At 33.9% G+C, this 975,175-nt stretch overlaps 25 protein-coding genes and 3 long non-coding RNA genes across 58 annotated transcripts; 13 read left to right on the top strand and 15 right to left on the bottom strand.

The window, feature by feature from the left end:
- Positions 1–1,268: 1,268 nt before the first annotated feature.
- On the top strand, positions 1,269–17,626 carry LOC141449339 (retinol-binding protein pinta-like). Of its 4 annotated transcripts, none has more exons than XM_074118656.1 (8): positions 1,269–1,443; positions 4,299–4,459; positions 6,003–6,162; positions 12,394–12,646; positions 13,299–13,412; positions 13,799–13,904; positions 15,866–16,062; positions 16,195–17,626. In XM_074118656.1, the coding sequence occupies exons 2-7, from the start codon at positions 4,309–4,311 to the stop codon at positions 16,015–16,017; spliced, it is 936 nt and encodes a 311-aa protein (XP_073974757.1). In that variant the 5' UTR covers positions 1,269–1,443; positions 4,299–4,308; the 3' UTR covers positions 16,018–16,062; positions 16,195–17,626. The 4 variants fall into 4 exon arrangements, with proteins under 4 accessions (XP_073974757.1, XP_073974758.1, XP_073974755.1 ...); XM_074118657.1 differs by lacking the exon at positions 1,269–1,443 and adding an exon at positions 3,399–3,519; XM_074118654.1 differs by lacking the exon at positions 1,269–1,443 and adding an exon at positions 4,002–4,140 and having other exon boundaries at positions 16,148–17,626.
- A 12,249-nt stretch (positions 17,627–29,875) lies between these two features.
- LOC141449336 (uncharacterized) lies at positions 29,876–438,751 on the top strand. Of its 3 annotated transcripts, XM_074118643.1 has the most exons (10): positions 29,877–30,032; positions 48,037–48,135; positions 334,335–334,458; positions 342,997–343,082; positions 361,564–361,659; positions 364,162–364,224; positions 415,924–416,010; positions 417,513–417,765; positions 435,273–435,442; positions 438,394–438,751. In XM_074118643.1, the coding sequence occupies exons 2-10, from the start codon at positions 48,061–48,063 to the stop codon at positions 438,481–438,483; spliced, it is 1,044 nt and encodes a 347-aa protein (XP_073974744.1). In that variant the 5' UTR covers positions 29,877–30,032; positions 48,037–48,060; the 3' UTR covers positions 438,484–438,751. The 3 variants fall into 3 exon arrangements, with proteins under 3 accessions (XP_073974746.1, XP_073974745.1, XP_073974744.1); XM_074118645.1 differs by lacking the exons at positions 435,273–435,442; positions 438,394–438,751 and adding an exon at positions 422,341–424,162 and having other exon boundaries at positions 29,876–30,032; XM_074118644.1 differs by lacking the exons at positions 435,273–435,442; positions 438,394–438,751 and adding an exon at positions 422,338–424,162 and having other exon boundaries at positions 29,876–30,032.
- On the bottom strand, positions 345,023–348,978 carry LOC141449335 (uncharacterized). The gene is made up of 2 exons (XM_074118642.1): positions 348,708–348,978; positions 345,023–346,274 (listed from the first exon to the last, which is right to left on the bottom strand). The coding sequence occupies exons 1-2, from the start codon at positions 348,740–348,742 to the stop codon at positions 345,194–345,196; spliced, it is 1,116 nt and encodes a 371-aa protein (XP_073974743.1). The 5' UTR covers positions 348,743–348,978; the 3' UTR covers positions 345,023–345,193.
- Positions 438,752–443,176: 4,425 nt separating the features above from the next.
- LOC141449337 (abasic site processing protein HMCES) lies at positions 443,177–449,742 on the bottom strand. Of its 2 annotated transcripts, none has more exons than XM_074118647.1 (7): positions 449,557–449,742; positions 449,178–449,409; positions 448,195–448,386; positions 447,307–447,423; positions 446,633–446,740; positions 444,430–444,575; positions 443,177–444,002 (listed from the first exon to the last, which is right to left on the bottom strand). In XM_074118647.1, exons 1-7 carry the CDS (start codon positions 449,574–449,576, stop codon positions 443,888–443,890), a joined length of 930 nt encoding a protein of 309 aa, XP_073974748.1. In that variant the 5' UTR covers positions 449,577–449,742; the 3' UTR covers positions 443,177–443,887. The 2 variants fall into 2 exon arrangements, with proteins under 2 accessions (XP_073974748.1, XP_073974749.1); XM_074118648.1 differs by having other exon boundaries at positions 449,178–449,254; positions 449,557–449,739.
- Positions 449,743–451,177: 1,435 nt separating this feature from the next.
- Positions 451,178–461,019, top strand: LOC141449334 (senecionine N-oxygenase-like). The gene is made up of 10 exons (XM_074118641.1): positions 451,178–451,259; positions 452,365–452,500; positions 454,277–454,404; positions 455,217–455,355; positions 455,960–456,078; positions 457,436–457,613; positions 457,693–457,843; positions 458,256–458,419; positions 459,246–459,340; positions 460,752–461,019. The coding sequence occupies exons 2-10, from the start codon at positions 452,426–452,428 to the stop codon at positions 460,975–460,977; spliced, it is 1,275 nt and encodes a 424-aa protein (XP_073974742.1). The 5' UTR covers positions 451,178–451,259; positions 452,365–452,425; the 3' UTR covers positions 460,978–461,019.
- A 1,923-nt stretch (positions 461,020–462,942) lies between these two features.
- On the bottom strand, positions 462,943–472,119 carry LOC141449327 (vitellogenin-like). The gene is made up of 20 exons (XM_074118624.1): positions 471,988–472,119; positions 470,470–470,493; positions 470,238–470,383; positions 469,997–470,134; positions 469,748–469,915; positions 469,425–469,661; positions 468,511–469,349; positions 468,267–468,435; positions 467,872–468,184; positions 467,379–467,676; positions 466,852–467,068; positions 466,518–466,776; positions 466,188–466,440; positions 465,818–466,112; positions 465,344–465,740; positions 465,042–465,211; positions 464,771–464,914; positions 464,217–464,685; positions 463,939–464,129; positions 462,943–463,851 (listed from the first exon to the last, which is right to left on the bottom strand). Exons 1-20 carry the CDS (start codon positions 472,016–472,018, stop codon positions 463,030–463,032), a joined length of 5,580 nt encoding a protein of 1,859 aa, XP_073974725.1. The 5' UTR covers positions 472,019–472,119; the 3' UTR covers positions 462,943–463,029.
- Positions 472,120–478,208: 6,089 nt separating this feature from the next.
- Positions 478,209–486,003, bottom strand: LOC141449328 (vitellogenin-like). Its single transcript, XM_074118625.1, has 20 exons — positions 485,872–486,003; positions 485,343–485,366; positions 485,108–485,253; positions 484,864–485,001; positions 484,599–484,766; positions 484,300–484,527; positions 483,376–484,205; positions 483,133–483,301; positions 482,740–483,052; positions 482,307–482,604; positions 482,011–482,227; positions 481,618–481,876; positions 481,287–481,536; positions 480,907–481,201; positions 480,480–480,822; positions 480,224–480,393; positions 480,004–480,147; positions 479,458–479,926; positions 479,203–479,378; positions 478,209–479,112 (listed from the first exon to the last, which is right to left on the bottom strand). The coding sequence occupies exons 1-20, from the start codon at positions 485,900–485,902 to the stop codon at positions 478,288–478,290; spliced, it is 5,493 nt and encodes a 1,830-aa protein (XP_073974726.1). The 5' UTR covers positions 485,903–486,003; the 3' UTR covers positions 478,209–478,287.
- A 7,478-nt stretch (positions 486,004–493,481) lies between these two features.
- On the top strand, positions 493,482–499,198 carry LOC141449331 (putative RNA polymerase II subunit B1 CTD phosphatase RPAP2). Its single transcript, XM_074118639.1, has 8 exons — positions 493,482–493,727; positions 493,793–493,907; positions 494,091–494,255; positions 494,801–494,928; positions 495,289–495,997; positions 496,588–496,775; positions 497,324–497,473; positions 498,399–499,198. The coding sequence occupies exons 1-8, from the start codon at positions 493,648–493,650 to the stop codon at positions 498,568–498,570; spliced, it is 1,707 nt and encodes a 568-aa protein (XP_073974740.1). The 5' UTR covers positions 493,482–493,647; the 3' UTR covers positions 498,571–499,198.
- Positions 499,199–501,410: 2,212 nt separating this feature from the next.
- Positions 501,411–509,889, top strand: LOC141449332 (uncharacterized). Its single transcript, XM_074118640.1, has 8 exons — positions 501,411–501,925; positions 502,001–502,127; positions 502,728–502,936; positions 503,089–503,235; positions 504,810–505,048; positions 506,351–506,542; positions 508,737–508,899; positions 509,642–509,889. Exons 1-8 carry the CDS (start codon positions 501,776–501,778, stop codon positions 509,747–509,749), a joined length of 1,335 nt encoding a protein of 444 aa, XP_073974741.1. The 5' UTR covers positions 501,411–501,775; the 3' UTR covers positions 509,750–509,889.
- Positions 509,890–511,062: 1,173 nt separating this feature from the next.
- Positions 511,063–539,588, bottom strand: LOC141449329 (osmotic avoidance abnormal protein 3-like). Of its 11 annotated transcripts, none has more exons than XM_074118629.1 (17): positions 539,449–539,588; positions 535,602–535,722; positions 531,304–531,459; positions 530,937–531,222; positions 529,687–529,926; positions 528,809–528,948; positions 527,977–528,202; positions 526,713–526,888; positions 526,553–526,644; positions 526,279–526,329; positions 525,268–525,490; positions 524,984–525,144; positions 518,849–518,949; positions 518,188–518,234; positions 515,343–515,448; positions 511,905–512,048; positions 511,063–511,405 (listed from the first exon to the last, which is right to left on the bottom strand). In XM_074118629.1, exons 2-17 carry the CDS (start codon positions 535,671–535,673, stop codon positions 511,305–511,307), a joined length of 2,322 nt encoding a protein of 773 aa, XP_073974730.1. In that variant the 5' UTR covers positions 535,674–535,722; positions 539,449–539,588; the 3' UTR covers positions 511,063–511,304. The 11 variants fall into 11 exon arrangements, with proteins under 11 accessions (XP_073974730.1, XP_073974733.1, XP_073974727.1 ...); XM_074118632.1 differs by having other exon boundaries at positions 511,905–512,012; XM_074118626.1 differs by lacking the exon at positions 518,188–518,234 and adding an exon at positions 517,738–517,793.
- Positions 538,838–540,069, top strand: LOC141449333 (uncharacterized). Its single transcript, XR_012455459.1, has 3 exons — positions 538,838–538,937; positions 539,239–539,719; positions 539,802–540,069. It is a non-coding gene; the product is annotated as an uncharacterized lncRNA (long non-coding RNA).
- A 3,183-nt stretch (positions 540,070–543,252) lies between these two features.
- On the bottom strand, positions 543,253–549,268 carry LOC141449324 (uncharacterized). 4 transcript variants are annotated; one of them, XM_074118620.1, is made up of 4 exons: positions 548,628–549,263; positions 548,448–548,528; positions 545,179–545,797; positions 543,253–543,717 (listed from the first exon to the last, which is right to left on the bottom strand). In XM_074118620.1, exons 2-4 carry the CDS (start codon positions 548,526–548,528, stop codon positions 543,653–543,655), a joined length of 765 nt encoding a protein of 254 aa, XP_073974721.1. In that variant the 5' UTR covers positions 548,628–549,263; the 3' UTR covers positions 543,253–543,652. The 4 variants fall into 4 exon arrangements, with proteins under 4 accessions (XP_073974721.1, XP_073974722.1, XP_073974719.1 ...); XM_074118621.1 differs by lacking the exon at positions 543,253–543,717 and adding an exon at positions 543,850–544,256 and having other exon boundaries at positions 548,628–549,262; XM_074118618.1 differs by lacking the exon at positions 543,253–543,717 and having other exon boundaries at positions 543,850–545,797; positions 548,448–548,545; positions 548,628–549,268.
- Positions 549,269–549,436: 168 nt separating this feature from the next.
- On the top strand, positions 549,437–576,257 carry LOC141449321 (pickpocket protein 28-like). 4 transcript variants are annotated; one of them, XM_074118612.1, is made up of 11 exons: positions 549,437–549,908; positions 551,320–551,486; positions 552,495–552,728; positions 554,642–554,750; positions 555,199–555,371; positions 565,427–565,649; positions 571,123–571,393; positions 571,527–571,586; positions 574,156–574,282; positions 575,003–575,094; positions 576,039–576,257. In XM_074118612.1, exons 2-11 carry the CDS (start codon positions 551,413–551,415, stop codon positions 576,146–576,148), a joined length of 1,473 nt encoding a protein of 490 aa, XP_073974713.1. In that variant the 5' UTR covers positions 549,437–549,908; positions 551,320–551,412; the 3' UTR covers positions 576,149–576,257. The 4 variants fall into 4 exon arrangements, with proteins under 4 accessions (XP_073974713.1, XP_073974714.1, XP_073974715.1 ...); XM_074118611.1 differs by lacking the exon at positions 549,437–549,908 and adding an exon at positions 550,985–551,193; XM_074118613.1 differs by lacking the exons at positions 549,437–549,908; positions 574,156–574,282; positions 575,003–575,094; positions 576,039–576,257 and adding exons at positions 550,973–551,193; positions 573,413–573,683.
- On the bottom strand, positions 555,671–563,808 carry LOC141449320 (uncharacterized). The gene is made up of 6 exons (XM_074118610.1): positions 563,539–563,808; positions 561,301–561,385; positions 560,937–561,139; positions 560,507–560,656; positions 559,464–559,652; positions 555,671–557,768 (listed from the first exon to the last, which is right to left on the bottom strand). The coding sequence occupies exons 1-6, from the start codon at positions 563,665–563,667 to the stop codon at positions 556,188–556,190; spliced, it is 2,337 nt and encodes a 778-aa protein (XP_073974711.1). The 5' UTR covers positions 563,668–563,808; the 3' UTR covers positions 555,671–556,187.
- Polr1C (RNA polymerase I and III subunit C) lies at positions 567,459–568,979 on the bottom strand. The gene has a single exon (XM_074118622.1). It carries the CDS (start codon positions 568,846–568,848, stop codon positions 567,850–567,852), a length of 999 nt encoding a protein of 332 aa, XP_073974723.1. The 5' UTR covers positions 568,849–568,979; the 3' UTR covers positions 567,459–567,849.
- A 1,212-nt stretch (positions 576,258–577,469) lies between the features above and the next one.
- Positions 577,470–578,790, top strand: Manf (mesencephalic astrocyte-derived neurotrophic factor). The gene is made up of 4 exons (XM_074118623.1): positions 577,470–577,739; positions 577,907–578,052; positions 578,165–578,306; positions 578,393–578,790. The coding sequence occupies exons 1-4, from the start codon at positions 577,646–577,648 to the stop codon at positions 578,557–578,559; spliced, it is 549 nt and encodes a 182-aa protein (XP_073974724.1). The 5' UTR covers positions 577,470–577,645; the 3' UTR covers positions 578,560–578,790.
- On the bottom strand, positions 578,744–589,848 carry LOC141449323 (actin nucleation-promoting factor WASL-like). Of its 2 annotated transcripts, XM_074118615.1 has the most exons (10): positions 589,607–589,845; positions 589,304–589,403; positions 588,790–589,017; positions 588,475–588,574; positions 585,785–586,581; positions 583,044–583,261; positions 580,699–582,216; positions 580,201–580,560; positions 578,943–579,020; positions 578,744–578,864 (listed from the first exon to the last, which is right to left on the bottom strand). In XM_074118615.1, exons 2-6 carry the CDS (start codon positions 589,400–589,402, stop codon positions 583,103–583,105), a joined length of 1,383 nt encoding a protein of 460 aa, XP_073974716.1. In that variant the 5' UTR covers position 589,403; positions 589,607–589,845; the 3' UTR covers positions 578,744–578,864; positions 578,943–579,020; positions 580,201–580,560; positions 580,699–582,216; positions 583,044–583,102. The 2 variants fall into 2 exon arrangements, with proteins under 2 accessions (XP_073974716.1, XP_073974717.1); XM_074118616.1 differs by lacking the exon at positions 580,699–582,216 and having other exon boundaries at positions 589,607–589,848.
- Positions 589,849–766,535: 176,687 nt separating this feature from the next.
- LOC141448615 (uncharacterized) lies at positions 766,536–768,945 on the top strand. The gene is made up of 3 exons (XR_012455169.1): positions 766,536–766,784; positions 767,432–767,542; positions 768,257–768,945. It is a non-coding gene; the product is annotated as an uncharacterized lncRNA (long non-coding RNA).
- Positions 768,946–796,496: 27,551 nt separating this feature from the next.
- LOC141449319 (uncharacterized) lies at positions 796,497–799,376 on the bottom strand. Its single transcript, XM_074118609.1, has 2 exons — positions 799,232–799,376; positions 796,497–799,012 (listed from the first exon to the last, which is right to left on the bottom strand). The coding sequence occupies exon 2, from the start codon at positions 798,769–798,771 to the stop codon at positions 796,654–796,656; it is 2,118 nt and encodes a 705-aa protein (XP_073974710.1). The 5' UTR covers positions 798,772–799,012; positions 799,232–799,376; the 3' UTR covers positions 796,497–796,653.
- Positions 799,377–799,616: 240 nt separating this feature from the next.
- Positions 799,617–801,271, top strand: Alg3 (Alg3, alpha-1,3- mannosyltransferase). The gene has a single exon (XM_074118604.1). The coding sequence runs from the start codon at positions 799,805–799,807 to the stop codon at positions 801,122–801,124; it is 1,320 nt and encodes a 439-aa protein (XP_073974705.1). The 5' UTR covers positions 799,617–799,804; the 3' UTR covers positions 801,125–801,271.
- Positions 801,272–801,327: 56 nt separating this feature from the next.
- LOC141449316 (tRNA pseudouridine(38/39) synthase) lies at positions 801,328–809,278 on the bottom strand. 3 transcript variants are annotated; one of them, XM_074118607.1, is made up of 9 exons: positions 809,081–809,276; positions 808,350–808,483; positions 808,076–808,277; positions 806,291–806,485; positions 804,750–804,900; positions 803,392–803,539; positions 803,175–803,318; positions 801,667–801,797; positions 801,328–801,438 (listed from the first exon to the last, which is right to left on the bottom strand). In XM_074118607.1, the coding sequence occupies exons 1-9, from the start codon at positions 809,162–809,164 to the stop codon at positions 801,368–801,370; spliced, it is 1,260 nt and encodes a 419-aa protein (XP_073974708.1). In that variant the 5' UTR covers positions 809,165–809,276; the 3' UTR covers positions 801,328–801,367. The 3 variants fall into 3 exon arrangements, with proteins under 3 accessions (XP_073974708.1, XP_073974706.1, XP_073974707.1); XM_074118605.1 differs by having other exon boundaries at positions 801,328–801,797; positions 809,081–809,278; XM_074118606.1 differs by having other exon boundaries at positions 801,328–801,797; positions 808,350–808,471; positions 809,081–809,275.
- Positions 809,279–809,469: 191 nt separating this feature from the next.
- On the top strand, positions 809,470–812,381 carry LOC141449318 (uncharacterized). The gene is made up of 3 exons (XM_074118608.1): positions 809,470–809,765; positions 810,717–810,839; positions 811,969–812,381. The coding sequence occupies exons 1-3, from the start codon at positions 809,622–809,624 to the stop codon at positions 811,999–812,001; spliced, it is 300 nt and encodes a 99-aa protein (XP_073974709.1). The 5' UTR covers positions 809,470–809,621; the 3' UTR covers positions 812,002–812,381.
- Positions 812,382–814,767: 2,386 nt separating this feature from the next.
- sip1 (septin interacting protein 1) lies at positions 814,768–823,291 on the bottom strand. The gene is made up of 14 exons (XM_074118603.1): positions 823,050–823,291; positions 822,401–822,617; positions 822,005–822,182; positions 821,579–821,672; positions 821,222–821,417; positions 820,957–821,146; positions 820,567–820,782; positions 819,411–819,682; positions 818,709–818,905; positions 817,558–817,779; positions 817,060–817,266; positions 815,462–815,571; positions 815,272–815,381; positions 814,768–815,127 (listed from the first exon to the last, which is right to left on the bottom strand). Exons 1-14 carry the CDS (start codon positions 823,153–823,155, stop codon positions 814,980–814,982), a joined length of 2,463 nt encoding a protein of 820 aa, XP_073974704.1. The 5' UTR covers positions 823,156–823,291; the 3' UTR covers positions 814,768–814,979.
- An 11,037-nt stretch (positions 823,292–834,328) lies between these two features.
- On the top strand, positions 834,329–879,435 carry LOC141449312 (senecionine N-oxygenase-like). Of its 5 annotated transcripts, XM_074118598.1 has the most exons (9): positions 834,361–834,486; positions 836,379–836,474; positions 870,771–871,028; positions 872,405–872,543; positions 872,865–872,983; positions 873,210–873,387; positions 875,321–875,471; positions 875,669–875,829; positions 876,573–879,435. In XM_074118598.1, exons 2-9 carry the CDS (start codon positions 836,452–836,454, stop codon positions 877,386–877,388), a joined length of 1,845 nt encoding a protein of 614 aa, XP_073974699.1. In that variant the 5' UTR covers positions 834,361–834,486; positions 836,379–836,451; the 3' UTR covers positions 877,389–879,435. The 5 variants fall into 5 exon arrangements, with proteins under 5 accessions (XP_073974698.1, XP_073974699.1, XP_073974700.1 ...); XM_074118597.1 differs by lacking the exon at positions 836,379–836,474 and having other exon boundaries at positions 834,329–834,486; XM_074118599.1 differs by lacking the exons at positions 834,361–834,486; positions 836,379–836,474; positions 870,771–871,028 and adding an exon at positions 871,806–871,934.
- Positions 879,436–882,343: 2,908 nt separating this feature from the next.
- Positions 882,344–893,944, bottom strand: LOC141449313 (senecionine N-oxygenase-like). The gene is made up of 8 exons (XM_074118602.1): positions 893,483–893,944; positions 889,922–890,123; positions 888,771–888,912; positions 888,228–888,346; positions 886,286–886,463; positions 885,438–885,591; positions 884,473–884,636; positions 882,344–884,325 (listed from the first exon to the last, which is right to left on the bottom strand). Exons 1-8 carry the CDS (start codon positions 893,493–893,495, stop codon positions 883,945–883,947), a joined length of 1,353 nt encoding a protein of 450 aa, XP_073974703.1. The 5' UTR covers positions 893,496–893,944; the 3' UTR covers positions 882,344–883,944.
- Positions 893,945–897,582: 3,638 nt separating this feature from the next.
- On the bottom strand, positions 897,583–915,658 carry LOC141449309 (senecionine N-oxygenase-like). Its single transcript, XM_074118594.1, has 8 exons — positions 915,494–915,658; positions 905,597–905,798; positions 904,862–905,003; positions 904,329–904,447; positions 902,237–902,414; positions 901,448–901,601; positions 898,883–899,046; positions 897,583–898,777 (listed from the first exon to the last, which is right to left on the bottom strand). The coding sequence occupies exons 1-8, from the start codon at positions 915,504–915,506 to the stop codon at positions 898,397–898,399; spliced, it is 1,353 nt and encodes a 450-aa protein (XP_073974695.1). The 5' UTR covers positions 915,507–915,658; the 3' UTR covers positions 897,583–898,396.
- Positions 915,659–927,633: 11,975 nt separating this feature from the next.
- LOC141449310 (uncharacterized) lies at positions 927,634–942,883 on the top strand. 2 transcript variants are annotated; one of them, XM_074118596.1, is made up of 6 exons: positions 927,634–927,915; positions 936,660–936,875; positions 938,277–938,543; positions 938,756–938,959; positions 939,978–940,195; positions 942,758–942,883. In XM_074118596.1, exons 1-6 carry the CDS (start codon positions 927,794–927,796, stop codon positions 942,760–942,762), a joined length of 1,032 nt encoding a protein of 343 aa, XP_073974697.1. In that variant the 5' UTR covers positions 927,634–927,793; the 3' UTR covers positions 942,763–942,883. The 2 variants fall into 2 exon arrangements, with proteins under 2 accessions (XP_073974697.1, XP_073974696.1); XM_074118595.1 differs by lacking the exon at positions 942,758–942,883 and adding an exon at positions 942,050–942,325 and having other exon boundaries at positions 927,635–927,915.
- On the bottom strand, positions 928,615–929,421 carry LOC141449311 (uncharacterized). The gene is made up of 2 exons (XR_012455455.1): positions 929,157–929,421; positions 928,615–929,083 (listed from the first exon to the last, which is right to left on the bottom strand). It is a non-coding gene; the product is annotated as an uncharacterized lncRNA (long non-coding RNA).
- Positions 942,884–975,175: the final 32,292 nt, after the last annotated feature.

Below are 975,175 nucleotides of genomic sequence, written 5' to 3'. Positions count from 1 at the left end.
AAAATACATAGTCATTTTGTTTAATTCTGCAATAAAACATAACAAAAATGTTGAACCTTTAATCTTCAAGTAGATAAACTGGTCGAGAAAGACTATTCACTCAGATTAGAAAAAAGTTATTTTAACTGTTGGCCTCACGCCACCGCAACGGAGATAGAGAATCAGTTTCAGAACCCACTAGATTGAGCACCTATTCAAATCTGTTGAATTAAACTAAGGAGTATGATGAAGCGCCCAAGACAATAGATTTTCGAGGTCCCACGTTTCAGTGTCCCAAACATAATTTGGACATAAGATAAAACATAATTCGATTAGTTTTAAATTTAGATTTGTTTGATAATAAATAATAAGTACAAAAACCAATTGCCATGGCTGGCCCAAATGCTCAATTTTTGTACTTAATAAATTCACCACAAGACAACACTACTTCTGGTTCGTCACATTTGAGTTTTACACAATTGAATGGGCCGTATTCTGCAAAGAAATATTATTATGCTACTAACTGTGAATGCTAAAAATGATGATAAAAAAAAAAAAAAAAAATTAATAAACTACATGTTGCAACAAGGCCGCAGTAAATCTTCATTCATCATGCTGCTGTGATCTATTGGCCAATTTTTGAACTTATATCATTCCCACAATAATCCAAAATATTTATTTTCTTTTAATTATATTTCTTCAAGAGTTACCATATTTCTACAAGCCCACCATACATTATCTAAAATATAAAGTATAAATCCATCCAAACAGAAACCAAAATTTAGAACTCTCATTCCAGAACCATCTTTTAGTAAGAAATTAGGCTGCTGATTCTAATAATCAAATCCTAATTAAATATTTCTACGCTACACCTAAATAAAAAATGATGACCGCTTATTTTGTCAAAAATACTGTCCTATTTAGTTATAAGTGTACATAATGAACCGTTATATATTTATATTTTTATTTTAATTATTGTCTATCTTATGTTATTACTTGCAGTAATGAAAAGGCAAAAATTGACGAATGGGCGAAACCTAATATGTATACAGTAAGACCTTTCAAGTACTAATGACAAATAATTGACTTTTTGTAACAATAATTGATTTTTTCTCTGGTAAAAACAGCCACACATAAAAAACTTTAATATTTTATATTTTAAATCACAACATGGCAATATTTTTTTTTTATCCAGCGTTCTCCGCTACATTATAGTTCTTACCGCCTCCACCAGTTGTCAAATTACAACATGGCAAGTTTTGTATTCTATCTCACCTACAGTCCCCACTCTGAGTAGTTCATATGCCACCACCAGTGGTTTTTACCAATCCTTTTTTTATTTATTTTCTTTCGCTTTTTTCCTCCATTTATTTTTTTAAAATTTAATCCTGTTCTAAAGTCTACTCCATGAATCTGGCTTGCTTCAGTACCCCTTTGCGGCAGCTAAGTGGATGCTGATCACTGGTATGTTATCTCTGAATTATGATGACCCTCAAATCTTATTAACTTTCAAACGAGCAATGAAATCTAACTCTTTAAAAATGATTAAAACATTTCATTTTAGAATAAACCCGAAGTTTATTTTGTTTAATAAGTCTATTTTATAAAGTTTACAAATTTGAAACACAATCTAGTGTGATTGATTTTTTTGTCGAATTTCAAACTAAAATTTGAATTTTTATTTTGATTATTGGGATTTTAATTTCCTAATTTTCAATTTAAAATATATTTTAAATTTTTAATCCAGTTTAGAAAGAAATTTTTACTTCTTTGACTAGGTAAGTATGCGCAATGCCATTGTTAAATGGATTCATGATCCTCAGTTCTGTGAGCACTACATGCAATTCAGCCAGAATTAGAACAGATGATTTAAATGTTGAATACTGCTAAATTGAAAATTTATTAAATTCTGCCTTTAACCTGATGTGAAAATATTGCGAATTTTCATTTAGAATGCGGCTACCACTATTGTGGGGTTACAACTTAATAAAAAAAAAACTAAGTTCAAGAAAAATGAATTTATATCCAAGATTTTCCTAAAGGTGCTATGCAGTTCATAAAACAAAATTATTAAAAGCAATAAAAATGAATGCCATGAATGCGTTGTATTTATACGCGCTCCAGGGGAGTTTTTTTTAGTGGTTCCTCCCCGAAATTATACAAATAATAAAAGTTTTTAATATTTAGCTAAAATAAAAAAAGTTATTATAATGTAGACATTTTAAAGAAATTTCAGATTTAAGTCAAGATTATATGGCTTAACTTTCTCCATCTATCTATTTTTAACAGGAATCTATCTTTTGTCTTCATGCTAAACATGTTTCTTTGATCTAAAACCTAGACAAAAGTTTAGATAGTTAAATTTCCTTGGAGTTGGCTTTTCTAATCTAGTCAGCAAAACTATTCTAATCAAGGATTTGTTGTGTCTGTTTGATTAAACCTAAGAGTTTGGAGAGGGATTTTCAAGTAAAACTTGAAGGCAAGACCCGAATTCTCAGCCATTCACTCTCTTCAAAACTGATAGGAAATATACTATACGTATAGGGCCATTTCTTCTTCCTCTTAACAAAACTATGTAAGGCTACGATAGCCGAGTGATTTGAGACGAGGTCCACAAAGCTAAGAAGTATTGTGGAACTAGGTTCGAATCCCGGTATAGGTCTTGAATTTTGTTTAAAGTTTATTATGAGATATTTATGGTAAATTATTTTGTCAATCGCCTCCGACTATAACACCTAATTTGGTAGAAGGACTTAAAGCCTGCCAGAAATACTAGCCATTACTTTATTTTTATTTTACCTAAGGCTCTCGGTTTAAGACCCTTGCGGTGCATGTGTTTTCTAGTCTGTTCAATTGGTTCCCAGAACTTATTGAAGTAATAATGCAGGAAATTTTAGGTTAATAATAAAATTTGTTGAATCTGTTTTTTTCACCCACCATCTTTTTTAGCTTTTCTTCTAAACAGTAAATAGTGGCAATTCCAATTTACAGCTCTGGCCCTTTAATAAGTTGCACAGACGTGTTCGTAAGCCAATTTTTCAAGTTTAAACAAGTACATTCAATTATACTTTCTCTTTCAGCATAGCAGAAGGTTGAGGTCAGATTGAAACCAATTAATTATAGATTAGTTTAATTACCAATCTTCAGAAATTAAATATAGGTTTTTAAACAGTTTAGAATATGTCTCTTCTTTTTAAATTTACTTTTCCTTAACATCAAAATTGTAATTTCATAGCTAAATTACTTCAGTAGATTCAAAGGTCAAGTAACTATTACTAAACCATTTTTTCCTGGAATAAATTATAAACTAATTATGTACATCTGACAATGCGTTACTAGTAGTACCAAATTGACGACTATAAAATAGAATTACAGATGTTTATTCTTCCTTCTTTAAGACTAGAGACCTTGCAAGAATTGGGTCGCTGACATGAAGTGTTTTATATAGCCATATTCAATTAAAATTCGGAGCTCTAAAAGTAGATGCAAAATGTAGTTATGTTTGTTTTTGATTCGGACTACTATCAGAAAAATTAGATGGTTATTTAATTATAATACTTCGAGCCTAAGTCTTAACATTTCTCTTTCATAGTTGGATACACGTCCATCCAGCGAGCTGTTTTTTATTTTTATTATTAATGATACATTTATTATTTTGTTTTGTCTTATTGAATAATTACTTCTTTGTTTTACTGTAATACGTATAGATCATTATTATTTTAATGTATACGTAATTTAATATGTTTTAATGCAATGCAATAAGCAGTTGCGAATTAATTAATGAAGGGGGGGGAAAAAAAAGAGAAAAATGTAATTAACACACAGTTTTCCTGAGTCGCGAGAGACAGGGTGCCACCTATCCATGAAATCTAACACTTTCATCCAATATTTAGATTAAAGGATTAGGTTTAAAATTCAGATTACAGATGAATTCAATAATTTATATATGCTATATTAAAACTGCGCTGAATCTGGGGACATTTGGGCTTGGTCGCAACTTACAGACGAATAATAAGTACAGAACTTGTATCGTTATGCCAACATGTTTAACAGCCCCTTTGAGGAAGTATTAACCGATTTTATCCAAATTATTCAAAATTATTATTAGTAGCACTTTACTCAAGCCTTATAACTACCACCAATATGAACATATCTAGAAATGTAACTAATTAATTTGCGAATCTAAATTCACTGAAAGAATATCCTTTTAAATATAATCCTTTCTAATCTGATACGTTGTATATTTGTTATGTATTTACAACATTTATTAATTTAAACAGTGTAAATCTATTTAACACTGATTTTTTTTTTTTACTTAGGATTTTCGCAATGAAGGAATTAATTGAGCCATTAACTTCTGTAGAAGAAGAAAAAATTCTTACAGAAACCAGATATTCCAGAGAGCAACTTAAAAAGGACCTGGAACACTTAAAGGACTGGTTGCAGAAGCAAACCCATTTACCTCCTTCAAGATTAACAGGTGGGAATAGTTTTGACTTTGTTTTCGCCAAACAATGGTAATTAGAAAAAAGTACTATATTATTGGTGTTATATAAAGTAAAAGTAAAGTAATCGCCTATTTTTTCAGGCGGGGCTTAACGTCCAACTACCAATTAGGTGTCGTGGACGGAGGCGTCTAGCAAACATACTTTACTATTTCTCATTTTTAAACATTAAATAAAATCCAAGGCCTATGACCGGGAATCGAACCCAGTACCACAATACATTTTAGCTTCGCAGGTCTCGCCTCTAACCGCTCGGCTACCGTGGCGCCTATTGGTGTTATATATAGCATATGATTCTGTTGCAAATCTTTGCAAGATACAAGGAAGGAATATTACCCAAAATATTTCTAATGTTTGCAAAATGTTATTATTGGGAAATTACTGCGAGAAAGATATTCATTTGTTTTGAAAATTATAGTTTACACTATATTTCGGTGTTTGTCAAATCAAATTGGCTGCAATCTTAGAAGATATCTTTATTTATTTATTTTTGTATAATTATTTTTGTTTTTTAAATAAATGTACAAAATAATAAATGTATGAGGTGTGGATATTAAATAACGAGACTATTGCTGTAAAACATTTTATTTTAAATTTATACATATTTAGTTATTATCACCTTCAATAGACACTCCTCCCCTATCCCTACTACGCTCCATGCGAATTTACCATTGTTCGAAACAGTGCTGGAAGTCTTTTTCTGCATGACGCGTGCCGCTTTTTCTTTCACAGCTTCAACGGTCTGAAATCGTGTCATTTTTAATGCAGATTTGACTTTGGGGAACAGATAAAAGTCACACGGGGCCAGGTCAGGCGAATAAGGCGGATGGCCTAAAAACTGGAATGTTGTACTTGGCTAGAAACGTCTTGACCAGACAATGCAGTGTGAGCCGGCGCGTTGTCTTGATGGAGAACCCATGACTTGTTCTTCCACAAATCGGGTCGTTTTTTCCTTACTCTTTCACGGTGTTGAGCAAGCACCTTCTTAGTAATATTGATCAATTATAATCGATATTTTCATCCATTTTGGACATGGAAGGGCGACCTGGACGGTCATCGTCTCCGACGTCTTCTCGGCCGTCTTGGAAACGCTTGAACCACTCAAAAACTCGCGCACGTGATTAACATTCATCACTATAAACTTCTTTTAATAAAAGATAAGTTTCAGCAAGCGGTTTTATCAAGTTTTGATGTGAAATTTCATGACAATTCGTACATGTGTAGTATCATGTTTTCGGCAAAACGAAACTAACACCTCTTACACAAACGACGGTTCCGGTCAGACAGATTTCTCTACAAACACTTGAGACACTGCAATCGAAAGAGAAGGCTTTATTTACGCTGCACAGCTGTCGGTCGTTAGGATTTGGCGCATGCATAGTTTTTCTGTAGCAGCATCAGTTTCGGTATTTAATAGCCACACCTCGTATTTTACTATTTTAACTTTGGAGTTTTGAGAACAAGGAGCAACATTAACCAAACTCAATGCGAAAAAAAAAATAATATATCTTGTTGCAGAAGGAGATAAATTTCTTCAAATGTTTTTGACTGGAAGTAAAGGTAGTTTGGAGACGGCAAAAAGGAAGCTGGATAATTATTACACCTACAGAACTCACAGCGAACTTCTTGAAAATCGTGACCCCTTAATAAAAGGTTATTCAGATGTTTTAGATATTGGGTGAGTAAGTTTATTATTTATATATTTTTTTTATTTATCGAGAATTATTCAGTAAAACTTGTAGCGTTGTTGTTTAAGTAGTTATGGTAACGATCTTGTAGCCATTAAAGTGCATCTTAATATAGTCAACGTTATGTATGTTCGTGTATGTGCTTGAGATAATCACATTAATGGTGTTTATTTTAAATTCTTACGGTATAATTCAGTTTTCATTAATAACATTAATAATTCATACCATTTTAATTTTTAAATGAAGTCAAAGCAGGGCTGCATTAATCTGTCACTTGAATGACATCGTTTGGTTTTCCCAGATTTTTTTATTAAACTTTCCTGGTTATTTCCCACGTCAGAAATAGCCCAGAAGCTCACGATAGTTGATGAGCTTCAGAAATACTAAATACTATGTTTTCCTTCTTGACTAAATCAGTTAGATAATTTAATTGGCAGAGAGAGATAAACCGATAAATAATGTCAGATGGTCAGGGTCACGCATACGCACCCTTCCACTTTAATGAAGGCAAATTATTAGTGAATTGCTTTGATGGAAGGAAACAAAAATTAATAACAAAGAACCATTATTCTGTTCTAATGTGACCAATTTTAATTCTTTTTTTTCTGAAAAATTAAGTGTGAACACTCATACTACTATTTATTCCCAAAATTCTAACACAGTTTTTGAGTATTCGAACATTTAAGTTATTTTTAATTCTTGCCAACACAATACACTTTGAAACCGTTCATAAAACCGACATATAACCTTGAAGGGAAGTCTAACCCAACTCCTCCTCCCCAATAACTCCATAAAATGAATTAAAAAAAAAAAAAATTATTAAAGTAATTATAAATGTGGTTAGCTCCACGGAATAATGTCGTTGAATTTCTCCGTCGAAGAACGCATTTTAATTGTAACCTTGAGCAGTTTTGGACATCCATCAATTATCATACCATCCTTCTTCCATAAACTTGTAGTGCAAGTTTGAAAGATGAGTGAAGTCGAAATCTCTATAACAAACCGATTTCCTTTGGGAAGGTTCGAAACTGGTGAGGGGTTACAATAAACATGCGTGCTACGTCAGCTGAAATCAACTAAAAAATTACAAAACAATGTGTTTGTATTGTTTATACAAAATTTACAGTCTAAATATCCTGTTGGCACTAATTAAAAAAAAGTAAAAAATAAGCTAAAGGGAGAAAAAGAAGAGATTTACTTTCCTTATAATACAATTAACAAATAACTTGAACAGGCACCTGGGTTTACAGTTAAGTCTCCGTATCAGTAGAATAAAAACAATGCGCTCAAAGTGTAAGATGATAACATAGAAGGAAAAGGTAAGGTAATTTGAAGAAGGCGAGATTATACTTTACTTAGAGCAGTAGTAAAAATAGAATGTATCATGTTGGTCCCGCGTGACTAGTTCAGGGTTAACACCTTCGTTATACATATATAAGGAAGAACCCGTACATTATACTGAATCAGTACTTAAGGGAGTAAGTATAAAAGGTAAAAGTAAGTGCGGTGTTCCTGCCAAAATGTTCGAACAACATTTGTAAACCAACATCAGTACGAACTGTGTACAAAATTTGTTGGAAACGTTCTCGGTAAAGACTAAAAAATAATAATAACAATCAATTCAAATCAAATAACTAAAGTAATACTTTTGCGAAGAATTATGATTAGCTAATTTATTTGTGATTATTATTTTCTTAACACATTTTGTTAAATTTTCTAAAAATGAATTAGTTGTGCTCAGGGGAACTCAAAACGGATATTTTTAGTGAAAATTTGAATCGAAAATGTGGTATGATCGGCAATACACTTTTCTTTCAATTACTTTTCTACCGAAATAGTTTCCGAGAAAAATATGTAATTAATTGTATAATAATAATATCTTTTATTATAATGAATTTAAATTACACAAAATACATAGAATACAAATTAATAAGAGACAATATTCTCTGGAGTTAAACACCATCAGAGGAGTTGAATAAATAAACAATAAAACGAAATAGAAAAATATAAATGAATAAAAATAAAAAGGAGTCTTTGCACTAAAAAACAATATAAATGCACAATAAAAACAGTATAAAATTAAAAATTAAATGATATCTGTATGGCCAAGCCAATTTACAATATTGAATTAATAAATAAAAATTAGCGCCATTTAAGAACTTTATAAGCTGTTCTTTAGAAAGGCTGGTTTGTTTAAAAAATTTGAACCTTATTTCACTGAGGATAGGACAGATCGCCAGAAAGTGAAGTATACCCTCCTGCTCGTATCTATTACATAATGAACAAATTGCAGAACCGCTGGAACAGCGTTTGTAATTTAAATTTAGCAGCTCTTCCCTAGCCCTTAAAATCCAACTTATATCTGTTATTTTAAACTTTTTATCTAAGTAATTTATATCTTAATTCAAGTTTTTATAAATCACAGAAGTGTTAAAAGTAGTAGCAGAGAGTATAAATTTCTCCCTAAATTTTGCCTGTAAAGCATTTCTTAGGTTTTTAAAAGTATTTTCTAAATTTGCATTTTTACATCAATTTCTAATCCATGACTTTTACACAATTCTCTCTGTTTCATTAAACCAGAATATTTCACTTTTAACCACTTCATTCACAAGAATTTTAGGGTACCTACAATTGGGCGTATTCAAGACTTTAAATATATATAATTCTGACGTAATTTTAAAGTGTAAAGGAAGATAGGAAACAATTTAGTCTCGTGGTACAAAACATAATTTGGTGAATTTACCGGAAGCTTAAAGACTTTTTTAATAAAAAATAATAACAGTTTCTCAACCTCATTATATCTTGTAACCACTCCATACTTGTGCTCCATAACAGATAGATACTTGCCCGAGTTACTGAATTAAATATTTTTACTTTAGTTTGAAAACCTATATCAATGTTTGATATAAATCTGCTCTTTGTAAACTCAAGGAGGGAAATTTATTGTATATTTATCGATCCTTTAATGGTTTTTGATTGTTTTTTATTCATTTATTGAAATTCGAAATTTTATATACAATGTAATAATCAAAAAGTTTTATGTATAATTACATTTAGTTTTGAAAGGGGCAATGTTCACTCCATGATAGCCATACAAATGCCTGTGATAAACAGTTTTTTTTGTTAGCCAACAGTATACGATATAAAATGGATATCTAATCATAGAATCGGATGAGTATTTAATTAGCATATTAATTCAACGCTATAATGTTCCAAGCGAGACCTGTTGTTGTTAGCTTTTAAATTCATATCTGTTGATTTAGCAAAAATATGTAAGTACCAAGCTCACAAACACAAAATCATTCATTCGACCAACACAGAAATAGAATTCTTTCATACTTCATACTCTATTCATTCGCATTATCTTAGTCTCATTTGAATTCTTGATCTAATTTACTTATTTCTTAATCAGTTAAACATGATTACCCCTCCAAAGAAACATTGATTAATGCAAAACATTTCCTGGTTATGTAAAATAGTTTAAATAAGAATACATTCTACTCTGTGCTTTACTAGCTATTGGTAGGGAATTCCGTTTTTATTAAACTATACATTCTTCCTCATTCATTTGGTTTTGGATGGCCATGATGGTTCTCGTTTAGCCTGACCCTGGTATTTAATCTGTTACACCAAGGATTTTATCCGTCTTCATTCATTCTGGCTAGTCAGGAATTTACATCCATCTTAGAGAGTGGTGCATCAGATTCTCAACAGAATGCGCCTTCTAGTCGTTATCTCACTCAGGGCCATGTGTGGGTGGGTGGACAGGGTTTTTGCTCTTGATTATGAGTGGACTAGATTAAAATATAGACAATTAACATAGCCTTACATATCTTATTCCAAATATTAATTATATTTATATTAATATTCGTTACGAATAGTGTCCAGGTCGCTGTGGGTTGTTTACTCCTATATTATAAAATAATCTATATTATGAACAACTAACTGCGAACAGTGCTGATAATGAATACCGTGTAGATAAATTTCTTCTTAGCAACCTCTTTAGACACGTTGATAGTTTGACTTTAATATTTTAATATCCAAATAGTCACAACCACAAATACAATCAATAGTGAATCTTTGTGGTATACACAAACCAGCTACCAAGTAAAAAAAAATGAAAAAGTACAGTATAATTTACATAATTAAACCCAATGAGCAATGTTAATCAGTATAAGCCCTGAAGATGACCTAAACCATATGTCGAAAAAAACTAAAGTTTGTAATAATTTTTCCCCTTTTTGATAAGAAATATTTTTTTGGTGTTTTGAAAAACTTAATTTATTTGATAATGTATGAAAAACAACAGATTTACATTTTTTTCCAAATGCTTCTTTTTTTTTTTTTTTTTTAAGTAAGGTTTTTTGAGCCTTACAGAACACTACAGAACAAACGACGACTCTATACAGCTCTTCTCACACCAATATGGACTTACGGACTCGGAACTTTACGGAACAGCTAAAAAATCAAACATCAATACACTGCAAACACTCCAATCCAAAATTCTCCCCCGCATAGTAGACGCTCCATTCTATGTTAGCAACCACACAATACATACAGATCTCCAAATTCCACTCATCTCCGAACTTGCCAAAATCCGATAGAAAAATTTTCATCAAAAACTCTCACTTCATCCCAACCCTTTAGCTGCAAACTTGTCTTCAACTACGCTACCCTCCAATCTTCGAAGACGGCTGAGGCGCCGTTGGCCGTGACCAACTGGGTGACTAATGGCGGCCATCACTGGATGACCGTCATTCACGTCTGCCACGTTATTTATTTATACACTTATCTCGTTTACTTATTGTACCCTGTAGGTACAGGTGTAAATTTTAATAAAAGGATAAATAAAAAAAATAATAATAATAAAAAGTAAGGTAATGTGAAATTCTTGGGCAGGTTTGCGATTTCATTTTTTTTTTTAATTTTTATAAACGGTTTTCTGATATTAATGAAGGCTCTTTTAAATCAGATTCCAAAAACTTTATGATATGAGTGTAGAATGTGTGCTTCGATCTGGATGGCTTCTATCCAGTTTAAGATTAAGATCCATCCTTTTTGAAATTTATTTTCATCCATTAGTAGAGTTTTTCTAGTTTATGCTGGTAGGTATTCCCGGAACATAACAAACCTGCCAGATTGTGAAACGTTAGATAGAAACAAAAGTTCCAAATTATTGTGGAGAATAAATGTTGGTCGCTTAGAGGTGTGTACAAGTATGTAAAATGTTACTCTTCGTATTAAGAGTCCAACATTCGACTACAAGACTACGTAAGGGTTTATTTTTATTTTTATTTAGCAGCGTTTCTCCTATACAGGGTGACCAGAGTTATATGCTCCACCCACTTTTTTTTTAAACAGCGGGAAATTTTGAAAAAGTAGAAAACAATATTTAATCATTTTTAGTCTAGTTTATTTTCAGTAATTGAACCCCTGTATCTCGAGATACAGCATCCAACTTTGTTTTTTCTAATGGAACGTTATATTTTTTTGTGAATATTTTTATAGTATTTGAGCTCCTAAAAAAACAAAAAAATTGCGTATCCGTTGGTTGTGCCCAGTTTGAATAGATTCTTTAAAAAAAATAACGTAATTTTGACAATAAACTGAAATTTGTTTTTCATATTTTAAATTACCATAACTTTTGAAAAACCTAACCGATTTCAAAAAACTTTTTTTTGTTTTTTTAGGAGTTCAAATACTATAAAAATATGCAACAAAAATATAATGTTCCATTTGAAAAAACGAAGTTGGATGCTGTATCTCGAGATACAGGGGTTAAAAAAATTACTGAAAATAAACTAGACTAAAAATGATTAAATACGTGTTTTTTATTTTTCCAAAATTTCCCGCTGTTTTTAAAAAAAAAAGTGGGTGGAGCTCTGGAGAACTCTGGTCACCCTGTATATTATTGATTTGACAAAAATGTTTATATTATTTAATTTTTAATTTTGATTTGTTTTTAAATACGCACATTTTAAATGTATACCTTTCTCCAATGAAGTATATTTCAAACTTCACGAAACTTCAAAGAGTCTCCAGTAATTAATAAATCAATTGCTTTTAATATTGAAAGGGACACCTCTGAAATATGAACCTCTAAAGCATCAATAAGCCTATTTGAATATATTTCCAATTCAAGAAACACTTTTAGAAACCAGCACATCAAAGAGAGCAAGCATAACTGATTTTTACCAACTTAATGCTATTGAACGTTTCAGATATGTTTGTTTGACACCTCAAACTGGTAAACAGGCTGAACGTCTTGTTTATGTCGGCTTGACGAATCCTGATCCAGAGAAATACGATATTGTACTCCAACTGAGGAGGTTTCTCGATGTGATGGATATTAAACTAAGATTAGAAGAACTAAGCACCAGCCACTTTGTTGTGCTGGACAATAGGAATGGAGTAACCGGGCATCTGCTGCGGGTAAAACCAACAATAATTAGAGAGCTCTTACAATTAGTACAGGTAACTTAATTTATTTCTTCTATTTAGAATTCCCTGACTTCTTATTGCTCACATTTGTATACAACTGTTTTTATAAATTAGAACTCTTAAGGAAAATGCCTACTGTAGCTTTAGTTTCTATAATATTTTTATGGCCTGCTATTAATATCGTCCATCAATATTTTATTAATGTGTAATAAATCAAACTTTATTTAAATTTATTTACTAAACAGAATCTGGATACTCGTAATTTTATATTAACCTCTGAATATAATGATAAGAAACCGACAAAATAATAAAGTAGATTGTAAAAATATTTAAGTGTACCTAAGTAGAATAGAACTCCGCATTATTTTACAAATTCTGTCGCACATTTGTTGAGATCTACTGGTTGTTTCTCCTAGAATCTACGCGCAAGATATCAAGATGAGCTTACAAGAATCGAAAGTTTTGATATAATTAATCAGAAAGTTAAAAATCTAAACGCATTACACTTTTTTTCTGATTTCTTTGGGTTACAAATCATTCAATTCTGATAAAAAACATAATTTTGTAAATTTGAAACTTTTTCATCAAGACTTTTTTAAAAGCAGTGCGCAAAAGTAAAAATGAGTTAGATGCAGGAAAAAGCATTAATTTTAATTACTATTTACTTATTTTAATTATTTTCCAGGATGTTTATCCATTTAGAATCAGTGGTGTGCTTATCATAAATACACCTCCTTTTATAGATGCTATATTAAATAAAATGGTGATACCATTCTTAAAAAAGAAGTTAAGAGAGAGGGTAAGTAAATACCATTTTATATCTACAATTTATTTTGTTTTACTGTTAAGAAAAAAACCAATAGCGTTTATTAAAGTAGATACTAAATAATTTTCGTACAAATAATGTTTAATGATTATTATCTTACTTTGTTTTCTTATCTGTTTAATATAAAAATCACTAGAATACAATAAAGTATCATATCATATGTGTGCAATTTCAAAATGATGGGAAAGAAAGCCTATTTTGCACCCACATCCCTGTATCTTGCACAAGATATTTTTATATGCTTCACTAATATATTTACTACAATATTTAACTGTCATGATAAGTTTTGGTCAAACCTAGAACCTTTAAATAACAAAACTAATAAAGGGAATTGACTTTATTTTATTTCAATTTTTTAGATACATGTTACTTCAAAAGGTCACGAAATTGTGAACAAATATGTGGATAAGAGACTAATTCCTAAAGACTATGGAGGTGACAATCTCTCCATAAAAGAGCTCACTGGTAATTATCAAATATTTGTTTGTTTAAACTATCTAAACAACTTCTGTTGAACATTAAAACTAATCTATAAATATAATAAATACTTTATATGTTGTCTATATTTATAGAATAAATCTCGTAATCTATTTATAAATCTAAGACCTTTCATTAGTGTTTTATGAGAGTCACAAAGTATCTTATGAGATTAGATTTTTAGTTTCTCACAAAGAAGTAAGTGAAAATATTTAGAGAATTGCAAAGAACTGTTTTCAAAATATAGTCCTGACGTTTGAGATACTCTAAAATACATCTGCCCTGAAAAATTTGTGTATACAATCACAATTTACAGTTAATCCTACACGGTAGAGAGAATTTTTAACCTTTTCAAAAATGCTTACTTTACTGTGTTATTCTTTTTAACTTCGAAAAAATGTCTTTTTAATATCTGTGATGATCTTTTATCCACCAGATTTGAGCTTTGGATACTTTTTTTAAGGAACTACAAATATTTCAGCCTGACAATACAAATAAATAAAAATTTTAACTATTGACACCTCTCAAATATACTTCAACGAGTCCTGTAGAGGTGGTTGATGAGTCGATGGATAGATTTAGTGAAACCACTGGCACAATTGTACAACCACTAACTTCATTTCAAATAAATACCCATTAACTCGTTTACTCACTGTACACATCACATTAGACTTTTGAAGGAATACAGACTATGTTAGTAAAGAAACATTAATTTTTTTTAAGCCACGGACTTTTGGGTTTTGTAGCACTTCTTTACTAATTTAATTCTACGGCTTGACTGAAAGTTTCTTCTAAAATTTTATTTTGAAAGTATCAAAATAATCCTAAATCCATAGCTATTCTTTTAGACACCTCATTAACCGAATAGTTCCGAATTTCTACTCCAATTTTAGTATATTTTAATTCATAAATTTTATTATATTTATCTGCCAATAATTTTCTAAACTAATTTACCAACTAATTTGGAACTAACTAAGATTCTATATTTTTCCTCTGAGATATTATCAAGAAGATTTGTGATTTTTAAAGAGTCCACTTTGGTTGGAAAGAAACATTTGCTTACTAAACATAGGAGACATTGGAATTAATTATAACAGTTCCTAAATTCTCAATAAAAGGCAAAGTCTAGTGAGACAGATTTTATGTTAATCAGTGGAGAAGGCTTAATTTCATTTAAAGGATTTTGTTTTAGATGCATTAAAATACATTTTTTTTCTTTAGCAAACAGGAATAGTATGTTACAATTAGCAATGGAAGTTTAAAAGGGAAAAAAAACAAAGAAAAATTGCGCAACTTGGTTTATTCAAGGATGTTTTTTTAAAAAAAAAAAACTACAAGAATTGAAATAATTAATTGAAACTAATAAATTGAAAGGTCTATAATTAAATTAATTACTGTTTAATAACTATGATCCTACACTGAATCTAATCTGTAGTATCCTACAAAATAGGAGATAGTTCACTAGTGCTGCGATCTAGTGACAGACATGATAACTTTAACAATTTTCAGAACTGTTTTGTTCAAAGATTTTGTGTTTTGAGGAAACAAAGACTCTGGATTCATGAGATGCATTTTTTTTTTAGAAAAAGAATTACAAGATATATTTTAAATTAATTGAAAGCTCTATCATTAAAGTAATTAATTGTGTGATACCCTGGCTCGGTTCTCCAACTATGTTTTACCAGCTTTGTTGAGAATTTGCCTTCTTTGGACTAATGCTTTTTCTCTTGGTCATCAACACATTTTGTGGGGCAAAATAATACGCCAACAAAACTAAAGTGAGCTGTCTGTTTAAAGTGTTTTTTATCATCGGCAATGAAGATACTTTTGGATTTAAATTAGTTGTTTGACAATTCTTTAAGAGACCGTGTAAAATCTGCTTGGCTTTGAGCACAAGTCTCATTATTGAACTGTACTGTTATCGTCCATTAATCATTGATTTTTTTTAGATGCATGGGATAAGAAAATACTTGAAAAACGAGAGTGGTTTATAAACGAACTCTCTGAACGCACAGATGAATCTAAAAGAGTTGACTTAACCGGGCGAGAGGATGGTTATTTTGGAGTCCATGGTTCTCTTAAGAAATTAGTTATTGATTAAAGAAAAAAATTTGGAAGATGGCGCTACATTAATAATGCTTTCAAGGTTCGTAGAGGCTGATTTCGTAAATTTGTTCATTTAGAAAGATATGCTATTTAACTTACATTTAATAATATCTTTTTATTATCAGTAATAATAACAAAATACCTAATACCTAATGAGCTGCTATGCTTGTAGAGGCTATAAGAAGAAAGAAACCTCAAAATCACCAGAAAAACTTAATTCTGCATTCGATAATCGTAGAGGAACAATTACATTAAAATGATTCATTTCTGTAAATAATTTTACTACATACAAATTTCCAAATAATAATTGTGTAAAAAGTTGTGCACGTTAATTTTGTTGATTTAGTTTGTTTAATGATGATACATACAATAAAGCTAATCAACTTAGCTTAAGGAAAATAAGAAAGTTACGATTCTAAATCATACTTGTAAAGAATTGGCTATTTTATTGTGTACTTGTTTGGAAATTACGGCATCTGAACCAATTAGAAGTAAGAGTAGCTAACCTTTTTGTAAACGTCTTTTTCTTCTTCTTTGATCCAAATGATCTAATTAGGCTAAAAATAGGACTGGGACTTGGACATCTAGTTTTTTATTATTTGAGTAAAAGTTATTAATTTTGATGACCAAAGCTACTTAAAGCTCTGCTTCAAAAGGCTACTAGAAATGTGTCCAACTAACATTAAGTATAATAAATTATATTCTCCACTGCAGCTTTGATTAAAGACAGTTAATTTGGATGATCTAGGCTCTCTATAAAATTATTTCAAAGTTAAAGGTTATATAAAAATTATTCTAGAAAGATAAGAAGAGTACTTATTTATTGCTGAAATAGATAGCAATACCAACCGACAATTTTATAATTTTAGCTTAACTTCATCTTTTTAATGCGGCATCTGTCAACAATATTTAATTGTAATGATTTCTTTTAATTTAATTTTAACTTACACTCAAATAAAGACTTTCTGAACCATATGTAATCAAATTTAATTTAGATAATGCATCTCGTATAATAAGCCAAAAAAGAATTGGTTTCTTTGCACTCTAATTTTGTTGTAAATAGAAACTTTGACGTCCAGTCAGTTGTAGTTTGAACTTCAAACAGTCAACATCGCTAAAAAGTGTCTACGTACTTGTGCTCCTATTCTTACTATTCTAAATTCTTTTTTCTTATTCTAAATTATTTTATTTTAATTCTAAATTTTCCTTTTTCTTCCGCTCTTTTTTCCCCCTGTGCTGTTTCCTCTTTCTCTGATTTTCTTTTCTATTCATACACTAGTACTCTCTCTTTTCTTTCTTATTTTCTTCTAAATTTTTTTTGTTTTCCTTAAATTTTTTTTTTTTTATTTTTTTTATTTTTTTTTTTTATTTAATAAGTGGTGAAAATCTGAGTCGATGAATATGTCAGCGGACAGCGGGGGTCCTGGGCCCCCGGCGTCGGACCTAAGTTCAGATAAGTTGTGTGATGGCAATGGTAAAAGTGTCGATGTACCAAACACTAATTTAATTAACACTAAGGTGAATGATATAAATAACATCTATGTAAATGTATCCAAAAATACTGTTGTAACTAATGATGAAAATATAAGTAATATGGAAGTGGATCGATCTGTGTCCGATTCTTCTACTAATATTAACCCAATTCAATTCTTACCCAATGAAACTGGTACAAGAGCCAATAAAAGATCAGGTGAGATAATTTCGAGTGGTACCACTAAAGTGCATGTTCAGGAGATTAATGAAATCTCAAACAGAAACCAATCAATGTTTAAACTTGATTACATTAATAAAGCGAGTAAAAATCGTTATCGTCCCAATGATAAAGGTCCATATGTTATTAACCTAGAGGGTAACAAAGGTAACCTAGGAAAAGTACATAGGATGGCATTGGGCAAGTGGTTGTTTAAATCAGCAAATGCGTACACGAAGGAGATAATTGATATTTCTGTTACCGGTCAGAACAGAATGAAAATCACAACCAATACACCACAGGCAGCTAACAACTTATTATCTTTAGGCATTCTTAAAGAACGTGAAATTGTAGCATATATCCCTAACTTCCGAGTACAATGCACAGGTGTGATTAGGGATATTGATGTGGAATTGGATGATAATGAAATAATACAAGAGCTTATCTCACCTTTCCCACCTCTCGAAGTCAGACGTCTTACACGTAAAAAATATATTAACGATAAACAACTTATCGAGAAATTACCTATTTGTTTTATTACGTTTGATAGCCAGACATTGCCACAATATGTATCCCTATATGGGGCAAGATGTGAGGTAGATCCTTATATTCCTTCCATTAGACAATGCAAGAACTGTTTGAGATTTAGACATTCAGAGGAACAGTGCAGAAGCAGAACTAGGTGTGATCATTGTGGAGAAAACCACAGAACCATTGAGTGTGCTGTATCTGAGGCTGTTCTGCCGACATGTGTTCATTGTAAAGGCGAGCATAGATCTACTTCTAGGGACTGCCCAGTTAAATTAACAAAAAACCATGAAATCAAAAATAAAATACTTAATAAAAATACATTTGCCACTGTCACAAGGAATAAATTTGATATTTTAAGCGAGGAGGAATTTCCTAATATAGCTGCAAATCGTTCTACAATACCAAATATAAGTAAAGATACCGAAAAACTCAATAAACCAGAATCAGCTGGTACCGAAAAGTTTTCTAAAGAATACCGGGACTCCGTTAAATCAAATAAGTTTAAAAACAACGATGTGGAGCCTATAATTCGCAAAACCAATAGTCATACTAGCATGGAAATAGAGAATAAAGGAAAACTATACAGCCATTCTGCAACACATCATACACGAACAGACAGACAAATTATTAACCCATCACAAGTAAACCCACAAACTGACAGACACACGGAAGAATCACAAGATAGTAATGTGGAATATGTTTTTCAGTTAATTAATAGAATAAAAAATTATCATTCTAATAAAAATGAAATATTTAAATTTATTGCATATAACTTGGAAGAAATTATTTCTAAAAATAGCGATAGTTCAAAGTCAGGCAATGCAAGCACAAAACAACAACCACAATCGAATAATACAGTAGTAACAGATACCAGCATACACACTCATTCACAGCGCACATCATAATACTAACTTTATTTAATAACATTATTATCTCTACGTTCATTCTTCCACTTACATACGCACAAACAAATATTTATTACAAATCTTAATTCATCAATTTCATAAAATAAAATAAAAAAATGTTCAAAATTTTACAATTAAATGTAAGATCTCTACAAAGCAATAGAAATTACTTAGAAACTTTTCTGAAAATAAATAATATAGATATAGTATTGCTATCAGAAACCTGGTGCAAACGATCGCAAATAATTAATATTTCTAATTATAAATTTATCAGAGCCGACAGAAATGATGGATATGGCGGGTCAGGAATCTTAATAAAAAATAAAATTTACTTTAAAACAATTCAATTTCAACCTAAATTCAATAACAATAAAATTCAAACCTGTGGCATTAGCTTTAAGATTTCAAATTCATATATCACTATAATATCGATTTATTGTGCACCTGGGCACAAATTTCAGAGTAATTTCTGGTCCACATTATTTAGTTCCTTGAGTTCGCCAGCCTTGATCTGTGGGGACTTCAATGCATACCATAGAAGTTTTGGTTGTGCATTCAATAATGCTGAAGGTAGGGACCTACTCGACGCCGTAAATGACGAGAACTTGTGTTTATTAAATGACGGAACAGCCACACTTTTACAAAGACCTGACAGACGTCCTTCCGCCGTTGATCTCTCCATTTGTTCCCCTCTCTAGTACCTAGGCTGGAATGGAAGGTTTTAGATGAACCTTTTGGTTCGGATCACTTAGGCATACACATTTCTTTGGACAAAAACATCCCCACTTTACACAACCAAAGTCCTTGCCATAGAAAATGGAATCTGAAACTAGCTGACTGGGAACGTTATACCCGCTTATCAGATAAACTGCTAACCCAACTGAGCCTCTCAAGCGATCCGTGTACTAATTATGTGAGCTTTGTCAAAATTATTAATAGCGCAGCGGAAGCTGCTATCCCTCAAACAAGACCTTACCTTGGGCGTAGGCCCAGATTCCTTCCGAAACCGTGGTGGGATGAGGAATGCGACCGGGCCAGAAAGCAGAACATAGATTCATTTAAAATGTATAAACTGACACCCAGTCGGTCCAACTACATCAATTGCAAAAGAGCCTCTGCATTTAGTAGGAAAGTATATAAAACTAAGAAGATGGCAAAATGGGCGGAGTTTTGTAATTCTATTAATAGAAACTCTCCGATTAAGGAAATCTGGAATAGTATAAGAGCTCTCCGACACGGATACCCTAGACGCACAACTTCCTCTGATGACTGGATTCCTGAATTCCTGTGCTCCCTTACACCCGAGATAGTTCCGAATCAAGTCAAGACACCCGACGTATTACCTTCCTTTGCCGATCAATTGAATAATCCCTTCTCCTTCGACGAATTAAGTCTTTCTCTTAAAACCAATACAAATACCTCTCCGGGAATTGATAATATCCACTACCCCATGTTGGTCAAACTGTCGGATTCAGGTAAGAGGATTCTCCTGGGGATCATCAATGATGTCTGGACACAAGAGAAGCGTATAGATGATTGGAGTATGCAAATAGTGGTTCCGTTACTGAAGCCGAACAAAGATCCTTCCCTACCCGACTCCTACCGACCTATTGCATTATCCTCCTGTGTTGGAAAGACATTCGAACGCCTGATTAAAACTAGACTAGAGTGGTGGGCAGAAGCGAATAAAAAAGTCCCACATTATCAGCATGGCTTCAGAAAGAAACATTGCACTCTAGACGCATTATCCACCTTCGTTTCAGATATACACAAGTGTTTCTCTGAAAATAAGTACATGATGGTGGCGAATGTCGACCTAACCAACGCGTACAACAACGTTGACATCTCAATCCTAATCGACAAAATGAATACAATAGGCGTTCCATCCAGAATTATCAAACACATCCACCACCTCCTTTCATCCCGCTCCATCACAGTCCGCCACAACGGCAGATTTAACGGGCCACGCATGGCACACTTAGGATTGCCACAAGGTGCTGTCCTCAGTCCATTACTTTTCAACATCTATACAGCAGATCTCCAGGCCTCCATAGGTGAGGATGCTTGTGTATCTCAGTATGCGGATGATATCATTCTGTTCAGCCAAGAGCGTACGTTAGAAGAAGCTAAAAGTAAATTAGATGCAGCAATGTTGTCATTCAACAAATGGTGTTCAGAAATGGGTCTCTCATTATCTGAAAGTAAAAGCACCGTCACTGACTTCACTAGACACAGAAAGTGGAACCTGCCTCCGTCTCTAACTCTAGGTGGATATCACCTCCGAGTGGAGCGGGTCATTAAGACGTTGGGTATGGTGATTGACAACAAGCTTTTATGGAGACAACACGTTGAGCAATTGGCTGAAAAGTGTGAACAGTCTTTAAACATACTGAGGTGCACCAATCGTCTGAACTATGGAGCTGACGTGAGAACATCACTGATGATCTATAGACAGCTGACCCTCTCCAGGATCGATTATGGGTGTTTCCTATATGGGGATGCCTCAAACACCCATCTGGATAAAGTCAGCCGGATACAGTTCAAAGCTCTGAGGTCCTGCCTGGGAGCTCTTAAATCCATTCCAACGAACGCCCTTTTAGTAGAGGCTCGCGATTTTCCTTTGGATATAAGAAGGAAGTTATTGGCTTCCCGATTTGTGGTGGACAGATTGTGTGTAAGTAATCACCCTGTTACAAAGAGAATTAGTTCCCTGGCAGCCAGGGTATTCACTGAGAGGTACTGGTACAAAAAGAAAACTCCAATTTTGGTGAAGGTTTTCTGCGACTTGTCCCATTTCTCGTCCTCCCTAAACCGTGCAGATGTCTTACCCCGATTTTATTTTGACTACCTTGACCTCCTTAAAAATCCCTTCATTATAGACAGCCTCTACCATTATGATTCCGATGCTCCAAACATAATAAATAACTGTAACTTTCTGTCAAAATTGGAGGACAAGTTCGCTGATTACGACCACTTTTACACGGACGGATCTAAGAGTGCGGATGGCGTGGGATGCTCAATCTATCACCTACAGTCGGACTCAATGTTGCAATACAAACTTAACCATACTGCCTCCATATTTACAGCTGAACTGATAGCTATAAACAAATGTTTATATAATATTCGGTCCACCGACATTAAACACTCTCTCATCATGAGCGATAGTAAAAGCGTTCTTCAGAACTTGAGGCATCCTGGTAATGACCCTTCCTTCCTGGTCCTGGATACGATAAATATGATAAAGAAGTTAATTGCCAATGGCGGATCAGTCTGGTTGATTTGGGTGAAGGGTCATTGTGGGCTATTGGGAAATGAAAAAGCTGACTCAGGAGCAAAAAAGGCCACTCTATTACATTCTCCATATATAAATACATTGTCTCCATCCGATATTAAAAACTACTTTAAAAAGTTATGCTATCAAAACTGGGAGGAAATTTATACAAGATCTTCAGCTCTAAAAGGTAAATTCTACCGATCCATAGAAACTGGTATACCGCGAAAACCTTGGTACAATAATTACTCTGAAAATAGAAAATTCTACACCACAATAATCAGGCTCAGATTTAATCATAACTATTCTCCACACCACCTAGCCCGCATAGGGATCTCCATAGACACAACCTGCTCCTGCGATCAGGAATCCATAGCCGACTCCAACCATTTAATATTGGCCTGCAAGAAATACACTCGTGGCAGAGATCAGCTGTGGAGGGCGCTAGTACGGACTGACTGCCCCACTACCACCAAACTTACACACCATCTTGATACACAACAATGACGACATATACTTGGACTTGTACACATACATAAAGACGAACAACATCACACTATAATAGTCAACAACACACACACGCATGCACACATACACAAACACACACCCACACACACAACAGTTTTCTTTGACGTCTTTGTTTATAACTTGCCCGCAATGAGCCTTTCAGAAATCAATTCCTCATCAATAAAACTGTTGATTTAAACATTGAATTCAACAGCATAGTCCTTAATACAGACAAATATTTACATTATAATTTTTTTAACAAAATTAGAACAAGATGTTTTTTTACCTAATGAAAAAGTCTTTTATATTTTTCACTTTTATAATTCAAGCAGCAGGCGTATTTTAATTTCTTTTTCTTTTTTTTTTTAATGTCGACTTGTCTTGAATTAATTAGAACTAAACTTCTTCGTAACAGATTCATGCAAGGGCATCCTCTGGTTCCGGCCAAATCTATATACTTATTTATAAATTTGTTTTGTTAGACCAAAGAGAGTAATTAATCTACCTACAACATTTCTTAATCACTTTTCAGGTTCACGTGGACACAGTTTCATCAAATCTTCTTTATCTCAAGTTTTGTATTAGTAATAAGTACCTTAACATAAGTATTGGTTGGTAATCCTTTTTATATCTTGAAAATAACAGAAAAGAAGGAAAAATTACCCAGGAAATTGCACTTTCAGACCATTCATTTTCTTTCAACTCAGAATTTCGGCAGCAAATTGAATTTTTTATGTGAGGAAGTCGAATTATGTATTGAAATGCGATTTGGAGGAAAGCTTTACCAACCACTTTCCCAGAATAATTTCCTCTCCTTCTTTCCATTTCCTCCTTACAAATAAGGGTCGGTTAAGTTGGCAGTACAACAGGTGAATTTGCGGCAAGCGGCAAAAGTGGCCTAGATAAGAGCAAAAAAATCTTTTTAAACATTAGATAACTTATTGACTTTAAGCCCTCTGATGATCTGATTTTAAGTGAACTGCAATATTAATTAGATTTTTTTAAAAAAAACCTCTTCCACTATAGGCAAGAAAACCCACCCTATCATTAAAAATAGATTAGAGTAAACTTTGAAATTTTGACGATATTAAATTTTTGGAGAAAAGGCTAGAGGTTGTGTGATTCCTTGGGCTTTCTCTTCTCCCTTAGGGACATCTCTAAAATAATTTTTGCCGAAAATTATGTCTTTCAAATTCAACTTATAACTAATATTAATCTCATTATTCAACGCTACCTCAGCAAATTGGTAACGTTTTATCTATTGAGATCTTTCCAGAAGCTAAACATCATGTACATCAATATATATTTCATATCTTGACTTATCTACACCTGACAGCTCCACTCGCAAAACTTCGTCTTGAAAAAAATACTTGAAAGCTTAGGTATAAAGGTAGGTATAAAGAATATTGATACTTTTCTTGGACTGCCAGCAAACTCGTCGACAGTCATGTTTTATGATCCCAGAAGATTTCGTGGTTTAGGCTTACATGAGTGGCACCACTCCATCACTCCAACACTTGTTCACCGCTAAATGATTGCTCAGTTTCCAAGATAATCGAAAGTGATCAGTTTTCGGTATCGCAGGTAAGGTAATTCGATGTGCTAAAAGAAGAAAAGATGCAAACCCTGTGTACCAAACAAATGTCAGGGAACTAAGTGTGAGCTAAGCCATGGTTCATTTGAGATTAAACTCGTTCTTTGTGGCAGCAGTTTAGGGTTCAGCATTTTAAGGATGCTCCTAAAATGATTAAGTTTCTCTTTGATAATCAAGTAATTACAAATCGAAATTGGTAAACGTTATTAAGGTGAACACTGAAGGCTTTTCTGATGCCAGTGGTCTAATAGGAGAAGAAGTTAGGGCTTTCTATCGTAGTGGTGACAGCTGACGGAAACTCCATTTGCTAGGAAAATGTCCACAAAACTCTCTCATGATCACTCGATACCATCACATCGGCAAACCCGAAATAACCCGCCTTCTGAAGGAGAAACGATAAACTTCCTTTTAAGGTTTCTGTTGTTCTCTTGGAACAACTCCAAAATGTCCACAATGTCGTTCCAAGGTAACTCGTTAATGCCAACAAAGGATGCAAATTTAAGTCGGTTGGCATAATAGTTCAAGTTCATGCAGAAGACCACCTCCAAGAAATAAGCAGGCCCTAGTTTTAATGAATAAACTGCGTTCAATTTTTCAAACATATTTATTCGTCTTGCTTCCATCTACAAAAATCAAATATTTACATTATAAAGACGGCCACTAAACATAAATCTATAATATGCCCTAACTCTACATTTTATATATGAGGCAATCATTTGTGTACCATCTTTAGCATTTTTTATCTTTTTGTTCGCCACTATAAGGGCGTATATACAGTAAAGGTGGAGCCTTATTTATTTTTAACTTATTACACGATGCTCCAAAAGTATTAGAATCATTTAACAAATCCGGAGCATCAATGGTATTAGCCTTAGGATTCCATTTAAGCCTAATCTGTTACGAGGCGTACTTAATAGTTCTCTTCTTATATACATTAGTAGCCGAATAGCCCACGTCCACTGTTTTCAGTATAGTAAACGCTGTTTGTGTAATATCATTTTTAGTATAACCATTATTATAAAAGTACTCAAATACTTTTTGTCCAGTTCCAGGTAGATCATTAATAGTAATATCTTTAGGAAAATGATAAGTTTCAACTTGTAAATTTTCTTCATTGTATTTAGTGTTATAATAACCGCCTAAATTATCAAACTCGTTCTAGATTGTCCTTTGTTAAAATGTCGTACATGATGAATATCGAAACAATCAATCATCCAAAGCACGCTCAAAAGTTTAGCCTTCCCATAAATTTTACACAAATAAGCTTTTATACTTTCCGTATCATTGTCGCAATCATACATCATATAATTCATCCATTTGAAATTACGAGTATGATGGTCCTGAACACAACCACTAATAGTAGCAACACTCCTGCTGGAACTATAAAAACTAGTATGTAATTTTGAACCTCGACTCATTTTATAAAAACGATGCCAATAATACCGGGGACGACAAAATCACCGAACTATACGGCGACGACGATACATAATAGGCATCCCTAACAGAAGTAGTAATAAGGTCTTCTTCTGAAACCTGAAAGCAGGAATGTTCTGCATAAACTACTATTACACGGTTAAGAAATTCAAGAGAATCAAGTGGCCGGTAATTATGCAGATATAGATGCGTTTCCTGATTGCAATAGCTCACCTCTGATTCTTGGTCCAACAGTAAGATATGCAATGACTCCAACTAAATAGAGAAAGTGGACGAAGAAAAAAAAGATCCATTAGTAGAAGTGTACCATTTTCTGAGTGAAAATTTTTAAGATTTCAGCGGCCAAGAGTTTACGAGAGTGAGGCTTATGGTTTGGAGCTTGAGTTCTCATCCCAAAACTCTCTCTGTTTTCTCCGGGAGTTAAGGGATTGACTCGATGCATTGTTGCCAATTCCAGACATTTTTTTTTATTTTTTGCAAAGCTTTCCTTGCACCAAGGTACTCGCTTATGCTTATGCTTTTCAGGGCTTACGCTAGATGAAAATTATTATATTTTTTACTTTATTAACATGTATAAAAATCCAAGAATTGTTTGATAGAGAAATAAATTATTGGACAATCTGATTCTCTGAGTTCCCTTCTCGTGACGTAGTCAAACAAAATGGTTTATTGAGGCATGCCAGCACTACAGATTGGTGACTTGCCAAACTGAGTTGGATCTCTACCCTTTAATTTTTTTTTTTTTTATTCGCTTTCCCTTTCCCATTATTGGTGATTTGATTTGTAACTTTGGTGGTGGCAAGCGTTCTGCTTGATTAGACTTGAAAAGGAAGGAAAAAGTTAACTTCTTTTGTTATTTTGTTCGGGTTAAGTATGAAAAATTTTTTTACATCTTGGCTGGAAAACTCAATCCCTAAAATCAAAAGTTTTCTCATGTAGATTTGAAATGGTCATTTAGAAGATCGATGCTTCATAGGAGGGCGCTCAGAAGTGAGGTGTGAGCAGAAAAAATATCGCGTAGTAAAACAATTCACAGAAGAAAGAGTAAGAATTAATTTAGAGTGTAGTGTTATTTGTCAATCCAAGTTAACTTCCAAAAAGAGTAATAGATAGGTCTAAGAAAACGGTAAAGCAGAAATCTGTAAGAAATACCTCATTATATTCTCTACATTCACGTTTTTCAATGATCTAACGAGTTATTTCATAGGAATGGAACCTCATTTTGCAGATACAGATGGCAAGCGTTTGAAATCTTTGAAGGGCAAATCGCTAGCAATCAGATACTCCAATTGCCAGACTGGAATCTCCTACTTGAGCTGTGCTCGAACCCATCTCACTTTGGGTAAGGAGCTACTTTTTTTTTCCAATTAACTTGGTCATCAAATGCCGAAGAAGCAGCAATTAAGATTGATTCTTTCATTCACCAAGAGGAAATTCAAACAGTGGGGTAAGAAGACTTTTCTAAGTGGAGGAGTTTTCTTTTGGTGTCAATTGGTGTGTTTGAAAGCAGTTTTATCACAGGATAGAGAAGATATTAGCTTGTTCTGGACTATTTGCACAAGATCACAGTTATTGCCCCTGAATAAAATGATCAAAATCGTTTACAAAGATAGCAAATAGAAGAGTGGAAAGTGAATCTCAAGGAAGATGGAATTTCATCAGTAAATTGTTGAGAAACTCTAAATTTCGAGGTACTGATCTTGCAGAAATAGCCAGAGTATTTATCTAATGCCTACTTTGACAGTAATCGCATTATTTCTGCCACAAGATTCAGTGGTCGACTGTATCGAACGCTTTTTTGAAGTCTATAAAACTAGCATAGTCCTTCCCTTTTTCTTACATTATTTGACTATAAGGAAAGTACCAAAAAAAAGTATCCATGAATCTTAGAAATTTTCTAAATCCATTTTTGATATTTTGCCATTAAAGGATTGCCGTACTCTAGCCAATCAGAAAGTCTGTTTAGCGAGTAACTGGGTCAATATTTTTGTAATCTCATTCACGAAAGTTTTCTGGTTTTAGAGGATCCCTTTTTTTTCCAGATTAAAAACATTTCTGACTTCCTCCTGATCAGGTCTCCCTTCAGAACGCAATTTTCAATTTATCTTTTGGTTATCATTTTGTTGTAGTATAGGCTTTGAGCGCATCGTTCTAGTTCTATTGATCTAGGCAATTGCCTAGTTAGTTAGTTAACTGTGACCCCAGACGTCTGTTCAACTTTCCGGTTTATTGTATTATTCGGAAGCGAATAGCTTTTCTTTTTGTTGAATTTCTTGATTTTTCATCTTTTAATTAGTTTATATTCACATGTAATATAATTTAATTATTTTATAATAATACGTAGTAAAAGTTTAAACTTTTGATAATTTTAGAAAATCCGCTTTTAAGAAAAAGCTGGGACAAGATGGCTTTAAAAAGTCAGAAATTGCAACCAGCATCTTCCATGCAGCCACTAATCATCGCTCACCTCTATTCTGGGTAAATCTCGGGTCACCTGAAGATCAAAGACAAAGTAAAAAGTAAAGTAAAGTTATCACTTATTACTTCAGGCGGGGCTTAACGTCCAACTACCGATTAGGTGTCGTGGACGGAGGTTATTAGCAAACATACTTTACTGTAAATTTCTTTTATTACTCAATAAATAAAATCCAAGGCCTAAGACCGGGAATCGAACCCAGTACCACAATACATATTAGCTTCGCAGGTCTCGCCTCTAACCGTTCCCAAGAAGTACAAATGAATACCAGAGTTTCAAGTTTCCGTCCATTTAGGACATCAATATCAAAGACAAAGTATTTTCCATCAATGACTTATATACTATGTATCCTAGAATTGGAGTGAAAATCCGCATAAAAGGAAGAACATCGCTCAGTGCAAAAAGTTGCCATTCTCCATTCCACAGCCTTCAAAGATACCTTCGTCTGACCATTTTCGTCTGACATTGTATTCCTTCTCACCTCCTTTATCAACATCTTTAAATTTCCTATAAACCCACTTATTACTGTTTACAAAGTGGCTGTTAAGGAACTATTTCCTAAAAGATGGCGATGAACTTTCTCCTTCATTATCTGGGTTCCCACACGCTGAACTCACATCACTCTTACTCGACAAGCAACTGAAACTATCGTAACAGCGGAAATCTGGAGCTCAATAATTTAAATCTACTAATTACTAGGCTGAAACATCATAAAGATCTACTGACGAAGTAAAAGGTGCAAATTGTCCCGTGGAACAATGGGTACACTACTGGCTCTTTCCTTACACAGCGAAATTCCACTTCTAACTTGAATTCTTCTTCTTCTTCTACTTTGATGACCTTACAGCCCAGTAAAGTTCATCATTACTTTCTCATTTACAACCCTTGCAAACACCTGCCACATCTTTTCTTAACAACTCGATAATATTGTGGAGAGTTGCCAGTGGACATTCGCTGCACTCTTATTTACGTTTGATAGATTTACTTGATTCTCGTGGATATAGTTGTAAATATCTCCATAAATAGGGTTTTAAAAAAAGATACAATATTTATTGTAAAATATATAAACTTAAACTAATTAACGTTATTAAATAATTAAAACTTTAATTTATTTCTTCAAAAAATGTAACTTTTATTTTTGGATTCCATTGGCCCCACGCGACCGTGTTGTTGAACTTAATAGTTTCTTAATACTTAAGAAGTATTAAAACGTTTTATTATTACTTATGAGATCAAGATGCCTTATTTGGTTCTTGAAAAATTCAGTTTGATTGGACAACAGTTATTAAAAGAATTAAAATAAAATAACTTGCACAAAATAACAGAAGTAAGCACAAAAATCTAAAATATTTTTTCACAGCAAATTATCTCGCAACATTGTAAATTTCAACAGAGCTGTGTCAAAGTTAGTACTGACCAGTACAACAGTCGAGAGATGGTGCTGGTCACGCGTGCGCTGCCATCAGCCGGGGGGCGGCAATTCCTTCTATTTGAGAGAGGTAGTACAACTACGGTCGAGTCCGAAGGCGGACACTAGCGGCTGATCTTCGTAAGTAATAACGCTCGTCGGTGCCGCCTCACGTAGGCGCGCGCGCCTAATACGTAAGTATTTCTTTACCTATAAATTAATGAACAATAAAATAAAATCTAAAGCGCTCTTAAACATCTTTAGATTTATTAAAAATATTACTATTTCAATCGCATTTCGAAATAAAAGATATTATATTTTAATAAAACTCTAGCTTAATAAATAAGAAACTTCCTGCAAGCGACAGATTCTTGTAGTTTAAATTATTCAAACGTTTAAAAGCGACTAGGAAATGATGTTAAAATTAAAAATTTATCAAAATAGACGTAGCGAAAAATCATTCCATCTCAAATTAGTTTGAATATTTTTTATATTTAATATATATTTTCCTCACTGATTCTTTTTAAAAATCTATTTAAAATAAAGGGAAGTTTTATGTTTCCTAGATATCAGTATCTCTTCTTTTTTTTTTCTTTTTTTTAAAAAAAAAAAACCTTAATTTTTTAATTATGTTTTCGACAAAGATAATTTATTCACGCAATTAAGCTAGAGATTAAATATTCACATTTAATTTTCAAAAGTCTTTTTCTCATAATATAACTTGGATACCCAGTAAAGGTGAATTTAAAGAGGATGTATATTATGAACCTGACCTAAATACCAAGAGATAAACAGGAACTAATAAATATTTTTCACGTGCTGGAAAATATTCTTTACTGAGAAAGAAATGTCAGGAAAATGGAAAAAGTTATTTAACAAAGAAGAACACTGCTCTGTAATATTTAGCGAATTTTTGTTATGCCTCATTTTTTTCTCATTAGCGCATATAATTAACAGTTTTTCATAATTAACATTTTGAATTTATACTAAAGGTTTGTTAAACTTTGCTCTGAAAATAAACAAAGGTAGTGGAATCCACATGTTGACTTTAAGTCTAACATTTTATACACACGTGTCTACATAATTTGAGAAGCGCTTTATTCAGCCTTCTAACATATTTAACTTGTTACCACTTGTAGTTCTATTAAAAAACAGATATTTTCGTGTAATATGTTTATTATAATGGTGATTATTTTAAGTTTTAATTAGATTTATTAATTGTATAGAAATTCTTTGGAGCTGAATTCCAGAAAATTCCTTTTTTGAGACAGTTTTTGAGAAAGATTTGAACTCTTTCAGCTAACAGTTTTCGTTAATGCTTAGAATGCACTTTCATAGTACTTAAGGGAAGATAGCAGTTCCCATCAATGTTTCTGGTTAAATTCTTCAAATTAAAAGTAATGATGGACTTTTGTAAATAATTATTCTGAAAAATTGGATAATAATCAAAGTGGAAAACATTAATTTGTTCGCAATTTTGTTTGTCTGAATCTCCCCTTTCGAAACAGCAATGTTCAATTTTGAACACAAACACAAAACAAACAATTTTAATTGAGTTCTATTTTTTGGGACTCTCTCATAAATCGCCAAAGCTCCTTTTGCACTAAACGTAGACAGTGTAAACAAAAAAAAAGTCCGTCTAGAGAGGTAATAATGACCAAATTTCTAGTTTGGTTAAGTTGAAATAGTGCATGTTTTTACAATTTTACTGTTTTTATAAAAACCTTTAACTCTCCCGATCGTAGGAGATCATTTATAATGCTTGCTTTAAAGTTGTTTTTTTGTTTTCAACCAAGAAGATTCTGTAAACAACTCCATATTTATTCATGTGGTTTTTATAACATCGACTATTGTAAAACTTTTTCGCTTATGTGAATGCCTATAGCTTGGTTTTTACTCTTTCATTTTAAATTTTTATATTTTTTTATCTCTACTGCGTTAAATAAATAATATTTGGAATTTAGAAGAATAAAGTTCAAAGTAATGGGGTCATTTATTAATTTGCTCTTCGCTTACCACTACACCAAAAACAAATAAACTGCGATTAAACTCTGACTTAGTTTTTATAAATATTATTTTTCTTTTCAATGTGAACTTGTTTGCCAAAAAATATACATATATACATTACATTAAATTTCACTTAATTAATTTTTCCATAACTTGAAAATGTTTAAATAATAATAAATTACCATTATCTTTCGTTTGATGTACACTATGAATTAATCAACGTCATATAAAAGTCAGATTCAGGTTACAGAAATGAAGTACTTATGCCGCGTGGATGTTCTGAAAGGAAAAGGACGAGAAATGGGGCCCTCTGAGCCAGACTAGGCATTAAGCTACTAGAACACAGGAGAGGCTTACTTATTGGAGTAAATGAGGGTTATATAGTAAAAGTAATTGAAGATAAATGATTCTATTTATTTACAAATAGTCAATTCTTAGGAGCCGCTTACAGTTCGGTGATGGCCCACTATTGACTGAAACGGAAAAACATTCTCTGCAGTGCCATGAAAAGTGCTCCCAGATGTTGATGCATTTTAAAGTAAAAAGTCTATTGAAAAAATTTAATTCACGTTATTAAATTTTATTTGAAATATAGACTGGTCTCAAGAGATAGTTGACTTCTTCATTTTAAATGTTCAATTCAATAAACCACGAGAAGGAAATGTCATAGAACCCCAAGAACCGTACTACATTCTATGAGAAAAATTTCAATACTAAGTAATACTCTCATCACATGATATATCCACGTTTCAGTAAATCTCTCTGCCAACTGCCAGGAAAATTACAGAATACTTGGAAAAAATCTTTCTGTAACTTTATATTTTTAGAGGTAGTGAGGCTGTACATTAACCCTGAAATGCCACATTATTAGGAAATCACCTCAAATGTATGGAAAATATGAATTTTCTAGCGAAAAAATGTTTAAAATAAATGTTATAGATTTACGTGTACGCAATTCGTTTAAAGGGAAATTGAAGCAACCATTTTTGGAAAAACCTAAAAATAAATAACAAAACTGAAAAAGTTACAGTGAGAGTTTTATTTATTTATTTATTTTAAATTTATGGTTTTTCAGTGCATTCTCCGGATAGTGTTGTCTCGCAACAGACAGTGAGCTGTAAGAAGCTCCTAGATATTTAATCAGCTGGATTCGAATCCTGGGATCTCCGCGTAGGAGTCCAATGTACGCTAACTACTGAGGTAATCCCCTCCATAGAAAGAGAGAGATGCTGAACAATCTACTCGTTAGAGCGACATTTCTAGTCGGCCATTTTTATCCAAACGCTTGTCAGGTCCGATACTGGAATATACACGTGACAGAGACACGTACTTAATAATTTGTAAAAACGATCTCTTTTTTTTTTTGGATTTAGGAGACATAGAAACGGCCATTACCAGGGAAAACTTAATTTTGCTTGACCAATGATAGTAAATAATAATATAAACACAAATATGAATAAAATAATCAATTCAAATAAATGAATAACAAAATTCGGTTCAGCGATCATTTTAAATTCAAAATTAATTATACATTTAAATCTCCTCCTCGTAGAACTCAATTGAGCCGTAAAGCTGGCTTGACTACCTGCCGCCATTAACTGTAAACAACTGAAAATTAACACGATTACAACTAATTAAGCAGTTAGTCCAATATTATGGCAGAATTATTTTTTTTCTTCTTGAAGAGCAGTTCAATCACATTCAAACTTCTTGTCATGACCAGCTCTTAGAATAAATAGAAGTTTTAAGAGAAAGTTATTTGCACAAGCTGTTCAAAGTTAGCGAAGCTAGGTAGGTTGGAGTGCTCTAAAGGGTTCTAGAACATTCTTACCTTCTAATGAAAACCGTATCACGCGATTCTACACCTTCCAGCCTTTATATTCACTTCTTAATTGGGGAAGATCTTCTAGTTTTCCACCTTGCTTCTAACTAGTTTTGGAGAAATGGCTGACCTATTTCTTTGACACGGTTCTTGAAGTTGTTAATAGTACCTTCGCCAAAGTTTTCTAAACAAAGGGAGTCCAGTTGAAAGAGAGGCCTCTAAGAAGTGACTTCTTAAATGAGTCCCGAACAGAGCAAAGATACAGTGAATTCAAGCACCCGGACTTCCTGGGAGGAAACGAATCGAAAAAATATGAGCTTACAGAAAAGGAGTAATTCAACAAACGATAGTTAAACTTGAATAAATAATTTACTTTCTGATGTAAGTTATATTTTTATTAAATTTGCTTCATCAGAATTTGACTCTCTATTCTAAAGTCACCTAGTCCACAGACTAACTATCTTATAAATTGGTAAAATCATGGATATATGAACTGAGGATGAGTTACGATGTTTTGGATGCCCTAATTTTAGTTAGCTTGAATCCAAACCTTATCTACCTAATCAAACTTACATTCTTGTGGTTTGTTCAACTGATTTCCAAGTTACTATAACAGATTCTCGTAATTATCTAGTTTATTGCTAGTTATTTAACAAACATTGTCAGGCTTTAGACTCTAGGTCAGTGGTTCCCAACGTGGGGCCTACGCCCTGCAGAAGGGCAATTCGATTGTTAAGGGAAACAATTCGAAAATTGGCTGCTAAAAAAAAAGTTAACCAAATTGAAACCTGACATAAAATCTCTTAGCAGCAAGTATCAAGCGCAAAGATCTCACTAAATTTTTGTTATAATATAATAAACTAATAATTTAAATCTTTCATTAAATTATTTTGTACTTGAATTTCAGTTTTCTTCTCTTTATTTAAAACTCTTGAAATGTAGAAAAAAAATGCGTATTTATTTTGCCGATTTAAACAGTTACGATGCGTGCTTTAGAGTTATTGCCTCCATGTGAACTGGAACAGACATGCGAATCATAATTAAACCGTTGTAACCAGGACATTGAAACCAGAAGAGTTTGTTTTGCAACAATAATCAAACTAAAAAAATCATTTCTTGTCGCTAATATTTTTTTCCAGACCCAGTCTTAAGATTTCTTACTTTGGGTATTTCAATTTTCTGAGATTTTCATTTTTTGTAGTTATGCCGACCACACTCTTACAAATTCGGAGCAATATTTCGGACTCAGAGAATATTAAGTCAGATATATCCGGTAAAACTCAAAATCGATAATTTAGCCAGTTTCAATACTATTATTTACCTTGAAAATTCAATTTGAAATTTCTTTTCATAGTACTTTCTTTAACTGTTAAAAAAAAAATAATAAAATCTTATAGGGAAGATTTTTAGATCAATTTAGAAAGAAGGTTTCAATGTAAAAATCTAAGGTTATTCATCTTTAAATAGAATAGTCCGGAGAGAATTCTAAAGTGATCTGTTGAAATGCAAGGAAAGACTGGCGTACAGTACTCCATTCAAGAAGTCCTGTTGGAAGCTAGTTGGTAAAAGCCCCTGATGCATCCCTACATCGTCTTAATGAACAGGAACATCAGCTTCGTTGTCGGTGCTCTTCTACTCTCTGGGGACCGTCTGACATTCATCTGCTTGCTTATTTCTTCTTAATGTGATGCATTGTCAGGATTTTCTGTCAAATAGCCATTTTATTTTCTCATTTCTACGAAGAAGAAAATAATCTTTCGAATTTCCTCTTACTACTTATACTCGAGGTAATGACTCATATATTCCCTTTAAACTCCTAACATTTGTGTCACTATTAATTCTTACCATCAGTTACAGATTGTAACCATCAATTACTCTTAAAGTTAATCGAACTAGGAAGTATTCCCTAATTTCTCCCCGTAAACTCTAGGTGATTGATTAAAGAAAAATTTTAAATCTAAGAGTTTGTCCTGTACGTACGGAGTAACTAAAAATTCTAGGAATCATTTTCGAGAAATTAAATAAACTATTGTAAAAAAAGTTTCCTATTAGCCTTGAGTTGTCACTGCTAATATCAAAGGCGGAAGACACATCACATAATATGCCGACTATTAACTGATTATGGTGATTGGATAATAATGCTGTTTTCAATAACAACAAGCTACGATAGCCGAGCGGTTAGTGGCGAGCATCGCAAAACCAAGTTTGATTGTTATAGTTTGCATTTTTGGTCTACTTTGGATTTTATTTAATGGTAAATATGAGAAATTTATTGTAAAAAATACGTTTGTTAGTTGACTCCTTCCACGACGCCTGATCTTTTGTTGGATTTTAAGCCTCACATGAAAAAATGGATTATTACTTTACTTTACTAGATAGTAGCATTCCCTTTAAGTTGTTTAATTTGATAGACTGTAGCTCAGTACTGGCTACAATATCAGCCGATAGTCTTGCAATAGACACAGTCGCAATATTGTCATTTTTAAATTTAACTAATCCTTATTAGATGACGTGATTAAGTCACCCTTCAATTTTGTTCAAATTTTTACTGGTTATTCTAGATCGAGAATAAGTTAACACGTTTTCAGCCATTTGTCAGAAATGGGCCTCTAAAAAAATGACTAAAAATTTGCATTCCTAAAACAGCTATTGCTTTTAGTCCATGAATTGATCTTAATTTAGGGATGTTTTTTACATAAAACAATATGAGATCGAGTTTTTAAAACTTAGACCCTTTCATTTCTAACTAAAAAAGTCAAACATAGGTGACACTCAAGTTGTTTTTTTTTACGAAGAATTTACTTCAAATAGAAAAATTGAATTGTTGTCACATTTTTAAGCATTCATACTGTTATTAACTACGGATCTATACCCTTATTTTTAATTTAAATATTTGTGTTATTCTTTTTTTACAAATCATCAGTGTTAACACTTCCTTCGACTTGATAAAGGTACCGGAAAAGATGAGAACCGCGGCCTTCGAAGATTACATTTCTTCCCATTATCCGGGCTCATATCGTTTATTTACAGATGGGTCCAAAATCAATAATAAAGTCGGAAGTGCTGTGTATGATCCGGTTCGGAACTATTTTACGACAATTAAATTAGAAGATGAGGCGTCCATCTATACAGCGGAGCTAATTGCTATTTTAACGGCTTTAAAATATATTTATTCGTTGTCGGAGAAAAAATATACCATTATTAGTGACAGCCAGAGTGCGTTGTGTAAATTATCACATATACACAACCAGTCTGCAGGAATGAATCACATTATCGCAGAGATTGTAGAAACTATTGCCATTTTTAAAGAGAAGGGAGTCTGCATTAATTTTTTGTGGGTAAGGGGTCATTGTGGTATAAAAGAGAATGAAATTGTTGATACACTTGCAAAGGAAGCCACCAATAGTGGGGAAATGGCTAATTATAAATTACCACACACCGATATCAAGGGTATAATTGCAAAAGCAGCACTACAAAAATGGCAGACAGATTACAATAATGGTGATAAAGGTAGATCTATAAAACTATGGCAGATCAGTTACCTAGACAACCATGGTTTAAGGGAACTGTCACTAATAAATGGGTTGTTACGACAATAAGCAGGCTGAGAGCGAACCACGCGGTGTGCGGATCGTATCTACACGGGATCAACAAAAGGTCCTCTCCTCTTTGCGTAGATTGCAATGAGGAGGAGGATTTCAAACATGTAATAATGATATGTCCACGTTATGTGGTAGAAAGGAAACGAATGTTTGACGATATATACAGGTATTTAGATGCACCATTTCGCTAAGAAGACATTATATTCTCCACTAACATTTATGTGCTTAAGTCGATAGCAGAGCTAGCAATGAAATATGAATGTATTTAAAAGCTATAGCCGAATTAGAATGAATGGAAGAAAATGCTTAGAGTAGGATTACGTGATTTTAATTTTGGTTAAGCTATAAGGATGGAGGAGCACAGAGTGCTGCTCCATCCATTAGCAGTAGTTTATGTAAATAGCGGTATATAGTAGAATGATGAATGTGTGAAGCGAATGTATTTGTAGGTAAGAATGGAGAGTGAGTGATATTCTAGTGATAAGCACCTAGACGATGCTGGCTGTATGGCGGAAGCCAATGCCAAAAAGAAAAAGAAAAAAAAAAAATCATCAGTGCTTATGTAGCAGAAATCATGGCACTATTAAAACAGATTTTGAGTTCATAAAAGGATTAACTCAATTCATTCCTATTTTGATTAGTTTGCGTTAATGTTGGTGAGAAGAGTAAAATACATAATTCTGATAGCACGACAGTCAGTCTTGTAAATATATTTTTACGGTTTAAGTACTCTAGATTATTTAAGGAACCGCTTATAATTAGTTTCCGTGGCAGGGTAATAAGGTTACTTTCGTGATGTTGGTGGGGCGATGACATTTTTGATAAGGTTCCTGCGAAATTCTGGTTTAGTTAGTAGCCCACCTGATAATGTTTGATCAGAACTAATTGGGTATAAATTAGTTGAAGGTGTGATGTGGATATAATTAAAAATTATTCATTCGAAGATAATGTAAATGTTTATGTTAAAAATAAGGCTTTAAATGTATAGTTGATAATTCAAAATGCGAATAGGATTACATTTGTCTCTTACAAACACTGACACTTTGCACTTTACAAACACTAAGCAATTTGTTTAAAAATGTGGGAAACCCGACTTGACGTTAGCCTAATGTTCGATATTGTATTCTGGACTTTCAGGGGCTAATTTCTACTTATCTCCAGAACATGGCTCACATTTTTACTTGAAGAAACACCCTAAAAATTTCATTAACCTCTGTTCAGGGGCGTAAGAGCAGAAACTGTTTTGTGAAGGCTTTTTAGTCATTTTTCTACCCAAAAAAAAACAAACTTTTTTTGAGGTTTTTGAGGCTCACTCAATCAAACGGCCGAATGCGAGTCCACTTATTTTCGATCTGTAAAAAGTAGTAAAAAACTGCAGGGGAACTAACCGCATCCTACTTTTGTAAGATCCCATTGGTTCATTGGTCGTCAGTTAAATCCAACATTTTATACAGTTTTATCCGTTTGGTCTAATTGATAGTTTTGATACTGATATTTCTTAGCATTTATTTTGAAATCAAAAGTAATCTTCCAAAAATGAAAGTAAAAGTGATGGGGTCCAACTCAAGCAATAATAAATACCTGCAGCTAGTTCAATGAATGAACCAGTCTGTAGTCTCAGAAACTTCAAGAAAAATATGAAGTATTCTCGAGGATACCGCTATCGGGTTAAGTTTTTGATTCCAGAAATTAAAAAAAAAAAAGAAAGATACTTGACACGTCATTAACTAAGTAGTACAGTTATAATTTTCAAGTTTACTGACCACTGAAACCCAGTAAATTCATGCATCGCTTAGGGTCTGTCAACAAAAAGCCTGAGAACGGTTTTCGGAAAGAAGAAGAAACGTTCTCTGCAACTATTTGGTATTTTCTATCAATGTGAAGAACTAAAGATTTCTGACACTTTGGAAAAAAGAATCCGGAAGTCTCTGACAGGACAGGACTAGAGTCTAATCAAACAGAAGAGTACTCCACTTGGTGGTTCCACCATAGTCTTCTGGATCGCGTATGCGAAGACTGATTGGCTAACCCTAGTTAATCTAATTTAAACTTACATCTCATTTTCAGATTAGAGTAAAATGTTTAGAATGGTGAGTACAGATAGATTCAGTTTCAATTTAGATTTAGATGTTTTATGCCATTTAACTTTATATTAGAGCTGAAATTTGGTAAATAATAAACAATGATCTAGTTATGTTTACTTTTTATAAAGTGTGTTATTGGAACAACTTATATTTTTTCAAGTATTTTCGGGTAGTTTCAATCCCTAAATCCACAATGGTCTGTGATATGTTTAGATAAAACTAACCATTTTTTTTTTACCATAACAACCCACCTGTGTACAAAGTAAGTAACCATTGTTAATAAAAACAGTGTTGGACCTGCTGCTATTATCAACAATTCTGTTGCAATGTTGATCATGCTGTACTGCTGTTGTTGACATGTCTACTAGCGCTTCATTCATTATGCTTTATCAGTGCATTTACGTCATCGTTCTGATAATATGAACGTTATAAATTATTTTTTAATTATTATTAGCTATGAAAATGAAACCAAAACACTTTTGTGTAATAAAAGTGAGAAATTTATTATTTTATACATAGATCAATCATTCATTGCATAGATTGCTCTCTCTTAGAATGTTGTTTTCAATCTTAAAACAAAGATTAGATCCATTTGGTTAGTGATGCCAGCAAAAGAATATTTTATTTATAGGTTTAAACTGTTTGTTGTTTTATTTGCTACGTAGCAGCATTTAAGATTGTTGGATGTCGCCAACTTCCTAGTTAGAGCGGCAGCAAAAACTTTTACGGAACTTACAGGAAAGAAAGCAGACAGAATAAAGACGAACTATTTGAACCGCAAGGACATAATAAATAATAATTAATAAAAAAGTTCTTAGGTTCAAGGAATATTTAGGTATTTCCTTTGTTTGAAACACAATTTTTAATATTCACATTTATCAACCAGTCCATTTAATCAATCCTCTATCATAGAGTTTCCAAGTATGTTGTTAACTTTCGCAGACTGCTGAAAGAGCGTTCTGCTTTACCAGCGATTCATGACTTGTTCATCACCAGAAAAAAAAAACGTTCAGTCTCTCTTAACACTTGGCAGACGACTACTTCATTACTTCTTCTTTCAGTTTTGGACCGAAGTTCCAACTCTTCTTTTAGGCTTTCCAAAAAGTAAAAACTATAGAACGAAGATGCCTTTTCTTTTAATTAACCTATAGGCACGAATAACTTCTGCGAAGGATGTTTATAAAACTGCATCATTCAGAAGGAGTAAAAATTACAGGCCTTAAACATTCAACTTTCTGACACTAATTTCTGTAGTAAAAAAGAAATATGGAAAAATTGAAATAGTTGTAGATATCTATCGCATTCAATCCCTTAAGTCCAAAATCCTTCGTACCCTAGTCAATGCTCCTTTCTACGTTTCTAACCACACTATCAACAATGGCCTTGAAATTCCCTTCATCTCTGTCCTCGCCAAATCCCGTTACCTCAAATTCCATTCCCAACTATCCTCTCTCATGAATCCTTCTCAACCTCCGCCCTCCCAACTAATCCTCCACGACGGTTAAGGCGTTGGTGGCCTCGCGACCATCTGCAAATGTAGCGTCAGCTATCTAGTGTGACAGTGGCGAATCTCCTGCTATAATGGCATATTACGACTGCTATTGCTGGATGGCCCTCACGCCAGTGTATGCTTGGCGTAGTCTATTAGCACTTTCTATGATCGACTATCTGTTTTACTTATTGCGTTGATTTCTGAGCAGTTGTAAAAATCTAAATAAAGGTTTAAAAAAAAATATATTATTACATTTTTTGAGGTTTTGGCAATCGGAACTTTTTTTTTTTTTCGTTACTGACTTCACTGTCCATGTCCAGACACGTAGAGCTGTAGGAAGAGAAAATCCAAGCGCCAACAGCTAGATTCGAACCCGTGATCTCCGGTTGGAATCCAGTATTCACTAACTACTCAGCTAATCCCTTCCCAATAATTTACATTTAGGCTCAAATAGCAAATCTACTCTACAGTACTTAAATTTGATTTGCCTCTCTCTTACAAACTTAAAACCTTATACAGGGTGACCAAAGTTATATGCTCCACCCACTTTTTTTTTTAACGGCGGGAAATTTCGAAAAAATAAAAAACACGTAATTAATCATTTTTAGTCTAGTTTATTTTCAGTGATTGACCCATTTTTTTAAACCCTTGTATCTCGAGATACAGCATCCAACTGTTGTTTTTCAAATGGAACGTTATATTTTTTGTTGCATATTTTTGTAGTATTTGATCTCCTAAAAACAACAAAAAAAAGTTTTTTGAAATCGGTTAGGTTTTTCAAAAGTTATGGGTATTTAAAATATGAAAAACAAATTTCAGTTTACTGTCAAAATTACGTTATTTTTTTTAAAGAATCTATTCAAACTGGGCTCAACCAACGGATAGGTAAGCCAAAACTCTGGACTCCCACGCTTTGCTTGTAGCAGCACTTATGGTAGCGAAGTCAAGATCTAGGCAGGATAGAAGTATTCGACGTTCAGGTTGCTTTTTCTACAAACATTTAGGTGGAGTTATAGGAAATCAACTAATCGGCCCATACTTCTACAGAGAGAACTTAACTGGTGAAAGGTATCCAACTTTTATTTCAGAGACATTTTGCCAGTTCCGCTTGAAGATGTTCATCTACAACGTCGGATAGATATGTATTTTCAACAAGATGGTTGCCCGGCGAGAGTGGTTCGAGGTTAGCTGGGCAGAAATTTCCATTAAAAGTGCGTAAGGACACATTGTCCCATCCAATGGCCACCTCGATCTCCGGACTTGACCCAAATGGACTATAGTGGGGATACCTAAAAAAATAAAGTGTAAAGTATCCTTAATCCCGTGGCTTCAGTCGATGATCTGTAACGTCGAATTACTCTAGCCTGCCTAGATCTTGACTTCGCTACCATAAGTGCTGCTACAAGCAAAGCGTGGGAGTCCAGAGTTTTGGCTTACCTATCCGTTGATTGTGCCCAGTTTGAATAGATTCTTTAAAAAAATAACGTAATTTTGACATTAAACGGAAATTTGTTTTTCATATTTTAAATACCCAGAACTTTTGAAAAACCTAACCGATTTCAAAAAAATTTGTTTTGTTATTTTTAGGAGATCAAATACTACAAAAATATGCAACAAAAAATATAACGTTCCATTTGAAAAACAACAGTTGGATGCTGTATCTCGAAATACAAGGGTTTAAAAAAATGGGTCAATCACTGAAAATAAACTAGACTAAAAATGATTAAATACGTGTTTTTTATTTTTTCGAAATTTCCCGCCGTTAAAAAAAAAAGTGGGTGGAGCATATAACTCTGGTCACCCCGTATATCCTAAAGAACATTAAATATATGTTTTTGAATATGAGATCAGGAAATTCTGATGTTTCATTATTTTGCTCTCAATTCATAATTTTAAATTGAATTTTAAATAATTTAAAATATTCATAAGCTATAATTTAGAAAAAGAACGATTAGTTTAAATACAGTACAAAGTCAAACAAGAGAGTTGTGATGGTTGATCTGCAATGTTCTTGGATACCAGAGAAACTTTTGTAGAGAAGAAAAGAAAATGGTGTTTCCTTCAGAGGGAAAGGAGAATCACATCGCCTGGAGAGTAGAGCTGCACTTTTTGCACAGTGAAAGTAGAGAAATGGCACAATCTTCTGTGAGAGGAATAATTTGACAGCGTACAGAACTTTTCTACAAACTTTAACTAATACTTGTACTCTTCTAAATCATTCTATAGGTGTTTAAAAAAACATTAACAAAGTAAATTTTCTGTTTGAGTATGATGTTTATTACGAGAAGTTTAGTATTATAGTACGAGGTGTGGCAATTAAATAAAGAGACTGATGCTGCTACAGAAGAACTATGCATTCGCCAAATCCTGACGACCGACAGCTGTGCAGCGTAAAGCCTTCTCTTTCGATTGCAGTGTCTCACGTGTTTGTAGAGAAATCTGGCTGACCGGAACCGTCGTTTGTGTAAGAGGTGCTAGTTTCGTTTTGCCGAAAACATGATACTACACATGTAGTAGAGCAACGAATTGTCGTGAAATTTCACATGTAACTGGGTAAAACCGCTACTGAAACTTATCTTTTACTAAAAGAAGTTTATGGTGATGATTGTTAATTACGTGCGCGAGTTTTTGAGTGGTTCAAGCGTTTCCAAGATGGCCGAGAAGACGTCAGAGATGATGACCGCCCGGGTCGCCCTTCCACGTCCAAAACGAATGAAAATATCGATTATAATTAATCAACATAACTACCTTGAGGTGCTTGCTCAACTTCGTGAAAAAATTAAGAAAAAAACGACCCGATTTGTGGCAGAACAAGTCATGGGTTCTCCATCAAGACAACGCGCCGGCTCACACTGCATTGTCCAAACGCCTTATTCGCCTGACCTGGCCCCATGTGACTTTTATCTGTTCCCCAAAGTCAAATCTGCATTAAAAGGAACACGATTTCAGTCCGTTGAAGCTGTGAAAGAAAAAGCGGCACGCGTCATGGAGGAGCTCACAGAAAAAGACTTCCAGCACTGTTTCGAACAATGGTAAATTCGCATGGAGCGTTGTAGGGATAGGGGAGGGGTGTATATTGAAGGTGATAATAACTAAATATATATAAATTTAAAATAAAATGTTTTATAGCAATGGTCTCGTTATTTAATAGCCATACCTCGTATAGGGAGATAAGATTCAACGACATCCAACTGTAAGCGTGTGGATTTGTCCTAGACATGATAATAATTGGTTTTTACTACGTTTCAATTAACTGAACACAATGTAGGAGGTAATATCTAAAACTATGTTTTATTATCTAATCGTTGACAAATATTGAACAAACAGCCATATACTACGGATCCATACATGTACTGAATGAAATACCAATCAATATCAACAAAAAATGAACTTCAATTCTTGATTAACCAGCAGTGCCCTGTCTGAACCAGCTGGTTAAACATAATGAAGAGTGATGTTAATAAAATGATGAAAAGAATTGGTGTTATTCTGTGTTGTGGGGTACAATCAATCATAAAGTTCCCTGCAACGTCAAAAGTGGTTGTTTTCCATACATTTTTAGAGGAATTTAAGTAGTGAGTTTGTTTCACAAAACTGTATAATGAGATTTCTTTCCAATTTTGGCTTGCAATTTTTGTCCATCAACTGGATATCCAGCATTCATTATAAGTCAGGGCAATTATCCTGTTTGCCTCCATCTCCTGGGATGGCCTAAGGATCCAAGTAAATATCTTTATAACTGCCATTATATATAATATTGTTAAGTTTTTGTCCTTTTACTAAAAAAAAACTTTACTTACACAACTAGTGACTGCCACTAGTTAATTTAATAAGTGTGGGTTCGATAAATAATAAAACTCGCTAAACTTATAAGGAGTAATTCGATTTATTAACACATTAACATTGTTAACATTAACATTTACTAGCAACTAACGCTATTCATTACAGTTACCATTTACAACAGTCTCAACAGATTACTGTTACTTACTCACTACGTAACGCCACAAAACTGTTCCACGACTGACCACTGGTCCGCACTGCACTGAATTGCACTAGACTCAACTGCACTAACAAAGCTCTACTCACTAACTGACTAACTGCCCAACTGGCTAACTCCCGCAACACTGACTCTCTCAAAAACTGTCACTTCCAAAGTGTCTCTCCAAACTGACTGACTACAGCTGTGTCTGCCTCCCTTTAACTGCGACTGCCCCACTCCAACTCCGCCTGTCTCACTCTTAACTCCATCTGTCTCACTCCCATCTGCCACTCACTGTTGGGGAAAACACATACTGCCACCACCCCAATTGGGGCCGCTACCTTAGCTAGAATTTACACAGCGGTGGGCCGTTATAGGCTACGGTCACTAAACTCCTTGAATAATCTAGCCCCTTTCTTTTCCAGCTCAGGTAAAGCCTTGCCTTTTGTTTACACAGTGGTGGCCCGTCTTTGGTCGCTCAACCCCCAGAACAATCTAGGCCTTACTTCTCTCCTCAGGACAACTTCGTTACAATATTTTAATAATTCATAATCGATAAGGGCTCCGTTCTTACCAAATCATCCAAACTACCCTAATTTACCCTATACTTACAGTTGTAAGTTAGCTCCTTTCCTATGCTTAGTGTACACAGCTGATATCCCCAAACATCCTAACACCACCATTTATACTTCTCCAACAATACTGCAATCTTGTCCTCACATAATGATCCCGTAATAAATTATTTTTCCCTCCAAACCAATCGCCTACCACTTGAATTCTGGCTAATAAAATCCAGAATTAACATCAATTCCCACGCGATAGATCCCTGGTTCGAGTCCAGATGCTGGATCCAGTAATGGACAGTGTTGTCTGTAACTAGAGAAAAGTCTGTCCGGAGGCCGGCAGATCACTGAAAAAAGCTCCGGGAGCCAATAATCTCAGATGTGGACGCGTCTTAAATCATTAATAATAAAAAAAAAATCAATCCCTACAAATTCCATTACAATATACTATTTACCCCGTCCACGACACCTAGTAAATGGTAGTTGGACGTTAAGCCTCGCCTGAAAAAATAGGCGATTACTTTACTTTATACTATTTACCTTAAACAAAAATATCATCCCTCTTATTTACCTATTTTCCCATCCTAGGGCCTACTCATTCGTTACCTAGGCATGTTCCTGTACGAAAAACTTACCCGCACACTAAAGCAAAACGCTTTATCTTCAACAAGTGCTTCAGATTGCCAGCCAAATAACCGCTCCAACCTTACCTTACTCGACTAATCGAGCCTAAGCTCTTTCTGGCAGTTGTGTACTGGTCACTATTCGGTTCTCGACACTTGTCTTAAACACCAACGAAAAGCTAGCTTAGCATTGCTATTAAGTAAGATGTTGATCAATCTTAAAGTTAATGTAGGTAATTATAAATAAGAAAACTAATAATTAATACGTTCTGAATGTTTTGAAAATATCGGACTTAAAAGAAAACAGCTTACTCAACTATTGTCTCTTTTTGAAATAAATGGATTTTCTTTTCAAAATAACTTAAGAAAAATAGGGATGTAACGATGACTGTCGTAACGATGACTGGTGATGTAATGATGATAAGCATACTGAAAATATCAAATGAGCTGATGAAAAAGATGTGTCTGTCATAAATAACTTTGATAATAGAAAGCTCTTTGTATCTCAGGTTATTATTGGTGCTGCCACCTGTGGCGCATACAGTAAGTTCTATCTACCAGCTTTTACTTACTCTTGAAATTGAATTCATTATTGAAAGTAAATTTCTGAAAGAAAGACAAAAAAGATAAGAAAAAGATTGTCAGGATATCTTATAGTACTTGATGCAAGTGCTGATCTCAAAATACCACTTACTTGTATTGATCTGTATTTAGTAAAATAGCATCCTCGCTTTTTAAAAAATTAAAATAGCTTAGTTTTTTTAAAAATTAAATACAGTGAAAACTAGCTTTACTTGGCTAACATTCGGTAATTTCAATACCTAAAAAATAGACGGCGATAATAAATCCAAGAGGATTGGGTAAAATTATTTTAGTCGAAGTTTTTCTATGGGAACAGATTGGTAACAATCGTTCGTTTACTTCTAAAAAGTTTGAGCTGCTTTCAAGGATAACAGTAAGTTTTAAACCATATTAATATGCAATTCAGAAGTTTGTGGGATGAAGTGGAATTGGAAATTCAGGAGTGGCAATGTGCGGATGCTTTCAGATGAGAAAAGATATTTTTCCAAAAATAACTCTATCTTTAAAGCACTAAAGGCACCCATTCCACTTTTACTTGAAACTTTTCCCCCCCAAAATCGATTTTTGTTGGGTCTCGAGGATTAGGTTTCTAAAAATGCTGGATAATCTTTTCAAATTTATTATACTATTACACCTAACTGCAACAGGCATACAAAGCAATCACTTTTATTTAAGTAACAATCATTTTTATGATGAGACATTTGAATACGATTTTTTTTTATTTTTTTAGTCTTTAGAGGAATCTCAAATTACGATTTAAGTTAGTGAGTTTACAAGTCAAATAAAGAGAGACTAGATCCAATCCATAGACCGCAGATACAGCCTATACACTTTTTATTTGTTGCATTTTTTTCAGCTAAACTTTATGGAATTTTAAATTAGATATGTAACAGAAAAAAAAATGGGTGTTTGTTTTGGCAGAAATTGATGCGGTCAACAGCGAGATAACTGTTTGAATACAAATCTAATTTTCCTTAATTCTCTTGGTTTTATTAATTAAAGTTTTCCTTTTTAAAATGCAAGCCGAAATATTCTTTTCACTTTATTTTAATAGAAGTGTAATAATAATTTTAAAGAACTCTTGTTTTTGTACAATTTTGAATGACAATTGGCTTTAAGTCCTTGTCTCTGAATCTGCCCTGCACAAAGGTCACATTCGTGCAGTAGAAAAAGAAAGAATAATTTTGAAATTATAACTAGTATTGGTTACTTATTATATAAACACAATCAGCGAACATTACTAAGTAAGGAAGCACATTTAGAACAGTCTCAACCAATGAAACTATGAAGTTTTGTTAATACGTTATTGAAACAACATAAGAAGTACACATTTAAACCAAAGTTGGAGGAATGTCAGAGAATGAGTGCGAATGACTTCCTCTTCATTATCATAATTGCATTGAACACTTTTTTTTACTGACGTGCACTTTTTGTTTTGTTTTAGTAATGTAACCCCACTCAGAATACAATGGCTATTCTTCAGTCTTGTTGCTGCTGGAGATCACTAAGGAAGGGCAGTTACGCCAGCGCAACTTATACTCTTGTAAGTGAAGAGGTTTTATTCTGTACTTTAATGTCATTTTAGGTTATTTATAATTATTACTACTATTTAATTATTCATATATATTATTGATTGTAAATATTGTAGACTGTTTCTTGGAAGTTGGGCTGCTAAGAATAAAGTCTTACAGGAAAAATGTATTTGTTATGTTTCTATAACAGTTTCTTTTACATATTATTTTCAAAATATAAGTTCTCTTTACAATTTTTTGTTTTAAAATGAGCGAAGTCTACCTCAGCAAAACATTGAATACATTGTAACTGGTTAATAAACTGAAAGTATTAATAAATAGATTTAAATAGAATTGTGGAAATTTTCGATGTTACAACGAAGAAGTATCGTGCAGGATCTGATAATGTTATGCACGGATAATATAGTCGGATTTTTCACTCAGAATTGTTTTGCTTAAGCAATAGCAAAAATAGAAGTGTAGAAACGGTAGCGAAGTACCACTGTCAAGCACGAGAAAGTGAAAGATACTAGTGAGAAATTAAGTAAGTAATAAATAAGTAACAAAAATAAAAGAAACAAAAGTAAGTTAACAAAAAAAAAAATACAAAATTAGCAATAAAATTAGCCATAATTTATGTTGCGGAGACAGGAGTAGTTAATGAACATTACATTAATCTAATTGCAAGGGCGGTTACAGTTAAATTTATTTTATCTCATAATACTTCTTTACTGAGCAAAAACATGATTAAGAAACAAAAATAATTGTTTCAGCTAATCTCCAACGAATGCTCTAAACGCAAATGAACATAATTATTTGTAAAAGCCAGCGGATAATGTAGCTCCATGACTACTTATCTCACTAACTACTCACTGTCCATATTGGCTGCCTTTTCAAGGTTGAAATGATCGGAAAATGTCCGACGAGCAGAGAGAGGGCGCTCTGAAGCCGAGCATTTCCATTCTCACTCAAAGAATAAATAAAAATAAACTTAAAATTTAATAAACATCCGGAATGAGCACTGTCCAGCATTTTCTTACACTCGAGGTTGTAACTCACTAATTTCCTTTAAGTAATTAAACTATTGTATTAAACAATTCTTATATTTAATTCTTACCAACGATATAAAGTTTGTAAAACGTTACACTGAAATATCACAAGGAATCCGTCCGACAGAGTAAACTTATAGGATGTATCTGTAAATGCATGTAACGCATATACGAAGTTTGCATAAAATCCTAAGAGCAAAATCTCCAAAAGTGAACAATCCATGGAGTAAAGACTTACCTCAGATTGAGGAATTTTTAAAATAAAAATAAACCTTTTTGGTCAGTATACACGAGGAACCAAAAATGACTCTTCAGAGAGAATCTATTCATTCTCTCCGAGAAGTTACGCCTAATCACATTTTCCGGGTGCAAAGATTTTAAAAAAAGTTAACTAAGAAAAAAAAAATGCTGGGGCCGTTTTTGAGAAAATCTCAAAATACTGAAAAATCTATTGAGTAAAGTGGGCACTTCTTTTGCGGTCAACCGATTTCTCTAAGTTTGGAATTGAGTACTTATTAACATTGTGTAAGGTGAAAACGCAGTACAATGAACACTAATCGCACTTTAGAGGGATGACCTGGCCAACCCTCTCTCTCAGAAGTGTCCTTAACACTGCATTGCCAATCCAAAGTCAATTTGACTCCAAAAAAATAGGAATCATCTCATAGCTATCCCGAAATGCTCTTAGATATGCTATCCCCACTCCCTCACCATTTGATAGACTCCAGCTGAAGGCTGGAATTCTTACTTTCTTTTTGCTGATTAGTTTACTTGAACCATAGGAGTCATTTTGATTCCAGATTGGCATTACACGTAAATATATCGGAGATATTTCGACTCCTGATTGGTAATATAAGTAGATTTTCTGAGTTTAACTTGAATCCAGATTATTGCCTAAATGCTTATTTGATAAATTGACATAATTTTCATAGAAAGTATCAAGGCACAAAAAAAAAGCCTTTTTCTAGAATTGATTTTCTGTCCGAATTGCAGCAAAAACTTGCAGCGAATTGGGTAATTTCCAATCCGTGTCAACAGCGCACAGTAATTGAAAAAATAGTGAATGTAATTAAAAAAATGAAAAAGCCCCTGAACAGAAGGCAGCCAATCAGGGTCATAGAAAATACTGATATTACTGCGATCCTAAGTTGAAGTTAATTCCTTCTGCGTGAAATGTTACATCCGATTTGTGGGCAAAATTTGTTTTTTCGTTCTTAATTCCTATTCTTTCTCATCCTTTAATGCTAATTTTATTATTAAAATTGAAATCAATATAAAAAAAGATAAAAATAAATTATGGAGTCAATATGACTCCACATTGGTAATCTCTTTAACAAAAACTTACAGTTTAAAATGTTAAGTATAAGGGTTGATTAAACGCCAAAAGGTACACAAATCAGCTAGTACCCAACATTTCATTCATGCTTAGCTGATATAATTTAAGTAATTTTGCTGCATTAACTTTTTCTTCACATTTTTTTTAGAAATTATTAGATGTCACAGACCCTTATGCTGGCCATTTTCATCTACAAAATATTTGTTCAAGTAGCACTGTAGATTGACTGTAATATCTAGTTATTTATAATAATCAAACTATTAATTACAGGTGAAAAAGAAAATCGTTATAAAAAATAAAAAAAAATTATGAGGCTAAAAAATTCAAAACCTTTTTTTAAAAAATGCTTATATCAACATACATCAATGATTTTGTTTATTTTATTTTATTTATTTTTTTAAATCGTCGGTTTAAGTTCATTCTTCGATTAAAGTAATTGTTATTTTATGTAGTAGTCAAACGTTTATAATAATAGGTAATAATTACCTGGCTTTATCGCAAATAATATAGTTTTCTTCAATTACACTCTCAATGTAGCTGTTCTTCTCACAATGTTGAATATATGTAATATAAAATAAATAAGATATGCATATTTTTAGGGCAGCTAATTATTCCAGTATTTTACTATAAGTAAAATTAGGGAGACTAAATTAAATTACAATTTATTGAGAAATGAATAATTGTTGAATAATCTACTTGTTATTAACTGTGTGTTATTTGTCCTCACGAATATTTCGGTAAGACGAATTCAAGACTGAAATATTCTGTTAAATCCGTGATTCAAATTTAAACAGTAGCCGACTCTAACTTTGTTTTTCTCTACTTTAACATGAATGTATATGTGACTACTAAAAATAAAGGGCATATTAAAGATAAATCCAAAGAATAATTTGAAATGGAGTTAAAATAAAGTACCTATTTAAAAACGAAGATATAATATACATTTTATCATAATTATAACAAAATAATATTATGAATGATCTAGCCAGCATAAGGGTCTGTGACATCTAATAATTTCTAAAAAAAATGTGAAGAAAAAGTTAATGCAGCAAAATTACTTAAATTATATCAGCTAAGCATGAATGAAATGTTGGGTACTAGCTGATTTGTGTACCTTTTGGCGTTTAATCAACCCTTATACTTAACATTTTAAACTGTAAGTTTTTGTTAAAGAGATTTTTGTACCTTTTGGATAGATTTTCATTTTTGTCTATTTTACAAAGTTACTTATCTGTTTCACAGATTTTTTTTAAAATTTAGAATAAGCAATTCTATCATTATAACCTGATAAGGTGTTAAGTCGGAACTGTAACTACCATTGGAGAGATCTTTTTAAAGAATGATTATAGATGCCATCCTCAATAACAATTTTTTTGAGAAAGCGTTTTGAATAAAATAGGAAGGTATTTGTACGTAAAAAGCAAAATTAAACTGCGATTTCAGTACTTCCTCTTAAGAGGAGTAAGAAAAATAAACTGCGATTACAGTACTTCTCCCTAAAAGGCAAAGATTTACAATTCATTAATGTAAATAGGTTCACCCATTGATAATTTTAACGATTGCAGTACTTCCTCTTAGTAGGTGCAAGAGCTTGATGGCCCTTCACAGCCAAGTAGAGGAGCTTTAACAACTTATTCGAGCTGAATTTTATCAAAATCGGACTAAGCGTTATAGAAATATTGGTAATAATAGTTTTAGAAAGGGCCTTACTTGGGTGGGGCAAACTCCCCTCCTTATGAGGCACAGCGTTCAGACTTTTAAAGTGCAAATCTGTACAAAATTTCGATTCGAATGACACTTCATTCATGAAAATCGGTTCACGTTTCGATAATTTGAAACAATTGCTATACTTCCCCTTAACAAGTGTAAGAGCAGATCGTCGTTTTAATGTTACGTAGGGGAGCCCTAACCCTGTCATCCTACCAAATTTTATCAAAATCGGGCTAAGATTTACAGAGTAATTAATGATAATAATTTTGGAGGGGGCCTTACATAAAAGGGGCTAACTCCTCTCCCATTCCGTGTACAGCGTCGAGACCCCCAAAAGGCACATCTACATAAAATTGTGAATCGAATGACACCTCATTCATGAAAATCGGTTCACGCGTTTAGGCGCTACGCAGTTTACAAAAAAGGTAACAACAACAACAACAACAACAACAACAACAACAACAACAACAACAACAACAACAACAACAACAACAACAACAACAACAACAACAACAACAACAACAACAACAACAACAACAACAACAACAACAACAACAACAACAACAACAACAACAACAACAACAACAACAACAACAACAACAACAACAACAACAACAACAACAACAACAACAACAACAACAACAACAACAACAACAACAACAACAACAACAACAACAACAACAACAACAACAACAACAACAACAACAACAACAACAACAACAACAACAACAACAACAACAACAACAACAACAACAACAACAACAACAACAACAACAACAACAACAACAACAACAACAACAACAACAACAACAACAACAACAACAACAACAACAACAACAACAACAACAACAACAACAACAACAACAACAACAACAACAAGAACAACAACAATTTCTGAAATTGCAGTTTTTGCTCATTTTCGGCAACTTTTTTCTCAAAACCTATTAGATCTGGGTTGTTGCAAAAAAATTACAGCTATAAAGGAGGGTTTGCCCTATATTTTAAAGAAAATTTGGGAATTTTATCTTTTATAGAAAAAGAGAAAAAAATTGTCAAAGTTGGGTGTTTTTCAACGTTACGCTTTTTCGTGCAGTTTTTGACGATCAACCCTTATACAACTGTCCTACCGGACAGTTTTAATAACTAAGTTCGAGCATTGGCAATGCAATGTTAATCGAATTTGCCTTGAAAATTTTTAAAATAAATGCTACATATCTACATGCTATATCCGTCTCTGCTAGCTGAGCGTCCAGCGACCTCTCATACGTCCTGGCCCCAGTCGGTTTGCCATTTTCTAAAGGTACTTTCCGGTTCTCCAGGAGCTAGCGTTCTTATACACTACTTTCCTTTCTGTTGCAAATCCTAGCTGTTGAGGTCAAATATTAAATAGAATACATTTTTGGCTCAATAGTCAAAATACGACAAAATAAATAATCCAGGGAAGTACATATCTTTTTCCTTAATAATATGTTTTTCTTAAGACATTTCCCTGAGACTTGGAAACATGCCAAAGTAATTAATGATAGTAAATCTGGAAAAGATAAAACCAAGCTCGAAATATTACAGGCCTATAAGTTTGTTAAATTCACTTATCCAAGATCTTACGAGAATTAGCTACGTGTCAGAATAAATGATATCCTAGACAGAGAAAGTATCCTGCAAATGGAGTAGTTTGGCTCTGGTTCAGCCCAGCTAAGAAGAGTCGTCGGCCATATCTTAGCGTACTATAATTCAAGGAAACATATGGAAATGCTATTTGTTGATGCAGAGGAAGCTTTATAAACGGTTTGGCACTAAGGCTTGCTGCTTAAAGTTATAAAGTACAAAACCACTGTGAATTTCAAGTAAAATTAAAATTATATCTTATTTGACAAACCATCTCAGCGCAAATGGAGTTCTGCTGCTCGAATTGTTTATGTCGAAGCTCTTCAAGGTCCTTTGCTGGCAACACATGTTCATTCTCTACATTAATCATACAACAAAAGTTAAAGACAATAAATTAACGCTGGTTTGCTGATAATGCAGAGCTTACAGCAATCTTCTGGAGAACATACAGAAGGCCGTTACATAACAAAGTATGTGAGACTCTGGTTTATCTGCTGAAAATAAATTACAAATTGACAAAGTTGCTATCAGGCCATTTCTAAGTTGTGCCTATTAATTATAGTGCTTGACTTCAAGTACAAATTTCATTTAATTACAAATGCTTCTAAATATTTTAAGGTTCATGCTGCATACATCGAATTGTATAAAAGTAGATTTGCTGCTTGATGAACTGGATCTAATAAAAGCAATTGGTTTATTGTCAGTAAGAATTAGATGTTCTTGGTGAAGCCAGCAGAACTGTAGTGAAATCAAATGTTAATGAAGATAAAAACTTACCAACTAATCTTAAAATTAGATTAATTAAATCAGCGGGTTTATTGATTAAGGTTTTCTTTGTGTTTACCTACAAATAATTACGATATCTAAATTGTAATTGGTAAGGTTAAAGTTGACTGTATAAAATTACTTTAACCATTGTTTTTATCGGAATAATTTAGTTATTTAAATGCTAAAGATGGGAAACAATAAACTCCCTTCTCTAGCCAACTGTTCTTCCTTTACCATGGATCGGTGGGGTAACAGCTGAAAAGCAGATGATTTCAAAAAGATGGTCTTAAGAACTTTCAACTTCGTTTTCCTCATCGCTAGCCCCATCAATTTAAACATTTAAATAATTGACAATTATTTTAGTGAATCCTAAATCCAAAAAAAGTTAAAAAATGCAAAATTTGACCCAAAACTTATATTTTATTTACTTGCACTGCTCAAGAACGACTGAATTTGATGATCGATTGTTGTTGAGGATGAAAGGGGATAATTCAGAGAAGGGGAGATGTTTCAGAGAAAATGCTACACAAAAGAAAAACGCGCGGGTCAAATTTGACCCGACGATACCAGTTGAGGGTTAATATTTATAAATTCGATCTTTAGGTCAACCAAAAAAATTTTTTTTTGTTTGTAAGTATGTCAATGACCCGGAGATTGACATTAAATTTTCGGGGGTACCCTGGGTTGGGACCGTGATTGACAACATAATTTTAATCCTCAATGCTTCTTATAATTAAAAAAAATAACTACATAAATGAAATCTACAAGTAATAGTAATTATGGCAGTATATTGATAACCACACGAACATATGAACAAATAAACGAAAAATAAGAAAAAATTGAATTTGCCTTCTTGTCAGCCCAGCTTAGGAGCAGCTGGCTTCTTCCTTGATCTTGAACTTGAGGCTTCTCAGTTACTAAATTGAAAGAATCACCACTCAATCAGCTCATATCCTTTATAATTCCCTTTTATTGCTGAAATGTCAATTACTGGTGCCAAGTCAATTACTGGTTCCTTCACCCTATGTACTAAGACTTTTTTTTTAACCATGCTACCTAGGATCAATCTCTACTGTATTTCAAGCCCTATTACTCTAAGCTCTCTTCCTTTGTCTAGGACGATTTTGTTCTCTTTGGCCAAAAAAAATGATTTGATTGATGAGTGAGAAATTTTAAGCAATTAAATGGAGAAAGAAGCCCCATCCACTGTTATTTTCTAAAAATCTATTTATATTCATTACGTAATCAAAAGTGGCATAAAATTGAATTAGAAGCAATGAACATTGAACAGTTATTTACAGATTTTTAAAATAAACAGAGTTTTGTTTTTCTCACGAATAGCTCACAATCTGATGGTTCCCATCAAACAAACTTGCACTTTATATTTTAGAATGCAGTTTTGTAAAAGAAGCATACTTTTCCTCTTAAAGATTTGCAATCGCGCCAAATTTATGAAATTGGTATTGTATTTAACTCTGTCACATTTTAAGTAACTTATACACCAATTAATGTGTTAACGGTAAATATCTATCGACTCACATCACAAGACTTGCACTTATTGGCATCATAATGGTGGGTGGCCTCACTTGTTTGGGAAAAACATGGTGGAAACACTCACACAACTGCAGTTTACTGTAATGAAATTTTGTAGTAACTTTAGTGCGGAAAAATCACCAAAAAACGTAAACTTAATTCTGTAAAGTAGCTCAATTGGAGAATTTACAGCCACCATTGGGGCGACATTTATGTTTAAGATTTTCTTGTCCATTTTTTCCAGAATTTTCCGTATTATTTTTTCTTGACACTTTCTCACCTCTGACTTTTTAGCTTTTCTATCCAGATTTGAATATATAATTTTGGTATAAGTCAGTTCTCAATTTTTTCCAAAAAAAATAATTTTAAAATATTTCTAAATGTATTTTCCATTCATTACATACTCTTTCTAATATGCATATTGCATATGCATTCAATTGCAATTCATATGCACTGTTTCTGGACATATTTTTATAACTGTGACCGAGCGCCGGTAAGGGCGATCAGGGCACGGGGAATTTCGCTCGCTCAGCAGGGGGTACAAATAACTCGTCAGGCTATGAATACCTAATTTAATTTTCGCCCCCAATACACCAATTAGACAATCACATACAAAGAGTTGAGCTCATTATTACAACATAACTAATACTTCCAAAAACAGAATAAGTAAAAAGAAACTTTCATTAAGTAGTTAGTAATAGAAATATAAAGGAAACTGAACAAACTATAAGACAACATAAAATTAAGATTAAATAGGCAAATTACAATTTAAATCAATAAAGTTGGGCCCTTATTCTCAGACATTATTATTATTATTATTATTATTAATATTATTATTATTATTATTAATACTATCGTTTCTCTTTTGTTAATCTACACTATAGCAAATGTACTCCTCCATCACTACGGCAACAGTTAGCCCCGGCCGGAAGCAATGCGTAAAAATTTATGTTCAATACAGCAAAACAATCCCATCAAACGCATAACACTTGTTTCCTCTCACACGCTCTAACTAACTCTGCCGGTGTCTATACACTATACACCACGCGCTCGCTATTCTCTCTCTCTCTCTCTCTCACGCGGTACATTGCTCTCGGCCGCTACCAGCCGTGCCGTCAGCAGTTTAACTTAACAATTGCAATTTTTTCTACTAATTATTCAATTATTATTTACAAGTTAAATGCTCTCCCTTTACATAACGTTTATAGGGATTATATATTCCTTCATTCTGTCAAATTAGATCAAAATTGGGCTAAGATTTACAGAGTTATTAGTAATAATAATAATTTTGGAGGGGACCTTACGTACATGGAGCTAACTCATCTCCTATTGCATGCACAGCATGGAGGCTCCCGAAAGGCACATCTACATAAAATTTCGAATCAAATGACACCTCTTTCATGAAAATCGGTTTGCGCGGATAGGTGCCTACGCAGTTTACAAAAAAAAGGTAACTTTCAACAACAACAACAAGAACATTTTCTGAAAATACCTTTTTTTTTTCAATTTTTGACAACAATTTTCACGAAATCTGTTAGATCTGGGTTGTTACGAAAAAATTACAGTTATAAAGGAGGGTTTGCCCTATACGTATTTTAAAGAACATTTTGGAATTTTATCTTGCATAGAAAGAGATAAAAAAAAATTGTCAAAGTTGGTTGTTTTTCAACGTTACGCTTTTTCGTACATTTTTTGACGTTCAACTCTTATACAACTGTCAAACCGGACAGTTTTAATTCCAAATCTGAGGGAAATTGATTGAGTGGAAGTAGCTCTGTGTCGTTCATATTTGTTAAACGGAAATCGTGTTAGTGATCGCGATTTTCCACACATGCCATCATTATTCTTAATTATACCGAAATAAATACATAGCCTAATATTTCCCTCCCTATTAAATTGTGATTTTCATTCAAGCGACTGAAGACTTTCTACGATCTAGCAGATTGATAAGATTGTCCCACTAATGATTCCAAAATAAAGAGGAAATATTTTATTTAAATAATTTAGGATTTCATTATTAAAACAGGATATCTGCTTTTTATAACAGCGGAAATGGTTAATCAACTTCGCAAAATTCTTATACCTAACAATAAATCTCATTAAGATCTTTCCTTTCCTTAAGCTGATTCAATTCAATTCCACTAAAAAACCGGAAACTGGAAACGTGCCTTAAATACAAGTTCTGGTTATTCTTTCTCTGTCTAAGAATTGCTTCAGATACGATCTGGTCATCTGACTAAGTACTAAGTATTCATGTTATACCGTACCTACTCAATTGAAAACATCTTAAAATATTTGTGTGGTTAGTTTAAATTTCATTTATATTTATATGAGATTGATTTAAATAATCCATTAAACTGTTCAGAATTTAATTTTTAACCAGTTTTTAGTAAAAAGGGATATTTAAGTAGAGAAATCAACTCAACTCAAGCTTTTATAAAAAATTGTTTTTACAGATTTTGACAGTTCTTTATGCTCGAATGTACGTTTCTACTGAAACTAATTTACTGGTAAAGCAAAAATTAATTATGATAGAATATTTTCAATTTTTGCAATAATATTATTTTATCGTGAAAAATATTTTTAATCTCCTTGCATTTTACACGCGAGGTTTTTTAATTTTATTTTCTTGTAATCTTTTGATTCTCTTTACATCAGTTTTCCCCTCCGGAAGTTAACTTTGTCGCAACCTTCTCCCCTCTTAGTTATCCGTTGAATAATTATTATATGATAAATATCATGAGTTACAAAGTTCTTCAGCTCCTACCTTCGGTGCCCCATCTGTTTGGCAATGCCTACAATCTTTGTGGCCGGATGTCCGTGCGAATTATTGTTTCTACATTAAATTAATTAGCTTCATTATTGGTTTGCAGCTAATAAAGTTGATTTCTGGAAACCTATTAGGAACCTTCTGGATTCTATTCATTAACTGTTATTGATTTTAAACTGGCCCAATAGCAATTTTTAAAGTAGGTCTGGTATCTTGCCGCCTACACTCCCAATGCTTTTGTCTGTTGTAATATAGTGGTTGTCTCCTACAGTATTAGTAAAATCGAGTTCCATAATCAATTACTGCATTGCTGGATTATTCTCCAGTAAAGTGGTCTCGTGAAATCTGGCAAAACTTCATTGGAGAGAGAGATGAAATGATTACAAAAACATATTTAGAAACAAAATATCAAATATAGATGTAACTTCAGTTAGAATTATTACAAAAATATAGTAATTTTGTTAATGAATGAACTTTATAACCAACTGTTCATTATTTTTGGTGACTGAATCATAGTTGGATGAACAAATTAATGCCAGTTTCAGTCATTATAAACTTTATTCTGCCGAGCTTTCGACCTAGGGACTAGGTCATCTTCTGGGCTAATTTACAATATACTGTTTTACATCATTAGTGAGTTGGTGTGTATTCTGTCTTTTCAGACCATGAACAATATAATAATTATAATAGGATACGTTTTAGTTTTTTGTGCTTATATTTTTTATTATTCAGTGAGCTTAAATTGTAGTCAACAATACCTCTTACATGTGGGTAGGGACAGTGTATACAGGAAGTTACTAAGTTTTCCGTAGCGCTATAGATAAATGAAGACACGCTGGCAACATCAAGTGCTGCATGCATGTAGTCTATGGGTGTCCACCGGGGGTATGACCCAACTAGCCTTAAGTATTTGTTTTGAACTCTTTGTAACTTCCCGTAATTGGTTCAATAAATAATGCAATTTGCTTCTTGACAAAACAAAAATAATTGAAGCAATCATGTATGTACCTAATCATTTTCACGAAGAAAGTGTGTATCTCTCTTTTCAAATATCTTCTGAGATGTTGAAGAAATTCTAATCAGAATCAGTGAATTTCGAAATATTCCTTACTACTGTTAGCCAGTGAGAAAATTTAGCATTGTTCAAAAAAAATTCCATGTTCCACTAAAACTAATTCCATTTAGTTTTTTAATTATTCAATTAATAAAATACCTTCAGAATTTAATTGTTTATGATTACTTGTAAATATTATCTAAATCCGTCCATTTTGAATAAAATAACTCGCCCGTGGGCTGAAAAAATACATTTAAAACATTATTTTGAGGCAAATTTAATTATACATTGCTGTCTGTGGCATTTTTATTTATATTATTTATTTTTTTACCACAGATAAAATAAATTAAATCGTGTTAGATTTATTTAAATGGAAGTGGTAGAGAATTACTGAGTAGTTTTCCATTTTAATGTAAATAAATGGACTAATGAATTATGGAACATAAGGCACCTTTACACGATAAACCACTTCGACTCGGTAAAAAAAGATAAATGCTTTTCCTTGTATCAGAATTTTATCATCATAAGTTGCAAATTTTGTTACGCAATGCAAGCTGAGTTCCCAACAAATACTGTTTTTTTTGCTGATGAAATAAATGGGACCAACACGCAGGGCGTATTAATTTAAAATTATTGTATTGTAAATTAAAAAAAAAACACATACTCTTTTAGCTGAAAGAGATAGTGAACCTTGTAGAAATCATTTCCTGAAATTTATTTTAAGCTTATATTGTTATTGTGAAGGAAGTACTGTGATCGTCCATCTGTGGGTGAGTTTCCGTTCTCTGACTTCTGCTAAGGGAAGTACTGACGTCAAGTCAGATTTCTGGGAGAGAGATCAGCGTTGGCCTCCCTCTAAAGTTACATTTCTGTAATGTCCTCTTAGCTATAATGTTATTACCCAAAACAGGGAGGTTTCAAAATTCCGAGATTGAGGCAAATGTAATCTCGGAATCCAGGAAATGAAGTAAGGCAAAGTGGTGACCAGAAGAAGAAAAATAAATATTTATTATGATAAATACGAGTATATACAATAAATAAAATAAATAAGAAGTATGTATAACAAAACATTTCAACCTTCATAACTGGTGGTGACCAGATTCTGCCCTCTTACAGTTGCAGATAGGACTAACCAGCGGTGCTCCCAGTGTCTCTCATGGGGTACACTTTGCACCAACACCAGTCTCTTCAATGGAACAGGAATTGGGCAACTGGGAATAACCACTCCCTTGTGCCAACTTACTCCTGCTACCAATGCCATCACTGAACAATAGTCTGTTGAAAGCTCTCCTAAATTAAACGGAGGATTTTTACGTGGACGTACATTGGCCCTTCCATATCTCTGCATGCCATATGTATACGGTGACCATTATTTTTGTATCAAAAAACAGGACAAGGAGCAAAAAAAAAAAACCTATAAAAAATATTAACACGAGATCGGTTATTACAAAACGATGGCCATATAATATGGCCCATGTTCAGCCGAAACTGAGCGACTGCTTGAACTATACACTTATTAATTAGTAACAAAATGTAAATAGTAACTCTTGTAACATTTAGCGCTCGATGTTTACACTGAGTCTACTCTATCGGTAAAACAGGTTGTGTTTTACGCTAAAGGTTCGTCCAAAGTTAATGTACGCAGAAAATTTTTTTCTAAACGATTACTTCGAACTTAATTATTATACATTTATACTATATTTTTACATTCAAAAATTAAATTTGAGTATAATTTAAATTTCATTGAAAAACAGTACAAATAAATAAAAAACAGGCCATTAATGCTTAAAAAGAAAAAAGGACAGCGTCTTAAAAAACAGTACTGTCCTGCCAAAAACAGTACGAATGGTCACCGTACATATGTATAACGTTTGAGGGTAAGGAGTTTTGGTAATGTGGGATGTTACAGCGGATTACCCGCAGGGATGCCAAAATACCTGAAAAAGAGACAAGCCTCACAATTCCCTCGGTGAGCGTGATGTTGCGAATCTGAGATTAATAAATTGAACTAATAAAGATATATGATGTTAGGCTGATCTATAAACTTGGGTGTTTGGATTCCGGAGAGTGACTTCAATCACATCATTTTCTAGGCTAGATTTACTCCCAAAATTATATATTTTTCTCTAATTCATAAATGTTGCCTGACTAAACATTGTTGCAGTGTTGAGGTAGCTAATTAGAAATATTTTTGTTAGCCATGAGAAAAACTTAAACGAGTGTTTTGTATTTATTTTTCACTAAAACTTCAAGTTTATAAATTGAATTGTATAAATATTTATTTTGTTTTATTATTGCTTGATCAAACAATAAAATAACGCAATTTGTCATGAAATAAAAATAAATAAGTAAATGCAAAATAAGAACGTTATTTTAATGTACAACTTCAGTAAATAGTACACAAACATAAACTAAGAAAATAAGATTAATTCAGGGAATAAATATAAAATAATCTACGAATTATATGAACTAAAGTTTTAAAAGAATACATAAAGTTGGAGCTCAAAAAAACTAAAGAATATTACTTTTTTAAAAGATTTTTTTTTACTAGCAAAGATAATAAATAAGACTGCTGATGATATAAAGAATAGAAGCAAAATAAAATGAAATTAACAACAAACAAGAAACAGACCCTTTTTTTTGAAAAGAAAAAGAAAAATTTACAAATAGTCTGAAAATGGTTGCGAAACTATTTAATTAGATAGACTCAATATAATTTATTAGTATTTTGCTCCTTAAAGAAAACAGATCTTAGCGGTTTTTTAACAGAAATAGTTCTTAGCATTATTTAACTGTTCTCCGCTCTTACGTTTGTAAACAATTATTTATATTTATGTATTTATATTATATGTAAATATAATTTATTAGTATTTTGCTCCTTAAAGAAAACAGATCTTAGCGGTTTTTTAACAGAAATAGTTCTTAGCATTATTTAACTGTTCTCCGCTCTTACGTTTGTAAACAATTATTTATATTTATGTATTTATATTATATGTAAATATAATTTATTAGTATTTTGCTCCTTAAAGAAAACAGATCTTAGCGGTTTTTTAACAGAAATAGTTCTTAGCATTATTTAACTGTTCTCCGCTCTTACGTTTGTAAACAATTATTTATATTTATGTATTTATATTATATGTAAATATAATTTATTAGTATTTTGCTCCTTAAAGAAAACAGATCTTAGCGGTTTTTTAACAGAAATAGTTCTTAGCATTATTTAACTGTTCTCCGCTCTTACGTTTGTAAACAATTATTTATATTTATGTATTTATATTATATGTAAATATAATTTATTAGTATTTTGCTCCTTAAAGAAAACAGATCTTAGCGGTTTTTTAACAGAAATAGTTCTTAGCATTATTTAACTGTTCTCCGCTCTTACGTTTGTAAACAATTATTTATATTTATGTATTTATATTATATGTAAATATAATTTATTAGTATTTTGCTCCTTAAAGAAAACAGATCTTAGCGGTTTTTTAACAGAAATAGTTCTTAGCATTATTTAACTGTTCTCCGCTCTTACGTTTGTAAACAATTATTTATATTTATGTATTTATATTATATGTAAATATAATTTATTAGTATTTTGCTCCTTAAAGAAAACAGATCTTAGCGGTTTTTTAACAGAAATAGTTCTTAGCATTATTTAACTGTTCTCCGCTCTTACGTTTGTAAACAATTATTTATATTTATGTATTTATATTATATGTAAATATAATTTATTAGTATTTTGCTCCTTAAAGAAAACAGATCTTAGCGGTTTTTTAACAGAAATAGTTCTTAGCATTATTTAACTGTTCTCCGCTCTTACGTTTGTAAACAATTATTTATATTTATGTGAATTTTGAAAGATGAAACTTAATATAAAAAAAAAAAAGAACTATTAGGATTTCCATTCCTGAAAGAAATTTAGTATTGAATCGCTGCTGAAAAGTTTTACAAATTAAACAAATTGTCATCAATAAGATTTAATATTGATAAATAATCTCTCAATAATAACTTATACATAATCGTATTTGAGATACAAGTCTTAATTTTGCATTAGTAAAACCTTAAAGCAATTGTCTTTAGGTCAGTAAAGAGATCAAAGTACCTAACAATTGGGAGTAGCGAAATGAATTGTGACAGCGATAAGAAAACTAAACGTGACATTTAAGTGTCATCCTGCTCTTACGCCTACTAAGGGGAAGTATTTGCAACCATGCCATATTCTCTTTGACCGTTTACGGAGAAGAACCGTAATTGCGTATAATTTTTCTTAGAAGTTATTGTGATCATAGCTTGTTTTCTCTTACATCCCGTAAGAGGAAGTAGTGTTATCAAAATTAATCTTTTTTCTTTTATTGGAACGTACTGGTAATTGCAATTTTCTTTCTATTATTGCTCTTAATAGGTTGTAATTATTAATCACATAATTCCACATCATTTCTCCACTCTCCGTCTTCTTCCCACCAACTAGTCACCATTCCCCCATAACATGTGTCAGTTTTTTTTTTTTTTTTTCATCCTAGATCTTCTATGGGTATTCCCGATACCTGTATATTTAAAAAATCATTGGATACATAAATTTGTTCCAACCAAGGAACACAAAAAAAAAATCTGTCCAAAAAGTACAAAAATCTTCTCAACAAAAACTTACAGTTTAAAAAGTTAAGTATAAGGGTTGATTAAACGCCAAAAAGTACACAAATCAGCTAGAACCCAACATTTCATTCATACTTCTAGTATCGTATTTTTTAGAATATATTAGATGTCACAGACCCTTATGCTGGCCATTTTTCATGCATAAAATATTTGTTCTGTAACGAGCAGCATCCATTAAATTTATATTGTAATAGGAGGTATTAAACTATTCATGCACAGGTTTAAACAAAAAAAAAAGTTAATGAAAGATATAATTGTTTTGAGGTTAAAAATTAAAAATGCATATACTAACCTTCATTCCGATTTTATTTTGTTTTTATTTTTGACATCTGATTTAAGTGCAAGTTTGGCGCAGCAGAAGGAAGTAAAAATAAAAAACATATAAAAACGAAATACTATCACAAAAACTAAACACTAATCTCATAAACAAAACACTATCTCAGAAACAAAACACTATCTGAAAAACAAAACACTATCACAAAAGCACAACACTATCTCAGAAACAAAACACTATCTGAAAAACAAAACACTATCTGAAAAACAAAACACTATCTGAAAAAACAAATACTATCTGAAAAACAAAACACTATCTCAAAAACAAAACACTATCACAAAAGCACAACACTATCTCAGAAACAAAACACTATCTGAAAAACAAAACACTGTCTAAAAAAACAAATACTATCTGAAAAACAAAACACTATCTCAGAAACAAAACACTATCACAAAAGCACAACACTATCTCAGAAACAAAACACTATCTGAAAAACAAAACACTATCTGAAAAACAAAACACTATCACAAAAACAAAACACTATCTCAGAAACAAAACACTATCACAAAAGCACAACACTATCTCAGAAACAAAACACTATCTGAAAAACAAAACACTATCTGAAAAACAAAACACTATCTGAAAAACAAAACACTATCACAAAAACAAAACGCTATCTCAGAAACAAAACACTATCACAAAATTAAAATACTAGTTAGAAAATGACTGAATTATAATTACAAGTATCATTTATTTGTCATTAACTATGTAATTTTTGCATAAGTAAGACGAATTCAAGACTGAAATTTCGTTTTAACTCCGTAAATCAAATTACAACGGTAAAAGACCAACTCCAACTTTCCATTTTTCTTTATAATGTGGGAGTGAATGTGATGATTATTCAGAATAAAGATAAATCACTAGAATAATTTGGAACAGGGTTAAAATGAAGTGCCTTTTTAATACTAACTATGGTGCTGAGATACATCTTTTATTATTCTAACATTATGGGCAATAAAATGCCAGCATAAGGGTCTGTGATATCTAATATTTTCTAAAAATTATGATACTAGAAGTATGAATGAAATGTTAGGTACTAGCTGATTTGTGTACCTTTTGGCGTTTAATCAACCTTTTTAAACTGTAAGTTTTTGTAAAGAAGATAAAATATAAAGACACACCTGAAATCCATTGAAAATTGCCATGGGAACTTTAAACTTAATGGATGCTCCAGTAACGTAGAACCTATTAAAATTTTAAACAATTGTAGCAAAGCAAACAAATATTGAAAGATTAGTTGAAATTTTTAATATTTTAAAAGTAATAAATTATAGTTTCAATATAGATGAAGAAAAATGCGGAATAATCTGAAGTTAGTTGACAGTAGTTTAAGTTAAAGGAATGTGGGATACCACTGGGTAGTTTCCCTAGGGAATGGGAAAACAAATAAGAGAGGACCTAGAGCAATAGAGGTTAACCTTGGCTGACAGCCGTACATCTTGGTTAGCCAGCCCTGTCACCCGTGGGAAATGTAACCCTGACCTCTCGGCGCGCTCCCCCTCTGGTAGAGCTATTTTTCCACCCTACAAGGTCAAATAAGATGTCGCCTGCCACATTCTTTACTTAGAAACGATGTAAATTTCCGAGCGACAAAGTAAGAAATTATGGCAAAGTAATAATACGTTAAAAATAGAAAAGGAACATATAAAACTAGTAAGTCAGTTGTATAAGGGTTGATCGTCAAAAAGTGCACGAAAAAGCGTAACGTTGAAAAACACCCAACCAAAATAATTTTTTTCTTTTTTTCTATAAAACATAAAATTCCCCAATTTTTCTTTGAAATACAGGGCATATCCTCGTAAAAATAGTTTTTTTTTTTTTTTTTTTTTACAACTGCCTAGATTTAGTAATAGATTTCGAAAAAAAAATTTGCCAAAGATTAGCAAAAACGGCATTTTCAAAAATTGTTATTGTTCATGATCTTCTTGTTACCTTTTTTGTAAACAATGTAGCGCCTAAACGCGTGAACCCATTTTCATGAATGAGGTGTCATTCGATTCGGAATTTCCAGCTGAAGTGCCTATTGGGCGCTTCAAAGCTGTAAATGCAATACAAGAGGAGTAAGCTCTATTTATATATATATTTTATATAAAAGGGACAATTTTATTTATGAAGTCGTTTTGTTAACATAGTCTGAGTGTGTTAAAATTACCGTAATGTTGACTTTTTCTGCTTTAAGTTAATATGAGATTACTCTCTTTTTTTAAAATTTCTTTCTTAGGTTATTTGCTGTGCTTAGTTTCTGATTGTCTGTGTTGTTCTGTGACTTCAGTTTCCGAAAAGTTATTCACCTATCTCTAGAGATTATTTAGTGAAAAGCTAAAAAGCAAGAAAGAGATTGGACATTCACCGACAATTGAGAGTTAAATCCTCAGATATTCGCATGTATCTGTTGGAATTGGCTTTGTGAAAGCCAATCAACACTTTTGGCAATGAATGAAGGTGTTATGAAATATATTATTGGAGTAGCGTCTTCCTCAACGCTTGTAAGATTCACTAAACAACTGACTAAATACTTCCTAGCGTTTAAGTGGAACAAGGTCCACATGCCTCTAGGTAGATTATTGCCAGTTTAACTCATTATCTATTTTATTTTAATTGCAAACAACTAGATCTCTAATTTTTGTTTTGAAGCCCAGTAGTTCGAAACTTAAACGCAGATTTTTTTTTATTTATCAACTTACGAAAACTCAAGTTTCTTCAATCAATATTTTGATTTTGTTATTTGCTTTAAATGCCATGCTTTCGACCTATGAACTAGGTTATCTTCTTACGTCGTGGTTATTAACCTTAAAAGTAGCTATTACTTCGGTCCTACGTATTAAGGATAGTTTAGTTTTAGAGTACCTAAATAACTTAGGGCCAAAGACAGCAACATTTAAGGTTATCACCAACGATGTAAGAAGATGACCTATTTCGTAGATTGATGATTTCAATGATCCTTCATTATTTTACATCACTAATGAAAGGGATAAATATTTACTTTTTTACACGTAAAATGTCATGAAATAGAGGACATTTATTTTTAAAGAACCATATTGAATTTATATAGGTTGTCCACTCAATACGATAATGGAATTAATTGGTTTTGTTTGTATTTGATGAACAGCATTGTGTTCATTTCCGCTGCAGTTCTGGAAACACGTAGTTACATTTTTTCTCAGATTATTTTAGTTAAATTAAATATTTATTTCTACGTTTTTTTCACTGCTTCAAATTATTTCCGCTCTCATTATTCATGGATCTGTTATTTTTATTTGTCTCTCAAATATCCTTTTATAATTAGTATTATTGTCTTGCAGGAGACCAGACTGTGACATTTTGTGACATTGATGATGCGACATTTTTTACTGGAATTCCCACTTTACTAACAGATTGATCACATAATGTGCATGTTCATTCTGGCCCCTGCAAAAGTGATAAGAGAAGCAAGCTTTGAGAATCGGGCACAGTCACTGTTGTGCGGAATTTCGTTGCTATAAGTTAGGGAATGCATCTTTAAAGTCTCGAATGAGTTCAAGTATCTGGGTTCTGTACTTACTAATAAAAATGAGGCCGGATATGTCATAAATAGCAGAACTGCGACTGGAAATAGGCTTTTTGCTGCTTTGCGCTCGACTCACTGAAACAGAAATTTATTTAGAACAGCGAAGATCAGTAATAAGGCCCGTAGTTAAATATACTTCAGAGACATGGATCCTTACTGTTGCGTAAAAAATAAGGCAATAGTTTTTTTTGTTGCAACAAGCAAATATGGTACCTGATAAAAAAAATAAAAATAAAAGAAAATCATGAGTGGAGAAGGCACCCAGTGGTGTCACTCCAGTAACGTGCTTTGCTATACTGCTCTCACGATAAGAGTAGATCACGAGGTCATCTTCTCTCCAATCTCTCCTTAGAGGATTACCTGGTAATGTGGAGGAAGATAGGTGTTCTATGAGAGGGTTAGGATGAGCTGCTGTAGAGGAATGAAATTTGAAGAAACGAGTGTTAGCAAGATCTGTAATGAAAGGGATTTTGAGGTCATTATGGATAGTGGGGTTAGATACATAGAACGGAGCGTTAAGAAGTTTTCGAAGTATTTTTTGAGTGTAGTGTCTGGAGGCGTAGTGAGTTGGAACGCTTAGTCGATCCCCATACTTCGATGCCGTATGACCAAATAGGTCGTAGTAACAGTAGATATAAGAGTCTTTTGTTGTGTAGGTTAAGTTTCGAACGTTTGTCAAGTAGTCTGGCGAGAAGCAATAGTGAACTCAAAATTGTGAAGAACTCTTAACTGAAAGATCTGTACAAAGAGATGGAATTAGTAGGAGTTGTGAAGATCAGTAGGTTACATTGGCCTTGGGTTTAGATTGGGTTCAATCCTCTTTTCGTTGGCCATAAGGATCTTGTTGGCGTTGGATTTGGAGAGATGGTGTCGAAGAAAAACTGGGCGCCTGGGAAATCTTGATGGAAGGGTCCAAGCTTTTTTAGTTTCATACAAGCAAAGATAAATTTTTCGCATTAACAGAAAATTTGTCCATAGCAAACAATGTTGGAAATGACGACATAAACAAGTTAAACAAAACACTAAAATATTGTGCACTAAATAGAGCCTCTTGTCAACATTTATTTCAGCTCGATTTCTAGCCTCTTTACCAACGGGCGTACTAAATCTTTTTCTTTTTATTATTATTCTCTTCTAAATTTGACAATCTTATAAATTTATTAAAGAAATAAATTTAAAGGGAAACTAGCAAAATTAGAGATTCAATAGAAAAGGTCGGAAAATGGTTGAGAAAATATGAAATACAGAGAAATGTTTTGGTTGGACGAACCAATTAGACTAAGAGGGCGGAGAGCAGCTTGTCACACATCTGTGACTCCCATGTAAATTTGTCGCCTTTTATCCACCTTGTGCACACTGCAATCTTGCCCTCCATATTTTATCAACTAACCCTTTAAATTTTCTTTTAATGTAATTAAATTTATGTAACGATATTTTTTACTTTGATGCTTAGAAATTTGTGCAGATTAAAATTATATTCCATAAAGTAACCATTGTTTTGTTGAATTATTTAAAGTTCAATGTTTTTAATGCCAAAGTTCTCACATTTATTCGACTATTTTAATCATTTATTCATCGACTGTTTTCTTGTTATTTAATATATTCCCGTTATTCTGAGGCGAAAATGGCCTCTATCTCTTTCTCAATGATATTTATTTATAAATGATAATAATTTATTTTGTTAAGATTTTACATTGGTTGAAAGTATTGGAGAAAAAGTTAAAAATAAAATTTTGACGTTTCCAAGTTGAATGGAATAAGTAACAAATCTAATAACTTTTGCTCCATCAACCTGTTTAAAACTTTGGGCTATTAACCTTCTAAGAGAAATTCAAAAATTGAAAACCTTCAGCTACTCGTGGCCTACTGCCTTACAGTCCGGTGGTAATTGCCGGCCTTTTACGAAATAATTGCTGCTTTTATCTCTTCTTGCATTAAGAAACCTTTTTAACTAAAGGCACAGCCAAAGACTCGGATTCCGCCGGTTCATCTAACACTTACAATGTAATAATTTGAGATGCCCGGTGTTTTTATTCGAAGCGTAACAATATCTGTCATAGGTGCTCAGAGGTTTTTTTCATTCCACTGCCTGCCTCCGGACTGTGTTCTCTCATTATAGACAGCATTGTCAATCGCCAGACAGAAGAGAGCTGTAAGAGGCTCCCAGGAAGTTCAAAGATTAGCTGGGATCTCCGCAATGGGCACTCTGCGCTGTAATAACTGATCTAATACTATCCTGGTGCCAGATAATTCTTACTTTGTTTAATTTTTTTGTGATCTCATCTTCTTGACTTAATATTCTAATACAAATTTACATTTAAATAGGATATATCAAGTCAGGCAAAGTTTCATCTTCGTTCCAATACCTGCCGCAGTTGCTCAAGGGAGTTCACTTGCTTCGTTACTTTATCGCGTCTTCACAGCCAAACACAACTACCTACACATTCATCGACCGACTGTGCAATACTAAAAACCTCGTCTACATCCCTTGAAGGCACTACACCAATCTCATTTAAACATTCTTGATCCTTGTACATTAGGAGTGGAGGATTACTCGAAACAAGAAAACTCTCCCTTCACATGCTAATTACTATTCCAGTAACTAACTTAATTACGATGTATCTGAATAAACCTTGACAAACAACTAAAATGGACCTCTCAAACGAAACCAAACGGATTGAAAAAATACTAATCGACTAGAGGATTAGGTTGTGGGGAAATTAAAGCGTGGAATTTAATTTAACGGGAGCTTACAGCTTCAAAAACAAGGGAAACAAGGAGATCTCGATGCAAGGTAGAATTAGAAACAAAGTAAGGAGCATTAGCGATACTGGGGAGTGTTTTTGATTGGTAGGATTAGGTTTTATAGATTTTGGAAGCTTTGGCTGAGCCCCAAAGTTCCATTCTGTAAGTCCAGACAGGTTTCAGTATCATAGTGTAGATAAGTCGTTTATTCTGTAATGAGAGTTTAGATCGCTTGTCGAGAAGTCTAGAGAGAAGTTTGAATCGTCTGTTCAGTTCTTTCCGTTTAAGATTAGTATGTGGGTTCCAGGTTGGGAGTTTGTCCACAAAAATTTGAACGTTTAATTGAACAATATTTTATTCTTGTTGAATTTAACGACTATTGTTTTGCTAATTTTTCCAAATTTACCAAAAATTGTTCGAAATATCTTAAAATTACGTCCTAATTTTAGTGTTCCTTTTTATAATAATAATAAGAAGAAGCCTCAATATTTTTAAAAAGAGTTATTAAAAATGGGATCCTTTAGAATTCCGTAAACTTTGATTTTAGTAATAATAAAATAAGTTTTCAGATTATATATAAAAAACATATTTCATTAAAAGAAAGGTATTTCATATTAATTTGAAGTGGTTAAAAAGTAGTTGGTTTGCCTAAGTGGATTAGCCCTACCTGTTGATAGGTGGAGGCTTTTGTTATTAAAGAGCATTTTTGAAGGAGCTTTTGTTAATAACCTCAGAAACTTTTACTTCAAGTTGCAAATTATCTACTAAAAGAACAATAACTTATTCACTCTTATTTACTAATTTTGGTTAACACCAATTATTGTAAAACTAGATTCAATATTCCAAAAAAAAAAAAAAAAAATGAGTTTTCTTAGGAAAATATTTCAAATAAATAGGTACTGGCGGGGAATCAATTTCAACAAATCTTTTAACCTTTTTAGAAAGTATAAAAACCAATGGTGAGATCGGAAAGTTGCTCTCATCGCTTTTCATCGAAAAGGGAATTTTAGAAATACAAAAAACTTAGACTTTATAGATAAAACATACCATTTATTGAGATAGCACTTAGAGAAGAAAAGCGATTGCTGTATGTCATTCAAACAAAGTGGAATTGTAGAAACACTGTAACTGAAATAATCTCAAAATTGGTCAAGTGTGGACAGGAAATACATCAAAAGTCCTCAGCATTCGTTGCTAAATAACATAATAATGATAAATTCTTGTGGCAAATGAAGTGATTAGTTTAATTGTTAACTGAAACCCCATGAAAAGATCCCGGGTTCGAATCCAGATGTTAGCCCTTAGATTTTCTAGGCTGAGATTATTGTATAACCGAGTACGCAAAAAAAAAAAACTGGCGGATGAATTACAAAGATATGTAAGATACTTTCGGATAGTCTACTATGTATTGTACACCTTGTAGATTTTTTTAGAATTACAAAGCGTCTTTTGCCGAGTAGCATTCAACCATACAATACAGCCATAGCCTAAAATAGGACGCACTACGGCCGTATACATCCAATACATCAGCTTAGGGGAAATTCCCCATCTCTTGCCAACCATCCTGCATGACTCTGCATGAGATTCTACACCTTAAGAGAGTTTACTTTTGGGTCCACTAAACAGAAAAGGTTGCAATTATTTATTTTTGAATTTAAAATTAAAAGTTGACAAACCCAATTATAGTTTTAGGGTTAATAAGACCGCAGAAAAGGGCAGAGGTATTCCCCGTCTCATGTTTTTACTACCCACAAAGATAACTTACTCGTAGTTTAAAAGTTGATATTTTATTTAATGTTCAGTATTGCTAACTTTCCAGTGAAACAAGAATAATTAAAAGTTTTATGAACATTTTCTGTAGAATTAATGTTTCATTAGTTGAATAAACTTTTTGAAGCATTCTAAAGAGTCTTTAGAAATTAATTTCTAATTGAAAAGAAAACGATGTTTTTATTAAAAGATACTGTGAAATAGTAATAACAAACAAAATTTGTAGTACACCTACATTACGAAGTTATGAATAAATTAGAAGCAAGCGTTTTCAAAAAAAATATAAAAAAAATCACAGAAAAAATGATAAATCAACTCATTTAAGTAATACTTCCAATAGATTCGTGTAACTTAATATTGTAACATGCTAGATCAGTGATGGCGAACCTTTTGAGCTCGGCGTGTCAAAGATTTAAAGCTTAAAAGATTTATTAAATGACCCATTTTATGGTAATCGATCTGAGGAAAGTTTACGAGATAGGTACTTATTCTCAATAAATACCGTAATTTCTTCAAAGTACTCCATTAATCGCTATATTAATTAAAATTATATAATAATTTTTTGTCTCTGTCAATGCGTGCCACCCAAAATGAGTTTGCAGGTCACCTTTGACATGCGTGTCATAGGTTCGCCATCATTGTGCTAGAATCTAGATGTTTCATTTTCTTCCTAATTACTTTTCAATACTCTATCGTGAATGCTTTTTGAATGTTCCGCAAGAAAAGTGTCAAGTGAACTGTAAATTGATTGGGTAAAAGAAATGATACTTACCTTCTTCCAAAAGCCCCCATTATCGAACTGTTCTGAAGAAAATTTCACAAATTGTAGATCAACACTAGAACCATGGTTTTAGAGCCACCATTGCAAACTTCCCCCCCAAAAAATAGTGAATTATTCATCCCTTAAATGTATCACTTCTGATTTTAGAAAGTTCTTCGAACATCTTATTCAGTACTTATAACGTTCTTTTAAATTTGAAGGACAAATTCAAATTTATACGAGGGTCGTTTGAAAAGTCCGTGCAAAGTCAGAGAGATAGCAATACTGGCGCGTATCGAGGTTATGTTTAGTTAGTAGCATCTCTTGGAAGAACACACACCAAGTTTCAGCCAGATCGGTCTATTTCTTTGTGTTTGGCATTCGTTTGAATCGAGGAAGTCGAGTGATTTTCAAAAAATGGACGAAAAAGAATTTCATGTGTTGATTAAACACTACTTTATGAAAGGCAAAACGCCTCAGGAGACTAAAGAGAAGCTTGATAAACATTATGGTGACTCTGCACCTTCGATTAGAACAGTTTATAAGTGGTTTCAAAATTTTCGGAGTGGCCATATGGGCACAAGTGACGCTGAACGTTCTGGACGCCCTGTTGAGGTTACTACTCCAGAAATCATTGATAAAATCCATGATATGGTGATGGATGACAGAAGAGTGAAGGTGCGTGAGATTGCTAGTGCTGTGGGCATCTCGAATGAACGGGTACATAATATTTTGCATCAACATTTGGACATGACAAAGCTATCCGCAAGATGCGTGCCGCGATTGCTCACGCTTGACCAAAAACGAAATCGTGTGAAGTGTTGCAAGGACGGTTTGCAGCTATTCCAGAAGAATCCGCAGGACTTTAAGCGTCGTTTCGTCACTGTGGATGAAACATGGATACATCACTACACTCCTGAGACCAAAGAACAATCTAAACAATGGGTTACCAAGGGGGAATCTGCGCCAAAAAAGGCGAAGACCGTTCCTTCGGCCGGAAAGATTATAGCGATTGTCTTTTGGGATTCGCAAGGAATAATCCTCATCGACTATCTGGAAAAGGGTAAAAATATTACAGGTGCATATTATTCATCGTTATTGGACCGTTTGAAAACCGAGCTGCAAGAAAAACGCCCACGATTGGCCCACAAAAAAGTCCTTTTCCATCACGACAACGCACCAGCCCACACCTCAGCAGTTGTGGTCGCAAAATTAATGAAAATAGGGTTCCAACTCGTTTCACATCCCCCCTATTCTCCAGACTTGGCTCCCTCGGACTACTATTTGTTCCCCAATATGAAGAAATGGCTGGCGGGAAAAAATTTTTATTCAAACGAGGAGGTGATTGCAGAAACGAATGGCTATTTTTCAGACTTGGACAAATCCTATTATTCGGAAGGGATCAACAAACTAGAGCAGCGTTGGACGAAGTGTATAAGCCTAAAAGGAGACTATGTTCAAAAATAAAAAAGGTTTACCCCAAAAAATTAAGTAGTTTTTATTTTTGCACGGACTTTTCAAACGACCCTCGTACAGTCTTTTAGAGAAAACCAATTCTCTTGAACACTTAATCGAACTTTCCTGGAAATATGTTTTAGTTCAAAATGAGGAAAAGTCGTGCACAAAGTTTAAAGGAAATCGAAGAAGCCCTTCTCAAAAACAACCTCAAAATAGTACTTAATTTATTCTATAAAATACTACTTCTCAATAAGGAAAAATTTGATCGTTACAGTTTCCATTGTAGGAGCCAATCTAAGTAAAAGTTTCAGCTCCAGTAATTTTTATTTTTCGAAAAAAAACACTTTTTCGAATTCGAGGAACCTCAAGATGGGTATTCCCGGGGAATACTCGAATTAGAAATGGCGTGATCGCAACCAGTAAGGGAAAGTAATGATGTGTTTATTAGAGAAGAAAATACTGCCAATACTTTGCTCATTCAATCAGTTGAGATACTAAAATCTCTTCTTGCACTTCGTCTTCCTACAAAAAATATAAATCAAAGGAAAAAAGTAATGAGAAAAGATGTCCCTTAAAAATATTCAAGAACTCCAGATCTAGGCAATTAGGACAGCATCACAAATAGGTAGAAATATATAGCTAGTAGATAAAATACAGGTAACTTCTCAATTATACTACATATTTTTTCTTAAAATTTTGTTTGTTAACGTAAAGAAAGAAAAAAATCCAAGTCTTCTTTTAGTAATTGGAAGACACAATGGGGCATGAACTGTGTGTGTGTGGTAAAGACGGAATTGGCGCTGACAATGCAAGGAAATCGCATGCCGCCGTACATTCAACAATTTTCCCTAATAAGCTTTTGTATGGAGAAGTTTTGTGAAGTTGAAATAGTAACTGCTATTTAGTTATTCCATTATTGCGCATATATGAAGCTGTAGGTTTTGTTAGTTAGTTAGTTCTACAGTTAGCTCTACAAGACCTCTTCAAATTGTTTGCTTCCCAACATTTACAAAAAGCAAACTTTACCAATTGAGAAAATTTATTAACTAGTTGGTAGCTTTATAGTGTAGATAGAACTTTTGGTCAAAAGTTTTCGTCTCTAGGGGTTAATTAATAGATAAATATTTCACTAAAGGGAAGGTTAATTAATAAGTGTATGTCTTAATAAAAACTGAAACGTCTGCTGTTGTTTTTTAAAAAGAATAAACCAATATTAACCTAAAAAGTTATTAGAAATGTAACTTAGTTTTATCGCGCAATTCGTGGCTATCAACACTGTTCTGCAATTAGGAATAACTTGGAACACTATGGGTTTTAATGGTGACAAAACTACTTTTTCTGTTTTATTTTTTTAATAAATGGATCCTTATAAGAAGAAAGGACCGTATCTTCTGGATAGCCAATATGCACTCCTCTGTGTACGCTCACTACTCAAAAAAGATACTGGTATCCCGCTACCAACTATAGCTATTCTCGTTTGAAGCAAATCGAAGCACAGAGAGCTATAATCTGGAAGAAATAGCAATTACGGAAGGCGTATTGCAAGGTTATTGTTTGAGTCCGTTATTATTTATATTGTTTATCAGCGATATAATTGAATATTTTGAACAGCGTAATTCAAAGGGCCTAAGTATAAATAACAAAAAAGAATTAAATATACTGTTATTTGCCGACGATGTAGTGCTTCTTAGTCAATCTTGGAGTGATACTGTCTTAAAATTAAAAATACTTGAAACTTATTGTAGAGACAAATCAATTATTCTAAATCCACTAAAAACTAAAGTGATACCGTTTAGTACAAGCAACCGTTTAAAAAATATAAAAACCGTTTTTTGGCAAGGTGAGGCACTAAAAATTGATAAGCAATATGTATACCTCGGAGTACCATTCTCTTCAAACTCAAAATTCAAAACAGCAGCCCAGTACTTCTTAGACAAATCCGTTCCCCAAATAGGCAAAGTTATAAGCATATTATGCAAAGCCAAGTGTAATAGTTGGGAAGCCAGGTTGAAATTATTTGACGCGATTGTCTCCTCCACATTGCTATACAGTTCCGAATTTTGGGCTTCACAGAATTTACACACGGTAGAAAGAGGGCAAGTGAGGTTTTTCAAACAGCTCCTTTGTTGGCCCAAATGTACCCCCGATTATATAGTTCGGTTAGAAACTGGAAGGGTACCGTTAAGCGTCACCGTTTTTAAGAAAATGTTGTCCTATTGGACTAGGGTTCTGGCAATGGAAGAGAGTAGGTTGCCAAAATTGTGTTTTAACAAGCTCAAACAGTTAGAAACAGTAGGTACAGGAGGAGCAGACAGGAATTGGTTCAGTCAGTTGCGGCGATGGCTAACTGTTATCGGAGAGTCAAATGTTATTTTTGAAACAGACGTCGACATAATTAAGAAAAATATTCCGGATCATATAGAGAAGTGGACAAATCATGTGAGGTCTATGGATATTCAAAGAGCAATTAGCTCAAGCTATAGTTCGGTTTACAGGCATATTAGTGGGCTAGGTATGATAGAGGAGTACGTTAAATACAATTGTGCGATCGATAAAATTAGGGTTGTGAGCCAGCTACGAGTAGCAAGCGATAAAAGTGTAAAAGTCTGGTTTAAAACTGGAGGCTACCACTCTATAGATACGCAATCGGTCAATATGTAATTTGAATAAGTACGAAACTCTAGAACACCTTCTAATAGAATGCCCCATTTATCAACCAATTAGGCGCCACCATCTATCAGAGTTGGTCAACGGAAATGCTCTTAATAAATTTCTATGTATTGAAAATAAGGACCACCTAAATAGAATATATTTGTCAACAATAGAAGCATTAAAGATAAGATCATTTTGCCTTAACGAATAATTATTATTTTCTGTTATTAAATTTTAGTTAATATTTCAGTTTAATATACTTGTATATATATATAAATTAGTTAAATTAAGTTTACGTATTGCACGCAGTTTATATTGATTTTTATTTCATTGTATTGGAAAATTATAGCACAGAACCCCTGTAATGTGTATATTTACACACTAAATACAGAACATTTATCTATCTATCTATCTATCTATAAGAAGAAAGGACCGTATCTTCTGGATAGCCAATATGCACTCCTCTGTGTACGCTCACTACTCAAAAAAGATACTGGTATCCCGCTACCAACTATAGCTATTCTCGTTTGAAGCAAATCGAAGCACAGAGATGGTCCATGAGAGATCACAACCCCCTCAAAATCAAATTGGTATGTGAAAAATGTTGCTTGCAACGGAAACCGTACTTTGCAGACTTCAGCGGGTATCTAACACTGTCTGGGATGATAACTTGCAGCCGATTCAATGACCAAACATTTCTCAACCTGTCTTTTTAGTTCGTCAAGTCTCAAGTTCAGCTAGACTAGAATTCGAAAGAAAAATATTAATTGTAACATAATTGCGAGCAAAATTGAAACCTGTGGGAGAGAAATGTTCACAGGGGACAACGTTCTCGTGTCTATAATGTTCTGATGGCTCCTACAAACTTCACGAAATACTGGTAACCTCGTTTTGATATCATGAAGAATGGTGAATGAATCTCCTTCCTGAGAGCGGGTCGTTTCTGTCATCCAGAGAAACACTGTGATGGTCTTCCGGAAATTCAAATCCTCCTTGGCGATTCTATTCTCAGTCATCTGAAGTAAATGTTTTGAAATCTCTGCGAGGCTAACCGAGAGTGAAATTTCGAGATTTTAAAACATCTTCCCAAACTCTTTGCCAAATTTTTATTGCCGAATGCGGATTCTCTGTTTAAATGAACTGTCTTACCAATGGAAGTCTTCATTTTCTGTTTTTTAGTTTAAAAAATAATAACCTAAGCCACTATCAACCAACAGGCAGCCATGTCTCCAGACATCCAAAACAATGTATTAATTCGTCAATAATGCATCTTCATGTGTGGGCATTGTCTGTGATTTAAACAGAGTTGGGAAATCAGAGTTGTTGATTGATTAAGTTAAGACTTGTTCTATTTGACCAGGGATGGCGAACCTTTTTGAGACGTGGATCAAATTTTGTTCATTTTTTTCTTTTTAGTACTAGCTCTTGGGTCGCTAATGCACATTTGCACAAGAGTTAAGTTTAAAAATTTTAAACTGAATATTTTCAAAACTAAACATCTTTAAAATTCAGTTAGCTTAACGGGAAAACGGGACGAAGCAAGTGCTATGGAAGTCTCTTTTTGCAAACATAACTGAACAAAACTTTACAAAAGTGTGTTTTATCTGAAGAAAAATCTAAATATGGTTATTTGCTTTGGGTTGTCGATTTTTTTTAACAAACAAAATATGAGTAAAATTGTACATTTTATTTGATATTTTGTAAACACTTTTGCTTTATTTCAAAATACTACAAAAGCATTTGTCGTCATTTGCGTTTTAGAACTGTAATGATCAAACTAATAGATAGCATTTAAATTGCTTTTATGACAATGCGTGATTGAAAAAAATACAGATAGAATATAAATTATCCACACAATTAGAAAATCTAAATCAACCCGCGTAAACAAATGGTTGCCTAGCAATTGTGGGTCAGTGAAAAAGCTTGCGCGTGTCAGTGTCTGACTGGTTTAAACAGTTGATGATGATTATCTTGACTAATATCCCAATAGTTAGTACTTTAAGTTTGGATGCTCTTCATAAATAGAAGTGGAGTTCTTTCTTAAGAATATCAGGGGCGGTAGTTTGTCTAGTGGTTGTGAACGTGGCTTTGCAGTTCCAGTCGGAATACCGCGTATAGCTACGTTTTATTTGTTATAAAAAAATTGTTTATAATAAAGTACGAGCTTCCGCCCCCGTCCACGCCTCCTAATGGCTAGTTGGACATTTAGCCCCTCTTGGAAAAAACCGGCGATTACTTTACTTTTATAAGTGTGGGTTTATATAAGGAAGATCGAGTTGAGTGAGTGTTTGTGGGCAGAGAGAAAACGTTTGGGTTAGACTCGGTCATGAATGTTCATAGCTTAGATATGTGGAGACAAATGCATACTCTAGTGTCGGTAAAATACCAGACAGTACGTGCCTGTATGTACGTGATTTTAAGTGGCCACTCTTTGTACGGGATTTGGGTCCTCAAAAGTACCGTGTTATTTCTTGGGTCTCACTCAGGGAGCATTTGTGCGGGCAGTCTGAGTGCCTGGATGCGACTAAATGCCTGCCTGGATTTAAATATTTAACATAACCATATTCTTTTGGTTTATTTACTGGTAGCTTATTCATTCAAAAAATTTATTAATTATTTTATAATCATTACATGTAGCGTGTTTATTTCAGTCGCAATTTGTTTATTTGCATTAATGCCAAACTTTCAACCAAGGAACTAGGTCATCTTCAGGGCTGAGAAACATACTGGAACAGATCGCAATTTGCATTATTAAATAAGTAGTATGCAGGTCTAAGATGGGTGCCTTTCTATGGTAGGCTTTTCGCCGTCTTTCCAAATCAATCCATTCGTTAAAGTATTCTGGGACCCCTGAAGAGAAACTGGAAGGCAACTTTTACTTTTCAAATGCCAGAAATTCATTTCGCAGCTTCTCATTGTATACTTGTTAATATTGTTATCTTCAGCCTATTAAGGAACATCGGAAACGGTGGAGATCCCGAGCTGACTGCCGTCAGGCTAAAGAAATTCTTGGCCTGTCAAAAACGGCTATAGTTGGTTTTAGCAGGTCCCGGCTCCACCAGTTGGTTCAGTTGTTGAGTGTATATGCGAATTTAGCGTACCATCTTTTCAAAGGTGGCCTTACCCAGTCGCCAATTTGCGCTGGCTGTGATGAGTCCAATGAGACTGTGCGGCACTTTGTAGAGCTGGGCCCCGTTTGCTCTATAACTAGATTTCTCGTTTTCGGAAGGCCAAATGTCTCCCTACCGGAGATTGTAGCATCTGGTAATCTTAACGAACTTTCTAGGTTATTCAGTGCACTGGGCGATTGAGTCGCCATGCTCCTGTTACTACTTTATTAGTTTATTGTATTGGCATCTGGCAACCTTTAGCCGGATTTGTTGTTTTAAAGCCCTGGTATCTCTCACGTGATGAGGGGTGGGCGGGGAACAATGGGCATTTTGGATTGCCTGCGTCTTTTTCCCCTTTTTGGTGGAACCGCCCTTCTTATTCAATCTACAATCTTCAGCCGAATATTTTGTTGCAGATGCATCGTAAGATATGCATTAATAAATTTTATGATCTTGAGTATTTTTTCAACAAAATTTCAATTGGTTCTTCTGGGCCCTAAAGTGGACTTTTAAAATGGTATAACCTTGAATCACTGCTCAAAATAATGGGTAATTAAGCGTAGTCTCAAAGTCCTATGTGCAGTACAACTTATAACTCAGTAGTTCGTGGTCAAACGAAATTTTTGGTGATGGTTGAAGAAGCCAATTTGAGAAGTAATTTGTCACGAATTCTTTTCCAATCAACTCTCCATGAATTCCAATCAGTATGGTTAACCATACACTCTAAATAGCACGCAATTACTAGCCACCTCATATTCCTTTGCTCTATAGCAAAAAAGGATCCGTCAAAATAATGAATTTCCACAAACACACCTCCTGTCGGGCTGCTAAGCATCTTTTTCTACTTCTTATGGGCTTCGGAACTTGGCACACTCTCTTTGTCCTAGAAAATTTGATAACTTTGCCAGCCTAATACAAACGTATTAGTCTTTACGTTGTGTAGATTCCGTGTCGAAGAATGATTACAAACAGGAAATCGGTTAGCCGACTGGTAAAATTACAACTGTCAATAACAACAGCTTATGAACAATAACAGTAACAACGGAATTATGAAAAAAGAGCTATGATTGCAACAAAGTGAAACGGAAATGAATGGTAGTCGAAACAAATCGAAAAAACAGAAATTTAATTGTGTTTCGTGTGCTTACTTTACACATTTAAAGATGCATTATTATTTAGAGTGCTTTAAATGAGAGAAAAAGAAATAGAAATTATTATGCGTTAATATCAACCACATTAACTGCCGGAAATGATGAGATTTATGCAACATTCACAAAACACCATAGCGGCCTTCTTGACATCAAGGGCCATTGTCTCGTGACAATTACTATTCTAATTAATCCTCTGAAATGCTAATGATCCTCTCCATGGCTGTCTTACACTGCTCTGAGTGCTCTGCTGGGTCTGCCAACACTCTGGCATCAACATGTACCCATCAAGTCAGCCAACCACCAGTGCTTCCTCCATTAGTCTGGATGTTTTAAGCGACAGTCTATTGTCTTTAGAATAATCGTTTGTATTCAAATAATAAATTTTAAAAAATCATTAATAAATAAAATGCTAAAATGAATTTTTTTAAACTTCGTATCATCATTGCGCTAGAGTTTACAACTTGCATTTGAGAAATTTTTCTGGAACAATGCAGTTAAGGGAAGGGGACTGTTGGGATACAGAATGTGTACTTCATTCTAAAGTAACGTTCCAGTAAAACCTTTGGTTATATGTGTTTTAAAATCTAAATTTCTTGCTGAGTAAAATTTGAAATTCTAAAACTGTGTTTTTAGATTTCTGAGATTTCTTCGAAAATGTTTACTACGATTCTTTAAAAACTTTGTCTGAGAACATTCGTTCTGTGCATTTTGAATTGTTGGTTAAAATGTCCTTTTAGTCAGCACCTTGAGAATTGTAGTTAGCAAAAGTCGTAACACTAGAATTTATATATGTGTTCAGGGTGTTCATTTTAAGACGGCTCAAATGCATTTCATGCTTAAACGGTTAATCTGAGCAAAAAATGGAAGAGGAAAAATTTGTTGCCTGTCTCCTCTAGTTTCAGAATATGTGACGTGATTTTAGATTCCTGCCCGCATACGCGGCTGGCGGGCGTCCAAAAGTAAGGGTTCGCAGTTGGCCCCCATTTTCATGTACACAGCTTTAAAGAGTATAAAAAGTTATGAAAGGAAGGTGCCTCCTCAGGTTCAGAGAGCAGTTGTTAACCTCCTGGCTAACCTGGCTTGCGAGCCAGAGGAGGCACCTTCGAAGGCACAGTACATGCTGCATAAGCTGCGTAAGTGCATTATTTAATAAATTAAGAAATAAGTTTGATCCTATAAGTGAAAAAGAGGTTTCCAATGTTTTTGGTAATTAAACGCAACTCTCTCAAAATTAACAAATAATTATTGAACCTTCTTGTTTGTAACAGATGTAAAATTAATTTTTAGCCATTTTGTGTGTGCTTGAGAACATCTAAAGCTCTTAACATTTGATTTTTCATAGAAAATTACTCGGAAAACTACTTATTTCCCGATATTAAGAAAAATACTAGCTTTACTGCCTTGGCAACATTTTTAGAAGAAAGGGGATGAAAAAATACATAAAATTGACCTATCACGTGCTCTTTTTTCTCTTTGATAACAAGTTAAAAAATTGAAACATGATTAATAAATACCAGATTTTGAAATGGCCTAGCACCTTTAATTTTGCAGATATCAAATTATGGTTTCCGGTTTCTTTCATAACCTTTTATACTCTTTAAAACTGTGTATAAGAAAATGGGGGTCAACTGCAAACCCTTACTTTTAAACGCGCGTATGCAGGCAGAGATCTAAAATCAAGTCACATATTCTGAAACTAGAGGTTAGACGGGCTACAAATTTTTCCTCTACCATTTTTTTGCTCAGATTAACCGTTTAAGCATGAAATACATTTGAGCCGTCTTAAAATGAACACCCTGTACATAGAGCAATAGTTATTATAGGGAAGATAAAGTCAAGGTATTTGTTCCTGCACGCAAGAACCAATTTACCAACCTAAATGCGCCTCTGGTTGCAAGTATTCCGAAACAAAGTACTACGTACCGTCTTGCGTAATACTTGCTTCTTATGAAATGAACAAATCAAAGAATCTGGATGTATTAATAATAATAGGCTTCGTAGAGAAGGCAGAATTTAGATTTCTAAGTGCCCTACCAACTTATATATTGGAATTCAACCTCGATACGGACATAAACCATTCCTACATCGACTAAAACTATCTAAGGATGTACTGCAAAACTTAATAAATAACTATTTTTTGTTTATTTTTGTAAATTTTTAAGTGTCAGAAATATATCTGCAGATAAAACAAAGATTTTTTTATTCTGATAGTTCTTTAATATTTATTGTTCCACATTATTTGTTGGCAATTAAAGATTTTGATTCTACTTAATTAAATACTCGTACGTACTTATTACATTTATTAATTACGTAGTTTTAATGACCATTGGAGTGATACGTAATTATTATCTACCGCAATTTATCGGTTTAGTAGGTTTTCCAGAAAAACTAACTTAGGCAATTTCTTTTATTTCTGTTATTTGTAAAATAGATCTTTATAAATTGTTTCTCATTCTATTCCTGGGTACTCCTTAAACTTCCTAGGTTTCTATCCTTCCCCTATGGAGAGCTTTTACGACGCTTAAAACTATTCTAGCGACAAAGTTTATATAAATGTGAGTAGCTTTTAAGGAAGAAGATAAAGGCAAATTTTGTTCCTGCGTCAAGGAACCAATATACCAATCTAAAACCCGCCTTTGGCTCCAAGTATTCCAAAACAAAGTACTACCTATCGCACTAAAGTTTGGCTGTGGGCGCGCTAAACTCTTCAACAGTATATGAACATCAATAGGTCTAACTTGGTGGTGGCAGAGAAAGGTTAAGTCGAAGAAAAGTTGGTTAAAGGTTTTTCATTGTCAATACTTAAAATTCTATACTATAGGCATTGGTATTCAGAATTAAGTTTATATTTGAGTGTCAAATGGTAAGGTATTTTCAGAATGAAAATATAAAATTATTAGTTACCAAATTCACAAAAAATATGAGACTTAAAACTGTGAATGTTAAGAATTCTTCGTATCCATGTAGCTAGAGTTAGCTTTTATCTTCACTATTGAATAATAATATTATTATTAACTGCAATTTGAATGATAACCAAACATAATGAGCAATAATTTCTCAGTAGATAAGATATGTTTGCTCATAACATGTAAAGTTTGTCGAAGAATAGCAAACTACGAGCGTTGTTGTTGGACGGATCGAAGTGTTTATTGGAGCGTACTATGTTTTATCACATATACTAGTATCTTTCGCAACGAAAACACATCGTCTCCAGGACAGTTTATTATTTAATACGGTTGTCAAATATAATTTTTGAAAAATATGTAGTATTTTTTTTCTTTGTCTTCATTCTGAAAGATCTTATTGCGTGTTAAATTTTATGAATTTTATGAAGCATATTTTGGATTGTTATCGTCATATTTTACATTTTTCACAGTTTTACTAAAATTAATTGCAGCTATAGTTTAAATAAAAAAAGCAATAAATACGAAATTTTGAAGATTGAGCAACACTGCTTCAAAGATTAGTTTTGTTAAATGTAAAATTTTGAATCTTATATTCGTGTCCACCAAAATGGATTTTATCAAACAATATCTCATAAATAACAGTTAGTTTTTGCATTGATCTTTTAACTACCACTTGATGAAACATTTTTTAAGAAAGATTAATGGAAGTTGCAAGGACTGGGTGGTCTGTACAACATCAGTATACGCGGAAGACAAAGGACATCTGCACAAGTAAACGTTGTAGTGACCGTGTGTATAGACAAGTCGACAATGTATGTGATGAAGAGCATTAGCCCAGTTATGTTTCCCTGAGGAATGCTATTCATTCTCTACAAGATGAAAGGTAGAATATGAACCTCACTGACTGACACAGAAGAGCCTGCTGAACAGATAGGATGAAAGGATTCAGTATTAATTGTGAGGAAGGATTTTTTCGGAGCTTTTAACTTAAAGGGGAAATATTAAATTTAAGTTTTAATTGTATTCAAGAATACTAAGGGTAAATGCTCCCAAATGGCGGGCCAGAAATTGATATTTCATGCTTGATATTGTAGGACCAGATGCATGAAAATATCACAAATGCAACTCAATTGAGGAAGTTAATCAAGTAAAGGGAGCATTTTTGCTCTCATAAGGAAGTGCATACGATTTATTATTTCATATCTAGCTAACTTACTAGTTTTACAAGTTTTAGAAATAATATACGGCAAGTAGAAGTAAAGTATGGAAATAAATTCATATTAGAATGGAAATTTATTCTAACAGAACTGAACAAATTGGGAATCGAAACAAACAAACAAATCTCGAACATTCGCTAATTTGTAATACATATTCAGGTCATAATTTGTTTGAAAACTAGAATTTGCTTTAAAAAATAGTTAATTTCAATATTATACAAGTTCAATTAACCAGATAAGCGCGAAATTTAGTTTAAAAAACGCCCCACAGTGTGCGGAATTAAAATCAGACAATGACGTATACAAGTCGAACGCAGGGCAACACAACTAAAAGTTTACAACGTAGTAATAGTCACTGCAAACACTTTTTCTGCAATCTCTGGGGCTTGAGATTACAGAGCATTCTGTGCTCTTTCCAAAATCTTGCACCGCTTCACGTATGCATTGCTCTAGTTAACTAGGGAAGCAAGAGCTTTTACAAGGTAGAAAAGAGCTTTGAATTCTGTGCAAAAGGAAATCATGCTCGTACTGAGATCTGAATCTCTAACTAAGGTAAAAACGGCATTGCACAAGGGCATTGCACCAAGTATTTGTGCCCGTAATTCCCAATCTCTAATGCGGAGACCAAACATGTACCAACCACTTATCATTTAGCTGACTCCCTCCACCACCCTCCGTATAAAATACTTGGCAGTTCTATTGGTAAGATAAAGGAAACATCCCACCAAATAATATTATTATTGCATTTTATTAAAATTTCGAGTTTTTATAGTTGAAGGCAATTTTATATTTTTCACAACGAGTATACACGTCGAACGCACCGTAATAGAGATTTGGTTTGAGTGTATACACGTCAAACGCGCATAACTGGTTAATAAAATAATCCTGTGGAAGGAAAGATTTCATCGCAGCTTCCCTAGAACCACTCTATTTTCTCTCAGTTTCAAACCAAACTGTTAGGCCCTATCCACAACAAATGTCTACGTTCAAATGAACCGCGAAAAAAAAAGTATTTCTGTAAATTAACACGTCCGGTGTGCTGAATTCTTCCTTCTCGTATTGCAGGTCTTTCAAGAAATCCCCAATTATTGTTATAAGGGGGCAAATATTCTCGATTGAAGGGGAAATTATGAGAACATAGGTGTCTAGGTAACAAATATGAGAATTTATCGTACACATTAATTTGTTGTACTGTTTAAAAGGTTATAACTAAATTGCGTGGGATTATATCGTTAAACTAAGAATAACAAAATTAACAGTTAACTAATTACTAAATGTATAAAACAATGGGCTAATTGGAATAAATTATAACCGTATTAATAGCCGCATTAATTAACAGCGCAGAAGTTCGGTTAAATCTGGCTCCTAAAGGGGCTTTTCCCTTCTCCGCCAAACAGGGGCAGCAGGAGATGATGTAAAAATCGACGTGTATTATTACCTGGCGATACCTTAACTGGCTCATCTCTTCAAATACGAGAGTTTTTTGTTATTCTAGAATAATTTAAAATACATATTTATTCGTCCCTTCATCTCTTTCTTTCTACCCTACTCTAGAGGGCGTATTGACATTTAATAATCAATAACAGGTGTGTGTGCTAAAATAGCATATTAGAGGAGCTTCATTCTACGCTAGGAATAAATAAGTTTTCTGTTTAATATTTTATAAGTGTGAAGCCTTAATTACACTTTTCTGTGTGAACATACAAGAATTTTCAATTACCGACAAGAATTTTTACTTTCTCCTTACTGTCGTCGTGAAGATTTTAAGACTTTATCTTCCAACCCGTTGCCGCAAATGACGGCTATAGCCGTCCGATCTTTGTTGATATGTAGGCAAACGACGTCTATAGCCGTCGTGCACATTTTAATTAATAAAAAAAAAGTACAGCGTTAGTACGAAGTGTACTAACGCATACACTTGTTAATTATTGAATTAGTAAAGCAAATGCTGTATAGTCGTCACGACGGTCATAGCCGTCATTTGCTCTCGAAAGAGAAAAAATGACATGATGAGCAAATGACGGTTATAGCCGTCGAGAGTTTTTTTTTGGAAAAACCATGGCCAAATGTGATAATTTTTACTTCCAAACTTACAACTTACACTTGATTCCATCTGGCAGTCATAAACAATTGAGAAAAAAAAGTGTGTTTCTGAGCACGATCATCAAAATAAAAGTGTGCGACAACGGGTTAAACAGCAAAATTACTAGCTGAGTGTTTTGAAGCGTCTCACACCCAGAATCCAATGCATTCATCAATAGGGTCATTCCATGTCAAATCAACACAAAAAAAGACCATTTTTGACCTCACCATCTCGGATTTTCTTGAAATTTGGCACATGTGTACTGTTGGTATAGACTTGGAAAAATATGAAATTTTACTGTGATAAGTCAACTGGTTTATGAGTTACAGGGCTGTAAAGTTGCCAAAAATGGGCTGAAAAACAGGGAACCCCGTGTTTTCGAATTACTGTAGAAGCTTTCCTAATTGAGCTACAGACTTGGGATTGGTGTCATTTTATAGCATATATAATGCCCTTTCCTGTGATATGCGACACCATATAGGTTAGGATAAATAAAGTTTGTTAAATTTAAATTTAAAATTTAAATTTTAAATTTTTTAAAAAGTACATATTTTAAAATTTTAAAATTAATTCTATAAATAGCTAGTAGTGTTATGAATCACTGGGCAAAATATTAATTTGGGACGACAATGGCTTCATTGTTAATAAAATTTAAGACTAAAGCTCCTTTTCATGGAAAATATATTTTAATAAAATTAAAGTAATAAATAAATTGAAAATAGTAATAATGAATCAATGAATCATAATTCATAATTATTAAGATTTAAAATATTGATTTTGAAATCATTTTTAGAATTAATAATTATGATTACAGTAATTATTCATATTAATTGTAATATATTATTTTAATGAAATTATGCAGTTAATCAAATTATACAAAAATAATTCAATTCAATATCTTTGTTCAAGAATAGTCTTCTTTGGCTGAGATAACAGCCTCTTTAAGTTGGTTTAAGTCGGCAAAGGGCCTTGTGATGGCGTAGGGGGTTCGGAAAAGAGACTGGCAGCTCGTGCCAGTTTGCAACGACCCTATGGAAATCAAATCCAAACTTCACTACAACTTTTTGAGTGGGCAGTAGAAAACATCACCAACATAGACTTTGCATATTCAACCCAGGAAGACTGTTGAATCTGAGTGTTTTTTAAAAAATCGGTTTGCTCAAGCATTGGCTATTAAAGGAACACAGCAATACCATGCTTTCATTCCCAGAAGTAAATCCAAAATATTGGTTAAAAACTTTTCTATGAACTCAGAAGCTTGCGAAATGGAAGTTTCAAAATTCCCTGATAATCTAAAATTAGCTGCCATATCAGGTTGTATATCAGTGTAGTCTATAAAGAAACTGGTGAGTTGGCTTGGATATGTTTTAGAGAAAAATGAAGAACTTGATGAAGTAAAAGTAACTTTTCTTCATCCAGCTGGACCCTCTAAATCATCTCGCATCCAAGAAATGCCGATATTCTTTGGGTCTCAGTAGTGGATGTTTTGATAAAAATTGATCCTGTGACTCTGACTGGAAGAACTTACATATGTCCTACTAGAAAGTGATGCATGACAAACAAATGACGCCTTTTCAAGCTTAAAATATTAAAGAGATCCTATTACTTAACAGTATGTTTTACTTTGGACTTATTAGTGGAATTATTATTAGCATTATTGTATTAACATGAATTCAGAGTTGAATTAATCGGATTGGAGCTTTAGTCTTAAATTTTTTTAACAATGAAGCCATTGTCGTCCCAAATTAATATTTTGCCCAGTAATTCATAACACTACTAGCTATTCATGGAATTAATTTTAAAATTTTAAAATATGTACTTTTTAAAAAATTTAAAATTTAAATTTTAAATTTAAATTTAACAAACTTTATTTATCCTAACCCACATGGTGTTGCATATCACAGGAAAGGGCATTATATATGCTATAAAATGACACCAATCCCAAGTCTGTAGCTCAATTAGGAAAGCTTCTACAGTAATTCGAAAACACGGGGTTCCCTGTTTTTCAGCCCATTTTTGGCAACTTTACAGCCCTGTAACTCATAAACCAGTTGACATATCACAGTAAAATTTCATATTTTACCAAGTCTATACCAATAGTACACATGTGCCAAATTTCAAGAAAATCCGAGATGGTGAGGTTCAGACCCCGTGTTGATTTGACATGGAATGACCCAATAGTTATTTATTTAACAAGTGTGGAAAGTAGTACTTTTCCTCACGCGAGGCAGGGTTTGCACGCACGAGCGAGCGAAGCGATAATTTAACACTAGAGTTAAATATTATATTTTTTCTGCAACCATTTATTAACTGAAAAAATTAAAAATTTCATTTTTACAGTCTACAAAAAGTAATTTATTTATTATAAACATTTATTGTTATATTACAATTATTTACATTACTTACGTATTTACATTACTTATTACATTTTCTGCTGTTTCTTTTATTGATGGAGGAGTGTTTTCTAAACAGGCATCACTAGAATCCATTTTAAATTTCTATAAGGTAACACTATAACCTTTTCAACTGTTATAATTAAAAATATCTAATTATTTATTAAAGTATTATTTTGTTAAAAACAAATAAGAGTTTGTTGCATGATAATGCATCCAATCATAAATAGAGCTGTTATTTTTGAAAGTGGTATAAGTCTAATTTTAAAAAAAATAAGTTAATGGTAATTTCAGTAAGATATAGAGACATTCTTTCCATATTTATAGTCATACATTCAATGGAGTACGATTTTTTTTTATAAAGTCAACAAAAGAATTTTGACTATAAAATGTTATCACAAAAATATTTTTTTTGAAAGTGGACTAAGTCCATTTCTAATAATTATAATTAAAACAACTTTCTTATTGAAATTATTTTTGATTATTGCTACTTCAGTGTACGCTGCTCGTTAGCAGATATTATGCTAACTGTAAAAGAAAAATAAGTTTAAAATATCTTTTTTTGCTTTAAAGAACTTAACGAAGTAATTTTCATTTTTATATTTTTAATATAACTGAAATTAAAAAAAAAAATTCGTGTATTTAAATTAATTATTACTTTTTACATAAAAGCCCATTTCAGTAAAGCTATAATGTCTATCTCCTTAACAAAAACTTACAGTTTAAAATGTTAAGTATAAGGGTTGATTAAACGCCAAAAGGTACACAAATCAGCAAGTATCCATCTCATTTCATTTACACTTCATTGACATTATTTAAGTAATTTTACTGCATTAACTTTTCCTTCACATTTTTAGAATTTATTAAATGTCACAGACCCTTATGCTGGCCATTTTCATGCATAAAATATTTGTTCAAGACTGCAGTCTGTAGATTGTAATATCTATTTATCTTTAATAAACAAACTATTAATTACAGGTTAAAAAGAAACAAAAATATGAGGCTAAAAATTTCAAAAACTTTTTAAAAAAAATGTTTACACCAACTTACATTAATGATTTCATTTTATTTATTTATTTATTTTTATTTTTAAATAAAAATCGTCGGTTTAAGTTCATTCTTCGATTAAAGTAATTTTTATTTTATGAAGTAGTCAAACGTTTATAATAATAGGTAATAATTATCTGGCTTTATCGCAAATAATATAGTTTTCTTCAATTACATTCTCAATCTAGGTGTTCTTCCCACAATGTTGTATGAATGTAATATAAAATAAATAAGATATGCATATTTTTAGGACAGCTAATTATTCCAGTATTTTACTATAAGTAAAATTTTAGGGGGACTAAATTAAATTACAATTGAGAAATGAATAATTATTGTTGAATAATTTACTTGTTATCAACTGTGTGTTATTTGTGCTCACGAATATTTCGGTAAGACGAATTCAAGACTGAAATATTGTTTTCAATCCTCCGTGTTTCAAATTTAAACAGTGGCCGACCCTGACTTTGTCTTTTTCTACTTTAACATGCATGTGTTTGTGACTACTCAGAATAATTCATAACTCATTTTATCATTATTATAACAAAAAAATATTATGAATGAACTGGCCAGCATAAGGGTCTGTGACATCTAATAAATTCTAAAAATGTGAAGGAAAAGTTAATGCAGTAAAATTACTTAAATAATGTCAATGAAGTGTAAATGAAATGAGATGGATACTTGCTGATTTGTGTACCTTTTGGCGTTTAATCAACCCTTATACTTAACATTTTAAACTGTAAGTTTTTGTTAAGGAGATTTTTGTACCTTTTGGATAGATTTTTCTTTTTGTCTATTTTGCAAAGTTACATATCTGCTTTACAGATTTTTTTAAAATTTGGAATAAGCAATTCTATCATTATAACCTGATAAGGTGTTAAGTCGGAACCGTAACTGCCACTGGAGAAATCATTTTAAAGAATGATTATAGTTGCCATCCTCAATAACAATTTTTTTGAGAAAGCGTTTTGAATAAAATAGGAAGGTATTTGTACGTAAAAAGCAAAACTAAACTGCGATTTCAGTACTTCCTTTTAAGAGGAGTAAGAAAAATAAACAGCGATTACAGTACTTCTCCCTAAAAGGCAAAGAGGCAAAGATTTTGAATCGAACGACAATTCATTCATAATGTAAATAGGTTCGCCCATTGATAATTTTAACGATTGCAGTACTTCCTCTTAGTAGGTGTAAGAGCATGGTGGCACATCACAGCCACGAAGAGGAGCTTTAACCACTTATTCGGGCTGAATTTTATCAAAATCGGACTAAGCGTTATAGAAATATTGGTAATAATAGTTTTAGAAAGGGCTTTACTTGGATGGGGCAAACTCCCCTCCTTATAAGGCACAGCGTCGAGACTTTTAAAGTACAAATCTGCACAAAATTTCGATTCGAATGACACTTCATTCATGAAAATCGGTTCACGCCTCGATAATTTGAAATGATTGCTATACTTCCTCTTAACAAGTTTAAGAGCAGATCGTCGCTTTAATCATCCCACCAAATTTTATCAAAATCGGGCCAAGATTTACAGAGAAATTAGAAATAATAATTTTAGAGGGGGCCTTACATAAAGGGGGCTAACCCCTCTCCCATTCGATGTACAGCGTCGTGACCCCCAAAAGGCACATCTACATAAAATTCCGAATCGAATGACACCTCATTCATGAAAATCGGTTCTCGCGTTTAGGCGCTACGCAGTTTACAAAAAAGGTAACAAGAAGAAGAAGAAGAAGAAGAACAACAACAACAATTTTTGAAAGTGCCATTTTTGCTCATTTTCAGCAACTTTTTTCTCGAAATCTGTTATATCTATGTTGTTGCAAAAAAATTACGGGCGTAAAGGAGGATTTGCCCTATATTTTAAAGAAAATTTGGGAATTTTATCTTTTATAGAAAAAGAGAAAAAAATTGTCAAAGTTGGGTGTTTTTCAACGTTACGCTTTTTCGTGCAGTTTTTGATGGTCAACCCTTATACAACTGTCCTACCGGACAGTTTTAATAAAAATATGGACTTAAATTTACTCCTGTTTTTATTTCTTGTAATATGTTATTTTTGAAAGTGGTCCATTTGGAGCTAAAAAAAATCGTTTATTTTTTTTAAGAATTGTAATAATTATTATTTCATAATAAAATTTAAAAAGTGTACAGTGTTAACTTGAATAGATTAAGGTTTACGAATATTCTGCAAAAAAAAAAAATAACGTTGAATTTTCCACTGTATTCGCCACATTTAGTACCTTGCAAATTCTCTTTCCAAAACTTAAAATAAAGTTAAGTGACGATAATTCGATCATATAAACTAGTTCGTCACGTGTTTTCGACGCGATTCTGGTAAAGTAAATTAGGACATGTATTCAATTAATTATTTTTGAATACATAAACCAATAATATAATTTTTTGATTTTAACAAATCCAGCATACGGCATCGAAGTATGTGGATCGACTAAGCGTTCCAACTCACTACGTCTCCAGACATTACAGTCAAAAATACTTGGAAAACTTCTTAACGCTCCGTTCTATGTATCTAATCTCACTATCCATAATGACCTCAAAATCCCTTTCATTACAGATCTTGCTAACACTCGTTTCTTCAAATTTCATTCCTCTACAGCAGCTCATCCTAACCCTCTCATAGAACACCTATCTTCCTCCACATTACCAGGTAATCCTCTAAGGAGATTGAAGAGAAAATGGCCTCGTGATCTTCTCTCATCGTGAGAGCAGTGTAGCTGAGCACGTTACTGGAGTGACACCACTGGGTGCCTTCTCCAATCATGATTTCCTGTTATTTCTTTTCTCTTTCACCATATTTGCATGTTGCAACAACTGTTGCAGTGGTAAGTTACAATAAAAGATTAAAAAAAAAAAAACAAATCCAGATTTAAGAATTCGTTGACCCTGTGAATATCTCAAAAACTGGTGATAGCAAAAATCTCAAGAACTTAACTTTTTGGCACTATTGTTGTGTCATTAACGATTCGGTCTGATCCGTCATCCGTAAGTGCGAATATAATTGAAACCGTTTTATAAAAAAAACAAACCCTAAATATTTACTTCTTAAACTATTCACCCACCTAAATGTCGTGTCACATTAACTAGAAACTTTGCCCAGAAAGTTGTTTTTATGGGATGGGGCGTTCAGGAACTGCAACCAAGTCATACATCTCTTCACAGGGCTGAGAACAGGAACTTCTAAAGACACTTTCTTGTTTAATATAAAATGTTTAGAACAATCAAGTCATTTGAATATAAAATATATAAGCTATTAAAATGCAAAAACTGTGAAGAGATTTGCAAGTTATTTTCGCTTGCAATGTTGATTGCATTATCATTCACTTTTTTAATTATGGAGAAAAAAATTAGGAGCAAAAGATATGGCAACACTCTAGGCAAAAGTTACTATTAATACAGAATTGGCTCTCTTTTATTTAACTGTCAGTTTATACAATTTTATTATTTTGTTTGGCGCATCACCTACTGGGTTATAAGCGCCTCGCACCCTATTATATTATTATTATAATTGTTAGTATTGCTATATTAATAATTATTAATTTTTGTTTTACAAGGCTAATATGCCTTGACCTCGCGTCCTAGGACAAGAGGCGTTCTATACTTAAATTGTCATTATTGTGCAGGGTATGCGGTTCGTCTCAGACAAGATGCAGTTATACAGATACATAAAACAGGTTGATGGTGTGGCTAATGATCGCAGCAGTCAAAACCCCTTCCTAATAATAAAACAGATTAACAGCCATATGATTACCAGAAGTACATATGGCAATTAAATATTATATTTTCCAATGATTCCATATTAATATGGGCTATATTAATAGCCCACCAATCTTACTATTGATCAGCTAAATAATCTTTCCTTTAAGAACTAAATAATTGTTAATAATACAAAATAATTGGAACTCCTTTCGGTAATGAAAACATAATAATAATAATAATAATAATAATAAGGGAAGGGATTAGCTATGAGGTTAGCATACTGGACTCCCACGCGGAGGTCCCGGGTTCGAATCCAGCAGCTGACCCTTAGATTTTCTCTTCCTAGAAGCTTCTTACAGCTCACTGTCCGGTGATGGACAGTGTTGTCTGTAACGAGAGAACACTGTCCGGAGGCCGGCAGTGCACTGGAAAAAGCTCCGGGCGCTAATAACCTCAGCTGTTGATGCGCCAAAAAAAATAATAATAATAATAGGGAATAACAGGGAATTGCATTTTTGAAGAAAATTGAATTTTATCATAAAATTTAGGATTAGGTTATCTAATAGTTAGGTTAGTTTATCAAAAGGGAAGAGGAATATCGAGTACTCTCCCCTCTGGATGGACGATGTATGAATGTATCAGTAGACATGAATGTATTTATCAGCGTGAGTGTATTTATCAGCGTGAGTGTATTTATCAGCGAGAGTGTATCTATAAGCAAGAGTGTATTTATAAGTGTAAATGTATTTATAAGCGTGAATGTTTTTATTAAGAAGAATGTAGGTATAAATGAGAGCAAATATTGTACATATTGCTAGGCTTAGTATATTTTAAGGGGTGTAGGAATATTTATGAGTACTACACCCCAAAGTTCAAAACTGATAGCTAGGATAGTTTGGTGAAGGATATAGATGCAAATAGCCTTTAGGTGGTAAATAAAACTGAGACAAGACGAATGAGTTGAGTAAGAAGAGGATGACACTACTGGGTACCTGCACTCCCTCTTGTCGGCTGGACTGATAACCTATGAAGGGAATTGTGGACCTAGGTCGGATTACCCGGGGTTCCGCCATGCCTCACTGGATGAGATATTGGTTGGATGCTAATCGGGTAGAGAGACATGTGGCATCCTAGTCCGAGAAAAGACCATAGCTCTAGGGGGCGCTAATGACGATAAAAAAAAAAAAAAATTAAAAAAATAATAGGGAAGGGATTAGCTATGCGGTTAGCATACTGGACTCCCACGCGGAGGTCCCGGGTTCGAATCCAGCTGCTGACCCTTAGATTTTCTCTTCCTAGGAGCTTCTTACAGCTCACTGTCCGGTGATGGACAGTGTTGTCTGTAGCGAGAGAAAACTGTCCAGAGACCGGCAGTGCACTGGAAAAAGCTCCGAGCGCCAATAACCTTAGATGTTAACGCCATTTATAATAGATAATAATAGCCATTTATTAAACATTATACGAGTTTAAACATTAAATATTATAACATTCATACATACAAATACATAATATCTAAATCAGCCGAAGCTGTGGCCACACACCGTTCGGTAATGAAAATATAATAATTGGAAACAAAATTAGACATTACAATCACGAAAACTGTTCAACAAAATTCGTCAAAAGCTGCACGAAAAGCGCACTATAGAAAAAACAACCAGAGTGGACAATTTTGATCCTTTTTTTCTGTAAATGACATAATTCGCAAAATTTTTCTGTAAAAATAAAGGTTTATCTTTTTTACCACCTGGCAGATGTATAAAGTTCTAGTTGGATTTTTTTTCTGCTTGTGTTTTCACTGCGAGTTGGATTATATCGTAGCAATCAACCTGTCATTTGATATCCACCTCTACAGTCGACTGAGTATATCTACGGCTCTCTTCCAGATTGATTATTTAAACCCAAATAATAGAAAGTATAAATGACAAACAATTACATTTGTAAAATTGTTTTTGTAAAAGTGTCAGTTCTGCCCGATCCACTTCTGTATTTCTTGAGATTACATTTCAATGAATAAATGTACAAAATTGGTTTCCAATATTACGTAAGAGTTCAAAATTAAAGTACATGAATAAGTTCAATAATTCATTTAAGATAAAAACCAGTTTGACTTGAAATCAGGTCTGAGACACTGTGTAGAATGAATCAGGCTCCCTACAATGTGTAGTCTTATATCTGGTGTCCAGAAGACTGCAGTGTCTCATGGTCGCAACAGAAAGAAGGATCTTTGTTATTTTGAATCTAAGTACTTTTTTATTTTCTTGGATCGGCTGTGTCCAATCATAAATTTTGATAACTTCAAAGTTCTTTGCGTCCTATCGACCACTCTGGCTCTAGAAGCCCCTTCTTGCATTCTACTAAAGCTGTTCCCGTTTAGATAGTGGAAGCATCTTTCAGTACTCTCCTTATGTGACTTATCAGAAAATTGTTGTATAGTGGCAGTAAGTCAGAGTTCAATGTCGCACCTCCTTACTTCTTGGAGCTGGCCAAAACGTTCTCGGGCATGCCAACATGGGTTCTTTCTTTTCTTACAACTACGTATTTCCCCTCATCAGTTAATCTTTTAAAATTCGCAAGGAGGCCCTTTAACAAAGTACAGTTCACAGACTAATAATAGTAACTTCACTGACATTATTGGTAATGAATTTCAGTACCTCGGAGGTACACAACACAAAGTCACATTCTTAATTTTTTACAAGAGAGCAAATGAAAGGGTTTTTTTCGCGGTTTTTTCTTACTTGTAAGCCCACTGGAGTTATTTTGCTTAAATCTTTGGTGGATAATAAGTAACAGAGATGCACGTTAACGGATGGTTGTAAAATATAAAAATTAATTTTGTATTAGAAACATTAAGCAAATTTTGAAAAAATGGTCTTAGTTGTATGCCTCCGAGGTACTGATTTATATTTGTCACCTTTACAGGTACTGACCCATTTAGTTGCTTTTAAGATGGCTACCTGTTAACACCACTATTGCGCCCCGCTAGAGGATGTAATGGTTTTTGGAGGAGATGTTGGTTGTAGACGTTGATGGATAAATAACACTTTAGTATCGGTATAAGATTTTATATATTTATATGACTGACTGCCAAGGACAGTATACTTTACACTACAAGAACAGAACAGACTGACTGACGTGGCTAAACGATGTGTACAACTCAAGTGTAAGACTTTGAACAGAATCCCTCCTTTGACTTTTCCCTCGTTTTTATATACATTCCCGAGCCTCCCCTCTCTGTGTGCCAAGGGGGCTCTGTGTGCCAAGGGAGCTGTCTCTCTCTCTCTGGCTAGAGTGGATGAGTGGTGGGGTTTCACTACCCCTACGCTAGAATCCCTCCTTTGACTTTTCCCTCGTTTTTATAATATACATTCCCGAGCCTCCCCTCTCTGTGTGCCAAGGGGGCTCTGTGTGCCAAGGGGGCTGTCTCTCTCTCTCTGGCTAGAGTGGATGAGTGGTGGGGTTTCACTACCCCTACGCTAGAGTGGATGAGTGGTGGGGTTTCACTACCCCTACGCTAGAGTGGATGAGTGGTGGGGTTTCACTACCCCTACGCTAGAGTGGATGAGTGGTGGGGTTTCACTACCCCTACGCTAGAGTGGATGAGTGGTGGGGTTTCACTACCCCTACGCTAGAGTGGATGAGTGGTGGGGTTTCACTACCCCTACGCTAGAGTGGATGAGTGGTGGGGTTTTACTACCCCTACAAGGATTAAAGCAACTTAAAAAAATTTAAAAAAATTATAGGGCTTTTTACAAAATTAAATACAGACAGCAAGGAGGTAACCACTCCATACTATACCTGACAAAACTCCAATCTTTACCATTCAATTAGTTAATCTCTCGTCAATTTCAATTGCATTAAATCTTAATCTGCAGTCTTTTTTCTCAGGCGGTGCAACTTAATCTTAATCTTCATCTTAATCAAATCAGACAAAAGTATGGGCGGGACTGCTAATATTTTTCCAACAAATAAAAAGGAGCTGAACACGAACTGGGGATCTGGCACTTACTATACATAACCCTCTTCCAATGATGCCTGTCTATTCACTACCATTACAAAGGGAGTAGGTATTTGCTACTAGGTGCATTAAAACTTTTACAATTTAAATAAATTAACTCAGTTCTGGCAGAAAAAGTACACCTCATCGTGCTAGTGCTTGCTTCGCAAAGATAAATTACTTCAGTATTAATGCTTGGTGTTTTAGTAGAATTGGCAAAAAAAATTTGTGGAAGGAATGGGATAAGTTCTTTCTAATAGCGCAGACAATCCATACCATTCTGGATTCTGGATTCAAGTCTAAGTTACATTGTATTGCTCTGCTAAATTTGCAAAGTTTTTGAACCAGAACATTCTTCTATTTATCTCTTCTCGGGGACAAAAGTTCCAAATGTTCTATTTTTAGTGTTACAGAAAAATAAAAATATCCACAAATAAATAGTAGTATTGGATTAAAAATCAATAAAAAATGTATTAAGCTTTATTATTTTGATGGAAAAAAGAATATGTGTCGGTAGCAGTAGAAATTTAGAAGTTAGTGAAGGGTTAGAGTTTAAAATTCTTCGTAAGAGATAGAATTCAGTTAGGGCAGATTTCAGAAAAGTTAATTGTTTATACAGTAACTGTTAGAATTAAAGAGTAAAATCTAATTATAAAGAGAAGTATGATTTGGACGTGATCTTGACACTTTTTTCAGTGATTTCTAATCGGATTATATTTTTAATTGTTTTACTAAAATAGTTCTTGCGGTTTTTGGGTTCACATAGTTTACTTGTCTTCTTCTAGATTAGTGTTTTCATTTTCACTAATGTCCGATTATAGTGAGGTGAAGGAAGTGATTAGGACAAAAATTAAAACTTTAAAGGCATATGTAGGTGTAATTTTAATGAAATATTGGAGGCATTTTGCTTTCTAAACAATACATGACATACTGAAGGACAAAAAGTAAACACTCCTTAGTATTTATATTGGGTGGCATTTATAAGGCTAACTTTTGTTAAGCAGCTCACCACGCGAATTTCTTTTTTGACGTGAATACGTCTTTAAATTTGAATCATATGGTGGCAATCCAAAAAATCTAATGATAAAATCGGGGGATACAGTTTGGCATTATAGTTTCGAATCTATCGTCTACATCCAAAATTAAATTAGACCACTGGATAGCTAAAGGATCAAAGAATTCATTACGATAAGCGAGGACTGTGACACATCGCGCGCGGTGGAGGGGGAAACGCCGCCATTTTGAGATCATTTTGCTGCGTATCGAGATTTGCAATTAACATAACTTTTGACTCGGAGAACCTACGATGTTCGTTTTAGTTTTAATCGTCAGCTGTCGTCACAATCTATCGATTGTATATAAAACGTTACTGTAAAATAGTGACAGTGAATAAAATAAAGGTGTTAGAATAAAAAAATATTATCAAAAATATATAATGTCGGCCTTTACGCGTCGAAAAGCCAAAACCAAATACAGAGATCGTATACGGTTGGAAAGGGCTTTTCAAGAACAATGAATGGTAAAAGTCGCAAAGCCGGTGGAGTCGCCATATATCGCACCATCAATAGCTTCCCTGATTGTAATAGAGTTAACATTGACATTTTGGAAATTTATTTGGAAATGTAAGACGCAAAAGCTGGTGATGTCTGTCTAGTAAACGAAAAAGGCCGATGGCATCTTCAAATTCGTACTCGGGTATGTGTATATCCATCCGGGCATAGCGTTAGCAGAAATTAAACTCTTTATGTTACGATCATTGTTAAAATATTCCAAAATCATCTCTAAAATTATACCCGATTACGAGCCTGATCTTACTACACCAATTATGATAGTTGAAGTCTTTAATGTTGATGTCTCACAAAACCGCTCATTGCCCGACTTCATGCTCAGCGAGTTCAATTTGTCTTATATTGAAACTTCTCCAACAACGTTAGGTAATACCTATATTGATTTAATGTTTACCAGAAATCTCGATGTATCTTGTATGCCATTTGTGTCATACTTTTCGTATCACAGACCTATAATTAATAAAGTTATATTGTAACACAGTAATTATTTGTTTCCTTGATTTCATCCTAAATACATAAATAACAATATTTTATATAAAAAATATAACCCGTTACGTAAACGTATTCACGTACAACACGCGGCCGTGTCCATGACGCAGCCACAGTTTTTTTTTTTCAAAGAAAAAGCTATGGCGATGAAGAGGTTATGGTCTAGCCTGTACTAAATTTGGAGGCTCTTACTGAATTAACTTCTGTAGAGAGGTCTTTAACTGCTGCTGTCTACATTCAAGATATTCTTTCAGAGGCTGTTGTATTCTATTTGTGCCATTCGTTTGAAACAAAGTCTTGTTTATGCACACCAAATTTCGACTAAATTCAGCGAGAATTGTTCCAGTTATCTGGAAATGTTTCAATTCCACGTTTAGAGTGGTCAGCGTGTAGTCTAGATCTAAACCTAAACCCCAATGATCAGCGACATTAGGAAAAGCGTTCAAGACGATTAAAGACTCGTCCAGCTTTTTACAGAAACGCCCAGGAACTGGATCTTTACACAATCGCCGTATTAGTTACTCAAATAACTGTATCCACAGTTTAGGTTCGCCAACGTTTCAATACTATTTTTTAATTCAACAAATAAGTTGATTTTTAAATTAATTAATTATTTTTTTTAAAAAAATCACAAATTGTGGATGTATTGTCAGTTTGAATCGGCAGCTTTAATTATTTGGAGATTCACAAGTCACAAAATCATTATGCCATTCAAGAAATAATAAATTAATTTAATCGTATACATCCCAAAAATGCTATGCTATCCCTTACATTGGATTTGCTTAAGTACGCATGTATGTACGAGAATACACAATTTTTTTCTGTAAATGCTTTCTTGATTGTTAATGAATATGCAAATTCTAAAACGCAATAAAGTATGCAAAGTGCTATGCTTATAAATTGCAAATAATAAAATAACGCATTTAGAATGTAAGTAGGTCTGTTTTATAATCTGTAAAAAAAAAAAATTTAGTTCTTTTTTGTCTCTCACTTTTACTTTGTACATTTTGTCTGTCTGTAAATAGTTCCGGCACCTTATTAATGTAAATCCTGCGTAAGAAATTAGAATTGATAGAGTAGTATTATGAAGTATCGAATTTCAGTATTGTTAAAACGGAAGCATTACGCTATACAAACAAGACTAAATTTATCTGAGATATTTCTGACTTGTTTTTTTACTAAGGAATCAGCTAGAGCGAAATGTACCATTATTTATCATGTGTTAGAAGATTCTTGTACCTTTCAGTAACTGTCCTCTACTTAATCCCCTTGAAAGAGAGTTATTACTGGTGGATGTACGTCGCCATTAAAGCCAGCTTAAGGAAGAACGTTACCTCATTTGTAAATTACTTACTCACCCTTAGTTTGTCAGTTTGCCCATACAAAGTCACATGACATACGCTCGGCAATGAATGAAAATAATTTTTCTTTTAACGCTACTTTCACATTCAATTTTAGTTAATTAATCATTAATTTTTGCAGTTCGCTTCAATATCAATCTAATTATCAATTTTCTCTCTTTTAAATTGCTTTTACTCAAAACCCTTTACCGCCCTACTTGCCCCAATAAGGACGTACGGAATAAATCCAACATCAACCAACTTGAAACCTTACAGTCTAAAATTCAAAGAACAATAGTTAACGTTCCCTTCTACATCTCCAATCACACAATTAACTCTGATCTAAATATTCCTCTCGTCTCTGAAATAGCCCAATCTCGATACACAAAACTCCACTCAAATCTACACAGTCAGGCATTACAACTCTACGATCCACAACATGTCTACTACAACACTTTCTTCAAATCCACATTGTAGACTATAGCAGCGTTTGCCACGCGACCATCTCAACACATAAAGTCGAATCCCTTGCTGTGTAAGCTTGCCAACATGGCGAACTAACGGCTTCCATCACTGGATGGTCGTCATTCATTCAACTCATGCATCTGGGTGCACATGCTCATGCGTTTATTTAAAAATATATTGTATTTACATAATTTCCTTTATCTCTCATCTCCTTTGCTGTTTTTACAGTGTATACTATATTCGCAAATTAAATAAACAAATGAATAAGTTACATAAGTTGGTTTATGAAGTTTTTTGAAGCAAGTGGACCGGAGACCTACCGGAGAGTAATTCAAAGAAGTTTTAAAGTTTTTTTAAAAATTTATTTCGTTATTTACAATCTGTATAATATATAATACTATACAATAAGTAAATAGGGAGAATGAAGGGTAAATGGATGCGTAAATGGCAGGAGGAAAGGAACTGCCCAGAGGTAGCACTCTCTACGGGATATGATTTTTAGGCCTTCAGACTGCGAGGAAGTCGCGGGGCCACTGGCGATTCAGTCGGTGCGTATTGTTAGAAATGTCAGAGGAGGCGAAAAACTGTACCAGAGGATTAGAGCAAGTAGAGAGAGCAGTATGGAATTTTTGATATTTAGTCTTGGCGAGTTGGTGTACGATGGGGATGTTGAGGTCATTGTGAAGAGTGAAGTTAGTCACCGTAGAAAGGAGCGTCAGCTATCTGTCGGAGTAGTTTTGATTGAAATGTCTTGTACAGTCCGTATGTTTGTAGGTTTGGCTGAACCCCACAGCTCTAGTCCGTAAGTCCACATAGGTTTGAGGATAGTACTGTATATTAAGCGTTTGAGTTCTATGGTAATTTGGAGCGTCGTCCAAGTAGTCTGTAAAGCAGTTTCGCACGTTTCGTCATTGCTTGTCTTTTAAGTCTAGTGTGTGGGTTCCACGTGAGTCTTCTGTCTATGTAGAGCCCAAGGTAGCGCACCAAGAAAGAGGATTGCTGTTGAAGAGGACAGGTGGACCGAAGACCTGCCGGAGAGTAAAGGTAGCGTAAAAAGTAAACATCTAATATGGTTGGACAATAACTAAACGAATTTTCATTGGTTAAACTTTACGAGACCCAAAGGCATTTTTTTTTTTTTTCACTACGTAGATCGTAATAGCAGCATATGTTATTAATGGCCAAATTTAAATTTTTTCATCCGTTTTGTTATTCTGTCAGTGGGGCTAGAATCCGTACGCTATCCGTACAGTTACTCCAAATAGACCTAAAATAGTCTAGATCGAGAATGAAGGCCAGAAATAACCTTAAGGTGAAACAGCTAATGCTCTTCTACCTTCAACCTGTTTCGATTTAAGAACCTAACCTCCTCACACTTGAAACAAGATCGATCGGTACTCGGCCGTCCTGTGTTTAATAAACATATATTTGTTTGAATGAACTTCCATAAAATTGCAAAACAAATAGTTATTTGTCTACAGAAACAAAATAAAAACAAAATAAACTAAATAAATAAAATACTTTTTATTTAATGCATTTATTACAGGAATAAAATAAAAGATAAGTTACCTCTATTATCATGAAAAATTTTATTTCGCTATATCAAATTTTATTTTACTCCACTTATTCATTTGCAAACAGAAATAAAGTTATACTTCTGTTTGCTGGTGTAAAATAATGAACAACTTATATTCAGACATAAATATATTTTCTGTAATGAAAACTAAAATAAATTTAACCAAGCATATGGATTTTTATAAATAAATAAGTATAATTCAGTAACATTTATATCTCCTGTGTAGCCGGGGTAACAGGAAATGAGTAGGTTTTGCAGGAACTGGATACTATAACCGTAAATGATAAATATAAGAGACTAGTTTTAAAGTAGCACACAAGAAAAGCACAAAACTTGTAGCCAGATGTCGTCATTTTGACAACTTTGGAGAAGTTGGCTAATGAAGAATGACTGGAAAAAATTAGAAGTTGCTGGTTGTTTGGAGATTTGTTATGGCAGTAAAACCTTGAACGAAGGTTTCGAGTGAAATAGGATAGTCGGAGATGATATCATCCAAAAAAAAAAATATCTTTTGTATTTGGATGATCGTTATTTAACCTTCATTATTTTTCTTCTGGTGATAACCCCGTTTATTTGAACAGACTCAATAACAAAACATCTCGTCAATATACGTATAATGATGATAACCCACTGTTTGGAGTGTTAGAAACGTCAAAGTGTATCCATGTTTCATCCGCAAGTGAATATTTGATTTATAAACTGAAAATTATTGCGCTTTTTATAAATTTTTGGACACACTTCAACCCACGTGCGATTTGCGAAGATGACAGAGGCGATAGTCCTACAGCTTTAGGTTCAATGCTTCTAATATTTGAAGAAGATTTGTTGTTGTACTTAGAATATAATCGATATTTTGCTAATTTACTATTAATTAATTTCATCAATTGAAGGGCTATCTTTTCATCATTCTCAAATATTCATGCAGCTAATCAAATAAAATGTTCTCTCGCTCTATCACTGATCAGAATACGGTCTGAGTGATGATATGCAGCCTCTCCACGTAGTAACTCTCTAACGGACCAATCGACTGGACACTCCCGTCCTATGCTGGAAGAAAAAGTAGACTTTTATTGAAGCAACCACAACTACTGGTCGACAAGGTTCTTCTTTCGTACAAAACAGCAGAGCATATGGAACTCCACATCTACAGCTACAGTCATCCTGTGTACCACTTCATATCCACATTCTAATCACATCCAGAAGGCGAACTGGAAACCAGTAACAAACCTACAAGTACCCAAAACAAGTGAACTTTGAAGTGACCATCTAGAACATTTAACATCAAGTTACAGAATTCATTAAAAAATACATAAAAAAGTTCTTAGTAAAAATCCGGCAAAGAGAAATCCAACTTCCAAATGCTTTCTCACCGTACAAAGACATACTGAATCATGGAACTGCTACAGACAACTCCTCCAAACAGCTACGAGCATTTATATACCTTATAGACGTACTATATGAAGTTCACGTTGCTACCAAAAAAAGTCACGTGGCTATCATCTAATAACTCCAACAATATTAAACCACCTTCCAAGAAAAGTTATATTACTTACGCTTCTTTTACAACTCTGTCCTCAGAACCACTCAATTGTTGCAGCTGTAAATTAAAAAAAAAAATCAAGAAAAAATTCTTTCTAATTTAAGTGCCATCTTTACAATTAGATTTTTCAACGATTTTAACGATTCATTAAGAGTTAATCTTCAATTATTTATCTCTTTCTTTACGTAGCAATCCAATGTTTAGCGGTAGTGTAGATCTAATCTATTAACAAATTTATTTTCAAGGCAGAGATCTTTGATCTGGGAATCTCTCAATAATGTTCTCACATTTATAAGTCCAGCTCTACAACTGTAAATCTGATGATCATGCTATATATGTTCTTTAACTTGATTAGACTAATTTACTCACAAATAAATTTCATGAAACACCGAAAAACAAAAATAAATTTTAGCATACTGTCGTTCTTCTAACAGAATACATTCATCAAACTGGCAATGAGTTTCCATATTAGCGTGAAGATAAATCACTAACATTGACCGTACGGTAATTAGAGAACAAGGTGATGGATGCTTAGGAACTAGCCAATACCTCATGTAACTTGGCTTAAGTGATGGATAGGTGCTGCAGCAGGATTGCATTAGGATAAGACAGGAAGAAAGGATTCCTTTTGTTTGTCAAAGGCATTTTGTTTTTCTTGCTGTTCAACATAACATTCAATCTTTAATTTTCAGCATTCATTCAATCAAATGCTGCTGAAGACAGACCTTTTAAAAGTTTTATTATAAGAATTTTGAAACTTAAAACAAATGGTCAAATAAGAGAAGAATAATGTCAGAAATTTAATTAAAATAGATGTTGTCAAATGTAACGAAGTAAAGTAAAGAAATCGCCTATTTTTTCAGGCGGGGCTTAACATACAACTACCAATTAGGTGACGTTGCGGAGGCGGGAGCTCCTACATTACTATACAAAATTTTTTCTAACAAATGAAAAGTAGCCATACGCGGGATTCGAACTGGGGATCTCCCAATTATAAAGCCACGCTCTTGACCACTAGACCAACACCCGCCCTACTAAATGTAGTGATGTATATCAGTATCAACTTATTAATTTATTCAGTCGCCTAATGAATCGCCAGTGGCCCCGCGACTTCCTTGCAATCTGAAGATGATAATCATTGTCATTCATATCCTGTAGAGCAGGGGTCCCCAAACTTTTTACACAGGGGGCCAGTTCATTGTCCCTCAGACCGTTGGAGGGCCGGACTATAAAACAAACTATTTTAAAGTAAAAAAAAACAAAACGGGAACAAATAGAATATTTCAAATAAAGAACCAGTAAATTTAAATCAACAAACTGCCCAGTATGGGAACTATGGATCTGCTTTTGGCTAATGAGATGGTCAATGTCAACGGTTTAGTTTGTAGTGCTTTGCCTTTCTTCCTACTTCTGCTGTTATTTTACACTTTTTTCGGAGCCGTGACGCGTGCATCCCGCGTCATCGGAAGCAGTACTGTACATGAGCGACGCAGCGCTTTGCGGCACTGCCACATATAGTGCTCCTCTCACTGACCACCAATGAAAGAGATGCCTCTTCTGGAAGTGCGGCGGGGACCGGTAAATCTCCTCAGGGGCCGCATGTGGCCCGCGGGCCGTAGTTTGGGGACCCCTGCTGTAAAGAGTGCTACCACTGGATAGTTACTCTCCTATTGCCTTTCACCATTTATCCATCCATTTATCTTTCATTCTTCCTATTTACTTATTGTATACATGTATTTACAAATTGTAAATAACTAAATAAATTTAAGAAAAAATAAATTGAAATTTCCAATTTGTATAACAGCATTCCAGTAAATTGCTAAAAACATGGTTGCCGTGAGGAAACTACCTATGTTTGCACTTACCCTAGATACCAGAGTGTGATTAGTATCGAAGAACGTCGTGGTGGGTTCAGCTGACGGTGGAAGGTTGTCTGGAAATGTAGTGGATGTTTTTTTGCACTCAATATTATAACTATTCAAGGAAATATATTTTTCACATGTACCATAATATTTTATTTAAATGTCAGTATTTCTCTTATTTTCATCTCAAAAATACTTTTTTTTTTAATACACATTGAACTTAGTAATAATTAATTTGATGTTACACTAAAATACTAAAATTCTGCACAATAAATGATTGGAAAATTATCCTAACGAAGTAATTGTTGATAATCGAAGATAAGAAACTACATGCATTTATTTATAGTTGAATATATGTTGCATTCGTAGCTACATATTTAGATGCTTGCATTCAGTGCAGTAGATATGAGGGTTTGTATGAGAGGGTTGAAGCAGAATGGGGGAGAGTTGTGTTTTTTTTTTAAATATTATTTGAATTTTGGAGTTTCTGCTGGGTAGGAAATGTTAAAATCTTTTTGGAGATTTAGTTGGAGACAGTACTGAACTTCTACTTTCTGATGGGGAGTTTAAGTTGAGAGAACTTGGATTTTTTTAGAGCGCACCGTTCAGTATGTAGCACAGTATGTAGCTTAGGGAATTTCGACCACCTATTTTAGAACTAGTAGCAGTTTGATCCGTTTGTTTAGTGCCTTTTGTAAAGTTAAATCTAATAGTTCACGATCCAACACCGTATATAAAGTAGATATACATTCTAATTTAATAATTCATGTAATTGCGACTTTAAAGTACATTTGATTTAGTTCAAAATTGGCAAAAGACATTTAGAGTTTAAAAAAAAAAAAACAGTTTTTGAACAAAAGGTTAGAAGTTGGACAGATTCTAGCCGTGAGCTTTAAATTAGCTGTAGAAACAGTTGAAACGAAGGACAGGGCAATGGCCGCTCAAACTCTTTCAGTAAACTTTTTGTTTCAGTTAATTTTGTCCAAGCTTTAATAAGCCCAATTTCCTTGAGTTGCCAGTTCTATCTTCCTGTAGTTTACTAAAAAAACCCTTTTCCTCGTTTCTTTAGAGGTTTTCCCGGGATATTGCGAGGAAAATGTAGTTCAACCTTTTCTTTATTGTAGTTTCAGTTACTAAAACTCGTTTTACAGACTTCATTTACATACTTTTAGAAAGTAAGCTTAAATTCTACTTTCTTCCATTGAATGAATATTAAATTATTGCAAAGAATAAAAGTTTTTATTAACTCACAAGAAAAGGAAAATTCGCTCCAAATCCCGAAACTGGGTTTTTTAAATAAATTTTATGCGTACAATATTTCATAATTTCTTCAATACATTGCTGTAATCTCTTAATTTTCTTAAAATTTAAACTCACAAATTTAAGTCAAAATAGACTTTTTGTCCATTAAATTTAATTTTAGTACACGCCCAAATTTTATCATCAATTTTTCTATTATTGAGATGCCGAATGTGTTCCTATCACAGAAGCTTTTTAATTTTTTTTTTAATTTTTGAGATAAAACTAGTACAGGCTTATAGGATACCTAATGCCATCGCAGTCAGTCAGGTGGTATATTACAGTTTCCACCTTCTACCCACAAAATTTGCAAGTGCTATGTATTATGTTCTCGAAAAAGGATGGCGAACTTTCTTGAGAAGTGGGTCAAATTTTGTTCATTTTTTTTTAGTACTAGTTCTTGGGTCACTAATGCCCATTTGCACAAGAGTTAAGTTTACAAATTTTTATACTGAATATTTTCAAAACTAAACATCTTTAAAATTCAGTTGGCTTAACGGGTAAAATGGGGCGAAACAAGTGCTACGGAAGTCTCTTTTTACAAACATAACTGAACAAAACCTTACAAAAGTGTGTTTTATCTGAAGAAAAATCTAAATATGGTTATTTGCTTTGGGTTGTCGATTTTTTTAACAGACAAAATATGAGTAAAATTATACATTTTATTTGATATTTTGTTAACACTTTTGCTTTATTCGTAGATAGCATTTAAATTGCTTTTGTGTCAATAAGTGATTGAAAAAAATACAGATAGAATATAAATTATCCACACAATTAGAAAATCTAAACCAACCCGCGTCAAGCAATTGTGGGTCAGCGAAAAAGCTTGCGCGGGTCAGTGTCTGACCCGCGGGTCATAGGTTCGCCATCACTGTTCTAGAACCAGTACGTTTAGGCGCCCCCCGTGGCGAAAATGGCCCGTGAGTGAACACTATTCACGCTAAGACAAACTTCAGGTTATAACTGCCCAAGCAGATGTCCAGAATGTATCGCCTGCAGTCCTCTTCTACTCCACGCGAAAGAAACCATTGCCCCTGCCCTGCAGAAAGATTCAGTCCTCCCAGGGAGATACAGGGTTTGGGTGGGCACTCTGGCTGGCCAGGGCTCGTTAATTTCATTCCTCGTCTCCACAACGTCCCCTGCAACAACCTGAGATCAAATTTTGCCACCTTTTGTGGCTTTGTCCAAGGCAGGGAAATTTTTGAACGAACAGGACTTAAACGGAACTAGAAGTCACAACACCCGTGTAGTCGTTATTACTTACTTTATCAAACTTACTCAGCAATGCAATAATTTTGTACTATTTTTGTTGACCAGAATTTATTTTTGCCTTTACAGCTGTAAAAGTTTTGTTTGTTAAAATTTGTTATTCTGTATTTCTCTACAAAAGAAAAGCAGAGTTGGTGAAAAAGTTTTTCTTGATTGATTCTGGGATCCCACGAAGAGTTCTCCTTTCCACTTTAAGCCGCTTAGAGCATTTCTTTACCCTCTACAGGTTTCTTTAAAAACATTCATTGAATCGAAATCATCACCTTTCTTATTTATAAGCTTATTTCTCTGTTTTTCTAACTTTGAGAATTAGGTTGTCTCTAAAAGTCTAAAACGATTGTATTTAGAAGCTATATCTTCTTCATTAATCGTAAAATACAGCGTACAATTGTCTTTGAAAAATTGACTATTCGCATGTGTGCACATGCCCACATCTCACAAACTGTAAATATGATTTTAATGTCGCTTAAAACGATTAATAATTCTTGTGTAGAGGAATTTGTTTCTTTAGAGTTGGCACAGTAGCGCACCTGGAAGTTAGAGACATTAAAGAAGAGTAAGAAAGCCAAAGAGAAGAAGAGAGATCTCGAGGTAAGGTAGGTTACTCCAGAGGTTACCTTCTCTGTACCACCACCTCCAAGTAGAACACTAGTCTATCATTCTGTCACATTGCTATATTTCTTTGTCCTAAGACAGCTCTCGCGTATCAATATTATTAGTTCTAGGCATTGTTACACTTGTTTACATTTAGGTTTCTAGGCATTCAGTCCACTGGTTTACATGTACGAGGTGTGTTCAAAAAGTAACGGGAATTTTCGTTTTTTGAAAAAAATATTTATTTATTCATCTACATTAATATTGTCGCCTTCAAAGTAGTCCCCTTTGCATACAATACACTTGTGCCAGCGCTTTTTCCAATCCTCGAAACACTTCTGAAACTCGATCTTTGTGATAGCTTTCAGCTCTTTCAGCGATTAAAAAAAAAAACGACGGCCTTTTAATGTTCTCTTTATGTTTGGAAATAGAAAAAAGTCACATGGAGCCATGTCTGGCGAATATGGAGGCTGGGGCATCGTTAAAGTTTTGTTTTTGGCCAAAAATTCACGAACAAGCAATAAAGTGTGAGCAGGTGCATTATCGTGGTGCAAAATCCATGAATTGTTTTGCCACAAATCCGGGCGTTTTTTTCGGATTGCTTCACGCAAACGGCGTTGAACTTGTAGGTAGTACTCCTACAAGTATTGATTGTTTGACCTCTTGTGGCAAGAATTCATGATGCACTATGCCATTAAAATCGAAGAACACAGTGAGCATAACCTTCACATTCGACCGCACTTGTCGAGCCTTTTTCGGTCTTGGCGATCCAGAATGCCTCCACTGGGACGATTGAGCCTTAGTTTCGACATCATATCCGTAAACCCATGTTTCGTCACCTGTTATAACACGTTTCAGTAGATCCGCATCGTTGTCGACTTCATTGAGTGACTCTTGAGCAACTTCCATTCTCCGCTGTTTTTGTTCGAAATTCAACAATTTTGGAACAAATTTTGCTGCCACACGTTTCATACCCAAAACATCCGAAAAAATTTCATGGCATGAGCCAATTGATATGGCAACATCATCAGCGACTTTTCTGATTGTGATTCGGCGATCGTTCATAACCATTTCTTTCACTTTTTTCACGTTTTCATCGGTTGTTGATGTGCTTGGACGTCCAGGTCGTTCGTCATCTTCAACGTTTTCGCGGCCATCTAGGAAACGCTTATACCACTCGTAAATCCTTGTTTTACTCATAGCAGACTCACCATATGCCTTTATTAACATTTCACACACTTTATTACACTTTATTTCATTTTTTACGCAAAATTTAATACAAATTCTTTGATACATTTTTTTTAACAAACAAAAATCGCCAAGCTCGAAAAACACGTCTAACCTTAACGGCTGCCACTTAAGAAGTAAACAATGAATATTACTGAAAATTTTATCGTACTTCAGGGGCATGTGTACCAACATAATAAAAAAAACATTTTTACAATCAGACTCTCCAAACCCGCGAAATTTAAAAATTCCCGTCACTTTTTGAACACACCTCGTATAAATAATTGTTAATTATTAGTAGTTAATTTAACAATATCACTTCAACTTTTAAGCCCCTTTTCCAGCTACCAATTCTAAAAGTATTGTCTCGAAGTTCACCAACTCATAGTAAATGCAGCATACGCTTCTTAACATAAATATACGTAGTTACATATCGAGTCAAAACTCATTTACATAAGAGAAGATATTGAGAGTTGAAATTTTTTTGGGTCATGGTTTTGCTGTGAAATGGGGCCCTTATAATTCCCACAGTAAACAACAGATTATTCGTTTGAAATTTTGTGCTCTTACAAACTCTGTTTACTGAGTAGTATGCTATAGTTTTCTTGGGTACAGATCCATTACTTGAGAAGATATTGAGAGTTGAAATTTTTTTGGTTCATAGTTTTGGTGTGAAATGGGGCCCTAATAACTCCCACAGTAAACAACTGATTATTCGTATGAAATTTTGTGCTCTTACACACTCTATTTTACTGCGTAGTATGCTATAGTTTTCTTGAGTACAGAACCATTACTTGAGAAGATATTGAAAGTTGAAATTTTTTTGGGTCATGGTTTTGCTGTGAAATGGGGCCCACAGTAAACTACAGATTATTCGTATGAAACTTTCTGCACTTACACACTCTGTTTTACTGAGTAGTATGCTACAGTTTTCATGGGTACAGATCCATTACTTGAGAAGATATTGAGAGTTGAAATGTTTTTGGGACATGGTTTTGCTGTGAAATTGGGCCCTTATAATTCCCACAGTAAACAACAGATTTGCTCAAAACATATGCTCTCCCAGGCAATCCGAATTCGCCAGCATCACCTTTACCCCCACTCCTTCTTAATCGACAAATCAGCAAATTCGACTACACCACCCCCGCCCACCACCTTCTTAATCAACAAACAGGAACTAAAACGAGGGCTTTAGACCACGCCCCTTTCCCCACCCTTCTTAATCAATTAATCAGCGAATTCGACGACAACACCTTTACTCCCCTTCTTAAATGACCAATCAGCGAATTCAACCATCACCACCCTTTTGCTGTGGGAGTTATACTAATGGATCTGTACACAAGAAAACTATAGCATACTACTTAGTCAAACAGAGTGTGTAAGAACAGAAAGTTTCATACGAATAATCTGTTGTTTACTGTGGGCCCCATTTCACAGCAAAACCATGACGCAAAAAAATTTCAACTATCAATATCTTCTCAACTAATGGATCTGTACTCAAGAAAACTATAGCATACTACTCAGTAAAACAGAGTGTGTAAGAGCACAAAATTTCATACGAATAATCAGTTATTTACGGTGGGAGTTATAAGGGCCCCATTTCACAGCAAAACCATGACCCAAAAAAATTTCAACTCTCAATATCTTCTCAAGTAATGGATCTGTACTCAAGAAAACTATCGAATACCACTCAGTAAAACAGAGTGTGTAAGAGCACAAAATTTCATACGAATAATCAGTTATTTACGGTGGGAGTTATAAGGGCCCCATTTCACAGCAAAACCATGACCCAAAAAAATTTCAACTCTCAATATCTTCTCAAGTAATGGATCTGTACTCAAGAAAACTATCGAATACTACTCAGTAAAACAGAGTGTGTAAGAGCACAAAATTTCATACGAATAATCAGTTATTTACGGTGGGAGTTATAAGGGCCCCATTTCACAGCAAAACCATGACCCAAAAAAATGTCAACTCTCAATATCTTCTCAAGTAATGGATCTGTACTCAAGAAAACTATAGCATACTACTCAGTAAAACAGAGTGTGTAAGAGCACAAAATTTCATACGAATAATCAGTTATTTACGGTGGGAGTTATAAGGGCCCCATTTCACAGCAAAACTATGACCCAAAAAAAATTCAACTCTCAATATCTTCCCAAGTAATGGATCTGTACTCAAGAAAACTATCGAATACTACTCAGTAAAACAGAGTGTGTAAGAGCACAAAATTTCATACGAATAATCTGTTGTTTACTGTGGGCCCCATTTCACAGCAAAACCATGACCCAAAAAAATTTCAACTCTCAAAATCTTCTCATGTAATGGATCTGTACTCAAGAAAACTATAGAATACCTACTCAGTAAAACAGAGTGTGTAAGAGCAGAATGTTTCATACGAATAATCTGTTTTTTACTGTGGGAATTATAAGGGCCCAATTTCACAGCAAAACCATGACCCAAAAAAATTTCAACTCTCAATATCTTCTCAACTTATGGATCTGTACACAAGAAAACTGTAGCATACTACTTAGCAAAACCGAGTGTGTAAGAGCAGAATGTTTCATACGAATAATCTGTTGTTTACTGTGGGAATTATAAGGGCCCAATTTCACAGCAAAACCATGACCCAAAAAAATTTCAACTCTCAATATCTTCTCAACTTATGGATCTGTACACAAGAAAACTGTAGCATACTACTTAGCAAAACAGAGTGTGTAAGAGCAGAAAGTTTCATAGGAATAATCAGTTATTTACGGTGGGAGTTATAAGGGCCCCATTTCACAGCAAAACCATGACCCAAAAAAATTTCAACTCTCAATATCTTCTCAACTTATGGATCTGTACACAAGAAAACTGTAGCATACTACTTACCAAAACAGAGTGTGTAAGAGCAGAATGTTTCATACGAATAATCTGTTGTTTACTGTGGGAATTATAAGGGCCCAATTTCACAGCAAAACCATGACCCAAAAAAATTTCAACTCTCAATATCTTCTCATGTATTGGATCTGTACTCAAGAAAACTATAGAATACTACTTAGCAAAACAGAGTGCGTTAGAACAGAAAGTTTCATACGAAGAATCTGTTGTTTACTGTGGGAATTATAAGGGCCCAATTTCACAGCAAAACCATGACCCAAAAAAATTTCAACTCTCAATATCTTCTCAACTTATGGATCTGTACACAAGAAAGCTATAGCATACTACTTAGTAAAACAGAGTGTGTAAGAGCAGAAAGTTTCATACGAATAATCTGTTGTTTACTGTGGGCCGCATTTCACAGCAAAACCATGACCCAAATAAATTTCAACTCTCAATATCTTCTCAAGTAATGGATCTGTACTCAAAAAGACTATAGAATACTACTCAGTAAAACAGAGTGTGTAAGAGCACAAAATTTCATACGAATAATCAGTTATTTACGGTGGGAGTTATAAGGGCCCCATTTCACAGCAAAACCATGACCCAAAAAAATTTCAACTCTCAATATCTTCTCAACTTATGGATCTGTACACAAGAAAACTGTAGCATACTATTTAGCAAAACAGAGTGTGTAAGAGCAGAATGTTTCATACGAATAATCTGTTGTTTACTGTGGGAATTATAAGGGCCCAATTTCACAGCAAAACCATGACCCAAAAAAATTTCAACTCTCAATATCTTCTCAACTTATGGATCTGTACACAAGAAAACTGTAGCATACTACTTAGCAAAACAGAGTGTGTAAGAGCAGAATGTTTCATACGAATAATCTGTTGTTTACTGTGGGAATTATAAGGGCCCAATTTCACAGCAAAACCATGACCCAAAAAAATTTCAACTCTCAATATCTTCCCAACTTATGGATCTGTACACAAGAAAACTGTAGCATACTACTTAGCAAAACAGAGTGTGTAAGAGCAGAAAGTTTCATAGGAATAATCAGTTATTTACGGTGGGAGTTATAAGGGCCCCATTTCACAGCAAAACCATGACCCAAAAAAATTTCAACACTCAATATCTTCTCAACTTATGGATCTGTACACAAGAAAACTGTAGCATACTACTTAGCAAAACAGAGTGTGTAAGAGCAGAATGTTTCATACGAATAATCTGTTGTTTACTGTGGGAATTATAAGGGCCCAATTTCACAGCAAAACCATGACCCAAAAAAATTTCAACTCTCAATATCTTCTCATGTATTGGATCTGTACTCAAGAAAACTATAGAATACTACTTAGCAAAACAGAGTGTGTTAGAGCAGAAAGTTTCATACGAATAATCTGTTGTTTACTGTGGGAATTATAAGGGCCCAATTTCACAGCAAAACCATGACCCAAAAAAATTTCAACTCTCAATATCTTCTCAACTTATGGATCTGTACACAAGAAAACTATAGCATACTACTTAGTAAAACAGAGTGTGTAAGAGCAGAAAGTTTCATAAGAATAATCTGTTGTTTACTGTGGGCCGCATTTCACAGCAAAACCATGACCCAAATAAATTTCAACTCTCAATATTTTCTCAAGTAATGGATCTGTACTCAAAAAGACTATAGAATACTACTCAGTAAAGCAGAGTGTGTAAGAGCAGAAAGTTTCTTTCGAATAATCTGTGGTTTACTGTGGGAATTATAAGGGCCCAATTTCACAGCAAAACCATGACCCAAAAAAATTTCAACTCTCAATATCTTCTCAACTTATGGATCTGTACACAAGAAAACTGTTGCATACTACTTAGCAAAACAGAGTGTGTAAGAGCAGAAAGTTTCATAGGAATAATCAGTTATTTACGGTGGGAGTTATAAGGGCCCCATTTCACAGCAAAACCATGACCCAAAAAAATTTTAACTCTCAATATCTTCTCAACTTATGGATCTGTACACAAGAAAACTGTAGCATACTACTTAGCAAAACAGAGTGTGTAAGAGCAGAATGTTTCATACGAATAATCTGTTGTTTACTGTGGGAATTATAAGGGCCCAATTTCACAGCAAAACCATGACCCAAAAAAATTTCAACTCTCAATATCTTCTCAACTTATGGATCTGTACACAAGAAAACTATAGCATACTACTTAGTAAAACAGAGTGTGTAAGAGCAGAAAGTTTCATACGAATAATCTGTTGTTTACTGTGGGCCGCATTTCACAGCAAAACCATGACCCAAATAAATTTCAACTCTCAATATTTTCTCAAGTAATGGATCTGTACTCAAAAAGACTATAGAATACTATTCAGTAAAGCAGAGTGTGTAAGAGCAGAAAGTTTCTTTCGAATAATCTGTTGTTTACTGTGGGAATTATAAGGGCCCAATTTCACAGCAAAACCATGACCCAAAAAAATTTCAACTCTCAATATCTTCTCAACTTATGGATCTGTACCCAAGGAAACTACAGCATATAACTTATAACTCAGTAAAGTACATAAGTGGTACATAAGTGAACAAAATTTGATGCCAATAATGTGTTGTTAACTGCGGGAGGTAGTTGTAGGTCAAGGAACATCAATTAGTACAGCTCCTAAAAAGTACACAGTTACCCTACTGTACAAAGTGAAAGGTAAATCTTCAGTCAGCAGACGAATGGAGCCATGTACAGTACTCTCCTCTGCGGAAGAGTATTTTTTTTAGTTTCGTGTATCACGTCCGTTGCCAGGGCTGCGTTTCCCATCACTATAAGCCATTTACATACACAAGTGTGTGGCAACTTATTAAAAAACTAGATATACCGAACCCTTTCAATAATAACCTACTAAGTAAATCTTCGTAGAATGCATTCAGCAGTCGTCATCCTATCATTGCAAGAAGGATAAGCGAACTGTTTCTTGAGCCAAATAACCAATACTAGTTTCAACGTTTTTAATAATGATGTTTCTTGATAGTTGAATGACGCAGTTGCCCTAGAAGGTTTGAACGAAATTAATACTCTCCGGTAGGATAGTTGTATAAGGGTTGATCGTCAATAACTGCATGAATAAGCGTAATGTTGAAAAATATTACATTATTTAGGTAGGCCAATTTAAAAACCGATTGATATTAATTATGAATAAGACTGATTTTTTTGTTAAAAATCTAAGTGGAACAGTGATTTAGGTATTTTGAATTTTTTAGTTCGTTTCAGGAATATACTTGTTGTCAATCACTGGTCCCACCCCATGTCAAACACTTGTACCACCGAAAATTCGGTATGTCAATCACCGGGTCATTGAAATACTTTAAAAAAAGTAATAATTTTTGGTTGACATAAAAATCGAATTTACTGAATACATAATACAATCTAATGGAGCGGCACAATTGTACCAACCAACACATGGAGCCAAAATAACGGAAGATATTCTAAACGAAACTCGAATTTTTTCTTAAGCTCTAAATTACCGGTCCCTTCACTCTATTTGTTTTGTGTGAGTGCTTTTTTAAACTCATTTTTCGAAAAAAATAAGCATACGCTTAAAAAACCCCTTTAGTCTGTTGTTTATTTTAAACTTCTCTGTCATAAACCTATTTATTTCAAACATTATTCTGAACAAAATTATTATTTAACAGTTCTGAGATCTGAGTATATCTACACGTTTTAAATCTTTAGATCTTTTAAAACGATTCCTCTTTTTTTTGTGATGGTGCGGATTTCAGCCTCGTCAAATTCGATGATAGGTGGGGGTAGAATGGTGCTGATGGGTATGGCTTACAGCTTCGTTGAACTCGATGATTACCCGGTCAGATTTGGAGGTGTTTGGTTCTGGCAAAATTTAGGTGCGCCAGAACCGCCATTTTCCCTCTACTATGGAGCAAAAAACCGGATGAAACTGGAGCTGGAGTTTTTGGACCACGATCTAGATACTCAGAACTCTTGGGGAAGTTTCGTAGCATGTACTGGGCGGGGATGCACACAATTGTAAGGTGCGTTCGATTTAACCGAAGAGTGAATTTCATACTCACCGATAGTAAGGTGGTCATCAAAGCGCTGAAGAAATGCTCAGTTACCTTTTGTGTGCTAGGGTTTGACGGCGTGGAGGGCAAGGAATGAGATGGTTCACGCCCTTGCCATGAGGCGAGGTGTCGAAAACGTTTTCGCTTTATTTTGTAGAATAGCTGCTGCTTTTTCTTCGTCTCGTTGAAGAAGAGTTGAGAAGAAAGAAAAACAGGACTACAGGCGCTATCTCCCTTCCTTGTCTGAGACATGTGAAGATCTGTCTGGGTAATTATAACCACAAAGAGGCGTGCCTTGGCCTTAATAAAGATAAATTCCGTTAACTTATAGATTTCCTCACGGGGGTATCTCGACTCATGGGGCACCTTAAGAATCTAGCTCTATAACGCGATGGCAGTTGCAAATTTTGTGGATAGAAGATCACAACTCCAAAGTACCACTTAACGGACATTAAACTCCGTAGAAGTTAAAAAGTTCTTAAATCTTAGTAAAACGTACTTCTCTAATGTATATTACTAAAATACTGCGACGTTTTATTTGCTTTGATGACCTACAGGCATATCGTTGATAATTGTTTGCCACAGGAATAGATTCCAGAATTACGAGTATTTAATGGATCATTTCTTAGAATTAAACTCATGTACGACAATATCTTATGTAAACAAAAATGTTGGCAATGTACATATATTGTCGTATGCATTTTTTAGCTGCATACATTTTTTAGAGAAATAAGGCTGTTATTGTTTAAAGGCTATGAAATCCCGCCCTTAAATAAAAACGAAAAAAGGGAAACCTAATTTCATGTCTTGTCTTAAAATGTGGTTTGCTACTTTTTGTGAAAGAATTGAGCAACATCAGTTTGGGAACGCCACAATACATTTAAAGCAGAAAGTTCTCTTGCATTTCATTTTGATGGAATCATCTCTTATCTGTGCTTTCCGTCTCGAGAAGATAGTATCTTTGGTTGCGTAGTGGGAAATGCGAGTGTACATCTTGATGTACGACATGTCCGACGTAATGGATTTGACATTCTTTTAGTGTTACGTACTTCCTTCTTCCTTTTTCTTCTGAGATTAATACACTCCCAGAAATACACCAGTTGACTTTAGTTTTAAAGAACTGATTGTATCTACATCGTAGAGCCCCTACCAGCGGCTCTATCAATCCCCTCACAAAACTTGAAATTAACCCTTCACTCCATAGTGTAGCCGTCCAACTGCAAACTTTTTCTCTTTCAATTATTTTGTATTGAGGTATATTTCGTAACTTCTTGAATTTAACCTGTAAAAGACATGTTTCTGTTATCGCATTTCAAAGAAAAATATAATGCAAAAAAAGTGATATAGCGTTGCGACCCTCATTTTTAGAATGGAATTAGAAAGTGCACGAAAAAGCGTAACGTTGAAAAACACCCAAATTTGACAATGTTTTTCTCTTTTTCTATAAAAGATAAAATTCCCAAATTTTCTTTATAATATAGGGCAAATCCTCCTATATGGCTGTAATTTTTTTGCAACATCCCAGATATAATAAATTTTGAGAAAAAAGTTGCTGAAAATGAGCATAAACGCCATTTCCAAAATTGTTCTTCTTCTTCTTGTTACCTTTTTTCGTAAACTGCGTAGCGCCTAAACGCGAAAACCGATTTTCATGGATGAGGTGTCATTCGATGCGGAATGTTATGTAGATATGCTTTTTGGGGGTCTCGACGCTGTACATTGAATAGGGGAGGAGTTTGCCCCATGTATGTGAGGCCACATCCAAAATTATTATTACTAATTACTCTGTAAATCTTGGCCCGATTTTGATAAAATTTGGTAGGATTATAGGGTTAGGGTTCCCCTATAACATTAAAGCAACGGTCTGCTCTAACACCCGTTAAGAGGAAGTATAGCAATCATTAAAAATTATAGGCGCGTGAACCGATTTTCATGAATGAAGTGTCCATTCGAATAGAAATTTTGTACAGATTTGCATTTTAAAAGTCTCGACGCTGTGCCACAAAAGAAGGGGAGTTTGCCCTACACAAGTAAGAGCCTCTCTCAAAAGATTATTACTGATTTTTAGAATGGAATTCATGTGTTGGATTTTCCAAACTTTTCGCTTTTCGAGAGCTCTCGAGAGAGTTGAAATCTAATTTAAAGCACTTTTAAAAATGATTAGAGTCTTTTTTGTCTCGGCCATTGAAAAGTCTATTACAATTGAATTTATATCTGCAGCAGAACAGCTATAATACACACTTAGCAGCCAAATTGCATTTACATTAGCCATGAAATTGTTTTTCGTTATTGTCTTGAGTATTTACAAAATTGTCTACTGTCGACTGACCGAATTTCATTTTCATTTCCACATACTCGGCCATTGACTAGAGCTTGACTGTTACTTTCCATGGATTTCCATCTTTTTCTCTGCCAGTCCAGGAAAGTGACTTTCAGAAGCCTGATATCCATACACACCTTCATCTCTTGCTATGTATTGCTAGAGTCTTACGAATGATATTTTTTTGTGGATGATGTCACTGTTTCCGCATGTTTCTTTTTTTTTCTAGAACCCTTTCCTCTTCTAATTTTTATTTTCTCATGAACTTACATTCTCATCTTTATTGTTCTAATTAATAAAATCTCGTTCTTGGTGAATTCTGTCCATTTCATGTTCAATATTAAACGTTACTTGGCCTTCTTCAATTATTTCTTTACTAACAAATCAATTCCCCACTTCCACGGATGACCATCAAAACCAGCAAGGATATATCGGATCTTCTCTTGTTATTCCATTCATTACTTAATCATAATCCTCAAAATCTTCTTTAATTTTTATTTTTTCTATAAAATAGTTAACCAACTTCTCATTAGTTGCGACTCTTTCTAAGTTCATTAGTTAAGAATTTTTTTCCTATTTCTAAAGCTTCTTTTATTATTATGCCAATAATTACTGGATTCGCTCTCTTAGGCACCACTAATGAACTGTTATAAAAGTTAAGGAGTTAAGAAAAGAGATTGCTAATAGAATCTAGGGATTCTAGAAACTTATACTTCCATCAAATTTTATATCCAAAGGTTAGAAAATAATTATTCTTAGGATGAAATATTAATTTACTGTTTATAATGATAAAATAGAAAATTTAATAAAAATGAAATGTACATTTGGTAATACGGTAGCAAGAAAATACTACAATTTTATAGTGCGGCGCTGTCGTAAAATAAGGACACGACTACTATAAGGTATAGTAATTTCAGAATTATAAAAATTTACATCTCATTTAACATAAAATGAAAATTGTTTAAATGAATTTATAAACTAGCAGTTCATTCTATTTAAATAAACAGTCTGTATTGAAGTCAGAATATTATAGTATTATTAAATCTAGTAACAATATTAAAATAGAGATAATTAAATGGAATATTTCCGTGTTTCCTGTAACTGTGTAATATTGTTAATATTGATTCAAATGTAAGCGAGTAAATATAAAACTTTAATAAAGAAATAACCACTGTTCTGTTCATTAATTTAACTAGCAGATTAGATTGCGTGGGGCTGATTACTTAGCCTACGCCGCCATAATCAACCAGTTAGAGCACCTTATGCAAGCCTGGTTGGTCAGTTTGATAAGAATGGTGAAAGGCTACTGGATTAAGGTTGAAGGCAAAAGTTTTTTTTTTTAAATCCAAAAAGCCAATCTCTCAGCCATTCACCCTACCAATACGCATGCCATGCGGTTGTCTCTTCTTCCGGATAAAACCTACACCAGGCCATCAGGTTGACAGGACCAGGCAAGGCATGTGATCCTTCGACTGATCTGGCTTTAGATCATTTAATAGCCGCTCTAGGCTCCATTCGTCTAATTCTGAAGTGATAGCGGTAGTAATTTAGGATGGCACCACGAATTTAAGTTTAATTTAACTTGAAAACTATTCATTTGGTTACAACATTTCAACTTAAATTCTGATTCACTGTGCTAGAAGCAGAAATTTAAAAAAAATATATATATATAAAAAAGGAAATAAGGAGGATTCGAAGACAAGTAACTGTTTCAAAGTTATAGCTGGGCCTAGATTATTAATGTCAATGCCAGACATTTACAAAGCCTCATTCTTCGCAGCCTATTCAAGCCGAAGCAGCCTTCAAGAGTCATCCGTTTTCAAACCGTTCAGTTTGGTCTCTCGTAATACTCGAGAGTTGATTAAGTTTTCCCTAGTTTATAATTAAATTAATTTTAGAACCACTCGTTACTTGCACTTTCCAGCTAATTCTTTCCCAGAATGGTATTTATAATTAAATATACTTAACTAATTATAAAAGTTGAAATTAATGTAATATTGCTTTAAGAGTTACTTGGTCTCATGCGCCTGTTGTATTATTTGTTTGTGACACGTAAGGAGCTGATAAAATATCTACGAAGATAAAACAACTTTGTGCTAATATTGTCCTAATTTACTATTTTAATTAATTGAAAAAAGAAGAAAATGTATTTATTTTATAAAGCAGGTATAAATATATGTAAATTACATGAAATTCGCTGCAGGAATAAGATCATGTGAAAACCTATTTTCGTAATTACTTTCATTGAAGGTTTTAATGTAGTTAGGGATTTGTTGCAGCAGCATATTTCATTTTGTTTCTTCTGTCATATGTTCCTAGATAGATTAATAAGTAATTAATACAGTCTTTATTTTAAATAACAAGTATAGAAAAAGCATTTCAAAATTATATATAGGATGACCAGAGTTATAAGCTCCACCCATTTTTTTTAAACGGCGGGAAATTTCGAAAAAAAAACACGTATTTAATCATTTTTAGTCTAGTTTATTTTCAGTGATTGACCAATTTTTTTAAACCCCTGTATCTCGAGCTACAGCATCCAACTTTTGTTTTTCAAATGGAACGTTATATTTTTTGTTACATATTTTTATAGTATTTGAGCTCCTAAAAAAGAGAAAAAAAACGGTTAGGTTTTCAAAAGTTATGGTAATTTAAAATATGAAAAACAAATTTCAGTTTACTGTCAAACTTCAAACTGGACACTGGCGAAGTCAAGATCTAGGCAGGCTAGAGTTATTTTTACGTGCCAGATCTTCGACCGGAGCTACGGGATTAAGGTTACTGTACTTTATTTTTTAGATATCCACGCAAAAAATAGTCCATTGGGATTGAGTCCAGAGATCGAGGTGGCCATTGGATGGGACAATGAGTCCCTAAGCACTTTTCATGAAAATTTTGTCTAGGTAAAGTTGAACAACCCTCGCATTATGTGCCGGGCAACCATCTTGTTGAAAATACATATCTAGCCTGGAGTTCGGGACTAAAAGAACCCAGGTCGTCGGCAATTTAATTTTCTATTTACCTATTTGAATGAATATCTGCTTAAATGATTCTCTAAATCATTGTAAAAAAACGATAAATTTCTAATTTTAAACCTTACAACTAGCTATAAATTGTACTTCCTTATCTAATTTTTATGTTACATTAAAATCCAATAAATTCTCTGGTATTTCAATGTTGTTAAACTATAAAATTAACTCTTTATTGATGTTGCCATGTTGTTGTTAAAGATAGAATGAGTAATGTTATTGTTCTCGCAGATTGAAAGAGTGTTTCTTGTAAAAATATTGACACACCCTAGTTAGTATGAAGTTATTAGCAGCCCACTTAAAGCAAATCCAATATTTACACTTTTATATCCAGCAAGAAATATTTGTTTAATTAGAACAATAACCTTTGGCAAGCTCCATTTTGGTACTTAGCAGAAAGTTCTTAGGATAACAATAATCTAAACATTTGTTAGTAGTGTGTGTGTGTGTGTGTTTCACATTAGTGCTCTAGAATTTCTGGAACTTAGTGGCGTTTTAACATAACAATACCTAGGAGAAAGATTAACTCTGTGGTTAGTGCAAGCTGAATTAGAGGGTTTAAGTCCAGCTGCGCTGAATTAGATTTTCTCTTTCTAGAAGCTTCTTATAACTCGCTGTACGTCTAGCAAAAGGAAAAAAGAATAAAGACTGCTATACCACAATACTTAGCTATGCGGGTCTCACCTTAAACTTCTCTGTGGCGCCTTGTTCCTCCGTCCATTGATAGAAATAGTATTATGTGACGAGAAAGCACAGTATTGCAGGCCTAGAAATAGGTTAACATAATAGGTCAACATAATCTCAGATGTTGACGGGTCTACATTTTGTAATTTGTTCCTAACGCTTGAGTATTCAAAAAAATGGTATACTCGTTGCGGTCAGGTTACTCTGGCTGCGGTAGGGTCAATTTAAATTTAAAGTTCTGTTTCCTGCAAGTTGTAGTTATTGAGATACTTTGTCATCAACACAAAGAAAGATCTAGAGGAACCGTTCACACACACAGAGACCATTCTATAAAATATTTCGAATCCATAAAACCTCAAAATGAACTTTTCCGGTGAGACCGGCTATAGAAATCGAAAATACGAGGCGAATTCAATACTTTTTCTACCTACCATGTTAAGAAATATTTATTCTACCAAAACAAAAACAAAAAAAACTATATATATTTTGTTAATGATTTAAGGCGCGTCAACATCTGAGGTTATTGGCGCCAAAAAACTATATTAACACAAATATAAAGTGTTTCTGGAAATGGATCAATTACAAATCACAAATCCATCACAAATATCTAGATATTTGTATAAAATAATATAAATCATGTTAATTCGAAGAAACATCCATTTGCGTGAACAAATAAAAAGGAAGAGATTAATATTGTTTAAGGATACACTTCTGGCTAGAAATGTTATCCTAAATGAAAAATGGTAGCCCGCAGTTACCTGGAGGTTAGCGACCACTCAGATTACCATAGCTCGGCTGCCGCGCACTGATCAGAACAGTGGTACTCATCCTAAATAAGTAGGTACTGCTTATAAACATGCTAATGAAGATATAGCCTATTTGGACTATGTTTAACGCTATCCTAAGGGTAGAGTTTCTTTCTATACTGGCCAAACATTCTGTTCGAATTTCCAATTAAGGGACAATTACTAGACTAGCACAGAGCAGGCCAAAACCCCACTACTCGAAAGCTTTAAATATTACAAGTTAAGGTTGATTGATGGACCTCACTCTTCACAACGACCTCAACATCCCCTTCGTACATCAACTCGCCAAGATTAAATATCAAAAATTGCGGCTCTCTCTTCACTTGCTCCAATCCTCTTGTACTGTCTCTCGCCTCCTCTGACAATCCTCCTCTAATAATCAACCTTGCAGTCTGAATCACCAGTGGCCCTGCGACTTCCTTGAGGTCTGAAGACCTAAAGATCATTATATCCCGTAGAGAGTGCAAAAGGAAAAAGACCCCAAAACAGGGCTCCGGGCCAACGAAGTATCCCGCAGAGCCTTCCCGGGCCAATAAATCTGCCGCTTCGTTACCCTTATGTCCTGAATGACCAGGTACCCAGACCAGAAAGACCTTATTTTGGTCACTAATTTCTTTCAGGGCACCCAGACAGTCCCAAACCAGTTTTGAGTTAACCTGATAGGAACTAATTGCCCGTAGAGCAGCCTGACTATCCGAGAAACTGGGTGGTTTCTCTCCTCCTGCTTTTCAAGTACCAATTAATCTTGAACTTCCTGGTTTACTTATTGTATATATGTATATACAGTTTGTGGATAACTTAATAAATTAAAAAAAAAAAAAAGTTAATGGAATAGAATTTAATGAGCTCGATTTGAAGAAAAAAACGGATATCATCATTAGCTTCTATGTGGAGTGAAAAGAATAGAATATATTTTTGTCGAATGTGATCATTTCCTCCTGGCAAGGAGTTGATAGCTAAAAAATGTAAGAAATAAAAAGTATTATAACAAAATAACATAGTAACACTGCAAAATAACTATCTCTAGAATAAACATAATTCATTATCATTATTGCTACGATTAAATAGAACGACTACCTGTTAAGAAGTTCGTAATTACCTATTTACGTAAAAAATATCAAAACCATACTCTAGCCTGCCTAGATATTGACTTCGCCTCCATAAGTGCTGCTACAAGCAAAGTGTGGGAGTCCAGAGTTTTGGCTTGCCTATCCGTTGGTTGTGTCTAGTTTGAACAGATTCTTTAAAAAAAATAACGTAATTTTGACAATAAACTGAAATTTGTTTTTCATTTTTTAAATTACCATAACTTTTGAAAAACCTAACCGATTTCAAAAAATGTTTTTTTGTTTTTTTTAGGTCAAATATTATAAAAATATAACGTTCCATTTGAAAAACAAAAGTTGGATGCTGTTTCTCGAGATACAGGGGTTTAAAAAAATGGGCAAATCACTGAAAGTAAACTAGACAAAAAATGATTAAATACGTGTTTTTTATTTTTTCGAAATTTCCCGCCGTTTAAAAAAAAAGTGGGTGGAGCATATAACTCTGGTCACCCTGTATATAATATATAAATAAAAAAAATAAATAATCGTATTCTTGATTTTACGTAGTGTAACTTTAAATTAACAGCAAAACTATCTGAATATGTTTCTATTAAAAAAATCAATTATGAATAGGTAAACATTTCAAACCAATAACTATTGCAGGGGTCGTAAATTGAAAGAGCAAAGCGTTAATAAAGGAGAAGTAAATTATATGCGGGCCGTGTGTAATATTAGTCAAAACTAAAGCAGCATTTTTTCGCAATTTTTATATCTTCCGCCATAATAACTTTTTTTGCGTACCCCTAAACAATCTTTCGCGTACACCAGGTTGGGAACCTCTGCTCTAGAGACTTAAACTCTGAAATATTACATAGACTTTTTTGGTTTCAAATTAAGAACTATATCAGTATTTAATTGCTCATGTTTTAGTTTTTTAAAACCTTAAGAATTCTCTCTTTTCACTGTCTTTAACAAATTTCAAAAGAATTGGGAGTATGTATTGTGTGTTACGAATTCTTAATCTATATCAATTAAAATCTCTACTCAATTTTCTCTAAAATCTTTATTAAATCTGTATTAATTCTTTAAGTACATATACGTATTATTACCATCTAATTTTACCAGAATAGAGCTGAGTGTAGAATCACTCCTACCACTTTCTTGTTTGTCTCCACTGTTAGCGTCTTTGTTCAGATCAATTTTACCCTGTCATTCAGCTTTCTACAAGTGAAAGAATTTTTAATGTTCTATTAAAAATGTTTCTTCAAAAATACTTCTTAAAAAAAAAGTATTTTAACAATAAACCCATTCACTAGATTTAGAATCCACTGAATTACTTAGATTAGATTAGACTAGGGCGGCCTCAGGGCCTACGCCACTGCGACCCCTTTGGGTCTATTGTGGCTCCCCTAACTTTAAAGCTCACCCTCCAGACCTGTCCTTTTAATTAGACTCTTAATGCTGGAGAGTGACTTTTGCTCACAGGCCTTGGTTTTTCCTCCCCGAGAAGTAACATCCTTAGCCACACGAGCCCCTCACACTGACAAAACACGTGTAGTACCGTTTCCTCCTCTTCCTGACAGAACCTACAGAGGCTATCATCTGCCAGGCCCATGCGATGCATGTGTTTTCTGAGTCTGCAGTGGCCAGTTAATAGGCCTACAATCATCCTGATAGCCCCACGGCCTTGACGGATTAATTCTGCAGTCAGCCTCGGCGAATAGCCTTTAATAAACACCTTCGCCTGTCTCTGCCCAGTGGTGGCAAGCCACCACTCCTGAGACCTACACTGCACCCATAAGTTAATGGTCGCAGTCTTAACACACTTCGGAACCCCAAATCAGGGCTCCGGGCCAACGAAGTATCCCGCAGAGCCTTCCCGGGCCAATAAATCTGCCGCTTCGTTACCCTTATGTCCTGAATGACCAGGTACCCAGACCAGAAAGACCAAATTTTGGTCACTAATTTCCTTCAGGGCACCCAGACAGTCCCAAACCAGTTTTGAGTTAACCTGATAGGAACTAATTGCCCGTAGAGCAGCCTGACTATCCGAGAAAATTACTACCTTAGAATTAATAATTCCTCGCCCTTCAATCTCGGTAGCACAGAACCTAATTGCAGCTAGCTCAGCCTGAAAAACTGTAGCTAGTTTCCCTAGGCTAACCGAAAAGCTACATTTCGGCTTCACCCCGTACACTCCCGCTCCCACACCCTCCTCCATCTTGGAGCCATCAGTGTACCACATTGAATCTCCCACCACTGGGGGTCCACGTCTCCCAGCCTCCCGGTCTCCAATACAGACTTTGAACGGCTTGTCGAAGTTATATTTGGGAGTCATAAAATCCGAAGGCAGGCCCAAAATAGGATCGGCCTCCAGCTCCTCGTATAACTCTTGATATGCTCCTCCATGCCAGACGGTAATTGGAGCTTGTCCTTTCATAAGCCTAACGACAACGGCCCTTGTAACGCCCTGAATGTATATGTGCAGTGGGGGCAGATTTAACAAAACCTCCAAGGCCGCAGTAGGGGAAGTCCTCATGGCACCAGTGACACTCAGGCAAGCTAGCCTTTGAATACCACTGAGCGCCCGGACTCCACCCACCTGCAAGGTTTTTGCCCACCAAGTCACCGCCCCATGTGACACCATGGGTCTTACTACACTCTTGTAAATCCAGAGTGTCATCTTAGGGCTTAGTCCCCAACTTTTCCCACACAGCCTTTTACAGTATCCTAAGGAAACTTTAGCCTTATGGGAAATCATGTTTAGGTGAGAATTCCACGTGAGCCTTTTATCAAAGATAACCCCAAGATACTTGGCCTCCATGGACAAGGGGATAGTAACTCCCCCCAAAATTGGTTGCACCAATCCATCCAGATTCTTCTTTCTTGTGAAAGGAACAACCTAGTCTTTTGCGGATTGATGGAGAGGCCCTCCGCTCTACTCCATCTATCCACAATATTAAGCGCTCTCTGCAAGCGCTCCGAAACCGTATAAGCGAATCGTCCTTTAACAACCACTGCCAGGTCATCAGCAAAACCCAAGCAGTAGAAACTTTCCGCCGTCATTATCACCAAGAGGTCATCGACCAGAATTGTCCACAGAAGGGGAGACAAAACACCCCCCTGCGGGCAACCCCGCGCCACCATAACCTCTACCGAACAATTGTCTAATGTGGCCATAACAGTGCGGCCTAATAAATTAGACTTGATCCACTGACAGATAGTTGGCGCCAGGCCTCTTCTTGACAGGGCATCAATTAACGACATAGGCGAGACATTATTAAAAGCCCCTTGTATGTCTAAAAACGCGGCCATTGCAAATTCTTTGTCCTCTTGGGACTTTTGAAGTAGCCTGTTAAAATCATCCAACGCAAGATCCACAGACTTGCCTGCCTGATAGGCATATTGACGGTCACTAATAGGTTGAATTCCTAGGATATCGTCCCGAATATGTCTGTCTACAAGCCTTTCCAATGTTTTAAGTAGAAAGGATGACAGACTAATCGGCGTAAATGACTGCGGTGCTTGGTCCCCTAATCTCCCTACTTTGGGAAGAAACACGACCTTCACCTTTTGCCATGTTTCTGGAATGAACCTCCAGGCCAAACAGCTTCTGAGAATTCTACACAGGAATGGCATCAACACCTTCCCGGCCTTTTGCAAAAAGGCTGGATAGATTCCATCCTGCCCCGGTGATTTAAAGGGCTGGAACCGTGCGATCGCTCATCGTAACCTGTTTGGTTGAACGATGTGCGTCGCAATCTTCCAATCCGCTCGTGAAGGCCTTTTTGGCACCTCCGAGCAGACCTCCTCGCATCCCGAGGCCGATAGCCGAGTGGATCCTGGAAAATGGGTACTCAAGAGTAATTCCAGGGTTTCCTCCATCGACTTAGTGTAGGTTCCGTATTCCTTAACAATGAAACCTACTCTGCCCGCAGTACCTTCTTTCGCCAAGACTCTATGTATTCTGGCGCATTCTGGGGTGTCTTTAATATCCTCACAGAATGACCGCCAGGCGCTTCGCTTGGCCTTCCTTATTTCCTTATTGTACTGCGTCAGAACTTGTCTATATGAATCCCAGTCTTGGTTGTATTTGGCCTTATTAAATAGCCTTCTCACCTCTTTCCTTCTCTTTTCGAGGTGATTATTCCACCAGACTGTTTTCGACCTTTGCGGTCTGATCTTATCCCGGCAGTTTTCCTGATATGCCTCTAGTATCGCCTCATTAATTTGGACCACTGCCTGTTCAATGCTCTCCGTCCTTCTAACATCAACCTTAAAGCTTGATAGGGACTCAGTGAGAGATCGGTTAAATCCCGCCCAATGCGTTTCTCTAGGGTTTTGCAGCCTCTTGATAACAAGGGGCGGGACGTATATATCGAATCTGATAACTGAATTACTTACTACCTACTCAATATCCAATTAAAAACTCTGTTTTCAGTTATATTTTTAACGTTATTGTAGATCAAATAAAACACGTCATCTCTCTCTGTGACAGCCATCAACTCCTCCTACGAGAGGTTTTAAAAATTAATATGTTGAAGCAAACGAATTTATGAAGCAATTATGCAGAAGTTGGATCAATTTGGTGTGATGAAGTCAGTGGAAATGACCCAAATTATGTTTCACTTCAATTAAGTTCCATCAGTGAAATTGCTCTCTCAGAGCTTGCTCGTGATGGTGCCAAGCAATATTTAAATATTAATGTATTAATACATGTCACCTTTTTTTTCAAACCTTAGATAAAAAGAGAAATCATTTTATAGATAAATGTTTTATACAAGGATCTATAAAGAACAAACTACGCCTAAGATTTAGGTAAAGCTGCCCTTGAACTCTGAAATACAAAGGGCTAGTTATTGACTAAACTTTGGTGCCTACTAAATTAATTTAAATAGCCAGCACGCTAGAAACTAGTTATGTTGGTATTAACCAAGGAACAATGTGTCTAGTAGTAAGTAATCTATTTTCCTATAACGGGCTGAACGAAATTTTAATTGAACTATTCAATTAAAAAAGAAAATTATTTTTTATTTTAAAATAATTCCGGAAGAATGACCCTAAATAGGAATCGATTGTACTTAGGTACAGAGTAAGAACTACAATTTCAAAAACACATTTTTATTGCTATCAACAAAGTAATTGCAAAAAACTAATGCTTTAATATGACAATTTAAATTTGGAATGTTCCTGATTTATGAAATTAAGTTAATTATTCTTAACTTGCATTTCTTAGGCGCCACGGTAGCCGAGTGGGTTAAGAGGCGAGACCTGCAAAGCTAATATGCATTGTGGTACTGGATTCGATTCCCGGTCTTGGCCTTGGATTTGATTTAATGGTTAATTGAGAAATAGTAAAGTACATTTGCTAGTCGCCTCCGTCCACGACACCTAGTAAATGGTAGTTGGACGTTTAAGCCCCGCCTGAAAAAATAGGCGATTACTTTACTTACTCTAACTTTCATTTCTACGAGACTGTCCGAGATTTAATTTTGCTCAATATATTTTTCATTTATGAAAATGTAATGGATCCAAAGAACGCCAAAGTTTTCTGAATATATTCTTAAATATTTTTGGATTTAACTGGAATAAATGAGATCCATTATTTTTTCTACTGCTAATAGATTCTTTAATATAAATTTATTTATCTGATAAAGATAGTTCTATAGAAATTTTGAAATTAAATCAATCTGCACACTAAAGATAGATTTTGGACATTTTCTGAAAATTGTCAAATCTTCTTGACAAATCATTACCACTTATTATATAGCCTTACATTTCTTAAAATTAGCTCATTTCAAGTCTTTTTCCCTTTCTCTCTAATTTTTTGTAATATTGAAAATTGTGTTAATCTTTAATATTTGAAAGAGTTGCGAAAACAATTGAAATTCACTCGTTAACATCTCGTAAAGTCAGGTATGAATTTTTATATTTATGTACTTACGAAGGGGGCCGGATGTAGCCCACGAGCAGTTGTTTCCTGCTCCTACTGAAAAAAAAAAAACAACTCCTTTTGGACTTGTTTACAGAACTTGGGATTTGAATATCAGTGCCGAAACAGCTGGTCTATATTTCAAGAACATTCTATTCATATCAATTCATTCGTGGAAGTTTATGCCAAAAATATATATTTGTGTAAATAGAAGTGTACAAGCAATAACTTTCCATTTATTTACATAACATTTCATTGAAATTATTAACAAAAATAAATCACGTTTTTTTTTATAGACTAAACAAGGTTAGTTTTCTTATATAACTACACTATTCATCTTACATAAGTAAAAAAACTATCATTAAATGAATCAAATATGAATATAATTCACAAGAATATATTTGTGCAGATTGTCAGTTACGTTATATACAAAACTGGCATGGTTACTGGTGCTTATGAGGAGTGCTGCAGTAACACTTTCTAAAGCGAGGCTGCAAAACGTCTTTTTGATCATTCTGTAAGGATAAAAGTAATTTTGAAGCAATGAACACAGTTAAGCAGAGCAAGTCATTGAGAATTATACATCGAATACGAGGATGGGTGTTTACGAATCTCCATAAAAATAATTCCCAACGTATCAGCTATAGTCGATTCTTCTAGAAGTTTCACTCTTATAAGATAAACTCCCAATCGTTACAGGAATCTCCATATAATTTGGAAATGATTCCTTGCGAAACGAGCCGGCTAATCTATAGAATAGCGCCCCGGGGGCGTGGCCTGTTTATTTTTAGGGGGTGGGAAGTACAGCGCACCTACCGGTGAAAATGTAAACTACTTCCCGCCAATGAACTGTTTCGGATTGTGCGAATTTCGTAACGCTTATGTTTCGCACGCATGCGCAGTACACTTACTGCCTAGCAACTGCTTCCTGTTTAATGTATTAATAGTTCCCGCGAGTGCTCTGTATGTGACCTGAGGTGCCGTTTTTTTGTAACTTTATGAGTATGAACGTTTTAAATTTGCAGGTTTTTTTTAAATTAAAGCATGAGTGTAGTGTGAATGAGGTTGGAGTAATGAATGTTATAAAATTTGGCATAGGAGTCATTCTTCCAGTGGCGACCTTATGAGAGATTATCTGGAGGGAGTTCGACAGGTATACCCTCCTCAGGAAAAGGACTCCACAGAATAAGGTAAGTTTCTTTTGTGTTGTTCTGTGTAATTATTGTAATGAATCTTGTGACACAAATAAAAAAATTGAGGGTGAATAGGTAGGTTAGGAGGGGGGTATGGGGGCGAAGCCCCCATTAAGAAAAAAATCAGGGGGTGTGGGGGCGAAGCCCCCCATTAAGAAATAAAGAAATAATTCGAAGTGATTCTGATTCGCTGTTACCATATAACCCGCTAGATTTAAGTGTAAATATAAAATAAAGAAATAGTTTTATATTTATATTTGAATATGGCGGGTTCTATAGTAACAGCGAATCAGAATCACTTCGAATTAGGCCACGCCTCTGGGGTGCTATTCTAAAGATTTACCAACGAGCCAAACCCTAAACTGTTCCACAATGTATACTTGTCATATATACAGTTTTTTAAGTGGGCACCCTTTGTCGTTAGTTTCATGGATCGCTATAGGGTCAATGAGCCGGTCTCACCGCCGCGCTTAAAGGCAATAATGTCTGCTTATCTCGTGTCATTCCCGAACATTTCTTTGAAACCCTCATCACCTTTCTCTTTCATAAGAATGGAAATACGCATGGGCTGGTGTTTCAGGAAATTCTCTGCCGCATATGTTACAGATAGGTCCAACAGCTCCTGAAAAGACTGGCCAAAACTTCTGGCGATTCCTAAGCGTAATTAACGCTTAATTTAACAGCATTCGAGATCTATTAAGACCTTGTAAGAATTTTCTTGTCGTAAGATTTGTTTGGGATTCCTCTGGAAACGGAGAACCAAACATTCCCTTCCATTACAGCTTGTCTATCCCTCAAACGATCTTTTGCAAAGTACCTTCCTCATTTAGTTAATGGCGTGTTTCACATCAGTAGGTTTGAAGTGTAAATTCATGCGTTTTCAACAATTGGTGACTTTAGATTTGTAGAAAACACTCTCTAGAAAAGGAATCTTTAACGCAAGCTAATTTTTTGGCAACGGAGGACTAATGGATGCAAAAGGCTTTCCCTTTGGCAACAAAGAAAGGTACCCCAAAAGCGCATGCATCGTAGATTTAAATTAAATAATAAAACTCCAGAACATTTACGATATTACTTACAGAAAAGTGTTTCAAAACATTACTTAAAGGAATTCCTGTTAAATAAAAGAAACTTCTATTTATAATTAAACTAATTACTCAGCAATTACAAAAATACATTATATTATACATATACATTTCTAACAATGCACTCAGGATGAAGTGGAAAGTTACCTCCTTGAATAATTCTGCTTTCGGATATAATATTATTATACCACAGAGCACAGTACCGCTGCTATGTTCAATGAATTCGTAAAGAAGGATAGGGTAGTCGATCGATCAAACAGAGCCAAACTGCTCAAATTTTTAGACCAACATGCCTTCTAAATGCAGAGAAACCAAAAAAGTCTTTTACAATTCTTTTACATAAAACATAGTAAACTCAGATTTTTTTCTTTTTTATACCTACTGTCATTTTAATAACTTGATCATTTCTGTTTTTTTATTAAGTATCTTGATCGAATAAAAAAAATCTTGAATCTCTTAAAACAGCACATCTACACAGAAAATAGAAAACATTTGCACTTACCCTCAATTACGTAGTGAGCCAATGTGCAGGAGTGAAGATTGTAAATCAGAATTAGTTATACGCCCTGTTTAAATTAGTAAAGCCATCTCCAGACAGTCTAAATTACTATTTAAACGATAGGGTTCTAAGAGTCGACTTTATTGTCTTTCTGAATTAATTATTTTAATGAGTGCAATAGGTGTAGCTCTGGGCTTGCCAACTTCGAGTTTCCAGTGTCTAGTGTTTCTAGAATTATGGGATTTGACATCCCCATTATGTTTGCATACGAGCACCAGCCTTGGGGCCACTGAATTTTTCTAATTATACGAGGTATGGCTATTAAATAACGAGACTATTGCTGTAAAACATTTTATTTTAAATTTATACATATTTAGTTATTATCACCTTCAATATACACCCCACCCCTATCCCTACAACGCTCCATGCGAATTTACCATTGTTCGAAACAGTGCTGGAAGTCTTTTTCTGTAAGCTCCTGCATGACGCGTGCCGCTTTTTCTTTCACAGCTTCAACGGACTGAAATCGTGTTCCTTTTAATGCAGATTTGACTTTGGGAAACAGATAAAAGTCACATGGGGCCAGGTCAGGCGAATAAGGCGGATGGCCTAAAACTGGGATGTTGTACTTGGCTAACAAACGTCTAGACAGACAATGCAGTGTGAGCCGGCGCGTTGTCTTGATGGAGAACCCATGACTTGGTCTTCCACAAATCGGGTCGTTTTTTTCCTTACTTTTTCACGGAGTTGAGCAAGCACCTCACGGTAGTAATGGTTGATTAATTAAAATCGATATTTTCATCCGTTTTGGACTTGGAAGGGCGACCCGGGTGGTTATCATCTCCGACGTCTTCTCGGCCATCTTGGAAACGCTTGAACCACTCAAAACCTTGCGCACGTGATAAACATTCATCGCTATAAACTTCTTTTAATAAAAGATAAGTTTCAATAGCGGTTTTACCAAGTATCATGTGAAATTTCACGACAATTCGTTCCTTTACTACATGTGTAGTATCATGTTTTCGGCAAAACGAAACTAATACCTCTTACACAAACGACGGTTCCGGTCAGACAGATTTCTCTACAAACATGTGAGACGCTGCAATCGAAAGAGAAGGCTTTACGCTGCACAGCTGTCGGTCGTTAAGATTTGGCGCATGCATAGTTCTTCTGTAGCAGCATCAGTCTCGTTATTTAATGGCCACACCTCGTATTCTCCGAACCCTCTTCCGATAAGATGATTTGTTTTTTTTGGTTGCCTCAATATGATAAAAATAAATAGTCAGTTTAAATTTTTGTCTGCAAAAACGTAGAAAATCATTTTTACCACTAGATAATCTCTAAATCTATTGTAGCCCAGTATACATTTATTATGTACTTGTTTCTTAATATTCTTTTTACTTGTTTACAGTCAAAGTTTGCTTTCGGTATTTAGTGACTCACTATAGTGGTTTACTTTTTGACATTTGGATACAAATGTATTATTTTTTGTTTCATATTTTCCGTATTCTTCATTAATTTTTATTACCATTATTATTTTTGCTTATTTTCGGTCATTATTCTATTATGTAATACTATTACTATTTGGGAGAGTGTATGCTATTTTTCGTTTGCTTTTAATAGTAAATTTTATTTATTTTTTTTATATTATTTTATTTAAAGTATATTAAAAAGAGAAGAAATGGAAAGAAGTTTTGATTAATATAAGGTAATTAATTTATGCTACTGTTTTGCCAAGAAAATGTATTTTTACAGCAAATAAATATAGTTATTATTGTTACTATTATTATTAATTATATTCTCGAAAGCCAATAGTTTTGTAAGGCAGCCATCAGGCTGATTCAAGGCACTGATCACATACTTTAGGTGAAGATGAAATGTACGGTAGCAGCCCTACGACCCAATGTAGACCTTATAATTAGGTTACTTCTAGGAAGTTTAAACAAGTGTTTCTGTAAAAGTTCTCCATATTCTTTCAACTGGTTTGGAATACTGATGAGCTGAGACTTGCAAAGCGAGAGAATAGAGTGGGACAGTGTCCCTATATACGAGTTCACATACTGCTAAACCTATTATTAGGTAAATCGTGAGGATCTGGACAATGTAATTTTCGATGAATAGGACTTGACGGACTCTACTGGGCACCTAGATTTAGCGGTTGGTGTTGATGGTAAAATATGTTTATAGAAAATCAACTTTCTCACTTTTTTTTTTTTTCATTTCGCTTTCTCTTCTTGTCATTCGAAAAATTGCTGGAACAAAGCATTGAAGCAGGTACTCCGAGGGAGCACATAAGAAAGTTTCGTCTAAAATCCGACCTGCGTAATCAGAAATAAGATTGTTCACTTTTTTTAACTACACATATTTTACTTTTTAATTTTATTTAAAACATTTGCTAATGAAAACATATTAGGAGAAGTTCAACCTCACTAGAACTTAACTTTTAAAAAGGTTAAGTCCTGCCTTTATGATAACTAACATCATTGAGGGCATTGCTGGAATTCCAAGATGAATTTAAAACACGAAGTTATAACACGAAGGGCCTTTCTGAGTTATTTAGGCTTTCTAGCAAAGTTACAAAAATTTGTATAAGTACTTTTGAAATATCTTCCAGAGAGGGGATGGGCAGCTATCCTTGCAAGTGTTAATTTTTTCATTCATGCGGTGCTTAACATCTAGCTACCAAATTGGAAGAATATTCTTAACTGTCAAAGTTCTATTAACAGACAAAATGGTTACATGCAAAACTCATATTTGGTTTACTCTTACAACCTCTCTTTACTATTGCACCAAACTTGGGCGCTAGTCAGCCAGGTACTTGAAAGTTTGACATTTTTGACCATAACCTTCTTCAGAACGTTTTGAGCGCGATTTGTGTTGTTTACAGTCACTTGAAAATTGTGTCTCGGCGAAAAAATGGAATTCGTGAAAATTTTCGTGCAATGATTTATTACGTCTTTCGACGTGGATTATCAAGACAGGAATGCATCGATCAACTTACTTGCACTATTGGCGATAAAGCCCCCATCCTTTGCCACTGTGAAACGCTGGTATAACGAATTCAATCGTGGTCGTCGTTCGCTCACCGAGAAAGTCGTGAAGGTCGTCCAAAATCAGTTGTTGTGTCAGAAAACATTGATGCTGTGCAAAAACTAATAATGCAAGATCGTCATGTGACATACTGTGAGATTGAGGCAACCTTAGGCATTAGTTCCACCAGCATATATAAAATATTGCATGATCATTTAGCCGTGAAAAAGGTTTGTTCTCGTTGGATCACACATAATCTGTCAAAATCTCAAAAAGATGCTCGTGTCGATTGGTGCAAACAAATGCTTAAGAAATACAATGGCGATGCTTCAAAAGACGTGTATAAGATTGTAACAGGTGACGAATCATGGATATATGCGAATGAGCCGGAAACTAAACAACAGTCGACTGTATGGGTGTTTCAAGATGAACCAAATCCAACAAAAGTTGTTCGCACTCGAAGCACTTCGAAACAAATGGTCGCCTGTTTTTTCGGAAAAACTGGTCATGTGGCAACAGTGCCTTTAGAAGAACGTAGAACGGTCAATTCTGAATGGTACACAACCATTTGTTTGACGGAAGTCTTCGATGAAATAAGAAAAACAAACAAGCGCCGTCGGATCATTCTTCATCAAGGCAATGCCAGCTGTCACACATTTCATCTAACAACCTACTACTTGAGCACTCAAAAAATCGAATTAATGGGTCATCCGCCGTACAGTCCTGATTTGGCACCAAATGACTTCTTTTTGTTTCTGAACGTCAAAAATAAATTACGTGGAAAACGATTTTCGTCGGCAGAATAAGCCGTTGATGCGTTCAAAAACCATGTTTTGGAGGTGTCTCAAGCGGAATGGAAAAAATGCTTTGACAAGTGGTTCGAACGCATGCAGAAGTATATAGATCATAAAGGAGAATATTTTGAAAAACAATAAAGTCATTTTCAATGACATATTACTGTTTTTTTATTATTAGGCTCAAAATATAAATAGTGCCCCTCGTAATTAAAGTCCACTTCTGGAGAGCAAGAGACTCATGTTAACGTTAGCATCAACCACTAGAATTTTAAATATAATTTTGGAAAGTGCAGTAAAGAATTTGCGAGCAGGTTTGTCTCAAGATTGTGTATCATTGGGGATATTTCTAACTAATATTTTACGAGAAGTAATCAGCCAAAGAAATAGCAGTTTTTTTAAAAAAAATTATTTTCATTCAAATATATAACGGACACTAACTTTATTTAGTTATATTAGTGGAATAGAATTATCGGCCCTTCCAAATGTCTGGTGCAATTCCGAGCCAGTTAAATGTTGAAGTAATAAAAGTTTCTACAAAGTTGTAAATTTCGTTTAGGAACTGAGAACTATGCAATAGAAGCGATATTAGATTTCATTAGCGGTAAATGGACTGTGCTTAATTTCAATTTCATCTACCCTTTTAGTAACCTATTGGGTAATTCGGGTGTTCACTAACTTTTTGCTGTTATCGCAATCACATTGACTATTAATTCGCTGTCTAATCTTTCTTTTAATTGCATTCTAATTTTAATTAGACATTTCTCGGTTCATTGAAAGATTATTGGACACATTTTGGACAAAAACTATCTTCCAGCAATAATTTGGTAATAATAAGTAAAAGTGTAAAGTAGAAGTCAGTAAAATAAATAATTAAAATGACCTAAGCTAATAAGTTCCAAAACATAATGATAGCTTAATTTTTATAATGGCTGCAAAATCAGACGAAAAATGTGTAGTTCAGAAGTGTGAAATTGAAAATAATATAAAATAATAAAAAAATCTCAAGTTATAGATTACTAGTTTTAATTAGTTATAGAAGTGTAGCCGTTGTAGTGGATTTATCAATTTTCTGTAGAAAAGCCTGCTGTTCCACTGACCATAACCTCCTGGATGCACTGCTGCAAATCCCGCCTCTGTCTGCCTCTGTTCTATTAAAGGGCGGTTGCCACCTCTAACATCTCCCGGGCATTCCGACTTCCTCCCATCCTTTGTTTGTGTCCAAACCATGTTAAAGCTCTTTGTTAGATCCGGACTATTACATCGTAGTCCACTTCCATGAGCCTTCTTATTCTTTCCGGCCACACACGTTGTGCTCTTGCGCATCGCGCCGACCTTCCCCAGAAGTCCATTTCAACAGCTCTAAGCTTTTGCATTTGTTTTTTTTTTTTTTTTTTTGTGAGTCCAGGTTTCGCAGAAAATTGTACAGAATTAAGAAATTCAAAATGTTAGGAAAAAAAGACTGTGATCGTGGTGTAAGGGTTAGTGGCTAGCAGACTCAGAACAATAACAGCTAACCACGGTCTATTTAAAAGGTGAAGATCGCTATTCTGCCACATTCTACTTATCCAATAATGACGCCATACATCCTTACACCAGAAATAATGTGCTGTTCCAATAATGTTGAGTAAGCTACGATTAACTGTGGTTATCCTATATAAATATTTTCTAAAGTAAACATTGACGACTCTCTATAATCTATAACTATTAATGTTAAGAACTATTGCTATTATCAATGCGATACATTAAGTAAATCATAATCAATATAAAACGACATCCATCACCATTATTATTATAATCATGATTATTATAATTTAGTCGGCATGTCGTAATACTTGGTTCTCAGTTAACCAGTTAAGCGCGTTTGACGTGTGTACGTTTTTGTCTTAGATAGAGGTTCAGACCTCAGTACGAGCATGATTCATTTTGCACAGAATTCAAAGCTCTTTTCTTCCTTGTAAAAGTTCTTGCGTCCATAGTTAACTAGGCAATGCATAACGTGAAGCGGTGCAAGATTTTGAAAGAGCACAAAATGCTCTGTAATCTCAAGCTCCAGAAATTGCAGACAAAGTGCTTGCAGTGACTAATACTTTTAGTTGTTTTGCCCTGCGTTCGACGTGTGTACACGTCATTGTCTGATTTTAATTCCGCACACTGTGGGGGGGTTTTTAAAATTAAATTCCGCGCTTAACTGGTTAATATACATGTTTTAGTGCGGTTTTAACAGTTTCGATTCTTTAATTTTCTACTCACAGTAACTACAACGTTAATCTGCTATTTAGTTTCTTAATATTGCATTGTCTCAACTTACTCTTGGTAGTTATTTAAATTATCCCTCTTTCTAAAATACGATTACCGCTAGTCATTAGGCTCTTAATATTTTTTTTAGCCCTCTAACTTTCCTAATTAAATCTAAATTACCCCATGAGCCTTTTAAATACTTTACTATCCCTAATCTAATTTTACGTCGCTGTTATCAGCATTTATATCACACAAAGCTTACATCTACGATGTGGACCAAGGAGCAAAACAAACTGAGGTATAATCTAAGGCCAAGGTCTTAATCGAATCCATTACCACAATAATATCACTTTTGCGGACTCCCTTTAACCTCATCTCAGCTTCTGTGGCGCCTGGAAAGTTCTGTAATTCATCAGACATATCGAACAGCCGCTAAAAGTTTATTCTTAGTTATTTCACGAGCTATTCAACGTTACCACCTTCAAAATTCATGAAAACTTCTATACATATTTCTTTTTTTTAATATCTAGCTAAATACTTCACATAATAACTAAGTTTACGCACTTATTTCTTTCGTTAGTTTAGAGTAAATATTATAGTGGATAGTCAAATTTCAATTTGGGACTTTAAAAAATGGTAGCGGAAAAATATATTTCCCGTCACCTCTAGTTTAAGAATATATGACTTGATTCTAGACTCCTGCCCGCATACGCGGCTGACGCGCGTCCAAATGTGAGGGTTTGCAGTTGACCCCTATTTTCATGTATACATTTTTAAAGAGTATAAAAAGTTATGAAAGAAACTGGAAACCGCATTTCGATATCTTTAAAATTAAAGGTGCTAGGCCATTTCAAAATCTGATATTTATTAATCATATTTCAATTTTTTTAACTTGTTATACCATTTTTATGTATTTTTTCATCTCCTTTCTACTAAAAATATTGCCAAAACAGTAAAGCTAGTATTTTTCTTAATATCGGGAAATAAGTAGTTTTCCGAGTGATTTTTCTTAGAACAATCAAATGTTAAGAGCTTTAGATATTCTCAAGCATACACAAAATGGCTGAAAAATAATTTTCTATCTGTTACGAACAAGGTTTAATAATTATTTGGTAATTTTGAAAGAGTTGCGTTTAATTACCAAGAACATTGGAAATCTTCTGCTACTTATTGAAGTGCAAGCCTTTTCATTCAAGGTTCAAACTTATTCCTTAATTTATCAAATAATGCACTTTACGCAGCTTGTGCAGCATGTACTGTGCCTTCAAAGGTGCCTCCTCTGGCTCGCAAGCCAGGTTAGCCAGGAGGTTATCAATTGCTTGCTCCCTGTATCTGAGGAGGCACCTTTGAAGTCCCCATAAATGGGGGTCAACTACGAACCCTTACTTTTGGACGCGCGTCTGCCGCATATGCGGGCAGGAATCTAAAGTCAAGTCACTTATTCCGAAATTAGTGGTGACAGACAACAAATTTTTCCTCTACCATTTTTTGCTCAGATCAACCGTTTAAGCATGAAATGCATTTGAGCCGTCTCTTAAAATGAACACTCTGTATATGTCTAGTATAGTTTCCTCTCATGACTTCATTTTACCTAAATCCACATTTTTGTGCGCGCTTTTCTTAACAGAGTTTCTTCGAAGTTGGGATCTTTACGAAGACATTTAATTGGCCTCTTATTCTTGACTTGACTTCCTCTTCACTTGAAAGGTAGCAACACTGTCCTACAACTTCCTTTAGATCCATTTCTCTAAGAAAATTGATATAAACGTCATGACTCAATGCAGTGCTGTTGCTCAACAGTTTAAAGAAAATTGTAGCAGCCGTTTTCATCAAGTTTCAAAATAAACAAGAAAAATCGTCTCAATGAATTAATCCTTCTATTTGATACATTTCGTCCAAATCGATTCGAAATATTAATTTGACTTTTTTAACCAAATCCTATTTCGTGTTAAACTAACCATTCACAAGTAAATAATTTATAAAAAACACTTTTTTGTACTACTTTTACTAGTAGCTCACAATAACTTACTAATAACTAAAAATTGTATTGTATTCCATTAGGAAGTTAACTTCAAGTTTTTCAAAGAATACTTTTTAACGAAACTTTTTGTTTCCTGTTACAAATAAAGGACTTAAAAGTTCGTAATGTAAAAGCTTTAAAAAATTATCGATAAACTTTTATAAATAACAACTTCACGTTTCTTTGTATTTAGCAGCATTTCGGATGATTTGATTTTGAAAGGGTTTGGAACTAATTTTTGTTCATTACTTCTTTTGTAAATATACTTTTCTTAACATGGTAAAAGTTTTTTTTTTAATAAAAGTTAAATGAATAAAAATTAGAATGTTGGCAAATTGGTAGGAAATTTTTATTATGTGCCACTTTATATGAAATTTAGAATAATAATAATAAAATATTTTGCAATCGACTTACGTTACACTCGTACTTGGTTTGAAGATAAATCCTGCAGTTTATTGGTTCAGTGGATTAGTAAGAACGCCAAGGAAGGCAAGAAGCGAAGAGGTTACCTTGGTGGGAAGAGGTTATCTTGGTGGGACCTCACCCACGGGGGACCAAAGCCGTTCCATATCTTCTGCCTCGCTTACTTTCATCTAACTTTGCACTACCTGCAAATTGAAAATTTCATCACCCTACTGTAATTTGTCCTTTACTGAACATTATTTTTACTACCAGACTGATTGAGAGTTGAAATTGAGTAGACATTTTATATATTAACTATAGTAATTACTACTATAAGAGGATTACCTCAGGAAATAGTGCTCTGGTCCTTAGTACATGGGGGTTCGGTTCACTTTTATGCTGGTTGCTCTTAATATTAATACTCCCATCCATACTCTTCCGCTGTCTGGCTAAAGATGGACGGCATTTCCGTGAACAAGTGAAGACTGTCCGGAAGCCCTGAACAGATCTAGTCGCCTCATATTTACGAGGTTCGTTTGAAAAGTCCGTGCAAAAATAAAAACTACTTAATTTTTTGGGGTAAACCTTTTTTATTTTTCAACATAGTCTCCTTTTAGGCTTATACACTTCGTCCAACGCTGCTCTAGTTTGTTGATCCCTTCCGAATAATAGGATTTGTCCAAGTCTGAAAAATAGCCATTTGTTTCTGCAATCACCTCCTCGTTTGAATAAAATCTTTTTCCCGCCAGCCATTTCTTCATATTGGAGAACAAATAGTAGTCCAAGGGAGCCAAGTCTGGAGAATAGGGGGGAAGTGAAACGAGTTGGAACCCTATTTCCATTAATTTTGCGACCACAACTGCTGAGGTGTGAGCTGGTGCGTTGTCGTGATGGAAAAGGACTTTTTTGTGGGTCAATCGTGGGCGTTTTTCTTGCAGTTCGGTTTTCAAACGGTCCAATAACGATGAATAATATGCACCTGTAATAGTTTTACCCTTTTCCAGATAGTCGATGAGGATTATTCCTTGCGAATCCCAAAAGACAGTCACCATAATCTTTCCGGCCGAAGGAACGGTCTTCGCCTTTTTTGGCGCAGATTCCCCCTTGGTAACCCATTGTTTAGATTGTTCTTTGGTCTCAGGAGTGTAGTGATGTATCCATGTTTCATCCACAGTGACGAAACGACGCTTAAAGTCTTGCGGATTCTTCTGGAACAGCTGCAAACCGTCCTTGCAACACTTCACACGATTTCGTTTTTGGTCAAGCGTGAGCAATCGCGGCACCCATCTTGCGGATAGTTTTGTCATGTCCAAATGTTGATGCAAAATATTATGTACCCGTTCATTCGAGATGCCCACAGCACTAGCAATCTCACGCACCTTTCACTCTTCTGTCATCCATCACCATATCATGGATTTTATCAATGATTTCTGGAGTAGTAACCTCAACAGGGCGTCCAAAACGTTCAGCGTCACTTGTGCCCATCTGGCCACTCCGAAAATTTTGAAACCACTTATAAACTGTTCTAATCGAAGGTGCAGAGTCACTATAATGTTTATCAAGCTTCTCTTTAGTCTCCTGAGGCGTTTTGCCTTTCATAAAGTAGTGTTTAATCAACACACGAAATTCTTTTTCGTCCATTTTTTGAAAATCACTCGACTTCCTCGATTCAAACGAATGCCAAACACAAAGAAATAGACCGATCTGGCTGAAACTTGGTGTGTGTTCTTCCAAGAGATGCTACTAACTAAACATAACCTCGATACGCGCCAGTGGTGCTATCTCTCTGACTTTGCACGGACTTTTCCAAACGACCGTCGTATGTTTAACTATTAAGACCCGTCAACATCTGAGGCATTGGCGTCCTCGAGTCTTCGGAGTGTGTTCTCTAGTTGCAGGATATACTTTCCATTACTGGACTATGAGCTGGGAGAGACTTCGAGAGGTAATAAAATTAAGGGCAGGAAATTGGATTCAAAACCGGGATCTCCGCGTGAAAGACCAATGTAATAACACTGAGCTAATCATGTCCTTTATCATTATTATTTAATGATGTAAGGCACGTCAAGATCTGAGGTTATTGGCGCCTGGAGTTTCTCCAGTGCACTCCGACCGACAGTGTTCTCTCGTTACAGACAACACTGTCCATCACCAGACGGCAGTTATAAACATTTTGACAAACTTCTTCTGCCTCTTCTTTTGGATTTTCATGAAAGTGAACGCCAGAGAAGTTACTTACTCTTCTTACAAACATTATTCTTATTATTATTAAATAGGGCGGTATAGAAAAAAACAACATCATAATAATAACAGGGAAAGGATTATCTCAGTGGTTAGCGTACACAGGATTCCAACGCGGAGATCCCTGGTTCGAAACCAGCTGTTAGCCCTTGGGATATTCTCTGCTTCTTATGAGACCACTGCCTGGTGATGGACTGATCAAGAATTACGCTTCTTTTAAAATAAAGAAAAGAATAGAAGGTGGCAAGACATCACCAGTCAAGGCTCCACCCTGATGTAATGCGAGAAGAAGTCCCAGGGTGGAGTAGGAGGAGGTTTATTAGTGGGTGGGAGTTCTAGACATCCGGTGACGAAGTTGCTACCCGATGGTACATAAAGCATTATTCCCTCTCCGTAAAAAGAAATCATTATTGTTGTAATAATAATAAACGTTATTACTCATAGAAATAAAATACATTTATACGATGGAATGATACAAATGACATTTATTTCATTTCATGATATCTATTTTATTTCATTTCTTTGAGCAAAGAGAAAAACATCAATAATTTGTACTTAGTTTATTACTTGCAAAACAAATGGAATAGGGTTTTGGAAGGATTAAGGACTATTTTAAGGTCTCCTTTGAGTATTAGAAAGTGGTTTTTACTAATTCGTATGTGGTTATGCCTTTCTCTCTGTTTGTACTCGTACGAGCAGCGAAAAATAAAACAAAAAAAAACAGAAAATCCGGAGTGGTTTTGGAAACAAACCATCACTTTAAAATCCCAATCTCCTAGCTTTGGATTATAAGCCTTCAGATTCCTACACGTTCAGTTTTCAGCTAATCATGATTTTCTACGATTTGAATAATAAAAATTTCCAATTCTAGAATTCTCAAATGTATACGTCGTAATATTAAATTAAAGTGGCAATTGGTCAATCGCAATTTAATTATAAATATTCTACACAAATTTCATAAACTTTGAGTTTACCAATATTGATCTATTTATTTATCAGGTAATTACAGCACTATGTTAGGTACATACCAGTCCTTTGAAATTAGTTTATTAGTTAATAATAGTGAACCTGCAGTTAATTAGAAAGTTCGGTGCTATTTTCAACCATTGTACCGTACACTGCTTAACTTGCCACTATTTTAAGGTAAATAAAGCGTACTTTAAAATGAAAATAATAATAATAATAATAAGTTTTTAGATAGTTATAAGTTCTAAAAAATCGTTCATTTAGGCGCCACGGTAGCCGTGCGGTTAGAGGCGAGACCTGCAAAGCTAATATGCATTGTGGTACTGGGTTCGATTCCCGGTCTTAGGCCTTGGATTTTATTTAATAGTTAATAAAAGAAATTTACAGTAAAGTATGTTTGCTAGTCACCTAATTGGTAGTTGGACGTTAAGCCCCGCCTGAAAAAATAGGCGATTACTTTACTTTACTTTACTTATATCGTTCATTTGATGCTGTTATTCATAGCAAATATAGAATTCAATTTTCAGACGATGGAAACCCCAATTTTCGCTTCCACTGTTTTATTGAATAATTTATATTTATATTTTACTAAACGTATCCAACTTCATTTATTAAATACTTTTGAGAAAGTTATGGAATCAGGACAACTAAACGAGCTTAATTGATTTTTTTTATGTTAAACAGTGATTTATTTACCAAAAAAAATGGTGTGAACGTACAAAACCCTCGAGGTCCTGAATTTTTTAAACTTTTTTTTTAAATGAAAAGTTAACCCTTCACCTTATGTGAAGTGCCACAATCCGTCACCTCGGGTCATGTTGACCCAGCATTAAAAACTATTAAATAAAAAAGAAAAAGTAACTAATATCATGTTATAGGGAATAGAAATCGAAGACAAAACATTTATTTATACTTTAATAAAACAGAAATACAAATTTAAAAAAAAAAATCAATAACATAAAGATGTAATTTCTAAATGAGGTGCTGCTTAGCTGTAATGAAAAACAGAGAAAATATTTACAGTTTACAATTAAAATTAAAACAGTTAATTAATAACAATTATTTCTACAGTTAGTGCAAATAGTTAAGGACTATTTTAAGGTCTCCTTTGAGTATTAGAAAGTGGTTTTTACTAATTCGTATGTGGTTATTCCTGTCTCTCTGTTTGTACGAGCAGCGAAAAATAAAACAAAAAAAAAACAGAAAATCCGGAGTGGTTTTGGAAATAAACCATCACTTTAAAATAAAAAGGAAAAACTAACTAATATCATGTTATAGGGAATAGAAATCGAAGACAAAACATTTATAATGTAATTATTACAGTTACTGCAAAAACTAGGATATTTATTGTCCCTTGTACTAGGGCATATGTGGCATCTTCTTCGTTTTTTAGGGTTAGGGATGTCTTCTCCATTTGTTGCTATCGGAAGAATTGTTGCAGATAAAGTCTGGCATTTTGTTTACACAGTGGTGGACCGCGATAGACTTCGGTCACTCAACTCCCAGAACAATCTCCACGGACAATAGCTACATCCCTCTCCGCAGCAAGGCAACTTTGATACTCGTACAATATTATTAATAGCAATAACCTTTTATTGAATAAAATTAAAGAATTACTTGCTTCGGAATCAGTTTTATTGGAGGAGAAAAACGTTACTCAAGGAAACACTAAGCAATGAACCACACAAACTGTCACCTCGGGTCAAAATGGCTGGTTCGCACCCGTACAGCAGGCAGCGGGAAAAAATCCTATGCCATCTCAATCAAAATACGTCAAAAAGAGATAAATAAAAATTTCGCGAGCCCAGCCCTTATAGATATTAAAATAGAAGACTTGAAAGTATGAGCTGGGTCAATATGACCCGACGTGACGGCTGTAGGGTTAAAGTTAATAATGGGCAAATGTATGAGACCATGCAGAACACACAATTCAAATAAGGCAAAAAGATTTTGGAAAAGTATACAAATCTATTCAGTAAAATGGTAAATTTAGTTTGTGGAATTTTTCAAAACATGAAATTTAGCAACATTTTACATCACTTTTTTTGTATCATATAAGATAAAAAAAATGAAGGCAATATATACCAAAGTGGAACTGCAAAGAGAAACCCAACTCTCCAAGAACTGCCCTTTATCAAATTTCCCTGCAAAATTGTTTCAATTGATCATGAGTACAATGTATTCTGTCTAAGATCGCTAAGTTACAGTCGGATCCTCTGATAAAAACAAAATGATTATATAAAATTTCTTTTTTAAATTTTGGAAACACATTCTTATGATTATTTTCTAAAAATCGACTACTACGAGCACAAGGAATTTCAAAATGGTTGTAAAACTCGAGTTAAAAAAAAACTTGGTTAATTGCAAGACTTTTCTCAACTTGTAAGAGTAAATAAAAATGCGTTGAATAAAGAGAATACCAATTGTTTTGTAAGCGAATAAAACGAAATTAGTCTTACCTTACAATGTTTTCTTTAAAATACAGATGTTAATTGAATGGGTAAAATTACTGTCTTAAAAAAATAAACTAAACACTGATACCAACCTAATGAACCTGAGGGATGGAGAACAGATAATCATTTCGGTTCGTTTAACGAAATACTCGAACCAAATTGTGCTGGAAACTGTGTACTTATTATTGAACAGAATGAAGTTCATTATAGTAAATCAAATAGAAGGTTCTACGTGAATGAAATAGATTTTGCCTTGCTCTTAAAGTAGATTAGATCGAAAAAGATTGCAAACTAGCGTGTAGGCATATTTTCATTTTGTGTACATAAAAAAAGTTTATCTCCATTTTAAGCATCTAACCTTTTCCTAACAAACTGCTTCTTCTGTCGCCCTTAGATTACGTTTTGAGTAAGGGTGAAATGAACAGGCCCTTCATGGGTTGAGCGGAAGAGAGGTGACCCGATTCCATTAAGATTTTTATTTATGGAACGAGAATGCTTGTTCACCCTTTTGCTCGTCATGAATACAGGCAGTACTTTCAAATTTAATTTCCAGAAGATTTGGTTAGGGCGAAATATTCTAGTAAAATTTTCCAGTACCTTTTAGTTAGTCGGTTAATAAATGCAATTAGGAGTGAACAAAGTTAGATAATTGATTCGGTTCCATTGTTTTGCAACCCTATTACAATAATACACTTTTATTCTATTATTATAATTGTGCAAGCATCATTGTTGTTAATTATTTATAAACGGAACACCTCATTGGATAAAATAACAGCCAGCATTAGTCTGCAATATAATTAATTAATGGGAGCCAAATCAAAGTAAACTCATTCGAATAATTTATCCCCTAATTTATCATTATGTTTCAACTTAGTGGATTTTTAAACTTAATTAATTTTAGTATCCAGTTTCCAAATAATAATTGAGGGAATTCAAAAGGGAGGAACGTGATAAGTATGTCCCTTGGTAAATCGTGCAAATCACCATATTTGCTCAACAAAACTCTCAGCTGAAGAAACCAGTTACATTTCACAGGAGCAGTACTCAACTTCAAAAGTCTAAAAAAACAGATACGCGGCAATCTTTTGATGGAAATATGGTGTTTCTTTTGAAGCGTCATATCTCAATGGACTTTCTGCTGGAGAGATTGTTTCAAAACTTCAAACTAATTTGCTCCAGTTGGACAGGCAATCTCTTGAATATTCCCGTTTTAGTGATATTTATAATAGCCTACCAATCTTGGCTGGAGTACCTCAAGAGTATATTAATATTAGACAACCCTTTAGGGTAACTAGGTTGATTGCTCAGATGCAAACTTCTAATAAATATTTTATCAAAATATCTTTACAGAAATCCATTCACATCATAAATTGTAAATTGTTGTGTACAATTTGTGATATGCACGTTGAGGAGGATTTCTTGCATCTGTTTGTTGTTTGTCCTCTACATGCCTCAATAAGGCTTCATTATTTCAACAGTAATCTGCCCTCTGATGTACAAAGAGATTTATTAGAATTAATGTATAATTGCGAAAAAGCAAAATTACTTATTGTTTATAATTACGCGTTTAATATATTAAAGTTAAGGTCTCTTTTACTAAACGAATAATTTCAGTTGTTAAAGTTTTGTTTTTGTGTTTTAAACAGGTTTTATATTTTTTGTTTCCTTTAGACAGAATCTATAAATATTATTTTACTATTTTTATTACTTTCTGTTTGTTTATTTTAATTTCATTAATTATATTGTTTTTTATTTTACTTTTATTATCAAGTTTGATCATTTAATTTAATTATTATATTATGTATGAAATTTGTTTATTGACACTACGTTTGTAAAAGGCTTAGGCCTTAAAGACAAATATAAAATAAACAATAAATCGTGCAAATCAAAACCGTGTTAAACAATACGTGGATTTCATTTAAAACATAATATGATCAGTTAAAGTGTGAACCATGTAAATCAGTCTAAAGAATATAGTGAAACTTCGGTGCATTAAGTTAACTCTAAAATAATAACATAACGATTACAAAGAACAATGACATTTGTTCATAATAATTTTCAAAAATTCATTAAGATAAGCTTTCTTAAACTGAGTACGCATTTAAAAATATATAAACAAAACTTCCGAACAAAACTAGTGCAAATATTAAAATGGTCACAGCTTGCAGCAAAATTTCATCTTGATTTCCCTGTGCTTCACAACAGATAGCACTATTCATATTATTTATTGAACCAATTTGGTTAATGGTTAGGAAAGTGGTGGTTTACCCAAAAATGGTTTACCTTTAATTTTGTTTGAATTGTTGTATTTGGCTTATGGAACAATAAGTTTGCGTTTGTAAATTTATAAACCATATAGAATGATAAATAGTTTAAATTAGTTTGCAAACGACCACCAGGTCAATAAATCATTTAAAAAAATCAAAATAAGACCAAAAAAAATTTTTTTAATCGTTAATTTTGTTACAATCACCCATTTTATTGCGTTATAAGCAACAATGATAACAATATACAACATATCACACTCTGAGTGGAGAAGTTACCCAGCGGTAACACTCCAATAACATTTTACTTTCTACTACGAGGGTCGTTTGAAAAGTCCGTGCAAAGTCAGAGAGATAGCACCACTGGCGCGTATCGAGGTTATGTTTAGTTAGTAGCATCTCTTGGAAGAACACACGCCTAGTTTCAGCCAGATCGGTCTATTTCTTTGTGTTTGGCATTCGTTTGAATCGAGGAAGTCGAGTGATTTTCAAAAAATGGACGAAAAAGAATTTCGTGTGTTGATTAAACACTACTTTATGAAAGGCAAAACGCCTCAGGAGACTAAAGAGAAGCTTGATAAACATTATGGTGACTCGTAGCTCTCGTCATCTGAGAGGAGATCGCGAGGCCACTGTCTTTTAAGACGACGTTTAGAAGTGTTGTCTGGAAAGATTCTGGAAGACAGATGTTGAAGTGTATTGTGATGAGATTATAAGTTAAAGAGGAATTTATTGTAACGCGTTTTGGCAACTTGTAGGAATGTTCAAGTCTGTGTGAATGGATTGATTGTGGACGTAGAAAAGAGCGTTAACTATAGAGCAAAAAATTTTAGTCTACAAGGACCTGGATCCTTTGGAGGTTAGAGCGTTTGGTTGAACCCCACAGTTCGATGCCATAAGCCCAGACTGGCTTTAATATACTCACATAAATAAGTATTTTGTTGACGAGAAAGAGTTTTGATCTGTTGTTTAATATAGTCTTTTCAGTTTTCGGAAGCGTCTTTTGAGTTCTGTTCTCTTAAGTCGTGTGTGAGGATTCCATGTAAGTCTTTTGCCGAGGTAAAGCCCAAGAACTACTGGTAGAGGAATTAAATTGTTAAAGACAGGAGCAAGAGTGATGCGTCACCGACAATGTTAATTGTGAAAATTAAGTAGCGTGCAAATAGAGGTTCTAAAAATAAATAAATAAAACATTGACTGGCCAGTGCCATTATCGAAATTATGGAATGGTTTTTTATCTGTACCAACTTGGGTAAATTATACCCTAAAGCTAATTTCTTACTCTTCAACATGTGGAAGAATTGATCGACCCCAATTGGCCAGTCAAGTAACTATTGAATCAGCTAAAAATATTCTTCCTGGAATATCACACTTTCGCATGCTTATTTTTCCTGTTCCGGCAAAAAGTATTTATTTTTCGCACAACTAAAAATTCAATTTTCCGCTTGAACTCTGACCGACTTGATTTAATAAGAGCACTTAACACCCATTTATACTTTAATAGCTTTACCGTCTATTCCACTTAATGTCACCTTTTTCTTATAGTAACATCTAATAGTCTTGCAAGTTTTCAGCGATGAAATTTGATTGAATTCATTGTCCAATAAAATCAGGCATCTTAGGGTTTTTTCTTTTATTTGGGCCTCTTACAATCACTATTTTGGCAGTAAGAACTCAGACTTCTGCGATTATGAACTAGATTCGTTACACACAATACTCTTGTTTGTAATGCGAAGGCTTTAGTTTCAGAGGCTCCACCTCTCTGCCTCCAGCACGTAAATTGAAACCAAGTATGCCTTCGAGCAGTAGCGACATCTTAGCCTCGTACTGTTGTCAGACGAATGTCCGTTTATAAATAATTCCTACGTTCTTACCTTATTAATCTTGATTCAAACAGAGAACGCTCTAAAAATCGTTGCAAGCACTCATTTTTTTGTGGCTTTTTGGCAATAGTAGCATACATGACTTCCGGAACTAGTTATTCGTTCTCAAACGAATAGTTGCAAAACTTCCCAATTTCTCTGTCAATTTATCTTGAACTGGTGTTCGCGTACCTTTTTCCATTTCCTAATATTGTTGCTCTGTTTTAAAGAAAGGCCATCGCTTCACTTATCGCAGGAACTGTATCAAAATTTTGGGACTGTTGACCCATCCATTTTTCTAAGAATAATGGGTCTAGGAGCCCGACTGGTCGACAGGTAATCCTAAACAATTTATAAAAAATGAGATCTACTAATCTTGTGTTTGTATGGCGCAAGGGTTTATCATAATCATTTTCATAATATAATATTGTTTTTACATTCTCATTAACAATCAATCTCTTGTTATCGTATCTAATCTCTTGCTAGCGGGTATTTATCACGTGTACCAACAATTGCTTTTAATACCGGAGCTACATCGCCCTTGAATTATCTATCTAAATGTCTGACCAGGGACAAGATCCTGTTGGCAAAATTGCAATGTACATGAATTAATCTTTGAAGTTATTCCTTAAACAAAAAAATGGACTCTACCCATTTCGATCAGAAGTTGGTACCTGTAACTCTATTATCCTAACTTACTACTGCTGTGTTTTCTGCTTCAATATTACCTTTCGTCAGAATAAATTAGCATTGTTTATTGCCTGGTGATCTAGTGATCTAGCTTTACCCACAATAGTCCAATAATCTAGTATAGTTTTCTTTCAGTTACTTACTCTGGATGACTTAATTTAATTGGACTTTTAAATAGCTTCAAATTTATCCCATAACGGTTCTATTTTTTTAAAGTTTAAACCTTGATTATGTTTATACTAGCATCCTCTATTTCCGCTGTATTTTGGCAGCTGAACTCAGTCAGTTACACCCTAAAGTTATTACTATTGTATTTACAATTTGCTAAGTAAATACAATTTTTAAAGAAAAAGTTTTAATATAAACACTGTAATAAAAATATACACTAACAAAACACTAACACACATTCAGTGTCATAAAAGCAAAAAGTAAAGTAATTGCCTATTTTTTCAGGCCAACTACCAATTAGGTGTCGTGGACGAAATATATTGTATGGAAATATATTGTATATAATACAAAAGTCCCAAATAAAATTAATATATTCCAAGAAAGGAAGTTTACTTCAATTAATAAAACATTCTATCTTAAACAAGCCACAAATGTTTCCGTTTGTTTTTAGTAATGTCAGTTTTTCTATTTAAACTCCTTAACAAAAACTTACAGTTTTAAAAGTTAAGTATAAGGGTTGATTAAACGCCAAAAGGTACACAAATCAGCAAGTACCCAACATTTCATTAATACTTCATTGATATAATTTAAGTAATTTTACTGCATTAACTTTTCCTTCACATTTTTTAGAATTTATTAGATGTCACAGACCCTTATGCTGGCCACTTCATTTATAATATTATTTTGTTACAATTATGATAAAATGTATATTATATCTTTATATTTTTTATAACGTTTTCTTTTTAGCCTGTGATTAATAGTTTGATTATTATAGATAAATAGATATTACAGTCAATCTAAGTTAAATGGTGTGCTACTTGAGTAAATATTTTGTAGATGAAAATGGCCAGCATAAGGGTCTGTGACATCTAATAAATTCTAAAAAATGTGAACGAAAAGTTAATGCAGCAAAATTACTTAAATTATATCAATGAAGTATTAATGAAATGTTGGGTACTAGTTGATTTGTGTACCTTTTGGCGTTTAATCAACCCTTATACTTAACTTTTAAAACTGTAAGTTTTTGTTAAGGAGATTTTTGTACCTTTTGGATAGATTTTCCTTTTTGTCTATTTGCAAAGTTACGTCTGCTTTACAGATTTTTTTAAAATTTGGAATAAGCTATTCTATCATTATAACCTGAAAAAGTGTTAAGTCGGAGTTACTACCACTGGAGAGATCTTTTTAATAATGATTATAGTTGCGGTCCCCAAACCATCCTCAATAACAATTTTTTTGAGAAAGCGTTTTGAATAAAATAGGAAGGTATTTGTACGTAAATAGCAAAATTAAACTGTGATTTCAGTACTTCCTTTTAAGAAGAGCAAGAAAAATAAACTACGATTACAGTACTTCTCCCTAAAAGGCAAAGATTTTGAATCGAACGACAATTCATTGATGTAAATCGGTTCACTCATTGATAATTTTAACGATTGCAGTACTTCCTCTTAGTAGGTGTAAGAGCATGATGGCACCTCACAGCCACGTAGAGGAGCTTTAATCACTTCTTCGTGCTAAATTTTATCAAAATCGGACTAAGCTTTGTAGAAATATTGGTAATAATAGTTTTAGAAAGGGCCTTATTTGGGTGGGGCAAACTCCCCTCCTTATGAGGCACGGCGTCGAGACTTTTAAAGTGCAAATCTGTACAAAATTTCGATTCGAATGACACTTCATTCATGAAAATCGGTTCACGTGTGGATAATTTGAAACGATTGCTATACTTCCCCTTAACAAGTGTAAGAGTAGATCGTCGCTTTATTGTTACGTAGGGGAGCCCTAACTCTATCATCCTACAAAATTCTATCAAAATCGGGCCAAGATTTACAGAGTTATTAGTAATAATAACAAAAACTTACAGTTTAAAAAGTTAAGTATAAGGGTTGATTAAACGCCAAAAGGTACACAAATCAGCAAGTACCCAACATTTCATTAATACTTCATTGATATTATTTAAGTAATTTTACCGCATTAATTTTCATTAATATTTTTTAAGAATTTATTAGATGTCACATACCCTTATGCTGGCCATTTTCATCTACAAAATATTTGTTCAAGTAGCACACCATTTAACTTAGATTGACTGTAATATCTATTTATCTATAATAATCAAACTATTGATTACAGGTGAAAAAAAAAACGTTATAAAAAATAAAAAAATATGAGGCTAAAAAATTCATAAACGTTTTTTAATAATTGCTTACACCAACATACATCAATGATTTTATTTATTTATTTTTATTTTTAAATAAAAATCGTCGGTTTAAGTTCATTCTTCGATTAAAGTAATTGTTATTACATGTAGTAGTCAAACGTTTATAATAATAGATAATAATTATCTGGCTTTATCGCAAATAATATAGTTTTCTTCAATTACATTCTCAATCTAGGTATTCATCCCAAATGTTGTGTATATGTAATATAAAATAAATAAGATATGCATATTTTTAGGACAGCTAATTATTCCAGTATTTTACTATAAGTAAAATTAGGGGAACTAAATTAAATTACAATTGAGAAATGAATAAATAATGTTGAATAATCTACTTGTTATTAACTGTGTGTTATTTGTCCTCACGAATATTTCGGTAAGACGAATTCAAGAATGAAATATTGTTTTAAATCCTCCGTGATTCAAATTTAAACAGTAGCCGACTCTAAATTTGTCTTTTTCTAATTTAACATGCATGTATATGTGACAACTTCAGAATAAAGGGCACATTAAAGAGAAATCAGAAGAATAATTTGGAATAGAGTTAAAATAAAGTACCTATTTATACGAAGATATAAATACATTTTATCACAATTATAACTATTATGAATGAACTGGCCAGCATAAGGGTATGTGACATCTAATAAATTCTTAAAAAATATTAATGAAAATTAATGCGGTAAAATTACTTAAATAATATCAATGAAGTATTAATGAAATGTTGGGTACTTGCTGATTTGTGTACCTTTTGGCGTTTAATCAACCCTTATACTTAACTTTTTAAACTGTAAGTTTTTGTTAAGGAGATTTTTGTACCTTTTGGATAGATTTTCCTTTTTGTCTATTAGCAAAGTTACGTCTGCTTTACAGATTTTTTTAAAATTTGGAATAAGCTATTTTATCATTATAACCTGATAAGGTGTTAAATCGGAACCGTAACTATCACTGGAGAGATCTTTTTAAAGAATGGTTATAGTTGCGGTCCCCAAACCATCCTCAATAACCATTTTTTTGAGAAAGCGTTTTGAATAAAATAGGAAGGTATTTGTAGGTAAATAGCAAAATTAAACTGCGATTTCAGTACTTCCTTTTAAGAGGAGCAAGAAAAATAAACTGCGATTACAGTACTTCTCCCTAAAAGGCAAAGATTTTGAATCGAACGACAATTCATTGATGTAAATCGGTTCACTCATTGATAATTTTAACGATTGCAGTACTTCCTCTTAGTAGGTGTAAGAGCATGATGGCACTTCACAGCCACGTAGAGGAGCTTTAATCACTTCTTCGTGCTAAATTTTATCAAAATCGGACTAAGCTTTGTAGAAATATTGGTAATAATAGTTTTAGAAAGGGCCTTATTTGGGTGGGGCGAACTCCCCTCCTTATGAGGCATAGCGTCGAGACTTTTAAAGTACAAATCTGTACAAAATTTCGATTCGAATGACACTTCATTCATGAAAATCGGTTCACGTGTCGATAATTTGAAACGATTGCTATACTTCCCCTTAACAAGTGTAAGAGCAGATCGTCGCTTTATTGTTAGGGAGGGGAGCCCTAACCCTATCATCCTACCAAATTTTATCAAAATCGGGTCAAGATTTACAGAGTAATTAGTAATAATAATTTTGGAGGGGGCCTTACATAAAGGGGGCTAACTCCTCTCCCATTGGATGTACAGGGCCGAGACCCACAAAAGGCACATCTACATAAAATATTGAATCGAATGACACCTCATTCATGAAAATCGGTTCACGCGTTTAGGCGCTACGTTGTTTACAAAAAAGGTAACAACAAGAACAACAAGAACAACAACAACAACAAGAAGAACAAGAACAAGAACATTTTTTGAAAAAGCCGTTTTTGCTCATTTTTGGCAACTTTTTTCTCGAAACCTATTAGATCTGGGTGGTTGCAAAAAAATTACAGTTATAAAGGAGGGTTTGGAGTAAGATTTAAAGAAAATTTGGGAATTTTATCTTTTATAGAAAAATAGAAAAAAATTGTCAAAGTTGGGTGTTTTTCAACGTTACACTTTTTCGTGCAGTTTTTGATGGTCAACCCTTATACAACTGTCCTACCGGACAGTTTTAATAATTTTGGAGGGGGCCTTACATAAAGGGGGTTAACTCCTCTCCTATTTGATGTACAGCGCCGAGACCCCCAAAAGGCACATCTACATAAAATTCCAAATCGAATGACACCTCATTCATGAAAATCGGTTCACGCGTTTAGGCGCTACGTTGTTTACAAAAAAGGTAACAACAACAACAAGAACAAGAACAAGAACATTTTTTGAAAAAGCCGTTTTTGCTCTTTTTCGGCAACTTTTTTCTCGAAACCTATTAGATCTGGGTGGTTGCAAAAAAATTACAGTTATAAAGGAGGATTTGGAGTAAAATTTAAAGAAAATTTGGGAATTTTATCTTTTATAAAAAAAAAGAAAAAAATTGTCAAATTTGGGTGTTTTTCAACGTTACGCTTTTTCGTGCAGTTTTTGATGATCAACCCTTATACAACTGTCCTACCGGACAGTTTTAATTCATTTCTCAACAAACAACACTTAAAGAATTTAATATAAAATTCAAACATCCATTCATCATGCATTAAATTAAACACAACTTACTCGGATTGTAGGAACCACTTTGTTTAGATTTGGTTTAGCCCCTTTCCTTACGGAAAACAAGATAGTGGAGCCACACAAGCTAAACATCCCTTTTTTAGAAAATATGGTTCGGTCGCAAAGTGCTGGATAAAATCAAAGATAACCCCTTTTCTTATTTACTTTAAATCACATACCAAGCAATAAGATATTACAACAATTACCGTATATTTTATTTTCTTATTTCAATATAGATTATTCCACTCTTTATTCCAATTTCGTATGTAGTGATGTTCTTACTGTTGCAGTAAATTTTTGTAAGTTTTTATTTACTTTTATGTTTTTTGCTTGATCTTAGCAGACGTTCGTAAAATCCTGGTAACTGTAGTCATCTATGTTATTAAATTAGATAAGGGTTAGTTCAAGGATTCGAGGGCCCATTTGCTTTAAACTCTTAGTTGTTCTGTACCTCGTAAAGGCAGGAATTACTGCTATCATGCAGCTTAATGACGCTAGCAAACAGAAGTGACAGCTGGACAACAATTGGAGAAACATCTTTCTAAACATGCGCTTAAAACTCACTTTGCCCGTTTACAACGTAGTTAGAGAACATCCTAATTTACTGTGGCAGTAAGGTGCCACGGTAGCCGAGCGGTTAAGAGGCGACACCTGCAAAGCTAACCTATGCATTGTGGTACTGGGTTCGATTCCCGGTCTTTAGGCCTTTGATTTTATTTAATGGTTAATAAAAGAAATTTACAGTAAAGTATGTTTGATGGTCGCCTCCGTCCACGACACCTAATTGGTAGTTGAACGTAAAGCACGTCTGAAAAAATAGGCAATTACTTTACTTTACTCTTCAAACCTACTGAACGTCTGAGATACTGATGAAATTACCGGAGAATTTCTATGTTATGAGACAAGTTTCTCTAGTACTACCAAGAAGTAACGAACACAGAAAAACTATTAACTACGGTAAGAAGGGTTTTCAATAGTGCTAACTAGTTTATCAATCGGTTAACCAGTTCGGTGTTATTAAACAAGTATAAATACTAAGTTGAAGGAAAGAGAAGGGATTAGCTATGAGGTTAGCATACTGGAGGTCCCGGGTTCGAATCCAGCTGCTGAACCTTAGATTTTCTCTTCCTAGGGGCTTCTTACAGCTCACTGTCCGGTGTTGGACAGTGTTGTCCGTAACGAGAGAACACTGTCCGGAGACCGGTAGAGCACTGAAAAAAGCTCTGGGCGCCAATAACCTTAGATGTTGACGCGCCTTAAATCATAAAAAAAAAAAAGTTTAAGGAAGACCCTTTCCCTTTATTGATGTCCCTCAGCTAGTATGTATGCAAAGATAATAGTGCTGCACGAGAAACGAGACAAATCTCGGTCTCGGTCTCGGTACGAGATTTGAGCAACCGAGATCGAGACATTATATATATCTCGTCGAGAAATCTCGGTCTCGTCTTGGTTTTTCAAATATTAATTTTTAGAGACCTGCGACTCACTGGCTGGGAAAACACACACTGCCTCCACCCCAACTGGGGCCGCTCCCTTGGCTTTTATACAGCGGACCGTTATAGACTTCGGTCACTAAACTCCCAGAACAATCTAGCCCTTTCTTCTCCGGCTCAGGTTAAGTCTGGCCTTCTGGTGTATATAACAATATGTTACAGATATAGCGGGATTTACACGGGAATGTCGGTAATGACTATAAAGAGACGGGGCAGATACTATAGACTAATTACAATGTTAAACTTTGACAAAAGAGTAAATACAGTAGATATCGGGAAATTTCTTTTAATACAAATACGTTAAACACAAAACATCGGAAAGACCAAAAAAAAGCGCCGTCGGACGACGTTTCGGTTAAATTTCGGCTGTTGGCCATCTCTCCCGATTGGCCATCTCACCTGACATTACCCTATAGAAAAAAAGAGAAAAAAAATTCAAAGATGGGTGTTTTTCAACGTTACGCTTTATCGTGCAGTTTTTGACGATCAACCCTTTTTACTACTGTCCTACCGGACAGTTTTAATAATAACAATTTTAGAAAAGATTATTAATAACAAACCATTATTTTTATTCATTTTGATTGCCTCAGATATTGGGTTCATTTCTTTTTTCATTTTTAATACTTAAACAAAAATTCAAAAAAACCGAGATATCTCGACGAGACCGAGACCGAGACCGAGACCGAGACCGAGATTAGAGCGACCGAGACCGAGACGAGCACTTGTCATACAAGACCGAGGCGATATCTTTATAAAGTCTCGCCTCGTCTCGGTCTCGTGCAGCACTAAAAGATAAATACAAAAACAAAGAAAGATCTTGAACAAAGTCCAAGGCTGATAAAAACAAATCAAGATGTAGTTCCAATTGTCAATCAAAATAGATAACTTTTATGTCGTTTATAGTTTAACAAAGATGCAATATGAATTCCTGCACATTTTTTAATTTCTAATACAAAATAATAACTTTTTATTCACTGTTCAAAACATTATTTTATACTTTAGTGCGAGCTAGCTTAGAGTTTTTATATTTTGTAGATAGTAAGTAATAAAAGAGGAATGTTATTCTCCGACAACGGAGTGGGAGATATCAAATAATAACCCCACATTATACTTTATAATGTGAAGGCGTAAAAGTAAAATGGCAGACTTTTCTTCGTACAACTTCCATAAAATTCTCCTCTACCTCCAGGATGAAGAGTAGATTAGCTGACTACTCGGCGGGTGTGCTGCAAGAGATAGCTGTAAAATGTGGCTATTTCCTAATGCTTAATACTTACTTAAATCAAACTATTTACACTATTATATACACTATTACACTATTTACTTAAATAGTGCAGAACTAGTCAGATTACCGCCTCATAATCATTGCAAGTGCAGTGGTACACTAGATGTTACAATCTTTCAAATTCAGCTGTATTTCCTAGCAGCTAAATTTTCTGTAAAAGATGTTTCTTTCATTGAAAGATGTAGAATGAAATCATGTCAACATACTTTAACCAAACTCCTCTAAACTTTTAGAAACTACTTCAGTTTAACACTAGATCTAGTCCTTGAATTTTATCTTTCTAAAAGCTCCTTACAACTCACTATCAGGTGTTGTCTGTTACATAAGAATACTGTCTGAAAGCCGGCAGTACACTGGAAACTTAATACTTAATTCAGCTTTGCTTTCTAACATTTTTAGATTTTTTTTTAACTAATCCGGCTGAAGTTCAAACACGCATCAGTGAAATTTTAAAACAAATAGTAGCAAACATTTTAGTTTTGCATAATGTTTATGTGATCTTATCTCAGAAACGAACTTCAGATGCATATTGTGCGTCACAACCATGATCTGTTGGCGTATCACTCTAATTTTAGATGGCCTTGTAATAACCAAATGTATAGTGGGCGCTTCTAATGCCAAATCTCATAAAATTTGATAGTAGAGGAGGGAAAGTTGATTTAAAAAATCTATATTTAGTATTCATGTTAAATTTAAATGAACTATGTCCGCAATCCAAAAAATAAATAAATAAATGAGAAGAAGACAATTGGTCTCTGTGAGAATTGAGTCAATAATTTTAAAGAAAATGGTCGAGAAAAACGTGGTGTACGACAACTTAGTCACTCTAAGCTTGACTGAAATCGCGCAACTTGTGTCTATAAAAAAGTTTTGCGATTTTTAGTCCTCTGTCGGGAACAATTTGGGTTTTTTCTCGCTACTCTCCACTTTTCAAAAACCACTTTATCTATGGTCTCCCATTACGAGTGGAATCTTGCGGCCTGTTGCGCAACGTTTTTTGTTTCTTATTCCACTACATGAAGCAATCACTTAAATAAATGTTGAATATTTTTCGGTTCCATAAATTCTTTAAAGTGTTAGATTGTTATGTACTACTAAAATTTTATATATCTGCTACAAGCCAGTCAAAACATTTAAATCCATTTAAATTTTCTCGAAACTTGGTTCCGAAAATGGGAAATAAAAATTAATGAGCAAAAGTCAGTGCACATTACTTTTACACTGCGAAAATCTGCGAGTCCACCAGTTCAACTAAACTGTGTAACGATTCCTCCAGCTGACGTAGTACGATACTTAGGACTGTACATTGACAAGAGACTCACGTGGAACCCACATACTCGACTGAAACGACAAGACATGAACAGACGCTACAAGCTACTTACTAGACTACTTGACCGCAGATCCAAACTTGACTTGAATCACAAACTGACAATTTACAAGACACTGTTAAGACCCACATGGACATACGGAGCAGAAGTGTGGGGCTCAACCAAACCCTCTTATCTCCAAACGCCTGCAGACAGTACAGTCTAAAATCCTACGGAAAATCCTGAATGCTCCATACTACATTTCTAACCTTAACATTCACCCTGACCTTCACATCCCTTTTGTCACCGATCTAATGAAGCCTCGCTATCGCGAATTTCACAGCCTCCTAGCTCTCCATCCTAATCCTCTTGTACCACAACTCTCCTCTCCTCACCTTCCAGACAATCCTCCTCGTCGCTTGAAGCGGAAGTGGTTGATGAAGGTTGATGTGGATGTAATATCCACCGAGAAAGAGTTTCACCAGTGGGTGATTACTCTTATTACGACTTTCATGTGAACTTAACCTGTATGATAAAATTTACTTGATGCAACATTTGTTGTTGTTGTAAATATGGCTCATGAAGTGAAAAAAAAATATATATATATATCTGCTAAAATTCTTTTTAAGTTATTGCTTCAAAAATTTAGAAATAATTTTCTTAACATCGCTTGCTTTGAAACCCTAAAATTGTTCAAAAGACTGGCGTATAGGTCACTCGCCAAAACGAAGCAAGTCTACCAACCTGGAAAAAACTGGGTAGATTCCCGAAAATTCATGTGCTGCTTGGCGTATTTCCCCCCATCCATTTGAAGTAAATGTTCTTAATCACTGGGTTACTCCGGCAATGTTTCGAAACCCCATGGAATCATCCAATCTCCACTTATCCAAGAGATTATTACCGAATGCTGATCCCGCCGATAAAAAGTGTCGCCTCTAACCTCTTCAACGCCTCTTTTCATCTCACCTCTTGTCATCAACGTCTTCTTTTCTGTTTACAGTTTCCAAAATAATAAGTGGATTGGTTGTGAACCAATTAACAGCAACGGTCATGCCTAAAATTGTGTATACAGGGGTTGATGCTTGACAAAGTCTACTAATTGTTTTGCAACTTATTCCCAACTGTCTTTGCCCAACAGTCTCGATAGCGTATGGACGTTGCGAGGTTTTGTCTTTCAGTCTGTAGACAAGGCATAAGGGATAGTGGTAGAACTACTTTTTCAATGTTCCACTCTTAGTTAGAACTTTCGAAAAAATATATTCATCTATATTTGATGCGGTTTAGTGAACGAAAATGTCTATTTTGTTGGAGGAAAGATGTATGTAAAAGTTGTGTCTAAAAAATACCGAAAATCTTGTAAAGAAAGATCAGTAATTGATACGAGGAGATGTATATTCGGTAAACTCCGAGGTGTATTCGTTAAAACGATGAAAAACTTGTTATTATTACAGTTGAAAAATTATCTTCCTCCAAACAACAGTCGGACGAACAATTGCGAAGGAACTTATTGCAGAGTATTCCACTAGAGTCTGTTATTTCCTGACCCCTGTCATCCACAAAAGACAGGAAATAACAACAACTTCTCCAACCTAACATTAAATGGAAGAAAGTAAATGGTTGGACACAATCTTCTAGAATGGAGACCATTAATTCTCTTTACTCCACTATAATAATTACTTCCTCAGAGTTTTGAGTTTTTATCGAAAATAATCCTTTTTTTGTGATCCGAAATAGTGATTTTTATAAAATGGTCCTTGTGTTTGTCTGTCTAACGGTGGTGCATATGTTTGTATCCACCGTACTCAAAAATGAAAAGGCAGAAATTTAAAATTGATTATTTAGCTTAGGTGTAGTGTAGATAATTGATCATGTTTTTGGTGATTGATTAATCTAAAGAGAAGATAGATTATGGCCACGATGCGACTAGGATGGTCCGAAAAGACTTAGATAAAACCAATTAAAAAAAGAATTTGAGTCCGAAAGGGACTTTCTTACGAAGAATTATAATACGGGGTCTGTCTAAAAAGTATCCGACCTTTATTTTTCCCTCGCAAAATAAAGACGATAGCGCGGCGCCACTGAACTCGGTAAAGGAAGACACCTTCATCCGCATGTGTGAATTTTGTAATCGCCTTCCAGCGCGTCAGTCGCTGCCTGTGGGTCGCTGAGTGAGGTGCTACACATCGTGTTCGTCGCATTACCGATTCTCTCAAGATGACTGAAACATCAAATTTTGTCAAAAGCTTGGTGATTCTCAAAGCGAAACAATTCGTAAGATTCAGCGATGTTCGGAGACGAAGCGATGGGTGAAACACAAATTAAGGAGTGGTTCAACCGCTTCAAAATAGCCGCACATCAGCGGAGAGTGACCAAGTTGTTGTCGCCAGAACAAAAGGACCTCCGTTTTGAAGTTGCACTAACTCCAACCTCTTGGGCAATCTCCCGCACGGTCAAGCGACGATCTGCCATCACCAAATTTTGCACAGTCTCAACAATGGCTGCACTCCGAGCAGTCTGGGGCCTGCCAGAACGCTGATCACTCTCCGCTGATGTGCGGCCATTTTTGAAACGGTTGAACCACTCCTTAATTTGTGTTACACCCATCGCTTCGTCTCCAATCACCTGCTGAATCTTACGAATTGTTTCGCTTTGAGAATCACCAAGCTTTTGACAAAATTTGATGTTTCAGTCATCTTGAGAGAATCGGTAATGCGACGAACACGTTGTGTAGCGCCTCACTCAGCGACCCACAGACAGCGACTGACGCGCTGGAAGAAGGTGACAAAATTCACACATGCGGATGAAGGTGTCTTCCTTTACCGAGTTCAGTGGCGCCGCGCTATCGTCTTTATTTTGCGAGGGAAAAATAAAGGTCGGATACTTTTTAGACAGACCCCGTATTATAATTTTATATTTATTTAATAACATAATTATTATAATAATCTTGGATCCTCATGCTCAAGGATGATTAGGAAAATAAGATATTAGGAAGACAATGTATTGTTGAAGTGGTGGAAATTAAAATATATTTATTTAAACCTACAGATTTCAAATTACCAATCCTCAATTAACTGGAAAAAGTCTTTAATTAAATTATTAAATTCATTATAAATTTCACTTTCACTGAACGAGGAGTTAAAAAAAGCCAACAAAAATGGTGGTTACAATTCATCCTAAAACGTAATGCGTTACAATCAGGTTTAACATCTCAACAGAACAATATTTTCAATTTACTTTTTGGAAATGATGATAGATAAGTATTGCAAAAGAAGTAACCGCTACTGAAGATCTATTTTATTTTATTTTTAAATAAAAATAAGAATAATTACATTTACAATTCTGCGCAGTATTTTTTTGTCATTGAATACAGAATAAAACTATTCCGCCATCTCAGAAACAAAAAACTGTCCTTTCTCCAACAAAGTGTTTTGGCTTCCAGTCACATCTTCTTCCTCTTCCGACTTCTTTGTTCTGGCCCCCTGTCCTTGGTTCTTGTGATCTTTAATTTATCTCCAGCAAGCCACATTTCTTTTTTACTTTTTTTTATTCTACTATGCTGTTTTATCTTTATAAATTAAGAAATTCTTTTATAGTGTGCTGGAACTTCATCTATGTTTTCTTAATAATTATACCTCTGATAAAACTTTTTCTTCTTCTAATATAAATACAGAATCTATTTTAATTTGCAGAAAATTGTTGCCTTATTAAAACTCTTTGATAAAAAAGTTTTGATAAAAAAAATGTCACCAATAAATTATAAATAATTATATTAACTAGTCCAAAGAAAAATAAATAAATAATATTAACTCCTTGTTTTAATTAAGTTTATGAAACGGCTGCCAGTGGATGGGGAGTAAGAATACCTCCACATTATCTCTGCTTGTCTTAAGAGGCAGTCACAAGAGAGACCCTGAGTCAACTGTCTGTGGACTAAGGCTTTTGCCCGTCCTTTTTCCTGTCTCTCCTTCACCTCCTTTTATCCTACTTTGCCCTATACTTTTCCAGGGTAGGCAGAACACTGAGCCGCAGTGAAGGCCAACCGTCTAGGAGAAGAGGACCCCCAAATGGGAGATTTGAACTCTAGAGTTAATGGAGAACAAAATGACCAGATATGTGGAAGGTTTACAGACAAAGAAAACAATGACAATGCTAGCAGCTTTAAGGAATTATGCGAAGAATTGGATCTGAAAATCCAGAAGGGCTTTTTCTAACACATGGACATACATAGATTTACAAAGGCTCAAAATGCCAGGAATTTAAGATCAATCATTGATTGTATCATTACCAGACAGCAAAACTCGGTAAGATTTCTGGATGTTAGAGAGTACAGAGGTACGAAGTGCGACTCAGATCATTTTCTGGTAAAAGGCAAAACGTCATAACCATGGATAAGAAGTAAAGATAAGATTCAAAAAGGAGAACAGGGTAGAATAGAAGGAAGCCAATACGAAATCGAGCTCCTGCAGGATGATAGCGTAAAGTGGCTTTATGCACAAAGGATAAATAAATATTTGAATGAGAAATTTGAGCGTACCCTTAACGGAATTTGCAGGTACTTATGTAGAACTGTTCATAAAGTAGCAACGGAAGTATTAGGAACGAAAGAGAAAGGAGGTAGTAATTCGTAAACTTGGCTGACTGAACAACTTCTGGAAACAATCCTTTATATGTAATACAGGTGATAGAACCATAAATTTCAATGAAATGTTATTTTAGAGCAAAGTTTAACCTCCTCGTTTCCCGGTAACGTCTTAAAATGAATTTCCTTTGGAATATATTTCTAATATTGTGCCATAGACGCACACAAAGAGAATACAATGAAAATCATCACAACTACTCTCAAGAAAACTTAATGTTCATCTCTTTGGTCCTGGCGCTTAATATAAAATTTGTCTTTAAATTGCACAATGACCAGACACATCATCATTTTTTTGGAACACAGCGATATTTTGTTTTATGTAAAATTACATTTTCAATCGGGACTTTAAAAAGTGACACTCTATGTTCACTTTCAATTTATATACAGGGTGAACCAGTAAGTATTGCCCATAGGCCTACTGTGTGTAGTACATCTGAAGTGGAGTTCAATGACGTATTGGCTAACTTCATATTTTCCTCTGTTCTTGAGTAACGTCACTTTAAATTTTTTTTCTCTAAAATCATTACTTTTTTCCAATAAAAATGTTATTTCTCAGAAAGTTTTGGTCCGAATTCGATTCTGATGACACGGTTAGAAAGACAGATAAATTTTCTAAAAATTTATACCATTTTGAAGCATAATTTATTTTCCAAACAGCCTCAATCTTCCTCCAAATGCTGGACCAATAGTCAATTTTAAAGTAGGCTGCCTTAAAATAAGGAAGTCAAAGGTTAAAAAAAATAAAATAAAATAAAAAAAATTTTAACTCTGAAATATTTTAAAAAAATTTAGGAAATATTTTAAACAAGTACTATTTAAAAAAAATCAAAAACAACTAGGTGTCTTCCCTTACCTGTTAGATTGGTTTCAAAATTTTCTATTGTACCGTATTTCAAACTAAGCAAATGACCCTTCTTTATTGACTTCCTTATTTTAAGACAGCCTACTTTAAAATTGACTACTGGTCCATCTAAAAGAGTTTTCAATGAATTAAACACAACTTGATAAACTAACACTGTTGAGTGCTCGTGGACACGTTTTCTTGGAAACGTAATTTCTCATACGAAGATAAAAGGAATCCTGGAAAATGATATACCGTTTGAAAGCCCATTAAACAAGGAAACTTTTATAAAAAGTGCCAGCACCTAGGTCTGATAATGATCACATAAGAGCCTAATAAGTTTTCTTAAAAATTTCGATTACTTTTGTTTTTCCAGCATTCGGAGGAAGATTGAGGCTGTTTGGAGAATAAATTATGCTTCAAAATGGTATCAATTTATAGAAAATTTATCTGTCGTTCTAACCGTGTCATCAGAATCGAATTCGGACTAAAACTTTCTGAGTAATAACATTTTTATTGGAAAAAAGTAATGATTTTAGAAAAAACTTTAAAGTGACGTCACTCAAGAACAGAGGAAAAAATATGAAGTTAGCCAATACGTCATTGAACTCCACTTTAGATGTACTACACACAGTAGGCCTATGGACAATACTTACTGCTTCACCCTGTATATACCTGTTTTTTGTTTTAATATCACAAATGGAGCACCTAAGTGCATGGATCAATCATAATATTTTATAACGCAATATCTAACAAAGTGCCAACAATAGTGAGCTGAGTTATGTTGCCTAGGCTACATGCATGTGCTGATCGAAGTTTCAATTACTTACTGGGGTTAATTTGTATCTAATCTATCTATTGTGTGGCCAACACGCACGCATTTACCTACAGCGGAAGTAAAGGAAGATGGCTAATCAGAAAAATAAAAAATAACTAACTTAACCTTTTGATTAATAGTAGTAGGCCGCGTAGAGAAGACCTATTTGTCTTCGGTGACATCACTTCCTCTTTTTTGATGATTCTCATTTATTTATTTATTGCATTCAGCAGGAAGTCAAAGGCCGTCAACATCATTTATTATGTGACAAAAGTAATACATAAATGGATGATGGGTATCACTGTTTTTCGGAACTTCTGAGATAATATTTCTTTTTTGACCTAGAATATTTTTTAGACATGTTTTTTTCATTTATTTGAGTTATAAGGTTGGTGTATGAATTATTATTTGTCTTATAGAATGTAATTTCGGTTACTACTGGGTAAGTGACAAACTTACGATGTCGAGACTTTAAATGAAGTATCTATTTAGGTCTCCTGAGGCAGAAAAAGTGGTTTTTAGAAACTGTATATGTGAACAATGTATCTTAAAGATAGGCGAAAGCTGAAACTCAGAGTTCGTCCCTACGGGAGATTCGACTATAACTTAGCGAACAAAATCCCACAACTAGAAGTACCACTTGTGATATAAGACCCTAGATTTGCTTGGAGCTCGTACTATTGTGCTCATGGTGGTCTACAAATTGAAATTGTTACAATTTCCAAGGGAAATTTGATAAAGCACAACTTCTGTGGGACGTCAAAAAAAAAAAAAGTTTTATGTCAGTATAAGTTATAGACGTGAGACATAAACCTTATTAAGGGAGGGTTCAATGTGTTGATGAAATTTCTGAATTTGAGGAAAATTCCACTTTGCAGAATGGATTTTTTTTTATTTTTCGAAGATTTATTAATCACAGGAATGGCGACTTTAGGGCCATCATTTTCGTTCATTTTGAGAACTCACTTTTTATCAATGAAACCGTTTCTTAAAGCTCTGTACAATCTGTCTACTGCTATTAGACTTTCCAGACTATGGTAGAACCATATCCGCTGATTAAGACTACCAGATATTTTTTTTAGTGGAAACCTCACCCAATAATTTTCCCGTTTTATATAACGTGTAAAAACTTAGTGAACATTTAGTTATTTGTTAACTATAGTTATGTAATTAAAAGAATATACCTACAACTAAAATTTACATTTTAATTTACATTTTAATTTTTTTTTTTTTTGGCGCATCATCAGCTGAGGTCATTAGCGCCCGGAGCTTTTTCCAGTGCACTGCCGGCCTCCGGACAGTGTTCTCTCGTTACAGATAACACTGTCCATCACCGGACAGTGAGCTGTAAGAAGCTCCTAGGAAGAGAAAATCTAAGGGTCAGCTGCTGGATTCGAACCCGGGACCTCCGCGTGGGAGTCCAGTATGCTAACCTCATAGCTAATCCCTTCCCTATTTTAAAATTAAAATGTTAATTAAATATTGAAAAGACTATTCGACAAACGTTCAAAACTGACACTGACGAACAAAAGAAAACTGTACACCGCCCTACTTGCCCCAATATGGACGTACGGAATACAGCTCTTCGGAAGCGCCAAAAAAATCGAACCGACTTCAAACCTTACAATCAAAAATTCTAAGAACAATAGTCAACGCTCTTTTCTACGTCTCCAATCTCGATACACAAAACTCCACTCAAATCTATACAGTCATTACAACCCTCTGATCCACAACATGTCTACTATAAGCACTTCCTTCAAATCCACAGCGCAGACTAAAGCGGCGGTGGCCACACGACCATCTCAACATGTAACGCCGACCTCCTAGGATGGTTGCTTGCGTAAGCTTGCCAATCTGGCGAACTAACGGCTTCCATCACTGGATGGTCGTCGTTCACTCCAATCACGTCTCTTGGCGCAAATGCATGTGCGCGTGTATGTATGTACACACATATATATACGTGCATATGTATTTGCGCTGTCCTTATCTCCCATCTCTTTTTCTTATTGTAATTAATTACAGGCGCAAACTAAAAATAAATTTTTTTAAAAAAATGTATATCCCCGTTTATCTTCGCTCGCTAAAATAATTAAAACTAAAAGATCTATTTTGCAATCTCTCTTTAAAGCTGCATAATGAAACACATGCACTTCATTTAAAAAAAACTGTTTCCCATGTACTTACAATTTCATAAATTATTTCTGACAAAAAATTGAAAAATGTTCTTTAGTTTCCCATCTGAATTTAAATTTTACTGCCAGTTTATGTACAGAGGTATCTCACATGTTACCAAGATCTGTATTTTAACAGCAGCACACAAATAAATTCAATATGGATTTGGTTAGGAGAATTTTTACTGATAAGAACATTCTAGATTCACCCCTTCTACAACCTACCCAAACAAAATAAGCACGCTTCGCTGCTGGTTCAAAGAAAAATAATTTCAAGTGTCAATTAGAAGATCATTTTATTAAAAAGAAATGAAAAATAAAAATCATTTGACCAAAAACTGCTGTACATTCGGGAGATATTTCACTATTGATTTAAAGCAACTTTCAGCTTATTAAAGTTCTGAAAGCACTTTCTCACGTTAACGCTGAGAACTGACATTTCCTAAAGAACTGCCAGTCACCATAGACTTTAAGTTTTATAAAGTTTGGAAAATATAGCTTTCGCTTTTCTTTTTCCAGTTTTAAACTAATTTACAAAATTAACTGTTGTTTACGTTGGAAGCATTTTCTTGTTGGACTTTAGCAAAGAAGTTAGTATATACTTTTCTCTACTAAGCCTTTCAAAAGCAATGGAGGAAATAGAAGAAGATTCTGCGGTTCAAGAACAGCTAAATTGTCTATAAAACAAAAATATCGGATGCCATATGATTGGGAATCTTACGAGCCCGACCACGGAGAATATGAAGATTTCATGAATTCGGGAAGGAAATCTCTGCGAAAGAAGTACCACACTCAATGTGTAAACGAAGAAAGGGCGAATGCGAGAGAATGATGAACTTGAAGAACTATTTGGAAAGCTGAATATAATTGACAATATCAAGGAAGAAACCTTAAAATGATTCACCTAATTTCCAACGGTTGTCGCAAAAGGGGCTGCTAAGACCATAAATAGAAGGATAGGAGGTGCAAGAAGACAAGGTCAAGGCGGTTGAATGATGTGGAAGAAAGATATAGGCAGGCCTGTGTAAGTTGATGGCGCTAGAAAGCGTTCAGAGGAGTTCAGAGTGAACATCTTCAAGGTGTCCAGGTCCTGTTTTAAATGCTGTTTACAAGAACTAAGTTGGCGGATGAATAGGCCTAAAAAATCCTTGCCTCTCCTGCACACCACGATAAATTTATCATTTCTTTTGTGAGCTTTAGCTTTTCATTGTTAAGGAAAATATTACTTTTGTATACAATATTTGATTGGATCAATATTGATTTGTTCGCTAACTGAAATCTATGGTTTCCATTGTGCGTTTTTCAATTTAAAACATCCAAAGCGAATAATGTAATATTTAAATTAAATTTTCACAAGTTATACTCGCTCGAAAAAACACCTAATCAGTTAGTTAATGTATTTCACTTTTGGGACTCGAAATTGAGCTTTTGTAGTAGAACCAATGAATAAAACTGATTGGGTAACTGAACACTGTTGCAATAAATAGACGAGCATCCATTCATTCAATGTTTTCATTTTTCATCTTTATTGGGTGACAATGGAGCGCGGATTTGTGAAGGCTGAAATGTAACCAGCTGTACATTTGTTCCCCAGCCTTGAGCAACACAACTACAACAAAAATTGACATGTTCCGCTTCTTTCCGGACATTACATTTCTATTTATTTCTGATAATTTATTTTTTTAATGAATTATTTTCTATTCAATCAAATGTATCATTATTTTCATAGCCTTTCAATTTTCTTATAACCTTAACTACTTCTTACAGTAGTTATTAATGTGTTAATATACATATTCAAGGTGATCCATTTAAAATGCACCAATCGCTAATAACTTTTTAGGAAAGCGGAATTTCGAAATAACCCAGGAAGTAGTTTTCAATTTTTTCACTCCCGATGCTGTATCTTCATTTTTGGCGGAGTTACGACCAAAAACCCGATTGGGGTATCATAAGGACACTGGTTTTGACAATAATTATGAAAACTACATAAAAAAACTGTGAAAAATGACGTTGACCCCGTTTCGATATCCCTAATATTAGTTGAGATATTTAAGATCAAATTTACTTTTTTATCTATTCGTGGACGGTTTTCGATATTAATTAATTACGGTAAGAATATCTTGCGGGTGTTGGTCTAGTGGTCAAGGGCGTGGCTTTGTAAGTGAGGGATCCCCAGTACGAATCCAGCGTATGTCTCCATTTTATTAAAAAAAGTATTATAATGTAATAAGTATTATGAATAACTAGGGATTCGAACTGGTGATCTCCCACTTAGAAAGCCACGCTTTTGATCATTAGACCAACAACCTGGCATGATATTCTTACCGTAATCACAGTTCAAGAAGTCTTGCGACCGGAGTACATTAAAATGATGTGATGGTTGCTTTTATTTGATGGTAAAACAAATTTATCCTGATTCACCCACAACCATTACATTACACTACATATTTTAAAATCTTCAATTATTATTATTTTTGTTCTTTGCGTCGCAAATAACATTTTTTGCAATCAGAGGACCTCCCAAAACGTGTATTTCGGTGGAAAATTAATATCGAAAACCGTTCACGAATAGATAAAATTGTAACTTTGATCTTAAATATCTCGACAAATATTAGGGGTATCAAATCGAAGTCAACGTCATTTTTCACAATTTTTTATTTAGTTTTCACATTCGTCAAAACTAGTGGTCCTTATGAAACCTCAATTGAGTTTTTGGCCGAAACTGCGCCAAAAATATAGATACAGCATCAGGGGTGGAAAATTTGAAAACTAGACCAAAAAAAACATATAGTTTACTTTATGGGTTTTTTTCGAAATTCCGCTTTCCTAAAAAGTTATTAGCGATTGGTGCGTCTTAAATGGATCAGCATGTAGGTCAAACTGTTATAATCTCTCACAAGTATTTCAAGCTGGATTTTTGTTCTAACTAATTTAGAGTTGACTACATCGTCAACCTAACCAGTCTAATTAAATTACACTTCTTTACCAAAAAACAAAAAGTGTCCACCTTTTTTACCGATTTCGCTTCACCCCTTTTAGATAAAGAATTGGATGTGAAGCAAGGTTGCCCATTGAATCCATTCCTTTTTTGTGAATTTGAACGATATCATTGGATGATTTGGAAGGAAGAGCATTGGATAGATGAAATGGTTAGCCTGCGCCGACCACGTTGTTTTGTTGACTTTCCGGCGCTCGGCATTGCAATTAATGATTAACTACTTATCACTAATTTATTGGAATCTTAAAATTAAACTTGAAAAAATCGAAATTGATGGTCTATCGCAGTGGCAGTAGACCAGTAAAAAATGAAAAATGGTTTTTTAGGGTTGAAATGCTTGAAGTATTTAGGAATGACACTCCTACTTTGTCCTTGGGCAAACACTTGAAGAATAAGTTTAAATGATGTTTGGCTTCAACTGAGGGAAATCAAAGGTCAAAGTTCGGATATTCAACAGTGTCAGTAGGTCTGTACTCTGTTATGGGGCGCAGATCTAAGGGCTGGTAAAGTGGGTTCAAAAATACTCCCTCCACCTTCATTCAAATCGAAACGAGAAGGCCACCAAAAATCTTGGCTAGAAAAGCAATTTACTCGTACTTTAAAGCAATTAAAAGAAATTTACTCTGGTTTGAAGAAATTCATTAGTATTAAATATTAAATTTAAATGTATATTACTAACCAAGTACGATATCTCGGACTACATCTTGACAAACGACTAACATGGAACCCTCACACGTGACTCAAACGAATTGACCTCAATCTCAGGTACAATACGAGTATGTTAGTAAGACTACTCGACAAACGATCAAAACTGACCCTGATAAAAGATAATTACATAACTCCCTTCTTATCCCAATATGGACGTACGGAATCTAGCTCTACGGAAGTGCCAAAAAGTCGAACATCAACCGACTTCAAACCTTACAGTCTAAAATCCTGAGAACAATAGTAGTAATAATAATAGAGAGATTTATTAACATCAGAAATATACATTTACATAAATGTTTTTTTTGTTCAACTAATCTCTACTCCTTAGTCCTTAGACTGTGAGGAGAGAACAATAGTTAACGCTCCCTTCTACGTACACAAAACTCCACTCAAATCTACACAGTCATTACAACCCTCTTATCCACAACATGTCTACCACAACACTTCCTTCAAATCCACAGCGCAGACTAAAGCGACGGTGGCCACGCGACCATCTCGATACAACGCCGACCTCCAAGGATGGTTGCTGTGTAAGCTTGCCAATCTGGCGAACTAACGGCCTCCATCACTGGATGGTCGTCGTTCACTCCACTCACGCCTCTTGGCGCACATGCATGTGCGCGCACGTGTTTGTAAGTGCATATATGTGCGTGCGCGTGTATTTACGCCATTTCTTTACTCTCATCCCTTTTGCTTGTTATATCTATTAAAGTTGCAAAATAAATAAACAAATACAAAAAAAAATGTATATTTAAATATAGATAATTCTAGTAATATCGATTAACGGAGAAACAATTTTATCCTTCTAATTAACGGGCTTAGAAAATATTTTAAAGAGCAAGCTGTGTAAAATAATGTAGAAGCTAGGTACTCTCCGCTTCACAGCGAACTCTCATTCCATTTGGAAGATAATTCTGACATAAACCACGAACTTCAGCTTTACCAGGCAAAAGGTGCATTCTTAAAGCAAGAGCAGATGTTACGCTGGGTAACCAAGTTGTGGACTTGTACTATTTCTCAGAGGTCTGTCCAGTATCGAGCAGTGAACGTGGCTCGGTTTTCCTGCTGTTCCTAGTGTAGATGCCTCAGCTTTCATGAACGGTAAAATTGGCGAGCCTTGGCGAATTTAATAAATTCAGTCTTAGTCCTCAGATTGTAATTGATGAACCATGGCCCCTAGAGTCAGCTAAGCATTTCCATACACCCTCTTTTAATGAATATGTTTAAATAATAACAATAACAATAAAGACCTCAACTAGTCTCTATAATGTGAAGAGCTATTCACATGTATGTAATACATATAATTGTTCTTTTCTTTTTCATTTGTACCCATTTCTTTTCATTTTACAGTTTAATGGTTGTAAATTACTTTTACTTTTGTTTCCTGGCGTGTACGCCTACGAGTGCACTATTATATTTCAGTTGTGTAAATGGAAAAATAAGAATTAAAGTACTATACACTGAGGCCAGAGACCATGTGCTTTGTTTTTGTATTGTACATTTTGTTTCATTATTGTTCTTTTTGTGTATATTAATTATAAATTTAATTCTAATTAATTCTTTATAAATTAAAAAAGTAATAATAATGTTTTATGTTTCATGAGAAATTTTCTTTTGTATTTTGGAAAATAGACTTTTTCTTCTGCTATAATAGTAAGAGCTGTTCTAAAACCAGAATAAATTTAAATAAAAATCTCTACGTAGCTGCTCCACACTTTTTCAGGCAAAAAAATGTTTCCTTTTAAGGCAATCTAAAAAGAGGCCTTAAGAATAAGGATATTCTCATTCCCTCGGACAACTAGGAGGCACTTGGATCGTTAACAGCTTCTAAAACTGCCTCATCCTTGTTTGAGATTGTTGGGAGTCCAGACTAACATTATAACAATTCTGAATACTGCTTACAATATTCTCACGAACCATAAAACATTCATCTTCATTTTTTTAATTTATAAAGAATGCATTAATAATAAATTTTTACTGAACAAAAAAAAAAGAACAATAATTACTCGAACAATTTACCTACTAGACTACTTTGCGGTTGTACGATGGGCTTCTTTAGTGGCAAAGCCGTGCAAGGCAGGATTAATATCACCTGACAATATTACAATCAGTGAACCATTAGGTGGTAGCCTTATTGCTAGGTTTTTATAGTGCGAATAAATTTATCTTTAAATGGTTACCTGGTCATACTAACCTCAAAGATAATGAATGGACTTGCTTCGGTTGGCCAAGCTGTGGGAATAGGTCTCAAGAGTGGTGGTTGGCCACCACGGGGCAGAGACAGGCGAAGGAGTTGATCACGGGCTCTTCGCCAAGGCTGACTGCAGATTTAATCTGTCAAGGCCATGTGGCTATCAGGATAATTGTAGGCTTTTTAACCGGTCACTGCAGGCTCAGAAAACACATGCATTGCATGGGTCTGGGTAGATGACAGCCTTTGTAGGTTCTGTCAGGAAGAGGAGGAAACGGTACTGTGTGAGGGGCTTGTCTGGCTAAGGATGTTACTCCTCGGGGAGGAAAAACCAAGGCCTGTGAGCTTCACCCAGGAGGAGCCGCTCTCAAGAGTCTGATTAAACTGGGGACGGGTCTGGAAGGCGAGCTCTAAAGAAGTGGGAGCCACAATAGATCTATGGGGTCGGGGTGGCGTAGGCCTTTCGGGCCGCCGTGCTAGAATCTAATCTAATTTGCTTCAGCTGGGAAGGAATAGATGGCAATCATATGTTCAGAATCTGTCCTTGGTATTTCATTCATTAATTTTGGTCTTAAATGCGTCTAAAATGGCTAATTCCAGTTCTGGGCTCATAAACGGTTGGGATGAACCCATACTCTCCACCTCATCAGTATTTTCAATACCCAGAACTCCCTTAAGTATAAGAATCTTAAAGAACTTTAGTATCTTGTCCTGTTCATATTCCCTTAAATCTTCTGGTGCATCTCTTACAAGCTTTAATGAATCTTCTGAACCAGTCAATGCTTCAGAGTATCCTGCCTGTCGAAGAAGGCTCTTACCTTCTTTATCCATTGATTTCTAATCATCCCTAGCTGAATTACCACGACCTTTGCTGAAATGACAACTGTTCAGCAATGGAACTAAAAAGACAAGGAGAGAAGGGTAAATTAGAGGGATGCTCTTAGAATAGTGAAACTTAGCATAGTCAGTTCGAATCTTCCAGTTATTGTGGCTCTTAAAAATAGAGTACGTTGTGCTTTAAAAAAAAAATTCTTAAAATTAGTTCTATCAAAATCTTCTTAATTCTTCGTCTTCTTCTTAAAATCAGGGATTCCGAAAAGAAACTGAATGTCTGAAAGGAAACAACAACTAATTTCGAAAGCAGTGAACACAAAAATAAAATAATTACTCTGAAGACTTGATAGTCTTGAATAATAAAAGGATTGTCTTTAAAAAAGATAGAATCTAATCTTGCAATTCCTTAGCTGTCCTTTGTAACTCAAGAATTCTTTTCAACGGTAAATAATTTGTATTCCTCAATATAAGATGAACTTTCTTTAGATTTCTAATGCCTCCAAAATAGTAACTATCTCTAATCGTTGAGGGGGAAAAAATCTTCAAAATGTTCAATGTTAATAAAAAATCAGTTCCAAACACATAAATTTGGTTACATACAGCAATTTGCGCAATGAGTTTTTCATTGTACTTAGAATTAGTGTAAAGAAAGTGAATACAGCATAGCGGTGGTTATGGTGTTTTCTTCCCCAAGGAGAAGGTTAGGTTTCCTTAGAGCAGTGGATAACTTTAGTGAATTGCGATGTTGTAAGATAGTTTTGTCTGAACTATTCTGAACTCTGAATAGGCCAGCTTCTTTGGTAGAATTAATCTACAATTTACTTACTTAAAGTGGAGAGAATTGAGTTCATTCATTCTAGGACTTGATTATATTTTCTGTTATTATTACAAAATACAAAGTTTGTACTGTTTTGATTTACATTTTAGCGAAAATATAACCGGATACTTAAGGAGTTGCCCATGCAACAAGAATGTGATGAAATTCAAAAAATAAATAAAATATTTTAATGAATGATAATAATAGCCTAAAATTATACAATTAGTTGACGAATTTACAAGTTTTTGGTTTAATCTGTAAGTTAATCTGTTTCAAGGCAGCTAGAATACAATAGAATAGAAAATTGCTTTATTTACCTATACAAATTATTTTTACAAAAGAAAATTTATCATTAAGCATATATTGGCAATGGCTTACCAGCCGTCTGCCAGGAGTCTGTCTTAATCAAGTAAAATTTTTTTTAATTTATCTATTTTGAAATTTACAATCTGTATAAATATATTACAGTAAGTAAATAGGAGGTGAATGAGATGAACTGGAGAGGGAAGAGCAGGAGGAGAGAAGCTACGGAGAGAGGGGAGTGTGAAGAGGAGAATATGAGTGGGAGAGAGGAGAGATTTAGTTCTTCAGACTGTAAGGAAGTCGCGGGGGCCACTGGCGATTCAGTCGGCGAGGAGTATTAGGGATGTCAGAGGAGGCGAGAGACTGTACAAGAGGATTTGAGCAAATAGAGAGAGCAGTATGGAATTTTTGATATTTAGTCTTGGCGAGTTGGTGTACGAAGGAGATGTTGAGGTGGTTGTGAATAGTGAGGTTAGTCACGTAGAAAGGAAAGTCAGCTAGCTATCCGTCGGAGGAGTTTTGATTGAAATGTCCTGTACAGTCCTTATGTTTGTAGGTTTGGCTGAGCCCCACAGCTCTAGTCCGTAAGTCCACCATAGGTTTGAGGATAGTATTGTGTATTAATCTTTGAGTTCAGTGGGTAATTTGAAGCGTCGTCCAAGAAGTCTGTAAAGTAGTTTCGCATGTTTTGAATCAAGTAAAAATAGAAATAAACAATAATAATAATTTTCACCCAAGAGTAATTTTCTAATAAAACCTAATACAGGACATCTGGTTATGAAATGTAAGGTATCTTCTTCCTCCCTCATATTACAAAGTGCACAATAGTAAATTCGATTGGGTATCCAGGACTTGTAATTCGAATCTAATAATTCTCTCCTTATTTTAAACACTGTCCTGATGAAATCAATTTTATGGCCATCATTAATGTAACTATAATTAAGCGGTAACCGTTCTTTGTACAACCTGTGATATTACGATTGTTGTGCTTTACTTATTAACTCATTTTTCTGATAGTTTTTCATTATTCTTGTTAAATTTGCTACCTGTTCACTACACCTATGTGATAAATCAAATGTGCTGATAGTTTCACAGTTATATGTATGTGCTTGCCAATCTCTGCCACTCTCTAAACCAAGCAATTTTATTTTCAATGACTATTTTCGCAAGTATTTTTGGAAATCTATTATCGTCATAATTACAAATTTATCTTATATAATTGCTATGTAACTTTAAAGTTCTGTAAAAAATCAGACTCTGCTCGGTTTCCAAATACAGTATATAATTTGGCGTCACCTTTGGGATACGGAGCATCTTCTTTAGGAAAAATCTCTGTATCTTTCCTAGCTGTTCGTAAAACTTGTATCCCCAAACCTCACGACCATAACCCAAAGAGGTCAATACTATTGTATTAAAAATTTGACACTTAGACGAAATAGGAATATGCTCTTGCATAAATACTTTAGACCAAATACTATTTATACTTTTCTTAGCAACCCTGCATCTTTCATCTAAATGAGTGTTAAACTGCAAGTGCGCGGTTAGGGTCACACCCACATATTTGTAATTATTCACAATCTCTACGGGACGTCCCTTATAATACCATCTTTCAGTTCTTTTTAGTCGTCTCCTATTTTTTTCGAAAAACCACTATTTTCGACTTTTCTAGATTTAAGGTCAAATTCCATATTTCTGTAAACTCTTTCTAACTTCCTTATCATATTTTTCATTTTAACGGCTAGAATAACATACAATACGTACCGTGAAATGTCCGATGTTACTGTCACAATCTTACGCGGCTGTTAATTGCCAAAATATAATTAAAATTGGCGCAGAAAATTGGGCATTAATTAAATCTATTCACATTTTAGTCATAAAAATTCATGAGCCTATTTCTCGTAAATAGAATTGGCCATTGACTGTGCTGCTAGTGTATTATAAAATCTATATAATACTATGCCAACTTCTGTTAGTTAGTCAGTGACCTTTCAAAGCCTTAGATTTTGATTCAAAGCTCATGAATAGTTGATTGCATAAACTTTGCAATTCAATCCCACTTTAAGCCTATGACTTCCATGATATCTGTAAGCTGTAAATACTTTATTGACATAATTACAGACAGTTTAAAAGGTGAATTAAAACTTATTTCTTGACTGAACTGTAAAATTTAAATAAAGTAATAAGTTATGCGCACTTTGTTTTGCATTAGTATTATAATTTGTTTTAATTTAAAGTCAGGAGGAAAAAATGATTAAGGTCAAATGATGAAAAAATGAGAAAATTATTGGCCAGATGAAATCTAAAACTTATTTTTCAGTCAAATTATTTTATCAGCAACTAAATATTAATAGTTTTCTTGTTTTTAAAAAAAGATTTGCTTTAGACTTGACATGTGCACAGATATTCGGAGTAAACACTGGGTAATTTCTCCACTCGATTACTTCTACTGTACTCTGTCATTGTTACTTTTAGCGGCACTGCGCTGATTGTAGCGCAATTGCCTTTTTTCATTTGTTTATTGCTTCCTGTACCAAAAAAAAGTACATATACATCCGGCAAAGAGTGGACAGCGTAAACTACAGCTAAGTTGAGAAAGATACCCGGCTTAGCCGATGCAGAACGCAACCGTAGTGATACAGGAAGAGAGAAATCAGCCAGTGCTGACACTGATGGCCATTTTAGTGAATGGAATTGTCTAGAATGGGAGATCACGAGGCCAAGGTTGTTTTAGACGTCGTGGTGGATTATCAGGGTGGGTTAAAGAGGAAAGAGTTCGAACTGTTGAATTGGGATGGCAGGATAAGCTTCTGTGGAAATTGAGGAATCGTGAATGGATAGATTCGGTGACAAAAGGGCTATTTAGATCTTTGTGAAGGATGAGGTTAGAGATTTAGTAGGGAGCATTAATAAAAACATAATATAAAGGCACAAATGAAATGAAAACAAATCGATTCTGTTAAGTGATGCTTTACATTGACCGATTTCCGCCCGAATCATTATTGCGGCGCCCTCTGCTAACACTAAGCCTAATATCCTGTTAGAACCTTCTGCGATTTTTTCGTTTTTGAGTTACACAAACACACACACACACACACTCATTCACAGAGGCTAATTTCCAAAAACTACTTTTTTTAAAAAGATATTTCGTATGAAATCTAAAAATCATCAATCTGCATGGTAACAAAACCTTTTGTTCTCAAGAGAGTTAAGAGAAAATAAACATAATTATGTTTCATTATTTTATAACTATATTTTCTTGTGTTAATCAACTGTATTCATATATTTAGGTTAAGGTCGAATGTGAGATAAAATGACGGAGTTAGTAGAATATTGTATTCAAATGGATCGCGTGAAGAGGGAAGCAAACAAATACTATATAGTCTGGTCGGTCAAATAGTGATTGGGAGCACGGAGCAATAAAATCGCTCCGTCATATGGTAAACACGTGATGTATTATGGCAGTGCCAAAGTGCTGAACAAACTGTTAACTTGAATGTGTTCCCGAAAATACACTTCTGTTTCCCACATTTCGAGTTTATTTCATCATATATGGAAATAAATATTCTGTCTTCTTTTGGATTGTTCTTTTTGAGACAGTTATTATTCCAAAGAGCCAAAAACTTCAATCTATGTATTCTCGGGCAATATTAAGACTTCTATCAAAATCAAAATGTATATTTAACATTTATTCCAATAAAATAACATTTGCTCTTGTTTTGCTTCCAAAGGAACTATCTGAAAATACTACATTCTTCAAAACTCTAGAGTTGACTCTAATATCAAATGTCTTCTATTTCTGGACTGTAATCTTGTAAGAAATTAATTCAGGACTCAGCTCATACAGCTGAGGAATTTGAAGGATTGTTCAGCACTTGATCAAATTTAAAATAAGCTCCTCTAGCATTTGAGACAAAACATAATGAGGACCGTCTATTCAGGGATTTGAACATTTTTTGTACTGCAGACTTCTTTGTCAAGTAACGAAAATTGCCACGGGCTACCTTCGCATAATACTGTTCGTAGACACTTAAGTTCATGTCATGACCTATAAAAGTAAAAGTAAAGTAATTGCCTATTTTTTTAGGCGGGCTTTACGTCCAACTACCAATTAGTTAGGTGTCGTGGACGGAGGCGACTAGCAAACATACTTTACCGTAAATTTCTTTTATTAACCTTTTAAATAAAATCCAAGGCCTAAGACCGGGAATCGAACCCAATCGTACCAACAATACATATTAGCTTTACAGGTCCGTCTCTTAACCGCTCGGCTACCGTGGCGCCATATCATGACCTATAATTAAAAGGGATATAATATTTATTGAAACAATAATAGGCCAGTGATTTCATAGCGTGTTTTTCGAGATACTGATTGTTTCAGCTTTCCGTCCATCCTGAAGTAGGGCAGTGGACGCAAAGAACGTGATCTGTGTTTAATTACGAATAAAGATGGCAGCCATTTTATTCTGCACTGAAATTTTCCTAGTAGGTCACTAAGTGACCCGCGGGTCATAGGTTACCAACCACTGGTCTACAGCTTCACTGATGTATGGGAATTTTGATGTTCTGTCCAATTTCCTACTTTTTCTTCGCGACGTGAAGTTGCTGATGTGGTTTTCCAATTCAAATTCCTTTATAATCTCCATCATTTATCTCTTCTCAACTTCAGTGTTCTTTCCACATTCCACCCGATATTCCCTAACTGGCAGTCTTCTTACCCATACATACAATTATCATCAAGACTCAGGTCCGCCTTTCTTAGGATGATACGTAAAGCAGATTCACTGACTGAAAATATCTTCCATTCCTCTTCAAAGTTAAAAGCGAACACTTCACTTATCTTCTATATTTGTTAGCGTCTCTGATACAACAATTAGATTTGCCATTAATCAGTAACCTGAATCATATATTCTTAGAGTTTCTATCAACTGTAATTTACTGTTTCAAGTTAGTTCTATGATTGCGTTTAGTTCAAGTAAACTGCGTAAAGGGATTTTCCCAAATATTGTATTATACGAATTAATGTCCTTCATTTCAAAAAGGTTTTAAAGATTAAAGACGAATGAAGAAACCTCACATGCAATCCATCTCAAAGCAAGTCAAATCTAGGTTGCCATATTGGATGAAATAACATACATATGTTCCACATGAGCGCTCCAGAAAGGAAGCCAGTTCTGGTCATCTGATTCTGTATCTGCGACTTAGCTTCTTAATTCAACACGCCTATTCCTGCTTATTTATACTATTCAAGACTTCTGAGGGTTGTACTGATTACTGAAGCGTTTCCTGGAATCTTGGCATTTTATTTAATACTTTTGTTATAGTATAAAGTTATTCTAAAGAATACGGAAAAGAATATTTAAAAAATGTCAGAAAAAAAAAACGCGATAGGACAGAAAGACTCAGAATGAAAGAAGAGGACAGAAGCTTTGTGTCTGCAGCTCATTAGCAGCTAACATGTTATCCTTAATTAACTTTGAACTTTTTGTGTAATCATCTTTTTATTATTTTAATATGTCAGTTCAAGCTACGGATTCAAGTAAATGTAGCTAAATGTATCACAATTCATTGCTGTTACTGACGTTTCAAGTAATTGCCTTTTATTTCTTACAACCTACAATGCAATATGGTTATTCTCCAACAATTAGCCAGACGAAAATGCCACTTTGTGTAAAGAATGTTAAGTTTTTTTTTTAATGACTAACGTTTTTCTTTAAACCGTATCCTCGTCATGTTGATGGAAATGTCCTAGTTCTGTAGTTCGTTGCAAAGTCTTATTTATCAAGTGTTTTAATGTGGGTATTTAGACGAAAATTTGGTCTTCAGGCGTTTCGGTAGAGCAGATATATATATTTATGTGCACTGCCAAATACTACCTAATTTGCTCGCGAGAGAAATCAAAAAGAGAAAACTAATTGGTATTATGTCTTCTCTTTTTTTTTTTTTTACTAATTTTTTATTAATTTGTTTATTTATTTTGCAACTGCATCCAATTCAACAAGCAAAAGAGATGAGAGATAAGGATAGCGCAAATGCACATGCTCGTGCGCCAAGAGACATGAAAGGAGTGAACGACGACCATCCAGTGATGGAAGCCGTTAGTTCGCCACGTTGGCAAGCTTACACAGCATCCATCCTAGGAGATCGGCATTATATGTTAAGATGGTCGCGTGGCCACCGCCGCTTTAGTTTGCGCTGTGGATTTGAAGGAAGTGTTGTTGTAGACATGTTATAGATCAGAGGGTTGTAATGATTGTGTAGATTTGAGTGGAGTTTTGTGTAGCGAGATTGGGCTATTTCAGAGACGAGAGGAATATTTAGATCAGAGTGTATAGTGTGATTGGAGACGTAGAAGGGAACATTAACTATTGTTCTTAGAATTTTAGACTGTAAGGTTTGAAGTCGGTTGATGTTCGATTTTTTGGCGCTTCCGTAGAGCTGTATTCCGTACGTCCATATTGTGGCAAGTAGGGCAGTGTATAGTTTTCTTTTGTTCGTCAGGGTCAGTTTTAAACGTTCGTCGAGTTGTTTTTTCAACTCATTTAACTTGGGGGTTCCAAGTTAGTCGTTTGTCAAGATGTAGTCCGAGATATCGTACTTGGTTAGTAATTGGTATAGAAGTATTGTGGAAGGAGAGAGGATGGAGATTACTAAATTTAATTATCATTTTAATTTTAAACAATTTCTTACAGGGATATAAATTCTTTAGATGGGTTATTTGAGCGAATAAATCAAAAGTTTAGAGAAAACCGCCTTAAGAATCTCAGAAATCAACTTTTCATTGTCTGTGCAAAGACTTGAAATTAAGCTTAGATAAACCATCTTATGCCCATAATACTTATCTGTTTAGTAATCTATTCAATGAAAGAGGGCAGCTTCGCAAATTAAATTTTCCTGTGATTTTTCCAAAATATGAAAAAAGAAAATTATTTCAAGCTTAATACCAGGGTAGTAGAAGATGTTTTATAATTTTATAATGGTTTGTCCAATCCTGATGGAGAACAGATTTAAGTGTTTAATATAACAATTAATTATATTAAAACAGATCGTTAATTGGCCAGTTATTTATTTCGCTCTGTTGGCGAAAGTTGAAAGTTATTATTTGTTGAACACTTTAAATATTTAATTCATATTTATGTTACACTCTTATTTAAATCTAAATATAAACATTTGTAATAATTAAAAAATCTTTTTTTGTATTTTAATTTTTGATTAGCAATATATTGAAAAAACTAGCATCAACTGAAAATATTTCCCTTGAGTGACCGGTACAAAGAGTCTCTGCTATCGAATAATCATCCATTTTACAGCAATGTACAACAGGAATAAATGTTAAAAATTATAATGAATTGTTTCGCATTAGCATTGTTCACATGATACAATATTAAAGTGACCACATTTTCATTGAGACAAAGCGGGACAAATGGGATGAAATGAGAGATACAATTTAGTTATATATATTTTATTGTATACATTCATATACTTGTACTAAAATGTATTTATTATTAATTATTGGTAACTATAAAACTATTTGTAAAAAATAATAATTTGAACATCATGATTTTTAATCAAATTAAATTTTTTATTTAAAAAAAATTATGATTTTCTTTCACGGTCATATTTTTGATCCGAGTGAATACTTTGCAATAGATTTGGATCATTTATTAAAATGTCGTGAAATATTTCACATGAATTGGTCAAATTATATTTTACATTTAATATAGATTTTAAAGTTTTAATGTTCAACTGCGTTTTTTCAGTTGTCCATATTTTATTGATATTAGAAAGAACAAGTTCTGTTGCTGCATTTGTTCCTGGAAGGGAGAGCGCGAATTCTACAGTTTTCAAAACATTTTGATGAGGAATATTATTCTGTTTAAAATGAAGGAATAACTCCGTCCATTTTTTGTCTGTTTCCAAATTTGCAGACAACCAACCTTTAATTTTTTCATCTGTAACATATCTTTTTACCAATGACACCTCATCTTATTGCTCTACCTTCGTCAATCAAATAATGATCGAACACCACCGAGTAAATCTAACTCGGTACATTGCCTAATTTAGTTTACTCTGCATGCATTTTATGTCCCTTTTTTAATGTATTTTTTATTTCTTTATATTCACCATAATATTTAATAAGTAATAGGTAATATATTTTTACAGTACATTTTAAATAAGAAATGCAGATATTTGCTAAAAAGCGGGACATTTTTTAAAATCGGCGGGACGCGGGACGGTCCACCAAAAAGCGGGACTGTCCCGCCAAAATCGGAACGTGTGGTCGCTTTATACAATATTCTGCAAATAAGAGTTTAAAAATCCAAGTGCAATTAAAGTTAAAAGCAAGTCACTGCAATTTTTTTGTAAATACATTTCTAAAACTTAAATGTTACTTTTAGTGTGTAGAAGTTACTAAAATCTCACCTCCTCCACAACCTCTTTTTTTTAGTCCAATAAATAATTAAAAAAACTTTTAGCACACATAACTCCTTCGTTTTTATTGGACCAGAAATGTTATCTGTTATTATTACTGTTTTATATATTTGCGTTGAGAATTTATAGCTGCCAGAAACACTATTCTCAATTGTTCTTCATATTTCATCCAACGTTCTAAGACAGGTGATACATCACCACTCTCGAACTGCACCATCGATCTCCCTTATTTATGTGCTATAAAAGTTTTCATTATTTCTGTCATTCCTCGTGAGAACAAGAGACTTCTCCAGTTTGTCTATTTCAATGTATTCCATCTGTGATCTTTCCTATTATCCAGGTTTGGCATAAACTATCGTTTCCCAACCTGTGGTACGCGTACCACTAGTGGTACGAGAGTTGCTGGTTGGTGATATGCGAAAAATTACCAATAATGGCTGACATAAAAATAAACCAAAAATTAAATCAATAAGGTTAGTCTTTCTCAAGATATTCGAGAAAATATAATAGCACATTTTATTTATTTATTTATTTATTTACAAGACGGGCAATCACCCAGTTACAAAGAAATATAATTTAAAATAACATTTAATAATAACTCAATATATAATAATTATAGAATATACATATATCATACATTTATACATATATATATCGTAGAATAGAAATAAAAATAAAATAGAAATAATATATACACATAATTTACTTAATAGATAAAAAATACTTCAAAATATGTACTATAAAATATACTTTAAAAATAGAAACTTTACTCAATTAATAAATCTTAATAATATCACAAATAACCGGTAAGTTTTCCCTAGTACCAATCACCGCAAAATCAGCTATTTAACAAATGTTTCAACTCGATCATGTTGGTGTTGAATATATCAAAATCATCGGGTAGATGATTAACTTGATCCGCAACTCTTGGAAAATAACTGAACTTACGATAATTAGTACCATGGCACACTTTAGAAAACACTTGTTTTTGTCTAGTACCGTTTGTTGGCACGTGAAAATTTATCAATGATAAAAGTTCAGGGCAGTTAATATTATTATTTAGAATTTTGAAAATAAAATTTAAGTCTGTGGCTTGTCTACGAAACTGTAAAGTACTCAAACCAGTAAATTCCATTACGTCATCGTACGGTACCTCCGTCATGGCTTTTGTCTCTCGATACCAGAGCAATCTTAGGAATCTTCTTTGAAGTGATTCAAGTTTGTTGACGTAAGTTTTCTGATAAGGAGACCATAAAGCAGAGCAGTACTCAAGAATAGGTCGCACCATTACTTTGTAAAGGATAATTATGGTTCTGACATCTTTAAAGTTTCGAGTAGATCTAGATATAAAGCCAAGCATTTTATTTGCCTTTGTGACTATGGAGTTCATGTGGAGGTTGAATGAAAGGTTAGCACAGAACGTAACACCAAGGTCCTTCACTACATTAGATCTACTTAAAGTTGAAGCATGAAGAGAATAATCGAAGTTTGTACACGTCCGACTACGATGATAGGATACTACCTTACATTTAGAGATGTTTAGGCTCATATCATTTTCATCACACCAAACACTGAGTCTATGAAGAGAGTTTTGGAGGAGGAGAAAGTCATCCGCAGAGTTAATGGCAGTATAAATCTTTAAATCGTCAGCAAAAAGCAGAAAGTTTACTGAATTGAGACAGGTAGATATATCATTGATAAAAATTTTGAATAAAAAAGGGCCAAGAATAGAACCTTGAGGTACACCAGATGATACAAGAAATTCTTCTGACATTAGTCATTCGTATTTAACAGATTGATGTCTTGCGGTGAGGTAGGAGTAAAACCAGGCCAGTAGTGATCCATGAATTCCACAATGGGATAGTTTCTGAATTAGTTTGGAATGATTGACACGATCAAATGCTTTGGCGAAATCGAGATATACAGCATCGACCTGCTTGGCAGTAACTAAGGCTCTCCGCAGATAGTCCTCAAATAGTAACAAATTAGTGAGCGTCGATCTATCAGAATGGAAGCCATGCTGTTCACTGAGGATGAGGTTGTCGAGTAAAGGCCGAAGAATGTCCATTACAGACTTTTCAAAAATTTTCGCAATTGCTGATTGAATGCAAATTGGTCTATAATTTGTAACATCCCTCTTATCTCCAGATTTGTAAATCGGAACTACAAAACTTGTTTTTAGCATGTCCGGATAAATCCCATGTTTTATGGATTTGGTAAATAATGAGGCCAGAATCGGGTCCAGAGCAAGTTGACAATTTTTTAATACTGCAGATGGTATTCCATTAGGTCCTGTACCTTTCCTGATGTTGACATTGGACAGTTGTCTTAGTACATCTTCAGTGCTGAATTCTATCATTGAGATGTTCACTGAATTCAAAGATATCACATCTTTATTGGTCGCGGTATCTAGAACAGACTTATTATATACACTTGAGAAATACTCAGCAAACAGGTTTACCGTATCTTGGTTACTCGAAGAATAAGTGTTATTGAAATGGACAGCATCTGGAATGGCATTATTGTTTTTTTGCCTGTTGATATAGTTCCAGAAATCCTTTATATCACAACTTTCATTTATTGCTGATTCTACATCATGTATATAGAATGCATAATCCCATTTAACAGGATTAAAATTGTCTTGCATGTAGTATTTTCCAAAACCCGAAAACACAAATGATAATTGAATTTCAAACCCCTTCTATAAAGAAAAATTAGGAAAAGTTACATCATTATCGATAAAAGATAAAGAAAATTTAATAGAATTATCATGTGACAGAGCTTAAATGATAACTATGTAAAAATCTGCTTAAAGAGACTGATGGTAATGAGTGAGCTCTATCCAAGCAACATTAAATTTAATTGGTACTTACAGGTAGTTGAATGCTTAAAGATATAATTTAGAAGATTTGGGCTCAAATATAATAATCCTAAAGTAGAACTTTGTAAATTAATTAATAATTTTGAAGAGAAAAATATGTACGCAATTTTTAATTATTCAAAAAAAGTTTTAAAACTAAGATCTTACACTTTACAAAATTTATAAAATGAACATGAACTTGAACTTCTTTATAACAGATACATTGTATCTCTATACAAATAAATATAATAACAATAAAACAAAACTCTCGGAATAACAAATTTCACGAAATACAATCATTTTTACGAAGTGGTACAATTTAGCATTATGTACTACCACTTGGTGCGCGAGTCAAAAAAGGTTGGGAAACGCTGGCATAAACAGTTACTTTTTGTCTCTCTCTCTACACTGCAAGCAAATATATTGAAGGTTAAGTTTTATTTTAATACTTCTTTTGCGATAAGGATTAGTTTGGGGTTTTCCTTCGTAAAGCTACTTAGAACCGCGATGGTAAAGTTGTTGTGGACATTTTTTTTCCCATACTAATTAAACATTCGAGTTTCAGACGATTTTTATACGATTTCTTTTTTTAAAAAGAGGAGTTTAAAGTAAAAGAGGAGTTTAAAGTAAAAGAGGAGTTTAAAGTAAAAGAGGAGTTTAAAGTAAAAGAGGAGTTTAAAGTAAAAGAGGAGTTTAAAGTAAAAGAGGAGTTTAAAGTAAAAGAGGAGTTTAAAGTAAAAGAGGAGTTTAAAGTAAAAGAGGAGTTTAAAGTAAAAGAGGAGTTTAAAGTAAAAGAGGAGTTTAAAGTAAAAGAGGAGTTTAAAGTAAAAGAGGAGTTTAAAGTAAAAGAGGAGTTTAAAGTAAAAGAGGAGTTTAAAGTAAAAGAGGAGTTTAAAGTAAAAGAGGAGTTTAAAGTAAAAGAGGAGTTTAAAGTAAAAGAGGAGTTTAAAGTAAAAGAGGAGTTTAAAGTAAAAGAGGAGTTTAAAGTAAAAGAGGAGTTTAAAGTAAAAGAGGAGTTTAAAGTAAAAGAGGAGTTTAAAGTAAAAGAGGAGTTTAAAGTAAAAGAGGAGTTTAAAGTAAAAGAGGAGTTTAAAGTAAAAGAGGAGTTTAAAGTAAAAGAGGAGTTTAAAGTAAAAGCTTCCTTGCCTTTATTGAATACAGGAAAAAAAAGTTAGAAAATTAAAAACAGGACAATCTTAGCCTTAGTTCTTTGCCTCATTGACAGCTAATAAGTGAACCGCCCGCCCTCTTTTCCGTAGCTTGAACTTTTTCTTTTTTCAATTAGGTCGCCCATTTTTTACTTTTTTTAATTATAGCTTCGGGTGAACCATTCTTGCAGCCCAAGTTGGTGCACCTGAAGGAGGGGTTAGGGGGTTGTTAAAACTCCAAGAATATTTTTAATAAACTCCAATAGAATTCCATAAAAATGTAATTTTAATGATGACTATAACGCGCGATTTTGGAAAAATACATTTTTAAGACTATGATAAATTGTTTAAATCTCCTAGATCGGTGTAGATACATGAATGCAGCTGTGGTCTGCAATCTAAACATAAGTCTCTAATCTAAAAACTTGAAAATTGGATTTGATTAGATTCCGTATGAGATTGGCCAGTCATCCGATATCAGCGCTTAAGCACCCTCTAGTATTTATTATTAGGTGATAATTAATTAATATTTATTTTTCATCTTAGAAAGATCGTATTGTCTTTTAATTTTAAAAAGATCAAAATTAATTGAAAACGCTTTCTCAGAAACAATCTTATTAAGAAAGAGATCGCTTTCTATCCTAAATGAAAGATTCGTTTACAAATGAAAAAGTAACGAATTTTTACTTTTTAAATCAAACCAATCAACCTGAAAAAGTGCCATTGACTTTGATTGTAAACCAAATTTAGGTCTATCTTTCGTGACTTTATTGTCTACAGCCTTATTCCCAGACAACCCACTATTTACTATTATTCCTGACAAATTTTAGCTGTCAAAAACCCAGTAAAACTTGAAGGAAGAATTTTGAGGATAGTCTGAATATAAATTCGATTAAAGTAAAATCCACTTGTTTAAAATGTATTAAATGCGCGCAATTAATTTCAATAACACTTTTGTTCCAAAGCTATTTGAAGTGTTTTTTCTTAGTAGGGCCATAATTTGACTTGGCTGGACGCCAAAAAGTAAGTACTGGCAGTATTACATGAAGTCGCATAGTGAGCTGCAAGAGTTACTGACTAAAGGGAGTTCTCTGCTTTTTACGAATGACTGAGATGAAGAGATGGTTCGCGTTATACCTTTAGTTTACTTATCTTTAAATATAATCTCGGCAAGACACATCTAATGCCAGCAAGATTTATTTATTTTTTAAATGATTCTATTTTCTTCCCAATTTGCTCTCTTTACTTCTCTCTGTCAGTAAATAGTTATTTATTAAAAATAGGGTGTATTAATTTCACTCAACGAGCCTTTGCCCTGACGATCGTAGCGAGAGCAGTTTCCCTCAAATATTCGATTTAAATCAGTTTCTGAAATTATTTCAATGACCGGTAGTGTGTAAGATTTCTTTAGGTTACCGAACAAGGGGATAAAAAATTTTTTTATAATATTTAAAAGGCATTGCTTATTTGGTTATGTTTTTCTTTTTTTTTTTTGCGTTTATTGTGCTATAATTAACAATGATACAATAGAGCAATAAATGATAAGTAACAAAGGGAGAAGTTACCCAGTGGTAACACTCCCAAATATTAGATGGTTAGTCACTCTCTTCACTGGAGAGGAGATCACGAGGCCACTGTCTTTTAAGGCGTCTTGTCCGGGTTGTCAGGAAGAGTTCTAGAAGAAAGATTTTTTTGCTAGAGGATTTATTTGAGATTTCAGGCTGAAGTGGAGTTTTCTGTATCGTGTTTTAGCAACTTGGGTGACAAAAGGAATGTTAAAGTCAGTGTGTATAGTCCAGGTTAGAGACATAAAAAGGAGCGTTTACAATAGTTCGTAGTATTTTAGATTGTAGAGATTGAATCCTTTGGATATTGGAGCGTTTGGTTGAACCCCACAGCTCTATTCCATACGCCCAGATGGGTTTCAAAATAGAAGTATAAATTAGTCTTTTGTTGTCCAGAGAGAGTTTTGATCTATCGTCTTAGAATCTTTTAAGTAGTCGATAGCGTCTGTTCAGTTCTGTTCTTTTAAGTCTAGTGTGGGGTATTTGGTTTTAAATTTAATTTTCCTTACTTTACCATATTACGAGTATTATATTAATATTGTGTTTCTTCTTCAAATGTCATTCACGTCATTTTGTTCTTGTTGTAAATTTTACAGTTGCAAATAAATAAATGGATAATAAAGAAATTATGTAAACATATATTTATGATTCCGAATTTAAAATTAATAAAATTCAATAATGTTTACATCAATTTGTTTTTATGACAAATAAAACTTACTAATTAAGGACACAGCAGTTCGGTACAAAACAGTGATTGAAATTTTAAACTCAATACTGAACTTCATTTAATGATTGGGCTCATTATTTAGGGTTTTCAGAAAAAAATATATAATAATCGAGAGTGTAATATAGAAAAATTAAGGCTTTTGACTCAAATGCGGTTGATTTCATAGACTTGTTGTTTCTAATAATGTGAATGAGAGCGCTATTATAATATTGTAACGAAGTTGACCTGGGCAGAAAAGAAAGGCCTAGATTGTTCTAGGGGTTGAGCGACCAAAGTCGGTAACATGCCGCCACTGTGTGAACAAAAGGCCGGTCTCTACCTGAGCCAGAAGAGAAAGGGCTAGATTGTTGCAGGAGTTTAGTGGCCGTAGCCTGACAGGGGCCTGTCCACCCCTGTGTAAAAGCTAGCTAAGAGAGAGGCCGCAGTTGGGGTGGTGGCAGTATGTGTTTTCCCAGCCAGTGATTGACAGGTGAGAGTGAGACAGACGGAGTTGGAGAGAGACAGAGAATTGGAGGAGGCGGCCCTAGTTGGGGTGGTGGCAGTACGTGTTTTTCAGCCAATGAGCGGCAGGTGGGAGCAAGACAGGCGGAGTTGGAGTGTGACAAAAGGTTGGAGGAGGGCGGCCCCAGTTGGGGTGGTGGCAGCATGTGTTTTCCTCAGCCAGTGACCAGCTGGTGGGCGTGACACAGACGGAGTGGGGCAGACGCAGTTAAAAGGAAGCAGACACAGCTGGAGAAGTTAGTTTTTCAAGTCAGTTATTAGAGTTATTAGAGTTTTAGTGAAGTCTTCGAGTGAGTTTTAGTTTTGAGTCAGTCTTGGAAAGTTAGTTTGGAGAGACACTTTGGAAGTGACAGTTTTTGAGAGAGTCAGTGTTGCGGAGTGCTTCAAAGTTAACTAGTCGGGCAGTTAGTCAGTTAGTGAGTAAGTAACAGTAAACTGTTGTGACTGTTGTAAATGGTAACTGTAATGAATAGCGTTAGTTGCTAGTAAATGTTAATGTTTGTAATGTTAATGTGTAATAAATCAGGTTATTACTTACAAACTTTAGCGAGTTTATTATTTTATCAAACCCACATATTATTAAACTAACTAGTGGCAGGCACTAGTTGTAGTTGTGAAGTTTTTAGTAAAAGATAGGAAAAACTTTACAATATTTTGTATTGTGACTGGAAATTCCAAAACTGCTATAATTTCCAGAATAACTGGAATAATGTGAAGGATAAAAATCCTTTATTGAAGTTGTGTATTTTTTTTTCTGCATTAAGTGTTTTCAACCCTCAACTGGTATCGTCGGGTCAAATTTGACCCGCGCGTTTTTCTTTTGTGTGACATTTTGTAGGAATTAACTATAAATATCTACCCTTCACTGAATTCTCCTCTTTCATCCTCACCAACAATCGACCATACAAATCAGTCGTTCTTGAGCAGTGCAAGTAAATAAAATATAGGTTTTTGGGTCAAATTTCACCCGACAATACCATTTACGTTATAACTTTTTTTCTTTATAGTTTTTTATTTTTAGGATTTGGTGTCGGTTTTCTGTTCTATTTTTTAATATTATTCTATAATATGAAATATTATATGGTAAATAATACATAATATTTAATATTATTGCTGTTAACTGGTTCTCTTCAGTTAAGCTGGTCGATGAATTAGGAAAGCTAAATTTGATTTACTCGGGGACATTACGAAAAAAAGAAAACCCCTCTTATAAAATTCCAAATAAAAAAACTGCCATCTGAACTTCATTGTTTGTCTTTACTGGCAACAAAACGTTGGCTTTTTGTACCAAAACAAAACAAGTATGTTATACTCGCATCATGATAATTCAGTACTTACAGAATTTTGGGAAAAAAATTATTTGTTTTCTTTAGGGCTTTTCTTTTCTTGGAATGAACATCTAACTTTAAGAAAATAACGTTTTTCAGTAAATATTATTTTTTGTTCTTTTTTGTAACTTAAAAAAAATGCAACTTAAGCATTTTTTAACTTTTTTTTTTTTGTTTCTCTTAATCTTATGAAACAAATTTAACAAAATATTCATCATTTTCGTTTGCTAAATAAATTTTCTATCAAAAACTAAATCGACTTTAATTATATCATTATCTTTTAAAAGTAATATGCATTTAAAGTTTCGGGTCAAAGCTGACCCGATGATACCAGTTGAAGTTGAGATTTTGAGGATACCAGTTAAGGGTTAAACGATTTGTTTTGCAATTAAGAATATCTTTGTGCAATTTTAGAGTTAATACACTTATATATATTTATTTATTATATAAGTGTACACAGATGTATTGTGTGTTTATGAATCTGTGTACACATAGACGTCTTCGGTTGAACTAGATTTTAAAACTTATGGAATCTTAATGTAACCTACTGCTACCAAGGAGGACAGTCTAGCAGGCAAAAATAAGGGAGAGAAGCAATTGTTTGCCCCTAATGTTGGAGTAGACATGAATAAAAGATGCTCCTTTTGTGGTTATAAAAGAGTAAAGAAATTATTAAAATTTCTGTAATAACATTATTTTGATTTATTTTTTCAAATGTGGCTAGCCATCTGGAAGCATTCCTCCTTAGTGGGCTTAATTTAGAATTTCCATCCATTATATCTTACTTTTTCGCCGCACATAAACGCATTGAGATGGTGGTCAAGTCATGATGACCTGGAGACCTGGAGTGATAAACGTCGTAGAGAATATCCTGTGGAAAGTAACCTAATTCTGGCTGAAGTCTTTGGAACTTCTCGCTAATGTCCGGGTGACTTGGTTCTTGAACGAAGAGATTTCCATTCTGAATGGAATTTCCACAAAGTGAATTTGAAATATTATAGAATAACTTGTAAAACGTGTTTTTTGTTATTATTTAGCTTGAGTTAAGTTAGATTCTGTCAAATTTATTGATTGATTATAACCTATGTGGGTCTTATTCTTTAGAAGTAATTATTTTCAAGACTACTTCTGTTATCTCATAACATCACCAAGAATCAGCTACGCAGATTTTCTGGTTGAGCATCTACCACTGACTTGACTTGACAACTGCTAACCTGCATCATCACCTTTTGGCAGTTAATCGGCTTTTCTGGTCTGAAGCAAGGATTACCAAGAACTTCAGGATCTACCCTTTACCTGTCCAAGAGGGTCTTCAATATCTAAAGTAAAGATATATTTTGTTCATTAGATTTTTGTACCCTTTTGATAGCTTTAACCTTTTAATCACTAATGACTGCCATTTGGTTTTTATTTTTATTACTACTTACTCGTATTAGCGCCCACAACTTCTGTAAGAAAACCAACTTCTATAGAACCAAAAGACTATGAACTCGAACGGACATTGAACATTATTTTGTTCCTACCAGAGGAATCAGCTGCAGTTAAGAATTTTTCTAAGTGGCAACGATCTGTAAAGTGAATTGTTACTTTAGATTTAGTAAATTGTTCATATTTTGTAGGAATGTTATTCTACTTTTGAATAAGTTTGACACCACTTTCTGTGATATCATTTACAATAACTGTTTCCTCACACCATTGTTGTATTGAAAATCATCCTTCCTGCTTATGCTTCCATGTTAAAGGATATTTGTCGACAAAATAGGCGCCGATAGAAAATCTTGTGATCAAAAAGACGAAAATAGGTGTTTGTAAACGAAAAAAGATCATTTTGATGAAAAACATAATAACAGTTTAACTGGTGTACGTATTAGATTATTTATAATAATTTATTTGTTAAAAACCCACCAAAATTTAAAAGCAGCACGATACTTTCATTATAAAAGAAACTGAATAAAATTGAAGTTTTTAATTATAAAGAAAGATTATCCAAAACCAACAGCAAGATATATCTAGATTAAATTTTAAATAGGATCATTGTAATTTTGAATATAAACAAAATATTAAGGGAATTTCAGGCGAGGTTCCCACAAAATTACTGAGCATCAGTTCAATTTAGTAATTTCGTCAAACTAAAACTTATAATACAACGAGAAAAAGTGTTTTTTTGTTTTTTAAGTTTGTTGCTATATTTAATGCAGTTTACAGCATATCTTTCGTTATTCGTCAAACCTTCTTGGCTTCTTAAGAACTAATTAATTAAAGAATTATTTATAACTAAGTCTTAATCTGTGTTAAATCAAGCAATGTGAAGTTTGTAATGTACTTCTCATAGAATGGGAAATGGGAGTGACGCACGGATGTATTAGAATCCTACATTATTCCTAATCATTTATAATGATGTAATGAAACTGTGGGTTGGTATATGTTCGGTGAATTCAGTTGATTGCCTGCAAAGAAAACATTCACTTACTGGTATCTCATCCTGGTAGTACCTTGCAAAGGATGATTAATGATTCGTGGGAATACTGATTGTTTTAGGTGGAATTTCAAATATGAACTTGCCCAAATAATATAAAGATATCTGGATATATAATTTATTTTAAAATATATACATAAATTGCTTACAAAAATAAAGATTAGTTCTAATGTTATAACCTTCATTAAATAATAGTTTAGGGATGTTTAGAATGGGCAAGGATATTATTTGCAGGAAACGAGTGAGAAAAACTTGCTCGCTAAAGGAGAAAGTTACAGGAGCGCTTGTTAATTCTTTTGTAAATAGAAAATAGGAAGATCGTAGGTAGCTGAAACAGAATGGGTTAGGATGTCAATGATCTAAAGAGGAAAGGATTTTCAACTGACGGTTTTGATAAAGAAATTTACGGGAATTATGAAACATATCTCACGGTGGAAGTCGATTCTAGTACGCCTAAGAGAATGAGTAGCAAGTCTACAAGACTGAGAACTTTGTTTTGTGCTGCCTGGAGTTCCTTGATGTTACTTCCAGGATCCAGGAGAGGCATGCGTGGAATAACCTCGGTCTGAGGAGCATTTTGTACAGGAACGAGTTTGTTCTAAACAGAAAATCAAAGAAAATGGTGGTCAGACCTCTATTTCTTCGAAAGTATAATAATAATAATAATAATAGAGGGAAGCCTCGTCGACTGAGTCGATGATGTAAGAGGGGATGTATGGAGGCATTGTTCGTTACCTGGAGCTCCACTAACCTTGCTGGTCAAGGTTCAGCGTCGGATGCGCATGGGTTACAAGAACATCCGCCATCCCAAGTAGTGGAGTAATATGTTCGAGAAAGAACAGATATTAGAGGCGCTAATGACCTCAGCTGTTGATGCGCAAAAAAAAAAAAAATAATAATAATAATAATAATAATTTATTTGTCATCCCTGTACGCCCCACTGATTTACAAGCCTATATGAAAATTATTATAAATAGAAAGTGGCAAGTTCAGTGGGACAACATTAATGAAAAATTAAAAGATATAAGGCCACGTGTACTAAATGCTAGAGTCGAGAATTACCCGCGGCATGAATCAGTGATTCTAACAAGGCTAAGGATTGGTCATACACGTCTGACACATGGGTACCTCCTCATTGCCGAAAGAAGGCCGAGGTGCCCGCGTTGCCGTGAAAGGCTGACAGTGTCGCACGTGTTGGAAGGGTGTCTGGCCCTGCGAACCCAGAGAGAAACAGCAGGCCTGCCACATGATAAGCGCGTGATTCTTCAAGAGGGTTCTCCGTACATCAGGAGGCTATTTACGTATCTAAAACATATTAATTTATATTTTAAAATTTAGGTTAGTTTATAGGTTAGTTCTTTTAAAGGGGAAAGGAATATCGAGTACTTTCCCCTAGTGTGAATGCTTAGGATGAGTGTATTGTATATAGGTGAGAATGTATTTATTAGTATGAATGTATTTATTGGCACGAATGTATTTATTGGCATGAACGTATTTATTGGCGAGAAAGTCGTATGTATGTTTAGGTTAGGTTTTTTATCTCGGGGTTGAAAGAAATTTTATACGAGTATTTCAACTCCATTAGGTTAATTATATTTAGTTCTAGTTTATTTTAGGATGTGCAGGAATATTAGTTCAAAGTACTGCACATCCAGCTACTAGTAGAGTAAATAGCCTCCTCAGATTTAGTATTCAGTAAAGCCCAACCAAACAGTAAACGTAAAAATTATAATACTTTTGGTTTTGCTTAAAGTGCACAATAGAAAACAATTAAAATTATTAATCCAGATTTAGATATGCATTACAAAAGGTAGTTGATTTAAGGGATGACACAATTATATTCCACATTCCCCCTCGTCGACAAGGTCGATGAAATAAGAGGGGATGTGTGGAGACAATCTTGCAAACCCAGGCTCCACCCTACCATGTTAAGCAAGGTGTAGTGTATGGAAGCTATGGGTCTGCACACGTTTCATCCCAGCTCGTGTAGCACTAGGAATGAGGAAGAAACAAGATAGTGGGCGCTAATAACCTCAGATGTTGATGCGCCCCCCCCAAAAAAAATAATAATAATAATAATTTATTGTTCCTTATAAAGATACAAGTTCTCATTGGAGAGAGTTCACTGTTTACATCAAATACAAAAACAAAACATTTTTACTGTTTAAAATAAAAATTTTACATCTCAAAAATTGGTACAGAACTTTAAATTTACGTATTCAGAATTGCTTAAAACCCTTGAATTCTCTACTTTTTTTTTATTTATTTTTATACATTTTTTTTTAAATATTTTATTCTTCCCTGCAAAACGCTCTTCACTTGCATACATCACGGACATATTTAAAAATTGTTTTTAATTCGGGTTCAGTTGTAAGTATTAGCATACTAAGTATTCTAAGTACATCCTCATTTTGAGGCTCAGTATAATATTTATAGTATAAATTGGGCAGAGATTTTATTGAAGTAGGTAATGAATATAGGTTATACGAGAGCTTGCCTCTAAACTTGCGTTATCATGAGCAAGCATTTTGCGGAGGTGGTAAGCTGAGCTTGGTTTGAACAGTGTTTGGTGATCTTTCAGTGAAAATGATGATATTTCATGCTCGACTAAATTAAAGGTCTATAATTGTGCAGTAGGACTATAATATGCTGTGGAGCGTTCATTGGGTGTGGAGAAATGTATTATGGGGTTTAGAGGAGGGGTTTTCAAGGCTTTTTATCAGGAGAATGTTCTGATCACCGCAGTAGAGGTCTCCACCTTTCTACATCTTGGAAACGGTCTTCTTTTCTATCTTTTGTGCACCTTGAAGCTTTAATCTAAAATTTCATTTCATTTCCATCATAGATGCACCAAAATTTTAGTGGAACAACTAAAATTTATATTAGTTCAAAGAATTTTAAGTAAAACAAAATTTACTTATAAATTTGCGGCGAAAACATCTTAAGGGAGAGGAGTTAGTCCCATGTTGTAAGGCACCCTCTAAAAATTATTATTACTTATAACTCTGTAAATCTTGTTGATATTTAGGTCCTGATAGTATTACACAGAGAGAAGTTTAACTATACCTCTTCGACAGAACTGCTTTAAGAAAGAGTTCTGTACGATAATCACAGGCCTGCGTTTTTTAACTTTTGAAAAATTGTTTTAAATTTGATAATTGATTTTTATGTATTTTTGTGTGCTAAATCCAAATATGAACTCTATTTTCCACCATCATGTAAGAATTTTTCACAAAATCGCTTTCAAAAAATTTGTGGAAAAGCTTGAGTATTTAAAATTAGAATTTATTTGCAAGTGATACGATGAGTAAAATTACTTTAAAAAGCAATTAAATATAATGAAAATGCATAGTAAAATACCACTTAAAGTCCTTGTAAAATCTTTTCCATGCTCCTATTGGTGCTTTGTCTTCTGTGGTTTCGAAGCAGGTCGTCCCTTCTCAACATCCAACAAAAGTAAGCTTACGTTCCATCTTCTTTGGTATCTCCTCTCCATTTCTTTTATATCTTAATGGAATCTTTCTCCGTGCTCCTCACTTACTGCACCAAGATTTGCAGGAAAGAAGTCAAGGTGCGAATGTAAAAAAATGCACCTTTTTGTAACAATGTAACATTAAACTCATGTTACAGCCTAAATTTTAAAATTGTTCTAACATATTCTTTACAATATTTTTATAATCTTCATCTTTTTTGTTACCAAGAAACAGTAACTACTTCCTTGAAGGCTTTCCAAGCTTGTTTTTCTGCTTCCTCCATTTTAAATTCAAAATTTTCTTTGTTGTTTTTTAACCGTAAAGTTACCACAAATATAACAAAAAGAGTCAGGCGTATTGACACAACCTCTTGAAGCCATTGCAATTTAATTTAACACATGTACAACAAATACATAAATAAAATTTTGGTGGTGGGAAGGAGACGCACAGTAACAGGATAAGACATGTCCTGACGTGACAGAGGTTGTATTTACAGTTGTGTTATAAATTTACCACTGATTTTTATCTTCTTTATCATTATAATTCACAATATTTTATTCAGAGTATTACGTTCTTACATCATTACGACTAAAAATACTTATTATTATTCATTTAAATAATTATTTTATAAAATAATCCTTTAAAATAGGCCAACACCTGTAGTATACAAAAAATCCGAAATTGTGGAAAAACTTACGTGATGGGATTTTTTAAATATTTTTCCCATTTTCAGCACCAAAAAATCTATTGAAATCACACAAAAGATTCTAGACAATTTTTTTCATCGCAGGCCTGTGTAATGTTTCAATTGAACTTTGTAAATCTGCAACTTGAAATTAACTACGAAGTTTTAAGAAACTCTAAGGCCGTTATATGCGTTAACCGCATAAAAGCTAAAAAAAAAAGTTTTAAACAAAAATAAATTTCCGGGGTACTAACTTTGTTTAAAATTTAACTACATACAAGGGTCGTTTGAAAAGTCCGTGCAAAAATAAAAAACTACTTAATTTTTTGGGGTAAACCTTTTTTATTTTTCAACATAGTCTCCTTTTAGGCTTATACACTTCGTCCAATACTGCTCTAGTTTGTTGATCCCTTCCGAATAATAGGATTTGTCCAAGTCTGAAAAATAGCCACTCGTTTCTGCAATCACCTCCTCATTTGAATAAAATCTTTTTCCCGCCAGCCATTTCTTCATATTGGGGAACAAATAGTAGTCCGAGGGAGCCAAGTCTGGAGAATAGGGGGGATGTGAAACGAGTTGGAACCCTATTTCCATTAATTTTGCGACCACAATTGCTGAGGTGTGAGCTGGTGCGTTGCCGTGATGGAAAAGGACTTTTTTGTGGGCCAATCGTGGGCGTTTTTCTTGCAGCTCGGTTTTCAAACGGTCCAATAACGATGAATAATATGCACCTGTAATAGTTTTACCCTTTTCCAGATAGTCGATGAGGATTATTCCTTGCGAATCCCAAAAGACAGTCGCCATAATCTTTCCGGCCGAAGGAACGGTCTTCGCCTTTTTTGGCGCAGATTCCCCCTTGGTAACCCATTGTTTAGATTGTTCTTTGGTCTCAGGAGTGTAGTGATTATCCATGTTTCATCCACAGTGACGAAACGACGCTTAAAGTCCTGCGGATTCTTCTGGAACAGCTGCAAACCGTCCTTGCAACACTTCACACGATTTCGTTTTTGGTCAAGCGTGAGCAATCGCGGCACCCATCTTGCGGAAAGCTTTGTCATGTCCAAATGTTGATGCAAAATATTATGTACCCGTTCATTCGAGATGCCCTCAGCACTAGTAATCTCACGCGCCTTCACTCTTCTGTCATCCATCACCATATCATGGATTTTATCAATGATTTCTGGAGTAGTAACCTCAACAGGGCGTCCAGAACGTTCAGCGTCACTTGTGCCCATATGGCCACTCCGAAAATTTTGAAACCACTTATAAACTGTTCTAATCGAAGGTGCAGAGTCACCATAATGTTTATCAAGCTTCTCTTTAGTCTCCTGAGGCGTTTTGCCTTTCATAAAGTAGTGTTTAATCAACACACGAAATTCTTTTTCGTCCATTTTTTGAAAATCACTCGACTTCCTCGATTCAAACGAATGCCAAACACAAAGTAATAAACCGATCTGGCTGAAACTTGGTGTGTGTTCTTCCAAGAGATGCTACTAACTAAACATAACCTCGATACGCGCCAGTGGTGTTATCTCTCTGACTTTGCACGGACTTTTCAAACAACCCTCGTATTTACTTTTATTTTATACTTATACGGATGAATAGATTTGTACATTGCATTAAAATGGTACATTAGAGAGAACTTGACCGCAACCACACCTCACAAGTTGATTTTCTAGATTAAATAAAGGTACAGAACTACAAAATCTACATGTACTTCATGTATTTACTGAGTTTGAAGCAAATTTTAGACGCCCAACCGTAATAAACTGATCTACCCACTCTAAATTTAATTTTCGTCAAAATTATGTAATTTATAAAACAGGACAGTTCACTGAACGACTTAAGAGGAATGCCAAATCATTTCCCATGCTGAGAAGTTCCCGAAAATGCATATTCCGAGGAAGTTGTAGATTTCCATATTAAAGCAATATATATAGTATTGACAAAATCGAGAGTTAGATACAGGCCAAAAATAAAACTAAAAATTGTTAACTAGTAAGAATTATTTCAATAGGAAGATCAATGGACGCTTGGCCGATGTTACAATTGACTGGGACCATGAAACACAATTTTGTTGGATAAAGAATATTGGTCACCTAAGGAGTCCTCTTTCAGGAAGTAGGGAAGACAGTCACGGTGATATGGAAAGTGGAAAAGGTCTCAATCTTAATTTCCATCGTATTGTTAACCCAGCAGGACGAAGTGCGAAGTATGAAAGAACTGACAGAGACCATGGCAGAATGGGAAAGAGTAAAACCTGAAGCTTTAGCAAGTTCAGAACTTCGACAAATTTAAGCGATAGGTACTTTATAAGAAGTGCTAGTGTAAAGTAATAAATCTGTGGTGTCAGTTTCGAGTAGAATTTCGAAACTCTAGTTTGATTTAATATTTCTATGGTAACTTAACATATTTCATTAGGTAGGATGGTATGATGAAACGCTAGTTACAATAAAGCAAATATGTCCTCATTAATTGCTATTTTAGAGTTAGTATAATTAAATCATAATGATATATTTACTAATTAAACGAGAATAAATGTCACACACCCACGCAAACCTTTGTTTTACTGTGAAAGGTTATATTTGAAAATTTGTCGTGACCGCAGTAATAAAAGCAAGGAAATAGAATACAGAAAAGGTTTTTGTTTTGAAAGTGGTAATTACAAGGAAAGTTGGTGTATAAATTAGATGTTGAATATTGCTTGCCACTATCATCAGTATTGTGACAGAGTGCTTATTCATTGAGGAACTGTCCCGGTGGGAGACGAGTTTGGTAAGGTGCTTGCTTGTGGTTTCTATTTCTGTCCTGTTCATCAGTGAGAGCATGTTCATTATAATTATAACCGCCAGCAATATTGGAACAGCTGCCTTCCTAGGGCGACACTATCGTCTCATCATCTAACATCAAAATGTTTAGCGCTTGCTGCTTAGTAGGGCTCAGTCGAGTCCTTATTAGTGTTCTTTCAGCAATACTTCAATAATCTCTCACATCAAACTCTCTGCAATAATGATACTGAAAAAAGAAAGAGATGAACTTTTTTGTTAATTATTTATTTCTTTACGTGTTTTGAGAGTAAGTAGGATTACCTACGATGGGAAATGAATATTATGTCAAGTATCGGCAATTATTGTTTTATCAGAAAGGGCTTTTTGAGGTTCCTACAGACGAGGGGAAACAAAATTATATATGTGAGTTTACGCATGCGCTTGAAAAATAGTAGCTCAAATTGTTAATTCTTAATTGATTGGCTGGCATGGACCAGGCAAACGGACTAGGACTATTACTTTTGGATCCTGGATGTGCAGGATATATCAAACAAAGTGGATCTTTTAGCAGATGATTGACGAAATATAGAATTCAAGTAGAGGTCTAGGAGAAGAGGACCCCCAAATGGGAGATTTGTACTCTAGAGTTAATGGAGAACAAAATGACCAGATATGTGGAAGGTTTAGAGACAAAGAAAACAATGACAATGCTAGCAGCTTTAAGGAATTATGCGAAGAATTGGATCTGAAAATCCAGTAGGGCTTTTTCTAACACATGGACATACATAGATTTATATAGACTCAAAATGCCAGGAATTTAAGATCAATCATTGATTGTATCATTACCAGACAGCAAAACTCGGTAAGATTTCTGGATGTTAGAGAGTACAGAGGTACAAAGTGCGACTCAGATCATTTTCTGGTAAAAGGCAAAACGTCATGGCCATGGATAAGAAGTAAAGATAAGATTCAAAAAGGAGAACAGGGTAGAATAGAAGGAAGCCAATACGAAATCGAGTTCCTGCAGGATGATAGCGTAAAGTGGCTTTATACACAAAGGATAAATAAATATTTGAATGAGAAATTTGAGCGTACCCTTAAGGAAATTTGCAGGTACTTATGTAAAACCGTTCATAAAGTAGCAACGGCAGTTTTAGGATTGAAAGAGAAAGGAGGTAGTAATTCGAAAACTTGGATGATTTGAACAACTTCTGGAAACAATCGAGGAGTAAAAAGAAACTTATATGCAATGGCGGAACAAAAAAGAAATAATGAAAGCAAAGATCGGTACAGTTTGAAAAAGGAAAAAGTGAATAAAGTGATAAGAAGATCCAAAAACGAAAAATGGGAAAGAGAGTGCTCGGAGATTAATTGCCAACTAGGTTTGAAAAAATCATCGGCAGCATGAACTACCTAAAATCCATGGGAATACAAACAACCACCGGACAAGGCTCAATACTTTCAGGGGCTTTTCACTGAACGTAGGACGAATTTTGATGACTTAAATAAATATGGCTCAGAGAATATAGGAATTGAAATATCATTTGAAGGAATAGAACTGGAATTATTAGAAGGGAAAACAGGAAAACACCGGGCCCAGGTGGTATTAATATGGAGCTGCTAAAATATGGAGGTAAGGAAGTGTGTTTGGTCCTTACCAAGCTCATTAATACGATATTAAATGGGGGTGGGAATGCCAGATGAAATGAGGATAATACTATAATGAAGATCCTTACTAATTTAAATAAAATCCGATTTCAATAGGTAACGAGATTTCACCAATGTGTATTTTACCGTAGGCAGTCTTGCGTTGGCCATATTGTCATCAGACAACTGCTGAAAAAGAAAACTATGAAGGCACTATGAATAAGAAAGAACTACGAAACTATGAATAAAATAAAGTAAAAAATAAAAAAATAAGGGCTACCGTAGTTTAGGGTTCGGCACACCGGAGAAGAAGAACCGGCTAAGCCTAGTCAAACGGCTAGAACAGGAGGAGGTGCTCTAATTAGAGGGTGCCCCAGTAGACCCCCTAGGTCGCAGTTGCCTAGGCTTTCTGGCTAACGCTTCTAGCACCTGTCTAAGGATGTATTCATGGTTAACTCCTTATTCTGATCACACATCAATAGTATCAACTAACCAATCTGGACATTTATACTTTCAAAGATAACTAGCATTGAAAATCTTTCCTGGTAAATAATACTTCTCCCACAACTTACAGATAATGGTAATGCTATTTTCATGATAAAGTATATCAGGAATTCTTAATATTTTTATTAAACTAAACTTGCAAAAGCAGTGCCGCTCTAACATAGGTTTGCGTGTAATTTCTCTACTAATAAAGTCGATATGTGCATTTCTGTTCTCGCTATATCGCATGACAATTCGTGTTCATAACTTTTTTTATTTTTGCTTTTAATTTAATAATGGACTTAATAACTCGAGAAAAAGTTTAATTAACAGAGTTTTTTACGGATAATTTTATTTATACATATTAAAGTGTTTTGAGTGGTTTGAGTGGCAACCATTGGAAGCAAGGAAAGTTTTACAGACTCGGAGTACTCTTCAAAATTGTATGACTCGTTCAATTTAGTTGAAATAAGCATTATAAGCATAAACACATCTTTATGAATATGAAAATGGGCAATTGGTTTCATCACTGTAAAAACTAGCTTCTTTATAGTCCAGCAATGCGGTCAATGCCGTTATTGCAGTTAGTCAGTGGTGCTGGTTTTATCCGCTAAGAAAGGATGATATGAGCCGTTTACTTATTTATTCGATTAACTCCACTTTTTGAAATATTTTAAATTTAAGTACCAAAACACTTGGTTCAGTCATAGCTTAATAAATTAATAAATTTCCCAAATAATAAAGATTAACACCATTAAACGACAAAACGTTTTTGGCTATTGAATAATAAATAATTTATTTCAGAAGCTATTCTGATTAACTCCGTGCTCTAATGTAAATCGTTGCAATAATTCAATTCAAATTCAGAAGTAGGCGCTGAATGATAACGATAAATTTATTTGAATTTGTATTATAATCGCAATTATAAAAAACAATGTAGGCTATTTCATCACATTTCTTCACTTTCTATTTTATGGAGTTAATCGACTTGTGCAGTGAATGGTTCATATTTTGTTCGAAAAAGTGGTAGGCAATTTGTCGGCGATAGATCTGGGAAGTGTGTGGGTGAGACAGGGCTTCTCTCCGCAAATCATTCAGTGTTTGATCTAAGTTGTGGGCGTAGCCATGCATCTAATGCCGGATTTCGGCGTGAATCCTATTTCCATCCATTTCTTTCGTCTATTTTCTTTTCATATTCGCCGATTTTCAACAGTTTATAGTGTAAGTTGCCGTAACTATTTGTTGTTTAGGGCGAATTGGGAAAAAAAGCTCCGAGCGGCAACGACCTCAGATGTTGTTGCACTTTAAATCAAAATAAAAAAATAACAAACATTAAACAAGTTTATTAGATTTGAATAGGAAATGGACCCTAGACTTTGGTCCCAGAAAACTGTATCAAAAAAGACGCTTTCTGCGTGAGGATAACTGTCAATATGATTAAACCATCAGTAAGAGTTGGTTTTACATCTATCGTTCTTGCGACATCATCTCCTCTGGTCACAAGATGCATCTATTGCCAGACTAAGTATCGATAATTCCACCGAATCGCTTATCGCTGACGAGAGAGGCCAAACTGAAGATATAAAAATGAATTTACATAGCGTAGTATTAAATTTACTTTGTTGAATCAAGTGGAGATTGCTATCGTAACAATCTACAGCCTAAACAATCTATAATCTAAAATGAGGAATTGTAACTAACTTTATCGAGCATATACAGTAACATGAATGAACACAATTTCCTTGATAATACCGTTCTAAATAAATGACGACCCAAGCGAAACTTTTAAGTTAAAAGTGTGTTGCATATTTAATTTAATTCGGTTAATTCCAATTAACTTGGTTGTTATTAGACTATTAATTCAATTTCGTTCGGATAGCTGAGGCCTGTTGAAGGAAACTTCCCCACAATCTTAAGCAGAACTGGCAGCAAAATTTCCAACAGTATTTTCAAATACAATAAATAGAAATTGATAACTTTTCCAGGGAATATAGTTTTGAGATCAGAACAAGTAGTACTTTTTCTTTAATTTTTGAGGGTGTGAAATGTGTGGATGAAACATAACCCAAAAACTGAAAATCACAGGGCGATAGAAGTCGCTTTTACATATATATATATATATATATGTTTATTGCTACGTGTATAAAAATTCATATACATCAGGCAAAGAGTGAATGTAGTAAACTACAATAAACGATGCGAAAGGTGCCCGACTTAGCCGCCGCAGAACGCAACCGTGGGGTCACAGGAAGAGATAAATGGGAATTTTAGTGAATGGAATTGTCTAGGATAGAAGATCACGAGGCCAACGTCGTTTTAGACGTCGTGGTGGATTACCAGGTCGAATTATAGAGGAAAGAGTTTGAGCTGTTAAATTGGGATGGCAGGATAGGCTTCTGTGGAAATTGAGGAATCGTGAATGGATTGTTTCAGTGACAAAAGGGATATTTAGGTCTTTGTGAAGAATGAGGTTTAACAATAACGCGGAGGACTTTTGATTGGAGGCGCCACGGTAGGCGAGCGGTTAGAGGCGAGACCTGCGAAGCTAATATGTATTGTGGTACTGGGTTCGATTCCCGGTCTTAGGCCTAGGATTTTATTTAATGGTTAATAAAAGAAATTTACAGTAAAGTATGTTTGCTAGTCGCCTCCGACCACGACACCTAATTGGTAGTTGGATGTTAAGCCCCGCCTGAAAAAAATAGGCGATTACTTTACTTACTTTACTTTACTTTTGATTGACAGGATTGGATGCGGGAGATATTGGATGGGTTTAGTTGAGCCTCACAGCTCTGATCCGCAAGTCCAGATGGATTGAAGTAACGTCTTGTAGAGGGCTAGTTTGTAAGGTTAGGTTAGGTTAGATTTAGGTCCGAGCATGCTTCATAGTTGTCCTTATCTTTTGTTTAGCTGTTGTCTTTTGAGTCTCGTTCTTTGTGAGTCTACTGTCCAAGTAGAAACCCAGGCAGCGTATACTTCTATCGAGGTGGGGATGAGATTGTTGAGTAAGAAAACATCAGGGCACGTTTGACGCCTGAGCGTTAAACTAACGTGGACGCTTTTGCTTTCATTCATTTTCATCCGCTAAAAATAACTCCAACGATATCCTGTAAACTCTGTGTACTCACGGTATCCCTGAAGGACTATGACTTGTATTTGAAATATTTTTCCAAGTTTAGAGTTAAACTCCCCCTCTAAAGGTTTTTTTAAATGTAATTTGTTGCCTCATTATCTCTATTGTATTAATAGGAATTAAGTAATTAAGAATTATGCTAGCGTTGAAAGGCGGAAGTGAATGGATTTCATTAATAAAAAGAAATCATTAATAAAACATGGAAGTAACAATAAAAGTTCGAATTTCAATTTGTCAGGTTTCCAACGATTTATGATATAATTGTAAAAGGTGTTGGTACTACTTCCATTGTATTGGGCAGCCTAATTGTAATTACCTCACCTACAGAGCATCCCACTCACAGAACCAGACTCTCAATGAACGGCCGAAATTAGCCCCTATTCTGTCAGACTGCAAGCCGTCTATTCTGCTGTGATAAGCTGTGTGCGAACACTCTAATTGCAAGTAGTGTATACATTGGGCTCGCTGTGTAATATTACTCCACTTGAACGGCAATAGATCACCGCGGTGACAGCCCCAAAGTAAACAAATCCACCACCACTCTCCTCAGTATCTACCACACACCTGTTTCATTTCCTATCTAATCTTTTTTCATTATAATGATCACCAAATTAGGCCAAAATATAAATTGAGTATTGGAAGGTTTGATTCGTCAACTAATGCTGACAAATTACTCTATACAATTTTAAAGTACTTACTGCGCTCTGACCAAAACTTCACTAAAAATTCTTTTTTTTTTAAATTTATTTGATAAATTACTCCAGCGCTAGATACGCTATAAGTAACAATGACAATAACTGACAACACCTCAAACTCACTAATTGAGAGGAGAAGTTACCCAGTGATTACACTCCCTAAGTCGTCTCCAGAATTAGCTATTCTCTTCAGAAGAGAGAAAATCGCGAGGCCACTGGTGTTTTAATCGCCTTGGAGAATGATCTGGAAGGCGATGAGATGATAAATGGCGAACAAGAGGATTGGTGGAATGAGAGTGCAAGTTCTGATGAAAGTTTCTGTAGCGAGTTCGAGTGACCTAAATTACAAACAGAATTTCTAAGTTTGTGTGGATGGTTAGATTTGAAACGTAAAATGGAGCGTTAACGATAGTGCGGAGAATTTTAGACTGAAGAGATTGAATTCGTTGAAGATTGAAGTGTTTCGTTGAACCCCACAGTTCAATACCGTAAGTCCAGGCGGGTTTTAGTATAGAATTGTAAATCAGTCGTTTGTTATTAAGTGAAAGATTTGAACGTTGGTCTAGTACTCTTTTAAGAAGTCGATAACGCCTGTTAACATCAGTTAGCTTAAGTCGTATGTGCGGGTTCCAAGTCAGTCGTTTGTCTAAATACAGCCCAAGATAACGGACAACATTGGCAGGAGGAATTGGAATTGAGTCATAGAAGATCGGAGGAAAAGTTATGCGGCGGGGAGAAAATGTAATATTTTGAGATTTGGTTTCATTTAATTTGATTTCCCATTTTTTAAACCTCCATTTTCCATTTTTCTCAAGAGAAAAGAGATGAGTTTGAAGGTTTCTGCGTGAAGTTACCGGATCAATGTGAGAAGAAAGTATAGCTGGATCATCTGCATAAGTTAGGAGGACAGTTTCAGGATGGATTGGTATGTCTGCTGTGTATATAACATATAGGATAGGTCCTAAGATACACTTGCGGAACACCCGGGTCTGGAACAATAGACTAACAATTATAGCTAAATATTTCTATGTTCGTTACATTTTATAATAATTTTATTTTACTACTATTGTATTATAAAATCTAATCTGGCAAAAGCTAATAACCTTAAAATGCTAAATTTAAAAAAAATAAAAAAATTATTCACAATCAAAATTGAATAAGAATAACTTCATTAGACAATTAGCTATCGTCCTCCGAATAGGATAAAACATTAAGAAAGATCAAATTTAGAATTCATATTATTTCCTCAATTTTTCGGCAACTGTTTGCCTACTAAGCGAAAGTTTTCATTGAACTATCGGCAAAGTATCTTTAGGCATTTAAAAGCAGCCGGATCAGACAAAAAACTTCCACATTGGAATTCCAAATTTTAAAATACACTAAAAATGATAAAAACTGAAGTTAGATTACGTTTAGATGCAGTTGGCAGGTATTGAGATCAAAACACTAAAGGTAATAACCATCTTTGTGTATTGTCTAGGGGTTAAGCATAAAAAACACTGAAAGCATCTTGTATAAATACCACCAGCGAAAAGATGGTCTAATTTCAACTATAAACTAGCCATTGCACAGTTACTTTGCCTCTTCTAATTATCAGTCAGTTCTAAATGCTGCATTTTGTGTTAGCTCTTCTAATTCTATTGGTAGGTGTAGTATTCTCAGAGCATATGTATATTCTAATTCGTTTCGTAAGTAAATTCCGTTCGTACCTAACTACTTTTGTGGCTGATCATTCATCAAAGAATTACACAGCAACACTGGACTAACAATGTACATCTTCCCTGGCATGTACAACGTAAGAGAGCTGGCCTTTCTAACACCAAAACTCTCCTTTTAGTACTTTTGTGTCTGTGGTAGAGTCTCAAAGAGGTATTAAGGCTTCCGAGTGACGAAAATCTGGCGGCTTTTCTGGGAGATCTCACTGACCCCTCGAAGCTGTTGGACTGGAGATATAGTTACTTGGGGCAATCCACAGTTATCGATTCGAATTTGGCTGAATGTCCTTGTCAACTTAATCTGAGCATCAAGTCTTATGCTACCTTTGGGGCCCAGGAGGCTCAACTGTATGCACCAGCGGGTAGAGATTAGATTTTTTTAAAATGACGGGGCGGGACCCTATCCCCACGGCACCGCAGCCACACGAGGCTTATTGTGCCTTCCCCTTCCCCTTAAGCCTAGTAGGTGAAACCTCCCCTTCTAAGAAGGTCGAGAGCTTTCCCTACCAGTTCCTTCTGCGCTACTATCTCCTTTGGTCTCAAAGTTCCAAAGATGTCATAGCGCAGTCTCTCAATTGCAACGCAATCGAACAACAGGTGAGAGGCCGTTTCCTCCTCTTCCTGGCACAATCTGCACAATGGTTCCGAGCTAATAAGCTCTATCTTGTGCTGGTGCTTTCTAAACCTTCCGTGACCCGTGAATAGGCCTGTAATCAGAGTAATCTGATTGCTGCCCAAACCTAGAGTCACTTTAGTTCTTTGTTTGCACAACAAGGGCATAACCCCAGCACCAGCGGGTAAATAGGCCTCTCGGTCAAAAAATATCAGCTTTGTGAGAACCATTTTGAAGATAATGCGGAACTATCCTAAATTTCAACTTATAAATTTCTTTTAGGTTAACAGACTTTTAATTATTCTTTTCCATCGTTCACTCACTGGATGATAATAGTGATAGAATCTTTGCAAAAAGAGAGTAGGCACATTTGGACGGTTGCTATAGTTACTATAGTTAGTAGATGATAAAATAGACGATAAATCTCTTTTTGACAAAAAACTGGCACAAAATACTTGTGGGCTTGGATATAAATCCACGCATAGAGATCACCCAGCTGTATTACTGTCTATCTATAGAAATATTCTAGTACACCTGGTGTAGGAACTCCGACTGTACCAATAATATGTAGCCTACAGAGATGATAAAAGATATATATTTCCAGTAAATCTATATTTTCCAACTACGTGGATGTGGAGTGGAACTCAATAGACACCCAGAGAGATGAATGTAATGGTAGAGAGAGGACTAATACGGCCAAAGATGTACAGAGGGAAAGGCAGCAGTTGGGTTCTTCATTTATCACTTTTCTTACCTTAAAGGACTAATATGGCCACAGCCTTCTTCTCCTTTCTTCTGCACCCTTTATTAGTTAATAGCCCTTCATATTTCCTAATTGCTTCGTTTCAAGATCCTATACATATGTACCTACATTTTTCATTCATGACAATTACGCGAAAAATATATAAATCGATTTAAAATTGATTATCGTGATGGTGTAATTTCAGTTCAGGCCCCTAGAATACATTTACTAGAGAAGAGTGATCTTAACAATTTGACCAATTTTTGACAATAAGTCGATATAACATTGAAAGTAGAGCGGGTGGTATTGATTTAACTAAATCAATATCGGTTGTTTAATTGAATATTCATTTTATTTAAATTAAAATTCTTTATTATTTAATTTGTTTAGGATGTTCCAATATTTACTAATATTTAATTAGAAGCGAGATTAATATTTTTATTTGTTTTAGAACTTAGTCCTGCACAAAGTGTTGAGCGAAATTCGCAATTTGTTAGAAAAAGAGAAACATACTTTCAGTAAAAGGAGAGCAAATATAATATGAAGTACAAAATACTTACTTTTACTTCATACCGGCTTCTCTCTCGAGGACCAAGCACTGCTCTACGAGTACTTCTCCCTGTCAGTTCCTATCCATCAAGCTGCGACCCGCCATCTCCTGCCAGGATTTCATCTACCCACATCTATCCCAGTTTTCCTCTCGTTCTTTCTCCCTGGTGGCACCCATACATAAATCTTATTTGGCCACCTAGTCGGTGCTAGCCTTCTTAAGTGACCATACCATACTATTTCAATTTCTTCTTCGCTAAATTTCCAATGTTCTCCTGCCTTACTTCACCTATCTTTCCTTTCTCAACTTCTCCTCCTTCTCGGAGATCTTCTCCGAAACACTATCTCCATACTCTTCATCTTCATAATTTTCCTGTAGATGGTTCAATTTTCCGCCACATATAGCAAGCATGTCTTCAATAATTGAATGGAGAACTCTTGTTTTCTTTTCAAATGGCCGTGTTCCATTGCACCGTATGTAGCATTTTTTATAGCTTTCCTTATATTTCCAATTATTTTAAGTGCCCCATTTCTATCTATCTTTGGCCATAAATACACAAACTGCGCTATAGATTATATTATTTCCACATCAACGTCCACCCGCCTCCTGTCACACCTCCTGCGGCTGTCTTTATGATATTTAAGTAAAGGCCCTGTTTCTTATGTTCTTCATTGACTTTTCTCGACATAAACGGCCATCTGTACATAACACTACTATACTAATAAAGATGATTGCAGACAAAAAATTCAACCATTCCTCAGGAATAACACCAGAATTAATTACTTGATTAAATAAATAGTTCTTTTTTTTTTAATCTTTTATTGTAATTTACCACTGCAACAGTTGTTGCATCAAGCAAATATGGTAAAAGAAAAAAGAAATAGAAGAAAATCATGAGTGGAGAAGGCACCCAGTGGTGTAACTCCAGTAACGTGCTTTGCTCTCACGATAAGAGTAGATCACGAGGCCATCTTCTCTTCAATCTCCTTAGAGGATTGCCTGGTAATGTGGAGGAAGATAGGTGTTCTATGAGAGGGTTAGGAGCTGCTGTAGAGGAATGAAATAAATAGTTCAAAATTAAAATCTACAATACAATACAATACAATACAATATATTTATTGCTTATAAAGGTTACAAGACCCTTTAGCAAGGAGTTTGCGTTCGACATTTTTTTTTTTTAACAGAAAAATTTGTAAATTAAATAACACTTTACTATACAAGAAGAAAAAACAGAAATAAGTACCTGTAACATTTAAAATTATAAAAAACAAAAATAAAAAGCCAAGCTACTGAGATACAAAATCTAAAATAAAACAAAGTAAACATGAATATAACCACAATATAACTACAATATAACTATAAATATAACTGAAATGAAGACTTTAACAGATATTAAACAACCAAATAAATATTACTGGCCAAGGAAACCATGAGATACATATTATTATTCCAATTGAAATTCAACAAATTTATTCATTCTGTTCATTAACTAATAATATTAGCTATTCATTAATAATAAAAGAGCGCAACTTAAAAGCTCCGATAGTGTAGTAATATAAATAATTAATTTTCATCAAATTATCTATGGTAAGAAGTTCGGACAGTCCACAATTGGTACCCTCTATGTATTTATCTATGTAATGTTTTCTGAGCGAGCTGTAAATAGGACAATGCAAGTAGAAGTGATTCAAATCCTCTTCTTTCTTCATATTGCAGATTGTACATAAATTTAGATAATCCAGGTGGTATTTATTTCCTTTATGTAGAATATATAAATTACTATTGCCAGCTAATCTGATCTGTGCTATTGTTCTAATTTTATGGATTGAGTTTCTACAAGTTATGTAATTTTCACCTAAACCTAAAGTGCTAATTTTTCTGAAAACGGAACTAAAAGAAGAATTAATACACCTATCGATACTCAAACTGAGACAATGATTTTTTAGTGTTTCTAAAATAATATGCTTATTCTTAATCAGATCTGAATCACGTTCAATCTGAGTACTAACATCGATGCCAATAAGAGAAAACTGATTTGAGATTTGAGAGTACCAATTGTATTCCCCCGAACCACTTTCATGCATCTGTTTCAGTCGCATAAGACAAATTTTTGGGTATCTAGAATCATGCATTTTAAGGATAGTAGACAAATAGTTAATAATTCTTGAAAATATGTTAACAATTAATGGTACACTTCCAGTTTCTATCATTACGAGGTAATTAGGGGTATAAAATTAAAATCTAGGAAGGGTTTTATGAAGTTCATATTGAATCGCATCTTAGCTGGAGAATTTTCTGATTTAAGGACAAATTCATTGTTTCTCTTTTAATATTATATGTCTTTTAATTTAGTAAGTCCTTGCAAGTTTTTACTGTCGTAAGTTTTAGATGACTTCTGCCATCGCAGGAGTAGAAGAAAGTAAATCATATACCTGCCAATACGTCTTTCCTTTCTGACAAGTAAGGTGACAGAATGGCGGAATTAAATGCTTTTGATCTAAATAATGATAAAATAATAACAAGGTTTGAGCGAATTAAAATTGTTTATCTCTATGACCAGTTATTTAATTAAGATTAATTACCTTTTAAATAAATACTGAATATAAATTTCTTCCTAAAAGATGTCAACGAAGCAAGAGATAAAGTTTTCCCTCAGTAACAAGTTCTACTAATGAGATACCAGTTTACAGAGAATTACACTTTTAATTCCTTAATAAACCTGTGATGTATTTATTGAAGGCATTTATCGTAAAATGTTTACTGGTTTGAAAAAAATTCTCAACAACATTTGTGTACCAATTTTATTGTAATCGGCAGGAATGTCACGTTGACTGTTAAATACGTACTAATAATTTCACAGTTTCTACAATCTTATTATCAACTAACAAGAATAACTTAACACCATGCTGAAGTCTAAAGTTTATTTACACACTTACTCAATCCTTTTAAAACATCTAAATGTTATCGCCAAAGTGTGACTGTGTTGGTGTGGAACTATTTGACAGTTGGTTTGTAAACCAACTTAGAAATGGTTTGATTGCCATTTCTGATTGATTGGTTCACCACTCTTATATAACCTCATTTTAACACCATCAATCAGAAAAACTTTTATTTCACTGACATTATATTCTTCATTTATTTATTCTTAGTAGTATAAATTTGTATAAATTGTTCATATAGAAGGCAACGGGAGTAGTTCTAGATGGAAAAGATAGAATAGAACGCAAATAGAACCCAGTACCATAGTAGATCTTTGTATTGTGGGACCGCCTCAAACCGCTCGCCTTCCGTGACGCCTACTAGTTACTAAATTAGTTACCTCAAGGTGCAATTAATAATTAAAATTATAATTATAAGGACTATCAGTTGCACAAAGTAAGTACAACTAATTGAGTGACGTAAATAGTTACAGGAATTCAATTAATAACTGTTAATTGCAAGAAAATCAATTACTGCAAGCATCAAACTAACAACTAATTTACTCGATAGCTATTCGCAAACCGCAGCCCTTTTTGATTCTGAATTATTCAAAAGATTCGAATAACTAATAATTTTTTATACATAAATCAGGGTTTTAATCGAATAAAAGATAAGAAATGTTTAACCGTTATTCTTCACTACGAACAAATTATCTAATAATCGAATTAGTCTCTAACAGGAATTAATCAAGAGCTTCACTTACAGTTAAAATAAAAGCTTTACTTATGGTAAATAACTTATTTCAAATAACACTTTTTTTAAAAGTTTATTTCACATAATTGTGCAAATAAAATTTACCTAACTCTGAATCTTTTTAATATAGTGATGGCACTGAGATGGAAAGTGCCGCCGGGTAAATGCAGAGACCACACGTACCCTTAAGATGTGACCTGGTTCTGAGTGGCATTAACAGCTCTTTCAGCTGTAACAAAGCTTATTGGATTACTTACACTTCAAACGACTCAAGTATGGTACTTTAACCTTGTAAATTATGCAGTGATAATAACAGGTATTCCTTCTTGAGCTAACTGCAATAAGGTTTTTTTTCATTGAAGGTGTTTCAACCGAGCTCATTCAGTCTAAACAAAGGAGTTTTTTTTTGTAATGCAATACCGACCTACGGACAGTGTTCTCTCGTTACAGACAGCGGATTTCACTTCTTGGAGCAAACATATGCTCTAGCATAACCTCACAAACACTTATTTTAACCACGAAAAGAATGGTCAGAAGTTGTTTCTAGGAGGAAAATAGCGGTAACAGATAAATTGTCCGTGCTTAAGATTACACAAAAACGGTCACCATACTCGTATTATAACTAACTATAACCTAAATTAACCCTCAAAGAACGCGTAGTTCAGGACTCTGAACCGAACGAATTTTGAACTGATTTATCTCCAGTGGTTCATAACTTAAATTCTTATAGAGAAAGGGTGGCCAAAAAGTCGATCGTGAGGCCAGTTTTGGTCGATCGCGAGGCCAGTTTTGGTCGATCGCGATCGCTCGCAATATCTGGGGTGGAATTCCGTGTACCATGGACTTTGAAGCGAAAATGAAACTATAATTTTACAAACTTACTTAATCTTACAAGCCAGAAAATTTGAAAAAGATTTTTGGAAATATGTCAACCTAAAAAAGTATCCCAGTATCACCAAATGTAGCGAATATATCTATTCTTGTTTCGGATCTACATACCTATGCGAATCAGCATTTTTATACTTGAAGCTAACGAAGACTAAACAACGTTCTGTCCTGACTGATTCCTATACTGAAGACTCATTATTATTATCTTTTCCAGGATTATGATTCCTTGGTTAGAGACATGCAAACTCAGTCTTCCCATTAATGTTAAGGCAACAAAGTAAATTCTAAAACTGTCTTTATCTGTAGCTACTTTGAATTAATAAATATTGTTAATAATTATCCATGTTCTTTTAATTCCCCTGGATGTGAGTTTTTTGGCCCTTTAAATAATAATTATTGATGTTTTTTACGTAGGTAGATAAGGCGTATATCTATATTTCAGTACGAGGTGTATTCAGCGAGCTATTGATAGATTAGCAAAAAGTAAGTCATATTATTCTTTCATGATAAATTTTCCTGGCCAAAAAAAGAAATGCGAAAGTGAAATATTGAAATCAAATTGTCAGCCATACTGTGTATTTTTATAACAACTTTTTCATATTTACGAAAAAATAGTACAACAACTTATACATTGCAGTTGATAAAAAAATTAAGTTGCATTTTAAGTTAGTAAAAATCTATCTTGAAAAAGTGTCGGAAAATAGGCACCGCATGTACGGAATGGTGCTATCGAAAGTTGGGTCTGGAAATTTATTTTCTTCATGAGCCTATATCTCGAAAACTTAATAAGTGATTTAAAAAATAATATATTTTACTTATCTACCCATGCCTCGCTGGAATGCACCTTATACTGAAACACAGTGTATACGTAAACATAGTGTGCATTTCACACCCCTTCTTCCCCCTTAGACTATGCCTATGACAACAAGTCGATCGCGACACACTTTTAAGATAAAAAGTAGATCTTATACACAGAAAAGTTGGCCACCCCTGTGTTAGAGGAATACAAACGTGAATCATTGCCAGTTTACACTGTTCCTAGGTAAGGTGCCTGTTTTCTTAAAGTATCTGGGTCTGCGAGTCCAACGTATCACTTTTTAGTATCTGTTGGTCTCTTGTTTTATCAAGCAAAGTATTGTTTTTATAGTTGGTAGTATTCACTCAATTTGTACTATTAGTAAATGTACTTACCTGAATGGCTACAAAGGCAGGAAATGTTTCAATCCAGTTTGTCTTGAATGCTTCAAGAACGTATGCTGATGAAATTAATCAATTTCTGTTTCAATAGTTTGTTACAAAAATAAATCCAAGTGACTTTTAAAAAAAATCTAAAATTGAAAACAAATTATTGATTTTAGTTCTTCATAGTTTTCTTTTCTGCTCTTCACCAGCGCTCCTTTTGTTGGTTATTGTAGTTTTTCTGTTTGTTTTTTAAGTTATGTATATGATGTTGATGATGTCTTTCATGAAACAGAGCCTGGTCAAGTTCCCTGTTAATTACGAAGCGGTAGACCGTTGTTTAAGTTCACTTATTAAGTTTAAACCGTACTATCAAAGTGAAACTTTTAGCAAAACGATTCTATTATGGACCCGTGTTTATTAACCTTTAAATTAAATCATTGAGAATTAATTGCTTTGTATAATAAGGAAGTGTTTGTTTTAACCAGTTTTTGAAAGTTTCAACTTCATTATGGCTCAGTACCTGTTTAATGACAAAGTTATAAAGTTGATAATTTATTCTATATAAAAGGAAAGTTAATAATTAAGATGTTTCAATAGCTTTTCCGAAATTATAGTATTGGAAAGTGTTACAGAAAATTAGAGGAAGCCGTAATGTGCGGAGCCGCCAGACTTGCTTGTCTTAGCGCGACAAGACCAAGTCTTGCAATTCAAAATTTAGTTTTATGCAGTAGTATATGGCAATTACCTGAGTTTGAACAGATCCTGGCTGGCCGTACCATCTCTTACGCTAAGAAGTACTGCCAGAGTTAATAAACTATTTTGTTAAAAGATGCAGTTGTAATAATGATTAGTTCATTTTTGAAGCAGCAGGTGCTCCAATCCTTGCGTATCCTTCGGAATTTTATCAACAGAGGTGGATTAAACAGTTTGGTGTAGAGATTTTAACGTCTCTTATGTTTTCGTCTGGCACCACGCCTGTTGACCAAACCATATTTCCAAAAGTTATAGACGTACATCAGCAAGTGGAACACCAAGTTTTAAAGCACATCGTTGGAGCTGTTTTCAAGAAAATCCTAAAAAACTAAAAAAAAACGATTCTGTGAAGTGGTATTTCAGGTGGCACAATTTTGACCAAAACCTTATTGTGCCATTCTCTAAACAAAGAGTTCTAAATTTTAATTTACTGTGATTTTTGGTTTTTAAGTTAGGGCATTCAATCACAAGTCACCTAGCCATATAAATCTGACATTGTTACGCCACCCTCTACAAACACAAACACCGCTGGAGAAGGTAAGCTCAGTGGAGACGGGGGGGGGGGGTAAGGAGAAATGAGAAAACAAGGAAGAGGCAATATGCTGAATAATAATAAACAAATAACAATACTAGTGATTAGAATTAAAGTTAAAACAATACTCGGATAATAAGGGAAAAAAAAATAAAATAAAAATAAATTTATAATAGAAACTAGTTACCTAGTAACAGCTTCTCCGTTAGCAAATCTGTGTAGTGCGCCCCTGCTGGCCGTTACTCTAACCAGATCACTACTTCATTAAATAATTAAATTTATTGTCCATGTGAGATGTTGCTAGGGGTTTAAATAAAGATTCAGGGTTATGAAAATATTATTATTGATCACAACAAAAAAAGGTCTTTTTACAGCAAAATACAGTATCATAAACCCTGCTTAATACTGAAAAATACAAAACTTGATTACTAGGTAATGAAATAATTGTCCTCAATAGAACCAGAAAACTAGTCACTCTCATTACATTGCCTACACTTACAGTCAATCCCAGGCCTGGTTTTGCTCCAATCTACCCTTCTTTCCTGGTCTACTTATGGAAAGCTCGCCACCAGTCAGGTACTATTCCTTCCTGCCGCCCTTTGGGAAGTAGAGGTCCTCCGCTCAATGAATCCTCTCCCAGAGGCAAATCCCGCCAAGGTGATTTCTTTTCACTCCAATTTGTTTTGGCTCCAACCAGCTCGGTACAACAACCAATTTTCCACTCGTAATTAATTCTTTTCTCCAAAAAATCCCATCAGTCTCTATCTCCCATATGTTGCTCGCGTCGTTTTTTTTTTTTTTTTCCCCGCTGCCCTCTTCACACAGCCATGTGCTCTTCAAGTATAATTTTATCCACTTTCTTCATTTCTCTTAATTAAATTTCCTAGATTTATTTTCTTAATCCCCGATTTTACCTAATTCTAACTAACTGACCTGAACAAAATCTAGGAATAATTACAATCATACCCTCAAAATTGGTTTCGTTTGGAAAAGCTGTTACATCGTAACAACATCTACCAAGGACCGCTATTAATAATTTTTGGGAAAAATATAAATAAGGATTGGGAGATCGAAATCCTACATCCAAGAAGGAACTAGAGTAGTAAGGAAGTCTAAATAATTGTAATTTTCATTTGTTCTTTTCACGAAGTACCATCGCGTACGTCCAAGATGTCCACGGATTAGCCGATGTTGTACATTAAATTTACACATAAGATAAATCAAGATCTGAAAGGCAACGGTAGCGCTTGCCTGTTCTGTGATTTGCTGGCCTGCAGACAATGTTCTCTTCCGTAAAGATAACTCCATTTTCATCACCAATAAGAATTTACAAAAAATCTAAAAGCTGCCGCTCATTTTAGAACCTCAGCCCTCATTAAATCAAATTGAATCACTGTGAGTGGATGGGTCAGCTTCCGTAATTGAATAATTATGCAACTTAACAAAGATTAGCAGCCCTATTTTTGGTTGATTTTATTCAAAACACAGTTTTTTAAAAAAAATTACTTATATTACCGTTATTGCAAAACGTAAGCCGGACATTGTTAGCAAACACTATGTAAGAAGGAAACAGAATGACAAATAACTACAAACTTTAGTAGCATTATTGTTTATTTAAAATTACTTTTAATAACTGAAAATATTTCTATAGAATGAATGAAATCAAATCTAATGTCGTAGTTATTCAATTCGTTTATTTCTTCTCATCAATTTAATATAAGGAGAAAATTAGAAGGTTACAGGTGTAGGTTTTTCTGGCAAAGGTTCAGAGAAAAACTTGTTGGTAAAGGTTTCTTCTCTCTCTCTCTCTCCAGCAAAGGAAAAGTGGAAAGCGTTCCTGTGAAGCTACTCTGGAACCTGCCACGTACAGTCCTTCCTAAGAGTTTGATTTGCCACTCCTCTTATTTTCCCTCTTATGATGTAAAGAACATTTTTTTCTGGTAAAAACCTCAAAATTTCCTCGCTTAGAAAATTAGCCCATCCTTTTGAGCGGTATGTGTTTCATTGCCTCTTTACTTTAAGCTGTCTTCTGAAGAATCTAAGCACTAAAATTGGTGAAGCAGTTACGGCAAGATATACATTTGGAAAAATACATTCAATAAAATTCTATTTTGCAATATGATGTATTACCTCGCATTAAACGATGTAACATGACGATGATGATGTACTAATTGTGATTATTATAGCGGTAGGTACCGCACGATAACGACTTACTCTGCGGAGAACTGCAATACTTTAACTTTACACTGGTGGCCTACCAATGTTGGCAATGTTCGCAACTCTCAGCATCCTTTAGTAAGCTGTATCTTCAAAGCGCTTCCTTTCCTCAAACAGTAGACAGTAGACAGCTCGAATAGTCTCACCATTCTTATTTAATTTTCTAATCCAAAACCTATATCATGAGAGACGTTTCCGATCCTCCCGGATCAATCATTAGTTTCAAAAAAGTTCCAATGAAGGGCAGATATCCCCTCTTAATGTGTAATTTAGAACGAGCCGGAAACATTAGTTGTTTATTAGCTCCCCAGTCTATGAAAGTTTTAGGACCCTGCTCCGTATAAACAAATATAATAATCATAAAGAAGAACTTTGTAAATTAATTAATTATCAACAATTATTTATATTTTATACAAGATATAGGAATGCTAGACTCAGCAGATAGAACAGAAACATGAAAACATTTGACTTTGGATATTATCGAAAACAAAGGACTTATTAAAAAAAATAGTTATTTAAATACGAGATTACATTAATAGAATAGAATAGAATAGAATAGAATAATTTTATTTGTTTTAAGGGTTCTACCCTATACAAATGGAGTTTGGTTAAATACAACAAAATAAAACCTTATAAAACATAAATAAAAACTTGAATTGATATCTAAAAATCTACATTCCAATCGAATGGAAATAAAAACAGCCGAAATTTAAAAACATAAAAAATTATAAACAAAACAAAATTATAAAAGTATTTTTATAAACTCAAAACGAAATTCCTCATTTTGAAGGCACTTGTTATAAAATAAAATAAATTATTTAATTTATCAATATCGGCTACATCCAATAGAGTCTGCACTTGAATATCTACATCTGAAATACTATAGATGTATTTATTCAAGTATTTATCTCTATAAGATTGCAGCCTTAAACATTTTAATAAAAAGTGCTGTAAATCTTCTCTTTCGGGAATACTGCATTAATATTACATTAATCATTTTATATATTTTGTAGGCTACGATACATGAAGTCAAAGGAAGGTTATTACTAATGCCATCAGATCTGTTGAATAATAACATCAATAATATTGAAATAGAAAGCAAAATCGAAATGAAGAGATGGTGACGATAACGATGTTATCCAAGAGTACACCCTAAGTGTTGGTGAAAGAAGAGATAGTACCAGCAAATATTGTCAGTTTTCTTCCGTCTTCCAACTGGATTTGATAGATAAAAAGAAGAAGAGAGAACAGGTTTGCTCCAGCATCCCTCGGCTCCATGCCACTTCCTATAATGGAAGCTCAAATGGACGTCGCAGATTGTTTTAAAAGAAATGACGTCGCTAATGGCCAAGCTGTCGATGCGCTGCATAAAAAAACAAAAACAAAAACAAACATCGTAGTAATAATAATACCCAACAACAGTTTATCCATAAGACGTTCTTGCCAATCGACTATGTACGAGCCACCTTTCTAACAATCTTGAAGGCATCCTCAATGAGAAATTAAGTAGTAACTTCGTAATTATTACAGGACCTTCAGAAAGATTTTAGAAAAATCATCCATTAGACCAGCGTTTCCCAATCTGTGGTATGCGAAAAATAATCAATAATGGCGGACATAAAAAAATAAATCATATAAATATAAACGTTTTTTCCTATAAGTCAACATTATTTTAATTAATAATATTTTACAGTAAAGTTGTTAATATGTACAGTACTAAGGTTAGTCTGTCTCAAGATAAACTACGAGAAAATGTAACAGCACATTTAACAGAATTAAAATTGTCTTTCATGGAGTATTTTCCAAAACCCGAAAACACAAATGATAATTGGATTCCAAAACCCTTCCAAAATTAGAATTACTCATTAGAAGGGTTATATCACAAACCTAATATTTCCATAATAAAGCAGGGAACATTTGCACTTAACTGATTTAAATAAAGTAAATAACATTATATTTAATATATTTGGGAATCCTCAAAATTCATTACAAAATGTTGAGTCAACAATATTTAGATAAATTCATTTCTTTTCAAGTTATAAGAATTCATTCTGAAATAGGATTGGGTGGCCATTATTTTATTAAATTTAAAATCAATAATGTAATTTAAACAATCAAACCCAAAGATCATTATTTAATGTGTAACAAGAACGAGCCGGAAACATTAGTTGTTTATCAGCTCCCTAGTCTATGAAAGTTTTAGGACCCTGCGCCGTATAAACAAATATAATAATCATAAAGAAGAACTTTGTATATTAATTAATAATTTTGAAGAGAAAAATATTCACGCAATTTTTAATTATTTAAAATAGTTTTAAAACTAAGATCTTACACTTCAGAAAGTTTATAAAGTGAAATGAACTTAAACTCATTTGTATCAGATACATTGTATTAAAACTGTCCGGTAGGACAGTTGTATAAGGGTTGATCGTCAAAAACTGCACGAAAAAGCGTAACGTTGAAAAACACCCAACTTTGACAATTTTTTTCTCTTTTACTATAAAAGATAAAATTCCCAAATTTTCTTTAAAATAAAGGGCAAACCCTCCTTTATAACTGTAATTTTTTTGCAACTACCCAGATCTAATAGATTTTGAGAAATACGTTGCTGAAAATAGGCCAAAACGGCATTTTCAGAAAATGTTCTTGTTCTTGTTGTTGTTCTTGTTACCTTTTTTGTAAACAACGCAGCGCCTAAACGCGGGAACCGATTTTCATGAATGAGGTGTCATTCGATTCGGAATGTTATGTAGATGTGTCTTTTGGGGGTCTCGACGCTTTACATCAAATGGGGGAGGAGTTAGCCCCCTTTATGTAAGGCCCCCTTCAAAATTGTTATTACTAATTACTCTGTAAATCTTGGCCCGATTTTGATAAAATTTGGTAGGATGATAGAGTTAGGGCTCCCCTAAGTAACATTAAAGCGGCGATCAGCTCTTACACTTGTTAAGGGAAAGTATAGCAATCGTTTCCAATTATCTACACGTGAGCCGATTTTCATGAATGATGTGTCATTCGAATCGAAATTTTGTACAGATTTGCACTTTAAAAGCCTGGACGCTGTGCCTCATAAGGAGGGGAGTTCGCCCCACCCAAATAAGGCCCTTTCTAAAACTATTATTACCAATATTTCTATAACGCTTAGTCCGATTTTGATAAAATTCAGTTCGAATAAGTGGTTAAAGCTCCTCTGCGTGGCTGTGAAGTGCTATCATGCTCTTGCACCTACTAAGAGGAAGTACTGCAATCGTTTAAATTATCAATGAGTGAACCGATTTAAATCAATGAATTGTCGTTCGATTAAAAAATCTTTGTCTCTTTGCCTAGAAGTACTGCAATCGCAGTTTATTTTTCTTACTCCTCTTAAAGGGAAGTACTGAAATCGCAGTTTAATTTTGTTATTTACGTACAAATATCTTCCTATGTTATTCAAAACGCTTTTTCAAAAAAAATTGTTATTGAGGATGGTTTGGGGGACCGCAACTAATAATCATTCTTTAAAAAGATCTCTCCAGTGGTAGTTACGGTTCCGACTTAACACCTTATCAGGTTATAATGATAGAAATGCTTATTCCAAATTAAAAAAAAATCTGTAAAGCAGATATGTAACTTTGCAAAATAGACAAAAAGGAAAATCCATCCAAAAGGTACAAAAATCTCTTTAACAAAAACTTACAGTTTAAAATGTTAAGTATAAGGGTTGATTAAACGCCAAAAGGTACACAAATCAGCAAGCACCCAACATTTCACTAATTCTTCATTAATATTTAAGTAGTTTTACTGCATTAATATTCATTAATATTTTTTAGAATTTATTAGATGTCACAGACCCTTATGCTGGCCACTTCATTTATAATATTTTTTTGTTATAATTATGATCAATCACATATACGTACATGCATGTTAAAGTAGAAAAAGACAAAGTTAGAGTCGGCTACTGTCTTGAATTCGTCTTACCGAAATATTCGTGAGCACAAATAACACACAGTTATAACAAGTAGATTATTCAACAACAATTATTGATTTCTCAATTGTAATTTAATTTAGTCCCCCTAATTTTACTTATAGTAAAATACTGGTATAATTAGCTGCCCTAAAAATATGCATATCTTATTCATTTTACATTACATGTATACAACATTGTGGGATGAATACCTAGATTGAGAATGTAATTGAAGAAAACTATATTATTTGCGATAAAGCCAGATAATTATTACCTATTATTATAAACGTTTGACTACTTCATACAATAGCAATTACTTTAATCGAAGAATGAACTTAAACCAACAATTTTTATTTAAAAATAAATAAATAAAATAAACAAAATCATTAATGTATGTTGGTGTAAGCATTTTTTAAAAAAGGTTTTGAATTCTTTAGCCTCATAATTTTTTTTATTTTTTATAACGTTTTTCTTTTTAACCTGTAATCAACAGTTTGATTATTATAAATAACTAGATATTACAGTCAATCTACAGTTCTACTTGAACATATATTTTGCAGACGAAAATGGCCAGCATAAGGGTCTGTGACATCTAATAAATTCTAAAAAATATTAATGAATATTAATGCAGTAAAATTACTTAAATATTAATGAAGAATTAATGAAATGTTGGGTGCTTGCTGATTTGTGTACCTTTTGGCGTTTAATCAACCCTTATACTTAACATTTTATACTGTAAGTTTTTGTTAAATCTCTATAGAAATATAGATAATAATAGTAAAATAACACACTCGTAATAAAAAATTTCACGAAATACAATCATTTTTACGAAGTGGTACAATTTAGCATGATGACCAAGTGGTACACGAGCCAAAAAAGGTTGGGAAACGCTGCATTAGACAGCTGTTAAGAACAAACTGTTCCTCTGCAGAAAAATGTACTATAAAAAGAAACAAGAAGTATCAGAGTATATTGCTTTGTGTGCGTAATTCGTTGTTTCATCTGTGAGTTGAGAAATTTAATATTATACAGTTGAGTCTCCGATAAAGGGCCCTCTCACTAGCGGCCACCTCCATTTACGGACAGTTTTTGGATTTCCCCGTTTTACTCCTATACACTTTCTATATAAAAGAACCTCCGTCTAACGGACACTCTACATAGCGACCACGGGCATTGATTTTGGGGAACGGATTATATGTTTCACCTCTCACCAATGACCACCTTATTATTAAAAGTTGACGCGGTGATAAAAATAATTATCCCCTCTCAAGTTTTTTTTTGTTTTCTGTTTTTTCCTAAAGATTCCTGTATAAGCTCATAGTACATCTTGTACCATTTAATCATTTTTCAATATTACTTTGGACGAACAATATTATTTTGCCAGTGCCCGTTATTGAGAAGTTCGACTGTATATATAATGTATAAAGTCGTCAAAAGGGTGAAGCAGCATTAAAAGTGTTTTACCCCACAGACAAGATGAAATTAAAAGTGTATTGTAGTTGAACATACTTTGAATAATTAGCGTGCCAGTGTCTTATATTTATAATCTTATAAAATCCCCGCCTGACAGGTAATCGAATCTACGTACAGTGCAATTTAACTTGGCAGCCCAGATATCTAACCACTTAGCTTTCATGGCATCCGCCTTTCCTAAAATGTTTTTATTGGTAGAGCAATAAGATTCAAGAATAGATTTCATTAAGAAATAAGTTTGATAAATTATATTTTTTATATTACGTCACGGAACGTTGAATTTAAATTACACCTTTGTAAAAATATGTACATATATAATAAAAATGGAGGGCGAAAGAGAGGGAGCGATGAATTATCTAGTGACTGAATAGAACACCTTAATATAGCCATTTTTCAAGTGTGATCATAAAAATGGATGCAAATCTTGATAGCATTCAACTACTTGAACTACTTTATGTAATGCATGAAATTCATTTAAATTACATGTACCCGTATAAATAAAAACAATGCATTTATAATTATTATTAAAGAAATTATTAAATAGAATATAACTTAAAAGGTTCTATACTTAATTATTAAATAGAATATAACTTAAAAGGTTCCATAGTTAACAATATTAGTTCATACATTTCTGAACTACAAGTATATCAGGGTCGCCAAGAAATCAATAATTGTGCCCATTACTCTATAATTCTGCAATAAGCATACATTTACCCCAGCAAGGAAACACAATTGTGGTTAGCGAGATACACAGATGGTACCTTGTTCAGCCCACCAGAGAATCCAACTTGTCTGAAACTGTAATTGCGGCAAACAACACGATTTATAATAACTTCATGGGTTTGTAGCACTGATGTCAACTTTACCAGCATCACGTGTTGCTATAGTCCACCGCTAATTTTGAAAATCTAATTCTACTTCTAAAATTAACCAGTAGTTTCATTAATTACTTTTGAAAATCCTAGAACGAGATGTGAAACAAGAGGAAGTTGAGGTCCATTGGTGTTACGGAAAGTTCTAGACGACTTCATTGAACTCAATTAGTTTGTGTTATGAATTTCTAGCATTGTTAGCAAACTAAAGTTCAGCAGTGGTTCTGCAGTGCCTTATGCAAACTAAGCAATGTGCAGTAACGGTCTTAGTGTTGCTCAAAGCAAATGCAATCGGAAGTAAGACTGCGATGTTTTAGTTTTGACCTTAACAACCAGGCTTCTTTTGAAATATCATCGTAGCATGAAGATCGTGTGCTAAGTGCCGGTTTTGGCGTCGCTGCAATTATCTACGGTTTGAGTAATCACTAATTCAGATGAGGTGATGCACACATGCCTCGACTAGCCTTGCTGCAAGCTAAGTCCATCATGAGGCTGTTTTTTTTTTGCAAGCAATGCCCTATAAGCACGACAGCGGCGTCGAATAAGAAACTACGGGTGTCTCGATGCCTTTCTGATTCAAATTCTTAATATGTAAAATGAAAACCACCTAACTTATGATCACTACATCAATTAGACCGTCATATTTCATTAAGAAAACGTAAATACATTACTTTTGCATACCCTGATCAACAAAATATTTCTACAAATATGCGTATTAAATAAGTTCGGTTAAAAGAGACAGTAAGAGGCTAAATAAATACCTTATGCATTATATGCAGACAGAATATTCTATTTCAATATTTCTACTTTACGGTTCAGCGAAGCTTTGAGTGGTTTGTGTTATCTGTGACAGAGCTTACTAAAAGCTCCTTTGATCTGAGCTCTCTTTATTGGCTGATAATGGCAGTAATATTCCATAATGACTTTCTCATTCACCTACAATTAAAGCTGAATAATTTTACCTTATTTACATACATGTACTCTTTCATTTAATTAAGGCAATCACTTTTAAAATGCTAAATAAAAATGTATTTACTAAGACTTTTACAAACATACAGTAAGTAGCAAATGAAACAGTACAATAGTTATGAAACAGTAGAGTGCCCAAGATGGCTGATTGATTACAAGCACATACTGACTTGATGATGATCCAGCGATGGCAATCGATATGTGGCTTTTCAGCTAGAGATTTACGACGGTCACTCTAGGCTGTCACTGCGTACGCAGCTGATCACTTCAGTCGTTAAAGTGGATTATTAGGCAGAGATTGAGAGGCCTTGGATTGGTGAGATGATAGTTGAGATACATCTGACTATAACAGAGACCTAGGAAATTCAATCTGTGCATACAGAGACAAAGAAGGAAGCATTGAGTAGAGTACGCAGGATTTTCGTTTAGAGGATGCGATAAAGGTTCGAATGTTTGGCTACTCCGTACAGTTCTATTTCGCACGTCCAAATGGAGCTAAAAGTGAATAGTATAGTTGTCTTTTGAAGCGTACTATTAATTTAAACGATTGTCTAGTCGGTTTTTCAAAATAATTTATTTCAGCTATTTAATTCAGTTCGTTTTAGTCCGAGAATGGGCATTCCACCTTAGACATTTTTCCGAGATGTAGTCCAAGGTAACGAACTTTTAATGTGAAGACTATTAAACTTAAACATTGTGTTTGGATTTGTGTTGTTTATTAACCTTAGTTCTCCCACTTCTGGAGCCAGAGTTTGCTGATCCTGAGTCGGGATTGAAGATAGCAAGTAAATATGATTGTTCGTCGAAAGTGTAGGTGACGGTGTTTGAATGTAGTGGAGATCAGCCCGTAAAGAAGAGGGAGCAGGCCTTTCCCGTGCGGGACGCCGACAAGGATGAGAAATATTGGAAATAAGGAGGTAACTTACACAATTAATAAAAAATGATGACTTGAAGATGAGTTTAATGATTGGAAAGAAGGATACCTTTGATTTACACAGTAGATCAAGATGAGAAACGTAATCAGTTGCTTGATACATGCCCAGGAAAACCCCCAAATTATCAAAAGATATTGCAATGGTGTCGACAGTTCTGTTAGCCTGATGGTTTTGGAAACCAAATCGGTTGTTAGCAATAATGTTGAGAAGAGGGATAATAGAATAATTTTTAAACATTTTAGCGAGTAGTAAGCAGACTAACTGAGTGATAGGAGGAGCGGAAATGAACTGGTTTGTTTAGTTTGGAAATCTTGGAGATAAAAGAGATACAAGAGACGGAAAGTGGATAGTACTAGAGATAGCAGTGGGTAAGCATGGTTAGGAAAATAATTATACAATTTTAAAGTGCAAAGTTGCACTCCTTTTACTCTGTTAGATCGTATTGGTAAATATAAAATATTCTGGTTCCCAATAAACAGAATTTCATGAAATTTTTAAAAGATTTCCTAGCACGATTCAAAACGCGAGAATTGGTTGCAATGTAAGTAGAAGATCAAAGCTTGGAATAAGCAAACTTTTTTGAAATGGTTTTCAGTTATCTTCATCAGTTTTTGAATGCCAATATCTTTTCACTTGACCGTTATCTCCAAAATTCATTACCAGAAGTGGGACTTTACAAAATCAAATCCTGGCTTGTATAAATATTATTTAAAATAAGATAGTTAAGAACAATTCCAACAATTATTGGTTACTGCAAGTTCGAAGTTCTACAGTACTTCAGTATAACGTTGTAGAAAATTAAAATGAGCTTCTGTTCAAATGTCACTTCAAACTTCTCTGAAAATTAAGCCGTTTAAGTACAGTACTTTTTTTCAATTGAAAAAAATAAATACTTTTACACAATAATGGAATTCTTTAAACTGGCAGTCACAGTAAATATGTTTCCCATTTCATTACGGACAGCGTTTCGTTAGGAAACCGCTTAAAATGTTAATGGATTTAGATTTTTGGAGGGTTAAAACCTTTTACCTTTTTCCACTGCCCGTGATATTTATTGAGTGTATTTATTGTATTATATATTTTTAAAAACCTTTTTCAGAATAAAAGATTTTGGCGGTTCTTGAGAATTCATGACGACTTATAGCATTAAGGGCAAAAAGCGATCCTTCTGACTGCATTTTATTAATACCCTGAACCCTTAATGCCTGCGAGAGAACCTACTTTATCTTAACACTGCTTAATTAATATTATTATTGTTATTATTATTATTATTTTATTTATTTTTTTTAATGTTTAAGGCGCGTCAACATCTAAGGTTATTGGCGCCCGGAGCTTTTTTCAGTGCACTGCCGGCCTCCAGACAGTGTTCTCTCGTTACAGACAACACTGTCCATCACCGGACAGTGAGCTGTAAGAAGCTCCTAGGAAGAGAAAATCTAAGGGTCAGCAGCTGGATTCGAACATGGGTATTATTATTATTACTATTATTATTATTATTATTATTACTAAAGGGGCAAGCTGGGAAATACTTTAGGAAGCGGTGAGAATAATGTTTAGATCGTTTAATTTTAAAAATAAGTTAGTTAAATATTACTTCCCTATTCTTCTGTTTTGAGTTTAGCTCCACGCGCCTTTGCACCACTGCTTAAACAATTACTAACATTATTATTTATTATTAACAACAAGTCTTTAATTTAGTCGACTCGATAAGTGTAAATTTAGTATTACGATAGAATACAGCCTAATTTCGTTACCTTATAATTTTGATTCATTATCCTTTTCACATTCATCATTTCACGTCACATTTTCTGTGCTCATTAATCTTGTATAATCACTTCAGATTTAAGCGCCACGTTAGCCGAGGCCCACAAAGCTAAGGTGGATTGTGATACTTAGTTCGATTCCCGGTCAAGGCCTTGGATTTTATTTAATAGTTAATTAAAGGAATTTATAGTAAAGTATGTTTGCTAGACGCCTCCATTCACGACACCTAATTTGATAGATTGACGTAAAGCTGCTTACAATGGAGACCCGAATCTTTTGCAAAATACGAGTCAAAGATAAAAGAAGTGCTACAGGTAGTTTGAATGGACTAATTTATTGATGAAAGGATGTTCAATTTGTTGAAAATTTTCTTGTTAAGCCTAGCTCTGTAGCCTTTCTCAAAGTCTGACGGACTGCCTTTTCGGCTATCTTAATATTTTCTACTTCAGCTGTGCTTAAGCCGCTACATTTCCCGGTCCTGATACTGTAAAACATAAGAATAAATCTGATTTTTTATCAACTGTAAAACATAGGTACATTTCAGCTGTTCTATCTTCCAGGCAAAAGAAAGAATGGCGATCGAACCGAATTTCAAAATTTAAGATTACACCTTTGAAATTGCCCAGGGGATGCCCACAGTATTCAATCTTTGTTGTTGAATCCATTTAGGCCTGTGATTATCAACCTTTTTTTTTATCGCGGCGCATTTTTAACTATTTCAAAATTTGACGGTACACTAATAATAAGATGAGTTTAAAAGTATTTTACTTAAACATAAGGCACTGTGTAAAATAGTTCATGTTTATTTTAAAAATTAAATCAAATAATATGTACTACAAAAACAACAGTATATGTTTATTAAGGGATTAATTACAAGTTAATAATAATAATACTTTTAATGAGAAATTGGAGCTTGATGTTTTTTGATAATTTCGTTTATATTTGGTCGTATAAATGATAATGCTACTCTCATATCGTCTTCTACATTTAATATATAATTTTTATTGTCTGCATTTCTAAAATTTGGCGGCACACTTCAAAACTTAGGCACAGTAGTTGAAATTCACTGCGTTAGGCGGTCGATGCAATAAAAATTCAGTTTCGATAATTAGGAAGTTGTGTCCTTTCTTGGACCTCACTTTCTGGTTGGATTCTTTTTCTAGACATTCTGGTTACAGCAAGACATCAGTACAGAATACGAGACCCATTTTGTAGAGCTTTTATGAAGGGAACCTTGATATATGAGTACTTGGAATGTGAGATGATCAGGTTCAATATTGCTCGGGTTTGGTATTATCTAGCATTGAACGACCAATATCCTCTCCAACTAGATGTTCATGCAATAACTTTTAAAGACAATCGGCTGTATTGGCAACACCACTGGTGGTCTTACTTCTGAACCACATCTATGGGGATTTCGGTTTTTCTTCCTTTTTCCTTAAAATTGTTTCCCCTAAGAATCAACTTATTTTTATTTTTTCCTTTAAGCATAAATAAGATAAATGAATAAATAAATATGATTACATTTTGGTAGATATTTTCAGATAGAAGTCGAATAATGGTTTGATAAGCGAGGAGATTTCAAAAAGGGTAGAAGACTGAAATGATCGCTACGTCACGTTTGTTCCATTAATAAATCATAGCCTAAAACTTCTTTGCAGCTCCTCAACAATCACATTCAAATGATAAACCCTTTTAGCTTTAAGAAAATTGTTAAGTTGGCGTTACTGTAAGAATGGCAGAAAGAGTACGTCATGTGTAAGTCCGATCATTCACTGAGGTCAGTCATTGATTTGAAAAATATTGTGTCAATTACTTGTCAATAATTATCTTTTTCTAGACATTCTATGTTTTTATGAGAAAAAAAAGCATGTACAGGACATTGGAGTTCAAAGTCCTGTGGCCCTTCATCAACACCTGTGTACGGATTCTGATCTTCAGACTTCAAAAGATCGTCACATTTGCCCTATTCTAATAGCTTTAATCCTTAAGATAAATCATAGTTCTCCCCTACCATTTCAATTAAGGTTTATTGTGGAACATTTTCCCTAATTGACTACGGTTTTTCCCTGTTCACCTCTCACCTTGGACTGTAATAAATGTAAGAATAAAATTCTTAATACCGACTTTATACAAAGTAATCAACAAACAAAACCATAATCTAGAAAACTCTCTTTTAAAATCAAGTAGAAATGAGAGAGATTTTTGTTTTTAAATTCATTAACTTAAACTCACCTTGTTAACAATTAATAAATATGCAAACATTTGTCTCGAGAGAATTAAGAATTGTTTTTGTAAGTTTAACATGTACATTTTAATTAGAAATTTTACTTTGTTATCTTTCGCTTACTTTATACATTACAAAATTGTCAGTAAATGGAAAGCAAAAATTTTGTTTTTCATTAAAAAAGAGATATCTAATGGAAGGTAATTCTTTATGACTATTGAAGCTTACAAGATCCGAAAAAGTTCTTTATCAAGCCATAACTTTACAGCTTTCCTCTAAGAAGAGCGTCGAACGTTTCCAAGAGATAATCGCGACAGAGGATGTGCAACGTTAATTAGAAATATCATTTATAAATACAAACAAGCCACAAAATTATAAAATTACATATGCATCTCCTTACGTCATAAAATAAGCGAGTGTTTGGGAGTTCAGGAATGCACATTCTGAGCAATTTGTACGCCTCGATTAACAGTTTAATTATTTGAACTGAAATAGAAAATAATTTTAGTGGTTTAATACGTGGATAATTGTGCTTTTCAAACGAAAAATCATAGAATTTAAAAGGAAAAGTTGGTCATCATTCTACCTGTGTTTGAAATACCCATTAAAGAACAGTATTTATACTGTTCATTATAAGAATGGTTTTTATAAAATTGAACTGTTAAAGGAGGCATTGCTGTCTTCATTAACAAATCTTTAACTCTAATTAAAACTATTGTACAAAGTAACTATTGCATATTTCTCGAATTATTACACGTAAGCCAATTTATTATAGTAGGTATCGTCTATTTGCCACCCTCAGTTGACTCTAAACTCTGCATAGATTCACTGGAAGAAATAATAAATGACGTTCACAGTAATAACCCACATCACACAATAATCATAGCCGGAGATTTTAATTCTCGAATCCAAGAACTCAATAATGGGGAGCCTATTTTTTTCGATGGCACACAATTATGCCCTAAAAGAACTAGTCTGGACAAACACCTGAATTTCAGAGGAAAGTTGTTAGTGGATGCGATGGAAAACAACGGCTTTACAAATGTAAATGGGCGCAGCCTCAGTGACAACCCTGCACAGTACACGTACGTATCCCGGACTGGAAAATCTGTTAATGACCTCATTTGGATTAATAACTCAAAAATAGGGGAAATTTTTGATTTTGAAGTTTTGTCATTCCCTGAATTCTCCGACCACCTGCTATGTCAACTCATTTTGAATTTTGGCTATTTTTCAACAAACTCGTGCACCACAGATGTAGTGCATTGTTACAAAAGAGAAACTATAAAATGGGAAGAAATAAATAAAATATCAGAATTTATGTACTGTCTTAAGACCTCTAAAGGCATATATCTATCATCCGACTCTCCTGATATACTAGCTGACAATTTCAACACAGTTATTAAGGTCGCTGCTGTTTGTGCAAACTTGATAGCTGTTAGACCTAATACAAAATATAACCAATACATCAGAAACAAATGGTTTAATGTGGAATGTTACATACTAAAGAAGAAAACCAGGAAGAGTTACCGAACATGGAGAAACTGCCAAACAGATCAGAACCTATCACTCTACTTAGACAATAAGAAACTGTATCGTAATGCACTGAGCATAGCTAAACATACGTACTACGAGAAACTCACTGAGGGTATATCTAACGTCAGAGATTCACATACTTTCTGGAAAACGATAAAGTCTTTTTGCTTCAAACAGTGTAATACTAAGCAATCTTTAGTAACACTCAATGACTGGAAAAAACACTTAAAGAATATGAACCCGGAAATGAATGTGGAGCCATTACCTCTAACTTGTGGTACTGAAGCGGCAATTGTTCATCTGGAAGGAGACATTACAATGGAAGAGTTACTGATAACTATTAAAAAAACAAAAAACAGCAAATCACCGGGAGATGACGGTATCCCGAACGAGGTATATAAGCATCTTCCAGCTGAGTGGCATCAGTATCTTCTCAACCTCTTTAACTGCATTTTAGAGCATGAACAAGTGCCAAGGATGTGGGCGAAAGCCTTAATCACAATGATTTACAAGAATGGAGACCCATCTAACGCAGCTAATTATAGACCTATAGCTCTGATAAACAACATACTTAAGATATTTACCTCGATACTCGCTCAACGTGTACTCAAATGGGCTGACATTACCTGTTCTCTCCCTGAACATCAGGCAGGATTCAGACCCCATAGAGGCTGTATAGACAACATTTTCACGTTACATTCTTTAATCGAGAACAAATTAAATAAAAAGGGTCAATACCTCTACTCCGTATTCATAGATCTCAAACAAGCGTTTGACTCGATAAATCATTCCCTATTATGGCAAAAATTAACATATCTCAACTTTAGCCCTAAACTGATTAGAACACTAAGAGATTTATACCTTAAAACTTCCTGCTCAGTTCTCACCTCAATCGGCAAGTCAAATGAAGTGCATTTAACTACTGGAGTGCTACAAGGAGACTCTCTTAGCCCAATCCTGTTCTCACTTTTCATCAGCGATATTGAAGTGTATTTTCGGAAGCGCAGTTTAATAGGAGTCTCTATTGATAGTATTAACGATGTGATTATGCTTGCCTACGCAGACGATTTAGTCTTACTAGCAGACAGCCCCATAGACTTGCAAAAAAAGATAAATGTTCTTCAGTCATACTGTGAAATTAATGGTCTAACAGTTAATGTGAATAAGACCAAGATTGTAATTTTCCATAAGAGCCCGCACCAGAAAAAACATTCACAATTCTTCATCTATGATCAACCAATAGAAATTAAAAAATCTTTTGTCTACCTAGGTTTTACGTTTTCAAGTACTGGACTCTTCAAACAATCTGCAGACGCTCAAATATCTAAAAGTTTTTCCGCTTTTGGTTCCGCAAAAGCTGTAATCAACAAAACGTCAGCAAACTCTTGGCCAGTCTCCCAGAAACTACTACACTCCATTATCCTCTCCATACTATTATATAGTGCAGAAGTATGGTCGCTACCTTACCTGGATAAAATAGAAGCAGTACCACCAAGGTTCTACAAATATACGTTACGCCTACCACTGTCTACTCCTCACCATTTCATCCGCCTAGAAACTCAAGATTATGTTCTACACTACCAAGTATTCTCCAGGACAATTAATTGGCTAATAAAATTGTTATTAATGCCACCGGATAGATATCCAAGAATATGCTATAATCGCCTCTTAATTCTGGATTCACTACACCCCAACTTGAAAACTAATTGGATCACCCAGATCAAGCAATTGTTTTACTCCATAAATAGAACAGAAATTTTCAACTCTCAAGATCCTTTTCTTATCATGCAATATAGATCTGAAATCGTTGAGGCGTTGGTGGAAAGAAGGACACAGATAGATATCAACAGAGCCAATATATCCTCCTACAATGAAGATTTCTCTCAGTTATACCCCTCTTTTAATTATTTACATTTTAATATGAGCTTCGATAAAATTCGTTTAGCATGTCAGCTCCGACTAGCCAGTGCAAAAGAAATCAAAATCTTTACAAAACATTTCAACTGTGCCATAGACTGTACCGAAGAATGTCACGTGTGTGGCTGCCAAGAAGCCGAAACCCTTCTTCATGTACTTTGGCAATGTCCAGCTTATCAACCACTGAGAGATCTTTATCTGAAAGACTACAGATCCGATATTCTTCTCATGACCTCACAAAACTCCGTCAGTTCTGTTTATCAGTACTTTTTAAATGTTATAAAAATTCGCTCAAATATTCTCAATACTTAATTAATTCTTTATTAATAACTCATTAATAACTTAGATTAAAAAACAAATAATTGTTAAATTAATAACTATATTGTTTTCCGATCTGTTCAAGTTTAATTACTACAAATTCCATTGCGGTAACCAAAAGAAAAGTTAAATAATTTATTTTTATTTTACCAAGGAATTTTGATGTTTTGATAACTAAAAGAAGTGATATAATTTTTATTTTTACTTAAATGTATATTTATTATATTTATTTAAATCATTGCAAACATTATTATTGTAATAATTTATCATAATCAACAACATGATACTATTAGCTTCTTATTTTCATATTAATATTTTTTTTACTTTTTAGTATTACATTTTCTGTAATCTCAAGTATGTTTTAAGTTCATTTCAAAGTAAATTTCCTTTCCATAAATTGATATGTAAAATCTTTTTGTTTCTCTTTAAATTTAATTTCAATTTAAAGGTTGTGTGCAAAACCATTATGTTATTATAATCTAGATGATAGTGACAAACTCTTGTAAAAAAGTTTAACTTTTGTACAATAAAGATTAATAAATTAAAAAAACTGTTAAAGATCGCAGGTGTAGCATCCGTTCACTATTTCCAAGAAAGGGAGACGATACAGATAATGCGGTAACTTCTAGGTAAAAAGTCGTGTGCCCTTTAAGATATCCTCGGCTCCCAAAAGAAACTGAGCAATTAGGTACACGTAGGACGATTTTATTAAGGGCAAATGAAATATGAAGAAACCGTCGGTTAGAGATGAGGTTAGTTCTTTTCAGTCTTTTAATCACTTTTAATGATCATTACCTTCAATATAACTATACAGGGTGAACCAGTAAGTATTGTCCATAGGCCTAGTGTGTAGTACATCTAAAGTGGAGTTCAATGACGTATTGGCCAACTTAATATTTTCCAATGTTCTTGAGTGACGTCCCTTTAAATTTTTTTTCTAAAATCATTACTTTTTTCCAATAAAAATGTTATTACTCAGAAAGTTTAAGACCGAATTCGATTCTGATGACACGGTTAGAAAGTCCGGTAAGGGCCTAATGAGTTTTCTTAAAAATTTCTATTACTTTTATTTTTCTAGCATTCGGTGCAAGATTGAGGCGGTTTGGAGAATAACTTATGCTTCAAAATAGTATCAATTTTTAGAAAATTTATCTCACTTTCTAACCGTGTCATCAGAATCGAATTCGGTCTTAAACTTTCTGAGCAATAACATTTTTATTTCAAAAAAGTAATGATTTTAGAAAAAAAAAATTAAGTGACGTCACTCAAGAACAGAGGAAAATATGAAGTTGGCCAATACGTCATTGAACTCCACTTTAGATGTACTACACACAGTAGGCCTATGGACAATGCTTACAGGTTCACCCTGTATAGCTCTTTATAACAGTTTATTCATTGCTGGAGGCGGAACCAACCCTGCACAACTTGAATTATGTCGACTGCAATGTAGATAATGTTTAGTGTAATGGGTTAGCTGGTGCTTGCCTGCAGGTTCGATAAATCAAGGTGCTACAGATTTCAGCAAATATTTGTTGGTTTTAAAATAAGATTTTATTATTCAGTAAAGAATGAAAAGTTAAAATTGATTTTTAAATGAATTACAAATAATCACAGGGAATCAAAGATAGTAAACGTACCAGAAAAAAAAGTAATTTTAACGAAACATCTCCGATAGAATAAACACAATCAAACATTTCTAGAAACACATAATAGCCACAAAGAATGCTCAGTCGCTGACAGCTCAAGAACTCAACAAGGAGAAGGAAGTGCCATTCATATAGCAAGAACGCTCCAAAGATAATAATCGTCCTTAGTATCGATCAAAGAACATAGTGAAACACTTTCTTGGAGAATGCAGAAATTCACGAGTAAATCGAGATAGAGTGCGGCGAGCCAGAACTGTAGTGGGCTTGCTACTTAAATAGAAGACATAAAAAGCCTAAATAATAATAGCCCACTTTATGTTTATTTCTAATCGAATAACAGATGTGAGTAACTAGCATTTTAGGCAATTAGTTACATTTTATAAAATAAGTAGGCATGAGATAAAACAAAAAGTTAGGTCAAACCTTAGGCCTTGGGCACACAGAAAGCGGTCAGTCACGGCGGGCTGCGATCTAGCGGTCGTCGTGGCTGTCTGCGATACGGGGACGTCACACAGGACGCGATTCTTTCGGTAGAGCGGTCCAGTTTGGTCGCTTTCTTCTTGAGAAGCAGTAGTGCGTTTTTTTTTTTATTTGTTTTAATTTTTATTTATTGAGCGTGAGCTCGGACGAAGAGCAACTCCTTCCGCTATTAGCTATGCAAAGCAAAAAGAAGAAAAGACGAAGTTGGGTGCATGAAATCAATAAGAAGAGAGAACAATTAGGGGAATACCACCGCTTATGTATCGAACTGGAGTCACATGAAGATAGGTTCCTCCACTATTTTCGTATGTCGCGAGAATTAAATAAAAAATGAGTAACATTGGAATATTTACTTCATATTACTAGGTGGCAAGGAGGTCTCATCAAAATCTGTAATTTTGTTCTACCAGATCGCTTGTCGTTGTGACAAAGACTTACCCGCGGTGGTAGACCGCATTCTGTTTGACAGAGTTGGTGCAATATTGTGTAATACGGAGATCGTTGCCCGCCGCGACAGACCGCTTTCTGTGTGCCCAAGGCCTTATAGTCCAATTTTAAATTTTTAAAATGGTTTTTTAAATTTTTTTTTTATGTGTTGTTAGTTGTTTAACGAGAGACTGAATCTGTGGTAAAGTAGTCTTACCAATATTCTGGAACGTCTGTGAAGTTGAAGGGTTACCCTTTAGTATTTTCTCAATGAACAGACCAAGTAGCGGATGACATTGTTGGGAGGAATTGGGGAGTGTAAAAGTAACATTTTAGGATTTAGTTTCGTCAAGCTGAATTTTTATTTTTTTACAAATATTACTCTATAGATCTGAGATGTGATTTGGAGGTTTCTGGTGTCATTATATCATTACAAATGCTGGTTTAACCTCCCTCTAAAATAAATAAATAAATAAAATGTATTCACAGAAAGAAAAAGCGTTGGCTGGCACGGAAGTATTGATAAGGATATGTATTTAAGCACGTTAAAATAGATGAAAGCCAACTCAAATAATACATTTGATAATATTAAATTACAGCTGTTTAATGTTATATAAGCATAGTGAAATTTACGATTTGTAAGAAGATTCTGTTCATAACTTAGTCATGAATGACTTTCTTCTGCATTGGTGGCATTCAAAGACATCAGCGTCACTAACGAAATTCCTGTAACCTTCGCTTAAGCTGTTTTTATCGACTTTTTCCACTTAAGAACTACATCACAATAGAATAGCTACATTCCAAAACTTTACTCCAATAGGCAACAAATATTAACAATTGTATGTATCATGTAAATAAAGATTTATTTTTTTTCCTTTCTGCTACATCCATATGAGCATATTAGAAAGGAATCGGTAAACATTTACCAATCCATCTTTCTATTTGCAAAAAGGTAGTTTTTTAAGAGCAACTTGGCTCTCGGCGCAAAACATCCATTTTACATACTCTATATCAGATATACTCTTCAACGAAATCGTTTCCTGTTTGGTTGAGAATTCTAATGTAATAATCGCTCGCTGTATGTAATAACAAAATGATCTTGAAAAAGGACTATCATAGCATTAAGGAATCTGCAAGCTTTTATAAGAAGTGTTAGCATTTCTTCTTAGAAACAAATAGCAAAATGTTAATAGTTACAAACACAAGAGTATTTTATAAATTGGGCCACTTTTTACAGCTTTCATCTTTCGTTTGTGCATAGTTGATGCTAATAATAGCACTTAATCTGAGACCTTTTTTAAAAAAGTTTTCAGCCTAACTGAATAAACCTTTTACAAATAACTTGAATAAGTTCTTCAAGAAAAGAATGGAAGGTCTGAACAGAGTATGGGTAGTATTGATGCGAGATAAATCTGAGTTGGAATTATGAAGATCAAACATTATTTTGAAAAAATTAAGCGAAACCATGTCTTTATACGTATTTAACAAAAACTTTTGTAACAAGAAATAAATATTTTTAAGAAAATTCTCATCCAAAAAAGAATTTATAATATTTTTTTTTTTTTATACTCTTTTTTTTTTTAATCTTTTATTGCAATTTACCACTGCAACAGTTGTTGCAACAAGCAAATATGGTAAAAGAAAAAAGAAATAGAAGAAAATCATGAGTGGAGAAGGCACCCAGTGGTGCCACTCCAGTAACGTGCTTTGCTCTCACGATAAGAGAAGAACACGAGGCCATCTTCTCTTCAATCTCCTTAGAGGATTACCTGGTAATGTGGAGGAAGATAGATTTTCTATGAGAGGGTTAGGATGAGCTGCTGTAGAATGGAATGAAATTTGAAGAAACGAGTGTTAGCAAGATCTGTAATGAAAGGAATTTTGAGGTCATTATGGATAGTGAGATTAAATACATAGAACGGAGCGTTAAGAAGTTTTCGAAGTATTATTGGACTGTAATGCCTGGAGGCGTAGTGAGTTAGGTGACGCTTAGTCGATCCCCATACTTCGATGCCGTATGACCAAATAGGTCGCAGTAACTGTAGATATAAGAGTCTTTTGTTATGTAGGTTAAGTTTCGATCGTTTGTCAAGTAGTCTGGCGAGAAGTTTGTAGTGTTGGTTAGTTTCTTGTCTTTTCAGTCTAGTATGGGGATTCCATGTCAACCGTTTGTCTAGGTGCAGTCCAAGGTAGCGTACTTTGTCCACAGTTGGAATAGGCGTTTGGTTCAAGATGATAGGAGGTAGGATTTTCCGTCTGAGAGTAAATACTATAAAATTTGACTTCGTAACGTTGGTTTTGATTCTCCATTTGAAAAACCAGTCCTGTAAGTGGTTGAAGTGTGTTTGTAGAGTTCGTGTAGCGATAAAATATAAAAAATAATGAGGGTCGGAATGAGGAGATAAGATAGCAGTATCGTCAGCAAAGGTGGAGAGGATAGTATTTGGATGTTGAGGTATGTCTGCTGTATATAAGGAGTAAACAATAGGACCTAAGACACTGCCCTGAAGAACACCAGCTCGAGCTAGACGGATATCAGAGTTTGCTACTCCACAGTTGACTCTGAAATATCGATCTTTTAGGTAAGATTTGAGGATGAGGTAGTAAGTATGAATAAAAACTCAAAATGGAAAATTTTCACTTTCAGTGAGTGAAAAACAATAAATGCAAAAATTCATTTTATCAAAATCACATCAATAAATCACGTTTCTTTACTTTTTTTTACCAATTATGGCCCATCAAAATCCCCGTAGGCCACTAGCAGTCTTTTCCACCTCTTGTTTTTAACCAAAACTTCAAAGAATTTACTTTTAAAATATGAAATTTCAATTACCGTGAATGTTCAACTATTCCTATGTGAACTATGTGAAAAAAAAAACAGTATTCTGTGATCTCCACCTTGTAATCTCGTGCCGACACAATTTCTGACATGTTATTTAAACATACCACATTTCAGCGAGTAGAAAGAACGTAAAATAACTCAACGTAATCCTTCTGCTTCAAGGTAGTGGTTACACTTTCTCTGGTTTTTGCCAAGGTTATAAATGTTTCCTCGCAAAAAGAAAAAGGCAGATAATTTTTCTTCTGGACTAGAAACCATTTGTCAAGTATAAAAACACCAAACAAACCGTGTGCATTTCATTGTTCAGTAAGAATGAATCTTGTTTGTACGAGTACACTCTTAAGTACACGAACATACATCTATTATTAATTCACCTCGTTTAGGAATTTTTTTGCAACTCGTGGTGAACTATTCAGTGGGTCTGTTATTGTAGCCACTAGGGGGCTCTGCTTTCCTGTCCGCCATTCTCGTTCTGCTGTTTCGCTCTTCTGCTGAAAGTGTTTTTTATTTATTTATTTCCAAGGCAGAGATCAATCTTCGTACATTCCGGACAATGTCCTCTCATAAAGGCAACTTGGGTCATATCCGGAACGTGACGTAAAAGATGCGCTAAGCTTGATTCAATGGAAGGATGAGATTTTTTAAATCTTAAATGAAATTTCAAGATCCTTATGCAGGATAAGGTTTGATACGTAGTAAGCAGCTTTTGGAGATTTTGCCTAGTATTTTGGGTGGCAAGGATTAATTTTTTTTGAAATGGGTACGCTTAGTTGAGCCTCAGACTTCAACTTCGTGTGCACAAATTGGTTCTAAAATTGCTTTTAAAAATTGGAAGTTAGTTATAGTTTGAAAGCTCTGGCTGGGTCTATATTCAGCTTTTGTGGTTTCAGTTTCATATTAGAATTCCATGTAAGTCTTTTGTCCAACTACTTTTTAATTTTAATTTTCCGACAATTACCATGTTTTAATGTTCAGAGAGAATTCTTTCTATGTTTTGGATGACAATTACAAGATCTAGATCAGAAGAAAGGTTAGCTTTGTGATCTGCAAAAGAGGTGATAATTGTGCGAGAGGATTGTAATGTTTGCATTGTATTGTAAATTGAACAGCAGAGGACCCAAAATACCTTTTGAAGTAGCGGAGAGGGGTGCACATTTGAACAGGGGGCACCTTTGAACAGTTTTAATTTCTCGCAAAATATTTTAAACATTTATGATTGGTAATTTTCTCCATATTTTGTGGTAGACCTGTTGTATAATTGACAGAGTTTCTCTTCGTTTTCATTGTTTGGTAAAGTCAGAATTAAGGAATGTTATATTTTGTAAGGTGGAAGTAAAATTTTTGTTGCAGCTTTGGAAGTGTATTGTGAAGATTGTAGTGGACAAGGTGTAAGTATTGTTAGTCCATATTAACATTTGGAATTCGTATTCTTAAACCTAGTATTTACAAAAGTCTGTTTGCTTGCAAAAAGTGTTGGATATTATATTTTCTTTTATGGAAGGAGAGGGGCACATTTCAACATCTCAGTTAAAATGTGCCGCCCTACCGACCTGCAAGTTTGTGACTTTTTCTGTTTAATCGCAGAGTAGGGGAAAGTGGTCCGAAGCTACATTAAGAAGCGCAACAAACCGAATATTTTGTTCAAACTTCCTAAACCCATCACTTGGGGTATAGCATCCCGAACCTGAGTCATTCTTGATTTTTGAACTAGATTTCAGTGGTTTAAAAGAGAAAGTAATGTAGTAGAGAGAGAAATAACTGATAGAAGGTAGATTCAGAGTAAAATAATATCATTCCTTTCAATTTTATATTGTGTTTAAAGCTACCCCACCAGTGGGGCAGATATTATTATTTGACATTTTTAAATTAAAAAAATATAGATATGTATGTAAAGTACCAACTGTTTATAAGAAGACTTGAAAGTTGTAGAAAACAAAATAAAAAGGTTCAATAATACGATTCTGTACACTCTGTAACAGAAAATTCTGTTCAAATGTTGCCCCTCTCCACTATACATTTCATTTGAAGGTGAGGTTCTTTTATTCCTATAGGAAGCAGGCGTTTAAAGAGGTCTTTCAAAGGAAAGCAAGAAGAATTATTGGCTTATAAATTGTCCTGTATAGTTGGCCTATACTATCGATATTAGGTTGGCCTATATTGAATTGGTCTATTCACTTGACCTCTTCGCTCAACCAGGTAGCCTGAAACGCCAGTGACCTCGTGACCTTCTGTTCCCATAGTTAATTTTACTGAACATTCTCCACTGAAATAGCTGCGCCTGAAAATGTTTTTTGTTTATTGTATTGCACACCCAGTTGTAACAATCAATAACATTGAAAAAAAAAGTGCTATATTTATTTTCTTTTTTATATCAATAGAAAAATTTTGAAACTTCGCTACAATTCTACCCCAACCAGTTTTGTAACTCCAACCACCTGATTTACACACTTGGATACAAAATTATAGTTATCTACATATAAAAACGAGAACAGGCAACACGATTACTGTCTGCTTGTGAGTTAATTTGTGCTTCAAAATAGAATCCTCTCAGAAACAAATTCTACAATTGTTCATCTTGAGGAAATGTCTCCAGCTTTTCAAATGGATATTAATTCACTTCCAATCATTGATACTTTTAGTTTATCTTCATTTCTAACTTTAGTTATATTAGTAGGTGAGAGGGTGGCACATTTGAACAACATTTACATTTTCTGTTGTTTTACAGAGTGCACAGAATCGTACGAGGGTCGTTTGAAAAGTCCGTGCAAAGTCAGAGAGATAGCACCACGGGCGCGTATCGAGGTTATGTTTAGTTAGTAGCATCTCTTGGAAGAACACACACCAAGTTTCAGCCAGATCGGTCTATTTCTTTGTGTTTGGCATTCGTTTGAATCGAGGAAGTCGAGTGATTTTCAAAAAATGGACGAAAAAGAATTTCGTGTGTTGATTAAACACTACTTTATGAAAGGCAAAACGCCCCAGGAGACTAAAGAGAAGCTTGATAAACATTATGGTGACTCTGCACCTTCGATTAGGACAGTTTATAAGTGGTTACAAAAATTTCGGAGTGGCCATATGGGCACAAGTGACGCTGAACGTTCTGGACGCCCTGTTGAGGTTACTACTCCAGAAATCATTGATAAAATCCATGATATGGTGATGGATGACAGAAGAGTGAAGGTGCGTGAGATTGCTAGTGCTGTGGGCATCTCGAATGAACGGGTACATAATATTTTGCATCAACATTTGGACATGACAAAGCTATCCGCAAGATGGGTGCCGCGATTGCTCACGCTTGACCAAAAACGAAATCGTGTTGCAAGGACGGTTTGCAGCTGTTCCAGAAGAATCCGCAGGACTTTAAGCGTCGTTTCGTCACTGTGGATGAAACATGGATACATCACTACACTCCTGAGACCAAAGAACAATCTAAACAATGGGTTACCAAGGGGGAATCTGCGCCAAAAAAAGGCGAAGACCGTTCCTTCGGCCGGAAAGATTATGGCGACTGTCTTTTGGGATTCGCAAGGAATAATCCTCATCGACTATCTGGAAAAGGGTAAAACTATTACAGGTGCATATTATTCATCGTTATTGGACCGTTTGAAAACCGAGCTGCAAGAAAAACGCCCACGATTGGCCCACAAAAAAGTCCTTTTCCATCACAACGCACCAGCTCACACCTCAGCAATTGTGGTCGCAAAATTAATGGAAATAGGGTTCCAACTCGTTTCACATCCCCCCTATTCTCCAGACTTGGCTCCCTCGGACTACTATTTGTTCCCCAATATGAAGAAATGGCTGGCGGGAAAAAGATTTTATTCAAACGAGGAGGTGATTGCAGAAACGAATGGCTATTTTTCAGACTTGGACAAATCCTATTATTCGGAAGGGATCAACAAACTAGAGCAGTGTTGGACGAAGTTTATAAGCCTAAAAGGAGACTATGTTGAAAAATAAAAAAGGTTTACCCCAAAAAATTAAGTAGTTTTTATTTTTGCACGGACTTTTCAAACGACCCTCGTATTATTGAACCTTTTTATTTTGTTTTCTACAACTTACAAGTCTTCTGAACAGATCTATATCAATAAACAGTTGGTACTTAACATACATATCTATATTTTTTAAATTTAAAAATGTAGTGTCAAATGTGCGAGTTGGTCTATGAAGGGAATGTTGAGGTCGATGTGAAGAGTGAGGTTGGTCACGTAGAAAGGTGCGTCAGCTATCTGTCGGAGGAGTTTTGACTGAAATGTCTGAACAGTCTGTATGTTTGTAGGTTTGGCAGAACCCCACAGCTCTAGTCCGTAAGTCCACATAGGTTTGAGGATAGTGTTGTGTGTTAAATTTTTTGAGTTCTAAGGGCAATTTGGAACGTCGTCCAAGTAATCTGTAAAGCAGTTTCACACGTTTTGTCATTGCTTGTCTTTTAAGTCTAGTGTGTGGGTTCCACGTGAGTCGTTTGTCTACGTAGAGCCCAAGGTAGCGCACCAGATCTGTACAAGGAAGAGGATTGCTGTTGAAGAGGACAGGTGGACAGGAGCCCCGCCGGAGAGTAAACGTGGCATGCTGGCTGTCTCTGTATCAATATTTAATGGATGATGTAAATGTTGCGTTATGCGAAAAAAGAGTTCTATAAAACTCCATGTAATGATTTTTACTAAGTTAGTTATACTTAGAGTTTTGGAATTTAATTAAAAACGTTGATAACAAAAAATTGTAAGTGTAGTCTTAATATTAACGAACAGGAATGAATGGCTATAGCATCCTCGCTGCTATTCAAAACCCATTTCTGCTTCCTGCCCATCTAGTCAGCAGGTCCTTAAAGATAAAATCTGTAACAGGCAAGAATTTTGGTTGAAAGAATTATTGTGTGGGAGCATTGCGAGTGGTAGTAAAACAATTAAATATCGATAAGGCTCCAGGGTTCGATAAAATTCCAAATGAATTTCATAAACACTGGCCTCGATGTTAGCTTGCTATTTTTAATAAAATATTTCCTTCGGGAATTCTATTCGCGCGAAATTATGTTAATTCTTTTAAAATACGGCCAATTTACTTTCATTACTTCGAAATCAAGTGCTCTTCCTGAGTTTTGAAACGGCACACTAGGCCAGAAAGACGTCAACCAGGGAACAAATTACCAATGGAACGAAAAACGACTGATATACGAGTACAACAGCGTATACACACCGATCTGGACTTACGGACTTGAACGGGGGGTTCAACCAAACATTCCAATTCACAAAAATCCAGTCCTTTTAAATCGAAAATACTTCGTCAGATTAGGATTCCCCATTTTATGTTCCAAAGACAACCCTCCGTTACGTACTCAAGTTTTTTTTTTTTATGTAACTAAGAATAAGAATCTAAATGTAGAAAATTCATTAACCCTCTTCCTTTCTGTACAAATCCTCTCTTTCAAAAAACGTGCCTTCACAAAGATTCCAGATCATCATGCAAGACTTTGATAGAAACGCTGTTGGCGTCGTGATCATCTCCAACAATGTAAGAAACTACAGCCAGAGAGTTGCCACAGCTTCCAACTGATCCAATCAAGACTTTAGATTCACTTATTAAATTTTTTTTTCTGTTGATTGTGAATTTTAATTGAAATAAATAGCAATCAATTGTTCAGATATTTATATTTACTGTTTCTATGAACTGACGAACACACTAGACATGTGAGTCCCACTCAAACACTAAATTTCGCGAAACGAAGCTTATTCAACAGTAGGATAGTTGTCATAAGGCTCCAGGGCTTTCTGTGAGTTCACCACTACCTGCACAGAAAACTGCACAAAAAAGCGTAACGTTGAAAAACACCCAAATTTGCCAATTTTTTTTTTATCTTTTTCTATAAAAGATAAAATTCTCAAATTTTCTTTAAATTATAGGACAAATCCTTCTTTATAACTATAACTTTTTGCAAGTACCAGATCTGTATAGTACATGCTAAGATTTACAGAGTTATTAGTAATAATAATTTTGGAAGGGGCCTCACATACATGGGGCTAACTCCTCTCCCATTCGATGTACAGCGTCGAGACCCTCAAAACGCACATCTACATAAAATTCCAAATCGAATGACACCTCATTCATGAAAATCGGTTCACGCGTTTAGGCGCTACGCAGTTTACGAAAAAGGTAAAAAAAACAACAAGAACAGTTTTTGAAAATGCCGTTTTTGCTCATTTTCTACAAGTTTTTTCTTGAAATCTATAAAAACTAGGTTGTTGCAAAAAATTACAGTTATAAAAAAGAATTTGCCTTATAATTTAAAGAAAATTTGAGAATTTTATCTTTTACAGAAAAAGAGAAAAAAATTGTCAAAGTTAGGTGTTTTTCAGTGTTACGCTTTTTTGTGCGTTTTTGATGATCGACTTTTATACACTGCCCTACCAGACGTTTTAATATCTAAAACACTTTATATAAGAATAAAATATATTTACTTGTTCTTTAAGAATTAAGGTAACTAAAATTTACGACTCTAGTGGAGAAAGGAAACATTTTAATCATACTAAAAATAAAATAGAAATGAGGAGTCATTAAATAAAAGTGATCGCAAAAAAATAGGCAATCAGTCTTGTCTAAACGACCCAATTCATCTAATCCACTCAGTAGTTAATTTTCCCTGAAGATTTATGATTAGTTCATCTTTTTTACTTAATAATGAGTTGAGGGTGCTATCTTCCTGCAAGCTCGTTTATCTCTCTCTCTCTTGTTGTTATCTAAATAAAGTATCGGCTAAGCAGGAATAGCTGCTGATAAGCCCGTCGTTTTCTAATAATGTCCCTGTTTAAAAAATTGTTTTCAAAGTACATTGTCCCCAGAGAGATTGATAACTTTAGCGTAGTTACTTGGCCTTTAATAGAAACTTAACTTTCCTCTGGAAACCACCCACTTAGCCACCCGTCCTCTGGATGAAAACCGAGTCCCCTTTCATTTATTCAAGGACTTCTAACAGTAGAAAAGTGAGTTGATCACAGATGAACGCTAAATCTAACTTCTAGAAAGTGTTGCGCATTTGTCGTCTATTTGAAGTTATTTACTTTAAGTTCTTCAAGTAACATTCAACTTGAACAAGCCAGTTTTGATTTCCCTCTACTTTTTCTTTCTTTTGCTAGGTAAGGAAATATATTTCGATCGTGCCAGATTTTAAAAATTAAGTTTTGGCTGAATTAACCATTCTGAAATCCTTTGAATCCTCAAAAGCGGTATTTAGTAGTAAATTAGCTAAACTTAATGTCGATCTTAGCAGCATTACAATCATTCCCGTTCACAAGTAACATTCTTTACTAACTAGATACTGATCGCTGCCAGGACAAGGCATTCCTTTCTTCTATCACTACTCCTCTCGTGTCCCAAAAGAACTCTCTGCACATCTAGTGAGCTCTAAATACAAAAAATCTGATCAACCTTAACGCTGATTGACAATCTGAAGTCAATTTGTCTCCCAGAGAAATAGGGATGGTCTCTGTTTCCCCACATCTCATAGCTATCCCGAAATACTCTTAGACCATGCTATCCACACTCTCTCTCCATTTGATTGTCACGAGCTGAAGACCGTGGAATTCTTAGTTTCTTTTTGCAGATTAGTTTACTTGAATCATAATAGTCATTTTGACTCCAGATTGCATTACACGTAAATATGTCGGAGTCATTTCGACTCCTGATTGGTAATATAAATAGATTTTCTGTCATTAACAGAATTACCAATTTGGTCTGCCCTTACAGCGTAATTTACTTCTACTTCAAACCCTCTGCTAACTTCCTAGCGAAGAATTCTGAGATTTTCCTCTTGATATTTTTGAGTGTCATAAAATTTCCATAGATTATGAAAATCGAAAGCAAGATTCATTCATGTTCATTCTTTTTTGAGCTAAATGTTACAGCGGTATCGTACAAAGGGAAGCTCAATAAACTGGGTTGCTACACTCATCTGTACATAATGATTCAGTGAATCGAAATTTGTGTGCTAATCGGTAAAACTTGAAGGTAGTCATTGTGTTTCTTTTTTAATATGATTAACATTTATTGCCTAAATGCTTATGTGATAAATTTACATAATTTTCATAGAAAGTATCAAGGCACCAAAAAAAACCTCTTTCTAGAATTGATTTTCTGTGCGAATTGCAGCAAAAACTTGCAGCGAATTGGATAATTTCTGATCCGTGTCAACAGCGCACAGTAATTGAAAAAATAGTGAATGTAATTAAAAAAAATGAAAATGTCCCTGATCAGAAGGCAGTCAATCAGGGTTCTAGAAAATACTGAAATTACTGCGATCCTAAGTTGAAGTTAATTCCTTCTGTGTGAAATGTTAAAGCCGATTTGTGGACAAAAATTTTTATTCGTTCTTGATTCCTATCCCTTATCATCCTTTAATGCAAATTTTATCATTAAAATTGAAAAAATCAATGTAAAAAAAAAAGATAAAAATAAATTATGGAGTCAATATGACTCCACATTGGCAATAACTGACTAAGTTCGAGCATTGGCAATGCAGTGTTAAATAAGATCATTAAACCAATGATTTAGCACTGAAGTACATTATTGACTGTATACAATAAGGGTATACAATCCCAAATAATTAAGTGACACTTTAAATGGATAAACTCAGTAAAAGCCCCTCTTCAGATATTTCTAGCAAATTATCAGCTATATTGAGTTAATTTTGATGAATATAATATTATGCGTGGTTTATTCAACTATTCTAACTCCTCTCAAACACATACAACGTGTCGCACATACGAATCAAAGAAAATTAGCACCTATTCTAACTAAATATTACGAACGGAAATAGAAACAGCAATAATACTTCCTGTAAAGCTTTCATAGATACCTCCTTTGTGCACCATGTTTATTCAATGCAGAGCAATGGGAAAATAAGAAAATTTCGGAGTTAGAGATGCAAAAGGAAAATAGAAATAGCCGAGCTTTCTTTCAGAATATTAATCAGGCAAGAGCGCCATTTAAGCCGAACGGCGCCTTCTGTAGACTGGAGGATGGGTCTATGGCTACGGAGGAAAAGGAAATTCTTAATAGATGGGCACGGCATTTCGGAAATCTTTTAAACGAGGAAACAAGAAATGAAAGCACCCAGCTAGCTATCCCTAATGATGATGAAATGGAGCCTCCTGATGAAGAAGAAATCAGGGATGCTATTAACAAAATAAAGAATTGTAAGGCCCCTGGGTGTGATAATCTTAACCCGGAACTGTTCAAGTATGGGGGCGAAAATCTTATAAAAGAACTGAGGGAACTGTTTCTCGAAATTTGGACTACGGAAGTTATACCCGATTCCTGGAGAAAAGCAATTATATGTCCCATCTTTAAAAAAGGAGATCAGTTAGAGTGCAGTAATTACAGGGGAATATCACTCCTTAATTGTGCATATAAGGTATTCTCCAATGTTTTGTATTCAAGATTGCTTCCTTACGCTGAGAGAGAGATAGGCAGATACCAATGTGGATTTAGAAAAGAAAAATCAACATCAGACCAAATGTTCTCACTAAGAATGATACTAGAAAAAGGAAGAGAATATGGTCTCCAAACCCACCATCTCTTCATAGATTTCAAGTCAGCCTATGACAGTGTCCAACGAGAAGAACTGTACCACGCCCTGCTACAATTAAATATATCCCCAAAACTAGTACGCTTAATTAAGATGACAATGAAAGACACTGTGTGCGCAGTGCGTATTAAAGGGTGTCTTTCATCGGAATTTAACAGCACTAAAGGTCTAAGGCAAGGAGATGCTCTATCCTGCCTACTGTTTAATCTTATTTTGGAATATATAATGCGTGAGGCAGAAATCCCGCTGTCCGGTAGTATATTCCACAAGTCTGTTCAGGTTTTAGCCTACGCAAATGACGTGGACATAATTGGAAGATCCTTCCAAGATATGGAAAGGGCCTTCCTTAATCTGGTTAGAGTGATTGGAAAAGTGGGACTACAAATAAATGCTGTCAAGACCAAATATCTAAGAGCCGAAGGACCTGCAGATCATCCCGCGCACGTAACACTTGGCAATTATATGATTGAACAAGTTGATTCATTCATATACCTCGGAACCTTAATCTCTAGGGATAACGATGTATCCCTAGAAATAAAAAGAAGGAGTATGTTGGCCAATAGGTGTTATTATGGATTGAATAAGCATATGAGAAGCAACTTAATATCAAAAAATACAAAAGTGCTTCTCTATAAGACCCTGATCCGTCCTGTGTTAACATATGGCTCCGAAGCTTGGGTGATTTCAAAAAAAGATGGGGGGATGCTGCAAGTTTTCGAGAGAAAAGTTCTTCGACGAATTTTTGGCCCTATTAAAGAGGGCGCGATTTGGAGAAGAAGGAAGAATCGGGAACTGCAGCATCTATTCCAGGAAGCAGACATCGAAAAGGTAATCAGGCTTGGCAGGCTCAGATGGGCAGGCCATGTGGCAAGGATGTCTGATTTGGAAACACCCAAACGGCTTCTGCAAGAAGAAGTACATAGGATCAGGAGTGTGGGCAGGCCCAAATTGAGATGGAATGATGGGGTATGCGTGGATGCCAGAGACCTGCTTGGAGTGAGGAATTGGAAGGTTGCTGCAATGGATAGGAGTGACTGGCGGAAGCGGATTGAGGAGGCCAAGGCTCAGTAATGGGCTGTAGCGCCAGTAGTAGTAGTAATTAAAAAAAATAAAAAAGTCCCTGATCAGAAGGCAGTCAATCAGGGTCATAGAAAATACTGAAATTACTGCGATCCTAAGTTGAAGTTAATTCCTTCTGTGTGAAATGTTAAAGCCGATTTGTGGACAAAATTTTTTATTCGTTCTTGATTCCTATCCCTTACCATCCTTTAATGCAAATTTTATCGTTAAAATTGAAAAAATCAATGTAAAAAAAAAGATAAAAATAAATTATGGAGTCAATATGACTCCACATTGGCAATAACTGACTAAGTTCGAGCATTGGCAATGCAGTGTTAAATAAGATCATTACACCAATGATTTAGCACTGAAGTACATTATTGACTGTATACAATAAGGGTATACAATCCCAAATAATTAAGTGACACTTTAAATGGATAAACTCAGTAAAAGCCCCTCTTCAGATATTTCTAGCAAATTATCAGCAATATTGAGTTAATTTTGATGAATATGATATTATGCGTGGTTTATTCAACTATTCTAACTCCTCTCAAACACATACAACGTGTCGCACATATGAATCAAAGAAAATTAGTACCTATTCTAACTAAATATTACGAACGGAAATAGAAACAGCATTCATACTTCCTGTAAAGCGTTCATAGATAACTCCTTTGTGCACCATGTTTATTCAATGCAGAGCAGTGCGAAGAGTTTGACGACGGGGGCGGGCGTCGCCTTTCAGAGGGCGCTAAAATCAGCTGCAAGGAAAATTATTTTTTTAAAAATATTATTCAGGTTAGATATTTAATTCAGTAAAATTATTTAGGCTGTCAGTCTGCAGAATACTAAAATTTTTAGGAGAAAACTGAAATTGAAACCAAACAAAAGTATCACTCAATTTGATAGAATTTTTCCATTTTCCGAAGGTTTTTTGTCTCGAAATTGACTACCTCAATTTTCTTGTTAACCTCTATAGATACCAAAAGGTTGCAGTGAGTTGATGGGTGTTAGGGTTTATATCTCGTTTGTTTATTTGCACATTTATTTTTTCTTCAATTTTCGGTGTCGCTTCAGGAGTAATGAGGTTTGCTACAAATCTAACTAAAATGATGGAAAAATCAAATGAATGATAAATTTATACGTAAGGGTTCTTAAACGTTCTGATTTCTCAGACTCCTTTACAGTATTAGATAAAGGGTCACGGACTCCTCAGAATAATCAGTACCAAGACTCATAAAGCATAAAGCATTCAATAAAATTATCAAATTGACTTTTTTCAAGCGAAAAGAAATGCAGCTTATCAAGATTGTAAATAACTAAATAAATTTTTTTAAAAATAATAATAATATCTATTTTACTAGCTAAATGTTTGCTCAATCGACTTATTTCAGGAAGTACACTTACGGACCCCTTGTTGGGGTCGTACAGACCACCAAGAAGTCTTTGAACGCCAGATTATGGTATAACTAGTACGTCTTGACTTGTTTTTTTTGGTCTTTTAAAGACCAAGATAAATGCTGTTATAGTTTGCAGTTACTTTACATTCACTGTGAATGAATACGTTGCCGAATTTGGTCGAAAATCGGGTCAATGATCACAAAAAAGCCTGTTTTGTTGAATGTCCCGCCAACTCGTAATTAAAATTAGGAATATAAATTCACTTCTTTTTTTTTGTTCGTTTTTTAAAAATATATTTCCTCGTTCATGCATAACTGTATTGCATTTACTTATGTATTCTTCTTAAAATTTCAAATAATTTGAATTTAATGAGCGTTTCATACAACTGTAAAGTCACAAGAATTTTCAAGAATCGGAAGGTTTCCAGTGTTCGAATTTTCTATTTCTGTTTAGCCAGTAACATATATTTACTACGTTGTTTACAAAAAAGGTAGCAAGAAGAAGAAGATTTTCTGAAAATGCCGTTTTTGCTCATTTTCAGCAACGTATTTCTCGAAATCTATTGAATCTATGTTGTTGCGAAAAAATTACACTTATAAAGAAGGATTTGTCGTATATTATACAGAAATTTAGGGAATTTTATCTTTTATAAGAGAAAAAAAATCTCAAAGTTGAGTGTTTTTCTACGTTACATTATTTTCGTGCAGTTTTTGACGATCAACCCTTATACAACTGTCCTACCGGACAGTTTTAATATGTACTAAACTTAATGCTTCATTGTTACAGATCAAAGAAATGATTACTGAACTGAAATGATTACTAAGGCACATCAACTAATGGAGTAATCACTATGTACTGTGAAAGAGCCATTAGCTATCAAAGTCACAGACAACTAGCTGTTGCTACTTCCAGAACAGAAGTTGAAAGTAAAACAGTATGGATAAAAGGATTGATCAATGAAATAATAAATTAAAGCAAGTTATAGATCTTTGTATCGACAATGAAGTTGCTATCATATTATCATCAAATCCTGCTAGCCACTCATCGAACTAAATACATCAGAATTGTACATGTATTTGACAGAGACTTCTTTCTCTGAAGAACTGTCCATTACTGGTAAGTATAGATTCGCAAGTTGCAAAAATAATAACACACACCTCAGCAGACCCAAACCAAGATTGCAGAATTGTGCTAGGATATGGACCTAATAGATGCGATGCTAAAGCCTAAAACATATGAGGTTGTAACTAACTGGTACTCTTGGAATATGTCCTCGATACTTAGTAAACCAAAGATTTTCAACATAGAGGCGAGACTACGATTGCGTATAGAGCGAGAGGAGAAGTTTTATAGCTCACGATCGACAGATTGGGCATTGGGCGATCCACTACGAACGGAAAGTTTCGTATGAGCCTTACCTCTATGGATTCAATTAAGTTAACTAGTAAGTATTTACTAAAGTACGTGGAGATGCTCTCAATTGGGATGAGAGGAAGACCTGAAATGAAATCAACGAACAATAACTGTTAATGGAGACAGCTATTCCATAAAACTCACAACGGTAGTACGTAGAGACGTTGCATCGAGGATTTAAGAATTTGTCAAATAAATGATCTAAAGAACACAGGCTCTTCAGTAGCGCTAAGCGCTGAAGATAAGCGAATCTTCAGGGATAATTTGGGAATTTTATCTTTTATAGAAAAAGAGAAAAAAAATTGTCAAAGTTGGGTGTTTTTCAACGTTACGCTTTTTAGCGCAGTTTTTGACAATCAACCTCTATACAACTGTCCTACCGGACAGTTTTAATTAGTAATATAATAATTTACATCAAATTCGATAACATTTATGTGTTGTGTTACACGACCATCGTAAATGTATCAAAGCAGTATTTTTATTACGTGATGCTCAATAAATGATGATATGTTTCATAATAATTCCTAGCATTGATAATTAAAAAAAACATTTCATGTGATTGTAGAAAGATATTAATATTCAACATGGTAAGCTATTTGCACTCACTTGTTGAACAAATACTGATTTTATACACATTAAAGTAGGCCGTTTTGAATTTTAATTATTCAGAAGTAAAATGATTTCCAATCCAATTCATAGTTGCTATTATCTCAAACAAGATTACTCATTAATACCACAAATGCTGATTACTTTTTCTGGCAATTTTGAGTAGATTAATTGACTTGTTTCCATTATCATTGCAAGAGTGCGCTGAATTAATGGAAATTGCCCGAACTAATTATTGCCCGAATGGTATTTAATTGGATAATTTCACGAACTGTGAAATAATTTAACTAAGAAAATTGTTCATTAAGTAGATAAAGAACTTATTTTATACATTTCTATTATTTTAAAAAGTAAAATATTTATATTTACAATTAAATGTTAGGCGCCACGATAGCCGAGCGGGTCAAGAGGCTTGACTTGCAACGCTAATATACATTGTGGTACTGGGTTCGATTCCCGGACTTGGCCTTAGATTTTATTTTATGTTTAATAAAAGAAATTTACATTAAAGTCTTTGGTAGTCGCTTCCGTCCACGACACCTAGTAAATGGTAGCTGGACGTTAAGCCCCGCCTGAAAAAATAGGCGATTACTTTACTACTTTACTTTACAATTAAATGTTAAATAATAGTCTTCACAAATTACAGCTGATATAGTACAAATATTCTCAGATAAGTATTATCAGGTTGAGGAAATATTACTGCTGTGTGGGGCACCTGATGTTTGAAATGGTTCAAATTGATTGGCTATTGAGCTTTCGAGAGATGTGGTCTGTCAATGCCTACTGGCTTGTGATATATGATATCCGTTTCTATTTTTTCCTCGTACTTTGCCGGTAACTTTATTTTCTTCAGAAACCATTAAAAAAAAGAGCGTTAGAGTAATTTCTTAATAATGTGAAAAATTACTGAGACAAACAGATTACCAATTGCTTCAGTAAATAAATTAGGCAGCTCCAGCATAACCACAATGTACGTTTTGTACGTTATTTATAGTGAGTAGATAACGCAGTAAGTAAGATAAATGCATAGCAGTTGGGCCAAGTGGCACATAATCCCTAATGGCGACCAATGGTGCACGTAATTGGTCAGAGCGTGTCATTATTTCAACAAAGCTTGTTTACTTAAAAGATCTACTCTACCTGGCTGCGCTTCTGCAACATGCGTGTATACAACTGAAGAAATTAACATTGTTTAAACGAATGTGTTTACAATATAAATATTGTAATCTATGGAAACTGAAATAATTGCAGACTAAAGCTACCATTGTACATAAGATTAAACAAGTTTGATGAATAATTGTAAATATTATTCAGAACGGTTGAGTTAAAGTTGACGTAGAATGCTGAAAGAAACTTCTGTTAGGAGAGTTTGAGAGAGGAGGGGATTGAGTGAGAATGGGAGACATTGTGAAGCTTAGTCTACTCGCAACATACCCTGTACAAACTAAATAAATAATTAATTATGAGTATTTTCCATACAAGCGCCACAGTAGCTGAGGCGAGGTCCGCAAAGTACTGTGGTTCTGTGTTCAATTCCCGGCATAGGTCTTGGGTTCTATTCAAGGGTTATGAGAATTCAGCAGTAAAATATGCTTGTTAGTTGCCTCCGTCCGCGACACTAATATAGTAGTAGGGGATGTATATAGCCTGCCCGAAAATATAGGCATTAATTTATAATAATAAAGAAATAATATATTTAAAAATAGGTTTTAAACATATTCTCCAAATACATGGTGTTCATTTTAAGACGGCTCAAATGCATTTCATGCATAAATGGTTAATCTGAGCAAAAAATGGTAGAGGAAAAATTTGTTACTCGTCACCTCTGGTTTCAGAATATATGACTTGATTTTAGATTCCTGCCCGCAAACGCGGCTGACGCGCAACCTAAAGTGAGGGTTCGCAGTTGACCCCTTTTTCATATAAACAATTTTTAAAGAGTATAAAAAGTTATGAAAGAAACCGAAAACCGCAATTTAGTATCTTTAAAATTATTGGTGCTAGTCATTTCAAAATCTGGTATTTATTAATCATATTTCAATTTTTTAACTTGTTATCAAAGAGAAAGAAGAGCACGCGATAGGTCATTTTTATGTATTTTTTCATCCCCTTTCTACTAAAAATATTGCCAAAGCCGTAAAGCTAGTATTTTTCTTAATATTCGGGAAATAAGAAGTTTTCCGATTGATTTTTCTAAGAAAAATCAAATGTTAAGAGCTTTAGATGTTCTCAACCGTACTCAAAATGGCTGAAAAACAATGTTCTATCTGTTAAAAACAAGGTTTAATAATTATTTGTAATTTTGGGAGAGTTGGGTTTAATTATCAAAAACATTGGAAATCTCCTGCAACATATTGAAGTGCAAGCCTTTCATTCAAGGTTCAAACTTATTCCTTCATTTATCAAATAATGCACTTTACGCAGCTTGTGAAGCATGTACTGTGCCTTCAAAGGTGCCTCCTCTGGCTCGCAAGCCAGGTTAGCCAGGAGGTTATCAACTGCTCTCTGTATCTGAGGTGGCACCTTTGAAGGCACAGTATATGCTTCACAAGTTGAGTAAAGTGCATTATTTGATAAATTAAGGGATAAGTTTGATCCTTTACGTAAAAGATATTGATCACTTAAATATGTGGCAGGAAGTTTCAATTTTTTTTTTTTTTTATAATTAAACGCTACTCTCCCAAAATTACCATTTTTTGCTCAGATCAACCGTTTAAGCATGAAATGCATTTGAGCCGTCTTAAAATGAACACCCTTTTCACCAAATAGATCATTAATAAATGGTTACGAGTTTTGAAATTACTTCTTGTATCATGAATTAACTTACTTTCTACACAGAATGGGAGCGAAAAGTGACTACTTTCCAAATATCGTATTTAAATGTTAGGCTATATTTTATACAAATGTATTTTAGATCAATTCAGCCTATTTATTTTTACAGATATACACACAAAAAATAGAGTTATAATTAATTTATTCAAATAGAAAACAGCAAAGAAAGTTATGTTAACATAACTAACCTCTTACTGCTGTGTAAAATACTAATAATAATTACAGTTTAAGCAATTTTGAGGGTTATATTTGGTACTAAATTGATTCCTGCTTTATTATGCCTAATTGAGATGTTTCTTCTTATTTCACATATTAGAAATTTCAATTTAAAAATATGGTTATTACTATTGGAATATTGTTTGCCAGTGTTAACTGAACTGTGCTTTACTTTACTTTTTATTAAATTTGGTTTTAAAATTAAATTTCATTTAATTCTTTCTTCTTACGCTCAGTTTTTACCATTTGGTTACGAAATGCGGATAGTTTTTCTTTGAGATAAGTACTTTCTTTCTTCACTGATATTGTTGAGATGGCGGATATTCATTACTTTCCACACGCGTGTTAATATTATGTTTACAATCAGATTACCAATTTTACATTTTAACCCTCCATCGTGGGCATTTAATCTGTGAGATGAAGGGCATTTTCTTATTGGTAGCAACTCAGGTATTTCTTTGAATGAGCCATGGCCCTCAGTAGCTTCCTCTTTTACCTTCTTCTAACCAAACGGCCTGTCGGTGTTATACTCTGAGGTATGTAGTGTTACTTAGCGTCCGCGTAATCTGTCAGATTAAGAAAGAGAAGGGGATTCGGACACTAAACAAGCTTTTTTTTTTAATTTTTAGAAGATCAAGATGCGGATGATTTTGAGTGCGTATGTACAGATAAAGTAACCAAATTGTCAGTTAAGTAAACCTACTTATAGTTTTAGACGAGGGGGCCATAATATTTTATAGCGTTTGCCTGGTATAGTTGGTGACAACGTCCGACAGAATCGTTCGGAGATGGTTCATGGTCATTCTTTCGCTCTTCTGAACATAGCGGGCATAAATGCGTTAACAATTTCTTGGATAATGCTAATAAACCATCTCACACATTCATTCATAAATGTGCACCTCAAAATTAGGGATGACTGATTTCTCTATTCACATTAATGTTCTGTTCCACTTTACGAGTTTGTTTTTTTTAAGAAAAACTTAAACTGAAATTTTTCATCCGTTTCCAAAACATTTTTGATGAAATTAACAGCTATTAATCTCATTAATCTCACAGATTAGTTGCGCCCTATGGTGTTACAAACCTGTTGCGCCCGATGGAGGGTTAAACCAATCTAATTGGAAAAATTCCGCTTATTTAATTCTATAGAAATGCCCAACAAAATAGGGTCTCAATTGATTTATTGTATAACAAAAACAACTAAGAAATCTAACCTTGTTGTGTAAATTAATAACTGATTCAGTAAGAACAATTACGAATGTTAATATTTAGTGTAACTAAAGTCTAACTTATCTAGTGTAATTGTGATTTTGTTTGTAGTTAGAGTGACTAACGACTGATCATTACTGAAGAGCAGGCCCTTCTTGACGTACGTCTGTGCAGCAAACTTGAACTTTGGTAGGTGATTAAATTATACAGCAACACCCACCTTTAAAAGAAGGAAGATGAAGGAAATTGCTATACTATCGAGTTTTCTTACTCGCTTGCTAAAAGCGTAGGCACTTCCTACCTCAGGTGCTACGCCCCTATCTGGATGTAATATTTGTTATTATGAAAGTTTCCCCTATTCAGTGGGAGGACAGATAGCGCTAGTTAAAATATAAAACTCCTTTTTTGTTTACATCGTCAGCGAGGCCGTTAGTCTAGTCTAAACGAGAATGGAAGGACGGTAATAAATCAGTGGGAAAACTCATCCAATTTATTTATGGAGGATGCAGAATTATTACCCTGCTGTACGGGTACGTGCTTATTAAGTTAGTCTCTATTTATTTTTTAAATCCAATTTATAGCGAAATATCGCCTGGGTCTGATAAGCTGATTCTGGCTGATAGCGATTCAAGTCCCGGGAGGCTTTTTATTATCTGTTCCCCAAATTACAGCTGTCAATTAATGAAAGTTTAACTCACTCATCAGTTTTAGCCAAGTTTAGGGCACTTCAGTAGCGGGCGAAATGTTGCAACAGTAGGATCAGCATCCGAGGGAGCCATAGTGTCCAAGGCCAAAAGTTTCATCCGGATGAAGATTAAAAATTATCAAAATTAAAATGAAAAATCAAGAAAGGACGTCAACTGTAAAAAAAAAAAAAAATCATTGAATTATAGTTATTTCTTATTTTTTGGGGCATCAACTGCTGGGTTATTAGCGCCTCGCACTCTTTCTTTCCATTCGAACTTATTCCTCAAGGTCTAGAATGGCGCTTGCCCAAAATACCCAGCATCCGAAACAACGCCTTTGAATGCTCAAAGGCGGAGGGAGCTAGGGAGGTATGGTATGATGTTCCTGACTTACTCTCTTTACCATCGTATCCAACGACAGGGAGAAGTCAGCTTAACATTTAGCACCATTCTTTGGCTAATAGTAGGGGATTACTTAAGTAATCATTTTACCTCAACTATACAGGATGGGCACTAACTAAATAAATACATTCATACCAGAAGATACATTCATATCAATAAATACAGTGGTACCTCGGTTCTCGACCACAATTCGTTCCGGAAGTGCGGTCGAGAACCAATTTTGCCGAGAACCGAAACAATTTATCCCATAAGAAATAATGTAAACTATGTAGTTTATTTCGTTTCTAAGCCCCAGGAATATGCCGTTTTATTGGTCTAATTTTTATATTTTATGTAAAAACATGTATCTAAACAAGAAATAAGATCTAAAAGTGTAAATATAAAAACAACTCGGTTCATCTCGGCTGTTCGAGTTCCAAATGTTTGTTCGGATTTCAGGAAAATATTTTCTCGAATTTCTTGGTCGAATACCGATTTGTTCGAAAGTCAAGTCGTTCGAAAATCGAGGTACCACTGTACATTTATACCAGCAAGTACATTCATACCAATAAATACATTCTTACTAATGCATACACGTTTTCTACATTCACTCTGGAGGAGTGTACTCGATATTCCACTCCTCGCTTAATGTATCCTAACCTAGCCTAACCTAACTTATCTAAATTTTACTATACAAGTTACTACTCTTCAAAAAGACAAATAGCCTTCCTAAATAAGGGAAATCCTCTTTTAATATTGCCCGCAAGTTACATGGTAGCCCTGTTCTTTGTCTTTTCCTTTCAAGTGCCTGACACTCTTCTAACAAGTGGATCACCGTCAATCTTTCTCAATATAATGGGCAAATTATAGTTATTAAATGTAAAATCGTATTAATATAAAGAAAATAGAGAAAGAACACAATTATAATAATTATTGTCCAGGAAATGTAAATTAGCACGTAACCGTTTTTTCCATTCCTATGAACTTTCTTTTGAACGCAATAGTATTTAAAAACATTCGTCCTACAGTGAACGGCAGTGTGCACACTGCAAAGCCTCTGCGACGTGTAATGCAGTTAACGAGTAAATTGTTTTTCAATCGTTAAACCAGATGTGAGAGTAACGCTGAGATATTGGTAACTATTTACCCTATCTGGAAATACCACTGACCACTACCACCGTGCCTTAAAACAATAAAGTTATGGTAAACGAGGATCATGTATGAGATTATTTAAATTCATTGGTAGATTCTATTCGGTTACTATATTTTTCCAGCTGATTTTGCAGGGTACGTCTACCTTGGCCAACAAAACCAAATCATCCACAAATGCAAGAATTTTAATATCAGCCCTCAACTGATATCCTCAAAATCTCAACTTTAACTGGTATCGTCGGGTCAGCTTTGACCCTCAACTTTAAATGCACATTACTTTTAAAAGGTCATTGATATAATTAAAGTCGATTTAGTTTTTGTTAGAAAATTCTAATAGACGACGGTCTATATCCGTCACCATTAACAACTATTCAACAAAAACGTTCTCAATTTAATTCTCTTTCATTTTCAATTACTATAGTCAATATTTCTATTTTAATGAATATCGTTGGAACGATCTTCAATAAAATTACAATTTAAAGTTAATTCGCGCGCACTGATGACGGAAGGGACAGTAATATCAAAAGAGAATTTTATGAATACACTTTGTAGGACTTCAGTGGGTTTTGTGTTGTCTTCTCTCAAACCCCTGTATCACACACTAATGCACTGATGGTGAGAGGAGAAGGGAGTTAAGATGGGCAAAAACATTGCGAAAAATTGGGGAGATTTCTACCCTTTTTATGTAATATAAAAGAAAGTAACGCAAATGTTGCACCACTAGTCCTAATTCATTTTGATTTTAATAAATATCTGAATTCTCGTTTAAGTTAAAACCTTACTTACTGTGTTTACTCGAAAAATATTTCAAAAATGCTTAAATAATTACATTATCTATGGTGTAATGTAATGTCTAAAATGTTTTCCTAAAAATACCGTACCGAAGACTGCATAAATCAAGTGTAATTTAAATTTTAATGATTGTTTTTGTTTAAAAATTTAAATATCTCTACTTGGAGGTTGGTGGAATTTTATTTACTTTGTTTTACTTTAGACGAACATCTCAAATATATTTTTTAAGATTTGCTTAAATTATTACTGCGACCTATTTGGTCATACGGCATCGAAGTATGGAGATCGACTAAACGTTTCAATTCTTTACGCATTCAGACTTTACATTCAAAAATTCTTCGAAAACTTCTTAACACTCCGTTCTATGTATCTAACCTCACCATTCATAATGACCTCAACATCCCTTTCATTAACTTACACCTTACTAAAACTCGTTTCTTAAAATTTCATTCCTTTACAGCAGCTCATCCTAATCCTTTAATTGAACACCTATCTTCTTCCACATTACCAGGCAATCCTCCAAAGAGATTGAAGAGAAGATGGCCCCGCGATCTACTCTCCTCATAACAGTATAGGCGCATCTGTTCACGTTAATGGAGTATCGCCAATGGGGGTGCCTTCTACAATCTTCATTCAAGACATTATATTACATCACATTTGCTTGTTGCAACAACCGTTGCAGTCGCAAATTTCAATAAAAAAAATTTTAAAAAAAAGTTAAAACCTGAGTGCACTTGACCATTAAAGTTTGCAATGAAATTTGGCGCATATTTTTTTTCGATTTTTGAGTCTCTACCGAAACACATGTTGTGGTACCTTAAATTGGAAAACATAGTTTTTAAAAATTGATCTCTTTCTCATAAATCCTATCTTGTTTTTTCCAGCATCCCTCTGAAATTCCTAACTATTACCTTTAAAAAGAAAATACCTCCGTTGTCTAGAACTGGAGATTTCAACAGTGCTCTAAACAGTCATTGTTTAGATATATGAAGTAGCATTACGGTAAAAAAAAGAGAGGTAAATACGGTCTCTTATCCTAGTTAAACTTGGAAAAGAGGAAGGCAGACAATTTTATGCCATGATAATGCGACTAGGGTTTAACTATAATCTCACTAAAGAGTACCTCTTCAAAATAAGGATAGTATTCCTAACTATAATTGTGGAGTGCAGAGAAGATGGCGCTACATGTAAGAAATACAGTTCTCTTTATTTATAAGAAATGCAGTAAAAAGAGAGAAACGTTTAATCGAACTGTCTAGGTATAATACGATTTCTCTCTAGTGCTATAACAAGATTGGCTACCATGAAAAAAGTAACCATTACTGTGCATCTATAATTTCATTAAGGCAAATAATACTAAGGTATGAGAAATTACTTAGCCTAAATAGTGCATTCCAATAATATTACTTTTATTATTACTAACATTAGACGCCACGATAGCCGAGCGGTTAGAAAGCCCTCAAAGCTAAAGATGTATCGTGGCAATAGGTTCGATTCCCCGGTCTAGGCCTTAATTTTTAATTAATGTTTGATACGAGAATTTTCTAGTAAAGTGCTTTGCTAGTCTCTTCCGTCTGCAAGAACTACTAATTAGGTAGTTGGCCGTGAAGTCTTGGTCTGAACAAAAAGGGATTACTTTACATTATAATTATTAATGTTATTATTTATTCCCAACAACTAGATTATCTACTATTTAACAGATAAATATTCAGATAAAATATAATTAGCATAAAAATCAAATTAAAATTATACGCATGAAACTTGAACGCCCTTCAGTAGAATAAAATTCTTTTTTAGTGTAGAGCCCAAAGAGAAGATAGCAATTTCGCTTTTGAGGATAAGATGTTAGAAAGATTGGCCAGCAAGTTTGTCGTATAATCAATAGACCTCCATTTCCGGCTTCATTCTGAGCGTCTGAGTTATGGATCATGTAGCGCAATTGATGTTGAAAACGTTGCCGGGTTAAAACATTTTATCCTCTTTTTCACCACTGCTGTGCACATGGCTGTTCCATACACTATACTAATCTCCTGCCTCTTTAATTTTCATCACTGTATATAAAAGTTATAATTAAAAAACATTTTATTGCCACCTAGAGAACTACATGTGGAGAAGAACATGCGCTACTGTTATTCTGCAGTATATTAATTGCACATCGAGCTTGTTTTAAATAGAACACGCGAACAGTAACACTTGTTTACCAACAAAATAATAACAAATCAATGAATGAATCAATAATTGAAGGTTATTTTAGATTTTGCTGAGGTCTTCTCTAGAATCTTAAGGTCAGTTTGGACTGCCTTGTTGAATTTCGACATTCAATTGCAGGAATTGACCATAATTATGATCTAGCTGCAGCCAATTCAAGGCCTTGGATTTTATTCAATGGTTTACATGAGAAATTTACAGTAAAATATGTTCCTTCCATTACACTTATTTTGGTAGTTGGACGTAAAGCCCGCCAGAACAAACGGATTATTTTACATTATTATTAATGTTATTGTTTATTCCTTACAACTATATTATCAAATATATAACAGATATATATACACATAGGATATAAACAATAGCGTCACTGGCAGGGCCGGATTTAGATGAAAAGGGGCCCTAGGCTATTCCATTTATGAGGCCCTTTCACCTCCCATTTTTAAGTTTGTAAATTTTATGAGAGATAATAAAATACATCACTAAAATAGTGTTTTAGTGTTCACTGTTTTTAGAATAGAGTAATTTTAATTTTGCTAACAATTTGAATGTAGGCCCCTCTTGATCTTGTGGCCCTAGTTAGCCTATTGGAAAATCCGGCCCTGGTCACTGGTCATGAACGGTAACTACTCGAAAGGACATGAAGCCAAAGTTTGTTACAACCACTTTACTGGTTTTTCAGGAAGTGAATTAGAGGAAAGGTTTAAAGCAAGAGGGTTAGAATTGAGTCTTCTGTGAAATCTGTTGTTAGAATCGGAATTTTGTTAGGTCATGCCAAAAAAAAACGATATGTGTGGATTATGATGTTAGAGAGTGAAAAGAAGAGCATCAACTATGCGACGGAGGATTTTGGATTGATTTGATTATGGATTTTTTTTTTTTTCAGGTTAGAACGTTTTCGAGGTTACACAGAATTCTAGCACATTCAGTATAGTTTTCTTTTATTCAGTAAATCGAGTTTGGAGAGATTGTCCAGGATTTTGGCCAAATAATCTGAAGCGTTTATTGAAAGAAATTCGTTTAAGTCTGGTCTGCAGGTTATCAATATTGAAACGCTGGAGAGTGGGAATATTGTAAACAGCGATTGTGTATTTTTCAAGGTAAATACTATGAAGTTCAATTTTGGATTTCGTGGCATTGATTCGAAAAAAAAATATATAATACTATGCAACCTGATGAATACGTGCCTTATGTAATACGAAAGCAAGAAGATTTTATGCCATTTCTTGGCCTGTTGTCCTATTTTAAATGATTTGAGATTGCGTTGGTGAAATCGAATTAGTATAACACATATTGAATTTCCTGGTACCTCAAGGGGAAGAGCTGGTATAATTTGTATAAATCTAATAAAAAGAACAGGATATTTCCTGTGGAATGTTAGTTATAGAATTTAATTATTAGTTTCTATTAAGAAGTAGTAGTTTATTTAACTTCCTCCAAGCTTTATTAACTCATTTCCTGTAAACATGTCTAAATAAATCATTATTTGAAATAAAATGGCTGCCCAGAATGTTTGCTTTTTAATTTATTTCCTATTTTTTTAGCAATTACCACAGAAGGTTTTTATTGATGATAAAAGGAAATTGTTTTCATTCATTAACACTAATCACACAGAAATATGCACGTACGGCCACCGGAAGGCAGTGTTGATTAACTATCTACTTCCTTATTTCCTACTACCGAATCAGTTTAATGAACAATATGAGGATATCAGATAAGTTTGCAGACCCCAGGTATTAAGGAAGTGTGTCCTAGTTTGTAGGATATGTCCAGTAGATAGAGGGCATGGACGGAAAAGATATGACCACCAGCACACTTAGTTACCCTGGAACAGCCCAGTAATCTAACCTGACACGCTAGTAAAGTACACGCCACATTCCACCATTATGTGGGGCTGTCACTAGTGTTTTCTGGTTGGTTTACTTCACTTCATCCCTACGTAACTCCCTTCTTAGGTTTCCCTACATGCATGATGACACGCTGACACCAATAAGTAAACTGCAAGTATATAAAAGTTTTATTAATTTTGAACTTTTTTTTTTTTTTTTTAATTTTCCACTAACGCGTAAGATGTAACAAAACTTATAAAAGAACCTTCCCATTTCTTTCTAATACATTAAAAATAATATTTCTATCATTGGTGGAACTCGAAGCAGGAAAAAGATATAAAAAGAGACAGAGGACAGAACTAAAGCAGCTCACGGCTCTTGGAGTTACTGCTTTCAATTCTGTTCACCCGGCGCGCTTTATTTTATTTTGTTTTTTAACTATCTCTTATGTATTCTCATCCTGTTTCTTTTTAAGGCAGGCTGTCTTTGTGTATTTTATTTTTAATGACAATTCTGAAATATATACGAGTTATTTTTAACTTTATTTCTTTTACTTGAAATATTACTGCAGAGACAATAACAATAAGCTTTACTGCAGCACAATTTATTTTAACAGAATTTTTTAGTAAATAACTGGACCCTCTTATATATCTTTTTCTTGAATTAAATATTTATATATGCAGTTCACTTATTGGGCTCAAGTTCTTATCACTATTCTCCAAATTCTAATTTGTTCATTTTTTTTAAACTTCGTATTTTAAAATATCGAGTTGGCAAATAAGTTCGTTCGGTTTTTATTTTGGTACAGATTCATTCCGATTTTCTTTTTTTATTTTCGACGCAAGCGCAGAACTCGATTGTTCATTTGAAAGATTATGTTAGGCTTAACCTTTCTATGAATTTCGGTTTAACAAACATTACTATTGTGCTTGCTGCGTTGTTGTAAAGATGGAAGAAAATAAAGTGCATTTTCGTCATATTTTGCTCTATTATTTTAAAAAGGGCAAACGAGCTGCAGAGGCTCATAAAAAGATAAGTTGTGTTTAGGGTGACGATGCCTTAACAGAACGCGTGTGCCAAAAGTGGTTTGCCAAATTCCGTTCTGGAGATTTTGACATTGATGATGCGCCCCGCTCCGGTCGCCCGGCCGAGATTAATTCAGAAGATGTCAAGAGCACAAATCGATAAAGATCCATGCGAATCGGTGAGAGAGATAGCAACAGCACTTAACATATCCAATACGAGCGCCGAAAACCAATTGCTCCGGCTGGGATACGTTTCTCGGCTCAATGTTTGGGTGCCGCATTAATTAACCGAGGCCAACTTAGCCACTCGCCAAATATCCATTTGCGATTCGCTGCGGAAACGTAAAAAAAAAATACCCATTTTTAAAGCGGATGGTAACGGGAGATGAAAAATGGATCGTCTACGATAATGTAGCGCGTAAAAGATCATGGAAGCACTGCAGTGAGCCGCCGCAAACAAGCTCGAAGGCGGAATTGCATCCGAAGAAGATTATGCTCTCCGTATGGTGGGATTATACAGGTATCATCTACTACGAGCTGTTACTGTCAAGCAAAACAATTGATTCAACTGCATACTGCTAGCAATTAACCAAACTGGACCATGCAATCCGCACAAAACGTCCAGAATTAGCAAATCGCAAAGGTGCCGTCTCCCACCATGACGACGCCAGACCGTATGCGTCATTGACCACTCGGAATAAACTGCTGGGATGTTTTTTCTCATCCTCCGTATTCACCGGACCTGGCACCTTCTGATTATCATTTATTCGGATAGTTGCAGAACTCCATGGACAGAAAAACTTTCGATAATGAGAAGACTGTCAAAAAACATTTTGAGTGGTTTTTCGACGATAAGCCACAGACGTTCTACGAATGTGGTATAATGAAGTTGGTGGAAAGATGGCAAGAAGTCATCAATAAGAATGGTCAATGTATAATTGATTAAAATTTATTCTGTGTATCAAAACAATTGTTTTTATTCCACCCTCAAAAACCGAACGAACTTATTTGCCAACTCTATATATTGAGGAAGTGGTGGTAATATGGAACCCTTCTTTGTTTTTGACTTACCTGTGGTAGACTTTCCAAAAAATTGTATTGCTTTCTCTGGTAATTATTAGCTTTATACATTAGTATTACATTGTTGTCTTCAAATTTACTCTACTCCAACCACCAGATGAGTAACCTTCAATTTTATGGAAAAAGTGAAAGTGGTGCCTCTGACTTGAGATGTGGGTAATATGGAACACCTTAGTATTTTGATTGCAAGTCGCCGTAGAGTGGGTTTAGGTACAATGAATATTTTTGCAGTTTTTTTTTTAGCCCCTTTTTAGATTCTTGTTTTCCCCAGAAAAATAAGTGATTGGTTTGTAACGCTTGCAATGTGGAACCCCATGAAATTTTTCAAATGCGAGTGTAGAACAGGATTTCATATTACCAGCATCCATGGGGGTTCCATATTGCAAGCATCGCTATCTTGGATCGCTATATGTCACCAAAAAAAAATATTGGGAGACATAAGAACTGATTCACAAATGAAAATCGCTGTAATACGAATAGCCTAAAAGGAGACTATGTTGAAAAATAAAAAAGGTTTACCCCAAAAGTTTAAAAACAGCCCGAGGCTTGTGAAAAGAGAAATGCTAAACTCATCAACTCTGTTTATTGTAATTAGAATGAAATTATTTAGAAATCAGAGAAATACATAAACCATTTTCTAAACTATCGTCTCATTAGTTTAACAAACTCATTTAAGAGTTTTTCAAAATACTTCTGTTTAATACACAGATTGCGTTCCTTCGTTAATAATATCACAACTAAACCCCACTGTGGATTCACAAGAAAGTTTTGGGCTAATCGCATGGGATAATAATGGCATCAATGAATTCCGTAAATTGCACCTGAGAAAATGAGTACATCTTGGCAGTCCTTTCGAGTTAGAACCAATTAGAACTTAAACGATCCAGACTGGAATTGGCAAAAAGTAAAGTGGTAGAGCTGCTGTATAATTGACAGAGTTTCCCTTCGTTTTCATTGTTTGTAAAGTCAGAATTGAGAAATGTTAAATTTTGTAAGGTAAAAGTAAAATTTTTGCTGCAGCTTTGGAAGTGTATTGTGAAGATGGTAGTGGACAAGGTGTAAGTATTGTTAGTCCATATGAACATTTGGAATTCGTATTTTTAAATCTATTATTTACAAAAAAATATTAGTTTTCAAAAAGTGTTGGATATTATATTTTCTTATAAAAGGAGAGAGGGCACATTTCAACATCTCAGTTAAAATGTGCCGCCCTACCGACCTGCAAGTTTGTGACTTTTTTTTGTTTAATCGCAGAGAAGGGGAAAGTGGTCCGAACCTACAAACCGAATATTTTGTTCAAACTTTCTGAACCCATCACTTCGATTACAACATCCCGAACTGAGTCATTCATGATTTTCAAACTAGATTTCAGTGGTTTAAAAGAGAAAATAATGTAGTAGAGAGAGAAATAACTGATAGAAGGTAGATTCAGAGTAAAGTAATATCATTTCTTTCTATTTTATATTGTGTTCAAAGCTATCCTACCAATGGGGCAGATATTAACATTTGACACAAAATTATTAAATTAAAAAAATATAGGTATGTATGTAAAGTACCAACTGTTCATTGATGTAGATCTGTTAAGAAGACTTGAAAGTTGTAGAAAACAAGATAAAAAGGTTCAATAATACGATTCTGTGCACTCTGTAACAGAAAATGTAAATTCTGTTCAAATGTGCCTTTTACAAATATATAATATAACAAATATAACTTTTTAACTCACTTTTTTATTTTAGCGCCAACTATTTTTTAATAAATGAAGTATGTGTAAAACTGCCATCAGAGGGGGCTGACGACATCGCCACACAGCCTGAATGTTAGGTTATAGTCTAGGAAGGTTTAGCGTCATTTGAGAGTGTTTACGTTACAGTGTTTTATAGTGTTTAACGACGGTGAAATACCCAAATTAAAAAAATTTAATTAACTAGAAACTGTTAGAGAGCTTTCCAATATTTCTTTCCCAGGATTTTCCTACCTTTCCCAATTGTTATTGTTCTTACAATCTGAAAATTGAGTAATTAATTCAGTTAACGTCGGGAAGCCAGGAGATGTTGATTAATATCTGCCATTTATGTAGAATTATAACCATCAAGACTGTCTATTAATAATAATGATGTATCTGTATTTGACATAATATATCCAGTAATATTCTGTAAGCTGTAGTCTTTACAGAATAATAAAATCTGTTTCGAAAACCGTCTTACATATGTAATTAATTATAAGTATATCACTGGCAATTACAGTTCCAATATGTGTGACAAGAACGAGATTATCGTTTCGACGTATGCCAAGCGATCTATACTGCCCATATTTCCTTTTTGCATATCATTTCTTGCTGAGCGTTTTGCAGTATTGGCCAGAGATAGTGGCCACTGCTAAATCACTGATTTAAGGTATTTAGGACGAATAGTTATAAAGTTCCTTCTAAACTATTGTTCTAAATATTGCTGTTCTTGTGGTTTGTTCTTGTTGTTTCCAGTTCTCCCTAATACTACCTCGCTCACTTTCCACTTGGATTTTTGAAGTTTGAAGGGCAGTCTTAGAAATGGATTTTACCGATTTTTTTTTTTTTTTCACTAAACTTGGTTTAAAATGCATTATTTTTATAAGCATAATTTTTTTCTCATTTGAATTGTGATGCCCTTGAGAGATGCAGTTTGCCACAGTTTCTTTCTTAAAGAACAAAGTATAAAAGCAATATACAGACCATAAAACGTATCACATAAACCCACGTGGGTTTGCTCTCGCTCTGTAAATCGATAACCTTGTTAAGTGGAGGACAGTGAGTGGTAGTAAACAGGTTTACCGGATGGTCCCCTATAACTCAGTTGAATCATCCCAATAAAGACATAGAGCTTCATATGTTAGCCGACTACTTGGCCACTAATTAAATTCTTACTCTTGTTATTAATTTCAAATTTAATAACTTTGACAGGCGAATCGCCATAAACTACTGTTACCAAACTTAAATTCAAGCTTCGTAAAGAAAATATTTTTTATTTTGCACATATTTAATAAACAAATGTCTGAAAAAAAAAATTATGACTTTTATTACAACAATACTTCTATTTTTTTTAACTTTTTTATGAAAATAAAAGAGAAGTTTGTGTGAAAAACCCAAATTAAAAAAATTTAATTAACTAGAAACTGTTAGAGAGCTTTCCAATATTTCTTTCCCAGGATTTTCCTACCTTTCCCAATTGTTATTGTTCTTACAATCTGAAAATTGAGTAATTAATTCAGTTAACGTCGGGAAGCCAGGAGATGTTGATTAATATCTGCCATTTATGTAGAATTATAACCATCAAGACTGTCTATTAATAATAATGATGTATCTGTATTTGACATAATATATCCAGTAATATTCTGTAAGCTGTAGAATCTCCACCAATACAATATTGCTTCCATTTCATTCGTAACTCTAATGCCGACCATTTTTTGCAACACGTTAATCTCGATACGTTCAAGTGTGGTAGCGGCATCCTTTTATGTTTGCTTTAGTGCGATCACAAACCATTATCAAGTTTTGCGCTGATTATTTTTTTTATTAATCCTTTCAAAATACTGTCCAAAAAATCGAATTTATTTTCTTCCATCCTTTTTATTTTTAAGCGAAACTGTTTGAAGATGAATTTCGGTTGGGGTTAAAGTTTCGTCATTAAAACAGATTCAGTTGAAATCAATTCAATGTGGCATTTGTTACTTTAACTTTGTCATTAATTAACCCTTCTTTGAAAAATTGAAAAAGAAGAGAAATAATCTTTATTTTTCCACGTTTTTGGTTTCTGCCTTTTTTTAAAACAAGTTTGATAAAAACAAACAAAATGATTCTTTATTGAATTCAATAAATACTACATTTGAAATTATTGTTCGTTATTGGTTAAGTGTAGAAGTACGTCAGTGGTAGATTAGATTTAATCTGTTTTCTTTCCGAGTAGGTGGTTATGTCTAGCCTCTAAGTTCACTAGGAATAATCTTATATGTATACGTAGTATCTTATATGTAGTTTAGTCCAAAAATTACTTTAATAAAAACAAACAAAATTATATTATTGTGGGTACTTTTAGCTCCCTGTGGATTTATTCATTACGTATGAACTACGGCGCTCCCAAAGCTGTACGGAGTGCTTATTTTTTGGGAAATTTGCAGGTCATTTGTTGCGGTTAGCTCCCGTTATAGAGCGGGATATCCCCGTACAGACGGCGCAAGCCCAAGTCCTAAAAGTCTATGTATACAAGAGTCTAGAGCAGAGGTCCCCAAACTTTTTATCCAAGATGCTAGTTCACTGTCCCTCAGACCGTTGGAGGGCCGGACTATAAAACAAACTATTTTAAAGTAAAAAAAAAAAAAAAAACGGGAACAAATAGAATATTTCAAATGAAGAACAAGTAAATTTAAATCAACAAACTGCCCAGTATTTCTGTGGGAACTATGGACCTGCTTTTGGCTAATGAGATGGTCAATGTCCGGTTTTGTTATAGTACTTTGCCTTTCTTCCTGCTTCTGGCTGTTATTTTACACTGTTTTCGGAGCCGTGACGCGTGCGTCCCGCGTCATCGGAAGTAGTACTATACATGAGCGACGCAGCGCTTTGCGGCACCGCCATATATAGTGCTCCTCTCACTGACTGACTACCAATAAAAGAGATGCCCCTTCCGGAAGTGCGGCGAGGGCCGGATAAATGTTCTCAGGGGGCCGAATGTGGCACGCGGGCCGTAGTTTGGGGACCCCTGCTCTAGAGCATTGAAGTTTCTGAGGTATCCCACAGATTATTAGAGAATAGAGATATTAAAGAATCCCAAACATCTGTCTGAGAAGGATAGTAAGCCTACCTTAATTTCAGAATAATGTGTGTAGCCCAAAACATAAGCTATAACTCCAGAAGCATACACAATTTTTTTCCGTTATTTTCTGAATATAAGATTCTAGTTTAATAGGATTCTGCATTAAATTTATTCGAATGTTTCCTCCTTTCTTATGGTAAACTAGGTAGCTTTCATAAATTAACGTTTGAACACAATTTTGGCATAATGAATTTTTAATTAACATTAGTTCACACATTTCATATTTAATGGCAGAGAAAACATTGAAGGTTGTAGATACAAGTAAAACATTTGCTGGTCTCTATTTGTTTAATCTCTAGTGCATGGAATAATTGGTTAGCAGATTCTGAATGTTGTACCCCAATGGAGAATGTTGGCGACTGTTTCAATGTTTACAAACAGTTCTAGCTGGCTGTGGTACACCATTCCAAATGTTTTGAATCCAAACTCTCAGCTATTCAATACAATTTTAACACCAATTCACTTCAATTAAACAGTGTATTTTTACTTTAACATTCGATTTATCTAACATTTACGTTTATCTTAATGTGCTAACTAAACAAGATGTTGCGATTGTGTTCCGATTATAAGTTTTTACCCGAAATGTTCGCTTTGAGGTGCTCTCATTCGGAGAAAAATGTTTTTAAAACTACGTGTATCCTAGTAGCCATCTAGATTTTTTTATCAGAGGAGGTTGTTGCCAAAAGTATCTTCAATTTATATCAATAAAACTTCACATAACGGATACCTCAGAATATCAGATTTATCTGCATCGTTATGTAAAGTACAGGTCGTGAGTGGAAGGGAGATCCTTTTTGTGAAAGAAACTCAAAAAAAAATTCAATTTAGCAGCGAAACCTAAATAGTTAATTCTCTTGACAGAAATACATACGAAATTGTTTTTACGAGGGTCGTTTGAAAAGTCCGTGCAAAGTCAGAGAGATAGCACTACTGGCGCGTATCGAGGTTATGTTTAGTTAGTAGCATCTCTTGGAAGAACACACACCAAGTTTCAGCCAGATCGGTCTATTTCTTTGTGTTTGGCATTCGTTTGAATCGAGGAAGTCGAGTGATTTTCAAAAAATGGACGAAAAAGAATTTCGTGTGTTGATTAAACACTACTTTATGAAAGGCAAAACGCCTCAGGAGACTAAAGAGAAGCTTGAAGGTGACTCTGCACCTTCGATTAGAACAGTTTATAAGTGGTTTCAAAATTTTCGCATTGGCCATATGGGCACAAGTGACACTGAACGTTCTGGACGCCCTGTTGAGGTTACTACTCCAGAAATCATTGATAAAATCCATGATATGGTGATGGATGACAGAAGAGTGAAGGTGCGTGAGATTGCTAGTGCTGTGGGCATCTCGAATGAACGGGTACATAATATTTTGCATCAACATTTGGACATGACAAAGCTATCCGCAAGATGGGTGCCGCGATTGCTCACGCTTGACCAAAAACGAAATCGTGTGAAGTGTTGCAAGGACGGTTTGCAGCTGTTCCAGAAGAATCCGCAGAACTTTAAGCGTCGTTTCGTCACTGTGGATGAAACATGGATACATCACTACACTCCTGAGACCAAAGAACAATCTAAACAATGGGTTACCAAGGGGGAATCTGCGCCAAAAAAGGCGAAGACCGTTCCTTCGGCCGGAAAGATTATGGCGACTGTCTTTTGGGATTCGCAAGGAATAATCCTCATCGACTATCTGGAAAAGGGTAAAACTATTACAGGTGCATATTATTCATCGTTATTGGACCGTTTGAAAACCGAGCTGCAAGAAAAATGCCCACGATTGGCCCACAAAAAAGTCCTTTTCCATTACAACAACGCACCAGCTCACTCCTCAGCAGTTGTGGTCGCAAAATTAATGGAAATAGGGTTCCAACTCGTTTCACATCCCCCTATTCTCCAGACTTGGCTCCCTCGGACTACTATTTGTTCCCCAATATGAAGAAATGGCTGGCGGGAAAAAGATTTTATTCAAACGAGGAGGTGATTGCAGAAACGAATGGCTATTTTTCAGACTTGGACAAATCCTATTATTCGGAAGGGATCAACAAACTAGAGCAGCGTTGGACGAAGTGTATAAGCCTAAAAGCAGACTATGTTGTAAAATAAAAAAGGTTTACCCCAAAAAATTAAGTAGTTTTTATTTTTGCACGAACTTTTCAAACGACCCTCGTACTTAAGGTTTCAATCAAGCTTCCAAAAATAGAGATTTCGTGTAGAAATAAATTTCAATTTCCTAAGTGAGGGAAGAAAAGTGTATAGATAATTTTCCGTTAGAGAAATTGTGTAAATGTCCGCGCACCAGATTTTGTTTTTTTATGCTTCTTACATTACTTCTTGCTTTACTTTTTTCCTCAACAGAACATCAGAATCTAAACTAGAGATGTTGGTTATTAAAAGAGCATGATGCATCTAATTATTTCTAATCTAAACAGCGCTGTTTGGTAAGCTGACATTATCGCTAAACTTGTGCTATGGATGTCTAATCGTTAGAGATTCATATAAAGAAGATTACACTACCTTTGCAGATTCAAGAGGGATTGGTTTAATCAAAGCCAAATTCATTGCATCCTAAAAGATTTATAGTGGCTTATATTATGATGCAGCCAACCCTAACTTTAATACACAGCGCAATATTATGTAATTATTTTGAAAAGAAAAGCTCTACTTTTTTTACTTTATTTTAAATGTAATGAAAATTGAGTTTAACATTAATTTAATTAATATTAATTCAAACGATACAAACTTCCAGCCAGACTACTCGACAAACGCTCAAAACTCTCACTATAGAACAAACGACGACTCTATACAGCTCTTCTCACACCAATATGGACTTACGGACTTTACGGAACAGCTAAAAAATCAAACATCAATAGACTACAAACACTCCAATCCAAAATACTCCGCCGCATAGTAGACGCTCCATTCTATGTTAGCAACCACACAATACATAGAGATCTCCAAATTCCACTCATCTCCGAACTTGCCAAAATCCGATATAAAAATTTTCATCAAAAACTCTCATTTCATCTCCCAACCCTTTAGCTGCAAACTTGTCTTCAACTATGCTACCCTCCAATCCTCGAAGACGGCTTAGGCGCCGTTGGCCCCGTGACCAACTGGGTGACTAATGGCGGCCTTCACTGGATGACCGTCATTCACGTCTGCCACGTTATCTTTATATATATACATTCATCATATTTACTTACTGTACCCTGTAGGTACAGGTGTAAATTTCAATAAAAGGATATTAAAAAATATATATACAGGGTGTCCCAAGCTATATGGATAACGACTTTTTCTCGGAAACTAAGATAGCTAGAAAAAAACTAAAAAAATACGTGTTCTCTTAGTTTTTTGTTAGAAATCCAAATTTAATTTGTAAATTTTTTTCGGTGCTTCCAGAAGCGAGATACAGGCACCAACTTCATTTTTTCAAATGGGGAGGTGTGGTTTTTATTTCAGAAGTAGATTCCTCTATTTTTTTTAAAGAAAAATTTACTTGAACGGTTTTTTTCTGTGAGCGATATTTTAGAAGTTATGAATGAAAACATGATTCTTATAAGAAATCCAATATTTTGCACTTTGAACGATTAGTAATAATAATGTTTAGTTACTAGTGTTTACATTTACTTATTCAACGTCTAATGATACAGTTATCGTTATTAATTGCTACTTTCAACATGCCTAGAATAGTGTTTTTAACCTTTTGAACGTCGTGATATGTATGTTTTTTTAGAATGTGGGAGGGTTGCTTTGAGAGCTGCTCAGGTGTATGCGGAGAGGTTCCCCGACCGCGAAAGACACCCAGATTACCGCACAATTTTACGTATAGCACATACTTTTCGGGAATCTGGATCTGTTGTGCCAAATTTAAAAAATCGGAATTTTTCAAGACCCGTCCGTTCGTTTGACAATGAACTTGAAGTACTTCTCTGGATCCGAGAAAACCCTTCTACATACGTACGTAGAATTAGTCGCGAGTTAAGAATCTCTAAAAGTACTGATTGGAGGATTATAAAAAGCTATGACTTACGACCCTACAGGGCCCATATCGTACAAGGATTGCGCCCTACAGATCATGAACGCCGAATAGAATTTATTACCATGATCGATGTGCAATTGTCAGAAGATCCGGAATTTTTAATGAATATTCTTTGGACGGATGAATCTAAATTCACCAATAACGGCATCATAAACCGATGGAATTTCAGAGTATGGGCCGAAGAAAATCCTCGAGTCACATTCGAAACCCGTCATCAGACTGTCATTGGAATAAATGCATGGTGTGGTCTTGTTGGGAATCAACTTATAGGACCGTACTTTTATGAAGAGAATATGAATGGAGATTTTTATTTTCAATTCCTTACCAACATCCTTCCTCTTCACTTGGAGAATGTACCCCTTGAGCGGAGACGAAGGATGTGGTACCAGCATGACGGCTGCCCCGCTCATAATGCAAGACATGTAAAGAGATGTCTCGATAGGCAATTTGATGGGCATGTTATATCGACACGGGGGCTATTCAGTAGCCACCTCTCTCACAGGACTTGACACCTATGGACTATTTCCTTTGGGGATACCTGAACAACAAGGTGATTATTCATAACTTTTTTCTTTCTTTTCTTATTTCTGCTTACCTAAAAGCATTTCTAAATCTAGGTGTATCGGAATCAAGCAGGGATTGCATCTGTAGATGAACTAAAGCAGAGAATAATAGATGCCTGTAGTTCGGTTAAAGCCGAATCTATTTCATTGGCAGTAAGGGACAATTGGCAGGAAAGAGCATGCCTATGCATCTCTAATGGTGGAGGCCATTTCGAGCATGATTTGTAATATTAATGAGGAGTGAAATTTATAATAAAATAGTAATTTTCTTCTTATTCGATCGAAAAACCGTTATAATATTATCATTTTGAAATTTCTTATAAGAATCATGTTTTCATTCATAACTTCTAAAATATCGCTCACAGAAAAAAACCGTTCAAGTAAATTTTTCTTTACAAAAATAGAGGAATCTATTTCTGAAATAAAAACCGCACCTTCCCATTTGAAAAAATGAAGTTAGTGCCTGTATCTCGCTTCTGAATGCACCGAAAAAAATTTACAAATTAAATTTGGATTTCTAACAAAAAACTAAGGGAACACGTATTTTTTAGTTTTTTTCTAGCTACCTTAGTTTCCGAGAAAAAGTCGTTATCCATAAAGCTTGGGACACCCTGTATATTAATTTTTGAATTCTGAATTATATACAAGCGAACCTATACTTATGATAAATAAATAAGTCTATTTGTTCGAAAGGCAACTCTCAGTCAAATAAAGCATTGTGGTAGTAGTTACAGTTCAGATATTAAAGTTTAGCTGTAACTCAGTTTTCTGACCATTCTGTAAGTATAAGTTTGAAGCAAACAACACAGTTATACCTGATTATCTCATTAAGTATATATTAAGTATGTATTAACATCGAATACGGGGACAGGCATTCGCAATAAATGTGATGATAGTTATTCCTAGTGAATCTTTTATAATCTGTTAGAACTACCCCACTGCTAAGATCGACTACCAATCGTGGGAGAAAGCCCCTCACAATTTGGGTATGATTCCTCTCAAACCAAACCCATGACTTGCAACTAATAATAATAAAAATAATTTATTTGTTTATACATTAGTTTTTACAAATAGACTTAGGTCAATACAGAATATTATACAAAATGTTAATAGTATAAAGACAACTTGCAACTAATATTGCCTCATCCTAAATTGTTCTCTAACCTTGTCTTCTTCTTAAGTGTATATGTTACCATCTAAGGCCGAAATTGGAGAATGACAAGATTCATTCGATGAATGATGTCGGTGGAAGACTGAATATTTGGTTAAGTTGTTGCAATAAGATCGTATTACGCAATCACATGATTAAGTTTATTATTGGTATTATTTTCTTTTCTCATTTAGAATGTACTTTTAGTTTCATGTTCAAGAGTTTAGAGTTGAATTTAAGTACATTTGCTGTTACTTAAGCTTTCTCCTATCTTGATATATATCATAATATGTTTTTTTGTAATAAAGAATGATTTAAAAACGTAACAAAAATATTTTTAGATCTATAATAAAGTTGATTATGTGATTGACGTTATGTAATCCTAATGTTATTTATTGAAACAATTTAAACTAAATATTCGGTCTTTCAAAGACGTATTTGGTGAATGTCAACATTCATCAAGTGAATGTTGACATTCTCCAATTTCGGGATTTCACGGTAACACAAACACTAGTGATAGTATACATACATATTTATAGAATCCATTGGTTCCTCTTTGTCGTTGTTAGTGTCTTTGGGCAATGGCCGTGGGTTCTTATCAACCGATCTAACAGGCAATTATGTGAATGAACAGTTAAACAGTGAAAGTGTGAATGAAAATTAAAACAATCTAAAAAATGTTTAACCATAAATGTTTTCTAAATCCAAAAGTTAACTTCAAATATCCAAATTATTAAAGAATGGTCGGGATTTACTATGTGGACAGTAGAGGTGACTACATGTTCACCATGGCTACCATTGTGACTGAATTCCAGCCAGCAGGAAGCCGGGAGAGGTGGACATTTCTTCAATTTCACTGTAGGACAATACCCTGGCCAGAAATAGATCTAGCGCCCTACTCTTGTGATATAACGTAGGACGATATAGTAGACGTGCTCGTCCCACTAATGTATTTGCTTGCCTGTAGACAAAGGGCATGTATTCAATAGCTTATTCTGTAATGGGCATCTTTCAGTTCTTGCTTCCTAAATTAGTTCATACTACAATTTCAAGCCCATTGATCCAAAACGGATAATGGCTCGTAGTATCCATAAATTGCAATTCATTTATTTGACGAACTAAATCATTTCGCTTGTTTAAAGCCTTACAGGAAATGCTTTAAACTTCATGAATTTTAGCCGAAACTGGATGGACATAAAATAAAGAAACTCTGAAATGATTCATTATTTAGTTTTTACTAAAAGATTTTTCTGCAACATTTAAATATGTCAAGTGCACTGTGACTGTCCGGACAAGTTTGTAACAACAGATTTAAAACTATTTTTGACCTTGCATAACGTCGAATGAAATTAAAAACGCTCCCAATCGATTTTCATTCCATATCATATTGTATAGTCAGGAATATTAACGAACACGCGACTACTTAAAAACATCTATTCAAAATAACTCATTATCAATTCTTGAAGTTGAAAATTGTTCGCACAGTTTAACATAAAATTAATTAATACCTTATTGGTTTTTAATTAAATTAACCCTTTCCGGACCGAATTATTTTACAGAAAAAATTCAAAACAAATGCAGACAAAAATGTGCCTCACTTGTGCTGCCTCAACAGACATGAAAGAAAACTAAAATGTATCATTTGGCCAAAATTAAGCATGAAATAATATATTTTAAACTAGTGATGCCATATGGCATCATCGAGCTGGAAAGGGTTTTTAGTTTTAAAAACAACTTGCTCCAATCTTCAAAGAATTCAATCCCTTCTGTTGAAAATTCTCTGCACTATCATTAAAACTCCAATTTATGTTCCAAATCCCCACAGATTTAGAAATTCCGTTTGTAAGACAAGTTACTCGAACTCGCTATATAAACTTTCATCAGAACTTACAGTTTCATTCCAATCCTGTTGTCTGCGATTTATCATCTCATCACCTTCCAGATTAAGATGCCTCCTAGGTGATTAAGATGCCAGTGACCTCGCGATTTTCACTGTTCTGAAGGGTGTAGTTAATCCTTGGAGATGGCTTAGGGAGTGTTACCGCTGGGTAACTTCTCCTCACTGCTAGTAAGAGTGTCAGTTAATGTCACTTACTAGAGTGAAGGGACCACTAATCGACTTGGCACCAGTAATTGATATTCTAGCAGTAAAAAGAAATTGTAAGGGATATGAGCCGTTTGTTGTGGTGATTCTTTCAATTTAGTTACTGAGAAGCCTTTATGGCTTCACTCAGCAGTTTCAGAAAAACACTAATTATTGGAAGGTTCCTTGGTATCTATGGAAGGTTATTTGTGTTAGCAGTTCAAGATCAATGAAGAAGCCTAAGCTGGATCCAAAGCTGGGTTAACAAGAAGGTTCACTTTTTTCCTATCATTTCCTATTTGTTCATATGATAGTGTGGATATCAATATACTGTCATAATTACTATTTTTTTTTTTTTTTTCGCATCAACAGCTGAGGTCATTAGCGCCCGGAGCTTTTTCCAGTGTACTGCCGGCCTCCGGACAGTGTTCTCTCGTTACAGACAACACTGTCCATCACCGGACAGTGAGCTGTAAGAAGCTCCTAGGAAGAGAAAATCTAAGGGTCAGCTGCTGGATTCGAACCCGGGACCTCCGCGTGGGAGTCCAGTATGCTAACCTCATAGCTAATCCCTTCCCTCATAATTACTATTACTTGTAGATTTCATTTATGTAGTTATTTTTTTTTTTATTTTTATTTTTTTTTAAACTATAAGAAGCATTGAGGATTATATATTTTTATTTCATTTAACTAAGCGCATCCAAGCCGGAGTCCCGCAAGGAAGCTTCCTTGGCCCAGTCCTGTATCCAGTGTACACTGCTGACATCCCCACGCACCCACATACCTTAACACAACTTATACAGATGATACCGCAATATTATCCTCAAATCCCAACCCTTCTGAAGCCTCCACAGATGTCCAAGAACACCTTGACCACATTTCCTCTTGGTGCAAAAAAGGGAAAATTAGACTAAACGAAGACAAATGCCAACAAATAACATTCACCTTACGTAGATAAACTTGCTCCCTCTACTCATACACAACAGAGAAATACCGACCTCCACACAAGTACGCTACCTAGGAATGTATTTAGACAGTCGACTAGAAGACAAGAACTCAATAGACGATACGGACAACTACGAAGACTACTAGGGCGGAGATCAGCCATGAACGTACAGAACAAACTGACTCTATACAAGACACTACTAAGACCCATCTGGACCTACGGAGCTGAGCTGTGGGGCTCTGCGAAACCTTCCAACATCCAAAGAATCCAATCCTTTCAATCTAAAGTCCTTAGGCATATCGTCAACGCTCCTTATTATGTATCCAATTTAACCCTCCACACAGACCTCAAAAACCCCTTTTGTCAATGACCTAATCCAGTCTCGCTTCCTTAATTTCCATTATAGCCTAACCATACATCCTAATCCCACAGCACAAGCCTTATCCACAACAACCCATCCCGACAGTTCTCCACGACGACTGAAAAGACATTGGCCCCGCGACCTTTTACCAATTTCCTAAACTTCCTTCCAACCTCTAGAGAGTTCCAGCATTGGCTGGCCCCTCTCAGCATGCCTTCCCGATTGTGGCGCTGGATCCTCGAATTCAGCCTACAATCTGTGCTTAACTACATGATGATCACATTTACTTGATTTATATGTATACAGGTTGTAAATAAATAAATTAAAACTGTCCGGTAGGACAGTTGTATAAGGGTTGATCATCAAAAACTGCAGGAAAAAGCGTAACGTTGAAAAACACCCAACTTTGACAATTTTTTTCTCTTTTTCTATAAAAGATAAAATTCCCAAATTTTCTTTATAATGTAGGGCAAACCCTCCTTCATAACTGTAATTTTTTTGCAACAACCTAGATCTGATAGATTTTGAGAAAAAAGTTGCCGAAAATGTGCAAAAACGGCATTTTCAAAAATTGTTGTTGTTCTTGTTCTTCTTCTTCTTGTTGTTGTTGTTGTTGTTACCTTTTTTGTAAACTGCGTAGCGCCTAAACGCGTGAACCGATTTTCATGAATGAGGTGTCATTCGATTCGGAATTTTATGTAGATGTGCCTTTTGGGGGTCTCGTCGCTGTACATCGAATGGGAGAGGAGTTAGCCCCCTTTATGTAAGCCCCCTCCAAAATTATTATTACTAATTACTCTGTAAATCTTGGCCCGATTTTGATAAAATTTGGTAGGATGATAGGGTTAGGGCTCCCCTACATAACATTAAAGCGACGATCTAATCTTACACTTGTTAAGGGGAAGTATAGCAATCGTTTCAAATTATCGACACGTGAACTGATTTTCATGAATAAAGTGTCATTCGAATCGAAATTTTGTACAGATTTGCATTTTAAAAGTCTCGACGCTACGCCTCATAAGGAGGGGAGTTTGCCCCACCCAAGTAAAGCCCTTTCTAAAACTATTATTACCAATATTTCCATAACGCTTAGTCCGATTTTGATAAAATTTAGCACGAAGAAGTGATTAAAGGTCCTCTACGTGGCAGTGAAGTGCCATCATGCTCTTACACCTACTAAGAGGAAGTCTTGCAACTGTTAAAATTATCAATGGGTGAACCGATTTACATCAATGAATTGTCGTTCGATTCAAAATCTTTGCCTCTTTGCCTTTTTGGGAGAAGTACTGTATTCGCAGTTTGTTTTTCTTACTCCTCTTAAAAGGAAGTACTGAAATCGCAGTTTAATTTTGCTAGTTACGTACAAATACCTTCCTATTTTATTCAAAACGCTTTCTCAAAAAAATTGTTATTGAGGATGGCAACTATAATCATTCTTTATAAAGATCTCTCCAGTGGTAGTTACAGTTCCGACTTAACACCTTTTCAGGTTATAATGATAGAATTGCTTATTCCAAATTTTAAACAAATCTGTAAAGCAGATATGTAACTTCGCAAAATAGACAAAAATGAAAATCTATCCAAAAGGTACAAAAATCTCCTTAACAAAAACTTACAGTTTTAAAAGTTAAGTATAAGGGTTGATTAAACGCCAAAAGGTACACAAATCAGCTAGTACCCAACATTTCATTCATGCTTAGTTCATATAATTTAAGTAATTTTGCTGCATTAACTTTTCCTTCACATTTTTTAGAATTTATTAGATATCACAGACCCTTATGCTGGCCAGTTCATTCATAATATTATTTTGTTATAATTATGATAAGATGTATATTATATCCGTTTTTAAATAGGTACTTTATTTTAACTCTATTCCGAATTATTCTTCGGATTTAGCTTTAATTTGCCCTTTATTCTGAGATGTCACATATATACGATATATGCAAAAGTAGAAAAAGACAAAGTTAGAGTCGGCTACTGTTTAAATTTGAATCACGGATTTAAAAGAATATTTCAGTCTTGAATTCGTCTTACCGAAATATTCGTGAGCACAAATAACACACAGTTAATAACAAGTAGATTATTCAACATTATTTATTCATTTCTCAATTGTAATTTAATTTAGACCCCCTAATTTTACTTATAGTAAAATACTGGAATAATTAGATGTCCTAAACGTATGCATATCTCATTTATTGTATATTACATGTATACAACATTGTGGGAAGAACACCTAGATTGAGAATGTAATTGAAGAAAACCATATTATTTGCGATAAAGCCAGGTAATTATTACCTATTATTATAAACGTTTGACTACTACATAAAATAACAATTACTTTAATCGAAGAATGAACTTAAACAGACGATTTAAAAAAATAAATAAAATAAAATAAATAAATAAAATAAACAAAATCATTGATGTATGTTGATGTAAGCATTTTTTCAAAAAGTTTTTGAATTTTTTAACCTGTAATTAATAGTTTGATTATTATAGATTAATATTAATAGATATTAAAGTCAATTTACAGTGCTACTTAAACAAATATTTTGTAGATAAATATGGCCAGCATAAGGGTCTGTGATATCTAATAAATTCTAAAAAATGTGAAGGAAAAGTTAATGCAGCAAAATTACTTAAATTATATGAACTAAGCATGAATGAAATGTTGGGTACTAGCTGATTTGTGTACCTTTTGGCGTTTAATCAACCCTTATACTTAACTTTTAAAACTGTAAGTTTTTGTTAAGGATATATACAATATATACCTATATAAAAAAAAAATCATTTATTCAACCTACACCTGGAGCCAAAATAACGGAAACTATTCTAAACGAAACTCGAATTTTTTCTTAAGCTGTCCATTTCCGGTCCCTTCACCCTAATAGTGCATCTAGCTGGTTTTACCTTCAAAATAAATAAATAAAATAACTCTTATAATCAATCCCTTTTTCAACTTTAAATGAAAGTGCTAAAATATAAACTACATTTTTATTTACTATAAAGCCCAAGTATTTCAATTGTTAAAAACTAGAAATACAGAATAGATAAAAAGTATGTTACAAGGTTATTATAGACTATTGTTTTTCTACTTGGATTAATTTAGATTTCTCTTTCTCATCTGGCAATATTTAAGACAATTCTGGTTCAGTATAAAAGGTTTGTTCGAAATCAAAACATTGGCTAGGTTGGCTAATCAATTTATGGCCAAGCAAGGAGTAGGAAAGGTCGTAGGGTCCGAATGGCATTATACTCTGAAACATCGAAATTCTTTTTAATAGCCCTAGAGAAGAGCTAGCAAAGAAATATGAATATAGCCGATTAGAATGAATGGAAGAAAATGATTACAGAAGGATTACGTGATTTTAATTTCGGTTAAGCTATAAGGATGGCAGGAGCACAGAGTGCTGCTCCATCCATTAGCAGTAGTTTATGTAAATAGCAGTATATAGTAGAATGATGAATGTGTGAAGCGAATGTATTTGTAGGTAAGAATGGAGAGTGAGTGATATTCTAGTGATAAGCACCTAGACGATGCTGGCTGTATGGCGAAAGCCAGTGCCAAAAATAGCCAAAAAAAAAAAAATAGTGAAATTTATAAATATATATGTACATACAATATATAAAAATTCAAACATTTTTTGATGACTAACATCGAATAACTTCTAGTTATTAGCTATTCTTGAAGCATGAATAGATATCTCAATTGTGGTAATACTTATTACCTATTCGATATGCGTTAGCTGCCATAACTCTCTTAAATAGTTGTACAACTAATTGTGGTCTCCAACTGCATGCTTATATAGCCCATTAATTAATGTATCTTCTCGCCATTTTCTGGAAGTGATATACCATGTACTTCTAAAGAGATGTCAGTAAGTCTGCTGCCAAAAGAGGTCACGTACCTCGCTACAAAATTTCTCTTAAAGCACAATAAAAAAGAAAACCTCGATATTACATTTTTTCCCTCGAAAGCATGCGCAGGTTTACTTCCCGCAATATCTTGTAACACTCGTTAAGGAATGAACGTGCTATTTCTGCTTTTCATGGTTTTCCATTTTCATTAACCTCACGGTATTTTATTTTATTTTTTTTAATAAAAGAAAAGCTAAGATAAGAAAATGAAGAAATAGTGTACGTAAAGATATGTGCGATCTGGCATTCCACCTCCTCTTTATACATTTAAGTTTTAAAGGCACTTTTACGATTATCACACTTACAATACACATACTACAGAGAGAAACGTAAAATGGGGTTAGGTCTGAGGCGCTAGATAATATCGTTGATTTTAATCGAAGTAGCATGCTTTTCCGGTTTCTGACCGGTCGCGATATCCAATCCACTATCAGATTGATTCATCAGTTTTATGTTGAGTACTATACTTCCGCAATGTTTCTGTCAAACACTACACTTGTTTACCAAGTAGAAAATGACATAAACATGGTGGAAGTAAAATTCTCTATACACCAAACTGATGAATCAACATCGAAACATGTCCGCTATCTTGAACTTGAATAATTCTTAGTTTAGATGCCCTAAGTGCTTTCTCTCAGTTGTAATTACTGTTGCAGCTACTGTTGACCAAAATAGGCATTTTATTGATGAAAATGTGATTAGGTTGGTAGTTCTGGATAATCTGCCCTTACGATTAACCCTTGAGCCGTCACCTTATGTGAAGTGCCATAAGCCGTCACCTCGGGTCATATTGACCCAGCATTAAAAACTATTAAATAAAAAGGAAAAACTAACTAATATCATGTTATAGGGAATAGAAATCGAAGACAAAACATTTATTTATACTTTAATAAAACAGAAATACAAAATTAAAAAAAAATCAATAACATAAAGATGTAATTTCTAAATGAGGTGCTGCTTAGCATGTAATGAAAAACAGAGAAAATATTTACAGTTTACAATTAAAATTAAAGCAGTTAATTAATTACAATTATTTCTACAGTTAGTGCAAATAGTTACTGAGTGTATCTTACATATGTAATTTTTACAGTTACTGCAAAAAGTAGGATATTCATTGTCTCTTGTTCTAGGGCATATATGGCATCTTCTTCGTTTTTTAGGGTTAGGAATGTCTTCTTCATTTGTTGCTATCGGAAGAATTGTTGCGCCTTCTTCTTGCAGATACATATTGATCCTCACCTTCAGATTCCGTGGGATTACGGTGCTCAGCGACCTTCTGATAATGACGTTTCGCAATAATTGATGCCCCAAAACTTTTGAGGAAGGTGCGTCGGTCCATTTTGAAATTTATATTTTTAAGTTGAGCATTATTTTTTTATGTGATATACGCATTAATGCCTGACACATTAAGTAAGTGGTAAAAAATGGCCGGAGGTCATCCATTTGTTTTTCTTCCTACAGAATAATTTGCACAAAGTTGGTCATTAGTATCTACCCCTCCTTTGGTAGCATTGGAAAAAGTTATAGATTCGGGTTTATTTTTTTTTTATTTTTTTTTATTTTTTTTTTTGTTATTTGAAAGGTGCACAACATCTAAGGTCCTTCGCACCTGTTTTCTTATTTCTGATGGACACTATACTGATTATGTTAAACTACTAGTTACCTAATGAAGAAAACCGAAACGACAACTGTCCTAACATATAAATAAATCGCACCTATATTGTTTCTATATCTACTTGGGGTGGAGTACTTGATATTCCTCGCACCCCTCACGGATCATAGCCTAAGTAAAACTAATATGTACATTTACTCTGGTTTACACTTACGATTTCGCATTCATACAGACAAACATACCAATAAATACTTACATACTTAAGTGCGCTCATACTAATAAATATTCCCAAGCAAATAAATATATACACGCATTAAAAATGGACAATCATATCACACATATACGCACTAAACTAAAATTCGGGTGGAGTACTCAATATTCCTCTCAACCTAAACAGAAACTAAACCTAAACTAACATATTTATACTATTTACACTACATTTTTTCGTACCATTCATACCTTGCCGGGGTGCCAAACCCGACACAGACCCCTCCAGAAGACAGTGGCTCCCAATTATGTACATTTAAAGTACAGGAAAGGCGTCCTGTAGAGAAGAAGTTTGCCACCCCTATCCCGACATTGGCCCCCCGCACTCATTCATACAACCATTCTTACAGCCTAAGTCTAAATCTTACATAAATTAATCCTACTTATAGACCTAAACAAAAGAGAAACCTATATCATCGATTTAAGCGAGTCTAATATAAATTTTCAGCATAGTGTCCATTAAATTAGATGCATTAAATTAATTTCTTGTAGAAACTGCAGCGCTTTTTGTACATTGTTTTCATTGTCACTTAGAATTTCCTTAATGTTATTTCCTAAGTTTACTCTCCCTTTTGCTTCACTGTACATAGTGCATTCAGTGAATATATGGAGGACTGTTAGCGGAGCATCGCAGTTTGCGCACACTGGCGGTGATTCTTTTCTAAAGATATGTCCGTGGGTCAGCAACGTATGGCCGATCCTCAGCCTGGCCAGCACGACTTCTTCACGACGAGATGTTCTACATGATGTAACCCATTTTTCGGGTTTATATTTAACAGCTCTTAATTTATTTGTTAGAGGTATTGACTCCCACTCTTTCATGCACTGCAGCATCACTTTTTTCTTTAAATAACTTTTCCAGTCGCTGCTTAAAACCCCTTCATATTTATTACTTCTAAAGGCTGCGCTCTTGGCCGCTTTGTCAGCAGCTTCATTCCCTTTTATACCAATATGCCCAGGAACCCATAAGAAAATAATTTTCTTTGAATTTTGCGTGCCAGTATGTAACGATTTATGTATAGACTGGATCAGAGTGTTATCTGTATGTAATTTAGATATAGCCTCAAGAGAGCTTCTTGAATCGGTACATATAATGTAGTTCCTTTCTTCATTATTTGTTATATATTCAAGTGCCTTACTTATGGCAAATATTTCTGCGGTGAAAACACTCGCTATATTACTTAACGAAAAACCATGCACAGCATTATCTATTACAAAGGCTGATCCCACATTCATGCTTATTTTGGAGCCGTCTGTAAATATTTGCTTAAAGCCTTTATATTTATTCTTAGTTCTCTCCAGGAACGTACTTCTGTATATACAATGCGGAGTATCACTTTTAGCAAATTTACCAAGGGTGAAATCTATAATGGGGTTATTTAGTATCCATGGTTCAAACCTGGGTGTTATAGGGCTTATTAAGGACGGAAAGGCAATATCATTTTGGAAGCAGAAAGTTTGGAAACGTATCCCCAACGGTTTTGTACCCGAATATGTATTGTAATATTCTAGACTGCCAGATGTGAAAAGAATTTTGTGGGCTATGTGATTTATCAATGGCATTATTCTGGCCGCGTAATTACACATCAGCATATTTCTCCTTACTCTTAGAGAAGGTTCTCCACTTTCTGCAAATAAACTAGGTATAGGACTTGTTCTTAAAGCCCCTATTGACATACGGATTCCTTCATTATGGATAGGGTTCAGTATTTGCAATACAGATTCCCTGGCCGAACCGTAAATAATGCTTCCGTAATCCAACCTCGCGCGGATAAAAGCTTTGTAAAAGTTAATTAGATTATGGCGATCAGCTCCCCAAGAAGTTCCTTTTAATACTTTTATTGCATTGAGTTTCCTAATGCACCTCTGTTTTAAATCCTGTAGGTGCGGACGCCAACTTAATTTTGAATCAATGATAATTCCCAAGTATCTCACTTTGTTCAGACACGGGATAATTCTGCCCTCCAATCTAAGTTTTACTGCTGGCTGTTCTCCTCTAAATCTATGGAAATGCGTGCATGTGCTTTTGTTTGGAGAGAAGTGGAGACCATTCTTCTCTGCCCACCGTTCTAGATTACCTATGACGGTCTGTAGATTCTCTTCAGCTACTGAGAGACTTGGAGAACTACTGAATGTTACCAGATCGTCGGCATAGAGCATTCCGTCTACTGCTGGTTCTAAACAATTTATGATATTATTTATTGCTATAAGAAACAGCGTAGGGCTTAATATACTGCCTTGGGGAACCCCGTTTTCTTGTATAAAAGGTGGTGACAGGAAATTTCTAATCCGTACCCTAAATGTCCTGAGTTTTAGGAAATTCTGAATAAATATTGGCAGGTTTCCCTTTAAATCCCAGTAATACATCTGTTTAAGTATGCTATGTCTCCACACCATATCGAAAGCTTTTTCTATGTCGAAAAAAATTGCTATGAGATGGTGTTTTTTTCTGTAAGCGTTTTGGATGGCATCTTCAAGTATTACTAAAGGATCCATGGTGCCGTGGTTTCGCCTGAAACCAGTTTGCCGTTCACTTAAAAGTTCATTAGATTCTAGGTACCATGTCAGTCGTCTACACACCATTCTTTCTAATGTCTTGCATAGACAGCTTGTTAAAGTGATGGGACGATATGACTGGGGGTCTGTTTTATTTTTGCCTTCCTTTAAGATTGGTATGGTTATTGCGGCGGTCCAAGCTTTCGGAAATTTTTTGTTATTCCATATTTTATTGAAAAACCTCAGAATATATATTTTATTGTTACTGGATAGGTTTTTCAAAAATCTGTAGTGCACTTTGTCTGACCCTGGGGACGTATCTTTGGATCTGGACAAAGACGCTTCTAGTTCCCATAGCTTTAATGGCACATTATAGGAGTGGTTATGATCTGTATCAAGGAAATCTATATTGTTTTGTTCTTCTTGCTTTTTTATGGTCAGGAATTTCCGGCAATATCCATCTGTCCTGGACACTTTTGCAAAAGTCTCGGCCAGTAATTCGGCTTTTTCTGCGTCATCAATTATGACGCGGTCATTTTTGTTTAAACCAGGTATCTGGTGATTGGATCGAAGCCCCGTGATCGTCTTCACTTTTCTCCACACTTCGGAAGTTGGAGTAGCTCGTGTGATCGTTGATATAAATTCTCGCCAGGATTCTCTTCTGCTTTCTTTTATTATCCTCCTGGCTTCAGATCTTAATATTTTGTATCTAGCTAAGTTTAATTCGGAAGGCTGGTGATGAAATCGTCTCAAAGCTTTTTTCCTATTTTTAATTGCAATTCTGCAGCGTTCGTTCCACCAAGGGGCGGGACAGTTACGTAGGTGTGCATTTGTTTTAGGGATTGATGCGTCAGCGGCATCATTCAATACTTTGACTATATAGTCTAATTCTTCATCAATATTTGAAAAGCCATGTTCAATGAAATTGGCTAAAGAGGCAAATTTGTCCCAATCTGCCCGTTTGATTGACCATTTGGGGACTACAATTTCAGCAATATTGTATAATTCATGGTTTATCAGTATAGGGAAATGGTCACTTCCACAGAGATCATTATGAGCTTTCCAGTCAAGAACTGGAAATAGTTGTGGGGAACAAAAGGCTAGATCGATTGCTGTGAGGGTACCGTTACTACTATTGAAATGGGTGAATTCTTGTTTATTAATTAACGCAATGTTTTCTGTAATTTGTATTTCTTCGAGAATTCTTCCACGATGACTCACATGGGTGGATCCCCATTGAATGTGGTGAGCATTGAAGTCACCTAATATAATAAAAGGAGGTGATAATGCTCGAACTAACCTTAGCAATTCATTTTTGGTTATGTTGGCTGCCGGTGGTAAATAAATATTACATATCGTAATTTTCGTGGGGGCATATATTGTTAAGCGAATCATCTGAATATTATCAGTAGCGCTGGTAACTTTATCGCAATATACATCGTTCCTTACAAAGATTGCCACGCCACCACAAGCTCGGTTGCCTAACAAAAAGTCCCTTCGAAAGAGTTGGTATCCCGTAAGTTGAGGGACATCCGTATCCCGGAAGTTCGTCTCCTGTAGGCAAATGATTTTGGGCTTGTATCTACCTATCAATAGTTTAAGGTCTTCTAAATTTTTATAAAAACCACGAATATTCCACTGCAGAATCATTTTAGATTAAAATATAAATTATTTTGTAGTCAACTTTTTCTCCCTTCCTTTTTTTCGAAGGTTGTACACATATTTCTCTAGGGTTGCTAAATCCATGAGATCCACATCCTTATCCTCACCACTTACCAAAGAAGAATTTGAGGAAGCATTGCTTCCTATTTCTCTCTTGGTCTCTGTTTTCTGTCCTACTTTTTTGCCCACTCCTCCCAGTATTTTCCTGGGTGGTGAGGCAGTGTAGACAACTTTTGAGGTTGGGGAAATCGGAGTTTGGGGTCGTTTTTTAGGAGAGATGGGTGGTTTCACGGAATCTTCCATGACTACCTCCATCTCTTTTGTTTGATCACTATCACTTTTCCTTTCAACTTCTTCTCTTTTTTCTTTACTTTTTATCTCTTCTTCTTTCTCCTTGCCTTCTATGTCTAGAATCTTAATAATTCTATCATAATTTTCTTCTATTTTGCCTACGCTTTTAACCAGAGTTTCTACCACTGCAGTAAGGCGTGTAACTAGATCTTCCAGATTTTTCTTATCGGCTGGTGTTTCAGAGACACACTGCGCGTACGATATAGGTCTATTAGTTTCGGCATTCACTTTCCTTAATGCTTCTCTATAACTTATACATTCCTTAACCTTTATTTCTTGAGCTCTTTTTTCTTTTTTGTACTTTATACAATCTACTGACACTGAAGGGTGGCAGCCATTGCAATTTATGCATAATGCCGGAGTAACACATTCATTCTGGTGAATTGGCGCAGAGCATAGCTTGCAACGATCACCGATGGTGCAGTTGCCCGCTATATGGCCCAGCGACCAACATTTGAAGCACCTTAAAGGACTTGGAATGTAATGCCTCACGGGCAATGATACAAATCCGGCAGTAATTTTTTCAGGTGGTTGTGAACCTTCGAAAGTTAAAATAAGCGCTGGAGTAGGCTTACTCTCCCCAAATTGTCTTTTATAAAGACGCTTAACTTCGACAACACCTTGTGATCTTGATTCATTTAAGATCTCTTCTTCACTACAATGGATTAGATCATAGCTTGTTACTACTCCCTTAGAATAGTTGAGTGTTTTATGTAACTCAACCTTAATTTTCATATCTTCAAACGTTTCTAGCTCCAGCAGTGATTTAGCTTTCTCACTAGCTCTCGCCTCAATCAGAAGGGAACCATTTCTCAATTTTTTGGTTTTCGTTCCCGGACATATCTTTTTAAAAAATCAAACATCTTATAAGGCCAATATGGCTCAAAAGATTTTCCTTCCTCTTGACAAGTCATAATAAAAAAATGCTGGCCTGATTTATTGCCAGCTAATTCTTGCGTTTGTTCTAATTTTTTTAATTTATTTTTTTTTTGGATGAAGATTGCTCTCCATTCTTAACTAAGCCTGTTGAATTTGTTTTAAAAGTAGGTTCCATATAGTTCCCACGAGTTGGGACGTTCTATAGGTCACTCTCCGACAGTGCGCCCTTACCGGAGAGAGGGCCTGCATACTCACTGAGATCGGCCTGGTACTCAGTGGGACCGATACATGGGCCGATACCCCCGCCCAAAAACCTCCCGGCTCGGGAACCGAGATTTAGGGGTGTGTGCATGAGTGTGTGTGGTATGTGTGTGTGTGTGTGAGTGTGAGTGTGAATGTGTTATGTGGCGTGGTATTGAGCTTGGGTTCCGTGGGTTTGCTATGCCCATACGGCTGTAAGCCAGCCGTCCCTGCGTTGTCCTTTAGTCGCCTCTTACGACATCCTGGACTGGAGCAGGCCTATTCTGTCCCCGGACCTGCAGGGGCGGGGTTTATTTTTGTTCCCTGTTCCGCTGTCAATGGATTTATCGCTATGCATTGTAGATAACAAAATTACTGCTCTTGATTTTTTGGGGACATAAGACACCATAGAAATTTTCTTTGTGAACCCAAAAAGGTAGCTGTTCGCTTCCCTTGACTTGTGTGGCAGAAAGGTAGTGGGGATTTCTGGCTTATTTTTCCTAAGAGTCCCAACAAAGGTTAAGAAATGAACTAAGACTAAGAAATGAACACTAGGAAATGAACGGCACACACTGTCACCTCGGGTCAAAATGGCTGGTTCGCGCCCGTACAGCAGGCAGCGGGAAAAAATCCTATGCCATCTCAATCAAAATACGTCAAAAAGAGATAAATAAAAATTTCGCGAGCCCAGCCCTTATAGATATTAATATAGAAGACTTGAAAGTATGAGCTGGGTCAATATGACCCGACGTGACGGCTGAAGGGTTAGAGGTAGTTTGATCAGTTTAGAGGAAGTTCTGATGAAGAATCCAAGTCTGATATTAGTCAGGAATACAATAATAAATTTATGTGCTACGAGGGATAAAGTCAGCAATAGGCGTTCAATTATTTCTAATTATGTAATTGAAATGAATTTGCGCTGATAAGGTTAATGTCATGAGGAGAGAAAACATTCATAAACAATAAGAATTTTAATGCCAGCTAACGAGCTACAAAACGATTTGCAAATGGTGACATGATCAAAGGAAGCCATGTCTGGTGATTCATTGATCAATTCTATTCACTCTATACAGATCTGAAGCAATGAATTTCATCGCTGAAACATTTCAATTGTAAATTTGAGATGAAAAGTTGACTTGATGACGTAACGGTGCGGTTGAATGTGGTCTTTTCATTTCCGTTTGTATAAAATGTCTAACAAAAAAAAACCTCTGCCTGTTAGATAATTGGAACAATAAAATTGAAAACATTGTTTTTGTGTGGAGTTTTGCGAGCGATGAATTGCTACTTCCTTAAGAGAGAGAGAGATTTTTGTGGCTGAAGGGGAAGGGGGTAAATACTTGATGGTGCGCGTGCGAATGTTTTGTGTGTGGTATGTAGAATGAGGTCAATGTTGGCTGCACTGGGTGATGGACTGATAGCAAATTGGTCAGACTGATGGCAGTTTGCTGCCTTTATGCGCTCAGTCTACTGGAATTTACAGACACTTCCTAATTCTGCCACTGCTAATTTTGTTTACTTCTGCCCTAAAAGGTTTAGATGGGGTTCTATCCAACGAGGTCACTTCCTTCCAAGTCTTTCTTCAATAAAACATTCATACTCGTAATTGCTAGTTATAATTTTTTTTTTTACACTTTCTCTGATTCTACCAATAAGTGGTAGTATTGTAATCGTGCAGATTTTTGATTCTGAGTTGTTAGCGAAAATATCCGAGTACGAAAAAGTGATTTTTACAAAATTCACTGTGTGTGTGTTTTTTTAATCCATTTTGACTCAAAAGCGAAATTTTAGGTTGTGACAATGATTGTTCCAAATCTGTCACCTACCATTGCGACTTTACTAACCTTTGTTTTTAGCAAATTTCCAAAATATTTCTATTGGGGACACTTGTGAGAGAATTCCTTTTGAAGGAAGTCATTTTCGTCTTTAAAAAATAGCTCTCGACAAGAGTCAATTGCTGTGAAGCAATATTAGGGTAAAGTCCCCAACTTTCGTCTTCCTTAGGTAATATAAATTGGGTAATAAAGAATATTGTGTTCTTTTATGATACTATATATATTGATACACAAATCTCAAATAAGATGAAAAGTCAAAACTCTGAACAAATTTCACAAACAAATATTTTTTGTTTGTGAAAAAACTGGCCTGTCTTTTGTTTGTGAAATAGCCGAACTCATTTTCAAGCCGCTTTTTGATTGGTTGCAGAAAAAAGGTGAGGCAAATTGTTCTTCTTAGCTAACTGAAACGCCATGCGAGGCAAGACTCCGACAGTTAACCCGTAGAAGTTTTTTCTATTGTCAGGCAGTATTCTGCAAGCATTTGCTCGATGACTTTGGGCAGTACTGTTGGTCGGCCAATATTTCTATTAACCATATCCTCTGGTTCTAATGAGGATTTGACATAATCCTTCAGCGTTGCTCTTGGAACTTGGAATGTCTTTGCTGCCGTTTTGTAGCCCATTTCTTTTTTTCTCACCGCCTTCACTGCTTCCACCATTGCCTTAGGATTCCATTGTTTATGTTTGCCATCTAAATCGAAAGCAAATAATCTACTGTTTTCTATAACTTTTTCAAATATGAAATAAAAATAATGTCCCCGGGACGAAATTTAGACTACTTAAGGGGACGGAATTAGGAACAATGACATTTTTAAAGATGGCTACCACTACAGAAACAACACATGAATGAACTGGCGTTTCGTTGAAGAATTTCAAAATAAAGACAATATGTGACATGCCCTAAGCAACATCAATATTTTAACGAACCTTTAAAATACTGGAATACGTTTTGAAACACTACCAAATATAACAACTTATTGTGACTAAAAATATAACACCTCAAAACTAGTCTGGTCATGAACCGTACCCCGGAATTGACGTTTCCAAACGATTACTGCTACCTCAATGTAGCTTTCTTAAAATTGCCATTAGCGTGCAATACTTGGCGATTGTTTTAAATAGGGGAACGAAATTAAGCGAAGGGTCGAAATTTGGGCACTTTACCCTATTAAAAAGGTTTCCTTTAAATCATTCTTCCATTATAAAACTTCTTACAGGTCCTAGATAATCCACTTCTTCAAAGACCCTAGTGTCCTAACTCCTTTCTTCTTAACTCTTAACACCCGTAGCACACATGTAGGCAGTCTTGAAAACTATAGGACTGGGTACTTGAAATTGATGTACCTTTAAGGCAAACAACTCTAGCTCACCGACATAAACTTTATTCACTCAGACTCATTAAACATACAACTGAAGATGCTAGTAGAAACACTGGCTAGTTAAAAATAAATGCATGTATCTATTAATCTAAAATAGAGTGAAAACTAATTATACTATAAGTTTAACTTATCAATAGCTAACATATAAAAAGGACACACTGCCCAAGGAATTACTTTCCCTTATGTGGGTCCAAGATCAGGAAGTAGATACCTAGTTCCCTGTAAAGATAGTATCTGAAACGGGGAAGCCAGGCTAAAAGATCTGATCTTCTAAAATGCCTCTTTCTTGCTGACCAAGCTGTAGGAAGAAGTTTTAGCATCAAAAACACAATCATTAATGCAATTCTTTCTAAAAATATGTTACCAAATATGCAGACAACTCTTAGAACTATAAAATAAATAATTTAGTGATTATGATTCTGTAAAGTTCTCAGACAGCTCTAACGGGCACAGTAAGGGGTGCAAGTCGAGGTGTACGCCCTCTTTATCAGAGTTATCCATATCTTGATAAGCCTAACACACAACTGGCCACAGTCTTGGAAATGCTTAGCCCCTGTTTGGTTAGACAGAAATGAGATGAAGAAATGTCATTAAAATTGATGTGTATTTGCTATCAATGTGCTCTCTAATCAAACAGTCAGTTACTGGAGCGATGCTTTTAACAATAGATCCACGAGTCGAAGGGTCGAAATTTGGGCACTTTACCCTATTAAAAAGGTTTCCTTTAAATCATTCTTCCATTATAAAACTTCTTACAGGTCCTAGATAATCCACTTCTTCAAAGACCCTAGTGTCCTAACTCCTTTCTTCTTAACTCTTAACACCCGTAGCATGCCACCTTAGTGGCATGTGCAGTCTGAGCACTCACAGAATCTAGTCTAATCTTTATCTTACATCCAATTTTTTTTGATTAGAGAATTATGCTTACAATGCAGATAACAGATGGATTTTTCTTTCTATTCAGATGTAGGAGAAAAAAAAAAACCTTAGTTCGTACTGTTTTATAAGCTGTAAGGAGTGGAAAGCTTATTACAATTCAAGCTGTCTCGCCAGTCTACTCAGCTGGAGCGTTTTATCAACTTACCGCCTGTCTTTACAAATTGATTGCAATACTCTATCTTCTAAAGTACTTCAACTGAACTTTTCTTGAATTAAAGTTATGCCACTCTTATACCCAAAATTATATTTGTACCTTATCACCATTGATATGTTTTATACACAAATCGTTATTTATTTATTTTTCAACATTATTTCGGTAGCCTTAAATTATTATTAAACTTCTTAATTTTTTGTTTTTTTAATTTATTTTGTTATTTACAATCTGTATAATACACTATACAATAAGTAAATAGGGAGATAGAAGTATAGGGGCGTGAAAGGCAGGAGGAAAGAAACTGCCCAGCGGTAGCACTTTCTACAGGATATGATTTTTAGGCCTTCAGACTGTGAGGAAGTCGTGGGGCCACTGGCGATTCAGTCGGCGAGGAGGATTGTCAGGAATGTCAGAGGAGGCGACTGTACTAGAGGATTGGAGCAAGTGGAGTGAGCAGTATGGAATTTTTAATATTTAGTCTTGGCTAATTGGTGTTACGAAGGGGATGTTGAGGTCGATGTGAAGAGTGAGGTTAGTCACCGTAGAAAGGAGCGTCAGCTATCTGTCGAAGTAGTTTTGATTGAAATGTCTGTACAGTCCGCATGTTTGTAGGTTTGGCTGAACCCTACAGTTCTAGTCCGTAAGTCCAAATAGGTTTGAGGATAGTACTGAATATTAATCGTTTGAGTTCAATGGGTAATTTGGAGCGTCGTCCAAGAAGTCTGTAATAAAGCAGTTTCGCACGTTTTGTCATTGCTTGTCTTTTAAGTCTAGCGTGTAGGTTCCACGTGAGTCGTTTGTCTATGTAGAGCCCAAGGTAGCGCACCAGATCTGTATAAGGAAGAGGATTGCTGTTGAAGAGGACAGGTGGACAGGAGCCCCGCCGTTGAGTAAACGTGGCATGCTGGCATTTATGTGGGTCCCTCACGGGATAGCTGAGTGGTTTAAAACTTTTTAAAGTAATAAATATTTCACAAACTCATTTTCAAAAACTATTGCAAGCTGATTGGAATAGTTTTCTGAAAATATTATTTTGTGAAATTTATTTACGATTGAAGTAAAAAGTAAAGTAATCGCCTATTTTTTCAGGCGGGGCTTAACGTCCAACTACCATTTACTAGGTGTCGTGGACGGAGGCGAATAGCAAACGTACTTTACTATTCCTCATTTAACCATTAAATAAAATCCAAGGCCAAGACCGGGAATCGAACCCAGTACCACAATGCATATTAGCTTTGCAGGTCTCGCCTCTTAACCCGCTCGGCTACCATGGCGCCTTATTTACGATTGATGTTATCATTTTCTTTTGTAAATTATGTAAATCATTATTTCATATTAATTAATTAGATATTGCTTCAACTCAACGTTGCTATTCAATTCAAAAAAACATAAATTTTAGTTCGCTGTACAAACATTAAATGTGTTTTGCAAATAATTTTTTGTCGAAGTTCATTTATTTCTTAATTTATTTGATCAAACTATGGACATATTCCTCCTATACACACTTCCCAATCAGTGTTTTACGATTGTGATCATTTCCTTAATTTTATCCAATAATACACTAAAATACTTCCGTCGGCGTCATCTAATCCGTAGATGGAATAAAGCCCACCTGAAAAAGATATGCATTACTTTGCTTTTACTTTTACACTACAATAGACTCCCGCACCCCTACATACAATGATTTTAGAAACACCCACGATTTAAAGAGTGGCCAATGGGAATGATGGTTGTTTGGCAAGAAACAGAAGGCCAAGAAAGAGGAGGAAGGTTTAATTGTTGCTCTCAAGATACGCTCAGTATTGTCTGGCCTTCAGAGTGGGACCACCTTTTGAATTTCCAAAGTATTCTCAATACTCAATTATTTATTCATCTGGCGTGCAGAGGGTCGCTTTGACATTTATTACTTACTTGAGTCAACTTCAGTTCTTAAGTTATTGATTCACACAATCAGCTTTCTACATAGTCATCTTTTTTGACAAGATCAACTCTTTAGAAGTCACTATTTTCAAGACTTAGCCATCAAGATGTCAACTTCAACCTTCATTACTACGCGATTCTTGGGTTGACACTATGGATTCTATTATTTTCTAGCACGCTCCTAGACTTATCTATTATTCATTTTTATAACATTTTCTAGATAACTCTAAAACTAAAGATCATCATACTTCTGGATAAGCATCTGCATATCTTCTGATATCATACCAACCAGTATCACCACCTGCTTTCAGCTTATCATTTTTCTCAGCTGAGGTACAGACAGCGGAGAACGAACCATGTTTTTCTTTTAAAATCGCACCAATCAATTTTGAGATCTTGGGCAGAACTATAGATAACACTCAGCTAGATCGAGACTCCATTAGTTAGATTGTAACATGAAATTGCTTCACAATTTGATTTTATTACTAACTGGCGGTTGCAGCTGTGTTTGTCTCTTAGATTGCAGTACCTTAAGAAAGGTTCTGCTACGTGTCTCAAATGAGTGAAATAACTGTGTTTCCCCATTGTCCAGATGTTATTGCTGGAAGCCCCATTGAGTGGATCGCAATAAAGTCTAACAAAATAGCATTAAAAAATATCGCTTGTCTTGGATATAAAATTATTTACAAGTTGGACACATATTGATCATTGTAGGTGGGTAGCAGGTCCAGTAACTTGAAAATGGATGGATCTCTTTAATATTTACTTCTCCATCATTTATTCCACATTGATAGAGATATATATTATATAATATGTATACATAATGTACAGATAAAAAATTCGCGTCTGTTATATATAAAAGAATATTAAACTTCTGAGACTTTTATTTCCACATTTGCTTTATAAACTACCAACTGAAATGAGCGATGGTTATACTGTCCACATATCGAAATAAACATATCGATTATCAACAGATTTATTACTTTCTTTTACTAAACTTTCTGTGAAATTTTCGATTCCGACTATTCGCCGGAAATATAAGTTATAATATATAATAATAACAATAATAATTCGCCTTTATTCAGAAATAAAATACAAAATAAATGAAAATATGTGGGCATACCTCACTGGTCCATGACCGTCGGAGGGAGATGTCTTCCAACAATATTACACTTTATCTTCCCATAACTTGTTTCAACAAAATAAAGAAACAAAAACCAAAAAGAAAATAATACTTATATTCATAATTCAATAATTAAATTCCTGCACCAGAGAATATCTATACTTCCATACTGTCTTAGCAACCAGACTGTCCCAATCCTTACCATTTAATAAGTCCTTAAATTCACTGTAAGTCAATTTGCCATTTTTTATATATTTCAACCGAAATTCTTTTAAAATAGGGCATATGACTATAAAATGGAATATATCCTCTTCCTCGTTTCTATTACACAGTGAACATAACTTAACCTAATTGGCAAAACTGTACTTATTAAGGTATAACAATTCGCCTCTTATTTTAAATATCCAGCTAATATAATCACCGTCTAAATTTGAATTATAGAGATAAGAGTTATCCACCTCTAACTCCGTATACAGTTGTCCTATTTACAGATTTCAGCCTGTACTCATCCATAACATTCTGCTTCAATGCATTTATTACTTCTGATGTCCTTATTTCCTCACTGAGTACATCTTTTACATTAAGATTGCACACCTGGTACAAACATCCTGCACTTCCTTGTACCACAAGATTTGTTTCTTTATTATTATTTTGGAAATATAAGTTTTTAAAGTGGACTATTTTAGCAAATAGTCAGCCACGAGTGCATGCATTCGAGTGAACCGTAGCTCTAAAACGAAAAATCTAGACAAGATCAAACGTTATATTTGATTGGGAACTTCTAAAGGGGCCTGATTAAAAGTTAGTCCTTAACAACAACCTACAACCTTTTGATGGGCTTTGTAATTATTATAATCTCATTAAAACTTGGTACACTGAATTAGCAGTGACGCAAATCTACAACTTCCATATTCAACATTTTCCCAGAAGAAAATTCTATTGAGGACACTTTTGGGAGCATTATTTGGACAAGGTTCTTTTCCTGAAGTGGCGTCAATTAATAAAGGACAAATTGTTGCGAAAATTCTAAGTATAAGGAAATTTCTTCTGCAGAGAAACGTTACCGAATGTGGCACTTTAAAGAATTTGTTTCGTTACTTTGGCCACTTTTTTTTTAGGGCTTTATCCAAAATTACCGTTACGATTTTTTTTCTACGCTTCGTAATTAACATTCCATTCACCTCAATCTATGACTTTTGTTTGAATAATTCTATGAAAATTTATTTGGGGGGAAAGAAAACAAATCTGTACGTCCATCGTGGAGAGTATATTGCTGTATGGACGTGGACGAAAACAGATCCAAAAGCTTCGAGCTGTCAAAATGGATTTCTAGCAAAGGTCGCTCCGATGCTTAAAAGCACAACGGATAAGATCTAGAAGAATAAGAAGAGGACGATATAATAGTTGAAGTCTACAAAAGAGCCTTAACATGGTACGGACCACTCACTAAGAATGGGAGGTGACAGATGACCCATAAGATGGAAGTTTGAGATGGGAACCATCCTTTAACAGAACCAGAAGTAGACCGAAGCGGAACTGGCAGCAGTGTTTCAAGGAGGTTATGGATGGCCGGGGACTACAGTGATTGCCTGGACAGAAAGTTGCGGAAGGAGAAGATCCATGAAGGAAAAAGCCTGAGTAAAAGTAACAAAAAAATAAAAAAGTAAAATTGGTTTTAGAGTCGTTCTGAGGATGGATGGTGGTTTTCCTTTAAAAGTCCATCTTGCAGCACGCCGAGTGAGGAGAATCTATATTGGGCACTAGAGCGAGCTCGATTAAACCAGTTAAAAAGAGGTTGGATGCTGTTGTAAACTCTGCATTAATCTCTAGACAAGCGCAATACGAGCGTAAAGGTACAATTTAGGAGTGGTTCAGTGGCAGTTTTTTAAACAAATATTTTATTTGTCGAGATCTACTTCTAACAGTTACTTTCTAAAATGTGCAAATTCTTCTATTTATCGTTTTTAAAGTTTATAATATCTTTCTAAGAGATGCCGTATCTAGTAGGCTGCCTGATCAATCTTACTAAGAGCTATAACCTCTGATTCAGTTTCTTAGGAGAAACTGCAGGTTAGGACCTTACACTTGGGTTTCTCCGGTCAAAGGCTAGACCTTTTCATCTTTGAGTCCAGTAAAGACTGAAACACCTTTCCACTCGTATAATTAAGGATATTAAAAATAGATTTTCGAGTTATTGAGCCACCCGTGGTTTAGGATCAAAATGTAACTAATATTACAGAAACGTGATTGTGGATAAATCTATTGAAGTCCAGTTATTACTTAATTTACACAAGAATAAATTAAATTTTCCAGTTAGTCCATGCAGATTTAATCAAAACAATTATATTCATCAAAGGTTCTACATATCGTACACATATTTGATTCGTTCGTTAGTTGCACTCTCGGTGACCATGTAAACCACAGACACTAGTTCATTTTATATTCGAATGCCCATTGGCTCGGTTAAGAGAACTTCTAGCAAACAAGTTAAACCTAGATCATTCTCGCCAATCTGATCTATTCGATAAACTCCTTTACAACTGAGTTATTTGCTCGGGTTAATTTATTGTTTAACTTCTTTTATGAGGTAACTTCACATAGAAGTTTTCTGCTAATTTAGTAATCTCCCTCAGGCGATTTCAAATGCATCTTCTACATTTAAGAGAAAGGTAAAATTAGTTAGACAAGAAGGAATAGATAATTGAATAAATTTTTTTTTTTATATATTATCTTTTCCTTTAAATCTAAATTGAAATATGTATTGTTTCAAGATTACTTATTGTAATGTTATTATTGTAATTCAAGTTCTATAGCGTACTTGGAGCCTTCTGTGAGTTGTAAAACTGAAAAAAATATAAAATTTTATTTGATTTACATTTTGTAATTCACGTGAATCTGAAACTTTTGTTTGAATAATTTTCTGTGAAAAATCATTTTTGGTAGGTAAGATCTGAAAAGGGAATGTGGTGGTTTCCCTCTAACTTGCCATTTCATTACAATATATGGTTATAAAAACTGTAGTAAGAGTTGAATATGTTTGTAGAACATGTAAAATCTTGATAATTTGTTTTAAGAAAAAACAGCAAGCGTTTGTCCGAATTTATCGTACGATTAGATTTGCTCTGGGGCATACAAAAAAGAATCAGCGAAAAACCATTTGAACGAATTAAGATGCAATGTTCAATCATATGAACTTGTGTGGACCTTGTAGCTTAGAAGCTCTTGCAGCTTTGGTTCATTGACAAGTAATGACGCTGTAAAGATAGAAATTCTTTTTAATCCTTGGTAATGTAAAATCAATAGATTTTCTTCAAACTTAAAAGACTTGCATCCTTAGTTTTACTTTCTGTTCCACACGTGTAAACAATCTAGTATTTAAAGTGTCTTAAAGATTACTGACGAGCTTCTCAGTACTTCAAACGAAACCATTTTTTATTGAACAGAAAAAGATGAAAGATGCGAACAGGACCGGATTTTCCTGAAGGCTAACTAGGCTTCAGCCTAGGACTTCAAGATCAAGAGGGGGTCTACATTCAAATTGTTAGTAAAATTAAAATTACACTATTCTAAAAACAGTGAACACTGTTTTAGTGATGTACGAGTATTTTATTATCTCTCATGTAATTTACAAACATAAAAATGGGTGGTGAAAGGGACTCATAAGTGGAATAGCCTAGGGCAGGGGTCGGCAACCTATTTTAAGTAGAGAGCCATTTCTCCTTAAATAATTTTAATAAATCTTACCAAGAGCCGTAAGGATGATAATGTAAAGACCACAGTAGATCATTTGTATTCACAAATTCTTATTTTATGATATTGAATAACATTTAAATATTTTATATATTTATTTTCACATATTGCAAAGTAAATAAACAAATAAATAATAACTAAACCTGTGTTTGAATGAAAATGGCGGCAGCCTTTATAGTTATGTACTGTATTTTAATATAATTCTATTCAATTTCAAACTTATCACATTTAAAATTCTTTTTGAAAAAAATATCTTAACTTTAATAAATGCAATTTTCATTTGTTTCAATAAAATTGAAATATACAATTTATTTTGGACAGGCTGAAGAGCCACAAAATTTGGATTAAAGAGTCGCATGCGGCTCGCGAGCCGCGGGTTGCCGACCCCTGGCCTAGGGCCTCTATTCATCTAAATCCGGCCCTGCCAGTGAAGTTAATGCACAGAAAGAAAATTGGTAATAACTAAATATTTCGTACGGTACATCTGTTTCAGTCAAAACCTAGATTCGGATGATGCAGCAAATATAATTCATTTTACAATAACAAGACCAAAATGACAACGGTTACGATAGATACCCTTTACAACTGGTATATGACAAAACATTTAAAGGTCAGACTATTAACACTTGGTAGAATAATGCCAAAGTTTAACTGTTGCTTTTTCTTCATGCAGGTCATTGACATTATCCTTTATGTGCTATTTGTTTTTTTCCAGGAATTATGCCTCTAAAATAAATTATTAGGTTATTGATATCCTTGCGCAAGAGACCCTAATCTTTTTGGGTATTGGTCCAATTTTAGTAAGCTCTGAAGAGTAAAATAACTTTTTGAAACTGCATTGCGTTAAGTTTAATTAAAAAACTGCAGTTTATAATTATTAAATAATTTTCAAAGGAGTGTCGGCGGAATTCTATCTTTCTTCTCTGAGGCAGGCTGCCTCAGTGCAACTTGATGATATACTGCAGACATTTCCTAATGAATTCACCCCTGCTCAATGCCATAGAAACCAACATTTACCAGAAATAGAGTCAATATTCGAAAAATGGTAAAATCCACAAGTCAGAGCCAACAAATCAACTTCATACTTCCCCGAATATTCCTCCATTTTTGTGTTTCACGCAAGGTTTTTGAGTTTCACGCAAGAACTGTGAATGATGTTCGTCATCTTCTTGTAGATTAAAAAAAGGTGACGTGGAACTCCTAATCACGAATTAAAAGACAAGTGGTGAACATTGGATTCCGTCTTGTTTAAAGACTACTAGACAATAAATCCCGGATTTCACAAGAAAACAAACGCACAACTCAGTTCTTACAACCAGACAGTCATAAAAGCCATTGTTCAAGCGGAACACTCTTAATCTTCAGCTTAACTAGTCCCTGGATGAAGGATCTTTTGTTTATTTTTTCATTTTATTAGAAATGAAAGTTTGATGCTTTAAATTTCGATTATTTACTGAATGAATGCGATTCTTATAAGTGCTAGCCCATGAGGAATGAATCGCCAGGAAATTTCTTATTATCATTTGTCCCGACAATTTTAGCTCTACCTAATAGCGTAACGATAACTGAGTTTAGTTAGTGTCATACCCACTTCAAATGAACCAGCGGTAATTAAACTAATAGAATAATAGCTGCCATTTCTAAATTTTCAGGTTATCTATGTATTTCCATTTATAAACCAAATTTAACAAAATAGTAATGTTCTTCCAAAGTGATTTAATAAAGAGGAAATGGATCTTCTGCATAAAATTTAGAAAGGCTCCCAAAAAATGCGGCAAATGAATATATATAATATATATTTTTTTTTATTTTGTAATTTACAATTTGTATAGTATTAAATAAGTAAATATGAGATATGATGAACTGGTGCGGGAGGAGAGCAGGAGGAGAGAAACTACCCAGCGGTAGCACTCTCTGTAGGAGAGAGGAGAATGTGAGGAGGAGAATATGTGGAGGAAAGTGTGAAAAGGAGAATACGAGGAGAAGAGAGGAGAGATAGGAGAATAATGATTTAGGTCCTCTGCCCACTAGGAAGTCGCGGGGCCACTGGCGATTCAGTCGGCGAGAAGTATTAGGGATGTCAGAGGAGGCGAGAGACTGTACAAGAGGATTAGAGCAAGTGGAGAGAGCAGTATGGAACTTGGCGAGTTGGTCTATGAAGGGTATGTTGAGGTCGGTGTGAAGAGTGAGGTTAGTCACCGTAGAAAGGAGCGTCAGCTATCTGTCGGAGCAGTTTTGACTGAAATGTTTGTACTGTCCGTATGTTTGTAGGTTTGGCTGAACCCCACAGCTCTAGTCCGTAAGTAGTCCATAGGTTTGAGGATTGTGTTGTATATAAAGCGTTTGAGTTTTATGGGTAATTTGGAACGTCGTCCAAGTAGTCTGTAAAGCAGTTTTGCACGTTTTGTCATTGCTTGCCTTTTGAGTCTAGTGTGTGGGTTCCACGTGAGTCTTTTGTCTATGTAGCGCACCAGATCTGTACAAGGAGATTGCTGATGAAGTGGTTAGGTGGTCAGGAGCCCCGCCGGAGAGTAAACGTGGCATGCTGGTATTTCTGTGAGTTCATTTTAATCCGTCACTTCTTGGCCCAGGATTCTATTTTATGTAAGTGTGTCTGTAACTTGTATGAAGCTGATGAAGGATATGTACTTGTGGCTAGTATGGCTGTGTCGTCTGCATCTGCACAGAGTAGTGTAGAGGGTTGTACAGGTATGTCTGATGTGTATACTGTGTAGAGAACGGGGCCAAGTGAATTAATATTTAACAAAACAGTCCAGTCATCAAAATTTAAACAATCAACAATCTATTAATTAGAAACGATTTTAAGCACTAATCGATCTAACAGCAATGGCAAATTAGAATAAAAATCAAATTAAAATTATACGCATGAAACTCGATAGAAACTTGAACGCCCTTCAGTAGAACAAAATTATTTTTTAGTGTAGAGCCCAAAGAGAAGATAGCAAATTCGCTTTTAAAGGTTAAGATGTTAGAAAGATTGGCCAGCGAGTTTGTCGTATAATCAATAGACCTCCATTTCCGGCTCCATTCTGAGCGTCTGAGTTATGGATCATGTGGCGCAATTGATGTTGAAAACGTTGCCGGGTTAAAATATTTTATCCTCTTTTACACCATTGCTGTGCACATGGCTGTTCCATACACTATACTAATCTCCTGCCTTTTTAATTTTCATCACTGTATATAAAAGTTATAATTAAAAAACATTTTATTGCTACCTGGAGAGCTCCATGTGGAGAAGAACATGCGCTACTGTTATTCTACAGTATATTAATTGCACATCGAGCTTGTTTTAAATAGTACACGCGAACAGTAACACTTGTTTACCAACAAAATAATAGTAATAATTATAATAGGTAAAACAAGAAATGAAATATGAATTAACCGTCAATAACTGACGTTATTTTAGATTTTGCTGAGGTCTTCTGTGGAATCTTAAGGTCAGTTTGGACTGCCTTGTTGAATTTCGACACTCAATCGCAGGAATTGACCATAATTATGATCTAGCTGCTGCCAATTCAAGGCCTTGGATTTTATTCAATGGTTTACATGAGAAATTTACAGTAAAATATGTTTGCTAGTTGCTTCCTTCCACGAGACTTATTTTGGTAAATGGACGTAAAGCCCGCCAGAACAAACAGGGATTACTTTACGTTATAATTATTAATGTTATTGTTTATTCCTTACAACTATATTATCAAATATATAACAGATATATAAACACATAGGATATAAACAATGGCGTCACTGGCAGGGCCGGATTTAGATGATATGAGGCTCTAGGCTATTCCATTTATGAGGCCCTTTCACCTCCCATTTTTAAGTTTGTAAATTTCATGAGAGATAATAAAATACATCACTAAAATAGTGTTTTAGTGTTCACTGTTTTTAGAATAGTGTAATTTTAATTTTGCTAACAATTTGAATGTAGGCCGCTCTTGATCTTGAGGCCCTAGTTAGCCTATTGGAAAATCCGGCCCTGGTCACTGGTCATGAACGGTAACTACTCGAAAGGACATGAAGCCAAAGTTTGTTACAACCACTTTACTGGTTTTCCAAGAAGCGAATTAGAGGAAAGATTTAGAGCAAGAGGGTTAGAATTGAGTCTTCTGTGGAATCTGTTGTTAGAATCGAAATTTCGTTGTCATGGCAAAAAAAAAAACCTTAGATCTGTGTGGATTATGATGTTAGTGAGTAAACAAGAATTTTGGATTGAAGAGTTTGTATTCTGTTAAGGTTGAAACGTTTCATGGTTCTGGCACATCCATCCACACATATGGGTGCAAGTAATCAAGTATAAAGCAGTCCTATATTAAGTAAATCGAGTTTGGAGCAGTAATCGTGCGGTCTCCAGGATATAAATTCAGAAGAAAAATGTTTTACGGAATAATACGAATCTACGCTAGAAATATTGGTTTATTAGAGAAAAAAATTAGGATGCTGTAGCAGAGAGTAAAGGACGTTTTATCCTGAAGCATTGTCTTCGAGTGCATTTCATTAACACAGAATAAAGTTAACTCGTAATTATAAAATTTCTTTTTATTTATTATTTATTTGGAGGTTTTTCTTTTCAGCTGGACTTGAGACTTGTCTGTGGAAAGACAAGGTGAATTGTATCTGTTCATGCTCGGGTCAGTTGCAGGCAATTATCCCAAACTGCCTTAGGAACCGGTAAACTAGGGAAGTGCCAAAATTGTATTTTTTGCGGTGTTTTCCTCACATGGACACTTTGTGTTTCGATTTGATTCAATTGTGAATATCGATAGTTATTACTCTCAATTAAAATAAAAAAAAGAGACACCAGTATCTTGTATTTTACCAGTATTGTATCTTGTACCTGTATTTTGATGTGAAAGGGCGAACTGATTGGAGTTGCATGTTTTGACTTGTGAAAACATGCCGTTCATCTTTCTAACAACCTAAAATAGGATGAAAATGTGTTGTCACTTTCAATGTGTCCCAGTGACAACTAAATCGATCAGCCGGAAATGGTATCCTTTTACATTGTAAAAAAGGGCGGATGCACTTAATCTAATCTCGTAAAATAGTTTTTTTTTTTTGTATATGTATAAATAACGTTTTCTAATTGAATTCTTAAAATGCCACAACTTCCATTTAAATTGTACAAATTGTGTTCATTTATTTTTGTAAAAAATAAAATAAATACAAATATTTGGAGTTGGTATTGGTTATAAAATTTAAGGTTTGCAGATGACCTGGTCTTAATAGGCAAAATTCGGAATGAAATACAGAAAATGCTAAACGAATTAAATAAAGAAGGAAATAAAGTAGGCCGTAAGATAAATATAGCTAAAACGAAATTAATGACCGTAAATACAAACGGAGAAGATATGATCTATTTAGGAAATAATACTGTAGAGGTATTCACAGAGTTCATCTATTTGGGTCATTTGCTTTCACTAGAAGATCAGAAGAAAGAAATATTGAGAAGAATCTAATTAGGTTGGGCATCCTTAAGAAAATACTATATTCTGATGAAAAACAAAAATATCCCAATTGAAATAAAAAGAAAAATACTCATGAATTGTGTTTTTCCGTCCATAATTTTCGGTTGTGAAACTTGGATATTAAAAAAAGAAATTGTAGAAAAATTAAGGGTCGCCGTAAGGAAAATGGAGAGGATAGCGCTGAATATTTCCTTGAAGGATAAAAAGAGGAACAGCTGGATAAGAGCACAATCAGGCATTTCAGATATTGGTGAAACGGTATGGAAACTGAAATCTAATTGGGCAGGCCACATTAGCAGAAGAGAAGATGGAAGCTGGTCCACAGAAATAATCAGCTAATATCCGAGAGTCAGACAAGAGTGGAAGAACTTAGTCATTGATAGAAATGACAACTCTTAGGGTAACCTCTTGAACAAAAAGAATAATTAAGTAATAAATATCTAATAATCAATTAATAATTATAATAGCTGAAAAGAAAGTATATATATTGTAGTATATATTTTATAAAATGAGTGTAATATCAATATGTTAAGTTTTATATTGTATTAAATTGTTTTTTGTTAATGTAATGTTAATATGTTCAGTTTACAAGAGTTATCCATTAACCTTCATTAAGAAGAGGCCTCAGTCTCGCCAACTGATTTGAGCTAATTAATTAAAGCTGTATTACTTGTTAAAAACTTTAAATTTTTGTATAGCTCAATAAATGACTTATTTATTTATTTATTGGTTATAAAGCGTTAATTTGTAAGCTGGAGTTCGAATCCCGCGGATTCTGTTTCGTCAGGGTTTATGTTACCTACCGTAACAGTCAGCTTCAGGAACAAGGCGATCTCGGGGCAAGGTGGAGTTAGAAAGAAAGTAAGAAGTGTTAGCGATTCAACGGAGTGTTTTGGTTTCTGTAGATATTGGAAGCTTTGCCTGAGCCCCAAAGTTCTATTCCGTAAGTGTAGGCAGTTTTGAATATAATGGTGTAGATAAATCGTTTATTGTTTAGCAAAAGTTTACATCGCTTGTCGAGAAGTCTAGAGAGAAGTTTGAATCGTCTGTTGAGTTCCTTCCATTTGAGTCTAGTATGTGGATTCCAAGTTAGGCCCTGGTCCATGAAGTGTCCTAGGTACTGAACACAATCTGTTGTGGGAAGAGGAGTGAGGTTTAGGTAAACGGGTGGAAGGATAGTTCGCCTTAGGGAGTATGCAAAGTAATTACATTTTTATTCATTTTTTTAAATTCTCCATAACCTTATTCAAGTCGCAAGGGATTGCATATGGAATTGAAGGGAGTGCTGGACAAGGAGTGGGTTCTCCGGTTATTTAAAAAATGCTGCACTTATTAAGACAAATGTTCGGTAATCTATTAGATTAAGGAATGAAATTTATCAAAATTAATTAAAAAATATTAAATGTAAACAATAAACATTTTTACAAATCATTGGCAACAGTTTCATTATTGAAATTTGGACTTAATTCATTTTATAGTTATTAACTAAAGTTATTTTAAAGGACTTCTATTGTAGCTAAAAAGGATAAGAAAGTTTAGTAGCAATATTTTTATAAGAAAGAACATCCCATAGCTGCCTTGAAAAGATGATATATTTGTAGAAACGATAGAAATTTGATAAATTCTGTAATAAACTTAATTTTTGTATTTGAACAAAAATCAAAATTTCGAAAAAAAGTAACTATACTTTTAACTTTAGACACAGAATTAATAACTCTTCTAATTTCGTGTAAAGTGCCGAAAAACATATTTTTACTCCAATTCTGATGGCTCTAAGTTAAAAAACTTCTTCCTCTTCGAATTTAAAAAAAAAAAAATTGTATTTACTTGATGTTCAACCTTTGTTTGAACCTGACTTTCACAAGTAACCCTAGTTAGCGCTGCTGCTTCTTTCGCTATCTCGTCTTCAGCATCATAGTTCTTTGATTCTTCTATAGCTAGAAATCCACGTAAATCTTATTTTAAGTCTAACGTTTAACGCGTTACATTTCTCTGTACTCTACTTTGCTCATTAAATATATTCCCGAAAGATGCATTTGCGCTCAGAGAAGCAGCTCTTTAATTTCCATGTTCTCATATGATTGTTGACTTTTGCGTGCAACGTCCTTTATAACCAACAGTTCAGCCGTATAAATGGTTGTGAAGCCCAGCAGGTTTTCGCTCAATGAAACTACATTATCTGTGACGCAAGCGAAAACATCTGTATTTTCTAGCTTAGAGCTGACTGTGTACATCATAAAGCTGCCTGAAAATGCTCTATTTTCTGTAGAATTTGCAATCTTATTTTCATCTCTAGATTACCAACTTCCTTTTTTATTAAAATTAATCTTGTTTTATTACTAAATATTCTGTTTCGTCAGGGTTTATGTTACCTTCCGTAACAGAAAAGTTACAAGTCTAATGATAAATTTTCATTACTCTCAGACATTCCTTGGCCGTTACTCAGGGTTGGGTTCTCGCTTGCTGTCAATTATTATGCACAACCTGTTCTTCTACGTCTTTAAGGATACCTCTCAGGATGTGGCTTTCATTTACTATTGTCTTTCAAAAATATTTTCTAGTTAAAATTTCTCTCTTGATGTCAAGTGGCATATAGTTCCATGCATTTACTAACGACGTCCTAAAAGCCCCTTTTACAATTTTGAAGCCTTGATTTACTGATATATTCAAACTTTTTAAGCGACTAATTTTTGCCAATTTGTAAACGTCACACCTTAATATGTCCTTTAACTGCAGCGCTACACATTGCTTTTAGTGTTCTATCAAGAATATATTGTATACGCCAGTTGCATTTCAGCTTGTTGTCAATTATCATTCCAAGAAATTTATGCTCAATGATATGTGATCTGCGAATTATACTTACATCTACAGATTGCATTCTCATGGAGTTACTCAAATCTGTGGAAGTGCAGGTTAAGGTCAACCGAATATTTCAGCTTGCGTGCTCTTTTATGGTCTTCAGTAGCTTTAGGGCATTTCGCAGTTCTCTTCTTACTTCATCACAAATCTTTCCACTAGCTAAATTGTCTTAAGATGTCTCACAAGTAGCAGGTGTTCAACGTTTGGATTAGACCGCAATTCCAAGTTGTGAGAAAAATCTATTTCATTTGTTTTGAGAAATATTAAAATTCATGTTAATTTCAACCACTTTCTGTAGAATGTTTGCAATTTTGAAAATGCAGTTCTATTTTTTTATACCAACCATTTATACTGTTACTTTTTATTAAAATACTAGAATTCTCATTTTGTAGACCCAAATAAATGTAGTAAAAGAAATAAAGGTATACTATATTATTACGCACGAAATTTTGGTAAAACTTCGTGGTGCAAAAGTAATAGAAACTTCAAGATTTGAAAAGAAAATATAATCCACCATTTTTACAAGTAAATAGGAAGATAAATAGATAGGAAATTTGTAAAAACCATTTGTTTCGGACTTAGTCGACCTCCATAATTTCGTTTCCTAGTCGACCTCCATAATTTCGTTTCCAGGAGCCTTAAGTACAAAAATTCAAGATCTGCGGGTACACAAAACTTACTTTTCTTTCTCACAAGGAATAAGAGAAAGTTAAAAAAGATGCTGTTAGTTGGCGATTTTTTCAACGAGGAGAAAATCGCGTGTGTTTTATTTAGAAATCGCTAATGATTTGTAAACGCAATTATTTGCTTTTCTACACCGCAAGCAGCCTCATTAGATAAGGTTAGTCTTGAAGGTTTGCTAATTGGTCTAAGCAGTTTGGAGTTTGGAAGAAGTCTTAAGAGTGAATTAATATATAAGCTCCTTAGAGAGCTGTTAAGTCTAGTTAAACAAAGGGGTTGCCTCATTCATCTCTACCGTGCTCGCATCCGTTGTTCAGTGAATTTATACAATGAGAGTCAATTTTCAAAATAATTTTCCCCAAAAAAACGTTAATTTTCATTTAAATCTTTTTCTTCTTCATGAGTGTCGTTATTTATTATTTCTGTTTTATTTGTACTATTCCAGGAAATATCCAACATATTGATATTTACGAAAAATTCCCTTATAAATGCCTTCATAATAGGGAGCATTAACAATACGGCGGAGGACTTTTGATTGAAAGAATTGGATGAGGGAGATATTGGAGGTCTCCCTATTATGTCTCTAACCTCACGCTTTACAAAGATCTAAATATCTCTTTTGTCACCAAATCTATCCATTCATGTTTCCTCAATTTCCACAGAAGCCGATCCTTCCATCCCAATTCATCAGCTCGAACACTTTCCTCTTTAACCTACCCTGATAATCCACCACGACGTCTGAAACGACCTTGACCTCGTGATCACCCATTCTAGACAATTCCTATTACTAATAAAATATCCGAGAGTGTCAGCACTGGCTGATTCCTCTCTTCCTGTGTCCATACGGTTGCGTCATGCATCGGCTATCATAGCCTGCTTTCGCGTCATGTATTGTAGTTTACTCTGTTCACACTTTGCCTGATGTCTGTGTTTTATATAAGTAGCAATAAAATAAATGCCTTCAATTACCAATATTTTGGTTGAAAACCGGCGCTATTGGTATTCATTAGACACTCCTAGTGTTAGGTTGTTTGTCACTTCTTTTATTAGTGCTGCATATCTTCGTTTGCTCTCTCTTTTTTTGCCGAGTATAATAATCGTGTTTGATTTCAGAAATTTTTTTTTGCAAATGCAATAAGTGGGAATGAGTGAGATGATGTGACATTTGAATTTGATAATTGTGATTGTTGATGAATTATGAAATAATAAACACTTAATAAGGTAACGGAACTAAAATTTATTCTAATACATTATCACAACTATCGATGAATGATTGAAGATGAAAGATGCTGATGGTTGAATTGGTGAACTACTGAAGTGCTGAATTGGGAATTGGTTACTAATGTGTTCCGTCTGCTTTCAAGTCTATTTCCTTTAAGTAAATGGTATCTCCTCTGCTTTTCATCAATCATAACTGTGTACTTTTCTCTCACAACCGTAACTATTTCTCACAGCAGAAAGAACTGTTCTACCACTACACACACTTGAACGTTAAAGAGAATTTCTGACTGATTATTAATTATTTTGATAATTTTACAGATTTTTATTTTCTTGTAGAAAACTTTTAAGAATATAAGGGCCCCATTCTGGAAGGGAACAGATAGGATAAGGACCAACAAGGAATTCAGAGATATTTATGCTGATTAGGACCTAGTTGGCCTTGTCAAACAAGGAAGGATTAGATGGTTAGGTGTCTTGGAACCAATATGGGAGGAAAGAATAGCCAAGAAACTATTTCTTGGACATCCAGGAGGGCCTAGAAGAAGAAGAAGGCCCCGGGTGAGATTGATCGACAGTTTTGAGCATGATTTAAGAGATTTGGGCGTGAGAAGATGGAGAAGAGCGGCCCAAGAGACAGACGAATGGCGCAAGATGATTGAAGCGGCCAAGGTCCTTCATAGACTGTAGTGCCAAACAAGAAGAAAATTTCCAAGTTGACTGCTTCTGTAATCGGCCTCTATGGATATGGATAACTCTAATATCCCATTTTGAGGGCTGAACAACAAATTGAAATATAGGGTTAACTGTTAAGAGTTACTAGGGTTAAGTATCATTAAGGCTTTCAGTTGCAATCATATTGGTGGTAAAGACCTTATCATTCCATGAATATGCACTTTAAATACATTCTTTAGAAACTCCTTGAATGGTGAGTACCGGACTTAATGATCGTGGATTCGGATGTCTTAAAGAAAATAGCTACAAAAGTTATTTTACAATTCTTATTCTGTAAGTACTGGGTTAATTTTTATGTTTATTTTTGGAGAGGTCAGGGAATTGCACCCTAAAAAAGGTGTTATTTAAAAAGTAGCTTCCACCGACTAGTGCTATTTAAGGACTTTAGAAAGATGGCTATACGAGGGTCGTTTGAAAAGTCCGTGCAAAAATAAAAACTACTTAATTTTTTGGGGTAAACCTTTTTTATTTTTCAACATAGTCTCCTTTTAGGCTTATACACTTCGTCCAACGCTGCTCTAGTTTGTTGATCCCTTCCGAATAATAGGATTTGTACAAGTCTGAAAAATAGCCATTCGTTTCTGCAATCACCTCCTCGTTTGAATAAAATCTTTTTCCCGCCAGCCATTTCTTCATATTGGGGAACAAATAGTAGTCCGAGGGAGCCAAGTCTGGAGAATAGGGGGGATGTGAAACGAGTTGGAACCCTATTTCCATTAATTTTGCGACCACAACTGCTGAGGAGTGAGCTGGTGCGTTGTCGTGATGGAAAAGGACTTTTTTGTGGGCCAATCGTGGGCGTTTTTCTTGCTGCTCGGTTTTCAAACGGTCCAATAACGATGAATAATATGCACCTGTAATAGTTTTACCCTTTTCCAGATAGTCGATGAGGATTATTCCTTGCGAATCCCAAAAGACAGTCGCCATAATCTTTCCGGCCGAAGGAACGGTCTTCGCCTTTTTTGGCGCAGATTCCCCCTTGGTAACCCATTGTTTAGATTGTTCTTTGGTCTCAGGAGTGTAGTGATGTATCCATGTTTCATCCACAGTTACGAAACGACGCTTAAAGTCCTGCGGATTCTTTTGGAACAGCTGCAAACCGTCCTTGCAACACTTCACACGATTTCGTTTTTGGTCAAGCGTGAGCAATCGCGGCACCCATCTTGCGGATAGCTTTGTCATGTCCAAATGTTGATGCAAAATATTATGTACCCGTTCATTCGAGATGCCCACAGCATTATCAATCTCACGCACTCACTCTTCTGTCATCCATCACCATATCATGGATTTTATCAATGATTTCTGGAGTAGTAACCTCAACAGGGCGTCCAGAACGTTCAGCGTCACTTGTGCCCATATGGCCACTCCGAAAATTTTGAAACCACTTATAAACTGTTCTAATCGAAGGTGCAGAGTCACCATAATGTTTATCAAGCTTCTCTTCAGTCTCCTGAGGCGTTTTGCCTTTCATAAAGTAGAGTTTAATCAACACACGAAATTCTTTTTCGCCCATTTTTTGAAAATCACTCGACTTCCTCGATTCAAACGAATGCCAAACACAAAGAAATAGACCGATCTGGCTGAAACTTGGTGTGTGTTCTTCCAAGAGATGCTACTAACTAAACATAACCTCGATACGCGCCAGTAGTGCTATCTCTCTGACTTTGCACGGACTTTTCAAACGACCTTCGTAATAACAACATTGAAGACAATCTGTTGATGAAAGTGCGACTGTACAGAATAAGTTTTAAATCTCAAAATTAAACCATAAATAATCTACAATGTGTTGAAGACGAGAATCTTTGTTTTTAATCATTTATTGTATGCGATTGCTTTTTTTTTGCAAATCCTGGTAGAGCAGAGGTTGTACTTATTATTAAGCTGTTACAGAGAAAAAGTTTTCAACACGGAAAGTGTCTGTTAGTATTAAGGGGTCGTTGAACCCCTTATATACCCTTCAATTCTTACACCCACTCACTAGCTAAACTGCTTAATTTCTAGTTGAGGAAGGAGTTGGGTTAAAAATTGGATTTTAAAAATATTTTCTTACTAAGATTGAGCTAAATCTTCCTTTACTAAGTAGGGTAAAGTGCCCAAATTTCGTCCCTGCGCCTAATTTCGTTCCCCTATTTAAAACAATCGCCAAGTATTGCACACTAATGGCAATTTTAAGAAAGCTACATAGAGGTAGCAGTAATCGTTTGGAAACGTCAATTCCGGGGTACGGTTAATGACCAGACTAGTTTTGAGGTGTTATATTTTTAGTCACAATAAGTTGTTATATTTGGTAGTGTTTCAAAACGTATTCTAGTATTTTAAAGGTTCATTAAAATATTGATGTTGCTTAGGGCATGTCACGTATTGTCTTTATTTTGAAATTCTTCAACGAAACGCCAGTTCATTCATGTGTTGTTTCTATAGTGGTAGCCATCTTTAAAAATGTCATTGTTCCTAATTCCGTCCCCTTAAGTGGTCCCGGGGACGAAATTTAGAACATTATTTTGATTTCATATTTGAAAAAGTTATAGAAAACAGTAGATTATTTGCTTTCGATTTAGATGGCAAACTTAAGCAATGGAATCCTGAGGCAATGGTAGAAGCAGTGAAGGCGGTGAGAAAAAAATAAATGGGATACAAAACGGCAGGAAAGACATACAAAAGCGGGTTGAAACTGAGTACGGCTATTTCTCAAACAAAAGACATGCCAGTTTTGTTCAGAGTTTTGACTTTTCATCTTATTTGAGATTTGTGTATCAATATACGAGTAGTATAGTGTTATAAAAAAACACAATATTCTTTATTACCCAATATTTTTTAATTTAATTTAATTTTTCTGCAACCATGTAGGGAAGTTCTCATTACTCAATTAAAATCAGCTGTGTAATGCCCAACTTCCCACACTAGTGGGTAAAAATTCCCATTAGTGTCACTTTCCTCACTAGTGAGTGGAAAAACTTTATTGTGCTTCCTTGATATAAGAAGTTTTGTTATTAACATAAATATTTTCTGTAAAACTTTAATAAGCTTATTTAACGTAACTAAATAATTAAAAAACGAATATTAAAAAATAAAATAAAAATTGAAAGGAATATAGAAATAAAAATAATACTTTAATAAATAATTAGATATTTTTAATTATAACAGTTAAAAAGGTTATAGTGTTACCTTATAGAAATTTAAAATGGATTCTAGTGATTCCTGTTTAGAAAACACTCCTCCATCACTAAAAGAAACAGCAGAAAATGTAATAAGTAATGTAAATACGTAAGTAATGCCAATAATTGTAATATAACAATAAATGTTTATAATAAATAAATTACTTTTTGTAGACTGTAAAAATGAAATTTTTAATTTTTTTAGTTAATAAATCTAATGGTTGCAGAAAAAATATAATATTTAACTCGAGAGTCAAGTATTTTCCTCGCTTCGCTCGCTCGTGCGTGCAAACCCTGCCTCGCGTGAGGAAAAGAACTACTTTCCACACTTGTTAAATAAATAACTATTTTTTTTGCTTGTAGCCGAGGGCACGAAATTAATAACACTTTTTTTAAACAACTAAAAGTGTACTTTTTTTAATTATATTTTTTGCGTTTCTTGTATGAATTTTTTGTAACAATATTATTGCAAAAATCAATAACTGAATCTTCAAGGTAACAACAGAAATTTTGTCGAAGTTATTATTAGTTTTTATTTTACAATAAAATTCAATATACTTAAGGGGGACGAAATTTGGGCACTTTTCCCTACCTTATAATATACGCGTACTTCTATGAGTTGGGAGAGTGACATGAAGAGCACTTTAGAAGTAAGCCAAACTGTGGTCTCCCTAGAGCTTTCTCACAACTAACTTCCTCCGAAAAATGTTAGACATTATAGTGAAACACGAAGGTTTGGGAAACGTTCAAAACCCTTCCACAGCAGCTACAATTCGTGCTACGGTCTGACTTCCTTTAATAGGAGGAACTCTGGTAAAATGTTTCATTCTTCGAATCAAGAGAGGAACCGGAAACAATTTTGGTGAGGAGGAGCATTGTATTGGCTCAATGTATTTGGGAGTAGAATTTGATTTGATCTCCTCGTGGCGATCCCCAAAAAAACTATGCTTAGTTAGCAAACAGAACGGTATGAGCAATCCTCTCATAGCCAGAATTAAGCTAATCTCACCATCTTTCCACTTTGCTGAGAGTCTGGCGACGAAGGATGGTTTCGAAAACAGATCCTCCGAGGTACTGGGCGCTCCTTCAAGCTTAAACGTAGCCTTTCCTAGTTAACGCGGTTTTGGCTGTTTATATAGATTTCCTTGCTGCCAAATATTCACTCTAACATTCCTAGATTTAAGTTATTCCATTACTCTTCTTAATCTACTGGTTGCCTTGTCTCAAGGAATTCAGATTGTTATATTTTAATAAGAGCACTCTCGCCTTAGAGAAGTTGGTACAATATTTAAACGGGTACAGAGGATGGTCACCTTTCATTAGATACTGCAGGAATGAATGGAAATATAGATATTGCCTAGTTTCAGAATTTAAATATTGATGTTTTTGATTTGTGCTTGATATGTTGCTTAGTACTTTTTTTAGTTTCACAAGTACGAGTAAATTCGATTTATTTATTTATTTTTTCACACAAACTCCGCTGATAGTCCAGTGACCAAGCGTAGGTCTTTGTTTATATATTTTTTACTTTTTACTTTTTACATATGTGTTAATAAAGACATCAATCTATCTTATTATTAATCTACTGCGTCAAAAAATAAAAAATATAAAGGTTTCTCTTTAGAATATTGAAATTCGGTGGCTTCTTCAGGAAACATTCTCCATTTTTTAGCTCCTAGGCAGTGCCAGGAGGAAATTTTACATCCTCAAATAGAAATCCACTTCCCTAATACACTTTCGAGTCCCTGTTTTTAGAAGACATTCTTCAACTTTATTATTTCACGCTTAGTCCAACTTTTTTTTTTCAAATATGTACAAAACTAAAACAGCGGCTTCAAACATAATAGATGCTCTTACCAGCATAGTCTATTTGATGAGTTAGCTCTATGATAGATATCACATCTTGGCTCGGCCAGATTCAATGGTTTAAGAACATGTCTTTTCTTATCTTAACTTCAGTCTCTCTAATTAATCTTATTTCTCACAACTGATTAATGCTTTTAAGAAATAACTAACGATTTTGAGCGATTTTCTCCTCTCTGTCTATCGCTCTCTATCGATCACTCATCCTCTGGCTTTATCTTTGCCAGGTGCAAAGCAAGTAATTTAAAGTTGCCTTCTGATTCTTTCATTATTCCATTCTGGTGTTCTGTAATACTGTTCATCTTCTCCATCTCTTACATTCTGGTGGTTCTCTGTTCTTAACAAAAGTTTTCTTCTAGGCGAGTAGTACTGGAAGGTACTGGGTTAAATTTCCGGTCTTAGGCCTTGGATTTTAGAGAACTTTATAGTAAAATATGTTTGCTAGTCAGCGTGTCCACGACACCTGATCGGTAGTTGGAGGGTAAAGCACACTTGAAAAAATAAGCAATTACTTTAATTTTAATTTTTACTTTTTGGAGAAAGATTCAGTAGCCGTTAGATAAATTTATAAAAAGTGGATTTTCATTTGACTCTGCCAGCTAGCACACCCTGGTGACCGAGTGCATTCAACATTCCTGAAACAATTTTACAATGAAAGCAATCTTAGATCCACAATTACGTAAATCTGTAACAATCAAAATATATTTTCAGAAGAATAAAATAAATAATTGTATGAGGACTAAATTGCATTGAATAATATATATTCCATAACATTTTCTTCTTATTTCCATATATTTCATATTCAATAAGGAAGCATCACATAACATTTACGGTAAAATATGAGCTCTCTAACAAAAACTGCTTTATGTCTGGTTTGTATCAGTAAAATAACAAAATACTAGAATTTATCTTTATGTAGAAGTTGTGCTGTAATGTAGTAGTCTCTATTGTACTCAATCTATTTCCAACATTGGCAAATCTGAAAGTAAAATCGGAGAGTATAAGAAAACGCATTCTCTCAGTTTTCTTGTAACTTTTATTTCTATTTTTATCTTTTAGAAAAGCGAATTTGTTTTTAAGAAATATTTAGCAAAATTATTTTTTATTTTCTTTCTAAGTTCTTCAAATTCTATTTGTGTAGAATTTATATATTGCATTTAGAGAAAATTCTGCAATAAAGTTTACAACGTTTATGCTTTAAGTTTGAAATTGCATTTAAGTTTTAGAATTCTGTTTAAAATAAAATTAGTTTTAAATAAAAAAGCAATATCAACTTCATTCTTTCAAAAATTTGGGTGCTTTTTGAGTTTCCTTAAAAAAAATTTTTGTTAGTATTTTTTAGAATTAGGTTTTGTGGAATTCGTCTTAATAGATTGGTCTTTTTACTAAGACCAAACGTTTGGATGTGTGTCTTCTACAGTCTTTCGGTTGAGAGGTGTTTAGGTCTCATTTGCATCCGTCATGCAGGATCCAGGCTAAATTTTATTGACAATTTTTATTAAAATTTTCTGGACTTTTATTTATTTTAATGAAATACTTTTTTTTCCGAAAATTGGGCTCTTAACCCTTTTGAGCCGTCACCTTTCGTAAAGTGCTATAATCCGTCACCTCGGTTCATATTGACCCAGCATTAAAAACTATTAAATAAAAAGGAAAAACTAATTAATACCATGTTATAGAGAATAGAAATAGAAGACAAAACATTTATTTATACTTTAATGAAACAGAAATACAAATTAAAAAAAAAATCAATAACATAAAGATGTAATTTCTCAATGAGGTGCTGCTTAGCATGTAATGAAAAACAGAGAAAATATTTACAGTTTACAATTAAAATTAAAACAGTTAATTAATTACAATTATTTCTACAGTTAGTGCAAATAGTTACTGAGTGTATCTTGCATATGTAATTTTTACAGTTACTGCAAAAAGTAGGATATTCATTGTCTCTTGTACTAGGGCATATGTGGCATCTTCTTCGTTTTTTAGGGTTAGGAATGTCTTCTTCATTTGTTGCAATCGGAAGAATTGTTGCGCCTTCTGCTTGCATACATATTGATCCTCACCTTCAGATTCCGTGGGATCACGGTGCTCAGCGACCTTCTGATGATGACGTTTCGCAATAATTGATGCCCCAAAACTTTTGAGGAAGGTGCGTCGGTCCATTTTGAAATTTATATTTTTACGTTGAGCATTATTTTTTTATGTGATATACGCATTAATGCCTGACACATTAAGTAAGTGGTAAAAAATGGCCATGGGCCATCTATTTGTTTTTCTTCCTACAGAATAATATGCACAAAGATGGTCATTAGTATCTACCCCTCCTTTGGTAGCATTGTAAAAAGTTATAATTTCGGGTTTATTTTTGTTCCCTGTTCCGCTGTCAATGGATTTATCGCTATGCATTGTAGATAACAAAATTACTGCTCTTGATTTTTTGGGTACATAAGACACCAAAGAAATTTTCTTTGTGACCCAAAAAGGTAGCTATTCGCTTCTCTTGACTTGTGTGGCAGAAAGGTAGTGGGGATTTCTGGCTTATTTTTTCAAAGAGTCCCAACAAAGGTTAAGAAATGAACTAAGACTAAGAAATGAACGGCACAAACTGTCACCTCGGGTCAAAACACTAAGCAATGAACCACACAAACTGTCACCTCGGGTCAAAATGGCTGGTTCGCGCCCGTACAGCAGGCAGCGGGAAAAAAATCCTATGCCATCTCAATCAAAATACGTCAAAAAGAGATAAATAAAAATTTCGCGAGCCCAGCCCTTATAGATATTAATATAGAAGACTTGAAAGTATGAGCTGGGTCAATATGACCCGACGTGACGGCTGAAGGGTTAAGCGAAAGCGTTAGAAGATACAAGTAGTTCTTGTGATAAGTTTCTACGATATGATGATTGGTGAAAAAAAAAAAAAAAATTAACAAATCGAAACATGAACCTTTCAGCTAATTGTGGATTGATTATTATGAGGACTGATTGTGTGATTAATATGCTCATTTGAGCTAGGAAGCAATTGCAACTTCCGCTCTCTCACATCCTTCCTTATCTCATCGATCTAAACAACGAGGAGAGAATGATATGTGCGAGCCACCCTTTAACTACAATGATTCGGCTTCCATGTGATAACTCTCCTTGGTAAAAACTCCTTGTATTGTTCTTATTATGATTTAGAAGCTACATAAAGAGAATTCTTGCGCTCTTAAAACAAATTGATACTTATTCTAAGCTGGTATACCATGAGGAGGCTATTTTATTAAAGGCTTACTTTTTCTCTTTGAATTCGCTACCGTTTGCCTTTCACGAATAGAAAGCGGCACCTCAGTCTTTTCTACTTTGATGTTAGCTTTTCATTTATTTAACTCGTGAAGCAACAATTCTGCAGCGGTCAGCTTCTCTCAAATAGAGGAAATGAAACTAAAATTCTGGTATAATCTCAACAAGACCTACTCCTACCGCAGTTTAAACTTCTTGAAACTAACGGAAAAGATAGGCATTTCAATGCTATAAATTTTACTAAAATAAAAGGCCTTTGTTGAACGAACAGCTCCTCTAAAACTCTACTAAAATTAATATTAACAGGAAATTTCAAACCTAATTTGGTAAGCTAACACACGTTTTGACGTGTTTTGAAGTTAAAATTCCAAATTTTGGTTATATATTTCATTCTAATTAGAACTAAGTAGTAATTGAGGACAGCACAGAAAAATCGGATTAGAGAAGGAAAGCTTCATAATCTCCTCCACCACAACTACCCTCGAACTCAACTTTCTGAAAAATTGTTACAATTAAAAGTTATAGCACTTAAGGTGTTCAATTAGTACAGCTTGTCGAAAAAGGTGCCACGTTAGCCGAGCGGTTAGCTAAGATGTGTTAGGGCCGGGGGTCGGCAACCGGTTTTAAGTAGAGAGCCATTTTTCCTTAAATAATTTTAATAAATCTTACCAAGAGCCGCAAGGATGATAGTGGGAACAATTCTGTAGATCATTTGTATTCACAAATTATTATTTTATGATATTCAATAACATTTAAATGTTTTATATATTTATTTTCACATATTGCAATGTAATAAACAAATAAATAATAACTAAACGAATGAAAAGGCGGTAGTCTTACAGTATAAATCAAGTAACTTTATTTTGATATTGTATAATTCTATTCAATTTCGAACTTATCGCATTTAAAATTATTTTTGAAAAAATACCTTTTAATAAATGGAATTTTCATTCGTTTCAATAAAATTAAAATATACGATATATTTTGGGCAGGCTGAAGAGCCACACATTTTGGATAAAAGAGCCGCATGCGGCTCGCGAGCCGCGGGTTGCCGACCCCTGGTTTAGGGTATTGGGTTCGATTCCCAGTCTAGGCCTTGGATTTTATTTAATGGTTAATGTGAGAAATTTATGGTAACCTGTTTGCTTATCATCTCCGTAGGACGATGCCTAATTTTAATAGACGTAAAGCCCGTCTGGGAAATTGGGTATTTATTTATTTAATTTTACCATGTATAAAGAACCTTGGAGCCATTTTCTTGAAAACTTCCAAAAATTGATTCTGAAATAAACATCTGGTCGGCTAATATTGTACAAAAGCTTATTACCATGTTCCATAGTGGCGCTTAAATAAAATCTCAACTTTGACCCCTCTGCGATGTTCAGTTTTTTACAATAGTTATGACATGTAGACACTTCCAGACGGATAAACCACTTTTTTGTTCTCATCCTGCCTCAAATCATAAGTTACAAGTTAAAAACCTGCAAGACAAAGGGTAAGAAAGTAAAACTATATTGTATATTAATTTATTGACGTGAATACGTCTTTAAATTTGATTCATATTGTGGCAATCCAAAAAACCTAATGATAACAAAATCGGGGGATACAGTTTGGCATTATAGTTTCGAATCTATCGTCTACATCCAAAATTAAATTAGACCACTGGATAGCCAAAGGATCAAAGAATTCATTACGATTAGCGAGGACTGTGACACATCGCGCGCGGTGGAGGAGGAAGCGCCGCCATTTTGAGATCATTTTGCTGCGTATCGAGATTTGCAATTAGCATAACTTTTGACTCGGAGAAGCCACGATGTTCGTTTAAGTTTGAATCGTTAGCTGTCGTCACAATCTATTGATTGTATATATAACATTAGTGTAAAATAGTGACAGTGAATATAATAAGGTGTTAGAATAAAAAAAATATTATCAAAAATATATAATGTCGGCCTATACGCGTCGAAAAGCCAAAACCAAATACAGAGATCATATACGGTTGGAAAGGGCTACTCAAGAACAAACGAATGGTAATAATAAAACACCGTATAACCGAGTCAAGCTGTGCCGGGAACGTAAAAGAATGCGGCCGAGCGGATCAACGATGTCAGTCAGTACATTTGCAGCTGGAGTGGTTGAAATTATGCAAGTGGATGATTAAATCGCTTCTACATCGACACATTTTCTTATCACAGATCTATAATTAATAAAGTTATATTGTAACACAGTAATTATTTGTTTCCTTGATTTCATCCTAAATACATACATAAAAATATTTTATATAAAAAATATAACCCGTTACCTAAACGTATTCACGTACAACACACGGCCGTGTCCATGACGCAGCCACAAAATAGGACATAAAATAATTTGTAACGTTAAATATTGAAGAGGTATCAAAACTCGAAATTAAGACAAAATTTAATACAGCTTACATAATCTTCTTAAAAAGATTGTACACATAAATTTCCAGCAGATATTACTACACCTAGCAAGATCTCAAGAGAACGAGCTTACTGTTGGCTCTGGTCCAGATATAATTAATTTTGTGTAAATCTAAACTCAGCCTAGTTTTTATTTTTTCTGAATATATTATGTGCTGGATAATTATCATTAAGGAACGGATTTTTATGTATTTAAAAATGCCAAATATTTAATTAAAATATGCATTTTTTTTCGTCAAATATGTGGAAAATATGTGATTTTCTTAAAATATTTTCTGGAATATTTAAGTAAAATGGACATTTTTTTTAATGAAAATGGATTTTTTGGGGGGGGCAAGTTATAATTATTTATACAAGAAAAGAACATTTTTACAATTTATAATAATTTATTAGGAACAAAATAATTTGTTTTTACAAGTTATAATGATTTATATAACAAAGAACATTTTTACTATTTATAAAACGATGTGTTAAATTTTCAAGCTGCTTCCAGCCAAGTACCCCATCTTGTCAATATTGGTTCTGGTGGAAGGCACAAGTCTGGATAGAGATCTTTTAGCATTTTAATGCGACTTGGTGCTTTTAAGAACACTTTTTTAACCGAGGAGATTAAGGAATCTACGTCACTGAACAAAGATCGGACAGTTTCTGCTACTCGATGCAAGGCATGAGCAATACACGTCACATGAATTATCTTAGGATAAAATACCTGAATAGATTGCCGAGCCATGACCATGTTGGGGGCAGCATCAGAGAGAAACAAAAGAACTTTTTCGTTCAAAACTCCACTGGGCCATAGGATATGCATTGAGGCATCGAAGAATCGTGAAATGGTGGAATGATTGCATTTTTCGAGAACTTCACAGTTCAAAAGGAATGGCTTTGAATCCACATCAGCATCACTGTCAAGTTTTCCAATAACTGCATTGGCAAAATACCTGCCCTGAACTTCAGTGGTTTCATCAATTGACACCCAAATCGGTCCATCTTTGTTATGTTCTCGAATTTTGGTTAGTGTATCTTTATAGATATCTTCCAGGTAGTTTTTCCGCAGAGTGCTCTCGTCAGGCATTTTTTTCCCAATATAGGTCTCTAAGAATCCTTTGAAATGAGGATTTTTAAGTTTGTGGAAAGGGATATCTGCTCTAACCAAAGCCCGACACAGATCTGTATTCAGAGTAGACTTACTTGATGATGGAGATGTAAGGAAGGCTTGATAGGACGTCCTCTCTTTCTTTTTGTTTTTATTCTCTATGTGCGATCCGGTGGCAATAAGTTGGGTGACTTGGGAACGTTGAGAGCAAGAAACGCGCTTGTCACAAGCTGTGCAGTACAAAATGTCTCCATCACTTCGAAAAAGTTCTGCTGGAAACTCGCGAAGATATTTAGCAACCAGTTGTTTGTTTGAGGCCGATGTTCGTGGCATTTCACCCAAAAAAGAATACACTAAGTGACCGAACGAAATGAATTGGACACTTCAACGAACGAGCTGAAAGAACAGACAACGTCAGACAACTTCAAAGAACTAACAAGTGCCCGTCACTGTTTAGCAGCATTCTGTGTAAATTACAATAACCATTGTACCCACTGTGATTCACAGCCCTACAGTCTGTGGTTCACAGTTCCTGTCAACCACCTCCCAATTATGAAAATATGCCCAAAATGAAAAATATGAAAAAATATGTACATATTTTGATTAAATATGTAGAAATATGCGATAACATCCAAATATGTGGAAATATGTGAAATAAAAGTAGACTCAAACGGCTTAAAAAGTGTCAGTATGAATACTTCTATTTAGTTGAAAAACGTCTGTAAATTGCCTAGAAAAAAATATGTAAATACATACGAATCCGTTCCCTAATTATCATTCTATGTTTACTTTTAAGTAGTATTTTATTTTTTTTGTGTGTGTTCTTTGCTAAATATAAAATAATGTTTTATATTGTTTTGTTTCTAGTTTTACTACGGTTTCACGGCTACAGTGATGGCAAGGTTTATAGTCGAGGAACAACAATACTGGAGCGGAAATAGCACAGTACCAAAAAGTAATTCCTTTCTAGAGCCTGGCCAAATATCACACAGTGAGTACTCCATTCTTTCAGAAACTTTATGACTCCAAAAATATTTATTAGTTTCTTAAACATATAAAATGGAGGGTGTTTCAAAGAATATTGATGTCGACTAGGAAACTATCACAAAAAAAAGAATAGTCACAGAGTAGTTTTATGTATTTCTTTTTGGGCTGCCAGAACGGAAATAACAGCCATCTTCTTTCTTTCATTAGAAGTTAGTTTTTGCATTTTCTTCTGTGAGCAATATTTTACGAATTATTATTAAAAACACCTTTAACTTAAAAGAAATACAATATATAAAATTTTTTTACACGCCTTGAAAACTGCTTATTGCAATAAATATTTGGGAAGATAGATAAATATAAAAGAATTATCGGCATTTTCAAGCTGTATGAATTAGTTTTGACACAATACAATATATATATAATATAAATTTACTTGACAGATTAAGAAACTTTTGCCTAAAGTTAGGAACTTGTTCAGAGATCCACCAACCTGCCCATGGCAGATATCTTACAAATGTTTGATAAGTTTTCATTGCGATATGATGTTGAAAATGTTGATTGTCAAGTTTAGGTATATATTCCTCTCATTTTCAAGTTAAACAAACGTTTGGTATTTTAAAGTATACACAAGACAGGAATTGTAGTGAATGTTATAACTTTATAAATTGGTAATGTTATAGATTAAACCCTATACATCTTAACAAAAACTTCCAGCTTACAATGATGATATAATATTTATTAAACGACAAAATCCGTATGTATCGAACATTCCTTTCATATTTTCTTCTTAGCCAGATTCGGTAAAAATAATATGTTTGATATAGAGAGATTATTGCATTCTTTTAAACTTATTAATGCCAAATTTCATGCTAGATCATCTACTCGACTTGTCAAAGGCATTTTTCTGAATTTATTACATTTGTGTTTTCTTTTCATCTATGAGCATTTTATTCGATTTTTTCAATATTTCAAAGTGATAACTCTGTCTCTAGCTGCATTAACTATTCGGCTAATCAGACGGGGACAGTCTGGCCAAGAAATATCATTCTGGTTGACCGTCTAATGTCCAAGATTGATGAGTGTAGAATGAGACTGAAGGATTTCTAGTTATTTTAAAGTTTGAGCTTCAATCATATCTTATGGAGAAGAGGCTTCAGTCAAAACGATAGTTTAATAGATCAATTCAGAATAAATAAGGCGTTGCAAAAATATCTTTAATTCACAAAGAATACTTCCAATGCGAGAACTTATTATACTAAGGAAAGGGACAATTATACTAAGGAAAGGTACAATTATACTTAGGAAAGGTACAATTATACTTAGGAAAGGGATAATTATACTGTTTTTTTTTTAAGGATAAAACATTGTCAAGACTCTGTCTAAATGTAAAAATTCGCCAACCCTCCAAGAGAATCAACCTTTGCGAAACAAGCACCTTTCAGTGATAGCGTTTGAAAGAGAGAGATTAATAAATAAGAATTTTCCAACTTAATGTCCTGGAGATGCTAACTGAAAGGTTCACAATCCCTCTTAAGCTACAATTCATACGAAGACATCGGATCTGCAGAAGGCACAAGAAGAAATGTTGGTTCGAAAATTTGTTTCACTTGCTTCCAAAAATATCACAAATTTTGGGAAGTAATAGCTTTAATGCTTGCACTTTAGGAGTTCTTATAGAATAAGAGCTTTAGTGATACCAACATTGTCAGTAACGAAAATGATGCATTATGTGAGATAGAGAATGTGTGAGCGTTTCACGCTAGAACTGTTTAAAAATAAAAATTAAATTCAAGAAGTTGATAATTTGGGTGATTCAATTGCATTATTGCAAACAACAATATTATATGATGCAGTGTCTATTTTTTTCTAATCATATTTCCAGACATGGCGTGTAATTCAAGGGGAACGAAAAATTTAGTTGCTTATTGTTGCACCTTCGATACTAAATAAATAGCACTGATACACTCGAGTACAATATGAAACGCTAATACGTCACACGATATCAGAAATTTCACATATTTCTGTAGACTCTGACGATTAGAGACGTTATTGTAACTCTTCCTCCGGCTAACTGCTGGTATACTAGAATAATGAAAACACATTGACAGTAGGAATGACCGGGTAAAAATTACTGTAGTAAGATTGATGGGATTGAAGGAATGTGTAGGGTGCAACCAGTTGTCCATTGTCTGGAGGAGAGAAGTGATAGGGATACCATTTACCGTCCTTTAAAGAAGAGGCTTGGGAAGATATGGTCCTCAGCAGAAAGACTTACGAATCACCCAGTTCAGTGATTCCAGCAAGCGTTCAGCATCCACGTTACCATAAGCTGAATACCACACGGCAAAATACCATTATTCATATTGATCATCTTACGTTCATTATTAGTCACTACAAGTGACACTCAGACTGGTCATGCTTGGTGCCTACGACGGTATCCACCCTCTAAAGACTTAGCTGTCACCTTTTATGATTACTCAATACCTCGACAAAATTATTTACACTCAGGTAAAGGAAAAACTTCGGGGTACAGGTGTGCATGTAAAAAAATTGCCCTGATTTAATTAGACGATCCTTTCACCAATATTCTTGGAACCATCAACTCTGCGAATTGAAAAGAAAATAATAAGACTAGAATTACGGAGTAATAAAATAAAGCTAAATACCAAGCGACGCTTCAATTATATGGCCCGTCTCACACTTTATTAGTAATAAAACCTTTCGCTTGTCCGTTTGTAACCTTCTTGGTTTTGTGAGCGTGACTGCTTACAGGATGTGTCTTAAAGTAAGATGAAGCTATTCGGTTTCAAGAATACCACCCACAAGTTTTATGTCATGCTAGGAACTTTAAAGGGTTTACCTTACAAAAATAAAAGTAATAATACGTTTATTGCAAAAAATATAGGAGTTAAAAGTAATCCAGAATTATTAAAGGGTCACTTTCCCTCTTTAATGAGATAGTGCTTACCTGAATTCAAAGCAATAAACTTTACTTTCCGTTTCTTCGGAAAGTTACGGGGAGAATTAGTCACTCTTCGAGTCAATAAAAGCCACTATCAAGCTGTACTATGTCTTATTGATGATCATAGCGTGGATCATCTCAAGGGTAACTTCAGATGTTTGAATTGAGAGTGGTAGTCTGGTGTTTTGTGTACCTTTTGCCCTTTAACAACACTGCATTCCCAATGCTCGAACTTAGTCAGTTATTGCCAATGAGGAGTCATATAGACTTCATAATTTATTCTTATCTTTTTTTATATTGATTTCAATTTTAATGATAAAATTTGCATTAAAGAATGAGAAAGAATAGGAATTAAGAACGAAAAAACAAATTTTGTCCTCAAATCGGCTTTAACATTTCACAAAGATGGAATTAACTTCAACTTAGGATCGCAGTAAATTCAGTATTTTCTAGAACGCTGATTGGCTGCCTTCTGATCAGGGGCTTTTTCATTTTTTTAATTACATTCACTATTTTTCAATTACTGTGCGCTGTTGACACGGGTCCGGAAATTACTCAATTCGCTGCAAGTTTTTGCTGCAATTCGCACAGAAAATCAATTCTAGAAAGAGGTTTTTTTTTTGTGCCTTGATACTTTCTATGAAAATTATTTAAAATCAAATAAGTATTTTGGCAACAATCTGGAGTCAAGTTAACAACAGAAATTCTACTTATATTACCAATCAGGAGTTGAAATGACTCCGATGTATTTACGTGTAATGCCAATCTGGAGTCAAAATGACTCTTATGATTCAAGTAAACTAATCTGCAAAAAGAAACTAAGAATTCCACAGTCTTCAGCTCGTGACTATGAAATAGTGAGAGAGTGGGGATAGCATATCTAAGAGCATTTCGGGATAGCTATGAGATCATTCCTATTTTTCATTCAAATTGACTTCGGATTGGCAATGCAGTGTTAATCAGCCCTTTTAGTACTTAACTTTTTAAACTGTAAGTTTTTGTTAAAGAGATCTATTACTCACGTATTACGCACAGAAACGATACTTAAAAAGACTCCTTTAAATTTCTAGGTCTTTAAAAACACTAAATTCCGGAAAATTCAAAACATGAAAATTCAGTGAAAAGATTTAAAAACATTTGTTTTACTATACAATCTTTGGCCGAAAATAAGAGAATATAGAAAAAATTTTAAGAGCGCCATTTTATTATGAAGCCAATGGGGCATGGTGTGATCCAGATGGAATTTGAGCTACAAGTTTTCGGCCTTAAGGTTGGAAGATTTAACGATGAGTGAGTGAATGGATGTTTTGCTTTTTAGTTTATTATTAATTTTTATTTAAGGCCCTGGAATTGTTCCCTGGAACTTTTCAACATACCACAAACTTCACACAGAATTCATGGTGACCGGTGACCACATACTTCCGTCAATAATACGGCTGTAATTTCTATAAGTCCATGGATGGTCCTTTGTTTCTCAATGAAACTTGCCATCAACTCGATTCGGACGCCTTAAATTGATGCGCTCACCAGTATTATTGTGTTATGCAACAAAATAAAACTGCCTTTTTCTTCTTGAAGTTCATAATTGAAATCCTCCTACTCTAACCTAATTGCTTAACTTGCTTACCATTTTTGAGGTATTGAACTAACAGAAATGTTATCAGCTAGAGTTATTGAATGGTAATTTTCAGTAACAAAATGTTTTCACCTTTAAAAAATGGTGTAAACCTTATACAAAAGACTCATGAATAGTTATTTGATTTCCATTCCAGTTAATGCCTTATTAAAAGGATAAAACAAGGCTCCCTTTTTGATGCGAGCAGTTAGTATTGTTGGCAATGCTTTTGATCATCTTGCGAAGGAGCTACAGTACTAACCGTACAAGCGACGAGATTATTACTCGTACCCATCATTAAAAATCTCATTCAAGGACAAAATGTGCTAAAAGTTTACACAGTATTTTGACCAAAAAGGTAATAAAAGCTTCTCAATTCGCCTACAGATCCTCCTAAAAACATAAAATGGAATTTTAAGCATAATATTGATTAACTAGAGCATTTTAATTTTGAAGATAATTCATTGGCCTATAGAGTTATTTCTCTTGAAGCCTTATTCGTATTTTTCTAATTTGTAATTTTTCCAACTGGATTTCCCGAAACCATCCATTTTTTTATAATGAAGTGAGTTTTCTTTTAGTCACTTCCTGTAACAATACGGGAACATTGGGAATTTGTTTAACTCTCTTCTCCAGCGATCAGTGCAACATCCAAATAAACGCTTCTTTACAATTCAAATAATCAAATAATTTAAGGTTTCGAGCTTAGTTTTAATGCTTAGTTCTGTACTATGGACAATTGCTAACAAAATCAAATCAAATAATTTATTTACTTTAAAAAATGCAATATTCTATGCGCAAGATTTCATTGCAATATACGAATTGGGTTCATAGTTCCAAACTTTAATTTAAATACGAGGGTCGTTTGAAAAGTCCGTGCAAAAATAAAAACTACTTAATTTTTTGGGGTAAACCTTTTTTATTTTTCAACATAGTCTCCTTTTAGGCTTATACACTTCGTCCAACGCTGCTCTAGTTTGTTGATCCCTTCCGAATAATAGGATTTGCCCAAGTCTGCAAAATAGCCATTCGTTTCTGCAATCACCCGCCTCGTTTGAATAAAATCTTTTTCCCGCCAGCCATTTCTTCATATTGGGGAACAAATAGTAGTCCGAGGGAGCCAAGTCTGGAGAATAGGGGGGATGTGAAACGAGTTGGAACCCTATTTCCATTAATTTTGCGACCACAACTGCTGAGGTGTGAGCTGGTGCGTTGTCGTGATGGAAAAGGACTTTTTTGTGGGCCAATCGTGGGCGTTTTTCTTGCAGCTCGGTTTTCAAACGGTCCAATAACGATGAATAATATGCACCTGTAATAGTTTTACCCTTTTCCAGATAGTCGATGAGGATTATTCCTTGCGAATCCCAAAAGACAGTCGCCATAATCTGTCTTCGCCTTTTTTGGCGCAGATTCCCCCTTGGTAACCCATTGTTTAGATTGTTCTTTGGTCTCAGGAGTGTAGTGATGTATCCATGTTTCATCCACAGTGACGAAACGACGCTTAAAGTCCTGCGGATTCTTCTGGAACAGCTGCAAACCGTCCTTGCAACACTTCACACGATTTCGTTTTTGGTCAAACGTGAGCAATCGCGGCACCCATCTTGCAGATAGCTTTGTCATGTCCAAATGTTGATGCAAAATATTATGTACCCGTTCATTCGAGATGCCCACAGCACTAGCAATCTCATGCACCTTCACTCTTCTGTCATCCATCACCATATCATGGATTTTATCAATGATTTCTGGAGTAGTAACCTCAACAGGGCGTCCAGAAAGTTCAGCGTCACTTGTGCCCATATGGCCACTCCGAAAATTTTGAAACCACTTATAAACTGTTCTAATTGAAGGTGCAGAGTCACCATAATGTTTATCAAGCTTCTCTTTAGTCTCCTGGGGCGTTTTGCCTTTCATAAAGTAGTGTTTAATCAACACACGAAATTCTTTTTCGTCCATTTTTTGAAAATCACTCGACTTCCTCGATTCAAACGAATGCCAAACACAAAGAAATAGACCGATCTGGCTGAAACTTGGTGTGTGTTCTTCCAAGAGATGCTACTAACTAAACATAACCTCGATACGCGCCAGTGGTGCTATCTCTCTGACTTTGCACGGACTTTTCAAACGACCCTCGTAGTTCAATATACAAATGCGTATGGGATAGATTTAAAACCTTCATTCAAATTCTCAACTTTTTTTAAAAACAAAAATAAAGAATTAGAACTATATCAACCCACTAAACTCGCTAAACCCATAAAACCTAAAAAAATCATAAAACCCGCAAAACCCATTAAACCCACAAAAGGTGAATTCTCCATTATTTTCTCAATAAATTCCCCAAATTTATTTTGTTATATACTCGTACGTATAGCTCAGAACATGGGATCAATTTTATTTTATTTTTTTAACTAGTTTAAAGAGCAACCGTGGCCGCGAACATTTTTAAATTATATGACTGAGGATCTTGGATTAAAATCAAGGAATACGAAGTAGTGTTGTGGGGTGCCGCTATAGTCATTCCAATCTTACAGAAACCACTCTTCTCAATCCAAAAATCCTTCAAAAAAATAACCAATGCTTCTCATTATGTCTCCAATAAAACCCCAATGAAATTCCCCTATCTTAGATTCCACCAATCATTGTTCTATCTTCACGAACCTCTTGTTCAACAACTTTCAAGCCTAACTTTACCCAATACTCTCCTCAAACGATTGAAGCGCTAGCGGTTTCGTGATCATCAATGATCTTCAACTTCAATGATATCACTGGTTATAATCTTTATAGATCATCATGTTATTATATTCTAGTATCGCATTTGATGTAAATTTTTCGATTTTAAATAAATAAAATGAACGATAATAAAGAAAATGTAGAAATTAGCAAAAGCTGGGTTGGTTTGTTAAATTTTCTTTAAATTCAGAGGGTTTTCCATTTCAGGATTCAATTTAATATAAAGTTGAAGTACAATATTATTTTTTGGGCATTAAAATAATCTGAACTCCTATCTAGACATAGCAAAGTGAAAGTGGATATCTCGTTCAGCTCTTCTCTTAAAGTGTAGTTTTCTTCTTATAAAAAAATAAACTACTCTACGCCATTAAATAAATTTCTCACTCTCTAACCCGCGTTATAAAGAACTAATTAGTAGTGTAGTTCATAAAGTATAAAAGCTGAAAGCTGAAAGATTCGAACTGTGGGTTCAAATCTTCTGAGTACAAATTAGAATTATATAAATTATTACTAGATTTGTCTGTTACCAGTGAGTTCAATTTCGTTTCATCAGAATTAGACAATATGACAGCTACTCACATTGCAGCAGTGTACAGCTTCATTTATGATACAGTTAGAGATATTATATTCTTTATATGATGCCTCACTTGCCTGTAGTAATGAATATTGTAAATGAAAGATCGAAACCTGTCAGAATTGTAAGGAACAAACAATCCGTGAGAATAAAATCAAGATTACAGTACCTAAAAACATTTTGATGATGCTGAAAGTATATTGATTGTACAATTCTAGCCCATCGCAAATGGCTAGATTCACAGATACTTGCTACTTTTCTATTCCAAGATTTCGATTTCAATGAAATTATAAAGATTGCATTAGAATAAAATCGATTCATTAAAGTCGAACTTTACATTGGTCAATTTTTACCAAAAGCTTACTTTACCTGTATACTGCATTGGGCACCATGATGCCACCGATTCGAATTCCATTCTCTAGTTATGCAGCTCACACCCATCACACATGCATAGATCAATTTGCAAATTTCTCTATTTCAGACACAGGGGATTCAAAATAGATATTGGAAATCTTAGAATCTAAAATTTGGACAATCGTAATACTAGTGGAGTAAGAGAAGTTATTAAATCAATAGAAAATTTAGCTTCTGTACTCATCGTTAAACTTCTTTTAAATATATTATAGAGATTGTAATGATCTGAAATGATGTTTGTCTGTTGCAGCAACTATGATATTCAACGTGATTGTCCTGGGTTGCTCTGTGATCGGCATTTTGACATCATTCACACTAATCTGTGGACTATATACAGTGAGTATTAGTAATAACGACCATATTTCTGTTCTCGATCGATTATACTTGGTTTTAAATGCATTTTTTTTTAAACGGAACAAAGAGAAAAACGTGGGAATACACATAAAAACGCCTACCAACGTCTTACACAAGTCTGTTGATATTGGCTTTGCAGCATTGCTGGCCACCGATCTCAGCTCTGTTGATTACGCAAATTGGTAGAGTTTCTGAGAGGAGAAAATCTATGGAATTATGGCACCCTAATCGTTATTACTTATTGTGATTTCTAATTGTTATTGTTTTCGTTTTTAACGAATGAGTAGCACAAGGAACTGCAATGCTGTAAGACAGGTTAAATGAACTGTTCAGTTGAATATCAAACTTCGTTTCACCCTTAAAACAAAATGCTGTATAAGAAAAAATGAATTCTCATTAAAAACATGATGCAAAAAAGTAGGATTTCCGATTGAAGAGTACTGAGCTAATTTATGACAATCAATTTCAGATGGAGATGCAATTAGTTAGATATTGATTTAAAGCAGCTTTGGTTTCTGCATGCTACGGTTTCAGGTCCATTTAACTGCACTGCCATGACCAGTAACTTACAGTGAATTAATGGTTTCAAATGGTCGACATGTTTGTCACACTAGTTCTTGTTTAGGGTGGGCGTACTGCTAGAACATCCGCAGGAGGTCTGTGCTCTTTTCAAAATAACTAACCACCTTCGTAAAGCAAATAAAGAACATTCGACGCTGACATAAAGTACCGTCCTCTCCAATATACATGCCCATATCGGCAACCAATATGCCAAAACATGTTTACTTTCCTTACTTAGATTTTCTTTTGGAAAAATAACGCTGAAATAGCCTTAAATATCTCAAACTGTTCTTTTGTTTTTCCAACTGTAATAACATTTCTAAGAAAATAAGATTTTTTTTTTTTCTACTGCACTCGATAAATAATTGGCCTATTATTATAATTTATTAAAGAAAATTGAGTGGGAAAATAAGTTCTGTTCATTCCAATCATCTGGAAGAAAACAATTAGGGATTTCACTTCTTAAAGCGAGACAAGCAAGATGACAGAAAAATGTACCTTAAATAAACAATACAGATTCAATAAAATATAATTGAATTTCAGGGAAAACAGACTTAATTTGAACAATAAAAAAAGTAAAAAAGTAAAGTACAATAATTGCCTATTTTTTCAGGAGGGCTTTACGTCTAACTACCAATTAGGTGTCATGGACGGAGGCGACTAGCAAACTGTACATTTCGTTTAATAACCATTAAATAAAATCCAAGACCTAAGACTGGGAATCGAACTCAGTACCACAATACATATTAGCTTCGCAGGTCTCGCCTCTAACCTCTCGGCTACCGTGGTGCCTGTTAATGTGAACAATATGTCATAATCTCAACGCCTCTTGTCAGGAAATACCAATTTTTTTTTTTTTTTTTTTTTTTATACTTATAGGAGGTTAGCCATTTTACTACAGGAGCCCAATATAAAGTTGACTGGTAATTAAAAGTTTTAGCACGCTTGTCGAAACTTGTTTATCAACAAAGAGTTCTGGGCACACCTCAAGACGTTTACCAGATATGAGTTCTAAGTACTGAGAAGATTAGTAAGCAAAGTACTGAGTATGTAAGCAATTCCAGTTCTGAAGTGGTGGACCTGAAGGTAATTACGAATCCTGGTAAGTCGAACGCCTACATAACTTAGTCGGTGGTATTCAACTAGGATTGTCTAGAAGTATAGACCACTTCGTTCTTACTGCGTTGTTCTTTAATCACCTCCAGTTTTGGCTATGATGTATCCATCTCACCCCTTTTTACAAACTTATTTCAAGCATGGATATGATTTTTCAAACTGAACTACTAAGTTAGGTGCAGTTATTGGTAAACATCAAAGGTTTCGAGAGACTTAAAATTTCTTTTAACATCGGTCCACATTGATTGTTATGACTGATAAAAAGATACATATATTTGTGAAATTACAAGGGATAACAGGAAATTTATAATTTTCTTAAGTTGTAACGATGAAAACATTTGAATTTATTTTGGAAAACTGAAAAATGGACAGGTGATTTTTCACCAGGTTCTCCTGGTGATTTTTCCTCATTTTTTTCATTTTTTCACACGCACTTTCGAATTCACTTTCTTTACAGACTTTTTTTTATTATTCCTAAACGCAGGAACCAAAGAACTCTTGTTTCCTGCCCGCACCGATCCTGGCTCCACATGGGAGGCCTTCTTAGTCATCGGCACCTTTTTGTTTGGCCCTTGCTGCTTCTTCAACTGTTTACTGGCATGATCGTTGTTTGACTGATTAGTCAGCTTCGTCTGCTTAGCAGCCGTATCCCCCTTAGCAGTTCTGATTAAATCCACATTACTTTCAGTCAAAATACTCAAATGCCTTCCACTTATCAAATTAGGCTCTACTTCATTCCAATGCATTTGGTTTGACTTCTGTACCAGTTTGATAGCATCTGAGTAACAAAAATGAAAAAGGTTTAATAACAGTGTTCCAAATTTAAGTGCGGACAACATTTTGGCAGGAGAGGCAACCCTGGCCATAGGTCTAAAAACTTGACTTGTCCTGGGCATCATTTCTAAGACTGCAGTGCACACTTTCTGTACCTTTATAATGCCCGTGACTTTAAATTCTACGTACAAATCTCGAAGAACCATCCAATCTCTAGAGGTTAAAATTTGTTTTACACCACATAGTCCGACGATAACATCTAAAGCAGCAAGATCAAATGAATTCTCAACATTGTTAGAACTCACAAAGTCATTGATAAGTTCTTCATTGAATGATATATTACATATTTCTTTTGTGGCGAGATCTAAAGCTTGCAGATCCATAGCCGGTGCCACGTTACTCAGTATTGGTTGAGTAGTACACGGGAGAATATCATCTACAAACAAATATTTATCACACTGCCGAAGTTTCTTTTCTGGAAGTACTAGATTTAATATCTCCATTTTTTTAATTTCTCTGTCAATAGTTTCTTTGGTTACTTGAGCTTTTTTATAATTTTCAAAATATTTTCCTGAACCTAGAATTGAATTTTCATAGAGAGTGTGATTGAATTCTTTGCCAAAATTAAACCATTGATCCAAGCTCATCCACTTCTCCCAACATTTAAGGCGTTCATTTAGACTTAGTTCGTCTTCGTTTAAATTCACTCGTGTTATCTGTAAGCTGAAATGAAAGTGTAAGTTAATAAATTTCTTAAATGCACTTTTCTTTTACGTTTCTGCTTTGAAAATTTATTTGACCACAAGTGCTTATTGAACATTCAAATTTTCTGCTGTAAAGACAGGTCGTTAGTGATAGAGGGTCAGGTGCTCCTCAGCTAGGGTTGGTCTCTGGAACAGCTTTGCAGACTAGGTAAGATATAAAGGTTTAGGCCGATCACAACCCCTTGCTCTTTCTATTTTACATTTTTAATTTAATTTAAAACAAGAGATCTCCGAATTGGAATCCAGTACGCTAAACACTACTAAACACTGACGTAATCCCCTCCTTGTAGTTAAAAGTTAAGTTTAAATTAACCACTTAGTTAACCCCTTCCCTTTCTCTTATCATCATTCTCAAATCTATCTCACAAACTTTCTTTTGAATCCAAATGTTTGAGTCATATTTAATTTTTACCATCATCATTAAGTTTGCAAAACTGTACAGGTCAACATAACCCTTCAGGGAAACCTTCCCAACCCAATCCCATAAATTATACTAAATTCAAACTAACTAAACCGAAAACTTAAAAGAAATTTTGCTGCATAATTTATTCAAATTAAAGTTATAAATCCATGTCTATGCAGTATCTATGTTACAGTGAAAGACCGAAATCGGTGAATGACGACTTTCTTTGATGAATGTCAAAACATAACAATTCGTCGGTGAAAGACAGTGTATTTGGTTATTTTCTTACACATTTGGACCATCATATGTCGACAAGCACAGAAGTGCTTTGGTAGAGGTCGAAACGAGAAGCCAATGTCATCAGAGAATCCTTTGTTCTGCCGTGATTGAAGTCACGTGGCATCTATTTGTTGTCCACCTTTGGGAACACTGTTGTTTGCAGAACGAGAAGACAATTGTTTTCATTTTTCTTTTTCAAACAATTAAGTAAGTTTATTATTGGTATTATTTTTCTTTTCTCATTTAGAATGTAGAGGAGAAGGTGGTAATATGGGACAGTCTTTTTTTACCTTGCATATTTTGAACACTACTGAATTTAAAATCTACTCTGAAGTAAAATCATGGACATACATTATTTATCTTTGTAAATTTGGAGTCCTGAATGGATTACAGCAAGAAGTCTGGAGTTACACTGAAAAAGTCTGTCGTGGTGCCATATTGGGTTTTCAGAAAGTGTGGTCGTAATATGGGACACACAATAATTATAGTTAATGTTCTCGTTTCCCCATGAATTGTAAAAATAACACTTAAATATGCCACAAAACTATATTTTACACAATTATCGTACATTAGGGATAAAAATTAGGGTGTAATCAGTTTTCTTAGAGAAATGTCAAGAAATCTTTTAGATGATCTTTTTAGGCCCCTGTAGAAAAAAAAAAATTATAAAACACTAGTTTCGTCCTCAGTGCCACTTACACATTTGTTCGGCAGACGATTAACGAGGTTGTTATATGGGACAGCGCTGTCCCATAATACCACCCATACACCGCGTACAATTTAACCTCATTTTTTTCCCAATATATATCCATATTTGAAATCCATAATACTGACAATTAAAACTCTCTACTTTCTACATTTTTAATGTCTAAGGGAGATTATTCTAACTTTCCTCGGTATTAACCAAAAGCAGAGGAAAATCAACCTTAAGAAAACTTTTTAGCATTGACAAAATGAACACGGTCCTCTCTTGGACTATGCTGCCACTCGATTGACGCGTTGCCTTCTGCAGCCGACTAAGCCTACCTCAAAGAGTAGTAAGGCACCAAAAACTAACAGATAGCACTATGGTTTCACAAAAACAGGGATATCCCAAATTCTAACCCCGTCCTATATTACCACCTTTTCCTCTACAGTTCGTTTTAACTTTAACAGCTTATTTACATGCGCTGTTACTCTTTCTGCTGTTTTGACATATATTCATATCATATGTTTTAATTATAAAGTATGATTTAAAAACGTAACCAAAATATTTTTTATTCAACACCCACTATCGAGCTTGGTGAATGTAAAAATTTGGCGGTGTAAGTCAGAAATAAGGAGATTTAGCAAAATATTTCGGATATACACCAAGCGACTAAGTGAAACTTGACATTCTGCAATTTCGGTCTTTCACGGCAACATATATGTATGTATGTACGTATACCAATTGCCCGAAAAATCTTAAAAGCAATTTTTGAGAAAAGCTAAAAGTGATTAACAATCTATCGTTCAACCTTAGGAATTTCTGTCAAATTCCGAATTTTGCCAACAGATTTAAACCTTTGTAGGAGCAGGAGCAAGGTGATTAGGGAAAAGGCACAAGCCAGACAATAAAAAACAATTATTCAATTATTAAAATGGATAATTATATTTTTCCAGCGCGACAAATTCTTGAAAATGAGTCAAGATAATATTCCTACCAATATTGAATAGCCAATCTTTACTCACTTAGTATGTTCATTATCGTGAGCTTCTTCAGTCATTTTTATCCAGTCAGTTTTTCCCACTCTTGTGATTCAATTAAAAATGTTCGAATTTTATACGTTCATGTTTGTTAATGAAGCTGTGTGTTAATGTTACATTTGTCGGCGTTAAGTTAATTGTTCACAAAATTCCATTGTTTGTTGCTTTCATTTTTAAGTTGATTGTAGATGATGTTCTAATTTATAATAGCAGTATCTAAGAATTTAAAATGTAATCATTTCAGGAAACATATGTTTTGATTGATTAAGATTATTAGATGAAAGATGCTGACTTTTTTTTGGCGTTTATTTTTGCTACAATTTTTTTTTTTTAATTGAAATCTAAATTGGAGACTGTTGGATATATTTTAATAATAAAATAAAATTGGATACAGCTTGAAATTCACAAACTACGAACTCGTAATAAGAGTAATGGTTGGATTTTTGAACCATTTTAACCAAATCAATGAGTCGAATAATTTTGGGTAAGAGTTATTCAAGGTTTCCAGAATTGATGATGATGTCCGCCATTTCCATCAGATACTAATCTTTCTGAAATCTTACGAATAAAATACTAAATATTTGTCAATAAATTAATTTCTCCACCAAGCCACCTGTCTCTTTATCTTAGAAAAAGGTGTCAGGATTTAACTATCGATTATGGGCATCGATGGGCATCATCAAAGCCCCCATCCCCAAAAGGAACAATTAAAATTTCTAATCGAACTAATAAATAAACAAACATTTTATTTATAAAATTCGGTGCCTGCGTTTAGGCGCTACGTTGTCTACACAGAAATTTTCCAATTTTGTTTTGAATCTTTCTTTGCGCCCTCACCCTCCTCCTTGCCTCTTCTGTTTGATCGTAACCTAACCAAAAGATTTACATTACTTGATCACATTTTTAGGGAATAAGAGATTAAAACATTGGATCAAGATAATGAACTAAAATCTACGACTTTAAGTCCTTAAACTTCTGATCTGCCATTATTTCATATTCCAGAAATTATTAATATTTATTAATTCATTTTGAGTGTTCACATTCTATTAAAAGGACGTTCAAAAATTCAGTTTCTCTTTCCGTAAAATACAAACTATTTAACTCTATCTGCCGTTCTATTCTGTGTTATGCCTGTCAAGTCTGGGGTTATGAGAGATTTGAGCAATTAGAAATGGCACAGCGTTTTTTTATTAGAAAACTTTTTGCTCTACCCAAGACGACCCCTAATTTCATGCTCTATTTAGAGACTAAGGTGGATCAACTGTTTCTATTCACGTTTAGGCTACATTTTAATTACATATTCAAATTACTCAAACTCCCGGATTCCCGTCTTTCTAAAATGGTCGCCCTTAGAGTCATTAATAGTAATGCACTGTGGTTCAAGTTGTGGAACACTTTGTGTACAGAATTCTCTTGCGATTCGCTATTTTCTTTGAACAATGTAAGTGAATGGCCAAAGATGTTCAATGATTTGTTGAACAGACTAACAATTAAGTTTCAGAATGAGCAGTACGAGCAAGTTGCCTCTTCCTCTCGTTTCGTATTTTACAAACAATTGGAACATAACGTTGATATGTTTAGCTTAATCTCTGATCAGACTCAGGGTCTGTCATTGACAGAGCTAAGGTGGCTTTTTAAGATCAGAGGGGATTTATTGTATCTCAATGGTGCTCCAATATGGACGAGGGAGGTGGTAATTTGCTCGTTATGTAATGCGCGTGTTAAAGAGGATATTGTGCACTTCATGGCCGAGTGCACCATACTTGCAGAGTTTCGTCGGTTGCACTTGAACTCAGCCTCCTTTACGAAAAGCCAATTTATTGATCAGCTAAGTAATAATTTTAAAAATTTAATTAAATTTGCCCGACACGCTTGGCACTATCGTTATCAGCTGGTTTTGGAGTTCAACTATTGATTTATATTTGATATTAACCTTTTATTAATTTATTTTACTCATTTACTCATTTAATTTTATTTATTATTATTTATTTATTTTTTATTTATTTATTTTATTTGTATTTTCTTTTCGCCACTTCATATTGCAAGATATTTATATTTCTTTTACTGTTTATAGTCAGTCCGAGGTAGTAATTTTATTTTTGTTTTAATCTCAGATTTCTTTTTCTGTTCAGTTATTATAATTTATTTGACATTTAATTTTATTTTTGTCTTCGTTGAGTATTTATTAATCTATTCGTATTATTTCCCAACTTGTATTATATTCTAATTATATTGTATATTGCTTTATTATAATAATAAGAATCAATATTTTGTTTTTACGTCGACCTCCAGCAGACGGACTAGTTCCATGCTGTACATTACTTGTTTGATTTTGTTCAAGAGTATAGTTTTGTTCTGTTTTTTTAAATAAAGTAATATTATTATTTTTTTTTTTTTTTTTTTTTTTTGGCGCATCAACAGCTGAGGTCATTAGCGCCCGGAGCTTTTTCCAGTGCACTGCCGGCCTCCGGACAGTGTTCTCTCGTTACAGACAACACTGTCCATCACCGGACAGTGAGCTGTAAGAAGCTCCTAGGAAGAGAAAATCTAAGGGTCAGCTGCTGGATTCGAACCCGGGACCTCCGCGTGGGAGTCCTGTATGCTAACCTCATAGCTAATCCCTTCCCTTATTTTTTTTTTTTTTTTTTTTTTTTTTTTTGGCGCATCAACAGCTGAGGTTATTAGCGCCTCTAATATCTGTTCTTTCTCGAACATATTACTCCACTACTTGGGATGGCGGTTGTTCTTCTAACCCATGCGCATCCGACGCTGAACCTTGACCAGCAAGGTTAGTGGAGCTCCAGGTAACGAACAATGCCTCCATACATCCCCTCTTACATCATCGACTCAGTCGACGAGGGGGAGGGTGGATACATAGTTGCCATCCCTTACATTTTCCTCATTTCAGGGTTATCTAAACCCTTAGGTATGCCTCTTATCAGTAAGATAAATTAAAATAATTGTAAGTAAATTATCGATGTGCTTCCCTATAGTATATCATGTAGACTCAACTCGTTTATTTCTTGGCCAAAAGGTTATTTGCTCTTGAAGGGAAGTACTTTTATAAATATTCCTTCCCCTGTTAATAGTCCTTAATTCTAACTGGGTGTAGTACTCTTATAAATATTCCTACACCCGCTACAATAGCTATACCTACAACTAAATACTATACAGTTATACAATCATTCACGCCAATAAATACATTCACGCCAATAAATACATTCACGCTAATAAAAACAAACATGCTAATAAATACAAACATGCTAATAAATACATTTATACCAATAAAATTCTTTCACTCTACATTTATACTTTGGGAAGAGTACTCGATATTCCTCTTCCCTTTAACCTCTAAACCTAAACCTAATCTAATCTAAATTTGGTGATACATATTTATTCTCTTCAAGAAAGCAAATAACCCTTTTGTATATGAAGACCCTTCTTGCAACGTTGCGCGCAAATCATGTGGCAGGCCTGCTGCTTCTCTATCTTGACGAAGTGCCTGACACCCTTCCAACACATGCCAAACTGAAAGTCTCTCTCTGCACCGTGAGCACCTCGGTTTTCTAGCACCTAGAAGGAGGTATCCATGAGTGGTTCGTGTGTGCCCAATTCGTAGCCTCGTCAATATTACTGATTCTCGCCGCGGGAGGTTCTCAGCTGGTATGCATCGTACTAGTGGTTTAATTTCTTTCAATTTTTCTAAAATGGCGTCCCACTGATGCTGCCATTTCATAATTAATCTTTCTTTAATGTGGCATCGCAGGTCAGTGGGGCGAATAGGTATGGCAACGTGTGTATGTTTGCAGGCGGCACTCTTTGCTGCCTGGTCCGCTGTTTCGTTGCCAGTTATTCCTATGTGGCCTGGCACCCATGTAAATATAACTTCTTGTCCACCAGTACTTAATTGATGCAGTATCTCGTAAATTTTCTTTATCATTGGGTCAGCTGAGAATGGGTCCCGGAGAGCCGTTAGCGTGCTTAGTGAATCGGACAGCAGAAGCACTTTATTATAATTTTTCTCCAGTGTTAGTTTTAGGGCCTGGCATATTGCATACATCTCTGCTGTGTACACCGAACTATTTGGAGGGAGAGTCCACGTAAGTGTGACGTCCTCCGTGTACACAGCACATCCTACACCATTGTCTATCTTCGACCCGTCCGTAAAGATAGGTCGGTAGTCGTAGTAAACATTAAAAATTTCTAATAATCTTTGTCTGTAGACAATGGGAGGTGTTTCCTGTTTCTTGAATAATGCCAGGTCCATGCGAACACGAGCGCGGGGTAATTGCCAGGGTGGGGAAGTGCTAAACTTCCACGCCTCAACTGGACAAAACTCCAACCCCTCCGCTTCCATTAGACATTTAGCTCTTATTCCAAGGGGACGTGTCCGCGTTCTTTGCTGTCGAAATTCCTCATCAAAATGGCTCTCGAATATGGAGTTAAACAGAATATTATTCGGTTTCCCCCATATTCCGGCGACATAACATAATGTTAACTGCTCTCTTCTCAACTGAGGTGGCATTAAGCCTGATTCCACGTAGAGGCTTTGCAGAGGGCTTGTGCGGAAGGCGCCTGTTATAAGTCTTATTCCTTCGTTATATACTTTATCCAGTAACTTTAGGCGTGATTTGCGCGCTGAGCTGAACACAGGAGCTCCATATTCTAATTTTGAGCGCGTAATACAAATAAATATGCGTTTTAGGATTTCACGTTCTGTTCCCCATCGGTAGCTAGACAGAAATTTTAAAATGTCAAGGGTCTTCTTTGCTTTTAGGTGAGTTGAGTCTACATGTTCCTGCCAAGACAAGTGCGAATCAAAAATGAGGCCCAAAAACTTTGTACTTTCTTTGTATTGTATTGGGTTTCTTTCCAGGTATAAAATTGGAGGATCGTGTGCATGTCTTAATCTGCAAAAGTGTATGCACACCGTTTTCTCTCTGGAAAATTGAAACCCGTTTTTGAAGGCCTCATCGGCCACTCGGTTTATTGCCTGTTGCAGAGTCTCCCCAACCTCATTTATATTATTACCAGATAAATATATTGCAAGGTCGTCAACATATAGGGAAGTCTGCAAGGGGTCTCCCACAACTTCTGCAAGACAATTTACCGCCACTGTAAATAATGTTACACTTAATACCGATCCCTGGGGTATGCCATTTTCTAATCTTTTTGGAGCCGAAAGGACCGACCCCAGACGTACTCGAATTCTACGTAGCTCTAAAAAGCTACGTATGAACTTTGGCAAATTTCCACGAAGTCCCCATTCGTGACACTTCCGCAGGATTGCATGTCGCCAAGTAGTGTCATACGCCTTTTCGAGGTCGAAGAACACGGCCAGTACGTGTTCTCTTCTCATAAAGGCGTTTTGGATATATATTTCTAGACGGCTCATTTGATCTAGCGTAGATCTGTACCTGCGGAATCCTGCCTGATACTGGCTGTAAAGTCCTTTGGTCTCTAAGACATGAACCAACCTATAATTAACTATTCCTTCAAGGACTTTACTCAGACAGGAAGTCAACGATATGGGTCTATAGCTAGAGGGATTGCTGGGGGTTTTCCCCTCTTTAGGGATCGGTATTACGATTGATTCCCGCCAACTATCAGGATACTGACCATTCTCCCATATGCAGTTATATAATTCCAGAAGACGTTCCTTATCTAAGGAAGATAAGTTTTTGATCATCGCATAGGGAATCCCATCCAATCCTGGAGATGTATCCTTGGCTTTACTAAGGGCATGTTCTAATTCAGACATCGTTAAGGGGACATTATAGCTTTCTATTGTAGAGGTATCAAAATTTAGTGTCCGGAGCTCCTCGTCACCTTTTCGCCTAAGAAACTCGTCTGAGTACTGCTGGGAGCTTGAGACTTTTGCAAAGTGCCGTGCAAAATGCTGTACTACATCTGTTGGCTCAGTGACGACGACATTACCTTGAAGGAGGGCTGGCACTGAAGGAGTCTTTCGATTGCCAGAGAGGGCTTTTATTTTGTTCCATACCTCCCTCACAGGGGATGACGTAGATAATGTCGATACGTAGGAGGCTAAGGTTTCCTTTTTTGCACTTTTAATAATTCGTCTCTCTTTGGCTCTTAGTCTCTTGAAGTTTATCAGATTTCCTTCAGTTGGATGTCTTTTAAACCTGTTAAAGGCCCGCTTCTTTGCCCCATTGGCTTCCCTGCAAGCTGAGGTCCACCAAGGAACGGGAGGTCTTACGACTCTTCCACCGACTCTCGGCACCGAACCATCTGCTGCTCGCAGCAACGCTTCAGTGAATTTCTTCGCGTCAGTGGTGACATCCCCTGTCAAGCTTGGTGCCACCACGTTGGCTGAGTAAGCGGGCCAATCTGCCCTCCTTATGTCGAATCTCATAGGTGTGATAAAATCAGACCTGGAGATGGAGCTATTCACTTTAATCGGATAGTGGTCACTTTGGAAAAGTTCTTCTAGCGTGTTCCATTCCAGATGCACCGCTAAGGAAGGAGATGATATGCTTAAATCAATAGCGCTAAAAGTTCCAGAATACGCATTAAAATGAGTTGCGGCACCGTTATTCAGTAGCATTAAGTTTTGATTGTCAACAATCTCTTCTAAGATCCTGCCACGGGTATCGGTTGTGGCTGATCCCCACCAGGTATTATGAGAGTTAAAATCTCCCATAACCAATACCGGTGCGGGCAGCTGAGAAAACAGATCCTCCAGATCACCCCTCCTCCAGTGAATATCTGGCAGATAAACACTGACTAGAGTGATCCTTAACGGTGTCGATAGACGCACGGCTACAGCTTGAAGGTTAGTATTTAGCGTGAGCAGTCTGCTGGGGATGTTGTCCCGTACACAGACAGCTACCCCGCCGTGCGCTCTTCCACCTGGGACAGGTTGCACCTCCTTAGAATAGGAAATATACCCAGGGATCCGTATAGAATGCCCCGGACGTAGTTTGGTTTCCTGAAGACACATGCCAAGGGGTCGGGATTCTGTCACTATTCGACGTAATCCTTCTAAATTGTTCCTGTAGCCCCGCATGTTCCATTGTATAATAGATTCCGTCATTTCGTAAACTTGAAGTAAACTACGTATTGCAGGAACGCCGTCAAAATCATTAAAGTGGTTTTGTAAGTATATTTCATATTTATAAAGTATATACTAGCAATAACTTTATACATTATTCTCATAAATAGTTTAATCCGATGCTGCATTCTTTCGGGATTTACCTTTCGGTAATCCCTTCTTTTTCACAGTTCTTGGCGGGCGGTCCGAAATGTTTCCGCCCTCCGATTCGGAAGCTTCTAAATCTGTTCCCAAAAGCTGATATTGTTGGCGTGGGGAACAGATATTTTGGCTGGGAGATCGCTGACTTCCCATAATCTTCTTTGCTCTACAGCCCCGTCCAAGGATCGGTGAACGGGGTAGAGCTATCACTTTCTCTGGCTGCTTCCTCCGAGAAGTCCGGCGTGGTGTATTTACCACCCGCCAAGCATCCCGCGAGGAAGCAGATGTAGGTGAGTTCGACCCCACCTTAGATTGTTGACCCCCTAAGAAGGTAGGGGGTGGGGTGGCTAACCGAATGGTTAGCGGGGCCCCTTCTGGGGCAGTTAATTTTGGTGATGGGATTTCTCCCACCTGGATGATTGTACTTTTTAAGGCCGGAGAGAGGCCCTTTATTGATTGAAAGATTGGCGCTGGTGTTTTTAGCTTTTGTGAATAAGTCACATCTGGAAGAACATAGGATTTACTTTCGACTATAGTTCTTGCTTCCAGATAGGACAATTGTTGAACAGTTTTAATCCTCTGAATTTCTTTTTCTTTTTTCAAAACAGGGCACTCAGCCGCACGAGCGTTGTGCTCACCTCCACAATTGACACACTTAATTGGAGGGACGCATTCCGTCCCTTCATGGACAGGCTTTCCGCACGCACAAATTGGTTCTAAAACGCTGCAGCGTTGGGCCGTGTGTCCAAATTTCTGGCACTTGAAACAACGCATTGGCGAAGGAATGTACGGTCTCACTTTTAATTTGTAAAAAGCGGCATCAATTGATGTGGGTGGCTTTGGCTTGTCGAAAGTCAATACTAAGGAGGCAGAGTCAACTAGATTTCCCCCCAGCCTTCTCTTGATCCTTCTGACGTCCAAGACACCCTCATGCGCTAAACCTTCTTTTATGTCTTCTAACGAGCTATTAAGGAAATCTTTACAGCTAATAACTCCCTGCGAGGAATTCAGTCGCCTATGGGGGCTTGATTCCACCTCAACATCCAATAGCCTATTTAACCCTAGGATCGCTGCAACTTGGGCACGGTTTTCGGCTTCGATACAAATCGAGCCGTCCCCCTGCTTCCTGATACTTTTAGTTTTCCCCAGGGCATTTTTTATTTCTTTGCTTAGCTTGAATGAACAGGTGTTAGTGAAGTTACCTTCCTTCCTCTTGATAACAAAGTATCTTGCCCAATTATCCTCGTCTAAATTGAGGTAAGGTACATTTTGAGCACTTCTCTTGACATTCTGATGGCCACCCCTGGCTTTCTTCCGTGGCGGGGAAGAGGGGGCAAAAGGTTGCAATGTGATTGCACTCGCTTTCGTTACAGTAGTCGCATTACCAGTTGATATGTCCATGTTCGCGCGTTTGTCAGTAACTAGTGATCCAAATTGAAAATTGGAGGTAGATGGGAGAGGCTGTGGAGGGAAGGAAGGAACAATGGGGGTTAAAGGGACAGGATTAGGAAGGGAAGGGGAGACGTCCATATTTAATGAGTTGGACTCCTCTTTTAGGTTTTTGATTGTTTGTGAAGACATTTCGTTCCCACGAGAAACCAAGGTAAAAAAGTCACCCACAGCAGAGCCTGGATGCCATGGAAAGGCTACATTACAACCGGAGGTCGCCTGGTGTCCGGAGGGCACCGTTAGTGACGGCCAGGAATCCCGCCGCCAACCAACTCCTCAGCACGGTAGCTAACACCTTGAGTTAGGTCCCTAACTGTGTACCCTGTATGCACCACCGTATCTAAATGTATGTGTGTGTGTGTGTGTGTGTGTGTGCGTGTGTGTGTGTAGGAGTGTGTGCATTGTATGTCAAAGTGAAAATATTCATGTTCAGTGTACCCCCCTGTCAGGCTGGGCTCGTAGGGAGAGCCGACCTCCCTAAGAAGTGCTAGTCACTTCCCCCATATCCTGTTAGTCGCCTCTTACGACATCCCGGATAAAGGAGCAGGCCTATTCTGTCCCCGGACCTGCAGGGGCTCCCTTCCCTTATTATTATTATTATTATTATTATTATTATTATTCTATTAAAAGGACGTTCAAAAATTATTTTTTGTATATTGTGTTTATTAAAAAGCAGTAATGTCCCTATTTCTGCTAAACAAGAGGTACTTTAGGAGGTAGCCAGAACGAATATAAATTCCGGCGCGCGAGTTTGCGACTTCCGCCCAGATTCTTGTTGTTTTTAAAGAAAGTTTGGAGCGTACGAGTACTGTTGTAACTGCATTTAAAGACTAATTTGTTCATGAGAGCAATCATGAGGAGAAAACCTGTAGATACGAGGTGTAGCTATTAAATAATGAGACTATTGCTGTAAAACATTTTATATTAAATTTATACATATTTAGTTATTATCACCTTCAATATACACCCCTCCTCTATCCCTACAACGCTCCATGCGAATTTAACATAGTTCGAAACACTGCTGGAAGTCTTTTTCTCTGAGCTCCTGCATGATGCGTGCCGCTTTTTCTTTCACAGCTTCAACGAACTGAAATCGTGTTCCTTTTAATGCAGATTTGACTTTGGGGAACAGATAAAAGTCACATGGGGCCAGGTCAGGCGAATAAGGCGGATGGCCTAAAACTGGGATGTTGTACTTGGCTAGAAACGTCTTGACAGACAATGCAGTGTGAGCTGGCTCGTTTGTCTTGATGGAGAACCCGTGACTTGTTCTTCCACAAATCGGGTCATTTTTTCCTTACTCTTTCACGGAGTGAAGAAGTATCTTACGGTAGCAATGTTGATTAATTATCGATATTTTCATCCGTTGGAAGGGCGTCCCAGGCGGTCATCATCTCCGACGTCTTCTCGGCCATCTTGGAAACGCTTGAACCACTCAAAAGCTTAAGTACTTGATAAACATTCATCGCCATAAACTTCTTTTAATAAAAGATAAGATTCAGCAGCGGTTTTACCAAGTTTCATGTGAAATTTCACGGCAATTCGTTGCTCTACTACATGTGTAGTATCATGTTTTCGGCAAAACGAAACTAACACCTCTTACACAAACGATGGTTCCGGTCAGACAGATTTCTCTACAAGCACGAGTGACGTTGCAATCGAAAGAGAAGGCTTTATGCTGCACAGCTGTCTCGGTCGTTAAGATTTGGCGCATGCATAGTTCTTCTGTAGCAGCATCAGTCTCGTTATTGGGCCACACCTCCGTATAATGTTTTCTCTTCCCTTAATAAGTAAATTTAATTATAATTTTAAACAATTTGCTTCAGGATAAGGGGACATAAATTCTTTAGATGGATTGTTTGAGCGAATAAAACAAGAGTTAAGAGAAAACTGCCTTAAGAATCTCAGATATCTACTTCTCAAAAGTCTGTTCAAAGACTTGAAATTAAGCTTAGATAACTGATGACAATAAAGCTCATTTGAGATATATGTTCTTATAGAAAGGACAGCGTTTCAGTTTAAATTACACTGTACATCGTTTGGTAGCAAAACAATATTGTTTCATGTGTAATATGAGCGAATACATGTTTACCATTTTGTAGCGGTATTACCAATTCTCTGGTAGATTAGATTCAAATGTTTTAGTAGGCAGCAATTTGGTCATACTTTTCATCTTTCTTCTTTTAATGTCAACCTCACGAAACTCAACATACTATGTTTATGTCCTCACAGTGGGAAAAAAAATATAGACCTAGTGATTTTGTGCGTAATGTGGAGGGCGTGGATGTGCATTGATTTTATGAATAAACTCATTATTAACGAAAGTTATTGAATGTTTAAAGATTCCATACAGAAATCATTGTCAAAACTAAATCAGAGTTTATTAACCCAAAAAACGACTTTTCCAGTCCAATCGCTTTTTATTTCAAAAAACGTTTTTTAAATAGTTAATTTTTCGATTTCTTATTCGTGTACATACATCTATTGGAAATCACCAAAGGTTTCGGTTTACTTTTGCATTTTTTAGTTTTCATCTTTCTTGAAACAATAATTTGAAACATAAAAAATAAAAGTTGAAAAAATTAGCGGAATTCTTACGCGGATCTTTTGTATATCTTATCCGATAAGCCATTATAATCTGATAAAGATACTCAAGTTTCACTTTCAGTCTCCAAACTGAATTAAAGAAGTAACTGAACGAAGTTGAACTTTACGTTGAGTTTTACTGTAAAAACAAAAGTGAAAATATTTCCATCACGTTTGATTGGAAGTACATGTGTGGCTAAAATTCTCAATTTGGAGATATTCTTAACCGGAAATGACCAGTTAATAGATTTTTAAATCATGTATTCTATATTATTGCTTACTATTTAATGGCTCAAAAGGCTATTACTATAATGTTACCCTATTCTAATCGATCTTATGCCTTTAGGCGCTATTTCCTACCCCATTTCTTTCGGAAGTCATATTAGACATTCTTCAGTCACCCAAACTGGGATCGTCCTCGACTCTTTGTACCTCCCAGCATGTTATATATAAATTGTTTTTGTAGCCTGTTTTAAGAAATTCGATATATGTGTCCCACCCATCTTAAACTAATCTTATTTACAATGGCTACTATGTTCGGCTTACCAGGCTCGCTTAATTTCACAATGCTTCGGTTCGCCATTTTTTCATACATTGTCTTTGTTGTGATGTCAGATGCTGTGTTAACCTTCTTTCTCTGGGGTTAATTTTAATAGCTCGAATGGCCAGCTTTTCAGAATGAAGATCGTGCTTGAAAGAGGAAAGATCGCTTTGTTTCAGAGCTGATGTAGGCCTATTAACTGGCCATTGCAGGCTCAGAAAACACATGCTTCGCATGGGCTTGGCAGATGATAGCCTAAGTAGGTTCTGTCAGGAGGAGGAGGAGGAAACGGCACTGCACGTGTTGTGTCAGTGTAAGGGGCTCGTGTGGCTAAGGATGTTACTTCTCGGGGAGGAAAAACCAAGGCCTGTGAGCTTTACCAAAGAGTTGCTCTCCAGAATTAAGAGTCTGATTAAAAGGACAGGTCTGGAGGGTGAGCTTTAGAATGAGGGGAGCCACAATAGATCCAAAGGGGTCGCAGTGGCGTTGACCTTGACGCCGCCCTAGTTTAATCTATCTTATCTATATCAGAGCTGATGCCACCCTGAAGCCTTCCTACCGGGCGCTCTTCACTTAAATTTGGTAACTCGTAATACGACTCGTCATACCAATAAGTCGTATCAGTTTGCCTGGAATCACAAGTACTCTTAGGTCGGCTAATGCTTGATCATTCTTCACACTGCTTTAAGCTTGCTTTAGCCTTCAAATAAGTGATTCAAATCTACATTATACTCGTAGGACTTCCACATGGATCTGTATGTAAGCTATACCAGGATGATAATTTCTAGGAGAATAAAAATTATTTTATCAAAACTGTTTAATTCATTCCTAAGAAGGCATTTCAAAGATTGTTTTACTTCATTTTAGAAATCCGTTCTTTAAGATTTTCCGCTAAACATTGCGGTACTCTAATATTCATTGCAGGTGATTCAAATCCAAAAAAAGAATTGAAGCCCAAGCTGATGTTACCCCTAAAGTATGGCATATGTTCTTGCTTTCTTCTGGAAATAGTCATGTTCTCAGACATTAATGTTGTTTGTTGTTTGCAGGATACCAGAGTGCTGCTACTGCCATGGATGCTGTCAGTGGTAACTACCATAGTAGTTGATTTAACTCATTCAGTGTACCTATTTGTTTTAGAAACGGTAGGTTTTTCTATTTGCTATATATATATTTTAAATTCATCTCTTGAGTAATCATTTTTACTAACTTCATCTTAGTAAAAAGCATCTTCAACTAAATTATAAGAAATACATAGTATTGCACTCAGTTTAGTGATTCCCACGCAAGTATTGAAGGAAGCCTGAAGTGCAATTAATTTGTCTTCCAAAGAATGAGATAAGCATGTGAAAAAGAAACAAAGAGTGAAACGGTTGAGGAACTGTGGAAGAATTCACTTAACCAGTTAAGCGTGGAATTTAGTTTTAAAAACCCCCCACAGTGTGCGGAATTAAAATCACGACAATGACGTGTATACACGTCAGGGCAAAACAACTAAAAGTTTACAACGTTGTAATAGGCACTGCAAGCACTTTTTCTGCAACTTTTGGGGCTTGAGATTACAGAGCATTTTGTGCTCATTCAAAATCTAGCACCGCTTTACGTTATGCATTGCTCTAGTTAACTAGAGACGCAAGAGCTTTTACAAGGAAGAAAAGAGCTTTGAATTCTGTGCACAATGAAATCATGCTCATACTGAGGTCTGAACATCTATCTAAGGTAAAAACGGCATTGCACAAGAGCTTCTATTGAGGTGCATAATTCCCAATCTCTAATGCGGAGACCAAACATGTACCAACCACTTATAATTTGGCTGACTCCCTCCAACCCCTCCGTATAAAATACTTGGCAGTTCTATTGGTAATATAAAGGAAACATTCCACCAAATTATATTCTTATTGTATTTTATTAAAATTTCGAGTTTTTATGTTAATGGCAATTTTATATTTTTCACGAGTATACGCGTCGAACGCACCGTAATAGAGATTTGGTTTGACGTATATACACGTCAAACATGCTTAACTGGTTAAAGGTTATTATAGTAATAATATAAAGTGATATAATGAAGCCGCAAATAAAAAAATCATATTAACAGAAAACTGATAACAATACATAAAATATAATGCAAATAAAAGTTTTTTCTGTAATATATTGAGCAAATATCCTCTCTAAGATTATACAGTTTGTTAAACTGTTGAAATGCAACATTAAAGAGCAGTCTACTTCTATTTACATCTGATCGGCCCCAAAATGGCTTCTCCATTGAATCATTCAACGAATAAAACATTATTTCATGCTCAAATCTAAACGCAAGAAATGCAAAAAGGAAGTTTTGAGTTTCGAGGAAGTCTCAAAAAGAAATCCCCATCAGTAAAGTGTTTTTTTTTGTTTTTCCAAATTTTGAGCTTAAGCAGCTCATTTAATCTATCTTAGTTATTTATGAGAATTACGGCCATTACAGTCTACTCAAACAACACTTTGGAGCAAAGACTATCCACCACTCTAGCTCAGAATCTCCCTAAGAAAATGCAAAAGCCATTTCCATGAAGGGAAAATTCATTTAGTGAATTGGAGTTTCCAGTTGTAGGATTAGTTCCAATCGAAACCCATTGTACAAGTTTCAATATCCGGCGATTTATATTTGTTTTTTATTTATTTAGTTTACACGGCCATTGTTTTCTAAAAACTCCTTTCAAAATAAATACTAGCGGTTAAAAACTCAATTCCGCTTTGTAAAGCTGTAAAATCTCTAATTTCCATTTTTACCACAATTTGTGAATTAGCTAAAACCAATGCAATGAAATATTTCAAAAGCACACTGCGTACTCCTCCTTCTTCACCTTTTCATTCACATCATTGCAATCATTTCAAATGTGTTCTTCCACTTGGAGGATTCACAAAATGTTAATTTACCATTCAACATCAACTGACAAGGGTGTTGGAACAGAATTTGTCATTGTTTGGAAATTTAGCAGCCTGATGATCATATTATCTCCATCATAGAGAGCGAAATGCGCATTGGTCGAAGGCATTGATTGGTCATATTGCCTAATATAGTTGAGATTTCCCCATCTGATAATGGTTCAAATTATTAATTTCAATAATTATTTGAGCTAGTAAAACTTTAAATATTTCTTAAATTTTATTCCGTTATAGCATGAAGAAAAAAGTAATAAATAAATTGTTCTTTAATTTCAAGAAAATTCTAATAATCAATGTAGAATTCATTTGTAGAACTTTTCTTAATTATCCCAAATTAAACTTACCACGTTAGAGTTTTGTAATAAGATGAACTATTACACCTTGATTGTACGTAAACTTTATAAATTTGGAATTTTCAGCGGATATAATTGTTTTGAACACTCCCTCAGTTCGAAAAAGTGATTTTTAGCAGGGAGTCGAAATTATTAGTAGACTGTTATTTTTGAAAAGTTTATCTTTGTCTTAAACTTTGTATTTTGATCTAAAGTTCTTTCTTTTCTTTTCTAAGAGCCTCTTACTCTCACAGTAATGAGGGACACTTTCGCCTAAAACGAAAGAACACTGTCCAATAGCCGACAGAGCATTGCAAAAGCTTCAGACGCCTAGGTCCTCCTCAGATGTTGTCGTGCTAAATAAATGATAAATAAAAAAATTATCTGTTACAGTTGGAGTTTGAGCCGCTTACAGCCATCCTTTTTACGACTGACTTCTTTCTTCTCAGCCTTAATGTGAGTATCTACGAAGATGTAATTTTTTGTTCATAATTTAGGATATGAGAAAGTACAACTGCGGCACCGCTAATGGAACTATAACAAGCAAACAGTTCGAAATGTAATAACGGTGAAGGAGCAAAAAACCCAGTGGTGAACTCTACTCTGTTACTGAACACTGGCCAAGTATTACGCTATTTTACTGAAGAGATCAATGTGGCCACTGGGGCCTCAGTCAAACTCAGATAATCTGGTATGAATGCTGAGCAATTAGTTTTTGATGGATAGAAGGATTGTAATGATGTCAGAGAAAGAAGTGGAACTTGTTTGACTTAAACCATTGATGATTGGGATTTAAACATTAGAAAGGATTTGTCAAATTGGGTACGTAAAAAGCAGCCTAGTTAAACAACAAAGTATTTTTTATCAAAGGTATTGGAGGCGGTAAATGTTGAAACGCTTGGACGAATCCCATAACTTGCAGTTTGGTCTGTAAGTCCAAAATGGTATGAAGAGTAGACTGTAGAATAGTACTCTGGTTTAGGTTTCATTTCGAGCGTTTATCCAAAAAGATACTTCAGACGCATTTAAGTTCACTTCGTTTCGTTTCAATGATTTATTGGGTTCTAGGTCTAACGATTGTTTATGAGGAGTATTAATAACAAAGCAATTAAAGTTATAACTTAAGACTTTTAGGGAAGTTAACCTTTATTCTCCAGCTACGAAATCTCTGTTCAAGATATTCTATGTGTTATTGAAGCTATGTATGCTTAGACCCAGATCGAGATGTACGGAGAGAACAGCTTGTCATCTGCGTACGTTAAAGAAATGAATGTGGTGGATGAGTTGGGAAGTCGGAAATATAGTTAATGAAAAATGATACTTCCCTGCGAGATGCCAAAAGATAATAGAGAGGGTAATAGAATAATAGAAAACCGGGTACCTACACTGACGATCAAGTAACTTGAAGTCTGAAGGAAAAGGTAATGATATGTTGATGAATACGCTTTTGCAATATTTCTATAGCAGTCTCAGGTACCTTACTCTGTTAAATGTGCGCCCATTTCCTAAAGAGGTCCCGCAACAATACTGTTCTGCCCCAAGAGTGAATGCAATGACGACTATCTAAATGTGAATTCTGAACTTCGAACGATCTTTAAATAAGTACATTGGATTCTTCAAATTGATTGTATGTACTCTTGAAGTGGAGTTTTTCAAGAATTTATCTATCTTGGGCAAAAGACTTATAGGATGATCGGTAGGATGTGAAGAGATGATTTGAGTTTGGGTACCATTTTTACAGGACCAACTTCCATTCCATAAGTAGGTTACTTGGAGAACTGAATTGTCTATAGTTGTTAGGAATATTATTGCTTTCTTTGAAAGATTAGAGTGATTATTGTCTTTATCTAGGTCAAAGCCTGGCGGGATGTAATTTATAAAAATATCTATTTGTAGTTTATCATATTAAAAAAGTTAGTTACGGTTATGGAGTTGTACAAGGAAACATAAAAGAAACATTTGAAGACTCAGAGGAAAAAGTATGTTCCATTGCAGTTCATTAGTTTAATCAATCAATACTTTCAGACAAAATACTTTAATGCTATAGTACTTCAAGGATTCAGTCAAAATGCTTTAATGTACTTCAAAGATTCAAAGTGTTTTTAAGATTCTCTATATTTACATTATAAACTGCAAAATCGTCTTCGAAAAAAATTATTATCGTAATTCATTTAAGCTCTTTTTGTCATTCAATTGTATATAATTATTCTAGCCAAAATACAATGGAACGTACATAACCTTACTCAATTTGTTTGGGAAATTCGTTTCACTGCCATTCTCGGATGTGGGACGGGGATAAGCTTCCTTTTAAAGTTAGACTTCAGCGAATGCACGACAATAAACCATGTAGTGTTGGCAACATTGCCGAGTTTAAGGGAAATTTGTGATTTAGTACCATGAGAATAGTTAATGTTACGCTTGTGTTTAGTTAAGGTCTAGTCACTTTTATTTAGGTCAATAAAATCATGTGACTATCCACTCATGGAGTGTATTTTCCAATTCAAATTATAAGTTTAAGAAAGTTTCATTTCATAAATTGCTTTATGAAGAAATAGTGAGAGTGTTCGCGCCTAACTTATTCACATATTTACAGGTATTACAGGTAACTTATGATCTAGCACGATACAAGTTATATGATAGTAAATAGCTGATCTAAATATTTTTTTGTTTAAATTATTTATTAAAGTTAAACATTTTTAGAGAGACTTAAATATTTTTATCTGATTACCTGGCTTCCTTTCATACGCCTATTTTTGTTTGGCCGTTCGTTAATTTTATTTATTTATTATAATTAAATTACGACTTTTTCCGTGTTTTATGTACGCTTGTGTCTGTTTATGACACTACCTTCATCACTAGTCTATTTTATACGACCTTTTATTTTTAATAAAAACTAAAATTAGTTTTTAATATTTCACAACTTCCATTTAGTAGTTCGCAATCTGAAAGTTCTTATAAAAATATAATTTGCATTGAAACACCTCCTCAGTTTGAAAACCTGCATCTCCCCATTTTCCAACTAAAGAAGTAAATACGAGGGTCGTTTGAAAAGTCCGTGCAAAAATAAAAACTACTTAATTTTTTGGGGTAAACCTTTTTTATTTTTCAACATAGTCTCCTTTTAGGCTTATACACTTCGTCCAACGCTGCTCTAGTTTGTTGATCCCTTCCGAATAATAGGATTTGTCCAAGTCTGAAAAATAGCCATTCGTTTCTGCAATCACCTCCTCGTTTGAATAAAATCTTTTCCCCCCACCATTTCTTCATATTGGGGAACAAATAGTAGTCCGAGGGAGCCAAGTCTGGAGAATAGGGGGGATGTGAAACGAGTTGGAACCCTATTTCCATTAATTTTGCGACCACAACTGCTGAGGTGTGAGCTGGTGCGTTGTCGTGATGGAAAAGGACTTTTTTTGTGGGCCAATCGTGGGCGTTTTTCTTGCAGCTCGGTTTTCAAACGGTCCAATAACGATGAATAATATGCACCTGTAATAGTTTTACCCTTTTCCAGATAGTCGATGAGGATTATTCCTTGCGAATCCCAAAAGACAGTCACCATAATCTTTCCGGCCGAAGGAACGGTCTTCGCCTTTTTTGGCGCAGATTCCCCCTTGGTAACCCATTGTTTAGATTGTTCTTTGGTCTCAGGAGTGTAGTGATGTATCCATGTTTCATCCACAGTGACGAAACGACGCTTAAAGTCCTTGCGGATTCTTCCGGAACAGCTGCAAACCGTCCTTGCAACACTTCACACGATTTCGTTTTTGGTCAAGCGTAAGCAATCGCAGCACCCATCTTGCAGATAGCTTTGTCATGTCCAAATGTTGATGCAAAATATTATGTACCCGTTCATTCGAGATGCCCACAGCACTAGCAATCTCACGCACCTTCACTCTTCTGTCATCCATCACCATATCATGGATTTTATCAATGATTTCTGGAGTAGTAACCTCAACACCAGAACGTTCAGCGTCACTTGTGCCCATATGGCCACTCCGAAAATTTTGAAACCACTTATAAACTGTTCTAATCGAAGGTGCAGAGTCACCATAATGTTTATCAAGCTTCTCTTTAGTCTCCTGAGGCGTTTTGCCTTTCATAAAGCAGTGTTTAATCAACACACGAAATTCTTTTTCGTCCATTTTTTGAAAATCACTCGACTTCCTCGATTCAAACGAATGCCAAACACAAAGATATAGACCGATTTGGCTGAAAGAGATGCTTCTAACTAAACATAACCTCGATACGCGCCAGTGGTGCTATCTCTCTGACTTTGCACGGACTTTTCAAACGACCCTCGTAGTTACCCTAAAGCTGGGAGATACTTAGCCAAATATGAAAACTTTTAAGAACATAAAGAGGACGACTTATTATCAGAATATTTTATCAGAAAACTTTTAAAAATATTGAAAAAAAACGAAAAGCTGATAAACTTTTTTATAATGTAAGAAAAACTAAAATGTCTCAGTAAGTCAGGCACTTAAGACGTTACATTAGGAAATTTTGCTCTTAGATAAATATTTTTTTGCTGCCCGAAATAACATTTAAACATTTAATAACTTTAATTTAAGAGCGAAAAATAGTGTTTCAAATGAAAGCTGTATAAATGGATCACAATTTTTTAAAAGGTTTATTAGCTACAATGCTGGACATTTTAAGTTTATTTACGTTTCTGTAACAATTTAGAGTTACAGAGTTATGATTCTGTTAGAGTGGCATCAATAGCTGATTGCTTATGGTTAATGCTATATTCAAACCTTTTTGGTGGAATTTAAATCAATTTTAGAAGACTGGAAGGGAATCGGCCTAGTTCTAGATTAGGCTTAGGACTAGTTTTGGTATGTTAGGCATTCCAAATTAAAATGGGGTATGAAGTCAGTACGCCACTTACTATTTTCTGAAGAGCATAGCTTTTTGTTCAGTTGAGACGATCTTGTGATGATCGGTGGTCAATCGTACTTGACCAACAGATCAAGGTATATAGTCTCAACTGAAACTAAAGGAACGAGACCACAAAAGTACTCATAAAGGTCTCTGTACAAACGGCTGCCTATTGATAGCTTGAATTGATTCCATTTTGAGGAATTAGTAAACCGTTTCTGATTGTCTTCTAACGCCATACGATCAAAACATAAATGAATTGTTCGGTCTTTCCAGCAATTTCATTGTCTTGTTTAAATAATATTTGAAGTGTTGTGTTTGTGTTGCGAGGCAAGCCCTAAAAGAAAAAGAAAACTGAGGCTGTGTCATGGACAAGGCCGTGTATTGTACGTGAATACGTTTACGTAACGGGTTATATTTTTTATATAAAATATTTTTATTTATGTATTTAGGATGAAATCAAGGAAACAAATAATTACTGTGTTACAATATAGCTTTATTTATTGTAGGTCTGTGGTACCATTGTGTCCACATCCACGGGCACAATAATGACTTGTCCGATGATACCATAGCTGCCGTCGTAACGCAACCTACGTATCTTCATAATCGACGATCGAACACAATCTATGCCTATACAGTCCGTTGTCGATGTAGAAGCGATTTCATCATCCACTTGCATTATTTCAACCGCCCCAGCTGCAGATGTACTGACACCGTCGTTGATCCGCTCGGCCGCATTCGTTCTTTTACGTTCCCGGCACAGCTTGACTCGGTCATATGGTGTTTTATTATTACCATTCGATTGTTCTTGAGAAGCCCTTTCCAACCGTATACGATCACTGTATTTGGTTTTGGCTTTTCGACGCGTACAGGCCGACATTATATATTTTTTTTATTCTAACTCCTTATCACTGTCACTATTTTACACTAATGTTTTATATACAATCGATAGATTGTGATGACAGCTGACGATTAAAACTTAAACGAATATCGTAGCTTCTTCGAGTCAAAAGTTATACTAATTGCAAATCTCGATAGGCAGCAAAATGATCTCAAAATGGCGGCGCTTCCCTCTCCACCGCGCGCGAAGCGTCACAGTCCTCGCTTATCGTAATGAATTCTTTGATCCTTTAGCTATCCAGTGGTCTAATTTAATTTTGGATGTACACGATAGATTCGAAACTATAATGCCAAACTGAATCCCCCGATTTTGTTATCAATAGGTTTTTTGGATTGCCTCCATATGATAGCAAATTTAAAGACGTATTCACGTCAAAAATGTTTCTCACGATGAACTCTTTCTCAATGAAATCTCAATTGTGAAGATTTTGTATTTATAATGAAAGTATCTACTCTACAAGGGCGTTAAAATTATCATAGTCCAAACCTTAGCTACTAACTAAATACTAACTCATTTAACACAAAATGTTATATAATATACTAGTCTAAAGTCACAATGTGACTAATCTTACTACAATAATATTTCAATTAATTAACAGCAAAGTTACCTACCAATGCTAGACATGGAAACAATTGTAGGCAAAATTAACTACACAAACATGGGAAGGGATTAGCTCTGAGATTTAGAATGCTAGATTCTCATGCGAAGTTCGGGGGTCCAGCACCAGGCCATTAGATCTTATTTTCGCAGGAGTTAAAATAAATAACATCAACTTTATTTTTTAAATTTTACACTTCAAAAGATCAAGTTTGTCGAATATTTTAAATTCAGTAACCAACCTAACCTACAGAAGGTACCTTCTTCGTCAGTTTTAGATTTTATCTTCTAAATCAGTGCTTCCAAACCTATGCGCCGCGTCACACAACTGTGCCTCGGCTACGGTAGAAGTGTGCCATGGTAAAAAATAAAAACAATTATAATGGCGTTGCATTAAAATTAATTATAAGTTAAAATAGTATAACCTCATATTCTCATAAGACATAAAATTATGCGAGTATGTATGCACTGAATTCGAGTATGCAGGGCATCGAATGAAACATACTCTCTGTTACTGACAAACTATGCGCATTTCGTCAGAAACTTTGAATGTGGTCACCTGAAATAGAAGCAACTAATTCTGTAGCTAGGTGATCCTGGTGCAGTTGTGTTACATGACATAGTTATTGAACATTTATCACAGTTGGATGAGAAGTTGCAACACTACTTTCCAAGTATAGACTTGATTTTGACAAAGATTGGATCAGAAACCCATTTCATATCCAAGTTGATATGTCTGGCCTACTATTAATAGAAAAGGAACAGCTTATTGACGTTGCAGCTGACAGTAGACTGCGATTGGAATTTCTGGAAATGAATTTAGTAAAGTTCTGGATTATGGTTGAAAAAGAATACACATTGATAGAGGTAGTAAGGCAGTCGGAATACTGCTTCCTTTCGGCACTACTTACCTGTGTGAGAAGGCATTCTCAGCAATGACACTGGACAAAACGAAACACAGGATGTGCTTGTTAACTGAGGTTAACGCCCGAATTGAAACACTTTCACGGTCCTGGCAAAGCCAGCCGTCGCATTAACACACTGTTGGTCACTTGACTAGTAACTTGTTACCGACTAAAATTCGAAGTACACCTTCACTCTATTCTGTTGTTTTGTGCATAAAAACTACGTATTGCTTATGCTAGGCTTGCATTTGCTTTATAGATTAAATTATTTAAAATTAAAATTATAACTAACTTTTGTTACCCGAATTTTAGTCGGGAACGTCGGGAACGGAGAGGAACGTCGGGAATTGGAAAGGGAATGAACGGAACGGGATTATGGAGGGGGATGGGGATGGGGTAACAATTGGTCCTCGTGCCAGTTACCCAAGGGACTACCCTCTAAGTCTTCCCACTCTACCATCAGCGGTTAAATTTTATTTTGGGCCGAGTTTTTCGTACCAGTCTATTTAATATCTATTCCATTAAAATACTCGTATATGCAAGATTAGTCATTTCCTGTAGATGTAAAAATTACGACGAGGGTTTAGCTAAAGTTATGGTTGACTAAATGTAGGGAGCAATTTTATAAGTTCATTATATCATCTACCTTGATTATTCCTCCTCTGGAGCAGCGGGCTTTTGAATCTTAGGATATAAAGATCTGATGTTGCTAAGTAATAGTGACTTTGCGACATTCTCTTCTTTTCCGCTATTGTCTCCAACGGTTCTATTAAAAGTTGCAGGCTGTCCAGATTCAGTGATTGCATCTCTGTTTTGGTCAATTCCCTCCTTACTCATTGATTTCAGTTCGGGACCGGCTGACTTGGCTTCTTTCTGAGTTTTCATATCCTGGAGGTTTTTACGATGTACGCAAAAAGAAGAAACTACTTCACTGATTGATGCCAATAATCTCCAGGATAGGCCAAATATGTCATATAGCAATTTCACATTTAAGAAAACACCAACAAAGTATTGGAAAAACTTAAAAATCATAAATACTCCTAAACCGAACGAAGTAACATCTCCTATTATTTTTGCTTTCCTTGTCAACCAATTCAAAAATCCACTGGTTGTTTCAACTTTTATCTTTTCAAAATCTGCAACACTAAATCCTCTAGTTAGTGAGTAGTCTCCGTTAGGAGAAGATATATCACTAATTAAGTTATTTGATATACTATCAATCCTAGACTGCGTCAATACTGTATCTCGATATTTATTCAACTCATCCAGAGAATATAAACCGGCCAATCTAGAACGAGTGAGATTATACTTCCAAATTAGATTATTATTTGGGTCCATTAAATTAAATTAAAAAAAAAGAAAAGGGCCAGTGAAAATTAGAAATAAAATAAAATATGTAAATTGGCACAACTAGGTATAGAAATAAAAATAAATGACTGAATGATTGTGTAAATAAATGGAGAGTTATTTCAAAACCACGCAAAGATAAATAAATAAAAATTCAAACCATAAATAAAATTATTTGTTTACCTAAGTCAGGTTAACACAAAAAATATTAAATCGAAATTAATAAAACTAAATCAAATCCAAAGTCGGGAAAATTAAAAAAAGAATTTTGGGGAGACAACTATTTAAAACTATTTCTTAAAATAAAATTATTGTAAAAAGAATTAAAACGTAAAATAGATTTAAAAAAAATACGAAATAAATGGGCTCAAAAGATTAATCTCCACCCCAAAAAATTGAGTTACCTTCCGTAACTATCAGACACACCTACGGGGGGCCCCACGTTGGGCGCCAGAAAATATGTTACGCTACACCTCGGCCCACCCCGTCTCCACTGAAGCTACGCCGGGGTAGCGGAAGTTTAGCGTAACAAACTGTTAACTAAATTAGTAAAATATGTCATAGCTTTCGTTCTTCTTTATTGACTGTTTAGTTTTTGGTAACTTTAATCTCATTTAGAGGGGCTTTTAATCACTTTCTTTTAGTTAGGGATTTACAATTTTACATGAATTACTGGCACTTCTTGAGATCAATAATGGCATTAAAATAAAGAATTTCTTTGTCATAAGATTCATTGCTACTGTATACATGTAGTTAATTGTATTGACAGAGAACGGTGTAGTCCAGGGGTCGGCAACGTATTTGAAGTAGAGAGCCATTTTTTCCTTAAATAATTTTAATAAATCTTACCAAGAGCCGCAAGGATGATGGTGTAAAAACCTCGGTAGGTCATTTGCATACACTGACTCAGCGTTTCCCAAACTTTTTTGACCGCGGCCCGGTACGAGATTTTAAATTTTTTCGCGCCCCACCTTATAAAAAAAACATTTATTTACAAAACAAATTTTATTTTTTAATAAAAATCAAAATTCAAGTTATTTGTTTATTTCATACACAAAAATTGCAAAATAATTATATAACAAAAACATAAGTAATTAAAGACAATCCATTATCTTCATTTAAAACTTAATGTAAATAAAGTAAATTTTGTTTTACATATTTTGACCTTAGTGCGAAGGATGATGTTGTTTTTCATCACATAGTAATCTCAAATTAGGACTTAATTTTATTCTCAAATTAGGTTCGACATCCAATCTGTTTCGATACTTATTTTTTAAGTACACAAGTGGTGGCAAAGGGCATTAAAAATCGTATCGCTTTTTCGCTTACGCTTGGATATTCCTTTTGACAGCGCAACCAAAAATTAATCAGTGGTACAGTTTCAAACACTTTTTTGAGATCGGTGTCGCATGAAATTTCAATTAAATTATCAACTTCTTGTTCACTAAGATTAAGAATTTCTTCCTTTTCATTATCGACAGAAGGCACTGAATGACGAATCGAAATCAGCCAATCAGAGCATCCGAATTTAAACGGTCCGATAGGAAACGGTAGTAAAGGGTTGCCACCTGCAGTACTAGAAAAAGTTTCGAAAAATATTAAATTTAGAGCAATATGTTATAGATTTTTTTGTGTTTTTACAATTTTTGCCACGACCCAGCTGAATTTTTCTGCGACCCGGTGCCGACACTTTGGGAAACGCTGCACTAACTATTATTTTATGACATTCAATAACATTTAAATGTTTTATATATTTATTTTCACATATTGCGAAGTAAATAAACAAATAAATAATAACTAAACCTGTGATTGATTGAAAAGGCGGCCATCTTATGTAATTACGTACTTAGTTTTAATATAATTTCAAACCTACCACATTTAAAATTATTTTTGAAAAATATCTTTACTTTAATATTCTGATGACACGGTTAGAAAGACAGGTACATTTTCTGATAAACTGATGAAGCATAAGTTGTACTCCAAACAGCCTCAATCTTTCTCCGAATGCTGGAAAAATAAAAGTAATCGAAATTTTTAAGAAAACTCATTAGGCCCTTACGTGATCATTATCCGATCTAGGTGCTGGCACTTTTTATAAAAGTTTCCTTGCCTAATGGGCTTTCTAATGGTATATCATTTTCCAGGATTCTTTTTATCTTCATATGAGAAATTACGTTTGTTTTACAAGAAAACGTGTTCACGAGCATACAGCAGTGCTATTGTATTGTGTTGTTTAATTCATTAAACTCTTTTGGATGGAGCTGTAGTCAATTTTTAAAGTAGATTGTTTTAAAATAAGGTAGTCAAAGGTTACAAATTGCACTTTAAAAATTTACTTCTGATCACTCTGAAATATTTGAGAAATATCTTTACTTTAATAAATGAAATTTTCATTTGTTCCAATAAAATTAAAATATACGATATATTTTGGACAGTCTGAAGAGCCAAACAATTTGGATAAAAGAGCCGCATGCGGCTCGCGAGCCGCGGATTGCCGACCCCTGGGCTAGACGGGGGTGAATGATTGGGTTTGTTATTAATGTTACTGCCATAGAAAACTTGTATTTTTGTAGGATTGTAATAGTATTGTTATTGCAGCACTAGTTGAGCATAATACGTCATTTTAAAATGAAATTGGAGCATTTCAGTTCCGGTGTGCCGTTTACTGTTTGGTATCTGACTAATGTGCCATGACCAGAAAAAGGTTGGGAAGCACTGCTCTAAATAGTTAAAACAATTGCAGAACGAAATTAATTTTGAGCTAATTAGGGTTTTCGTGCCATTATCGAGTAGCTCACTCACTACGCTCGAGTGAGCAAATCTGGTCTCGGCGAGTGAAAACTCCATTTCTCATACTTGTACAATAAATAATCGTTATTATTGAATTTGCGTTGAGTTTAAAAAGCAAAAATGGATGCCAAACTTTGCAAATGCATCAGTTGAAATAAAAAGCTAAACTATGAAATTAAAATTACTTTATAAGAATAAGGGGATACAACAGGCATCTAAAGTTACAAAGTGGAATTTTAAAACCAAAAAAAGGTAGAATAAATTATCTTAATTTAAAAAAAACACAAAAAAAAACGCAAATTTGTGAATCAGTTACGGATACATTTTCCCCGTAACACGGTGTTTGCCCGTTAGATAAGATTGTTTGCCCGTGTTGGATTACGTAATAACGAGTACTGCTGGTTGCTCGTTCTTGTTAGCAACAGCTCTTTAATTAATCTATCTCCAGGGAGGCTCCATTTTAATTTCGTTTAGAGAACACGTCGCGCCTTCTCTTTGGCCCTTTAATTATTAAAATTCTATTTTAAACTTGAAGGATATTGGTTTAGCTTCTTGTTTGTTTGTTCAGTAGTTTTAGCTTTAAAAAAACTTTCTGCTGTTAAGACAATACAAAAACAAAAACTCGTAGTTTAAGAACATCTTTTGTGGCAAATAATAGTTTTTTATGTCCAGTGACCGGCTTTAGATTTTTTTTAACTGGGAACTTCTTAAAACTCTCTGACTAGTGTTCACTCCAACCAGTGGAACTGTAACTATGTCGTAGTTCGGAACTCCTCCCAATATCGGGCTCACCTTTATCGTGCTCATAAAGTTAGGTCATGAGATGCATTTCTGTAGAAACAAACCTCCTCTCCGACTTTTAGTGTAGCAGTGTAATCTAAGTACACTTTTCAATTCTCTAATACAAGAGTGATATCGACAAGATCTTTTATATTATTAATTTAGCTGATAAAGAAAGACGAGTCTTCTTTAATTCAATTTAATTTTCAAATTAAATAATGGAACAATTTAATAAAGTTTTTACCTTCAAAATGAGAGTGTGATTAAAGCGCTCGCGTCGTTTCTCCAAACAACTTTCAGAGCTAGCCGAAAAACTGGCCTGCGAACTTTCAGTATTATCAATAAGGAACGGACTTTTATGTATTTAAAAATGCCAAATATTTAATTAAAATATGCATTTATTTTCGTCAATTATGTGGAAAATATGTGATTTTCTTAAAATATTTTCTGGAATATTTAAGTAAAATGGACATTTTTTTTATGAAAATGGAATTTTTTTTTTTTTGGCAAGTTATAATTATTTATACAAGAAAAGAACATTTTTACAAAGAGCATTTTAATGCAATTTGGTGCTTTTAAGAACACTTTTTTAACCGAGGAGATTAAGGAATCTACGTCACTGAACAAAGATCGGACAGTTTCTCGATGCAAGGCATGAGCAATACACGTCACATGAATTATCTTAGGATAAAATACCTGAATAGATTGCCCAGCCTTGACTATGTTGGGGGCAGCATCAGAGAGAAACAAAAGAACTTTTTCGTTCAAAACTCCACTGGGCCATAGGATATGCATTGAGGCATCGAAAAATCGTGAAATAACGGAATGATTGCATTTTTCGAGAACCTCACAGTTCAAAAGGAATGGCTTTGAATCCACATCAGCATCACTGTCAAGTTTTCCAATAACTGCACCCAAATCGGTCCATCTTTGATATGTTCTCGAATTTAGGTTAGTGTATCTTTATAGACATCTTCCAGGTAGTCTTTCCGCAGAGTGCTCTCGTCAGGCATTTTTTTCCCAATATAGGTCTCTAAGAATCCTTCGAAATGGGGATTTTTAAGTTTGTGGAAAGGGATATCTGCTCTAACCAAAGCCCGACACAGATCTGTACTCAGAGTAGACTTACTTGATGATAGAGATGTAAGGAAGGCTTGATAGGACGTCCTCTCTTTCTTTCTGTTTTTATTCTCTATGTGCGATCCGGTGGCAATATGTTGGGTGACTTGGGAACGTTGAGAGCAAGAAACGCGCTTGACACAAGCTGTGCAGTACAAAATGTCTCCAACACTTCGAAAAAGTTCTGCTGGAAACTCGCGAAGATATTTAGCAACCAGTTGTTTGTTTGAGGTCGATGTTCGTGACATTTCACCCAAAAAAGAATACACTAAGTGACCGAACGAAATGAATTGGACACTTCAACGAACGAGCTGAAAGAACAGACAACTTCAAAGAACTAACAAGTGCCCGTCACTGTTTAGCAGCATTCTGTGTAAATTACAATAACCATTGTACCCACTGTGATTCACAGCCCTACAGTCTGTGGTTCACAGTTCCTGCCAAACACCTCCCAATTATGAAAATATGCCCAAAATGAAAAATATGAAAAAATATGTACATATTTTGATTAAATATGTAGAAATATTTATTTATTTTAATCAAATATGTATAAATATGCGATAACATCCAAATATGTGGAAATATGTGAAATAAAAGTAGACTCAAACGGCTTAAAAAGTGTCAGTATGAATACTTCTAGTTGAAAAACGTCTGTAAATTGCCTAGAAAAAAATATGTAAATACATACGAATCCGTTCCCTAATTATCAAGCACTTGGTGTGAATAACTTCGCAAGGGCAGAAGCATACGATTACCTGGCAATTGGTATAGTTCTTGATAGTGTTGTTCAAGAGCTGAGCTATAAGGCTATAAGGTTCGAGCCTATTTTTGTTTTTTAAGTGAAGCATTTTATTTGTACTATTAATAAATTCATTTCTTAAAATAAAATCAAGTTATAGCAGTTAATGACTTTTTCAATATATTTTTGTATAAATGTATACAATAATTTTTTAAATGTTCATTATTCATTGATTACTCGTCATTCCTTAAGAATTTAAAAAGGCTTGCACTTTGTGAGCCTTCAACTTCAGATTTGTGAGCCTCCAAACTTGTGCTTCACGGCTCAAGCTTCGAGGGCTATAAGGCTTGAGCTCTGAAGGCTCAAGCCGTAAAGGCTAGAGTCGAAGCTCGACTCGGTTGAGCCTTCAGCTCGAATCTCAACTGAACAACACTACTTCTTGATCGTTCAGGCTTTGTTTACACGTATTATTTTCTTGTAAGGAAGTAGTTTTATTGTTTCTTTGAATCTTCTTGTGTTCCCTTTCAGAAAAACTCTGAATGAGAGTGGCTAAATTTTTATATAATCACCCTACATTTAAAACAGAATCTACTTGTTGAAGAAAAAGATAAAATAAGCTCTAACGACTTTAAGCTTAAGATGACAATGGCGATAATTTGAAATCAAAATTTAAAAAAATAAATAAATAAATAAAATAACGGAGGTTCAGTATTTAAAAGTTAATAAAATCATTTATATTCCTTAAAAAAAAAAAAGGATTTTTTATTCATGTGCGGAGTCACGTCGCTAGCAGCTTCAGTCAGCATGAATAATGCAATCATTTTGTGCTCAAGCCAAATGGTATGTAGGCCAATGGAGTGCTAGGCTTGCCTTGTTCAACAACACAGTACGGAGATTACAGGATAGAATGTGCACCAATATTTGGCCAATAGTTATCACGTCTACCTTGCAACAATAAAGTGCCACTAATTTTGAAATTTATGTAATTACCACCTACAATAAATGGTGAATAATTGGAATTCCTCTAGATTTATTGAACTATGCATTTGAATCTCTGTTTGGTGGCAATACAGCACTGTATTGCACATGGTGTACTGATAAGTACGAACCGACTGGTTCAAAATCACTCCAGAAATTTGAAATACTTTCTAACGTGAACAATTGAAACCAAAATTGAAGTAACTCAACCCAAGAAGACTCGCTATGCACCACAATAATGGGCTATCACATTCAAGTACTGGGGCGGGGTCATACTAGACTGGATCTCCAGACATTCTCATCGCACATTTACACATTAGTACCGAAAAGGGCTATAAGATCAAGTCTTTCCACATGTAAATAGCAACTCACTCTCTAAGGCGCCTGATTAGCTGAACGGTTAGAGGCACCCGCAAAGCTAAGATGTATTGAGGTACTGAGTTAAATGCTCGGTCCAGGTCTTGGTTTTAAATGGTTAATATGAGAAATTTATAGTAAAGCAGGTTAGCCTAACAGTTGCCAAGACAATATTATCTTCAAACAAGTTCCTGATCAGACCTGTACAAAGTTAGGTCGCTCTCAAAGTTAAAGAGTATAACATGCGACACTAAGTTAAAGAAATGGCAACTACGAGGGTCGTTTGAAAAGTCCGTGCAAAGTCAGAGAGATAGCACTACTGGCGCGTATCGAGGTTATGTTTAGTTAGTAGCATCTCTTGGAAGAACACACACCAAGTTTCAGCCAGATCCGTCTATTTCTTTGTGTTTGGCATTCGTTTGAATCGAGGAAGTCGAGTGATTTTCAAAAAATGGACGAAAAAGAATTTCGTGTGTTGATTAAACACTACTTTATGAAAGGCAAAACGCCTCAGGAGACTAAAGAGAAGCTTGATAAACATTATGGTGACTCTGCACCTTCGATTAGAACAGTTTATAAGTGGTTTCAAAATTTTCGGAGTGGCCATATGGGCACAAGTGACGCTGAACGTTCTGGACGCCCTGTTGAGGTTACTACTCCAGAAATCATTGATAAAATCCATGATATGGTGATGGATGACAGAAGAATGAAGGTGCGTGAGATTGCTAGTGCTGTGGGCATCTCGAATGAACGGGTACATAATATTTTGCATCAACATTTGGACATGACAAAGCTATCCGCAAGATGGGTGCCGCGATTGCTCACGCTTGACCAAAAACGAAATCGTGTGAAGTGTTGCAAGGACGGTTTGCAGCTGTTCCAGAAGAATCCGCAAGGACTTTAAGCGTCGTTTCGTCACTGTGGATGAAACATGGATACATCACTACACTCCTGAGACCAAAGAACAATCTAAACAATGGGTTACCAAGGGGGAATCTGCGCCAAAAAAGGCGAAGACCGTTCCTTCGGCCGGAAAGATTATGGCGACTGTCTTTTGGGATTCGCAAGGAATAATCCTCATCGACTATCTGGAAAAGGGTAAAACTATTACAGGTGCATATTATTCATCGTTATTGGACCGTTTTAAAACCGAGCAGCAAGAAAAACGCCCACGATTGGCCCACAAAAAAGTCCTTTTTCATCACGACAACGCACCACACCTCAGCAGTTGCGGTCGCAAAATTAATGGAAATAGGGTTCCAACTCGTTTCACATCCCCCCTATTCTCCAGACTTGGCTCCCTCGGACTACTATTTGTTCCCCAATATGAAGAAATGGCTGGCGGGAAAAAGATTTTATTCAAACGAGGAGGTGATTGCAGAAACGAATGGCTATTTTTCAGACTTGGACAAATCCTAATATTCGGAAGGGATCAACAAACTAGAGCAGCGTTGGACGAAGTGTATAAGCCTAAAAGGAGACTATGTTGAAAAATAAAAAAGGTTTACCCCAAAAAATTAAGTAGTTTTTATTTTTGCACGGACTTTTCAAACGACCCTCGTAGTGTGCCAAACAAGATCTGAAGATACTCCAAGACACACTCAAATTGCAAATTTGAAAAATATAATACAGGCAAAATATGTAAAGGACTTACTGAAAGAAAATACTATGAACTATTCTTTTGAACCTATTTCAATGACATAATGCAAAATGTTTCTCTCAGTTATTTGTGCTTATGCTTATATAGAATTTGTATTAATTTATGCTTTACCCAACTGTAAACAGGAGGTGAGTCCTATAAATCAAATAAATAAATTATTATAACTGAAAGAATTTTGTTCAAAATTCTTTTAAAATGATCCAGAAATAATAAGCCTAGCAATAAATATCGATTTTACTCGAAACTAGGTTGCTCCCTCACTTTCAAATTTAATTTTCTAGAAAAAAAAACGTTAATTATTTTTGTATTACTACCAAAAAATGAATGTTTATACTTGAAGAAATTTGCTGTACTTAATTAGATAATACTGTACCTACTTTTTTAATACTTTTTCATTAGTAAACCAATATTTCCTATTATTATTATCAATAATATCCCTGTTATAGGGAATTTATTTTACCCATGTACCATAATATTAGGTATACGTGTGAGTAGGATAGGAAGAAGAAGGGATGCGGGGAAGTGAGGGGTTTTAAGAGAGGCAGGGGTTTGTGGGGGGAACTGTGTGTACGTAACTGGACTTCAAAAACACATCCGGCAGTCACGAACTTCAATGAAATCAAATTTTACCCAATCAAAATGTAAAAAATTATTTTTTTTTTTTTTAGAACTTGATTTAAAACAAAAATATTTTCTTTCTAGTTAGCTAAAGTTTATTACAAATGGTAATTGGACAAACGATCTTCACTGATACAATTAAAACTGTTTTCTGTTTGTACTTTTTTTGTGAGAACGCTTTTAAAACTTCATTAAGGTAAATGAAATTTTGCTGTTTTGACTAAATAACTTTTTTACAAAGAATACATTCACAACAGCTACAACTGTGTAGAAAAATTAATATTTTAAAGTTAGCAAACGGCGGATTTACGAGTGTTTTGTTAGCTATGTTTCAGGATTGATCTTTTAAAAAATAAAATAAATAAAAAAAGAGAGGGATTATACCTTTATTTATCTAAAGATAAATAAAGAACTCAGAATTTTATGATTTATTGTTTACAAGAAAAAAAAATAAAAGTTTTAAAAAGTGAACAAACGTGGATTTAAAATTTATATTTTAAAACGATGAGTATTTTAGAAAGCGCAATTTTTCTAAACAATTAAGTTTAAGCGTAAACGTTTGATGTGAATTGTCAGAAATAGAAGGATGTACGTTTTTAAAGGCCTTCCAAGTTTTAAGAATTTCGCTTAAGCTGTTTTTTAATAACACCTCCAAACAGTGTTCCCTCTAAGCTGTGCGCGTGTGCGCGCGCACATAAATTTTAAACATAGCGAACATGAAAAATATTTGCGCGCACAAAATTTTTTTGATTAAAACGAAACAAAGAAACCGGTCGCAGGAACATATGGATATGCTGATGAGAGTAAAATCATACGATATATGATTGAAGGAAACGTTAATGAAATTTAAGTTAAGTTTATGCAGAATGGTTAAAACCAAAAGAGAGGAGAGAGAAGTTATAAAATAAATGCCATTAATAAAAATGTAATCCTTAATTCTAAAATTGTTCAATAATAAGTAATTGTGAATTTTCGTCCTTGTTTGTTTGTTTTGACGTATGTGTTAATTTAAAAAATTAGAAGCAGACAACGTTATTACATTGTAAGTATTTAAATTTTCTTATTTTCCATTTGAATGGAACAGTAATCAGCTAAATTCTGTCTTCACGAACTAATGCTTTGACTTGATTTTAGGGTAGATTTTTCATTGGGTTCCGTTGTAATGTGTGGTATGCTGTACGATCGAGTCAATGCGTTTAAGAAGGAACAAAATTTGGATGAATATTTATACTATTATTTTATTGTCTTTTTTAAATTGCCGCACAAAATTTGTTTATTTTGGTAAAAAAAACTGCATACACTTAAAAAAGTGCGCCCACAGGTCACAAAAAATTAGAGGGAACACTGCCTGCAAATTATTAAATTTTGATTCTAGTCTCTCCAAAATTGAAATTTGAACTTTCGTTGTGAGTCACATATTTAATAGAATCATATATTTTGTCGATAATCGATATGAAAACTACCCTTTCTCTTAAGGTTGATCTTTATCTTAATTTTCATTGGGCTCTACTTAAAGAGGAGTAGACGGTTGCGTAAAAAAAAAAAAAAAACTCAAAGGTTCTCATTAGGAAATAATTGATCCATTGAAGGCCGCCTATCTTAGACTGAGGCGATAAAAAGTAAAAAAAATAAATTAAAGGAGGGATTTAATTTAATCAGTGAGACGGGAGCATCTTTTCTGGTCTGGGCCTAAAAGAATTAAGAACGGAACGCAAATGGAAAATTAAAAAAAATAAAATAGAATAAAATAATCAAGCTACCGCAGTAATATTTAAACGTTAAAAAAGAAAATGTAAGAATGGCTCTCAATTGAGGAAAATCTTTATTCCGCTGCGCCGAACGGCCTTCTTGATCTAAGTTTTAAAAACTGACGAGAGATGTCATAGCTCAATTAATGCAATTAACTGGGCTTACAGAAAGGATAATAAAACTAAATTTGTGTAATAACCTGCTAAGTGGAAGAATGAAGTACGATTCAAGGAAAAATGGCCCTTCGAAAGCAGAGAAATATTAAACAGATTTTAGGTTAGTGATGTGTGCAGCTTTGTTCTGTTGACTTCAGCTACTAAATTATATTTTAACTATAGCAATATAAATAAATACAAAATGCATTCCTAAAGAATAGTAACGGGAAATAGAGAATCTGGGTGAATACTCATTCACAACACTTGCTTAACTGCACTTTACGCAATTGCATTTTCTTGAAAGTTGCAATCTAGCTCACTTCAATATTACTTATGTTCACTTTAAAGCTAAAATTTCCGAAAATGAGTGGTCAGTCGCATATCGTCACTTTAGAATTTCAGATTATTGCTAATTTCAGTCAAAATTTTGTAGTCAATTATATTGCCAACCTTTCGACCTAGGAACTTGGCCATCTTCAGGGCTGTGGAACATATTTTACAGTACCAGATTATATGGTACATTGATTTGATTTCGAAAATTGTACTAGTACTGTGTAGGCATTTGAGTTTATAAAGCAGCCCCGTGTGTCATACCCTGTCGAATGCCTGAGATATGTCAAGGAAGACACCCGGGTAATACTCCTTTAATTCAAGGGAACTACATAAGATCAAAATTAGAAATGTTTAAAGCTAATCGTTCCAGCTGTTTTAGAAAAACTCTTATAAACTGGGAAATTTATTTATTAAAGTGCTGGATGACTGATTTTGTCCAAAAGCTAATTGTCAGGTCTGATCGTGGGACCTAAATCAGAAATTAGACTTGAACTTCCTGCGATGTTCCGTTTCTGAATATGCAGTGCCATACTCCGCACAGACTCATCCATACAAAATAAAAATTTATAAGGCAAATTTGTAAAAGCTGCTGACGTTAACATTTTGCAAAAGAAAGTAGCTAATGCATAATTACCACGCAAAGGGAACATTAATAACAATCATTTAAAAAGAAATAAGTACTGTTCAAATAACTTCTTTCTAATAATTAAGTTTTTTAATTAAGTGAAATCTGTAACAGCTCCAAGCATGTTTGCTTAATGAAAGCAAGTTTATTAACTTCTGTCTGCATAAAACTCATTAAAATCATCCACACCCAAAAAAAAACATCCCAAAAAGAGGTAATATTTTATGGGGCAGACCCAGACGAAATGGTTTTCCTGGGTTGGACGAAAATTCATTTATGCATAAGTAGACTATAAGTAAAATTAGCTCACTTCTGTGAATTTACTGTTCCAAGTGAATGATGAATTTGTTTGAACAAATATAAATCATTTAACCGTTTTCTGCCTTTGATACAATATTATAATTTGTTATTTTTTTCCGCTTTTAACAGTTTCACAATATTTGTGTTTGGATTCAAAATTTCTTTCGTAAGGAAATCACAATCAAGGACAAATTATTTCTGAAAAAGTAACGATGAAGGCATATTTTTTTTTTTTTTTTTTTTTGACATGAATACGTCTTTAAATTTGAATCATATGGTGGCAATCCAAAAAATCTAATGGTAACAAAATCGAGGGATACAGTTTGGCATTATAGTTTTGAATCTATCGTCTACATCCAAAATTAAATTAGACCACTAGATAGCTAAAGGATCAAAGAATTCATTACGATAAGCGAGGACTGAGACACATTGCGCGCGGTGGAGGGGGAAGCGCCACCATTTTGAGATAATTTTGCTGCGTATCGAGATTTGCAATTAGTATAACTTTTGACTCGGAGAAGCTACGATGTTCGTTTAAGTTTTAATCGTCAGCTGTCGTCACAGTCCATCGATTGTATATAAAACACTACTGTAAAATAGTGATAGTAAATAAAGGTGTTAGAATAAAAAAATATCAAAAATATATAATGTCGGCCTTTACGCGACGAAAAGCCAAAACCAAATACAGAGATCGTATACGGTTGGAAAGGGCTTCTCAAGAACAATCGAATGGTAAAAGTCGCAAAGCTGGTGGAGTCGCCATATATCGCAACATCAATAGCTTCACTGATTGTAATAGAGTTAACATTGACATTTCGGAAATTTATTTGGAAATGAAAGACGCAAAAGCTGGTGATGTCTGTCTAGTAAATGAAAAAGGTCAATAGCATCTTCAAATTCGTACTCGGGTGTGTGTATATCCATCCGGGCACAGCGTTAGCAGAAATTAAACTCTTTATGTTACGATCGTTGTTAAAATATTCCAAAATCATCTCTAAAAATTATACCCGATTACGAGCCTGATCTTACTACACCAATTATGATAGTTGGAGACTTAAATGTTGATGTCTCACAAAACCGCTCATTGCCCCGACTTCATGCTCAGCGAGTTCAATTTGTCTTATATTGAAACTTCTCCTACAACGTTAGGTAATACCTATATTGATTTAACGTTTACCAGAAATCTCGATGTATCTTGTATGCCATTTGTGTCGTACTTTTCGTATCACAGACCTATAATGAATAAAGTTATATTGTAACACAGTAATTATTTGTTTCCTTGATTTCATCCTAAATACGTAGATAAAAATATTTTATACACCTTAACAAAAACTTACAGTTTAAAAAGTTAAGTATAAGGGTTGATTAAACGCCAAAAGGTACACAAATCAGCGAGTACCCAACATTTCATTAATACTTCATTAATATTTAAGTAATTCTACTGCATTAATTTTCATTAATAAGTTATTTTTTAGAATTTATTAGATGTCACAGACCCTTATGCTGGCCAGTTCATTCATAATATTATTTTGTTACAATTATGATAAAATGTATATTCTATCTTTATATTTTTTATAACGTTTTCTTTTTAGCCTGTGATTAATAGTTTGATTAATATAGATAAATAGATATTACAGACAATCTAAGTTAAATGGTGTGCTACTTGAGTAAATATTTTGTAGATGAAAATGGCCAGCATAAGGGTCTGTGACATCTAATAAATTCTAAAAAATGTGAAGGAAAAGTTAATGCAGTAAAATTACTTAAATTATATCAATGAAGTATTAATGAAATGTTGGGTACTAGCTGATTTGTGTACCTTTTGGCGTTTAATCAACCCTTATACTTAACTTTTAAAACTGTAAGTTTTTGTTAAGGAGATTTTTGTACCTTTTGGATAGATTTTCCTTTTTGTCTATTTGCAAAGTTACGTCTGCTTTACAGATTTTTTTAAAATTTGGAATAAGCTATTCTATCATTATAACCTGAAAAAGTGTTAAGTCGGAGTTACTACCACTGGAGAGATCTTTTTAATAATGATTATAGTTGCGGTCCCCAAACCATCCTCAATAACAATTTTTTTGAGAAAGCGTTTTGAATAAAATAGGAAGGTATTTGTACGTAAATAGCAAAATTAAACTGTGATTTCAGTACTTCCTTTTAAGAAGAGCAAGAAAAATAAACTGCGATTACAGTACTTCTCCCTAAAAGGCAAAGATTTTGAATCGAACGACAATTCATTGATGTAAATCGGTTCACTCATTGATAATTTTAACGGTTGCAGTACTTCCTCTTAGTAGGTGTAAGAGCATGATGGCACCTCACAGCCACGTAGAGGAGCTTTAATCACTTCTTCGTGCTAAATTTTATCAAAATCGGACTAAGCTTTGTAGAAATATTGGTAATAATAGTTTTAGAAAGGGCCGTATTTGAGTGGGGCAAACTCCCCTCCTTATGAGGCACGGTGTCGAGACTTTTAAAGTGCAAATCTGTACAAAATTTCGATTCGAATGACACTTCATTCATGAAAATCGGTTCACGTGTCGATAATTTGAAACGATTGCTATACTTCCCCTTAACAAGTGTAAGAGCAGATCGTCGCTTTATTGTTACGTAGGGGAGCCCTAACTCTATCATCCTACAAAATTCTATCAAAATCGGGCCAAGATTTACAGAGTTATTAGTAATAATAATTTTGGAGGGGGCCTTACATAAAGGGGGCTAACTCCTCTCCTATTCGATGTACAGCGCCGAGACCCCCAAAAGGCACATCTACATAAAATTCCAAATCGAATGACACCTCATTCATGAAAATTGGTTCACGCGTTTAGGCGCTACGTTGTTTACAAAAAAGGTAACAAGAAGAAGAACAACAAGAACATTTTTTGAAAAAGCCGTGCCGTTTTTGCTCATTTTCGGCAACTTTTTTCTCGAAACCTATTAGATCTGGGTGGTTGCAAAAAAATTACAGTTATAAAGGAGGATTTGGAGTAAGATTTAAAGAAAATTTGGGAATTTTATCTTTTATAGAAAAAGAGAAAAAAATTGTCAAAGTTGGGTGTTTTTCAACGTTACGCTTTTTCGTGCAGTTTTTGATGGTCAACCCTTATACAACTGTCCTACCGGACAGTTTTAATAAAAAATATAACCCTTTACGTAAACGTATTCACGTACAACACAAGGCCGTGTCCATGACAAAGCCACAGTAGAGCTTTTTTTGATAATTTCTTTGTGAAAATATTGAGACATGTCTCCGGTGGCAATTCAAGATATCTGAGAATGTATTTAAGATGCAGACGAGTGATGTATAGAAGGGTCGGAAGATATTTGTTTCCTAAGAAGACAATGAAGTCAGGGTTGTTGAACGATAGGTACGGCGCTTTAATAAAATATGATACAGTGTAATTTAATCATACCTAATCTCTTTGCTAGGATCTTTAGTAAAAAAAAGAAGGTATTTTTCAATTTATCGGGAGAATGTTTGTTTAAGGGTGAATTCCATCTTAATTTTCAATTTTTAGAACAACACTTTTCATGAAGTTGTGGATTAAAGTACGAGTATTTCACGATATTTAGTAAAATAGAAAATGTGATTGGGTCCGCAGTGCTGGATAAAAGCAATGATTTTATCGCTCGTAGGTGTTAACAACAAGTTGTTTGTAGGTTTCAAAATAGCAAGAAATTAAAAAGAAAAAAGAAGAATTTAATTACAAAATATCAAATAAACAATATATTTTTTTTTTTATAAACATTTGAAAAATTTTCAAAAGAGATGAGATGTTGTATTTTCAACTTGTTGAACAAACATTCTTCGATGGCTGCACATGCAAGTCATTGCACAATATCAAAATAGGTATTTTCAGGTACCGAAAAACTCCGCAGGAACAGGAACCCTTCCTTCCAAGCGAGTTACTGTAATATCTCTACTAACTATTACAAGAAAGAACTTTAGAATTATTCCAGAAATTATTTATTAGGGTTTTATACAATTTTGTATTTCCACTCAACTCAACGTACGTTATTTTTATCACATGGCAATTAATACCAGTATCTAAACAACAATATAACAGTTACCTGACTTATGATCTCGGCAACATATAGGTGAATTGCGGCTATCTCCGCCTGAAAATGGAGCTAGTTTACCTAGGAAGGCTAACGCCAAACTTCGAACCCTATTTTCCGGTTTTATATATAAATATATATTTTACCAATAGTAATAGTTACATTAATATTAAATAAAATAATAATAATAATTTACATTAGAGAATGAAGTTAATTAAATTAATTGACAGACTGCTCTAAAACAACATGTGACAGGCTAAGTGCTGTTATAAATTTTGTTTTGATTAATTAAAGAGAAATGGGTCAAGTGTGTGCACTGTAATATTGGCGAGTCTCTGCCTCCTCGATAAGAATTCACTTAGAAATTTCATTCAACGCACACTTGTGACGCTGTTTGGGTTACAAAATATGATTTTACATAAACAAAGCACGCCAAGTATTCAATTCTCCTTGTCTGCTCTCAGAAAAAGTAAATTAATTTCTCCATTGCTGGAAATATTGCTTTATTTTACTAAACCAATTAAGCAATGATCTATGCTTTATACATACATACAGGGTGTCCCAAGCTATATGGATAACGACTTTTTCTCGGAAACTAAGATAGCTAGAAAAAAACTAAAAAATACGTGTTCCCTTAGTTTTTTGTTAGGAATCCAAATTTACTTTGTAAATTTTTTTTGGTGCTGCCAGAAGCGAGATACAGGCACCAACTTCATTTTTTCAAATGGGAAGGTGCGGTTTTTATTTCAGAAATAGATTCCTCTATTTTTTTAAAGAAAAATTTACATGAACGATTTTTTTCTGTGAGCGATATTTTACAAGTTATGAATGAAAACATGATTCTTATAATAAACGTCAAAATGATAATATTTTAACGGTTTTTTGATTAAATAAGAAGAAAAGTACTATTTTATTATAAATTTTACTCCTCATTAATATTACAGATCATGCTCGAAATGGCGTCCACCATTAGAGATGCATAGACATGCACTTTCCTGCCAATTGCCCCTTACATGCTAAAGAAATAGTTTCGGCTTTAACCGAGTTACAGGTATCTATTATTCTCTGCTTTAGTTCATCTACAGATGCAATTCCGGCTTGATTCTGATGCACCTAGATTTAGAAATGCTTTTCGATAAGCAGAAATAAGGAAAGAAAGAAAAACGTTATGAATAATCAACTTGTTTTTCAGGTATCCCCAAAGGAAATAGTCCATAGGTGTCAAATCCGGTGAGAGAGGTGGCCACTGAATAGCCTCCGTGATGGATATAACACCATCAGGCATGTAAAGAGATATCTCGATAGGAAATTTGATGGGCTATCAAAAAGCATTTCTAAATCTAGGTGCATCAGAATCAAGCCGGGATTGCATCTGTAGATGAACTAAAGCAGAGAATAATAGATACCTGTAACTCGGTTAAAGCCGAATCTATTTCTTTGGCAGTAAGGGACAATTGGCAGGAAAGGGCATGTCTATGCATCTCTAATGGTGGAGGCCATTTCGAGCATGATCTGTAATATTAATGAGGAGTGAAATTTATAATAAAATAGTACTTTTCTTCTTATTTAATCAAAAAACCGTTAAAATATTATCATTTTGACGTTTATTATAAGAATCATGTTTTCATTCATAACTTGTAAAATATCGCTCACAGAAAAAAATCGTTCATGTAAATTTTTCTTTAAAAAAATAGAGGAATCTATTTCTGAAATAAAAACCGCACCTTCCCATTTGAAAAAATGAAGTTGGTGCCTGTATCTCGCTTCTGGCAGCACCAAAAAAAATTTACAAAGTAAATTTGGATTCCTAACAAAAAACTAAGGGAACACGTATTTTTTAGTTTTTTTCTAGCTATCTTAGTTTCCGAGAAAAAGTCGTTATCCATATAGCTTGGGACACCCTGTATATACTGTCAATATGTTACTAATTGACTGAAAACTATTTATACTCCTTAACAAAAACTTACAGTTTTAAAAGTTAAGTATAAGGGTTGATTAAACGCCAAAAGGTACACAAATCAGCAGTTCCCAACATTTTATTAATACTTCATTGATATAATTTAAGTAATTTTACTGCATTAACTTTTCCTTCACATTTTTTAGAATTTATTAGATGTCACAGACCCTTATGCTGGCCATTTTCGTCTACAAAATATTTACTCAAGTAGCACACCATTTAACTTAGATTGACTGTAATATCTATTTATCTATAATAATCAAACTATTAATCACAGGTGAAAAAGAAAACGTTATAAAAAATATAAAAAAAATAAGAGGCTAAAAAATTCATAAACTTTTTTTACATCAATGATTTTATGCATTTATTTTTATTTTTAAATAAAAATCATTGGTTTAAGTTCATTCTTCGATTAAAGTAATTGTTATTTTATGTTGTAGTCAAACGTTTGTAATAATAAGTAATAAATAATCTGGCTTTATCGCAAATAATATAGTTTTCTTCAATTACATTCTCAATCTAGGTGTTCTTCCCACAATGTTATATATATGTAATATAAAATAAAGAAAATAAAGATATGCATATTTTTAGGACAGCTAATTATTCCAGTATTTTACCATAAGTAAAATTAGGGGGACTAAATTAAATTACAATTGAGAAATGAGTAAATATTGTTGAATAATCTACTTGTTATTAAATGTATGTTATTTGTGCTCACGAATATTTCGGTAAGACGAATTTAAGACTGAAATATTGTTTTGAATCCTCCGTGATTGAAATTTAAAAAGTGGCCGACTCTAACTTTGTTTTTTTCTATTTTAACATGCATGTATATGTGACTACTCAGAATAATTCATCACTCATTTCATCATAATTATAATAAAAAAATATTATGAATGAACTGGCCAGCATAAGGGTCTGTGACATCTAATAAATTCTAAAAAATGTGAAGGAAAAGTTAATGCAGTAAAATTACTTAAATTATATCAATGAAGTATTAATGAAATGTTGGAAACTGCTGATTTGTGTACCTTTTGGCGTTTAATCAACCCTTATACTTAACTTTTAAAACTGTAAGTTTTTGTTAAGGAGATTTTTGTACCTTTTGGATAGATTTTCCTTTTTGTCTATTTGCAAAGTTACGTCTGCTTTACAGATTTTTTAAAATTTGGAATAAGCTATTCTATCATTATAACCTGATAAGGTGTTAAATCGGAACCGTAACTACCACTGGAGAGATCTTTTTAAAGAATGATTATAGTTGCGGTCCCCAAACCATCCTCAATAACCATTTTTTTGAGAAAGCGTTTTGAATAAAATAGGAAGGTATTTGTACGTAAATAGCAAAATTAAACTGCGATTTCAGTACTTCCTTTTAAGAGGAGCAAGAAAAATAAACTGCGATTACAGTACTTCTCCCTAAAAGGCAAAGATTTTGAATCGAACGACAATTCATTGATGTAAATCGGTTCACTCATTGATAATTTTAACGATTGCAGTACTTCCTCTTAGTAGGTGTAAGAGCATGATGGCACTTCACAGCCACGTAGAGGAGCTTTAACCACTTATTTGAGCTAAATTTTATCAAAATCGGACTAAGCTTTGTAGAAATATTGGTAATAATAGTTTTAGAAAGGGCCTTATTTGGGTGGGGCGAACTCCCCTCCTTATGAGGCATAGCGTCGAGACTTTTAAAGTACAAATCAGTACAAAATTTCGATTCGAATGACACTTCATTCATGAAAATCGGTTCACGTGTCGATAATTTGAAACGATTGCTATACTTCCCCTTAACAAGTGTAAGAGCAGATCGTCGCTTTATTGTTAGGTAGGGGAGCCCTAACCCTATCATCCTACCAAATTTTATCAAAATCGGGCCAAGATTTACAGAGTAATTAGTAATAATAATTTTGGAGGGGGCCTTACATAAAGGGGGCTAACTCCTCTCCCATTCGATGTGCAGGGCCGAGACCCCCAAAAGGCACATCTACATAAAATTCCGAATCGAATGACACCTCATTCATGAAAATCGGTTCACGCGTTTAGGCGCTACGTTGTTTACAAAAAAGGTAACAAGAACAACAACAACAGCAACAACAACAACAACAAGAAGAAGAACAAGAACAAGAACATTTTTTGAAAAAGCCGTTTTTGCTCATTTTCGGCAACTTTTTTCTCGAAACCTATTAGATCTGGGTGGTTGCAAAAAAATTACAGTTATAAAGGAGGATTTGCCCTATATTTTAAAGAAAATTTGGGAATTTTATCTTCTATAGAAAAATAGAAAAAAATTGTCAAAGTTGGGTGTTTTTCAACGTTACACTTTTTCGTGCAGTTTTTGATGGTCAACCCTTATACAACTGTCCTACCGGACAGTTTTAATACGTACAATGAATTCGGTCACACAATTCACTAACTCACACTTCGTGGCTCATTTTATCATATACAGGGTGAACCAGTAAGTAATGCCTACAGGCCTACTGTGTGTAGTACATCTAAAGTGGAGTTCAATGACGTATTGAAGATTGACGGATTGAAGATTCATATTTTCCACTGTTCTTGAGTGACGTCACTTAATTAAAATAAAAACATTACTTTTTTGCAATAAAAATGTTATTACTCAGAATGTTTTAGTCCGAAATTGATTCTGATAACACAGATAGAAAGACATATAAATTGATACCATTTTGAAGCACAAGTTATTCTCCAAACAGCCTCAATCTTCCTCCGAATGCTGGAAAAATAAAAGTAATCGAAATTTTTAAGAAAATTCACTAGGCCCTTACGTGATCATTATCAGACCTAGATGCTGGCACTTTTTATAAAAGTTTCCTTGCCTAATGGGCTTTCTAACGGTATATCATTTTCCAGGATCTCTTTTATCTTCGTAAGAGAAATTACGTTTGTTTTGCAAGAAAACGTGTTCACGAGCATACAGCAGTGCTAGTGTATTCTGTTGTTAAATTCATTAAACTCTTTTGGATGGAGCTGTAGTCAATTTTTAAAGTAGATTGTCTCAAAGGTTACGAATTGCACTTTAAAAATTTACTTCTGATCTCTCTGAAATATTTGATAAAATGTTTTAGGAAATATTTTAAACAAGTGCTATTTTTATAATCGAAGGTTAATTTGCTTAGTTACAAATAGGGTACAATAGAAAATTTTGAAAGTCCAAGTCTAACAGATTAGGGAAGTTCATTTATGTCACCTAGTTGTATTGGTTAATACCTAATTCAGATATAAGCATTATCTAGTTGTGGGTTCAAAGGTTGTTAAGGCTTATTCACATTATTATTTTTTTCATAAGTTTAGTTGTGTTTATCATAAAGTACATGATCATTCCCCGCAACAGTTACACTGACGTAGAGTACGCCGATATGGTATTCAAATATAGAGTGTACATGGAAACGGGCATGAGGCAGTTAGGGAATACAGACTGCATTTTCTTTCACGACGCGTCCCGGACCGACGAACTCCTGAAGCTGCATATCGTGTTCTTAGGGAAACGGGGAGCAACCCACGCCACGCTGTTCACGTTTTGCCTCGGAATGAGGAGATGAAATTTTTACAACTTTTTGATGACGGCCCAACACTGAGTAGCAGAAGGGGTGGACGTCAACTCCAAGTTTCACAATCGACAGTTTTGCGTGCTCTTCACCATGACCAGCGACACCCGTACCACTCCACACAGGTTCAACATTTATTACCCAATGATCTGGAGAGGAGACGGAATTTTCGTAGCTGGTATTTGGAGAGAGTGGAAGAAGATCCATATTTCCCTGAAAGGATAGTCTGGACAGATGAGGCAAGTTTCACCCGCAGCAGCGGATTTAATTTTCACAAAAACCACTTCTAGGCCGCTCAAAATCCCTATCAAACTAGAATATTCCATTGTCAACATCAATTTAAGGTGAACGTTTGGTTAGGGGTTTATGGTAGCCAGCTTCTAACGGATGTTATACTTGCGCATAGAATGAATGCGAACTCCTATTACGGGATTTTGCAAAATAAAGTTATTCTTATGCTAGCAGACATCCCAGAAGAACTACGAGAATACATCTGGTGGCAAATGGATGGGTGTCCTCCTCACAATGGTAGAATTGTGACGGACTGGATGAACCAGCATTTTCCTAGAAGGTGGATTGGCCAACATTGGCCTGTGCGATGACCTGCAAGCAGTGTTCCCTCTAAGCTGTGCGCGTGTGCGCGCGCACATAAATTTTAAACATAGTGCACATGAAAAATATTCGCGCGCACAAATTTTTTTTGTAAATTTATGCAGAATAGTTAAAACCAAAAGACAGGAGAGAGAAGTTATAAAATAAATGCCATTTATAAAAATGTAATCCTTAATTCTGAAATTGTTTAATAAGTAATTGTGAATGGTTGTCCTTGTTTGTATGTTTTGACGAATGTGTTAATTTAAAAAATTAGAAGCAGACAACGTTTTTACATTGTAAGTATTTAAATTTTGTTATTTTCCATTTGAATGGAAAAGGGAAGCCACAGTAATCAGCTAAATTCTGTCTTCACTATCTAATGATTTGACTTGATTTTAGTGTAGATTTTTCATTGTGTTCGGTTGTAATGTGTGGTATGCTGTACGATCGAGTCAATGCGTTTAATTAGGAACAAAATTCGGCTGAATATTAATACTATCATTGTATTGTCTTTTCTTTTTATTATATGCACTTTTTTAAATTGCTGCACAAAATGTGTTTATTTTGGAAAAAACTGCACACACTTAAAAAAGTGCGCACACAGGTCACAAAAAATTAGAGGGAACACTGCCTGCAAGGAGTCCAGACTTGACATCCTTACATTTTTATGTTTGGGGTACCTTGAAAAGTGAGGTTTACAGTGTGCCAATAAACTCAAGGCAGCTATTAGAAGAAAGAATTTTGATGGCTTGCTCCAATATGCGGAGGAGAATCGCAGATGTACGCAGAGCCACTAGATCTGCAACTCGACGATGTTGGTTATGTAGGCCAGCATGAAGGTGGGCATTTTGAGAATCTTTTATGAAGACTTGTTCGTTTTTGTAGTGTGTTCCATGATTTTCGCATGCTGCACACATTATGAAGACTTATTTTTGTATTATTATGAAGTTTATTTTTACTTTTTGTCTTTGTTAAATTGTAATTTGGAGTAAATAAATACAACTAGGTATATGAATTTCTGTTTAAAATATTTCCTAACATCTTGTCAAATATTTCAGAGAGATCAGAAGGAAATTTTTAAAGTGCAATTTGTAACCTTTAACTTCCTTATTTTAAGAAAGCCTGCTTTAAAAATTGACTACTGGTCCATCTGAAAGAGTTTTAAATGAAATAAACAACTTGGATAACTAACACTGTTTAGTGCACGTGAACATGTTTTCTTGCAAAACAAACGTAATTTCTCATACGAAGATAAAAGAGATCCTGGAAAATGATATACCGTTAGAAAGCCCATTAGACAAGGAAACTTTTATAAAAAGTGCCAGCACCTAGGTCGGATAATGATCACGTAAGGGCCTAATGAGTTATCTTAAAAATTTCGATTACTTTTATTTTCCCAGTTTCCGGAGGAAGATTGAGGCTAAGAAAATAACTTATGCTTTGAAATGGTGTCGGTTTATCAGAAAATTTATCTATGTTTCTAACCGTTTCATCAGAATCGAATTCGAACTTAAGCTATCTGAGTAATAACATTTTTATTGCAAGAAAGAAAGGTAAAAGTGTTTTTAGAAAAAAAAAATTGAGTGACGTCTCTCAAGAAGTTGGCCAATAATACTTCATTGAACTCCACTTTAGATGTAGTACTCACAGTAGGCCTATGGACAATACTTACTGGTTCACCCTGTCTATAAACAAATGTAAATGTCTTTTATTCCCACGTTCATTCAAGGTATATCGCCCCAATCCCTTCAAACTCAGGTTTATATTTCCACACATTAATTCTCATACTTTATTGAGATCGTCGGCTTTCGTCTTCTTCTTTTCCTCCAGGCGTTATTCTGTTCTTGCAGTGAACAGAAGAACTAAGTTTCTTTGGCAATGTCTGACCAGTAGACGCTTCTTACCAACTCACCGACTCAGTTTCTGTTTTCATTCTGCTGAAGTTTCCAAGTTTAGCTATACTTATTTCTGCTCCTTCGAACTTCGGTTCCGCCGTTATAGGTGGAGTTATCTCTTCATTTTCGGCTTCATTCACCTTAATTAGATCGCCTTCCACATATTCTTCTTCAGTAAAACTTTCTTCTTCGAATGTGCTTTTCACTTCAGATTATTTCTTCTTTCCTCTTGAACTAAAGGCTGAAAATATTTTTCTTCGTTGGAGTTATTACCTGTCTATATAAATATAGAAATAAGCTCTTTCGGTAGATAAAATTTCCTTTATGTTTTGATGGTCCTTCATTCATAGTGGAAGTTACTATTCCTTCACCCGGAAGATAATGTTTACTCTTTTAGTTTCATTCTTCTTTTTTAGCCAGAACTTAAGATTGAACAATAATTTTTTTCTACTACGATGGGTATTATGTTGCATTAGTGTACCTTGATGTTACATTTTCTGATACTACTTTGATTTCAATACCAAAATGTTCAGAACCACTAGCAACATCTTTAGGAGAATTTTTTTCAATTTTTCTAGCGCACAGTTCCATCAGTTCCTTGCATAAGGAGATAATTTTATGTACGTTAAAGTTCAGTTCTAAAAATATTTAGAATAAATGCATTCTACTTACTGGAATTATACACTTGTCTTGTTCACTTCTGACTCCTACCCTTCTTCCTTGCCTCGCAAAATGCTTACTTCTGCGTCCTGGTAATGTCCGACCTCTTTTTAACACGTCCCGACACGCTTGAACCCTTTGTCATCCTTATTCCACTTACCGAAATTAAATACAAAAATTAGAATTATTTTGATCGAAGTCAATCAAACATAAACAACAAAAAACACGGCGAACATGCTAAAGGCAAAATCATCTTTTGAAACAAGAACTTAGACAAGAAATCACATTTCATTCATTGAGTTCGAAAATAGAATTATTATTATATGATGTATAGATTGTAAATTACAAAATAAATTTAAAAAAATATATATATATACAGGGTGTTCATTTTAAGACGGCTCAAATGCATTTCATTGAGTTTAATTAGCAAAAAAATTGGAAACCTCCTGCCACATATTTAAGTGATCAATATCTTTCATGTAAAGGATCAAACTTATTCCTTAATTTATCAAATAATGCACTTTTGCAGCTTTTGCTGCATGTACAGTGCCTTCAAAGGTGCCTCCACAGATACAGAGAGCAGTTGATAACCTCCTGGCTAACCTGGCTTGCAAGTCTGTTGAGGCACCTTTCATGACACAGTTCATGCAGCAAAAGCTGCAAAAGTGCATTATGATAAATTAAGGAATAAGTTTGATCCTTTACATGAAAGATATTGATCACTTGAATATGTGGCAGGAGGTTTCCAATTTTTTTGCTAATTAAACGCAACTCTCCCAAAATTACCAAATAATTATTAAACCTTCTTGTTTGTAACAGGTGTAAAATTATTTTTTAGCCATTTTGTGTATGCTTGAGAACATCTAAAGCTCTTAACATTTGATTTTTCTTAGAAAAATCACTCGGAAAACTACTTATTTCCCGATATTAAGTAAAATACTAGCTTTACGGCCTTGGCAATATTTTTAGTAGAAAAGGGGATGAAAAAATACATAAAAATGACCTATCGCGTGCTCTTCTTTCTCTTTGATAACAAGTTAAAAAAAATGAAATATGATTAAAAATACCAGATTTTGAAATGGCCTAGCACCTTTAATTTTGAAAATATCGAATTGCGGTTTCCGGCTTCTTTCATTACTTTTTATACTCTTTAAAACTGTGTATACGAAAATGGGGGTCAACTGCGAACCCTCACTTTTGGTCGCGCGTCAGCCGCGTATGCGGGCAGGAATCTAAAATCAAGCCACATATTCTGAAACTAGAAGTGACAGGCAACCAATTTTTCCTCTACCATTTTTCGCTCAGAACAACCGTTTAAGCATGAAATGCATTTGAGCCGTCTTAAAATGAACACCGACTTATATGCTCCACCCACTTTTTTTTTTAACGGCGAGAAATTTCAAAAAAATAAAAACACGTATTTAATCATTTTTAGTCTAGTTTATTTTCAGTGATTGACCCATTTTTTTAAACCCCTGTATCTCGAGATACAGCATCCAACTTTTGTTTTTCAAATGGAACGTTATATTTTTTTTTGGCATATTTTTATAGTATTTGAGCTCCTAAAATAAACAAAAAAAATTTTTTTGAAATAGATTAGGTTTTTCAAAAGTTATGGTAATTTAAAATATGAAAAACAAATTTCAGTTTACTGTCAAAATTACGTTATTTTTTTTAAAGAATCTGTTCAAACTGGGCACACTCAACGGATAGGCAAGCCAAAACTCTGGACTCCCTCGCTTTGTTTGTAGGAGCACTTATTGTGGAGAAGTCAAGATCTAGGCAGGCTAGAGTTATTCGACGTTCAGGTTGTTTTTTCTATAAATGTTTGGTGTGGAGTTTTAGGAAATCAACTAATCGGCCCATACTTCTACAGAGAAAACTTAACTTAACTTTTTTAAGAGACATTTTGCCAGTTCTGCTTGAAGATGTTCCTCTACAACGTCGGCTAGATATGTATTTTCAACAAGATGTTTGCCCGGCACATAATGCGAGAATGGTTCGAGGTTACATGGACAGAAATTTCCATGAAAAGTGCTTAAGGACTCATTGTCCCATCCAATGGCCACCTCAATCTCCGAACTTAACCCAAATGGACTACTTTTTGTGGGGATATTTAAAAAATAAAGTGTACAGTATCCTTAATCCCGTGGCTTCAGTCGATGATCTGAAACGTCGAATAACTCTAGCCTGCCTAGATCTTGACTTCGCCACCATAAGTGCTGCCTACAAGAAAAGCGTGGGAGTCCAGAATTTTGGCTTGCCTATCCGTTGATTGTGCCCAGTTTGAACAGATTCTTTAAAAAAAAATAACGTAATTTTGACGATAAACTGAAATTTGTTTTTCATATTTTAAATTTCCATAACTTTTGAAAAACCTAACCGATTTCAAAAAATTTTTTTTGTTTTATTTTATGAGCTCAAATACTATAAAAATATGCAAAAAAAAATATAACGTTCCATTTGAAAAACAAAAGTTGGATGCTGTATCTCGAGATACAGAGGTTTAAAAAAATGGGTCAATCATTGAAAATAAACTAGACTAAAAATGATTAAATACGTGTTTTTTATTTTTTCGAAATTTCCCGCTGTTTAAAAGGAAAGTGGGTGGAGCATATAACTCTGGTCACCCTGTATATGGTAAAATAGTTTTGAATATTTTTACAGAGGCATCAAATAAATTTTCTGACACAAGGCACCTTCTCATCAATCAATGCACGCCATAGATATGCTTCATAAAATGGTCAATTAGATGCATGTATGTTTTAAAGTTTTAATTGAAATACAGAGTTGCCAGTATAGTTTATTATTTTATTGTTTACGTTAATTGTATGCAAAACCATTTCATTAAATGAACATTGATTGGCTGTTAGGCAAATCTCTGGTTTGTGCGGTATTGGTCTGAGTATAGACCACCAAACTAGTTCCGTAAATAGTTCTGTTTCATCAATATTCAACAGCTAATTCCGTGCAGCATGCATTAGTTCAACAAGCTTATCACATTGTAGTTCGATGACACAACTTTTTCATAATGTGTAGAATACAAAACTGTTTTAAATAGTGAGATGGCAGTAATGTGCGATACTAACGTATCTAAACGCATTGAGACATCTACATAAACAAACAATGTGACGTAATTCAACTAGCTGGGTTACTAATTTAAATTGATTTTAGGAAAAATATAATTCCTCATTTTCTTATTTTGGGTTTAAAAAAATTTGAAACAACGCCTTAGTGAGGTCTCTCTTCCGGCAGACAGAACTCGCTGAAGCGAAAATTAAAATAATATTACAATACCATGTTTGAGCGTTTTAGTTTTGAAATGCTGTACCCTTCTCGCATGGAATTCCTGTTTCTCGGGAAGCTAGCTATATACGCTTAGAGGCCAATTGAACCATCAATGAAACATCAATTAGTCAGGGCTGGTGTTGGTTTATCTGGGTCCTTCAGTTTAGACGCAGATGGGAATGTACCACCTTTGAACCTGGTAATTTTACATCTGTCATCTAATCAAAGCTGTCTGCCTTTGAAATTGCTGTTACAATGCTTTGTTAGAAGAAATCTACTGACATTGGCGATCGGATCTTTACGGACAGCCAGGTAGCTCTAGAGTACTCCAGAGTACAAATATACTTTGATACAAAGGTAAGAACAAACTCACCTGTTACTTGCAGTACTGTTCTGAATTTTTGGAGAGCGATGAATATTGTCTCCGTTTCCTGGTGGGAGCAACCTACATTGGTTACATGGACTCCTCCACTCGTTATTCCTGTACTATACCGGCATTGCAATGGATCACAGGAAGAAATGGAGATCCTACACTGAATGTCATGTCTCGGCCTAACTAGAACGTTCCTGCTTAATTTTTGACAGGTTCTGCATCCTCCAGTTAGTTCAATATACTGAGTTGTCACTCTACTCTGGAGCAACATCTATTCAAGATCAACCTCACTCATTTACCAATTATGCAGCCCCCAGTTATCCCAACAAAGTGCGCTGCGCTAGAACCAAACTCCTTTCTTTGGGCAGATGAAGATTTCCATTTCTGACATTGTCGCGGAAGTAAGTAAAAGGAACTCTCGAGGTTCAAGCAAGACATGGAGACTAAATCGCCATGCCTATTAATTTCTTGCTTCAAATTCTACTAGTACGCGGTAGCTTGAGTTATCCAGCATTTTCTGGATGGAATTTTTTTTTATCTGAAGCTCTGGTACTCTTTTGAAGGCGAGGGATGGTCTGATGGTTCCTTTCCTAATGAATGTCCTGCTTTCATTCGCAACAGTCAACCAAAACGAAAATGTTTTGTTTTAGGAGATTGCAAAACAAGTATTTTAGGTAAAAAGTCGAAATTTTGTCGATCATTCCTCTTTCTAGAAGCACAGAATAATAATTTCTGATTTTTGCTTTCTTTTTGGATCCTAAACGCTATGAAAGCAAAGAAGAGAATAGTAAGTAAGTAGAACGTAACGGAAACTATCTGTATTGTCTATGAAAAGATTGGAGATACTGTGAATCCCACATCTTGAGCAAACTACAGATTACCAAAATGTGATGATGCCTAGAAATAACAAATAAAAATTAATTCAGTTTTATGCTTTTTTTAATTTAATTTTTCAGTTAGATTTCTGAAGTTTTTTTTTCTCCAAAATTTGCTCTGATAAAATTAAAGTTTGAAAATGCAATATCTACGTTAGGTAAAGTACTTCCTTTTTAATTTAGCTGACTTTCATTTATTCCAGCTTTCATATACTTGAATCAATTTTGAGAAAATAAATTGAAACGTTTCATCTTTTACTTTAAATTGGATTTTATAAATGGTAACTTTAAAATATTAAATCCAAAATCATTCTTCGCCTTTTTTCATCAATTTTCGCATATTGATCTTTAAGAGAATAATCCATAATGACCTTAAATATTTTTCATCATCTAGCTAGAAAGAAATAGGCTTCTCTTTTATCTGGTCATCATAATTTATTAATTCAGTTCTCAGTATCTCTCTTGCCGATACCATTACTCGAGAACCTGGATTTCTCTGGTTTTCTTCAGATGTAGAGATCAGAATGTTAGGAAAGTCACGTGTGATTGAGCCCCTTCTTTGCAAGACGTTTTCGCAATTATAAAAGGCACGTTAAATAAATAATATTAACTTTTATCATTCTGTATTTTATTTATCTTCTTTTTTACGGCTGAGGATTTTGGGCACAAAAGAACAGTTGGAGCAGAATGAGATATAACCTAACCAGCCGTAATAAAATCGAGAATTCATTCTTTTTTTCTCATTTCGTTATCTCTTTTAGATTTAGTTAGGAGTGAAAGATATTTCTTTCCATTTTACTCTTCCATTGCTGAGGTTGGTATTATGGTGTTAACCCTTTTATAGAGCGAGATATGTAAACTCTAATGGAAAAATAGTACTATTCGTTCAAGAAAGTAGGAAGATTACAATTATTTACATTGAGTAGTATTACTAATCCTGAGTTTTTAGAAAGATTCACATTCTTAATATTTCCAAATCAGAAAATTTTATTTTTAATTAAAAAATAATATAAAGTCTACGCTGTGATTGGATTTCCGGCATGTAATTTCCTCTTTGCTCAGTGTTTAACTGCAATATCGATAATCTAAGTAAGCAAACTGTTATATGGACAATAAATATAACATTAATAAATATAAAGATTATGGAAAGCAAAGAATGAACTCAAGCAGTAAATGTATTGAACTCCCACGCGGCGTGTAGGAGATCCCGGAATCGAATCCAATTGCTACTCTTAGATATTCTCTTTCTAGTAGTCTCAATCCTCTGATGGACCGTCGTTTGTTACGAGAGAACATTTGTCTGTATGCCGGCAGCTAAAGTCATTCCTCCTCGAAGCATTGATGAGCTAAGAGAGTTTCCTCACCTTGTCGGCCACGGCGTTGTGACGGATGCAAAACCCTAAAATAGAAACATTGCCAATCCAGCTTTTTGTGAGGATAAAGATGAATAAAAAGATTTAGGGACGTTAATGACCATGGTTATCGTTGTGCCACAAAAATAAAATTATATTTAAAAATAATTCAAAAATATAAATTGGAAAGAAGGCGCTGCGGTAGCCGAACGGTTAGAGGCGAGACCTGCAAAGCTAATATGCATTATGATACTGGGTTCGATTCCCGGACTTAGACCTTGGATTTTATTTGATGGTTAATAAAAGAAATTTATAGTAAAGTATGTTTGCTAGTCGCCTCCGTCCACGACACCTAATTTAGTAGTTGGACCTTCCTGCCTGAAAAATAGGCATTATTTTACTTACTTTTTTTAAAAAATTGCAAAGAACTGAAGCCTCCCCGGATGCAATATTTGTAATTGAACTAATGGTTAGAAAAATTATGCAATGCGTGTTATCATTGTACGACAAGGGATTCTGCCTCATCTCCCGGAGGGTAATCATATTATGCAGATTGGTTATAAATTATTGGAATAGCTCTTTAGTTTGCATTAAGTACAATTATACGCAAAGAGAGGCAAGAAATATTGTTTACATCATTCCGCATTGTGTACGAGGTGTGTTCAAAAAGTAACGGGAATTTTCGTTTTTGAAAAAAATATTTATTTATTCATCTACATTAATATTGTCGCCTTCAAAGTAGTCCCCTTCGCATACAATACACTTGTGCCAGCGCTTTTTCCAATCCTCGAAACACTTCTGAAACTCGATCTTTGTGATAGCTTTCAGCTCTTTCAGCGATTCGCTTTTAATGTCATCTATGCTTGTAAAACGACGGCCTTTTAATGTTCTCTTTATGTTTGGAAATAGAAAAAAGTCACATGGAGCCATGTCTGGCGGATATGGAGGCTGGGGCATCGTTAAAGTTTTGTTTTTGGCCAAAATTCACGAACAAGCAATGAAGTGTGAGCAGGTGCATTATCGTGGTGCAAAATCCATGAATTGTTTTGCCACAAATCCGGGCGTTTTTTTCGGATTGCTTCACGCAAACGGCGTTGAACTTGTAGGTAGTACTCCTTATTGATTGTTTGACCTTGTGGCAAGAATTCATGATGCACTATGACATTAAAATCGAAGAACACAGTGAGCATAACCTTCACATTCGACCGCACTTGTCGAGCCTTTTTCGGTCTTGGCGATCCAGAATGCCTCCACTGGGACGATTGAGCCTTAGTTTCGACATCATATCCGTAAACCCATGTTTCGTCACCTGTTATAACACGTTTCAGTAGATCCGCATCGTTGTCGACTTCATTGAGTGACTCTTGAGCAACTTCCATTCTCCGCTGTTTTTGTTCGAAATTCAACAATTTTGGAACAAATTTTGCTGCCACACGTTTCATACCCAAAACATCCGAAAAAATTTCATGGCATGAGCCAATTGATATGGCAACATCATCAGCGACTTCTCTGATTGTGATTCGGCGATCGTTCATAACCATTTCTTTCACTTTTTTCACGTTTTCATCGGTTGTTGATGTGCTTGGACGTCCAGGTCGTTCGTCATCTTCAAGTTTTCGCGGCCATCTTGGAAACGCTTATACCACTCGTAAATCCTTGTTTTACTCATAGCAGACTCACCATATGCCTTTATTAACATTTCACACACTTTATTTCATTTTTTACGCAAAATTTAATACAAATTCTTTGATCCATTTTTTTTAACAAACAAAAATCGCCAAGCTCGAAAAACACGTCTAACCTTAGGCTGCCACTTAAGAAGTAAACAATGAATATTACTGAAAATTTTATCGTACTTCAGGGGCATGTGTACCAACATAATAAAAAAAAAATTTTACAATCAGACTCTCCAAACCCGCGAAATTTAAAAATTCCCGTTACTTTTTGAACACACCTCGTATGTGATGCAAGACAGGGTAAATGCATGTGTATGCATACATGCATGGGTGTCCGGTATGTGGGTTTTGTGTGTATGGACACATCTATGTGATATTTATTAAAACTGTCCGGTAGGACAGTTGTATAAGGGTTGATCGTCAAAAACTTAATTAATACAAAACGCTTTGAATGTTAGTAGTGAATAGGTAGGTATTAGAAGGTTGTAGATAGTTAAGTAGGTAGTTAGGCGTGTTTAAGCGTGATTGTGTAAATAGTTATGTGGAATAAATATATATTGTATATAGTAGTAAATAGTCAAGTAGGTACCGAATTGTGTGCTTAATTGGTGAAATCGGTGGGTGTATAGTATGGGAATGTAGAGTCAGTGTGACTATAATAAATTCACCAGATGAATGTACATTACAATCGTAATGAATCAGTACGAAATTACGAACTATATAGAACAATGTTCGGTTGAATTCACTTCGCACTCTATATTTCTGCATTTTCAATAAAATAAAATAATTAGTAATAACCTGTTCAGTGGTTACGGCTCTTTACTTCCTTTATTTGCTCAATAGTCTGAGCCTAAAGTTGGTAAAGTAATAATTTAATTACAGTAGGAAGGAGGATTGGTTCAGTTGGTAGCGCCGGAGTGTAAGCTGGAGGGCCCGGGTCTAAATCCACGCACGCTTTCACCTGAGCTTCTCTTTTCCCAGTAGCCTCTACAGGCATACTGAGGAGATTCCACGCGATAATGACCGATGTTGACACATCTTAATTTCAAAATAAATAATAATACTTTTACAATTCCACAAAAATTGAATAAAATCAAACAAAAAATATTGTAACGAAGTTGACCTGGGCAGAGAAGAAAGGCCTAGATTGTTCTAGGGGTTGAGCGACCAAAGTCGGTAACATGCCGCCACTGTGTGAACAAAAGGCCGGTCTCTACCTGAGCCGAAAAAGAAAGGCCTAGATTGTTCTAGGGGTTAAGCGACCAAAGTCGGTTACAGGCCGACAATGGGTAAACAAAAGGCCGGTCTCTACTTGAGCCAGAAAAGAAAAGGGCTAGATTGTTGTATGAGTTTAGTGACCGTAGCCTGTAACGGACCTCCGCTGTTTAAAAGCCAGTTGGGGTGGTGGTAGTATGTGTTTTCCCTGCCAGTGATTGACAGGTAGGAGTGAGACAGACAATTGGAGGAGGCGGCCCCAGTTGGGGGTGGTAGCAGTATGTGTTTTCCAGCCAATGAGCGGCAGGTGGGAGCAAGGCAGACGGAGTTTGAGTGTGACAGAAGGTTGGAGGAGGGCGGCCCCAGTTGGGGTGGTGGCAGCATGTGTTTTCCTCAGCCAGTGACCAGCCGGTGGGCGTGACACCGACGGAGTGGGGTAGTCGCAGTTAAAAGGAGGCAGACACAGCTGGAGAAGTCAGTTTTTAGTCAAGTCTTTGAGTGAGTTAGTTTTGGAGAGACACTTTGGAAGTGATAGTTTTTGAGATAGTCAGTGTTGCGGAGTGCTTCAAAGTTAGCCAGTTAGGCGGTTAGTCAGTTAGTGAGTAGAGCTTTGTTTGTGTAGCAGAGACTAGTGCAATTCGGTGCAGTGCGGACCAGTGGTCAGTCGTGGAGCAGTTTTGTGGCGTTACGTAGTGAGTAAGTAACAGTAAACTGTTGTGACTGTTGTAAATGGTGACTGTAATGAATAGCGTTAGTTGCTAGTAAATGTTAATGTGAGTAAAGGTAATGTGTTAATAAATCAGGTTATTACTTACAACTTTAGTGAGTTTTATTATTTAATCAAACCCACATTATTATATAAATTAACTAGTGGCAGGCACTAGTTGTAACTGTGAAGTTTTTAGTAAAAGGACAATAACTTTACAATATGTATGTACACATATTTATTTTCCAAATAGCTTATTTCGAACATTTTTCGAAAAAAAAGTATACTACAAACAATTGTCTATCAGAAATGGCAGTAGGAGAGGCTAGCACAAGATATCACCCAGACTCTTTACACTGATTTAGAAAGATTAGGGTAAAATGTAAGTACATTTTAAGCTCGATATTGCTCCTTCATCGCGTTGAAAATATTAATAATGGCAACGCATTTTAATGAAAAGAGGTTTTTGATTTCACTTAACTGAGTAAAAATAAATCTAATGACATATAATTTCATAACGTTTATTTAATGAAACAGTGCCGAAACCGCGAATGAGAATTTTAATTTTGATTTGATAGTTATGGAAGCAACTAATTTACTATCAAAGAAAACACTGCCCGCAGTTGAGATTCCAGCATTTAGCTATCGTTCAACATCGAAGCATGTAAGAGATGAAGTGATGTGAGGAAACTGTAGAATGTGAAGATGCTTAACACTTCTAGCTAAATAGAGCAACTGCTAATGGATGAAACTTCGCATTGTAGTAGGAATTGTATAAGGTTGCTGGAGTCATCAGCACATATTCTCCTCGAAAATGCTAATGTTTGGCATGAAATTTACCAAATTTTAAACTTGCCTGCCAGGAAAACTGACGGTGAATAACAGAACCAAAAACAACTTTATATTTTTTTTTTTTTAAATATTATAGAAATTAAGTTACGGGATTAAATTTAAAAAGTGAAAACAATGCAGATAATAAAGATGTAGTAACGGATGAAAGCAAAATGAAAGAATTCGGCGGAGAAGATGACAAAAGAACGAAAAAGAAGATACAAAAGAAAAGAAATCCGGAAAAATTGAAAGTGCAGAATCAATGGAAGAAGGAGACTGTACTAAAGATGAAAAGAGGTTTGGGGAGGATGAAGAAGTAAAATAAGATAATGTCAAGGCCAAAGGTGTAGGAAAGAGAAAGATAACGGAGAACGCAAGTGAGCTTAAGCTTAAAACTTAAGGTCAAATGAACTATGGCTCTGCTGAATTCCAACTATACTCCCAAAAGTAGAATCTGATACCTGTGGAAGAATGTTTGGAAGGTGTGTGTTACAAATACTTATAATGAAGGCAATTGTGTAATTTATACAGGGTGAAGCAGTAAGTAATGTCCATAGGCCCACTATGTGTAGTACATCTAAAGTGGAGTTCAATGACGTATTGGCCAACTTCATATTTTCCTCTGTTCTTGAGTGACGTCACCTTAAAGTTTTTTTTCTAAAATCATTACTTTTTTCCAATAAAAATGTTATTACTAAGAAAGTTTTAGTCCGAATTCGATTCTGATGACACGGTTAGAAAGACAGATAAATTTTCTAAAAATTGATACCATTTCGAAGCATAAGTTATTCTCCAAACAGCCTCAATCTTCCTCCGAATACTGGAAAAATAATAGTAATCGAAATTTTCAAGAAAACTCATTCGGCCCTTACGTGATCATTATCAGACCTAGGCGCTGGCATTTTTTTATAAAAGATTGCTTGTTTAATGAGCTTTCAAACGGTATATTATTTTCCAGGATTCCTTTTATGTTCGTTCGAGAAATTACGTTTGGTTTACAAGAAAACGTGTTCACGAGCACTCAACAGTGTTAGTTTATCAAGTTGTTTAATTCATTGAAAACTCTTTTAGATGGACCAGAAGTCAATTTTAATGTAGACTGTCCTTAAATTAGGAAGTCAAAAGTTACAAATTGCACTAAAAAAAAAACAATCTAAATTCTGAAATATTTGAGAAAATGTTAGGAAATATTTTAAACAAGTCCTATTTTTATAAAAAAAAAAAATTATATAGTTTGTATTTACTCCAAATTACAATTTCACGCACAACTTCTCTGTTAAAAAAGAAAAAAAATGTAAATAAGCCTTAACCACCCTTTGAACCCTCTAACAGATAATCGTTGTATCTGAATTAGGTATTAACCAGTACAACTAGGTGCCTTACAAATAAACTTCACTTATCTGTTACCTTGGTTTCAAAATTTTCTATCGTACCATAACACTGTTGAGTGCTCATGAACACGTTTTCTGGTAATACAAACGTTATTTATCATACGAAGATAAAAGGAATCCTGGAAAATAATACATCGTTTGAAAGCCCATTAAACAAGGAAACTTTTACAAAAAGTGCCAGCACCTAGGTCTGATAATGATCACGTAAGGGCTGAATGAGTTTTCTTGAAAATTTCGATTACTATTATTTTTCCAGCATCCGGAGGAAGATTGAGGCTGTTTGGAGAATAACTTATGCTTCGAAATGGTATCAATTTTTAGAAAATTTATCTCACTTTCTAATTGTGTCATCAGAATCGAATTCGGATAAAACTTTGTGAGTAATAACATTTTTTTTGGAAAAAAGTAATGATTTTAGAAAAAAACTTTAAAGTGACGTCACTCAAGAACAGAGAAAAATATGAAGTTGGCCAATACGTCATTGAACTCCACTTTAGATGTACTACACGCAGTAGGCCTATGGACAATACTTACTGCTTCACCCTGTATATGACAATAATAGATTTTTCATTTTTCATATAAACAGTTAGTTGTTTAAATAATAAAGTTACAATGTGTATTATCACAACGTTTATATGTCTTCACTAGAGTAAGAACTGTCGAGCAATGTTAGCGAAAAGGTAATTTGCTGGTTGATAGCTCGAGACGGCCACATTTCTATAGTTATGGCAAAGCTCTTCACGCACCAAAAAACTCTGAATAGCCTGACATTTCTCTTTTATTTCATAGAAAGCCCTCTATCTGTTTCATCTTAAAAGCGTTTTGTTTTTTGGTTTTCACCATTTTCCTTAAAATTTTCTGAATAAAAAAAATAACTTAAAAAACAGCCATAAAGTTCACTTGGTAAATTTATTAGTTACATTTTAGGGCTTACTTTATCATCACGTTAATAGGCAACTGCTATAATGATGTCCTTAAGTTGGTATTTTCTTAAGGGATGCTCTAACGATCCCTTTTAATATTTAACTATTATTTGACTTAATTCGAGCATTAGCTAACAAAATCCACCTTCTCAGGGCAAAAATATAAAATAATGGAGAAAATTTTGATTAAACATGCGCTGTATTTGAGTTTATTTTTCATTCTTTCTAACATTATACTATAATTTGATGGTTTGATTATCGACCGTTGTTAATAAATTATCCTTGAGAATTTTGAGGAGCGGTCAAAAATTTTGTAGACCAATTTCTTTTTTTACCGACTTTTCGGCAAGTTTATTGCCTTCTTCAGGGTAATATAAATTTTTTAGACTGAAATGTTCAACTACATCAACATAACTATTTGTTTAAAGATTTTTAGATTGTTAACTTAACTGATTTAGATATTCCTAACAATATAGAACAGTGTTTTAAGTTTAGGTCCAAAATTGTCTGTTTCATATGTAAATAAGAACCTTCCATTTTCAAATTTAATCTGCAATGTTCAATATAGCATTGATAGAAGAGAAGTCAGTTTACAAGATATGGCTAGGGCAGGGGTCGGCAACCCGCGGCTCGCGAGCCGCATGCGGCTCTTTTATCGAAATTGTGTGGCTCTTCAGCCTGCCAAAAATATCGTATATTGTATAGTTTAGTTTTATTGAAACGAATGAAAATTCCATTTATTAAAGGTATTTTTTCAAAAATAATTTTAAATGTGATAGGTTCGAAATTGAATGGAATTATACAATATCAAAATAAAGTACTTGATTTATATTGTAAGACTGCCGCCTTTTCATTCGTTAAGTTATTATTTATTTGTTTATTTACTTTGCAATAATGGAAATAAATATATGAAACAATTAAATGTTTTGTAAAAATTTAAAGTAGGGAGCCATTTCTTCTTAAATAATTTTAATAAATCTTACCAAGAGCCGCAAGGTTTATAGTGTAAAATATTCTGTAGATCATTTGTATTCATAAATTATTATTTTATGATTTTCAATAACATTTAAATGTTTTATATACACTGGGCCAAAAAAGTCTGTGAACACTAACCTAAATTTTATTACTTTTATTATTATCTTATTAGAAACTTCTTTTATTTTCAAATGAAATATACTATTCGATAGACAGAAACCAGAGTTTTTCATTTTATATTCAATCTTTTATTTTTGTTCAGCAGGAATATCACAATTAAATGTTTAACAAAACAACACCCCAAACGAATGCAAAAAAAGTCTGTGAACAGCTGTATAAATATGTAAAAACATTAAGATAACAAACAGAAAAACGATTGAATAAAGTTTCAAAGTTCTCTATTGTATTGTAGAAACCACTACAGTCAGTTTTGTGAATAAATAATCTAATTAGTACATATTTAACCACTAATATGGAAGTTCCCAGACCAATTCGAGAACTTATTGTGACGTTGCGAAATGAAAGAAAAAGTATTCGAGAAATAGGGAAGATAGTTCAAAAAAACCCTTCAACGGTGCATAATATAATTAAAAAGTACGGAAATGTGATTAGTAGGCCACGCAGTGGACGGCCACCAAAACTTAATTCCTTTCATAAACTGCAAATTCTGAAGTCTGTTCGAGAAGAACCCAGGACAAGCGCTCAAAAAATCAGTCAAGAATTATCAAGTGGTTATGTGTAAGCGTAACACCACAGACAATTAGAAATAAATTACATGAATACGATTATTGCGGTCGAGTCCCGAGGAAAAAACCTTTAATCAATAAAATAAATAGTAACCGCCGATTGGATTTCGCGAAAGAATATGTTTCTAAGCTTTCTAGTTTCTGGGAAACCGTAATCTTTTCAGATGAGTCGAAATTCAATGTATGTGGGTCTGATTGACGACAAAAAGTGTGGCGAAAAAGAAATGAAGCTATGAAAATGAAAAATATGAAGCCTACTTTTAAGCATGGGGGAGGCAACATTCTGGTGTGGGGTGCATGAGTGCTAAAGGAGTGGGCAAGTTAGATCTAATTAATGGTATGATGGACCAATATGTGTATGTGGATATATTAAGACGCAATTTAAAAGAAAATTCAAAAAAATTAGGGTTGGAGGGAACGTTTGTCTTCCAACAAGACAATGACCCGAAACATACCGCACTAAAAACTCGGGAATGGCTTTTAAATAATACACTCTGGCGCCTAAACACCCCTCCACAATTGCCAGACCTTAACCCAATAGAACATTTGTGGGATGAAATCAGCCGCGAAATAAATAAACGAGGAATAAGAAACCGTGAACAACTAAAAAACGCTATTTTAGAAGAGTGGGATAAAATTCCAACATTGACGACCACAAAATTATTAGGATCGATGAAAGCTCGCTTGTTGGAAGTGATTAGGAACATAGGAGGTCCTACAAGTTTTTAAAATTTATAATTCACGTACAATGTGTAAGAATGATTTATTTCTGCAAAGTGTTCACAGACTTTTTTTGCATTCGTTTGGGGTATTGTTTTGTTAAACATTTAATTGTGATATTCCTGTTGAACAAAAATAAAAGATTGAATATAAAATGAAAAATTCTGGTTTCTCTCTATCGAATAGTATATTTCATTTGAAAATAAAAGAAGTTTCTAATAAGATAATAATAAAAGTAATAAAATTTAGGTTAGTGTTCACAGACTTTTTTGGCCCAGTGTATTTATTTTCACATATTGCAAAGTAAATAAACAAATAAATAATAACTAAACCTTTGTTTGAATGAAAATGGCGGCAGTCCTATATATTACGTACTTTATTTTAATATAATTCTATTCAATTTCAAACCAAATCTCATTTAAAATTCTTTTTGAAAAAATATCTTTACTTTAATAAATGAAATTTTCATTTGTTTCAATAAAATTGAATTATACTTTCAATTAGTTTTGGACAGGTTGAAGAGCTTCAAAATTTGGGTAAAAGAGCGGCATGTGGCTCGCTAGCCGCGGGTTGCCGACCCCTGGGCTAGGGCAAAAATTGTAAACATCAGCACTAACTTTATTCACAAAAATAAATAAATAAATAAAGAGGTATTTATGATGATGTAGTTGAACATTCAAGTATACAAATTTATATGTATAACCCTGAAGAAGGTAATAAATTTGCCAAAACGTCGGTAAAAAAAAGAAACTGGTCTACAAAATTTTTGACCGCTCCTCAATATTCCCAAGGATACATAAATTATATAGTTTTTAAAATCGTAAATTACACCAAAAACCCAAATTATTATTATTATTAACTCTGTAAATCATAACCCTATTCAGAGTAAATTTGGCAGGTTAAAAAGAACACCGTCCCCTACCTAACTAGTATGTCATCCTGCTATTGCTCTAATTTAGCAGGAAGTCCTGTAGCAGAAATAAAGCATTAATTACCGGAAATAACCTTATATGTCGCTGAGTCCTTTTATAAAAGTGGATCTGTGGAAATGGTCGTTATGTGGGTGTGTCGACAGTTTATATTAGAATCCAAAAATCGCAGAGAACTCAAAGGTAGACTACTTTTTGCCCTAACTATTGGTACAGAGTATTTAAAAAATGATTAAATATTTTTTATAATACAACCAAGAACAAAATACTAATTAAAAAGTACACGGGAACTCCTTAACAAAACCTTATTTCAAAAAAGTTATGTTTAAAGGTTCTTGATTACCTGTTAATCCGTCATATGTTTCAAAAATATGACACACCCAGTTGTAGCAGTTATAGAAATATCCGCAAGGAGTTTATTTAGCGTTTTGGTAGAAAACCGCGAATGAAAAGGATGCTCTTCCTTCTTTGGCTATAACCTTACCACCTTCAATGATTTTCCAAATCATTTCAAAACTCTTTAAAAAAAAAAAAAAAGTAGCTTTTGCGCTTATTAAAAACATAATTTGAACATATTTTCAGCATTAAGCAAGTATCTTGCTAATTACCAATTAGCGAGAATTAATTGAAAAATTATTCAATATATTTCAGTGTTATTCATAGAATTTCATCATAAACGTATTACCTGATTGAATATAATGTTAAGAGCTAAAAGAGAAGGAGATGAACTGCTTAAAAGATTTAATTGGTTTTCCTGACAGGATTTCTTGTTTATATACTAAAATAATCAGGTAACAAAATTGATTCATTCATTTGATTTAAAATCAAAAGCCCTCGAGTTCTGCTGTATTTGTATAGACTAAAGAATTATCAACATTTCCTTTGAAATCTACAAAATGAAGTTTTATTCAAAATAGTTTATAATTATTTCTTTCAATTTGTTTCCTTTATATAAATCTAGAAATTTGTGTTTTTGTTAAATCATATTTTTATTTCAACACAATCGAATTTGTATCGATTCAACACTTATTATCTTGTTATAAATTCTTAAAGAGCACAATGCCAGTGCAGGACACAAAAAGACTAAAGAGGGAAGAAGCTAAGAAAAAAAAAATGTCTCAGGTAAAAAAAGTTTTGTTTTAAATTCTCTGAAAAGAAAAAAGAGTTATGAACAAATGAACTACAAATTTCCCTTTGAGTTGATTTCGTAATAATCTCATGGGACATGCCCAGCTTTCCTTTTGCCAAATTGATTTTAAACAGGTGCACCCAAATGCTCGACTCAATGATAACCATCTGTCAAGAAAATAAACTTATTTGCTCCTGCATTTCTGTCCACTTAGCCCCAGGCGCTGCTATCTGAGAGGCCAGAATCTCTCTCATATTTCCTCAGCAGTTTAGCGCTAGCCAGCTCTTTTTCTCTATATTCTGCTAATCGAACATCATTTTCCTGCGATTTTAGAGCTTGGAAAGGTGATGTTATCCATAATAAAAGTTTTGCGTATTATTACAGAGGACCAAAGATTTCCAATAAGTTACAATTATTCGTGTTCGTTTATAAATTTTTAATGACAGCGTTTATTTAATTAATTTTATTTCCATGCATTTCAACATTCGTAAGACTTTAATCTCACCGGAAATTTGTAATCAGACAGAACTACATGTACATGTATGTATAAGGATGGATATTTTTGGAGCTGTTATTGAGAAAAATATTTAAAAAATAATAATAATAATTCTGTATTATAAGGGCAATTTCTGTGTTGAACAATTTTGATCAAATACTTATTATCGCGTCATCTGGTAGCCTTAAACTGAACATAAAATTTGAACTTAGTGCAATTTTCTGTTTTCGTGCGAGTTTCAGACACAACCTAATTACAAATTACCGTACTAATTTGTAAAAAGAATTTTTAGCACTCTAGGAATATCAAATTCTAGAAAAAAAATTATATTCAAGAGGAAGGCCTATGGAATAGTTGGCGGAAGTAATGATAGCGCGAGGTCTATGCGAAATCAACGCTTAAAATAGGGAAGGATGGATGCTTGGCACAAGGAACCCTGGTTAGGGAAATACCTTGGAAGAAGAAGAGATCTTATAGTCTAAATTTTTCTATCGCATTACATTCTCTTACAAAGGACACGTGTAAGTACGAGTAAATTAAGCATGAAGAAGGTTAAGAAGGTTGTATTTCTGAATATATGTATATGTATTAGATGTATCGATATATCGATCATCGTTATATCTGACCGCAACAAAGTAACCTGCAAACAATCAAGCGCTACTGTTACATTGTTTGACTAGCTGTTCTCTACCTGCTCGTTACTGGTTAAGTTACCTTATATTTGGAACTGAAGAGAAAATCATGAGTGTGATCTGATGACTTTGACTTTAGCTATCTTCTTTTGTTATTACTTAAGGGGACACTTTTTCTACCCTTAAAAAATACTGTCGAATTTTCATCTATTTCCTGATACTCTTATCATTTAATGAAAGAATAGCGAATAAATTCATCAGTATAGTACGTACATTTAATATTATATGTATAGTAGAACACTAATAGTTTATTTATTTTCCTTTTTGCAGATCTATTGCTTTCTGTGCGTCGTCTCACAGTACCAAGAGTACAAGGAGGGAAGAGGGACCGCCGATTTCGAATTTATAAACAGAAGGGTAAGTTAATGACATTCACAAATGAACGTACATGAAGGTTGAGTTAAATTATTTTCGGACATGTTAATGACGGCTTTTTATTTATTTATTTAATAAAATGCCCTTAAGTAATATTTATGCCTCTCTTTGAGAGCAATCTAAGAGTACTGTAATGAAAGTAAAGCCCATAATATACCCAACAACCAAATTAGAAACACAAATTAAGCTTTTTTTCTTCAACTTTCCTTTAAGAAATTTAGTAAGCATACATAATCTTAGGGGAAGCTTTAGTATGGTAATTCTTTGCAGTAGGAGTTGTGGCTATTAAATAACGACACTATTGCTGTCAGCGCGTGAGCTTTGACACCACGAAGCGAAGAGTTAGGCGGGGCGCTCTGCGCCAGCGGATCAAACCGGAAGTGGCGAAGCGGGTACAATAATCGTAAATAGTTCACAATCAAATAAATGAAAATATATACATAGATAAAGTAGTGCAGAGGTAGGAATGAGTAACACTTACCCTTGCGGCCGCAAGTGAAGCTCCTAAAGCGCGGTGCTAGAGGTCTATGCGTCTCTCAGGACAGCGGAAATAGTAAGGTTAGATGCGTCGCTAAGGGAAGTAGAAATAGGGAATGTAAATGCGTATATAAGGAAAGCGGAAGCAGTCCATGTATAGGTGTGTCTGAGAAAATCGGAAATGGTAACTGAATATGCGTGTCTGTGTGTTAAGCGTAGCGTAGAGGAAGTAGGAAATCCCAGGAAAGGCGTAAGGACAGAACAAACCTGGCACCGGAAGCGGGTCCACGGAGTGGCCCGCGAAGCGTGGGATGATGTCCCTTGATGCTAATCGAGTGATGGTACGTGTATACCCCCAGGCTCGGCGGAAGCGAAGACAATGCAGTGTGAGTTGTCTTGATGGAGAACCCATGACTTGTTCTTTCACAAAGCAGGCCGTTTTTCCTTAATCTTTCACGAAGTTAAGCAAGCACCTCACGGTAGTAATGTTGATTAATTATAATCGATATTTTCATCCGTTTTGGATGTGGAAGGGCGATCCGGGCGGTCATCATCTCTGACGTCTTCTCGGCCATCTTGGAAACGCTTGAACCACTCAAAAACTCGCGCACGTGATTAACATTCATCGCCATAAACTTCTTTTTATAAAAGATAAGTTTCAGTAGCGGTTTTACCAAGTATCATGTGAAATTTCACGACAATTCGTTGCTCTACTTCATGCGTAGTATCATGTTTTCTGCAAAACGAAACTAACACCTCTTACACAAACGACGGTACCGGTCAGACAAATTACTCTACAATCACGTGAGACGCTGCAATCGAAAGAGAAGGCTTTACGCTGCACAGCTGTCGGTCGTCAGGATTTGGCACATGCATAGTTCTTCTGTAGCAGCATCAGTCTCGTTATTTAATAGCCACACCTCGTATCACTTTCGGAAAGTAAAATATAATGTTGCAAAGTTGGAACATTTCTAATGAAAGTACTGTTAATGTTGTCATGTTGTCAGGTACCCGGTGTCAGATATGTGCCTCAACCGACTGGTACCAGTTTTCTTAGCACTAGAAGAGCTGTTACCTATCAAGAGACTAAAGCAAGTCCTACGTGTAGCCCTCCCGGGCTCACTGAGAAGACTCCTCATCGGAAACATGTACAGTTTGGTGAACTGTCTCCACCTCCATATGAGGAAGTGGTTAAACAAAGGTTGGCACCTCCGCAACAACAGCAACCTTCGTCAATTATACACATTGAATCGCCGAAAGGTTTGTTATTCTATTTCTTCTTGGCGTGCACCAATCAGTATATCAAAGTGTGAGATATTTAAACCAGGAATTATTTAAAAAAATATTATTACTTGAATTTAACTCCTAATCTAAAGGATTCACAACAGTTTCCTTTTTTAAATAAGTGTCTAATTAAAAAACTTTTATTTAGTACACCTCGAACCTGTGTACTTTATTGCGTTCTGAGACTTCGTCAAAACCATTAAATTTTTGTAAATTAGAAGTAGCTTTAGGGTAGTTCGGCTTATTTTAGAAACTATGAGTGATAACTCATAACGGAAGAAGCAACTGATCATCTCAACAGTTGAATTTGAAACTCTCTTGAGGATCAAACTAAAAGAAAACATCTTTTACCAGAAAGCAGTACTGCTGTAATTCCTGTATTAGACCATTAAGCAATAGGTTTGCACCTCATTCTCAAGATGCAGGTAGTAAAAACTTTAAAATCTCTCCTCATGTTCAAAAAGTAATATATTTGTTTTAGTAAGTGTGAAAGTAATATACACTTACTTAGCTATTAAGATATTTTTCAAGATGTCAAAACAAAATTAAAAATCAATTTGAATGTTAACAAAAAAGAAATTCATTAAAAATCTCTACATCTGACAATGATTTTCGCAAATTAATTAAACATTTGGCATACATACTACATTGCATCTCATGATAAAACTATTAAAAATTTAATGAGATTAAAAAATATGCAAACCACCATCAACAACTCTGTATTGCTGAACAACTAATTGGATCACGGCAAAAAGGTATTTCAATTAAATAATCTCCTTGACAAAAACTTATAGTTTTAAAAGTTTAAGTATAAGGGTTGATTAAACGCCAAAAGGCGAAAGATTTATGCGTTTTGAAGAGAGACCAGAGTGTGCTGGCATATGCGGACGATATAGTCATTTTTGCGAACTCCATAATAGATATTAATGAAAAACTGAATATACTGGAGGAATACTGTAAGCTTAATGAACTCACTGTTAACACTGCTAAAACTAAAATTTTATATTTTTCAAAATCTACACGTCCAAAAAAATTTAAAAAGATACTCTATGCTGGTCAACATCCAATCGAAATAGTTCAATCATTTCATTATCTTGGCATTCCATTCTCCTCTACTGGAAAATTCTATCAAGCCTCCAAGCACTTTGTGTCAATGGGGAAACTGGCCACTAACAAAATTAAAAATATTTTAATAAACGCAATAGCCACCCAACATAACTCAAGGTTAAAATTATTAAATTCAATAATAAAACCTACTATGCTGTACACGTGCGAAATCTGGGCATATAGATATTTAGACGAATTAGAAAGAGTTCAGCTTCAATGTATAAAAAGTCTGTATAATCTACCCAAAACAACACCTAATTCATTTGTCCGTATGGAATACAGAATCACACCAATCAGAGTAACCGTACTGAAAGCCATAATTTCTTTTATAATCAACTTACTAGAAATGGATAACTCCCGCCTACTCCGCGTTTGTTACAACACTTTATATTTGAATAATGCTACATCTACTAAAAAATTTGGATTAATAAACTATCTGGAAAAATCTTTAGAATCAATCAATAGTTTGGACACCTTTATAACACAAGACTCGCTGATCATTAGAAAAGAAAAAAACAATATAATAAATAAATTTATTAATAAACTCCATAGCGAAGATGTCGAAAATATTCTAAATAGTAAATACAATAATTTATTTAGGCTCGTTTCAAATTTTGGAGTGGGAGAGTTGTATTTAGAAATGAATTGCAAAATAAAGAAAATAAGAGTGATTTCCCAGCTTCGCCTTTCAAATATAAACAATGCCACGCTACATATTAATAATTCTTTTTATACGTTTGATTCTGATAACGTTTGCTTGTTATGTGATTTGAAATCGCCAGATAATTTGTTTCACTTCCTCTTCCACTGTCAAGCCCTAAATCCAATCAGATCTTTCTTTTTAAAACAATATTGCTCTCCAGGTATTTCAGATAAAGATAATTTCGAACAACTTTTTACAATTGACTCAATTCAACAGATAAACAATATCTATAATTTCTGTAATCAGTCTGTTAAAATAAGAAGTTTTGTACTTTCAGAATTTTAGAAGTTACTTGTTCTGTTTTCTTGATTTTTTCTTGTAAAAGTTTTCTATATTCATTAATTGGTTCTTTTTTTATAATTGTATAGATATACTGTAAACAAGTCAAACTCCCTGCCAAGGGAATGAAATGTATTCCTTATGCAGACACAAATAAATAAATAAAATAAACGCCAAAAGGTACACAAATCAGCAAGTACCCAACATTTCATTAATATTTCTAGTATCATATTTTTTAGAATGTTTTAGATGTCACAGACTCTTGTGCTGGCCTTTTCTCACCCATTTATATTTTTCTGTTAGAATTATAAAAGATGTATGTACATATCTCATCATCATAGTTAGTATTAAAAAGACTTTTCATTTTAACTCTATTCCAAATTATTCTTCTGATTGATCTCCCTTATGCTGTTTTTTAATCAACCCTTACACTTAACTTAAAAAATTATTGTAAACCAGCACTAATTAAGTTTGGCGAAACTGACCTTAATTCTAAAAGATACGCCTACTAGTTAATCGCGAAGAGCTGACAAAGAGGCCCAGACGTACAACAGAATTGCAAGTTGTATGCAATAGATAGAGCATCAATGTCGGAAAAGAGTCAGCCCAACCAGATATTCTCACCCAAGGCTGATGGAATCCTGTCGTTCAGATCGCAGTGGTTAGCAGTCCTCTCCATCTTTCTGATTGGAATAAATTATTCAAGTTTGACTGGTTTTTTTTAAGGGTTAGGATGTCATTATCTGATGCTATCGAACAGACTACAGCAAAGAAGTGGAATGAAAAACTACTGTACCTAGAGACCCAATACACAATAAATTTCTCAGATTACGTTTGATGTCGTCTTTTGCTTATACTGGGCATAGGTTGGATTAGAAAATATTACAGTTCTGGATTTTGATTTACTTTAAAATTTAATTAGGATAATAATAAAAAGTTATACTTTTAATCTTTCAACCAACACTAGCAATGAAATTCGCATTGCACATTATACTTGTGCTGGGTTTTAAGAAACTCCATGTGGAAAAAAAAGGCTTTGGCAATGCTTTTTGTAGAAAAAGATCTTATCTTGGAAAATGAATTCACAATGGATGGACAATTTACAGACTTACTAACAAGGGCGTTACCACAGTAACCCGACAAAGAGTGGTATTGTGTTGGCAAAAGATTTTCAAGAATGAAAAAGGAGCATTCTATAAAGGATATAATCCGGTCATTAATATAAATAAATCTTGGCTTCGGAATTTAGAATTTATAAGCAAGAGATTTGTTAGCAGCGTATGCCGGTTACGCTCTAACCATGCGATTTGCGGTGACTATTTATATAAAATCAGGAAACGCGAAACTAACTTGTATAAGAAATGTAATGAGGCAGACAGTGCAGAGCATATAATCTCGGAGTGAGGGAAATACGATAAACAAAGGAAAAAACTTGTCAATCCCTTTAAAGAGATAACTACCTTTTTCAATTATACGAGAATTTGCATCTTGGGCAGCAAATAGTAATGTGTTCAATTTATTATATGGTTTTATTTGTGATACAGTCATACAAATTTAGAACCATAGAATTGAAATATCTACGGTTTATTGATTTGAATGTCTTAATTATATTAAGTATATATTTTTACAGTAATTGGTTTACATTTAAACAATTTATTTATTCTCATGTAATATTTACATACAGATAAATCAATTGATATGCTGGCTGTTAGGGTAATACCGATGCCAAGTGGTGGAGAAAAAGGTGCGTTAAATAAATCTGTTTTATAGGCAGCCATCCTCTACATTTTTCGGGCACCACGCCGCCACTGATATTTTGTTGCCAAGACATCTTCTCGGAGAAGAAGTGAATAATGTGAAGATTAAAGTGAGACTTAGCTTATTGTTGATTGGAAGATTGAAGTGTTTGCTAGAAATATTCTTAAGAAAGGCGACACAGATTTGCTATTGGACATGCATTGTGATATTGGCTGGTTATGAGACTGTGAGATGCGTTGTGATATTAAAAATGCGATGCAACCTCTTATTTAGTGCTAACAGTAAGATTATGTCGAATTAGTGGAGTAATTTTCAATTTGTTTTATTTTTTAGGCGATTTCTATTTGCATAAATTCCAGTTTTCAAGAAACTTCATTTCGTAAGTTGTAGTGAGAAAAAGGAGTGTGTTTGCACCAGATTGATTTATTATAGAGTTAACAAAAAGTGAAAGATTTCAAAGCTGATATCCAGAGAAATGGTGGTCTAGCGTGCTTTGGGGAAATGTATTATTACTTAGGACTTTACTCTAGAGATAGTTTATTATTTATAGAGCTTTGTTTAGAATTGTTTTACAAATACTAAAGTAAGAGGTTAAATACCAGTTTAAATTATTAAATACTCTAAATACCAGTTTTATCATTATTCATAGAATTTTATGGTTGCTTTACTTTTACAATTAAGTACTGTTTTCTGTCCTTAAGCAGGCCCAAACTGAGAGTCTCGGACAGGGCCGTGCGAAAGGGGCGTCCACCTTGGACGCTAAATTTCAGAGGCCGTTAAAATCAGCTTAAAGGAACATGTTTTTAAAAATATTATTCTTTTAAAGGTATTTAAAATGTTAACATTAAAAATAAAAAGTAACGTAATGCCTATTTTTTGTACGCATTAATTACCAATTTAAATATCTTGGACGGAGGCGACTAGCAAACTTACTTCTTAATAAATTTCACTTATCAACCATTAATTAAAATCCAATCAAACTCAGTTCCACCACAGCACATCTTAGCTTGCAGACCTCGTCTCTAAACTCTCTGCTATCGTGGCCAATAACCGTAATTCGTATACATAATTCACACTAAAATAGGACTAAGTGGTAATGCCCAAAAAAACTCTCAACTTTCGTAGAATCAATTTTTACAAAAAAAAAAAAAAAAAAAAAAAAAAGCTACGAGTAAAACTAATTAAGTCCATGTAAGTGGTTCTTACAACAAACAAAAAAGTTCAGTTCGTTTTATAGAAAATCTCGAAAATAAAAAACTAAGTTAATTCGCTTCTTTCAATTATTCCAGTCTCCCTAATCTCGGAATTTTAGCCACTCATTTAGCGTGGTTAATATTAAATAACTACTCGTATTAAGACCATAACATTGCACTAAAGTAACTAGAAGTAAACCTAACACTTTCTTCACTAGAAATATCCATCATCCAATATTTCTAGAAAATTGCAACAAATAAAGTTGTGGAACTAAAAAGCAAAAGCGTTCTTGATCATTTTCAAAAAAATCTTTATAAAAAAAAAATCAAGTGATAATTCCGGTAAAAAGAATTCCTTTCGTTTTATCATTTTTTATTAGATACAAAAACTATATCCTAAAATCACAGATATGGGAAAAAAATGGGAACTTGACGCAGTCGAAATGGAGTATTGAAAAATGAGAAAGTAAAGAATAAATAAAATCAAAACAAAACACAAGTTGCTCTAGAAATATCCTCCAGCCAGGCCAAACTCCCTAGTCCAACCAACAACACTAAACGTAAAACTTTTATAATGTGTTAGTTTTATGAGATGGTTATTCTAAGAAATAATTTTCTCAATAATGTAAAAAAGAATCATTGGAGAAGTCAATTTCACTTCTCACGACCCTGCCCTTAGGGATGAAGGAAGGATGAACTTTGGGGGCCTATATGTTATATATTAAATTTTAAAAAAAGTAAAAAAGTATTTTATAAAATATTTAAAAATGCATTTGGAATCACTGAGCAAAACATGGGAATTTTATGTAATTTATGGTCAGTTGAGATAGATCTATCAAGATTACCTACCACATATTAATAAATAATAATAATATTAGTGAATTGAAATAATTTCAACTACTTTTGCTTGGTTTTGACTGTAATGTTTGCTGATATTTGTATACAAAATATACTTATGTATTTAGTAGAAGTATTGCGCAGATTTTATTCATTTCATAAATAATTACATAAAAATAGTTTTATTAATTAAATGTGTTTAAAATACATAGATACTATCGATACCAGTTTCTTATTCTTGTTTTGGTAGGACTATTATGATTAGACATTATGTAAGTACTTTTACTTACTCTTCATTATTAAGTTTGGAAAATGAGTTCAGGTAAAACAAGAATCTGGACAAAAATAGAAATCCGAAAATAGAAAAGAGGCGTTGGTTTGGTAAGGAGTAAAGTTCAGTGAGAGCACTGAGATTTGTGAAGTTGGGGGCTAAATCTCCCCTTAAGACTAAATCATTAGTAAACCTTGGTAAATACTTAGGTTTAAAAGGGGGGAAAACCTTTTAATTTATTTTACACATTTAAACTTAACTTTCCATAAATGTACATACATTGACTCCCATTAATATTGGGACAGTACATACAGAAGTTAAAAATTGACGAAAATTAAAAGTGGCACCCATTTATTCAAATTTTTATAAATTCATTTCATTTTATAATTACTATTAATTAAATAAAAACTATTTAAATAAGTAAATAAAAATGTTTTGGTAGATTAAAAAAATATATTAAAACTGTCCGGTAGGACAGTTGTATAAGGGTTGATCATCAAAAACTGCACGAAAAAGCGTAACGTTGAAAAACACCCAACTTTGACAATTTTTTTCTCTTTTTCTATAAAAGATAAAATTCCCAAATTTTCTTTAAATTATAGGGCAAACCCTCCTTTATAACTGTAATTTTTTTGCAACAACCCAGATCTAATAGGTTTCGAGAAAAAAGTTGCCAAAAATGAGCAAAAACGGCTTTTTCAAAAAATGTTCTTGTTCTTGTTCTTCTTGTTCTTCTTCTTCTTCTTCTTCTTCTTCTTCTTCTTCTTCTTCTTCTTCTTCTTCTTCTTCTTCTTCTTCTTCTTCTTCTTCTTCTTCTTCTTGTTACCTTTTTTGTAAACAACGTAGCGCCTAAACGCGTCAACCGATTTTCATGAATGAGGTGTCATTCGATTCGGAATTTTATGTAGATGTGCCTTTTGGGGGTCTCGATGTTGTACATCGAATGGGAGAGGAGTTAGCCCCCTTTATGTAAGGCCCCCTCCAAAATTATTATTACTAATTACTCTGTAAATTTTGGCCCGATTTTGATAAAATATGGTAGGGTGATAGGGTTAGGGCTCTCCTACGTAACATTAAAGCGACGATCAGCTCTTACACTTTTTAAGGGGAAGTATAGCAATCGTTGCAAATTATCGACTCGTGAACCGATTTGCATGAATGAAGGGTCATTCGAATCGAAATTTTGAACAGATTTGCACTTTAAAAGTCTCGACGCCGTGCCTCATAAGGAGGGGAGTTTGCCCCACCCAAATAAGGCCCTTTCTAAAACTATTATTACCAATATTTCTATAACGCTTAGTCCGATTTTGATAAAATTCAGCTCGAATAAGTGGTTAAAGCTGCTCTACGTTGATGATGCTCTTGCACCTACTAAGAGGAAGTACTGCAATCATTTAAATTATCAATGAGTGAACCGATTTAAATCAATGAATTGTCGTTCGATTAAAAGATCTTTGCCTATTTGCCTTTTAGGAAGAAGTACTGCAATCGTAGTTTATTTTTCTTACTCCTCTTAAAAGGAAGTACTGAAATCGCAGTTTAATTTTGCTATTTACGTACAAATACCTTCCTATGTTATTCAAAACGCTTTTTCAAAAAAATTGTTATTGAGGATGGTTTGGGGGAACGCAACTATAATCATTCTTTAAAAAGATCTCTCCATTGGTAGTTACGGTTCCGACTTAACACCTTATCAGATTATAATGATAGAATTGTTTATTCCAAATTTTAAAAAAATCTGTAAAGAAGATATAACTTTGTAAAATAAACAAAAAGGAAAATCTATCCAAAAGGTACAAAAATCTCCTTAACAAAAACTTACAGTTTAAAATGTTAAGTATAAGGGTTGATTAAACGCCAAAAGGTACACAAATCAGCGAGTACCCAACATTTCATTAATACTTCATTAATAGTTAAGTAATTCTACTGCATTAATTTTCATTAATAAGTTATTTTTTAGAATTTATTAGATGTCACAGACCATTATGCTGGCCACTTCATTTATAATATTTTTTTGTTATAATTATGATAAATCACATAAATATGTACATGCATGTTAAAGCAGAAAAAGGCAAAGTTAGAGTAGGCTACTGTCTTGAATTCGTCTTACCGAAATATTCGTGAGCACAAATAACACACAGTTAATAACAAGTAGATTATTCAACAACAATTATTCATTTCTCAATTGTAATTTAATTTAGTCCCCCTAATTTTACTTATAGTAAAATACTGGAATAATTAGCTGCCCTAAAAATATGCATATCTTATTTACTTCATATTACATCTATACAACATTGTGGGATGAATACCTAGATTGAGAATGTAATTGAAGAAAACTATATTATTTGCGCTAAAGCCAGATAATTATTACCTATTATTATAAACGTTTGACTACTACATAAAATAACAATTACTTTAATCAAAGAATGAACTTAAACCGACGATTTTTATTTAAAAATAAAAATAAATAAATAAAATAAACAAAATCATTGGTGTAAGTTTTTTATAAAAAAAAGTTTTTGAATTTTTTAGCCTCATAATTTTTTTTATTTTTTGTAACGTTTTTCTTTTTAACCTGTAATTAATAGTTTATTATTATAGATAACTAGATATTACAGTCAATCTACAGTGCTACTTGAACATATATTTTGTAGACGAAAATGGCCAGCATAAGGGTCTGTGACATCTAATAAATTCTAAAAAATAACTTATTAATGAAAATTAATGCAGTAGAATTACTTAAATATTAATGAAGTATTAATGAAATGTTGGGTACTTGCTGATTTGTGTACCTTTTGGCGTTTAATCAACCCTTATACTTAACATTTTAAACTGTAAGTTTTTGTTAAGGAGTTAAAATATAATTTGAAAAAAGTGCCCAAACATTTGGTATTTTAGGGTCTTCTAAATTCTACCAAGACAACGACCCCAAACCTACGGCTTGGGTGATACGTCAGTGACTGTTATATAATTGCCCAAAGTTTTCCAAACCTCTCCGCAGTCACCGGATCTTAATCCCATTGAACATTTATGGCAATATTTAGCCAGTGCTTTAAGTAAACGAGTAATATCTAACAAAAATGAATTAAAACGATGTTTCTTGGAAGAATGGGAAAAAAACACCACCTGAATTAACCAAAAACTTGTTTCACCTATGCCTGATCGTTTGAGGGCTATTGTAAGTCAAAAAGCAATTATTAAATTATTACCAACCAATTATTAAATAGTAGGAGATTTTAAATATTGAACATTTAAACTCTAGCACTTCTGGTGTCCTAATATTTTTGAGAGCCTTATTTTACACTTTTTCAAAAAGTGCTACCTAACAGTTTGGAATTTCATCGATTTATACTTAGGTATATATAATTTCTACAGATGTTGCCAATGTAATTTAAAAAAAAAAAAATTCCAAACTTTTGTCTGTTGTTTTCATTTTCCTTTTAAATCATTTTGTAATAGGTGTCCCAATATTAATGGGAGTCACTGTACATACACTGGGCCAAAAAAGTCTGTGAACACTAACCTAAATTTTATTACTTTTATTATTATCTTATTAGAAACTTCTTTTATTTTCAAATGAAATATACCATTCGATAGAGAGAAACCAGAGTTTTTCATTTTATATTCAATCTTTTATTTTTGTTCAGCAGGAATATCACAATTAAATGTTTAACAAAACAACACCCCAAACGAATGCAAAAAAAGTCTGTGAACACTTTGCAGAAATAAATCATTGTTACACATTGTACGTGAATTATAAATTTTAAAAACTTGTAGGACCTCCTATGTTCCTAATCACTTTCAACAAACGAGCTTTCATCGAACCTAATAATTTTGTGGTCGTCAATGTTGGAATTTTATCCCACTCTTCTAAAATAGCGTTTTTTAGTTGTTCACGGTTTCTTATTCCTCGTTTATTTATTTCGCGGCTGATTTCATCCCACAAATGTTCTATTGGGTTAAGGTCTGGCATTTGTGGAGGGGTGTTTAGGCGCCAGAGTGTATTATTTAAAAGCCATTCCCGAGTTTTTGGTGCGGTATGTTTCGGGTCATTGTCTTGTTGGAAGACAAACGTTCCCTCCAACCCTAATTTTTTTGAATTTTCTTTTAAATTGCGTCTTAATATATCCACATACACATATTGGTCCATCATACCATTAATTAGATCTAACTTGCCCACTCCTTTAGCACTCATGCACCCCACACCAGAATGTTGCCTCCCCCATGCTTAAAAGTAGGCTTCATATTTTTCATTTTCATAGCTTCATTTCTTTTTCGCCACACTTTTTGTCGTCAATCAGACCCACATACATTGAATTTCGACTCATCTGAAAAGATTACGGTTTCCCAGAAACTAGAAAGCTTAGAAACATATTCTTTCGCGAAATCCAATCGGCGGTTACTATTTATTTTATTGATTAAAGGTTTTTTCCTCGGGACTCGACCGCAATAATCGTATTCATGTAATTTATTTCTAATTGTCTGTGGTGTTACGCTTACACATAACCACTTGATAATTCTTGACTGATTTTTTGAGCGCTTGTCCTGGGTTCTTCTCGAACAGACTTCAGAATTTGCAGTTTATGAAAGGAATTAAGTTTTGGTGGCCGTCCACTGCGTGGCCTACTAATCACATTTCCGTACTTTTTAATTATATTATGCACCGTTGAAGGGTTTTTTTGAACTATCTTCCCTATTTCTCGAATACTTTTTCTTTCATTTCGCAACGTCACAATAAGTTCTCGAATTGGTCTGGGAACTTCCATATTAGTGGTTAAATATGTACTAATTAGATTATTTATTCACAAAACTGACTGTAGTGGTTTCTACAATACAATAGAGAACTTTGAAACTTTATTCAATCGTTTTTCTGTTTGTTATCTTAATGTTTTTACATATTTATACAGCTGTTCACAGACTTTTTTTGCATTCGTTTGGGGTGTTGTTTTGTTAAACATTTAATTGTGATATTCCTGCTGAACAAAAATAAAAGATTGAATATAAAATGAAAAACTCTGGTTTCTGTCTATCGAATAGTATATTTCATTTGAAAATAAAAGAAGTTTCTAATAAGATAATAATAAAAGTAATAAAATTTAGGTTAGTGTTCACAGACTTTTTTGGCCCAGTGTATGTATTATTTGTTTTTAAAATATAATATGCCTTTGTTACCCAGGCAACAAAGCAACTTATAAAAACGTACATCAGAAGCGCTAGGTGCTGGGGACCCATTACCCATTGAAACCACGGTATTTTTTTTTTCTACAACTGCATAAACTTGCATTTAGTAATTGTGATAAATGCAAAAGAAGAGTGCAAGAGTGGAGCAGTTGTCCAGTGACAACCCTCCGAGATATTTACAAGCAGTGAGAAAGGAGAAATATGCAGGCGATAGATAGTGAATGAGATAAAGGTGTTTACAAGTAGAGTTGATGGAAAATTAACGATGGAGTTTAACTAAATGAGAAAGGAGAGGGATTTTTACATATTTACAAAGAATTATACAGGGTGTCCCACGCTATATGGATACCGACTTTTTCTCGGAAACTAAGATAGCTAGAAAAAAACTAAAAAATACGTGTTCCCTTAGTTTTTTGTCAGGAATCCAAATTTACTTTGTAAATTTGTTTCGGTGCTTCCAGAAGCGAGATACAGGCACCAACTTCATTTTTTCAAATGGGAAGGTGGGGTTTTTATTTCAGAAATAGAATCCTTTATTTTTTTAAAGAAAAATTTACTCGAACGGTTTTTTTCTGTGAGCGATATTTTACAAGTTTTGAATGAAAACATGATTCTTATAAGAAATTTCAAAATGATATTATAACGGATGGCGATTCAGTGGCCACCTCGTTCACCGGGCTTGACACCTACGGACTATTTCCTTTGGGGATACCTGAAAAACAAGGTGATTATTCATAACTTTTTTATTTCTTTCCTTATTTCTGCTTATCTAAAAGCATTTCTAAATCTAGGTGTATCAGAATCAAGCCGGGATTGCATCTGTAGATGAAGCAGATGCCTGTAACTCGGTTAAAGCCAAATCTATTTCTTTGGCAATTGGCAGGAAAGAACATGTCTATGCATCTCTAATGGTGGAGGCCATTTCGAGCATGATCTGTAATATTAATGATCTGTAAAATTTAAAATACTTATCTTCTTATTACATCAAAAAACCGTTATAATATCATTTTGAAATTTCTTATAAGAATCATGTTTTCATTCAAAACTTGTAAAATATCGCTCACAGAAAAAAACCGTTCGAGTAAATTTTTCTTTAAAAAAATAAAGGATTCTATTTCTGAAATAAAAACCACACCTCTCCGTTTGAAAAAATGAAGTTGGTGCCTGTATCTCGTTTCTGGAAGCACCGAAAAAAATTAACAAATTAAATTTGGATTTCCAACAAAAAACTAAGGGAACACGTATTTTTTAGTTTTTTTCTAGCTATCTTAGTTTCCGAGAATAAGTCGTTATCCATATAGCGTGGGACACCCTGTATATCACTTGATTGGAATGTTCGTGGTCACTGGTTGGGTGCTTGGTAAAGGCAAAGGTGAAGGTAAATTTAGGCAATGTCAATTTATCTGTCGTGCAACATTAGTGAGAGTTCGTCGTAATGGGCTCCCAGGCAATTGGCATTCAATGGGAGAATTTGAAGAGAACTGCGTGAAGGAGAGTTCATCGCGGTCTTTTAAGAAGCAGCTCACTGACTACAGTGGTGAGAAGAGTTATAAGAGGGTTTATAAGAGATTAAAATCATTGTGAAAGAATGTGATGTCCGAGGATGATACAGGTGGGGCATGTTTGAAGGTTGAGGAATGAAAGAGTGAGTGGCGCAAACGTAGCACAATGAAGCGCTCCTCTTGCAGAATGGTGGCCTGTGGTCTTGAAAGGATGATGATTTTGGGCGTGGATCAGTGCCGTTGTTTCCATCCCTTAGTCGCTGTAGTTGGCCGAGTGCTCCTCAAGAGTGCACGCATGTGGGAGGCGTTTCTCTTGACTTCTTACATACCTCTGTGGAATGCAAACCTGCACACTTTACACATCTTGCGGGGTGGTTGCAGTATGTCCTAGTATGACCATAATCTTGGGCACCCCTTGCACTGAGCAATGTCCTTCCTTTTATGTCTAACTCTGGTTCTTCCACTCTGATTCTTGTAAAATTCAAGACGTTTAGAGAAAATATTTTGCCATTACTCTCCTGTGGCTCAAGGTCTACATAGAAGAGAGGTAGGGGTTGCTTAGAGGTTGTATGGAGAACGCTTACTATATTTCTTACTTTAAAGCCGAGTTCCTCTATTTCTTCTTTAATGGTGGGTATAGGAGTAGTGTGGTGTAGATTTCTAATCACAACTCTAATTGTTTTATCCTGTTTTAGTTGGTATGTGTGAAAATCACACTTATTTTCCTTCAAAAATTTTGTTATCTTTCTACATTCTTCTGGCGATTTCATTAGTAAAGCCGTATCTTTTAACCTGGATTTACAGAGAAATTGTTTACTGCTTATGACTTCGGCAATGGTTAGGCAAAGCCATTGTATGTTAGTAACGCTCTTGATGTGGATAGAGGGAGGTTTTGTATTAGTTGGCTGATTATCTGGGATTATTTCCATCTCATCCTCTTGCGCATAAGTGGCAAGGATTTCGAATTTATTAGGATGAGTGAAGTCAACTGACTGAGATGCGACAAGTTTTTGAATAGAAGTACCCATATTAGACTGCTTTTTCTGAATTGGAGAGAAAATTTTTCAGAATTAATATATATCATTTTTAATCAGTTTAGGTGAAGAATCTCTTGCTGATGGTCTTTTGATAATCGTGCTTTTGGAAGCGCTTGTTTTATCCAAGGAGATGAATCTTTGACCTTCTGATTCACTATTACTCATTTGATAAGATGTTAGAATACTTAATAAATTTCTACTAATTTATAAAGCAATAGCAAGGTGTTATTTACTCACTAGCACTTTTTCACTCTAATAATTCTCCCCTTCTACTAGCGTCTTTTGTTATGTATTAACAGTTATGTGAAACAAAGCGGAATCACAAAATTAACCTCGCCAATTCAAACTAATTATTTTCAAGTAACTATAAAAAAAAATAGTATAAATGTTTGTTTACAAACCAAAAACACTCAACTGAAAAAAAACTTATTTAAACCGTTCAAAATTTGTTTTTAAAAAAAGTACTTTTAACCAGTAAAAAAAAACACAAAGAGACAGAGCAAAAGTAGCTACATGTGAACACTTCGCTACCTCAGCTGATTTTTTATTGAAACCAAATTACTGTTTTTATTATTGTGTTCAATGTGTAAGAAACCACGATGTTGTCGGCGACCTAGTGGCAAGGTTATTTTTATTGTTGCTGCAACCAGCTTCTTGATTGGAATAATACAATATTATAAAACGAATAAGAATTTAAGAGGTAATTTACAGTTCATTAACCATTCTCGATTGTAGCAAAAGAAAAAAAAAATACGCACTTATGTCTAACTCTGCCTTCTAAATTCCATTTAATGCTAGATTTTCCCGGAAAAAGCGGAATTTTATTTTTAATGTACCACAGTTTTTCTGGTTTATTTTTTTTTTTATTTATTTTTTTTTTTTTGAGCTAATAAGGGGATGGTGCGGTTAGTCTTCCTCCAATTTTGTTCGTATTTGTTCTCATTATTCTAGTCTAAAATAAGCCTAATAGTCTAATATAATAGGTTAATATCATGGAGAATTTTCGCTAATCTTCAGCGCTTAGCGCTACTGAAGAGCCTGTGTTCTTTAGATCTTATATTTGACAAATTCTTAAATCCTCGATGCAACGTCTCTACTACTGTTGTGGGTTTTATGGAATAGCTGTCTCCATTAACAGTTATTGTTCGTTGATTTCATTTCAGGTCTTCCGCTAACCCTAATTGAGAGCATCTCCACATACTTTAGTAAATACTTACTAGTTAGTTAACTTAATTGAATCCATAGAGGTAGGGCTCATACGAAACTTTCCGTTCGTAGTGGATCGCCCAATGCCCAATCTGTCGATCGTGAGCTATAAAACTTCTCCTCTCGCTCTATACGCAATCGTGGTCACGCCTTTATGTTAAAAATCTTTGGTTTACTAAGTATCGAGGACATATTCCAAGAGTACCAGTTAGTTACAACCTCATATGTTTTAGGCTTTAGCATCGCATCTATTAGGTCCATATCCTAGCACAATTCTACAATCTTGGTTTGGGTCTGCTGAGGTGTGTGTCATTATTTTTGCAACTTGCGAATCTATACATACCAGTAATGGGCAGTTCTTCAGGGAAAGAAGTCACTGTCAAATAAATGTACAATTCTGATGTATTTAGTTCGATGAGTGGCTAGCAGGATTTGATGATAACATGATAGCAACTTCATTGTCGATATAAAGCTCTATAACTCGCTTTAAAGTTATTATTTCATTGATCAATCCTTTAAAGACCTTTAAAACCTACCTAGGGGAAGTTTTGTAATAATTTAAAATTATCGTGTCGTGAACCTGTTTATTTTCTTCTGTTATTTTAAACTTGTTATTTATGTTATATCACGGCAGTAATAGATGAACTCTAATTTTCTTTTTTTCTTTTTATTATGCGAGTAAATGTGATGATTATTCAGATTAAAGATAAATCGCAAGAATAATTTGGAATAGAGTTAAAATGAATTACCGTTTTAATACTAACTATGATAATGAGATACATCTTTTATTATTCTAACAGAAAACTATTTATGGATGAAAAATGGCCAGCATAAGGGTCTGTGACATCTAATACATTCTAAAAACTAAAAGTATGAATGAAATGTCGGGCACTTGCTGATTTGTGTGCCTTTTGGCGTTCAATCAACCCTTATACTTAACTTTTAAAACAGTTAGTTTTTGTTAAGGTGATATATACAGAGCTCCATTTGGTCGGCAACATAACTTTTTGTAAATGGAGCTTTTTTTGTTTATGTAAAAAAAAAAACATTTTGGCGCTTTCATATCTTTTAAACGAAATCTCTTATTTGTTTTTCTTTTCCTTTTTTTTTCAATGGGGTTATGCTGTTATAAATGATTCAAGGTTTCTTATTTTAATAAGTAATATTTATTTAGTAATTATTTTCATTCTGATTTTATCAATAGCACTTATTTCAAGCAATTTGCATGAATGGCTGTTGTCATCTACAAAGATGCATTTTCCAGGTCTTTCATTAAGGTGTTCCTTCTCAGACATTTTATTTTATTGTCCTGCAACAGAATAATCTTGATACTTTCTGTGGTAGGGTCTTCCAAACTGTCGGGTATCTCAAACGAGCATAAATAGTTAATTTATAAAATAGTTTTGGTTTAACCTTCTAACCTAGTAATAAGTAATCAGATTCTAATAAAAAACATGTTTTTCAGGTAGAGTCACTAACATTTTGCAAATTAACATAAAGAAGTTGAAAGTTCATTATTAGTAAATTAGTACTCTTGCTGATATTTTTGAAGAAAAATTTAAAAAATGTATACGTATATCTAAGATTTTTAAACCAAAAACTAGTATTAGCTAAATTTATAAAGATATAGTAAACCAAATATCAATACTTCAGTAGTTTTAACCACTAATGTGAGAAGATAATCTGTAAAAGTTAATGCGTTTATCTACAACTCACTAGGTATTGTTAGAGTTACACATATTATTCGAAGGATTCACTACTAAAAGTAAGAACTGGAGGTTCGTTCCGTAACTTTTTGTTTTTGTTTTCTGATTATGTATGGGACTGCAACATAATCTTTTAATTTCTTTAATTAAAATTATTCCATACAGAATTCAATTCTTCCAATGACTATATAGAGTAATCTATACAACTATCCTTGCGAGGTGTAGTTAAGCGATGTATAATAACAAGGTATACCTTTTGCAGAGTATATTCTGTTACATTCATTCATTAGTTCATTACTATTACCATTCGAATACCTTTCTAAATTTATATAATTTTTCCCCCATCTAAAACTTAAAATCATAAGGTAAATTTCTCAATAAAATGTTACATTTCCAGGTGGACCAATTAATTTATATACGCTCTAGGAGCCTAATTTGAATTTCCAGTTTGCGACAATTTAATAATAAAACTTAGTAAAATTAACTGAAAAAAATTACTACTTCTTTTACTTTTTAACTAAAACAATTTTCTAAGATCTAAGACTAAGCAACATCAGATCCCGTAACTTGTTAACTTGGAAATCAAATTTTTGGTTGTTATAGTTAATCTGAGATTTCTGATGTTTCACTAAACATAATTGAACTTAATTCAGCATAAAACAAATGGATATTATGAAACTTACTATTCTCCATAATATTGCAGGTTCCGTGTCAAGCGAGTTTAATGGCCGTAGCGGAGGCAGTCCTAGCGAGGAAGGTGGATCCAGCGTGGAATGGCCAGCAGCTTCTGATAAGCCAACTGTAGATACGCAGCCACTTATCCCAACAAATCTAGACCAAGGGTTACCATCCAGCGGGGTTGTCAATAACCAAGTATAAAAAAATTACAATTTTGCCTTCTGTTTTCGAACAATAAGTTAAACTTGTACAGTTAAACCTTATTAGAGAAACAATGTGCAATTTAGAAGTTCATTGGAATTAATCCAAAAACTTTGATGAGACAAATGATTGGTGCGTAAAAAAAGGACAATTAAAACGGTACACAGTTACGGTGCTATAAAAAAAAAAAAAAATATGTAAAGCTCTATTTCTGAAATTTTCGTTTCTAATCGGTATTCTCAGGTAAAACTAATTTACTACTATATCAGTGTGTTGGTGGGCATTTATATTGCGCATGCTTCCATAAATGGTGAACTAATTCGCATTTTTATACGTTTATAGTTATAAAATTTTCATATTTATACAGAATTAAGTAAGCACTTATTGTCTATTGTGACCAGATGTACATTTATTAAAATTATTGGAAGTTTTTAACTTTTTGCTGTTAAAAAAAAAAATACATTGCTGACTGAATGAATGTAAAAACAAAATAATACTAATATTGTTGAGCTACCCTAATGTCTATCTCCAACAAGAAGCATTTTTATTTCTTTCACTAAAAATGATGATGCACTGTAACATTGTACATTTTTTATAACTACCACTGCCACTTTATAATCTAGCCCATCAGTGAGGTAGTTGAAATGCGAAATGACTTTCTAAAAGATGAGTTACTTTTCCTTTTTTTTTTTTACATTATTATCGCTTTTTTTCTGAAGATGTTTTTGAAAAAGAAAATTTTGTCATTTTACTATCCGTTTATTTTGATTTATTGAAAAATATTAAACCATAGTCGGACCATTACTACTTGGGAAGAGTTGTCAAAGAAGCCTTTCCCTAACTCAAAGCGAGCTGGCGACTGTATAACTGCAAAATATAACTTCTTTTACTTCTCTTAATATTGGTGAGAAAAGTGTTGCCAACGTGACAAATTTTTTAACGGTAATAATGATGTAGACTCCGAAAACTTAGACTTAAAATTTCGTATTGCTACCTTCAAGGGACACGATAGAAAGAATGAATCAAGGTGAGCGATAGACTACCCGAAAAAGTGTCATTTTAATATGATGTTTGTTCCACTCTACTTCTCTTTCTCATTCTTCTTCTTCTTCCTTTGCCGCTACAGCCCTAGCAGAGCTGTCCTCCTTTAGCAGAAGGTCCAAACCATCTCTGGCTATGGATCTCCTTCTCCGTTGCCTAACACCCATCCGCTTCTAAATCCTGCAACCAGCGCAGCCTTGGCCAACCTCTAGGTCTTCTATCCCCTGAATGTACTTCATAGACATTTCAAGGGGCACTTTTCTCACTCACTCTGTGAATTTATGGCAGCCACAAGCGTCTCTTCTCTTTGGACCTGATACTATTTAGCATTTTTACGAGGACAGTACACGCCATTGTCAGCTACTGGGCCATAAATACAACATCAAACTTTCCTCTCCCAGGTAAAAAAAAAACATTTTTTAATGCTTAGGAAATCTCATAACAAGTTCTCCCGGTGAAATCTCACAACAAGTAAAAAATGCTAATGTTTTAACCAAATCATTTTGAATTTTATGAATTTTCTTTAAAGTAAAATGCCAGTTTCCATTGAAGTAAAAAGGTTTAAATGCATGCAATTACATGTAATGTTTAAGCAAAATTTACATTAATTGCCAAAAGGAAGCGTATTCATGATAAGGGATTGTAGCATTCAAGTTAAAAGTTTTAACTTCAAATGTCGTTTGCAATTTTCTAGAATTCAATAATTCTGGACGTTATTTTCCGCAATATTTTGGATATTCCAGGTAGTATGGTAAAAGCAGTAATTATTCAATCGATATAACAATATTTATTTTCTTTTTTTTTTAATATAATTTATCTTTAGGGTAAGAAAAAAAGATTTGTCAGCAATTGTAAACAATTGAGTACACTCAAACCTGTTTTTGTGCGGTAGATAGGGACCGCATAAAAGAAAACGCATACAAAAAAAACACATAAAACTTCACGAGTACCTATATGAAATAGTTTTCGAAACAATATTAAAAAAAAAAATTTATGCGGTGAATAGGGACCGCAAAAAAAAAAAATCTCACTTATAAAATAACTCATAACCTCCACTAGCAATTGCTTTTTTAAACGAAAACAAGACACGAGGCTTGGCAGCTACCTCGAATCTCGCAAAACCTTTTGGAGCCGGATTTAGAAAAAACACATGCAAACATTGTTTAATATTTTATTTACATATGTATTTATTTTATTCATACAAAACTGCAGATGTCCTTTAATGTTTATTTGCGATTAATGCATTTTTGCATTGCTACCCAAAAATTCAATCGCAATATTGTATTGCACATTTTATTTGTTGACATTAAAATTATTGTCAGTTCAATAATTAAATTATGAGATCGCACAAATAAAAAATCGCGTAAAAAAGGACCGCATAAAAACAGACTTGAGTGTACTACAAAAGTCATTTTTCAGCACGAAATGAACCATAAATATATGGGTCAGTATGTGTAAGCAAATTTACGAAAAGAAGTTAGGCTTACACTTTTCTTTAAATATATATAAAGCACATTATTTGAAATCCTATCAAGCATGTCACGCGATTTTTATGAACGATTATAGCAGAATTTTGATTTTTTTTTTAATAAAAATTAAAAAAAAAAAATCTGTCCACTTGTTTGTTATAAACTTACAAACTAATTAAATTTATCCTAATGTATGTGAGTGTCTACAATACATTAATGTTATTATCAACGCATTCAGAAAAAGTTTCATGCGAAATGTTTGGAAAATTTTGTTATCTTATTTAATACTAACGGCTGTTATATTTGTACTTTGTGAATAAGAAACATTTGTTTAAATTAAGAAAAATAAATATGTATATTTATATATTTTTTCCATTAATGAAAAAATGAAACGAATAATTTGTTTAAATGAATAATAATAAAAAATTATTACAGGATTTCTCTGATCACACTTTGCAAATTAATTCTAAAGGATCCATTGACTTTAATTTAACACCCATTCAGTGGGGCCAAGAAGAGATCTAGAAGATGACAAGAGTGGATGACCTCTTCTGGAAAATCAGAATGTAGCTCAGAACAAGAGCAACGGCACTATTTTCCCTCATCTTTAAGAACTCCAATCGATGAACAGCTTACTCGTAGAAAATAAAAATAAAAGCTGATTCGTACCTCAGATTTTCATTTTACAACAGTTTGTATTATTATTTAAATATACATTGCTACAAAGTACACTTTTCCCCACCAAGTGATCATTATGATAAATTTATATAAATAAAATAGTTTTTCATACTTACTTAATTACTTTACTTTATACAAGTTCGAGGAGAAGTTGATCCGTCTGCTAGGTGATCAAAGCCATCCATCTCCCACTGACAACCTTCCTTTATACATTCAATTCCTTTCTAATATCTGGTGAAAACCATAGTTTATATGAAAACCGTATATTAGGGAGAGCCTGCAGGAAGAAATGGGAGCCAGTAGATTGGGATGGCCTTTCTGTAAAGCCTTATCAACTCACCTCCACTTGCTAATTTTCAGTTGTGTTAGGGGTACTGGAAATGAGGAAGCAGCGTTCTGAGTTATCTAGCGCCTGCACTCCAATCGAAGTTTCTTAAATTTTTTTTTTTTTTTATTTGTTTATTTATTTTGCAACTGTATGCAGTACAATAAGCAAAAGAGATGAGTGATAAGGGATGGCACAAATGCACGTGCACGCATATATATTATATACGAGTATATATCCATACATATACGCGCACATGCATGTGCGCGAAGGGCGTGATTGGAGTGAACGACGACCATCCAGTGATGGAAGCCGTTAGTTCGCCAGATTGGCAAGCTTACACAGCAACCATCCTAGAAGGTCAGCGTTGTGTTGAGATGGTCGCGTGGCCACCGCCGCTTTAGTCTGCGTTGAGGATTAGAAGGAAGTGTTGTGGTAGACATGTTGTGGATCAGAGAGTTGTAGTGACTGTGTAGATTTGAGTGGAGTTTTGTGTTGCGAGATTGAGCTACATATTTCAGAAACGAGAGGAATATTTAGATCAGTGTATAGAATGATTGGAGACGTAGAAGGGAGCGTTAACTATCGTTCTGAGAATTTTAGACTGTAAAGTTTGAAGTTGGTTGGTGTTCGATTTTTTGGCGCTTCCGTAGAGCTGTATTCCGTACGTTCATATTGGGGCAAGTAGAGCGGTATATAGTGTTCTGTCAGGGTCAGTTTTGATCGTTTGTCGAGTAGCCTTTTCAACATTTGATACCTCAGATTGAGGTTAGTTCGTTTGAGTCTCGTGTGAGGGTTCCATGTTAGTCGTTTGTCAAGATGTAGTCCGAGATATCGTACTTGGTTAGTAATTGGTATAGAAGTATTGTGGAAGGAGAGAGGAGGGAGAGTTTTCTTGTTAAGAGTGAATACTATGTATTTAGATTTCAATTCATTCACTTCGATTCTCCACTTTTGTAGCCAAGGCTCTAGAAGATTTAGGTGTGATTGGAGTGCACGGCATGCTATAACAGGATCTAGATGAGGAGAAAGAAATTGCCCGGGTGTCTTCCTTGACATATCTTAGGCATTCGACAGGGTATGGCACACGGGACTGCTTTATAAACTCAACGCCTACTGTCTTCTACCTTTTACCTCATTCTTAAGTCTTATCTCTCCGACCGTTTCTTCCAAGTTAAACAAGGTTCTTCTTCTTCTCTTATCCTTCCAATACTCGCTGGAGTTCCTTAAGGAAGCCCCCCTACTTTATATTCTCTACACTGCTGACTTACCTACTCACCCGACTACAATTACTTTCACATTCGCCGACGACACTGCAATTCTTTCTCCTCATATAGAAGTTTCTTAATAAAATAAAAAATAAAAGTTTCTTAAATATAAATAAAATTTATAGAACGCAATAAATGCGCTTTACACCATCCTAAGCAGCATTAAGGCTATCCCTGTTGTTCGACAATCTTCGAACGGTTGGCGTTGCGTTTCATACGGTCCTTAAAGCATCATTTTCAATTACCTTAGGCAAGCTTCGAGTTCAAAATTTCCATATCGAAATTTAAGGAACCAAAGTTCCAAGGTGATTCTACCGAGACTTTTGGCGTCCCAAACAGCATTCATTTTTCGAGCCGCCTCAGTAAAAAAAAAAAAAAAAAAAATGGTATGTAATCGCTTTTTCGAAATGTCGCAATGGTTCTGAAAAAATAGAAGAGAGGTAAAAGTTCAAGTTCAAAAACAAAAATTGGGCATTCTTTAAAAGCGAGAAATTGACTCTCTCTATTAATAACATGGTCAAGTAAATAATAATAAGTATTTACTGGATAAAATACGCTTTAAAAAAGTTGCTCACGTAAAAACCTGCAAAATAAAACAATTTTTAGTGTCCTAACAATGTCGACGAGTCCTTTTTGAATTCTAAATGACTTGCAGAAAGTAAGTAAGTTCATAATGCAAAGAAGTATATTTCCAAATTGGTAATCATATGTTCTAGTGAGCTATTCTGCTTAATCCTCAAAATGTATGTATAATTGACATTAGCAAAGTTCAAAATCAGCTTAAAAGTAAACAAAATCATGGCAAAAGAAATGTGTAAATTGAACGATTTTTGCTCAAATAGTTAAAACTGAAACTACCATAAACAGTAGCTATTACAGCAAACAAGCTTTTTAAATATAAATTAGATGACAAACAGATCGAATTACAGCTGTATATAACGCTAGTAAGATCCGTGCTGGCAATGGCATGCGGTTCTGAAAATTTTGGTTCCGCAGACAAAAGGATGACAAAGAAGGGAGAAAAAAGCAGACTGTATTTAATACATAATGTTCGAATAACTACTGACCTACCAAAAGTTATTTGGAGAATTATAATATAGGGTTGTACCGTCTGCGAAGAAGTCCGTTTGAAATAAGTTACGCTAAGCAGCGCACATTATAAATAAGGCAGAAGAGTAGGTGCCAAAAAAAAAAATAAAATACAAACCCATTAGAACTTTTTAGAACCCATTTAGCACACTAAATGGTTAGGTTGATGGTTGGTAGACCCCTAGCAATATGGTGTAATGAAAACAAATAATTGCTCCTGTCAATGACATTATTAGTATTATGTACTCGTATCAGTGCTATGACGATATCGACACATGTTCACTCAAAACACAGTACATCACTTAACAAAGGCTTTAAGAGCTTCTAGGACAAGAAAATCTAAGGGCAACCAGCTGGATTCCAGCCACTGAGCTAAACCAAGTTAACCTATTAACTGCCAAATTTTTTAAATGTATTTTTTTGCTCTATCATGTTTAGTTTGAGTCAAAATTGTCATTCATAAGTGAAATTTATAAAATAATGCATTATATAAAAAAATAAAAGGTTTTTAAAAAAAGTCCCATTTGGGGATCGTGGCAGATTGGATGTTCAAAACTGAGTACTAGTTGTTACGTCTTGAAACATGTATTTATTAGCTCTGTGGATTTAACGGGTTTTCTTATTTGTCAGTAATAGAAAATTTTAAAAAAAAGTAATAGAAAATAGATTTGAAGGATTATCAATGATTGAAATATTTTTCAATGACGGAAGCACCATAATTTTCAACTTGAAACGCACCGTTTTGTTTGCCTTCGTATTATTCAGCACGAAAACAGTAACCGGTTGCACATGACCCCTTGCTTGAAGCCAAATCGTATTGGTTTCCCTCTTATAAACTGATTCAAAAAGTGATGACCGTAATATCGCACTATCTGTACATCCTTGATCTGATTTGGTGGGATATAACTGACAGTGTCTGGTTTCATAAAAGAGAACTCTACAGAAAAATTACTGGAATGAAGCTCTAATATCTCCGGGACATCCTTTGGCTGGCAATGAACTAATTCATTTTCGTCAATTTCTTCAACATCAGAAACAATATCTAGTAAGTCCGGAGGCTGTTCAACAATATCTATTGTTGAATCAGTATCAGACTCAAAGACAAACTGCTCTAAAAAGTGAAGGCCCTTTACTGCTTCTTCTAGTTCACTGAATGTATAAAATTATTTGGTTCCCATTTCTATAAATAAATACTAAAAGTATTCTATAACTCGGAAATTTGTTCACCCTATATGCCACGATCCCCATTTGGGGATCACTGTTCAAAATCCATTTTCTCTAATTATCTAAAATATTTATGGAAGATAATATTGTTTCCTACATCTAGAACCTTTGAATTAACTGTGCTAAAATGCTTAGTTTAATTATTACAAAAACAATTGATAAAAAACAAACTTGAAAAGTAACGGCTGCTATGAACGACTAACCTGGAAATTTTCACTTTGTTTTCTTATTGACCAAAAACTAGACAAGAAAATGTAAGTGTTTACCATCAATACAGTTTACTACTTACTGCTCTAAATTAATTTATTTGCCGCCAAAAAACAGTTCTACAAATTTTTAAAAAAATATCCCCAATTGGGGATCGTGGCAGTTAATGGGTTAATAAAGGAAAGTTTATATTATTACGCACTTACAACGATCACTTCATTTTCATGATTTCAACAAAGTCTATAAATGGATTCCCAACTTGCCTAATTAACAAAATTCTCACGAAACATCATAAAAAAAAAATTACTTTTCAGCACAAAAACCGGAATTCTCCTTTCTGATCAGTACTCTAAAGGTAATTTAGTATTTCAAAATATAATGAGCTGCAACAGAAATAGTTTAATTGGAAGTTAATTAAAGAGTTAAATAATGTTTAAGAAATAAATTTATTTTAACATTTTTTACAATTTTTATTATTTTTTTTTTTAATGAAAAATATAGTTTTATTAGGGTTATAAGGAAGTTCTACAGTGTACTTTAAAAGAGCAATATTTATCTTTGTAAATATTTCTGCAGCCACTTTAAAGCATTTCTATAAACACTGGTTATGTACCACATTTGTATGCTTAGATAGTTTAGAATACTTTATTTATAACTATCCACAGCAACGAAGACTGTAAAAAATATAAAAAGAAATAGATAATCTATAAATAAATATAAGAGAAGAGTTCTCATTCTTAATTCAAACTGAAAAGACCAAGATATTAAAGCAAGCTGCTTTATACTCATGAACACCGATCGTTATCATGAGATATTTATTTAGTGTGAAAAAAATAGAATAAAAAATATAAACAACTGAAAATTGAAAATAATAATTTTGTACTTACTTTTATAATATACAAAGATATAATTAAAAACTAATGAAAAAAAGTACAAAAATAGTCTCTAAATAGTTAAAAATTATTCACTTGTTTACAGATAAATCCAATTTGGAATGGTAGTTATCATAATAACTGGTCATCAAAACATTCATGAATACCTAGCTCTGAACTTCTATACACATAAATAAAGGAACTTTTAATTACATATCACAAATAGAGTTACAAAAAATTTTTTAAATAAAACTACATCCTTAATTTTATGAGTCTAAACTTTTCATTTTTTTAGCAGACGGTTCATTTTCATTTGATTTTTTTTCTAAACTTCCTTTCTTCAACCAAGCTTTCATCAATAAACTGCTTTTGCTCTCTGTCCTAGAAAAAAAAAAGGGGGATAAAATAAAGCGACCACAACTTAAAAATTATTGTTTTTAATTAATGTTTATACCAAGTTGAACATTAATAATAATGGTAATCGCCTATTTTTGTCGAAAATCTTTTCTTTTTTTTCTGCAATATATAAATCAATTATTCCACTAGTCTTTTTTAAATTCCTTCAATTATGTCAATTAAATTCTTAATCACATTGTTTAAAGAATATTAGTAACGGATAATTTGGATTTGATCAATACTGCAGAAAGAATTACAGTCATTGTCATTTCCTGTGAAGTGTATAGTAGTATAGAAGTAAAGTTGTCGCATATTTTTTCAGATGGGACTTAACGTTCAACTCCGATTCGGGGTTACATAGAACTGAACCAATAAAAATTCTAAAAATGTTTATACAGAAATTAACACTTACTTCAAGCTGACTGGTTTATTGCAAGTTGAATCCTTGTTTTTTGAGTTATTAACAAGATTTGAAACTGGATGAGAAGAAAGATTCTTTACTGGAGTAAGATATTCCAACGCATCTCTGTATGGCACACCTTCATAATCCAGCCAACTCTATTTCGAAATAACACAAAAATAAAAATAAATAAATCTGGCAATACATTACAGGTTAACCGATTATGAAGACTGCTTCTGCCCTCAAATAAAGTAATTGGTTAATGAGCAAACAAGACCACAACAATAAATAAATAAATAAGACTGCTTCTTCATTATTCTATTCTTTATTCCTAAATGATCTAAAATCTATAGAATTGGGTTTTGCAGGATCTAACACCAGATACTTTCGCGGAAAATGCATTAAATTTAACTTATTATTTTATTTTATTGCACAATACGTATAAAGAACTATTGTCACCTCCATAGTTTAAAATTAGCAACATGGAAAATTACAGCATTCAGAGCACTGGAGGCAGGTCCGCGAGAGCTAAAAGATTTTTTTTGGGAGAAATCAATCGCACCAATTGAGGTAGTACTTCAGCCCCAGGAATAATTTGTTCGACTTCCACTGTTATAAAATGCGAACTGAACTATTTCATTTAGAAAATGTTTATCGACAAACTAATTCTCTTGTGATTAAAACTAATTATTTGATTGCTAGGAAAGATTATAAAAGTTTATGTGACTCGAAGAGAAAGGAATATACATTAAAGGTGGTGTCTGAGTTTAAAATTGTTAAAAACTCCAAGGACTTCTGGAAACTAGTGCGCAACTGTAGATTAAAAAATCTCTCTGTGGATAAAAGCTTACCGGTTAATGATGGGATAAATCATTTCAGTAGCTTGTTAAACCCTTCATTGAAAGCCAATAGAATATTACATGCTGAACCTTATGTCTCGGATCAGTTATTGGACTCGTAATTCATGATGGCGAATTGTTAACAGTTGTTCATAAGGCTAAATAGAATAATGCCGCAGGTCCTGACCGCATAACATACGAATTTTTTAAAAATGCCCCAGATACCTTACTCGATAGATTGCTACTTTGTATATATTTATGATTCTTGAAATTAACCAAGCAATTTTAAAGATGTGATAATATTTTCTATTCATATGAAAGGTGTAACTGATGACGTTAAAAATTACCGAGGCTTCCCATTCGGTAATACGGTGGGAAAACTATACACAGGCCTCCTCTTGGCTTGCTCACACTCTGGGCGGATGAACGAGACTTCCTAGGCGAGTTTTAGGGGGATTTAGAAAGCACTGTTCTACAATAGACAACATCACCAATCTAATGAGCCTTGTAAAAATTAAACTCAGTGCTAAAAGAAGAAAAGTGTTTGCATTTTTGTCGATTTAATTGCGGCATTTGACCGTACTGATGGGTATGCTTTATTTTATAAACTCAGCGAATTAGGGATATCTACTAAAATGATTAAGGTCTTAAGAAATCTGTATTCTGATACGTACAGTTCAATTTGGCGTTACAATGGACAGACTGAGTGCTTTAAAACGTAGACGGATGTCAAACAGGGCTGTCTATTGAGTCATCTGTTATTCTCGTTTTCTATAAATTTATTATTATTATTAATTTAGGTAAACGAGTACAAATTTCTCGGCATAAAATTATAATTTAATCTCATACTATGAAAAACAAATATGGCCAAGGAATTAACTCGGTGGTTAGCGTATTACTGGATCCCAACACGAAGATCCTAGGCCCTACGATTTTTCTCTTCCTAGGAGCTTCTTACAGCTCACTAGGTAAATAGTGTTGTCTGTAAGAGAGGAAACTGATCGGAAGGCGGCAGTGCACTGAAAAATGCTCCGGGCGCCAATGACCTCAGATGTAGTCAATTTTCAACCGCTCGAAGGACATGGCCAAACTTCATTAATATCACAAGTCTTAAATGAAAAAATAATGTTATGGTTCTGCAAATTGGATTCTTCGGCCTCCTAACATTCTCTCTAAAGGATTTTTATTAGTACGTGAAAAAATTATTGTTGATAAATTCGAATATTACATGCACGATCAATGGATACGAACAAATATCACTAATAAGTATTATCTATGTTAATAAAAAAAATCTATACCAATGAATACTTACAAATAAATAAATAAAATAGTAATAATAAAAATAAGATTGTATCAAAAATATTATGTTTGCTTACCCTAACTTGTTCATCAGAGTTTAATACAGCTGGCATTCGATGATGTAACCACGAGAAAACATCAGTAGCCTCCATAGTGATAACACTATAACTGTACTTGATATCATTCTAAACATGCACAACGTTAATTAATAACATGATAAGTCACTTAAATAATACTACATGTCACTTAATAAAATGTGAAATATACATCATTAATAATGTAATCGACTATTTTTTCAGAGGGGGCTTAACGTCGAATTAGGAATCGTGGACAGGGGCGGAAGCACACACTTTACTATAAACAATTTTTCTAATCAATAAAAAGTAAAATATACATTACGTAATTAAAATATTATTATTTAAATCAATATTTGTTATAATTCATTACTTTGTGGCCACGATAGGTTTTGGGTATTCTTTAGTTAAAATATATATATTATAGTTTTAGATTGGTTGCATTGTTATCACAGAAATTTTAACACCTGAAGTTATACATTCACCAGCAACTTAATTTACTTACTAGATTCTTATCTAGTTAAAAATCACGGAAATGGGGCTAAATTAATGAAAAATTATGGATACAATCTTACATGTTATGCAGTACTAAGAGTTTATGAATAGTTCAAGAATCTATAATCCTCAACTTCAGGGCATCTATTTAAAAAAAAATCAAGATTCTAATCAGAACTAACCTCTGGAGAATGCCATTCATTAAAAAGACCAGCCATAAGTAATGGTATTGGTCCCGACCAACCTTTAGAGTCAGACCAAGCTGCATCGTTCCAGTCTTCTAAAACCTCTGGTCGTAACTGTAAAAATATCATACTTTGTACTTTTTAGACATTAAAACAATAAATGAAATTTCTCTGTACATATCATTCTTTTCTTACTCTGAGGTGCGTAATTATACAACTTTTTTTCTTTGTAAATTTATAAAATCAAATTTTATACAAAAAATAAAAACTTGGCACTGATTCTGTTTTATTATATTCTTCATTTTACCAGACCACTAATAGCAGATAAATAATTAATCGTCAAAAAGAAAAATAGAATTGAATTGTACAAACATGTCTTTTCTTGTTAAAATAACTTTTTTTAAAGTGCGCAGCTACTGGGTTGCTGAGTACAGTATACCGTACACATCTGCCAGAACTCTACAACACACTTAAACTGACACAAGCACACCTACACACTCTAGGGCCACCTTCCCTAGAGCCCCGGAAGGTGCAGCAGGTCTAGAGGCTCTAAGAAAACTGCCTCTCCACTATACTCAGGTACTCCTTGAAAACCACTAGAAGCAAAGACGCCGGTGTGATTCAAAGAAATGACCGGACAGGAATGGCGGAAGAGCACTGAGGTGACCAAGGCTCATTAATGGGCTGAAGCGCCAGTAATGTCGATAACGGCCACTTAAACTAACCAAAAATTCTAAAAATATTTGCAAGCTTATTATGACAACAGATATTTCAACATATTTTTCAAATCAGCTTCTGCCAATTTCAAAGCCCATCAACTGTTCGGTTCCGAAAACATCTAAAAAAAAATGTTTAACAATAAAAATAAATCAAAGAAAAGCTTACTCCATTTTGTTGTGGGCTGTAGATGAAATAAGGTTGTTTATTCTTCCCTTTTGTGGTCTGCCATTCATAGAATCCATCACAAATGACTACACAGCGGTAACCTTTCTTTAGACTTCCAGAATACAATTTAGAATTTAATACATTTTCAATTCTGCAATTGTTCGTAGAGAGTCCATGTGATTTGTAATCACCCTGAAATCAATTTAACAAAAATAGTTTAAAGAAAATTTTCAACACAAATTATGTATAGATATAAATTGTGCAATATAGCATTCACATAAAATTCTTAAATGACCCATTTATTTATCAGACTTTCCGTCGAAATTTGTTCACGAAACTAATTAGACCTAAGGCATTATACCTTATGAAAAGTATAAGCATCGTTAGCTTGAGCCCGTACCGCTAACATACTCCTGACCTCCCGCAGGCAATTTTACACCTTCAAATTTTTTTTTGTAAAACAGCTAAAAGTGAATTTTACCTTCATACTGCAAATCTAAGGTTTGAATAAAATGAGCTGAAAAAAATATTTATTAATATTGGAAGGAACCTAATCACTTTGTCTGGTTCATCTTAACAGATAAACTAGTGTAAAAAAGGCTAAAGTGGAACTTTAAGGCTTTAAATTTTGAACATATTAATTTGTAGACCATTTAAAGTTAGGTAAATTAATATTTATAGTGTATTTATTACGCGTAGAATAAAATTTGCTGAAAGACATAAGCTTACAATCGAAGAAAGTGGATCATACAAACTATATCATTTGTTTGTGAACACCAGCCATTTTTGGGCCTATTGTACAAATAATAATTTGAAAAATGTACCTATTACACAAAAAAATAATGAAAATAAACATCACAAATGTTGTTTACAAACTACATTTAGGTAAATTTTAAAAATATATTTAACTCTACTTAAATTGCGTTCTGCGTTGTTGTATTTCTGAAAGTAAGAATTTTTTGTTAATTAAAAAAAAAGTTAACCTGGTGCCAAGGAGGAATCATGCCCCACATCATTGGTCTGATGATCCTGTTTGAAGTTTCTTCAGAGAGATGGTCACCTGAAAGAAGTACGGGACTAAACTGAGTTGGTGCAATATTTGTTGATGGATGAAACTCATGGCCAGAAGGTTGATCGTAGCTAGGACACACATAACGGCTCAAATTGTCATCGAAATAAGAGGCTGCTTTTTGATAGGTTGCCAGAGCACAGTGACTAAACACAACATGTTTCGAAACTTCAAGCATATTGTACAAATATTCTTAATCTTCTTAAAACTAGCAATTCTTTTTAGTTGGTACATGCGTATTTCTTTAATAGATTGTTTTAATACTCAAATTAATATATAGAATTAGATTTTACCATGAAGTTCTCCCACACATTGCTAGAATAATTTATAGAATACGATACAGGCTTTTCTTTCACAAACTAAAATACACTTGCTTAAGCTTATCAACCCCAGAAGGTTGCAGTTGTGTTATAATTGTGTTCTATGGGTTGAAACTCAAAAGAAATTCAAATAGGTCGCTTAGACCTGAATATAGAACACAAGAAAAAGTACTAATCAAGCTCTTTGTCAACTCTCTATTTTAAATTAAAATAAACATGATTTTAAGAAAGTTGGCTTTATTACATAGTCCAAATAAACATCACATTATCTATCTTAAATGCATTAGAGCATCTCCAAAATATATTTATAATTATTCTGAAATAAAATGTTTTCTTATGTTTATAATTTTTCTGTACCGCATTTATAATGCAGAAAATTAAGAATTACTGTAACAAAAAAAAAAGTCAAAGAACTAAGGTACTCATGTGATCTATCAGCAACACTCCTAACTAATACTTATGTAAACTATAGTTCATTCTAATTCTACAAGATAACGCTCACGGTATAATTTTGCTTTTTTACTTTCTCCTGCTACTACGAGAATGTCAAATTTTCTTTTCACACTATGTGACAGCACCCCACTAACCATGAAGTTAACCGCAAGAAAATTTTTAACTTGGAGTAAATGTACTAAGCAAACTCAGGAAAGAAAAGTAATGGGAATTCGTATCTAACTTAATTTAACGGATATTAAGTAAAGAAAAAACAAACTTTCTTTCAGTACAAGAATTTTGGGGAAGAGAAGAAAAGGCAGTACAATACTACATAGGAGCTAATAATCGGCATGCTGGCATATCATGGACGCTAGTTTCTAAATGCCTAAATTATATCCGTATATTATTCGAAAGGAAAACACCGAGAAGGCATAAATAGAATTCAAACAAAAAAAGACTGGAAGTCTTACAGAAAGACAAATATTCTTTAAATAAGTTCTTTATATTCAATAAACAGAACCTTAATTTCATTATGTTTCATGAAATTGTATGACTGAGTCATGTCATAAGAAGAGCAAAAAATAAAGATCAGCTTTATTCTGCATTCTGACTTATAGAAGAAGCAGTGGAATAACAAGCAAGCACTACAGCTAGACAGCAGCAAGACGAGGAGGATTTGAAAATAAGCAGCTTAGACCGGAATGGAGCTGCATGCACGAGGATCGAAAGGAAATCTGAGATCCATTATTGGCATTACGGCATTAGTACCTCGCAAGTAAATATTTGAAACTTGAGTAATATTTTACTGTCAATAAGTTTTAAAACAAAAAATAATTGTATTCCACTTCCATATTTATTAATTTACCGGAATAGATCGAACAAACGCAATAAATTTGCTTTCACAAAATCGCCTTTAAAGAAATACATTTGATAATAATTTAGAACAAGCCATTATACATTTCTTTCTTACAAATGCATACCTCACAAGGGTAAAATGTAAGCAGTAATAACATGTTTAGTAGCTGCTAATTTAAACCTCATTTAAAAAAAAAAATATTGGAAACACACAGATATGTTAGTGAATTTACAATAATGCATCGGACACATTGAAGAAGTGGGGACTCATTAGAGTACTACAGTACCTCCCACTTAATAGGCGTTATGTAACTGTAATATCTTCACAGAATTAGAATTTTGAATTGAAGGGTTCATTTCACGAGGTGAAGACTTGCGCTCCGGATGTAAGTATTTATATTTATTTTTCCTGCTTTTTTTTTTAAATTAAATATGTTCATAGGGAAAAAAGGAGAAGAAAAACAAAATCATAAATAACATTTTAAATTCAAAAAACAATTTTATAAAAACATTTAATCCTATCTGTGAAATATTTTTCAGTACATCAGGGGATCAAAAGGAAACAAAAAAATAAAGTAAAAACCTATATTCTAAAAATTAATTCCCTATATTCATAACAGTATTACAACCTTGTCCTATATTGTGCTTTGTTATTCTAATAAACAGTTATAGTTGAAACATTACCAGGTTCTGTGACAGGCCTGAGTATTCAGTAATATTTCTTTATTTATTCTGGAACAACCTGAGATGGCAATCAGAAAGAGTTGATCTGAACATAAATGTAAAATGATACTAATGAACAGTTATAGATGAAACATTACCTGGTTCTGTGACAGGCCTGAGTATATCAGTAATATTTCTTTATTTATTCTGGTACAACCTGAGATGGCAATCAGAAAGAGTTGATCTGAACATAAATGTAAAATAAAACAAAATGGAACATATAAACATGTAAAGTTACAAAGTCTTAGTTGCAATAGACTCCAAGGGAGAAAAAGACTTCTGGTCTCGAACTTGAACTTGCACGCGGGAATTTCTTCTGTAATAATTTGCTCCTTAAATTCAGGAAATTCTGAAAATGCAAAAGACTTTTTGTACACGGAAGACATTTGACACCGAGCAATGAGAAATTGTGATTTAAATATGACAAATCATATTAGGAGAACAATCATAATAGTATTTTTTTCATCAAGAACGTTTTTATTAATTATTGTAAGAAAAAAAACTTGTCACTAGTAATAGTTAAGCGCTTTTATCCCACCTTATGGGACCAATTAATGTTTTTTTTATAATATAGACAGCAACAAGTTAACTAGGATTCGGTTTGATTAAACACGCCAGACCCTTAACACCCTTACAGACTTACATACCCTTGTATGTAAAAGTATTTTCTAAAATTTATTAAATTTGCACAAATTGAAAGTCCCAGACACTACATCCCTAATGCAATTGAAAAATAATTACCAGATAATTGTTTTGTTTTCTTTAAAGTACGCACATTTTGCGATTGCCCAGAGGTCATTTTGTGAAAAAATAATACATTTTAGTAAGGATGTTAGTAGCTATCATTGGTGCTGGCCACGCAGGACTTGTAACTGCCCGACATCTTAAGGATTGCTCGATTGAGGTATGTACTAGGTACAAATAGGGTTGTAGGGTTTTCTCTAATTACTAGCTGTTGTAAGCTGTTTAAGAGAAAATCTCATAAAAATAACAACAATAAACCTTATTTATTTTGATAAAGTTTCTATTTGCATCGACAACGTTTTGCTTTTTCTAAGTTCTTCGTTATGTCTATAGTTGTTTAGAATCTCAAATTTAACTTAGACTAGAATAGAATAGTTTATTTACAAGGAAAAATAGACATTACATTGATACATCTAACCGTATTGCATAAACTACATACAGCTTTGGTTTTAACTTAGATAATGCAATTCTTTATTAAACGTCACTCACTATAAAGTTTTATGAAGCTGGGAATATTTTATGTTTAACTTTTGTACGTATTAGTTCGCTTATTTTCATAAATTGTGACCTTCTGTTTTGGATGTTCGTCATCAAGTTGGAGAAGAGAATATCGTCTCCACTTCACAGTTACATGGTACTCACGTTGAATTCATATGGCCGAAGCTTTGTACAAACATGTCGAATTCTTTTCAGCAATCTGTTACAAACTGTGCATTACCAGTCCGGCAATAATTAAACGATAATAGCGAATGCTTACTGTATTAGATAGAAAATCTTACAGCACCGAGGTCCATATTGTCAAGGGGCTTATAATGAAGGTGTATTTTACTGATTATATACAAATTCTTTAAATCATTTTCCCAGGCTGGGGCCTTGCATTCTTTTTTTCTGAAATATGATGGCTATGTTTTAAAATTCGTTTAAACAAAAATTCGTCTGAAGAGCTGAGTGCTGCATTCTGGTATGACGTGCTAGCTAAGTTTTAAGTACAACCAGATTTATCTAACCGGCTGTACTCCACTTTCTCAAGTCCTGGCAAATATTTAGAGAACGTCACTTTTGTTTTGCAGTCTCTGCCCATTCAGCTTCTCTCTTGAAAGCCTCTGGTCATAATCGCCTCCTAATCGACTTGTATCGTTCCTTCCTTGGTCGACCGCTCAATCTTCCTTCTTCCAGGACCAAGTTAAATAATCTCCTAGGCCATCTCCCTTCCTCTTGACTAGTTTAATATAATTAGTTGAATATACGCAACAGATTTATTATCTAACCAAGTTTTTTTCTCAGATTAGACAGATTATTGATTTACTCGTTCTTCACAAAATTATTTTAATTTTTTCAGTGTCCTTGGATCTCTTTAAACCACAAAATCGATGTTCCTGTAGTATGTTTTTGAGTCAGATGTTCTAGCGTTATTCAACCAGGCAATTAGTATTTAAACTCAGTGTTAGAAAATAAATTCCAGAAGTCTATTAATATATTTTCAATATGAAAATTAAAAGCAATTTACCGTTTTGCTACAGTTCCAAATCTCCACTTAGCATAATTCTCGAGAAACCTTTTTAGCGTTTAGACGACGCCTGGTTTATCAAAAGCACCTGTGACTAGGTTGTCCGCAAACTGGAGGCTTTATAGATAATCGTTTCTAATCTTGACGTCCATTACTGGCACAAGACGAATCTAACTAAATTCAGTAGAATGAAAGATAATCAACATCGCTATTTTGTTTCGAAACAGAATTATCTCTTTGATAAAAGAGTGACAAAAGTGGCAATTTTTAAATCAAAACTGCGATATAAGGAACTTGACTAAATTAACAGTTTCGGTTACGGTCACTTAAATGAATTTGTTTTGAAATACAACAAGATTTTCTCTCTGGTAAATAAACATAATTACTTCTCGATTTAATAGTTGAAAAATAAGAATTCTTTGTCGGTAGTTTGATCTCTATGAAAGAAGAAATTCCATCGGTGGAGTATGGAGAGACCGCGAGGAAAGTCTTCTGGATAAAGAAGAACTTTCTGAAGAAGAAATGATTGCTCTCTCGCCAATCTACGACAATCTAAGGTAAATCACATTTAATTCTATTACAAAAAAAAATGAAACTATGCATTTCTTAAATTTCAATGCGAATTTTTGTGTATTTATAGTAGTTTCCGAACTGAGAAGCTAGTTTTAGAGGCCAGAAGTGGAGAATAATTCATCCACCTAGATCCCAAGAAAACCTGTTTTTGGAATATGATTTTACTATATTAAAAGAATCTTTGATGAGCTAATCTCAGAGACCCTGCCACTTATAGTGAGCCCATAACTTTCAATTCTACAATTTTGTCACTTTAGCCCCGAAATCCTGGATTTTACCCAATCTTTCAGACCATGATTCTTCTCGGAATCGTAAACAAAATTTGATTGGAACCTAACTTCTGGAAATGTGAACTTCCATAGCGCTTTAGACTAGTTCAGCAGTTGAGCCTTCAATAATCAACCCTGAAAAACTCTGGGACGTTAGTTTACGATTTGGAAGCAACCTTGCTGCTCCTTCTGACTATGGTGAAAATGCCTTCCAGAAAGCTGGGTTTAAGTTTTTTAAGAGTCAGTGCCAGTAACCACACTAAAGCCACACTGTTTAACAGTGCTTCATTTCTGCTCTGGTCTTAATCCAAATGAAAGCTTAATCCATTATCTGCAGGTTGTAATTTAGTTATGTTACCGAACTCTCATTGAAGATCTGCTCCCTTGAATATCGCATATCTTCGGTATAACGGGTCATCCTCAGTTATTGAGAGAATTTTATACTCGCATTCACCATTGATGACAACAATTGCAGTATATTTCGTTGGATTGATAGCTGACCAGATTTTTATATACTTTTGATTCAGGACTAATACTCCCATGGATGCAATGCAGTTTGATGACCTGGAATACAACTGTGGAATGGATATTTTTGCCCCATGGACAGAAATAAGTAAATATCTGAAGACTTACTTTGCAAAATTCAGTCTACAGAAACATATTTTGGTAAGGCTTACTGTTTACATCTAATCGGATGGTAAGGCTGCATTAAGTTGCAGCAATACAAATATTATTCTTGTATTAATTCTTCTTCCGTTTCTAAGTTAATAATCTAGAAGAGTGGAGGGAGGTTCTCCTTCGATAAATCCTTCTTGATTGCTTTCTGCGATAAATAATAATGATTGTAATCCCTTTTATTAATATTTTAGAAAAACTTTTTGATGGGACCCCAAGAATTAAGTATCATTAAGGTTGTATCTTTCAATATTTAGTTTTGACTTATACGAGTATATCTCTGTTGGCCATTAGAGTCCACAGACTCCTTTTTTTAGGAATTGAGAATATACTCAAATTTTTCTAAAAGTGGGGTTTTTTTACCTACTAGATTGATAGAAACTTTTTATCCTTCTTCTCAATATTCTTTCTCTAAATAGCCATCTCCCTCCCAAGGCAGATCTCCACAACTTGTAGCTTCTATCGGAAACGTTCTTTGAAGATGTGGATAAATTATAAATAGTATAAGCTAAATGTTAATCGCAAAGCAACCGTTCATTTCCAAACCTCATTAAAAAAAAATGACATGAAAATTTAGTTTTTCTTTATTTTTCAGTTTCAGAGTGAAGTCATTAAGGTAAGTCGCAAAAACGGAATTTGGAAATTGTGCTCCCGTCATCTACCGACAGGCAAAGTTATAGAAAAAGATTACAATGCTCTTGTAATATGTACAGGGTAGGTAAATACGTATCTGTGTTTGGTAAGTTTCTGAACATACCTTTTCAATGTCTGTGAGTGCATTGAAAATATCTACTTACTTGGTTATGGCTTGCTCAAGCTTGCTGAAACTTTTGCAGCATCAGAAATTGTGCCCGTTAATTTGCACTTATTTTCCCTACTTGCGTTCTCGATGTCTTCATATATTCCGTTTTATTAACATTTACAATCAAGTCATTTTTTGCCACCACTGTTTCAAACTCTTTAAGGATAGGGTGGGCAAAGTTCGTGCTTTGTTCTGGGTCAGCGTATTGTAGATTGATCCACCCGTCTTGGTTCAGATTGCTCTTATTGCACTTTCAAAGGATAGGTTAAATAACTTGGATGTGTCTTCCTGTCTTAGACCACCAGTTACTGGAGATTTCTCCGATAGAATGTTACCATTCTTTTTCTGAATTAAGATTCATAAGATATAAGTATCGATTCATCTTATCTTTACGAGTCACAAATTATTAGACAGTCAGTTTTAATATGAAAAGCAATTGAATGGTATGACAAAATTTATTTTTAAAATCAGCCCTTGGTCCGTCTTGCTTTCTGCTAGCTTGGAATAAGTTTTCTCTGGTAAAGTATTTATTTTTTTTTATGTAAATCAAAAAAAGATTAAAGTAAGATGATTTTCGTAATTAGAGCTGCATTATTTGAATCAATCACATTGTCCGTCATAGAGGAGAAGATGAAAACTCTATTGATTAACAGTGCAACAAATGAATTGAGTTGCTCAGTACGCAGTTAGGTGATATGCAGAACGTGACAACAAAGTCAAAACCTATTAACAAAAGTGCATAACATAAAATTGTGGAGTAATATTTGCGATTACTTTATGGAAATTGGAATAAAAAAGTAATCTTAATACTTTACTCCACCTTAATTTAACACCACCAAGCTGTAGATGTCGTATGTAATTACTTCTAAGGTGACTGTAGGTTTGCCTCGTTTAAGATGGGCATATTCTTCGAGTCGATGTCTAATTGCAAAACATCGCTTATGAATTTCAGGGTTTTTCTTGGACTTATCTCAAAAACCTTGACCCTACACTCTTTTTCCCGGACAGCTTACTGAAAAGGATATACCAGTTAAGAGTTAAGAATAATTTGGTTCACCTCTGGCCGACTCCAATGTTGCCCAGATGACTCCCCTACATTAAAAGAATAGAGCTCTCCAGATAATTTCTAGAAAAAGAACAGAGCGGAACGGACCCTTCATAAGCATTTTTGCAATGCTTATATTTTGAAGTTGGCACTTGGGATGGATTTTAGGGAGGGTGTTCCCAAAGTGGTTATTTGCTCGGTAACTCATATTTATGGATTTGTAGCCACGAAGAAGTTCCGTTTATTCCACAACTTGAAGGCGCATCTTTATTTCAAGGACTACAAATTCACAGTAAAAGATACCGCCATCCCAGTCATTATCTCAATCAAAACGTGCTTATCATAGGTTTAGGACCCTCAGGAATCGATATTGCCTTGCAGATTTCGCCAACTGTTAAGACCGTAGGTACAGCTTATTTTATGGATGCGTTGAACAAAATTCCACAAATATAAATTGTAATCAAAAATTGTTTGATTAAAGGTTTATGTGAGCCATCGCAAAAAAGAAACGCTGAAAGCTACATTTCCAGAAAATTTTGTCGAAAAACCAGAAGTTAAAAAGTTTACCGATAATTCGGTTATTTTTGTAGACGAATCTTCGGCCAAAATTGATACTGTAATTTATTGTACAGGTTTGTATAATGGGAATTTCTATTCATTTTAAAATATTTTTCTATTAACTGAAAAATTATAATGTTAAATAAACATTTGATTCACGAGCCTCAAGCATTCATTCGAATTTTTCTTTCTATAATATTTCTAAATCCAACTTTCATATTTTCTTTTCTTTTTTTTTTAATTTTGTTTTCACTGAAAGTCACTATATTTTTATAAGTCGTACACACTTGGAGTTACTAAAAGCCTATACAAAAACAAGAAAAAGCCATTTTCAGAGAGCATAATACAAAGTTTTTTTCCCTATTATTAGATCTATTTTATAGTAGATGATTAATACAAAACAGATTAAACATGACTCAGATTAAAAACCAAACGATCGTTATTATTGAAACGAAACATCTATTTAATCTTTAAATTAATGCGTAGGTTACACATTCAAATGTGATTATCTGGATGAATCTTGTGGTGTAACCATTGGTGATCAATATGTAAGAAATCTCTACAAGGGAATGATATGTATAGAACATCCAACATTACTATTTTGTGGACTTTATAAATTGTTCTTCGGAATTGTTTTAAGGGAAATGCAGGTACATATTGGTGTTAAATATTAATTTATTAACTCTCATAGGATGTAATTAGGATGTACTGAATATTACTACAATTTATTTTCATGTCTCGGCTTGTCTAATCGATAAAAACGTCCCAAGGGAAATGCTGTCAAAAGATAAAATTTATATTAAAATCTGAAATGTTGCTAATTTATTCAAAAATGCCAAGTTAGTTCTTGCCTAAGCATTTGCTGCCCTTAAAATTGCTTGCGTAACATTGCTCGTCTAGACGTCTGCTACCTAGGCAACTAGTTAAGTAACAATGGCTTGACTAGAAATTTGCTTCCTAAAAAGTTATTAATTACAAGATCTGACCTTATTATAAATAATCAAATGAAGTAAAGTAACGTTTAACTTAAGCAGCACAGCAATAAAGGTGATTAAGTTAAAATTAAAACAAAGAAACATAATAAATAAGAATATTATACTAAATAATTAATGAGAATCTAATTTGGAAGTGGATATGTCTTCTTAATAGTGTATAAAGTTTTTGTTGGTTTGAACTTTAGATTGGACAAATCGCACCAGAATTCAATGAGAATTAATTGTCTTTACAATGCATTAGAATTAAATTGCTATTTGTGGTACTTAATTGCAGAACTATCTATGTTTATAAATAGTGATATTATATATCACATAAAGTTATCTTAGGCCGAATGGAAATACACTCTGTTCAATAATTTGTAATTTGAATTATATACTTTTTGAAATTCTTGTGACAATTGACGGCTTCATGTTTCATTCTCTCAACATATTCGTTCACCTATACATTATTTTTTGCTTTTTAATTTTATGCATTTTATAGGCAAAGTTTGCCGCAAAACTTCTTACAGGAAAAGTTTCACTTCCTTCAAAAGAAAAAATGTACAAATACACCCAATCTTGGGAGGAAAAACATAGGTACTTTAAATTTGTTATTAATGCATCCTGTTTAACGTATTAATTATTTTATTTTATTTTTCTGTTGTAATAAATTATTTTCTTTAACAGTGTGATGATAATTCCATTAAAATTGTATATCAAGCATACATTTTTCTTCTTTAGTTGGAAGAAACCAGAATTATTCTTGCTTTTCGGTTGGATAGACCGAAATCATTCTTAAATGGGATGAAGTAGTTCTTAAAACGTACGAAACATAGTGGAAGCTGTAATAAAAACATGGAGTCTTAGTAAGATGCTAACAATTTCAGACTCTACTCTTTAAACGTTGTGTAGACGGAAGAATTGATCTCTTCACAGCTAGACGAGTACACTGATAATAGAATCTAATCGCTTACAATGAGTCCAAATCGACTGTACAAATCCGCATCCCGATCGCTAGAGCTGGTGAAGAATAAAAAAAGAAAAAATATTATGGCGTCTACCTTAGAAGTTACTTATGCTGAATTAGAATGAGAACAAGTCAAAGTCGCTGACTATCGATGAAAGAAACCATTGGTTGATTTCTTTACGAATGACACTCTACGAAGATTTTTTTAAATACAATTTTCTGTATTTCAATACAAAAAAATCAAGGCTACGAACCTTTGTCTGCGGCAAATGGTGTAGAGTTTACTGGAATTTGACATATAAAAATATCTTTCTGTTTATTGCTCGAAATAAAGAAGAGCATTTGATATTTCAAAAATGTACTTTGAATACAAATTTCTGATTCGCTGTATCATCGGAAAATGGTGGATCTAAGAGAAGGAGAACAAATAGTGTATCATTAAGAACAAAAGAATAGCTGCAACCTCACTGGGTTGCCCTCGTTTCAGCCTAGTTAGCGAGAAATTAAGACCAGGAGGGATCTAATTGGGATTAGATCGTATTAAAAAAAACACAAATCAATGTAAAAAGTTGTGGAAAGATATCTTAAACCAAGTGAATCAATTGAAGTTTACTTGGACTCATATTAAACACAGTTTGGTGCTCACAAAATAAGACCAAAATGAAGATGCTACATGAACGAAAATACTATGGAAATAAATGAAAATAAAATGGGTTCCACTTCTTCTCTACATACCAATTTTTATTTTAATTATCTTTCTTAAGAAATTCTTTTAGAGGACATCGAGGAGTAAATTTACAAGTTCCTGTAAGTGAGAACCTCATGAACCTAGTAAGAGAAAGTGGAGGGGTCTTCGCGACAAATTTCCTTTAAGCAATAGTTTTAGGTGAGAAGGGCCTAATTGTTTCCTTTATTTTCTGCGCCCAAGGCCTCAACCAGCCTAAATCCGCTTCTGACTACTTAGATTTTCTGAAATAAATTTCTTTTTTCGTTTTTACTACAATAAATTAGATATATATATATATTTTTTTTATTTCTCAGACAAGAAGGCAGAGAAGAGCGCCAGTTTTTTGACCTTGAATCAAGAGGCCGTGAGTACATGCTGGATTTGGCTCGTATGGGTTCTCTACCAGACCCTCCAGCAGCCTTATTTGAAATGTTCGAAACGTTTTACGAAAAATTTAAAACGGAACCTGCATTTTTCAGAAATTACTATTATAAAATTATCAATGGTACTTTTGTATTCAGGCAAAATGAAGATGTTTAACGAGATTTAAGGAAATAAGAAATAAAGCGGAAAAAAATATATTGAGAATTATTACTTTTTATATTAACTCCTTTAGATTTAGGTGAGCGTTATTGACTACAAAAACCAATTCCTCTGCAACAATTAGTTGCTCTTTTTGAAACTCTATGGCGGCTCTCTTTGGTGACAGCATTGAAAGGAGTTACTTTACTGAACAAACAAGATATCCTAAGACTCTATACTGAGAATGTATCTTGCATGGGCATTCAACTGAGAAAGGCAGGCCATTTACGAAAGAAATTCAGAAAACGATTGGCTCCACTTCTAAACTGATCGGTCATCTAATACGATAGAGTACAGGCTTTCTTAGCCGTCTCTTTGATAACTCATTAGCCATGAGCAATACATCCGGTGATTGTCAGAAAATTCCAATCCTGTCAAGTAATTTTGGTTGTGGATTTACAGTCTCATGTTCTGGCGACCTGCAGTAGTAGGCTACTGTTTCTCCAATCGTGAACAACCTCTTGGTCTTTTTTTTTTGATGATGGGTATCTAGGAAATGATAAGGCAAACAGAAATGCTACGTTGGAGCCAGTGGAATCACATTCCTGAAATCAGCTTCAAAGCTGACAGAGATTCCACCTAATCCTAATTCTCATATAAGGTGCTCATATAGATCTACGGCTGAGGAGAAGTTATATCATGCGTCCATTTCCAGGAATCTGCACAGTACATGATTGCATTTTTTTTTTTGCAGAATCGCCCTACTGTAATGAAATCTTCTACTCAGACTATGTCTTAGTGACAGGACACTTGGTTGGATGCTCACCACCGCCGCTCATGTAACGCGTTCGCTGCCACTACGATAATTAATGCACTAATGCATTCTTTACTTCAAAACGTAGTGCCGCATGGCTAACTATCCAAGGAAAGGTTTTGAATAACAAAACAAAATTCCAGGTTAGAGTGATTTTGTATTTGGCGCTTAAGTTTTCTGAGGGCCCTCTAAACTCTGAAAAAAAGCGCACCCATCAACAACTTCCTTAGTGTTTAATTTTTCATTATTAATAGTGTAATAAATTTCAAATAATATTTAGAAAAAGATCACAAAAACTCTTCTCAATAAACGTAGAAAAGATGGCCAAAATTTTTGCAGATACAAAAATGTAGTTTCATGAAGGGTAATACAAATAGCATAAAGTACTCTACTACCTGACTTCGAACACTTCCGAATATTAACTGCAGAATTACAGCTTAAGATAAAAACAATGTTTACATTAGGATAAAACCTCTTAGAGGATAGTTAAGTGGTTAATGCAAATAGTTGATTTAAAAGAAATTTTTAACTTACTTATTTGTAGTGATTCAACAATAAATCAGCTTCTTTTCGCTTCAAGGATTTTAGGGCTTGCTATTCAGAAATTTTCGAAAGTGAATAATAAAAATTGTAATTATTCCGAAATCTTTCGGCCGTTAAAGTCAGATGCAAAAACTTCTAAGACAGAATGGTTAGCCGTTCGTTAAAGCGACAGTAATGGTTATTAGAAATGCCTTTCCCAGACTTGCTGAAACGCCTTCATATCACGTGATATGAAGCTGTATTGGGGATAAGGGCAGTAAGGAAATTCCGATAAGGAAAATCTGAACATTTCTTGTTTTTTTTTTTTTAAATCAATTGAAGCTAAATTTGGGTTAGCCTTCAACTAGTTTGACTCATGGTTAAAACCAAAAATTAGGAAAATTCTGTGAAGAGGAAGCATTTATTGGCTTAGGATACTTATTTAAATTTTGAACAGCGATCAATTTTCATTCAACTGCAATTTTCACTTAGATTAGACTTGCATTATTTATTTTAAAACTTCTTTTTTTCAAATTGATTTCAAATAGATAGAAAAAAATGTGTAATACATTGTAATGTGTAATGAGTAATAAAATGTTCCGAGAACAGTAGGGTCGTAAAAAAGGAAAAAATAGACAAAATAATGATTTTAAGTTAATTTTTATATATATTTTTTTTTAATTTTTACAAAATGCTTCAGTACCTATATCTAAAATAAATAAACCCCTTACAAATCAGTTAGGAATACATTGCTCTGGTGTGTTAATTTTAAACCATTCGTTTGCTGGTTTTTGGGTGAAATCAGGGTTAGCACCATTCTTAATCATTTCAACCCAATGTTTGGTAGCAATGGTCTTTGGTATACAGTGGAACTCTATTCGCTTTTCAATCTTTGAGGTGGCTTTACACTTGGAACTGCAGGTAACTTGTGGATGCAAACTAAAGCAAGTTCTTCCAGCCTGTTCAACGACTTTTGAGCGAAGTTTACTGCATCTCCCTTCATTTGGTTGTTTTGCCAGTCGGACAAGATTAGAATGTGAAGATCTCATGCGTGGTTGATATCTTCCAGCTTCTTCTTCGCTTATAACATCGCCCAACAGCACGGTTTGTTTGTAACATGGTACGTTGAGTACCCGTTGATGCAGTTCCCTTGCTGGACCTTGACAAGTTTCATCAACAATAGCGTAGCTGGCAGCAAATTCTGTAGGATCCTGAACTACACAGTTCTTCGGAGTGGTGAAATCCGTTACGTACTCTCCATCGAATGTGCCGCACAAACCTCGCACTCTACCTCTGTAGGTGTTGCTAACTTGAAGTTTGACACGTGGGCCATCGTAGATTACTTCAAAATCGGTTTGTGGAAACAACAGCCTAACCGCTCCGTTGGGAAGGGCATAAACATGCACCAGAATGTAGTCACCATTATATTTGAATTGAGCTACAGATTCCTTAGAGAACTCTAGATTGCGGCCGTTAACGACAACTTTACCAACTACTTCTGAAGATCCGGTTGGCAATACCTGGACGGTGTATTTGTCGAACAAAATCAACAACTCCTGAAAAATAATTATGAATTATTGCAAACTGCTTAGTCTTTTCTTTTTATCACCAATGATTCAATTAAAATTTTGAGAAACCCTTACCTTTTGATATGAAGCACCTTCACGGACTAAGACACTAAAAGCGTCATCATAATAGTGAGTAGTCTGGCCTGAATAACCATATTCAGTCTTAAAAACTGGGTGAAGCATAGCATGCCAGCATTTGCCAACTTGCACTGGATAAGAAGTGTTGTCGAAAGTTGTGGCTTGATGCGTATCGACTACGCATGTTGCTATAGTAAAAGGATTATTTTATTAGTTGTTACAACCAGATCGATAATAAGAGAAATAATAAAACCAAAACACTAGTAAATACTTACGGTACTGCTGTGCTCTGAAAACTTCTTGCCCAAAACGATCGAAGAAGTCATATTCAGGGTGTACAACGACTAAAGGTGCGACCCAGTCTTCAACATATAGATTAGTGAATTCCGTATAAAGAACAGGGGTTTCAACCGAAACGTTGACAGCACTCAGATCATTTGTGAACCTTACTCCAACGTCTAACTGACTTTCTTTACCGGTCGTCGTGACGAAATTTTCAGTAACATAGTGGTTGGCAAAGTAACGTACAACAGTGTAACCTTTGTATAGATAATGTTTAACGAAGTCTGGAACTCCTTCGTAATTAAATGTAAATTTGTATTGGTCGAAATAGTTGGCACTAGCGGTGGCATTACGGCATGCTGGAAGCAGGTAGTTTCCTTCTGCCATCTGTCGTTTGCAAAGTGCAGTCAGTGGGTGGTGTTCCAAATAGTGACGACGACTTTCACTCTGTTTGAGTGTGCCCTGCAAACACAACATATTTCAGTGTCAATAACCATAATATTTAGTTTAGTTTGGCACAAAAATTTATTGAACAGTATGTGCTTACTTGAACGTAAACTTTGCCGCCAGAATTTACATTCTCTCCGAAGTAAAGTTTTGCTGTGACGTGCGATGTTGGATTAGCTTGGAAGGCCTTAACAAAGTCGGTAAGAGGAACATTGGGGACCTCAGTGTTGACATGTAACGCAACCTTTTGACAAAAAAACTAAAATTAAAATCTATGGGCACGATGTTTGCTATTAAATTACAACGAAATTAAAATAAGTTGCTGAAATAAAAACGTACTCTTTTAATTAATGCACTTTATTAAGGTGTACCTGGTAAGGTTTAGTGTAGTGTGTTGTTCTCGCTGGCTGCGTGCCAAAGAAGAACAAGAATCGAGATTTTGGATCTACAGAACTTGTGGAATATGCTGCTGTTGTAACGTACTCTGCTTTTGTTTGTCCTTCAAATTGGACACCTACATCGACCAATCTAGCGTAACTGTCTGAAATTGTATAAGAATTTGAAAATTATTTAGAATTTAGATATAAACATTTATAAAGGATTATTTAGATATATAGATATTTTAAAATCTTTACTTGATTAGTTTATTTAAGTACATTAATTATTTGAATACCTTTTATTCCTTCAACTGCCCTTTGGAGGAATTCCTTCTGCCTTTGTTCATTAGCTGGAGTAGTGGAAGAAGGAATGGCATCGTTATCGCCACCTGCAACCGAAGAATCCCTGTGCTTGTTGAGGCTGGCACGAGTTCCAGTTTCTCCAGTCTTAAAAAGATCTTCATAAGTGAAAAACAGTTTCACATATTTAGCAGTAGACTCTTGTGGGTTGTAAGTGACAGTGTAGTTGTAGTTATTGATGGTGACTTCGTACAGTGGGAACAGCAATGAAGAGAAACCATCATGTTTAGTAGCTGCGTTATATACCGTTGCCCAGTCCCAAAATTTCTGTTCGCTTTCAGCTTTCACATCAAAGGCGAAACCGGTCTCAGCTTGGCCAACAGTTGTTTCAAACTGAAAAAATAGGTTAAAGTATTCTCAAAATTATTAGCGTTTGGAATGCATTTATTTGTTTTCAATTAGATACTTACTCTTTGAACAGGTCTGACGTGAACTTCTTCAGTATTATCTCCTTCAGCAATAGGTTTAAGATCTAAAATTTCATGTTTGGAAGTATATGCAACCGTACTATATTCAAATAACTTCTTATGCGTATTTTGTTCCAATGGTTGCACTTTGGCTTGGAATTTGCTCTTCTCAAAATCGAATTCCACTGCTGCCTTGAATGGCGCCCCAACATGAACATTGTTTCCAAGTACGGCAACATAGTTTTTGTGATTATAAGGGGTGGTGAAACCCAGAACACCTTCGGTATAAGAAGTGTACCTGAAAAATACTTCTATTTAATCATCGCAGTAAGAAAGTACGAAAAAGTAAAAATGTTTTGGTTGGTGAACCTACATAGCATTGAAGGTTCCTGAAATGCCTGCGGTTTTTGGTAATGGAACATAATCTCCACTTTCACCTTCAAGTTCAGGGTGAGCTACAACTTTCAGTTCGCCGGCAAAGTGTACTCTAGTTGGGGTGGAGAATGAATAGAAGAAAGGAAGCCCGGTTGCTGTGGGGAAGCCAACTTGAAGAGCGTGTTTGTTGTACACTTTGTTGTAATTGAAGTGCTTGCCGCTGCGAAGTTGTCGGGCAACATATTTGACATCTGCAACAATTTTTGGCCTTGAGCTACCTTCAAGAATTGAAAAAATCTACAGGTAATGTTAATTATATAGTACTCACATTCTGGCAATTGTTCGACAGTGTGGTTATCAAAAGCGAAAAAACTCTTGGTCCCAAAAAGAGATACCAAGAAATTTCCTTCAACTTGATCGAGATAGTCGGTTTCAATATTTAGTAATTTGCCAATTTTTTCGAAGGTCCAATCTCCCACAACTGGTTCGGCATTACCATGTACCGGTTTTCCGCTATGGCCAACGTCAACAAATTGGTCATAAAGAAGATCCAAAAGGCTTCCGGCATTTGAAGTCAACCATGAAACCTAATCATTAACTGAGTAAGTATCTATGTAAGATAATATTTAGGACTTATGAAAAACGTAGGAATTATGACATACCTCATAAGGTTGGCGTTTATATCCACCTAAACTTCGCCAGACTGTGTAAAAAGCAGAACTAGGCACCACGCTGTCTTCACCTTGTATGTAGGCAAAGTGTGTTTTGTACATTAATTCTTCTTCCTTTACTACGTAATCACGAATGAAGTTGTGGGATTGATGAAGTCCAAATTCTTGAGTAGTTAATAGATGGACGGCTGCTTTCGCATTCTGCGCCCTAAATATTAGACATTTATACATTGTATATAAAATATATTGGTAATTTAATTAAGGTGTGTCAATAACAAAGAACTTTAGAGACCGGGTCCTACTCTGCTGTGCCGGCATCCGGCAGATAACTACATCACTGCACAGTGATTATCTGGACAAATAGATATCTGAGAACAGCTAATCGGATTCGAACACGATGTCGCAAAGTTTCTAGTCTAGTGCTACACTACCGAGCATAATGCTTTTCATATATTATACGGAAACTTAAAATTGTAACATCACTGACCAATTTATGTGCTGTTCATGGAGAGACTTACAATTGGTAACTTTTTGGTCCATGGAGACTAGCTGCACTCTCAATAGCTGATTTTACGGCAGCACTAACTTGTCGGCTGTGATCATAATTCGTATGCTGGGCCATTCGTTGCAAGGTTTGCGCGGGTGGGTTGGTCTTCATAATCTGCATTACTGCTGCCACACGTACTTCTGGAGCTTCTCCGCTATTTTGGTAGATCTTGAAAAGAACTGATCTGACGAGCTTGGGATACACTTTGGTCATCTTATCTAATGATGCAACCATTGCAAGACGCTGGAAGTCAGATACTTGTTCATGGCCTGAAATGGTTTGTTGATTATTGAATTATTCAATATTGTTAGTATTTTTTAATGGAACTAAGGGAATCAATTTCTTGTAACGTTACTGTTATTCAGCGGTTAATTGGTTTGGTTCTCTTAACTACATTAGAAAAAAGAAGCATGAATGAATTAAAAAAAGTTGGGAGGGTTATAAAAACAATTATTATTTTTTACCTTCAAGGAAAGGTTCGAATACAGCAAGAACTTTTGGATGTGCAACGTTTCCCAAAGCACGGATGTACACTTGAACCGTAGGACTATCACCTAGTTGTACTGCTTTCCTTAATTGAGTTTCCAGATAAGTGACATACTGTTCGCTAACAACTTTATCATTTTTAGGTGTTAAGTCTCCAAAGCTGTGCACTGGATAGCGGTTATGTGCGGTTTCTCGGTTAACCTGAGCTTTACGAACTAAATTCGTGAAAGCTGTGACTGCACTGACATTCAGGTATCTCTGTTTTTGTACTTCTTCGCTTTTCACGAGTTCCTGAAATAGGTTTAATACTTTTTTAAAAAAATTACATTTAGATTAGGCGTCTTGGTTGTTTTTAGAAAATTCATATACGAACAAAGAATGTGTTGATGTATTCTGTTGTAGGATAGTGAGCTGTATCAGGAAGTACTCCAACAACATGGGCAGCTTCTGCACCAGAGACTTTGTGACTTAAAATCCATTGCTTGATAGTCAGTAGAGCAGGGCCAGTTCCAACTTGGGCAACTGCATCACGGAAAGTAACCCTGCAAACAATTGATGTATGAAAAAAACCTGTCTTTAAAATTTTGAAATGCATATATGAAAAGTGAATAACTTACCATGCTTGATATTGCTGGTCATCTCCTTCACTTGTTTGGACTACTTTTGAGTAAGGATAGTACAACTTCTCAGTGGCTTCTTGTAATTGCGTTACATTCATAGTGTGAAGAACACTTACGAGCACATTGAACTTTGATAGAGTATTTTCTCCAGTAATGCCATTTCCATACACAAACTGTTCACCTATTTCTTTTGCAAGCTTATAAACAGTTAAGACTCCATTTACTTTACTTGATGCTTGGATGGTATTTCCTAGGTAACCGATGAAATAAGGCATAAATGGGCTGTTTGGTGCTTCTGTTAAAGTAGGTTTAGGCTGCCAGAAATATTCACTACTGCTAGTGGATGTACTTCCAGAATCATCTGAACTGCTGCTTTCTGAAGAAGATGAGCTGCCATTTTCTTCACGATTCATTTGTCGAGGTTCCAATGAACGCCTTGACCTTATCATTCCTATGTTCATTCGTTTATTTTCATGCAATCCTTCTTCGCTAGAGCTTGAACTTGACTCTGAACTGGATTCGGAGCTGGTTTTGAATTTTAGTGGTGCATCGCTCTGAGTGTATCTCATATGATGATGGTGTTGAGTATTTTCATCATTGGTAGCTGCATTGTATTCGTAAACAAGATTTTTAACAGTGCGTGGGTTTGGTACTGGCTGGGGTGTTCCTGAACTTGATGTAACTGCTTCCAGTGTCAGGTTCATGCGACTAGCAACGATTCCCTTCTGGTTGTTATAAAGATGAGGAGCCAAAACAATTTTGTTTGTTGTAACTGAAGATTGGATGGTGTAACTTTTTAGAGTTCCAGAAACGACGATGCGGCTTACTGATGAACGCTGTCAGAAAGTTTTTAAATTAATCTCTTTTAGATTTTGTGTGTGTGTAATAATTTGCTATGAGCAAATACTTACTGAAAGGAATGTCCCCATTTGGTTGCTAGCTGGTTCCCAATCAGTTAATCCTGTGAGACCGAAGTGATACGCCATCCTTTGCTCACAGTTGGAATAGTTTTTAGTCTTAACGATGTCAAGTACTTGTCCACCTGCAACGAGCTTAGGCAATGGAACGAGCTCTGGGCGACTCTGTAGTACAAATTGTGGAAGTGGCGAGATGTCGTAAATTGTTTCACATTCTCCGGTTACAGAGTCCTGCAACACCCAAATAAAAATTTTATTTATATTTATACGGAATTAAAAGTTAGTGTTTGGCTTGCTAACTTAAGAAACATTCTTACCTCAATGGTCTTATAAACGCCGACTGTTTCGCTCTCAACTGGAACGTGATTGGTTTTAGATTTTTTCAGGTTTTCGCCTTGAGTGTCTACTTGCAGTTGACTAGCAATCGCTTTCAAAACATTAACTTCCCAAGTAGGTAAAGTCTTGTCCACGTACATTTCGTCAACCTTACAGAACAAAAACCACAATCACTATCGTACACTTCTTGAAAAGATTATAAATATTTTTAGTTTGATTACTATACTGACAACTCCATTTTTAAATTTAAGTTCGAACGGCTTGTCAGAAACCGGCAGTGGCTTGTAATTAACATCATGATCTTTGACGTAAGTTGACCAGCCATTGCTAAAATTTGTATGGACTTCGGCTTGTTCGAAATTGTGCACCTATTTTATAAATATTACATTAGTCACATGATTTCATTTTTTAAAAAATGTACATAAATTTATTATTTCTCCTAAAAGAGGAGATTGAATAGGTTCCTCTTGCCTGAAGAGTCAATGTGTCGTCAGATTTTGGTTGGACAGTGAGTTTGCCTTTAAGTAAGACTCCAGAAAATTGATTGGCAACCTGATGCATACCTGCTACGCTACGGCCTCTGATTTCGTAACGGTATAAGGTGCCATGTTTCCACCCTTGAAAATAAAAAAGGATTTTTTTCTAGGAACCTTTCCTTAAATTTATTTACATGTTGCAATATCTAATTTGTTTTTAAACTTACCATATTCCGCGGTCACAAGTCCGACTGAAACAGATTGTAGGTTTTAATTGAAACGTTTTTCATTTTAATGAGTTTTTTTAACATAAATTAGTTCTTATAAATTAGAGTTACTTATCATTCAGAAAAATATAATAATGTCCAAGATTTCTTTTGGAAATTTAAAAATGTTCAGACAATTTCATCTTGTTAAAAAAAAAAAAGAAGAAGCTGTTGGCAATATCTTTTGTATGACTCAAGAGCGCCTCAATAAGGCCCTGTTACCCAATTTTTCCCTTATCGGAATAGTGACGTAATTCATTCCTTTTCAAATATTGTATACTTTTACGTATACAATTTTGAACGTTTTTTACGTAGGAACTATTTTAGAGGAGGGGCGATAAAGTGGTTATTTGTAGCGATTTTCTTAAATGTAACTGATGATAGGAAACTATAAAGCTATCATTTTAAAGCCATAAAATAGTTAGAATTATTAATTGCAATAACTTAAATAGTTTGTCATAGGAAATATTGGTTTATTAATATTCCTTTAAAAAAAATCTGTACTTTTGAAAAAGATTTAAAAATTTAAAGAATTAAAAAATGTGATTTCAACAGCACCAAAATTCGGTAAAGAAAGAGTTATTATGTAGCAGTTGCATATTCCTGAACATCCGATTAAGAATGTTTTTAAATCAAATAGTAATGTATGAATAGCCTAAAGCGAATAGTTAGTTTAAAGTTTTTCGTTCTATCTGCTACTTATGTTTTGTATAAGTTACTAATATCATCTGCTTAGTTCTTACAGAAGAATGTGAAGACGAATTCTCTGCACATGGATGGTGGTAGGAACTTGCTTGAACAACATTAGCTTATGCTCAAATTAGTTATTCCCAGTGTGTTAGCTTCTACAGTTTGTATTTTACTCCATAATTATTATATTTATTAAATTCTTTTTCTTGTTTTTTTTTTAAAAATAAAAATTGGAAGCAGTAAATTTGAGGCCTAAATTTCTTTCTCTTCCAAATTTAAATATCTGGAAAGTGCTTCATTGTGATAAATTCCTACTTTTCATTTCCTAATGGCAGATATAAGACTTTATAACAAAAATGTGATTGGAAAATAATTCTAATTTGAATAACTCATTTATTTATTCTAGAAAGAGAAATTGATTTCATTAGCACCTAAAACTTGATAAAATTAAAGTCAGTCATATAATTTTAACACATTATAACCAATTTTGTTTACTTTGGAAATTTATTATCTAATTTATTATTTGGGAATGTTTTTTGTTTACATTGGAAAGAGTTTTGTTACATATTTTACATTCAGTATAACCAGAAAATTATTCATTAAATGAACTCTTTTAAAAACGTCGTTCATTTGGAAAAATAGAAAAGAACAATTTTTAGCATATTTAGAAGTGACTATGAATTACAATTAATTTCTGTTTCAAACATTTTTTCTGAAAAATATATCATAATTTTACTAATACTATTTTGCTTTTAGAATGAAATATACAATTATAGCCTATATACATACCTAGGGTGAAATAGAGAATCGTTGTCCACATTGTGTTAATCTCTTAACACAACCCCAGTAGAAACTGATTGAACATCTCTCGACTCTTCCTTATATATTAATAAAATGCTGAATCTAGCAATATGAAATGAACACGTGTTGCTTGCTGCAGATTTTATTAATAAAAATTATCAGTATCTACATAGATGGTTTTTAATCACTATTTGCAATTTTATTATATTTTTAATTGTGTATATATTTTTTAAATTAACATTTCTTCTACTTGTTTCTGTATTCTTTCAAGAACATTGCATTCACTAGAATCTTACATAAGAAAAAGCTGCTGTGAACACTTACCCGACTTTCTCTTACTGCAAAGGACGTAGTGAAATTGTCTTAAAACTTAAAATTTTTATTTCAAAAGAAAAATCGCTAAAAAAATGAGGCTTAATTTATAAAAGTTAAATTTTTAGTGGATTATTGTTCTTTAAGTTTGAATATGTAGAATCTCTATCAGTATTATTCAAATGATGTGGCCGTACATTTGCTATTAGGCTGATGGCGCTTTAAAAGGAAGTTTAATCCCAACTTATTCCCATAATTGCGCTAAGAATTTTTCTAGGCGAAAGTGTAATAAAGTTATTGGTAACATTATGAAATTAATAGACCAAGTTGTAAAAAAAAATTAAAAAAAAATCGTAGCAGTTTATATAAAATCCTATACAAACTCAAAATCCCTTCAGTAAAAAAAAATCACTTTATCGGACACAATGGGCCTCGAAAAACTAATACTACCGTTGATAACTCTAAAACAAAAATCTGCTAGATAGCAATGCTTATTTTAATAAATGGTAAGTGAGCTGAAAAAGCAAAAAAGGAGCAAAGCGGAAATCTGAGAATTATACCATCATCCCTATCTTGTAGAATAATCTTGATTCAAGAAAGGTAAGGATTAGAGGCTACTGCATTTATTTAGAATGGCGGAGTTAGAGTTTCGAGAATTCCAACTTTGGAATCCACTTCAAAAAAAAAAAAGACTAAAATTAAGGTGAATGGTTGAAGCCAAAACAAATTGAGTGAAGAGGAGATAACAATGAATGTAAACTAAGGAGGAAGGCCAAGGTGCTTAAATGGCCGTAGCGCCAAAGCGAGAGAGGGTGTTCACTTTCTTTTACTGCCTTACAGAAATATACCCATTTCACTACATTTTTAAATTTTCAAAAGTTTTAGTATTAAAATGTATTCTCAACTTCTATTAGTCATGGCTGAAGCATCCCTAAATACGATGGTTTTAATTAGAAAGAAATTAACTTTTGTTTACTTTGTAGGAATTTAATTGAATCAAATATAATATTGTTTTGCAAGAGTTTTGGTAAAGTTTCAGAAAACATATGGTTAGGTAACTATGGTTTTTGGCAATGTCCCCGGTGAGCATTTCCCTCATAAAGATTTAAATTTACTCGCAATTACAGTACAACTTAATAGTTTCCTTTGTGGCTTTGTCTAGATCAGCGGTTCTCAACCTGTGGGTCGCGACCCCGGCGGGGGTCGAACAACTAAAACACAGGGGTCGCCTAAAGCCATCGGAAAATACATATTTCACGGTGGCTTTAGCCGCTGAGAGGCTGCGCTACCGTCTTCAGCAGCGCTATTCAGCTGTAACGCACGCCGCTATGGCCGTTAATGTTATTTATTGGAATTAATAATAAAATTTCTCAATATATAATTAAATATTGTTTTTGTTATTAATCACTATGTTTAAATAATGTTTGATTTGTAGCAATGAGCATACATAATGCATAGCAGGTATTTTCATTCCGAATCATAATTGTAGCAAAATTACAGTTATGAAGTAGCCACCAAAATTATTTTTTGGTTTGGGGTCGCCGCAACATGAAGAACTATATAGCGAGGCCACGGCTTTAGAAAGGTTGAGAACCTCTGGTCTAGATGAACTTGAGACTTAAGACAGTGGAGAGTTAGGTTGTGATATATGTTTGTTCAGCTGCAACTGAATAATAGTTTTAGTTACCCTGAAAGTTTTAGATACCAGTAAACTGCGAAAAAAGGCTTTTCAAAAAGTAGGATGAAATAGAAGATCCTTTGGGGTTTCCCTTGCAGGGTTTTCCCTTCAGTAACAGATTTCGTTTTCATTGGCAACGTCGGAACGGTTCAAAGCAGCACTATACTATAATTCTTTTAATATAATTATTATTTTACTTATTTATTTTTTGTTATTAGTAATATTTTTACTTTTACTTACACTACTAAGTAAGAGAAGAAGTCTCTCTGAAAATTCGTTATTGTCCCTTAATAGCGAAAAAATGGTTTTTGCGAATGGTCTGAGGGAGTGTCTGTGAGTGTCCAAAGTAACTCAAAAACGAAAAATCACAGAAAGTCAAAATTCGACATTTGTTACATTGGGTAACTGAAGGTGACACAATAAGGTTTCCCACAAAATTGGGGCCAATCGGAAGTACTGAATAGTTAAGATGGTCTAAATACTCGTTACAACTTGTTGGTATATTTTTTTTTTTTGTTTACTTCCTTGTTGTTCAGGGTCATATAATTGGATGTTTGTTGTAAAACAAGATAAGGGGCATTTTTGTGAGGGTACAATGGAGGCATAACTACGAACTCGTTGGGGATTATTTTCAGTTTCTTGCAATGCAAATAGTGTAATCTTAATTGGGATGAATAATAGAAACTAGAAGTTGAAATTTGTATCCAATGCGGCAGTAATTGCTTTGGAATTGCACAGGTTTTTTTTTTTTTTTTGCAGCTGCTTCAAATTGTTTTTCTGATAAGTAAGAATACTAATATGAGAAGGTATTGTGTACATTTACTATTTTAAAATACCACCAGAAATACCTGAGAGCGAGAAAATGGTTTTTGCGATTGGTCTGTGGTTATGTATCCAACGTAACTCAAAAAATGAAGAAGCAAAAAAAAAAAGTTGAAAATAAGATTGCGTCCAAAATCAGTCGTCCCAATTACTTCTTCAGTTTTTTTTGTTTTGGATTCTCTCGAAAACTACTTTCTCGATTTTCTTTAAAGTTAATAAAATAAAGTTCTTCTCGGTTCGTCCTGACTTTATAGCCGTCTTGCTTCCTTACAGATCCAAAAATCCTTCTTAATACTTTCCTTTCCCACCTGCACAACCTTGATACCCAATGCTTCCGAATCATAGGAAACGATTGGCCGCAGTATCGCCTGGTACATTCTTATCTTTATTACTGCTCGGGACAAGCATTTACTTTTGAATACTGACTACAGCGCATAGAGACATTTATTACCGGCTGCAATTCTCTCACATATATCTTTCCTAACACTGTTATTAGAGGTTAAAATTGACCCCTAGTATTTAAATTCTTTCTCGCCTTCAAAAGAGTATTCCCCCATCCGCAGGTTCCGGAATATTCTTCTTCTCCTTATCTATTCGATAAATGATTTTTATTATTTTGTAATTTTATTGATGACAGCTTTTTCTGATATCTTTAATTTTGTGTACTGTCTTTCAGTACTTCTGATATCTTTAATTATAGACTTTCAGTACTTCTGGAAGAAAGGACGGATAGATTTCTCCTAATATGCCATTGATTTTCTGAATACACGATCGTTGCTGTTAGGAACTATTTAGTTATTAGAAGGGGTTAAATTTATTACTAACAAAAAAGGAAGTACTCAAGAGATTGTTCTTTTTCACGAAGATTATTTATTCCTAGGTTATTGTGCAAACTCAGTAAATTCGAGTACATTGAATAAACAGATTTATACCTCTTACTTTTATTATTTTTGCTTATAGAATAGTTTTCGGCAAGGAGTTGTAGTAGGCCGGTACTCTGGCCTTAATCACTTAATATTGAAACTTTTTTTTTTTTTTTTTTAAGAAAATTCTAACATTGAAATGTTACTGTTAATATTTTCTTTCTAGAAAAAAAAGGAACATAATTTGAAAATAATTAAGTTCTACAGAAATTCTTATGAGTTTTTAAAAATTTAGAATTTTCTTCAATTAAATTCCATGTTGGCCAAAACGTTTCAAATACTAAAATTACTAAAACTACATTACTGATATATTCTACTCCAAAAATTAAATATACTAATAAAAATTTACCAAAAGTAATTTTCCCCCACCCTAATTTCAGACGATCTTTAGAAGAAGTGTTAATTTAATGAATTATACCTACCTTATAATGTTACATTTCAGCGTAACATACGGATACAAAGTCATGTATTGTTGGTAAGAATTGAAAATGTTTCATGAACCATGATAGCTTGAGAAGAAAAGTAAAAGATAGTCTTGTTCATACCACACTTTTGTGTAGAAGTTGAGTGAATTAATGTAGTCGGTTTGAACTTTACTTTGCGACCTTGATTTTTGCAACTTATTGCTTATTTAAGGAAGAAATAATAGAACAACTATTTGGAAAACCTTGCTCAATTCGCACGATGAAGGATTTGATGGTTTCTCTTTGTGTAATTTAAAATTCATTCATCTTGAGTTCTCTTTGTTATTGTAAGCAGTTTATTAGCCTGACTCTAGTTTTTTGTATTTAAAAAACAGAACGTGGTATTGGAAGAAACAACATTGCTAGCAGAATTAAGTCTATTTAAATCGGATTTCTCATAGTTAAGTAATCAGTAATTGCATTTACATCATGAGGGTCAATTGGGAATATTAATGTCAATTGACAAGTTTCAAGATGGGTGGCCGCTTATAACTAACTTACCATGTATTATTAGTATAAGTAGATATAATTTGTAATACTATAACTAAAGCATTAGGCACTTCTTGACAAGGATTTAAAATCCAGACTTTCAAATCCCCAGTGTTCACTTTGAATATCTCTTCAGTGACTTTAACTTCGTTACCTACTAAATTTCGAAGTTCTCTTTGCACTCGGTTGGTTTTAAATTTATAACCCTGAAATTAGTTTTCATTTTTCCAAATCTATGAATTATTAGAAAAAGCGTGGTGTTTATTATTACTTAAACATCTTTTTTCATTTATTCAGAGTAGAATATTTAATAAACTGTGTCTCTATTTGGCTGAACCACTGAATAATAATAATAATGTTTTATTTATAAAAAAGTAAATACATTTTCATTTAAAATAAAAAAACATTCTTCGGCATGGAAATTCCGTCTGCCAGGCTGAACCACTGAATCACAATCGAGGGTGCGCTCTCCAAAATGGTAGGAATTTTACTCAGTAATTTCAGCAGTTAGTATCTAATCCTTATTTTTTAATAAATATAAACTTGTTACAAATTTCGGTGTAGACAGTTTCACCAATGTAGGGTTTAATTTGCCAGTTCTCTGGCTCTGAGTTGAAGGATTTTTTTTCTCACTTTATAATTTATATTGAAATTTGATGACTTTGTTTTCGCCTTTTTTGAATCATTTGGAATATAATAGTTATCAAATTTTCTATAAATTGTTTACTTTTTCTTAACATTATACGCAATATAGAGCGCGCATATTCCCTCATTGAGGCCATCTTGTGGGGCATCTACAAATCCTCAGCAATAGGGAGAGATGGGAGAAAACAGTTTCTTATTTCCATCTGATCGCGTTGTAATCGCTATTAGCGATAAAAGTCGTCTGGCGTCAGGAGGCTAGAGGAGATAATTCGCAAAAACAACGGTGAACAAAACCGTGATTCTTATTCTAATCTCATGTTCTAATCTAATTTGGTGATTTTTATAAGAACAGATCTTTTCCATTTTCCCGTTAAATTGAATGTATTTAAAACTCTTTAAATCATCATTAAATATTTGGTTATTCATAAATATTTTTACCTGAAGAGGAAGTTTTTTTAATTTTATTTTGTTTTTTTAATACAAGATACATCAACATCTGCGGTAACTGCGCCCGGAATTTTTTTCAGTGTACTGCCGGCTTTCGAACAGTGTTCTTTTATAACAGACAACACTGCCCATTACCGACAATGAGGTATAAGAGGTTCCAAGCCAGCGAAAACTAAGAGCAGGAAGCTAGTTTGAAACCTAGGCAATCCGCTTGGGAATTTAGTGCACTATCCACTGCGCTTATCCGTTCTATAATTTTCATTTGAAGTTTATGTGCCTTCTGTATTTGTATTTTTATCTTTATAGGCATTACTTTAATTTTTATCTTTACTGAATTAATTTATTTATAAAATGAGAATTTCCTAAATCTTTGTTCTTGTAATCTCAGAATGAACTTTTATCAGGGATTTGTTAAAAAAAAATTAGAAATTTTAGATGAATTTTTTTATTTTTATAAAACTGTTGCAGAACCTAATCTAAAATAAATAATAGAAAACAAAACAAAAAATCAGTTAGAAATGCATTTTTCGGGAACATTGATACTAAACCATGCGTTTGCTGGTTTCTGACTGAAATCTGGATTGGCTCCTTTTCTTGTCATCTGGACCCAATGCTTACTGGCACTACTCTTCTGTACGCAATAAAAGTCTATTTTTTTCTCTATATTTTTCGTTGGTTTACACTTGCTACTGCAAGATATTAAAGGACGTAAACTGAAGCAAGTCTTTCCAGGTTGCTCAACAATTTCAACGCGATGATTAGTGCATCCTACTTCATTCTGTTTCCCTGAAACACCTTGGAGCATCTTAGATAGTGAGCTTCTCAAGCGTGGTTTGTAACGGCTGGCTTCTATTTCACTAATGACATCACCCAACATTACAATCTTCTCGTAACATGGGGAAATCTTAGCGCGCTGATGTAATTCTTTGGCCGGACCTTGACAAGTCTCGTCTAGAATAGCATAACTTGCTACAAATTCCGAAGGATCTTTAATTATACAGTTCTTTGGTGTAGTAAAATCAGTGACAAATTCTCCATCGAAAGTTCCACACAAACCGCGTACTCTACTTCTGTGATCATTGCTAACATGGAGTATGACTCGTGTGCTGTCATAGATGAGTTCAATGCCAGTTTCAGGAACCATAAGCCTTACAGCTCCGGTGGGAAGTGCATAGATTTGTACTAGAACAGAACCTTCCTTATTTTTCATTTCAGTTACTGAGTCCTTTGAGTAATCTACCACTTTTCCGTTGATCATAACTTTGCCAATTGCTTCTAAAGAACCAGATGGTTGTACCTGAAGTACGTTCTTTCCAATTAAAATCATCATCTCCTGGAAAAGCAAACTCGGTTTAGTTATTTAAAAGCTCAACGGTTTATTTTTATAATTTTTTTAATGAGGATAAAATGGATAGATTTGTACCTTCTGATTGGCAGAGCCTTCACGAATCAGAACACTAAAATCGTCATTAGTATAATAAGCACCTTTGCCTGTCTTAGGGACTGAGTGCATCATTGTGTGCCAGCATTTGCCCATATTTATTGGATAAGATCTGTTGTCGAAAGTAATTGCTTGGTGATTATCGACAACACAAGTAGCTGTGATAAACAATTATTCCAATTTATTAAAGTTGTAATAAACAATCAATAACGGGAAAGCGGAAGCTTAAACACTTACGGAAATGTTGTGCTTTGAAAAGATGTAGTCCAACGCGTTCATACATGCCATGCTCAGGGTGAACAACGACCATCGGCCGAATCCAGTCGGCGACATAAATTTTTTTGAATTCAGAAGAAAGTATTGGACTATCGATAGACACGTTGACAGACTTCAGATCTGTTGCAAACATCACACCTATTTCGATCTGACCCTCCTTACCTTTTGGAGTGACAATATCCTCGGAGACATTCTGACTGGCTAGATTGCGAGCTAAAGTGTACATTCTATACATCAAAGTTTTCATATCTTTTGAAAGTCTATCATAGGTAATTAAAAACCTGTACTGGTCGAGGTAAGTAGCACTTGCAATAGCTTCACGGCATGCTGGAAGCAGATAGTTTTCTTCTTTCATTTGCTGTCTGCAAAGTGCAGACAGTGGGTGACTTTCTACGTATTGACGACGACCTTCACTCTGTTTGAGTATACCCTGCAAACACAACATATTTCAATAAAATACTCTAAAAGCTACGTATAAACATTTAATGAGCGAGCATTACCACTTACTTGAATATTTAATTCGTCTCCAGAATTTAAATCTTCTCCAAAGCGAAGTTTGGCTGAAATGTGCGATGTTGGCTCAGCTCGAAGAGCTTTATCGTAATCCGTAAATGGAACTTTGGGAATCTTTGTATCTACTTGCAATGCAACCTTGTAACGAGACATGAAATTAAAACCATATTTCTTAAAATAATCAATTTTCCATAGTTATTTTTGATAGCAGTACCTGGTATGGTTTAGAGGATTCTGTTTCTACTGCTGGTTTTTTGCCTGCATACAAAAAGAATCGCTTTTTATTATCTACAGGACTCTGTGCCGATGCTGCGGTAGCAACGTATTCCGCGATTCTTTGCCCTTCAAACTGAATACCAACGTCAACCATTTGAACGTAACTTTCTGAAAAAGTATATGTTTTTTCAAAAAATCTATAATCTATTTACACTAATCTTATAAAATTTAACTTCTAAATTCAAAACAGTTACCCTTAATGCCTGCTGCTACTTTACGAAGGAATTCTTTCTGTCTCTGCTCATTTGCTGGAGTTGTAGACATTGGAATAGCCCCATTACCAATGATTTCGGCTGTTTCTCCAGTCTTAATACTCCTATCTTCATAGGTGAAAAATAATTTCACGTATTTAGCAGTAGACTCGCGTGGATTGTAAGTGGCAGTAAAGTTGTTGTTGCTGATTGTGTCATCGTGAAGCGAAAACAAAATTGAAGACAAATCATATTTACTGGTTGCCCAGTCTAGTAATTTCTCTTCACTTTCTGCTTTTAAATCTATAGCAAAACCAGTCTCGACTTGGCCAACTGTTGTTTGAAACTGAAAAATTAGGTTAATTCTTTCATGATAATTTATTGCACTCATTAAATTCACAAACAAATCAATTTAAAAATAAATACTTACTCTCTGCATTGGTCTGACGTGAATTTGTTCAGTTTTGTAACCTTCAATAAAGGGCTCACAATCCAAGATGTCATGTATAGAAGTGTATGCAACTGAGCTGGACTCAAATAGTTTCTGAAGCCGATTTTGTTCCAATGGTTGAAGTTTCGCTTGAAATTTATTCTTCTCAAAATTGATTTCCATCGCTGCCTTGATTGGCACTCCAACATGAACATTGTTTCCGAGCACGGCGACATAGTTTTTGTGATTATAAGGGGTGGTGAAACCCAGAACACCTTCGGTATACGAAGTGTACCTGGAACAATAATTCATTTTTACCGTTACAATATAAATAAATGAAAAGACTCAAATTTAGAACTTGTTTGAGTAATAAAACCTACATGATATCCAAAGTCCCTGAGATGTCTGCTGTTTTAGGTAATGAAATTCCTTCTACATTAAGTTTTTTTGGCAGATGAGGTACAACTTTGATTTCGCCAGCAAAGTGTGCTCTTGTTGGGGTGGAAAATGTATAGAAGAATGGAAGCCCGGTTACGGTGGGGAAGCCAACTTGAAGAGCGTGTTTGTTGTATATTTTGTTGTAGTTAAAATGCTGGCCATCACGGAGTTGTTGGACAATAAATTTGACAACTAAACAAACAATTATTTATTCATCTCTGTTCAAATTTCCGTTGTGAATCGAGTTGTAGGAAAAAGCAATTTTATACTCACATTCTGGCATTTGTTCAATGGTGTGGTTATCAAAAGTAAATAGACTCTTGGCTCCAAATAGAGATATCAAAATATTTCCTTCAATTTGATCTAGATGTTCGGTTTCAATATTAAGTAGTTTGCCAATTTTTTCTAATGTCCAATCACCCTCCGTTTTTTCAGAATCACTATGTTTCAGTTTTTTGTCCTGATCTGCATCATTAAATTGGTCAAGGAGCAGATCCATGAGACTACCAGAGTTTGAAACCATCCATGAGACCTAATCATTAGCAGTGAGAGAATTTATCATTTTTTATTATAATTAGACAAAAGAAAATAAATACAATCTAAATAAATAATCCGCGCACAGCAATCAGCATAGGTGTAGATAGTGACATAATATATGTGACATACCTCGAACGGTTGAGGTTTGTATCCTTCTAGACTCTGCCTGATGCTGTAAAAAACAGAAGTTGGCATCATGCTGTCTGCACCTTGTATGTAAGCCAAGTGAGTTTTGTACATCAATTCTTCTTCCTTTATTACGAAATCACGAATGAAATTATGGGATTGATGAAGTCCAAATTCTTGAGTGGTTAATAGAGGGACGGCTGATTTCGCATTTTGAGCTCTAAATATGAAAAATATATTTTGGTATTGAAATTTTTAGAATTATTGACAAAACAAGCTGCGAATCATAAAACACCTACAATTGGAAATTTTTTGATCCTTGGAGTTTTGCTGTATTTTCAATAGCCGATTTTACCGCAGCATTGACCTGATTATTGTGATCATAATTCGTATGATGGGCCATTCGTTGCAAGATTTGCGCGGATGGGTTGGTTTTCATAATCTGCATAACTGCTGCCACACGTACTTCAGGAGTTTCTCCGCTATTTCGGTAAATTTTAAAAAGAACTGATCTGACTAGTTTGGGATATACTTTCGTCATCTTATCTAATGAAGCTACAATTGTGAGGCGCTGAAAGTTAGTCATATGCTTACGACCTACAACAGATTAACGAACTAATAATGCAAAGCATTTAATAATAACTAATATTACTTGAGTATGATAGGGAACGTTTGCTCAGCATTTGGCAGAAGCTATTTTCCCATTAGATTTTGTAAATCATTAATTCTTACCTTCAAGGAAAGGTTCAAATACCGAGAGAATTTTGGGATGTGCAGTGTTTCCCAAAGCACGTATGAATACTTGAATCTTTGGACTGTCGCCGACTTGAACTGCCTTCATTAATTGGTTTTCAAGATAAGTAATGTATTGTTCGCTAACGATTCTATCATTCTTTGTTGCTAATTTTCCAAAGCTGTCCACAGGATAGCGTTTGTGAACAATTTGTTTGTCAACTTGAGCTTTGCGAACTAAATCCGTAAACGAAGTGATAATGCTTGTATTTAGGTACATCTCATTTTGAACTTCATCATTCTTCATTAGCTCCTGAAATTAATTACATATTTGTTAGGATTTATAATATCTAAAGCATGTTAATTCTTGTTCTTTTAGGTTAAATCACTAACAAAGAGTGTGTTTATATATTCCGTTGTTGGAAAATAAGCTGTATCAGGAAGCACGCCAACAATATGTGCAGCTTCAGTTCCTGAAATTTTGTGATTTAAGATCCACTGTTTTATAGTTACTAGAGCCGGACCAGTTCCAGCTTGGGCAACTGCATCACGGAAGACAACCCTGAAAACAAATGATGTATGAAAAAAATATGTGTTTAAAATTTCAAAATACAAATATGAAAGTGAACATGTTACCATGTTTGGTATAGCTGGTCATCAAGTTTACTTCTTTCGACTACCTTCGAGTAAGGGTAATACAATTTTTCAGTGGCTTCTTGTAATTGTGCTGCGTCCATAGTTTGAATTACACTAACAAGTACATTGAATTTTGATAGAGTATTTTTACCAGTAATGACATTTCCATCTAGAACCTGTTCCCCTATTTCTTTTGCAAGCTTCTCTACAGTTGATATAACATTGATTTTATTTGATGCCTGGATTGAATTTCCCATATAACTGATAAAATATGGCATAAATGGGCTCTTCGGTGCTTCAGTTAACGTAGGTTTAGGTTGCCAGAAATCTTCCTTGGAACTGCTAGAACTGTCAAAATCGCTAGAGGCACTACTTTCGGAAGAAGAAGATTCGCTGTTATCATGGCGAGATCTTACTGACCGTCTTGATCTTATTATGCCCAAATCTTTTTCTTGTTCATCACCTTGCAGTTCTTCTTCGCTAGAGCTTGAACTTGAATGTGAACTGGATTCGGAAGTGTTTGCTGAGTCATTTTCGGGTTCACTGCGCTGAGGATATTTTTCCATGAGATGATTTTGTGCATTTTCTTCTTTTGTAGCAGCGTTGTATTCGTAGATAAGGTTATTAACCGTGCGTGGATTTGGTACTGGCTGAGGTGTTCCTGTACTGGATGTGACAGCCTCGAGAGTCAGATTCATGCGACTAGCAACGATTCCCTTCTGATTGTTATAAATGTGGGGAGCCAAAATGACTTCGTTAGTAGTTACCGAAGATTGAATAGTATAACTTTTTAGAGATCCAGTAAGGACGATGCGGCTAACGGAAGAGCGCTGCAAGAGAAAAGTTACTTTCAATCTTATTATCAGGATAATTACTTCAAGTCATAACTATTTTAGCAATAAGAACTTGATGATGTGTACTTACTGCAAGGAAAGACCCTAACTGATTGCTTGCTGGATCCCAGTCGGCCAGACCAAATTGATATGCCACTCTTTGTTTACAGTGGTTGTAGTCAGTAGTTTTAACTATGTCAATAATCTGTCCACCTGCAAGGAGGTTAGGCAATGGAACAAGCTCTGGGCGACTCTGTAGTACATATTGTGGAAGTGGCGAGATGTCGTAGATTGTTTCACATTCTCCGGTTACAGTGTCCTGTGAATCCATAACATTAGTCTTTATTCATTTTACAGCTAGCCACAAGTAATTTGTTGTTTTATTCTTGCCTCAATAGTTCTGTAGACGCCTATAGTTTGGCCCTCTACTGGGACATGATTCATTCCGGATTTTTTCCGGTTTTCGGCTTGAGTGTCCAGCTGCAGTTGGCTCGCAATCGCTTTCAGCATATTAACTTCCCAAGTAGGCAAATTCTTGTCCACATACATTTTATCAACCTTAAAAGAAAAAGTTAAGTAATTAATGACGCATATTAATTTTTTAACATTTTTTTGAAATTATTTTTTGTATGCTGATAATATTATTTTAACTTACAACTCCATTCTTAAGTTTGAGTTCGAAAGGTTTTTCTGAAATTGGAAGTTGTTTGTAATTGAGATCTTGATCTAAGATGTAAGTTGACCAGCCATTGCTCAAATTGGCAAGAATCTCGGCTTGTTCTAAATGACGCACCTAATTCATAAATTTTATCTAATTATCAGATTAATAAGTGCTTTTATATAATGTAAGTATTTATTTAAGTTTAATAAAAAAATAAAGAAGGAATAAATTCTCTTGCCTGTAGATTTAATGTATCCTCAGATTTTGGTTGGACGGTAAGTTTCCCTTTTATAACAATTCCAGTATACTGTTCAGCAACCTTATGCATTCCGGCTACCGTGCGGCCTCTGACTTCATATAGATATAGGTTGCCATTTTTCCATCCTTGATAAAAAGATTTATTTATAATGCTTTTCTTAATATTTATTTACATGTTTCAATTTTTCTAATTTTAATCCACTTTTTTTTCTTACCATGTTCCGCAGCCGCAAATCCCACTGAAACAAATTTATTGTATTAATTTAAATGCTTGATTTTACTTGGTGTTTTGTGAAAAATAATAAAGAGATTTTTTGATCAGTATTATTTTCGTATCTGCAAAACATATATACATAGATCAGAATTTGGTAAGACTAGAATAAAAAATAAGAATTATAACAAAAGAAGAAATTTTCTCTATAACAAAATTATGATTGATTTATATCTTCCTTCGTTTTAACTCATTTTTTCAACAATTAGTTTTTTTCGAAGTACATATGTATGTATTTTTTGTTCGTGTGTCTGAATGTTTTTCAGTTATCAACCAATGTAATATGTATTTAGTTATTTGAATATTTCCTCTACCTTCTTCTTTGTCGATTAACTTTAAGATATTTTTTTAAAGAAAATTTACATTTTCTGAATGATCAAGTTTTGAAAAAAAATTACTGGGTAATTAGAAACAATATCTAATGAAACGTTTTTGAACATTAGCTACAAGAGCTTTAAAATATGGATTTTTACCTAAGACAACGTATAAAATGGTTGGCCACATGGTCCTCTGCTAATGCAAACCCTGTGGAAACTGAATGTATTTTGTCAGACTGCGTCTTATATACTATTGTATAGTTAAAATGCTGAACTTTGCAGTTTTCAAGAGAGCGTCATGCTCTCCACATTGCTTATTTTTTTGAGAATTAAATAAAATCATTATCAAATATTAATGTGTTCTGGTTATAATTTCAATTTCCATCTTGTTTAAATAATAATTTTGTTTCACTAATATTAATTTTCATTCTCCTAATATATACCTATATATTTTTCTTTGTGTGTGTGAATACTCTGTTGTGACCTTGTCCCTGTAACCCTTGTACAGCTTTGCTAGTAGGGAGAATAGACATCCCTTAGTGCTCTATCGCCCCAATTCTTTAGTCGCCTCCTGCGACATCCCGAATTAGGAACGCCTATTCTTTCCTCCAATATCAAGGCCTATTATTATTATTATATATTTGTTAAATATATTACTTTAAGCGTCATCAGCCAAAGCAGTTTTTTTTTTTTAATTATTTAAAGCACCTGTCAATTTAAGCACCACATACAATTCGGTACAATAATATAAAAGTGGTAGGACCGTATATAACGCCAAATTGGTCAAATAAAGGTAAGTATAATCATCTCATTTCCAATTAGAATGTTTCTCAAAAAAACTTTAATTAAAAGTTGTATATTTATACATTTGCAATGAATAGTTCTATTACGACAATTTTTGAAGCCGTTTTCGACAAATATCAATAAATTGAAACAATGTTTCTGATTAGTGGTTTTCCAGTTGATAGTTATTTTCGCCAAGCTTGTGTTAGATTTTACATTTACATTTAAATGAAATATAAAGTCTGAGCTTCCTGTGATTTGCGTTTGTGAGTGGAGTCTTCGGCTTACACTCACTTCCTGTCTCTACTCACAATCTCACTCACTTTTTAGAATTTTAGATTTTAGATTTTTTTTAACTTACAAATCTTTTATTTATTTTTATTCTTACTGTCAATTTGAAGAAGAGAAATTTCAGGGTTTTTTTTATGGAGTAAACTGCTGATATGATAATGTAAAATTGAAAAGTCTTATTGGGGTATTCAAAGTGAAAGAACTTATATAAACTAAATGAAAATACAAACTAAACTTAAAATATTGAAGGAACAAAACTTTAAATAATTAATGTTTTGTTAGGCTTTCATAAATTAAACAAATATAATGGATAAAACGTAGAAAAATATTCCAATTTGTTATACCAAAATTTTCTTTATTGGTAACTGAATTTAAAAGAATAATTATCTTTTGAGTTCTAGACATTTGTGGAATTTAACATTTGTGGAAATCGCATATACTAAGTACTTGTAATGCACACTTGTTGAATGCTATGTCCTTAATTTCTTTCAGTACAAAATTTTACAACAATTCCTCTAGCCAAAAACTGTTCACTAATAGTTTGAAAAAATCATAAAACCTAATAATAAATGAATATATTTCTTTAGAAAGGACTGAATAATAACAACTTTCAAATAATGCCTTACGCATGCGACCACTATCTAGTGAGCATAATGAAAACTACATATTTATTAAAACTGATTTCTATGAAATTGTCAGTGGTTTGCTGTCGTTCACTGTTTCCTTTTCGTTCTTTGACCAATGAAAAAAAGGTTTCTTCATAACCAAACAAAAAAAAAATATTTTATTTCAATTAGGTAAACTGGGTACCGAATAATTGATTACGGGTTGACTCTCCCTTATGTTAGGAGTTTCAGAACTTAATACATAATATGCTAATTATTTTATTTCAAAAAATTCTTATTACACTGGTAATCTGAGAAAGCCAACGACTGTTTCACACCAGATTTCCTGAGTATTAAAGAAAAAAGATAGAGAGATACATAGATAGCATCTGTAAATAGACAAATGAAGTTGTCTTCATTAAAATTATCTCGAAAAAACTACATTCGTTAGCAGATATCTACGTCACAAAATGATAATTATATTAATATCATTGAGTTGAGTGGAAAAATGAGTTATCTGCCCAAATAAAAAGTAAAATTAGCTAGTTAATAATTTCTAATCAAAATTGCATTTTAGACTGCATGCTAAAAAAGAGACTGACTGTACTCTTTAATATCACATTAGCTAAACTCCTTATCTCTGAAAATTATTTATTGTTTTAACATTGTTCATAGATGCTTTTTTTTCAATTTGACTCTAAACCGCCCTTTAACTGAGTAATTGGGTTCAAAAAGTTTTTATTTTCTATTGGATCTGAGGAGATTTGATATTCAAACAATGTACAACTGGTGCAGGAAAGTTTCTAATCTCTGTTGGATTCCTTTCGAAATAGTTTATTTTCCTGAGATACTGAATTCATATTGAATTGACGTTACGATTAATTGAACAGAAATGTGAACACTCTTAACTTTAGTGAGGTATATTTTTCTCAAAATATTAATTTCAGTAGTTGAGGCTAATAGCACTGTTACGGTTACTTTATAAAAAATGAATGTATAATACACTTAGATAAGAAGAAATATGAATTCAATGAAGATAAACTTGTGAATTATGTTTTCTGAGAGAATCTGATGATTTGGTTCACTCTTTTGTGAAGAGCCCTGTACTTTCAGTATGTAAGGACCCACTAGTAAATAAATATTGTTATTTTATGTTAATAAAGATAATAGTGAAGAAATCTAAATTCAATTGCTTACTTTTAAAGACCCAAGAAGTAGCTTCGCTAATTTCTTTATTTACTTGTGTTTTTTTGTTAATTTTTTTAATTGTCGAATTGAATTTTAATATAATAAGATTGTATTCTTTTTAATTTCTATTATTTTTATTTTTAAAAGTTTATTATTATTATTATTTCTAATTCGATTTCTATATGAAACCATTTTTATAATTAGTTTTATTTTTGAATTTATGTTTGGAAATGCCAGCATGCCACGTTTACTCTCCGGCGGGGCTCCTGTCCACCTGACCTCTTCAACAGCAATCCTCTTCCTTAATCAATCTGGTGCGCTACCTTGGGCTCTACATAGACAAGCGACTCACGTGGAACCCACACACTAGACTTAAAAGACATGCGAAACTACTTTACAGACTTCTTGGACGACGCTCCAAAATTACCCATTGAACTCAAACGATTAATATACAGTACTATCCTCAAACCAATGTGGACTTACGGACTAGAGCTGTGGGGTTCAGCCAAACCTACAAACATACGGACTGTACAGACATTTCAATCAAAAGTACTTCGACAGTTAGCTGACGCTCCTTTCTACGTGACTAACCTCACTCTACACAACGACCTCAACATCCCCTTCGTACACCAATTAGCCAAGACTAAATATCAAAAATTCCATAGTGCTCTCTCCACTTGCTCTAATCCTCTAGTACAGTCTCTCGCCTCCTCTGACATCCCTAACAATCCTACTAGCCGACTGAATCGCCAGTGTCCCCGCGACTTCCTCGCAGTCTGAAGGCCTAAAATTAATATCCTGTAGAAAGTGCTGCCGCTGGGCAGTTTCTTTCCTCCTGCCTTTCACGCCTCTATACTTCTATCTCCCTATTTACTTATTGTATAGTGTATTATACAGATTGTAAATAACAAAATAAATTAAAAGAAAAACTAATGTTTGGTCAACTCTTTCTGTACATACCTAGATGTTAAATATATTGTATTAAATGTAAATAAATAATAATTGTCCTCAGATTAACCATTAAATAAAATACAAGACCAAGACCAGAAATCGAACCTACTAGCAATCGAGGTATCATGATACATATTAGCTTTGCGGACCTCGCCTCTAACCACTCGGCTACCGTACCGGCGTACCGCCTATAATACATAATAACAGTGAAATAATTAAAGTAGACAAATAGAAATTGTATTAATCTCTTTGAGAATCAAGGACAACATAATCAATAACATAATGAAGGCTATGAAGACACTTCTCCCGACAATCTAAAAAATCGCTTCGTTAACAGTAAACTAACTTGAAAATACCTCTTATTTGCTATGGAGGAAAGACATTGCGAAAACATAATGTAAACTGTAGAAAATACAGATACAAATTGTTTTATTTTGACAGTATTTTACAAAAAAATACAATACGTACAAGATTTAAGAGTGCCAGAATTTTACCTTTAATTGGTTCACTTTTTATTCATTATAGTAAGTTTGTAACAAATATTATTATAAATAAATCAATTTTTCCATTTTTACTCATACAAAATGTGTTAGATTATTTTTTTATCTAATTATATTCTACTTAAAGCTTTTGCACAAAGCCAGTGAAAATCTAAGAGCAGATTTCAATTATTCTTCCTGTCGAAAACTGTAATTAATTCAATTATTCTTTTTTTTTTTTAACATTTTGGACTTAGGTAATTTAAATGGGCGATGTTAATAAAATGATTGAATAGTTAGGAGAGATCTCAGAATAACAAGAACTATATCATAAAAATGCATAAAATATTATTAACTAGTAATAATATTTCATTCATAAATATTATACTGTGGTATCAATATTCAGCGATATACTTTTTTTTTGTCTTATTCATGTAATTCTTAATTTTTACATGTGCAATAGCAATTGACATTAATTTTATATTTGTAATTAATGAATGGTATCTTTTTTATGTATGAGATCTGTTTTTACGATGTAGATTACATTTCAATGATAATAAAGACAAAATATGCAAGAATAATAAAGATAACATAAAAGTGTTGAAACATTAAAATTTGCCTTTGATACAACAATTTTTCTTTTTATTCTAGGTCAACATGAATGGACTCATTTCAAAGATAAAACATTTTCAAATTGTTTGCTTCCTGCCTTTTTTAAACTTTTTAATTTTTTTTTTCCTGCCTTCTGTTTAACATCTTTACTGCATCTCTACAGTGTTAAAAATTACTCTTACTAATCCTTGGTAAATATTATCATAATTAAAACGCAGTCTTCGACTATTAAATTACTTGCATTGTGGTTACGAATATATTGACTCTGAATGTTCCAAAACTACATACACTGGGCCAAAAAAGTCTGTGAACACTAACCTAAATTTTATTACTTTTATTATTATCTTATTAGAAACTTCTTTTATTTTCAAATGAAATATACTATTCGATAGAGAGAAACCAGAGTTTTTCATTTTATATTCAATCTTTTATTTTTGTTCAGCAGGAATATCACAATTAAATGTTTAACAAAACAACACCCCAAACGAATGCAAAAAAAGTCTGTGAACAGCTGTATAAATATGTAAAAACATTAAGATAACAAACAGAAAAACGATTGAATAAAGTTTCAAAGTTCTCTATTGTATTGTAGAAACCACTACAGTCAGTTTTGTGAATAAATAATCTAATTAGTACATATTTAACCACTAATATGGAAGTTCCCAGACCAATTCGAGAACTTATTGTGACGTTGCGAAATGAAAGAAAAAGTATTCGAGAAATAGGGAAGATAGTTCAAAAAAACCCTTCAACGGTGCATAATATAATTAAAAAGTACGGAAATGTGATTAGTAGGCCACGCAGTGGACGGCCACCAAAACTTAATTCCTTTCATAAACTGCAAATTCTGAAGTCTGTTCGAGAAGAACCCAGGACAAGCGCTCAAAAAATCAGTCAAGAATTATCAAGTGGTTATGTGTAAGCGTAACACCACAGACAATTAGAAATAAATTACATGAATACGATTATTGCGGTCGAGTCCCGAGGAAAAAACCTTTAATCAATAAAATAAATAGTAACCGCCGATTGGATTTCGCGAAAGAATATGTTTCTAAGCTTTCTAGTTTCTGGGAAACCGTAATCTTTTCAGATGAGTCGAAATTCAATGTATGTGGGTCTGATTGACGACAAAAAGTGTGGCGAAAAAGAAATGAAGCTATGAAAATGAAAAATATGAAGCCTACTTTTAAGCATGGGGGAGGCAACATTCTGGTGTGGGGTGCATGAGTGCTAAAGGAGTGGGCAAGTTAGATCTAATTAATGGTATGATGGACCAATATGTGTATGTGGATATATTAAGACGCAATTTAAAAGAAAATTCAAAAAAATTAGGGTTGGAGGGAACGTTTGTCTTCCAACAAGACAATGACCCGAAACATACCGCACTAAAAACTCGGGAATGGCTTTTAAATAATACACTCTGGCGCCTAAACACCCCTCCACAATTGCCAGACCTTAACCCAATAGAACATTTGTGGGATGAAATCAGCCGCCAAATAAATAAACGAGGAATAAGAAACCGTGAACAACTAAAAAACGCTATTTTAGAAGAGTGGGATAAAATTCCAACATTGACGACCACAAAATTATTAGGATCGATGAAAGCTCGCTTGTTGGAAGTGATTAGGAACATAGGAGGTCCTACAAGTTTTTAAAATTTATAATTCACGTACAATGTGTAACAATGATTTATTTCTGCAAAGTGTTCACAGACTTTTTTTGCATTCGTTTGGGGTGTTGTTTTGTTAAACATTTAATTGTGATATTCCTGCTGAACAAAAATAAAAGATTGAATATAAAATGAAAAACTCTGGTTTCTCTCTATCGAATAGTATATTTCATTTGAAAATAAAAGAAGTTTCTAATAAGATAATAATAAAAGTAATAAAATTTAGGTTAGTGTTCACAGACTTTTTTGGCCCAGTGTATGTAGAAGGCAGCTGTTGCTTCTGCTTACTGCTGTTACACTTGCAGAATGGAATGAGATGTGTGAATGACGGCTAAAAAAGCTCCTTTACGGCTGCCTTCAGAAAATTTCAGAAAGGCGAAGTGCCTATCGATGATACATATTGCCATGGTGCCTGTAGCAACTGGTGGGTAAAAGACTTCGGCGAAAGGCAAAAAAGTTCATTACTATCCAAGTTTAATACGGCTTTACTCTGCCATGGCCGGATGCGTAGGTCTTTTTAAGGGCAACTGTTTTCCAGTTGATTGCTTTGAAATAAATCAATATCATCCTTTAATTCATTTGCTAATATGGGAAAGAAGTATAAAAAATGGAAAATAAACATTCGCACAGGAAATTCCGTCTTAGGGTTAATTAATGCTAATAAATAGGGAATTTAAGGTTTTTAATTAATTTGTCAATGATTCAATTTTTAATGCTGTGTCTAGAATAATAATATAGAAATTGTGCTCCAAAAATGTTTTTATAAAAAACTGGTAACCCTACAATTAATATTAATAAATTAGTTACAAAAGCTACAAATCACTCAACTAATTCTTCAAAGCACCACTTTAGCACTATATTTAATATTTGTTATTCTTTATTGTTTTTACCGTTTATAAGGGTAGAACTGCATGTAAAACTAAATTGGCACTTTATAGAAAAAGCTCTTATTATCAGTCGCTGTTATAATTATTTTACTGTTAATACGTAAGTCCGGGAGCCCTCGGTTTAATTACAATCTCTCCAGCATCTACACTTAAATAATATTTTTACAACAATTTTACAATTAGTTTAAAAAAAAAAAAAATTAAAGAAGAGGAGTTAGTAATTGTGGCTAGTTAGAATTTCAGTGTGTTATTTAGTTGTAATTTATAATAAATTAGGAGCGCTCTGTTGGTGACTACAGGAGATGTAAGATGTAACCTTTCTTTCTAGGTTTCTACTTTCATTTGTGAATTTTTGTTTGCCACCCTAATGCCACGATTAGAAGTTCGTTGGGTAATGAAAACTTAAATATCCAAACTATATTGTAACTATTGTTAAGTCTATGCTAATACTGTACTGAAAAAAAGCAATGGAGTTATTGACAAGTCAAACAGATGCTCGAAAGAAAAAAAAACTAATGGAAATGAAAAAGAAAATGAGCAAATTAACGTAAGTAGATTTGCTTTAGTATCTCTTATTTAATTTATTTCTATTAATTATGGCCTTCTCATCAGGAAAGAGCAACTTAAAGCAGCTGTAGAAAAGAAAAACCTGTGCAATGCAAAAGCAATGTGTGTTGTAGAGCGTCTCATTGAACCAGATGTGGAAGAGCATTGGTTGTTGGACAATGTGAGTATCACTTTTTTTGTCAGATATCTATAGTCAATTTATAGAAAATGGATTACATTGAAATATTAGACAAGTAGAAGTGAAATTCCATATGTAAGAATTTCCTTAAAGTTTTAATTAAGATGTAACTTCAATTGCCTACTTTTGGTCGTGTAAATTTGTTTTTATTCCATACCAATGTAGTTGTTCCACATCAATCAGTCACACTATCAAGATGCCGTAGAAGAAAGGGCTATAACGAAATCTTGTGGATACCCCTTATGTGATGCATCATTGGAAGATGTTCCAAAGAAACAGTATCACATATCCACTAGGCATAATAAAGTATTCGACATTACAGACAGGAAAGTAAGTAGCATTTGTATTATTTTAAGATTTAGAGAAACATTTTAGATATTAATCTAGTTGGGGTGGTCCTTGAGAGAACGTTGAGACGTTGGTACCTACTTACTACCTTGCACCCATTTTTAGAGATGTAGTCTCACTTTTTAAGTAAGAAATGAAAATAATCTTTGTTTAATTCAATTCAATTCTTAAATTCTTTGAAAAGCGAATAGGTCACCATTTGCACAAGCGGTCCTCCAAGCTTGACATTGCCAATAAATGATAATACCAACCAGCCAATTAATAATAATATTCGAAAATCAGTGATTTACGGTATTGCAAAAACTTTTTCGGACAATAACAGATTTTCGTAAATTTTGATTCATCAAAAAGTAGTGGAATAAAAATAAGAGAAGACTGTTGATAGTTGTAGGTTTTACTTAATATAATTGGTAGCAACTGGTAAGTAACTTAACAAACTAGACTTTCCAGTTAGTGTTACTGTCACTAAAATAAGTAGACAATTAATTTTATTTTAAAAGTACATTGATTATTTTAAATTTTTTTAGAATTATTGCAGTAACGTATGCTATAAAGCTAGTATATTTTTGAAGGAACAGTTGTATACAAGTCCTTTATGGTTAAGAGATTGTGAAGAAGCCGTCCACTATAAATTATTTTCATCTACGAACAAGAAGTAGGTAAACATTTTTGTTATTCTAATTCATAAGTACTGGCGACTAATTTTCTGAAATCTTCTAAATTAAAAATTATTGCCCTTGAAGTAACATTTCACTGGTTCCACTTTATTAATTGCTTTCTAATTTCTTGTCTTCGCCTTGGATTTTCTTTAATTTTCAAATAAGATAAACTAAGTTCAGTTTTTTAAGGTGTCAACCACGACCTCTGATCGGTAGTTAGACGTGAAGTCTACTTAAAAAAAAAGCAATCTTTTACTTTAAACTTAATATGTAGGAAATCCTAGTAGAAATCCTCATTACAAAACAAAATTATAAACATTCAATAATTGTTAAGGTAAAGGAACCGAATGTTTCAGTGGATCAACAGGAGTTGAAATTGACTTGGGTAATATAAGTCCAGTAAACACAGAAGAATACGAAAAAAAGACGAATAAAAATTTAGAAGTCAATGATCTAAGAACTTCAGATTTAATGAAAGAAAGTTTTGAGGCCGAAGTCATTAAAATACCTGTGTCAGGGAATTTGAATACACCTTCTGGAGAACATACTGACGCAAGCCAAGAAATTGAATCATCGTTTTCCACTGATAAAATAATTCAAAAACAGTGCATTAGTGAGGATAATGAGTCAACAGTTTTAATTGAAAATGTAGCTGAATCAAAAGTATACAATAATGACCAGAAGCAAAGGGATAGAAAACAAAAAGCTATAAGAATGAAAGATCGGGTTAGAGTAAAAGATAGGAAAGATAAACGTTTGTTAAATGTTACAGACAAAGTCGATTTTGTTTTGGATAGTTGGATTACAGCGGATTCATTGAGTTTTCTTTATGGAGATGTTAAGTTGAAGGAGATTTTGGAAGAATATGGTACACCTACTGAACGTTTTGGCCGATTAAGAAACACTAAAGACTCTTTTTTGTACGAAAGGTACACAGAAATATGCAAGCGTTTAAATTTCATAGAATTAAAGGAAAAAGTAGAGGAAAGAGTGGAAGCAATTCCTTCAAAGCCTGTACCTGATTTTGAGCAACTTAAAGCTCAAGCGCAAGAACTGGAAATAAAGGTAAGTAGTTATAATTTTTAAAAAACTCGATAGAATCTCGCTCCCCCCCCAAAAAAAATTCTAACCGTGAAAAAAGCTATAATTTCAAATCTTGCTATATTTTTTGGTTTGTAAATAGATTGTAATCATTGCTTAAAATTTGTATGTAACAATCTCTCTTCTTGGTAGAAAATTGTTTAATTTTTTCGAAAAATATGACTGAATTGACTACAATTTTTCAGTTCATTTTTGTAGCTTCAAGAAAAATCTATTTGATGTCTTAATAAATCGCTTAGCATGTATTATTGATGTAAATACTAATGCAATTATTGATACAGCTAGTATAATATCTGACCATCCCAAGTTATATTCTAACTAGTTGAAAATAAGCTTTTAACTCTTCCATTTAGCGTCGGGGTTAGCAGAACTGTACTCTTAAAGGGGATGACTGGGTTTCGGCATGCAAGTCTCTTCCGTCAGTGAACGTTGAGACCGCATGGAAACTAAACTCTAATCTTCTTAAGACGTTGGCCTTACTGTTCCCAAACTAACGATAGAATTAAGTATTCTTTTCCAAAAAGTATAAATAGTAATTGATAACGTTTTTATAGGTCAAAGCATTCTATCTGGGAGATAAGAAAGTATCTTTTCAAAATGATTTGGAAGAAGATGAAAATAAAAAGAGCAAAGATGGAAAGGAGCTAGGTGAATTCACTGAACAACCCATTCTTCCATTATTGGATAAGCACAGCGTTTTGGCCACTCGGCGTAGGATTGTTCTGGACAAGGTGTTTAAAACGTAAGTTTATGTAAGGATTCTATTTACGGTAATGTGTAAAGTGTAACACTATTAGGTTCCCAACTTTGCAAATTAACAACTTACGAGGGAAGGGATTAGCTATGAGGTTAGCATACTGGACTCCCACGCGGAGGTCCCGGGTTCGAATCCAGCAGCTGACCCTTAGATTTTCTCTTCCTAGGAGCTTCCTACAGCTCACTGTCCGGTGATGGACAGTGTTGTCTGTAACGAGAGAACACTGTCCGGAGGCCGGCAGTGCACTGGAAAAAGCTCCGGGCGCTAATGACCTCAGCTGTTGATGCGCCAAAAAAAAAAAAAACAACTTACGAAAATTTATAACTTTTAAAAAAATTATTGGCTATTGTCATGTATAAAAAAAGTCAAATGTTTTGTTGTTTTGCCCAACAACATGGCCGATAGCTTACAAATTTTTAAGAAATTGTAAGTCTAACGGCCAAAAAAACTTAAGCTTTCTTAAGGAAATTTAACTCTCTAAAAACAATTTAAAATAATATTTTAACATTAAAATTAAAAAACAAAATTTTTAGGCTTCCAGATATCCAAAGCGCTCTTGGTCTTGCTCAGTTCAACTTAAGACACGAAGTTCTAGAATTTGTGCATACGCTGGCTCTAAGTGCATCTAACGTTACTTTGTCACCACCCGAATGGAATTTGATGTCGATAATAATTATTAAACTGTAAGTTTAAATTCATTTATTTGAATATTATGAGAAGAGCCTGTTATAATCAAGAGAGTCTGATGTACTGAGGTGTAACAAAAAACTTATGCTGCGATTCTTTAATAAGTATTTGGAAATAAGACTTTACCGGCTTTATAGATTATGTCAGTATAACCGCATATTGATCCTCCTTATAATTGTTAATAACATCAAAGACATATTCCTATTTTCTTGTACTCTGTTAGAGATGGCATACCATAAGAAAAAGAGAGAGAATCTCTAAATTATAAATTGAAGGAAGCTCAAAATTGATATCCAATTATGCAGGGGGTTTTTGGGGGGGGGGGTGGAATGAATGAAATTCGTAAAAGTGGATTTCTTTATTTTTCCATGATTAATAAAAAAATTCAATGCCTCGACATTTTCGTAAAATCTTTTTTAATATGGCTTGTACAGTCAACGTGTCGAGTGTATTTAGTTAGAATGAATGTACTTGAATATTGCGGACATAAAGTTTTTTTTGTTTTAGATGGCTTAACGCCACCTAAGTTTATTCTAAGTTGGTGAATTTATATAAAAAGATTGCTCCTACTTTTTATTAGCGAAGAAATAAACGGTTAAATTTAAACGAGAACATACTTTTCTTGAAGATGATAACATGAAAAACGGCCCAAAACTAAAAGAAAACATCGTCTTCTAAAGGGATTGCAAATACAGTAGGTGTATGTATCAGTTGTTTGATACTTTCGGCTGTAGTAAGAAGAAAGTGAACGAAGTTCTATGCCACCTATTAGCCAAATGTAAAGAAATTTGGGGCTAACAAATTATTTATTATTTTTTAATTCATATACTATTGCAACTCAGAATATCATTTTTGTAAATAAGTGTAATATTTTTTCAAAGAGGTATTGAGAAGTAATGTCAGTATTTTGAAATGTTTCAGCTTTACCTTACGAAATGAACTGCTGGATTATGCATTTAAAACAGATCTTACCCAAAAAAGGATCATAAATCTTCTATTATCATACAATCTAGGACTTGATTATCTACAAAAATGTGTATCAAAGTTGTCCAATATAGAGCAAATAATTAGAAATAGTCAGTGGAGAAAATGAATTAAATTAATTATTCTATGAATATAAGTGTATAAGAAAATTTATTTTAAGTTGTTGTTAGAAATAGAATTTATTCTAATTATTATTTTGTATCGCAATTAGTTTGTTATTTATTTGGTTGAAAATTATTTAAAAAAAAAAATCAACCTTGTCTATAATTCGTTCTATTCCTGTAGGATAAGTTTCCTGTAGGACAGTTGGATAAGGATTAATCATCATTTATTTATAATGTTTAATGAGTCAATTTAATCTAATGAATCAAATCCAAACGGATGATGTGGAGTTAATTTGGTAATAACTTGGATTACACCTTACACTTTAATCATTATCTTGCTACGCTGTCGTAAAATTGAGGTCTGTTTTCAAGAAAAGCCCTTTAAAAAACAATATCATTATTTCTGGAAAAATGTTTCAAATAAGAGTGATTGTTTATAATACATTTAATAATTGGCATAATAAGTTTAATGAAAATTGTTTGAGCCGAAAAGAGAAAATTTCAAAACATTCAGAAACATATTTTTTAAAAACCCAAAACCTGTTTCTTCCAATTTGGAATTCTAGTATTGCTTTTACCACTCTTTTGTAATACAACCGTGTCACAACAGTAAATAAATTACACTTAAACGTCTTTCTCTTTCTACAACTTTATAGTGGTTACAGACAAAAAAAAAAAAAAAAAATTTAACCCACCTCAGGTGCGTTCCACAAAGCGACCACAACGATCAAAACATACCTTCTGGCGTTCCACTTGGCGACCGCGGTCGTTGTTGTCGTGGCGAAAACTTCGCTTTTTATCAATGCGATTTTGTAAAATTGCATTCCACTCTTCGTCGGAACTAGATAAAGAACTTTTTAAAGCATTATTAATAAATATCCAACTGTTGCCACAAAAGTCATTTTAATTTTATGCTATCATGATTATGATATTTTTCATTTATTATTTTTTCAAATCCGATTACGCTTGCCACTATTTTTTTGCTATTTCAAATGCGCCCGTGATACTAAAAAGGTTGAGAACCTTTGCTTAAGAACAATGAAATGTCACCCTCTTCTTCCAAGAGTCCCTTTAACCGAATTTTGTTTGAAAATTTATTGAATAAACAAAAAAGTTTTACACCAGCAGTAGAGCTATAAAATAGAAAAATTTAAGAAAATAGTTTCAGCTATTTTAAGAAAATTTATAAACGTAAACAATCTTTAGAATTTTAGCGTTACGTTTAACCGTATCTAATAATATGTAGAACACAAAACATAATATTATATTCAAATGGTATTCAAGAAGAATCTCTCTCTGTGTTCTTAATCGGAAGTTTTTTTGGAAAATGTTTAAAAAAAAAAAAGTAGACTACCATGAGAACAGTGTGTGTACGTGGTTTGTAGAAAGTCAAAAATTTAATCAATTAGTGATACTTCAGTTTAAGAGATTTTGAATGCTAGGTTGCAGTTAAGCACCTAAAAAAGAGTGTAATCTTTTTCAGACTAGTGGGACCTCAAAACATATATTTTCGGTAAAAACTTGAAATTGAAAATTTAATATGATCCCAATTCTTTTTTTATCGAGTAATCAGAAAAAGTAATCAGAAAAAAAAGTTTACTTGAAAAATGTTTTGAATAAAATTGATATACATTTAGAAAGGAAGTGGCAGGGACAGTTTAAATAAAATCGTAGGATCCACTTTCGAAAAAATGCTTAAAAACTGAAAAATCGCATGATGAAGGTTGCACTTTCGTTTCACGGACTTTGGCCAAAACTTAGGACTGGAAGTGGCAGTAGAACCGAAACGAAATAGTGAGTAGACTGAGCTTTCTGTAACCATTAATTCTTGAGAAATTCAGAGTAAGCACAGATACATTCACACAACACACCCACATAAACCAAGCTCGAATTTTTATTTTTTATTCAAGGGATACCCATAGCATGTTTTGGTGATAATATAGAATATTTGGCCCGATGACCAAATTATACTTCCTCCCTAAAAGAAAGAAAACCTTGTTTTTATAAGCAAAAAAAAAAACCCCTCATTTATTTATTTATTTTATTATGGGCCTATTAGTAAACATCTAAGGTCACTGGTGTCTGGTACTCTCTTAGAATACTGCTGGCCTTAGGCAGTGGTTTCTTGCGGCGGACAATATCTATTACTGGTCATTGCTGTAGAGGTTCGTAGGAAGAAAAAATGGTAAGTTCTGCATGGATTTAAACCTGGGATTTCTGATTCAACTCGTTGCAACTGAGCTTAATCCCTTCCCTCCCAATTAATTATTTTTACTTTTTTTTATAAAAAATAAACTGAAAAAAAAGAAAATTTTGATAAGTTATTCCATCAATATCTCATCTTTTTTAAACCAGTACTTTGTTAGAACAAGAAATTTATTCGTGCTAAAAAAGCAACAAAGTTCTAGTAAAGAACTTTTTAAAATTAGAGACTTTCTCTGTGACTAGTTCTCAAAAATAGATCTTAGTATCATTTATTTATATGAATTATAAAAGTCTTTTCTGGTTGTTATTCATTTTACAAGCGTTTTCTTAATTGACTATTATATGTATATGCTATTCCACTGTAATTTAAAAGATTTTGTGTGAAAAAGCTATACAAATTTGTGTTACAGATATATAAGTCTTGTTATTAGTAAACATTAGGGACACAGAAATGCATGCAATATGGAATTACCAGAAAATAAATAAATAAACCCTCCTCTCCATTAATTACCCATTTTACTGGTTGATATATTATCGATATATTATGGCAGTTGATATCCATTCATTCGATAGCTTGCTACCAGATTTGTGAACTATTTTAATTCTATTTTCCATTTATGTGCTTCTAATGAAAGCAGAAAGCCAAACTACAATAATTCACAAAATGAAAAATAGTAACGGTTAATTCTAATTTGTGTAGTATGCAGCAATTGTGCAGTGAAATAATCGACAAATACATTTGAATGTTAACATTTGCCTAAACGTTCAATTTTGGCTCATAATCAGGTCGTGCAAACTCAAGACTGTTCAAATCTGGCCGGTTCAACTAAAATACAGCTGTTGGCTTTTAAGCTATAACGAGATTTTCTTGGCGAAACGTGCGAGAAATTGAATGATATTGTTTATAAAGGACTAGAGAAGTGCTTATTAGATATGATTTTATATTAGTTTTGGAATCTGTACGTTGTGCTCTTATATATTTTTTGAGTATTTTTCGTTTTAACCATGGAAAAGTTGACGGATGATATAAAATTGTTTTTTCCTGATTTCGAAGTTACTGTTAAAGACCTTCACACTCCTTCTCCTATTTTCGTTCGAGATTTTTACATTCGTGTCCTTATAGAATTAGATGTTGATGACGAAAATGTTAGAAAGGTAAATTTAATTCATTATATAATTTTTCTAGCTCACTAGATCTATTATTTGACCTGTTTTTTTTTTAACGTTTAGATACAGTTAAGTCAGAATTGTGTTGATCAAGAAGAAGTGGAAATTATTTCCGAATTAAATTTGGTCACTGCTTTGAAAGCTGCCTTTCCTTTTATTGATGTTGGACTTACGGATTTATTATCTCCTAGTAAGTTGACCTTTTTTTCAGCAACATGCTTCCAAAGGGATCTGTCAACCAAATTTTTATTTTCTTTTAACTGTAAATTGCAAATTAAGAAATCCTACATGTTCTGGAGTTCTAAAGTAGCTACTTAAAGTTGAACGTTCTTTGTTATTATATAAACTTCTGGTAACTTTTGTGCCTTGAATGGAAGTATATCTTGAACTAGGTAAAAGCTCTAGTGGTGTGACAAGGCCTTCAGCTTTCATAGGGGCGTTGGGTAAAAATTTGTTGTCAAAAATTGGTTTTTTTATTCATTACTGATTAATCTCATCTAAACAGATATCCATTCATTGGGAGAATGTTATATCAGTGCACATCTTGCATTTTTAAGATCTTAATTAAGACCATTTTTGGAGATTGTAGGAAGGACTTCTGTTTCCACGTAGTTGGCCACTGTTATTTTCTTTTTACGTGGTTGGTGTGTATCAAGAGTGCGAAAAGAGAATCTGTGGACTATGCTCAACTGAGTTCTTTATATCAATATATATCCTTACTAATATTTCAATTAATAATTTTTCGCATATTGTAAGTAATGAATAATTTCATTACATTCTTGTGGTTCAGATCAGAAGCGTACATGTCAGTTGCTGCGAAATATACTCAATTATTTATCATTTGCTGACGAACGTTTATCAACTTTAAATCCTCACCTGACATCTTATCAACATATGAAGGAGAAAGTTAATGAGCTTAAAAAACTAAAAGAAGCTAGTACCCAGGAATCAAATGATTTCGCATTACAAAGGAATCATTTAATTTGCAGAAAAAAGGAGGTGAATTGATCATTGAGTTATATTGCATGTAGCGCAAAGTTAACATTTTTTTATTACCATACTTAATTATTATAATTTTATTTAAATTAAGAAAATTTACAATATTAAAAATTGTGGTGCAATGTTATTTTTTTACTCTTTTTTTTTTTAAGGTGGAAGAAAAATTGAATGAGGTGCGAAATAAACTTCAATCGATCTTCCAAGAGGGTAATGATATAAATTCCAAAAAGAAGTTGGCAGCAGGCAAATTAGAGGAGAGAGAAATGTTTAGGCTTTCATGCATACAAGAGTTGGAAATGGTAAGTTTTATACTGTTGTATTTGAACTAAATTACTAGTGTCAGTTTCTCTATTAATCATTACAATTATATTGTTAGTTCGGTTTTGTTAACTTATTTCTAACGCTGTGTGATTTCTCTAATTAAAGAATTGAAATAAGATTTCAAATAATTGGAAATTTGAAGTGTTAAGCGTTGGAATTACATTCTACGATGATCAGTTCCTCTCACCCCAAAAAATGTTACTCCTTGAACTATTAAGCGAAACACGATAAAGTTGTGGAACGGTGGAATACATTGATTGTGTGTTCGTGAGCTTTTAGAGATCGAAAAGCTACTTTTACTTTTGGTTAAAAAAACTTCATACAGAACATTTTTCAATTTCCGAATGGATTAGGATCCGGAGTTAGTACCATTCTCTTTGGAATCAATAAAAAAAAGATTTCCCTAATCATTGATGGGACTACTATTATTAAGTAGTCTCTGGGCAGACTTACTTAATAAACTGAATAATAAGCATTCATGTAATTTGTTATCAAGTTAGTGTAGGATAGGTTTTTGTCATCATTCCGAACACCAGGAGTTTCTTCTCAGTTTTTCTTCTCAATTCAAGTCTGGAAAGCTTATGTATTAAAAGCCTGATTTTGGTTTTTCTAGATATAACACTTCTCAACAACTATTACAAAATAGCATCTGTTAGCAGCGCTGATTCTTCTATTTCACGAGTGATATTGGTGGAGGTAACTTCTGACCCAATATACGAAGTGAATTCTCTCAGGCTTTCATATCTATAACAGTTAATTTGAATGTAGCCTCTTGTGGACTATTGCCATTTCAACGCTCTTATATTTCATCTTGTCTTGGTTTACGACAAGACCCATGCGAATTTCAGCTTTTTGTAGGGCAAGAAAACCTTTTTTTCTACTCTAGCAATACGTTAGCTATTACGTCTACATAATCCGGTGGGCAAGTATTTAGATGGATTAATGATCCCATTAGTTTGTAACCTGGAGTCTCTGCTTATCTACTCCAAGACCAAATTCCAATAGAGGCAGGCGAGAGCATCATTTTTATTTATTGCTAATGTAGCCTGCCCGATATTTTCCTGTTTCGAGAGAGACAATTTGTTGTAGAGCTCTTTTCCATTAAGTTCTTTTCTAATCATTAAGTACCACACAGAAGAATATTCAAGAATTCAGTCGGACGACAAGATGCTTAATGTTTTCGTAACACATTTATTATGTGTAATGTGGGGATGCATTACATATATAATATATGAATATATTTACACTGATAGAGTTTTTACTCATTCATAAGTCACGAAGAATGGTAAAGAAAATTAATCACTTCTATTGAAAGATTTTGTTTTTGCAATGGCAACGAAGGAATCGTTTATAAACCTTGCATATAATTAATTGACATTAATATCAATTTTTCTTTTGTGTCTGAAGGTGCGACTAAAATGGACACAAGCAATGATTTAAATAATATTTAGATCAATGATATTCATTGATCAATTTATCAATATAAATATCAATGATATTTAGCTTTGTAAATATCCTCATTTAATGTTCATAAGATTTTTTTTTTTTTTAGAAAGAAAGACAAATTGAAGAGTTAAAAAGTGAAATTGTGAACCACCCAGAGATTGATGAAAATAAGCTGAAACAAAAAGAAAATCAATTCACAAAATTAAATGATCGGAGGCAGGAAATTAAAGCCGGCATTAAAGATAAGAAAAATCAAAAATCGAAACTGAAAACCATTTTGGAGATGGTGAATGAAGAATTATTGCCTGTATGCGTTGATATTGCCGATGAAATTAAAGAAAATAGGTATGAGCAATTATTCGTTTCCTCGGATTGCTTCACTCAAAGGGAAATCTTTATTTCGAACATTGCATTTTGTGCTCTATCTTTCTTAAATTTAAATTTGAACTTTGTTGTTATATGTTTGTGAACGTAGTATTCGTTATTTCCTTTCAGGTTGTTAGTATTTTAAATAATTGCATTTTAATTATTTTCTTTATTTTTGTTCATAGGGGAAAATATTGTATGTCAAAGCAGAAGTATTTCTATACTTTTGCGGTTACAACATTTACGCCGATCAAAAATGGTTGAATTGCAGTTATTTAAAATCTTGTATTAATACTAACTAGTTCCAATATAATTTATATTTCATTTTAATGAATTAGAATTTAAGCATCTTTTCCTTGATCTAAAAAGCATACAATTCTGTCCCTTACCATCTGCGAGACGGATAAGTGTTAATAAATATTTCATATAGTTCAACGAAAGTATATACGAAAATATTTAGTATCAAACAAAGGCTACAAATGGCTAAAGATTTACTTCAAGGATGTTTATTTGGATTTGGTTCTTCAAGTGTAGTGTGAGAAGTGTTCTACTGAGGGAATCGAGATTGAAAACCATCCCACCCATTGCCTTTTGCTATGATGAGGTGTTACTGGCGTACGACTGCAATGACAGCTTTATGAGCAGTAAGCTTGAGAGAAAGAGGGCCTACAACTAATTGTGGCTTACATTAATTTGGACCGAAACAGAATGCATCTTCTTACGGGATCTGAAGAAAGCTCAGAAACAATGCCCAAGTAACCAATGACGGATTGCCTTGCGGTATTTTTTGATATATGGACTCTGTTATTGTCGATCAGGGAGACCTGAAACTGATTCTAGAAAAGGATAATAAGATAATGATTTAAAATGCTTAGCTTGAGAGCGTATCGCAGTAGTGCGCTTCTTTCTATTTTTTCCTATTATTGGTTCGGTCCTCTTAATTTTTTTGGGGACAAAGGAGTAGTGAGGTTCGTCCTCTGAATTTCAGTTTTAACCCCTTGTAGCATATGCTGTTAATATATTACTTTTACTACTAAAACCATGAGTTTATATGATGATGGTAGTATTGGTTTAATCGGAGGGATGAACTAGATTTGACTTCATCTCTCGAATTTAGCTTCAGTAAAAAAATATAATAAATAAATACAAATTAGCGATTTATTCTAAATATGTGTTTGATGAGCTGCTTGATATGTTGTTTTCTTTAAAAATAGATTATTCTAATTCAAACTGTTAGTTATTACGCACTTTGTTTTTAAAATGTTACCATTTTCATTTCAGATGGCGTGAACAACAACTCGTAAACCAAGAAAAAGAAATAAAAAGTCTTACGAGTAGTAAAGAAGGTCTAGCTAGAAAATTGATTGATGTTCAAGGTAGCCTAGAGAGTGATGAAAATAGAAAGAGAAAGCTGCAAGAAGAATGGCTTCTTGCTGAAGCTGAAGTGAAAAAGTCTATTGATGACAATGAAAGGTAATTTTATTCATAAGGCGTGACGGTAGCCGAGCAGTTAGAGGAGAGGCCTACAAAGCAAATAGTGTTGTTGTGCTGGGTTCCCGGTCAAGCCTTGGATTTTATTTAATGTTAATAAGAGAACTTTGTGGTAAAATATGTTTGCTACTCGCCTCTGTCCACGACACCTAATTAGTAGTTGGAGGTAAAACCCGCCTGAAAAAATAGGCAATTAGTTTATTTATTTTTGTTCATATGCTACGAGCGTCCTCTAGAGGATCCTGGCACCTGCAACACAAAACTTTCATGTAACTGAAGCATTAAATTTCTTCATTTCCGTCACCTAAAAGCAATGGCTCTCCGAAGCTGTTATGAAGTTTTGCAATAATTTACGTCTCAGCAAGCCACAAGACGACTTGAAATCTTAGAAAGTGTACTTAACCAATGATTTTCGTTTCAGGCAAATTGATACTTGTTATAAAAAGTAAATTTTTTTGTAGGAAATTTAAAAGTTAAGTCATTTTGAGTTGGTAACAATTACATCCAAATTCTAATTATTATTATTTTATTTTATTGTCTGAAACTATAAAAAATACAAAAGGCAACGTCAATAATATTGCAATCCCTTACAGTGAAATAATGTGAACAAACTTGTAAATGACTGATATACCAGACTGATATACCAGTCTGGGTATGACTGGGTATACTGAACTTTAACCAACAACAAAAACATTAACTACTCATTTCAGTTTGAAGTTGTCAGTGCACCAGGTTGTCTCAGTGAATTCTTTCACGCAACATAAAACGGTTATTACCTTTTTTTAAAAAATCTCTGGTTTTTGCTGTTCCAACTGTCTTATAGTTACTGAGTTTTTATTAAAAATTCTTATTGAAGCAACATTCGGAAGCAATTCTGATTTCTTTAACCTCGTCGCAGGTAAGTAAATATTTTCTTTGCTTCTTATGTTGTACTGATGTTGAATTCCTCTAGTTATACTGCTTGTTTACTTTTTTACGTTAGAGCTAGCTTTATGTATACAGAGAAAGAAGAGTAATTATCTGAAATTGCTGAAAAAGTGATTTTCCGCTTTCATATTTTTAACATATTTATGTTGTTTTTTTTGCAGCATCATTTTAAGTGCACTTTTTATCTTATTTTTTAACTGCACTTTAATTAATCATGCAGATTGGTTGAAAAAAATCCCCTCATAACTCTATTCCGTACCTCATTCTTGAGCACAATAGTGCAAAATAAGATATTCTCAATAATTCAAAAGGAACTTCATTTTTCAATTTTCTCTATAGGTAAACTATCTGAATTAGCCTATTACTCACAGAATCAATGTGGGTTTCTATTCAGTAGGCATTAATCAATTCAGGTAGGAAGTTTTCACTCCAGTTTGGTTGAAAAATATAGTGTAAGGCTATTTTTAGTTGTCATATAAGTCCTCGGTAATCAAATATTTGAATTGTGAGTTTCGTCCTTAGCTAGCTTCCAGTCAAGACATGGTATGAACTGATCATCAATCACCTTTCCTGTTCCCACTTTTTATTTAAAAACAAAAAAATGTTTCATATGGCGGACTGAAAACGGATATGTGGAGTCATACTTCTTACAATTTGCCAGCAGCTTGCCTTCTATAACCTAACTTAGTTGCTGGTGAGGAAAAGACGTAGTGGAATAGTTGGTTCGCTGATGAGTTGAAGTTATAGAAAATAGAACCTGTTTTTCCTGATAAGTAAGCCTAACAGATTGGTAACTGTTTGGAATTTTATAGGACAAAAACACATTTTGTTTCGCCTAGTACAAGTCATTAATGTTGGAGGGCAATTAAAATAGAAATTTGGACAGTTTAAACAGTTCTTCCAGTTTGTTTCACTAGTTTTTTTGAATTTATTATAAGAACAATGATTTCTTTTTCTACTGCGAATTTTGTGAAAGATAAAATATGTTTATAAGGCTATTTTTAAATTTGTAATTTGCGTTAGTTTTGTTTGATTCGAGACTTGCATTAGTTTTGTTTGATTGTTTTGAGGAATGTATAATGAACTTAAATATTACCTCTTTTGGTACTAAATAGAAGTAAAATGTTAATTTAAACTTATTAGAATCACCAGGTTTATGAAGCCTCTTTTCATTTAGTAAAACTTAAAAAGTTGTTTAAATAATTACTGTTTGAATAATTCTGTATTATTATTATTATTATTTTTTCAGCAAATATCCAGAAAAGTTGGCTGAATTCAAGGTTGCAAAAAAAGAATCAAGTCAAGCTAAAAAGAAACTCGATGAAGCAAACAAGCGAATAGAAGATACCAGGAAAAAAGTTATTGAAAATAAGAAAATGTTTGAGGAATTAAATAATTTATTAAACAAAAAGGTATGAAATAAGTCAGGTATAAAATTTACCTGTTGCTTGAGAAATTGGTTTAGATTTCTTATTACCCATTGAATAGGAAATATTTATGTTTTTGTGCATTTTTTGACCTAATAGTCAAAGTGAGGAACGAAGCAATGTTGATTATGGCCTTCACTTTCTTATTTTGCTGTCTGCAGAAGTATTGCAATCATAATAATTTTCAAAAATTGTTCATTAGTTTCTTTAATTAATATTCATTATTTTAGCCTTAGGAATTCACAAATAAATCGCTACTATTTAAAAAATAAAACTGTACAAATGTACAGATAGTCTCTTGCCAAAATGTTCGAAATTGTTACCCTTGCAGTTAAACGTGTTGAGAAAACTTATTCTATTTTATGCAGTTCTTACAATATAATATACCACTTATATTGAAGGCTTTATATTTGAAGAACTTTTAAAGCGAACAAATGACCTTTAAAACCCCACAATGGTGTTGAATTCGTCATTAGCCTTAACGTACGTTACTTAAAATTATTACAATAAGAAAGTTTATTTTTCTAATTAAACTTTGTACGCATTAAAAATGAAAAGCTGTGAGATATAACTGATCCACTTTGTTATCCTCAGAGTATTTTTCTTAAGCACGCATTTTCTTTACTTCCAACTTCGTCCTTTTTACAAGCAATTATAAGCCATTTTTATTTGTAGTTAAGAGAATTTTTATGATATTAGCAATAACTTCAATTTGTTTCATTTTCAGGAGGAAGAGGAAGATGATTGGGTTTGTTCATTTATTCGAGAAATTAAACCTCGACTGGATAAGTTCGATGAATTGAAGAATGCATTAAATGAATTAAACGAAGAATGAACAGCTTTCAATATCTCAGTAATAATTTTATGTGGTAAATTTTTAGCTATTAGAATATTAAAAAAATATTGTTCCCTTTGAAACAAAAACAAAAGAAAATGTAAGTAATGTAATATAAAGATTTTTTTTACTTTATAAAAGTTGTCTGAATTGATTTTCCTAGTCGCGTAAGATTATATTCCAAAAATATGTTGGTAATAGCGTACTTTTTTAGTTTTGTGCACTTTACGGGTAAGCATTTAAGCCACAATTTTGTGCTATGGAAAAGTGAGCGCCCCCTGAACATTTAGAAAAGCCAAATTTTAAGAAAAATATACGGTTTTTTAAAAGAAATAATAGAATATCAGAAAAAAATAACTAAATACGTGGTACAGGCGAATCAGATTTGATATGCTTCTTTTAAATAACAGCAAAAATCAAATAGCTAGAGGATGGCCAAATTTAAGATTCCCAAAAGGCTCCTATGTGGCAAGGCTGGAGATAAAGAAGGACACGCTCTCACGTGGCTGGACGACGTGGCAGCAAACCTGAGTTTCAGGCATAAGATGATGTAGACTGCGTGCTTTTGATAGGGACGAGTGGAATGCTGTAATAGAGGAGACCAAGGTACTTAATGGTTTGTAATGCCATTAAGCGTATTCACATAAGAAGAGGGTGAACCTAAAAAATTTATCGTCAGTTACACTGGGAAGAGTTAATGATTTAAATCCAAGCATTGTTTATTTTCCGGTCTTCAATCAAAACTTTGTTTGCTTATTGGTTCAAGAACATAGTTTGGAACAATCCGGCACTGATATACGTAGGTATGGTCTAATTTTTCAAGCTTAGAGCCACATACATACGTGTATTGTTCCTTTGTAAACATTCTTACCGTTTTGTGTAACCAAAGTGATATGAGAAAATAGATATACATAAACTTTAAAAAAAAAATCACTTTTTTTTTGTTTCTGTCGTTTTAATGACCTTAATCCCAAATTTCTATTAAAAGGAAAAATGTTGTTTTTCAAGGCACCATGGTAGCCGAGCGGTTAGAGGCGAGACGTGCAAAGCTAATATGTATTGTGGTACTGGGTTCCATTCCCGGACTAGGCCTTGGATTTTATTTTTATAAAAGGAATTTATTGTTACCAAGTATTTTAGAAATCTGCCTCCGTTCTCGGGACTGATCGGTAGTTAGATGTAAAGCCCGCTGAACAAAATAGACATTACTTACATTCTCATTTTTCAATTAATTATCTTTTCTTAATTATTCCACGCCCTCTAAATGATACAAGTTTTGTAAATTGCGGGCTTGGATGAAGTATGAGAAAGCATTTAGTTTCAACGTTCATAAAATAATGTATTTGAATTATACAACATGTACAGCACACAGTAATTGTACAAGGGATTGGAAAATTTATTTATTTACATATTTACATTTTAAAGGCACATTTATAGAGAGAAAATGTTCAGCATTGTGTCAATGGTCCCTATAGTTTTTATTAATTATAAAAATATAGAATAATTTTGCAAAGGCAACCATTGCAGTCAGTTAAGCACTAGAAATTCATTAATATTATATTACATCTAAGGTGTTGAGCTGTTGAGGTTTATGTAACGGTTTCTTGTCCACTACAGGTAAAGATTCTAACCTTACTGGTTTGCGAACTGATGAATCTGTAAAAAAAAATTAATTAAATTAAAAAACTGAACAAATTTAAAAAAAAAATTAAATAACACGATACATTGTTTAATAGGAATAAAAGAAAACACTTTAAATACATCAAAACATTTTTAATGATTAACTTAGAAATTTAACTTAGGGAAGGAATTAGGTATGCGGTTAGCGTACTGGACTCCCACGCGGAGGTCCCGGGTTCGAATCCCACTGCTGAACCTTAGATTTTCTCTTCCTAGGAGCTTCTTACAGCTCACTGTCCGGTGATGGACAGTGTTATCTGTAACGAGAGAACACTGTCCGAAGGCCGGCAATGCACTGAAAAAAGCTCCGGGCGCCTATAACCTTAGATGTTGACGCGCCTTAAATCATTTAAACAAAAAAAAATTTAGTACCCTTACGCTTTTTGTTATAAGTTTAATCACACCGAACTACATAATCTCAGAAATAACATAAATTTATATTTACATATATTTATATTTCTCTAGAAAGACATACCTAACCAGCCATTGATATTTGTAGACGCACCACTCCATGAGTTGTTTAAGAAATTTTGTTGCTGGCTTCCTTTTACCGATGTCCAGTTATTTATTGCGTTCAATGAACCTTGAAAATTAAAACCTTTAGAGCCGTACATGTAACCTACAAATTTGAAGAAATTCGCGTATGAATTGGGAATATATCAGAATGATTATCGTTTTCAGCAGTTACATAACATTTTCAGCTTGCGTAAATAGATACAAGTAATTTTTCAATTAAATTCAAGCTGTTTCCAACCTAAGTGTAACTTCTTTTACATATTTTTCCAAAAATAAAGTGAAGATTTCTTGATAATAACAAAGCAATGGTGATTAAAGTCTCTGATTTTTTAAATTTTTTATCCCTAAAATGTTATCTGTTTCTCTCATTATTACAATTTGCTGCTCGCCAATTTCATGACCATGACTAAATAAATGTAACCAACAATAATTCTAAAATGCATCTGTTGATTCCAAATGGAAGCTGGGAGGCAAAACGACATACCTAATTTATATTTGTACTTTTTCTGTTCATTAAAAAATAATGGAACAAAATAGCTTATTAATATTGTCAAGTGAGCTATTTTCCATCTGCTCAGTTACTTGGACAAAATGTTTCACAGAAGGTGGTTTAAGTATACTTTGCATAAGTATTTGTATAATTAAAACTGTCCGGTAGGACAGTTATATAAGGGTTGATCATCAAAAACTGCACGAAAAAGCGTAACGTTGAAAAACACCCAACTTTGACAATTTTTTTCTCTTTTTCTATAAAAGATAAAATTCCCAAATTTTCTTTAAAATATAGGGCAAATTCTCCTTTATAACTATAATTTTTTTCCAACAACCCAGACCTAATAGATTTCGAGAAAAAAGTGGCCGAAAATGAGCAAAAACGGCTTTTTCAGAAATTGTTCTTGTTGTTGTTGTTGTTGTTGTTGTTGTTGTTGTTGTTGTTACCTTTTTTGTAAACTGCGTAGCGCCTAAACGCGCGAACCGATTTTCATGAATGAGGTTTCATTCGATTCGGAATTTTATGTAGATGTGCCTTTTGGGGGTCTCGACCCTGTACATCGAATGGGAGAGGAGTTAGCCCCCTTTATGTAATGTAAGGCCCCCTTCAAAATTGTTATTACTAATTACTCTGTAAATTTTGGCCCGATTTTGATAAAATTTGGTAGGATGATAGAGTTAGGGCACCCGTACGTAACATTAAAGCGGCGATCAGCTCTTACACTTGTTAAGGGAAAGTATAGCGATCGTTTCAAATTATCGACACGTGAACCGATTTTCATGAATAAAGTGTCACTCGAATCGAAATTTTGTATAGATTTACACTTTAAAAGCCTCGGCGCTGTGCCTCATAAGGAAGGGAGTTTGCCCCACCTAAGTAAGGCCCTTTCTAAAACTATTATTACCAATATTTCTATAACGCTTAGACCGATTTTGATAAAATTCAGCTCGAATAAGTGGTTAAAGCTCCTCTACGTGGCTGTGAAGTGCCATCATGCTCTTACACCTACTAAGAGGAAGTACTGCAATCGTTAAAATTATCAATGAGTGAACCGATTTAAATTTATGAATTGTCGTTCGATTAAAAAATCATTGCCTCTTTGCCTAGAAGTACTGCAATGGCAGTTTATTTTTCTTACTCCTCTTAAAAGGAAGTACTGAAATCGCAGTTTAATTTTGCTGTTTACGTACAAATACCTTCCTATGTTATTCAAAACGCTTTTTTTAAAAAAAATTGTTATTGAGAATGGTTTGGGGGACCGCAACTAAAATCATTCTTTAAAAAGATCTCTCCAGTGGTAGTTACGGTTCCGACTAAACACCTTATCAGGTTATAATAATAGAATTGCTTATTCCAAATTTTAAAAAAATCTGTAAAGCAGATATGTAACTTTGCAAAATAGACAAAAAGGAAAATCTATCCAAAAGGTACAAAAATCTCCTTAACAAAAACTTACAGTTTAAAATGTTAAGTATAAGGGTTGATTAAACGCCAAAAGGTACACAAATCAGCAAGCACCCAACATTTCATTAACTCTTCATTAATATTTAAGTAATTTTACTGCATTAATATTCATTAATATTTTTTAGAATTTATTAGATGTCACAGACCCTTATGCTGGCCACTTCATTTGTATTATTTTTTTGTTATAATTATGATAAATCACATATATGTACATGCATGTTAAAGTAGAAAAAGACAAAGTTAGAGTCGGCTACTGTCTTGAATTCGTCTTACCGAAATATTCGTGAGCACAAATAACACAGTTAATAACAAGTAGATTATTCAACAACAATTACTGATTTCTCAATTGTAATTTAATTTAGTCCCCCTAATTTTACTTATAGTAAAATACTGGAATAATTAGCTGTCCTAAAAATATGCATCTTATTTACTTTATATTACATCTATACAACATTGTGGGATGAATACCTAGATTGAGAATGTAATTGAAGAAAACTATATTATTTGCGATAAAGCCAGATAATTATTACCTATTATTATAAACGTTTGACTACTACATAAAATAGCAATTACTTTAATCGAAGAATGAACTTAAACCGACGATTTTTATTTAAAAATAAAAATAAATAAATAAAATGAACAAAGTCTTTGATGTATGTTGGTGTAAGCATTTTTTAAAAAAGGTTTTGAATTTTTTAGCCTCATAATTTTTTTATATTTTTTATAACGTTTTTCTTTTTAACCTGTAATTAATAGTTTGATTTTTATAAATAACTAGATATGACAGTCAATCTACAGTGCTACTTGAAAATATATTTTGTAGACGAAAATGGCCAGCATAAGGGTCTGTGACATCTAATAAATTCTAAAAAATATTAATGAATATTAATGCAGTAAAATTACTGAAATATTAATGAAGAATTAATGAAATGTTGGGTGCTTGCTGATTTGTGTACCTTTTGGCGTTTAATCAACCCTTATACTTAACATTTTAAACTGTAAGTTTTTGTTAAGGAGATTAGAATATTAAGTTTAAAAATCTTGCAGCCGATTAAAATATATATATATATATATATATATATATATATATAAATAAAATAAATCATTCAGTGAAACCGTAATCTTTTAGTCGCTTCTTCAAACTAGCAAAACATTCATAGTTATTTTAGTTGCGATGGGTCCAATCGTTTTTTCTTAAAATTTTGAAAGGAACATTGGTCCAAAACTATCCATCTGGATTAGTCGTATTAACCTTTCTCTTTCAAGCACTGGACTAAATACTCTTTTTGGAACCATATTTTTGAACTATGAAATCAAGTTTTCTAGTAAATGCTCAGCTAGCACTTATATAAAACATGTAAAATGTATTCGTAAAAACTAATTTGTCACAAATAAGAAATTCGTGAAAAAAAAAGACCAAGTGAAACAAGTTATGCTTACTATTGGCTCTGGCTACGTCTTGTTGTGCTCTGATCAACAATTCCGTTGCTCTCTTTGGTTTAAAATAATTACCCGCAAAGTCTTCATCTTCATTATTTTCCATTTTCTAAAGAAAGAAACAAAAAGAAATTCATAAAACAAAAATTTAATTTAAAGGCACTAATGACCTCATCAGTAGAGGAGCCCGAAAAAAAAAAATAAATGTACATTTTACCAAAATATTTATAATTTGGTAATAAATCGTTATACAATTAGTAAAAAAGAAGTAAAATAAAAAGATTGAGTTACAACTGAATGACTCCATAGGTTACCTCAGCTATAGACGAGTCCACAATTGGTGGAAAGTGCAATGACCTGCAAAAATGCAGGATAGCTGCGAAAAAAGTCTGCCAAAATAAGCAGTCCCGATTGGTGACACCTAAGGTGCCAACAACAGTAGAGGTGTTACCCAAGAGTGACTTGGCATGCATAAATATCTCATTACCCAAAAAAGATGTAGTGACCTGGCGAGGAAGTGCCGCCATTGAATTTGTACGATTAGGAAGAAAATCCCTTGAAGCTAGGAGAGAAAAACTCCCGATATAAAACCAAAGCTAGTCTGGGCTCTAAGCTGTTGTGAAAACACTAGACTAGTGGACGGATTGTCTGATCAAAATAGATCTGCTCCTCTAGGTTTAGTGATGAGGTGTGGTGCTAACGACCCAAAAATAGTTATTTTTTCGAAATGAGAAATAAGCTGGATGGTAAAAAAGGCAACGCAAATTTTTTCATCCACTTGACGCAAAGCAGATAGGGGGAAAAAAGAAGAGAAATAAACAAATTTCATGCAAAACAAATCGCAACAATGATCCACAACAATATGTACAAACTATCTTTTTAATACTTCACTGAAGGATCTGTGCTCGATATCCAGGGGAGCGTGTTAATCACCTAGTACTGAAATCCTACACCTAAATTCTACATTGTCCCCAAACAGTCTACGTGCAACTAACAAACTACTTTCAATTCTTCTTAAAATCAACAATGCTTACTGAAATCTTTAGAGGCAGGCTTATTTTTAAGCATCAAAGGAAGAGTATCACTGGTAAGGGTTACATGAAACCTATCCCTGACTACAAAAATAATCAGTCTAATTTCTCCGGTCTAGCTGCCCATGTACAGTTTACTAAGCGCACTACTTCATAAGAAAATTCTGAAGGAATTGTCCCTACCTGTAAGAACGTTAGAACAAAACAAAAATTGTTCTGTCTTTACTACAAGTAGCCCATTTGGATTTCCTTTTTTCCTGAAGGTTCTCTTAATAAAAGTTACATTTTTGTTAAGATGGAAGAACAGGTGGATCTAGAACTAGCTTTATCACAGCTAAAAATAATAAAAAAATAAACTATTATTCAATTTAGACAATAAATGAGAGAATGTGTGATTAAGACTGTATAGCACATTTAGAAACGTGTCGCTGAAATCTACTAATGCACCCACAGAAGAAAACAGAAACTAAGTGTCTCGATGAATTAATACTAGACCCACTTATGTAATCAAAATCATATTAAAAGATATTAATGCCAAAACCTTCTTTAACCATCAGTTTGCATCAGCGAGAGGTTTCTCTCTTCATATATTATTTCATCAAAATTATTTACTAATAACACAACACAAGTTTGTGGAAAGCACCAATGGTATTTTTATACAAAAATACCACTTCCTGGTATGCAAACGATATTCCTTTTGATTGGTTTCAAGTCTGCTCGGGGTCCAAATTGTCAATCCAATCACTATCTTAAAATAAAACTCGAAGAATTCATAGCGCGAGTGAAGCTTAGAGCATTTTATAATCAAAACAAACGGACCTCGATAAGTTTAAAAACCTGACAAAGTAGAAGAATTTAAATTGCAAACTGGCAGAAGGAAAGCAGAAGAAAGGATGTGAAGAAAAAGTATAGAATAAAGTAAATGTAGAACTCAATGAGTAAAATGGCAAGATTAAAAAAGAAAAATCAGCATTGTTAGTGATAGTTGAAAAAAAGAAGGTGCAATGAATGGTAGGACCAGGAATGTATGTAAGCAGGGAGTGAAGAAATGCATATAGGCTGGTCATGCTGCAACATACCAAGGGCGAAATGCCGCTTATTACTCGGAAAACCACTGAAAAGTGAAAAATATCTTACGAAACAAGAATATCAAAGGACAAAATTAGAGAGCAAAGAAGAATTACGAACTGCAGGTGTTTTTTTCGAGATATAATAATGATAGTTACGAAAAACTAAGGCATAGAAACAAAAAGCATTACTCTTATTTTCAATTATAAAATTTCTTGAAGTTTTATTCCAGTGCTAAAGATGCATCTACTGTGCGTATAGTGTTCATAAATAGATTAATATAACTGAATGCAAATTACATGCTGCTCCTGGAAGGGTACAGAGTTCACCAATTCGCCTCCGCTTCCATCACGACCTAACAAGCATGCACAAACAAAGAATTACAAAAACAGAATTACGTGAATGTGCAGACTCCGCGTGGTCATCAGTTATTTTAAAAATAATGGTGACGATTTATGCCAAATATCACAATACAATGAAGATCTTTGATTGGAAAAGGATTACGACTTTAAAGATTCAATAGCTCTTAATTGTAAAACAAACATAAAAAATAAATGAGGCCGTAGTTAGTTAATTAGAAGTAGAATATTTTTAATATTGCTATTAAATCCTTTTAGTACGACGACAGGTGTAATCGTGAAGAAATCAATTTTGGTAGTGTTGCTGACTTAGAAGCTGAAATTCAGTGCTTTTGAACATTTCAAAATTATCAAAGACAGTGTAAAAAATAAGGCATTATTTTAACTTGCCTGTAATCTACCTGGAGCTGTTTGTGATGTTACCCGCCAATTCTTTCCTATACCATATATTATTTTTTGTTTTATAAAAATATTTTGATTATTTGGATAAGATTAAAGTATAAACATTAATTCTAGATATTCTGGTAACACAATTACCTTCTCTTTTTCCAACCATTGCAATTGGTATATTTATGAAATGGTTTTACATTTTCTGGGTCATAAACTTACCACGAAAAGTTTTTCATTTTATTTTATAGATAAAAAGAAATATTGAGACATTAACTTTTATTTACCAGAGCTTTGATGGGAAATAGAAAGTCCAACGCTATTGAAATTAAGTTTCGAAATATGGTTTTAAGAAATGGATCGTCTGTCACCTCGAGAGTAACAAATATAAAAACTAGTTTTACTTTTTGAGATTATTGTCACATTTGAAATATTACTAAATGTTCAGTTGTTCTTATAATACTATTAAGTACAGAAAAGGATTCGTTATTAAGAATTCTATTAGAAGAATTTTATTATTAAAGATATGACAGATAAGATTTCCCTTATAACTCCAATTATACGCTACTAGAATTCCGTTACGAAGCACGGATATTCAGCCAGTAATATTAGATAATTTAAAAAATGTAAAGTAAATTATATGAACATGTAATATTCATTATACCTGCCGGTGGAAGTTTAGTTCTGAGTACTTGGAAATCTGGAATTATCCAACATTGTAAGTCATCATCCCATTTGGCTTCAGCCTTAATAGTCTCTATATTACTGGAAATATTATAAGAATTTTATAATGTTAATTGTTATAAGAGAGAATGACTTAAACTTTCAAATAAACTTAATGCTTTAATAGTTGTAATTTTTGTTTTTTAAAATTACATTATGAAAGTACAACTTCTAAAAAATGATTAACTAAGTACATTAAAATTAATAAGATCCCTTAATCAGGAAGGTATGGTTATGAAAACTACCGCAGTAAATTTGTTATAAAAGCTAGTAATGAATTGTGATATGTTGTAGATTCAAGTGTAGAATAATAAATATATGATTATCCACACATATATATTATATTATATATATGATATTTGGAATATTATAAGAATTATATACATATGCACATATCCAACTTTAGCGCTGAAGATAGCCCTTGCCGGTAGAAAAGTTGGAAACTAAAAAGTGATTAATTAATAAAAATTGAGACCAGTAATTACTTGGTTATTACTACCCTACAAATTATACAAGAAAATAAACAAAAAATATATGGAACATTACCTAAGACCTGAGGGAGTTTACTACCTGACTTGGTCATGTTAAGATCGGCTCTTTCTTTTTTCTTTTAGTTAAGTGGTTTCTAGTGGATTAAAATTTACAGTTTTTGGCATTCTCGGAGATTATTGTTCATTTTAGTGTTCATTTTAGTCAAACTTTGAGTTAAATCTATCGACTAGTTTCAGAGATATTAATTAAAAATTTAACTTTTCTATTGTTCAGTGGTAGTGTTGGTGAGGTGCGTTTGTATACAAATTACAGATAAACTCTGCCCTTTGGGTTAAAGAGTCGTCATATTGTAGCTTGGAAATATTTGCTTTCGTAGGCCAGCTGGACAGGGTTTGTTTATGAAATTCATCTTATAGTTACTTACACTCTTCTCCTATTTATTATTACGCAACTGTTTACATTAAATTCATTGATGTGATTTTAGTTATTTTATTTTTTCGTTTATACTTCAAAATTAAAATTATTCACATTAATAATTATTTAAGATGTCTGATTAACTCGTAATTTGTTTAGTTAAACAAATTTTTATGACTGATAGTCCAACTGTTGGTTTAAAACGACAAAGAAGCTCTCCTGGTGATTCTGCTCCCACATCTAAAAAAATCTCTTTAACAGATTTAACAATGGAAAAAATGGATACTTCCCAATTAGTGTCTCTAATAAAAGAAGTCATGTCCGGTCTGATGGATGATAAATTGGCCCCTCTCGCTACTAAGGTCGAATTTTCGGCTCTTAGGGACGATATAATTTCACTTAAAGAGGAAAACGCTCAGTTGAAAGCTGAATTGGAGGCCATTAAATCAATGAATATTTTAACAGAATCTCGTGTTGAAGGAGTTGAAATTGCATCTCGTCGAAATAATTTGATTTTCAAAGGAATTAAACACTCTTCGACAGACGATTTGAGTGTGAAAATCTCTGACTTCTGTCGTGAAGTACTAAAGCTGGATATTTCTGTTGAGCATCTTTATGTGTTTCCTCTAGGCTCCAGAGACAAAGTGAATAAACCTATTTTAGTGTCATTCTCTTGTATCCAACATAAGTTAATGGTTCTTAATTCTGCAAAGATTCTAAGAGGTACAGGCTTTGTTATTCATGAGGACCTCCCAGAAGTAACTAGGAAGAAGAAAACTAAATTGTTGTTACTCAGGAGAGAAATTCTGCGATTGAATAGAGACATCAAAGTGAAGGTGCGCTCTGACTGTCTGATGGTGGAGGGATGTAAGTTCGTGTGGTCCTCTCGGGACGGCCTGTGCTGTGCTGGCCAAGATGGAGTACGGAAGCTCAATGAATTAATTGGAGGAAATCTTTCTGATTTTGTGTCGGCTCTCCGATCTGATAGCTTACCGAAGGACTACTTCGCTCGTGTTGCTCATCAGGCCAGTAAGGTAACCCCGGATCTATCTTCGTCGGTTCGTCGTGGGACGTCTTGAGATTTTCCGGCTGTCTGTCAGAGGAATACATCCATTGCTGTTACGTCTATTTCCTTAATATGTTACAACGTTTCTGGGTTGCGGTCTAAAATTGTAAATTTTTCAGCTTCTTTTTTATGTTTATTGAGAAAATATGATATTTTTTTTCTTTTAGAAACTTTTGTTTTAGAGGACTATTATAATTTTTTTAACAATTATTTTCCAGATCATAATTTAATGTGGGTTTCAGCTAGGAAAACCTCCAAGCATGGGCGAGCTAGTGGTGGAATGCTGTGTGGTATAAAACGTTCTAAGAATAATTTTTACTACTCTACATTGGGAGGACGTACTGTGGTTTGTATCAGGCAAAAAGGTGAACTGATATTTGTAATTCCGGTATACCTAAACTGTAATGACTGGGATAATGACTTCACTAACCTTTGTGAGTCTATAGAGTTGTGTCCGTCTGGAAAATTAATCTTGTTGGGTGATTTTAACGTTAGGATTGGATTGTCCCAGATTCTCCCAGACGACTTACTTCCCAACAATCCTAAATGTTCTCCTGTCAGGTCATCTAAAGATACTGTTTTAAATAAGGTCGGTTCACGATTTCTAGTGTTTTGTGATAATAATGATCTGATAATTCTGAATGGCCGTTTTGAAGATGATAGGGAGGGTGCATTCACTTTCATTGGTTCTATGGGCTGCTCGGTGAATGATTTAGGCTGTGTATCATTCGACTGTCTACCGTTTATTGATCATTTTGCCGTTCTTAGTGAAACTTACTCGGACCACTTGCCTTTATCGCTCTCTATACGTTTAGAACAGGTAATATGCAATAATACGTTGCCACTTCTTCCTCAGCTTATCTGGAGAGAAAAAGATAGAGATATTTATAGGCAGAATTTAGATAATGAAATAAATGGCGTTTCTCATTTTCCTGATGATCCTCAACAATTTGCCGACATTTTGACGGTCTGCATCAAGCACTCATGTCCTTCTCCTGCTTCTTTATCCTCATATCTTAATTCCTACCAAAAAAATCCTTGGTTTGACTATAGTTGCCTCCAAGCAAGAAAAAGGGCCTTTAGGCTCTTGAACCTATTTCGGAAAACTAACTCTATCTTAGTGAAAAACGTTTATCGTGAAGAAAATAAAAAGTATTTTTTGCTCTGTACCAGCCTTAAAAGAAAATATTACTCCTCCTTATGCGATAAACTTAAAGCTGCTTGCGACTCTAAACAGTTTTGGTATTTAGTGAATAGTTTTCGTCGAAAGCATTTTATCTGTGGTAACAATATCTCTATGGACACTCTCGTGTCTCATTTCAAAACTTTACTCAATCCCCCTTTAGTTTCCTCAATTTCTTATGCAGATCCATTTATTGTTTCGCATGAACTGGATTCTCCTTTTTCACTTGATGAGCTTCTTCATGTTCTCTCTCTCCTTAAAAACAATAAAGCACCAGGGCCTGATGGTATAACTTATGAATTTTACAAAAATGCAACTTCTACCTTTATTGACAGTCTCTTAGCCTTTTTTAATTACATTTATGAAAGCGGCAATCCTCCTTTATCATTTAGTAAATCTATAATATTTCCTCTTTATAAACAAGGAAATATCAATGAGGTTTCCAACTACAGGGGCATTTCATGTTTAAACTCTCTAGCTAAAATATTTACATCTTTGTTGCTCCGTAGGTTGGAACATTTTGTGTTACAAAATAATTTGTTGAGCGAATGCCAGGCAGGGTTTAGGCGCGGTTATTCCGCTGTCGATAATATTTTCATTTTAACTGGTTTAATAAACCTTAAACTTTCTGAAAGAGGCAAGAAAATTTATTGTTTTTTTGTAGATTTGAAGTCGGCCTTCGATACCGTAGATCATTCTTCTCTTTTTTTAAAATTGTTCAACCTGGGTATTTCCTCTAAATTTCTGATATGTTTAAAGAAATTATATTTCTCAGCCTTATCCTCAGTCCGTGGTAGAGATGGAATCTCTGAATATTTCCGGGTGGGTTCAGGAGTTAGACAGGGATGTCTTTTAAGCCCTATTCTCTTTTCTCTGTTTGTAGACGACCTTCCGTCTATCCTAGAAGGTGGCATTATAGTAGGAGGCACTAAGATCAAAATATTGCTTTATGCGGATGATCTTGTTCTCATAACCGATAACCCAGTCAGTCTCCAAAGAAATATTAATATCTTAGCAAATTATTGTGACCAATGGAATTTACAAGTAAATCTTAAGAAGTCAAAGATAATGATTTTTCGTAAGGGAGGCAGACTTGCGGCATCTGAGAAGTGGTTTTACAAAGGCGAAAGAATTGAGATTGTAAACCGGTACAAGTACCTTGGTGTAATGTTAACTCCCCGCCTTTCCTTTATACCCCATCTTGAAGAGAGAGTCTCCTCGGCTAAACTTGGTCTAAACAGGGTCTGGTCCAAATTTATTTCAAATAACAACATCCCATTAAATGCTAAAATACAAGTTTTTAAGAGTGTCTCACGCGCAGTAGTCTGCTATGGCTCCCAAGTTTGGGGCTTTCAATCTTATGAAATCTTAGAAAAATTTCAAAGATTTTTTATAAAGAAGTTGTATGGTTTACCATTAGTAGCACCTTCATACATGTTAGCCATAGAGACTGAGTTGCCTCCTTTTGAATCCCATACCCTTCATTTGCACATAAAATATTTAATTAAAGTTCTTTCTTTACCTGATCACCGCCTATCTAAAATTGTTGCCCTCCAGATTATTAATAATAAGGTCTATTGGTTTAAACATTGGCTCACTCTCTCCAGGTGTTACCAATATGATTTTCATTTCTCTTTGGTTGACCCTTCTGATTGTCCTAAACAACTTCTGCAACTTCCAGATGCTATTAATAAGTCTCGTCTGGTGGAGTCTGTAAATCGTGCAGTAGCATCCGACCGGTTTTTATTGTATAGAGTCTTGATTTCGGACCATCGGGAAAAGGTTACGGTCTCTTTCTCCGAGAATCTAAGCCACTCTGAACTTCGCTGGCTATTTAAGCTGAGGGGAGAGCTACTATATTTAAATGGTAGACCTTGGCTTGAGAGAGATTCCGACCTTGAAATGTGTTCTCTTTGTAACTTCAATACCCGCGAAGAGATATATCATTTTCTGGGTGAGTGTCCTCTATTGGCGGAATTTCGAGTTCTTTATTTCAATAAGCGAACTCTTGCAAGGGATGAAATTATTGCTTATTTATCCGGCCAAGTAAATCCACGCCCATTGATCCGCTATGCTCGTCATGCTTGGAGAGTTCGGTATATCTGGATTGTGGATTCTTCTTAGAATTTCTTTTTATGTACATTTCATTTATTTTTTGTATTTTTTATTTTGAACTTTTTTTCGTTTTTGTACTTTCTTATTTAATTTGTTATAAATGTTGGTCTCTTCTTTTTGTTCTGTAGCAGTTCACTATTATTATTTTATGTTTATACTTTTTATGTATTTACTTTATTCATTTTTATTTCATGTCTTTTTAGGTCTAGCTTTCTTTGTTTTATTGAGAAAGAGTATTTTCATTTAAACATTAGTAAACTCTGGCAGACGGCTGCATGTAGCCATGCCTATTATACTTTTGTACTAAAAATTTAATGTACTTATATACTTTTTAAAAATAAAGTATTATTATTATTATTATTATTATTATTATTACCTAAGACCTGAGAGTTTACAGAAAATAATTTATTGACAATCTAATTGAAACCAGTTTTAAGTATTTAAAATAGTTCATAAAATTCTCAGTACTAACTGGAAATAAAACAAACATACGTTAAACGTTATACTAATCAGTTAATTTCATTTAATTCATTTTCCAATTACTATTTTTTAGTTAAACCAAATGCAACGAACTAGTTTTAAAAAATCATGTTTTAAAGGCAATTTATGACACTCATTTTGTTATACTTTCGAATACTAGATAATGTCAAAAGTTGATCAAAACATGTATCACTTGCTGGATGGTACATTGGATTACACCAAGCAAGAATAAAGGAGGTTAACTCTAAAAAGAAGACAGAAGATAAAAAATTGATGCTTATACTACAGTACAACTTTTTATCTTTAATAACAATTACTAGAAGTACCTGTAATTAGAAGGTGTTCTGATAGCTGGAATGACCTTTTCCAAAATTTGATTATGTAACATAACTTGTCTGTCTAATCTTCGGATGGTTTCTAAATAATCTGTTCTTTCTGTTTCAAATTCACTTTGTAAATCAGCTATCTCACGTTCCAATGACCTTATCTTCAGAAAAATAAAACATAAATGCATTCCCATTATAATTTTTTGTCAGAGATATTAAAAATGGTTAATTAAAAATTTAAAAGACAATTACTTAGCGAAAATTTTATATCAATATACTAATACCTTATGTCTATGTTTCTTGAGATGTTCACTTCTCGCGGTAAGTTGGTCATGCATGTCATCGTATACGCCAAGCACCAAACTGGAATGTTCCTCTTTTGCTAATACCTCAGCTAACGCTGCTAATCTCTTTTCTGCAGCTTTTTTCCTTCTTGCACGACGGTCTTTTAATCCCTGATCTCCAGCCCGTTCACCACCAACTAATGTTCTTTGTAATTTTACTAATCTAAAGTTTCCAGCAAACAAAAAATAATTGCGCATTTCAAAATAGTTGTTTCAAAACTATTAATTTTTTTTTTTTACGGCAAGATCATCAAGATTGGGGGTATGTTTGGGCAATGAGATTATGCTCTTTTAAATTTTGTTTGAATTATTCACTTACTCCAGTTAATTCAAATAATATTTATCAAAAGATACATTAAACTTTTAGTTTTTCTCTTTTTTTCAAATAAACCAAAGGTCAGTGGATTGGGGAATTTTAATTCTCTCTCTGGTATAGAGGATTCAGTACGTTATTATGCTAGACCAAAAGTCAGCTAGAACAACATTAATCTATGTGATAAAATCTTCAGAATTTAAACTCATTGAAGATTTTTTTTTCTGAAAAAATATTTCGTATAAAGTAATAACAATTATTATTTTAAATTGCAATTTTAGTTGTAAGGAAATACATAGGTGCATCAGCTTTCTTGTAAATTTAAAATATTGAAATCTGTTCATTAAAAACTCCCGGTAAACCAATTCTCTACAAACTTTATACTCCATTAATGCTTCTAATGTTAATTGATATTATTTAGGCAGAGAAGTTTGGAGTTAGTATAAGATTTATTCATGTATTAGTATCGAATACCCATAGAAACGCCACGTTCCTTCAAGAAGTGGATAGTTCATCTCCGCTTTAAAGAGAACTAGAGGAGTAAGAAAAAGTATACAACTAAATAGACATTTTTTAAGGATCTATAAAACAGATTCAATAAACAATCGAGTAGAAAAATAAAACAAAGAGTGTGCTACCTGGCCATAATTTCCTTTTGAGATAACCTTGATGTATTATCCTCATCAGCGCTAAAATAGAAAACACCTTAAATTATTAGTTGGAAAATTTGTACGTAAAACCTGAAAATGAGTTTAACAAATGTTTTTTTTTACGTTAAAAGTCGGTGATATTATTCATGAGGATTAAATCAATTATATGAAAAATGAATTTTTTTTTATTCCGGTTAAAAAAGAAGGGTTGAACTCTTTCATGTAACAACTCATAGTAAATTAATTGAATATTCCAACTAACCTAGCATTAATACTGCTGTTCGGATCGCTCCTTTTTTCTTTTTGGCAATCACCATTATCCACAATTGTTAGAGGGCGTTGCTTGAACACAGACTACCCACAATTAGAGTATATACTACGTAATCTTTATTTAATAAAGAAAATAATAAAATTATTAATACCTGTTTGTTAATTTCATTTAGCTGATTTTCATATTGTTCTTTTAAATAATTAAATTCTTCTTGAACTTGAATTTTCGAAGAGTGCATTTCAGAAAACTGTGCTTTTAAAGCTGCCATTTCCTTTTCGTATTCTATTCGCACTTTTTCTCGCTCTTGTTCTAATAGAACTTCATCAACTAAAATTACAACGTTTAAATAAGTCTCTCAAAATAGTATTTTTTGAGGATTTAAAGTAAGAAAAATTATTTTAATTAGAGTATCATAAAATTTCTACTAATTCACCTCAAAAGTTTTAACACAACTAATTTTAATGTATTTCAATGTAACGAGAATTTTGGGTCAATTTACTTAATCTTTTTTTAAGACCATTAGAGGATTTTGTTTTAAGTCCGATTTTCCCTGTAATCAAGTTTTATTTTATTCGAAAATAAGTGTTTTTAAAAAATGTATCAGCGATTTTCTTAGTTCTTGCTTACTACTGATTTTTATACTACTAAAATTAGTCGTTAGTGAGTTAAGAGAAACTTGGTAAGCTGTATACTTTACAGAATAACCTTTTAAAGTCTAAAAATCTATTCTGGAAACCTTTTTTTCAACGTTCGTTTACTCTGAAAATCCCAATATTAATAGAACCATACTTGAATTAAAGAACCATCTTTCTTGGAAGATAGCTTTAAAAGTTGCAGTTCCATAAAGCTTTTCAAATATATTTTATCGTAAAATCCAATAGAAAAATTATATGTTGTACACAATATGAAGGAAATCGTTGGTGCCAATTTCAATGAAATCATAAAAATAAATAAAGTCACACGGTTTTAGTTTTTTTGGAATGTAAATATTACATTTTCATGAAACGTATGCGTGAAAGCTACTAATAATTTTTGGAATTACCGGAATTAATAACCACATTATCTACTTTCTATCAAAAAAGTTCATATTTTCAGAGTTTCGAAGTTTTTGTTACTATTAGAGAACTAATATTGATTAAATACATTGCTTAAAATGATCTTAATTTCATAAACTCACCTCGAACTGATAATTTTCTTATTTTACTTTCAGAATTTCTATAATTTTTGAGTTCTACTTAACTCCCTAACTTATTTGATGATTTAAAACTAAATTTATTGTTATTATTTGTCTAATCATTATTAGACAAATATCCCTACTTTTAATTTTCTAATAATAATAATCTCGAATGATAAATGCTATTTTTTTAATTTTCAGGAGTTAATTATCCTTCACCGTACAATTATTGTACACTTACCCACGGCAGCCATTTTGGGCTGTGTCAGCAATTCCTTGAGTTTTTCAATTTCTTCTTGGTATCTTCGAAGCATTGCATCTTTTGGATCTTCATTAATGTGAGGTTTGTTACATATATTTTTTGCCCTATTTGCATATCTCAATGTAGAAAGTGTTTCGTCATAATTGTTATCGGCCGGTGAAAGACAAGCTAACATAAGAGTTTTTGTATTCCCTCCTAATGAATCCTGTGGAAACATTAATCAGAATAATTATTCGGGCAACATGAGAAACTTTCTAAAAAATAAATATTACATATAAAAAGAGAAGGACTTGGTAAAGTAATAGTTTTTTTTGTTATGTTAGAAATTGTTTTATCGAAATTATCAAATGCGATCAGTATATTTACAATCCAAATTTTCTGATTAAACCCGGTTCTTTAATAGACAAAACAGGTTATAGTCTACTAGTTTATTTTATTTATTTTTTCTTGAAGGTAAGTCGTACTATAAATCAATTCTATTCCATCATGACTATTATTAAAACTGTCCGGTAGGACAGTTGTATAAGGGTTGATCGTCAAAAAGTGCACGAAATTTGTGTACCTTTTGGCGTTCAATCAACCCTTATACTTAACTTTTTAAACTGTAAGTTTTTGTTAAGGAGATTTTATATGTTTTAGAAGAGAAAACAAGTAACAAACAAAGTCAGGAGACATTCGGTCTGCTATATAAGGTCTAAATACATTTTTGAAAGAAAATATTTTTGAATTTATAGTTTAGCATTCATTACTGCCCTAATTGAACAGATTGGTTAATTAATTCTAAAACCATAATTTTGTTTAATTCTTATACCTGCAAAAGCCTAGTCAGTTTGGAATCTCTGTAAGGTATGTGTTTAGATTTCCCATCAACGAGAGCTGATATTACATTACCCAAAGCCGACAAGGAGAGGTTTATTTTACTTGCTTCTTTCAATCTTTCTCCGTGGGCTCCTAAAATAGAAAGTCATTTAATTAAATTGGGCAATTTATTAAGAAAAGAACAATCTCATAGCAATTTGGATAGTTAAAATAAGTCATGAATAAGATGGATGATTTCTGTAATTACGCATACTTAAAATTCTTTGTATAAATTTTTTTTATGATTTAACGCGCGTCAACAACAGGTTACTGGAGCTTGGAGCTTTTTTCAGTGCACCGGACAGTGTTTCTCGTTACAGACAACAAGGAAGAGAAAATCGAAGGGCCAGCAGTTAGATGAAAATTATTATATTAATAGAAAATACTTTAAAATTATGTGTAAAATACATATATCTAAAAATATAAATATATTAAATAAATTTTATTAGTTTTGAAAATATATATAATTTTAAAAAGGATTTCAACAAAGCAAACATAATCGAGTTTATAAAAAACAAAAACCATGTTACTATCACGCTCAAAAATTAAATAAAGATGATAGTAATAAAATAAAATATGAATAGATCTGCAAAACTGGATTTATTAACCAGTGAGTGTTCTTTTTCTAATTTATCTGACCAGATAAGATGAAATATAAGTTGTAATTCAAAGTTATCATCTACAACAGAAACTTGATGACCTAAACTGGCCATAAATTAAATCAATCACCTTTAGTATTGAAAACAAATTAAACAACAAATTATCTAGAATAAACTCTTAGAAATTAATATAGAATTACAGCACAAAATTTTACAGAACGAAAATCTATACCTGTTTTAGCTTGTCTTTCGGAGCCAGCAAGATCTACTAAACTCAGTTTGCCCTTCCTAATTAAACCATCGTGTTCACCATTTTTATCTACTGACATCATTTCTATACTGATGCTGAATATTGAATGGCTTCTTGATGAATCTGCATTCATTAACGTTGCACCAACAGATCTGTTAGACCAACCCTTTGACATGAGATTTTCACAATCCGCAACTGATCCAACTGCATGCCAAGTCAAATCTAGGCAATCACGTCAGATATCTAAGTTTTTATTTTTTTATTTTGGAAGGTGTTGTGTACTGCTTCTTGAAAGATTAATGTGTTTTAATGTTCATTGATTTAAAAAAATAATATTGGTAGGCATTTAAAACTTCATTGGTTTTATCATTATTTTTTTTTTTTTTTTGGCGCATCGACGTCTGTGGCCATTAGCGCCTTTTATCAATATTATTATTATTATTATTATTTCATATTATGACAAGACTTTGCAAATTTTATTGTGTTTTGTAATAGGTAAATATCAAATTTAAGGGTATTTGATTGTGTAATTTCTATGGGTACTTTTTAATTTACTCTACCAGCTGCAGTAGCACAAAGTTAGTCCAACGTATTAAGTGGTACAAATGAACAATAAGGAAGATTTTTTATAAATAAAGTAATTCTTTAAGGTGGGCTTGAAGTTCAATTAATAATCAATATGATTGAGGTCGGCAAGCTTTCCGCTACTACAATTTTGATAACAAATATAAACTTTCGTGGTACAAAAGAATTTTTGAGTCTAAACATCTTTTGCTCCACTAAGAGAAATTAATAACAGAATATAGAATAAAAATGGCAACGATTTATTTTCGCCCCCGCATCGTCAACATCAGCGCCCCTTAGTTTTTACCCACCACGAACCTAATCCTCACAATGTGGGATGGTCATTAGATGTTCCACCTGTTTGGCATCCGAATGGGTTCCACACTTCCTCTCATGGACCATGCTTCTGTTGACAGAGTGGAGTGATGGCACTCTATTATATTGAATTGATGAAGAATAGAGATTTCAATCCTTCTATTGAATTAATTTGTATTTCCAACGAGTTTACTTATTCCATACGGAACTGTACGTAGATTACTTCCATGGGTAGATTTAACGAATATATAATCTGTACTAATCCTAAAGTTGGGCACTGGAATATGGTAGTCTTATAAAGTTTCCTGTACTTCTTAAAATTATCTAATTAACTGTTACGAATAGTCACGAACCTTGAACGTAGACACCTCGTTCTGCGCTCTCCTTTAAATCTAATTTCTGCTTAGTATCACATCCTAAAAGGTCTCTTATTTCTTCATTATAAATCTCCAAATAGGATGCTAGCACTAAATATTTGACATCTTGCGCTACGGATATTGCTTCAAAAATGTGTTCAAATGCTCTAGGTATAATTCCTCGTTGGCTAGGAGGTTGATTAACGCCTTGCATTGAGAAACTCTTGCCACAACCAGTCTGCCCGTAAGCAAATACTGTACTATTATAACCTTCTAAAACACCCTGAAATTATAAATTTATGTTATACTTTAAAGCGTTACATAAAAAGATATTTTTCTCAAATAATAAAACTATTTGTCTTACCTCTATTAATGGATAGGCACTTTCATTATAAATCTGTTCGGTTGTTGAATTTATTGAATATACTCCATCGAACGTGAAGGCCTTTGGTGGCGCAGAACTGTCTGTAGGGTTCATTATAGAACAAGAACACCGATCTGAATCCATCACTACCACACTCTAAAAAGTAAAATTTATTGCAAACTTTTGAAAAAGTAAAAAATTAATCATTTAAATAGATTTAAAGTGAAACAAACAACTTTGGCCATTATCAATTGAAAGGAAACATAAAGGTCGGATAAAACTTAGGCAAGACCTTCTTTGGTGCTTTTATACAATTTTAATTAATAAATGTCCTTCAAACTTGTTTTTAATTGATCAACTACTTAAAATTAATGGACCAGCTGATACATTCCATTTCGCTTAGAGAATCAAATAATAATAAACTAATCAAATGTGAGATAGTAACTTAACTCCTCTTCCTGCTACTTCAACAAAACCTTTTTTTGACTAAGAATTTTGTTAAATATTTAGTTACCTCTACAATGAACAAAATGAAATGGAGAAGTTAACTATAATATGAAATGCATTTTGCTCTTCACACTTTCCTGCGAAAATGCATATGAATTGAGAGTTTGCATTCTCTAAAATAACTTTTTATAACGAACACGTCTTATGAAAACTCTATCGGAAATTTGTTTCAATAAGTAGCGCCTTAAGAAAATATAAAATACCTTTAACATTAAGACTTTTCTTATTATAATGCTAAGGTGCTAACTTAAATTTTCGAATGTTTACAAAATTAACGTTAATTATCTTTAATTTATTCAGTCACGCTGCAATAAAAAGGTCTTTCAAGGGAAGCTTTACGTCAACAAAAGTCATACGCAATATATGATTAGTCACAAAATTAATGAAATCAGTTAGTATTTTTGAAAAAAATGTGAAATTCTATAAATTCGCTTGGTTAACTCGTATTTATAAAGTTGGAATTTTACTTTTTTCTTGATACTTTCCGTATGTATTATTATTATTATTTTTTTTTTTGGCGCATCAACAGCAGAGGTTATTAGCGCCCGTATGTATTATTATTATTGTACTTAAATCTGAGGTTACTGGCGCCAGGAGCTTTTTTCATTACTCTGCTGGGGCTCCCTGACAGTATTCTCTCGTTGCAGGCAATACTATCACCGGAAAGTGAGCTGTAAGAAGCTTATTGGAAGAGATTATTAGTCATATCGTAATGTTCAGATGTCTAATTAGTGAAAATAATTAATTGTAACAATCATATTGAATCTTGATACAAATAATTGATCAATATTGCACACAGTATCCAAGAGGTACAACTAAAGCCCATTTAAAGAAATAAAAAAGCTTCATCTCAATATTGTTTCATCTCAATATAAACTCATTGCTGGTAACGTTGTAAGAAAAGACTCTAGAAGTGATGATTTAATGAGGTAACCTCTTTCGTTTTCGTACCATGGAAAACCGATCGTGTGAGAAGGATTATTAATCATATTAAACTTAGAGCACACGCTCTAATCTAGAAGAAAGAACACACGCATACAGTGCAGAATAATTCTGGTAAAGTAGGCAATATTTAAAAAAAAAAATAATCTCGGAAGAAATTTGCCTCCTAACTGGTGCAGACATTGAGAGCTACTCTAGCTGCGACTGACACTGTCGATGAACAGTTGTTTTAAATAAAAAAAAATTAAACAAATGGGTCCAAAGATCAAATAAATTACTAAAATGATCTTTGAAAATATTTCGCTAAAATCAAATTGCTTTCGCAGAATAAAAGTAGACTAATCTTCGTTGGGTGTAATATTTTTATTCACTTTTTTTCTTCTAGAGGGTAGCACGACAGTTACTCACTCCTCGAAGTGTTACTTAAGATTGCGATCACTATCTAAAGCTGCTCTATTGTAAAAAAATCTATAGTGCACGTACATTGTAAATTCCTCACTTATGTAAAAACCGGCTTACACTGCGTTCATTTATTAGCCATTACATCACATCATACATAATCCTTATTTACAGTACATAATGTAAATAATTTATTTCTTTTCTGATGATTGAAAATGTTTATACATTATACAGGTGAAATTATCGTAGCATTCCAATTGAATTTAAATACACCTATTTGTCTTAGTTCTTCTGCTGATCAGTACAACATATTGCTGAAGAAAATTATATTTTCTATTTGTTCATATTTTAACCCCTTTTACTGGGTCTAAAGCTTCTTATTAAATAACCACTGTCTAATAGCAAGTTATAGTAGGTTACAACCACATGATATACTGAACTGAAATGGTACTTTTTGAGCAAACCTAAGAACACTTCTTCAACGTAAAAAGTATTTTTCCGGAAAATTTATCAAAAATGTTAAATTCCATGTAAGTAGTGGACGTGCAAAGTTTAAAAATACTCATTGAAACTGTTTGTAATCTAGAAAACCACAATAATCTGTAATAAATTTTTTTTTTTTTTTTTTTGTAGATAAGTTCATATCAAATCACTAAACAAAATAAAGTTTTTACTGTCTGTGGGAATTGATTTCTCCCACACTCATCTTACTAATCTCTAAAAACTATTATATCTAAGGGTCCTCCGTTGAAAACTCGATTTCGAAAATCGCTTACGAACGCAATATTTCCTCTTTCATCGTAAAAAGTAAGACTGCTGAGTAATAATTTGGAATGCGCCATTCGAAGGCTTTCCGAATAAAAGTCATGTTATATTTTCTACAGTACAAAAAAAAGACATTAGGGTTCAATTACAAGAGGATTTCACACATGAAGATATGAAATAACTGAACTAAAAAAAAATTAGTGATGACTCATGCCCGAATTCCTACCATCCTCACCAATGAAAGAATTATATGATATGGCTCCACACAGAAGGAGCCTCAACGATAAAACCCGCAGAAGACGACCTCATCAAGCAGAAATGTCTCGTAAAAAATATAGGCGAGTTTCGTCAACTAATCCAGGACCTACGATTTTTGATAAATGTAATTTTTAAATCGGTATACAGTTTTTTTTTCTACGTATTTAAAAGGAAATTGACGGATGATGAAAATAATTTAACTTATGATTTTTGAAAGGCTGTTCCACTATTACCAATAATTAATAATATTCTTAAGAAGTAGGAAGCGCGTCACTTCCTTTTAAGCGTGGGATGTCGATAACTGGTGTAGGAAGCATAAAAGGCATGGGAAAGTGGACTATTAGGCCACATTGCAATTGAATGAAAACGATTTATGAAATAAGTAGGAAAGATAATCAATAAACCAAGTGGTGGCTGGAGTTGGTAAGAGACGGTATTTATATAGGCCCTTTAAGACACTTCTTCAAATCGAAGCTTTCGGGTCAATGTCGTTCATTTAAAGGCCTGTGACCTCAATCCATTCACATGACCACTAACCCTTTCTGGGTTGCATGTCTACATAATCCATGGAGTTACCATGCCCATGAAATACTATAAGTTTCATTATTAGAAATATGTAACTAAGAATCTAATCAATCTAATCAAACTGGCGCATTAATCTGAAGAGTTTAGAAATTTATTCAGAATCTTGTGCTAGAGTTATTTTTCTTACAATTTTATTTATTGAAATTAAGTTAAACCTAAACATTTTTAGTCAAACTTTGAAGTTGTAATCTTTTCCTTACTTTGGGATCTTTGCTCATGGTATTACTTCGACAAATGTAGGTTTAGTAATACAAGCCGAATGCACTTCGACTGGTAAATACCAACTGACTTATTTGTTCATTTTTTTGAGTACCATGTTTGTGTGAGATGTGACCTAGCAATTGTAAACTGCAAGCCATACTTGTTTACGCTCGTATGTTTACGTTTAGAATAGTGGGGATGGTAGGTTAAGATATCAAATAATCTGAAGAATCAACTTGTCCAAATCCCCTTGCGAAGATTGAATGTACTGAAATGACTCTTGAAGAGGAATTGCTGAAAATCAAGTTCTTCCAGATCCTATTTTTATTTTTTGCCGAAAAGTGTTTAAAATTAAAAGTTATAGACGCCCATCTGAGTAACAAGAACAAATTGTTAAAACCTTGAAATCTTATTCGTGAAAATAACACAAATACCAAAAAGGATTAAATGAATCCAAGGAAGAATCCAACAGCAAATATTTATAAAAATCAAAGCAATACGTTCATTTCCGGAATGAAATTAAAATTTATACAAATATGTTATATTTAGTGTTTTAAAAAGTTCTTTTCCACTTCCAACTTTGCCCTGTTCAAATAATTATCTCGTTAAAGTGTTCATAAGCTATTGAAACAATAATTTACCTTGCATTTGAGCCCAACTTCCCGATTGTTCATTGGTCGACATCTTACGATCACCTTCACACTTTCTGCCATTCTAAACCCTTTTAAAGATCTCTATTCAGGTAGCAAATGGAAATAATTCCTAAAAAATATATTAAAAAAAATAACTGAACAATTAAATATTAATAATATTTGAAATAATTTATGTAATGAAAAGAATTATTCCTCTACAGCGCAACCTGTATGGTATTTTGCAATTTGCATCCATTGCAAACTATGTCACCGAACATAACTCTTTTTTTTCTTTAGCATTAATTTAAGCTACCAGTAATAATTTATACCCGAAGCGAAACTGAACTAATGTTAAAGGGAATCCAAACAAATGCAGTAAGGAGCGAGGATTTCAAGAACTATCGAGAGGGAAGCTACAGTTTGTATTGAACAAGTGAATTATCAAAATCTGGAACCGCAATTCACGTAACTTGAAGGAATCCGGAGGGAGGCGACTGCCTACAAAATGCCTCAACAAATCTATAAAAAAAAGAAGCCTATAAAGTCGTAATACGGGCAAATTGATGTTCCTCCAGCTCTGAATTTTGGTAAGACATTTCGTATTCATTAATAGGACAGTTAATTCTACATCAGTTAACTCAGAACAGAGAAATCAATGCCCTCCTGTCATCTCTACGTTATAACACTGATGCAAGCAGCTCGAACTTGACGCTATGCCAAAAAAACAAAACAAAAACTAGTCATTAGCGCCTCAGATCTGTTCTTCATCTATATTGTCAATGCCTCTTCTACTTTTTCTCGTTCTAGGTTTTTTAATGCCCAGAAAAATTTGCATGTTTATTTCATCCGGTAGATACTGGCATTAGGGAACCTGTTTTTAAACCAAATATAAAATATAGACGTTCTCTGTTCTCTCGGTTTTTGAATTACGATACATAGGGGACAGTCAGAAGACACTGGCCAATTGTAAACATCACGTTGTCTTAATTAGGAGACATCAAAACAGATAATCCCTTCCATATATGCTTGTTATTATTATTATCATTTGGGTCACATCCAATTTAAAAGTAGGAACTGCATCGACAGATTACATAAGAAGCTAACTCAAGGAGAAGCACAGTTAACTTCAAATTGCACAGCAAATGTTCAAAACTGATTCATTCTGCAAGAGAATTTGTTTACTTTCAACATTAAAAGTAGAGAGTCTCTCAAAAGTATGAATTAGTATGGTTTATGCAACTTTAACTGTTTTTTTTTCTTCTATGAGCAAATGGGTTATACTTCTAATTTGTCTAAACTCAGAATTCAATATCGAAACTCTGTTTCGAAATGAAACGTGTATTTTAAGGCTATGAATTAAAATGACTTCAGATAATTGTCCATTATTTTCATGTTGTACCCTCGATCGTTTGTATGATAAACAAACAATATACATAATTTTCTATTCTACCCTCTTCTACAGAACAGGTAAACAAAAATATGAAGAGAAATTTCTCTGTCTAAATAAATGAGTTATTTAAGCAGCTATTAAAATAAATTCCATGAGCAATGAGTGTGCAAGATGTAAAGATTTTCGCGTGACTATTAAAAATATAAAAAGTTGCCTGATGTTTGCATACTTAGTATTGACAATTGTGATGAGCAAGCAGGCTTGTTAATTGTTTACAAGTTGTGCAAGCCCGCCCCAGTTATGAAAGTAAGGATCAATTTATGTAAAGTAATAGTAGAGAATTTCCATGAGGATGGTTATGTAGAACGAGTTGCCGCGGTGATAGAATATCAAAACAAAGGCTTTGACCTTCAACTAATAAACGGAAATAAAAAAGGAATATTTCCATAATTTATTTGTCGAAAATACTTTATTGTGATGTCAAATTTAATTTCATGTTTTGGAGGAGAAGATAATCAGAGCGCAGTAATAACATTTTGGAAAATAAAATTAATATGCATTTACCTTTCTAACACAATCACTACTCAATTTTGAGAGAAATGAAAGAAAAAAAATAATAAAAATAAAAATTTTCTTATTTTTAAAGCAACCTTTTTAAAAGAACTTTTTTAAAATAAAAATAACAATTTATCTATTTTTGTTTTTTAAACTCCATATTAAACAGTTTATGTAAAGAGTAAGTTTAAACGATAAAAGTGGTTTCTAGTTGTCAACACTATCTGGCCTTATTTGAGACCTTGTATTTACACGAACCCCTTACATAACTTATGAGAATTGATGGAAAAGAGTTGCTGCTTTATTTTTCATGAAGGCCAAATGTTATCAGAGGTCAAATATTTAATATTTCCCGAAATGAAACAGATTAAAACTTCTCAATAAATTTTATGTTTGCCAAAAATAACATTAAATTAAATTTCAAATAAAAAAAAAAGTTTAGAGAATGTGTAATTCAAATGGTAAATCAGTAACTAATAAATAATCATCAGAGAATCATTGATATCAATTTGTGCATAAAATAAGCTATTTTCAGATTTAACTTCTCTGAAGAAGATACATTTTTAGCATTTTCTTGAGAAAAAAAAAATCTCATGTTATGCTTAGTTTAGCAGAGTTAAGCTTAATTCAATTCATAAAACTCAAGCATTTTAATAAAATCATCATCAATGCAAAGTAGGAAAGAATGTTTAATTCAGAATTGGAAAAAGTAATCATTCTAAAACAAAATTAGTTTTTTTTTTTTTTATTTTTTTGGCGCTTCAACAGCTGAGGTTATTAGCGCACGGAGCTTTTTCCAGTGCACTGCCGGCCTCCGGACAGTGTTCTCTCGTTACAGATAACACTGTCCATCACCGGACAGTGAGCTGTAAGAAGCTCCTAGGAAGAGAAAATCTAAGGGTCAGCTGCTGGATTCGAACCCGGGACCTCCGCGTGGGAGTCCAGTATGCTAACCTCATAGCTAATCCCTTCCCCTGCAAAATTAGTGAATTAATCAAAATGTTTATTAAATATTTTAATATTATTTAATAATAATATTTTAATATTTATTATTTTTTAATGTTTATTAATATTATCGGAATAAATAGACTAAATTATCCAAAAAGCTTAATTTATGTTGAAACAAAATTAATTAAAAAATTAATATAGTCAATGTCTGGCAAATAATGTTAGAACAATTGGCTTAATAAAGCCCAACCACTACAATCTAAAAGATCCATTGTAATTACCGTGAGTCTTAATGTACAACATATATTCATTGTGAATGCGTGTGCATGATGTAGAATTTGCAAACACATTTCTCAGCAGAGCTATGGTGTAAAGTGAGTTGTTAGATTGGGTAGAATACCCGCAAGAGACTCTAAGTTCCTGAAGAAGAGGTTGTTCCGCTTTCTCTCGAGGTAAAGTTAACGTTTTATCAGCAAATGACTAAAAAAAATTTGGGGGTTTAAAAAAAGAAAAAATAATGAAATTTTAATATCGACTGTAGATATATTTCTTTGGGTTCTTCCACTTCTTTGTATTTTTTAAAACGGATAGACACACTCATGTGTGTTTTTTTTTTACTACTAGTTGAAGATGTGTACATATTTAAGCAACACAAATTATTATTTCCTTCTAATTCGTTTCTTTGTGATTATAAAACTTACTGAATACCAGTCAAGTTTAATGATTTTTGCTTTCTCTATGTTTTAATTCAAGCAAGAACATTGACATCAGAGATCAGTCACCTTTTAACTCACAACTCTTTAGAGGTAAAACGAATGGTCTTTCGTCCACTCATTAAATAAGTAATAAAGCAATTCAAGATAATAATTTTTAAAAATATTGGAATACACAAATAGCTTAGTTTATGTTGAAACAAAAATTAAATTATTCTACTTTCAGTTATTAAAAGATACTCAATATTACCTTGTATATTGTATTTATAAGTAAAACTGAAGAAAGAAAAGTGATCTTCCATTATGTGTAATGGACGAAGATGTTAGATTATGGTCAATGACGAATACATTATGAATCCACAAGACTTCAAAATCACTAAATCAGCCACAGGTCACAGCTTAACTGAGGGCAGTAGCAAAAGTTGGAAACGATGTATATCTAAGTAGGGGTGAGTCACATAAACCATGACAACCACTAATTCATACAAAAAGCACTGCTTCATTCAAAGAAAATCTAGTTGGTAAGTAAATTTTTTTTTTATTCACAAAATAATACAATATTAAAATAAAGTATACAATTAGTAATTATTTGTTTTATTTCAGCTATCACAATATTACGTTCTTTCTATGTAAATAGATCTAAGCTTAAAAAAAAGATGAAGAAATAATTCCAAACTTTGTGGGAAAGGAGTAAAGAAAAACACTATAATCCTTCGAATTTTGAATCCTTGATTATGACAGATGAAGAGGTGTATCAATTTAGACCCCAAGAATTTTTGAAGGTTTGATCACTTTTCTATTGTGCGATCTTAAAAAAATTAAAATTGTCTTTAATAGAATAAATTTTGGATTTCGACTGATTTCAATATTCCCTCTCCTTAGTGTCATAACAGAAAGAAAAAGTAACATCCTTTTTTCTTACTAATAGAGGAAAATATTGTGATGACGTCAATTTTACATTGACTTTTCACCGGAAATATCCATTTTAAGGTCCGCTGGTTCCAAAATAGAAAATGGCCTCTAAAATAGTGCGTACGGAAAATTCTAACTCAAGATGGAAACAGCGCAGAAAGCAGTCGTTGTATGTTTTGTTTGAGTACTTCCATGGGACCTGAGGACTTAGCGAAGAAATCTCGACCAGAGTACCACTTAACAGAAGTTTATCGCTTGAAAAAAATATATACGCCTAGGATCTTGAAACTTGGCGTACTCAGGGCACTTATGTACATATGACACCTTAATTGAAACATTTTTTCAGAAAAATTTAATTAAAAACTTCTGGAAGAGAGAGAATGGGTGCGTACTGAATTCCTTAAAGCGACATTGTCGTGAAAAGTACGGTTCTATTACTTATATAATTTTAAGAAGGATAATCTAATTACTAAAATTCCGTGTTCGAAAAAATTACGCTATCGCCATGCAGAATGAATTTTTCACTTGTTTCTATAATTTTTCTCATGTGATTATGATGCAAGAATTTATCCAGAAATGGATTTTTAAGGGCAGAAGTGTATCCAGAATTTTTTTTTATAGAGTGGGGTTGATTCCAAGATGATTGTTCCACGTCGATTCTTATTCATTCATTTTAAAATTATTCTTTCAATTTTTTTTTTTGCGTTTATTTTTGCTACAATCAGCGCGTTAGCGCTATAAGCAACAGTGATAACCGAGTAACAAATGATAGGTAACGAGTGGAGAAGTTACCCAGTGGTAACACTCCCAAATATTAGATAGTTAGTCACTCTCTTCACTGGAGAGGAGATCTCGAGGCCACTGTCTTTTAAGACGTCTTGTCGGGTTGTCAGGAAGAGTTAGAAGAAAGATTTTGAGCAAGAGGATTTATATGTGATTGCAGGTTGAAGTAAAGTTTTCTGTATCGTGTTTTAGCAACTTCGGTGATAAAAGGAATGTTAAGGTCAGTGTGTATATTCAGGTGGAGACATAAAATGGAGCGTGTACAATAGTTCGAAGTATTTTAGATTGAAGAGATTGAATCCTTTGGAGATTGGAGCGTTTGATAGAACCCCACAGCTCTATTCCATACGCCCAGATGGGTTTCAAAATAGAAATATAAATCAGTCTTTTGTTGTCCAGTGAGAGTTTTGATCTAACGTCTAAAAGTTTTTTAAGTAGTCGATAGCGTCTGTTTAGTTCTGTTCTTTTAAGTCTAGAGTGGGGGTTCCAAGAAAGTCTTCGGTCTAAGTAAAGCCCAAGGTAGCGGGCAACGTTCACTACTGGTAGTGGTGTTAGGTTATAGATGACTGGAAGAAGAGTAATGCGACGAAGAGTGAAGGGGAAATTTCAATTTTAGAATTCAAAAGAGTCATTTTCTTAATGCGATGGTTTCTGTGAATTTCTTTATAAAATTATTTAGGCAACATTTTCTGCTTAAGGTAAAAAATAAACATTGAAATTGAAGAAGACCTTAATAATTAAAAGTATAATTACTTTGAGAGGTTCCTGAACGGTTCTAGGACAGAAGAAGAGGAAGCCAACTATAAGAGGGTTAATATCTCGCTCAGCCAAATGAAACTGGCTTTTTAGACAGACATAGCTGTAATGCATAAGTGCTGCTCACATTATAAGAGAATATTCAATCCCAGAAAAGTAATTTTCTCAGTCTTCAAGGTGACTCTATTGGCTATCAACTCCTAAGTTAATTAATAGAGTATGTCTGAAAGAAATAATGTCTAAAATAAACTATCTGAAAGAAATTCTAATGAGTATTGGAATATATTGTTTGGGTATTCTGGGCAGAAGCGTAATGAAAAGATAATTTTCTTGGCTAGGAACCTTTCATAAGGTATTCTCAAAGGTTCTTAGCTGCACTAGTGCGACCAAGAAGCCTTGGAATAACATAAATACTCATAGCAATTGGTGGTTATAAACCTCAGACCATAAGTGAAATAGTTCCGTTCTTAGCCAGTCGCACAAGGCTAGTATGGTATTGTTACAAGGCCGAGAGTCATTCATACTTTTCGAAAACTGAGTAAATACGTGCACCACATTGGCCTTCGTAACTTTGACAGAAAAAAAAAAACAGCACTTAACATATTGAGTATTTCCAGAATGATTCGGGTTTAAAAACAAATATCAAAAAGAAGGAATTTTCAAAATATATTCTTATTTAGGTGGGCAGAAACAAGCGAAGGAGTTCATAACAGGGCTATTCGCCAAGGCTGACTGCAGAATTAATCCGTCAAGGCCGTGGTGCTATAAAGATAATTGTAGGCTTATTAACTGGCTCAGAAAACACATGCATCACATGGGCCTGGCAGATGATAGCCTTTGTAGGTTCTGTCAGGAAGAAGAGGAAACTCCTTCCACGGAATGCACGTGTCGTGTCAGTGTGAGGGGCTTGTCTTGCTAAGGATGTTACTCCTCGGGGAAGAAAAACCAAGGCCTGTGAGCTTTACCCAAGAGTCGCTCTCCAGAATTAAGAGTCTGATTAAACGGACGGGTCTGGAGGGCGAGCTCTAGAGTAGAGGAGCCACAATAGAACCAAAGGGGTCGCAATGGCGTAGGCCTTAAGGGCCACCCTATTAGAATCTTATCTTAGGTGAGAAATACGCGGAAATTAAAAAGTTTACTGCATAAATTTTAACTCATTTTGGGAGTAAGTACTTGGGTGAGCAACTGTTTTCGTCCATGAAATAAAATGAGACGGCATACAAATCAAGATTAACTGATATACATCTATCTGCCTTAATGAAAATTGTCTATTCTCAGTCTCTGAATTCAGACAATGGAAAACCTGCACGAGAGAAGCGCCGGCAAGTTTTAGGTAAAAATGAATAATTTTAATTTTATAAACAGATAAAATAAATGTTTAAATAACAGATGTTATGTAGTGTATTAATTATGGCAAATAAGTAAGACGGGATTTAGGGAAAATACCTTGTCTTCTACCTTGCTGGACAAGGTACTGAGGGTAGGAGCTATATAGGATAGTAGCCAATGCCAATCAGCTCGAGTGGCTCTAGAAAAACAAGGAAAATGGATTTAGGACGCTAATGGCCGTCGCAGCCGCAAAAAAAAAAAAAAAAAAAAAAAAAACTGGCTCCTTAATAACATTAATATATATTTATTAAAATGTAAACACACTATTGTACACTTTCTGAATTCATATATTATAATACAAAAAATACTATATATAAGGTTTAGTGATATTCAGATTTTAGTTTGATGGAATCTGCAATTTAATTAAGATTAAATAAAAAGCTTTCTCCTAAAATTTCAAATAACTTAGTCAAAAATAAAGAAGAATATACATAGGGAAGTTGAAAGAGAAAAATTTATCATGAATGAAAGCAATGTTACTCATAAAATATATTGACTCAAGTCAATAATTAAAAATAATGAAATAAAACATTTAGAGCATGGAGATGTATATACCACTAAAAGGTATAATTAAAAGCCTACATTTAAACACATAGATATAAAAATAAAATTCTTTAAATTACTAAAGCTAAAACATTTGTTTCCACCGAGGGTAGTAAATTAAGCAGCATCACTTTTGCTGTAATTAAAATAAACCTAGTTAATATATATAATTTATAATCTATAGCTCTAACTAAAATAAAAAAAGTTAGCAATCAAAATCGTTTAAAATCCCAAAATTAAAGTCGCAGTCTGCCTGAGGATGCTCACAGTAAATGCATTCAATCATAAGTACATAAAATGTTCGTCAGGTTTTAAAGAGCCAAAATTATTAAAAGTTTAGGAGAAAATTCTTATTCTTTTTTGCAAATAACATTTACAGAAAAACTACAAAAGATTAGCTTAAAACAAATTACATTCATTTGCTATGAACTTTAATTCAATTAAAAGTTTTAGTTATTGTTTTGCAGTTTCAAAAAAATATATATATAGGTATCTTTAATGTTATGTAATCACAGTTGACGAATCAAAATATAATTATCTGCACTCAGTTCAAGTCTACCGTTATTTGTACAATTAAAAAGGCTTTTCTTTTCACAATCAGCCCTAATTCTGACCATTTTGATTCTGAATACATAATGAACCTTCAAACCACGTTCGGCAATTCGTCCTTTCGATCTATAAAAGTTTAAAAATTCAATGCAGTTCCTTACTAGATTGATTACATTAGTAACTGCTGCATGCAACAAAATTGTACTAACAGAATGGGGAAGTAGATCCCTAATACAAAAAAAAAAAAATTGACCTAATATAGAAATATGTCAATTATTTAAATGTGACTCTATCTTAATTTGGTGCTTATAACTACATTACATTCATAAAATGTATTTTTTCGTGGATTTTAATCCTAAAAGAAATGTATTCTAAAACAGAAATCACTAATTTAAAACTTCCCAGAACCAGTAGGACATATCTAGTATTAAAACAGGACGAAAGTAGTTGATTGAACAACTTTATAGACTTTGATTCCTCTCGAATCTAAAATAACATGTTCTCAATAAAATTATTGGAATGCGTAATCATACAGCTAGTGGAACTGATGACTGATCAATTTTATTTGATACAATTGAATGGAATTTTTTCTTGTGGGTAGCCAAATTGAAAGAGTTACTGAAACATTTACCACACTCCTTACATGAGTATGCTTTCTTTAAGGCATGTAATCGCATAAGCTTAACTATGTCACGCTTACTATAAGATTTATCGCAGGTAACACAAATATGCAATTGAACATCTTTATGAACGTCAATCTGGGAACGAATATAGCTGCTTTGGGGAAAAGTATCACCACAAGCATTACATACGAATGACTGTTCACCAAGGTGAATACGCATGTGTTTTCTTAAATCACCTTTTCGGTAAAAAGCACGATTACACTCAGCACATTTATATGGCCGCAAAGAACTATGTGTAGCAAAATGCTGTTTTAATGTAGCATTTTGCGCAAAGGAACAACCACAAATTCGACATAAATATGGCTTTAGACCTTTATGTAAATTAATATGATCTTTCAGGAGACTAGCTAAAAGGAATTCCTTACCACAAGTTTCACAATTAAACTGCTTTACGTTTTTCTTTTTATCCCCATCATTATTGTGAATTAATAAATGTAATTTATAATTTTCTTTTGATTTATACACCCTACCGCATTGTTTGCACACATTGTTGATACCCTTTTCATGTCGATGCTTTGATATAGCTGCATAATCGCCGCAAATAATATTACATTTTTTGCAATAGTAACTACCATCCCCAGAACTGTGTTCTGATTCTAAATGTTCAATAAAATCACCTCTGTATTTTGAATCACATAACTCACAATTGACCAGTGCTCGGGGATTATGTTTTTTGGCTAAATGTGCCTTTAAACTTGCACCGTTTTTAAATTTTTTCCCACACTCATTACAAAAAAACACAGCACACTCATCTTCAGAATCATTGGACATATATTCATCACTAACAATAGCTGAATCATTGTTAAAGTTTGTTGTATCCACATTATCCCCCTTGCTGTCATCATCGTCATCGTCGCTGTCATCATCGCCTGTGCTAGTGCTACTGCAACTACTTGCATCTTTAGAATCGTTTTCCACTTCTTCCTCACTTATGTTTTCTTCACCTACTTTGCTATCAACTAAATCTGATGTCTTAGTGATTCTCTGAAAGATAAAAAGAAAGAAACAGCTAATTAAATAGTGTACTTCATCCTCCTTTAAATAATTACTATAAAAATATTGCGTTCTGAAAGAGCTAACATTTTTCAAAAAAATGTCTACCTCCCTTAGCTGGAAAACTTGATGGGTTTACTATAAGCTGCAAATTTTTTCGACGGAACATTTATATCGCCAAGAAATAAACTACTTTATTTAAAAAAAAAAAAAAATGGTAATATTGATAAAATATAGCCACATGATTGTTAAAGATGTTCAAATCCAAACTTTTTAGGACATTAGAAAAAATAAGAAAATTGGAAAATTCACATTTGAATAATGAAATGATCTGTTAAGATTATACTAATCTTTGAAAAAAAATCTCAAAAAGAAAGAGATTTGTATTTAATTTCTTAACACAAAAGAAAGAAATTACTTCACTCTCAAAATTATTCACTAAATAATTCACAAAATATATGTGAATCGAAGACATTTTGTTTATGACTGTACCAAAACCAAAGAAATAACATGTTCGTTCCTGACACTGAATTCCCAACGTCTCCCACCTAATTTTCGTTACCAATTGTACTATCTATACAGTATAACTTTTAGTTTTACACATTACATTCAATTTTGTTATTTTTTTAAGAAACTTTTCACATGTAATTTTTGTTTCATTCCCTATGCCATAATTTTCTATTTCATCATCAAGAAAGGTTCACAATAAATAATTATTTGTAATATTATATTCAGGTTTCATTTCTAATTGTTTATCAGTTTGTCTTACATTCATTACACTTTTTCTCTCTTCAGATACTAAACTTTATCCTCCTTGAATTTTAAAAATAAATTTTCAATTGCTCGCCTAAAAATACTAACTCACTTCTCCTTTCTGACACCAGTTAAAAAAGAGCTTTCAATGCTTATAAAAACAAATCTTTAACTGACAGTTTTTGTGACATTCTGCGTCTTTGTGCGCCCCTGTCACGGCGTTAGAGAGGAGTGGCTGGGTTTCGGAATCAAACCAAAAGAGCTGGATGTCCTTAAAAGAAAGACAGATGGAGAAAGAAAAAGACTTTTGAGCAATACCTTATCGCTTACCAATGAGGTTTACAAATAACCATAACTACACAGTGGCACGCCAAAGAAAATTAAATTGGCTTTCTCATAATTCATATAAAACATTAGTTAATCATTAATTAAAAATTAGGGAACTAAATAAAATTTACTAAAATAATCTTTACATCTTTCACTAAAGAAATTATATTTGGGAAACTGAAAATATACTCATAACAAAAAACGATAGCACTTAAACTAGAAATTATTTTCACAATCTAAACCCTAGTTTGACACCAATTTAATTAGATAATCATTTACCTAGTTCCCTAATTACAATTCTCATTATTCCAAATTTAACTTTTACAATTTTTTTAAACCGACTTAAATTCATTTCACCCTGAGCTATACTAGAAATGTGCTAAAAATGAACATTTCAATTTTAAATCTAATTAACTCCCAATTACTAAGAAAACCCCTACTAAACCTATCAAGTTTTCGCCCCTCCAACAGACTTAGAGCGACCTGAGTTTGATGGGGTACTGAGCAGAAATTACATTAAAGTTCATCTACACACATTCTCAGTCAGACAAATACAGCAATGAGCAATCAACAAAGAAAACCTTCCACTCAGTCACATAATTAACCTCGACAGGGGTTATTCTTAGGTTGTGCATTGCCATATCGTTAGGGATTTTATTATTACTAAAACGAATGTCCTATGACGCTCCTCACACTGTATTGACATTTCTGTTACATCTTAATAAGCACGAAGATTTCGCACTTATCTTGTAATTGTATTATATATATAAATATATATATTTCTAATTCTACAACAGCAATCTTAACTGCAGGCAAAGCATTACTTGAACAGCTCCCCCGCACCTTCTTTGAGAATGAAACAGTAGAGAATATTTTTTGGAGTACATCTGCCTCCGTAGATAAAAGATTTAAAAATTTAGAATCGCTCAGTAAAAAAGTTAAACGAAGTACTTAATTTACTTCATTCTCAAAACAAATGCATTATCAGAAATGATTAAATTTTTATCTAAATACCGCAGCTGCAAAATAAATTCTTGATATTGAGTTTCTAACAGATTTATTGCTAGCTTAAGTTTATTATAACTATTAAAATAAAACAACCAATGATGGCCTATTTTGTAGTCTCTAATGATACTGTTTCTTTGTAGTGAACGAAGCAGTCTGTTATAATACTTGATAGTAATTGTGTAATGAGTGAGTTAGGCTAAATTCAAAAAGTTATTGAAAGTTATACATAAGTCTGAGGAGTGCAGGGCCGACCCAGAAAATGTTATTAATGTATTTCATCAAACTGATTTAGAAGTAGGACAGATAAAATATAAATAAATAATAACTAATGTAACTTAGTAATAGAACCAAAAAAAATAAGTGAGTTGAGACAATCTGTAAATATGTTGAAATTAGAGTTACTAATGGGCTACATGTAGTTTACAAAGAGTAACATTATCTCGGTCATCTCTGAAATTTTCAAAAAACTGAGGCTCCTATTTATTTATACGAAGAATTAACTTGGATAACTGTACACACAATGTGAATCATTTAGTAAGATAAAATAACAAACCTGCTGTACGTTTCCTTCCAGTTCAGCTATAGAAGGATCTGATGAGTGATTTAAAACATCGTTGCATTCTTCCGAATCCATCTAAATAAATGATTATACTAAATCACTTTTATCACCACAATAATATAAAACATTGAAAGGTTACGAAGCTATATTAATGGTAATTAATGGTTTACTTACTTTTCAAGGAGTCAACGCCAATTAATTACTTTTCTTCTAGTAATCATATATCAAATCTTATATTATTCACTTTTAAGAAATATGAAATCTAAAGTTGACATTACACCTTAACTATTTAGTCTCAATGACCTATTAACCTCCAACAGCAGTGCCAAATAACATAAGTACCTGCTTTTTAAGGTTAAGTTTGATAATCTTCAAAAGTACGGAAATGAAGTTATATATCAGAAGTTATGAAAAAATTTACTGCAAATGTATGAAGTAAAAGATTAAATAAATTTACCCATTTATCTTACTTTAATCCTAACATTTGGCCTTTTCCATATTATGCATATGACAATAAATAATTTGACAAAAACTGTTTGCTATTTTCCTTCATTCCTAAGAATTGAATCTTACATTTAATTCTTGCATTTCATTATTAATCAGAAACCAAAACCGTATACAATTGCCTCCTTGAAAATATATAATTCAAAATAAAATCCTTTTTTTATTAATTAAGATAAAGCATTGTTCATTGTTTATAAGCCCTTTCGAAGACGACTTTGAAAATTACAAGTTCTATTCTGATAGCGTAAACCGCAAGAAATAAAAATTGATGGGATTTGAGGACTACTTGAATTTGAATGAAGTGCACCTCCGAATACGGAAAACAAGTTTACAATGTTGCCTTCAACCTCAATGGAACTACAAATTCTAATAAACATTTTTCACAATGATGGTTTCGGTTTTTCTACCGTTGTTGATTGATGATTTTGGGAAATATTGAGGTGCAGCTATAAATTCAAAGACAAATTTTGTTACTTCATACCTAATGAAATATCAAAATTTGTTTTTGAATTTATGACCGCACCTCAATATACCCCAAAATCATTTTTCACAATAGTTTAATTCCACAAAGTGTTTTTTAATTAGCAAATTACAAAAAGTTATTAGATATTCAGCAGCAAATAATATAATGTAAAAAGTTATAAAATCGTAGCGTGACTCTAAAAATGTATCTGATATTAACACTTCCGGGACTTTCTCTTGCTACAACTCAAGGATTTTCAACATACAGCACATTATATTACTATATATTTTCTAAATTTGGAACTTTAAAATATTTAAAATATTATTAAAATATTATTTTCAATTGTATAATTATATTGAAATTGCCCTGTGCATACAATGTCGTTCGCATTTAAATATGAAGGGACTGGTGGAACGCACTTCTCCCTTACTAGGCTGTTGCGGCCTTTTAATTAATGTTCTAAGTATTTGGCTAGATTGTTTTACACCGTAAGTATTTTCTCCTTTTTTAATTTTATTTTTTTAAGTATTTTTCCGTAAGTATTAGTTTCAACTTTTTACATACTGATTAAAATAATCCGTCTATGAGCGTCTTGAAATTATACAGAGTGTTCATTTTAAGGCGGCTCGAATGTATTTCATGCTTAAGCGGTTAACCTGAGAAAAAAATAGGAGATAAAAAATTATTATAAAAAATAGTTATTCGTCAACTCTAGTTTCAAATATGTGATCCTGCCCGCACTCATAAAGGTAGGTGATGTCCCTATTGATATTCAAGCACAAGATATGTGAGTCCTACTTGGGGAAGGAAGATTCACAGTGAAATGTGAGCCCCGATACTGAACATTGCAAGATCATTTCAATAAAGAAGAATAGCGGACAAATGTAGGCAAAGAGGAGATCCTACATGAACTACTATAAAATATGTCTGCGGAAGAAGGATCGAATATCTGCGCTAAGATGTTCGATAAAGTGGGGTAGGAGCCTTAGAAATATAAGGCGGCAGCGAGAGAGAGAGAGAAGACTGGGGGAGGCTGTACACATCCGTCTAATTTTTAGCCCAATGAAATAAGAAAGCAGAATTACTTCTGCTGTTCACAGTCGGAACCACATTGCTAACTAACTTCTGTGTAAATACGAAGTTTAGCTTCAAGTATCCCTGGGCTATAATTCCACAAAACCGCAGTTGTGACCTATTCTTTGTAGAGAGGTTTCCAAACTGACTAGATAGTGTCTTAATTATATGAAATTATATTAGCCTCTTCAGGGCGATCTTCTGCCATAAACTTAGTTTTTTTCAGAAACAAAAAATGCTCAGCTCAACCATCTTATTTATTGACGTCTTATTAATATTTATTTAATCAAATATTTAAGTACTACTCTTTTTGAAATTAAATGTGAAAAGCATCCAAGATGAGTTGATAAGTTCCTTGAAATTAAACAAGTGCAAACTGGCGCCGCCAACCACAATAAAACCTGTAACATTGCCCCATCGTACTGATAGTATCAATTTACCAACCCAATAATCAAGAGTTTTAAAAAAGTTAAAGTTATCTTTATCAGTAAACATTTGATCCATTACTCGTGTATATTATTAAAAACTCATCAATAGCTAACGTGGGGAATAGCATGTTAAAAAATTAACCATTTTTAATGGATTGTATTGAAAACTTGTTTCAGCGAACAATATTATTGTAGTGATACTGAAGCCATGTTGAAATCAAGAGCCCACACAATTAAAGTTCTTCCATACCAAATTTCTGGTTCTGGAAGGGTAATTTTACACATTTATTAGAGTTTTTTTTTTTAATGTCGTCATTTAGGTCCCCTGTATCTATCAATTTGGATCTATTTTTATAATTGTTAACTTATTTTTTATTACACTATGTTGCATTTTCAGTTTTATCACTTCAAGTTCACTCCTGAATATTCCAACAAAGTAGAAGACAAGAAAGATATTCCATGTTTTTGGCGCAAATGTTTAAATGGGTTTATGAATTTCTGCGATGCAACAACGCTACATGGCTTCAGATATGTTTCAGAAGACGGCAGACCGAACTATGAAAGGTTCATAGTTCTTTCAGTAATTTTATTGGCATTTATTAAAGTTGTACAATTTATACTTTTTTTTCCCTCCAAGGTTAACTTTTTTTTGCTTAATCGGTTACGGATTTTTCCCCATCAGTAAAATTTTAAAAATTTGCCACACAATTATCAGTATGCTTATTTTTTTTTTTCTTCTTCTTCTTTTAATGTTATGACGTAAAAAAGAAATTTTTTTGAAAACTTCAAAATCAGAGTTTTGAACAATTTTTCAATTTAGGATTGTTTTTTGTTTTTTCCTTGAATTCTACTAAAGATAATAATTTTGGCCAACTCTCAAAACTTCACTTAGGCTTCCGAAAATCCATTTTTGTATTTTAAGATCCTGGAAGAAATATTGTCGCTTTTTTCTTACTTCTGATGAGCAACTTCGGCAATACTTAAACTTTTAAACTGATTATACAATGAAATGAATGGTTTATGTTTTGGTAAAGAAGGACCATTAGATAATATTGATTTGGCTTTCAATTTTTAACGTTTAAAAGTAAAAAAAAAAAAAAGTGTGGAGTAGATTAAAATATAATGTAACCATAAAATCCTAAAAGCCTAAAATCGCAATTGTTTCAAATAATCCATTCTAAAGAATAAAAACATTAAAAATGGAACTGTAAGAATTGTAAAGCCTTGCGAGAAAATGCGAATCTGGTTAAATATTCGTAACTCATAACAATGAATATAAATACATTACAATAATAGTTTTACTTAATAAGTTGATGCACTAAAGGATATAAAACAATAAATGAAATTAGTTACATATTAATAGTAATAACAGCTTTTTGAGATCTTGAGACATTCATTACTTTTCAACACGAAAATCTATTTTTAGTTAGAATAACGATGCCCTAAAAACTAGCTTCTTAAATTTAATATTTCATATTAGCAGATTTAAATTGAGAAAATTAATTATTCACTGAAAGTGAGAGGAAAACCTAACCAATTATAAGATTATCGTCAGTTTTGTTATCATTACAGAGTTTATTGGCTAATAGCAATTCTGGCAGCTTATTGTCTTGTGACGTTGGTGGTCTACGATCAAATAGAACGTTTTTTCAAAAATCCTGTATTAATCAGTATGGAACCAATTCTCACTTCAATTTCTAAGATACCATTTCCTGCAATCACTTTGTGCCCTGACAGTCAGATTTTGAGTACAACATTTAATCTGAGTTGGGCCATTCAAGAGCCATTTAATTCAACAGTAAAACGGTACAGTAATTTAAATTTTATACTAATTAATTTTTTCTCTTTTTAGAATAGTTTTTTCTTTATATATAAGATTAGCGCCAAGTTATCTTTTTGATCAGCACATAAACATTATTACTACTTTATTTAAACAAATAAAACAAAGATTCAGCACGCTAAACTGAAAATAGATACCTAATATATGAGAAGCGACAGGAGGATTTGTAATAGCTGCAGTTTCATGTTAGCTGAAAGTGCTTTTCAGCAAAATAAATTTGAGTTTTAGGATTTTCTTCAACCGTTTTTCTTTTATTTCGGAAAATAAATTTGCACACCATCACACTAAAGTAAGCCAAAATTACTACCTCTCACCAGGCACCGCCCCCGCTTTAGTGGATCTCTGTTTTACGCCCAAAGGCCTATTGAACTGGTTGGTTCCACTTTACCCAGGTGATCACCCACACAAAGCCTCCCCTCCCTTGTAGGGAAAACGCCCAAACGGGTATTTTTGATAGGGTCACCTAGATTAATGATAGTACATATTCCAAATCTAGCAGTCTGAAAGTGAAGCTTTCAAATCGCCCTCCTGTCTCTTTAACATTTCAAAACTAAAATCACTTGGTTTTGGTAAATTCGACCAGGATGTAAGCTGAAATCACTAAAATCTTTGCTGAAAGCTCAATCCTAGTTTGCAAGATCATTTATCTCTTGGAACTGCGAATAATCCCAAGAGTCTAATCTTGGGTGTCTGTACAGAAGAGTCCTCCCTAGGATATGGGGACCACTGTATGACAATGCACAGTCGCCACTGTGCGATATAGGGCGTTTGCTAATCAACGAGAAGCTGCGAAAAATTTATGTAGAGGCAGACCAGGGTGAAGCAAGAAAGGTTCATTTGGGCTGGCCACGTAATAAGAATGGTGAGCAGCCGTGGTCCGAGATTAGCGACAGAAGATAAGCCAGAGGCAGAAGGCCCGAGGACGCCCACCGAACTAGGATGGGCGGATCAGGAAGTTGGTGACCTCAGTATCATGGATGTCAAAAAATGTAGAGTGAAGGCCCAGGGAAAGGGAGGAATGGCAAAGGGTATCGGAGGAGGCCTTGGACCTGTTAAAGAACGTCGAGCCACAAAAGAAGAAGAAAATTTCAAATTAATGTAAATGAAATTTATTAAGAGATTTTAAAATTTATTTTTGTTGGTCGTTAATGTTATGATAAAAAATGATTGCACTGTTAGTAGTAATGTTTTTTCATGGTTTTCAATGGTTAAGAAATAATTTATTTAGCAGAAAATGTTATATTTATCTGGTGAGTAAAGTATTTTTCGACTTCTGTTCAGCTGGCGGTGAAGCAATAATCAGAACAAAACTCAGGAATATTAATGGCCTTTGTGCCCTTCTAAGTGATCCCTTCAATCTAACAATGCTAGACATTACTGATGGGTTACATTGCAATGGAAGATCTTGCACGCTAGGAACTCTTAGAACTTCTGGAAGCTGATATAATTTTGTCGTTAATAAATTATTAACTTACCTCAAATTAGAAATAAAAAGAAAAAGTGAATTTCATAAAATTATTAAATAAGAGTAATAGAAGAATAGTTATTAGATAATTCATTTCAGTAATCTAAATTTATTGAAGTACGTTTCTTGTGAAAAATCTTCAAATAATCTTATTTGTTGCCAAAGCTTTTTTTGCAACTTTGTTGTTAAAATTGTTGAATTTTCATTAAGATTAAATCTGATAATAAAGTTCTAAGGAAATCCTGAGAATTTTATCCTCGTGATACTGCTTCGCTCCTTATTAGGATGTAGAAAAAGTTAAGGGTTGATTGAAAGTCAGTAAACATACTGTTACAGGAAAAACTGTCTAGTATCTTTCAGTAACTTTTTTTACTCTTTTATTTGCATTATATGTATATATATATTTGTTTCCAGGGATGAAGCTTACAATTATGCGATGATCGTCTGCCACTTACATGATTTCACCATGAAAAATCATCATCTAAAAACTTTTAACCCAGAATTCATTCACAAAATGATGAACGTTAGTTAGTTACATCTTCATGTTTTTTATTAAGAAACATTTGTTCAACTTACTGCCTTTTGGTATTGCAAACAAACAGATAGCAACTTTTATTCCAATCCTCTTTTTTTCCTTAAAATCTGTATAATCCCTCACATGAGTTTTTCTTGCTGACTATCTCGAGAGTCTAGCTTATAAATTTTTTTAAAAACTCCGAATTTTAAAACTACTTATTATTAATTAGGTATCTAAAACTACATAATAACTACACCAATATGATCTTAAGGTTTAATGTGCACTGGGTCAAATATTTTTATTTACGTGTACACATTGTAAATTAAGATTATTGTTTAATCTATCATACGATGGGAAAGGGCCAGTAAAATTCAATCAGTCATTTGAAAGCTTTTCTTTAAAATTTGCCAAATTTGAATGTCCTATTTTTCTAATAAAAGTTAACTTATTTCAGGCCATTAATGGGGAACATTATTGTAAGAAACTAATATCGAACGTAGTGTGGACTGGAGGACTGTTAAAAAATGCTTGTCAATACTTTCAACCAACTGTAACTTATTTTGGGGCTTGTTTAACGTTTAATATGCTACCCCAGGATCAAATATTCAAACTTCCAAATGTCACTGTGTAAGTAACCAAACCCTCCTATTTTAAATCTAATTGAGAAAGTTAAAATCAATCGAAGAGAAAAAAAGTTTCTTGAATGAATCAACCTATAAATGCAATCCCAATTGCACACGCACTTCATTGTCTTAATGTGAACAAGTGGAAGTGAGTTCCAAATATTGAAATTAGTCTCGAATGAAAAGAAAAATTCCCTCAGTTTCTAAAGAATTTTATGAAAAATAGTAACAAAAAATAGAAAAGCATTTAATAACAATCTCCCAAAATTTACATAACATGGTTTCACTATAAACAAAACAAAAAATCTTTAAATACAATTTATTATTTTAATTAATAAATATTGTTTAAAAAAATTACATCCAGTAAATTAACATATAATACTATTATTTTTCTTTTAGTCTGTGTTTTTGGCTTCATAGCCTCTTTAGTGTGCTGACAGCATTAGGAAGAAAATAATAAAATGGTAAAACATTCTAGAATCACAAACATACCAGGTCTGCGCGCTTCTACTGAACTTACATTTACTAGTTCAATTTCAAGGATATCTTTGATTGCTAATTTAAGAAGTAAATCCGCTATGCTTTCTCTTAAATTTCACTTACTATGAGTTTCTCTTTATAAAAGTTTCAAGTGGATTGTCTGGGTTCAAGAATAGTAATAAAAAGGTTTTCTTTTTTTTCTCACCTTAGTTCTGAGTAAATTTGAACAAACTCTGTTAGATGATGCTCATGAAATCACTTATTACAATGTCCTAAATATTAAAAAAAAAAAAAAATACAATTTTTTTCTCCAAGTTAGTTTTTTATCAAAATCTATCGGTTATTCTGACTGACTACTATCACTCGAATTGTTAAGCACTTTTGTACAGGAGGATTCAACAGAAGATAGGCTATGACTATGTTTATTATTTACTTGATTACCTAAATTAGCAATAAATAAATTAGTATCATCTGAACTATTATTGAGACAATCCTTACCATGCGCTATTACACTATTACTATTTTCCGCCCTGCTTGCATTATTTGAACAGTTCGGGTTTGTATTTTTTATTTCTGCAATCTTTACTACTTCTATTTTTGACATCTTATAATTAGTGTTTTTGTTATCACTGTTATTCTTTTGAATAATACGTTTCGAACCGCTTTTAAAATTAGTCAAATGAGATTTTGAAGTTAGATCCTTTACTTTTTGACTAGGAAGTCTCTTGCCTAATGAACAATACTTTTTAAGTAACTGTTCATCATCACCGGTTAAAGTATACACAGATACAATACGCAAATCACTTTGTTCATCTCTAAACGATAGTTTTTCTTCGGAAGATGACGTATTAGTAGTATCATTTCTAGCTTCTGACCTTCGAGATTTTTTTTTACATCTTTTTCTTCTTCTTATTAAAAGTCTATCATTAAGAATTTTTTTTTTAATACGCGAACCACTATCTGAATCTGAGCTGGAAACACTTTCATCAGAAGACAATTTATTTTTGGTAAAAGCACTATTTGTACTACTTTGGTCAAAGGATATTTTAATTTGATTTTTTGCAGATTTTTTAAATTTTTCCTCAACATCTCTCCGACATAATCTTGATGGCACTGGATCGTTATTACAAATCCCCTGTATTTGTTGCATATCTTTATTTTTAATACCAATACAATTTCTTTTGTTCTTAATTGAAGTATTAACATCAATTAGGGCATCTGATGCATGAGGATCAGCGAAAAATAGTTTTCTTTTTTTCTTTATTATAATGTTATTTCTAGTCAAAACTTTATCCAATAAATTCCATTCAGCTTCATTTACACCAACTAATTTATTTCTAGCAAGTTTTGTGGAAATGACGTTTTCTATCATTGTGTCTTTAATTACATTCGATTTACTTGAACATGATTTATTTTCAATACATTGTTTTTTAAAATTTTTCGTATTTGCATTTTTAGAGGGTGAAAATTGCATGGAATGTTTTTGTGAAAAATAAGTTGATTTATTAGTATTAACTTGCTCGGATATTAATCTTTGTTGCCGTTCAGCACTAGAAGAGTTATATTTTTTATCCAATAATTCTTCATTTCTAGAACAACCTTTGACTTTCATTAAATAACAGCTAGATCTCGGTTCCTCATTGAAGGGTTCTCTTGTTCTCTTATCGACTATGTTGCTGCGATAATAGTTTGCGCAGCAAGTCTCACCACCGGGCTGTTCACAAGTATCATGTCCTTTTATAACTTTAAACACAGTATTACAAACTGCATCATTACGGCTACCTTCTTCATTACTAGAAGAATTGGTAATTTTTTCCTTTTCATTATTGCACTTTACTGCTTTACCAAAGAAGTATCTTCTGTTGTTCGAATTACCATCACGTTGTGGATTTTTTCTTTTTAGTTCAGCAGCTGTTGATTTCTGAAAAAGGTAAAATATACCTCATTTTTAGGTAGTTTAATTTTAAAGCTCAATTTAAATTGGTCAAGTTTTAGGCAACAAAACTAGATTAAAATTTAAAATAAAAAAACAAATGAATTACAGAGGAACATGAAATGCAAATATTAAAACAAATAAATAAATAAAATGAACTTAAATATAATTACGTATAACATAAAAAACTTTTTGAGATAAAACTAATTTTATAAACTTTATTTCAAGCAAGATTAATCTTAGAATGCCTAAGAAAAGAACTGTACTTGCTGCTTGATCAACATGTCAGCCGTTTTTCGCGCCCTCCAAGTTTAAAAACTAGGTTGACACCAATTTTGCCTATTTATCTTTTTCTTTTGACCAAATGACTTCATCAAGTATTTTATACCCTATTTCATTGTTATCTTATGTTTCCGCTTTGAGAAGCGTATGATTGTCACTTTGATACCTCTGAGTTCTGTTTGAATAAGGTGCAAAATTAGCCTTACAACAAGTAATCCCAAGAACTCACTAGATGCATTTGAACATAATTTTAGAGGAGAAGCTGTTAAAGTTTTTTTTGACCATTGGGTTCACGTTAACAAGGCATTTATTTTATACACAAAACTCCTACCCTCTCTCGATCGAAATTAGACATATTAGTCTAGAAGGCATTCAAATTCGGCTCCTCGACAAATCCTTAACGGCACTTGACTCCCATTAATGGTTTCATAATAATTTTCGAATATTACACCAGATTGATCAGGATCGATCAGAAGGACCTGCGGAAAGAGTGATTTTTATTTAGTATACTGCATTTATAGCCTCATTTAAAACTCACACTGAAAATGCTTTGGGCAAGTAGCCACACTCTTTCAAGCAGAGTTTGGGGCTATAATAGATTCTTAAAACCGAAATACTCCATGTCAACTAAGCCATTAACACTATCTAAGTTAGGTTAAATAGGACAAGCCAGAGCAAGTAGGGTGCGACACCATTTTTTTTTTTTGGTGGTCCCGCCCCATGCACACACTTCTAACGTTCACAACTCAACTAAACGTCCACACAATGGCCCCACAAAACACCAAATCCCGTCAACAAATCCAACAGCCACAAACAATCGCCAAACACTAGAGAAGAACAACAACTACAGAAGCATTATCAACAATTATACAATTATAATTAAATAAAACCACACACTCGTGTACACCCCCACACAAACCCGGAAACACACACGAACCAAACCCCTAACAATCAGCCAACCAACCAGATCCCCGACGTCATCTGCCTACCACCAAGCTCATCCGTCTGTCAAAGTCCGCCTGCGCCAAATCCCGGAAAGCGGCATACACTGACGCGTTCTGCAATAACAGGAGGAAAACGTCCCCAGCCACGCAAAACGAGAACCCCAGCTTCCGCCAATACAGCGCAAATCGTCATACAGGTCACAGCGCAAGGCAACATGCTCCGCCGTCTCCGGATCTCCGCACGCGTAATACGGATCTGTTGCAAAGCCCATCTCAAACATTTTAGCGCGTAACATACCATGTTCCGTGTGCCATATGTGCAACCGCATATGGCATCTCGTTGGGAACCAGTCGTCTACCTCTATTAAAACGCTATTTTAAAAAACATATTTGCAAGCAATAACTCACAGTTTCCTTTTAAGAAAAAAAGCAATTAAATAACAAAATAATAAAATACCTCGCAAGAAGGAATCGCACAACACGATCTTATATGAAAATAACCTCCTGTATACTTGTTTTTAATTTCAGTTGTCCTCCGATTTTCAGTATTCCTATTTAAATCAGTTGAGTTCGAAGACAAATTTCGTGTAAGATCTTCCAGTAGTAAGCCATTCTTATTCCTACAGTTGTAAGATAAAATGGTTTCCTGGAACAAATATTTCCAGTTATTTTTTATATATTACCATCAGTGTTCCCTCTAAGCCGTGCGCGTGTGCGCGCGCACATAAATTTTAAACATAGCGCACATGAAAAATATTTGCGCGCACAAAAATTTTTTGATTAAAACGAAACAAAGAAACCGGTTGCAGGAACATATGGATATGCTGATGAGATTCCATGAACAGACAAGACAGAAGACACACCAACCCTACAGTGTAAAAATATTACTTTGTAAACTAGCCCTGAAGATGAGACCTAGACCCTAGGTCGAAAGCTCGTCATAATAAATATATCATGACTGAAACTGGCAACTATTTTTTCACCCTATTTAAATTTTGTTATTTTCCATTTGAATGGAAAAGGGAAACCACAGTAATCAGCTAAATTCTGTCTTCACGATCTAATGATTTGACTTGATTTTAGGGTAATTTTTCATTGTGTTCCGTTGTATTGTATGTAGTACAAATGGTATGCTGTAAGATCGAGTCAATGCGTTTAATTAGGAACAAAATTTGGCTGAATATTCACACTATTCTTGTATTGTCTTTTTTTTTTTTTATTATATGAGCTTTTTTAAATTGCTGCACAAAATTTGTTTATTTTGGGAAAAACTGCACACACTTAAAAAAGTGTGCACACAGGTCACAAAAAATTAGAGGGAACACTGATTACCACACACGTACAAAATGAAGCTGAGAAAAATTGCACAATTTGGGCCAAACCCAATTTCTCAAGAAAATCTGTATCAAATGTTTGTTATTGCTAACTGGTGAAATGTCAGTTAGCAAATGTAAGTTTTATTTTAAACTTATAATAATAAAACCAAAAGTAGTGTGTTACCTTCTGAGGAGAATGAGAACAGCAGTGATTTGAGTGAGACGGTCCGGCAGTACACATTCTCTGTACAGTAATATGTTCTCTTTCCGGTGAATTTGTTAGACCTGAATCAGTATCCTTTTCAATACTTTCATCATAGTTTACAAAATCGGCCTGCGAAATTTTAGCGGAGTTTTAATATTTTCTACTTTGTAGACATTAAAGTTTCATGGTGAAAGGTTATAAAAAAACAATTCAAAATCTAAAATCCTCAAGGAAAGTGTTACCTATATTAGATAATCTGCCGTTTTCTCTAATCCTTTCTCAAAAAGGATTTCAGCAAAATGTGATAAATTAATAAAATATACATCACAATTCTTTATTAAACAAACGAACAAAATCTGATATGAAACACTCTCATGACTTACATATAATATTAGAGTAAGTTACTCACCATATTTGGAATTAACCAAACGATTGAGTTTTGTGGACCAATGGAAAATGAAGGCTCATTTGTGTCAAAAGTTCTAAACATCTTGGGATTCCAAAATGCCAGAAAAGTATTTACTTCAATGTTGACCAAATACGATATTATATCACCTAAAGCCAGGAATCTAAACACTCTTCCTCCTTGGTATAAACATTCTTTGGGATAAGCTACCAACAAAAGACACATTGTTTTATTACGAATAGTAAGTGTGTAAATGACAAGAACATTTTCTTAAAATGAAGAAATTACTGTAACAGAATGATAACTAAAATGCTAAAAATAAAATGAAATAATCTTAATTCTTTATTAACAAATAACGAAAAAATACCTTTCTTCAGCATAATTACCAAACAATCATTAACATGGCCTTTGTTAGAATTACGATATATTGGATATTTATGTACTACCTTACCCTGAAAAGATGAAAAGATAATTAATTATACATGTCGCACCAGAACAAAACATTGATGGACAAAATTAACACGCCATCTTTAAATTTTTAATGCATTAATGTTCCATATCCATATATTGCATGCCAAAAATAGGTTTGGTTGTGCAAATAAGTCATCTAAAAAGGAAGAGTTTACTATCTAATTTTAAAAAACAATTTTCAAGTAAATGAATAAAAAACTTCCTTTTTTTGTTCAATTCCGAGTATTTCCATCTCTGGCATGAATCACGTCCGTTAAACTCTCAGCAGTCCTTGGAAAAGATTTTTGATAAAATCATTAAGAATAATTTCCCATTCATCATGAACAGCCGTTTTCAATTCTTCAAAGACCTAGGTTCTGCAGTTGTCGCTTAAGTATGTCCCAGATGTGTTCAATCTGATTCAAATCTGGACTTTGAGCTGGTCATAACACCAAGCACTCAATTCCAACCTCAATTGTTAGGTGTAATCACAGTACTTGCTCTATGGGGCCGAGCATAATCCTGCAACAGCAAGAAACTCTCACCAATATAGGAACTGGCTGAGGAAGCACATACACCTCATGGGCCTGGCAGATGACAGCCTTTGTAGGTTCTGAGACGAGGAGAAGGAAACAGCACTGCACGTGTTGTGTCAGTGCGAAGGGCTTGTCTGGCTAAGGATGTTACTTCTCGGGGAGGAAAAACCAAGGCCAGAATTAAGAGTCTGATTAAACGAACGGCTCTGGAGAGTGAGCTCTACGAGTAGTAGGAGCCACAATAAATCCATGGGGTCGCGGTGGCGCAGGCTTTCAAGGCCACCCTGCTAGAATCTATCCATCTATACTTTTATTTTGCAAACTTTAAAATTTCCTGCTAAAGTTTTCTCTGAGTTTTCCTGGCTTGAACCATTTTTGATGTTGCATTTTCTGCTAGTTCTCTAATCATTGAACGCCTTTTTTTTCTTAATTATTCAATTATATCTTTGTATACGTATTAAACAAAGATAAGTTACTAATTTGCCAAAGTTATTTTCTTCTATGACTTTTTGAGCTAAATTTTTTGATTTGCTTAGATTGATTAAATTAAAATTGCATTAATTAACTAAAATGAAGATGTAGAGTAAATAATACAAACATTTAAGTTTAGTTTTAAAATGCAAAAAATATTCAGGAGTTTACGAAATATTTTATTATTAATTAAGTTTATCCATCAGCTTCCATTAAGCCTTACTTGATATCATCTTAATATCAGGTCCAAACATTTATCTGGAGAACTTTAAAAGAAATCATATGGCTTAGAAAATATTTTAATTTTGGACAGTTTATAGCTCAAGAAAGAACAGAAATAACGAGAAATAAAATGTCTTTAAATTCTGAAGTATGACCTGGTTCAACCTGTATATATTAAACTTTATGTGCTAATCTTTTTGTTCAGATCAGACTTAAATCCTCTAAAAATTCGCCAATAAAAAATAAATGTTTCAAAGTTATTTGTTAAAGAAGCTATGAAGACATATTAGTAAACAATTGAGGAAATAAATGAAGAGGGAAGGAAGATAATCAATCTGAGGGGCACTGTAATTTTGTGACTTAGTGCTGGAACTCTAAGTGATAGAATGGCTGGAAATTAACATAGAAAGAAGGATAGAAAATAACTTGGCTACTGAGCCACGAGACTTCAATGGAAGTAATTGAAAAATTGACTAAAGATAACGGAAATGCTTGTTTTGCCAGAATAGGTTGAGACCTATAATGGTTTAAGTTAATCATGAAAGAAACAATTCAAGATAACGCTTTAATCTGCATTGAATCGAAAATGATAGGTGTAGAGTTTCTCCAATCAAGCGTTTGCTCACTTACAGATATCTAAAGGATAAATTTAATGAAAAACATAATTAAACACTTAATGCGGAGTAAATAATCAATTGTAATATTGTAATAAAATTGTTGATGTTAATTATTTAACAATTTCTTTGTCTACTAAGATAATTAGAACACTTCAGTAGACTTTTAAGAACAAAAATTTCTAATAACGTTTAAAATAATGTGATATCACATATATAATCGAATTATCTAGCACTTATTGAATGTTCACATTACAGCTTTTGAAAAACATGTCAAAGGCATTTCGTGGTTAAAAAGAATACTTTACTTACAATAATAATCCTTTTCTTAAGCTCCATTTGTTTTTCATCATCATAGTCAACACAAACACCATATTTGTTTAAGGCAGCATATATACCATCAATGTTTTCAACATCATTTAAATTCAAACACAAAGACATTTCTTGTCCATTAGCAAGTACTAGGTATTTAATAAAATACTTAAAAACTTGGCTGATTATTACAAAACAACGAACTTCCCCCTTCCTAACATCGTTCTTGATAGCCGTTTGTTTACTCAATGTTTACTAATTGTAGTAGAGTAGACTACCCAGGTGTAGTAACAACGTACCAACAACAAACCGAATATCTCTTAATACAAAATATAGATTTAACTTTTTTTTCAATTCCCAAAAAAAATCTAGATGGATTTTGGTTAATACTGAGCATAGGTTCTGATGGCGAACAAAGCAATAAATTTACTTTTTTTAAATATTTTAGATATTTAGTTCATTCCTATATGCGAGACTAATTCCATATATAATTTTTTCGTTGGGAAGTGGGTCTGGAAATATACATATATCTGTAACTCGGAGGGAAAAGGCACCATGTCCATTTTTTTCGATTTTCAGATTTTGGCATCATTTTACAAATTTTTTGTTGCTCTTTCTACAGGTGTAAAGCACTATGTCCTATGTTTACTATTAAGCGATTTATGTATTTTTAAAAAGCGCCATGATACTTATTACTTAAGGGTAAAAGGCACTACATGGGCATATATTTTTTTCACAATGGAGATCAAAATAAAATATTTTAAAATATGGGAGGTTAAGTGGCCATACCAACTGTAATAATTATGGTGAGAAGTACAGGAAAGAGTACAACCGGAAAAGTGGAACAAAAAATGAATTTGGAAAAATATCTTTATTTGGCTCCCCTGTAAAATTTACTTTTTGTGACATGGTGCCTTTTCCCTCCGAGGTACAGATATTCTTTAATGTAGCAAATTTGATGAACCGATGGAAGTTTTCAATGCGCCAGGAAAAAATCTTCCTCTTAAGGGATATATAAATATATTCGAATTCTAAAGCTGAATAACCATTGTAACATAGAAGTAAAATCTGTTATTATAGTTGTTGCACTATTAAAAAAAAAAAAAAACTAACTTATGTATTCAGTCTTTGTGTTAAGTTATTCATATAGTCCAGCAATAACGTTTTCCTGAATGTGAATTCATGATATTTTCTTTACGTTCGCTTCATTAATACATATTTTGGACCTTCCAAAAATATAGCAATAAAAAATGTATACCCCTTCTTACACAACTAATCCGTTTTGAAGCATAACTCATCTGTAACAGGTACCACAGTTATTGAGAAAATACTACCACCTTGCTAATATCCTCTCTTGCTTTCCCTGATCTTTCTTCCACCCCCAAAATTTTTTCGGGGTACTCTCACAGGTACTATAAAAAAGTTCTGGGAAAAGACATTAGAGCCGGCAGCAAAGGGTAACTTCGTGTAGCCATTGCCTTCCCAAGTATTCATTACAAAGCTCTCCCAAGAGGATTATAAGCACAGTACCACTCCTCTAACATCTGATAACCTCCCAGATCCTCCAGGAAGAACTAGGGCTATTATTGTAATGGACTGAAGTTAAGTATCTTGTCTTTCATTATTTTTACCGTCTTTGCGAATATGGTTTTTCTTTTCTTCTTATTTCATCTGTGACTTTTTTGATAAAATAGTCATGGATACTAGATGATGTGTTCTAGAAAAACAATCAATATATTCATTATCTTATAAATTTTACTCCAAATATTGAGTATTTTAATAATTAGTCAAAATAGCAGAAACTGTAACACAACTTTTGACTTTCTTAAAGACGGGATTCCATTGTAATCATTTGAGATGACAAAAAAATGATACATACTCTTTTCAGTGCTTACAGTTGGGGAGACAAATATTTTGGAGGAAGAAAGAACGTTTGGAGCCCGGATACAAGTTTTAAAGGCAATTTACAGCCATCTTATAATTCTTCGGATGCTGAAACACCCCCATGGATTGCTGGTGAAGGATCGTTAACTACAGCAGTTTCGTTTTTTTTAACGATTCCAAAAGATAGTTTTGACGGAAGCTGCAGCTCAGGAGGAAAGGGATTTTTTGTAAGTTAAAGTTATAATTATTTTATTTTTTATTTTCTTATCTTTTGTTAGTTTTGAGAGCCGCTAATATTGTCCGGAAAATAATGCAGGATTATGATTCTAAAAGAAAAAAAATTAAAATTAACCATTTATAACTGTTTTTATTAACAGTTATAATTAGTCTCCATTTCTGCCGACGTGTGGGTAACTTTTCCATAGCCTCTGTATAGAATTTGGAATCCTTAGAATTTATAAATTCAGAAAACGCATTTTCTAATGTTCTTTGGTCAATAAATTTTTTATTTTGTAAATAGCGGTCCAGGTATCTAAAAAAAAAAAATGGTAATCAGTAGGCGAGAGGTCCGGTGAGTAGGGCGGGTGTGGCAGAGTCTCATAGCCTAGCTACAACAATTTTTGGGAAGTCAAGCGTGAGATATGTGGCCGAACGTTATCATGCAACATAGTGGGCCCCTTTCGATTGACTAAAGATGGCTTCATTATTGCCAATATCTGATGCATTACGTCAATTTGCTTACAAAACGATTCGGCATTGATGGTTTCGCCAGGATTCAAGAAGCTGTAATGAATCAGACCAAATGAAGCCCACCAAACAGTAACCATCACCTTTTTTTTGATGATTTGGGGGGCTTTGGAAAATGTCATTTGTCAAGCCACAGTCCTGAGCGTCTGCTACTGTCGAAGAGGATCCACTTTTCTTCACAAGTCAGAATTCTGGAGTTAAAAGGATCGCTTTGTTTCGGCAAAGAAGTTCAGCACAAATTTCATACCACTGATGTTTTTGGCGGGCGTTTAATGTGTAAGGAACCCAACTTTCAAGCTTTTCCACCTTCCCAATCGCCTTGAGATAGTCATCAACGGTTGATTTGCTGACTTCGAGTTTCCCTGCCAGTTCTCGAACAATTGTTCTGGGATTTTCTTCCACCAAAGCTCGCAGAACATCGTCATCAAGGGCAGAACTTCTTCCACGGCCTTCTTTGTCTTCAAATCTCCCTCTCGAAACAGTCACTCACTTATACTGCCTTCGCCCCAGACATCGTTGATATTTCTGGCTGTTTAGGCCCCGCTCCGGCCGAGTTTGAACTAGTAAACAAAATTATGCGAAAATCACGCTTTGACACCTTATTAAAGACTGAATTATTTCCAAGTAGCAAAATTTTACAGAGGTAAACAAATATTTTTGTTTGAAAGAGGATTATTAAGTGTTTACATTTATAAAAGTCAGAAGTTCAACAAACTTAAACAGTTTACTATTTGGAGGGGTATTTTAAAGAATACATTAAATCCTGCATTATTTTCCAGACAACCCAATAATAATCAATCTTAAAAAATATATTATTAATTTCATTTTTGATTTTATACAATAACTTAGGAAATTTGCATTGAAATATATTCATATTTTTTAATTTACCCAGATAATAAACTTTAAGCTGACGTTTAAGAGCCTTTGGAACTCTAATGTTCCTAAAAAGAGGTATATAGCGAGAGAAGTGATGTGTTACGACAAATTTTGGCGAAAGTAGAACTCAACCTGATTCTCAACCGTTTTTTTGAGATAGCGGTTATCTTATACTTTTTGCGCCAAGAATGAGAGGGTTAATATATATATAAAAATAAACGAATCAGTGTTTGGCGACTATTTTGAAACTTTATGAAGGTTTGGCATTTTCTGTTTCATCCAACAGATCGGAAATAAATGGTTATGGGTGTAGCCAAATTGTCAAATAACTTCAGGTAAAACTTTAAAAGCACAATTGGCTATCCCTTTAATCAAATAATAACAACTTCAGTAAATTTAAATAACTTCTGGAATATTTGAAAATAACTGTATTGAGAATAATATGTACTTGATACAGATGTAATTATGAACTTTAAAAAAATTACATTCAAAAAGACAAATCCCGCAATGTCTAGTTTAAGTTTCCACTTTCTTTAAATATAATGTCTGTAGAAAATTGTAGAGCGTCGGATGAATTATGCCGTCAGTTTACATCTTTGACTGAAATAAGTAAAACAATAACTGCAAAGATATTGTGATTCTTCATAAAGGAGCTTCATATATTGTAAGGTTCAGAGAAAAAATATCTTTTTGTTGTGTACAATTAAGCAATCTTCGTTTGCAAATCGCGAAATGGTTTATTAAAAATAGAAGTGGTTCTCATTGAAGCATTTAAAACGAAATTCATCTTTAATTTAAAAGTTGTTACTTTTTAGAGTCCATTTTTTTCAATTCTAAAAGAGCATCAGTACACTTTTTCTTCATAATTTTGATTGCCTCTCTAAACAATTCATCTGGTGGAACCCCTATTACAGATTCTATCGTAAATATATAGTGATCCTTGACCCTACCTATAACAACTTTTTTCTTTAGTTCTTTGTCATTAAGTACATTTCTGGAACACATATCTAATCTAGAGTTCTTAACAGTGGCTTTTCTTTTGCTTTTCACTTCTTCTATTTCAATCACACCGGGTGAGAAATAAGACTTAAGTCGTTCGGCCAAAGGCCCTTCTACTTCTTCCAATAGCTCAATATAAGGTAACAACCTATATGATGCTGTTCCCACTGGCGAGAACTTAGCGTGATCCTTGCCTATTCCTTTTACTGCTATCATTGTCACGTGGAGTTCATGTCCAGGTCTCATTTTTACTATTACTATATCATCGTGTACAGGCCTAACATCCTCTGCCTTATGAATAGAACTCTGTCCACCAACAGGTACCCATTTTATGTCTTTAGACATGACGTGATAATCTAAATACATATCTTCCGGTCTGTAGTGGCCTACACGACAATGAGGATTCTTTACACATTTAACTCTTAGCTCATATTCCAAAGTATCTGTGTCTGTGCCAACAGAGTCACCTGGCATACGGAATTGAAAGAGCCGTGGGTTAGCTTTCAAGGGAATCAACCCTAACCTGTGAGCTAAAATCTCGTCTTGCATTACTGTTTTATTTTGATGTACCGTCACTTTTTCAATAGCCATTGTTGGAACTTCGGAAATAAGAATTCGGCGAAATGCATTTATTAATGCTGGAAATATACCAATTAAATCAAATTCCATTTCTCGATCGTCATAATTTAAGACTTTAATATCTAACTTTTTTTTAAACGATTTTACTGTCCATACGTCGAAAGAAGGAGAAGCAGGCTTCAGACCATCCTCTGTCATATAGATTATGTCTTTCTTGCTTATCATTTTACTACCGATATTTAAAAAAAAAAATGAAACACTAAATACTATGTGTTCAATCACTTACGCCGTACTTGTTTCGTCCCTGGTGTACATTTCACTTCACTAAGTAGGTAACTGTAGGTTTATAACCTGTTCCAAGTGTTATCTCTCTACATGTGCCGTTGCCTGTACATACATTCATTTTATCGATTTATTTTATCTACAAATGAAGATCTCTTGCTTATATAAATAATTTTGTTTATTCATTTAGTTTATTTGTTCTGACAACACTAATGTTCGTTTATTAATTTCTCTTTCATAAAGTTATGAGAAAGTATTGCGAGAAAGTAAATTACGGAAATTTAGTATTCTCAGAAAGTATTCCTTTAAAAAAAGAGTTTATTGTAAAGATATCTAGTCCAGAAGAAAAAATAAAATATAATCGGGATGTTTTTCAGTTTGGGCATAACAATGACAAGCCTTGAATGTTTATCATTTATTTTTTATTTGTCTCTTTTTAGAATTCAAATTATTGTTATAAATGTAGTAATTACAACCCAAGCAGTAAACTTTCAGCAGTTACTCCTCCATAAAAAGTTTATAGCACGAACAAGAACAACTAAAGCCCTTCTTTCAAATTCTAAATTTCAATGAGAGCATAAACTGAGACTGTCCCATTTTCTCCAAAATAACCCGGGGGAAGCACAATTAAATTTGAGTCGTTTATATTTTAATTTGTAATTAAGATTAATTAGTAATGAAATTCTGATTTCACCGGTGCTTTTGAAGCGTTTTACGTTGAAGCGAAAACTATAAATGCTTCAAGAATATGCAGGCAGAAGTACAGGTAAGTAAATAGCCGGTTGTTCAAATTGAAGGAAATACCAGAGAATAGATTGGGAAATATTTGTAATAATAATAAAGTCTTTTGGGCTGTGTGTTAGTGTTGAGATCACTAATGTGGATTTGTACTCACAACTGCTATTTCGTTGCTCAGGTCTTTGGCCTCTTTTCTTCTTTACTGATCGCATTAATTTACGATTAGTGGAAGAATTGGGGGTTGAGGAATATGGGTATGATATGGCGGTTATAATAATTTAATGAGCCCCAGTATGAATTGCATGTGAAGCCACTTTTTATGTTAGAAAAAAAAAATCATTAAAGTACCTGCTAATCGGTAGTTGGGCGTTAAGCATCGCCTGAAAAAACAGGCGATTACTTTATTTTACTAATAAAAGACTTTATTAAATATTTTTTTTACATACGATTTTTCTCGTACATTCATCATTTAAAATAATTTTTTCTTTAAATATGTGACATCAAAAGTTTTGAAATAAATATAAACAAGTAATGAAGACAATCATCTTCGTCATAGACTATCAGGGGAGGATGTAGTGAAAAAAAAAAATTAACTAATAAAAAAATATTCAACTAATTTTCTTCCGTTTTAAAGTTAAACTTACGAAAATTAGATTCTTTAAATTCCTGAAAACAAAGTGTTATGAATTACACTTTAATATGTAATTTGAATCTTAAATATACATAATACTCAACTGGATCCAAGTTTCATAAAAGCTGTCAAATATTTAAAATAAATAACCTAAACTTCTGGACTTAAAGTCGCTCCTCAACTTTGTCAGAAATCTGATAGCGTAGATTGCTCTTAATATAATTTGGTCACTACTACCGACAAATGTTTGTGTTACATATTCTTTTTTTACTGTTAACTGCTCCGTATTTTACAATGAGTAGATACTAAGAAGTTGATAAGCTTAAAAGTAATTCATAAAATGTTATTTGGTCTCCAACATTACCCTGATTTTTTTCCTAAGAAATCTCAGTGAACATATATACGTTTTAAAGCTTTTTAACTATTCCGATACGAAGTTTAGTAAGATTTTTGCACTTACTGTTTAATAAATTTGTCGGATCATTGTCATTCTCCTCTCGATTTGTTGAGGGAGTGATAGTGAACTAGCCTGTGTTAGGTTCCTATACCTATGCAGTTGTACATATAAACTCTGCAGGTCTTGTATGTTCTGAATGTTGACTATCTGCAAGGATACCAAGGTAGTTGAGTATGTAGCTAGTCCAATTCTTCCTACGTGAAGAATGAATTGATAGCCTCCAAAAAACTGATTCTAATATATAACATTTAAAAAATATACATATATTACATGGAATTTATTATTTAATGAAGAATTGTTTTCAAAAGTGAGAAAACTTTAATTATTAAGTGATTTAATAAAAATAAATTTCCTAATTTAATAAATTTAATTTTTATTTTTTTTATTTAAGGGCTTTGTGCATAATCCTGCGGAAATACCCGGTAGTTCTCATCCAATTGTGTACACAGAAGCTGACCACACTCTTCTTATCACTCTTACACCAAAAATCCACTTTATAGATAAAAGGCTTGATCGTTGGAATGCGCATGAAAGAGGTTGTTACTTTCAGAATGAACGCTATTTACAATACTTCAAAATATATACTCAAAGAAACTGTGAAGCTGAATGTGAGGCCAATATCACAGAACAAATGTGCAATTGTCGTGCCTTCTACCATCCACGTTAGTCACACCAATTCTTAAAAATATTTTTTCTTAATATTCAAAAAAATTAACGAAGTTTCGGTGTACTGAAAATGTAAAATATTAATAGGTACTATTAATATAGGTAATATTAATGTAAAATTAATAATAGGTACACAAGATATTCAAGTATGTGGTCCAGGAATGGTTGATTGTGTACAGTCCAAAGTTGGTAAGTAAAAACATTTAAATATTGATCATTTTTATGAGATGTATATTTTTTTTTACAGATTCTGCTTATTTAAAGAACTCGCTTATTGTACAAACAAGTATTTCTAAAATTTAAGTACCCAGAAACATAAGGAAACGTTGCATACAATTTTTCAAAAGTCATCAGATAAAAGAGTCTAAACTTTTTATAGCTGGATTAAATTCTATTTATAAAGTAAACAAAGTAAAGTAATTCTGGTTTTTTCAGGCGGGCTGTACGTCCAACTACCCAATTAGATGTCGTGGACGGAGGCGACTAGCAAACATACTTTACTGTAAATTTCTCTTATTAACAATTAAATAAAATCTACGGCCTTGACCGGGAATCGAACCACATACATATTAGCTTACAGGTCCCGCTTGACTACCGTGGCGCCTAAAAAATTAAGTCGTTAAATGGCTAAGCCATCACCGAAAAATCTCAAATTCCATTTATATAAAATTTAATAAAGCTTTAATTAACCTTTACGGAGAAAAAGCCTCTCATTTTGGAGCTTTATGAATTAGAATTGTTCATTTCAAATTACAATATTAACAGAAGTTTGTCAGAAATCTGATAGCGTAGATTGCTCTTAATATAATTTGGTCACTACTACCGACAAATGTATGTGTTACATATTCTTTTTAATGGATCTAATAACAGTTAATATAAATAAACTAATTAAACCAAAAGAATACATTCAGAACATAATACGAGTAAAAAAACAGAAAACGTATAAAATAAATATGCGAACTGATAATGAAAGTTGGAATAAAATATAGAAAATGAGCTATGTACATAATTGACAATAGGATTAACTAAAACATAACTTTTTTTACATTAATAAATCTTTTATTTTCTGCAACTCGTAATAAATTTTCATAATTTTATTCTACACAATTCTGTCTCTTGCTGTGGTCCACCATCTCCCCATCTCACTAGCTGTCGGTCTCATCTTTTCTCCCGAACCCTTGGCGTCCACTCTTCTCTTTGCCCATTTTTTAACCTCCATTCGGATCACAAGATCTGTCCTCTTCCATTTTAATCTATGGACTTTTAGTTGTAAATCTTAGATTTTACCGACTTTATTCCGGATTTCGTCAGTTTTTGTCTTTTCCAGCCTTTTTTTACTCCTGACATTTTTGCCATCTAATAAGGTACTTTTTCAGTTTTCTTATTTTCTATTCTATTTATTTATTTATGTATCTTTCTTTTCTTTTTTCAGAATATGTATAATTTTCTTTTATATTCCTTAGATTAGTAGATATCTGTTATTCTGTTTTTATTTCTTTTTCATTTCAATTTTTTATTTAATTTTTCTTTTTTATGTTGTAAGTTGTGTACTGTGTGTTACTTAATGTTTATTTTGGTTTATTTATGTAATCTAGGGTTAAACATACGTGTATTTTTTTTTGAGAGCCTGAAATCTGAAGTTTTTGAAAATAAATAAATTTTAAAATTCCTTTATTTTAATAAGTTATTTTTAATAAGGGCTCTTATGCGATTGGGAAGCACCTCTTCAACAATGGTCCCTTGTTCAAAAGTTGATATTCAAAAGTTCTGGTTTCAGTCAATATTTACCTATGAAGCTGAAATAAATAAAGGTGTCGATAAGTGTGAAATAAATCATATTGAAGTTACTCCTTCAGTAGGAACAGAAGACTACCCTCAACGTCCGAATAGTGAGAAAGCATTTGGGGAAAAGTCTTTTGAGGATTGTTAACTCCTTAAATGGCCAAGTGAGGGGGTTTGTCATTTCAAAGTCTAACTACAAATTCATTTACTATCAAATGTATTGTTTTGCTCAGGATGGACTAATTCCATTATTCTGAAAACTATGCGTGTTATACCTGGAGCCTCCGGACAGAATGTAGAAGCTGCTGGATCCCTCTTATGTGGCAGGGAGCCTGAAACACCGCAAATTCATTGACCATTGAACGTGCTCCTCATAACTAGATGTTACAATGCAGGATAAAGCTTGCGATAGTAGATTTATTAAAGGTGAAGGGGCAATTCGGCGTCCTCAGAAGACCTCAGATTTTTTCTCCACGTTGGGTGTTAGCGCAGATGATCTGAATTTCTTATTAGAGAATATTAAAACTTACTCACTGGGTAGGTTGTCTTAATGGTGATTGCTCTAAGAAAGTTACTTTATAATTTTGATTTATATATATTTTAGTTAAAAATCGACATTTTTATATTTATGTAGACCAAATATTTTAATATTTATTTTAATTATCATTAGGCTGACAAATACACTGAGTCATGAAACTAAATGTAGTTAAGCAGCCTGACTTGGCAACAATCGTATCAGTTATTAAAATTCTCTCCAAAATGTTAACAATCTACTATACAGCTTGATTGCTCAGACATTAACCTAAAGTTTCTACTTGCTCCAGACCATTTTCAAAGCAAAAATAATAAGAGAATAATACATACTGAGTGCCCAAAAAGAAGGAAAATATAAATAATTAAATACAAAATAAAGTATAAATAATTTAACTGTCAATTAATTTTGTTTTGCTTTGATTAAAAAAATAATCTAATACAGGCAAAGAATGGGATAAATCATCTTGCAAATGCCTGCCCTCTTGTTCAGAACTTAATTATGATACTTCTTCGTTGAGATTTAAGAGAAACTGGAGAAAGCATATTTTATACTCAACTCTGACCGACAAGTAAGTATCTGCCTAATATTGTCAACTTAAATGGTAAATTTTAATATTTCCTCAAGTCAGTGCATGTTATTGATGGTAGAAATTGCTTTATTTTGATTAAATCGATTTGAAAGAAACTAGCACTGTCTATTATCATTGAAATTATGATAGTGTGTTGATACTATACAGGTATCAAGTAACACCCAACAAATAAAATATTCGAAATCGGTAAGTTTAGGCGTACAATAAATAAAATATAACTCTTAACTTTGGACTAAAAGCTTAACAGAACTAAAATGATCAGTTAAAATCGTAAACGCGGGCGTGCTCTCACATGGTACAACCATCGAAAATGTCCGAATAGGAAGTCTCTTTTTTAGTCATTTGTTATCTTTTTGATGCCAGCGTTGGCAACTTAAAATATCTGCAGTGTGGGACGCCACAATATAATTTGTTTAAGAAAAATGAAGATATGCAAACTTTAATAAAATATTTCAATGTTTAACATGTAGGAATTATTTTATAGTACACTGAAATATGAGTTGTCAAATTCAAGTCCTTATGTAATCTAAATTAAAAAATATTGAATGTTATTTTTTGTTCGTTCTCGGAGAGATCTTACAAGTTTTTCTGCCTGTTAATAATAGTCTTATCTTGGTAACAGGAAGAAAAAAATGGTTTTTTTTTCGAGGCAAATAATTATTTCTTTCATAACACAATTGATTTTGTTTATGTTTCCAGAAATCATTATACAGGAATTTACATGAAATACAGAGGGAGATATTTTTCAGGAACCAGGAGAGACTTAATGATCAGTTTAACTGATTTTATTGGTAGGCATAAAAATTATGTTTATCCATTTCTAGTTGAAAAAACTAGTTAATCCCTTGATCATGGTTTTAATTCAAACTAATTTCTTAGATATAACACTTCGGATTACATGTTCTGACACCCTTGTTATTGCACAAGCAGGAGCTTGAAAAGAACTGCTTGACGCTTGCTCCTGCTTGTTTGGCTTCCCCATAGGCAAACACAAGTTAAGACCTAGACGCCTACTTCCGTTTTCATGTTTCATTTTATATCATTCATTTCATTTTACATCATCGTTTATTTCGAAGCCTGAGGGTCTCAGGCAGATATTGTTTCTTTGTACAAGGGAGTCATTTTTCTTTAACAAGCAAGCTATGACGTACAATCTAGCCGTTCCCAGGTACACATTTAAATCTTTACTACAAAGCTAAAAAGTAAACGTTTCAGGTAAAGAAAGAAAGAAAAAAAGAGCTGCTACAATTAATATTATTTGTTTAGTAAACATTGTGTCAAATTTATTTATTTTATTCTAATACTTTGAAGATCGGAACTTCATGTGGAATATGTATTAATATATGTAAAGCTCTTAAAGAGCTGGCTCATATTTAATTTGTAAATATTAAAAATATTTTAATAAGTCTGACAGAATGTTCTATACTTTTTTCTGTCACGTAAACAGATTTACCTTTCAAAATTCATTTAAGTATATTATCTTATGTGACATGAAGATTCTTAACCAAAGTCTTTATTTTATTTCGGTTCGCTCTGTAGTTCCCTTCCTTTGTCTGTATTGAAACTGAAGTATTAAATTTATAGGACTATAGGAGATAGTTTGAATTTAAAGGATAAATAAATGAAAAAAAAAAAATTGTTGTACACAAAGGACTCCCATTTTGAAAAGAAAAATTAATATAATTTTATTAATATTTGATCTAAGTTTGATGTTTTGTGAATTATCTATTTTTAGCTAATGTTGGCGGCCTTTTAGGATTATTCCTTGGATTCAGCTGTCTCAGTGTTTTCGAAGTGATATATTTCTTGACTTTTAGACATTATAGTGATGGTTGCAGAAAATAAAATCATTTTGAGATGAATTAAATATGATTAAAATTATAATTTTAAATCAAAATTAAAATACAATGCAAAAGTTTAAAAGCATTTTAATTCTCCTATCTTTTTTCTATAAAAATATAATTATTGCCTTGCTTTGTTTCGCCAAAGAATGTTATGATTTGAAAGGAAAAATTAGGATATGGAGGCCTGACAGTTGTAATTAAAAAACAAAATATTGCTCAGATAGCAAAAAAGACAGTTTTTCATTAAAACTTACACCTCCACAAAAGTTCTTTTTTTTATTTGAATGTATTTGAAGGACTGTAGTTTCTACAGTTGGTAGATTAGGAGTATTTGCTGTTGAAGGAATGAAGAAGGGCCTACTTTTCTCTTGATAAAATAAAATATAAGGACATTCGTTTTTCTACAAAGGTCGATTTTTTTTTTTTTTCTTATTGAAGCATTATGTTTCTTGATTATCTATTCTTCATTCATTTTGTGGCTGGCAGTATAGAAGTGCGTACCAATAATACGTTCCTGAATGATTAAAAAATTACATCCTTTCTTTCGATCAGTCACATAATATAATAAACCTTAGGGAAAAAAGATCCTGAGAAATTATTTTTGGAGAAGTCAGGAGGCAGGATAGCCAAGAAGAATGAACATTTCTGAAAAGCCATAGATTCGTACCGATTACCAACTGAAAAGTTGCTTATAATTTCGCAATGATCAAAAGAATGAGGCAACCACCAAACGTTAAGAATATGAAGAAACGGCAAAACGAAAAAATTGTAATCATACAAGGTTCGGTTACAAAAATAAAAGTTGTAGAATGATTTTATTATGAAAACAATTTAAGAGTATTCTAAATAAATGTAAATTCAGTAAATTTTGGCCGCTAAGTTTAACTCAAAGCCAGCTGGACTTTTACACGTCTTTTTTTTTTTTTAAGATAATTAAAATTGGAAATAAAATCTGTTTAAAGAAGGGCTTGAAATATTAAATATTTAAATGTAAGTCTATTTGAATTTACTTGTAAAAGTGTATTCACATTACATGTAAGAATATTTCTTGCGAATCGTCTTTACTAAGAAATTTAAAGCGTATTTATCATACCAAAGTAGTAAAAGAATGCATCAAAAGTAGAAAAATACTTCATCATTTGAATTCATACTCCATTAAAAATAAGGTTAATTTGTAAAATAACAATTTGTTATTTGGAAAAAATCGAAACTTTCATTAGAAACCAATAATTTCACTTGAACGTTAAATTTAAAAAGTATTCTTTTTGAAATACGCGCTTAATTGTAACAGCCAATGGAAAAGAGACATTTGTCTTGTACGAATGTGAGGTTAACGTTTTCTATAGGATGTAGACTATTCCATATTCCATTCACTCTGTATGGTGTTTAGGTGAACCGGGCAGATAACACTGAATCTTGAATAAGGAAAGTGATTAATTTTATACTTTTTGGCCCTAATAGTATTCTGAATACCGGTTGTCTTTAAAAATTTAAAACAATGACGAGAACAGACTTAAAATATATTTTGTACTTTTCTATTGTTTGTTTGTTCCTTCGGCAAATACATGCACTTAAGAGGGAAGATTGTGAAGGTAAGACCAAAATTCCTATATTCTAGTCTGAATATTTAATGCTACTGGCTTATGAACTGTAATGTAAATGAACAAAATCAGTGCTACCCATCTGATTGTTTTGTTCTTTAAAGCTGTAGCTGCCTGAAGGAGTTTTTCTCATTAACAAAAAATCTTAATTTTTTCAGTATGTTTCTCAGTATTGGAAAGATTTAGTTCCCAATTGTCTGATAAAGTTAAATCTGATCCTAAATTAATTGAAAAAGAATTTAAGAAATTCTGTAAAACTACGGCGAATAGTAATAATAGCGCCAAGCTTAAAGATAACAAATTTGTAAGTACTTACATTCTAGTATAAAATTGTATTATTATTGCAGTATATATCTTACTTTCCAATTCCTAAAATATAAAGGACATTGATGCTATTGTGACTGCCTTGATTTCAGTGTTATTACCTTGGAGGATTAGAAGAATCTGCTACAAGCATATTAAGAGACTTATCGAAACCTCTGTCATACTCTTTACCAATTGACAAGTTGTGTGAAAGACTGTCGTCTAAAGTAGGAGGAATATGTGCGCTAAGATATGGTATTGTTTATGCATAAGTAATTCCTTTGTCTTACTTTGACACTAGCACATTTTACAAGTTTTTTTTAAAAATTTTATACTTACAGATAAAACTATTGACCTTAAAACTGTGGATTTAAAGAAACTTAAAGTAAGGGACCTTAAAAAAATACTAAGTGATTGGGATGAAGTATGTGAAGGTTGTATAGAAAAAACGGATTTCATTAAAAGGATACAAGAATTGAAGCCTAAGTACCTCAAAGACGAACTGTAATCGTGGAATAGTACTACGAGGGATACATACCATTTATGGACTTCTAAGATTAAGTGATAAATTGGATTTTTGTGAATAATTGTCGTAGGTACAAAAATTTGCTCTTTTGAGCGAAATGTTTTCTGTACATTGTCAGTAAATTTGTATTATAATTTATTATAGGTTTATAATAAAAAAAAGTGGATTAATGTGATTATTTATTTAGCTATAAATATATATATTTATTTGAAACCTGGATGATTAAAATACTTTGATCAAAATATAAGTCCTTTCTGCTTCAGTTCCTCTTTCGTTTTCTTGATTTGCTAGAAAAAGAGAAGAAATTAAATAAGAATCATTCAAGATTTGCATGTATATTCACTTTTAAAATAAATGATAGTAACCTCTTGAAGTTCTTCAGCTGCTTCTGGACAGTCATTAAAAGTGTATACCCTCCATAATATAACAATGATTGAATAAACCTGAAATATGTTTTGAAAAGTTAATTTAGTTACGAACACGAAAATTAAATTTATTTACTGTAAGTTGACTTACTGCAAATAGAATTATTATTATTGCAGGAGAAAATTTTATTATTTCCTTCCATTCCTCAACAAATACACTGTACACACTTGTGGTTAAAACTGACAGCCACACAGCTGCATAAAGAGATATGCAAAATAACCACTGAAATAATTTAGTCATTGGGAAATCTACACGACAACAAACACGTCCATGTATTCATTCATAACTAATGTTTTATAACCTCCCTTAATTCGCATTTACAAGAACAGTGTTCACGACTTAGAGAAGTGGGAAGTCAAAGATAAAATTATTTTCATCGTAGCGAGAATTAAATACGGATGAAGAGAGAAAGAAAGCTAAAAATTTATAAGCTTGTAAAATTATTAAATCATTTGATTTGTGGTGTTTTAATAATATCTTTAGTTACTAAAAACTTACCGTAGTTTTAAGTTCTAGCAAAGGATAGCTTTTGCTGCGATATTAGAATAGAGGGTGGGGGCGAACGGTATGATGCAAAACTGCATCATAAGCAGAAAATTACTGAAAAGTTCCATTCGTTTATTTGCCTACATACAAAAATATTTGATTTGTTTCACTGAATACAAGACGTGGTGCTCGGAACAGCATTGATAAGTGAAAGAGCGTGTAAGCGTCGTAACAAAAACCTGAACTTCAAAAGTTTGGAACGTTTTTCTTACAGCAGCCCTTTCTTATTCAGTGTCGGAATGTTTCCGATCAACCAAACCTGGAATGTAGTGTGAAACTCTGTTTAATCCTGCTATAAAAAGATGGCTGAATATAAAAATTATATGATTCTTTCTCTATACTTATAAATTTATTTCTGAAAAGTTAGGAATAAAAAAATATGATGTATGAATTTTAAAAAGTAGTGGAAGAACAAGTTGTTTAAAACTTGTAAAACTTGTTTAAAACAGAAATTTCTGCTGGTACTGGAAATGGCTCTTCAAAAGGTTCTTGGAAAAAATAAAATTATCGGTGCCTGGACTTGGACATTCATTTCACAAGCATGGTGAAAACAAAAATAAAAAACACGCAATTTTTACAATAACGACAGAAACATATTTATTTTTTCGCCACCCAGCCTCTTAACGTCTATCTGAAATGAAAGATACCCACCTTTTTAACTTTAACCCAACTGATTTATGATGTGCGGGCTTTTATCTTTACACGTAGTTTATAGATTTCTATCTTTTTCTTCGCAAACGTGTGTTACAAATGCTAAAAATTGGTAGTAAAATAATAATCACAATGATTAGTAACACAAAAGAGAAGGGATTAGCTCAATGGTTAGCGTATACTGGATTCCAAGGCGAGATCCCGGGTTCGAATCCAGATGAATTTCTCTTCCTAGGACTTTCTTGCAGCTCACTGTCAGGTGATGGGCAGTGTTGTCTGAAACGAGAGGACTCTGTCTGGAGGCCAGTTGTGCAATGAAAAAAAAGTTCCTGGTGTCAACGTCCTCAGATCTTGACGCGCCTTAAATTAAAAAATGAAAATTAACACAATAATCAGAAATAAGAAAAAGTTCTCAACTTATTTTAATGGCAACTTTTTGACTCTACAAACTAAGACAATCATTTATAAATGACCTATTAATGCCGTTGAAGGACGTACCTAAAAAAAATGATGAACACTCAACTTTGAAAATTTGATACAATCAAAACAGTTCTATGCACGTAGGAGGGCCAATAAAATTTATAGAAATTCTCAAATTCATTAAAATTAATTTTCAAACTATCCATTCAGCTCTCCGTGATGTTATTTCCGCGCGACAACGTTGATTTGTAGCCAGACTTAACTGTAGTTGGAATTATTTGGCTTTTATCCTTAAGGGATTTTATTTGAAATGAATTTTTTATTTCACTACTTACAATTGTTTTTTAAATAGGGCAACTGATTAAAATAAAAATAAATACATATGGTTTATTCAATGTATTCTTCACAATTTTGATGTTAAAAATACTAAGCTTAATTAGTACAGTGGTTATCTTAGTAGTTTAGATAAATAAGTAGCACTAACCTTCCCTGTTAATTTCTTTTAATAAAAAAAAAAGACTGAAAAAATAATCCCTCTTCTTCTTTAATTAAATAAATTAAATGAACATGAAAAATTTAAATGGTCTAATATTTCTTTATATGTATTAGTCACAATTTAGACCGCATTCATAGCTACGGAGTTTGCTTAATGCTAGGTTGAATGCAAATGTACAATTAATACATTGAATTGCCCTTAGAACATTATGCTATTAAGCAATAATATACAAGAACAAACGTCAATCAGAGAAGAGAAATACAGAAAATGTGAAAATTAATTTTAATTGTTTTTGGTGATGGATTCATTAATTCCAGAAGGAAGAAAGAATATTTACCAATTCCAGTCATTATTTCTTATTTTTGCCAAGCTCTTTTTTTTTTTTTTTTTTTTTTAAAAAAACTCGAACCTTTTACATAATAATGTAAAAAAATATGAACTGTGAATAGTCCTGAAGATGACAGTTCCAAGGTCGTAAGCTTGGCAAAATAAAAAATAACAACTGAAATTAAAAATATTCTTTCTTCCTTCTGTAAAAATTTTAATTGAATCATTCTATAATGTTCAGGATTCTAGCGTCTATAAATTTCTTGAACAAATCAAAATTAACCCAAATACTGCCATAGAAATTAACTTCATTAATGATACAAAAAAAAATATAATAATGGATAAAGAGTAGTATTATATTAAAGCTAATTACATAAACCATATAATAACAGTTACATTAATCATAATGTAATAACAATAAAAACAATAATTTTAATAAACACAATAAGTATGGTTCACTGATAATTTCTGTAAATATAGTGTTTAAATTTGATGTAAAAAATCTTTTAACTGGCATCATCATCAACGTTGATAATGAACTTTCTCACATTTTTTTTTTCTCAAGTTCTTTCCGCGAAATGAATGGCGAATGATTGGGAAAGAAAGGGGTTTCCTGATTTTTTTCTCTTTTTTTTCGTACATAAATTAATTATAATGTTTTATAAACAATGTTACTGGTGAAGTAATTGAAGTTAGTTCTGCAACAACAATGGTTTCGTAACATTTTCCAAAGAACTTCATCAAGACAAAGTCCAGGATCTGATGATTAAAATCTGAAATTAAATGTAATACTGTAGTCTAGTTACTGTGCATAAATAAAGTGTATCTGTCAGTCTCTTTATAATAACTTTCTAACATATATGAATTTCATACATTCCCGTATTTTGAATGTTAAAATTTGGAATACATTCTATTACAATGTATAATAGATACTTTCTTCATCATTTTTCGGGTATGTAGATTTCTTATAGATTTATTTAATATCCCTTGCAAGTGCCAATTTACTAATGTACTACAAATTAAAGTAATGGAAGAAAGGAGCTAAGAAAGATACAAAACCACTACATCAATTTAATAAAAGTTACATTAATCATAATGTAATAATAATGAAAACAATAATTTTAATAAACACAATAAGTATGCTCACTGATAATTTTTGTAAATATAGTGTTTAAATCTGATGTAAAAAATCTTTGAAATTTCAAAATCGCACTGGTAAGTACAACTAATTATTAACAATAATTTCAAACTTTCGAGGTTAACAATACAATAATATTCTGGGAAAGGCCAAACGAAATGCTAGCCCAAGAACGAATCCAAAACTTACAGAAGGCGCAAGAGAGGTTACTAGTGTGATATTTTTTTCAGTACTTTGGCACACGGAACCTCTCACCGCTGCCTGCCTTTAGAATATTCTCTGATTACAAAAAACAAACACGGCCCATCAGCTTCGAAGCGAGCATTAGAGGCTCCTCGGAAGGAAACTCTCAGTACAGTTTTCGTAGATAGAACTCAGGACTTCCAAGTGCGAACCAGGGAGCAAACTTCTATTAGGGTGAGTGAATAATAATGTTAAAAACAAATAAAAAAGTTAACAAACCGGTATACGACGAGATAGTAGAAGGCTTCCCTTGGTAGGCTGTTCGATTAGTTTTATTCCTAATCCTCCCATTCCTCGTCATCTTCTTCATCGTCATCGTCACTCGATCCACTGCTGTCACCGTGAATGTCTTTAGATCTCTCAGCTAAAGCTCGGGCTAGGGCACCTGCCAATGAATTCTGAACCGGTGGGTTCGGTTGATTCTGCTGTGAAGATGCCTAGCAATTTTTAAATTAACTAATGTAGTATCTGGTTTTTTCTTTTTTAAAATAATTTTTACTAGACTGTCGGCATTCAAATAAATCTTAACAATATTTTAAAAGATCATGGAAAAAACATGTATACATGAAAAAAGAAATTGAAGTTAGTTCAGCAACAATTTGTTGTTTTTGTTCCCTTGGATTAGCCATGTTTTATATTTTGAGATTAAAAAAAAAAAATCAATTAGAATGTATTTACTTATATTTGGTTGAAACCTGCACTTCGTAAAGACCATGAGTAGGTATGTTTATGCAAATGGTCATTCTATATGTTTTACTTATTGTAGAAGGAAAAAAAGACAATAATTATTATTATATTATTTTATTTTTAGAGTAATATTACCCATTTCCAACAAGGAAGACGACTTCGATGGAAAAAATAATAATAATAAAATAATAATAAGGAAGTGATTAGCTATGCGGTTAGCGAACTGGACTCCCACGCGGAGGTCCCGGGTTCGAATCCAGCTGCTGACCCTTAGATTTTCTCTTCCTAGGAGCTTCTTACAGCTCACTGTCCGGTGATGGACAGTGTTGTCTGTAACGAGAGAACACCGTCCGGAGGCCGGCAGTGCACTGAAAAAAGCTCCGGGCGCCAATAACCTTAGATGTTGACGCGCCTTAAACATTAAAAAATAAAAAAAAAATAAATATAACATTAGGTCGTATTGTTTTTTTAAAATACTTATAGAAACTTATTCTATGGAATTAATCAAAACGCATGCAATATTGCTCATATTTTATTTTCGTGTATTAGTTTAACATAATAGAGCAATTCCGTTTATTCGTATATTCCAATTTAACATAAAAGAGAAAATGCGATAGAGTCATTGAGAGTTTTGATATAAATTCAGAGGAGGGGTTAGCTTTTTATAACTTGAACATGTGCAAAAATGAGAAAACTTTCGTTGAAAAAAATTGAAACATGCAACGCATCATCAAAATCCACCGTTCGGATTTGAATTCTCTTAATATTTTATCCCTCTTCATTGAAATGAAGATAACATTTTTTTCAAAACAATTAGGGCTGCAAAACATTTCAAATACCTTTTTCTGAAATAGATGTTTGGAGGCCTGGATAAAAAATATTTTATTAGTGTCACACAATATAATGTGTGTGCGTTTTGTAGGTAAACAGTGTGGGAGTTCCGTTCTCAAATTTTTGTTTCAGCCTTAAGATTGAAGAAGAAGAAACAAAAAAATTATCTCGAGAGTCCACATAAAAGCTACACAGAGTTTTCAAAGAAAAATGTTTTAAATAAATTTTGTAATCTCCAGAAGTGCTCTGAGGGTACATAGTTTGAATAGAACAGTTAAAGCAATTTCCGAGAAAAATGTAAAAATTTAAAATTTCCTCTTCTAAATGCTACTTTCCCAAGGAGAAAATTTGACCTATAATTTTAACGGAAGAAATCATGATGAAAAATAAAATTCAAACTTTCTACGATGATAAATTTATTGAGCTAGAATGTTCATAAACACATACGTAACCTAAGAATAAGGCTAGAAATTTGATTTCCACAAAGCAACTGTAGCTATAAAGAAGATATTGAGATTGAATCGGTCTCTATCTGCACATTTAGTTTGCGCCAAATAAATATGAGAAATCATTCATGAACAAATTATGAAGCACTACTCTCACAAAAAGAGGACGGCCTGAAGTATATGGGAGTTATTCAACAAATATTTCCCCTTAGAAGGACCATATCGAGTCAAGGTCGAATATCTGTGGCAAGAGAATTGGTTTTTAACAATGCTATAAACTGCCAAGATTGCAAAGATTGATTGGCAATGTTTCTAATAAGAAAAGGTTTAAGGTCCGTTACTCAGTAACTTAAAACTAATGGCTGTCCCGTAAAAAACAATCTTTGGTAAAGTTTAATTAAGGGTAACCTCTATCACTAAATTAATGAAGAAGATAACAATTATAATATGCATTGATACGATTATTACTATCCGTATATGAGGAAGAACTATATGTAAAACTCTCTGAATATGATATGTAAAAAATAGAAATTTAAGCCAAGACTAACACAAGAATCCACACACGGGAGCCAATTAAAATTTACAGACGTCCAAAAAATCGAACAATAAGTTTAAGTGGAAATAGCCTATATGTTTCTCCAAAGTCAACTTCCCGATTAATCGGTCTATACAGTCTTTCTGGAATATAGTCTTCTCACATCCTAATAACAATATCAGTCTGGAGTGTATACCACTATAAAGAGGTGCCACAGTGGGCAGAAGAGAAGAAATTTAAAACAAGAAGACGTTCAGATCAAATAACCGAATAAAATAGAAACTATAGGACATCAAATAATACATTCCTAAATATAACCGACTTTTCGTACGGATCACTTCTAGAGTTAATGGAATGACTCTATTTTTAATAGCTACTATAAAAACTAAAAATAAGAAAATGACTAAAGTAATTTATTGTCCACCAACAATCCAATTATTTTATACATGCAAGTTACGTACCATATTGACAGGTTTAAGTTCCACACCCTGCCTTATTTGATCCAACAACTCCCCTCTAGAGCTAGCTGTTGACGATCTTTTGCTTTCCGCTGGCGACATACTCACAGGTCTAAGTGTGGTACCAGAACGGATTTCTTGCAACAATGCTGATCTACAATTGTCTTCTGGAGGTTGTACAACTGGAGGTGGAGGAGGATAAGACGGAATGGGAGGCGGTGGCGGAGGTATCTCTGCAGAGGTTGGAAATGATGCAGTAGCACCCGACATATTTCTCGGTGGTAGAGTCCTAATTGGAGGGGGAGGTGGCGGTGGCTGCGGAGGTGCTACTGGAGGTGCTCTATTTGGTGGAGGCGGAGGAGGCCTAGCTCGTACTGGAACCGGTGGAGGTTCTACTGCTTCTTTTACCGCTTCAATCCCGCCATGTGCATTTATAAAATCATAAATAAATTCTCTTGTATCTCGGTCTCTTAGATGATTTTCTGATACACCAGCTTCTTCGAAAAACTGTTTCAGTTGCGGATCTTCTACTTTATCAAAATCAAATCCTTTATTCGGGTCCCAGCCCACATGAGAGATATGTCGAAAGTTTTGTGGTTTTCCTATGTCAGCTTTGGTTAATTTCTTTTTTCCTTCTTTTTTGCTAATCCCTGAACTAGTTCTGACTGAAGACTGATTGTAAAGCGAGGATGTGCTTCCGGCAAGAGAAGTAGTTCCGTTAGGTTGAGGTGCTGTTCTATAATGACCATGACCAGTCGCCGTATTATTCAAAAGGTTATTCTGACTCCTCTGCTTCTTCTCTATAAACACAATTTTATAAAATGAACATTATTATAGCATCAAAAATTCTGCGACGGTTTTAAGGACTACACAACAAAAATAAATAGTAAATAAAATAAATAAACATGAAACATCCAAATTTGGAAAATGAAACATATTCTTAAGAGTAATTTTTAAGGGTTAATGCTACAATATTTTTTTTTTTAATTTTTAATATCAAATAACATTGAAAAACGAATTTTTGTAGCTTAGGCAGCCAGAACCCGATAATTAATAATTATGCATGGAAAAAGAGTAGCTATATCCACTATTATATCGCAATGACGGAGTAGAAATTAGTGATAGTGTAATCTGTTATTACAATAGATGTTCCAATCTATTAATATGAACAGTTAGTCATTTCAAAGAGAGTGATAGCCTGAAACATTGAATATTAGCTTACACTATTAGCAGGAAGTTATTTTTCTATTCGGACCTGAGTGAACGGTTAATGCAGCCTAAGTGAAACATAAATATATGAACATGAGAGTCACGCGTGCTTCTATTCAATGATTCTACCGTCTTGAACCAAAAAAAAATTCCTTAGAGAACTTGATGTACCAAGACATGAATTATAAAAGAAACTTGTTAAAAAGAAAAATTCTGCCCAAAATCAGAATATAGCAAATCCTAAATACCTAAATTTGATTAATAAATTTATTTTTCATTGTATGAATGTTCCTAATACTAGCTGTGATTAACTTTTAACTAATAAACAACTAGAGCTCTGTGAAATAGTTATAATTTTATGTTTTTGAATTATTTTTCTTCTAAGAGAAGTTTTAATAAACAAATTTTGTTATTCTGTTGGGAAAAATTTGTCTACGAAGTCAAATAATTCTTCCTCTCTTCGAAGGACAACTTCGATTACAGTTTTTCAACAATAATTGTAATAAAGAAAATATAAATTCTCAATGAAGATGATTCAATAAGTGGGGGCCCCCTGTCTCACTGAACGACTGGCAATTGCCGCCGAAAGCTGCCCACAACAATAAAATTACAATAATTAAATTGCGACAAATACAATAAAATAAAATAATAAAATAATTTTAAACAAGCAAACGGCCTTTCTAAAGATCTCGACGATAGGCTGTTCAGAATATTATTCTGGAATAATCGATCGAAAATGGCCGAGGAGCAAAGGGGTAAAGCACAAGGGAAGCAGTGAGAGGTGCTTGGAAATACTAAAGGAAGATTACCTTCAGAAGCACTTCGACCGAATTAATCCACGAAACCACCCAAAAAAAAAAAAAAAATATGTTGGATATGCCAGATGTCTCACAGCCGAAGTAGCCATTGAACTTGAAGGCGTAGGATAAAAAAGAAGAAGAAAAAAGATTCAGGAAGTGGAAAATTCATTGCTAGTACAGTCGAGTAAAACAAAAGGTAATGGAAAAAAATGAGTTTCTCTCATAAAGAATTTTGATTGGTATTCGACATTTTGAACATCTTTTCAAGAGCTGTTAAGGATGGAGAGGAAAAAAATGCATTATTATAAATTAATTTTACAAAGGGAGTGGTGGCCTGAAACATTGAATAACAGCTTACACTATTAGCAGGAACGTATTTTTCTTTTCGGTCCTGAATAAATATATTTGTTCACATAATCATTAGAATTCTTCTAAGCTTAGTCCCCGATTACACCACTTTAAAGTTAAATTTTCTACATCAATGAATTATATATTAAACAGACAGTGTTAAGCACTAAAGTCAATAGTGCTCAAACTTTTCACGTTTATTTTGTCCAAACTTTAAATGGCGAAAATGTCAAGTAAATAGTAATTTCTGAGATCATATTTTAAAAAAATGAATTTTTGTCAAGCAGAGAAAAGAAAATCAAGTAGTTTCCTTTGAAAAAATAAACAAGCACTTACCCAGCCTGCGTTGTTTTTTATATTCCAACTTTTGTAAAAGGACATTTTGAAGTTGAGCTCCTTCATCTTCGTTAGCGAAGTTAAAACCAGTAATGCAGTCCTATAACATCCAGTTTATTATAAATTAACATCTTCAAAATTTTATAATTTACTCAGTTATGTGAAAGTATAAAGTGATTTCAATAAAAATGTCATAATAACTACATAAGATATTTTTCCTTAGCTGCTTTAAAGCAAATTTCACATAAACCTTCACCAAAGAATTTTTTTTTTTTTTTTGAAGCAAGTTAAAAATGAAACCTAGGGTTAACTTACCTCAGCTTCAAAAGAATGAAGATAAGGAGTCAAAGCGAGATACTGCAAGTTATTGTAAACTTCATGTTCCCATAAAAGCTGTTTACGTAACGGACAAAATAATCTAAAAAAATAAGAACGGCGACTGTTATCTTTAACTAAACAAAGGACTCCTGTTTCCAGTCTGTGCCACTCATCATTATCACGGCCACTGGTTGCATACAATTCCACTACCGTTGTTGCCAAAGTCTGTTTTAAAAAAAGTCAAAGAAACGATTACTATTCAAGTTTAATAAATTTATATAAATATAACATTATTCAACTCCTTTTTTTAAAAAAAAATAAAGACTGCTAAATTCAAATATTGAATTAATGATTATTCCAATTATTAATAAAACCCTAAAGAGATATAAGTTAGTTGCTATTCCTAACAAAATATTTTAATTTTAAGCAAAGTTTATTTTTGCTACATGGTAATCTCAGTTTGGCACTAATCCCTTTTATGAAATAATTGAGAGCGCTACTCAAAACGTACCTGGCATCTAGGTCCAAGTAAAGAAAAAATCTGTTCATTTTCTTCTGCAGAGAGAAGTACTGAGCTTTTATACTCGGGCATGATTGTTGCAATCGGCATTCTGGAGAAAATAGAATGTAATCACTCAATGAACACTTTACAAGTTTTTTTCAATACAGAATAAAGAAGAAGAAAGAAATGCTTATTACTGTTTACATTAAAAATGCTTAAGGATCACGTTACTATTGAGAAAACTAATATGATTTGATTTTACCATCAATATTAAGAGACATCTTTAGATAAATTAAAGATGAAAATACTTACATATAATAGTCGTCATAGATACAATCACTCTTTAAAGTCTAATGGAACCAAGACTGCGTGTTATCGCCATTTACTTGACAAAAAATTACTCATCAGCTGATAATTTAACCATACTCAAAACGTCTGGCCACGGCCACACATCACTTGACCTGCCTTTGTGCTACCTTATTTTTACTTCCAAATCTGAGCAACATCGAATAAAAGATCGATACGCCAGCTTTATTGAAGACATCTTATCGATACAAATGATTAATATACATACTATTCGAAATAACTTTCTTCTTGTCTGATTTCCATTGTTTAATTAAAACCATAGCAATTCATTTTCCTTTAGTTTTTTATTTTAATAAACTACGCGTACCTAGTAATGAAAATACTACAATGTAGTAATTGAAATAAATCATTAAAACAAAATCGACAAAAAATTTACTTGAATCTGGGAGGCCCCTCAAAGCACTTACAAAGTGGTAGCGATTTGAGAACAAATTCAATTCTGTACAGAATTAAAAATGCGCCACATTTTGAATTTGACCAGTTACTTTCATGTTAAAGAACTGCAGAGGAATATCCTGCAATAAAGTGAACACATGTCTTGCTTCATTTTGTTTACTAATTGAAAATAAGAAATGTACAGTTACAATTAGCGAAATTATATTAGGTATGGTCTTTTGTGGTATGAAGTAGTGTGTACTGCCCTGAATGCATTCATGTAAGAAGTCGCACGTGCAAGATTTAACGAAGGTGCAAAACTTGAGTGTAAGCGCTGTTTTGAGCTCGGCAGAATGATTTCTTGAAGCAAGGAACCATTGAATTTTGAACAAGAAATCTTGAGAAGGAACGGGATAATCCTTCTTCAGATAAACATATTGCATACATGTTTGTAAAATGAAACTCTTCAAGTAATAGTGAAACGTTGATTAGAAAATATAAATGAAACTTTTGTGATGTTCAGAAGAGAGAGTCGTGCGAATGTATTATTGTACTTTAACTTTGGAATAATTGTCTATTGATTGGTACCTTAAAATTATCAGCAACTGTGTGGGCGTCCAGGTTCTTAATCCAAAATAATTGTTGATTATATCAAATACATTGACCCTGCTTTATTCCTTGAGGCAATTGGGCTAAATAATCAAAGAATAGTACCTTACCTTCTCTTTTTTTTCTAGCTATTTTAACTTGAACATTTACTCATCTTTAAAATGAAAAATAAAAGATTTTTTTAATCTATAAATTATTTTCAGAAATGTTATTAAAGATGCTTTAAATAATTTGTTTAGATACGAAGACAAAAAGAATCGTTTCTTTAATGAAATATCAGTCTTCCTAGAATCAACAATAACTTTTTTTTTAAATAATATAATAATAATAATTTATTTACAAAATTAGAGAAAAATAAAAAAGAAATATATAAATAAGTATTTTACGGTATGGACTGAAATCCGTCTGCGGAAGTAGACATGCACATTATAGATTAAAAATGTTAACTTTATATAAAGCATAGAAAGATAAGTACAAAAGTACGGCAAGAAAAACTGGTGTAAAAATAAAATACATTACTTTCAAAAAATTTTAAATAAATTAAATGCAAGAAAAATTTTACGACGCTATTAAGCGAAAAGAAAAAAGTGAATACATAAATGAAAAGAAACCAGAAAAAATCTAGAGCTAAAAGCAGAATAAAATATACAATTCTCAATTTGAAGGTAAAAATAATCTGGATGAGAAGCGACGACCAAGCCAAAGTCGGCGAATTTAGTTTAGAATCGAACATTCATCCACAAAGTGGAAAATGTCCTCCTCGGCTCCAGAGTTTCACAATGAACAGATATCTGTATCTCTATCAAACCACGGAATTTAGTTCAGGTATAGCAGCTCTCCTCGCAACTTAAACAACCAGCGAAGCTCAATCAAACTTAACGTGATAGCTGCGCTATCAAACTAAAGACCGAGTCTGTATGATTGGGCAGACCGCATAGACTCCACCCGGAGAGGAACATTAAGTATCAGTAGTAGCTTAAATTAAAAAAAAAGAAAAGATATCAATAACAATCCTATAATGACTATAAATAATCTAGTTACTAATATATAAATTGCAGTAGCCAAACGTTTGTTTTCTTAAAACCCTTTAACTGTACGGACACATACAGTGCTGAACAAAAGTCTGCATACACCCTGAAAATTTGTCTTTTATCTCGGTCGGAAAGGATATCTCGCGTGACTTCTTTGAATAATGTTTGCAATGTTACGATATGAAAATCCTTGATTATTTAATTTAACTATTAATCTGCGTTTTGACACAGGAATTTCCTTTCTTTGGTGAACCATTTTAAATAATAATAAATTCTTAACTAAATCCGCCTATATTTACGTTTCAACTATAACTAATAAATTTGTAAATATTAAGATTTACCCACCCTAACTAGTAAGTATTATTATAATATTGAATTTATCAGTTGTGTATGTGGACTTCTGTTCAGGGAACTCCGATCTTTTTATTTATATGCAATGGGAGATGGCAGAGCTCTTTTCATCTCTCATTTATATATTTAGTAACAATAGTTACAAATGTTTAAATCACATTTTAACTCTAATAATTCTTTATTTTGAAAATTCCTGAAATATTGTGGAGTATGTAGACTTTTGTTCGACACTGTATATGTTATGCGTGTGCTCACCATTGACAGTGCCTATAATATATGTTTCTACTTTTTCCCTCTGCTCGAAGCACATATTTGTGTACGATTCTAGTACATTCTGTTATTCTTTTTATGAACTATTAGTACATTTTCTTGACGACAGATGGATATTCATCGAAAAATATTCATTCTATAACTAGAACTATTGCTGTGAATCGTGTTCATATTTTCTTTCGTTTATTTTATAAAAAAAATTATTTTAAGTATTTATTCAGCAGTTATTTTATAGTTTTTGTTAATCAGTTGTTAGATTTTTGTTATTTAGTTACTTATAGTTCTAGTTTTTATTAGTTTATTTTTGTCTTTTCCACAATCATGTCTCGAGATAGATACTTGCTCCTTCTAAGGATGTTGTATTTTTCGGCCAACAAAAAAATTGAATCCAGAAGGAGAGAAATTCATAAAAATCAAAAATATAATAGACATTCTAAAAGAAAAATTCAGGAAAACTTTCTATCCATTTCAAAATCTGTGTATTAACGAAAGTCTAACTTTGTACAAGGGAAGGTTTAGCTTCAAGCAATTTATTCCTTCAAAAAGGATTTGGGATTAAACTTTTCCTTTTGTGCGATTGCGAAACTGGCTATATTTTAGTTTTTGTTGTTTATACCGGTGCGAGCACTAACATTATTATATATGAAATAAATAATATGATTTGAGAAAACTTACTTAATTCCGCAATCTCATAATAAAAATAATTAATTTTATTAACTTAATTATGATTAATTAGACGGCAGCTTACTAATGAAGTTATTTAAAAACATTTTAATCGCCAGTAAAAGATTTAAATCCCCTCTAAACGGTTTAAAAGTCATTAAAGGATATAGTGACGTATTTCCAAAACTACTTAGCTTGAGAGGTTAGTAGTAATAGGCTGAGCTTATCTAGACAGCCCCACTACTCCGCAATACTAAGTAGTAGTTAAAGGGTTAATGCAAATTAACAAATTTTTAATATACATATATATATTTTAATAGGTAAGAAAAGTACTGCGATCATGACATTATCATCATTATGTTTCTCTTGGTAAGAGAAGAGATAAGGCTATCATTCATTCATTCAATCATTAAAGACGTTTGATTGAAAAAACAAAAAATGAAAAACGTTTTTGAGGTCGTCTGAATCAGAAAAAGTAGTTTTCACAAATTGGCGCGAGCGTACGCTGCGGCCAGCACAACGTAAAATTGCGGAGAGTTCAAATTTGATATTTAAAATTAATTAGCCAACCGTAAAGAGCATTTACTGTCTAAATTTTTCGTTTTTTAACAAAAGATTTTCTTTAAAATGGTTCCAAGTATTTTTTTTTTAAACTTCCTATACTTATGTACTATAAATAGATCTATAATTATTATTTGAAAATTTTTCGAAGTGAATTACTTCTTGCGGCTATTCTGCAGTACTGCAGTGGGAGAGAGAATTTAAGGCGCGTCAACGACTGAGAACTTTGGCGCACGAAGATCTTTTCAGTTCATCCCAGGACAGTAAGCTATAAGAGAATCCCAGGAAGAGCAAATAGAAGGGCCGATAACCGGATGCGAACCCGTAATGTCCTTGTAGGAATCCTAATGCCTCTTTCTTTCTGTGCAGTAGAAAAAGTAATCTAATGAATAAGAACAATTCTAAATCGGAAGAAAATCGATTGACTGATAAGCCCTTTTACTGAATAATTTTCTTCTTTTTTTGAAACAGAAGTTAAAAAATTGTAATTAAGGCTAGGCGTAAGAGAGCTTTTTTTTTTGCTCATAAATTGCACAGTAAGTATTTAGTATTAAGTATTCTTTGTCTAAGTATGTGTATGTAGCAAATATCAAAAATATTTAAAAATTAGTTGTTTCTTCAAAGAGAATAAATGTTTTTGTACACTTAAATTACTTTTAGTCATTAAAATTTTATAAATGATTGCACATCATTTTTCAGGGGATAAATAACAAGCATATACAAACATATAATAATCAGTAATCAGAATCAGATTGGAATTAAGGAAAATAAACTTTTTTAGTTTCAAAAAGGCAAGGAAATAGGAAAGATTTAGTAATTACTTTCAAATTCCTCTCCTGCGGTTTATAGTCCCAAATGAAGCTATTGTAATTGTACCAGAGAGAGCAATAGTGCGCTGGAATGCTAATGCACTCTCCGATAACCAATCAAAGAAATCTCGACGCTTTTTTTTTACGATTTCTTGTTATTTGTTCAGTGTTCTTTATGTTATTTTCTAATGTTGGATGCTTTTGCCTAATTCAAATTCTGAGTTCGTTAAAAAAACCAAAAACAAGAATTATTAAGAAAATTACTATAGCGTTTCAATTTATTCTCGTATACTTAAAAACGAAAATTAAATGTAAAATTGAAAAACAAATATAGAAATAAAATAAATGATTGTTTTGTTAATTATTAGAGTTTAGTTAGTAATTGTACAAACTTATTTCTGCTGTGTAATATTTTTATGAGAAGAGTGGCTATTTTTATAATTATATTTTTAATTGAGACACAACGTGCCGGTGTGTCTTGGCTGTCTGGGCGGCCAACAGATATTTTATTCGAAGTCTTCATATCTAAAACTACGATAAATAACAACAATAAAAATCAAGGTTATTAAGAAGATATCAGATATTAAAGAAATATTTAATTTGATTTTTTTCTCAACCTTGCTAGATAGACTACATTAGATGGCAATTATGATATCAGAAAATAGACTCATTTCAATAGCAGTGTCTCCGTTAAGGTCAAAGAGATGTTCTTTTCAATTATTCGCTAGTTTCTCGATAATGGCTCAAATGATTTTTGTTTGAACAGAAAAGTGTGATGTGATGACCTAGGCATCCCGTAGTGTAGTGTCAGATCAAGATATGATTCAACCAGCTATTAGTATTATGCTATTAACTATCAACCAGCTATTAGTATTATACTATTAACTATCAACCAGCTATTAGTATTATACTATTAACTATCAACCAGCTATTAGTATTATACTATTAACTATATCATATTAAAGGTATTTTAAAAGAAACTCTGGGATCCGGGTTTCGATTAATACGATTTCAAGAAAAGATTCTTCAGATTTTCTTGAAAAATGCTTCACTGCTATTTTCAAAACTGAAATTATAGGTATAACTTTAAAGATTTTATATTTATCTAGAAAAATTGTTTTAACTCTTTGATAAAGGAGAAACTGTTTATGTAATTCAGGAGAAGGGTGAAATCAGCAAGGGCAATAGCTGAAGTCGACCTGTTCATAAATATTAAATAACTGTAGCAACAATTCCCACTATTGGCATTTAAGTAATTTATAAGTTACATACTTTACGTAGTTTCGAGAAAATTTATTAATTAGTAGTCTAACTGCAGTAAGAGAAAGTAAAACATACCAGGTGTTATTTTGGAATAGGCTGCATAAGAATGTGCCTGTGTGTATTATCTAATGAAACTCAAAAGCCGAATAATTGCAGAAAGTCAACATTTGATATTTCGCTTAGAAACCACTACCACCACCTGAGAGAGGATTTGATCAAGATCGGTCTTACGGAAGAACCACTTTACATTTCTTTTAGTAAGTGAAAGTCGAATGTGTGTTCCCAATCAGATTTGTTTTTAGGTGATGGACAGGCGCAAAGCCAGAATTTACTACAAAGAAAGTCATTATTTTTACTTTTTCTGACTATGTAAGGGAAGTATTGCAATCATCCAAAATTTCCGTATCTTGAGTTTTCAGTGGAAACACCCATTTTGAGGCCCCCTAAGTTCGAAATGTGTTTTTTTAATAAATGATATTTGTGTGTGTTTAATAAACTGTTTCAAAAACGGAGAATTCCAAGAAAAAGAGTTTATATTTCAATTGGGTCTTCTTCTTTAACTTAGAAAACAAAACTCTCTTAATTGGAAGAACTTACTTTAATTTATTGAATGATTTTTCTCAAATTTCAAATTTTACAAAGTTATCCTCGAAAATGGATCCTTTTAACTTCGTATATATTGAAATCATATTAATCTATGACTTTCATTTGAAACATTTTTCCAGAAAAATTTGATTAAGGAGGTATCCTGGGAGGTTAGGTTTCCTTATAGTATAATGTATCTTTTAGTACAAAGTGCGGTTCCGTGTATTTTATATAATAAAGAAGAGATGAATGAGTAGTAAAATTCAAAGTTTGGCGAAAAACTTACCAAGAGAAAAACCAGTATCTTCTTCCTCCATCGGCTCTGAGGTCCTGAAAGTAGCTGGGCCTGTTCAATGATTCGTCGCCAATCATCCCAATATTCCGCTCTTATTCTTCATTCCTCCTCATCACTCCCATCCTTCTCAGTACCTCAAGAGGGGTTTTCCTGATTTTCTAAAATTCGTACATTTATTATACCCATTTAATCAATAACTTATTTGACGTACTTTTTTACGATTATTATTATTTCTTTTGTTTTTAGAGCGACCTAAAGACTAAGTTCCCTCAAAGTGTCATTTGGTGTAATCCGCAGCTTTGCAGGCTGGGCGATGCGAAAAAAATATATTTTTCAAAATTTGGATTTTGAAATAATTCGAGTATATAAGTCAGAGCGTCGAGAACTGTTTTGGGTGATAGTCATTAGAATATCTCCCCAAATTTGTGTTTATTTTTCCATTTAATGTTACAATTTGTGTAATATAATTATTTTATTTTATCTTTTAAAAAAAAACACTTGTAATACGTACTCGTATTCATGTGAATGTACAGGAGATTGTTGTCTTTCAAGTCAGATGTTACCACTTCATTTGCTTGGTTCATACTAGCTCCTTTTTATATTTCTATTGTTTTAATCAACTCCAGGGTAGATCCCTAAAATTAATTTAATTATTAAATTAAGATTAATATTAAAATTTTGTTTTCTTGAAAAAAAAAATAAGTTGCAGTTTCTTTTTATCTTGTTTCTTTAATTTTAATTAATTCACCTGTAGTTCTCGTTTTAAGAATTTCTCGAATCCAGAATAAAACGCAATTAGATACCTTCAAAACCAATATTTCGAAAAATCTTTTTTCAATTACTCATTTAGATCATTGCATTAGATATAAGTATACAAATTATTTACAGAGGTACGTGACTTGTTTTATAATCAAATTAATCTCAAGGCCACATCAAGACTATAACTCTACCGATTTGCCAATAGATTAGTTTGTTGTATAATTTAACCTTTTATATACTTAATTAAATCTCCACAATATTATTTACGACTAAGATCTTTATTTTCCAGCCTGGAATGGAACTGATTGGCCACTCTAAACAGCAACTTCACCAATGCAAAACATAAATTTTACTGTAATATACTTATATCAAATTCACTGTATATCACTGCTGATGCCCATTTTCCGTCGTATGAAAATAAAATGGTTGTTCCTAATAATACAAGTTTTCCAGGTAATTTCAATATTCTATAATATATATAGTGTATAAGGAAGTCAGAATCACTGTAAGGGTGATAACTTATGTTCAGTAGGGTGTTTCAAAAAATGATGACTTTTAAATGTTAAAGAGCGCCTGGCAGAAAATCAGAGTTCATTTAAAAACAAAACGTTTCGTCCATATTAGAGCGAAATCGATTAATATTTAGAGATCGCTACCATTGATCAAAAAAATTTTGTTTTGCTTTTTTTATTTTATACAAAATCTTAATTAAATGTTTTGTTTCTTTTCAAATTATCAGCAAAACATGTAATTGTACAAAGTTAAAGCTATAAAGACAATGCAGTTGGAATCATTTTGATGGCCTTTTTATTTTCAAAGTTATGAATAATTAAAGAAGCTGTATTTAAAAAAAAAAAATATTAAGAAAAATATACATTTTTGAAAAATTTCGATTAATTAACGTTAAAATCACTTCGTTTTTTATGTGTTTCGTACAGAATTTAAAAAACAAATAATTTTGGTTACTGAAACGTCTAAATTAGGAAATATTTTGCATTTATTGTTATAATTTGAAATTGATTGATTGGTAGTATTGTAAATTTGACTCAAATTTACTTAAAAATTTCTTCCTGAACGACAATATGCAGTTGTAACTACAATTAAAACTATAAGAAAAAAGAATATTATTACAAAAGACACAAACAATTAATAAGCTAAAACTACTTTTTTACAAGATCCTGATGAGAATTGAGATAAGTTATGCACAAACTCAATTTGCTATCACAAACAAATGTAGCTAACATTTATACTTGGTGTCTTACCTAAAATCAATGATTAATTAGAAATAATCCACGATTAATAGTGTATGATGCAGGCAACTTAGTAGAGTTTAGCAGCGATTATTATACAGTAAAAGCGAAATTAATGTTCCTAGCTCTAATAATTCTATTATTTTTTTTTTAATACTATAGTAAAAAGTGCATGAATAAAAAGAGATGGGCGTTTAAAAAAGGAAGTGAACAGTAAATTACTGGCTACCGAAATGAATTTTTGGACTTACAAAAAAAAAGTGAGGTTAAAGTAACATTCTGAGGATGAACACCAAGATGTGTCCAAAAAAGAGACGGAAAGGTTACCTGCCGGACGGTACCTTAGAGGTACTAGAAAGAATTTCACAGGAGATAAAGTTTCTCTGCTTTATATTTGATAAATTTTCGAGAATAAATGGTGGCATAGTGATCTTTATAGTTTCTTAATTTAGTTTTATCTCTTTGTTCCACGAAAATGGATGGCATATGGAATCATATTGTGGGGAACCGAATTTGTGCCAAGCGCTGTTTTCAGACTGCAAAAGAAGCCATCCGGGTTAAGTGTGGCAAAGGAATTCCAGACAGTTTTAACCTTTGTTTACTTCTCTGAGGATTATGACTCTCTTTCAATTTTTTCAGAAGAGACATAGGAAAAAAATAGGTGTTACTACAAGGTGGAGGATGAAAGTGATGGTCAGAAATGGATGATGGAAAATTCAAGGACCTTCAGGGGCTGAGCGCTAAAGAAAACAAATATCTACACGAGTGTATAAGTATTCCAATTTAAAAGAAAGTAAAAATCATTTCAGGAATGTGGCAGATTACTTGGGGAGATTTCTTAAGTTAAAGTTGCATTGTAGGTAAGAAATAGCTACATTGACATTGAACGTCACAAACAGAAATGACATTATTTTACGAGGAGGGAAGGGATTAGCTATGAGGTTAGCATACTGGACTCCCACGCGGAGGTCCCGGGTTCGAATCCAGCAGCTGACCCTTAGATTTTCTCTTCCTAGGAGCTTCTTACAGCTCACTGTCCGGTGATGGACAGTGTTGTCTGTAACGAGAGAACACTGTCCGGAGGCCGGCAGTGCACTGGAAAAAGCTCCGGGCGCTAATGACCTCAGCTGTTGATGCGCAAAAAAAAAAAAAAAAAAATTTTACGAGGGTCGTTTGAAAAGTCCGTGCAAAAATAAAAACTACTTAATTTTTTGGGGTAAACCTTTTTTATTTTTCAACATAGTCTCCTTTTAGGCTTATACACTTCGTCCAACGCTGCTCGAGTTTGTTGATCCCTTCCGAATAATAGGATTTGTCCAAGTCTGAAAAATAGCCATTCGTTTCTGCAATCACCTCCTCGTTTGAATAAAATCTTTTTCCCGCCAGCCATTTCTTCATATTGGGGAACAAATAGTAGTCCGAGGGAGCCAAGTCTGGAGAATAGGGCGGGATGTGAAACGAGTTGGAACCCTATTTCCATTAATTTTGCGACCACAACTGCTGAGGTGTGAGCTGGTGCGTTGTCGTGATAGAAAAGGACTTTTTTGTGGGCCAATCGTGGGCGTTTTTCTTGCAGCTCGGTTTTCAAACGGTCCAATAACGATGAATAATATGCACCTGTAATAGTTTTACCCTTTTCTAGATAGTCGATGAAGATTATTCCTTGCGAATCCCAAAAGACAGTCGCCATAATCTTTCCGGCCGAAGGAACGGTCTTCGCCTTTTTTGGCGCATATTCCCCCTTGGTAACACATTGTTTAGATTGTTCTTTGGTCTCAGGAGTGTAGTGATGTATCCATGTTTCATCCACAGTGACGAAACGACGCTTAAAGTCCTGCGGATTCTTTTGGAACAGCTGCAAACCGTCCTTGCAACACTTCACACGATTTCGTTTTTGGTCAAACGTGAGCAATCGCGGCACCCATCTTGCGGATAGCTTTGTCATGTCCAAATGTTGATGCAAAATATTATGTACCCGTTCATTCGAGATGCCCACAGCACCAGCAATCTCACGCACCTTCACTCTTCTATCATCCATCACCATATCATGGATTTTATCAATGATTTCTGGAGTAGTAACCTCAACAGGGCGTCCAGATCGTTCAGCGTCACTTGTGCCCATATGGCCACTCCGAAAATTTTGAAACCACTTATAAACTGTTCTAATCGAAGGTGCAGAGTCACCATAATGTTTATCAAGCTTCTCTTTAGTCCCCTCAGGCGTTTTGCCTTTCATAAAGTAGTGTTTAATCAACACACGAAATTCTTTTTCGTCCATTTTTTGAAAATCACTCGACTTCCTCGATTCAAACGAATGCCAAACACAAAGAAATAGACCGATCTGGCTGAAACTTGGTGTGTGTTCTTCCAAGAGATGCTACTAACTAAACATAACCTCGATACGCGCCAGTAGTGCTATCTCTCTGACTTTGCACGGACTTTTCAAACGACCCTCGTATATTGGGCTGTAAAAAGCGAATGGCCAAGGCCATAATTAAAAACATAAGCGAAAATAATGTAGAATAACCTAATTAAAAATAAGTTTATGAGAGGGTGTTCAGGGAATAATGAGTTAGCTGCCAATAAGGACCAGATCTAAGGCTAAAAACCTCATAATTCTTTAAATCTATGACTTTTCCTTTTTTAGTGTGACATTTTTTTTCCTGGATTATCACAAACATGTACAAATAAAGGTATAAATTTGATTTTAGTCTTCGATGGCATGACGAAGATTGAAACTAGTAGGAAATGATCAAAAATTTGAATGTGAAGGAAGTATTATACATATATTTTAATATAAGATTTTGAGCAATGGAATATTTATCAATATATACAACATGTTGAACTAACATAAATAGAAACAATATAAATGTCTGATAGACTTCAAAATTATATAAGAATTATCTGTTTCTACATAACACTATCCTGTTCTAAGTTTACTTAGATATAATACAAGTATCACGGATTATTGAGAATATGATAATAATAATTACGTCCGAATCCCTGACTGCTTCTTTAAAATAAATTATAAGAAATGTGCATTTGTGTAAGTAATAGGCTTCACAAAAGTGTATTGGCGAAACTGCCAGGTAGAGGAAGATTGGTGTAAAACATACGTACATTCTACTACACACTTTAATGCAACACAAGAAGAGGCGAAGAAACGAGCATCAGTAATTACTGCCAAGTAAATTCGTTTCAGCAAGCGCGCTATCTTGGTGAGACTATTTAACTATGTTAGTCTGATGCTGCGTGTTCGTCCCGTATTGCTTGCCCCTTCTTTAGACTACAGATCTCTTTGCACATACTACCCTCTTCTACACACCAATCTAGTGCGTGCCGTACTAATTTTTGCTTATCTCAATACCATAGTTTTCTATTAATTTTAATTTTTTAGTCTTCGAGCTATTATTCTGTTAACTTGAGCATCAGAATCTTTTAAATCTATTGCGAAAATTCTTTATAAACAGAAAGACATAAATGATGAAACAAAAAAAAAAAATCCTCCTAGAGATTATGATAAATCACTTCCCAAATATTAAATTTTAATTATGATATTCTAAGCTGGACTTTTGAACATCTAGCTTTTGAATAGACGTTTTGGTTTATTCTACAATATTTTATGTAAGTTACACTTTGAACATTCTTTCGAATTTCATTGTACATTTGACACTTTATACCTCAGTTTTTTAGTGTACTTTTTTTCACATAAGTAAGTGGAAGTTTTGAAATACAGATTTTTGATCTGAAACTGAAAAAGAGTTTTTTTTTTACAAATAATTACAGCCCATGAGAGTTAAAAGGTGGAGTAGACATTCATAATATCTACTTTAAAGAAGAATGGTAAAAGTTTAAGGTAATGTTAAAAGCCCTCTAGATGGAGCCTACCTAGCCACTCATTCGGAACAGCCCTTAATCGAATTTCCTATGCAATATATTTTAAATAAAACTTATAGACACGTGGCACATTTACTATAAATATAAATACTTTAAACTAAATCGTAGGGGAACCATTTTCGAGACAATCTCAACAAATAAATAGAGATGACCTGATCGCTATACTTCCCTAATTCTTCGCAATATCAGGTAGTAAGGGATTAATCAAATTTGATCTGAAGCAATCATATGACATATGATTATTCATGATTATTAATAATTTTACTATTTTTATTTTTATTTATTTATAATTTGTCAACGGGGTGAACCCCATACAAATAGAGTTTGGTATTAATAATTTTACTATAAAACTTAATAATTTACTGAAGCGAGAATCGCTTTAGTTGGTAGCCTGACAAAGTTTACTTTATCAGAACAATCAACACGTAGTCAGAAAAGAAAAAGAGAATTGATAAGTCAGTTTACAAGAATCAGCTCATTTGTTTGTTGAGAAAATTCACGAAAAGTAAAAAAAGATGTTCGAGATATTTTCTAACATCCATAATCAAGTGGCAAGAAAAGAATCGGCCGTCCCTATTGGCGAGAGTTACAGATTGTTTAGAAGTACATAAAAAGTTTTAGAACGATAAGTTGGGAAGAAAGGCCAGGGAACAGAGACGCGTCCAGCAATATTGCCCATCCTGAGCTATGAAAAAGGAACAAATGTTACAAAAAAAAATATAAAAGTTTATTGACATTAAGAACAGCTTTTCTAAGCTCTGATCTTTTAATTTATCGAAAATCTCCAATATTCTAAAATGTAGTTCATGGGTTATAATATGTTATAATGTTAGTGATGGATTGGAGAAGGTAAAAAAAGGGTGGAACTCTTTGAAAACTAAGTGATATTTGTATTTAATTGTAAAACTAATAAATAAACAAATAATAAATGTACAGATATTATTTATAACGGCACTAGCAATGGAGATCCATTGCAGTTTTCCCTATTGCTCGTCATCTGTAATAATCTTACTCCTCAACAAAAACTTAGTTTTAAAAGTTAAGTATAAGGGTTGATTAAACGCCAAAAGGTATACAAATCAGCAAGTACCCTACATTTTATTCTTACTTCTAGTATCATATTTTTTAGAATGTATTAGATGTCACAGACCCTTATGCTGGCCATTTTCAAATACAAAATATTTGTTCTGTAAAGTGTAGCACCCATTTAACTTAGATTGATTTTAATAGGAGGTATTAAACTAGTCATGCACAGGTTTAAACAAAAATAGTTAATGAAAAATATAATTGTTTTGACGTTAAAAATTAAAAATGCCTACATACCGATTTTATATTGTTTTTGTTTTTGACATCTGATTTAGGTGGAAGTTTAGCGCAGCAGAAGGAAGTAAAAATCGTCGGTTTACAAGTTCTCAATTAAAGGGCTACATTAAATTAAAGTGAGAAAGTGCATGAATTCTGATTACAAGCATTATTTATATATTATTAACGGTGTATAATTTGTGCTCTCGTATTCTACAGAAAGACGAATTCAAGACTGAAATTTCGTTTTAACTCTGCGATTCAAATTACATCAGCAAAAGACCAACTCTAACTTTCCCTTTTTCTTCCTTAATATGCGAGTGAATGTGATGATTATTCCAGAATAAAGATAAATCACGAGAATAATTTGGAGTTAAAATGAAATGCCAATACTATGGTAATGAGATACATCTTTTATTATTTTAACAGAAAAATATTTATGGGTGATAAAAGGCCAGCACAAGGGTCTGTGACATCTAATACATTCCGTTGAATCAACCCTTATACTTAACTTTTAAAACTGTAAGTTTTTGTTAAGGAGATTATAAATTATAATTATTTTCAAAGACAATATGTTCTTGTAACAAGATGTTGAATGGACAGATTTAAACAACTCTGGCAGAGCCACCAAAATGTATAATTATATAAAATAATGGTTAATAATAGAAATATCACTTTCTAATTGAAGACCCATACAAGTAGAGCGATTTTTTGTTGTTGCAACCTGAAGGGCCTCTTTACCGAATGGAATTTCTGGTCTTTTAACATTTTCTCGCGTATAGTTTCTACGATTTTATTTAAAGTTAGTCTAGAAGTTAAAAACAAATAAATCTGCAACTTTTACTGGCAGGATTGTTTTCGGAAATTTGGTATCGTGTACTTTTGTCAGAGAGGGTGGGTTGAAGAAGTGATTAGAATTAAATATGGCACAAACGTTTGGAGTTGGTATGTTGAGAATAGAATTGAAAGAAAGTCATGTGAGTCATCATATCAGATTTTTCTCAATGATTTATTTCTATCGTAAACAAAATGTTATTAGTTTAAAATGTTTCTTAACGATATAACATCTACAGACTTACAATAGTCCATTAAACTATTATTATCCATCTCGTCCAAATAACCTGAAGGAACGTCTTGAACTTTTGGAAGTTGAATATTATTAATGAGAAATGTTTAATTATTAAGAATGTCATGCTAGCCTATACTTTAGCAATACCACGATGGAACAAATTAGTTTTCATTAAATCTAGAAAAAACTTAGTCTACATTTGGAGTGTACTATAAACTTTTCGTTTTCAAAGCGGAAGCTATCTCTATCTAAACCCTCTCTGGGTCTACGGATCTGTTCCTGTTGAATTATAGTCTTTTTGTTCTAAACTCACAGATTTGCTCGTATAACTATGTATTTCTGAAGGTCCCGTGTGTACGGATTTAATGGTATCAGTGTTGCTACAAATGTTAGTGTGTTTGTTAAGCTGAAATATCCCCAGGGATGTCAAGATCTCCTAAAAAGTCCCTCTAAAAGTAGAAATACACTACTAGGACATTTATCTTTAAAGATAAATTCATTTTGACTTATACTCGTCCAAGATATAAATTAACATGAAAATCAAATTTCGTTTTTGCTAACAGTTTGTTCTAGTTACAAAAGAATTTTGAGTAACTTTGGAGATGGTCAGGCTGGCCGAATTTTCCGTCATAGGTCCAGTAAAAAAGATGTGGTGTTGCTGTTAGTGATGCTGGTTAGTTTTCCAGGCGAGCATGACTCATCCTTATAGAAGAGCTCAGTGGACTATCGTCAGTTCGAAGTGCTGATGTGGCCCAACCAGGATTGTTAGTGTGATGTGTCGGACCTCTTTCAGCTTCCTGGATGGTTCCCTCACTAGATATTGTGGTTTAAGGAGATCTCTATAAGAAAAATGAGGCTCACGCTCGGTCTCTTTCAGGAAATTATGACGGACTGTTTAGCGTACGAAGACTTCGTCAGGATTTATGTTGGCGGAGGAGTTGTTTCTCCTCAGTTGCTCGATTTAACCAGATTTCAGTGAATATTGTCTAGGGCATGTCCTAGAAACGGGACTTTTTTCCTTGGTTCAATCGGATAATGAGCCCAGTGGGGCAGAGATTAACGTAGGGTTTTTCTCCACACTGAAAAATAATTCACATCAACTAAACCTTTGATTCAACCTTTACTTGAGATTATATTGCACCACCATACATGTTCTGCAGATCAATCATGAGATTCCTACCATGTGCTTTAAACTCGATTTGACAAGAGCATCGCTAATTATTAACACAGCTAATCACTAATCATGACATGAATGCGCCCCAAAAACATAAACTAATAAAAAATTTAATTTTATTATAGTCAATTTAAATTGACTATAATAAAATTTACCAGCAATATTATATACATGTAGGAAAGAAGAGAGTAGATAATAATTAACGAGAAAGAAAGAATGAAAAACAAGGAATCGCTGATGATACAATAATATATTTTAATCGCTTTACACCTTTTCGTCTTAAACACACATTAAATCTGATAATATATTTAACGCCTGGAAATAATTTAGACAAAGGAATATAGTCGCCATGGCCATCAATATAAATATTTTCATAAAATAGTATTTTAAATAAAATAAATTTATCAAGGGGTGCCTCCACTGATTTCTATTCCACATACATATACAGGGTGTCCCAAGCTATATGGATAACGACTTTTTCTCGAAAACTAAGATAGCTAGAAAAAAACTAAAAAATACGTGTTCCCTTAGTTTTTTGTCAGGAATCCAAATTTACTTTGTAGCGGATACAGAAGCGAGATACAGGCACCAACTTCATTTTTTCAAATGGGGAGGAGGGGTTTTTATTTCAGAAATTGATTCCTCTATTTTTTTAAAGAAACTTTTACTCGAAAGGTTTTTTTCTGTGAGCGATATTTTAGAAGTTATGAATGAAAACATGATTCTTATAAGAAATGTCAAAATGATAATATTATAACGGTTTTTTGATTGAATAAGAAGAAAAGTACTATTTTATCATAAATTTTACTCCTCATTAATATTACAGATCATGCTCGAAATGGCCTCCACCATTAGAGATGCATAGACATGCCCTTTCCTGCCCCTTACTGCCAAAGAAATAGATTCAGCTTTAACCGACTTACAGGCATCTATTATTCTCTGCTTTAGTTCATCTACAGATGCAATTCCGGCTTGATTCTGATACACCTAGATTTAGAAATGCTTTTAGGTAAGCAGAAATAAGAAAAGAAAGAAAAAAGTTATGAATAATCACCTTGTTTTTCAGGGATACCCAAAGGAAATAGTCCATAGGTGTCAAATCCGGTGATCGAGGTGGCTCCTGAATCGCCCCCGTGTCGATATAACATGCCCATCAAATTGCCTATCGAGACATCTCTTTACATGCCTGATGGTGTTATATCGACATGGGGGCTATTCAGTAGCCACCTCGTTCACCGGATTTGACACCTACGGACTATTTCCTTTGGGGATACCTGAAAAACAAGGTGATTATTCATAACTTTTTTCTTTCTTTTCTTATTTCTGCTTACCTAAAAGCATTTCTAAATCTAGGTGTATCAGAATCAAGCCGGAATTGCATCTGTAGATGAACTAAAGCAGAGAATAATAGATGCCTGTAACTCGGTTAAAGCCGAATGTACTTCTTTGGCAGTAAGGGGCAATTGGCAGGAAAGTGCATGTCTATGCATCTCTAATTGTGGAGGCCATTTCGAGCATGATCTGTAATATTAATGAGGAGTAAAATTTATGATAAAATAGTACTTTTCTTCTTATTCAATCAAAAAACCGTTATAATATTATCATTTTGAAATTTCTTATAAGAATCATGTTTTCATTCATAACTTCTAAAATATCGCTCACAGAAAAAAACCGTTCCAGTAAATTTTTCTTTAAAAAAAATAGAGGAATCTATTTCTGATATAAAAACCGCACCTTCCTATTTGAAAAAATGAAGTTGGTGCCTGTACCTCGCTTCTGGAAGCACCGAAAAAAATTTACGAAGTAAATTTGGATTCCTAACAAAAAACTAAGGGAACACGTATTTTTTAGTTTTTTTCTAGCTATCTTAGTTTCCGAGAAAAAGTCGTTATCCATATAGCTTGGGACACCCTGTATATTTGACACTAAATAAATTTTATTATTACTTTTTTTAATGATTTAAGGTGCGTCAACATCTTAGGTTATTGGCGCCCGGAGCTTTTTTCAGTGCACTGCCGGCCTCCGAACAGTGTTCTCTCGTTACAGACAACACTGTCCATCACCGGACAGTGAGCTGTAAGAAGCTCCTAGGAAGAGAAAATCTAAGGGTCAGCAGCTGGATTCGAACCCGGGACCTCCGCGTAGGAATCCAATATGCTAACCGCATAGCCTAATCCCTTCCCTAAATTTTATTATTGTTGTTGACTAGCCTTCAAGAGAAGATAACTTAATTCACATTTCTAATTTGGAGATTACAGTTAATATAAACAAATATTGCTAAATGCGACTGTCATTAGACATCAAATTCTAAACATGCTGATATAATCTGATGAGGAAGCAATAGATAAGAATATAGGAGGGGAAGACAAGGAGGTAATTGTTAAAAAACAATATGTCCTACCAATAATAATAAAGAAGATAAATATTTCATTTATAAGGTTAATAATCAGAAGGTGTAAGTGAAGGTAAACGAGTGCTATACCGGTCATGATGGATTGTGTGCCTGTCTAACACAATATCTTTATAACATCGCATCATCGTTTGTACATTAATTATGTTATGCTGAAAAACACCGCCTTCAACATACTGCACCAAAATATTGTAACAAAACCTGCAATATTTTTATTTGTAGAAAAACTGATTTTTATTATTAATATTGAACTCTTCACTCCGTCCATTTTCAACAATTTAATACCTTCAGTACCAACAACCTTCTTTACTTGGAGCGTTACTTTAATATTGTTTGACCACTTTACGCTCACCATTGTCTCGAAATCAGGCCTTCCAGTTAACCGTGTTTTTTTTTTAGCATAAACTAAACAGATGCTTCCGCTTCTGAAATTTCCTTCAAACTCTTAAGTTTAAACGATATAACATACGACATATCCGTTTATAACACTAAAATGGTGCTTAAAAAAGATTAAAAGAAATAAATAAAAACTGAAAAATCCATTCAGGAATATGGAACTACCGATTGAGGGATTTCGATCGTTACGTCACAGGTGATCCTCTAAGACCCAATCGATGTTTCAGCTTCTTACGGCTTTCAATTTTGGACAGATTTTCTTCATTTTTTCCTAGTCAAGGATAGTGAAAGGGGAGTTATCTGGAGGGAACACGATTTAGTCGCTTAGAATCTGCATATAAACTTATACCATAAGTAAATATGATGGTAATGATGTAAAAAGTTTTTGAAGAGCAGGAGGAGAGGAACCACTCAGCGATAGCACTCTCTATCGATGATGAAGATGATCTACAGACCTCAAGAAAGTCTCGGGGCCATTGAAGATTCAGTCGGCGTGGTGGATTGTTAGGACTGACAGTGGAGGCTGAACGAATAGAATAGCTCGTGATTTTGTTTTTATCTTGGCAAGATGGTGTACGAATGGGATGTTGAGGTCGTTACGAAGAGTATGTCATAGAAAACGTAGAAAGGAGCGTCAACTAACTGTCGGAGTAGTTTTGACTGAAATGTACCTGTACAGTCCTTATGTTTTCATAGGTTTTGGCGAAAATTTGGTTTACCAATGTATATTTTTGAGAAGTTTGGAAATAATTTAATATGACTCGAATGTTCTGAGTTCGAAGAAAATTTATCGATTAGAACGTTGAGAATAGTGAAAGTTGTAATGAATATTTTTCGATAGATTTTTGCAAGTTCTCTTTATTCCGATCAACAAGCAGAATAACCAGTAATAATACTATTAATTTATGCCAACATAAGCTCAACTTCAAGCTGATTATGAGCGCTGCTTTCTGAATATTTTATGTTTATTAATTTTGCAACTTCTCACGCTTCCTCCGCGCAAAAGGCTGACGCCTCTGGTTCTGAACCGATGCTTTAGTGATTGTGCTAAAAGTTATTTTTAGAATTTTATTACCAATCATAAAACCATATTAGGATAAAATGTATGATATAAATTATCCTATCCACATTATTTGATGCGAAGGTGAAGGTTTTTTCCGTTTTATTAATTGTAATTGTCATTTCAAACATTTATTGCACTGAAAATATTTTACTTCTGAGTCACATCCTATGAGCTTATGAGTTTTCTCTTTTCTTTCATTAATTATTCTTAGCTCCAAATATTACGATCTATCTCTTTTAAATATATTAGTAAAAATATAAATGTTACCTGCGAAGTAATAAATATATGAATGTGTATTTATATTTTAAAAATTTTGACTCTCTTTTTTGTAATTTTTTCTGAGGATAGATTTTAAGCATGCCTCAGAGAGTGGCAAGAGAGGCATTGTAAACACAGACATATATTTATTTGGTTTGGAAAATTTCCCACACAAATTGATTTAAATATTGACAATATAAGATTGAAGTATACTAAGGTTATTAAAAGGTTCTCGAGATTATTATTCACACAGCCGGACACATTTGATCGCGTTAAAATGTTTTTAAAGATGAACTACGTAATGAACAGACCAAAACTACAATCGCAGATTAGAAGATCGAAAAAGTGCGCAATATGGAAGTGGGCGATCGGTAATTAAAAGCTATAGAAAATAGCTGATATCATAGGCCAGGGATCCCCAAACTTTTTACATAGGGGGCCAGTTCACTGCCCCTCAGAACGTTGGAGGGCCGGACTATAAAACAAACTATGAACTAATCTCTATGCACACTGCACATATCTCATTTTAAAGTAAAATAATAAAACGGGAACATATACAATATTTAAAATAAAGAACAAGTAAATTTAAATCACCAAACTGCCCAGTATTTCTGTGGGAATTATGGACCTGCTTTTGGCTAATGAGATGGTCAATGTCCGGTTTAGTTAAAGTGCTTTGCCTTTCTTCCTACTTCTGCTGTTATTTTACACTGTTTTCGGAGCCGTGACGCGTGTCACCGGAAGTAGTACTGTACGTGAGCGACGCAACGCTTTGAGGGCACCGCCACATACCACCAATGAAAGAGGTACCCGTCCGGAAGTATGGCGGGGGCCGGATAAGTGGCCTCAAGGGGCCGCATGTGGCCCACGGGCCGTAGTTTGGGGATTCCTGCCATAGGCCATTCAAATGAAAGTAGGGTACTTTTGGCTTCAAGAATTTGATAATGGAAATCTTTACGCCAACACTTAACGCCTTCGCTGAGTGCCGACCACATCTACTGCGAAAGCGAAGTTCCCAACGCTGATTTTGAGCGCCGACAGCCGGTAAAAAATTAGTATCTAACAGAAATGTGTGTTTATTATTATCATTTTGCAAAAGGTATAATAAGTAGAAATGGTGAAGTGGCCAGCTAGATTGCAAAATTCTTGATTACCTGCCTGGATTGCAAAAGAAAAAAACCTCTTTCTTTAGGATAATGCATCCTTTAATGGTGTTTTAGAAAAAGGAAACTGAGGGATTCGAATTGTTGGAACATCCTTCCTGTTCACCAGATTTAGAATCCTCTGAATTCAAAAAATTCCTAAATCTAAAGAAATTTGTGATCGAAATAGAAAACTTTGATAGCGGATCATAGATATTTTTCTTCCAGAATCACACTTGAAGGATGGAATCTCCACGTTGAGCCCCGTAGAGTGAGTAGAATGCGTATAAAAAAAAATGCAACACAGAATTTCACTGCCAGGGTGAGAACTTTTCGCCATGCCAACTGCAGTAAACAATTGATCGACAGAAAACGAAATATAAAGACATGCAAGTTTTTCAAATTAAACTTATACCATCTATAAGCTACTGTTAAGAAAGTTGACGAACTCAAGGTAGAATTTCAAAACAGAAATCTCACCAGATAAACATTTTTAAATAATCCAATCCTAAAAATACGGTTTTAAGCATAGTATGTTAGTGCATATTTCCTTTTTAAGCAGGGACAATACGATAGCGTTTCTCACACGGGTTTTACAACATTTTTAAACTTCAAATACTCGTAATAATTGTTATTCAGCAGCTTCATGTGTTTAATTTCTCTTCTATTTGTTCACTCAACAAATAGGAATACAAAACTCTATTTACATAGATCCAGATCACTTGTGTCTAATATGCGCTAAAAATATAAGAATGAAAAAAAAGACAATATAAATGGGTATACGTTTTATAAATTCGAGGTTAATTTAGATCTAGTCAGATTAGATTTATCCAAATTAATAGAACAGCAGCCAATATAAAATCAAATTATATTTCTATAAAATCCGAATACCAATAAAAAGTAATTTGGTTTGCAGTGTATTGATTTTTCTGCATAAAAGGTACTTTATAAACTTTAAATTTTGTTAAAAGATCTATTTTTAGCTTTTTAGCCTTGGATTTGGCTAATTATTTAAACTCCATCCAGGCGTTCTACTAAGGCTATAAATACTACGCATTCATCGAAAAAACGAACAAAAATTAAGCAAAATGCGTTGAATCTACCCCATTGTCCCTCTTAATACATAAAATAATCCGTCATTTGACCATGTAGTAAACTAATTCTGAATATTTATGTAACTGTATAAATATTTTGTAATGTACCAATAAAGACAATTATTATTATTACATAAAATTTAAGTCTAGTTTTTATTTTAAATACAATAACGAAATATTAAATTCATTGATAATTTTAATTGAAAAACAATAAAATGAATTAATCAGATTCCATTAATGAACGAATTAAAAAATCATTTCAGGCGCTTTGATAATTTAATACTCTGCAGTAAAACTCTTAATAAATGAACATAATAATTAAGTTTGCATTTTGAAAGCGGATAATGTTATTACCATATTACCACACTATTACTTTGTTAGCAATATTTCATAGAATTTTAGCCTGATTAATTTTGTCAGAATTCCTAAATTAACCAAATCAGAGGCAACATTAGTGAGTAACTGAACTTGTTTGTATTATTACCATACAAATTTAATTATTAACTGAATTAATATAATGATTTTTTTTTGTGTTAGCAAAATTTTTTTTAATTATTTAAACAGTTTGTATGAATGTGTGGTAGTATTGAAGGTGTTTCAGTTTGCACAAAGAAGTTAGGCATCACAAAGACGTTCCGCAAAATAACATATGTACTCATATGTGCATCATCATTCACCTCTCACATACTTTTTAGTGAGTTTACACAACTATTAACTCTAATGACAAGTTATCAGGCAAACCAAAACATTAAGACTAATACTATAACGGAACGGATCGTTTAGATCAGTGGTATGCCAACGGGTTGTGCAAGCGTTTGAACTTTTGATTCCTTGAAAACGGATAGAACTGATACTTATACTCACTTTAAACATGTATAGATAACCGCCAAGTGCAATTCAGAGCTACATTGGATTGAAACTTTATCTGCGAAAGTGTTGATTTCAGTGGGATATCGCTGTGGCTGAGATGACAGAATCACATCAACGTCAACTCCATTACCTTCCCTCCAATTAGAAACCAAAAAAAAGCGTTTACATCACAACTTTTCCTCAAAGTGAACATCTAACTCATTAAAACGTTCAATATCTTTTTGTTCACAATCCAAGTTTATTTAATTACCTTAATTGCGGAAAGAGAAAATTCAAACTTAATTTTTTATATTTATATTTTGTGCACACAGATATTATTATGTAATTGGATTTCTTAGCCACAATAATAATAATAATAATAATAACAATATTGTAGGGAAGGGATTAGCTATGAGGTTAGCACGCTGGACTCCCACGCGGAGGTCCCGGGTTCGAATCCAGCAGCTGACCCTTAGATTTTCTCTTCCTAGGAGCTTCTTACATCTCACTGTGCGGTGATGGACAGTGTTGTCTGTAACGAGAGAACACTGTCCGGAGGCCGGCAGTGCACTGAAAAGAGCTCCGGGCGCTAATGACCTCAGCTGTTGATGCGCCAAAAAAAAAAAAAATAAATAACAATAGTGTTTATTTAAAAATTTAAAAACATACAAAAAAAAAAGTATCTATCCTAACTATAGCAAAATATTTCAGAACTAAGCAAAACATTTCTCTAGTTCAAAACTTAACATACTTCGAGCATGGACTTAGTCCGTCTACCGAGTTGACTCTAATTTACAATAACATACGAGGGTCGTTTGAAAAGTCCGTGCAAAAATAAAAACTACTTAATTTTTGGGGGTAAACCTTTTTTATTTTTCAACATAGTCTCCTTTTAGGCTTATACACTTCGTCCAACGCTGCTCTAGTTTGTTGATCCCTTCCGAATAATAGGATTTGTCCAAGTCTGAAAAATAGCCATTCGTTTCTGCAATCACCTCTTCGTTTGAATAAAATCTTTTTCCCGCCAGCCATTTCTTCATATTGGGGAACAAATAGTAGTCCGAGGGAGCCAAGTCTGGAGAATAGGGGGGATGTGAAACGAGTTGGAACCCTATTTCCATTGATTTTGCGACCACAACTGCTGAGGTGTGAGCTGGTGCGTTGTCGTGATGGAAAAGGTCTTTTTTGTGGGCCAATCGTGGGCGTTTTTCTTGCAGCTTAATATGCACCTGTAATAGTTTTACCCTTTTCCAGATAGTCGATGAGGATTATTCCTAGCGAATCCCAAAAGGCAGTCGCCATAATCTTTCCGGCCGAAGGAACGGTCTTCGCCTTTTTTGGCGCAGATTCCCCCTTGGTAACCCATTGTTTAGATTGTTCTTTGGTCTCAGGAATGTAGTGATGTATCCATGTCTCATCCACAGTGACGAAACGACGCTTAAAGTCCTGCGGATTCTTCTGGAACAGCTGCAAACCTTCCTTGCAACACTTCACACGATTTCGTTTTTGGTCAAGCGTGAGCAATCGCGGCACCCATCTTGCGGATAGCTTTGTCATTTCCAAATGTTGATGCAAAATATTATGTACCCGTTCATTCGAGATGCCCACAGCACTAGCAATCTCACGCACCTTCACTCTTCTGTCATCCATCACCATAACATGGATTTTATCAATGATTTCTGGAGTAGTAACCTCAACAGGGCGTCCAGAACGTTCAGCGTCACTTGTGCCCATATGGCCACTCCGAAAATTTTGAAACCACTTATAAACTGTTCTAATCGAAGGTGCAGAGTCACCATAATGTTTATCAAGCTTCTCTTTAGTCTCCTGAGGCGTTTTGCCTTTCATAAAGTAGTGTTTAATCAACACACGAAATTCTTTTTCGTCCATTTTTTGAAAATCACTCGACTTCCTCGATTCAAACGAATGCCAAACACGAAGAAATAGACCGATCTGGCTGAAACTTGGCGTGTGTTCTTCCAAGAGATGCTACTAACTAAACATAACCTCGATACGCGCCAGTGGTGCTATCTCTCTGACTTTGCACGGACTTTTCAAACGACCCTCGTAAATTGCGGAAGTAAACATATTTCTGTACTAAAAATTAAAATTATATATTAAAAATTGTCTATAACTCCAAGCGGATATTGCGTACTTATACAGCTTGAACCAATCAAGGCCATTCAAATAAAGAATAATCTCACCTTTATTGAGTTTTCTATTTCCCAAGTACTCTACCCTGAACTCCTGTAAAATCGGACATTCTCCAATAAAATGGATGATATCTTCCACCGCTCCAAGATTACAGAGAGAACCATTAAGGCCTATTTTCATCCCTGTTTACACTAAAATTTAAATTAAACAGTGCACCTCTCAGCTTCATTATTACATTAATAAATTGTAAACTGTTTTTATCATTAATATACCCGTTTTCCCCTAAATCCAACAATAATTCTTTGTAAATACCATGGAATTTCGCACTGTTTGCTTTTCGTAACAGACTATCTCTAAATTCTGATTTAATTCCCAACATGAATTCATTATTAGACAATTTTATTTTATTTGCTGAAATGTAATTGATGTGGGCTGTGCCATGTTTCTTACACAGATCGAGACCATCTTTATACCAAAACAATTTCTTTTTTAACACTTCCTGCGCTAGAATATAGGGGAGCCGTGAATTAGGCAGCAGTAATACTTTTTGTACATAATTATAATGTAAATTGAAGATATAACAGAAGAGCACTGTTGGTCTCTAGGTACGTTTCTTAGCCACAATACGTATAAACATCCCTTTCTACATGGTGTTTGCGGAGGAGGTCTTTTTAACATTTCCGTCGCTATTCGCGTTTTTCACCATAAAAACTACCGTAACATTTCTATCCTTTATCCTACAATAAAGCTGCTTATTCCAAACGAAAGAGCATTAAATTTCCTATAAATTTACTTAACCCAAAACGTTTCTTATAACAATGAAATGTTTACTTTAATGTCTAAAAAATTCGTTCTCGATTATTTTTGTTAAACTTTTCAACTGCATTTTCTCAATGGTTAATGAATCAAGGAATCACATAATTTCAGAAAAAGTTGCGCATTTATTGAGCTTCAAGATCATATGGATTTTTTGGTTTTTAATTGAACCCTACCCCGAACAGAGGGGTGTATATGCAGAAAACTGGGATTTTGCGTAACCGACTTTTCACTACTAATTTACTCAAATGTCAATTTTTGGAGAAGGAACAAAAAGAAAAGTAACCATTTTAGTTTTTAACAATTATTATTTAATAAAACGGAAGTAAAAAATACAGTAGCAATGCCTCTGTTCGGGGTAGGGTTTTATTAAAAACCAAAACAATCCATATGGTCTTGAAGCTCAATAAATGCGCACCTTTTTCTGAAATTATGTGACTCCTTGATTCATTAATCATTGAAAAAATGCAGTTAAAAATTTTAACAAAAATCATCGAGAACGAATTTTTTAGACATTAAAGTAAAAATTTCATTGTTATAAGAAACGTTTTGAGGCTCTGGATTAAGCAGATTTATAGGAAATTTAGTGCTCTTTCGTTTGGAATAAGCAGATTTGTTGTAGGATGAAGGATAGAAAAGTTACGGCCGTTTTTATGGTGAAAAACGCGAATAGCGACGGAAATAGTTAAAAATGCAAATATTTTGCAACATTATTGAGAATCGGGCCAAAGTGAAGAGAATATTTTTTGTTGCATTTGAGCTGCTGAATCACCTCCCGAAGTTTCGACCGCTCCTTCGCATACACCCTGTATAGGCGTTTCTTCTTAGCTCTACCCATTAGAAAGTCTTATGGAATAAACTCATAAATAATTAAAAGACATTTATTTCATGATTGTCTTGTTTAAATGGACAAAGTTTCTCTGAAATATTTAAATTTTAGTGTAAACAGGGATGAAAATAGGCATTATTGTTCTCTCTGTAATCTTCATAAGATGTCATCCATTTTATCATGAAATAAAGGTTTTTACATTTAATACTATAAGGCTTTCAACTAAATTTGTATAGTTTTAAAAACTAACCAATTGTCCCAGCAAAACGTTTAATCGTAGTTTAGAATTAAGGTTATCAACTTTTCCGAATCCCGGAATCGTTTGAATCCACGCTAATCACTCAGCTGATCCCTTCCTTTTACGTATTAACATTGAATAGGTAAGTAGTGCATTCTGGATGGAATCCACCTGCTGGTACATAGATATCATTTTTCTAACAGCTTCTTATAGCTATTTCGAGGCATGGCAAGCACTGAAAAAAAGCTTTGAACACCATTTACCTCAGATGTTAATGTGTGAAGAAGAAGAAGAAGGAGTAGAATTAGGTGATTAATTCATTCATTAAACTACTAAAATGACACCAAAGAGAGATCACCATTTTCGCGTAGAAGTGGCCTCAATTTTCCATTAAGTTTTGTTGGTTAAAGTTGTTGATCTATTTATGCGCAATACCACTTTTAAAGAAAATGGAAGGCGGCCATAGGTCAAAGAAATCTCAAAAAAATGATAATTTGTTGCTGAAAACTCGCACTTCACAATGGATGATTTCATAGAAAAATGACTCCTATACTAGTTACAAAATTTTTGATTCTTTTCTCAACTTATTGGACCAATTGGTAAACCCACTAATTTGGGCTCAGTGGACTTTAAATGGTTTATTTCCGGAGTTGAGTTGATGTAGGAAATAGGGCACCATTACAATAAGCAGCCCTTCCCAGAAAAATGACTCATATAACATTCAGTTAAGATAATATTTATATAACATTTTAGGAAGTTGACAGTTATTGGATTGTAACCATAAAAAGGAATAATAATAACATTGTAGTTAAAGAGAGTGGGGTTTGTGTATGTGTTAGTAAGAGAGAGAAAATCACATTTCACATTAATAATGCAAAGGAGGCGCTAGAGCATGCTGAATAAAATCCATATTATTTGAATATATACAACAAAATCTATTATTCTTTGTTTTTATTTCGTCAAGAATACCAAATTATCTGGAAACTATCTCTCCTTCTAGATTCAAACATAAGAACTATGTTACTCTTCAACATGCTCTGAATATAAAATATAACTGTACACAGAAATCAGTAATTTAATACCAAGCATGAGATTTTTATCTATTAGAAGATCTGTTTTGAATACAATGTTAATTACCAAATTAAAGTGGGAAAGAGTTTGGTTTGATAACTCAATTCTCTTTCCAATCCGCAAGATATATTATAAATTCTGTGAAACATTACGATAGAAACTATGAAATGTAGAAAGCTTAAACAGATGTTTCTTTTTCTCAACAATGAATTGACAAATACTATTTCCTACTAAATTCATTTTTCCGGAGTTATGAATCTACAAAACGTAGGTTACCGTCGTGAAACTACAAATTTAGTTTTCTTAAATTGCCAGAGTTATGTCCCACGTTTTCTTCATTTCTTCAAATAAATTGATTTTTTACTGTAAAGTATATTCAACAAAGTTTTATACAGTCATATCATTTATCTAGTTACAATCAACGCATTGCGTTATAAGCAACAAGAGTAACAATAAGCAACATTCACACATATCAGAGTGGAGAAGTTACCCAGCGGTGACACTCCAGTAACATTCTAAATTCTACTGACTCTCTTCATCAGAGAGGAGATCGCGAGGCCAGTCTTTTAAGACTGTCCTAGAAGTGTTGTCTGGAAATGTTCTTGAAGATAGATGTTGTACAAGTGGATTGTGATGTGTTTGAATGCTAAGATGGAATTTTCTGTAACTGTTTTTGCAACTTGTGTGACGAAAGGAATGTTCAAGTCTGTATGAATGGTTTGATTGGTGACGTAGAAAGGAGCGTTTACTATAGAGCGAAGAATTTTAGATTGCAAGGACTGGATCCTTTGCAGATTTGAGCGTTTGGTTGAACCCCACAGTTCGATGCCATAAGACCAGACTGGCTTTAATATACTTAACATATATACAAGTCTTTTGTTGTCCAGAGTGAGTTTTGATCTGTTGTCGAGTAGTCTTTTCAGTTGTCGGAAGCGTCTGTTGAGTTCTGTTCTCCTTAAATCGAGTATGAGGGTTCCATGTTACTCTTCTGTCAAGGTAAAGCCCAAGGTAGCGGACTACGTTGACTACTGGTAAAGGAATTAAATTGTAAAAGACAGGAGGAAGAGTGATGCGTCGAAGAGTGAAGGTAATATTTGGAGATTTTGTCTCGTTCAGTTTGATAACCCCATTTTTTGAACCATTTTTCTAAAGAGGTGAGGTGAGACTGAAGGTTTCTATGAGCTATTAAAGGGTCTTTGTTAGTAGATAAGATGGCAGTATTGTCAGCATAGGTGAGAAGAGTAGTTTGAGGATGGGTAGGTATGTCTGAGGAGTAGATTGTGTACAGAATTCAACAAAGTCAAAAAAACAAATTGGTCAATGATGTTTAGTTTCTCTTACAAGGTAAGGAAAGTGTTCCTGTAGGCAAATTTTTGATACGGTGTGGGTGTTTGTGTGTCTCTCTTTCTCTGGGTATGTGTAGCTCAAAAACGAAAAAATCGCCGAAAGTTCAAATTCGATATTTTGCCAAGGTGACAGCAGAGCATGTCACATTAAGATTCCGTCAAAATCGGTGCACTTCGTTAAATCATTTTTCAAAATACTTTTTGACTGATTGTGTACGAGGTGTGGCTATTGGTACGAGACTGATGCTGCTACAGAACTATTATGCATGCGCCAAATCCTAACGACCGACAGCTGTGCAGCGTAAAAAAGCCTTCTCTTTCGATTGCAACGTCTCACGTGTTTGTAGAGAAATCTGTCTGACCGGAACCGTCGTTTGTGTAAGAGGTGTTAGTTTCGATTTGCCGAAAACATGATACTACACATATAGTAGAGCAATAAATTGTCGTGAAATTTCACCTGAAACTGGGTAAAACCGCTACTGAAACTTATCTTTTATTAAAAGAAGTTTATGGCGATGAATATTAATCACGTGCGCAAGTTTTTGAGTGATTCAAGCGTTTCCAAGATGGCCGAGAAGACGTTAGAGATGATAACCGCCCGGGTCGCCCTTCCACGTCCAAAACAGATGAAAATATCGATTATAATTAATCAACATTACTACCGTGAGGTGCTTGCTCAACTCCGTGAAAGAACAAGGAAAAAACGAAGCGATTTGTGAAAGAACAAGTCATGGGTTCTCCATCAAGACAACGCGCCGGCTCACTTGCATTGTCGGTCAAGACGTTTCTAGCCAAGTGCTACATCCCAGTTTTATGCCATCCGCCTTATTCGCCTGACCTGGCCCAATATGACTTTTATCTGTTCCCCAAAGTCAAATCTGCATTAAAAGGAACACGATTTCAGTCCGTTGAAAGTAAAAGCATCATGCAGGAGCTCACAGAAAAAGACTTCCAGCACTGTTTCGAACAATGGTAAATTCGCATGGAGAGTTGTAGGGATAGGGGAGGGGTGTATATTGAAGATAATAACTAAATATGTTTAAATTTAAAATAAAATGTTTTGCAGCAATAGTCTCGTTATTTAATAGCCACACCTCGTATAAGTAAATCTATAACCTTCAATTGAAACTTCTCTTTCAGAACGTAAATCTGTGAGAGAGGGTATACTTAGAAATTGCCATTTCTGTACATTGTATTGTAACTGTTTCATATTAATAGGAATTAAGTGAAGTTATAAATTTCCAAATTTGAAAAAATTAACCTAAAAGAAGTGTCATTTTACTGAATTAATTCTCCAGTATTTTAAGATTTTCTCGCTAACGACTTTTTCGATTTATTTTAACTTCGAATGGTTAACAAAGTAAGTTAAGTTATTTTTTCCTAAAATGAGCTTTACGATCAATTATCTGATTATGAGAGAGGGAAGCGACTAGCAATCGGACTTTACCAATAAATTCTCGTATTAACCATTAATATAAGTTCTAGGCCGGGAAATCCAACCAAATACCATACTACATATTAGTTTTGCAGGCTTCAGCCTCTAACCGCTCAGCTATCATGTTGCCTAGCTATATGATTTTATGATGTCTGAATATCATTTTACTGATGTGAATGTATGAAATAAATAATTAAAATTACTTCCACATTATGCGCGTATGAAATATTACGTGGAGTTAGCTTTGAATAATATTGAAATGCAGATTTAGTTTATTAAATTGGCGATTGACGCTGTTTGAGGCGTGCAAGTGACAGAATTCTGACTGTCACAGCTCCACTCTTTTCTTATTTCATCTTATGAAGGGTAAAACCAATTCTTTTTTCTTTTACTTTGTTCATAACATCTACATTTTTACACAAAGAGACGAATTGTTTTTTTAAAATAATTTTGCGTTTAAATTCTTTCATAGTCTATTTATTTATATAATTTGTTCTTTTTCAAATCTTTAAGAATTAAAGGCGCCATCGCAAACTTTTTGACATAAAAAATGAACTCAATAGAATTTTTTTAGTTTCTAAATGCCGTTCAAAAATTAGTTTAAAAATTCAAAATTGCAATTATTATTTCTTTTTATAAGGCCATCAACATCTGAGGCAGAATTTAAAATAGTTATTCTCTATTTTAAACGTTTAAATTTACCAAATAAATAAATACAAGTTGTTGGTGCATCTGAGGTGTATATATGGTTTATTTCAAGCTAGGTCCAGTTAAATGGCAAACACCAAAATGGTGTTGAGATAATTAATGTCCATGGAGCGTAACTTGGTCTAATAAGAAGATATGTTCATTGTACTAGGCTCTACACCATAAACTTGTTCTAGGTATCTACCTATCTACGAATGATCTCATTCGCTGAAACTAATTCAAGGAGATATAAGGACGTTAATGATAAATTTAAAAATATATCCAACCCTTTTTTTCGACTGTTCGAAAGTAGTCCGCGACTTGCTTGTCAGGCCAGAAAACAACAATAAAAATATTAGTGATTTATGTAGATACGAGTATATTAATGTGGGAAGAGAAAATAGTAAATCAAAACAGATAAATATTAAGTTGATCAATGTATTAAAGATATTATGGTTATTTATTAGCGACTGGTCCGTACAAGCCCGCAAGAAAATATCGTGAAAGGGCGGCCATAGAAAGTTAGTTCTACATACTTCCGGAAACATCAACGATCCGCACTAATTGCCGCTGAACAGCTGATGACGTGATTACATCCCATTGAACCTTAGCAGTCTAAGTAAAGCCACTGTTCTACTTTTCTCGCTGAGCTGTTCCTTCTTGGACCATGTCAGATATCTTTGGACGGTGAGTCCATTGACATGGAGATATCCTTGGCTTACTTGATTAGAGATTCAACATTAAAATTTGCTGAATTTAGCGAGGGAGGTTCATTTTTGGATTGTATTAGGGTCACATAGAGGTGGTAGATACTGTTTTTTTTTTCTAGCTGGGTATCAAGAATGAGATGCTAGCATTAACTTGTATGGGAGCAATTGATGAAAGTAATATACTGAATTTATTAATCCCTGCTTTAAAATCCATCAAAAATATGTCAAGAAAGTCCCTAATATACAGGGTGTCCCAAGCTATATGGATAACGACTTTTTCTCGGAAACTAAGATAGCTAGAAAAAAAAAACTAAAAAATACGTGTTCCCTTAGTTTTTTGTTAGGAATCCAAATTTAATTTGTAAATTTTTTTCGGTGCTTCCAGAAGCGAGATACAGGCACCAACTTCATTTTTTCAAATGGGGAGGTGCGGTTTTTATTTCAGAAGTAGATTCCTCTATTTTTTTTAAAGAAATATTTACTCGAACGGTTTTTTTTCTATGAGCGATATTTTACAAGTTATGAATGAAAACATGATTCTTTTAGGAAATTTCAAAATGATAATATTATAACGGTTTTTTGATTGAATAAGAAAATAGTTATATGCATAGACATGCTCTTTCCTGCCAATTGTCCCTTACTGCCAAAGAAATAGATTCGGCTTTAACCGAGTTACAGGCATCTATTAGTCTCTGCTTTAGTTCATCTACAGATGCAATCCCGGCTTGATTCTGATACACCTAGATTTAGAAATGCTTTTAGATAAGCAGAAATAAGGAAAGAAAGAAAAAAGTTATGAATAATCACCTTGTTTTTCAGGTATCCCCAAAGGAAATAGTCCATAGGTGTCAAGCCCGGTGAACGAGGTGGCCACTGAATCGCCCCCTGTGTCGATATAACACCATCAGGCATGTAAAGAGATATCTCGAAGGAAATTTGATGGGCGAGTTATATCGACACGGGGGGCGATTCAGTGGCCACCTCGATCACCGGACTTGACACCTATGGACTATTTCCTTTGGGGATACCTGAAAAACAAGGTGATTATTCATAATATTTTTCTTTCTTTCCTTATTTCTGCTTACGTAAAAGCATTTCTAAATCTAGGTGTATCAGAATCAAGCCGGAATTGCATCTGTAGATGAACTAAAGCAGAGAATAATAGATGCCTGTAACTCGGTTAAAGCCGAATCTATTTCTTTGGCAGTAAGGGACAATTGGCAGGAAAGAGCATGCCTATGCATCTCTAATGGTGGTGGCCATTTCGAGCATGATCTGTAATATTAATGAGGAGCAAAATTTATAATAAAATAGTACTTTTCTTCTTATTCAATCAAAAAACCGTTATAATATTATCATTTTGAAATTTCTTACAAGAATCATGTTTTCATTTATAACTTGTAAAATATCGCTCACAGAAAAAAAACCGTTCGAGTAAATTTTTCTTAAAAAAAATAGAGGAATCTATTTCTGAAATAAAAACCCCACCTCCCCATTTGAAAAAATGAAGTTGGTGCCTGTATCTCGCTTCTGGAAGCACCGAAACAAATTTACAAATTAAATTTGGATTTCTAACAAAAAACTAAGGGAACACATATTTTTTAGTTTTTTTTTTCTAGCTATCTTAGTTTCCGAGAAAAAGTCGTTATCCATATAGCTTGGGACACACTGTATATACAATAAATAGAATTATTCTTATATCTTCATGAGTGATCAGCATGATTGACAGAGGACTGATGGAAAAAGGGATCACTATCTAAGTTTGTATCGATGAAGAAGGGAGGCTTTCTAAGAGAGACTCCAATATAGTATTTATTTTATACGATCTCCTGGCTGAACCGTGTCCTGTGGTACTGTAAGAGGTATCCACCCTTGCCATTTATCGCCTTTGGAGCTTTCAGATTGAAGATATAGTTTTTCTGGAGCTAGCAACCGACATAAAACCATATTCCACTTATTTCTACTGGTGAAAGCAAATGGCACTCAAATGTCTCTCCGATAATTTGTCCATAAAAAAACTTGCACTTTACAAAAAAGGGGAATGTTCTTCCTACCACATAAAAATCTACAATTAGCGGCTGAGGGACCTGTTAAAAAGACCGAATCTTGACCTTATCTCTAATTAAGGATAAAATATATAGACAAGCCACATTTTCCTTTTGTAGGCATAATCCACTCCCCACAAAATCATTATTATGTGTTTGTTTTTCATAAACTGCCAACATTTTTCATTTTTTCTAGTTTCATTGATTTTTGGGCCTCTGTCCTTTAAATATGTGTTGTTTAGTTCTACTTCAGGACTACCTGAATTCTGTCAATACCAACTCGCCTTTCAAGCTGCATGAGCAGAAATAAATATCATATCTCATCCTCCTTTTTGACAATTTTGTTTTCCAGTGATAGTTAATATTCTTTTTATTTATTCGTTTACGAGGTGAGGCTATTAGATAACGAGACTGATGCTGCTACAGAACTATTATGCATGCGCCAAATCCTAACGACCGACAGCTGTGCAGCGTAAAAAAGCCTTCTCTTTCGATTGCAACGTCTCACGTGTTTGTAGAGAAATCTGTCTGACCGGAACCGTCGTTTGTGTAAGAGGTGTTAGTTTCGATTTGCCGAAAACATGATACTACACATATAGTAGAGCAATAAATTGTCGTGAAATTTCACCTGAAACTGGGTAAAACCGCTACTGAAACTTATCTTTTATTAAAAGAAGTTTATGGCGATGAATGTTTATCACGTGCGCAAGTTTTTTGAGTAGTTCAAGCGTTTCAAAGATGGCCGAGAAGACGTCAGAGATGATGACCGCCCGGGTCGCCCTTACACGTCTAAAACGGATGAAAATATCGATTATAATTAATCAACATAACTACCGTGAGGTGCTTGCTCAACTACGTGTAAGAGTAATGAAAAAACGACCTGATTTGTGGAAGAACAAGTCTTCGGTTCTCCATCAAGACAACGCGCCGGCTTACTTGCATTTTCTGTCAAGACGTTTCTAGCCAAGTACAACATCTCAGTTTTTGGGCCATCCGCCTTATTCGCCTGACCTGGCTCAATATGACTTTTATCTGTTCCCCAAAGTCAAATCTGCATTAAAAGGAACACGATTTCAGTCCGTTGAAGTGAGAAAGTAAAAGCGTCATGCAGTAGCTCACAGTAAAAGACTTCCAACACTGTTTCGAACAATGGTAAATTCGCATGGAGCGTTGTAGGGATAGGGGTAAATTTAAAATAAAATGTTTTACAGCAATAGTCTCGTTATTTAATAGCCACACCTCGTATATAAGAAATATTTAATAATATTTCTATTTTATTAAACTCGCAAAGCTTTTAATGGCGTACTATTTCATAAAGCTCACCGACTGCCACCGTGAATAATTACTGAGGGCACGTGCCTAGGCTGTTGGATCATATATTTCACATGATCGGCTGGTTCTATATACATATATATTATAATTACAAAGAGGATATAAATTGAATTATGTTAAGTGATAATAGAAGGGTGTTTATTAATACAAAATCAGTTGGATGAACACGAAAGGGTGTGTGAGGTGTTATACCAGTTTGAAGTGTGCGAATAACCTGCAGAACGGAGGCTTGTAAAGCTTGCCTCTGAGATCTCAAATTTAGTCAGAGATATTATTATTATTATCATAACACCAAAGGAAAATTTGTAACTTGTAAGTTTAAGTAACTAATATTGACGAGTTATATTAAACTTTAGATTTGTCTAGATATTCAATAATTTCAGAAACAGATTTTGGAGGCAATCAGTGCGCTTAAATGGGGCTTCATTTTTAAAAATACTTCAAAATGAGTTCAATTAAAAAAATAAAACTATTTGAATAAATCTTAGTATAAAGAATGCTTATAAAATGTCAAGCTGGTCAAAGTATGTTTGTAAATTTTGAACATAACACATACTTATCTTAATCCTGATCTTAAAATAACAATAAACCGCTGCCTGTTAAGTTTGGGTATCTGGATTCATTCCGACTAAACCGTTTGATAGTAATTTTTTTTTTTAAATTATAATTGTGATCCAATCGGATTCTCTGTTGGGACTAAATCGAAATATTCTTGCAATTTTTCGTTGCAAAGATATATTATAAATAGATAATAGACAATCTTTACTCCATTAGATAAAAACCACTTTTTGGTGGAGGTCTTCAAGACGGACATCAAAACTTGATTTGGAAAATTTGACATAAACGCTAACTTAGATCTGACTAATAAGAGAATATAAAAAGCTTTAGAAATAATGGCACAGTTTCCCGAGTGTCGAAATAATTTTAAGCATTTTGATGACCGTGCGCATTTTAAACATCTCGGTCAAAGGGTAATTTTATTTGTTACAAGAATAAAAACTTATGTAAGAAATACAGTAAGGGAAGGAAGGCTCAAATTTATCTACACTTTGTATTTAAGACAATGAGCTTATTCAATCTCTGAGGCAATTATTATCAAAGCGATGAAAGAAACGATAATAAAAGAGAATCGGAATTATATTAAATTTTTATAATAAAATTACCTGCGTTGGAAGTTGCTAAAGCCAGACAGACTAAAGATAGGAATCACTTTGTAAATCTAGAAAGAAAATTCATTGCTCAGAGTTTAACAATCGCGGCGAAACATCTGCAAAAAATAGCACCGGTACCAAACTGGAATTAAAACTATTCTCGGTGAATGGATTCCTTAAAACTGTAAATGTGATTTAAACAATTATCTGTAAGGGGACTCCAACAAGATTGTTGGAAAAGGCGCTGCCGAGCCTGGGGCGGCACTTGGACTTGGCAATTTGCAACTGCATTGTGGAAAGTGCTTTCCCTAAACATCTCAAGAGATCTAAAGTTATGCTTTTGTGTGAAAATGGAGAGGAATATGATTCGACCAATTATTCTCTGATTGGCAGTTCGGCTTTCATCAGAGATGAAACTTGTACAAATGGCGAGTGAAACTATTTTAATTTAATTGTTTCAGTTGAATACTTTAGAAGTTGTCACAATGGGGTGGAGTTTTCTTCAGCTTTTCTGTAGGTTTTAACAGTATATGGATCCTGTAAATGTTGTTGAACTAGAGTTAAGAGCAACAAGATACATTAGTCCTTAAAATAGGACCCTCTTAAGACAGTCGTCTGATGCAGTTAAATAGAGAAAAATTGCTTCTTTGACTTTTTTTTTTTGAGAGAGTAAGTTTGAGATATTTTTCTTTTGTGGTGTACATTCATTTCTTTCTCAATTTAATAAGTGGTTAATGTGATGAGCTGCCTTGAGGAAATGACCTATTGGAGGTTTCTTGTTGTATATATCTTAAATTACTTCACAAAGCGCTTTAACTATTACCCAATTAGTGACAAGTACCAACTATTGTCAAAATGTTTTTACATTAAAAAAACTTTGTAAACATTTTAGGATAATTGCTTTTAATTTATTTTTTTATCTCAGTTTTGAGGATACAAATTTCCTTCACTTCAATACTTTTGTAACAGTTTACTGAAAGTTATTCTTTTTTTTAAGAAACTTGCTTGTTTTCTGCAACTTTTGGGAGCTATGAACGTATATGTATTTTCATCCAGTGTTCTAAATGTATTAAGTAAAGTGAAGTAACGCCTATTTTTTCAGGCGGGGCTTAATGTCCAACTACCAATTAGGTGTCGTGGACGGAGGCGAATAGCAAACATACATTACTGTAGATTTCTTTTATTAACCATTAAATAAAATCCAAGGCCTAAAGACCGGGAATCGAACCCAGCACCACAATGCATATTAGCTTTGCAGGTCTCGCCTCTAACCGCTCGGCTACCGTGGCGCATTGTTATTTGCATTGTTTTAAAACATGGATACTGTTTTAGTTAGTCCAAATTTTTGACAATAATGGATTTTTCTCTTTACACAATGAAGAGTTAAATTCAGTGACAACTAAATCACCAGCGAAAGCATGTAACTAGTTGTTTGCAAAACTTGAGCTTCGGATGTACCTTAAAAGTGAAATATTTTTTCATTTTTCATTTAAATCTTCTCCAGATACTAAGTATGTTGTTGATTAACTACTAAGTTCATTAAACATTATTATGAAGCAAACTTATAAGAAGAATAACTTCATATTTTGAAAATATTATTTATTTCTGTACAATTATTAGAGATATTGTATGAAAGGAATATTTGAGGAACTGGCCTTTTGCAAAAAAGAAGAACTGCAAGCTAAATAAAAAAAAGATTTTTCAAAATAAAAGAAAGGAGAAACCTTTGTATCGCAAAAGGTAAATTGCACTATCCATCTTTATAAGGTGGAATGACAACACAACTGCACAGGTTTGTTCAATTGTAAAAAAAAGAGAAGGTTTTACCCTAATTGTAACATTCCTCTTCAAATATATAAATTTGTTCTTTTTTGTAAATTCATACGTATTTCATTGTGCTGAACTTATGTGCAAGTAAACTACTTGTAAAACCGTTATAAGTTGAATATTTTCTTTTTTTTATCTGTACTTCTAATCCGTAATCGGTTTCACGCCATTATGCAAATTTTAAAGAAACAACGACAGGAGAGAAACGCTATTTCTAGTTTAAAAAGTTGGTCATATTTCTGCTGAGCAGATACCAATTAAATGGTCAAATATTGAAAAAATGGATAGTCTTAACTGGATTATTACACTTGAACTGCCAGGCTCCAGAATGAATCAATGTTGTGTGTACAGCTTAAATTCATATTGATTCATTTTTACAACTAAATTAATTTTAAAAAACAGATCTTTTTGGGCCGTCAAAAAGCATTCGATAATATGAATCGTAATTCACCTTGACACGAAATTCAGTCATTTGGAAAGAGCAGTAAAATAATTAGGGTACTAAAAAAGTACCAGCATTAAGCAGTATTTAAGGAAATAATTAGCATAATTTATTGGAATCATTTGAGGAGAGAATGAATTTGATTTAAGTTCGTTTGTAAAAATATTATGTTAGACAAGAATTACTTTCTAGATGGACATAAAGATAAATGTTCTGAAATTTAATGATGTAGAAATTGTTTTCAATTTGTTTAAATCTCATTTCGCTGCTAGTTTTTTTTTATTTCCATTTGTTTACCTGACAATTCAGTGAATATTAGATATTCTCGTTTAACTGAAACAATGCAAATTAAGTAGTTGAAGCCAGATAATTTAGATTGATTTAGTTTTTCCTGTTAAAAAAAAAAACTTGTTTTCAAAGTAATTAAAAAAGTAAATGAAATTCTGAACTGTTTAAAAGTTTACAAAATGAAACTTTAACTTATTCTGCCCATCCAGTGCCCTGTACCCCCATTGTCAATAAACAGATCCAACTCCATAAACCCATAATATAAATAAATTGAAGCAACATTATGGTGTATTTGAAAGAATATCAGAACTTTGATCAAATATTTATAAACCTTCAGCTACAGCAAATTATTATAGACAAGGAAGGATTCTTTCTAGGCCTTCAATTTTACCACTTAATCCTCTTCTGGATTTGAAGAGCAGCACTTCAAAATTTTAGAATGTATAGATTGTTTTAACCCCTCCCCTATCTGATTCTTTAATTACAGTGATGTATCACTGCGGTCTTGCTTCGTTAGCTTGTAAAAATTCTACAGGACGATTCTTTAATATCGTCTCCAGTCAACAGTTTAGGGCTTATCTTACTGACTATCTTTCTTGGCCTGACCTCAAAGATTTCAAAGTATGCCCTAAATCCGGCATGATTTTTTTTTGTTTTGCGTTTATTTATGCTACAATCAGCGCGTTAGCGCTATAAGTAACAGTGATAACCGAATAACAAATGATAAGTAACGAGTAGAGAAGTTACCCAGTGGTAACACTCCTAAATATTAGATGGTTAGTCACTCTCTTCACTGGAGAAGAGATCAAGAGGCCTCTGTCTTGTCTTAGACGTCTTGTCGGGTTGTCAGGAAGAGTTCTAGAAGAAAGATTTTGAGCTAGAGGATTTATATGAGATTGCAGACTGAAGTGGAGTTTTCTGTATCTTGTTTTAGCAACTTCGGTGATAAAAGGAATGTTAAGGTCAGTGTGTATAGTAAGGTTGGAGACATAAAATGGAGCGTGTACAATAGTTCGAAGTATTTTAGATTGAAGATATTGAATTCTTTGGAGCCTGGAGCGTTTGGTTGAACCCTACAGCTCTATTCCATACGCCCAGAAGAGTTTCAAAATAGAAGTATAAATCAGACTTTTGTTGTCCAGAGAGAGTTTTGATCTATCGTCTAAGGGTCTTTTAAGTACTCGATAGCGTCTGTTTAGTTCTGTTCTTTTAAGTCTAGTGTGGGAGTTCCGGCATGATTTAAATTATAAAGTGAAGAGGTAAGAGTTATTGACAGATCTTCGAAAGATAACCCTTGAGTTGCCTCACTTAGACTAATACTGTTTGCTGTACGATGATCTAACTGCTGAACCTAACAAAAAATTAACTTCAAAGAGCTCTGAATTTCTGCATTTGATTAATTTTTATTATCGGGAAGATTAAGATTAAGATGGTAGACGGGACGGGACCTATGCCCCATGGCACTGCAGCCACAAAAGACTTATTGTGCCAGCCCCTTCTTAGTTCTAGTAAGCGAACCCTCCCCTCCTAAAGAGGTTGAGGACCTTCCCTACTAGTTCTTTTTGCGCTACTATCTCCTTCGGCCTCAACGTTCCAAAGGTTTCATAGCGCAAACGTTCGATTGCAACGCAATCGAACAACAGGTGAGAGGCCGTTTCCTCCTCTTCCTGACATAATCTGCACAGCGGCTCCGAGCTGATAAGCCCCACCCTGCACAGATGCTTTTTAAACCTACCGTGCCCCGTGAATAGGCCTGTAATCAGAGTAATCTGATTTCTGCCCAAACACAGGGTCTCTTTGGATCTTTGCTTACACAGCCAAGGCATCAAGGTCTTGCTGTGTTTAACCCCAGGACACATCACCCAGTTCTTTTCATGCTCCCTCCAGATCCAATCTCTGAGAGCCGCACGAACCGAACCCCTGGTGATCCCCAGGACAGGCTCTGGACCGATGAAAGGAGTGTTAGCTCCATTCCTGGCCAGATAATCAGCTTTTTCATTCCCTTTAATACCCACATGGCCCGGCACCCATTCCAACCGAACTTTGTTGTGCCGCGCCAGTAGATCTAGGGCCTTCCTGCATTCCCAAACCAGGGAAGAGGTCATTCTGAAGGATACAAGAGCCTTCAGTGCAGCCTGGCTGTCCGAAAAGATACGAATCTCCCTATTTCTAGGTTCCATCCGCAGGTTTTCCTCAGCACATATTTTAATAGCAAAAAAAAAAACCTCGGCCTGGAAGACAGTGGCGTATCTCCCAAGAGATCTCTCTATGAGTACCTCGGGTTTAACCCCATACACTCCAGACCCAGTCCCACAGTCCATCTTGGAGCCATCGGTAAACCAAATGCCTCCCTTCCGGTACTGGTCCGTCCAGTTCACCTTCCATTCAGTCCTCGGTTTGATACAAACGTGAAAAGGAGTCTCGAAACTGTATTTAGGACAGATACTGTCCCCTGCCATGTCAATAACCGGTCCAGGGTCGACCTTATCTGAAATACTCATATGGCCGATGCAGGAGCTAATACGCCTCCATTGACCATTGCTCGCCATTCTGTACGCACTGGCCCTTGCCTCCGCCTGAATAACATATTGAAGCGGAGCCAGCCCCAGCAGTACCTCCAGCGCTGCAGTAGGGGTACTACTAAAGGCCCCCGTGATCATCAGACAGGCCAGTCTCTGCACCCTTGCTAGAGCCTTAATTGCCGTCTGTTGTTCAGTCTTCCTCCACCACACCACTGAACCGTAGGTGATGATAGGTATGACTGTACGTGTATAGAGCCAGTGGGTCATCTTTGGGCTAAGACCCCATGTCTTCCCACAGGTTCTAGTTATTCCACAAAGGGCCTGTTTAGCCCTTAGTGTAACTCTCTCTATCTGCGCCTTCCAAGTGAGTCTGGTGTCCAGGACAATGCCCAGATACTTGACCTCACCCGACACATCCAGAGTTTTACCAAAAAATCGAAGGTTTTTGTAGCTCTCTCTTTCCCTTCTCCTTGTAAAGGGAACCAGAGTAGTTTTAGAAGGGTTCACTGAAAGCTCTACCCTTCTACACCAATTTTCTATAACCTTGAGAGCTTCCTGCATGAGTTCAGCCACGATTATCTCGTGCCTACCCCTGACCACTACAGAAATATCATCTGCATAGCCATGGACCGAGAACCCATGAAGGTCTAGCACCTCAAGTAACTCATCTACGACCATACACCAAAGGAGCGGAGACAAAACCCCCCCCTGAGGGCACCCCCTAACTGTCGTTAACTCCAGCGATTCCCCAAAAAGAGTCGCTGTGATTCTCCTTGACGATAGCATGTTGCAGATCCATCTTGAAACAGTGGACTCCACGCCATGTCTATCCATCGCCAAGGCAATTGAACTGTAGGTAGTGTTACTGAAGGCACCCTCAATATCCAGAAACACGCCCACAGCTGTCTCCTTGCAAAATACCGAAGCCTCCAACTCCTTAACCAGACAATGGAGGGCTGTCTCGCAAGATTTGCCTGTCTGGTAGGCATGCTGATTGGCATGCAGAGGCCGTTGCTTTAAAGCTACCTCCTTAATATACATGTCAATCAGTTTTTCTAGCACCTTCAACATGAACGATGTTAGACTGATTGGTCTAAATTCCTTCGCCTGGGTATGAGTTCTCTTCCCAGGCTTGGGAATAAAGATAATTTTTACAGGCCTCCATGCCCTAGGGACATGGTTGAGTGCCAAGCATGCCCTCATTATCCTGCATAAAATAGGAGTAATTAAATCTTTCCCCTGCTGCAAAAGGGCAGGGAAAATGCCATCAGGACCCGGGGATTTATAGGGCTTAAAATAATTTACAGCCCAGACCACCTTATTGTAGGTAATGCAGTATTTAGCCACGGCCCAGGTTTCCCTGGTCCCCCGACACCTATCGGGTCCCAGAGCATCCTCACCATGCTGTCCTGACTCAATTACCTTCGAATCGGGAAAATGAGTTCTCATGAGACACTCCAATGTGTCTCTCCCCGATTTGGTAAAAATCCCTTCCTCGTTCCTGATGGTACCCAGGGCACCCCCTGGACTTTTTGATATTATGCGATGGAGCCTAGCCCCCTCCGAGGTCATCTCTACCTCTTCACAGAGCTTCCTCCATGCATCTCTTTTAGCCTTCCTAATGGCTATGTTGTAAGAAGTTAGGGCCTCACGGTACTCCTTCCATGTACCCCTTCTTTTAGCTACATTGAACAGTTTCCTAACTTTACTGCGGAGCTCCTTCAGCTGGTTATTCCACCAGCCTACTTTCCTATTAGATGTCATTACTGTCTCCGCACAATTCTCCCAGTAGGCCTCCTTGATGACGCCCTGAAGTCTCTCGGCAGCTTCATCAATGTCCATCCGGGTCCTAAAGTTATTGTTGACTGTACCAATGTTTGCGCTGAGATCCCGTCTAAACGAGTCCCAGTCTGTTCTCCTAGGGTTTCTGTAAGTTACCACCTCCTTACAGTCAAACCCAATGTCGAACCTAATATACATGTGATCCGAAAGTGAGGGAACCCCCGACACATGCCAATTCCTAACAAGGGTCGATACAAAATTAGTTCCCAAAGTTAGGTCGATCACTTCCCTACGAATAGAGTTGTGGAAGGTGGGTTCTTCTCCCTCATTAATAACATGCAAATTATTCGCAATAATGAAGTCCAGAAGATACTTACCTCTCTGATTGGTTCCTGAGCTACCCCATATCTCATTATGGGAATTGGCATCACACCCAATCAGTAGTTGCAGTCCTCTCTCCTTACACCGGTTGGTCAGATGCTGCATCTCCTCCGATGGAGGGAGGACTGTAGAGTCATATGGAAGATATGTCGAGGCCACGACAATCTCCCTGGCCTCCTTCTCCATATGTAGCTTCACCTTTATTGCGGTCTGGTCTCTGAAACAGAATTCCATTAGCAGTAAAGACGTAATATTTTCCCTAACAAAAATACATGTTCTGGGATTATCAAGGTTGTGGTCATAATAAATCTTACCTTTTGCTTCGCCAAGTCCTGCAATTCGCCCCCGTACCAGCCAGGGTTCCTGGATGAGGACTATGGCGATATCTTCTTCTTCGATGAATCTTATTAGAGCTGCAGACGCCCCCCTACTGTGATGGAGGTTCACCTGAAGCAACCTCCATCGATTCGGGGGGGTCATGAGCTGCAGCACCAATAATAGTTTTCGAAACTACCCTGAGTCTGACTACCTCGAGTCCTAGATAAACCTCGAAGTTAGTCCCCTTCAGTCTACTCAGGGCCTGTTCCGATATTTCGAACACAAGAGTTTGACCCTTGGGCTCGATTTTCCTATTTAGGAGCCTCCATTCCGCTATATCCAAGCCCTCGTTTTGAACGAGGAGCTTGTCCAGAATAACGGACGGAGAGGTATTCTTGAGAGCGCCCGGTACCCACATAGCCACCTTAGCCGCCCTCACGATATCCCTGGCAGAACCCACCCTCAGCTTAGCCCCTTCACCCAACTGGAGCTCCGGAACCACCCTCTCTAACCAAAGTCTCGCATCCTCACCCTCGCAAGCGAGAATGAGTGCACCTTTGGAGAGAAAGCAGCTCCGAAACCGGGGTCCGATGCTGCCAGTACACTTCTCACTACAGATCTCCTCCACCAATTTCTGCTGAAGGAGATCCGCTTGCTCCTCCGACAAAAAGTCATTCGGATAGGAGTCAAGAACGATGGCCATCTTTTGAGCGCAGAGAGCGTCCCTGAAAGAGCCCGTAGGCCCTTCCTCTGGGAGTTTCACCCTCTTGCTACCCTGTGCCACCGCCTTCCCCGATGCCGAACTTGGAGTACTGACCTCCGACCTAGGCCTCTTAGGGGTCTGACTTGTTTCGGGAGGGAGAGAACTAACGCCTCTCACCTCCTTCCCAATGCCTGCCCCATCCGAGGAGGTCGAAGGAATTATACCTTGCCCACCTGGCTGGTTTACCACTCTGGAGGTCTTCTTCCCCTTCCCCCTTTCCCTCCAGTCTTTCCCAGGAATCCACTCCTTCCCAGCCTCAGCGACCTTAAGCTTAGCCAGCTTCCTCCGCTGAGCTCCACTCGGCTTCCTAGATGTGATGTGAATACCCTTTAACTTCCGGGAGACTCCAGCGACTGCCTCCTTACCTGGGGGGTCTGCGTTGCCGCTCCCTCCAGAAAGACTCCCCTGAGGTCCCACCAAATCCGTCTTAGGGCCTTTCCCCTTTCGGTTCTATTCCAGCCTGTGCACCTTCCTCAGTGACCTGAGGAACACCACTGGCTGTTGTTTTACAAACTAAATTTTGATTGTAAGTGTTCATCTTGTTCCCACGAGAAGCTGGGGATAGACGGTCACCTGTGACAGACCCCCACTGCCACAGGAAGGCTACAATACAATGGGGTTTCGCCCGGTGCCCCAAGGTGATCGTTACCGCACATATTTTTTACTACCCTGTACGCATTCAGCCTCGACACGAGTCCCCATCTCGGCTTGGGTAGGGAAAGATGTATAAATATGTTATGACTTTATCTCCTTGTAGCCTAAATTATGAAAAGCGAAGGTTCTACTGATTTTTTTGCACACAGTATTCTGTCTGCTCGACACCGCTGTCCTCTCATACCTCGCCACTTCATTTATTTACTTGTCTAAAGTTGAAACGCGACTGAACAGAACTGACTTGGCTGAATTAGCGATACCAATGTTCTGCACAATCACCCATCGAAAGTGTTTCGTTATTGCTGGCAAGAGATGCTGAAACTCACTACCAATAAAAATAAATAGAAACTTTTAAAGGTTTAGCAGCTTTTAAAAGCAAATCTTGACTAAGGAAGTCCTAAAACAACATCATTACTCGTAAAAGGGATAGCATCACTAATGAAAATTAGGATTTGTATTTTGCTACTCCCCCGGGATCTAGAATATCCCAACAGTGACCATCAGATTTTTTCGTATCAAAACTTCTTTGAGGTATACAGAAAAAGTATATTTATCAATAACAGAACCCAATATAAAAGAAATACTAAGCTTTTTCGGAAAGCATCTATCTTCTGCTTGAAATTATGTGCTGAAAAGAAAATATGATTGATTGATGGTTGGGCACTTGCTGATTTTTGTTTTAAACTGAAAACTTTTATCAAGGAGATCTTAATAAAGAATCCATTTATAATAATCAATTGAATTGTAATTCCGCATTTTCAGAAGTTGTTAATAAACATGTTATTTAGTTTTACAGTATTTATTCAAAATTATAGCTGATTGTATTCTCTCTCATATTAGTTATTCCCGTTTGATTTATTTTAGAATTGTATGCGCTGTGCATAAATTATGTATTTGTTATTAAATGCTCTATCTAATGTATTCACTATATAATTATTGCATTTAATTTAAACATGCATATTAATGTTGAAATCTCACATCTGCTGATATACCACTATGGCTGTACTACAGAAAGAGCTCAATTAATTCAGCGAGAACGAGAATAATCCAGTATTGTGTTACAAACTGACGGAAAGAATTTTATTTGCAAATCATAAATAGATTAAAAGTCAGTAATATACCTGAATATGAATTTTCCTGATAACTATTATAGATTTTCTTTCTCCGAAAATCAGTTTTCCAAGTAGATTTTTACAAAAAAAAAAAGAAAAAAGAAGTTGATATTTACGTAAGTGAGTTAGTTTAATGAATTACGTTGGAGCCCTTATCTATAATGACGGTTTTGTCCAGACCTCGGATGCATTGAGATATGGCCGAAACAGAACATAATTTTTTGCCATCTTTAATGTTGACTTGTTAATTCATTCACACAACTTCAACATTACCTCAATATGTTTCATTTGCTTCAAAACTTAAGTGGTTACTAAGATTTACTAACTGGGTTAATGGAAGTTGCTCTACCCAATAATTCAACTTTGAGGGGGAGCACTTCATTTCAATGGGAAAAGCGCCCATGGTTTATAAAATATTTAAGTAAGGTAAAGTAATGCCTATTTTGTCAGGGGCCATTACTTCCGAGTACCAAATTAGGTGTTATGGACGCAGGCAACTAGAAAACATACTTTACTGTAAAATTTAAATCAAAACTATTTAATACCAAACTAATTAGTTTTGAAAATAAACGTTAACTAAATTATAAAAACTATAATCAACAATTTATCGGCCTAACACGTAAAGATATTTAGTGGAGAGGGGGCACCTTTGAACAGTTTTAATTTCTCGCCAATATTTAAAAAAATTATTATTGGCAATTTTTTACATATTTTGTGGTAGACCTGCTGTATAATTGACAGAGTTTCCCTTCGTTTTCATTGTTAGTTAAGTCAGAATTGAGGAATGTTTTATTTTGTAAGGTGGAAGTAAAATTTTTGGTGTAGCTTTGGAAATGTATTGCGAAGATTGTAGTGGACAAGGTGTATAGTATTGTTAGTCCATATTAACATTTGGAATTCGTATTTTTAAATCTAGTATTTACAAAAGTCTGTTTGCTTGCAAAAAGTGTTGGATATTATATTTTCTTTTATGGAAGGAGAGGGGGCACATTTCAACATACATCTCAGTTAAAATGTGCCCTACCGACCTGCAAGTTTGTGACTTTTTTGTTTAGTCGCAGAGACCCTTCTCTGGTGGTCCGAACCTACAATAAAAAGCGCAACAAACCGAATATTTTGTTCAAACTTCCTAAACCCATCACTTCGGGTACAACATCCCGAACTGAGTTATTCTTGATTTTTGAACTAGATATCAGTGGTTTAAAAGAGAAAGTAATGTAGTAGTGAGAGAAATAACTGATAGAAGGTGGATTCAGAGTAAAGTAATATCATTTCTTTCTATTTTATATTGTGTTCAAAGCTACCCCACCAGTGGGGCAGATATTAACATTGGACACAAAATTTTCAAATTAAAAAATTATAGATATGTATGTTAAGTACCAACTGTTTATTGATATACGATAGATCTGTTAAGAAGACTTGAAAGTTGTAGGAAACAAAATAAAAAGGTTCAATAATACGATTCTGTGCACTCTGTAACAGAAAATGTAAATTCTGTTCAAATGTGCCCCCTCTCCCCTAATATATGTATAAAAAATGCTTCTTAAACACAGTTTGACACAGATTATAATTCTCGGCAGTGTATTGCAACCAAGGCTGATAGAAAATATCACATCCTATGACACGCCAACCGTGTCCCCCAGTTATTCTATCCTAGGAGACTGCTCTCTGGTTACTAATATCTGGTAAAGTCCAGACATCATTATAACACCACAGATTATGGCCTCCCAGAATGTTGGGAATGGACGGATGAAATCTGTAACATTTATTTGTGAATTTAGAAAATTATTTCCAATACACTGTGATGTAGCATTGAAATAACTATTTTAACTAGTTGTCTAAATGGCAAATTTAAAACAAGAAATTAATTGGACTGCACTAATTGGACATTGTCATTACAGAATGGACATTATGTTATTAATTTGTTTCATTGAACTTAACAATGTTAAATTTCGTTCTTAATACTTGCATTCAATTATTAAAACTGTCCGGTAGGACAGTTGTATAAGGGTTGATCGTCAAAAACTGCAAGAAAAAGCGTAACGTTGAAAAACACCCAACTTTGACAATTTTTTTTCTCTTTTTCTATAAAAGATAAAATTCCCAAATTTTCTTTAAATTATAGGGCAAACCCTCCTTTATCACTGTATTTGTTTTGTAACGACCCAGATTTAATAGGTTTCGAGAAAAAAGTTGCCGAAAATGAGCAAAAACGGCTTTTTCAAAAAATGTTCTTGTTCTTGTTCTTGTTCTTCTTGTTCTTCTTCTTGTTACGTTTTTTGTAAACAACGTAGCGCCTAAACGCGTGAACCGATTTTCATGAATGAGGTGTCGTTCGATTCGGAATTTTATGTAGATGTGCCTTTTGGGGGTCTCTATCCTACACATGGAATGGGAGAGGAGTTAGCTCCCTTTATGCAAGGCCCCCTCCAAAATTATTATTACTAATTACTCTGTAAATCTTGGCCCGATTTTGATAAAATTTGGTAGGATGATAGGGTTAGGGCTCCCCTACGTAACATTAAAGCGGCGATCAGCTCTTACACTTGTTAAGGGGAAGTATAGCAATCGTTTCAAATTATCGACACGTGAACCGACCGAAGTGTCATTCGAATCGAAATTTTGTACAGATTTGCACTTTAAAAGTCTCGACGCCGTGCCTCATAAGGAGGGGAGTTCGCCCCACCCAAATAAGGCCCTTTCTAAAACTATTATTACCAATATTTCTATAACGCTTAGTCCGATTTTAATAAAATTCAGCTCGAATAAGTGGTTAAAGCTCCTCTACGTTGCTGATGCTCTTGCACCTACTAAGAGGAAGTACTGCAATCGTTTAAATTATCAATGAGTGAACCGATTTAAATCAATGAATTGTCGTTCGATTAAAAAATTTTTGCCTCTTTGCCTTTTAGGGAGAAGTACTGCAATCGTAGTTTATTTTTCTTACTCCTCTTAAAAGGAAGTACTGAAATCGCAGTTTAATTTTGCTATTTACGTACAAATACCTTCCTATGTTATTCAAAACGCTTTTTCAAAAACATTGTTATTGGGGATGGTTTGGGGGACCGCAACTATAATCATTCTTTAAAAAGATCTCTCCAGTGGTAGTTACGGTTCCGACTTAACACCTTATCAGGTTATAATTATAGAATTGCTTATTCCAAATTTTAAAAAAATCTGTAAAGCAGATATGTAACTTTGTAAAATAGACAAAAAGGAAAATCTATCCAAAAGGTACAAAAATCTCCTTAACAAAAACTTACAGTTTAAAATGTTAAGTATAAGGGTTGATTAAACGCCAAAAGGTACACAAATCAGCAAGTACCCAACATTTCATTAATACTTCATTAATATTTAAGTAATTCTACTGCATTAATTTTCATTAATAAGTTATTTTTTAGAATTTATTAGATGTCACAGACCCTTATGCTGGCCACTTCATTTATAATATTTTTTTGTTATAATTATGATAAATCACATATACGTACATGCATGTTAAAGTAGAAAACGACAAAGTTAGAGTAGGCTACTGTCTTGAATTCGTCTTACCGAAATATTCGAGAGCACAAATAACATACAGTTATAACAAGTAGATTATTCAACAACAATTTTGATTTCTCGATTGTAATTTTGACCTCCTAATTTTACTTATAGTAAAATACTGGAATAATTAGCTGTCCTAAAAATATGCATATCTTTTTTACTTTATATTACATATATACAACATTGTGGGAAGAATACCTATGTACATTGAGAATGTAATTGAAGAAAACTATATTATTTGCGATAAAGCCAGACAATTATTATAAACGTTTGACTACTATATAAAATAACAATTACTTTAATCGAAGAATGAACTTAAACCGACGATTTTTGAAAATCATTGATGTATGTTGGTGAAGTTTCTTTTAAAAAAAAGTTTTGAATTTTTTAGCCTCATAATTTTTTTTTATTTTTTGTAACGTTTTTCTTTTTAACCTGTAATTAATAGTTTCATTATTATAGATAACTAGATATTACAGTCAATCTACAGTGCTACTTGAACATATATTTTGTAGACGAAAATGGCCAGCATAAGGGTCTGTGACATCTAATAAATTCTAAAAAATAACTTATTAATGAAAATTAATGCAGTAGAATTACTTAAATATTAATGAAGTATTAATGAAATGTTGGGTACTTGCTGATTTGTGTACCTTTTGGCGTTTAATCAACCCTTATTACATTATACATTTTAAACTGTAAGTTTTTGTTAAGTAAAGGTATAGATGCATTTTTAACATTTACTTGAGAAGATTTTTTAACATTTGTGGCACTGTACTTTGCTTAAAGTTTTTTCAACGTCCAAATCTAGTAGGTTTTTAAGGGCAATTACTTGAACTCTTTCTGCTCATTTGATCAGAACGATTTTTGTGGTGAGAAAACAAATAAATGCATTGATAAAGAATAGACATTTTATAAAATGAAACATATTTAGTTTAATGGTGTTTTAATGAATATTTCTTTTCAAGTGGGTAACCTTTTTTTGTGCGAACAGATACGAGTATGTTGATCAACAGTGAATATGTAGGTCGACTGAATTTAATTCATTTAAATTAAAAACTGTATGGTAAAAATGATTTTTTTTGCTATTGTCCTTTGAGTCGCATAATATTATACGATAATTAATTAAAAAAAAAAAAAAAAATACATCTGATTCAAAGCGTGATGTGTTAATTTATTTATCACGAGGTGGAAAGAAAATGGAACTTCTGTGTACTTTAATTTGTGCACGTTATTCTGGCGTCACATGTTTTTTTAAAAATTTTTTTAACCAGTGAAAATTCTATTTACCGAAATAAATGGTAGCAGGTTGGACACTGACAGCGATTGTTATAGAAGGAAATAAAAAACTGAATTTCTATTCGATAACCAATAGTTAATGCAATTTACACGAGTACTACGAGTACATCGATCGATTATTTTTATCTACTTTTACAATTAGAAAGATGTAGAAATTACAATCTGTCAAATTATAGTCAGAAATATTTATTTTATATTATTACTATCAGCAGCAAAAAAAAAAAACGAAAAACATCGCAAAGCCTAAATTTGGTGCCCCATTCCAAGGTTTATATGTTGAAGGTCAAATTACTTTTTAATAAAGGTTTATATTTACGAAAAAACAAAAAGATTTTTGGAACAAAAAGATTTAAATCTTAAATAACAAGAAAGTATAATTTGAATAATATTTTATTGATTTACACAAATTAACATTTAACATAAATTTTTTTTTTTTTTTTTTTTTTAATTTATTTATTTATTTACAACCTGTATACATGTAACATACATCAAGTAAATGTGTTCATTTTGTTAGGCACAGATTGTAGGCTGAACCCGAGAATCCAGCGCCACAATCGGGAAGGCTAGGTGAGAGGGGCCAGCCAATGCTCTCTAGGGGTTGGAAGGAAGTTTAGGAAATAGGTAAAAGGTCACGGGGCCAACGTCGTTTCAGGCGTCTTGGAGGACTGTCGGGATGGGTTGTTGTGGATAAGGCTTGTGCTATGGGATTAGGATGTACGGTCAGGCTATTATGGAAATTAAGGAAGCGAGAATGGATTAGGTCATTGACAAAAGGGATATTGAGGTCTGTGTGGAGGGTTAAATTGGATACATAATAAGGAGCGTTGACGATATGCCGAAGGACTTTAGATTGAAAGGATTGGATTCTTTGGATGTTGGAAGGTTTCGCAGAGCCCCACAGCTCAGCTCCGTAGGTCCAGATGGGTCTTAGTAGTGTCTTGTATAGAGTCAGTTTGTTCTGTACGTTCATGGCTGATCTCCGCCCTAGCAGTCTTCGTAGTTGTCCGTATCGTCTATTGAGTTCTTGTCTTTTCAGTCTAGTGTGCGGGTTCCATGTAAGTCGACTGTCTAAATACAGTCCTAGGTAGCGTACTTGTGTGGAGGTCGGTAGTTCTCTGTTGTGTATGAGTAGTGGGGGGCAAGTTTGTCTACGTAAGGTGAATGTTATCTGTTGGCATTTGTCTTCGTTTAGTCTAATTCTCCATTTTTTGCACCAAGAGGAAATGAGATCAAGGTGTTCTTGGATATATGTGGAGGCTTCAGATGGGTTGGGATTTGAGGATAATATTGCGGTATCGTCTGCATAGGTTGTAATTAAGGTATGTGGGTGCGTGGGGATGTCAGCAGTGTACACTAGGACTGGGCCAAGGATGCTTCCTTGCGGGACGCCGGCTTGGATGCGCTTAGCATCAGAGAATTCAATGCCACATCTAACCTTGAAGTAGCGACCTGTCAAATTTAACATAAAATAAATTTAAAAAAAACTTTTCAACTCCTGAATTTAGCCCTTCTTCTCTTGGGTCTGATTATTATTATTTCAGTTCTCGAATACGTAAAAAATGGTGTGGATGCTAACAAAATATCTCCAAAACGAAAATAGCAGGATGCCAAACTTAATGTTTAATCTTTACAATGAAAATAATTAGAAGATGAAAACTGATTTTTACCAACCACAAGATGGGGTCTACCTCAGTCTGCAGTTTCTATTCTTACTTCGTCGCTAAAATAATCAACCAATAATAGAATCAATTAATTGAATTTAGGCTGAGCAGATATGATGTCCCCTAAAAGGGATTTAATTTCTGTGGGATTAGTATTCTCAATCTACCGCTGAGATTGAATTTGGGACAGTTCATTTTTATTTGGTGACAAACTAACTAAACAAGACTGTTACTGAATGAAGTTTTTCGTTTCCATCTTGAAAACCTGGCTGTCGGAACATTTTTAGTTCGCACATCAATCGCTTTCTTTAACAAGCGACCGTCACATGGTAGTTACTTTTGCCGTAATGAAATTTCCCAGCCAAATGCTCTTCATCTGCTGATAGTCCGACATCAACGGGCCTAAAATTGAATGCACCGTTCACTGTGCTGTAATCAACGAAACTGCATCTTTGAGTTTACTGTTCGGAATCGGTGATGGCAGTTTCATTTTCAAATATTTCACTCTCAAATTATCCTAATTTTTTAATTCTTTAATTTAAAATGTTATAGAAAAACTCATTGTTAGGTTTCATACCAAAATAATTTATAGCTCTAAAAAAAATGTCGCATTTCCGATTAACCGTTTTATTTTAACTTGGGCTTCCAAAAATGTTTCTAATTTTTATTGTATTATGTAGCTTGCAAAGAGGTATTTGGTTCTGGGAAAAGTACTTCACGGAGGAGCTAAACTTAGTGTTAATACAAGGATTTGTAAATCGCTTCAATAGCCGCTCTTATGGTTTACAGATTTCGGCCAAAAGCTCAAAAAAAAATCAGAAGCACGTCAAATTCAAAATGTAACATCTTTGATGTTTTAAATTGAGGAGTCCCCAAAATCTGTATTCTGCTGAAAACTCTCAAGTTCATAATTTCACACAATTGTGGTAATTTTTTTCTCTAGCAAAAAAGTAAAAAGGCTTTTTTGGAATTTAATATTTAAACAAAAGAATGAAATAACAAGAAAAACTGAAAGAATAATTTTTTTATACTTTAGTTACGATTGTAAAAAGGTAAGCACAATAACGGAAATTATTGTGAACATTTCTTTATTACTAATAACAATTAAGAGTGGAATACTGTCCAGCTGAAAAAGCAGTGATCACTAATGGAATGAAGATGATGTTGAAAGAAAGAAAACCTCCCAAAGATGATCTATTTTAAGGTTATATCTGTTGTACTTGCAACAGAAATAATTTCTGTTCTTGCTATTACATCTTCTTTTAGCGAGTTTAAACATTATCAGCGGTGGCAGTTATTTTTCTTAGACAACAATAAAATGTTATACTCTATTATTCTATTTAATCTCGACTTAGAAGGGCATAATAAAGGCTACATCATCATACATTATAAATAGCATCATCTTGATAAAGACCTTAGAATTGTCACTGACAGGAGGTTAATTCTGCAAGTACGATTAAACGCAAATCTTTAAGTATTATTTAAAAGAAATACAGCTAAGTTTTACTTTTAAGAGCAAACATTGAAGAATATCCTACCTGATTAGTTTGGCTTCCAATTCGAAAAGAAGGAACAAAGTCTCATCAAGATTTCTATGGAAACAATTGTGTTGGTCCTGAACTCACTGGCCATACCAGACAAAAAGCAGAGTTCTCTTGCATCACTTTAGCGGATCTTAAGTAAAAAAGCCTCCATCAAATTATTACTGTTACGCAGATGTAAACTGAAGTCTAATAATAAATAACTCTTTTCTAACTCTGCAAGGTGTTATTTGTATTTTTTTATGATTCAAGGCGCGTCAACATCTAAGGTTATTGGCGGCCTCCGGACAGTGTCTCTCGTTACAAGCAACCTTGTCCATTACCGGACGGTGAGCTGTAAGAAGCTCCTAGGGAGAGGAAATCTAAGGGCCAGCAGCTGGATTCGAACCCGGGATCTCCGCGTGGGTGTCCAATACGCTAACTGCATAGCTAATCCCTTCCCTCATATAAACCTTATCCATTTAAATATTTATCTGGACATATGGTATCGATCCAAAACATCCAACCTCCCTACAAAACATAAATCCTCTCTACAATCGTTAATGCTCCTTTACTATGTTTCCAATTTCACCATCCATAGAAACCAGGAGATTTCTTTGTGAAACTAGTTGTCAGGTACCGCCCCAAAAATGTCCATAAATCCTTATAAGCCCACCCTATTTCTTTAGCCCGCAACCTAACGCAATTTTATTGTTCTTTAAATTTAATCAGTAGATCTAAAAAGAAGTTCCAAATAGCCTCTTACACTTTTCATTCAGAAAGTAATGCTCAAATCCTCTGGCTCTTGCGGATCGACAGACAGAGCTCTTTCCACAGACTAAGTTTTCAAGATGATGTGTTGTACTTTTACCTCACTAAATTTAAAACAACACAGACAGAATCTTGCACAAAGAAAGCAACATCGCATTTGCTGTACATAAAATCCTAATGAATTCATTCACATTAAAGTTCTTCGAGCCCAATATATCAAAGCTATTAAATATTATTATATATAATTATATATGTAATATATCTCAAATCCTCTATTGTTACACTTACATTTTTATACCACTCAAAGCACTAATTTGAAAACATTTGTGAGAAGGATAGTTTTTGAATGGGTTGGGAGGTCCGCTGCCTATGTATACTTTATAGAGGATGGAACCAAGCATTCTGCTTTGCGGGAGTTACTCACTTCGGCTGTGTTTGCAGGAGAAAGACTTGCATGCTTTACTTTTCTTTCTCAAGAACAGAACCAGAATCAGAGACCAAAGACAACAAAGAATCAACAATAACAGCCTTCGGTCCTATAATACAAAAATAAGTTCTAAACTCACGTCACGTTTAAGTGCTTTTTATTTAGTATTTCCAGCCAGACTCCATACCTCAGCAAATAAGGGCTGTTTTCAGACATTAAGCAATTCTTTTTAAAGGTGACATTTTTTCTTCATAAAACTATTTCTTGAGGTTTTCTCAACCCAATTTTTAATAGCCTGTTCAGTAAACATTATCAGTGTTTGGTAATTTAATAAAGATTTAGAAAATTGATAATGGCGTAGATATTGCCTAATTCACAGCAGATTCTTTAAAAAAGTTATTTTTTAACCCATATTTCATTTTTTTTCCGGTTAATTGTCGACCAATTTTTTTTTTATTAGTAGCAGTAACACTTTTAAAATAAACGTTAATAATGGTCGCACGAAGGGAGGTTGACTAAGGGCAGGGACCTCTTTTATGGTACGAAGGGTCTTTGCCCACTTATATTATACATTTCTTTAAAGGTGACCATTCATAATCACTATCGATCTGTTTAACGTTCTTTCCAGCTAGCTGCAGAATTATGGTAATTGCGTCACACTTTGAATTGGACACTTACGAAAATATGGATTTCAATCGCCTGCATAAAGATACTTTGTTAACCAACCTATGCGAATGTTGTGTGAACAAACATCTCAAAACTGCAGAATACTCAAACTGCCTTCTCAAATTACACAACTCATTTGATAAGGGAATTTCGATCGAAAACTTTTATCCAAATTATAATGTTATCTTCCCCCTTTAGCCAGTTTTTCGCGATTTTTTTGTAAACAGAATTTCAAATTTCCATTACGGATTTCAATCAATATTCATTGATATATATATTTATTTCTACTAGCCAATTCTTTCGTTTAAATAAATGCCAACTGGCAGAAAAGTGATACTATTTGCTACCTAACTTGTCCATATTGAAAAAATTGTTGCATAAAATACTGTTAATATTTGAAAGTTCTAATACAGTCGAACCTCTCAATAACGGACACTGGCGGGGGAAACAAAGTGGCCGCTGTTTGGAGGTGGTCGTTAGAAGGAGGTTGGCAAGTTTCATAATGAAAAAATATGGGTTTTTTTTCCAAACATCTGTTTAAAAATTAATTATTATTAATAGATTTAAAAACGTACATAGTTGCATAATTATTTAGCTATATGATATGCATCAAATTTTTCTTAATTATCCAAAAAATGTATCAAAAAACTATTATTAGAAAAATAGAACAAATCTTTCGGCAAGTTGACGATGGCTCGATTTGGTTTTAGCAAAATCTTCCAACACATTTATTTTCTCTTCTAGAGTTAACCGCTATCGTTTGGGAGACATATCGGAAAAAATAATATTGTTCGTCCAAAGTTATATTGAAAAATGAATAAAATGGTACAAGATGTATGAGCTTATATAGGAAACTTTAGGAAAAACCAGAAAAAAAAAAAAACAAAAACTTGAGAGGGGATAAATATTTTTATCACCGCGTCAAACGAACTTTTAATAATAAGGTGGTCGTTGGTGGGAGGTGAAACATTTAATCCGTTCCCCAAAATCAATGTTCGCGGTCGTTATGTAGAGTGACCATTAGACGGAGGTTCTTTTGTATAGAAAGTGTATTGGGGTAAAATGGGGAAATCCAAAAACTGTCCGTAAATAGAGGTGGTCGCTAGTGAGAGTGTCCTTTATGGGAGGCTCGACTGTATACATATTTCTAAAACATTTCAACTTAACTCCTTTTCCGGATGGTTGAGAAACTCTAAGAGAAAGTGTAAATTTGAACCATCATTTACGGCTCTGGGTAGTGAATTCTTTGTGTCCAGAATACATTTTTGTATCTCGTTTCTATGTAGTATGGCCTTTCTATTGGTGCTAATAGTACATAGATGTCTAAGGTTACAATGACAATCTAGAGTGGAAATGGAATCTGGAGTTACAGCAGACGATTTTGGATAAAGGAGTGTATGGAAATAATGGATCTAGTTTCATAGAAAGAGTCGATTTAACACGTCGATGAGAGTCTGTCGCATCATCATCATCGTCACATCCAACACCGTCCATCCAGCGCAGCTTCGGCCTCCCAACTCTCCTGGCTCCATGGAGGTGCTCATTCATCACCCTTTCCAGGATGCCCTCAACTAGCCAACTTCATAAATTTGAGCACATCTACTTCTTTAAACAACAAATACAGCTCCTGATTCGTCCAAAACCTCCATCCCATGCGTACTTGGGCGAAAATTCACCAGGAGGCCCCTCTCATCTGTTTTAGATATGGTCCAAGTTTCTGAGCTGTATGTCAAGACTGAGCGGATCAGGGTCTTGATAAACGCAGCTTCGTCTGCCTTGATATCAGGTGACTTCCCAAAGTAGCATCTGTTAGCCGCTACAATCCTTCGCCTTATTTCGGCTGACACGTCATTATCTTCCTTCACCAGGAAGCCCAGATAGACGAACTCGTTCACATTTTCAATTGTGTAGCAGCCAATTGTCACCTGACTAGTGTTGGCGTAATCCGATCTGTTTCCAAATAATTGGTCTTCTTTTCATTGAGGGCGAGTCCCATCCTTCTAGCTGGGCCTTCCAAAGCTAGAAACGCTTCCTCCACGGCTCTAAATGATCGTCCTATTATATCAATGTCATCGGCATAGGCAAGCAGTTGGACAGATTTGTGAAATATGGTGCCATCTGTTGGAATGCCCGATTCTCTTACCACCTTTTCCAGGGCCAGGTTAAACAGGAGGCATGCTAAGGCATCGCCTTGCCTCACACCCTTCCTTGACTGAAATTCTTCGGGGAATCCCGCTTGTATCCGCACCATACCCGTACTCCCTTCATAGTTGTCCTATTAAGACGGATAAGTTTTCTTGGAAGAGGGTCTGTCGCAAGTCTGAGAAATTTGTGGTCTGGAGTTCCTTGATGTACACTTCTACGGGTCTGGCTCCAGGCAGAGCAGTTTTAATAATTCTGAGAAGGATGAGTATGTCATAAGTGATTTTTTTTTTTTTTTTATTATGAAAGTCATATAAAGGTACTTGTTATGAAATCTCTCTATTCGCAAAGTGTGCGCTGGATGCACCAAGAAGGAGAATATTCATATATTAGAACTTTCAAATATTAAAAGTATTTTATGCAACAATTTTTTAAATATGGACAAGTTAGGTAGCAAATAGTATCACTTTTCTGCCAGTTGGCATTTATTTAAACGAAAGAATTGGCTAGTATTGAAAGGTGGGCAAGACAGACAAAACCATAGCGCGTACGGTTTCATATAACAGAGGTAGCAAAAAGAATTAGATTCACCCAAGTCTTCACAAAGGTTTAGTGTCTTCTATTTTTATCCGTCCAGTAGCATGATTCTTGTATTCCCTCACCAGTATCGAATTTTCATCCATCATTAGACTACTATAGACTAATCAGTTTTGTACAGAGATTTTTACTTCAATTACGTCACCATCTCGCACTACACTGGCAGACTGACGACGGTTAAAATCAAACCATATCCAGCACAGCGGACCTAACTACATTTTCAGAAGTTTGTGGCAGATAAATTATAACCATTTCTAACTTTTAATACATCACAATAACTTTCTTAACTTGTGGTTTTCAGACAACTCCAAGATAGAAGAAGAGAAGAGCCGGAGAGCCCAGCCCTAATCCAAGGCATGATATCTCGCAAATCCTAGGAAAACTGGCTAGGATCTTCCTGACAGAGCTAGTGGAAAACTGAGAGCCGCTGAGGTACAGGGGAACGATAAATTATCAATTCCACAATCGTACAGGCGGTTCTATTAGCTATTTAAGTTAAATCAAGCCATCGTGAGACTCCTGAAGGGAATTTTAAAGATTGAAGATACATATTATCTTGGTTTATCTAGGAATACAATACAAAAGCTAAATGAACAGCAGCCTGACTAGGCCAAGAAGATTTCCATGTTATCCTTAATGGACATAAGCTTATTTACGGAACAGCAAAGTGCAACCAACAAAGCGCGGAATACAAATAGTCGTAGCAATGGTGCAGAGTGAGGCTGAAAAGTTTATTATTAGCCACTCGAGTGTTAGCCACCACTAACAAGGTTGGGAGGTCATTCGGACGATCGTAGGCCTCTTGGCGAGCCTCTAAGGTTGAGTGGTTCTTCATTTTGCTTTTCAGAGAAGGTTCCTTGAGTCCCTTGAGTCCTGTCCAGACACTTATGTCAGATCAAACATAAGGAGTGGAGAGATGCGCACCAACTAGAAGTTGCCACTGCGCTCCTTCGGTCGCCGTTATCTAGCCTGGCCAGACCATCCCCACGAAATATAACCTAAACTTACGCCAATATTTGTATTGGAGAGTTATGTTTTAAGTGCAGACAACAGATGGATGGATGTTTCTATGATAAAAGCGGGAGAGTTAAGCGATTTAATCTTGTCTTGAGCAGGAATTTTTTTATAATGTATTATAATCTACAATACTTAACTATTATTTTTTGTATCAAATAATTAGAAAATTATTAGAAGATATTTTTGGTGTTAGTTTCAACCCCTAACCTTCCTAGGTGCTACCTCTAGTAAAAGATATAGTAATGCGAGCGGTAATAAGATTTCAAAGAATAATAAGTTAAGAGAGTTAAAATAAGTGTTTCAGTTCTTATTCGTGTTGTCTCTTTTTAATAAGCTTGCTTTCATTTATTCTCCAGCGCTACCTCTATCCATATTTACAAATTGTAAAAATAGAAAAGCTTATTTTAGAATAGACGGACCAACGTTTTGAAATTGCTCTTTGAAATTTAGCAATAATATGTTTAAAACAAAAGCCTAAACAAGTATAAAACATATTCCAGTCATTTTACTAAAGGATTTAAATAAACAGTTTAAAGGTCACAAAATACGAGATAATGAAAACATTTCCGAGATAAATAAAATGTTTCCTAATAAAAATGATTATAATAATGCTAAAGTGGAAAGTGTTGTATACGTTAGACTCTGACATGATTTGTGCTGCATAAATTCAAGGTAGTAAGTGATACATGTAAGTAAGGTTGAAGTATGATGTAATCAGCGAGCACAATTATGAATGTTTATTTGCACTGTGTAATATTATTGAAAATAATCTTCAAATTATTAGTATAACCAGTTTAATTCAATTTCCATTCAAAGAAATGTGGCTAGATTGTGTACTAACAATATTTGTAGATCGATGTAAATAACCTCTACCTAACACTGCAGGTAGTCACCACAATATTCTAATGTACAGATAACGTGACCAGCGGCCCTCCGACGCAACAAAACTACAGAAAAGAAATAAAGGAAAAGAAAAAAAAAAATATGTAATCGAGCGGTGCGATTATAGCGAACGTAACAAATCGATAACGGAGAAGTAAAACTGTTTAGTGCTGGGTCGGCTATACGACGGAGGCGGACGGCAAAGTTTGTAAGTCAATGAAGGGAACGCTACAACGATCATTGTTGTCATTAAGTCCTTCTGTTCTGTAGTATTGTTCACTCCACTCTGATTCTAATTTTTATACTATTTTATGATTTTTGATAAATTTTTGTTTGTTTTTGTTTAGAAGAACAATTTTTGTCAAAATTGTAGTATTTTAAATTTATTTTGTAATTTACAATCTGTATACATTTTATACAATCAGTAAATACGGAGAGAGTGATGAACTGGTGCGGGAGGAGAGCAGGAGGAGAGAAACCACCCAGCGGTAGCACTCTCTATAGCAGAGAGGAGAATGTGAGGAGAATAGCAGGAGGAGGGAGGAGAGAGGAGAGATAGGAGAATAATGATTTAGGTCTTCACACTACAAGGAAGTCGCGGGGCCATTGGCGATTCAGTCGGCAAGGAGTATTAGGGATGTCAGAAGAAGCGAGAGACACTACAAAAGGATTAGACACTACAAGAGAGCAGTATGGAACTTGGCGAGTTGGTCTATGAAGGGAATGTTGAGGTCGTAGTGAAGAGTGAGGTTAGTCACCGTAGAAAGGAGCGTCAGCTATCTGTCGGAGTAGGTTTGACTGAATGGTCTGTACCGTCCGTACGTTTGTAGGTTTGGCTGAACCCCACAGCGCTAGTCCGTAAGTCCACATAGGTTTGAGGATAGTATTGTATATTAAGCGTTTGAGTTCAATGGGCAATTTGGAGCGTCGTCCAAGAAGTCTGTAAAGCAGTTTCACACGTTTTGTCATTGCTTGTCTTTTAAGTCTAGTGTGTGGGTTCCACGTGAGAAATTTATAATTTAAATAAATATGCTCTAGATTGCCATTTCTTTTCATCTATTTGTTTAAATCATTTTGTACAGAAAAATTATCATATTCATCATTAATTATAGAATAGACAATAACTTGACGATAACCTTAACAATTCAATTTTAATTAGAAGTGGAAAAAATCTCTCCAAAGGCTATATTAGTCCATTTTTAATAGGTGTCCCATAATGTAAATCACGATCCTCTTTGACACCAATTGTTACAGTTGGGAGTTATCTTTACGATCATTAAGACTGTGAAAAGCACTTTTAAGAATAAATAATCAACATTCAAAACGTGTTAATAATAATAATAGAACGGTACCTCAGGTTGGAATCTTAAACTGAAAAGTTTTACAGGCGTAAGAATTTATTGAATTCTCTCAATTCTTGGCGATTCTCTCAATGGCGGGGAAAAAAAGAAACTATTGACACGAGAATCGTTTTGCAAAGCAGATAGAACTAAATAATAACAAAACTAATGTAACATATCAAATTTTGTAAAAGCTGGCCTAAAAATGAACCAAACTTTTGCATTCCAGATGAGGCACCTAAAATTAATACAGAATACAGATTTTTTTTAAAAAAAAAAAAAACAATGAGTTTTCAATTTTTTTGAAACGCTCCTTAAATTGTTACTCCTGATTGCTGACGAAGTATGATACTTCAATATAAGCCTAAATACTGCCTTACAAAAAATGATAAACCTTTCGCGGCAAAATATTAATTAATTCCTTAGGAGCTTACAAGATGTGTAGTAATTGGTTTATTTAAGTTGCAATCAATTTTAAATCAAGTCTAAGAATCTTGGAGGAAATGGATCAATTCACCTTTTCTAGGTTGATTCTACCAGTAATGAACAAAATACCTAGTATAAGAAGACCTCTGGAGATTGGAGAATTCCAATTACAGCCACGGATAAATCATTAAAATCTCCAGAGATACTTTTTTAGAACAATTCCAATAACTTTAAACATTCAATTTGCTCAGCTTCAGACTCTTGGTCAGTTTTTTTAGTATATAAGCATTTGGAAAGATAACTTTTCGCATTAACCCAAATGATGACTGTCTCCTCAGAGTATTGACACTAACATGGACATTAATCAAATTTTATTATACTTATAGTTGTATAAAACAGCATTCCAGAAATGGATAATGGAAAGCATTTCTTTGTCTTCATTCATAATTTTTTGCAAAATCATTGAGATTGTTATAAATAGCGAACGGATTCGTATGTATTTACATATTTTTTTCTAGGCAATTTACAGACGTTTTTCAACTAGAAGTATTCATACTGACACTTTTTAAGCCGTTTGAGTCTACTTTTATTTCACATATTTCCACATATTTGGATGTTATCGCATATTTATACATATTTGATTAAAATAAATAAATATTTCTACATATTTAATCAAAATATGTAGATATTTTTTCACATTTTTCATTTTGGGCATATTTTCATAATTGGGAGGTGGTTGACAGGAACTGTGAACCACAGACTGTAGGGCTGTGAATCACAGTGGGTACAATGGTTATTGTAATTTACACAGAATGCTGCTAATTTGTTTCTCTCTGATGCTGCCCCCAACATGGTCAAGGCTCGGCAATCTATTCAGGTATTTTATCCTAAGATAATTCATGTGACGTGTATTGCTCATGCCTTGCATCGAGTAGCAGAAACTGTCCGATCTTTGTTCAGTGACGTAGATTCCTTAATCTCCTCGGTTAAAAAAGTGTTCTTAAAAGCACCAAGTCGCATTAAAATGCTAAAAGATCTCTATCCAGACTTGTGCCTTCCACCAGAACCAATATTGACAAGATGGGGTACTTGGCTGGAAGCAGCTCAGTACTTTTTTTTTTTTTTTTTTTTTTTTTTTTTTTTTTTTTTTTTTTTTTTTTGGCGCATCAACAGCTGAGGTTATTAGCGCCCGGAGCTTTTTTCAGTGCACTGCCGGCCTCCAGACAGTGTTCTCTCGTTACAGACAACACTGTCCATCACCGGACAGTGAGCTGTAAGAAGCTCCTAGGAAGAGAAAATCTAGCAGCTTAGTATTACTATGAAAACTACAATAAAATCAAGAATGTCCTTTCACATCTCGAAGACGAAGCAGTAGCGATAAATACAGCCAAGTCTTTATTCGAGAAACCTAATTTAAGGAACGACCTTGCATTCATTTCTGACAATTGCGTATTTCTTGCACAAGCCATTACAAAATGTTCGACTGACAGAAAACGTAAAAATGTTCTTTTCTTGTATAAATAATTATAACTTCCCCCCCCCAAATTCCATTTTCATAAAAAAAAAATGTCCATTTTACTTAAATATTCCAGAAAATATTTTAAGAAAATCACATATTTTCCACATAATTGGCGAAAATAAATGCATATTTTAATTAAATATTTGGCATTTTTAAATACATAAAAATCCGTTCCTTAGTTATAAAAATACATAATCTTTTTTTTCCCCCAAGAGTGATTTTAATTAAAAGTGTCAATAAGTAACTGCTAATTATAAAGTTTGTATTTATTACCATTATTTTCTGCTATGGTTTTGTATATTTTACTTCATGGAATAAACACAAAGGTTTAAAAACATTTAATATTGTAACAGGTAAAAGCTAGTTAACTTGTTTATTTTTATCCAACTTTCACTCTGTATTTATTTATTTTAAATTGACTTTTTGATTTTTCTTTCTTTTGTATTGTATCTCTGCCAACCATTGTATTGGACGTTCCCCAGCACTTAACATTAAAATATAATTGTGTTATTATTCTTAGACTACCTAAAACTATGTCAGACTTTAGCTGCGCGTCATTGGATGATACTTAACAATAATTTCTTGAAATTAACTTACAACATGTCCCGTTTTGAAAGTCTGGTCCCTCCGTGCTAGCCACTTATAATTTTTTTTACAGCTTACCTGATTAAAATAGGAACAAAAAAAAAGCAAACAAATACATCCGCTGAATGTTATAAGCAAAATTTTTTAAAATACAAAATTAGAGAATAATAATATAATACACCATAAAATGTAAGGCACTTTATTCTATAATTTACACATTTTCAACCTAGCAGACATATCTGCAAGCCTTTTTAGAGGGTATTATTAATAATAAATATCATGAGGTCTGTAGAATAAGGCAACATGGCCTGGATCTACCATAACAGCTTAATTGCTAACTCAAATGTGTACTGAGTTGTACTACATTTTTCTACGTACTTAAAATTAATAATTTCTAAAAAAAAAAATATTCTGGGAATAAATGCCAACTTTTTAATATAATAACCATGTTATAATTATCACATATTTTTTAAATAGAAAAATTCCTTTAATTTTCCAAGCAGTTTGTTTCTGCCTTACAAAACACAATGCAACGCAAACACTGAGTGTACCTTTGAAATTACCACTGGCTGTTTATTAAGTCTGGGAGTACGTCCTGTTTTTTTTTTATCCAAGTCGGTGTTCCAGCCTCTGAAGGTTCTCTACAAATGTATTTTTGTTCTTGTCGTGTCCATAAATTCTTCTATTGTGGGTACTTCGGCACCTTATGGATTTGTTCATTTCGTAAAGTACCAAGCGATGCTCCAAGGCATCAGGCGGCCCTTTATTTTGTAGCTTATTCATTGCAGTTTTACTAGTTACCTTACAAACGGTAAGTCTATGTGAGCCATGAGGTTTTCAGATTATAAGCCGGTTACTTAGAGGACAGAACTGTAGAGTTTAATAGGCCTACCTTAATTTCGTTGTAATGAACAGAGTTAATCTTGTTTCGTTTTTTAGGGTTACTCCATTATTTGTCCTTTTCAGTCATAGGCATTTAGAGTAGGATGCGTTACTTTCCGTTTCAAAAAAACTATGTCTAGCTAAGTGGTAAGACTAGCTAACAGCTACGTATTTTTTTTCTTTGGACTGTTTTTGTTGGATTGCCTGGGCACGTGGAATAAGAGATTCATTATTGTTTGTCATAAAAGCTACTCTGCAGATCAAGATGTTCAAGAGTTCAAAGCCCATCATGTTTCGAAAAAAAACAAAACCTGTATTGAGGTCATCAAAATTTAATTGATGTTAACCCTCTCGTTCGGCTGTGCTTCCTTAATAATTACTACGATTTAGAGCTTTAAAGAAAGTAATTCTAGTGATAATTGCCACCTGTTTGAAGCCGACAAGAAAATTGATTTAAACAGATGGCTCTTCAAAATAAGGCTGTTTAAGATTTGTAACACTGAGCGAAAACAAACTTTAAACAGGTAGCCGTGTTTGAGATGAATAGGTGCAGTTTGCATTTAATATAAGGGCTAAGAAGGTAGAGGGAAAAGGCGGAAATCGTAACAAAATGGAAGACTCTTTCAAGTAAGATAAAATCAACGCGAGTGTAGAGTAGGGTGAGGGGGCATATTTGAACAGTTTTAATTTCACGCCAAACATTTATGATTGGTAATTTTCTCCATATTTTGTGGTAGACCTTTTGTATAATTGACAGAGTTTCCCTTTTCGTTTTCATTGTTTATAAAGTCAGAATTGAGGAATGTTATATTTTGTAAGGTGGAAGTAAAAGTTTTGATGCAGCTTCTGAGGTGTATTGTAAAGGTTGTAGTGGACAAGGTGTAAGTATTGTTAGTCCATATTACCATTTGGAATTCGTATTTTTAAACCGAATATTTTGTTCAAACTTCCTAAACCCATCACTTCGGGTACAACAACCCGAACTGAGTCATTCTTGATTTTTTGAACTAGATATCAGTGGTTTAAACGAGAAAGTAATGTAGTAGTGAGAGAAATAACTGATAGAAGGTAGATTCAGAGTAAAGTAATGTAAAGTTTTTCCAAATAACTTTACTTACACAACTAATGCCTGCCACTAGTTATTAAATATGTGGGTTTGATTAAATAATAAAACTCGCTAAAGTTGTAAGTAATAACCTGATTTATTCACACATTAACATTTACTAGCAACTAACGCTATTCATTACAGTCACCATTTACAACAGTCACAACAGTTTACTGTTACTTACTCACTTCGTAACACCACAAAACTGTTCCACGACTGACCCCTGGTCCACACTGCACCGAATTGCGCTAGACTCAACCGCACTAGCAAAGCTCTACTCACGAACTGACTACCTGCCCAACTGGCTAACACTGAAGCACTCCGTAACACTGACTCTCTCAAAACTATCACTTCCAAAGTGTCTCCCAAAACTGTCTCTCAAAGACTCACTTAAAACTAACTGATTAAAACTATAAACTCTAATAACTCCTTAAAACTTGCTTAAAAACTGACTCCTCCAGCTGTGTCTGCCTCCTTTTAACTGCGTGCCTCCCTCCAACTGGGACTGCCCTCCTCCAACTCTCTGAGCATAAGTTTCCACGCCCTCCTGACGTTCATTGGCTGGAGACAACATACTGCCACCACCTCAGCTGGGGCCGCCCTCCTCCTACTCTCTGTCTCGCTCCTACCTGTCAATCACTGGCTGGGAAAACACATATGCCACCAACCCAACTGAGGCCTTTCTCTTAGCTGGCTTTTACACGGGTCACTAACTCTTTGAACAATCTAGCCCTTTCCTTTCTAGTTCAGGTATAGACCGGCCCTTTTGTCTACACAGTGGCGGCCTGTTACTGACTTTGGTCGTTCAATCTCTAGAACAATCTAGGCCTTTCTTCTCCGCCCAGGTCAACTTCGTTACAGTAATATCATTTCTTTCTATTTTATATTGTGTTTAAAGGTACCCCACCAGTGGAGCAGACATTAACATTGGACACATTTTTAAATTAAAAAAAATATAGATATGTATGTAAATTACCAACTGTTTGTTGATATACATCTTTTAAAAAGACTTGAAAGTTGTAGAAAGCAAAATAAAAAGGTTCAATAATACGATTCTGTGCACTCTGTAACAGAAAATGTAAATTCTGTTCAAATGTGCCCCCCTATCGCCTAATCATTTTTTTTAACTACGTTTCGTTTGAAAGCAAAATTTAATTGTTTTATCTAAATTTAAGAGGGTTTTGATAAAATATAGTCTTTTATTTTCTGTTACAAAAAGAAATAAATTTAAGAAAATCTATTGAACACGAACAATTTATACTGCATTTAATAAGGAAAAGTTTAAATTGATTTTGAAACAGTTATATTGTTTTGAAGTTAATTATAAGTTTGTGGATGACCCAAGTTATTCAGATTGTTTCAGTAAAATTCAACATTTTTCAATTCAAATTAAACCTTTAAAAAAGCATAACCAGAATTTTTTTCAGCTTTGGTTTGAAAATTAAATGCCTTATTTTTTTCATTAAATATCTGTTTCTTTTATTTTCAACTAACTTTCTTATTGATATTGTTTCTGCGTTCAAAAAAATAATTTAGGAAACAGGATCTCTTCAAAGTATAAATTGTAATTCATTAATAACTGATTATGTAATTATTTCAAACTTAAAGCTCTTTAAGCTTTCTTGGGAAGCTCTAAATTGCTGAGATTTTGAGAGAAAAAAGCTATTCAATTCTAGAATCGTAATTTTCTCCGTCAACCTGGTTATGGGAGAAGTTGGAATTTAATTGAAGACAAACTGCCTTCACATTCTGATGTGTCCAGCCATTCAGTACAAAAAGGTAATGGGAGATGGCAGTCGGCCTGGAGCGGAAAGGTTCGAATGTGACTCTCATTGTATTTGAGCCATTTGCTGCCTAACAAAATGCCGCTGTGATGCAAGCAAAAAAGAGTGGACAACAAAGTCCGTGGAAATGGTGTGTGAAAATGTAGGACTAGACGCCAGCGGTGGGCTCTTGTGTCTTATAGTAGGGTCTCTATAGACGGACAGATAGATGGAGTAAGCACATGCATCACACGGGGTTATCAATGGTTAGTCTATGTAAATTTATTATAAGGAAGAAGACACTTCTCTCGTGACCGAACCCCTGAGAATGTGAACGGCTGAGAATTCGACTTTTCGGCAAAGATCAATTAGTGCTTTCAAGCTTTATCTAGTAGTCGCTCTCTACATCTTAAGTCTAATCACACTAACAAGTCTGGAGTAATTCAAAGTACGACTACACATTAAAAAGTACGATTGGGTCACGGTGCTTAGGTTGCATCGCAAATCTCAATGGAATCCAATTTTATCTAAACTGAAGCCAATATTTAGATTAGAGAATTATGTTTAAAGTGAAGACAACAGATGGATTCATGTTACTATAATAGAAGTGGGAGAGTTGAGCCATTTAATCTCGTCTAGAGCACGAATTTCCTAAGTAATGTATATTTTTAATTACTTTTTATAATTTTTAAAAAAAGTTTATTTAATTTTTTTTAACTCAAAACATGATTTCCTGACTAAACACAATTTATAAACCAAAATAAAAGCCGTGTACCAGCAAGAAATGAAAGGGAAACTTAATAAATAAATTTGACCGCAAAGTATATTATTCGGAATAACTCCATTTACCAAATATAACTGGACGGATGTTCCTATATATCCTCTTTCCTCCCACATTTCGGTTGTGAGACTTTTAATGAAAGTAACTATGGTAACGAGTGGTGTTACCCAGAGGGTTTAGGAATTGATCCCGCCGAAAATATATGATAACTGTTCTCCAGTAATATGCTAAAAATATACTTTCAGTAATTTTGATCTGTATATTTTACTTAGAATTCTCGCACGAAACAAGAATAAATTACTTCTCAATACATGAAATCTGTTTCGATGGGTACGTATGTAGGTTTGATCTGTTTCGATTTGCCCAACGTTTCGGCTCGGATATGTTCTGATTAGTAGCTGATAAGGTGACAAGGTAGTCTAACAACTATTAATTATTTTTTTTTTTTTTTTTTTTTTTTTGGCGCATCAACAGCTGAGGTCATTAGCGCCCGGAGCTTTTTCCAGTGCACTGCCGGCCTCCGGACAGTGTTCTCTCGTTACAGACAACACTGTCCATCACCGGACAGTGAGCTGTAAGAAGCTCCTAGGAAGAGAAAATCTAAGGGTCAGCTGCTGGATTTTTTTTTTTTTTTTCTAAGTGTTTTCCCCACAGTGAGGATTCCCTCGCCAAAACTAATTTAATTTTTTATTTTTCTCCTCCAAACCTGTTCTTTGCGTCCTCTATTGAAAGGCCATATCCAGCAATATCCTCCTTAGCCATCCTCCGCCACGCCAGCTTCGGCCTGCCTCTTCTCCTTCTTCTCTCTGGGTCCCATTCCATGATCCGTCTAGGAATCCTTTGCTCTTCCATCCTTGAAACATGTCCAAGCCATTCCAATCTTTTCTCCGTAATTCTTTGGAGGATGTCCTTCTCTACTTCCATAGTCTTTCTTATCTCCGAATTTCTAACTCTTTCTAAACGGGATTTTAGAGCGGACCTTCTCCAAAAATCCATTTCGGTTGCCAACAATTTCCCTCTCTCTTGACTTCCTGGAGTCCATGTTTCACTACCGTACAGTATAATGCTTTCGACTATGGAATTATACATCAACCTTTTAACTGACGCTAGTATGTTACTGCTCCACAGTAGAGGATTAAGCAACCCTATGGCCCTGCGACCCTCAGAGATCCTTAATATTGGTTTTATACTCAAGGAAATCGTATAAATTATTTTGTAAACGAGTTCTCAGAAACAAGCGCATTAACAGAGTGATTCTGTTTTCCCTAAATGAAAATTATACTATTTAAACAAAAAATTATTTATTTTACTTCTCAAACCAAAACCTAATGAACAAAAATTCTGTCCGTGCTACTGACAGTAACTACCTATGCAGTTATTAATTGCTGTTTCATTATTGTTTTTCCTTTATATGTACAAAGATTATTTTAATAATGTTTTATACTATTCTGTGTTTTCCTTTTTCTCCATAATTATAAAGTTACTAATTAGAGACAACGTCAAGTTCATCATTCGATGTCCCTGTTCCCTTTTTTGCCTTGCCCTAGACCTCGACCAGCAATTTCCTCTTCCATCCTTCCAACTTCTGTTTCAGGCAATCTAACTTTCATCGTTCGAAATGTATACAAACGAACCTTTATCCTGGGTCTCGGGCTACCTTTTGCACGAATCCAAATCATCTTACTTTTTGTTGCCCTCTTTAACTTACTTCTTTCCTTATTCCCTCATTTCTTACCTTGTATAACCTAGAGGAACATCTCTAATTGAGACTGCCTTATCTTTTGTCTTGTTTTCCTGGAAGATCCTAAACGTAAAGAGGGACATTTTCAACAAGGTTATAATTAAGTTTCTGTGCGTTTATCTTAGGTGAGAGCTGAACTCTTCTAAACTCAACTAGACAAAACATCCTTGTTGCATCCTTCGCTTTATTTTCATCGCTGATCCTCTGATCTCTGGCGCTTTTGAACGTCAGGGGGGGATTAGTACTGAGTGTACTGTAGGGAAGGCTTAGATTACTGAATTTGAATGAAAAGATAGTTGGGAATATCAGATATTGGCTATGACAGAGAAGGAATTATGTACGGTTGGGTTAAAGACATAGTTATAAAGAAGCATTGACTCAGGCAAGTAGGATTTTCGATTGGATGTGATAAAAGTTCGAATGTTTGGCCGTCTTATATGGTTCTATCCCAAATTTCCATGAGGGCTAATACAGAATTGAGCGAGGGAGGTCACAAAATGTATTCATTACTGCGGTTTTAATCACAATTTGAATAATTTAAGATTGGATTTGTGTTCGCTCAGTCATCAGTAAGGATGCTCTAAATAAAAATGATGTACGGCAAAGAAATGTAAGCGCAAAAGAGCAATCGGTATAATGAACCCTGTATTATGGAGCTGCAATATTCTACGAGTAAATAGTACCAAAAATACATTATATGGTAGCTTGGTACAAAGTATGCAGGGTGAATCATTAAGTATTGTCCATAGGCCCACTGTGTGTAGTACATCTAAAGTGGAGTTCAATGACGTATTGGCAAACTTCATGTTTTCCACTGTTCTTGAGTGACGTCCCTTTAAATTTTTTTTTTAACATCATTACTTTTTTCCAATAAAAATGTTATTACTCAGAAGTTTTAGTCCGATTTCAATTCTGATGACACGGTTAGAAAGTCAGATAAATTTCCTAAAAATTGACACCATTTCGAAGCAAAAGTTATTCTCTAAACAGCCTCAATCTTCCTCCGAATACTGGAAAAATAAAAGTAATCGAAATTTTTAAGAAAACTCATTAGGCCCTTATGCGATCATTATCAGACCTACGTGTGCTGGCACTTTTTATAAAAGTTAATGGGCTTTCAAACGGTATATCATTTTCCAGGATTCCTTTAATCTTCGTATGAGAAATTACGTTTGTTTGACAAGAAAACGTGTTCACGAGCACACAACAGTGTTAGTTTAAGTTGTTTAAATTCATGAAAACTCTTTTAGATGGACCAGTAGTCAATTTTAAAGTAGGCTGTCTTAAAATAAGGAAGTCAAAGGTTACAAATTGCACTTTTAAAATTTACTTCTGATCTTTCTAAAATATTTGAGAAAATGTTAGGAATTATTTTAATGTTACAGCCATATAAAAAAGATTGGAAGATGGAAGAATGGCTGGAAGAAGAAGAAGAAGGGGCAGACCTAAGGAAGAGTGGATAGTTGACGTCCGAAAAAGCTTCTACGGTTATGGACTGAGAGAAGAGAGTATTAGGGATAGATCCAGTTGGAAGCTGAAATTAAAGGAAATATTTGGTTACGGGAAACTCAGTACCGAGGGACACCTTAAAAAAATTGTGTTGGTCAACCTGTCTATTTCCGGAAACGTAGTTCGAAGATAATGATTAAGGTTACAATTTTATATCAAGGTTATCAAGGTTATGGTTAAATAAAATTTGGATTTTTGGACAAATAATTTTTTTTTTTTTATCTGATTGATGAATTGATTTAAATTGAATAGTTTGAGTGAATTTCCTTTTGAAATAGAAGAACCACAATAAATGGCTCAAATGATGGACAAGATGGTTTCTTTAAAATGATGGTCCAAAAGTGGCAGAGAAAGAGCTTAGTTTGAGAAATAAAACATACCAATGCAATTAGACCTTTAGAACTATAAAATAATTATTGAAGTAATTAAATAGGTAAATTATTCCTTCTTTAAGAAGAGACGAGCGTGCAGAAGAGAATCTATTAGTCACAAAAATTGGTGCCTTTGTGTGGCTTCCCCCACTCGTCCGTCACAATATCTAAAAATCCCCTCCTCTAGTTCAGCAAAACCTCTGTTGTAACTGTGAGATAACCTTACTAACGTGCGTTTGACCTTTATGCATTTAACTCATCGTATAGAAAGTTGGTGCAGGGAGGCGTCCTTTATACCAACCGCACATTCACTTCTGACGTTCTACTCAGACTCACATGGTCAGTTCTGACATGGTGCAGGCCTACATTACATCCTCTGCATATACTGACCTCCATTCCATACGAATATGTTTTTATTTTATTTTTTAAACAAAGTAAATTGAATTTGAAAAGTTTATTTACAATTTAAGAATTTATACAAAGTAAAGTAAAGAATTTAAACAAAGTAAAATAGTATAATATAGATATGAAGTTAAGACAGAATAATAGATCTTCGGTAGAAATATTATTTAATAATAAATTAAAATTCGAGTTGAACTCAATGCTCATAGGTAAGAATAGATAATAATTTTCGAAAATAGACGATTTTGGGCCTGATAATGCTTTAAGGGATATTCAGAGTTTGTTTGTAACAGAATCAATGAAAGAATCGAACTCTATCCTCCATTCAGGTTCTTCTCTTTTGATACTAAATGTTTAGTAGACCTGCGAAGGTATTGTGGTATTGGGTTCGATTCTCGGTCTTAGGCCTTGGATTTTATTTAATGGTTAATAAAAGAAATTTACAGTAAAGTATGTTTGCTAGTCGCCTCCGTCCACGACACCTAGTAAATGGAAGTTGGACGTTAAGCCCCGCCAGAAAAAATAGGCAATTACTTTACTTTACTTTACTAAATGTTTAGAATAGAACATTATGTAATTACAAATACATTAATATAGACAATATTCAGCGATTTTTTTTAAAGTTTTTACAGTATAATAACTTTATCCATCCCGAATAAAATGTCTGCTGAAACAAAACATCTTCACTGGCCAGGAAACAAACAAAAAACCTTGAAAAAATGAAATCTTTCATTACTCTGAAATGGCTGACTTAGAACTTGTTAATTTCACTACCCTCTCCTAGTGACCCAGAAATATTCAAATGAAACACAGATTTTCGTATAAACAATTAGCATTCAAGCTTAAAATAATTAAAACTGCCTTTAAAATTTGAGAAAATCATTTATTCAATTTAAACTAAAGCCACATTGGCTTCAGTAACATTAAAATTTCACTAAATTTTGCTGAATGTATAAAAATTGATGTTATTTCCTTTTTTTACACAAGGAAATGGAACAAATGGAGAACATAAGGATTGTTTATTTGGAATTAATCTTTAATTTTAAGCTTCATATAGTGGAGAAGCGCGGAAATATAATTTTGCTCTCAGGCACTATTTATCTACGCGTAGCACGGAGTAGAAACATAAGCATGTCCCAAGAGCCTGGACAGAGCAATGTACGAATCCAATAGCAGGTGAATAACAGTACAATCTCGATAGAGTTCATTTTTTTTCTCTAATTTTATTAATTTACGATCAGCAGCACAACCAGAATAAGTGATTTTACCTGATGAAGTACACACCCAGAGGTGTGTCTTCCTAATTATCAACAGTTTCAAGCAACACCTTGGGCATTCATGGAGAGTGATGGCTAATGAGGAGATCAGGAAATTGGTATAAGTGGAATTCCCTTCAAAGAGAAATAATCAGATCGTAAACAAAAGGGATATTAGGGTCATTTTGGGCGGTTCGATTGGAAACATAAAAAGAAGCGTCACGGATTCGGCGGGGAATTGGATGCGACAAGTATTTGGAAGGCTTTGGTTCAAACCCCATAGTTCAGCTCTGTAAGTCCTGGTAGATCGTTTAATTGCTGCATATATCAGACTTTGTTTAGTTTAGAGCAGGAATGGTGAACCTTTTTGAGACGTGGGACAAATTTTGTTCATTTTTTTTTTTTAGTACTAGTTCTTGGGTCACTAATGCCCATTTGCACGAGTTAAGTTTAAAATTTTTTAACTGAATATTTTCAAAACTAAACATCTTTAAAATTCAGTTAGTTTAACGGGAACAAAACAAGTGCTATGGAAGTCTCTTTTTACAAAAATAATGAACAAAACCTTACAAAAGTGTGTTTTATCTGAAGAAAAATCTAAATATGGTTATTTGCTTTGGGTTGTCGATTTTTTTAACAAACAAAATATGAGTAAAATTATACATTTTATTTGATATTTTGTAAACACTTGCTTTATTTCAAATACTACAAAAGCATTTGTCGTCATTTGCGTTTTAGTACTGTAATGATCAAAGGTCATAGATAGCATTTATGTAAATTGCTTTTGTGTCAATGCGTGTTTGAAAAAAATACAGATAGAATATAAATTATCCACACAATTAGAAAATCTAAATCAACCCGCGTAAACAAACAAATGGTTGCCTAGCAATTGTGGTCAGTGAAAAAGCTTGCGCGGGTCAGTGTCTGACCCGCGGGTCATAGGTTCTCCATCACTGGTTTAGAGTGATTTAGAGTGATTGGTATGTCTTGTCTCTTGAGTTTGTTATAAAGAGCCTCGAGATAGAGTATCAACTTGCAAAAAAAGAAAGAAAAAAATCGTTTGTTCAAGAAAAAGAGGTTTGAGAAAAGATTTCTGACCTCTGTGCAGTTTTCCATCCCCTTTGGATGGATCTTTCTCAAAACTTGTTAGTGGGGGTTATGGCGACCTAATTCAAATTTCTGCCGCACCGACGGGCGTCTCAATTAGAGGAGTTTAATCTTTGTAGTTTGTGCAGCGATAATTACTTGATGAACTCCCAGCTTAGGGAGTTTATTTAAACCCTACAATTAATGCAGAAGATGTGCTGCGTTGTATTCTAGAAAATAATTATCGCTTTCCTCTTCGAATCACTCAATTGTTTTGCTTATTTACTTAAATATTGCAGTATCAACGATAATGACGAACTTTTCTTTTAAATAAGTCTCATCAGATATTATCTAAGGATAAAGAATAGATTAAACTCACGCGAAGTCCCGGGTTTCTGGCTTGCCTAAGATATTCTCGTCAGTAAATAAAGATAGAGAAATTTTGCTTAGATAAATTGACAGATTGTCTACATAAAAGGAACATTAATCGAGACTACGTTGTTGCTTGCAATTAAAACTTGTTCTGGAAAAACTGAATTCCGCACTTTCTCAAATATTGTGTCAATAATACTGGTTCGAAAGATCAATTTATAATATTCGCATGGCCTAACTTACTGGAATTTTTAAAATCTAGGTTACAATTAGAATTTAGCAGATCGAAATGAATATTGAAGTTCAATAATAGAGTTTTTAGTATGAATCAGGTTCCGGAATTTATCGAAATCTGCTGTAACACCAAAGGATTATTTTAAACCAAATTGCATACCTTAGAACGTCTCAATTTACTTCCATATTGATTTTGTTGTTTCTTTTTTTTTCTGTAAACAAATTGATGTCAGAGTTTTGGGCATTTGAAGATGATGCAGTTGTAACCAGATCAGATGCATGTGTCAGCAAAAAGCACAATTAAATACAGCTTACATGTATCTGAAAGAACTAAACTAGTACCATCCAAATATTTATACGATAAAACCAATTATAATGTTTAGTAAACAAATACAAAGGATTAAAAGATATTTTATTCCAAAATATTAAATGAATCAGCGAGAGAAAGAAATTTACGTATTTTGCACGATATTTTTCAAATATTTTCAAACATTACGCAACAAATGAATGATGCATTTATGAATAAATGAATAAATTTCGCTATTTCCAATTCCCAGTGCAATGAATGATAGAAAAAGAATAAATATTTAGAAAGTTTGCTTTTATTCGGGAAGGGGTGGTAAGAGTTCATTTTTTTGAAGCTTTCAAGTCTCACCTCAGATATTTAGAATTTTTCCTGGCAAAGAATCTCTATTTTTAAAACATTTTTTTAAAAAATAAAATGTATAAAATACTTTTAAAAAATTGTATAAATCTCTTGAAAAATGTTGCCTGTTTTTATAACAATCGCAGAAGGTTTTATTGGGTACTGTTATAACTAGGGAACGGGATTCGTATGTATTTACATATTTTTTTCTAGGCAAGTTACAGACGTTTTTCAACTAGAAGTATTCATACTGACACTTTTTAAGCCGTTTGAGTCTACTTTTATTTCACATATTTCCACATATTTGAATGTTATCGCATATTTATACATATTTAATTAAAATAAATAAATATTTCTACATATTTAATCAAAATATGTAGATATCTTTTCATATTTTTCATTTTGGGCATATTTTCATAATTGGGAGGTGGTTGACAGGAACTGTGAACCACAGACTGTAGGGCTGTGAATCACAGTGGGTATAATGGTTATTGTAATTTACACAGAATGCTGCTAAACAGTGACGGGCACTTGTTAGTTCTTTGAAGTTGTCTGATGTTGTCTGTTCTTTCAGCTCGTTCATTGAAGTGTCCAATTCATTTCGTTCGGTCACTTAGTGTATTCTTTTTTGGGTGAAATGCCACGAACATCGGCCTCAAACAAACAACTGGTTGCTAAATATCTTCGCGAGTTTCCAGCAGAACTTTTTCGAAGTGATGGAGACATTTTGTACCGCACAGCTTGTGACAAGCGCGTTTCTTGCTCTCAACGTTCCCAAGTCACCCAACATATTGCCACCGGATCGCACATAGAGAATAAAAATAGAAAGAAAGAGAGGACGTCTTATCAAGCCTTCCTTACATCTCCATCATCAAGTAAGTCTACTCTGAGTACAGATCTGTGTCGGGCTTTGGTTAGAGCAGATATCCCTTTCCACAAACTTAAAAATCCTCATTTCAAAGGATTCTTAGAGACCTATATTGGGAAAAAAATGCCTGACGAGAGCACTCTGCGGAAACACTACCTGGAAGATATCTATAAAGATACACTAACCAAAATTCGAAAACATATCAAAGATGGACCGATTTGGTACCACTGACGTTGAGGGCAGGTATTTTGCCAATGCAGTTATTGGAAAACTTGACAGTGATCCTGATGTGGATTCAAAGCCATTCCTTTTGAACTGTGAGGTTCTCGAAAAATGCAATCATTCCACCATTTCACGATTCTTCGATGCCTCAATGCATATCCTATGGCCCAGTGGAGTTGTGAACGAAAAAATTCTTTTGTTTCTCTCTGATGCTGCCCCCAACATGGTCAAGGCTGGGCAATCTATTCAGGTATTTTATCCTAAGATAATTCATGTGACGTGTATTGCTCATGTCTTGCATCGAGTAGCAGAAACTGTCCGATCTTTGTTCAGTGACGTAGATTCCTCGGTTAAAAAAGTGTTCTTAAAAGCACCAAGTCGCATTAAAATGCTAAAAGATCTCTATCCAGACTTGTGCCTTCCACCAGAACCAATATTGACAAGATGGGGTACTTGGCTGGAAGCAGCTTGAAAATTTAACACATCGTTTTATAAATAGTAAAAATGTTCTTTGTTATATAAATCATTATAACTTGTAAAAACAAATTATTTTGTTCCTAATAAATTATTATAAATTGTAAAAATGTTCTTTTCTTGTATAAATAATTATAACTTGCCCCCCCCCCAAAAAAATCCATTTTCATAAAAAAAAATGTCCATTTTACTTAAATATTCCAGAAAATATTTTAAGAAAATCACATATTTTCCACATAATTGACGAAAATAAATGCATATTTTAATTAAATATTTGGCATTTTTAAATACATAAAAATCCGTTCCTTAGCTTATAACTAATTTAATACATGGAATTTTGATTTTCTCTTAGAAATGAACTTTTGATTTTTTGACAATTTCTTTTTTTTTTTCTTTAAATAAATGTTTTGTGGTAAAAAAAATAAAATAATACAAAAATGACGAGAGGTTTGTACATAGTTTGTTATTTATACACAACTCAAAACGAAATCTATTGTGGGAAGTACGAACTTGTACTCCCTTTTAATACTGCTTGCTATATCTTGAAAACAAAAGTTTCGCCGAAAGCTAACAAATCATTAATTCTATTTTAGCAAAGTAAGTTTTTCACGATTCCTCGAAAACAGCTTCGGGTCTTCTTTAATTTTCTCATAATACATCAATTTCATTTGAGACTTTTTGCCTACAAAATTGATCTTTAAGGAGAGAGCGTTGGATGCTCAGCAGACAACAACTTTAGCCATCTTTTAGTAAAGTATCCCTACAAAACATTGTCCTCCATATTTTGGATTATTAATTTTATAAAAAAACTAACCGGTTACGCGATTTTTATTCAAAATATTCTGGATTTTGACAATTTTCTGAGAAACAAACAAACATTCAGACTGTTTAGACATGACATTCAAAATAACTCCGACAGATAGTTGATACCCTCTTTCTATTTGACAATCCTTATTCTTCACAACGACCTCAACATTCCATTCGTACAACTGACAAAGACAAAATATCTCAACAACTCTCTTTATATTCTCTAATCGTTTCGTTTAGTCTTTCGCTTCCACCGTCACTCCTGACACCTAATTTGGTAGTTGGACGTAGTCATCCTAAAAAAAATAGGCATTACTTTTGTACTCTTACTCTTGACAACGCCGACTGAGTCGCCACAGGCTTCGAGACTTTCTTGTGTTCTGAAGATCATCATCCTCAATCATCTGGAAAATGCCTCTTCATGATTCCACCTTAGTCACGGAAGAAGTTAAGCGAGAAACTTGGGCCTGGCCTAGAGCAGCTACTTGCCACCAAATAAAGGTTATCTTACTGCTAATACAATAATTATACTTCACAAATTTGAAAGAAAATCGCTGGAGCCATAAGTGAAGAATTTTGACCTGTCTATTCCTGTCGGATCGCAAATGAAAAGAGGACATTAAGTTCCTGCAATTTTGGCGTTTTTGAGCATTAAAAAAAAACCCTTTACGAACACGGAGCGCCCCAAAACTAAGTAGCATGAACTTAAAACGATTGAAGTACTTCTTTTCTTTAAAGTAGGTGAAGTAATGCTTATTCTTTCAGGCGAGTAAGTGCCGATTAAATACTTTACTTAATTTTCTCCTGCAATACGTTAAATAAAATCCAAGTCCTGGACTTAGACTCAGTACCACATTACATCTCAACTTTACGGGTCACGCCTCTAACCACTCGGTAAAAACCTCTTGTAAAACATATGCCTCCACAATATAACCAGCAAGAACCTTACATCAGCAAAATACAATTGTGTTTGAATAAAGCTGTAAGCGGCGGCTTTATATATATATATATATATATATATATATATGTCAGTTAAAAACGTTGTGGCCACTTGAACGGTAACTTAATACCTGGTCATTGCCTGTAGCCTAGAAGTCATTACTATGCCCTCTTGCCTCTTACATTCACTCACTAATCACATTCGTACGGCTAGACTGGCCTATGGCCTATTTTCATTCTCTATAAATACATGACGGAACATTACCGCACTCAACTAACAAATTACCTACTAGATTTCATCTTTTATACAGAGATATTTTTTAAAGAAAAAAAAAACGGCAATTAGTAGCCCTGTTTGAAGTGGCCACTTCTAAGTACTTGGAGTTATAAGAGAAGAAGGGCATTTCATGTAATTGTTAACCCCATCAGAGTTAACTCCAGGGCTATTCAGCCCTATACCTTCAAATACTCATTAGTTTCTTTCACTTGCTCTAACGATAGAGGCTCTACTTTTCAATGAAAGCGTCACACGCTCATAGGACATAAGTTGTTACAAAATATTTGTATAATCTATGTTATTAATAACTTTAAAAGTAATTTTTGACGGAGAATTTTCATTGAAGAATCTCTTCTAAGTATTCATGAACAATCACATGTAAAAAAGTATTGAAATAGGCGCCACGGTAGCCGAGCGGTTAGAGGAGAGACCTGCAAAGCTAATATGTATTGTGGTACTGGGTTCGATTCCCGGTCTTAGGCCTTTGATTTTATTTAATTGTTAATAAAAACAAATTTACAGTAAAGTACATTTGCTAGTCGCCTCCGTCCACGACACCTAATAGGTAGTTGGACGTTAAGCGCCGCCTGAAAAAATAGGCGATTACTTTACTTTTACATTTACTTAAAAGTCTTGAAAGATACATGTGTTACCTGAAGTTAGCACTGTTATTCTGATTATTGTTTTACCGGTTTAGGCAGTTTGTGCTATGTGTATTATTCTACGCATTTTTCCGTTGCATACAATTCTAAGCACTTCCTATTCCTCCTTTTGGCAATCCCCTTCTGCTAGTAGAGCGAACTTCAAGTAGTAGAACAATTTTCAAGACACAAATCCATTTGTCCAATCCAGTTTTCAACTTTGATTCGAACCTTTTCTTTTAGAATCTTTCTCTCCTTTGTTCTCTGGAAAGGAACGCTGATTTTTCGTGACCTTTCCGAACCCGCTTTTAGTATAACAATAAAGAGAAAACAAACTCATATTGGTATAAACACTTGTTTGCACAAAAACAAACCCAAATTTCTCCGTCTCAGGTAGCCTTTAACGAACGGTTAAATCTGAACAGAGGTATTTATAGATAGCAGTAATGCCTAATTTGGACTTTACGTCTAACTACCAATTAGGTGTCGTAAACGGTGACTTAACTATAAATTTCTCATATCAACCATTAAATAAAATCTAGGGCCTACACCGGGAATCGAACCCAGAACCACAATACTCTTAGCTTTTATATAGATAATGCTCACAATCAAATAAAATTCCATCGCCAATTTCTCTCTCAAATTTTAGCCTCTAGTTCAATCGCCGAAATAATTATTTTTTAAAAGTACGCACCGACTTCTTGTCTTTATTAGACATTAGCACTGGTAACTTTTCCCTTCATCCTCAAGTTTCTACTTCTAAAAACAGGTCCATGTTAGCACTAATTTGTGGCTACAATTCTTGTACCAATATGTAGCCTGACGGAATTTCTCCTGTTAAATCTAAAACTCTAAGGAACTAAATCTAATATCAATTACTCCATCGATAACTATTCATATTCTTTTATATTCAGGACAAAAAAAAAAAAAAAAATTAAAAATGAGACCTGAGATCAGCGATTTCGATACGAAGACATAATATTCTCCACCAACATCTATGTGCTTAAATCTATAGCAGAGCTAGCAATGAAATATGAATGTATTTAAAAGTTATAGCCGATTAGAATGAATGGAAGAAAATGATTACAGAAGGATTACGTGATTTTAATTTCGGTTAAGCTATAAGGATGACAGGAATATAGAGTACTGATCCATCCATTCGTTGTAGTTTATGTAAATAGTTGTATATAGTAGAGGGATGAATGTGTGAAGCGAATGTATTTATAAGTAAGAATGGAGAGTGAGTGATATTCTAGTGATAAGCACCTAGACGATGCTGGCTGTATGGCGGAAGCCAATGCCAAAAAAAAAAAATAAATAAAAATCAGGGGCATTGTTTAATTTTGCATTTAAACTATTTCTGAGCCATGGCCCCTTCGATCCGTATCCACCGAATCCACACTGAGTGATGCGACAGTTATCTTACATTCTACAGGATTCAGACTTGCTTGATGCACTGCCCGTACCGAATTATTTTAGTAAAATGTTAGGCCCTTTACACATCAACATACTTCACCTTCTGGCCTACCTCTCAACTTCCAAAGAGAGTAGTCTTACATTACTCCAGAAGAATTTTGTTTTCTGGAATCGCAAGTTTACGTGCCTCTCTCTTGAATGATAAATTTTGTCGCCCGCTTTAGTAAAGTACGTGAGAGGTAGGCTGAAGGTAGAGTTCTAGAGCTGCAATTAGAGGGTTGTGAATAAATTTTAGGAGCAATCGCCCATGATGTTGCAACAAAGCTGGGTAGATCTCGTAGGCTAAAGTTTACCTTTACGGAATTTAAACATTATTGTCTTAAAACTGGTTTTAATTCTCCAAGCTTTTAATTTCTAATACGTTCCTTATATTTGAAATAGAATTACAACTGAATTAAAACTGAATATTCTGAACAATTTTAGTAGTAAATATTGGCAATTAGTAAAACAGTTATACTTATCATGTAAAAACTGACTTACCCAAAATTTGAATAATAATTTTCCCTCTTAAATCTGAGAAGGAATTAAATTTATGGCTAAAGTTTTCAACTGTATGCTGCGTCAGACCATTTAAACTTGTTAACTTCCGGAATATAGCGTTGATTCCCATTTGCTTTAAAAGAACCAATTATACGTTTCCGTACGGTCATGCAGGAAGTAATTGTTCACGACGAGGGCGGAAAATCCTTCTTTGTGACATTAACTTTCAGCACTGATATCAGTTTTCGGACGGAAAGTGACCACTAAATTAGATTACAAAGTTATATTTGACATTTATCTAATTAAGTTAAATTCGACTTATTTATTCTACAGAAATATACACCTTTTATACATAGAATAAGGTTTTAATTAATTTAATTTAACAATAAAAGCAAACAAATTCAATTAATCTGACCTTTCCTGTTTTCTGCTTATTAATTAATATTGTCACAATTTGTTTGCAATACGGAGACTCATTTTCTAACTTATTAATTGTAATTGTGATGCTTTTAGTTTCTGTCACAAAGTAGGAAATTATTTCAATCACATCAAATTGTCGATTTCGTGTTTTATCCTTTTTGAGAGTTCTGATTCCGAAAAAAAAAAAGGCTTTTACAAAAAAAGTTTGTGTGGGTTTTTCGAAAAAATATCTCCAAAACCCAAGATTTCGAAGCTGAAACTTGTTATTTAGATTGGATCCTACCAGCGGACCTGACAAGTGGTTAAAATTCCTCCTACCGGAAGTAGTACTTAAGAGAAAGTATTTTTTAATTTCTAGCCAGACTACTCGACAAACGTTTAAAACTCTCACTACAGAACAAACGACGACTCTATACAGCTCTTCTCACACCAATATGGACTTACGGACTCGAACTTTACGGAACAGCTAAAAAATCCAACATTAATAGACTGCAAACACTCCAATCCTAAATACTCCGCCGCATAGTAGACGCTCCATTCTATGTTAGTAACCATACAATACATACAGATCTCCAAATTCCACTCATCTCAGAACTTGTCAAAATCCGATATAAAAATTTTCATCAAAAACTCTCATTTCATCCCAACCCTTTAGCTGCAAACTTGTCTTCAACTACGCTACCCTCCAATCTTCGAAGACGGCTGAGGCGCTGTTGGCCCCGAGACCAACTGGGTGTCTAATGGCGGCCATCACTGGATGACCGTCATTCACGTCTGCCACGCTATTTATTTATACACTTATCGCATTCACTTATTGTACCCTTTAGGTACAGGTGGAAATTTCATTAAAAGGATAAATAAAAAAAATGAAAATGCACACCTGATTCTTCAAAAAAGAAACTTTGAATTAAATCGATATTTGTTTTTTTCCTGGCGCATCAATAGCTGCCTTCATTAGCGCCCCTCAAATGAACTCTAACTCATTCGAAGCCACTCGAGCTGGGATGGTACAAGTTAAACCCATTTGGCCTCCACTCGTAGTACTTTGCTCAGTAAAGAAGGGTGGAGCCCTAACTTCCTAATAAAGATCGGTTCTATATAGATATAAATAACGTGGATATTGCGTTACATCATTTAGAAAGGGAAATAATGAATAAAATATGTATTTTTAAGTAAGTGTGTGAGTTAGGAACTCATGAATATTAAACGATCGGCCAACAAATCTCACTCTCAGGCTGCCTTGATTGTTCTTCTCCAGCATAATGAAGTAAGAGTTATTGACAAACTAGGAAAAACAGCACTTTAGAATCATGCGTCACTCGTTTTTTTCTATTTATATTGCTTACTGTTGATTGCTTATATTAGACGACGTTATTCAATAACCTAAAGCTAGTAAAGTAATCGCAAATTTTTCTGACAGGGCGTAACGCCTAACTTTCAAAATAGGTGTCATGAATGGGACGGAAGCACATACGTTACTTCAAACGAATAAGAAGTAGGGAAGGGATTAGCTATGAGGTTAGCATACTGGACTCCCACGCGGAGGTCCCGGGTTCGAATCCAGCAGCTGGCACTTAGATTTTCTCTACCTAGAAGCTTCTTACAGCTCTCTGTCCTTTGATGGACAGTGTTGTCTGTAACGAGAGAACACTTCTGGAGGCCGGCAAGGCACTGAAAAAACTCGGGGTGCCAATAACCTCAGATGTTGACGCGCTTTGAATCATAAAAAAATAAAATTTAGCTACCCGCGGAATGCTACCGCTTACTTATGGGCATTGGGTCTTTCAAGCTCACAAATACCATCTATATCTTTTCATTAGCAACCAAAATAAATTAAATGCTAAGATTTTTAGTGACTTTAGTTCACTCGTTTTTAGTGAACATGTAAACGCGAAATATACAGGGTGACCAGAGTTATATGCTCCACAAAGTTCAGTTTATTGTCAAAATTACCTCATTTTTTTTTAAAGAATCTGTTCAAACTGTGCACAATCAACGGACAGGCAAGCCAAAACTCTGGACTCCCACGCTTTGCTTGTAGCAGCACTTATGGTGGCGAAGTCAAGATCTAGGCAGGCTAGAGTAATTCGACGTTTTAGATCTTCGACTGAAACCACGGGGTTAAGGTTACTGTACACTTTATTTTTTAGATATCCCCCACAAAAAATAGTCCATTGGGGTTAAGGCCGGAGATCGAGGTGGCCATTGGATGGGACAATGAGTTCCTAAGCACTTTTCATCGAAATTTCTGTCCAAGTAACGTCGAATAACATTATGTGCCCCGCACAGAGTTGGGCAAAATTTTTAGTCGCGACTAATATTTTTAGTCGTGACTAAAAATGCGATTAAAAATTTAGTCGCGACTAATTAGTCATGACTAATTCAATCGTGGTCACATTTAATCATGATTAAATTAGTCGTAAGCGCGACTAAATAAGATAATCATGATTAACATTAGTCGTGAATTAGTCGTGACTAATTTTTTCAATCACTAATCATTAGTATTAGTCATCGCCATGATTACTCTTGCTGAAAGCATATTATATATGTACTTATACATATCGTATACTAATCTGTAATTTGAGAATGCAAGCAGTTTAAAGTTAAACCACCAAAGCAACTCACTAGGCCAATATGGGATCACCTAACACTCATATTTAACCATGTTTACGACTCACAAGACTTATAAAGGACCACATTAGTCTCACATTTAACCATGTTTACGACTCACAATACTTATGTAGGACCTCCTTACACTCACATTTATAGTCACATGTTGGTGACTCTCTAGACCTACTATGCAGAATCACTTTACATTTATGTTAATCTTATTTTTCACCGCGTCACATTTATCTTTTACTTTTTTTATTTTTTGTCGATCTACAGACTACACATTGCGTTATTAATTATGCACATAGCTTACTGTTTATATTTGCCCAATTAATATACTCCAAGCACATACACACGAACTAACTGTGTATACATATTTGTATATTTACATAAAAACATTCAGGGTGATCCATTTAAAACGCATCAATCGCTAATAACTTTTTATGGAAGCGGAAATCCGGAGAACCCATTAAATAAATTATATGTTTTTTCGGTCAAGTTTTCAAATTTTTCACCCCGATGCTGTATCTTCATTTTTTGCGGAGTTACGGCCAAAAAATTGATCGGGGTTTCTTTCATGAGGACTACTGGTTTTGACAAAGATTATGAAAACTACTTAAAAAATTATGAAAAATGACATTAATTCCGTATCGATATCCTTAATATTTGTCGAGTTATTAAATATCAAAGTTACAAAATTATCTATTCATGATCGGTTTTCAAAATTAATTTTCCATCAGAAATACACGTTTTGAGAGGTTCTCTGACTGCAAAAATTGTTATTTGTGACGCAAAGTTAAAAAAAACAATAATTGAAGATTTTAAAAAATGTAGTGTAATGTAATGTTGTGGGAGAAAATGTGAGTGTAAGGAGGTCCTACATAAGTCTTGTGAGTCACCAACATGGTTAAATGTGAGTTTAAGGTGGAACTACATAAGTCTTATGAGTCACCAACATGGTTAAATGTGACTTTAAGGTGGACCAATATAAGTCTTGTGAGTCACCAACATGGTTAAATGTGAGTTAAGGGTGGTCCTATGTAAGTCTTGTGAGTCGTAAACATGGTTAAATGTGAGTGTAAGGAGGTCCTACATGTCTTGTGAGTCGTAAACATGGTCAAAGGTGAGTGTAAAGTAGACCAATATAAGTCATGTGAGGCGTAAACATGGTTAAATATATGAATAAGATGGTCCTATATAAGTCTTGTGGTCGTAAACATGGTTAAATGTGAGTGTAAGGAGGTCCTACATGTCTTGTGAGTCGTAAACATGGTCAAAGGTGAGTGTAAAGTAGACCAATATAAGTCATGTGAGGCGTAAACATGGTTAAATATATGAATAAGATGGTCCTATATAAGTCTTGTGGTCGTAAACATGGTTAAATGTGGGTGTAAGGAGGTCCTATATAAGTCTTGTGAGTCACCAACATGGTTAAATGTGGGTGTAAAGAGGACCAATATAAGTCTTGTGCGTCGTAAACATGGTTACATGTGGGTGTAAGGAGGTCCTATATAAGTCTTGTGAGTCACCAACATGGTTAAATGTGGGTGTAAAGAGGACCAATATAAGTCTTGTGCGTCGTCAACATGGTTAAATGTGGGTGTAAGGAGGTCCTATATAAGTCTTGTGAGTCACCAACATGGTTAAATGTGGGTGTAAAGAGGACCAATATAAGTCTTGTGCGTCGTCAACATGGTTAAATGTGGGTGTAAGGAGGTCCTATATAAGTCTTGTGAGTCACCAACATGGTTAAATGTGGGTGTAAAGAGGACCAATATAAGTCTTGTGCGTCGTAAACATGGTTAAATGTGGGTGTAAAGAGGACCAATATAAGTTTTGTGAGTCACCAACATGGTTAAATGTGGGTGTAAAGAGGACCAATATAAGTCTTGTGCGTCGTAAACATGGTTAAATGTGAGTGTAAGGTTGTCCTATATAAGTCTTGTGCGTCATCAACAAGAATAAATAAATGAATAATTCACGACTAAGGCTTAACTTAAACAACCAAAGGAAATGATTAACGACTAAATTAGTCGTTGCTCAATGACGCGACTAATGAAATTAGTCACCTATTTTTGGACGACTGTTATTTAGTCGTGGCTCTTGTCACGACTAAACTGTATTAGTCACCAATTTTAGGACGACTAATCTCAATTAGTCGTCAATCATATGGTGACTAATCTGAATTAATCTTCAGTCGTGATAAATTCCACGACTAAAACTAACCTTTAGTCGTTAGTCGTAATCGGTCTGTGACTAATTTAGTCATGAGATTAGTCGTTAGTCGTGATTAAAGTTTTGCCCAACTCTGGCCTCGCAACCATCTTGTTGAAAATATATATCTAGCCGACGTTTTAGAGGAACCTCTTCAAGCAGAACTGGCAAAATATCTCTTAAAAAAAGTTAGATACCTTTCACCAGTTAAGTTCTCTCTGTAGAAGTATGGGCCGATTAGTTGATTTCCTAAAACTCCACACCAAACGTTTGTAGAAAAAACAACCTGAACGTTAAATAACTCTAGTCTGCCTAGATCTTCACTTTGCCAGCATAAGCGCTCATTGGCTGCACAACTAGTGAAACCCAAACGGCAGGTTTTGAACACTTAAAAAATCACGAGAAAAATTCGGCTAGCTTTTGTTGTTTGATTGAAACAAGCGGATTATAATTTTAAACAATAAAAACACGTATTAATCATTTAAGAAATCGTACATGAATTCATGTCTTCAGGTATGTTGTAAGTTGGACTTAACCCCTGGAGGTCTAAATTCATTTATTTAAATATTTCGCAGAACATTTGATTTTAGGAGGTTGTATTTTGGCTGATTCACAAAATTTATTAGCCAGCCTTTAATCAAAATTGGAAGAGATATATGTATACTGAATATATATACTGAATATATATACATATATACTTGAATGGATAATGTAATTAATGAAACTAATTTCGTGTAATCTATTCCCCCCGGAAACTGTAGAATGTCAGCATTAGAATTAGTTAGCGAAGTATTAGTTGGTAACTTTATTGGCGAAAGTGTGACAAATCTATCAGCCCAGTTAGTTCACTGTTTACGCTTCATTATTTTATGCGCTCTGAACATAGTAGTAGTCAAAAGAAAATTATTGTTACTAATTTTAGGCAAAATGTAGAACGTTGGCAATTTTTCACGTACAGATTACAGGGGGAAAGCGTGTTAAAAAGAAAGTGTGACCCTTTTAGATTATTTTATCGTGTCCCAAAAGCAAGTTTCTATAGATCATCTAGAAAGCTTTAAAGATACAACTTTCTGTTATTCTTTAATAGTTTTTCAAACTAAAATAAACATCTGTTAAAGATTAAGTAAGATGCTACACCTGTAGACTCTTTTTTTTTTTAAATGACTTCAACTCACACAGCACAAATAACTGCAGTCGTTTGGCATCGCTGTCTAACTTACGACCCCTCCGAGCTGAATTGTGATGACGCAACAATAGGCTTACTTAACTCTATTCATGCAAAACCCGGCTAGTATTAAACAACTTAAATGACGTAACAACAGATTCTCTTTGTTTAAGTTTGCAACAAATGATGTATTTTTTTTTTTTTTCACAAAAACGTACACCACAAGGAAGTTGCGCTGTATAATCCGTGTTCTATAAGCAAAATTCTTATAGCATTAATAATCTCAACGGTCAACTTATCTCAACACTCAAGCAGAGCACATATCCAAGAAATAGCGATACTCAGCTTAACAATAAATTAATAATTCAGCGCAATAAAAAGGCAATTATATTATAAGCCAAATAAATTATAATACATCACACGACATTCTATTCAATTTTAACTTACATTTAGCCACTGATCAAACCCTGTCGAAAGCAAAGATAATTTAGCTAGCGTCTGGTGCGCAAAATCTAAAATAATTAGATAGTGGCCAGAATAAAACTGAGTAAAATCCCTACCTTTGGGTTTCTTCAGGTATATAATGCCCTGTGACCTTCAATTAAATTTGAATATGTTAATAAATGAACAGTTACATTTGTCAGTGGTATTAAGTATTTCTCCAAAGCGCCCAAAATAACAGTTTCTAAATTGTGAGTGAACTTCTGACCAATGTAAAATTTTTAGACGCCCTAGTTGTAATTTTTAGGATTTTTTTTTCTCTGTTTCGTTTGCGATGAAGTTGATAGTCAAATCTTGTCGGATTTTTAAAAGCACTGGGCTAAATGTGATGACGAAAAACAATTGGATTTAGCCTATTGAAAACTTCAAGTCTATTATAACGGCAATACAAAATTTAAAAGTAATTTTTTTTTTAAATTTATTTGCTACTCACAATCTACAAAAAAAATAAAATATAATCAATGAATATGATAAGAGAAGACTTCAAGACTGGATCAGCTGGAGGAGAGAAGCTGCCCACTGGCAACACTCTCGCCGGAGTTTCTTACATTACTGTTGAAGATAATCACGAGGCCATCAGTGTCTCAATGGACGTGGAAGACGATCTGGTGCAAGATTTTGAACAAGACAATTTGTACAGAATGGAAGAGAGTCAAAGAATTTTTTATATTTAGATTTAGATTCGTCAGTTACGTATGAGATTTTGAGGTCATTATGGAGGATGGAGTTAGAGACATAAAATGGAGAATTTGTAATCTGATGGAGTATTTTGGATTGGAAGGACTGGATCTTTTGTGAATTGGAAAGTTTGGCTGAACCCCAAAGTTCAAGTCCGTAAGTCCAGATCGGTTTAAGTACGCTGTTGTATATTAGTCGCTTATGTTCCAGTGGTAGCTTAGATTGTCTGCCAATTAGTCGCAGTAGTAATTTGTTTCGTTGATTGAGTTCAAGTCTTTTCAGTTAAGTGTGCGGGTTCCACATTAGTTTTTTGTCGATGTACATCCCCAGGTAGCGAACTAAATTAGCAGGAGGAAGAGGAATTGAGTTGAAACTTATAGGGGCTCAAGAATTACGACGCAGAGTAAAAGTTATCTGTTCGCACTTTTGAGTATTGAATTTAACTCTCCACTTTTTGGCCCAGGGTTCTAGTTTGTGTAGATGAGACTGTAGATAAGAGGAAGCTGTAGTGGCGTCTGAGTTAGAAGAGAGAATAGCAGTAGCGTCAGCGTAAGTGCAGAGCATTGTGTTTGAGTCAGTTGGTAGGTCAGATGTGTACACAGTATAGAGAAGCGATCCGAGAATACTTCCTTGAGGTACACTTTGAGGGTAGATGCGTTTAAGTAGAAGTTTTTCTGATATTTTTCCCATAATAGGTAGCAAACTAACAGGTCGGTAAGAGGTTGGAAGGTGTAAAGGTTTATTAGGTTTCGGTATCATTTTTATTACAGAGAATTTCCAAGTTAAGGGAAAGAAAAGTAATTTTAAAAACATACTTATGATGAGATTGCGCCATGTTTACTTCTGATTGATAAGGAAGTATTAAAACTGTATTTAGTGTTACTTTAGTTTTAATAATGATAAAAACAGGTTAAAATAATGATAAAGTTTGTGTATGTGGTTCACACATATTTGTGTGAAGATATGCATCTATCGTTTACTAACAGAACCCTATTACCAAGAAATCACCTTGGCTCTTTTAGGAAATCGAGGGATCTGAGAACCGACAGATTGGGATAAACACTCCCTTGTTCGCAATGCTTTGCCGCTATTTCCCAAGAAAGACACCGCACTCCAACGCCTGGTGACCACTCCAGAAAGATCTGGGAACCCCATAGAAAGAGAAGGGAAGAGCCGACAGATAGGGATTCCAAATTCTTAAAAAAGCCTCAACATCTTTCTCACAAGTGAAGGCGTATGTCTTCTTCCATGACTTCCATGAATTCAGCAGACTTTAAGTGAAGACCAAATGTCCTCCTCAAGCCAGTGTTTTACTGGAAAAGGCTACTTCCTCTCCGAACAGGCGCCAACATCGGTGGCTTTGTAAGGACATTGACCTTATCGGTAAAGGTCGTATAACGCCATGAATTGAGCTTAGGAAATGCTTTGAAATGGGGTGGAGAGCTGCAATCTGCAATATTCTATGCTTACTTGCGCCATACTGTTCCTCTTTATTTTCCGACCAACATTGCCAGATGTTCTGAGGATTTTTTCCCCTTTGCTCACTACTCTGCAAGATGAAGAGTTGTGAGATTGAGGATAATCTTAAACCTAGCTATTGGGACATGCTCTCTTACCGTTTCTGATGACCTACTTTTAGGAGCAGTTGTCCGGTGTTGTCCGGTGCTAGAGATCGGATTTCTTTTCTCTATTTGGGACCTTAGATAACGGGACATCTTCGAATCGTGTCATCTTAATATCCTTAACAAAAACTTACAGTTTAAAAAGTTAAGTATAAGGGTTGATTAAACGCCAAAAGGTACACAAATCAGCAAGTGCCCAACATTTCATTCATACTTCTGGTTTTTAGAATGTATTATTAGATGTCACAGACCCTTGTGCTGGCTTTTTATCACCTATAAATATTTTTCTGTTAGAATCATAAAAGATGTATCTCATCACCATAGTTAGTATTAAAAAGGCACTTCATTTTAACTCTATTCCAAATTATTCTTGTGATTTATCTTTATTCTGAATAATTATCACATTCACTCGCATATTAAGGAAGAAAAAGGGAAAGTTAGAGTTGGTCTTTAATTTGAATTATGGAGTTAAAACGAAATTTCAGTCATGAATTCGTCTTTCGTGAGCACAAGTTACATAGTTAATGACAAATAAATAATACTTTTAATTTTAATTAATATTAGACAAGCTTACTAGGTCTGTCTCGCTGTACTAATAATAATTAGCGGTGCGATTGGAGGATGGAACAGTGATCAAAAACTGAAATCCAAGCACGTTCGATACCTAATTGTTCCCAGGCTGTCTGAACATAGAAAGGTAACTAAACAAATTTAACTCTTTCCCCCCCCCCTAATTATAATAAAGAAAAAGAAAAGTTTTTTAACGAAATCTCAAGATATTGTACTGTTCCCTCTATTTTAAGGAGATCAATTATTATTATTTCAAATAATATCTATGTGTATTCGTCTTTGGTAGAATTTATTAAACATTACAATATTTAAAAATCTACCAGCCAGTTATTGCTAAACACACATACAGTTGTTGATTGGTTAATAGTGTAAACACTGATTCCATTAAAAAAACAAAAAAAAACCTCATTTTTACCTCTGTGTAATATCGTCACTTTTTCTTCGAAATTGGATTATTATCAAAATACTTCAACATTTTTTTCTTTGGGTGTTCTGAAAGAATTAAATGTCTGAACTTTCTGCGTGCTTTTGAATTTGAGAAACTTTAAATTGGGCCATGTTGCAAAACTTCTACTGGCAAGAAGAAGGTAATATGAATGACAAAGGGGAAGCAATCAAAACTTGTTTTTTCAACTTAAAAGCTTCATTAATCAATTTTTTTTTATTTAAAATTTTTAGAAAACTCTCTAGAGTTACATAAATTTGCTAAATTTTAATAAACATTGAAACGATGTACAACGATCTTGTCAACGTAAAGAATGTTATGCTGATAGAGAACGTTTTTTTTTTACAGCTTGTCATTTAGTAGAAGTTTAACATCATTTTGAGAATCTGAGTAAACTGAGCTTCATATCTTCATAACTTAGAGTTGTACTTTTAATAACCTAGTAATATACTGGTAGTAGACAATTATTAATATAGGCATCATTTAGAGGTTCCTTTAAGTGATAGACAATACCTTAACCATCCTCCCCAAAAAAATCAATTTTCCAAACCAATGTTTGTGTTATTTGAGATGCGCTTACCTTATCTAATATTCACATGAAGTTTCGAGAATATCGTTGGAGACATTTCCGAAAAGATCGTAAGCATACTTCTGTAAAATGTATTTTTTTTTTTTAAAGTAACAATCGAATCATTTTCTGCGATTTTTTTTGTTATTTATTTTTCACTCGGAGACAATTCGTTAAAAATATTTTTTTGACAAAGTGAACATTAAAATTTGTAGAGTGCATTAAGCGAATAGGTATTATTTTAAACAATTACGAGGTGTGGCTATTAAATAACGAGACTGATGCTGCTACATAAGAACTATGCATGCGCCAAATCCTAATGACCGACAGCTGTGCAGCGTAAAAAAGCCTTCTCTTTCGATTGCAGCGTCCCACATGTTTGTAGAGAAATCTGTCTGACCGGAACCGTCGTTTGGGTAAGAGGTGTTAGTTTCGTTTTGCCGAAAACATGATACTACACATGTAGCAACGAATTGTCGTGAAATTTCACTTGAAACTGGGTAAAACCGCTACTGTAACTTATCTTTTATTAAAAGAAGTTTATGGCGATGAATGTTAATCACGTGCGCGAGTTTTTGAGTGGTTCAAGTGTTTCCAAGATGGCCGAGAAGACGTCGGAGATGATGACCGCCCGGGTCGTCCTTCCACGTCTAAAACGGAAGAAAATATCGATTAAAGTAAGTAAAGTAAAGTAAAGTAAAGTAATCGCCTATTATTTCAGGCGGGGCTTAACGTCCAACTACCATTTACTAGGTGTCGTGGACGAAGGCGAATAGCAAACGTACTTTACTATTTCTCATTTAACCATTAAATAAAATCCAAGGCCAAGACCGGGAATCGAACCCAGTACCACAATGCATATTAGCTTTGCAGGTCTCTTTATATTGATGTCCTAAATGGACGGATTCTTTGAAACGTTGGTATTCATTTGTACTTCGTATGAAGCAAAATATCGATCATAATTAATCAACATTATTACCGTGAGGTGCTTGCTTAACTCCGTGAAAGAGTAAGGAAAAAACCACCCGATTTGTGGAAGAACAAGTCATGGGTTCTTCATCAAGACAACGCGCCAGCTCACACTGCATTGTCTGTCAAGACGTTTCTAGCCAAGTACAACATCCCAGTTTTAGGCCATCCGCCTTATTCGCCTGACCTGGCCCCATGTGACGTTTATCTGTTTCCCAAAGTCAAATCTGCATTAAAAGGAACACGATTTCAGTCCGTTGAAGCTGTGAAAGAAAAAGCGGCACGCGTCATACAGGAGCTCACAGAAAAAGACTTCCAGCACTGTTTCGAACAATGGTAAATTCGCATGGAGCGTTGTAGAGATAGGGGAGGGGTGTATATTGAAGGTGATAATAACTAAATATGTATAAATTTAAAATAAAATGTTTTACAGCAATAGTCTCGTTATTATAGCCACATCTCGTATTATTTATATGTAGACTTAAAGTACAAGCACAAACGGTTTGACTGGGGCTGACCCGTTTACAACGTTTGGTGCCAATGTTCCCTGCATCGTTTTGTCTCGTTTGATGAAAATCGCATTGTGTCAAATATATATGCTGAAAGCTGTTAAATAATTTATTTATTACATTTTTAGCCTATATACAACTGCTCCCGTTGAAAAGATATTCTTAATAATGAATAACTTGTGTTTGAAGAAAGAGCAAATAGAAGAGGTCCGATGGTTGAATCAACAATCTGAACAGTGCTGCAAACTTAATTGTGAACTAAGGTGTACTTAAATTCTACGATGTAATTAAAAATAAACCATTTAAAGAAAAGTTTATTCGTGATAAATATAAACTTTTTAATAACAATTTAAGTCCAGTGAAGAGAAACTTTTATTTTTTAAGAAAAACAATTAAATTAATTTTTCAAGTAGTTTGTTTTTGCCTTACAAAATACGGTATAATTTAAACACAAAGAGTACATTTAAAATTAGCTCTGGCCTGTTTGTTAAGTGTGGAATTACATACAGTGAAAGTTTTAGCCATTGTCGGGCTGTTTTCTCTCCAAGTCGGTTTTGGTGTCCAGCCTATACAGTACGCAGGTTCTCCAGCCAATTATAGGTGTTATCCTGACAATAGAGTCTTTTATTATTGGTACTTTCTTTCTCATTAGTTCATTTCTATGTACCATGGTGCTCCTAAGGCAGCACTACATTTTGGAATATCTGCAGCTTATTCATCTTATGCAGTCTTATTAGGGTAGCATGGATACGTGGCCAGCATAAGGCAGTAAAGTTCTAAGTAAACATGCGTACAAGAGTCTGTAGCAAAGACGTTTTTGAGTTCATGAGAGGGATGGAGCTGTCTATTTTTGGTGGATTATTGATGTAATGCGTGGATTTCAGGTAAATTTTGCGTCGAGTTTAGCCCTTCGGCACACAGAAAGCGGTCTGTCGCGGCGGTCTGCGATTTGGGGACGTCACACAGGACGCCATTTTTTTGTTAAAGCGGTCCAGTTTGGTAGCTTTCTTCTTGAGAAGTAGTAATGCGTTTTCTTGTTATTTGTTTTAATCTTTATATATTGAGTATGAGCTCGGACGAAGAGCAACTCCTTCTGCTATTAGCTTTGCAAAGCAAAAAGAAGAAAAGACGAAGTTGGGTGCATGAAATCAATAAGAAGAGAGAACAATTAGGGGAATACCACCGCTTATCTATTGAAATGGAGTCACATGATAGGTTCTTCTAGTATGTTCGTATGTCGCGAGAATGGAATAAAAAAGTTTCTTAACATTGGAATCTTTATTTCGTATTCTAGGTGGCAAGGCGGTCACGTTGAAATCTGTAATTTTGTACTACCAGATCGCTCCGTCGCGACAAAGACTAGCCCGCAGCGGTAGACCGCGTTCTATGTGACAGAGATGATGCAACATGTGTAATCGTACAACTAGACCGCCTGACCGCCTCGGTCGGAGATCGTTGCCCGCCGCGTCAGACCGCTTTCTGTGTGCCCAGGAATAACTAAAATTAGTACTATAAAATTATTGCTTTTTGGTAACTAGTCAGCTATTTGCTTGGCCTGTTCATATTCAGGTATTGGCATAAGAAGTCTGTTTTAAAGGCACTCTCGAAATTGGAAGGGATAAATATTACGGTAAGGCTATTTACAGGAATACTTACAATTCAAAAAGAATGGTTTTATCTCTAAGTTGTAATGAAGCATACAGTACAACATAGAGTATCCAATTATATCACAAAAATTACTTTAACGTAATTAAAATACTTTAATAATAGAAAATATTCTCGCTCACAGCTCTCAGCGAATACTGAGGCGTAATTGAAGTCGAGAAAATGAGACTTAAGTTTCCAATTTGGAACATTTGACCCGAACAAAAGTTAATTAAACAAACTTAAAATTTAAGCAGTTTGGGTCTTTCTTGTTAAGGGACCTTTGGCAAGTGATAGATAAGCGTGTGGCAGGTAAGATGAAGGGACTTCCGGCGACCCACTAACTTTAACGGTTAGGAATAGAGCCGGTTAAGAAACGTTTCCAAGTATTTTGCATATAAACTATCTGGAAACAATTAACACAGACTGGATTCAAGTGAAGAGTATTAAGGAGCCAACTCTATCTGTTCTTCTTGAATAAAAACAAAGTGTGCCGTTTGATTATGTAAATAGGAGAGCAATTAACGAACTAAAATAATCGTAATCAATAAATTTTACAGATGATAAACCAGATATTATTGTCCAGTTTCCTGTAAAAGAGGGCCAAAGTGAATGAAATGTTAAAATTCCAATTTCTTCTGTTGTAGCGGACAGCTTAACTTCGCTTCTGAAAGCGGCCGCTGCTTAGACGACCCAACTATTACCGCTTCTAGAATGATCATGCCTAAAAACCCATAATCACTCAAAGAGGCCATATTTTATGGCATCAGGCCAAGACCCTATTACAGGGGTGTCAAACTCAATTTAAACATGGGCCAATTGGTGCTACAGGCAAAATTCACGCGGGCCACATTACATTTACAAATCTTGTTAAATTTATACTCTGAAGTGAGGATTCAAGGATATGGATAGGATATTTAAAACACTATATAATTGTATTTATAAAACGAAAATTATTCTTTTTTCCTGTAACTTGCCAGCGATTTCTTCGTACAAATTTTGCTATATCTGGATTCAAAGACTGAAAACGTGAAGATATATTTTTGGAATCCCTACTTCTTTTTGTCTTTTAAGACCAAATCATTATGGCATTCCATTTAGAGTGACAGACATATCGCTTCTAAACGTCGCTGGAACTGAGTCAGCGTGTTTATACACGCCCGCAGGCCTCCAGGTAAGACACTGAGACACAAGTAAGTATACTCGTCTTCAGCTGTTAAAGGGTTAACGAGGGAGGAAATAGTGTGTACGTCATTGCCTCGATCTCCCCTAAGCGCTATTTTCTTCGTAACAATTTTTTCTATTTTCATTTTATTTTAGAACATCGTGGGCCACAAAAAAGTACCTTGGGGCCGCTAGTTTGACATCCCTGCCATACTACTTAACTCAATACTACTGTTTTGCTGAAACAAACAGAACGAGGTTTTGGTCAAATCGGTCAACCAAAATTACTACTTTACTAAGAGGCTCAATTAGTTGTCTGAGATTTTCTCAAAATGATCCCATTATTGTCTTTAAAACTGGTTGACTGGAACTACCGTTTCACTCAAAAGATTTCTGTAGTTTTAATAGTTTTTTTTTTTTTTTAAACTTAACTTGAAAATAAACTTGTACGAGTATAATGTTAAAGGGATATGTTATATATCAGGGTATTCATTTTAAGAGGACTCAAATGCATTTAATGCTTAAACGGTTGATCTGAGCAAAAAATGGTAGAGGAAAAATTTGTTGCCCGTCACCTCTAGTTTGAGAATATGTGACTTGATTTTAGATTACTGCCCACATACGCGACAGACGCGCGTCCAAAAGTGAGGGTTCGCAGTTAACCCCCACTTTCATATACACAGTTTTAAAAAGTATTCGATATTTTCAAAATTAAAGGTATTTATTATTTAATTTCATTAAATAAATTTCAATAAAGTTATAAATTTTATAAAATAATTTTGATAAATTTCAAAATTTATTTATTTATTATTAAAATTATTAAGTATTTATGTATTAAAGGTATTTCAAAATCTGGTATTTACTAATCATATTTCAATTTTTTAACTTGTTATCAAAGAGAAAGAAGAGCACGCGATAGGTCATTTTTATGTATTTTTTCCTCCCCTTTCTACTAAAAATATTGTCAAGGCAGTAAAGCTAGTATTTTTCTTAATATCGGGAAATAAATCGTTTTCCGAGTGATTTTGCTAAGAAAAATCAAATGTTAAGAGCTTTAGATGTTCACAAGCATACAGAAAATGGCTAAAAATTAATTTTACATCTGTTACAAACAAGAAGGTTTAATAATTATTTGGTAATTTTGGAAGAGTTGCGTTTAATTACCAAAAAAATTGGAAATCTCCTGCCACATATTTAAGTGATCAATATCTTTCATTTAAAGCTTCAAACTTATTCCTTAATTTATCAAATAATTGCACTTAACGCAGCTTGTGCAGCATATATTGTGACTTCAAAGGTGGCTCCTCTTACTTGCAGGCACATTTGCATTCTGAAATGGCTCACTGTATCTGATCTGGTGGAATAGCTTTGCATACCAGTTTCCAAATTACCAAAAAAAAATATCAAACCTTCTTGTTTGTAACAGAAGAAAATTATTTTTTAGCCATTTTGTGGATGGTTGAGGACATTTAAAGCTCTTAACAATTGATTATTGCTTAGGGAATCCCTCGGAAAACTACTTATTTCCCGATATTAAGAAAAATACTAGCTTTACTGCCTTGGCAATATTTTCAGTAGAAAGGGGATGAAAAAAATACATAAAAATGACCTATCGCGTGCTCTTCTTTCTCTTTGATAACGAAGTTAAAAAATTGAAATATGATCAATAAATATCAGAGTTTGAAATGGCCTAGCACCTTTAATTTTGAAGATATCGAATTGCAGTTTCCGGTTTCTTTTATAACTTTTTATACTCTTTAAAACTGTTTATATGAAATTGGGGGTCAACTGCAAACCCTTACTTTTGGACGCGCGTCTGCCGCGTACACGAGCAGGAATCTAAAATCAAGTCACATATTCTGAAACTAGAGGTGACGGGCAACAAATTTTTCCTCTGCCATTTTTTGCTGAGATCAACCGTTTAAGCATGAAATGCATTTGAGCCGTCTTAAAATGAACACCCTGTATATTAAAAAATTAATTTTCAAGAAAATTTAAATAAGTAAACTGTGCTTAAAGTAAGTCGTGGGAGTGTTCCCACCTTAAGTTAGTATCCGTGAAGGAAACAAATTTGTTACCGCGCCTCGTTAGCCGAGAGGCGAGGCCTGCAAAGCTGATATATTGTTGGTACTGGGTTCGTTTCTCAGTCCAGTACTTGGGTTTTTTATTTAATGGTGAATATAGAAATATATAGTAAAGTAAGTTTGTTAGTTGCCTGCAGCCACGACACTCAATGTGGTAGTTGGGCGTAAAGCCCGCCGGAACAAAATAGGCATTACTACTTACTAAGAAACAAATTTGTCTAAATACAAAGTAATAAATAAAAAGTATTTGCGTGATACTCTAGAACCAGCAATCTGAGTAAAATTTAGATTATCCGCAGCGTTAAAAGAAGTGTTTTGATTGAGAGAATAAGAACAAATCACAAGTCACGCGAAAATACGGAATCGAGCACAGACTGTAGGTATTTGTTAATAATATCTTAAATAATAAAACCCAGTTTACATTCAGTACGTTGTTATAATTAAATACTATAATTAGCTTTAAATAGAATAAATTATAATCTGATTAATTGAAATAATATTACCAGCATCAAAGATTCCGGTATCAGCAGGAAAATGAAACTTGCTTGAAAACAATTCTGTTAGTGCTACATTGATCCATTTATCTATGGAGACAGAGCATCCTTTGTCAAGGCAATTAGGGTTAAAGTCTGACTTTCCAGCTTCTTGACAACGGAAGTAGAAACGATAAAAGTTTTGTCTTTATCTCCCGTCTGCTCACTTACCAGCTTTTAGAACAAAACAAATTATATTGGACAAAATTCAACATCTCTCTGGCACTGAACAGTGTGCGTATCTCTAATTTAATTTCCATTTATCTATTTTAATTGTATTCGCTTTTACTGACTGTTATAAAATAAAAAGAAGTTGTTCACGTTCACATTTGAATATTTGTGTACTATATGATTTGAGGTTCCATAAATACGTAAATCTGGATAGAACACTCATACAACACTCACTGTGCTCAGAGTTCTAGCTCACGAATTTTACTTGGACTCTGAATATTTGCGCCATATTTAATTCTTATCAACTGAAAAGGAATCTACCAACCTCTTCTTACCTAAATAATAAAATTCTCTCCAGAAATGTTTCCTGTAAAAGCTGTTGATTTATGAATTTTTATTAAGTAGAAAAAGAGAAAAAGTCTTTACTATAAAAATACATGGAAATTAAAAATATATAAATTAAATACACAATAAAATGCAACAACTTGGCCTTTCGACCTTCAGTGGAGTCTATTCCACGTATCAGTATTTCGAAAGAAAAATTATATTTCAATTCATTTAACAAAAACATTTGTATTTCTTTCTGATTTAACTAAATATTTCTTGCTATTTACCACGAACAAAACATTGTTTACAGAACAATTAAATAAAAATGCCTTTACAAAGGAAAATTTAATCTTATTCAGAGTGTCCCAAGCTATATGGATAACGACTTTTTCTCGGAAACTAAGATAGCTACAAAAATGTACGTGTTCCCTTAGTTTTTCCGTTAGAAATCCCCCGTGTCGATATAACACGCCTATCAAATTTCCTATCGAGATATTTCTTTACATGCCTGATGGTGTTATATCGACACGGGGGGCGATTCAGGAGCCACCTCGATCACCGGGCTTGACACCTATGGACTATTTCCTTTGAGGATACCTGAAAAACAAGGTGATTATTCGTAACTTTTTTCTTTCTTTTCTTATTTCTGCTTACCTAAAAGCATTTCTAAATCTAGGTGTATCAGAATCAAGCCGGGTTGGTATCTGTAGATGAACTAAAGCAGAGAATAATAGATGCCTATAACTCGGTTAAATTCGAATCTATTTCTTTGGCAGTAAGGGACAATTGGAAGGAAAGAGCATGTCTATGCATCACTAATGGTGGAGGCCATTTCGAGCATGATCTGTAATGTTAATGAGGAGTAAAATTTATAATAAAATAGTACTTTTCTTCTTATTCAATCAAAAAACTGTTATAATATCATTTTGTCATTTCTTATAAGAATCATGTTTTCATTCATAACTTGTAAAATATCGCTCACAGAAAAAAACCGTTCGAGTAAATTTTTCTTAAAAAAAATAGAGGAATCTATTTCTGAAATAAAAACCACACCTCCCCATTTGAAAAAATGAAGTTTGGTGCCGGTATCTCGCTTCTGGAAGCACCGAAAAAAATTTACAAATTAAATTTGGATTTCTAACAAAAAACTAAGGGAACATGTATTTTTTAGTTTTTTTCTAACTATCTTAGTTTTCGAGAAAAAGTCATTATCCATATAGCTTGGGACACCCTGTGTATGTATTCATTCTTCGTATGAATGCCATCCTACAAAAATTAACTAGGGCATCCCAATCTCCACCGAACAATCACAACATCACTTCCGGGAAAAAAAATCGACGACCCAAACTAACTCCAGGCGAATTTCGTCGTATAAAGGCCAGGAAATGGAAAAGGTCCTCCACTCCTCTCACCGGTCACACACTTTACAAAGTTTAGTAAAGCAAACAGTCATTATTGGCCAAACTAGGAAGTGCTCAAAGGAATATGCAGCCAGGTTGCCCTTGAAAAATAGTGTACTTCTTGATAAAACTAGCCGAATACCGCCGAAGCTAAGTTTTCATAAAGTTCGTGGATTGTACTCTACTTGCCACGAGTCATGACTACAGCATCTCTCTTCCAAACTGGGATTGCTAGAACCACTGACCGTCCGCTCTGTAAACTACCTTAAGACTGGATTACTTCTTGAGTAGGGCCAAGAACAAGGCACGCTAAGACATGTAAGGCAAATTTATTTTGGATTTATCATAGTAAAATGGCTAATTGCAATTAAAAATAATTTAAAATTAAATTGTAATCAGGCAATCCACATAAATAAGGTTCCAAAATTTTCTTATAACCACTCACAAACATTACGAAGTTTCCATACTATGAGCTATTATTATGTGCACTCGCAGGACTTAATAATTTCTTTAAACTACGTTAACTTCATTTTAAAATTCCATTGTAACTAAATATTTTAAGTTATGCCTGTAAAATATAAGTAGCAAATGGAACGGTGATGGTTACATTCCCTGGCTCCCGTTAGGGAGGAACAGTATTCCTTTGTTGCTGAGGACATATAAGGGCCAGATCTTCCAATGAGAGGCAGTCAATGTTTGGAGTCAAACTGAAGACGAAGTTTAAGTGATACAAAGAGAGCTCCCCGAATAAAAATCAAATTGAAGTATTTTGGAGCAGTAATCCAGCTAGTAAGTTGATTGCTTGAGGAACATGTTTTTCTTTGGACTGTCCAAGAACTTCGGCTGCGGAGTTTAGTAAGAGTTATCTTGAGAAATAAGTTATATATGTATATAAGAGAAATAAGAAATAAGGTCATAACGTCAATAAATTGAAACTTCATTTTTGGAAGTAATACTAATGTTTTAAAATAAACACATATCTGACCACATATCGAATCTCTTTAACCCTGATATCACTTTTTCTATTTAATTTAAAGGCTTCTAGAGCACTGCAGGCATCAGGAAGTTCTCTCGGAACATACAGCACCGGATAGCGAGATGCAGAAGCTCCTAGGAAGAGTAAAATAAGGGCATCACGCCAGGATTTGGATCTGGGACCTCCAAGTCCATCTCGCTACCAATTATTGTTTTAGTTAGAGATATTCTAGAATTAATTTTAAATGGCTAATGTGGCACCCTCATACTAGACTAAAAAGAACAGAACTAAACAGACTATCGACTACTTAACACTGCATTGCCAATGCTCGAACTTAGTCAGTTATTGTCAATGTGGAGTCATATTGACTCCATAATTTATTTATTTTATTTTTATATTGATATCAATTTTAATAATAAAATTTGCATTAAAGGATGAGAAAGAATAGGAATTAAGGACGAAAAAACAAATTTTGTCCACAAATCGGTTTTAACATTTCACGCAGAAGGAATTAACTTCAACTTAGGATCGCAGTAATTTCAGTATTTTCTAGAACCCTGATTGACTGCCTTCTGATCAGGGACATTTTCATTTTTTTAATTAAATTCTTTATTTTTTTCAATAACTGTGCGCTGTTGACACGGATCGGAAATTACCCAATTCGCTGCAAGTTTTTGCTGCAATTCGGACAGAAAATCAATTCTAGAAAGAGGCTTTTTTGTTCCTTGATACTTTCTATGAAAATTATGTAAATTTATCAAATAAGCATTTAGGCAATAATCTGGAGTCATGATAATAACAGAAAATCTATTTATATTGCCAATTAGGAGTCGAAATTACTCCGATATATTTATGTGTAATGCCAATCTAAAGTCAAAATGACTTATGATTCAAGTAAACTAATCTGAAAAAGAAACTAAAAATTCCTCGGTCTTCAGCTCGTGACTATCAAATGGTGGGAGAGTGGAGATAGCATACCTAAGAGCATTTCGGGATAGCTATGAGATATGGGAAACAGAGACCATTCCTATTTTTTTGGAGTCAAATTGACTTCGGATTGACAATACAGTGTTAAAAAACTTTTAGACGAAAGATCAAAACTCTCTCTGGACAAAAAAAGACTAATTTACACTTCTATTTTGAAACCCATCTGGGCGTATGGAATATAGCTGTAGGATTCAACCAAACGCACAAATCTCCAAAGGATTCAATCCCTTCAATCTAAAATACTTCGAACTATTGTACACGCTCCATTTTATGTCTCCAACCTGACTATACACACTGACCTTTTTGTCACACAAGTTGCTAAAACAAGATACAGATAACTCCACCTCAACCTGCAATCTCATATAAATCCTCTAGCTCAAAATCTTTCTTCAAGAACTCTTGCTCACAACCCAGACAAGACGCCTTAAGAGACAGTAGCCTCGTGATCTCCTCTCAAGTGTTGAGAGCGACTAAATGGCCTAATGTTTTGGAGTAATAGATTAGATTAGATTAGGGCGGCCTCATGACCTACGCCACTGCGACCCCTTTGGATCTATTGTGGCTCCCCTCACTTTAAAGCTCACCTCCTGTGAGGGAGACCTGTCCTTTTAATCAGACTCTTAATGCTGGAGAGCGGCTCTTGGGTAAAGCTCACAGGCCTTGGTTTTTTCTCCTCGAGAAGTAACATCCTTAGCCACACGAGCCCCTTACACTGACACAACACGTGCAGTGCCGTTTCCTCCTCTTCCTGGACAGAACCTACAGAGGCTATCATCTGCCAGGCCAGAGGTTTTGGAGTGTTACCACTGGATAACTTCTCCACTCGTTTGCTTCATTGTTTCTGTTATCACTGTTACTTAAAGCGCCAACGCGCGATTATAGCCAAAATAAGCGCCAAAAAAATGGCTAATGAATATTCATTAGTGTTCTGAGAAAGTAAAATGTAAATTAAAAAGTCCTTCTTTACAAATATAATGACTAATTTAGCTAAAATTTACTTACACGTTCAAACAAAATAATATAATAATCAAACATCTAAAAGCGAAATACCACGTTATTGTAATGTACTAACAATAACACAGAAAATGTACATTTTACTTGAGTACCATTGACGTTGGATGTAGGCATGGTAATGTAGCGGCAACAGCTAGGGCCAACAGCCCTACGGACCTACAGAACAATCAAGAATGGTCTGTTAGCCAGCTAAATAAATAGAGGGCACTTAAAAGGGCCTCCCTCCACAGTAAAACACTGAGTGTAAACATACCGTGTGTATTAGTGTTTCATTCCATTACAACTACGTCAGCACCAGCAGAAATATATGCACACTTCTTCCGTATTAGAGAAAGTTGCACAAACAATCCTTCTGCTGCATAAATACGCGCAACCTACATTTCTTTTACTAAATCAGAGTATTCGTGTAAAAAAATATCAAAAAATGATAAAATAATGAAAGAAAATACATGATGGAATGTGTTTTAATAATCTTGCGTTGGTGAGGAATTCAGCTACTGAAATTGAAACCTTTATCCTGAAATGCTTCCAGACTTTAAAAGTACAAACTGTAAAGAAATTAACCGTTTTCTTCAATTGCCACCGAATTCTCTAGGACGGAAAATTGCCTAGGTCTAAAACATCACCGTTGTCTTTGATGATGCAAAAGCACGATTTAGATAAGTCCGTACCATTCGCCACCCTACACCCTGAACCCACTGGCATATTTTCCATGTATGCAAGGTGAGCGGTGCATGCTTTCACATACTGAATTAGTATTCTAATAATGTTGGATAAAATTAAAAGCAATTTTTTTCGCTAACCCATTGCTCGCGGCGATCACAATTTTTATATAACATCCAAGTCCGTCGATTACAAGCATCTTGTCTAAAAAAATGTTCAGCACTCTGCAGAAGACCTCTGGTTTTGTCTAATGAACGAAAGCTAAGGGAAAATAAGTTGTATTTATGCAATTTGAAATTCGCTGGTAATAATGGTCGTAGGAAGAAAGACTCTAGGCTGCAGAATCAATCAGGATGCACAGAGATAGGCTTTCCGCATGGTCAATAATTTTATCAAAACATTCAGAATTAAATAGTAATATCCGAAGTCATGCTGTTATGGTAAACGATTATCCAAGACTGATTCTGTTTTCTGACAACTTTTTATTTACCCAGAGAGCGAATGTGCCTGAAGCGATATTCTGTTTCCAGAACTTCGTTTCTTTAATACTCAGATGTCTGTCTGTCTACATATAATACATCTCAAAGTACGTATATTTCATAAGCAAGAAATGTTAGAAACATAATATTTGAAGTTCTAAAAGCTAAGGGTTCAGACGGCTCACAATATGTAGAGTCCTAAACAAAGGGTGGAACTTTTATCATCTACTCTCACTAGGTTATTCTTCAGAATTAAAACCTTCATTCTTCATTCCCACAAACATAATTCATAAAGTGCTTATTTATGAGCGTTACGTGCTGTCCTAATCACTTCTTCAATGATAGGACTACAACAACTTCCTAAAGAATTGTTTTTACTTAAATTGTCTTTGGTTCTAAACTTCTCTACTATCGCAGCTAGGTTTAGAAAGGATTAATTCATAGTTAATTTATTATTAAGTTTTTCTTTTCATAAATTTATATATAACCTTGATAATTTATATTTTATTTGTAAATTTTTATTCAGTGAGCGAACTGCGAGGATAGCTCATTACAGTCCCACCTTCACTCAATAGAACCTTGGTTAGAAAACTAGCGTATAAAAATTAACCCAACTAAGTCTAAATACATAGTCTTCACACTCAAACGTCAAACTCCACCACCTGTCTCCTTACATCATACACCTATCCCACCAGCCGACCATGTGCGGTACCTTTGGAATGTACCTAGACAAGAGACTTACCTGGAACCCCCATACGTAAAAGTACCGAACTAAACAAACGATACAAACTTCTAGCCAGACTACTTGGCAAACGCTCAAAACTCTCACTACAGAACAAACGACGACTCTATACAGCTCTTCTCACACCAATCTGGACTTACGGACTCGAACTTTACGGAACAGCTAAAAAATCAAACATCAATAGACTGCAAACACTCCAATCTAAAATACTCCACCGCATAGTAGACGCTCCATTCTATGTTAGCAACCACACAATACATACAGATCTCCAAATTCCACTCATCTCCAAACTTGCCAAAATCCGATAGAAAATATTTCATCAAAAACTCTCATTTCATCCCAACCCTTTAGCTGCAAACTTGTCTTCAACTAAGCTACCCTCCAATACTCGAAGACGGCTGAGGCGCCGTTGGCCCCGTGACCAACTGGGTAACTAATGGCGGCCATCACTGGATGACCGTCATTCACGTCTGCCACGTTATTTATTTATACACTTATCTCATTTACTTATTGTACCCTGTGTAGGTACAGTAAGTAAATTTCAATTAAAGGATAAATAAAAAAAAAATTATTTAAATTGAACTACATTCTTAAAAAATCGTTTTAGTTAGGAGGGATATGTTTAGTTAGTGATTACATTTTGGAAATTGGCCATCAAAAGTTGTGAGAGCCGTTTTCTACAAAATTCAACTTTGTAGTGCGGCAGGGGACTTGATTATTCTCTAAGTATTTCGCTTTCACCAAAAACAATTATTCCTTGCGATGTCAAGTTAGTTGTAAATAAAAAATACGTTTTCTCAATTTATTCTGCTTTATATTAGATGGAATTCATAGATGGTGTAGAGATCCACCGAGACTAGCTCTGATATTCTTGAATTAAATATACAAAGAAATAATACTCATATCCATATCTTAAAGAAATCCGTCGAAAAGGTAGATAGTACACCTTGAAAACCTTTTCATAAGCCTCTCGGTAATATGTCTTCGGCTTGTCGTGTCCAATCTCATTCTTAAATGTCTACTACAAAATCCTGCATAGTTACCACCTATCAATTTGTATACGAGCTGGTAAAATTTCACGACAAAAGATCTCACAGCTCTATTCTATCACCATCTCGTTTTTATCTAACAGCTTTTCTGCCATTTACTTCTTTGAGGTGACTGAAGTGGCCTCGCAAGTTTATTTGAACTAATTCTAACCTCATAAATTGATATCACAGGGTATCTTCTACCCATGTCATGCTCATTAGCTTGTTGTTAATGTCTAGTTACAAAAATAAATGAATGAATAATTTACAAAAAAAAAAAAACAAAAGTTATGAAAATCGGACCAGTGATAATTTTATTTATAGATTGACCCAAAATATTTGTGGCACCACTCGTTTGAAGCTCTACATCTACCAATGTTATTCCATTAACAGTTGTCAATGTCCATCCCTGACCAAATCTACCACACACCATTATCTCCAGACAGGCATGTTCGTCGACTGATTGATATGATTTGAGTGGATGTAGTTGAAATGGACGTGTCTGGATTAGGTTGATTCGACGATAAGTTGTTTAATAAAACATAAACTAACCATAATTCAATTATTTCAAATTTCACTAAGTAAATATTACTGGGATTAGAAACAAATTTTATCTATTAAATTGAAAAAAAAAAAAAGAGAAAACGGAATAGTCGTTTCATTTCATACTAAGTTTAGGTGTTTGGTGATTGAGATATTTAATGAAGTGGTGCCCTCAAGCGAGGCAATAGGATCGATATGGCTGGTGTTATGCTGTTATAAGGTAAATAACGTCCCGTCAGCCGATATGTCAAGCTGGTTTCTACAATAATCTGCACCAATTCTCAACTTAAATAGCCGAGGTTAATTTCCTTCACGCCTCTTAGATCAAATTTATACTTTTTTAACCCACAGGCAGAAAGTGTGGCTTTCGTGGATGTTGCGTTTTTTATCCTAATACATGTTTTGAGATACTCCGAAGAAAAAAAAAGCATCCGATGAGGACACTCACAGCCCTTAAACTCCCTGTAGTTCTTGAGGATCCAATTTATAAATTTTTTAACTCCCAATTAAAAAAAAAATCATTACTAACATTATCTTGATTATAAAAACAAAAACCACATTTCCCCAAAATTTTAACTTAAAAATTAACTCCTTCGTGACTTTAATAGAAAAAAACCCCCTAATTTAAATATAGGAACAGATATGTGAACCCGACATACAATTCTGAATCTAGACGCAGAGTAACGAATTTTGACGCTGTCTACCACACACCGATATCAATTGTATAATTGCAAAAGCAGCACCACAAAAATGGCCAGACAGATTACAGTAATGGTAATAAAGGGAGATTCTATAAAACTATGATAGATCAGTTACCAAGACAACCATGGTTTAAGGGAACTGTCACTAATAAATTGGTCACAGGATCACAGGATCAACAAAAGATCCTCTCCACTTTGCGTAGATTGTAATGAGGAGGAGGATTTCAAACATATAATAATGATATGTCCACATTATGTAGTAGAAAGGAAACGAATGTTTGACGACATATACAGGGGTATTTAGATGCACCATTTCGCTACGAAGACATAATATTCTCCACCAACATCTATGTGCTTAAATCTATAGCAGAGCTAGCAATGAAATATGAATGTATTTAAAAGTTATAGCCGATTAGAATGAATGGAAGAAAATGATTAGAGAAGGATTACGTGATTTTAATTTCGGTTAAGCTATAAGGATGGCAGGAGCACAGAGTACTGATCCATCCATTAGCTGTAGTTTATGTAATTAGTTGTATATAGTAGAGGGATGAATGAGTGAAGCGAATGTATTTACAAGTAAGAATGGAGAGTGAGTGATATTCTAGTGATGAGCACCTAGACGATGCTGGCTGTATGGCGAAAGCCAATGCCAAAAAAAAAAAGCAAAAAAAAAGACGCGTTCTGTACAAAAGACTAAAGGAATCAGTCGGCATCGCTACTTATCTTGGGAGCAGTCAGTCAATCCTCCGACGGAAATCTTTGCTATTTTAAGTAGCAATACCTAATATCTGCATGTTAAGGGCACTTACGAGTACATTTCGTACAAAAGTGCCTGTAGGAGTACCGTTGTACAATAGACAGAAGCCATCTTCTCTGACAGTCAGGCCGCCCTTAAATGCTATATAAACGAACTTTACAGATAGAAAATCTTCACCGATTGCTGCAAAGAACTGAAGAAAGCAAAGAGGTTAAGTTGGATCCAGGGCTTGCCTAGGATAGGACATTGTAAACACTTAAGGACTCGAACTTTTTTTTTAGCCTTTTTGAGACCAAATAGGTCTTTTCTAATTTTGAAGATCCACCTAGATAGTTGTGTTAAATAGGGACTGTTCTTGTTTATATAAGACTTATTATTTAAATCATACAAAGAATTTTGTAGCATTAAACATAAAACATCTGCAAAATTAAAAAGCTAGCCCACATTTACAGGATAATGCTTATTGCAGGCAGTTTTGAGGAGGAAGAGGGTTATTATATTAAGCTTTCTTATGAAGTATATTTAGCGATTTTATTATTTGTGCAATATTAATAATAATCAAATCTGTATGTAAAATCACAAATAGGAAAAAATCAATTGAGCGAAAGTGCCACTCAACTGAATAAAGGTTGTTTTTAAGCACAAAATAGTTGCAAGACAACATTTTATTGCGTAAATTGGGTTCGGAGAAAGTATTTTAAGTGTTTCTCACCAGAAATTTACTTCTTAAATTTAATAAACATTGATAGAAGTTCTTAAAAACTTCAACAGTATTAATTAAATAAAAAACTTGATATTTGAATTATTACTTAACATGAATTAATGAACTTTGATTGAGTTACCTGTTTCTGGCAGTCACAAATAAGTGACAAATTATAAGATAGAACTTTCATGGACTCAAAAGTTAAACTAATCTCACTCAACAAGTTACTGCAGATGAAAAGTAATACATCTGCAAAAATAAAAAATAATCCTACAAAACCGAAAGGGAAAAAGACCAAATGTAAATTTGAAATAAAATAATAGTTTAAAAGGCAACTCTGCCAACTCAGAAAGTTTGGATAAGTTAGTTCCAACTTTGGTAAACAATCCTCCCGACCCATTACTGAACAAACCACGCTGATGAGTTCACTTTGAACAAAACCCAAAACAAAAACCTTTACTATAAATAAAAACATGATCACCTTAAAAGGGTTCTTGTTCATTCAAATCAAATTGTGGCATTGCTTTTCTTTTTTTGTCTTTTTTTCAACTGTTTCAGTAAGTATCGAAATGTTCGTGTGTACTTTATGTCTTTGAATGGGTTCAAGAGTTTATAGGTATGTGTGCAACATTACTTTTCCAAATTATAACTTGTTTCAAGTTACTAAATGGTACAACAAGGAACAAAATTTACAAGTTAGAATTCTTCAATAAAATGAAATTATAAATAAAAATAATTTTAAAGAAAGTTGATTGAACCATTGATGAAAACTGATTAGACATTATAATGATGTATTTTCGGTAGAATTCTTACCGAACCTTCAGATGAATTCCCTGATTCATGGTGTGACCAAGTCAAGAGTAAATTGAAGAACTGAAAGATAATATTCCGATTCGAAATCATCCGAGGATGATTCAAATGTTCCATTGTTTAAGAGAAGGTTTCAAACTAGCTGTACCTTTTTTTTCAGAAAATAGTTTTTTTAAAAAAACTGGCGAATGATCTTCTTTAAAGGTAGAACACTAGATTTTTACAGACTTATCTCCATACTCTTTTGCATTTTTCTCTGGCAGTTTTTAAAGAGCTTTGATGATAAATCTACCTTGAGATTAACACATCAGCTTATTTCTTAATTGCCCTTGACATTTATTTAAAGTTTGTTTAATTAAAGAGACATTTTTAATTAAAACCAATTTGTTGATAGCTTTGTAAAATGACAAAATTTGGTAAATAACTAGGAGTGATTAGATAGATAGTTAGCTTTTAACCTTTTATACAATTAAGAAATAAAAAAAGATTCAAAGCTGTGTGACCTGGTAACAGTACAGTCTATCAGAGATTTTAAATTGTTAAATTAAAAACGACTTTAAAAACTCATATTAATAAAATAATTGCTTTTTCACAAGATACTAAGATTTGGAGCAGATTGGTTAAAGAAAAATTATTCCAAATTAAAACGACTAATAAGCAAATTATTGTCCTGTTAATTCATCCCATCTACACTCAATAGTCAATATTGACCAATTAAAACACCAGTTAATTCTGGTTCATTCAGTCTAGCTAGATTAATCCAAATATTGTTTGCGGAATTCATGTAAGTCTGGACTTACAGTCAGGAAATGTTTATGCCTCTATCTTGTTTCGATTTTCACGTTGAGTTCAGGTCAATCTTTAATATAACTTTTACAAGTCAGATTCAGCATTCCCTGTACTTCAATACTATTCTGCGAGGCTTTTAACTCGGTGTAATATAAGCTTACAAAAGGATGAAAAAATCAATGCCAATTTTAGTCATTATAAACTTTATTCTGCCGAGCTTTCGACCTAGGGACTAGGTCATATTCAGGGCTAATTTACAATACATATACTGTTTTACATCATTAGAGGGTTGGCGTGTCTTCTGTCTTGTCTGTTCATGGACTGAATGTGATCGGTCTGGGTCTTCAGTCTTCATAACCACATCTGATAATTGCTCTAAAATTTAAAAATTTCAAACCAACTTTCACTTTCCTCCCTGGGCACATAAAATTAGTCTATTGCAAGACGTTTTGGACGTACTTATTTATTTACTTACTAGAATTAAATTGCTGATCATATTTTATTAATTAAATGTTAATTAATATTTATGTTCAGCAATTTAATTCTCAGTTAAGGTCAGCCTTGTAGAACAAATTGCATGCTGGCCAGTGCTAAACTTACTTAAAAGAAACCTTCGTGACAAGCTGAAAAGTCAAAGGTAAAAATGTAAAGTAATGCCTTCTTTCTCAGGTGGGCTTTTCGTCTAACAATCAAATTAAGTTTCGTGGTCGGATGCGACTAGCAAACATACTTAGCTGTAACTTCATTTTATTAACCAATAAATAAAATCCAAGACCTAGAACTGGGAATCGAACTCAGTAACCATAATACATCTTAGCTTTGCAGGCCCGGCTTTAAGCGCTCTGCTATCATGATGCTTTATAACCACTCAAATGCCTTACCCCGAATTTCTTGCCATTTTCCCTCAGGCTATATTTCCATTAGACTACTACTAAGGGGCCGATTAAGAATTCACTTTTGAACCATCCTATTTCACAGAAAATAACTTCTTTAGCAAAGTGCAATATCTTTTGATAGTCTGAAAAATTTTGAAAATCTTATCTGACTGCAGCTCAGCAGTAAGTGAAAACAGCAGCTGGTTTTCAAGTAAATCATGCAGTAGGTCGAGTTTTGTGGTGATTTGAAGTTTCTTTACAATTCAGTCTTTTCCAACACTTCGCTTCTTCTCACTTCAAAAACCATCTCAACCATCTCTGAAATAAAATGTCTTGCCGTCCATTCTTCAGTAAAGAAATCCTCTGGACACGACCTAATTACCTTAAACATCTTTCGCAACACCCCTCTGAAGACAGAAATGGTACCCACCTTGAAATAACCACATATTTCTCATTCCAATGAAAAAATTTCTCATATCATATTAATTTCCAAACCCAGAAACTGCTCGCTTATTTAATATCTCACAGATCAATTAGCCTACATGCTGTTCCAATAACTTTGAATGTCTACTCTGCAAGAGAATCCATTTGCTTTTCGGCAACATCATTTCGCAAAACTAACAATGCTTCCGTGTAGTTGATACCATCTCTAGCGCCTTCGGTAATAAAAATTATTGTCACGTGTCCATAGCTTTCACATTCCCCGTAGGGGGAAGTGGATTAGCCAATTCTTCAGGATACTTGGCGTCCCTGCGGGTATCCCAGCCTAACAATATGAACATGAGCAATATATATACGTTTACTGTTACACCCATTTACATTTACGCAATACACATAGGGCATAGTCATCTGTTCAAGAAAGGGCTTATTAGCTCGGAACCGTTGGGCAGATTGTGTCAGGATGAGGATAAAATTGCCTCTAAGTGGCTGTTCGACTGCGTTACAATCGAGTGGTTGCGCTATGAAACCTTTGGAACTTTGAGACCAAAGGAGACAGTAGCTCAAAAAGAACTAGTAGGGAAAGTCCTCCACCTCTTTAGTAGGGGAGGTTTCATCTACTAGATCCAAAGAGGGAGGACACAATGTCTCTTTTAGCTGCGGTGCCGTGGGGCATAGGTACCACCCCAATAATCTAATCTAATTTCACATATGTTCAGTCTTCTAATCTACCCAGTCATCCCAATCGCATTACTCAATCCGACAACTCACTATGCTGCTTAAAACGGCGATGGCCACGTGATTTCTACATGAAATCAGTCCAGATCCTAACTTGAAGAGAGTTCCAATAATGGTTGGCCTCTCCCATCTCGCCACAGCGAATTTGGCAATTAGGTACACTGTATATTCAGAATGCAAAGAATAAATAAACATATAACTTACAATCAGGAGTGGTTACTGGAATTCAGATAATTTGGTACATTATTCTTAAACGTGCTGCAAATTATTAGTGAAATACAGGATTTTGCATTGTAATACATGAACTTTTATTTAATAAATATATTCAAAGGAACGACAGTTAGCCAGACAACAATAAAATTAGATTATAATGAAACATTTTAAATTGTTAAGTTTCTTAATGTTCAGTACTTTACATTTTAAGATAAATACTACTCTATTATATTTAGCTCGACCTACTTTTTTCATTAAAAAAATTCTTTCAGAGAACAATAACAATAGAAAATTATAGCCAAAAAATATAGAGGCAAATTTTAGCCTATAAACTGCGATCGTTCAAAACAAAGAGTAAAATGACATTGAGAGCTCTTAAATGCTTTTGCATTCATAAAGCAATTCCATCACTAGCTCTTGCGCACCATGTCTGCAAACACCATGAATACACCCATAAAACAAAAACACCCTCTTATACATATAAATTAAATGTTTTATTGGGCTGACAAACTCGTTCACAATATTAAAACCAGCAGATTTAATTCCAACCAAACCATCGACCACACAAACACTCAAATTCGATGTTCATTTTTTTTCGATTGAAGGTCAACGCATTGAGAATGTTCATCAGCCTGTTTGTCCATACATTTTCGCTTAGAGAAAACTCTCATTTCTGTTTCCCGGAGAAATTTAAAGATCGATGGAATTTAATTTTTGAATCTTTTTGCTGGGAAAAAAGAGAAGAATTGAATTTAGTTTCCAGTAATACCTTGATCAAATATTCTCAAGTTAGTAATCAGAATTGTCACAAATTTAAGAATTTAATGTAAGATTATTTAAATATAGAGTTAATGACCAATGTTCACGAAATGTGCATTAAAATTGTGTGTTACTCCAAACTGATTCAACATTTAAATTTAAATAAGTTTTAAGAATAAAAACATGCCTATTTATCCTATGTTGAACATATTTAATGTACATGATAAGACCTGCGCAATACACCGTTGCTGAACCATTGCAAAGTCATGTATTATTCTACGATAGACAGTCATTAGATTTAATCACCTGATTTACTAAGCTGAAAGAGTAGTTTTCTACGGATTAACTTACTCTATCGAGTCGTTTGTTTAATACGCTGACCATTTTCCGCAAACGCAGCACAGTTAATGCAACAGGCTAAGAAATGGGAAGTATTCTCGGCACAAAGTGAAAAGGCAGATAAACGTCTAAATGGTAATAGAAAGATCTCGCAAAGTAAAAATGGACGCTTTCCCAAGATGTTGTGAAGGATGAGGTTAGAGACATAATAGGGAACATTAACGGCGGAGGACTTTTGATTGGTAGAATTGGATGCGGGAGATATTGGATGGATGTAGTTGAGCTTCACAGTTCTGATCCGTAGGTCCAGATGGGTTGAAGTAACGTCTTGTAGAAGGTGAGTTTGTTAGGTTAGGTTAGGTTAGATTTAGGTCCGACCATTTGTCTTAGTTGTCTGTAACTTCTGTTTAGCTGTTGTCTTTTGAGTCTCGTGTGGGGATTACACGTGATTCTACTGTCCAAGTAGAAACCCAGGTAGCAAACTTCGATCGAGGTAGGGATGAGATTGTTGAGTAAGAAAACATTGGGGCACGTTTGACGCCTGAGTGTGAAAGTTACGTGGTCGCACTTGCTTTCATTCATTTTCACGCGCCAATGGGTGCACCAGCTTCCTACAGGTGGAGGTGCTCTTGAAGGAATTTGGAGGTTTCGGATGGTTCAGAGTAGTAAGAGAGGATGGCAGTATCGTCAGCATAAGTAGCGATCAAGGTGTTTGGGTGAGTAGGAATATCAGCACTGAATACAGTGTAAAGGATGGGACCAAGGATGCTGGCTTGTGGAACTCCGGCGGAAATAGGTATAATTGGAGAATATTCGGAGCCCACTCGCACTTTAAAATGTCGATCAGCTAAGTAGGATCGTAAAATCAAAAAATAAGTGCTTGGTAGGAATTTTGTAAGTTTGTAGAGGAGACCTAAGTGCCATAGCTTATCAAAGACCTGGGCGATGTCCAGGAATATACATATTAAATATATGTATTTTGAGGTTTATTTTGATGATTTTATCTTCACACCGTAATGCAGGGCAAGCGTTGCATAAGTCGACTTGTTCCTCCATTGCTGAAAACTGTGAGATTGTTGGATCATAACATTGGGTAACAAGGCTTCCTTATACTTCAATGTTTCCTGATTACCTTCTGTGGTGATGTACCTGGGAGTTGAACCGGAAATAACAACATCATCTGCTAACATTTAAAATCTATTCCTTAATTCTACTGATCAATTACACCTAATTCTAACCTCAACTTTTTGTTTTTTTTTCTTATTCCACCATCTAGTAGATCAACCAAAGACTTGCAGTTGTACAAGGAAATGTCAAATTACAATGAAGGTATGATTATGAGTTTGAGATATTGATAAAGCTGAAATCGATACGAGGAAAAGAGAGGGTCGCTATAGTGGGATGTCAAACCACAAAGGAATTAATAAAAAGGCAATAAGCCTCTTACTCAATTGATATGACCTACTATGTACTGAACTTCTAGATATACAAATTTGTATGAAGCAAAAACTGATTAAGAAATGGCAAGAACAAAGACATTTTTAAAAAACTAAAATAAAAGGCATGAAATGATGCGAGATAAAGCAAAGGTTGGGGATCTCCCGTTTATACTCAGGATCGAATATTCACTGAACACATGGTCATCTAGTGATGGGTGGAAGGAGCTGATATCTACCTTGAAAGGAAAAGCTAACAGTGGCACTCTTTCTGGAATGATGCCAGATGTACGAGCGGTTAGGAAACAAGAGGGCTCCGTTCTTGACCATTTTATTTTAAAGAGGATTCTTGATGTAATGACAGTTTATTAGCTTTTTCTAAAAAACGGAACTATATTTATTCAAAAACATATTTTTGCTTTTATTTATTTTGGAAAAAATAATGCAATAAGCACGTTCAACCAGTAGCCCAGTTAAATAAGGTAAAAAAAGGGTGTAAATCTCGGAAAATAATGAGCTATAATCTTGAATAAATCTTTGTTTTGGCATTTTATAAGTTGGCTCAAAAGTCTCATAGAGTCTCGTGTATGCGTCACCGGAAATCAGTGGTCAAAGGTTTCCTTTGCTCTAAATGACATTTAAAGTTGTTACAAAAGTTGTAGAGCAAAAAAATCTCTACAAATTTTGTTCTATACAATTTTTCATACAATCAACCGTTCTTGAAGATGGAGTGCGAAGAATGGGAGGCGCTCAGTATAGTAACGTTAGGTCAACTGTGTAATTCAGTACAAAGTACGTTTTATAAAATTAAAAAATATAGTTATTTAGAAGATTATAATATTTAACCAGACTGAGTAAATGCCTTTTTGCTCAAGCGTTGATTTGATCGCACGTACGATAAAAGATCACCCGTGTTATAATTTATTACACTACGCAATTTTACATCGAACGAAGCAGCAGCAGATAGATTCGGCGATGGCATTCCCAATTGATTGAGAACTTTGTTCGTGATTTCTAAGCACAAATCTTCAATCATTATCAACGCTTCGTTGTAGATTTCGGCTATAAAATCCATGTTCATTTTATGATTTCCTTGCGTATTCGACGGTAAAATATCTTAAGCCACGAGCGACTTATAACTCTCCTATAACTCTGATGGAGATGAAGGAGAGGAGGCGATCAATGTGATTGCAAACACGAATTTGATTTGGGTGTGGATTTTTCCCCATTTTTCTGAATCTCTACAGACAAAACCAACCCACTGAATGTGTACAATATACTCTTAGCATTAAAGTATGTGTACAATCTTTGAAACAGAAATTAAGGAGATTCCAGCAAACTAATCAAGATTTTACATTTTTTCTTTTTTAATGAATCTCTACGACCAAAACCAGCCGACCTAATGTGTATGTTGTACGCTTGGCATTTAAGTGCAATGTTAGAAACAGAAATTGAAGAAATTCCAAAGATACTAATGAAGATTTTGTATTTTTTCCTTTTTTCTAAACCTCTACTTCAACAAATAGCCAACCTAGTGTTTACAATATACGCTTGGCATAAAAATACTTTGTTTAAAAACTGAAATTGAGGAAATTCCTTCAAAATTAATGATATTTTGTATTTAACTTTTTTCTAAACCTCTACTTGCGAGACTAGCCCGCCTATTGGGTATACATTGTACACATTGACCTAGTGCTGGTTTCTAACATTGTATTATCTTATTTTAATGCACACTTGTCCAAGTTCTCAATTGCTGGAAGACGTTGGACCGGGCTTATTTAAGAAAGAAGCATTCATCTTGATTGTGATGCACAGTGTACAGTCTGTCTACCGTAAATACTTTAAATATGCCAGGTTTTTCTGTCGACTCTCACTCCTCTTTTGAGTCGTTCAAATGATTGTCTACTCGCGTTCCAATGTGTAATACATAGGCACTTCCGAATACAGCAGTGCTTGCGCAAACGCGTCATTTTGACATAACGTGAAGAAAGCAGTTTACTAATTGTAGCAGGTGGATTCAGGGCTATTTGTTGCACATTGAAAACTATGAACTTTCAATTTAACAGTGCAATCGGAAATATTGTAGCTGTATCGAAATAGTGTAGCGTGTGATGTTTTTACGTCCAGTAGATGGCGCTGTTTAAAAATAATAATAATAATAATAATAATTACCTGCCACAGGTGTGACATCTATATAATAGGTATATAAAAAACGCTCGTATTCGAATGCAACGTTGTATCCAAATTTCAAAGCAATCGGTGAAGAACTTTCGGAAATTTAAGATTTTAAACAAACGAACGTTTTACATTTTTAATTATATAGATACATTAAATAGTTAATAACTTAGGTTTCGTAATAATAATAATATTTTGAAATTTTATGAAACGTAGTATGTACTAAATTACACAGTTGAACTAACGTTTCTGTACACACGGCTAAGCGCCTCCACCAAAACGCGCTCTATCTCAAGAACGGTTGATTGTATGGAAAATGGCATAGAACCAAATTGATAGAGAATTTTATGCTCTATAATTTTTGTAATAACTTTAAATGTCATTTAGAGCACAGGAAACAAGATATTTACAAAAAAAAAAAAAACAATTTTCGTGATCTTCAACCACTGATTTCCGGTGACGCTTACACGAGATTCTATGAGACTTTTGAGCCAACTTATAAAATGCCAAAACAAAGATTTATACAAGTTTAGAGCTTATTACCTTCTATTCCGAGGTTAAATCCTAATTTGGCTGGGCTACTGGGTAAATAATTCAGAGATCATTAGTGATGTTGTAGAGATCATTAATTAGCATTTCAGGAATAAGCAACTTTTTATAACAATAATTTTTCCCAAAATTCTAGACTTTTTTTTTGAAAAAGTATTTATTTACAAAAGTTTCTCAGTTGTGAAACGTGTGATGCAATGACTACCAATTTAGGATATAAGGTGTAAATATCGTGCTAAGTACAATAACTCAAATAATCATTAATTAATTAATTAATCTATTAGTAGATCAATAACAATAGAACAATGTTCTAACATTTATACGAGGTCGTTTGAAAAGTCCGTGCAAAGTCAGAGAGATAGCACTACTGGCGCGTATCGAGGTTATTTTTAGTTAGTAGCATCTCTTGGAAGAACACACACTAAGTTTCAGCCAGATCGGTCTATTTCTTTGTGTTTGGCATTCGTTTGAATCAAGGAAGTCGAGTGATTTTCAAAAAATGGACGAAAAAGAATTTCGTGTGTTGATTAAACACTATTTTATGAAAGGCAAAACGCCTCAGGAGACTAAAGAGAAGCTTGATAAACATTATGGTGACTCTGCACCTTCGATTAGAACAGTTTATAAGTGGTTTCAAAATTTTCGGAGTGGCCATATGGGCACAAGTGACGCTGAACGTTCTGGACGCCCTGTTGAGGTTACTACTCCAGAAATCATTGATAAAATCCATGATATGGTGATGGATTACAGAAGAGTGAAGGTGTGTGAGATTGCTAGTGCTGTGGGCATCTCGAATGAACGGGTACATAATATTTTGCATCAACATTTGGACATGACAAAGCTGTCCGCAAGATGGGTGCCGCGATTGCTCACGCTTGACCAAAAACGAAATCGTGTGAAGTGTTGCAAGGACGGTTTGCAGCTGTTCCAGAAGAATCCGCTGGACTTTAAGCGTCGTTTCGTCACTGTGGATGAAACATGGATACATCACTACACTCCTGAGACCAAAGAACAATCTAAACAATGGGTTACCAAGGGGGAATCTGCGCCAAAAAAGGCGAAGACCGTTCCTTCGGCCGGAAAGATTATGGCGACTGTCTTTTGGGATTCGCAAGGAATAATCCTCATCGACTATCTGGAAAAGGGTAAAACTATTACAGGTGCATATTATTCATCGTTATTGGACCGTTTGAAAACCGAGCTGCAAGAAAAACGCCCACGATTGGCCCACAAAAATTGGCCCCTCCTTTTCTATCACGACAACGCACCAGCTCACACCTCAGCAGTTGTAGTCACAAAATTAATGGAAATAGGGTTCCAACTCGTTTCACATCCCCCCTATTCTCCAGACTTGGCTCCCTCGGACTACTATTTGTTCCCCAATATGAAGAAATGGCTGGCGGGAAAAAGATTTTATTCAAACGAGGAGGTGATTGCAGAAACGAATGGCTATTTTTCAGACTTGGACAAATCCTATTATTCGGAAGGAATCAACAAACTAGAGCAGCGTTGGACGAAGTGTATAAGCCTAAAAGGAGACTATGTTGAAAAATAAAAAAGGTTTACACCAAAAAATTAAGTAGCTTTTATTTTTGCACGGACTTTTCAAACGACCCTCGTATCTACTCACCAATGAAACAAAAAGCAAAATCTTCTGCCAATTTTTATTTAAAAACAAAGACGTACTGCTTTGTAATGTGTCCAACACGTATTGATAACTGCCACTTCTATTAAGTACAGCAGTTTGTTTCTATCTCCCAAAGCCTCTGGAACGTAAACCTGTGGGAATGTTGACCGAAAATCTCTGAATACATGAAGCGCAGAACCATCGCAGAAAACATAGATAAACAGAATAACAGCACATTTCTCTTCACTGAATCATTCAATTTTCCTCTAAATACACAAACTAAAATACTAAAATGGGTTAGATTACAAACTACTAAAATTACAAAGTACATTTGAAGAGCAAAATAATTGCTTTTAGCGAAGTTTTGTTGTAAATTAACGTATTGTCTCTCCATTAATTGCAATTCTCAATTTCTCGATACTTCATGCAGTCAGCTGTATATGGTTGTCAGTTATTCGATAATCAAAGAATCAGAAAAAATGCAGAGGTATTTTATACACTATACAGGGTGTCCCAAGCTGTATGAATAACGACTTTTTCTCGGAAACTAAGATAGCTAGAAAAAAACTAAAAAATACGTGTTCCCTTAGTTTTTTGTTAGAAATCCAAATTTAATTTGTAAATTTTTTTCGGTGCTTCCAGAAGCGAGATACAGGCACCAACTTCATTTTTTCAAATGGGAAGGTGCGGTTTTTATTTCAGAAATAGATTCCTCTATTTTTTTTTAAGAAAAATTTACTTGAACGGTATTTTTCTGTGAGCGATATTTTACAATTTATGAATGAAAACATGATTCTCACAAGAACTGTTAAAATGATAATATTATAACAGTTTTTTGATTGAATAAGAAGAAAAGTACTATTTTATTACAAATTTTACTCCTCATTAATATTACAGATCATGCTCGAGCTGGCCTCCACCATTAGAGATGCGTAGACATGCTCTTTCCTGCCAATGGTCCCTTACTGCCAAAGAAATAGATTCGGCTTTAACCGAGTTACAGGCATCTATTATTCTCTGCTTTACTACATCTACAGATGCAATTCCGGATTGATTCTGATACACCTAGATTTAGAAATGCTTTTAGATAAGCAGAAATAAGGAAAGAAATAAAAAAGTTATGAATAATCACCTTGTTTTTCAGGTATCCCCAAAGGAAATAGTCCATAGGTGTCAAGTCCGGTGAACGAGGTGGCCACTGAATCGCCCCCCGTGTCGATATAACACGCTTTGTCACATGCATTGTAACTTCATTTTCCATTTGGACTGAAGAGCTCAAACGTCTTTAGGACAGAATAACTCACATAGTAAAATAAGTAATGTAATCGCATTTTTTTTAGACGGACATAACGTCAAGGTATCGTGGTCCGGAAGTGGTAGGATCTTTCACTTCGCGCTCAAAACCACTAGACCAAAATTCGCTCCATGATTAATCTACACAGTAGTTCTAGAAACAATTAAAAATAAAAATTATTTGTACGACAATTGGCACGGCTGGCGGTGATATTTATTATACGACTCCGTAGAAACCAACTAATAATATTTGGTAAACCAAATGGAAAACTGAGTTTCTAACTGGGGAACAAATTTTCATGAACAATTTAAGAATTTAAAGTTTAGGAAGTTTGAGCATGCCCCAACGACTTTCTCTTTACTATTGCAACAACTTCTACCGGAAATGAGACAACACTTCCCTGAAAATCCCAGAAGTGCCATTAACACTGCATTGCCAATGCTCGAACTTAGTTATTGCCGATGTGGAGTCATATTGACTCCATAATTTATTGTTATCTTATTTTTATATTGATTTCAATTTTAATAATAAAATTTGCATTAAAGGATGAGAAAGAATAGGAATTGAGAACGAAAAAACAAATTTTGTCCACAAATCGGCTTTAACATTTCACGCAGAAGGAATTAACTTCAACTTAGGATCGCAATAATTTCAGTATTTTCTAGAACCCTGATTGACTCCCTTCTGATCAGGCACTTTTTCATTTTTTTAATTACATTCACTATTTTTTCAATTACTGCGCCGCTGTTGACACGGATCGGAAATTACCCACTGTTTGTGATTATTATTTGAATAATAATTGTTTTCAAATAATAATTATTGACGATTTTGTTCTGTTTTTCATTGGTAAATTTATGTTGTACTCGTATATCAGTTGGGTTCTGTATTCAGTTGATCAGTTATAGTTCTGTAATTTATGGAAATAAGATTAACATTTTTCTCTTAAAATGACTTCCGAAAAGTTACTCAAGTTTTTTTTATATTAGTTTTAAAATGCCGGGTATAATAATAATATAATAATAATAATAATAATAATAATAATATAATAATAATAATAACGGAAGAGATCAGCTATGCGGTTAGCGTATTGGATTCCCACGTGGAGGTCAAGGGTTCGAGTCCAGCTGCTGACCCTTAGATTATCTCTTCCTAGGAGCTCCTTACAGCTCACTGTCCGGTGATGGACAATGTAGTCTGTAACGAGAGAACACTATCCGGAGGCCGGCAGTGCACTGAAAAAAAGCTCCGGGCGCCAACAACCTTAGATGTTGACGCGCCTTAAATCATTAAAATAATAATAATAATAATAATAATAGCAGTGCTGCCTCCTCAGCTAAGAAGAGAACAGCTTACCCTGACCTACACAGCCGGAGTATGGGGGAAACGATTTAATCCCTTGTTTCCCGACATATTCGAGAGCCGACATGAAGATGAATTCCGTCGACAACGCTCACGGACGCGCCCACTTGGAGTTCGAGCCAAAGAACTCTTAAACGCGGAGGGAATACAATTATGTTCGGTGATGGATTGGGGCTTCTCGCCTTCCCCACCCTGGACATTACCTTCCGCACGCGTCCGCATGGACCTGGCAATATTTAAGAAAGAAGAAACACCACACGTCGTTTACAGACAAAGACTTTTGGAACTTTTAAACTTTTATAACGATTTCCGACCGATCTTCACAGACGGGTCGAAGGTAAACGACGGAGTTGGAAGTGCCTTGTACACGGAGGGAGTCACCCTCAGTTGGACACTCCCGCATTTTGCAACCGTGTACACGGCTGAAATGTATGCTATTTGCCAGGCCATAGAGTTCATCAAAGAAAATTATTGCACCAAAGCATTAATATTAACAGACTCCCTAAGTGCAATAATGGCTCTCCGGGATAGATTCTCGACAGACCCAATGGTCATAAAAATATACTATTTACTGTCTGAGTTAAGCGCATATGGTCGAAGGGTGGTATTCGCCTGGGTGCCGGGCCACATTGGCGTGTCTGGCAACGAAAGGGCGGACGAGGCTGCAAAACAAGCAGCCTCTATAGACACTAATCATACCATCCTTGTTCGACCCACTGACTTACAAATGTATATGAAAAATATTATTAATAAAAAGTGGCAAAGTCAGTGGGATAATATTGATGAAAAGCTTAAAGAATTTAAGCCATGTGTGCGAAATGCCAAAGTCGAGAACTACCCGCGGCATGAATCGGTAATTTTAACGAGGCTAAGGATTGGACATACACTTGTGACACATGGGTACCTCCTCATTGCCGAAAGAAGGCCGAGGTGCCCGCGATGCCGAGAAAGGCTGACAGTGTCGCACGTGTTGGAAGGGTGTCAGGCACTGCGAACACAGAGAGAATCAGCAGGCCTGCCACATGACAAACGCGCAATTCTTCGAGAGGGTTCTCCTTATGTAAGGAGGCTATTTGATTTCTTGAAAAATATAAATTATTATAATAAAATTTAGGTATAGATTAGGTTAGCTTAGTTTAGTTCTTTTAAAGGGGAAAGGAATATCGAGTACTTTCCCCTTGTTTGACTGAGTAGTGTGTTGTGTTTAATAGCGTGAGTGTATTTATTGGCAAGAAAGTATTTATTAGCGTGCATTTATGGGCGTGAATGTATTTATTGGTATGAATTATTTTATCAGTGTACGTGTATTTATTGCGAGAATGATGGTACGAATGTTAGATTTAGGCTTTTAATCCGGGTTGAAAGAAATTTATAAAAGTATTTCAACCCCCCCCCTTAGGTTTAAATTCATTTAGGATTAGGTGACTTTTAGAGTGTGCAGGAATATTTGTTAAAAGTACTGCACTCTCGAGTTAGATTCTACGGAAATAGCCTCCTTACGATAGACTATATACTTGAAGCGGATAAGGCATCGTGATTATATAGTATATATGTTTAGTTGAAGCTAAACCCAAATAATTTACTTTAATTGATTGATTCTTGACAAAAGGTGAGTTTTGCAAAATGTGAGTAATGAATTAAGGGATGGTACCATCGGCGAAACCGCATTCCCCCTCGTCGACCAGTTCGATGATGTAAGAGGGGAGCGCGGTCCGATACCCGATAGCCTAGGCTCCACCTTGCCTTGCTATGCAAGATATGTATGTGGTAGCCCGATAGGCCAATAGGTACCATCCCAGCTCTAGTGGCCTTTTTATGAGAAAAGAGAAAATGTGTGGTGGGCGCTAATGGCCATAGACGTCGATGCGCCGGCAACAAGAAAAAATAAAAATAAATAAAAAAAAATAATAGCAGTGAGAGGATTAGCTATGCGGTTTACATTATTAAGCCAAAATAAATGGAAGAAGAACTGAAAACCTTGTCCCCAAATGTACAAACAAGATTAATTTAGAAAATTAGAGAAGAACAGGCAAAGCACCAATAATAACAATATTCTGAATTGATCAAAGCATCCAATTTCTTCAATGATTAGAAAAAAATATCTGTTGGAAATGTAAAGAACTATCTCACAAAGTTCATAGAGTTAGCAATCGTACATTACCTACATAGAAACGAAACCTTGTAGGTAACCTTACCCCAAACCTTTCATGAGAAATGCCGTAAAACAAATTTTTCTAGAAAAAGATACAAATAAAAGTTACACATGTATGCGTATGTAATGTATGTGAAAAGTTAGCTGAGAGTCTAGACGCACTTCCTTGAGAAAGTGGACAATCTATTGGCGGAGAGATGTTTTCTGGTTGAAGAATTTTCTTTGCACTCTATTTTAGTAACACATTTCCGTCTCTCTTAAGTTTAAACGAGAAATAGGACCGTACATTACAGTAAAATGGCACATTAGAGAGACTCGAAAGTATCCTCAATCGATTTTCCAGGAAAATGTTTCAATGAAAAGGATATAGATTTACGTATAAACAATTAGAATGTTCCATACATAAAATAAGATTAATAATGCAACTCAAATTGAGCAACAAGTCCATAACACAGATTATTTATAAAGGTTCAAAATACGTATTAGATGGTTCGGTTGTATGCACAATCTGTAACGAACTGGAATTTGAATCTCTACAGCAATTTCTATTCTCATGTCCTGTTTACAATAACATAAGAAAGCAATACATTGACAAGTATTATTGAAGTCAAGGTTGTACAATGGAGGATCTTTTTGTTTAATAAATTCATTAAATAAATTGAATGATTTGTTATATTTTGTAATTAACTGTTTGATGCTTCGTTCATTTGTAATTGATGGGTGACTGTGTTTATGATTGGATTGATAAATTTGTATATAATCAAATTGGATATACCTACATAGAAACAGAAACCTCATTTTTTTGTCATAATTTGTTTTTTGTTCATTTTGACGGATACACTTTTTTTTCTTGTTTTTTTATGGATACTTTTTCTTTTTGTACGCTATTTTTACTGCATTGTCCACTTATTTAAAAAAAAAAAAAAAACCAAACTCATCGTTAGAAGATGTTATCTTTAAACAATAAATATATATTATTATATACAATTAGAACAGTAATTTTCATAGAAAATCGTAGGTACCGTTTTTTGAGAAAGCTAAAAAAGCGATTTAGTAAAGAGATACTTCCGGCAGATCGATTTTGACCGAAACCTAGTTTATACCTAAGAGAAATATCCAATTTGTACTTCCAGAGATTTGATGGATTCACATGAAGACCAATTTGTAAAAACTTATTCTGGAGATCTCAAGACGGATATTTTTAGAGAAGACTCAAACAAAAAGTTTGCACCTTTTCTTTTACTAGCAGACTAAGAAAAATTAAAATATCTAATCTCACCGAGAGAGGAAGAGATAGTAAAAATCTTCTAGGAATAGTTTGACTAGCTGTAAATTTCATAGGTAAATAATTAAATGAGTCCAAACAAATACGAGGTCTGTAAATTAAGTAATGAGACTGATTTTTTAAAAAAAATTTATTAAAAAAGAATTACAATTCTATATTGTCTCCTTTAAAATAACTTCCTTCTGAAGCCACAAAGCGCTGGAGACGTTTCTTCCACTGTGTAACATGTAACGAGTCTTGGGTGTTTGAGTACGACACAGAAACCAAGCGCTAGAGCATGGAGTGGCACACTTCAACCATCTCCAAGCAAGGATGGCGAAGTCGAAGATGAAATGCATACTGATTTGTTTCTTCGATATCCACGGAATCGTCCACAAAGAGTTTCTACCTCAAGGTCAAACGGTCAAACAACACTTTTACCGAAAGGTTCTTCGAAAAACTTCGAAAAAAAGTCTTTCGTGTGAGGCCAAACATCAAGAACAAGTGGGTGTTGCATCACGATAATGCTTGTCACACAGTAATTTCAATAAACGAGTTTTTTGGCCAGTAAAAACATTCCTGTAGCTCCTCAGCCTCCTTGAGGACTGACTTGAGTCCTTGTACCGTTTTTCTCTTCCCGAAGTTGAAAAATCACCTCAAGGGAACTCATTTTGGGACAGTCGAAAACATTCAAACGGCTATTCCAGTATCGGAGTTCGAGCACTGCTATGTGGAGTGGAAGAAACGTCTCCAGCGCTTTGTGGCTTCAGAAGGAAGTTATTTTGAAGGTGACAATATAGAATTGTAATTCTTTTTGAATAAAAAAATTTTAAAAAAACAGTCTCATTACTTAATGACTGACTCGTAATTACTATGAGATGGAGAGAGTAGAAATTAAGGAAGAAGAGAATTGTGAAAGTAAAGATTGCTGACAGGTGAGAAATGGTGCTCGGTCAGGTCAAGGAGCCAAAATGAGTAGTTCTTCATAAACAGAACGAGGTCGTAATAACATGCAATGTGTGGGGAACGATAAGCCCTAATATATTTTCCTTCAAACAACCAACACTATTATACTAGGGCGTAAAAAAAAGAAGCACCAATCACAATCTTAGTACGATATGACCGAAACTTCGCTTATACCAAATCGAAGTACACACACGAAAACATCTGTTTTTTTTCCTGTTTTCCTAAATCGATGCAGTAAATTTTGAATCAGAAATCCAAAGAAATATATTTTCTTTATCTATTAGAAATAGATAAAGAAAATAGCGATCCTTAAATTATTTTTTATTGCTCGTTACATATAAAAGTGTTTTATTTAAATTTGCTGAAGAACCCATTGAGATGATTCTTGTTATCTTGTAGAGACGAGGTTACTCTAGTATGCCTGCAATTTACCATCATTAAATACTGTAAACGTAATGCACTCATACCTATAATCCAAGTTGAAATTACTTTTACACAAAGTATATGCTCATAGTTTCGATTTTCCAATTAGATACGCGCCTGCAATATTATAAATGATCATCTTGGAATTACGATCTGTACCAAATGGTTTTTTAAAATAACAAAACGTTAATAGTTTTTGAAATAATTACTTCAACTTTGATTTTGGATTAGAAACAGTATAATCCACTTTATAAATATTACTTCCTTGTATCTAAAAATATTGCGTGTAATTTTTTTTTACTGGTGTGGCTCTATAATCCATTCCGTTTCGCCTTCTCAATCTCCCTCTAGTCTCTTCCAGGATGCCACGGAATTATAACTCCTCTGAATTTAGAAGTCAGAGGCCTCTCGATCTTTTCTCTAACTACACCAAATAGTGTCAATAAACAATAGTGTAGTGTCGAGTTTCAACTGCTCAGAAGGTTTAATGAACATATCTGATGATAGAGCAACATTCAGCGCCATATTCTGTTAATTGTAACAATCAAACTAATTATTATTTGCTGAAAACATTTATAAAAGAGACTGTACGACATAAGCTTCAAGTGACCTCAAGTTTTCCACATACTAGATCCTCCTACGATCTGGTCCCTTCGGTTCGCGAAGTATTATTTGCTACATATTCGTGGCTTTCCATTATCCTGGCCAAGACTTCCCGTAGTATACAGAGTGACCAGAGTTATACGAGGTGTGTTCAAAAAGTAACGGGAATTTTCGTTTTTTGAAAAAAATATTTATTTATTCATCTACATTAATATTGTCGCCTTCAAAGTAGTCCCCTTCGCATACAATACACTTGTGCCAGCGCTTTTTCCAATCCTCGAAACACTTCTGAAACTCGATCTTTGTGATAGCTTTCAGCTCTTTCAGCGATTCGCTTTTAATGTCATCTATGCTTGTAAAACGACGGCCTTTTAATGTTCTCTTTATGTTTGGAAATAGAAAAAAGTCACATGGAGCCATGTCTGGCGAATATGGAGGCTGGGGCATCGTTAAAGTTTTGTTTTTGGCCAAAAATTCATGAACAAGCAATGAAGTGTGAGCAGGTGCATTATCGTGGTGCAAAATCCATGAATTGTTTTGCCACAAATCCGGGCGTTTTTTTCGGATTGCTTCACGCAAACGGCGTTGAACTTGTAGGTAGTACTCCTTATTGATTGTTTGACCTTGTGGCAAGAATTCATGATGCACTATGCCATTAAAATCGAAGAACACAGTGAGCATAACCTTCACATTCGACCGCACTTGTCGAGCCTTTTTCGGTCTTGGCGATCCAGAATGCCTCCACTGGGACGATTGAGCCTTAGTTTCGACATCATATCCGTAAACCCATGTTTCGTCACCTGTTATAACACGTTTCAGTAGATCCGCATCGTTGTCGACTTCATTGAGTGACTCTTGAGAAACTTCCATTCTCCGCTGTTTTTGTTCGAAATTCAACAATTTTGGAACAAATTTTGCTGCCACACGTTTCATACCCAAAACATCCGAAAAAATTTCATGGCATGAGCCAATTGATATGGCAACATCATCAGCGACTTCTCTGATTGTGATTCGGCGATCGTTCATAACCATTTCTTTCACTTTTTTCACGTTTTTATCGGTTGTTGATGTGCTTGGACGTCCAGGTCGTTCGTCATCTTCAACGTTTTCGCGGCCATCTTGGAAACGCTTATACCACTCGTAAATCCTTGTTTTACTCATAGCAGACTCACCATATGCCTTTATTAACATTTCACACACTTTATTTCATTTTTTACGCAAAATTTAATACAAATTCTTTGATCCATTTTTTTTAACAAACAAAAATCGCCAAGCTCGAAAAACACGTCTAACCTTAACGGCTGCCACTTAAGAAGTAAACAATGAATATTACTGAAAATTTTATCGTACTTCAGGGGCATGTGTACCAACATAATTAAAAAAAAAAATTTACAATCAGACTCTCCAAACCCGCGAAATTTAAAAATTCCCGTTACTTTTTGAACACACCTCGTATGCTCCACCCACTTTTTTTTTTAAAAAGGCGAGAAATTTCGAAAAAATAAAAAACATGTATTTAATCATTTTTAGTCTATTTTATTTTCAGTGATTGACCCATTTTTTTAAACCCCAAAATAGGTTTTTTAAAAGTTATGGTAATTTAAAATATGAAAAACAAATTTCAGTTTAATGTCAAAATTACATTACTTTTTTGTTCAAACTGGGCGCAACCAACGGATAGGCAAGCCAAAACTCTGGACTCCCACGCTTTGCTTGTAGCAGCACTTATGGTGGCGAGGTCAAGATCTAGGCAGGCTAGAGTTATTCGACGTTCAGGTTGTTTTTTCTATAAACGTTTGGTGTGGAGTTTTAGGAAATCAACTAATCGGCCCTTACTTCTACAGAGAGAACTTAACTGGTGCAAGGTATCTAACTTTTTTTTAGAGACATTTTACCAGTTCTGCTTGAAGATGTTCCTCTACAGCAAGGATGAGCAACACGCGGCCCGCCAAGCATTTCTAAAATTGAATTTGATCTAATATTGATCAGCTTGTATCGAAAAAACAGTGCCAAATTTCTCATTAAAACTTTCAAGTAAATTCGTTTTTCTGTTCTTTTCTTGTTTGTTTTTATCTTGCATTAAAATTTGTATATGAAAACTTTACTTTTTTTTTAATTTTATATTTTTTTATTCTAATATTTATTATAAATAAAGTTTCGTAAATTATTAATAAAGAGTTAATCTATGTGCGGCCCGCCAAAAAAAATTAAAATTTAAATTGGCCCATTGATTAAAAAGGTTGCTCACCCCTGCTCTACATCGTCGGCTAGATATGTATTTTCAACAAGTTGGTTGCCCGGCACATAATGCGAGAGTGGTTCGAGGTTACCTGGACCGAAATTTCCATGAAAAAAGTGAGTGGAGCATATAACTCTGGTCACCCTATATATTTATATACATATATATACTTTCAATCAAAAAACAAAAAATAGGCAAACAGTCCGTAATCAAATACAATGAAGATTAATACACAAACATTCACATTTTGCGAGTACAGTTACACCAGCTACCTATTGCATTAGCATTAAAAGGAAGTGCCTTGGCCGTAATCTCTTCTTTTTCCTCAGAGGTGTCCATTCATCTGAGGTGGCCCCCCTACACCATTACTTGTCTCTATTTTACTGAGTTACCTCTATAATCGTCCCTTAGCTCTCGAATATCATCATTGCTGCTACTTCGAAATTCTGCGACTAAGTTGGAACCCACCCATCTCAACTGCTCTTAACTTGTCCTTTTGTCTTTTCCACCTCTCGTAGCCATAGTCAATACACTTTCTACAATATCATCTAGGATTTTTTTTATTGTTATCTTTTCTGTTTCGTAGTAAACAATTCTGCGGATGGACTAGTTTCTTCTTTATGGAAAACAGATACGAAATTCTAGAACTGTTTTAAAACCATAATTACTCCTTGAGTAATTATCTTCTTCTTTTCCATCTCACCACAAAAGAAAAACTGCTTTTCTAATTTTATCTTTGAACTACCTTTCTTCTGGTCCCCTACTTTCTTCTGTACCATACCACTGGTCATCCGCAAAGAAACATGAGTTGATCACATGATTATCCACGCGGGCACCAGTTTCTTGGCTATACATTTGGAGAGGCAATTGTACAATCTTGTCGGACGTTAGGGCATCCTAAATGAGCTTGAAATCCTTTTTTCCTATTTCGACTGATGCACTACTCTCACCATAATAGATTCTTTTAATGAAGTCAATTTCTGCATATTCATTACTAATTTTCCCTTCAAATCTTTTTACAATCTTTCTTTCAACAACTAATCATCCAACTAATTGATTCCTATTAAATTATCCATGTCCTTTCCGCAGCGTTCAACACTATGTCAACAGTTATAAAAGTATCCTCTTCGCTAATAACTCGATTAAACATTTTTGTATAAATCCTGAGTAGTTTCCGCTTTTCATATTTACACAAATTCAACACTTGCTCCACTCGATTTTCCACTTCTTCTCAATAATTTTGTTCTTCTTCGTCCTTTAGAACATTTTATTCACTGTATTTATTTCTTTTTTTTTTTCGTTTATTGCAACGCCTTTTAAAAAGCTATACCATGAATGGTAGTATAGCAGAAGTAGTGATGCCTATCTTTTCAGACGAGCATTACGTCTAACTACCCAACTATAGGTTGGGGACGGTGGCAGAGAGCATACATGCTTTATTCGAATTTTCTTATTATTCCATTAAATAAAATCCAAGACCGAAACTGGGAATCGAACTAAGAACCATAATACATCTTTTTTTCTTTTTTACAAATAAGTCTGGAAAAAAGAATTGATGTTCAATTTTTAAAAAGTACATTAAACGCAATCATTTTTGTTTTTGTTTTAAATTAAAACAATTTCATAATTACATTTTATAAAACTAAAACTAGTTAATTGATTGGCTTAACTTTGCTGTAGACTCAAAATTGAATATAATAAAAACATGTAAAATTACCAGAAAATGTTTTGACATACAGTAAGGAAGGTTTTCACTACGTTAATAAAGTTTCCACTGTTAAATGTAGATACATTATCTTTAACGGTATATTCAAGGTGCTGATGCCATCCTTACTCACACAGTAGGATATCATATATATATTTCCAGCAGAACTTTACCTAAATACAGGTGACAATGTTGATTAAAGTCGTCTCAACTTGTACTTTAAACTTTCCATACATGCACTATCCTCTCTTATAACACATTCACGAAGAGATAACATTCTATTTAATATACGTAGTTGGAGAAATATATTTTGGAAAGTTGGAAATATATTTTGTATCATCTTATTTTGATCGATGCACTTTTTCGTTTGTTTGTATATTATTATTTTCATAATGCAAATTGAACATGGGAGTTCAACTGGTGGTGAATTAGAAGTGAGGTCGTGCCTCAGGCAGGCCAACTACACCTGCCCATGGGCAACCTTCCAGCGGTAGACCAGCAAATAAAGGTAAATACTTAACCAACTAGAAACAAACTCATTCAAAACTTAGAGATTTAAATACCGGTCTTGCTTCATTACGCTTGCTAAAACAACGGTAAACTAATTCCTTATAGCTCATTGTTAGTACAACACAAATTGTTTTTAGAGTTTAATTGTAAACTTTAATGAAGCCCATGAACTTATTCATGTTTGAACCCTAAATAATATTCTGTAATAATTGGCTAATTCCAAATTCATTAGCTTCTCAGATAGCCAGGCTTTACAAGCTAGTAAAAGTTACGAATTCAATGGAAAAGTAGTGGTGGAACTCCTGGGACACCCTAATGAGATCTGTCAGCCGAAACAAGATCTTTCTTGGCTTGGTGTTTAGGCTTTTAGAAAGTTGGGTTAATAAGGCGGCAGACAGCCTGGCCCGGTGAGGGTTTCCCTTTGTCAACTGAAACCTTTTGTAAAATGCCCCTGAGATGCAGTCATCAAAAACTGAGGCATTGTAAGTCAGAAAAAAAAGGTAGATTGAGAACACATGGTTTATAATGGTTGCCAGGGGTATTATATTTTTACAAGATATAGTTTATTCGATTTATTATAAACATAAGTAAAAATAGTGGCAGAGAATTAGAACCCAAATATGCCCAGGAAGAAATGAAACGATCTGAGTGTTGAAGTTAAGAGACAAATGATTCCAGATTCGATTATTCAAGTGCCGCTTCCTAAGTCGGCGAGTATTAACTCTGTTGCAATAAGAAACTAGACATCCTTTAAAAGGCAGCATGACAACTTTGCTACAGCAACAGGCTCGCTCGAAAGCCCCGATGTAATTCAAATGGCCAAGTTTCTAGACTTATTCGCAAAGATTGTGGAAGCAATTTTTACGACCATAATTCAGCCGCAATAAATAACCTCAATGTAGATGAAATATTTAATAATTTTTCTTACCCCCCCCCCCAATAATATTTCAAAGAGTAGAATAGTGTTAGCTAATAAAGATAATCTATCTGGAAACAAGTCGACAAATGGCCAGACCAAAAAGAGTAGATCTGGACAAGCTCCCTAGAATGGTATCAAAAAAGGAGAGATGGACACCAGGTTAATTATGTTTGCTATATCTTTAACAAAAACTTACAATTTAAAAAGTTATGTATAAGGATTGTTTAAACGCCAAAAGGTACAAAAATCAGCAATTACCCAGATTTCTGAACGAATCTGAAAACCTGCCGAAATTAACACTCTATATCTCTTAAACTATAAACTCAAGAATGATAAAAATTATACCATTTAAAGCAAACATTTCTTTACAATTCGGTAAGGAATACATTAAAATCTGAACAATTTGAAAAGAGATACCTATAAACATTTGAAATGTGGACGAATTTGAAAACGTCAGAAATTTAATCTTCTACCTTTCTACGAGTATTACCTATTATCACTGCAAAACATTGCAATCTATACTAGTTATAGAGCAAACTTTTCATTACAATTCATCAGAGCAATTCATTGAAATCTGAACAATACGAAGAGATATAAACGTTTAGATTTCAGTGAATTCTTTACCGAATTGTAGAGGAAAGTTTGCTCTATAACTGGTAAAAAAATTGCGTTGCAATCGAGATACTGCGCTACGATATCTTTGGTATCTTGAGACCAAAGGAGATTATAACGCAGAAGGAACTGGTAGGGAAAGCCCTCAACCTTCTTAGGAGGGGAGGTTTCCTTTAGTAGATCCTAAGAGAAAGGTCACAATAAGCCTCTTGTGGCTGCGATGCCGTGGGGCTTGGGTCCCGTCCCGCCTTTCAATATCTAAAAATCTAAACGTTTGAAATTTGAACGAATTTGAAAAGCTCCATAATTTAACCTTCTACGTTTCATGATCTCCTTACAAATTAAAAGATTAAAAGTTTAAGTGTAAGGTATAACCTTTATACCGTTAATTGGAGAGATCTTTTTAAAGAATGCTTATAGTTGCGGTCCCCAAAGAATCCTCAATAACAATTTTTTTTAGAAAGCGTTTTGAATAAAATAGGAAAGTATTTGCGGGTAACCAGCGAAATTAAACTGCGAATACAGTACTTCTTCTTAAGTGAATTAAACTTCAAATACGCACGAGTGCAATAATTTCCTTTAGTGGGTGAATTTGCGTGATGGCGCTTTATAGTCCCATAGGGAAGCTTTAACCACTTCTTCGTGCTAAAATTTTTTCTTAATCATATACATAACTGTTTTAGTGAGGGCCTTACTTGCGTGGGGCAAACTCTCCCCCCCCCCCTAAGAGACATAGCTTCGAAACTTCTAAAATGGAAATCTATACAAAATTTTGATTCGAATGACACTTCATTCATGAAAATCGGTTCACGCGTCGATCATTTGAAAGGATTGCCATACTTTCCGTTAATAGGAGTAAGAGCAGATGGTCGCTTTATTTAGGGGAGCCCTAACCCTTTCGTTCTGCCAAATTTTATCAAAATCGGGCTAAGATTTACAGAGTTATTACTCGTAGCATTAGTAATTTAGGAGGGACACATTATACTAACTTCTCTTCCATACGATCTTCAGCGTCGAGACTACAAAAAGGCACATCTACATAAAATACCGAATCGAATGACACTTCATTCATGAAAATCGGTTCTCGCGTTTAGCGCTGCGTTTTTTACATAAAAGGTAACAAGAAGATTTTCTAAAAATGCCGTTTTCGCCCATTTTCGGCAACGTACGAGTATTTCTCGAAATCTGTTTCAAATTTATGTTGTTGCCAAAAGTTACAGTTATAAAGGAGGATTTGCACTATATTATAAAGAAAATTTGGGAATTTTATCTTTTATAAAATAAGAGGAAAAAATTGTCAAAGTTGGGTGTTTTTCAACGTTACGCTTTTTCCTGCATTTTTTGACTATCAACCCTTATCAACCCTACCGGACAGTTTTAATTATTATTATTTAGATAAAATATCATGTTCAGTTTCCATGTAAATACAGAATAATACATATTTGTGATTTTACGTTATTCGGATTATTTTATTGTAAGTAAATAGCTGTAAAGACCCCTTGCTTGCAATTATTGACTAGCATAATAGGAAAGCATGGCCTTCACCACGGATGTGTAGAAAGGAACGTAATCGGCTATTATGCAGGATTGGGCTCTCCAAGCGAGATAACAATTCACGACTTCAAGCTCAACACAGGAGTAACCCTTCAGATTGCTAAGTCCAATCAAACGGCGGTGTCTGGAGAGGGTGCTGTAATCAGTAGGATCCCCTGGTAAACTATTCAGGCAGCTGTGGCAAAGTACTGACCACCTCTCTCGGAATCTAATGTAATAAATAGTTTTCTAAGTAATGTAAGCTATCAAACTGTGAGAAAAGTAATGTTTTTTGTTCACATCCGTGTTTCTTGTACCACACGAAAGAGAATGTATTTAGCAAGCGTATAGATTTTTCTGATAACAAAATCGAAATGATGTTTGTGTCTAAAAAGTTTTGAATTGTTAATTCATAATTTTGGAGCTATCAAGGGACGCACCAATGAGTCTTCGGTCATCCCGAAGTACTTTACTGAAACAGTAAACATTACATTTTTAAAAAAACAGGAAGGCTTGCTTCAAGTTAAAGAAAATTAATAGATACTGTCTCATTATTTTAATTTATTGATTATTCATCAGCGTGAAAACAAATTTGCTATGAAAGTGTTAGAAGCAAGAAAATATTTGAGAGCTCCTGGTCTAGATACGGCAGTCGGATATCCCGAACATCAAGCTACAATTCCTCCATATTATTTAATTAATCTGCTGTCAGTATAAGCTACCTAGTGATCCCTAAAATTGTTGTAATATATTTTTAGGCCTGGGATGAACGCAGGCCAGGAATGTGTTTGGAATGCCAACGGCTAGCCAACTTTTACTGTCAGACTGTACTGAATAGGCTGCATTGTCTTCCCAGAAAGATTACAATCCCAGGTGCGATAGCTGAGAAATCTATGACTTCCTCATTCCATAAATTGAAATAAATCTACTATCCGGCTTTATGATAGGAATCTATTAATACTTTTCCAACTATATGGTCTTGAACTTCATACTAACTTTGTCGAGTCATTTTGCTCGCCACTTGCAAACTATTCGAATCAATCTATTGCAAAGAAATGTACACAGCCTTGATTAAGGGCATAAAATAATAATAATATCAGCGTCTGTACAGCCAAACTTATAATACAAAACTGAAATCGCGAACGAAAGGAATATTACATATAAACTAAACATGTGGTATTTCACAAAAGTTGAGAAGAACAAAGAACAAAACGAAAAACATACAAAAAAATTTATTCACATTAAAACCCACGGCACAAAACTAATGTAATTAAAGAGAAAGAGTTCAACTCAGTTAAGTGTGATACAATAACAAGATGAAATAACATGAAATTAAAATAATCTGTGTAAGTTCTTTAACGAAGAGTCACTTCCTTTTTTATATATTTTCCCTCATTAGGTGAAGGAAAAAAGGTTTCTCTCGTTACAGACAACACTGCCTATCACCGTAGTGAGGCGTAAGAAGCTTCTAACTAGGAGGAGAAAATCTAAGAGACAGCAGCTGGATTCGAACCTCTGTTCCCTCTTCCCAATCCTCAATAATTTTCTTTAATGTTTTTCAGATAAATTCAAGTTATCATTCAACACCAGTTGCACCATTTTATTCGTACTTGCCTAAATGATGTTAAAACTGTTAATTGATCTGAACATATTTCGAAATAGAGAAATGATGATTGGTCAATAGAGAAACTGATATTAGAGAACAGACGATTAAAAATTGGTCTTAAAGTGATAACCTGTTTTAAATAAATAATTTGCAATAATGGCAATGTATCGTCCACTCAATTACTTCAGAAGTTTTTACTGCATTTATGTTAAAAAGTTTATTTACTTCATTTGTTTTACATAAATTACTTTATAAATTGTACAAAATCGATTAAATGTTATTCGTTAATTTGTTTGAATTGCAATTTTACTTTGTGAGCAAAAAAATGAAACAAAATATGGTTGAGTAAAACACAGAAGTTATTGGGTATTTCAGAACTTAGAGAGGCCAGTACATCGATCAATGTTGAAAAATCAAATTTATGTAAAACAAGTTAATTTGAATGCCTAAAGATCCCCAGAGGGTTTATAAACGTTTTCAAATAAAGAAATGTAAATTGAGCATAACAAATATTGACTATATTTATCGAACATAAACCCATTAGACCGACTTAGTAATTTTTATTGCAAAAATGCTAATGCCGACATGTTAGTGGACTTCTTATTTAACAAACTTATTACTTCTAAGCGTCACATTCCAATTTGAATATTAAGTTGGCTTGTTTGTTTTAATAAATTCTAAACAAATTTTTGTTAATCAACGGTCCAATATTTCATCGCGCTTATAGAAAACCAAATATCTGCTGTGAATGGGTCTTTTCCTGAAATATTGCATTTAATTGGCAAAACTTTGCTTTAACACCGAATTCATTCCCGTGCAGCAGGTAGTAACGTCAATATAGGTTAAATTAGCTAGTACCTTTACTAATTTTTGATTAAATTTATTATTATTATTATTATTATTGTAAGCAATTTGAAGTACTAATTAACTTTAAATATATTGCTTTTTTGTTTATTTAAGATGGGTTTAACATTGAAGGTGATTGGCATCAGTACATAGCCAGCCTCAGAATTCTGTTCTCTACTGCAGACTACACTGTCCATCACCAGATTGTGAACTTAGAGGCTACAAGGAAGAAAAATTAAAAGAATAACTCACCTGGATTTGAACTTGAGACCTAGTGCTCACTATCCACTCTATAATAACTGGAATAATCCATTTCCTGACATTAATATATTTATTTTTAACTCTATTTTAGTTTATTAAATTAATTTGTTTTTAATGATTAACAAAGTTCTTATTTTATATATACCTTTTTGTCTTTTTGTTGGGGTAACTTCCTATTTTATGTAGCATAATTAATTCATTCACAATTTATTTGCTAGAATGATTTACGCAGTTCTTGCAAAACACTGAATATGTTTTTCAAGTAACCTGCACAAGAAACATGAAAATAGAATTTGTTTAATTCCTAAATGAACAATTAAATAATTGAATAAATATTGTATAAATGAATTCTATTCACTAAATTTACAGTCATTTGATACACAAATTTGTTCAAAAATGAAATTTTTATTCAATCACTAATTAATTCTTAATTGAATATTACCTTGACAAATATATAAATTTATTGTTATATAAAACAATACAAAAAAAAAAAACAGAAATTATTGACCAAGCCCCGATGTATTGAAAAAATAGAAAAATAAAGCATTATTTTTAAATATGGGTGTTATAATTAATTAAATATATAGATATGTGAGTAACAGAATAATTAAATTTACAAAATATTCCAATTAAAGAAGAACTTACAATAAATTAAGGCACAGTAATGGCTGCAAAACAATCATTACTAAAAATTACTGTACTTTACGAGTATTCAGGGCCTTTTGTTTGACCAAAGATATTGATAATTTAAAAATTCCCACTAAGTCTCTTTTAGCATTAAAAAAAAACACAGATTTCGTGTCACAGAAGATCAAAATTCATTAAATTTATCAGTAGTATACATTGAGGGCCTCTTGTAGGCAAGCAATCTGGTCAGAGTACAAAAACATTTGCACCCATAATAAAGGAGTCTCATACTCTTGGCATGGGGTACGGTTTGGTACAAATCTAGAGATGTAGTTGATATTTTTACTGTATGATTGTTTTCGGTAAGTAAATAGTTTGATCAAATTGGATGGTTCTTTCTGACACTTTCGCATTACATTTTGTAGGATTGAGGTAATGTTCAAGCGAGTTTACTATCTGATAATGGTAATTTAAGATAAAGAAAACGAAGCTATGAATAACTTGGATCCTCAGAGATAAATATGAAATGATCTGCAGCCATCACATGCTTGAAGGATTACTAGACTGCACCAAATGACTACTGAAAAACTATTGCATGTTTAACAGCTAAATATTTCATATAATATTCGTATATGCAAAAATAGCTGAGGACCGACAGATTTAGAGCTGAATTGAACATCGTTGTTTCCTACAAGCCGCTGAACTCTCTCCCATAATGAAAGAGAAAGTTAGCATGGCCTACCTTCTTAACTATCATCTTCAGTCAAAACAAAATGGAAAGGCTTCTTCTTCAAGGGAGAGAACATGGAAGAAAAGACAAACAAAATGAAGTTATTTCGGCGAAATCAATTTTGTTTTTCTTTGTTTGCTATAAGAGGTCGAATGTTACAGTATCACTATGATTATTATATCCACAATGTTGAAAAATATAACCCAACATTCAAATGGTAGTTCAAAGCAAACTAATGTTGGAAATTTGGCCATTTCACCTAAACTAACGTTCTGAATATAGAAATGACACTAAAAGAATAATTCAAAAGAGGCTGACTTTAGTTTACTTTTGGAGAATTCTAATGGTAGTTTACATAAAAAATATTACAAACCAGTCACATTCTTGAAATACACAACACATCCTCATGCAAACAAAAGGTGGAATCATCGTGCTCTGACTACAGTACAAGATCCAAACGAACAAAGTGTTGCTAAAAGTTGGAGTTGGTTGACCTCTTATTCACTATTGTACTGCGCTGGCCTCTTGCTTAGCTCTGGTAGTCCGTAATTCGGTAATGTCGCAGGTAATCTTTTACAGACAAATGTCGCGAAGGTTTATGTCTCAATCTTTAAGCACAAGACCTAGGCACTGATTTACTTCAAAGTTTTTAATTTTTTTTTGTTTTTTGTTTCAGATGTAATGATAAAAACAACTTTTTCAATAGAATACATGGTACCTGCAAAACATTTCGCGGTCGGCTAGAAAAGTGGCACCAGTCATTATTGGTAAATTTGATTAAATTTTTATCTCACAACATGTATTTTTTAGTGCAATTAAAATTTACTTTACCGGGAATGGAAATCCTTTTTATCAGTGGATATATTTTAATACTTGTAAAGTGCAACTTGACAGTAAATAATTTTGCATCAGAATAATGATCATTACTTTAGAAAATACTTCATCGTCTTATTCGTAGATGTTGATCTTTGCATTGTTCTCATTATAACCACATCCCCTTGAATATCCTCGCAGTGTGAGCTGTAACTGAAAACTCATACCAGCTTGAAACAAGAAGAATTGAATAACCGCTTTACACTTCTTGAGTTATTACTGAACATAAGATTAGCTTATAACTCGATTTTAAAATAAATCTGAGACTTTGAAATAATAATTTTAGCGTTCAGCTAAACGTTCCAACAAATCTACAAATTGTTAACCTGCTTAAAATCCAACATATTAGCACCTCCTCTCCATGCAAGAGAAACTTCTAAGAACCTTGTCCCACCATATGAATTCCGCAACTAGAAACCCTCTTTTCTTGAACTCTCTCGGACAACTTCCCATCGCCTCAAGAGTCAGTGGATTCGTGATCTCATTTAATAAATAAACGAGAATACTGTCGTTGAGTAGTTCCTCCACTCTATTAATGTTTAGACCGTGTATATATTTTGATCAGATTTGCTTACCCATGTAATCGCAGGATGTATTAAGTAAAGATAAGTGAGGCTTTGACTTCTCACAAGAAGTCTCAATGCTATAGCTCGTTTTACGACATTTACAAGCGAACTTACTTTTTTTTTACTAGGGCTTGAATCATGTCGAGTAACGATTTGCCACAGTCTGAAAGAACCATTACTGTTTCCATAAAATGTCATAATTTCAAATATATTTATTGTTGGATTCTATAAAACTGACACTTTGCAAATTGGCACGTCAAAATGCAATTTTAATGGACAAGATCAATGTCATTTCAACAAATATGCCAGTTTTAATAAAATAAGTAATAATTAAAATCTTTCTATGAAACAAAAAATGGATGTCAACTTTGACAAAATGTGTCAGTTTTCATTAATCAAATTATAAAATAAATATACTAATGTGAGCTGATTTATTGATATTAATAAAATATCCTTATTTACAGAAAAAAAGTTTCTGTTGAGAATACCAGACCAACCATTTAAGACAGTCTTGCTGCAATAGAATCTATTATTTTTTTAATACCTAAAATGACATATTCGGCTTATTATCGAGTTATGTGTGAATAATGGTTGCAACATTTTTGTTCCCTCAAGAATACACTTATTTGTTATTAAAACTTTGTTTAACTTTATTTATTTTCATAACTACAGTACATTTATACAACAAGTGAAGCTGATACAACATGATACATAGTATAAATACATGAGTAACATGAAGGGAGAAATCACCCAATGGTGAAACTCTCGAAGAAGAACATTTCACTATTTTGTACTGGCACTTAATTCATTAAGAAGATCACGTGGTCACCGGCGCTTCAACCGACTTAGAGGATTTTTTGGCAATGCAGTAAGATGCAGTAAGTCAAAATAATTCCAAATTCTAATTGTAAATGCCAGTAATCTTCCCGCAACTCCTTAAATCAGCGGTTCTCAACCTTTGAATCGCGACCCGGGCGGGATTCGAACGACCAAATCACAGGGGTCGCCTAAAGCCATCAGAAAATACATATTTCGCAATCCGAAGCACTTATTAGCGATAAAACTGAGCTGCAGAAAATAGCTTACTTGGTGGACATCTTTGTCATCTTCAAATCTATCACTGCAAGGACCAAATGCAACATGCCTGAATGTCCGAAAAAATTAGATCATTCCAAATGAAACTTCAGCTTTGGAAAAATAAATTGGATAAAAATAAAATTTACAAGTTTCCTACATTATCTGCCTTCTTTGAGGAACATGACATTGAGCTGAGTTATGATGATAACTTCTGTGAAAGCACATTTGCACATGCTTGCAGACGAAATTTCATCATTCTTTCCTAATCTCCCTGACACCCCATTTGCACTTGCCAGAAGTCTATTCACAGTGAAAGTTGAAGATGTTCCAGAGACAGCGCAAGAAAAGTTCATTGACCGAATTAACAATGATGCAGCGAGAACAGATTTCTCTACGATGCCACTGACAAAATTCTGGATCAAGTGTTTACAGTTACGTATATCCTATTCTGTCTGAGACTGTGCTGCACCTTCTTCTTCCTTTTCCAACAACATATCTTTGCGAAACAGGGTTTTCCAGCTTGCTGGTAATCAAGTCTAAATATCGAAGTAGACTTGTGGAAAATGATCTTCGCTGTGCCCTTACAAAGACTGCCCCAAGAATTTCTGAATTGGTAAGCAAAAAGCAACCACAACCATCTCACTGAATTTGGCAGCATACTGTTGCAAAATATTCCACTGTTGTTTACTGTTATATTACTGTTGTTATATTTAAACCCATGCTATGCCATGGTGAAATGTTATTTACTGGAATTAGAAATAAATATTTCTCAATATATAATTAACTATTGTTTTTGTGATTAATCACTATGTTTAAATTATGTTTGATTTGTAGCAATGAGAATACATAATGGATATCAGGTATTTACATTCCGAATCATAACTGTAGCAAAATTACAGTTATGAAATAGCCACCAAAATTATTTTTTGGTTTGGGGTCACCGCAACATGAGAAACTGTATTGCAGGGTCACAACATTAGAAAGGTTGAGAACCACTGCCTTAAATGAACTTTAGAGAAAAGTATCTGAGAACAATTGCATCCTCTTCAGAAGATTTATCAGGTAATTATTCAAATACAGTTCTTACATCCGATATTGTCAGAAAGAAGAGGAAATTTATGTCAATATTAGTCAGGTATGCCAACTCCGCTGATGTTTTTCCGAACAAGACTTTTGCAAAGGTGGATATAAATTCTATTTAGGAGGTACTCTGATCAGGTGCTCTGCAAAGAAAACACAGAATTAAGACACAGAAACGTGCTTATAATTGCTTATTAGAAAGCAGCTTATTTGCAGTAAAAAAAAATGCAGTTTTGAGAATTGTTATACTTCTGGTTTTTTCCCTCTATTTTTCATGTTAGATTCTTCCATCTTCGGTTACTGAGCGAAATAGCAATTAAAAAAAGTCTATTAATTTTGCTATTATAGTTTAGATTTAGTCAATTATGAACACTTTGATACTGATCACGACTCCTACCCTTTTAGAAGGCTTGTTAATTGGGAACCGTTGGTTTAGAGAATTTTATTTGTTCACAGCAAATAAACCAATTGCTACACTATATGGAGGAGGTACTAGCAAAGTGTAATGATTTTATTAATATGTTTTTTAATTAATAACAAATATTAATAATTCGAAGTGAAAAATAAAAAGAAACAAAACTGGGCGCCAGCAGCATCATCTCTCAACACCTCGTTTATTCTTAATATGACTTTAACAAGGGACATTAGATAAACGCCTGACTTGTAGTCGTTTATGTCTTTACTGCGGCACCTTGCTCCGCCCTTGGATGATCGTTTAGGCGATTAGCGACAAGAGAGTGCAGAGAGAACAGCAGATATTCAGACTGCGGCACTCTTAATGTAAACGACTTCCTTGCGCTGTGATGTGTGTACGGTTGAAGAATCTAACAAAGGTGATGATGGCTAATCACTTTTAGAAGAAACATTTGAAATGTAGATGAAATTCTTTATTGTGTGCTGGAAGATAAACTAAGAAAATAGAAAATAGTTCTTACAGATGATTGGTGGAGGCTTTACATGAGTGGTAATTTACAACAAATCTAATTTTTGAATTCAAAATTAAGTAGAACATTAGGGCAATTTAAAAGAAAAAAAAAGCTATTTGAGATTAAACAAAATTAATTGAAAATGAAGGATGGCTTGACATCGTTTCTTTTTATTCTTTAATTGAAACTATTTTCAAGATAATTGTTCACAAGAATATTTCAATTATTTCTGAATTTTTCCCTAAATTCCATGGATTTTACACTCAAATCACCCATCGATTAAAGCAAATTAATAGTTGCATACAATTTTATATTTTAACTAGTTGGACAATTGAATATAGTTTGGATGTTAACTCCATTGCTCGCAAGCTAACTTCAGAATGCTCAATATAATTCATCCAAACTAATCAGCTAATGGCGTTTAAATTACTAAAAACTAAATTCCAAATCAGTCTTTAACATCTTTAGACCACCTCAAGTTAAGACGCATGTAAATTGCTCTGTACAGTTTATAGAAAATGCCAGAAAATAAATTTTCCAGGTGTGAACGTTTATATGTACTTGATAGATACTGTCGCTGGTCGAGCCAACAACTAGTTTCTTGTGACCGAGCAGTAGATTACAACGAATAGACTAGAAATGGCTAGTAGAAATAAAGATAAATTTGAATATTTGATAGTTTAATGACTGTAATCATCACTTTCTTAGTCTGGAAACATAGTGGAGCAGCGAGCAAAACGGCGATGATAACTGCTTCAGATCAAAGAGAGCGTCGAGCAACGAATAAAGAGTCGCATGCACATAGTGACGAGTTTAGACGCGTTTTTCCTTTCAACGAAACAAGATGGAGGAACTATTTCTATATGAAAATTTGGTATTTGCAGCAGCTTAGTAGTAGGAGCTCCAGTGTACATAGTATAAATAAGTCTAGAAATGAACTTGGTGAATTTCATCACTTGTACCAACAACTTCGGGAGCATCCTGGCAAGTTTCGTGCGTATTTTCGAATGTCTATATCAACATTTGATTACATACTAACCAGTGTTGAGGGAATATTAATCAAGAAAAGGACGAATTTCAATGTTAACCCCATTAATTCCGTTACTTTAAGTTAAGAAACAAATAAATAAATAAAAAAACATAAGATAGAAATATGTGCAGGCAAAAAGAAACTATTCAATAAAAAAAAAAAAAAGAAAAAAAAAGAAAACTAAAATAATGATATTAATAATAATTCCATTATTAACCACTACCCCATTTAGGTATGATTTTTACCTAAGCATTTACAAAAATGAACAAAAGCAATGTCATGATAATGCCCAAAGAAAAAGGGGAGGTGAAAAGTAGAACTATAACTAGAACAATATAGAATGCAGTGCCGTGTAGTAGATTTTGTTGAAAATTGAGCGCGATGAGAGCGAAGAAAGCAAACATATCACAACACGTTGCTCTACTCTCTCTTGGTAGCGTTGCTCTATCTTCGCTTTGCTCTCAACTATGCGCGGTCCCATATGATAACTTGTGTTTGTTTTCGCCGCTTTGCTCTTCGCTCCACTATGTTTCCAGCCTTAGTAATAATTACAATAACTACACTAGGGAACTAAAGCACAAGTTACAGTAAGAGAATATCTGTAGACAGTAAATATCGGTAGTGTGCAAACTGAATTATCCAATTATGATTATTTCAGTTTTCTTAAATTTGTATAAAAGGTTACAGACTGGTCACTTATTTGGCCTTGTCCTTTATCTACTTGACCTGATGAATTGAATTTTCTGATGAATTTACTTCTCTGCTATTCATAACCTAACAAAGACAAAAGTTTCAGATGAAAGTAATTGACCTACTATTCCCAAAACACAGACTCTAAGAACGTCTTATTCGTTTTCAGTTATTCTCAAAACATGCGATTTTCAAGCAAATCTTAATTTTTGAAATTTGACCTATCAAAAATTGTTCGTGCAAGGAAGTTAGAAATAAAGAAGTAAATGTTTTACAATATCACTTATTTGAATTATGATTTATGTTTGGAAATATCTGGTCTAGCTAAAGTAACCAGGAACCTAGGGAACATACCTGGTGCACAGATCTTGAGATACCCAGTCTGTCTTAGCCTAATCTTGTTACATCAAATTTCTCTCCAAAGTGTTCCAAATTCGCTCATACGCCACATGCCCTTGAATTCTTCCTAAAGAGATTTAAGTGTCAATGGCCTCATGAACACATGATAAAATAAAGGGCTACCCTTTTAATTCATTTCAATGGTTTCTTACGTTAACCAAATCATGATCGTCATCGTTGGATAAGTCTCATTCAAGACGTTTTTTTGTTTTTTATGTCAAATCTGATCTCGTTTACTTGGTGGCCATTAACAGTTTCAAATTAAATAAGGAAAGAAACAAAAATAATAAAAGAAATAACAACCTCAATACAAGAATTGTTATGTAACTCGCATATACACACACACATTCCTTAAGTTAGATATAATCACAAGTCTCAAAAAAATAAACTACCATCTTTTACGGCAACAAACTCAACAAAACTTTCTTTACCTAAAGCAAAAGTGAACGGACTCCAGTAACATATCCATTTATAGAAACTACAGCCTTCTCCTTAAGTATATACTTATAGAAGCTATCTTCGCAATATATTTATTTACACGAGCAAAATCTGAAACAAAAATATAAGTTTATTACAGGTAATGTGTTGTCTCTTGACGTTATTAATTCCAGATTTATTTACCTCCAATCAGTTTTCACATCACATGACATTCTTTTCCTTAAGTATACTTAAATATCTGAAGAAGGTTCGTTTATTTTCCTTTTTCTTTAAAAGACATACTGAGAGTGTTGGCTAAGTAGACAATTTTTAAAACAAATAATGTAGCAATTAATAAAAAACAGAATATACATAAGAAGTAAATAATATAAATGAAAATGAGAATAAAAATGAAATATTACTTCTTACGCAAACTAAAATTAAAAAAAAAAACGCAACGAAAAAAGAATCGGAAGAACACAATAATGGTGAAAAATAAATAAAACTACAATCAGAAGTGTAGCAGAATCTGTTATAAATTCTGTTGTATTAAATACGATCAGCATAACCTACTGTTAAGTAACTATATTAATAATAAATGAAATTAGAGGCCATAATGTACTAACAAATGACCAAATACTATTTGAATTTCTTATTATAAAACTCTTTGAACAAAAACTTGTATCTCTAATTTCATTTCCAGAATTCTGAGTAGAAATATCCATTAAAGAAATAAATCATTAAAATACTATAACTAGTTCGGCCTGCCTGGGGCTATGGATTTCTAAATATTTATACCTTAATGTAGTAAAGCAAGATAATTAGATAAAAATTTCTGCAAACACACGACTTTGCCTTACCTGTTGTTAACTTAATAAACTTTTCTTGAAACTTACCATTTTGTATTTCCTAGTATTTGACTTTTATATATGTAGTGCATTTATAAATTAATCATTTTCAAAAATAACGTTAAAATCTTAAAAAAAAACAAAACAGTATTCAGTAAATTGACGTCTGGTTGGCTGATTTGTCCAAAAGCTTATCATTGGGTCAGATAGTAGCATTTAAACCAGAAATCCAATTTGACCTGCCTGTGATTTCTCGTTTTTGCTTAACAGATAGACCGACAATTACAAACCTAGTATATGCAAAAATACTTGAAAATAAAAATGAAAATACTTCCTCGAACACTGTATATGAAAGAAAGTAAAAATTAATTAGGTGATGGCAATTAGGTGAATGTACCCACATTCACCAAATTTTGATCCTATCACCCGATAGGGTGAGCAAGATATATCGATATCGTCACATTTATTTCTCTTTGCAGCTCATCAGCCCCACAATTCAAAATTCTGATTTTTTTCTATTTATTTAATATAGGTTTCCTAAAAACTGACGGCCAATTACATTAAAATAATTATTATATTATTTGGAATAATCTTATGATGAAATTTTAAAAAAAATTGCGCATTTAATTTCTAATTATGGTTTTGTAACGTAAACACTTGCCGCCACAGTTTAGAAATATCCGGCCTCTTTTCTTAGGCAAAAATAATTAAAACAGACAACAATGAAAACAGAAATCAATAATCTTTTATTTCTCTGGTTGTGTAGCTAGAATTAAAATATGAACATGAAATGAACAAATCAAATGGAAAAAATAAAAAATAAATCTTTCAGTTTCTAATTATATATACATATATATAAAATATAAGATTGCTATTTCTTTCTAGTTGGACAAGTTATAAAGGCAGGCAAATCCATTTAGAACTTTGTACGTTCCGCCCATCTTGCAGCAAAGTTAGTATAAAGTTGAAATTTTGGTGCCCTTAACATGATGCATACAAATGAATTCAACCAAACTCTAGATATTTTTCGCTTCTTTTTATTTATTTATTTATATTTTTTTTTTACTTTACTTCTTTTTCAATCGCGAATTTACATGAAACACATTTTATTGCAATTTATCTAGTGAAAAAAGAAATCTAAGAAGTAAGTTTTCGTTAATTATAAATAACACGTACTTATTATCAAAGTTCATAATACACAAGATCTATTGCTGACAAATTTTTATTATTATAAACTTTAATATTTCCCCAATCCCAGCTGATTCATTGTTACTTGTGAATCCATAAAATTAAAGAAATATAATTGAGTTTTTTTTTTTTCATCTTTAACGAAAAAACAAAATCTGTATTATGTAAGATAATTTTGTATGCAATGAGGATGCAACGTGAAGAACATTAGTGATGAACATTGATGTCAGCGTTAAAATGGCAGTTAAATCTCCCTTTTTATAAATTTTATTAATTTATTTTAAACAGACGGATTACTAATTTAAATAGGACTGTTGCAATATGCATACAATAAACACAATCACTGAACTTACACAAACTGTATTCATAAACATAACCAAGCCCTGTCGTCTGTTTAGCCAATGATAATTACTTACTAAAAAAAAGTCACCTTATATTTTGAATTTTGTCTAGTTATTAAATTTAAAATATTTTTAAACTTTAAATTATTTATCTGATTACTACTGCACAATACTTCAGTGAAATGTGACCTAATAAGTTTGGCGGCGAGAGGCTCCGCCAATCAGCGGAATTCCAGACTTAGTGTGCACGAGGTGTGGCTATTAAATAACGAGACTATTGCTGTAAAACATTTTATTTTAAATTTATACATATTTAGTTATTATCACCTTCAATATACACCCCTCCTGCAACGTACCATGCGAATTTACCATTGTTCGAAACAGTGCTAGAAGTCTTTTTCTGTGAGCACCTGCATAACGCGTGCCGCTTTTTCTTTCATAGCTTCAACGGACTGAAATCGTATTCTTTTTAATGCAGATTTGACTTTGGGGAACAGATAAAAGTCAAGTGGGCCCAGGTCAGGCGAATAAGGCGTTTGGACAATGCAGTGTGAGCCGGCGTGTTGTCTTGTTGGTGAACCCATGACTTGTTCTTCTACAAATCGGGTCGTTTTTTCCCTTACTCTTTCACGGAGTTGAGCGAGCACATCACGGTAGTAATGTTGATTAACTATAATCGATATTTTCATCTGTGTTGGACGTGGAAGGGTGACCTGGGTGGTCATCATCTCCGATGTCTTTTCGGCCATCTTGGAAACGCTTGAACCACTTTTAATAACAGATAAGTTTCTGTAGCGGTTTTACCAAGTTTCATGTGAAATTCGTTGCTCTACTACATGTATAATATCATGTTTTCGGCAAAACGAAACTAACACCTCTAACACAAACGACGGTTCCGGTCAGACAGATTTCTCTACAAACACGCTGCAATCGAAAGAGAAGGCTTTACGCTGCACAGCTGTCGGTCGTTAGGATTTGGCGCATGCATAGTTCTTCTGTAGCAACAACAGTCTCGTTATTTAATAGCCACACCTAGTATTCCCTCATTCCCTTTGACTTTATTTGAATTCTAATAATAAAAAAGCTATTAGCACCCTTAATACAGCAAAAGTCTCTCCATTTAGTAGTTTCAAATCCTAATTGGGCATTTCTATTGCCTTTTTTGCGATAAATAAAACAGGAAAGGAAAACACAAAATATTAGCCTTGGAAATAATAATTGTTTTTATTTTTTTCTTTCCCATTCATTAATAATAATAATTTTCTCCAATAAATTATTAGACATAATTAAAAAGTCAATTATTTATAATTTTTTGAATGAGATCAAGTATGTCATTGTTGAACAAATACAAATAAAAAGATAATTTATCCAGTAATTAAGTCTTGGCAAAGAACTGAATTATGATAATTTGTAATAAGGCACAATTTAGAAAACTATTTTCTGTCTGAAAATAATTGATTGACTGAAGTTACGACTAATTTATATAATTAGTTTGATATAATATTATTAGTTAAATCATATTATTAGAATTAAAATTATATTTTTAGTTCTTAAGGTAAGATTAGACTTTCATGATTGTGTTTTTCAAGGTTTTTGTTTTCAGAAATCAAAGGAGATAATAATATTTTTTGTACTGTTCCCAGTCAGGGCAACCATTATCCAGAATTGGCCGGATGTATTATTTTTTTATAAAACCAAATTTTAAATTAACTGCACTTTTAAAGATAATTGAAAATATTATATTTCCTGCAACAACTTCTCTCATTTGATTTAAATGTTATTATTAGTTAGATTAACTAATAGAAAAATATTTAGTCTTCTTGTTCAGTATCAATTTCTAATTGAAACATTTAAATGTTCATGCACAGCTATTGACAGTTCTGGGTACATAATGCGTTAATTAATCACCAAGTGTGTAATATGTTTATAAAAACTTGACTAATTTTAATTAAAAAATGTTAATGAACAGGATAAACGAAGATTTCATTAAATCCTGTTTCTCTCCTGAGGCTGCTATCCTTTCTTTCTCTTTTCTGTTTTTTTTTACTAATTTAAGAGGGGAGAAAAAGTTGGCTGTGAGGCAAATTAGAGCCGAAAATGAGGAATATCCCTTACTCTTCTCAAGCTAATCTAATACATATGATGTGACTTATTTCTGGCTAACTTTTATTAATAATACAGAGAAAGATAGAAGCTTTATTCTTATTATTGATGTTTAGTAGAAGGTATGCTGCATATTGTTATCATATTATAATGCAATATCGACAAACGAAAAACATTAGCGGTAAAAATTAAAGGCTAAACATCAATGAAGAAAACTGATCATTTTCTAAGTAATTAATTCTCTGAAGGAGGAAATGTTTGGTGTCGCCGTTGGCATCACAGCCTCACGAAACGGAACTCTGATACCTCCAATTTTCATGTGATGGTTACTGTAATGGCTGCTGAAGTTGTATAGCTGACAGTTACACAGAATAGCTTTAGCTTTGAACCCGATACATTCTTTATTCTGAATGACTTATGTGGAATCAAGTCTAAATAAACGTTGCAATTGTGAAGTCGATTTAACAATTTCTAAACTTAATTTTTCAAAGTAAATTTTTTATATTTATTTATTTATTTATTTGCAACTGTACAAAAATATACATATAGCAAAAGTGAAATACTAATAAACATTCGATTGTGCCACTGAGCTGGCTCAGTACCACAGCCAGGATGACAGGATGAGAGAAACCAGCCAGCGCTGGAACTCTCTAGGAACTTATTGGGGGTTTAGGAGGCAATGAGGTCACGTGGCCAACGCCGTTTTAAGCGACGTGAAGGATTGTCAGGATGGGACGATGTGGATAGTGATTGAGCCTGAGGATTTGGGTGATCTGAGAGTTTGCTGTGGAAATTTAGGAATCGGGTGTGGATTAACTCATTTACGTAGGGAATATTGAGATTATGATGGAGGTTGCGATTGGAGACATAGAATGGTGCGTTAACAATTCGGCGGAAGACTTTAGACTGGAAATATTGGATAGGTTGGATGTTGGATGTTGGATGGTTTGGCGGAGTCCCACAATTCTGCTCCATATGTCCATATTGGTCGTAATAGTGTTTTGTAAAGTGTAAGTTTGTTTTGTACGTTTATGGAGGATTTCGGTCCAAGGAGTCTCCTTAGTAGTCCATAGCGTCTGTTCAGTTCTTGTCTTTTAAGTCTTGTGTGAAGGTTCCAGGTTAGACGGCTATCTAGGTAGAGCCCTAGATAACGAACCTGTGTGGAAGTCAAAGTAAATAGGTAAATTTGTTTCCAAAAATATACTTACATATATAAATATTATTCTTCATAGTTTTTGGTAACTGAATCATTGATCCAAAGAAGAAAAATTATTGCCAATTTCACTCATAAAAACTGACCATACGAGGAGTGGCTATTAAATAACGAGACTGCTGGGCAACGTAAAGCCTTCTCTTTCGATTGCAACGTCTCATGTGCTTGTGTCTGACCGGAACCGTCGTTTGTGTAAAAGGTATTAGTTTCGTTTTGCCGAAAACATGATACTACTAGAGCAACGAATTGTCGTGAAATTTCACATGAAACTGGGTAAAACCGCTACTGAAACTTATCTGTTATTAAAAGAAGTTTATGGCGATGAATGTTTATCACATGCGCAAGTTTTTGAGTGGTTCAAGCGTTTCCGAGATGGGCGAGAAGACGTCGGAGATGATGACCGCCTGGGTCGCCCTTCCACGTCCAAAACGGATGAAAATATCGATTATAATTAATCAACAGTACTACCGTGAGGTGCTTGCTCAACTCCGTTAAAGAGTAAGGAAAAAACGACCCGATTTGTAGAAGAACATGTCATGGGTTCTCCAACAAGACAACGCATTGTCTGTCAAGACGTTTCTAGCCAAGTACAACATCCCAGTTTTAGGCCATCCGCCTTATTCGCCAGACCTAGCCCCATTTGACTTTTATCTGTTCCCCAAAGTCAAATCTGCCTTAAAAGGTACACGATTTCAGTCCGTTGAAGCTGTGAAAGAAAAAGCGGCATGCATCATGCAGGAGCTGACAGAAAAAGACTTCCAGCACTGTTTCGAACAATGGTTGGGATAGGGGTGGGGTGTATATTGAAGGTGATAATAACTAAATGTGTATAAATTTATAATAAAATGTTTTACAGCAATAGTCTCGTTATTTAATAGCCACACCTCGTATTGTACAAGAACCAAACTTATGACTGAAATTCGAATTAATTTTTCTTCCTTTTAAATATTATTTTTATCTAAACTCAGTTTCATTTAATCCTTCCTAGCATGCATGTTTATTCCTGACCGGTTTTGGATTTTCAACCATCATCATTGGACCAATCCACATTTTCTACTTTACACCATTGACTCAATTGCATACATTCTTCTGTTATTAAGTGAAAGAAAGTAAAACAATCAAATTTCTTTCCTTTCTCATAATTCATTTGCTCATGGGATTATCTTAATACAAAAATCCATCAGAATAATGGACACTCGCCCATTAATCTTCAAAAATTGTTAATTTTTGCATTATTCTGGAGGGAGAAGAAAGTGGCAAAATTTATTTATTCACATAATTCATTTGCTCATGGGATTACCTTAATACAAAAATCCATCAGAATAATGGACACTCGCCCATTAATCTTCAAAAATTGTTAATTTTTGCATTATTCTGGAGGGAGAAGAAAGTGGCAAAATTTATTTATTCACATAATTCTTTGCTCATGGGATTATCTTAATACAAAAATCCATCAGAATAATGGACACTCGCCCATTAATCTTCAAAAATTGTTAATTTTTGCATTATTCTGGAGGGAGAAGAAAGTGGCAAAATTTATTTATTCACATAATTCATTTGCTCATGGGATTATCTTAATACAAAAATCCATCAGAATAATGGACACTCGCCCATTAATCTTCAAAAAATCCCTTGATGTGCTTTCAAATTGTGGCTTAGATTAGAAGATTTTTGAAGAAATCCTAAGACTGGTGATAAAAAAAAAAAAAATTTGGAAAGGTCAATATTGCGTGGTTTTTTAGAACTTTGAAGGACGAATTCATCACGGATTCGATCCTAAAGACTTTCTTGGGATTCTCTTTTTATGCCCCAATAACTAACATAAAATCTATTCCAAAAATTTAATCCATGCTGTGAAGGTTGTAGTTAATAATGGTTTTAGGTCAGGGGTCGGCAACCTATTTTAAGTAGAGAGCCATTTCTTCTTAAATAATTTTAATAAATCTTACCAAGAGCCTCAAGGATGATAGTGTAAACAATTCTGAAAATCATTGGTATTCACAAATTATTATTTTATGATACAATAACATTTAAATGTTTTATATATTTATTTTCACATATTGCAAAGTAAATAAACAAATAAATAATAACTTAACGAATGAAAAGGCGGCAGTCTTACAATATAAATTAAGTACTTTATTTTGATATTGTATAATTCTATTCAATTTCGAACCTATCACTTTAAAATTATTTTTGAAAAAATACCTTTAATAAATGGAATTTTCATTCGTTTCAATAAAATTAAACTATACAATATACGATATTTTGGACAGGCTGAAGAGCCACACAATTTGGATAATAGAACAATTAATTGCGAGACGCGGGTTGCCGACCCCTGGTTTAGAGTAAACAACATTCATGCTTCCTTGGTCAACCCCTACGAATATCGACTACGATAAGAAGTATGTTCGCGAATTGAAGCGCGAGCTATTGGTTAGGCTGGGGAATGGATTTAAGTTGAAGTGAAAGAGGCTAGAAGTCCTCCACGGAATATAAACTAGCAGCAATATGGGCGTTAATGTACTCGCGTTCTTGTAAATTTATGTTTTGTCCGGAATGTAATCTGTATTTATTAATTAAACGCAGTAGGCAGGTTTGTGCGTGATTGCAGCAACTGTCCCCAAGAGGGAAATTTAGTTTTCTATCCGACGTAAACAACACCCGTACATTTTCTCGAAGTATATAATACTCAAAGTTCTCTCATACAGTCCGTTTGAGGAGGTGCTTAATGCAGGCTAGCTTCGGTTCCATATTTCTCTGCGTTCTTTCTGTCAAGAATATGGTTTTTTTAATTTTTTCTATCTTTATTAACGTCTGTGAAATTTCCGTCCAAGAACTTTTGCTTCAATTATTTTGTTAAAATTAATTTTAGGACTTTTTGTGGAGATCTTTGAACTTACCTCTAATCTGCCTACGCTATTATAACATTAGTTATTAGTTATTAATTCGTTCTACTAACTAAGAATTCTATACAACTATTGCTGATCAGTTACCTAGACAACCATGGTTTAAGGGAACTGTCATTAATAAATGGGTTGTTACGACAATAAGCAGGCTGAGAGCGAACCACGCGGCGTGCGGATCGTATCTACACAGGATCAACGAAAGGTCCTCTCCTCTTTGCGTAGATTGCAATGAGGAGGAGGATTTCAAACGTATAATAATGATATGTCCACGTTATGTGGTAGAAAGGAATCGAATGTTTGACGACATATACAGGTATTAAGACGCACCATTTCGCTACGAAGACATAATATTCTCCACCAACAGCTATGTGCTTAAATCTATAGCAGAGCTAGCAATGAAATATGAATGTATTTAAAAGTTATAGCCGATTAGAATGAATGGAAGAAAATGCTTAGAGAAGGATTACGTGATTTTAATTTCGGTTAAGCTATAAGGATGGCAGGAATATAGAGTACTGATCCATCCATTAGTTGTAGTTTATGTAAATAGTTGGATATAGTAGAGGGATGAATGTGTGAAGCGAATGTATTTATAAGTAAGAATGGAGAGTGAGTGATATTCTAGTGATAAGCACCTAGACGATGCTGGATGTATGGCGATGCCAAAAAAAGAAAACAAACAAAAATACTAACTAAGCAATTTTGAAAACTAGATATTTAGTAAAATTTTCCGTATAGGGTTTGAATGCAGCAGAGAACGTTAATTTCACTTGCATTTAAATATCAAAATGTGTAGTAGCGATTTTATATTTATTGTAATTATCGTCAAATTGTTAAGCAAAGGTTGAATTAGGACATGAATTATTGAGGAGATTTTGCGTTAGAACTTGGGTTATACAAAGGGTCAGCGCCAAAATCATGGGACAGTCTTAGTTGGAAGATATTGTAGTATTTCGAAAATTTTGAATTATTGCTGTTTTTCGCTTTTATTTTCTCTTTTTAGGTCAAACATCTTAATAATTTTCATATTGATTTAAAACCCTATATTAGCTATTCATTGTTTTATTTATATTTTATTTTGTTCCATTATGTTGTTGGATCGAAACGTTTAGAAAATTAAAATATAAATAAAACTAGACAATGGAAAACTAACAATGAGTTTTAAATCAATATCCTATAGGTGAAAGAGTGGAGGAAAGTACACAATAGACAGTCTTCAATTACAGAAAAATTAATTTAAAAGTGAGTAACAAAAAATATCATATATTCGTTTGATTATATTTATCGACTTTGTTTTATCAGCTGAAATGATATTCATATTAAACCTTCATATTTCATTTTAATCTCTGATTTATTCTTAGTTTATTCAATATTGCTTTGAAATGAAATACATTTTAGATATTTAAGGCAGCCGAATCTGCTTGGAAAATTTGAAAGGAAGGGAATTAAATGAAAATCAGCCAAACGTAGGTTTCAGAATAGAATAGTACAAAACTTTATTTCAATAACGTAGGTAACAATCGATATCGACAGAAGTAGCAAAAGTTTCTAATTCCATTTACAGCATAATCCATCAAAGTTAGGTAAGCAGGGAGACTATTTACCTAATGTATGTGCAATAGATAAAATTAGGGTGATGTGCTAATTAATATATCAATAAATGGAATTAGAATATGGTATGCACTCGGTGGATGTCATTCAATTATACCTGTTGCACTAAGTATGACTTAAATGAATTTGAGAGCTGAAGTAAACAATGTTTTTACCTACATTATTTAGCATATAGTGCAGAATATAAGTTCTGTTTTTGTGCAATGTCTTAACCATTAATTGGAATCCACGATTAGATTAGCAATGTTTTGTAAAAGGATCATTCAAGCTGAGTTCTTTAATTAATAATGTGAGAGTCCTACTTGAATTACCATAAGTGCATTATAAAGAATTTATATGAATATTTATAATATTTACAAATTTTTTAACTGTGTAATGTGTTTGAACACTAAATACAAAAAATTATCTTTCTTTCACTGCTATCTGAACTAGAGAGCTGGTCCCAATTCTTCTACAAAAGCGCACTTTCACAAATCTCAACTCTAGAAAATAAAAAGAAGCTCTTTGACAGGATTTTCGTAAGTTGATTTAAGCTCAGTGCAGTTTTGAAACTTTTAGAAAGCTACATAAAAGTGCCTAGGGTATTATAGTCGAATCGTCGAGTGGGATGAAAGTTGGATCAAATGGTATATTGCAGATTGTCGAGGCCATCGGTTAAGTCGCAGTTCTGCCCTTTAAAAAAACAATTTTTTATCTATAGTATAAACATATATACATTTTTTTTTTGGTAACCACAAGGGAATTTTATCTACTTTGAATTTAACCCAGGAGGATTTCCACCTCTATCATGAAAGCTGGAACGTATTTAACGCAACATTAACCTGGCCTTAATGAAGCGAAAATTAGTAATCTTTCATTAGGAAATTGTTTGAACCCGTCAAAATTGATCAGAAAATTCATGAGCAGAATTAAGCCACACATACCTTCAAATTATCACTTGTTCCAATAATGTTTCCTTTCCTTTGAGGCTAGATGTTCAACAATTTAAAGGAAGTCTTGGCTGAATTAGAAGAATATTCAAAGTTTTAAACCTTACGAATCTTACTCGCCTGGAATTTCAAGGTAAATTACTTGTATGGTTATTCAGTGAGATATCCTTATAAAAATTGAAGATTAAAGTTTTCGAGAGCAGTCTCTTAGGCGGACCAGAGGTACAGAGCACTGGTGGAAATAAGTACTCAATTTGGACTGTTCTCTGGTGAAAAAGCAAAATGTAAGTTGTTATTGAGTGATATGAGTTAGCTTTTTAAACTCAGAGAGGAATATTACCCTTTGAGTTGTGTCCCTTGGATTGAAAAAGTGGACTCTCAGAAGCTGTGTCCTCTTTGCTCCCAAAGTGTCCAAGAAGACCTTTTTCACTTCTTGATTGATTGTCCTGATTGATATTAACGGGGCTTCGATCACAGTGTTTAGGGAAATCTAGTGTTACAGGTTATCACATAGTTAATTTTCTTTCTTCTCCAGATTGTAGATCCGTCATTACTTTTGCTAAACTAGCCTGGAACTATAGATTAAAGCACCTCAATTATTAATTTTCTTTAGTTATATTTAGTTTATTTTCTTTGTCAGAGAAGAATTGAAAATCTTTTGGTATAACTTACTTTTTATTTTTACCCTCTAAGTATCTTTTATTTTTTAATTTTATAATTGCATATTATCTCTTTTTTTTTCTCTCTTTTCGTTCTCATTAGTGTAGTAATATAATATTCTTATAAATATCTTAGTAATTCATTTATCTGAATGTATTTTTCGTTTATTTTCTATAAGCAGCTACTCCAGCAGACGGCATTGGCCATGCTGTATACCTTATGCACTTGCCACTTTTGTGTAATTGTATTTATTAAAATAAAGATAATAATAATAACTAGTGGGGTAAAATTAATATCAATCGCTATTTAAATTATAAACTATAACAAAGGTCCTTGAAAACCTTTTATAAAAACAAAAAGCTACATTTAGGTGTACGACAATTTAGGCATTCCACAAGTCAATAAAAAGTGACACATAAATATATATATTGGAAGAAAATCTTCTAGAAATACTTCCAAGAATTGTGTTAATAATTTCCTACATTTTGTATAAATATATACAAAAAAAGAGTTGCGAATACTGAGAAACAAGTGACAATATTTTGCTCTTAACTAATGAATGGGAGAGAGAAATAAATGTAATAAAATGTGACAGGTACAAAAGAATAAAGAAACATTTTAATGTCACTCGGAGGAGCGAGCGGCTGGACGAGAGACGGTGAGGCAGCAGATTCCTAAAACTAGTCATACTTCCTTCTGCCGTACGTTATAAGAGAATATGATCAAACTTTCAGAAACGTAATAGCGTTCCGCCTTCACTCAACTAGCCTCTGACATTGCCAACATTACACAGTCTCTCCTCTGCTAGCTTATTACATTCCTTAAACAAACTATTGAACAATGACTGCTCTGTATATAGTGTATTACTAAAGTGAAGAATAGAAACATTAGATTTTGTGCAAAGATAAAATAGAAACTTGAATTATAATGGAGTATAATCTGGAAGAATGGTTGGGAATGCAGTAATAATCAGTGAGAACTGTCTGGCCCGAATTCAAATGAGCCCTAGAATAAAACTTCTACCTTTCAACATTATGATTCCTGCTTTCACTCATCTCCACAATGCTAATTTCTGCATTTTTAACTATTTACTCTTCAGATTTTTGTTCTTTCTTTTTGTTTTTTAGATTTTACCAAAATTCCCTCTAGAGATATTCTTCAAAGTTTGTTATACTCGTACATTACCGGTAGAAAGTGCGAACCTAGAATTACATTAATTGCCTACTTTTTTTTTATAAATTAATTTACCGATTTAGGCAGTTCATGCGAGTTTAGTTCTTCACCTTATATAAAAATGGCATCGCGAAAAAAAGAAGTTTTAAAGTAACTCTCATACATATTTATTAAACAATTTTACATTTTCAAATTACAATTTAATAATTAAAATAAGACCAACTAAGGGATTAAGTAGAAAGATTAAACGACATTTTTAATTTAAATTTCGTTACAATTAAACACACAAAATTTAAATTTAATTAACAAAACACTTGTACCGACTAAAACAAGTAAATAATATTCGAAAGTACTAACAGCTAACTAAAATTTAAAGAATAAATAAAACCATCTAAATAACTTTGTGTTCATTAACTTAGTTACTTATCTGCTCATGACAAATTAATTGAACACAAAAAACTGAGACCGTTCTGGGCTTACGAAGCCGATGACAAGCCTTTCAAAGTCTGTATTGGTGTCCGGGAGGCTTGGAGACGTGGACTTCCAGTTGTGGCTCCAAGACGGAGGAGGGTGTGGGAGCGGGAGTGTACGGGGCGGAGGCGAAATGCAGCTTTTCGGTTAGCCTAGGAAAACTAGCTACAGCTTTTCAGGCTGAGCTAGCTGCAATTAGGTTCTTGCTACCGAGATTAGGGGGCGAGGAATTATTAATTCCTAATTCGGACAGTCAGGCTGCTCTACGAGCTATTAGTTCCTATCAGGTCAACTCAAGGCTGGTTTGGGACTGAAAAAAATTAGTAACCAAATAAGGTCTTTCTGGTTTGAGTACCTGGTCATTCAGGATATTGGGGAAACGAAGTGGCAGATTTATTGGCCCGAGAAGGCTCTGCGGGACACTTCGTTAGCCCGGAGCCCTGTTTTGGGGTTCCGAAGTGTGTTAAGACTGCAGCCATTAATTTGTGGGTGCAGAGTAGGTCTCAGGTGTGGTGGCTCGCCACCACTGGGCAGAGACAGGCGAAGGAGTTCATTAGAGGCTATTCGCCGAGGCTGACTGCAGAATTAATCCGTCAAGGATAATTGTAGGACTACTAACTGGCCACTGCAGGCTCAGAAAACACATGCATCGCATGGGCCTGGCGGATGATAGCCTCTGGAGGTTCTGTCAGGATAAAGAGGAAACGACACTGCACGTCTTGTGTCAGTGTGAGGGGTTCGTGTGGCTAAGGATACTACTTCTCGGGGAGGAAAAGCCAAGGCCTGCGAGCTTTACACAAGAGTCGCTCTCTAGCATTAAGAGTCTGATCAAAAGGACGGGTCTGGAGGGCGAGCTTCAGAGTGAGGGGAGCCACAATAGATTCAAAGGTATCGCAGTGGTGTAGGCCTTGAGGCCGCCCTAGACTAGTCTAATCTAATCTACGGGCCCGATCTGCAGGACTGCACGAAACCTTCCAATATTCAGGGAATTCAGTCCTTCCAATCTGAAGTTCTTCGCCATAGTCACTTAATTTAAGGAGTTGAATTTAAGAGTTACTTCTCAAATTGACTGCACTCCTTCCTGGTATTTTATGAGAAACTTTAACATTACATACAAAGTCCAAATAATAAACCTCTTTATGATTAATTAACTTAGCGGCTAGCATTTTATTCAAATTTTTGAATTTTTATATTGTAACTAGATATTTTGTAAAGTCACTAGTCAATATACAAAATAACAGGATTTCTTACCCTACTGTAACATAAACACATTATACTTGGGGTTATTCAAAACATTTTTTAAGAAGAACACTTTTTGGTGACGGAGATGACCATCTTCCCTCTAAAGCAGTGGTTCCCAACCTGTGGTCCGCGAGAACTAAAATATGGTCCGCGAAACAGTTTATATTTTTAAAATAATAATATATTTCTTTAACATGCGAGTGCGGCGGCTGCACGGTGAGTGGGACGTCGAGCGAGCGTAGAGCGCCTAAAAACAAGTCCAGGACTCGACTAAAAGCAAATGATGATGTGCGGGTCGCTTTGAGCAATCTCATCAATCCCAGGATTACTCATCTTATTAAGAAAATGCAAGCTCAAAAAGCACATTAATGTAACTGAAAACATAATCACAATGTTAATTGAAATTTATTTTTTTTATTTTTATATTTTTAAAATCTTTTATTGTAATTTACCACTGCAACGATTGTTGCAACAAGCAAATATGGTGAAAGAGAAAAGAAATAACAGGAAATCATGATTGGAGAAGGCACCCAGTGGTGCCACTCCAGTAACGTGCTTTGCTATACTGCTCTCACGATAAGAGTAGATCACGAGGCCATCTTCTCTACAATCTCCTTAGAGGATTACCTGGTAGTGTGGAGGAAGATAGGTGTTCTATGAGAGGTTTAGGATGAGCTGCTGTAGAGGAATGAAATTTGAAGAAACGAGTGTTAGCAAGATCTGTAATGAAAGGAATTTTGAGGTCATTATGGATAGTGAGGTTAGATACATAGAACGGAGCGTTAAGAAGTTTTCCAAGTATTTTTGACTGTAATGCCTGGAGGCGTAGTGAGTTAGAACGCTTAGTCGATCCCCATACTTCGATGCCGTATGACCAAATGGGTCGCAATAACATTAGATATAAGAGTCTTTTGTTATCTAGGTTAAGTTTCGATCGTTTGTCAAGTAGTCTGGCGAGAAGTTTGTAGTGCTGGTTAGTTTCTTGTCTTTTCAGTCTAGTATGGGGATTTCATGTCAACCGTTTGTCTAGGTGCAGTCCAAGGTAGCGTACTTTGTCCACAGTTGGTATAGGAGTTTGGTTCAAGATGACAGGAGGTAGGATTTTCCGTCTGAGAGTAAATACTATAAACTTTGACTTCGTAACGTTGGTTTTGATTCTCCATTTGAAAAGCCAGTCCTGTAAGTGGTTGATGTGTGTTTGTAGAGTTCGTGTAGCGATAAGAGGATCGGAATGTGGAGATAAGATAGCAGTATCGTCAGCAAAGATGGAGAGGATAGTATTTGGATGTTGAGGTATGTCTGTTGTATACAAGGAGTAAAGAATAGGACCTAGGACACTGCCCTGAGGAACACCAGCTCGAGCTAGACGGATATCAGAGTCTGCTGCTCCACAGTTGACTCTGAAATATCGATCTTTTATGTAAGATTTGAGGATGAGGTAGTAAGTATGAGGAAAAATCTCCCTCAGCTTAAACAGTAGTCCCTTGTGGCACACCCTGTCGAACGCCTGAGCGACGTCAAGGAAAACACTCGGGCAGCACTGCTTTCGCTCCAGGGAGGTAGCAATAGTGTCTACAACGCGAAGCACCTGGTGAGAAGTTGAGTGATGTCTCCGAAATCCGAATTGATGATCCGGAATCATATTTTGTTCTGACACTAAAGGATAAAGTCTTTTAAGAAGTAGCTTTTCGAGGATTTTGGAAAGAAGTGGTAGTAAGAGATTGGTCGGTAGGAAGTAACATTAGTGACATTTCATTTCGTCGTTTTTGGTATCATTTTGATGATTGAGAATTTCCACAGAGTGGGAAAGTGCGTCGTTCTGAGGACAGAGTTTGAAAGCAGTGTGAGGAATAGTATGGCTTTTCTTGGAAGTTCGTTTAAGTTGGTTGAGGTTATGAGATCGTAGCCAGGTGATTTTTTAGGTAGTCGGCGAATTTCGTTCATTACGTCTGCAGGTGTAAAGTGTTTTGGTGGTAGGCTGAGCTGAAGGGGGACGTCCAGTCTGTTGTTAACGTCTGCGGCATGTCGCTGGTCTAGTATGTCGGTATGTGGCGAGAATATATTTGTAAGGTAGGTTGCAAATAAGTTGGCTTTCTCTTCATCGGACTTGGATTTAAAAAGGTTGGGAACCACTGCTCTAAAGTACCATCCTTTTCTGTACTTATTACCAGAGGAAGGTGTCACATTTTGATAGGATTCATTTTGATAAACTGAGTTTTCAAAGGAAAATTTTCCAAACCGGAAAGATCACTTTTCTGCACTAATTTTTCACTTACCGGAGATTTTCTGAATGGCCGCTAAAAATCCACATGACCGCAATACGTAGACCTAGTTGAAGCAACATGCCATTGTCTGGTAACAATAGTGGACAAATTGGTACACCAATCTAGATACTACATTGGTAGCAGTTCCAATAATGAGAATTATTATCACAATTTCAGTATTGTACAGATTTTGCATTTAGAATCTGTAGAGTAGAAGTACCCAATGTTTGATTGGTTAAAAAAAAAAAAAAAAGGTAAAAAATTAATAATTCAAAGTGATTCAAAGTTTAATTTAACCAAGAATAATTTAAAAATGTTTGACGATGCATTTGTTAATTAAAAAGTTGATCTAAAAATGGATTAAAAGAAGAAACAGGAAAATGAACTTCTAACAACTACTCTGATTTAATCCACAGTAATGAATAAAACAAATTTGATAGTAATCTGTTTTAATGGTGCTGCATCCCTGGCATGGCTGCAGATTGGTAAAAGCATTACTCTAATCCCCACCCCCACCTGTTTGGATCTTTGGTGTTACAATCGTGCAGATTTCGTGTTTTCGCCGTAAATTTTGGTTCTGAGGTTTACTGAGTCCGAAATAGTGATTTTTACAATTTGTGTGCGTGTTTAAGTATCCTCCGCAACTTAAAAAAAAATGAATAATCACAGAAAGTTCAAATTTGATAATTAACTTGAGTACCAGCAGAGAATTTAACAATATTGCTGCTTGGAAAGAAGGTTAGATCCTTGTAAACTGGTAAGAAATAAATATGCCTCAAACGTTCGAAGTTAGTTGAAATTGGTGAGATAGATCTTTGAGAACAGCTGTAAGAGAGTCTAGTGAATGTTCAAACCAGACTTTGGTTTATTGCTCTTAAAAACGCAACTAACCATAGTTAATAAACAAATTAATTTACAATGAAACTGTAGGTTTGCAATAGAAAAACCATATCTCTGGGAAAATTAATCAATAAATAAATAAATTATGTACAAGGAGTGAATGTGCTGGTAAACAAAAAAAAACTGTTGAAGCGGGTATCGAAAAATAAAAGTTAAATTTTAAATTTATATCTGCGCGATAATTATTAATATTTGAATGGTATATGGTAAATAGGTGATGGTCAATGTTAGGTGAAAGATGCCGTAATAAATATGTTTCAGTAAATATATATATTTATTTAAACAGGAATTAATTCTAGTTATGTGAGAGAAAATGCAGTTAAATATAGTAAAAGTACGTTAAACTTAATTGAGCGAGCTCACATAAAAGTGAAAACAATAAAATAATTGTTTAGTAGTATATTAATTGTCTGTAAAGAAATTATATACTATATATAAAAGTAAAATGTAATTAATGTAAAATTACTTGCAAAGTTTTTTTTCATTCCGAAACGAATTACACATTATTAGAATGACCTTTCAGAGAAAATAATTTTCAATTATTTATTGCAATTTTTATTGAACTTTGAATGCTATCTATTTGCTCAAAAGGTTTTAGGATAGTTGTATTAGGGGTTTCCTTAAAGAGTGGCCCTACATGAAGGATATTATAATCCTTCAAACTTACACAGTAGGCTTTTACCTCACGATTCAATCCGCAGGTTTAGTTTAAAGACAGCTCGAAATGAAGGCCATCATTTTCACTAACATGTATACATTAACAATACTTCCGAACTTCTCAATTTTCCTAATCTCGAAATGGTCCTTGGAGCGGAGGGACTTCAGGAACCAGCTACAAATTTCAAAGTTCACAGTTCCGCCACGCGAATATTATCAGTTTGTTCACAAATCTTTTTTGGGTACAGTTGGCTGGCTAACTTCATGTGGGAATCCTAATCTTGTAATTGAAAACACAATGCCCCTCACTTGTACAATAAATAACTATTATTCAGTTCTTAAAAGAATCCAGACCACAATTCGAGCTAAGTTAATTATTTATTTACAGGGACATAGTGAGAATCTTTTAATCCTGAAACACCCAAGCCAGAGTCCCACAAGTCCAGAGTTTTAATCCATCAATTGTTTTTGCAACATGATCTCCTCTTATCTCTGAATACAAAATATCTCAAACCATAACCTAGCGATTGCAACCTGGCTGACAACTAGGGAGATCTAGAGCACCAGGAAAATCAATCCTATCCTGTGAAAAGAGATGTTTATTATTACGCCTTCTTCTAGCATCTTATAAGGGTATCTGATTGACGTTTTTCTGTTGTATTTCTTCTGGTCCCTAAATGTCAAGAGTCCTAATGTCGTAAACTAGCAATTAAGAGACGTTTAATCAAGAGATACAAGAGACGTTTCCACATCGCCTATCAAGCCTCTTCAGCGGTTGGAACAGCCTTTGGAGATGTTTTTCGGCTAAATGTGCCCGATGTCGGCCTGGTCCAGGTCACGATTCGCAACCAGTTACAGAGGTTTGCCTTGAAGAACAGTAATTAATGATGAGCTTGTATGCTAGGCGTGAATAACTTTTAACCAGGGTGTATCAATGCACTGTGAACTATTGTTTTCTCCATCATTTCCAGAAATCTCAGAATCTGAAAAAGTCTAAACAAGATATGTCCTTCTCCACCATCTGCTTGCTTCCCAGGTGTTTAATCTTTCTTGGATAATTGCACGGCAAGAGAGTGGAATATCTCACCACAGAATCTGCAGATGCTATCTCGTTTCAAACTTAGCTTCTTCACGTGTTCTCTTCGTCGACTACTCCGTAAGGAAACCCGCCAACTTGCCGAATTTATCTTTATTCAGGCCTATGCACATCTGTTTCAGATCTCCGTCTGCTTCACACCATTCAAACTTCAAGAGCCACCAGATTTCTTGTAATAGCCACCGAATACTCAATGAAGGATGCAACGACATCCCAAGAGACTTTGGTGCAAATAAATACAGAAAGCATCCCATGCTAGAAAACCTATCTCCCCTGAATCCTAATCCCTTCTACTCTCCATGACACCCCCAATTCCATGGAAATGAAAGAGATACTTGAACGATGAGAATGAGTAGCTACTTTCCGCGCAGCTTGGGTAATTAACACAGGTCTTAGTAAAGAAGATCAAAGTGGAAATTATGAATTTCCCTTTAACTTAAATCTTAGTTTCATTTTATTTTTACTCATTTTATTTTCTTCATTATTTTCGTTTTAATTTTTTATTACAATAGCCGACATTCACTTTGATGTTTTACTTTTATTTAACTTTATGTTCTTTAGTATTTCCGGAATACTTGTAGATCCTTTAGAATGTATAAAAATGTCGATATATTAAATACTAAAATATTACTAGAAATTCAATCTTCACTCTTTCAAGTATTTTTTTTAGCCCTTTCATGACCTTTTTCGTTAAAAAAAATGTATTAAGTAAACGGATACTACAGCAAGAGGCAGAGGATATTTCCTCAATCTCGATATTTTGATATCCTCGATATCCTTTATTAATAATTTGTTAGATGCACGACCATAAATTATATTGACCTGTTTTAAAATCTCCATATTCAAATTTTAGAGATTTAAAAAGCGCTAGTTTTTCATTGAAATTTTTTTTAATTTCTTACCTGTTTGAAAAATTGCCTCAAAGAAATACATTGTAAAATAAAAAGTCAACTACTCGACGAACCTGTATAACATCAAATAAATTAAACGTTGACAGAAATGAATTTCTAACATCTACAACTTGAGCTGCTGAAATAAAAACAAAATAAAGTTAAAAATGATAGCTATTACCTATTTGATATAAGAATTTAGGTATGTGTATATTATTAATTTTTTAAAACCAAACTTCTTTTGTGTCCGCTGAAAAATATTTAACAAAGTCCATTTTCTTCTAAAATTTGATTAATAGAAAATAATAGAGTTGTAGCAGAGGTAAGTTTAATTTAAAAAAAAAATCATGAATTAATTATTTCCAAAATTCACAAAATAATTAAAGGAGTTCATTTATTGAATGAGGTGTTCTTTATAAATATGAAGAAATGTGGAGTGATCTCCGCCAACTAATCTCAAGCTACTCACACAAAACTAAGAATATTTGAGTAATATTTAACTCAATTTCACACACAATCTTTTAACCTAATGTACACTTTGTTAAAACTAATTTTTACTGGGTAATTCTTGTTTACATAACTTATTTTAAGTTGAGGCGGATAAATAGTTTTTTATTATTATCATTAAATTATTGACCTAATATATAACCAACTAGTTTTTGTTTTTGTTTTTTCAAGATTTTAAAGAAAAACAGGGAATGGTTTTCTCCTTTTTCCTTAAATCTCATTTTATTTAGCTTTTTCCAACTATAGGAAAGGAAATATGATTTTGCCAAGAGAGGGAAATATTTGACCTACTGCACAATGCTTGGCACAAATTTATTGATGATTTGGATATTTAACGAGTTGTGGCCGAGTTCAGCGGACAGCACTAACGAGGCATCCATTAAGGTCAGATGAATACGGTTTGTAAATATATCGCAGATAATTGCATATTAACCATCCAAAATTCACCTGAATTTTAAAGGAATATGTGGATTGGATTTTAATTTACTTGGTGAAATATAAATTTAAAACCAAACAATTGAATTTAAAGACTACGCCAATTAATAACATTTTCTGAATATTCATTTCATTCGTTTGTTTTATTTGATTTAGTAAAATGTTAATTCAATGAATTTTCTTTTTAACGCCTTTTTTTTGAACGAATATACTAATTAGGAAAGTTAATTAAACGAAGAACATCTCATCATCAAATGGATGCGTAAATGATTAATTTTGTAATTAATATTACGATAACCATCGCTCATTAATCTATCTATTCATCTAAATAGGTCAGGTCGGAGGCTGGGAATTATATCAAGCAGCATGTATTTACAAAGAGTAGTTTAGAGCAAACTTTACCTTTAGAGGACGATCTAAAGATACATTGTTAGTTTCCATGTCCTAAGATCCTCTGGCCACTGACACTACACTGGACACTCACACCAGAATATCGGGATTGACTTTTATAGACTGCATTGTATGTGAAAGTATTAATATGTTTTGTATCTAATTTATGTTGTAAGTTTTTACATTGTTTTAAAAGATTATATTTATTTTTTAATGTCAAATTTGGATCTTTTTCATGCCATACATTCAAAATCCATTTCCATCTGTTTAAACTGTGCAACCCAGTTGTATTTATTAATTTTTTATCATTACTATTGTTACCATCCATAGTTTTTAATTTAGGGTAACACACTTTAAGTAATCTGTTGCAGCACATTACCAATATCTTCTTAATCCACCAATTACAATTATTACCAGTTTGCAAATTGATGTTAACTTCAATTATACCGAACTCAGCTCTTAAAATATATCCCGGAGTATATGCTGGCCAAAAAATACATTAATTGAAATATTTCAATTAAACAATTACTAAGTTTTCTCGTACTTGGTTACCCATATTTCGAAAGCGTACTATAAGCGAATGGTGCTCTAACTGAAAAAGATTCTCTTTTGAATTTATGCTTTTTCTATCTATTTATTAATCCCAAAAATCTTGACACTTTTTAACTTCAGATATTTGTTGTACTTGTTGATTGTAATATCCTTTTTTTGTTAAATTAAAACATTTTTTTAAGCCACCTTATTATAATAGTATTCTTTTAATACATTAGGATTGAAATTATTTATTTTACAAATTTTAATGCTATTTACTATGCTATTTGTTTTATGCTATTTATTAATGCTAATTGTTTAGTCTTTTTGAGCAAACATGAATTATGTATCAGTCTATCAGTCTGTTTATTTTGTAATTCAAACCATTCTGTAATAATTGTTTAAAAGCGAAGCTTCCCTTTACGCTTTGAGTCTGAGTCTACCTAAAATATTTTTTGAAATAAGAAAACTTCGCTATTATTCTTCTTTTACGAATGTTTATTTCAGCAAAAAATGCAGCATTTGAGGATTAAATCATTTTGAATTATATGCTCTGCATTCTGAACGTTTAAAAATTGAAACTAAAAATCAGGCTCTTTGTTTGGCTAGTCTGGAGAATTCATTATAATGTTCCTCACTAATGACTTAACTGGACCTAGGCCTCCATTATTTTAAGGGTGGATAGGTGGATACGCCAACTTCTAATGCACATCTTTTGGCGGTCATCTTCTACATCCTTTAGCCAGCCAACCTGGAGTGTTCTCACCTGCTTGCAAGCTTCCGACTTGCTTTATGTTTTTTTTTGGCAACCATTCTTCCGACATCGCTTCACGTATCCCTCCTCAACCTACCCTTTTTAATGTGGGCTACTTCATCCGACTACCCGTAAAGCTTGTTTTGATCCAAACTACATTCGTCATTCTTCATCTCACACTTTATATTTTGTCGAAAATGTTTTGCAATACTCCGTGCATGCTTTCGCTTACAATTGGGGTAGGTATATGTTTCCTTTTTTTATCATTTGCATCTTTGATTCTGGGATCTTGAGATTCCGTAGATTTAATTTTTTTCTCATTACTTTACTGCCCACATTTAATTTTACGTTCTTGCACCTCCTGAAAAGTTCCTCTCAAGGCTGCCATTATCTTTGCTAATAACAAATAAGTGATTATCTTTGTATAACCCACAAATAAGTGATTCATATCTACGATCTACGGTACATTGCACTGGAATTGAAAATTCTTCCAAGACCTGTCTGTAGGAGAATAAAAATTCATTCTGTCCAGATAATTTCCAATTATAATAAGAAAAAGAGTTAACGTGAGTAAATAGCGTTTGACACAGATTTTTGTAAATAATTAGCCCAAAAAATAAAAAACTCTAACCCTATATCCTTGACTACAAAGAATTTAGGTACACTTAAATTATTCTTAGATGCTTAAAATATTGAGCGTTAAAACAAAATATTGTTGAGAGTGTTTGAATAGGTATAGCTAGACAGGTTGATCTAATAAACCGTTATCAATAAATTATTATTATTTATTTTATTTATACAGTCTTTATTTATTTAAATAAAAATAAAATACATTTCTGGGTGTACAAAATAAATTATAAAGACATCTGCCATGATCAATGACCGTCGGCGGAGTGGTTAATACAAATTTTTTATTATTATTATTATTATTATTATTAAAGAATGCAGAGAGTTAAAAAAAATTTTGGTAAATAAAGTTTTCAAAAAATCATTTGCGAATAATTAATAATAACCTTTTTCAGAAAGTAATGGATTAGCCTATAAATCTAACATTTATTTCTATTATGCAATTTAACCAATACCAGAACCGTATATACTTATTGATTTACAATATTGTGCTAACCGAGGTCAATCAGAACCATTTAATATTTCTAATATTTCCACATTTGTTATAGAAATATTCCTAAAATATTTTAGTCTGACCTCACTCAGTCTAGAACAAACTACCAATATATGGTACATTCGATCAAGCATTAGGTCATTACATAAGAGACAAACTTCTTCGGTATTATCATGGTGGTTTATGAATAAATTAGATGCACCTATTTCAGTATTGCCACTTTAAATGAAAAATTTGAGAGGTTCAGACAAAAATTTTTATTTGTTTCTATCGCGAAACGACGCTATTAAATTTTAGAGGAAATAATCTTTTAAAAATTTACATTTAGTTTGGTTATTTACTAGGTTCACCAGCTGAGATCTTGTTGCAGGATTATGAGTGCCAAAATACTTGTATTTTAAAAACTAATTCAATATAATTTGTTAGTTTTTATATCTGAATGTATAGCAGTGACTTTTACGCCACCATCCATGAGAATAATTTGTTAATAATTTTTCAATTTATGAATAAATTGTTAGTTTGTTTTTCACAGATTTTGGTAATAATTGGATCCCAAAATAAAGGAAAACTCTATTCATTTATCAATAGCTTAAATTAACCATCTATATAGTAGGAAGTTATCTTTCAATGCCCATTCTGTTATTAAGACACGTAACGCTAATTACTTCCTTGTGATGGAAAGGAAAGGTTGTTTGGCTTTCACCATGCGCGTATTAGTGGAGTCGAGGTGAGCTCAGCCAGATGACTCTTCAATGTTTCAAATAGAATTTTATCCACTGAAAAGTACGCACTCACAGCAGCAGGGTCGTAATATGTTATGAAGCAACTAATTGTCGTTCCTAGCAACGATTGGCTCTCTAAATAGAGTTGAGATATATGTAGGTTATATGAGCTTCTTAAAGCAGGTTATTAAATATATACATACATTTAAATAAATAATGTTTTTTGAGAAGAATAACTATCAGGAGAGAGATAAAGACTAATCGTTTTTTTCAGTAAGACAGTGATGTGAGTTTATATAGATAGCATCTCTCCATCAAGATCATTTTTAAAGTCTGCATTGAAAAAATTGGAAGCTTCCTAGCTCGAGTAAATTTCTTTCCCATAGAGTAAAATTTGTGATATTTGCAATGGCAGCAAAGTCAAATTAATTTCAAATTCAGAATCCAGAAACACAATAATTTAAACTACTTGTAAATTAGCAGATAGAAAGAAGAACTACTGAATTTACCTAACAATCTTAGGGATCTTTTTCCAGAAGGTAAACCACATAAAGAAGACAATGTGCAACCAACAAATACAAGGACTTTACCAACTGAAAAAAGATTTCAATTCACGCAGCCTAAATGTCTGGCCGTTATAATAGTTAATATAGATCTATATTTATTTAGTCATTAAATTAGTTATTTCAAAGTGGACTTAAAGACTTAAAATGAATTCAACTCGTTCTTAACACGAAATTTAATCAAGCTTTACTCAGCCACACTGTTCTTCTCTTTGGGTAGTGAGTGAAAAACCTAACTTGGTACACCATTCGCTAAAAGAGATCTGGCCTGTGGATAGAATTTATTGCTCATTCAAAGGTGTTACAATGATAATAATAAAGTCTTATTACTATCTACTTTAAAATTTCATAATTATAATATAAATAAACTAGCCTTTTTTTTACTATTTTTTAAATATTTTATTTATATAAAACAAGTATATTAACTAATATGAAACTAAGAGAAAGGTAAAGAAAATGAAAGTTTACACATGAATATCATAATCAGCTTTGTGTGAACTTTAATAATAATTCAATTCTGAGATTAGAAATTGCCTTTAACTCTGTGAAATGTTTACACATTCTCTTAATTTTTGTTAATTCCTGTTAATATCTCTGCTTGCTCATATTTAATTTGGCCTGCTGCCAAACTTTCTTTCTGTAACATTTCAAACAACCAAGCTTCAAAGTATATTTATTTTCAACAACCAATTTACTTATGGAGCATAATGGATCCTACATACTTAGCCACTTTTAGTTACTTTCTTTCAACAACTGTATCAATTCACAGATTCACTTTATTTTAATACAAAACAGGGCACAATCACTCACTTCTTGGATCAACTACAGGTGTCTAATTTATTCACATTATGGTACTGGTACTGTCTTCCATATCTCTCTCTCAGACAGATTATGTTTTAAGTTTTATTTATTTATTTATTTTTTTGCCTCTAAATAGTGCTATCTAAATCTTTAGACTAGGTAGAAAACTTCATGTATTCCATTTGGATAGTTGATCAGTGATCATAATGATCACACATTTCACTTAATCGAACCTATCGATTTTATTTTCAATTACTTCCTCAGCGATGAGCATGGTGAGCCTTTAATAATGCAGAATAGACTAATACACATAGCTTCAATGAAATTTTTAGGGAAAAAATGAAAATAGGCTCAAATTCTGCCTCAAGGTTGAGTGCATAATTTGGCTTTATATGGCAATGCCTGATTGTAACTCTATTGTCCTAAAATGAACCCCGAAACAAACCACAGCTTTCATAATCAAAGCAGAAACTAATTTGGCCACCAATTTCCGTTAGGGTTTTTTAAACAGTTTTAAACTGGGTTTGAATAGACTTCTGATGATTAATGGCTTGCAAGCTGAACCTAGGAGCTGTCCGTTTAGAGGGAGGATACAAAAACCTAATCCGCCATTAGTTCCAAGCACAACTTTTTTCGATACACCGTGAGCCTGGAGCTTGTGCCTTCAACATCCTTGTAGCCACAGCTCTTTTACAACGCCTTGGATGTTGAAGTGGTGAGAGATTATGAAGACCCTCCAAGGCCGCAATTGGTGCAGTCATAAAGCACCCATTAGCTCGGACAAGCAAACTCTTAAACACCACTGAGTGTACTGTATGTCCGCTCCTGCAAAGTTTTAATATGTAATTTTGTTTAAAATAAAACACTTTTAGCAATACCAATTGATAACTTATTCAAAATATCATGTGGTTATTTTTCCATTTTATTAATACATTAACTATATTTGACTTTTATAATATTTTATACACATATATTTAAGAACCAATTGAAAGAGGTTACAGAGAAAATTTACTGTTCAATATTGGACCTTACATCTGCTTACTTGGCTTCATGGGCGCGGTAAGTCTATACCTAAGCGGTTTAAAAAAATATATATATACAAAATAAAAAAGAAGTGTTACTTTATACACTATTTATATATAAATATTTTCACGACATTAAGGACCATCCAGAGAAGTTATCTTGTCTGGTGTGCTCACTACTTTTGCATTTCAACCTTATACTGGTTATCAATGAAAACATGTTTCGCGCCTTCGCTACACCATTATTCGGAACTAATGGAATTATCTAAATAAAACATTATGCTAATGAAAGACCAAGGACAACTTATTTACTTATTTCAAGCTGACTTTTTTTTTTAAAGGATTGTAGAACATATTTTTTTAAGTTCACATACAAATTATAGTCCGTAAATTATTATATGTAAATTTTTGTTTTCATAATATACTTGCGTAAAACACTTATCATTTTTCTATTCTCTCCTTGTTTGTCTTGAAGTTAAAGTCTGACTAAAACACTGTCAAACTCCTTGCAGATTTCTACTGGAATTCTCACATTTAATTTACTTTTTGCATTTCATTGGAGATTATAATCAAATGCATACCGAGGTAGAAAACTTGATGGCGCGCATCACTTTCACTTGTTGCAAATTATTATATAATTAGATACGCTGAAACACAGGAAACACTATAATTTTATTTTGACAGATTTTCATCAGAAAACAGTCTGCCAACTAATGCGTTTCCTACTGAATGCCTCATTATCGACCCCAAGTATGGAAAAAAATCAGCGAAGTAGACGCAGCAAAAAATCTAGAGGTAATCCTTGAAAATAGCTGTTTTGGTAAAAGTGATTTCAAAAAGTGCAAAATCCAAACTTACGTTGGTAAAAAAACATCATTAAGAATTTCATGGGTTCATCCAAAAAAATATTGGCTACCACCTACAAATTCAGACCTGTGTTAGATTGGAAGCGGGGTGTTTCTACTTGAATTGCCCTAGAAAAGTTGCAGGGTCTTAATGTTAATAACATTGGGCACCAAAATCAATTCCCATCGCAGCTTTGAAGATCCAAACTGTTTTAGAATCACTGCTTGATTCTTGGTGGCTATGGCGGACGGCAATCTGATGTAAAATGGTAGCACAAGAAGAACCACCAAATTATCTTTCTTATGTAAGACAGAAGAATTAAAAAATTACCTTTCCTAGAGCTTGGAAAAAAAACTCATTTTTGGCCTCATTGGTTTGACAACCACCATCTTTCAATTTTATTTATTATCTGACCAATCTTCTATTTTTCCATCTAGTGCAAATATTTCTTAATTTACCCTAATAAAATTCTCTTAGTCTTAAGCTCCAAAAAAGTCTGAGCATGGTAGCTTTTTATAGAACTGATAACCTTCTTTCTATTCTGTATAATTTCCTTAAAAATATATCTTCTCCGACGTGTTACTCCTGAATTAGAATAAAGATTGATCAATCCTTCACAGACAGCTGTACAAATTAAAAAAAAAAAAAAACTTTAATTTTTAGTTTACTTTCTTCTTACAAGCCAATCTAACAAATCGCTGTTTCTGAGTTGAGTGCGCTGGTCAGATCTGCATGAAATCTATCTATGTCAGCCTGCCGCCTGCCAGAATACTGGGGCAAATATTCTTCACGGCAACATCCTCAAATCACCATCGGTTCATCCACAAATTTTAATAACAACTTACGCAGACATCATAGCTATTCTGTTTATATATGTGTATAAACAATATATAACAATATGTACAATATAATATGATAAAAATGATTTATATTCTTCTCAAACCAAGTGGTAATAAAACTTTATATAATTAAAAGACTATCCTTGTGTATTATATTAGTAATTAATTTCGAAAATAAAAATTTTATTTGACAAGGAAATAATTCCCGAATATTCAAATTGTGATGAGTTTTATTCATCGAAACTACTCGAGGCTGTTTAAATATCGGCACACTAAGACTCGCATTAGCAATTACCTAATGAAACCTTTAATAATTGTGTGTGTTATTAATTATGCTAATGATATGCAATACATACACATTCCCATTTACTTAGAGTCGGCAATGTTTATCTGTTAGTAAGCTGAAGAGAAATGTATTTCACTTCATCATTCATAAAGAAAACAAATTTTAATTGAAAACAAATGAGTAATGTGCTTGAATAAACCTAGAATGGAACTTAAACTTTGTGGAATTTAATAAAGAATTTTCTACTAGTATGGATTGGCTGTTTAGAAACGGAAATTTCTTTGGGAAAAGAGAGATTTCAAAAGTTACGAAGTTGATGGTGTATTGCACTACTTTTATCTTACGTCTCACTATAATGCTGAATCGTGGTCCCTTAAACACAAAATCACAAATGCCATCAACAGGCCTGCGAAATGCATTATTTGAGGATGATAGACACAAAAACCAGGTGAGACCGCTTCCGAAATATGACCATCAGATCTGCTGTGAATATTGTTGCTGTAATTGTAGAAGATCATCAGAGAAAAAAGGCAGTACCTGCGGGTAGAGAGAATGGGTCTTCCTAGGAGAGCTTTAAGAGTAAAAGTTTGTAGGGAAGCATACCAAAGGAAGAAGGAGAATCTCTTGAGGAAAGATAATATTTAAACTGCTTTGGTGAGGGGATCGAACACATGGTCTAACACCAAGAACTTGACTAAGGACAGAGATTTCGCGTAGTTCATTGCAAAGCCTCCTCAATATAAGGTAAATAAGGATTAAGTAAATAATGCAGCAAACATTCACCCTTACTTATTTCCAGAATTTATCAGCTGAGCCTGTACTTACAAGGTACAGGCATGTGTCCTCCTATTGGTGACTTTAACTGGTCTTGCCATCTTCTCAACTAAGTAAACTAGGGGACGTAGAACAAACCAGTCCAATCTTGTCTACCGCCAATTATCTCTTACCACGCATCTTTGTGGATTCAATTAGTTAAGATAATTTAAACGTTATCAGGAACTTATCAATCCATTTGGGCCAAGTGATCCATGTTAGAAAATCCAAAAAATTAAATAACCCTGTTCCTCCTTTTCAATCATTACTCTCATAGAAAAACCTGATTCATTTTAAAAACGGAAAAAATTCCACCACTCTTTGTTATTAATTATTATCATCAACAATTTACCTTTTTATTTTTTAATTGCTGCAAAGGGAGAAGCAATAGGAAGGTTAAATAGAACTGCTGTCATAGTATTTACTCTTAGACGAAAAATCCTACCTTCCATCTTAATATACCTAACTCCTATACCAATTGTGGACAAAGTACGCTACCTTAGACTGTACCTAGACAAACGGTTGACATTGAATCCCATGTTATCTAGACTGAAAATCCCATAGACTAGACTGAAAAGACAAGAAACTAACCAACGCTACAAACTTCTCGCCAAACTACTTGACAAACGATCGAAACTCTAGGTCATACGGCATCAAAGTATAGGAATCGATTAAGCGTTCCAACTCTCAACGCATCCAGATATTACAGTCAAAAATACTAAGAAAACTACCTTTCTACTTCGTTTTATGTTTATAATGACTTCAAAATCCCTCTCATTAAAGATCTTGCTAAAACTTGTTTTCTCAAATTTAATTCCTCTACTGCAGCTCATCCGCACCCTCTAATAGAACACCTTTCTAGTTATGCACATCTTGAACTTCTAAGAAGAGAAGAATATTGCTTTTCTCATCAACTAAAACAGTTTTATTAATGCCATTACTGGAACTTTACTGACAAGAAAAATATCAGGTTAATTGAGACCAATAAAAAAATAAAATAATTAAAAAAGTACTTAATTACAAAAAACAAAAGTGAGGATGGAGATACAGTATTAAGGAGCAAAATTAATACGATTGAAATCATTTCAACACAATGTTACGGCGCTAGAATTCAAAACTAGCTATTCATTTCATTAGCATCCATTATGATTTGTGAGCAATCAACAAATTCAAACAATGAAAAATATCGGGAGTTGTAATTTGTGTAATCAATGTACTAGTTGGATAATTATGGCAATTAGCATAATTCCACTCATAAATGGCAATTTGTAAAGTTCTAAACTGCAATTTATCAAAATCAACGATAACCCACAACTACTTTTACTTTTTTAACACAAATAAAGCTAATAAAACTCCGAACTTGAACAGTTCGGTTTGAAAGAAATATTTTTTTTTCTCAATAACACTTCCCAAACTTCTGAAATTTCCAAAGTGCTAATCTCAGTTTTAATAATCAAGTTTTTGTTTATAATATAAATTGTTTGCTAGATGCTTGTTCACTGGTTACAGAACTGCATTAAAAAAAAGGGAAACATGGCGTCTCAACCATTCAATGCTGATGATGGTATTACCAAGGCAGATCCGGCTTAAAGACATAATCAACTTAAACCCGCAATGTTCGCAAGAGTGGCCGTAGACGACTGTCCATTTTTTTTTCCCTAATCCAGCCAACTTCCAGCAACAACTAACAACAACCAGCTCTCTTTTGCTCCATCATGAACCACATCAAGAGTATGGTTAATCCCCACTTCCGAGTGATTACTTGGGATTCGATTTCCCCTTCATTCACTCCTCTGTCTACGGCATTGTATGGTACAATAAATCTCATATTCCGTAAAATAATCCTCCAGGCTTCCACAAATTTTTCCTTCTCAAAGTCGTTTTACTTCCCGACCTACATTGGCCATAACTGCCGTTTCACTGACGTACGAAACATTAGCTTGGGTAATTACTTTATAAATAATAAATTTAGCTTCTCTGGATAGCCGACAGGATTCAATGAGTTACTGAATAAAAACAAAATTGTATTAATGTTGTAATGTTTTAATGGCAACGTAGCATAAATTCATGAATATATAAATAAGCTACTTGAAAACTTGAAACATAACCTGCTTCATTGTCCAGTTTACTGTCCAATTATTCAGATCCCTTTCTCTGTAGAAGGGATTCCTTAATTAACTGTTAATATTAGAATCTAAAGATCAATAAAAACAAAGACTGTATTATTTTTTTATAGAAGTTCAGAAAATGAGCACCTTTATCGTCAATTAATAAAATAGTTATTTAGTTGATACTTTATTCTGTTTTATTTATTTTGTTATTTATAATTAACTATGTTATTTAATTTTTCTATCAGATGAAGTTGAAATTATATAAATTTTACTTTCTTTTTTGACTTTTTACATAGAGTGATGACTGATTCGTTTGTTCGCACAATTATTCTCCTGTACCACGTAAACTTGGATGAACAATTGTTTCTTTTTTCTTCATTTTATTCGTAAATGAATTCACTTTCATACCTAAATGTAGTGCAACATACACCATCACTTACTACCTGCACTTTTAGGTTTTTGTTTTTTTGGGAATGACAGCTCCAAGTTCCTCATTTCAAACCTTCATAGTTCTACACTCTACGCAGTCTTATCTTATATTTATCATATTTTCAACTAATTGGTAGGAATTGGTACGATTTTACCAGGCCGGTAATGTAGAATAAGAGAAATAGTGGATAGCATTGTCCTTGGTTCACGAAAAAATCTTCGCCCTTTACTTTAACTCTAGTACTAACTAGTCCATTGATTCGGTTTTGGGCTTATAATTTTAGCGATTTACATCAGTTTCGCTAACATTTCTTGACCTAAGCAGTTGTGATGCATAGCGAATTGGCGGAAGTCATAGTAAACAGAGTACAATGAGTTACTCGTAATATTTTTCAAGCACTACAAGATCCGGAGTTCCAAAGTTCAATTTACTGAAGACAGATATTGCACAAGATTAAGGAAAGAAATTAAATTAGAAACCTTTCCCAGCAAAATCGCCAAAACTGATAATCATTAGGTAAAGTTGCTTTCAAGATTCTTAGATTTAAAATAAGACTGTGAATGTAGAATGTGAAAACGTTTCCAAAGCTTTACAAAACGTTTATCCATGTTTCCATTCTTTAGGAGAGATTCAGATGCTAAACACCCTAAATTCAGCATTATCCCCCGGCTAGTATACAAAGCTACTTCTACCTTCGGTGAAATAATTGGACTTACTGAGATATCTGCGAAGAAAATAGAAACAATCCGATTGGGTAACTTTACTTTTCCTTTTGGAAGAGCCTAACTCATTAGGTCCCAACCTTAACCACCCATAATTACATTCAAACATTACAGGTAAACTAATAAATAAATAATTACATTAATTAAAACTAACAAACGTAACTAACTAGCTAAACGTAACTTTTTATTGTCTCTATATTTACATAAATTATGTAATAAAATTAACAATACTGTTCTACCCTTAACATCTAATCTAATAGTTCATTGTTACTGGCTTAATACAGAATAATCTTAAGAGAAATGGAAGTACGCTGAATTAATGTACATATTACAGTTTCTTACAATAGCCCTTTATATTGATAATCTTCTACTAATGCGTACTTTTGTTTTAAAAATGCATCTGTAATTTGATTTTAATCACGATAGTGAATAAAATACAATAAGAATTATACCAGTGATCCAAATAATGCATCAAAGAAATTCTGTATCCTCTTACCGATTCTGGGTCACTATGGGAAGTTCATTGCCAGAGATTTAGATTTTCTGTTCCTAGGAGCCTTTTACTACTTACTAACCGGTGATGAACGGTGTTGCCTGTAACGATAGAACACTGCGCAAAGGCTGGATGTGCATAAAAAACGCTCAGAGCTCCATGGCAGTGGTTAAAAAAGCGAAATAAACCCATCCTTTCCAAAAAAAAAAACACTTTTTATAAAGACAAGAGGAAAAAATTGGTAGGGACAGTTAACTACGAGAATTAAAATGAAAATTTAGTAAGCAGAAATTTTGCCAATTCTTTCAGGCTTGAATTTGATCCTCAGGAAGATGGCAATTAAAATATGACTCCCCGCCGTTTTTTCAAAAAGAAAGAGACAAAAGCAACGAACAGCCCAAACCGGAGCGGTTGAGTTTAGTTTGTTCATTCCATGTTCGGAAACTTGCTCTGTATTGAATAGAAATGCTCTATCTGCCGACAGTGTTCACAAGAACTGCTTTAACTTTTTAAAATTTCTTTATTATTTTCATCCTACAAAAATGAGACAAGGATTATAAGAAAGCTGGCGTGAAAAGCCCAAGGTCACTCCCTCTCTCTCTTGTCGTACTTTACGAATTTATATTTTTTTTGAAAATTAAAATTATAACCAAAAAGATAGTTGACTTCATTATTGGATAAATGCTCATTTTAATGGAACCTCTTCCAAAAAATTGAAGAACCTTTTCAATAAAGTGGCACTCATTATCGGCCGTTCCAAGTTTTCTGCAATACCAGGATGACTGGATGTAATTAGTTCTTCGAGTGACATGGGTGTGGACACGAAATGCTGACCAATCCTGATGAATGCTTTTCACATGTACCTGCAATGGCCTGCGTCCTCATATCCACACGTTGTGTCTTTGTACCTGATGCTGTACCATATATCCAATTCTCTCTCCAAAAAAGATCAACAAATCATATAAATAACTATAAATAGTAATAAAATAATGATAAATAATAATATAAAGATATAATAATAAAATTAAAACTGCCCGGTAGGACAGTTGTATAAGGGTTGATCGTCAAAAACTGCATGAAAAAGCGTAACGTTGAAAAACACCCAACTTTGACAATTTTTTTTCTCTTTCTCCATAATAATATTTGAGTTTACTAAAAAACTATACTCATAAAATATCCTTACATACAATTTAAACTAAATAAACAAATATTCTTAAATTTGAAATCGAAAACACACCTTAGGCATGATCTTAGTCCGTCTGCCAAGTTGACTCTGTTTTTGTAACATGTACTAGACTACAGTACTAAACATATTCAATCAGTATTAAAAATTGAGATGATCTATTAAAAATTGTCTATAATTCCAAGTTGTTACTGTAAATTTATACATCTTGCCCCATTAATGCTAATAATAATAAATTAAATATTAAATATGTAAAGAAAATTCCCAAATTGCTGGAAATCAGTTGATCTAAGATGCCACCTTTACTGATTTGTTTCTTTGTTTTTGATATTTTTGAACAAGGTTCCTTCTACAATATTACAGTAAACTATCTTATAAATATAGATTAAAAATGTAATTACATGAACTGCGGTAAGACGAAGTAGTGGGGTATGTTCTTATTTTTACCATATTTATTTTACTTTTATATGCTAGAAGGAGAAGGTTTCTAAAAGGAAAACAAAAAAATGAAATTGCAAAACGAGCAAAAAATATCAGAAGTGAACTTTCAGCTCTGTGATCCGCTTAGTGATGTCACGTAGAAGTTTTTTAGAAGCAGAAGTTAAAAAAAAAACATCCTTATCAAGTATCATCTCAAATAAAAAATAAAAGAAATTTTAAAGTTCGTACATGATTATTAAAACTTTTATTATGAAAAATAAAACTCCTTTTTGTTTTAAGAAAACTCGAACTCTCATTATTTTAAAAAATATTTTCAGTAAAAAATACCTACATTATTATCAAATTAAATTAATTTATATAATTAAAACCGATGTCACTTTTAAATTGTTGGATTTTTAAGATTTTTTTTTTTTAAGGACAGGAAAAATATTTTATTTTGTTTAAACTAAAGTGAAATTAACTTTTCTTAGCCTGTAATGCTTTGCTATAGGCTATTTTTATTATTCAATTTATCTTTAATGACAAAGCAGTTCGAATTTCTTTATTCTCTTCTTTCTGACTTTTTTTAAAATTAAAAATTAATATTTTAATTGGTTGATCAATGGTCACATCTCATCCACTATCCTATCTACAAACCTACCTGCAATCCACTTTGACGTATAACTGAAAATTAGACAAGCTATAATTAATAATTTGAATTATCATGAACATTGGTGTTGAATAGACCCATCAACATCTAAGTTGACCGAGTCTTTTATGTCTGGAGCCGTTTTAGAGCAAATCTAAGACAGTTATTGGGGAACGCCACTGAGATCTCTGCATACTTAGATCCGTGAACTAAGCTAAGATAAACTATAGCCAAATTTTGTGAAGGCTGGTGATGTTCTCTCTCTTTTTCTGACAAGGAGCCAAACGTTTTTGGCTACTTCCTAAAGGAGAAGAGCCAGTTTTTTTTTGCCATCTCCATGGACTTATGACTCTCTTAAGGTAGCCAAATGTCTCGTCATCTAACTAGCGACGCGAATGAATATATTATCAAATCCTAAGAGAGTTCATCAACAAAAGGCCAACATTCACGCATTCACCAGAAAGAAAACATTCACCCAAAAAGAGTGTAAGGAAAGATATAGGCAGTTAGAAAGCAAATTCACTCGTTTTACTTTTTTGGTATCAAGAAAAAAATGATAATTTTAATTTTAATCAAATTCCTAATCGCAGTATTTGATTGGATAATTCACCTTTTTTTTCTATTTTTTGCGCGCGTTAAGCGAAATTAATTGGACAAAAACTCACTCTTGTCTCCAATTGATTCACTAATTACCACACATGCAACGTCTTTTCTTTACAACATTGCTAAATAAGTCCCCTTATAAGTATTTCCTGCTATAGACCACACGTAACTTTTCTGAAAAAGAATCATGATTCATCTCCGGATTTAAGTTAAAGAAAGAAATAAAAAAGAAGAAGCTTTTAATATTCATGAAAGATTTAATTTGAACACATATTATATATGTAAAGTATTTCAATAAAATTTTAGTTAAAAAAAATTAATTTATTTCTTTTTCCTTGGCCTTTATAACAACTCATTACATTACTCAGGGTTTTGGTCGTTTAGCTTTGATAGTTATAATCTCAAGTCCTCATTCATAACTTCAAAAGCACCACCATAAACCTGTCAAAACTTCGACACCAAAATATAAAGTTTCCAATGTGGTTTGTTGTTGTAATCCAATTCAATTTGTTGTTTTCAAAGGCTTTAGCTAGAGTAATCGTTTGTAGACAAGGTGACAACCTCAACTTGCGTCACCCACAATTCTTGTAAAGTACACTACTACAGACAAAATAAATAAAAATTCTAAACGATCCCCTGTTCAATGTCTTTAAAGATAGTAAAATGTGACCATTGTTGTTTTTTGTTTTTTCATCTACACAAATAAAAAATAAATTATATTCATATTATTTCATTTCAAAATAATTCTGTAATCATCATTTATCAACAAACATTTTAACCATTTCTGAAGGTTGATTTCTGAGCTATTCAAATCTGAATGTAAGTTTATTTGCTATTAGAGTGCAATTGTTTTCGTTTTAGGAGCTTGGTTTAAAAGAATAGCTGACATAAAAAATTAAAATACATTAATGGAATGACCTAATTTTTTTTACCATAAATTAGACTTTGTTGTCAACTCAGGAAAAAACTATTCTTATTAATTCTAAATTGGCACCACTATTAAAAAAAATAAGTCCAAATCAATACTTTTGCTTAGTTTTTATTTAGAACTTCCACACTTAATGAATAAGGAGAAGATGTTTCTGCAGGTTTAGGGATATTTTTTTTTTTTTAACACACCAATAGACTAGAGATAAGAAGATCTGGCAGCCGGTTTGAATCCAGAAGCTTCTTACAGCTACTGTTCGGGTGATAAACAGTGTACTCTGTAACGGGAGAACACTGTTTGGAGGCAGGCACTGCATTGAAAAAAGCTTTAGGCGCCAATGATCACAGATGTGACACCTCTTAATTAACAGAAAAAATAAATAAATAGAATACGCTGTGATTTATTTTAAAAAAATCTCGTACGAAACTCACAGACTTTCTCTTGTATTTTGTATGAAAAAAAAAATCTCCAAATTTGGAATTTTACTCAGATATTCAATTCCTATTAATATTATACAATTTATGAGGCTGCGGATTACACTTGAATTAGACTCAAGAGAAGGTTAACCCAGAGAATGTCATAAGAAGGAATTATGTCGGGAAAATGTTTCCAATAAAAGTTAAATATCTATACATTCGGAGCGTGTGTGCTAAGTTTAACGAAAAATAGTCCTTCAAATTTGAACTCCAGTTGAATTTCTGATTCTAAATTTTGCAACCTTCACAAGTCAATTTGTAAAAAATACCAACTTTTTCGGACACAGGCAGTCTCAAAAACTGTTATTTTCTATGGAAACAAAATAAAAAATTATTAAGATTGCAACACTTCCTAAGGAACTCAAAGATGGTAAGTAAACTTTTTTTTTCATCATAGAAATTCCTTTAACTGAAAATTTCAAATTAATTATACGGTTTATTGTATAAACTAAGTGGTTCAGATGAATGTGCCCAATAATTAAGTAATTAATCGAAATGAAAATCCAAAGAAACTGAAAACAAAAACCAATATATGTAAGTAAAGCCTGTTTTTATTATACTTACACAAACAGACTTCTACACAACAGCGTTTGTAATGTGAGTTGAAGACCCCGTTACTTAGTTTCATATCAATTTGCAAACCTGCCAAGCAAGTTTCACTAGCTTATAAATATGGAAATTTAATAAAATTACCTTATGCAGTGTATACAGAACATACCATTTGTCAGTTTGTGAGATGCTTAAGGCACCGTATCTATTTACTGACTAAGCAATAGTAATTACCTAAATTCTAATAATACATTTTATAAATCATTATGGCTGACTATATATTCACCAAACTTTCCTTTTTTTTTACTTCCCATGATTTATTTTCTATTAATCTCAGTTTTGTCAATCTTTCAAGTTTGCAGAATTCTACTTAACTTTACGAGGATTTTTTATTAATTACATTAAAATTCACTCACATTGCAGTGATCGATGAAATATTCCAGATTTGCATTTTATCTTTTACCTTAATTAAAATTATATAGTTTTTTTTTTTTTATTTATTTTGTAATTTACAATCTGTATAAATATATACAATAAGTAAATAGGAGGTGAATGAGATGAACTGGTGCGGGAAGAGCAGGAGGAGAGAAGCTACCCAGCGGTAGCACTCTCTATTTGAGAGAGGGGAATGTGAGGAGGAGAATATGAGGAGGAGAGAGGAGAGATAGGAGAGTAATGATGTTTAGTTCTTCAGACTGTAAGGAAGTCGCGGGGCCACTGGTGATTCAGTCGGCGAGGAGTATTGTTAGGGATGTCAGAGGAAGCGAGAGACTGCACAAGAAGATTAGAACAAGTAGAGAGAGCAGTATGGAATTTTTGATATTTAGTCTTAGCGTGTTGGTTTTTTCTTAACAATAGAAGTTAATAGGAGGTGAATGAGATGAACTGGTGCGGGAAGAGCAGGAGGAGAGAAGCTACCCAGCGGTAGCACTCTCTATTTGAGAGAGGGAAATGTGAGGAGGAGAATATGAGGAGGAGAGAGAGGAGAGATAGGAGAGTAATGATGTTTAGTTCTTCAGACTGTAAGGAAGTCGCGGGGCCACTGGTGATTCAGTCGGCGAGGAGTATTGTTAGGGATGTCAGAGGAAGCGAAAGACTGTACAAGAAGATTAGAACAAGTAGAGAGAGCAGTATGGAATTTTTGATATTTAGTCTTAGCGTGTTGGTTTTTTCTTAACAATAGAAGTTAATCACTAGCAGGATAAGCAAACTTATCTTTCTGCTGGGAAGCGATGAGAACTTAAAAGACCAGGACAATCGCAATCCCCTTCGAAGAAGAAAGTTATTGCTTAAACTGATGTTTAACAGCAGAAGCAGCTCCTTCATCGTATCGCGCAGTCAAAGACAGCCCGAACAGATATCCTGATCATTGCAGCGTTTGCTTGCCAATGGAAGAAGTAAGAAAAAGATAACCACCGAACAAAATCAAAAATGTATTGGGTTTCCCGTCGACGGATGGCTGAAGCAAAGTATAAACAAATGAAAAAATTCTGGAGTACTACTAATTATACAGGATCTGACCTGCTTTGAATTTTCGTTAGAATTTTTCTAGTGAAAAGTGGTTTAGGCATTCTGAAAAAGATGGCAACGACAGTTTCCACTTACATAGAAACTGCAATATTAATAATAAACAAATATACCAGTTAATAAACATTCCACGTCTGAAGAGTTTATAAACAATCAAAATTTTAGAAAGAAAAAGTTATGTAAAAAATTTCCGCCATAAATAAATATCTCTTCTTGTAAATGATTTTATTTAAATGAAATGTATTCAGTTGATTTAGAAGAGAGTTTTGATATAAATGTTATTACATATTATTGCACAAAATCTGCAAACATGTTAGAGGAATTAATGAAATTATTTTTAAAAACATACATTTTTTTTTTTTTAAATAAGAGCTTTCAAAAATAAATGTTGATTAAAAATAAAATACCATATGGATGGACGTTCAAAACATGATTGGAAAATGTGGAATCATTAAGCATTTAAAAGGCAATGATTGGAAGGCCAGTCATTGAATTTTACTACCTCATCCATTACGGTTTGTGCAAGGATTGAACCGTTTTTGTAGGTTAGGCCAATACAAAAAATTATTATCAATTTCTTATCAGCCCGAGATCTAAATACAGGCAAATTTCTAAAATACTTTAAGAAATTGATATTCGAAATTTAAACTCGTTTTGTACAATAAGTCTAATGGATAAACTGATTTTTTTCAACAAAAATTAATTAAAAATTACCCAAGGATAAAATACCTTAACGTTTTTACGAGATAATACACAGAAATTTAGTAAAATGATGCAAAAAAACGATGGCAGTCGAAGGATAAATAGCGTTATTTTAAATTAAAATATGAATTAATGTTTCCAAAATTGGAAATGTACCATCCACGTTTGAATTAATATTTGATATAGCAACCAGTTTTGAGAACGGAGAAGATATTTTTTTTTATAAAAAAATTAAGACAAATTTTTGGGCAATACGTTTAAAAATTTTTATATAGTAGCGCATGCCAGAGGTTTGGAAGAAGAGTTCATTTCCTAAACATATATGAAGCAATAAAAGTTTTCCAAAAATATGCTGTAAAAATTGAAACGTTGTCTATAAACTTATTTAGAAAATTTTAGCTCCAAAACAAAATACAAGTCATTAAAATAAATAATAACAATCCTACCTGAGTATGTAAACATAAAACCATCCATTGTCTAAACATAATTCTCTGATTTAAAAAAAAACAAACATGAAAGATAGTTTTGGTGAATTCGTTGACTTGTTGGTCTACGCCATTGTGGCCACGGTGATATGTTTGAGGTAACCTCCAGTCCTTTCTGTTGATTAGATTTCCAAGTTTGGAAAGAGACTCCTGAGTAAAACTTGAAATAAGGAGCTTTTCATCCCTAAAGTGCCACACTCTCACCTTTCATGCTGGCAGGAATACTTTCTGCGTGAAGTGCCGTTTCTTTTACTTTCTGTCTAACCTACAAAGGCTATCCGTTGACTGATCCATGTGATTCATGTTTACTAATGCCTGTCGTGGCTTTTCAAGAGACCAACGATCGTCCGAACGGTCTTCTGTACTAGTTAAAGTAATACTGGAATAAATTTGTTACGTACTTTCAGCGGCGTACCAAGAATTTATTTTCTTAGGGGGGTCCTCCTTAACCTCCTGGTTAAGAAACTTCATTTTAACAACTGCTTCATTCGAGACAGGACATGATTACTTCCTTAATAAGATTGTAACGAAATGTTTGCAAAATAACTTAAGCGACATAATTTTTTTAAGCTATAAAGTAAGTGCTAAATAATTGACAGTCACTAAGAAATTACTTTAAACTTTAAAGTATGAGATATGTAAAGCGTGAGATTCTCTGACGGCTCAGAATTAGAAGAAGGAAGTGTGTCTGGCTGTTCTGAAGTGAGCCTAGAACAACTAAACACAGAGTTAGTGGTGATACATTTAGGATGCTGAGCTTAGAAGAGAAGAATAACCCAAGTCAAGTGTCGTAATTGTTTAAGCCATCTGAGCGGCTGTATAGACTATTAATTCAAGGTAGTGTGAGAACGCAGGTAAAGGCGTACATCTACTATGATGTCTATGAGGCAGAGGCCATAATGAAGATCATACTCTTCTTGAAAGGTCATGGTAAATTAAAGCTTCGCTTGGTCCTGCCCACGGTTAGCTAGTGGTACACTAGACCAGGAAGAAGAGGATTCATCACTTCCTAATTTGTTACTCTACGAAGGACTTGAATGGTTAAAAGTTCGGCTCTTCGAAAAGAAAATCTTGAGCCTTCAAGTTTATCGATTCTCTCGAATTTCTTGTCTAATTGGAAGCGTGCACTAACTAGAGGCGCCATAATAAAACCGTTGAATCGCGGTGGCATAGGCTGACTGGTCAAACCATATTCATAATATTATAATCTAATCTAATGTACACTTATGTCCAATTATTTAGATTCAAGAATTATGCTTAGAATGAAGTGATCATATGATTTGATGTTTTTTTTACAAATTATTTTATCTAGTCATGGAGCTGGATTTACCTAAATTAGTATACGGTCAACATTAAACTTTTTAAGCATATTATTGAAATAACTATTTTTTAAAAAAAATGCATATATACTTTCCTGAAAGGAGAGTTCCATCATTAAAATCAGTCCCCGAGTGTGCCACAGCATATACGTTCTCTTACTATTGGAAAATGGAAGTATTAGGATCATTTCAAACTTTCGAAATTAAAAGGAAGAAAAAAATGCCCAATTTTAGTCATATTTTTTTTCTTATTTTTTAATTAAAATTATGACGGAAATTGGCAACATTCTTTCTTCCTTTAAAAACGATGATTTCAAAATTAAATTTTGGAAAATGTTTTATGGTCTACTATGTTAGAACATAATGGGCGCTTCAGTTGCAGAACGCTGAAACTTGGTTTTAGATGGATGTACTATATTTGTGATGGTTTAAAGAGAATTGTTAGTGAAATAATCGTAACGAGAAAAAGTTGTGTGAAATTCTACTCCAGAGTTTTTTTACTATTAAAAACTGTTTCAAAAATCTTATGGAGAAAAACAAAATATTAAAATAAAGTTTGCGGAAAAATGAAAAAAACTTCATTCTCTAAAAAAAATCTTTCAATTCAAAAATGTTTAGTGTACATTGTTAAGACTGTAAATTAATCCCAAATCAAAATTTACTTTCAAAAAGGTCACAGAGATAAAGAAATTATATTCTCAAAACTATTAACACTTTGTTTAGTTCAAGGCTAGCCAAACTATAGAGAAATATCGTGCATAAATTATCATAAGACACTCAGATAAACCACATTCAAGCTCATAATATTATCCTCTTGGGAGTATCCACACAGGTTGTGGCTATCTTAATTGAAGATAATAAATCAGAGGAATATCAAGCAATATCTGCTTAGGTAATATAATTAACATAAACTTCCCGCTGGAAAGTTCCTAACGTAATATTAGCAGAATCTGCTAAAATATGAAAACAAAAAAAAAATTATTTCTCTCCACAAAGCTAATATAATAATTTTAATCACAAAGGAAAAAGCATGACTACAAGAAGGATAGGTTTTAAGCAGGATGAAAACTCTTACAAAATGTAAAAAACTGAAAAGGAAACAAAGAGATAAAAAAAAATTATAATCTACAAGGGATGAAAATAAAATATAAATGAAAGAAAATTTAGTTCAGGCCGAGTATAGGATATTCTTTACTTCTGACGTTTTAATTCTCTTAAATAGATTTAATGTTTTAAAAACAATAACGTACGCTCTATATCAAGTATTATCCACATTTTATTTACATCATGCTCTTATTTAAATAAGTTGAAATTGTACTGGTTGTTTCTGCCAAGTAAAACTGAATACAACTTAAAGTACATTAACAATTAAATTAAATTTAACAATAAACTATAGCTATATTTTAATACATGTAAGTGGCTCGAATATAAATAAAAAGTATTAGTGGATTGTTTCCAGAGCCTCAAAAGTTTCCCTCATCAAGGATTTAATTCTAGTCTGGGTACCAGGTCATAAAGTATTTAGGAAATGTGGAGGCGGAAAAGTTAAAAGGATTTGGCGCATCTTTCTGCTTTATTAGTCTTGAACTTACCGTTGGTGTCTCTGTATATTTCATAGTGTTGGTCCAGTTGGTCTGTCAGCAAGAAAGACACTTCTCAACCTCGAATAGAGTTTAGTGTGGTCGAAGTACTTCGCTATATGATTCTTCAAGTTTTACGTTCTGAAAAGCCTGTTTATCAGCATGTCTGCCTTCAGTACCCTACAAACCGCACTAGTAAATCAATTTCTATGAGAGGTAGCTGAAGCCGTTAAGAGTGGTTTTCGGAAGTTGTTAACAAAACTGACATTTGGATGAAACCCATTTCGTCAAAAATATTTACATCTACGGCAAAAGTATTTCTTTTAGATCCAAAGAATAGTCTAAACATAAGTTATCCGCTGGCGGCCTCAAAATGTGAGGTTAAAATCCTTAATTATTTCTAAAATAATTAGCCTCTTCATTCTAAGCATCCTTAAAAGTTGCAACGCGTAAAAATGCTGAAATACAATAGTAATACAAATGTCAATACAAAGCTGATGAATGCTACAAACGCACTCAGATGTCATGAAATGCATGAAATGAAGTGCACCACTATACCCCAATAAACCTATACTGAGAAAGACAATGTATCTATTTACAGTAAACCTCTTGAGAGTATAAAAAAATATACTCTGTTCAATGTTCGGTCAAATATCATGCCAACCATTTGCCACTGAATTTGATTCATGCCCCCAACGCAAGCAATTAAACTGCTAATTCTGCCTTGACAAAGATTTGGTCATCAGTGAACACCATACATCTGTTTCCCGAATGAAATTCTAATATCATAAGCAAGGAAGTGTACTGAATGAACCAGAAGCGAAACTCCATCCTAATTATTAGGCGTACTGGATTCCCGTGGGAAGATTTCCGGTTTGAATCCAACTACCGGCGCTTAGATTTTCTCTAATTAACACTTGTTGTCTAAGTTATAAAACTAACCCGAACGACCCCCATCCGCCCATAGAGAGCCCGACAGAGAATTTGCTACTCAAATTGTACAAGTAAAAGTTATTGATGAGTATCGTAGAAGGCATTTTCAAAAATATCTCGAAAAGTTTTAAATCCACTTAATGATTTGTACTTCAGGTTATTGAATATTCTTTAAACACAATATTTTAGCAACACTGTTTAATAAATAAGAGACACTACCGTGAATTGTACTAAACGGAAGAAAAAACTTTTCAAAAGATACTTAGAGAGACCACAATGTGTGAACAAAAGTTAAACATTTTTTCCAAAAACTTTGACTTCATTTTTCTCAAAAATATTATAAGTTTAAAACGTACACTCCTCTTGATAAACATCTACATACAAACACCTTTCGACAGTTATACCATGAATAGTGGTTATTTTAAAAATTGTAGCAGAAATTTCAGGAACAGGAAAAATTTAGAAACTCGTTATTTCTTATGTTTGGGCCACAAAGTGAAAAACTTGATATTATTATTTTGAAATATAAATAAGCTTACTTAAAAGGAAATTTAACCTTCTTTCTAATGAGCTTATTGAAATCGCACAATTTTTAATAGTTTGCGAAATATAGGCAACTATTTGCTAAAAAGTAGTGATACCTTGAAAAACATAAAATTAAAAATATCCATAAAACAGAGCCGAATCGAGCCATAGTTTATGTAGAATTTTTTGTTGCAAATGATGCCCAGAATCACCTCCCCAAGTTTCGACCATTCCTCCGTGTATACCCTGAATAATACAATGAAGTACAATACCTCGTTTAATAGCAGCTACTTTGAGCTTTAACGTGAATAAGCTTTCAAGATAAACTTTATTGTACAGAACTTCTCCTAGTCAAGGGATATCTTTTTGTTAATCTCAAAGGAGGGCATGTGCCTAAAGAAAACCTTCTGACTTACGAATATGGTATTATTTATCCATTTTATTTTCTTTCCCTGCAGGAATATATCTTCTAGTTTTGCTAACAAGTATGGCTTTATTGTAACAAATAGTAAGATCTGAATGTTGGCAACACAATTCAGTTTGACTATTATTTATTTTATCTTAAATAAAAAACGGATCAATAATCTAATTTTACAATTTACAAAAACAAAAATTAATAATAATAATAACAACATTAATAACACAAATACAGGGTGGGGCAAAAGGTATGAACCGGTTTTAAAGGGATGTAAAACAAAAACAATTCAACTTACAGAAATTATGTTTATATTGTTTAATTCAGTACAGAATCTAGTTTTTTACATTAAGTTTGAAAGATACCGGCCGTCAGCCGCGATGCACTCTTGACGGCGAATTCTGAAGTTTTCAACCGCTCTTCTGCACATTTGATGGGCTAATGAAAACCCAAGGGAAATTCACCAGAGGCCACTTCACTCCCCTAAAGTGACTGTGTGGTGTACAGTATCCCAATTTGGGATTATTGGTCCTTACTTTTTCGAGGATAATGGACGAACCGTCACTGTCACCGCTGAGCGCTATGTGACAATGTTAGAAGAGTTTTTTGAACCTGAGCTGGAAGAATTGAGTGAAGCAACAAAATCTGGGAGACATCTGATTCCAACAGAACGGGGCTACATCCCACACTGCTAGGATTTCAATGGCGAGATTGAGGCAAGTGTTCCTCCAAGCGCCTCGTCTCTTTGAGAGGTGACGTGGAGTGGCCTGCGCGCTCACCAGATTTGAGCATTTGTGATGTTTTTCTTTGGGGGTACATAAAGGATAAAGTTTTTAAACATCGTCCACATACCCAGGAAGAACTTAAGGACAGAATCAGAATTGAAAACTTCAGAATTCGCCTTCAAGAGTGCATCGCGGCTGACGGCCGCCACCTACGTGATATCATCTTTCAAACTTAATGTAAAAAACTAGATTCTGTACTGAATTAAACAATATAAACTAATTTCTTTAAGTTGAATTGTTTTTGTTTTACATCCCTTTAAAACCGATTCATACCTTTGCCCCACCCTGTAGTATAAAGAAATTGTTGAAAGTTTATATCAGTGCCAAAGTTAAAATGTTAAATCTAAGTTAAAATGATTGGCTGTCCGCATCAAACGAAAGATAGGGGAGTACAAAACGTATGTTTGCAGTATGGTACATTGAACATTGTAGTATGGGATGAGAAATAAAAGAAATTAGAGAAAGAAGGTAAGGACAGTCTATTTGAGAATGGAGAAGTTTGCAGAGGAAAGAGAGATCATAATCAATTCTTCTGGTGACAAGTGGAGCAATATTGAGAGTGAGCTACAGATCGGAATAGATAACGTTTTCTTAGCAAAATGCTTAGCTGATTTCCCTATTAGCAACATCGCTTGCTAAACGAATGTTGTTAATACTCACGATAATTATTCTTATTCATTTATTAGCCCAGTTTATTTTGTTTTGAACACTTCCTTTACTATGATGTTGAAAAATTAGCAGATAGGGATTCTCCACGCTTGGCACTTATTTTCACAGGGAAATATGAATCTGGTATTTCCAAGCTAACTTATTTTACTTTTCTACAAAGCCCTTAAAGCTCCTGAAGATGCTTTACATCATGCCTTATAGAGACAAAAGTCTTTGCGCAGACGACAAATACCAATAAACTTCCCTTTTTTATTGCAATTTCTTCTTCAGTTACTTGATTAAAAATCGGGATATGATCCACCGTGGAGCAGAGGTCTGAACCATGTCTCTACAGGTTGGTTGTATTTCATGATTTTCTTAATTTGGTCCAGGTTTACTAACGCCAAAAAATTACTAAAAGCATACAGTAAATTATTGGTAGATAATTTTTCATGTCTCTGCATCTCTTTTTTGTACATAAAAAAAATGTTATCCGACACTAACATTTTTAAGATCGAACTGAAAGTGACATATTCATAAGTTTTATTAACTCGTCCAGCTTCTTTTTAAAATCTGAATTCTCTATAAACTCCCTCCTCTAAATATTTCAGGGAAATTTCGCATAATTGTGTAACTCCTTGGGTAAAACTGATGTAAGCCAATGCACTTTATTGAAGAATCGCTGTTAGCTCTTTTTAGCTTAAAAAAAACCTTTCTAATCTTGTGTATAAACCCTGCACTTTCTTGGTTCAATCCTTCGTCTCCCGGAGATAATAGTCTTCTCATCAAAATATGTAGCTGAACTGAATTTTCTAACATTTTCTTTGGCTTTTATTCACAGTATTTGCAAATTTTACCAAGAATAATTGAGTTTTTCTTGTTTTTCTATTTGAGGCTTTTCTGTATCCCAATGTTTCATCAGTCAGTTTTTGTCTTGTTTTCTTCACTTTTGTTTTTCTGGTTGTCAGAGCAGCTCCCTTTTGCTAAGAATTTTCTACCAATGGACAAACTTTCTTGTATTTCCTGGTTTTCTGCTATCCAGTAGAAGCTTTCTGTTTCAATAACTTCAAGATTATGTCTTTATTAATGTTCGCTATAACAGGGAGAAATAAGAATTTTTAGTTTATTATTTTATGATTAAATAGAAAATTTGGTCTAAAAGCTTATATCATAAACCATATTTTTAAGGCGAGACAAGATGAAGTCTTTATCATTTCAGTTCTTTCCATTTCCAGCTTATTTTATTCGTACACTATTGTAGCTTTCTTATAAATCAAGACCTCCTTTTCATCTTCTTTATAAGGATCATTAAACACATATAAAGAATTTTTCCAAAAGCTTTTCGTTTAGAAGTAACAGGATATCAGTCAAAACATTGTACATTTTAAGGAATAAGTTAAGAAAAGTTGTAAATACTCGTACTATGGAATGATATGCCCAAAGCTATCCTCTTCTGAGCAATTTTTAGGGTTGAAAAAGCGAAAGCATTTTCGGCACGTTAGATGGAAATTACAAATGGGGTGAGTAGTTTAAAAGTTAGAAACTAGTGATCCGAACCTCTCAGCCATGCTATTTCTAAATTACGGTACAAAAGCTTTAGAAAAAGTAAGAATAGCTAATGGCTAGTTTATTTTCTTTCAAGAATATCAGGTAATGGCAATAGAATAGATAATTAAGGAGTGGATTTTCTTTTGTATTAGTGAAGAAGAGTTAAGTAGCATTTGATGTTAGAAGATGATGAAGTTTATTTGGTTTAGAGAAACCTTCTTTACTAATGGAATTTCCATTGCACAGAGAGATGAGACAAGATTTTTGAAGAAATTAAGTCAAAACCTAGAGATTTTTTTGGAAGACAGTTGATAATAAATTAAATTCGGAAGGAGAGGAACATTGGGAGACACAAGAAATCTGAAAAGAAAAGATAGGAGAGGTCGTTTAATTAGGTTTGAATGACCGTAGTTAGAAACACTGTGGAAAGGTATAAAGCAAACTAGACTAAGTTTACCTGTAAAGCTAATTATGTATTGTGGTACTGGGGTTCGATTCCCGGTCTTAGGCCTTGGATTTTATTTAATGGTTATTAAACGAAATTTACAGTTTGCTAGTCGCCTCCGTCCATGACACCTAATTGGTAAATGGACGTAAAGCCCGCCTGAAAAAATAGAAAAACTTTACTTTTAACTAGACTAAGTTTTCTCATCAAATTTAGACCGTGAGTTGTTTACTTTCCGTAAGCGGGATGGTGTTTCTTTGTCAGGAAGAATACGTCTTGAGGCTCTCCAAAAAAATTAGTTTTCAGTTTCCAGTGAAGCTAAAAGAAGTCTTATATCTGTCCTACTTAAAACTTGAAGTCAGTTTTTACTTTCAAGTGTGTTTGTTACGTTATTTTTTTTGTTCGAAGGATGCGATTGGATTCGATTTTGGATTGTTGGAATCCGGAGTACGCAATCCACTGAGTTAATAATCCTTTCCCTGACTATATTTGTTGTTAATATACATATATAAATTATATATACATATGTTTAAGGAACGTTTTGTGTCTATTTCTAACGAGAATCAAGCACTATCAATGCAAAGTTGTATTATAAGTTAATTAAAGCCTATAGCATTAATCTTTATTTTAAACATTTGCCAGAATAACTGATTTGTGGAGAACGAATCTCGTTTTGATGATAACCCAGTGAACATTTTTCCTCTCTAAATTGTTTTCTAGACGGTTCTAGGCACTTAGTAACGTTAAGAGCCTCTAAGAGCATTGCAGTGAAGTTGACCATATAGAATAGATTGCTGAACCTTCAAGACAGACATTTTTTTATTGGAATAGCGTATTACCAATTAGCTATCGCCTGACAAAATGCAACATGAAAGGAGTTCAATTTTTAATGAAATGTAGAAAATTTAGCAGTCTGAAGAAAATTTGTTTCTTAAATTAATATAAATGATAAGAGAAAGGATTGTAGATATTTATACAGATTTTTTTTTAAAAAAAGAGGAAAATCCTCCATCGTCATGGCAACTTTCTTCTTATCGAATATTTACGATCCTTAGTTACTCTGCACAACCTTGCAAAGGGGCGGCCGCCCCGGGCGCCAAATTTTAGAGGGCGCTAAAATCAGCTCAAAGGGACCTCTTTTTTTAAAAAAATTATTTATTCAGGTTTAACATAAATAAATTTTGTTTTTATTATTATGGTAGCAAAAAAAAATAGGATTTCAACCCAAAAACTGGACAAGAAAAATTAAATTCATTTTATAGTAAAATTCATCACTTTTTCAATGACATAATAGTGATCCACATTTTGATCGTTCAAATTTTCGAAACAAATAAAATTTACCCGCATTAATGCAGCCATTAATTTCGCTACATTTTCGTACTTGTCTACAGTTCGTTGGGCTGCTGTTGAAAATGCTGTTTTGATACTTAAGAATTTTCTGTGTCTTTCACGGGTATCTCTCAGATTCCTGGTTATATTAACAGATGGGTTTCCCGTTTCACTAGGAGCTGTTTCCGGCCTCTTTATTTATAATATTATGCAGAGTTTGTAAATTTTAAACGTGGTAAGATCAGAATCTAGGTCTCTGGTCAGGCAGATGTGTTAAAGAATTTAGATTTGTTTCCTCGTACGGTTACTATCTGAATTGTTTTGCTTGAATTGGATATTTATCCAGCATTGAACTACAGCTTAATTTTTCCGTCAAAAAAGTTTTTAAAAAGTATAAGAACTACGTGTACATCTTTGAGTATGTTTGTGGAGAGTGTGGCTTGCATAACTATATCAAAAGAAAATCGCAGGTACGAATTTGTGTCTAGTTCAGGTACTACCATCAGCACCAAGCTTTGGACAACATCAGTCAATCAGAAGAGCAACTTTGCCGAAGCAATTTATCAGTTTGATGTGATTTTCTTATAAAACCGGAGTTAGGAATTTCTTTAAACTTGGCCCAACACTTTTTTATTTAACACATTTTCCTGAGAAAATCCGATTAATTGGATTTTTGGGCGAGAAAAGAGCAATGCTTTACTCTAAAGTCCTATTTCAGTATCATGTATGGACATCAGCTATTATATATTAATAAAGATTAAATACTTCAACAAAGAAGTATAACAAATACAGAATGGGTCTGGTGTGTAACGAGGGTAAAACTAAACTCTTTACCACCGACAAAACACTGAAAGTGCCCCTACAAATAGGAAATTACAAATTTGAAACCGTCACAGAGTTCGTTTAACTAGGATCCCTTGTGTCAGCGGAAAATTACGTTTCACAGGAAGCGAAAAGGAGATTGATGTCAGCCAATAACTGCTATTATGGTCTAAGCAAGCATTTTAAAAGCAAATTATTGACGAGAGGCACTAAACTGAGGCTCTAAAAGACTTCTTATTAGGCCCGTTTTGGTGTAAGCCTCGGGAAACATGGACCATTTTAAAGGCGGACGAAAACCGTCTGCTGGTGTTCGAAAGAATGCTGCTCCGTAAGATTTATGGTCCATTAGGTGACGTAGGCACAACAGTAAAGGCTCCCGATAGTAAATTGGAACAAGTTGAGCAGATTGAGATGGGCTGGCCATATAGCGAGAATGGATGCTGACGAAATTCCCTCCAAACTACTACGCGAGACACCAGACAGGAAACGAAGAACTGGAAGGCCCAGATTGCGATTGCAGGACGGTGTGGCTCAAGATGCTAAGAGCATCCTTCAAATTCGTAACTGGATGGCGGTGGCTAGAAGTAAAAACGATGGCGGAAACATATTGAGGAGGCCAAGACCCACATCAATGGGTTGTAGCGCAATGAAAAAAGAAAGAAGAAGGAGAAATACTTCAACAAAATTCCAGATTTGAAGGAAATTCCCAGACCGAAAGTGCCAATTCTCTCTCTGCAATTTTTAAAGAGAGCATGAAAATGATTAAAGTCGGTAGTTATCTTACAGTACAAATTATACGTTTCAAGAAAATTTATTGACGATTACATTTACGTCAACTGCCATAAGAGAAAATCGTAACCTTGTTATACCAACAATTGAAAAATTTGAAATTGAAAAGTTTATTTACAATTTAAAAACAGTTGTACAAATATATAAACAAAAGGAGGTTTCAGGCTGCAGTACCTATATACTCTCCACAACCATGATTTTACTTTGATAAATAGTCCAGACTTAATATAAAGCAAAAAAAACTTACAAAGTAGAGATAAACCAACAATATTTTGAACATTATTTGTGTGCAAGAATACAAAATAACCAAAATATTGTGAGTGAAGAAAGTTTAAAGTAAATCTGTGTCAACAAAAGAAAAGAATGCGACGTTAAGCCAGTATTAAAAACAGAACTGAAAAAATTGGGTCAGTAAAGGAGCTTCTGGTTTGCTGCATTTGACCAAATGCAATGTTCCGTTTTTCATTCATGCTGACCACTCACCGATCCATTGTTAAATCTCCGTTTTCCGACTTCAAAACATGTATGTAATTCTGTTGAAAAGTCAACGTAGAAAGGTTGGCTCACCGCATTACAAAAGGTTTAAGAAACCAGCCAGTTCTTCTAGAAAATTTTCGATTGAAGCAAACGGGTCCCAAATTTGATACATGCATTGATCAATAAGTTGGAGTGCTTTTATTTGGCTTTTTAAAATTTTCTTTGTCAATCAATAGTGCCACCGAATGGCCAGATTTCCGCTTTTGTGCAGCAATATTAGAAAAGTTATTCTGGAAAAATGTTGTTCCCCTCAAGCAATTTTTTTTTTCAAACAGGCTAATCTGTGCATTAATGAGTGTCCTTTTATTTTAAGCATTGCATTAAAAAAAAATATGGTACATGATATGAGGTTAAAAGTATAATTTCGCAGGCAAAAGACGAAATTTAGCAGATGAGTTGCACACTCAACGAAGTAAACTGAAGTAATAAAGAAAAGTGAAGCATTTTTGCATTATAATGCATTCAATTTTGTGGCTAAATCGCTGTAATTTTGTACAAACAAACGCAGCACTAACGTTGTGCAAAAATTCTCAAAAATAATTTGGAGTTAGTACCCTAACTTGGCGTGAAGATGGAGAGCCAACTCTTTAGTTCCGTGACTTTTTCAAATTTTATCTTCGTCAATGGTCAGTGTTGCTGAATTGCCAAATTCCAGTATTTGAACAGAAATATTAAAGAAATTATTTAGGACAAACTGTTCCCACATCCTGAACCACGAGTAAACACTCCAGACAGCCTAAGAGGTTAAAAATGGTCTCTATTTTTTTTTGCATTGGACATAAGATGTGATTGCGACAAATTTTCTAGTATTTGTAAATATTAATTTTCTCTTTGTTTTGACTGCAATAAAGTAAATATAGTTTACCTGCCACGAAATATGGATTTGATCTTCAGAAAAAGCAGAATAAAAACAGATCCTGTTTAATATGGTACCAGATATCTAAATAGGAATTGACTTGTTTTCTGATTTGCCAGAAATTAATTGCTTTTTTTTCCTCTTAGTTTGTTTCAGGAAGTTATGATCTATCAAAATTCAAATTTTCTAATTGAATCTTCTTAAACCATAAATTATATTTTAAAAGCTAGCCTTAAAAAATGGAAATCTTTCTCTTTTAACAGAATACATCGGTGAGCAGATAAGAAAAAAAGACGTCCTTGAAAAACGTCATGAAACAGTAAGATCACAATTTGTAGATAGTCCATTACTGCTAGTTCACCTAATGGCAGAATAATAACGGCCATTGGTGCAGAATTGGGAGAACCAATTTGTTTTTTTTTATTCTTATTTTTTAAATGACGTAGAGGTTGCAAATATTTATTATACTCCTAACATCTTTATTATGTTTAACGCCAACTAAAAGAAGATTTTTTAAATGTAAATATTAACAATAAAGAGGCACGTGTTATTCCAAGTTAAGGTTAGGCTGTTTGAAAACGTTTTTACTCGGAGAGGAGGGTGCCAGACAGTTTTTGCTAAATAACGTGCCTTAATATTGGCACGAACGATTGACAAAGAGAAAAAGTTTAAAATGCCACACAACTAACTTGCGTCCGGTTGGGGAGTCAGCTTCGTTTACTTAATCAATTTTGACGATTTTTTTAAAAAAAGCTTCAAATAAAAAACTCCAATTTGATGCACTGTAACGCGAAAAACTGATCATGTTCGCGAAAATCATCATTCTACTCAACCATTTTCTCTAAACGAAATTTCGACCATGTGTTTATCGTGTTTAGTATAATATTCACTATCTCATATTATCCTAATAAAAAATAAAAATCCAAAACAAATAATACATACAGGCAGATCTGCATTTACGAACTACACAATGGGTAGCTGGGTTCATTACCAATCAAAATCACAAAAACAGAAAAACGCTCGCATTCCAAATAGTTTTTCCAGCTAAGGGATTTTCCCCTTAATTATCTTAACGCACTCTTTAAAGAAAAGGGAATGTCTTTCACAAATAAAACCTCTCAAGATCTTGCCAAACAAGAAAGGATTTCGTAGAATGCCCCTGCACCTCAGCAGACTTTGCACAACTTAATTTTTTTATGGGAATACTTAAAAGACGAAAAGAGAATGTCACGTTAAGAGCGTATTAAAAACAAAACTGAAAAATTAGGTCAGTAAAGAATTTCAATATAAAAAATGCACATGCATACACCGAAAATTGCATACACTCTCTACATACTTACCGAAGAAAGCTATCTCTTATCAGTTACGGAAAGGATAAAAAAAACCTGGTCTTTAATTGTTGATAAAAAAAAAAAAAAATCCACAAAATTAACTTCCAATAAAATTGGATTATATATATTTTAAATATTTGTACAATGTATTAAATACACACTCCCCACTCACTTGTGGTTATGAGTCCTTGTACTGCACTGAAAGTAAGATGCCTATACAATTTTATATATCTTTTCCGTCATTTGTAGTTTTAACATGCATTTAAAACATATTTTTTTCTTCAAATTTAATTTTTTAGTACACAATTTATGTAGATCATTGTACAGTGTTGATGGAAAAAAAAAATTGTTTTCATTAGTGTAGCAAACAGAATAATAATAAAATTTTAACAATAATGTAGGTGCTATTTTTTATTGGCTATATAACGAAATTTAAACTCGTTAACTAAATAGGAAAATATAAAATTATTAGGCTACGAATAATGGTAGTATATTTGGAGAGCTTTAAAACAGGGCGTGAATTTTTATATATGTTTATAAATTTTTCAACAAATACATCCGTAGATGGTAAAAATTTTTTAATGATTTTCAGGTTTGAGGCCCAGCATAATATGGCAAAGGAAATACATTTTTCGACTAAATAGAATATCTACATGGGAAGGAATATTATAGTACAATATAATATAGTTGACATTGGATAGGTATGTCTAGCCTCATCATGTCTCGAGTTAAGTACATAGCCAGGGGTAGAATATGTATTATTTTTATAACACAGTTTTGATATTTTAATTTTATTTTTTTTACATTTTTACGAGTTTTTTTTTATATATATATAATAAAGTAAGAGGATTTCTAATACTGAGATTTCTATGCTAATATCTATACACTCTTAAAAACAAGTATTCGAGTACTATTCAATAGAATTCATGAATAAAATGCAAAGCAATTCTAATTCTATATTATGTACTAGTACAATAAATAGATTTCTTTCCTCTGTAGAATATATATTTATTTATATATTTATTTTAATTTTCAAAATGGGCGGAGATCCCACAACCAAATGCGGCTGAGATGTTTGGCTATGTTTAAAAATGTAAATCGGAGTTCAACCCAATTATTCATTATTTGTTTTTAATTAATTTAAATTTGGGCACCTATACACAAAAAACGATCTTTTCTTTCTCTTTGTTCGATAGTAATTAAAAGCGACATTTTTTTAAAAACCATTTTCCAATAATTTTAAGTATTTATTTATTTTACAAATGCATTTATCTTAGAATATAAAACTCTTTTATAGTACAGCATTTTTATTAAAAATAAAAGTTAAAAAAAAACGCATTTTTTACAGTTATTTATTTTTTTAAATTCATAGATCAACCTGTTCAAATGCAACGCATAGAATTTTTTCGCAACAAAATTATGTATTTTCAAACTTTTTAAAAAAAAGACTCTAGTTAGAAATGCTCTTAATGTAAAAAAAAGGGAAGAATTATGTATAAAAAAAAAGTCAACAGTATAAAAAATAAATTACAAATTTATCAAAGGCTAACTTTAACCTAAAATGAGTATTATCCATATATATATAAAAAAAAAAAAAAATGAAAATAAAGTATTAATTAAACAAAAAATTTAACAAAAAAAAAAATTAAATTGATGAAATCTAAATCAGTTCAGACAAAACACGCGAATATCAACAATTTGTTCAAATATCCTGATGTAGGATCACAATATTATACAAATATATCAGACTCATTTTGGTCGTAATAGACCAATAATAGATTATTTAATATTTTATTTATATATTTATAATAGTATAAACCTAAGCTTTGATTTCTAAATTACAGCACGATCTGAATTCAGACCACTCACTTTTAATCACAAAATAGCGGGAATGTCGTATCCAACTAAAACATCAACTAGAGGAACTAGAGGAAGGTTTATAAAGAAGGTGGGCATTTAGAGGGGATAGACGGAAAAAGGACTCACGCGAATTCGTGAATACTGTTAGTTCCAGACGTATACGAATCATCTGGCAATTCTGCATCCGCTATCGTTCTGAATCGAACAAATCCATTTTCTGCAACAAGCATTGAAGGAGATGGCTGTAACCGTCGCTCTAAAGACGGATGTTTTTTCAGCGACCTACGGTCGGCGGTATGGTGAGGTGGACCACCTCCGCCACCACCTCCACCGCTACCTGTATGCGTATGATGATGGTGATGGTGGTGTGGTAGGGAATTTAACGGAAAAGTATCATCAACGTAATGCTTAGCTGAACGCATTGTGTATGCCTGATTTGTTGTACAAATGGCTGGATAAATATCTTCTACGGAAGCCGGCTGATCCGGCAAGGTTGAGGAATCCCGTTGCATTCCAGCCCAAGCCAACAATGCGCACATGGAAACTTCGATTACCCTAACCGACAACTGAAAACCCCACCAAAGCCATGGTTGTGGCCTATCTTTAGCTAGCACTTCATATTCTCCCAGCATGCCATAAAGATGTACGGCTGCCATCAGAAGACTTAACATAGCAGTAGCTAATGTAACTCTAACAGCATGAGCTAATGACCACCTTTCACATTCACTACCGTACATGTGTCCACCTTTCTGTACACATGACTGTGACAAACTTTTGTAAAGATACAGGTACGCCAAGCCTAGGCCAACGCAAACAATAATAAAAATGCACTGGCAAATTAAAGGCAATAGCATTGAATAAGGAGTTTCATTAGCGTACAAGTGTACACTGAAACTAACTGCAAGATGTAAAATTATAAATACGGCAAGAAAAGAGGCTTTCTGTATCTTGTTGTTCATTGCTTTAACCTCGGCGGCAGTAAGTAGGAACAAAAATAATATGGCAAACGCCGAAGTCAGAAGTGGGAACACCATGTTGAGGAGAAGGCTAGATACAGAATCAGGCAGAGTACGATTAATATTATATGCGTCATAAAATAAATAAAAACTGCGCATACAGCCAATAATTAACAGAATACCATGAACTGACAGAAAATAACCTTGACTTAATAAATGTTTAAAGTATGTCAATCTAATTATGTTTATGAGCGAGCAGAGAGCTAGGATGGCAAAAAGGGTTGCTATCAGATAAACATGAATATCCCATGCTATACCTAATACGTGCCTTGTGCGGGGTTCCGGTCGCTCGGGCTGAGGTGCTGCTTCTAATTCGACACCATCTTCTGTCACCTCCTGTTTCTGAGCTTCCTCTCCCCATTTGGGTGGTTCAGTCACTGGTGGCAACGGCGCTAGTTCTTTGGGTTCCTGTTCTGTGTTGGAATCCACAGGTTTCTCTTGTATTGGTGGATCCTCGATAGGCTTTCTTTCATTTTCCATTTTAATGGGCGGAACTAGGGATTTTACTATCTCCTGTTTAATAGTCCTAGGTTCTTTATCATGATCTATTCTCGTTCTTTGAATAATTTCTTGTAAATCATGTTTTCTACCACCTCCGCCGGAGAGTATTCTCTGAACGCTAGGATATGGCAATATAGGCACGAAGTCAAACGTTTCATTCGCCCTAGCGTTTGACGTTGTTGTGCTTGATGTTTCTGCATATGTGTTCGCATCAGCAACTTTTTTGAAACTTGGTGTGTTAAGAGTTTTCTTCTTAGAGTCGTGTACCGCCAGATCGGGTGGCCTAATAGGTATCAACTCTTCTGGCGACAACCTAAACGGTGGAGGAGGCGGTATCGGCCTTCTATTTCCTACGTTCACCGAGTCTGAATTACTTCCTCTAAGGATTGGCTTGTCTGCAAATGGATGCACAAATTCGGGTGGTAAAGGTGGTGTAAAGAAAGCACGACTGGGCGGTGAGTAAGACGGAATGACTCTAGTGGGTGGCGTTGGCGGTGTTCGGGCTCCCCGTACGAACTTAGAACTGTCTTTTGAAGCCAATGTCTTATTAAACACTTCACTTGTTTCACTATCCAAAATCCGTTTATCTGAAGCCATAACACTAACAAAACTCTCCTCCGAATTTGCACAACTAAATAACATCACCACAATTAAAAACATCGTAGATAACGCTGGCATTCTTTGAAACAATCTCCGATGCACACTTCTGTTAAAACCTGGCATAACTGTGCAGGTTCCATTTACACAACACTTTATAACCGAATGTAAACATTTGTCTTGCACTTGTTTTAAAAAAACACATTACTCTCACTGGCAGTTTCATTAGACATCTTCACCTAGAGGCCTCACTTTAAGGCCAATATGAGTAGTTTCTGCTCTCACATTCTTATGGATAGTAGTAACACAGCTCTTGAAAAAGATGTGATGAACGCAATCTTGGAAGATGACCCATTTTACTTGAACACTGTAAAATAAAAAAATAATTATAAGGATTTAATTGCTTATTTTTATAATACTAAATTAAACATAACAACACAATTCGAGGGAGTCGATCAAAAACATGAAAATATGTTTAACCTACTTGTCATTCAATGGCCTTTCTATAGCCATTAAGATGGGAGAGACCGTAACAATGAATCATATTGCACAGAAATTTCAAAAAAATAAAACGTAAATTTTATACCTTTTTCACATTTATCTTCTTTTAGCAGAAGTATATCCAATTATAAAGTTCATTGTTGCACTCAGTAACACCAAATACCAATATATTAAAAGTTAAAACTACTAGGTAGCCATTTGTCCGTCTCTCACAGAATTAACATTAGCAAGGTAAGCATCTACTGTCGAAAAAATGCTTTTCGAATAGGTGGTATTCAATCGCATACCTTTCAACAATGTGACAATTTTTATTTTACAATTCGTAACTTTTCAACAAAAATGATCATCAATAAATAATTGAGGTGGAATATGATCATATATATTTTCTTAAATGTATTTTTAATTAGAGGCAATATAAGTATACATTGTCTATAACCTTTCATAAATTTAAGTCGAATGATTGGTAATGTGCGTAAGGTTATTTGACGATTTGAATGTTTGAAATAGAATTACGGCGTGTTCCACTTATAGGTTGTGCTAATAGACAAGGAATTTTTACTAAACATGTTGGATTTTTAATAAAAAATATGGTTGGTTTTAAACTATTTTAAATATAGTGAGATAAACTATTTTTTTCATTTGTGTTATAGCATTGTGCATGCAATTCATGATGGGTAAAAATGTTACAAAAAGTAATAAAATATCTCATACACAAAAACTAAATCAGTGGTTTACAAAATTCGGAAATGTAAACTTTTTCAAGACTATTTTTTTAACGTCGGCTTACCTTTATCCAGTTTCAATTCTTTTACTTATCGGGGAACTTGTATTAAGTGTTTTGATTGTTCAAAATGTGAAGTACACAGAAATAGATTGGGTCGCTTATATGCAAGAAGTTGAGGGATTTTTAAATGGAACTTTTGATTACTCACAACTTGAAGGTGATACGGGCCCTCTTGTGTATCCTGCAGGCTTTGTTTACATTTATTCATCATTGTACTATCTAACTAACAAAGGTGCTAATGTAAGATTAGCACAGTATGTTTTTGTGGGTTTATATGCACTTACCTTACTTTTGGTATTCAGGATATATATTCTCACTAAAAAAGTTCCAGCGTATGTTTTAATTATTATGTGCTGCACCACTTACAGAATACATTCTATTTTTATGCTCAGATTATTCAATGATCCTTTTGCTATGACTCTTCTCTACTTATCTATAAATTTATTTCTGAAGAATAAATGGAATTTGGGAAGTATTATTTATAGTTTCGCAGTTTCTGTGAAAATGAATATACTCTTATTTTCACCGGCACTTCTTCTCGCCTACATTCACGTTCTTGGACTTAAAGGTGCAGTGGTTCAGTTAGCTTTATGTGCAAGTGTTCAAGTTTTTCTGGGCTTACCCTTCTTGATTACAAATCCTTTAGCCTATATAAAAGGTTCATTTAATTTAGGAAGAGTATTTCAACATCAGTGGACAGTCAACTGGAGGTTTTTACCCGAGAACATTTTTATACACCCTATATTCCATGCATTATTGTTTACAGGACACATATTCACCCTATGGTTTTTCTTCAATATTTGCAATACTTTCATGCGAAGTTACTCTAGGCTCAAGTACTTAGAAGGAGAAGTTGCACATGACATGAAGAAATGTGCTTCTGCAAAAGTTGATATGAGTACACTTTCGCAACTATTTGTCTTTCCTATGTTCCTCGCTAATTTAATTGGTGTAGTTTTCAGTAGATCGTTACATTATCAATTTTATATTTGGTACTATCATTCACTGCCGTATCTTTTATGGTGCACGGATTTATCAGTTACTTTCCGTCTAATGCTTTTAGGTTTAATTGAATTATCATGGAACACTTATCCTTCTACAATAGCGAGCAGTACTATATTGCACTTTACTCACATTGTTATTTTATTTAATGTTTATAAAACCAATGCAGCTCGTTTAAAAGCAAAAATATAATTAATATTAGAGACTGGCGCTAAAGACCGTAGAAGTCGATATGCAAAAAAATAAAATAAGAATTGCATTTTTTTTTCAACATGTTACAATCTCTGATTGAATTAAACTTGTTTGAATAAATGAAATCTATTTTACAGTAAAAAAGAAACTGTAATATTTTAAGTGGTGCTGCATGCAGGAATATAAAGTTAATGACAAGGAAATTAATGTAAATATTGTACATTTATTGAAAAAGAAAAATTCTCATGTTTCTACAATTGAATCTGTAATTTTACGCTTTTTCAAACAGTGATCAATTCTATCTTCCAGGCTTTCTGTAACAAGAGTAATTTAAGGAGATTATTGTAATATAATTTATCTGCTACTTCTTAGCATCAATATACGTAAAATATATAGTTTTACATTATAAAGAAACAAATTTACAGTAAAAGTTAAAGTCAAGTTATTTTAGATTTTTTGTTTAAAAAAAAAGAAAGGAATAAATAGAATGGAGTAATTTTTTTTATGTAATTTAAGAATGTACAATGTACATAGGTACTTACTGCAAAAGTGCCTTGTAAGAAGTGGTTTGTACAGCTTAGTTTCTCTCTTTAACAAATGTGCATTTTGATGAAGTACTGGAGTAGAAATATAATTTTTCAGGTCGCTCAATATTTCTTTTATGTGTGTCGCCCTATGATAAAATTATAATAGAATAAATAATTATATTAATATTCTGTTATACAATTTTGGAATGCTCTTCGTTTACACAAAATTTAAGAACAAGACATTCTTAAATTAAACTTTCTTATTCTAATTTCAGATTTAATAATGATGCCTTTCGCTGAGTTTGAACTCTCAGCTACATATTTTTTAATATTAGTTGTAAGATCAATTAACTTGTCAAACTCGAAATCCGGGAGTCCCACTTTGATTTTATGTTTATTTTTCTGGAATCAGTTGGAAAACGACTCCTACAATTCTCTTTAAGCTCCACCTACTTACTGAAATAAAATATTTTTTGGTCACAGAAGGATGGTCCCAGAGATCTCTAAAAACTAATTTGCAGTAATAAATAGAAGAAATAAATTTGTAGTAATAAATAAAATTTGTCTAATTTTATAAAGTTTTAATAATAAGATTCTATAATGGAGATTTTGAATGAATGGAATTTTGGGACCCTGCTGATTTGTGTATCTTGTCGTTTGATCTATCCTTATACTTGAATTTTAAACTGAATGTTTTGTTAAGGAGTTATAATTATGGATGTATTATAAGTAACATTTTCTTAGAAAAAATCTATTAAGAGCATTCTGTGCAAGGGGAGCTGGTTGTGCTTTAATGTAAGGATATTGAATATTTATGGATTCAAAAAGAAATATTTTTTTTTATTCATTTATCCTTTTAATGAAATTTACACCTGTACCTACAGGGTACAATAAGTAAATGTGAGAAGTGTATAAATAAATAGCGTGGCAGACGCGAATGACGGTCATCCAGTGATGGCCGCCATTAGTCACCCAGTTGGTCTCGGGGCCAACGGCGCCTCAGCCGTTTTCGAAGATTGGAGGGTAGCGTAGTTGAAGATAAGTTTGCAGCTAAAGGGTTGGGATGGAATGAGAGTTTTTGATGAAAGTTTTTATATCGAATTTTGGCAAGTTCGGAGATGAATGGAATTTGGAGATCTGTATGGATTGTGTGGTTGCTAACATAGAATGGAGCGGCGGAGTAAAAAGAAATATAGAATAATTTTTGCTCTTTTGAATACAACATATGGGTAAAACATGGTGTTTCTTATAAAATTATATAAATTGTAATTTATTATATAAAATTAAATGAAAAATCGAAGAAAAATTTAAATAATGAAATTTGAATGTCATAAGTTTGGTTGGCCTAATTCTTCTAAACTAGACTAAAGATGGAATCTAGGAAGCCCTAACGTTTAATTTCTTAAAAATATATAGAATTGAGACTGCAGAGGCTTATCATTCTACCCAAAACAGAAAATCAGCCAATTGGTGTAGAGTCTATAATAATCAACCAAAACAGAAAAATAGTTTTTGTTAATTACCTGATTTCGTGTACAGCCCATTGCTGTTGTAAAAGAGATGTAATATGTGCAATTTCGGATTCCTCAGAAATCCACCCGTTGAAAGGATACTCAGTCTCGAACAAATTCAAACCTAAAGGATCTGCCAATGGGTACTGAGGTTTTCTAGCAAAAACAAGAATAAAACTTTACATCATTTTTTAAAATCGTTTCGCCGAACGAATAAATTGTAGCTTACCTAGGGCAAACATCAACATTGAGTAGATCAGATATGATTGATGGCAGCTCCAGTTTTTGTCCAACCAAATACAGCACTGACATTATACATCTAACTTGGTGCCAAAGAAAAGCTTGTCCTTCCAACTCTAGTCTGCACATTTCAAAACCTGTTTATGTTACTTTCGCAGTAGAAGTTTAAATCAAATCAAAATAGACAATAAAAAAACACAAATAAGAAAACTTCCTGACAAAAAAGTGGTAAGTTACAATATTTTGTTTATATTAACTTATAATTACAAGTTTCCATTTGTCAGATTTTTAGGCTGCAGGTTGTAACAAAACTAAGCACTTCATTTTAGTATGCTTTAGATTAAGAAGTTGAGATATTATTGATCTAAAGCTAGGTTTTTCATTCGATTAATTTCAGTGTTCATTCGCTTATAAAGTATAAGTCCAAAACGTTTTTCTTTTTACCTTTGATGATAATTTGATTATGTCTCCAATTTTGAAGAAATGAAATCAATTAGTTTTAGCGCGAGTTTAATTTTTGTTTTAGAATCTTAAAATTAAGAAAAAATAATGCAGAGATATGCTGCAGACTAGGAGTCTTTAATAATAATGTTCAGGTGCGCGAGTATCCAATAGTTTTCATTGTTTCAATATTATAAGTTTTTCTAAATATAACTAAGATAACTCACATTATCTCAGTGCAAATTTCAGGTCGATTAGATAGAACCTTTAAGGTAGATGACCTAATTCTCTAGAAAACCCAGACGAAGCTATCTTTAAGATGGATCAATCTGCGAAAGTGGATTGAATTTAAAAGACAAGCGAATAACGAATCAGCAATGTTCGTAGATGAATTACCAGAAAAGAAGGTGAATTTTAATACTGAGCTTTAATTTGCTTAATTGTAGCACTGTTTCAAGGATTGGGAACCTTCTGTAAATGTTTCCACTTGTACATACATTTTTCAACACATATCAATTCAAATCCTTTTATATACAAGGTGCAAACTTTAGCACCAATTCTCCAAAATAGCTAATGAAATATAAGCTATTAAGGTGCTTAGCGTGAAATCTTAAAAGTTTTTAGGTAATAGATGAGTTGTTGGAGGAAAACATTTGTGTCGATAGTAGCACATTTCAATAAAAGTGAAAATGACTGCTGGGATAGAAAAAAAAGCGAAACAAGTGAGAAAGACGGGTTTAAAAAGTAACAGTTTTGATGATTTATTTAAAATAAAAGCCCTAGAAGCTTCGCATTAGCAATGGAATACTTGAAAATGCCCCTTAATTTCTTTTATAAATACAAACGTATGATATATTTATGAATTAGTTTTGGTTGAAACATTTCCGAAAGCCAGAAGTAACTTACCAGTTTCCTCTTCATTACTTCCGTTTATTTCCTTTAGATCTACTCTTCTAATGGACCTCACAAAATTCGTAACACCATTCTCAACATCCATCTTACAAAAATTTCTAAAGTCATGTTCACCAATTAAGTGCTGAGCTGCTTCATTCATTACCTATAAAGCGTTATTACTATTTAGTCTACAAAATGGTAAAAATCTAATGGTAAAAATTGCTTATGTCATCATTTTAACACCGTATATTCTGATTATTGGGCTTATAATTAAAATTAAATATTTTAAAGGGTGAATGCACTAGACTGAACAAGAAAACCCCGTGTTAGTCGTACTGCTAGCTCTTAGATTTTTTTTCTTCCTAGAAGCCTTTTTATGTCCGGTAAAGGACTGTTATCTGCAACGAGAGAGCACTGTTTAAAATTTTTAGCAATGTCCTGAATAGGCAGATGCTGACGCGCCTTAAAATAAAAATAATAAACCCTGTTTCTTTTTTAACTTATGGAAAAAAGAAAATATTTTTGAGTGTAATTATTACTCAAAACTGCTCCTTTTTATAACAAGTTACATATTTTTGTTGAAAATATTTAAAATTTCACCTTTAAATTCAAGAGTGCAATCTCCCATTTTTTTTTTTTTTTTAATTTTGTCTTCCCCCTAAGGTATTTAATTTTAATTCATTAACCTTAGGCGTTCATGGTGTTACATGCCTCCCTAATTAGTCTGGTGACTTTTTTTTCAAATTTCTCATTCATAGATGTTTGCAGTTAACAGCTACTTGGTTAGCACTTAATAGCTTTGACATTTCATGCAGATAGAATCAAGCTTGTCCTGACGTGTCATTCAAAAGAAGGCTTATGGTACCTGAGAATAATTTTTTCTAAGTTAACAAGATAAACCTTTTTTTGACAGTAAATTAAATTTAAAGAAAATCGTCAGGAATTTTATTGCTAGAAATTCGCGTCAAGAAAGTTTTCCCATTCCTGTGGTAGGATTATTGAAGTACACTGTCAGAAGCAACATTAGTCTCACATCAGCTTAACAAGCTTGAAGCTCTATGAATTTTCTTTTACACATACATACAAGAGACTAGCTAACAACCTTTATCAAAGTTCAAAGACCCTTAAAAAAATAGCTGCGAAATATTTTCTCATGTTAAATATTAAATGTTACGTTTCTTTTAAACGCTCATTAAAATGATATAATAATTGAGATGGATTAATAAATTAAGAAAATTCATAGCAAATGGAATTGAGAAACTTCTGACTACAAGAGCTCAAAAGTGTAATTTCAGTTACCTTTAAATAATACATAATTATCAAATTATTACACGAATGCAGTAAATAAGGTTTATCAAGAAACTAGATACATCGATTACACTATTCTACTTTTATATTCACTATTTTTATTTCTACCTTATATCACCAAACAAAACTGTTATATATTTTGTATTTGCTTCCACTTATTGTTTTTATGCATCTAACTACACTAAATCACTAATCTAGCGTACTTGTGTGCATGATAGCTGTACGAATTTAAAATTATATCTTACCATTAGATTGAGATTTCCCTTTGGAAAAAAGTATCTATAAATTCGTTTAGTACAATCAAATCTAGCAGAAACTTCTTCACCAACAGGACACCAAGCAACAACTCTAATATCTTTTGGAAGAAGCCGATTCAACATTTTGCAGTATGACAATGATGGTTTTCCTGGTTCTGAAGCCCTTACTGTTATGGATATTACCTATTAAAACAAAAACAAAACCAAAAATTAATGAATATAGAAATTTTCATTTAACTTTTCCAATTTTTGAATTTTTGACGAGTTCATAACTACCGTTTTTTTCTTACTTTTAGCACAGTTTTGCACAAAATCAACAATGATCGGAATCTTAAAAAACTGAGCTCTTTACTTCAACTTTTTTTTTTCTTTTTAAACCACATATTAATTTAATTTGAAATACGTTATTTGGCATATAAAACTAACAAATTTAAAGTTAAAAAATAAGGAAATGTTACATCACAATTTAATTTGTTGTATAAAAAATCTGTCACTCTTTTTTTAAAAAAAATAAAATTAAGAGCCAAGATGGATTCTCAATTCCCAAAAATAAGAGTAAGTGCGAACTATGCTGCGATGTGTGGCATCCAACCTACCCAACAAACCAAAATCTACTTAAGGAAGCTTAAAAACTAACGGTTTTACAGGTTTGATACGAAGTAGCAAGTCCAATCTGTAAGAAGGGTATCCAGAAAAAAATTCTAGCAAAATTTAAATTTTGATCTAAATAAAGTATAATTATATTATACTTCAATATTAATACGTTTTTGGACCGGGGACTGAAGAAAGTAAAAATCTAGAGCGACCGGTAAGATCTTTGGAGATCCAATAATATATTTAGTATACCAATTGCAGCATTTGAAAAGCTTAAGACAATAATGGTATACCATCACTCATTCCTTTTCCCTGAAGAAAACTCTATGATATTGCTTCTTCCATTTTCACAAAATTTATTTGCCAACGAATAGCTAAATTTTTAATATCACCTGATTCCTTGTCAGTCCTAACATAGAAATTACATTGATGCCTGCTTTTCTACTAATAATAAAAACTATATTTACAAATTTGAACACATAAAAATAGAAAGAAAAAAACAACTTTACAAAAAATAAACTCAACATAAGCAAGTTGTGCTTCACGCGTGCTCAAATTCTAGGGAAGAGCATTCCCCGTAACCTACCTGGTCAAATAAATGATTATATTTTTAATCTTTATTGTGATTAACTTTAAGTAATCGTGTTTGAGAAAGGAAGACGACCTAATGAGCGCTGGTATTAGGAACAGCGATTAGAGAATGTTAACCAATCTACACATTTATCCTATACATTTCGTTCATTTCCTCCCTTTTGCCAAATAATTTCCTTCTTTTTTCACTTTATTTCATACTTCCTAGTACAACATTATTATTTCAAGGATTAATTTTCTTGATAACTTTTAGTATGGGACTTTACTTTTTGTAACCTTCCACGCAGCAAAGGTGCTTTCTCATATCCTACCTAACCAAATCCCGTTCTATAGAATTCATACACAATCGATCACTTTTTCAGTGCTTGCACACTTACTTATAGGGCCCCATACTAAAGTTTAACTTATTCTTTCTGTATTGATTTTTTTTCTGGACCTTTGAACCTATAAAATTGTATTTGTTAACAGAATTTTCTTAAATTTTGACTCTATAAGTATAAATCCTGCAGACAGATTTTATCCATGCGTATTCATTATTTGAATTGGATGCTTTAAAATACTAAATGAAGGTGAAATAATTAATATTACCTGTCCGTATGAGCTGACTCCTTTGTCGGTCCGACCACATCTATGATAATTACTTTGCTGCCTACTTTCTATTAAACAGCACTTTAGAAGGGCTTCCATTAGATGATATTCGATAGTATCTGAAGTGTCTTCTTGACAAACGAAACCCTGATAATTCCAGCCGAGATATAGGACTTTGAATAATACATGTTGTAAATGACACCTTAAAAATATGTATATATACATTGAGTTAAATCACTAACCTAAATATAACAAAATCAAATTGGTGCCTTACTTTTTAAAATCGAATTCTCTTCGTTTAGGAGCCTCTTCTTTTTTCTTATAATCTCTTTTAGCAATTATGTTTTTCAATTGCTCATTGTGAGATTGCAACTGTAAAACTTTACTGACCAGTTCCTGAAATCCAAACTTAATAGAGCATAAGGAGAATGATTCGATTAAAATCCATAACAGGAGATTATCACCTGAATTATTCACAAACCATTATTAAACTTTTAACTTCAGGTTGATTGGGCTCTAAATTTGAAAAACAATACTTTTTCAATTATTTAATTTGTAAAAGCATGTTTTTATCATTATATTATGGCTTGTTCCATATTTTCATTCGTTTTCAGAGACTAAATTATCAAATTTCACTTAATATCCACTACGTTGTCGCACCACTATCTGATTTGAATAATGCTTAACTTTTTGGAGTAAGTGGAAATCGAGTTTCAATTCAATCTCTGAAGATAGAAGACAATCTGAAACCTGCCTGAATTAATTAAAAATTACCTGAAAATCACAGAAATGACACATTCTCCAATTTAAAGTTTGGCGGTTTAGAACGATCTTTCAGGTCTTACCTCAAAGTTAAGAACAACCAAAATGCCTTGCTCAATACTCAAAAGAGAATTTCTCCATAGGCTTTGGCTAGATAGTCAATAATACTGCGATGCAACGCTTAAGAGGTGTTGTCTTTTTAATGTATCTCTGTTGATGTAATGAATAGGCATAGTTACTTACCTCGTTTGAAAACGTCTTTAATACATCCAGGTCTAATAATTTGCTCTTATCTCTTGAAAGTTTCTTAAAATCCATAGTAGCCATTGGGACAGACCGCCCGAGGTGCTAACATCTCCCTACTGTCTAAAACTACTTTGCAGAAGTAAAAAGGATGCAAATGCAGATAACAATAGTGAAGGTAGGGGTTAAGGTTATAAATGAGTACTGACGTTTAAACCTACACCATTTCCAAATTATTTTTATATTTACAGTATTAATAATTATTTGTTCAAAACGGAGATTACGCTATTGTAAAGTAGTTCATATGTTAATACATCAGACTTATAATACATGGTGATATTATAAAAATTGAAATCTAAAACAGGTCATGTCAAGTTTAGTTACCCGTTTGCAGCAGATACAATGTCAAAATTGTGCCTATTACAAAACTAACAATATGCTTTGGGTTTACTGATGGCATTGAACTTTATTTTTTTGTTTAGCAGTGACAAGTGCTCAAGTTATAATTTCTCATTTTATTTTGAAAAATTTAACCCTAATTATGGGAAGTTTGGATATGGCTGTTTTGACTGGATTTATTTGTAGAATTTGTTCTAAAATGAATAAAGTTGTCACTCATGTCTATGGTGAAGAAGGAAAAAAAATTAATCTTGCAAACCAATTACAAAACTATTTAGGAGTTGATGTAAGTAATTACAATTTTTCCTTATTTTAAAAAATGTTGTTTTGTGTTCTAAAAAAATCTAAGAAAAATAATTTAAACCATTTCATTTATTCTTTTATAAGTATCAAATAACAATAATGCAAATAGTGTAAATATTTAGCTGAATTTTCGTAACAAATTGTACCCGTTTAAATTGAGTCACAATAGCTGATTTGAGATTCAATTACAGATTTGTAATTGACATCTATTTACTTCTAATAGAATAAGGTAGTAATCACTAGTATATTTATTACAGAATTAATCTCTTTTGTGAGCTTACATGCTTATATTCGTACAGGGTCCGACAATATGACCTACATGAATCAAGTACGAAGCCACAGTAGCTTATAGTAACCAATATAAAATATAAAACCATCAGACCCTAAAAGTCTAATTGATAAACCTTATTCGAAAAATAAAAAAAAATCAGTGAGAATTTGCTCGTTCTTGGACTTGAACTTTCAGTTACTTTTAATTTAGTTTCTGTATGCCATTATTTCTGAAATGAACTTCTATTATTGAGCTTCATTAAATACGATCCTTCAGAATATATTCACAACTTTCAAAATGTGCTTACTGCCTTGCCACTAATAGACATCCGCTAGACTCGAAGGTATTACATATACTAACATGTAAGAAGCGATAGAAGGATTTTATATTTGGTGATATAGAATTAACATAAATTTATCCGTAGTTTATGACTTGGTTATAAATGGAAGTGTACAATCGAATTTTGATTTAAAAGATCAAGTGTACTTTGGTATGCCTTCGTTTGAATCAATCGAAAACCACCTTAAAAAATTAATCGAATAATAAATCCCATTGAGAGTGCTTCGAACATTGTTTGGAATGACAAGTTAAACTTCGTTAATAAACACAAAATTGCCTAACAAGTTTAATGTTATTTAAAATAGTTATTTTCTTTTATTCCAGATTTTCTTCAATAATGATTTACCAAAAACAGTGTGCAATAGCTGTATTGTCAAATTAAAAATGCACTATGAATGGATGGAAATAATAAAAAATGCCCAGACTAGAATAAAAAACAAGCGGCTGGTAAGGATTCTTGTTCAAATTGAAATCTTCTTTTCACGTTACAATAAGTTGAAAAGCAGTTTTTACTTTCATGATTATTAGGTTCTGCGAACAGTTATCAGATACTTCAATATCAATGGAATTCATATTGTGTTAAATATTAATCTGTGCAACCTGCTTCCCGAGTAACCCTTTTTTGGTGAAATTGAATTAAGAACCTATTAACAACCACTAGTTTATCTAAAAAAGTTATTTAGGTTTTTTCCTTATTAGTTTTTTCGTAGTTTCCATCCGAAGTCCATCTTTCTACCAATAAAAATAATGTGATGTTTTTTAACTTAAAAATTTTGCGTGCATCTATCTATAATTTAGAATGATATTAAAAAGAGACATTTTTTATTCTTTCATGTACTCGATGAAATTTGGTTTCATTCCTCATTATAATCGCTGGAGATTGTTACATCAGGTGTCACCACTTGACGCAATAATACAATGCAATATGCATTAAATTAAGCTTGTATATTTTAAGTACAGTTCTCTTATTTAGGGATGTACAATAGTAATAACTGTGAAGGGAGGGGTCGATACCTAGTTTTTGTAAATCTATTTAAATTTATCTTTACGTTTATTTTTTCTCCTTGTAAGGAACATCAAATCACCCACTTCAAAAGGCCCACAAAATAAGCAAGGAGTTTTTTAGTGCATTACCGGGTGTGTTCTCTGTATTCGCTATCCCTGAAATGTATCGATTCTTCGCAGTTTATTTTTAACAAATTTAGTTTAGAGAAGAATAAAAATTAAAATTTTTTCTAATTTGAAGGAGCACCAACACTTGAAAAAATAAAGATACAAATTGATTATTTAGCCCCTTAATTTATGGATTATTCACCAATAGGTTTTTGACTGAGCCCTGGAAATATTTAGTAAGCGACACGAAGTTAAAACAGAAAATTTCTCAGTGGAAATATACTTTAGGGAAACTAAATAATTATTTTCAAAAAGATAGATTGGTTATTTTTTTAATTCAGTTCTAGTGTGCGCGACGACATATAAACATAATTGCATATGCTGCTTTGGGTTAAGAAAGTTGCACTGGCCAGTCCTGTTTTTATTTATGTAATTTATTAAGAATGAAAGTTTTGTGTTTTAGAAAACGAGGATGGAAAGGGACAGGCGATCATGAAAACCTGTGAAAAGAGTTAGCTTTCCAGTCTTCATTTTCTGACATGGTGATTAAGGATCCTTAAAATGCGGGAAGTGTTAGATCACAAACCAAGTAATGTAAGAATACTGCCATTTCATTCAATGCCGTTCTTTCTACAGTTAGTACTCTTGCAGCTGGCACAAATCAAACGACAGTAATGAAATTTGTTAAAAATACAACAAATGTAATTAAACATGATTTTATGTTAATTTAAGAAAATATGTAAATAAAAACATTATTATAATTTCAAGTTTGTTGGATTCTCTGTTGAAGTTTTTTAGATTTTTTTAAATAATTGTATAATTCACGAAATATGTTATTAATTTGATTTATTTATTTTATTTTTGTAGAGAAATTCAGTTGCGTTTTAAAAATGCTTTTATATTGTAAATATAAGATATTATTTAGAATGGCTGATGATGATATGACCAATATAAACCTGAAAACTGTAAATTAGGTCTAAAGTAAATATGTTCTATAAAGTACAATTTGATTTAGTGAAAAGAAAAATGGGTGATTAGCCTAAAATGTACTAAGTATCTTTTTTGCTGTTGTTATATTTAATAAATTGTGTGTTCTTTATTATTGAGGCATTTTTTACCTTCTATTTTTCATTTCTGACCTCTCTCTTTCTGTTCCACCTCTTAAAACATAATTATTTGTGATTTGTGACTATTAGTGTTTCAATGCCATTATGCATAATTGCCACATTTATAATAAAGTACATCTGTTTCAAACCCACTTTTTTTTTATTTAAATAATTTATTTATTGAAAAATTTACAACTGCAAAATTAGCATCTAGTAAATGTGATGAAGGGTAAAGATGAGTGCAAGAGTGGAACAGCTGTCCAGTGACAACCCTCCGAGATGCAAGCAGTGAGGACTGAGAAATATGTAGGCGATAGATTGTGAATGTGATAGGGGAAAAGTGAACGACTTGAGTAGAGCGAGATGAGAGTAATTAGCTAGGTAATAGCGCTAAGATTTGGACTGAATGAGGAGGGAGAGGGATATTTACAAAGATAAAATTATAAATCAATTTTATTCCATCAGTAGAACTCTTGGCCACCGGCGTCTTAGTCTTCTATTAGGATTTCCAGGAATAGATTGAGAATATAGTTCTTGGATTAATGGATTGTAGTGAAGAGAGAGGGAGGGGCATTTTTTTTTTTTTACCGGGATGTGATAAGGTCGCGTACAAAAGGAACATTGCGATTTTTGTTCCTTCAAACTCAAAAAAAAATTAATAAAACCGGTCATATTCATGGATCATATACAATCAGATTTTATTATTTATTTTTAGATCTATACCTAATTATATTCTCCATTTAGAAACTTCGGTTGATCCTATTTTTTTTATTTGCCATAAAACTTCACTTTAAATACATCTCTTATACGCCCAACTTCCCGACTTTCACGTATCATAGCGCTGCAAATTATTGGAAGCAGCACGGCAATTTTCGGTCGTTGGACTGTTCTGGCACGGAAAGTTTAAAAATTACTTCAAGATGCACTAGATTAGATTTATTTATTTCTTTTTTAAATGATTCCTGTATTCTATACTATGGGATAAGATTTTTTTAAAGTCTATGATTACTAACTTCTATCAATCCATTATATTTTACTGAATTTCGATTAATTAAGCATCGGTCGTTAGTCAGTTAGTTGTGTCGTGTTCGATTAATTTCTTTATTAATAATATATTAATAAAGCAGGTTGCTTTTAAACATCTTTAAGCAGAATTTGTGAAGGACAACAAGGTTTTTTCCCCACGTTTTTGAGTTTTGCGAAATAATCATATAATTTAAAATTTCCCTAATTCGAAAGCTTCCCTTAGTTGGAGATTGAAAAATTACATTACTCATAATATTTCAGTGAGCAGTTTTTCTTTCAGCTCTTCTTTGTATTCATCTCTATTAATTAGTATAATCAAGTAATTATTATTATTTTAAGCCGACAATGCATGCTAAAAAAGTCGGGAGTTTTAGATACTGCAATAAATCCTTAATATCAAAGGACTCCATGGGATTTTTTTGAAGGGATTTGACATTGTGTTGGTAAAAATATAAATAAAAAACAAACTTTCGTTCCCCAAGATTTTGACATAAATATTTTTGAATTTTGAATAAGCAAATTTATGGAATTGATGTTATAGGTTTGAAACCAAAACCTAAGAACTGAGGTTTTACAAAACAGATGCTAAGTTCAACCAGAAAAACCTTCAAAATTGTTACTTTAAGAAGAAGGCAATATTTCTATGCTGTTTTGATTTTAGCTTGACATACTTCTGAAAAAATTGTCTTTTTGCTTTTGACAACTTTGAAGACAAGTCCTCATCTTAGAGCCATGTAGAAATCTAATATCACAGGATTTGCACAATGAGTTTTCTTCGATAAACAAAAATGATAACAATACCACTTCATACCTGAATTAAATAAAATTGAAGCACTGGTTGATAAGACGGTAGCTGAAAGTTGAAGAAAAGAACATTCACGATGTTACATTTTCTGCAGACTGAAGTTTATTTAAAAAAACCATCGGGCTAATTCAATCACCTGGTAATACCCTAACTATATATCAAATTCACGCACTTGTGACTACGGTTTTTGAGACATAATTAAATTCAAGCATTTAAAGCTACAGATCAACATATTTTTCATACTTAGAGGTTATCAATCACCACACAACTTAGGAAACATTAGCGGGCAGAAAATTATAGAGTGCAAAGAAATTATATAAACAAATAAAATAAAAAGATATTTATTTTACAATGTTTTGGACATAAATGCCAGAAACATGTGAAAGTATAAAATCCATTTATTTCTGTTTTTCTGTAGGAAATTTCTGACGTTTTTCATATTCCTATCTATACAGTTTACAAATCTTTAAGTGACAAGAAACAATAATTAATGTGTCTATATTCACGTTAGAAAGCAACAGCGACATTTTACTTCATTCATCCAATGCCAGCGGCCTTCTCTAAAAGCGCTTGCAACGATATTGGGATCCAGTTGCCCGTGTTGTGATCACAGTTAAAGATTACATTGCGATCTATGTACATTTGAACTGCTCCACAGCGGTAAACTTGTTTTCCTTCTTTATACCTGCACACAGAAAAAAAAAAAATCCTTTTTTAGCGCTTTGTAAATAAAATACTTCAAAGCTAATAAATATTTTGAAGCCACTCAAAGTGACTAGCTTAATCAGGAAGTAAAATTCGTATGAAGCAAATTTGAAGAATAATAAACCTGTTTGGCAGAGGATGAAATACGACGCCCCTTTCTTCACATCTTTTTTGGACAAGATCTTTATAGCCTTCAACCATTTGAGTTGCTGTACGCACTGCTTCCGCCATGCCCTGGAACAAGTGTGGAAATTTAAAATCTATCGAAGATAGAATCTACGCAGTCAAAATAACATTAAAAGAAGGAAACTAACCTGAAATCTCCCAGACGAAATATCAGGAGGAGGTGGTGGTGGTGGAGGGGGAGGTAATACTGGCCCACCAACGGATCTGCTCATTAACTCTAAAGCATTCCTAAGTTGATCTATACAAAAAAAATCATCAATTTAATGTTGGAAGCATTTCATTTCACTTGATGCTTGTCATAAGGTTTAGAAGGTTCCACAAAGGGGGTAAAAAAGAAAGGGAAAGTAATTTTTCGTTAACAAATATAATTCAAATATGAAATTGCCATAAGGGAGATTTTTTTTCCACATTTGATGAGCCCCGTAAAATTAAAAGATATACATTTCCTTCCAACTTCTAATTTTTTAAATATAATTGCTTGTAATGAACAATAAATGTGTTCTAATCTAAATAGGGAAGGAATTAGTTGAGTGGTTAGCGACTACTAGATTCCAACGTAGAGATCACGGGTTCCAAATCCAGCAGCTGGCTCTTAGAGATTCTCTTTCTAGCAGCAAAAAGCTCCGGGCGCGAATAACATCAGATGTTGACGCGCCTTAAATTAAAAAAAAAAAAAATCCTAATACTTAATAACATTTTATTATTATTGTGTAGAACCGTACATCAAATAAACTAAACTAAAATTAAACTTTGGAGTGAAATTTTTAGAACCATAGAGCGCTAAACATACTATGGACTTAATTCGGTAAAATGGAGCTTTCAGTTGAGGAATTTTCTACGCTAAGTCCCATAGCAGTACTTTCACACAAAGAAAGGGAAAAAACATGTTCTAAAAACCAAATTTTTCGGCCTCAGGGAACCCTCAAAAACGTTGGAAGTAACGTTTATTTACAATCACAAAACGTTTTGTAACTCATATGAACATATGGTTCCTGCAGTTACTCTTCTTTTTATTTTAGCTGTACAGGCACTATTCGCGGTCAGTTCGGAGCTAAGGTATTTGAATTAGTCGCATGTGGAGATGGTACAATTAAGAACTGAACTTGCTGTTCTCGTTAACTCTATTACCTTGAGGTGGCAATTGATGCTATAATAGGCCTGCTACCAAATGCTGCAGTTCGACATTTTTTCATAGGTCTTTTCAAATATTTGCCTCCAAGTGAAGATGTGATCCATCGTGGCCCTTCCCGGTCTAAACCCGCACATCAGTGTATCAACTCCCCCAGAATGCTTTCCGCCTTTGTGATTACTTTTTTTTTTTATAAATTACTATCGCCAAGATTTTATTTGCTACTGAGAACAAAGCAATGCCTCGATAATTCTCGCAATTGAGTTTATCTCCTTTTGTATACACTGGGCACAAAATAGCCCCGCTCCATACCATACTTTTACTTTACTAATCCGTAAATCTCAGTTCAATTTATAAAGTTTTTCTATTACAGCATATGCCTCAGATTTCGACAGTTCTGACAACAGGTGACTTATGGTTTATCAGTGACGGTATGTCTTATTTCTCTGGTGGGTAATGTAAGTATTAAATTATAGTGTGTGTGTTTTTACTATGACCATTGCTGAAAAATCTTTATAATGACAATAATTACTAGTAACTGCAATTATTTAAGAAAGTAGTAATCATCAAAAAATTGATAAATCATCGTAAATGTACCTTTAACTCTCTGTTCTTCAAGGAGATGGGGGGGTATTACCGATTTCCAGCCGGAATACCAAGCCATAACTTGATCATAATTTGGACAAGTATTCAGCCAAACAGTAAGCACCTGAAGCCACTTTGGGAAAAAATGTTGATCTAATAAATCTGCCATTAAAGGAGGTCGCACTAACTCATTCCATTCCATCACCCATTTCCAAGCATCTAAAAAGGAAAGTTTTACTACTTTAAAATATTAGCAACATATAACTGTCTGAACTGCTGAAAGATAATATCCAGTAGCTAAGGCATAAAATTTTGTCCTTATTACTGTACATACTGGCTAATTTCATTGTAAGCAAACATTAAATTGCCTGAAAGAAAAGCTTACACATGATAGTTCAATTTGTGCATTACAATCAGTATTTGTTTGGATCAAAATGATCATAGATGTGCATTGTAACCAATCAAACCAAAGAGATACAAATGAGATTTTTATTTCTATTAAAAACTAACCTAAATTTAAATTTTGATGAGATATATACATTTGTCCAAGTGCCTGAGCTAATTTCGGCATTATATTATTGACTAGAAATGTATCCATCTCTTGTGGAGTAAAGACATTGGCCCAAGGCTGCAACATATACCTAGCCGAGCTGTCCGAAGGATGCCATCCAGTAAGGGCGGTGGCCAATTTCTGTCTTATTACGGGAAGCACTGATACCCTAATACGTTTACCTAAAAAGAAACAAACACTACATTTTAAGGAAGAAATGATTTAAGAGATTGCATATGTCCTTAATTAATGTAATATGTATATACAGTACACAAATATAAAATAAATAGAAGTCAAGGCTATGTTAGAGGCGCGAAGCGCAAAGTTATGGAAATGTAGTACTAGGTCCGTTTCCTGATCAACGCTTTAAATGTTATTAAATGGAATAAAACAAAAATAAGCATACATTAGTTATCCGCCTTTATTCAAGACACCTTATCGGTAGTTAACCGTAAAGCTCGCCTGAAATAATAGGCCTTACTTTATATTGTATAGTTATTTGAGTCCATAAAACTGGGAATGTTTTTAGAACCTTTTTTTTTAATTCCCTTTGCCTTCCAAGTTTTCACAATGTTTTTGATATCAAGGTTCACTTGATACAGCCTTCTCTTGAATTAAATGTGAGAATCAATTGGTTGGCATTAATTAAGAAATGTTTTCATTACAGATACATACACATAATAGATACACTTACCCAATAGATGTGACTGAAAGTTGCTCTAAAAGAAACTGACATTATGAGTAAATTATTTCAGTTTAAAATAAACAGACTATTTTTAATTTTTAGCTCTCAAACGACTATCTCTTGTAATTAGTATCAAAATCACATCATCTCACGCTAACATTTAATGAAATATTACATTAATTTTATATGTTTACCACAATAACCCGTTAGGTGAAAAACCACTTTTATGCAGCCACAATATAAAATTGCGAAAACTCTAATTTTAATAAGAAGCTTTTCTATAATTGAGGTATACAATAATATACCATTATGTTACTTATAATATTTATGATATTATCATTTGGAAACAGCTCTTTTTTTGGCACTATAATCAACAATAAATAAATAATTCAGCACTATCTCCTACTATTCTTCAAATTACATTACCAAGTTGAGGCATCCAAGGCAGAACCCAAGTATGTATTGGAATTGTGTCAGTGAGAGGATTCCATTGTTCTACTGTCTCCTGTAACTTAGCCATCACTTGTTGCTGTAATAAATTGTCGAGAATCCACTTAGGCACTACTGATTCCCATGTTTCGAAGAGCGTTTGCATAGGTACTGGATCTTTTGCATTCCAATTTCTGCGAAAATTAATAAATTAATGTATCAGCGTCGTTTAAAATGTTTAGAAGTAATTCCTACATTAAATTTCTGAATTTGACCTAAGAAAGTTAAAAGCGAAAGTGACAAACTCGTGGCTTTTCCAACTTCTTCACATTTTCTTTAAAAACATTAAACTTTCATTAAATGAAGTTTTTAATACGTGATAACAGATGGTTTTAAAATTTATTTCGTGTTATTGAAAAATACCTACGCCGCTAAAAAAAATTTTCTGGTCATTTAATGGTAAAAAAAAAAAAAAAAATTGTAATGGGTTCTATTATAAAAGAGAAATTGAGACCAAGAAAAGATGGTTGCAATTATGGCTGTGTGTTACTAAATTTAATGTACTTTCAACAGAATATTTTACTTTGGCCCTTTATTCACGCGTTAAAAGTAGTTAGGTTAGCAGTGCGGAACAAAATATAAAATAACCCTTTTAAAAATATTGAATAAAATGTAAGTATATTAATTTTTGTAACATACCCAACACACTTGATGATCTCAGGGGCCCATACTTCCCATAATATTCTGTGCAAAGGATCAGCCAATGTTGCCTGAGTGCCACACGCTACCGCTGCGAGTGTCGCGCCCTGTGCACTTGCTAAGAGTCCAGCCCATTTTAGAATAAGATCAAGCGGCCCCCTTGCATCCACTAATGGTGACCATTGTTCTAACTCTTTCTTCAAGAGAGGTTTCAAAATTCCTGGAGCCAAGCCAGCAAGGTTGTACATTATGTATTCTGTAGGATGATTAGTCTAAAATAAAATAATAATAATGATATTAGTGACAAATTGAAAAATGTTTCTCTTTCTGGTTAATATTATTTTTTAACTTAATACAACGGCTGACAATAATAAACGATCAAAGCTTACTGAGTTCATTCACTATTGTCCTCCCAACATATACAACACTGCACCTCATATTAATGATCTGTAAAAGGCTCGTAGAAAGTGAAAATGCAAGAAGACAACCACATTCGAACACGGAACTTTAGATCCAGCGAAGCTAACTACAAGGCTAAATTTCCTGATCTTTCAGTAATCGATATTGCTTACAAAATCCTTTGCCCCGACCACAGAATTTTATTAGTTTCTCTTACATTCAGTAAGAAGAAGTGCTAAAATTGTAGAGTTTATTTTCCACTAGAAATATAAGCTTGGTATTTTAGCGCTCTTAATATTCTACTTATTAAATAATAAGAGAATAATATTAAATAATAGGAGAAATAAGTATGTTGCTGAAAAATAGCAAGAAAAGTCGTAAAAGTGATTTTTTTTTTTTTTTCTTAGTGAACCTTAAAGCTCAAAATCAAAAATCTTCAATTCGATGGTAATAGAAATTTCAATCACTTACACTGTTCCTTCAGTGCAGGAGCGGAATAAAATAACCTGATTCCCCTCCTGTAGATAGAATGCTCTTTGGTATAAATGGACATACTGTGTTCTAAACTGGAGTAAAGACTTATTGATCTACAGTGACAAAGAGAAATATATGAATGTAGCCCTAGTAAGCAATATTAGATAAAACTTGCAAGATGAGAAAAGGTGGGCTTTTTCCATAATTCTAGTTACTAAAATGAGTTAGGCTGATTGGAAAAATAATTTATTGTAAGAATGATTGTAATATAAATAAAAATTACTTGTAATTGTTGATAAGCATTCGCAATATCATCCAATGACATGCGACCATCCTTGCTTCCCTGTGTAAGAGAATCGAGCACATTCAAAACATGTTCTAATGAACTGATTGTTGCTTCTTCTTGATCCACTACTTTTTGCATTGTATCCCTATCGTTTTTCAAAGATACGATGCGATCTTCATTGTATCTCAACTGTCGATCTTTGGCGATGATGTCCTTCAAGAATTAATAAAGAAAAGCATGATTAAACAAAAAACAAAAAAGTTACGTTTAAAAAACTCCAATCAAATCTTAAATTTCTAATGACCAAACCTAGTTTAAGATAAAATTCTGTTTAATGTTAAATTATTATTTTAAAAAACTTATAATAAACCATTAAAATAATCTTACCTGTTCACACATTTCTACAAGCAGATTAAGATTATGCAGTAATTCAGGCATTTCGAAGTTTTTGAATTTCTTGTCCTTCCTAAGATCCCATTCATCAGATGGTTTCTGATTTCCAGATATTGCATGATACCCAGATAATACTCTCTGTTCTGGGCCAGTCATATCTATCACCTTTACCTTGGAAAGCTCACTGAAATTATCACCAATTATTTTTTTAGATTAAAACAATCATAAAATTAACCGAAATGAATTTAGTATCACTTACTTAAATTCTCTTTTTCTCTGGGGTTGCCAACTCTGGTCTAATACATCTTCAATACTTTTATAGATATATTTGGCTTTCTTGTTTCTTCCATGTTCGCCTTTTTTCCACAAGGATATTTTCTCTATGCCCTCTTTAATTTTTTGTGGCTCTGGTTTAACTTCGGCTACTTTTTGAGATTTCTCTGGACCATAAGCTCCTGCAGAATTGTTAAAAGGCACGTTTATAAATTCAATATTTAAAATGACCTTACATTTATTAGATTTCAATGTACTCTATTGGTAAAGACATCTAAAGTTGTACTTCGTAAGATTCCATTCATCAGATGGTTTCTGATTTCCCGAAAGTAATCTAACTTACCAATAGCGCCTCGTCCTTTTCTCAGTTTCGCTTCTATGGGAGCCTGTATTCCTTGGAGATCCTTTCCCAGCCCTTTTCCAGGTTGGAAACCCATCTGAGTAAAATAAGGATTAATTTGATTACTTTAGAAAGGGATATAAAAGATAAATCTCTGTACTTAGGTTAGACTGCTAAAATATGGTATTCTGTGTTTACTTCGTACTATTAGAGAACAGAATAATGAAGTCAGTAGTCGGACAGTAGGGAAGTCAAGAAAAAAAAAAACCTCACAAGTGCTTAGTGTTTATCACAAGTTCACGAAGAAAATGCTGTTCGGCTGACAGCCCTTCAAAGTATTTAAACCTTTTAATAATCTTTAAAAACTTATACATTTAAACTATCAATTTAAGAAAAACGAGTAAGCATTATTTAATTAATCCTGCTTACCTGAAGGAGAAGTTTGGCACCTATTCCCTTTGTGTGTTTTTCCCAAGTGCCTACACCTTTGTTACTAAGGACGGAGTTGTGTTGGTAATGTTTCTTTCTAAGACCAGCTATTTCCTCCGCTCCCGTATTAAGCAGAGAATCCAACTTGAAGGCCATTCTGGGTTCTTTTTCATCATCACTGAAATAAAATATTAATTTGTACAAATTTCTTTAGAAACGGACGGTATTTTTCTTTCAACATTTTCAATTCAACTTTAGGATTATAAATATTAAATCAAGAGATTTAAGATATTACTTTTTTGCCATTTTGCAACAGGAAACCAAAATCTTGGCAGATGTTTCAAGAAATCAAGAATAAATGGCACAAAAACGTATTAAATGTTTGCGATAACTTACCTCGAGCTTGACCCAGCTTGTATGAGGATGTCCCCACCATCTTCATCTTCTTCATCGTCGCCTTCTTCCTTCTTTTCCTGTGGCTGGCCTGCTTGCTGCACGCCGCCTGACACAAATCCTATCGGTGCCGAGGAGAGGTTTTTTGCCTTCCGGGAACCAGACTTGAACGATGGCCTGCCTTCACCCTCATCGTCGTCACTGTCGCGGGACCAAATACCTATAAGAATATTAATAACTATTTATATTACTTGGAAATTTTGTCAGAACCGAGTAGACTAGTCAGTAAGTGTAGTGTGATTTCAGTCAGTAAGTGTAGTGTGAGACGGAAACATAGTTGAAGTCAAATTCTCAACACCAAACTGATAAATCAACCTCTGATGATGGAAGGAAGCCCAAAACCGGTCAGGGATACTAAAACTCATAGCTATTGCGTGTATCGACGAATAAAATAAGCGAATTATTCAGCACTGAGGACTTGGCCACATTTTCAATAAATGTTAATGCTGGAGGAGTTTATATAAGCAATATTATAAGCAAGTATATAAGCAATAATAGTAAGGATGCACTGAAATTAAATATAACTGCATTGTTAACAGTTTGTTTTATAATAATCAGGAAATATACATACATATGTATAATAATAACTAACCATATATTTGTTGATTTTTAGTCGTTCTTCTACGTCTATTTATATTAAACTCATTCTCTAGGTCATAATCAGTTACTTCAAAAGCTTCATATTCTTCGTCAGACATTTCTAAAGTTTCATTTAACTAAAACATTAAATCTACAGTTGTTCTTAAACGAAAGTAAACACGTACTTATTTGAATAAAAAATAACCCATATAATTCACACACGTCTTATTACGTTAGCCTAACTATTACAACCACTATCTGTTGTTGTTTACCAGTTATAACCATAAAACTACCTTACCAACATAAAACTCTATATCTCAACATTATAGCGCTAGTTTCTATTTAGTAAAATCGATTGCAGATGACAAATCCTGGATAATTTCCCAAAGGGTTCCTTCCAACTTGACTTTTCATTTAAAATGATCAGTGAATCTCTAACAGAAATGCGGAAATCCGACAATTGATGAAAAATTCGTCCACCACTAGCCTCCACATTAGGAGTGACATCCCTTCCTGAGAAAGAGTCGGATAAGTTGTTAGCCCAAAAAATCTCGACCAAAAATTCTATGAGGTTTGTGATTTTTTAAAGCTACTAGAATTGCTAAGATACTGGCAGGGTAATGTTTTATTTCTTGCACTTATTATTGAATAACTTCGCTCTGAAATATTACTTGGCAATCTTAGATACATTTTACTTGTAATAAAATCCAACAAAACTATGTTCCAAGACCAAAGTGCATAAAGTTGCTCTTGCTACACACATTTACATATGATGTATGTATATTAAAATGGAATATTACAGGTAGATAGTTGGTTTAGTAAGAATTCTACGTTTAAGAGAACCTTTGCATTTAAAGTTAAATTGTTAAAACTTAAAAGTTAAAACTGTTTAACTCCATTGAATTTTACTTAGCAGACTTTTTTTTTAAACAAAAGAAAAAGAAAGAAAAGTGGTTTGTGATTATTAAAATTGTCCGTTAGGAAAGCTGTAAAAGGATTGATCGTCAAAAACTGCACTGGAAAGTGTGACGATGAAAACCACCCAACTTTGATAATTTTTTAAGAGGGTAAAATGAGGATAACAAGAACAAGTTTCTACCTTAGTTCTTATTTACTATCATCACTACCCAACTATGTTCACCACTCTAAGTGCACAACAAATAACAAGTCACGTTCAGATACCATTGTGTTGTTCTAGGAAGGAATAAGCAAATACGCAGCGCTCAAGATATCCTTATCTCATGGAAGTCACAAAGAAGAAGGTAGTAGAAGAGAGGCAGTCATGATGAATAAAGAAGTGAAAGAGGCTGCGCTATGCCTCAAATTGAATATTGGAAAAGATAGGGCTGGTTTTTTCCTCCAATATATTGGTAAATTAAGGCATTAGAAGACAACAGTAACTGTGCATACCAATATGTTGGTTTTTTCCAGCCCTCATAACAAAATAATGGTTAACTTGCAAACAAGACCACAAAAACAATAAATAAATAATAAGAACATTAATTTTCAAACTAAAAAAGTTAAAATATATACGATTTACCAACTCTTTTATTATTTTACTTTATTATTAGAAAAGTACATGACAAACTAGAGCAGCGTTGGACGAAGTGTATAAGCCTAAAAGGAGACATGTTGAAAAATAAAAAAGGTTTACCCCAAAAAATTAAGTAGTTTTTATTTTTGCACGGACTTTTCAAACGACCCTCGTACTAAGGGGTACTAAATTGATCAACATGAAATTTTTAAATGATGAATTGTTAACAATTTTATTTTGTAAATATGAGTTAGTAATTCAGTTATCTTCACAAGATAAATCCATATTTACCTGTTTATCTTTATTTATTTATTTAATACTGCATACAAAGTAGAATCTTTAGATTTTTTTATCTTTTAATAAATCTCAAATGCGTAGAATAATACGGGAAACACTTTTGTATTAAAATGTGTACCTTGCTAAAAATATTTTACTTTTTTAATATTGTAATCTGAAAAACTAAGTAAATGTTAATAGGTAGCAAAGACAGTGAGAAGAAGTCATCAAAATGCTTTAAAACAGCTCTCTGCAAATATTGTTATTACTATTTTTTATTTATTTATTTTTTTAAAATAATCATTCCCGGCCAAAAATAATTTTTTTATTTTAGGGGAATCAGATGAGTGAGCGCTAATAGGGACCGAGAAAGAAAAATCTATTGACAAACGTCAGAACTTGTATTAACTCTGAGTAATGCTCTGCGTGGGATCCCATCTCTGAGTTAATCCTTTCCCTCAAGTTCTTTTTCCTCATCAATTACTATTAATTGTAAAGAGATTTATAAATTTGTTGTTTTAATTTTCTTTACATGACGATTTGGAATTGTATAGTGAAAGGTTAGAAACAAGCTCAGATATATGAAGATTATCTATACTTGTTTTTCAGGCTAAACTCATTAGGTTCTGAAGAATGTAGTCTTCTCTTTATAGTGCACATCTTAATGCATTTAATAACACTAAATTTTTTAAAATTTTATGAAAGATTGATAATATATTAACGGAAATAACGTACTTTCTGACAGTTCTTTTAGATCTCTGGCTGTTTTTCACAAGAATATTTATTTAAATTATTTATAGTAACTTTTCATACGGAAAGCAATTAAATATTTAGATAAATTTCGAAGTTTAAACAAAAATTGGATTATGAGAGCTGTGGAGGAAAGAAAATGTGTGCACAAAATGTGCTGATCATACGCGGATTCCCTGCTAATTTGTTGGATTATTTCACTCAACTACGATAGAATTAGCTGTTCCCAAATATTGTTAAAACCAACGCAATAAAAAGGTAATTTTAGAATGTCTATTTTTGAAAACTTTTTTTTTTTTCCTCAAGACCTGTTAAATATAATTTTAACATGTTCTGTGTTAATTATATTAACATGTTTAAGTACTTCCAGCATGTACATTACCCGTACTAAAATATTTAAAGTTAAGGCGTTTTTAATCACAACTGAGTGAATAATACTTTTAGTTAGAAATCTTTTCCAATAGGCAAATTTGAATACGAATTTTAAAATATTTTCCGCAGATTTTGGTTATTACATTTAGCACAGACGGCATTACTTCTATCTCTTTTGCATGATTCTTAAACTTGAACATTCAACCGATTTTCAATATTCTAGATAGAGGCATGAAAGTATTTTCGGGTTCTTCGTTATAGAGCTTAGTTCTTCGGCCAATTATTAAATTAATTTTTTTCTTGAGATTTTTACTTGTGACCTCTTTATATAAAACCCAAGCATTGGTTGCTGCTAAATCTAAGACAGAATACGTGAAGAGGCCATCTGCGAGAGCCTGCTTTGGTACTATACCATTTGATCTAGTACATATAGCGACATCATACTTCAGTATTATCATAAAATAATATAGTTTGCTATACACTTTTTATTTTTTTCAATTTTCACAGTTAGATGCTTTGGCCTCAATGCACCAGTTTTTTCACAATTCAAGATCTCTTCGATATTTTACCATTATAGCGACCCTTATCTAGAACTAAAATATTTATTTACATTTTCGTAAATACATCTTATATATGAAATTCTGAAATTACCTTGGTGCGCTTAAAATTCTTTGAAAAAAAATAAATTTTATAAATTATTTTCGTGTTGCTAAAAATGCACTAATCTCTTCGATGGCATAAATCGATATGAAAGTTTAGGAAGAATTTTTTATCAGAGCTTTCATAAAAGCTTTCATCAAAAAAAACTTGCAACAAGTAATTTCATAATAATGAATGTGCAAGTTGGTAATAGATTTCTAACTAATTCTAATTTTCTGTTCTAACAAGTTTGAACAATAAAACTCTCGCATCAAATTGTTTGCAAAAAATTTCTATGTACAAGAAATAAGTTACGACCTATTTAAAAATATTTAAGGAGTCAATTTGACTCTCATCCGTAGAAATATACAGCAAATATGGATTATTGGTGGAGAGGGGAATGAATTAGTATTTGTATTAATTTCATAATTTTTTTCAATATATGTTTTTAATAAAATTATTTTTGTTTTTCCAAATATATAGCAATAAAATAGTAAATGAGTCAAATTGACTCGCTTGGCAATCTAGTGAATAAAAAAGAGGCAGAATCTTATTTTTTTCTTCACAAAATTAAGTGAATTTTTATTTACTTTTATAAATATATTGATATTTAGCTTCTTCAATATAATTTAGCGTCCTACGATTTATGCATAATAAAGGAGAATTTACTGCGTTCCTAAAACTAAGAATTAGAATAAAATTCCAAAACTGGAAGTACGATTTTACTGAATTCATTTCACAAAAATTGCTCTTTCAAGTTTTTAAACGTTGTATTCTGGTTTACTTCTTTTATTTGGAAACTTTTCCAAGTCAAATTTGATTAATTGATACTCTTATGCGAGAGGAAACTTTCTTTTTTTTTCGGAGGTGGAAAACTAATCTACCTAGTTTTCCTTTAAAGTACTTTTTCAGTAAAACGTACAGTTTTGTTTCATTTGTATTATTAAAACTGTCCGGTAGGACAGTTGTATAAGGGTTGATCGTCAAAAAGTGCACGAAAAAGCGTAACGTTAAAAAACACCCAACTTTGACAATTTTTTTCTCTTTTTCTATAAAAGATAAAATTCCCAAATTTTCTTTAAAATATAGAGCAAACCCTCCTTTATAACTGAAATTTTTTTGCAACCACCCAGACCTAATAGATTTCGAGAAAAAAGTTGCCGAAAATGAGCAAAAACGGCATTTTCAGAAATTGTTGTTGTTCTTGTTCTTCTTCTTCTTCTTCTTCTTCTTCTTGTTGTTGTTGTTGTTACCTTTTTTGTAAACTACGTAGCGCCTAAACGCGTGAACCGATTTTCATGAATGAGGTGTCATTCGATTCGGAATTTTATGTAGATGTGCCTTTTGGGGGTCTCGACCCTGTACATCGAATGGGAGAGGAGTTAGCCCCCTTTATGTAAGGCCCCTTCAAAATTATTATTACTAATTACTCTGTAAATCTTAGCCCGATTTTGATAAAATTTGGTAGGATGATGGGGTTAGGGCTCCCCTATGTAACATTAAAGCGACGATCTGCTCTTACGCTAGTTAAGGGGAAGTATAGCAATCGTTTCAAATTATCGACACGTGAACTGATTTTCATGAATGAAGTGTCATTCGAATCGAAATTTTGTACAGATTTGCACTTTAAAAGTCTCGTCGCTATGCCTCATATGGAGGGGAGTTTGCCCCACCCAAGTAAGGCCGTTTCTAAAACTATTATTACCAATATTTCTATAACGCTTTGTCCGATTTTGATAAAATTTAGCACGAAGAAGTGATTAAAGCTCCTCTACATGGCTGTGAAGTGCCATCATGCTCTTACGCCTACTAAGAGAAAGTACTGCAATCGTTAAAATTATCAATGGGTGAACCTATTTACATTAATGAATTGTCGTTCGATTCAAAATCTTTGCCTCTTTGCCTTTTAGGGAGAAGTACTGTAATCGCCCGTTGATTTTTCTTACTCCTCTTAAAAGGAAGGTCTGAAATCGCAGTTTAAATTTGCTTTTTACGTACAAATACCTTCCTATTTTATGTAAAAAGGCTTTCTCAAAAAAATTGTTGTTGAGGATGGTTTGGGGACCGCAACTATAATCATTCTTTAAAAAGATCTCTCCAGTGGTAGTTTCGGTTCCTACTTAACACCTTATCAGGTTATAATGATAGAATTGCTTATTCCAAATTTAAAAAAAACAGTAAAGCAGATATGTAACTTAGCAAAATAGACAAAAATGAAAATCTATCCAAAAGGTACAAAAATCTCCTTAACAAAAACTTACAGTTTAAAAAGTTAAGTATAAGGGTTGATTAAACGCCAAAAGGTACACAAATCAGCATGTACCCAACATTTCATTCAAGCTTAGTTGATATAATTTAAGTAATTTTGCTGCATTAACTTTTCCTTCACATTTTTTAGAATTTATTAGATGTCACAGACCCTTATGCTGGCCATTTTCATCTACAAAATATTTGTTCAAGTAGCACTGTAGATTGACTTTAATATCTATTAATCTATAATAATCAAACTATTAATTACAGGTTAAAAAGAAAACGTTATAAAAAATAAAAAAAATTACGAGGCTACAAAATTTAAAAACTTTTTTAAAAAAATGCTTACACCAACATACATCAATAATTTCGATTATTTTATTTTTAATAAAAATCGTCGGTTTAAGTTCATTCTTCGATTAAAGTAATTGTTACTTTATGTAGTAGTCAAACGTTTATAATAATAGGTAATAATTATCTGGCTTTATCGCAAATAATATAGTTTTCTTCAATCACACTCTCAATGTAGCTGTTCTTCTCACAATGTTATATATATGTTATGTAATATAAAATAAATAAGTATTGCATACTTTTAGGACAGCTAATTATTCCAGTATTTTACTATAAGTAAAATTAAATTACAATTGAGAAATGAATAATTGTTGTTGAATAATCTACTTGTTATTAACTGTGTGTTATTTGTGCTCACGAATATTTCGGTAAGACGAATTCAAGTCTGAAATATTGTTTTAAATCCTCCGTGATTCAAATTTAAACAGTAGCCGACTCTAACTTTGTCTTTTTCTACTTTAACATGCATGTATAAGATGTGACAACTTCAGAATAAAGGGCATATTAAAGATAAATCAGAAGAATAATTTGGAATAGAGTTAAAATAAAGTACCTATTTAAAAACGAAGATATAATATACATTTTATCATAATTATAACCAAATAATATTATGAACGAACTGGCCAGCATAAGGGTCTGTGACATCTAATAAATTCTAAAAAATGTGAAGGAAAAGTTAATGCAGCAAAATTACTTAAATTATATCAACTAAGCTTGAATGAAATGTTGGGTACATGCTGATTTGTGTACCTTTTGGCGTTTAATCAACCCTTATACTTAACTTTTTAAACTGTAAGTTTTTGTTAAGGAGATTTATTAAGAAGGGTTGAATTTGTGGCTTATTCAGCAAGTTTGAAGAAATTTCATCAACTTGGTAAACCAGTAAACATGATGGATTTTTTTGAGACATATTCGAAGATATTTCCATAATTTTTCCCTAAAATTATTATGTTCTAATTACGAGGTGTGTTCAAAAAGTAACGGGAATTTTTAAATTTCGCGGGTTTGGAGAGTCTGATTGTAAAATTTTTTTTTTTATTATGTTGGTACACATGCCCCTGAAGTACGATAAAATTTTCAGTAATATTCATTGTTTACTTCTTAAGTGGCAGCCGTTAAGGTTAGACGTGTTTTTCGAGCTTGGCGATTTTTGTTTGTTAAAAAAAATGGATCAAAGAATTTGTATTAAATTTTGCGTAAAAAATGAAATAAAGTGTAATAAAGTGTGTGAAATGTTAATAAAGGCATATGGTGAGTCTGCTATGAGTAAAACAAGGATTTACGAGTGGTATAAGCGTTTCCAAGATGGCCGCGAAAACGTTGAAGATGACGAACGACCTGGACGTCCAAGCACATCAACAACCGATGAAAACGTGAAAAAAGTGAAAGAAATGGTTATGAACGATCGCCGAATCACAATCAGAGAAGTCGCTGATGATGTTGCCATATCAATTGGCTCATGCCATGAAATTTTTTCGGATGTTTTGGGTATGAAACGTGTGGCAGCAAAATTTGTCCCAAAATTGTTGAATTTCGAACAAAAACAGCGGAGAATGGAAGTTGCTCAAGAGTCACTCAATGAAGTCGACAACGATGCGGATCTACTGAAACGTGTTATAACAGGTGACGAAACATGGGTTTACGGATATGATGTCGAAACTAAGGCTCAATCGTCCCAGTGGAGGCATTCTGGATCGCCAAGACCGAAAAAGGCTCGACAAGTGCGGTCGAATGTGAAGGTTATGCTCACTGTGTTCTTCGATTTTAATGGCATAGTGCATCATGAATTCTTGCCACAAGGTCAAACAATCAATAAGGAGTACTACCTACAAGTTCAACGCCGTTTGCGTGAAGCAATCCGAAAAAAACGCCCGGATTTGTGGCAAAACAATTCATGGATTTTGCACCACGATAATGCACCTGCTCACACTTCATTGCTTGTTCGTGAATTTTTGGCCAAAAACAAAACTTTAACGATGCCCCAGCCTCCATATTCGCCAGACATGGCTCCATGTGACTTTTTTCTATTTCCAAACATAAAGAGAACATTAAAAGGCCGTCGTTTTACAAGCATAGATGACATTAAAAGCGAATCGCTGAAAGAGCTGAAAGCTATCACAAAGATCGAGTTTCAGAAGTGTTTCGAGGATTGGAAAAAGCGCTGGCACAAGTGTATTGTATGCGAAGGGGACTATTTTGAAGGCGACAATATTAATGTAGATGAATAAATAAATATTTTTTTCAAAAAACGAAAATTCCCGTTACTTTTTGAACACACCTCGTAGATCTAGAATTTGAATAACTTCATATATAAATTTATATATTCTGAAAAGCTATTCTGAAAAGTAATGGGGGCAGATTAAATATGTCATGCTAATATGATGTGCAGTTTTACAATCTGGAGTAAAAAATTTTTTTTTTTAAATTAGAAGTTTGAACCTCAGCAATAAGCGGAAATTACGTGAATGTGAGGTGCCACAGTAACCGAGCGGTTGAAGGGGAGCCCGCAAAGCTAAGAAGTATTGCGGTACCGGTCTAGCCCTTGGATTTTATGTTATGGTTACTATTAAAATTAATAGTGAAATAGGTTCTCTAGCCCCTTCATAAGAGTTTGAATCTCGGTAAAAATGTGTTTAACCTTGTACAGAATTATTTTTTAGCAGTAAAACAATCTGTACTTTGTCTAAGCCGTTTGTACTCTCATCACCATCTTTGTGATAAGATGTTCTAGTGGCCGATAGAATCACTTGCAAAGTGGAATGCTTACATTTTTTTGCTCTTAATTTTTTCTTTCAATGACCTCTTATATAAAGAAATTTATAAGTATATTATTATTGTGGAGAATTTTTATTTATTTATTTTGGTTTCAACTCCAACAATAAAGTGGTAACAAATGAGATGAAAAACAGATTAAAGGTGATTTATGGGTGCTCTCTGAGTTACTTGTACACCGAGGAAAATACAAGGTAAACTCAATTTTACACAAAGCTACATGTACATAATATTCCTGTAGATTAGATGTATTGTGTATTTCGTTAAAAAGACTTTTCCCATGAGAATAAATCAGTACCTCGGAGGTACACAACACTATGTCACATTTTAAATTTTTTACAGGAGAGCAAATGAAAGAGTTTTCTCGCGGTTTTTTCTTACTTATAAGCCCAAGGGATTTTGCTTAAATCGTTGGTCGACAATAAGTAACATAGATGTACCATAAGATAAGATAAAATAATAGACGGGACGGGACCTACGCCCCATGGCACCGCAGCCACAGAAGACTTATTGAGCTAGCCCCTTCTTAGTTCAACCCTCTCCTCCTAATGAGGTTGAGGACTTTCCCTACTAGTTCTTTTTGCGCTACTATCTCCTTCAGCCTCAGCGTTTCAAAGGTTTCATAGCGCAAACGCTCGATTGCAACGCAATCGAACAGCAGGTGAGAGGCCGTTTCCTCCTCTTCCTGACATAATCTGCACAATGGTTCCGAGCTAATAAGCCCCACCTTGCGCAGATGCTTCCTGAACGGACCGATGAAAGGAGTGTTAGCTCCATTCTTGGCCAGATGATCAGCTTTCTCATTCCCTTCAATCCCTACATGACCCGGTACCCATTTCAGTCGAACTTTGTTGTGCCGCATCAGTAGTTCCAGGGCCTTCCTGCATTCCCAAACTAGGGAAGAGGTCATTCTGAAGGATACAAGAGCCTTCAGTGCAGCCTGGCTGTCCGAAAAGATACGAATCTCCCTATTTCTAGGTTCCATCCGCAGGTTTTCCTCAGCACATAGATACACCATAAGTGATGGTTGGGTAATAAAAAAAGAAATATTGTATTAGAAAGACTAAAAAAATAAATTTTCTAAAAATGGACTTAGTGTTGTGTACCTCCGGGATACTGAAATATAAAACAAATATTTCCTTCAATTACATTAATTTTTTTTGTCAATAATTATTTTCAATTGGCTCTTTTAACCCTCAAACCACAAGATGCGGGTCGGATCCGACCCGAGGCGAAAACATATTTCCATTGTTCCCCCCACAATTAACTCTTAGCGATTAGACTCGGTATACCCTTTCTGTGAGTCCTTAGGAAGAGGCCACACTGTTTCCGCCGATTCGGTAAGGGCCTCTCCGCTCTCTAGGTTTGTATTTCTTTCAGTAAGTCAGATTCTGGGTCGGATCCGACCCGACCTTGGTATTAACGTTATACGTTTTGTCCTGCACAAGTGGAACAAAAATGAAGAAAGTTACTCTGGAGATGCACGTTCGACGTTTCTCACGAATCTTGCGTTTGCCTTGACGCTTCCTCTAGAAGAACAAAGACTGAAAAACGAGCGTTTTCCAAAGGAATTACTCCTTACGATTGGAAAATATGTCCTACTTGTTCCCACTGATAATGGCGAACAATCAAATGATTTTTTTTATCCGTAACGATGTGATAATTTTGTTACCATACCACTATTTTACTTTAATTTTCATTCAACCTTTTTGTAAACTGTTTTGTTTTTATTGAAACAAAGTTCCTTTTTCAAGTTCATTTCTTCACTTATTAGTCCATTCTAAATAGACTAATGCCATAAAATCATACAATTTATTAAAAAATTTATACATTTTATATAGAAATAAATGTGTTATTCTGAGTTATATTTGAGTTTTTCACTGTAAGCAAGAAAATATAGTATCGGGTCGGATCCGACCCTACCTTGGTGTTCGTGTCGGGAAAAATCATCTTGTGGTTTGAGGGTTAAGAATTTCGACACACAGCATCAACAATGCTTTTGCGGCTTACTATCTTCGTCTGTTACAATAAGAAATGCTTTCTTAATATGAATTTACTCATCCCTTCACTTATCGATTCTAATAGTTACATGAGCATTTTATGGCTTGATGCAAACCTCAGACATAAATTTGCCAGTTCACTGTATTTCTAAATTCTGTAAAGTTCAATGTAAGTTCGGACAGGAACTACCTTTTACCTCTGTCAAAATTTGCATCCTGAGTAAACAAAAATACGAGCAAAATTATTTAGAAATTCAACCTCTTTCAAAGAATTCTGTATTCTGTAACAAAAGGCAAAGAGCCGAAATATGGAAGGGGCAAGTCACGTGACATGCGAGCGCTCTGTTCTCTACTAATGGCGTACCTCATTGGGAGCTAATAGTTCGTAAGTGTGACTCGTGTAGAACACAACAGCCGTACGAGCTTACAGACAAATAAATTTCGTGTTAAAACTATAATAAAATGATGGAAGAAATTCCAGATCCTACACAGAACTATTCTCACGGGTAAGAGTTATGCTTACTGTCGAATTAATTCTTTTTATTTTAAAATTATTTTTATCAAAATGTTATCTATGTGGTTGCTTAGCGACCGGCTAGTTGATGCTGGAGCGCGCTTCATTCTATATTAAACGTGATTAAATAAACCTTATCCGGGCTTCCAAATGCACAAATAGTGGCTGACGACTGAGGATTAGTTGCTTGTGAATATGTAATTTAGTTCCAAGAGTGCGTTTTAAATTACTCTACTTGTATACATTTAATAAATTAAATAGAAAAATAGAAATTTCAATTCAGTCCTTTGTAATGAAAACTTTTAAAATGAATTAAATTCATGCAAATTTAAATTTTTTCTTATTAAGTTTCCTGAATTCCAACATATTTCTACAGGTAGTTGTATCTCTTCCTGATTGAAGAAATTGCGCGACATCTGCCTAATCGGCATGCTTTATTATCGTACAGTTGCCCTGATGTTGAAAAGTACACAAGTCACCTCTTCAGGGATGTTGGCATCCTTATAGGTATCCTAGTCTTACCACAGGGCAACACTTCCATTTAAGCCCTAAGTTCACAACCTTTAATTTAGAGGTATTCAAGTATGTCACTATTTGGGATTAGTGAACCCATTTGTTATTGTTAATTTCATTTTACTTTCTCATTCATATCATTGCTGACAATTAAGAAAGCCACAATTGAACTTTTAGATCTTTTTATAGGTTGCTGTGGATTTGACTTTCAAGCCTCTTCCTGGACAGTTACGTTGTTTCTCAAGACGTTTAAAACTAGTCAATCACCAAAAATGAGACAGTTTTCTCGCTAAATATCTATTTTCCTGTACAGCAGACCAGATCTGCAGTAACGGAAGGATGTTAAAAGAAAGGAATAGCGTCAGTTTTCAGATCCTGGACTTTTAGACAAACATTTGCCCGGATACGCACAACTGTCAGTCAAAACTGGCGTGTATTGCTCATACCTACAGATATTGCCGAACATATTTTGGAGGCACTAAGTTCGATTTCCGGTCTAGACTCCGGAGATTGTGTTAATACGCACATTTTTGGTAAAGTGAGATATTGCTGTACAACAGATGTTAGGTAGTTGGACGAAAAGCCCACCTGAAAACAAATAGGCTTCTTTATTTATTTTTAATGTGTGTAAATATATATTTCGATAAATAATTCTTCGAATTATCGAATTCATCGAATGTTTGTCGATGAATTTATAATTTAGAATAAACAATTTATTTGGATGAATTCTTGGCATCCAAGAATAGTTCGGATAGTCCAGCTGCACTCTACGGTTCAGCCAAACCAAAACCAAACTGTTGTTGGAATGTTCTGTGAGACTGGAAGATCTAGTTTCTATTCAAGATGTTCTTCCAAAGTCTGGATAGTTTGGATGCTGAATTCAAAGAGAGGTTTTGGGTTACGAGGAGAGAGTGTGTTGGATAAATCAGCAGCCTGAATCCTCTTCATCGATCCTGAACCAGCTGTTGGCTTTGTAGGCTGTCGACAGTCCAAAAAGTTGGTTTAGGGCTCTTCCAGAGTCGTTAGTGAGTTGCCGTAGGATCCATTTTTCAGATCATGTTGTCCTCCAAATTAGTTCCTTCATTGGAGATTATGGTTTAAAGAAAAGCATTTCTACAAAATGGGAGTCATGATCTTTTCTGTAGGGTGGAAGAAACACCCGTCAATGTTATGAAGGTTTGTTTAGGATGTGATGTGGCTTGATATAGGATCTTTAGGAGAAGTAGGATGCCGATGGAGAAGCTTAGGGTTTCCCTTTAAGATTGTAGTCTGATTTGTTCGTTCAGCAGCGATTCTTGGTGGCTCATGATTGGATTTGGATTTACATGCTAGACTTGGTCTAACGTATTGACATTTTATTGATTCCCTTAGGTAGCTGTTTGGACCCGTGTGGCTTCGGATAGCGTATGATTTCCTTCCTTCCTGATGAAGAATAATCATTATTATGCGATCTATGACATCGATAAAGTGAGTAAAATGAGTGTATTTTGGTCTTCAAAAGTACGGAATAAGATTGGGAATCGTTCGTAACTGATAAAATAAAATTGGTCCAACAGGTGTGATATCTGTCTTTTGCACACCTCGCTTGTTGCTCCATTTTAAATTTTCCCTAAACCTGGCTATTCAAGAAATATAGCTCAAGATTAATTTTAATAAAGTGCGTTATCGTAGATTAAATTAAATTGTACTGTAGGCAGAAGACTAACTTCAAGCCTGGATATAAAACTGAAATATCTATGAGAAATTTTCTGACGAAAGTTTTAAAAAAAATAAAAATAAAAAACACAACTTTGAAGTGGGAAATACCAAAATACTGATACGATTACAATAGCAGCACTTCATTTTGATGGAATGGTTTCATCACTTCTCACGCCAGATCAAATTCCAAAAGCTATCAGAAAAAAACTGACCGGTTGCGATTTATTATATCAAATTAGTTAAAAGCAACTAAATTTTCGTATTCGGTGAATTCCGAAGTTGGTGATTCCACTCAAAGTTAGAAGAACTGACTTAATCGCAGAACTTCCTTTTATATCTAAGCCATTCACTGCACAAATCGATTAACTCCACTTTTTGAAATATCTTAAGGGTTAAAGCACCTTGGTTCAGTCATGGCTTTTCATATCTATAATAAATTTCCCAAATAATTAAGCTTAATACCATTTAAAGACAAAATTTTTGTGGCCATTGAATAATAGATAATTTATTTCAGAAACCATTTTAATGAACTCCGTGACCTAATGTAAATCGTTGCAATAATTCAACCCAAATTCAGTACTATGCGCTGAATGATAACAGCAAATTTATTTGAATTTATATTAAAAACGAAATTACAAAAAGCAATGTACAATTATTTCATCTCATTTCTCTATTTATTGTTTTATGGAGTTAATCGGGTTGTGCAATGAACGGCTCATGTGTATCTCTGTGTTAAAAATATCAGTCTAAAAATTGAATTCTTACGTTAGCCTCTGTAACTATTAATAATTGTCATTAGATCAAGGCACTACTTCACTTCTCACGCCCTGTTGGGACCTTACAAGACAAGCTATTTCGTGCCATTCTCTTCGGAATTCCTTTTGCGCACAATGTCAGCTTTTTCTTTTTTCTACTTTTAGTCGGCCCCATCCTTCTTAAGTTGCTGTACTTGTTTAAAATTTCGCTTTCCACCATTTGCGGAATTCTTCTCTTATATTCTATTCATCACATTTCATCGTATCCATCTCTGTTCTCCTCGATCACCTCTGCAGTTTCATGTTTCATGCAGTCATGTTTCAGCCGCATGACAAAACATTCCCATTTCAAAATGGGTACAAATTCTTTTGTTCAACTGACTTTTTTACATCATTAGAGGGTTGGTGTGTCTTCTGTCTTGTCTGTTCATGGACTGAATGCGATCGGTCTGTCTATTCAGTCCATAAACAGACAAGACAGAAGACACACCAACCTTCTAATCATCTAATCAAAACAGTTTATTGTAAATTAGCCCTGAAGATGACCTAGTCCCTAGGTCGAAAGCTCGGCAGAATAAAGTTTATAATGACTGAAACTGGCAGTTATTTGTTCATCCTATTGAAACTATGATTCAGTCACCAAAAATAATGAACAGTAATTTATTTATTTAGTAATATCGCTTTATTTAATTACATCATGGAAAAAGTATTGATGAGGAAAAACAGGCAAATATTTTTTAGTGTTTACTTCTGCAATAAGAGAGTGGATTTGTGAAATTTATTAGGAATATTTCCGTAATAGCAAGATAAAACGGTTTTTAATCCTCCGTCCATAAAGTTCCGTTTACTAGTTGAGATTACATCGGCACCCATCGATATTCTGTCATTGTTTGATTACTATTTTTAATTTTTCGCTTACTGTCTGTAACATAGATGTATTAAATATCTTGCAAAGAAAATTGTTAATGTTAAAGGGAATAATCAAGATACTCACAACTACCTGACGGTGTTTTTTTTCCAATCTTTCTCTTAGATGATGAACTATAACTTCATAGAAGTGTTAAAGCAACGATGGTGGGCATATACACAAAGGTAAATGCGTAATTATTGCATTGTAAAATGTATTTGTATTTGCTATATTTGGTTAATTATTTGCAATCATATCCAAAGTGCGATGTTATGTTGTCTTCTTGACTAACATTGAGTTTTGATCAGAAATACTTCAACATTATCGTCTGACAATAGTTCGCATGTTTTACTGAGATTGTAAATTAAAATTTAGTTAGATGTTTTTCTGTTGTGTATAGCAATTGAAATTAATATGCTATCAAAAATCGTGGCGTTGCGTTCATGTGAAGTTGTTTGTTGTTGTTTCAATCAAACTATTCGTATCTAAGGAATTAATTGCAAACAGTTGCAAGAAATTAAAAAAGAATTTTAATCTGTACTTTTCAAAAGAGTCCAATTTGAAAATTATTTTTGTACCTAGCTTTTTAAAATTATAATTTGCAGCAAAAATAAAATAAAAAATCTGAAGTCTAAGTTAGTACTGCTGTTAGAAAGGAGTTTATTAACAAAAATTTTTATACGTTCTATTGATGTACCCCAACATTATCACAATGAAATAAAAGTTTATAGGTATTATACAGTTTTTATAGATTATGATTGTTTGATTAGTGATAAAGTGAATGTCCTCTTAGAAGCTACTAAATTGTTGTAGTAATATCATAGCTGATAGTTAGTCTGTCTGTAATTGAGATAAATTTTAGGAATTGCGGATAAAGATGCATTTAAGTGAAGTTTGATTTGGCGGGCGTTGTGTCTAGTCAGTGTATTCTGTTTAGTAGATTTAGTCTCAGATGGTTCAGCAGCGTGCAGTCAAAGAGATAGGATCGTACGGAGCTTTGCCACACTAGCATAAAAGCGAATTGAAAATTTGAAACTAATTAGTTTAGTTTTAAATTTACCATATCAGGGGAAGAAAAACAAAATTGTCAATTATGAGAAATCGAAGTCAATGCGTTTGTTAAGTCCGTAATTGTGGGAGAAACCAGTCTGGCCTTGGTGCAACAAGATCAGACTTCTTCGCGTTTCTGTAGTTTTTTCTGTCTTGTTATTAACTACATCAACAGATATCCCTTTCTGTAGACATGAAGATTCAGACTGTTTTGGAAAGAATTGGTTTGATTGTGGTATTGCATTATTTAAAAATTGCCATAGTTTCTACCTGGTTATTCGAAAACTAAGCTGTCAATCTCAACTTTCCTTCAGAAATTAATACTTTCTTGTATTAATTACCAAGATTTCTTTGCTGCTATCGTGAAAAATATGCCAAACTTAGTGTTAAGCCGCGTACCATCCTTTCTCGGCGGTACCGTTTGACAGTTCTCCATCTCGCCTTTTTCTATTGCTCTCTCTCTCTCCTTATTCCAATTCTCGTCGTACGCGTTATTTTTTCGTTAATCTTTCCTTTGTTGTCGCCGCCAAATCTTATTTTTCTGCTATTTTGTGGTTTTGTTTATTTCTCAGTTCCCATGGTTTCAACCTTTCCCTTCTCTATTCTCTCTTAACCGTGGGGTTTTTCCGTCTGCTGTAGTTCAGTACGCCTTTGACACTGATCAAGATAGTTTGTATGTGCCTCTGTACCTGCTTTACAACGCATCTAGTGCGCTTCCGCCGTTCTGCATATTGCCCCGCTCAACAGCACTGTTCTGCCAGCCAGCTCCAGCTGTTCGCTTCAAGTACTGGTACCGCACTTCCGTTTCAACACATCATCACCGGCCGCTTCTCGCACTTCTGGGCTCTATACCGGCTCCGCCTTCCCTTGTACCGCTAGCCATCTTCGCTTCCTAGAAACCTTCTACGGATTACTTCTGGTCTGTTTCCGCCTATTTGACCCTTACTTCCCCCTCCGCATCTCTGTGCTGAAACCACACGCACACACACTCAATACACATTCAAACAAGCACACCCCTTTTCTCCGTTTTCTTCCTTTGCCATCCCCTCAACTGCATCATCTTCATCATCAAGCTGAGACTGAATTACCTTCATCTACATTACCTCAAAGGTAAGTGCATCCTTACCCTTCTCTTTTCTATATTTCTTCTAAGTATTTCATCTATCTTATTTGCGTTACTTTGTCGCGGTGTCAACTCGGGCACTCATCGATTCTTAACCTGCGTTTACGCTCGCTTTCCTCTCTGCATCTGGGTGTAAGCCTCACGCGCTTACACTTAGTCTACTTGTTCTACCATTGAGATATCTTTTCGATTAGTGACTGTAGTTGTCGGGCAGCTATAAGTTTATTGGGTATTTCTTATAATTTCTTGAAGGGTACGGTACTCATTTTAAAGAACTACCTAAAATAGAAAAATATCTAGCTGAATTAAAGTAGGAATTAGCTAAATCTAATAGTTTTAACTAAAAATCTAATTGTTTATCAAAAGAAGAGGCCAACTCGTTAGTGCTTGAAATGAGAAAAGAAATCAGAGACTTCAACGCTAAAGTAACAAATACTAATGAAAAAAACCATTGACATGGAATCTACATCTCAAGAAATTAAAGATAGAGAATTAAGAAAGAATATTTTAATTTTTAATGAGCCTATACCAAGATGTAACTCGCGCTAGCATTCATTGAATTTCATTCCAATTTCTTTAAAAGCACATCTTCCTTGAAGTAAAGATTATCATGCTGTTAAGAGTTAGGAAAATACCACAACTGACCATCTTTACTTTTAGACCTTTAAAAGTAATTAGTGGTTCTCTAAGGGAAGCTTTCGATTTATTTTGTCCGTAAGAAATTGAAATGTCCCGTAAGAGACATTTATAATTATATTGTATTTTTAGGTTGTCTTTTTTAGTTGTATTATTTAAAAGAAGGTTTATGACGAAGAATTCATACGGCTTATCATTAGATCCACCCACTATTACGTCACGCAGACATTCCAAATGAATAGGCTTTACGTTATCAGAACAACTTAAGTAGTTCATGCTTTTAAACAAAATTGAAATTGCGCTTATCAGCTAAATATAATAAACGTTTTTCGCTAAAAATAAATATATGTACATATACATGGTGTTTGGTAAAGTTAGTCACTAAATTTATTTAGGTAATTTTATTTGAAAAATACAATCCTGCAGCCTCTTAATTGAAATTAGGTGAACAATTGAAATTCAACTTTGAAGTTCATGTAGGCAGATCTTCCTGTATTAAACGGTCTTTACTGTTGAGGTTCTCTTTCCTCCCATTCTGGGAATCTGCTGGTGTTTAGGGCTGCGACCAGAGTATAAGTCAGGCCGTGCCACAGTTAACAGGCGATTATTGAAGTGTCATATTTACGCTAAGAAAGTCATTTAGCTTGAACTTCCAAGCCATCATATAGGTTAGGCGGAAATTACTGATTGCAAACATGGAGAGGTTTGAAGTTGCGAATTAGAAGTCCAGTTACACTAAATACGAGGGACGTTTGAAAAGTCCGTGCAAAAATAAAAACTACTTAATTTTTTGGGGTAAACCTTTTTTATTTTTCAACATAGTCTCCTTTTAGGCTTATACACTTCGTCCAACGCTGCTCTAGTTTGTTGATCCCTTCCGAATAATAGGATTTGTCCAAGTCTGAAAAATAGCCATTCATTTCTGCAATCACCTCCTCGTTTGAATAAAATCTTTTTCCCGCCAGCCATTTCTTCATATTGGGGAACAAATAGTAGTCCGAGGGAGCCAAGTCTGGAGAATAGGGGGGATGTGAAACGAGTTGGAACCCTACTTCCATTAATTTTGCGACCACAACTGCTGAGGTGTGAGCTGGTGCGTTGTCGTGATGGAAAAGGACTTTTTTGTGGGCCAATCGTGGGCGTTTTTCTTGCTGCTCGGTTTTCAAACGGTCCAATAACGATGAATAATATGCACCTGTAATAGTTTTACCCATTTCCAGATAGTCGATGAGGATTATTCCTTGCGAATCCCAAAAGACAGTTGCCATAATCTTTCCAGCCGAAGGAACGGTCTGTCTTCGCCTTTTTTGGCGCAGATTCCCCCTTGGTAACCCATTGTTTAGATTGTTCTTTGGTCTCAGGAGTGTAGTGATGTATCCATGTTTCATCCACAGTGACGAAACGACGCTTAAAGTCCTGCGGATTCTTCTGGAACAGCTGCAAACCGTCCTTGCAACACTTCACACGATTTCGTTTTTGGTCAAGCGTGAGCAATCGCGGCACCCATCTTGCGGATAGCTTTGTCATGTCCAAATGTTGATGCAAAATATTATGTACCCGTTCATTCGAGATGCCCACAGCACTAGCAATCTCACGCACCTTCACTCTTCTGTCATCCATCACCATATCATGGATTTTATCAATGATTTCTGGCGTAGTAACCTCAACAGGGCGTCCAGAACGTTCAGCGTCACTTGTGCCCATATGGCCACTCCGAAAATTTTGAAACCACTTATAAACTGTTCTAATCGAAGGTGCAGAGTCACCATAATGTTTATCAAGCTTCTCTTAGTCTCCTCAGGCGTTTTGCCTTTCATAAAGTAGTGTTTAATCAACACACGAAATTCTTTTTCGTCCATTTTTTGAAAATCACTCGACTTCCTCGATTCAAACGAATGCCAAACACAAAGAAATAGACCGATCTGGCTGAAACTTGGTGTGTGTTCTTCCAAGAGATTGCTACTAACTAAACATAACCTCGATACGCGCCAGTAGTGCTATATCTCTGACTTTGCACGGACTTTTCAAACGACCCTCGTAGAAGCTAAATACTGTCGCGATATCATGTGTGGAGTTTCTCCGTCTTAGGTTAAACACGGTCTGATTACATTGTTAGAGTAATAGAAATGATTTGTTCAATGTGATGTCAACATTGAAATGTCAACAATAGTGTAAGGCGTACATACGTGTATTTGAATAATTACATCAACAGAAGTATACATAAAATATAATTTAAAATAATTACAGATTTTACTGAGCCCAATAACCTTGTTTATTGCAAGCGAGGTAGGAGCCATTAAATGTAAAGGTCGCAATTCTTTATGTTGAACTGTTCGGCCGAATGTCAACTGGGAAAAAAAAGTTAGTGATTCAGAGGAGCTAATGCATGGAATTTGTTGTAAAACCAGTTTAGTAGGGCAGCGCTTTAGTGTGTGTATCCAGAATGTGGAGGGGATGTTGAAGTAGTAAATGTATACCAACTTCGGAAGTGAAAGCGATTTTTTATATGAATGAAAGTAATTTTTTTGTTAAAAATTGTTTTAATCACTTTGATTTTGACCCCTAACTTTATTCAGACGCTGTAAGTCTTCAGTAGCCATTGAATTCGGAGGGAGGTAGTGAGTCTTTAGTAGTCTTTGAATTCTGTGGTCGTAAGCCCATGGTATCTGATTGTTTGAATTCCATTTTATAAGCTCCTCCTTTTTCGAATTGGTGGGCACCATTAGTACGTAAAAATGACGTTAAGTATGTAAATATTAGCCAATAGAAGGTATGTTCTGAGCCAAAATGTAATTCACGTCTCCATTTATACAAAATATTTTAGCTATGGTCCATATTTATTGATGTAAAAATCAATAAAATGGCGGTTAGTTGGATTAAATTGCTGAGCAAATTGGAAAAAAGTCAGTAAAAGGTACCAGAACAGTGGAAGGAGGCGCCGCGATAGCCGAATGGTTAGAGACGTGGATTGCAATGTAAAAGATACATTTTAGTACTGGATTTGATTCTGGAATCTATACTTGAATTTTATTTTATGTTTAATAGGTACATCTCTCCTTATTAGAACAGTGGTTCAAGAAATGGGCTATTAAGCTTAATGAAACCAAGTCTCAAAATATTACCTTCACTCTTCGTCGCATTACTCTTCCTCCAGTCTTCTATAACCTAACACCTCTACCAGTAGTAAACGTTGCCCGCTACCTTGGGCTTTACTTAAAAGACTTTTAGACGAAAGATCAAAACTCTCTGTGGATAACAAAAGACTAATTTATACTTCTATTTTGAAACCCATCTGGGCGTATGGAATAGAGCCGTGGGGTTCAACCAAACGCTCCAAACTCCAAAGGATTCAATCTCTTCAACGTAAAATACTTCGAACTATTGTACACGCTCCATTTTATGTCTCCAAACCTAACCATACACTCTAACATTCCATTTGTCACACGAGTTGCTAAAACAAGATACAGAAAACTCCACTTCAACCTGCAATCTCATGTAAATCCTTTAGCTAAAAATCTTTCTTCAAATCAACTCTTCCTGACAATCCGACAAGACGCCTTAAAAGACAGTGGCCTCGAGATCTCAAGTGAAGAGAGTGACTAATAGCCTAATGTTTTGGAGTTTTACCATTGGGTAACTTCTCCACACGTATACTTCTGTTATTCATTGTTTCTGTTATCACTGTTACTTATAGCGCAAATGCGCTGATTGTAGCAAAAATAAACGCCAAATAAAATGTTTAATAGGAGAAATTTACATGAAATTTACTGTAAGAAATATGCGTTAAGAGATTTCGTTGAAACCATCATGGCGGATTATCCGAATGGTATCAATGGAGAAATGAATCCAGAATTCTTGCGTTGTTTGTTACACAGTTCGCTAGAGATATTTTATTGTTTCTTAAGAATATTTCTCAATCTTAAAGAGTCTTACAATATTTATTTCCAATTGCACTTGTATTCTCTCAAAATTTAGAGAGATGTATTTCATGATTTCGTTTTAATTGAAAGGCTGAGTACATTGATCTATCTACCAAATGGCGATTTCAGCAGTTTTAAAAATCGAATAGTAGTTGACCTTCTAAATCGATTTTATAGCTATAGATGATGAGTGTGAAGTGAAATAAATATTAAGAATAGAATTTGTTTACTTTACAGAGTTCGAGATAAAATTTAATATCACAAAATATTGTTAAACTGTAGGCTAGTGTAGTTGTCACATTGTTAGATAAATAGATCGAAAGAGGTCGTCACTAACACGCTCTCCGTAGCCCGTCCTCATGAAGTTACTTACCTTGGATGCTTCTCATTTTATTTATTTAAAGGTTAGACTCTGCGTGAACTTGTTTTCATGTTTCTATCTCTTTCAGTCTATCTCATGCTCTCTTTCTATGTTAGTTTCTTCTTTGAGCCATCCCTGCCAAAAAAAAAATTCTGTAAAGATCACTTGTCGTACCAGAGGTGCTTCCAAGACTTGTATCTAAACAATTCTATTTTCTCCTCTTTTATAAACAAAAGAAATTCCTTCGAATTGCTCAATGTTTATTAAAAACAAAGAAAATAGAACTTGCACCATTCAAATAGTGTTAGATTTATAAATATAATAATTGTGTGTTTTACCTACTTCTATATGAATTTTTGTCACTATCATAGGGTAAGTTTATCTGCTGGGAAGGAATGCTGGGCCCGTCTGGTGTGTTTCCTGAAATTTATTTTAGGGTTCTACACATATGGTTCCTGAATGGATGGAAGGTCTGGAGGATTTGTCTACTTTGAGACTCGAAATCACTTGGAAAGTTAATCTTTGTTTTCCATTTGTTATTCTTTATAGTCTTTAGGATGAGTTAACCGGTTTAAGCTGCATTGAAGGTGAGGAACGTTTGTGTTTCGACTCCAGACACGTGTTGCCCTGTTTCAGAAGACTGAGAGACCTAGCTTCTATTCAGAGTGTTCTTCTAAGCTGGGTGTTGGGCCATATTTTGGACAGGCAGATCAAATCGTAGCCTTATTCCTCCCTTCCCAAACCAGCTATGGGCTTGTCATTTGACGAACTCTTGGGCTTTACTGGATGTACGATATATCGGGTTTTCAAGCGATATATCCTTATGAGCGAGCTCTGCATTGATTCGGAGTCTATCCACCTTGTTAGTTCCCTTTTACTAGGTACAGTGGTTTAAGGAGATATTTCTAAAAAGTGAGGTGCAAGCTGTTCAAATCTGTGGAGTTTGTGAAAGGTAGAAGGAAACCACTTTACTGATAACTGATTGTTTCTTGTGTGAGAAGGTTAGGTTGTTGATTTTCGGTCAGAATAGTTTGATTGTGAAAGAGTTTTAGGCTTTTCCATCTTAAGGTTGTGCTTTATTTCTTTCTGTTAGCTGTCAATCTTCGGTGACCCGGACTCGGGACTGGATTTTGATCCTGGACTCGGTCTGATACTTTTACTGTTTTCTTTGGAGTAGCTCCACATGGAAGCGATTAGCTCAGTAGTCAACGTACTGGATTCACCCGCGGAGATCCACCTTTTGGCCATTAGTTTTTCTCTTACTATAGGAGCTTCTTACAGACAGTCCGATGATGGGTGCTGGCAATACCCAGGCGTGAATGACCTCAAATGTTGATTAATACTCCAATAAATCTGAACCAATAAGATTACCGATACTCTAGTACAAGGAACACTCCTTTCCAATTTATATTTTGATTGGTTTTCAGCGTCATAAAACCAAATTTTACTTTTCTTAAGCAACAAAATCTTGGTAATTTCCCTCTTGAAATACATGTTTTTATTGCTTTCCCTCCCAAATCAACAGGATAAGATAAGCTAAAATAGTATTTAGTTTTCCTTAATTTATAAATATTAAAAGTAGGTTTATTTTATCTTGGCATTATTCATTTCTTTTTTATATATGAAGCTTCTCTCAGCTATCCTATCTTTAATTTCTTTGGATTTTTGGAAAGTTTGTGCATAAAACTGAATATCCGGCATCAAATGAATCTTAAAGTGGATTTTCGCGCAGTACATTGGCTTGGCATAAATATTAAAATTGTAAGAACAACTCAAAAATATTTTCTTCTATTTAAAGGATCAGATTGTAATAAATCGAAAAATCCAAAAACCACGCAGTATTTAGTTTTATTTGTTTAAATAAATGTACCAATTTTTTAATTTTAATAAATTTCTGGCTTTATTTTTAATTAACTTTTCATAAATAACAACTCAATGCTACCCTACCGGCTTTATAATATTTTTTTGAACATAATTCATGCAAGTTAAAGAAGGTTAACTGAGAGATTTCAGTCAATATTCCAACAGATAATATTATCTCATTATATAGTACAACGTACTACCAATTAAGGCCTTTTGTAACGATCATTACCATTCTGATTGTACTCTTATTTATTTGTTTGTTTATTCTAAGAGTCAACAGGCTGTGAGTTATCTTTTGAGATAATGAAACATTTAGTAATAATCGTCTGGTTTGCCTCTACCTTTACGTTATTCAACTCCAATTTCAGGCTTTTGTCAGACTCGTGCTTTGGATAGACATTGTTCACTAGTTAATTATAGTTAGAATTACATTTTCTTTTTTCTCTTTTTATCAACGTGGTACATGGTGGTCATTAATGAGATGCTAATGCTGGTCTTTATGATTGCTTGGCTTATTACTTCTTTAGATTACCACTTCATAGTAGTCGGAGGTTATCGAAAATAGTAGTTTTAGTCAAAAAGACTGTTGGTTTAGAAGAATACAGCAGTGATCGTCGTAAGCCATCACTTTTATTCTTGGGCGGCAGTCACCAGGAGTTAAACTAAAACCATACTTCGTAACTATGGATATACGAGGGTCGTTTGAAAAGTCCGTGCAAAGTCAGAGAGATAGCACTACTGGCGCGTATCGAGGTTATGTTTAGTTAGTAGCATCTCTTAGAAGAACACACACCAAGTTTCAGCCAGATCGGTCTATTTCTTTGTGTTTGGCATTCGTTTGAATCGAGGAAGTCGAGTGATTTTCAAAAAATGGACGAAAAAGAATTTCGTGTGTTGATTAAACACTACTTTATGAAAGGCAAAACGCCTGAGGAGACTAAAGAGAAGCTTGATAAACATTATGGCGACTCTGCACCTTCGATTAGAACAGTTTATAAGTGGTTTCAAAATTTTCGGAGTGGCCATATGGGCACAAGTGACGCTGAACGTTCTGGACGCCCTGTTGAGGTTACTACTCCAGAAATCATTGATAAAATCCATGATATGGTGATGGATGACAGAAGAGTGAAGGTGCGTGAGATTGATAGTGCTGTGGGCATCTCGAATGAACGGGTACATAATATTTTGCATCAACATTTGGACATGACAAAGCTATCCGCAAGATGGGTGCCGCGATTGCTCACGCTTGACCAAAAACGAAATCGTGTGAAGTGTTGCAAGGACGGTTTGCAGCTGTTCCAGAAGAATCCGCAGGACTTTAAGCGTCGTTTCGTCACTGTGGATGAAACATGGATACATCACTACACTAAAGAACCAAAGAACAATCTAAACAATGGGTTACCAAGGGGGAATCTGCGCCAAAAAAGGCGAAGACAGACCGTTCCTTCGGCCGGAAAGATTATGGCAACTGTCTTTTGGGATTCGCAAGGAATAATCCTCATCGACTATCTGGAAAAGGGTAAAACTATTACAGGTGCATATTATTCATCGTTATTGGACCGTTTGAAAACCGAGCTGCAAGAAAAACGCCCACGATTGGCCCACAAAAAAGTCCTTTTCCATCACGACAACGCACCAGCTCACACCTCAGCAGTTATGGTCGCAAAATTAATGGAAATAGGGTTCCAACTCGTTTCACATCCCATAAATTGCAGAAACGAATGGCTATTTTTCAGACTTGGACAAATCCTATTATTCGGAAGGGATCAACAAACTAGAGCAGCGTTGGACGAAGTGTATAAGCCTAAAAGGAGACTATGTTGAAAAATAAAAAAGGTTTACCCCAAAAAATTAAGTAGTTTTTATTTTTGCACGGACTTTTCAAACGACCCTCGTATATCTTAGTACGGCCTAAACTATTTAGTAAAAAGTGCAGAAATAGAGAGGGTAGCTAACATACATTAACATTTCTGCCACCATCTTTTTAAAATTAAACGACATTGAATTAAACCAAATAGATTTACGATGTCACATCAACCAACTGCAAGGTGTTTCTAATTCATTATTTACATGCGAAAGCTCCTAAGTTTGAAAAGAGCTCTTGATTTCTGAAAATATCATTGATTTTTTTTTTGCATGCGATCAATTCTTATTAAACATTTTCAGATCCCTATCTATCTTATTATCTTATCAGGTGCGGGTTTTGATGTAGTGTGTATGAAGAGTAGATTTGTAAGTAGGAGATTTCCAGTTCAAATCCCACGATTAGCTACTTTTTATCTGTAAGAAAAAATGTTAATGGTAAAGTATGAGCTTCCTCCCCACGAGACTTAACTGGACTTTAAGCCTCGCCTGATAAAATAGGCGATAACTTTATTTTTATTTACTTAAAATTTTTGCCTAGGCATACTTTTCTCTTATCTTTTCTCACAATGGTGTAAACAGTAGCCATTCAATTAAGTAAGTAAGCAAATTCTCCTCTTAGCTGGTTACTAACTCTATAATTACTAGTTGCCCAATCAGTATTGCATTTGAATCTCTTATCTTTTGTAATATTATTTTGATATTACACATGCCAATCTTAATCGGATTAACACTGAGGTTTTACCATATGCTACTTTAGCTGATTGTAAATCTGAAATTAGAGTTTTGAACTCTAATAAAATTCTTTAACATAGTTTCATTATATTTTAAAATTAACAATTTTTAGTGGCAATCATCTCTTTCGGGACTTGCCCCTGCCATTGTAGTTTATAATCATTTTAACAATTTTCCTTTCCAACAATCCTTAACAACCTCCAATAATCTTAGAATAGCATTGTTTTTCCACTCGATACACAGTCATTGACATGCTACATCACCATAAAGTCAATGGCTCTTTGAAAAACTCATTCTAATAAAAGCATGTAATTTGACGTAAGTTATCGATTAGTGATTTAAAAAACATACATCTGGGGCACCGCCCTTTAAAAACATAATTAGCCGGTAAAAGTGAAGTACCACAGATCTCCTAGTTGTGGAACCATCTCCTAGTTGTGGGCCTAGTTGTGGAACCATCTCTAATGTCCTTCTTTACTTAATTTTTGCTGTTTTTTTTATTAATTTAAATTTTCTTGATTCTCACAGAACTGGACCTCCCTCTACAACTTTCACCGCCTCCCAAGCCATTCACTCCTAAAGACATCCTGGACATAATGAACTGTCTTCCCAATAAGAAAAGTCCGGGCTGTGATCTGATTACTGCTAACATCCTGCTACAACTCTCCAGGAAAGCAATAGTATTGCTAACTACTCTTTATAATGCTGTACTTCGAACCACTTACTTTCCTATTCTCTACAAATTCTCTTCTGTAACAATGATCCCTAAACCAAATAAACCTTCTCATATCCCAAGCTCTTACCGACCAATCAGCCTTCTACCCATCCTGGGGAAAGTCCTCGAAAAACTTCTACTCCTCCGCCTCCAAACTGAAATAGTCCCTTTAAATATTAATCCTGACCATCAGTTCGGTTTTCGGAGTTGCCACTCGACTGTTCTTCAAGCACATCGAGTGGTGGATGTAATCGCTACTTCCCTTGAATTAAAGCAGTATTGCCCGGGTGTCTTCCTTGACATATCTCAGGCATTTGACAGGGTATGGCACACGGGACTGCTTTATAAACTCAAATGCCTACTCTCTTCTACCTTTTACCTCATTCTTAAGTCTTATCTCTCCGACCGCTTCTTCCAAGTCAAACAAGGCTCTTCTTCTTCTCTTATCCTTCCAATACTCGCTGGAGTTCCTCAAGGAAGCGTTCTAGCTCCCTTACTTTATATTCTCTATACTGCCGACTTACTAACTAACCCGACTACAATTACTTTCACCTTCGCCGACGACACTGCAATTCTTTCTCCTCATCTAGATCCTGTAATAGCAAGCCGTGCACTCCAATCACACCTAAATCTTCTCGAGCCTTGGCTGCAAAAGTGGAGAATCAAAGTGAATGAATTAAAATCTAAATACATAGTATTCACTCTAAATAAGAAAACTCTCCCTCCTCTCTCCTTCCACAATACTTCTATACCAATTACTAACCAAGTAGATATCTCGGACTACATCTTGACAAACGACTAACTTGGAACCCCCACACGAGACTCAAACGAACTGACCTCAATCTGAGGTACAAAATGCTGAAAAGACTACTCGACAAACGATCGAAACTGACCCTGACGAACAAACGAACTTTATATACCGCTCTACTTGCCCCAATATGGACGTACGGAATACAACTCTACGGAAGCGCTAAAAAATCGAACATAAACGACTTCAGACCTTACAATCAAAAATTCTAAGAACAATAGTTAACGCTCCCTTCTACGTCTCCAATCATACTATACACTCTGATCTCAATATTCTTCTCGTCTCTGAAATAGCACAATCTCGTTACACAAAACTCCACTCAAATCTGCACAGTCACTACAACCCTCTGATCCACAACATGTCTACCACAACACTTCCTTCAAATCCACAGAGCAAACTGAAACGGCGGTGGCCACGCGATCATCTCATCATTTAACGCCGACCTCCTAGGATGGTTGCTGCGTAAGCTTGCCAATCTGGCGAACTAACGGCTTCCATCACTGGATGGTCGTCGTTCACTCCAATCAAGCCCTTGGCGCACATGCATGTGCGCGTATATGTATGGATTGTATGTATGCGTGCATGTGTATTTGTGCCATCCCTTATCATTCATCTCTTTTGCTTGTTGTATCTATTAGAGTTGCAAAATAAATAAATAAATAAAAAAAAAAAAAAAAGAAGATTTTTATTGATTAATTACATTGTTTTACCACATTAAATAGAATGTTTATAAAAGTAGTGATAATAAAAAAAATGGATTATTTTTTTATTTCATCTGAATAATAAATAGAAGTTATATTATAATAATGGGACGTTAAAAAAGGACGCTGACCCTTAGATGCTGTGTCTTCTAAGTGCAATTAATAACCAAACATACATTCTATTATGTGTGGTTACTGTTTCCGGTTACTATTTGGGTAACACTATTCTCTCTTTCTAGTCATTGAATATTGTGATGTTGTCGCGCAAATAATAGCTATTAGTGTATTTAATGAAAGGTTAAGTTTATTAATATTCCTTCATAAAAACAAGTCCAATCCAATGAATTTATCCCTTTTACTAGTCAATGCCGTAGATATTTTCTGGTGAGGTTCGGCCAAGAAATCTGGAGAAAATTGTTTTTCTTTTTGATCTAATTTCAGGACTTAAGAAAATATATTATTTAATTAAAAAACTTGTGACGGTTATTTTCAGATTCTGTTTATCTATTCTCTCTTTCTGAAGCCACCTGCAACTTTGGTTAACTTTTTACAATGTATTTATATGTAATGTATACATTGTGCAATGTGTCAGGGTGTTCATTTTAAGACGGCTCAAATGCATTTCATGCTTAAACTCACAAGCCAGGTTAGCCAGGAGGTTTTCAACTGCTCTCTGTATCTGAGGAGGCACCTTTGAAGGCACAATACATACTTCACAAGTTCAGTAAAGTGCATTATTTGATAAATTAAGGAATAAGTTTGATCCTTTACATGAAAGATATTGATCACTTAAATATGTGGCAGAAGGTTTCCAATTTTTTTGGTAATTAAACATAACTCTCCCAAAATTACCAAATAATTATTAAACCTTCTTGTTTGTAACAGATGTAAAATTAATTTTTAGTCATTTTGAGTATGCTTGAGAATATCTAAAGCTCTTAACATTTGATTTTTCTTAGAAAAATCACTCGGAAAACGACTTATTTCCCGATATTAAGAAAAATACTAGCTTTGCTGCCTTGGCAATATTTTTAATAGAAAGGGGATGGAAAAATACATAAAAATGACCTATCGCGTGCTTTTCTTTCTCTTTGATAAGAAGTTAAAAAATTGAAATATGATTAATAAATACAAGATTTTGAAATGGCCTAGCACCTTTAATTTTGAAGATATCGAATTGCGATTTCCCTTTCTTTCATAACTTTTTATACTCTTTAAAACTGTGTATATGAAAAGGGGGGCCAACTGCGAACCCTCACTTTTGGTCGCGCGTCAGCCGCGTATGCGGGCAGGAATCTAAAATTAAGTCGCATATTCTGAAACTAGAGGTGACTGGCAACAAATTTTTCCTCTACCATTTTTTGCTCAGATTAACCGTTTAAGCATGAAATGCATTTGAGCCGTCTTAAAATGAACACCCGTACAGGCGATGCTGTGGATAATATGAGCTTGTTATAAAATTCACATTTTATCCAAGTAATTCAAATTAGCCAATTTATTTAACCAGTGGCTAATACATGGAACCTTCAGGGTGAGAGTGGCTGTCTCCCCTAATACCCTAGAAATGTAATAAAATAAATAAATAAAAGGAATATGAAGAACTGAGGAAGAACTTCATAACGAAAACTAAAATCTCTTTTCATTGCTTAATATTGAAGGAAGACATGCTACTCGTGTAATATACTCGCCTTTTTCTCTGACCCTAAACTAAATAAAAATAAATAAATAAAAGGAATATGAAGAACTGAGGAAGAACTTCATAACGAAAACTAAAATCTCTTTTCATTGCTTAATATTGAAGGAAGACATGCTACTCGTGTAATATACTCGCCTTTTTCTCTGACCCTAAACTACAAACAAAAAGAACTGCACAGAAATCTAGAAATTTGGCCTTGGGCTGCTCGTGCTGCCGAGAACACGTGAAGATATGGGTCAGCCGCTTAAAGACGTTCTCATCATACAGCGAATAGCCTAAAAGGAGCTGCTTCGTCATGTTCGGCAATGCTGGGAAGACAGGATCAACTGTCGATTGTCCTTTAACCCATTGTTATATTTTTTTAATTGTTATGTTTCCATCAGTTTTAACCAATTACTATTTTACATAAGTTCAAGCACGTAGAGCTAGCTACCCCTTCTGGGTAGAGCATTTTTTTGGGGGCCGTTTGCATCCTTCTCACATGTTTACTGATGACAATGGATGAATATCTTCATTCCTCAGTTTTTACCATTTGGAGGGCCAAGAAACTGAGTTGGAACTTTGGCCGGGAATAAGGGAGGAAAAAGGGAATGTAGCAGTGAAGTCCTAAAGAACATAGTCTTTCTCAAGGACCTTCCATCCCCTAGGGTTGAAAGAAGCTGCGTGGAAGTCTACTGTTACCTCTTTTCCCTTATTGTGTCGCACCAATCTCCTTAACGCAATCCTTTTCTAGTGATTACTTCCTATTCATGTCTTTCTCAGACTTTCCTTCTTCTTTTTTCTTTCACCGTCTTTTTAGGTTATCTAGTGGTATCCGTCGTCATAAGATGACCAAACCATTGGAGGCTTCTTATATCAATGATGTTTTGATTAATGGTGGAGATTAATTGATCTGCGCCGTATGTATATTTCCGTACGGCACGCTAGTTGCTTGGAGAATCCACAGTTCTTTCCTTAGAAATCCATTTCCATGAAAAGCAATTTTTATTACAGGTTGGCAGTTATCGTCCGTACCTCATCTAAATAAAGCCCCACTTGGTACAAAAGAGTTTTTTATGAGTTAAAACTTCAGCTCACAGTTTTTGAGCAGTGTTACCCCAAGTGTGTAGTCTTATGATTTTTGTTGGCTAAAGTGGGCCTCTTGGGACAGCATGGAAAGACCTACCGTTCGGTTGTAAAAGCACGCGCATTCGAACCAACTCGAAATGCGTTCCTGAAAACGCTTAAAGAGATTTAGAGAGATGCCGTAAGTAGTACAGTAGGTTCAAATAATTACAACTTTTATGTTACAAAAAGTATTATGACACCGAAGGACAAGTTTCATTATAATTTATAACTTTGGCCATTACGCTATTCAAACATAGTTGTATTGAGTGCAGATAGAAAAGAAATCATTAAATGTTTAAAATAAGTAGAATAATATTGTAAATAATTTTTCCTTCAAATACTTTTTTTTTTCTTTTTATATATTTTTAGTGCTTAAAAAATTTATAGCGCTGTCAACCACAAAGTTAAATAGTTAACTATTATAATTTACAGTTTTATGTTACATATTTCAAAGCAACAGCTTGATAATAGTAAAATGTTCTATGGTTTAAACATTTTAATAATGATAATTGGAAAATGTTATCCTAAAAAAAATTCCACACGAAATTGACAGATTATGCTAGCGACTTTAAGAGCAATCCTCATTCAATTTAATCTCCATTAATATAATCAGCTGTTCTTTTCTAAGAAGATGATTTAGCCTATCATTGTATATATAAATTGGGTGTTGGAGATCACGGTCCTCAGAGACGAAGGTTTTTTTCAATCTCACAGCTCTACATGTTGCTGAGAGGTTGGAAAAGGAGTCATTCTTAACCAGTTAAGCGCGTTTGACGTGTATACACGTCAAACCAAATCTCTATTACGGTGCGTTCGATGTGTATACTTGTTGTGAAAAATATAAAATTGCCATTAACTATAAAAACTCGAAATTTTAATAAAATACAACAAGAATATTATTTGGTGGGATGTTTCCTTTATCTTACCAATAGAACTGCCAAGTATTTTAAACGGAGTGGGTGGAGGTAGAGATTGGGGAATTACGCACACAAATAGAAGCTCTCAACCCTTGTGCAATGCCGATTTTACCTTAGTTAGAGATTCAGACCTCAGTACGAGCATGATTTCATTTTGCACAGAATTCAAAGCTCATTTCTTCCTTGTAAAAGCTCTAGCGTCCCTAGTTAACTAGAGCAATGCATGCATGAAGCGGTGCAAGATTTTGAATGAACACAGAATGCTCTGTAACCTCAACCCCCAGAAGAAGATTGCAGATTGCAGAAGAAGTGCTTGCAGTGACTATTACGACGTTGTACACTTTTGGTTGTTTTGCCCTACGTTCGACGTGCATACACGTCATTATCAGATTTTAATTCCGCACACTGTGGGTTTTTTTTTAAAAACTAAATTCCACGCATAACTGGTTAATACCTCCGGAGAAGCACATTGGGCTAGCGAAGAAGATATCCCAGTCTGCTGCTCTCTCTTCTCAGCGCTTCCCTGGCCCAATCCATTGGAACTCCACAGCAAAATCTAGGTGATTATTGAACAGTGGAAGGTGTCATAACCCTTGATTACTTTATTTTGGATGATTCGTATGAATAAAAACGAACATGAATGAGTAAACGAATGTGAAAGTATTCACTTTTTCTTTTATTCCTAGTGAATCATCCGTGATGAAGAGAAAATAGTAATCTGTCTAATTACGGAATAAAGAAGGAGAGATCCACAGATATTTTTTTAAAATAATGGTAGGATTCGATATCTTTTATGAAAGAAATTTCAAGATCATTTTAAGATAAGTGTTTGGGAGATTTTGAGGACAGGGAACGAAATTATCTCACTGAAGAACGAGTTATTTTTTATTTTTTATTTTAAATTAAACAACATCTCCATCAACAAATTAAGGATAGTACTATATATCTCACAATTAAATGTCTAGACTGATTCCTCAGTTGCTAAAAATAAAAATTTACAATTCGCTGATTACTTTATGATTATCAATCTGAGAGAATACTTATACTCAAGCTCTACAGTAAGTGCTTACATTTATTCGTATTTAATATAACGAAGAGTTATATTAAATAAATAGATAAAAAAAAATACGCGTTTTAATTAATTCAGTTTTACTAAATTTTTGTCAGCTGTGTCAGATCACGTATTTAGACATGCTTCTGAATAAAATATTATCAGTTCAACATATTTACAAAAGATAAGTTTAATCAAATGGAAAATACTGAAAAGGAGACAATATATACTTGAGGAATGCATCATCTGCTATAAAGTAAATAGATATAACACATTGGTTAGTAAATATGTCAATAAAGAAGTAGTGCCCCTGAAGTTAGTTATCGTTGGACCTTCACATTTTGGTGTTATAAAAAAATAAGCGATATATTAATCTTATTTTTGTGAAAATATTAGGACCAGATAGTTACGAAAAAACTGCTTAAGTTATACTTAAACATATCATTGGAAACATTTACAAGTTTGGAAATGAAATTTTTGTGAAAGTAGGTCTCGAATATACAATATCATTGACTTTATAGAGAAAGAAGTTAAACAAACCTGGAAAGTACTCCTTATAACGACCAGACAGACTGTCTTTGGTCGATAAATACAATCCATTAGGTAAGCGAGCCACATGATGGTCATTCTTTATTCAGTCATAAAGAATTGTGAAGACAGAAAAGGCTTGTTGCATATCCCTGTAATGAAGCAGTTGACTTGAATGTTGGTTCACAATGAATTATAACTTTCAGAGCCGGTGAAACTTCTAGAACCCCTGTCTTTGAATTCATTTTTACGAAAAGAATATCAAGCAAAACTTACAGGTTCTCGACTGAATAGGCCGAAGAAAATGAGCCAAATCAATAGGATCACCTATTGGCCAAGCGATTTCCATCAAACAAAGAAATATACTTATATAGGTGTAAAATCGGAGAATGCATTGTAATGGCACTGGAAATCAATTATTTGGGAATAAATTCAAGCCAAAGTTACAAAGTTCTACTTGCCATTAGCTTTTACACTTTAAATAAATCTGCTGCTGTGTTTTTCAAGAAAGCGAGAATTTTGCTCACAACCGGATCTAGAAACGATTTCACCTGAGGCACAAGAGTAAATTAGCGCTCATTAGATAAATATGTATTTAAATAAAAATTATGATTAAAAGAAAAGATAAGAAATTTGATAACATTCAATAATTTAATAAAATAAAATAATATTGCGCAAAATTGTGCGGTTAAATTGTACAATAAGTTTGACAACTGAATTTGGTTCAACTTTATCAGGCACTCAAATTAAAAGAGTAAGGTTATTCAGCAATTACTCATTTTTGACTGAAATACCTAAAAGTTTCTCTGTAATATATGGATAACATTTGAGTTTCCGTGGCTTAGTTATTGTGGTTGATGATTGGTCTGGCCTTAGACTACGAGAGAAAGACTGTTCGGCAAGAGAAACGGAAGTAATTGTATTTGAAGGCTTTCTTTTGCCATTGCAAACATTCTTCTTATTACATGTTTTATTTTTATAAACACATAATTAAAAAACTAACACATAACCCAAATGTACGCACTCCATATACTTCTACATAGACATAAGAATATAGGATATATAATATAGATTTTTCTTGAATTTGCTTTGCAAATTCGTCAAGTGTACGAGTATGTTCAGAATTAATTTTGTAAAAAAAACTGACATTTTTCGTTTGATAGAGTGGCTAAATTATTCATTTTTTCTTGTGACAAGTGATGACCACAAGTAGTTTTTGTCAGTTTAACATAAGTGTACTAAAGCTTCTTTTACCAGCATCCAGTAATGTCAAGCATATTCTTGAATTACATTTAATAATTGTACTATAATTACTTTAATAATTGCAATATTGTTTTAGATTGTACAATGACATTCTCATTTTTACTAATGAAATTTGTTCTAGAATTCAAACTAGATTGTTAATATATATAAAAGGAGGTTCGCGCGTTTAGCCGCTACGTTGTTTACAAAAAAGGTAACAACAACAATAACAAGACCAATTTTTGAAAATGCCGTTTTTGCTCATTTTCAGCAACATTTTTCTTGAAATCTAGAAGATCTAGGTTGTTGCAAAAAATTACAGTTATAAAGGAGGATTTGCCCTATATTTTAAGGAAAGTTTGAAGAAAATTTTATGTTTTATAGAAAAAGAGAAAAAAAATTGTCAAAGTTGGGTGTTTTTCAACGTTACGCTTTTTCGTGCAGTTTTTGACGATCAACCCTTATACAACTATCCTACCGGACAGTTTTAATAAAAAAAATCAGAAAATACAGTTTTAATTTTTGATATTACTTTGCCCTTTATTTATTTTGTTTATTGATTTCTTAATTATTTTAAAAAATTGGATGTCCTTTTTTTCCTGATCATCTAAATCTAGTATCTTGCTCGTCACACCTTTGGTCCGATCCTTAGTTTGCTGCACTACTGGCTGCACTAAATAATTCAATTGATTTGAAAGTCGCCTTGATGTTTCCATAAACAGAGATCTCTCCATAAGAAGACACTATCTTTACACTACGTCAATTTACACTGCACTTAGCTCATTTTGTATATACTTTCTTCTGCAGTTTGATATAATTTGGTCTTCCGAAGTTTTAATCTCTCTAGTTCTTTAATACAAATAATTACTTAATAACAGTCTGTAACGAGAGAACACTGTCCGGAGGCTGGGAGTGTACTGAAAAAAAGCTTCGAGCGCCAATAACCTCAGATGTTGGCGCGCCTAAAAAAAAAAAGAAAAATGAAAAAATTACTTAAACTATAGCTCTAATTGCTTTGTAAAAAAAATATTTACAAGTTAAACAGTACGTTACTCCCTAAATGTTCAATGCTTTATGAGGCTGGTGAACATCATATTATGAAATTTTATTCCGAATATTCAAAAACTTATATGCTGTTTCCATAATTTGATTAATAATTTTGTGTAATGTTCCACCAGTGTTGTAAGCAGTAACGAAATCTAGTATTAAAAAGCTTTGATAAAATAAACAAGTTGAGTAACTTTGGTCCAAAGATTATCCAAGTGGTATGGCCGAAGATAGATAATTCCAAAAGGTTGCGCAAGATCTCCTCTGCTAGTCAGTTTTGTTGTAGAATGTACGGAATTCAGAAACATGTTATTATATCTTGATGCCAGTCTAAGGAAGAAGTAGTTACTACACCGATTTAATAATTTATTATAATCTTAATTTTTATATTTATCTTAAAATAATGACCACTTTTATTCTAATGATTTTCAGTTCCTTAAATAGAAAACCATTTTGTAAAAAATTTTAGAAAAATGCTTTTGTTAATTCAATAATTTAATTATTTTTGTTTAATTTATTTTTTAATGAATTTGTTATAACGGCTCATTTTCAATAATAGAGTTTTGAAACAAATAGCTAATAAGTGCCCTTACAGGAAGTGATTTCGCGCACGAACTCCCACGATAGGATCCCCGGGTTCGAGTCTTGCCAGCCCTTTAATTTTGCACTCGCAACTTTTCAGGAAATAGCGTCAGCCGTGGAGATGAAGGCAACTTTTGTGTAGAATACTGGTGAGACCTTATATGACAATGAAGGGGCTCGTATGGCTAAGGATGTTACTTCTCGGAGAGGAAAAACCAAGGCCTGAGAGCTTTACCCAGGAGCCACTCTCCAGAATTAAGAGTCTGATTAAACGGACGGGTCTGGAGGGTGAGCTCTAAAGCCGGGGAGCCACAATAGATCCATAGGGGTCGCGGTGGCGCAGGCCTTGAGGCCACCCTAATTTAATCTAATCTAATCTATATGACAGTGTATGCCGGTCGCAAGCCGGTCTATAAGTTAGACAGGTTTTGTGCGAAAAGCACAATGAAAGATATCGTAGGATCTTAGCTGGAGGAATAGGAGAATGAATGCCCTTTAGCTTTTATTGCTTACTCCATAAAGTGCCAGAGATGGAAATGGTATGGTCATGTCTGACCGGCAATGGTCAGTAAAATAATATTTCTAGGACCGTTGAGCAACATCGGCCGTAGACAAGGTGGCTGGTTGTTGTGAAGGCCAATTGAGAAGAGTTGAGATCAGCTACACTAATAGGGGCTCAGTACTCTATTTAGAAAATCAAATTATTCTACATTTCTGCCAGTAGGAAAAGTTGTTTAATTATGATTTTATATTTTATTTGATTAATCTGTTTGATGAGCGTGTTTTTTATGCATTTTGCTGGTGGAAAACAATGGAGGTAAATAAAGTGGTTAAAAGTAACAATATTCTTTGTAAATAATTTATTTCAAGGCTTAAAAAATTAGTGTAATTCTAAGAAATTCACAGTTTTTAGTTAGTTAGTTTTTTTTTTAAACTAAAAATCATTACACTTTCTCTTTAAATAGAATAATTTATTATAATTATTCTGTGAAACAAGTTATCAGCATAATCAAACAAACTCTCCTAGAAGGCTCAAACTCATCTTTATTAAATTTCATTATCTATAAACAGCTTAAAATTATTGTTATATTAATATATTAGGTCATTTATTAGGCTGCTACTTTGTATTCTTAGAAGTATAAATGACTTCTTTATTAATTAAATTTCAATTTTATTTTGCATTGGTATTGTTTTAATTGAATTTAATTTTACTTTTTGTTTGTTTTAATATTCAGATTTGAAGTAATAATTAAAAAAACAGTAAGATATGCCTTGAAATTAATATTGTGTAAAATTGAATCAATATTAAGAAGTGCTATTTGAGAATCTTTTTTATTTTAAATTTAATTAATTAGATCACCCGGCCATTTTTCAGAGCACTGCCGATCTCCGTTGAAGTTCCTTTGCCTTATTTTCTAATCAAACCTTTCTATTATTAATGTAAACACTAGAGTATGGTTAAAGGCTAGATCAAGAACCCCCAAGAGACTAAAGCAAGACAGTTTGATATAAGGATCGGGCGCTCACCATAACCTGTGAGAAATATTCCCTCTGCATCATCCTAGCTCAATGGAATGGTGCATCCGGTTTAACTAAGACAGGAAATCAAGAGACGAGGTTATAGTAATCCTTTCCGGTAACCAGGCTTCCTAAACTCTTTATCTCTTTTGTTATCAGCTCACAAATGGTTTGGAAATGCCCTAACTAACTTAGTGACCTGGTAAAGAGAATAAAGTTACTCTATATTGTGTGGTAGAATATGCTGGCGTGAAGGACAATGGAAAAGGAGACTAACTGGGTGCTGTGTCTCCCCCATTTTGGTGCCCGCATTATTTGCTGAGGATCCTTAAAGAGAAGTTCTAAAAGAATGAGGAAGCCAGCAGAGCTATACTCTGGAGTAACCTTCTTGGACTGAGGCTGGCGAAGATCTGCCTGGACTATTAAGTACGAAAGAGATTTGATCCTTGCTTTGGTGTGAGTTAAAATAGACTGCGCATGCCGACTGGTTTCCTCAAAGCTGTTGTCTACTCGTCAGTCATCTGAAGAAACTGGCCGTGGAACGCGACAGCACTTACAAATATTATTGTGGGGCGATGGAAAAGACTCCGATTCACCTCCTCACATTCTGTTATTCAGAGAAGCTTCTTGTTTGGTTAGAAAGAAGATGTACTCTTTCTAAAATCCTCTCATTTTCTGAGCTTTTTCAGAAATTTTGAAAAAAGGGCGTTCTAAAGCGGGCTAATCTAGCCGGCATTATTGGGAGGCACAATCGGTCTACGAAGGACGCAAAGCACCACCAATACTTCCATAAAAGAGGCGTAGGTATTGCTGTTGAACTTTTTGGTAGATTGTCTATGAACTGTACACGACAGCTGCACATGAAAGGTGACGGTTGTACAAATGAATATTGACCACGGCTCTTGGAACTATGCCCAAAGTTGTCTTCGCAGGCTGTTAATGAGTTAGCCTCCCACTTTCATAATTATCACGTTGGCAAGCAAGCGACGTTTGTTTTCACTTAAATAGTTCTTACGTTCCTCTGCCTATACAAGTGTCACAACTTCCATGTACAGAATATTAATTCTGTTAGAATATTCAGATGATCTTTGAAAGAATTAAATTATTTTTACCATAAGGTTCGAAACTATGATGAAGATTATCATTACTATCAATGTACCAAGTGAAATAGACAAATATAGTTCCTGTCGCAGAAGCAGTACGAAATCTATAGTTTGTTGGTGGATATAAGTGCAACTAATTAACATTCTAAGGGCAAATGCAATTCTCATGATGCAATATGTTGCATTTTATGAATTACTGTAGCATAATAATGCCAAACTCTATCGTTATATAAACGGTTGCGATAATCAAGAAAAAAATAAAAAACTTTTTGACCTTCACGTGGAAACAATAAATTTTGTAGCATGACCCCAGCACGATTCAGCATGACCTAATTCATTCCAATACATTTATTGCAAAAATCATTGATCGATAGATATTACATCTAATGATGAAGTATTTATTAAAGTATTTTATGACTTTGAGTGTAATAATAACAATAATGACGACTTAAATGAATGATCTCTTCTTTGAATTTATCCATTTAAATTTTTTTTAAATAAATCTATTGAAGTGCACAAAATTAGAGTATATTCCACATTTTTACTCGTATTTATTTAGAATGAGTTTTATTGGCTACTTTTATGATAACACGGTAAGCAACCCGTGGGAGGTATTGTCATTCCTGTAATGTCTCTGCATGATGTAAGGCTTTGAGTCCTTGAACCACTTTTATGTAGATAACTGGTTAACACTTCAAAAAAAAAAAATCTTGCACTCACTATATTGCGGTCAACTTGCAAATTATTGCCTGAATTAAAAGCTATAAAAACATTATTTATGTAACCGTACAAGTTCTTCTACTTGTGAAGACGGTCAGTAGTACTGATTGAAGGGACATTCATGCCACAAGCTACATCAATATGTTTTAGTGTCAGTTTTATTTCTAATATTATGATAGTTTAGATAATATTTTCCATATCTCAGAGCAGTGTACTCTTCACAAAAAAACACTGTCCGGGCAGTAAGATGTAAGAAGCTTCTGTGAAAAGAAAATATAAGGGCCAAGGGCAAGTTCGCGATCTCCGCTTGGGATTGTAGTGCGCTAATTACGTCCCTCTCAATAGGCTAATATTTTAAAAAGTGGCCTTACCGTCAATTTGGGCAAAAGAAGCCATTTTCTTGTCGTATCTCAAACAGAGTGAACTTGGTCTAAAAAACTTTCATTTATTAATGTGACTTACTCCTTAAAATGTGAACATAATAGATGAGAAGGTGGTAATATGGGACAGTCTTTTTTTACCTTGCATATTTTGAACACTACTGAATTTAAAATCTACTCTGAAGTAAAATCATGGACATACATTATTTGTCTTTGTAAATTTGGAGTCCTGAATGGATTACAGCAAGGAGTCTGGAGTTACACTGAAAAAGTCTGTCGTGGTGCCATATTGGGTTTTCAGATAGTGTGGTCGAAATATGGGACACACATAATAATTATATTTAATGTTCTCGTTTCACCATGAATTGTAAAAATAAGCCTTAAATATATGCCACAAAACTATATTTTACACAATTATCGTACATTAAGGATACAAATTAGGGTGTAATCAGTTTTCTTAGAGAAATGTCATGACATGATAGGTGGACTGGACACAAAAATCACAAACAAATGACTCCTTTTCACACGCAGTGCATTCCATATGAGCCCAACGACAACAAACGATGCACTCAATTCACATTTCTCCGGGCTTTGAGTGACGAATTTTGGGGTGGAGTGGACAAATCCGATTCACCTGATGAAACTGAAACATCAGAATCTGTTTATTTTGATAATAGGCGATGCAATTTTGACTTTGGGACCCTGAAGTGAAGTGCAGCTTCTCGAATATCAAGTTTTATCTCCCTTACACTTTTAATAGCATCAACCATGTCCTTTTTATCCCCATTTTTACATTTGCCTTTCGGCGATGGTCCTAATTTTGTTGTAGGCATATCTTTTTAGGCCCTTTATAGTACCCTGTAGTACAAAAATATTTATAAGACACTAGTTTCGTCCTCAGTGCCACTTTTCACACTTGTTCGGCAGACGATTAACGAGGTTGTTATATGGGACAACGCTGTCCCATAATAGCACCATACACCGCGTACAATATAACCTCATTTTTTTCCCCAATATACATTCATATTTGAAATCCATAATACTGGCAATTAAAACTCTACTTTCTACATTTTTAATGGCTAAGGGAGATTATTCTAACTTTCCTCTGTATTAACCAAAAGCAGAGGAAAATCAACCTTAAGAAAACTTTTTAGCACTGACAAAATCCGCACGGTCCTCTCTTGGACAAAGCTGCTACTCGATTGACGCGCTGCCTTCTGCAGCAGACAAAGCCTACCCCAAAGAGTAGTAAGGCACCAAAAACTTACAGATAGCCACTACTGATTTCACAAAAACAAATGTGTCCCAAATTCCAACCCCGTCCCAGATTACCACCTTCTCCTCTCGTATTACAATGAAGTTCATGAATTTGAATGTCAAATCAAAATAGTAAGAATTACCATTTAGGAAATTGAACTTTAAGATGAGTTTACATGTTTTATTAAGATATTTTACATCTTGATCTAGCCTTTTACTGATTGAAGGGGATTGGTCGCAAGCCAGTGTTTTCTTGAAATCCTGATGCATTCAGTAATCCATATAGAAGTACGGTTATGAGTTACATTAAAACAAAGAAAATGAATCTACTGATCTGAAGTTTCCAAATCGTCGAAAGAATTCTCTAAACGCCGTTTACAAATTGTCTACCTTCAACTTGAAATTTTCTCCCAAACAATCTCTATGGAGATTCCCGTCAAAAATTCTATTTTAAAATACTCTCTACTATATTCAAGCAGTACAGCTACTTAAGAATGCAAAATTTATTACCAAAAAATGCGACATTTTACGAAGGTAGAGCATTTCAGTTTGCTCCAATTTCTTGAAAAGTGTAACTGTAAACTACATTCGCGTACAGGAAAATTACATATATTTAATTTTCATTTTTTCTAGTATAGTTTTGTGGACAGATAAGTTAAGATACGAGTATATCTCCATAATATCCTATCAGTATATCTCCACCATGGATGGCTAAATATTTAGTAAATAAATCCATTTTTGATAAAAACTGGAAAAATTGCGGTGAGTGACTACAAAGCCGGCTGTTTTCTTGCACATAATTGTTTTTGAAAGATTACCAACTTTTTAAAGCTTTTATTTTTGTTATGTTAAGTCAAAAGTATCGCAAAACATTACATTGTTCATGGCTCTGTCATTCTTAAAAAGACAAATTTAACAGACAGCATCTAACAGAAACTAGATTAGCTGGGAAATGAAGAGTTTTATTTAATTTGGTGTTTCAATTTTAGAAATGATTCTTTTTTTTATTTTTAATAATAAGCAATTTAAGAGTACTATTATTGTTCACTGTTATTTCAAGATTAACTAATAATTGAGAAAAAAAAAACTAATATTCAGTGTAATAGTTACATAACATTATTTGTTACGTGAGTGACATGTAAAAATAATAGACTATAAGCCCGCCCTCTCGAATGTCACCGAAACTAACTAAACCGGTGTACGTTCAAGGGAAACTATATCTCTGGGTACCCATATATCTACAATTCTCTTTTTTAAAAGCGAGATATATTTTTTTTTTGAAAAACATATTTAGAATTGCTCATAAGTTCTCAACAAAATGTGGCCCACTTTCAACTTTGGTCTAGTTATTTATAGGAAATTATTAATAAAAGAAATATTAATTTGAGGTACAATTACAGGTATTTGTTGGTCAAGCTAGCAACTTAGTGAGCTCATTATAGGATTGTGTGTTTGGCATTGAAGAAGCTTGCCAAAAATGTGTGTCGAGAGATATGCCAACTGTAGCTTCAGGAACAATGAAGAATCAAAAAACGATTTTACAGTCTTCTTATTTCTGTTGTTAACACTAACCTGTTTGCTATAAACTTGACCAATTTTACTTAAGGCTAAAACTATAGTAAAAACTCTTGAACTCCTGTTCTATTTAGACCCGACTAGGTCATATTAGCAGCAGTTACTACCACTCGATGATCCTCAACATTTTCGAGTATCCAACACCAGAAATTTAAAGCATTTGAAGAAATTTAGCATATTTTCTGAAAGTTTTTTTTTCAGATTTCAGGTTGTTTTACACACATCCAGAATATTTAAACTGATTTTACTAACTTATCATACAAAAAGCAGTTAAATGTATAGTTTAAATTTGAAGTTTAAAAGAAAAATACCTAAATGTGATTATGTAATTTAATGTAACTCGCTCGTCTGCTATTTTTAATAGAAATTGTAAATTACAAGTAATTATATTAACTGTAGTACAATCGGGTCATATAAGTTAAATGAAGTTCGTTTTTGCTGGCTGGCTTTACATCCAACTTTCGGACAAATGTCGAGGACGGAGCCAATATTGTACAACTAAAATACTTAGCATAATTTTCTTTTAAGATTAAGTGAAATATCGAGCTAATCGATTCCTGTACATCTTAAATTTTGTTCAGTTCTAAACGTTCAGCTAATCTGGCGCCTGTCTTGTTAGAATTTCGCACTGAATTTTCCTTATAATACTAGACACCTTAAATATTTAGACGTTTGCTCAAGTACTCAAATTATAAGTATTGTATTTTGCACAGAAAATTTTTTATTAACATTTTCATGTAAAATATATCTCCCTCCATTGACTTTATCTCATATCTCGACAACTATTATCGCAGGCATTAATTTATATCCATCGCATCGCACTTCAATAAGTTTAATTATATTATTAGTAATAAACACTTCATTCGGTAATTCCATAATTCATTAACTTATCGATGTAAAAGAATTTATTGTTATTATTCAAGATAGTTGCCCCTTGTGTATGACCAGACCACGAGAGTGCGGGCCTCTATCTTACCCAATAGAAAATCTCGACCACCCACATTTATTTCTCGCCATGGTTTATCTTGAAACCATCAGTCTTGTTACAATAGCTTCTCAAAACCGTCAGGATCTGGTTTATAAAATTGTCTCTCTGTATTACTGATACCTACACTCAATACTCTCCGAACACCATCTACACTGTACAAAGCAGGTACAAGTGGGCATTTCCCAAGATAATGCCATCCATTGACCTTGACCCAACGGCGAAGCCACCAAGGCAAAGAGGTTTTTATCTAGAAATCGCAGAAACGTACTGGAAATAACGCGCTAAGTCTAGCTGTCTAATCTCCTTCAACTCATTGCAAAGTGGTGGATAGTGTTTCTCTTTGTAAAGAGATGGACCAACAACACCGTAAAAAGATTTCATGACCAGGTTTCAACTGAATACATTGTCGCGCTTTTAATAAAAATATTAGCAAAATGGTAACTGTTTATTGATTTGTTTTGCAATATACCTGAGTTCAAGTAATGCCACATCCTTACCTAAGAGAAGATTAGACTTAGTGAATATAAAAACTTACTGCACTTTGCATTTTAATTGTTGCGTAAAGCGGGGATTCCTGACATAACAATCTTCAGCCTGACGTTCAGTTGTAATAAGGAACCTAGTTTTATCAGTACTTAGTAACTTAAATGAATATGAAATGCATTTAGTTTTTTAATTCTGTTTAAATTATGGCTAACGATTAATTAAGATACTAAGTTTATCAAAAGACTATAATTAATATAAACAAAAATCCACATGGTGTAATGAACGTCATTTCACGTTCACAGAAAATCGTCATAGCTGTGATCAAAGCGATTCCCAAAAACTGAAAACTAGAATAAGCAAAGTGGCTCTCTGTGGTTGCTTGATACGAAAAATCAATTTTCAACTGTCAGCTATTTCCCACTCTAGCATTATTCAGCTAACAATAACTTAAATCTTTTTCATTTCTTTTATTTATTTATTTTTATTAAGGGGATTTTATAACTTGTATTTATTGGGGAAATTCAATTCAGAAAATTTGATAAGAATTTTCTTTAAAGAGGCTTAAAGAAAAAACTCAAAAAAATAAATTAATTAATTAATAAATCTCAGAAAATACTTATGAAGTTCTTATCATGAATTTTGACGCAAACTAACTAGTTGGTTCGCCAGGAAAAATCAATTATGAACTTTATGCAATTTTGTTCTGAGTTATTTTAATAGCACACAAACTCCCCAAGTATTCTAAAACATTTTATTCCTTTTGAAAGGGTATTCTCAATGAAAAGACAACGTACCTCTTCAAATGCAATAACAAAGAAATATCTTACAAGAAAATTTTTTTAAAAACGTTATTCTGGTGGGTAAATTGTAAATTTATTGTCAATAAAGAGAAATTATTACTTTATTCAAGAAAGCCGAGCGGTTAGAGGCGAAACCCGCAAAGCTGAGGTGCATTTTGTGGTACTGGGTTCGATTCTCGGTCTAGGATTTTATTTAATTGTTAATATTGTTTGCTAGAAACTTTCGTCCAAGACACCTAATTTAGTAGTTGGATGTAAAACACGTCAGAAAAAAATTGGCATTTAAATTTATTTTTATTATTTATTTTCTTGTATATTCTGTTCTTTTCGCAAGCTATTGAGAAAAGATACTTGTTAGTTCATGTTATACTTTGTATAATTATACAAGTATTGTTCACCATTAATTATTGCATTTTTTTTAAGACAAAGGAGAGATGCTGATTTAAATGAAGAGTGAGAGAACTTGTCTACAAGTGTATTTAATGTTACCATACAAAACAGAAGTTCTACTGACGCATTCTAGAAACGCCTTGACGTTCGAACTACGAAGGTTCGACGTGATTAACATTATAAAATTTGGAATTCTTGTTACCTTTGGTGTTTGGCGCCGATTCCTAATTTGGAACTATTTGTGCCCGTTTTTATCACAAGATATAAAAGGGAATCAAAACAATTGCTTAATTATAATAAGTTCTGGGGGTAGTTTTTGAAAATAAGAAATTTTAAAATATTCGGTAGTTAAAAAGGTAAAACAAAATTAGCAACTAGTTTAATTTCCTATTGCAAAGAAATTGTCAATGTCTTAATTTTTAATGATCTACTTCTAAAGTGAATCTCACTATACTTTTGTTTTAATGTTTCTCTTAGATTTCTGTTTTTACTTATGCTCAGCATTCAAGGAACATACTGTAATTTTTGTTATTTAGTCTATTTTAAATTTTTTCATTTTATATTTAATGCTTTCTAAATTTAGGAAAAACTGGCCAATTAACCACCCTTTTTTAAAAAAGAGTAAAATGGTAACGTTTTGGCTGTAGCTAGCTCTCTTCAGAATTGATTTTTATGTTAAAAAATCTTGTTTTTCTTTAGCAAATTAATTATTAATTATTCTGCTGATTAGAATCAACAATACATGCAATAAAAAAAAGAAAAAAAAGAACAGTATTTTAAACCATTTTAACCACAATATCGTAAAATTTAAAAAGGTTTAAACTTCTAAATAAGTTAATAATGTCTTATAGATACTAATCAATATAAATATTCATAATTAATTTGATAATGTACAATATTAATTTTTAACTCAACGTCAGATCCGAAGAGGGATAGCTCACAGCTGCCAATTTACAAAATAAAGAAATAATGAAGACTATTTCTGTTTTTTCTAAAGTTAGGGAGTATTAAATCCAAGATACAGAATTAAAAATACATTTTTGATTTTTGATATCCGTTGTGGCACGCATGTTTATTTTATCCTGACCGTTTCGGATGTTCATCCACTATTAGTCGCTGATCCATCAGCCCATTGAAGAGGCCCTACGTTTCCGTCTCTCTCTACACTAACCACATTTTCAGTTAAAAAAAAACCTTAACAGACTGTACCTTGCTGAAAGAAAAAAATTAATTTGTTTCAGAGAGGATACTGCAAAGCTCACATCTGAAGGCTGCTCTTTTACTAGTGGTTCTTGCAACAAAATACGCAAAGTGGCAATTATTGGAGCTGGACCAGCAGGCTTGTGTGCTGCGAGACATTTTTTCGCTCCAGGTTCCGGTTTCACTGGCTGTCTTTATGAACAAGCTGGAGATTTAGGAGGCACTTGGCTATATTCCGATGTCACCGGAAAGGATAGATTTGGCTTACCTGTTCATTCAACGCTTTACTACGATTTATGGTTAGAGTTTATTATATTTTTTATATTTAAGTTCACTGTATGCCCAAAAAAATTTCATCCGTCCTTAGGAGCAAAGATTAAGGACGCAAATTTGTGTAAGTTGCAATAAGAAAATTATGGTGACAAATAGGAAATTAATCGGTTACAACAAATTCTATTGGGCAGATTCTGAATAAATAATTTCAACTCTGAATTAATTTGAATTTACATGTGCTGCTCAAGCAAAAAAGTAAATTGACTTTGAAAGAAGAATCACCCAGATGTGACTTCGACTCTATTTTGGTGAGCACTATCCAAACACTTCACTGTTCGATCTCGATCTTTAAAAGAGATCGCATGGCCACTGACGCCTCAGTCGTCGAAATGGATTGTCTGGAATGAATGCTGAAGTGTGTTAGTTGATAAAAAAAATTATAGTGATATGCGAAAATGGAGGGGTATTCGCGATAACGCGATCGGATTAGGCCATTGATAAATGCTATCTGAAGATTAAAGTGGAATAGACATGTTGGATAGATACAAAAGAGTATTTATCCAATGGAGTATTTTTGATTGAAAGAATTAGAGGCGGTGGATATTTAAAAGTAATTGAAAATGCTTGTGGACACTTTCGGGTGAAATTCTCGTTAACGTGGATCCCTACGAGAAAAAATAGACTGTGTACACTTCGTAGTTAAAGATGAATTTTTTGGAAAAAGGATATTTGTAAGGTCACTGCTAGAAAGAAGTTAAAACTCAGCTGTGTACTATTACAACTGATTCATTTAAAATAAAGTTCCAATTAAATAAATGAAGAATTTGAAAAAAACTTGCAGAGATGTATTTCTTAACATAATATATGTATTTAGATAAGAACTTAAGCTGTTGACAAAAAAAGAAAAAAAATAGGAGAAACTTCTGCTAAATGTAGTGAAATTAATTCATATCACAAGGTTTATTTCATAATAATCAAATAAGCAAATCTGTTAACCTAGTTTCTTGCTTACCAAAATTGTTTATATGTTAATTATGACTTGATTTCTGTACTTCCTTATTTCTGTTCATTTGTAATGTAATTTGTTTGCTGGATGATAAATAAATAAGTCGGTCGTTTAGTGAACAAAACATAAAAAGAATAAAGAAAAGTTCATTTTCAGTTGAGTTTTAGTCAAAAATTGTCAATTAAACGAAATGTAAAAAAAAGGTAGTTGCTAACAACAAAGATAAGTTAACTAAATGAAATATAAATAATATTTACCTAAATGTAATTAATAACATACAAAAATTTAAGTTTAAAAGTAAATTATTCTATTACATTACTCTAAAACTATCATTCAGTCATTTTATTAATAAAAGACAGATAAATGCATTACATTAATGCCTATTTCTTGTTACAGGACCAATCTACCCAAGGAAACGATGACCTATCCAGATTTTGAATACCAAGATGAAGAACGATCTTATTTACCATCATCTAGAGTACTTCAGTATCTGGTGGATTATGCCGATTATTTCAATTTACATAATTACATAAAGGTTTTTATTATTTAATTATTTCAAATCAAATTAAGAAAAAGAATTTCATTTGGATTATTTTTTTTTGTATTTAAATATTAATTTTGGTGAAACAGTTTTGCTTATTCAACTTAATGACTTAACAGAAGTTAAAATAAATTAATTAGGTTTCTACAATTATCTAAGTGATTAAAATTATTCAAATGTTCATAGTCATTATTAACCTGGCTCTTGCTAACTGCAATTTTCTCACCCTGATTATCCACTTTCTGAAAACTAGTTTGATATTATGTTCTACACGAAGCGCATTTGGAATATTTAATATAACAAATATTGTTTTAGCTCCATCACCACGTAACAAGAGTGGCGCCTGTAGGTAATAGTTGGAGCGTCTCAGCAATGGAACTTACAACTAAAGTGGAACATGTCTCCATGTTTGATGCTGTCATAGTCTGTTCTGGGTAAATTACGCAATATTTTTTACACTGTGAAAAGCTTCATATGCATTTAAATGTCCATTCACCTAGAGATATATTATATTGCCAGGTCTCTTTAATTCGAGTTTATCTACATTTGCTTATTAACTAGTTTTCTTATTAAATTCTCATAATAGCACGATATTATACAAATATTTCTATTTTTAAGATTCAAATCATTTGTTGTGTTCTAAAAAGTCGCGCTTTACAGGCCGAATATTATACCTGTTTACCCACAAGTGGAGGGACTTGCAAGATTCTCAGGTCGTCAGCTCCATTCAAAAGAATATCGTAAAGCTAGTGCATTCGAAGGTAAAAGGGTATTGCTTATAGGACTTGGGCCATCTGGAATTGACATATGTTTCTGTTTAATGCCCGTAGCAAAACAGGTAATGAGCTAAGAAATAATTATTTATTATTTAAGTATTACTTTTCTTTTGTTGCTTCTGATTGTAACAGAAATATTATTTTCTTCATTTGTCTCTTGGCAATACTTTGCAATGACATTTTCTACAAATATCAATATCTTATTTGTTTTGATCCAATTACCCATGAACAAGGCACAAATTAAAAGAAAAGATAATCTTTAAGCATCAATAATTTATTTGAAATAGTTTTAATTAAGTACGGAAAGTAATAAAGCCTCATTGTATCAAGGGATCAAGCTAGCTCATGACATCATTATATCACTTGTTAGAACCTTAAAATCATTTCTCCCCTGTGTTAGAGAAGTAAGAAATGTGAGAAATCACAGAAAAATAAAACAATAGCATCGAATATTAGGTTGATCATAGATAAAAATAATGGTAAAGAAAATCACAATATGCTCAAGAGTAAAGCAACTCTTTTATTCAACCTTCTTGTATTAAAAACTATATATAAAACAAATAATACTCGTAGAATAACAAATGATGCCCTAATCAACATGTTACTATGAACAAGTTACCTGAGCATTAATAATAATGGAAGTAAAGAGAAATAATACTTTTTTCCTTTATTAATTTGTAACAGAATTAATAAATTTCTTATACTGTAATAATTATGATGCTGCCTTTTTTTATCCAAAAAATATTTTATCGATTTAAATGTTTCTATAACTTAGAAACTAATTTTTGCGTTATCTCAGAAACCAAGAAATAATAAAATAATTTAAAAATGAACTATAATATGAAACAGAAACATCATATTAGTTATGTAGTGGTTTCGCCTTTTTATGTACATTTCGAGATCTTTCTCTATTTCGTATGATCTTTTACAAATTTTTATTAATAACTTTTAGAAGGCTTAACCATTGTGCTAAGAAATAATTATCATTTTTAATAATAATCATTTTTAGTAGAATGATTAGCTAAAATACTGTGGTCAAATTGCCATTTTTGGTAGTAAAATCTTCAATGTCTCAATTTAATTGTCTCACCATTTGTAAGCGTTCATTATTTTCTACTCTACATAGCTGTTTCCTTAGGGCAAATTTGATGAGATGTACAATTCAGGCATTATTTTCTATATATTTATTTTATCTTAACTGGACCCTTTTCTTTTTGTTTTATTTATAATAATAATAACAAAATGTACACTCGATTCGCAGGAGCTCGGTCCCTGTTCTAGAACCTATTTCTGTAATCATAGTAGTTCTTCCTTCGAAAAAGTCATACATTTTTTATTCACTGCATACATTTTCTGAGTATTCCTTCAATCAACCGTTTACCTGTGACGATTCTTTGATAACCAAATATTCTGTTTTAAATGTGTGAACTAAGTTCAGATAAGATCAATTTTTCTCAAACATTTTTTATCAAAAGTCAGATCTATTTCTATTAGTTTGTTTGCAGCATACACATAAAAATACAACATGTTTGCAAGCACAATTATTCATTATTTCAAATCACACAAAAAAAAATTCTTTTACGTGAAAATAAACAAATCCAAACCTTATAAAGTAAATAATAAATCAGACAACAATTTGCTTCGTTCATTTCACAGCCCACAATTAAATTACTATCTTCATTATTAATTTTGTTAATTAATGAATATTCAAAAATTATTTTATTCGGTAAGTACGATTGACCATAATATCAGTATTATCCTTTTGTATTTCTCATCAAACTTACTCAGAAAGAAAATAAAATAAAAAGTCAAAATGGAATTCCAGCATTCCATGTTTGTTCATTTAATGGAAAAATTAATCAAAAGACAACGCAATACTCATGAACAAAAAACTTTTTTCCACCAAAGATTCAAAAAAGGTTCTGCAATAAAAGGAAAATTCTTCTCTTTTTTTGCATTCAATTTCCTAATTACAACAAATATTTTAATTTTTAGGTAATAATCAGTCATAACTTGACCAGCTTGCAAGGGATTTTTTTACCAAGCGAGATTAAACTTAAACCGGTTGCAACTCTTATGCAAGAAAAAACTGTTACATTTAGCGATGGTTCCGAAGAAGAAGTGGATGTTATTATTCATTGCACAGGTTTGGAAGCTTATTTTTCTGATATTAATTAGAAAATAAATAAATAAATAAGTTAATTAGGTAAGGGACTGTAGAAAATACTGCGTTCCTTGTTAGGGAAGAACAAGGTTGCTGGGACAAATTATAAATACAATGATTAAAAGAATCTAATGTGCAATTACTCGCAATTAGTGAGGTACATAATTTTTTTTTTACAGGATACACTTATCATTATCCATTCTTAACTCCAGAATGTGGATTAATTGTGGATCAGTACGTGACACCTCTCTACAGGCATTTTATTAATATCGAACATCCTACCATGTGCCTTGTGGGTATTCCGAGGAAGTGTCCTCATCAGTACATGCTGGATTTTCAGGTGAAACTTTATCTAATTTTCTTTTTCAAATCAGCAAAGCAAAAGTTTTAGTGCTCTTTGGTCAATAATAAATACAAAAGCTTCAATTAATTGGATTCACCCTGTCTGTGAAGGAGCTACTGATGAAAATCATCAGTGAACCCAATACATTGAGAAATAAAGATTTTCTTCAGCAGACTTTTTCCAGCCTTTGCCGAGAAAACCCATTATCCTCAGTGAAAATAATCATTTAGCTGTTCCTTTCAAAAAAATCAGTAATTTATGTTTAGTTTTTGCGGTAACTAAAAGTCCCAAGACTTACTTATTCCAGACAACTTACTTCTGTCGAAGCTGACAGAATCTTTTCTGGAGGGGTGTATTGTAATTAGGAGATGTGAAGGCTATTTAGAACTTCTTGGCAACACTTGCGTTTCTTTATATTCAAAAAAAGAAAAAAAAAATATTAAAGTTTGGTTGATTTCAACCGTACGCTTTTCTGGACAGATTTACCGCTATGGTATGGTATTGGTTATTGATATTTGTACCAACGAATACCATTCGAGACGAAATCTTAGAATTATTTTATGAGAAAATAAAAATTAATATACTCAAAACTAGATACAAATGTCTACTAAATTAACAAAGATTAGCAAGAGGTTTCTTTCTTATAATAACCAGATTTTCTTAGATTGTTTTTATTTTTACTATGCAATTTATGCTACATGTCATGAAATTAGTACTCTTTTTTTTTTTTTTAATTGTAGGTAAGAACATTTATGAAAATCCTTAATGCTGATATATCCCTCCCTTCCAAAGAAACTATGCTAGCAGAAATGGAAGAAGATAGGGCTAAGCGAGCGAAGGAGGGTCAACGAAAAAAAGATTTTCACAAAATGAATGCGCAACGTAACGAAGAATATTTTAAACAGCTAGCCGAATTGGGAAATCTGAAACCAATACCTCCCGTCATTTTGAAAATCTTCAACGATGCCTTCATGGCAGCAATTAAAGAATTTGTCCACTTCAGAAAAGCAGTTTATAAAATATTGGATAATGAAAACTATACTAAAGATTTTATTTTAACGTCAGAAGCTAGTGATAAATTAAATATTGATACATTAAAAGTTTATCAAGAAGTAGATTTGAATAGAAAAGATATGGAAGAATTTAACAATAAAGAAGGTAAAACTCACTTAACTGTAACCAATAGTGAAAAACCATCTGCTAAGGAGAGCAAAGAAGAAGAAGAAGAAGTTATTATCGAACGTAAAGTTACAGAAATTGAGGGTGGGACTATGGACACCACTGTTACAAACACTCCAAAGGAAGAGGTATTGGAAGAAACATTGACAGAAATAGAAAAGTTTGGTAGTATCAAAGTGGAAGCAGTAGTAGAGGTAAAACGTCCAGAGTTAGATTTCAATACCGAAAAAGAGAGTAATGGAAACAATGATACCCTTAAGATAGCTGTAAACGGCGGCAGGGTCAGTATAGATTTGCAGGAAAATATAACAAAGCCCATTTGTGGAGATGAAATAGTGAAAATTATACAAACAGAAGAAGAAAGTGCTTACCGTTAGAAAACATTAGAAGTAGACATTTTTGAAGGGAAAACATATTTTGTTATAATGCATTTTAAAAAATTTAGTGAGCAATGTTCATTATGGAACAGGTTGGCAGTTTAAATCGGTGTTTAGTTTGTACAGGGCTGTGAATGAGTTAAACTACTTGGGAGATTATATGTATTCTTCATTCTGTGTGAAAGGGAGTTTTCTTTATTAAAGAAATTACTTAATGGTGCAAATAAAGGAAGGAAGTATTGAATATTATACCTTTTAATTGTATATTAGCTTAAAATTCTTGCTTTCATTTGATTTAATACATGTTTTTTGTACTTTACCCATTAAACATTTTATTTGTAAGTCAAAAACTGTCCAATAATTTATGAATGCATTAATTCATGTAGAATTGCATTAATAAAATTCTGATATTAACTAAAGAAAATTGTACATATGAAATATATCTTCAATGTTAGAATACTTAAAAGTGAATTAGTACTCCCATTGTAAATATATAAATAAATTTAATCGTGAATTAGTTTAATGGTTGCCATGAAAATTGTCTTTGTAGTTAGTGTTTTAAACTCTATTCAATTTATATGAATTAATATAGAAATTTGTACATAATTTTCATTTCCTTATATTGCTTTTATCCTAAGTATATTTAGATTTAAGGCTACAAATTTTAGAATTTGTTTTTCTTTCACACTTTATGTTCATGTCGTTTGCAATATTGGTGTATAATTTACGTGTTTTTAAATCTAGGAATACTACATTAATTTCTGCGCTTATTATGAATTATATTGTTTCAATCTACTTTTAAGAAGTATTCAATAACACCATTGGCCTTTGAAGTTTGTTTTTGATTTATGATTTATTTGTTTCATTCATTAATTGATGAAAATACTATAATTAAGACTGAATTAACGTAAACAGTGATACTAAAAATAAAAGCACTGTAATAAAGCAATGTTTAGAAAAGTATTCGTATGTAATATGTCATTTCTCAATGTTTTCACAAATGTTTCATTGAATTATACTTCATCTTACCTCCTTATATATACTATAATTAATGAAGCTTAGAAAGATTTTAATTTTGTAAATATGTTTGTGCAATCTTAATAAAAGCATTACAATTATTACTTTTTGGGTGAGGACTAAAAAAAAAAGACTAGTTTATAAAACTAGTAAAAAAGTCTATTTAAAAGCACATTTCATTACAAAAAAAAATTAGGTAAGTTTCAGAAAGTTGCTTTGTTGATAGTTGTTTCAGGAACTTTACTTTCTAAATTGTAAATAATTAGCAAGAAGTAATGTAATTGCAAGGAACGCCACTTATAGCTATCGTGGTGCCTGACAAAACTTTAGAACTCTTCATTATCTGTAAATACCCATTAATGCATGATTTAAAATTTGCTCAGTGGATGTTTAATATAATTTTCACTTCATAATGTGTAAATAAGTTATAAATCAGTACCATGGAGTCACAGTTTTACCATAATTTTTTACAGGAGAGCAAATGAAAGATTTTTTCGCGGTATTTTTCTTATTTATAAGCCCACGGGAGTTATTTTGCTTAAATCTTTGATGGATTTAAGTAATATAGATGCACGTTAACTGATGGTTGTCTAATAAAAAAATAATTTTATATTTTAATAATATTAATAAATTAATTAAAAATAATAATATTAATTAAAAAAGGATGGGATTAACAGTGTAATTTATACAAATCTACTTGATAGCTCTGTGTTGTTACAAAAAAAAAAAAAATTATATTTGTAAACAGAAACAGACGGTCACTAGTCGGAGTAAGAAGGGCTCCATACTGCAATGATGAAATTTTGACTGGTCTATAATAAAACAGTAATATTAGTTATAAAAAAAAAAATACAAGAGGGGCAATAAGGTGTGCTAGGGTAGTATTCTATACATTTTATCTGAGTTCGAAGAAAATATAGTACAATAGTCAATGTAAATTGTAATTTTTTTTGCAAATGTACCAAGATTTAAGCATTATATAAATAAAAAATACATTATAAAAAATAAATACTATTGACTATTGCCTAACTTCAATGTCTCAATGTTTTATTAATGTATGGGTAGTAAATTGTCCTAACTACATTTCTAATCAAGTTTGTTTTGTCACTTTGACTGTTCGACTTCTCTCTTTTCTGCTTCCTGTGGTGCCAGATAATCTAGATCGTTTGTGTCATTGTCCGTTATGGGGTGAAAGCACAAACAAACCCTGGGTGTTAATGAAGTGCGACCGTTGGCCATGTGAATGTCCTTTTTTGGCGTTGGCGCTCTTCTTCTCCCACTTCACTCGTGAAGATGAAGAATGAATCTACGAAGAACTCCGAAATAAGTAGCTCTGGATGTGTCACTTGTTCATGTTCCACAAAAAGACGCGCATTAAGCGCTGTGATATAAGCAATTTATTTTATATCTTAAATAAGCAAGTTCGTTGCCAAGCACCGCCATGCGAATCGCAGCCTTCTGCTGTAATTGTAATTTTTTTCTTGATTTTGAATACATGTAGAGCAAGAGTTGGAGAGGAATTGAAAATTAGTCTTAATGAAATATTTTACTATAGCTGCCATTATTATTCTGTATAACACTAACAGCATTACGGGTAACGAAAATTTAAATTGAATCTGAAACTTTCTTTAGTCACCCGATTTCAGTAATAGAACTGCATTCTTATCATAGCGGTATTGTTTTGTCACCTCTTACTAAACAACGTCTGCAATTTTGCATCACCTTCTATTTTCTTAGAATTGCCATCATGCTTAGAGAAATTGAGTTTAAAACGGAAAACAACATCTTGGACTAACAAGTTGGTGAAACATACTCGCACTATGCTAGTTGCATAATTGTGAGTTGCTGTGAGAAATCCAAGGTTTTCACACAAGGTATTTACAATGACAAAGTAAGGAATATTTATGATTAACAACAACAAAACCTATCTTCAGTGCCTTCAAATAAATTTGCAAAGATCTAAACTATCAATCTCACAGCTGTGTGAAGCAATCTCACGTCTGGCAGTTGATGTCGTTTTAATTCAAAAATCTTTCACAGTGAACAACAAAGTGGCAGGATTTCCTAATTATTACAGAATTTATGAAGCAGAAGAACATCGCCAAAGAGCAGCAATATTGCTGACAAATAATGACGAGATGGCGTTGCTAATGCGACAATTTTCTGTTGAAGATTTTGTTTGCATAGAAGTTAATTTTAAAAACGTAATATTTAAATTAGTAAGCGTTTATTTCAGTACGGTAATTCTCTAGAAACTGATCTCTTAAAAATAAACTGTATCATTCAAGGGAATAACTTAGTGTTATCGGTAGATACTAACAGTAGATCAACTACCTGGTTCGACGGAGTTACAAATAGAAGAGGTAAAATATTAGAAGATTACTTAACAGCTAGAAATCTGTTCTTCTGTAACAACAAGGTAGATGTACCGATCTTTGAAACGTCAAGGGCAAAAAAGCAATAGCGACCTAACATTAGTCACGAATGGAATGCTCTCCTATGTAAATGATCGGAAAATTGATCCACTGAAAATCAGTTTGTCAGACCACAACTACACTACATACTAAATCTCTTAGAATTAGTAGTTGCATTGTATAGTGTTAACTGGCGATGGTCAGCCCGTGTCCACATGAATACTGTAACTTATTGTATAATAATTTAAATAATATCAATAAAGTGTTGCTAATAACCCCGAAATAATCCCAATAATAGTAATAAAAGAATAATAAAGTGTTGGTTCAAATCGCCCCGAATTTAAAATAAGAAGTACAATTAGCCAGAGTATAATATTTTCAATAAAGCTTTAATGGCGCGGTGCCACTTTTTACAGTTTGGAAACCGACACTGAAAATTTAATGCTAAAGTGCTATTAATAGAATAAAACTAATTTTCCAATCATTACACATTCAGAACGAGAGAACACTGTCCGGAGGCCGGCAGTGCACTGGAAAAAGCTCCGGGCGCTAATAACCTTGGATGTTGACGCGCCTTAAATCATTAAAAAAAAAAAAAAAAAAAAATTACACATTCAGGCATCTCATCATCGCACAGCCTAATGATCTTGACAATAGTTGCCACTGTCACTGGGTTGGGTCTCTGAAGTGTGCCTAAAAACGTTCGTGTTTGTTAATATTACGATTTAATTTTATAGTCCTTTAAATAGCTAAATGAGTTTCTACGAGGAAAACATATGACTTCCAGAAGACATTATATATTTATATATTAAATCGTGCCAATAACAAATAATTGTGAGTGGATAGCAGCTTTTGAAAAAAAAACAGACTTCCAAATTGCATAGAGTCCAAAGGAATATTGCCTTACGCATTATTAAAGGATATAGAACTGTTTCTTTTGAAGCGTGTTGTATACTATCTGAGCTAGCTCCAATAAATTTAATGATAAAAGAAATAGCTGTGTTGTACATGGTAACTAGAGAATAGAAGGTCTCAATATCAGAGATTGGGATGCTCCTGTTAAAATTAATAATTCACTTTATCCCGAATTAGGGAATAGTGAAACAACTAAAAACAACTGCATAGATTGTGTAGAGATCTATACTGATGGGAGTAAGTTGGGACTAAAAATAGGATGTGCATTCATGGCTGTAAATTCATCGAAAAAATATATTGGCGATTGAGAGGTTTTTAGAAAATTGTTCCATAAATCACGCCGAACAACTGGCAATATACAGAGCCACTGAATGGATCCTTGAGCAAGGAACAAATGTTATTTCGTTATTAACTACGATAAACGATAGTTTAATAACATTTAAACTACTGTTAAAAGTTACTAATAATTCTTAATATACAACCAAGTGAACAGGCTTCTAAATCTAAATGTTTTAAAATTTTGTAAAAATATTGATTCTTGGTTTTGTAAGAGTAATGACTTTACTTGAATATAAACTTGCATTGAAATGTCGAAAAATACATCTGTCATCCAACTTTAAATATTTATTGAATTGTTAAACATAATACACATTTGTAAATAATAATGTAATTATTAAGTTAAAAATCATTTATAACATAAAATTTAATTGCAATCACTATTGTAAACCTGAAAATAATACAGTAAATATGATTGAATACCAGTTACGAGGTACTAATCTTTTATGATGTTAGGCCGAGGCGAACCAACGACACTACCATTTAGTTGGAAATTTTTTTATATGTAGAAAGGCAGTTACATTTAACAAATTTTTAGCTACATTTCTAGTCAGGGGCATAATGAACAATTATCCATATAATTGTAAGTTATGTAGAAAGGTAAAATTTTGTAACATTGGCTTTCCCTCATTCTTCTAGAGATGGCATAGAGGTATTTGATGTTGAAATTTCACCTGAAACTTCAGATTTGAGATCCCCAGAATAATTTAAACTTGTTCTGTGTGTGTGTGTGAGCTGCGTAATTCTAGCGTTAAAAATTGCAACAAGTACAAATTGGATATTTAGAACCGATGCCACCATCTCTTGGACAAAATCAAACATCCCGAAATACTAATTTTTTACTGAATTAACTTTTTTTCATTTTTGGAGGCGATTTTCTTAGAAACGCAACATCTATTTTCATTGAACTTCGTATGCTCATTGTCCTTAAATGGATCTAAAACTTTTATTTGAAAATTTTTAACGTAAAAATGCTTGTTAAGGCAGTTCTGAAGCAGATGTATGGGAGGATAAGCTCCCATCTAACAATAGAGAACTCATCATAACGTACAACAGGAATTAAACCGGTTAGAAAAATTCCAAATTTAAACAAAATCGCTTGAGAAAAAAATTCATTTTGTGGTATTAAACGATTTTCCCAACAAAACGCTTCATCAAAAAATTTACATGTAAATGTGACAGAATGTTTCACACCAGACATTTTTCTCTTTTTTACGTTATTGGTAAACACCATTTTTTTTTTTTATCTCTGCAAAGGATGTAAACTTTGTTAAACGGCAAATTTAATTTAGATAGTTTTTATTCGCTTAAAGACGAAGGTAGTGAATTTTTCAGCAGTAAGAGCTAAAACCCTGTAAATATTTTCTGTTGACAAATAATTGTAGAATTTGCGTTATCCTATTCGTTGAATTAGTTTAATCTGAAGATTAAATTTCAAAAACTGATACTATTGTTGTTGAGGGGTTGAGCTATATGAAATAGCTATGGCCTATGTAATCATACTCACTCATTTCACTCTGTCAGAAATATTGGAACAGTTCAGTACATAATAGTCTTTCACGGATGAAACATTATGGATCGATTAGAAGAAGAATTGTTTTTTTAAGTGTGTATTTGATGGTGGGGTGCACGAAATTTTTCCAAATCAAATTTAAACTTAAAGATAAACTGAGTTTTAGAAGAGAAACAAATTTCAATGAAAAGGTATTAAGAGAAAGACAAGTTTTAGATGCTACGAAAGCCAAGATCTTTAGCAGTTTTTATTTACGATGTTAGTTTCTAACTTTCCTGTATTTATTAATGAATAAAAGCTAACTTATTTTTTATTAATGGATGCAAAAATACTTTTAACTAAATCAACTTATCTTTACTGATTAATTTTGGATCGCATTACACGAAGGGTTTGAATGAATTTTCTCCAATGGCTTAGCTGTAATCTCTCTTGTATCTATTACAATAAATTTGTCTTGGTCAATTATGTGGTAAAAATTGTATCTGAAGTTCTTAAAATCGGAATATATTCGTTCATAAGCGTGAAAATAAATACGTAGAAGTATTGGTGGTATTGGTGTCATGCCTGATGGTTTACATAATTCGTCAAAGTATTCAGGATTTTTATCGGCTACCAAATGATAATCACGTTTTCGTAGTCCTTTTTCTGCCTTTGAGCGTTCATTCGAAAGTAGTTCAGCTTCCATATCTTGTTTCGATGGCAGCAAGGTAGGATTAAAAAGAGTGTGCAAGAAGTAGCGTATCTGTAGTCAGGAGAAAAATTATGAAAAACTTCATTATCATTTAAGGGTTTTTAACATCTTGTAAAATTGCATATGACTGAGAGGTGTCATATAAAATATTAGCGGATGATATGAAAAATAAAAACAAAACTCCTTTATGTAACGTACTTGAAGATCTGTAGCAAAGAATGTAGGTGTTTGTTTTAAAGCTGCTAAAAATGCCATTGTAGGATGGTTGATGTTGATAACACCCTTATAAAGAGGACTCACATAGTTGTCTTCAACTGTAACACCGCATTCTTTGGCAAGGAAAGGATATGAGTAAAGGTAACCTGTTAAATCAAATAAATAGAAAATAAATAAATAATTTAATCTTGTACCTTCTCGAAAATTACTTTTTTCTAAATATTCACTTCATTGTTTATTTTCACTCTGTGTTAAGAGAATAAATTAATCAACTTTACAAACCTGCAGTCGATACGCAATTAGTGAACTAAACAATTTTTCCCATTGGGATATTCACTCATCAGAGGTATTGATATCTTATCCACCGAGAGTTGCACGTTGTAAGGTAAGCTGCACGTACGTTTAGAGCAATAATAAGTGAGTTAGCTGAGTGGCTAGCGAAAAGTAGTCTCCAACGGCTTCGAATCCAGCTGCTGGTCTTTAGATTTTCGTTTCCTAGGAGCTTCTAACAGCTCACTGTCCGATGATGGACAGTTGTCTATATACAGAAATTAAAGTTATATACATTTAACATTAACGCACTCTAAAGCCAAGATTAGATTGTGGCGCTGAGTGTCAGCGTTTTTAATAAGTTCGTCTGCAAGAAAGCTTCCAATTAAAGAAGCTGGAAAATTTTATAAAATTATGAATGTTTTGAAACAAATGATCTAATTTAGAACACATCAACAGCTAAGTTAATTGGCGCCCGGAGCCTTCATAGAACTTCTGGCCTCCGGATAGTGAGCCATAAGAAGCACTTAAGAAGAGAAAATCTATGACCAGCATTGTTTCGAACTCATGTTTCGGTGCGCTATCCATTGAGCTAATCCCTACCCTGGAAAATAAGTACATACATGCTAATTTCGTCTAATATAATGAATAATATAAAGCTATAGCTTACAACTTACCAGTGCAATGAATGATAAGGTCAAACTCCATCAAGGATCCATCTTTGAACATTACACTGCCGTCTGGAGTTACTCTATCCAAGTCAGGTTTAAGTATAACTTTTGGTGGGAATCCAATTTTAGACGCGTAGTTAGTGTGGTGGCTCATTACAACCTGTTCAAAAGAAAAATTGTATTCTTTAAACTAAGCTTCTGTAAGGAGAAGAACTGGAGAGTTGTACACACAAGCGCGAGGATACTTTCAATCAGTGAGAAACCTCTTGCTCGGAGCTCAGGGAAAGATTCCAAACAGGACACGCAACTTTCTCCAAGTTCCCGGAATCGATCCAAAAGCGAAATAATTTTTAGCTGGTCTCGTGTACATATGCAATCTTATACTGACATGTTAGTTTGGAGTTTGGAGAAGTACCATACAATGGCTACTGGATACTTGTAAATATTTTGTCTCTTTTTAGTTGGCTATTATAAGGCTATTGACCAACATTACTATTTATTGACGACTCCAAATTGCTAACTAATCCTTTAAACTTTAACTTATGTAAACAACACAACATCATGAATAATTCGTACGCTCCGCAAATAGCAACTTATTTGAGCACTTATTTTGCTATACAAGGTGACAATGAAATATTAGCAAATGAATCCTAAAAAATGGTTAGACTAGTTAAAGACAAAAAAAAACATGTTCACAAATATTCAAGGTTTAAAAAGTGATAAGACTGCAAACTACGGCCGCACCTAAAGTAACCCCTAAAACTGATAATATTATATTATAATGAACTATTGTTTTATAGAAATAATTTTGCACATGAAATATTAGCTGCAGTAAGGAAATGTACTTCACTTACAATATCAGTGACAGTGGATAGTGCAAATGTAATATCTAAACCAGAAGCACCTGCTCCAATCACCAGAGTTTTCAATCCTCGGAAGGCTTCTGCTTCACGATAATTGTGTGAATGTAATTGACGTCCTTTAAAGTACTCAATGCCTTCAATTTTTGAATAACTTGGTTTGCTGTTGTGTCTGTAAATTAAATAAAAATTCAGTGAAAAGATTTTTTTTTTTTTTGCGAGTCTATATTCATAAAAATTTAAATTTTACACAATCAACTATAAGTATATTTTGTCAACATACTCCGCTAAGAGAATCATCTCATATCCCCTCGAAATCTGTTTGGTAAAGAGACATGCGTTTCTTTTTAAAAGAGATACTGGTCAAAAAAGAAAGAATGTATTTCAATTGAGTTGCAAATTCAAGCAGTGGCCTAATGTCTTAGTTTATATTTACAAATTATAAGTTCAATTTTGTAAACATCAAAAGTTCAAAACTAAACTAAAATTACTTATTTCCATTAAATCCAACCCCCAAACTAGCATTTTGAAACTGGAGTAAGTGAAAACATTGAACTGATTAATATTTTAGGAGCTTTTTATTTTTGATTTTTTTTCGAATTGCAACTTCTTAGAAATTAGTCTTCTATACTGTCTTCTATATTGTCCTCTATACTCTATTCTGTCTTCATATTTGATCTGGTACTGTCTTATTTCTACATAACTTTTATGTGTATCTTAAGAAGTTCGTAAAGAAAAACCTTTAGGAAAGAAAAGAAGAAGGAAAGAATTATAAATACTCGTATATATATAATACTTTCTACCAAACTCATATAACATTATTATTAATTTTTTGTAACTAAAAAAAAGAAACAAACAAAATAAGGTAATTTAAAATTTATTTTAAAACTAAATTTAAGCAATAAATCATTTGACATTAAAGCATTGCTTGAATAAATAATAAATGTGCAATTAATTTAGGGAAATGCCCCTAAATCAATTATTTCAATTTTTTTTTTTTTTTTTTTTTTGGCGCATCAACAGCTGAGGTCATTAGCGCCCGGAGCTTTTTCCAGTGCACTGCCGGCCTCCGGACAGTGTTCTCTCGTTACAGACAACACTGTCCATCACCGGACAGTGAGCTGTAAGAAGCTCCTAGGAAGAGAAAATCTAAGGGTCAGCTGCTGGATTCGAACCCGGGACCTCCGAGTGGGAGTCCAGTATTTCAATTATTATTATTATTATTTCCTGAACATTTTTCAAGGAAAAACTGCCGATGCAAAGAATAAAATCCTAAAACGAATCGAAAAAAAATTGTATTTGTATATATTGTATTGTATATAACATTTTGAGGAAACAAAAAGCAAAGCAGAGGTCAGAAAAGAACAAGACTCAATCTAAGTTTATTCAACTTAAACTAAGAAACTGTCAAAGTAAAGTAAATTGAAGAAGAAGAACATATTTTTAATATGCAAAAAAAATTTAGAAGAGCGAAGCTGACGATTTGGTTTTTACAAATGCACCAATAATAGTTATGTAATTTTTAGTATATGTACCGCCAAAGCGAGTACGAAGGGATTAGCTATGCGGTCAGCGTATTGGATTCGCACGCGGAGGTCCCGGGTCGAATCCAGCTGCTGGTCCTTTAGATTTTCTCTTCCTAAAAGCTTCTTACAGCTCACTGCTCATTGTGATGGACAGTATTGTCTGTAACGAGAGAACACTGTCCGGAGGCCGGCAGTACACTAAAAAAAGCTGAAAAAACTTTTGGAAGAATTTAGGAAAGTAAGCAAGCCATATATGTACGTATGTAGGTCTATATTAAAAAAATATTAAAAGTCTATTTAACATCTTACTTTACAAAACTTAGTTATAATTACTTACCCATTACCCCGGGTGCGAAGGACCTTAGTTGTTGAGCACCTTTAAAAAGAACACAATAATAATAATAACTTACCCATTACAGACAATCACAGCATCAAACACGTCTGTATGTTCTCTGTTTGCTTCCAACTCAATCACTTCTATTTTCCACTGTGTACCCATTGGAGATATTCTTTTAACATGGTGCCGAAGCTGTGTGATCAAAATAGTTAATGATTATTACCGGTACCATTGAGTTTAGTCATCTTTCAGATTAGTAGGTGTGTTTATTAAAATTTCATCACTACTTTCCAAAATTACTAAAGCTCAAAATTACATTTGAAAATAAGTGGAGTGTGGAATGACATACTTGAAGCTAGCCACACTAACATTAAAAGATAACATTTTTTCCATGTATAATGTTGAAAGCAAAAAGACTGAGGTAATGCCTGAAATTCTGATTCAGTCAGACCTGAACAGCAATAAAAAAAGCTTGATTTAATTAAAGAGGAACATAAGAATATTCTTATTTTTTCTTATGAATTCTTCATAATTGTTATCACTACTAATGCTACTCGGCTATTACAAATAAGATTAATATTATATTAAACAGGTATTATATTAAAAGCTACATTACTTTAACGAAAGGATGTATGTTGAAGTGATCAGCATAATCATGAAGATATTGAAGAACTTCTTCAGCAGAAAGGTAAGAAACTCCTTGCTTATTAGCATATGGGAAGTCCGGGAACATCATAACCTCCTTCGGTAAATTAGTTCTAGAAACAAGAATTGTTCGTAGAATTATTTTGCGGCAATTAGATAACCTTGCATCCGAACTGATTTGTTCTAGTTGATTAAGGCATTTTTGACAAACAACAACAACAATTATATGTTTTAAAGATGTTTGTAGAACATTAATAAAAACTTCTAGGAGTAGCCTTTTGTAGAAACTGGGCTCTTCTTAAATTAAAGTTAAGTTGCATCAACGAGATATTCGAAGCTCTGTCGTCCTAATGTCAATGTCTTCTTGTTTATGTTAATAAAAACATATATCCCAAGTTCTACATTATTATTATTATTGTTAAGTTCTATATTATTGCTAGTCAAGAGAGTGCCTCAACCGAATCCCTCCTCCTTTTGAGTTTAAGTCCCACTCAGTACAACAACATTTATAAAAATGCATTATAAAAAGTTATTATGGACTATAACGTAAGTTCTCTTAATTATAGAAAATACAAGCACAAAAGGCTAAAGCATATCTTGCTTTAATTAATCTTATGTAGTAAAGTTTTTTTTAAAATGTTTTGCCTTAGCATTAAGTGGAGAACTAAGTATGCATTGTAAGAATGTTAAATCGCACAATTAAAGTGTTCAGTAGAAGCACTCAAAGCCTTGAAGAAGATTCTGGCACTAATATGAATTTATTTCGGAGAAGGCTAGTATTTTCGAAGCCTTTTTACATATTTTAATCTCCAAATAATCTCCATAAAAACTTTAACGTTTTATTTAACTCTAGAGTTCTGTTTGTAGAATTTTTTTCTTTTTCTATTTTCTTTCATACGATTTTAGAAAAGTAAACCTCATAAAACATTTGAACATACATAAAAGATTGCTTACTCATAAAGAGTTAAAGATAAAACTCCTCTCTTAATGTGAAATGGAGAAATTTGTCAGTTTATATCTATAATTCGCTCATTAGTATGATATTTCAAAATATACGAAGGTATCTTTTAATTTTTTATTTGGAGGCAGAAGTAGTAACATATTAAATAATTAACCATGTACCTGAGGCCTTTATACATGCTAGAGTGCACGGGAAGTCCATATTCATCTTTGCCGACAGTGTCAGTGTATACCCAAGTTCCTCCAATATTGTTAGTCTGTTCAAACATGGTTGGCACCGTAGGCCATGCAGAGTCTGCAAGATGTCTAGTTGCCACAAGACCTGCTACGCCTCCGCCTATCACAGCTACTTTCATTTTGGTCTCTGCATGAACAGATTTCTATTTGTTAACTTACAATGTAATAAATTTCAAGAAGACGAATAAGCAAAAGTGTTTCTGTCAAAGTCATGTTTTGTGAGTTTAGGATTCTTCTCCAAAAAAAGCCTGTGACACAACGATTCCAGTTACAGATTTCTACATCGCCATCACTGTGGGCTAAATGGCAAAAGGAGTATTTCCTTTTCTTTGAAACATTTTTTACAAGAATTTCATATAACAGGAAAAGGTTCAAGTAGCATTTCACTAAAGTAACATTTTTGAAAATTACAAGATATATTCTTGACAATATTAAAAAACTAATGAACTGCCCTAATCAGAAAGTGCATACCAGTTCTTCAGAAGAGCAACTCTGCTATAAATTTAGGTTCCTTCAGTTTTTGTTTAACCATTTTTTGTCAAATTTCTTGGAACCCAATTTAATAACAATAATTATTGCAGCAAGAGGGATCCAGCAGTGATGGCTTTAAGTTTTTGTTTTATTAATTACATTAGAAAGGTACTAAAAAATAATAATAATTAAAAAATAACCTATTATCTCTTTTTTATTCAATATTACAAAACAAAATAGTATCTTTGTTGAGTCATTGAAATTGAATGATGAAAGAGTTTTGTGAAATTAATACAACCTTCTCAGTATCATTTGCTGCAGACATGTCTTTTATTTATTAAAATTTTTTATTACTTTTAATTACTAAACCAAATAACCTGCGTTATCTGTGGTCATCAACCTTTTTTATCTCTCACTCTCAGTCTAGTAATAAGAGGAAGTTCTGTAATCGTGTAGTTTTTGAATATTGAAATGTCAACTGAAATATCCGTTTTGAAGTCCTTTGAAAATAAAAAAGGGATTTTTACAAACTATTTACTCTCTCATTCTCTGTGGGTTTGTGTGCGAATGTTTCATATGAATATTATAGATTTAATTGTACGTAGAAAACATGTCTCACATATTCATACCAATTTAAAAAAACACAAAACTTTTTTCGGGATATCAAAGCGGATACTTTTGATCAAACTGATGTTTCAAAAATCTGACACGAGCGCCATAGAAAATTCCCTCAGAACTGGTTTACAGTAAGTAAAAATAAAAATGAAGATATAGGATCATGTCGTTGTACTCAGTCAATCACGCTGCTAGGGGCCTGGAGAATAACTTTCTTTTTTTTTTTCTTCAACTGTTCGGCGGTCTTCAAAGAACAAAGGCTTCCACCATTATCCTTTCCCATACCTTCTTTTTCCGGGTCTTCACTCTCCACCTTCTGGCACCCATGATCCTGAGGTTCTCATCTAACTGATCCGTCCACCAGACTTTCCTTCCATCGCTTATCTCAGACCGCAACTGTTCTCCAATGAAGACTTGCTAACTTTTAATAAAGAAACAATACAACGTGGATAAAAGATAAATTACCATATATAAGTGAATTTGCTGGCGAAATCCTGAGATAGGTGTTTAAATGGTTGGATGGCACTGGTCAAACAGCGAGCGGTTATTCAATTATAATTTCTTTGATTATGAAGTAATATTGCATCACTAATTCGTTCAAGATTGACTTTCTATGCAATCTAACCTTTACAAGCAACAATTTAATAAGAATGTACTCATTGAGTACTACTCAAAAAAGAACTAACATTAGCCAGCTTTACTCAATTACGTTTCGTACCAGCAAGATACCAACACTCTTCATAAAACTTCAGCTTTCGTCAGATAATTGAGAAAATGGAAAGACATAGAAGTTTTATCCCAACCTACGGTTTTCTAGAATAAGCTGTAGTCATTTGTTTATTCCAAAAACTTAAGTTGAAACTGGAGCGTACAAATTTTTTGTTTCAAATCGAGAAATGAAATGTCAGCGCAGAATCCTATTTGGAGTGCAGAAAGTTAATTGTACAGTCTGTGACATTCGACTGTATTTTGAATTTAATTAAGCATTCGTTAAAAACGAGAATATATAAAAAATAATAAAAAGTAAATATATAAAATAAATTTGATATTTTACTAATTCACTTTTTATGCAACATGAAACTCACAAGAATTTTTCTTACAACAATTTACGTAATGAAATGAAAAAGCCACAAACTATTTAGTAATGTGGCAATCTTGCAACCAGTTTTTTTTAAAAAAATTTGGAATATTATTAACATTATTAATTGACGAGACCGCGCGTTACATTTAAATGTACTTTAGAAGAAAAAAGCTTGACCCAACTTTTCCCAAGAACTACTTTAAGATCAGTTTTTCTTGAAGAAAGTACTGAATAAAAGTAAAAAGTAAAGTAATCGCCTATTTTATCAGGCGAGGCTTAATGTCCAACTACCTATTAGATATTGAATCAAAGTTATAAATCTATACATACACATTGAATGAATCTAGTTAAAAAAAAATAATAACATATATATTATTGTCCTTTAAAAGTCCTCTTGATTAAAATTCTGTTAAATATTGTAGGATTTATAATTAGGCAGATTTTGTCCTAAGCCATTCGTAGCTACCCGTAATAGCATATATTATAAACAAATAGTCAAATTGGGATTTTCCTCGATGTTCCGTTCGCAAGCTGTGTTAATTGACTAATACACTCCACAAACTTACAAAGAGATCCACTTTTAACCACTTTTGGTCTCGAATGATCTCGAAAAGGAAATTTCTGATGAACGACAAAATGGAAATCTGCAAGATCGCATCATTCCCTCTTACCATAAGGAGATAAAAAATGATTAAATTGTTGCTTTCTAAACCAAATATCTACAAGAATATTTCTCTTTCGGATTAGCCCACAGTCTAATAATATTTTTATTTGGAACAAGGTGTCTCACAAAGTTCACTTAATTCAGTAGGAAATGGTCACATGATTAAAGGTTCATGAGATTTATAGACGGGTGCTTCATTTCAGTCGCAGCGATATAAGCGATGGAACCAGAAACAGGCTTAATTACGTGTATTGGAGGTCACAAATTTTGTAATAAAAAATAAAATTGCTTATGGATTTCTTTGATTTATCAATTTGCATTGTTCTATTTATTAACACTTACTGAACAGTAATAAGCAGTTTTTAATAAGTTTTTCATATATATTTACAAACTTAATGAAATTAAACATTTGATCAGTTTAAGTTCTGATCTTTATCACATAGGACCTACATTTATTTAATTCCTCGAAAAACACCTATTTTTTTGCATCTTTATTATTATTCATGCTTTACGATGAATAATTTTCAAAAAGCTTCCCTTTCATATTCAGAGTACGTGATCACATATTCTAACTTTGTTTCTATGTTTCAAAAATATGTTAACTGTGAAAAATTAATCCACTTAAGGAGAAAGAGGAATTTACGATCGTACATACCTTTAGCAGCCATTGTCGTTTAGTATTCAGCTTTCTTTGCAATCGGTGAAGGGAGCGGTTATTGGACAGCTCACTGATTGTAGACTGACATCAATAGAGCAGAGATAAAGAGTAAACATATAAGGGTTAAGGTGCTTCACATCCCCTCCACTTGATTACGAGATCAAACGCAATCACAAGGAAATATTTGAATATTTGCAAAAAAAATGTACAATAAGAAGGTAAATTCTGTTTTAAAATAAGTATCAAAATGAAAGTGGTGGTAAGTTGATTAATGCCAAACTGCAATAAAGAGGAACGAAACAATTGTACTAATTGCTAAGATTTTATAAAAAATGTGAAACAATAAGAAATGTTCAATTTATTAAATGAAAATTAAAGACAAATAAGAACAATACAAAGTAATGCTAGCAGAAGGAATTGTAGAGCGCGTCGATGTTGGGAACTGCAGGAGGATGCAGTGTCGAGAGAGTGGAATCTTCTCTTATCTGGGCCCTCTAGTCACCAGAGATAACAATAATTGAAATAGAGATAGTAGAGATAATAGATAGAGATAACTTTAGATGAAATCAAAAGCAGAATTCCAAGCTGACAAGGCATAGAAGCTAATAACATATCTCAAGCTCACGTAACACCACGATTCTTCTTTATAAAACGCTGATATGGTTCTGAAGCTTGGGTTATCTCTAACAGAGATGAAAATAAATACATCTGAATGCTTTGAGAAAAAGCTCCTCAAGTTCTTTAGGTTACAATTTGTTCCAAGAACCAAACATTACAAAAGTAATTAGCCCATCATTCTGAGGTGCTCAGAATAATAAGCGAGGAAAGAATGGAGAATGGTAGAGAAACGTTGGCGTCCCAAACTGCGTAAGGTAGTATACGTGAAGACGCTAGGATCCTAATAAATATTATCTAGGAGGCCAGTGCCCAGAATTAGTGCAGTGTTAGGAATTAGGTTTTACTCTTTTTTAGATGTAGAGGAAAACTGGCCAAAGTTGTTGGTTTCGAACAGTTTTTGACAATAATCCAAGTTGCTAGTGTATACGCATAAAAATTCAATTCGAGACGAATATTAGCCAAAAGGTATTGTTCTATGAGAAAATTAAAATTAAATTGTTCAAAGCAAGAGTACACGTGCATGTAAAAAACATCTAATAATTTGACAAAAAATAGCAGAGATTTGTTCTTTTAATAATTCCTCTATTTCTAATAACCAGATTTTCTTTGTTTGAATGTTTTTATTTTTACTATGCAATTTATGCTACATGTCTTGAAATTAGTACTCTTTTTTTTTTTTAATTGTAGGTAAGAACATTTATGAAAATCCTTAATGCTGATATATCCCTCCCTTCCAAAGAAACTATGCTAGCAGAAATGGAAGAAGATAGGGCTAAGCGAGCGAAGGAGGGTCAACGAAAAAAAGATTTTCACAAAATGAATGCGCAACGTAACGAAGAATATTTTAAACAGCTAGCCGAATTGGGAAATCTGAAACCAATACCTCCCGTCATTTTGAAAATCTTCAACGATGCCTTCATGACAGCAATTAAAGATATTGTTCTTGGATGATGAATACTGTACTGAGGATTTGGACACCACTGTTACAAACACTTCAAAGAATGAGATATTAGAAGAAACATTGACAGAAATAGAAAAGTTTGGTAGTTTCAAAGTGGAAGCAGTAGTAGAGGTAAAACGTCCAGTGTTAGATTTCGAGACCGAAAAAGAGAGTAATGGAAACAATGATGCCTTACGATAGCTGTAAACGGCAGTCTAGATTTGCAGGAAAGTATAACAAAGCCCATTTGTTGAAATGAAATAGTGAAAATTATACAAACAGAAGAAGAAAGTGCTTTCCTTTAGAAAATATTAGAAATAGAAATTTTTATTGCACCTATAACTTATATTACGAAATTTATAGCAAATTTTGTTACACTTAAAAGACTACACCTCATCTACCATTCGGAGTAGAGGTTTTACAGGAGGAGCATAACTCTGACGCAGGCTAATTTTTTGGGCACCTGCCTCATCTTTATACTAAAGAAGTTTTTCTAGATACTCTTTCTTCCATTGCCCTTTGGGAAGCCGGATATAATCCATTTTGTTCAAATACCATCGAAGCTGCCCTCTCCTAATTGTAAGAAGAAGAGCTCACTTTTAAACTTAGCCCATAGCGTTGAGTTGCATATCCAGACCTTAAAGTTCTTACATCTACCCTTATCGACAATCTTAATTTCAAAGCCTTGGAGGCGATTGTTGTACTCATTCAAAAAAGTTTAAATATATTGATAGTATACAATATGCGGATGAAACTAATTTTTTTTGAATTTGATTTAAATATTTGTATTAAATAAGGGTAATTAATATTTTTTAATCGGTTAGACAAATAATGAACTTGCAAAATAGTATCAGCTTTCTCCAATCCTTTTTTTAATGCAGTTTTCAGTCATTGTGGCAAAATGTGTTCAATTAGGTTAAAATTAAAGAGAGAACAGAAATTGAATCTCTTCGGAACTTTTTAGAGCAACCATGGTTTGTTAGTTATACTGAATGCTTTGGATCGTATTTGATAAAAATGTGGATACCATTTTCACAACCAAGAAAATCAGTCAATTTTGTTTTAAATAAATAGGCGAGGAAAGATCCACTTTCATACAGTTCTCCTATATAAGTAGAGAAAACTCAACTATTTCTCCTAATTTTATTTTTAGCTTAACTACAATAAATTTTTGACGTATTTTTATATGTATTCCTGTATACTTACATGCTTAATAAAATATTAAGAACAAATAGAAATTACGTGATTTGTCCACTTTTCAATCAGATATAGAATATTTTTCTTAATTAGTGCGTCATCTGTTTAGAAGATAACATTTGGCTCTCCGATTACAGGTCAGCCATCCCCGCTAGTGCCTGAACGTTCCTGTCTCCTCCTCCTGTACCTTACTGTACTTTAGTACTTTGAGCCAGTCAAAACATAATTTTGGCAATCTAATTTCTTGCAATGTCAGAATTCTAATCCAATAAGACGTCATATTCCTAAAAAAAAAAAGTGATGCTTAACGGTACTCTTCCAGTTTTAGCCGAACGATAGCCGAGGGTACATTTGGGCAAACAAAAGAGCTCACTTGCCCTCTTTCTATCGTATGCATATTCTGTGAAGCCCTAAATTCCGAACTCTAAAGCAGTGTGGTGGAGACAATCGCGTCAAATAATTCCAACCTGGCTTCCTAACTATTACACTTGGCTTTGCATAATATGCTAATAACTTTACCTATTTGGGGAACGGATTTGTCTAAGAAGAACTGGGTTACTGATTTAAATTTTGAGTTTGAAGAGAAGGGTACTCCGAGGTATAAATATTGTTTAGCAATTTTTAACGGCTCACCTTGCCAAAAAACGGTTGGAATATTTTTTGTACGGTCGCTTGTACTAAATGGTATCACTTTAGTTTTTAGTGAATTGAATTATCTCTAAATATATTTCAAGTGTTTTCAATTTACCGATAGTATCACTCCACGATTGCCTAATAGTTTCTAATAATAATTGTTTTCTAAGCTGCCTGATATATGCCTCATATAAAGATTATATGTTTTGCTGTCACCAATATCTCAATCTTACAATAACAATTTGGCCTAACAATTTTATTTTGCCCCAAAAACATTTTTTTTTTTCTCAAAATAAACTATTTTCTTAGTGAACAAAACCCATGGTTTTGACCATTTGAGATTGAATATTACATGAAATCTATCTTGTTTTTTTTATACTGCTCTTTTCTTGGTTCTAGAATTTTTTTTTATCAAATCATCTTCAAAACATCGTAAAATAATTAAAGAATTGTATTTAGTCTTGAGTAGTTTCTTTTCTCAGACGACATTAGTATTTTTTTTAATTTTTATTTTTTGTATTACGAGATCAACAAAAAGCAACAAGGAAAACTGTAACATAAGTGTAGTCAACAAAACTGTTAATTTGTGACTAATAGCTCTAAAATAATTATTTAAAATCTGAACACATATGCGTTTTACAACTTACATTTCAAACATGATGTCAAAATTACATAGAATTGATAATCGCAAGGAATTAAGAACAGTAGATTTTAGAACGAAATAAACGAATTTATTGTTTTATTAAATATATATACAATTGTAACAAATAATTTATCATTAAGATAGAAATATATCACTTTCAAAATGAAATTAATACTATTACAATCACTATGCTAACTTAAAAAGAATTAGGTTATTATAATTAAACAATATTAAATACTATTTAATTATTAAAATTGAGGCACCACGATTACTAAGTGGTACTAAGTTCGATTACCGGTCTTTGTCTTGGACATTATTTATTGATATGTAAAGTAACTTATAGTAAAATAGTTTATACTTAGCAAACTCAATACAGGAATTATTCTCAATAATACTAGCGCTATCTGCGGCTAACATTTCATCTCTTTAAATGAGTACACTTGCTATTTTACAATTATAATTTAATCATTAGTTAGTAACATTGAGGACAAAATGTTGCCAGATAAAAATAAGTTTTTTGTAAGTGAAATTAGAGGGAATCTTCTGGTTTCTTTCCCTAAAAATTCCAGTTACAAGATTATCATGCTAATTCATGCAGTCAATTAAAGCAAAAGTTACAACTGAAAGAAATAAAAGTTTTTGCCCCTTTTTTGTTACATTGAGCACAAGAAAAAAATATATTCAGCGGTATTAATAGAGGCAGAAATATTCAAAAAATTAATCCATATTTTTTAGATGTAAAAGTCAAAAGGGATGTTGCAAGAGAGCCAAATCTTTTGCCAACTTTTTTATCATGTTCAGTTTTTTACTTGCCTTATATTAGTGTTTGAAACAACTTAGAAAACACTTAATTCAACTTAAATCAACTTATGATTACTGATTAATGTTGGACTGCATTACACGAAGGATTTGAATGAATTTTCTCTAATGGCTTGGCTGTAATCTCTCTTAGATCTACTACAGTAAATTTGTCTTGATCAGTTATGCGGTAAAAATTATATCTGAAGTTCTTAAAATCAGAAAATATCCGTTCATAACCGTGAAAATAAATACGTAGAAGTATTGATGGTATCGGAGTCATGCCTACTGGTTTACATAATTCATCAATGTATTCGACGTTGTCATCGCCTACCATATGATAGTCACATTTTCGAAGTCCTTTTTCAGCCTTTAAATGTTCTTTTGAAAGTAGCTCAGCTTCCATTTCTTGTTTCGATGGCAGTAAAGAAGGATTACAAAACGTGTGCAAGAAGTAGCGTACCTGTAGTCAGGAAAAAAAATAACTTGAATATATTTACAATTACACCGTCTCAGGTGTCATCTAACAAATTTGAAGCTGACATTAAAAATAATATCTGAAGCTTACTTGAAGATCAGTGACATAGAATGTTGGTGTATGTTTTAATATTGCTAAAAATGCCATTGTAGGGTGGTTGATGTTGATTACGCTTTTATAAAGAGGACTCACATAGTTGTCTTCAACTGTAATATCGCATTCTTTGGCAAGGAAAGGATATGTGTAGAGGTAACCTGTTAAATCAAAATAAATTAATTTAAACTTGCGCCTCCTCAAAAATATTTTTTTTTATTGTTACTGACTTTCACTCTGCCTGGAAAAAAAACAAAACAAAATATTGAATTTTCAAACAAACAAGATATGCAAAAAGGCATAAAATATCTGTTCTTCATATCTATTGTTTGTGGTAATAAACTGATAATAATGTCAGTCCGACGATAAGATGCAAGTTAAGAGAACAAGTTTGAAATTAAAGCATGAATCTTTAAATCGAAATTTAAAAGCAATAAGTAAATTAAAAGTACTAGTTAATTATTATAACAGCTGTTGACCGGGTGAGGGACATTGTAATTAGAAATTGGCTCCCTCCATGAATTGATTAAAAGATTACCGGTCAAAATAGTCCAGCCATGTTCACAGAACGAATGATTGCTAGTTCCCTAAGAAAGTAAAATCAACTAAGACTTCAGGCTGAAAGAAAACAGTGGCATGAATATAACATCTTAGAAGCATACTGAGTGGTAGTTTAGTAGAGTTTGTGGGTGTGTAATGTGAAATTATGAAACTTCGGGATCCCATATTTGTATTTGTACTGGAAGAGAAAGGCTTTTACCGAAACATCGTAGCTAGTGAATTCTTTTCAGTCCACATGCCTACTTCTTAATTTAAAATTAAGCATTGCAATTTCAAAATTAATGATAAGCACCTGAGCTGAAAATTATAACATCCAAACATTTTTGTAATTTTTATATTAACATAAGCCATTAATTTTATTGAACGTAATAATTATTACAAAACACCTAAAATTTAAAAAGCACTTTCCCATTATGTAAATGTCGTCTAGTTTGGTATTGCGCGGAGTCTCTCCATTATTTCTGAAAGACAAACTTAGCAAAGAAAAGGGTTATACCTTCATAAATATTCCACCCCAATCCTTTTGTAATTGTTATGAATCACTTTTTTGTGTAAACCAAGTCTGAGATGTGGGAAAGTCTTCTTAAAACTTTTGCTTTATTATTCTCTCACTTTGGGCAGCACTTTCCCTCTTCTTTAGAACTAATGTGCTTTAATTGTGATTTAATGACCAATGTGATTTTATGGCAAGAATGTTAATTTGAAGAGGGTAATTCTTTTTTTTTTCTCTCCTATTATTATTTTTAAGAAGGGGAGAAACTTTTTTAAATGGCGAGTGTAAGGCAAGTTCCAAAAATTGTACATTTAGTAGTATTTCAAAAATATTGTTGCTTTTACCCACAGCCAAATCGTCGTAAAAATGCTATCTTTATTGATTACTGTTTAATAGTACAGTACGCTACATTTTGACCCATAGCCTATAACTAAAGTCTTCTAGAGTTTTAAGTACATCTAATACATACTTAATCGATATATTCAAAATAGTAGTATTAATAATCTAAAAGTATTAGAATATTATTAGTTAATGAATTCTTCTGGATTGAACTTGTGCTATAAAAATTTGTATTCACATTCCAAATTCTGGAGAACGAAACAGGTGCTCTATTTTTAATCAATTCAAATTTTTCATCCAATTTGCGAATTCGGAGAGGTTTCTAAACTATGTGTATGTTAGATTATATTTTATGAAACCACCATAATTTTCATTAAAGGAGATTAATGCAATGACATAACGCTCTCTGCGGCAACTCACGACCGAGCAGTAAAGTTATTTCTGGAAAAACAAATAATAAAAAACTTAAAGCATTCGATGAATTTGGGAGTCTTCCTTGAATAAACAAAATTAAATATTCTCAAAATTTGTCAATTGTTTAGTTTTCAGAAAAGAAAATTCCACTAATTGCCAGCTGGATTTTGCTGCTCTATCCGGAACAATTATTGTCTTCTTTAGATTATTATCCAACAATTGGTTTTGAATTTGTGAATTTTTTTCCACGTCATGTTTTTCATAGATAGGAACTTGACATATTTACGTCACCGAACCTAGAATATAGATTGGCGCTAAACATCGGCTTTTTTATGAACTTCTAGTACAAGAAAGCTTTTAATTAAAGGATGTATGTATAAAGTAAAGTAATGTCTATTTTTTTCAGGCGGGCTTTATGTCCAACTACCAATTAGGTGTCGCAGATGGAGGCGACTAGCGAACATACTTTACTGTAAATTTGATGTATGTATGTTTAATATTTTTAAATCAAGGCGCATCAGCATCTGAGGTCTCTGTAAGGGAATGCAGTACGTTCACTACAGAGTTACTTTGTTCCTTCAAAGGATATTGCAAATTATGAATTAGCAGAATAAACTGTTCCAGATCAAAGTACCTAGTTTCTTCCAAAACAATAATATTAACTACTGGCGACTCTCGCAGATGATCTGCCGCAATAAATAAATAAATAAATAAATAAATAAATAAAAGCTATGAAACTATCACTCACAACTTACCAGTGCAATGAATGATAAGGTCAAACTCCATTAACGATCCATCTTTGAACATCACACTGCCATCTGGAGTTACTCTATCCAAGTCCGGTTTAAGTATAACTTTTGGTGGGAATCCAACTTTAGACGCGTAGTCAGTGTGGTGACTCAACACAACCTGTTCAAAAGAAAAATTTTCTTCTTTAATCTAAGCTTCTCTAAGGACAAGAACTGAAGGGTTGTACACACAAAACGTAACTAAAATTAAAAGGAAACGATGTCCGTTCAGTGTCCGGGACCTTTGGTTCGGAGCACTGGTTCCGAACAAAACACACATCCCACTCTAGGATTTTGAGATTAATTCATAAACTACTGCGATTATAGTTGATGCATTTTAGCTTTCCTAGTTCATTCCAAAAGTACCCACCAATTTTTATGGAATACTTGTACATTTTTTGTCTTTATAGTTTGCTATTACTAAGATAGTGACAGACTTGAGTCAACTCTTTATTCACAACGACATTCAACTCCTAAATTGCTTACTAATGAATGTATCCATTGTCTTAAAAAAAAAAAAAATATTATGGCTGGTTCGTACGCTGTATACACATCAACAACCCGAATATTTGGGCAACATATTTTGGCTGTGCAAAGCGAAAATAAAATTTTCTCATCCGAAGGTGGTAATTTCTAAAAATGCCTTTAATTAAAAGCAACAAAATTGCTGAGATTGTCTTAGATTAAACTTTTGTTTAGTAAAAATTATGTTTCATAAGAAATATTAGCTGCAATAAGTAAATATGTTTTACTTACAGTATCAGTGACAGTGGCTAGTTCAAATGTCATGTCCAAACCCGATGGTCCAGCGCCAACCACCAGAGTTCTCAATCCTCGGAAGACTTCTGCTTCACGATAATTGTGTGAATGCAATTGACGTCCTTTAAAGTACTCAATGCCTTTAATTTTTGCAAAGCGTGGTTTGCTATTGTGTCTGTAAATGTAATAAAACTTAAGTGAAAAGAAAGTTTCATTATTATTATTTTTTGGCGCATCGACTGCTGAGGTCATTAGCGCCTATTATTATTATTTATTTTACTTTATTTTTGAGAGGTCTACATGTCTTCAAAAAGTTCGATATTCACAAATTCGGTGGTAATTTAAATTTTAGAGTCAACTGTAAGTATATTTTGTCAACGTACTCCAGTAAGAGAATCAGCTCATATCGGATCGAAATCTGTTTGTTAAAGAGACATGCGTTTCTTTTTAAAAGAGATACTGGACAAAAAAGAAAGAATGTATTTCAACTTAGTAGCAAATTCAAGCAAGGGCCTAATGTCTTAATTTATATATAGAAATTCTAAATTCAATTCTGCAAACATCAAAAATTCAAAACAATAGTCAAATTACTTATTTCTATAAAATCTTCCCACCAAACTGGCATTTCAAAACTAGAGTAAGTGAAAAAGTTGATCAGGTTGCCACAATGCTGGGAGCGTTTTTCCTTTTATAATTTAACAAATCTTGGATTTGAACAATACCAAACTGCATTTAAAATACTTTATGATATCTTCATGTCATCAACAAAAATTTTATTTAGTGTACAAAATTCTGAATTGGTTTTATATTTATTCTAAATATTCAGAATGGCGATCAGCAAAGTTTAGGAAGCAAAAAAAAAAAAAAAAAAAGTTCAGTAATTTCTAGCAATTAAACATAATGGTTACATTATTAAATATATAAATTAATTTTCATGTTTTAAAATGTAATTAGGTCTGCAAATCTGGATATCACTGACTTTATCTGTAGTAGCACGCATGTTTATTCTATTTTTTACCGTTCATAATCATCAATTGGAATTTCATCATCATCAGAGATTGATGACTGAATTTCTGTTACCACAGATAAAATCAGTGATATCTTGAAATTGATTTATTTTCTTAACTTTCACGCCGGAAATGTTTAATTTTTGAAAGAACCAAAAAAACAAATCTTACATTCTAAGATTGAAGATAAATCGTAAGATGGATTTGTTTAAAATCCTGAATCGTGAATAGAAATGCATAAAGTAGCAATTGAGATAAAATTTTCATCTCTGATCTTCCACTATCTTTTTTTTACATTAGTTTTACTGAGGCTGTTATAAAACATTATCGCATGGATTTTGGACATAAAATTGATAACAATTACTATCTCGTTTTTACATTATTACATTATTTCAACAATTAATTAACATAACTATGTATATAAATATATACAGTCATGAAATATTTTTTCCAGAAACTTTTATATGAGATTAAATGAGAGCAAAGAGCACAATATATCTTGAATGGAATTTTGTAAGGACAAAGATTACAGGCTGTTAAGAGATGTATTTTGCCTAGTATGTACATTCCAAAAACCGCTGAATGACCGAAATTACGAATTCAAGATAGGAAGATTATGAATTAGTTAGTTTAGTTAGTTTATTCTATATTATTCATGGAGTCTCCTACATTGTTTGTGCGAAAAATACAATCATACGAATCGAATCAGTAAGATTGAATTACCCTTCCATAAAACTTCTAAGTAGCAACTCTCTAGAAAAACAGATAAATTAAACTAAAACATTTCGAAGCAGCGTCAAGGTCTTAAAGCAAGCATAATTCTCAGCATCTAGGTTTGTGTTATTTGGACCAAGAAACTCACTATGTGAAATAGCTTAAAAAGAAGAAAACCATGTGCTTATTACATTCACTCAGACTAGCGAAGATGATGACTTGGTTTTTAAAATAAAATTGTTACCAAATGCATCTATAAATAATGTTTGGGAAGTTTTTTGGAAGCAGGTAAAACCATATTACATGTTGGTCCGTATTAAGAAGTCCTCTTTAACAACTTTTTGTATGAAGCAGTTATAATTACTCACCCATTACAGACAATTACAGCATCAAACATGTAAGTATGTTCTCTGTTTGCTTCCAACTCAATCACTTCTATTTTCCACTGAGTACCCATTGGAGATATTTTTTTAACATGGTGCCGAAGCTGTGTGAATAAAACATTAATGATTATTATCAGTATCGAGTTATGTGTCTTTAAAACTTTGTTTATTTATCATGACTTTTACTTCGCTCAAATTACATGCAGTGGAAGTGCATACTTGAAGGGATTTATGATGCGCCAACAAGTTATGTACTACAAACATTTAACTAAAAAATTCTGACCTTGTAAAATGATGCGGACTTAGGATCTAAGTAATACTTGAAATTGTGATTCAATTTGCATTATTATTATGTAGTCACCAGAAAATTAATAATTTTTTAGCAAGGCAATTTTATAATAATATTCCTACATTTCCTTTTGACTTTGACATAATTGTTATCACTATTATTACTATCAGACTATTTATTACTAATAACTTTACGTTATTATATAAAACAGATGCAAAAGCTACATTACTTTAACGAAAGGATGTATGTTGAAGTGGTCAGCATAATCATTAAGATATTGCAGAACTTCTTTGGCCGAAAGGTAAGAAACTCCTTGCTTATTAGTGTGTGGGAAGTCCGGGAACATCATGGCCTCCTTCGGTAAGTTAGTTCTAGAAACAAATATCGTCAACGTATTATTAATTCAAAACATACTTCATAAGTTCTACAAATTTTATTATTATTGCACGCAAAGAGGAGTGGCTCAACCGAATGTCTCCTGCTTTTCCTTTCTTGTGTGTTGGCGAAACAGGGAGTGAATGGAACGTAAAGGTGATTAGGAATCTAGAGTGTAGAGTAATATGTTGCTTTATGTTAAATATTGTAGGCATATTAAATCTGCAATATTGATGTGACACAATGTTGCAAATTCTGTAGTAGCACTTAAAGTCAATATCCTTGAAGAAGTTTTAGATCCTTTCTTTTAATAATATTAATATGAATCTCTGTACAGAGGATCATGGATTCTTCTTACAATTTTTTAACAATCTTGATAAGGGTCGCTAATATTCGTTATATTTTTAACTTTGGTGTTCAGCTTGTAGACACAATTTTTAAATTAAACACACAATTATAGAAATGTGCTCCTTGACATGAAAAGCATTCTTACACATATTTGGATATTTCCAAAAACCTCGAAAGTACCTTTTGATTAATTTTAATTTTGATGTGGAAGTTATAACCTATTAAATAATTTACAAAATACCTGAGGCTTTTATACATGCTGGAGTGCACGGGAAGTCCATATTCATCTTTGCCGACAGTGTCAGTGTATACCCAAGTTCCTCCAAGACTGTTAGTCTGTTCAAACATGGTTGGCACCGTAGGCCATGCAGAGTCTGCAAGGTGTCTAGTTGCCACAAGACCTGCTACGCCTCCGCCTATCACAGCTACTTTCTTTTTGGTCTCTGCATGAACAGATTTCTATTTGTCAGCTTATAAATATCTTTTCAATAATTTGTGTGTAATAAAGCTAGTCTTACAGATTCTAGAGTTCAAGAAGAGACCAGATTTTTAATGTATTGAAAATCACAGTTTTTGTATTTTTAAATGTGTGATATGTAATCAAGTATGTATGGATTTAACAACCATACAAAAATAGCAAACTGAATATACTTACATTATCTGAAGTATGTAAATATTTAAAGATACTTGTTTAGCATTTTTCACAGTTTTGCTTTTTATGCAGATCAATTCTGTTGCTCTGTTCTTTACAATTTCTAATAACTCTTCATTTATTGGAATGATGTTAATTATATCTTGTATGACCAGTTTCATAAAGGATAATTTTGTAGTAATATTAGCAAGGCACATTAATGTTAGTTAAGGATTAGGTTACGCATCAGACTGTTTCGTTGTTTATGATTTTGGTTTGGAAATGGGTATAGAAAATAGCGCATCTCCTTGATTGTACTGCTGTTTTAAACGCAAACATTCGCAGAAAGTTATTTAGAGCTTTTCAAACAGAAATAGAATGGAGTTTGTAAAATGGAAACCAGGCAATCGAGGTAATCGAAATTATGAACGGAAGAGATGTTGATGATATGTTTGGTTTGCCTGCTTAAAAAACCCGGGTTCTTCAGATAGTTATAACCAATGTTATCAGCAGGAATTGTAAATGAGAGAGAGAGAGAGGACTCTAAAATAATGCCAAGATCTTTAAACGGATTCAAGGTTCAAGATTGCTTCATGAATTTTGTAAGTCAAGATGTGTTTCTGTCTCCTCTAAAATAACTCATTAAGAAGCATGAATTTACATTTACTATCACCACCATTTATCTAAATTATTAACTTTTTTGCTGCAAAATGCCTGAGTGACTATGATTTTCAATAACTGAATATTTTAAGACCATCAGCATGAATTAGAAATTTAATGTAATAGAAAACAGTCTGAATATATATAGTTAATGAGGGAATGCTACTTATTAACGCAAAAATACATAGATGATTTGGTACACTGATGAGTACAAGCTACGTAAACATTAATTTACTAACAGTTTTTCAAAAGCCATTTCTAACGTAAATAGCAAGCTGATTGACCCATATAAAGAAGAAAGCTACTCAGCCTTCCATGAATATGAACTAGTTCTCATCACTGTATTATAACAACCGAGCTGATCTGAGCAGGGAATGCGCTCAAGATTTATTTTTTGCTAAATGGCTTCTGAAGATTAGGGGCGAGATGCTGAATCTTAACTACAATACAAACCCTATAATCCCGAGAAACCCGAAGAATGCTCGTTGTGGTTTCTTTGCAATTAAAACGTAAAAGAGGATACCATTCATTATGTTTAGTGTATCTCATCCCTTCGACAGATTTAGTACTTACAGTCCAATATTACAACTATTGTAATTAAATTAATATCAGATAGATTACTAACTTTAGTAAGACTTTTTCTTTTTAAATTTTTTGCCTGTATATATGTAAATAAATTAGGCTCGTCCATAAACAAACTCGTAACAGGTATAAGATTGTTAACCTTTTTGGGATAAACATGAACTTTAGGCAATATTTCATTTAACAATAGATAATATTTAATTTACTTTAAAGCTACTTCAATTAACTATACTGAAAATATTAACTATGAAATCTTCGTTTAGGCCTTAAAAAATAGTTTTCAATTAAGAATTAATTAAAATTTCTTTTGAAGTAAGTTAGTTGCAACTAGTCTCTGGAATTTTATAATAAATTCTAGGTGAAACAACACTTGGTGTAAGATCTGATTTCACCAATCTTCTGGAAGATAATTCTATGTTTGTTTTGCTTTGCTGCCAACCAATATACACATATACAGCAACGGCAGTGCCAAAGGGATGGAGGTCTATCACAATCATGAACATCATTCTGCAGCATTATATTAATTGCTCCATTAATTAAAGCTTTATATTAATTTTGTTTAACTATTGTTATGATTTTTCTTAATATCCTTTTATGTCTTCGCTATAAGTAATACTTCTTCTTACTATTCTTTAATTTCTTCCAACTATTTTACTTCTACATCATTATTTTTTACAACTCTTTGTATTTGTGTATTCAATTTTACTATTCATATCTTTCAACTTATATTGAGAGGAAATAAATAACTTTCATAAGAAATTTTGTTAAAAATTAATGTCAAGGATTTTTTTTTTTAAAGGATCAGAAATTAAATTTTTAACTATTAACGGTCAAAGATAATTTTCAATGTCACTAAAATCCTATAACTGGAAAGATATGCGACAGTGCCAATTGAACTGTAAAAAGTGCATTTAGATAAAAAAACTTAAAAATAATTAATTTGTTAATTGGGTAGTTGCCAATTTATTTTCTTTAATGATTACTTCAGACAGAATTGGTGAAAAAACGGTCACTAATTAACATATTTTTATTATTAGATAAGATTAAAATAAACGATCCTATTACTTTGATTAAAGCGCGACAAATATCTTATTCATTGGCACCCGGAGCTTTTTCAGTGCACTCGGGACCGTGTTCTCTCGTTACAGGTAACCTGTCCATCACCAGACAACTGGATTCGTATCCGATATAACTGCGGTTCGCTGACAACTCAACAAATCCTTTCCCCGACACCCATCTCCTTTGAACTTGATAAGCTACAATAACTTTAGTGAACTGCCGCGAGAGAGAGTTCAGATAGTTCGGACCGAGTTTTTGTTTTAGAAATAACTATATTATTAATTTAACTTTTCGAAAATGACCACTACTTGAGTCTAATTTTTATATGATTATATTTTTGTAATCAATTATCTTGGTTATGTTACTGTTAATGATTGATGAAAGAGTTTAATGAAATTAGTCCAGCCTCCTCTGTATCACTGCTCAGCAGACATGTCTTTTATTTAATTTATATTTTTTATAATTAATCTATGTTATCTGTGGTCATCAACCTTTTATTTTTTTCATGTTTACATTAGAAATTCTGTTTATTATTTTAGCACTTTTAAACAAACACATTCTTAGCTTTTTTACAGGATATTTTATGAAAATATTTATTGCATCGACATTTTCAAATAATGAGGTTGAAGTAATCACAAGTCAAAGTTTAAATTTTGACCAGATATGTATAGTTCTTTTAATCTGATATTCACTTCACTCTGATACTAGACTATCAGAGCGCTCACGTCGCGACCTTATGTACTTCGATGGGTAAGGGATTTGGCAAGATTCTAACCACTGCAAAAATATAGATTTTAGTTTATTCATAAATGAATTTTAAACTCAATTTTTAATTAGGGTTTATTAATCACTTTTATTCTTCGGATGTAGATATTTTTCAGATGAGCTCTGAGCACATCATCAGTATATCTAAAAATAACATTTATACTGTCACATATTTTATTTGCTTTGCATTTATATTTTTTTATGTTGCATTCCAATACAGATTGTAGTATCTTGTCTGCACTTTTTTGTTATATTTACTTCTCGTCACTATGAAATACTGAAGCAATTTATTGTTTGTATAACTTTTTGTTACTTCATTGTTAAAATGTTTTAAAGTGTACAAACATTACTCATATCAACCTTTAGCACAGTCAGATGTTTTGTAATCTAAATGTAAATTTAATCTAAATCTAAATGTAAATATAAAGCCTAAATAAGTTTTTTTTTTTTTAATATAAATATTATTTAAAAAAATAAAAAATAAAGTAAAAATTAATAAATTTATTTACATGCTATAGAGGAGAAGGTGGTAATATGGGACGGGGTTGGAATTTGGGACACCCCTGTAACAGTAGTGCTATCTTTTAGTTTTTGGTGTCTTACTACTCTTTAGGGTAGGCTTTGTCTGGTACAGAAGGCAGCGCGTCAATCGAGTGGCAGCTTTGTCCAAGAGAGGGCCGTGTTGATTTTGTCAGTGCTAAAAAGTTTTCTTAAGGTTGATTTTCCTCTGCTTTTGGTTAATACCGAGGAAAGTATAGAATAATTTCCCTTAGACATTAAAAATGTAGAAAGTAGAGAGAATTAAATGCCAGTATTATGGATTTCATATATGAATGTATATTGGGAAAAAAAATGAGATTATATTGTACGCGGTGAATGGTGGTATTATGGGACAGCGCTGTCCCATATAACAACCTCGTTAATCGTCTGCCGAACAGGTGTGAAAAGTGGCACTGAGGACGAAACTAGTGTCTTATAAATAATTTTTTTTTTTCTACAGGATAAAGGGCCTAAAAAGATCATTTCAAAGATTTCTTGACATTTCTCTATGAAAACTGATTACACCCTAATTTTTATCCTTTATGTACGATAATTGTGTAAAATATAGTTTTGTGGCATATTTAAGGCTTATTTTTACAATTCATGGAGAAACGAGAACATTAACTATAATTACTATCTAACATATGTCCCATATTACCACCACACTTTCTGAAAACCCAATACGACAGACTTTTTCAGTGTAACTCCAGACTCATTGCTGTAATCCACTCGGGACTCCAAATTTACCAAGACAAATAATGTATGTCTATGATTTTACTTCAGAGTAGATTTTAAATACAGTAGTGTTCAAAATATGCGAGGTAAAAAAAGGCTGTCCCACATTACCACCTTATCATCTAATAACATCGGAGAACAAAAAAGTGACGATTCTTAAAAAAGAAAATAATTTATTTTATTCAAATTAAAATAACATTAAAATTTAATGCCATTTTTGTTCTTGAATGTTTGTCCCGATAAATCATTTATGTCGGGTTGGGTTTGAGAAACTGAAAACCTCAAAATGTTTAGCAAATTTTCGTCGGTCAATCTCGTTCTATATTTTGATTTTATGAAATTCATTTTTGAAAAATAACAAGTAATATAATAAAACTTTAAAAAGCCGTCCTAATTTTTAGTTTACCATAAAAAAAGTTGTATTGCTTGATGGGCCGCACAGAAACTAGCATCGGGACCTCATGAGGCCCGCGGGCGACGCGTTGCCGACCTATGCTTTGGGGGAAAGTCTACTCGCCCCCTCTCACAGAAGTGGCCTTAATTAAGTATTTCTGGGAGAATGTTTCACGTAGAAGTTGTAGTCACCATGAGATCTATGCGTGCACGTAGTTTAAAGGAAAGCTATAGAGCTATTTCTGAGGAAATGTTGACACAAGTGAAAAATTAAATCAAATTATAAGTGGTACTTACAGGCGCCACGGTAGCCGAGCGGTTAGAGGCCAGACTTGCTAAGCTAATAATATTTTTAAATGTTTAAAATGAATCTTTATGTCGTACAGTACGTTTGCTAATCGCTTCCACCCACGACTCCTAATTACGTAGAAGCTGGATGTAAAACCCACCCAATTTTACATTAAAATGGTACTTTCGGTCATAAGGTTTTTGTTTGCAAGTTGCAGTGAGGCCCTCAGATAGAGACGAATCTAGAAATAAAGTTTCAGTTTGTTGCAGTTCTTTAGCAGATTTTTGAGATATTACACGTACAGACCATTTTTAAAAAAACAATTTTTCAGATTCGGCGATCCTTAAAACGGATATCGAAAACTTGAAATCGAATATTTGTCATGATCTCAATTCTTTAAGAGTAAGAGAGAGAAAAAAAAGATTAGAGATAAATTTGAGATTAAAATTATCCAAATTCCATTTTTATTGTGCTCATTCCTTGATGCGAATCCGTTTTTGAAATTTGATTTGGTCATGAATTGTTATTATAACACTGTTTTTTCATTTTACCTGAATAGATGATCTATAATTGCTGGTCGCCAAGAACCTCGTAATTCAATAATTTTCGATCAAATGATCGAAACCAAGCTCGTTCGTTTGTATTTTGTAAAGTTAAAAAAAAAATTGTTTTAAGGAGGTCATCAGCTGTCTGCATTTTTTTTTTTCTTTGTTGCAATTAAATAACAGATTACAGAATGCTTTATCATCATTCAATGTTATCTGTAGTGTGTTATTTAATTGTTAAAAATCTGGAGAGATCTTAGTAGTACAGACTCCTTCACCTGATAATATTCAAGGCAATAATTCGTAAAAAATTAATCTGAAAGAACTTTGGCACGACTATGAGTTTGCACTCTCTTAGAGTTATATAACGTGTGAATTGATTGCCTCGAATAATGTTAATATTGTAGAAGAAAGTTATTGGAATACTTAACGATGATCATACGTAAAAACGATTTTCAAAAAACATTCAAATAAAAGCGATTATTTGAATTTAAAACTATAAACATGTTAATAATACAAAATCATTCTAGAGATTTTTCTGGCCACGCAATTTTCTTCAAAGTGAATTTTTTTTTTCAAAAACTGCCCAGTGGATAGACTCTTAGTTTACAATGAAACGAAATATTAGGGGAAACCCAGAAAGAAGTACAAAGTCAACTTTTTTTTAGACAAAAAATTTTATTGAACAAAATTATTTTAGTTGCATAACGTCTACTTTTTTTTTTTTTTTGACTTCTTTTTTAGAGGAAAGATGAAAGATTGTTAAAATTAGTTTTTAATAGTTTGTAGGGAGGAAAGTGGTTGGCCTACTGGATTCCAAAGCGAGGATATCGGTTTTGGGTCCAGGTACAGATTACTAGGAGCTTCTTATGGGCTCAGCGAAAATCTCCGCGCGTAAATGAGCTTAGACGAGGTTCGCGCCTTAAATTTAACAAAAAAAAAAAATCTTCTAATAAAGAAAACAGACTTCTATTAATAGAAAAAAATTAATTTGAAAAACTTTTGACAGCTATAAACTTATTTTAATAATTTTATATGTTAAACTTATTTTTTATGTTCAGTAAAAAATAATTACGGATACTGAGTGCGCTAACTCGCAATCCCAGCTGGCGACCGTGTGAATAAGACATCTTTTTTTAATAGTTCGATCTAATTTAATTTAATAGCACAATGTTAACAAGCTTTAGTTTTGTTCCTGCCAGAAATATCTTGTCCACCAACTCCCGTAAGATTATTTATTACTTAAAAGAAAAGAATAAAAAACGGAAGATCTAGATGAGATTGAACTATTATTCCACTCTAGGCGGTCCATGGCACACTTTCTCTACGGAGGACTTTTTTTCTTTTTTTTTTTTTTAAATTTATATATTTTCACAACTGCAGAATAATTCTGCATCAAGTGAAGCTGATACAACATGATAATGGAATAGATACATGAATACATGAGGGGAAAATTCACCCATTGGTGAAACTCCCAAAGTGGTACAGTTCACTACTGTACATTGGCTCTTACTTCATTTAGAAGATCGCGTGGCCACCTGCGCTTCAACCGCCTGGGAGGATTTCCTGGTAGAGTGGTAAGTTGAGCTACTAGAGGATTGGGATGTGAGGTGATTGATGTGTGGAATTTAAAGTAACGGGATCTTACAGCTTCTGAAACATAAGGAACAAGGAAATCTCGGTGCAAGGTATGATTGGAAACAAAGTAAGGAGCATTAGCGATTCGACGGAGAGTTTTTGACTGGAAGGATTGGATTCTGTAGATATTGGAAGCTTTGGCTGAGCCCCAAAGTTCCATTCCGTAAGTCCAGGCAGGTTTCAGTATCATAGTGTAGATAAGTCGTTTATTCTGTAGAGAGAGTTTAGATCGCTTGTCGAGAAGTCTAGAGAGAAGTTTGTATCGTCTGTTCAGTTCTTTCCGTTTGGGTCTAGTATGTGGATTCCAGGTTAGGCGTTTGTCCATGAAGAGTCCTAGGTACTTAACACAATCTGTTGTGGGAAGAGGAGTGAGGTTTAGGTAAACGGGTGGAAGGATAGTTCACCTTAGGGAGAATGTAATGTAATTACATTTATTTTCATTAATTTTAATTCTCCATTTCTTTAGCCAAGGCTCAAGAGATTCTATATGGGATTGGAGGAAGCGGTAGGCAAGGACCGGGTCATTATGAGGAGAGAGGATGGCCGTATCATTTTTTTTTTAACCATCAAAATTGAAACTTAAGTGCAGGAATATTTTTTAAATTTTAAACTGGAGTTTCGAGGAACGTTATCGACACAGGAAACATCAGCTGACGGAAAGATGTTGGTGCAGCCAATTACAGTCAGCTGTATTTTGGACATTAAAAATCATAAATAAAAATTTCGATTTAACATAAAACAATCTCAAATGAGTTTCTCTCCGCAATTTACACATTGAACTTTCCTACAAATTGTAGGGTTTGCGCGCGAAAAAAGTGGCTAAAAATCACTCAATTTATTTAGTGAAACAGCTTTACTTATAATGGAATTTGCTAAAATATTGAATTTCTTGTAACGAGACCGCTCCATTTAAATGTGCTTTAATACTTTCAAAGAAAAACAACCCTTAATGGTGGACTTGCCAAGCGAAAAGTTTCGCATAAAATTAATTGATAAGCAATAAGTATGCCTTATTTTAGTGAAAATTTTATGAGACGTTTTCTAAAGAAACTTATTTTAAATAGTTTATTTTGTTACAATCAGCCGCAATTATCGTGTAATAAGCAACAAAGATAATATAGAAAGCTCACAATACACTCAGAGAGGAGAAATTACCTATTGGTAACACTCCAACTACATTTCTATTGACTCCCGTTGACAGAGAAGAGATCACGAGGCCACTGCCTTTTAAGGCTTCTAGAAGTGTTGTCTGGAAATGTTCTGGAAGATAGATGTACCAGTCGATTGTATTTTAAGATAGAGTTTCTGTAACGCGTTTTGGCAACTTGTGTGACGAAATGAATGTTCAAGTCAGTGTGAATGGTTTGATTGGTGACATAGAAAGGAGCGATAACTATACGGCAAAGAATTCGAAAATAACTTTAAAATCAATTCAGAAGAGTGGCTCTAACGGCCAGCAGGTTTTATCACTAATCTTATTGACACGTAACTCTGATGCATTTAAACCAAATTTAAAATTTGAACTGTCCTCGATTTTCTGCATTTGAATTATGCTGATTTTGACAAAGACAAACAACAACATCAGTTTGTAGAAGACCAGAGGAACTTAAAACGGATATTTCTGATACGTTATAATCAAAAAATTTGTTCACTAGCAATAGCTAAGAGTAACGGAAGTGAAGAATGAATAAATTACCGTTTTATGAACCAAATCCTTGCCAGTATTTTCCTGTTCCGGACTAGTCTTATAAAAGATGCTTTGGGACAGGATGCCACGCAAAGTTGGTCTATGCATAGAAAGACAGAGCGTTCTGAGATCGTAGACATTGCTTCATTCCTGAGACGGCCATAAAAATGATGGGCGAATGCACTACCCATCAGGAAGTAGACTTAATAACGTGTAAAGGAGGTTACAAATTTAGTTATAAAAAATAAAATTGCTATTTGCAAGCTAATTGTTACATAAACAGTAAATGTAAACTAATGTGGTTTTTAATACAATAAATAAACCAACAATTTATCATCTAAAAGAAATCAAAATTTCATCTGTTTTTGTTCGAAGAATAAGACCTGCATTTATTGATATTAGTTTCACATTAAATTCTTCAACAACCCCTTTTTTGTTTTTTTAATTCATCCTGTTACGATACAAAACACAAGAATATTTTTTTTAAAAAAAGCCTACGGTTTGCGCTCTGAGTTCATGATCTCATATTTCGACTTTGCTTTTCAGTTTAAAAAATCTATTATTATGCGAAATTTCCCCTTAAGGAGAAAGAGGAATTTTACTATCGTACATACCTTTAGCAGCCATTGACGTGAAAATTCAACTTTCTTTGCGATCAGTGAAGTGAGCTGTTAACGGACAGTTCAGTGATTGTTGACTGACATCAATGGAGTAGATAAAGTGTAACATATAAACGTTAGGGTGCTTCGCATCCCCTCCACTTGATTACGAGATCACACGCTATCAAAAAGGAATAACTGAGTATTTGTACAAAAAGATTTTCGTAATTAATAACAATAAGAAGGTAAATTCTATTTTTAAATAAACGTCAAAATGAAAGTGTTAATAATTGGATCAACGCCAAACTGCATTAAAATAAGGAAAAAAATAACTATAGTAATAAAAATATCTAACAATAAGAAATGTTCAATTTGTTATCGCGAACACATTGCTAACGTTGCGTTAATATTTATTGGCCTTTCAATTTGTGATAAAAATTCCATCTTGGTGATTTTTGGGTTGAAGAATATGTTCTTTTTTTCTTACATAAGTGCTAATAATTTCCTTCAAAAACGAAGAAAATTGCAGTAACGAAGTAAAGGATGATTTTTCGAATAAATAGAACTAAGTTCCTTAAATTTCACTCAAGACTGCAGTTTCATAACAATCAATGTTTGTCAATTCTGTGTGGCACTTAATTTATTAAGTTTGCTTTTATGGTAAACGCTTATGGGCCAGCAGCTACGTAAAGTAAAATATTGCCTTACATTTTTAGTTGGAAGTCTAGAACACATACCATTTGAGTAGCAAGCTAGAAGCTGTATCATGCTGTAGTAAAGGAATTCATTTATTTTTTGTTTATTTTAAAAAGTTTTTTTAGTGAATAACAAAGCAAAACCAATCTATTATACCGCCTTGCTGAGGAGCCAGGCTAATCTTATAGCATCACCTGCAGCCCTAGTTATCTAAAATACACGGGATTCGAGAGCGTTCCAGGGAGAGTCATCCCTTCAGCAGCTGGTATCTTCTTAGAAGTTTGAATCTTCTCTGTATAAAGACATTGCATTCAGTAAGAAGATGTATTGGAGTCTCCTCCATGTTCCCACTGAAGCTGTAAGTACCATCGTGTTCCAGACCCAGCTTTGTCAAGTACTCTTTGAATCGGAAATACCCCGAGAGGAAACCCATTACTTTGTGGTACCTAACATATGCTCACTGAGGTCAACGTCACACCTATGATCTGCTCCGGTTACAACTACCCAAACAGATCTTTGCCAGCCTCAGTCCAGAAAGGCTAGTAAAGAGTGTGGCTAACCTTTCTTTTGCACCTTCAAACTCCTTTCCGCAAAAAACCTCGACAAAGTCGTAGAAAGGTTCAGATCCTACCAAAAGAATTGTTAAGGCGTCGGCCATTTTCCACACCAACTTGCCCCAATGTATGATGATTTATTATCTCTGCCCAGGACATAGTGATTTGACAAAAGCATCCATCAACCACTGGGAACATAATGGTTAAGCGCTTTAATTGCAACCTGGCTGTAGGAAAGGATAACAAATCTTTGGTCCTTGTAGTTCCTGAATTCAATCTTCTATTGAGCAAATTTCTGCTTGGAAGATGTAAGGAGCTGGGTTCCAAGTACCTAATTCGAAATACATACTGTTATGGAATTAAGGAACTGTTGTAACCTTAAGAAATGACGAAGGCCACTAGTTGACACCTGCAGTAAAGTGAAGGAGACAATATTAGTAAAGGGGAATCCAATGATTCATAAATGCTTTGTGTTCTTTAGTTAATTGCAGCCGACAGATTAAAAAAAAGCACCCATCACGAACTCACTTAGATCAATTCTTAAAAATGATTTGTATTCCAAAACAAAGTAAGAGCAATATTCACAGGGGCAGTTTCAACTAAGTAGTAACATTCGTTTGGCATCCTAAAATGGCCAGGAACAGACTTGGATTCCATAGAATTAAAGAGACTTTTCTTGGACGAGAACTAAATTAGTGAGGTGTATAGGATGCTCTTAGCAATGTAAAAGTATCATCAGATAAAACGAGCCTTTCGAAAACAAGAAAACCTATTATGAGGTTATTTCAAAGAGACTATGAGGCGCCAGGAAGTTAATTCTCGGCTCTTATCCAATGAAAGAGATGTAAATGTTGATTGGCTTTCAAATATGGTCCATGGTAAATTTCACGCAGCCTTGAACTCAATAAATATGTGCAGCGTATCCATCAGTGGTTCAAAAATGAATTAGTTTTTTATTTAACTGAAGTTTCGTTAAGAGTGTATATCGCAAACACATCGAGGGTATTTCACTTTGTCTCTAATATGTTCAGAGTAGTAAGGTTAATAGTCGAATGTAGGACAAGTGCGATCAACAGCTAGTTATAAGTTCATATCCCAGAGAACTCTACTCGTACTTGAGGATCATACGCTGAAACCCGTTCGGGCCTTTTCCAACAATATAGGGCTGACATTTTCATCCTAAATCGGAAGATAATGAATGACTGCAGGCATAAATGGCATATTAGTCTCTTTAAATGAAAACTTAGTAGTTATGCAAAATAAGAATTAGGAACCTCCAGTATATACGTCCAACTTCATAGCCATTGCACCAAACGCTCTTGTAATGTAGGTAAACAGATTACAAACTGTGTAGATTATTACTGGCCTCGTGCCATTCTTTATTTGCTTCGTATCCAGTCAAAAGACCAATTTTTTACGTGCTCTTTATTTGATAAGATAGCTTAAACTTGTTCTTAAATTTCAAGAAGTCAAACATCAATGAGGATAGCCATTTCCTCTTCACAAACTCTGCAAAAAAAAAAAGTCTGATATGAGCCTCATCATGTGTAGAAGCCTTATGAAACCGCAATGCCTCACAGATAGAAATCCTGCCAAAAATTTGTGTGACACCCAAATGTGTGACAAGAAAGGCACTGAAGTGCTCACATTAATCAATCGATTCAATGACAATAGGCCAAACTAGCTTAAAAGTACAATCGTAAGTCTTCAGGGAGAATTTAGATTTAGTTGAAAATAGCGTCTGTTCAGTTCTAAGTAAGTTTTTTTAATCGATAATGCTCTGCACATCAACGATTTATCTTGATGAACATACAATCAAATATTGGGTAGCAGTATAACAACACTGATTGCTCTCTTCTGCATAAAATGGTTTTATTGAGGTTTAATTAATTGCTGCATTTTACAGTCACAACTTTCTGTAGTTTTTATTGATTCTCATTAGTATCTAGATTATCAAATTCAGTTCCGATAAAGTGGTTTATCAAAGTTACGAACGTTTTTCACTCTAAATTTTACAAAAACATATCCCGAAAAATACCGATGAACTTTGTTTTATTCTTCTTATTAAATTAGAGTACATAAGTTTTGGGCAAATTTGTTGTTCATAAAAATACCTTTAGCCTAAACTGATTAATCTTCTAATACCTATCGTTTTATTCGACATCAATCAGCGAGTATGCTTATTTAGTAAGTGCTCAAAATAAGTTTTATTTTAGGTTATCAGTAGTTGCATAGCTTCTCTGTCTAATGAATGACAAAATAACAATCAATTAGATTCGGGTTAGTATATTAGTAATAGTAATTAATTAGATAATTTGCAATCAATTATCTGGTTAGGATGTTATCAATATTTATATATTCGTTCAGAAAAGAATACATTTAAGCAATTTTAATATCCTAAAAGCTGGATTTATTACTAGGTAGAATTGTCGGTATAAAATAATCCTAAAATAACAAATTTCCTTGCTGAGATCCAGAATGTTATTTGAAAGTAAACAATCTAGTTAGGAGACTCGCATGCCTTTCCCTTATTAACGATTCTCAAGGTTCGAACTCTCAGATTCTTTTAAAACTCTGATTAAATGAGGCATGTTCAATACTTACCAATATTATACAGTGCGTAAAACCGAACATTATACTTACTTGGATGCCTACCACAAACCATCCCTAAAACAAATTTGTATAGAAATACGATAAGAGTAGAAGGCTATGTTTTTGCGATCTCAATACGAAATCCATAGTAAATCCTAGGAGCCATTTTTGGAGAAAATCTCAAAACGTGAACAATCCGTGGAGTAGCGGGGTACTGATGGTTTAGGAATTTTCTTTGGACACCAATTTTGGAACACTTATGCTTTCTTAAAAAAATATTTTTAAGAAATATAGCACAGTAAATTATTTTTTTAAAAATTGCACTTTAGACAGAATCTACTAACTCTTTTCAGCCTCCGCAGAATGACGTAGAATGTAAAGAAATATTTTTGTATCTACGAGTATTAATTTATTATGAAATAAAGCATTATTATTATTCTCCCTTTTTTCAGAAGTACCCTTAAATCACAATTTTTGGTACGAAAAGAAATTTGTACTAAGAAAAGTTAATACTGATACCTATTCGAAAAGAGGGGAGGGAATTCTACCCTGCATTTGAATGTAAAGGACTATATCTCTGTATAGTTGAAATAAAAGACCTAACTCACTTTACAGCGAAATTCGCAACTGTTCTCGAAAAAATAAAGTTCAAATTAAGTTAGGCAATTTGATTGCAAAATACAATGCAATTATAGAGTTGTCCATCCATCAGAAAAGTGTTTATGAATCCAAATCACTGAACTATTTGTTATGCTACAGCCCTTCTGGAATTAATGTTCGATGGAATGCTTTTAATAAGAACAATCTTCTTCTATGGTGTACGCAGCTGGTTTCCCACAAAACCATGACATGGCAACAAATGTTACACTTGTTTGTTTAACCTTAAAAACCTTAACTATCATGATCTGGCCCCTCTGATGTTTTGTATAAAAGAAAGACTATACCACTTATTGTTAATTATTATAAACAAGATCTCTCATAACGGCCCAATAATTTGAGGCGAAATTGATACTAAAACCTCGACGGATTCTTACATAAACAGGGAGTGACTGAGATAATAATTTAAATTTATTCAATCCTGTTTATGTTGACAAGCATTCTGTCTTCAAAATTATAATATGAAATAGATAGCTATTAAATATGATAATTAAGGTTTGTGAAACGTTACTTTTTTTTATGAAGGTTCTTTTTAATAACCATCATATTAAAAAAAAAAACATTTAATTACTATTGACTTACTTTTGAAGGGCGGTGACTCAATTTACGATGGTCATCACGAGGGCTCGGGCAAGATGCAGCCAGCTGTAGACATGAAATCTGCTGTAAACAAATACAGGAGATTCTCTTAGACTTATTTCTTTAGGAGGCTACTAATAGTTTCATACTAGTCTGGGCAACGGGTATAGTTTATTTCTTTTATAAATAAGTAATTTCAAGACCAAAGCTTACAGAAGAAACTTGTAAAAAAAAAAGAAATCAGACATTATTGCCATAAATATTTTTGGCAGCAGATAACACCCCTGAAACTCTATGTGAACAGTCACAGATAGATATTTAAGCAGAACGTCAATATTGCCTGAATTTATTGAACTAAAGTATCAAAACTATATTCTGAAGATGAGTAGAATTGAAACAACCACAATTTTATTTAGTATTTGAAATTGAACAGAAATGAATGTAAAAAATGGTTAATTTAACCCTTTTTAAACCGATAGATACGGCACGAACATAAAAATTTTGTTTTTGATGGAGGTTTAGTTCACAAAGTAAATAAATCACTTTTTAATTTTAGAACTAATCTTACAGTTAGCATAAAATGCAGTTGTTAAACACTACTCGAGCTGAGTATTTCCTGCCAGTGAGAAAGGCGTGTACGGCTGAGAAACTTGGCTTTTGCAGAAGAAAAACTAGTGCATTGAGGCTTTACCCAGAAGTCTCTCTACGAATCACTTAAGTCTAACCAAACAGATCGAATTGGAGAGGTGCTCAAACCAATTCTCTAAAGGCTGACTAGCCGACGTGTACGGAATCTAATCTAAGTCTTACGGCCAACTTTTGGATTAGAGAATTTGTTTAGGAGGCATCAAGAGTTTGCTTCATGTTTCTGTAGATGTAAGAGAGTTTAACCTTTTCTTAGAACTACAATTTCCAAAATAATGAGTAAAGACCTCATAACAAGGACTTTTTTTTAAACACATTGAATTAGTTATTTTTTCAAATATTTTTGGGGACTTCAATCTTTGAAAACCCCTCCTGGGTTCGTCTACGGTTAGACATAATTAATGACTTAAAAGTCCAAGAAGCGAAAAATATTTAGTCTAAATACAACAAAATAGCGTCTATTTTACGTTGAAACTTCTCTTTCAGATGCATGTTTCATATCTTCAGCAGTCGACGCGCCGTGAAAAGAAAGCATAGATCTTGGATATGCTGTAGCGATGTTCTTCGGTTAATCGTGGAGTTGGCATAAGATAATCTTCCTCGGGCATCATGTCGCTGCATAACGAACATGATCGCAATTCTACCCTTTGGTAAGTTGTGAGGGAATTGATGTAATGCTTTGCAGGGACTTCTTAAAGAAAATCGAGAATCCAAAAGATGTGTTCGAAACCTTTTGGGAAATTCTTTCTGCATATCCTGGTGTAGGAAGCTAAATAATCTGATTGACGTATTGGACTTTATGGTACCGATCTTCTGATTTTGATCCAAATCATGGACCCATCTCCAAATATTTTGCGCGCAATCATCATCCAATTCAATAAAAATAAAACTACGAAGCTGCGAGGTTCGGGATCGTCACTCAGACTTTGATAACTCATCTACAGAAGACTTACGGTAATCTGAGTTACTTATGTTAAAGCCATACGTTCGTTTGTTACTTGTCCGAGGTTAAAATTTAGGATTGCACATTGTAATAAGCAAATGTTAACTTAAGAACTTTTTTGAATTAGTACTTTATTTTCTCTAATAAAAATAAGTTAAAACAAGAAAGTTGCTTGTATAATCCTAATGTTAGCAGTAATGGGTGGAACATTTCCAACTTGAATTTCTCAATAAATAACCTTGTAGGCCTCTGCGTTGTTGCGTCATTCAGCGTCCAATAAGTGATTTAATGGGCAAACTAAGTACCTATTAAACTAGCTATAAACAACTTCTAAGTTGCACGGTAAAATGTCTGTTCATAAATGAAACTTTCTTTCCTGATGTTATTTCAAAATTACTTTGTTTGGTAAAGTTTATTTAGATTAAAAACACTTCGTTTAAGACTTTTCTGCCTAAAAAGAGATTTAGGTCAGTTTGTCGTATGGTGACCTTTTTTAAGAGGAATGATTGTTCCCTCCTAAAAATAAAAATAAATCAGGTAGTTCTTTGATAATGTTCTAGGATATTAAAACTTTACTATGATAGGGCGTTCTCTCAAAAGAGGTAAACTCAAAAAGGGAACTGCATACAAAATTGAAGTTTAGTATCAATCCCAAAATTTAGACAGATATGAGTCCTGGCAGAATATTAGATATTTTCTCTTCTTAGGAACTTTTACTCTCTTTGGCTGGTGATGGGAATCTGAAATATTGCCGCTGAACTAGTTGTATCACAGTGAGTTCTTTATTCATTCGCTTCTTTTGCTGGTGTATGCATTGAATTCGAACTGAAAATGCCAGTTTCAAGTTTTCCAGAATAAAGGGACGAACATTTTAGTGATTTTTCGGTGGACGGTTTCATTTAAATAACGGAAAATAACCAGAATCGGGGAACCAGAATTCCTTAAAAAAAATCAAATAGATGCCTTTGAAATTGGAATATTTACTGCTGGGATCTTAAATTTGACATCAATTTGTCCATTAGGATATCTGGTTGGCAATTACTTCAGTTTACAGGGTAAAAGCTCTAAAGAATGCCTCACTTCTATCTTTTATTTCAGGGTATTCTGCACCTGGTTCTTTAATTAGATCTACTGTACCCTCTAATAATGAAAAGAGATAAGTCGGTGGTCCAGCGTAGGTGAATCTTCCTGGCATATGTTTAGTCAAACTATCAAGATGTGAAAGTAGATGGCGTCTTAGCAAATTTCTTCTTGGCTTGGTCGGTTCTAGATCATCCAAGATCTAATATCAAAATGTATCTTCTTCTTCTTTTTTTAAAAAAAATTAAAAAAACTTTTTAAAGTCACATTTCAATAAATATGAGAAGAAAATTTGCTAGAGTAAACATTGCAATGTACAATTCGATCTGGCCCTAAGCGCCTCACTCGTTCAACATATGATAAGAATTAAGGTCCGGCTTGATTACATGAGATCACCCGACTGTCGCCATTTTAAGCGTTGTAGTTTAGGATAGATTAGTGTGTAAGTTACAGAAACTTTTTAGTTCGAAAATAAAAGAAATTCTGATGTCTTTATGGATAGCATCGTAAGAAATGTAGAACGGAGTATTAACGATTCGTCTAAGGACATTGGACCGGAATGTCTGTATCCTCTGGAGAGGATATGTTAGGGGATTTGGAGGGTAAACAATGTTCCGTTCTGTACGTTCATGAAGATCGTAAAAGTTTTATTTGTAAATATTCATATTTTATGTGTGTATCAATATACAAAAATGGGCTCTAATGCAATCCGGTAAAGAAGTCGTCTTAGTTGAATAGAACTTCTGTTTAATTCTTGACTTTTCACTAAGATGGGTTCCAAATTAGCCTACGACCGAGGCAACAAGCCAGCGGACTTGGATAGACGACGGCATGTTTTAGTCACTCATCAGTATAATCTGGTAGGTTTTTTTTTGCTGTGTGAATAATTCTAATGGACTTGTTCATGTTTAGTTTATTGTGATCAACGCGAGTATTATTCGGCTAAAAGATCGAGGTGATCCAACATATTTCAGAAGACTTCAAGGGACTCAAAGCGTGGGGAAGGTATCATCCGCATATTACCATCGGTAGGAATATCTGTTGAATAAATGAAGTATGAGGCTGAACTCAAATGCTGCCTTGCCTAAGAAGCCACTCAGTAGTAATGTCGAAATAAATAAGAATATTAAGGGCAAAAGTTCCTTAACAATTTTATCTGTGTTAAAGTGTTGAACATTTTATATTTATCATCATTCAATAGGAAGGCAAATTTCGCTTGATTCCAACCAGATTATTTGCGAAATGTATTGCTATCGTATGAACTTCAGAAATATAGTTTCCTTCGAGAACTTCTGTTTTGAGAATAGTTAAAGCAATGTCCGGCCACACCAACCCCCCCCCCCAAAAAAAAGAGATCTCGATTTCAGTAATGCGCAGGAAGTGCCACTTCATTTTCTTTAAAATTTCTGTAATATTATTTCCATGCAACTTTCCTTTTTTGTCCAACTGTTCAAGGATCGTTTTTGGTGAGTTTTCTATAATTTTATAGCAGTTGACAAAGAGATTCATTTGGAAGTGGACAAAACGTATGATAATCCTATCTTTCACGTTGATTTGAAACTTAGTTCTTTATTTATTTTATTTTTTGATATCAAATTCTAATTTTCAAGAAAAATTTAATTACGTTAACTGATGTAAGTAAAAAGTAATGAGAGCCACTTCAGATTTTGTTTACTGCCTCAACAATGTAACATACTTCTTCCAAAAAGTACTTTTATCATTCTTAAATATGGTTGGCATTTCCTTGTAAACTATTGTTTGGATAAATTAATTATCTTTTCTTTTTTTGTTTATTTCTTCTTATTTTTTATATACTCAAAATGAACAAACGTATCTGGTGATTTAATAAGAAATTTCTAGACCCTTATGTGAAAAAAATCTTGACAAATTGATAACAAGTAATTAGCGTCAAAGATAAAAAAAAATTAATTAATATCAACGAAACCTCTAAAGAAATTAACAAATAACAGGAAATATATAAATTGAATTTTTAAACGAGAGGAATTTGGCTGGATATACCTCTAAAGCAGGGGTGGGCAATCTTTTTCTGTTAAGGGTCACGTAAGGGTATTGGTTTATTACCGAGGGCCGCAAAAGGTTATTGGTTTATTACCGAGGGCCGCAGTATATATATATATATTTCTTTTTATATTTATTTCGGGTTCTTATTTATTAATTGTTTTTATCTATTTATAATACAGATTATTAATTAAAATGAAATTTATTAACAAATCAACATAAAAAACGGCATTAGTTACTTCTATGAAATTGCTTCATATCTTCCTTCATCATTTTTTCTATTAAAAGCCAGACGAAATAAAAATAATGCGATTGCATTCACATTTATATATCCCCATAAAATATATAACTAGAGAAGAAGCGAAAATCCGTAGCTTCAACGGCGACAATACGCTTTGTGTCGGTGTAAAAATGGCGTACTAAAAGTCGAGTGATCATACAAAGAAAGAGCGCGGATTACTAATATAAGATTTGAACGCTGAGACAATAACTGTACTAGCGAAAATTACCAAACTTTATTAACATCAAATTTGAAATATTTTATGATTTAAATTTTTATTATTTGCCGTTTTGTGGCGCGGGCCGCAGGAAAATGTTAAAAGGGCCGCAATCGGCCCGCGGGCCGCACTTTGCCCACCCCTGCTCTAAAGTATATGACACAATAGCATGTTCTTTCTTGCAATTCTGACGTAATATTCTATTAATTCAGTGACTCCATTACATCCTCATTCTGCAAATATTTTTTTTTTTTGTAAGAATAGGTTTGCAGGAGCGATCTCCTGCAATTTGTGGGTAAACATTTTGTGTCTCTTAAATGCAAAGGTTTCGAGAATAAAATTACAACGATGTTTGGAAAAAAAAACAAATTTCACTTGAATGTCTTTCCAATGGTTGGCCACTCGCGAGATTACGAGGCTGGCGTACACAATATGTGCCCTTAGATTCAACCATGCTCTCTCACAGAGTATTCTCAATAAAATCAGGTTTAACTTTTGTTGAACACCAAAACACTGGTTAAACACACAAAAAAAAACAAATATTTCGCTAAAAGATTTTGTAAACTAATATCCTTAAGTTTTCATTACACTTCCACATACCAATAAAACACTGGCCTATCACTTAACGTCCGAGTGGATAGATTGTAACTGCACCATCGCCAGACGACGACTCCCCACTCCTTCTACTATATCGCTTGCCAGAGTGGGGGATTTTCCAAATCATACACTCAACGCAAAGCCACAAATTTTGATTTTTAACCGTTTAACTAGGCTATCACGTACAAAATGAAAAGAAACATAAATACATTCTCAAAGGAAATGTGCTATGTTAATTATCAGCTTAAACGCTGCTGATTACTTAGTCCTCATCAAAGCTTGGAAAAAAGGCGGTAAATCTGCATATTATACAATTAATAGGGGAGACGGGGCAAATTTGAACAGAATTTTCATTATCTGTTACAGAGTGCACAGAATCGTATTATTGAACCTTTTTACTTTCGGCACACACACACAAGCCCAGACCAGTTTGTAAAAACCACTTTTTCGCACTCAGACCTCAAAATGGCTGTTTCCAGTTTTAAATCGAAACTGAAAGTCTGTAAGATTAGATCATTTTCTCTTACTAACCGAGTAAGACTGAAATTAACCATAATTTATCTTTCACCTTAGTTCAGGAATATTTTTTGGGGGTTTTACTGTATTTATTTTCACAACTTTTGTACATTTCTGCAACAAATGAAGCTGATACAACATGATACATAGCATAAATACATGAGTAGCAAAACGGGAGTATTCACCCAACGGTAGACAGTGGAATTTGTAGAGAGTTTGACTAAGACCAAAGATAACCATTGATAAAGGAAGACTATATTTCTGGCCTTAAAAACAGCAAGAATATTTGTGTTAACCATAAACTGAAGGCCGTTAGGCACATTAATTACCACGGTATGGTAGTAAACATAAACATTTTTCTGTAGCACATTGTGGACAAAAAATATACATACATATATGGAATATTCCATGTTTAAAAAAGTAGCAAATGAAATAAGAAAATTATAAGTTTAAATCAGATTTTTCAAAATATACATCTGAAATCTTTTTCTGTTTTTAAGGCGCGGTAGCATCTGAGATAATGGGCGCCTGGAGCTTCCGTGCGCTGTTTATTATTTAAGTTTATTTTCATTTTTTCTTCTTAAGAATATTTCAAATCACTGTTCACTTATTATTTGTTTTTACCTGGAGCCCTACATTTTGAAAATATTCCGAGGTCGAGTAATGCTTACATTTTTTTTGTTCCATACATAGGGACCTAGAAAGTTCTAGGAAATAATGTTTTAATCTGGCTATAAAAGTTTAATTATAACAAAACTTAATTGTGTAAACTATAATGAACAGCTGTAATTAATTGAACTATATAAAATTTCTTGGTGATTTATTTTATTTTATTTTGGCTCAAAATTAGTTTATAACTAAATTAGACATTTTAAAATTATTTTCCTCCACACTGAAAATTCTCTGTAAGTTAAAATTTTTAAAGAAATTAAGATATTTTATGGAAATGAAAGAGGATTCTAAAGATTACACTGGAAATCTTCCTGACGAGCTGTTAAATTATGTATTTACATGGTTACCGCTGAAAGATATTAAGTACAACTTGGCCACAGTTTGCAAAAGGTATGTCTTTCAAAGGATATTCTTTTTGACATTAATTTGAACGCAATTGTTAAAAAAAATAAAATAAATAGAATGTTTTAATAAAAGTGTTGAATTAGACCTATTTCACCAACGCATTCTGCAGGAAGTTTTTATAAACTGCTACATTGCAGTTCTGAACAAAGCTTGATTTTTTTTCCAATTATTATGATAATTATTAATCAGCGCTTCGACACAAAAACTGAGTGATGGTCTACATTGACCACCAGACATCAGTATTCATTCAGTAAGCCCTCCAACTGCTTACCAACTACTGTGCGACAGTTACTATGATATTGTCCATCTATCATCTCTTCTGGTTCCATATATTCGATAAGTTAAGACTTTTTTAGAAAGATGATTATTGAAGTTATCTAAGTTGTGTCTGCTTATTTCGCCGGAGATCCTATGCACCATCTTCTGCTCAAACCAGAAAAGGGCAAGCTCCATTGAACTTATTGTCCAGCTCTCTTAACCTTATGTGAGAACTTTCTTTCGTTGAATATGAGTGAATGGTTTTGGAAAACCTTCTGCAGAGAGAAATATCTGCGGTTTGCTACCTTCCATCTCTTCTTCAATTCTCTTTGCATTGTTAACTTATTTATGAAATATACATGAAACGGTCGACTCTTCATACAATACATCTCTCTAGTTTTCCGCAAAAACAATGGTAAATTCGTCTTTCTTGTGTTTATCACTAATGACACCATAACTGCTGTTTGTTCTAAAACGATAAAACTAAATCGGGATGGATCTGCTAAATCAAATTCAGATGGTTGGCGTATCCAAATATGAAAGCTAGAATTAGAGCAGTAGCCGATACTGCCACTAAATTAAAACGCAATTTTCGCAATATTTTTTAAATCTAAAACAGGATTACAAATTTTTAATTAAAAAGGTTGCACAAGCCCCCCTTAACTATGTCTATTACTTTAAATATGGCGCAAATTTTTATGACCTCAAGCACCACTTTCTTCTTCCGGACCCCTATCAACCATCGCTTTCTGGACTTTCTTGCATCACGCGTCCGTTACTTTTAACATTGCACTACTCGTCCAATGAATTTTTTTGGTCTACGCCAAAATGTTTGTTTTATTAAAAGATTAAAACTATATTCTTTCCACATCGCCTACTGTTAATAAAATTCATTCTACAAATATAAATAAATCTGTTAAAAATAAGGCAGCACTGTTGCTATTCATTACATTTCTTTTGTTATTTACCTTTTCTGGAGATTACAATGATCTAACAAAAATTTATCTTCCACTTCTTATCTGTACCACAATTTATTGATATTATATTTGGTCAATTTAGAGCGCACTGTTTTCTTCATTTTTGCATTTTTTTTACCAATTCAAAAGTGACATATGTTGAAATCTTTTTTTTATGTTTATTATTTTTGAACTGTGGCTGACGTATTTACTCTCACGGTAAATTTATTCAAGACAAAATTATTAACATTCGAAAAATTTATCATTTGTACCGTAATTTATTTATCACTGTTTCCATGGCAATGAGAATAGAGAGTTTTGAGAATAAAATTTACTACGACCTTGTACATAATTGACAAATATTTACATGGATAAAAGATAATTTATAATTTTAATAAATTGTAATAAATAATAATAATTGTCCCTACTTTAATTAATAAACAAATTATATTTGTAGTAGCATTTATGACATTAACCTGATTTAATTTAATATAAAAATATTTAGAATGATGAGTGGGAAAAACCATGAATGATACTGATTACTCTTCAGGAGATTAGATTTTGAGCGTTGCAAGGTCGTTGTCGCTCCTCCACTTCTACATCCTGCTTTTACCTCCTAAGATACTATATTTCTTGCACCACTTCCTTTTAATGCTAATGCAATAGGCAGCTGGTTTAACTGTACTCATATAAAGTGAATGTTTGTGTATTAATCTTCATTGTATTTGATTACGGACTGTTTGCCTATTTTTATTTTTTGATTGAAAGTATATATCTGTACCTCGGAGGGAAAAGGCACCATGTCACAGAAAGTAAATTTTACAGGGGAGCCAAATGAAGATATTTTTCCAAATTCATTTTTTGTTCCATTTTTCTGGTTATACTCTTTCCTGTACTTCTCACCGTAATTATTATAGTTGGTATGGCCACTTTAACTCCCATATTTTAAAATATTTTACTTTCATCTCCATTGTGAAAAAAATGTCCATGTAGTGCCTTTTACCCTTAAGCAATGAAGTATCATTGCGCTTTTTAAAAATACATAAATCGCTTAATAGTAAACATAGGACATAGTGCTTTACACCTGTAGAAAGAGCAACAAAAAATTTGTAAAATGATGCCAAAATCTGAAATTCGAAAAAAATGGACATGGTGCCTTTACCCTCCGAGGTACAGATATATATATTACGAGAATTCCACGTGGAATCTGTCCTTGAATTGTCGAGTCAGCAAATAAGATCTATTAGAAGGTTAGAATGATCTCAAAGCCAAGAGAAGCTAAAGAAAGGCGCCCCAAAACAAAAGGTTGAAGCTACCAGCCAGCTGCCCTAAACTTTACAAAAAATAAAATTAAATAACAGTAAAATAATAGGACTAATTAAAACTGTCCGGTAGGACAGTTGTATAAGGGTTGATCGTCAAAAAGTGCACGAAAAAGCGTAACGTTGAAAAACACACAACTTTGACAATTTTTTTCTCTTTTTCTACAAAAGATAAAATTCCCAAATTTTCTTTAAAATAAAGGGCAAACCCTCCTTTACAACTGTAATTTTTTTGCAACAACATAGATATAATAGAATTCGAGAAAAAAGTTGCCGAAAATGAGCAAAAACGGCTTTTTCAAAAAATGTTGTTGTTCTTGTTGTTGTTGTTGTTGTTGCTGTTGTTGTTGTTGTTGTTGTTGTTGTTGTTGTTGTTGTTACCTTTTTTGTAAACTACGTAGCGCCTAAACGCGTGAACCGATTTTCATGAATGAGGTGTCATTCGATTCGGAATTTTATGTAGATGTGCCTTTTGGGGGTCTCGACGCTGTACATCGAATGGAAGAGGAGTTAGCCCCCTTTATGTAAGGCCCCCTCCAAAATTATTACTAATTACTCTGTAAATCTCGGCCTGATTTTGATAAAATTTGGTAGGATGATAGAGTTAGAGCTCCACTACGTAACATTAAAGCGGCAATCTGCTCTTACACTTATTAAGGGGAAGTATAGCAATCATTTCAAATTATCGACACGTGAACCGATTTTCATGAATGAAGTGTCATTCGAATCGAAATTTTGTACAGATTTGCACTTTGAAAGTCTCGACGCTGTGCCTCATAAGGAGGGGAGTTTGCCCCACCCCAAGTAAGGCCCTTTCTTAAACTATTACTACCAATATTTCTATAACCCTTAGTCCGATTTTGATAAAATTTAGCACGAAGAAGCAGTTAAAGCTCCTCTACGTGGCTGTGAAGTGCCATCATGCTCTTACTCCTACCAAGAGGAAGTACTGCAATCGTTAAAATTATCAATGAGTGAACCGATTTACATCAATGAATTGTCGTTCGATTCAAAATCTTTGTCTGTATTCACAGTTTATTTTTCTTACTCCTCTTAAAAGGAAGTACTGAAATCGCAGTTTAATTTTGCTATTTACGTACAAATACCTTCCTATTTTATTCAAAACGCTTTTTCAAAAAAAATTGTTATTGAGGATGGTTTGGGGACCGCAACTATAATCATTCTTTAAAAAGATCTCTTCAGTGGTAGTTACGGTTCCGACTTAACACCTTATCAGGTTATAATGATAGTATTGCTTATTCCAAATTTTAAAAAAATCTGTAAAGCAGATATGTAACTTTACAAAATAGACAAAAAGGAAAATCTATCCAAAAGGTACAAAAATCTCCTTAACAAAAACTTACAGTTTAAAATGTTAAGTATAAGGGTTGATTAAACGCCAAAAGGTACACAAATCAGCAAGTACCCAACATTTCATTAGTACTTCATTGATATTATTTAAGTAATTTTACTGCATTAATTTTCATTAACATTTTTTAGAATTATTAGATGTCACAGACCCTTATGCTGGCCACTTCATTCATAATATTTTTTTGTTATAATTGTTATAAAATGTATATTATATCTTCGTTATTAAATAGGTACTTCATTTTTACTCTATTCCAAATTATTCTTCTGATTTCTCTTTAATATGCCCTTTATTCTGACACATATTCGTGCTTGTTAAAGTAGTAAAAGACAAAGTTAGAGTCGGCACTGTTTAAATTTGAATCACGGAGGATCTAAAACAATATTTCAGTGTTGAATTCGTCTTACCGAAATATTCGTGAGCACAAATAACACACAGTTAATAACAAGTAGATTATTCAACAATAATTATTCATTTCTCAATTGTAATTTAATTTAGTCCCCCTAATTTTACTTACAGCAAAATGCTGAAATAATTAGCTGTCCTAAAAAGTATGCATTTTTTATTTACTTTATATTACATACACTGGGCCAAAAAAGTCTGTGAACACTAACCTAAATTTTATTACTTTTATTATTATCTTATTAGAAACTTCTTTTATTTTCAAATGAAATATACTATTCGATAGAGAGAAACCAGAGTTTTTCATTTTATATTCAATCTTTTATTTTTGTTCAGCAGGAATATCACAATTAAATGTTTAACAAAACAACACCCCAAACGAATGCAAAAAAAGTCTGTGAACACTTTGCAGAAATAAATCATTCTTACACATTGTACGTGAATTATAAATTTTAAAAACTTGTAGGACCTCCTATGTTCCTAATCACTTCCAACAAGCGAGCTTTCATCGATCCTAATAATTTTGTGGTCGTCAATGTTGGAATTTTATCCCACTCTTCTAAAATAGCGTTTTTTAGTTGTTCACGGTTTCTTATTCCTCGTTTATTTATTTGGCGGCTGATTTCATCCCACAAATGTTCTATTGGGTTAAGGTCTGGCAATTGTGGAGGGGTGTTTAGGCGCCAGAGTGTATTATTTAAAAGCCATTCCCGAGTTTTTAGTGCGGTATGTTTCGGGTCATTGTCTTGTTGGAAGACAAACGTTCCCTCCAACCCTAATTTTTTTGAATTTTTTTTTAAATTGCGTCTTAATATATCCACATACACATATTGGTCCATCATACCATTAATTAGATCTAACTTGCCCACTTCTTTAGCACTCATGCACCCCACACCAGAATGTTGCCTCCCCCATGCTTAAAAGTAGGCTTCATATTTTTCATTTTCATAGCTTCATTTCTTTTTCGCCACACTTTTTGTCGTCAATCAGACCCACATACATTGAATTTCGACTCATCTGAAAAGATTACGGTTTCCCAGAAACTAGAAGGCTTAGAAACATATTCTTTCGCGAAATCCAATCGGCGGTTACGATTTATTTTATTGATTAAAGGTTTTTTCCTCGGGACTCGACCGCAATAATCGTATTCATGTAATTTATTTCTAATTGTCTGCGGTGTTACGCTTACACATAACCATTTGATAATTCTTGACTGATTTTTTGAGCGCTTGTCCTGGGTTCTTCTCGAACAGACTTCAGAATTTGCCGTTTATGAAAGGAATTAAGTTTTGGTGGCCGTCCACTGCGTGGCCTACTAATCACATTTCCGTACTTTTTAATTATATTATGCACCGTTGAAGGGTTTTTTTGAACTATCTTCCCTATTTCTCGAATACTTTTTCTTTCATTTCGCAACGTCACAATAAGTTCTCGAATTGGTCTGGGAACTTCCATATTAGTGGTTAAATATGTACTAATTAGATTATTTATTCACAAAACTGACTGTAGTGGTTTCTACAATACAATAGAGAACTTTGAAACTTTATTCAATCGTTTTTCTGTTTGTTATCTTAATGTTTTTACATATTTATACAGCTGTTCACAGACTTTTTTTGCATTCGTTTGGGGTGTTGTTTTGTTAAACATTTAATTGTGATATTCCTGCTGAACAAAAATAAAAGATTGAATATAAAATGAAAAACTCTGGTTTCTCTCTATCGAATAGTATATTTCATTTGAAAATAAAAGAAGTTTCTAATAAGATAATAATAAAAGTAATAAAATTTAGGTTAGTGTTCACAGACTTTTTTGGCCCAGTGTATGTTCAACATTGTGAGAAGAATACCTAGATTGAGAATGTAATTGAAGAAAACTATATTATTTACGATAAAGCCAGATTAATTATTACCTATTATTATAAACGTTTGACTATTACATAAAATAACAATTACTTAAATCGTAGAATGAACTTAAACCGACGATTTTTATTTAAAAATAAAAATAAATAAAATAAAATCATTAATGTATGTTGGTGTAAGCAATTTTTAAAAAAATTTATGAATTTTTTAGCCTCATATTTTTTTATTTTTTATAACGTTTTCTTTTTCACCTGTAATCAATAGTTTGATTATTATAGATAAATAGATATTACAGTCAATCAATTTAAGTTAAATGGTGTGCTACTTGAACAAATATATTGTAGGTGAAAATGGCCAGCATAAGGGTCTGTGACATCTAATAATTCTAAAAAATGTTAATGAAAATTAATGCAGTAAAATTACTTAAATAATATCAATGAAGTACTAATGAAATGTTGGGTACTTGCTGATTTGTGTACCTTTTGGCGTTTAATCAACCCTTATACTTAACATTTTAAACTGTAAGTTTTTGTTAAGGAGATATAAAACGTTGTACTGAATAGTAGAACTCCTAGAAAAGAAAAAGATAAATGTACTTTGTTTGTTGGTATTTGAAGTCGGTTTAACTTCATTTAACACTAAAAAATAAATCGTAATACAGGAACAATTAGCATTAAATATTTTCGTCATTTCTGTCACATCTATCGTGAGAGAAATCTTTTTTTCAGCTTTATTTACCTTTGAGGCTTTTATATGAGAGGTGTGGCTATGAAGTAACGAGACTATTGCTATTAAACATTTTATTTTAAATTTATACATATTTAGTTATTATCACCTTCAGTATACAACCCTCCCCTATCCCTACAACGCTCCATGTGAATTTACCATTGTTCGAAACAGTGCTGGAAGTCTTTTTCTGTCAGCTTCTGCATGACGCGTGCCGCTTTTTCTTTCACAGCTTCAACGGACTGAAATTGTGTTCCTTTTAATGCAGATTTGACTTTGGGGAACAGATAAACGTCACATGGGGCCAGGTCAGGCGAATAAGGCGGATGGCCTAAAACTGGGATGTTGTACTTGGCTAGAAACATCTTGACTGACAATGCAGTGTGAGCCGGCGCGTTGTCTTGATGGTGAACCCCTGACTCGTTCTTCCACAAATCGCGTCGTTTTTTCCTTACTCTTTCACGGAGTTGAGCAAGCACCTCACGGTAGTTATGTTGATTAATTATAATCGATATTTTCATCCGTTTTGGACATGGAAGGGCGACCCGGGCGGTCATCATCTCCGACGTCTCCTCAGCCATCTTAGAAACGCTAGAACCACTCAAAAACTTGCGCACGTGATAAACATTCATCGCCATAAACTTCTTTTAATAAAAGATAAGTTTCAGTAGCGGTTTTATCAAGTTTTGATGTGAAATTTCACGACAATTCGTTGCTCTACTACATGTGTAGTATCATGTTTTCGGCAAAACGAAACTAACACCTCTTACACAAACGACGGTTCCGGTCAGAGAGATTTCTCTGCAATCGAAAGAGTAGGCTTTACGCTGCTTGACAGATTTGGCGCATGCATAGTTTTTCTGTAGCAGCATCAGTCTCGTTATTTAATAGCCACACCTCGTATGTAGTTGCAGATCCGCGAAAGAAGTGGTTAAATTTAAATTGTTTAATGATTGAATAAAACTACTATTCTTCCTCTATTGTTAAAAATAAAACTATCACAAGTTTCCGAATTCGAGACAGGATAGATAATGAGGTTCCTTGTTTAGTAAAAATTTATGGAATGTAAAGGATTTGTGTTCCTTTGTTGATTTGTTTCAAATATTAGGCTTTTAAATGTAAGTATAAATGTCTCTTAAATACTCCCAGAAAGTATTACTTCTCCTCACGATTCCAAGTCTCACATCTATTTCTTTATATTTTCAATTATGTCATTGACATTGATTTTTTCGATACTTCGCAATCAAACTTTTCGCTAGCGTTTTTCAAAGTTAAGTCGAACCTATTCACTCCAAAATGATAGCGTATACAACTGGCGCTGATCTCTCGTAACTGAGTTTAGATTTAGGATACTGTGTGACCATCATAGAGACCGTTAGGTACTGTTTCTTCGTCTCTTAAAGCGCCTTCATCAATCGCTAAACTATGCGGTTGTTCAGGCTCTTTTTTTGCAATTATTGGTGCAAAATGCAAGTCTTTTTTTATTTTTCAATATAAAATTTTTAACTTAAATTGTTTACTGACCCTCAACCAATATTTTTATAGTCAATTCCTAAAAAATGTCTGCCTATATTTTAGATAGGACTAACAAATTGAATAAATGGTATTTTCAAAAATGTAAATGAAGTTCCTTATTGATTCTTATCCTTTAAAAATTATACCATTGAAGTTAACATCAAATATTTTTACTGATTAATAAGTGGTAAGAAAATCTTTCTAATGCAATTAAATATTGATAGCTTAAACATTTAATGAGACTATTAAGTAGTGAATACGATTGAGACAGGTGAGAAAGAAGAGCCTGTGGATGGATAATAATTATACCTGTACTCATCAGGTGGTACAATCTATCCAAGAATCCTGGCCTCATCAAGAATTTGTACTTTGGTCCTGTACAACCAACAGAAGTGGTGGTCAACGTACTTCACCAGGCTTCATCCTTGTTACATATAACTTTGTATTCTAGAAAAGATGTTAATGAATTACTAGAAGAAATAGCCGTATCAAATAGGAAATTAATATCGCTGAAAATTTCAACTTCTAGGAATAGCAGGTAATCATAATATTATTTGGTAATTCAGTCCTCTGTAGGAGGAAAACGAAGTAATTAGTCAATTCCCCCCCAACTTTTGGTTATTTCTCTATCCTGTTCACTTCTTTAATCGCTTAGTTTTAATGCTTCTTTTAAAAGGTGACGGTGTACGGTGTAAATAATACCTGAGGTCCTGTAAATTTTCAGCAAGGGATTTTAAAAGGAATTATATTTTTTAAGGTCCCCTTGACTCGAATACAATTTATTTTATTTTAGAAATGTCTCTTTCATTGAGTCTGCATAATGTTTGAATGTATGAGTGAATTAAATGCAGATTTTTGCTATTACTTTAGACCAGGTATATGGTGATACTGTTTGATACAAAAACTCTTTTTTGTTTTGTACCGTGGTTTTTCATTTTTTTTTAACTTTTCGGCTAATTTATCATTTTCTTTATTCTGTATTTGACGTTTATTCCAATCTAGATCTTCCAATCTAAATTCTAGATCTTCCTATCTAAATTCGTTCAAGCAACGAAAATTGGATCAAAAAAACGCAACTTACATTGAAGCTACCAAGAGAGTAGAAGTCGCATACTCTGGACACATCATTAAGCATGCCTTTCCGCTTCATTAAAGTAATAAAAGTAAAGTAATTGCCTATTTTTTCAGGCGGGGCTTAACGTCCAACTACCAATTAGGTGTCATGGACGGAGGCGACTAGCAAACATACTTTACTATAAATTTCTTTTATTAACCTTTAAATAAAATCCAAGACCTAAGACCGGGAATTGAAGCCAGTACCACAATGCATATTAGCTTTGCAGGTCTCGCCTCAAACCTATACTACTTTCTGCTTCATTATTTCTAGCGATTTAAGTTAGCTGATTCGCCCAAATGCTCGTTCAGCCATAAATTGTTGGATAAGAAGGCAGTTGTTCCGTGTTGCAATATATTCATCCTGACGTCAGCTATTCTGGTATGACTGAACATTATTGGGCTGTGTGCATGATGTCTTCCATTGCCTTCCAAAGAAAAAATGTGCTCCATTTTTTTTTGGGTACCCAAAAAGCTATATTTTGAACAGTTTTTAACAAAAAAAGTATAGCATTTATTTATTGTAGAGTAATAACTAATTCTGTCATATGTATTTCTCAGAATATACCTAGGTTTTCCTTATATACTTCGATTTCCCTTACTTACCTAGAATTCCTTAAATACCTAGATTTTCCTTTTATACTTAGATTTTTCTTATATACCTATCATGTCCATTGCTTGTTTGATGGCCAATTGTAATACCTCTATAATATTTATAACTTTTAGGGTTGTTTACACTAAACCAAAAAACATTCTGACAAAAGCTGAGCTTCTCACAGATTTTAAAGTTTTTCTTACTTAAAATAATAAAATTCCAAACTTTCAGTGAAATGTCAAGATTATGTGAACTGAAAACTAGTACAGTACTGAACATGATAAGGGCGTGTCCAGCATTAAAGTACCTAAGCATAAAAAGGACCTCTTTTAATGAACCGGATGATTTTTTTAAAGAAGTATGCTTAGCAGGTCCTTCATTAATAAAATTAAACTTCAATCATAGCTCGCAATTAGGAACCACTCAGTTAGAAGATTTGATAGCTAACTGTTCTCCAGCATTACATGATTTCAGAATATATTGTCTTTCATTTAATAGGTTAGTAATTTTAGTCATATTAAAGATTTTTATTTCAAATTTATTAATTATTCTTTGTTAGGGATAATTTAATTTGATGTCAATCCTAAATAATGCTCAAATTATTGATCACTGAATTGCCTTTCATTTAGAGAAATAACAAACAAACGATTATGAATCAATTAAATGGTTTGTGTTATCATTAATTTCATGTATTGATTTATGTATTATAGGATTGGCTCTGTAACACCATATAACGATCAGCCTGTGATCATGGCTGCAAAGAAATGGTTTAAAACTCTTACAGTTCTTAAGCTGAACATGCTTGGACTGACGGACAACGTCATGGAACCAGTCAGCTGTTGTTCTGAATTGGTATCATTACATTTGTACCGAATGGTTAACGTTCATGATGAAAGTCTTGGATTGGTGATCAGGTTGGTTCTCATGTTTGTTTCTATTGGTTGAATTAAGAATCAACAATTTTAATAAATATTTATTTATTATTTGATTTGTTTAGTATTAGTGCCAATTAACTTCAGATTAACGATCAATGCCTCTTTTTATTTTCGTTTATGCTTCGTTAAATGAAGTAATACACCCTAGATTGCATTGATTGCTTTATTTTTATTTTTTGAGTTGGGAAAAAGAGGTTTTAGCGGGAATATCCCACCACGGTTCTGTTAAAAGCCGGACACACTAAAAAACAAAGATATTCTTATCGTAATCATAGGTCAAGAAGTCTTGCATACCGGGTACATTAACGTGATGTAATGGTTGCTTTTATTTGATGATAAAACAAATTTATCCTTACTCACCCACAACCATTACAGTACACTACATGTTTTAAAATCTTCAATTATTGTTATTTTTTTACTTTGCGTCACAAATAACATTTTTTGCAGTCAGAGGATCTCCCAAAACGTGTATTTCTGGCGGAAAATTAATACTGAAAACCGATTACGTATAACATAAAATTGTAACTTTGATCTTAAATATCTCGACTAATATCAGGGATATAGAAACGGGATCAACGCCATTTTGCACAATTTTTTTATGTACTTTTCATAACCATTGTCAAAATTAGTGCTCCTTATGAAACCCCGATAAGTTTATTGGCTGTAACTCCGCCAAAAATGAAGAAGATACAGCATCGGGGGTGAAAAATAAAAAAACTTATAGTTTACTTTGCGGGTTTTTTCGAAATTCCGCTTTCCTAAAAAGTTATTAGCGATTGGTGCGTTTTAAATGAATCATCCTGTATATAAATATTTTTTCCGGTTCAAAGGTGCTCAAGATGAAAATTACACGACTCCATACTACCTCTTACGAGGTGTAAAAGAAATTAAACATTATGAATTATTAGCTACTCCCGTATAATTATTAATAATTAATTTCCTTTATGTAACCGAGTTAAAATTAATTCAATTTAATTTTTTCCCTTTATTGCTGCAGGTTGACTAAGTTGGAACGACTAGTTGTGACAGTACCAAGAGCAATAACCATTGCTGGCTGGGTTTCCTTGTTTTCTGATCAGAACATGCGCGGATTAACCCATCTCACAATTAGCAACAGTTACACTTTTGAAGATACAGTTTTATCCACATTATCTCATAATTGCCTCCAGCTAAGATCAATTAGTTTACCTGGCTGCCGGAAAATTACAAACATAGGTAAATCGTCTTTTAAAGGTTATATTATGTTGTGGGTTAACTTGTTCAATCTGAATTGTCAACAAGCTGATTGGTTAGAATATTAACTGTCCGGCGATATTTTATTGATTTACATAATGGAAATTAACAACGGTCTATTAATTTCGGGTCGGTCTACTGAACCAAATTACAGGCTGTCGTTAGGCCGCCATTTCTCAGTAAATTACCATAAATTTCGTAAATTATGGTGTCTAATATTCTACAAATACAGTTAATAATGATTATTTGAATTATTAACTCCCAAGCAGTAGAAATGGAGGATGATCTCATGCCACCCAAATTAACAAAAACATTAACTCACAAATCCAATAATGTTGAAACATTTGAAAAATTGGATGTGTCCGCATTGTTGGATAATATTGCTGATACAAATTACTAAATGTGTTCACAACGTTGGGTTGACTTAGATGGGCTCTACATTGGTTGGGTTTACTACAATCTAAGAGTTGATGCTGACCATCACAAGAAGCAAGCGAATATTGGGTTGGACTTGACGGCGATGACTGAATATTGAAGAAAGCTAGCACTATTTTGGTCGACCAAAACTGGGCCGCACAAATCTAATACGAGACAAAGGACACATCTAGCGAAGGACTATGTGGGGAAAATTTGTCAATTAAATGAAACTTAAGGAAGAAGCAGTTTGTAGAGAGAGGAGTAGCCGCACTCCTGCCGCTTTCAGGAACTGTTGGGAGTTCATTCTGCGCTCCAATTGGACTCGCTCCATTTATACTTGTCAACAAATTGGGTACCTGATTGGCTAAAATAATGCTACATATTGTAAAGTTTTTTTCTTGTCCTTTTACTAAGAAAGAACTTTACTTACACAACTAATGCCTGCCACTAGTTATTAAATAATATGTGGGTTTGATAAATAATAAAACTCGCTAAAGTTGTAAGTAATAACCTGATTTATTAACATATTACCTTTACTCACATTAACATTTACTAGCAACTAACGCTATTCATTACAGTTACCATTTACAACAGTCACAACAGTTTTCTGTTACTTACAACTTTAGCGAGTTTTGTAACGCCACAAAACTGTTCCCCGACTGACCACTGGTCCGCACTGCACCGAATTGCACTAGTCTCTGCTACACAAACAAAGCTCTACTCACCAACTGATTAACCGCCTGACTAGCTACCACTGAAGCACTCCGCAACACTGACTCTCTCAAACTGTCACTTCCAAAGTAACGTCTCTCCAAGACTCACTCAAAACTAACTGATTAAAACTGATTCCTTAAAAACTGACTTCTCCAGCTGTGTCGGCCTCCTTTTAACTGCGTGCCTCCCTCCAACTGGGACTGCCCTCCTCCAACTCTCTGAGCATAAGTTTCCACGCCCTCCTGACGTTCATTGGCTGGAGAAAACATACTGCCACCACCTCATCTGGGGCCGCCCTCCTCCTACTCTCTGTCTCGCTCCTACCTGTCAATCACTGGCTGGGAAAACACATATGCCACCACCCCAACTGAGGCCTTTCTCTTGGCTGGCTTTTACACAGGTCACTAACTCCTTGAACAATCTAGCCCTTTCCTTTCTAGTTCAGCTAGAGACCGGCCCTTTTGTCTACACAGTGGTGGCCTGTTACCGGCTTTGGTCGCTCAACCTCTAGAACAATCTAGGCCTTTCTTTTCTCCTCAGGTAGAGACCGCCCTTTTGTTCACACAGTGGTGGCCTGTTACCGACTTTGGTCGCTCAACCCCTAGAACAATCTAGGCCTTTCTTCTCTGCCCAGGTCAACTTCGTTACAATATCTTTTTATAACTAAATTATTTGTTTGAAATAAATTCATACGCTTGCTTTCAGGAGTGGGTTCATTGATGGACAAATGCCATTTAATAACACATTTGAACTTATTCTCTACTAAAGCAGTAGTCTCTGAATCATTCAATGATATACCAGTAAAACTTCCTAAACTAAAAAAACTAGTGTTTCGAGCTGTTGACAAGCCGATGGATGCTGGATTACCATCGCCAAGTATGTTTCAAAATATGCCCAGTCTGGAGTTCACGCAGCATTATAGATATCCTTAATAAATAATTACCAGAGAATTCTTTTAATCTAATTCTAGTATAATTATTTTGCGAATTTGAATTAATATCTTATATTTTACTATTACGAGTGGAGGTTTTGAGATATAGTCGAATTTCTTTAAAATTATTTTCAACGTGGTTCTACGGTTTTGCGGTCTCCTCAAAACGGAAAAAGATTTTAGCAATTGATTCTTTCAGTTTACTTAAAAACTGTTCAAGAAGTTTCTTTTGCTGAATAGAGAATAGCTGCAAATATACCTTTATTTGAAACATTTTCTGAGGATTTACTTAGAGAAAACGGGGACAATTCTCAGATAACTTCATTGTGACTAAAACTGTTCCAAAAACAGAAACTAAAGTTTTTAAAATATATTCTATAAATAAGATCCAGTAAAGTAAAAGTAATAGAATGTTATCTAAGGTAATTTACATATTGTGTAAACTTATCTATCTTTCCAATATTTATTAATTTTCTTTCTAGACTAAGATTAGTGCTGTCTAAATGCTGCCTAAAAGTGATCATGCTCTCGAGGTAAGCTGTTGTTCCTCTCTTCGTAAGAGAAATTGTAAAATTATAATAAATAAAGACTGAATTTTTTTTCAAATATATTATTTAATTTTTGGACTGAACACCAATAAATTGATTTTTTCTGACAGTGTTTTTAAAAATTACTTATTTTTTCAAAATTAAAAAAAATATAGATATAATTGATGCCAATAGGATTGAAAATGACTTAGTTCTGCAGCCAATAATATTAATTTTGAAAAATACATAATTTTTGCTTATTTTTTAAAAGATCTTTTTTTTTCTCTTAACTTCTCTTACTCTCTCTCTTAGTTTTTGCTTAGGTAACACCGGAGGATACGATAACCAGGTTCTGGTCGAAGTCGGGCAACTCGAAAATGGATTTATGGGTTTGTTGTAAAAATAGAATATAAAATTACTTACACACAGATTATTTGGCTTATCATTTTTATAAGAAAATTCGGGCATTTTTCTTGAAGGGATTGGAGTAGGACTTTCTTCTAAGCTTAAATTTTAGCATTATTTACTGTTACAAATTGTATAATGTAGTTCACAATTAAATTATCTCAAATTTTCTGAGTTGGAAGAAAATTGTCGCGGTAGAATCTTGAAGATATTGAGTAGTACAATAAAGTCGGGTTCACATAGATGTGCTGTACTCGAGAAAGGGGAAATGGACTCCACAACAAGAGAGATAAAGGTAAAAGAATAAATATTTTTCAAATATAGCTATATCTACATGTCTCTGAAGATATTTTAATGTCTTAAATGAGGGAATCCATCATATTGTTTGAACATTGCCATCGCGTAGACAAGATGAGAAGCTAATTTTTAAACGAATATCTGTTCCGTCCGGTATTGTTTCATGGAAGCCGCACGTATATTAGTAGCTGATGGCTTTCCCATTTTTTAAAGGAATTATTGTAGGTCAATTATTGTGTAATAAGGATTGTAGATTGTAAAGAGGTTAACTGCGCAAAAATCCACTGCGATTCAATAGATGTATTAGTGCTTGAGCGAAGAATGCGGGTGTCAGCAGTGCCTAGTCTGTCTAGATGTAGTGAGTGGTTGGTGTTCGAGTTTGACTCCAGATAAAAGGAACTAGTGGCACCACAAACTAGCCCTTGCAGACTGTGTGATTCATATGAGTGTCGCGGTATTAGGTTGTCTCAGTTGGTTGCTAGAACCGCAGGGACGCCTGGACCTCTATATGTTAGAAGTGGCTAGTTCACTCTCTCTACAAGGTATGTACAATATAGGTGTGAGTAATATAATTCCGGATTGCAGGTGGGTTCGCTGCATTAAGTGGTCGCACAAAAGTACCGCTACAAGAGCATTAATAATTGTCCATGAATGTCCTGCTTGTTAGGTTTGTTCAGCAACAGCCTGGAATTCCTGATGTAATTCCGATTCCCACTTATGAAAATCGTTACGAGTTTGTTGGACTTGTGACCTGTTTCGGATTTTATCCATTTTTTTACTAAAAATTGTCTTTGAAAATTAATGTGGATTTAAATATGGTAAAAAGAATTGTAAAAAAGATGATATTTTTTGAATGAATCAATTAAAATTGTAAATCAGTACAAGTTAGGTAAGTCCCTAAACCTCCAGATATTTGAAAATATACTTTTAGCTTTTTATGAAGCCTTTTGCATGGTTAGAGAGTCTAAGATTAGGATGATGACTAAGAAGATATACTTGGGATTCAAGAGATACTTGGGTTCTTCATTAAAACACTTGTATGGACAGTTACCTCTTGTTACAGATTATCAGTAGTACAAGCTTTACAACTTATCAATTCCAGTGACGACTAACCATACATCTAAGATCTACTCTTTTGTGGACTTTCTCTTTATAAAACCACGTTTGTCTGGCTTCTGATAACTAAACTCTGCAGTAAAAAGTGTTCCTAAAGGAACAGTCAGTTCGAAGTCAAAACATGACTGTTATAATCACTTCCTCCCCTCACAATGTTGGACTTTAAAGAGATCGCTTCAGTTGTTGCTGTATTAAAAAGAGCTATTTTACACTAGTTCTAGAGATGTTGGCAGTAAATGGCAAAGCTAATTTGCGACTAGATCTTGCATGCGACCATAATATTTATAATTTCGCTTTTGTTTTGATGACCATAGAGATGGTCCGCAAACTCAGCGTGCAGTTCATCACACTTTCCTCATAGTTCTGACCATTAAGTTCGATCGCACCGGTATAAGTTCATCTTCTTTCCGAGAGATGGCAACGGAATTTACTTTTGTGCCATTTTTGCCTCAATTTTCCTTCGCTCTTAAAATTTACATCTACCTTCATCTCACAAAGAAGGTTCTCCTCTACCTGGATTATTTCACAACATCAGTCTAAGCAAAAGCGCATTAAATACTTCTGCATTTTTTTGGCTCCTTTTTCCATTTCATCACTAATGCACATATCGTACTAAACAGGGTCGTTTGAAAAGTCCGTGCAAAAATAAAAACTACTTAATTTTTTGGGGTAAACCTTTTTTATTTTTCAACATAGTCTCCTTTTAGGCTTATACACTTCGTCCAACGCTGCTCTAGTTTGTTGATCACTTCCGAATAATAGGATTTGTCCAAGTCTGAAAAATAGCCATTCGTTTCTGCAATCACCTCCTCGTTTGAATAAAATCTTTTTCCCGCCAGCCATTTCTTCATATTGGGGAACAAATAGTAGTCCGAGGGAGCCAAGTCTGGAGAATAGGGGGGATGTGAAACGAGTTGGAACCCTATTTCCATTAATTTTGCGACCACAACTGCTGAGGTGTGAGCTGGTGCGTTGTCGTGATGGAAAAGGACTTTTTTGTGGGCCAATCGTGGGCGTTTTTCTTGCAGCTTGGTTTTCAAACGGTCCAATAACGATGAATAATATGCACCTGTAATAGTTTTACCCTTTTCCAGATAGTCGATGAGGATTATTCCTTGCGAATCCCAAAAGACAGTCGCCATAATCTTTCCGGCCGAAGGAACGGTCTTTGCCTTTTTTGGCGCAGATTCCCCCTTTGGTAACCCATTGTTTAGATTGTTCTTTGGTCTCACGAGTGTAGTGATGTATCCATGTTTCATCCACAGTGACGAAACGACGCATAAAGTCCTGCGGATTCTTCTGGAACAGCTGCAAACCGTCCTTGCAACACTTCACACGATTTCGTTTTTGGTCAAGCGTGAGCAATCGCGGCACCCATCTTGCGGATAGCTTTGTCATGTCCAAATGTTGATGCAAAATATTATGTACCCGTTCATTCGCGATGCCCATAGCACTAGCAATCTCACGCACCTTCACTCTTCTGTCATCCATCACCATATCATGGATTTTATCAATGATTTCTGGAGTAGTAACCTCAACAGGGCGTCTAGAACGTTCAGCGTCACTTGTGCCCATATGGCCACTCCGAAAATTTTGAAACCACTTATAAACTGTTCTAATCGAAGGTGCAGAGTCACCATAATGTTTATCAAGCTTCTCTTTAGTCTCCTGGGGCGTTTTGCCTTTCATAAAGTAGTGTTTAATCAACACACGAAATTCTTTTTCGTCCATTTTTTGAAAATCACTCGACTTCCTCGGTTCAAACGAATGCCAAACACAAAGAAATAGACCGATCTGGCTGAAACGTGGTGTGTGTTCTTCCAAGAGATTGCTACTAACTAAACATAACCTCGATACGCGCCAGTAGTGCTATCTCTCTGACTTTGCACGGACTTTTCAAACGACCCTCGTATTCTAATTATCATTCATCTGTGCGGAAGAACTATCACTATCCAATGTTGCCCTGGGCCACTTTAGCCTCCAAGAAAAACAATGGTCACTAGAAGAACAAGCTGAGTCTGTGAACAATTCTTGTCACGGACTGCCTACACCCGTGAGTATTCCTAATCTGAGAACTCATAATTTACAAGCACACAACACTCTCAATGATAAGATTCAAAAACCAATGATTTCTTCGTCTCCTTTTTTCGCCAAAGTCATTTTAGTTTAAATTAAATTTGTAACTAAGTACATCAATTAATTAATAATTGTTTCAAAAGAGGAAATTTGTCGAAACGTTAGCAAAAAAAAGTCTCAATATTTTCGGACAGATAATCAATAAACATCTAATGGTCAATAATTCTGATTTCCTTTTTATTTAACCTTTAAGATTTCTACTTCAATTAATTCAAGATAAACGCAACAAACTCTCGCCAAGACGTCCTCAAGGTTGGACATCTTCCCACTTTCATGATTTATGAGGTTAACTGATACTTCCTCAAAAGATTTGAAGAAAGTTACTCATGTTAAAGTGTTGGGAAAGAAATGTTGTTGATAACTGGCAATATCTTTTAGGAACATTCCTATCAATTATTTCCTTATCAAATGATTGCGATTTCTGCTGTAATAGTAATAATTCTATAATCCAGAATGGTCGAATTATTTATCGAACGCATTAAACAAATATCGCGTAAGGTCAATAGTAGTATGCCTCTTAATTAAGAGAGGAGGGATAATTGATATTAACCCATTGATATCTTTCTTTTCTTTCCAACTAAATGCAAATCATCTCACAATTATCAACAATTTTTTTTGTCCTTTTTCTCAAGGCTTTAAAAATTTCTTTGCCATCGCGACTAATTTTGGAGTTCGAGAAAAAGGAAAAGATAATTCTGTTAATTTATTTTGAGTGCCACGATTTGGATTGTTTTATTCACGATAATATCTCCATCAATTTTGAAACATTTTTTTAATAAAATATTTTGTTTTCGCGTTTTTTTTAGAAACAAGTCCTGAAGAGAACATGCCGCTGTCCTTAGGACCACCTTCCTGTAACCAGGACATCTAACCATTGTTGGAACTATTGTCCTGTCTTCAAGAGCCTTCAACAAAGCAAAGATAGCTAATCTTCTCCGGCGACTCAAATAAGAATTCCTCTTCCCTTCACAACAGAGGCTTTATTCACTTGATTAGCAAGTTCTTCCCAAAATCTTCTATTGAACATTACGCAACTGGCGCTTCTCAATTGAACTTATGTACGATCAGAAAGAATTAATAAGAAACATTGACACGAATTCATCATGCATCAAGGCTACATTGAGCTAAGAAGGATATCATAGGTCAATAAATAATACTACATTGTTTTTACTGATGGCCCTGCTTTAACTTAAGGAACCTAGCTTCTTAGATAAGATTCCATGGGAATTCTCCAGACCCAAAAGGCACTCACTACTACTAAGTTTGTTTCATTAGACTTAAGAGTCTGGTTAATTTCTTTCTAAGGATAAACGGTGCGTTCTATAATAAGGGGAAACTGTCTAGGGCCTGGAATTCTTTTTAAAAAAAGCACAGCTCACTGAACGGTGATGGACAGTGTTGTCTGTAACGAGAGGTCACTCTCAGGAGGTTGGCAGGGAACTGAAAAAGCTCCGGGCGCCAATAACCTCAGATGTTGAGGCGCCTTAAATCATTAAAACAAAAAAAAAAAAAATAACAATTATAAAATAAAATATTTTACAACTCCACAAAGCTATCAAATGAAAACATCAACGATTTGACAAAATTCACTTTTGATATTTATTTACCCTGCTCTTAATTGTTATTATTGTTCATGTTTAAAGGAAAATTATCGTTTATTATTTTTTCAAGAAACTCGCAAAAGACAATTGGTAAAGCTGAATTTCTTCAATCCGAAATTTTACCAAATATTTATAATTGCATAATCATATAAAGTTCTCCTGCAAAGAAAGGCAACAATCTAGTCTAGTTTGACTAGCACTTTATGGAAGTTATAATCTACCAATATTTTGTTGTAACAACTGTTAGGTTTAATTTATTAATGACTGGTACAACCTGTCCCTAGAACGTTTACTTAGAATGAAAAGAAAATAATTAGTGATAACTAAAAACATCAAGAAAGTTAATAAAAAAATACAACCTAAATTGTAAATTATATGCTTTGGAATGCGACCTTAGCGTGCAGGATATCCTACTTATCAAGCAGATTAATTCTTATATTTACACAAACACAACATTGTTGTCAAACTGTGGAACGATACGTTAGGAATAGGTTACTATGCTAAATCGAGATAATTTTGCGAATCTTATATAATTTCTTATTTATTTGATATTAAAGCCTAAACGTTAAACAAACACAGTGACTTTTCATTCTTTTAGAATGAGGAAAAAGTAATTACTTACATTTAAATTGAGCAAATAAATTTGCTGAGAATCTTTAAATTTATTTTTAAATAATATTATGTAACGAATAATTTTCCAGTGAAATTTTAGATTACTGTTTCAAAATTTAAATTTCACAATCAACAATTAAATACGCCTAGAAGTACAAAATAAAAGGTCAGGGATTTGGCTGAATGGTTACCGAATGCTGAATTACAACGCGTTGATCTCGGGTTTGAATCCAGCTTCTGACCCTTAAATTTTCTCTTCCTAGGAGCTTTTAACTGTTCACTGACCGGTGATGGTCTGTGTAACGAATGATGACTATTCAGAGGCCGGTAATGCACTGTAAAAAAGCTCCGGGCGCCAATAACCTTTGATGTTGACGCGCCTTAAATACCCCAAAAAACATAAAAATAAAAAAATTTCTAACGTTCGGCGTTATTATTAAATGAGGGTATATATGATAACAAATTATGAGTAATTTTAGCTATCTGCAGTAAAATAACTGTAACTGTAACAATCAGTCCTAATTAGGTAATTAGATTTTTTTGTTATCGAGAAGATTGAATTTATCATTAGTAGAAGTTCTATGGCTCTAAAAATAGTCAAGTAGCGAGGGCTCTACGTTTAATTTTTGATGAAGAGAGATAAGCTAATATGAACAATTTAAAAACTAGAATGAACGTAGAAATCTGCCCTATAGAGATTTAATTGTTTACTACAATGCTTTTAATGTATCTCCTTAACAAAAACTTACAGTTTAAAAAGTTAAGTATAAGGGTTGATTGAACGCCAAAAGGTACACAAATCAGCGAGTACCCAAAATTTCATTTATTAATACTTCATTGATATTATTTAAGTAATTTTACTGCATTAATTTTCATTCATATTTTTTAAAATTTATTAGATGTCACAGACCCTTATGCTGGCCATTTTCATCTACAAAATATTTGTTCAAGTAGCACTGTAGATTGACTATAATATCTATTTTATATATAAACTATTAATTACAGGTTAGAAAGAAAAACGTTATAAAAAATAAAAAAAAATATGAGGCTAAAAAATTCACATACTTTTTTTAAAAAATGCTCACACCAACATTAATGATTTTGTTTATTTTATTTATTTATTAAAACTGTCCGGTAGGACAGTTGTATAAGGGTTGACCATCAAAAACTGCACGAAAAAGTGTAATGTTGAAAAACACCCAACTTTGACAATTTTTTTCTATTTTTCTATAAAAGATAAAATTCCCAAATTTTCTTTAAATCTTACTCCAAACCATCCTTTATAACTGTAATTTTTTTGCAACCACCCAGATCTAATAGGTTTCGAGAAAAAAGTTGCCGAAAATGAGCAAAAACGGCTTTTTCAAAAAATGTTCTTGTTCTTGTTCTTCTTCTTCTTCTTCTTCTTGTTGTTACCTTTTTTGTAAACAACGTAGCGCCTAAACGCGCGAACCGATTTTCATGAATGAGGTGTCATTCGATTAGGAATTTTATGTAGATGTGCCTTTTGGGGGTTTCGACGAAGTAAATCGAATGGGAGAGGAGTTAGCCCCCTTTATGTAAGGCCCCCTCCAAAATTATTATTACTAATTACTCTGTAAATCTTGGCCCGATTTTGATAAAATTTGGTAGGATGATAGGGTTAGGGCTCCCCTACCTAACAATAAAGCGACGATCTGCTCTTACACTTGTTAAGGGGAAGTATAGCAATCGTTTCAAATTATCGACACGTGAACCTATTTTCATGAATGAAGTGTCATTCGAATCAAAATTTTGTACAGATTTGTACTTTAAAAGTCTCGACGCTATGCCTCATAAGGAGGGGAGTTCGCCCCACCCAAATAAGGCCCTTTCTAAAACTATTATTACCAATATTTCTACAAAGCTTAGTCCGATTTTGATAAAATTTAGCACGAAGAAGTGATTAAAGCTCCTCTACGTGACTGTGAAGTGCCATCATGCTCTTACACCTACTAAGAGGAAGTACTGCAATCGTTAAAATTATCAATGAGTGAACCGATTTACATCAATGAATTGTCATTCGATTCAAAATCTTTGCCTTTTAGGGAGAAGTACTGTAATCGCAGTTTATTTTTCTTGCTCCTCTTAAAAGGAAGTACTGAAATCGCAGTTTAATTTTGCTATTTACGTACAAATACCTTCCTATTTTATTCAAAACGCTTTCTCAAAAAAATGGTTATTGAGGATGGTTTGGGGACCGCAACTATAACCATTCTTTAAAAAGATCTCTCCATTGGTAGTTACGGTTCCGATTTAACACCTTATCAGGTTATAATGATAGAATAGCTTATTCCAAATTTTAAAAAAAATCTGTAAAGCAGACGTAACTTTGCTAATAGACAAAAAGGAAAATCTATCCAAAAGGTACAAAAATCTCCTTAACAAAAACTTACAGTTTAAAAAGTTAAGTATAAGGGTTGATTAAACGCCAAAAGGTACACAAATCAGCAAGTACCCAACATTTCATTAATACTTCATTGATATTATTTAAGTAATTTTACCGCATTAATTTTCATTAATATTTTTTAAGAATTTATTAGATGTCACATACCCTTATGCTGGCCAGTTCATTCATAATAGTTATAATTGTGATAAAATGTATATTATATCTTCGTATAAATAGGTACTTTATTTTAACTCTATTCCAAATTATTCTTCTTATTTCTCTTTAATGTGCCCTTTATTCTGAAGTTGTCACATATACATGCATGTTAAATTAGAAAAAGACAAATTTAGAGTCGGCTACTGTTTAAATTTGAATCACGGAGGATTTAAAACAATATTTCAGTCTTGAATTCGTCTTACCGAAATATTCGTGAGGACAAATAACACACAGTTAATAACAAGTAGATTATTCAACATTATTTATTCATTTCTCAATTGTAATTTAATTTAGTTCCCCTAATTTTACTTATGGTAAAATACTGGAATAATTAGCTGTCCTAAAAATATGCATATCTTATTTATTTTATATTACATATACACAACATTGTGGGAAGAACACCTAGATGAAGAATGTAATTGAAGAAAACTATATTATTTGCGATAAAGCCAGATAATTATTACCTATTATTATAAACGTTTGACTACTTCATAAAATAACAATTGCTTTAATCGAAGAATGAACTTAAACCAACGATTTTTATTTAAAAATAAAAATAAATAAATAAAATCATTGATGTAAGTTGGTGTAAGCATTTTTTAAAAAACGTTTATGAATTTTTTAGCCTCATATTTTTTTATTTTTTATAACGTTTTCTTTTTCACCTGTAATCAATAGTTTGATTATTATAGATAAATAGATATTACAGTCAATCTAAGTTAAATGGTGGGCTACTTGAACAAATATTTTGTAGATGAAAATGGCCAGCATAAGGGTATGTGACATCTAATAAATTCTTAAAAAATATTAATGAAAATTAATGCGGTAAAATTACTTAAATAATATCAATGAAGTATTAATGAAATGTTGGGTACTTGCTGATTTGTGTACCTTTTGGCGTTTAATCAACCCTTATACTTAACTTTTTAAACTGTAAGTTTTTGTTAAGGAGTTTGTATTTTTAAATAAAAATCGTCGGTTTAAGTTCATTCTTCGATTAAAGTAATTGTTATTTTATGTAGTAGTCAAACGTTTATAATAATAGGTAATAATTATCTGGCTTTAGCGCAAATAATGTAGTTTTCTTCAATTACATTCACAATGTAGGTGTTCTTCCCACAATGTTGTATATATGTAATATAAAATAAATGAGATTTGCATATTTTTAGGACAGCTAATTATTCCAGTATTTTACTATAAGTAAAATTAGGGGGACTAAATTAAATTACAATTGAGAAATGAATAATTATAGTTGTATAATCTACTTGTTATTAACTGTGTGTTATTTGTGCTCACGAATATTTCGGTAAGACGAATTCAAGACTGAAATATTGTTTTAGATCCTCCGTGATTCAAATTTAAACAGTAGCCGACTCTAACTTTGTCTTTTTCTACTTTAACATGCATGTATATGTGACTAGTCAGAATAAGGGCATAATAAAGATGAATCAGAAGAATAATTTGGAATAGAGTTAAAATAAAGTTCCTATTTAATAACGAAGATATAATACACATTTTATCATAATTATAACAAAATAATATTATGAATGAACTGGCCAGCATAAGGGTCTGTGACATCTAATAAATTCTAAAAATATTAATGAAAATTAATGCAGTAAAATTACTTAAATAATATCAATGAAGTATTAATGAAATGTTGTGGACTGCTGATTTGTGTACCTTTTGGCGTTTAATCAACCCTTATACTTAAACTTTTAAACTGTAAGTTTTTGTTGAATATAAAGGAGGCTTTGCCCTTTATTGTAGAGAAAGCTTGAAAATTTTACCTTTTATAGAAAAAGAGAAAAAAAAATTCAAAGTTGGGCGTTTTCAACGTTACGCTTTTTTCGTGCACTTTTTGACGATCAACCCTTATACAACTGTCCTACCGGACAATTTTAATATAATAACATTTTAGAGTAGTGTTCATGTTTTCTTGGTGGCTGATCAATTAAGCTAAGGAAGAGAAATTATTGCCCAAATTCAAACATATTTTCCATTTATTATTGCCAAACTTTTACCATATGCAGATTAATTAACAAATACGTATTAGTTTTGATTAAAGAGCTTTCTTCTACCCAATTGATTAAAAAGGTACTTTGCTCTAGCCAACGGGTACTTCGATCTAATTGCTTGCCTATCGTACCAATTCTCTCTTTCATCTTGGATTTGAGAAAATATTTATAATTGTTTAAAAAGTAAAGGAGCGTTACAGTGAGCCTTCTACAGGGCGTAAATAGAACAGAACAGGGATTCAGTGATTTTCCTCTCGATAATCTAGCGGAGGTCGTATCAACAATCTTTTATTACCGTTATCTGTAAAAATGATTAAATCATTTGACCGCAATACCAACCTTTCTGATGTTAAACAAATATGGCCAAGTTTGGTGATAAGTTTGTTAATGCGTACAGCGTTGAGTAGATAATTTTTATTTACAATCTTTTGTTTTTTTAACTCACGCAAATAGTTTTTTATTTTATTTCTAAGAAAGCATTTCGTCATTAGCGCAGATAAATAAAAGAAAAAATCAACTTTTCTCTTCCAAAATTATCTAATTTTTTTGGCTTTAATTAAGGAAGCAGAAATATTAAATTCGTACATGGTAATCTCGTGAGATTTATTTTAGGCCTAATCATGGCTCTGAGCCCATCATAGTGGGGCCTAGTAGATGATTTTTAGCCCATGTTACTGAAATGTGTTTGACTGCAGGAAATCGTCGTCTATAATAAGCCAAGAATTTGAGACAATTGCAGAGCTGCCTAAGACTCTCAGTCTATTTTTTTCCGAATTAGGCACTTTTACGCTTAAGTTATTGGTAGCCTGCTGAAAACAAGTCAGGCTTAGTTAAAAGCGGAAGTAGGCAGGTAAGTTGCATTTTACCTTCACCAGTTTAATACTTTTCTCGTTGCCATGGAAATCACTGTGACTTGGCTTCCATTGAAATATCTTCCACGCTTCCAATTTTATATGGCTGATTCACAAAAAAAAAAAAAATTAAATTTTGCGAACTCTTCAAATGCACATCAACCACTCACAGGACTGGCTTATCAAATGGCGAATCAAAACTAACGTTACAAAATCAGAATATGTAGTATTTACTCTAAGACGAAAAGTCCTACCTCCCATTATCTTGAACCAAATTCATATATCAACTGTGGATAAAGTACGCTACCTTGGACTGTACCTAGACAAACGGTTAACATGGAATCCCCATACTAGACTGAAAAGACAAGAAACTAACCAACGCTACAAACTTCTCGCCAGACTACTTGACAAACGATCGAAACTTAACTTACAAAACAAAAGACTCTTAAACCTGTTGTTACGGCGACCTATTTGGTCATACGGCATTGAAATATGGGGATCGACAAAACGTTCCTACTCCCTACGCATTCAGACTTTACAATAAAAAAAAAGTACGAACACTACTTAACGCTACATTCTATATTTCTAACCTCACCATTCATAATGATCTCAAAATCCCTTTCATCAACGACCTTACTAAAACTCGTTTCTTAAAATTTCATTCCTTTACAGCAGCTCATCCTAATCCTTTAATTGAACACCTATCTTCTTCCACATTACCAGGCAATCCTCCAAGTAGATTGAAGAGAAGTTGGCCCCGCGATCTACTCTCCTCAACACGTTAATGGAGTGTCGCCACTGGGTGCCTTCTCCAATCTTCAATCAAGACACTATATTGCATCACATTTGTTTGTTGCAACAACCGTGGCAGTCGCAAATTTCAATAAAAGGTTTAAAAAAAATTTTTTTTTTGCTTTCATAGAGATCAAACATGTTTTGTCTGTAGATTTGGTAACATCTAACCAACTTTAGATGATTATGTAGACATCTAATGCTGTGTATCTTTTTTGTTTTTTGCTTGGCTACAGGGCAAGATATTTGGAGCCTTGTTTCAAGCTAATCTTGAAACAATTATAAGCTTGAACAAGACAAACTAGCTTATTGAACGTTTCCACCCATATGTTCATCTAAACAAATTTCACTTCTATTTTGCGAAAAGAATATATTTAATTCAGTCTAAAAACTGATGATTTGACTACGGAAATCGTATATTGTTGCATTTTATTAAAACTGTTCCGCAAGACAGTTGTAAAAGGGTTTTATGTAGATTTATTATCTTATGCTCCTCTTTCATCTTCTTTATTTATTTAGTGCTGATTCTTGCGGAAGAATTAAGTATGTTTCAAAATTAGAACTTGGAAAAAGTTCGAACCTCAAGACCCATAAACCGTACGAGCTAAAGTTGTAGAGTGTGCACACGATAATTTTTGATTAATAAGTGGCAAATAACAACAATAACAATGCGATACAAATTTGAACATTGTTTTCTATTTATTAAAGAAACGTTTCTCCCAGTAAACTAACACTGCCCATTAATATTGCTGGGATGTGCAAGGCAAGTGTTATGCAAATGCGGCACAACAAGCACATTTTGGGCGACATCTGTGCCAAGAGGGTGGCCCGCGTGTGGGCGCGCAGTTAGTCACTGGTCAGAGGCTGCTCTGGAGCCCCAGCTGCTTTACCCCAGTCAACCGCCCTTTACTAATTACTATCATTAACCCTAATATATGATCCAACCATACGGTTAAACAAATTATTTCCTATTTGAAAGTTATACATAATGGTAATTATTTGAAAAATTTGTATTCGTTATGCTGTAGAAGTAAATCAAATAACAAGTTTTTTGACTTCCCACGCGGAGGTCCCGGGTTCGAATCCAGTTGCTGACCCTTAGATTTTCTCTTCCTAGGAGCTTCTTACAGCTCACTGTCCGGTCACTGTTGTCTGTAACGGGAGAACACTGTCCGGAGGCCGGCAGTGCACTGAAAAAAGCTACGGGCGCCAATAACCTTAGATGTTGACGCGCCTTAAATCATAAAAAAAAATAAAATAAAGTATCTCACCTTTAATTTCAGAACTACCACTTCCTCACAAAATAATTTCTCCGCCCGGTGTTCAACATACCTACAGGTTCTTCAAGATAATCTCCCAACTGTGTCGCTCTCCGGAACGCAACTGTTTGCAACGCTGGAAATGGTTTCCTTCTTGTGGATAAAGGATTTACAGATCTATTTTGAATTGTAATGCCAACTAGCTACAATTTTTCGCAGCATTGAAGAAAAATTGGCCTTCGGGATTTTCGGTAAGAGAGTTGTTTCCACAAAACTAACTAATACATGAATGAGGACTTTTTAAAAAAAATAAAATTTGAAATATTTAAAGCGCGGATACTATCATCACAGTAACAGCTTTTGTTTCAACTAAAAGTTAGCAACAGCGATTTTTTTTACGAGAAAGAGCAGGTTTTGGTTTTTGCGATAAAAACTAGAGTAATATGACCACGGTCATATCGTAATATAACGATTTAATAAACACAAACACGAAATAGAGTGGACGCAGACAGGTTTAGTAGAACTTCAGCATCCCTAGGCCTCATGAAGATAGGGCACGTTCTATGTACTACGTGCCACAAAGATGGACACTCGGACTACGAGTATTTATTATTTAACTTAGTATTAAGTTTATTGGTTCAACGAACTTTGATAAACACCCCCACCATTCCACGAGTTTGTAGATGTGTGCAGCTATTTAACAAATTAGTTTTTTTTTTCTTTTTTTTTCATACACAGTAATGCAGGTTATGCATTTTGGAGAATCGTCTGTCCTATTCTGTGGACATTCTGTTCATAAAGAAATGAATAGTTTGCAATTGTTTCTCTGAAGAATTTTATTATTTTTTTCAGATCAAAAGCCAAGTCTTCATAATCTTAAAGAATTAGAGTTAGTCGGTTATGCCTTTAGGCTTTTTGTATCGCACAAACATCCGGAATGAGCACTCTCCAGCATTTTCTTACACTCGAGGTTGTAACACACTAATTTCCTTTATTTACACAATACTTATATTTAATTCTTACCAACGATATAAAGTTGTAAAACATTGCAACTTATAGGATGTATCTGTAAATGCATGTAATGCATATATGAAGTTTGCAGAAAATCCTAGGAGCAAAACCTCAAAAAGTGAACAATCCATGGAGTAAAGACTAACTTCAGATTGAGGGAATTTTAAAACAAATATAACCCTTCTTTGAGAGTATACACGAGATAGGACCCATAAAGTACCAAAAATGACGCTTCAGAGGGAATCTATTCAGATGTTTCGATTAAAAGCTGTTTATTTATATGTTTTGTAACCCACTACACGACGTTTCAAAAACTTTGTAGGAACTGGTTTTTGAAAATCTCAAAATACAAAAACATCTTCTTAGTAAACTGGCAAACAAGGTCAAGCGAGTTTCTTTAAATCAGGAAACATTGTCTCACATTTTGTTCTTTTCAACGCTGTACAGATGGCGAGATAGGGCAATTAACAGCAAGGATTCCATGAAGAATTTCTGACCTTCCTCCCCTATCTGTAAAGTGTCCTTATCCAACAAAAGTTATGCATTGAAATTTATTTAGTAAAAGCAAACTAATTGCCTATTTTTTCAGGCGGGGCTTTACGTCCAACTACCAAATTAGGTGCCGTGGACAGAGGCGACTAGCAAACATACTTTACTGTAAATTATTTATTTATTTGGCTTCAAAATTACAATTTATAGCCAGAGTTCAGCTGTTTTACATTGGTTCAGTTTAAACACTCGAGAAAAAATGTAACAAAATTACAGAACTTTGATTAAATGTTTATAGGAATACTAAGTCCTTTTAACGTAACAGACAAATTGCAGCAATTCTATAAATATAATTATTCACTTTTATTTATTAATTATTATTATTATTAATATGTTTAAGGCAGACTTAATTTTTATTTGATAACCACGGCTCAATTTTCTTTTTTAAGGTTAAACATATTTTCAAATATAAATAAATAGGCTTAATTTTATCTAAACTGGTACAATTCAGTAGAATATCTAATTTATCTAATTCTAATTCCTTATCAAATTAAACTGCTGTAAATATTTCAATCTGTAATGAGTAAAGAAGGCACAATCCAGCAAAAGATGTTCAATGGTATCCTTAGCGTTATCTGAACTGCGCAGGGCACAATTATTTTCCGGTTTAAAATCATATTTTGTATTATTATTATTATTATTATTATTATTATTGGGAATTTCTTATTCATTAACCGTACCTGACATTTGGTCTTTAAAAATCCATACATAGTCTTCACACTCAAACGTCAAACTCCACCAGCTGTCTTCTTACATCATACACCTATCTCACCAGCCGACCATGTGCGGTACCTTTAGAATGTACCTAGACAAGAGACTTACCTGGAACCCCCATATGAGACTTAAACGTACCGAACTAAACAAACGATACAAACTTCTAGCCAGACTATTCGACAAACGCTCAAAACTCTCACTACAGAACAAACGACGACTCTATACAGCTCTTCTCACACCAATATGGCCTTACGGACTCGAACTTTACGGAACAGCTAAAAAATCCAACATCAATTGACTGCAAACACTCCAATCCAAAATACTCCGCCGCATAGTAGACGCTCCATTTTATATTAGCAACCACACAATCCATACTGATCTCCAAATTCCACTCATCTCCGAACTTGCCAAAATCCGATTTAACAATTTTCATAAAAACTCTCATTTCATCCCAACCCTTTAGCTGCTAATTTGTCTTCAACTACGCTACCGTCCAATCCTCGAAGACGGCTGAGGCGCCGTTGGCCCCGTGACCAATTGGGTTACTAATGGCGGCCATCACTGGATGACCGTCATTCACGTCTGCCACGATATTTATTTATACACTTATCGCATTTACTTATTGTACCCTGTAGGTACAGGTGTAAATTAAATAAGAGGATAAATAAATAGAAATAAATCCAAAGGGGATATTTAAATTAAGGTAAGATTGTTTGCGGTTAAAACTACTGACGAACCTGATATAACTATTATATCTAATATTGTAAATTCTTTACTGCAAATTCCTTTTATTAATCTTTAAATAAAATCTAAGGTATAAGACCGGGGAATCGAACCCAGTACCATAATACATATTAGCTTTACAGGTCTCGCCTCTAACCGCTCGGCTACCGTGGCGCCTATGAAATTTATTTATTTACAAATATATTCAAATTTAGTTTGACAGGTGAATGTTTTAAATCATTTTAAGGTTTATAAAAGGTAAAAATATTTTTAAAATAAGTAAGACTGTAATTTTGATGCCAAATATTTTCTGTCAGATTTAAGTACGCTGTTTTTAGGTGTATTTTTTTGGAAAAGAACAGCGGGATTCTTATCCAGCTTAAATAAGAGGTTTTCCACCCTTTTACTGCTTCTGCCAATAAATTCTTAGCTAGTAACAGTTATATATAAATCTAGTTAATTGCAAATCCAGTAAGTAATTGTACTTCGTGCGAGAGAACAATATTACCGTGCAAGCTTAGCAGCTAATCATTCTGCTGCAGTTTCATCGGTTGAAGCACGCGATATCTACTGCATTTAACTGTTCACCATGCACTGCCTACGTAATCTGTCAGTTCAGAGTATATTTATTTATTGAGGTTTTAATGAAATCTTAAAAGGTTAAGAGGGTAACGAAATCGTAATTTTCTTAATATTGTTTTGTATAATGGCTGAATATTTTCTTACTGAGGTCTTCGGCGGCTGGAACTTTCTTCAGTGCACTATCGGCCTCCGGACAGAGGTTTCTTGTTGCAGAATACACAGTTTATTACCGAACAGTGAGCTGTAAGGAAACCACTAGGTAGAGAAATGTGAAGACAGCAGCTGAATTTGAAACACGGGATCATACGCTGACCACGAAGCAATTCCTTCCCTTATTATTATTATAGTTATACATCCCAATTGGATTCTGGAAAAGCTGGAATAAGCAGCCATCAGTGACTGTATGGTTAATTCTTAATAGAAATTATTACAATATTCTTTTATTGTTTGAAGCCTCTGGCTATTAAAATTCATTTTCACGTAAGTCGGTAATTGCTAAAGATAAGTGTCTATAATAAATCTAACCGTTTTATTGAAATACTTCCCCTAAAGCCTTTTACTTTAGCAAGCTTGTAAATATGTGAAAACTATTCTAACACAAGAAGAGAAAAAAGTTACACTTTTAACTTCTAGCGACGGAAAGTGAGGACGCGTTATTTTATTTTATTTTTATTTTTAAATTTCAGGCATCTGACTTGGCCATTTCCAACCTAACTTTTATCTTCTAGAGCAGGGGTCCCCAAACTTTTTACCCAGCGGGCCAGTTCACTGTCCCTCAGACCGTTGGAGGGCAAAACTATAAAACAAACTATTTTAAAGTAAAAAAAAACGGGAACAAATAAAATATTTAAAATAAAGAACAAGTAAATTTAAATCAACAAACTGCCCAGTATTTCTGTGGGAATTATGGACCTGCTTTTGGCTAATGAGATGGTCAATGTCCGGTTTAGTTATAGTGCTTTGCCTTTCTTCCTACTTCTGGCTGTTATTTTACACTGTTTTGCGGAGCCGTGACGCATGCATCCTGTGTCATCGGAAGTAGTACTGTACATGAGCGACGCAGCGCTTTGCGGCACCGCCACATATAGTGCTCCTCTCACTGACCACCAATGAAAGAGATGCCCCTTCCGGAAGTGTGCCGGATAAATGTCCTCAGGGGGCCGCATGTGGCCCGCGGGCCCTAGTTTGGGGACCCCTGCACTAGCATCCTGATGAAAATAATATTACTTAAAAAACTGAATTTACATTTCCACATACCATACATATTTAAAGACAAAGTGGTAACAATTGCGCAAAAACTGCGCTTTTTAGTTTAGAATTACTCAGATAAAAAAATAAGAACCAATTTAATGCGGTTGCAGATATGGTTTAATGTTAAAATTAATATACTTTCTGCACTCGATTGACAATGAGAACTCGAAAATAAAGGTTTACTACTTAACTGATTCGTCATATAAACACCAATTAAAAAAAATAATATATATTCTAAAGGAATTGCTCAGTTAGGAGTAGCAGTATCAATCAAATGACATCAATCAAATGCTGCCCAGCAGGAAGACAACAACATTCTCAGGCTCACTGTTATACATATTTTAAATGACTAGGCAGGCAGTATGAAACTAGACAAATGCTTCTCTAGTTGTGTTCCAAGCTGAAGTCTAGGAAATGATTTTTTTAGCCTCATTTATTTGCTAATTTTCTAAATTGTAAGCATTTAATCTCATATTAAACAAATTAAACTAACAACTCAACCAAGCTCAAGCTTGCTTAGAGAAATAGTCTAGTCCGGTGATTCTGCCTAATTATTTATTTGAAATAACAAATAACATTTATGTTAAGAGACAGAGTATCGGCCAAACTCGCAAGTTTTAAGAAAGTAGATTAACTTTAATTGCTACTTTGCTGGACAGGTTTTTGTGTTAAGGCAAACTTTCTCGAGAACTAATCACTTGTCTAATACGGGTGCCCATAATTCACCGGAATGTATAGTTTGGCTCATATTTTCTGCCCATAAATAAGGATAACTGAACGTCCTTAACTTCTAGAAAATTTTAAGAGAGATTTAACTGTGATAAAATGTATTTAATCTGATTTTGATTTTTAAACTGGGTTTAATTCAAAGAAAATAGAGCCGTCGACTTAAAGGATTTCATTAAGTTTAGCTCCGTTTTTTATGTGTGTTTATTTTCTTTCTTTAACTGGCAAAGCAGTGAATTAAAATGGGTCCAGGGATTTGGTAAGGTCGTTTTGAAAGAATGATGACAACAAAGTACTGTAGGGGTGGTTAAGAAAGAAATAGAATTGTTTGCAGGGTAATTAAGTTTGGGGCCTGGTAGAGGAAAGAAAGCATTAAGAGGGGTGATTTACTCTGGAGTAGTTGTACTCCTTGGCTGGCAGAGAGAGAGGTGGTATTTCCTCCAGTGATGGAGACTGGAGGTGTGAGGGCGGAGAGGAAGCGAAGTAAATAGAAAAGTAAGAGTCTGAGAAGGATGTTGTTTGTGGTACGGCGGATTGTTACTGAGGAGGAGCGGGCTGTGATGATGGTGTAAATGGGTGAACAATGATGTTGACTGGGCATCAAGTAGAGAGCAGCATCTATATGGGACAACACTGTTGCAGGAAATAGCCTTCTCTGGTATTACCTACCACTCGGCCGGTCCATATCGTTTGTCCATACCCAAGGAAAACAACCAGGATCCTTGCTGAACTTCGCCGCCGTTATCCTCTTCACAAACAACAAACACTTCGCCTCACACACACTCTGCATCCCCTTTATTATATCTACATTTCTTCAACCCCCTCTTATCGTGGCAATGCACTCAGCTGTCTTAATCCCTCACCTTTATGGACACAAATTTAGCGAATTTCAGGTAATGTTGGTGCAATTGTCTGCTAGGAAGTAACTGCTCTCAAATGTGAAAAGTTTTCAGAATTTCGACATCAAGTTGTAGCAATTTAATTAGATTATTTTTGAATTGAGCTTCTAATATAGCACTTATTTTGGGACGTCAAACAATTAGACAAGCTAATTATTCTATTTTTTGATCCAGTTTATATTTAAATCTGACAACTTTTAGAAAGGACCAAACAAGACAGAAAAAAATAAATAATTACATAGAGAAGAGTTGATGCGAAGAACGGACTTTATATTAGTGGTTCACAGTTTGTAGCAAAGAAGATAATAATATCTTCTTTAGGGAATTTGATTGACTCCAGGGAGCGAAGGGAACTATTTTGAGGATATTCTGGAGGAATTGTAAGACATTGTAAGACGAAACAACTTCCAAATGAACGATTGTTTGTCACTTAGTCGAAACATAGTCATTTAACTTTTTACAGTTAGAGAAATTTGAAGGGGATATGGCGGTCACCATAGGCCATACAGTCGAAGCTAACAAGCTAGATATAATTTGGTTTGACAAGACTGCGCGAAAGAAGGTTATTGTGGGCATCTTCATCTCTCATAGTCCTTACAATTGCAGAAAAGAGATTTAAGCACAAATCTTGGTAGTTGCAATAATAATTTTACTTGAAAACAATCGTAGGTAAGCTTTCAATCCATTATGGATCATACCGAATGGGCCGTAACATCCTGAGATCGTTCACCACAAATTTTCGAAATGCCCAATCTTCGTCAAGCGATATTGTGCCTAGAAAGGCACAAAGCATCGCAAAAATTGTGCACATAGCCGGATTAGTTTACATCGTGGAGTTGCGGTGCCTGAACTTCTAGTGTCTGGCCACTTTGTTCTACATTGGGAAGCGCCGAATGTCTCAGGAAATCCCCAATCAAGGGAAACAAGTAGAGAGAATGTTATAACCCCGATAGTGACATTTACTTTCGAACTAATCTCAAAATTTCTTGAAGAAGGCTTACGCAAACTTGGAATAGACAAAAGCTCATAATGCAGATGCAGATGCAGATATTCTGTGAAACTGCCAGATTACAAGATTAGCTTTTGGAGTCTGTCCTGAAAACTGAATTCCTCACTCCCCTCGTTTTAGCTGCGTGCTTGAGATGATTGATGATGAAAATTATATATTTATAATAAAATAAAGGTGCGTCATCATCTGAGGTCATTGGTACTCTAAGCTTTTTCAGTACATTACCAGCCTCCGTACAGTGTACTGTCGTTACAGACAGTACTATCCCTGATAGGTAAAAGTAGGCTATAAGTAGCTCCTAGAAAGAGAAAATCTAAGGGCCAGCAGCCCGATTCAAACCACGTTGGAATCCAGTATGCGCTAACCACTGACCTAATTCCCTCCCTTATTTATCATAAATAGTATTTTTTATTTTATAACTTTATTTTGAGAAAGAGGAGGAGGTGAAATCCATGAACCACTTACAGTGTGGGGTTACCCACCAAAACATCCCCTCATTTTCGGAACACAAACTGGGAACCGTTTATTACATAACTTCAGATCTGGTTCTTACTGCGCTATTCAGGCTGTCTCCTCTTAGCACCTCCCTGGACTGATCCTTCGCTTCCTTGGTCGGTGAATTTCCTGGCCGTACAATAACTTCTAATTCCAGTTATCTTCCCTGCCCATAATTTTCTCGATGACAGTGTCTGATGTTCTGCACAAATCAATCTCTCTAAGGTCTTCCCAACTATCAGGCACGCCGAATGAGTGATCCACTTATCCAGTAAAAGCAATCTGTCGGATCCTCCTTCACCATCTAGTCGTCCCCAACAGAGAGAGTGAAAATATGATTAGTAACCATAATAATATCAAGGAATTGGTAGTTTTATGATAAGACCCACCTTAAAAAAAATAGGCGATTACTTAACTTTTTTAATAATATTAATCTAGAGATACCTAGAGATGGAATCATTGGCCACTCAAGAACTGAGGATATTAGGAAATCCTGGCGGAGTTGCTGAAGTATACTTCAATCTTGAACTGGTGCATATAGTATCGATTATTGACTTTTCGAACTACGGTCTGGTCTCCAAAACTACTGTGAAAGAGGTGTTAGAGATGTAGATGCTCGTATATGGGCTCCCTCTCGCAAAACTTACAAATACCCAGAAAGCTCTGCATTACTGAGGATTGTTAGAATAGTCAGTACAGAACATCCCAATTTAATCTAAATAAAATAATCGGTCCACTCATCCATGTGTGTTTTTTGATACACAAATGTATTTGTGATAATAATAATAATAATAATAATAGTAACAGTAATAATAATATTTTTTTTAAAAGTGAGGAAAATCTTCATAAGGTACCATACGAACGGTAATGTGGGATACCTAACCACTAAAAAACCTCACTTCCTCGATTTCCTTGATGGACCCAGCCCGGGACCGTTTATCACATTACTTCAGGCTGGACCAGGAACTCGATGCGCTCCGTCATTTTTCCCTCATTTCAGCTGAAGTGTTCCTCTTCAGCTTTCTTCTTTTTCAAAATATCGCAGACGGTCTTGTCCACCTTACTCCAGTTGGACTGCTCGGCTAACATTTTGCCCACGATATTTTCTGGAATAATGCTCCCTATCTCCAATTCCAGTTGCATTCTTTGTTGGTCCCATCTCTTACACTCGAAAAATGTGTGCCGTGCATCGTCCTGAAGTCCCTTACAATAAACACATCAAGGGCTTTCTACTTTTCTCATGGTTTACAGATACTACCTGAAGCAGCCATGACCTAGAAATTTACTTGACCATGTTTCCTATCGTACCATCCTGCAATCCTAGGAATCAACACTCTTGTCCATGCTGCCTTGCTTACAGGACTCCCATTCTTCTTGCCATTTCTTCATAGTGTCTCGTCTTGCCACCATTTTAATTAGCAATCGGTTTTCTCCTGTTAATAATATAATAATAATAATAATAAAAGAGAGAACTTTGTCTGGAGGCCGACAGTGCTCTGAAAAGAGCTCCGGGCGCCAATAACCTTAGAAGTTGACGCGCCTTAAACACAAAAAATTGTATATTATTACTAATAACCAGTTAGGTGTAATTTTTAATATTACCTATCTTGCCAGATGAGTTAAGCTAGTCCTTAAGAGTAGATTACTTTCTGTTGATTGCAAATCTATTGTTTAATTAAGCTGTTATAATTTTCGCAATACATTAGAGAGGTAATTGGTGATAGAACGTCCTTAATTATTGAAGTTGGAGAGTCCGGTGTAGTGGATGATTAGGAGCAGATCTGGGACGGGGTTTCTTGTAGCATTAAGGATAGTGCGCCTGTCTATCACATGCTTTCATAATTACGTCCTGAGACTCAGCGCCGACTGTTGTGGGCTGAGATCTCTGAAGGGAGAACCTCTCGGCTCCAGTATCTAATTAATACCTCTAATTAGTGGTTGGCCCCGCCGTCTCCTAACTTCTACTTACCATCTATAATTACCCTGACAACTGCACACCTCACGCTAATCATCCCAAAACTTATCCAACTAACTTTGCGCAGGCTAACAACCTTCGCCCAACCATTCAATAATCCATTTTAAACTTTTTCACCAATTTTGAACACATTTTTTTAAAAATTTTCTTACCGCTAATAGAAATGTGTAGATTTTCTATTTTGAATATTATCGGACATACCTTTTTGGAGATTTCCTGAGTCCGGGAAAATGGTTTTCACAAATTGGACAATTTGCTTGCGTTTGTATAAGAGTTCTGTCTGCTTGTAAATAACCATCAAAACTCAAAAAACCAGGAAAATCGCAACAAGTTCATGTATGATACTTCGAAAAAGGTGTACCCAAGGCCCAGGTATAGACAAAATTAGCCTAACACTAAGATCTCTGTACAACTAAATTGATTTTCTAATTTTCTATTAGTTTTTCTCGAAAACAGATCCCGAGTCATTAAATATTTTCTCTAAACTTTTCACTTTTTCTAAACTATAATTCTTATTTCACCATTTTTTGCTGGAAAAATTCGGCCTAAGTTAACAAAAACCAGATCTCTGGTGTGGAACAGCCGCACATGGCTTCTTTACCCCAATTTCGCGATAAAATATTCTTGAAAATATTTCGAGTGAAACATCATGAAGTTTATTCAGTAAACTGGCATTTCGGCTCAATCGATTTTCTCCAAATTTGAGGTTTGGCTTTCATATTTAATTCTTAATAATAATAATAATAATACCCAGTTAATAAGGTGGTTCATTTTACTTAAATAGTACTTTAGGGAGAACCTTAAACCAACTCTCCGTCGGAACTACCCAACCAATCATTGACCTGTGAATGATAGTGCAAATGCAATTTAATAGATCGATTTGAGTCAGCTGTGTAAAAGTTGTTTTGAAATATCCAATTGACTTATGCTGCTCACTTTTATAAATTGATCGATTAACCAAAACCATTTTTTCATACTTGACAAAACCATAAAGCAGATATTTCTTGTAAAAACAGAAAATTGAAAAACAGTCGATCGACATTACCTTGAATGGATTACAATAAATTAGAAAACGCAATAACGTTGCAGAGAGTTCTACTCGTATTTAATTTTGCCGATGCGATGTCGTATTCTAGAGGACTTTGAGCCACAAACATTATAAACCGCGCCGAAGTGGTGAACTTGTGGTTTGCTCCTGTGCTAGTCCTACCACAGTATTATCGCAGAGAATTAAATCGAGTTAGTTCAGTTTGATAGGTGTGATAATTTTATGATGAACCTTAACATGATGTTTTTTTTTATCTGGTAATCAACCCTTTACTATTGATCAACTTTTCTAAAGTTAATTTAGTTTTGCAAAACAGATAATTGATAGAAGTTGCTATTGTTTTAAAATAGACGAGCTATTAGTCTAGTAACTGTGCAAGTGCGGTCAGAAGAGAGGGAGTTTAGTTTATGTTTAGTGAAGGTAATGCTGTAGCATGATTATTAATCACGGACCCTTTAGGCCGTCGTTAGTCCTTACGATGTCCCTCTTTAGCCTGGTATTAACTTACACTGGGCGAACGCCCTAATTGGACAATTTACTGTGAGCTCACTATCCCACTCTGGATCCCTAGATTTGACTACTAATATAAGAGCCATCTATAAGCTTCAATGCGTTGTTGCCTAACTATAATTTACCTACAATATTTCTCTAACAATCTTTTAGTAATTTGAGTTTAATTTTTATTACTTCCTCTTGTTCTACTAGAAAGAGGAGGTATTGGAGTGTAATGATTTTTTTATTTATTTTGAGATTATGTCCGTTTTGACATCCCCCGAGAACGGAAAAAGTGATTTTTACATGTGTGAGTATGATCCACATTAAATCCATAACGAAAAATCACCGAAATTTTAGATTTCGCTTAGGCGGTACTGGAAGAAGACGTAATAAGGTTTTCGTCAAAATCGATAAAATGGAAGTACCCCTTGACCGGATTGTTCTTTAGAATTCTAAGAGTTTCTCGAAAACGACACCAACGACTTTCTTCGATTTTGGCGCAATAATTGCTCTTATATTCGGACAATAATAATTACAGAAGAGTTTGGTCTAAGTATAAAATAAACAGACTAATAGACACAAGGCAATTCTTATAAAATAAACAAATAACGGACTTTGTTCATTAGTATTAATATTGTAACATGTTTCATTGAAATATGAAGTTACTTTTTTTAGTTGGAGGGACTATAATTTGGGGTAAAGTGCCCAAATTTCGTCCCTGCCCCTAATTTCGTCCCCCTATTTAAAACAATCGCCAAGTATTGCACACTAATGGTAATTTAAAGTAAGCTACATTGAGGCAGCAGTAATCGTTTGGAAACGTCAACTCGGGATACGGTTCATGTCTAGCCGAGTTTTGAACTGTTATATTTTTAGTAGTCATAATAAGTTGTTACGTATATTTTGGTAGTGTTTCAAAACGTATTCCAGTCTTTTAAAGGTTCGTTAAAATATTGATGTTGCTTAGGGCATGTCACATATTGTCTTTATTTTGAAATTCTTCAACGAAACGCCAGTTCATGTGTTGTTTCTACAGTGGTAGCCATCTTTAAAAATGTCATTGTTCCTAATTCCGTCCTCTTAAGAACATTATTTTTGTTTCATATTTGAAAAAGTTATAGAAAACAGTAGATTATTTGCTTTCGATTTAGATGGCAAAACGTAAGCAATGGAATCCTAAGGCAATGGTAGAAGCAGTGAAGGCGGTGAGAAAAAAAGAAATGGGCTACAAAACGGCAGCAAAGACATTCCAAGTTCCAAGAGCAACGCTGAAGGATTATGTCCAATCCTCATTAGAACCAGAGGATATGATTAATAGAAATATTGGCCGACCAACAGTTCTGCCCAAAGTCATCGAGCAAATGCTTGCAGAATACTGCCTGACAATAGAAAAAACTTAGATAAAAGAAATGAAGTTTGATTTGGCTCATTGGATCTAAAGATTTGTTATCCACTGTTCTTATTTTAATTATGTTTATAAATTACACTGTATGATAACATATTGATACGTTCTGTATCTAATTTAAATAAAAATAATCGCTTCTCGGCCTTTTGGCTAAGATCAAATTTTTAGTAATAACTGAATATAAGTAGATCTATAATCTTTATTTGCAACATTATTCAAGATAAATTAAATTAAGGACACTTCCGGAACTGTTAGCTTGCCTTGCCGAAAGTGATGGTTTCCTGTAATCTATGGTTTTATCTCTTGAGTACTGTTAAGTTCCAGTTTGAAGGGTATTCTTCAATCTTAAGTTCCTCAAGCAATCAATTGATGATGGCTGCTGGGCTTACTGAACTTCTCAAAGTTAAGTAAACCATATAAAATGTATGAAACGGTCAATTATTTCAGGCGGACTTACCGACCAACTTTCTAATTGTCATGATTAGAGGCGAGTAGAAAACGTACTTTATTGTATATTGGTTCATCTTAACCATTAAATAATATACCAGGGGTGGCCATCTTTTTTGTATATAAGATCTACTTTTTATCTTTAAAGTGTGTCGCGATCAACTTGTTATCATAGGCATAGTCTAAGGAGGTAGAAGGGGTGTGAAATGCATACTATGTTTATACTACACTGTGTTTCAGTATTAGGTGCATTCCAGCGAGGTATGGGTAGATAAGTAAAATATATTATTTTTTAAATCACTATTAAGTTTTCGAGATATAGGCTCATGAAGAAAATAAATTTCCAGACCCAACTTTTGATAGCAGCATTCCGTACATGCGGTACCTAAAAAATTCTATTTTCCGACACTTTTTCAAGATAGATAACTTAACTAACTTAAAATGCAATTTAATTTTTTTATCAACTGCAATGTATAAGTTGTACTATTTGTTCGTAAATATGAAAAAGTTGTTATAAAAATGCACAGTATTGCTGATAATTTGATTTCAATATTTCACTTCGTGGTTTTTTTGGCCAGGAAAATTTATCATGAAAGAATAATATGACTTACTTTTTGCTAATCTATCAATAGCTCGCTGAGTACACCTCGTACTGAAATATAGGTATACGGCTTATCTACCTACGTAAAAAGCAACAATAATTATTTAAAGGGCCAAAAAACTCACATCCAGAGGAATTAAAAGAACATGGATAATTATTAACTATATTCATTAATTCAAAGTAGCTACAGATAAAGACAGATTTAGAATTTCTTTGTTTCCTTAACATGGGAAGACTGAGTTTGCACGTCTCTAACCATGGAATCATAATTGCTAGAAAGTTTTGTCTTCTAAAATCGCTTCAAAGTCCATGGTACACGGAATTCCACCCCAGACATTGCGAGCGATCGACGATCGACCAAAACTGGCCTCGCGATTGACTTGTTGGCCACCCCTGATATACATGCATTGGCGATTCGAATACTAAAATTGGAATCATTACAAGGCCTAAGCCGGACATCGAACTTGTATCACAATACTTGGAGCCTCCCTTCTCACTCTTGGCTAACTTGGCTCCCTGCAAAAATTTCGATTCAAGGCAGTTTTTGGGGAAGGTTTAGTTCCCCAAATATACATATACGTAAGTTCTGTAAGTTTACTTAATGTTCGGTTATGATCTATATAATGTTGGTAACAATTAATTATGGGCCCAAATGTTCAAAGTTTAAGATAATTTGTGAGTTCGAAATTTGAGAAGAGTAGTAATAGGCAGAATTTGATAATAAATTTTGGAATAATTCATTCCAGGGACTTAATCTTCTCGAATAGCCAGGCTTTCAGGTCCTATAAAGTCTGATAATTATCTGTCTGGATCAATTTAGAAACCCTGACCGGATTTTAAGATCTGATTGGCGGAAAAAGTCATTTTTTTAAAAAATAATATCTTCGTTTATGATTTAAGTGTTTTGGTAATTCATTACCCTTGTTCTGTGCAAAGCTTTAAAAGTGATATAAGGCTCATTAGGGGCACCGGTACTGAAGCAGATGTTGATAATTGTAGTTTTGTGCACAATTCTAAACAAACTTTGTCGCCAGTGTACCATCCTCTGTGTTGGCATACCCACCTACTACAGCACAGGTGGGACTTTTCAGACTGTAGCATTCAACTGACCTCACATTTCCTCAACTTTAGGACAACTACTTTACTAAACTGCTACCAAGCTTACAAATACTGATAATTTAAATATTCGATTTTATTTTCTCTTCGGGTTCGCATGAGAAAGTCCTTACTGCTATTGGTTCAAATCGATGAAATTGATTTTTCACCAAATATTTATCTTTACTTTTTTTTACTTTTAATAATACAAATTTTAATTAAAGCTTCGGCCATACACCAATAATATATTTAATTTTCCAACAGGCTATGACTCACACTAAAGAAACAATTGATTCTGAAAGCAGTGAAATGCCTTCATACCCTCAGGTCTATTAATCAGCAATCAAACCAGTGTGGCCAACTGCACAAGTGCAGAAACTCTTGAATAGCGGAAACCTTTACTATAATTTCCAGATCTTTCTCGCTTAGTTTATTTTTAAACAATGTAATTTAAAACAATTTTATTTTTATCAAATCCACATTTGTTTGCTGAAGATAAATGATTATAAAAGACTAATAATAGCGAGGATTTCCTTATTCTTAGTAAATATTTATTTTGAATTTCATTAGCCAAAATGGTTTTTGCAGATGAACGTGTCAGTTTGCACGACAAGATTATAATCTTGAGAAGCGTGTTTGGCCAGTATGTCTGCAGCTTAATTACACTGACGACCTTAATGAACTCATGTGCAATAAAATCTAAATTTAACATTAATGTCTAATTATAGAGAATCGTGTAAATATGATTACCCAACACTTTATTGCACGTGCTTACATTTATCTTCACATGATTGGGGCAATTAAAAGGTTAACGTTTTTTTTTTTGTTTTTTGGCAACAATTTAATTAAAATTGGAATCAATAGATTTGATACATTTTTTTATAGCAAAATGGGTTTTAATAAAATTGTTCCTTTAGATATGGGTTTTTAATCTGGAATCCGCAAACTCCTTGGAGTTTCTTACTCCGTTTTCAAGGAATCTTTAATGGAACACCCTAAAAAGGTAGGATGTACTAACATATAGATATTTCTATAAATATAAAGCCATAAATATAATAATTTTTTTTATATTACCAGATATGGTGCGCTACATTGGGCTCTACAAAGACAAACGACTCACGTGGAACCCACACACTAGGCAAAAGTGACAATCAATGACAAAACGTGCGAAACTACTCTAAAGACTTCTTGGACGACGCTCCAAATTGCCCATAGAACTCAAACGCTTAACATACAACACTATTCTCAAACCTACGAGTATGTGGACTTACGGACTAGAGCTTTGGGGTTCAGCCAAACCTACAAACATACGGACAGTATAAAAATTTCAGTCAAAACTACTCCGAAGATACCTAACTAACCTCATTCTTCATAACGACCTCAACATTCCCTTCATACACCAACTCGCCAAGACGAAATATTAAAAGTTCCATAATGCTCTCTCGACTAGCTCTAATCCTCTGGTACTGTCTCTCGCTTCCTCTGACATTCCTAACAATCCTCCTCGCCCAATAATTCGCCAATGGCCCCGCGACTTCCTTGCAGACTGAAGACCTATAGAGAGTGCTACCGCTGGGTAGTTTCTCTCCTCCTGCTCTTCCCGCCCCAGTTCATCATATTTACCTCCTATTTACTTATTGTATACATCTATATAGATTGTAAATTGCAAATTGTAAATAAATAAATTTATATTACGAGGTCGCAGACAAAGTAATAATAATATTTATTTAAAATGTATGAAATCCAAAACTATAATTAAAAATTAAAGTCGTTGGAAAGGAATGATTATGAATAGGTAAACTAATCCTAATTCACTCTTAATTAATTTTAATTACAATTTTAGTGTTCAATTGATTTTAGGACAAGATGGGACTCATAAGAGGTAATACTTATTTGTGGTAATTTTCTCGCGCGTGGAAGTCTGAAACTAACACATCTGAAAGAACTCTTCGAGTCTGCTCCCCGCTGAAAATACCTCCAAACAGGTGAATTCTTTTGCAGGATAAACTCGATTTGACAAAGCAGGTGCACATAAACTAATTTGTAATTTAATGTTTATGCTTGATGTTATTGAAGAAGGGAGAGCTTGGCCCTTTATCTTATTGTAAAGGGATCTGAGGAACCAAAAAGGTTGAAGAACCCCTCATTTAGAAGAATCAAACGAAGCACAGTCTCTACTTTTTTGAATAACTTGCACGTTTAGGGGTATAACTTATTAAAATTCTAGTTTTCAGAAAATATTTGCATCTAGTGCATGCTCATTTTTTAGTGAGAGCAGTCAAACGTTTTTTTAAAATCCATAATGCGCTTTGATGGTGCCAAGTAAGACCTCCTGCATCTGAGAAATCTCAGAATTCACTTCTACAACTGTAAACTTTCCAGGTTTCTTAATCTTTCTTGAATGATAGTATCACGGTCAGTCAGTGATGTATCAATTTTATAAAAGTATTCAGGCGCGAAAAAAAGGATGTGATGCAAGAATGTGTGTTACCTTGATATCCAGGAAGTGTGCCATTTTATTTCTTTCTACAGCGATATGCCCTTCCTCCACCTAGAACAAGATGACTTCCAAATACTAAAGGCTTCCCAAATTTTATGTGCTGATGACGTACGTAATGGTAGTCCGGTTATCATAAAGAAAAATGGCCTCTTAATTCAAATGTTTCCTGTTACTGAACGCGTCTTCTTATTGAGCGAATTTCTACCTAGAAGATCCTAAGAAATTTACCTAGATACTTAATTCATGATCTTTGGCTCAAACACCCTTAACACCCCTATAAGGGCCACCCACAATGTGTACCATACGGAAATGGCGGATTCACTATTCTCCTCGGGCCTAAATAATTCTTGAGATAACGGGATGACGTCTCCAGTTGTACAACTTACGTTCTCTCTGTCAAATCAGTTTCTACAGCCAGGATTTCTACTACAAAGAAGAGAGATTAAGGATTCTTTGTATCTAAGCTGTGGAGCACGTCCTCATTGTGCTTGACATTCTCTATCCAGGGTTTTCTCCACATTGTTTTAAGACTGAATTATGGGTAATAACGCAACTTCTATAAATTAAAAATTGGCCCAATTCAAACAAAATTTCATTAAAGCTACCGATAATGATTGAATTTACAAGGTTAAATGAATTTACTAATTCTAAATTTTCGATAAAATTTGTTTAATCTGCCTACATTTCTGGCCTCATTGACATGATAAAATAACTGTATTGCAGATAAAGTTCCACTTCCGTAAGAGATTTCTATCTCAAAATAGAGATGTTCCTTGATCACTTTTATACAAAAATAAATAAATTAGTGAATGGAACTAACCTAGTAAGATAATATTTTTTTCAGAACGCGTGACAATAGAAAGCAACTCTACATTTTAAGAAATTGTTGCCACCACAGTTTTAAATTAACTGTTATTCTTTATTTGATTTTGTTATTTATTAAACGGTTTCTTTTATTTTATTCTATTTTTTTTTTTATGATTTAAGGCGCGTCAACATCTAAGGTAATTGGCGCCGGGAGCTTTTTTCAGTGCACTGCCGGCCTCCGGACAGTGTTCTCTCGTTACATCTCCGGTCAGTGAGCTGTAAGAAGCTCCTAGGAAGAGAAAATCTAAGTCAGCAGCTGGATTCGAACCCGGGA

The sequence above is a fragment of the Rhodnius prolixus genome, unplaced genomic scaffold (assembly GCF_049639745.1).
Source record: "Rhodnius prolixus isolate KJV_2025 unplaced genomic scaffold, Rpr scaffold_2, whole genome shotgun sequence".
Classification (NCBI taxonomy): Eukaryota; Metazoa; Arthropoda; class Insecta; order Hemiptera; family Reduviidae; genus Rhodnius; species Rhodnius prolixus.
The sequence above is the reverse complement of the archived record's forward strand: the minus strand, read 5'-3'. Positions and strand labels throughout refer to the sequence as shown.

Coding starts and splice junctions, on each gene's coding strand:
- LOC141449339 (XM_074118654.1), top strand. Junction 4,460..6,002: donor ACCTCCTTCAAGATTAACAG/GTGGGAATAGTT, acceptor ATCTTGTTGCAG/AAGGAGATAAATTTCTTCAA. Junction 12,647..13,298: donor AGCTCTTACAATTAGTACAG/GTAACTTAATTT, acceptor ATTATTTTCCAG/GATGTTTATCCATTTAGAAT.
- LOC141449336 (XM_074118643.1), top strand. CDS start 48,061: ATGGCTATTCTTCAGTCTTGTTGCTGCTGGAGATCACTAAGGAAGGGC. Junction 48,136..334,334: donor CCAGCGCAACTTATACTCTT/GTAAGTGAAGAG, acceptor TTTTGTTTCTAG/TTTTACTACGGTTTCACGGC. Junction 343,083..361,563: donor TAATCTGTGGACTATATACA/GTGAGTATTAGT, acceptor TGTTGTTTGCAG/GATACCAGAGTGCTGCTACT.
- LOC141449335 (XM_074118642.1), bottom strand. CDS start 348,742: ATGACTGAAGAAGCTCACGATAATGAACATACTAA. Junction 346,275..348,707: donor CACGATAATGAACATACTAA/GTGAGTAAAGAT, acceptor CTTTCATTTCAG/CTTACAGATAACACGAGTGA.
- LOC141449337 (XM_074118647.1), bottom strand. CDS start 449,576: ATGTGTGGGAGAACTTCATG. Junction 447,424..448,194: donor ACAGCCCACAACAAAATGGA/GTAAGCTTTTCT, acceptor ATATTTTTACAG/TTACGACCAGAGGTTTTAGA. Junction 444,003..444,429: donor AATAAACCAGTCAGCTTGAA/GTAAGTGTTAAT, acceptor TTTTTTTTCTAG/GACAGAGAGCAAAAGCAGTT.
- LOC141449334 (XM_074118641.1), top strand. CDS start 452,426: ATGTTAGTAGCTATCATTGGTGCTGGCCACGCAGGACTTGTAACTGCC. Junction 457,844..458,255: donor TACTGTAATTTATTGTACAG/GTTTGTATAATG, acceptor ATTAATGCGTAG/GTTACACATTCAAATGTGAT. Junction 459,341..460,751: donor TCTTGGGAGGAAAAACATAG/GTACTTTAAATT, acceptor TTTATTTCTCAG/ACAAGAAGGCAGAGAAGAGC.
- LOC141449327 (XM_074118624.1), bottom strand. CDS start 472,018: ATGTGGACAACGATTCTCTATTTCACCCTAG. Junction 470,135..470,237: donor ACGACACATTGACTCTTCAG/GCAAGAGGAACC, acceptor TTTATAAAATAG/GTGCACAATTTCGAACAAGC. Junction 467,069..467,378: donor GGACCAAAAAGTTACCAATT/GTAAGTCTCTCC, acceptor TCTAATATTTAG/GGCGCAGAATGCGAAAGCAG.
- LOC141449328 (XM_074118625.1), bottom strand. CDS start 485,902: ATGTGGCCAACCATTTTATACGTTGTCTTAG. Junction 479,379..479,457: donor TTTCAAAGCACAACATTTCC/GTAAGTGTTTAA, acceptor TGTTTATCACAG/CTACTTGTGTTGTCGATAAT. Junction 479,113..479,202: donor AAGGCTCTGCCAATCAGAAG/GTACAAATCTAT, acceptor TTGCTTTTCCAG/GAGATGATGATTTTAATTGG.
- LOC141449331 (XM_074118639.1), top strand. CDS start 493,648: ATGGAGTTATTGACAAGTCAAACAGATGCTCGAAAGAAAAAAAAACTA. Junction 493,908..494,090: donor AGCATTGGTTGTTGGACAAT/GTGAGTATCACT, acceptor ATACCAATGTAG/TTGTTCCACATCAATCAGTC. Junction 494,929..495,288: donor TTTTCATCTACGAACAAGAA/GTAGGTAAACAT, acceptor CGAATGTTTCAG/TGGATCAACAGGAGTTGAAA.
- LOC141449332 (XM_074118640.1), top strand. CDS start 501,776: ATGGAAAAGTTGACGGATGATATAAAATTGTTTTTTCCTGATTTCGAA. Junction 502,937..503,088: donor TAATTTGCAGAAAAAAGGAG/GTGAATTGATCA, acceptor TTTTTTTTTAAG/GTGGAAGAAAAATTGAATGA. Junction 505,049..506,350: donor GATGAAATTAAAGAAAATAG/GTATGAGCAATT, acceptor TTTTCATTTCAG/ATGGCGTGAACAACAACTCG.
- LOC141449329 (XM_074118626.1), bottom strand. CDS start 535,673: ATGGCAGAAAGTGTGAAGGTGATCGTAAGATGTCGACCAATGAACAAT. Junction 531,223..531,303: donor GTGCCTATCCATTAATAGAG/GTAAGACAAATA, acceptor TTATAATTTCAG/GGTGTTTTAGAAGGTTATAA. Junction 526,330..526,552: donor AACAGCAGTATTAATGCTAG/GTTAGTTGGAAT, acceptor TTTCTATTTTAG/CGCTGATGAGGATAATACAT.
- LOC141449324 (XM_074118618.1), bottom strand. CDS start 548,528: ATGGATTCGGAAGAATGCAACGATGTTTTAAATCACTCATCAGATCCT. Junction 545,798..548,447: donor TGGAAGGAAACGTACAGCAG/GTTTGTTATTTT, acceptor TTTATCTTTCAG/AGAATCACTAAGACATCAGA.
- LOC141449321 (XM_074118611.1), top strand. CDS start 551,131: ATGTTGAAATCAAGAGCCCACACAATTAAAGTTCTTCCATACCAAATT. Junction 571,394..571,526: donor TCGTGCCTTCTACCATCCAC/GTTAGTCACACC, acceptor AATTAATAATAG/GTACACAAGATATTCAAGTA. Junction 575,095..576,038: donor CAGTTTAACTGATTTTATTG/GTAGGCATAAAA, acceptor ATCTATTTTTAG/CTAATGTTGGCGGCCTTTTA.
- LOC141449320 (XM_074118610.1), bottom strand. CDS start 563,667: ATGTCTTTGTGTTTGAATTTAAATGATGTTGAAAACATTGATGGTATA. Junction 561,140..561,300: donor GGTAATTATGCTGAAGAAAG/GTATTTTTTCGT, acceptor TTTTGTTGGTAG/CTTATCCCAAAGAATGTTTA. Junction 557,769..559,463: donor GTGCGATTCCTTCTTGCGAG/GTATTTTATTAT, acceptor TACCTTTTTCAG/AAATCAACAGCTGCTGAACT.
- Polr1C (XM_074118622.1), bottom strand. CDS start 568,848: ATGATAAGCAAGAAAGACATAATCTATATGACAGAGGATGGTCTGAAG.
- Manf (XM_074118623.1), top strand. CDS start 577,646: ATGACGAGAACAGACTTAAAATATATTTTGTACTTTTCTATTGTTTGT. Junction 577,740..577,906: donor TAAGAGGGAAGATTGTGAAG/GTAAGACCAAAA, acceptor TAATTTTTTCAG/TATGTTTCTCAGTATTGGAA. Junction 578,053..578,164: donor AGCTTAAAGATAACAAATTT/GTAAGTACTTAC, acceptor CCTTGATTTCAG/TGTTATTACCTTGGAGGATT.
- LOC141449323 (XM_074118616.1), bottom strand. CDS start 589,402: ATGCCGATTGCAACAATCATGCCCGAGTATAAAAGCTCAGTACTTCTC. Junction 589,018..589,303: donor TACTTGGACCTAGATGCCAG/GTACGTTTTGAG, acceptor TTTTTAAAACAG/ACTTTGGCAACAACGGTAGT. Junction 588,575..588,789: donor TTCATTCTTTTGAAGCTGAG/GTAAGTTAACCC, acceptor TGGATGTTATAG/GACTGCATTACTGGTTTTAA.
- LOC141449319 (XM_074118609.1), bottom strand. CDS start 798,771: ATGCCAGGTTTTAACAGAAGTGTGCATCGGAGATTGTTTCAAAGAATG.
- Alg3 (XM_074118604.1), top strand. CDS start 799,805: ATGCAATTCATGATGGGTAAAAATGTTACAAAAAGTAATAAAATATCT.
- LOC141449316 (XM_074118605.1), bottom strand. CDS start 809,164: ATGGCTACTATGGATTTTAAGAAACTTTCAAGAGATAAGAGCAAATTA. Junction 808,484..809,080: donor TAAAGACGTTTTCAAACGAG/GTAAGTAACTAT, acceptor TGCTCTATTAAG/TTTGGATTTCAGGAACTGGT. Junction 806,486..808,075: donor GAGTCAGCTCATACGGACAG/GTAATATTAATT, acceptor TTGTTTTAATAG/GTAATATCCATAACAGTAAG.
- LOC141449318 (XM_074118608.1), top strand. CDS start 809,622: ATGGGAAGTTTGGATATGGCTGTTTTGACTGGATTTATTTGTAGAATT. Junction 809,766..810,716: donor AAAACTATTTAGGAGTTGAT/GTAAGTAATTAC, acceptor CTTTTATTCCAG/ATTTTCTTCAATAATGATTT. Junction 810,840..811,968: donor GAATAAAAAACAAGCGGCTG/GTAAGGATTCTT, acceptor TTTGTGTTTTAG/AAAACGAGGATGGAAAGGGA.
- sip1 (XM_074118603.1), bottom strand. CDS start 823,155: ATGTCTGACGAAGAATATGAAGCTTTTGAAGTAACTGATTATGACCTA. Junction 821,673..822,004: donor GTGCCAAACTTCTCCTTCAG/GTAAGCAGGATT, acceptor TATTTTACTCAG/ATGGGTTTCCAACCTGGAAA. Junction 821,418..821,578: donor AAAAGGACGAGGCGCTATTG/GTAAGTTAGATT, acceptor ACAATTCTGCAG/GAGCTTATGGTCCAGAGAAA.
- LOC141449312 (XM_074118597.1), top strand. CDS start 834,443: ATGATGGAAGAAATTCCAGATCCTACACAGAACTATTCTCACGG. Junction 871,029..872,404: donor ACGCTTTACTACGATTTATG/GTTAGAGTTTAT, acceptor TTCTTGTTACAG/GACCAATCTACCCAAGGAAA. Junction 872,984..873,209: donor GCTGTCATAGTCTGTTCTGG/GTAAATTACGCA, acceptor CGCGCTTTACAG/GCCGAATATTATACCTGTTT.
- LOC141449313 (XM_074118602.1), bottom strand. Junction 888,913..889,921: donor AGCATGTATAAAGGCCTCAG/GTACATGGTTAA, acceptor TCTTGTTTCTAG/AACTAATTTACCGAAGGAGG. Junction 888,347..888,770: donor ACATACATCCTTTCGTTAAA/GTAATGTAGCTT, acceptor TTGATCACACAG/CTTCGGCACCATGTTAAAAG.
- LOC141449309 (XM_074118594.1), bottom strand. Junction 905,004..905,596: donor AGCATGTATAAAAGCCTCAG/GTATTTTGTAAA, acceptor ATTTGTTTCTAG/AACTAACTTACCGAAGGAGG. Junction 901,602..902,236: donor TAGCCACTGTCACTGATACT/GTAAGTAAAACA, acceptor TCTTTTGAACAG/GTTGTGTTGAGTCACCACAC.
- LOC141449310 (XM_074118595.1), top strand. CDS start 927,794: ATGGAAATGAAAGAGGATTCTAAAGATTACACTGGAAATCTTCCTGAC. Junction 936,876..938,276: donor TCAACTTCTAGGAATAGCAG/GTAATCATAATA, acceptor CCAAACTTTCAG/TGAAATGTCAAGATTATGTG. Junction 938,960..939,977: donor AGTCTTGGATTGGTGATCAG/GTTGGTTCTCAT, acceptor TTATTGCTGCAG/GTTGACTAAGTTGGAACGAC.